General features: G+C 43.2%; 12 protein-coding genes, 1 long non-coding RNA gene, 1 other non-coding gene and 1 pseudogene across 53 annotated transcripts; 8 read left to right on the forward strand and 7 right to left on the reverse strand.

Annotated features, from left to right (window-relative positions):
• Positions 1-12,431: 12,431 nt before the first annotated feature.
• Positions 12,432-151,042, reverse strand: LOC106739479 (uncharacterized). 3 transcript variants are annotated; one of them, XR_002089173.2, is made up of 6 exons: positions 150,948-151,042; positions 148,092-148,190; positions 140,119-140,211; positions 95,756-95,863; positions 22,692-22,849; positions 12,432-15,461 (listed from the first exon to the last, which is right to left on the reverse strand). It is a non-coding gene; the product is annotated as an uncharacterized LOC106739479 (long non-coding RNA). The 3 variants fall into 3 exon arrangements; XR_009462549.1 differs by lacking the exons at positions 12,432-15,461; positions 22,692-22,849; positions 95,756-95,863 and adding an exon at positions 114,965-119,984 and having other exon boundaries at positions 150,948-151,023; XR_009462550.1 differs by lacking the exons at positions 12,432-15,461; positions 22,692-22,849; positions 95,756-95,863 and adding an exon at positions 136,330-136,731 and having other exon boundaries at positions 150,948-151,027.
• Positions 151,043-229,239: 78,197 nt separating this feature from the next.
• Positions 229,240-282,619, reverse strand: PDCD6IP (programmed cell death 6 interacting protein). Of its 2 annotated transcripts, none has more exons than XM_006269589.4 (18): positions 282,288-282,619; positions 271,746-271,800; positions 268,504-268,573; positions 267,009-267,136; positions 259,994-260,147; positions 255,134-255,234; positions 253,234-253,350; positions 249,279-249,501; positions 248,815-248,938; positions 247,123-247,300; positions 245,977-246,088; positions 244,554-244,723; positions 239,802-240,050; positions 238,321-238,455; positions 236,184-236,278; positions 232,842-232,977; positions 232,312-232,499; positions 229,240-229,911 (listed from the first exon to the last, which is right to left on the reverse strand). In XM_006269589.4, the coding sequence occupies exons 1-18, from the start codon at positions 282,491-282,493 to the stop codon at positions 229,743-229,745; spliced, it is 2,610 nt and encodes an 869-aa protein (XP_006269651.1). In that variant the 5' UTR covers positions 282,494-282,619; the 3' UTR covers positions 229,240-229,742. The 2 variants fall into 2 exon arrangements, with proteins under 2 accessions (XP_006269651.1, XP_006269650.1); XM_006269588.4 differs by having other exon boundaries at positions 253,234-253,365.
• Positions 282,620-335,979: 53,360 nt separating this feature from the next.
• On the forward strand, positions 335,980-554,105 carry CLASP2 (cytoplasmic linker associated protein 2). Of its 25 annotated transcripts, XM_059728722.1 has the most exons (41): positions 335,981-336,433; positions 349,543-349,621; positions 366,147-366,250; positions 369,132-369,223; positions 369,586-369,661; positions 370,460-370,557; positions 385,143-385,210; positions 428,909-429,055; positions 444,182-444,261; positions 453,277-453,369; positions 454,074-454,219; positions 457,075-457,210; positions 461,681-461,751; positions 465,351-465,410; positions 467,760-467,837; positions 468,482-468,649; positions 472,365-472,420; positions 475,205-475,378; positions 480,162-480,185; positions 482,371-482,388; positions 484,804-484,905; positions 492,115-492,285; positions 494,503-494,610; positions 498,769-498,831; positions 499,558-499,664; positions 503,335-503,358; positions 503,761-504,005; positions 505,608-505,671; positions 513,911-514,074; positions 515,641-515,719; positions 515,842-515,892; positions 523,184-523,327; positions 533,684-533,827; positions 535,012-535,118; positions 535,849-536,005; positions 537,029-537,257; positions 542,793-542,986; positions 544,536-544,664; positions 547,464-547,670; positions 550,483-550,599; positions 551,899-554,105. In XM_059728722.1, exons 1-41 carry the CDS (start codon positions 336,239-336,241, stop codon positions 551,983-551,985), a joined length of 4,656 nt encoding a protein of 1,551 aa, XP_059584705.1. In that variant the 5' UTR covers positions 335,981-336,238; the 3' UTR covers positions 551,986-554,105. The 25 variants fall into 25 exon arrangements, with proteins under 25 accessions (XP_059584721.1, XP_059584705.1, XP_059584710.1 ...); XM_059728727.1 differs by lacking the exon at positions 515,842-515,892; XM_059728724.1 differs by lacking the exon at positions 503,335-503,358.
• Positions 554,106-565,823: 11,718 nt separating this feature from the next.
• UBP1 (upstream binding protein 1) lies at positions 565,824-634,813 on the forward strand. Of its 4 annotated transcripts, none has more exons than XM_059728747.1 (16): positions 565,824-566,037; positions 585,128-585,279; positions 600,012-600,088; positions 604,860-604,965; positions 606,655-606,761; positions 610,011-610,163; positions 610,304-610,414; positions 610,962-611,069; positions 618,783-618,889; positions 619,903-619,957; positions 620,177-620,270; positions 625,580-625,670; positions 626,432-626,544; positions 627,403-627,545; positions 629,848-629,899; positions 632,939-634,813. In XM_059728747.1, the coding sequence occupies exons 1-16, from the start codon at positions 565,964-565,966 to the stop codon at positions 632,974-632,976; spliced, it is 1,581 nt and encodes a 526-aa protein (XP_059584730.1). In that variant the 5' UTR covers positions 565,824-565,963; the 3' UTR covers positions 632,977-634,813. The 4 variants fall into 4 exon arrangements, with proteins under 4 accessions (XP_059584730.1, XP_014458041.2, XP_006269653.2 ...); XM_006269591.4 differs by lacking the exon at positions 565,824-566,037 and adding an exon at positions 571,667-572,049; XM_006269592.4 differs by lacking the exons at positions 565,824-566,037; positions 610,962-611,069 and adding an exon at positions 571,669-572,049.
• On the reverse strand, positions 620,270-761,217 carry FBXL2 (F-box and leucine rich repeat protein 2). Of its 8 annotated transcripts, XR_009462552.1 has the most exons (16): positions 715,476-715,519; positions 701,295-701,356; positions 679,749-679,803; positions 678,459-678,533; positions 673,488-673,582; positions 667,400-667,468; positions 667,222-667,317; positions 666,790-666,916; positions 666,514-666,588; positions 662,374-662,504; positions 646,896-646,956; positions 644,652-644,696; positions 642,741-642,797; positions 637,967-638,179; positions 636,743-637,012; positions 620,270-620,630 (listed from the first exon to the last, which is right to left on the reverse strand). XR_009462552.1 is itself a non-coding variant. In XM_059728750.1 (15 exons), the coding sequence occupies exons 1-15, from the start codon at positions 760,874-760,876 to the stop codon at positions 636,905-636,907; spliced, it is 1,284 nt and encodes a 427-aa protein (XP_059584733.1). In that variant the 5' UTR covers positions 760,877-761,217; the 3' UTR covers positions 635,084-636,904. The 8 variants fall into 8 exon arrangements, 7 of the variants coding, with proteins under 7 accessions (XP_059584733.1, XP_006269657.1, XP_059584732.1 ...); XM_059728750.1 differs by lacking the exons at positions 620,270-620,630; positions 715,476-715,519 and adding an exon at positions 760,862-761,217 and having other exon boundaries at positions 635,084-637,012; XM_006269595.4 differs by lacking the exons at positions 620,270-620,630; positions 715,476-715,519 and adding an exon at positions 717,807-717,929 and having other exon boundaries at positions 635,084-637,012.
• SUSD5 (sushi domain containing 5) lies at positions 760,459-838,361 on the forward strand. The gene is made up of 5 exons (XM_019483338.2): positions 760,459-760,923; positions 777,444-777,621; positions 798,797-798,915; positions 810,371-810,559; positions 834,678-838,361. The coding sequence occupies exons 1-5, from the start codon at positions 760,830-760,832 to the stop codon at positions 835,946-835,948; spliced, it is 1,851 nt and encodes a 616-aa protein (XP_019338883.1). The 5' UTR covers positions 760,459-760,829; the 3' UTR covers positions 835,949-838,361.
• Positions 838,362-845,004: 6,643 nt separating this feature from the next.
• On the reverse strand, positions 845,005-880,363 carry CRTAP (cartilage associated protein). Its single transcript, XM_014602483.3, has 7 exons — positions 879,854-880,363; positions 875,175-875,324; positions 874,229-874,400; positions 870,732-870,860; positions 868,825-868,970; positions 864,839-864,922; positions 845,005-847,541 (listed from the first exon to the last, which is right to left on the reverse strand). Exons 1-7 carry the CDS (start codon positions 880,295-880,297, stop codon positions 847,482-847,484), a joined length of 1,185 nt encoding a protein of 394 aa, XP_014457969.1. The 5' UTR covers positions 880,298-880,363; the 3' UTR covers positions 845,005-847,481.
• Positions 880,364-880,423: 60 nt separating this feature from the next.
• Positions 880,424-880,542, forward strand: LOC132251000 (5S ribosomal RNA). The gene has a single exon (XR_009462813.1). It is a non-coding gene; the product is annotated as a 5S ribosomal RNA (ribosomal RNA).
• Positions 880,543-882,325: 1,783 nt separating this feature from the next.
• On the forward strand, positions 882,326-946,675 carry GLB1 (galactosidase beta 1). 2 transcript variants are annotated; one of them, XM_019483487.2, is made up of 16 exons: positions 882,326-882,466; positions 900,700-900,869; positions 911,520-911,670; positions 912,042-912,102; positions 913,862-913,956; positions 914,415-914,595; positions 915,579-915,637; positions 916,531-916,652; positions 916,754-916,794; positions 918,244-918,356; positions 920,673-920,747; positions 925,414-925,503; positions 932,943-933,056; positions 934,079-934,210; positions 940,221-940,460; positions 943,904-946,675. In XM_019483487.2, exons 1-16 carry the CDS (start codon positions 882,341-882,343, stop codon positions 944,162-944,164), a joined length of 2,031 nt encoding a protein of 676 aa, XP_019339032.2. In that variant the 5' UTR covers positions 882,326-882,340; the 3' UTR covers positions 944,165-946,675. The 2 variants fall into 2 exon arrangements, with proteins under 2 accessions (XP_019339032.2, XP_006263119.2); XM_006263057.4 differs by lacking the exon at positions 882,326-882,466 and adding an exon at positions 886,715-886,801.
• TMPPE (transmembrane protein with metallophosphoesterase domain) lies at positions 886,723-896,581 on the forward strand. 2 transcript variants are annotated; one of them, XM_019483488.2, is made up of 2 exons: positions 886,723-886,801; positions 892,005-896,581. In XM_019483488.2, exon 2 carries the CDS (start codon positions 892,095-892,097, stop codon positions 893,412-893,414), a length of 1,320 nt encoding a protein of 439 aa, XP_019339033.1. In that variant the 5' UTR covers positions 886,723-886,801; positions 892,005-892,094; the 3' UTR covers positions 893,415-896,581. The 2 variants fall into 2 exon arrangements, with proteins under 2 accessions (XP_019339033.1, XP_019339034.1); XM_019483489.2 differs by lacking the exon at positions 886,723-886,801 and adding an exon at positions 886,814-890,577.
• A 22,462-nt stretch (positions 946,676-969,137) lies between the features above and the next one.
• On the reverse strand, positions 969,138-972,638 carry CCR4 (C-C motif chemokine receptor 4). Its single transcript, XM_006263061.4, has 2 exons — positions 972,503-972,638; positions 969,138-971,049 (listed from the first exon to the last, which is right to left on the reverse strand). Exon 2 carries the CDS (start codon positions 971,037-971,039, stop codon positions 969,957-969,959), a length of 1,083 nt encoding a protein of 360 aa, XP_006263123.1. The 5' UTR covers positions 971,040-971,049; positions 972,503-972,638; the 3' UTR covers positions 969,138-969,956.
• Positions 972,639-1,010,970: 38,332 nt separating this feature from the next.
• Positions 1,010,971-1,014,280, reverse strand: CX3CR1 (C-X3-C motif chemokine receptor 1). The gene has a single exon (XM_019483341.2). It carries the CDS (start codon positions 1,012,692-1,012,694, stop codon positions 1,011,639-1,011,641), a length of 1,056 nt encoding a protein of 351 aa, XP_019338886.1. The 5' UTR covers positions 1,012,695-1,014,280; the 3' UTR covers positions 1,010,971-1,011,638.
• A 71,264-nt stretch (positions 1,014,281-1,085,544) lies between these two features.
• Positions 1,085,545-1,087,112, forward strand: LOC102576446 (C-C chemokine receptor type 8). The gene has a single exon (XM_006263063.4). The coding sequence runs from the start codon at positions 1,085,549-1,085,551 to the stop codon at positions 1,086,632-1,086,634; it is 1,086 nt and encodes a 361-aa protein (XP_006263125.4). The 5' UTR covers positions 1,085,545-1,085,548; the 3' UTR covers positions 1,086,635-1,087,112.
• Positions 1,087,113-1,102,479: 15,367 nt separating this feature from the next.
• Positions 1,102,480-1,121,733, forward strand: LOC102576915 (C-C chemokine receptor type 8-like; annotated as a pseudogene).
• Positions 1,121,734-1,136,969: 15,236 nt separating this feature from the next.
• Positions 1,136,970-1,148,932, reverse strand: CASP14 (caspase 14). Its single transcript, XM_006263065.4, has 7 exons — positions 1,148,621-1,148,932; positions 1,148,108-1,148,190; positions 1,146,034-1,146,183; positions 1,143,558-1,143,786; positions 1,140,791-1,140,910; positions 1,139,294-1,139,403; positions 1,136,970-1,137,324 (listed from the first exon to the last, which is right to left on the reverse strand). Exons 1-7 carry the CDS (start codon positions 1,148,883-1,148,885, stop codon positions 1,137,202-1,137,204), a joined length of 1,080 nt encoding a protein of 359 aa, XP_006263127.1. The 5' UTR covers positions 1,148,886-1,148,932; the 3' UTR covers positions 1,136,970-1,137,201.
• Between the last annotated feature and the right edge of the window lie 4,501 nt (positions 1,148,933-1,153,433).

A 1,153,433-nucleotide genomic window follows, 5' to 3' on the forward strand; every position in this document is an offset into this window, starting at 1 on the left:
TAAAATTTCTTTTTAAAGCTGAGAAATACAGTTTCATGTTTACATTGCTTATCATGATCATTCAACTATACTGTTTACTCTGTATGTCCAATGACAGCAGGTGCTTTCCTTTTTTGAGCTGAATTATGGCCAGGAGGACATTTGAGGTTATGAATTAGATTGGAAGTAATTGCTTTAATTTTTTTGACGTTTCAAAGGTAAGCAAGAATTTCACACTTTGGTGACTGCCTTTCAGCTGCAAGAACATTATAACTTGCAGGGGTGCCATTGACAACCAGTTATAACCTGAGTGACCTGCTTTAGTATAAATGCTTAACAGAACTCTTCCTCTTGAACGGAGAACTTGGTTTGGTACTAAACTCAGTTTCTTGGATACATATGCAGTACAATATGTATGGATGAAACAGATTTGAATTTAATGGTAATGTTTCTGAGAGAATGACAAAAAGGAGTAGCAATGTCCAAATAAGCCTTACTACAATTTTCCACTTCTTTAACAGAAGACTTAAGATCAAGCAGCTGCACATATCACTTTAGTATTTACTTTATAAACACTGAGACTTTGGCAATGCTGAATTATATTGAGTGGAGACAGAGATCCTGGTTCTTCTTTCATAGACATCAGTGGAAATCAGAAGAAACTGCACTGAGGCCAATGGATTCAGGCTCATTTAACATTTGTGAAAAGAGAATTCCAAGTTTCAGACTTGATCCTACAGGTGTCCAATGGAATACATATAGCCAAGGGTCGGAAGGGACCTCAAGGATCATCTAGTCCAAACCTATATACAAATTCAGTAGTCCTAAACCATCCCAAACAGATGCCTACACAGCCTCCTCTTGCTTTTTTTTGCTGCACTGTATAGCACGTAGGGAACTGAGAGCTACTTGTTATCACAATAAGATCACTATTGAGTTCTCAATTCCCTCACTGAAGAAACAAGGCTTGCAGTGGCATAGAAACTAATTTTAAGAACCCAACAGTTGGGGTTTAGGCAGTGATACTATCAGATGTACAATAACTGGATTGAAAATGAGATCACAAGGGTTTTCCCCCTTTCAGATTATTGTCAACAGCTGAAGAAAGACAAAGGAGTAGAACATTTTGGAGTATTCCTGACCCTTCATCACAAATTTACAAGTCTGATACATTAAGCTATATCTTTTTGCTATAGCATCTTGTATTTTTGCCACATGTCCAGTCCATTCTGATGCTCTTTCCCTACATAGTGCTATTACATCAATGATTCTCAACCTTTTTAGACTTGAGGCACCCCTTGGAAAATGCCAGTTCTCAGTTTTCACTTGGTTTTTGATTGCAGAAAAATAATAAAGCAACTCTTTTGGTGCAAAGAACTCAGAAAGACCACAACAGTTCAGAATGAATTTAACACTATGAATTTCTATTTGAAAACTCTGGATTTATCTTGTAAATCATGTTTACACACCTAACAGTGCTAACATTGCATGTCCTAACACAGCACCCTGGTTAAGAATCACTGTATTACATTCTGGTTTTGCCTTAGACCTTCTGTTATATATTGCAACCCTTGTGATATTTGCAAGTGTTTGGTTTAACACTGTAGTGCATCCATTTTATTATAATTCATCTTTATTATGTTACATGGCACAAGAGTTTTGCAGGCTGCTATTTTTTAAATGTGCCCATTATGCTGTGTTTTATGAGCCACCACATAAAGCTCCCTCTTTAAACAGTGTTCATTGTTTTCATATAGGCTGATTGTGTTTCATCAATGTTGTTGACACCTCAGGCCATGTTTAATTTGCCTTCATATTTTTAAAGAGTCAAGAGTTTTTGTTACTGTTGCTGATAAAGACTATGGGGTCTGATCCCACATCTGGGTTCTTTGGAAACAGGAGGACCATGTCTTCAAATACAAATACAGGTGCTTAATTGGCATCTGTAATCTATACTGGCAAAAACAGGAACTTGTGTTACAAATCCCAGGGCTCCTACTCATTCATAAGCAAACAAACTTTTATCCAGAGCAATGAGCTTTTCAGACAGTAAGGATGCCAGGCTTTGACACTATCTATGATAAATATGCACTTATTCATGCAGTCATCCACTGCCCCTATTAGGATTTCCAACTGTGTAAATTTATGGATAGCGATTAAAAAAAACAATTCATGCTAAAAAGATAGTTTTCCGTAAAGTCCATAAAATAACTGGAGCCATCAGTAAAAACACAAAGCAGCCTGAGTGTCATGGATCTCTGACAGACTGACAACACAACAGTGCCACCTGGTGTCACAGCATTCTCTCGGGGCTTTATAGACCCCTCCTGTCCAGACATGCGATACTGCTGCTGTTGAGTCCCACCCTTTGTTTGTAATACTGCTGGAACACAGGTAGGCTTTTTTGGGGGCAGTGGTGATGTGTAGGGGTGCACAGAGGTGTACATGCACCCCCTGAGAGCACTGGTGCACCCCATGAGAGGCTGTGCTTCTTGCTTAGGTGATGGGCAGGGGGTGCAGGGGGGAGTGCTGGTGCCCCCCCCCGTGAGCACCGGCTTTGGAGTGGGAGTGGCAGATATAGTGCCGTGGCAGAGCTAGCACTGCGGCCGCTTTCCGGTTGGTGAGTTTTGCCATGGGGGGACCCCCTCCAGCTGCTGACTGGTCACATGCCCCCCCCAACTAAGGTGGCCCATGTTTGGGGGTCCATGCCAGGATGGGGCCAGTAGAGATAAGGCTAGGGGAGGGGAGCATGGCACAAAACTACTGCTGCAGTCAAACAGGGTTGCCAATCCAAGACATTTTTTGTTTTTTTGCTTTTACCCAAAACCAAACATTTTTACTATGATTGGGCCTTGCATTATGTAAAACACTGTCAATAAAAAAGTGTGGTTGTCAATTATAAATTTTCAGATTATCAGTAAAAAAAAATTCTTGGATTGGCAGCCCTTGGATTGGCCTCTATGCAACAACAGATGTGGCATATGTAGTTATGAGGCTGAACCCTTACCTTCACATTTTGCAGAATGAGTCCCTGATTCCACAATTAGATGCACTGATGCAGATTCTCATACCCAAGCAGTGCTGTAGGAAAAGTCAAAAGGGGTTCAAGCAAGCAAGATTCTCCTCAATAAATGCCCCACTGCAGAAGCAGTGCCTAATTGCCTGTTTTTGACAATTAGACCTATAAAGTACAGATCATACATCTACAGTAATTACAATCCAAGAGAGTCATATGTCTGTGTTATTCACAAGTGAATTATCTATTCCAGGAAGAAAGGCACATGAATTGGCAAGGCACACTTCAAACTGGCAATTCAAATACACTAGCAGTTTCTATATGCTAAGGATAACAACATCTATTGTCTGCTATGCAAGGAGATTTCTATAGGTCCCTAAATTTAATTTAGGACCTTTTGTTACTCCAAGCAAAGAATAAAATAAAGATGACTATTTCAACTAGAATTCATTAATTAAAGCTTCCAGCCCAATTTCTTGGCTATAACTGAGGAGGGCTCAGTGCATTTCTAAGCAGCTTTTGCACTGCCCTAATGCTTGGTTTTCAAGCTGTGGACCACAGACCCCTGGGGGTCCACAGACTATGTCCGAGGGGTCCGCAAAAAATGACTGACCAATCAAAAGTATGTGAACACCCACGCTTACAATTCAGAGGGGTCCGGCACCTCCATTTGAAATTTCCAAAGGTGACCACACTTCAATTGGAAAATTTTTAGGGGCCCACAAATGAAAATAGATTGAAAATCACTGTGCTAGGGCTGCTCTGTGTCTCTGTGCTGCTCCAGCATGAGACACAGTAGTCTCAAGATTGAAATGATATAGTTATAAGAAATAGATAATGAAACAACGTATCTTTTAAGTACATCCATTAATCAACATTGCTTCTCTAAAATAAAGGCATTCTATTATGGCACTTGGTGGTTGTGGTCTCCTAGCAACTGAACTTAAGATAAAGTTGTCAGTCTTTAACTACCTTTCTATATAGCTATACTGAAACCTTAATCAATTCTGCTCTTAACAACCATTTGATTTCCCATCAAGACTGGTTGTTTAGGGGAGCACCCTAATCTTTCCACAGACTACTGAACCTTGGAATACTGTATTTGTGATTTAGTATAGAAGTTGCTTTTTTTGCCATTTAAAGTGCTTTATTGCCATGACTTAACAGATGTGCATGGCTTTACAGCACTTTAAAAATGGGTACAGCACTTTAAATTAACCCTTGTCAAATGAGGTATTAAATTTGAAGCGCTGTATTTTACAGCACTTTACCAACCTACTGTGCTTTAAATAACTTCAATATGCTGGTTAAATTTCTGACCAGTGAACAGGAGGCTGTGGAGTGCCCCCTGCCTCCTAGCCTGGAAAGTGCAGGGAGGCTCAGAGGGTGACCTCCCCCTTCCCCCACCAAACACTGCTCTTCTGCCATGTTTAAGAGCATATAAATTTTATAGTGCTATAAAATATGCTGAAAATTACAGCACTGTAAAATGTTCATGAAGTACTTCTGTACACACCTTAACATTACCAACCACCTATGTAAGCTGTACTGAATGGGCTTAACTTTAAGCATATGAAGACTCCAAAAGAGAGTGGGAATACTCACATGATAAAAGTTAAGTGTGTGTTTAAGTACTTTGCTGGATCAAACTAGAAATATTTCAAACTGTCTGAAAACTCTTATTTTTATGAAGCATAAAAGCATCATCTGATTGTGTGTCATGGGTTCAATCCCCTGTAATCATCACTGATATACCTCATGCCTTATTATTAACCAACTCTGTATTATAATGGCTGTCATTGTCTTCTGGAAGATGCACAGATTTGAAAATTAGACTTGTGTTATTTATTCCTTTCAGTGAACTTTTCACATAATCTCTGCATGGATTTTTGTAAGCTCTTCTAATTAGATCAGAAGCATTCCAAGTCCAGCAACGTGTTGTTTGGCTCCTACTGTACATGCAGAAAGAAATGGATACAGGGGCCTACGTGACATGCGACTATTGCTGCCTACATAGAGGGCTTTGGTGAGGTCTTGAGCCAGAAACCTCACTGCCTACATACTTTATAGTGAAGCAAAACGAGCAGCCACAATGCAACCCCATGATACATTAGAAACAAGAAATTAAGGGCTATTAAAAATATTTCTAAAAATATTACCAGGGGCTCATCACAAACTTACTGAGTGCCTGTATTTCTATAACTGTGATACACTGGGATCATTCATGGTGTTTAATAGCTTATTCAATGAACTAGTGCCTCCAACTCTGTGGTGTGCCAGTAGGAGTGTATTGAACCTCTGTGACAGAAAAGTACGTGAAGATCAGTTGCAGGCATCGGGGGGGGGGGAGATACTATTTGGGAAGTGCCCATTTCTGCAAGGGTTAAAATATAAAATCCTTTGAAAAGAGGCAAATTATCTTTCTTTTCAATAATTATGGCAACAAAGGAGGCTCCCTCACTGATCAAAAGCACTAGGCAACTTGGCCAATATACCGCAGATGTATGACAGAGCAAAGAAAATAAAGTGGTGATGGCCAAGATCATTTAGTACACTCAAATCAGTTGCAACATCTGGTAGTTGCATATGCTAAACTAGATAGGTGCATCCCCACATGCAGGGGCATGCCCTTGCAATGGCAATAATAGCAGCACAAATTTGTGTCACTACTTTTTGCCACTGCGCACACCCCTGCACATGCATTTCGGTGTGGGGCAAACTGCCCTGCTTTGAGCAAACTGCCCTTTCCCCACTTCTCCCAGCTCTGCCCTTTCCCCACCTCTCCCCACTTGTGGCATGCTGGAGGAGTTGGGTCAGAACTAAAAGAGGGGAAACACTCTGGCCAGCAGCTAAGTTGTCTCCCTGGAGGACCAAGTATTTGTGTCTGCCAGCGCATGCTCCTGGATGTGTGCTTCTCCGCATTTCTTTTTGTGACAGTGTTTTGGTTTGTTTGCTTGAGGGTTTTTTGCCAACAGGATTTCCCAGTAGCAATTTTTCCCCCTGCACACATGTTTTAACATGCCAGGCATGTGGTTTGTTGCACTGCAAAGAGTTTGGCAGCTCCACAAACTGCACATGCCTGCACATCTGGATCCAGCCAATGAGCGTATATTGGTAAAATGACTGTGCGTGCTCAGTGAAAAGGAAGGAGTTAATGATGTAGAGATAAAAGAAATACACAAAGTAAGGAATCAAAACCTCATTCTAAATCTTTGAGTTTTGGATGAGGTTTTGGGTAGAGACTTCATCTATATGTCATGCTTTGGAATGTAACCTATAAATCAGTAGTATGTAAAAATTTACTCCACATTTATACTAGTGTCACAGAACAGAGCCTCAGTGTAGCAAATAGTGGTAGGATCTGGGTTTTCCATTTCCCACAGAAAAATGGAAAAGCCCATGGATTTTCCCTTTTACCCAAGAAAAATGCAGATTTTTCATTTTAACAAAGAAACACAAATTTTGCTCTTTTGCAAAGAGCTCTCAACAGGATGGCAGAGTTCCAGTCTGCAAGGGGCTGGGGGGAGAGGGAGGGGGCAGTCAGGCAGAGGGCACCATATGCATGTATATATATGCATGTGGCTGCTCAGCAGCTCGGAGAGAAGCTCCTGCAGGTAAGTTTGGGGGCTGGGAGGGAATTGAGGCCCCCATAGGGAGTGGGGGAGGGAGTTGGGTAGGGCAAGGCTGGGGCTGGGGCTGCTACCCAGCTGGGTGGTGCATGGGCCTTGGGACCGAAGGCAGCAATGCATGGCTGTAGCGCCATGGCAGGGAGTGGGATGGGGCCACAGGCAACTTGTCTGGGGGGAGGAGGAGTGGGGCTGGCTCTCGATCACAGTACGCACTCCCAGGGGGGAGGGGAAACCCATGCCCCCAAGATCTATGCCTGAGGCAAGGATGGAGGCAGGCTGCCCACTGTGGGGTCAGGCTCCCCACCCTGCTGCCTTCCCCCCAGGGCTTCCACAACCCAGCAGGTGGGACCCAGCATGGCAGGGCAGAGCAGGGTCAGGCAGGGAAGCTCTTTCCCACTGTGAGCTCTGCACTACCCTGGTGATGCACCCCCTGTGCTCTGGGACAAGCAGGGGGTGCATCACCAGGGCAGCATGGAGCTTGCAGCAGCCACAATGAGCTTCCCCACCCAGACCCTCTCTGTCCTGCCACACCGGGTCCTACCTGCCGTGCTCTGGAGGCACCTGGGGAGGGCAGCAGGGAGGTGAGCCTGAGCCTACAGTGAGCAGCTCACCCCTGTCCCCATGCTGCACACAAACCTGGGGGGCATGTGCACCCCCATGGCCTACCCTGGTAGTGCATGTGGCAGTGGGGAGCCAGTCGCCCCCTGCAATACATCAGTGGGCAGCCCAAACCCCACCCCCATGCACTGTACTATGGCTGTGCTTCCTGTTTGGAGGGGTGGAAGGACAGGTTCCTGCTTGGGCTGCTGCAGGGGGGCAGGAGGCTACGGACCTAGGTGCCTGTCCACATAGCCCTGGCAGCTGGGAGCCCCTCTGGCAGGACTAGTGGGGAAAGGGGGCTGTGCGTGGGGAGTGAGGGGCACCAGCAGGGGCAAGAGGCTGTGGGGCAAGGGGTGGGGGGCAGAAGTGATAGGCACTAGCACAGCTAGGGGGCTGGACCTGTGTCCTGGTGAGCTAAGGGGGCAGGGGGGGCTCTGATTTTCCATAAAAAACCCTAAATGAAATACCAAAATTTATAGGTACTTATAATTTATTTTACTATAGTGATTGAGGCACCGGTAGGCTTCCACATTGCTTTCAAATTGTAAATATGTCAATAAAGCATTGTGTTCAATTGATACCTATATATGTACAGCACTGTTCCATTTTAATCATGAATTTGGGCGGGGGGGGGGCAGGTTATCAGAGCATTTGTGATCTTTTTTTTATCAGAGAAAACAAGGATCCCAGGTGACAACTTGCAACATGAGAGCTGTTGTATCATTTACAGGGACAAGCATTAAACATTAACTATTAAATTTTTCAGTGGGGGGAGTTGTGAATGCTTATGGATAGCAAACTATTTTCCACTTAGCATCTTAACATTCTGCGTGAAGAGCGAAGCCTCCAAAGGCTTGGACCCATGTCACAGAAAGCATATTCTCTATAGCTCTCACACACCAGAGTATTTTAAAGAAACTCAGATCCTAATTTTAACTCTCCCAAACTGTCATGTATTTTAAGCAAATATTCAATGTTGTTCTTTAGAAAAAGATCTCAGGAGAAGTTTTCTATACCCCTACCTAATTTTGGATGGAACAAAATTTGAACCTAATTCAAGAGTAGAAGCAGCTACTCATAATTCAGTCAAGACTGAAAGAATTTGTTAGTGCCTCTGTTCATAAAAGCAGATGCTGTTTCAGTTCAGCTTTGAGAGTTGCATTCTTGGTAGCAGTCTGCCCATTTGCACCTCCCCACCATCATGAAGGAACCTTGAAGCCATTTTGACTGGCAACTTGAGAAGTCCTTTAAACCCAAGGGGGGTGGAGGGAAACAATGTAGAGCAAAGCCAGAAACACCAACTCTAGATCTCCCCTGTTTCAGACCATGGTTTTCTATACACATGTGGACAGGCAACAGGGCTTGGACAAAACACTTTGGTACAACAGTGATTTGGGGACACTGAAAACCAACTTGGAACAACTTCGAAAATGCTCTAAACTGTGAAAATGGCTAAACCAGCAAGGCCTTTGACAGAGTGTAAAAGTGGCTGAGGGCCAGCCTTGCCCCTCTTCTTCATAGTTCCAGTCAGTGCTACTGTCTCCTAAAACACAATGGGCTTGTTCATTGCACAGCAAATTAGCAGACACCCAATTGCATGCTATAATGCATCTTATGTAAGGCATGTGGCACCCCACTCCACTCCCATGGTTACCAATCCTCAATAACATTGCTCCCCCTCATCTCCACCACACAAATGCTGAAGTCAATCTACTAGCCAGACTTCAGATAATCCTATGCTGCCAATGCATTGGGGCATAATCCAACCACCAATAGCTTGGCTCCCCTCAGGATGCCCAATATGGTCCATCCTTTCAAAACCTTTAGACTTTTCCTTACTTACTCAATGGCACAAAGAAGGGTCAGCACAAGCACCAATCAATCACTACATCATCTCTGACCCTACAGCCAGTCAACCAGGATTTGTGGGATTGCACCTGGAAGACTTCCTGCATGCCTGGGGTGCTTCCAAACACACTGCAAGGAGGAGCAGACTAAGAGGAGAAAAGAGGCTGACCTCAAACCCAGACATTTCCAGGCTCAGGCTAAACTGCCACCAGGTATGAAACCAAAAGGCTCACAGTACAGATGGGCAATAGACATCGGCTGGAGGATGACTTTAAGGTTCATCATAACTATTAACATAGACATAGGCTTAGTTACAAATTCACCCCCGATCATTTATTTCTACTGAATGACATCTCAAGTTTCCCTTCCAAAGGAGATTGTTTTGAGTGCAATTCATCTGTTTTGACACACTGATTTTGAAAGAATACTGCTGATCTGTAGGGAGGAAAGAAACAAGATGCCTACTGCAATGAATACTTCACTCATTTTACTATAAAAGCAGCATTATCTAGCTGCAATAGCATTGTTTTAACAGACTCCCAATATGTCCCTAATTATAAATTAATACACCATACCATATCTCTATCACAGGTGTATGATGATGTTTAATTAACAAATGCATGTGAGACATTGTTAAATCTTTGCATGATAGGTGCTTGCTTTGTGATGGTGGCCATCTTGACCAACATAACTAGGACTGACCTCAAAATCTCCAGAGCTAAAAAACATGAATTACTGCATCTTAAGATGAAGAAACAAGTCTTTTTGAGGGAGGGCTGGAACAGATGCATGCCTTGTCTGGGTTAGGAAATGGTGGGGGATCAGAAAACACATTTGCCAGTGAACTAGACTGTATTAGTGAGCAATGTTATTATTTGGGCTTTATATTTCTACCAATAGCAATTTGAAGTCTATAGAATTGATGAAACCTTGTTAATAGTTTCCTCCTTTGAAGTACAGAAATATTTCTAGTTGCTACTAACAGGAATGCTTTTAATAAAATTCAATATAAATATATTACAAAACAAGGCATGTGCATGTAGGTCTGTACTCACAAATTCAAGGAATGCAACAGCATTCTTGGAAGCATATATTGACCCACATAAAATAAACCTTTTGTTTTCATTTCATACTAGCCCATTTCCATTTCATAACCAATCAAGGATTATTGGCATTGAACATTCAACACAAACAGCAAGTCAACATTTAAGTCATCAGTTAAAACGTTTAAGAAAAGATAAATATTTTTTCTTTTTTACACCACAGTCAAATGGACTCTTACATGCAGACATAGTAAGACTGTGCCTGTAAGTAAATGACAGATGCATTGATGTTTGTAGGACATGGTCTATGAGGATGTGTCATCTCTGCAGACATATAGAAAACAAACTCACCAGAAACTAATGCTTTCCAAATGGAAGAGGGAATCGCAGCAAGCAGCAGCCAACCTCAAAATGACCCCTTAAGGGATACAGCTGCTTGCAGCTGCTTGTCTCTGCCCTTCTTAAAGGATTAGGCCCCAGAAGAGTATACTGGGAAATAGTTCCCATAAAATGGCAAGACTACGTAAGGGACAGATAGGAGAAGCTAGTCACAAAAGGAGATGTATCTAGTGCAGGGACTTTTTTTTTTTTCCAATTGCCACAAAGCAACATCTCCCTAAAAAAAGATCAGTAAGGCTATCAGTCTGACAGTTTGAAAAATACCTGCAATATATGCAAGCAACATTGTATATTCATTGCATGCAAAATATCAAATCTAGTTATATTACACAAATGCCTGGAGGTTCCTGTTCAGATTACAGCTAATTTGGCCTATATGCTATGTACACACATGCACAAGTTTCTGCTCCCAGGTACTTACAAACCAAACTGAAAAACTTGGGAGAAAAATAGTATGGAATTCCTTTTATAGATTCCTGGAGACCTTCAGAGCAGAATCCTCTTTGATTTCATGCACCCAAATGGAAGTGTACCAGCCATATAACTGCCTTTTCTGGTACTTACAATTTTGCAGTTCTACTCTATATGCAGCAAGGATGTGTCCACACTAGTCCACACAAGTAGTGAGCATGCTCTTCTGGCCAGGTAAATATGTGACTATGTACCTACACACCTTAGTGTAAGTCTTAAAAATTGTGGCTTGGGAAAAAAGAGGAGGAAGAGGGTTCTCCCATGGTTTAGCCCAATTGCTGAGTGGCAAGAGCACTCAGTAAGCCAGAAGCCAGGTTCTAAACCTATGGCATCCAAAAAGGGCTTGAAAACTATATTTCTTCAACTTCCCAGTGCAGCATTCTACCCCGCAAGCAAAAGGTTTAGCATTATTCGGTCCTTTCTTCAGCCCTCATCTTGAATTTACTATTCATTGGTTCAAATGGGTGGAATGGTAGGGAAGTTTCCACCTTATTGGGACCAAGAGCTTGGCCTGGAATCCAGGGCCTGTTTCTACTAGACAAAGGTATAAACTAGTACCTGCTCTGTGGCTTGGTGATTAAAGCACTGAACTTGAAACTAAAGAGATGTAGGTTCAAACCCTTTCTTGGCAGGGAAAGCCTAGACCTGTGTCCCTTGCTTCCTGGGTGAATGCCTTAATTACTAAGCTATTGAGCTAAAATACAGGAGGGTTTTCTATCTCCTGAGTCTAACACTTACCAGTCATGGGCTTTTGCTTGATACAGTTCTGTGACTTCCATTTGCCCAGCGTACATGCACATGGAGCCACATCCCTGCCTCTCCAGCACACAGCCCACACCCCATATGGTCAGTTCCTGTATAGATGTTTATGCATCCACACTGCATGTGGACCAGGATCAGAAACTGCATAAGTGCCAAAAACGGTGGTTATGCACTGGTATGTAAAGTAAAATAGGGTTCAGCCCTTACCAAAAGTCACGTCAACATCTCTAGAAAGGGGATGCCATTCTATACATATTTGCATAGTACCTACCACCAGAGGACCCTGACATGCTTGCCTTCACAATTCTTTGGCAACATAAATATTAACTTACAGTATAAGAAGGCTAGGGAAGAGATAGAAATTAAACATCATACCACACATGTACCAGTGCCCTGTTCCAAGACCATCTTTCCTCTTTAAAAATATATATTTCTTCACTTATACATGAAAATTAATAAATAGAAGGTACTTTTGAGCAGCAAGGAAAATCAAAAGCAGGATACTGAATAGGAAAGTATTTGATTCTCAGAGAAATACCCTGAAGTTTTGAAGTATGCAGTATGGACCAGAGAGAGAATGGACTGCAAGCCAGAGTCAGAAAATCTATGTCCCTGGCAAATGGGAATTAAACTCTAATTATCACAGACACGTTTTTTTAAAATTCTTTTTAATTCTCTTCAACGATCACGGTGTCAAAACAATTATTTGCATGCTCGAGCAGATGTCAAATATTGTACAGGCACATATGTACTTGCAAATTTAAACAGAAAATTGTCTAAAATTAAAGGTATAATAGGTTACTCAAATTACAGCATAGACACAAATCTTGGGAGGAGGGAAGATGCTGATTTTATCTTTCTGCTATTCTATCCCACAGAAGCTGACTTCTGAGCAAAAATAAACTGGAACAGAGTAGGAAAATAAGCAGCATCTTTATGAAGATTCAAAAAATCTCAATTGTTTTCCAGCCTCATCTTTGATTTCTATTGTTTCCCTTTTCATCCTGATACTGTCAATTGTAAACTGGAAGACTCTGTTGTATTAATGGTTGTATTTATAGTATATTTGATGGTAATAATAGTATCTTGCATTGGGACTATATAAGGCTTATCCCTAAAGTCTGCAGGGTGCTTTCCAAGTTTAGGACCTAACAATTCTTTTGCAAACAGTTACTCATGTAAGGATGATTGTTTCTATTTATTTAGATCCAGTATCACTCCCAGGGTTCTTGCAGTTTTTCCCCTCAGAAGCTGTGATCCCTCCTCCACAAGCCCACAGTTTAAGGACTGACACAAAAGAAAACAAAATAGGAAAGGGAAGTGAAAGGATTCATTTGTAAAGAATCCGTATCCAAATCTGACATGCAAATTACACCTAATTGCTCCTTCAACTATAACAATGTCAATTTTCTTGTATGCATCCTGACAGAGATGGATCTTTCTGAACATCTCGAAACTTCACACCTTGCAGATTCCCTCAGGAAGGGTCTTCTTCCACACGCCATCACAGAAACAAGAGCCCCACACATAAGAGCCAGGAGTTTCATACTGCCCTGCAGGCTCTCGGTTCAGAAAAACACTTAAGCACATACTACTTTTAACATCATGTTTATTCAAGTCTCATTGCTTTCAATGAAACTGAGGCATATACTTAAGTAAATAAGGGTGCTTTTTATGAACTGGGATTTGTGTTTCCAGTATCATTGCCAATCTCTGCACTACGATGCCATCATCCTTCATTATAATCTTTCAGATAATAGCAAGATCTGATTAGCTGGTCATACAGCTGCAACAACTCATCAGTGTTAGTTTTGGAATGAACTTTTGTGATTTAATTAAATTGAGAAAGAAATCTATCCTTACAGTTGGTCATTATTATCACCAGGCCATTTGTCAAACAAGGATTTTGTCACCTAAGGGAGAGAAAATATCTTTGTTCACAATTTATTTAATATGCACTGACAGTATTTGTTTTTATTTTGGTATCGTATTTAGTTTGAGCAATATAATAGGAAAGATGGTAATGTCTCAAAGGATCCTCTTGAAAAAATAAATTACTTATAAATAAGTGACAATGAGTGTAAAATAAATGTTTATGTAGGAAGTTCACTACTAGTTTCTGTTCACAAGATACAGAACTACAATAAATTAGGACCTAGGGAAATTTGTGGGTTCAGTGAAGCTAATGACTAAGACTTTGGTCATGTTTTTTGTATGTAATAATATATCCAATAGCCTTTTGCACTAATCTTAGAAGATTCCCAAAGTAATTTCATTTGACATTCAAAGCTATTTGATTGTAATTTCTGAGCAAGTCTAACTACATTTGTATTCCAGCATGTGGCAATCCAAATTTTGCAATGTTTTGTAGCTGACTAATGCATGATGTCAGTCTTTTTTCCTTTTCTGCTGTGCTGATTGCTTTCATATCACCAAGGAAAAAAAACACTGAGAGTACATTCCAAATTGTTAACATTATAAAATCTCGGTCATTGGCATATTGAGCACTATTATCGAGTATTTGGGAATCTAAAATTTAAGGGGAAGAAATAGAAGTCTTTTTGTATATTAATGGTTAGCAAATTTGCTTTCACGTGAATTTTACTAGGATATGTAGAAGTCATCTCTACAGTACTTTCAGAGGACAAACACAAAATGTAAATATACGTGTGAGAATTTTTTTTGCTAATATGCTGTGATATGGTTCTCATCCTAAACCAAAGGCTGGGATCCCTGGATAACTCAAAGCAATGGTAAGATCAGCACTTTATCTTCTTTCCCTGATTCCCCTTCCTGTTATTCCTCTTCCCTCTTCAGTCATTTTATGTGTTATATAAGTTATATTCTACTTTAAAATGTGGTTGCAGAAAAAGCTAACAGTTTATATTAGCTGAGGGCATTTTTACAACCTAGTAACTCAGGTTAGAATATGACCTGTGTGGTTGGAGAAAGAAGGAACCTGTGACTGATGAATACCTGAATCTGCCCAGAGACCTGGGCTTCTCTTCACCAAAAGGCCGCACCAAGGAGTAGTGCTATGAAGCGTAATAAACCTGTTCTGCCCGCACTGCGCCCCAAAGACAATGTAATGTAGCTGTCTTAATATGGCACTGCACAAGCACCAGTAAACACTTCTGAGAGAGCAAGTTGACTGACATGTGTCCACAACACTACAGCAACTACATTACATTCAGTGTTTTACTGTGGGATTCCCTAGTGTGGCCTATTGATGATGCCTTTGAATCCATGCCCTTTAAATAGATCCAGCAGCAACAAGAATCTCAAGTTTCCAGCTGCTATCATCATTTTTACTGGGACCCTTGACTTTTTGCTATCCATGAAAAGCATCATATGCAGACTGGATGGATATGCCCTTCATGCACATATCCCCAAATATGGAGCTCCCACATAATTCTTCAGGATTTTAACAAGTGCTATAATTCAACAGAATTTCAAAGATCCCTCCTTTGCAATGAGGCACCAAATTGTCCCCATCTGTTACAGTTCCACCAATAACTTCCAGATACGCGTAATTCCACAGACTGCTCTGAAGAAGTCAGTAGAGTAAAAAGCCAGCAAATAAAATGAATATGAATGCTATGAGATCTTACAGTGTGAATGCCTTCATCTTCCCTTGACCCCACCACCAACACTGTTGCCAGTTCTTGCTGTAGGGTCTTTGGTGACTTACAGAGGCAGGCACTGGATTTATCCCTGGAGAAATAGCAAATTAAATAAACGTAAGAGTCATACAGTACTGACCTGCACTGTAAAGAGTGCATGGAAAAGAATGCACCTTTGAGGTAGAAGGGAATAAAAGTGACAAGCAAAGAGGATTGTATCCTGATATTCAGTCATTGCGACTCTAAATAGTCTCATTTCAGTGGAACTGCTTGTGTGGGTCTGATCAGGCTAGGATCAGATCCAGTCCTAATTTACCATACAGTTAAGGAATTTGGAGATACCATCCTTGGTGATACACCACTCAAGCTGCTTTTTCACAAATATGTTTATGCACTGCTCTTTAATTTCTGCATTATGTTTCTCTCCCCACCCCATGCAAAACATAGCATCATGGAGGTTGCTAAGCAATATCCCTGACAAGGTCTCAGCATCCATCAGTGAAATGATGGATTCTTTCACTCTGTTACATCTTCAAACTGAGGAGTGTGTCACTCAAAGAACATGTGTAAAAGCTGCCTTCTGAAGAAAGAAATGGAAGCTTTGACAGCTGAAAAAGAAAGAGGCTACTATTTTTAAATAACTAACTAGTTGAAAAAGAAAGGAACTGTTACAAAAGTCAGACTATGTAGCTGGTGAAACAGGTCAGAAAACCGTCTTAATTTAGTGTAGATTTTTGCTTTGAGGGTGTGGGTTTTAAGCACTCCTGTCCATGGTATAAAGTGTTCTCGATAATGATGACAGAAAACACTGAAAGCTATTGAACTGAATGGAAAGAGCCAGTATAACCATTGACTATGGCTCATGGTATTTTACTAGTGGCCTGAACTAAAACACAATTAAATGCATTTCATGTAGTAGATTTAAATCCATTAGTCTGAGGCATAGCTATAGTTTAAAAAGGGCAATATTTCCTAATAATTGCACTTTCACTGCATGTGCATGTATAATAATTTGTTGGAGACAAATACTTTTTAGCCTGCTACTTTTTAGGATCTAATTCATTTTCTACCTACCATGCAATAATTAGAACTTAATGAATAATTAATAATAAATAATACAGTTGATTAATTTAACCTTTTTGTCCACAGACAGATTGCTAAATTCTTGAACTTATTCATAATTTAATTTTTTTAAGTAATTAATTCTGGTTTACAGGTCAGTCATTCTTCACAAGCTGCAAATTTTAATGATTTAAAATTTGTGCTATAGTAATGGCATGCTGTTCACGTGGTTCATAAGTCATAAAGAATTGTTTCTGATGCCTCTTGGGTAAGTAACGTAACTAACCCACAAAGTGCTGATTGCACATGGTACATTTATAAATCTGATATTTCCTTTTGGTAAATATATAAAAAAAAATTTTAAATCACTCTGCAAATTTTTGCACTGACAACCCCAAATGTTCACATAAAGCAAAATACAGAAAAGGTAGCAAACATGGCCAAAAAAATTATTTATTTGAAATATTGATTCTACTCTTTGTTCAAATCTAGTCATAAAAAACATACAAGATGTTGCTGATCCACCTATCTGACTACCTATATGGATGTACAGGTTAAATCTTCATCAAAACTCACACATCCTCTTACTGCAGGGCTTACCAGATGGTGCTGTTATACACAGTCTTACAAGTTCTCTTCTAAGTATTTGAGCAAGTTTTTAGTCTAGGGAGAAAATGCGTGTTGCATTTTCCTTTTTCTGATGTGAGCTCTCTAAACTACTTCCACTAGGGGGAGCTGTAACAAACTGGCAACAGAGCTTTCTCACTGCATTTATCTCTCTTAACTAGAATCAATTCTTGCAGAAGAGCTGGCACTGGTGCTTGGCCTGCAATTCCTGAAAGAAGGCACTGCCTGTGGGTTCTTTTTAGTGATCACCTGTGTTTCTAGAGCACTATATTAGTGTAAATAAAGCAGTTCCCTTAAATGTATACACAGATTCTGTGCCACAGATATCTTCCTGAATCTCCTAAGTCATGATAAGTAGCGATGCTGTTATATAATGTCTCCTAATATTATTGACACAACAGCTACCAAGCTCATTGCTAGGGGGTTCTAAAATGAGTTACTTAGTCACCCAATTCCTAATTCCAGATATATGCAGACTGTAGTGAGCTTTGGATTGGGCCTGTGTTTCTGGCACTCCTTTTCCTCTCCTGCCTTCCCCCTCCCATTACCTCCCCCTCCCCCAACCCAGTAGAAGAAAAGAGGAGAAAGCAGGGAGAGATCAAATGAAAAGAAAAAGCAGACAAAGTATGACTAATTTTCTTAAAAAAAAAATCAAAAGAACCAGTCATCACCTAAAAGCAGCTAAAAGTACATTAAATACTGCCATGTGTAATCGCAGTATTTGCCACAGGGACACTGTCTTGGAAACTGCTTCCTTTTTCCCTTTGTGATTGCACATTGCTCTTTCCCACTTGTCCACAAGGCACCTGTCTGAAACATGGCTGATACAATGAGAATCATGATCTGGACCCAAGTATAAAGAACTTGTCTCAGTTTCATTGTTGCTGTAAACCAGAAAAGACTGTGGCCGGGTTGGCAGCCCAGCAGTATTCATCATCATGCTCATACAGGAGATAGGGGTGTAATCTCAGTCATAGTTTTTTGCCCCAAATATTGATAGCTCAGTGGTGACAGAAGGCCCAGTTCACCATTATCCTGGGTTCTGCACACCTGTAAAAATGAATACAAAATCCTTCCAATCCAAATGGCAGCCTCTTACACTCACTATACACTGGTATAAGTGTGGATAAATTGCAGAGTGATGGTCAATTACTGTATTTACTCAAATATAAGACAAACCTGAATATAAGACAATCCCCCAGTAATAAGATTCTACATATGGAAAATGTATATGTTTTATTATTTTAAAGGTATAAAATCTAAATATTGGAAGCTTGCCATGAATTTATCCTTCTCCCCCTGCTACAGCAGGGAAAATAAGTCGGGGGGGGGGTCAGATTGCCCCCTTGTCCTCTGCCCCCTAACTTCTTCCTCCTATAGCCCCTTCCCCTACCTTACTGTCAGACTTTGCTTTCCCCAAGCAGTGAGGGGCAGATTCGAAAACAATGACTTTGAAATAAATATACTTATAGTAATTTACATATAGGCAAATTACTACAGGCCCCATAGACTTAGTTCATCTAGAATTGGTGTATTTTACCTGTTTTGCAAACTGCTGCAAGTTTTAGCACAGGTACTCCATAAAAACACCTTTAAGCAGCATTTTTGTATCACTTATACATAGTACAAACTATATATGATATTAGTCCAAAGTCAAAAGGCTCATGATTTACTGTATAGTTCATTGGGTAGCGGGGTCAACAGCATTTCAAGCCACAGTGACCCCATAGCTCAGCACTACTCATTATGTGTGCATAGTCCAGATACCCCCCACAAAGGATCCATGTGCTAATTATCCCCCACTCATAACTGGAAACAGGTGCTATTGTCATGTGTCCTAGGATCCTCCAAAAATTTGAGATGAGGTGTGGGGCTGCCTGAGCTGGCTCCACCTCATGGAGGGCAAGGTCACACTAATAACATGCTACAGGCTGAGACAGGGGGGTGACAGCCTCTCACTTACATAGATGTTTGGTGATGTTTGCCAGACGTTTAAGGCTGGTAAAGAAACAAGAATCACTGGAAATTGGAAAAATAGGCACTACTGTGGCAGTGAAGAGGAAGTCAAAACAGTCATGGAGGAGTTTGTGACTGTTTGACCTTGTCATCCCTTGGGGTGCTCTAGTGAACAGATGTTCCCCCAGCTCCAGCACTCCAGCTCCAGCACTCTTGGCCTCAGGCCACCTGTGCCTTGCGCCCCTCTCCCAGGCAGGGCTCAGAACCTTGCATGCTCCTCTGGCACCCCTGTGGCCTCCTGCCTTCCCCTATCAGCCACACTAAGTCCTCCAGTGTAAACTCTCCCCACACTGGGTCAATAACTTCCCCCGCAAGCTACAAATCCCCCTCAGCTCTCTACTTACATCTCTCAGGGACAGTCTGGGTGCCTGTCAGTCCCCTTCTGCAGCTAGCCTGACCAGGAGCTCCTCTCCCTACTCACATTAAAAAAAACCTACCCAGACAGGAGGACAGGGGGCCAAAAAAGAGGACACGTCCAGGAAAACCCAGACGTATGATAACCCTACTGGAAACACAGACAGGACCAGCATGAACTCTAGGATCCCGTTTTGCCATGGAGAATGTTTCAACTGTGGCAACTTGGAACACTTCTGATGGTAATATATGGGATTTCCCCACTTTAAAAAAGCCATTCCCTACCAAAAAATTAAATAAGGTAACTAGGGATATCTAGTCCAAAGGCCCAAATCTTCTTTCTACAGTTTGCAGGAGACTCTCCACGCAGCACTGTATGGTTCTATAGGTATACCACTCAGGCACATATAACAACATGTGCAGGGCTCTGTTTCTTTTTAATGACAGATTTGTCCTTTGTGGGGTGGTCTTAAGTTATAGGCACTCTGAAAATTTCCTCTGTAAGTCAGCAGGAGAGCATGCAGGCAATGTAGTAAATGAACAGTCAACTTGCCATTTGCTGGATGATAATCTCGTCCGCAGAAACTACCACAGGTTATTAAACTGCAGTGTGCTTTCTTTGAAGAGAACATATATATTTCATAGTGAAAAAAGTTCAGAATCTAACCAGTTTTATTTTTTGGAAGTACCCAAGATATTTCAGTGCCACAAAATATATGCAGTCCTTAAAAGGAACAAGTGATTTAAAGATAGCATTTTTAGTTAAGGCCTGCAATCAGGGATTTGGAAAGCTGAATGCTATTCATGCCTTCGCCACAGCTTTATTAAGTAAAATTGGGCAAGTCACTTTGGCCTTGAACTTGCCAAATCTAGGACATATACTTAAACTTTCAGCATATGAGCAGTTCCATTCAGGTATATATTGGCAGGATTTAGGCAGGCAAGGTTCTTTGGGTAGATGTGATATCTTTTATTGGACCAACTAAACAGATGGAAAAAATGTTCTTTGCAAGCTTTTGGGCACAAACACCCTTCTTCAGGCATAAGGAGACTATGCTAGTGTTTTGAGTTCTCCAAGGTAGAAAAGAAACCAATTTACAACATGCAGGGCTAAGAAAATGCAAATGAGTGGTAGTTTGGAAGACAATAGGTAGAGATCGGGGGGGAGGAAGGGAGGGAAATTTATGAAAGAATATAAATGGTCAGCTGCAGGCAGGTACCTGGGGTTATCAGATGGCCAACAGGTTGTAATGTGTCATAAATCCAATGTCTATATTGAGTCCATGATCTTTTGTATCCAGTAGATTTATGAAGTGAAGTTTATAGGCTCATCTACAAAAGGTGTTTTGTAAATTTCCTTTGAGGATTAGAACTGAGAGGTCAGACAGGAAGTGATTGTCTTGTGAGAAGTGTGTACCCACAGGTAATTGGATATTTTTGTCTTTGATGGATTTTTGGTGTGTGTTCATTCTGGTACACACTTGTTTGGTTTCTCCTACGTATTTTCAATCAGGGCATTTGATGCACTGGATGAGGTATATTACATTTCTGGAGGTGCAGGTATAAGATCCAGGAATGGAGATGGATCTGTTGTGGGGTGTAGTTATTGTGGGGGTGGTGGAGATGTGTTGGCAGGTTTTGCATTTCTTGCCCTGGCATCCAATAGGTGTAGTTTGGGTCATAAGGAGTTTCCTTCTGGTGACGAGGTTAGCAAGGGTTGGTGCTTGTTTAAAGGCTAGGATGGGTGGTTCTGGAAAGATCCCTTTGAGAATCGAGTCTTTTCCTAGTATGGGTTGCAATTGTGTAACAGAAGGATTTTCTGTATAGATTCCAGGGAAGGATGGTATATCATAACTAATGACGTGTGTTTCTTGGGGATTTTCTTTTTTATACTGCAGCAATTCTACTGGCAGGATTTCAAGCTGAATCTTCCAGATACCAATTGTACTTCTCAAAATCTGTATATAGAGAGGACTCTTTATGTGTGATTACCTTCTTCCATAAAATTCATATGCCACTTCCTCCACAACAGTGCTGTCTTCTTCCTATGAGCTTGCGGAAGGAGTTCCCTGGGACTGGCATATAAGAAGGTTTGGGCCAAACAGGGTGGAATGGAGCATGGAGAATTTCACTGTAAGAATGTCAGAGCTGGGAGGATGCTCTCCTTCAGTGGAAATATTCTTTAAGGAAGATCCAAGGGACACCAATCGCCAAAAGCATTATTTGGTAGTGACCCTCCATTATGGCCCTGCTGCATTTTCCTACCAGGGAATACTGTGGGCCTAAAGCTCCAACAGAAATACAGGGAGTTCTGTCTGGATGGCCCTACTTTTCAGAAAAATCAAGTCCCATAAGATCAAGAGACATATCTCAGTCCAGCTCCACCCATGGTCCAGTTCATGAAGGGCTGCATTCATCCATTATACAAAAAAGATGAGCTGCAAACCTTTAACACAGATCAAAACATCCCCCAAGCATGGGAACCTTCGGATCCAGAGGATTCTTCACGCATTTCCAAAACTGAAGCCCAGTTCCAGGCTTCCTGCTTTTAAGTGATCTCTGGAAGTCATACAGATTAAACCTCTGGTAACATCAAGACACATCACTTTTCTATTTATGCAAATCCTCCCTATGTCTCCTGACCAACAAGTTGGTTTCATACAGATGTTAACATCTTCTCTCCCATCCATCAAGCAGCATATATTGCATCCTCATGCTCAAGAGCCCTGTAGTCTGTATTTTTAAATTATACCACAAGTACAATATTGCCCTCACTGACTGCTAGTCAACAACCTTCTTAACCCCGTAAATAGTGGCAAGCAGCAGCAATTAAAACCAAAGACACCCTTACATTTGCAACACACTATTCAATTCCACTTTCAGTAGCTTTCCATTTTTTTTAAATTCCAAATGATGCACAGCAAAAAGAAATGCTTTTTGGACTATTACACTAATAAAAGAGACATTAAGATTCCATAGTCAAGAACTGTGCAGTAATAATGAGGACTCTTCCCAGCCTTGCCCTTAATTTAAAATTGCCAGGATTAGGATGCTTACTCGACTCTGAGTACTCTAAGAGCTCATATCTTGCTTGTTCTCTTTCGCTCAGGGTGCGCCTGCATGCGGGGGCGGGGAGGGGGGTGCAAGTGTGTGTGTGTTTCTGTGCTTCTCTCACACCTGCAGCTGATAATCATATGCAGTTCCAAATGAGCTGAGAAAATGAAAATTACCTTCAAAAGGAAGGAAAGTGCATTTGACATACCTCTTGTTCCAGCACTTGCGAGATTCTGGTGTAATTACCGCTGTGAGTGTACAGGCAGATGGCAGACTCGGCAGCACCTTGTAGTCAGTCAGCAGGACACTGCAGAAATGCTCTTGGTAACATTTTGTTCAAGATGTTTCAACACACCAATCTAAAAACTGGCAACCAAGACAGAACTTCTCTGATTATCAGTTAGCCTTAAATAATGAGCACATTATAGCACCACTGGTCTTCACTTCTCTGTATCTACAGAACAATCACCATGCCTTATGGCACATAACGGTATGTGGTCAGCTACAATTAACATGTGAACAACTGCTAGCTGTGGAGAGACAGTCAGCTTTAAAATATGATAACTAAAAAGATTCAGAGGGAAAGGGGACAGATCCTGCCCAGGGAAATTAAACGAGAAAATATTCACTGAGGAATAGATGCCCCATATACCTCAAACCATGGGTGGTAACATGCTCCTACCAAACCCCTTGGTTATCAGCTATGTGACCAGTACCGGGAAGCTGCTATAGCACACAGGGGGCAAAGCAAAAATGAAAGCAGCAGATTTTATACCCACCTGTGCTGTTTGTTGTATTTTAATAAAGCACCTTGATCCTTGCCCTTAGTTTGGGGGATTTGGGACCATCCTCTAAAAGAAGGAATTTCTTTCTGTGCAGCTGTGCCAGTGAAGGGCAGTTAGAGAAAATGTAAGAGGGAAACCTGGGAACCATGACACATTTAATTCCATGCTCTTATTTTGATAATAAAGGGCAGCAGTTGAAACATGTTCCTACAGCTCCAGGGGCATGTTTGACCATGCTCCATACTCTTGACCTCCCCCATCATCCAAGGTATAAATGGGTACCTGGTCATTCAGGCTGGGTAGTCAAGGGTGGCTGGACATAATGCCAGCTGCATTACTGCTTTGTGGATTAGTGTCCCTTTACAATGCCAACCTGATGGGCCTTTAGATCTGGAATGAAGCCTTGGCCTTTGATTACAATAATAGATTTCAACAGTTAGGCAAGGGCTGGTCATGCTTAAAACCAAAATGCAATAAGGGAAATTTCACAAATATATTCCATTTCTGTATATACCTAGCCCCTCTAGGCTGGACTCGATGATCTTCCGAGGTCCCTTCCAGCCCTAATGTCTATGAAATCTAATGTCTATGAAATCTCTCTCAGTAAGGACGGCACTTTGAGCACTTGTGGGTACATCCTCAGCAGGTACAAATCAGGGTAACTTCAAGAAGAGCCACATAGTTTTGCAGATTTACACATACTGAGGATCTATGTAAATACCAAATGTTATTATAATGTGCAAGGACAGAGTGATTAGATGGACCATTTCTAAATGCCTTGCCTTATCAGGCTTATGCTATGTTTGCTGGAATTCTTTACTCTGTGCTATTTGTGCAGTGGTCTCTATGGGCAATTCAAAATGCAGCTGAAGAGTTATGTTTTTTATTACTAAGGTAGAACAATTTGTATTGTTCATTAAATATTTACGGTTGTGTATCATTAGCTTTTAAAAACCATTATATGAGATTTGTGCTTCATGAATCAAAATGTAATACTAAAACTGATTGTTAATGGGCCAGTTCTCATATCACTTACAGATTTGTAAATAAGGAGTAACTACTCCAGGAAGCCAGTGCTTTCAGAGCAGCATTAGACTCATGTGAGACCAGAATTAGATACACTGTTAGTGGGAGTAGGATTTAAAAGTGTAAAACCGAAGTAACTACTATTTTCAGCAGATGCCATCTCAACTGGAGTAACAGAAAGTGAATGAAGTCCACAGTTTTTACACTGTCTGTATACTTAAAAAGAACAAAGCAACACTGTGCAGAAATAATGAACCTAGCTTTAAATAATCTAGCTCAAGTACCAGAAACAGTAATTCTGGTTAGCAGAGATTACCCAAGGTAATAAACCCTCCTTCTTAGCAGAGGAAATCACCACAAGTAGTACCCTCACTATCCTGCCTAGGCTGCTTCTGACACCTGAGCAAGCTAATTCAGAGCCAGCTCAGGTATCTCTGCAGCACTGCATTGTGAAAGAGAAAAGTTCTGCTTAAATGAAAATATTGTGGAATTGAGACCCGCTAGCAAGTTGGAAATTCTGCTTCTTATACTTTTAAGTGACAAACAATAAGTAGTATGTGACTATTTTTGTTGATGTTGTAATAGTTGACTCCTGAACACTCTAAATGCTTCTTACAGCGAATTAATTTTGATTGACACACATGCTTTACTATTGAGAAACAGTGAGACAACAGTGGTGCTCATACTCTTTTTGACATCAGCACCCTCAGCTGTACACTTGATATGTACCTTCTTTTCCTGCAAATACAAATAGTATCAGCTTCAGTGCAGCCATGATATGAAGGCACACTCAACTAAGTTTTACCATAAGGTAAATTAAGCAAGGTCAACATTATACACCTCCCCTCCTCCCTTCTCTAGTTTGCTTAAAAGGCAAAATCAAAATGCCTTATCTTCACTGTGTTTATCTCAGGAGGGTTCAGACAGAATAGTCCCATATCTTCTGGCACTGAAGGCAAAGTCTCAACTTGCCTCTTGGAAACCATATTTGGGAAGTGCTCACCCTTCTCCAAATGTATTAACTACCTTGGCAACCGATTAAGTCAGGGTACACTATCTCATGTAGACAAACCTAAGAAAGGTAGAAGGCTTTAGCAACTGTATTGGGAATGACAGCCCCCTGTTCGGTCAGGTTTAAAATCTGCTATTAGTTTTCTGTCAGTTCAATATCTATTTACTTGTGCACACACTCAAAGGCAAAAAAGAAATAAACAAAGAGAGTTTGCACAGCTGAATATATATACTGCTCTAACCTAGAAAAATTTATAGTACAGATTAGGGAAAAAAACAAAATTTCTGGCAAAAACAGAAGCTTATTAGTCTATAAGGGATAGAACCTGTGCCTCATCCAGAGGTTGCAAGAATAACACAGGAAAAACAATCAGAGGGTGAAAAAAAAGTTTCAGCATTTTAATAAGCTTTGCATAATACTGTGACAAGAACTGCAGTGAACAAAATACACTGCACATAGATCAAGAACCCACAGGTACGTACACAGCATACAGAACAGAACAAGGACGTTTAGCAAGCACAAAAGCTGCTGATCAAAGCCCAACATCCTCCTCATCACAAACGGTATCATTCCTTTGCTAAAAGTCCTTTAGCACAACATAACAGGAAGTCTGCACTTTGAACAGGAGTGAACTTTGAAGAAGAGAAACAAAAAAGCACCACATAATGGAGCAATTAATACTGAGAAACAAATTCTACTTCCGGCTTGGACTTTTATGCCATTAAATACACAGCCCACAGAGAATCTAGGGAAAAACTCTGAAAGGTCGCAGGAAAAGATTACAAACAGACCCAAAGGCAAGAATATATGTTAAGTATTACATATATTCTGGCAAATCCCTTAGATTCGATTGTGGCTCACCAGTATCACACTAGTATACTGCACTGACACAGCTGAACTCTTTCCTTGATTCACACTGATGTGAAGCAAGATCAGAAGCAGGTCCTTTCTACTCTTGAAGGTTCTCACATTCCACATATTCTTGCATCCACCTTAATAATAACCATATCTGTTTTGAATTGATGTGATTAGTCTCTTTAAAAACTGAATAGGTTTGTTAGTACCTTTCAGGTAGGCATTTAAATCTCCATTTATAAGATGAACAAACTGAGGCCCAAAATAGTCAACTGTCTTGCCCATCACCCAGCAACAGAGCTGGCAGCAGGCTAAGGATAAAAATAAAATTAAGTGAGAATCATTAAAGGTTAAAATATGCCTGAAAACAAAGAGGAGTCTGCTAATATCTGAAAAGGGTAGGATAAAAATGCCACCAAAGCATCCTGAGAGCCAATTTATAGCACTGAGTATCATGCTGAATCTGACTACAATAAGGGAGGCAGAAAGCTTTCCTAAATACCGCAAGAAGATGCCAGAGTAACATTGAAATGAACAGTCAGCTAGAGGGCTCATTTTCGTGCCACATTGTTCCAAACTATGAATCAAAACATCCACAGACAGTACTAAACAGCTTTTGTTAAGAGCACTTTCTGAGCAATACAGCTTGCAAAGCTCTCATTTCTTTATCTACTAAAAACTAAACTTGCCAAAATATATGCAAGGCTCCCTTCAGGATATTTCCAAGAGAATATTAAATCCATGAGCCAAAATGATTATAACTGGTAGACAGTTAAAACTGTTATAAGGCACATCATCTCATCCAGACCTCTGCAATTATCAGTCACTTTGGAAAAATAAATGGGTATTCAGAAGAGAATGCACAAGAGGCTTGCTGAATGTGTCACACAGTGCTAAGAAAGTAAGAGCCACATTGAAATATGGTACTAAAGCTTTTCATATGGAGTTTAATTCTGATCTTGCACTGATGAAACTCCAGTGACTTCAGTAAGAGTGGACTTTCTAATTTACACTGTCGGAAGTGAGAACAAAAATCAGTGAACAGATTCCTTATGGTGCAGCAGAAGCTTGCATTACATTTACTGTTACTCAGACAGAGACAATTAACCACAGAGAGTAGGTGCAGGTGTTATATTTAGATCAACCTAACGCCAGTTCCATTGATCTAAGTGCCAATCTGTGCAAATGTGGGGGGACATTAAATTGGTCAAAACATGGTCAGCCCAGTCTAACTTGTAGATCAGGAATGGTTCAGTAGAATGGTTAGCCCAATCTACTGAATGTCTGCACATGTTCAGAGCACAGCCTCAGGGCTGGGACAGCTCAGCCACTCATCCCAGCCACAGGGCTGTTCTCTTCCTCCCTCAACAACCCCTGATCAAGCTATTTTTAGCCTCCTGCTGCCTCTAACCCCAGACAGGCTATCTATTCCCCAGATCTGACAGCCCCCCAATCCCACCAACCCCCACCCCAGACCTGCCAACCCCACCTGGTGGACCTGATAGCTGCCCCCACTCCAATCCTTCCTACCCCTCCTCTGACCCCAAGTTCCTTAGATCAAGTTCTCAGAACAGCTCTCAGCACTGGCAGACATGGTCACAAGCTGCTCCCAATCCTATAATAAAGAAGTACTTCTACTTTGGGGCTACATTTGGAAATTATATGAAAAGTTCCATAGTCCAATGGCCAGGTATTTTGTAATACAGAGCTGATCAAGAATGTCTTGTATTCAAAAGGTTGTCTAACTTTATTCCAACCTTGCAATTGGTCCAATAAAAAACACCACACCCCAATTAAATCCTTGACTTTTTCACCATTTCTGGACCATCAGAGCTACAACATCATTGTAACACTACCAGGTATTTCATAGACTAAAAATTTACAAAGACAAAAAAGCAAACTTATTTTTCAAAACAGCAAGCTCAGCCCTGGAAATACTTACAAAAACAAAACTGCAGTGCCCTTGGCTAGGTAGGTAAGTATTATTAGGAAATGGGATGACCCGGTGGTTACAGAAAGAATTCAAAAGCATTGGTTCCTATTTTGGCTGAGATACCAGTCCAATGAGAGAGCTGCAGAAAATCAGTCAATATCAAAGTACTTTAAAGGGTCAGCCACACCATAAACATTTATGAAAAGTTGGGGTGTGGGAATTATACCTGAACCCTGTTTCTCTCAGGAAAATCCATTTTCAAAGTTTTAAAAATGTACTTTATGGCTGAGTGGGTTTCCAAAGCTTTGGCATTATAAATCAATACTTCTTAAACCAGCTATTTAGAGATCTCAAGAGAGATTCAGATGCCCACCCTTAGGTACCCACTTTTGAAAACTGGATCTGCCATGCTAGGCAGAAAGGTAATTAAGGAAACAGATCCTTGCATCTTTTCATACAATATAAAACATGGAAATGAAATTACAGTGAAGTTTGATAGGCATAAGGGACACAAATGAAGTGTACCAGAAAAAGAGAGATGTATGACAAAGAAATTAAGAGGTGAAAAAAATGAGGAGTGAGAAATGAAGAATGAGAAGAAATGCAACAAGAAGGAAGGATGAAGAAGAAGAATCAATGGAAGTTATTTCATTTGCATTTATGATTAAATTGGGGAAACTGATATATTTTCATAATGGACCTTAGATATTTGATTAAGTGCATACATCAGAAATAATGTATGGACTCTGCTTGTTCACTCATTGCATCTTGGGCCAAACCCTCCAGGGATGTAAATCAGCACAGCTCCAGTGACCTTATTAAAATCAATGGAAATTGCACCTGAGTAACCAAAAGGAGAATTTAGTGCAGTGTCTTGCTTTATTTTACCATTTGTGAATTCTTTCTGTTCAGTTTCTATAGAAAATGCCAGCTATGATGGACAACTAACTACCCAGATTAGCATATTTCCCTTTGCCATCTAAGGTAAAAGATCACTTAAGCACCTGAATTTTAGATTCTAGTCAGACATTCATCTCCCAACATGTGAGTCATTCTTGTTATTATGCAAATGTCATCTTTTACCTGAAGGCAAATTCTTACCTCTTAATATTTAAATTCCATCTAGTTTTCATTGATCTCTAAACAACATCACATCTTTGAACTTTTCTTAAGAACATATTAAGGGACAAAAAGTCTCACTTCTTCTTTCTCTTCTAATAAATGACTGATTTTGCTAGAGCAGAGTGTTCTTCACAGTGCAGACAATGATGAAACCTTACTTAAAACATTAGGGAAATGACATTGTCAATAAAGACAAGTTATTTTACTTAGATAAAGAAACTTACAATAAGGGTCAGATCCAATGAAGGAAATAGGAGACTAAAAGTTTAGCAACACCTAATTTTAGGCACCTGACCCGTTAAGTGGAATCCAATAGCCTGCATGAAGTAACCGAAACTCCCATGCAATGCGCGAGGACTTAGACACATCATAAAAGGTCCATAGCAATTACCAGCCAAAATGACCTACTCAGAGCTGCTGGGATCCACTTTTGTCCACCAGGGATCCACAGTTCGGCATCCTCTGAAGGTTTCTTTTGAACAACAGAGTAGGACTCCAGGTTACCAAAAATTTATGGACAGTCCATAAAAAAACAAGGCTAAACTGCTCGCCTGTAAAGTCTATAAAAAAACTGAGCCATCTGTCTAAAAAAAAAGCCTAAACAACCAGAAGTCTGACTGAAAATCCCTCCCCAGAAAAGCTGGAGGCAACTGTTGAAGGACAGACAGAGTAAAGCTGCACCATCTAGTGTCTGAGAAGGAGCACAGCACTCTGCAGGAAGCATCTGTAGCCCCCTCCTCTGCTCACCCATAAACTGCTGCTGATGCTTCCCATCACCTGCCTGTAATCTGCAACCTGCTGGGTTTCAGCCAAGCAGGCAGTTGTCCTTCTTTGGGAGTCTGTGCCTGGGGAGCAAGGCAGAGCCAGCCAGGGTATGGCTGGGGAGCATAGGCAATGCATACAGGGGGGCACAGGAGGGGCACATGCCCCTCCTGAGATTGGCCACCACCAAAGCCACCGCTGGCTTCTGCGGGTAGTCACCACTTGCCACCCTCCCGCCCCTGCTGCCAACACCACCGCTGGTGTCTGCGGGCAGTCCCCACTCACCACTCGCCACTGACTACAAATGGTGCCACCCAGTGTCGGGAGGCACCAGTCATTCATGCTGGGGAGTGAGCTGGGGACTGCATAGCGCAGGGTGCAGTCAGGGGTAACAGCGTGTGAGGGTGCATAGGGGACCCGCGGGGAGGGGGTGTGGGCAGCATGGTGTAAAACCATTGCTGCAATCAAGCAGGGTTGCCAACACAAGAACTTCTTTCTTTTCTTTTTCCTTTTTTAAACTGATAATCTGCAAACGTTTTACAACCAAACTTTTTACTATGATTGAGTAAACCACTGCACTGAACTCAGACCTCATCCAGGGCCTGGCAGAAGGGTTAGATTTACATTATGTAAAACGTGTCCATAAAAAATGATGTCAGTAAAAAAGTTAAGTTGTCAGTTAAAATTTAAAGATTGTAAGTAAAAATATTTGTCTTAGTTTGGCAACTCTAGTAGGTCTCCCTCTCTTCTTTTAAAACATGGTTGGAAGAAACAACAGCCATAATAGCTTGATGACTAAAGCAGAGGTTCCCAACCACCAGGCTGCAGCCCGGTACTGGGCCGTGAAGGGTTGGCTACTGGATCATCTATCTGCCCAGGTTAAAGCTGGGCAGCAGGACAGCTCCAGGAGGGAAGCAGCCGGCTCCATGTGCCCTGTCCTGCTCCCGCCACCATGGCCATCCCCAGCAAAGCGCTGCTTGAGCAGCAGGTACTGGGGACCACACGAGGCCAGGCAGGACCCCTAAGCCCCACCCACCACTGGTAGCAGGGAGATGCACATGGGGAAATGCCCAGGGCAGAGGGCAGAGAGGCAGCTTGCTCCTAGGGAAGGCAGCAGAGCCTTTTCTTCCCGGGCAACCCCAGCTGGGTCCCCCTAGGCCACCACCTGCACAGCCCCCTCCCCTGCAGTGTCCCCCAGTGCCTGTGGCTGTGATGCCCCAACCCAATCTAATTTCACAGCCCCACCCCCACATAAAAATTAAATTTATACATGTAAATTAAATTCACATGTGTAAATTAAATTGCTTCTATACCTGGTGTACCAAAATTCCTTGAGTGAGTTTGCCAGTCTGCAGTGTAAAAAAGGATGGGAACCACTAGACTAGAGTACTTGCCCTATACAAGGAGGACCTGAGCTCAGTGCTCAAATGGATTTGAACCTAATCACCAGGCTATAGATCAAGCTACAGAAAGGGGCACTCTCCATTCCTCCTATAGGAACAGGGCCACTGTGCAGAAATGAATGGAAGGTTAATGGCACAACAGGTAGTGATTTTTCATCAGTAACCTAGTGATCAGAAAACTTGCATGAGGGGGGAAAAGTCTTGGCTTGGAAGACTTTCAAGCATTTTATCCAATGACCCTTTAATGTAAGGCATTCTAATCACCAACACCTCTGGCAATCTTTTAAATAAAGTTGTGGCTGCCGCTGCATTTGGCAAGAACTTAGATCATGTCAGTGCACATGAGGCATGCACCAAGAATACTTGCTGAATCAAACTCCTCGAAGGACTTTCATGCATGATTGTAGCCATGTTGGTCTAAGAACATAGGCAGGCGAGGTTCTTTGGGTAGATGTGATTGATATCTTTTATTAGACCCACTAAACAGTTGGGGGAAAGTTCTTTGCAAGCTTTTGGGCAAAAATACCCTTCTTCCAGCATTGGGAGACTCTGCTTCTGTTATGAGTTCTACAAGGTAGAAAAGAAGATAAAGTAAACAAGAAGTCTGTGAAGATGAAAATGAGCAGTAGTTTGGAAGACAAAGGGTAGAGATAGGAGGGAAATGGGGGAAGGGAGGGAAAAGTGTGAAGGAATACCACTGGTCAGCTAAAGGCAGGTTACCAGATGTGTTAGATGCCAGGCAAGTTGTCATAAATAGTTTCTGGATCCTAGCTTGAACCCAATCAGCTGCAAAAGTAACAGTTGAGGCACCATTTTCAATATTCAATAAGGCCATGCAGCAAATTTGTAAACTCAGATAAACTGGTTTTCCACAACCTGGGCTACCAAAACAAAAAAAGCTGTGTGCATATTTGTATGATAAATATTCTGTTTAGCAACGAACATCATAAGAACCCAAAGCAAACTTCACCCTAAATCCATGTTCTAGCCTGTAAATGTCACCCTTAAGCTATGCACACAATTTCCTAGCAGGTGATAAATTTAATTCCTAAAAAAAACAGGTGGAATATCTATTTCAGCTTTTGTCTGGTTAATGTGCTATTACATGAGCAAAAACAGTTGAATAAATTCATCCTTTTAGGGAATGTTCAAGAGTTTTAAAATACTTGTTGACACTGAGCTTTCTGTAGCCATTCCATTTTTAGAATGTAGTAGCAAAAACAGCACTGTGCAAGAATTAAGATGTTAAGATCTTTTTTCTTTATTTCTTTAAATGCACAAAGGTATCTGCTGGATATGTAGGCCTGAATGCCTGCAAGCATTCTTGATAATTTAATTTTTCTTGAGGAAAAAGTTGAGGTTCATCAAGGGTTTGTAATTTTCTCTAGGCATAGCTGACTTTTCCTTTTCTTTTTTCTTGATGCCATTCAAAGGTCCAGTAGAAGCTGTTTCAAAATTTCAATGAAAAATATTAGTACTTTCCCGAGTATTTTGTTTCTGAAGCAGTATGTAGAATAACAGAAAATAACCTAGAACTATAAGTAATTAGAAAGAGATGAGAATTAAAGCAAGAACAAGTAGTCCTTTTAAAATAATCAAACCCTCTTCAGCATGATAGTGCTGTTATGACAACTGTATGTTAGGGCTGTGCAAAGCTTCAGGTGGTGATCTGATTCATGCAGAGCCCTCCATGCAGCGTGGGGGCAGTGCGGGGCAGCGGAAATCACCCCTCCACCACCTGGCAGCACTCACTGAGTCATTGGGGGTGGGGGGGGAGTCCAAGTGCCAGGAGCTGGGGTGGGTGGGGCAGCCATTGCCGGGCTGGGAGAGTGGGCGGGGGATGGGCCTGTGTGATTCAGAGATTTGGCCAAATCAATTTGGGACAGTGATTCAAATCACCATATCGAATCACTGTCCCCCAAATTGGCCAAATCCAAAGTGAATACTAGCCGCTTCAGACAGGCCTACTGTCTGTTAGAATTATAGCAGTGGACCCAATGTTGCCTTTCTGAAAGAAGTACATAGGTGCAACTCCCACTGACCTTCAAGTGGGCCTATTAGGCCAAATATTGGTTTCAATAACATGTCTCCTATCTCCATTCAGTTATATGGAGATACAGAATTTACAGAATTTGGCCCCATGAGCTCCATTTTTTATCTGACTGTTGTAAATCAGAAGTAACTATACTGCTGGGGTCCACTGGTATAAAAACAATCTCCTACCAGGCCTGCTAACTTCTTTTATTGTGGTTAACAACAATTTTTCCACAGATGGTTGAATAAGAAGGTGTTGCTAATGCATTAAAATGGTGAGAATGGTAAATATATATAATATATTTTGGCTGACATTTTGCTTTCCTTATATACATAGATCTATCCTTGTATAAGTTGGTATTTTGGTGATGTCTGAAGTTCAGGAAATCAGTTGAATGCAATCATGTAGAAACCAGAACAGAATTTTGTTTTGGGGTTTTTTTTTTAACTTCTGACTAAAGAGAAGTCCTGATAAATCTAATTAAGGAATAATCTTTTCTTTTTCTGACCAGTTTCCATCTAGTGTTCATATTTGGTTAGCTGGGCTTCTAGCAAAAATCACACTGGTTGAGTGTGAACAAACAATCACTTAGCAAATCTACTCTACTTGGCTGCTTCATTGTTTTAACAGCTGCTGCGCTACTTCTGCATCTAAGACATCAGAACTGCAGGGCAGCTAAAGAAAGGAACAGAACAGTGGGCAATAACAGCTGGTGGGAACTAGATGATACAACAGCATACAGAGCAAAACACAAGAGAAGGAGAAAGTTTACTGAACAAAAATAAAAATGATAAAGGAGGACTCATCAGGCCCTGAGCATTCTTCTGGAGGACTCCAATTTTCTTGGGTTGCAAAAAAATAGCCTGGTGAATTTCTATCTCCGGGACACTCTACAATAATTCTTCTTTCTTGAAAAGCCAAAGTCTAAAGAGCAGGGATAGGAATAAGATTCTTAAGATGTGCCAAGTCATTCTTAGAGATACCAACTGTATAGTATTCTGGGATTTTGTTCAAGATCACAGGCTTAAATGAAGTAATTACACTGTGACTGGTAGGTCATTGAAAAAAACTAGACCCCAGATGTTCTGTAGTTCATCCTAATTATCAAAATTATTAAAGCTCCCCATCCTAAAAATGTTTCTTTTCCTAATTCATCTCTCTCTGCTTCAAGCCACTATAATATTCTCCACTTCTGAGACCATTTATTTTCAGATACATGTTGGAAAAAAAAAACCCAGCCAACTGAAAATATGTCTCTACTTACAAAATGAAGTGTGCTAATAAAAATTGCTTTGCTCCCTGCCTAGGAAAGCATACTTCCTGGGCCCAGCACTGTCTCCTAGGTAAGAAACTTACATTATCTTTGTCATTTACCTTTGAACATTAGCCAGCCCTAATTGGTACTTCTCGGTCTTTTCAGCCACATAGAGAAAAATATATATTCTGCAAAGTACTTGTTATATTTCATTTCTTGTTTACTCTGAAAAGATCAGGTGCAACTTTTATGTTGTGCCTGTCAGAGGCACAGCACAGATCCTGCAGTTCCAGGGGAGGGAAGGAAAATGTCTGCTTTACACCTTTCTGATTCCAAGTTACTCCAGAGGCAGAAATAGCCCTGTTTCTTAGGGCTTTCAGAGGGGAACCATGAAGTAAAGCAGCCTCCCACATGAGCAGGGCACCATCAAAAATGCCCCTTCCAGCCCAACCCTCCCCACCACCCCTCAATCCTAGCAAGGGAGTTTACAGGTGTAGCAGGCTTACCTTTCAGAGCTTAGGTTGAGTCCCAGGGACAAGAGTGTGCTGTTTGATTGGTGGAGCCCATCCACCAATCAGGAGGCAGCAAGAGAAATAACATCACACCCCTTTCCTGAGGGGAGGGGGAGGAGAGCTCCCCAGACCTGATTAAAGATTGCAAACTGTCAGGTCCAGAAGACTTCAGGGGTGGAGCCCTGGAGCATATAAAAGGATCTGTGCCCCCAGCACTGGGGACTGAGAAGAGAGAAGAGCGGGGCTTAGAAGAGTTGCTCAACAGGGCGAAGATGTAGCTGAGGAAGAGAACCTGAAGACCTCTATCAGTTGGGAGTGTGGCACGGCTCCAGCGGTTAGGCTCTCTGCGCAGCACAGCACACAGCATCCAGACCCTGGGAGCTGTGGGGGGCGACTTGAGTCTGCAACCTCTGGCGTGAGGCCAGAGACACAGTGCACAGGCCAGTGCACGGAGCAGGATCTTTGGAGCCCCCTGGGTGGCTCAGGTCCTCAACCCCCAGAACAAGGCTGGGAGCTCAGTGCAGGAGGCGCTGCACAGAGTATGAGAGACCCTGGGTGCCACTTGAGGTGCCTCGGGTCTACAGCTGCTGGCACGGGGCAGCAGCTCAGTGCAGATGATGCAGCCCAGAGGGCTGGGGAACAGACTGAGCCCCGGTGCTGCACTAGGCTGTCCAGGCCTCCAACCTCTAGCACAAGGCAAAGCATCCACTACACACAGCGGTGCATGTAGCCCTAAGCCAGGACGGCAGCAGCAGAGTCAGGCAGCAGGAAAACTCAGCAGGGAACAGAGTTTGACCTGGAGAACAAGAGGCAACCCTCCGGGACTGTGGAGTAGTAAGTTACCCTGGAAAGAGAGTCCCCACAGGGGAAGGACCCCCCGAGGGTTGCGAAGGGGCACCACGTGGGCCGCTCCTGGGTGATAGCGGGGGAGCTTAGGAGTCTCTGGGGTCTTCCTCTCCTTTTTCTTTCCCCCCCTCTATCTCCTTTCCTGTAGTGATACCTTGGGAGAGGGGCCCCTGCCCTGGAGGGCACCCAGGTAGTCTAAGAACTGCTGATTATATTTGTGGGCTGCGCCTTACAGTTTATGTGAATAATTTGAAGTAAGAGTTTGTATATGAATAGAGTTCTAAGGCTGCCCAATCAATATCCTTTCGTCTGGTTTGTTCTATTGTTCATCTGTATTTTAAATGATAACTGTGTGTATATATCTGTGTATATATTTTATATATATATATATATATTATAGGGTTTATTGTTTTGTAAATTTGTGTATATCTATCTATCTATCTATCTATCTATCTATCTATCTATATATATGTCCTTACCCTTTAATCATTTTGTTGTAATAATAAATCTGTATATAGTTAAGTAATTGATTGACTGAACCTGACTCTCTAGGGGATGGAGGTGGACGCTGGGCTGTTGCGTCCCTCCATAGCATACTGCCCTGCCAATAATTCCCTCAGTTGGAGAGGGAAGTACAAACCCATGTACACTTGGGCTACAATATTGTAAATAGTTAAGAGCCTGTCTAGAGTCTAACTCTATGGGGGAAAGAGGGATCCACGCGTCAGTGATGGTGATCCCTTCCGCAGCATCCTCACCTCTCACCACTCCCTTGCGATTGGAATCAGGGCACACCCTTGGGTGTACCCAGGCTATATAGGAAAGGGGGCTTTCAAATGCCTGTACTGGGGAAATTCTCTCCCAGGAGCAAGTTCTTCTGCAACTTCTTTTGGTTGCCTCCCAAATTGGCTATCTTGTAGTGGTGGCAGAGTAGCGTAGCAGCAGCATGCAGGGGTTGTAAGAGGAGTTAAAATCCTGCATATAATTTTTATCTACTGTATTGTTGCAGTGATCATGGGAAATATTAATTACATAAGTGTCCCAATTTTATAGTATATCAAGTATAACCACACTGTATCCAGTCTAATCTTTATGGGCCCAACCCTGCTCACAATGAAAATCAATAGATGCACCACTCATTTTTCTGGGAGCAGAGCCAAGCCCTAGACCAGCGATTCTCAACCAGGGTACCAGGGCACCTTGGGGTGCCTTGAGATCCTTTCAAGGGTGATGTGGGGTGATGCATAACATTAATACTGTTAGGTTTACAAACATGATTCACAAGATAAACCCAGAGATTTCAAACAGAAATCCTATTTGTGGTCTTCCTGAGTTACTTGCAACAGGAAAACTGTTCTATTATTCTTGTAGGCAAATAAGGTAGAAAATGAGACCTGGCATTTTCCAGGGGATGCCTTAAATCTACCCAGAGGTGCCTTGAGTCTAAAAAGGTTGAGAACTACTGGCCTAGATAATGTCAGTCAAACTGTTTCTATTCTATATATGTTGCATAATTAGAGAAATATATAAATACTAGCCAATTGCCTATCCAAATGACAGGAGGTGGCGGGGGGGGCAAGGGGACTGGGATGGAGTGCTACCTGAACGCCCCATGCTTCTGCTGTTCTGCCTCTTGCAGAGAGCAGGTGTGGGGGGCAAGGCCAATGCTGGTCCTCTGCACAGCTTGCAGGGAGCAGGGTGGAGGAGTTGAGGTCAGCACTGTTTCCATCAGCCAGAGTGCAAATAAAGCATTATGGACAGACAGACTTAGGCTTTTATAATATTAGAATATTACGCTCATCCTCTTAAGAACCTCTAACACCCTTAAATAAATGTAAAAATACCTATCTGGTTTGAGATGCATCATGCATCTCATGCAGCATTTAATTGAAAATATGTTGAAATTATTTCAGAATTCCAAATTTATTTCGGCAGCTGATGCAAGTGGAGAACAGTACAGAGCTGTAATGGCTGAGTCTGTGTCCCCATATACTCCCGTGCTGCAACATAAGTAGCACAAAGGAAATCTCCCACAAGTCACTGCCAGAGATAACTGTGGCAGAGGCCAGCAGAGCTCCTTCCCATACTGGCAAGCATAAAAAGCATGTTGGCACCAGGAAGAGCTGTAGGGCACCATGAGTTAGATTTACCCTGCTAGTCGCAGGAAACTGCTACTGGCCCTAAGAATCTGTAAGTACATCTACACAGGACGCTTTACTGTGCAGCAAACTAATTTGCTGCACAGTAAAGTGTCACCGTCTACACGTGCAGCAATTAGGACACAGTAGCCTAATTTACTGTGCTGCCGAATAGTCCCATCAGATATAAGTGGTATCTGGCAACGCAATAAATGACTGTGCTTAAATACATGTGTAGATGATGACGTCAGGTTTACTTTACTCCAGCTTTAATTGAGCTGGGGCATATTCAGTTGCATTAATTGCACACAGAGACATGCCCACTGGCCACATCTACAAAAGATACTGACAGCGCAGTAGCCTGAGACTATTGCAGAATAGCGTTACATGGCAAAAACCATAATGCGACACTACTGCACAGTAGTCTTGGGCTACTGTAGTCAATATGATAAAAAAGCCATTCGTTAGTGCTATTGTGCAGTAATGAGGTTTACTGCCTAGTCATTAAGTACTTGCCTGTACAAGTACTAAATGACTGTGCAGTCAGCATCTCGTGTAGACACAGCCACTGTGTCCCCATTTTCCTTCCCTGATCCCAGCGCAAGGCAGATGGAGCAAGAACTTGTCCTGGATTTTGTAGTGAAAATCTCTTCAAGTGCTTTTTTTCTGTATGTGTCTCCTTAAGCGGCTGACTGCTCTATGACTTACCTGAATGCTTCCTTTTTTCTCTGTGGGAGTACAACCATTTACTTTGGGCAACCAGGAACTAGGCAGGGACCCTCTGCTCTTCAGTATCTCAGCAAGCAGGTGTTGTATGTTACAGCCTACAGCCCAACAGAATCAGTGCACCAAATTCAGAAGAAAGTATTGTCATATTTGGAAAGATCGGGCCTGTGGCTTTCATTCAACCTGTTCACAGTCGTAGAGGAGCATTCAGCTTCAAATCCATAGCTAGCTGGTGAAACCTTAGACTTATAGAATCATAGAAAGTAAGGGTTGGAAGGGAGCTCAGGAGGTCATCTAGTCCAACCCCCTACTCAAAGCAGGACCATCCCCAACTAAATCATCCCAGCCAAAGCTTTGTCTAGCTAGGTTTCGAACACCTCCAAGGATTGAGCTTCCACCACCTGAGTAACCTGTTCCAGTGTTCCTCCTCCTAGTAAAAAAATCTTCCTAATATCTAACCTAAAATTCCCTTTTTGCAACTTGAGACCATTGCTCCTTGCTCTGTCATCTGCCACCACTGAGAATAGCTCCATCCTCTTTCAATGTTGAAGGGTACTATCAAGTCCCCTCTCAGTCTCCTCTTCTCTAGACTAAATAAGCCCAGTTCCCTCAGTCTTACCTCATAAGTCATATCTCCCAGACCCCTCAACATTTTTGTGGCCCTCCACTGGACTCTCTCCAATTTGTCCACATCCTTTCTGTGGTGGGGGGCCCAAAACTGAACACAGTGCTCCAAGTGTGGTCTCACCAGTACTGAACAGAAGAAAATAATCACTTCCCTTAACCTACTGGCAACACACCTACCAATGCAGCCCAATATGCTGTTAGCCTTCTTGGCAACAAGGGCACACTGCTGCCTCATACTCATCTAATTGTCCACTGTAACTCCCAGGTCCTTTTCTCCAGAGCTGCTGCCCAGCTAGTCAGTGCCCAGCCTGTACTGGAGCATGGGATTGTTCTGTCATAAGTGCAGAACTTTGCACTTGTCCGTGTTGGACCTCGTGAGATTCCTTTTAGCCCAATTCTCCAATTTGTCTAGGTCACTCTGAATCCTAGCCTTACCCTCCAGTGTATCTACACCTTCCCCCAGCTTGGTGTCATCTGCAAACTTGCTGAGGGTACATGCTATGCAATCTTCCAGGTCACTGATGAAGACATTGAACAAAACCAGCCCCAAAACCAACCCCTGGTACACTCCAGTTGACACTAGCTGCCATCTAGACATTCAGCAGTGGTGACACATAGGGGGTGCACTTGCACACCCTGAGAGTGCTGGTGCACCCCCTGTCAGCCAGTGTTCCTGGGGGGGGGGGGGGCAGGCGAGAGCGCTGGTGCCCCCCTTGAGAGCACTGGCCAAGGAGTGCACCAGGAAAAGTGGTCCCCCCACAGTGGCCAATCCTGCTGACTCAGAAGTGACAGCAGTGTGCCTAGAAGTGTCAGTGGTGTGCCACTGCCAGTTGTACATCTGCAGGATATGGGAGGGGAACCTCTCTGCGGGATTGGCCATAGGGGACTCCCCAGTCACTGACTCAGGAGCCACCAGTCACCCATGACATCAAAACATTGATTGGTACCCCCTGAGCCCGATGCTCCAGCCAGTTTTCTATCCACCTTACAGTCCATTCATCCAGCCCATACTTCATTAGCTTCTGTACGAGAATGTTGTAAGAGACCGTATCAAAAGTCTTGCTTAAAATCACGGTACACCACATCCACCAGTTTCTCTGCATCCACAGAGCCAGTCATCTCATCATAGATGGTAATCAGGTTGGTCAGTCATGACTTGCCTCTGGTGAATCCATGCTGACTGTTCCTAATCACCTTTTCTCCTCCAAGTGCTTAGAAATGGATTCCTTGAGGATCTACCCCATGATTTTTCCAGGGAGTGAGATGAGGCTGACTGATCTATAGTTTCCTGGATCCTCCTTTGTCCCTTTCTTAAAAATGGGCATTATGTTTGCCCTTTTCCAGTCATCTAGGACCTCTCCTGATCGCCATGAGTTTTCAAATATGATGGCCAATGGCTCTGCAATCACATCAATTAACTCCCTCAGCACCCTCGGGTGCATTCCATCCAGCCCCATGAACACATCCTGCTTTTCTAAGTAGCCCATTACCTGCTCTTTCACCACTGAGAGTTGCTCTTTCCTCCCCAAACTACATTGCCCGGTGCAGAAGTCTGGGAGCTGTGAAGACTGAGGACTCCACCCATGACTGGACCACAAGTATAGATGGCTATACCTTGTACAGGAGAGATCGAGAAGATAAAAGGGACGGGGGTGTAGCTCTCTATGTTAAGGAAAGCTATGTGTCCCTGCAAACTGATGCTGGCATCAAGGGTGGATGACTGGAGAGCCTCTGGGTTAAAATCTGTGGGGAGCATGGCACAGGGGACACAATGGTGGGAGTCTACTACAGACCTCCCACCCAAAGTCAAGAGCTTGACCAGGAATTCACACGGGAATTGGCTGAGGCTGCATGCTCCAGGACCATGGTTCTCATGGGTGACTTTAACTACCCAGACATCTCGTGGGAGGATAACTCAGAAAAATCCGAGCAGTCGCAAAGCTTCCTATTGTGTGTGGATGACCTCTACCTGACTCAAGAAGTCTACAGGCCAATGAGAAGTAAAGTGCTGCTCAACCTGGTACTGGCTACTGGGAATGACCTAATCGGTGACCTAGTGATAGATGGGAAGCTGGGTGACAGCGACCACGAGCTGATCACCTTCACCATCTGCCATAAAGCTGGAAAGTCAGTCAGCAACACTGAAGTCCTTGACTTCAGGAAAGCCATTTTTGACAAGCTCAGGAGGCTTGTCAGTGAGGCCCTAAGGGACCATGACTCCAGAGCGAAGGGAGTTCAGGAAGAGTGGTTGCTCCTCAAGGGAGCAATCCTCAATGCACAAACTAATTCTATTCCATCTCGGAGGAAAGGCAGCAAGAGGGCACAGAAGCCCTCCTGGCTCTCTAGGGATCTAGCAGAACTCCTGAGGCTATAAAGGCCTACAAAGGATGGAGGATGGGATTCACCTCCAAGGAGGAATACTCTGCACTGGCCTGGTCCTGCAGGGAGCAAACCAGGAAAGCCAAGGCTGCAACTGAACTCCAACTAGCTTCAAGTATCAAGGACAATAAAAAGTCCTTTTTCAGATATGTGGGGAGCCAGAGGAAAAGCAAGGGCAACATTGGACCCTTGCTAAACCAGGTGGGACAACTGACAACTGATGCCCAGGAAAAAGCCAACATGTTAAATGGGTCCTTTGCATCGGTCTTTCATCAGTCCCATGGGATGCCCATGCCCACTACGGGACAGGGAGGTCCGGGTGAGAGAGATCCCCTGCCCTCCATCAATGCTGACCTTGTGGAGGAACACCTTGAGGGGCTGGATACCTTCAAGTCAGCTGGCCCTGACAATCTACACCCCAGGGTACTCAAGGACCTGGCGAGCATCATAGCCCAGCCCCTAGCACAGATCTTTGAGAACTCCTGGCGCTCTGGTGTAGTGCCCGAAGACTGGAAGAAGGCCAATGTGGTGCCTATCTTCAAGAAAGGGAGGAAAGTGGATCCGGCAAACTATAGGCCCATCAGCCTGACTTCTATCCTGGGGAAGATCTTAGAAAAGTGTATTAAAGAGGCCATCCTTAATGGGCTGGCCGACACCAACATCCTGAGGGATAGCCAGCATGGGTTTGTTGTGGGTAGGTCTTGCTTGACCAATCTCATTTCCTTTTATGACCAGGTGACCTGTCACCTGGACAAGGGAGAAGAGATTGATGTCATATATCTTGACTTCAAAAAAGCCTTCAATCTGGTATCCCATGATCACCTCTTGGTGAAACTGGCCAATTGTGGCCTTGGGTCCACCATGATCCACTGGCTGGGAAATGGGTTCTGTGGTCGGACCCAGAGGGTAGTAATTGACGGAAGTCACTCATCATGGTGTCCTGTGACCAGTGGGGTCCCTCAAGGCTCTGTCCTTGGACCCATATTGTTCAACATCTTCATTAATGATGTGGACATTGGAGTCAGAAGCAGACTGGCCAAGTTCGCCGATGACACCAAACTTTGGGGCAAAGCATCCATACCTGAAGACAGGAGGGCAATCCAGGCTGACCTGGACAGGCTCAGCAAATGGGCGGATGAGAACCTGATGGTGTTTAACACTGAAAAATTCAAGGTTCCTCACCTTGGGAGGAAAAACCTGTAGCATCCTTATAGGCTCAGCAGTGCTACACTGGCTAGCACTATGGAAGAAAGAGACTTGGGGATCATCATTGACCACAAGATGAACATGAGCCTTCAATGCGATGCTGCAGCTAGTAAAGCGAGCAAAATGCTGGCTTGCACCCATAGATGCTTCTCAAGCAAATCCTGGGGCATCATTCTCCCCTTGTACTCGGCCTTGGTGAGGCCGCAGCTGGAGTACTGCGTCTAGTTTTGGGCCCCACAATTCAAAAAGGTTGTGGAGAAGCTTGAGAGAGTCCAGAGAAGAGCCACGCGCATGATCAGAGGTCAGGAAAACAGACCCTACGATGACAGACTGAGAGCTATGGGGCTCTTTAGCCTGGAAAAGCGCAGGCTCAGGGGTGATCTGATGGCCACCTAATGGTTTATCAGGGGTGACTACCAGTATCTGGGGGAACGTTTGTTCACCAGAGCGCCCCAAGGGATGATAAGGTCGAACGGTTATAAACTACTGCGAGACCGTTTCAGGATGGACATAAGGAAGAATTTCTTTACTGTCCAAGCCCCCAAAGTCTGGAATAGCCTGCCATCAGAGATGGTTCAAGCACCTACATCAAACACCTTCAAGAGAAAATTGGATGCTTATCTTGCTAGGATCCTATGACCCCAGCTGACTTCCTGCCCTTCGGGCGGTGGGCTGGACTTGATGATCTTCCAAGGTCCCTTCAAGCCCTAATGTCTATGAAATCTATTAAATCTATGAAAAAGGCATTGAACACTTCAGCCTTTTCTGAATCCTCTGTCACCAGGTTGCCTCCCCCATTCAGTAAGGGACCCACACTTTCCCTGATCCTCCTCTTGCTACCAACATACATATAAAAACCTTTCTTGTTACCCTTCACTCCTCTTGCTAGCTGCAACTCTAATTGCACTTTGGCCTTCCTGGCTTCATGCCTGAAAAATACCTCTTATAGTCCTCCCTGGTTGTTTGTCCAAGTTTCCACTTCTTACAAGCTTCCTTTTTGTGATTTACTTTACTGAAGAGTTCCCTGCTAAACCAAGATGGTCTTCTGCCATTCTTGCTAGTCTTCCTGCACACTGGGATGGTTTGTTCCTGCACTCTCAGTAAGGCTTCTTTAAAGTACAGCCAGCAACCCTGGACTCCTCTCCCCCTCAGCTTCTCAGGAGATCTTGCCCATGAGTTCCCTGAGTGAATCAAAGTCTGATTTTCTAAAGTCAAGGGTCCTTGCTGGGGTCACCTGACCCCAGTTGTCTTTCCTGCTTGGTGGAGGGGGCTGGACCCGATGATCTTCCAAGGTCCCTTCCAGCCTTACAATATATGAATCTATGAATCTCTGAATCCTTACTCTGCTGTTCTCCATCCTTCCTTTCCTCAGGATCCTGAACTCAATCATCTTGTGATCACTACTGCCCAAGTTGCCATCCACTAGTACATTCCCCACCAATTCTTCCCTGTTTGTGAGCAGTAGGTCAAGAAGAGCATGGTCCCTAGTTGACCACTCCAGCACCTGCACCAGGAAGTTTCATAGATTTCATAAATTTCATAGACATTGGGGCTAGAAGGGACCTTGTGAGATTATTGGGTCCAGCCTAAGGGGCAGGAAGTCAGCTGGGGTCACCCCAGCAAGATAAGCATCCAAGTGCTTATATCTATCCAGAGTAGGTGCAAAGGTATCTAGAGCAGGTGCTTGTACTACTTCTGGGGGCAGTTTATTCTAAACTCTGGAGACTCGGACGGTAAAGAAGTTTTTCCTTATGTCCAGTCCAGTCTAAAACTGTCTTCCAGCAGTTTGTGATCATTAGACCATGTTTTTCCTTGGGGTGCCCTGGTAAAGAGATGTTCTCCCAGTTCCTGATGCACACCCCTTATATACTTATAGGCTGCCACCAAGTTACCCCTGAGCCTTCGCTTCTCCAGGCTGAAGTGTCCCGTGCCTCTCAGTCTCTCCTCATAAGGCCTGCTCTCTTGACCTCTAATCATATGCACGGCTCTCCTCTGGACTCTCTCAAGCTTCCTTTCTAAAGCGTGGAGCCCAAAACTGGACACAGTACGCCATCTGTGGCCTCACCAAGGCCGAGTAAAGTGGGAAGATGACATCTTGTGTCTTGTTTGAGATGCATCGGTAGAGGCAAGCCAGAGTTTTATTTGCTTTGCCAGCTGTGGTATCACATCGGTAGCTCATGTTCATCTTGTGGTCAGTCATGACCCCCAAGTCTCTTTCAGTCATGGTGTTAGTGGGTGTAGCACTGTCGAGCCTAAAAGTATGATGTGTTTTTTTTCTCCTGAGGTGGAGCACCTTGCATTTCTCCATGCTGAATGTCATCAGGTTTTGATCTGCCCACCTTGTGAGCCTACCCAGGTCAGCCTGAATTGCCAGTCTATCCTCTAGTGTGACCGCACTTCCCCATAATTTGGTGTTCTCTGCGAACTCAGGCAGTCTGCTTCTGACACCCAAATCCAGATCATTTATGAATATATTAAAGAGTATTGGTCCGAGTACTGAGCCCTGGGGGACGCCACTGGTCACCATGAACCATGTTGACTCGGTTCCATTCACTATCACTTTCTGAGTCTGGTCATGGAGCCAATTCCCCGGCCATCAGACCATAAGGTTGTCAAGGCTGCAGTCCCCCAATTTTACCATGAGGACATCATGGGAGACCAAGTCAAATGCTTTTTTGAAATCTAAATATATATCAACCTCTTCTCCTTTGTCCAGGTGATGTGTCACCTGGTCATAGAAGGAAATGAGGTTGGCCAAGCAAGACCTACCTGCAATGAAGCCATGTTGGCTGTCTCTCAGAATGTTGCCTTCCATTAGCCTGTTGTTGATGGCTTCATTGATTTCTTCCAAGATCTTTCCATGGATTGAAGTCAAACTGATTGGCCTATAACTCCCTGGATCTTTTTTCCTTCCTTTCTTGAAGATAGGCACCACATTGTTCCTCTTCCAATCTTCAGGAACCTCTCCCAAGTACCACAGGTTCTCAGATATCCTTGCCATCAGTCATGCTATGATGTCAGCCAACTCTTTTAGCACTCTTGGGTGCATTCCATCTGGGCCAGCTGACTTGTGGATATCCAGCCTCTCAAGCTGTTCCCTCACAAGATCTTCAATTATAAGTGTATGATCACCCTTATCCTGGTAGTCCTGTGTCTTGTCAGACAGGGTGATCCCTTTGGGCTGACAGAAAACCAACACGAAAAATAAAAACAGCTGTCCCCAACACTCTCCAAAAACTTCCTGGATTGCCTGCACACTGCTGTATTGGCCTCCCAGCAGGTGTCAGGGTGATTGAAGTCCCCTATAAGAACCAGGGCCTGTGATCAGAAAACTTCCACTAGTTGTTTGAAGAAAGCCTCATCCACCACTTCCTCCTGGTGTGGTGGTCTATAGCAGACCCCTACCATGAAATCACCCTTGTTGCTTTCCCCTCTGACCCTAAGCCAGGGACTATCAACAGACCTATCTCCAGCTTCATACTGGAGCTCTAAGCAATCATATGGCTCTTTTACATAAAGTGCAACTCCTCCTCCTCTTCTCCCCTGCCTGTCCTTGTTGGACAGGTTATACCCATCTGTGACAGTGCTCCAGTCATGTGAGCTATCCCACCAAGTCTCTGTTATTCCAATCACGTCCTAGTTCTGTGACTGTGCAAGGACTTCCAATTCTTCCTTCTTGTTTCCCAGGCTCTATGCATTTGTGTACAGGTACCTTAGGTAACTAGTTGCTTTCCCTGATTTCTCAGAAAGTATGAGAGCACCTCTCCTGTTGTCCCTACCTGCTTGCTCTTCCTCTAAGTCTCCCGCTTCCCCCCACTTACCTCAGGGCTTTGGTCGCCATCCCCTGGTGAACCTAGTTTAAAGCCCTCCTCACTAGGTTAGCAAGCCTGTCGGTGCAGATGTTCATCCCTCTCTTTGTAAGGTGGATCCAATCTCTTCCTGGCAATCCTTCTTCTTGGAAAAACATCCCATGGTCAAAGAAGCCAAAGCCTTGCTGGTGACATCACCTGCACAGCCAAGTGTTGATCTGCAGAATGCACCTGCTCCTGCCCGGGCCCTTTCCCTTGACTGGAAGGATCAACAAGAACACAACCTGAGCCCCAGACCCCCTCATCCTTACACCCAGAACCCTATAGTCACTTTTGATATGCTCAGGTCTCCCCTGGCGTATCACTGGTGCCCACATGGATGAGCACCATGAGATAGTAGTCAGAGGGCTGGATGAGCCTTGGTAATCCCTCCATGACATCCCAGATCCAGGATCTGGGCAAGCAGCAGACCTCCTGAGACAACAGGTCAGGTCAGTAGATGCCTCCCTCCATCCCCTATATAAGGGAGTCTCCAACCCTTCTTTGTTACCTCTTACCACACACTCCAAGAAAGTTCAGATCCAGAGTCTTGATATGGGTCCCCTTTAGTTATAATAAATAACAGGTGTCACAGCCTCAGTCTGTGCAGTTTTTTAATCTCATTTCATAAGGAAAAATGTAATGTAATGCATTTATCATTGTAATTTTTTTGGCCTATACAATTAGCATCAGAGCTGTGTATAAAACATCTCAACCTTAAAATGTCTCTACTTATCACTGCAGTTTGCAGTTTATCTTTATGGAGCAATTTGCACAAATGCCTTTAGAGGGATACAAGTTTAGTATTTATCCCTTCCAAATGATCTCATTTATATAATTTTTTTACTTCTTAGTACATTGTTTTTCTCTTTCCTCTTCTACTGCCTCTTCATCTGGAAATAGTTTCATTCATTTCTCAGGGAGAATTTCTTTAGCACAAGTCAGAGGCATCATGTGGGAAAAACAACTGGGGAAGGCCTCTCTCACCCGTTCTGACCCTCCTTTGGTTTCCGCATGAGGCAGCACACAGGACAAACAGCAAGCAGCATCCAGAAATATACCATAAAGTACAAGGTATTCTGTGAATTAGTTCTCCAGAGCAGCAGTGGAGTTAGCTGCTACTGGGGGAAACTTTCACTCTACTTTTTCCTATCATAGTCCATGTCTAAAGGGCAAAAAATCTGGTGTTGGCAGCAAAAATGAGGTAAAGTCTCCCCCCTGACACAGCAAATTTCACTGCCACTCTACAAAACTACAACTCCCAGAATGCCTTGTGCTCTATGACACATACTGCCTGTACCAGCTGCTTCCTGCAGCTGGAAATTGCAGGCAGAGTGAGGAATGGGAGGGCAAATGCACTTCTTCCCTGCCTTCTGATGCCCTTCTCCTTAGGCAGTGTCCAGTGTGCATGCCCCACTCACCCACCCCACATTACAGTCCTGGCACAAGAAGGAACATCTTGAGAATGAAACAGAAAAACCATCCCTTTGTAACATAACACTATCTCCCCCTCACTATTCATGAGCAAAACATACGTTAAAAGAGGCAAGTTCTACATTGGGCACTAGGGCTGTGCAAAACAGCACCATGTCCTTTCGACTTCTGTTTAACCATTTCAACATGAGTGTTTCGTTTTGAGTTTTGTTTCATTTTGAAAGTACTGTTCTGTTTCATTTCATCGAAACTGTTTCTCTGTTTCAATGCTGTTTCAAGGTTTTGCCTATAGGCTATATTGTGGAAGGATAAAACTGCCTATAACTTTGTCATTTTTTCCCTGATTCTGAGGCCATGATGCTTGCCAAGTTTCAAGGAGATAGGTACAGAGGTTTCTGGGAAACTGCACCTCAAGCTGCTGACAAGCAAAACCCATGACATGGGTGACAGCATTAGTGTTAAGGCATGCCCTCACTGGTGCTGGGGCCTCTATACAACACCCCACTACAGCCTCAGGCCGGTCCACCACTTTAAATGACAACAGGTAAAATAATAACTTAGTGAGCAGCAGCACAGTAGCACCAGCAGCATCTCAGGCAGCCAAACAGTGACAGAGCCTTTCTTTCCTCTCCTTCAGGAGCTCCTTGTCCAGCAGCTGCCAGAGAACATTCCCTGGCAGCCCCAGCCTTAGATGTGCCCAGGGCCCTGCATCCTTCCAGTCAGGTGCTAGGGGTGTTGGTCTAAGGACATGGCACCAGCAGACAAGGTCCTTTCCTTTGGGTCAATCTAATCTGGTATCTTTTAGCAGACCAACTGAATAGTTACAGAAATATATCTTAGCAAGCTTTCAGGTTGAACAATCCTTCGTCAGGCTGAGGAAGCACCTGTAGTTGGTGTGTGTGCTGTTCCTGGATAGAAGGCATAGTAAAGAAGCCAGAGGCTGGCATGCAATGCAGGCAAGAAAGCCAGTCAGTGAAAATGGAAATGGGGGCATCAGGGGGTGAGAGAGAGAGGCTGGGGTAGGGGGGAAGGGGGACGTAGCAGCTAAAAGTGGAGAGATACCTGGGGAGTCAGATGTCCGGCAGGTTGTAGTGTGTCAGAATTCCAATGTCTATATTGAGTCCATGAGTTTCTGTACCTAGGAGGCTGATGAAGTGCAGTTCATAGGCTCTTCTGTGAAATGTGCTTTGTAAATTCAAACAAGCACTGAACCTCACTAAACTCATCATCAGAAGCCAACTTCCTACAGTCCAAAACACACCAAATGGATCCAGGTCATGTCATGCCAAGACACTCAAAACCTGCCAACAATATCTCCAGTATGGAGATATCTTCACAATACAACACATATCTCCATCAGGGCACATATCTCCATCATGGTGCCCTGATGGAAAGTACATGGAGACACCAAGCAACAACAGTGCACCAGAATAAGCGCAAACCAAAAATCCATCAAAGACAACAACAGAACACTACCTAGCTCCAATCTCTCAGGCCTGATCCTCAAATGGAATTTACAAATCACTTTTCACCAGCAAGTCTATGAACTGTACTTTATCAACCTCGTAGGTACAGAAAGGGAGCTCAGCAGGGGCATCTTCTTCCCCTGCTGGCTGGTGATGCAGTGAGTATGCCCTTCAGCTCTGAGAGTGGGGCATTAAATGTTTTTTTAAAAAGGAAATAGGTGAGGATGGAGTGAGGAGGGTGGCATTCACTCCATCTGCACCTGGAGCTTGGGAAACCCCAGCAGCAGGAGGTTTGCCTTCAGGAACACCAGCTGCTCCACCAAACCAGGATCCAAGCAGGTGCAGTGGGGTGTCACTACATCCCCAGCAATGCTGAACACCCTCTCACTTGGAACACTGGTTGTTGGACAAGACAGGTGTTCCTAGGCAACTGTGGCCAGATCTGGCCACATCTGGTTGCGGCTTGCCCAGTAGGCCAAGGGGTTGCACAGCAGCCTCGGCGAGATAGGCAGCCACCAAGGCCTGAGCACTACCTGCCTGATGGTGGGGTCTGGTGCCTCTGGACCCCACCATGGAAGCCATGCCCCTGGCCCACATTGGCAGCACCTGTGGTGAAGGAGGAGACTGGCTGGTGGATGGTATGCGAGCATGGAACAGTGGATCCCCATCTTCCACATCCCCACTCCTTCACCGTTCTGCCTCCCTGACACTCTTCACTAGCACCTCCATCCCCTGATTCAGGGTTTGGCTACTGCATACACAGCCCTTCACCCTTGGGTCACATGCAGAGGCCAGCACGTGGACCGTACTGGACCACAAGGGATCAAGCCATTTCCTGATGCCCTCCTTCAACCGCTTCACCAGTGCTTGGACATCTGGTGACAGCAGCTTGCCCCAGCCAGGAACATTGATCCCCTGGAACTTCTCCATTTGGCTCTGAATTTCCCTCACTACAGGGATCACTTGGCTAAGGAAGGTATCACCAGTGCTGAGGCTCTTGGTGGCCCTGAGGAAGGGCTTGAGGACCACCAAGATCTGGGATATGGTATCCCACTTTGCTCTGTTAAGGGGGCCACTGATCCCCATCTCCCCAAGCAAGGCCATCTCATGGATGGCCTTCTGTTGCTCCACCACCCTCTTGAGCATCAGGTATGTGGAGTTTCACTGAGTCTCCACATCCTGCATGATTTTGTGCTGCAGGATGTTCAGTAGGGGTGTGCGAAGTGGGCCCTGTTTGAGTCGGATTTGGCCTGAATCAGGGACAGTGATTCGATTTGTTGATTCAGACCACTGTCCCTGATTCAATTCATCTGAATCTGAAGATTCAATGCTGATTTGGAAAATCAGTGATTTGGACACAGACACAGATTTAAAAGTTTTTTAAAAACTCTTTAGCCATTCCCCTCCTTCCCCCTGCCCAGCAGGTAAGTCTTTGGAGAGGGAAGGGGCGGTGCAGATTGAGTCAGAGGGAGAAAAAATTATTTGGGGGCATGCCTCCCCAGCAGGTAAGTCCCACCAAGCTGGGGCCCCACTCAAATTACCCCTGCCTCTGCAGTACTGTCCCTCACCACAGGGGCCTCAATCTAGCCCCTGCCCCTTCCCTCCCCCACGGACTGACCTGCTGGGCTGGGGTGTGCAAATGCATGCACACGGGCACTCAGCCTCCCACCCCAACCTTGGATTGACTCTAAGAGGCTCCAAGATCTACCGGTGGATCAAGATCCACTGGTTGTGGCCACTGTTCTAAATGTTAGTGTCTATCTAAATTACAAAAACATAAGCATTACAGTAACTTCAACAGTAAGCTCGCAGGATGAAATCCATACAAGAATATAGTATTCAGCTCCAAGACTCTCATTCAGAAACCTGACTACATTTGCTAAACATTAATGGGAGAGTTATGCTTAGAAATGGGGGACACAACTCTCAGCCCACTGGGTGAGAGGATGCCTAAGCCAGCCAATAAGAAGAGAGGAATGTGTCTGAAAGAGGAATGTGTCTGAAAACCTTTCTCTGTCCCACATTTAGGTTGCAGGTAGGCTTTTACCTACAGTCCTAACTTAGGCATTTGTATGAAACTGTAATTAAAAACCCAGGGCTGACCTAAATTGCCCCTTCATGTACAGTGACTGGCTCACTCCATTCTTTGAAAAACCAGTTTTTGAAGTAATTAACTTTTAAACAATATCCAGAAGGTCAGAGAACTTCCCATGAAGTAGAAGACCTAAGTTTTAGGTCCTCATCAGTCTGAGAGGTTTCAAACTTCCATCTCCCATGAGCAAACTCTAACCACTATACTATAGGTTAGGCTGGGCTAGGGACATTCCTTACTCCTCATGTTGAAACTGAGCCACTATGCAGCAAGAGTGTAAGATTCAGAGGGGAAGTAATCAAAAGGGAACATGATTCTTTAGCTCAGTGATGAGGGTAGTCCAATAAGAGGGGAGAATCCTGGCTTACAGTCCTTGCTTCAGGAACTACCTTTTTATATTAAACAGCCATTCAATTAAATGAATAAACAGTGTCAGGAGCTAGAGTTGAATCCAAACAAGAATGTAAATTCTATAAGAAGTTAATATCATATCTAAGAGAGAAGTAAACACAGCAAAATTAGAGTAGAAAATAGTAACATTGAGGCCATCACCAGCATCCCTGTTCTAACAGACAAGTAGGGGATACAAACTTCCATGGATTTGGTGAAATACATAAGGAAATTTGTGGCCAATTGACTGTATTTACCCAAATCCAAAACAACTTGAATGTAAGATGATGTCCCCCCCCCCCAATAATTAGATTATATACATGGAAAATTATAAACTTATTATAAAGTTCCATGTATAGAATCTAATCAGAGGAAGGTCATCTTAAATTTGTCCATGTCCACCCTCCCCCACACCCCCACACACACTGCTGTGGTGGGAAAAGTAGTGGCAGGGGGTGAGGGACCAGATCCCTGAACCTTGCTCCCCTTATTCCTGTCCCCCATGCCTGCCCCCCTGTGCCTACCCTCTTTGCTGCTTGCCCCCCACTATGCACACCCATGCCACCTACCCCTCTGTGCCTGAGCCTGTCCCCCCCCTTCCTGCCTCAGTGCCCCCACCCCCTGCTCTCTGCTCCTGCCTCTCACAGCCTACCCTTGCATTCTCATCCCTTGCCCCTGTGCATGCCCCACCATTCCCTGCCTCCTCCACCCCCTGATGTCCCGTGCAGGCACAGGCATTGGGGGCAGAGGGCAGGCTGCAGGTCCCCACCGTGTGGTCTATGGTCTCCTCTATGCTTCCCCAGCCATAGGACTTTCATCCACCCAACAAGCCATCCTGGTCCAAAGCAGTCAGCATCTCAGCTCCAGCTTCCCCTCCAAGCCTTGGGGCAAAGCTGGAGCTGAACTACTGCCTCCCCCAAGCCAGTACTTGAATCCAAGGCAAGCTGTTTTTTTTCCCTGTGTTGACTGGGGTAAAAAAACCTCATCTTGGATTCAGGTAAATACAGTAGGTGCCTGGACCAGTAACCTTAGACAACTATAGTGAAAAAGATGTCCAATGGATATCAGATGCAAACCTTAATAAAAAGCTTGGTGAAGTGATGGAGTTAAGGGCCTGAACCCTGAGGTAATTGATCAGTAGTTCTCAACCTTTTTTGGACTTGAGGCACCCCTCAATGGACTCCAGGTACCCCTCACTGGACTTGAGGCACCCCTCCATAACTTTTGTGAATTGACTGGCACCTATGCAAAATTAATTTATAGACTGCAGTGCTTACTTCCTTGTAGAAGTGATAGGGGATGGTCCTGGCAGAGATAAACCTGAGTCTGCATTTATCTGCTTAGTTTACCTGCTTATCTCCTAACACTTCACTTGTATCCTCACACTTCATGGCACCCATTAGAAGATCTGGTGGCAACTCAGGTGCCCTGGCATCATGGCTGAGAATCACTGTGCTAAACAATAAGCACAAAATCTCTGTGAAGGGCATTAGTATAATCCTTTTATATATTATGGTCAATAGTGGAAAGCAATGGCTCATGCATGCTAACCAAACCTGAATGTCATTTCACTCAAATAGAGAAGGCAGCTTACTACACAGCAAACAGTTTTATGTCCCTAATTACCACTCGCCTGCATGAGCTAACATGGACCAAAATGAGCTATTACCATTGCCAAAAGGGGTCTGGAAAACTGTACTAAGTAGGAATACAGAGTTGAGATTTTAAATGATAAATGTATGTGCAATAGGCTCATGATCACCATGCCAGCCAGTGGGTCACATTGCACCTGGATCTATTTGCCCACCAATACTTGCTGTTTCCTGGGCACATCTATTTGAGATGTTTCAATAGACTGATTGACTGAACATTACAGCATCATAGCAAAAACCATGCTATTACACTGATGTGCAGTAGTATTAGTCTACTGCACATTAACCATTACGAAAAAAAATGCTATCACACTAATGTGTGGTAGGGCAGCCTACTGTGCATTTATTTAGTACTTCCTTTTGTGAGTACTAAATTGAATGTATAATAAGCACTGCACATTAATGAATGTGTAGATGTGCCCACTGAGTTTTACCTCTGAAGGTGGTGATCAGTGGATCCCGTTGGGCCCAGGGTGCCTCTATTGGCACATATTTGGTGGGGCTCCTCCTCCCCTACACCCTACCACTTTTCACTCAGATATTTATGATCAGCCTGGGTGAAGCTCAGATGCAGTAACATGGCTTCCTCCTCCTGTGGTGGGGCCCAGTGAGGATGATGGTTGCGGGTGGTCTTGCTGCTATTCTGTAGGCTCCGAGAATTACAATATAACTGGAAATCCAACTGAAATATCCCAGGTGGTGTGTTGTACTGGACAACGATGCCCCTCTGCTAAGCACTTTCCTTAAGCACATGTGTGTCCCGTGCCTGATGCACCCTTCCCTCACCTACCTCTATGTTTGCGGTGCCTCCTGGTGGGCCAGCTTTTGGATCCAGGTTCTGCCCATCCAGGCACCTGGCCAAGTATGGTAACGCTGTGTGGTGTGCCCCACTATGCCCATATGAAGCTCTTAGTGCCACCAATCCCCCATTGGCACACTCTGGGCTCACAGCAACGTGCACTGCCAGGGGGGCTCCATGCTGGGTTTTCCCTTTGGTGGGTTCCCACAGTGGCCACTGGGCCACTATCTCCCAGCCCCACCTGACCTGAGTATTCCTGCATGGGTCACCATGGGTACTGAAGAGTAGTGTCAGGCCTGGGCTGCACAGCCCACTTGCTATGTTGATTCTGCTGCAGCTTGGTCGGATCATTGGTGCCCCATCAGCAGCTTAGTCTTCCCAGGTTTGCCCAGGGAATTCAGCCTCAGGGAGAGCAACTGGCTTCCAATTAGTCACAAAGAGTGCATCCGGGTTCTCCCCAGATTCCTTGGCAGCAAGCCATGCGCTTGCTGTTCCTCCAGGTGTGCTGGCCCTGGGGAGAAGTTCTGGGTCCCAATCAGCCACAGGGAGAGCATCCAGCTCCGCTTCTGGAGCTCTGACACACTCCCCCCAGCTTCTGTCTCTGCACTGGTTTTAACTCCAGGGCCTCCAGACTCCAGACCAACTGGTGAAGCTCCTTCTGGCCACATGGTGCCTGCCATCATGTCCGCAGGCCAACCACATGGAAGCCAGCCCCACAGTGTGTAGGACAGGAGACTGTCACAGTATGATTTAAAAACTGGGTGAAATTAGTAACTGCAGTCATGTTCTCTAGAACATTTGACAAACATGCAAGGAAACAAAATCTAGTTCTAGATTTAGTACAAGTCAATTTGCTGAAACAAAAATGTTCAAATCTCAGATGAAATATGGACTAGGATGACTAGAGCAACTGCTGAGGATGAGAGCAGGAAGAAAGTAATTAAGGTTAGTAAGTGCCAAGTAGATAGAACAGTCCTAAGAGCATCAAAAAAGGATCATCTTGGACTACATAGGATTTTGTTTAGGGGCTAAAAGGTGATCCTTAATGTAGTGCCAAAAGTGTTAAAAGTATATATGATATTAATTTAGGGAGTGAAAAAGCTAAGAGAAGAGCCAGATGTTTTATACTGGCCTCAAAAGACAGTTGCATTAAGAAGGCTATTAAGGTTTGAGATATATTCCAAAAGTATAGACTAATGTCAAGCAAAAAAGCTCATGTTGATGACAAAGGAAAAACTAGCCTTCTGAAAAAAGGTCAGTTTATTTATACTGGCTAGAAAAAATATGTGACTGACTAAGAATATTATTCTCATTTGGCTCAGATAGGCTTACTTGTAGAAATTACAACTAAACAGCTGAATGATTATATCAACTGCCTTTTCACTAGGCATACTGTATCTGCTACGATACTGAATAGTGAAATGGGCCGCAGTTTACTGGGCATGAATTTAAGCAGTTTACAGTGATATGTAACCACTAGTCCCCATTAACCACAATCTGACAGATTGGTGGAAAATAGTGGCAAAATATAGTGCCTACTAAAAAAGACTGCAGAGTCAAACTCTGGTCCCTATTTGGCATTATTAAATTACAGAAAGAAGCTCAGGTTGTCACCTTCCAATATTTTATTCAACAGAATACTGGAAACCAGAATGCCTACACTGTTAAATATTGATGTTGGATTCACTGGGGACCTGCAAATGTATAAAGAGCTGGATAAGGAAAAACAAACAAACAAAAAATCAATATGATTTGAAATCCTGGCAGTTGCTGTTACTTCATTAAAATAATGTTGGCACTTCTCTGAGGGGAAATAATGGTTGCAAACAGCAATAGTGTCACAAGAGTTAGGCCTGCAATCATGCAAAGTTGCCACCCCTGATGGATATGTACTGGAGAGGATTAGACAACACCTCAAAAATTCAAGCAGGGAGAGACGTTAGAGGCACTGAGCCAGCCATTTTTTATGAGAGGATCACAGGCAGGGGACCCCAAAGCAGGCTAAGACATCAAAATCTTTGGGACTGGCACAACCATGCTTGCTGCCTTCTGGTGGTAGTAGTGTTGCTGTTCCAGAGGAATCTCAAAGGTCCAGACCACACCACGGTGCATCTCAAATACCAACTGAGCATTATTAGCAAGGTTAGACTGAAAATAAGTATTTGTAATTGATTGTTATATTAACGTTGGCTTGTAAATGCTAGTTAGCAACATGTTGCCTGCTGTCTGATATTTTGTTCGCTTTAAGACGTGTTACACTTGGCATGTCTGAAAAGACCTATGTGCAGGTCAGTGTGAGCCAGGTAGCAGACCAAGATGTCATCAGGGGACAAAGTTAATACTGCAGAAAAGGCTTTGCAGACAGTTTCAGGTGCTGCTCTCAGTTATGTTGTTCTAAATTCTGAACATCTCTCTTGCATTCTTCAGAATTAGTTCAGCTTCGTATCCATGTAAATTAGATTCAAATTTGGCCCATATGCTTGTCAGCCAGTCACTAATGCCAAAAGATAAACCTGATTATCAAAGGCTAAAACAAAATGTAGCTCCTTGCAGTTAATACCATTCCCCCCCCCCCACCCACACACACCACACTCACTCACACACACAAGAAACCCATCGTCTTTTGTTGTTTCTCCTCATCATTAGTCTCATCACACTTCACATACCTCAAAGCACGTGATGTGATAACAACTGAATAACTGTAATATGTTGATTCTGGATCACTGAGTGTTCCTGGCTAGCAAGCTAAGCTGCAGCGAGACTCTCAACTTGCAGCAGATGGATGGAACGATTTCCAAGGAGCACCCAAGGGAACTTTCAGCAAATGAAAGCAGCAGGGGATTTTTAAACAGGTTTTTTTTGTCCTTTGTACTCACAGTTAGAAAGTTCTCTCCCCCTGTCATTCTTCTTGTTAAGTCAGAGCCTGGGCACCAAGACAAATGCACAGCCAACAGAGAGCTCAAAATTCTGCAGTCACTGATGAAGACTACAAGCGCATCAAAGCTTCGCTGGATACTAAATTAGAGAGGGGAAACTTCATTATTGCTTGTGTGGTAAGAACCAACTAGTTAATAATATATCCCTAACTCTGCAGCCTGCTTTGCTGTTATTCGTGGGTGCTGTCAAAACCAAGTTTAACAAGTAGCTGAAAGCTCTAACAAAACAAAACAAAAAGAGCTAACATACTGGATTTTTTTGAAATAGTCAATTAATGTAATTATAGTTTCTGCTTTAAGTAATGGCTAAAAAGGCTAAAAAGACTTCTCAGTTTGGAACGGAGAAGGCTGAAAGGGGGATATGATAGAGGCCTATAAAATCATGCATGTAGGATGTGGACCAAGTGAATAGGGAACTGTTGCTCTCCCAGTCCCAGAATACTAGAAGTATGGGACACCAACTCAAATTAATTGGTGACAGGTTTAAAAGTTGTTTTTTTTTAATGCAACACATAGTTAACTTATGGAATTTCTTGCCACAGGAGGTAGTGGAGGCAGATAGCTTAGCCAGGTTCAAAAAGGGGCTGGATAAATTCATGAATGATAAATCTATTAATGACTATTGAAAAGAATGATTGGAGATGTTTCCACTGGCATTGCCACACCAAAGATGGTAAGTGCCAGGGAGGATATTTAAAAGGGGATAAATAGCTCTAGAGACATCCGGTTCCTTGCTCTCCCTCTAATAGCATCCATTTCTGCCACTGTCAGAGCTAGGGCTGTTCTTATGTTCTTAAGCGATCACAGGGGCAAGAGTTCTTTTCTATGGCTCCAGGGTGACTGGTGTGCAATGCTGCATTCATTCCCAGGCAAGGCATTATTACACTTGCTTCCATATCAACAAAGAGGTCAGAATTCAAAGCAGAGCAACAAAATTTGCTGCCAGAAGGTTTAAGCTGTGAGAAAAGATGAAAAGAGCCAGGAATGTATAACTTATCCAAGCAGAGATGAAGTGGGGACATTACAAATGTTCAAAGAGTGGCAACTGAGAATGGACAAGAATTATTGAATGTGACCCAAGGTGTGCCACTGGAAGAAAGCAATGAAATTAAGGCCTTCTAGACCGTGGAGAATAGTTCCTGTTCAGCAATCAGGAATGATCTCTTTGATGCACTCAGGGGCTTGACACATTTGAGACAGCTGGGGGAATTTCAGCAGTAGTGTGCCCCACTTGAAGCCATCCCCAGGCAGGGCCTGATTTTCAGTACTGCTGTGCACCAGTAACTCTGCCTAAAACCAAAGATGCAGTATTATGATCCCTAAATAACTCTGATTAGTTCATTCGATGCACCTGGACCTTTTTTGCTGTAAAGGTCCATCTTTCTCTGTAGTTGGTACCAGTGGAGCTGTACAAATTTACTGACCATCAGCTACTGACATGGGGTCTTCACAGTAAAAATCAAAATATCTTTTCTGGTGGTGAAATGGGTTTGGATGGTTGACTGTTTTTTCTTTTTCAGTTCTACCATATATGAGTAAAACATACCCTTTCTTCCAAGAAAGCTTAGAACCTGATGCACCGTAGTTATGTTTTGGGAACACAGATTGATACTGTTATCCTATGACAAGAACAGTTGGTTGTTATCTCAGGTAATCCTATCAGTATTGCCATTAGGGCTGTGAGAAATTTTGCCGGCAGTTTCGTTTCAACGCTGTTTTGACTCATTTCGAGCTCGAAACAGCGAAATCAAAATGAAACAGAGAGCTTTGAGACAGCCTTGAAATGAAACAAGGGGAATTGAAATGTTTTGAAATTTTCTAAACATTTCAAGTTTCGAAGTTCAAGCTGGGCTTGCCTGCAGGGAAACAGAAACTAAAGTGAGGAGAGGGAGGGGCAGGGGTAGGAAGGACCGCTCTCGTTATTGACCATGTAGCTGGACAGTGACTGTCATCCTTTCCTGAGGTCCCTTCCAATCCCAGTGCTCTGGGGGAGGGATGGAAAAACTGCAAAAAAGGCAGCATTTGAACTGCCCTGCTTTCTGCCTTGGTGGCAGTTGAGTGAGGGCGCACCGTAACACACGCACAGTGTCACCCACCCACGTCACAAGTTTTGCCTGTCAGCAGCTAGAGGTGCAGGGCCCCAGAATCCAGGCTCCCCCTGCACCTATCTCCTTGTTGGCTGGCAGGCTTCATGGCTGCAGCAGGGCCTAGCAGGCCTGCAGTTTTCACTCCCCTCTGCTTGAAGACAGAGACAGTCCCACAAGCACCCATGACAGGAGTTTTGCCTGTCAGCAGCCAGAGGTGCAGGGCCTCAGAATCCAGAAGCCCTGCACTGATCTCCTTGACAGCTGGCAGGCTTCTTGGCCTCAGCAGGGGCTAGCAGGCCTGCAGCTTTCACCCTGCTGAGCCTTAACACACACAGTGTCACCCAGGTCACAAGTGTTGCTTGTCTGCAGCTTGAGGTGCAGTTTCCCCCAAACCCCTGCACCTATCTCCTTGAAACTTGGCAGACTTTGTTACCTAAGCAGGGGCTACCACCCCTGCAGTTTTGACCCTGCTGTGGCTTAACACATACACGTGACATGAGATTTTTTACTTTCAAGACTTTGAGGTGCAATTTCTCTGAAACCCTATCTCCTAGAAACTTGGCAGACTTCATGCCATCAGAAGGCACTACCATTCCTACAATTTTCATCCAAATCAAGCCATAAATGGCAGAGTTAAAGGCTATTTTGAGCTTCCCCATTATAGCCTATGGGTGAAATGTCGAAACAGCAGTGAAACAGAGAAACTATTTCAATAAAATGAAACAAAACAGCGGTTTCGAATTGAAACAAAATTCAAAACAAAATGCTATTCCAAAGAAACCTTGAAATGCAAGTGGAAATGGAACAGTGCCATTTCGCACAGCCCTAATTGTCATTATAGGCCACATTCAACACATGAATAGCTTCCTTTGACCTCAATGCAAAACTTGAAGATGCATTTAAACAACCAAATTTGGCTTAATTGGCACTAAAGGCTCATTATCTTCTAGCTGGGCTGTTTGGGATTTTTTTCTCCTTTAACAGAGCCATTTCTCACTGCAATTCTGGACTGAAGAAAATATCACCACCTCAATTCAAGATCCAGTTCACCAAAAAAAAAAATTGTCCCTCCAAGGAGTTATCAAACTCTGGATCTCAAGTTTTAAATGAAGCTTCAAGCAATAAACCAGGGGTAAACTGCTTCTCTAAAGAGATACCAAAAAAGATTCCCCAACTTTGCCAAAAATGACTGGAAAGAAAGATTTGTAAAGCACAACACTCTCTGCCATGATCCATCACTTTAAGACATGAAAGGTTGGAAGGAGATAGCTGCCAAATCTAGGACCTGAGGGACTCTGAGGATTTGTTTTTCAAAAAGGATCCAGCTGTTCTAGAAGTCATGTTTGCCAGTGTTTGGAGAAAGAGACCAACAAGGATTCTTAAAAGCCAGGCCAAAACTATATCAGCATAACCAGAAGTCAAGAATGGCATGCCAAGGACCCTATCTGCCCTTGTTAGCAAATGTGCCAGACCTCCATCTCTGCATTTCTGATTCCACAGTTTTATGGGATTTTAGTAAAAAAATTAATAATACTTATTAGTAGTAGTAATAGTTTTGTGATTATTATTAATATAAAATAAATAGAGAGATAATCAAGAAGAGAAATGATGACAGCACTGAGCAACATTTAGTCAAAAGGGACCTGATGTTTAGTAAAGACCTGTCTTTATGCATCTCCCCAGATACAAAAAGCACTGCATGGGGTTCAAGAAACTCCCACGAAATGACTAGCCCCAAAAACATGTCAGCAAGGGTCAAGGATTCAGATCATTACAAAGACAACTAAGAGCAGTACCCACATGATACCGAGTCAGATTTAAGGACTCAAAAGCCCCACTAACTTCAGGTAGAGCTTGGAGTGTGTAAGGAACACAGGATCAAGGCTAGAGTACATGCTGCTGTGAAAGGGACCTGAGACCCACACTTGCCTATCCATTCTCATATGTCACAAACCCCTCCTAAACTGAAATGGGTGAACACATTTCCTTGAGCTCTTTCCTCTGGGCAGCACTGCTGCTCCCTGCACTAGTGTATCTAGTATGGCCTGACATAGCAAGCCAAAAAGATTACTGAACAAGGAGCAGGTCCCTTTAATCTTTCAAATTTTTTGCAGCTTAGAAAAAAATAAATACATTAGGTTGGTTAGGGGCCTGTATGAACTGGGGCAGTGATTTTCAACCTTTTTTCATTTACAGACCCCTAAAAAATTTCAAATGGAGGTGTGGATGCCTTTGGAAATTTTGAATGGAGGTGTGGACCTCTTTGAATTATAAGTGTGGGGATTCACAGAGTTTTGATTGACCATAGTCATATTTTGCAGATCCCTTAGACATAGTCTGTGGACCCCTAGGGGTCCACAGACCACAAGTTCAAAACCACTGAACTGGAGCCAAAGCATCACCCAGAGTAGCACTCCCATGATGACCAACTGTTGCCACAAAAGACAAGTTTAGCCATGGGTTACAGATACTTATCTTTGACAGATTCAAACAGCCTTCTTCCATTCTCTTCCATGAACCAACCTGAAATCAGCAGCACACTTTTCTTTTTTTAGCTTTTCAAAGGCTTTCCATCCTCTATTAACAATAACAAACAATTTATTTTTAAAAAGGAGAGGAGAAAACACAAAACAAAAGCCTGCTTTTCCTCTAACTTGCCTGATGTAAAACAAGAAACTCTACTGAAATCCATGCTGCTAAGCAACTATAAAACATTTAATATGACAATCTTAAAAAAAAAAAAAGCACACAACACAATGCAATATTTATAGTATCTTTAAGTGGCTTCTATTTCATCAAAGTGGTATACTTCACCATAACTGCGAATTAATATATGTAGATTTAGTCAATTAAAATCACCTTGGTAATTCTCATTCTTTTGTCACCCACCTTTTTTTTTGCATATACTCATCAGGAAGACTGAAGTTTGCTCAGGAAACCAAATCAATTGCCTAGCCTTAAGCTCAAGTACAGCAAATTTAAAAGTAATATTTTAAAATCCTGACACTATTTGCTTTCCATTCACAATTGTTACTACAAAAGAAAAATCTATAACAAGGGACAAACCTTGTTAGCCTGCCTCCTGCGAAGAGGTCCCAATGAGGTCAGTCAGTCAAGTTCTGTTGATGCTCATATAAATTCAAAATAGCTAGCTCCATCAAAATCACCGGGAACTTCTAACATGAAGATGAGCATAGATTCATAGATTCTAGGGTCGGAAGGGACCTCAATAGATCATTGAGTCCGACCCCCTGCATAGGCAGGAAAGCGTGCTGGGTTTAGATGACCCCAGCTAGATGCCTATCCAACCTCCTCTTGAAGACCCCCAGGGTAGGGGAGAGCACCACCTCCCTTGGGAGCCCGTTCCAGACCTTGGCCACTCGAACTGTGAAGAAGTTCTTCCTAATGTCCAGTCTAAATCTGCTCTCTGCTAGCTTGTGGCCATTATTTCTTGTAACCCCCAGGGGAGCCTTGGTGAATAAAACCTCACCAATTCCCTTCTGTGCCCCCGTGATGAACTTATAGGCAGCCACAAGGTCGCCACTCAACCTTCTCTTGCGGAGGCTGAAGAGGTCCAGGTGCCCCAGTCTCTCCTCATAGGGCTTGGCCTGCAAGCCCTTAACCATACGAGTGGCCCTTCTCTGGACCCTCTCCAGGTTATCCACATCCCTCTTGAAGTGCGGCGCCCAAAATTGAACACAGTATTCCAACTGCGGTCTGACCAGTGCCCAATAGAGGGGGAGTATCACCTCCTTGGATCTGTTTGTCATGCATCTGCTGATGCATGATAAAGTGCCGTTAGCTTTTCTGATGGCTTCATCACACTGACGACTCACGTTCATCTTGGAGTCCACTAGGAGCAGGTACTGGGCTGATCAGAATCAGATGAAGTTCAACAGGAAAAAGTGCTGGGTCCTTCATCTGGGTAGGCAGAACCTTCACCATAACTATAGGATAGGTGGCAGCCCACTGGCCAGCACAGCATCTGAATGGGACCTGATGGTCACAGTGAACCAGAGGATGAACACAAGCCAACAGTGCAATGAAGTCACCAGCAAGACTAATAGAATGCTGGCATGCGCCAGCTGAGGTGCTGCCAACAGATCCAGAGAGATGCTCCTCCCTCTCTACTCATCATTGGTGAGGCTGCAACTGGAGTACTGTGCCCAGTTTTGGCCACCACACTTCAAGAAGGATGCGGATAAGCTTGAGAGGGTGCAGAGAAGTGCCACTTGGATGATTGAGTACCTGGAGGATAGGTCCTATGAGGAGAGGCCCCGGGAACTAGGTTTTTTCAATCTGAGCAAGAGGAGGCTGAGAGGTGACTTGATAGCCACCTAACAAGCATGTCAGGGGGGAGCACCAAGATCTGGGGGAGCAACTCTTCAGGAAGGCACCCCTTGCAAAGACGAGGACCAATGATCACAAGCTAACACAGGGAAGATTTAAACTAGACATAAGGAAGAATTTCTTCTCTGTAAGGGTAACCAGAACCTGAAACACATTCCTAGCAGAGGCAGTGCAGTTGCTATTCTTGAAGGTATTCAAAAGGAGGCTGGATAAGCACCTCGTTGAGATAATTTGAGCTCACTTACCCCCTGCCTATGGCAGGGGACTAGACTTGATGATCTTTCAGGTTCCTTCTGTTTCATTGCATCTGTGATTTTATGATTCTACTGGATTCAACAAGACTTAGTATCACAAAGATGAGTGAAAAGTTCAGTCTGGCTTCCAACAGTGCAGAAGTGCACTTGTATTCATCATTTTGGTGTAGGTAGCTGGTTGACATAATGTGAACCTCCTTCTTCACTTATTTGGAAAGTTGTCATATTAAAACCCAATGCATTTGTTTTGTTTTTACTTAGATGCCATTTCCTAAAACATGCAATTGTGCCTGGCCTCTTTTCAGAAGCAGGCTTATGCATCAAGTGTTTGCACATCTATAACGGTTTGCATGTGCCTGCAACCCCAACAGCTACACTTGTACAAGGGGACTTTTCATGTACAATCTGAAGATCTTGAGTCATTTTCTTTTTATCCATATACTAGTGAGGCTAGTTGATATTTTCTGTGCTCTGATACAATGGGTTCATCTAGACGAGTGCGCACATGCAATTTGCAGCACCTCAGCAGTTTTGAAGGCACTGCAAAATGCACACAGCACATACCAAAAGGTTCTCCAAGCTGCATATTTGCAGTACAGAGCCATATTAGATACCAGGAAATCTGAAAAAGGGGTAGTGGCACACATGGCTAATGCGTGCACCGCCTGAAACCAGAGTTTGGCCAGCCAGAGCCATGCTTCAGCTGACAGCCAGGCTCTGCGCACCCAGATCGCCACCACAGCAGCCCCAGGAGGCCTGTAGGATCCCAGGTAAGGCTTCTGGGACCAGCCCAGATGACCTCACATAAGGCTTCTGAGGCCTCCCCTACCTCACCTGGGGCAATTTGCTGCGTACCAGAGTGCACATGTAGGGGCGTTTCCCAGGGACAAGTAGCAGAAGCACAGCTGTGTACTACTACTATTGGTCCCTGGGGAAACACACGTGTATGCTCATCTGGACACACCCAATAGGTAGAATCGTGTACTGCTTTATAACTTTACTTAATGTGTTGGAAAAAGAAAATGATGGGATAAATCCCCAACTGATATAAATCAGTATTACTTAATTCACTTCAGCAGAGCTAACTTGATTTGTTTCAATAAGAATTTGGTCCAACAGATCTTCTTTCCATCTTATCTCCATTATGCACTACTCATAAGATATAAAAACTAGGTATTTTTACTGTTTTGTCAGTGTGATGGCTTGATCAGAAAATTCAACCAAGAATCTACCTACACTGGTGCTTATACCAGTATTAATCAGTATTTCTCTGCAGGAGAAAAGGAGATGGGGTAAAAATACATGAGACAGCAAGTCAAATTATGTACACTCAAAATACTATTTACACAGAAAATTTTTCATATCATTTCAATGAAAACAGGATTAAGGTTTAAGCCTTAGTTTCAGAAAACATATCCACATTACAAGTAATGGAAAGAAGAAAAAACAGGCCAGCATTGGTATAAACCAGCCATAAAAAATAATTCATAAAGGCATATATACAATCAAATAGCACTTACACCTTTAAAACAGGGCATACATAGAACTTTGTTTTCTTACAGGCCTTGGTGTGGATCCACTGCATTGAGACGAGTTTCATCTGTTGCAATAAAAATGATATCACTGGAATCATATCCTCATAGTACCTAGTTGCAGAAAACTTGCTTCTGGCTGGACATTTTGGACATAGCAGCAGAACTGTCAGAAAACAGCAGTTCCATTTCACAAAAAAAGTTTCATTGTTTAAACATCTGTTTTTTCATTCCATTGAGGAAAGAAAATGAGATTTTATCATGTTTTTCCTTAATGCATGTACATGCACACGTACACACAAAAGGAAGAGCGTGCCTGGGAATTATAACATTCTTCTTGGATATGAAAGATTCAGGCCCAGACTCTTTCTCTGCCAGAACTTCAGGATTTGAACCTAGATCTCCCACCTCTACTCACCAGGCAGTCAGAGAGTCTGAAGTGGCTAGGTTTTTCTCTTTGACCAAAAATCCCATCCTGGACTCAAGAAACTTCCCTGACAATATTGCAATCAGAAGTGTTACACTTCTGCAATATGTTTATATCTCAACAAAATTACGTTTTTCAACAGAAAAAAGGTTTTCATGAAAATCCTTCATCCAGCACTATATAATAGTTCCTGCTCCAGTGCCAATGAAGATGATTAGGCTGGGCAGGCTTCTATTTTTATTGATAAACATCAATAAACATTGATTCACCTGAAACCCACAGACTGATGAAAAAAGATTCCCAGTAGTAATAATCAAAATTTATAGAAAGGGGACTGTAACCCCTTGCCCCTGTTTCTGGCCACTGGAGAAAGAGGGATGGAGGGGAGGGAGGAAAACAATGGGTGTCCTAATAACTCATGAATTAAGCAATTAGCTGTTCATTCACAGGTGCAGGAAGTGAGCTGGAGGGAGATAACTAACTACTTAAACAAACCCCTACCCAGAAGCCTGGGTATGATTTATTGAATTATGGATATTTACTTTTTATATTTTGACCTGCCTGTGATTTTATAAAGCTTTTAACAGTATACTGTCATTACTAAATTGTCTGTCTCCCTGTGCAATCCTGAAAATGTAAATGGATAGAAATTGAAGCAAGTGCTTAAAAATAAACATGAATTTTAGCCATTAAAATTATTTTAAAATAAAAATTAAATTCTGCCATCCCTAAATATGATGAAAAGACTCAACTTCAATGGGAGCTAGATTAGGACCAAAATAAGGAGAAATAGAAAGGAAAAGGAAGCTTATAACCATATCATATAGAAGTTACTTGTCTTGAAAAATCTAAAACAGTTAGCCTCCAGCTGGCCAGAAGGGGTAGCTCCTATCCTCCTGCTGTACCTATGTCTACTAGGCCTGTGCGAGTAGGCAGCTATTCAATCCGGCTTCCAATCCAGCCGCTTCAGATGCCAGGGATCCAATCCAGAGCTCCAGACTGAGTTCCCACTTTGATCTGGCTGAAGCGACTCCGAAGCTTTGGCGCCACCTCAGAGATCCAGCTATAGGGTATAACGGGGAATCAATCAAATATCTATAGCTTTGTTGCTTTTTGTCTGATTTGGATGAAACTTTTCTGGGATGGTAGCCTCTGCTGAGAACATGAAGCCTGCCAAGTTTCTAAGAGATAGGTGCAGGGTTTTGGGAGAAACTGCACCCCAAATTCTTGAAAGTAAAACTCATGTCACATGTATGTGTTACACCACAGTGGGGTGAAAACTGCAGTAGTGGTGTCCCCTGGTGAGGCCATAAAGCCTGCCAAGTTTCAAGAAGATCAGTGTAGGGGTTTGAGGGAACTGTACCTGGAGCTGCTAACAGGCAAAACTTGTGACATGGGTGACACTGTGTATGTTGAGGCGCAGCAGGGTGAAAGCTACAGGGATGGTAGCCCCTGCTGAGGCCACAAAGCCTGCCAGCTGTTGAGGAGATAAGTGCAGGGCTTCTGGGTTCTGGGGCCCTGTACCTCTAGCTGCTGACAGACAAAACTCGTGACGTGGGTGCTTCTGCAACTGACTGTCTCTGTCTTGGGGTAGTTGATTGTCTGTATTGATTCTTTCCCCTCCTTAGTCTGTGATTTTGTAGGTGTTAATTGTTGCTAATTAACTGGTGACATTAGCTAGCAACTGTGTATTGAGCTGGTCCCTGAATGAATCATGTTTGATTGGTAACTGGTGACACAGTAGCTTAGCAGTCAGGCCTGCAGTAGTTCCCCTCCCCTCCCCACCCCCCACTGCCCCAAGACAGACACAGTTGCACAAACACCCATGTCATGAGTTTTGCCTGTCAGCAGCCAGAGGTGCAGGGCCCCAGAACCCCCCTGCACCTATCTCCTTGACAGCTGGCAGGCTTTGTGGCCACAACAGGGGCTACTATCCCTGCAGCTTTCACCCTGCTGCGCCTTAACACACACAGGGTCATCTATGCCACGAGTTTTACCTGTCAACAGCTTAAGGTGCAGTTCCCCGCAAATCCCTGCACAGATCTTCTTGAAACTTGGCAGGCTTTGTGGCCTCACCAGGGGCTACTATACCTGCAGTTTTCACCCCCCTGTAATATAACATATAGAAGTGACATGAGTTTTCTTTCAAGAACTTGGGGTGCAGTTCTCCCTGAATCCCTGCACTGATCTTCTTAAAGCTTGGCAGGCTTCATGCTCTCAGCAGAGGCTACCATCTCTGCAAGTTTCATCCAAATCAGACAAAAAACAACAAAGTTATAGATACTTCATTGATTCCCCATTATGCCCTATGGCTGCATCTCCAAAGCAGCTCCAAAGCTTTTCCAAAGTGCTTCGGAAGCTCTGAACCCCTTTGGAAAGCCTACAGAAGCCAGCACTTTGATCTGGACATGCTGCTTTGGACACCAAAGCGCCCAAAGCTTCTCTGGATCTTAAGCTCAGTCCGAAGCCTCGCACAGCCCTAATGTCTACTGCCAAAAACCACTCTGGTATCAGAGTGATCCAAATAGCAAATTATGTCCATCCACAAAGAAGTAAAGTACTTAATATTCTATTCCCTTCCTTTAGATTCCACTTGTGAATATGGTATTCTCTGAGATATAACTACTCCAAGATGAATGCTGTAGGAAGGAAAACAGGTAATATTTAAGATTTAAATTAAAATGTCAAACCAATTTTAAAGTAAATCAAAAAGAAAAATTCCTTGCAGTCTCTGATATAATTTGTGACACTTAATTCTTTTTTCTTAAGCAAAATGGGCCCTACCAGCAGGAGGTTCAGAAATGTCGATTACAATTGAAAAAAGTGTTTTCAACTCTTATATTCATATAAATCTAATAAGTTTGGGAATGGAGAGAAATGCATCCTGGCTTGTAAATCTTCAGACTGTCAGGCTGAGGAGAGTACAACGTAAGAACTTCATTTTTTTGAGCCTCTTATTCTAAATTGGATGGTGACCCCACCGTGCCTCATTTGCTTTGAAAAATACTTTTTAACCAAGTAAGTTGAAAACCCTCCTTTCTAACCATACAAAAAGGTATCTTCTCTATATTTTTATATGATATGGATCACCTTTTTTATTTTAAAAGCAACTACAAACCAAACTGCAGTAGGCTGAAGCCTTCAGCTTTCTAACTCACCACATTACTTTAGGACTTTGGAGCCTTAGAGAAAGCTCCTGAAGAGAGTTTCTAACTACAGCCTCATGAAATTCCTTTGTCTGCCTTTCAGATCAATCACAGAGGATTATTTCCTATATCCAGCACAGTAAGCTGTATTTTCCTATCCACTTTGTGCAGCATTAGCAGTGGCCATAGCAGACAAAAGCAGACATAAACTGTGCCTCTCAAAGATATTGGACCAAAGCTCATTTTGGTCTGTCCCTAAAAGAGGAGGCCAGATTTTGTCATGTATTAAGATCCATTTAGCAAAAGAAAGAAGGGAGAGTTCTCAGGCAGCCAGTTCCAACTCCCTGATTCTCAAGTTCCAGCTGCCACTGGTAAGTTAAATTAACCTGAAAGCTGCTGTCATCTACAACAGTTGGCTGTATGTCCTAAGGGCCCATACATGCAAAATTTGTGGTGCTCCACTACTACGCTGCATCAAGTTTGGGGGCAGGAATTCACATAGGACCTGGTGTTGATGGCTTTCCACTGTCTGAGGGCATTGACAGATGTAACATTAATAGTGGCTTAAAAGTGCTATAAAAGACAAGCAGACAAATAATACATAAGCATATAGCACTTTCATGGCCTGAAACATTAAAAAGAAATGAGATGAGTGAAATAGGGATAACTCTAAAACACTCCATGTCATATTTGTGCTTCTCATCAAAGCACACTTATTGAGTTGGTCAGACCAGCAGCATCACGGTGCTCTGCTTCCCACCCCCAACCTCACTACCATGACCCCTCTGTGACTCATTAGTCATTACCAGTTCTAGTGCCCTGGGTTCATAGGCCCTGCATATGACCTGAATTATAAGAACGAGGTGGCAAACGCATGACCTACCACCATTTCCTGGACTACCATCCCAGACACTTAGTTTGATCATCCACCACAAACACTCTTGATTGTCTGCCCACCCAGGAAACATTCAGCACCATCACAGGATGTCTAGGTCTGCAAAATACTTCATCAGCTGGCAGCAAGTAGAGATCCTGGAGGTCCTCTCCATCTGGACCAAGAAGAGAACTCAGCAGTTCATGAAAAAGAACCATCAAAACCAGGCTGTTTACAAACAAACTGTGCCAGGGATTGCATGGGAATAAGTAGGATTAGGCCAAGGCAAAGGTCCTGAACTGGTGCATGAGGGTTTGAGATGCCAACCAGGTTTTGAGTGCCCATAAGGTGACAGTGTTTTTGGTTGTAGCTGTGTTGGTCTAAGGATATAGGTAGGCAAGGTTCTTTGGGTAAATGTGATATCTTTGATTAGACCAACTGAGTAGTTGAAACATTTTTCCAACTACTCAGTTGGTCTAATCAAAGATATCACATCTGCCCAAAGAACCTTGCCTACATAAAGTGACATGCTTTTAGTATGACAAACTGTTCCAGATCCTCACTGAATGATCCTATTGAACTCTTATCACTGACCCTGGACTGGAATCAAAGCTGTCCAATCACTGAGATAAAACAAACCATGAAGACTGTAAGGAGACTTTAGCCCGAGTCCCAGACCAGGACCCCCCAAGAGGATCCCTGGAAGTCCTTCCTCCTATTCAGGACTGTCAGTCAGGAGACTTCATAGATTTTAGGGAGATATACCAGCTGTCAGGACACCAACACCAGGCAACCACCTTGTCCTCATCCTCTTTGTACCCAGGGTTCAGCCTGGCAGAAATTTCAGTGTGGCCAAACACCAAACCTAAAAGTGAGCAGCAGTATTCCCATGCTCTGGCACCATCCTCCCTTCATTTCTTCCTTTCTCTTAATGGTCACAAGAATCCAGAGGCCTGCTATATGCCATGCCCATGTATGCAGGGTTGGCAGTTCTTGCAAATATGTATTTGCTGATCCACAGTTTCAGTGTACTCTTTGCAGAAGGAGTCCAAAGCCTTTGGGAGGGTTCTGGCATTCAGCTCATAAAAAGGTGGAGGTTCGCAGAGGCAGCCTGTGGGGACTTTGGAAAGGGGGTGGTCATCATCTGAGCCAGTAAGAAAGCAGTGCTAATAGAGCCTTTTGTGGTGTGCTGTAGTATGGGTTGATTGTTAATTTCAGCCACAGGCCAAAGATGTCTACACTTTCCCATTCAGCGCATTTGTGTGCTGTGGAGGTAGGGAGCTGTGGGGACATAAATTGTGTCCTCTCCCAAGGAAAATAATGGAGACCGTTCTGGAAACTTCTCCCAGACCACTAGGAGAACATTGTTTGGGCATTTCCTCAGTTGGCAAGTCATTCAGTAATGGCAATTTTCATTGCCAGTTAGTTGCATCTCTCCATGCAGAGGTTAACATGGCCTATCTCTTTCCCTGCCCCCTTTCTAAGTAGAGAGGTAGGCACCACTCACCACTTTCACACCGTACTTCCTACAATTGGTGGCTATCCCATCATAGACCCAAAAGACTCAAGAACATTATTGTTCATACCCTCTGTCTCTCCCATTACCTAGACTATGAGTAGCAAAAACATTTAGAACAACTCTGTGCTTGTGGTATAAGGTTTATCTTTCCCAAGCCAGTCAAGGATTCCTGTCACAAACACCTTGGTTAACTTTTCTTCAGAAATTAAAACTTTATGTTTATATAGAATATCACTTATGAAACCACATGTCTCACTCTTGACCCACCTACCCCTAATTCCTCCATCTCATGCCCACTAGTGGTACAGATAATTGGGGAAGGTCCTGGGGTAGAGGGAACTGCAGTTAAAGCCCATATGGGTAACTAGAAGCCCATACATCCAGTAATCCACTGTAGGGAGGGTTGATAGGCTACAACTTGAACATGATGACAACTAGGCAGAAGAAGGACTCCTGTAACTTCACTGACAGCAGTAGGAGTGCTGCTGCAGAACATCCAGAGTTCAGCGGTAGTGACTGATGTAGATATGGACTTGCCAACATAAAAGCATTTTGCAACAGACAGAAGGCTATGATGGGTTACCAGTTTCCAGATACCAATGGCCACCCACTTCTCCACACTCATGGGCACCCTCATGCTGAGGGACCACATCTCAGGGAAGGTGGTCCTGCTCACCCTAAAGATGCCCCAGCTGTACTGTTCCCACCACTCAGCATCTCAGGTCCTTGGAACTAACCAGTTCCACCTGTCACTGTTTATATCTCTAATCGAGAAACACCCATAGACAGTCTACATCTGGTCCCAGAGAAGGCCCTCACCCATGGAGTTCATTATTTCCTGCTCCTTGGGCATGTTGCTCTTGGACTTGCAGAGCAAACTCTAAAAGGCACCTTTCCAGTCAGGATCACAGAGCCTTGAGTCGCCATGTTGAGGCACACCAGCTGGCAGAGGGGTTCAAACAAGGTGGAAAACATAGCAAGGAACACTATCCACTATGAGATGGACAGAAGACCCAGGAACTCAGTGAATAGCTTACTCACATACTCTACAGCAGGGGTGGGCAAAATACAGCCCACGGGCCACACCCAGACCACCACACCATTCTATCCAGCCCATGGGGTCCCTAAAAAGATTAGTAAAGTAAAAGTTATCTGCTCCTCGCTGCTTGTCAAAGATGACAGGAGACAGGGCAATAGGACCCAGGGGAGCCTCAGTAGGATGCCGCAGCCCAGCCCCACCCCACCCCCTGCCATTTTCCTGCTTTCCTGCCCCTGCACTGCTCCAGCACCACATGACTCCTGGTTACATCGCCAGTGGGAGCACGGGGCCACACCAGCAGTGTGTGTGTGTGTGTGTGTGTGTGTGTAGGGAGGGGCAGAGTGCGTGTGTGTGTCTAGGGAGGGGCAGAGTGTGTGTGTCTGTGTGTTTCTCTGTGTGTGTGTTTGTCGGGTGAGTCCCACATGCACACCCCACCATACACATGCACCCACACCACCCTTCACACTGCCATACACGCAGACCTCCACACCCACTCCCCAGCCACCCTTCCCTCTACACACAGCCACCCACAAACCCCATACCCACCCACATCCCACATATCCAGACACACACTCACATGCTCCCTTATCCCACAGCCACACCCCCACACCTTTCCACCCACCACAGACACACCCACACCCTCCCTCACACCCCACATACCCACACACCCACAGTCTCCCACCAACATATACCAACCCCGCCCACAACATACAAGAGTAAGACTTCATTTTAAGCTATTGTGGAATCACCTCTGTGCACACTACACAAACACATGTAAATCAGGACAAAACATTTTTTTAAATCAAACTAAGGAATGTTGTAGATGTTCACTTTTTAGAATAGAATATAATTTGGTATTTTTCTGGTTCTGAAATGACAAAACTCCTTGCTGAAAGCAGTACTTCCAGGGGCAAGGGGAGGGACTTATGGTGGCAAAGGCCAGGGCTTAGGGGGTGGGACTTCCGGTCACAAGATGGTGACCAGGGGATGGAGCACCTGTCGAGGGGCGGAGCTACCCATGCAGCCCTTGACAGCTTGCCAAAACTGAATAAGCGACCCTCTACCCAAAATAATTCCGCCCGCCCACACTCTAGAGCAAGGAAACAATTGGCAGCTATTCTGTGCTCCCACTAGGAGTGCAGTTCATAGGAAACTGACCAGCCCTGAGTTTCAGTAACAGCAAGAAGTTGAGTGCAAAACACTTAAAACTGTTCCTTTATTTGAGGCAGACAAGGTTCCTTGGGTGAATTTGATATCTTTTATTAGACCAACCCAAATGGTTGGAGAATAGTTAATAAGCAAGCTTTCGGGTTCAAAAACCCTTCGTCAGGCTAAGGAAGCTTCAGCAGTTGGTGTGTGCTCTTCCTGGATGGAATGAAAAGTAAACAAGCCAGGGGCTGGGCTGGGCTGGGCTGGGCTGGGGAGTCAGTTGCCTTGATCCCCCCGCTACCTAACCTGGGGACTTTTTACATGCTCCCTAAAATCCACAAACAAGAGAACCCTGGCAGACCTATCATATCCAACCATGGGACCCTAACTGAGGAAATATCAGGTTTCATTGAATCAATCCTAAAACCGCTTGTCACCCACAGAGCAAGTTTTGTACAAGACACTACAGACTTTCTACGGAAACTTAAAAACATAGACCACCTTCCCAGCAACACACTCCTAGCCACCATGGACGTTACCAGCCTATATACCAACATCCCACACCAGGATGGCATCCAAGCCTGCCTTACATATCTACAGGAACAAGATTACAACCCAGAATACAGACCCAAAGATATTACTGAGCTTATACACTTCATCCTCACACACAACAATTTCACTTTTAATAATCAACACTTCCTCCAAATGATGGGAACAGCTATGGGCACTAAAATGGCCCCACAGTATGCCAACCTTTTTATGAGCCACCTGGAAGAAGACTTCCTTAAGAACTGCACCATCAAACCCTTGCTGTACTTAAGATACATCGATGACATCTTTATCATTTGGACTGAGAACCTGCAATCTCTGATTGAGTTCCATCAGAAATTCAACAATCACCATCCCTCCATCCGACTTTCCTTAGAATACTCCAGCACCAGCATCTCCTTTTTAGACACAATGATCAGTATCCAGAAGGGTAAAATACAGACCACAGTATACAAGAAACCCACAGACCAACATACATATCTGCACAGAACCAGCAATCACCCAAAACACACCAAAAAAGCTGTGATATACAGCCAAGCCATCAGATACCACCTCATTTGTACTGAAGAGAACACCCGGGATTGCCACCTCACCAATCTTAAAAAGGCTTTCACCCAGCAAGGACACTCCTCCAGAGAGGTAGATCGCACATTTGAAAGAGCCACCTGGATACCACGTGAAGAACTGCTGCAGTACAGAAGAAAAACAACCACAAATCACACACCGCTGGTTATGACGTATCACCCCTCCCTCGAACCTGTACGGAAAATCCTCAAAAAATTGCAACCCATACTAGACAGAGACCCTATTCTTAAAAAGATCTTACCAGAGCCACCCATCCTAGCCTTCAAACAAGCACCAGACCTCGCCAACCTCATCACCAGAAGCAAACTTCCTCAAGCCCAGAACACACCAAAAGGATCCAGACCGTGCCAGGACAAGAAATGCAAAACCTGCCAACACATCTCCACCACCCCCACTATTACTACACCCCACAACAGAGCCATCAGCATCCCAGGATCTTACAGCTGCACCTCCAGAAATGTAATATACCTCATCCAATGCACCAAATGCCCTGATGGAAGATATGGAGGAGAGACCAAACAACAACTGCGCACCAGAATGAATGCACACCGGAAATCCATCAAAGACAAAAACACCCAATTACCGGTGGGGGCACATTTCTCACAGGAGGGCCACTCTCTCTCCAATCTCTCAGTCCTGATCCTCAAGGGAAACTTACACAGCACTTCCCAGAGAAGAGCCTATGAGCTCCATTTCATCAACCTGCTGGATACTAGAGATCGTGGACTAAACATAGACATTGGATTTTTGATACATTACAATCTGCCTGGCAACTGACTCCCCAGCCCAGCCCCTGGCTTGTTTACTTTTCATTCCATCCAGGAAGAGCACACACCAACTGCTGCAGCTTCCTTAGCCTGACGAAGGGTTTTTGAACCCGAAAGCTTGCTTAATAACTATTCTCCAACCATTTGGGTTGGTCTAATAAAAGATATCAAATTCACCCAAGGAACCTTGTCTGCCTATGTCCTTAGACCAACACGGCTACAACCCAAATTCCTTTATTTGAAGCATTTTCAGTTTGTAGGATGCTAGTAGTATACACATGTAACTCCCCTCCCTGCCAATTAAGTGGCTCACAGACTAGGTACAGACATTCAAAAAGCCTGAGGCAGAATTGATCTAAGTTACATGGTTTTCTGTAAGTGGCGTGATTTAGAATCTGCCAGAGTTGATGCTGTTGTGCCACCCTACAGCTAGGGGACCTGTGAGTAGGAATCCAAGCACCCCTTTCAGCTGATGGTTTTGAGAACAGCGAAATGGACCCCAGGCTTTATGAGCATTTGGACCCCAGGCTTTCCTCTCAACTTCTTGCTATTACTGAAACTCAGGGCTGGTCAGTTTCCTATGAACTGCACTCCTAGTGGGAGCACAGAATAGCTGCCAATTGTTTCCTTGCTCTAGAGTGTGGGCGGGCGGAATTATTTTGGGTAGAGGGTCGCTTATTCAGTTTTGGCAAGCTGTCAAGGGCTGCATGGGTAGCTCCGCCCCTCGACAGGTGCTCCATCCCCTGGTCACCATCTTGTGACCGGAAGTCCCACCCCCTAAGCCCTGGCCTTTACCACCATAAGTCCCTCCCCTTGCCCCTGGAAGTACTCCTTTCAGCAAGGGGTTTTGTCATTTCAGAACCAGAAAAATACCAAATTATATTCTAAAAAGTGAACATCTACCCCTTTTAAGTGTTTTGCATGTATACCTGTTCATAATGTGATTGTCACCACAATTATCACCAAGGGAATTCCTGACTGGACATCTAGGGCAAAAGTCAAACCCCAGATAACTGCTGAAATGAGGATACATTCATTATTTGATGAGAGAAAAAATGAAAATAAATTGAATGATGATAAACTCCTCCAGCAGCATAGTATAAATAAGAGCCAAGTTATTAGGTGGACCAGTGGTGATGAAATTACTAGCAAGTGAATTAAAAGATAGCTGGTAAGCGGCATGAACCAGCAAGTATTGGATTACTAACCACTAGTTCCTGTGGGCAAGAGACCAGAAAGACTGGTCAGCAGCCAGACACCACACCATATTTAATGTGAGGATGAGACACTAAAGGAAACTATGGGCCCACACACATATAGATGTGGTAAGGGCAGGGTATAGAGGAGGTGGAGCCCTGTGAAGAAAGACCTCACTTTAATTCCTACCAGTATTGGTAACAAATACCTCACCTCCCTTCTTCTCTTTCTTTCCTTTTGAACATCAGGACATGGCAGGTGAGTAATAAGGGAGACCCCAAAATTGGGAAGCAAGTGGATGAGCAGAGACATCTCCAGTATACAAAATCCCACAAAGCCTCATTGGACTTTTAACAATTTTGTTCCCTTATCAGTCTGAGTTCAGGCTACATTCACTCCAGTAGTATAACCAGGGTGGGCAAATGGGACAAGCTCCAGGTTCCAATTTAGAAGCTGTCCCAGACTGTTACCCCTGCCCACTCTCCAGCATGTGGCACCTGCCCCCACCCAAGGTACTCAAATTCCTAGTTAAGCCTCTGAGTCAGCTGCATCTGTTTTAAAGGGTAGTTCTTAGAAAAACTATGTCCTCATATTTCTGACTGATTAACTTCCTGTGGATTATATCATGTGTACAATACACTTAAATTATAAGCTAGTGACAGAAATTAAAATCTTCCAAAGAGCAGTAAATTTTAAAATGAAAATGTGATATGTTAATGGGAAAATCAAAAAAAGGTAAATTATTGTTTGAAGAAAGTTACCCAGCTTACAATACTGAAAGATAAGGGGCCTATTATTAAAAAAAAAAGTCCATTTACCATTGGTCTATGAATATTTTTTTTTCAATAGTCAGAATGCCATAACAGCTATTCAGCCTCCCCAACAAGGACAAATATCTGTAAAAACAAAATATACGAACTAAAAAAGGCTTTCCATTAGCCTTATTGAACCTGTATTTTATGCAGATGGTAACTGCCTGGAAAAAATAAAATACACGAGAACCACTCGTGTCTTCACCTCAGGAGAAGTGATCAGTGCCAAAGTAACTGAATAGGAAAGTAGAATGTAGCATAGGATGCAAAAAAGACCAATGCAATGGAAACACTTGGGAAATCTATAATGGCAGGGCCTGTAAGTTGTTATATTGTGGGTGATCTGCTACTACTGCTACTACAAATGTTACCTCTATCGTTTATGCTAACAAATAAAGCATAAATGACAGAGATTTGTATTTTAGCAGTTGGACATTTTAGGTTCAATCCCACAGGCTCCCTGCCAGTAGACTAGCTAATGACCACAATGACTGTAACTGCACAGTCACGGGTTTATTATAGTAAGAATACGGAGAACACTTTTCACATCAAAGAGCCTACACTACTAAAGATACCAGTCATGATAGCAACAGTACTAAAGAGGAGACAAGCCAAAAGCCCTGAGTTAGCTTAAAAAAATAATAATGCACACAAACAAAAAGAAAGACAAGCTCTTTCTGTGTCTGCAGTAGCACTAAAAATCACTTTCCTGCAAACAGGATCAGACAGGACAGAGCAGGACAGAAAATGTATTTTCTGATGTGCTGGTTCCATTGCTAATGTAGATTCCTAGTGGTCAGTAACTTACCTGAGGACAACCTGGTGAACAGATCAATAGTCAAAGAGACTGTTCTTCGTTGGCTGCTGATGTTAACCAGAGATTCCAAAATAAGTCAAACAGGCCCTCTTTCAATAATATAAAGGGGGGGGATATAAATTAAGAAAACTGCATATATTCACAGAGAAATAAACTTTTTTGAGGCTTCATTGAAAACAAAATTTAATCTCTGTATTTATTACACAAGCTGTTGCTCAGTTCTCCTTAGCAGATCATAATCTCAATGCCCTGCAATGACAGATATTATATTATTCCGATGTGGTTTTATTGTGTTAGTTTGTTTGATGGTTCTGATTGAAAACTTTTAAAAATATTTTTTTTAATGTTCTTTCATAATGTCAAGTTCCAAAGGGAGCCGAAACACAAAGGAAAACACAAAATAGCTTCCAGGCTAATAGCAATGGTATATGTGGAAATTTCTTCAAATCAATTGTTGAAGTTTCAAACCTGGCTTTATTAGGAACCCATAAATTTCAGCTACATGGCATAATCCTCCAAAGAACCTTTTACATCACCAGTGCCTATTCTGTTTAATCTACTGTACATATGTCAATACTCATAAAGCTTTTTGTATTAATGAAAACAATTTCTATTTCTTATTAAAGATATTAAAACTTTATTTCAAAGCCTCTGTTGAGGGGATTGGGATAGCATATCACTGGCCATTCATGTGAGACGCACACATTCTAAAGTGAAAGGGAAATAAACAGGTAATCCAGGGTGCTATAGAGGATGCCATCACTCTTCCATGATGGCATCCCAGTCCAGCATTTCACAAAGCTATCCAACTGTTAGTCTGTGACCTTACTGGTTAATTACAGAGCTAGGAGATGCTTCAGATTACAGCAGATATTAGCTGTATTTCTTTCCCCTTTTTCCTTCACTAAAGGATATTTCTAATAAATATATTTTGCTTCTGATTCCATTTATATTTGTACAATCCAACTGTCTTAGATTGAATCTGTACTAATTCATGGCATAATAAACCAGACAAGAATTACCATATTTACTCAAATAAGACAACCCCCAAATAATTATATTCTATACATGGAAAATGTGTAAAATTCGTTATCATTTTATAGGTATAGAATCTAAATATTGGAGAGTTGTCTTGAATCCCCCACCTCCCACTGCTACAGCAGGGAAAGCAGTGGCTGCAAGAGAGAATCAGGTGATCCCATTGCCCTCTGCCCTGCCCACTTTTACGCACTGCAACCTTGCTGCTCTCCCTCCCACCTTCCTGCCGCAACCGCCACCCCCAGCTCCCCACAGCCTCTGCCCCTCCCCAAACTCCCCCCAGTCTGTCTCTTCCCCCCACTTCTCCCAGTCTCTGCTTCTTCCCCCACAACTCCCCATCTCTGCCTCTTCCACCTCTACTTCCCACAGTCTCTGCCTCTCTCCCACAACCACTTGCTTTCATGCTGCTCAGGCTGCTCCATCCCAGATCACAACATATGGAAGTTCAACCCTGGCCCGGCCATGCAGCAATGTTGGCGCTGCTGATTGCCCAGGCAGGAGAAGGAGTCTGCATGTGCTCCATGCTTGGGAGAGACCTGAGCCCAAGCAGGAGCCAAGATGCACTTGACAGTAGGAGAGAAGAAAGGTGGTGAGTGGGGGACAGAAGAGGCAGTAGCTGCAGAGAGGAAGCAGGAAGGAGGCAGAAGACTTCTGTGGGTCTGGGTCTGGGTCTGACCCTGACCCATCAGAGCTGCAGCAGCCACCTGCTTCCCCCTCCACTTCGTTTGCAAATATAAGATGAAGGACTTTTTTCCATATGCTGATTTGGGGGACACACCTCATCTTATATTTGAGTAAATAAGTAGTTCCTTCCTTTCTTAAATGCTTTGCCACTCTTCCTCTTTCCCTGCCCTGTGGAATCGAAGGACCAAGCATGCTCATGGGATTACAACTCTGAAATGAAGGTTATAAATCAGATCAAGACTTGGCTCAAAATCCTCTGTGACATCACAATTGATTATTTGGTCAGCACAGTGAATGTCAGGGTGCACGCTCCAATGAACAAAAGGAAAGGAATACAGAAACTGTATGGAGTATTGTTTCAAAATATTATCTTTTCAGCTACCTGGCAGTCCGTCCATAGTTGCCCTTTCAAAGGGACCACTGACAGAATGAAGTTGTGAGTGACAAAGCAAGTTTCAAACAGAATTAAAGACCTTTAAGATGCTCTTGATTGTTCCATGGAAATAAGATTTTTCTGGAAGGAGCAAATTCCTATAAACTGTTTTGTTCCTGCCTGGTGGCTTCATTTTCTATTTTGAGTGACTCTTACCACACCTTCCGGCCTGTATGAAAGTTTTCCTCAACTCAAAACAACCACTCCACCTCAATACTATATGAGAATGAGCCACTTCCACAGAAATGAGAGAAGCCAGGATTAACCTTCCTAAAAGCAGCTGAAGTACATACCAGCCTGCTGGGAGGAACTCACGCCTGTAGCCACAATGATCTTCTTGGCTAAGCACTGACATTCAAAAAGCCCAAGATGGAATCGATCTCAGCTATGTTGTTTTCTGCATGCGGTGTCCCTTAGATCAGTAACAACCAGAACACACATTTGCCCTTTGGTGGGGAGAGCAAATCTTAGACTGGGTTCCACCATTTTTAAACCAGTCTATGTGTGCTGAACTTCTGTCCTGTTATGGGTATGGAGTGGTTTCTGATCACTTATACTGGTAAAAGTGTAATGTCTGTACCTGGCCCTTAAGGATAAAGCTGCCTGTCTCCTGCGACAACATTTAAAGGGCCAGATTCGAAGGACATATGATGGAAAAGGGCTCCTGCTAAAGGGCAGAACCAAAGTGAGAAAGTGCAATAATGGTAAGACAGTGAAAATGCTCAAAACAGTGAAACAAGACTGAGACCTCTGTCTGAGAACCAATGGCAGAGGCTAAAGGAGCCTGAGATATGCAGAACTGTACTCTTGGGTGCATCAGATTTAATCCAGTTTTGTCTTCCCTTTGCTTAGTGGGGACACCTAGATCTAACAGATAGACAAATCCCTACTAACCCTTGCTGCCTTTGCTTGAAGTTTACCACAATATCATTACTTACGGTGTCAGGGTTGATAGTAGTTTTACAAAAAGTTTAGATTATGGATTTGTAAGGAATGGTTTGGATAGGGATGATCCTGCCTCAGGCAGGGGGTTGGACTAGATGATATCTGGAGGTGCCTTCCAGCCCTGCTTCCCTATAATTCTTTTATTCTACCTTCACCCAAAAAAGCTACACACACAATTAAACAAAACTTTGCTCACATTACAAAATCTATCTTCCAGTTCTTTCTTTTAGGCAGGCCTTTACCCTCACAAATAATTCCCCACCTTCTCCTTTCTGGTTCCCTCACAGAGTTCACATTGAATCATAGCTGGAGAAAAGTATTTCCTAGTTCAGTCTATTTATGTGAGTGGAAGTCTATCTCCAGAGGTCTGTTACACTAAAGCACAGGTTCAGAATACCTGCCTCTCTCGCAAGGAGGAACTGTCATGGTTTCCACTGCTCTGGTCCCTGCAGTCCCAAGAAGTTTAAAATCAGTCACGTTGGGTGCATCTACATGTGAGATTAATGTGATACAATAAACTCCAGTGCCATTTGAGCTGGAGGAAACTGCTCCCAGGTGCAGCATCTACACATGCACCCAGGATGGAAGCAATTTGGACTGGGGCAGAACAGGCCCCCAACGAGGTGGGCTCACCTGGCACAGTTTACACCCATAGTCAGCATCCATGCATTCATTTCAGCACAGCAAAATACTCCACCATAAGATACAGAGACAGTACTATCTTATGGTGTAGTTAATTAATTTACTGCACCTTAATACCATTGCATGTGTAGACAGTGACACTTTACTGCGGACCTAATAAGTAGGGGTGTGTGAAGTGGGCCGTATTCAATTCAGATTCAGATTCGGCCTGATTCAGGGGGACAGTGATTCAATTCATTGATTCAGATCACTGTCCCGATTCGATTCGGCCAAATCCAAATCTGAAAATTCAACGCTGATTCAGAGAATCAGTGATTCAGCCATAGACATAGCTTTAAATGTTTTTTCTACATACCTCGAGGTACCAGGCATGGCTCCTGAATGCTGAGATGGTGGGGAGGATGTAGCATCCCACGGGAACACAGGGGGGGCCCCTTGTGTGCTCGGTAGCAGAGCCCCCTCCCCCCCTCCAGCTCAGCAAACAGCTGTGGAGGGACCCCGGGTGCCCCACCAGACCCAGGAGGCACCAGTCGCCGAGCTGGGGGGAGGAATCCCCCATATGCTCTGCGGCGGACCCAGAAGTGGGCCAGAAGTGCTTCTGGTCCACTTCCAGGTCCACTGCAGAGCACGCTGGGGACCCCCCCACATTCCTATGGGACGCTCCAATCACCCCACCATCTCAACATTCACAAGCCGCCTGGTACCTTGAGGTATGTAGAAAAAACATTTAAAGTTGTGTCTATGTCCAAATCATCGAATCTCTTCGAATGTCTCCGAATCAATTCAGAGGGCTCCGATTCGATTTGGAGAGATTGAAGGGTCTCCCGATTCTATTCAGATTTGGAGATTCACTGAATTGGGCCGAATCTCTGCCAAATCAAATCAGCAACCGAAGCTTTGCACAGCCCTACTAATTAGTCTACTCTGCAGTAATGTGCATGTGTAGATGCACCTATTGTGATTATTATGGGATAAGATGCTCAATTAATACAATACTGAGCTTCAGACTCCTCTTGGAATTGCAGCTTTGTGCTCACTTTTACACAGTTTAATTTATTGCGCATCGGTAACGGAAATAAATGTAATAAAATAGACCCAGGAATTTCAGCCTATACACAGCTGTTTACTAATATATATTCTAACATGAACAGGCTTCCAGGGGAAAAAAAATACTGAGAAGAGTTGCTTTATATTCATTCTCAGCCTGTGAAAAAGTAACACTTCAACCTTATGTAACACTTTCATTTTAATCATCATAAGTAGTATTATCTTCATTGTACAGATGAGAAAATCTGATGAGTATTATCTTCATTGTACAGATGAGATGGAGAAGCTAAAATATTTGCCCCAATCTAGCAAGCACAACAGCATCCCAGTCAGGATTAAATTTCAAAGCTCTCTCTGTGCGGAACTAGGACTCAGAGTCAGACATGGTAGTATTCATGTTTTCTGCTTTTGCAGCTACCTGCTACTATAGTGGTTTGTAATTCCCCTCTACTAAAGAAAGAAGGAGAAGATTTTCCCATTATTAGCTAACTTTTTGCCTTAAATACTTTTGTCTGTGTAATGGAATACCAGACAGCTAGGTTTAGGCTTAAAAAAAGCAACTGCACATTTTAAAATTTCCCTATCTAGCTATAAGCAGACAAAACTAGCATATGATCAGCTGCCATAATTCTATTGTTCTGTCCTGTTCCTGATATATACATAGAAAGAAAACTAAGACCTTGGTGAAAAATTGAAATGTTTGCTATGTTTGACAGAAGACGCATGATTAAAATGCACTGAGGCTGAAATAATGTCTCAATTCTATCAAGACTAACATTCACCAACTGTACCACTCATGTTGCATTTGTAATGAAAAGTAACAGCATCTAAAATTCATCTGGATTCAGAATATATCTTATAATGTATGGCTATTATAGTCAGAAATAACTCCCCAGAATGTCTTACAGCCATGCCATGAATGGGATGGCATAACAATGCTTCTTCAGGACCCTGAGGAATCCCACACACCAACAGTGAGACTATGGCCACATCTACATTGTAAACTTACACCTACAGCAGTGGTACCCTCCAAGATACTACACTGTGCCAGCCAGGCCACCTCCTAAACCAAAGGCAGCAAGCCCCCTCTATGCAGAACTTCAAGCCTGCTAATTAGCCATAGGCAATTAGCCTATCTGTGGTATCCTACATTGCATCCAGTTAAGAATCAGGGTGGGGTGTTTAGGAGATGGTTACACTGGTCATGGTGGAAACATTATCGCCGAAGCTTGTCAGAATCTGTGTGCCTGGTGCAAAGGATCAAACATTCTCCTAAAGTCTCAAAGGCACTGACCAAAAAAATAAAATGTTTCATTCAATGTTAGGGAAGCAGCTGCCATTAACGTAAATCTTATGCCCTAGAATTACCAAGTGTCTAAGGATACAGCTTAGACTGCAGTCATAGGACTGCAGTGTGTGTGAAATAGCCAAGATAACTTTTAACAAGTGAGATCAGGTGTTCTTAGTAGCAGGAACGGAGCTCAGCATACACTACAAATGCTGGGCAGATACTGGGGTGGTTAGCCCCAATTAAACTCTTTGCTGTCACAGATTCCCTGCTGCTGCTTCTTAAGCTAGCTACTTTAAAGCTGCAGTCATTTCAGTGACAGCAACACAGAATTACTGTAACAGTTTTGTAGTTAGGTGCTGTTTGGGACTGTAACCCTGTTGTCAGTACATGTTAACATGACTCCTCAGATTAACTTCACCTTCAGTAAGATTGAAGAGCCTTCTGCATTCTTTCCCTCATGGTTCAGAAGCAAGGGGCGAAATATAATTGCTATCCACCTCATCCTGCAATGCTGAAGGCAAAAGGAAGTTTTCATTTGACTTGAATGGAAACAGGATGAAGCCCTGGTAGGAGTTATTTTAGCTTTTGAGATTCTAATGTGGTGCCCATCATGTTGTTATCTCAATAGCAAAATTACGGTGTATGCACATTAAATACATTTTTGATATAAATTTCCTGTGAAACTTTCAGGCTGTCAGAAATAGAAGCCATCATAACCTTCTCACAGCAATAGACAGCTTTCAGAGGGTTACATAATTGGTCAAAAACACCAAGCAATCTGTTATTTCCCCGATTGGAACTATTTACATGTCTTTATTCACTGTTTCCTTTTTTTCGCTTTTTATAACCTTACAGTAGTATCCATAAAACCGTTCACTGAATACTGCTCTTCATGTATCTTCCTCCCTCCTTGCAAACACCGGAGGAAATATCTCAGTCAAAAGATAACCTGGATCTCCTTTTTATTGCTACATGGTTTCTGAACACCTGCTCTTTATGTCATACTGCAAAACACTAGGCAATTAAAAACTTAGAGAACAAGGAAAAACAAAGCCAGTATGTGTACAGGGAATTATACATTAGACAGTAACAGCGCTCGCTACATTGCAGCACTGAGTGGGCTGATAATTTATATGCGTGTTCCGTGCAAAATCGCAAAAGCCAAACATTACTGGGACTTATCAGCTTAGAATTTAAACTGACAAGAGTCAGAAAATTCACAGATATAGAGCCCAAGGCCACCTTATCTCTATTTACTTTGCTTCATGGTACAGTGTCCATTCCATAGCTCCATACTTCTGAGGACAGTTAACTTTGAGGGGCATGTGAACCAGGTCAAAAAATGGCAAGGTTAAGAAACAGTCTTGAAGTATTAGTGTAAAATTTGAGTTAAAGATTCATAAACTGTATTTCAAACAGCAAATTTTCTCACTCTTTTTAAATAACAACACTTTAGTTTAGAATATAAATTCTTTTGTTACCTTTTTAGTATTCATGATGTTTACTGTCATATTCACAGAACACATTTACATTTGCCATTTAGTAACATTTATTGTCAAAATAGTGCTCCTCTTTAAAAAAAAAAAAGGTAAAAAGGAGGATCCAGGGAACTATAGACCGGTTAGCCTCACCTCATTACTCAGGAAGTTACTGGAGCACATCCTAAGGAAGTCCATTTGCAAGTATCTGCAGAAGGAAAGGCTGATCATGAGCAGCCAGCATGGATTTACCAAGAGCAAATAGTGCCAAACAAATTTGATCTTTTTCTTTGATAAGTTAACTAGTTGAGTGAATGAAGGGAATGCAGCGGATATAGAGTGTCTAGACTTCAGCAAAGCTTTTGATGGGGATGGGAAGAAGCAGGCTGGGAACCTGAGGCTGCAGGTAGCAGGCACGGCATGGAGAGAGGAGGAAGGGGGAACAGGGGAAGGGGAAATCAGGAAAGCCTGAGACTGCAGGTTGGGGCAGGCACAATGTGAATAAGTGGGGAGATAGACACCAGGGAGCAAGCTGCCTGCCTCTCTCTTTGATTTCCCCCCTACCTCTTGAACCCCCTATTTGCCCTACCCCATCCCTCCCTCTATGTGTCCCCTACCACCTGCTTCATTACTGCCTTCCTCACCAGCTCTCCTCCCACCACCAAGTGGGGGGACACACACATTTAAGATGATCCTCCAATAATTCAATTGTATACATGAAAAAACATAATAAATTTATAAATTTTCTGTGTGTAGAATCTAATTATTGGAGAGTCATTTTGCATTCAGATTTGTCTTGTATTCAAGTAAATACAGTGGGTAGGCAATTGATTCAACTGCAAGGTGGGTAGGCAATTGACTCAATCGCCATACGCAAAGGGTAATTAAAAATGGATCCATGTCAGAATCTCAAGACATTTTGAGTAGAGTCCCACAGGAATTTGTCCAGGACTAATGTTTTTCAATATTAACAATTTGGAGACTGGAATAGAGAGGTTTGGGGGCAAATTTGAAAATGACATGAAACTGGGAAGGACTGCAAACATACTGCTAGACAGGAGTGCAATTCAGAAGGATCTTGACAGATAGGAAAGGTGGGCTGGAGCTAACAGAATGAAGTTCAGTGCTGACATATGAAGGTACTAAACCTTAAGAGGAGTAATCAAAAACACAAATATGAAATGGATGATAGCTGGATGGATGGCAGCATGGCAGAGAAGGATTTAAGAGCCTTGGAAGGCAAGCCACATGAGGAGAGGTTGAAGGAAATAGGCAAGTTCAGCTTGCTGAAAAGGCAATTAAGAGGGGACATGATAGCAGCCTTCAGATATGTAAAAGACTGCCCTAAAAAGCAAGAAAACATCTTTCTTCTGTTGCTGCAGAGACCAGGATGCAAACCAATGGCTTGAAGTTACAGTAAAGTAGGTTTCGACTGGATATGGGAAACACTTCACTGTTAGACAAATAGAGGAATGGTAAAATAGACTGCGTAGGAAAGTTGTGTCACTCTCCATCATTGGAGATGTTCAAGAAGAGGTTGGATGGGACAGGAATGATCTAGGATTAGCTATGCCTATGCTATGCTGAGTATTTCCATGCTTCTGGGCTTTGCATGGGACCAGGAAGGATTTTTTTCTCTTCCTGTTGCTACATGTGTTGGCAGATGTTGCCTTCCTTAGAAGCATCGAGTGGTGGCTGTAGCCAAGACTGGGGATTTGAACTGGGATGTGCTAGTGTTCCTGCCAGAACTAAAACCCGGAGGTACCTGGGTAGAAGGTCTTGCATCTCTGCTCAGGGTTTGTATGAGATGGGTTGAATAGGAATGATCTTCCCCCAGGCCGAGGTTTGGATTAGATGACCTCCAGAGGTCTCTCCCAGCCCTACTTTTCTATGATTTTATGGTTTCTTTCAGTTTGACTAATGAAAATAGACTTGTCAGTTTTCCTGTTTCACTTTCTGCTCTTCATATACTACACTTGATCTTAACCTAAAAGAAAAGGCAAAGAACAGGATGCCACTAGGGTTGTTCTGCACTACAATATTTAGTTTGTTTCTTTTTTAGGGAAAATAAACAGCCTCCAAAGATTTGGTAGCTGTAAACCTGTAAGATTTCATTTATTTAACAAAATCTTAATTTGTCATCAAATTCAGCCTTGTAGTTGTAAACTATAAATTGCTAGATATTCATATTAAAATGAAGAGGTCCCCTTCAGTGAGTGAACTTTTTTCCTCATCAATACTGAGTTTGCAGTATTTACTATAGTTATCATGACATTATTGTGCTCAGAGTACAAGAGTGAAATGCATGCTCATGTGAGAAAGGGATCTACTGTAAGGACGTAGTATGGAGTCCTCTGAAGTATCAATATAGAGTGGATTGGGTTCAAGTGACATGAGGCTATCCCTGCTATGTCTCTTTAGGAGTGACTCGTAGCTACACAGGCAATCCCCACTTATCGCTCTTAATTAGTTCCTGAAAAACTGAGCATTAAGCAGAATAGTGTTAATTAAAACCTGCTGCCAGGTGTACGATGCCTGTGAGCGTTATAATGAAACTCACTGAATGCTAAGTGGAATTGGGTATCAATGTAAAACAAGCATTAGAGAGAAATAGCGCTAAGTGAAACCGTGTTAAGCGGGGGTTGCCTATACAGTCATTTGGTTCAAATCCCTGCCTAAACCATCTGGCTCATAAACAGAATGATTCTTTAACTCTTGCTTAAAGGAAGTAACTTTTGCCCACACAGGTAAGATTTACAGAATTGGACCCAAAAACTCCCCTCTCAGGAAGAGCCTCCTGCCTTAGTAGGCTGGTACATCATATGCATCTCACCTGGGAAATGCCATGTGCTCTGACCTTCACTGCATTAATGGGCATTTCTGACTGGAGAATTCATTTCAGGTTAGAAACATGAGTAAAAGAACCAGCAGAGCTGATGGCATAGCTATCATGCCATTCACCTGTCCTAACAAACAACCACTTTACCATATTTCACACAGGTATCTCCACAGATATCTAGGACTGGAGAAGGGAGGGAGGTGCAGGGTACTACATCTCCATGCCTGTGACCATGGTAGAGCATCAGTAACTCAGTCACATTCTTCTAAAACTGAACTAGGCAGTTTGTTAGAAAAAAAGAAAGCAAAAGCATCCCTGGCAAGTCTCTGTTCTTAACTTGATAAACATAATATGAAAGAAATTCCTGGGCACACTGGAGTCCAAATAATCATGTTTGCTATACTCTGCCTAGGTGGACTATACTATATTAGGCCTAATTGCATACCGGTAAGGTCTTGATGACTTCTGAAATTTATGTAACTGTTCTGCCAAATGCTGCTGAATGCAACAAAGGTAAGGCATCTCTCTTAAAACTAACTTGAGCTCCCACCCAGAATTTCATAGACCCTGGGCAGCCTTTAAAGACAATACTTCTCCATTCACAAATACCAAATCTGTATGTGAAAAAGGAATAATTTCATTTGTGGGGAAGAAACACCTAATCAGTTTGGACTATATACCTATACCAGGAGTGTCAAACATATGGCCTTCAGGCCAGATATGCCCCACAGAGCGGGGACAAGCAGTAGCAGCATTAACTGTTGTGGTTTCTGGAGCTGCCACAGTTAACACTGCCTGTTGAATTTCCTGCCCCATGGGAAGCCCCACAGGCTCAATCCAGAGCATAGAGCTATGTCATCTGGCCTGCTGAGTTGCCTGCAGGGTTAGAAATTTGGCACTGGGAGAAATGGCAGCTGCCACAGATCCAGGAGCCACACCAATTAACATTGCCACCACCAAATTTTCAGCCTCAAAGGCAGCCTTGCAGGCCAGATGACATGGCTCTACATTCTGGATCCAGCCTAAGGACTGACCCTGCACTCCAGATCTGACCTACAAACCAGCCTCATACAACTCATCCAGCCTCCAGACCTGGATGAGTTTGACACCCCTGGCTTATACAAATGATAAATAAAACCATTTGCCACTGTAACTTTGAGGGTCTGTGAACATAGTTTGACCACATCATAGCCCCCTTCCTTCAGCCACAGACTGCAGTCTGCAGATAGATGAGTCCTATAGCCCTGAGGTGCACCCAGTAGGTCTATCTCCAGTCCATTAGGAAGTGCTCTCTTGTACTGTTCTGAGGATCCATCTGTTGGCACAGGCACTAAGGTGCACAGTTGATGGCCCAGAGGTCACACAAATTCAAAGCCATAGCAGAAGTGTTCATAATGCAGCATGTCAAATTCCAATGAATGTACAAATTCTACTAACTACCGTGTCACAAGGACACAAAAGGAAAGGAGGATCCACCACCTATCTAGTAGCTACAAAAGTGGGGCTTATAGAATCTCATTCTGCTCTGCTACTGCCCGTGGCAGCTACAGCAAAAAGTGGGCAGGCATCCATAAGACGTAGATTAATAGATGTTAGGGTTGGAAGGGACCTCAGTAGGTCACTGAGTCCGACCCCCTGCCCTGGCCAGGAAAGAGCGCTAGGGTCAGACAGCCCCCAGCTAGGTGCTTGTCCAGTCTCCTCTTGAAGATCCCCAGGGTAGAGGAGAGTACCACCTCCCTAGGGGACAGCACCACCTTGCTTGGAAGCCCACGTGAGCCCACCACATGTCCCATCTCAACAACCTCTGTAGCACTGGAGACTGGTACAGATTGTAGTCCCCTATACATAAGATTGCTGAGACAGCAGGTGTGCCTCTCAGCAGAGCTATCCCTCACTGACCTCCTGAAGGGGGGCAGTGTTACAGCTTCCCTCTACTTGAGCCACTGGTGGAAATGCCACAGTTTAGCACAAAGGAGAAGAAGCTCTTCTAGGAACCTATTGTGTGGGAGGGACAACAAGATTTGTTTGAGTGCCTGTGATAAGGAAATTGCTGGAGACACACAGGACACAGAAGCTAGAAGTTTAGAGTCTAAATCGGGGCGGGCAATTATTTTGGGCGGAGGGTCACCTGCCAAGTTTTGGCAAGCTATCAAGGGCCGTATGACAGGCAGCCCAGGGCAGATTAATATTAATTTTCTAAATTTTTTAGGGACCCCATGGACCAGATAGAATGGCTTGGTGGGCCACATCTAGCCCCCGGGCCACATTTTGCCCACCCTTGGTCTAAATTCTGTACAGCAGTGCACAGGGATATATCCAGAAGGCTGGGCTGGCTCATTAGAGTATTGGAAAGGAGATTGCCAAAACCACTCATGGGGATTAGAAAAAGGGACACTGAGAGAAGGAACTTTGTCCAGGAACCAGCAATGACTCGCCAGGTGCTGGGAGCTAGCAGGTAGACCAGTTTTTAGATGGTAGTCCCATGGCAGAAGAAAAAGGTAGAAAGAATAAGTGGCAGGGGAACTTTAAAGGGCCCAGACTAGGACAGGGCTCCAAATGATTAGCTGAGTGGAACCAATTCCCTCATTTTTTGTAGATTACCCATCCTACTCCTCTACCACAAACTCATTCCCTTCATCATGGGTAAACTCAAAGGGCGTGTCCAGACGAGCGTGCATGTGCAGAGGCATGAATTTCCCATGGCACATATTTGTGCCACTGCTTTTTGTCCAAGGGCACTCCCCTGCATGCACACTCCAGTACATGGCAAATTGATCTGGGTAGGGCAGAAGAGGCTGGGGCCAGGACCTGTGCTGGCCCCAGCAGCCTTACCTGGGATCCTGGGGGCCTCCCACTGCAGCAGCAGTACTGATCCAGCTACTCGGGCCTGGCTGGCAGCCAGGGCATGACCCTGGGTAGCCAGACTCCATTTCTGGCAGTGCATGCTACTGCAGCATTTGCCACACCACTTTTTGTAGCAGTTTTTTGGGTTGTTGGGTTTTTTTTACACCAGGATCTTTTCATGCCAAATTTTGGTGCCACACTGCAAATCTTCAGTGCAGCAAATGGATGCACATGCACTGTGTGCAGTTTTCAGTGCCTCAAATGGGTTTGAGACACCACAAACCACGTGTGCGTACTCATCTGGACATGCCCAAAGAGTTCTGAGCACCCAGGAGGACACATTTTCCACAACAGGACTCAGAGTCTCCATGTCACCGAAAGAGGCAAAACTCAGTGTCCGCTTCATTTGGATTCCGTACATTAGCAGGCTGTCAGATTCAAAGGGGCAGATTTCATAGCAGCAGCATAACGTTCCCTTAGCGACAGTCACATTCTTCCAAGACATTTTGTTCTAATTTGAAAAAGGGTCATGCCTCCGGCAGCTTTGATTGGAACAATGCACTGAGCCGTGGGCATGACACCCGCACTCTCATTTGAGAAGAAGCGCTTTCCAAAAACAGCTTATGAAAGGGAAACTCATGCATCTTCTCCGCTAACCATATAGTTGGCCTATAAAACCCAACCACAGCTGTTAGTTTAGCTGCATCCCATTATTCTAAACTTCTAATAAAGAAAGCATTGCATATTAAGAGAAATGTCCTGCAGATGAGGTAGCTCTGAAGGGGGCCGCCTTGATTAAACCAGGTTGTTCTGCTGAGAAGTCCTCAATGTGTTCTCTTGGTTATGGCTGTTAGTGCTGCAGCAGGATGACATGAATTGCCTTTTATCTAATTGGAAAACTCCCACAGAGTTTAGAAGTACTCATTTAGACAGTCAAATCAATAAAGGAAATGGTAAGCATGAGAATATAGAGGGGCAATAGAGCCTGTGTTGGTCCTATATGCATCTGCTTAATAAAGATTAACTCTTGCCTGCTTGCTGCAATTCTTGGATTTGGGTTATAGCAAATGGATGTTAGATTTCAACATGCAGCTGAGTTTCAGAGGGGAGAAGCAGAGCCCTGATTTTTTAATAGTAGCCTATCCCTATATATGTTTGAAGGGAAGGGTCAAGCAAGAGGACAGGAAAATAGGCATGTATTAAAGAAGAGAGAGCACAAAACCAGTTTGAGGAAACAGCAAGAACTGCAGAACTGTTAGCATGCTGGAAGGGGGATTGTAACCTGGCACTCCTTCAAAATACAGGGGCAGGCCCTAAGAAACTCTAAGGGATGCTCATTTCTACTCCCCTCCTTCCTTCCCCAATTTTTGCTATCCTATATGTGTCTCCTGCATTCTGGGTATAGGATTTGCACCTTAGCACCCAACAATTTTTTTAAAAAATGCAATGACACCAGTGCTCCAGTACTGTTAAATGGGATTAGTTGATAAATAATTCCTGGTTTAAAAAAAAAAAAAAAGATTTCAAAGACTTTCTATAAGAATTCAATTTGGGATTAGGTTTTTTTTCTTTTCTATCCCTTCTCTGACATTTCTTCTCCTAGATTTCCAGTCTCCTTCGCAACAGGCATACTAATACATCCTATGTTGACTAGCTTCAGGCATCAGAGGAAAAAAAAATCCTGTTTAGCAATGTAAGTATCTGTTCCCCAACTGATGCTAATGGGAGTTCTACACACAAATCATTGATAAGGGAATAAGTCCTGAAGTCTACTTGCTGTCTTTGCCCACTGAAATGAGGACCATATGCTCCTCCCATTTACATCAGCAATGGATTAGTGTAACTCCACTGGTCCCAAGGGACGTATTCCTGCTTTATACCAGGGGGGTGGAGGGGACAGGCAGCAGCAGCTCATGTTTTTCATATGTAACTCTGTGAAATTTGAAGGAATATGGTTCAAAGTTATATTGAGGAATAGGGCATACTAGTTTTCCACATGATTCTCATGAATTTACATCCAAGTTAGAAATCCGCCAGTTTACACCAGCCTTTTTTTAAGCCTAACCCTTGTTCTAATACACTGGAGCAGCAGTAGCTTCAAGTCCCCTTGAGGTCCGTGGGATACTGCTAGGAGTTTAGATATTCAGCATCATGTGTTTAACCTAAATAGTATTCACAAGTTTGTGCATGACAAATGCAATATTAAAACATTAAAGACTTGTGTTATTCTCTGCAATACAGGGAATCTGGGATGAAGAGAGACACTTCTTAGGTACGTTCAGGACAATGACTTGGTCTTGGTCTCTACAATCTGTACTTAGTCTGACGGGACATCCCTGCTTGTTCCTATGTGCTGTCTAATGTTGCATTTCATCAGCCTTCATGTAAGGCAGATGCATCAGCTGGAGAGGATGAATCCCTTCTCATAATAGAACAGCTCCAGATCCTTCACTCAGGGCTCTTGTGTACCAGGGGCAGATCCATGTGGGGTGCGGCAGTATGGCTGCACCCCCCTTCAGCTGTGCAGTGCATGTGCAATGAGCTCTCAGAGCTCACCAGCATATCAACACAGCTCCTGGAGCTCCATCTGGGCTGTGAGCTATCAGTGCACACCGGAGTCCTTGCTCTCACATGGTTCTGGAGCCCATGGGATGAATCTTTCTGCAGCTAATCCTGCCACTGAATTCTGTGTGGGTAGGGAAAAGAAGGAGGAAGGAGAGGTCAAACAGCAACAGTGTTCACCCCCTGGGCTCCAAAGTCATGCAAAAGTAGTGGCACTGGCCACAGACTGTGCCAATATGCTAGTGAGCTCAAAGAACCCACAGCAGATACAGATCTCCAGCACAGCTCACTGTGTATGCAATACAGCCAAAGGCGGTGGCTATACCCCCCTCACCTCACTCCTGGATCCACTCATATTCTGTACTAACTTAAAAACAAAACAAAGTAACTCAAAACAGTCCAACTGTCCATTAGAGACTTGTCTACTCCCTGCTTCCAGTTTTCCAGTCCCTAACAAGTGCTGAGTGAAATTATCATTTTCCCTGGTCCTGAGCATCTTTATAGGGAGGGAGACTACCACTACATACAGCAAGTGCAATTTGCAATCTGCAGTCACATGGCTTCCTCTGCCTTAAAGGACCAAGTTCTGGAAGAAGGCATTGGGACATGTACATGTACCCTAGGACCAGCAGTATCCTGTTGTTGAACCCTGAATTACAGAAGCAAAACTTGAGCCCATGTGCATACCCATACAAGGCTTATGCACTGCTTAAGAACTATCTTAAATTCTTAAGAGGGGCACAGGCTTAGTAGGAACGTTCTGCGCCATTATGAATGTTACCCATTGAATAGTGCTAACACAAGTAGTCTCCTTGCTCTTGACAGGATAACTTGTGTGAGTAAATACTACTTAATACAAAAAAAATTGAATGACCAGACCCTTAAATAAGGTCCTGTATAAATCACTACTGCATTGCCTTTTAGCATCTGTTTCCCTGCAAGCCATCAAATCCAAGGTCTGATTTGATCTAGACAAACAAATAAAAACTAAACAACTTCTTAAAGGGAGGGCTTTCATTCACACTGATGCTCACTTGGAAAAAATAATGCATAATAAAATTAATGGATTTTTTATGAGCTCCCTTTCTTCTTATTGACAATGTGTGTGTTTTAATAAGGACTTTACCTCTTCCTGTTTGATCCCACGTTGAAGTCATGATCCTATGCTTTGGACATCAGTCTGTTGCCATGGAAATGATTGTAATATCACAAATAATGCAGCCTTATGATTTCCCTGCAGGATCAGAGAAGACAAAAAGGTAGGCTGTGAGGGATCAAGTCCTTAAATACAAATAGCTTTAGTTATTAGCAAAGAAAGGAAGAACAATTATGAAATATATGGCTAAGGCAAATTAACTCATATCTCACTGGAATATACGTATGAATGGTTCCCCTAGAAAGAAAGTCTCTCTTTTTAAGACACCATGTCATGGATTTTCACACATACCAGTTTCTACCTTTACATTATTCTTACCAAAGTCATCTGTTTTGAATTAATTTCCAGCTCATATGCCTTCATGAGATTCTCTCACAGGTTTGTCCAGATTCAGATTAAAACAGACCATAAGCTTGCATCATTGGATTGATAAAGATAAAATATAAGATAAAAAGCAATGGTTTATCTATTCCAGAAAAATTGGAATGAGGATACAGATATTTATGCTTTCCCACAGGACTGAGTCCACAAGAGTACACTTAAAACTCTAAGGAGGATGTCTGAGAATAACTTTTATGTTTCATTTTTGCCATCCTTTGCATTTACAGATTCACAGATTCACATAAGTTTAGGGCTGGAAGGGACCTTATGAGATCATCAGGTCCAGCCCCCCTGTTCTAGACAGGAAATACTGCTGGGGTCAAATAACCCTAGCAAGGTGTGCATCCAGACTCCTTTTGAAGATCTCCAGGGTAGGTGCCTGCAACACCCCCACTGGGAGTCTATTCCATAGTCTGGTCGCATGAACCATAAAGAAGATTTTCCTTATATCCAGTCTGAAACCTCCTTCTAGGAGTTTATGACCATTGCTCCTGGTTTTCCCCTGAGATGCTTTGGTAAATAGTTGTTCGCCTAGCTTCTGATGCTCTCCCCTGATATATTTGTAAGCTGCCACCAAATCCCCCTGAAGTTTCCTCTTTTCTAGGCTGAACAGACCCAAGGAAGAAGCACCCCGGGGAATACCCTCCACAGCAGAGTGGCAGACGGTCACAGCCAGGACCGGAGCAGCACGCAGTGAACCGGTACCAGCTTCTCCAGTCCGACTGGTGAACAGGTACGAGGCCCTGGCGACCCTGCAGGAGATGGAAGGGGAGGAGGACACCCTTGGGCAAGAAGAAGCACCACGTTCTTCACACCCCAAACAGATCAAGAGATCCACGATGACCCAGAGGAGGAGGCGACGAGTGCTCGTCATAGGAGACTCCATCCTGAGAGGTACGGAAGGACCCATCTGTCGCCAGGACCCCTCGGCACGAGAGGTATGCTGCCTCCCTGGAGCAAAGATTCGGGATGTGACGGAGGTAATCCAGGCCAGGATCAAGCCCACCGATTATTACCCCATGGTCCTAGTCCATGTGGGTACTAATGATGCGGCCAGGAGAACCCCCGATCACTTGATGGCGGACTACTGTGCTCTGGGCGGCGTGCTGAAGGAGTTCGGTGCCCAGGTGGTTTTCTCTTCCATCCTACCAGTGACCGGACGAGGAAGACGGCAGGAGAACTGCATCAGAGAGACCAACTGGCGGCTTCGGCAGTGGTGTCTCGAGGCAGGCTTCGGCTTCCTGGACCACGACCCGCACATCACGACGAGGGACATGCTCAGCTGGGATGGGCTTCACCTGTCCCCCAAAGGTAAGCGTGTGTTTTCTTCTAGGTTGGCGGATCTCCTCCGGCGGGCTTTAAACTAGGCTCGTCGGGGGGAGGGGAGTACGAGGGCAGGGGAAGCTGTGGACCACCAAACCATGTGGCACCCACAAGGACAGCCCAGCCTGAAGAAGGAGAACATTGGGAACCTGAAAGCCATGGGGAGGCCAGCACAACAGAACAGGTAAGGAACAAGAAGGTAAGAAACAATGGGCCCCATGGGACTGGGAGCGGGGGGGCAGCAAAGGCACCAGTCGCAGGGCTCAAGTGCCTATATACTAATGCTAGGAGCATGGGGAACAAGCAGGATGAACTAGCGCTCCTGCTTGCACTAAACACCTATGACTTAGTGGGGCTAACAGAGACCTGGTGGGATTCATCCCATGACTGGGCGGTACATATTGAGGGCTATAGATTGTATAGAAAGGACAGGTCGGGGAAGAAAGGGGGGGGGGGGTTGCACTTTATGTCAGTGAGCAATATACATCAACTCTCATCAAGACAGAATCCGAGGCTGAGGAAGTAGAAGGATTGTGGGTTAGGCTACATGGGGGGCAAGGAGAAAGGGATTTGGTGGTAGGGGTCTGTTACAGACCCCCACACCAAGGGGAAGAAATAGATGCGGGGCTCCTGAGGCAACTCTCGGAGACTATAAAAGCTAAAGAGGCGGTAGTCATGGGGGACCTAAACTACCCGGACATCTGCTGGGAGACGCAGACAGCAAGGTCCCATCGCTCACGCAGGTTTCTAACTTGTGTACAGGACCTCCACCTGACACAGGAGGTGTATGGTCCCACTAGGGGGAATGCCATACTGGATCTGGTATTGGCAACGGGAGATGACATGATAGGGGACCTCCAGATCGGTAGCTATCTGGGAGACAGTGATCACCTTATAATAGAATTCAACATAAGACGGCGAGTGGGTAAGGTAACTAGTAGGGTGAAAGTGCTAGACTTTAGGAAAGCTGATCTCATTGCACTCAGGCGATTAGTCAAGGAAGCACTGCAGAGTAGGAGTTTTGATGGGATGGGTGCCCAAGAAGGGTGGCTGTGCCTAAAGGAAACGATCCTTTGGGCACAAAGCAAGACGATCCCCGAGCGAGGCAAAAGAGGGAAAGGGGCCAGGAGGCTTCCATGGCTGACCAGAGAAATCCAGGGCAGCCTAAGGGCCAAAAGGGGAGCACATAAAAAGTGGAAACAGGGTGAGATCACTAAAGATGAATATACCTCCTCTGCTCGTGCTTGTAGGGAGGCAGTTAGGCGGGCCAAAGCTACCATGGAGCTGAGGATGGCAACCCAAGTAAAGGACAACAAGAAATTGATTTTTAGATATATTGGGAGTAAAAGGAAGGCCCAGGGAGGAATAGGACCCCTGCTAAATGGGCAGAAGCAATTGGTGACAGATAGGGGGGACAAGGCTGAACTCCTCAACGAGTTCTTTGCCTCAGTGTTCCTAAGCGAGGGGCACAACAAGTCTCTCACTGGGGTTGTAGAGAGGCAGCAGCAAGGCGCCAGACTTCCATGCGTAGATCCTGAGGTGGTGCAGAGTCACTTGGAAGAACTGGATGCCTTTAAGTCGGCAGGCCCGGATGGGCTCCATCCGAGGGTGCTGAAGGCACTGGCCGACGTCATTGCAGAGCCACTGGCGGGAATATTCGAATGCTCGTGGCCCACAGGCCAAGTCCCGGAGGACTGGAAAAGGGCTAACGTGGTCCCCATTTTCAAAAAGGGGAGGAAGGAGGACCCGGGCAACTATAGGCCGGTCAATCTCACCTCCATCCTTGGTAAAGTATTTGAAAAAATTATCAAGGCTCACATTTGTGAGAGCCCGGCAGGGCAAATTATGCTGAGGGGAAACCAGCATGGGTTTGTGGCGGGCAGATCGTGCCTGACCAACCTAGTCTCTTTCTATGACCAGGTTACGAAACGCCTGGACACAGGAGGAGGGGTGGATGTCGTATACCTGGACTTCAGGAAGGCCTTCGATACGGTATCCCACCCCATACTGGTGAACAAATTAAGAGGCTGTGATGTGGATGACTGCACAGTCCGGTGGGTGGCGAATTGGCTAGAGGGTCGCACCCAAAGAATCGTGGTAGATGGGTCGGTCTCGACCTGGAAGGGTGTGGGCAGTGGGGTCCCGCAGGGTTCGGTCCTTGGACCGATACTCTTTAATGTCTTCATCAGCGACTTGGACGTGGGAGTGAAATGTACTCTGTCCAAGTTTGCAGATGACACAAAGCTATGGGGAGAAGGGGACACGCCGGAGGGCAGGGAACAGCTGCAGGCAGACCTGGATAGGCTGGACAAGTGGGCAGAAAACAACAGGATGCAGTTCAACAAGGAGAAATGCAAAGTGCTGCACCTAGGGAGGAAAAATGTCCAGCACACCTACAGCCTAGGGAATGACCTGCTGGGTGGCACAGAGGTGGAAAGGGATCTTGGAGTCCTAGTGGACTCCAAGTTGAACATGAGCCGGCAGTGTGACGAAGCCATCAGAAAAGCCAATGGCACTTTATCGTGCATCAGCAGATGCATGACAAATAGGTCCAGGGAGGTGATACTTCCCCTCTATAGGGCGTTGGTCAGACCGCAGTTGGAGTACTGCGTGCAATTCTGGGCGCCACACTTCAAGAAGGATGCAGATAACCTGGAGAGGGTACAGCGAAGGGCAACTCGTATGGTCAAGGGCCTGCAGACCAAGCCCTACGAGGAGAGACTAGAGAAACTGGACCTTTTCAGCCTCCACAAGAGAAGGTTGAGAGGCGACCTTGTGGCTGCCTATAAGTTCATCACGGGGGCACAGAAGGGAATTGGTGAGGATTTATTCATCAAGGCGCCCCCGGGGGTTACAAGAAACAATGGCCACAAGCTAGCAGAGAGCAGATTTAGACTGGACATTAGGAAGAACTTCTTCACAGTTCGAGTGGCCAAGGTCTGGAACGGGCTCCCAAGGGAGGTGGTGCTCTCCCCTACCCTGGGGGTCTTCAAGAGGAGGTTAGACGAGTATCTAGCTGGGGTCATCTAGACCCAGCACTCTTTCCTGCTTATGCAGGGGGTCGGACTTGATGATCTATTGAGGTCCCTTCCGACCCTAACATCTATGAATCTATGAATATCTGTCAGCGTTTTGTTGTATGGCTTGCTCTTTGGGCCTCTAATCATACAAATGGCTTTTCTCTGGACTCTCTCAAGCTTCTCCACATCCTTCTTGAAGTGTGGTGTCCAGAACTGGATGCAGTACTCCAGCTGCAGCCTCACCAGTGCTGAGTAGAATGGAAGAATAACTTCCTTAGTTTAGCTTGAGATACATGGTTGATGCATGCCAGCATATTGTTTGCTATGGTGGCTCATATTCATTTTATGGTCAATTATGACCCCCAGGTCCTTTTCGGATGTGGTGCTAGCTATGTAGCAACACCGAGCATAGCACCACTGAGCCTGTAAGTTTGTTGTGGATTTTTCTTCCCCAGATGGAGCACTTTACACTTCTCAGTGTTGAATGGCATCTGGTTCTGGTCTGCCTACCTAACTAATCTGCCTAGGTCCACCTGGATCATCAGCCTACCCTGAGGCATGGTCACACTTCCCCACAGCTTAGTGTCATCGGCAAACTTTGCTAGTGTGCTTTTCACCCCAGCATCCAGATTACTGATGAAGATGTTGAAAAGCACCGGTCCAAGTTCCGAACCCTGGGGGACCCCACTGGCTACCTTCTGCCAGGTCGACACAGATCCATCTATTAGTACTCTCTGGGTCTGACCCCGCTGCCAGTATCCCACGCATTTGACCATTAAATTGTTGAGCCCTTAGTCCCCTAGTTTTATCTTGAGGGCCTCATGGGACACCAAGTCAAAGGCCTTCCTAAAGTCCAAGCAAATGACGCTGACCTCATCTCCCTTATCCGGGTGGTGAGTAACCTGGTCGTAGAAGATGAGATTAGTCAGAAATGACCTACCCATGACAAAAACTATGCTGGCTATCATTCAGAATTTTGCCTTCTACAAGTGTATCACATATGGAGTCCTTGAGAAATTTTTCAAAGATTTTTCCCAGGATTGAGGTTAGTCTGGTAGTTCCTTCTCTCCTCCCCTTCTTGAAGATGGAAACAACGTTGGCCCTCTTCCAGCCTTCTGGGAGCTCTCTTGAGCACCACAAATTCTCAAAACGGTTCACCAGTGGTCCTGTGATGACTTCAGCTAGTTCATTCAGCACTCTTGGATGGAGTTCATCTGGTCCTGCTGACTTATAGATATCCAGCCTCTCTAGCTGTTCTTTCAGCAGCTCTACATTGGTTGTCGGTAGATGATCATCCCTACTATGACTATTCTGCATCATATTTGCATTTGGCAGGCTATCACTCTTAGACTGGTGGAACACAGATACAAAGTACTCATTCAGGAGTTCAGCTTTCTCCTCAGTGTCGGTGATCAAATGTCCATATACACTGTGCAGTGGTCCTACGTTTTCACTGGTTTTACTCCTGTTACCTAAGTACCTATAGAAGGACTTCTTATTGTCCTTGATTTCAGTTGCTAACCTAAATTCGGTCACCGCCTTTCCTGGTTACAGTCAGAATAGTGATACAAGAAATATTTTTCTGTCCTGACCAGAAGCCAGAAGCATTAGGAATCTCACAAGAAAACCTTTTCTGAGGAGATACCCAGCCCAGATCTCTCTTCCTTGAATCTCCTTGGGTGTATCCCCATGAGTGCACAGGTGTGGTTTGTGGTACCTCATAGCCATTTGAGGCACCACAAACCTCATGCAGCACAAGTGCACCTAATTAGCAGTATGGTCAGTTCTTTTAACACTGGGAGATCCCAGTGTCAAACAAAACCCTCACTGCTAAAAAAAAAAAAAGCGACGTGGCGCATGTGTCTGCAGGGTGCACCACCGCAATGCAGAGCCTGGCCAACCAGAGCCATGCTCTGGCTGCCAGCCGGGCTCCAAGTAGCCGGCTCGGCACTGGTGATGCCCCAGGAGGCCCCCAGGACCCCAGCTAAGGCTGCTGATGCCAACACAGGTGCTGACCCCAGCCTCTCCTGCCCGACCCAGGTCACTTTGCCACTTGTTAGAGCATGCATGCAGGGGCATGCCTGGGAATAAATAGCAGTGGCACAAATATGTGCTGCTGCTATTTGTCCCGTGGGAAAAGCATGCTCATGCATGTGCATGCACTTATAGGGATGCGCCCCTTGAGAATATTTAACAAATTTATTCCTTCCCTGCAGCAGCAGGACACTGACAGTACCCTTCTCCTCCTGCTTTCTGTGAGGCAAATTATGGTGTTCTTGGTATTTTGGGGCATTGTGTATGGTATCTGAGAGGGTTGTTTATGAATTTTAGAATAGGTTAGACTGGAGCTCCTCAGCTTGCAACCCCTATGCAACATGTGGCCCTCTAAACCAGAGGCCCCCAACCTTTTTTTGCCACAACCCTAAATCCGGGTTGTGGCCCCTGCCGCCAACTCGCTCGTGCCCAGCAACGCCAGCAGATCCCGGGCCAGGCCAGAATCGCAGGGGGCAGCAGCAGCGAGAGCCACATGAACCATGCACTGGGAGAGCCCTGCAGGCGGAAGGGACAGGGAGAGGGGCAGACCCCCTGCAACCCTGATTTGGGTCGCAACCTGAGGTTGGGGCCACTACTCTAAACTAATGGATGAAAATGAGATATTTTACATCTACTAAATACCCTAAGAAACGCACTCCAGAATCCTCTCCTTTGCCAAATAAACCCTTGTTTGGATTACATTACATTACCCAAGACGTGATTTTCTAATTTGTTTCTATGAGCTTTGCTTCTGTGCCTAAATCTTTGTGGTGGCCTTGAACAAAAGAATGGGAGAGGAATTATGAGACAAATCACTTTTAAATTTTCAGCTTTAATGTCAGGAAAGCATGCATAATGTTAAAAGCCAATTCAAAGGAAAGTGGCAAAAAAGACTGAAGGGCATGTGGAACAAACAAACAAACAAACAAGCAAATAAAGAAATGGTTGCAATGGATTGAAACATAACAGTGTTTTTTTCATAGTCTCCATACTCTCCATCCTTCTTTGAGTTTACCAAACTTTCTTTGAACACAAGCATACACGTATTAATTTGAGAGTGCTTTGTGAATGTATATGCATATGCTAAGGTTTCTCAACATTACTAAAGCTTCTAATAAAGAAAGCCTAGAGCATCTGTACTACTCACCAAAATACCATCCCTTCCTATTAAGAATTTACAGATTTTTTTTTGCCTTCCAGATGTGTTTAAGCTGTTGGAAAGCCTCAGAATTCAGCAGATTAATGTATTTTAAATGTCATTCTTTAAAGGGCACCACAGCCAATGGTTCATTCACACTACAGAGATTTAATTATCTAAATGAAGTACCCTCCAATAAATGTGTGTTGGGTATTTTTTTTTTTTACAACTCAACTTCAGTTTGTATTTTTCCCTTCTAATTGAAATTAATTTCCCTAGCTGTTTCATTTTAGAAAACACCTGGATCAGGGTTATTATTTCAAAGAGGTAATTATGAAATTAGAACGATAACCACAATACTTATTTCTTTAATTACAGATATAAATAGGGATTATAACAGAGAAATTGCTTACAAATGTCTTCCTGGGTTCTGCTGTGGGAAAACTGCCCTGCACTTCTAATTCCAAAGAGACTTGAGCCAAGGGGGATATAGTTCATGGTAAGCATGACTTGGTTCAACTCCAACTCTTTCCACCCAGTACTGAATCACAACTGAAACTTTGGTGAGGTCCTTCCACATCCTTGCCATTTTGGCAGGTTCATGGCAAAGTAGATGAGGTAAGCATGAGAAACCCCAGTGAAGTTTCATATGGCAGGTCAGTGAACCTGGCAGAAGACTGAATGTCTCTGGTCACAACAGAGAAAAGGACATCTTATGCCAGGGTGAAAGAACAACACACAGGCTAACAGAGTTCTGGCTGCTGCCTGACAGGGCTGCACTCTGCTTGTGCCACTAATGTTTGTCATTTAATTTCCTCATTTACTCCTAAATTAAAATTTACGAGAAAAGCAGTAGCAGCCTAGGTTGCTACCAAAGATGAACAGATCAGGGAAGAGAAAAGAGTTAGATTCCAAGTTTTACAGAGCAGGGCCTGGCTCCTCATTATGCAGTGTATGACAATCATAAGGGGACCAGGACTTCTAAATGCAATCGTAATGCAAACAATAAATTACCACAATAGGCCAAATAATAAATAAGGGCAAAAGGTTGGAGACCTGCAAAAGGAACAAGATATGATTATTTACCTGTCCTACCAGAAACATTCCATTACTTTAACTAATGTTGCTCACAGTGACAGCTCTAACTAAGCAGGGACACAATTTGAGCCACGTTAGGAGAAAGTTTCTCCCCTCTCTGGAGTTGCATGTCCAGGGGCAAGCACTGCACGTGTTGCCTGCTGACCCCTTGGCACTACGGCTTTATCATTTGCAGTTATTGATCTCAGCCCTTTTACAAGCTGTGACTCCAGTGCTGCCTGCTGTGTAATAAAACTCTGCATCAAAATGCATGGCACATGGAGAGCTGTGAGCCAGAAACAACATTTTTCTTACAGAACTGGAAACCTGACAGTGTCAATAGGGGCCAGTTATCACCGCATTGTTTGATCCCTCTGCTGAGGTTGTAAATAACTTACAGGGGGCTTGTAACAGGGAGCAACTGAGAATTCATTGCATTAGCAAGAAACACAAGGAGCTGCCAGTGCCTAGGTTGGTGGTAAAAGATCTTATTAAGAAAGTAAAACAGCCCCTGCCACCAACAAAACACTAAAGACTCCCTGGGCCCATCTACATGTGCATTAATGCACCTTTTCTAATGCACGTTAAATTCAGTAACTCCAGGCATCTATACAAGTGCTGGCTATCTGCTCTGACACATGCTAATTAGCACACAGAGCAGACTTGATTAATTGAGTCTGCTTGAATGTGTTAATTACTGCTCTCCAGCAGCCTCTGTGTCACATCTATTCAGTGTCCCCCACTTCAAAATGACAGCTGGGGTGCTTGAACTAAATCTCATTGAACAAGCTTTAGTTCAAGCACCCTATCATTTTGAAGTGTGAGATGCTGAACATGTGACACTGCAGGCACTTTAATTAAAGTGGCTTTCGGAGCATGTGTATAGATGCCCCCCAATGTGAGGTACTAAATTAATTCACATTTGGCTGTACTAACAGGCCTGAGTGCATTTGCACACTTTTCCAGTGACACTTAATGTGCAGTAGACTATTTTACTGTACATTAGCATAATGTCACGGTTTTTTAGTCACGCTTTAATGCACAGTAAATAGTCTACTGTGCATTAAAACATACATGTAGATGTGCCCCCTGAATTTAAAATGGAAGCTCAATTACTTTGGTGTGCCATTAAAGACATCTTTCCCTTCTAGATCCCAGTATCAATCAAGCATTGTGTTTAGATTCTTTTGCAGCAAAATCACCTAAAAATGTGTAAATAAAGCAAAATAATGACACATCTCACTTCTCTCTCTCGGGGGGAAATCTTAACTTCTCCTCAGCAGTGCTAAGGGCCACAATGTCAGAAAACTTGGGAGGTCCCACTACACAGAACAAAGTAGGATTTATGTTACATTTGAGGACACTTACCTTCTCTTTCCCCAGCCTGTGATGTGGAGTTTCAGACCTACAAATCATGGATATTGAGGGACACCTCTGTGAATGTGATGTAGGGAAGGGATGAGAGCAGATGTTTTTGTGGATCCTTTAATTCATCACTTGCCACCAATCCACATCACCAATTTTACATTTAAAACCAATGCCCTCATACTAGTGTAATATTGCTGTAAGAGTGTTGGTGAATTAGGATCAGTACTTATAGCCATATAGTTTGCAAAACGTGCCGATTATGCAATTTACAGGTACGAATATGACCTGTCTCTTTTTCTTCATATTGAAATCACTATCTCCCAGCATGGAGCAAAAGGCATTAAAACAGTAAACAATTAAAAAGAAAACAGGGGGAAAAGGGAGCAATTATAGCAGTTATGCTTGACTATAGCACATGTAGCCACAGGAAGGTACCTGCCATGTGGTGAGTGGAACAAAAGAAACAGGGATGAATTGGTGGGGAATGCAGTAGCAGATTGCAACTTGGGGCAGCAGTGACCATGAGATGATAGAGCTCAGGATCCTGAAGAAAGGAAGGAAGGAAAGAGAGCAGCAGAGTAAGGACCCTGGACTTCAGAAAAGTAGACTTTGACATGCTCAGGGAACTCATCAGCAGGATCCCTTAGGAAGTCAGAAGGGGAGAGGAGTCTAGGAGAGCTGGCTGTACTTTAAAAGATGCCTTACTGAGAGTGCAGAAACAAACCATCCTGATGCTCAGGAAGACTAGGAAGTATGGCAAAAGACCAGCTTGGCTTAGCAGGGAGCTCTTCAGTAAACTAAATCACAAAAAGGAAGCTTATAAGAAGTGGAAACCTGGACAAACAACCAGGGAGGAGTATGAGTATTGCTCAGGCATGCAGGGATGAAGTCAGGAAGGCCAAAGCGCAACTGGAGCTGCAGCTAGCAAGGGATATGGAGGGTAACACGAAGGGTTTCTATAAGTATGTCAGTAGCAAGAGAAGGATCAGCGAAAGTGTGCATCCCTTACTGAATGGCGGAGGCAACCTTGTGACAGAAGATTCAGAAAAGGCTGAAGTGCTCAATGCCTTTTTTGCCTTAGTCTTCACAGGCAAAGTCAGCTCCCAAACTACTGGGCAAAAAGGTGATTAGGAACAGTCAGTATGAATTCACCAGGGGCAAGTCATGCCTGACCAACCTGATTGCCTTCTTTCACAAGGTGACTGACTCTGTGTATGCTGGTAGATATGGTGTACCTTGATTTTAACAAGGCTCTTGATACAGTGTCCCACAGCATTCTCATAGGGAACCGAAGGAACTATGGGCTGGATAAATGGACAGGAGTCAGTCCTGGGGCTGGTTTTGTTTACTGTCTTCGTTAACAACCTGGAAGATGGCATAGAGTGCATCCTCAGCAAGTTTGCAGATGACACCAAGCTGGGGGGGGGGAGTTGCACATATGCTGGAGGGTAGGGCTAGGATTCAGAGTGACCTAGACAAATTGGAGGATTGGGCCAAAAGAAATCTCACGAGGTTCAACAAGGACAAGTGCAAAGTCCTGCACTTAGGACAGAACAATCTTGGGGCTGACTGGCTGGGCAGCAGCTCTGGAGAAAAGGACATCAGAGTTACAGTGGACTGAATATAAACCAGCAGTGTGCCTTTGTTGCCAAGAAGGCTAATGGCATACTGGGCTGCATTGCTAGGTATGTTGCAAGTAGGTCAAGGGAAGTGATTATTCTCCTCTATTCAGCATTGATGAGGCCACATCTAGAGTACTGTTTTGGGCCCCCCACTATAGCAAGGATGTGGACAAATTGGAAGGAGTCCAGAGGAGGGCAACAAAAATGGTGAAGGTTTTGGGGCACATAACTTATGAAAACAGGGTTAGGGAACTGGGCTTATTTAGTCTAGAGAAGAGAAAACTGAGGGGATTTAATAGCGGCCTTCAACTACGTGAAGAGGAGTTCAAAAGAGTATGGAGCTAGACTGTTCTCAGTGGTGGCAGATGACAGACAAGGAGCAGCAGTCTCAAGTTGCAGCAAGGAAAGGTTAGGTTAGGTTAGATATTAGGAAAAATTTTCTCACTAGGAGGGTAGTGAAACACTGGACCAGGTTACCCAGAGAGATAGTAGAATCTCTCTCCATCCTTGGAGATTTTTAAGACCCGGCTAGACAAAGCTTTGACTCAGATGATGTAGTTGGTGATGGTTCTGCTTTGAGCAGGGTGTTGGACTAGATGACCTCCTGAGGTCCCTTCCAAACCTAATTTTCTATGATTCTATGAAAGGAAGTCAGACTTCAAGAGGGACATATTTGGTGGAACACGCACAGCTACAAGTTCAAGCTGCACTCTCAACTTCCATGCATGCATGCTCAATAATGGATCTCTGTGATATAGCTCTACCTATCCATCACTAATTAAACAGAGTTCATCTAACCTATCTCCAGTGGAAAGAAAAGTTCCACCAAAACAAATTGCACATAGTCATTTCAACTGACCGTGCAGCTGCTGCTTTTGTAAATTGCTATCCAAAGCAGCAGACCTATTGTGGAACCTTTGGTACCTAATTTCCTAAATTGGGAGGGAATGGATTTGTCACCTTCATACAGATCTGCCGCAATAACTCTAGGGTCAGCATGAAGGACTTCTGTGTGTTCCATCCATTGCTCAAAAAGACATATTAAATTTAGGCAGAGACTATGATTAAATTTTTATTGCAAGTACACTGGTTGGCTCTGGGGGATTGGTAATGGGATACAGAGACTTTCATCTCAGAATTACTGGTTCAAATACAGCAAACACTGGTAGTGATTAAATATGATCATTTAAGAGGATTTTTTGGTGATCCAAGTGAAGTGAGTTAGTAGTCTCAGTTCAGTTCCTAAATGACAGATGTCCTTACCATCACTGCCAAACTCACGAGAGGCCAAGATTTGGCTGGGAGAAAGAGTGAACTGCTATTTCCTCTCCCTGGGTGGTCTGTTCATATCAAATGTTGAAGCATATTAGTGGAACAGTGTGAGAAACTGCCAGAGCTGTATTTTTTCTATTAATAAATGCAGGTCTTCAGTTTTCTGTATTGTCAATCCAGCACCTTTCCCAAACACTGAAAAAAAAATCACTTGAAAATAATCTTTCTTCTAACCCTGTTGTTTCTGATCCTGTATCATGAAGCGGGTTTTTATTCATCATCTTTCTTCTAAGGTGTCTGTGTCACATGCATATATAAATAGTAATATATATATTTAAGGGAGCTTTATACATATTTTTCACCCTCAGCTTTGATAGACATGACAATAGTATAGCTGTTTTTGATTTAAAAAATGAATGTTAGAAAAAAGTAAAATCAGACAGACTGAAAAGACCTAGCATGTTGATTTCCTGGATCACAGAACAATTTGGTCTAGGTTAGAAAGGGCTTTTAACTGATCACTTCTGTCATCATCGTTCAATCTTAACACAGTGAAGAGATTACCTTTCAAATGGATGTTCTCGTATCTTTTAGGCTTTTCTTACTAAACTGCCTCCTGCTCACTAAAATATAGCAGTATAATTACAAATGGCTTTGCCACATTAGAATTAAGGGCTCTATTCTCCTGTCACATGTATAAGGACAAATCAGGTTTAATTTCAGTTGTGAGAGTCTTAGGGGCAGCCAATGTATCTCACTATGGGGCTTTAGGCATAAGTTCAAGCCCTGCTCTTTACTCATGCCAAAGGTGTCCTACTCCTTCAAGCTGGAGAATCAAAGGCTGCCAAATGTGTTGCTAACTGCATCCCTCCCTTGGCTAACGCTGGGTTTCCTTTAACCCCACCAACCCAACAGGCTACTACACTCAAAGGGACTTTCTTTCCAATGAGAGGTTTACAAAATTGCCTGAATCATATTAAATAAATGTTTGTCCTTCTGGCATATCTTTTTTTCTCTTTTAAATACAACTTTTTTGGTAAAACCAGATAGTTCAAATGGATGAGATCAAGCCCCTTCCTGAGCAGGGAAAATGTTATTTTTAGGTTGTGAATCTGTGTAGACCAGGGGTGGGCAAAATAGCACATCTAGCTGGTGGACAGACTCCATTTCCCAGCAGCCCCTTGCCACCTTGCTCTGGCCAGTTTCCATGGAGACCTCAGAAGTGGCAGGGCCATGACAGTATGAGGCCAGGTTTTCCATGGACGCCAGCCTGAGCAGTGCTGGAAGGGTGTGCAGCTGGGCAAGGAGCTGCTTCAGGGGCTGGGTAGTGACAGCGTGGGCCAGGGCAGAGCTGCAATCTGCTGCCCATGTGCCCCAGGTAGGGCACCCAGGCTGGTGTCCATGGAAATCCTGGCCCCATGCTATTGCGGCCCCACTGCTCCTGGGGTCTCTACAGAAACTGGCCACAGCAAAGTGGGCAGATGCTGCTGGGAAATGGAGTCAGACTCTGCCTGCCCCTGGGGTAGACACTTGGGTTCAATTATGAAAGCACCCACAACATCTCATGCAGTCAGTGTTCTGCACTTCAAAGTGGCGGCGGGGGCACATTAACTTAAGCTCATTCAAGCAAACTTTTTGAAGCACAGGGACACTGAACACACTTGACGCCAAGGCTGCTGGAGTGTGCTAATTAGCACACATCAGAGCTAACTGGCAATTGATCAAATCTGATCTGATGCATGCTACTTAGCACACATCAGCGTATGCATCGGGCATGCGTCATCATGTGATTAGTTTAGAAAACTGACTTAGGGCTCAACCCAATAAAAGACCTAGGCACTCAAACGCAACTCTCACACAACACCACTGAAGTAGCTGCTTTCTAGGTCTGGATGTGCCCAAACTCCATGAGTACCTTGTTTTTCTCACCTTTAAGTTCCCAATGTGCCTAGAATTCTGCTCCTTCTTGCCCAGAACTGTCCCAGTCTGAAAAGTTCAACACCAACTTCCTGCCCAAGCATGTCTTGGATGCAGACAGTAGCAAGAGTTCCTCTGACCTTAGTACATGGAGGAACCTATTCTAACAGGTGTGCACAGGGCTCTGAACACACACTTCCAGAATTAGGGTCTCCAAGGAATTCAGTTCCAGCTGCTTTCTTTTAAAAGTTGATAACGGCTGCTGTGATGCCACTTCTACTCACCTATGACATATTAGGCTAGAGGTTAGTGTAGTCCCCCAGGAAGTTGGAGACCTAGGTTCATATGTCCTCCTTACCTTGAAAAGATTCAAACCCACATCTCCCAACTGAGTGTCCTAATCATCTGGCTATTCATAGATTCATAGATGTTAGTGTCGGAAGGGACCTCAATAGATCATCGAATCCGACCCCCCGAGTCCTGAGTCCGATTCAGGAAGGAGAGAGTCATTCCCCCTTTACTTTTGCCATTGTACAGGTATGGCATTTGTGGCACACCTGTCTCTGGTATGGCTGGTGAGGCTCTGGTCCAAATTATTTACCACAAGTAAAAATCAACTACAGCAACAGCCTCATTTTTTCAATGTTGCATCTTCCCCATATGCATCAAGTTTAATGAGCAGGGTCTCTTCACCTCCTCCTGTGACGGTGGTGTTCAAATCTGAGTTAGACCACAGGAATTCAAAAGGAACAAACATCACTTTCTCTTCCTCTGCCGAAGTCACAGAAAAAATAGACACGGCCTCTCTTCTATGGGTAGAAGCTGACACTGTCATCTCTTTGTCCTGCCATCACCAGGGGTAACCAGGGTCCTGCCACTCCCAGGGTCAGTGGAGGTGAAGAACAGCAACAACTTTTTTTCTCCTTCCATTTCTTTCACTGAACAAAGGCTTGTAATGCTGCACTTAGCAGTGAATCCTGCTTATACGTGGAGAAAATCTTTAAAGGTAAGTGGAGTTTACCTTCCCTGAACACAAAATGAAAGCCCATTGAAATGAACTAAAGCAATTTGTGACTTTCATCCCAGTTTTCACTGAGTCCACTTCATATAGAAAATTCAAGTGAACTTTTGAACTATATATATTACAGCAACATAGGTCATTCTCACTTCATGCAAGAATTGTAATTGCCCTCCTTTTATAAAGGTAACTACAAATCTTTAAAGCCTAATATGATTCCTGTGGGTATGTCCTTAAATGTCAAAACAATATAGCATTGAATATATGCAAGATACTTTATATCTGAGTGGGGGCACTTGTTGGATAACTTTTCTACTATTCTACTATTCTCCATATCCAATTTTCAATGTTCAGTAATGCCAAAGAACATTGATATCAGGATAAAAGCCCATTTTCTACATCTTTTTCTTTTTGAGAGGTCTTGATGGTATTATCACTAATACCAAAACATACAATGCTATATCTTTGTAACTTGCATTCAAATTTGATGCCTAAATATTAAAAGAAACTGCCTCATGTTCTTTCATGGAGTGTGAGACAACTGCATTGTAGTAGACCTATTAAAATTATATCAGATTTAACAAACACTCATAGCCAAAAGAAGATTCCTTTGCTTGTACACTCTATTGCCCTCCCTTTCACACATACACACCTCCACCATTACCATTTTTTAAACTACTTCTGAGGGGGAGGGTTAAATAAAAAGGCAATTTTAAATCCATTAAATCCCTTTCTGCAAAGTTATATTTGTGACAAACTGTCAAATGCAAGAAAATTTGGAAGTGTCAGCTGTTGCTTCACTCTTAATTCACTACACTCTGTTTATAAGGATGCACCAGTCAGAAAGCAGGACCTGAATATTTGCCCTATGTACAGTAAGATTTAGCTATGAGGGTATAAGTTAAGGGTAGAGAGTTTGTAAAATACTGAATGCTAAAATGTAAGAAATACTAAACCTTTCTTATTTACTGAGGGGTTTAACCTTGTAACCCTGATCCAGATGAAGTGATACAGACCAAGAGTTAAATTTGTCTTTTCCCAGCACTTCTGTACCATTACTACAGGACTGAAGTGGACATTTCTTGTTGCGCCTTCCATTAAGTGTGCTAGGATTTCTAACCATCAGGCCTTTGAGATCTAGATTAAATGATAGAACATAATGCGAAATTTTTTCATTGCCTGAATAGCAATCTCATTTTAGCCTACAGTATGCACTAATCCAAAGGTGGCCAACCTGCAGCTCCGGAGCCACTTGCGGCTCTTCAGAAGTTAATACGCGTCTCCTTGAATCTTTGCACAAGCACACAGTGACCAGCTACCCAAATGGAAGCTGGTCACTGTGTGCTTGTGCAAAGATTCAAAGAGACGCATATTAACTTCATAGAAAAGCAGCACATGGCTCCGGAGCCGCCCCTGCACTACTCCTACAAGATGCAACATTTTGCTATTTATCACCACAAGTTCCGCAGGTACAAAATAAAACATTCACCAATAAAATCAGCAGTCCCTTGGTCCACACTTGAACTTCTTGCAGCCTGCTAGCAGGCTGCACTGCTGCATCCTTACCAGTGAAATTCCTGGACTTTCTTGCTACTTACAAGAAAGTAATACTAGCATATGGGTGTATTTACACATACATCAATGTGCCTTTGCTACTGCACATTAAATTTAGTACCTCTAATATGAGGTTCTACATGAACACACAGTAGTCAGTGCTAATGCACAGTAGCAAAGGCGCGCAGTCTTTTTGTGATGCTTAATGCACAGTAGACTAATTCTACTGCCCATTAGCGCATTATCATGGTTTTTGCCACAATGCCCTAATGGGTAGTAGAATTAGTCTACTGTGCATTAAGCATCTTGTGTATACATGCCCTATGAGCATCTTGTTGTATCTTTATTCATTTTTTTAATACCCTTCCTTCTTTAACAGTATCTCAACAGTAGTGAAAACCAAGCGTACAAAGTTGTCCTCCTTTTGGTAAAAGTAATATTACATTTGTGTAATTTGGTTACTCTTGAATTGCTAATTCCTCTGATTTCCTACAGTAACTGCCTCACTATTTACCGCACAGCAGAGGTCTGATACCTTCCTACTGAGACAAGTAGCTTTGCCTGCTCCTTTGGGCTCTTAGCATTCTTCCAAATTATTCTGATTGATATAGACCTCGATCCATGCTAATTATGCATAGTTTCTCTTATAAAATGTAGTTTCCATGGCAACAGCTTTGGGAGAACAGGTGCGTGGAAAGCTGTGATATATTAAATGACAGTTACCCTCTACCTCTGCTATGTAGATTGCCATTCTCAGAGTTTATTTATAGCAGGTAGTAATTAATCTGTACAAATCTCATTTCATTGAGGAGAAAAAAAGCCACAGAATGATTAACAAGAGTCCTAATTATCCCCATACCTTTGATTCTGAAAATTTTGTCACCCTCAGATAATTCTAACATAGAATTGTTGAATTATCATTTATGTAGAGATGTCATTATAGCAAACTCTAGCCTAATGCCTGTAACAAACACTCTGCATTCTTCTCGCTTCCACTGTGCTGAATCTTGCACTAACGTCACAGCAAATGAGCTGGAGAAACAGAATGGCCAGATTGATTCCCTAAAAGGATATAAATAAAATGAATAACATCTTTCTTTTCATTGCAACCTGGTGGTTCAGAGCTCTTAATCAACCTAGGATGAAATGCATGGCATAGGGCTTAAAAACCTACAGCTAAAGTTGTAGAGTTCCAATTGTACTTCTGTTACTGATGCCCTCTGTGGCCTTTTGCAAGTCACTTAATCTCTCTTTCCTGTGTCTCAGTCTATAACAAAGATAATAAGACTTACCTCCTCCTCAGGGGTGGCATGAGGATTAATGAATGACAGTTTGTAAAATGTTTTAAAAATGAAAAGCACTTATTATGCTATGAGGACAGTTTTGACCCAGGCACTAAATCCTAAGTGAACAGTAAATTCTGTGTAGTAGAGTCATGTGGAATATTCACTGCCTGAGGAATATTATTCCTATCTCTAACTCAGCCTTGATTGCTTAAATATGATAGACAGATTTCTGGAGAGAAGAAAGTGTATTACAGCATTTTTCTGCTGCTCAGAAAGAAGATCCATGTCATGATACAATACTGATGCCAGACAGAATTCTTACATATGGGATATGCCTCATTTGTTTTTAATATTATTATTACAAGTAAATTTGATCATTCTTGACAAAAACATTTAACAAGACAAAACAATGACAGAGAATGAACATGAGATCAAAACAGCCCTAACAAAATCAATACACACATCTCAGATGAAAGTATACAGTTTGGAGCATAGGCTAAGGAAATATCCTCAGTTGATTTTATGGATGGCAGCAGAAACATTGCTACACGCAGGTATTAAATTTACATTTACTACAAACTGTACATATGGTTTTTTTACACCTGGGGAAAGTTAACTAAAAATAGAAAGTAAGCAACACCATTCAAATACAATATAGCTACATTTATCAAAAGGTCTCAGAGGCCTCTGAATCCCTCAGATAAACAGGGTTGCAGATGAGAGGGACAGGCAGTTGGAAGGCACTGAAATGTTCTGTTCAGTTCCCCAAACCTGGGCAGAGACTTTGCAAGTTATATAGCTTTAAAGTGGTTGGGCTTGGAAAGCATCCCGTTCAAAAGTGGCCACTGAGGTTGCTTGTACACGTGATGTAGGTTTAGTCTTCTATGCCTCCTAAAGTGAGACAGTGGGTTTTTAATTGAAACCCAACATTTCAATTTAGGGTTTTTATTTTTCTGTCATGTTACAATGAGGGGCCCAATCCTTTTTTTTTTTGGCAGAGCCTGAATGCAGCCAGGGGGCAAGCTGCTGGTGGGCCGAGCGATCCCTCAGCTGTGAGGGGCCCTGGTCCTTCTCTCTGTGCAGCAGTGCCCCACAGGGATCAGGCCAGGTGAGCCTCCATGCTGGGGCAGGCACCTGGCCCACTGGCAGCCTGTCCAGACAGCATTGCCACTGTGGAGGGAAGGACCAGGGCCTCCTGCAGCTGAGGGGTTACTTGGTCTGCTGGCAGGTCACCTCCCAGCTGTGGGCAGGCTCCAACAAAAAAGAAAAGAAAAAGGATCAGGCCCCTCACCGCTTGTGCCTTAAGCAGGTGTGTCTGCTGAAGGCAGAAGTGGCAAGGAGCCTGATCCTTTTTTTCTGCAGAGCCTGCCCGTCTCTCCCGCAGCCAGGGGACAAGCTGACTATTAGCTGCAACGCATCATTGCAAATTAAACAACATCAGGGTGTAGTTTAGTTTGCAACTATGCAAACTCAACTAATCCCCGCCCCCCCCCAACTGGTGCATGTGTAATATGCGACACCACTAAGCTACACAAAGTGACATTTCCGTCACGTGTATATCGTCACATGTACAATCACCCTCACCAGTGTTTTTGTCCAGGACAACCGTAAAACCCATAGGACCATGCATGCAGGTTGTTGAAGCACAAGTTCTCATTAAACAGGCAGGAAAATTCAACTTGTGCTGTTATCTGTTCATTTTTATACAGAGAAACTTGCCAATACAATTTGTTTCCTTCAAGAGTTTGCCAGAACCACAATTTAGCAGCATTCAGGGCACAGTGTAGGATGTACTGTTTTAGCCAAACATATGAATGAATTTTTGGTACCTTATCAGCTGGTGAGTTATAGCCTTTCAATTTAGCTACAGTGGTCATTTGACTACTCTGCGTGAGTGGCATTGTTCAGTATAAATCCATGTTTTGGGTTTTTTTAAAACACATTAGGAGCCAATGTGCACCTAAATTTCTATAACAGAAATTCCCTTATTTTCTCAGCATATTCCAAACAAAAGAAAAATCTCAGGCAAAACAGAAATCACAAGTGAACAACAATTATTCATTTCCTGGCCAAACCTAGTTATATCATTGCATGAAAAATGAATGCACACTAGTGCTAAATTATCCCGCAACATTATTCTTCAGTTTACATGCCCTGGATCTGCAAACCACAGGCTTTGGTCACACATGATTTTCACCCTACTGTAAATCGCTGCTTATTCAAAACTTACACAAAACCAATTACCCTGATCTCAGTTACAGTGGTACAGAACCAGAATGTGTTCATTGAATTTAGTGATGCTGCAGTATCTGGTTTCCTCTGATAGACTGGCCTTCAGAATAGGAATAAATGATTCAGTTATTATCCTAATCGATTCAGTTTTGCACTGAGATCTGCTTAGCACAGAAGATTCTCTTGGTCCATCTGTACCAGCACTAGACTCTGGGCTTCTCTAATAAACCATCAAGGGAGGGTATGCCATCTTGAGGTTGCATTGTTACAACATCCTCTCCTTCCCAGCATATCCATTATATCAGGTCAGATGGGGCATGGAGCAGGTGCTGGTTACACTTGTTCTGCATCAGCTGAGAATCCTCTCTGGGGTGGACACTCTCAGATGGCCAGATTTAGCTGTTTCAAGGCTCTTTTACTGACTTATGGAAACGTATAGGAGCTGGAACACAGGAAACAATCTGGGCCCATGTTCATTTTACAAATATTTACATGCAAGCTTACCCCAGACCCTCAAATACCCACAAATTTTTGTTTGTTAAAATCTTCATTCCCAATTTTTACAAAGAGTTTCTATCTTTGTAACTCAGATGAAAAGTCCCAGTCTAAACATCCATCTTGCTGCTGAACCTTGTGTTTTGGGGTGGCTAGATCTAATGCACATTAGCACAGATTTTTAGGGTGCCTTTACATGAGCACAGAGGTTGCTTCGATGCACTGTAATTACAATGTTTCAGAGCAGACTTGATTCATTCATCGAGTTTCCTGGAGTGTGATAATTACCATGCTCCAGCAGCTTCTCACTTCTTGTGTATCAGCAGCTTCCCATTTCTTGTGTAGCACTTTAAAATAGCAGCAGGGGCACTTGAACTAAAGCTCATCAAATGAGCTTTAGTTCAAGCGCCCCCACTACTATTTTGAAGCATGGGAACACTGATACACAAGATGCTGCAACACTTTAATTAGAGCAGCTCTCAGAGCTGCTCTAATTAAAGCGCTGCCCCACTCACCCCTGGAGCATGTGTAAAAGTACCCTTTAGAGCACATAGTTTAAAGTCACAATCTTCTCCTGTTTAACATCTTTTAGTAGGAGATCTCTAGATCATGGCCCAATAGAAAGAGAACCAGAGACTTTTAAAATGTAAGTTACAATGTACTTGCTCTTTCAAACTGACTGAAAACCATCCAATTGTGTGTGTAGCCAACATACCCAAATGCATGTTGATATGACTGTTTTCCTTGCCTGTATTGTTACATTCATCAGTTGAATTTGGTTTCAAATTGAATTGTAAACTCATCAGGGCATGACCTGCCTCTGATTACATTTGTACAGCACTAGCATAATACAAGTCTTCGTCTTCTTCAGCAATCCCTCACAGTCGAGGATGATTGTCTTCCATGAGTGTATTATCTATGGGTCCAAACATGGCGGAGGAGGTCGATCCAGGATTGACAGACTTTACTGCAATTCAGACACATGTTTCTATGAGCAGGGCCAAATTAACGCATAAGCAAACTAGGTATGCCAAGGGCCCCAAGCTGCAGGGGACCTCGGTCCTTCCCTCCATGTTGGCAGTGTGAATGGCCCCATCTCCCTCTCTTCCTTTCCCCCCACCCCACTCTGGCCTTGCCACTGCGAGGGATGCTTCCTAGTGGTAGCTTCGACTCCCCATGGGCAGGAGCACCAGGGTGTGGAGGGGGGTCTCAACCTGCCCAAGGCCCACAAGTTTGTTTGCCTAGGGCCCACTAAAGTGTTAATCCAGCCATGTCTATGAGAGAAGGATGGCTCTGAATTCTTGATTCAATCCACAACACATTGTTTCTGCCACTCCCGCTTTTCTGTCTCATTGTTGTAAGGTTTCAAAGTATCAAGATCCTTGTACCAGACTCTTCTTCCATTTGAGGCAGTTCTGGGCAATAGTCTCTCATAAGTTGATGTCAAGTCGGCGTTTTTTTCAAGTTGGCCTTGAGAACGTCCTTGAAGTGCTTTCTCTACCCTCCTCTTGAGCATATGCCTTGACTGAGCTGAGAGAATAAAACTTGCTTCAGGAGTCTGGAGTCAGACATCTGGATGACATAGTCAGCCCAGCGAAGTTGATACCAGATGATCATTTCCTTCATGTACGTGGTGTTTGCTTGCAAGAGAATGCTAATGTTGGTGCACCTCTCTTCCCACTGAATTCGAAGGATCTTCTGTTGGTACTTCTCTAATGACTTAATGTCCTGTATGTTGTCTTCACCTCAGCTCCATAAGTAAGGTGGGGATTGAAACTACTTGATAAACTATGAGCTTGGTTTTGGATTGGATGTCATGATTTTCAAACACACATTTCCTCGGGTGTCCGAAGGCTGCACTTGCACATTGGAGGCAATGTTGGATTTCTTCATCAATGTCAGTCTTCTGCAAAAGATGGCTTCTGAGGTATGGGAAATACTCAACATTCTCCAGAGTCTCATCATTAATCTGAATTGCTGAAGCTGGCGACTGCTCATTAAGAGCTTGTTGATGGAGGACCTTAGTTTTCAGAATGTTAAGCATCAGTCCCATTTTCTTGTATGCCTCAGTAAAGATGTTGATAATTGCCTGAAGGTCTGCTTCTGAGTGAGTACAGACTACCACATCATCAGCATACTGGAGCTCGATGATTGAGGTCAGGGTGGTCTCGGTTTTGGCTTGGAGCCAGCTGAGGTTAAACAGCTTACCATCCATTCAGTAGTTTAGCTCCACTCTGACCGGGAGCTTGTTGGTGGTCAGATGTAGCATCATGGTAAGGAATATCAAAAAGAAGGTTGGAGCAATAACACAGCCTTATTTAGCTCCCATCTTAACCTCAAAGGGATCTATGATAGATCCATTACTGAGAAACACTGCTCACATACCATCATACAGTAGGCAAAGACTGGTGATGAATTTCAGTGGACATCTGTACTTCAGAAGGCTTGTCAATTGAGAAGTGCTGTGGAGAGTCAAGGGTTTATGTGAGGTCAAAGAAGGTAATATGAGTAATAAATAATCAATTGCATGTGTTGTCTTATGTCAAGGGAGCCAAGGTTTGGTTAATGCCTTTCTCAATATGATCTAAAAATAGAGTGGAAATGTATACATAAATAGTCACACACAAATAATTAGTTTCAATACACAATGAAGAATCTAATACCTTATGCAGTGGGTGATCTGTTGTGCATGTAGTAGTACAAAGTAGGGATCCTTTCTATAACTATAGAGATAATAGTAATAGTAGCTCAGATTATTTTTCCTAACAACCTTGTGAAGAAATTTCAAATGCCATCCACTGCTACTTCTAATTTAACATTCTTTACACCAAGTAAGCACAAGGTTTGTGTTTTTCCAATTATTTTCAAGATCTTCACTCTAAACAACATCATGTAGTCCTTAGCTAGGGAGGCTATACCCATTTCCAGCAAATTCACATTTTTCTTTTAAACGTTCTTGTTGCCTGCTCACAGTTTATATACATGCTAGCAGGAATTCAAATGTAATCTGAAGCTTCCAGGTCCAGTTAGATGAACAAATACTTCACTCTTCCCTAGTTCTCACTCAGAAGTTCTAATTGGCCATAAAAGAGCCTGCCTTACAATAATTTTTATTTAAGAATTGCCAACTACCAGTATGAAGTGGGAATAAAGGGATCTAGTAGATAGACTCCTTCCTATAGATCAGAATATAAACTCACTAAAAATTCAGACAGAGATGGACCCAAGCCACACTCTCCCAATTTGAACATTGAATTTGAAATTTGGGGAATTTGTAGTATGATGCCAAACATCATGGGTCAAGCTAGCTGCTCCTGATTTCTCCTTCAATTCCCCTCTGATCTGAAGGTGTATGGGACTCTTCACTGTTCTGTTTTTTTTTTGGGGGGGGGGGGGGGTTGTTGGACTTACCACATCTAGAAATAGTTTTCATAAAGAAACTGAGGGCTTGTATACATAGAGAGGTTATTACACAGCAAAGTAGGGTGTGAATTGACAATGCACTAGCTATTCCATGCACAATTCCTTTCCAGACACTGAGAGCTTCTCTTAGTTCATACTAAAAGTGGAGTAAAGCCAACCTTAATGAATACTAACAGTGCCCTCATAATAAGTTAGTACTTCCCTATAGGAAGTTAGGCCACATCTACACGAGATGGTGACTGTACAGTCATTACTGCACAGTCATTTAGTATTTGTTTATATAAGTTAACCAGAGTTACTACGCAGCAGCATCACTGAATGGCTTTAAGGTATGCTGACTATACAATAGCTCATTATTAATGCGTAGTAGCATCACGTCACATTTCCTCCCATGGGATGCTACTGTGTAGTCAACATCTCATGTAGACTCAGCCAGCAGCTAGCATGCTGTGAATTCACACCCTAGCTTAATGTGAACTAGCTTCCCCTGTGTAGAAAAGTCCTTTGATTGCTGTTCCTTAGCTCTCCCTACTGTTTTGAGTCCTTATGAGTATTACAATAGAACAGCGTTTCTCAACCCATGGTACGTGTATCCCTGGGGGTATGCAAGATATGGGCAGGGGGTACACAGGTGCTACGTTTTGGTCTTTGCCTGCTCAGGCCGGAAGTTCTGGCCACTGCCCCTCCTGCCGTGTCCAGTGCACCAGGGCTTTCACTCCCCAGCGTCAGTGTGCCAGGATCCAGGGAGAGAGGCCCTGCACAGGCTGCTTTGCCCTGGGCCACGGTGGAAATAGCGGGAGTCAGCTCGCGGCGGCAAAACTAGAAGTGCCACGGTGGGACTTCCAGTTTCACTTTTGCTACGTCGATTGGCAAGGGGTATGTAAGGTACCAAAGGTTGAAAACCACTGCAATAGAAGACAGATTCAGTTCTTACTCCACAGAGTTCTCTGCTTTCTTGGTAAAGCATCCTCCCATTTTACCCTGCTTTGAGAACTCCTGGTTTTTGACAAGGCCTTGAGTCAATAACTGTCTTCTTTGCTGCTGGGAAAAACTGCAAAGAAATCAATTTGCTAGACAATCAAAGTGCTTCAAAGATGGCCAAAGAATTTACCATTGAATAAAGTGAGTTCCTAGATCCCTCCAAGTTGAGCATGTTCTTCCATAGCCAGTGACACACAGCAGTTACTGGGATTTCAAGACAAGTGTCAAGAAGCAAATCACTTGGAGGAAAAAGGGCCAGAGGTATCAGCCAGTTAGCAGATATTTTTAATACTGGTAGACACTGTACATGAACTGCTCGTTGCAAATGTTTGATACATTAGCTATGGCAAAATGAGTGTTTTCCAACCCCTGGTCATTCACTGTCTTGGTTGTCTAGTTAGTACTGGATATAGGTTGAGTTTTTCAAAGTCCCCTATGGTTTCTGATATACCTCCCATTCATTATACCTCCAATGGGAGTTATGTCTCTAAAACAGGAGTTGGGTATGGAAATCATCCAGTTTGTTTTGAAATTCTTAGTGTTATAGTATACAAACATATATGCTGCATACCTTGAACTTGCAAATCTATGCCAGCAAAAGGAGTGAAAGACGGGGAATGAGGAAATGAATTCATGTTCCCTGTATAGTAACTACAGCCTCTGAAGATCAGTGGACTGTCTTGTCCAGCAAATTCAGACCCTAAAAAAGCTATACAAGAGAGAAAAAGTACAAGCATCTCTGGAGAAATAGCTATTAGAACTTTTCGGAGAGACGTCTCTTAAAAGTTTTCAAAGACAGCTGTATTTTTAAAGTTTTGACAAATTGCAAGAAGTGCTGGAATTTTTTGTATTATTTATGCTCATTCATTATACTGTTAATTAGAATTTGTCAAAGAAACTGTATAAGTAACAGTGACCAGAAATGGCAAAAAGAATACACTAACTTTTCTTCCATAAAACCTAGAGCTTTAACAATCACCAGGAACAAACAGAGGCCCACTGGCTCTCCTCAATCAATCCAAGTCCCTTGGGCTAACACTTGAACTCAACAATCTGCATAACAGGAGGAGGTGGACAGCCTGCATGAACAATCCTTCCAATTTATTCAATGATTCCCCCAACCCCACCCCCACCAATGGTCAGATATTTTTCCATTTTTTTACCCAGTTCTCTTTTTTTTTTTTACCCAGTTTTATTGCACAGTATTTTTCCTATGATTTCCTCTTTAACTTAGAATTTCTTCATACTGTAGTACCTATTCTTCTCTATTCCATTTTGTCAGATAAAAAGACATTAAACTGGAATTAAGGCAGTACTCTAAAGGTAAAAACATTACATAATCCCCAAACTAAGCACTATAAATCCAAGAAATTCAGAAAAACTGTGGAACTGGAAAGAAACCTAAGCAATTTATGAAGAAGTGGAAATCCACAGTTAAAGCACCCATAACAAACTTAGCTTCACTGTGAAGTAGCACTGTGTAGTAGTCAAACCATTATGATTGAGGTATAATAATGTTTTTAGCCCCCAATGACATTAAATTGATTTTTAAAGAAAATAGTTCCACTTTTTCTTTTATTTTTTCATCAACTGTGTTACTATAGGTAGGAGTTAACATTCCTTGGGTTCCTAAACTATGCATTCCCATACCTTATTAGCATGCTTGGATTTATTTTGGATTATTTTCAAATGAGTCTTAATTCTGAACTTCCTGAATATGTAATAGGACATCAGCTTGCCAGAGTGCACTGTCAACATGAAAGCCTGCTGTCATGCTTTTTAAAAAAGAATTTTAAAAAAGTTACACATGAATGGTAAGAAAGGAATTCAACAATTTTCTGATATATAGTGTCAATATTAATGTTTTTTATTTTAATTCTGCTTTTCAGGGGGCAAACTCTGGCTGGTTTATCTCACTTTGGATCTGTGTAAAACAGCCAGCATTCTAGCTATTTTCCCGTAGCTTGAGATCTCCGCATGCAAAACCAAATTTCAAGAGTACACTATCAGAAGCCACCATCTTCTTGGAAAACAGCGTGCCTTCAGTCTAATTAGGAACAATGAGAATGGATGGCCATTTTAGAAGAAGCCTTTTTTTCCCTTCCTATTGCTTTTTATGCTATAGTGCCTACTCAGAGCAACCTGGAGCCTCACCTCCCACTGAGAACAATAGGGAATGGCAGTCTTTTAAGAAAGAGAGCCATTCTTCCTGGAGTTCTCTGTAGCAGAATATTATTTATTGGATTCTGCTGAAGAAGAAACTTTCAGTTACAAAATATAACAAGAAAAAGTTACCAATGCTAAACAAAAAAATTTTAAACATAGCCAATGCATGAGAAGTTAATGTGTTTTGCCTACGTGAGAAGTTCAAAATGTTTGCGTTATACTATTATTTAAATAACACAACACAAAGTAATGATTTGAAGCTAACTGACTTGTAAGACCCATCTTGAGTTTCTTTTAACTGGCTTAAGTAATTACGTGATTTACATATAAATTCTCAAGAAATTTATTCCGAATTCATACCATTATTTTGGGAAGGTATGCTGTATTCTCCATCTGCAACCAAGTAGCTGAATCTCTGCTTTAAACTCTAAACTCAGCCTTAACAGCAGATTCTTGACTTTTGACTGCCCACTATATAAAAAAATTCCATTTGAGCTCCTTTTAAGCTTGACCTTCTTTAACTTGAATTTTTGCACTCTGATTCTTAAATTTGATCTATCCAAAGTAGTTTCTCTTACCCATCATATATATTATTTACATCCCTGCAGAATAATGTGGGCTGTATATTGGAGTTTTCTTTTTAGATTATTCTCTCCCAAGAAAAATGTTTCTGTAGCTATAGCAAAAATTGCCAGGGTCCCTGAACCAGAATCTGTGCAGTGCTATATCTGTTTACTGATATTCACCATCCTGGCATTAGTATATTCCTTTCACAACAAAATATCAGTATCATTCCCTAAAGCATCAGAACCATTTGGCTAATTCTCTAGTCTTATTCAAGAAAAATGTTCATAATAAAATGGCCAGAATTTATCACAATGTCCCAAATGAGGCCTCATCAGTTCCTTGACAGCAGTAGAAGCATTGGATCAACATTTTTTTGCAGGCAAAAATCTCAGTTAAATCAGTAGGGAGTTTGCCTGAAAAAGAACTGAATGAAAACTGAATTAAAGTTTCAAGTTTTACTTTATTATTATTATTTGTCCTAATATATTTTCAAAGCCTCTCTTTACATACCCTAGAATAATCTGTGAATAATTCTTTATTTATTTTAAGTGCTATGCAATGAGGTTTCTTTCAGTATTAGTTCCATATTAAATCTTTTCAACTGAACTCTTCTGTAGCAAATCAACTTAGAGAATATACATTCACTTCCTCACATCATTAACGTGTCACTTGGCTGACTTTCCTAACCACAAATCTGGTGCTGAGCTAGTCTCACTGAGCCATTCTCAGTTTTGAGGCTGTTGTAACACATTATCAAATGCTTCTTGCTTTTAACAGCTTGGTTTCAGGTTTCTCTCCTTACTGCACATCCCTTCCTTCTGATCACTGATGAAAAGGAAACAAATGGTCCTACTAGTGACACTTCATGTCATCTCCACCCAAAAGTAGCCCCTTTCAAGTCCTCCCTGTCTCTGACCTTTGACCTGGTCTCTTTCCTGTTCAAGTTGCTCAGCCCCATGTTGATCCTGCTTGTAGTCAATAGGGTCCATTCATAATGTAAGTGTAGAAAGAGAGAAAAAGATGCACTTAAAGGACCCAGTTCTCCTCCTGCTAGATACAAACAACTTCCAATGAATTCAGTCTCCAGTTCAGATTCTACTGAGGCAGCAGGGGTCATAAAGTGGCACAATTATCTTTGGGCACAGTGAGCAAGAGAACTCATCCCTCTCTTACTTCATTTCTCCCTTGTAACATTTCCCCTGCAACCCACTCTAACGGAATCTTGCCCGTTTTATCACTGGAGGTTAAAAAAGGAAATGTTTCCCCTTTTAAGACGTGTCCTCCTATCCATTCCTACCCAGCTCGTGTTGGTGCCAAAAGGAAAAGGTTCCTGCATTGCCACAGTTAGTAGAGCCAGCAGAGGGCAGAGCACAGGTATAGAATCCTAGAAATTTAGGGTTGGAAGGGACCTCAGGAGGTCATCTAGTCCAATCCCTTCTTAAAGCAGGACCAGCCCCAACTAGATCATCCCAGCCAAAGCTTTTTCTAACTGTGTCTTAAAAACCTCCAAGGATGGAGATTCCACAACCTCTCTGGATAACCTGTTCCAGTGCTTTACAACCCTCCTGGTGAGACAATTTTTCCTAATATCTAATCTAAACTTCCCCTGTTGCAACTTGAGACCATTGTTCCTTGTTCTGTTATGTGCCACCAGTGAGAACAAACTAGCTACATCCTCTTTTAAACTAGGAACAGTCTACCTCCATCCCTTTCAAGTAACTGAAGGCTGCTATTAATTCCCTACCACCACCACCCTGTCTTCTCTACTCCAGACTACATAAGCCCTCAGCCTCTCCTCAGAAATCACGTCCCCCAGCCCGCTCACTATTTTTACTGCCCTCCGCTGGATTCCTTCTATTTTGTCTACATCCTTTCCATAGTGGCATGCCCAAAATTGGACACCTTACTCCAGATGTGGTCTCACCAGTAGCAAATAGCAGGAAATAATCACTTCCTTCAATTGGCTGGCAATGCTCCTACTAATGCAGCACAGTATGCCATTAGCCTTCTTGGCAACAAGGGCACAGTATTGGCTCATATTTAGCTTACTGTCCACTGCAATCCCCAGGTACTTTCCTGCAGAGCTTCTGCTTAGCCAGTCAGTCTTCAGCCTGTCAAAACAGTACTTCATTGCCCCACTTTGCAAAAGTCTCCCCCTCGCACAGACCCTAAGGGGGGCAAGGATTTGCCATAGGAGAAAGAAGAGTAGGCACTAAAGCAAGAAGGGAGGATGGTTAAAGTCTAGGAAAGGAGAGAAAAGACTCTAGGGAAGGGGTAGACAGAGTGAAGAAGAGTTGGAGCAAAAGGTAAAAGAGAAAGGAAAGAGTCATATTATACAGACAAGTGGAGGAAAGGGGGAGAGAGTGTTTGTAAGACTGATGGGGCCCTTAAAACAGAAATTGAATCTCTGTGTATATAGACTAGCTGTGGCAATATTTTGGGGCACTTGGAGCATAGCAAGGGGCAAAGATATCTGTGTGCTCACAACTTGTGCTGCCATAAATATTTTTATGGTGGCACAAAAACACTGTCTGTTTGCACCCTTAGAGACCAGGGCAAAACAAGAGAACCAGGGAAGGCTGCTGCATCAGTCAGAGGCAAGAAGCTAAGAGAGAAAGAGTTTGAATTAGGGCCAGAGTGCAGAGGAAAGTGCGTGTGGACTGGGGGAACCTTTGTGGGGAGTTGTATGGGTTTGTTGAGGAAAGGTCCTGCATATGCGAGTATAATCTTTGGGAACTTCATGCATGGAAATAACATTGAAGGGAAAGTAGGATGAAAAAAGTCAAAGAATAGATGAGGAACAATACCAAGGAAATTAATAAAAGAGAGTGAAGGGGAAAAATAAATATGAAGCAGGAAAATTAAAACATTTTCACTGCATAGAAATGACAAATTCCACAAAAACTATATTTTTAACTCATTTTATTAAAATGTGTTTTTAGAGTGACAAAGAAACTGACATAAGGGCTGTTCTTACTGAGTAAAATTGTTTGGTGAATAATAAGTTCCTTAGGGCCCCTCTATGTGTGCATGTTAAACAGGTCTCACCAAAATATGCCCCATGGGCTAGATCTTGCCTGCCAATTGATTGTATCTGGCCCATGGCTGCCCCCGTGGTTCTGCGAGCCCTACCCACTCCCACCTGGAGCAGCCTGCACTACACTCCCTTCCACGCCCACCAATGGTCCCAGCCTCAGCTAGCATGCACAGCTTCCCAGCAGGACTGGTCCTGGTGCGACTGCAGCCACCCAGATACTTCTCAGCTCCCCCTGCCTCCAGAGGCTTCTCCTCTCCTACCCCTGCTGCATTTGTCTGGGCAGCAGGTAGCACGAGGAAGTGACAGTGGAGACACATGCTGGTAAGCACAGATGCAGCCAGGCAGGGGAGAAACTGAAGCTGAGTGGCTTCTACCCCCACATGACTGGGCAGCTCCAGCTCTCAGCTGACTTTCACCCACTCGACCACCTGCTGCTGGCTGCTCACTAACTAGGTGGATGGAGTGGAACGAAAGTGGCCAGGACTTGGAGCTGGAGCCCTGTGCTCTGGAGTAAGAGCCACCTGGCTGCAACTTTCTTCCGACCTGGAGCAGAACAGCAGGGGCAAGAGAAGGAGCCACTGGAGGTGGGAGGACCCAAGCAGTACCTGGGCATCTATGGCAGCAGCCCTGCCAGGAAACTGTGCATGCTGGGCAGGGCAAGAGCAAGGCCACCTGATGTATGCAAAGTGAATACGGGTAAGAGCGTAGCATGGACTGACCCAGGTGGGAGCGGGTAGGGCTCTGCCCTATAATGGACCACTGCAGGAGGCAGCCGTAGGCCAGATGGGTGCAAGTGTGGACCGCACCTACACAGCCCAGGTGAGCTGTGCTGGGCTCACCCCCTACGCTCCCTTCCTCTGTGTCCCCACCCCCAACCTGGCTCCCAGGACCTAGCGAATGGGCAGCCCCACACATACATGCACGCACCCACACCCCTCCTATACAATATACAAAAGTAAGACTTTATTTTGAGCCACTATGAAATCACCTCTATATACACTATTCAAAAAAAACATAAAATCAGGACAAAAATTAATTGTTTAATTAAATTAAAATACGTTATAGTAGATGTTTGATGTTTAGGATACAATTTGTTCTTTATCTATCATTTATTAAAATAATATCTTCTGAAAGATTTTGTTTATGTTTACAGCTCACCAAAATTCACGAAGTGGCCCGCCAGACAAAATAATTGCCCACCTCCAAAGAGAAGATGTAATGCACAATCCACACAATCACACTTCCTGCCATGCCATACATGCATGGCAGAAGCTAAGACTCTCGGACTGTGAATCAGATCCCATCAAGCCTTATTGCTGGTGCAGGGGGATCCCAAACGAGGGGGACCCCCTACACCAGAAAGAAACAAGTTCCTATGGCTCCTGTGGCCACAGCTGCTGTGATTTCCCAGCCACACAGTCAGGTGCCATGGTGTCCAAGCTACTGGGATGTAGGCGCACCCCTAGGTCTGGGAGATAACAGCAGCTGCCCCTGTGGCTGGGAGTCCTGTCAGCTGATGGGGCTCCCAACTGCAGGGACATGTGCTCTCACAGCTGGGAGTCAGCATCAGCTGGGAGCTCCCCAGCTTGAGGGTGCACATAGGCCCTTGCACTTGGAAGCACTGATCACCTGGCAGGGCTCCCAGCTGCGGGACCATGGCCTACATGTACAAATTAAAGCAGAATAGCAACCAGCTCTAAAATTATTACACATTTCCTAGCAATAACTTTACAGCTGATTGGACCCATTAAAGGCATCATAGTTAATTTGCACATGTATCCAGCCTAAATTAATTGCACAATTAACCAGGTAATTGAGTAATACATGTAATGTGTAGAGGAAGCCTTATCAATATCCTCCAGCAATAGCTCACATAACAGTAAACATAAGAGAAGACCTCTCTTCCTGGCTACAAAATCAGTCATGGAAGGTTCTTCTGGATGTGCAGGCTGTTAAGTACTTTAAAGACTAGGGTCGTGTCCATTTTCTGATCCATAGCACTAGTAGCTGAAAAATCTTCAGTTCAGCAGGATTTTAACAATCTTTTATCAACATATGTCTTTCTGGGTAATGGTTTGATCTGTACCACAACTTCATGTTATTAGTAGTTACTGGCTTATTAGACCCAACTGCAGAAGACAATGTCTATGCACGTTACTGATCAAAAAATGAATGAATTAATGAACAACTTCCAAACTTCAGCCAAAATCAGTTTATATTGAAAGAATGTTGCGCTACAAGTTAAAATATCTAGGCTTGGTTTAATTACATTTTGCATGTGATCCCCAAAAGGACTCAGTAACATTTAGGGTTTAATAACCTCAGATCATTTAATGTCCTTTCATTATATTAGTGTAACAACCCAAAAACAAGGGCTGGAAGTTAAAACTGCATGCTTCCTCCTGGGCTTTCCCATATGTTCACCATCTTCAGCTCAGTCCCCAGATATCCATGCCAAATCTTACAAAATGTTCCAAGCTCAGAAATTCTTAAAGGAACAAAGAGATATCACATCTCACTCCATTATTTATTGATAATCTATTTTTCCTTTAAAAAATGGGAAGTGTATTTCCTGCTTTGAATGGCAACCCTGGAGACTCAAGTCCTCTGCGTATTCCACAGAACAGATATCTCATGAGCAACAGCTAAGCAGGCTTGCCCATCCTGCCTTCCCATTGCCTGAGCAATTATCATTTCCCAGGTCAGAAGGTAGTTTAATGTATATATGTTAGCCACTATGCTATATGTGCACATTCTTGCCAGTACTTCTGTGATATAGATAGCTATGTAAATAGAGTCCACTGATTCCAAATACGCCACTAAATAGTTACTGGGGAAAACAGAGCTTTTGATTATTATTGACTCCATCCATCTCTGAAATCTTACCTGTTTCATCGTTTCATAGTTTCACAGTAGCTAGGGTCAGGAAAGACCTGAACAGATCACCTAGCCTGACCCCCTGCCACAGGCAGGAATGAATGCTGACCCCAGACAGGCGATCGTCCAACCTCCTCTTGAATTTGCCCAAGGTAGGGGCGAGGACCACTTCCCTGGGAAGTTGGTTCCAGATTTTGGCCACCCTAACTGTAAAATATTGCCTTCTGATCACTAACTTAAACCTATTCTCCATCAGCTTATTACCATTGTTCCTTGTCACCCCAGGTGGTGCTGGGGAGAAAAGGGCTCTACCTATTTGCTGTTGATCTCCCCGATGAGCTTGTAGGCAGCCACCAGGTCCCCTCTTGCTGAGGCTGAACAGGTTGAGGTCCTTCAGTCTCTCCTCGTAGGGCCTGTCCTGCTGCCCTCTCACCAAGTGGGTGGCCTTCCTCTGACCCCTCTCCAGGCTGGCCACATCCCTTTTGAAGTGCGGCGTCCAGTACTGGACGCAGTACTCCAACTGCAGCCTGACCAAAGTCACATAGAAGGGGTGTATCACTTCTCTGGACCGGCTTGAGATGCACCTTTGGATGCATGACAAGGTATGGCTGGCCTTGCTGGCTGCGGTCTGGCATTGGCAGCTCATGTTCATCTTGGAGTCAATAATGACTCCAAGATCCCTTTCTGCCTCTGTGCTTTCAAGAAGGGAACTCCCCAGCCTGTATGTATGCTGTGGATTCCTTCTCCCAAGGTGCAGCACCCTGCATTTGTCTACATTGAACCCCATTCTATTCTCGTCTGCCCACTTTTGTAGTCTGCCTAAATCTAGTTGCAGCCTCTCTCTCCCTTCAAGTGTGTCCACCTCGCCCCACATCTTAGTGTCATCAGCAAACTTGGGCAGCGTGCTTTCCACCCCCTCATCCAAGTTGCTGATGAAGATGTTAAACAGTGCAGGCTCGAGGACCAAGCCCTGGGGTACCCCACTGCAAAGGAAAGGGTTTATATCAGGAGCAGGCAATTATTTTGGGCCAAGGGACACTTACCAAATTTTGGCAAGCTGTCGAGGGCCACATGGGTAGCCCCATCCCTTGACAAGTGCCCTGCCCCCTGGTCACCATCTTATAACCAGAAGTCCTACCCCCTAACCCCTGACCTTTGCCACCAGAAGTACCTCCCTTTGCCCCCACAAGTACTCCTTTCAGCAATAAGTTTTGCCATCCCGGAACCAGAAAAATACCAAATTATATTCTAAAAAGCAAATATCTACAATACTAATTTGATTTCAAAAATACTTTTGACCTGATTTACATGTGTTTGGTTGGTACATACAGAGGGGATTGCACAATAGCTTAAAATGAGGTGTTACACTTGTATGTTGTGGGGGGGTGGCGGACATTGGGGTTAGTATAGGATTGTAGGGGGGTGTGGGTGTGGAGTGAGGGAGCATGTAGGTGTGTGTGTGGATATGTGGAGTGTGGGTGGGTGTGGATGTGGGGGTCTGTGTGTATGGCAGTGCAAAGGGGGGTGCATGTGTATGGTGAGGTGTGCATGTGGGATTTGCCCCATGAACATACACACACCCTCCTGGTCCTGGCCCTGGGGTACCGGCATGAGCTCTGTGCTCCCGCAGTCCGGCCATGCATCTGGGAGCCATGTGGTGCTGGAGCAGCCAGCGACCAACAAGAAAGCAGGGAAATGGCAGTTACAAGTGGGAGATAGCGGCAGCAAGCAGGCATGTGAAGCATAAGGACAGCTGGGTAGGAGCGTGAGGCCTGCACCCATGTCCAGGGCCAGCGCCAGCGGGACTCAGAGTGGGGTGGCAGGAGTGTGGGACCTTTGTCCCCCCTCCAGTACAGCTGCCACTGGACCCAATGCTCCTGCTGCCCCACTCTAGGTCCCACCAGCACTGGCCTTGGGACACCAGCGCAGGCCCCATGCTCCCGCCCTGAAGTGGCTGCGCTCCACACACCCACTCACTCCCACTTTCCTGCCCACTGCCAGCTGGGCAGTGTTGGTAGTACAGAGCAGATGCAAGGCAGCCCCATGTGGGCTCCAGGCAGCTGCACCAGTAAAGAGGAGGGGCTGCCTTTACCCTACACTGAGCAGCAGTTTTTCTTGCATGCCACCACTGTTGAGCCTGGGCCCCAGCATCAGCTCTGGGCTTGCCCCTCTGGCCTGAGCAGCAGCAGCAGCGGTGGTAGCCCCAGGCAGAAACTGTTGCTTTGTGTGGGGGGAAAGTGGCCCCTCCCACTCGCTGCCATTAGGCAGTTTTTGGTACAGCTGCCCAGAGCCCACGCCACACCGAGCTGCCATGCCACTCCGTCACTGCCACCTCTGGGCTACTCAGCATGACAGCAGTGACAGTGCAGAGCAGCCAAAGAGCAGCCCAGAGGTGGCAGTGACAGCCGCACTGCAGCTCAGTGTGGGCAGCTGCACCAAAAAAAATGTCTTGCAGGAGTAAGGGGGAAGAGGAGGGGCCACTTCCCCCCCCTTCACCAAGCAACAGTTTCTGCCTGATGCTGCTGCTACCACTGCTACTCAGCCCTGACAGGCAAGTCTGGAGCCAGCATGGGGCGTGTGGTGTCAGGGCCAGAGTCAGGGCTGCGCGCACTGGCCCCTGCCACTACCACGGGTCTGGTGCCAGCAGCAGGAACCAGAAGGAGCTGCCCCACCCCTGCTGAATGCACAGGGATGGCAGGATTCACCATGGCTGAGTGGTGCAGAGCAAGCCCAAGCCACGCTGGGGCCGCACACTGTTGGTAGTGGCAGGGAAGTGCCGCAGGGTGCATAGGCTCCAGGCTGTTGAGAAGAGAGGGCAGGTGCTGACCGGCTGACAGAAGTGCATGCGGGGGATCCCATGCTCATCCCACTTACCCACAAACCCTCCCCACAGACATCTTCCTCCACACACAATCGCACATCCCACAAATACCATAACCTCAAACATACCCTCACACCTCTGAGGTGGAGCCCTGCTCACTGCTACATGCTACACACCCCACCACACACATGCGCCCACGCACCCACCCCCAGTCACCCTCCTCTTCCACATAACCCCACAGCTTCCTACAAACCCCATTGGCATTGCCATTTTAAATACTTAAACACAATCACGATTCGGGTATTTCAGAAAACCACATTGTTTCCCTGAAAGCAAAAGGGATATTACATCTAAGTAGAGAAAGTGAGCCATGAACATAATGTCTAAGTAAAAAGAATGAGGCATTTGAAAAAAAGATTAGGAGCCGGTTTTGAATCTGTAGAAGACACATGTAGGATGAATGCAACCCAGTGCTCTGGAGGACTGGGCACAGATGCAGAAATAGTAACACCTTTCCTTAAGCACCTGCTCTGGTTCACCAGTGTGAACACAGTGTTTGGTGTTATGACCCCAGGGTGATGCCACTTTCTTTTAAGAATGTAATGACGCTGCTGTAAGACTTTGGTAGTTTTGAAAGTGTCACCAAGTAATAAATATAAGGAACAATCCAGCCCTTAACACATCTTCTGTTTTATGTTATTTTAAGTCCTAAAAATTCAGAAGATACAGTAAGCACTGAGGACTTGGTATAGCTAAAGCTCCTGTAGTCTATATATAACTACAGAAATATATGTAGATATAGTTATTCTAGACATGGAACCCATGATTTTCACCCTTAAAGAAGGAAAATACCTTTTGGGCCAGAAAAGGTAACTTTCCCTTTAAGAGTTATGCAAAGATCAGGTTTCATTGATACATTCCTTGATGTACTGTGAGGTACTTTCCATTTTGACTCTTTCATTGTAAATTCATTTGGAACACAAAATTTCTTGAAGTGATACCCACTAATTATTGAAAAATATAATAAAGCTTGCAAAGTAACTCAGAAAGTGAAAGCAATGCCTTGAGGTTTAACATAAGACCACAAGGATTTTTTCCTTTTTTTTTTTAATCTATTTTTGCCATCTATTTTTGTTGCCATAAGGAAACAAAGATCTTTAAAGTTCAAAGGACTGAAAAGACATCACAGTAAACTGACCTTCCACTGGGAAATCAGAAATGTATGCAAGATGTGTTTATCTTGCTGGGACCATAGGTGGTAAAAGAAGGTTGACTGATAAGGGACCTGAGAGTACTCCCCAGTCAAAAGCCTTTGAAACACAAGAATTGTTGGTATACCTAATAAGACTATGAACAAGGAAAATTATCAAGCTCATTCATATACAGAAAGGCTACTTAAGTAACACAACACAACCATGGGTAAAAAAAATTCCACTGAAAATAGTAACAGTGAACCCAACACAAATGTTTAGACTGAAACATCCCTGGATTTTATAGAACTCAGAGCTAAATGTGAACTTTTGTAGCAGACCCACATGAACCAAACAAAAACTCAATTCCCAAACCTCCTCTCTTGGCTCAGAAAATGGTATTTAAAGGTTTGCTATTTGGGAATTGGCTTATAGGTATATGCATTAGAATGGTTCAGGGTTGGCATCAGGGGTTAATTGATTTCTAAAAAGCTTGGGTCTCACATACAGAGTTACACAGCCTTCAAAACAGACAGTCTGTCTAACACAACAAGGCCACTGGATATACACACAGTCTGAGAAACTGGGGGCATGTACCATGCTGTTCCATAACATAAGATAAGGATGGCACCAATTAACAAGGCCCCAGAACAGGAGGGCCTGAGTCCTGGTTTTGGGGGAACAGATCAAATTAGGAAAAAGCCCCGAAAGACCAAATTAGTATGTGTGCATGTGTTGAGCTACGTGGATGTGTGACGACCACAGAGAGACCAGCCAGCAACAGCCATGGATCAAGAGTCATCAGGGGGAAGAAAAATACAAAAGCAGAGACTTGAGAGTAACAAACGGTCCCTCCCCATTCCACCCAGGTCCCCATCCCCATCCCAATCCCTGGGAGGGGTTCCCAAGGCCACCATGGACAGAGGGCACACCACCAGCCCATCTCATCCATCCCACTGGGGGGTGTGGGCCTCAGCATCCTGCCTCCAGGCTGCTGACATCTGACACCTAAGACCACCTCAGAGTGAAGACTGCATTCTGGCCAGGTGTACTTTGACTCTGACGACAGCCCTAGGATTTGGTAGATATACAGAACTGCTCAATTGTTTGTATTGCTTCATTTCTGTTATCACTGTGTATCAATAAATTTGCTTATTATCAAATGGAAAGGTTATGGTTGGTCTGAGGGTGGGTTTCCCCCCACCCAAAACAAGGCATCTGGGTCCGAAATCCAGGGCCAACATCCCAATTTAATGCAAATCCAGTCCCTGTCTGAATTTTGCAGATCAGAGCCATTTCTCAAAAAATGAGATGGAGGGGGAAGGGGGGAAAGAAAACCTGAAGATATTAATGAAATCTACTCTGAAGTGAAAGGGTTTTTTTTCCTTCAGCATCAGTTTGCATCATATCAAACCAAAGTTGAAAACAAGAAAAGGCAATCTCAGGAAAGTGTGTACATATTAAAGCCTCAATTCAGCAAAGCACATACTTAAGTCCTGTTGAAGTTAATAACAACTAAAAAAGTACTTCAGTACTTTGCTGAATCAGGGCTAAATCTTGAAGGATTGAAATCCCTCATCTGTGCAGGAGTAAGCTATCCTTTGAGCTAATAAATAAGCATTCACACACAGAGCTATAGTATCTGATTGGAGTCATTTTCAAGTTTCCTTTAATTTAGGAGAATCTGATAACCTCATCAGGTACTACTGCTGTGCAGACTTTTTTGTTAGTCCAAACAGTAATAGCAACAACTGAAGAACACTGAAGAACACCATTACACACAGTCTTACTACATACACCATTACGTACACTTTATTTCTTACCATGTATGAACTGTAAGTCAGAAATTTAAGACAAAAGCTATTTTATGTTTCAGTTAACCAACAACTAAGGATGTGAAGAAGCTTGAGAGAGTCCAAAGGAGGGCCATGTGCATGATTAGAGAGCTAGAGACCAGGTCATATGAGGAGAGGCTGAAAGACTTGAGACTGTTCATCTTGGAGAAGAGAAGACTCAGAGGGGACTTGGTGGCAGCCTAGAAGTATATCAGGGGTGTACATCAGGGCCTGGAGGAGCAACAATTCACCAAGGCCCCCCAGGGGAAGACACAAAATGATGGGCACAGATTGATTGAAGATTGCTTCAGGCTAGACACAAGGAAAAACTTCTTTACAAAGTCAAGTGCCAAGGGTTTGGAACAGGCTTCCCCCAGAGGGGGTATACTCATCCACCCTGGAAAAGTTGCATAACCTTCTTGTTTCCCAGTTTTCTTGCTTGTAAAATAATATTTCTCTACATTTTAAGCATCTATAAATCCCCAAAGAAATAAACAAAGCTTTCTTTAAAATGCTCTTAAAGAAAGCTTCTTAAAGAAATATTTAAAATGTAACATGCAAATATAAAAGATACATAAGGTGCTTCATCGCAAAAATATTGCATTGAAAATGTACACATTCATAGGATTTAAATAGACTAAAACTAAGTAAAGAAACTATATAGGCCTTATTTTCCAGACAGTCTCTACCAGCAGTGATCCTATTTAACCCAGTCAAAGCTGCTCTCCTTTGTTGAAATCTCTGGGGAGACTTGCCATGCAAACACCTCATGGCCTCCAGTGAGTCTGGATACTCTAAAGCAGCAGCTGATTCTCTGAAGCAGGAGTATCGTTTGTAGAGTTCCCTGCATGTCAGCTTTCTGCACAAGTGGAGGATCTAGCCCACACTATATTATTTTGGTATCAAAATATTTTTACTGTGTCCCAAACAAGGAGTGTATACTAATTGTGTGTTAAACATTTGTTTTACAGAACACTTCTATAGTGCCATCTCTGCATCTATAAATGAGCTCTGTTACTCATTATATATACCAGTTCCTGGGGAATATTCTCCACAGTAAAATAAATTCTATGCACGGGTCTTAAAATTGTGCATCTTCCTCACTCAACTCTGAGGTACTGAATGCCCTTAAGTGTATTATTGGACAATGAGCCTAAAAGCATTCCAGAGCTCAACAGCACAAGCAGGAGTATTCAAAAGTACTGAATCCTAATAAAATATTGATGCCTTCACCAAACCCTTGAACCCAAACGCTTGCTTAAAAAAAAAAAAAAAAGTTTCTCCAACTATTTAAGTTGGTCTAATAAAAGATATCAGATTCACCCAAAGAACCTTGTCTGCCTATGTCCTTAGACCAACAGGGTTACAGCCTACACCCCTGTATCGTTCTCTATCTCTCTGTTACACTATATATGCAATTATATTCCACTACTGCTAAGAAGCTACTGCATTCCATACCATATATGTCCCTTCCATTCATCATAGAAGAGTTGTGAAGTTTAATTTAAATCCAGTAGCAAATCAGAAACATGTCATTTTTCTTGAAAAGTGTAGATGTGATGTCAACTGCCGAGAATCATATTCTTACATGGTAGAGTTTTGTCTTCATCTGAGTTTGATATAAGTGAGAGATTAAAGATGTATGTGGAAGATTAACTGTAATAAGCCTTTTTTTCTGAGTGGTCTAATGTAATTCTGAGTGGTTTAGGAAGCAGATTATTGACCTGCCTGCCAGTGCACACAACCATTACAAGTTTATTATCATTGCTCGACCAAATAAAAAAGAGTTTATTAAGACAATTTATCCTGACTATGTGCACCCTCACACCACAGTGGTGCATTACACCTAAACCAGCTAAGGCAGAAGATGTTTTCATACAATGATGAATTTCCCCCAAATTAATTATACTCAATACACTGAGTCTCACTAGTTCTAAAGTCCAGAATCTTCCTGGACGTTTCTAAGCAATACTATACGTTGTGCTCTAGAAGGACAGAGAAAAAGAGATAAGGTGGAGGGGTGAAAACGAGACAAAGGACTTGCAGCTTTGTTCTTCTCCAACATAACTGATGAAGCTGGATAAATCATTCATAACATATAACCCAGCACAGAACAAGAGAACCCTGCCTGTCTGTATCTTGTCAATGACCTGCCTCAGAAGGAAGCAACACATGTTATACGCCTTGTGGTGCCCTCAGGACCTTCTGTCTTTGATGCATACAACTTTACTTTGTGTCATTTTCTTTATCCAATTTGTATCCATGACTGCTTCAGAGTTCAATTAAAAACAATCACAGCAGAGGAATTCAGAGGCATGGAGAAAGGAAAATGTTATATCACAGATCTACAAAGAGACAGTCATGATGATGCTGAGCATGCCTTTAATTTTTATTCCACTCAGCTTCTGGAACAGAATTCAAGGCCTGAGTTAAGACCCCCAAATGCATGTCTGTGAAGCACTGGGGAGCAACATGCTGAGGCATACCATACTCCAAACAAACTCTCTCCCAAAACAGCCACCTTAGTGTAACATGGGGCATGTGCCAATAAGCACTCCCTCTCTCAGCAGACAGAAAGAGTTCTTGGTTGAACCACACTAAGCCCTGAAGTTTCTCTAGGGACTTAGTGCCTAAGACCAACCTTTCAATCAGTCTTTTCTTTGGAGGAGGCACAGCCTACTTATTGTATAATAGCAAAATACAGGGGTCAGCAATATTTTCCAGCTGGGGGCCAGAATGACCCAGCTCAGGTCCAAGGCAGGCAGGAGCTAGGGCCCGGCCACTTCCATCACTGCTCCCTGGGTGTGATGTTGCACAGGCAAAGTTTCCCTCTACCACAGCCAGTGCCACCTGTTTGCTAGGAAGGCTCCCCCACTGCTGGAGTCCTCAGGTGTAGCACAGTGTGTGCAGTCACACCTGCTCTCCTCAATTGCCAACCACTGTCAAAGCCATGGCTTCATAAGCCAGATCCAAAGGCTCTGTGGGCTATGTCCAGGCTGCAGGCCATAGATTGCCTACTCCTTGCATAGTGGTTAGAGCATTAACCTCGTAAGTAGGAGACCTGGATTAATGAGCTGGTTCAAGCAACATCTCCAGCCTCCTAGAAGAGTACTCTAGCCACCCAGGTTGGGTAGAAACATCCTCCACTCTTCCTACTGAAGCTGGGCAACTGTGATGAAAAGAATGTAATTGAATAAACTCCAGAAACCATCCAGTGAGGTAGGCCCAGAAACCAGGGATGCCATGTTTGGAAATCCCATCAAGATGCCCAGCGTGACCAAGATGGCAACAGTTGCAGGCATGCAAAATACCACCATTCTATGCACGTTAGGGAGATCACTCATAAAAATTTAGGCCCTCAGAGGGTTAAGTAAATATTCTATAGATTGTGCTCTTGGTCTTAGGTGCCCAAAGTCCATTTAAGTCCTGCTTCATACACCCATGTCCTTTTGTGGATCTAGATCTATCAGCTTTTATGTTAGTGGGTAAAAGCTGTTCCAGATGCAGGATCTGCAAAAGAAAATATTGTGCCATCCATTGCAAAGGATGGATGCACAACTAACTGTAAATCTACTTAAAGGGCTCAACATATTTCCCCTAAATTTATGTCCAAACTCCTTGCACTTCACAGGATAGTCCAGTGGTCCATAGGCCACTGTAAAAGCTCAGTAGGTAAATATAGTAATTTAATCATGTTACCTTTTTAATTCTCACAGAGGTAGATCCAGTTAAGCTTTTTCCAATTCTAGCATAGTCAGGTGTTTCTGTTCATATACACCTTATGGTCTTCTCCTGAGAAAGAGAAGAAAAAAAAAAAACAGAAGTTAGGGTTCAATTATGAATATGAAAATAATATGAATTATAGGAATCCATAAACACTTGCATTTGTGCATCCAGATGTGTAATGTGTATGGGTAATTACATATCTCTATATACATAACTAAAACATAAGTTTTTACATGAAAAAGCTTGGCTCCAGAGATTAAGTTTCCTGACAGTCTAGAATTAAATGTAGGTCCCTCTCTATTTTTAAATACACAATTATTATGTCCTAATTTCAATATTCAACTGTACAAGTAATTTACCATGGAAACAAAGAAGTGCTCCTTGAGTCTGACTCATCTTTCTCCTTCAGTGAAAATTGCTCCAATTCTTCTTTGTCATTGCTTCAACAGTCCTCCCTCATGCTCAACTTTTCCTAGCAACCCTGCAATCATTGAGGAACACTGGCAGAGTTTCTTGGTCTGATTCTCCTCTGCTTACCGCTCATGTTGTCATTTAAATGTGTGCAAAAAAGATGCAAAATTAATCAGCATAGTAGAATAGTCCAGTTGTTTCACCCCAGTGTTAACAATTATACATGGTACATGACAGTGGAGGAATGTACCTTGTGTTTTGATGAAACCACCTGCAATATAAATACACACACAAATTCCACTGACCTTAACCAAACTGGCTGTCAAATATCCATGTCATGTGAGATATTATCTAGCGATATGACTAAATTATAAAGAGATCCCATCATAGGTGTCCCTGAAATTTGGTTAAAACATTTAGTACTCTACCACTTAATTGCAAATGGACTTCAACATAATGTGGTATAAAAACATTATGTACAAAAACAGGCTAGCTCAGCATAAAGTTGAGTGCTCCTCAGACTCACTCTCTTTTTTAGTACTCATTACACAGAAAACCATGCACTCATGTCATACCTTCTTTTGCAGCTTACTTATTTAAAGTAAACTGATATAAACATAAGGGAGTACCATAGGGCATTTTTACATGTGCTCCTGATGCAGCACCAGGTGCTCATGTGGTCAAGGTCTTAAACTGTTTACAGCTCTTTAATATGTTTCTTTCCTTTAACACCTATTTAGCTTAACTAATTAATACTTAGAATGGAGGGAGACTTTTTTAAAGAGTAACTGCTTCCCATCCATTTAATACATTAAAGCACAGAAGTAATGGCCTTGGCCCTTGCAGAAACCCTGTGTCTGAAGCAAACAAAATATTTCCAGACTTCTTGTAGGCCTCCCTTTCCTATATTAGAGATGCTGATCAGACGTTTTTATGTCCTGCCAGACTGATTATACTGGCTGGAATTCTAACTCATTTGTTTAGTAGTTTGCAATTTGTACAGAAAGTAGCAGTTAGGTTTCTGACTAACACCAGCTGATTTAATCACTTTTTGAGCCCAAAACTACATGCTCAGGCTTTTTGCGGTTTGCTGGCATTACCTGGCTCTCAGCAGACTTTTTGGTGCTGTTGTTCATTGTACATTTCAAGTCTAAATCATGTGCTCCTAGAAAACTCATAATGAGGAGCTCACACTCTGTGGTCACTGGCCTTACTTATCAAGAAGCAATAAACCAGAGAAAAAACACAAGCCTGAACCTTGCAGTGAAATATGACCAAAAAGAAAGAGAGTTAATTCAAACCTGACAATGTTCCAATCTGAGGATTTACAAACCTGTAGTAATTGGTTCTAATAAAAATATCACAAAGTAATTTTGAACCAAATTTGAAAGGTCATCCCTAATTCCACTAATTACCAGCACCCTGCAGATTACAGGGTAAGGTTTACTAATAAAGGGTTGATGTCAACACCACAAGCTTGGGTCGCTCTGTGGAATTACTTTCTTAGTCGTGACTCGCTGAATTAATACCAAACTGACATCAGGAATATCATTAATCTTCCTTTGCTCATTTCCAAACTTCAGGACTTGGTTTTTACCAGACTAATTTAAAATCTGATTTTAACTTCTAACCCTATTTAATCCATGTGTCAGTACCTTTTAGGTACTCTCTTCTGTGCCTGATCCAGAGGATATGAGTCTATATTACATATTACAATTAGATCATGCTAAGAGCACTTAAAATTTGAATCATCATTATACATTAAGGTTCATTAACAAGTGCTAAGTGCCCTTTAGGCGTCTTAAAGTTATGCTACAGTCTAGGCAAGGATTATCTTTGAGCTATGTTACATAGCTTGAGTTAAATAAATTTCTGAGGAAATGGGTGGGTGCTGAGCTGCTGGAATGCTGCCCCACCTGCCCCCAAATTGCTCCCTTGGCCCCCAAATCATTCTACTGCCACCCCAATTGTTCCCTCTTTTCCTAATTGGTCCCTCCACACCCAGATCACTGCCCCAATCAGCCCAAGAGTAGCTGAGGTGCCAGTGGGGGGGTTCCACCCCCTCCCCACCGCCTACTCCAGGGGTGCCTGTAGACCATGCTGCCTTACACACCCAGATACAATCCCTTCCAGACCCTACAACTGAAGGGGAGTCAGGAGGTGGGGAGGACAGAAGGGGTCAAGGAGCTGCCAGCCAGTTGTGGGGTCCATTGGGGGTTGGATCCAGGTGTGTGAAGGCAGCATGGGCTGGAAGGAGCACGGGAGCAGGCAAGGAGAAAGAACCTTCCCAACACACACTACTCTCAGACTTCCTCGGGTGTCAGGGCAATGATTCAGGGGTGGAGGGGCCAATCAGCGATGGGAGAGCAATCCACTGTCGGGTAGGGGCTGATTGTAGGGTGAAGGAGAACCTTGCTGATGGAGGGTAGTGGGGCAATTTGGGGGGTGGAAGAGGTGAGCCAAGCAGCATAGGGGGCCCTTTCTCCCACTCCTCCTCTACCTATAATATGGCTAGAGAGCCAGTAAGCAGGGCAAGGATGGAGTAGATTTGCAGTCCCTAGCCATGTCCCTAATTACCAGCCCTTTAGTGGCAGGTCTAAGAGTAGTCCATGTTAGAGAAGGTATTAACACCAAACATGTGACTGATCACTAGCAGTAATTAACCTTAACACAGGTCAACATTTGTTCGAATTAGCACCTACTAACTCTAATGTGTAATCTCACCCTATCACAGCACATATTCCAGAGAGTCCAACATTTCAGCTAAAGCTGTAGAGTCCTGCCTTCAGCTCTGGAGGTTCCTGATGTTGACCAAGATGGCCAACATCACAACTATGTTCTTACGCTTTCTATTCCTCCATTAGGAGGAACTTTCTGACTATGAGGGTAGTCAAGGCTTGGAATAGGCAGTTGTGAAATCTCCATCCTTGGAAACTTTCCCAAAGCAGATTACACAGACACTTGGCTAGGATGATTTAGTCACAAATGATCCTAATTTGAGCAAGGGGCAAGACTAGATGGCCTTCTGAGGTCCCTTCCAGCCCTACTTACTTATGATCCTACAGTCCTATTCTTCTTTCTCCCTCTCATCCTTCATAATAAAATGGCATTAGAAGTGTGTATTGTTATATAGACCACATCTTATGGACTAAGTGGTACAACAGATTCATTTGTTAGGCTTCTTTATAGAGATGCATGTTTGAATTGTATCTTAAAGAGCAAGTCCAGATCAGTTTGCAGCCTCAGCCCACCCAATATCTGCCCACTTCACAGTCTCAGGACAGACCATCAACAGAACTATTGAGAGTACAGCAGATGAGGCCTGAGATATTTTGGTACAGAGGAGCAAGCTTGCTTGGTATGTATGTACCTTACAGTTGAGTGGTACTTTGAGATTATAAGTAGACTCACAAAGTATGCAGGTATCACATTAGCCTCTGCACAGAAGTCAATTTCACTCTCTGTACATTTTTCTAGCCGTTGCTATTTATCTCTGTTTCCTGATCACCACATTTATCCCACAAAATTTAAAAACACTAAAAGAATGACAGACCTACATAAAATAGGTTTGACTCCTTCTAATTGCACCTTTCAATCTTTTAAACAATATATATATTTTTTAGATTCTCTCTCTCTTTAAAGTAGGCATAGATATGATCCAGTCTCTACAAAATGGGTCTTCAAAAAAATAAATAAATAAATAAAAATCACCATTCTGCAGAATAGAAGAACTGATGCTGAATGACAGATGGGATTCAGTTAAACTGATTTCCAGGCTAAATTATGCATTAATAAATCAGAGACCGTATTCAGTGAAAGAAGTGTGGGAGGCATATTAAAAACTTTTATAAGAGTATGAAAAAAGTTAAACATATCATATTTCAAAAGAACCTACTGTTGGATTAGCACTAAGATCTTTTTATGAACACTAATACTTAGCACTTACATGAAGATCAAGAAAGTAGTCAGCTCCCAGGAGCTCCTGTAAGTTATTTTTGTTTTAGAAGATACTGCTGCGTCGCATTCTACTTAATAATCATGCCATGCCTGAAGCACTATTGCCCACCCAACAGTAAGGCTATTAGTTCCAACCACTGATCTCTAATTACACCACCATGAAAGATCTTCTCTCATCATTGAAAGAGAAAGTTATGGGAACTGAAGAATTTGCACTGAAGCTAACACTCTCATATTTGTCTACTAAATGTTAAGGTCTTTGGGGTGAGATTTTCAACAGGTGTCAAATAGAATTAGAATTTTGAGAAAATTTGGTTCTTAAGTCTCCTGGGTTGTGCTGAAAATCCCATTCTTATATGCATGTTTGGGCACCTACATAAAAGTGTCCTAATTTTGAGACATACTAAACATCTCCATTTCCTGCTTTTCTCATAACTATAGGCTACCAACTTCAAAAATGGAGAATACATCTTTTTTTGCTCTTTTCAGGAAAAGTTTTGGTTGTGCTATAAAATTTGCAATGAAGCAAAATGCAGAGAATTTTTCACATATCCAGTTAGGAATTAAATCTGCTGCTGAATATGTTCAAAAGCCATTGTTAGATGGCACAATGGAAAATGTATAAGAGGGCCAGGAGGCAGCTGCATGCAAGGAAATCAGTATTTAAGCATGTAACATGACTGTACTGGAAGTTCTGAACCCTGAGCACTTTGTTCTACTAATGAACTCTTGCTCCTATTTTCTCTTTTGTTCCAATTCTTGTGCAAAATCTCACAGAAGGCAGATGGTGTTAGAGAGCATTCATATACCAGTAGGCTAAGGTAATTGAGCTAAATTCTGTTCTCTTTCATCCACACAAACCTCAGTGATTTCAGTGGATTGGAACAAACACAACTGAGGACAGAACATGGCCCATACTACAAGCAGTACAATACAACCGAGTTCACAACTTATCATTCATTCAGCTGCCTCAGAATATAAGAATTAGTTACAACAATGGAGCGCATGTAAATTGAAGATTAATGCAGTTATACTAAGAGAGTTGGCAATGACCACATTGTTCAATCTAAGCCCTAGGTATTGTACCTATATTCCGTAGCACATAGAAAAGAATTATTTGTAGAATTCAAAGAGAGAAACAGTTTATCTACGATGCTAGTCATGTTATTGTATGAACACACAAAAACAACAAAACAAGAAATTAGGAGAAACATGAAAATACATTGTAAACGATATGAATAATTGAAAAAAAGACTGTTTGAGGTATCCATGTGATGTAAAGAAAACATTTTGAAAGTTAGTAAATTAATTAAAAACAGAACAAATGTCACCACTGAAAATATAAGCATTTTGTTGTAGTCATCCATGAAACAATGGGCACATCTACACAAGGCACATTACTGCACATTTGCTGAGTTTACTGTGCAGTAAGCACACATGTCTACACATGCGTGTGCTTACTGGACAGTTTAAAAGATTGAAAGGTGCAATTAGAAGGAGTCAAACCTATTTTATGTAGGTCTGTCATTCTTTTAGTGTTTTTAAATTTTGTGGGATAAATGTGGTGATCAGGAAACAGAGATAAATAGCAACAGCTAGAAAAATGTACAGAGAGTGAAAAACCCAAAATCATTCAGACATTTTGTGCCCTGGAGCACACACCACGGGAAGCCTGAGGGCCAGGGGATACCCAGGGCCTGCTCCCTAACTCCTACCACCCCAGCAATGCTGCCAAGCACTGAGCTGCTGCACAGCTGTCAGGGCACTGCTGTTGGGCCAGGTGGGTGCTGAACAGAGCTGTAGGCTGTCTCTGACAAAAGGGCCAGCACCACTTCACTGCTGCACACCCCCAGCAGCCTGCTCTACCCCTGAAGGTGCTGTTTAGCATAGCCTCTGATGCACGGCTGTCAGTCCCTTGCCGTGCTCCTATGCTGGGTGCTGCTGGCAGCTGTCAAGAGCCAGCAATAGCTGCACGGGGACCCAGAGAGCTGGCACAGGACCCAGTATGGCATCCTCCTCTCTATCCAGGTGCGGCACTGCCCACATGTGTGTGGCTTAGCTCAGAGGACACCAAAATGCGGGTCAGTTGCCTTATAAAGGGCATGGGCTTTGGGCACAACTGGACTGAAGGCTGAAGTTGGTCACAGCCATCCACAAGACCTGGACCTTTATGCAGTACTGCCATGCCAACCACGAGTGCCCTCACTTCTGCATCCTGCCTGACAGGACCTTGTAAGTGTGGGCATTTGAGCACCCACCCTGCTCGAACTGCTCCTGCACATCGGCACAGCCCCAGAGAGCCACAAGGTTGCGCACCTCCTCCTGGGTCCAGTTGGGGGCCCTGGTGGTTGGTATGGGTATGTGCATGTGAGCGGGGCTGGGGCTCAACAGGAAGGAGGATGATGACAGTCATCCTGCGCCGGGCTCTGGACCCCTGCACAGCTATGCCTGCGTGGCCAGCCCTGGATGGCTGCCAACAATGCCCAGTGCTGCATGGCAAAGGAACTTCATCACAGGACCTGCAAGCACAGGAGACAGCTGGAGGCAAGCAGCAGCAGGGAGCAGGTGCTGGCCCTGCTGGCAGAGACAGCCAGCCAGCAGCACTGGGGGGATCCCAGGGCTGGGCAAAGGGGTGCAGCAAACTGCACCTCTTTGCAACATTCACCTGTGGCCAAGCAACAGCTATGGAGGGGGGGACAGGCCAGGAAGGGGCAGCCTGTGGCCTGTCCAGAGGGGCACACGTGGTGTTCTGGGCTCCTGCACAGATCAGTAGTCTTGTACAGGCTCCTGGTGTGCGTGTCCCAGGGCACAAAATAGCTTCTGGTCTTTAAAGCCTACAGCTAGGGCCTGCCAGAGAGCAGCACAGCCCTGGGGGAAGAGAGGTGGCCAGCCAGGAGCCCTGGGGCTGGGCTCAGGGCGGCCCCCTACTGGCTGATCAGACCTGTCACTAAAGTTAGTGCCAAGATGTGTCTACACATGCACTAATGCACTTTAACTAATCATGCCTAAATTTGATACCTGCATTTACAGATATCAAATTTAGGCACAATTAGCCTAAATTTGCCATTTTTAATGCGCATTAAGAGCATGCACGTGTAGACACACACGCGCTTAATGTACATTAAATTAGGCTAATGCACATTAATGCACCTTGTGTAGATGTACCCAATGAGTAGTATACAGCAAAGGTAGATCAGGTGCTCAGACTCCCCTAATATAATCAATCCCCCAACACAACACCACCAACACCATTATAGTCAAATTCAACCATTAAACCAATTTGAAAGGTGACTATTTTAAAACTCGTAAAAGAAAATACTTCTTTAAAAAAAAAAAAAAAAGTGTATAATTCGGATGAAAACTCATTGCCTCAAAACATTTGGGGCCAAGCCCTAAATAAGATTCATTTAAAAAGATAGTGTGAGCACTCACAGATGAACTGAATGTAATATTTTGAAGTTTAGAAGGGAGATACATCTTCATGCTTCAGGGCCTGAGTCACCAACTAACTGATAGGGGTTAGAAAGTAATTTCCCTTAAGGGCAAGTTAATACTGTATCTTATAAGGTTTCTTTTACCTTCATTTGAAATATCTAGGGCTGGCCACTGTTGGAGATCATGGAACAGATGGATCATTGGTCTGATATGGGATGGTCATTTTTACATTCCCCCTGAACCTGTGAAAACAATTTTTATTGCGGATGATCGAAGTTATTAAAACTTTGAGACACCTAAAAGAAGCACAAGAATCATTCCTCTGGATATTTTTCAGCAATGTGGTCAATCCAAAATTAAAAGTTTTGGAATCATCTATCTAAAGGAGATTGTTTTGATTAAGAAAGAAGTAAGCTCTGAAGTTAAAGACTCATTAATTTTTATTCCTGTTCTCAAAACAGTCTTTTTCTGTGGCTACCTGTCATTAACAGAGAAAAGTAGTTAGTTGCATTAGTCTTAAATCAGGCAGAAGGCTGGGTAGATTTACACCTTACAAAAGCATATGGTCTCTGATTTAGTCTATAAGGTACAACTTCATCAGATATAGCCAGTCACTGGTTATGAAAATGTATGCATCCCCAATTTAGTTAGTCTATAATGTGCAAATCTTACAAACAGGTAGGCACCTATCATTAAGAAACATTTTTAAAATTTACAAGAAAGCCAAATTCAATCCCACTGCTCTTCAGACACATTGGGAGAGATTACTCTGAATGACAACTTTCTATTAAGCTCTTCTTTCAGGTACATGATCTACGAGGACACCATTCCCATGTGTGTACAGAGGAAGAATTCATAATATGAAACTGTCAGATGAAGGATAGCACATGACACCATGTGGGTGGACAAGTTGTGGACAAGCACAGACCTCTGTTCCAGACTTCATATGGGACAGCTAAAATATCAAAACACCACAGAACATGAGAAAATTGAACCTAGTAAACACAGAAAGAGGAAAAAAAGACAAAACAAGGGAATACGAGGAATTAGTGGGTAAAAAAAGAAGCACAAATAAGAAGCAAGCAAGCAAAGCAAAGCCCTGCCTAGTTATACAATGACTCAAGAAATTCTAGGCTCCACAGCTTCTTCACTGATGGAGGCAAATTACATAGACAAAAAAAAATTATTGATGGATCGGTCAAATTGAAAAGCAAACTCCTGGTTCCAAGATTCACACAGTGACTGTACCAACCAAATCTTTGAGAAAGAAACTGGGAGTTGCATTTGATAGAGGAACAAATAGAGATATTTAAAAGCTAGGACCCATTTTGAATGAAGAAAGCTGAGAAATCTTTGAACAGTAACATACCAGACAAAAGACTGAGAAAACAGAATCCAGTAAAATAACTGGAGAGTATTTATTACAGAAAAACAACAGCAGATGGTTGTGTGGGGTATAATAGGACTCTCCTCCTTGTATAGTAATTTACATCTGATCTACCAGCTATCATTCTAACGGCTATCATTTTTACATGCATTTTACAGAGAGGTAAATAATTATACAAGGTACAAGACACTGCAGTGGGTTTAACAGATTTTATCAGTCCAGGCTCTAATTAGTAAATCAAATGGTTGCATTAGAAATAAGATTGATACAAATGACTAAATAATTAATTAAAACTAATGAGCATGCAGGGAAAAAGAGTTTCTACCAAAATTCAGGTCCAGTTCTGACACCTAGTTTGGTGACATGAGAGGAGAGGATGTTACCCCTATCTGGCTAGCTGAGAATTGCAACAGCAAACTAGAGTTCTCAGCTGGAGTAAAGCTGACATAGCGAGCTCCTAAGCCACCCTGAGTTCCAAGCCAAAAGTGCTGTAAATGAAAGAAATCATGTCTGAAGTGGTGTTGCATGCCACACATTTCCAAATGATGGGCGTTTCCAGATAACCTGGAATGTGCCGATTCTAAAACTATACAGGATAGAGGACAGAATCATAGAAAATTAGGGTTGGAAGGGACCTCAGGAGGTCATTTATTCTACCTGCTGCTCAAAGCAGGACCATCCCCAATTAGATTGTCCCTGTAACAGGGTGGCCTCCTCATCAGGTCTTCACTGGCCGCCCTGCTCCTGGGGCAACCACCCACTTCACTCACCTGCTGTGCCTTGATAAAAAAATGTAAGAGTTGTTACAGGAGGCTACCCATTACTCACCCTGTTGACAAGGGCCTAATACCTGGTGCGACCTCCCCTCCATGGGTCCCATGCCTCATAGATGTTACTCTGAGGTTACTTCTCCAGCCTATGGCTGGAGCAAACTGGGCACACAGTTGTAGCTCTTTTCTACAGCCCCAGAGGGCCACTCACCTACCACCCCTCTCTCACCGGGGTCTCACTCACTCTGCTGGCTCTCACCCAGCCTCTTTCATACTGCCCTCTCTCAGGGCCACGCTCATCCTGCCCAGCCTCACCTGGCTTCAGGCTTCTCTCTCCTCGCCTCAGTCAGCCCTGGCGCAGTCTGTTGGGTGTCTCCCGCTACCCTCACCTGAGCATTGACCAAGCAATTCTACAACTGCCGGCCTATTCCACTCCTAGCCCCTCACTGGGCCACTATGCCCACACTGGGCCTCCACATGCGCCTACACTCTCAGGGCCACCCTGCTCATTGCCCTTCTCACATAGGGTCTCTCTGCTTGTAGGTGGTTGGCTTAACCCTACTGCCTGGGCATGGCCCCAGGTCCCTCCTCCAGCCTGAGCTCTGCCTCAGGGCTCCTTAACAAGCCCTGGGCTCCCCCTGCTCACCAGAACACCACCAGGGATGTGGGCCCGAGATTAAGGCTCCCCGGCCCGCCTTTCATCAGGAAGATATCTGGCCTGGCATTTCCTGGGAGCTCCCATGCCACTAGGAGCCCCACCAGACCACCTTCCCCAGCAGGATGTAGTTTTACATCTTACCCAGGACAAGGGGTCACCTTCTCCCCATAGCCCTTGCCCTTACCTCCTCACTCTGGCCAGAGCAGCCTCTCAGCCTGATGTTTCCTCCTTCCTTCCTGCAGCAAACTGCAGCCCAGCTTATATCCTTGGGCCAAAATGGCTTCCCTCAGCAGGCACCTGGCCTGTTTGCTGCTCCTAAAGTGTCAGGCACCAAAAGTGCCCTGCCATGGTCCCAGCCAAGGCTTTGTCTAGTTGGGTCTTAAAAACCTCCAAGGATAGAGCTTCCCCCACCTCTCTGGGTAACCTGTTGTACTGCTTTATTACCCTCCTAGTAAGAAAATCTTTCCTAATATCTAACCTAAAACTTCCCTTGCTGTAAGTTGAGGATCATCAAGTCATGACTGGTTTTTGGTTCAGGAGACCTAACTAGCAACAAAGCTCTCAGTAGGCAGGTGATCATGCAATCAAAGGCTCATTGACTGATCATACTGTTAGCAGCCTATTTTAAGGTCAAAAGCTTAATAATAATTAATAATATTTTGATCCATAGACATCAAGGGTTTTGTTGTTTTTTTTTACAGCTAAGCATGCACTGCTCTTCCCATTTCACAGACACAGAAACTGAGGTACAAATAAGTTAAATGACCTGCCCAAGATCACATGGCAGACCAACAGAAAGGCTGACAATTTACAGGTTTCACTGCCAGGCAGCAGTATCTCCAATCATGCTGCAGTGTTCCTTGAATACTGCCTCTCTAACAGAGAACAGTGTAACCTTGATCACATGGCTTGGTGGAAAGGCAAATTAGCAATGCTGAGAATCAGAGCTAATTAGCCACCTGCAGCGATCACCTGCGCTGCTTTTGGCTAGGAAGAGAGGCATGGGGCAGTTCAGAAAGTTTGAGCATCCCACTGCTTGGCAAAGCACCGTAAGTTTTTTTTTTTTTCTAGAGACTAGCCCTTAAATGACCCTTGGAAAACTCCATTCATTCACTTTCTTAGGAAAAGTTGGGGGCTTTTGGGTGGAAGACATGTGTGTGTGTTATCATTATCAACATGAAAAACAATAAGCAAGTAAACTCTGTACTGAGGCCAATAGATTTTCATAACAATGTTGCAAGGATATAAAGAAAGATTTAGAATGCTGTGCATAATTCCTTCTAGAGAAGGACCAATACTTTGAAGAGGATATGATTCAATAAGAGTCAATGTGCTGCATCTTCAGCTGGTGTAAACTGATGTCCAGCTCCACTGAAGTCAATGAAGCTTCATCAGCTGACACTATCTGAGGATATAGCCAATTATTTGTTCATCTGAAACCTTCCAGTATATCTAAGAATACAGTGTACCTGAGAGAGGGACGACCAGCATCCTGGACTTACTATAGCACAGGCAACCCCCAGAGCTGGCTTGCAGCACTTCCAGAGCATCATTAGACTCCAGATTAGTGGGGAGAGTGCCAAAGAGAGTATTTCCAGCCCCAGAAAGGGGCACAGAGGCAGCAGCGTGCAACAGAGAGAGCAGGCTGAGCAGTTCCCAGAAAGGGAGCAGCCGGCCGCCAAAGCAGAGCAGCCAGCCCAGCCCACAGGGCATGGTGCTCAGAGGAGCACCGATCACAGAATCCAACAGCCTGCAGACACGGAAGCAGTGATCAGTGACTCCAGGCAGGCAGTTAGAGGTGTACCAGCCTTCAGGTCAGAGGGACCCTGGGGGGGGAAGCAGATTGGGTGGAAGACCCAGGTACTGGAATGTTACTCACCTCCCAGGGGTTAGTATCAGACCTGGAGGTTAGAGGCCAGTCTGGAACAGGTCCCCACACCCAGGCTTTATACATACCAAAAGGTCAGGGCAGCTGGAAGCGGCAGAGTATTTAATTAGACCCTAGGACTAAAGATTCAAGGTTGTTGAGGCCTAGTAGGACTGTTAAAGAGGCCTTGAGTGGCAGGACCAGGGCACCTGAAGGCCATGACCCTAAAGGAACCCCTGTTGGGGAGGAGAACTATTCCTATGCCAATGAAGTAAGCCAGAAGTTGCTGTGGCCACCAGCATATTGACTTTTGGGCTCAGGTAGACATGGGACTATACTTTCACTGCCGAGCCAGCTGATTAAGCAGCCGTGGACTTCCTAGCTCATCAGAGAGAATGGTCAAGGCCGGAAAAAGGGCCAGCCATGTGGGTCCCCTGCCACCATGGCTGCTGAGGGGAGTATGCATCACTAGAGTCATGAGGGATTCTCAACAATATATATCATCAGAGACAGGACGTGGTTAGAGTGGGATAAAGGAAAGGTTTGAAGCCCCACAAAGAGAACAGGGTAAAGGATCTAGCAGGTTGCCTTTGGGGAACTGCCTCCCAAACACTACATCAAAGTTGTGGCAGGCAAAGAATGCAACACTCCATAGGTGGACCAGACGGCCTAACCTAGGTCCCACCCTGTCACCACCAGTAGGTAGGTGATCCCTGAGAAGGGAAGGGGTCTTAAACCATATAACACCTACAGCTGGCATAGTACCCATTAGACAATTAAAGAATCAAGAATCTCTACTGGCAGGTCACAAGCAAAAAAAGGTTAGACTGAAATAAATGTATTTAATAGGGCTGTGCGAAACAGGACCGTTTTGTTTTGACTTCCATTTTGCCATTTCAAAGGGACAGTGTTTCATTTCATTTAGTTTTCAAGTACTGTTCTGTTTCATTTTGTCGAAACTGTTTCACTGTTTCAACGCGTTTGGACTTTCTGCCCATAGGCTATAATGGGAAATCATGAAAATGCCTATAACTTTGTTGTTTCTTGCCTGATTCAAATGAAAACTGCAGGGGAGGTAGCCCCTACTGAGGCCACAAAGCCTGTCATGGTTCAGAAGATAATGCAGGGGTTTCGGGGTAACTGCACCTCAAGTTGCTGACAAGCAAAACTCATGACATGTGTGACACTGTGTGTGTGTTAAGGCAATGCCCGCACTGGCGCTGGGAACTCTACACCAGTCGTGATGCATAGTGGGTGCACAGGGGTGCACATGCACCCCCTAAGAGTGCTGGTGCACCTCCTGACAGCCCGCACTGCCCGCTTAGGTGACAGGCAGGGAGGGCAGGTGGGAGCACTGGTGCCCACCCTGCAAATGCCGTCCGGGGAGTGGGAGCACCAGATGGAGTGCTGTGGCCACTTCTGGGAGCACCGCAGCCACTTCCCGGTCAGTGCAATCAGCCACAGGGGACCCCACCCACCAGTCAGCGAGATTGGCCATGGGGACCCCCTCCCCAACCCCAGTTGTTGACTGGCTGCTGGGGGCATACATGCCCCCCCCAGCTAAAGTGATGCCAGTCGCCCATGCTCTACATGACACAGTAGCGTGCCCCAATGGGGCCTACTCCTCCCCTACAGCCTCAGTCTGGTCCACCACTTTAAATAACAACAGGTAAGCACTGCAGCACAGTAGCACTAGCATCTCAGGCAGCCAAACTGTCACAGAGCCTTTCTTTTCTTTCCTGCAGGAGCTTCTTCTCCAGCAGCTGCCAGAGAACTCTCCCTGCCAGCCCCAGCCCTGGGGGCTTAGATCTGCCCAGGGCCCTGCCTCCTTCCAGTCACATGCTAGCTGTGTGGGTCTAAGGACATGGCACTGGCAGACAAGGTTCTTTGAGTCAATTTGGTATCTTTTAGTAGACAAACTGAATACTTGGAGAAATGTATCTTAGCAAGTTTTCGGGTTGAAAATCCTTTGTCAGGCTGAGCAAGCACCTGCAGTTGGTATGTGTGCTGTTCCTGGATAAAAGGAATAATAAAGAAGCCAGAGGCTGGTATGCAATGCAGGCAAGAAAGCCAGTCAGTGAAAATGGAAATGGAAGCGTCAGAGGGTGAGTGACAGGCTGGGATGAGGGGAAGGGGGATGTAGCACAGCAGGTAAAAGTGAAGAGGTACCTGGGGAGTCAGATGTCCGGCAGGTTGTAGCATGTCAGAATTCCAATGTCTATATTGAGTCTATGAGTTTCTGTACCTAGGAGGTTGATGAAGTGCAGTTCATAGGCTCATCTGTGAAAAGTGGTTTGTAAATTCAAACAAGCACTGAACCTCACTAAACTCATCACCAGAAGCCAACTTCCTACAGCCCAAAATGCACCAAATGGATCCAGGACGTGCCATGACAAGACATGCAAAACCTGCCAACAATATCTCCAGTATGGAGATCTCTTCAAAATACATATCTTCATTAGGGCACTGAGTACCCTGATGGAAAACACGTAGGAGACACCAAGCAACAACTGCGCATCAGAATGAGCACTCACCAAAAATCTATCAAAGACAAGAACACCAAACTACCTGTCTCCAATCACTCAGGTCTGATTCTCAAAGGGAATTTACAAACTACTTTTCAGAAACTCATGGACTCGATATAGACATATGACATATGAATTCTGACACGCTACAACCTGCCGGACATCTGATTCCCCAGGTACCTCTCCACTTTTACCTGCTACATCCCACTTCCCCCCTGACCCTAACCTGTCCCTCACCCCCTGAGGCCTCCATTACCATTTTCACTGACTGGCTTTCTTGCCTGCAATGCATGCCAGCCTCTGGTTTCTTTACTACTCAGTACACACACCAACTGTAGGTGCTTCCTCAGTCTGACAAAGGGTTTTTCAACCCAAAAGCTGACATCCCAGGCAGCTAAGCTGAGCTCACCTGGAGCCTCACAACTCCACTGCAACCAGCAAGCCTCAGGCCTGTCAAAAACATGTTGTGTCTGGGTTTTCCCCAGCCAGGACTCTGCACGTGCGTGTGGTTGGTGGAGGTTATGGCCCCACCTACCCACCTTTCACCAGGGAAATCCTCAGTCCTGGCATTTCCTGGGGCTGCCACGCTGCCAGCAGTCCCACCAGACATCCCAACTCTGGCAGGGTGCAATTTTAGTGGTCATGCCCAGCACCTGGGGCTCCTTTTTTCCCACAGCCCCTGTCCATACCTCCAAGTTCATCCTGGCACGGGAGCTCAGCAGGGACATGTTCTTCCCCTGCTGGCTGGTGATACAGTGAGTGCCCCCTCCAGCTCAGAAAGCAGGGCACTAAATGGTTGTGAAACCCAAGGATAAAAAAAAAAAAGAAGGAAGTGCAGACGAAGAGAGGATGGTGGCACTAACTCCATCTGCACCTGGAGCTTAGGAAACCCCAGGAGCAGGGGGTTCACCTTCAGGAACACCAGCTGCTCTACCAAACCAGGATCCAAGCAGGTGCAGTGTGGTATCACTACATCACCAGCAATGCTGAACACCCTCTCCCTTGAAACACTGGTTGATGGACAGGACAGGACAGGTGTTCCTGGGCAACCATAGCCAGATCTGGCCACATCTGACTCCCGCTTGCCCAGTAGGCCAAGGGGTCACACAGCAGTGGTCCCATGTCCTCAGTGAAATAGGCAGCCACCAAACCCTGAACACTACCTACCTGATTGCGGTATCTGGTGCCTCTGGACCCCAGCATGGAAGCCATGTCCTTGGCCCACACTTGCAGTGTCTGTGGTGAAGGAGGAGACAGGCTGGTGGATGGCATGCTGGCACAGGACCATGGATCCCCCTCTTCCACATCCCCCTGCCTCCACCCTTCTGCCTCCCTGACTATCTTCACCAGCACCTCCATTCACTGATCCAGGGTTTTGCTGCCACATACTCTGATGCTCCCCTTCAGCCTCAGGTCACACATGGTGGCCAGCAAGTGGACCATACCAGACCACAAGGGATCAAATCATTTCCTGATGCCCTCCTTCAGCCGCCTCACCAGTGCCTGCATGTCTGGTGACAGTGGCTTGCCCCAGCCAGGAACATTGATCCCCTGGAACCCCTCCATTTGGTACTGAAGTTCCCTCATTACAGGGATCACCTGGCTAAGGAGGTCTCACCAGCACTGAGGCTCTTGGTGGCCTTAAGGAAGGGCTTGAAGACCACCAAGATCTGGGAGATGGTATCCCACTCACCTCCGTTAAGGGGGCCACTGATCCCAATCTCCCCAAGCAAGGCCATCTGTAGCAGGGCACTAAGGTGCCTGCTACTTGGAAAGCAGCGATAAGAACCCAGGTGCAGGTTGCTGGGGGAACCGGTTAATGAGGGAATTGGCCGCACCTGCACCTGGTCAGCGAACTGGAAGGGGCAGGGCCTGGCTCCCATATAAGTTCCAGGCCTGAGGCCAGGAGGGCAGTTGTCTGCCAGTAGCTAAGGGGGAAGGAGTTCTTCCAGAGCAAGAAGGGGGGAGAGGCCTGACTGCAGGTACAACCCTGAGACTGGTAAAAGATGGAGCACCCCTCGGGTGGCAGGAATAATATTACAGCTGGGCAGCTAGAATGTATGTTATAGCCCAGGGGCTTGTGTTTTTGTTTGCTGTTTGACAACGGTGGCTTGGGTGAGGCTATAAGGGGAGGGAGGAGGCCTTGTAGGGGATCCATGGTAGCGTGGGGACCCCGGCGCCAGAGAGGGCACAGCATTTGGGGGTGCACCAACTCCAAGCGCCAGTGAGGGCACAGAGTGAGACAGGGCTGCGGAGAGCCCAGGGAGGGCAAGGGGGCCAAACTATAACAAGGCCCAGACCGAACAACGTCAGTTCCGTCTGCGAGGCTTGGGGCATGGTAAAGGGGCGGTTGGAGCCATGCATAGCCCATAAGGCTGGGATGCTCCGAAACATCCATTATAGAGCAGGGCCCACAAGGGACTCGGGAGCCCTGGGGCCAGTGTACAACAAGAAACTGTGTCTAAGATGACAGAAAGGCAGCCTAGCATGGTAAAGGGGCCTTAGGGGAGATCACGGTGAACCTAAGGTCCCCACACTGTTACACCATCTCATGGATAGCCTTCTGTTGCTCCACCAGCCTCTCAAGCATGAGGTATGTGGAGTTCCACCGAGTCTCCATGTCCTGCATGATTTTGTGCTGCAGGATGTTCAGCTCTGCTTGTTTGTCCCACAGCATCTTACCCACCTTGATGCTCTGGTGAAAGTAGCCTGCCACCTTCCTGCATTTGGAAATGAGCTTGCTGGTGGTGCTGGCACCGTCACCAGCAGCCCTGTCCCCCTCCAAGGCATCCCTGACAAGGAGGTGGAACTTGTGTGCCACACATCAGATGCCAACAAAGTTAGCATCACAGACCGCCTTGAACATATTGGTCATATTGTCGGTGACCATGAACCCACAGGTGATCTCACCCGGCCAAATGAGCCAACCCTGTACCTAGTGGTTCATGGCCCCCATGATCTTGGTTGCCATGTGGGACTCGTCCATCATCTCGGCTTGAAGGAGAGCCTACCCATGGTCTGATCAGTCGCACCAGTGCCCTGTGAGGGAGACATGTGCATGATGCCACCCCGGCTGCTCCAGATGTCTGAGGTGAAGTGTAAGGCCACTTGCAGGCCTGCCTTGCACAGCTCCTCCTTCAAGTACTTCCTGCATGCCTCGTACAGGGAGGGCACCACCGTCTTGCTGAAGGTGGTACATGCGGGCACTTGATATGATGGGGCCACGAGTGGCCTGAGCTGCCTGAACCTTGGCCACTCAACTAAGGAGAAGAGCTGGCCATCCACAGCAAGCATTTCCCCAATGCTTTGGGTGATCTCACTCACCTTTGCAACATGCCCTGCTTTCTGTCCACCTTTCCCCCACTGTTCTAGGGTGGCCTGCCTCTGCTTTGTGGTGATGGGGAGGGGCTTTGGAGTGAGAGGGGGGACTTCTTTTTGGGCACACTCCCACTGGTGCCAGGCTGAGGAGGAGCAAGGGCAAGGGGGTGACGCCTGCGGAGATGCATCAGTATTCCTGTGGTGTTCATGTGTCTTGTTCCCTTGCCCCGGCTGTTTTTGGCTTGGCAGTGCAGGCAGATGGTAGCATGGTCCTGGATCATTTTGAGCCCAGACCACAATACCCGCTCACTTCTGAGGTGCAGGTGCATGTGCAGATGCTGCCTTTTCCCCCTCCTCAGAAGGCAGAGGCACAGCAACAGGAGGAGTAGACACAGCTGAGCCATTTGCCTCCACAACCTTTACCTCAGCCTCCTCCAAAGTGCCTTCTGGAGAAGAAGACCTGGCTCTAGGGGAAAGTTGAGGGGTGTGGAGCACAAATTCAGATGATTCCCCCTCTTTCCCCAGGATTTCCCTTGCTATGGCACTCAGATCCAGCTCCAGCTCTTCCTCTGGCACCAGAAGGCTCAGGATGAGAAGTAAAATGGGGGTAGAGGAGCCTGTCATGCTGGTGCTGCTTATTGTCATGGTGGTGGGGGGTGGATATGGCTAGTGCTCTTGGAGGGGATGCAGACTCAGACACAGGCAGTGGCACTGCTCACCTCTCCTTGCTACCAGTAGAACTGGAAGCCTCATGCCTGCTAGTTGTAGGAAAAAGGCTGCATCTCAGTTTGGGGGTGGGGGGGACTTGCACCTCTCCCTCTACCCCCTCTTCCACCCCTCCCTGAAGGTTTGCCAGCTGCCTTTCCAGCATGCTTCATAGTGTGCTTGGTGTGCTGGAAAATCTGTGTGTTCTTCTGTAATGTAATATGTATTTATGTAATACATGTAGATAATTGTATGTATTTATGTAATAAATAAAATATATAATTGTATGTATGTGTTCCGGAATCAATTCTATATTATAATATGCAATATATGCTGTGCTTCCCTGCACAGCAAATGGAATGCACACTGTAAGAAAGAGCACAGATTTCTGGGGAAAAAGAATCAAAATAGACTAACAAAAACAAAAAGAGGATTTTGGGGGAGGAATTAATTGAAAGGAATGAATGAATATAATAATAAAAGGGTATTAGGAAAGCAAAAGGTATTGAATCCCACTTGCTAGTAACAGGCTAGCAAATAGGAACTGATAGCCGTTCTCTGATGCTGCTGAGCTGCTGGAAGACACAGCTCAGTATCTGACCCCAAGGCACAGAGAAAGCTCAGTTCAAACAACGCTGCTTTTTATGCTATTTTTCTGTCCCTCCCCCAGAGCACTGGGATTGGAAGGGACCTCAGGGGACGACCACAGCCACTGGCCAGCTACACATGTCAATATCAGAGCAGTCCATCCCCCCTCTTCCCTCTCCCTCTCCTTAGTTTCTGTTTCTCTGCAAGCAAACCCAGCTTCAAAACTCAAAATGTTTTGAAAATTTCGAAACATTTTGAAGCTGTTTTGAAGCCTTTTGTTTCATTTTGATTTAACTGTTTTGAGCTCAAAACAAGTTGAAACAGTGTCAAAACAAAACACCTGGCAAAATTTCGTACAGCCCTAGTACCTAATACTCCTTTATTTTATCTGACAAGCCACATAAAATACCTTGCTGCTTTCAGCCAGTCAAACAAAAGATAAATTAAATGCAGGGGGGGAAAAGGTGCAGTATAATCTCCAAACTGAATTAAAATATAAATATAGGCAGCCCATGGTAAGCCTCTCAAAGAAGGTAGTTTCAAGTAGATGATTTCAAACTTTTATTGCAGTAGAGGTCAGAAACGTTATCAGAACTTAAATACTGCAATGGATATGCCACTTCAGGAATAGCCAGCTGATTAGAAGCAAAAAGGATTATTTAAGTAAAACACTTAGGTTATTTATTATTTCAGTTATACAGTTCTTCTTGCAGGCCTCGCAGGTAACAAATTATAAACTATGTACAATTAGGGATTTCTCTCTTTCTATAACATGGAACATTAGCTACTTCTGGGATCATAGTGTTACCTGCTCTCATAATTTTATCAAGACCCTCACAATATTTGGTGTCTTTTTCCAAATCCCAGCTGCCAGATGCAGAATATTATGTAAGAGCTCTGTTTTCATTAAAAGGGAAATTTCTATCCCTCATCATTGAGAAGAAAAGCTTGAAAACCTGAAGCCTAAGGGTATATCTTTGCTGATATTTAGATTCAACCCTGAAGAGGTTACCCTCAACCAGAATGAGTTACCCCAATATGAGCCACCTACCTTGTCTGTATCTTACCCAAATCCATCCACACCATGCTTCCTGCTCCTTGAATGAAATCAGTCTGTAGGAAGTCTGACTCTCCTTCTGTGCTTATACTAATTGTAAGCAATAGGAACAGGAATTAGGATACAGAAAAGCCAGATGTCAATAACAAGGAATGGTGGGATTTTTGCTGGCAGACTTCCCAATTTGCACACTTGGATAAGTTCCAAGCACACTGATAAAATAGGAAACAAAGGGAGGCACAGTCAAACTCATACTTGGAAGCTAAGACGGAGGCATAGCAAGCAACTGCTGTTCCTGGGACAGTAGTGGTGGCTACGCCAGCAATCATGGTGGCCACAAATCTTGAGCCCCCTCTAACTTGGCACCTAGGGGCTGACATTGCCAAGAGTCAAGCATAGATGGTCTACATGTAGGCACCGGTGGGCAACTTGAAGGTTCACCTTAAGTAGTAGTATAGACATGGCCTTAATAATACAAACACAGGAAGCAAATAAAAAGAATATCAGTATTACTTTATTTACTTTGGCAACACAGGCTTATTGATGGTTCTAGTTATGCTAGAGATGAACCCCCACAAAACTACTATTATGGCAGACATTCAGATAAGACATTAAAAATCTTGTGTACTTGATGTGATGACTTCTGCCAATCAACAGAGAAGAAATGTATCAAGACCAGGTAATCTCATTGCATTGCCACTCTATTTCTCAAAAGTAGCTTGTGATGTACTTCAAAGTCAACAAATACAAACCTGAACTCTATGCCAATCTGAGTGATAATCTGCTACAGAGAAATATCTCTAATTACCATACAAATTTGTCATCAGAATAGTGGACCGTGAATAGTCAAGTACACATGAGGGCAACTCAGACAACAGCTTATTATTAGATATTTAACAGGGGGTCCCTCAAAACTGATTGTATGTAGCAAGGTTTCTGATATATGATGGATAGGAAACATTCAAAATTCCCTAATGCACAACAGCAATGGGCAAAAAAGTCTTCAAATAAATTCATTCCTGGTTTCCATGAAAAGGGCTGAAAATTTTCCAAGCGGAAAGAAGCCTGCTTTTTGTGAACCAGTTTTCAATTCAATCACTGTAACCACGTCCACATGTTAGAAAAATGCTATTTTGATACACGCTTCTGACTTAATTCATAAGGTGGAGAAGACTAGAGATGGCAATATTGGACATTCACAGAGCTTCTTCTATAGCTTAGAAATTCAGTGAAAAATGGTATGGATTTTCATTTTTGATAAGCATACGGATCATCTTCCATCACAGGAAAAAGCTTTAAAATGATATTCTAAGAGAATGCCTTGACTTGATATTTCAAAGGACTTCTTTTGAAAGAATGATGTATAGATCACAAAGCCCAATGGGTCTTTTAGCAAAGAAAATGGATTCCTTTTCTGAACGATTGAGAAAAGATTGATAGCATCCTTGAGTACAGTTCCATTTTTGTAAGTCACATACTGCCAGTAGATTACTGCAGTTATAATACCTCAGTTCCTATTATATGCCCATAATACAACTCACATACTAATTACAGATTAAGTAAACTCTTTCTGGAATAATGTAGAGTGCAAGATTGCAATACAAGGCAAGGGCTGGATGTTAGGGCAAGACACCAGGGCACATTGGGAAAGACACCAGGTTTCTCCCAGAATGGAATGCCCAAGGAGAGGCCCTCCCTGAAGCAGAGGCATGCCCAGAAAGCCAAATGGCTGAGCTATCAGCTTGCCAGGGTATGTATTTTGCAGAATATCTGTTATAGATATAAAGATGTGGGGGCATTGTGACCAGTCAAGAACCCCATCCACACCCAATCTTCTACAACAACCAAGGAACTCAAGCTATGTGTTTTGTTAACATATGTCACATGACATACATTACCCAGGACTGGTAACAAATAAATCTCACCCGTTTAATTACATTTCCCAAGATAGCTAGCAATAGTTAGAATGTATATTTAACCATCTGGAGGAGGTGTGAGGCTTTTCTGGCTAAAAGAATGTAGAAAGTTGTCAAAGCAATTAGATTTTAAGTACTGATTTTCTTTTCTTATTTAAATTTTACAATTTTTTACTTTGCCTTTGCTCCAGTTTTTCATTTTCAGAATTTGTTGATTTTCACTTTTAGAAAAATAAAAATAAAAAATAAAAACCTTGCTACAAATCCTTAATTACAATCACAGTGTGAAATAAGCTGCAGAAGTTTAGGTGAAAGCTGCCTTACCAACTGATTGTGGCTCTCACAAAGCAATGACAGCAAACGTTTAAACTGGAACCTGTGTCCTCCAAGGCAGATTTCACTGAGCACTCTGGCTGCAAGGTAATAAGTCAGGTGGTTAATGTGTATGCTGTCCTGTTTCTTTCCTCAAAAAAAACCTGCATAAATGTTGCTTCCCTGGTCTAAGACAGTGGTTTTCAAACTTCCTAAAGTCACAGAACCCTTTCATGTCACTTCTTCTGCCACAAAACCCCTACCCCTATCCTAAAGACTGACATGGAGCCAGGCAACCAGGCCCAGCAATGGTGGTATGCAGGCTCACACATGCTCTGCCATTACCACCAACCTCTTTGTGAAATCGATGATGACCAGGGATCTGGGTTCTCAATTTTTTTTCCATGGAAAAACTGAGAAAAACGCAGATTTCCTTCTTTTCCAGAGGAAAACGCGGATTTCTCATTTTAGCAAAGAAACTGGCAGATTTTGCAGTTTTGCAAAGAGCGCTCTGCTGCCTGGCAGAGCTCCAGCCTACAAGGGGCTTGGAGGGAGCGGGAGGAAAGGAGTCAAGAAGGTGGCACCATATGCATGTATACGCACATGGCTACCAGGCAGCCTAGATTGCAGCTCCCACAGGTGGCAAAGGGGAGGACTGAGGTCCCCATAGGGAGGGAGTTGGGCAGGGCTGGAGCTGCTGCCCAGCCGGCCAGTGCATGGGGCTTGGGGCCTGGGGTAGCAATGCGCAGCAGCAGGGCCCCAGCAGAGAGTGGGATGGGGCTGCAGGAGGCTCATCTGGGTGGGTGGGGCCAGCTCCCAGCTGCTGCACACGCTCCCAGGGGAGCAAGGGGGAACCATGCCCCCCAGATCTGTACATGGGGCAGGGGCAAGTGCAGGCTGCCCACTGCAAGCTTCAGCTCCTGCCCTGATGCCCTCTCCTGGGGCCTCCACAGTCCCGCAGGTGTGACCTGGTCCTGCAGGGCAGAGCAGGACTATGCAGGAAAGTTGCTTGCCACTGCAAGCTCCACGCTGCCCTCACAATGCATCCCATGTGCGTGCAGCAGCAGTGAGGGGCACAACCCCACGCTGCTGCCTCTGCTGTTTCCATACATGCAGGAGGTGCCTCACCAGGGCAGCACAGAGAGGCATCAGGCAGGCAGCAGGGGGAAGAGCTGGGCTCCCCTCCACTGCAGCAGCTGCCAACTCTTGCAGGGGGCTGTGGACCCAGGTCCCTGGGCCCATAGCCCCAGCAGCAGAGGACCCCTCCAGCAGGGCTGGGGGAGCAGGGGCAGTGGGTGGAGGGTGAGGGGCACCAGCAGGGCTGGTGAGGCTATGGGGGGAATGAGGGGACCAGCAGGGCCAGGGAGATGTAGAGGGGGATGTGAGGGGTACCAGCAGGGCTGTGGGGGCTTCATTTCAATCACAGATGTGGAGGGTGGGTATCAGAGAATTTGCAGTTTTTTTATCAGGGAAAACCAGGATCTCTGCTGATGACCTATCCCAGAACCCCAGGGTCCCACAGAACACATGGCTGTGTAGCCAGGATGGGCTGTGTGTTCACTTCCTCTTCCTGCTGCCCCCAAAGTCTCTGGGATTTGCAGTCTGGGATCGCAACAGCATGACTCTGCAGGGTTGCTTATCACTTCCTCTTCCTGCTTCCAGGTGCCTCTAGGATTTGTAGTCCACAGTCACAGCCAGCAGTATGTTTTTAGCAGGGCAAGGTAGCTCTGTACTTGGGGGAAGGGAAGTTTAACCCCTCCCTCTCTGGCCCCATACTCCAACCAGGGTTTGCCTGGGATGGCAGCTCCTACCTCCCCACCCCTCAACCCTTCTCTGCTGGAGAAGACACTACAGCCCAGCCCAGGGCTGGAAAACCTTCTGGGATGCTGGGGGACTATGATTCAACTTGAACCAGGAAGAGGTCTGGGACAGAAGTTTCATAAACCAGTTTGACCCAAATCAGTTAAATCTGATATTACATTCAACAAGATTTTAGCCATTTTGAAACTGGTTTATGTGCACTGAACTTCTGTTCTGTTACTAGTTTAAACCAGTTTCTGGTGATGTAAGCCATTTTGTGTAACTTCTGTCCCTAGTCCATATCTCCATGATGAAATTCTGTGCAGAGCACTCCAGCCACCATGCAAGAGTGGTGCACGATCATTGACATTCATTGAACAAGTTGCTTAGCTATTACATGCAGCTGGGATGCTTTGAACATCCATTTTTGTATGGATTTTTCTCCATGCAAAAATCCTGCTTTTGTATGGAGCCTTGCAAAGGAGGGCTCTGCACTAACATGGGTCTCCATTGGACTGTGGCTGGTTTCCCATGGCATCCTCTGACCAATAGACTTCTATTTTTCAATCTAAAGGCCTTGTCAAATGGCACACTTAGCACATCTGAAAGGTGCTGCATTACCATGCTGTATTAAAAGTTAGAGCATGTTCTAGGCAGTCACAAGGTAATGCTTGCAATGATTTCCCAGTTTGCACGCTTCATAGGGAGTTCTGGAAAGCTGCTGTGTCTCTGCCACTGACAGCAAGAGGCATGGGGAGCGAAGTCTAGGAGAAAGTGCTGCCCTGCTGCTGGATCCCACCCGGTGCCCTGGGACCACAGCCAGCTCACGATTCCTGGGTGGTCCTGGGGCTGCAACCAAAAATCAGCTGATTGTCAGTCTCAGCCCTTGGACTGCACTGGAGCTGGTTCAAGACTCCCATGAGGTCCTGTGGGTCTCAGCCACAAGACTGAAAATTGCTCATATTATCTCCATGGAGTAGCCAGGTGATAGCAGAACACATTCTATGTAGTAATGCAAGCTAGAGATACTCCTCCAGCTAAAGTCATGCCTTTGCTATGATGCAAGTGCACTTAGCACATTTTTTAGAGCCAGGCAGGAGTTGCCCTTGGACCACCTCGGGGTCAAACGACAAAACTGGAAAAGTTGTCTGTGAAGTGGCCACCAGACCGCTTTTGGAGTCTGTCACGGCACTGGAACCGTGAGTCGGGACACCCGGGAGGTTAAAGGCTCTCCTTTGAATGAGTCAACCAGGCTAAGTGGGTCCAAAGAGACGGCACCAGGGTGTTGACGGAGTAAGTATTCATTTGCCTTGTGTCATTTGAGAAGTCTTTCGGGGACTTTGTTGAGTGGTCTCCCGGGGAATTTGGAATTTTGGAACGTTCAGTATATAAGTCTGAACATTAGCCCCGGGGACTTTGTTTTGAGTGATTTTGTTTTAGTGTTCAGCTGAATTTTGATTGACACAATGGGTTCAGGTAGCTCCCGAGAAGAAAACTCCACAACCCCATTAGGATGCATGCTAAGAAACTTTAGTAAGTTCAAAGGGAGTTACGGGGTAGAAATGTTAAAAGATAGATTGATTACTCTCTGTCAGTTGGAGTGGCCGGATGCCGGTTCTTTCAATGTGAATCTGGCTAAGGCGGTGTGGGGGAAGAGGTAGGTCTGACTGAATGAATGTGCATCTGTGTATTTAGAAAAATGAGCCATTGACCAGGTCTGGGACTAAGGCTGAGTTTAGCCGCCCCGATTCTGCCTGATAAGGTAGTGTTGAACGCAAGGGGGCTCAGCTGGAACCTCGTGACCCAGTGGACAGGTGTCTGAGTGATTTTGTCTTTTCCAAATCCATTGTCCCAGTATCTTCTGTCAAGGGCAGGAATGAAAGAATCCCTTCTGTGTTTCCCTCCCTCCTTCCACTGTATGAGCCGGTGTCGCGTCAGTGGCCTTGGGTCTGGGCAGTAAAGACTGCGGGGCAAGGCACTGAGCAGCCCCGACGTCCTAAATAAGACTTTCCTGTGTCTTTTTGTGTGTTCAAAATCATGGTAACTGGATCCGAACCTTATTAAATACAGGTCAGTTTAAAACCTTACTGCCGGCTAAAATTTTGTCTGGTAAAGGATCCTATTTTTGTGTTTGAAAATATACGTTGTATTCGGGGAGAAACTGCTTAAAGCGCCCTCATCCGACAGCACGTCGGGCTTGTCATAAATTAACTAGGATGCTGGGAGAAAGCCCTGGGTCCTCTTTAATTCTGATAGTGAGGGAAGATCTGACTCAAGGGTTAAGGCGCAGGGATGAGGCTAAAACACCACCGGACACAGACCAAACGGATTGGGAAGGGATAGCTGACGCAAGCTGTTCTAAAACACCTACCCCATATGAGGAAAAAGCTGCAAAAGACCTGAGAGGGATTGCCCTAAGCTGAAGGACAAACAGAAGGAAAGTCAGCGGGGGGGCCGCCAGATGTGGGTGAACTCCTCGGGGGAAGATTCAAGCTGAAGGGGACCGGAAAGCTCCCTTTAGCTAAAGAAAGCGGAAAGCATGTAACTGTAGAAGGCATTAAAGGAAGGCAAATTAAATTACCTGTGTGTAAGCCTCTCCTCACGAAAGTTGGGAATAACATGTTGGAGCATGCCTTTGTAGTTTTACTAACAAAGCTACAAGCTGCCGTGGCTGTCAGTAAAACAGGGCTCAAATTACCAAAAAGCCCTCCAGGCAGCCGAGACTGTGTCAAAAGCCAAAGGAATTGAGATTTTAGAAAATGTTGATTCATGTATATGGGCAGATGGCACCTCCTTTAGGTTGGTGCAAGACCTGAGAGCTGTAAACAAAAAGATTTTAGTGGATCATCCTATGGTTCCAAATCCCCACACCATTCTGACCCAAGTTCCAGCAGATGCCAAGGTATTCTCAGTATTAGATCTGAAAGATGCTTTCTTCTCTATTCCGCTACACGAAGACAGTCAGAAATTGTTTGCCTTTGAATGGGAGGACCCAGATACGTATCATAAGACTCAATTGTTATGGACAGTGTTACCCCAGGGATTTGTCTCATCCCCCCATATCTTTGGAACAGCATTGCAAAAAGACCTGGAGCATTGGAAAGGGAGACACCCTGAGGTGGCGTTGTTGCAGTATGTTGATGATTTATTAATAGCAAGTCCCAATGTGCAGATGGGAAAGAGAGCGACAGAATCCTTGCTGAATACCCTGGGAAAGAAAGGGTATAAGGTGTCATGGGAAAAGGCTCAAATTTGCCAGCCAAAGGTCACCTTTTTGGGTTATGAGATTGAGGAGGGGGTTCAGGCTCTGAGTAGAGATTGAATTCAAGCAATACAGGATATGCCCGCTCCCAGAAACCCCAAAGAGCTGCGAGCTTTCCTGGGACTAACCGGGTTTTGTAGACTGTGGATTCCCGATTATGGGGGAAAAGCCAAACCCCTATATGAATCCCTCACAAAGGAGGGTCTCACAAATTGGAAATGGACTAAGGAAAATCAACATGCATTTGAGTTGTTAAAAGCTGCCCTCTTGCGACCCCCAGCGTTGATGATTCCAAATGGGCGCAAGCCCTATAGACTGTATGTGCATGAGAATAAGGGGGTAGCCTCCGGGGTCTTAACTCAACCGGTGGGCCCAACTTGGAAGCTCGTGGGCTACTACTCCAAGGTCCTAGACCCGGTGGCGAAGGGGCGGCCTGCATGTTTGAGGGCTGTCACTGCCACAGCTACTCTTGTGGAGGAGGCTCAAAAGATTGTTATGGGAGCTGATATGGAAATACATACCCCACATGGAGTTCCCCAGATCCTTGGAGGAGAGGGAGGAAAAATTTTAAACCCCTCCAGACAATCCAGATATGAAATCTTTCTCCTATCTAATCCAGGCCTTACCTTCAAGCACACTGCTGCTTTGAACCCAGCCACCCTGATGCCAGAACCGGGACCCCCGTGCCATGATTGTTTAGAGGTATTGACTCAGACAGTACTGATTCGTCCTGACTTGACAGATGACATGCCCATGGATTGTTGTGGAAAGAACATGGGTTTATCATGACCTCTGGACAAAAGATCGCAAATGGGCCACAGATTGTAATGCTATTGGCAGCCCTCCGGCTACCAAAAGAAGTGGCCGTGGTACACGTAAAAGCCCAAGGCAAGCAGCAGAGCTCACTGCCCTGACACGCGTGTTGAAATTAGAAACACGAGGGCTGACGTGGCAGCCAAAGAGGCAACACAAATGGGAGGAGAGGCAGTGTTTCAGGGTTCGACCCACAGGGTGACCTTTTGCTTAAAAGACTGTAAAATACAATATGGCCCAGGATCAAATCAGCTAGCCGCAGAGCTCAAAGCCATCAAGAATCCTCAGGGATGGTGGGTCATACCCGGAGGAAAGATATTAGTACCCTGAGGCATCTTAGGGGATGTACTTCACCAGTTACACTATTCCACCCATATGGGGGGCACTGCCATGGGAGATCTGTTAGTTCGTCAGATAGTAGCTCCAGGACTCTATTTCGACGCCCAGAGTGGCCTCTCAGCGCCCAACCTGCCAAAAGGTGAACCCAAAACCCGCAAGACCACCAGCCCCCATGGGAGAAAGACCGTGGGCGCATTATCCTGAACAAGCCTGGCAGATTGACTTCGCTGAACTTCCTAAGTCCGGTCGTTACCGTTATCTGCTGGTATTGGTCGATCAACTGACTGGATGGGTGGAAGCGTACCCCACAAGAACGGCTATTGCATCCACAGTGACACGAGTACTACTCCACGAGATAATACCCCGATTTCTGTTGCCTGAGTCTATTGAGTCAGATCAAGGAAGTCATTCTGTGGGGAAGATAGTACAGGAAGTGTCCAAAGCTTTAGATATCACATGGAAACTCCATGCTCCATGGAGACCCCAGAGTTCAGGTCAGGTGGAGCGCATGAATAGAACGCTGAAAGCGATGTTAACGAAAATGTGTATTGAAACTCATTTGAAATGGCTGCAGGCACTCCCACTGGCTTTAACTCGTATTCGTAGCATACCACATAGAGGGATTAAATTGTCACCTTTTGAATTAATTTTTGGTATGCCTCCCAGAGTCTTGCCAGCGGGGTGGAGGGAACAGATTACTGTAGATTTGGGAAAATCTGAAATTTGGGAACATGTTATCGCCTTGCAGTCTGTTTTGTCTTCCCTACACAGGTTCGCTGCACCTTTCCAGAGTCTCCCGCTTGATGTGCTGATCCACAACTTTAAACCGGGTGACCAGGTCCTGGTACAGAAGTGGAAAAAGGATCCTCTTGCAGAAAAGTGGGAGGGACCCTACCAGGTGCTGCTGACTACACACACAGCTGTTCGCTTATCAAACAGCGATAAGTGGACCCATTGCTCGAGGGTAAAGCCTTTTCATCAGGAGGACACCAACCCCCATGGTGCGGTCACTCCGGAAGCTGATAACATCAGGGAACAAAAAGCCAACAAATAGAAAAGTAAACCTGCTGGAGGTTTGAAGTTACGCTTGCAAAGATGTGGACCCTAATCTATTTGTTGGGACTCTTGTCCCTTTTAGGTATATCGAACCCAAAAGTTATGTCCACCTGTTGTACTTGTTCTCAAAACAAGCTTGCAACCCTCAGTAAGGCTCAGTACAACTGCAAAATCGCTTAGCTCTTGATTATTTACTTGCAAGTGAAGGAGGGGTGTGTAGAAAGCTGAACTTGTCAAACTGTTGTGTCAATATCGACGATAATGGTGAGGTAATCAAAGCCTTAGCAGATGAAATGGAAAAGGCTGCACGTGTCCCTGTCCAAACATGGAATGGGTGGAATTTTGATTGGTTTACATCCTGGCTCCCCAATTTTGGATGGTTAAAAAGAGTTTTTCTCGTCTTGTGCCTGGTAATGTCAATGCTTTGCTTGCTCCCCTGTATCTTACCCTGTCTCATAGCCCTCATAAAATGGACAATTCAGTCAGTCTTCAAACGAGAAATGCTTGTGCATTATCAAAAATTAGCACTGGCTGAAACCTATTAAGATTAGAGTTAGAAAGCATCTTGAGGGGGGAGTTGTAGTGAAAATGTCTCATGATCTCACTACACAAAGGACCTCACAGCTGAGAACTGTAATCTCACTACACAAAAGGCTTCACAGCTGAGAACTGCAAATTGTTTCTTCTCCTCTCTCCCCCACCACTGCGGGGCCAGGAGGGGCGGGGGGGTCCTGTTAGGGGGAAAGAACAGTCCGAACAATGCTCGATTCACGATAAGGCTGATTCCTGTGGGAACACAGATTAGTTACTGCCTGCTTTGCACATAAACTTTGCAACCCTTGTTACTTGCTCATTTTAGAACTACGCATGTATTAAAAACTTTGCAGAAAACTGTAGCCAATCACAGATTGCCACCATGGAATCTTGTTCATGAGAGGTATAAAACTGTAACTTCGGGCGTGGCTAGGGGTCGACTCTGATTTGAGCAGCTCAGCTCCCTTGTCTATCTGTTTGCAAACAATAAACTCGAGATGGATCCAGCCTGAGTGTGTATGACTCTCTCCTTGGGGTATATTGGAAAAGCCTCCAGGGGCACGAAACTAGCCGCTTGTGCAACAATAGCAGAACACATGCTATGTAGTAATGTGAGCTAGAGATACTCCTCCAGCTAAAGTCATGCCTTCGCTATGATGCAAGTGCACTTAGCACATTTTTTACTGCTTGAACATGTGGACACTCATGTTTTAAGTGCGGTTAACTTGTCCTCAGTGTAATGTGGGACAAGGCCCTAAGTCTGTGAATACTCATCTGCAATGTGCTAGTCAGTTGTAGCACGACACAACAAATGGACATAAAAATCTCAGATGCAGTTTTATTTATTTTCCACATTTAAATAAAATGAACATGTATGTCATAAAATACATACACACATAATTATATGATTCACCCTGGCTCGATCCTATTCCCACCCAACTCAATTCCCACTGATTTAATTGGAGCAGAAATATCACATACATTGTGTATACAAGCCTTAAAACTATATTCAGCCATGGAAAAATGATTCAGTTTATTATTATTATTTCATTTTTAAGGTGAATGCATATCATTATATATTTTTTAAATTTATTCTACCACTGGAATAAATAAAATGTCAAAAAAATGTTTTCCCCAAGTGTTTGTTACTAGGATGCTAAGAAACAGAAAACAGAGCTTTAAAAGGTCTGCTCATAAATTATTCCCCAGATCAATTAAACAGGTTACTGCTATGTTGTACTTGTCATCTCAAAAGCCGATCAAATCCCAGATTTCTAGAGAAAATCTAATGGTAAAATTGCTCATTTTTAATTATACAAAAAATAACATCAAAATAACATCTCCTTTTGCAGGTCACCTTTAAATGGCAGGTTGCAATTCTCAGCTAAAACTATCCAAACCCATGTAAGAATCTTCCTGTTTTCTTGTGGCAGCAGTAAAGAAAAGACAAGCACTTCTGTGCCACTGCTCCTTTCTCCATCCCAATGTGCTTGCTCTTTCTGCTCCCCTAGGACCACATCCCCTGAGTGCTTCTCTTACTGTCTAGCTGTACCTTTGCTTTTTGTTGGCCTTCCTTCTCTCTTACACACACAACTACCTAAGACAGGGGCAGGCAATTATTTTGGGCCGAGGGCCGCTTACTGAGTTTCAGCAAGCCATCGAGGGCCACATGACAGGCAACCCAGGGCAGATTAATATGAATTTTGTAAATTTTTTAGGGGCCCTGCAGGCCAGATAGAATGGCCCAGCGGGTCACATCTGGCTCCTGGGCCGCATTTTGCCCACCCCTGACCTAAGACCAAGCATTTGCCATCAAGGAAGCCTTCAGCTTGTGTAGCTTACCTTTTGACAAGGCCTAATCATCAGGTTGCGGGCAGTAGCTTCTTATAAGCTCTATCTCAATGCATATAGGACATTTAATTGCTCTTTCCATGCAGCCCGAAAAAGGAGTGCTTTGCCTGCTTGTCATTTTTAGCCATCTCTGTAGTTGTTTATAGGCAAGGACAGAAAGTCAAAGACCTACCTAATGGCAGATAGTAGCATAACCAAGAAGTAGAAAAGCAGGGCACCAGCCCCAGAAGCCAATGCAGAGGAGGGGGCAGGGGTGCAAAAAATAGCAGATGCTGCTACTAGCAAAACTGCCCAACTATATCCCTAATAGCAGCCTGTAAGGCTTTCTAGAAAACTACTGTTCCCTGAGACAAGCTGTAGAAAAATCATCCTCAAATGTTCTAAAAGTATGATATTATATTTGGGTTACAATAGTAAGATTAAAATAAAAGGGTTCTTTTACTTTGCCTTTCCAGTTTTCCAGACATTTACGTGTATGTTTTCAAGCTTTTCCTAACTTTTTTTTTTTTTTAATAAAAGCTGAGATGCTCATGTCATCACTTGAGGAGCCAGGGCTGTAAGAACAACACCATGCTTCATGAGATTTGCCATAAAATCATGCGAGTTGGCAACAATGAAACTGTCTCTGGAGGGAAAAACAAATGAGGAGCTGTATAATGTAAAGATTACTTCCCCCCCCCCCCCCCCCATGTCCTCACACCCCATTTTTATCTTGTGAGAGGATAATGCAGGATCCCTTGGTAACTTGCTGCTGAGTTATAGGTAAGTTCTTGGTAGAGTGCAAGCAGCAGAGAAATTCTTATGAAAAATGTATATTGCACTGCAATAAAGTGTTACAAATTGGATTTGTATTTTGTCTTATCAAATTAGGACTACTTGTAGGTCTTCTGTAGAAAGATACTCCTTAATATACCAGGTTCCTGTAACATACTTAAAGGACAGCTCTACTTTTTTGTTGTTTTATACAGTTTTTACTTGCATACCACACAACTTTTGGGGTGGGTGTCTTAAGTAGGGAAGTGGATTTTTCTTTGCTGAAATAGAAGTAAGGAAAAAAAGAAGCAAGCTGACACTGTGCTAAAATGGCTGCCACAAGCAGCAGGGGCAGAGTCCAGTATTAACTCTCAAAGCCATTGGTGAAGCAGTAGTTTGGGGGCTGAAGAGCCACTGAGCTGGCTGATGATATTGAGGTGCTGCAGACAGTCAATAGCAGAGGTAGGCAAAGTCTGGCCTGCGGGTGGACTCCATTTCCCATGGCTGGAGCATGCCGTGGAGAATAGCCCCAGCTGCACTGGCAAGGTGCGTGGCAGGGCAGGGGGCTGCTCCGGAGCCACTGGGATCTTGGGGCAGAGGCAGCTTAGTCCGGGGCCAGGGCAGAGCTGCAATGTGCAGCCTACATGCTTCAGGCAGGAGCACGCACATGACTCTGCTCTGGCTCGGGACCGCGCTACTGCAAGGAGCCAGAGCACAGTCATGGTCCGCTGCCTAAGCACTCCTGGCTGGAGCATTCAGGCTGCATATCGCAGCTCTGACCTGGCCCCAGACAGTGCATCAGAGCAGCCTCGATGCATTTGTATAAGTGCTGTTGCTTCTTCACTGTTGTTGTTTTCTGTGTGCTTTGTTCTGTTGGGTTAATGTGGCATGTCTCCAACACAGGCTTGAAAAACAACAATAATGCAATTTGGGCTTAGTATCATTAAACCTTATTAGAAAAAGAGTGCTCAAGAAAATCCATAATTAGCTGGCAAAACAAGGAAATAGATATCTTTGCAAAGAAACCAAGCTGACTTTACCTCTGTTTAACTGTTGTTCGTAGGTCAGTGTCCATACACTATTACTTTTCCATTTGCAATTTTACACATCTTGTAAACATTCACAGAAGATGCTAAAACTGAACTAATCTATAATTTATAAACAGTTCCAAATTTTAATCTATCAAAACCCCAAATGAACAGAGTACCTTTTAAGTGAAAGATGATCCAGAGGTTCGGGTATTAGGAATATTAAGAGATTATTAGGAGATCTGAGTATTAGATCTACAGGGGTGTCATGTATTTACTTGCAACAGTTGCAAATCATTAGAATGTAGTGACTTATTAAAGTTAATACATGGTAGGAAATAACCCTCCCCTGAAAGGGAACAACTTTGAAAGGACACAAGGGCACTTAATCTGTGGTAAACTGCTTGAACATGCATCTGCTCGCATTCTATTGGTACTTAGTAAGCGCTAAATTGAACATGTGAAATCACCCCTACTTTCAATTCCTTCCTCCGCCACAGACTTCCTTTGTCCTTATGCAAATCTGCTAGTCTCTCTGTGTCTCAGTTTCTATTTGTACAGTGAGGGTAATTGTACTTCCCTACTTTAGAGGGAAAGATAAAACACTGGAGAGTGTGATATGTTCAGTTATTATGGTAATGATGGCCAGTCTGTACCTATCCATCACCTGGCCAGGCAGTGCTTGCTGAAACACACCACGTCACTCAAAATTCACTGCCTCCCAAACTGGAATAGTGTCTGTCACTGTGTCCACACAATACTGTGCCTGAGCTAGTTAGCTTAGTTTCTCCAGCAGAGCTACCTACGGTGCCATAATGGGCATTTACAGAAGTTATCAATCACACTGTAGCTTTCAGCGCTTTATACAAAGTGCTGAAAGTTACAGCATCATTGAACCCTAACACACATACAGCTCCTGTGCATGGGGCTTAGTGCCTCCATGCATTGACAGAAGCCAAGCAGCAAGGGGCACTGTCATTTGCTTTGTAAGCCTGCCTGTGTTCCAGAAGCCCCCAGCCGGCTGTCAGTGTGGACAGAAGCAGTCTGGGGGCTGCTGCACCCCCAGAGCTGGAGCCAGCAGATACAGGGGACCCTCTCCCTAGGGAGAGGACCCAGCCAGGGCCCCCCACCCTGATCGCTGGTTTGATTGCCCCCTACCCCCTCCACCCACCCAGACATAGCCAGCCTGCCAGCCAGGTCCCTTCCCTTTGTGGCTGAACAGGACATGAGGCATGACAAGTAACTCTTGAAGAGAACTGTATACAAGTTTCCTAAGGTAGTCTAATTTGAAGTGTTTTCTTTTATTACCTGATTGAACAAGGGTCACTTTTTCACAGAATCGGCTATTTTAAAAGCACTTTGCAGCTATGCACATGTGTTGTAACCAGGGATCCTGATAAAAACATCACAAATTTTCTAATAAAAACCCCAAAATCCATGATGAAAATTAAAGGCCCCCCACAGCCCCACCTGGGCTTGCTAGTGCCCCTCACTCCCCCTACAAGAGCCCCCAAGCCCCACAAACACACACACACACACACACACCCACACACAGGCAGGCACAGAAACCCCAGCAGGTAAGTGTATGTGGGGGGAAGGGGTGGTGCGGGGGAAAGGGTTGGGGAGCAGATCAAGAATAGTGGGGGGGAACAATGTTGGGGTATGCATGGGTGAGCAGGTGGGAGGGGACAGAGTGCACCCTGGGGCACAGCAGCGGTGTCTCCCTCAGTGCCTTCCTGTACTTTCTTTCTTTCCCAGGGGAGGGGGAGGAGGGGTGCTCTGGGTGCCTCCAGCCCCACACAGTACACTGCAGCATCACTCTACCACACATATTAGTTCGCTTTCTGTGCCTGCTCCCAAGAGCATGGCTGGGGAGGTGAGGGCAGCAGTGCCCCTATGTGGGCTGCACATGCACTGCCCAGCTGAATCCTCAGAGGGTTCACATGCGGCAGCTGCCACTACTCCCATACCACCACCAGCATTGCCATGCTGTTCTCCCTCAGCCTGCAGCCACCGCCGAGTGGGCGGGCAGGCACTCCTGCAGGGATCTGAGGTTCGCACATGGCAGCTGCCACTGCACCAGCACCGCTGCTGCCACACCCCATGCTGTCTTCCCATGGAGCTAGACATGTGACCAGCCACGGGAATGAAGTGCAGGGTGCAGCAGCAGTAGTGAGGTGGCAGCCACCACGTGCAAACCCCAGCTCTGTGCAGGAGTGCCCACCCACTCAGTCAGAGGTACTGAGGGAAAGCAGTGTATGGTGCAGCAACAGTGGTGATGGCCACCACATGCAAACCACCCCCACCCCCGGCTGGGTAGTGCGTGTGGGGCCTGCAGAGGGGCATCACTGCCTGCACCCCCACAACCCTGCTCCTGGGAGTGGGCACAGACAGCGAGCAGCAGGGTGGGGGGTGGGGAGGCACTGTGGTGTGCCGCATGGGGCTGCTGGTGCCTAGCGTGCCCCTACCCCTCCCCCTGGAAAGAAGGAAAATACAGGAAGGCACCAAGAAAGACACTGGCGTTGTGCCCCAGGGCACACTGTTTCCACTCGCCTGCCCACCCAGGCTGAGGGAGGGGGAAGTGTTGGGTAAGTGCCCACATTGAGGGCCCCCCCAGCCAGCTCAGCCGCCAGCCAGCTCCCCCCCAGCCCTGCCCTGCTACCTCCCAGCCCCCTGCAAGCCCCACTTACCTTACACGCTCCAGGAAGTAAAATGAGCCTGAAGCAAGCCTCAGGCCCTGCCTTTCCCCTCCCCCTCCCCCTCCGGGCAGGGCTGGGGGTTTCCCTCCCTTTTGCAATCAGCTCTTGCAGGCTGGAACTCTGCCAGCCTGCAGAGCCCTTTGCAAAAGCAGGAAATCCACAGCGTTCTCTGCTAAAAGGTAAAATCCGTGTTTTCTCTGATAAAAATGGGAAATCTGTGGTTTTCTCCATTTTTCCATGGGAAAAGAAAACCTGGATCCCTGATTATAACACAGCTGTAGTGCACTTTTAGGGGCCAGATTGTGTGAAAAACGTCACTTCTGTCTGTACCCAATAAGAAACTCCAGTGCTGGGTCTAAACTGTTAGTATAATGATCAGCCCTTAAAATACTCTGACAGTTTCTACTTGTGTGCTCAAAGAAGCTGGAAAAGTAGGATTGCATTATACCTTCATACTACTGAAGTCCAGTCTTTGGTAAATTGTTTATGTGAACTGGTGAATGTCCAAGAGAGAAGATGTAAAGAATGCTCAGAGACAGAGTAAATGTTAATACTGGAAACCAAAATCTGAAATTCAACAAGTAATCATCCTCCTTACCCCAAAGCCAAAAGATATCCACCAAATGATTTCAATAGAAAGTAGAGCCGGCAGTGAGTACCTTATGAAATAAAAATGTTTATTGGAAAACTGTACAACTTTGGTGTCATTTAATGGCTTTAAAAAAAAATAACTCTTATCCACCAGATTAATGATAAACAGTGAGAAATGACGATTTCCTAATTTAGCAGCAAGAAGTTTAAAACAACCTTCAAGTGTCATCGGAAAAAGCAGTGCAGAAATTTTCCCTTTCACGACACAATTCTGTCAATTAGCTGAAAATAGCAATTACCAACACTTTTCTTTATTATTTGTGAAGAACTAAAACTTTCTAAGGATGATAAATGGCTCCTTGGAAAATGCAGTGCTCAGTTCTGCTAAATTTGCACTTTTCTTTACTCTCTCTCTTTTTTTAAAGCGCCCCCTCCCCCCAGTTCCTTTACACAATCAATGGGGGGAAAGCATCCCAAGGAAGAAAACACTGAGGAATGATTTAAATGAAAATAATGTGCTTTCCCATTCAGCAAAATGATCAGTGTGAAGACACATTCCTACACCTACAGTAATTAACAGAAAAGCTAACATTGTTAGCAAAATTAGGAATTGAACTTTATTTTAATTGTTTGAAACTAAAAAAAAAACCCAATATATTCAGATTGTGACCTTTGAGAATTCTTGTTCTATTAGCATTTCAAACAGCACAGCACAAAATTAAGACAGAAAATAGACTTACAATGTTCCTTTGACTGAAGTAGTATATATCATTAATGCACACATAATTAAGAAGCTGCCAATGTTTGTCTTTTTTTCAGCTATTATGCAAAGAGCAATTTTCTCACAACAAGTTTTGTTCAGGGCTTATTTTTAAATCTATTTCAATACCTTTTAAGCATATTCATTAAGGACACAGCACAAAGAGAGGGGAGTTGCATCACATAATCAGACTTGGATAAAAGAATCACAAAAGTTAGAGGTATCCTGCAGTTAGAACACCAGGTCCTGTGAGCCTGCCAGGAGTTGGCTGGATGCGAGACCATCAGTGATCAAGCACTGGGGGAAAAAGTCTGTTTCTGCAAGTTGTACCCTATTGTCTGTAAGTATCAGTTTACTGAGAGGAGTCATACTTATGATGGGATACAAAACCACACGCACGTATTAAAATATACATGAATTTTGCGCAGTGTTGCTGAATGCTAACAAAGAGCTGCTGCATTCTGTACGGGCCAGGAGCGAACCCGCGGCCCTTGTCGCGCTGCACGCAGGCTGTGGCCGGCAGCCCGGGCACGCCGGGTCGGAGAGGGCGGGCGCTGAGCTAGAATTAGGCACAGACACGTAATGGTAGATTTTAAGATTGTTTACTTACACCAAGATGGTCGCGGTGCAGGCTGAAAACTTGCTTGAGTTGCGGTTACAAACAGAAAGAACACAAACAACCACGTGGAGTTTGCTAGGCTCCACGCAAACAGAACTCCGGATGTCCAGGACAAGCGTGCCACAAAGCTGAAAACTCGTAGATACGTCTTAAAGAAGGTTACCGCACGAAGACGGGAAGAGGTGGGCAGTGGATCAGGCCGCCAAACTCCTCTGGATCTCACACAGGGTTTCTATTACCCTGCTGCGTACCCAGAGTCCCCACGAGATGGATGTGGAGTCCTCTTCGGCTTGGGCGAAAACCGCTCAAGCCTCTTATACGGCTAGCAGGCCAATCGCTAGCCGTATAAGAGGGAATAATTTAGAACTAGCCAATAGCAGGGAACAAATTTGCATACGGGTGGCGGGAAATCCTTTGCACTGTGCATTTCTGTTGCAACTTGAGAAATGCACGCCGCAAAGACAGCTGCAAAGTGGCGGGAACTTTTCCCTTGCACGCGGGTTCTCTATGCAGCAAAACTCCACTGTGCAATGAAGCTGTAATCCCACGGGGATAATTCTCGTGCCGAAGCACACTCAAAATCATACCTTTGGGTCATGACACATTCCACCTAAGAGGTGGCTGCATGTAACTAGTAGCTACAAATCAAACCTTTATGCTTCTTACCTAATTCACAGAAATATTACAAATCAAACATAATGCCAACAAATGTTTACGGATTTGCGGCAAACGGTCCTGTAAAAAATAAACAATTGCTGAAAAGCTCTTTAGGCATAGCTAATGAATCCCATCTACTATAACAGGATTGCTCTATACAGCACTGGTGGCAACAGGATCAATTAATTGCTATGTTATTCCAATTGTACAACCCATGCAATTCTCTTAGTATACTTGAGTCATTTAGTCAATCTCAATATGCCCCATGGTAAGAGCAAAGGGAGTCGAGAAACTTAGTTTGCATTCTTGAATTTCTTTATGGGATTGGGGAAGTTACAAACTCTGTGAACCTCAGACTCTCTATAAAATGATTACCATATTTGTAAAGTACATTCAAATCCTTCCACAGAAAGTGATAAATTATGTAGCAAATCATTCTTTGCCAAGAATCTTCATCCCCTCCTCCTTGAACTGATCCATCCCAGAGCCTTTTAAGCCTTGATTCCAGCCAAGACAGATCGGTGGGGCACTGGTGCACCTGCACCCTGCCTTTGATTCCTTCTTCACCCATAGTTTAAGAATAACTGCCTGGCAGTGACAGCAACATTTCTAGTCAGGCAACACTGACGGAGTCACTTGACTTCATGGCTCATTATAGTTCCCTTCTAAACTCTTCATTCCACAAGTGTTAATGACCCTTTCTCCTTTTTCATGATCTTGGTGTTCCACCAATCAAGCTACCTTTGTTTTGCAATTCTACAGTCTGTTAGCTACTCCTGGTAACATAGCTCCTCCTAGTTCACAGCCCTGCGGACTTTTTTTAACTCATTCCAATGAAGTTATATTTATTTTTGCTTCAATCTTAAACTGAATAATATAGCTGTAGGCTCCTGGTATATTAGTAAAGCTTCTAGTTTGTTTTTAACTGGAAAAGAATGTGTTGTTGTATATGTGATAATGTACTTCAACATCTGTGCCCCCTTTTTCAAAATTCTAGATCCACCCATGTTTCCAGCTGTTTCTTTTTGTCAAAACAGACTGAACATATATGTGATTATATGCAGTGCAATCCAGATCTTTTTTATCCAGATGGTTCACAACCCACTTAATCTGCAGATGGTTGCCAAGGTAAGGACAGACACACAGCTCTTTGTTGTAGCTTTAATTTCAAAGTCCATGGCTTTTCTAATCCGTTGGTGCTCCTCAGTATGCCATGCAGATGACTGCTACAGAAGCAGCACCCTTTAAAGTAAAAGCCATAGCAAACAGCTGGTGCAGTCCGATCCTTCATAACTCTTTACTGAGACTCCCAGATCATTCATAAACCCTCATCTTTGCAAGGGCTACAAAACCTAACTCCACAAACTATCCAGGCTCTACTGTATTATCATTATATAGTATTAGGTACTCTAGTACCTTAAGAGGTTTAGTTTTTACGTAGCTCTAGCAATAGAGCTTGTTCCCCCCTAGAAGCTATTTCACAGTCTATAAAAGTCCTAATATTAGGAAATTCTCCTGATATTGATCCAAATACAATACCTGTAGAGCTCTTAACCATGAACAAACTAAGCCATATTAGTTTCTTTACTCTTCCCATGAAGTCAAACCTGGCAAGACTCCACAAGCAACATGTTACAAAGGTGAGATTGTTGGATGAGGAAGTTCCTGGATTGGTCACAAAGGCTAGGAACAGAAATTACACATAAACCAACATAAGAGATCAGAAACAAGTTTAAACCTGTAAGAGAATAGAAGTTCAACGCACAAAAACTGGTTTCAAAATGGCTGAACTCAGTTTAAGATAAACCTGATTGGATGTAGTATCAGATTTAACTGATTTAGGTTAAACTGGTCTATAGAACTTCTGTCCCAGATCAAGGGATCTGAATCTTCCTCCTTATTTCTAGAATGGGGTCAAGACTAGATAATCTCTAGACTTCCCTTCCAGCCAGCCACTTCTATTTTAAATGATAGCCAAAAATTCCTACTTTCCAAATATCACTTTTATATATAGTTGCTACAAAAATATTATGTGATCAGAATGGTGGAGGATTTTTGCAAACGGAAATGTAGGTGACCACAATGCCTTCTTTATATTAAGATACAGTTCATCAACATTAAGAATTCCTAGGAAAGGCAGGCATTTAGTTGGTTGGTTCATGGCTTACCCATGAAAATGGGTAAAACAAAATGACACCACTAGACTGCTATGCAATTGTTTCTTTGCCATAGATTAGAGTACCAACCTACAAACAGTTAAGGAAATTATTATTATGGAGCTGGGAGATTTACTATCAGTAATAGTTCAAGGATAAACCAGATTTGCTGATCCCAGCAGAGAACTACAATTAAGATGTAATATTTCCTAAAGTTGTTGGGTTGTTTTTTTTGGGGGGAAAGAGAGGTTGGGGTGGGGGTGTTGGTTTCTTTTGGGGGTTTTGTTTGTTTTTACTGTTTATCAAAATTAAAAAGACAATTTATACTTTACAGTTCTCTAGATTGGCTAGTACATATCACAGCAGGCAGGTAAGATTAAACTGTCTATCACAACATGCTGCCCTTTCCCCATTGTTATATTATCAAAACCTATTGAGATTAGAGCCATGGGAATCTAGAGGAAAGTCTTTCATTTGCTATGAGCTCAGTGGCAGATAAAGTTAGAATCCTATACACCTCTAGCCTTCTTGAATCGGGAAAAGTAAAATCCTAAAGGATCTCTGAATAGCAGTGAAAGACACCAAGATTGGGAAGCATTATACACATTTCTTGAACACATAAACAGAGACACAAGTGCCATGCAAGGTCTTCCTGGGACACCATAACATAGTGGGCAAATTAGCCAGTAGGAACAAAAACCTATTGTTTTCACTCAGAAATGTGGGGTTAATCTGTTTTAAAGTTTGCAAACATGTATGAGAAATAGTTTGCTGAATTTGAACCTTATCTAAGAGAAGAGTGGAGAGGGAGAGGAACTGAACATGCTTTAAATAGCTTGTCACCCCAGAGCTACTATGGGTAAAAGACTCATGAACACAAATCATCAACATAGCCTGCAGTTTAGGGGTGCTTATAGCTGTTTCTAGCTCTACACACCCTCAGAAAAAAGGATTTCAGCTAGGAGACGGTGGGGCAGGATACATCCTTATAGATCAGGGGTCAGCAACCAATGTACCTCAAGCCAGATCTGGCCTGTGAAGATGTCCAATCCAACACAGAGGATTGGTGGCACAGAGTTGTGCTGTGTCACCCATCCTGTCAACAGCACTCCCCTTCTGTGAAGCCTGCTGTGGCTGCATTTCCCTCACTGCAAAGAGGTCAGATATCTTAGGGCCTTGTTACACGGTAATTTTAAGTAGCTTCTGGAGCTCTTAACCTCTGGGCTGGCTGCATGTTAACATCTTTTAAGTGGCACTTGTTATTCAGCTTATAATTGCACCACTCCAAGGCCGGAGTATCTCTAATCTGCCTAATTTTGTTCTTCTTCCATTCAGGTGTGGCCACTTCCCACAGATATTCTGCCCAAGTTGAAGCCTTCCAGCATCCCTAAACACAGCAGCCCTTGCTGAGTCAGGGCAAGCAGGGATGCCAGGGTGCAGTGAGGCCCCCTGGGGAGATCAGGCAGAGTGAGTGCCACGGTTCTGGAGTGCCCAGAGGCTACAATGCCTTCTGCTACTGCCCAAACTGGCTCACTGTGCCCACAAGCAGCAATGCAAGGTGGGTGGGGCGAGCACCAAAGAAATGCTCTGGCCTCCCCTGTGCTCCCCCCTGCTCTGCACTGCTGCCAGCTGGGCTGCCAGTCAGCCAGGTGCCACCTGAGCTCCAAGGGGCCTGATCTTTTCTTCACAGCTGTGACGGTAGAAGATAGTCACTTTAAGGTGTGACTGCTCCACTAAACTGATCAACATGAAGCCGATTAACTTTTGTGTGGCTTTCAGTGTAAAGTGCAACAAGGCCCTTAGTGCAGGCAGCTGGCTGCTTGTGGGGCAGAAACTTCCAGTCCCAGGCTCCAGCAAAAAGCTGCCCATCTCCATCATAGACCATGACCTGATCTTGCTCTTCTTGAAAGCATCATCCCAGGAAAAAAACTATGATTAATGCATAATGCAGAGATGTGTGTACACCAATCTTTTGAGCCCCCTAAAGAACACTGTATCAAGTTTAAAATGGAAATCTAGGCCCATGTCTTTATGGCCAGAATGCCTGCAACACCACTTCCCCCATGCATATACCATTTCTCAGGGATAACTGATTTCCTACAAGAATGAAATTTGTATATGAAGGGACCAGGCTTTCTTCAGGGATTGAATTCTCTCCCACAGGAACTAAGGGTAAGTCGATACACGAGATTTTAATTTCAGTTTGCCAATTAACCCTCAAATTAGTTAACACCTTTGCACATGATAGTCTCACCAGACCACAGATGTTTGTTCCAAGACTTTAATAGAGCAAACGTGCGAGCTTAATCCGAAGAAAGTGCCATGGTTTGGAATGTCTAAAATAAGCCACAAATATTTAAGTTCTAGACTAAGCCACCTGTACAAACATATTACCCTACATAAGTTAACAGGCCATCACTTAATTCAAATCTGTAAAGTTCTCATTTAAAAAACTCCAAAAGACAACAACAGCACCACATCCTGGTCTCACTTCTCTACCTTTCCCTTTCTTCTATTAAATAGTGCGTGGCATAGTTGCTTTTCATGTATCATTTATTTAAAAGAAAAGGAACATGTAATCTTTCCTTCTGGGCAGAAGCCATGGAAAGAAAGCCTCTCATAATACAGGCTACTCTCTGGTTTTTCTTTTTAACTCTGCAAGACACACTGATGCCATAGTGATGGACTCCATCTAAGGAATTGAGCAGTAGAGGATAATGATACTGTTGCTGTGTGACCGCATGGAACTTTCTTACCTATGACTAAGCTAGAGCCCAGTTGCACTTAACATTACTCTATTTGCAGTGTAAATGAGACTGACACTTTGACCAGACACTGGCTGCTCATTCTCTCTGCACTTACAGCCAAAAAAGCAGAAAATTCGCTCTTCCAAATTCAGAAAGGGACATGAAAAGGGAGTCTAGAAAGTCCACATTTTTGATCCAACTGTCTCAAGGGACAACATTCTGCCTATGGATTCTGACATGGGACTCCCTCTCACAGAGCGCCCCATTAGCACTCAACTGAAAGCATTTAAATAAAGGAACTTTTTCCCTAGCTGCTTTTACCAGCCAAGTCCTTTATCATGCCTTGCCTTTCTTCCACTTGCAAAAGCCCTCTACCACTTAAAAAGGAAAACTGCCTCAGGATAGATGTGTCCCTATAAAGAAACCACAGAATGCAACGGTCCTATCTGTGCACAGGCTGCAGATTCACATCCTCGGGGGCAGTGGTCAAACGTAGAAAAATTTGAAACCCTCATAGTTCAGAGACTAGAATAAAAGAGTGGGGGAAGCTTGGACAAACTCTCAGACTGATTTCAGAATCCTGTTTCTGTCGATATGAAATCTGAACTGTCAACATGAAATCCTGGGAAATCAAAACATGCTGACTGTAGTTTATCCCCAGTTCACTGTTAAATCTAATGGACAGGGTACAGGAGAGAGTAGGAATAGACCTAGTTTTTCTTTCCAGGTCTGTCACATACTCACTGTTTACCTTGAGCAAGAACTTTAACATCTTGCTGCTTCAGTTTTCCATCTGTTAAATGGCTGCAGCATTGCTTATGTGTTTTTATGAAACACATTGGCAGCTTTGGCTGGGAACACCATGAACCACACCCCGCACTTGTGTAACCTGACTAATTTATGACCCCAGCACTATGGTCTTCATTATGTTACAGTGCAGATGGGATCTCCTGAGCAGGGCCTGATTAACCCTTTAGTGGGCCCTAGGCAAACAAACTCATGGGCCCCCAGCTGAAGAAGAAAAGTTTATATTATTTTGTTTCACTTCATAATTATAATATGTAAAATAAGCACAACTGGGCCTCTTCTTCACTTAGGGCCCTAGGCATGTGCCTAGTTTGCCTATGCATTTATCCAGCCCTGCTCATGAACATACATGTGAGTGCGCTTTAGAAAATGTTATATACAACTTACCTGAACGTTTCTGTTTTCCTTGTCTCCCCTTAACCAAAAAGCCTCCTCTGATAGCATTGCCAATGCCCTGAGTAGTAGGACAGGCATGTAACTCACATACACCTGTACAATACAAGAGATCTTGTAGTGATCTCATCATTTTGTGGCACAAAAATGTACCCATGACCAAAAACCACTCCACAGTTCCCAACTATAGCAGCTTTCACACATAAACCAGTTTTGTTTATACTACCTCAGATTTGAAAGCAATTTTCTACACCAGTGCAGTGGGACCTATTGTTGAAAACAATGCAAAGGATCCATTTCCTAGTGTACACAAGGATTGACAGCTATATGATGAAAAGTACAAGCAAAGGGCAAGAGGCATTTTTTTCTTGGGCTTGCTGCTCAACTAATGACATGTTATTCATTGCAATACACTGTCGTCACTTATGAAAAGTATAAACAAGAGAGCCAATGCAAGGACACAAAATCCCAAAGAAATTGTAACAAACTGGGGAGTCAGGGGGAACTTGTTTGAATCTGACAGAGAAACCCAACCCACTTACTGATTACTAGTACTTGAAATTCATGAAGATGTCAAAGATAACAAACAAGAGCAGAGAAATAAGGGCAATCTATATCAAGTCACAATATGTGAGGCACAGAATTCCAGAGACTCTGATCCCTGACTAGGAATTCCTGTCCTCCAAGGCACAATTTTAGGAGTTTGCAAAGACCTGTTATTTTAAGCACATTCATTCTATCTATTTATCTATCCTTTTAAGCTTTTCTGTTACTGCTCATCACTCTGCTTACCAAAATACCTGTAGAGTAACACAGTGGCCAGAAAGACCTCTTTGCAAAGTGCAAAATCTTTTTTAGGTATCTAAACATAGCAGTAAAAATCTGTATCCAGTCCTGTTGAGGGGAGCTGCCCTGTTGGGGAGAACTGGTTCCTCAGCTCAGATGTTAATAGGCAGACAAATAGAGATTTTAATTCCCACCTGACTTCCAGTACTCAAACCTAATCAAATATCATGCTTATAAAAACAAGTTAAGAAATGAGAAAGAAACAAATATTGTGTTATGACAGGCTTTCCAAACCACATTTCAGGTCAGGTTAACAGCTGGATATACCATCCACCTGAGGACAGGCAGCAACAGCTGGGAACCAGCAAGACTTATTATCTTACCACAAAGCCCCAGACATTTATCGTGGAAACAGGCAGTCAAAAGGTAGCAGAGAAATCATCAAGATATACTTGAAACAACTGAGATGCCCTAGATACCTTTTGACATAGGAGAAAAAAAGTTTGATTTCTCAGATGAGAGCAGACGGGGCTACAAAAGGGTTGGTCTGAATACCTGTGGATGCCAGCAGTTCCACTGTCATCAGGTCTCACTGCCATTTGGCACAAGCCACAGATTAATCAACCTGAAATGCATCAAGTGGCTTAATTCCCTGAAAATGGACCAAATCACTATAGCATTTAAATAAGATGTAATTAACTAATTAATGGTTAGATAATGCCACCACTACTCTCACTGACTAGTACGTTACTGTCAATGGTCCTGTTGGTTTCAATATGTTACTATAGGGATGGGTACTGGATAGAGGGCTGATAAATTGTTCAAACTGGTAGATTTTAGTAAATTCCTCAATTGTTGCCTTAATGTATGAGTATTTTCACTGAAATCTTTGACTATTTCACAGTTGAGACCTTAAAGCAGTTAACACAGCGAGAGGTAAAACAGGTCAGGTACCAAGTTAAAATTCAAGGAAGTTCATTTGTGCAATTTCTTCTGGGGGTGATAAGCACTTACCCATCTAGTACTATTGGCTGCAGTGAGTACCTCTGTGAGTAAGCGCTCATCACTGTATGGCTTACCCACCCAGGCTCATGGTGAGTAATCAAATGAAGTGAAACATTAGTATAGGGATGACTCTGGGCCTGTTCTGTTCATGCTGACTACCATCTTCTTCAGCAATCCCAGATTCAGACAAATTTCATCATAGTAGCAGACTCTAAACACCTATGTTACATGCCTGAGCATATCCAGTAACTCAGGAGTGTAACATAGGTGTTTAGAGTCTGCTACTATGGGGCGAGCAGGGCACCCTCCCTGGGCACCAACTATGAGGGGGCACTGAAATCCCAGGAGTCTTTGCCACAGCAGTGGCATCCTTGTGCTGGCCCTCCTTGGCCATAGGAACTGGATCGAGTAGCGCCACACCAACCATGTATCCGAGGGGTAAGTGGAGCGAATAGAATGGTGTTCCTCCCTCCTCTAAGGATCTTTGAAGCCCTACATTCAATGTGGGGAGTAAGGGGAGGAACTAAATGGGGCACCAGTTTGCAGGGAGCACAGCCACGGAGCTGCTTCCACTAGAGTGGAGGTGATGCTTCTACAGCAGCGGCAGCAGTACTCTTGGAAAGTAAGCCTTCCCTTCTCCTCACCCATATCCATCTCTTTCACACCTCCCACCCTGATCTACAGCAGTTAGCATACCCCACCCTACACCAGGTACTCAATCAGCTGGCTAAACTTCTGAGCATTTCTAGCATGAACTAGATGATTGCAGGAGCCACTGGAGACACAGACTTAGCCAAGTGGTCTCCTTGTGGTTTCCTAACAGGGTATAGGAAAAAAAAAACAATGTATTTTGTACCGACTGGTGAGCATGTACACACCCTAATCAAAACCAACCAAGAGAACAAAATAAATCTAAACTGTTATAGACTGCCAAGACTCCTTGAGGAAGATACCAGAGCCTTCTATTTTTTTATTTTTATCATTTTAAAAGACACAGTGTAGGTGTCAAAGGGTGAAATACACTCCTGCATAGAGACTGGATGTCATTTACCATTACTTGAATCTTCAAAATAAGTTAATTGGCCTTTCACTCATGGTCTGCAAAGAGGAAGATGAGTTGCAAAGAATATACCAAAAATGTGCACAATTATAATAGACATATAGGAAAACTATGTATAAGAATTGAATGGGTTTTCATCTCAAAGTCTGCAAATAACTTTCGCAAAGGTAAAAAAATAAAGCTATCTCTCTGGGGTCTTCTATGGTGTATTCAATCTAGATTGCAGGCTCTGGATTTATCTACAACCATCCTAACCTGGCATTATGACATGGTTTTATGCAAAAGAATTTGCTCACATCTGAATTTATTTAGATCCACATTTAAATTGGTCTCATATATCAACAGTAGTTTATTGACCTTTGCATTTCATAGACCTTTGCATATTTTAATTTCAGAGAAAAATCGATAAGGAATAGGTCAACTTTTTCCCTAATTAATAGATAGCATCAACATAGCTAAGCTACCCTGGATACCAGTTTGTGTGCAGAGAGGGATACAAAAATAGCCACTGCCATAGCAGCAGCTGATCATGTCTCTGTAACTGGCACAGCAGCAACTCATACTGACCTGTGCATTTGTCATTGCCCTGGACATGGAGCTGTTCTGTTACATTTCTTTCCCTCCTGGTGCTAGAGATGACAAGTCTAAAGAGGAGACTTAATTTTTAGGATGAGGAGAATACAATCTAGAAGTTATTAACATCTGAACAGGAGTTCTCACTTTCTTTTCCATTGTGAAGTTGTAAAAATTGGTCAAAATACTTTTATCGCCTCAAGTGCTCAGAGGAACTTTGTGGCTTCAACTCCAGTATGTCTACAAAGAAAAAATGTTACAAGAAGTCAAACCAGGCCTACAGCAGTAACCACTTACGGAGAAGCCACCATAATGCATTCCACTGAATACATGCTGTAGTCTGAGAAGAGCTGGTTGGATATACGTTGCTGGCAACTTGGGTCATAGCTGCTACATCAAAGTAAAATAAGCTAAAAAGACTTTTCTAACATTGTTCTTCCATTTAGTTGCTAAAGTTGTGAGTGGTCAACACAATTGTCAAAGAAACAGCTACAAAAAATTGTAAAAGGCTGCGGGGAAAACAAAGCAACTCTAGCTAATCTCAGGGAAGGTGGCAAAGCAGCCAATCACAGAAAAAATGGCCTGATTTAATCAAAGTCCATTTAGGATCAAGAAGAGAATGGAAGTCATTTTATCGCAGAGAATGGTGACCAAATGACCTTTTAGACATCCAAATTTGTCATTCTTCAAAACCAATAGGCCTACTCATTCTCCAGATGAATTTTCCCCAAACACCTGATTCACATGTGGCCATAAGCAGCGAGATGTGTGTATCAGCCTCTCTGAGGGAGACTTGTTCTGTTCATACATCAGAACCTGAGAGACATGTTTCAGCCTGAGAGACTTAAACATGTCAGAACTGTAGCACAAGTGAAATGCTTTCTCCTTCATTATAATCTTCTCTGTGTGAGGTTTGAAGGCTTGTAAAATGGGATAAGCATGGTAAGCATTTTTCCTTATTTATTAAAAACCTTTAGAATTATTCAATATTTTTTAAAGTGTTGTTTAGAAAAAAGGTCAATATTGTTCAACAGCTCCAGTGAGGATAACACAAACAGCAAGTATTCTGGGATCTAGATTTTATTTATCTACCAGACAGTTAATAATATATCCATGCACACTTATTAAAACTGAAAACATATGCATAGACCTAAGATGCTAAAATGCCAACTGTGGCTGTAATGCCCACAGCTCCCAGTCCTATTTATGCTCCTTGCATGCCCTAAAAACACCCCAGAAAGCTTTCAGCAAAACCTTCTAGGGTGTCCTATCACTGCCTCAGGCAAAGGATAAAAAATAAATGACTTCAGATGCTCTGGGGACATTAGTGGTGCTACAGGCAGAGAGGAAGGCAGTGGAAAATAAATACAGCTAAGCAGTAGGAAGTAGATTACTTTTCCTTCTTCAGGCTTCACCCTGGAGAGGTGGATAGCAAATGCAAGTCTGAAAAGAAAACCCGACAGTTAATGATGCCTCTTCCTAAGGAAGCTATCATAACTCCTTTCAAATTCTGAAGATCACCTTGCTAATATTTTGAAGAACAAGTCATGTGACAATGAAATCCAATACCATTTCCACCAACCCCAGCTGCCTTTGGATCACAATATTCAAAACAAATCCTTCAGCCCAGTCTTGTGCCAAGTTTAGGGTTTGAAGAACTACATCTTTCCCTTGAGCCTTAGCTTTTTCTCTTTAGGAGACCAACAGGACTGGAAGAAAGACCTGCAGACTATGAAACTATCAAAAATTATGAGTCTAGCACATGCATCCAAGTCTAAACAGTTCAGTTGACTAGGAAAAAAAAAAGGAGCATGCAGAGAATTTTTTGGCTTGTAAAATTGTTGCTGCAGACTCGGCACATGGTTACCAAACTCAGCTTTGAGGAGCATCCAGACAATGCATTTTCTAGATACTGTAGTTCCATATAATAGAATAGCAGGGCAATGTCTCCTGGTATTTTAGCACTTTCATTTATGGTTTCACCCATAGGTACTAAGTATGTGGGGGCCCGAGGGCCCTGGCCTCCCTTGGAAAGAGGGTGGGGTGACCAGCAGTCCCTAATTAGGTGGGACAGTCTGGAAATGGGAACATCAAGTCCCAGTCCCAGGCTGCATGACTCCAGGACAGAATTTGTCCTGGACTCCCAGTATCGTGCAGGAATCTAGGTTTTCTATTCACCACAGAAAAATGTGGGAAACAGGGCATTTCCCTTTGTAGACTCAGAATTCCAGCCTGCAAGGAGCTCTGGGAAGTGGGACGCAGGAAGTGCCATGTGCATGTGTGCATACACACACATGCATGTGACCGGAAATACAGCCCCAGGCAGCGGTGGAGAGCAGCTGCCAGCAGCTAAGTCTGGGGGGCTTGGAGGGACAGATTAAGGCCCCATGGCAAGGAAGGGAGTAGGGCAGAGGCTGGGCCTAGAGGCGCTGCCCAGCCAGAGCTGTGCATGGAGCCCAGGGCTGGCATAGGGAGTAGGAAAAGCTGCAGGCAGCTCAGCTATGGGGAGAGCAGCTTGTCTGGGAGAGGTGGCTTCCTGCTGCTGCATGCACTCCCAGGGGACACAGGGGGGGGACATGGGTTAAATTTGCTATACTTGGTCTCAAGTCAATAAGTTTTTATTTTTAAATAAAAAAATAATTAGCATCACCACTTTTCAGTTATGTCTGGAAAAACTAACCAAGGCCCTGAGCCTGTAATCTAATCTACACAGGCGCAAAAGCCTGCCTACGCAGATTTGACTGCAGAAGCAGGGCCCATATTACCCATCAGCTCTGATTTAAAATATTTTACTCAAATGGATGAAGATAAAGACTCCAAACTTGCCTTCTCAGAGACCTAAAATCAAACCAGAATCAGGTTCAATATTTTCAAATGTCCCAGTATAAAGATAGCAATTTCTCTAGAGCTTTCTGACCTGTTTAACATTTTTAAATCTTAATGAAGTTAAGAATGTTTCTATAAATGCACCCTCCTCCACAGATGATGGAGTTTGTAAGCTTTGCAAACTGAATATTTCCAGTTCAAGGAAAGCATTAAACTTAAGTGTAGCTTGTAACTTCTGTAGGCTTAATGGCTCTATATCAAATAATTTCCAAGGTCAGTTAAGTATTGCTAAATTAAGAAAAACTTTTAAAAGCTTATATAACTGTGAAGCCTTCTGAACAAAAACCTTTGTGCACAGAAGTCCTAGCTATCTTAAGTGCCCAGTCATTGAGGTACCAATTTGCTAAACATTTTTACAAATGTGAACCTTACAAAGATATCCCTAACATACAGAAATGTTTTCAATGCCCACAGTTATGTGGTTTATTTCTATACAAGTAAAATTCAACCATATGCAAAGGAGCAACACAAAGCTACGGTACTACATAAACTCTTAAAATAAGAAAAAGGGGTTTGATTAGTGCATCGTAGGCTGGTCCGCAAGAGGCAAATTTCACTGTTTGAATACATGGGAACATACACAGCTCTTTTACATAAGAGAGCAAGAAAAATGTACCCATACACATTCATATGCAGCTATTATTGTATGATAGTAACCTCATATCTTGATCTTTAGCAATACATTCATATTTTGTGCTAATGGAAGCTGCATCACTTATACTGAATATTTTTGCAGTTTCTATTGCCTTTTTAAAATGCTGGGTTTTAGTCCAGCTATCTCATCACGTGAGCTAGATATTCCTGGAATTTCTTAGAGAGAGTCTTATAGAGGCCTTTCAGTATTGGATATACTGCTTCAAGTTTCTGAAGTCCAGTGTTTATGTAAAAATCTTAGCTTTCATTTTAAAAATAAAGAGAACATATTTCAAGCCTTCAATTTACAAAGAAAGTCTAGAAAACATGCCCCACATATACCCCAAAAGCTCAACCCCCCCCATATTTATTTTCTTTTAATATCTCAGAAATTTGAGCATCTGAAGTTGGCAATAAAGACTAATCAAATCTGATATTATTTTTGTCATATATCAGATTAATTTAGCAGTTTCCAAACATTCAACATTAATAAACAGGAATCTTTACAATATTACAAACTAATGTCTAGACATTAGTCTGTCTGTAAGTTCTTCTTAAACATATAATTATAGTATGAAATATATATCTCTAAGTAGTCATGTAAGAAATATAACTGTTCTATAGTAATGTTAGGCGTATGTTTAATTGTTAGGAAAGGATACTGGAAGTCAGAAATATTCATATGCTTTTGTATGAGTAACAACAAATTAAATTATGCATTTGAAAAACTATTTTACCTTAGTATTTCTAAAGCAATGTTTTTGTATTTAGAGCATCAGTTTAATGAAGTTTGAATTCATATTCCTTCTGGGCATTTGTTGGTGAAAGAAGTGAAAGCTTCAACAAGTATTGGAGTGTGTTATGACAGTGTTCTAGTTAATATTACTAAAAAAGAAATGTGCATTTCTTTCCAAATTCTTATTTCCCATGCTTTAAGACTTTTGGGTAGATGGAGAGTGTCTATTCATGCTACCACTGCACCTTAAAGAATGCCTATTAAAAACAGGGACACAGAAAGCAAGGAGCTGTGTTTATTTTTTAAAGTTCATTTGGATGACTTTTTTGTTAAATGACACAGTTAAAAACAGAGTGAGGAATTTTAAAAGGTAACAGTTGTGATTATTAAAGTGCTATTTAAAATACTGAGTTTATTATCAACTGTTTCTTGCTTTTTATTTACTTTTTTGCACTGTTCCTAGCTTGATTCTATGCTATGTAGAACACACTGCAGTAATGCAATATGAGAATGGCAAAGATATGGATAACTTGGGCAAACTCAAATCCATCTGAAAGAAAAGCTTACAACCTTTTTTGATAAATCCAAATAGAAAACACTTGCCAGGCATCTGTTCTTACCAGATAGCTATGGGCTGCTAAGGATCCAACAAGGCTTCAGCCTGCAAATATGAGTGACCAACCACGAATGTACTTACTCAAGAGCAACTTTGTAATGAAGTAACTGGTAATTTTCATGACGTAACTGGAAAATAATCAAGTGAGGTATTTACACACTCTCAAGGCATTGTCTGCCTGTAATGGGGGAATCAACTCTATAGAAAAGGCATCAGAGAGAAATGGTCCTTCAGCCAGAGTGTGTCTGAGTACCTCAGGAAGACTGTAAGTTTCTGGAGGATTTCGGTAACTCCCAAACAATTAGAATACTGCTGATGGGAGGGGAAGCTGGTTTGGAGGCTTTTAAGAGTCTAGCTATGATTGAATCACGATCTTTTGGATTTTTTCCAAGCTGGAAAAGGATCCAAGACCCCAGCAACCACAGCTGGTAGAACTGGCTGATCTCTTAAAACACTATCACAAGTCTTAGGAGGGCTAGGCTAGAGCCAAATGAGAGGGTCAGAAACTTTTCTTGTCTTGTTTTTGTCCTGAAATTTGTGGTCACTTTTTCATGTGTAATCATTTTCTCCTATATAATAAGTCATTTTCTTGTTTTTTATCTCTACTGGTTGCCTGTGGAAAGAGTGATCTCTGGGTGAGTGATATTCCAGGCTAGCCGATTATATGGAAAGATGAACCTAAAATTTCTTTCACAACTCAAAGGAGAGGCAGGCTAGGGCTGGCAGAGATTCCCTTGCTGCATTTGTGAGGTCCAGCATAAGGGCTGTGGCATAGGCAACCTATAGGGGGGAGCATGGGGGGGCACATGCCCCCCCCCCGAGATTGGCCACCGCTCACCGCCTGCAAACCCTCCCCCCCCCCCAACTACTGACACTGTGGGTGGCGGGTGCGGGCAGTCCCTGCTCACCGCCCTGGTACCACCCCCAGTTGTGGGAGGCACCAGTTGTTCATGGACTATGGATCTGAGGCTTGCTTGGATAATAAAGAATTATCTCAAGGTAACTTTGGTCAGTACCTTGGGACAAGCAGTGGTACAGTCGGAAGAAACTTGTTCACTGGCAGTCCCTCTTGAATGGGTTTGTGACATCCAGGATATGTGCAAACTAATACCAAACACCAAACTCCAAAGGGTTTCCAGGTATGTCCCTACTCTTAAGCAACATGCACCCATTTATTCCCCTCACACAGGCCTAATCCAGAAAAGCAGAAGTGAAGCCATTCAAGGGACATCCTCACAGCTGCTCTCAAGACCTCCAGAATTGCTATGACCCCCAGAAGTGATTTGTTGCCAGATTTCTGGGTTTGGTGCATGTAAACTTGAGTAGGCACCCTCTCCTCCCCCCAATAGTGCCAAGGGCACAGTGTAAAAAAACCCTTAAAATTTACAGTTATTTCCAGAGTTAACTTTTCCTCAAACAGATTTGAAACAGGAAAATTAAGAGACTTATCAGTACCAGAAGACAACTTCCACAGCAAGGGAAAACCAATTGTTTTTTTAACAGAAGTTGACACCTCTCTCTATCCACAAGGAAGTGTTGACAGGAATGGCATGGATCAAACATGCATGTTGTAACCCATACATCCCCTCAATACTTCCAGAGCTGGAGTGAGCGACACCACCCAAAATGCAAGCAGAAAAAAATTCTCCTCTGGGCACATTTCTACTGCTGTGGTGTTCAGATCTAATTGATCATATCTGCAAATTTTTCATAAATGTCTGCCAAAACAGTTTTGTGCGTCACAGCTTTGCTGATACTGTGAAGGATGTAAAGAAATCTTTCTTCACTTTCTCTAGGACTATATCGTAAGCTTTTAACAGTGTTACATGTAGTCAATCTCAGAAAAGGACTTCCCACTGCTATTGCTTTCACCAGTCTTTGTCTTGCTTCAGCTGTAACAAACCACTTGTATGCTACAGTGACATGTAATTACAAAGATAGAAAAGAGGGCATCTTGGAGCCATTCTATGAGTAATCAGGAACAAGATAAAATTGTGTAGTCTTTCTGACAGGTGTTATTGGCAGCAAGCACTGTTCAAACTGCTAAGAGCCCCTCTTAAAAAACAACAAACACCCACAGCTCAAAGGACACAGCCATAATTTCTGAGACCACTAAATACTTTCATTCATAAGCAATACTTCCCATTTGCAAGTACAGAGTCTGTGAATTGAACAAGGGAAAATTTATTGAGGAAAAAGAGAACACAACATTAAACTGAGAAAATATAATAATTATAAATCTATATGAACGATAAATAAAACACGAGTACGCAAGTGAACAGTGGTCATCCTTCTTTGCCCGCTATACCCACTCACAGTTCAATGTCAGTAGGAATACAGGCCCAAGATCATGAGGCAGGCTTCTTGCTGTTCCCTCAGGATGTGCCACCTAGTAGGGCTGTGCAAAGCTTTGGTCCCTGATTTGATTCAGCAGAGATTTGGCCCAATTCGGTGGCCGAATCTCCAAATCGAATCAGAGGACTCTTTAATCTCTCTGAATTGAATCAGAACCCTCTGAATTGATTCGGAAAGATTTGGAAAGATTTGGCAATTCAGACATAGACACAGCTTTAAATGTTTTTTCTACATACCTCTAGGTAGCAGGGGCTCATGAATGCTGCGATGCTGGGGTGCATGGAGTGTCCCACAGAAGCATGGGGGGCTCCCCAGCGCACTCGGCAGCAGACCCAGAAGTGGACCAGAAGCACTTCCAGTCTACTTCAGGTTCCACCAGAGAGCGCACAGGGCCCCCCTGCACCCCTCCGGCTCAGTGACTGGTGCCTCCTGTGTCTGGGGGGACACCCAAGGTCCCCCTAAGGCCGACTGCAAAGCTGGGGGGTGCGAGGGGTCCCCTGCATGCTCCCTAGTGGACCCGGAAGTGGACTGGAAGTACTTCCAGCCCACTTCCAGGTTCGCTGCCGAGAACGTGGGGGGACCCCTTGCACTCCTGTGGAATGCTCCATCCACCCCAGCATTGCAGCAATCATGAGCCATGTCTGCTACCTCAAGGTATATAGAAAACACTTTTAAAGCTGTGTCTGTCTGAATCGCTGATTCTCCAAATCAGCATCGAATCTTCAGGTTTGGATTCATCTGAATCGAATCAGGGGACAGTGATCCAAATCAACAAATCGAATCACTGTCCCCAGTTTGGGCCAAAGCCAAATCTGAATCGAATAGGGCCCATTTCACGCATCCCTACTACCTAGTCCTGTCCTGAAATTCTACCTCCTAATTCAACCTATTGATGATTTCAGATTTTTACACACTAGTGGAGCAGGAGGGGGCCTCATCACAGTTCAGTCAGCTCTGAGATTGCCCTCTGGCTTGAGCAAAGGCCCCATTCTTCACCACATCCCACCAAGAAGCCACATCTACATTACCTATTGAAGAGCCCTACCAGTGGCTCAGTAGAAGAAAATTTGTAATGTGAACAAAGCTTGAAAGATTGTGGACAATAAAGGTATGTCCTTCATGTTAACAGGAAGGTTTTGTCCCCAACTCAAAATAAAGAAAGTAATGGGCAAGCTATGACAAGAGCATAATCTTTGCCATTTAATTCCCAACCAAATAATGAGACCCTAGGGTATGGTCAGGTATACAAAATGAGCCAAAAAGTACCTGGGGCAGTTCCATAAGATCTTGAGACAATGCCAAAGAGCTATCATCACATAAACATAAGTCAGCCAGAACAATTAACCAATATAACTACATTTGCATCACAGGGACACATTCCAGTGGCTCAAGCAGGCCTTTGGCTATGCTAAGAAGTCCCACTGACTTCAGTGGATACAGGTCCAGTCACAAAGTCTATAACAGTATATAATTCTGCTGCCTTTGGCATAAGGAGCCCATTTTAATGGCTCAAATCTCTTCTTCCTGTCCATACCTAACTTATTTGGCATTCTTGGAAAGATGGCAATTAAATTACAGGGGAAAATGTCTTTAATTACACATATTTCAATGTAAGAACATAAGAAATGCTATTTCCTGGGTCAGATCATAGGCCCATCTACCCAGTAGGTGCATCCTATCTCACATAGTAGCTAAGACAAGCCATTTAAATAGTTAAAAGCTGAAAGCTGCAATGTTGGGATTGTCTACTTGCTGAAGTGAAAAGATTTTACACTTTGGTGTTACATAGAGAAGCAAGATGTACAGATAAAAGATTTCCATAGTTCAGAAAGAATATATTGAAAATGTAAGTTCTTTGAAATACTGTTGCATAAAAGCATGAAAGAAATTAAAAATTAGCTCCTTCCCCCTACCAAGAAAAATCTATTTAAACCAGATCTAGTTTTAAAGAAGGACTTCCTGGAACACATGGACAACTTTCTTGAAAAGGTTGGGTTAAACCTAAGCAAGTTGACTGAAACAAAGTAGGTCCTGTTTTTGGAGAAAAGATGGTACTGAACTCTATATTGCAGCTATCAAGAGCCACACAAGAGACAGACCTCAAATTTTCTAGTTCAAGAATTTGATCTGAGGCAGAAAATATGGTTTGCTTCACAAGATGCTGACTCTGACCTAAGATATGACCCCTGCTTTGTAGAAAAAATGTTCATCCATCCAGTGCTGGCAGACTGCAGAATGACAATATTCAAACAGCAATAAGATGTTATGTAAATGAAAGCACCTTAGTTGAGAAGTTGCGCACTGCTGTATGTGGAGAGGCAGAGAAACAACAGGAGTTGAGGAACAGAGCATAAGCTGACAAAGTAATGTGCAGTTCCATGCCATTGTTCTAAATAGAAGACTGGTCAGAAAGAACAACTCACTCCAGAAGGAAAAGATCTCTCATTGATGAATAAAGGAAGGAAGACAGAAGGCAGGATAGATTTGTACCTTATAAAATATCAAAGTCAGAGATAGAATCATAGAAAGTTAGAGCTGGAAGGGACCACAGGAGGTCATCTAGTCCAACCTCTGCTCAAAGCAGGATCATCCCCAACTAGATCATCCCAGCCAAAGCTTTGTCTAGCTGGGTTTTGAAAACCTCCAAAAAAGGAGCTTCCACCACTTCTCTGGGTAACCTCTTCCAATGTTTTACTACCCTCCTAATGAGAAAATTCTTCCTAAACTTCCCTTGCTACAACTTGAGACCTTGCTCCTTTTTCTGTCATCTGCCATCACTGAGAAGAGTGTGGCAGGCTTGCAGGTAGCAGCCTGGCTTAGCGACTTAAGCCAGAAGGCTCAGAGCAATTGGTGGGGGCATTTTCCTTTCCCAACAATTAAGGGAAGGAGAGAGGCTTTCCCCGCCTCGACCTAGGGGCGAGGTGAAGAGGAGGACCTGAGGGGAAACTAACCCCTCAGGCTTTCCTATTGGTCTGCCCCCAATCTGGGGGCAGAGCCTTCTGAAGGAATAAAAAAGCAGCGTGCCCAGCACTTGGGCAGCTTTAACATGGGGTGACAAAGAGGGCTGACAAAGAGCTGGTGTAGCTGACCAGCAGTTGCCCCAGAAGCTCCCGGAAGACGTCTTCACAGGACAGGAGCAGCAAGTGGCTGTATCCCAGTCTTGCCACGGAGAGATCCTCAACAATGGTGCACAAGTTGGTGCATGGAGAGTCTGGGAGCAGACGGGACCATGGCAGCTGCACAAGGCAGTGCAAGTCCCCAACCCTGTATGAAGTGGGGGCAGAAGACCTTGGGGTACGGACAGGTGCACAGAGTTGGAGAGCCCAGTGTACAGAGGATCCAGGAGTGGACAGGACCTCAGCAGCTGCACAGGGCAGCTTGGGTCTCCATCCCTGCATGAGGCAGGAGCCTGGCCCCACCCAGTGCAAGGACCAGTGCTTGAGTTTCGCGGTTACATAGAGCTTTTATTTGGGTAAATTCATATCTGTAAATAGCCTGTACACACACACACACACACACACAGAAAAACAGAGTGTTATCTGGCACTTTATTAACCAACATGCTCTATTAACCAGCATGCCAATCGATGCGGTAAAAGCAAAACCGGAAGTCCCACCATGACACTCCTGGTTTCGCCAAGTCCCACTTCACCAACTTTGGACCATGGCCCAGGGCAAAGCAGCCTGCACAGGGCCCCCTTTCCTGTCCCCTGGCACACTGACACTAGGGTGTGGTGCACCAGTCCTGGTGCACCGGTCGTGGCAGGAGGGGCATGGCAGGATGCCTCTCAGTTAACCAGCATATTTGATTAACTAGCACTCCCCATTCCCCATGAATGCCATATAACACAGCTTTTACTGCATCTCTCTCTCTCTCTCTCCACACACACACACACACACACACTAGTGAATTGCCCGCCAAGAATGATGGGGGCAGGGCAGGGGGGGACAGAGCACCGCCACCCACTACCCTATGCCGCATTCATCTCCTAGGAGCAGGGGGTGGTGAGGGGAAGCTTGCCCCACTGTCCCCTCCATCCCCTCCACCAGCACCCCCACTGCCGCCGCCTCCAGCACTGCTGGTCTTGCCTTCCCCCCGTCCCTGTTGTATGCCATGACAACAAGGATGGAGTGGGTGGGGGGAGTGAGTCCAGTGTCATTGGCCTCACCCCGCCCCCACTCCATCCCCTCCGTCCCCACCGTCATGGTGGCACTCCACACTCTGATTGGTTGTTTCACTAACCAATCAGAATGCTCCAAGAGTGTTACAGACAGACAGACAGATGGACTAACTAAGTTTGGGGTTATAAGTTATATATTATTTTGTAATATTAAACCTGTACATAGTTAAGAAGCACTGTGACTCCTGATCTGCTCTGCCGTGCTCTGTAGGGAAAGAGGTGAGCTGGCCTACAGCTAGGCAGCCACACTTCCACAGCATACACACTCCCTCTAACATCCCTTCCATTTGAAGAGAGGGTATCTCCCACATACCACCCAGGTTACAACAGTCTAGCTCCATCCGTGGGGGACCTAAACTACCCTGACATATGCTGGGAGACGCAGACAGCAAATTCCCACCGTTCACGCAGGTTCCTATCCTGTGTACAGGACCTCCACCTGACACAGGAGGTACATGGTCCCACTAGGGGGAATGCCTTACTGGACCTGGTATTGGCAACGGGGGATGACATGGTAGGGGACCTACAGATCAGTGGTCACCTGAGGAACAGTGACCACCAAATAACAGAATTCACCATAAGGCATAGAGTAGGAAAGGTAACTAGTAGGGTGGAAGTACTAGATTTTAGGAAGGCTGACTTCAGCAAGCTCAGGCATTTAGTCAATGACGCACTGCAGAGTAAGAGATTTGGTGAGATGGGAGCCCAGGAAGGGTGGCTGTGCCTTAAGGAAGTGATCCTTTAGACACAGAGGGAGACGATCCCAATGCAGGGGAAAAGAGGGAAAGGGACCAAGAGGCTTCCTTGGCTGACCAGAGAAATCCAGAGCAGCCTAAGGGCAAAAAGGGGGGCATATAAGCAGTGGAAACAGGGAGAAATTACTAAAGAGGACTATGCCTCCTCAACTCTCAGTTGTAAGGAGGCAGTTAGAAAGGCCAAAGCTACCATGGAGCTGAGGATGGCATCCCAAGTTAAGGATAACAAAAAATTGTTTTTCAGCTATATAGGGAGTAAAAGGAAGGCCCAGGGCAGTATAGGACCACTACTGAACAGGCAAAAGCAAGCAGTAACAGACAGGGAGGACAAGGCTGAACTCCCCAATGAGTTCTTTGCCTCACTGTTCCTAAACGAGGGGCAAAACAAGTCTCACAATGGGATCGTAGAGAGACAACAGCAGGGCACCAGACTACCAAGCATTGACCCTGAGATGGTGCAGAGTCACTTGGAAGGACTGGATGCGTTTAAGTCGGCAGGCCCAGATGAGCTCCATTCGAGGGTACCGAAGGCACTGGCTAATGTCATTGCACAGCCACTGGCAAGAATATTTGAGCACTCCTGGCACACGGGCCAGGTCCCAGAGGACTGGAAAAGGGCCAATGTGGTCCCTATTTTCAAGAAGGGGAGGAAGGAGAATCCAAGCAACTACAGGCCAGTCAGTCTCACCTCCATCCTGGGTAAAGTCTTTGAAAAGACTGTTAAGGCTCATATATGTGAGAGCCCAGCAGGAAAAATTATGCTGAGGGGAAACCAACACGGGTTCATAGCAGGTAGATCATGCCTGACTAATCTAGTCTCTTTTTATGACCAGGTTACAAAACACCTGGACGCAGGAGTAGGGGTAGATATTGTTTACTTAGACTTCAGGAAGGCCTTTGATACGGTATCCCACCCCATACTGGTGAACAAATTAAGAGGCTGTGACTTGCATGATTACACAGTCCAGTGGGTGGCAAAGTGGCTAGAGGGTCGTACCCAGAGAGTGGTGGTGGATGGGTTGTTATCAACCTGGAAGGACGTGGGCAGTAGTGTCCTGCAGGGCTCGGTCCTTGGACCGATACTCTTCAATGTCTTTATCAGTGACTTGGACGAGGGAGTGAAGTGTACTCTGTCCAAGTTTGTGGATGATACAAAACTGTGGGGAGAAGCAGACACACCGGAGGGCAGGGAACAGCTGCAGGCAGACCTGGACAGGTTGGACAAATGGGCAGAAAACAACAGAATGCAATTTAACAAGGAGAAATGCAAAGTGCTGCACCTAGGGAAGAAAAATGTCCAGCACACCTACTGCCTAGGAAATTACCTGCTCGGCAGCACGGAAGTGGATAGGGATCTCAGAGTCCTAGCGGACTCCGAGATGAACATGAGTTGTCAGTGTGATGAAGTCATCAGCAAAGCTAACTACGCTTTATCGTGCATCAGCAGATGCATGACAAACAGAACCAAGGAGGTGATACTTCCCCTCTATCGAGCACTGGTCAGACTGCAGCTGGAATACTGCATCCAGTTTTGGGCCCTACACTTTAAGAGGGATGTAGATAACCTGGAGAGGGTCCAGAGAAGGGCCACTCGTATGGTTAAGGGCTTGCAGGCCAAGCCCTATGAGGAGAGACTAGGGCACTGGACCTCTTCAGCCTCCACAAGAGAAGGTTGAGAGGCGACCTTGTGGCTGCCTAGAAATTCATCCTGGGGGTGCAGAAGGGAATAGGTGAGGCTCTACTCACCAAGTTGCCCCTGGGGGTTACAAGAAATAATGGCCACAAGCTAGCAGAGAGCAGATTTAGACTGGACATTAGGAAGAACTTCTTCACAGTTAGAGTGGCCAAGGTCTGGAATGGGCTTCCAAGGGAGGTGGTGCTCTCCCCTACTCTGGGGGGTTGTCAAGAGGAGGTTAGATAAGCATCTAGCTGGGGTCATCTAAACCCAGCACTCTTTCCTGCCTATGCAGGGGGTCGGACTCGATGATCTAATGAGGTCCCTTCCGACCCTAACATCTATGACTCCTCTTTCCAGCTCCCCTTCATGTATAGTATGAGCATTCATTACCCCCAGCTCGCTTCATCAGATGTTGTGAAAAGATAGGCACATCGCAAATACAGAGTGAATTGAATACAAGAGACAGGGAAGATTGGGAGGGACAATAGGGGAGAACGAGTGTGTTGCGAGAGGTAAACAAGGGAATAGTGCCCTTTGACACCTACGCTGAAAGAAGAGAGTTTCCACCAACTTAGCTTCCATTACTCAGATGCCATATGCCACATCCCCATTTTAAAAAATAATTCATTTTAAATCCTTGAGGTATAAATCTCATAACCAAGAGAATACAGGTAGAATACGATAAGATCTCTAACCCAATCCACAAACAGAATCAATTATGTTTGGATAAGAATGAAAGACTTTATCAGAAAAGCCAATTACAAAATCAACAGTTATTACCTGAAAAATACAAAAAGCAAGTCTCCCAAAATTTCAGGAAGTGACAGCACATCTGGGAGCAGAATAATTCATTAGTCTTTCAAGGGATTGATATTATTGGCTCTGGAAATGTCCACAGAAAAGGACATCGAACATTCTGTCTCTAATTGTGACATTTAGAGTCTCTAAATGTGTCAAAACAAAAGACATCTTACCAGTCCACCAGAGCTCCACTAACATAATTACAAAATAATCCTTTGAGCTGGTATCAATAGGCTTTTTGCACCAAGAAACTAATAAAAAGAATCTGAATACTTTTTATTTCTAGTGTATCCTTTCTAAAGATTAGTCCAAGTATACACTACCAGCTAAAATGGCAACTGACAAAATCTTCAGTAATTTTGTTTTGAAATCTTCTTTGACATGTCCCCAAAATGGTCCATCACGACCAAGGGACAGAGATTGAAAAAAATGTTCACAGAACATTTTAACACTAGTGCAGTTTAAAACAGATTATATGGCTTCATATCATCCAGCAGGAAGTAGGAAAGTGGAAAGACTGGACTGAACTCAGCTGGCTATGTTGAGAACGTTGCCTGAAGAATAAAATCAGATTGGACGGATGCTTTTAAATCTACAGCAGTGGTCTCCAATCTTTTTAAGCAGATCATTCTTGGCATTAAAAGCAACCCAAGATCTACCATGCGCCACTGCCACACCGCCCCCCTACCCCTACCCCAGCCCAGCAGGTAAGTCTGTGGGGAAGGAAGGTAGGGGGGGCCAGATCAAGGCAGAGAGAGAAAAAATTATTTTGTGGACATGCCTCACCAGCAGGTAAGTCCCACCTGGCTGGGGCCCCACTTAATTTACCTCTGCTCCTGCCTCTGCAGTACCATCCCTCAGTGTGTGCGGGCCTCAATCTAGCCCCTGCCCCTTCCCTCCGCCACAGACTGATTTGCTGGGCTGGGGTGCACGTGTGCATGCATGTGGGCACTCAGCCCCCCACCCCAGCCTCAGATCAACTCCAAGAGGCTCTGAGATCTACTGCAAGAGGTTCCGAGATCCACTGGTTGGTGACCACTGATCTACAAGCTACAGAATTCTCATGCTCCAGCTCATTTCATGAAAGAGCATAATTTTTACCCACTGACATCATATTTGATTTACCTACAAATTTAAAACTAGGTTCCAAACAGCTTACACTTAAAAAAACCCAAAAAACCCCCTACAGATTAAAGAAGCTTAGGAACTGCTGCCAAAATATTTGCAAAGATCTGCTGCTTCTGGTAAGAGTCACTATTGTCAGAGAGCTCATGATGCTGCCTTCCTGCCAGGTGAAAAGCCTTCTTGTCAGGAATCTTTCAAAGACAGGTAAACTAAGTCAGGGGTGGCTCCAGGGAGTACAGTGGGGCAGTCACACCACCCCCTCCTTTGATTCCTGGCCTACCCAAAGTTTAGAATCAACTGTGTGGCAGGGACAGTGACAATTCCATTCAGGAAGAAGTGATAACATCAATTGACTTTGTGACTTATTATAATATAAATTCTGATTCCTTCTAAACCAGGGGTGGGCAATTATTTTGGCTGGAGGGATGCTTAACGAGTTTTGGTGAAGCACTGAGGCCTGCGAGGGTAGCCCTACCCCTTGACAAGTGTCCCACCCCCTGGTCACCATCTTGTAACTGGACGTCCCACCCCCTAACCCCTGACCTTTGCCACCAGAAGTCTCTCCCCTTGCCCAGGAAGTGCTCTTTTTGGGATGGGGGTGGGGTTTGCATATGGAGGAGATAAGGCAGGTGCTGCAGATGGGGTGTATAGGGGTGTGTGTGTGGGGTGTGGGGGTATGAGATATGCAGGGGGGTGGTTGAGGTGTGGGCTGTCAAACTATTGGGTGTATGTGTGGGTATGGTGGGTGGGTGGATGTTGTGTGTATGTGTTGGGAAATATAGAGGGGTGTGTATGTGGACTTAGTATATGTATGGATGTGTATGAGATGCATATGTGGGGGGGCATGGGAAGTGTGGTTGGGGTTTGGGGTGTGTGTGACTTGGATGTGTGTGGGGGGGATATGGTGGGGGGTGGGCTGTGTGAGGGAGTGTGGATGTGAGGAGGTGTATGGGTATGTGGGTATACATGTGGATATGTGTGGGGGGTGGGTGTGGGTATGGTGGGAGTGGGTATGGTAGGGGTAGTGGGGTGGGTGTATGTGTGTGGGATGTGGGGAGTGTAGGTGGTGTGTGTGATGGGGTATGATGGGGTGTGTTGTTGGGGCATAGGGTGTATGGGACAGTGTTGTGTGTGTGGGTATGGTGGGGGCTGGGGGGTGTAAGGGGGTACGGGTGCATGCGTAGTTGGACTGTGGGTAGGTTGGGTATGCATGAATACGGGAGGCTTTCTCCCCCAACCCAGCTTGTTTGTGACATGGCAGAGCGTAGCCCCTCCACGGGCAGGGGGAGGAGAAGAGGGATCAGTGCTGCCTGCCTGGCTCACAGCACACTGCGAAGGGCAGGAAAGCAGCTGACATGGGTGGGCAGCAAGAGAAGCCCCTAGAAGTGGGGTGGGGACAGGGACCAGAGCCTGGCACCACTGGCTCTCTTGGTCTCTGTCCCATACCTGCCTGCCAGGGCTGCAGCTGAGCCTGCTGCTGCTATTTTCATTCCATCCCACATGCCTGCCTGGCAGGGCTGCACCAACTGCACGCTGGCTCCTGCTGCTGCTTCCACCCCACCTGCCTGTCCCATGCCTGCCCAATGGGGCTGTAATGGCTCCTGCTCCCACCCCACCTGCCTGTCCTGTGCCTGCCCGGCGGGGCTTTGTGAGCAGCCAAGCTCCTTTATGCCCCTCCTCCATCCACAAAATCCCCTGTTCAGCCATGTATAAGCAGGACCAAAGTGAGCTGCAGACAGAGCCCACCCCACTCCCCTCAACACTGCAACTTCCCCCTTCCTACCTGCTGCCCAGAGCACCGCAGCAGGGACAGAAGGAGTCGGCGCTGGAGGCTGAGGCAGCCCAGCAGTTCCCTGGGCAGCAGAAGCCTTGCCTGGAAACTGAGCCTACTAGCCAGGGCTGCTATCCGACAGCGGGAGAGGCTAGGAGTACAGCAAGTGCTGCCCCAGGTGGGAGCGGGTGGGACTCAGCCTCATGGGGACTTGGCCCCATGTAGAGCACAGCAGGGGCAGCTGCCAGCAGGGCCCGACACAATTATTGATAGGTGCCTGCCTGCAAGCCAGATCCAATCAGCTAGCAGGCCAGATCTGACCCACAGGCCATATTTTGCCCACCCCTATTCTAAATTCTTCATTCCATGGGTGTTAATGATCCTCTATTCTAATGGTCTTCATGTTCCACTAATCAAGCTATCCTTTCTTCTGTAATTCTGCTGCTAGTGGCTCCTAGTAGCACAGCTCCTATTTCATAGTCCTGCATATTGTTTTTAACTCTAAAGACATTAACTGAGCTATGGACAAAAGGGAAGCATTGGATGCACTGCCAAGATGCTAAAAAAAGGCTAAAGATTGCTTTATGAATCTGAAAAAGAGATCTGCATGTAATTCTAATTATTAGAGGACTAATGAAACAACATCTTTGATTATTTTTGCCTAGTTTGTTGTGTTTTTATACACAACATATGATATACCAAATTAATGGACTTTGCAACAGTTCTTTGTTTTTGTTTGGATCATAAACTGAATAATTTAGCCCTAGGCCCCTAGATTATTAGTAAAGTTTCTAGTTTCTTTTTAACTAGAGAAAAATATGTATTGTGTTATATGTGATGATGTACCTCAGCATCTGCATCTCCCATTTCAGAATCCTAGATCTACCCATTGACAAGAGCAATTGAGATTATATAGGGAAGGTAAAATTCACGAAGTCCTAGAAAGGAAAGGCCTATTAGGTACAAACAGGAGATGGAAAAGGAGGCATAAAAGTGTCTCACTGTGACTTCTTAACCTTGGAAGTACCACAAGCCTCAAGACCACTACAAAGCAAGGAACAGGCTATGAATATTACTATGCCAGGCAGGAATACCTTCAACCCTGCTTGCACTGCCTCCAGAATCAGAAACAGCATGACTACATTTGCACAGTGCCGTGGGCAGGCTAACTAGCACTGTCATTTAGCAGTGTTAATTAGCTCATCTGCAGTGTCACCTAAACACTGCCATGCTGCTTGAATGTGAAGTACGAGGGAAATTAGAAGTATGGATTTTGCACCCTGGACCTATCTTAACTAATGGACCATGATGAAGAGCATTTAACAGCTCTTAGCAAACATGCAAAAACTTAGGAGAAGGGGGAAAAAAATCTAATCACTATTCTGCAAGTGACTTGCTGTACTGGTGAATGGATACAGAGCTCAGCAATGCATAAAAAGCTGCCCACAACAGCTCTATTGAGAAGACCGATTTAACTGGTTTGCTGTTTATTATCTTTGCCTTCAGATTTTCATGAAGCATTGTCCTAAATTCTGGTTAAGCTGACATATTCAGCTGAAGAGGAAACTTGAGATTTTCCTCACCCCATTTCTCCAACCTAGAAAAAAACGAAATTCTCTCAGAGACTATATTTCTGTCTGCAGAGGGAAGAGTGCCCAGTAATGTGCTCACATGGCACTCCCTGCTGGCCAAACCCTGATTTACAAACCATACAGTATTCGTAATATGGTTTCCTTTGTTTATGGCTCTTACTGTACAGGAAAGGTTGTGCAGAGGAGACAAAATCTTTCCAAAAGGGGTTTATTTAAAAAACTAAAATATTCCATTATTTCAAATGAAATCACAGATTTTCAAGTGGTTTCAAAGAAAAGCATTTGAACTCTTATTGCTGTCTTATGAAACAGCTTATACATTTCTCCAAAGATTTATTGGTACAGAATAACTATCACATACAACATCTCTTGTACAGGCTGCATTCCTTCCAATATCTCAAAAGATAACTGGATGAATCAGGGGGATTATTGTGGTATTAACTGATCTGATTGGATTCCCTGCAGTTTAATAACAAGGGCACCAAGATTGTAGGTGTACCTGCCGGATTTTAGACTTGGTCTAAGGACAGTTGAGGATTATTAACAGAATGTGGAAAAGGAAAAGGTCATTCACTAAAAAGTACATCTCTCAGTGCAGTAGATAGATATTCTGCAGGGCGAAAGAAACCTGCTTTTCTAATGTAATTCTCATCTGAAAGGTCAGGATACGAACTGTGACGGTTAAGGGAGCTGCAGATTTGTTGCAGCTCATTAAAGCAGTGTTTTGGCTGTAAGCTTAAAACTGTAAGAAGTCAGGTGACTAAAATTTGCAATATCTGCTTTTTTAAATGCTGCCATTATAAGCAGTACATAGGTTGTTCTCTAGATGTCTAACAATAATTGTACCTGCCTTGCTCGTGGATATTTAAAAAATGTATCTTTACAGAAAATGGGGTCTGAGCAAAATGGTGGGTATTAACTTCACTATTGTGCCTTCTGCTTAATGTCTCCCAAAGGAAGTGTTTACCTCTTTATGTGAGGTTTCAAGTTTGCAGTATTTTATGAAGTAAAGAGAAGAGGCAGTTGAACAATCTTATAGATAAAATTACAAACTACCAATAAGATTAGACATTTTTTTCTAGGCACATTAACTGAAGATAATAGAGAAGAAGTTTACAATTCTATTGTTCCAGCTCCCTGTGCTTGTTAAAGTGCAGAAGACAATCTGTAGTTGCTTATTTTGTATCTAAGCAACTGTCAGACTCCATATCTACTAATAAGAAAGGGTATAATTATATGCTGCTACTTTAATTAGCAGCAGATGCCTATGTTTATGAAATAAATTGTAAGATTTTATGAAGTGCAGAATCTTTCTTATATGCAGATTGCAAATGCACTTTTGTAGGTTTTAAAAGCTTTGCTTGGCCAGGGCTTCTTGTCTATGTGAGAATAGACTGGATGTACATGTATCTGCTACATATCTGGGATTATGGGCTCAATGCTCAACAGCACTAAATGCATGCCTGGTAGAAATGGAGGCAGGGAGACGTTAGCAATCCTAAGGCTAGCAAAGGACCTGCAGCCTAGTTTAAATTGCATTGGTCCCCAAGAAAGCCATTATGCCAGTAAGGATTGTTGCCACTCTCTCAGGGTGCCACAGCACCTTTCCTCTGGTATGCATCTGAGCGTGAGTTACCATTGTAGAGATGACTGCCATCTCTTGGCCAGGGAAAGATTCCTCTGTCAGAGGTCTTCAGGGCAGGTTTAAGATCTCTCTCTGCTGCTTCAGCAGGGCATAGTAGTGTTAATGAAGCCACCAATAGTCTAGAGACACGTTATAACATGTTTCTTCAAGAAAAAATAGGAACAGGAGCAATTGCTGAGGTTCATCCTTTGCTTGTTAGAACAAAACATATTTGTAAATCAAACAAAATCCATAGCCTCCTTCTCAAAGCAGGGGAAACAGATTCACACATAAGGCATAACAAAGGGACCTGGGCAAGATGGTATAACAGATATTTTTCATCTCTATCTTCCATGATTCTATATTGGTATTAGAAGGCAACATCAGAAACCAAAATTGTGCACCCATTTCTGAGACATCTTTAATAAACGAAGGGGGCAAGGCTGGGTGCTTGAAAATTAGGAATACCTCAAAAGGAATTGAACACACTGTCTTTACTGACTGTCACTCATTTTTGGTGTCCTACCCTGACATTTAGAACTGCCATTCAGGCAGTTAATCACACATGTGTGTTTGAACCAAACCAATAATAATAATAGCCACAAATTTAGTCAGCCTCTTCACTCCTTTGAAACTAGCTATTCTTCATCATACAACTCAAATGCATTAGGTAAGGGACAAGTAATGATTTCCTATCAAAATTAGGGATGTCTTACAAGAATTCTGAATGTATGTTGCTATGCTTCCTACTTCATAAAGACATCAAATCCTTTGCACTCGCAGGTTACTATGCTTCTCTACCGCTGCTATTCATTGATCGGATTGCAAGAATTAAAATAGGTTAGATGTGTTAGAGCCTTTGAGGCTCTAAGGGCATGTGAATATACACCTCAGGCCCCTCTTTTCTTTCTGCTACACCACTTAACCCAGAACAGTGGCATCCATCAGAAAAGGAACACCTCTTATCTTTCACTCCTTTGTTGACTACAGAAAAATAATAGAGACATTCTTCCAGTGCAAAGAACTCGGAATGACCACAATAAGTCAGAATGTTTTTTACACTGTGGATTTGTATTTGAAATCTCTGGGTTTATCTTGTGAATCATGTGCAGGTGCTTGCACACCTAACAGTGCAAATATGGAACAGCACCCTTATAATGATCTTGAGGCACCCCAGGTGAGAAGCACTACCCTAGAAAGGCTGTGCTGCTTGCAGGGACTAGTAGCCATTTTTGTATTTGCTACAGTACAGGCTGTCAGTAAAGAGACACACGCCGAGTGCCTTCCCATGGAGAATGTTTTTGTTCTCTCTTATTGTGTGGTTCCCAATCAAAAAAAATCAGGGTCATTCTGACTGAAAATATGTTTGCTTTCTGTATGTGGAAAAACAACAGTTAAACATCATCACACAGTATGAAAACCACCACCATAATGGGTATCACTAAGAACACCTACTGTGTGAGAAAGGTCTTGTTGTGTAAGGCACCTGCTAAGAATCTGGAGTGCACGCTTTTGAACAAAACCTTTGCTGGCTGGTTTATGAATCTGCATTTTTGCCACAAAGCCAGTAACATTTACTCTATATATGCTGCCTCTGCCCTCTAGCCTCAGCTTTATATAATTACTGGGACATGCACTAATTAATATTTTAGGAACAAAGAGTAATTTTACTACAATCACTTTTAACTGGTCTAAAATATAGCTCAGCAATGCTTAAACACTGCCTTCCAGAAAGCAAGGACTCTGTATGTTCTGCTGCAAGCACACATTTCTTACAATGTGTACCCAAGCAATACTCAGTTAAAAGTTAAAAACCTGTCAGTGTATATTTTATATCAGCAAATTTTTGCTCCATTACATCCCTAAATGCAAACCTAAAATATACAGCATAAAAGTCACAGAATGCTCTGCATCAGTGCCCTAAAAAATCTACCTATGTTGCCTTAATGCTGTTACATGTCCCTCTATATTCGAGAAACTTAATGCCAACACCATTAAAGGCAAAAAGCCAGTGATGTGTTGGAAAAATGTAAATTCACTTCATTTGCAACCCCTTTTCTATAGCCATGCCCATTTCCTCTGCTGCATCAAAAGACAGGAGGGTACACAGTATATTTGCTCCAGTGTCAACTGTACTCCACTGCAGCAGTCAGTAAGCATTTACTGACATAATCTTCTCTGGTTTTGTACCCAAAATACACTGCTAGAGTATCACAGAGCAGTGGTCTAGCACCCAAAAATCTGGTGTGTATGACTGGCATGGGAGATGAGATGATTATATATGAAGAGTTGCCTTTTCTTTAGATATTGATATGAAAGTCATACACTATACTATACACGCTTCTAACAACTGATGCCTTAGGTACACTACTACAGGAGATCAGTGTTTTGACCTGCCCATAATTCAGCTACTTCTCTGTGAGAGCCGAGGGGCTATTGGATGATGGGTCCCCCATCCCCCATCATTTATACACACAGACAAATTCCCACAGGTGTGCTGAAACCTGGCTTCTGAGAAAGTTATGTTGAGATACCATATATTTAAAATGAAGATAAAAAATTAAGCAATTACCAAAGCCCAAACCTCTAATTACACAAAACTCTCCACTACTGATTTATAGGTAGTGTCTAGGTTTCTCTAATACCTTCACAATAACTTCCTTTTATAACCTCACAATACTTTACTTTCTTCCTTAAGCCTATATCATTTCATCTCGACCCTTAACAATGCTGTTGAAAATTTTCCACACAAAACCAATGACGCCACTGAGATATTGAGGTTGAACGGCAGTACAGTATATTTTGGGTGACCTGGTATAATAATCTGTTCATATCTTTCCATAGAATGCCACCTAGTGTTCAGAAATTGCCAACTGCTCACAGGAATGAAACTCTTCTTTCTTATACATAAATGGGGGAGGGCACGTATGCAGAAAAGTTCTTTTTATTATAATGCAATGAAAAAACCTATTTGAAGTTGGCAATGTGCACATTCTTGAAAGTAGAAGCCTGGTAGCTCAGTTGCCATGATCTTTTCTGCCTATGGGATTAACTAATAGTTGGGCATACGCAGAGTAAGAGAAAGTTAACTGATAGATTGTCTCAGCTTTCAAGTCACCTCCTAATTTCTCCAACCTTCAGCATGTCTTCCATAGTCTATACCCTCTCCTTAGACTTATCTCTTCTGTGAACCTTCCCTTTATGGGATATCACCTGCTCTCATGGTTTTAACTCCCATCTCTATGCTGATACACCTTTTACTTGTCTTTCGTCATGCAGTCCTGACATCTCTTCCGAAATGGGTCATGAACAATCCAACCATAGAAGGCCAAAATTGAGCTCCACATGTTTCCTCTAAAACCCTTCTCTCATCTCTTTTTTTTTTAGCCTCTGACAATTCACCACCACCGCATTCTACCACTCTCATTAAATCTACTTTCTCTGTTTTTTATGGGCATTTCACTTCTACTAAATGGTTGCAAAACCCTGTTGCTAATTAGATACCAAGCTTTTCAGTTTCAAGCCATCTGTTCAACCCATGCCTCAGTTAATGGTAAGGAAGTCATTACCTACTGAAAGATTTGGAGTAGCCTATTGTGCATCTGAACTGATTTGCTAGGGTCAATTTACCTATAATGCAGATGATCATCCATATCACAAATGTTATGCTCATTGTTAGCATTCTGTTGTCAATGCCACTAAAGAAGTTAAGGATGAGCCTGAAGATATATCAATCCTCTTGCCTGCTGAGGATGATGCTCCTACTCAGGCTTGCCATACAATGGGGAAGTGGGTTAGGAAGTTTATGCTATACCTCTTCTTTAGATAAACTGACTTACTGGTCCATTACCACCAGACTGGCAGTTTTCATGAGTTCTATATTCATCTAATTTAAAACTTGACATTGCTAAATTAAAGGTGACAGTCCAGCTTTTTGTCCCCCTGAAATCATTTTGACCCTTTTTTTATATATACATAACCAAAAAATCAGTTAATAACATGCACCAGTTTTCATTGTTATGTGATTTCAGAGTGCCCTCTACTGTAAATTCAGTATTTAGCATTTTTCTAAGTGAGCTCAATTATGATTTGTTATCTGTTAGCACCAAGCTTTTCTAGCCACAGTAGCAATTAACCCTCATCTAATAGAGAGAAATATCTAGCCAGAACAATTTGAAGATATAAATATATCCTTTTTAACAAGCCAATTTGGCTATGGAGTCAAAAAGACTGCAAAAGAAGTCAGTTTATGCAGATAAATTTTGTAAGGCCAAATAAGACCTGAAAGCATTGAATTTAAAAATCCTTTTTGTAACATGTATCAGAACAATGAGCTGTGCTACATTCACAACCTGATAACAATCATTAGCTGTAAAGGGATGATGGTATCTTTCATGTGTATAATACTTTCCAACCATAATATTTTATACACAACACTTCACTTGGTCCAACACTGAAATGCAGACACTGAGCAGAACACAGCAGCTGTTTAGAATAAAATAATTAGTACTTGAATAGCATTTTTCAGGCATTATCTCAAAGTGGTTTACTCAGGTGGGAAGCATTTTACCAACGGGGAACCTGAGAGAGTCAAATCAAGCTCTGGAAGAAAGTCAAAATATAGTTGCCCAAACTGGATTTGGGGATGTCCTAAGCTGACACCCCCTTGTGCAAAAAAAAAAATAATTCATGAGAACTTTGTTTACAAGTGGTTATAAACTGAGTTTTAACTGTCACCTGAAAGACAGCAAGTTTCAACAAAATAAGGCCCCATGCTATTACTTTCCCTTGCTGGATTCATCAGCATCATTGTCTACTGAACCTCAGCATGATAGGATAAACTTCAAACTGGATAAGAGCAGATAGAAAAAGAAGTGGAAGCCAATTTGCTCCAGAACAGTTACCAGTAGTATTAAGTCTGGAAGGAGGAATGGTGGCTTGAAAAACTTACCCAACACCACTTAACAAGTAAGTCTGTGCAGAGCCACAGACAGAATCTAGGTGTCCTGGGCTCCAAGTTACATGCATTCCTCTACCTCAGGGCTGGCCATTCTGTACACTGAATGAAGATGAGACTTGGGTGAACTAGCAGTATAATCACATGATTATGAGACTACCAGCATGCATGCATAAAAGGAAGAATTATGGTTGCATCAGCAATCATCATTCTGATCATGTTTAACTTTTTACGGGCTTAACTTAGCAACATTAGCATTCCTTAGCACTAAAGGGTTTGTAATTGATGGCTTAGCCGCTATTTGTAACAGGAAAAAGAAAACAAATTGTATCATGTGTAAGCATATTGAACATTCTTGTGGGCGATAGGCACAGCTGAAATTTAATTACTTTACATCTAAGGACACAGCCCTCATCGTTTTTCCAAGAGTAACTAGTAACAGTAGCAGTCTGATTTCCATTTTGTGGATCAGTCACTTGAGAGACACAATGCACTGTACTGGCAACTTACACCACAACATGTTGGAAAGAGGGAGTAGGGTGGCCACTGACAGAATTCAGGACAGCCCCAACCTGGATATCGGGGCCTGGATGTTGGGACCACCAGCCAATCAGCAGCAAGGGGCAGGGCCATGACAAAAAGACTGCTATTCAATCTACGAACCCCACACCGATAAATACATGGCACCCTGTGAAACAAGGGATAGCAAGTGCTAGGATCAGCAGCAAGTTTACAAGCCTGTGCAATTCAGCCAGCAGGAAGCCTTGCACAGTGCTCCCACTCCATCATGGTTTCCCATATCCCACAGCTCTGCCATTTTCTCCAGACAGTCCAGCCTTGAGAAAATGTGGCAGGGCAGGTGAGACTCTAACACCCCATCCCCACACTGGGATCCGGTCCACTCCAGCACAGCTCCATACTTGGGAGCCAGGGGCACACACTGCACAGGAACCTCATCATACCCCGCTCCCCATCAGCATTCAGCACAGACACTAGGCACACAGGAATCTGCCCTGGCCACTTTCTGGTCAGAGCTGGGTTGAGTGGTGTTGATGGGTGCAGCCAGCTGCCTAGCAGGACTTTCCCTTCCTTCCCCAGGACACGGACAGGTTTGCCTGTCCCAGAGGAGAAATAATAGCTTAATGAGCTGGCCCAGCTGCCAGGAGCCTGGAGGCCCCTCTGCCCAAAGCTTCCCCTCCCTGCACAGCAGAACACCCCAGGGACTCACCAAGCTGCTCTCTGGGTGTGAAGACAGTGATAAGAGCCTCCTCCCAGTCTACCGGCTTTCCAACAGATACAAATGCAGTGCCCTACCTGCCTGCTCTCAAAGTCATTACCTTGTGCCAAAGCAGCACAGGGCTGTTGTGTGTAGACCAATTGCCTGGCCCTGACAGCTCAGCAGTGCCCGGGGCCCAGGATCACCTGCACACACCCAGCCCAGGGTCAGGGAACTCAGGCATGCAACAGTGCCTCAGCTCTCACTATGCCTGCATGTGCACTGCAGCCACGGCTCCTCATGCAGGCGCAGAAGGACCAGCCTCTGGGATCCTCCACCTCTGTCCCTCCCTCCCTGGCTGGCTGAGAATCCTGCTCCTCCAGGATGTGCACTGTCCTACCTCTAGGCACAGCCAATAGAATCATGAGGACAAATAAATGACATGCATTTCCACCAGTGAACTGAAAAACAAGACTTCTTGCAGTCCGGTCCTCATTCATAAATGGACATGGGACAAATCGTTTAAAACAGGAAAGTCCAGCTTAAACAGGACCAACCCTAGAGGAGAGCAAGCAGCCAAGAATCTATAAGGGAGCATGACATAATGATCCTACCAGCACAGATTTGGCACATTTATTCCAAAAAGCAATGCAGATAAGATTCAAGTGTGCTAGGTTAGAACCCCAAGGCATTTATACACATACCTTTTCATCCTGTGATATGCCAGAGATCCAGACTCGATTAATCAAGTCTGCTCCGCTCGCGAGCTGACACACACTGCGCTGCGTCGTGTGCAATTGTATAAGCAGCATAATGCATATCAGCACACAGAAAATGGCGGCAGTGTGCTTTTGAACAAAAACACCTCCAATGTATTTTAGTTCAAAAGCACGCTGCCACCATTTTCTCAACACTGATGCGCATTTTGCTGCTTATACAACTACATGCACCACAGCACTGGGTGCTTTTAAAAGCACCCGGCATTGCAGCGCAAGCATGTGTACAAATGCCCCTAGTTTCCATTCCCAAATCTATCAGAGATGATCTTGTAGAAAGTCTGATAAGTGATAATTTACTTTTCAAATACAATATGTGAATGTTGCTCACTTCCAGGAGGGCACATGCCTTGTTGCTATGAAGCACTTGTATGTCATGAAGTACACAAAATGAAGACTACTCAGCAGGAGGACTGAAAAGAACTTAGGAAACTGTTTTGGATTGGGAGCCAAAGGATTTGAAGATGGCTGTTGTTGTGGGGCTGCAGTTGGCACCTGCTGTGTAAGAGCCCAAGAGGCTAGAAATCTGATTATTGCTATTGTCATGTATAAAAAGCTGTCTGGGGATCGGGCTTGCTCTGTGCAGACAGCATTCAGAGAGAACTGCAAGCCTAACAAGCTCTATTAAATATGTGCAAATAGAATTTTGGAGGTGAATACATTAGCAAGATGTGGGTAGATTTTCACTAGAAGAATAGAAGGGACCTCCCTCTGCAACAAGTACCATCCCTCTGCTACATTTTAAGTCCCTGCTTCAAAAATAGTAAGCTCTTGCATTCTATACAGAAACAGTTGTACAATGTTAGTCTTAACAACAAAAACTGTTTTTCTGAATTACATGCTTTGATATGGTGAAACTATTAATGCTAGAAGTTCCAAATATCAGCCCTGAGGCAAAGGCAGGAAAAATGTCACCCATCCTTCACCTAATAATTCAGCCTAGGGTACTTAACACAGGATAAAACAGAGCTACATTCAAATCCTTTTCAAGTGAAGCGACTGAAACGCATAATCATAATGTTACAGGGTGTTCTTTTATATTTTCATTATTTTTTAAATACAAAACAAAAAAACCCAAACATATATAGTAACTATATTTTCAACCCAAACTATGTCACAAATAATTAGAAATAAAAGGAAAAAGAAAAAGAAGGGAGGGATGGAATGAGAAGCGTGCAATGATCAACAATCTAGTTACCAAACTATTTCAAGAATTTCTTCCAAATTGAACTGTTTTTTTTAAGCAGTGAGGCGTACTAAACATGACTCTCCATAGATGCCAGCTGTGCCAGCTCATTGTACCAGATTTCAGCCTGTGGAGATGTCCTGTTTTTCCATTGCGGTAACAGAATCCTGCATGTTTCAGGATTCATCCAGAATTCCTGCCACCTTCTCTCTCAACCTCAATATGCCCTCCATGAGGTGAAGCCAGACCAGATTGCCCTGTGCCTCATCTGTATATAATTTTTGGAGTATCCCGGGACTCATGACAACACCCAGTTCCAGTCATGAGTGGAGGGATAATTAGCACATGGATCCTTTCAGGGAAGGGGGGCATGTGGAGCACACAAACATATTGATCACTGCTGAGCTATGGGGTTACCATGGCTTTAAAAGCTGTTGACTGCTGGGGCCCAGCCCAATGAACTATACAGTAAGTCATAAGCCTTTTGGCTTTGGATTAATATCATGCATCGTTTGTAATAGGCCTGTGTGAAGCGGCTAGTATTTACTTCAGATTCAGATTCGGCTGATTCAGGGGACAGTGATTCAATTCGGTGATTCAAATCATTGTCCCGAATCAATTCAGCTGAATCTGATTCAGAGATTCGGCTGCTGCCGAATCTCCAAATCTCTAAATCAGCCAGGCTCATCTCCCCCAGCCCAGCAATAAGGGCCCCACCTGAAGGAGGGGACCATGGGGCGACCACTGCCAGCCCCTCCCCACTCCCCTTGCTCCCCCAGCCCCCCTGACCCCCGACCGCTCCCCCAGCCCCCACCATGGCTGCCTCGCCCGCCCCAGCTCCCAGCGTTTTGGGGAGCTTTAGTGATTCAGGTAGTCCCCTCCTGCTGCAGCAGGGAGCTGGACCCAGACTTGGACCTGATAAGTAGGGGCTGGGAGAGGAGGGAGGGGACCATGGAGGGACCCCCTCCAGGCCCCATCCCCCACCCACTGTCCCAGCCCACCCCATAGCTGCCCTGCCCACCCCAGCTCCCAGCCCTTTAAAAAAAAAAAAAAAGCCCCTACTCACCGGCTGCTGCCCAGTTGGGGTGTGATCCGAATCACAGAATCAGATTTGGCTGAATCAATTCAGGACAGTGATCTGAATCACTGAATCGAATCACTGTTCCCTGAATCGGCTGAAAACAAAGCGAATACTAGCCGTTTCACACAGGCCTAGTTAGAATATATCTTTACTTTTTTTTTTTTTTTTTTTTTTTTTATATATAGATCCAGATCCATCACTGAGCGGAGATTTATTATTGTTCATAACTTTTGCCTTAAAGGACATTTCATCGACTGACAAAGGAGCCTCTAAAATTTTGCTTTCCACCTCTGAAATTTGTTGTACAAGCCCAGAAACCTACATATATCCTCACTAGTAGCATTCAGTTTCTTGGTATACGAAGTAGAACAGAACTGACTGAACTGTTGGTTGATTTGTCTGTCATGTGCATATTCCCCAGATAAGTCTTTTATAGTCAGATTTGCTCTTTACTCATATGCTGGTAACCTTCCTGCATGTTTCCCAATTCCCAATAATTTTGGTGCAATCTATATAAAGCATACTCTGCCATTTGGGCAGTAATTTATTCAATTCATATTTCATATTGGTAATAACATGCAGTTTATCAGGCAAAGTATTCATGACATAATCGTCATCTAAAGACTTAATTTTCCTTATTGAAAAAATCTATTTCTGCACTCCATTTTTTCTTTTTTTTTTGCAGAAACATGAGATACTTTATGTCCTTGTAAGAAGCCTTTCATAGTTTTCCATAATATAGAAGCAGAGTAAACAGTAGGTTGATTAAGTTCCATAAAATGTTTTAACTTGTCTAAAATGAATGCTTAAAATTTATAATCATTCATCAGGGAGGTGTTGAGTCCCCAGTAATTATTTATAGCTGGTCTATCTGCATGGAAGAGCCAAAGCCGTACCTCAGCATGGTCCCAATTGCTATAGAGCCAATGGAGGCATTGATCATAGTCAATTATGCTTTGAGAAATTAAAAGTAGCCATTTCTAGAATATACTGAATGAGGTAATGAAGAAAACACCTTTTCCCTCATTGTTGGATTCACAGTTTGCTAAATATCTACTAGAACTAGACCTCACTCATAACTTTCAATAACTTCCCTAGAAATATATTTCAAGGATAGAGGTGAACAAGACCAATCAATGACAGGATCCAAACATTCATTCCAGTCTCCTCCCAAAATACAAAGGTATTTCCCAAATTCAGAAAGCTATACAAAAAAAGAAATATGAAATGTTTGATTGTCTGCATTGGGACCACAGACACATCCTAAAGTAAAAATGGAATCCATATTATTAACATTTGCAAGAACAAATCTACCTTCTGGATCATCAGCTATGTCAATTAAACAGGGGCACAATTTTTGATGCACTAAATTAGAAACTCCATGTGACTGTGTTATACACACAAGAGTTTGCTAATCCATACAATCATGCTCTAATTTTTTAGATTATTTGACTGCCAAATGAGTTCCTTGGAGCATAGCAATACTGGCCCTCTGACTTTTAAGAAAAGATAATATTTTCTTCTTTTTAATAAGGCTGTTAAGGCCTTTACATTCCAAGATGCACTTAATAGAACCTCCCATTCTTAGTGACTATCTTTTGCGTCCAACTTTGTATGCAGCTAACAATTTACTCGTTTCCTTAAATCAGGGGTGTCAAATTCACCATGTAACCCAGGCCAGATCTGAGCTGTGGGGCTCCTTGTGGGACAGATTTAGTCCACAGCACAAGGAAGCAGCAGTGGTGACAACAGAGCATGCAGAGGCAACAGAACATGCAGTGATAGCAGCAGTATCAGAATACATGGCAGCAACCCTACTTCCTACCATGTGCCCCATGCCAAAGCTAGAGCTCATAAGCAGGGAACCTGGTTTCTCTGTTTAAAATGCCAAAATTCTCTGATCAAAACAACCCCAAATATATGTTATTCCACAATTAAAATGAAATGCCACTGTGTTTCCAAATTGCATTAAAATGTAAATATATCAGTAAAACATTGTTTTCAATTGATACATATATATGTATACTAGCCAATTGCCCATAAAGAATAATGGGGGGGCGGGGCAAGGAGGGGAAGGGAGGGGGCTGGGATGGAGTGCCACCACCTAACCCCCCATGCTGCCACTGTTCTGCCTTGGCTCCCCCAGCCTCTGTCTGGCCCTCAGCCCGGCTTTGGAATCATGGTGGTGCTCCCCGACACTTGCAGCACTCTGACTGGCTGTTTCTGTCAGCCAATCAGCGTACAACTAAAGTGTTACAGACAGACAGACAAACTTAGGCTTTTATAATATTAGAGTGTGTGTGTGTGTGTGTGTAATGTGCACCTATTTCCTTTTTTTTAAAACCAGTTAATGCCCACTCTCAGCTGGAGGGGACACTCACTGCATCACCAGCCAGCAAGGGAAGAACATGTCCCTGATGAGCTCGCTCCCCTGCCAGGATAAACTTGGAGGTATGGGATGGGGCTATGGGGAAGGAGGAGGTCTGGGCATGATCACTAAAACTACACCCTGCCAGGGTAGGGAGGCCTGGTGGGACTGCTGCCAGAGTGGCAGCCCTGTAAGTGCCAGGACCAACGATCCCCTGGTGAAAGGTGGGTAGGAGGTGCCATGACCTCCAGCTAATGTGCACAGTCCTGGCTGGGGAAAGCCCACACCTGTGAAAAGTGGCTTGTAATTTGTTCCCTCTCAGGATCAGGCCTGAGAGATTGGAGGCAGAGTGTTTTTTTGGTGAGGAATGTGCCCCTACAGGTAGTTGGGTTTTATTGTCTTTGATACATTCCAGTATGCAGTTTGTGGGGGTACTGGAGATAATTGGCAGGTTTTGTGTTTTGAGCAGTAGGAAGTTGGCATCAGTTCTGGTGATGAGGTTAGGTGCTTGTTTGAATTTACAAACCACTTTTCAGAGCTATGCCTATGAACTGCACTTCATCAGCCTTCTAGGTAATAGGTCCAGAAACTCATGGACTCAATGTACACAGTGGAATTGACACACTGCAACCTGCCCAACATCTGACTCCCCAGCTACCCCTGCAATTTTACTTGCACTGCTACATCCCCCTCCACCTCCCGCCCCACCTGCCCTAGCCTGTCCCTCATCCCCTGATGCCTCCATTTCCACTGACTGGCTTTCTTGCCTGCATTGCATGCCAGGCCAGCCTCAGGCTTCTTTACTATTCCTTTCTTCCAGGACCAGCAGACACACCAACTGCAGGTGCTTCCTCAGCCCAACAAAAGGTTTATCAACCCAAAAGCTTGCTAAAATACATTTCTCTACTTACACAGTTGCCCTACTAAAAAGACACCAGATTGTCTTACCTGCTGCCATTTAAAGTGGTGGACTGGTCTGAGGCTATAGGGGAGGAGGAGGCCTCACTGGGGCACACTGCCATGTTGTGCAGAGGCCCCAGCTTCAGAAAGGGCACACTTGATCTCACACACACACACACACACACACACACACACAGTTGCACAGTGAGGGTGCACCTAACAGACACACAATAGGTTTTCCTACATGAAAGGAAATAAGGACCAACAGTTTGGCTACCTGAGATGCTGGTGCTGGTACTGCTGAGTCACTAAGTTACTTTAGGAGAGGAAGAGACCTCACTGGGGCACGCTGCCATCTTGTGCAGAGGCCCCAGGGCCAGGAAGGACACACCTGAAAACACACACAGTTTTGCCTGCCTGCAGCAAGAGGTGCAGGACCCCAGAACCCAAACTTCCCCTGCACCTATCTCCCTGGCAGTTAGCAGGCTTTGTGGCTGCAGCAGGGCCTAGCAGGCCTACAGTAGTTTTTTTCACTCCCCTGTGCCCTAAGACAGACACAGCTGACAGGCTTTATGGCCTCAGTAGGGCCTGGCAGGCCTGCAGTAGTTTTTTTTTCAACCTCTGTGCCCTAAAACAGACACAGCTGGCAGATTTCATGGCCACAGCAGGGCCTAGCAGGTAGGCCTGCACTAGTTTTCAACTCCTGTGCCCCAAGACAGACAGTTGCACAAGCACCCATATCATGAGTTTTGCCTGTTAGCAGCCAGGGGTGCAATTTTCACCCTGCTGTGGCTTAACACACGCATGTAACACAAGTTTTGCTTGTCAGCAGTTTCAGGTGCAGTTTCCCAGAAACCCCTGCATCTATCACCTTGAAACTTGGCTGGCTGCATGCACTCAATGGAGGCTACCATCTCTGCTAGTTTCATCCAAATCAGCCAAATAATGACGAAGTTATAGATATTTCATTGATTCCCCATTATATTCTATGGCCGAATATCCAAATCTCTGAATCGGCACCGAATCTTCCGAAGTCAAATCCAAATCAAAGAGTTCTCTATTTGCACAGGCCTAGTTTGTATATATATGACACACGCACTATATGTGTGCATTTATATTTATATGTGTGTTTCTGTAGATATGTGTTTGTATATATGTGTGGGTATGTGTCTGTGTATATGTATATGTGCATATATTTGTATATGAATGTGTATATATGTGTATGAGTGTGTACGTGTGCATATGTATATATTTGTTTGTATTTACATGTATATATACACAGGTGTGTTTGTGTGTGCGAGTCTCTGCGTGTGCATGTATATTTATATATTTGTGTATGTTTCATGTGTATGTGTTTGTATACGTTTGTGTATGTGTGCTTTTCTCTGTGTGCATATTTCTGTGTAATTACCTGTGTATGTTTATGTGCTTGTATATGCGTGTGTGCGTGCCCTTCACATCTTACCTCGGAGGCCTCTAAGAAGCCAAAGGGATCCTTGATCTGTGTCTTTTGATAGCCCCTGACAAGAATAGAGTGAAAGTTTTTCCAATCCATAAAAAAGGACCAGTAGTAGTCCCATGTCCAATTTCTGTAGGGGTTTGACAACTTAACTATTAAAAGTGGTTGAAAATGTCACACTAGCAAGAGCCAGTTAGACTTAAACCTGCTTCAGTCCACAGGACCCCCTGGCTCACTACAGGATACTCTATAGTGAGCTGCTTTCAATCTTTCCTGTTGAAATTGTTGCATCCTGTATAAATATTGAAATAATTATTGGGCCCCTCTACATGTGCAGGTAAAGGCATAAGGAGATCTAACGAGTGACCCACACAATTGCACCTCCTGCCATGCCACACGCTCATAGCAGGAGGCATGATAACGGGATTGTGCATTAGATCCAATCTTGCCTTATTGCTGATGCAGGAGGAGCCTGGGATCATGATCCCGGGCTCCTCCGGCACCGGCTCCCACACCTGCACACCCTAAAGCCAACAGGGTTCAGCAAGGCTTGTAGTGGGGACACTGTGGGGAACTGCCACTGCTGTGAGCCCTGTATCTCATGAGGCTTGCAACGAGAGCAGCGTTCTTCCCACTGTAAGCCTTGCAAGCCCCACAGCTAACATTGGCTGCAGAGTTTGCAGCAGAGGCAGAGTGGGGAACACCGCTGCTGTGATCCCCACACCTTGCAAGGCTTGCAGAGGCAGCCGCATTTTCCCCATTGCAAGCTCCACAGTTGAGACTCGTGGGGCAGGATGGGGCAGCAGCATTCTCCCTGCCGCAAGCCCTGCAGCTGACAATGTTGCCACCACTGCGACCCTCACCAGCGGTGGGGCTGGCAGCAGTTGGTGCACCCCTGTGGCTGGAAGCCCCTCAATTGATGGGGCTCCCAGCCAGAGGAGCATCTGGTGACATGTTCAGTTAATGGTGTGATTAGAACAGATTGCAAAGTTATTGCACATTTTTTGTGGAATACCTTTGTAGTTTATTGCTTGTTTTATCACACTATTAACTGGTTGAACGTGTAGCTGGGTTACAACTGGTGCAATTACCAGGTGCAATTACCAGGGATCCTGTTTTTCTCTGATTTAAAAAAAAAATCCCCAATTTTTAAATAAAAAAAAAAAAAGGAACCCAAAATCCACACTTGTCTGTGATTAAAATGAAACACCACACACACGACACACACATAATATATATACATATATATATATATATATATATATAAACGATTTTTCATTTTAATCATGGGAAAATATGGATTTGGGGTTACTTTTTTTAATCCAAAAATTGGGGATTTTTTTTTTTTTTTAAATCCGAGAAAACCAGGATCCCTGGTTATTACCTGGTTAATCACACCTTACGTGTAACACGTACAGGGGGTCATTGGGTCAGGAAGGCAATATGACTACATAAGCCCCATGTATAGGACTCTTATCTGGAAGTTGGGACATTTGGGTTACAGCTCCTGCCCCATAAAATATCTAAGTACTTTATGCAAATTAGAACAGGATGCACAGGAAAGATAGACTTACCCCAGAGTGCTGAGTAAGGCCTCCTAGGAGGTCAGAGAAAGAGATTTAAACTTCACTCCCCAACATCCTGAGTAAATGCTCTAACCACAGAGATGTTGAGTAAAAGATCTCTCTTCTCTTTTTCACAGATTTGTAAAAAAGCTAGCCTGAATATTTTTTTAGGTGAAACTATTCGGCAAATTCAATCAGGATCAGGTAGAGCTGAATTTTTTGGCAAGAACTAATCCCCTCCCCTTGTCCCCTTATTCCCGCCCCCCCCCCTCCCCAAAATCAGTTGTAGGCCACCTCTACACATTGTGTGTCACACAATTACCAGGTTAACTGCACAATTTAATCTGGCTACATGTTCAAATTAACTATCACTCCATAAAAGGTCCAACCAGCTATAAAGTTACTGCTGCAAAATGCATAACTTTATAGCTAGTTGCTATTGGGCTTTAATTAGCACATATAACAGGGTCTGCCTCTGCAGCTGGGAGCTCCTTCAGCTGATCAGGCTCCCAGCTACAGGGGTGTGCCATGTGCAGCTGAGGCTGTGAGTCCCACAGTTGAGGAGGCTCTCAGCCCCAGCAGTACCTGGCACCTGTGGACTCTGGGTCGCAGCAGTCATGGGGTGCTACTGAGACCCACCTACGGGACTCGATCCTAGCAGCCATAGGGTGCTGCTGCACTCTCTAAGCCACAGGGGTGCATGAGGCACCCCTGCAGGTGAAAGATCCATCAGCTACAGGGGCTCCCAGCTGCAAGAGATCACTTCTTGCCACTGCACGGCCATGTGTGGCATGGCAGGAGGCACAGTTGTGTGGATTGCACATAATCTTACCACACCTTTACCTGCCAATGTAGAAAGGCCCTTAATATGATCTTCCTACCAGGCTAGACAGAACAAAAAGTGCTTGTCAGTAGTTTCAGAAGTCATTTCTAGAGCTGTGCTCAGATGGGATTCTTACAGTGCTGTATTATTTCTACAGATATCTTGCACTGAAAGAGAGAGGTGCACAAAGCAGTGGTTCTTACACTTCTTAGATTCAAGGCACTCCTCCACAACTTCCTTGAATTTGGCAGCACCCTCGTTGAAAAATCACTGTTGTACTGACTCATCTAACCTCAATGGCTCTCAACCACTGGTGTAGAGGAATATTTAAAAAGTAGAGGTTGTTATGCAATAGTGCTATTAATACAGAAAATATGTTCTACACATGAATACGACTTTCGTAGGCAGATATTAAGCCCACTCATGGGTGTGACTTACATTAAGTTCTTTGGAAGAGAATATGTCATCATATATATTTGTATGGAACCTTTGACAAAACGGTACTATTTCTGATTGGGGCCGCTATAAAAAATTGTAACCAAGAGGTAAGTATTTCCACTGAGTTTATGAATTGAGCCACAAGTAAGAGATGCTGTATTTCAAACACATTCTCCATTAATGAATGGCATTATGAAATAAATTTTCTTAATGCTAAAATCAAGCCAGATGCCAAATGAGCATTTACTTACTACTTTCAGTAAAAGATTAGTTTCTCATAACAAACTGCTGTCAGGCCCCCCTTCACTAAGAAAACAGAAATAAGTCCAAAATCTTTATGTTTTTCCAAGATATTTTCCTAAACTACAGCTACATTAAGTGTTACTCCCACTAAGCCTTGAAAGATCAAGGAATAAAAAATGTTAGTGTTTAAATTAACTGACCTAGTACTGACTGCTCCTGTCAGTAAAGTCACATCTGCTCCCTTTAATGCTGAAGAACTGCCAGCAGCAGTGACCTTTATGGGCCTTTTTCCATCACCCTAATTCAGTGGTTCTCAACTGTCAAGACTTAGGGCAGCCCTGAAACTTTTCACAATTTAGTAGCACCCAACTTAAAAGATTATTTTTCCTATGGTGCTTACCTTCTCACACCCTGTGGCACCCTTAAAAGGTTCTCATGGGGCAGGAGGGCACCCCTAAAAGTATGGCGGTGCGTAGGGTGGCAGGGGCTGCTAAGTAGTGCAGATTGAGGAGCTTGGGGATGGAATCTTTGGATCCCTGTAGAAAGCAGCTGTCCCTACAGGAGGCAGGAGGAAACAATAGCTACTGATGCAGAGGTGGGACCCTTCTATATCTTACTATCCCTATGCCCAGTCTGTACCTGAAAGAGTGAATGCAGCCTCTGCATTCCTTGTGGCCTCTCCCACCAGCTCTAACATCATGGGAGGAGAGGGGCAAGGAGCCAGGCTATTCACCATGAGCAGGGCACACTGCTTGAAGCACAGGGATGGCCAAGCACAGCTTGTTCCCCCTACTCCTTCAATGCTTCCAGACCTAGGGAACGTTGCCAGGATGCAAGGACTGAGACAGGGACAGGGCACCTGGTGGAGCCAGCACTCACCTTCTGTTACAGAGACTGGGCATCACAACATTCCTCAAAAGATTCTTGCATCTACTGAACCGTGAGCAAGTTGAGTCACATAATATGAAATATTCTCCCTCTATTCCTAGGATATTAAAAATATATAAAATCCATTTTTAAATCCTTCCCCCACCAGAGTCATACCACTGAAGCTACCAGTGATTTATGTGCAACCATGTCACAACTAGTATTACAAGAAAATTGGGGCAAAGTACTACATGCACGGATTAAAGAGGTAAATATTAGAAGTCAAAGATCTATGCTTGTATAGAAGTAGCCGTGGTAGCCACTGGCTTGCTCCTAGCAGTATAATTTAACCATCAGTATCCCATTTATAGTGACTAGTTAACCAGTGTAACCTAATTCATGACTAATTTATGTATATGGAAGCTTTTTACCATAGAAGGTTTACTATGTAAATTTATGAACTACTGCTGGTGTGGGGAACATGCGAAGAGAAGAAAGGTTGGAAAATATCCATTACTGTTCCTGAACAGGAATATTAACCAAACCATAGCCAAAGGCAAAAGTATAGTATGTTATCCCACATCAGGTCAACTCTCAGTTAGCTCAATTCTAAAACAACTCTAGCATCTATTTTCATAAAGTAAAATAGGTATTAAAGGACTTTTCTGTGAAGTCTACCACTATTTAACATGTTAGTTTACAAAAACAATTTTTTTTCCCAAGTGACCTGAAATTTCTTTACTGATAGGCTCTTAACTTCATATTTTGATGCATTTCTGAAAGAAAAAAAAGGCAAAGTTTTCCCACAAAATATGAAAAATGAGATCCTCCAAGAGTCATTAGATTCTATATGCCTGAGCAGATGAGGCATTAAACATTACAAAGTATCTTCTGTTTTGAGAAGCTGAGTTGGTTCAACCTACTTCTTGGTCCCAACACCTTGAATCTTTAACAGATGACTGTAATAAATTGTTTACTCTCTTCCTGTATTTTAGGGACTACTGGGCCATGTGGCTGCAAAAAAAAAAAGTTAAAATTTTGAACTGTAATGAACACCTATTTTAGGGTGTCAAAACTCAAACACGTTGTCCAATTCATTGTTGGTTTGCAGATTTGGGCAGGGCAAAGGAAAAAGGGCAGCATATTTGAAACTGTTCCAGTGTTAAGTATGGGAGAGGCCACTTCCATTTTATAAACCAGTGCAAATGAAAAGACAACCAGAACCAGAGGCACACAAAGTATGTTTTACAGTAATGAGAACAAGTGTGTAAACCATTCTTAAGTAATGTATTTATTTTTTCTGCTTATGATTTACAAGGCCTTGAGTATTAGACAAAATAGCATATTGTAACTAAACTCAAAAAATACAAACCAATAGAATATAGAAGGAAACCCTATGTAGTTCCATAGAATATATCACACCCAGTGCACACAGTTTTCAGCACTTCATGTCAAATCCCAATGATCTATTTATAAGATTTCTGAAAAGAAATATTTGGTCTAGTTTAAGTGTAGTGTACAGTTTCACACCGTTGAATTATGCAGTAATTTAATTCTTACATCATGCCTAATGTTGGACTGCAGCAGCAGCAACAAATCTCTCAAGATGTTTAGCTTAATCAGAAACTGATCTAGACATGTCTGAGCATTAACAATAGATAGGAGTTACAGACTGCATTCAGTATGATACATTAACTGGAGCTAAAGTTTTAGTATGCTTATTGCAAGTTTCTTTCAAATTTAAAACAAGCATAGTTTCTTCACAGACTTGTTACTGCTGTGGGTAATAAGGCTGTTGAGGGTAAGGATATCCAGGCTGTTGAGGAGCTGGATACGGTGCTTGTCCAGGGTTTGGATACATAGGTGAAGGGGCATATGGCATATTATACTGGCCATACATGTAAGGGTTGTAGCCCATTGGCATTGGCATCTGGCAGTACCTGTGAAAACAACATCCATTAACTGTTAAATGGGAAAATTAAGAACTTGAAGAATTAAGATGTACTAGTAAAGGAAATAAGATAGGCAATCATGACAGACAGTCTCTCCCTTTACAGAATTTACTAACTGCCCAACATTTCAGGATCAATACAGTAGGGGAAAAGTTTAAAGACAACAGCTTTTGAGAATTAGAAGGACCTTGCACTTTAAGCCAAAAAATCTCTCCTAGAAATGTCAAATTTAACATTGTTAAATGACATCAGCATTTTCAGATCTTACCAACTTGCTGATGACCAGCCCTGAGCCAACATAGTTGCTGCTAAGAATACTGTGCCCTATGTGGGAAGACAGAAAGAGCTCCCCCCTGAGAAATAGAGATACCCTTTCCCCTCTGAGCACTCTAAGGTGGAAAGAAAGGCAGAAGTAGTAGTAATTTCCCAGGATATTTGCAGAGCAGGCACCAACAGCTGACTTGTGACAATGTTCCTGGATAGCTGGGAAAGAAGTCTCATTCTGTGTGGTTACTCAAGATTTTCTTACTAGCTTCTTCTCCTTTCACAGTCTCCAGCTGCTTTTTAATTACAGGCAGTCCTCGGATTCACGACATAATTGGTTCCAGAAAACAGCATCTTAAGTCAAAACACTGCAACTCAGAACCAATTTTCCCATAGGATACAATGCTATAAATGGGGGATTGGTTCCTGAACTAAGGCCCGATACCCTATTTTCACCAAAAATACCTCAGAATTTGTACTCAATCAACTATAGATGAGTAATGTAGTTACATTAACGTATTTATATTGTAAACAGCAATCATATTGATTTGGAAGGACTTCTTTGAGTTTACTTTGCTGGAGTTTTTGAAAGGGTCTTGGTTGGACTTTTTGAGGGGTTCTCGTCCAAGGAAGTTTGGACAGATGTTCTCCAGGGAGATGAGCAACACAGAGAACTTGTTGTCAACAGGGTATCAATTTATAAACGTTATAAGTGCGAAACGTTGTAACTCAAAATGCTGCAAGTCAAGGACTGCCTGTATTCTCCCCTTCCACTCATATCTAGAGCCCTGAGAGGAGCTACAAAACAATCATAACAATGGGAGGAAGACAAAAGGCTACTAAAGAAGCCTATACATGTTGCTAGTTCTGTTCACAGAAAGTGAGGATGCTGGAAATCCTCTTCTTTGCTTTCCTGACAGCTTTGCCTGTGTAGCAACAGGGAGAGGTGAAAAAAGGCTTCCTTCTTCCCTGGATAGTATCTTCATGTTTTTCCCTAAAGCACATTCTCTTCTTCAGCCAGACTCAAAGGCTGTGTCCAGATGAGCACAGTCCTGCAGTATGTGGCATCACAGGCGCATCTGAATTACCACACATTCAAGTGTTCTCCACATTGCAAGGGAGCAGCACCGAGGGGGGTGGGGGGGGAAGCGGGGGTTGACCCTGGATATCTGTGCAAAGTAAAAACCAAAGTAGAGTATGCAGGGGAGCACACACCACTCAAAACCGGAGCCTGGCCAGCTGGAGCCATGCTCCTGCTGCCAGCCAGGCTCCGAGTGGCAGGACTGCCACTGCTGCAGCCCCAGGAGGCCCCCAGGTCAAAAAACAGACAAGTCCCTAAAAAGATTAAATCAAGTTCTAAAACTAAACTGTACTAATTTTGAAAATAGTAGAGCATGTAAAGTGTTTCCAAACATGTGCAGCCTATATCAATGCTTCACTGCATATTTTGTAAAAGCTGCATCTTACAAGCTCCAGCTCATTAACCAAAGAGATCACTACAAGAGATTATCACTTCAACATGCAGGTGTAGTTAACAGCGACAGGTACAGACAGACACACAGAAGGGAGAAAAGCCCTTATGATTCCAAAGCAGAACTGAGAGCCATTAAATCCATTTGTACCTGCTACACTCAAAATCAAAATTAGGATAGGAGCATTTAAAATGTTTCCACTCCACATACTACGTCTTGGGTGAGTAGGGGGTGGCAAAATTAATATCCTTACAGAGCCAAATAAAAATGAACTATAATTAGATTAAATCAATTCTGCCAATAGAAAAGACAGTTTCAGGTCCAGAAAATTCTATTTAAATATATTTTACATGCAGATGCAATATGAAAAACAGAAAGTCCCAGATCAGCCATGCAACGACTTTGTGGTTTGCAGACCACCTTTCAGAATTGCTGACCTACATTAAAATGGTGTCTACAGGGAAGATGACATAAATCAGAGAAGCGTGAGATCTGAACTACAGCAGACAAGAATACCCAATGGCTTTAGTGATAGCAGCTTATCTGAATTTTACTCTCATTTAACAAGTAAGCACCTTTTGTGTACTATCATTTTGTTTATCATACATACCTGTAGTGCAACATACAAATACATCAGACTTATTCAGCTTACCCTGGGTATCCTTGATAAGTGGGATAAGGAGGTCCTTGTGCCTGTGATGGGGTACCACCAGCTGCAGACGAGCCAGCTGCTGGAGAAGCAGTAGCTCCAGTGGCCGCCGGTGCAGAAGAGGAGGATGTATTTGCTGAAGAAATCATTGGTGGTGGAGGGCGTGCTGGTGGTTGTGGTTTATTACTAGGCTAAAAGAATGAGAGACTGAGAATTAGACCAAGATTTTCAAGGCAACATTTTTTTAAATAATGTTTTGTTTGTGATGCTATATAACTGCTTAATTCAAATATTTTTTAAAAGTTACAAATAAACTGAAAGTTAGTAAAACAGAGATTGTAATTAAAATGTGGCCATCAATACCACCTAATTTTCCTGAATATTCTTTACTCTTTTACCTCTATTCAGGAATATAAATTAAACTGTAGGATCTCAGTACATTAGAGACAGATGTGCTAAAATTATAATAAATATTCAATTTAAAATTATGGAACATTCTTTGTAACCTCATTAACATTAAAGCGTTTATTTACCACCATAGTTCTGGGTGCAGGAGTTGGAGTAGTTGATGAAACTGGTTTGCTTCCTCCTGCAGGCATGGTCTGATATGCAGGCTGTGATGGAATAGAGGGAGCACTGGGTTCTCTTGCAATGCTTTGCTGCAAGTCTCTGTTTTAAAAAGGAAAAGCACAATTTAGATATTAAAAGTCATTTTATATTGTTTGTTCATTAAACTTTTGTGGCAAGAAAGGAATTAGCTATGTCCATGTATTGTTTTAAAGTACAACAGTAAACTGACATACTAAAGTTGGAGTTGGACCCATTTCTGGCTGAGGAATAATCCCACTGTTATATATCCCTTCTCCAGCCTATCTTTTGATTTACTTGTACTGATAATTCCCACTGGAGCTCAGAAAAAGTGCAATCACTCTCTGATATTCTTACAGAAAATCAGACCAATTTGGGGGAGGGGAAGGGGAAATCCTAGAAAAAAAACTAATGTTTTCAGAAACTTTGAGAAAATTTTAGGCATAAGCAGCTTCAAAACTAAACAAAGGGATAAAAATAATCTTATATCACTTTTCCAGATTAAAGAACTATTTTAGAATAGGAAAAATATATTCAATAAAGCTCTCTTTCATAATACAATAAAAAATTATCTTTTGTAAAAAAAAAAATGAAGCAAAGGAAAAAACCCACTGAAATATCACAGACTAAGAGGCCTGCATGTAGGAGCACTCTTGTTTTTTAGCCTGTCATTGCTACAGTTTGAATTTTTCTTTAATCAATCAAGCATCTGTAGGACAGGTAAGGATTTGGATATTGAAGCAACACCAAAGAATGCCCTTTCTTTAAGATTAACATCTCTCTGAAATTCATAGTCAGACCTTCTGAGCAATATAGTGTATCCCTAGTGTTCTGCATTCTCAGTTTTCACATATTTTCACTGATAAATTCCCCGACTCTCTGACTCCGGGTGGGGTGGGCCCAAGCTGCACCCCAGTGGCTCTGGCTTCCACAGTTTCCCAGGTGCTGAGAGCTGTGATGCCCCCTGGGGAGGGGGCAGGCAGGGGAGCCTAGTCCCACTCCCTGGGGTGGGCACTGCACCCAAGCACTCTGCATAGGCCCATGGGGCTAGAGCCGCTGCCTGGGGGGCTCCGAGCTCTGACCCCGGACAGGGTAGGTGGTACCAGTGCTGCTTCCCCCCCCCCCCCCCCCCAAATCTGGCCACGTGCCACTCCTCCCCTCCCCCCAAACACCAGAGCAGCCCGGCAGCAGGCTGCGGCAGCAGGGGTGCAAACGCAGCCAGGGAAGAAAGGCAGGGCGTGGCACCATGGAATTCCTGCCGCATGCGCCCCGCAGGAAAAGCCTGACACAGGCCCCCCAGCCCACAGCTGTCCCAGGGGTTCACAGCAGCAAGAACCATTCCCCACCTGCCCCACACCCATCGACAGCTCCTCCTGCTTTGCTCCCTGCTGCAACCCCAGAAGCGGCCAATGGGCTGTTCTGTGCCCCTCCCCAGGTCCCTTCCCTAGTCCCAGCCTTACTCCCTCCCCTCCCTCACCACCAATTTTTCCCCAATTTAAACTGATTTTCTTCCTTTTTTTCCTTTTACCCTGATTTCATCCCAGTTTTTAGGTTTCAAAGATAAACCCTGAAAAATTCCGGGGTTTGTTTTTTTTTTAATAAAAACTGAGAATGCAGTATGTATCACTTAACAATATATTAAGGTTTTAGATTTGGCAGTTTGTACAAAGACTTTGGAAAGCATTCAACATTTTACACAGAAAGTCTATTTCGCATGGCATTATAATCTATAAATGTAAGCATAAAAATGTCACAAATAGAAAGCTGATATTTTAAAGTAGAAAAATAACAAAAATAAAGCTACATCATTATTCCCAGTCTAGTTAATAATAAAGCAGAGTTTCATACTTTAACAAGTATGGTGGTCAGCTCAGAAAAGTGAGAACAAGACCTGTCAATTAGTAGCCAGACCACTTAAGAGAAGAAAAAGGAAAAAAAAAAAAAAACTACAGTAAAGTGAAGGAGAAAGATCAAAAAACAAGAAAGGGGGGAAAAAATGTAAACTGTCCACTGTGGAAACTTTATATGCTGAAAAATGAATTTATTTACTCAACTGGGAATCCTAAAGTATTTTTAGTGGAGATATATGACAAATATTCCAATGGTTACAACTATCCTACTCTTGCCTAACTACAGTTGTATGGCAAAAAACAGTTAATACATGAAATAACAGTACCAGGGACACTAAAGTACCCACTAAATGCTAATGACAAAAAAAAAATTTGAACCCAAGTACCAACCTAAGTATTAGCTGAACAAAAGGTGAGACAGTCAGACATAAAACTTAATGAACTGGCCTCCCTTCTTCCCCACCCCGCTTACAAATAGTGAAGGAATTTCAAGATCTTTTTTTTCTGGTTGTAAGGTGATTATAGGTTAAGAATTCAATTTTAATCAGAATTTCCATCTAAATAAAGAGAAAAATATTTCATATTGATTAAAAAGTTTCTCCAAGTAAAAATGCCGGTAAAAAGTGTGTTGCTAATTAAATAAAGTTACCTGGTTCAAAGACACCTGGAATTCTACAAAAGGTAGGAACTTTCTCTCTCTTCTTAGAGAAGATAATGGCTCAGAACTCATGATCTTCAAAGTATATTACTGTAGTAGCCAGATCATGTAAACAGCACAGATATAGCTATATACCACCTAACCTGCAGGTTTAAACTAAAAATTACTTGCTCCAAACATGTAAAGTTTCAATCTACATCAAAACATGAATTCTAACACAAAATCAAGTTGCAAAAGAAGTCCAATATTCTGTCTCCAGCACTTGACAATGCTGAATAGCCCATAATACTCCAAACCGATCGGGAAGCATTAAGTTCTCTTTATTACACATTGAGGAGAAAGATCATTTCCTGACTACAGCTGATCAGCAGCAGCTTCCACCTTGAAGCGCTTAGCTATGGTACCCGCACATAAAAAGCATAGCAGAAATAAACTCAAGAAAGTTGGAAACCACTGAAGACTTGCTGAAACATCCATAAAACAAACAAATAAACAAACAAACCTAGGATAAGAGACTGAACAGGAAGCCTGGAAATTATATACTTACCTGTCTGTTTTTGGCACCATTTTGGTAAATCTTGAGTTCATTTTATATGCTAAAGGCAAAAAAAGCCAAGACAAAACAAAACAAACAAACTAGAGCCATGCTTTACCCAGAAATGCATCCTTCCTTTTTCCTTTCAAAGTACCTTAGTAAGAAGATCCATAGTGCTCAATTATGAGCAACTGGTAGTTTTTTTTTTTTAAAGATTTATAGAAGAAGAATACAAGAATCTTACTTTAGAAGTTCTTCTCTTTCAGTCTTGCGAGCAAAAACAATGTCACTGCATTTGGTTTGGAATTTCACCAGAATTTCTGTCAATTCATTGTAGAACTAAAGGAGAAGAAAGTTAACTTGTTGCAATGAAACCATTTTAATATGAAGAGGCACATTATGTGAGTTATGTGAATCTGTGAGTTTAGTAAAAATCTCAAACAAGAATAAAAGGATGCATTTGCTCTTGGTCTGGAATGCTCTGGATTATATCAGCTACTCCATACAACTGCATTTCTCTAGTCAGAACGAACACAAACTTTAGAAATACTTTTTTCCACTTACAAATACAGCTTTCAATTTAATCAGAACTACTATATTTACTCAAATACAAGATGAGATTGCCCCCTCCCCATCAGCATGGGAAGGTAAGCCTCCAGTCTTATAATCAAATGCAAGGAAATCTCACTAAATACTGTGTCTTATCGTTAAACCGCTGCCAAAAGCAGCATGTATTCAGTAATGGAAACCAACTAAGAAGTTGATTAAATGCAGCCAACACTAAGCATAACTATAAGATACATGCCCACTCTATAAAAAAAATGCTAATAGGAACCCTTTTTTTTTGGTGCACAACAAAACAAAAACAAAAAATGGGCAGGTGTTTCCTCTGGAGAGAACTGGTCTACCAGGCCTCAGGGTACTACAAGACTAGGCCAGCACTTGGAGAGGCCAGATCAAGTTCCATCACCTTCCCCTGGTGCCAAAAATGCTGATGCGAACCTACCATAAGGATGTTAGTTTAGCCTATCTGAATAAGACATATGATAGTGCTTATTAAATACAGTACCCCTCAGCCCTGACTCTTAAGTCATGGTGAGCCACTACAGTGAATACATCTCAACTTGCTCTCAACTCCCACAGCTAAACTGCACCTCTGTTTCCCATTTCCAATCATTTCTATTTCTTCACCAGCCTTAAATGCATGGCATGCATCACCAAACAGGGCCCCAAACAATTTACCCAGAATCCCTCTGTCACCCCCTCTCTCAGCCTGGTGCATATGATTAGCATGGCCCCACCCTCCATGAACCAGAACCAGCCAGAACCAGGCTGCCCTGATCCTCATCTGCATACAAGTTTTTGGAACATCCCAGGACTCGCAACAAGAATACCTGGTCCCAGGTGTTACTTAGTGAATAAATTTTTTTTTGGAGGGGCAGGGGAGGGGGGAAAGCGGGAGTGCATCTGGGGTATGCACACAGATTGAGCAGTGCTGAGCTGTGTGGTCATAAAAGCATTTCAGGCTATGGATTCTGCTGGGGCCCAGCTGAACTGGTAAAATCAAAAGCCTTTTGGCTTTGGACTAATGTCATGCATAATTTATACTACATGTAAGTAGGTGCTAAAGTGCTGCTCAAAAGTGTGTTTATTGAGTACCTGTGCTAAAACCTGCAGCAGTTTCAAAAGAAAAAAAGAAAAAAAAAGGTAACGTGCATCAATTTCTGGATGAACTAAGCGTATGGGACCTATATGCAAATTGCTATAGCTAGGTTTAATTTCAAAGTTATTGTTTACAGGTTTGCTCCTCACTTCCATGTGCTCAGGAGAGCAGGGTCTGATAGTAAGGCAAGGGGGAAGGGGCTGTCAAGGGAAAATGTTGGTGGGGAAGCAGAAAGCAAAGGGGCTACCTAATGCCCCAGATTTATTTTCCCTGCTATAGCAGTGGGAGGGGAACAAATTCAAGGCAAAACTCCAATAATTATAGCTTTCCAGCTATAGAATCTAATAAATGGCTAAATTATGCATATATAGAATCTAATTATTGGGGGGCTGTCTTATATTTGAGTGAATACAACAGATTGATAACATTTGAAATCAGAATAATTGTAATTCCTGCAGTCAATATGCTAGCACTTACTTTCTGGACTTTTCAACTTTGATTCATAAAACTTTGAGTCTTTACATTAAAAGAACAAAAAATTCCAACTACAGCAAAAACTCAAACTTATATTTGGGTACCCGCACATCAAAGATTAAAAGCAGTTAAGTCAAAGTACTAAGAAGGTACACAATCTGGCATTCATGTCATTTATTGCTCGCAAAAAGTTTTCTCCATACAAAACTGTGCAACCTTTCAGGCTTGTTAAGTGTCACTATACCTTTGTGCCTTCTTTTAAATTGGCTAAAAGTTCCACAAAGTTGTCATTCGCTACAGCTAAATTCTTCAAAACTTCTTCTCTTAAATTAGATTCATTGTTTGATTGTTTCATCTTCGAAAATTCCTGATGCGCATTCTGCCAGACAGACAAAAATATTTATGGGTCTAGAAGATTAGTAGTATTTCTAAAATTTACAACTCTGAGACATTCAAACTGACACAGCAATGTCTGTTAGAATTAAAAGGAACTATAAGCATTACAACCAAGGTACGTGTGCATTTAAAATATGCAATGCAAATGTGAATGTCATTGCCATTAAGAAACATTTTCCTCCTTCTCTACCTAAGGATCTTCTCAAAAGTCTCCTATAAAGATGATATAGAAATTGCAAAAACGTTTACTAGGTTACAAATAAATCTCGTCCAAAGATACTGAAACTTCCGTAGACGCCTAATACCTATTTAACCGCTACTTTGCGTTTCTACAGAAACGTTTTGAGATAACATATAATCAGAGCCGACCCAAGCAGGGTGTGGGACCTAGGGCAAATCAGCTTGTGCAGGGCCCCGCCCCCACACACCCTTTCAGGCACAGGCTTCATTGTGCTGCTGGGGGCTTTAAGGAGGCAATGAATGGCAGTTAGGACTGCTCCAGACTTCTATACCCTTGGGAAGGAAGGAAACAAGTACATTTACAATACAGCCAATGCCCCAGAAGACACTGCTGGCTAGATTCTAGGCCTAAACACGCCTTATCAGTGGATAAATGCTTGAAGGACATCAGTTCCACAACCCTCTGTAAGACTAGGAGCCCTTGGTGGGGCTTTGAACTAGATGACCTCTAAAGGTCCCTCTCCTTCCAGCCCATTTTCTGTGATTCTCTGACTGTTCAACTCTGCCACATCAACAAAACTGCTTCTTTTACCAGGTTTCCTTCTACTACCTCCTTCCCCTGTTAATGTAGGGGGAGACTTTTTATCATGCATTAGAGTTGGAAAACCTCATGCCCTTTATTTGCATAAGACTGGTAAAATTTTATGTATTAATAGGATTCAAGATTAAGTCAAGCATCTAGAAAATGAGCTATTTAGGAGTGAGCTAGACTATACCTCACAGGCCAAACATGCCTTTTTTGGTTATTAATTTAGAGTAAAGCAAATCTCTTGCTCTGCTAGAAGGGTTTGCATAAGATTTCTTCTTTTAAGGAGTCTACCACAGTGTGGCTAAAACAGAGTCAAAGAAGGCCTTGAGAACATTTATACTGAACTCTGACCAAAACTACTGCAGGAAAAAAAAAGGTGCGTCTTTTCATGCTCATTAATGGACCTACTCTGTCAAAAAATGAAACAAACAGTCATGGCTCCATGGTAAGAGTCCTGTATGGAGAGAAAAGGGATAAAGTCGACAGAACTGGAAAACAGAGGAAACAGTGTTCCTGAGTTTGTCTCTTGCATGAAGATATATACTGTTAGTATTTTTTACCTGAATATTTTTGAGAAGTTCTTCTTGCATTTGAAGGGACTCCTGCACTTTGTGTGTGTGACTTCCATAAATCCGATCCAATTCAGTAACAGAAATGGCTTCCTCATTTATAGCCCCATCCTGTGCAAGTGCAGTCAGAAATCTGCTTGTCATGTCGAAATTTACTGATTTCAAGTCATTCTCAAGTTGTTCTCTCCCCTTCTTAACCTCTTCCAGGTTAGCCAGTAAAGATCTTAGAACGTTAACAACCTAGGCAACAAAGTTCTAAAAGGTTAATATTTGGTACTTGTTCTGATATGTTTTTCACATCCTAGATATACTTACAGCACCCTAACCATCTTATTATTTTGTAGAGCTGCACTGACACATCAGTCCAATACTGTATTGGTACCGATATAAAGAAAATTGGCTGTATTGGAAATTGGTCTGAAGTGGCGCATAATTTGACCAATATAAGCCCAGATGAGCACACAGCCACAACGCAACATGCAGGCAGTGATGAGCAGACCCCAGCAGCGTGCAGCTGGTAAGTCTGTTGTAGTGGAAGGGGAGGGAAGGGGCATGATGGGGGGAGGCAGATCAGCACCCCCTGCAGTGAGGGAGAGGGGGGACGCTGCCCAGCTGGGGTGGAGCGGGACACAGGACAGAGCTGCAGCTTGGAGGTGTAGGGGGAGCAGCTCCTGCTGCTTGTTGCATGCACTCTGGGAGGGCATTGGAGGGGGGTGCATGTGCCCCCAGATCTGCACAGTGTGGGTGGGCTGCAGCTGCAGGCTTGAGTCAGGGCTGCACCAGGATCTTCTTGGCAAGGGCTGGGCTCGTGGTAGGTGGCAGCAGTGCTGGGAGGGGGTTATGGAGGGGGTTGCAACCACCCCAAATTTCACTGTAGACCCAACCATATCACTGCTCCCAGTGCCACCACCGCCTACCTGGCACAGCCTCGGTTCACCCCCCGCCTCCACCCATGTTCCGGGAAGACTCAGGGCTGTGCCAGGTGGGCGACAGTGTCGCTGGGAGTGGTGCTATGGGGTGGGGGGCTACAGCAAAATTTGAGGTGGCTACAGCCTCCTCTGTAGTCCCTTCCCAGTCCTGTCACCATCTGCCCTGAGCCCACCCCCACCGAGAAGAGCCCAGTGCCAGCCTCTGCCACCACTCTCCCTCACTGCGAGGGGCATTGATCTGCTCCCTTCTCCCCACGCCCCTTCCACCACAGCAACAGACTTAACAGCTGCACGCAGCTGTATCAGAAATTAGATCTGTATCGGCCAATGTCTCCTTAAATATCGGCTATCAGTATCGGTCCCCAAAATCTGTATTGGTGCACCCCTACTATTTTGTGTTCCTCACTGAATATTCATTATTGCCTATGATATTCAAACTGTGTTTCAAAATTATTTTCACTAAATGGACTAATTCAATATAATACCCTGCGAATGCATGAAGCCAGCTCACCTACGCAATACCTTACCTTAACAAGAGAAAAAACTTATGTAATAAAAATGCCCAAATAACTTTATAGCAAATATTTTCACATACAATGATATAACTTCTCAAAGAATTACATTACAACATTCATGAAAGCTGGGTTTTGATAGCTGTGTTGGTCTAAGGCAGGGGCAGGCAATTATTTCAGGTGGAGGGCCGCTTACTGAGTTTTGGCAAGCGGTTGAGGGCCTCGCGGGTAGCCCCACCCCTTGACAAGTGTCTCATTCCCTGGTTGCCATCTTGTGACCAGAAGTCCTGCCCCCTAACCCCTGACCTTTGCCACCAGAAGTCCCTCCCCTTGCCCCCAGAAGTACTCTTTTCAGCACGGTGTTTTGCCACCTTGGACCCAGAAAAATACAAAATTATATTCTAAAAGGAAAACATGTACAACATTAATTTGATTTTCATATTTTTGTCCTGCTTTACATGTATTTGTATAGTGTACATGGGGGTGATTGCACAATAGCTTAAAATGAGGTCTTACTCTTGTACATTGTCAGGGGATGAGTACAAGTTAGTGGGAGGCTGTGAGTGTGTGGGGGAGGGTGTGGGTGTAGATGTGTATGGGGTTTCTCAGGGGGGATGTGGGTCTGCATGGATGGTAATGCAAGGGGGGGTGTGGGTGTATGTATATGGTGGGGGGGGTGTGGGGGGGATACACCCTATGAACACGTGAAGACACACACACACACACACACTCTCTGCCCCTCCCTACATACACTCTCCACCCCACCTTCTGGCTCCAGGGTACCCGCACGGACCCGTGCTCCCCAATCTGGCAATAGAGCCAGGAGCCCGTGGTGCTGGAGCAGTGCAGGAGCAGGAAGGCAGGGAAATGGCTGGGGGTAGAGCGGGGCTCGGTTGCTCAGTCCTGCTGTGGGCTTCCCCTACTACCTGCCTCCTGTGATCTTTAACAGGCAGCCAGGAGCAAATAAATATTAATATACTACATTTTTTAGGGGCGCCGCAGGCTGGATACAATGGCCTGGCCGGCCCGCCCCTGATCTAAGGGCATATGCACGCAAGGTACTTTGGGTAGATGTGATATGTTTTATAAGAACAACTGAGTAGTTGGAAAAAAGTTTTTTACAAGCTTTCAGGCGCAAACACCCTTCTTCAGGCATAGGAGTTGCAGAACAGCAGAGACTTCCTATATATGAATCTATATATCTATATTTTTTGCGCCCAAAAGCTTGCAAAAAACTTTTCCCCCAACTACTCAGTTGGTCTAATAAAAGATATCACATCTACCCAAAGAACCTTGCCTGCAACATTCATGAAACTAATACAAGAGTATGCAGATATTAAGTACTGCATAAAGTTTTCCTTTTAAAGTTGGAAACATGAGCTACCAGGACAAGACGTTTTTAATCATTTTGTTCCATTGTATTTTTAAAGCAGTACTTTCTTGACAACATAAATATTGCAATACTGGAGTTAAAGCATTAAAAAGTATTCTAGCTAGCTAAGTTAAAAAAAAAAATATTACACATTCCTGCATATTGAACAAGCCATTTTTTAAACATATTCTACTCACATTTCAAACATACACTACTTCTGCTCCATAACAGGCAATTATGTCATCATATTGTTAGATTAAAACACAACTATTCTGAAAAGCCAACTGGTCCAACTAAGGCGTTTTCAGTTAGGGAGCTACCAAACATTTCTAAATTGTAACCTTCCCCTTTAAATAGGAAACAAACTTTTCTCCTGCATGTTGTAATTAGTTTTGCTGCAGCAAGTAAGATATTTGCTCACACTAAGAGAATTTGATATGGTTAATCAATTTTACTAGGAGATCTGCATTCTTTGACCTTTTACAATTAATCACTAGCTTCTTCTCCTCCCATCTGTTCTATTTCTTTAAGATGGAAACAAAGACAGCCAAAAACATTTAATGGGCCAACTAACCTAGCTAGGGTCATATAAGCCCAGTATTCTCTCCTGCCCAGGGCAGGGGGTCGGACTTGATGATCTACTTAGGTCCTTTCCGACCCTACATCTATGAAACTCTTCACATGACTAGCGAGTGCTTTTCCCCTTTAGGTAAATGAATACAAGTGCTCAAAAAATAAATAAATAAATAAATAAATAAATAAATAATCACATCAAGTTACAAAAGACTAACTTCTACATTCCTTTAGCTGTGGCATCAGTCTTACGGAACTACAATCTGTTTAGCTCCCTTCTACACTCAACTTCAGAATAGAAATACATCTGTTTTACCAAATCCCTTCTCCCAATTTTGAAGGAGCTTTAGAACATTGTAAAGTAGTTTCATATAATATGCTAATGGTAATCTCTGCAAGGCTATTAAGTAACTAAAGATGTGCCAGATATTTCCCACATTTACCGTATTTCACAGTGTGTAACTCTAAGTTTGAAGCCAAAGTATTTAAATTTCCACCTCAACCTATACACCATCCAGTGAGCGGCACTTCCTGGCACCCTGCTGCACAGGTATGCAACATGCTTGCAGGCTCCCAGGAAGTTGGATTGGGCCCCTAGGAGCTCGGGCAGCACACAGACTGCTGGCAGGCCACCCAGAGGGAAAGACCAGGCCCCCTGCAGCTCAGGGACCAGGCCCCCCTGTAACCTGGGGGGGGGGGGGGGTAGACAGGCTCTGCCGAAAGCAGGATTGGGCCCCTCACCACTTCTACCTTCAGAAGGTTCCTGCAGTCGGTAGGATGCTTGGTGCCACCCGGGAAGAGGCTGGCTTGCCCCAGGAGCAGTGTGGGGTGTTGGGCGAAGAGGGAAGGCTAGGGGTGTCAGGCAGGCCAGCCTCCCCACCCCTGCCTGACACCCCGTGCTGCCCCTGGGACAAACCAGTCCCTTTCTGGGCCAAGGGGTGAGCTGCCACCAGGCCAGGCAGCCCCTGAGCTGCAGGGGGGCCTGGTCCTCCCCTCCATGACAGCAGCACTCCCCAGGTCTGGCATGACAGCAATGCCATGTGCTGCCCGAGCTCCCAGGGGCCTGATTCCACTTCTTGGGAGGCTGCCAGCACACCGCCTCTCCCACAAGCCTGCCCAGGCTTCCAGCACCTCACACACTGAGGTGGGGTTGACTTACACATCAAATCTACAAAAATCCTACATACAGAAATACGGGGTTGACTTATGCACTGTGTCAACCTATACACAGTAAAATCTGGTAAAATTTCATATGGGAGACATTTTATGTTCTCTTTAAAATAAAAGCTGCCAATAGAACCTGGCAGAATTATCATCCCAATCTATTTATATCCAATGCACCTTTTAATTTTCTTACCTCAGTTCCCTGCATGGTTTTTGCTGGATTGGCAGAAGGAATGGCTGCATTCAGTTCTGGTTCTGGCTTACAGAGGAGTGCAATTGTCTCCCGGTGAGACTGATAGCGTTCTTTAACTTGCCCATCTGCATGCACCGCTTTATTCAAAATATTATTGAAATTGACTCCCTCTGGCAGGAGAAACAAAGATGTTTGTTTGGACTATTTCAAAGCTGTGATTTTATCCAAGTTTTACGTTATAATAATTCTCATACTTTTTAGCAAATTGTTATGCACTTAGAAGTCCCGAAAGAAGTACTATTTTAAAGAGTATTTTATAACTTGGTCGGTTCTTCAAAGATGTACTCCAAGGCATTCAGTACACTACATTGCATGTCATATTTTAAAGCAGTTTTGCTTGTTTTCAAAAGGTTATCCTAACAGTTCTTCACAAGCTTCAAAACAACAACAACAACAAAATAAAACCAAGAGCTAATATATGGTAAACCATAAAGAACCACACAGATAGCTATTTAAAACTGAATTTTATCAGGCAAGTATCTTTGGAAGAGACAAGTAACCCCAAACTTTTAATAAAGCAGTAACATGCGTAGGATTCTTAAAACTGAAAACACAAATAGTACCACACGTAACAGTACAGTCTAAGGGGCAAAACAGACAAGATTCTCTAATGTAGGGCAGAGAGGTTTCAGCATACCACTCATGGGATATGGCCACAAAAGTACCATATTCAGCTAAAAAAGAATTACCTTAGTGCAGTGGTGCTCAGCCTTTAGGCCCTGTGGACCACATGAACGACATGGGGCCCATCTACAGGCTGAACTGCCCCCCAGAACCTAGCACTGCCCCCTCCCTGGCCTACGTGCCAGAACTGAGCCCTAGGTGCCCCACACCACTCCCTACAACTATCTGTGCACCAAGATTGGATCCTGGGAGCCCTGGCTCTGTCCCCACCTGGCCTCTCACACCAGGATTGGGCCCTAGGGCCTGGTGCTATGTCCACCTGGCCCTGCATGCTGGGATTAGGCACCTAATCCAGTGCGCAGGACCCAGGACTCCCTACAGGTCCAGAGCTTTGGCAGCAAACAGTGGTGCCAGTTCCCTGCTATCAAATTTATAGACCCATGGAGAGCCCTACAAGCTGAGTGACATGGTACTACAAGCCAGAAGTTGAGCAACCCTCCCTTAAAGCAAGGGGGTCCTATATTGGGACAGAACAAGCAGAGCAGCTCTTACACAAATACTCCCAGTCTGATTCCACAAAGAAACCTGGCTGGAATAAGGCAAGTATGACCAAGTCTCTCAGGCTACACTAACTTCCTTAGGAGCAGTATCAGATCATTCAAGGCTACTTTAATTTACAAACTGAGAAAGGTCATTCAGAGCAGCCTCAGAATGAAAGGAATGAAAACATGATTCTTACCTGCCCTCAAAGGTCTGTACAGTTCATTAGATGGTGTTCTTTGCCAACGTTCTTTGAATTTTGCTCTTAGATCATTGTCCGTGGCCTCCTCTTCATCCAACAATCTCAGTGACTTTAAGAGTTAAATATATCAATCACACACACACACACATTTTCCTAAATATTTATAGTTTTGCAGCCATTTTATAACAAATATTTTAGAATATAGACCAGGGGTACTTACCCTCTCCAGCCCCATAAGCTAGGTGAGTGGTGCAGGGCCAGGCAGGATCAGTGCATGGGTAAAATCAAACGTGCCAGCACAACCCCAGACATTGTCTCAAATTGGGCCATGTCATCTGGACCACGGGGTGCCCCATGGGTCGGGAAATTCGGTGGCCAGGGGACAGCAGCAGCATTAACTGCCTTGGCTCTAGGAGCAATTTATGCCGCTAGCACTCCCTCACCACCAAATTTCCAGATGCACAGGAAGCCCCACAGGCCAGATCCAAGCCACGGCCCAGAGGTTGAGAAGCACCAATATAGATCTTTAGGCTTGGCAAGTCTGGGGTTTATTTAAGCGGGTTTTTTTTTCCTTTTTTCAGCTGCCAGTTTCTAACAATTCAACAACTGCTGTTACTGGGTTATACTTAAAAGCTTTTGGTGCTGCAGCTAGAAAGTCAGTTAGGTTGACAAGGGGACATTCAGTCATGGTGAGTTCAACATTCAGCCACGCTATGCCAATGACATGGCAATTATGATTCTGGAACAGAATCTTTTTTGCTTCCTTCTGCTTCCCAAAATAAGGGGCATGGTTTATTTAGGGGTATGTTGTATTCAAGTAAGTATGGTGTGCCCTGCTCCTGCAGTAATATGGCACTGGGAGTGTCCTCTTCTCCCCTGCTTTTACCCATGGTAGACAGTAGAGTTTTTCTGATGTGCTTGGTTTTGTGCGAGGATCTGAAGGGCCAATTTCAGGGAAACTTGGATCAATGACTGTCTGTAAATGCAGGGGACTGGACCAGATAGCTAAGGAGGTCCTAATTCCTGCGTTCTAATTTTAACTATGAGTGTGTTAATGGGCTGTTCAAAGAGTCAGAGGCAGATCCATAAAAGCTTTGTGTGTTAAAGGAAAACATCAGTTTGTTATTTATTTCTAAAGCTTACTTCATCTAAGATTTCTCTATTCCTCTGTAGTAGTTCAGGCAGATCTTTGATCAGCTGATCAACAGTTTGAACACCTCCCAGTTCAATCACAGACTTAGACTTCTGCAGAATAGACTGGGGAACGCTGTCACCAGATACATCTTCAATAGCAGCAGGCAAATTGAGGGATGCCAATACTCTGAAAAAGGTTAATACACCACATAACAATTTGTTCAAAACAAAAAAACAACCCGCCACAAAAAACACAAACAAACAAACAAAAAAAACCACACACAAAGCACAAGAAACATCTTGTTATCCAAATAAATATTTAAGTAGGCCATAAAAATAATGGAACCAAAACAGAATCATACTTAATGTAATCTTGAAGCAGCATTTACAAACTGGAAAAGTGTAAACTTATTCAAAGGCGTACTTAACCAATACATAGTTTTAAGCCTTTTTAAAAGACCATTATTTGTCTATTCCCTCCTTTGAATTTTAGTGCCTACAAAGGATGGCAAGTAGACTTATGAAAGACTTTGAGCAATAACTGTTTCATAAACAAATTACTTTCTCCATATCTGTGAACTGTTTTTTAAAAGTAATGTGTTGGACAAGTCAAGCATTAAATTTGTAGTCAGGAAAGAAAGTATGCAAGTAAGTAAAGTAAATGCTTGTTCCTCTCCCACCTGATACCACACACCTACCTCAGCATCCCATAGACAAGCAGTACCAATAACTGCTCCTCTGGGAACCACCTACTCTTGCTCCTACCCGACAGCCTTTGTGCCAGCTGCCCCTGCATTCCAAGCAGCACTTTTTGCTGTGCACATGTGGGCAGGCAACATGGAGCCATGTTTGTGGTTCATCCCGTAGCCCCTCCCCTGCTGTTGGAGCCAGTAGAGAGGGGCTCTGGGGACAAGTGGATCCAGTCGCTAGCATGAGAGTTCCCAGAAGAACAGCTGCTGCAACAGGAGCTACACTCGTTCCCTCAGCTGCCATACAATACTGTAGCCACACAACTGCAGCAGACCCTGTGCAAGGAGGTAAATGCTCCTCCTCCAACCCCCGTTGTTAAATTGGGGTGCTGTTAAATCCAGGAAATTTACTGGAGGGGTGGGGGGGAGGTGTCAGGTGTCTTGAATCTAAAGAGGCTGAAGTACACTGCCGTAAGGAGACTTAAGAATTAAGCCACTTTCACTTGAACTCTATTTTAGAAAGCTAAGCCACAAAAGACATGCAAAGAAATTGCAGGACGCAAAAAAGACATGGGGAAGGGGTAATGTATTAAAGACACCCTCCTTGCAACAGCACAAGACTTTCCATCTTTACAAAAGTGCAAGGACAAAGTAAAAACATATGTTTATACTCAGTGGTAGGTAAACTCTTTTCCTTTCAGTTCTACCTAGCAATCAATAAGTAGTTTATCACCAAAGTACCTTTCTTTTCCTAATAGACGTTAACTACAGTAATTACTGGCCCAATTCTATATTCTTAGAGTTTCCTACAAAATGATGACAGTGCCTCTGTATGACTGACTGGACTTGTCATTTTGAAGAATTCAAGAGCTTCCCTCTCAAATTTTTAGCTGAAGCAGAACAAAATCAAAAGTATGTGAACAAAATTAATAAAAGTAAGACTGTGGGCAACCCAAGTACACACGGTATTAAAGTTTTTTAAAAGATTAGAATCGGAATGAATAATACTTACCCATTTGCCAAATTGGTGGCCTCCCTCATCTGGGCTATTGATCTATTTACTAAATCAGCCTTTCTCTGATTGTAGACACTCAGAGACTGCTGTACTGACAGAGGAACCATCTTCTCAAAAAGATCTATGATTAAGGCATCATAATTATTTAAACTCTACTGCAATGTCTTCACAACAAACCTTACATATATCTATTTACTATCATATTGTATTGATACTTTCATTTCTTACATCACTTTACATTGCATAGGGGAAACCACTGAAAGAAGGTAGTCACATTCTCCATAAGTCTGTTTATTGCCATGAAACCTACTCCTTGAGAAGTGTATGTTTAAGATTTGTGTCACAAGCAGATCAATTTTAATAGAATATATTTAAGTAAACAGTTAAATTTTAACTAGCTCAGTACCCCCTCCATCAGTACAAACCAAACTTGTTACGTCTCTGCTGGACATTTTGCTTACCTGTGAACTTCTGACTGATAGGAATAACAACTGGGGTCGATTTTACAAGACTGGCTTTGCCAATGGGCTCTAGATCTTTCAGGTCAGGAACTCGGTCATGATATATGAAGTCATTGTCCTTCTTGGCAGCTGTAAGGGCACGGCTGATTTTGTCAGATAAATCTTTTACGTTTATATACTCATCATAACGAGATGCCACTGTTTTTACCAAGTCTGATGCATGCTAGAATCAAAATAAACATAATTTAGTTTAAATAACCCTTTCTTCCTCCTCCCTTTAGTACATACTATGCTTACACAAACTGTTTTTTTTTTCTCAGCAAGTCAACTGAGAATATTGCAGAGGAGTATAATCAACATTATTGCCTCCTACCTATTGAAGAAATGTCCCCCAACTGAGTATCAACAACTATAAGCAAAATGTCTCCTCAAAATAGACCTAGCGACTCTCTGCAAAGTTCTGTCAATAGGATCAAGTTAACTCTAGTGTGTCCCAACATAATCTAAGTCCCTAAAATCCAGAGAAATCAATTATCTTTTCAGAAGTAAAGAGGTAAAAATTCTCTCACGGGCTTATCTATAAAAGTAGACACTATTTTGGGCCCAAGGCTAGGACCAAGGTGGCTGCTGCTTGCTTACGGATTGTGACTGCTGTAGCAGGTGGTGAAAAAGGGAACTTCCCTTCTGAGTCTTCCCACAATGCTATTAAAAGCTCATGGAAACACCACATACCAATTCCCATCCCACATTTCTCACAAGAAAGGTTAACTTAAAGTGTAGCTTTTCAGCTTTCTGCCATGTGTGGCTGCCTACTATATCTGGCTTGGGATCTGAACTGAAAGGAAATCTTCAGCTCCACTGAACCCCTCACCATAAGACTAAAGCAGGGGTGGCCAACCCGCAGCTCCAGAGTCCACACTTTTGAGTCCAAACTGAGTAATGTGCTGTATGTGAGCGGTCGCATCACGTGACATGACATAACAGCTATGGAAACCTGTCACCATGTGCAAAGATTCAAGGAGACGCATAGTAACTTCTGAAGAGCCACATGTGGCTCCAGAGCCACAGGCTGACCACCTGTGGACTAAAGGAAGTACTGCTGAGACTGCAGGGGAGATTGAACAAAGTATTGTTGCTTTACTGTCTGCTTTCCTGCCAAACTGTAGGACCCCTGATGGAAAGCAGGATAAGATTAGGATTGCCATTGATTGAGGCTAGGAGGAAGCCATCTTTTACTAAAGTGCTCATCCATGCAGTCACTCACAGTAGTCCAGGAGAGGGAGAAGCAGCAGCAGCCAAGAACCAAACACCAACTATACACCTAATTTTCTAATTTTCTTCCCCTGCCCAGTTACAAAACCAGTATAACTATGCCAAATGTCTTCACTGGAAAGATGAGCCACTGGTTACAACACTATGGAACACTTCACCTACTCCTTGTCTGGCAGAAACATATCCCTCCCTCAAAACACTCCCATTACCTCTGGAGAGAGTGGCATAAAAACTGGTTCTGCTAGTTGTACTTCTGAGGACTACTCCATGCTACTGGAAATGCCAGTTACTCTGTTGCCTTTCTGTCAGTCAGCCAAACAAGGTGCAAAGTCTACCCCACCCATACTATGTACAGTACCTTAGCCTTTTCAGATAATATTTCACTTTCCTTTTAAGTCTTACAACGTCAACTGCCAGACAGCACCACAGTGAAGAACACCTCCCAGGTAAAAGGGCCTACCCTAGAACAGTCTGGAGAGGGAGTAAGGTGGATCACATAATATTAAAGAAGTGTATACAGCGGATGGAACTGCCTGTGTTATTCATATGAGTAGGTGATACTGAGAATTTTATTGATATCTTTATAAAAAACAAAAAAACCCAAAAACTTATGCAACTTCAAACCATAGCTTTCTTCCTAATGCCAAATAGTTAAAACGTATTAGTTAATTACTGAAAATATGATTATCAAATGCATAAAGTGATGTTAACATGATGAAAACAAGGTATGTTAAGGACATAAATATTGTATCATTTTCCATTTTTCCTCACCGTTCATTTTGAGACTGTCCCATAATAGCCGAGAACTATTATAGGAGAAAGTAGCAAAACATCTTCATTACCCATATTTTTTGATCAAAAGCACAATACTAGATCTGGTTTAAATAAGCTACAACTTGTGACTGGAAAGCAGAGGCTGAAACAGTATTTGAATCTGTCAGACTTCTTCCTGCTTTCAGTCATACCTCAAAAGTCATACAACAATAGCCCCTCACAGTATTTGAGATTGTTGGATTTTGCTAGAAGGAAGGTATGCTTTTCTGCCTTGGCATTTTTTTAATGCTACTTTTCATGTTCATGGCTCTTCATATTAGCCAAGTTATGTTTTTATTAAGCCAGTTTATATAGTTTAAAAATAGAACTGAAAAATAAATTACTTCTGAAACAAACCTGAAACATCACAAAAAGGCAGGTAAAGAAGGATGACTAAGTCTCAGCTCCAGTTAAGGATTAAATTTAATTGGTAAAAGACCAACTCCATTATCGAGAAATTGATGAGAACCAGACTTTATTTTCCTCTAACTACTGATTTAATACCGATGATGAAACAGGAATGAAGTCACGATGCATAAACTTTTTGTTTTTGTTTTCCAAACTAAATGCCTTCTAGTGGTAACTGGACAGCTATCTCCTGCAGCTAGGATGTTAAGAAATTATATTCAAACACAAATTATATTCAATATGTAAGTTTACAAGAGTTGCTAACAAGCCTGATAGAATTTCACAGCCCTGCCAAACATAAGCTATCCCCATTTTGTTTTGGCTAATAAAGTTATTTATGCTTACAAGAAGTCACGAAGTTACTGAAGACCATCATTTATGATTCCAGATAGCTATATTTAATATTACAATGGGTACAGAGGAAGAACTCTTAGCAAGCCAGGATTTAGAAGTAGAATCTGAACCACAGATGTCCACACTGGTATGACCAGCAAATGTTACTCTGAAACAAAGCTACTGTGGCATTTATTACTCTGCGCATACATAAACAAGTATGTTGTACATAGTTTCTCATTTTCACTGAAAACATATTTTAAGTCATCAAGGTGATTTGCAGAGGCTCAACTTCCATAGTGTTAAAATGACTGTCCTATATATAGAATTAATTGTTGTTCCTTCCTCTCTATAAATATGGCAAATAAATTGACCACTGAAATATGATAATCTGTTTTCTTAGGGCATCAATACAAAATAAGTAACCTCATGTACCAGCGTATACACTGTTAAGCCACAACAGACTAAAGTCCATCTTCACTTCGCAGTAACTTGACTGCCTTCACATCTGTTCTACTCTGGGGTAACTAAAAACTCAATCATGGCAGTTTACACCTGACTAAAACTGCTAACTTACCACAGTTTAGCTTCCTTTTACCTCAGGAAAGACAAAAAACAGTTACTGTACAAAAACTAAGCACCTCTGCTTCCCTCTTTAAAACAGTATAATTTGATCATCTGCCTACACCCTAGGAAGACAAAAAAGCCACTCATATATTTAGACTGCGGGTTTACATCAGAGTTAATATTTTACGCACATCTGAAACCACATCATTCACCACAAAAATTCTACTGCTAGTACCATCTAACAGTAAGTTTTGGCAAACAAGTTGTTAGTATTAGTTATACCAGCATAAAAAGGGGTCTTCAAATATAGCCACAGCTGTAGAGCTATACAATAGATGATGTCATGCTTCTCAATATCTGACTGAAACATATTTCAAATTACATAGGTATTTCTCATCTTTGAAGATCCATTTCAAATTATTTAATTCATGTGACTTTCTTTTAAGTGAAACCTTTCAAACTTTGCTTACTGTTTTAATTTTGCATCTCTGAGTATTTGTTTTTTCCATAGAAGTTAAATATATTTTGATATTTCTTTAAAAAAATTCTTCCAGGAACCCACCTGTAGTCTCCCAATTTCTTCGCCGAATTTCTTCTGCTGCTTTGCCAGGATAGATTGGTGGTATTGTGCATTGGCCTGCATAAGGCAGTGCTTTGCAGCCAGAACAGGAAACACCTCCTGGAAATAAAAATACTGACCAGGGGAAAGTCCAACCATATAAACCACCACAGACAACATGGGATGCAGGAAGAAAAAGGAAGAAGAAAAGGAAATTAGATTCACCCAATTAATGTTTTAGGTAGGTTAAAACATTAGGAGGTAAATGTTAAGAGACCATATGACTTTACATGGATTGAGTTCAGTGAACAAATATATTGCTGTAGTTAAATCTCTCAATTGTCTTACTGATTTGGGGATTCCAATTCATTAAATTCAATCCATGAAGTCAAACTATTTATTTTACAAAGATCAGAAATTCATGCATGCATTAGAAAGGATAGTATAGAGAACATCCACAAAGATCCCCAAGCCAAAAGTGCTTAAAAATAAATAACCCTCTTAACCAAGCCACCACTTTTAGATGTCAAGGCAATTGCTCTAAGTCTATTTGATCCCGACATAAACTTTAAGAACAAAAACATTTATCTAGTAGAAGCCACTGCAACAAAATTTCATTTAGAGCAAGCCAAGATAACTTAAAAATAGTACCAAAGTCCCACAAATAATAATAAAACAAAATTGGAAGATTGAACAAGTCCAGAGTACCAACCAGTAATGATCAAATAAAAAGAATGCCTTGAACACTTTTTAAAAGGTTTTTAAAAACGTTTTCCTTGTAAAAGTTTGTTTTCACAGAGTTCCACAAAGAAGTCTGCTAGAAATAAAAAAGCATTATATGCAGGCCATAGTATACACATGGTCTCTGATAAAGTAGTTGGTCTTAATGTCATAATATTTCTCAACTCAGAGAACACAAAAACCGTGCTTCTTTTAAGATTTAACAGTTTATTGAATCATATCTTACTATTATTTCTTTACCCACTACACTTACATTGCGCATTTGAGTTCTGCCACTGAAACACGGAAGTGCCTTGTGGCCTTTAAACAAACAGGAAAACACAGGAACCCAAGGTATTGCAGCTATAATAGCAGTCATCTAACCAGATCTCAACTCTCACACACCTGGGCTGGGTCAGAGTTTTGATCAGAGATTATTTCAAAGTGTCCAGCAACTGATGGAGGAATGGGTGTTAGTACTTACAGGATTTCTACTCTGCAAACTAACTTTATGAAGTAAGTGGCACTGGAGTCCTCTGCATTTCTCGCATCTGGCTCCATACCAAGTAGCCTTTCCCCAGCAAAACTGTTGTTTGTTTCTAAAGGACATATTTGTTTAGTCTCATACACACATTCACAGACACACACACATGCACACCTGGGTTCCAGCAATATATTTCAGTAACTTATAGGTGTGCAAGTTGATCAACTTGTAGGCCATCACCAAGGTACATCTCCTGATTTCACAACGTAATGTGAGACCAAAAACTCATTAGAATATGTTAGTTTCAAAAATAAAATTTAGTAAGGTGTTAAACAAGGCAGCATCCCAAAGACTCAAAATACCTTCTAAAATAACATTAATTAAAGCAGCATGCAAAGGATATTCTTGACATCAAATTGATTAATTTTCAATTAAGCCTGATGTAAGCATCTAAAAAAAACCCCCCAAAAACCTGACAAACTAAAACTGTATACCACCACTCCCCCCAGATTCTTAAAATATTACTCAGATTCTAGGCTTGTTTACCTTTGGCATAACACCTTAATCAGAAAAATGCTCAAGAAAACATCTCAGGGGAAAAAATAAACAAACAAAACAATGCTGTAGTAGGTATTAAACACCAATTCTGAACACTACAGTATCTCATTTCTCCTCCCCACCCCCCTTAGGATTACTAACCTTGGGCAAAGTATCCTTATACTGACACTGTTTGAAAGCATCACCATAATAATCTGCAGCTTGATTAGCTAGTTTAGCTATTATAGCATCTTTCATTTTATCTGAAATAAAATACAGAATAATCATTATTTGTACCAATGTTTTATGAATACATAGAATAATTGCTTGTAACCACAGTTCAAGATGGACTCCATATACACCCAGAATGGCACCAGTTATATCATCCCCATGATAGCAGAATGTCACAGCATGCCTGCTTCATTCTTTTTTACACTCACTTTTGTCCCTGCCCTCAATAATCCCAAAGGTGAAACTATATTTAAAATAAAAGCAGCAGAACGGTAATGCAGCCACCTTAGTCCTTTGGACTACTTCCTCATGTTTGCAATTATAGATTGCTAAGAAATAGGAAAGGGAAGGAGTAGGAATGTGAGACATCCATCTGAAAAACTCCCATCAGGCAAGTAGCATCCATTTCATTATGTGACTGGCTGCATATTCCCACACATTGAAGAGTTTGTGGAAATGGCACTGTACTCATCAAGACAACATTAAGTCATCTAATTACAGTGACTGAAGTACTATTACCAAGTGAGTGGCCAACTGGGATGCTACATCAAATACACAAATGCATCAAAAGTACACAAACGTAACAGCTCTGCAGATTTCTATAACATAAATCACTTCAAACCTTTTCTCTTATGAAAATCTAATCCCTAACAGGAGAGAAACTAATTTGTAGCTCAGATCATAAAACACAACACATTTAGGCGTGGACATTTTTTTTAGTGCATTATAAACATGAAATAAAAGCAAAGAATGAAGAAATGAAAATATTTGAAATAAAATGTTCTTTAAGCACCCAGTGCGTGGAGTTTTATTTTTTTCTGAATGAACATGGATTCTGGGAAAGAATACCAACAGATAGCGACAGGTGTTTATGGCACTCAGCTACCATTCTGAGTAAAAAAATTGTGATGATGGAGAACCATTTGTATCTGTGAACAAATTAAAGGTAGATCATCCATCCGTCCTGACAGCCTTTATTTGTGTGTCTGGTGGATGTCATGGCTATAATGCAGCGGTTCCTAACACAATGCCCGCAGGCACCATGGCACCCCCCAAAGTTTATTCAGGTGCCCACGTGCATTTTCACGATCAGTAAAAATCATTATTCCAACAAAAAATGCTCACTGCCGACTGAATTCAGAACAGCAACACTTCAAAAATTGTTTCACAGGCTGTACGCAATGGCTGCCAAAATGAGACTGAGTCAACCTGACTGACGCAGTGACGGAGTGGCACTTACTACTCCCTCCTCAAATGAAACTATGTGCATGCGCATATCCAGGAGTTACCTTGAGTCGGTCACAAGAGACCAACTGGCTGAATTCATATTGGCACCCACTGCTTTTTCTTTTAAATTCAGATGTGCCCTTAGGCACATAAATGTTGGGAACCCCTGCTATAATGAATGCTCATGCACAAAGAAAGAACATTCAGAGGCTCTATAAACTGAATAAGAACTAAGTCAGGGTCTCATAATGGAACTGGATTTGATCAATGGATATTCATTATTCACTAAACTAGTCACATACTATTTTACTGTGCCTTGGATAAGCTTGGTTCCATTATCAAATATCAATACTTGTAAAACTATGTGGGCATTCACAGATGAGGAAAGACCATAAAGTTTCACGTGAAGCAAGTTATCAAGTATAAATGGGATTGGAACTGAACTGGGGCTGTTACTGGATGGCCCAAATTGGAAACCTTTTCTGCTAGCTGTCATAGCTAACAGACACATCTCAGGAATTCTTCAAGTTGTCAGTCTTTTGTTTTGCACTTATGGTGAACAAAATCTCCCTAGATCCATCAGAATACTAGAGCCAAGGTAACTTGGTGCCACAAGTAAGGTGTCAGGTGATAAAACTGTTTTAAGATGACAGGTCTATGATCACAGGAGAAATGTGATTAAAGGTGTGGAAACAAATCCTGTCCCACTTCAACCATAGATATCCAAGTTTTGGTTGTCTTACTTTATCTTTCTCTATCTTTATTACTTTTTTGTATAAGAGAACTAGATGGGGACTCTCAGAAGAGATCTATTCCACAGTCAAAATGAACTAAGTCTGCTCTTACTCTTCAACTGAGCTTCATGCATTCTGTATTACACCTTGCTCTAACAGAGCTATTTCTAGATAGCAAAGACCTGATCCATTACTGGTGTCTTCAGAGACAATTCATGCAGCTTTCAAGAAAAATATTACTGTTAAGTTTTAAGTTCTTCTGAACTCAGCACAGCTAACTGAATTTTCAGAAAGGAAGGAAGGATTTTCTGGAAAATCCTCTGGAAGGAAGGATTTCCTTGCCTGATAGCCTAAAAGCACCCAAATGAAAGTGGGTGTTTGTATACCAAGAAATATTTTTTTCCTATTTATACCAAGCACCCTAATCTCAAGAAAATGAAGCATGTAAGTTATGTTCAGGGGCCTTTCTACACATCACATTTATTTCACAATTTAACATGTTAATAACAGCATAAATGTCAAAAATGTGATATGTGCATTCAATTTAAGGCACCATAAAACAGCAAACGAGCCATAAAAACATTCCACATATAACAGAAAATTATGACTGGTTTATGACACCTTAAACTGAACTTGGGAAATGTCTGGAGCTGCCCCAGAGCTGGTGTTGACATCAGTTGAGCCCAAGGACTCAAGCCAGTGCCACAGCCAATAGTCAGCTGATTGTCAGCCCCACCTCAGCACAGCCCTGGGTCATGCCAGGTTGTGGGCATCTGATTTTCAACATACCAGTGCAGGGGAAACCCAGGATCAGGTGTGGCATGACAGCAGAAACAATTATTGGGATTGGGGATCAGATCCCATAGCTCCTTTAAGTAAACATGTGCCAGGAGCCCAGGACTTACTCTAAGGGAGTATATCTTCTTGATTTAGATGTGCTGCCACAGAGACACTAGCAGATTCTCAGGGGACAAGAGAAAGACCAAATGAAAGGACCCCGTCCTGAAGTATGGAAGAAAAGTTACTTGTGCTGCAAAAGTCCAATAACAATACAGAAATATGCACATTAGAGAACCCCCCAGACATGCTGGATGGACAGGGAAGAAGTCACATTTAACTAGATTCAACATGAAGAAACTGACCTTTCTGCTAAAGAGCTGGGTGTTCTCAGATACCTCACATCTTTTATATCACAGTATCTGGAAATTAATTCCTTCTTTCTAAATTCCTGTAGAACTTCAGCTATGGCCTCTACTTTCCAGAATATGCAAACCTGTTTTTAGCAGACTGTCATGAGGGGATAAAGGGATGGTATCCAAGTGTATGGAAGTGCCTCTATGAATTGCTCCTAGGATCCTTTTTGCTGTGGTAATGGTACTCTGGTCACCATACAAGTGAGGAACACAAGAAGAGCATTTACGGTTCAATTTAAGGTTTGTCTGCAGTCTAGAAGTGGTTTGAAGATCACTTCTTTGGAGGCTGGACAAGAAGCTGCAAATGCTGGCTAGTAGCGACATATTTGTATGAAGTACTAAGGTACGGGTGAACTATACGACTGTCTATATTTTTAGATATGGGAGCTCTAAACCTTCTTCTTGAGGGCTTGATAAACTCCCAGCAAACTTGCTGATACAATAAACCTCATTGTCCTGAGAATTTCATTTGTGCACTGAAAAGAAGTCACATTCCAATAGCAGATCTTCCACTTATTGCTCCCGAGGAGTACAAATAATGCTAAATTGTCCAACAGTGAGAAATGATCAGGTGAGGATAATTTGCAATTAGTAGGAAGAAGAGAGAAGGCTGATGGTAAAGTATCAGAACAGTAGCAAGTTATATCATAATGACAATTGGAAGACTTAAGGATCTAAAGCCACACTTTTAATCTGTTCCACCGAGATGTCATTGCTGCTCTTGGTGCTGCTTCATCTGGACTTCCCTAAATAATGTTATCAAAAGGGGGTGAGAGACTGTGGGTTGGGAGTGAGGGGCACCAGCATATCAGGGCTGCTCAGTGCCATAAAGCAGTGGGGGAACAGCTGCAGCTGGACCTGCATCCTGGTTGGCAAAGGTGCACAGGGGAGCTCTGATTTTCCATGATTAAAAAAAAAAAAAAAAAAAATCAAACACCAAAATATATAGGTATTTGGAATTTATGATGATGACTGAGGCACTGGTAGGCTTCCAAATTGATTTAAAATTGTAAATATATCCATAAAACATTGTGTTAAACTGATACCTGTATGTATGCATGCATGTGGCATTTCATTTTATTCATGGAAAAATGCAGATTTTGGGGTTTTTTAATTAGAGAATTCAGGATTTTTTTTTGTTTAACCAGAGAATTTGCTATCTTTAAACAGAGAAAACCAGGATCTCTGGTAACCAGTACTGCTATTGCAGGGAAAAGGAGTGAATGAAGAAAGGAAAAGATATAAAAATAACAGTCAAAATATTGCATTCATGATTTTATCATGTATATATACAATAATGCTACCAAAGAATGTACTGTACCAGGAGCAAAACTTTAATACAAACATGAAATTAACATGGATCGGAATCAATTAAAGCTATTTTTAAGGAGCCATTTGTGTCACCCAACTAAGAAAGAGAGGTCCGTGGGAAAATGCAGGATGAAAAAGTTTAAATTACTTCTATCGCATTGTTATTATACTAATTGACTTTTGAAGGACATAGAATAAAAACAAAAGTTGTGAGAGGGCCTTTGCCCCTTCTTGACAATATGTTTCATTATTCAAATGAATAAAACATTTGTTAAAGTTATAAAGAGCATTCTAGCACATTAACTATAAATAAATAAAAGTTATACCTCTGGTAGCTTTTAAGAAAAACACTTCTTGAGCTTGAGCCAACATAATAAGACTGAGGGTTCCAACTGTATCTGGAGAGATGTCAACTGTGGGCTCTCTATTCAATGCAGATAAGACGGTGTCTTTAATGTGTTGGAAGGCACCACTAGCAAACTAAGCAAAAACAAAAAATACATTTTAAAAAGATTTTTTAAAAGAAAAACAGAGCCATCTATGTTTAAAAATAAGCCCTTTTTTCCTTTTAAATAGTAGCTGATGGTAATGGGGAGACCATCAATGACAACGTCTAGAATTTGGGCTTAAGAGCTCTGTAAGTCTACCTGCAAGTTTACATTCGACCTGCACTGCGACAATTAACCAAGATGAGGTGAAGGACTCTAAATTAAAGCTATGAAGGAGAACACTATTTAAATACTAAAGAATTAGAGTGCTCCTCACACTGAATGAAAAAAGAGGATTATTATGGTCAAAAAAACATGTTAATAGTGTTGGCAGTTAACTATTACATATTAAATCTCAAGCTGCAGGTCAAATTAGCCACTGGTTAGAGCAGAGAAGTTTATCATGGGACTGAATTCTGCATTTTGTAGGCGCTTAAATATCATCTAAAACACCTGGCACTGGTCTGAATAAAAAAAAACCATGGGTCTGGTACACCAATGCAATGGAGAACTAAGATGTCTCAAGCTGTACAGGAAACGAGAACTAAAAAGTCAGAGGTCTTTTGAACTATTACAGCTAGTCAGCCTGTGAGGAGAGAAGGGACAGGGGCAGATGGTGAGGGAAGGAGTAGGTCAGAGGCAGAGGCGGGGCAGCGGTGAGTGGGGGCCTGGCCAGTCAGTGGGAGGATTGGAGCCCGGGCAGCTCGTCTGGGGTTGTGTGGGGGGGGGGGATGGGGAGGATGTCCCACCACTGTGCACAGCCCAGCAGAGGCCCAGGGGTATGTGCCCTCCCCCACCCTTGCATTCAGAAAAAGTACAATTTTATACTCCACTTCAGCTTTCCATTATTTCACCCTACAGCAGCCTCCAGTTCCCAGATTACGCTCCTAACACCTCAATAGTTCATTATGGCTGTATCTACACAAGACTCTTTACTGTGCACTAGATTAATCTACTGTGCAATAAGCGGCACTGTCTACATGTGCAGGTACTTACTGCTAAGTAAATTAATCTATGCAGGTAGTTTACTAATCTATGCAGCATGTGCAGGTAGTAAATTTACTGAGCAGTAAAGCCAAGTGGCATTACTTTCATGTGTAGATGCATCCCATGTTACCAAATATTCCAAATGTGGCTAAGCTGGAAACAGCACATCGTTTTTGTTGAAAATATCCTTCACCATCCCACAGTGCCTCGTTTGACCAAAACAAGGCAACCAGGTGTCGTCAACCAGGTGTCGGCCAAATCAGTACTTGGAAAGAATACCTGAGGTGTCCTGTATCAATAAATGCAAGCCCTCAAAAATAATGTAGGCAACTGAATTTTGGATGATGGTGGGAACTTGCCACAACGCCCAGATTTTAGTAGATGAAAAATGTAACTGATCCAAATAAAAGCTTTTAAAAGGAATTACCTTTCTCGCGAGTTCTTGGGAACCAGCAGCGGGAAGGAGAGGAGGCAGCACACGTGTGTCCCGCATGCACGTGTGCCCTTCTTACCAACCAACTGACCGGAGGCGGCGGCGGCAGCAGCAACAGAAGAATCGGCAGCGGGGGCAGCAGCAGCTGATCCCCCGAAGGTAAGTGGGGCGGAGGGACCCGGCGCAGCTGAGCCGGATCCGGAGGGGAAGCCCCCCGGGTCCCATATAGCTAAGCCGGTAGGGAGCCACGCTTCCGAGCCGTGCGGCGCGAACAGAGCGCGCAAACAGGGAGGGCTAAGAAGGGGACTGTCCCCCCAGGCCAGGGGGCACCCCCGGGGCTAACCCTTGGGGGAGCAGGCTCCTGTGGCAGCGGATCCCCCCAGCGGGGGAGCGTAGGGGCAGAACTGCCGGCAGGCACTTCCGGGTAGACCGGGGCGCCTGATTGGCCGTTGGAGCGGGGCGGGTAATTCAAACCGCGGGCTTTAAAGCCACGGAGTGACGTAGTTCCCAGCACTCGGGAACCAGCAGCGGGAAGGAGAGGAGGCAGCACACGTGTGTCCCGCACGCACGTGTGCCCTTCTTACCAACCAACTGACCGGAGGCGGCGGCGGCAGCAGCAACAGAGGAATCGGCAGCGGGGGCAGCAGCAGCTGATCCCCCGAAGGTAAGTGGGGCGGAGGGACCCGGCGCAGCTGAGCCGGATCCGGAGGGGAAGCCCCCCGGGTCCCATATAGCTGAGCCGGTAGGGAGCCGCGCAGCGCGAACAGAGCGCGCAAACAGGCGCGCTCTGTAAGAGCACGCCGGCATTTGCGCGGGCGTTCGTGCCGGAGGGAGGACTGGGAGGGCCAGGAGTGGGACTCCTGTAGGGGTAGGGCGTAGACACCGCACAGGTCTACAAACAGCAGCTTGTAGAATGGTGTCTACGAGGAGTACTGCTAAGGCCTCTGCCCAGGGGGACAAGGCTACCCGGGGCAGGTCTGAGGCCTCCACCCAGACCGAGCCCATGGGGGAGCCGGTGTCCCCCTACCTCCTGGCCTGTGGGGTATCCCCAGCAGGGCCGGGGGGGGGGGGGACAGAGATTGGGGGCCCCCACACCTGTCTGGCAGGTGCCCGTCTTAGGGCTCTGGAGGCGCAGGTGAGGGAGCTCCGGGAGGAGGTTAGCAGGCTGAGGGGGATCAGGGAGGCGGAGGATGAAATTGACAGTTATTTCCTTTCCCTGCAGGCCCAGGCACCAAAGGAAGAAGCACCCCGGGGAATACCCTCCACAGCAGAGTGGCAGACGGTCACAGCCAGGACCGGAGCGGCACGCAGCGAACCGGTACCAGCTTCTCCAGTCCGACTGGTGAACAGGTACGAGGCCCTGGTGACCCTGCAGGAGATGGAAGGGGAGGAGGAAACCCTTGGGCAAGAAGAAGCACCACGTTCTTCACACTCCAAACAGATCAAGAGATCCACGATGACCCAGAGGAGGAGGCGATGAGTGCTCGTCATAGGAGACTCCATCCTGAGAGGTACGGAAGGACCCATCTGTCGCCAGGACCCCTCGGCACGAGAGGTATGCTGCCTCTCTGGAGCAAAGATTCGGGATGTGACGGAGGTAATCCAGGCCAGGATCAAGCCCACCAATTATTACCCCATGGTCCTAGTCCATGTGGGTACTAATGATGCGGCCAGGAGAACCCCCGATCACCTGATGGCGGACTACTGTGCTCTGGGTGGCGTGCTGAAGGAGTTCGGTGCCCAGGTGGTTTTCTCTTCCATCCTACCAGTGACCGGACGAGGAAGACGGCAGGAGAACTGCATCAGAGAGACCAACTGGCGGCTTCGGCAGTGGTGTCTCAAGGCAGGCTTCGGCTTCCTGGACAATGACCCGCACATCACGACGAGGGACATGCTCAGCTGGGATGGGCTTCACCTGTCCCCCATAGGTAAGCGTGTGTTTTTTTCTAGGTTGGCGGATCTCCTCCAGCGGGCTTTAAACTAGGCTCGTCGGGGGGAGGGGAGTACGAGGGCAGGGGAAGCTGTGGACCACCAAACCATGTGGCACCCACAAGGACAGCCCAGCCTGAAGAAGGAGAACATTGGGAACCTGAAAGCCATGGGGAGGCCAGCACTACAGAACAGGTAAGAAACAAGAAGGTAAGAAACAATGGGCCCCATGGGACTTGGAGCGGGGGGGCAGCAAAGGCACCAGTCGCAGGGCTCAAGTGCCTATATACTAATGCTAGGAGCATGGGGAACAAGCAGGATGAACTAGCGCTCCTGCTTGCACTAAACACTTATGACTTAGTGGGGCTAACAGAGACCTGGTGGGATTCATCCCATGACTGGGCGGTACATATTGAGGGCTATAGATTGTATAGAAAGGACAAGTCAGGGAAGAAAGGGGGGGGGGGGTGCACTTTATGTCAGTGAGCAATACACATCAACCCTCATCAAGACAGAATCCGAGGTTGAGGAAGTAAAAGGATTGTGGGTTAGGCTACATGGGGGGCAAGGAGAAAGGGATTTGGTGGTAGGGGTCTGTTACAGACCCCCACACCAAGGGGAAGAAATAGATGCGGGGCTCCTGAGGCAACTCTCGGAAAGAATAAAAGCTAAAGAGGCGGTAGTCATGGGGGACCTAAACTACCCGGACATCTGCTGGGAGACGCAGACAGCAAGGTCCCATCGCTCACGCAGGTTTCTAACTTGTGTACAGGACCTCCACCTGACACAGGAGGTGCATGGTCCCACTAGGGGGAATGCCATACTGGATCTGGTATTGGCAACGGGAGATGACATGATAGGGGACCTCCAGATCGGTAGCTATCTTGGAGACAGTGATCACCTTATAATAGAATTCAACATAAGACGGCGAGTGGGTAAGGTAACTAGTAGGGTGAAAGTGCTAGACTTTAGGAAAGGTGATCTCAATGCACTCAGGCGATTAGTCAAGGAAGCACTGCAGAGTAGGAGTTTTGATGGGATGGGTGCCCAAGAAGGGTGGCTGTGCCTAAAGGAAACGATCCTTCGGGCACAAAGCAAGACGATCTCCGAGCGAGGCAAAAGAGGGAAAGGGGCCAGGAGGCTTCCATGGCTGACCAGAGAAATCCAGGGCAGCCTAAGGGCCAAAAGGGGAGCACATAAAAAGTGGAAACAGGGAGAGATCACTAAAGATGAATATACCTCCTCTGCTCGTGCTTGTAGGGAGGCAGTTAGGCGGGCCAAAGCTACCATGGAGCTGAGGATGGCAACCCAAGTAAAGGACAACAAGAAATTGTTTTTTAGATATATTGGGAGTAAAAGGAAGGCCCAGGGAGGAACAGGACTGCTGCTAAATGGGCAGAAACAATTGGTGACAGATAGGGGGGACAAGGCTGAACTCCTCAACGAGTTCTTTGCCTCAGTGTTCCTAAGTGAGGGGCACGACAAGTCTCTCACTGGGGTTGTAGAGAGGCAGCAGCAAGGCGCCAGACTTCCATGCGTAGATCCTGAGGTGGTGCAGAGTCACTTGGAAGAACTGGATGCCTTTAAGTCGGCAGGCCCGGATGGGCTCCATCCGAGGGTGCTGAAGGCACTGGCCGACATCATTGCAGAGCCACTGGCGGGAATATTCGAATGCTCGTGGCGCACGGGCCAAGTCCCAGAGGACTGGAAAAGGGCTAACGTGGTCCCCATTTTCAAAAAGGGGAGGAAGGAGGACCCGGGCAACTATAGGCCGGTCAGTCTCACCTCCATCCTTGGTAAAGTCTTTGAAAAAATTATCAAGGCTCACATTTGTGAGAGCCCGGTAGGGCAAATTATGCTGAGGGGAAACCAGCATGGGTTTGTGGCGGGCAGATCGTGCCTGACCAACCTAGTCTCTTTCTATGACCAGGTTACGAAACGCCTGGACACAGGAGGAGGGGTGGATGTCGTATACTTAGACTTCAGGAAGGCCTTCGATACGGTATCCCACCCCATACTGGTGAACAAGTTAAGAGGCTGTGATGTGGATGACTGCACAGTCCGGTGGGTGGCGAATTGGCTAGAGGGTCGCACCCAGAGAGTCATAGTGGATGGGTCGGTTTCAACCTGGAAGGGTGTGGGCAATGGGGTCCCGCAGGGTTCGGTCCTTGGACCGATACTCTTTAATGTCTTCATCAGCGACTTGGACGTGGGAGTGAAATGTACTCTGTCCAAGTTTGCAGATGACACAAAGCTATGGGGAGAAGTGGACACGCCGGAGGGCAGGGAACAGCTGCAGGCAGACCTGGATAGGTTGGACAAGTGGGCAGAAAACAACAGGATGCAGTTCAACAAGGAGAAATGCAAAGTGCTGCACCTAGGGAGGAAAAATGTCCAGCACACCTACAGCCTAGGGAATGACCTGCTGGGTGGCACAGAGGTGGAAAGGGATCTTGGAGTCCTAGTGGACTCCAGGATGAACATGAGCCGGCAGTGTGACGAAGCCATCAGAAAAGCCAATGGCACTTTATAGTGCATCAGCAGATGCATGACAAATAGGTCCAGGGAGGTGATACTTCCCCTCTATAGGGCGTTGGTCAGACCACAGTTGGAGTACTGCGTGCAATTCTGGGCGCCACACTTCAAGAAGGATGCGGATAACCTGGAGAGGGTACAGCGAAGGGCAACTCATATGGTCAAGGGCCTGCAGACCAAGCCCTACGAGGAGAGACTAGAGAAACTGGACCTTTTCAGCCTCCGCAAGAGAAGGTTGAGAGGCGACCTTGTAGCTGCCTATAAGTTCATCACGGGGGCACAGAAGGGAATTGGTGAGGATTTATTCACCAAGGCGCCCCCGGGGGTTACAAGAAACAATGGCCACAAGCTAGTAGAGAGCAGATTTAGACTGGACATAAGGAAGAACTTCTTCACAGTTCGAGTGGCCAAGGTCTGGAACGAGCTCCCAAGGGAGGTGGTGCTCTCCCCTACCCTGGGGGTCTTCAAGAGGAGGTTAGATGAGTATCTAGCTGGGGTCATCTAGACCCAGCACTCTTTCCTGCCTATGCAGGGGGTCAGACTTGATGATCTATTGAGGTCCCTTCTGACCCTAACATCTATGAATCTACCAGAGACATAAGCCACAGTCCAGCAACTTTAGAAAAACAGAAACTTATTTACAACGCTTGTCCAACCTGTAAAGATGACTTACAATATTTCTTGATCACAGTAGTCCATCATTTTTTAAAGCAACAAGTATCAAGGAAGGACAGTTACTCAGCAGAGATCTTAGCACCAAAGAAACCAACTCATGTCTACAGGTTAAAATAGCAGAGGATTATTTGAGGTTCTGAATTTCCATTTAGCACTCCAGCATGCAATTGGAAGGCCATGGTTTTAATTTTTTCCATAATCAAAGAGTCATATATTTGTCTGTAGTGAGATTGCTTAATTTTAGTGAACAGCAGTTCATGTATTTTACTAGTGTTTGTACTAAGACCTTCATACCTGATAATATTTAGCAGCAGCTTTCAGTCCTTCATCATTATCCAGATTCTGTTCTGCTGCAATCTGGCTAGCTAATGCTCCACAGTTGAACAGAACGCAGGTCTTCTCATATCCCAGACTTGCCAGGGCTGGAATCAAAACCCAGTTAACGAACCATAGTGAAGTATACTAAAGTACTACACTCTCCTAGAGATAGTAAGGTTTACATTTATACAAGATGGTTATTGCCTATATTTGAAGACCACAGGTAGTCTCAAACAAGAGGCTAAAACAACAATTGTACTGAATTTCTGAAACACCAACCCCACTCTGATCTTATAGGCTAGATGTAGTTCTCAAATTCAAGATTATCCAGGGGAAACTGGATCTTACAACATCGTTTAGTGCAGCACTTTTCAAACCTTCATGATTTAGGATTGTATCTGTATCAAGAAAATGACATGAAAGATAACACTGGTTCCACCACGTACTATATAACACCTACTGAAAATGAGAATTCACACAGTACATTATACAGATTTTCCTGGTGCTATCTTCTCTTTCATGCATTAAGCAGTGAAATAACTGACAACGTTGACATTTAGGGTACCATTATTACCAGAGGTAAAACTTACTAAAAATATATGGAGCAGTTCACATCTTAGAGCTACTGTTTCAGGTCCCCTGCAAACTGAGGCAGATATCTACAAAGCAGTAATGCGGGCTTTATGTTCTCAATTTTTTTTGCAACTATAACTGCTTAAAGACCCATTGAAATGACAGCTAGCACTTTGAAAAAGTGAGTTTTGTCCAAACTACAATCCTCTGTGTTCATTCTCAGCCCTAAAGGATAAACTTCACAATTTAGGAGACACTTACCTCCAAATAATCAAGGACTAGTACCTATGAATAACCCTAGAAAAATTATAGGTTTATAATCTCTTTCTACAAAAAGCCAGCTTCATTATGCAGCGACACTTATGCAGTGGACCTGTATTTTATATTAATTCATAATTTTAGCAGTACTTATCAAGCACCAACTATTATGCTGAAACAGTACTTGGCCAACCAGGGAAACAGACAGAGAAAATTTAGTTTAGGTTTAATTTACATAGTTTCTTTACGATTACTCATCATTATCATCTCTCTCATCGACTTAATTTTCAAGTTTTCCAGCAACAAAAATCTTCCCTCACTCTACCATAACACTCAGATGAAATCAATAGTGTTTAAAATTAACACAAAAGGAGAAAAAATGAGACCAGTAAGTTTCAGAAATGGAAATGTGAAAAGCCTAAAACTAGTTAAGGTTTTGCAAATGTACCCTCATGTGTGAAAAGTTTATCTAAATGTTTTCTTAAACTACATAGGCCCCAGCAAATGCTCACCGAATAGAATAGTAAGACTTCTACTAATTTTACTAAGTCATATTAGGCTTATCATCATTAACAGTTTATGACTCTCAGAATTCAGTATTACGAGGATTAAGCATTTTATTTTCATTAAAGTTACCTACCAAGTTTGACAGATCCTCCAAAGAGTGACCCTTTATCAAAGGCATCTTTCCACGTAAAGGTGACACAGATCTGCAATTGAGGAAGGAAAAAACAGTTTAAGGTTAATATCTGCATCTCTATGCTGCCTTATTTTTAACCAATCTTCCATCACACACCTATATGGGTCTGGTATTAATATCTTCATTAATGTTTAGGACAATGGGATCAAGTGCACACTTAGCAAATTTGCAGATGACACCAGGGTGAGTAGAGTTGCAGATACTCTGGAAAGCAAGGTTAGGATCAAGAATGACTTGGATTGTGGAGCATTTTTCCAGTCTATCAGATGAGATTCAACACAGACAAGTATGAAGTCCTGCACTTGGAATGGAATAACTGCATGCACTAATTCAGACTGGGGAATAACTGGTTAGGCTGCAGTACTGGAGAAAAGTACCTGGGGGTTACAAGGGACCATAAACTGAATATAAGGCAACAGCGTGCTCATATCGCAAACAAATGCCAACCTAGGAATCTTAGCTTTCACTTGTTTTCTGACTTACTGTTTGGGGGGGGGGGAAGCAGGCACAATTATTCTGACACCTGGGATTCCTATTAAAAAATCTCTGGGTTTATCTTTAAATCATGTGTGCGTCTTTGCAAACCTAACAGTGCTAATATTGAACAGCACACTTAAAACAACATCACCTTAAAAGGAATGGTGATGGCTTGTAGCTGCTTTGTAAGAAATAAATGCATCTTAACCAATATTTGAATACTGCCCATTTACTGTATGTGTATAGAGAGTTAATTCAAAAGCAGGGGTTTCTAGGGAGCTGCACACAGAGATGGCAAGTACTTGAGTACTTCTGGACATAATGTAAACAGTCTGCTTTCGAAATTCTACCTTGCAGAGCTGGTTTTAGGCTTCTTATGCCTCTCTGAACCAGTCTGTCTCAAAGGTGCCACCCTGCATTGCCTGACTTCAGACTAACATGATTGACTGACTTGCTTCACTGAGGTTAACATGGATGTTTGGGTCACTAGTCTCTAAATCTAACAAAAAGCAGGTTCTTTAATCCAGACAGCAGTCCAAAATTGAGGTTTATCATGGGATTCTACTCCGGGAAAGAGCAAGGCACAAATCTTAGTCTTAAGGAGGGGGCAGATGCATCCAGGGAGGCCCAAAAAGGGTTCAAATTCTCAGCTATTCTTGTAAGCATGATGAGAACTTTGATACAAGCGTACAAGATCTTTGAGAGTTTTTCACTCTCAGAAAGGGTTAGTAAAGGCTGCCTATTCTATACTATCCTACAGGAAAAATGGAAGGGATTATGAACTTTGTTTTGGGGTAAGAAACAGTTAAAGTAAATTCAGATAGTTTCCAATTTTTCAGGGTATCAACATTTCCAGATAACCACAATAAGTTTTACAAGCATAATCCTGAAGGTGCCATTCCAGGCTAAGTTTTGGTGCAGCTATATAGAGAGCTATGTTTTTTTCATTAAACTATCCTGACTTAAAGCACCCGAAGATCTTCCACTGACATCTCAACATCACCATCACTGAACTATGGATTAAGCAACTGTCCTCACAGAAAAGCCTGAAGCTTTTTGCTGTGTACATTACTGCCCAAAAGAATAACCTTTAAAGAATAAAATGGTAGTGCTCTCTCCTACCTTGGGGGTCTTTAAGAGAGGCTGGATAGGCACCTGGCTGGGGTCATGACCCCAGCACTCTTTCCTGCCCAGGCAAGGGGTCGGACTCAATGATTTGTTGAGGTCCCTTCCAACCCTAGCATCTATGAATCTATGGCAACCCTGCCGTTATCAGCACTAGTAGAACCAGCTATGATGGTGACCCAGTTTTCTTGCTCCTCCACAACACAGATAAAAAGGGGAACAGAGAATCTTATTATTTCAGGGAAGGACAACTGTGCACAGCATGCAGCAGACTGGGAAGAAATCTGTAAACAGTACACATAACACGGTAGCACCCAGGGAAAGCAAGGGACTTACCCTGAAGTACACCTACGAGAAGGTGTACTTCCATTAAAAACAATAATTTGCATCATTTCTAAAGCAGAGGTTATGCTCCAGTTTTCCCTTTGAATTAGACGTTCTGCAAACGAAGGAACTATTTCCTATGTGTCAGTATGTACACAGCAAATTGGGGGGGGGTTGTAAGTGTAAAGGCAAAAATACAATGACAAGGTTTCAAAGGGTGAAGTTCACAAACTGCTGAGAATAAAATATTTTTGTCTCTGTTAAAAATTCAAGAACTGATATCCAATATATAAGGATATTCCACCAAAAAAAAGTTTTTGGTTTTTTGAGGCCCCCTGTACATGTTACAGGTATTAAGCAATAAACTGGTTAATTGTGCAGTTACCTAGAGACCAGCTACACGTATAAAGTAGCTATCACACAATAAAAAACTCCAACCAGCTATAAAATTAAACCTCAAAAATGTGTACTAATTTTACAGCTGGCTGTTATTGACCTTTAATCTGCATGTATAGCGGGTCTCCCCTGCAGCTAGGAGCCAGGTTAGCTGACCTCCAGCTCTGCAGTCCAAACCACGGGGGCACCCCATGGACACCTGAGGCAGGAGGATTAAGATTCCCCCTTCCCCAGGGATGCATGAAACCCCTGGGGCAGAAAGATAGCTGTAGGGACCCCACCAACCCAGGGGGAGCATGGGGTGTGGGGGGAGGAACTGTCCCTGGTGTGTGTGAGGCTCCTAGCTTCAGCAGCTTGCTTGCCAGAGCAGAGGAGCCCAGGATTCAGCTCCCCCTGCGCCAGCAATAAGGTGCAATGGGATCTAATGCACAATCCCACAATCGTGCCTCCTGCCATGCACGTGTAGAAGAGGCCTAACAAATAGACTTTGTAAAACAGACTGTTGTTCTTGATAAAAAGAAGGACTGCAGAAGAATACTATAGCAAAGCAAGTGCTGCTGTTTCTGATGGACTAGACCACGGTGACCTTTAAGCAACTCACAGCTTTTCCAAGTTCGCATTCTGACTTCTATAAAATAAGAGCAGTAGATTAACAAAGGCTATATATTCATAGTCTCATATAGGCAGTAAACAGAAATTAGGAAAATGAAGCTCAAAAAGTTAAATGTCTGGCTTCAGAAAAGCACTGTTGCATGGATTCGATATAGATCTAAATTTAAGAAAAAAATCCCAGGTCCCACAACTTTCACCATCCTAATCCAATAATACTTGTGAAATCACTTCAACATATTATACCTTACCTGATTTTCAGAAAATGGAAACTTTGGCTCTATGGAACACAGCTGATCATAGTACCTAAAGCAAAGAAAAAGAAACAGCTATGAGGCAAAACAGATTTAGAGTTCTGTCAGCTTTTTTCATACTGATGGAGGGCACAGGAGGGGGCAAGGGGTAAAAGGAAGGTTTCCCCACATATATCCCAGGACCCACTGATAATGCTGAAAAATTCCTCCACAGATCTGGGTAACTTACTATACCTCGAATGCGAGGAACCACAGCAGTATGTGATGCTCACAACGGGGCCCTGCCTATGCACACCCAAATCTATTAACATAGAGGTTGGAGGGGAAATAGTGCTAAGTGAAGTTGAACCATCCCACTACCCAAGCAATGAGACCGAGAGAGAACTGGAAGCAAATACAAAAAGCCACGGAGAAATAAATTTTCTCTGAGCATCTATAATCAAAATGTTAGCAAACAGTCATTTGACCAACACATCTACCACAATGTCAGCTCAAAAAAAAAGCTTATCTCCACTCAGAAATTTTTTTTTTTTTTTTACTTATAATCTTTCTTTACACCAAGAGAGGCAGACTATTGTCAAACAAATGTCATTCAGTTTGTTTCCCTTCAAACTTCATGAACACTAGTTAAAGCAAGTCACTACAAAGCTTGAAATAAAGCAGATTAAAAATTTTAGAAACCTCTATTTGTATAAATTGTTCTATCCAACTTATAAGCATTTAAGTCTTTTTGAGTCTATTGTAAAAGTTTGCAGGTAATTATCCCATAGGTGGCTTTCCAAAGATCTATTTAAATAAGAAAGTTAGGAAAAAGAGACCCACACATTTTGGAGTAAGGCAACACTGAACAAAAATAAAAGACAAACAGGGTATGACTTCAGAAGCTTAGGGTACAGCAGTCAAAAAACTTGAGGAATCTCAATCTACATAAATATATCCAAAAAGCTGAACGTGGAACACAACTCTGTGCACGGTCATACTGGCATATAAACAGAGTGATCCCTGAATGCCATTTTATAAAGGGTTTAACACTATTCCAGCAGCTTTTGCAGATTAATAGTCAGAAAATAAATTATGCAGGAACCCCAATGGCATAAAGTCAAAATAAAATTCTACAGAAGTCAAGAATAAAGTGAAAGTTATGGGGAATTACTGACAGAAATTTTAAATGTCCACTTAAAACTATGAATTGGTACACTACCTGATTTTTACCCTCTGTACTTTAATTCTAAACAGCTCTTCTGCAAAGGAGCTGTTACTCATTCACATTTCAACCTTAATTCTGAGTTTTCTGATCTCATTCAAATCAAAGCTGTTTTTCAATGCAACTAAAAATATATATAAAACTTTTTTTTACTCTTGAGTCTGACCATCTATTCTTGCAACACTTCCGAAGGAGCTCTTCTATAGATTAGTAAAGATTAAAGAAAACCACGCTACCCAATAGATTCAGTGCTCAGTCTAGAAGATCCCATTAAGCATCTCTGTAATGCTTAGTTTCAGTTCTCAAACTGTGGATTTGTCTCTCGAGAGATAACATCCTTGTTAACACCAGTAAATGGAAATGAGAGATAACAGACCTGATTACCCACCCATCAGTCCTATTGTCTCTCTACAAATTTGTGTACACAGACTGCAAAGTTTCAAGAAGATAAATTATTATAGGATTGTTGGGGGTGGAGTAGATATGGAATCTGAAGATAAATGCAAGGCACTGGGGGAAGTAGAAACAAAAGACAAACATTTTGAGCAGAATATTCCAGAAGCCTTAAGGGATACCTTTTTGAGTGCAGCCTCTTCACTGATTTGAGATCTAGCGAGGGAATGGTATGGTAGAAGGGAAAACCTATCATGGTTTCCCTTGCTGGCCCTAGCAGGCTTACTAGGCCATAAGAGAGACCCTGTTTTGGAATATTTTAATGAAGTTCCTCTACCTGTGAGCAAGACAGGCATTGTGCAAAATGCCAACAGTGCAACAAAGAAATACAAGGCCTGTTGCCCAAATGAAACAACATGATGAGAAGTGCTCTCTCTCAGGAGGAGGAAGCAGCTTTGAAGATGATGAATGGAACATGTCCGAACATGCAGGATCTCCAGGTTATTAAACTTTCTCATTTCTTACTTTTTTCTTAAGGACTGCCTGTCTTTCCTGTCCATATCTTTTGGGTGGACTTCTGGACTACTTGAATTCTCATTAAAATGTTTGAGCAAAAATATTGCTGTTGCTTTATGGAACTATCATATTTTTAATGCAGTTGTGATATCAAATAATGGCCGAAATAAGCAGATCTTCCTTTTACAGTTCACTTCTAAAGTAGTGCTGAGTGCAATATGTAATACTAAATGAGCAGTACTATAGTCAATACTGTCACAACCCAGTTAATCAGTGCCCATGCCACTAGCAAGAGATACCGTTCAAGTAGTCAACTAAGGGTTAAAACCAAATCCTGGTGGAGAGCTGTATATAATTTATGCCCACGTCACAAACAAGAAACGAAACTTAAGACTGGTCAGGATGAAAGGGGATAGCCCTGCCATAAATCCCTGCAACTGGTCAAGAAACAAGCGTAAGCCCCTCATCATAACCTCATACGTAACAGGCAAAAAACCTAACCCACTACCTTGTAACCTGATAGCAACCCGAGAGCACAAAGAACTGCTGCTTGCCAGAAAATTAAAGATTCCACATAACGGTTCATCATTGGGTATCTCCGTCAGACACCTCTGTCTATAAATAGTTTAGCAACTTCCGCCCAGGCGGAGAACCCCGGAAAAACCTCTGAGGAGAGACCTGAGTCCATCACCAGAGTAGATTGACAGTCTGATCAGCTGTCAATACTCCCCATCATCGTAAATCTTGACATATCAAAGCCCTGCAGGCACAATAGCACGTTTTCGGCGCCATGTCCGTCATTGCTTGGCTGTAACCCGTACGTTTGACTGTAACTGATGCAACTGTAACAGAGCAAAGGCTCAGCCTGCGTCGCACGTCACTATCTGGGCGACGTAAGTAAACAATCTCCTGTAACCAACACGCGTCTGTGCCTGGTTAATTTCACCCCATCCCTCACTACCCGCCTGTCAGGTGAAAGTTTTACTGCTCCGGTTGGGGGGAGGGGGAGTCAGAAAGCAGCTGCCGGCGCTGCTCTGATCTCCGACAAATGCATTGACTTCTTTTCTTCAGGAAGATCCATCCTCAACATATAGGACTCTGACTATCCATCTTCAACATTATCATGACTGTCTACAGTTTCAGAGTTATCTGCTAATGATACTACAGTTCCAGTCAAATGTATGTCACATAGTACATCACCTGTAGTAAAAAGGTAAAAAATCTCCATTATCCAGAAACAACCATAGATAAGTTTGTAGTAAGAACCAACAGATTACAGCAAGAGATAATTGATTTAAAAAATTGCTCAGTTTGTTTATGCAACATACTCTCCTTTCCGTATGGTTGAGAACACACACTTCATTGACATGGTTCAGTCATTACGACCGGAATACAGTCCACCTGACAGAGCAGATATAGCTGGCAAATTACTAGATAAAGTGTATGACAAAGAAATTGAACAGTGTGCAAAAAGTCTAGAGGGAAAAATTGTTAACCTGAGTCTTGATGGGTGGAGCAATGTCCACAATGATCCAGTAATATGTGCTTGTGTGAAAACACAGGAAAGGACGCCTACTTTACAGAAACAACTGATACATCAGGAAATGCACACATGGCAGAATACTTACAAGAAATAGCAGTAAAAGTTATATCAGATTTTAATTTTTTTTGCAATGTCTAGTACACAGCTTTGTCACAGACAATGCTACAAATGTATCAAAGATGAGAAGAAATCTAAGTAAAGAAAGCCCCAAGCTAATAACATATGGCTGCAGAGCTCATTTGAAGCACCTCTTAGCCAAAGACTTCAGTGCTCCAGAAATAAAGGCTAATGTTGCTGAAATTGCAAAATACTTCCATAACAACCACTTTGCAGCAGCTGCTCTGAAGAAAGCAGGAGGAACCAAACTAACTCTCCCATAAGACATGCAATGGAACTCAGTAGCGGACTGTTTTGAGCAATATATTATGAGAACTGGCCTAATCTAATGACAATTTATGAACAAAACTGACAAAATAGTTTATGAACAAAATCTCATAGCCAAAATTCTCAACACTGGGCTAAAGAGAAATGTAAAATGTATGCTGACTATCCTGCAGCCTATTTCCCTAGCCTTGAACAAAGTGCAGGAAAATCACTGTTTTATTGCTGATGCTGTTGAATTCTGGAAGGAACTGAGTGAGACCTTGAAATGAGAAGTATGCAGTGACTGAGTTAAATTACAGATATTAAAAAAAACAAATGGATCAAGCACTATCTCCAGCTCATTTTCTTGCCAATATTCTCAATACTCCGTACCAGGGTCAATCCTTAACTGCTGAAGAGGAGGAGTTGGCTATGGCATGGTCATCCAGCAATCATCCCTCCATAATATCAACTACAATAGATTTCAAGGCTAAGGGAGAACCATTCAAGAAATACATGTTTGCTGATGAAGTTTTAAAGGAAGTCACACCAGTGAACTGGAGGAAGTCACTTAAGCACCTGGATCCAGAGACTATTGGAGTGATAATCCAGCTTTTAAACAGCAGTAAATTCTTCTGCAGGTGTAGAAAGAATATTTTCTTCCTTTGGACTAATTCATTCTAAATCGAGAATTGCTTGGGAACTGAAAAAGCAGGAAAGCTTGTCTTTCTTTGCCAGACTATGAATAAAACAGAAGAGGCAGGTGAAGACTAAGTTTGCTGCATAAACCAGTATTTTAAATTTCTCATGTTGACCTGGATGAAATAATCTATTTAATTTTTCTTAAAAAACACATTTCACATTTATAACTAAAAGAGTTAAAATTCAAAAACACATATGCTTATTTTGTTAAAATAATTATACATGTTGGTTGTTGAAGAAAAATACCCCTAATATTGTTTTATTTAACTAAAACAACAATGTAAATGTCTGTTGTTTTTAGTGCAGGGGTGTAGGTTGTAGCCGTGTTGGTCTAAGGATATAGGCAGACAAGGTTCCTTGGGTGAATCTGATATCTTTTATTAGACCAACCCAAATAGTTGGAAAATAGTTATTAAGCAAGCTTTCAGGTTCAAAAACCCTTCATCAGGCCAAGGAAGTTTCAGCAGTTGGTGTGTGCTCTTCCTGGATGGAATGAAAAGTAAACAAGCCAGAGGCTGGGCTGGGGAGTCAGTTGTCAGGCAGATTATGTTGTTTTTAGTAGCAGTTATTGTCATCTTCCTAATACAGGGTGGCAAAAAATATCCCCCAAATATTCATGATTAATCTAGTGAATTGGAAATAGTTCACCTCCCAATGACCTCACAAGTATCTGCTTCAATTAGCTTTGGTAAATAAAACAACCAAATCATAATTCAGTTTTCTGAGGTAGCTGCAAAATTAACCTGAAAAAAATATCAAAATAAATCACTGCCTTAAAATGTATAGTGTACACCTTTAAAAAAAATAAAACCTACATCTACCTCCAAGTTGTAAATGATATGTATTAATGTTATATCAAACAACAAGAATGCACTTTTCATAGAAAATAATGATTAAAATTGAGGTTTCCTGCCTTAAATCATGATTTAAATTGATTTGATTTAAATCAAATCCACTCTGGGACTAAAACCTGCAAGCCTGAAACTTTAGGAAAAAAAGGAAGGGAATTTCAGATCTAAAAATGTGATTTTTTTTTTAAACCACACCCAAATATTTGCAATTCAGTTATTCCTAGAGCAACCTTTCTACCCTAACTACAGATTCAGACTGATGCCTCAATCCGAGCCGCCTTCCAATAAGATCAGGGGAATCAGGACCTAGCAATTTTAAATATTAAAAACACAAGTAGGTTGTGTGTGTTCACATGTATGTACACACTGCATTTTACAGAAAGCTCAAGACTTTTTTCCCCCTCATCTAAATAAACAAAGAATTGAAATGTCTTCTGAAGTTACAGTTATATGCCACATTCCATAAAGCCCAGCAGCAAGACAACATTGACCTGGTGGAATTTGTGGGAAAGTTTCTGCACACTGCTTATCTATCTTACGCCACATTGCCAACAATGCTGAAAAGTTAAAACCGTAATGCCATTTTTATAAACTAAACAAAGCTTAGAAGTAGGCAGAAATGCTATTCAGTGAAGTCACATTAATCATAACTTCTTCCACAAGAATTAAACACATTAAAACACCCTCTAATGGAAGTTCTCGCTTAAATGCTCTAACATCAGTGAACCATACGTTTTCATGGGCTGTTCTGACCACCATTTCTCCACATAATGGACTTTCCAACTAATTAATTTCTTCCCTGAAATAAATTCAAGTTAGTAAAGGTTTAAGAGTACAACCTGCAGCATGTGTTCTTCTTCAAGAAGCTTTCAATATAGTAGGAAATGCTAGACAGCTGGTAATGTGATTAAATGGGATTAAGTTTTCCCTTCTTCCATTGACACAGTCTACAGAATTTAATCAGATATTATAGCCTCTAAAACAGGGACAGGCAATTATTTCGGGCAGAAGGCCACTTACTGAGTTTTGGCAAGCCACCAAGGGCTGAATGACAGGCAGCCATGGGCAGATAAATATTAATTTTCTAACTTTTTTAGGGGCCCCACAAGCCAAATAGAATGGCCTGGAGGGCCGCATCTGGCCCACAGGCCACATTTTGCCCACCCCTGCTCTAAAAAATGAGAGAGGTATCTAGCTATGTGCTAGCCTGAAGTCAGGCAGAAGGCAAGGTAGATTTGCACCTTATCAACTAACTAAATCAGAGGGGCATACATAAGTTTTCCTAAACAGCAGTTTGCTTCATCAGATGCTGTGAAGGGACTGCAAGAAGAGCTTCTAAATAGAAAGCAGTGAAATCACTGTTTAGAAATTCTGCTTCCTGCAGTCTGGTCATAGCCTCTGATGAAGTAAGCTGCTGCTTATGAAAGTTGATGCACCTGTGATTGAATAAGGCTCTAACACAAACACACCCAAAAACATGTTTGCAAATTAATCATGCACTATGGCAATGCACATCACAAAAGACCTAAAATAAAAATACTCAACTCTGCTTAAAATTCTCACTTACTTCATTTACAAACTAACTTTGGTAAAGCACATTTCAGGCACAGTAAGTATAGATTTAAACTTTACCACCTTATGACATAATATAGGGGTGTCAAACTCATACAGCCCTGGCTGTCATGCAAGACGGCCAATCCACAAGCCAGACTGGGCCGCTGACCACCAACCCCCACCTGCTGAATCCAGTATCCACTGTATCTGCTTTCTGGGGAATGAATCTCACCAGCCGATCTGGGACATGCACCAAACTGGCACCCATTTGGAGTGGCCAAAATCACAGAGAAACAGGAACGCAAGGAATCTCCAGAAGCCATTTAGTAAAAATCCCCTGCCTCAGGCAGGGTCATCCCTATACAAACCACAGTATACAAATCCACTCTCTAGACCAGGGGCGGGCAATTATTTCGGGCAGAGGGCCGCTTACTGAGTTGTGGCAAGCCATTGAGGCCTGCATGACAGGCAGCCAGGGGCAGATAAATAATAATTTTATAAATTTTTAGGGGTCCCGCAGGCTGGATGGAATGGCCTGGCGGGCCACATTTTGCCCACCTCTGCTCTAGACTCTTGACCATACTACAGTGAACCCTGACCCTACACAAGACATAACAATTTAACCTGTCAGAGGTAAAGCAGGGGGACCACAGCAGCCAATGTCCTGCTGTTGTAACAGTTGTTAATATATGCTCAAGAGATCCAAGGACAAGGGCCGAGGGCCACACCTCCCCACTACAGAGAAAAGCAAAAACCTGCAAAGTCCGTGCCAGTCTCACCATGGGGTAAAATTCCTTCCCGACTCCAAATACAGCAATTGGCTTGACCCTGAGCAGAGGGGCAAGACACTCTAGCCACAAGCCTTGGTTGCAGCCAAACTCCAATGCTTCCAAGACTTTAACAAAGAATCCTGACATATGTAGAGGTAAGGGGGATGTAGAAGTAAGGGGGAAATTCCCTCCCACCCCATGCAGCAACCAGCAAAGTGCAGAAGCAAAGAAATGGGCACCTCATGCAGCATTTCAGGGCGGGCACCATGTGCAATGCTGTCCTGGACTAGCTGAAGCATGTGATGAATGCAGCATGCACACCAGACGGACCAGAGCCTCTGCATCCCGGACCCTGCACACAGGGCTAGTCTGGCATGCACCACATGAGTCAACTATGAGACTGAGGGGCAGCGCTGGGAGTCAAATCAGGGTACTCTGCAAGCCAGATCTGGCCTGCAGGCCGTGTCTTTGACACCCCTGACAAAAAGCACAATTAGTAATTGAAGGCAAAAATCTCTATTGATCAGTACATATGCCCACTAGAAATAGTCCAAATTTATTTAATATAGAATTTATTTAATAAGAAAGAGAAAGTTTGTGCTTTTTAGTCAAAGCATAGAAAAATTTCAGTGAGCTCTATTACCCATAAACTCAGCTTTATGAAAATGCACTTAAGCCAGCTACATAAACAATCCTTTACTTTCTGGTTTAATTGCAAAAATGATTATCGTGAATAACTTTTTTCTTCAAAACATAAAACAAAAAACTGTCAAGAGTGGGACAATGTCGTTATTTAATAATGAATCACTATTTTCAAAAGCATGAGACATCATTCTCACTAAAACACATTCTGAGCCAGCACAACATCAGAACTCCTACAACATAGAGCAAAGAGACTTTAGTCATGAATTCAGAATTGTTTTATATCCCACTACTCCAACAAACCAGCTAACCAGCACACTTAAACTACCACATCTGGACCGAGCAAGCAGGCAATTAAATAAGTCGTTAAGTAGGGAAGCAACATTAAAAGCCATACAGCTTGATGCAGTAATTTATTTGTAGTCCCGTGCCACACTTGTTCATCACTTTTTGAGCTCTGAAGTTCCTCTGAGCTCTGAAATTCCACAGTTTACACTAATCTACCTTATCCTTCAGAGTTCTGTCACTCACATAGACTGCTTACACTACTTATTTAAGAAGCTTCCTAACATACAAAACAGGGCTTCTATAAATGTTTGCTGCATAAAGGTGACAGTTAAATATGCTGGCATAACCATAGCCCAAACAGTTATAAATATATTGCTTTCTTCACAAACAGTTTTCAGTCTCTAACTTCAGTAGGATTACTCATGGGAAAGAAATAGCCAATTAAATATTTGCAGAAAACTTTTCAGGAATAGTTTCCTAAAGCTCATACTTTTGTTTTAAAAAGTAAGACGCCCAGATCTTACAAGTCTACCGCACATTTCAGATAGCAACATGCTTCCGTAGGTCAGTTCAGTATCAAAGAACTTTATGCATAAGCCAGATAAGAAGTGTAGGGCACAAAGATGATTGGTTGAACAGGCGTGGGTTCAACATTGAAGGAGTCTTGCTGTAAGCCACTTTGAAGAGTTTCTTAATTAACTCCTTAATCATCTTCCTGTAATGATCAGGTAGCTTAAGTTGCTCTCCTAGTTTTCAAAGCAACTTCCTGTTTGGAAGATCTAGGGGGAATTGAAACACGGACCATTTGCCACAAGACAACAAAAAAACGGGTAATATGCTGAGGTTCTTCCCATGATATAACAAAAATTGTAACTGATTACTGCCTCTCACCCAGTCCAGGAGGAATGCATGTGTCACAAAGCACAAGTGCCAGTAACCATGATGTCACTTCCTAATCAGAGCTCACAGGGCATGTGGAAACCTATAGTCAGTTCTGTGGGGATGACAAAAGCTGGGAGTGCTCCCTTGGGGGAAGAAGTGGGTTAGCTCCCCAGACAGCTCACTCCTGCTGCTCTGTAGGACCAACGCCTTTCTCCCGCCCTCTCTCCCAGCTGGCAGAGGTGGCACTTTGCCTTCCACTGTCTCAGGTGACTCCTGCCATGGAGCCAACTCCTGTTCCTGGAGCACACAGGGGTCTTGGCAAATGGGACATAAGAGTGGGGTTTGTCACAAATCAATAGGTAGACAAGGTTCTTTGGGGGACTGCAGTATCTTTGACTAGACCAACTAAATCAACAGGCAGCCCAAAGCTGCAGGGAGATCAAGGAGGGGGAGCAACACAAGTCCACCGCGAAGCTGGGGAGCTACGCAATGCCACCTTCCCAGCAAATGATGCAGCAGGCCACGGCCTAGGGAAGCTCTGGCCCCTTGGAGCTAGTCAGTCTCCAAGGTGCCACCTGGCCCCTTTCGCTGAAGGCAGGAAAAGGGATGGAAAGGAGAGGCCAGCGCCAAGGGGGGCCGCCATGCACCCCACAGCAGTGAAAAGGGAGAGCAGTGGAACAGCAGCGCACCAGAGAGGCTGTTGGGGACACCACTAAGGGCCCCACAGCCCCGCCCCGCCCCTCAGAACCAGCAGGGGGGCCCGCCCCCACAGGCCCCGCCCCCTCCCCAACGGCCGGCCGAGGCCTCGCGCCGGGCCCCTCCCCCGCTGACCTCATGAGCGTCTCGAGAGCACTCTCGTGCTTGTCAAGCGAGCGGCCGAGCGCGCTCTTGCGCAACTTGTTAAGCTCGTCGGCGGCGCGGCAGTGCTCGGCCTGCGCCTCGCCGGCCGGGTACGTCTGCTGGATGAACTTGCATAGCGGCTTGGCCAGGTCTACTTCCGACGCCTTCTTCAGCTGCACCGAGATGAAGTTCGTCATGGTTGCTTCCTGCAGCGGCGCCCCAACACCACCACCACCCCGGCGGCGCCGCTCAGTGGTCTCGTCCGAACGTTAGCAGCCGAGCGCTCCTGCCCGCGCTTCCGGGATCCGCTCGCGCGCTGACCTCAACGCGTCACGCGACCTCCCCCGCTCTGGCCCCGCCCGCTCTTCCACGTCATCGCCCCCGCCTTCCTTTCTCCTGCCCAGCCCCCACCCCGCATCAGGCAGGGCCCCTGGGTTGAGGTGGCAGAGCAGCGTCAGCTGGCAGGAGATAAGGGCCCAATATAATACCAACCAATAATAAATATTAAAATATGTCTCATATTAAATAATAATGATGATAATAATGATAATATAGCAATAACAACAAAAATGATCAATAATGATAGTAAAACCTGACCGCTAGCATGACTGGCAGCCTTCCTTCCCCCTGCTGCCCCGTGGCTATTAAAAAAGGGAGAGGTGCTCTCGGGTGTAGGTTGTAGCCGTGTTGGTCTAAGCCAGGACATACGCAGACAAGGTTCTTTGGGTAAATCTGATCTCTTACTAGGCCAACTCAAACAGTTGGAAAAAAAATTTTGCACCTTTGAGAGGTGCTCTCAAGAGCTCAAGTTTAGAACCAACTCTAAACTTTTATGGAAACCTAAGTTCCTCCGTCCATCAAAATCTCACAAGCGTACATACAAATGTATATGTCCATCCTCTGTGAAACCCAGTCTCTCCATTGCATTTGCCATATGAGGCATGGCCTAGGCCCCTGTTACACATTTTATTGATTATGCAGTTTCTTGATGAATCATGCAATACATTTCGACCGGGCACACGTGCAAAGTAAGTATTGCACAATTAATTGGTCAATCCCACAATTTAGACTGGCCACATATGCAAAGCAATTATCACATCATAAAAATGACTCTGCCTAGAAAAAGAACCAACCAGCTACAAAGTTAGTGCCTGAAAATGTGTAACAAGGCAACAGAGTGAATATATCTTGCTTGTGAACCAAATGCAAGCTGTTTGGTTAATTCTAAAGCCCTTGTTCTCCCCCTGCCATCCTCTATGGCTTGCTTTCTGATCTTTTTGATGTTTACATTCAAGTAACATGTAGGAGGCTTCTCCATATCCAGATTTACACTGGAGTCAGCATCAGAGCACTTAAGGGGAGGGGGCCTCCTCCCTAAATGCCAGACCACATACAGAGAGCAGAGAAAGGAACCCAGGCTGTACACAGTGACCAAGGCAGAGGAGGAGTGCTACGTGGAGGCGTAGTGGCATGCAGGGCAATATACAGGTCAGGCAGCACAACCAGGAAACCGTGCACCTTCCTCCAGTAATTGCTGCTGCTGGCAATATGTGTATGCAGCAATAGAAGTCAATATCTGTATGCAGCAATATATGCATGCAACAAGTTGCAACAGGGTGCAACTTGAAGCTTTATGTTGTTGCAGACGGTGAAGAAGGAGGATGGAAAAGCAGTCTTCACCATTCTCTCGTATGTTTAAAACTGCCAAAACACCATATAATAAAACTACCAAGACTTTGGCACACAGGCTATGTCTGCAATTTTTCTCATTGATCATATTAACTATTATAAAGGTTTCAGTACAGGAACAGAATCCCCATTTCTGTATAGCAGGGGTGTCAAACATACAGCCTGTGGGCTAGATCCAGAGGCCTATGGGTCTCTGAAACCAACTCTATGTGCTGCATGGGGCACACATCAGCCCTAGCCCCATGTTGCATGCAATGCACAGGCTGGACCTGGTACCATGCATGCTCCACGCAGCGCAAGGAGTCAGCCCAGAATGTGAGCTACATGCAGTGCCCCATCAGAGCAGCCTTGTACGCTGGCTGCACTGCAGTCCTATCTGAACCAGTGTGTAGGGCCAGTCTGGCAGGGCACTGCATGCAGTCCATGCCCGGGACCACTCTACTGTGCTGCTTAAAGCACCAGGTCCAGCCTGCGCACCATGTGCAAACTGAGCCCCAGAGTGAAACCAGTGGCACACAGGTTGGACTTAGCACTGTGGGTACCACATGTAGCACAGGGGTTCAGTCCCAAACTGGCCAGAAAACCAGCCCAGCAACCGTCATCCAGGCCTGGATGAATTAGACAACCCTGAGCTATGGCAAAATATATGGGAGTAAGGAGGGTGTGGAGAACTTAGAAATCACATAGGATTCTTTACCTTTTCCTAGCCTCTCTAGCAACTCAAATACAAATCTATACAATAACTATCAACATTTTTTTTGTTCAGAAAATGGGGAAATTCAATGATAAAGACAAAACAAAATACCTAAATTAGGGTTGCTTGGTGGTAGCTTGTTTTTCTATTATCCAACAAAGTAGGCTGTCACTTCCAAAAGGTTATGCCTCTTTGAACTAGTTGGTCTGTGCTACCCTATTCTGGCTTCTGCGTTATGTTTTCAAGAAATAGAAACTTTTATAAACTAGGAAATAAGGAATTAAGGTCTATGGAACCTTATTTTGCTCTCCTTGAACAATGCTTCCATCCAGCTGTAACATTCTGCTTTTGAACTGGAGCAGTGTATTTCAACTGTACAACTAAAAACAGCCTCATCCACAAAAGAAAGAAAAAAATCTGCTTTTTACCTAACCCTAATCAATATTAAGAACACAGTGCCACCTGGCACTGGGTCTTAGCTTACTCATCATTAAATTTGTATTAAATCTTCTACCTGGGCTCCAGTAATGACATCACTTACACAAAACAACACTGAAATGAGGTATAGATATAGATATCTTTCCTTTGATTCTTCGTGTGGAATTAGGCAAAGGGGCATGGTCCTTGCTGATCTCTTGGTGTAACAATCATAGTACTACCAAATTGCTTCAAATAACTGTTCTACCATTTAATACAGCCACCTACCACAGTGAATGCAGTCATTCCTGTCAGCTGTTGTTAGCTTCAGCTGGGCAGAGTTAAGGTTGTATGCATATGTACCTTAACTCTTCATTTCATAGTTATCAGAAATTTAGTGTTGCTGAACACAACGTTCTGGAAGGACCTGAGATACCAGTAGATAACTCTAATTGTCTATTACTTAATATGTTGTCATTTTGTGACCAAATAGAGGGTGATACTATCTTACATTTAGGCTACCTAACACTTTCCATTAAAATATATTACTGCAAAAGCCCTCAGTCTCAGCCTTCCATTCCTCCACATGGGTCTGGATGGCCCCTACCTACTGTGGGAGGAGAGGGAGTGGATCTGTACTCCCACCTATACGTCCCCATTCCCAACTTCTAAGTGCATGACTTCACAGCCTAAATTATTTGTGAGGGCTGGCAGGGGGTGGAGGGAGCACAGAATTATTAATTATTGTTACAGACAGATACAAGAGAATGGGCCCAATCTTGCTTCCATTTAATTGAGAGGTTTAATGGGGATTCAGATAATTTATAATCCAAAAGGCTAATCCTGAAGATTCTTACAACGTGCCTTGTAGGTCTCCAGTATTTAGTTCTCCTGGGATAAGTGGGATTACTCACACTAATCTGCTTTCTAGACTGAGTAGAAAATGCTCTAGGACTGAAACCTAAATGAAGATATGACCCAATAAAGAGAATAACATCTTTTTTTTTTTTTGCTCAAGTGAATAACCACTATTTAAGCCATTGCCTGCTTGGTTTTCCCTAGGTGGAGAAATTGAAATTAGTGGGCATTTACACAAATGATCAGAAGGCACTGGAGCCAGAAAGGTAAGCTACAGGGAAGGGGAGGGGAGCCCCAGGATACTTTTTAAAGGCAACAGTGGGTGGCCAGCATACTCTGGGAAGCAGGTAGGGTGTGCCCAGCTGCCTCTGAGCGTCATGGATAAAGGACAATAGAAATTCACTATCCGGGGGAAGGGCATTATCACAATCTGGAGATGATTGCTGGAAGCCCCTGGAAGGGTGGAGACAGAGCTGTCCCTAGGGGTGTGCCGGGCCCAGGGCGTATCAGCCTCTGTGGGGCCGCGGGGTGGCGAGCCGCTGGAGCTGGCGGAGCAGGGTGTTGGGGGGGCGGCAAGTGGCCAAAGCTGGCAGTGCTTGGCAGCGTCAGAGCCAGCGACACTTAGCAGCAGCGGCGTGTGGCAGCCACAGCAAGGCCTGTACAGCACTGTCCATGGGGCCCCCCCAAAGCACAGGGCCTGGGTCAGTCACCCCAATTTGCACCCCCCCAGGGATGCCCCTGGGTGGAAGTCATGGAGGTGTCCTGACCATAAAGCCCCTGGTCAGAACAGAGCCCCTGGTCACACAGCTGCAGGCAGAGGGGCAGGTATGCACTTGGACCCACACCTTTGTAAGTCCTCCACTTCTTCCAGCCATCCTACCTGCCTGGCACTCTATCAGGTGTCTGGTCATCCCTGCTGACTCCCAGGTACTCTTCCAGCCTGCCTCTCACTCTAGCAGCCAGACTCTCACCCAGCCATGGATGCTGAGACCCCACGAGCACTACTGTTGACCATGGACAGACTAGCTCCTTCCTTCTCCAGAAACCAAAACCATGGACACAACTAGAAGTACAGGGAAATTAGGAATCTCATTGCCACCTGGGACAAGGAGGTGATTCAGTACCAGCTACAGAAAGGGCATTGCAACAGAGATACCTTTAAGCACATCACCCTTCAGATGCAGGCCCAAGGCCACAACAGGAACTCATTGCAATACCATGCCAATACCAAATTGATGAGAAGTCATTTTAACAGTGTATATCGGGGCGGGCATTTATTTTGGGCAGAGGGTGACTTACCAAGTTATGGCAAGCTGTCAAGATCCACATGGGTAGCCCCACCCCTTGACAGGTACCACGCCCCCTGGATGACATCTTGGGACCAGAAGTCCCACCCCCTAATCCCCGACCTTTGCCACCAGAAGTCCCTCCCCTTGCCCCCAGAAGTACTCCTTTCAGCAAGGGGTTTTGCCATCTCAGAACAAGAAAAATACTAAATTATATTCTAAAAAGCAAACATCTACAACATTCATTAATTTGATTTTAAAAAAAAATTGTATCCTGATTTATACGCGTTTGTGTAGTGTACACAGAGGTGATTGCACAATAGCTTAAAATGAAATCTTACTCTTGTATACTCTTGTATACTGTGGGGGGGTGGAGGGCATGGGGGATGGGTATAGTTCCAGTGTACCCAATGACTGGCCATGCTTGCCACTTAGATGAAGGGCAGGGGAGGCAGGTGGGAGCACCAGTGCCCACCCTGCAAGTGCCAGCTGATCACTGCCGCCACTCCCAGAAGCAGCCACAGCCACTCCCGGAAGCGGCTGCAGCAATAGGCCACAGCGATCAGCCGTTGGGAGATTGGCCATTGGGGTTGACGGGACTGGTCGCAGGGGGGGCATGTGCCCCCCTAAGGTGGCACCAGTCACCCATGCAGGGGTCTGTAGATGTGTGGGGAGCATGTGGGTATGTGTGGGGCAGGGTTGTAGGGAGTGGATAGGTGTGGGGGGTGTGCAGTGAAGGAGCATGTGGATGTGTGTGTGGTTATGTGAGGTGTGGGTAGGTCTGGGGTTTGTGGGGGAGATGTGTGTATGGCAGTGCAAGAGGGAGTGTGCATGCATGTGTATGGTGAGATGTGCTTGTGCTTTGCAAGCTTTCAGCAATCAAAACATTTATTGAGCTCTGCAGGCAGCCACAGGTGTGGCTGGTAGAGAGCACACCATGGTCAGGGACAGACAGCAGATAACAGGCAGCTGTGTCAGCACAGCTAGAAAGAGAACCCCACCCTCCTTTGCCCAAAAGCCCAACTTCCTATCTTCCTTCTTCCCTCCCTCCCAACTTTCCTCCAAACTCCTAAAAAGGGACATGTGATGGTAGGAGTCCTGTTTGGAAAACAGGATCACAGAAACATTATCTCAGCTGCTCTGCTCTCGCAGTGAAGCTGATTCCCTTGTTCTGTACCTGCAAAGCCTGGTACAAGGTACATCTGCACTTTTGATGCTCCCCTCTGATCTGAGCCATGAGTAAAGTCATTTGGGGGCTGGCTGATAGTGATTCTCATGGTGTGGGCACTCACAGCATAGACCCCTCAGGGCAACCCCCCAATCTCCATCCATCAATCATTAGCCCAGCCCAGCCCAGAAGCAAACTACCCCCAAGCCCCAAACCCCTGAAAGTAAAGCAACCCTTTCCCCCAGCCACTTCCAGAGTACTCTTAGTAGTGAAATGGTGCTGGAATGACAAGTGTGGTACATGGCAGGACTCTTGCTAGGCAGCAAGGATCACGGGAATTACTTTCTTGGTCAGGTCAAAGGTTGAGCAGACCATCAATAGCACTGGTGATAGCTAACTCATCCTGGGGTGTCAGCACTTCATAGCAGAGCCATAGGTACCACAAAGCAGATAGCCTCTCTCCAGTTGTTGAGATGCTCCTGGGGGACTTTGTCAAGCAGCAGGAGCATAGCATAGTGACTGAGGCTCCCCCAGGACAACTGGAAAAGCTCATTACTCCACACCTAGCTGACTCTTAATAGGGAAATGTTTGGAACACAGACATATATTGTCAAGGGACAGGGCCCAGGTGCCACTTCTGAAAGGGAAAGAAGCATGAAAAGCCCACTGTTCCAGCCAGGTCTCACCCAAGCAATGTCAGGACCAGCACACTGCTCCCCCAGTGACCCAGCACTGAAATCCTCTCCTGAAAGGGAAAGAGGGGGGAAGGAAACATTGTAAGAGACACACTGGCATTCCCCAGAGTGGTGATTCCCTGCCCATTCTGTTGATGATACAAGTCTCCTCCAAAATTAGTATCTCCAGGCCTGCTGCAGGAGTAGAGCAATTGCCCACTGTGGTGCCTGCAGAAGGACCCACCCAGACCCTTCTTCTTTGGCAAGCCTTCTGTTCCCCCTCCTCCAAACTGCCTGCCTACCTGCCTATAGCACAGCTGAGACACTGGCCCCAGGAGAGAGAAGGGTCCCGACCTGGGACTTGCCATAGATCCCTAGGTGTGTCTGCATGTGTGTTCTCCTGAATGGTGAGAGGGTCTGAAAAGCCTCTCTTTGTACTTCATTGTTATTACAAAAAGTTTCAAACTAATAGAAAGGTTCTGTGTCTCCCTTGTCTGCAGACTCCACACCTGTGTGCGGGAGGCTGACTCATAGCGAATAGGATGGTGGCTCAAGGGTGGGTGGCTGAACAGGTGCAGAGTACATGAGAGATGTGTGGAGATACCAGGGAAGTAAGACAGACATGTAACAGGCTCTGGTCACAGCCTGTGAGCTCAGGGCACACACCATGAACTCCTGGCATCAGAAGCTGTGTCCCCCATAGGATGAGAGACTCGAGATGTGGAGTGGGGGAATGGACAGGCTGGGCATTTCTTACACAAGGACTGTTTAGGTACAGGTGTTGCACAATTTGTTGCACAGAAAATGGGATGCTTAGTGCTGAGAAGGACTGACACAACACTTCCATCGATAGTTAACAGAAAGGCTTTACTAATTAAATAATGAGTTCTTACAGGAAAATGACAGGTAGGCTTATTGCAATCTACAAACAAAGCAAGCTATAATCAAGTCCAGTACGATTAGCCGTAATAGTAGTTCTCTCACCAACACAGACAAGGAAGCAGTTCTGGTCTTTGCAGCTTCTCACCAGGCATGGATCCATTGCTGAGGGTGGTCAGCTGGGCACAGGTTATGATGGGCCAACATGGTGTTTCCCTTCTGGGATGAGTGCTCCTTGTCAGCAGCTTCCTTCTTCTCTTATACACATTCTTCAAAGCATATTTCTCTTAATGGGTTGAAGATCAGAGTCCAGACAAAGCTGGTAGGGTGGAGGATTATTGTTCTTTGGTTGTAATGTGAGTGTTAGCCTTCTGGATCCATCTCTGATTGTTGTGCGTGAAACTGACATGCACAAAAACCCTCGATCACTCTGGAGGTTTATCATTTGCTTAACTATAGTATAGTTTGATTGCTCGAGCCCAACACAGTCAACCTGAGATATACTACTTGATTTAATTTCAGTAGGACTTGGTTACTTGAATTGAGCACCTTAGACCCTAAATTGTATGATGCTGTATAGGTTATTGTGATAGCAGGGCAGAACCCCAAATATTTTCCAGCTGGCAGAGACACCTAGATTGGTGAGGAATGTGATAGCAAGGGAGAGGTAATCACTGTGAAAGGGGAGTTTGTTCATAACCAAATTAGAACAAGTCATGGATTGTACTTGATACTAGAGCCAGAGATGAGATTAACTGTATTGTTATGCTTCAGGTGGTCCCAGTCACGAGTTTATATTCTTGTGCAAAAAGGCACTGATACTATAATTTCGTTATTTAAATTTCACATGTAGGGACCGGACAAGCTCTGTGTCCAGCACAGGAGCAAGCCACTGCGGCACATGAACAGGGGCTTCAGATGTCCAACTGCTGTTTGAATGAGGTAAACCATGCCATTGCAGAGCTCAGCAAGTGGCAGGACCAGGAGAGGGAGTTTATGCACATAGTCCTGAACCACTTGGTGTCCATGCATGACCCTCCCATGACTGGTGTCAGCTCTCCATCCTGTGGGGAGCATGGTGGGGCAGCCTGATGCCCAGCTCCTAACAACATACCAAGCCACACCCCAGGGACACTTCCTTGGGGCAACAGGAAGGGAGGTCCCACAGTGTGGATCTCTGGCTGGGGCCAGTGGGGGAATGCTCCCCAGTGTATCCTGACTGGGAGGTGCTGGGGAGCAAAGAGGACACATGGCATGTGGGAGACACTAAGCCATAGTCCAAGGATCTTGAAAGGCATCCAACATTGCCCACCCACCCCCATTGACTGCTATGGCAATGTCTCCTGGTCCAAGACAATTTATACCACCTGTCCGTCAGCCACATCCAGGCCCATAGTTCATGGGGACCGGGATCACCCACCTATCTAGCTTCTACACAGAGGAGTCCCTGTTCTTCAATCCTGAAGTCAGGGTGTACTGTGCTAGGTGAGAACATGCTCCATGCCTCCCCTCCAGGGTTCTTTTTTTCCTCAGTTCTGGCCCTGCACCAAAGCCCCCCATTCCAACCCCCTCCAACTAACCCCCCTCCCTGTCCTAACCGGTCCTTCCAGGGTCTTTCTCCTCCTGTCTCCAATCTCCCCCATACACCCTCCCAAAGGTTTGCTGCTTTGTGGTAATTGGGAAGAGGGAACATGTTCAGCCACAGGCAATGTTCAGCAGGTTTTCTGTATCATTAAAAAATAGTTTGGCAACTTGAACATTATTAACTGAGGCACATCTCTTCCACATTTCTACAAACCTTGTTTTCTGCCCCTGGGACTGGAGGCCTATGGCCCAATGCCAAGGCAGGGGCACTTGGAGCCCATCGCTCCTACACCTTGGTCCCCGATCAATGAGAGTGAGGAGGTAGTTGGCCAGGGCTTCATGGATATGACCAGCCTGTCATTGTGTAGTGCCAGAGCTCTCAGCATTGTTGGAGAGCTTACCCTCTGCCCTATCCCTGCATCATGTGTGCTCGCACTGACATGCCCAGTTAATCTGCTGCACTTCCTCAGCCCAGGATTCGCAGGATAGCTACCCTATGGCCTCACACATGTTGTGGATGACAAATGAAATGATGATGAGTTGCATCAGGTTTTCCTTGTCCACCTCGAGGCACGCACTGAGAGTCCACCAACAAACCTTGAGGTGGACAAAAGGTATTCTCCACCGCAATGCAGCACCTGCTCAGGCAGCAGTTTAAGTGCTCCTTTCAGTGGTGTAGTTGTCCACTATATGGATGTGAGTGCCATCCATGGTATCCATGCAGTTGGGAAAGGCCATCCATCAGAAGCCAGCTGCCACCTCCTGCATGTTGATGAGGCGGATGAAGCAGTTTGCCAGGGCATCCTGGATGACAAGGCAAACCTCCTGGATGGCCTCTCCAGCTGTGGACCCACCCACACTGAACTGGTTGGCAACACAGTGGAGACTGCTAGGGATGGCCAGCTTCAAGACACCCGCTTCTGTGGAGTGAGGGTTGGCTGCATGACAATGTCCTGGAGTGCGATGTAGGGAGCCACCTGGAAAAGGATGTCCATGAAGGTGGCACGATGCATGTGGAAGATCTGGAGCCACAGTTCATCATCCCAGGTACCCAGGATGATCTCCCCTTGCTAGTCAGTGCTGGTGGGGTGGGCCCAGACCCTGCACTCAGCAGTCTGGAGGTGGTGCCAGAGCACCCTGGCATCCAGGATGGCCTCATCTTAGTCAGCCACAAGGAAGTTAGAGGCAAAATCGAGGATGCTTGGTGGGCACAAAGGGGGGTGCCAAGATGCAGAACCGATGGCTGTGTGTTTGTTCACATGAAGGCACATGGCCAGGGCCACCTGCTGCTGCAACAGGTTCAGCTGGGTGCGTGTGATGTCTCACAGCCTCTATCCAGTGAGAGTAACGCACAGCAATCAGCAGAATCCATGCCAGCTCCTAGGTCTCCCTGCTTATGCACAGGAAGCGGGATACCATGATATGGTGAAGGATGGCTCTGATGCATAGTGAGAAGACTGTGATGATAGCCTGGACTTGTGCATGTGTTCACCCTGGCTCATAGGCAGAAGGAGAAAAAAAATTGGGGGGCACAGGGCTGAGCATGTGCTTGTATGTGCAAACGCACCACCCCACCCACAGGAAAGGGGACCCACCCTGCATCATTCCCAGGAAGAGCCCAGCGCAACTTGGCAACTCCTCCAGAGGGGTAGTGCCGGGGAGCCAAGGTGCGGGGGTAGAGGGGGTATGTGGCCTCTGATCATTGCATGGGGCAAGGGCAGGCTGGAGCTATGGGCTGCTCCCTGCCTGTGCACCTCACTGCCGCCTTTGAAAGCAGCACAGCTCCATGTGCATCCCGCTGCTAGGCAGGCCAGGCAGTGAGGCACAAGGCACCATGCCACACTGCATTCAAAGGCAGCAGCTAGGCATGCAGGCAGGGAGCAGGCAGATCCCAGCCTGCAGCTGCAACCTGCCCTTGCCCTGTGCACAGAGCAGGGGGCCATGTGCTCCCCACCTAGTTCCCCAGCACCGTGCCTCTGGAGGAGCCGCTGGGCTCTGACTGTCCCACGACCCAGCCTGGCCAGGGATCTATTCACCATGAATGGGGCCCTGGCTGGATCAGGTCATCGGGCAATCAGAGTCCGGCTGCTCATCCAGGGGCACAATGCTGGGGAGCCAAGGAGGGGGGGAACATGTCCCCCCTCCACCGGCTGCCCCACACGGTGCACGCAGTAGTGGGAGCCACCCGCCCATGCCCTTGGACGAGACACGAATGATTTGCCCCTGCCCCTGCCCCTGCCCCTACCCCACTCCCTTCTGCACTGTGGGGGTCTAGATCTGCCCCCCAAGCCCACGCAGAAAGGAGAGTGAAAGAAACTTACCTGCCTGCTGAGTTGGCTGTAAACCTGGCTGCACAGGGTATGCGAGTGTGCGCGCCCCTCCCCCACTGCTGCAGCCATCTGCAGCCAGGCTGCCCTGGGGCCCTACCTGCTGCCTGCATTTGGGGAGGCTGAGCCCCGTTAGCCCCCACCCCCTTCTGCCACTTATGCCCTGGCTGTCATGATGAGAGCCCTCCCCATCACAGCACGATCTGTGCCCACTGGGCCTGCAGAGCATCTTGACAGCATGAGTGTGTTGCCAGCAGCCCTGGCTGCCACACTGGAAGCTGGGGAGGAGGGGGGCTGGGCTGATGCATAAGCACCACTCCAGTTCCAAACAGGCACATGGAATGTGGGCAAAATTGCCTGAAATTAAGCCCTCACAGGGAACCTGTACACAAGTTCCCCAAGGCACTCTACCCTAGAGCATTTTCATCTAATAGCTGATTTAACAAGGGTTAATTTTTCACATGATCAGTCATTCTAAAAGCGCTCTGCAATCACAAACATTTGCTGTGTTACAACTGTAGAGCACTTTTAGGGGCCTCATAGTGCAAAAAACATAATGTCCGTAAGCATGAAGGATTTCCTTGATGCATTTCTGTTTATTTACAAAGGCTGCACCCAAAGTCTTATTTCTCAGAACACCGTCAAAACAAACAACAGCAAATACTTTCATGTCCCATTCTGCATTTTCATTAATATTATACCAAAAAAAAAAAAAAGAAAGTCATCTGCTTCTGACCTTCATTCCAGGGCTATGCTCACTACTGCTTTCTCACTTTCTACTTCCCTTTTGTTTTCTGCCTCCCACACATACAGCTGCAACCAGTCAGTTTGCTAGCCCCTGCATTTTTCCTAGGAAAAAATCTCTCTTCCCACACAGTTTAGTTTCTCATCAGTTTTGTCATGCAGTAGCTTCCAAATGTTTCTAGCTTTTGCTTCCATTTATCCAGAAAGTGATTAGCACCATACCACCTTTAATAATGTCTCAGATTGTCTATGTATCAAATATGACAATGACTAATAACTTCCAACATAAAAACAATAAATAATTAAAGGGAGTGGATAAAAAAAGGCAAAAACTCTAGCAATGAGATCATAAAGTTACTTCGGAGACTTAGTAACCTTTAGATGGAAACTACTTTACTGATGTGTTCACTGATGATTTGCATCTTTTACCCTTCCACCAGCATAAAGTCCACTCCACATAAAGTCTACTCTATGATGGAATAAATCACCAGAACGTGAAGCAAACACATACATCAATACAGAATTTGCTCTCTTTTGTAGGTTAATTATTTACTGAAACTATTTTATACTTCTGTAGTATTCTCTTATTTGTTATTGCACAGAACTTTGCAAATGTGATTATTGGCCTCCTAATGCAGCTGAAAGACAAATATTATTTCCAAATATACAGATAAGGAAGCCACATGACGTACAGTCAGTAAGTATCAGTGCTAGGAACTTTTGACTCAGTCTTGTGCTTTAAACACCTGACCATACTTCCTTTTTTAAAAAAAATTGTGACTACTAGCATTAAATGGAACTTGATGAGGAGACTCGGTTACAACAGCCCAAAATCATTATAAGCATGGCTGCACTGTGTAACATAAGCAGGATTCAACTGTGCTTTAAGCGTCTGCCACAGCCATTAATATATTCAGTTTCAGGGTAAACAGAACATTAGGTGTCCCCAGATTCTTCCCCTATCATAAATTATGTATATATAGGACACAACAATTTCTCAATGGCATTTTTAAGTCAGATATTGCTCTCACTTTTAACTTGCCCTTTCAAAATGCTACAGTATTTCCTCTGTCAGTGTGAAGGCACAGAGGAAAGTAGAACACTGTGGAAACTGTGAACTTTTGCACATGCCTGGTATTTCTTACCACTAACGAGGACATCTTCATTCACATGAGATGCTTGTTAAGGCTGTGTGAAATTTTGACGAGCGTTTCATTTCAAAGCTGTTTTGACTTGTTTTGAGCTTGAGACAGCAAAACTGAAACAAAACTAAAGGCTTCAAAACAGCTTTGAAATGAAGCAAGGGTACTCAAAACATTTTGAAACTTTTGAAATGTTTCAAGTTTTGAAGCCAGGCATGCTTGCAGCTAAGCATAAACTAAGGTGAGGGAGGGGGAAGAGCAGGAAAGGACTGCACTGATACTGACATCTAGCTCCTGGTTCAATTCTCTAGCTCTCTGATCATTTCCCCAGCTTTTACTGGGGGAGCATGGGCCCCCAATCTGCACATGGAGTTTCAGCAGGCTGCTGCTGCAGGCTGGGGCCAGCTGCAGCCGCTTCGCACAGCCCACGCCAAATGCCAGGAAGACTGTAGTGCTGCCACTGGCCCCAGCTTGCAGCAGCAGCCTGCTGAAACCCGGTGCGCGGATCCAGGGGCCTGCACCCCAGGAAGAGCTGAGGGAATGATCAGAGAGCTGGAGAATCAACCCAGGGTCTGAGGAAATCGAACCAGGTTCAGGTCTCTGAACATTCCCCTAGTTCCCAGTTCCTCCAGCTCTTCCTAGGGGTATGGGCCCCCGGATGATGCAGGATAACAGCAGGTTGTTGCTGCCAGCTGGGGATGGTGGGGGCTCTGGGCTATTTCCCCAGCTGGCAGCAGCAGGCTGCTGAAATCCTGCATGCAGATCTGAGGGCTGTGTCTCCCCCGGGAAGAGCTGGGGGAGTGATCAGAGAGTTGGGGAATTGAACCAGGAGCTCTGGCTGACACGTGGAGCTGCCCCAGCTCTGGGACAGCATGCAGTGCCCTGCTGAGCTGTGCTGCACCCGCAACATGGTGCAGCTACTGTGCAAGTGCCAGGAGGGGGGGGCAATCCCAGCTGCACCGCTCTGTGCAGGATGGCTCTGCCATGAACCTTTAGAGGCCCCAATCACCACTTCCAGAGCTGGTGAGTGTGGGGCTTTTATTTTATTTTTACTTTTAAAAAAATCTCCGTAGTCACTGGCTGCACAGCATGTGGATGACAGCACGCTGCTGGCTGGAGTCAACGCCAGCACCCAAGTCTGCCCAGCGCAGCCTGCACTGAGCGCTGGGAAGAACCCAGTGCTAGCGCTAGCCCCAGCTAGCAGCGGCAGCCTGCTGTCATCCTGCACACAGATTCAGGGGCCCACACCCCCCAGGAGTGCTGTGGGGCTGTGCCAGACTCCTCTCAGGGGGAATGGCCCCCGGATCTGCATGCGGGATGACAGCAGGCTGCTGCTGCTGGCAAGTGATACAAGTTTTGCTTTGAACAGTTTGAGGTGCAGTTTCACAAAAATTCCTGTACCTATCTCATTGAAACTTGGCAGGCTTTATGCCCACAGATGGGGCTGCTATCCCTGCAATTTCCATCTGAATCAGGCAGGAAATTACAAAGTTATAGGCATTTTTGTGATTCCCCATTATAGCCTATGGGCGAAACCTCCAAACGCGTCAAAACAGCAAAACAGTTTTGATGAAATGAAACAGAACAGTGCTTCGAAACAGTGAAACAAAACACTGTCTCTTAGAAACAGCGGAATGGAAGTCAAAGTGAAATGGTGCTGTTTCGCACAGCTCTAATGCTCGTATAATTTTGGATAGTGTTTTTTTGATAACATTCTTTAGTCCTTGAAGTTGTAAACCTCTGCACAAGTATACCCAGACCAATTAACCCCAATACCTGAAATGAAAAACAAGCAACAACAGGAAATAGCTCCAACTTCTTTGTGTATTAGGTCTATTTACATTGTTCTTCCTACATAAAGATTAAGGCTAGGGACAGACATTCAAAAAGCTGGAGCCTGAATTGATTCAATCTTTGCAGGTTAGTCTAACCTGCCTCAGTTGGATCAATTTGCAAGTGTACAGACATTCCCTCTGGACTGAAAAAATGCAGGCACATGCCTGCAGTTGCTCAGACCAGAAGCCAGGGGGCACTAGAGTGCACCCTTCGCTGCAGGAAAGTTGTGCTGGGGGGGGCGGGGTGTGGTCATCCTGGGCAACAGCCTGGACTGAACTGGCCAGGCCTGTCCCATGGGCAGGTACCCAAGTCAGGGTCCACCAGGCACTCCCCACTCACTGCTGCAATGCAGGGCCAGGCATAGCCAAATACTGGCTGGCAGGGCCCCTGAGGCAAAGTTGGCAGGGAGGGAGGTTATTTCCCCCTCCAGTGCCTCTGCCCCAAGGGAACCACAGCTGGAATCTGCCCACCCCAACTGCCACTGCTGCCACTTGCTCCCTGCTTGGGGCAAGTGGCAGAATAAGTCCCCTCCTGCCCCCTCCACCAGATGCTGGAGGGAGGGGGGGAATAGCTGCGCTCCCTGCCCACTCCCCACCTAAAGGGCCCAGCTAGCCAGCCTCTGGCCATGCCCCCGCCCAGCCACTGGAACAACAAGGGAGCCGGACCCTTGACAGAGGCAGCAGCCCCTGTCACAGTGTCCAGGCAGTGCGAGCCTCTTCCTGGTGGGAGCCACACTACAGGGCGGACAGAGCTGCCACGGACTGCACATAGCTGCCGCTGCTGCCATACAGTCCGTGGCAGCTTTCTACACCCTGCAGCACAGCCCCCTGCCGGGAAGGGGCTTGTACACTGGGAAAACATGACAGGGGCTGATACCCCCATCATGGTCGCTTCCTCCTTGCCACTCCAGTGGCTGGGCAGGGCACAGCCAGAGGCCCACCAGCAGGATTCCTTAGGCAGGGGGCAGGGTTATTCCCCCCTCTGCCCCTGGGGGACCACAACTGAGATCTGCCTGCCCAGACTGCTGCCACTGCCACTTGCTCTGTGCCCAGGGTAAGCTGTGGAATAAGTCCCCTCCTGTCCCCCCTGCCAAAGAGAGGGGCAGGAGGGGGCTTATTTTGCCACTTGCCCTGGACACAGAGCAAGCAGAAGTGGCAGCAGCCAGGGGCTGAGGTGGGGAATAAACTTCTCCTTGTTCCTTTCCAGGGCCAATGTCTGGCCAGAGCCCCGCTCCTGTCTGTCCCTGCTCCAGCTGGGGAGCAGAGGGGCAGGGCCAGCTCTGTTCCACTGGAGCAGAAATCCCAGCCCAGAGAGCATGCCAGGATGCTGGAAGGGGTCTGGGACAGTCATTGCATAAACTGGTTTGTGCTCAATCAGTAAGTCTGATAATTACATTCAACCAGGTTCATCTCAAACCGGTTTTGACCATTTTGAAACTAGTTTATGTGCACTGAACTTATGTTCTGTTACAGGTTTAAACCAATTTCTGAACACTTACACTGGTTTATATGTAATGTCTGTCCCTAGCCATTGGGTCTACTCAATTCACAATTCCACAGATTTCATGGAAAATACAAAATATGGGATGGTCTGCAAAATCAACTGAAAAAAAATAAAATAAAATTCTGGCTCCTCAGTCAGAGCCAGCAGTCCTCATTACGGCTGTGGTCTAGCCTTGCAGCCCACCAAAGGTGGGGAAGGCACCGGTTGGCAGGGTAGCATGAAGGGCAGCAGCCACCTTGCTAGGGTCGCTCCATCTGGCTGTAACTACACACAAGATGCCAGGGTCATAAGTGCCTATTTTAATGGATTGTTTTTATTAGGGTAGCATAAATTAGTATTTCTAAACTATTTTTAAAACTCTACATAGAATTTACTTTGGTGTATATCATGTATGAGCACATCCAGGAAATATCTGCAGAATTTGCTATTTATACCATGAGCAACCTGCAAAAATTGTTTAGTTTCTCCGTGGTCTAAGCAGACCCCTAATAAAGATGACCTAATTCTGAACTGTTCAGATCTATACTGATTTTCCCAGACTTTGGGAATCTGTTGGCAACATAGGGTGGTTTTAGTAGCGGGGGTCACAGTGGAACCCCAACCCCGGCCCTGACAACAGCCAGCAGGGACAGGGAGGCAGCAGGGAGGGAGGGGAGGGGAGTGGGCAGGGAAGGGGAGGGGGAGGCGAAGCCCTGCTGTAAGAGGGAGGCAGGCAGGATGAGGGAGCCCCCACGCTGGAGGAGACGGAGGGAGTCTTTAAATGGCCGGCCCCAAAGGCTGAGCAGAGGGGTTAGGGTGTCATGTAAACACTCCCTGAAATCAGTCATCCTTGACAAGCAATTAGCTAGTAATTCATAATAACCTAAATATCTCTGGTATATTAACAATTCCTCCACTTAGGGTACATATCTCTTTTCCGTCTGCTCAGAGAGAGGCAGTGTTTAAACAGCCTGAGGGTGGATGGAGTTGGCGCATCCAATTTAGGCCTTGCTCCCCTTTTTTTTTTAAATCACTATACAAAGGACCCGGGACTGTGGCAGGATGAATGAAAAGAGGGGGCTATAGTCTGTGCAACTTGAAAATGCAAATCTGGTGACTAAAGCAGTAATATACCTCGAGCCAGGTAACTGCGGCAGCAGCCCCAAGCACTGAGTAGGGATGGAGGCAAGGGAGCAAATCTAAAATCTGCCACCACAGCTGCACAATCATGCCAGCAATGCAGCTGCAGTCAAGTTACCACTGCCCCAGGTGCCCAGCTGTCTTGTTATGCCTCTAAACTACAGCCCCTGTGGAAAATAAGTGCAGGGACTGCGGCTGTGTATTAGTAGCATTACAACTGCTCCGTTGGATCAAATCAATGGATCAGATATTTCAGAGTGGTAAATATTCTCAAGCTCTCACAATGAAATTTCTTCTTAGCCTCAGGCACTATCCATACCCCAAGACTTGTCTCACCTCCTCCTTCACAAAGTCCATGGTTCACACTTGATATTCAAACTTGATATTTTAATCTGTAATAGGTATCAGTTAAGAGCTCTCAAGCTGGATCCTCACTAGAAGACCATGATAGTGCAGAGTAGGGACCATGCACTCTCTCCTCTGCATTTGCACAGTACAATAAATGTCCAGTATTGAGTACTATCCAATACTACTGCATTTCTAGTACTTAGTACAAATACTAAACAACAAGGCACAGTTTTCTGTCAGAATTCCTGGTGATATACAAGTCCAAATCATGAATGACGCATGCCCCTGGTGGCTGGGAGGCAAGTCGGCAGTGGGAGCAAGTGGGAGCTCCCGCAGACACTGCCGGCGGTGTTGGTGGCATGGAGGGAAGGGTGGTGAGCAGCGCCTTTTTGTAAGGGGTGCACCGCCACGCTCAGGGGGTGCATGTGCACCCACATGCACCCCCTATGCGTTGTCCTTGGTCCATATGAAAAACAAGTCAGAGGTACTAAGGAATGGAAAAAATAGTTGTTACAGCAGTACAGTTGCATGCTTACCCAGAGTAAGCACATGAATATCACAGTACTTCATATAAAGTTCTATTTTGAATATACATAAATATAAAGGAGTGAATATTCTTGACTTTTCTATTGTTGACATCAGCAAAAAACAAGGTTTCAGAATAGTTTTAAGTGGAGAGAGGGTTGTGACTTGATGGACCAGGTACTATGGATTAAAAATACAGGAAAAAATAGCTCTTCATTATACCACCATACAATTTACAGTCTTGGGTTTGAACTACTTATTTTAAAATATTTAACCCATTTAAGAGATTTGTAGTAAAACAATGTCATATTCAAAAAGTTTTTTTCCCATTCTGTTAAATAGAACAAATGCTAATCTCTATTGTTGTAAGTTCATGTATTAAAATATTTCATGCTATGTTTCCCTCACTGTGTTTATACATGATTTACAAAACAAAAAGCTTGCAGGACAGTAGCAGATTTCAGTTGAATTAAAAATAGTTCTTAGATATACTGTAAAATACAGCTTTAAAAAATACTTATAAATGCACCATAAAATAAAGTATTTGTACAAGCCTGTTTGTCATTAAGCTATTCTGTTCTAACCACCTTTTTCCCCACACTAGGGAAAGATTACACATCCGACTTAGTGGAACCAGCAAAAAATTGGCTCCACAGGGAGGTATTTGAGAAGCTCTGTTGTCATAAAGCAAGGTGTAAAAGTATAATGGTATCTAAATTGGTAGTGAAACTGTTATGTCTCCAAATTGATTAATTCATTAAACTGAAGAAGGCCACTTGTATTCCAAATAAGAATTATACCAGTATAACAACTCTGGTACAGATTTACACCTTGCTTTTTCTTGTGCAGACAAGTCATGTATAAATAATTGATCCATGTTTTCTTTGAAAATGTCTGTAATCAGCACATATTTTGAATGGGGACCTATATCTTTTATAGTGTAGGAATTTTTGCAAAAAGTTCAGGGCCTTAGACTGCAAATTCCTTGAAAAAAAGAAAATGCTATTTTCTTTGCATATAGTGTTCATCCAGATGGTGACACTGAATAGATCATTAACAGAGCTACCTTGCATATGTAAATTTTCATTTAAAGAAAAACAATGTTTACCCATAGGACTGGGAGATAAAGTACTTGTCATATTACAATAAGGCATGTGAAAAGTCAAAAAGCTCCCTTTTTGTGATAATGTACTCACATTTGCCTCACAATTCTTTGAACTGTCAGAGGCTTTTAGGAGCCCCTGACAGGAAATGAATATCATAATTCCTGTGTTATTGTTCTATTGCTATCACATCTGCAATTAAAAGTTAAAAGAATAAAAGGATTAATAACCTTGAGATACCACCTTTTAAAATTATTGTTTGCAAAATCTAGTTTCTATAACCATGTAGTATTTTTTACTGCTGATACAATCAATTTGATATAATTTAAAAAAACAGAGTTTTTCATACATATTTTTTATACAATCCATCAAAGAGATGGGTTCTTATAAAATTTAATAATTGAGCTACCCCTTGAGATTACCAATAAAATAGCTGTTTTGGAAATCAGAAAGTTTCTGCTTCAAATTCTGTTTTTAACAATGCTTGTGTGTGAATAACTGGGAGCAACATATGAAAATAATTTAAAGACAATATCTGTTCAAATATCTTAATTAGTGCATTAAAATATGGATTTAAGCAACACCTCCATTTTGTTTAGCAATTAATAATGTCTTTTCAGGTAAAGCCCCATTTTTAAATCATTTTTTTAAAGTGTACTATCAATTTAATTTTAATGTTTGCTACCTACTTATAAGGTGACTCAAAGAGACAAGATGAGTGTTTGCTATTTTTCCTTTCCTTATAAAAGGGGGATGTTTGTTTATTTTTATTTTTTTCTCTCTGTGTTATATTACAATTTTAAAACCTGACAATAAAACTGCATGGATGAGTGAAGAAATAATGGGGTTAAGGCAACAATGATACCAAGGTGCTTTGCAGCTCACCATTCAACAAAGCACTGATTTTTGCATCCTATCTAGTACTTTTCATGCTAGAGCCTTTTATAAAAGACATACATATAGAGAACTCTTTACCTACTAAAATACATCTGGGAAGAGAGTCAGTTACAAGGCAATCTGCCTTTCTAAAGCATACTATCCCGTGGTGGAGCTACAAAGAGGAAGACAAACATTTCTTGTATGAAAATGAGAGCAGACAGGATGTTAATTTTTAAGGTCCCAACAGAAAGACCTTTGCATGCAAGCTACATAGAATTCAGAAGAATTAAATATTGAGTCAACATTACTGAGATTCAGTCCTGTGGTTTTAAGGACTATTATTACTCTTAGAAAACTAAACAATCCCCTCCATTGGGAGTGAACAATTTAATTTTCAGCATTTCAAGTAGAGAGGAACATGAAATAAACCCCCAGCTCCAAATATGCTCTCCCCTTCACTGCACAAAGCAGTCTTGTGTCTTGAGAGCACAGTAATAAACAATGTCTTTCCTGTGGACTGACACACACGCCTTGACAGAAATTAGCATGTTGTTTATGTACAAGCTAAAAAACATCTGTCCAACACTGAAGGCATGAAGCTTCAGTGATGTATGCCAATAGCTCTGGTTTGCTATACACAGCTCTGACTATTGTTACTAGGGGTGCACTGATAAAGATTTTCTTGGCCGAAACCAATAGACAATTATTAACCAGCCATATTGGCTGATACAGATCTGATAACCAATATTTAGTAATAAGCTTGTCAAACAAGGGGAAAAGAAAAAGGGCATGTTTCAAAGTGCTGGGCAAAGACCATGGAGATAGAGTGTTGCTGACCAACATGACATGAGAAGCTTCTTTCAAGCAATAAAAACTATCCATGAGCCATCGATCCCAGGACAGCTCCATCCTTTTCACTGATGTATCCATCAAGCAACACTGGAAGGAGCACTTCAAGATTCTATTCAACTGTGAATCTGAGGTCTCAGCTGCCACTATTGAGTCCATCCCTCAATATCCAGTCATAAAAACTCTTACTGATCCTCCATCCTTCATGGAAGTCTGGAGTGCCATCACTCGGACCAAGAACAATAAGGCGCCAGGTCCAGATGGCATTCCTGCAGTGGTCTTCAAATCTGATGCAACAGCACTAGCGCAAAAATTTCACCAACTTCTCATTAAAATATGGGTTAAAGAAGAAGTTCCATCTGACTTCAAGAATGTCAACATTGGGCGCATCCACACATGCAAACACGTGCGCTTGCAGCAGCTCAAATAGAGGCATTGCAAATTTGAGCCAGGGCTTTTTGCCTCAGCACACATGTACTTTGTTGTGGAGCAAATTGTGCCACTTGGGGCAAAATAACCTTGCCTGGCTCCTCCTGGATCTGCAGCCAGGGGGGAGCTAGAGCCCAGGGCAAGCACCTGTGCTGTTCCCAGCAGTACAAAAAGGTGCCCTGTCCTGGCCCCAGCAGTACAAAAAGCTGCCCTGGAAAGTAGCTCAGAGCTACTCGCTCTCAGGAGCTTCTGGGGCCCAGCCAGTTGGTACCTGGGGTCACTGCCCCTTGTGCCATCAGGACTGCTGAAGCACTCCTGAGAGTTCCCTGCACCCTCTACCCACTGCAGCAGTCTGGCAGTGGGAGCTGCACACCTACCAGACCTGGATGGGGACTGCACAGCCAGTAGAGTCATCTGCCCCTCTGGGCAAGCTGCCAGCGGGCTGTGGCTGCACTATGGCCTCTGTGCAGCACTACTGCCATGTGTGCCCCCTGCCCGGCCATCTGGACACCTATCACCTGGAAGATGCTCCGGGTGTGATGGCCTGCTCTGAACTGTCAAAGCATATCCTCCTGGCCCCATTTGGCCAGGAGGTCAGCCACAGCCAGCTGGATCCAAGGTGCCAGATCTGAGCAGGCAGGGTCCTGCCACTGGCCTCCCTAGCAGGAATTCTGGTGTTCCCTATTGGAAAACTGAAAAATCCCCGATTTAAAAAAAAATCCCAAAGTCACTCTGTAAAATACCCCCAAATACATGTTCCTCCACAAGTAAAACAAAAGACCACTACAAAGACAGAGAATGCAACGGAGACAGTGATCAGTTGGGCAATGTTTTATTGATATATCTACAGTGTTAAAGCAATGTAGAAGCCTATCAGTGTCTCTGTCATAATAAAGTGAACTCTAAATACATGTATCCATGAATTCATGAAACATGAATATATATTTTGCTGCCCTCCCACAGGGGCTATGGTCCCTCACACGGGGGGCTACGGCCCCTCACACAGGGGTCAAATGGCCCCCGCAGGGGCTACCACCCTCTCCTGCAAGGCCCACATGCCCCACCCCAGCCCCCCGATTGCTGACCCACCTGGCCCCATTCCCTGCCAGCTGCTGCAGCCCCCCAATGGCTGCCCCACCCAGCCCCACCCCTCTACTCCCGCAGACCCCCACGATGGCTGTCCCACCCCCTGCTCCCCCAGACCTGCCCGATAGCTGCCCCCCCAGCTCCCCCAGCCCCCCTCCCCATGATTGCCCTGCCTGGCCCATCTCCCACTTGCACCTCCATGGCTGCCCCCCCAACCCCAGGCACCATCACTTTAAAAGAAAAAAAAAAAGGGGAAATTAAACGGAAAAAAAGCCTCTACTTACCCCAGGAGCAGGGGCTGGGGGTGCTCCGGGGCCTCCTGTCAGAGCCCCCCTCCCCCCAGGCAGCACAGGGCAGGAGGACCTGGGCTGGGGCTGCTAGGGCTGTCCCTCTGCCCTGTGCTGTGTGAGCGGAGCCCCAGGGAGCCAGATGGCAGCTGAACTGCTGGTAAGTGCTGAGGGTTTTTTTTGTTTTATTTTGTTTTAAACTGTTGGGATACCAGGGTGGCAGGGCAGGGATCAGGGGCCTTGTGGGGCTGGGCAGGAAAGTGATGGGGGGGGTCGGGGGTCCCCCCATAATCCCCTCCCCCCTCTTCCAGCCCTCTGACACCTTACTCACGGCCCTGGAGCCCTGGTACTGAAGCAGCTGCCTGCCCTGCACAGGCAGGCCACATGTTTCAGCACCAGGGCAAGGGGCCAACCACAGACGTCAGTGCCAGAGCGTCTCCACGGAGGACCCAGCCTCCATTTGCCTCAGGGCATGGTCCCAGACTGTGTCCTGCCCCGCTTTTTTAAACTTTGGGTTTTTTTAGACCCCTGGATATCCAGAGGTCTAATTTTCTCCCTGCGTTCTCGTCTGGATGCGCTCGTTGTGACCATCTTCAAAAAAGGGGACAAGTCAGTGTGTGGGAACTATCAAGCCATTGCCCTTCTCTTTGTTGCCAGGAAGATTCTTACATCCTTCTGAATCACCTCTTCTCCCTTGCTGAAGATGTCCTTCCAGAATCCCAATGTGGCTTTAGACCATCTCAGGGTACCACTGACATGATTTTTGTTGCATGTCAGATCCAGGAGAAGTGTAGAGAGCAATGCCAGGAGCTGTTTATGGCATTCATTAACCTAACCAAGGCCTTCCACTCCATCAATCAGGAAGCCTTATGCTGGCTAGGTTTTGTTGTCCACTGAAGGTCATTAATGTTCTCAGGCTACTCCATGATGGGATGACTGCCACAGTTATTTCCAATGAATCAGAGACAGACCAATTTACCATCCATATTGGTGTCAAGCAGAGCTGCGTCATCGCCCCAACCCTTTTTTCCATCTATCTTGCTGTGATTTTGATTCTCATCCCTGACCATCTTCCTCCCAGAATTGTGGTTGAATATCAAATGGATGGTCAGCTTTTCAACCTGCAGTGCCTTCACAGCAAAACAAAAACGTAACAAGATTGGCATCACCAACCTTCAGTATACTGATGACTGTGTTATCCTCATGCACACTGAGACCTTTTCTCAGGTGCCTATCACAGCCTGGGACTCTCCCTTAACATTGGGAAGACAAAGGTGCTCCATCAGCCTGCCCCAGCACAAGCTGTTCCCCACCCCCCCACAAATTAACATTGGTGAAGACCCCTGGAAAATGTTGAGCATTTCCCATACCTTGGCAGTCACCTTTCCCAGTCAGTCAGTCTTGATGTAGAAATCAAACATAGGATTCACTGTGCCAGTGTATCCTTTGGAAAGCTGCTTCACTATGGTTTTGCTGACCAAGATCTGCAGATGGAAACTGTCACAACCCAAGGGTGTGATTTTTGTTTGTGTGTGCTTCAGCGCTGCTAAATTATTGCCCGCCACTCGTAGCTTTCTTTGCAGGGTGCATTTCTGAGCTGCAGAAAGGAAATGCACGTTGCAAGGAGTTCCCGCCATTTGTATTCAGATTCGTGCCCCACTATTGTCCAGTTCTAAGTTATTCCCACGTGGCGGCTAGCGATTGGCTTGCTAGCCGTATAAGAGGCTTGAGTGGTTTCCGCCCAAGTTGGAGGACTCCACAACTATCAGGAGGAGGAGAACTTCACGTCCCGTGAAGATCTCCAAGCGCTGCGGAGCCTATTGGACCCAGCATGTATCTCAAGAAGGCTATAGGGGTCTGATCAGCCTCTCGCCTCTCCCCATTGCTGCCTGATCCCTCGACATACCATTCCCTGCGCGCAAGTTCCATGGAGCCTAGCAAACTTTGTGTGAGTGAATCCAGAGCTCTACCCGGGGTTCGAGTCCTGCAGTTTTTTTTCTTCCCGTCGCCGAAACCCCCATTGCGACATACTCTCGAGGTTTTTGTTCATCTCCCGTCGCCGAAACCCCATTGCGACGTACCCTTATGTTCTGCAGGTTCAAGTTTTTTGTTTTGCGTTGTAACCGCAACTCAAGCAAGTTTTCCTGCCTGCACTGCGACCATCTTCGGTGTAAGTAAAATAATCTTAAATCAACCACTAAGCGTCCGTGCCTAATTCTAGCGTGCCGCCTGTCTTCCCTGACCTGGCGTGTCCGGGCTGCTGGCCACAGCCCGCCGCGCGAAAAAACCCCCGAGGGCCTCGGACCGCTCCCGGCCCGCACAGAAACTAAGATCCTGGTCTACAATGCGGTGCTTATCCCCATGCTCCTCTATGGGTGTGAGACGTGGTTGACATATCAAATCCACCTTAAGCACCTGGAATAGTTCTATTAGCATTGCCTCAGGGTGATTCTTCACATCAAATGGGAAGACCACTGCACCAATGCCAGCATCATCTCTGCAGCTAACGTAACCAGCACTGTGGCAAAGATCATGACACATCAACTGTGCTGGGTTGGCCACTGTGTGTGGATGGATGACACTCATCTCCCAAAGCAAGTTCTCTTCTCTCAATTTAGTCATGGTAAGAGGACCAGCGGAGAACAGAGGAAGTGCTACAAGGACACCCTGAAAACATACTTTAAGAAGGATGGCATCAACCTTACACAATGGGAAGTGATGGCTGCTAACAGGTCTCAGTGGTGCTGCACCATACATCAGGCTATGGCCCACTTTGAAGAAAACCGTCTTGCTCAGGAAACTGAGAAATGGCAGAGGAGGAAGGAAAGCGTACAACATTCCTGGCAAACAGTTGTGCCCCACCCTGCAAAGTCTTGTCATATCTGTCGAAAGCCTTGCAGAGCATGGATTGGACTCTTCAGCCACCTTAAAACTCACCAGTAATCCCCCCCCCCCCGGCAGACATCGTCCTCATATTGAGGGATAGCCAATGACTGATGTGTGACTCCTAAGAGATAGCTTTGTTTTCCTGTTGTATGTTTTTTTCCTTCTAATGATTATCATTATTCCACTTGACCTCATTGTAGTCATGCATAGGTCTGTGCAGCATGAGCTGTGAATGAGAAACAACACTATAACTTGAAATCAAACATGTGCTATCCAAAGCATAGCCAAATTTCAGTGAAAGTGTGCATGTCAGGCTTGGCCATTTTCAGGGAGCCTAAGTCAAAGCTGCAGAAATATGACTGAGCAGCAAGCCAAGGGCCTGTGTCCTAAATAATCTGTATTACAATTGCATCCTAAAACATCGATAACTAAGGTGACCAAATATATTAATAGTTATTTTTCTATAACAAATATATTGTTGCTAACATGTTCAAACTATTATAGACCCAACAACAGCCTTGAAGATGGAAAGGGCAAAGCAGCCTTGTCAGGCCACAAACCACAGTTATTAAATAACTGACCAAGGGCCGAAAGGCAAGCCATAAAAAAAGATAAGAAATCTGTTGTTCTGCTCTCTCAAAAATATCAAATTAAATTAATTAACAAGATCTTGATTAAAGTAAATATTACCAGATGATTAACAGACTGGGACAGACACCTAAAAATAAAAAGTCTTAGCTAAGCTGATCCCTTTACCCCTTTTCCCAAGGCCACTAAAATCTAGTTCCATCCAGTTCCAAGAGTTCCAGTGAAACAAATAAATTTAAATAAAACTAATTAGAGATCAGTTATTAGTGTGTCAAATCAGCCATCTATAAATACTGAGACCAGGGCAAGCAACAAATTGGACCTTTCCCAAAGCTCAGCAGAAAAAAAACAACTCAGCAAGCATCTCCAGGAAAGCAGAAATGCCTGGCCAGCAGACCTGTTCTTCCTGAATCCAAGGCTGTGCAAAGCATTGTCTTTATTAGTACCAATAAGTCTTTGCTATCCTAATAAAGCTTTTGTGTTGTGACCAGAATGGTCTCATTGATCAATTAATCTCACTCCTAACCACAAGTCCAATTAAAAGGTAACATCCATGTTACTTGCTTGGCACATTAGCATGTTTATGATTACAGCATTTTTATGATTAATGAGGCAACTATTTTAAGTGATGAAGTAATTAAAGACTATTTTTCCCCACTGATACCATAGATGATCTAATATTACCATATTTACTGAGTACAAGACAAGATTTTTCCCCCAGTCAGCATGGGGGGTGGGGAGGAGGGAAGCCACTCATCTTACATTCACATACAAGGAAATCTCATTAAATACACTGGCTATCATTAAACTGCTGCCAAAAGCAGCATGTACTCATTAACAGAAACTGACTATGAAGTTGACTAAATAGAGCCAATGGTGAGCATGTCTATAAAACACATGGCATAAAAAACATATTGGGCAAACATTTTGATAGGAACCTTTTTGTGTGCAAGTGTGTACGTTTGGCCCTTAAAAAAAATGGGCAGGTATTCCCTCCACAAGGAAATGGCACCAGGTCTCCCCTCGGTGCCAAAAATGTCATTTATTAGAAAAAGTTCAAATGACAAAGTTCAAAGCACAAGAAAATAAAGAAGGATCCAAGCAGGGGACTACTTAGTAGAGGATGGGGGTAAGAGTTGGAATGCACCTAAGTTACATATGAAACATGCAGCCAACTAAGCCCAGGGGTGTGGGGATGGGAAGGGGGAAAGGGAGGGGAGAGGGCATGATGCTTACAAAGCAGAGAATATACAAGAGACCCTGCACAACAATGCCACATTGCAACAGGGGGATGGCTCAGAAAAAACATAGTTACAAATAACAACATGTGGGATACAATTGCAGGGGTGGGGAAGAATCCAGGGTTAAAAGACCTTGGAAACAATTTGATGCAGTGAGGGGGGGTGACAATCAGGTGGTCCCCTCTGTGTCACCTCCGGCTGGCAGTCCAGTGGGGTCCCTAAACTGGTGCTATCCTGTGATATGTTCTACACAGATGTCCCTCAACCATCAGATGGTGTTGGACACCAGCTTGGCATAGGGGCAGGATACATGGCAGGTGCACAGGATGCTCTCTTTCCTGGGGTCTCACGCTTTGAGCTCCTCAACTGTCACATTGTAACCCTGGCCCCTCAAGGGGTCCACCAGCAGCTGGTACTTCTCACACTTCTATTTTGGGCCTTGACAAAAACTTGCCACCAGTTCTCAAAACACAATGATGACATTTACCATCATGATGCATTTGCTGTCTTCAGTCACAACGATGTCCAGGTGCAGCTGGCTCTCAAAGCCTGGGATGGTGCAATTGATGGATGCAGTTCCCACTGAGGCCGGGATAGCCTTGGCCAGTTGGTCCTGGAAGGAGCTGTAGCACAGCTGCCACGCTTTGGTGTGGGGCTTACAGGTGCACAGTAAAATGGGGAAGATTCTCTGTCTTGTAGCTGCAGTGTCAGCACCTCCTGCAGCAGTTCCCATAGCAGATGGCATCACTGAGTGGCAGGCTGTTGAGGTGGGCACAGTGGATGAAGAACCAGTCCATAAACCACATGAAGCTCCCACTGAGCATGAAGTGGTTGCTTGCAACCCACTTTGAAATCAGTTTAAAGACTTTGCTCTGGTCAGGTTTTGCCCTCAGGTCGCCAGTGTACTTTGCTTGTATGGCATCCTTCAGGAACCTCTCTAGGAGAGTCTTCATGTGGGGAGTCACAGTGATGTGGCTGGTATTGGAGGCCAAGAACAGGGAGACTCCCAGCTCCTGGCACTCCTTGGTCCAAGTCCAGTTAAAGCTGATGCACTTTCTGAGGCAGTGCATGGCATTGCAGGCTCAGCTCCACAGCAAGGTGAAGTCTCTGCCCATCTGAGCTGAACTCTCCTTCCAGTGAGCTGCTCAGGAAGGTGGCCAGGTCACAGCCAGTGGACTCTCCTGCAATACTCTTGCAGGTGGTCTCCTTCAGTGTGCTGGTGGCAATGCTGCTCACCATCTCATCTGGGCAGGTCTGGAGGTAGAAGGCATGGGTGACTACTGCAGTGTTGTAGAGGTTGCCTAGGAGGCCCATGTTGGCATCTCTCTGCCAGTAGGGGATGTGCAAGATCTCATTGGTGGCCTGCAGTGGCAGGTGCAGGCACTTTTTCAGCAGCTGCCAGATCTCAGTGTCCACTTTTTTGAGGGGGATCTTAGGAAATGCTGAGCCCCTCAGGTTGAACAAAATGTGGGGAATGAAGAAAATGTTCACTATATCTATCTTCTGCCAGGGAGCCAGCAGGGATTTGTCCAGCTTGTGGACATTCTGCATGATCTCATGAATGGTCTTCTCCAACGTCTGCTTCACCTAGCATCCAGTGGACATCCCCAGGTGAACATAACTCTCATCATCCCTCAGGCACTTCATTTGCTTGCCCTGGGTGATGATAGAGTCTGGGATGGTGCTCTTCTTTCTGCAGTTGACATGAAAGGAGGCATACTTGACAGCGCTAAAACAGAGCCCCATTCACTTGGCTGCTTCAGAGCTGATGTCCAACATCTTCTGCAGCTGTTCGGCATCACTGACAAGGAGGACCAGGTCACCTGCATAGCCCAGGATGCTCGGCTTACACCCAAAGAGGTCAAGTGCTCTGGGGCTTCTTGTCACTGTATGGAGGAGCTGCTCCACTGCCAGGTTGAAGATGATGGAGCTGAGCAGGCAACCCTGCTTCACTCCAGACCACATGGGGATATTGCCCATCTCACTTTTAAAATCTTTTTAAAAAAGGGTGGTGCAGATACTGTGATGGGAATGTGTATGATGTAGTTAGAATGATGTGCTTTGGACTGTTAAGTGAGCAGTAGTGGCCACGGGACAGTTTGGGAGAGTGTAACAAGTGGGCATCCCAGGGATGGTCTGAACATTGGCCTGCCCACTTGTCTTCTGGGTTAACTGCTCACCTTCCTCGCCTGCCACTCCTTGATGTTAATGATTATGAGATGTCACTAGGGAGGGAGGCTGCCCATTTACTTGCCCTGGTGACAAGGGCCTATGTACATGGGTCTGATCACCCCTTACCATGTCCCACGCCTCACAGATGTTCCATGGCCCAACACCCAGCTTTATCATACTTTCAGTATTATCTCTGGGCTCCAAGCCCCACCCTAGGCCCCAAGCCCACACTCTGGGATCAGGCCTCCAAGCCCTGTCTCCCTGCCCTCCCTCAGCTATAACCCTTATCCCTTTGCCCCAGGAGCTTCTGTCATAGTTTCCCAAGGCTCAGGGCCCCACCACCCTGGAGCCACACACAGCTCCTTATTGCAGCCTCAGTACTCACAGTGAGTCTAGGCACTGCTCCAGGTCCCTTCCCCTGACCTGGGCCCTCCCTCAGAACTCACTGCGAGTCTGTGTTCCCCTTCTCAGTCTTAATACCCATCAGGGATGTGGGGGCTGGGATTATAAGGCACCCCATACTCACCTTTCACTGGAGAGGTGACTGACCTGGCATTTCTGGGGAACTGCCCCAACATGGGCAGTCCCATCAAGCCATCCTTCCCCAGCAGGGTGTAGTTTTCTGTCATACCTAGGACAAGGAGACTCCAACCATCCCCATAGCTCCTGCCCTTACCTCCAAGATGTTGTGAGCAGCAGCTCCAACCAGGTGGTGTCTCTCCAGCTGCTGGCAGCAGACTGCTGCCTTTGCTGCTCAGGGCCCAGCTCTTATAAGGAACAGCTGGACTCTGTTCTCCAATCAGGCCACCCTGCCTAATTGGGCTTGCAGCCAGCTGCAGGCTGCCCACAATCTTGTGAGTAACAGAGCACACCTTGTGCTCCGTTGCATAGAGGTTCCATGATTCTCTCTCTCTCTAGAGAGAGAGGGGAGTTAGGACTGTCAAATAATTTAAAAAGTTAATTGAAATTAATTGTGTGAATAAAAAAATTAGTTGCAATTAATCACAATTTTAATTGCACAGCTAAAAACTCAAAATTATATGCAGAAAAACTCAAAGTTAAGCAAAATGATGTAGGTACTTTGTATGGTTGGGGATAGGTGTTGGGTGTGTGTGTGGGAATTTGTGAAGGTGTGAGGAGCTGTGGGTATGTGGGCTTTGGCTGTGGGTGTATGGGGTTTGGAGCACAGGGAGGTACAGTCCAAGTACCCCTCTGCCAGAATGCGGGGTACTGTGGGGCAGGAGTGAGAAACATCAGAAGGGCAGTGGGGGCTATGGCTTGGGAGTAAGAGGCAGAGGCAGGAACATATCACTGCTCCCCCCCACAATCATATTACCCCCCCCCACACACACACACACACAAAGGTTTCCTCTTTTGGGAAACTGGAAATATGGTAACCCTACAAAAATGCAGCCTGGCGGTGTACAAAGCAGTGCCCAGCCGGTACGTCTGTGGAGGGGAAGGGGCAGTGGGAGGGGAGGGGAGGGGAGGGGAGGGGAGAGAAAGGTAGGGAGGGGCAGATCGCGGCCCCCACAGTGAGGGAGGGACTGGGGCAGGGACAGGGGTGAACAGGAATGTGGCACCCCTCATTCCCCATGGGTGCCGGATAACAAAGCTTTTACTGTAATCTGTGGAATGTTAAGCAGTATTCAAGTTCGAATGTGTTGTAAACAGTTGCATGTTAAGGGTTAATACTGTTTCTGACTTGCACAACTCTGACTTACTGTTAGAAGGCTGGTGAACCGGAGTGTGGCTAGGAGTCAAGATGTTGGGGATCTATTCCTTACTCTGGGTAGGGTGGGAGAGAAGAGGTTGTAGCATCCACAGCATGGAGGTGGGAGGCAGAAAAACAAATGGGCTGCAGCTTCCCTCCACAGGCCTCCTGTGGCTTCCCTCCACAAGCCTCCTTGGACTCCTTTTATACCACAAGAAATCCTTCAAGTTTATGCAGAGGCAGATTAAAGTGTACAGGGGCCTTGGGCAAACACCAAATTGGAGGCCCTCTGCCCCCACGGGAGCTTGGCTGCAGGGGAGGGACGGGCCCCTTCTCTTTCTGGTGCTGGAAGGAGAGGCTGGGTGGACCCTGCCAGGCTGGGGGTGGGGGGCACATGCCCACCTCTTCTCCCTGCTCTCTGCCCCCACTCCCTCGCTATGGCCAAACACACACGTACGCACACAGGAAGAGGCATGCACACAGATGGGTGCACACTCTACTTTCACTCATTCTCTGCACATGGACACACAGACACAAACATACTCTCCCTGCCATGAACACAGACATACGCACATGTATGCACAGACATACGCACACACACATCCAGACAGGTGTGCACTTTACTCACTCTCTGCACATGGACACACAGACACAAACACACTCTCCCTACCATGAACACAGGCACACACGGATGAGTGCACACAGCAGCGCACACACAGAAACAGATGCCTACAGATACACAGATGTGCACACACACACAGATGCACGCGCGCGCACACACGCAGACACATTCACCTAACACACTGAGACAAGAACTATGAAAAACAAAGTAGTGCAGTCCTCTAGCTGGACTGTGAAAAACAAAATAAAACAAAACAAATCAATATGGATATGCAGCACAGGAATAGTCTTAACTTTAAACTGTCTATTTCCCATTGACTGCACCAAACTATCACAGCCCAGAAACAAACTTGACTTCCCACTCTTTTTGGCTTCTCTAAGAACAAATATAAGAAATATTTTAGTTACCAAAAAATAAAAACATAGACATACATGCTCTAAGCAAATATAATTTTTCAAGGTTGAGAGATAAAATACTGTCACAACGTGCTTCTTTGCAATTGACTCTCTTTAATTTTCCTACAGAACATTTTCTTCAAGAGACAGAAACTTTAACTAGGTACAGAAGTTTAATATAATCTTTTAAATTAATATAATCTTATTTTCTTTTCATAGAGGTTTTTGGAAACAGTAACTTGATCATCTCTTTTTCAAGATGTTTATTACTAATTCTTTAATAGGTGAAAACCTAAAATCTTAAAAAAAAATCATTACTATGCAAATTATGCTTCCTCTATTCTTTTTCCAGTACCAGCTGAACAAATCAGTGAGACTGACTGAAGTAACAGGAAATTTATTTCTTTAGACAGGTTAAAGCAAAGACTCATATAATTCATGCTGTGTTTCTGATTCAATTCCCTGTGTAGCTGGTAGATCTGGTGCATTAACAGCCAACTGTGCATGCTATGCTGACAAAATTCAGCTCCTAATTTCAAAAGATTAAACCATTCAGCACAAGTAACTGTTAACTTTGCCATGGTCTCTCTCTTATTGAACCATAAACTTTCTTCCTAGCGAAAGATAGTGATTCTCAGCCAGCACCCTGGACTGCCCCAAGGTTTGAGGGGATAAGCAGATAAGCACAGTCTCAGGCACCTTCCTCCCTGATCCCCACTGCCCAGCTTCTGTGCGAAGAGATAAGCACTGTTAAAAAAAAACAAACAGCTTAGTTTGCAACGGGGTGCTGCTCAATTCACAAAAGTTACAGAGTGGTGCCTTGAGTCTAATGAGGGGTGTCTCGAGTCTGAAGTTGAGAACCACTGATCTAAAACAAGAGCTAGCAACCTTGGTCCACTTGAAATTAGGTCAGATTTGATAGGAAGTGGATTTTTCTGGAAGCTGGAGGAGAGAAAAGGCACTCAAAACCAACTACCAGTTAATTGAGGTTGGGAGGGAGGAGGGAAGTGCAGGCAATCCCTGAAATTAAATTGCAGTGGATGTGCCCTATAAAAAGGAATAAGAAACTACGATTAAACTGAATTAAATCTGGGAAAAAACCTGTACTTGTTCTGTTTTGAAACTACATTATGGGCTCTGATTATTTGCACATGCATATATAGAGGGTCCAGTCCTGTATTCTTGTTCAGAAGAAACTCCCATTGGAAATCACACACTACTAAAAAGAGACTGTAGGCATGTTTCAGAGTCACTTAATGCTAGTTTGCACTCAGATCTAAGTTATCCAGCAACTTACCAATTTTGTAAAAATCTAGTATGTGTAATTTATTGGCAGAGGCTGCCTCTTTGTGGTAGAATATTGTGTGAATTGTATGTTAAGTTTTAAGTATTGCTGATTTTATGATCCTGTAAAAGGGATTTCCTGTAATCAAGCCTTGTAACTTATACTTCTATGTAAATGCTACCTGTAATCAGGTTGGTTAGTCTGATGCCCAGTGCAGGCTGGCTTTGCCTCCTTGCCTTGAAGAACCCCTGCAGCCAGTCCTTCAAACAACACAATCCTTAAATTACATACAAACATACAACTTAACCTTTCTGTCTTGTCCCAGAAACTTGAGAAGGTAGGAAGGCTCTGGCTCCGGCTCCAGCAGCAAGCAACTGAATTCACTACCTGCTGCCTCCTTCCCCTGGTTACTCTCCTGGGAACTTTTTTCAGCTTCTAACAGGACACTCTCTCGCTATCCAAATGCCCTGCAACTTGGCTATCTCAATAGGGCTTCCCAGGCCCTCTTAAAGGGACAGACTGCCCTGTTACAGCCCTGATTTTGGGACTGTGTTTGGCATCTAAAATGCAAATTAGTTTGCATTGTTAAACATTAAAACCAAAGGTAAGCATGGACACCAAAGTTGATGCTTCTTCAAGGAACATTAATATATGTGTCTAAGTTACCTCTAGAAGGGAAAGGGTACCAATAGTGCCTCCTAACTCTTTCCCTTGAGACTCCACAGTGTGCAATCTCAATGGAAGAACTTTCTCAGAGCTTCAGGGACTGTAAGTTGGGGTTAGTGCAGGGGTGAGAAAAAGATGGTCTGTGGGTTGCATGCAGTCTATGGAGCCATTGGATCTAGCCCACAGACCTGAGGGGGCTTTGTCTGCCTGTGCTGGTGTCCAAGCATCAAGGAAATGTATAGGCCAAGCAGCAAGGAAATGGGCAGCTGGAAGCAGCACCCACACCACTATCACTTTCCCAAGACACCCTTCCCTGCCACTCAGACTGCAGTGCAGGTGCAGCCTCTAGTTGTTTGGGAGCTCCACCACCTTGGGGAGGTTGACAGGAGAAGCAGCAACAGTGAGGGTACAGCTCCCAGGTTCTTGGGCCCTGGTGTGGGTACAGGCAAAGCCCCCAACCTGCACTGAACCAGAAATGGGTTGTTCTGGCCCATAGCTTATTAAAAGTTGCTGGCCACTGATTTAGAGTGTCAGACATCCCACATCTTCTATAATTTGTTTTTTCTATAAAGGAGTCTGATTGATCAAGGCGTCCACTATTTGCAGAAATAAAGCTGATTATTAACTCCCAGTTTTCCTAAGCTGTGGAAATGGCAACCAGTATCATGCTTCAACGCGAAATTGGGAGGCAGCTGCCCCTAATTCAGTAGGTCCCTGGTTATGATTGGACAGGGAGGCTGTCACTAGAGGGAAGGGGGGCTTTGGGCATTAGGCCCTCATCTGGGCTGAGGCCCCCTGACCTTGGCTTATTTTACTCTGGCTTGGCTCCTCCCCTGGAAGTCTACTGTCTCAGGACTGTAGACTCCTGGACCCCAGCTCCAGCCCCACCTTCATGGGCTCTGGGCCCCTTGGCTGCTGGTCTTACCCTTATGGGCTCTGGGCTTGCATCCCCAGTGTTTGCTGTCTGACAGCACAATCCTTTTGCTAACAGCAGGGCTAGACCCTTCAAAGCATCTAGGACTTGGATGTCCTTGCCATCCTTCTTGCTGGCCTCCTCTACCTCTAGAGCCACAACTCAGTCTTCTGGTATTTAAATACAAACAAAAAGATATGAGCATCTGCTCTCAAACATCTCTTCACAATCCTAGGTTAACACTACACAGTAGCAAAACTACCGTGCAAAGCCCCAAAACAATCATCGTCGATTGCCTGGCAGTGGCAATGCAGGGTTTTTTACAGCTTCCCTACAGCCTGGAGTCCTTTCTCCTTGTTGGGTCAGGCCCCACACCTCCCTGGAGCTCTGCTACCTGTAGGGCCTGACTGCCCCTCTTGCCTCAAGCCCTGGCCTTATATGCTTCTTTCTGGGCCACCTGACCCAGTGTGCTGGCCAGACCTGGGATGGGAGGTCATTTTATTCAAGGGCCCTCTGCCACTATCGGTTTGCCAGGTGGCCAGAGCCAACCAGCTGATCCCTGGCTCCCTCTCTCCTGCAGTGATGGGTAGGGACCTACCAAAATCATGGTGGAAGTGGGCTGCGCAGTACCTCCTTTAATCTTGCAAGTTCCCCATGCACCCCACCCTGCGAATTGGCGGAGAGGCCCCACCACTCCAGCAGGGAGTCAAAAACCATGGTTTTAAATATGGGGCTGTTTTTGCCTCCCAGCCTGTCAGCAAGAAGCAGCAGGACCAGGCCCCCCCAGCCAATCAGCAACGGCAGGGGGAGGGGGATGCACATGGGGGAATCTGCAAGATAAAAGGAGGTGCTGCACAACCCACTTCTACTGTGATTTTGCTAGGTCCCTAGCAATGGGGTAGGGGCCCCATTATAATACTACAGAACTTTGGTTTGAACATGCAGTTATGTCACAGAACAGTTTGTATACACAAATCTGTCTGGAACTCCTGCCAAAACATTCTGTGTTCCTATGCTTGGGTATGCTTTTTTAGCTCTATTAAGCAATGCCCATTATATTCAGTGGGAACCATGCTCAGGTAAGAACTACAAGTTTAAACCAAAACCTTGCTACCATACCAGCACCGTAGATGGTCTTGGATTTCTGAATCTGAACCAGATCTACATCTAAGTGATCTATTCCCTATCTTTAACAACAGACAAATCGAAACCATAGATGACTTCCCTACACTATGGATCGAGTTTAAACTTTATATCCAAATTGCATTTTTTCCATTCTAATTTAAATAAAGAGGTAAATTGAACTGGCTCTGCCATTCTTCTGCCTTGTCATCAAGGCTTGAGATCAAAACTGTGATACAGGTTCTAGGGATCATATTATAACATATTAAGCAAATTAATATAGTTTATATCACATGTAATGGCATGCTTAATTATATACAAGCATAGACTAAATTTCCAGTAAGCCATAGCTGAAGCAAAAAGAAAGAAAAAAAGTAAAAGTGCTTTGCTAGGATGGAATAAGTTAAGACAAACAAAAAAGGGGAGACAATATGCTAATCTAATAAAGATGGCAGGCGACAGCAAAAAGATTAGTATGCCAACCAGGCCCAACCCAACAAATACAAATTATAAGGAAAGATAGTGGAAGAAGGTTGTGTGTTTTGGGAAAGGTCAGATAAGCATGCTACAGGTAAGTTTCTAGAAGGTAGACACCCCAAAAGAAAATGATAGAATGAAAAATCTAGGGGGATAAAACAAAGCACAATAGGGGTTCTTTGTGGCACCTGGATCTGCAAGATGGTGAAATGCTGTTAAACTAAAGGATTTTCAGTTAAGAGATATCAAAATTAATCTATTACATGCATATAGTTTAAATCAAATGTACACATTTATGAATTAATGAAAGGTCTAGTTTACCTTAATTACTACTGACAATTTAGAAATCATAGAAACTGCTAAATTGCTACTCTAAGTCATAACCACTATTTCTTAAGGGTCCAGTTGTTTAATCCTACCTCACATTTGTGAGCACTTACTCACAAATATTCTCACTAATAGTAAAAGGGCTACTTGTCTAATCACATGTTCTAGCCTGAATAAGAGTTCTGCTTTGGTTCCATATTCTTTGCCCAAAGAAAACAAGTAATTTTCCATATGGAGTTAAACACAAACCATTTCTTTATTTCATATTTAGCTGAGTCTGCACTTGTTTCTTTCCCAGACCTGAAGAAGAGCACATTGGCCCACTAACAAATGTGGGGGGAAAAAAACATCACTTTACCCAAAGAGGAACTGCATCCGTTTGACCCAGCTTGCCCTGCATCTGTATAGATCATGCATTTCAGTGGGGCTTTTTGGTACTTTTATCTAATAGCGGATTCAATCAGCTATTAGATAAAGGCACCGAAAAGCCCCACTGAAGCATTCGTTCTATAGACACTGGGCAAACTGGGTCAAACTGATGCAGTTCCTCTTCTAAGCAGATGCTACACTCAATCCAGGGGCACACCAAGCTGCAAGTAAAGTGCCATTTTTTTCCACGTCTGTCAGTGGCCTTTGTTCTCCAAGCTTGTCGATTCTCTCTCCCAACTGTATTTAATAAGAGATCACAGATCCAAAAACAAAACCAAACAAAAATCTTCTTTAACACCTGTCCCTCACCTTACTTCTTCCATATTTCCTGGACCATCGTGTCTACAGTAACCCTCCAATCCTACTACACTCTTCACTGGTATTTTAAGCCAATTTAAAACCATCAAAAATCGCAGTCTGACTACAGCTTTTGTCAAAATCTGAATTGAATAAGCTTCTAAGATGGACACAGATGGACTAAGTGGATGATATTTGGCGATTCACTCCTTTCCTAAGTACTGTGGAATTAACTGTTCCCCACCAGAATCTGGACTGATGTAATACAACCTTGAGTCTCTGTTTGGAATGCAAGGAGGACAACATAATATACTGGAGCTCATGCTTTATTTTGTTAAGCTATGCACAAAATGTTGTCTCATTTACATTTACTTATATTTGCCTTCCTCTGGAAACCCATTAAAGCAGGGATAAAAGTAGAAGCAAAAAATAACCATACAATTTTTTCTATTTCAATGGAAGTTTATTTTAAAATAGGCTAGTTATTATGTTGAAGTATTGGAAGTGAATATAAGAATGTTTCTGTAATGAGTCGTACTATAATTTGAAAAAATCAAGTTTATCTTTCTGTCATTACAGATATTTCTCTTATTCAATTAAAAGCAGATTAAAAAGTGCCCACTTTTGCTTCCAGGGACTTGCATGTTATTCCTTGAGATTTTATTTGAGAATAATAGAATGATATGGTTGCCTCCAATAAAATGTGATTTTTTCCTTGATCTGCATATTATGGAATTCTTTCCCTGAGACTTGCTAATTGGATGAGTGATTTCTTTCAGTGGACAGAGTAGCTCTGAAGGGAGAACAAAAATTCTATTCACTGCCTAAGAAATCCTCTCTGTTCAATGTGATTATGCATTGAATCAATGGTGTTCCGTTATCTAACTATTTCCACTCTGGAATATAGAATTTAGAGTTTAAAAAAAAATTACTGTACCAGAGGTTGTTAAATTGACACCTGCTTTGTTCTGCTTTATTAAATCCCTAATATTAATACAGCATTAGAGATTAAGATAAAGCAATCATATAAAGCTTCCTCATTTATACAACTATTAAATATATGAGTGACTGCAGTATTTGTTGGGATGCATACAGAACCATACTTAAACGGTTTCAAGTAAACACAGCAGTAACCTCAGGAATTGCTGTTTTAAACTTTAAGAGCAAATAATTATATAAGTTCACTTACATAAATATAACCCACTAAAGTAAGTTACCAGTCTGACAACTATATTGTATTATAGGCTCAAAACTGTTTTACATTAGCTTCTATTCTCTCAATCACTCTTTAAAGTGAAAAACAATACCAAATTTGCACCTACCCATATCCAAATATTTCCACATCAACATCTCCATTTGCATGCCATATTTTTTCTAAAAAGTGCAACCTAATGTATCCAAAAACTAGAGGAAAGCCAGGGGCACTGAATTTGAATCTGAATCTGTTTTTTTCAAAGAGCTGGACATTCTCATATTCCTTGTCTTGGGTTTGGGTCCATTTCTTTTTTTATCAACTAAATAGTGTGGCGGTTGAATGGTAGGCCGGGCTGTGGCCAGCAGCCCCGAAACGGCAGGTGGGTACTTGTGACCGATGGAGCGGAATTAGGCACTGAAGCATATTGGTTGAACAAAGAGATTATTTACTTACGCCGTCGGTGTACACAGCGCAGGAAGAAGAACTGACTTAGGTTACAGTTGCAAACGTGAGCTCTCCGAGTAAGACAAAATTACATGAACGGCTTATCGGGCCTGCAGGGCATGGGGGTACGTCGGGACGGTCAGCGGCGGGGAGTCATTGGTGGGTGATCAGTCCGCCAAGTTCACTCCGAGATGTGCGCGGAGTTCTCCGACTTGGGCGGAAACTGCTTTAACTTTTATATGACTAACAAGCCAATCGCGAGTCACCAAATGTGAATAATTTAGAACTGGCCAATGGTGGTGTGCGTGTTTGCATAAGGTTGGCGGGAACTTTTTACTGCACCGGGGTTTCCCACTGTAGCGGAAAATTCCACTGTGGCGAGAAATTCCACTGCGTTATAGGAATCAAATCAATTAAACCTTCCACTGTGACATAGGCACTCAACTACTGGGTTCTGACAAATAGAATTGGATAATAATTAAGCACTTCAATTTTAAAAGTATGCCTGCGATTACAAAAGCAAGCTATATAATACGATGATTATTAAAATGTTCTGCATTCAACTATATTCAGTTTACAAAAAAGAGCGTCTAAATGTGCATGGACATTTGGTTCCATGGGGACAAGTAGTGGTGGCACACCTTGTGCCACCACTTCCTGTCCCTGGGGAATGAGCGTGCCACGAGTGCTTTGGCGTGCAAGTTGCCCCAGGTGGAATAGAGGAGGCTGGCCCCAGCACCGGGCTGGCCCCAGCACCCTTACTTGGTGTCCTGGGGGCTTCCCGGAGGTACAGCCAAGGTAATCCTGCCTGGTGGAGCCTGCTTGGCAGCCACAGCATGGCTCCAAGTGGCCTGGCTCTGCTTTTAGCAGTGCATGTTGCTTGAGCTTGTGCTGCTTTGGGTATTTTTTCTGTGGTTATTTTTTACCCCAGCCAAGGGTAAAAACAAACAAACAAACAAACATAGAGAAAAAAGGTGGAGCAGCACACCTCAGGCAGCAAGCCCTTGCAGCACGGAGAACTCTGAACTGCGCGGTATGTGGCTGGGCTGGGAAGTCCAGCTAGGAACCAACAAAATACGTACACAAAAAAACCCCATTACATTATCTTGCATCATAAGTTTTCTTATCTTTTCTCACCATCTAGCCTGTTGTTTAAAAGTTTATTCTGTTATTAATGTTAAATTAAACTCTCGGGTTTTTTCATTTATATTGACACAAATACAGAGCTAGATAATTTATATCTTAACTTATATTAATAAAAGAATTATATTTTCATTACTATGGAAGAACAGCAGGGAGCCCTTTGTATTGTTTAGTTTTAACCATTTGGTGTTGTGGGAAGACGCGTGCTTTGTCCTCTGTCTACATCAGGGTGGGCAAAATACAGCCTGTGGGCTGGATCCAGCCCACCAGGTTGTTCTATCTGGCCCGCAGGGCCCCTAAAAAATATAGTAAATTAATATTTATCTGCTCCTGGCTGCCTGTCAAAGATGACAAGAGCCAGGGGCAGTAGGACCCAGGGAAGCCCTGCCTCACCCCCAGCCATTTCCCTGCTTTCCTGCCCCTGCACTGCTCCAGCACCATGTGGCTCCTGGCTACATCGCTGGCCAGTGGGAGCATGGGGCCATGCCTATACAGGGGTCTGTGTGTGTGTGTGTGTGTGTGTGTGTGTGTATGTAGGGAGGGCCAGTGTGTGTGTGTGGGTTTGTAGGGTGAATCCCACATGCACACCCCACCATACACATGCACCCACACTGCCCCTCGCACTGCCATACATGCAGACCCTCACACCCACACCTCACACACCCCAAGCACCCTCCCCTCCACACAAGCCCCCCACAAACCCCATACCCACCCACATCCCACATATCCAGACACACACTCACATGCTCCTTCACCCCACAGCCACACCCCACACCTACCCACCCCCACAGACACACCCATACCTTCCTCCAGACCCCATATACCCACACATCCACAGCCCCTCACAACATACAAAAGTAAGACTTAATTTTAAGCTATTGTGGAATCACCTCTGCATACACTACACAAACACATGTAAATCAGGAAAAAAATATCTTTTGAAATCCAATTAATGAATGTTTTAGATGTTTGCTTTTTAGAATATAATTTGGTATTTTTCTGGTTCAGAGATGGCAAAACCCCTTGCTGAAAGGAGTACTTCCAAAGGTAAAGGGAGGGACTTCTGGTAGCAAAGGTCAGGGGTTCGGGGTGGGACTTCCAGTTGCAATGTGGTGACCAGGGGGCAGGGCACCTGTCAAGTAACAGGGCTACCCATGCAGCCCTTGACAACTTGCCAAAACTCGATAAGTGGCCCCCCACCCCAAATAATTGCCTGCTCCTGTTCAACATGCTGCAGAAACCTTCTCTGGCAAAGACAACATAGTTGAGTGTGAGAGATTGTAAACTCTTTGGATGGGAAGGTGTAATAATTTGCCTTGACTATAGTAGCACCAGGCATGTCTACACTTGGCCGTAAGGTGCTATTGTTATTGCGCAGTCATTTAGTACTTCCTTTTGGAGGAAGTACCCAAAAGGAAGTACTAAATGACAGCGCAGTAACAGCCCATACTGCGCCATGCTGGCCGTGTATGGTTATTTTAGCTGCTACATTTCTGTAGCAGCACACTATAATAACTATTGATATGGCAATACAGCTGTGGTGTCACAGTTTTTGCCTTTCGATGCTACTTTGTTATAGCATCACATATAGATGCACCCACCTAGTATAGTAATACCATAACCTTGTTGACCTCTAGGTGCTTAGACAGTTAGTATCAAATAATACTAAGCAAAATCTTTTAGTGAACTCAAGTTAAAAGGCCAATGTCTTGCATCTGTACAACTCCATGGGCTTCCACATTTGTCACCTGTTTCTGTATGAAATACACAGGGGTTTTGCAACGTACAAAAAAGGTTTGCAACTGCCAAATGTAAAGATCGACAAACCTTTTTTTCCCCCCTTTTTCCACTTCCTCAACAGCAATTGACTGTACAGAACAAATTCTACCCTCATTTCATTGCACAAATGAACTTGTTTAAATCTATACACCTATAGTAGCCACAAGAGGGAGCACTCGTGCAGCCAGACAAATAAGTATCTTGAAAGTGCAAAGGAAAAGTATAACATTATGCAACTTCAAAAGAATTCATTCCAGGATGCTAATGCATATATAGATTCATGAAACATCAAAGTTTATTACCAGTATATGTTTTGCTACCACTGTAAAAACAGAAAAAGAACTAAGGCTGCTATTTTCTGTCTGGGTAGGATCTTTCAATTTTACTTATGTGGGTAATTTCTAGTCAACTGAACTCCACATAAACGGCAGACAGGTAACTGATGGCTGTAGTGCCTAGTCTTATTTATAACAGTACTTGAAGTACAGAAGACATAACAGGAACTTACTCAATTCACACTTTTTTTCTCCAATGCTGCTTCTTTCAAAGCAATGGTGATTTTAGATAAATGTGTATACTCAAATCTAAATAACAGTAGGCGTGTCTACATGTGCGCTTTAATGCACAGTAGCCTCTTTTACTGTGCATTAAGGCGTTGCATAAAAAACTGTACAATTACACTAATGCACAGTAAAAGAGGCTACTGCACATCAAGCATCATTTAAAAACCATGCACGTTCATTACTGAGAATTAAGGCAACCTAATGTATGTTTCTTTAGTACCTCACATTGGAGGTACTAAACTTAATGTGCATTAGAAAAAGAGCCTTAATGCACATGTAGATACACCCACTGACTTGGTTTCAGAAAACTATAGACACAGTTAGGAATCTATCAACTCACACTATTCTGCTTTTATCACATGTAAATGATGAATGTGAAACTTAAAAAAAAAAGGTTGGATGTTTTATGAAGATGTTAAAGATTCTATGACACTTTTTGAAGGGCTAGGGGTTTTGCCAGAGTCTTTGGTCAAAATACCTTTTGACCTTACCACTGTGCAGCATACTGTCTGTCAACACAGTGACTTCTATATTTTACCTCTCAGGTAATTGCAGTATTTGGGGAGCTAACAGACTCCAATAAATATTTTAACCAAAAGTTTAACCATAGTTTAACCATAGTTTTGTTAATTGTGTCAAAGAACTACTATGTTATGTTTTAACATATAGGTTTTTGCAAGAGCATTACAGAATTCATAGAATCATAGAAAAGTAGGGCTAGAAGGGACTTCAGGAGGTCATTTAGTCCAACCTCAAGTATAAGGCAGGATCATCCTTGACTAATCCATCACAGTCAAGTATTTGTCTAAAACACTTGAAAATTTCCAAGAATGGAGATTCTACAACCATCCAGGGAGTTGCCTGCTCCCAGGATGCAGAGACAGCATTTCAATATGGAACATTTGTATTAATTCTGCAACTTAAGACTAGAAATGCATAACAGATCAGTATCTAACAGACTGTTCTTATATAAAAGACAGAAATAATTATGGTCTTGACAAACAACAAGCATATAACTATCACAGTAAACAGTGATCTACAGCAATATTTAATTTCCACCACTAGTTTGAACAATTAATATCTAAACAATAACACGTGAAAGGCAAGGATTTTTGTGGATGATAGCTTTATTGGACCAACTGCATGGTTGAAGTAGAGTTAGACAAGACTTCAAATGTAGCATATTCTTTTTCAGGTCACAAAAACAATAAACAATAACATGATAGAACAGAAACTGTTGCTAAATATATATCTCCTTGACATGCTTTTATTTTTGCTCTATATTGTTTCAGTAGCAATATATGTTATTTTTTCTTCATCTGATCAGGAGTTATGGGTGTGTTTTGTATAACTTGTTATAGAAAGAATCAGATATATCGGGGTGGGCAAAATATGGCCTGTGGGCTGGATCCGGCCCAGCAGGCCATGCTATCTGGCCTGCAGGGCCCCTAAAAAATTTAGACAATGTATATTTTTCTGCTCCTGGCTGCCTGTCAAAGATGACAGGAGCCAGGGGCAGTAGGACCCAGGGGAAGCTGGCAGAACTCACCAGCAAGGCCAGCCCAGCTCCGTTCCCCCCACCCCAGCCCCCTCCTTCCCCCACAACTGGAAGTCTGCCTGACACAGCTTTTGGGCTCCTCCAGCACCACATGACCCCCAGCTGTATCACTGGACAGTGGGAGCATGGGGCCCATTCCAGTACCCAAGGACCAGGAGCAGGAGGGGGTGTCTGTGTGTCCCTGCAATGAGGGAGGGGAAGGGGGAGAGAGACTCTGTGTGTGTGTGTGTGTGTGTGTGTGTGCGCACGCGGGTGTCCCTGCAATGAGAGAGGGGAAAGGGGAGAGAGACTGTGTGTGGATGTGTGTGTGTAAGTCCCTGCATTGAGGGAGGGGAAGGGGGAGAAAGACAGTGTGTGTGCATCTGTGTGCAATGGGGGGGGGGAGGGAGAGAGAGAGAGAGAGAGAGAGAGAGAGAGAGTGTATGTGTGCAATGGGGGGGGGAGAGAGAGAGAGAGAGAGTGTATGTTCATGCGGCAAGTCCCACATGCACACCCCACCATACATATGCACCCACACCTCCCCTCACACTGCCATACATGCAGATCCCCACAGCCGCACCCCCTCACACACCCCAGCCACTCTCCCACCCACATAGCCACCCACTAACCCCATACCCACCCCCACCCCACATATCCACCCCCCACATGCTCCCTCACATTTCACCCTCACACCTATACCCATTCCCCCCCCAATATACGAGAATAAGACCTCATTTTTAGCTACTGTGCAATCACCTCTGTGCACACTACACAAATGCATGTAAATCGGGACAAAAATATTTTTTGAAATCAAATTAATGAATGTGTAGATGTTTGAATTTCCAAATATAATTTGGTATTTTTCTGGTTCTGAGATGGCAAAACCCCTTGCTGAAAAGAGCATTTCTGAGGGTAAGGGGAGGGACTTCTGGTGGCAAAGATTGGGAGTAAGGGGGTGGAACTTCTGGTTGCAAGATGGCGCCCAGGGGGCAGGGCACCTGTGAAGGGGCAGGGCTACCAATGCAGCCCTCAACAGCTGACCAAAATTCAGTAAGCGGCCCTCTGCCTGAAATAACCCACCCCTGAGATATATCCAACAAATCATGGAAGGAAGTCACTAAAGGTAGGTATCTGAAAAGAAAGACTGTGTCATTATGATTTTGTACATGTCCAACATTTTTGTTACCAAGGGCTAAATTCATGGCTGGATAACATGCTGAAAACAATAGAGTTACACCAGATATCAGTCTGTCCCGAAATGCCAATAAATGCAGCACAGGAGAAACAAAAGACTATTCATTTATGATTTTGATCACCTTAAAAGCAAGCCTTATTGTTCAAATATTTCAAATAATCTGTAATAAGCATTTCATTTAAAAGATATTCAGGGTGAAAGTCTCACATGACATACGGGAGTTAGAAATCCTTGAATTTATCCTTGAACATTTTGCAAAATAAATGGCAGACCAAAATAGCTTGGTTTATGCAAGGAAATACACTGTCTTAAGAACTTTCCTTGGTAAATTGATTGCTTTTGAAATTATATTCAGGATGACATTAATAAATTCAATTTACGTCCTTTCTCATTTTAAAAGTAGATTATCAACTGACCTTTAAAGTATCACAACACATAAAATTCAGCCTGAAGTCATGAAATTATCCTATTACAGCCAGTAATGAAAAAAAAGAGCAGGATATAAAAGCAGTAGCTAAATAGCAGGGCAGCCAGTGTGAAAAGTCCAACTGCAATCCAGGGGTATCAGCACAAAATATTACTAGGCATGTTGAAAATGCTGGGACAATTAATCATATAGGCTCATATCATGCTATCATTATTTATTCAGAATCCATACTAATTCTTGTGGCCCAAAATGGCATATAGCATATTCCACCATGAAAAGAGGGTTGAGATTCCTGATGACTGAATAGATGACTGAATTTTGATGAGATTCTAATCTAAAAATCCCCTAAAAAATTTGTAAGAATGTGATATATGTTTACACAGAATTATGTAAAACATTAAGTAAGTAGTTGTTACATGTCATCAAGAGTAAGAGAACCTTGTATGCCTGCTGTCTCAGAATCTGAAGAGAAAAGCATAAATTGCTTCAGTATAAATTTAGTGACAATTACTGTAGCTGTTTAAGGAATTTATGAGAAATCTACAGTGTGCGCTTAAATCCTTTGGATCTTTCCAACAGTAAAGATGATCACAATTTCCATTTCACATTCCTGAGACTTTTCAAGAATAGAACATTTTCTTAAACAAATAGGGTTGGACAGTTCCTTCAATAAGCATATTAGAGGTTCTGCAAGCAGGGGGGTTGGGCCCAATGATCCGTAAGGTCCCTTTCAGCCCCTAACATCTATGAAGCTATGAAACCGTGAAATAGTTGCCAGTTGGAACAAACTGACCGAAATGTCATAGAAGACAGGATGGCAATGGATGTAACTGGGCTATTGGAAAGACTGCCGCATATTTGCAGAAAAGACTGAGTTGAAGGTTTATAGCTGGTTTGCACACTGTTTCAGATTTTGAGTCTAATCCCAGTAAAATTGCTAGCTATTGCGATTTGTCTGGAATACAGTATCATCTCACATTCTAACACACTACTGTTCTCACTCCTAGAATATTTTCCTCTGTTTCATGTCTTTGTCAGAACATGATGCAACATACAATGGTTCTATAGTACATGTGTATAGGAGGGGATATATATATGTATAGTGCAGAGGTAGGCAATGTTTTTTGGCTGGAGTGCCGAAAAAAACACAATGTCTACCTTGGAAGGTGCCAGAGTGCTGACATGCCGGAGCCCAGAGCAGCTGTTTGCAGCTCACGGAGCCCGGTCTGCTTGCAGCAGGGCTTTCAGCCTCCCAGCCACCTGCTGGGAGCAGCCTGGGCTCCATTGCTGGCAGCAGCAACTTAGAGCCTGGGCTGGCGGTGGTGAGCCGAGCAAAATGGCCTTGCTGACCCCTGGTATAGTGGGAAAAGGTTTGGTGTGCAATTTTGGCTGGAAATATACCTCACAGGGTTAGTATGCATTATTCATGATTCTCAGCTCCCAATGTAATAATATTCCTTGTCAGTAACTCCTATTCAAAAGAAAGCCTAGCTGAAAAATGTTGACCTCTTATTTAGGTATGGGAGCAAGTGCTTTGTAAAATAAACTGCTCTGCACATGTACACAAAAGCAGCTGGTAGGCTTATATATCAAGGCAGATTTCAGTTTCAAGACAGTGATCACTTAATTGAGAACAAGGAGCTTCCACAGGTCCTCAGCCTTCTCTTCAGAACCTAGCCAATACTCCTAGGCATCAAATCTTGGATCCCGTGAGTGCAACTACACGTGTGCTTTACTGAAGTTGACTAATTAGCTCTGCAGTAAAATGTCACCATCTACAAGTGCAGTACTATAAGGCCATAGTAAACTAACTCCGCTGTCGGATAGTGCTGCCCAACACCAGTATTATTCTGCAACAGAGTTATTTAGTGCGCTGCAACACAGCAATGTGACCAGGGCTGGCTGGGGCACGAGGGTGCTACAGTGCAGAAGTTGCCTGCCAGCTAACCCTGCACTACAGCATCCTCATGCCCCAGTCAGCCCCTCTGCAGCATATTGAACCAGGGCAAAAGAGCTCCAGGCCAGCCGGCTGACCCCTGAGTCCCCTGCCAGCCAGAGCTGCGAAACCCCAGCTCAATGTGCTGCAGTCCCAGGTGCACATGTAAACACTGCACCACAGAAACAATAAACTCTGATGTGAATTGTGCCAGAGTTTATTTAGGCAAATTAATAGCATGTATAGATACGCCCAGTGAGAACAATTTCTGTTCCTATTACTTTGTTTCATCAGAGCTGTATAGTGAACTACTTCAGATCCAACATCAGTACGTGTCATGAGCAGCTAAGGGGTGGTGACACACAGAAGCTGTATTTGCAAAATTAAGATGCCACATTAAAACCAGTGAACCAGTTGCTCTTGTTCTTAGGGAAGGGTCAATAGTATGATTTCAAAAGAAACTGACACATTCTGATGAAGTAAAAATCAACGAGTGGAAAACTTAACATGTTTTTCTAATCAAAGATCTAGCCTGAAAATACAAAGACATAGACACCTGCTGCAACATGAAATATTGTAATTCAGCACAGATGTTATAGTGAGCCAAAGTGTTTCTTCTTGTGCTTTTTAATTGTCCTGGTTTCACACAAGAAACACCTATATACACTTTGGAACCACAACTTTGTGCCCTTAAAACAGCTTTGTGATTTCCTGTTTTGTTTGTGGAGCAAGCATATTTCAAACTTGTGGGATGCTACACTTTAAACTTTATTCCCTTTGTCCTCTATTTCCTTAGGAAATGTTACTTTAGCATTGCATTTGCTGTAACCTAAGGCAGCTGGGAAATACCAGTACATTTTTGTTTTGGACACCATTTATTTGGAAAATGAATATATCAGATTATAATGAAAGTTGGGTTTCAAGTCACTCCGCTTTCTCCAAAAATGTATCCAATGGGCTGAAACGTTCTACAATTGTTGGCAGTCAGTTTGGCACTGCATTTTTAGGGGCACTGTGCATTTGCTAAGCCCATCTTAAAGAAATTGGAAAGAAAAATATTTCTTAAATTGAAAAACTTGGTAAAGCTCTTATTTAGAGTTCTAGGGAATAGATATTGAGATATGGTGGTAAAATACTGTTTTTTTCTTGTTTATTTTTCCCATTAAGAAGCACACATCAGTCTCTCTTGTCCCTAAAAGCAATTACACAAACTTTGCCAGAAGTTTTCACAAACTAGCAAATCTAAGCTTGCACAACCCCACCACTGAGAGAACAGCAACTGTCCACCTCTGCCTTCTCATTTGCAGGTGAGGAAAATCAACCTAGAGATCTGAGGTTTAAACAATAACAGCAAAAAAAAAACTCCCAGAGGTTCCAATCGGCTTTTTTAGGGGAGGAGTGAGGGTGTTCCAAGGGCACAGCAAAAACAGGGACCGCATTGTGTTAGCTGTTCTACAAAGGCAAACTATGAGGCAGCCCCACTCCATGACATTCTCATCTCAGGACTCATCTTTGTTCTCTGGAGGCAGGCAATGGCTGCTCCCACCAAAGCGTGTGTGCATCCACACACTTCTAGTAGTCTGTTCCCCATCCCAAACAGGGATCCCTACCACCCAGCTTGCCCACCCCAGCAAGACTTTAGCTCAGAGGTTCTCAGCCTTTTCAGATGGGAGGCAGCCTTCAGTGGACATACATGTTAGCTAATAAAAACCTAGGATTCTGGACTAGCCGAGAGACTGACTTGACACCTTGTTTGAGGAATGACAGAAAGGCTTTATTTAGTACAAGTATTCAAAATCAAACGAGCCCTAACCAAAGCCAAGTCCGGTACCTGCTTGTCAGTGCTGCATTTAGGCACAAGCTAAGTAAGCTACAGCTTAGGGTCTCCCATTATGAAGGACATAAATGACGTGTGCCCCTGGAGGCTGGGGGGGCATGGCGACCACCTGCAGATGGTGGCAGCACTGTGGTGGTGGCCAGCAGGGACTGTCTGCAGGTGGCCACGGTGACAGCCTGAGCGGGGACTGCCCACGGGTGGCTGCGGCAGTGTCAGCGGTGGGGGGGGGAGGCTGGCGAACAGCAGGTGGCAAGCGGGAACTGCCACCATCCACGCTGTCAGCAGCAGCCAATCTCAGGGGGGGCAAGTGCCCCTCCATGTGTTGCCTATGATGAAGGGCCTCTAAATGCAAAAAAAAAAAAAAAAAAAATTACAGTAAAACCTCACAAATCTGGCATGCTCAGGACCAAGCACATGCTGGAAATTTGAAAATGCTGTGTTTTTTTAAATGGGCACTGCAGCTGGTCATAGAGCTGGGGACAGGTGGGGGGTAGTGGCAGCCAGTCCCAGAGCACCATTCGCATGCAGAACAATGTCACGGGGTGTTTAATGGAGGCAGCAGCAGCCATGTGCAAGCTTCCCCCGCCACTTCTGGGCCGGCAGGGAAGAGTGGCATTTTTTTGGTAATGCTAAGGGGCCTTTTAAAATTGACATAGTTTAGGGCCCCAGCATGTCATAATCCAGCCCTGCTGCTCGTTATTGGTTATCAGAAAGTTCCAATTTGAATGAATTACCTCAGTGACAAGAGGTTATCTTCAGTGACAAGAGGTTATCCTCAGTACTTCCTCAGTGACAAGAGGGTATCCATTTCTACTAAGTTTGGAACGTATCAAGAAACTGATTAACAACCAGGAAAAAAAACAAGGTTTTGGGGAGTGTCCTTGGAAAATCAAGGGAACCACTAGTCAAAACAGAAGTAAATCAGGAGGAGACATCTATTACATATGGAGAATGACTCTTCCTGTACATAACATGAGTTAATTGCAAAAGAAGTATTTACTAAACTAATTAATCAAGGATATACATTTCACACAGTGACATACCAGACAACTAGAAGCCTGCTTAAAATCATCATAAAGATAATAAGATAAGCTGGAAGGGATAGCTCATTATTTCTTCTCAGATGGCCTAGCCATGAACTCGCATCCTCTTGCACTATGCAGTTAGCACCAGTATTTTGTGTTTTAATTTTTGTGAGTAGGCCCCAGTTTAGCATGAGTTTCAGAGTCAGCAATAAGAGGTTTTTAAGGTTTCCAAGATTTCCATCCTCAGAGATTTTGAAGACTGGGGTAGACAAAACCTTGGCTGAAATAATGTAGTTGGGAATAATCCTGCTCTGAGCAATGAGTTGGACTAGAATCAGCGTTTCTCAACTTGTGGGTCACAACCCAAAAGTGGGTCGCAAGAATATATGAAAGGGTTGCAAACAAACTTAAAAAAAATGGATCAACAAACGTTAAAAATGGATTCTCCTTTAAAAGGAGAAAAGTGGGAAACTGGCTTTTCCCTTGCAGGCTGGCAAGTTCCAGCCTGCGAGGGGCTGCTCAGGGCCCATGCCACTGGTGCCGCCTTAGTCGGGGGGGCACATCCCCCCCCCAGCCTATCTTGCTGACGGGGGGGGGGGGGGGGGGGGGAAGAGTCCCCCCAAGGCCTATTATTACAGCCGCTTCCGGGAGCGGCTGCAGCTGCTTCTGGGAGCGCAACAGCACTCGACTCCCTGGCTTGTGGCATTGCAGGGGGGCACCAGCACTCCCGCCTGCCCATCGCCTAAGCGTCGAGTGCAGCCAGTCAGGAAGTGGACCGGCGCTCAGGGGGTGCACGTGCTCCCCTGTGCATCCCCTACGCGTTGCCACTTCCCCCCACATACCCCCTCTGCCTCTCCCACCCCTATGCTCCACACACTGGGGGCTTGGGGCCTGGGTGAGTGAGGGGCACTGCATTGCAACTGACCATCCATGTTCACAAACAGGTCCTGGTGCAAAAAAGGGTTGAGAACCGCTGGACTAGATGACCTCCTGAGATCTGTCCAAAACAAATTTTCTATGATTGTGCATGTTTGTCTGCCATAGTTCAGATCTCACACCTCCCTGATGTTACCTCATCATCCCTGCACCTTTACCATTTTTTAAGGTAGGCCAACAACTCTAAAAGGGTGGTCTGCACTGCACTGGCAGTCCTTGCCTGGTTGACCTGGGCCTTTCTTGTTTTTCATATTGCATCTGCATGTAAAATGTTTTTAAATCTAATTTTATGGACCGGAAACCGTCCTCTCTCTTGGCAGTACTATTTTTATATCATCAGAGTTCATTTGTATTTGGTTCTATCAGTATGATACTAGTTTTACGCCAGTTGAGAAAATCACTGCCTCCGTTTTTGCCGGCAAAATGAAACTGGTGGGGGCGGGGAAGGGCGCACTTGAGTCTGCCTGGGCCCGAGCAATGGCAGAACTCTAGCACCGCCCCTTACCGACGCTTCCCTATGACGTACAAAGGCGCAGCCCGCCCCGCCCCCAGCGCTCTAGAGGTGGAGTGAAGCGGTGCGGGGCTTGGTGGTGCGCGGGGCGTTTGAACGCAGAGCCGGCCGAGTGTGCCAACCGCGCTGCCTGAGAAACCCAGCAGCTCCTTCCAGCCTCCCCGCACCCTAGTCGCACGCTATCCTACTCCACGCTTCTAAGCCACCCTATTCCTGCAGCCCAGGTCCAAGCGCCCTAGACAGGCACCACAGTAGACACCATTCGTGGAGAAAGACCTCACTTCTTCGAGAGCGGAGCAGCCGCGGCCGTCCGGCGCATGCGCACATCGCTTGTAGGCGTCAGTTAGGGCGGAATCTCCTAACCCTCGGCGCAGGCGCCACCAGCATAGGGCTATTTTCGCGAGTACACACACCGGCAGAAGAGGGAGGATGGGTATGGCGTCGCGTCCTACCCCGCCCTCGCGCATGCGCAGTTCTTGCACCGGCGGAAGGCGTGGGGCAGTGTCGCGTTGGTCGCCTGCGCCGCGGCGAAGGGGCGGGGTCAGACGAGGGGGCGGGCCGTGGGAGAGCGGGGCCGTGGTGAGAGGAGGAGGAGGAGGAAGGGGGGTAGGGCAGGAGCGGCAGGAACGCAACTTCCACGGGACGGAGGTAGCGCGAGGCCCTCCGCGACCCTCCCTCACCCCCTGCCTGCCCGCGCGCAAGGGGGGGGTCCCGCGTGCGCGCGAGGCGGCTGGCGCCCGGGGTCCAGCCCCCTTCCCCCCCCACACAAACACGCGCTCCATTTTTTCGGGGCGGCCGCCGGGGCCGCGGGTTCGAGTCCAGGCCGGGGCCGGGGGCCGGGCCGGCGGTGGAGGATGGAGGCGGGCGCCATGGAGTACTTCAGTGAGCAGGTGCAGCAGAAGGACGTGGCCCGGCGGCTGCAGGTGGGCCAGGAGCTGCTGGACTATGTGAACGAGCCGAGCCGCTCGCCCGACCTGGAGCATGACCCACAGCGCCTTGACATAGTTGTCAGTGAGCTGGCAGCTTGGCTCAACTCCAGCAATTTTAAGGTGAGTGGATGCCAGGGGCGGCCTGGGGGGTGGGGCTGCCCTCCCCCTCCCCACTAAAAAAAGTGAAGGGAGAGCATGGAACTGCAGACAAGGGGCGTCAGGAGATGTTGCTGCTGCCCCCTGAAGGAGCCAGGCCTCTTGCCCCCTTGAGAAGTGAGGCTGGGCTCTGTTGCTGATCACCTTGGGGCCCTGGGGGGACAGGGGGAAAACTGGGGCACATCTAGGATCTTCTTATTTTGGTGCTGGCAGCTTTCAAAGGAGTCAGGAGATGCCCAGTGCCCAGGCAAGGTCAGTGGGGGCTGGGGGCACCCTGAGCGCCTAACTGGTTTTCAAGGTTCTTTGGGTAAACCCAGTATCTTTCATTACACCAACTATTTATTTAGTCAAATAAAAGATATCAGACTTGCCCAACAGCCCACACCCCAGGTTTCAGAATTGTCCTGATGGGCCTGTCTCTCTCAGCTGCTTTAGAAAGCCTAGCTGTACAGCTTTGGAGGAAAACAACAGAGTCATTTACACACAAACTGCATTTTTGTTAACTCCCTCATTTTGATAAGAGTCTGGTAGTTCTTGGGAAAGGTACTGAAAAATCCCCCAATCTAGCCCAAAGTCAGGTTTTTTACTAAGATGTATACCTTCCCCTCTGGGGTCAGGAATCCAAACACACAGCCCTGAGATTGTCATGATGTTTGTCAGCCTCCTCCTGGCTGTAGCTAAGCTGGCAATGTACCTGACCAGGAAGGAGGCTCTGGCTGGGGGGATCTCCTGGGACTAAGGGGGACACTGTTTTCCTGTTTGTTCACGTTGGGCAGAGTTTTGTTGGGCAACGTCTGCTGGCTCCTTGGATTCCTTCAGGATCTGGTGGGTGCTGTCCAGTGACAGTCTACCCGCAGGCATGACCTGGCCAGGGACAGGAAAACAGTCCACAAGGATCTGCTCAGCCAGAGCCTCCTCCCTGGTCAGATGCTTTGCTCAGCATCCATCTTCAGCATGCTCATTTTGAACCGATGACCCCCACTACCATCCCTGTTTTGCCTTTTAGTTGTCCCAAGCAATCAGTGAAGTGTCCTTTGTGGCCCCCTTCGTCAAGGGGGATTGATAGCTCTACTTGGTGGGCTTTGGCCCACGTTCCAGAATAGCTTCTCAAAAGGCCTGTGTCACTGTGGCAGAGAGTCGGTGCTGAAAGGAAAAGTGAATGACCAGGGGGTTATGACCACTGGGGTTTTCCCACTGTTCCTGTTTCACTTGCAGTTTCTCTCATTTAAAGTATAGACAGTTCTGATTCAGGGCTATATCCCTAAATCTCTTGTTCGATAGTGACTGATGCCCCTTTCCTCCAAGAATTTGTCCCATCTCTTTTTTGAATTTGGCTAAATTGTCAGTTTCCACAAGAATTCCACACTTTAATTACACGCCTGTGAAAAAGAACCACCTCTTGTTAGATTTTACCCCTCTCACTGTCTACATCTCCTTTGCGTGCTTGGACCTCTGTGTTGTTAGGCACTTCCATTGTTTTCATTTTTTATTTCCCCCCCCCAGTTCCACCTTAAAGTGCTCTTTCATGGGAGGGACACTATTCTCTCTGTCGTTAGAGGCTTTTATGAGGGCACAGCTGTCTGAAATGAATAGCTGCATTTTGAAACAAGCTGTCCCCTGCATGGTCTGTGGGAGAGGTTGCATTGGGTCTTGTATTGACCTGGGAATTACTTGGAGGTCGGGGGAGGGAGGTGTTGGTTCCAAGTCTTTTGTGCGTTTTTACCTGATTTACAGGGAAGGGCTAATGACTTCGGGTGATGGAGGGGTGATATTGGTTTGTTCTCTTGCTTTTGGTTAGTCAGTAGATGGACAATGTAGCTGTGTTGTTAAGAGAGGTAGGTAGCTGTGTTAGCTTGAAGTCAGTCATAAGGCAGGGTAGATATGCACTTCTGTAGACTAACTAACTAAAATATATGCCAGAGACAAAGCATAAGCTTTCATGAGTCCAAGTTCACTTTTATTATCTAGGACCAACTTGTTCAGTTCAGCAGTGGCTGTGCAAGATGGAACTGGAGTTGCTTTGTACTCTAGTCATCTGGTGGCAGTGTTGTTACATAGTGCTGGACTCTGGTCTGTTAATTAACTATAGGAAGTTTTTTCCTCAGGAGCAGTCTCATGTAAAAATCATTGCTTTGCAATAATGGCTAACATTTGTAAATCATCTTGAAGTACAACCTGGATTAATCCAGTTTTTGGGTAGGTGGAGCTCTAAAAGTTACAGTTCAACACCCCTGTCTAAGCAGTTGATATATCATTTTTATGAAGCTAGCATATATTCATGAAGCTTGTGGCTTGTATGCTTCATAGGCTCGTGGATTTTTCAACATGTAACTACTTTGGTGATTAAGCACTGAAAAGAGTCAGCTTCAAATACACAGGTTTCCCTATACCACTTATTTTTGGAAGAACAAGACTTACTAAAAAGATAGTTTAGACATGGTTGTTTATTTAGTGAGGGTTTAGCATAACTAGCTGTTCTTCCTCTTACATTCTTGAATTAAGGGCAGGTATTACATAGTGAAAGCTGGGTAGATCTGGAAAGTTTGAATGAGGAGTAGCTGGTCACACATTTGTATCAGTAGAAGACCATTAAAAAGGTAATTTCTCATTAAATGACAAAACTGCCTCTACATTTTTTGTAAGAACATATACAGCATATTAGTAGCACTTTTTTTTTAACTCACTTTTTTTCCTAAGTCAGTATGTTCTGTTTGCTGTTGCTGTTCTGATGATTACAGGTGCCCTGTTCTTTAAGACTGGCAGAAAGGCAGAGAACGTATCGTAGCGCATATGATCTAATACTGCATTAATAAAAGGGTCTCACAGTTATATACACTTCGGTAGTGTTCTGTGTAGCCTGATATGAATATTTTGTTTTCCACTTCCTATGCATACATAACTTTCAATGAAAGTTTTGTACACACAGAGAACTGATTTTTCCAAATCCAAGATGGCTTCAAATTTAAGATGATACCCCCTTCGTTACATTCCATACATGGACATGTATAAATGTGTTATAATTTTCCATGTATAGAATCCAATTAGTGGAAGGTCATCTTAAATTTATTCCCCCCTTGCTCCTGTGGTGGGGAAGGCAGTGGTGGGAGGTAAAGGGATGGACCCACTCTTCTTGTTCAGTCACGCTCCTCCCTGTCACCTGCCCCTCTGTGCCTCTACCCCTGCCACTTGCCTTGCATACTTGTGTATGCTCCCATGCCTGATCTCCCCTTAGCCTGCTCCCTGTACCTTCCCTTTCTTCCCCTTGCCCCCCAACTTTCTGCTGCTGGTGACTGCTCAGCAGTTTTGGCCTGGCCTAGGTCATGCTGGTCAGAGAGGAGGTGGCAGCTCCTTACCAGGCCCAGTTGGGGGCAAGGGGAAAGTCTGCAGTTCCCCTCCCCTCTGTTCCACCCAACTGCATGCCCCCTCCCCTGCCAAATGAATCTTTTTGTAGCAAATGGAAAACCCAGATCCCTGCTTATCTTGAATTCAAGGGGCTGAAGCTGGACCTGAGCCACTGCCTGCCTCACCGCTGGAAAAACATGGATTTTCTCCTTTAAAGGAGAAAAACGCAGGAAACTGTGGATTTCACCTTGCAGGCTGGTAGATTTCCAACTGATACTTGTATAGATAGTGTTGTTTCATTTCAGTTGTGGAAAAATGCAGATTTTGGGAATTTTTTTTATTTGTGAATTTTGGATTTTTTTTAACAGAGAAAACCAAGATCCCTGAAAATGAGGCTTTTTTCCTCCATGCTGACCAGGGTGTGTGTGTGTGGGGGGGTGATGCCTCGTGTTGGAATCAAATAAACACTGTAAATTCTTAGCTTCAGTTTAGTTAGTAAGTTCCAAAGTATTTTGTCTAATGATTGTAAGAATAAAGAAAAGTATTTTGTCTAATGATTTTAAAGGTATTCAAAAATCTTCATTGTTTTAATTTTGTTCTATACCTGTATTTTTTTAAAACCTCTTTTTTCCCAGTTCCCCTTCATTACACAAAAACAACCAAGCAGGAACCAGAAAAACCTTATATAGTATGCTTATTTGATTTTGCTCTAAGTATTCTACTGCTTTCTAGAGCTCCCAGTATGGCAATCATTGTCAGAAAGGGACAAGGTGTAGATTATTGGACAACTGGTAATAATATTGAAAGTGATTGAGAAGTGAAAGTGTTCTTAGTTAACTGTTTTTAATTCAACAGTTTGAAAGTATTTTAACACCTGTTTAACATAATTGACTAACATTTTGGATGAAATGCAGACAAGGTTCTTTTGGTGAATCTGATATCTTTTATTAGACCAACTTAAATAGTTGGTCTAATAAAAGATATCATATTCACCAAAAGAACCTTGTCTGCCTATGTCCTTAGACCAACATGACTGCAAACCTATGCCCCTGGAATTTTGGATGAAAGACAGTTTTGCTTATGTTCAGTACAGCGGCCCTTCAGATAAGTGTTTGTTCTTGGTCATTTTCTAGCCAAAGTGTGAAAAAGGCCTGATTGTGTTCTTGAGACTGAAGATAAAAGGAGAAAAATCAGGTAGTATATAAGTTCTTCTACAGGCATCCTAATAAGAGGAAAACAGTGCAAACATGTTTTCTAAAAAATCTTTATAGGTTAATTTTCTTAAATTCCTTTGAGGTACAGAATTTAAACTTCCTTGTCTGTTAAAACTACGGTCTATCTTTTCTTTAGGTTTTTTAGCTCCAATATATAGGGATGTACTGGAATCACAGTTTTGTCCTGCAATAAGTGGGTGCTGCAGAGGGTGGGGGAAGAGGCTGAGGGTTGCAGAGCAGGGTTAGGGCAGCAGAGCCCAGCTGGGGAGTGGGGCAGCACAGTGGTTGCGGTCTGTCCTTGCATCCCCTTGGGGCTAGGGAAGGGCTGTGGAGACAGTGTGGCTGGGCTATGGCAGGAGGAGCAGGGCTAGGTCGAAGGGAGCAGAGTTGAGCTGTGGGGGGCGGGGAATGTTCCCTGGATGGGGAAGGTGGGGGCAGGGAGGGCACACCCTGCTGGGAGGTGGTGGCGACCTGTACCTGTTCTGGTTCGGGAAGGGGGTGGGGGAGGCGCTTATTTTTTTTTTCCCCCTCTATGCAGGTCAAGGCCAGGTGGGGAGCACAGCCAGGCCTGGCCAGGGGATAGTGTGGAAGTGGCAGCCCATGTATCTGCCTGCAATCTGTCCATGAAATTGGAGTCCTTGGGTCTCAGCAAGCCTGTGAGATTTGGCCCTGGGTTCTGCGATTTGAGTATATCCCTACCAGTTTTTTTTATCTGCTATAAGGTTTGAACCTGGGCACTTCCCAGATATACAAGCTTTCTTCTCTTGAGGTAAATGAGAAAACATTTTAATTGAATGAGCATTGATCAGTTTTTGTTGTGGGAGCCAGTGATGAGAGGGGAATAAGGTTATGCTTACTAAACCTGTGATGTTATATGGTTACGTGCATTATTTTAGGCAGGTTCTGAGAAATCTACTTGTCTTTTAGTTTCTGGTCAGTGGAAAGCTTAACTTTTGAGTAGACAGTGTGAAATTAAAATTTCTAAAGAACTTGATATTTTGCTTACAAAACATTTCTAAATCTTATAATCATGAACATAATGCAGTGGTGAACTAAACATAAACTTATTGATGGATTCACAAATCCATCGGTAATTCCAGCATGGTGGGTGCTGCATCTACAGAGTAGAATTTGCAAGTGAGTGGTCATCTTTCTGGAAGCAGTGATTTTTTGAAAAGGACCCTGTTGGTTTCATGCTGCTGCTGCTTGAGAAAACAGTTCCAGCACAGGCTCCGCAACAGTGTCTTTTGAGCTGGAAGTTCTTCTTTCGGAACCTCAATAGTGCAGATTCTATAATGTACTTTACATTGATCCTGCCTTCATGGCAGGAATTTCTCTGGACTCCATAGGTCATGGGAAATTATCCTTCTACACTTTTGCCCAGGATCCTTGCACCACAAAGAAATGCTCTGGTATGCTTTAGATGCCTGGAAAGCTCTCACAGTATGTATTCAGTCCCTTAGGTTTGAGACAGCATCTTTCTGCAAATGCAGTAGGGTCTCATACAATAATCTCTTAAAGCAAACTACCTGATCGCTACTTCATGTATTCTCCAAATTGTACAGACTGAACAACCCATCTAGCCTTCATCACTCTGTTTTCATAGAAATCTTTCACTACTAATAATCTTGCCACAGGCCATGTTATTCACCTGGGTACAGCCAGGAAATCATTTTTTACTTTAGGGTTTCATATTTGTAATTGGTCTTGTCATTGTAGTTAGTCTGCAGTTCTGCGGTGATCCTGTTCATTCTGTATTAAGTTTTATTCTTAATGTACCAAGAATATCTTGACTGAACACAAGAAGCAAGGCCTTTTGTGATGCCTCAGCCTGTCTGCTTCTCTTTTAGACCTGAGGAAGAACACTTGATGCCCAAAAACTTGTCCAGGAGCTCTCCCAACTATACAATTGGTACAATAATTGATATCACAGAAAAGCCTCACCTCTTGACATTTCCTGGATTGTCATGGCTACAACAAAGCTCTAGCCCTCCATGATTGAACACAAACAGCGAAACATGTCAGCTGAAGAAATGATCAGCTTTATGCAGTTTTCAACATAAAACAGCACTGTTAATGAGTTGTAGTTGTTGTTATATTTGGATTTTTTTGAGAAGGACTTGTAATCTTCTCTTAAACACATTTTCCTTGTAGGCAAATAACTTATCCTCTAGCAGGACCCTCTTTCTGCTATGTGAGCAGTTGGACCTAAATAGGGTCTTATCGTGGGAGGTCTGTTATTTGGGTAAGTGGTTTTCATAGTCATTCCTTTTTAGAAGCTCATGTGTTCTTCTAGTTTTTTTCCCTCTTTCATATTAGTAGTGAAAATAGCCTGAAAAATATGGATGAACTGTACTTGGCTTTTGCCTTTGACCTTTTCTTAACCACAGCAACACTTCTCTCTTATTGGGTAGGGATGTCCAGTGTCACACACTGCATTATTTCTAATATGGTAAATCTGAAAAAAAAAATTTGTCTCTATATGCCTTGATGATGGTCTTGTGGATTTTGTAGTTTATGAATAATTAATCTCAAACAGCATGGAGCTAAGCAGCAAGCCTTAGTAAATAAAGTATTTACCCTGAAAACTTTTGAGCTAACTGAACAGGAGTTTTGAAATGGAATGTAGTACCCTATAGTTCTAGAATCAGACCAAAACAGTAGAGTTTGATGGTGAGGGAAAAACTGCTGTGTTGGATGGTGAGGGAACATAACCTGCCTTGCATATTTTGTTTTTCTTTCTTTCAGAAGATGAAAGTGAGTCTTAGTTCATGATTTGCAAACTGATTGTTATACTGGAGGGCAAGTTAAGGGTTTTGGAACTTCTTATTTCAACACTGTACTACATTGTGAGAGAATGAATATTCTTGGATTGCCTCATTTCAGGTCTTTACCCAAGTGGTACAGGGAGAAGGATCAATGATAAGGGAAATGGGGAGAGAAGAAACCAAAGAAGTGGACCAGTGCTTTGTAACCAATAGGAGAAAGTGTCAGAGTAGTGAATCTAGGTAGAAGTGCTGAATCATTAGATGCTTGATAAATCAGCGGTAGAAGAATTTGTCTCCAGAGGAACAGAACAGAAAACAACAAGAGCATTAGTTCAGAACGCAAGTAATGTAAATCTCAGGAAGTAGCTACTAAGAGTGGCTTAAGCCGGTAAGGATTTTGTGGGTGATACCTTTTATTAGACCAACTATATAGCTGAGGGGATATAGACAAGCTGAGAGAAAAAGCAGGCACAGCTTAAGCTATACACCAGATAGAATAAATGCTTGAGCAAAACTCCAGTGTAAATAAAAGCAGGATATAAGAGACATCAGGCAGTTAACAGACAAGAGAAATGCACTAGAAAGGATAACCTGATAAGTGGAACTAATTAGCCTCTAACCGTGTCTTTACATGTGCTGGGGGTGGGGAGCGGTGTTTTAATGAGAGCAGCTCTCAGGAGCCGCTCTAATTAAAATGCCTGCAGTGTCAGTGTTCTGCACTTCAAAATGACAGTGTGGCTGCTTTAACTAAAGCTCAATTCGACAAACTTTAATTAAAGCACCCCACCACCATTTTGAAACATGGGGACGCTGAGTACACATGACAGCAAGGCTGCTGAAGCCTTCTAATTAGAGTACACTGCAGCAGGCATTGGGCACATGTATAGATGCCCTAAGGTGCCAACCTGCCATGCCTTTTACCTGGTAAGTAGAAGACCAAGACCACTTAAAAGGGGTCATTATCACCTGTGGAGTCCAGAGATTAGTGGATCAGGTAGACTATAATGGGCCATGAACTCCATGTCTGTGTTAAGCCTATGGTCCTTAATGTCCAGACATGGTTTTTGTTTTTTTAATATTTTGCAAAGTTTCCTCCAACCCAAGACTTGAGGTCAGAAAGGGAGTGGCTTTTTTTTTTGTTGTTTATGAAAAATGATCTCCTACCTGTACTCTGGCTTCTCTGTCCTTTTAGCTTTCTTTCTGTGATCATTCATTCTGGTGGGTAGCTTGTATAGTTTCACCAATGTAGTTTCTGTGAGAGTATTTGGTGCGCTGGATGAGGTATACCATATCGTGGGCTAGACTTGTAGGATCTGTGGGCTATGATGGTTTCCTTGTGGGAGGTTTTGGTAGTTGTGACATTTAGAGATAAATCGATAGCCTTTTTTGTAAAGGCAGGACTCACTAGGTGCCTGTGGAGGCAGCTAATGCCCTTGGCAAAGTTAAAGTACTGTCTGGAAGCCAGGAACAGGTGTGGGGAGGGAGAGTAGGGGGCCTAGGAATATTTTCCTCGAGATTTGATCCCTTTTGTGAGTTTTTAAGAATGGAGTGGAAGGTGATACCCAAAGGTGTCTAGTGAGTGGGGGAAGAAGAGGAGGGGTTCTTGTGGGAGGTTCATTGACAAATGCATAGTAAGTAGAGAGGACAAATTTTAGAAAGGGGGGTACCAGCATCAGGTTGGTGTGTACTGTTCATTAGGGAAACAAACAAAAAAAAGTTCTAAAAAAAAAAGGGAAAGTGAATAGGCTGTGATCAGCATAAATTGGAAGTTTTTTATGATAGTAACTTAAGGTAAACTAAGGACACCAAAGAGAAGAATGTGGCAGTCGGATGATACAATTGTTCAATAGAAACAAAAAAAAAAGCTGTTTTAAGATGGGGGGAAGGTAGGGGGCAAATAGACTGTGATCAGCATAAATTAGAAGTTATGCATGATAGGAACTTAAGGTAAACTCAGGACACCAAAGAGAAAAATGTCAGGCAGATGGTAAAATGAGCTACAGAACCTCACAAATTTTGGATGTGGCTAGAGCTCTGAGTTTTATCTACACAGAAATAAATGTTTGAGATGATCTTTGTATTTGTAGTCTACTCCAAAAAAAATTAAGGCTGCAGCAGTTCATGCTTGGAGATTGTTGAGATTTATTTTCAGATTGCATTACTCTTATTAGAAACACATTAGTCATATGGAACCAATACAAATTAAAGTTTGCCCTATTAATTTTACTAGCTTCCTTTTCAAATATTTAAATTTCAGAAGTTTGTGGGTTCCTAATGCATGCTTTTACTAAGCATTATACCATACTGTAGGACTACTCTTTGTAGATATGTCTTTGTAAAATCAGTACTTCAGTCAGTATTTGATTAAAATTCTAATCCCTGCCCCTTCTACTTAGGCAGACAAGGTTCTTTGGGTAAATTTGATAGCTTTCATTAGACCAACTATCTCTTTCAAGTGGCAAAATTTGATATCTTCCATGTTACAGGGGTAGCCTAAAAGATACCAGATGTACCCAAAGAACCTTGTCTGCTTATGTCCTTAGACCAACACAGCTACAACCTATACCATTTTAATTTTGTCATTCAAGTGTTTCGTTAGTAGAACACTGGCTGCGTACAAAGGTTCCACTGCGGGAAATGATTCCACCATTGGAAATCGTTCTGGGGGAGGGTGCAGTTCAGACAGGGCAGTTACAGACTGAATATCTCCTCTGCTCCTTGCCAAAACTGGGATGGTCCTGGTCTGGGGAAAACACAAGCTATTCCAGTCCTCCCATTCCTGGGGAAACTGGAGCAGTGGGGTAACCCCCCTGGCCACTAATTACACAAGAGACTTTTGTGATTGAAGGAGGTAGAGCACTTGCAGTGCTCTTGGGCTTGCAGTGGTGCACAAGAACCCAGCAGACAAAACAGTATATCGAAGCCTCTCACCCAATTCTCTCTTTCAGGACTCTGGTGTTTGAGAAGTCGGCAGGGAGCAGATGGCAGCTGCTCCAGCTGCCCCTGTGCCTTCTCCAGACTGGAGTGACCCTGGTCTCTGGAAGGCACAGGAGCCTTTCCTTCTAGTTTCACTCCTCCTTCTCCCCCTGGAGGAGTTAAGCAGCAGGGAAGTGTGCAGACATCCATTCTCCTAATGGAAGCTCTTCCAGGAGCAACCTCTTCCTCTTTGGAATAGGGTTATTGTTCTCTCTGAATGACCATTATTGCTTCTGGGAGGAAAACCTGGAATGTCTGTACACTTGTGATGTCTACTGGGAGAGCAGCGATTCTTCTGGTAGAAATGGAGTGTCTGGACATTGCCACAGAGACTACCACTCAAAGAAGAAAAAGGCTTTTTGTACTGACTATTTTACTATCTTCCCAATGGTGTTAATGGGTAAATAGGCACTGTTGGCTGCTTCCTTCAGAGCAGTAAATTAAATGCAGGTGAGAAGCAAACAAATGTTGTGCCTAATTTTTTATTTCTCATAGTAAGGATCCACAGATCTCAGCATATGTTCCCCTTGAGCACTTCTGTAGAATGAATTTTTCTTTCTTATGTTCACGTGTCACAAACTTCCATGCAAAACTAAAATGCTTTTTATTTATTTGTGTTTTGTATATTGTTTTTGTTCACTTTATAATTCTTTTAGCTTGTCTTTCTTCAGTTCTGGAAATTATCATCTTAGTAGTCTGTGGTTAGTAAAACAAACATGCCAGTAGGAGGATCTTGTAGTTTCAAAAGAAGTGAAATTTTGGTCCAAATATGCAGAATAATTGTGATGCACAAAGAGATTCAACAAAATTTGATTAACTGTTAACACACTGATAAAATTATAGGCCCTGCTCTTCCCCTGGTTTTATTTGCAGGCTTCTCCAGTAGTTTCAGTGTAGGATTTGGCAGTGCACTGACTGTTGTAAGGAGAGTGTTTGAGCTCTGAACAGAAATTTATTCAAGTTACTAATTTGGTCATGATTATCTATAGGCTCCCCCTTCTCCCCTGCTTCCAGACCTTTCTCTTATTCTTGTAAAACCAGTATGTTTTTCAAATGCCTTCATTACATTCCTGCCCCCCCCCCAAGTTTTTTAGAGAGTAATTGCCATATTTTTAGAACATACTTTTTTGGGTGACAGTTTTTATTAAAATAAAGTATAAACTCCTGGACCAATTGTTTATGGTTTGCCAGGAATCAAATTTTTGATGCAACAGCCTGTATGTGTTTTTATCAACCACTGGTAAAGCATATATTGTTTTTTACTGATAAATGCACCATTTATTCCCCCATTGTAGAATACAAAATTAAAAAAAAAAAAAAAAGATTGTTTGCCAAATAAGCAGAATGGGTTTGTAGCAGGGGCCAACAACCTTTTTAGGCTGCAGGCTGGAACAACCTGACTCTAGTCTGGTACAAGGCACCGCATTTGGTGTCATGTCAGCAGGGAGGGGTTTGCTTGCATCCGTGCTGGGGCCAGACAGCTAGGAATTGTTCCCATACCACTGCCCTCTTTCCTAGCTGGCCCCCCCACAAGTGCCTTGGCTGCGGTGTGAGCTCAGCTTTTTAACTGAAGGGGAGCTGTGCTGAGTCCAGGAGGTTGGGAACTGCCCATGTTGCTGTCACTGCTTCTCCCCCTGACCACCCTCACCCTTCCAGGTGTAGCATGGTTACAACTGGAGGCATTCCAGTTCTGGCTCAGCTTCCCACTGGCTGGGAGAAGTCTGTACTGCAGCTGGGGAGTAGGGAGTGGGGAGAAATAGTGACGGTGTAATCGCAGCTTCCAGCTGCCCACCCCAGCACAGGTCCTCCTTGCTGCCCTGCCCCTACATTGGCACAAGCAAAGCCTTCTGGCTCCTTTGGCCAGATCCAGTGGCTCCATCGGCTGCACATTGTCATCCCATGGTCTAGAGCAGGGGTGTCAAAGATGCAGCCCACAAGCCAAATCTAGCCCATGGATCCACATCATCCGGCCCCCAGTGCTGGTCCTGGGTCTTAAGTTGACCTACACATCACACATAATACGTGCCAGGCCAGCCCTGTATGCAGAGCCTGGGACATGTGCCACACAGGACACCCACTCTTAAGACCCATGTTACACACAGTACCCATATGGGCCGGTCCAGGACTGCCCTCTCAATGCTGGATTCAATGCCTGCAGCACCTGCTCTGGCCAGTTTAGTACTGCAGTGTACATGGACCCACTCCAGCTAGACAGGTGCTGCATGGGTTCTGGAGCAGGTGCTGAGTGTGGCTCATAGTGGGTGGCGGGGTCTGTGCATTCCACCATTTGCTGGATCCAGCACCTGCCTTGGCTGATCTGGGACCTGTGCCTGACTGGGGTGGCTACCATTTGCAGCTCGCGTCCTGGACTGGTTGGAGTGGGTGCTGGATCTGGCATGCATGCGGCGAGAGAGGGTTGCCATCAGCCCAGTCCATCCCATGGGGTCAGCCCTGTACCATTTATCCTGTCTGTGAACTGATCCTGCGCCACTTATTTGTGAGCCTGATGAATTTGATATCCTTGGTCTATAGAATATTAAAAAAATCCTTAGTTAAAAATAAATGCTTCCTAAATATTTTGTTGTTTGTTTCATCTATGACTTCTAGAAAATATGAGTTCTTTTAATGTAAAAACTTAATTAAGAAAAGGTGGTTAAATATGGGTGAATGAATTAAAATTTAAGGTTGAGATAGTTATGGATTGGTTAAGACCATATTTTGAAGAACTGTCTAGTGATCTGTTGTGTACATTTAATGCTTTTCATTTCTGCAGGTGGCATTGCTTGGCTTAGATGTTTTAGGTGCCTTTGTCGACAGACTATCAGGACGCTTTAAATCCTATATAGGAACTGGTGAGTGAAGTAAAATTTAATGCCTCTTCTGAGAAAAATGTGGGTAGTCTCTTATTTTTTAGCAGTTGTTTTTATTATTGCAGCCATGTTTGATTAAAAAGTGAACATTTTTCTGAACCGTAGCTCTAATCAAGTACGTATACAGCTGTTATCATACACTTGTATCAGCAGACTCAAGTTCAACATGTCTCATTGCGGTTTGACTTAGTTTCACATTTATTCATAAATTTAATTGTGTTCTGTACATTGTTGTTTTAAGATACCTACTGTAACTTTTCACATATCCTCCTCAATCAAAATAAGGCTTGTACCTTGTTTTTAGAAGGCAGAATATAGGAAAAGATTTTTTTCAGAGTCAGTTCAGCCAAAAGCAACTGTCAGTAGAGCAGTGACTGCCAGAGGATTAACCCTGAACTCTTCTCCCCGCTCCTTTCTGCTTGCTGGCCCTGAGAAATGCAGCAGCCGTTATAGCACAGCATCTCCATGCTTCTCTTCTAACCAAGAAAAATCATCGTTCCTGCTTACGATGCATACCCCAGTTCTGGAGGGCTGATTTTTGGGGAAAAGGTGAATGTGATGTGTGTTGATTAGTCAAGTTTTCAAAAATGTTTTTTTCTGTAAATGGTTCCAAGCTACAGAATTTCTCACTGTTCTCCACGTCAATATTATTTTAAAATAATTTTAAACCATATCATAGCGTTACTTTTGAAGTTATATTAATAAGCTACAGTTTTTAAGATGGCAGTTTTCAGTTGTATAGCATCTTAATCAGGACCCCTTGTGTACAGTGCTTCTGGTAACAAGTCACACAAAAAAATTCACCTCTTTCCACAGAATTTATTTAGGATTTAAACTATCATTAAACAAAATCCGTGTCCTTACTGTTGCAAAGGAATACTCCAAAAATGAACTGACTGCAGATGGATGCAGTGACTTTTTACTGAGTTTGCCAACAACTTGAAACATTGCTCTAAGAAGTATGAACTGGCTTTCCCAATTAGCTGATAGATTTGCTGACTTAAAATGACCAGAAGTAAAACATTGATAGTGAAAACTAATTTTGGAATTTATCAGGAACCTCCAGCTTAATGTCTTTATCCCATAATGCACCTAAAAAATCTTACAATTCGTTGTGCACCCAATACCTGCAGTTATCCAAAATATGATAGCCAAAACCTTTCTTTCAGTACTTTACTTTTTCTTTTTCTTTTTTTGAAAGTCTATAGTACATTGAACATTTAGAAATATTAAATGAGCTGCTACAAGGATTTCTGGACAACTAATTTGAATTCACTGATATATAATATACTTTTCTGCACTTGCTCTGGAACTTAGGCCAGTTTTGTAGAGTTTTTGGCTTTTTAATTTTGGATAATGACAGACCACAGAAATGTATTGGGACCTCATTGTGCTATGCAAGGTATTGACTTCGAGTAGTTTCCTTACCAGTTGGTGCGGAGCCTCAGATTATTATTTTTTTTTTTTTTGTAATATTGTTCTAATGTAATAAAGAGGTATTCTGACTTCTGCTTCGCCCAGTTTACTATAGCTACAGGATCACAGTGTATTAGTTGCCCTATCATTATATAAGTACTCTGTGTTTTGTCTTGCTGTAAGAAAACTACTTCTTGTAACTTACAAAGCAAATGTCAAAAACTCTTGTATCTAAGACAGTGAGCAATTCTGGAGCTGTATAGTAAAGCTTAATTGGAAAGACCTTGCCTTCCACCTTCCCAAGATGTCTGATGTATAAAACAAAAAAATCCATATATTCATTTGGGATTTTTATATGCAAGTCAGGCCCTAAGTCAAAAGAGCATACACTTAACAGCTGTGTTTATCTTCAGATTAATACAGTCCCCCAAGCCTGCCATCCTGCTTGAAGCATACTTTTTTGAACAAGATGCTGATAAGACAGCAGGTTTCTCCATAATGTGACTAGCCTATCAGTAAGAACAGGTTTTTTTGTAAACTAGGGTTAGGGTACAACACAAGTTGTACCATTTTAACTTAGTTTAAAATAACAGCTTCAGTTAAATCAGTGTAGCTTCATGTATAAACCAGGTCATCAATTGAACTGTGATATTTGCCTTTTAAGGAATTATAGAAAGGTAGGGTTGGGGGTAAAGGTAAGTGTTGGGGGACAGAACCTAGTTGCATTTCCTTGAGTTTCATGGCTTTCACGTATTCATAATTTACATGTCAGGGTGATGAGAAAAACAAGAACCAAATACTCTTTACAATCAGTCCATGTGTTAAATTGCTTCTCTGCTTCCTGATATATGGAGTAAAGAGATGGATTGTATTATCTAATAAGTTCTCTTTGCAGTCAGATCTGTATAAAACCACTACTGTTATCTTGCACTGAATACTCAATCACCCTAAACTGATCATTCAGGATTCATATCGATCAGGTGACTTGCCACCTGGCTAAGAGCAAGGATGTTTATTGTATATACCTTGACTTGCAAAAAGCTTTCGATCTGGTATCCCATTATGTTCTTGTGAGAAAGTTGGAAGACTGTGGGCTAACTGTAAGACAGGTGGGTAGGAAGCTGGCTGTGGGGCAGAACCCAGAGGGTTCTAATGAACGGATCTGTGTCAACTTGTCAGGAAGAGGCCAGTGGTGTCCCACAGGGTTGGTGCTTGGTCCAGTGCTATTCAACATATTCATTAATGATTTTATGTGAGAGTGAAGAGCTCACTGGCCAAGTTCATGGACGACACCAAGTTACGGGGAAGCATGGTCATGCTTGAAGATGGGTTGCAGATACAGGTGGACCTAGACAGGGTAGCAAGTTGGGCAGACTGGAACCAGATGAAGTTCAATGTCAAGAAATATAAAGTGCTCCCACCTGGGAATGAACAATCCCCTACACACCTACAGGCTTGGCAATGCCAACCTCACCTGCACTACGAATCAAAGGGATCTGGAGGTAAAAACTGACCACAGTATGAGCATGAGCCGGCAGTGCAATGCTGTAGCCAGCAGGGCCAACAATACAATTGATGCATCTCCAGCAAAACCAAAGAAGTGATTCTCCCAGTCTACTCTGCGTTGGTGAGATTGCAGCAAGAGTATTGTGTCCAGTTCTGGGTGCCATGCTTTAACAAGGATGTGGTAAAGCTTGATGGAGTCCAGAGAAGGGCCACCCGTATGATCAGAGACTTGCATGGCAAGCCGTACGAGGAAAGGCTGAGGGATCTGGGACTCTAGAAGGCTGAGAGGGGACTTGGTAGCAGCTTACCACTACATCAGAAGTATCTATCAAGGGCTCAGTGAACAACTGTTCACCAGGTCACCCTTGGGAAAAACTAGGAGTATTGGTCAAAAACTCCTGGAATACTGTTTCAGTATCAACATTAAGAAAAACTGTTTCAGAACTGTGGAATAAGCTCCCTCCAGAGGTGGTGTAATCACCTACCTTGGAAATCTTCAAGAGGAGACTGGACAGGCACCTTGCTGGGGTCACCTGACTCCCAGTTGTCTTTCCTGCCTGGTGCAGGGGGCTGGACCTAGTGATCTTCTGAGGTCCCTTCCAGCCTTACAGTCTATAAATATGCCTTATGTTAACTCTGTTTGTATGACAAATGATCTTTGCTTAAAATATTTTGCCAGTAGTTGGGAGGACACCACTTTTTCCTCTGTCATCTAGTTCAGTGCTTCTCAAACTATCTGATGTGGCGGACCCGCAAATTTTTTTCCAGTGGGCCAGGGACCGGTGCCCGGTTTAGCCGGTGGCAGCAACTGTGTGTAACAGCTCTACGCAAATGCACGACTGGCTGTTTCTTTCTCTTTCCTCACCTTGCACGACGTGACGTCACCTGGAGTGTTGGAACGTACGAACTGTGGCGCCATGACATATCAGTGTTATGCTTCTGAAAATGTATTTCTTTCTTTCCTGGCAACTCACTGCGGACCGGCGACGGGTGGCTGCCGGTCCGCGGACCACCACTTTGAGAAGCACTGATCTAGTTCCTTGCTTCTCTGTAGCCCATTTTGTATAGTTGAGATGTTTTTAGTAGTTAAGTATATTATAGCTCTCAGGCTCGATGTAACGGGGGCTCAGACAGGAGCCCTGTTACTTAAGTAAAATGGGGCAGGGTTGACCTGAGAATGAATCCTGCCAGGTGGAGGGACTTACACATTTGAGAAAGGATAGGGTGATTAGCCCGCCAAAACCGCCATAAAAGCTGGCAGCAGGAAAAGACTTGTTGCCTTTGGGCACTCGAGAATGGACGGAGGGTGATCAAGACCCCAGAGGAGAGGACACGAGTGGCTGGACCTGTGACCCAAGAGGACGCTGAGACCGAGGGACTCTGGAGGACAGCAGGTCAGACGCGAGACTAGTCTCTTAGCTTTGGATTTCAGCTGTTTCAGTGAGTCCAGAGAAGAGCCAAGGCTCTGCGACACAGCTTGGCAGAGGGATTCCTGAGTGAAGAGGGTGTCTCGGGGCGAGACACCGGCAGAGGAGACTAGTACCAACCCCTGAGCTTGTCGAGACTGTTTCAGTGCCATAAGTGTTGGCACAGACGACGGGGGAGCAGCCAGGGCTGCTCCTGGCACAAGACGCTTATAAAGAATAAAGAGGCATGGCGAGCGCATACCACTAATGAAGTAATTAGCGACAATGAGTGGTTGAAGTATCCAAGTGACTGTGTGTTTAAAAATTCTTATCTATAACCCAGGTGCTCCTCACCAATAAAGTAATTGGTGAGGCAACTGATGCAGTAACTCCTGTGAAAGTACAGAAAATAAACTAAACCCTTTGAGCATGTAACATCCGGGTGGCAGTTATTAATCTTGAACATCAAAAGGACACTGATTCACTTCCTTTTCTTCTTCATCCAAGTTGTGGCAGGTGAGTACAGAGGGAGAGACATACCTAAGATTGCCCAACCTGCTCACAGTCAACACGGAAAGCCTGTAACACATTTGTGTCCAATTAATAATCAAGTTGCACCATTTTGGGGTGAAGCTCTAGACATAAATAGTTATGTCCTTGTTGTTTGTTTGTTGCATAATATCTGGATGTGAAAAACTGCCTACTGGGAGGGATTAGGTCTAGGAAAAATTCCTAGTAAGCTCTTTTGTGGATACACCATTTCCAAGTTTTCATAGTCATGCAACAGGAAAAATGAGTATTTATTTTTTTTCATATGGTTGCCTTGATGTTTTGACTTTGCTAAGCTTCTAGTTAAGGCATGTGAAGACATTCAGTGATGTGGTTTGGTGGTCAGTCTTATCCTATAGCTTCACAATTCAGGCTAGCAGATGAGGGAAAACAAGGGTCATGTTAAGAGAAGGGGAATATTATAGGAGGCATAAAGCTGCTGCTTCTGCCTGGCAGGGCCAGGCCAGGTTGGGGCCACTGCTGCTGCTACCACCACTGCCTGACTTGGAACTGAGCAGCAGACGGTAAGTGGTGTAGGAAGCGGGGCAGGCACAGGGTGGAGCAGGAGGTGAGGGGACAGGGAATGGGGAGGCACAGGCATGGGGGGCAGGGAGTAAGTGGCAGGGTGTCAGGCACTGTGGGGACAAGTGGCAAAGGGGAGTAGGGAGTTGCGGGGGGGCGGGGGCAAATGACTGGTAACATGCTCAGGAGGGCAGGCCGAGAGGGCAAAGGGAAGAGGTCTATCCCCCTGCCCCCTACCACAGCAGTGAAAACTAAATTAAGAGGACCTTCCACTAATTAGATTGTATACGTAAAAAATTATGTTTTAAAAATTTCCATGTACAGAATTTCATTATTGGGGAGGTTGTCTTATATTTAAAGTCATCTTAGATTCAGGTAAATATGGTACTTTTGCAGCACAGAGGTTAGGGGATATTTTTAGATAATGTAATATGACTGGGAAATGCTTATCAAAGGCATTCCATTTTGTTTTTATGTTCCAGCAAGTCATTTCTGTGGCTTGGACTTTTTAGTAAAAAAGGCAGTGTTACATACATATGGCCAAATAAGACCATTTTATGATATTATTTATTACTCTGTCCCATTTTTCTAGGGCCAAATTGCTACCTTTTTTAGATAATGCATCTGGAACTTTTAAAAATCAATTTTATGAACTGACTGGAAATATCAGCCTTTTAGAGTGTGTGTGTGTGTGTGTGTGTGTGTGTGTGTGTGTGTTTCTCTAATAATATAACAGAAAATCTTTTTCTTTTTTCTTTTCTTTTGTTGGTCTTGCATAAATAAGCCCCTTTCTTTCATTTGATACATTGTTTTTTCTGAGATACTGGAATATTCCTATGCGAGATACTTAGCTCAGTAATTAATGGGCATATAACATTACCTAACTAATGTGTCAAAACATGTCTTTATCTTCCATTTAGTTTTCAGTGCTGTTACCATGGGGATAGTTTTCTTTAAGTGAGTAGGAAATAGCTGAAATGATTTAAAAAGTCCACTCCCTTACCATTAATAGGTGTTTTGTTAAGAAGCAGAAATAAAGCAAAGGTTTTATAACCTGTATAGCTTTATGACTTACCCATAGGTTAAGTTTGGCCACAGTCAGTACAGGAGTTCAGGGACAATTTTATTACGATCTGAAGTACCTCTGGGCCAGTTCTGGACTGCTGGGCTCTTCACGGGCTGCATCCAGTCTAAGTGGCAGCAGTAGAGAAAGCAGTGCCAGCACAGGGGTTAAGGCAGTCATTTCTTGTGCCCCTGTTGCTGACACATGTGTCCCTCAGGGCTCCATTGCTGGAAGTTTGGTGGCAGGCCACACTTCTGCTTGCCCCTCCTGGATTCCTAGCTGCTCTGAGAGTCCCACAGGCTGGATGTAGCCTATAGCCTATGTGTTTGACACCCCTGAAGTGGATTAAATAACTTATATTTTTTAGTGTCAGTCTTCTAACCAGTGTTGGAACCAGTGTAATTTTTCATTTGTGCATAAGGGCACAATTAAAACAGGATCCAGAAGTGGCACTGACAGAAATAGCCCCAAACGGGAAGACAGACAGGAAGATCGAAAGAGGGGACCAGGAGGGACGGAACATACATCTTCCTCCCAACTAAATAAATTTATTACTGCAAAGACATGGCAGGTGAGGACCCACTGGAATCTGACTCAGTAGCAGGCTGTCTTTACCTTGAGCAACAGCGACATCCAAAAAACCCATATGGACCAGATGCACAGCCAGTTAGAGAGGCACACAAGCATTTTTCCCATACCATATCCTGTGTTTACAAGTTGATTAGTATTTTAATCAGTTCATAATAGGGATTAAAATGATAATATTTTGTAGTAGTACTACAGGATGATTAGTTATGCCCCTGGGCACAGAATTCTAAATGAGTACTGTATTTTCCAAAAGGAGAGGAGATTATATTAACCAGTCTCCCAAAAGAAATTCCCAACCCTGTTCCTGTAACCACAGGTGTCACTTTAATTAATGTTGTGGTTCATGGAATCAGGACTTCCCATTTGTTCTTTGTCTATGAACAGTGCAATATGGAAAAACAAGTTTAAATTGAGTGAACTTTGTGGTCACTTGTAGGTTTCTAGCATACTGGCAAAATAAAGGCTTATATGAGAAGAAATGAGCAGTAAGCCTCAGTTTTGTTTAAACCATTTTAGTCTGCTGAAAGGAGAGAGGGGACTGAGTTATAGATGGTGGTTACTGAGAAAGATGTAGCATTCAAATCTATCTGCTGCTTATGGAAATCTTGGTCTAAATCAGGGGTGGTTAACCCAGTGGCCTGTGCCACTTCTAGCATGCATGCAGCTTGTGTGTGGCACACGGCAGGTACAGTAAAAAGTCCACTCCCTTAACATTAATAGGTGTTTTGTTAAGAAGCAGAAATAAGGAGCATAAATCAGAGCAACAGATTGGGGAGGGGTATGGAACTGGAGTGGCATGGGTTGGGTGTGGGGCTTACCTTGTGGCATGCCCGAATCGTTTGTCATGAACATGAAGTCAGCATAACATCATACATACTTAGAAACCTGTTTTTGGTTAGGAGATCTCATGTTGCTAGAGGGGATGGTGAGAGTGAAGAATAACAATACAGGATTAAATTACAAATTTGGAGGCCCTGTAGCCTTTGAACAAATAGTCTGTTTCAGTTTTATGGTAACAGTTTATCAAGAGGGTTTTCTGTTTGTTCTTTTAGCATATGACTTCCATGTGCAGTCTTCATGTATGCTATGAAACACATAATCTGCAAGCGTATGATAAAAATAAAAGGAAACTGAAAAATCATTTAAAGCACTGAGTAATAAGCTTGTTTTACTATAGCAGCTTTCAGACTTGTCACACATTTATCATGCCAGGCACAAAATCTGTTTTAATTTTTTTTAAATTTAGTACTTTCATGATTTCTCTGTCTTGTGTTGGGACAGTAGGAGAGGAGTAATTTTGCAAAGATATACTGTAGTTGCTGCTCTTTACTCCCTGTGCAAAACAATAAATATTTAATGTTTGAGTTCTTAAAAATAAATAAATACATTTATTCATTCAGTTTAAATGTTGCTCTATATCTATATCTAGATATGGCAGTATTTAAATTAAATGCTTTGAGACATTTAAAGGAATAAATGAGGCCAGCATATTCAGACTTCTGGCTGTGGTTCATCATCTAAACAATGTGGTCTTATCTTTCCTTTTCTGCTTTTTTTTTTAAAGGGGTACTGAGCTTCCTTGGCCTCCAGTGACTTTGAAAGTGATGGGATATATATTTAAGTGCATAAATTTTGGTATCTAAACTTTTAAATACTGACCTAAATATTGTCTTGGTTATATAACTCTAACTTCAAAAAATAAACAAAATCAAGACTGAATCCTGTTTAGTGATTATCAACTCATGTTTTTAGAAGAAAAATATCTCCATTTCTACATGTCACATGCTACAGTTTAAATAAGATTCATTATTCTTTTTATCTGTGGCTTTAATGACATATGGAGCATTTTTAATCTATTTTATATTTCTGTCAAGAGCTGACTTAACTTTGAATATCTTGGTTATAAATGCTTTGGAAAATAATCACCATTGGTTTCCCTATAAATTACTATTTTCTTGTATTTAAAAATAAAAAACTAGGAGTAATCTGGAAATTGTACTATTGAGCATACTAGTAAAGAAAAAAAACTTGCATATTGAAAAGCTAGACAAGTAAACCTTTCCATGCAAGCCAAAAAGTCTTGCACGAAGTACTGTTTTGCATCTTAATGACCTGGAAATTCAAAGAAAGTCAGAATCCAGTCCTTTGTCAAACTCTGGCTTTTTGTAGTGTTGCCTGTTGATCTCAAACTAGTCTTCTGTGTGTGCCCACACTTGCAAGATTTAACTTTATAAAACCTTACATGATTAGGTTTCAGGTCTAGTCAACTAGATGACACTTACCTGAGAAGCACTGATAATGAAATGGATGGCATTAAGATGCTTTAAGATGCACAATTTAAGATGCTTTCCTGGTTCAGTGGAGTATGTTGATATTTAGTCTTCTATTTTAAGTGAGAAAAATAAACCTACAGTCTTACACTATTTTTGAATAAAGACTCCTTTCTTGATTTGCCTAATGTAGGAAAATTTAAAAGAAAATGCTTTGCTATATTTATATTGTCCAATGACTTAAGCTGCATTGTGCAGCATGTCCTTGAAAATCCTAGGATTATATTTATTTTGCTTGCAGGAAATTACTAACAGGAATAGTCTCTAAGTGAATTGAATAATAGTAATTGTACTATCTTCCTTTTACTTCTTTTCATCCTCTGGCTCCTTTTAAGGTCTTAGACTTATCAACTTGTCAAACAGATGACTTGTTGTGAGCTGCAGACTGAAAGGGTCTGACCTCAACCTTGTTGTTCATCCCCACAACTGTTTGGAGTCAGACTCTGCTTTCCTGTTATACAGAACCAGAAGACCACACGTATATTAATAAATGCTCCTTTTTCCTCATTGTGGGCTTTGACCCTCCCATAGTCGATGTATACCCATTCCCCTGAGTCTCTTGCTGAAGTGGCAGGGGTGCTGAAGATGGGCCTGGGAACAAAAATTAATGACGTTACTGGACACTAGGAGCTAGGAACTTAACACAGACATAGACTTCATAAGTCATTATAACTGACTTCTGTGAGGGCCAGCTGTTTTGGTAGGCATGCCACAAATTAGCTCTGCACCCTGCCTGAGTGACACTTCAGTCCCCTTCCTCTGCCTGATCTACTGCTCTGCTTTCTGCCGTGTTTGCCATGGCCACCCTTCTTCTCGCTGATCCCTGCTAATCTTTGCACTCCACAGGTGACAACAAACCTCTTGAATGGTCTCGGTCTTCCACTTATCAGGTTGTCCTCCCTATTACATTTCTCTTGTCTGATACCAGCTACCTGGTAATATCTCTTATTTCCTGTTTTTATTTGCATATGGAGTTTTTTCATAAGCCTTTGTTTTATCCGCTATTTAACTCTGCTGTGTCTGTCTATATTCTCAGAGACTTGAAGAAAGAATATAGTAGTATCCTGAAAGCCCGTGTCCCTCCCAGTGGTGCAGGAGGGTCCAATAAAATATATCGCCAACAAAAATCAGTCTCTTGCATTTTTCTTGGGCCATTCCTGGGCCTCACAATACCTTCTTCTACGGATGTGGCTTGGGTCTCACCTTAAAAAGAATGGCAATGGTATAGTGAGCAATGAGAGCCGGGCCAGCATAAAGACCTACGGGAAAATCCTTCCTGGCTGCCCTTTAGGGGACTCATTTTACAGGTGGGACATGTCAGGGTTGTTGTGTGGAGCAGCTATCACCACCACCACCCACTTCAGCAGGCCATTTTGCTTGTGTGACAAAAGTAGCTTACACAGCTCTGTAGTGCAACAGTGCACATGGAGAAAGCTCTGTGGATCTTCTCTCTCTCCTAGGCATATTGTATATAACAATATCAGCAGCCACTCTAGTTGTAGAGGCAGCTCTCTACTTCCCCTCCTTAGTAGTTTTGGCCAATTCCTACTGCTGCTATTAGTATATGCAAGTCTTTGCAGGAAGTGGGAGATGTCACTGCAGATATTTAACCTCACATTGCATGTGGGACTCTTTTATATGTTTTGCATGTATAAAAAGGCTGGGGGCATTTGTTTGTTTTAATCAAAAAGTAGTTTCTACAAACATTGGTGTCATGACCCAAAGGTCTGATTTTTTTTTTTTGTGTGTGCGCGCTTCGGCACTCGAATTATCCCCGTGGGTTTACAGCTTCATTGCACGGTGGAGTTCTGCTGTGCAGAGAACCCGCGTGCAAAGGAGTGTTCCCGCCACTTTGCAGCAATCTTTGCAGGGTGCATTTTCTTTGCAACACAGAAATGCACGGTGCAAAGATTTCCCGCTTGTCGTATGCAAATTTGTGCCCCGCAGTTGGCTAGTTCTAAATTATTCACACGTGGTGGCTAGCGATTGGCCTGCTAGCCGTATAAGAGGCTTGAGCAGTTTCCGCCCAAGCCGAAGAGGACTCTGCATCCATCTCATGGGGACTCTGGGTGTGCGCGGCAGGGTAATAGAAACCCTGTGTGCTGCTCAGAGGAGTTTGGTGGCCTGATCCACTGCCCACCTCTTCCCGTCTCCGAACGGAGCCTGCTATAAGACGTATCGACGAGTTTAATGCGCGCTTGTCCTGGACCTCCGGAGTTCTGTCTACGTGGAGCCTAGCAAACTCCACGTGATTGTTCGTGTTTTGTCTGCGTGGAGCCTAGCAAACTCCACGTGTGTTCGTGTTTTCTGTTGTAACCGCAACTCAAGCAAGTTCTCAGCCTGCACCGCGACCATCTCGGTGTAAGTAAAACAATCTTAAAATCAACCGTTACGTGTCTGTGCCTAATTCTAGCTCGGCGACCTCCCTCTCCGACCCGGCCCGCACAATTGGAACTCATGTAGGAAAGACTCTTAATTTTCTTTGGGTGATAGGTGTTTTGTAGACCTTTAATTCTGCATCATCCTAAAGCAAACTGAAAATATCCAGAGTTGACGCAGATAACCATGATAAAGTATAGATGCAACAGACATTTACGCAGGCTAAACTTCACTAACCTGGAGAGTGTAGACAAATGGAGGAACTCTGATAGTAAAACTGAAATTCAGAGCTTTTCTATATCAGGAGTGGTTGATCTATGGCATGAGTGCTGTAAGTGACGTGGGCAACGTCTGTGTTTGTCACATGGCAGATTGGGGAGGGGGCAGGCAGCACAGTGGTAAATAGGGCAAGGAGCACAGGACAGGAAACAGAAAGCAGAGCAGCAGATCAGGTGGGAGGAGGATCAGAGTGGCACTTGAGGGGGTAGAACTGTTTGGTGGCAAAGGTTAGCCCCCATTGTTCAGTGTCATTCACTACTAGTGGAGGTCATGGACACTAGCAGTTCAACAAGCTTTAAAATGAATTGGATAACTTTCTGAGTATTAACATTTGCAGTTACAAGAATAAAATATTAATATAAAAATAGAAACTATGATAAAAACTGATAGTCATGGCTGTTCTCGATTTTAGTCATTACTGGCATGACAGGTTAGGGGAGAGAAAATTGACAATGTTATGGCAATTATGTAGATTATGAGCTGGGGATATACAGGTCAGGGGCACATGAATAAATTATACTCGTGACAGACAAAGATCTGGTGGGGGGGTTTTGGTTTGTTTTTTGTTTTAAATAAGCTGTGGAAATATTCTGCCCTGAAACATGTTTTTTCTCCTAGCCCAAATTCACCTCTGGATGAATTGGGGCTAAATTTACCAACCTCTCAAATGCCTGCCTTAAAGTGCAGAGCCTGCTTGTTTCTTTCGTTTTCATTGCAGACTGTTTGTTGTGCACAACTGCCACATTGAGATTTTACATCAGGTTTATGCCTTGAGCTTTCCCTGTACGCTTTTGTGATTATAGTCACAGACCAGGAGTGAAATGCAAGTAGATTTCAGTATAAAGATAACTTAGGTGGTTAATGGACAAGAAAGTAGTTGTTATGAAAGCAAGCATACAGCTTTTATACTTTCCAGACTGTAATTTTAAATTGTTAGAAAACGGCAAATGGTATCCTTATTTATTCATTTATTAACGTTTTGCTTATGCTTTTTGTTAAACAGCTGCATTAAGATCATAATTGGAATTGGGTGCCTGTGATGACTTTGGCCAGACACTTGCTTCCAGCTTCACAGCTGTTGGTTCCCACAGAGAATCAGGCCCTTAATATAGGATTCATGAAATGTGCATCCTAGTCATAAAGGTTGGCTTTGAAAGTTATATTTTTGTGCCCAGTTTTTTTTCTTTTTGAAGGAAAGGGTATGCAAGCTAGAGCTGAACGCTCTAAAATCGAGACTCTTGGGTCCAGCATACTTATTTATTTTATTATTTATTTCTTAAGAGATTATAACAAGTTTAGGTGCTAGCATATTTTGAAATCAGTTTCATTTTTAGAGAAAAATACTAAAATATAACTAATACAAATCAAAATGTAATTAAAAAGAATTGTATCAGCCTTATCTGTCTGATTTCAGGTTTCTTCTCATATCCTGCCTTCTTAGTGCTTTTGAGTAATGATGACATTAGTACTGTATCTCTTTATGCATTCTGCCTTCTTGTCAAATCTATTTCCATTTCTCACCATTGGTTTCTGTACCTGGCTTTCTGTATCCCCCATCTTATCCAGTTTGTCCAGTATCACCACTAGCTGGCTCCCTCCTGTAACATTTTCTTCAGTTGAATCACAGTCTCCTGTTGGCGCTCTACTGTTTCACACTTCAATTTTACCACAAGCCCATTCTCATCAGGGTCCTCACCTCAGTCTGCTCTCCTCCGTGTCTGTGCCCCAGCTCTTATCCTCTGTATTTTTCAGTCATTTGGCTTCATTCTCTTCATTGTTGCTTTGGGCCCAGCAGGGAGGTTGAGAGAATAGAGGGGACAGGCTTCCTGCCATCAGTGCTATTTTAGTGCTGTTAGGGGAATGGAATATATTTAGTAATTTAGTGGAGACGGCAGATATTATTCTGCTCATCACTAGGAGCTGTGATGGGATGGAGCATGCTTAGTGAGGACTGAATCCTATTGAGCATTGAAAAAGCTATAAGCCTTTTAGGATGCTTAAACTTGATGACTGACAGATGAAGGTAAAGTGATCATTCAACTAAAAACAAATTGCCTGGGAGCAAGTGATCACAGTCTAATATTATTTTGTACAAAAATAATATAATGCTGAGTAATGTATGGTGCTTTAAAGAGGTCGGTTCTCCAAACCTGAAAATAATAATGAACAAAATTGAGGGGGAGGAAAAAGATGAATACAAAAATGTGAATAACTAGTACTTTAAGGATTCTTTAAGCCCCCCTAAATAATTCTTCAATTATGAGGTTTCTCACTTTAATAAAAAAAAAAAAGAGCGAGAGCATCTAGTTTAAATGGGAAGCGAAGGCAGCTATAAATATGCACATATGTATGTGCATAAGAAATGGGGGACTTGGTAGCAATATAAAAGGACAGTTAAGATGCAGACACTTGAGAGAAGGTGAAGGTATTACTGAAGTGCATAGCTAATAAAATTAAGGGCAATAAGGAATATTTCAAATATATTGGCAACAAACTAAATCCTAGTAGTGATATCAATCTGATAGTAGAAAAAGACGGTAAATTGTTGAATACGACAAAGACGAGGCCAAAGTAGTCTGCCTCTACCACATCCTCGAGTAATGAATTCCACAAGTTACCTACACATTCCATAAAAAAGTACTCTCTTGCTAGTTTTAAACCTGTTGCGTATTAATTTCAGTGTTGTTCGGTAGTTCTAGTATACTGGGTCTTGGTGAACAGCAGTTTGTTATTCACTTGGTCTATATCCTTCATGATTTTAGAGACCTCTCACATTTTTTCCCCTCAGCCTTCTTTCCAGGCTGAAGAGTCCTAGCCTTTTTAGTCTGTCTTGATCATTCTGCTTCCCTTCTCTGTACCTTTTCTAATTCTGTTACAGCCTTTTTGAGATGTGGAGACCAGAACTTCACACACAATTCAAGATGTGGTTGCACCATGGATTTGTAAAATGGTGTGATAATGATCTCTGTTTTGTTTTCAGTTCCCTTCTTAATGATGGCCAACATTTTTACTGACTTTCTGTTCAGTGCCGCACACTGAGCTGACATTTTTAGAGAACTGTCTACAATGACTCCATGACCTCTTTCCTGAGTCGTAATATAAAAATGTAATACCAATTTCCATTAGTTAATTTTGAGTTCAGGACATGAAATACAAACGTTTAGTGCAGGGGTCAGCAACCTGTGGCTTATGGGCCAATGTAGCCAGCATAGAGATTTTATCCATCCCATTTAGCCGGAGAGATGGCAGCAATTGGTAAGGGGTGTGCGGGGAGAAATAGGTGCAGCAATCAACATAGGGAGGGAATTAGTGCCAGTGGCTTGCTGTATACCCAAGCTCTGTTAATTCAGCCTGCCATTGCTGGCCTCACAGGTGGAGTAAATATTACATGGTGGGCACATCTACATGAGATGTTTACTGTGGAGCTGCCTAATTGGCTCCACAGTAAAGTCTCATTGCCTACATGTATGGCCCTTTTAGGCCACAAGAAACTAATTAACTCCACCACAGGTTAGTACTTCTAAATACAAGTACTGTCCTGTGGCGGAGTTCTTTAGTGCACCGTAGTGCATGTGTAGACACTGACTGGGCTGGCTGGGGTACATGGGTGCTTCAGTGTGGGTGGCTGCCTGCTGGCTAGCCCTGCACTGGAGCAGCCTTGTGCCCCAGCCAGTCCCTCTGCAGCGTGTTGAGCTAGGTCAGAGCAGCCCCGGGCTGACAGGCTGACCCTCCAGGACTCTGCCAGTTGGGGCTGCTCTGATCCAGTCCAACATGCTGCGGTCCCAGGTGCATGTCCAAATGTGGCACCCAGGAGCAATAAACTCCAGTGCAACATGCACGGGAGTTTATTGCTTTGTACTAATAGCTCGCATGGATGCACCCAATATGTTAGGAAGCTGTCGTTTTAATATTGCAACCATTTTTTAAAATTATTGTTCTCATGGAAGGCTCATCCTTAATTTGATGATGCATTTGTGACTGAGGATTGTACAAATTAAAAAAATTGTCCTACTTGGAACGTGCTTGTTTGAAATATAAAGCTAAAGGAGGTATTAGAAATACGATACACAATTACAGAGGAACGCCTCTGGTGAAAACAGTTTCATCCCTGCATGCTCTACCCTAGTTTTTTACCTTGGGCAAAATGTTCTTTTTCTGATGTAATATTGGTTGACAAGCCTATGTAAATTGTCCTTTTCTGAATATCACATTGAAGTCACACGTGTGGTTGTTAGGAAGGAAAAGTATATCAGTCTTAACATTTTTAAAATAAACCTGTTTTTTAATAGCAATATCAATTAAAATAAGTATGAGTTGTAAAAATACTGTGACTTTTTTAATAATCCTGACTTGATTTTTGAAGCAGATATAAGATTTTTCTGATTCATAAAGCATGTTTTCTATACTTATTTGCAGATTCTTAAATTGGTGAATATGTATTTGATTAATTCTTTTTCTTTGTCATATAGTTCTTCTACCTTTGATAGATCGGATGGGAGATGCCAAAGACCAAGTTCGAGAGCAAGCCCAGAATCTTATATTGAAATTAATGGACCAGACAGCATCACCAATGGTATGATCACTTCTGGAAATCCAGACTTAGGCCTTTATCTGCTTTTACTCACAAACATTACTTTGTACGAATGAGTAATGGTATTGAAGTCAAAGCATGTAAATGTTAGTGGGATCATGGTTTTAAAGCAAAATAGTCCAAAACTATTAATAAATTATTTGAAGATTAGAAATCTGGTAGAAAGCAAACAAGGTTCTTTGGATAAATCCAATATCTTCTGTTAGAGCAACTTAAATAGTCAGTAAAATTCTTAAGCTTTTGGGCACAAACACCCTTCGTCAGGCTGAGGAAGTGTCTGCAAATGGTCTGTGCTCTTCCTGAATGGAGTGGCAAAGCAGCCAGAGGCCAGTATGTATGCAAGAAAGCCAGTCAGTGAAAATGTAGTCAGTTAAAACTGACTAGCCTTCTTGCATATGAACTGGCCTCTGGCTGCTTTACCACTCCAACTATTTGAGTTGGTCTAATAAAAGATATAGGATTGACCCAAAGAAACTTGTCTGCCTATGTCCTTAGACCAATATGGCTACAAACCCACACTCCTGGTAGAAAGCAATGCACTTCTCTGATAATACTTAGATAGCATAACTATATCTTGACTAGTTGGGGTAAACAGGTGAGAGGGTAAGAAACTCTATTTGTTTTCTGTTAGTCTCCAAGCCTATAGCCTATTTTGTTTACATTTTTTTTTTTTCATTCTATGTAATAAATCCTTCTGTTGTTTGACTTGATTTCCGATGGAAAGAGTGATTTCCTGGCAAGTGATATTCTAGGCTGACTCTCCACAGAGTGAGGCACCAATACTTTCTTCCACAACTCAAAGCAGGGGCCACTTGGGGCCAGCTGGGTTCCCTCACGTAGCTGCAGAGTATAATGTAAGGGCAGAGGAATTGAGGTGCTGGGATAGGAAACTACTTTTGGAGCAATCGGTCTGTTCCTTGGGCAAGTGACAGTGCAGTGGGGAGAAACTCAGGGCTCTGGAGGTCTGCTGATTTGTGACATTGGTATTTTACTTAAAATGTTATCTCTGAGATTACAGTTAATACTTCAAAACTGAGCTACATATTCCTTTTACAGTGCTCAGTGCAATGGAATCCTCTTTATGACTGGACCTTCTAGATACTTGTGTAATGTTCATATTTGTATAGATGGTAAAATTGTAAGACTGCCTAACAGCATTTTGTATGTCTTAAACATCCTGAGTAATGTTGCTTAAAATATTGGTTGCCAGTGGGCATGCAGCTGATAACTTGACTGTTATGAAGATTTTCTTAAGAAATAATTCATAAGTTTAGGCAACAGAATGAATGCGGACACTGGTTCACAAAAACAGAAAGAGGCTTTTCAGTTGTTAGAACATGTAGTCAGATGTAGGACTAAACCCTATGCAGTAGGACCTACATCTAGCAGGGAGTTTTAATTGGCAAACTTCATCCTTAGTTAGAAAAAAATGAGCATTTTATTTCTGTAGTAGAAGTAATGTTAGTCGTGAAAGGAAAGCTTTTTAAAAACCTTTTACATACTAAAGGATGGGCTAATTGGGGCCTGATGTTTTCTTCTTTGCAACCTGTTGTTGTTTATTTGTGCTGTTTTACCAAGCATATGCTGCTGCCCTCCTCTAGTTCATTCTGTTTACATATGATACAGTATAAAAAATTTTCAAATTATGCTTAACATTTTAATCTCTTAACCCTTTTTTCAGGGTATCTGTTCTAAGCTGTAGCTATCTAATTATTAAAGATTGAAGTTTATATAGACAATATTCCCTGGTTATATGACCTGCTGGTACTGTTTGTTTGCTTTATTATTTTGCAGCAAGACAAATGAAATTTTAATGACTTATAGGATAAAATTATTTGTTAGATGTGATCATGCTATGTTGCAATTGCAGTATTTGGAGAGTGTATTGTAGGATGCTGAGTAGACTGAGTAGTGTGCTATTGCTCAGGCAGGGTGCAGTTGTTGCTAGGCAACATTTTCTCAGATGCTTGCTGGATTATAATGGCAGCACTGCAGTTGGGGGTTGCAGCTTGATCACTAGAAATCCAGGTCTTATAAACTCCCAGTTTGCAGCATTAGCAAGGGTGATTTGATATAAAGCTCCAGAGCTACTGACAATTGGATAATTAAAAAGATAGTGATAAGTGACCAAATAAAAGACAGGCAACGGTATTGCAGGAGAGCAAGTGAGGGATTGTTTAGCTTAAAAGTCATAATGCAGGAAATCACGAGAGATCAACATAAAAGGGGAAATAAAGCAGAGAAGAAAGTAGAAGCAGGATAAATGAATGGGCAAGAAAAAAAATTCCCGATGAAGAAATGTGGAACACGGAAAGCAAGATTAAATGTACAGTGATCAGTTGGGTTTGGATAAGAGGAAACGAAAACTGGTTCTTGCAAGAAATTTTATAAGAAGTATGTGAAACATCAAAGAAAATGGGTAGCAAATGCCTTTCAAACCATATTAGTTTGAAACTGAAGCTGGCTTTGCTGTTGTGCATCAAAAAGTAATATTTAAAAATAGTAAAAAATAAGTGAAATATTGTACTATATTTTACAGGGACAAACCTTTTAATATTTCTGGCATAGTGTATTTTCTACTAAAAATAAATAATACATATGTAAGGAAAATGTTGGTTAGTGTTCCATACTGTATATCATGTAAAATAACCTAATTTAAAAAAAAAACAACCCAAAACACTGCCCTGCCCCCCCCCTAAATCCCCCCAAAACCCAACCTATTCCAGTAACCAGAACAAAACTGTTTTGATTTAGTTTTCTATGTATGCAGAAGCTGGTGGTCCAAATATCATTATAGAAGATGAACAGAATTATATTGCATTGTGAGCCTAGTAATTAAAAACAATTGTTTTTGTTTTAATAGTACATTTGGGAACGCCTTGCTGTTGGTTTTAAACACAAGAATAACCGATCCCGAGAGGGAGTGTGCTTGTGTCTCATTGCAACCTTGAACGCGTAAGTTTTCTTGTTTCTTTTGGTCGTAAAGTATTATAATTAGTATCCTATCTTGTTTCTTAATCGCTTCTTTTTTTCTGAATATAACAGTTTAAGAAGCCTGATGTCTTTGCAAAATTCTTTTTTAAAAAGTGGAAAGTCTGCACACACATACTTTCTGAACTTTCTACAGTTTTCTGAAAGAATGATGCAAAGGCATGAGAAACTTTGGCTTCATTTAAAAAAAAAAATGTAACTAATGGACCAGAGCAGGGACTCCAATCCATGTAAACGTTTATTGATGGTAAGCTACAAGGTCGTTTGCTCGTAAAACATCTTTTTTTCCCTGTTGGCATGACACTTATTTTTGTTTGTTATTGCAGTTATGGTGCACAATCGTTAATCCTCAACAAATTGGTTCCACATTTATGCATCTTGTTTGGAGACTCCAATAGTCCGGTAAGCATTTTATTGCTTGAGCAATTGTATTTTGATATGAGAGAGAGATAACTAATGTCTTACACTTAAGTTTTCTCTCTGGTTTTGTTTGTCCATGTCCATCTTATTTAGTCATGCAGCTTAGTTTTCTTGCTGATCCATTTTTGCACATAAAGACAGTTGTGGGGAAACAGTTCTGATAGTATTTCTTTTTAAATTGGGTTTGTTAGAGTGCTCTCAGTACAGTTGTTTCCTATCTCTGGTAGGTTGAATTGAATCATTGCTAGATACAATTGTTTTCTGTAAACAGGAAGGACTGCCCTCCAAAAGGAGACTTAACTGACATTTTTAGGCCTTCATCAGTTTAACTAAGGAAGTATATTATCAAGTAGAAGTTGAACCCTGTCTGCATGCAGTTTTTTTGGGAGGATTAAGAATTTACAGCTTAATTTAATCTCCAGGATGAAAATAGGGACAAATCACTTTAGTCTCTTGGACTATAAGATAGTCTTCAACAAGAAGTTGTTGAAGTTCATTTTCTGGTTCACTTAAAATTAGGCTGGGCAAAGCATTGCAAAATGTATTAAGCATAATAGAGCTTTGCCAGAGGATGGACTAGATAGTATGTTTCAGCTTCAGAGCATCTTTAATTTGTAACTTTATTTTCCATCCTTACGTTTCCAGCTGTTTGAAGTTAACCTGCATGCTGGGTTGGCATAAAGTGTCTGATAGATGGCTTATTTGGGCTACTATTTCACATATTTTATTACTTTTGTAATTTCTGTTAAAAAGTCCTTCAATTTTAATATGCATTCGCAGGTGAGAGATGCTGCATTATTGGCAATTGTGGAGATTTATAGACATGTAGGGGAGAGAGTACGAGTAGACCTCAACAAAAGGGGAATTCCCTCTGCAAGGTGAGCTGTTTAATTTTTATCACTAAATTATGATTAGTGTCTAGAATGCATTAAAAGTATGCCTTTGTTAAGTGTTTCATACCATTTTGATACCATCCGCCAGTACATTTTTCTTCTATCATGCTCTTTTAAACTTTGTAGGCCAACAAAAGTAATATCTGCCAGAGCCTTCCAGTATTTATTCTGCCATCTTAAAACAATAATAAAAAATACTGTATAGTTTTTTCTTGCCCTTCCCATAAGTTTGATTTATTGTCAAAGTTGTGAACATATTGTCTAGGTTCCCTGGCATTTTGGCAACCATATGGTGCTTGATTGTTGTCTTAGTTTGTAGTTTCCCTGTGAACATTCATTTTGGTGGCTTTTTCCTATTAGAACAGGATTGTTTTCAAAGGAAAAATAAAGAAGGAACTTCAAGGTGTCGGAGCCGAGGGGCTGTGGCCAGCAGCCCGGGCACGTGGGCCGGGGAAGTCAGCACGGCGAACTAGAATTAGGCACTGACGCGTGGAGGTTGATTAAAGATTATTTTACTTACTCCGTAGATGGTCGCGGTACAGGCAGGAAAACTTGCTTGGTTACAGTTGTAGACAGAAGAAAAGAAGAAAACTCGAACGATGAGAGCTCTTTAAATTGATACGAGAGTCCGTGCTGTGACTCTCAACGAGCGCGCAGGGCAGGGGTACGTCAAGGATCGTCCGGTGACGGGGAGAGATTCTTGATGGCTGATCAAACCATCATTCGGTCCGAGATATACGTAGAAATCCACGAGATGATTGTGGACTCCTTGCTGGAATTCTCTCGGATTTCTCCCGGAATTCTCAGAATCTGGGTTCTCAGGATCCTCCTGAGATTCTCGGAGATCTCCGACTTGGGCAGAAACTGCTCAAGCCTCTTATACGGCTAGCAAGCCAGTTGCTAGCCGCCACGTGGGAATAATTTAGAAACAGCCAATAATGGGACATAAATTTGCATGCGAGCGGCAGGAACTCCTTTGCACCAGGGTTTTCTGTCTGCAGCTGAGAATTACACCGTGCAAAGAAAGCTCCATGTGGCGGGAAATAATTCTGCAGTGCCAAAGCACGCACACAATCATTGGGTAATGACACAAGGAAGTGCCATTCTTGTTCTGTCAGATGACTGTGCGTGTCCTGACAATCAGTCATGATTGCGCATTAAGGAATACCTTTAAGTATCATTACTATTCTAAAACCCATGGAAAGCTCTCAAATCCTCCGAGAACCTTCTCCGAATCTGGTCAGAAGTTTGTCATGGAACAAGCAGATGCATCAGATGTATCAATCCCTGAGTGCTGAGAATGAGCTGTGATGTGCATTCTAAAGTCTGTGATACCGTGTTCTGCTTCAATAGCAGAGGCAAAATCTCTAGAGAGGTGGTAAGTCAGTGACAGCTAGCAGCTTCCAGGCTGGTGTTTATGAAAGCACCAGACTCCTGGCAGCACAATGTCAAAGCCTTAGGGTCTTTCTGTCTGCATTTATCATAGGAGCAAGATTCCTAGGTGACTGCCTGATTCCTTGAAGCTGCTGTGACAAGCTCAATGCTTGCTCCAAGACATTCCTTTTGCATTTACTAGGAAGAGTAGGGATAGTTCCTCTTATCACTGGACAGTTTTTTTTGCTTAAAATTATTGGGGAAGCTGAAGATCAGAGTAATATAGGCTACTAATGTTTGGCTTGGTATGGCCTGTTTTAATGTCTTTTTAGTGATACAGCTGCTATTTCCCAGTGTCATCAAATGCTATCAAAGATAGTTGAAATTGGCCATAGAGTGTGCTACAGATATGGCTGTGAATCAAGGACGACTTTGTAATAAGATTGCTCACCCTTAGCATCTTCTTTTTGACCACTCAGTATAGGTATGGGACCTTCTCACACAGGTCCTGCTTTCTTCTAGGCAATCAAGATCAAATATATCTAATATTATTTCTGTCTGAGTCTCCCCTATTTCCCCCCTCCCCTCCACCTCACCCACCCATATTAACAGTTTGTTAATTGCTGGATTTAGAGGGAAAATGAGTATCTTTAATGGCACATAGATTTAAAATCTGAACTGTGATTATGGGACTTGCTGACAGGAGCAGTTTACCAATCTGCAACTCAGCTTTTCCCAATCAAACGACAGGAAAAGCCATGAAAAAGAAAAGACCTCTACTGTGGTCTTTACTCCTTCTGAAGAGACATGCTAAGATTTTATTTAAGTCTGTATGGGTGTAATCTGATTTGAAATCAGTTAGTAGTATCTTTTCCTGGTTGCTATGGTGGTAAAGAAGAGTGTTGCTTCTCCCCACCCTCAGGCCCGGTCCTCTCCTGCATCTGGCCCAGGCTCGCTCCTCCCTTCCCCTTGCTGCTGTGGTGGGGAGAGGGGGAGTGGGCCTAGACCCTAAGCACCAGGAGGGAAGCGGGGAGTGGGCCCGCACGGGGGGAGGGGCATGGGGCTCCATCCATGCCTGCACTCTTTTCCTCCTTTCTCCCCCACCCCCAGTCATTCTTGATGGGCAATTGGCTAGTACTTTCAGAAGGGCAGTAAGTCAGCAAGTGGCAGCCCAGGCTGCCAAAAATTTTGGGGCCTGACCTCCCTGTCCCCAAATGAAGTAACCTCAGTGTATCTCAAGATCCCAGTGCAGGTAAACATCACTCTCACATTTCATTTAGAAATATTTTCGTCTAACCTGATGACAGGTCGGGGACAAGCTGCAGTTGGGAAATAGTATCTAATTTTATTGATTGATTGATTTTGCCTAAATCAGAGTGCCCATAGATATTCCTGTGTGCTCTAAAAAGTCTGTTACCCTGTTTCCCCAAAACATTTTCCTGATTCAAATTAGTAGGTGAATTGTTCTCAAGCTTTTTAGACTTAAGACATCCCTCATTGAACTTGAGGCATTCCTTAGAAGTTGCTAGCTCTTAGTTTTCACTTGTTTTTTGAATAGGAAAAGTACCTTATTTATTCAAATCAAAGATGATATTTTTTTTCCTTCCCATTCAGCTTGGAGGAATAAAAGCCCCTCATCTTGGATTCCATTACAAAGTAGGGGATGAGGAGGGGGACACGCAGTTACTGTGGCTTAGAATCTGGCCCTGAGCCTGGGTTGGGGCCAGAGTCAGAGCTGCAATCTCTCCCTTCATCCTGCTCCTTAAAAACTTAAGTTGACCCTCCAATAATTAGGTTCTATACATGGAAAATTATAACAAAATTATAAGTTTTCCCTATATAGAATTTAATTACTGAGGCAGGAGAGGGGTTCTGAAATTCAAAACTATCTTGGATTCAGGTAAACTTGGTAATAGAGTAATTTTTCCATTGCAGAACATTCAGAATATCTCAAAAGATCAACTATATTTAACACTATGGATTCCTATTTGAAATTCTTGGATTTATCTTGTGAATCACATTTGCACGCCTAACAGTGCTAACATTATGTGACACCCTTGAATGGATGTCCTGGCCCCCTGGTTGAGAATCATTGTACTAGGCATTGCTTAAACAAGCAGGGAGGTTCTGGATTGTGGAGTCTGTCAGGAAGCTTTTCAAGTAGGAAACTGGTTCTGTTCCACACTTTATTTTCAGTTATTTTTGTATCTAGCAGACGAGGAGAATGCATTAATAGATAAGCTGAATATATTCTGTGGTAGATCCCAAGTTGCATCTAGGTCAGGGAAGGCTAGAGAGATCATTCACCTGAACATAATGCTGCTAGTCTTCTTTCCAAAGGTAAAATCCCTGCATGCTTTTTAAACCACTTCCACTGGTAATAAAAGAATAGGCAAATATTAAGAAAGATCTGGTCGCTCAGTCCTATGGTCCACAGAAGCATGGTTACCTGTTCTGTTGCAGATGGTACAAGTCAGTCTTTACCATATTGAGAGTCTGACATCCATCATTATTCTGACGCACTGATTTTTGCCTGTGTGTACTGCTAACTTCTATGACTTGAATGTGTCATAAATGGTCTACTTTCTGAACACTATTTTCAAAGTGTGTTCAAAAGTGGACTTTTAAGTTGTAAAGTTGTAAGATTATGTATGTACTAGACAGCCCCAAGTCCCACCTGCCTACTGCCCTGGTTGGACAGCAGCCCTAGCCCTGCTCAGCTACCTTCTTTCCTCCCTCCCTGTGGGGCTTCATTCCCCACTCCCCCAACTTACCTGTGGGGGAGCTGAAGTGCTGTCCACACTGCCTGGCTGCCATATGCATGTGTAGCACGCATGTGCATGTGACACCCCCTGCTGGATTGCCTTCCTCCTGCTCCCCCCAGCCCCTTGCAGGCTAGAATTCTGCCAGCCTGCATGGGAAAACCTGCTGTTTTTCTCCTTAAAAAGAACAAAATTGTGTTTTTCTTCTTAAAATGAGAAAATCTGCATTTTACTGTGTTTTTCTGTGGCAAACTGAAAACCATAATTGCTTTAATTACCATGTTATTTGATCTTTTGGGATGGATCTTAGTGAAACAGTTGCACTTAATTTAATTGACTTTGATCACTGGTTTCTGTAGTCAGTTTCTCTTCCAAGGAAGGCGACCTGTAGCAAACAACAGCCTTATGGGGCCAGAGGATGAGGGGGGAAGAACACAGAGAACTCACCACTGCTGTGTCAGTTGAGTCTGTACTCTGCTTCTTTCAGACTTTTTGCTTTGAGAAGATTGGCTGTGATTTGGGGGAGGGAGGCTGCTCTTGATGTCTTGCCAAGAAATCTTTCCTAACAAAAATTTAATTGAAATAAGTATGTGCTCATTAACAAATCAGAAGTTTCTGCTGACAGCTCTGGTCTTCACTCTTAACAAAGGTATGCAGCAGCATGTGGGCATGTTTTAAGGAAACACCTCTTTTGACTAGTACAAGAACTGAAGCAGTCAGTACTACTAAAGCAAGATGAAAAATGTTGCAGTGTTTCCTTAAATGGTTCTTCAACTTCTCTCTTGCCTTTCTCTATTAAAGTATGTTTCTTTGTAACGCAAATTCCCTTTTGTAAGAATCAGTATCAATTCAATACCGTTTTCCTTTCCTCTGGTGAAGTTTCTGCCAAAAGGAATTTGGCAGTCTTTAGTATTGGGCCCTGTGAGTATTACTTCAATAAATTTGGGAGTACTGAAATTGGATACTCTATTTATTTTGTTTGAGGTCAAGAATAGTGCAAGCTTTCCATTCTGTGCTTGCCAATTGAATTTGTTACAGTATGTAAAACTCCATGTGGCAGAAGATTTTCTGTGTATCCATAGAATTAATTTTCATTGCTCTGGGACATAGCAGCTTCTTAGGCTGAGTGAGGCAGCAGAACCCAGATAGCTTTTATAGGGATGGCTCACAACTTGCTTAATTCACAGCAGGTTGCTGATTAAGAATGAGCTACTCAGCTGTTTGTTTTGGCTTTTCCTTGTCCAATCAGCTGATGCTCATCTTCAGTTTCTCACAGCTGATCAAGAAGCAAAAAGCTGAAGCATATCAAGCAGTTCTGCACAGCTGTTTGCCTGGTTAGTTTGCAAACCCTTCCCTTTGCAGGGAACGTAACCCTGGGAAGTATCTGGCTTCTACTGTAGTTGGGTTTTAAAATTGTCTACAGTCACCTGGCAACTTGTTCCATCGTATTTGTGTGCATGCAGATCTGTTTCAAACCAGAGTACCAGATGAAGATTATGACTGTATCTCACATTGCTACTACACTGAGCTGGGAAAGAATCCAGAAAAAAGTTGTTTGAGGGGAGGAGGAGATGTCATTCCCTACCTTCTCCCCAACAAAGATGTTAAATATAGATGTGTCAAGTACAGGTTGGAGAACTCGCTTGGATCACTTAAATTCAAAGAATTTGGCACCCCAGACCAGTGTTTTTCAACCCATGGGTCACAAAAATATATGGAGGGGTCATGAACAAATTTGAAAATTGGATCAACAGACTTTAAAAATGAATTCTCCTTTAAAGGAGAAAAATGTGAGAAAATGGTGACTTTTCTCTTGGAGGCTGGCATAGTTCCAGCCCCTGAGGGGCTGCTTGGGAGACTCGGGGTAGAGAGTTGGGAGTGGGGGGCACAGGGTCAGGACTGGTCATCGATTATTTATAAATGGGTCCTGGTTAAAAAAAGAAAAAAAAAAAAGGTTGAGAGCCACTACCCCAGACAACAGGGACTTTGCATCAGTGTTCTGGAGCTCAGAGCTGTTACCCTAGCCTATATGGTATTTAAAACCTCACAGTGTGGATCTTAACAGAGAACATGTTCTCAGTACACTTTGTAAACGGGTGAGAAAGCACACATTCGTTTCCCTCCTGCTTGGTAACCCTTAAACTCTTGATATGGTGTGTCCAACATGAAAGCGATCCTAGTAGGTCTTCATCTCAAGGTGTCAGCAGCAAGCTGAATGACTCCCTGAGGAGAAGCAGTCTGTACTCACAAGTGCTCATTTTGCAAATTGTTCTTGAGCTGATATTCTGTGTTGGGGTGCCATTTTAAAATCAATGTCAACGTAAAGTGCCAGGACCCTTGTCGATTTCTGCCAGTGTCCCTTATTTCCTAGGGAGATTTCCAGAATCAAAGGTGAATCTCTGATCATTCTTGTAGTTTTGTACTGGCTGACAGAATTATTACAAATATCCAACCAGCCTCTTATCTAGCTCTGTTCTCTCACCTGATCTCAGACCATGATGGACAGAAGTTTCTTTCAAACCCAAGATCACTGAACCTAACAGTGCAGCTGGTGGCTGGCTGGGCACCAAGGACAGAGATTATTCCCTTCAGGATCAAAGCAGAGAACTCCTGAAAAGAATTAATCTGAATATAAAAGGTCTTAATGTGAGCAGCACATCATGGTCTAGAATTCAGACCACGACTTGATGCTTCAGATTACTGTGGGTATACCTGGAACAGTGAATTCTTAATTAACTCTAAAGTCAATAATTATCCCGCTCGGAAAGGAGAATTTACTTTTTTTGCTCATATTAACATTGGGTTATTCTGAATACACTGCTGATGCAGGAATCTTTCCACTATGTGTCTTTTTAAAAATGTCCTTTATTTTATCTATTAGTGAGTAGTTTAAATGAGTACCCTGGCAGTTAGAGAAAAGCAGAACTACTGAGGAAAATGGGACTACTGAAGTAAGTGTTACCTCCCTTTCCTCTGTTGTCTGTCATTTCTGAGCAAGCTATACACATTTGAGCTACAGGACTCCAACAAAAGGGAAGTGAGGAGGTCAGAATGCTAAATACAGCTGAATGCATGTACACACATGTGAGAAGTATGGAAAATAAACAAGATGAGCTGGAAGCTGCAACCTGTGAAAAAGAACTATGATATAATTCACATCACTGAGACCTGGTAGGACAGCTTTTACGACTGAAATTTCAACATTTAGGGTTACAATTTGTTTTGGAAAGACAGAATTGTGGAAAAAATGTGGCAATGTTGTCTTGTGTGTCAAAAATGCACACTCTCGTTCATTGATCCAGGAGGAGGAAGATGGCAAACCAGAATGCATATGGGTAAAGATCAAGGTGAAACATGTGGCACCAGTATAATTAAAGGTGCACTGATACATTGGATTGGTACCGATATAAAGAAAATTGGCTGCAGTGCAGTACTCAGGCAGGGAGAAGCAGAGCCTGGAAGCATGGAGAGCTGCGTGCAGCTGGCAGGTCCGTTGAGGTGGAAGGGCAGGGGGAAGGGAGAGGGCGTGGGGGGGGGCAGATCAACGTTCTCTGCGGTGAGGGAGAGGGCAGGCACAGGTGCTGCCCAGTTGGGGCATGGTGCAGTGCAGGATGGAACTGCAGCTTGTCTGGGGGGGTGGCTTCTGCTGTTGCATGTACCACGGGAGGGCACAGGGTTGGGGGGCATGTACCCCCGGATCTGGGGAGGGTGGGCTGGAGCCGGGATTGCACCAGGCTCTTCTTGGCGGGGGCTGTGGAAGGGGATGCAGCCACCCCAAATTTTGCTGTAGCCCTGCTCCCAACGCTGATGCCCACCTGACACAGCTCTGGCTCAACGCCCCACTTCCACCTACGCGCCAGGAAGAGCCGGGGCTGCACTGGGCAGGTGTCAGCGCTGGGAGCGGGGCTGTGGCAAAATCTGGGGTGCCTGCAGTCCCCTCCATAGCCCCCACCCCGAGCCTAGCCCCCACTGAGAAAAGCCTGGCACAGCCCGGGCTCCAGCCTGCAGCTGCAGCCCACCCTCCCCTCTTCTCACAGATCCGGGGGCACACGCCCCTGCCCTGTGCCCTCCCAGAGTGCGTGCAGCAGTGGGAGCTGCCTCCCTTCCCCCCCTCCCCCCCTGAACAAGCTACACGGCTCCATTCTGCTCCCCACCCCACCCTGGCTGGGCAGCGCCTGCCCCTGCCTGTGGGGGGCATTGACCTGCCCTTGCCCCTTGCCTCCCCCCTCCCCTTCCACCACAACAGACTTACCAGCTGAACACAACTGTATTGGAAATTGGATTGGTATTAGCTGATATGCCTCCTTAAAAATCGGCTACTGGTATTGGCCCCAAAATCTCTATCTGTGCACTCCTAAATAAAATAGTAGGGGATTTATTACAGGCCAACTAATCAGGAAGAGAAGGTAGATGAGGCATTCTTCAAGCAGGTAATAAATCTATCCAAACGCTGTGGGATGGAACTGATGGGGGACTTCAGTTTTCCAGACATCTGCTGGAAGAACAGTGCAGCCAAACATAAAATGTCAAGCCAGTACCTAACTTGTGGAGAACAACTTTCTGCTCCAGAAAATGAAGGATACTACTAGGGGATCATGTATCTTGTATCTTTTCCTGATCAGCAGGGAATAATAGGTGGAGGATATGAAGGCAATGGGTAATTTAAGAGGAAGCTATCATGATATGATAGAATTCTAGATCCTGAGATGGAAAGCCTGGAGTCAGCAAAACTAGGATGCTAAATCCCAAGAGGACTGGGAGCTTCCAAGGGCACAGTATTGGAAGCACAACAAGAAACTGTCCCAATATGATGGGAGCACAAGAATGGCAAGAAACCAGTGTGGCTGTATAAGATGCTTCTAAAATACAAAAGGAAAGCATACAGGCACTGGGCAAATGGCAGGTCACCAAGGAAATAATCACAACCTGCAGGGATGACATTTGAAAGGCAAAGATACAGAGCAATCTGCACCTGCAAAGGAGGGTAAGGACAACAAGAAGAGGCTCTGTAGGTATGCTGGCCAGAAAAGAAGGACCAAGGAAGCGTTGGGTCTGTTGTTAAGCCAGGGAGAGCTTCTAACATAAAATACAAAGGAGGCAGAGCTATTCAATTGCTACTTCTCCTCAGTCTTCACAAAAAAATTAAGCTGCAGCCAGTCATCTAATAGGGATTATCTGGATAAGGAGCGGGGCAGGTTGCATGAGATGATAATAAGAGATGGACAGAGAACTTTTTGAGCATCTGAATGAATTCAAGTCAGCAGGACCAGATTAACTTTCTCCAGGGTCCTAAAGGAACTGACAAAGAAGATCTCAGAGCCTTTGGCAGTTACCTTTGTCGTGGAAACAGATTTCTCCTTAAGCCATCGTTTTTGGTTTGAGGCATAGATCTTTGCATCTGTGTCCCAAGCTAGGTCAACGTATCCCCTTCCAATTCACAAACATCTAACTTAGTTGGGGTTTAGTCAGTTTTAGAGCAGGGTTCAGCAACCTGTGGTTTGCCATCTGGATCTGGCCTGCAGAGCCATCTTCTCCGTCCCCCGGAGCTCTGGGCTTTCTGCAGTGTTCTGGTAGCTGGGGGGATGTGATTACTTGGGGAAATGGCATCAGCAGTGAAGGGGTGGCCATGACTGTTACTGTTTCTAGCAGCTGTAGCACGGGTTGAGTTGGAAGGGAACCCACGTTAGGAGTTAAAAGTGGCCCCCACTGCAAAATGTCCCTGTTTTAGAGGACAAATAATACATTATGGCGATAAGTTGGAAAAGAACGCTGCCAATGTTGCCAAAAAACAAACAAAAATCTCAAGCTTTCTCTGTTACGTACCACTAACTTCACCAAGATAACAGAATATAGTTTCTTCACAGTTAAACATCCCTCAAATGTTTTGTATATTTAAAAAATGAAACGAAAAAATGAAACGATTGTCTTCTTTTCTACTGGAAAAGAAAGATAGTTTTCAGAGTACCTTTATTGACAAAATAATGAAATTTTGACAGATATAGTAATTGGCTCTGGACTAGTTTAATGTTATCTTTAATTGTTCTACTATATATGGTACTCAAATCATGACTGTTTAGAGCTTTATATAACTAGGCTAACAGGGTTATGTTAAGCCTGTATGCCATTAAGATAAGTGCTAGACTATTTTAAATTAAGTTATTTAAGATACGGTATTTTATTCACAGAAGTTTAGGGCTGGAAAGGACCTCATGAGATCATTGGGTCCAGCCCCCCTGCTCTAGACAGGAAATACTTCTGGGGTCAAATAACCCTAGCCAAGGTATGCATCCAGTCTCCTTTTGAAGATCTCCAGGGTAGGTGCCTGCACCACCCCTGCTGGGAGTCTATTCCAGAGTCTGGTCACTGAACCATAAATAAGTTTTTCCTTTTATCAAGTGTGAAACCACCTTTTAAGAGTTCGACTGTTGCTCCTGGTTTTCCCCTGGGGCACTTCAGTGAATAGTTGTTCGCCTGCCCCGATGCTGTCCACTGATACATTTGTAAGCTGCCACCAAAGCCCCCTCAAAGTCTTCTCTTTTCTAAGCTGAACAGTCCCATATATCTGTCTGCCTTTCCTTGTATGGCTTGCTCTTCAGGCTTCTAAACATATGAGTGGCTCTGCTCTGGATTCACGCAAGCTTCTCCACATCCTTCTTGAAGTGTGGCGCCCAGAACTGCACGCAGTACTCCAGCTGAGGCCTCACAAATGCTGAGTAGAGCAGGAGAATAACTTCCTTAGTTTTGCTTGAGATGCATTGGTTGATGCATGCCAGTGTTTTGTTTGCGCTGCTAATTGTAACATCACACTGGTGGCTCACATTCATTTTATGGTCAGTTATGACCCCCAGGTGCCTTTCAGACGTGGTGCCCCCAAGCCTGTAAGTTTGTTGCGTATTTTTTCCCCAGATGGAGCACTTTACACTTCTCAGTGTTGAACAGCATCTGGTTCTGGTTTGCCCATCTAATATGTCTAGGTCTGCCTGGATCATCAGCCTACCCTGAGGTGTGGCCGCGCTTCCCCACAGCTTAGTGTCATCGGCCAACTTTGCCAGTGTGCTTTTCCGCCCCACGTCCAGATCATTGATGAAGTTGTTGAAAAGCGGTGGTCCAAGTACCAAACCCTGGGGGACCCCACTGGCTACCTTCCACTAGGCGAACACAGATCAGTCTATTAGTACTCTCTTGGTCTGACCTTGCAACCAGTTTCACACCCATCTGACTGTTGAATTGTTTGAGCCCATAGTTCCCTAGTTTTACCTTGAGCCTCGTGGGATACCAAGTCAGAGTCCAAGTAAATGACATCAACCTCATCTCCCTTATCTAGGTGATAAGTAATCTGGTCATAGAAAGAGATGGGGTTAGTTAGACATGACCTGCCTGCAACAAAACCATGCTGGATCATTCAGAGTTTTGCCTTCTACTAGCTTGCTTATTGTCTATGGACTCCTTGAGAGAGTTTTCATGGATTTTTTCCTGGGATTGAGGTCAGGCTGATTTGGCCTGTAGTTCCCTGGGTCTCTCTCCTCCCCTTCTTGAAGATGGGCACAACGTTGGCCCTCCTCCAGTCTTCTGGGACCTCTCTTGAATACCACAAGTTCTCAGAGGTTCACCAGCAGTCCTGCAATGACTTGGGCTAATTTCTTCAGCACTCTTGGATCGAGTTCATCCGTTCCTGCTGACTTACAGATATCCAGTCTCTCTAGCTGTTGTTTCACCAGCTCTACATTGACTGTTGGTAAGTGATCATTTCTACTGTGACTATTGTATGTCATATTTGCATTCGGCAGGCTATCACTCTTAGACTGGTGGAATACAGATGCAAAGCACTTGTTCAGGAGTTGTTTTCTCCTTGGTGTCAGTGATCAGATGTCCAGATGCATTGAGCAGGGATCCCACGCTTCCCCTGGTTTTCCTCCTGTTACCTACTTACCTGTAGAAGAACTTACTGGTCTTGATTTCGATTGCTAACCTGAATTTGGTCACCGACTTTGCATTTGTAATCTGTCCCCTACAGGTGTAGGCCAATCTTATGTAGTTCTCCTTGGGGCCTATTCCTAGCTTCCATCATTGGTAAGCCTTCCTTTCTTTTTTCAGAAAATGTGCAGCTTCTCTATTGAGCCAAGATGGCCTCCCGGCCCCTGTGCCACCTTGTTTGCGTATACGTATGGACGACTTATGTGCACCGAGGATCATCTCTTTGAAGAATGACCACTCTTCATCCATGCGCTTTCCCTGAGGTCCATGATCCCATAGGGCATTACTCACTAAAGTCCTTAGCTTATTGAATTCAGCTTTTTTAAAGTCAAGAATTTGTACCTTACTGACAGATTTCCTAGCTCTACAACAGACAGTGAAAGTGATAGTGTTATGGTCACTGTTGCCTAGGTTACCCTCTATCATCAGATCACTCACTAAGTTGTCCCCCTCGGCCAAAAGAAAATCTAGGAGGGCACTTCTTCTGGTCAGCCTGTATACTTCCTGAGATGGGTAGACCTCGGTGTTACAAGTCAGGAATCTATGTGACTGGTCAGATCTGGCCAAGTGCTCTTCCCAGGAGATGTCTGAGTAGTTGGTCACCCATGATGACCATATCCCATTCTCTTAAAGTCTCTTCCAGTTCTGTGGACAATTCCAGATCTATTAACTCATCTTGATTCAGAAGTCTGTAATACATTCCTACAGTAAGGTCCTTTTCATCACATTCCCCCCCCCCCCCCCTCCCATCTTGACCCAGAGGGTCTCAAGTCTCCCTTCCTTGGTACCAATTTTAGCTTCCAAGGAAGTGTATGGCTTCTTTTCCATATAGAGCTACACCTTCACCATTTTCCCTATGTGATTCCTCCTATGCAGGGTCTAGCCCTCTATAGCTGCAGTCCAATCATGGGTAGAGTCTCATAAGGTCTCTGTTATCCCTATGATATTGTAGTCGCGGCTGGAAAGCGGAAGGGCCATTTCCTCCTGTTTGTTCCTCGTGCTCCTGGCATTTGTGTACAGGCATTTGAGCCCTCTGCTGGAGGTCCTCGGTTTCCTGTTACCTTGAGGGAGCTCCATTCCCTCGGCTTGTGCTGTGGTGTCCTCCCTGGTATCTCTTTTTGTAACGGTTGGTTGGTTGTTGGCCCCTCCCCTCCCTGGCAATCTCAGTTTAAAGTCTTATCCAGGAAGTCTGCCATCCTAGCCAAGAAAAGAGCCTTCCCCTTTGGCATGATGTGGTTTGCATCCCTTCCCAGAAGACCTCTGTCTCTGAAGTATGTGCTGTGGTCAGGGAAGCTGAAACCTTCTTGGTAGCACCATTGCTGGAGCCTTTGGTACACCTCTTGGATGCATCCATCTTTCCTAGGCCCGCAACCAGGAAGATGGAGGAGAAAACTACCTGTGCCTCCAGCCCCATAAGCCTAGCCCCCAGAGCCCTGTAGTCACTCATGACCTAGCCAGGATTGCTCCAAGATGAGTCATTTGTGCCCATATGGATGAGGAGCATGGGGTAGTGATCAGAGGGCCAGATGAGTTTAGGAATCCTTTCTGCCATGTCCCAGATACAGGCCCCTGGGAAGCAGCAGACCTCATGGGCTAGGGTGACCTTGCTCCCATTCCCAGTTGCTGGCAGCCATGCCAGGCAGCCTCCGTAGCCCAGAGCCAGGGGCTCTGTCTGGGTGGAAGATGGAACCCCGTAGGTTCCTTCTGGGAGGAAGCCTCATTGATGCAATGGGAATAAGCACCATCTGGGTCCAAGGCAGGAAGCCATGGGGTACAATGGGTCCCCACCAGTGTCCCCACTACTCAGTTGGCAATCATTTCCAGCTTCTCAGAGCACACACCCCAAACACATATGAACTGGCCTAGGAATTGGCCTGCAAGCTGCCTGCAAAGTGGTTACCTTGTTTGCAGTCTCCCCAGGTTACCAGGGACTCCTTTTATGCCCTGCTGGGGCTCAGCTGGCTCTGCCCCCTCATTAGGGCTTTTGGCAGGTCCAGACAGCAATCACTCTCAGCTTCTCAGAGCACATGCCTCAAACGCATGCAGCCCACCAAAAAACACTCAGGAAACCAAAGGCACAGGCAGCTGGATCACTTACCTTTCCTCGGCAGGATTTGGTTCCTGGTTTCTCTCCTCTTTCCTCCTCTTGCCCCTAGCAGCTGCCTGCAAACTGCTTACCCTATTTGCAGTCCCTGTTTGCTGGCTGCCTGTGTGGATCTTTACTAAGTGGATTGAATTTTTAATGTATTTGAATAAATTTAACTTCAAAATGAGAAATTGCTTGTTTGCAGAAAAAAATTTTGATTGCCAGAAAAATAATTTGTCTTCCATCTTTCATCTTCATTATCGTAGCATAGTTGGAATTAGTTTTGATTTCAATTTTATTTTAACTGGAGGGAGCTGGAAAAACAACACCTAAGCTTCACATAACAGAAAATAACTTTTGTCCTTTATTTCTAGGTTACAAGTGATCTTTGCAAAATTTGATGAAGTGAGGAACTCTGGAAATATGATGATTAGTACCAGTGGTGAGTAAGCAAGAATATATATTGTTATTAAAAATGGAAGGTGACTAAATCTCATTTAAATTGTATTTAATTTTTATTTACTTGGTGGAATTACTGGCATTTCCAAAGTGAGGCTTGGATTGACTACTCTAGAAATGTTTTTGTGCTATAATATTAAGTTTTGATGTTGATATGTTGCTATAAACATTGTTTTCTTGTCTTTTGAAATTAGTATGCCTGATTGCTGCACTATTTTGACATATTTCCATACCCAAAATGTCTTGTAATGATGGCAGTTGTACTTTCTTTAAGCAATTTGCTTCACTGTACCAGCGCGCAAACTGTTGCAGTTCCATATCATATTTACTCAATTATAAGACAACTCCCCCAATAATTAGATTCTGTATATGGACAATTTATAAAATTGTTAACATTTTCCAGGTATAGCATCTAATTAGCAGAGCTTTGTCTTGAATTTGTCTCCCTCCCACTGCTACAGCAGGGAAAATCTGAAGGGTCAGGTAGCCCCTTTGCCCCCTCCCCCCCCCCCAACTTCTTTCCCCTGTATCACCTTCTCCTCCTCCCCTCCCCTCCCCTCCCCCCCCCATTACTGTCAGACCTTGCTTTCCCTGAACACATGGAAGTGAGGAGCAAATTTGAAAAAAACTGACCTTGAAATAAATATAGTTGTAGCAATTTGCATATAGTACACATATACTTTGTTCATCCAGAATTGATGCATGGTACCATTTCTTTAAACTGCTGCAAGTTTTAGCATAGGTACTCTGTAAACATACACGTAAGTAACACGTGGCCATCTACTTACATAATACAAACTATGCGTGATATTAGTCCAAAGTCAAAAGGCTCATTATTTACCATATAGTTCATTGGGATGGGCCCCAGCATTGTTGACAGCATTTTAAGCCATGTGAACCCATGGCTCAGCATTGCTCAGTATATGTCTGTACTCCAGACACCCCCACAAAGGATCTATTTGCTAATTACCCCCCACCCACTCATGACTGGAACAAGGTGTTCTTGTCATGAGTCCTGGGATCCTCCAAAAATTTACATGCAGTTGAGGCATAGGGCATCTCGGTCTGGCTTCACCTCATGGAGGCCAGGGCCAGACTAACAGTTTGCAACAGGCTGAGAGAGGGGGGTAACAGAGGGATTCTGGGTGAACTGTTTGGGGCCCTGTTTGGTGATGTTTGCCTAGCATTTAAGGCTGGTAGAGAAGCAGGATTCGTTGGAAATGGGGAAGAAAGACGCAGCTTAGCTGTGGGAGTGACAAGGAAGTAAAAATGGGGCATGAGCCAGTGTAGTGGCTCACCATGACTTGACAAAGAGTTAATGCTGAGAGGGATTGTGCTCTACCATACATTTTATTCAGATGAGTTACACTGACTTATCTTTGTGGCAGGTTCTAATCAGCATGTTTGCACAATATGACCTGTGTGTTTTATAGTCATGCTCAGTGCTGGCTATATTTTAATCAGCTTCATAGTTGGTTTCCATTGATGAGCACATGCTGCTTTTAACAGCAGTTCAAAGATAGCTACATTAAATATACTGCCTTTCTTTTATGTGAATGTAGGATGGCAGGCCTTCCCTCCCATGCTGATTGTGGGGGGACCTTGTCTTGGGATTCAAGTAAATATGGTAGTTGGTCTTCAAAATATCTTCTAAAACTTCAAAATTTTTTCTGCAGTCTTGAAGTTGCAACAAAGTAAGTTTAGATTGGATAGCAGGAAAATTTTTCTTCACTATTGGAATAGTGGGGCAGTGGAATAGACTGGCTAAAGAAGCTGTGGACTCCCCATCACTGGCAGTGTTCAAGAATAGGTTGTACAGATTGGTCAGGGATGGATCTAGGCAAGCTGTTCTCTCAATCTTTTTGCCTGGTGGGCCAGGTTGGTAGTGCCTAGTCTGTCCACTGGGCAGATCCAGCCAGTGTTCCTGATCCAGTCCCCAGGCAGGCACAGCATGGAAAATCTGGCCATTTGGAGGAGGGTGGGGGCCAGGCCTCCCCTACTGCAGCCCTGCAGGTTAAAGGAGCTTGACTTCCCCCTGTGAAGGGAAGGGGGATAACCCAGCCCTGTGGGGGAAAGAGGCATGGCCTGGCCCCAATCAGGCCCCATTTGGAGGGAAGGAAGCATGGCCCAGTCCTGATCCAGAAGTGTAGGGGGGATGTGGCCTGGCCCCACAGGGGAAAGGGTCGCAGCCCAGCCCAGTCCACCAAGTAGGACTTGGGGGTTTTGAATTGGTCAGGGAGGTCTATGGCCATATTATTGGTCACAATTCCCCCACTGCCAGATTTCCTGATCCATGGGAAACTCCATGGACTAGATGCAATGGCTCTGTGGCCAGAGGTTGAGCACCCTTGGTCTAGGCATAGCTATGCCTATATTCTCCTGTGGCTGTTTTCCATGCTTCTGGGCTTTCCTGATTTGTGCACCCCTCCCCCCACCCTTCTTCTATATGTCAGTGTGTTTTTAAACCTTCCTCAGAGGCATTGGTTACTAGCTACAGCCAAGGCTAAGGACTTTAACTGGGGTGTGCTGTTGCTTCCACTGGAATTTAAAACACAGAGACTCCTGGCTAAAGTGTTTTTGACCCTCTGCTCAGGGCCAGACATAACCAGATCTGGAGTCAGGAAGGAATTTTATTATATAGTCAGATTGGTACAGAGTGTGGGCGGGGGGGGGGGGGGGGGGGGCGGTTGCCTTGCTTTGTAGCAGGGGTGTGACCCATTTCCTAGGATCTCTTGAGCATATACTAACAAGCTTTGCAGTAGGATGTTAGCTGTGGTGGTCCCCCTGCTTTATCTGTGTCAGGTTATAGTGTTATGTCTTGTGTTATGTCAGGGTTGATTATGTAGTTTTGTTAAGAGATTAGATAATGGATTTGTATAGGTTGGTTTGGATAGGGATGATTCTGCCTTGGACTAGATGATCTTGTGAGGTTTCTTTTAGCCCTACCTCTCTGTAATTCTACTGTAATTAGGATATTGCAACATATTTTAGTATTGTATGTGAAATTCCTTTTTATAAATATTTTTTGGCTTTCTTTTGGAGTATGTCTCTTCCTAGTAATTAAACATGAATAAATATATTTACGTATTTTTCTCAAATGAAAATTCATTTAGTGGTTTTAAATAATTGTGACAACATTTTGAAAGTTACTGTTGTTAGAAACCTCCATCTTTAGAGTTTAAATTTCAAAACAAGATTCTAATTTTTTCACTACAGAAGAACATTTGCCATATGGGTTTCTTTTGTGGGGCGTGGTTTTTTGGGGTGTTTTTTTGGAACTTTAGGCATTGGTACGTTTCACTGAAACAGTCTGTTATATAGTGAATTCCATCTACAAATTCCCTGCTGTATCTTCAGTGTATAGTATTTTGTAATAGTGAAGGATCAGAAACCTTACTCTATTAATTAACAAATCACTTTTGTATGTTAAGTGAAAACCATTTGTAAAACTCAGCAATACAACTAATATATATTGTATCAATGATTTTTAATATGATTGTTTTATGCAGTTTTCATCATGTATTCATTTTTTGTCTTTGTTGTAATCAAATCCTGACATTTTATAGGGTTTTCCATCTTTTTCTTTGTAATTACGACGCATTCTTTTTTTCTACAGTTGATACTTAAACCCTTCTTCTCGCTCTCACTAACAGTTTTATCTAAAATTCCTTGCAGTTTCTTTTCTGAATCGGCTATTAAGACTGAGTCATCATCATAACACAAGTTGTTCAAATTCTGTCTGCCAGTGATCAGCCCTGATAAATCCTCAATCTGCCTCAGTATTTTCTCACAGTTCAAGTTGAAAAAGTCAGGTGACAAAACACAGCCTTTGCCTTATTCCTCTCAATTTGGATGAAATCAGTTTGTTTTCTGCTGCAGTTTGATCCCAATAGAGGTTTCTTAAAATTCTCAGGTTTTTACTCTCAGTATCCATTTCTTCCAGTATTTTCATTAACTCCTTATGCTTGACTCTATCAAAAGTTTTGGTATAATTAGTGTTCCGCATTTTCAGTTTTTTCCAATTTTCACCAATAAATTATCTGATTTTTATTTTTTTTAAATTGAAGTTATTTGGTTTTTACTAATTTACATGTTTTTCAGTTCACTCAATGTTACTGGGTGCAGTAAAATCCCTGTTATCCGGTACAAATGGGGAATGGCTAGAAGGTGCCAGTAAACTATAAGTGCCGGCTACCTGAGGCACAGGTTTCGGTGAGGGACAGGCTGGCAGCTGCCACATGGGGGCCAGGAGAGGGTGGCTGGAGCCACTGCCTGGGGGCACAGGGCTCCCAGCTCTGATCCCAGGTGGGTTGGGAGGGGCTGTGGGAATCCTTGGGGGGGGCTGTGGGAATCGCTCCTGGGGTGGGCGGGTCCCAGCTGCGCATCAGCAGCTCTGGCTGCAGCTCTGCCTTGGGTGCTGTGAGTCCCGCCAGGGGGATAGGCAGGAGAGTCTGGCCCTGCTCCTTGCAGCGGGTGCTGCACCCAGCTGCTCCTCATGGGCTCACAGGGCTGGAGCTGTTGCCCAGGGGTGCGGGGCTCCCGGCTCTGACCCTAGGTGAGGAGGGAGGAACTGGTGCTGGTACCAGGGTCTGGATCAGGCTTGAGTCCCGTTCCCCCCTCCCCCCCCCCATCTGGCCACGCGCCACTCCCCCCAGCCCCTGGGTTGTGCCATGCTGTGGTACAGGTAGGTGGTGTTGTCTGGTCCTGGGACTGCTGCAGCAGGGGCTGGGGTGAGCAGGGACAAGCTGTGTCTCACCCTGTTTCCCCCCCCCCCCCCCCCCGCTGTGGAAGGAACTGTAAGTGGATGTGGGGCAGGAGGGTGCAACTCTTGCTGCTATGCACACTTCGGGAGGACTGCAGGCTAGGGGGCTGCGCCAGGCTCTTCCTGGGTGGCGCGTGCCCCTGGATCTGCGCACTAGACGAGAGCAGGCTGCTGCTCGGTGCCACCAGCCTCACCCTACAGCAGCAGCCTGCTCTCATCCTACATGCAGATCCAGGGGCATGCACCCTTGGGAAGAACCTGGCACAGCCCCCCTAGCCCCAGCGTAGGATGCAAGTAGCAGCAAGAGCTGTCCCTCCCTGTCTCACCCCCATTGACAGTTCCCTCTGCTTTGCTCCTTGCTGCAGCTCCGGGAGCGGCCAACGGGCTGTGCCCCGCCCCTTCTGTAGTCCCAGACTTACTTTGTCCCTCTATCACTGCTGCGGGAATGTATTATTATTTTCCCCAATTTAAACTGATTTTTTTTTCTTTTTTTTTCTTTTTATCCTGATTTCAACCTAGATTTTATGTTTGGAAGATAAACCCTGAAAAATTCCCAGATTTTTTTTAATAAAACCTGAAAATGTTGAACACTAGGTATAATCAATAAAATACAAGAAAAGGTCTTTCGTCATTTCTGTTGCCTCCTTGAGGGTGCCTCATGTCTGACTGAACCCCTTCTGGGAGAACATCTGCAAGCCTGGGGGTAACACCATCACCACCCAGGGTCTGGACTGATTTTGGTCCTGTGCCCCTTGGGAAACACAGGTCTGGTAGTCCTTGAGGGGTATTTGACCTACTGCAAGAACTTGGGGTGCTTCTCTCAGTCTGAAGCACAAATAGTGGTCTCCCTTAGTCAGCTGAACCAAGGGGACCCCAAGGCATAATCTAGACCCTCTCCCAATAAGTCTCCCACGCTAGGTACAGAGGAGAACTTTATTGTTTACAAGTAGTAGGTTTGGAATAGGGTACAGGGTAGAGCAATATCAGAGGAAATACCTTAGAGCAAACTGACATGGTAGCCTTTGATCACACATCTGAGTTACTGCAAGATATATATCTAGTTAGATCTCAAATAGTGTACTCACAAGTATCATCCAGAGGCAGGCAGAGATTCCCTCTGGAGGCAAGCAGTTCATTGATCATGAGTTTAAAAAAAATATAGCGAATTCCTTTGAGAGTCCTCATTATGGCTGCTCCCCCTCCTCCTGGGTAGTCTTTAACTTATGTAGACCTTATGACCTCATTTACCTGATCCAATGAAGGCCAGCAGTTGTTGTTTGCCAGCCAACCAATTTGAAATGCATCGCTGGTTGCTGGGTAGACTGGCTGGGTCTCTAGCTCCCTCCCAGTCATGATGATATTGCTTAGAACAATAGGGAGTGTGTGTGAGGCCAGTCACTTAGGCAGAGGGAGCAGGTTTCCCGCTCCCTCAAGAATGTATCCAGCTCAGGTTACAACTTGGGGTTACCTGAAGCCAATGGGGCCAGGGGTGTTTGCCCTCTGCAGTGACCATAGTAACCAAATTGTCAGATTGGTCATCAGCCTGATAGCAGAGTTTGGGGAGAAACAGATTGCATTCTGCTACAAGCCCCTGGATAAGCTTTCAATTGTTGAACTGCATTTCTGAATCTTCTTTTGACGGTGATGTAATCAGTTTGGTTTATAATGTAATCTCCAGGACTTTTTCATGTATACCTTCTTCTCAGGTGGTGTTCCAACCATGTGTTCATAATGACTTGATCATTTGCAACACACCAATGAATCTGTCTCTCACCTCTTTCATTTTTCTCTCCAAGTCCACAAGGTCCAACAGTATTATCTAGTTGTTCACAGCCAACTTTTGCATTTAGATCTCCCATCGCTATGACCGCTTCTTGAGGTTTCCATTTCTTTTTTAATTTATCAAGGTCTTCATTGTAATTATCAGTGTCATCTTCCCCTCTTTTAGCTGTTGGTACATTGACTTGTATTATTGCAATGTTGAAAGGTTTAGCCTTTATTTTCACAAGCATCACTGTACTGGATATTGCCCAAAAACCATGCAATCGTTTTAAGGTTTCTTCATCTAAAATCCACCCAACTCCTCTTTCATTCATTTGACCTCCTGAATAGATGATCTTCATGTCTTCTGAAACAATAATTCCAGGCTCTTTCCAGCATGCTTCACACAGACCTAGAATATTGATCTTTAATCTCTTCATTTCATGCTTGACACTAACCACTGTCCCAGTTTTCATAGATTCATAGATTGTTAGGGGCTGGAAGGGACCTTGCAGATCATGTGGTCCAGCCTGCCCTTTCTAGGCAGGAGGACAACTGGGGTTAGGCCCCAGTGAGGTGACTGTCTTGTCTCTTCTTGAAAACCTCCAGGGTAGGTGACTGCACCACCTCTGGAGGGAGGTTATTCCACAGTCTGGACACCCTGACTGTGAAGGAGTTTTTCCTGGAATTAATCCTGAAGTGGCCTTCCAGGAGTTTGTATCCATTGGTCCTGGTCTTCCCTGGGGGCTCTAGTGCAGTGCTTCTCAAACTATCTGATGTGGTGGATCGGCAATTTTTTTTCGAGCGGGCCAGGGACTGGTGCTTGGTTCAGCCGGTGGCAGCAACTGCGTGTAACAGCGCTATACAAATGTGCGACCGGCTGTTTCTTTCTCTTTCCTCACCTCGCACGACGTGACGTCACCTGGAGTGTTGGAACGTACGGACTGTGGCGCTATAACATATCAATGTTATGCTTCTGAAAATATATTTCTTTGTTTCCTGGCAACTTGCTGTGGACTGGCAACCGGAGGCTCGCAGACCGGCACCAGTCCGCGGACCACCATTTTGAGAAGCACTGCCCTCGTGAACAGTTATTCTCTGAGCTCCTGGTGCATTCCTCTGATATAGCAGTAAACTGCTATCAAGCGCCCTTTCAACCTTCTCTTCTTTAGGCTAAAGAGGCCCAGGTTCCTCAGCCTATCCTCATATGGCTTGCCTTGCAAGTCCCTGATCATACGGGTGGTTCTTTTCTGGACCCTCTCAAGCTTTTCCATGTCCTTATTGAAATGTGGCGCCCAGAACTGGATTCAGTACTCCAACTGCGGTCTCACCAGTGCTGAGTACAGCGAGAGTATCACTTCCTTAGTTTTACACAAGATGCATTGGTTGATGCATGCCAGCATGTTGTTTGCTGTGCTGACCACTACCTCGCACTGACGGCTCATATTCATATGATGGTCAATCACTGCCCCAAGGTCCCTTTTGGCTGTGGTGCAAGTCAAGCTGTCACCACCAAGCCTATATGTATGTTGAGGGGTTTTTGCCCCCAGATGGAGAACCTTACACTTGGAAGTGTTAAACTTACCTGGTTCCGGTCTGCCCAACTCTCAAGCCTGTCCAGGTCTGCCTGTATATGCAACCTATCATCTGGTGTGACCACACTGCTCCATAACCTGGTGTAGTCCGCAAACTTAGCCAGCAAGCTTTTCACTCCTCCATCCAAATCATTGATAAAGATGTTGAAAAGCACTGGTCCAAGCACAGATGTAGAGTTCTCACATTCCATGTTGTCACATTGACTGCTCTCCTGAGTGTGGACAGTCGCGTGCTGACAGTCAGGAGTCACCTGTTGCACATGATTATCCATACCAGGTGAGGCATCCTCACTTTTTCTGTCAGGGACCCCCTTCACATTGTTGTGTTTTTTGTTTGTTTTCGGGGTTTTTTTTCTTAATTCTTGAAAGACCATGGATTATGCTTGACAAAATACTGCAGTAGGTTGCCACTTCTTGTTGCCGGTTGCAGTGTTCAGCTAACTTGAGCAGGTCTCCTCTATTATTGTCCCAGTTGCAACAGGCATCTGCCAGATAAGATGGTCCACTGTTTTGCACCCCCATTGGCTTTAACTGTAACCCTGGTAAGGGAGGCTGATGGGTGCAATGCCTTGCCTAAGGGTGACCCAGAGAGTGCAGTAGCTCAAGAGTATCTGTCTCACTACTACCCTAACAGTTAAAACTGTCCTGCTTCTGGATGCAGCTTAACACAGGCCCAGCCCTGCTTTTTTTTTTTTCTCCAGTAAGTGGGTGTGGAGGGTGGGGGACAAGGCCAGGGGGACTGGGGTTGGCTTGGGGGCAGCAGAGCTAGGGCGGGGGGGTGGGCAGCGTGGCCAGGCCATGGCGAGGGGGGTTGGGCTGGGCCAAAGGGAGTAGACCAGGCTGGAATGCAGGGTGGGAAGGGGCACAGCAGGGTGGCGGCTGCCTGTCCTCATACCCGCATAGGGCCAGGCAGGGGCTGGGGTGGAAGGTCAGCAAGTGCAAGGTAATGTACCTGGGGAAGAATAACTTCAACTATACATACAAAATGCTCTAGATTGTTCTCTAAAAATGACAGCTGAGCACAGTGCTTACCAAAAAAGCTAATAAAATGTTGGGTATTGTTTAAGAAGGTAATTGAAAACAAAACTAAGAATATCATGCCATTTTACAAAAGCATGGTTCACCTGCATCTTAAATATTGAGTGTCGATTTAATTCCCACATACGAAAAAGGATGTAATAGAACTAGAAGAGGAACAGATAAGAACAGTTAAAAAGATCAGGGCCCTGGAGTTGCCATACCAGGCTAGGAGTCTTCAGTTTGGATATGGGCGTGAGGGGAGATATGATAGAGGTCTATTAAATCCTGAAGGGCGTGGAGCAAGTGAACAGGGACCTGTTGCTCGCCAAGTCTGAGTGCTAGAACTAGGAGGTGTCCACTTTAATTAGTAGGTGACAAGTTTAAAACTAACGAGAGTACTTTTTTACACTTCATGTAGTTAACCTGTGGAATTCATTGCCACAGAAGGTGCTGGAGGCAGATAGCATAGCCAGGTTCAAAAAGGGACTGGATAAATTCATGGGTAATCTACCTTTTAATGGCTGTTGAGCAGAATGGTTGTAGATGTTTCCTTTGACTTCTGTCTCTAAACCAATAATGGTGGATGCCAGGGAGGGTAGTGAATAAGGAGATAGAGCACTCTAGAGACATTTGGTTCAATGATCTCCCTTTATAGCATCTATTACTGACACTGTTGGAGACAGAATACCAGATGAACTATTGGTCTGACCCAGTATGGCACTTCTTTGGTTCTTATGTTCTTACCCATGTTGGTAAATCATTTTGAGATTCTCTGAATGGTCAATGCTGTATGAGTGTGAATTAATATTCCCTTTCTCTTCTGGTGATGTGGAATCAAAATCTCCCCAATACAGTTTAGTTTATTTTAGGTCAGACCAAGCTTTTCTGCACTGCACTGGGCATGGAAATAGTGAGATGGCAAGAAGGCTGCCTTATATGCAACAGTGTGACCCTCTGTAGCCTGAAGATAAAGCTTAGAGAAAACTTTTTTCTTTCCTTCAACACCCCTTTGTACTCTGTAGAGGGCATGGATTGGGCTTTAGCAATTGTATGCTAGAGCATAGTGATGAAATAGGACAGTTCTAAAGCAAAGCTAAGCAAATGTTCACCCACCACACGCAGAATTTTTTAGTAGAATTCTCGTTGTTCATCTTGAACTGTTTATGAAAAGTTTTCCTTGGAAAAACAATACATGTCTATTAACCATAGCAGTATTCAGCAGTGGTCAAAGTAATTATCAAGCAAAACCAGGTGATTTTTCTTTTTCTTGATTACAATAGAGTTGGTTTTTCCAAACTAGTTCTGCTAAAAAATGTTACTCCATTAGCATTCTACTCTTTAATCCTGTCTTTCATATTCTCAAGATCGGAATCCAAACTGTGCTCATGTATACCCATATACATCTAAACCAGGGCTACAGATAGAATTATAATTCATAGTTAATTTCAGTTAGTATGATATACATTAAGATTAATATAAAATATAAATATTATGGATTAGAAGATGAGTCTGAGTAAGAGAACAGATGGTTCTGAGGGCTAGCTGTTTGCAAAACTGAATGATTCAGAAAAATTAAACTTTTTTAATTTATAAAAATTTCAGTCATTCCTTACAGAGCAAGGGCATTTACTCAGAATTGTGTGGTTACCAGTAGGTATCGTGCTTTAAGGATAGTTGTTTGTAAGAAGTAGTGGTGCACCAATACATCAGTCTGATATTGGATCGGTACCAATATACAGAAAACTGGCCATATCAGATATTGGCCCAATGGAGCCAATAATTTGGCTGATAAATGCCTGTGCTGCATGCAGCTGCAGCTCGTCACTTAGGCAGCAAGAAGCAGAGCCAGGGGCATGGAGAGCTGCCTCCAGCTGATAAGTCTGGTGTGGTGGAAGGGGAAGGAGGAGGGAGGGGCTCAGATCAATGCCTTCTGTGGAGAGGGAGGGGGCAGGCGTTGCTCGGGCGGGGTGGGGGGCGCAGACCTGCGGCTTGTGGTGGGGAGGTGGCTCCTGCCGCTGCTTGCACCCCAAAAGGGCACAGGGAGGGCATGTGTCCCTTAAATCTGCTGGGGCAGGGCGGGCTGCAGCCAGGGTTGCTCAGGGCTCCTCTCGGCGGGGGCTGGGCTCGGAGCAGGTGCTGGCAGCACTGGGAGGATACTGCATCCACCCCAAATTTCGCCGCTGCTCTGCTCCCAGCACCGCCACCACCAGCTGTCGAGTGCAGCCTGAGCTCAATGCCCTGCCTCCACCCACATGCTGGGAAGAGCCGGGGCTGCAGCTGGTGGTGCTGGTAGTGGAGCAGCGGCAAAATTTAGGGTGGATGCAGCATCCTCCCAGTGCCCGCTTCAAGCCCAGCCCCCACCCTGTGCAGATCTGGGGGACATTTGCCACCCACCCTGTCCTCTTCCAGGGTGCAAGCAACAGCGGGAGCCGCCGTCCCCTCCCACAACCCGTGGCTCTGGCACCCACCCCCCTGCCCTGCCTGGGCAGTGCCTGCCCCTGACCCCTCCCTCACTGTGGGGGACGTTGATCTGCCCCCCCCTCCACACCCCTTCCCTCCCCTTTCCCCTTCCACCACACCGGACTTACCAGCTGGAGGCAGCTGTATCAGAAATTGGATCGGTATCAGCCGATATGCCTCCGTAAATATCAGTTATTGGTATTGGCCCCAAAAATCTCTATCAGTGCACCCCTAGTAAGAAGCAGTGTAGAAGAAAGCACTTTTTTTTGTTTATAGAAGATAAAGGCTGATGTTGATGTAGTCAAGATGTGGGAAGGTGATAAATAGGGAGAGGTAGAGTTATAAAGGGCCATGAAGATAAAATTAAGCTTGAACTTCCAGGTAGAGCAGGGGAAGTAGTGGATACCTTAGCAATGCAACTTCTGAGGCTTTGTCATTTCCTGGTTTGGGGAGTTTCCTAGGTTCCAGAAACAAAATGAAGAGAAAGTTTGAGTGTTCTGGATGGTCCAAAGGGGAGCTGGATAGGGGCAGTTCTCACTCCTGTTCATTGTCTTCCCCAAAAACTACACTGCAGCTTCTTAGGTCTCCTGCAGCAGTACCAGGTTTGGACTGTAAGTTAGTCTTGGATACAGCTGAAGTAGCACTTGATATGAGACAACTGGTGGCAACAAGTGAGATACTATGTACAGAATTACGAACCTTTCTTTTTCACTGATTTGGCCAGCACAGCCTTACCTTATCTGAACTTCTGTTATTTCTTTCTGTATGGTCTCAGGAATCTGTAGGTCTGCTAGTTCTCCTTAATAACAAACTTTCCCCATTTTTATGAGATTGTACAAGAGAAAGTTGAGGATTAGATCCTTGAGGAACGTGACAAACTGCGGCTGACTAAGGTTACAGATGAGGAGAATGTTCTCAGGTCTGATGGATGCAACACTCATGGGAACCAACTACTAAAAAGTCATCTTCTATTGAAAAACCAACACTGGAGCTAAGCTTAGTAATTTACATGGCATTGGATCACTGGTGCATGAACAGGGCAGAGAAGAATGTTCAAGAACTGACACCTTCAAAACCTGTGCTTTGAAAAAATCCCCATGCTGTAAATTTGGAAGTTAGATGTAATTGATAAGCATTGCTGCTTCATGCCTTCGCACTGAAGCAGCATTGTTGAAAGTGTTGTGAAAGAGTATATCCACAGGATTAAAAATTGTACATGGAGTTGATCCATGTAAAAATCCAAAAGGCTTTTTAATCTCACCTCAAAACTCAGTGATGCCTGTAAATCATTCCTCAGTGACTGGACACTTGGAATGCTAGTGAGATTAACCAGACTTCAGTCACTTCATATTATCCTGTCTTCCCCCTATCACTTGTTATTATTGTTGTAATATCCAGGGAGTCTTTTCCCAGCTGCACTGCTGCCAGTGAGTAAGGGCCAAATAGAAACCAAAATGGCCTTTATTAATTGTCATGTGTCTGCTAATTCCAGCTAACCAAGGGGATAAATGCGAGGGTATGCAAATCCAAATCTCTCCTGAAAACATAAATTATTATTTGACCTGTGAAATCACATGATAACAGAAACAGACACACAGCTAGAAGTCATTCCTTTCTCTTGCATATTACTTAATTACCATTTTACTCTATTTTTGTCAATGTGAAAGTTGTCCAAGAAGCTACACCCTGGTTGCTCAGATATTGAATGGAAGTTGTATATAGTGTCTTTGATTCTTAACCATTTTAATGTTTTGACACATCCCAGTTATCCTAGGATGCTCACTATATTCTTGTTACATTTTAGGACGGGTCTGATCATCATTTAGAGTAGATGAGGAAGCATCTGCTGAAACTGAAAGGAGCAGTTGTAGGAGTGAGGTGTCAAGTCTGAAAAGCTCAGGAAAGGAAGGAGGGTGGAAGTGCATGGTTAGCCTAGTAAGGTTGCCAAGGCAGGTGTAATAATCTCTTTTGCTTGCTCAAGAGGCTTGACTCCACTTTTCTCTAACATTGAGCAGGTGATACACCATACATCATTTATTTAGTAACTTATCTCCAACTGAGCTTTGATATACAGGTAATTTTTTTGCTTTCTGCTTATGAGTTTCAGTAGTACTACAGACACTCAGCAGCCTCTTCCCTGCCTGCTGGCATTGTGGCTTTTGGTGGTTGTTAGAAGTGGACATCTTTTCTTCAGATTGTATAAAATGGTTAAATTAGCTCCTATGCAGCTTTGGAAATCATGACTTGTTTCATATTTGGAATAATGCTATATGGTTTTTGTTTTGTTTTGCTTTGGTTTTGTTATAGTGGGAATCCATGCTGCTTCTGCTATCTCTTAACTGTATGCCAGATTTTGGGCTCTTTTTTCCTGTGGAAATTAATGTATTCCTGTAAACTGAAGAAGGTACTTTAAAGCACCTCCCCATTATTCAGCAAACAAGTATCCATTTCTATGGAAACAGGAACAGCAGCCAGCCTCGGAGCTGTTAGAGCACTTGTTTTGCTGGCTGGAATTTGAAAATATGATTTCTTTTACAGCATTTAACAGACTTGCAAAATTTGTTCTGCTTTAAGTTTAGAGAAGGAAGGATTAAAATAAAAATAATTTAAACAAAAATCTCTCTTCTTGCTCAGTTGTTGTAATGGTTTGATGGGAATGTAATTTAATATGTTGATGCACAATCTGTGTAGTTTTCCCAGTTCATAGCATGTCTCTGCTTAATGTCTATTTTAGAATATTTAAATATGTCATAGGATGAAGTGGTGTGCAAAGTTGGCTTTTTTTGTTTGTTTTTAGTGTCATTTCTGCGACCGCTGTATTACAAATGGAAAAACTATGCATAGGCAATATAAGCTATTTTAAAAGTAGCAATAAAAACTTTATGGTATCTCATATAAGATGGTACCTGTTTTGCCTTTTATTTTGCTTATTTTCCTTTAAGTTTGTTTCTATGCTGTTTTCTCTGTTTGAAGTATAGTTACTATGGAAACAGCATTGACATTGATATTGCCAGAGCTCCCAAATGTGAAACAGAATACATTTGTATAGAAATATTTGGAAAATATGGAAGTTTGGTGGCTTTTGTGACCATATACATGATATAACTAGACTGCATAAGTTTTCTGCATGCCAGTCGAGGCTGGCAAGATTTTATTTTTCCAGATGTGTTGAGTACCTTCATATCTTATGACCTCAGTTTGCATTGTAATGTTAGTGAAGTTCTGCAAAACACTGCCTTTACATTCTTTGTTGAGATTCTGTAGTTGAGTGCATGTTGTAGTTAAGCATTTTTTCCTCATTTTATGTTTGTCAGCCACACAGTAGGGAACCATAGTTCTGGAGAAGGTAACTTAAAAAAAATTTAAAATATTTAATGCGTCTGCTACAGTATTTTATTCTTTATTCCTTTATATGCCATATACGATTGTAAGAATATATACAGGTGTGAATCATGGTTCATTTTTATAATAAATTTGTAAAGATGATGTCACGTAACACGTGCACCAAGAGTTAGCAATCTGTTGCTTATCTGGCTGAAAAGCAGGGGAAAGTTTTTGCTAGTTTCATGAAGGTTTGATATCTCAGTCACATCACTGAGTATATATCTCATAAAGCTGTCATAAGAACATTTATTGTAGAAAAGGCATCTTAATATTAAATAATTATGATACTTGTTTCATTTTTCAAAGTACAGATTTTATCTAAAAGTCTGCTGTTTCTTTTTATGTTGGAGTAGCATCAAGTGGCATTTGCTAAAAGACAAATGGCTAAATCCTTTTGTATAAAGGTAGATTTTGTATGCTTTTTTTAATCTTTCCTGTGTATTAGGAAGCTCTTGCGTGCTTCTTGATGGAACTGGAAAATAAAATTGTTGTGCTTCTCTTGTACAAAAGATACACTGCAGCCTTTTTGCAGCTGCATGGTTGGTTGAGGTTGTGTCACCGTCTCCACCAGCGGCATTCCTCGTTAAATATGACCCAGCATTGTATACACAGAGAAGCCTTTGATAGTCTGCCTTTGACGTGATTTGTTTACAACAACCAGAAATGTTTCTACCCAATAAGAGGTTAATTGAGAAGATTTGGAATATTACTATTTGTGCTGTTCTTGTAGTTTTGTTTATAAATATTATGGGATAATTATAAAGGGATGAGAGTCCCTTTTAAAAGATGCAAATCAGATAATCCATCAGTTCATGTGATTGTCACCGATTGCATAGAAATCTTTACGGAATAGAGGCAAAAAGTGATTACTGAACACATGCCTTGTGTTTTGATGATTACATTAAAAGTCTCCAATAGTACAATGTTAATTGGCTACAGGAGGCTTATTTAAACAAAAAACCTAAAAATGACTGCTAGAAAAGAGATAAAAAAAGACCTCAGTCTAATCAGATGTGCACTGTGACTAGTTAAACTGGAATGGTACTGGGTATGTTAGTTTGAAGGGATTTTTCTGCAAGAGGTAGGACTTGTATTTTGAAATGGTGGAGCAGCTGTTGGCTATTGCAGCAGAGAACTGCAGATCTGACTGGGTCACAGTGCTCCGTCTCCATGCTGCACTGGATTGAGTGTGGCGCAGGCATATACATATAATAACTCAGTTGCTGTTATTTGATATCTTGGCTCATTCAGAAAGCTCTTAGCAGCATCTGTATTGTATGATGGCTGTTGGAGATGGTGAGTAAGATTTTTTTTTGATTTTTTTTTTTTATGGCTTGGTATGTCCTGTTTCATGTATACTCATGTTAATTGAAACAGTCTTTTAGTTTTCAAGATCTTTTGGACCAGTATAGCTGGGCTTTTTGTGAAAAGGCTATTTATGTAGCTTTGCCTTTTTCAATTTACTTGAGCTTCTATGAAGCGAATAAAACAGAGAATAGCTATTTACCTTGTAAACAAAGTATCAAAATCTGTCATCGTTTTTTGTGGGGAGCGAAATCGGGTTGAGGAGGACACGTCATGTGTATGCAAATGACAGGGAAGTGTCTGAATGCTTTATCATGTGAAGACAGCTCCTGGAGGAATGACAGATTTTTTTAATGTTTCTTGGGTTTTTTAAAGCAAGGTTTGACCATGTCAAGTGCATGAAAGTCTTCAGTGTGGCATGTTGACATCTTATCCTGATGTGGTTAGTATCAGCCAGAGTCCCATCATGCAAGGTTGATGCAAGTAACTGAAGGGTTTCTTTTAGGCACGGAGGGTATCACTCTTTTTCAGTTTATTATTTTAAAATAATTTCTATGGACTTCTTGCATATTATATAACTGTAATAATTATTAGTTTGGTGTTTCCCATGTGCATTTTTGTATTATTATCTGGTTTATGAAAAATGCTACTGACGTGCTGATTGTTTTTAAAAATGAGTAACTGATACTGAATTTAGAATAATGCTTATGTACTAAGCCACTTAGCCTAAATACTATATTTTTGTAAAGAAATGTGTTTAGTTATAAGGCTAAAATAAGAAAATTTGTAAATATTGAGGACTTTTACTTTATTCATAAGTACAACAGCAGTTTTGCACAAGCAGTATTATATTGTAGACAAATTGGTTTTGCTTTTATTATACACAGTGCATGTGAAAAGATAACAAAATAGTAGTAGCTTGGCTTTGCCTGGCACTTCTGCATTTTTTCTTCAGGCTCTAGCCTGACCACAGTAAATTGGTAACTTTCTAGCTATATAGTTGTTTTCAGATAAGTTTGCGAACTGTACATTTTATATTTATGTGTGTGTTGATGTATATTGAAAAAAAATTACTTTCCAACACATGATACCTGGGTTTATACATTAATCTTGCTGAAACACGTACCTCCTTGAGAGAGTTTAGTTTCTTTTCTTAAGGAAGCCTGAAGCTTATGTAGGGGTTGGACTTGAGTTTTCTATTATGCTGGTCCTTGCAAGTATTCAGAGTATAATGCTATGCCCACTGTAACATTCACTTTTATTCTTTTTAGAAAGATTGCAATTGTTTACTAGCCTCAAACATGAAGTATTGTTGGCATTTTTGAGTACATTTAGTATTGTTGTTTGTATTGTTTTTTTAGTAGCGGGATTACTTGCCATTGTTTCCCTATTGGTCCAAATAGTTTTTTGATCTTTCAAACATTTGTTGTTTTTAGTTTTTCCTTATGAATAGTAAGTTGCATTATTTTTCTTTGGAAAAAGTTCATAACTTTATATTTGGAGGGAAACATATTTCTAACAGTTTAACTGAGGTTTTATGGGGAATAGCTTTATCTGTACTGTTTTTCCATAAAGTGCTTCTTATATGAATATTGTAAATATGGGTTCTGTTAACTTGCAGATAAAAGCTATAAACCATAGCATGTTAACAAATAAACAAAGCTCCAGGCCTTCTGCTGCTCTCTGGCTGCAGGTTTGTAGCACTGGGGGTGGTTGTAGAGCTCTTCTGTATGATTTGATTCGTCATTAACAGAAGCACTAAGAACAAAGTACTGTTCAAGCAGTCAGCTGATGTTCTGTGTAGGAGCTTTGAGCAATAATGCCAGATACAATTAACAGTATGTAGGATGATTATTTAGCTGTTTGTCTTACATAAGACCATCGCTTATTACATTTATAAAGAATCTGGTCTTTTCATACCATGGTGGGGAATGATTAGAATAAAGAAAACATTAGTAAATACATGAACATTCTTCGTTCTTTTAATAATTTAAATGGAAATTTTGCCAGGTTGGTTTTCTTTTTTTATAGAGGTTGGGGCTAACCCAATTAACTTTTGCAGTATATTAACAGGACTAGCTGTAGTCTTGTTTTTAAACTCTCAAATACTACAAATATTACAGTTAATTGTAGCTTTTCTTTTCCAGCAGAAAGGAATAAATACATCCATTATGTCAGTCTGTGGATTGGAGAGGCCTTTTTTTAGTTCTCAGTTCTTGGAGATGGATGGTATTATCCTGAAAAAATATAACACATATGACTGAGAAAAGTGCAATTAAATTCACTATATTTAGTACACTTGAGTCAGTCTACTTTGATTAAAAATACACCCTGTGATATTTGATATAAGCATTTAGCCATAGGGATGTTAAAGATTACATAATTTATACCATTTTTCCTACATAGATTTTTCAGGTATTTTAGTTTCAGGTCTTGGGAGAACACTGGTTTATTATATTTTCTTTTCTTATTTTTCTTTCTCAGGAGTTTTCTGAAGAAGGATGCAGAAATATAAATTGAGAGAGTTAAATCAATTTTGAGCCTTAATTTTATTTCTATTTCCATTATTAATTTAGATAATGATTACAGGGGAAGTGTCAGGCTTTTGTTTCCTTCCAGGTTAACTATCTTAGCACCTTCAGTCTTCTGTTTGAGGAGTGCAGTGTGAAAAAATATCACAGCTCTTCAGTTTTCACTGCATTTAATACACGCTAGCATGACAATATTCAGTCTCTTATTTATCAAGACGTGCTTTTGTGAACGTAGGTCTGTGATCTGCAAATCAGAATCTGAGGCTGCTGAGGGAGGTTAGTCCAGAACCTTTCTTGGTACAGGATTTCTTTTGAGCTGCTCTTTGAAGAGGATAATGCATTTCTGTTTTTATCTGTTGGTAACAAGATTAGGGATTTTAGGCATAGCTAACAATTGCAGCATACTGCATCATCAGTGCAGGCCACTCCTCTTCAACTAGGAATACAGAGATTTTTGTCAAGATTTGTTTTTCATGTTGTTGGATGCTAATTAGTACTGTTCTTTTCTGTTGCTTTAGAGGCAGAGTTGCCCTGCTAAGATTTTTACTAAGAAAAACAGAATAAGCATAAAATGTTATGGTTAAAACTAGAATTGTGAAGCAGATGAAGATTGAAGACCTATTTTGGTTTTCTTCAGATAGCATGTTAAATATATTGTATAATCAGATCTAAGGTACTGAGATTTGTCTGAACTCAAAATCGTATTTCTCAGAGGGCACACTTGTTAAATCCTAATGTATCTGAATTAGCCTATTCCTGTTGTTTCATACCCATGGAAGGGAAAGCTTATCTACTTACCACTGGGATTTCTTAATACAATTGCATCTTATTTGCAAGATATTTCATATTAGCTTTGAGCAATTGTCATATTCTAGATTGATCTCAGAGCCTAAAGTAACTGGCCACCTAATTCCTTTTATTAATAATGCATAAATCTTACTAATTATGCATAACACTTTCTGCTTTTTAACATGTTCCTTTACTATTAAGAAATAAAATCTTAATGTATACGAATAGTTATACCCTGTCTTACTATTCCCTGACATTGTCTCTTGAAACAGAAGACGGTTTCTTAGTAAGTCTTTAATCTGATTTAGTACTTTGTGAAAAATTTGGATGTCGTACAATGTAATGATACTTCTGGGTGGGAAGATACAACACTGAAGATGTATGTAGTTTTAGGTATGTTTGAGGAATGATATTTTAAATTTAAAAGGTGCTGGGGGGGGAGGGGAGGAGCACGTGCATAACTTACAGGTGGGGGAAGCAGAGACAAACAGCAGGAGCACAGGTACAGCTGGAAGTTGACCAGCCCCAGTGCAGGTCCTTGTTCAGCCCTGGCACAGGCAACGACAAGGGCATGAGCACAGGGAAATTCCTTTTGGCTTTGCAGACCAGATCCAGTGGCTCCATAGGCCGTGTGTCAGTGACCCCTGCCCTATATAGCAACATAGTTGGAAGAAAATGCAGAGTACTGTCTGTTACCACTGTCCCACCCATTCAGACGTAAGCAGTTTTATAAGAGGTTTATGTCAGTGAGAAAAACCAGCTACTTATATTCAGAATAAGTTATTATAAAATATAGTTTGATGTGAAAATAGTAATAAATTATTTTTCTTGTGTGTGTTTTACGTGTGTTCCATTTAAAATTCATTGATAGAATTAAATGTTCATAAGAGAATCCTGCTGTATATGGAGACAGTACTTGTTACAAAAATCATATTTGAATATAGAAGCTACTAAAAGCTTTTACGGCTTTGTTTGAAATATTCCCCCTCTTCCTAATATTTAACCATCTCATTCTGATGGCAAATGTGTAATTTATCTAAAAAGAGAAAAAAATACTAGCATGTATGTTGTGGAAGTAGCTCATGTGGACAGAAGAGTATGTGCTGCTAGAATATGAAATCAGAGTTTTTAAAATGCAGTGGAAGACAGCAGAACCAAAAGCTTTTAAAAATTAAATATTTTACCAAATCTGTGTTCCTCCTGCCAAGTTTATAGTAAATATAGTGCCGTTTATAGTGCCATTAAAGTTCATTTAAAAAAAAAAAAAAGTGCTAGATTAAGGAACTGGAAGTGAAACACTTTCATATCCATAGGACAGCAGCAGAAACAGTTCTCAACAGTCTTAATGTAAACCTTACCAAGAGACAACCACCTGTTGGCTGGTTCTGATAGTAGATGCATTGTTTTATTATAAGTGGATCTAAGTCAGGAGTGGGCAATTATTTCAGGTGGAGGGCCGCTTACCACTTTTTGACAAGCTGTCGAGGGCCACATGACAGGTGCCCTGCCCCTGATTACCATCTTGGGACTGGAAGTCCTGTCCCCTAACCCCCAACCTTTGCCACCAGAAGTCCTCCCCCTTACCCCCAGGAGTACTCCTTTCAGCAAGGGGTTTTGCCATCTCAGAACCAGAAAAATACCAAATCATATTCTAAAAATCAAACATCTACAACATTCATTAATTTGATTTCAAAAAAATATTTTTGTCCTGATTTATGTGCGCTTGTGTAGTGTACATAAAGGTGATTGCACAGTAGCTTAAAATGAAGTCTTACTCTTCTATATTGTGGGGGAGTGGAGGGCATGGGGGGTGGATATAGGTTTGTGGGGGAAGGTGTGGATGTGTGGGGGAGGGTTTGTGGGGGGAAAGATTTGGGGGTGTGGTTGTAGGGTGAGGGAGCATGTGGGGGTGTGTGGATATGTGGGGTGTGGGTGTGTATAGGGTTTATGGGGGGAAGTGTGGAGGGGACGGATTGCTGGGATGTGTGAGGGGAGGTGGGGGTCTATGTTGACTCCAAAATGATCATGAGTTGTCAATGTGATGAAGCGATCAATAAGGCTAGCTGCACTTTGTCATGCATTAGTAGATGCATGACAAACAGGTCCAGGGGGGTGATGCTTCCCTTCTATGCGGTACTGGTCAGGCCACAGTTGGAGTACTGCATCGAGTTTTGGGCACCGCGCTTCAAAAGGGATGTGGAGAATCTTTAGAGGGTTCAGAGGAGGGCCACTTGTACGGTCAGAGGCCTGCAGGCAATGGCCTATAAGGAGGGCCTACAAGGGCCTCCTGATGAGCCTAGATCTCTTCAATCTTCGCAAGAGAAGGCTGAAAGGTAATCTTGTGGCTGCCTACAATTTATCAGGGGATGACAGCAGGGAATAGGAGATGCCCTATTTAGTAGGGCACACCCTGGAGTAACTAGGAACAGTGGCCACAAATTGATGGAGAGCAGATTTAGGTTGCACACTAGAAAGAACTTTTTCACAGTAAGGGTTGCCAGAATCTGGAATGGGCTTCCAAGGGAGGTGGTGCTCTCCCCTACCTTGGGGATCTTCAAGAGGAGAGTGGACAAGCACCTAGCTGGGGTCATTTGACCCCAGTGCTCTTTCCTGCCCGGGGCAGGGGGTTGGACTCTGACCTACTGAGGTCCCTTCCGACCCTAACATCCATGAATCTATGAAACACAGACTTCACACCTTAACCAGCCACAAGTAAAGCAGGGGAACCATGGCAGCCAGTGTCTTGCTCCTGTAAAATGTTGTCACTATATCAGTGCTTCCCAAACTTTTCCTCAGCATGACCCCATTTATGGCTCCATTTCCTCAGCATAACTCCATTTCTTCAGCATGGCCCCTCACTCCCAACCCATAGCCCACATCTGCTGATGTTGCAACTGTTTGTGGTCATGACCCACAGTTTGGGAACTGATGGCAGGTAAATGGCCATGCCCCCACTACAGAGGAAGGCAAACCCCCCACTGCCTGTAGCAATCTGACTGTGGGCTAAAATTCCTTCCTGGCCCCGAAATGTGGTGATCAGTTTGAATCTGAGCGGAGGGCAAGACTCTCCAGCCAGAAAACTCTGGCTGAAGCATTGGCACACCCCAGTCTAGGTCCCCAGTCTTGGCTGTTGCTAACACTGAGTGCCTCTGTGGAAGGCTTAAAAACACCCTCAGACATTTAGCAGAAAGTGAGGGGAGGGGAACCAACAAAGCCCAGAAGCATGGAAAATACCCATAGTGGAACATAGGTATAGCTATACCAAGGTTATCCATAACCAGTGGCTGTCCAACCTCTTCTTGGACTTTCCATCCTTTGAAGGTGTTTTACAACTTCCCTAAGCAGCCTCACCTAATAGTGAAGAAGTTTGTCCAGATATCCAACCTAAGCTTGCTTTGGTGCAATTTCAAGCCATTGGACTGAACCTTTTTCTCTGCAGCAAGAGAGAAAAGGTACTTTCCCTCTTTATGGCAGCAGTATCTGAAGACTGCTGTCATGTCCCTTCAAGTGCCTTTTCTGCAAGCTGAACATGCCTACCTCCTTCCGTCTCTCCTCAAGGAATTCACTTTCCAACACAGTTATCATCTTCGTTGTCCGCCACTGGATCCTCTCTAACTTTAAAAAGAATGCGGAAAAGTGTTGAGCCCAAAACTGCACACGGTACTCCAGCTGAGGCTTAACCAGTGCCAAGTAGGGAGGCTCCAGTATCTTGCACCTAATGCTTCTTTTGATGCATCCCAAAACTGCATTAGCTTTCTGTTGGCTAGCTCAGACTGCAAATACATTGAGTCTGATCTACCGAGACTCCCCAATCATTTTCCATAGTGCTGCCATCCAGCCAGGTGTCACCCATTTTATTTGTGTTTTTGATTATTCCTCTCAGGGTATAGCGCCTTGCATTTGTCCACATTGAACTTCATCCTCTTAGCTGTAGCATTCCAATTTGTCAAGATCCTTCTAAATTCACTTGCATCCTCTGTGTTTGCAGTTCTTCCAGTTTGTCATCTGCACACTTGCTGAGTGAAGCTTTCTGTGCCAGCATCCAAATAATTTAATAAAGACCTTGAACAGCACTGGGTCCAGGATACCTCCCCCCATGGGACTCCACTCAAAACCTTCTGCCATTCTGACAGGGACCTGTTAATAGTTACCCTTTGCTTGTAGCTATTGACCCAATTGTCTATCCACCTTTATACTAATTTTGCCTAGCCCACATTTCTCCAATTTGTTTATGAGAAGTCATGCAGGACCTTGTCAGAAGCCTTTCTGTCAGAGCCGTCCCTAGGGATGTGTGGGGCATATCAGCCTGTGCAGGGCCCGGGGAGGGGTGGAGGTGTGAGCAGCCGCAGCCAGTGGAGCGGGCGAAGAGGGGTAGTGAGCGGCAGGAACTGGTGGCGCTCAGTGGCTGTGGCGGGGTGTATATTGCACTGAACATGGGGGCCCAGGGCAGTGGCCCTGATTTCCCTCCCCGCAAGGATGGCCCTGCTTGCTGTAGTCCAAATGCACTATATCCACAGCATTCCCTTCATCCACCCATGTAGTTACTTTGTCAAAGAAGGAGATCAAGCTTGTTTGACACTTTGTTTTTCATAAATCCATGCTGGCTGCCTGTGATCAGCCTTTCCTCCACCAGGTGCTTGCAAATAGCCTTCCTTAGGATATGTTTCAGTAACTTCCCAGGTGTTGAGGTGAAGCTAACCAGTCTCTAGTCCTTGGGTATTTCTTTTTGCCTTTTTAAAGAGAGGCACTATGTTGGGCCTTTTCCAGTCCTCTGGTACCTGACCTGTCTCCCATGACTTCATAATCATTGCCAAGAGCTCTGAGATCTTCTCTGCCAGTTCAGACTTGAATTCATTCAGACCCATCAATAGCTCTCTGACCATCTCTTTTGTTACCTCTTCCCTCAGCTTGCCCTCATCTGTATCCAGAGAAGTATTTGGTGGCTGGCTGCAGCGTGGGTGTGCGTGTGTGTGTGAAAACTGAGGCAAAGTAGCAGTTGAGTAGCTCTACCTTCTTTGCATCTTCTGTTAGCAGTTCCCCCTAACCGTTAACAGTGGACCCATAGGTTCCTTGGTCCTTCTTTTCTGGCCATCACTCCTATAGAATTTGTTCTTGTTGTACTTGGCTTCCTTCACCAGGTGCAGCTCATTTTTTATCTTGCCTGTATGCTTTCCATTTGCATTTGAGGCATTTTAGAAGCTCCGTGTACAGCTACATGGGTCTGTTGCCATTCTTCTTGTGGTTCCATTGTTTTGGGACAGTATATCTCATTGTCAGTCTGTGAACCTAATTTTTATCAGTTGCCAGTTGCATTGATGTGTGTTGCTTATTATATCAATAAAACTGTAGGACCACTTTTTCATCAAATAGAATTTGTTTTTAAAATAACCTTTAGATTTTAATAGAGTATGTCCCTATGTTTAAGCTATCTGAATGAGAAATCAGAAAATGACTATACAGGTTCAAGGACACACCCAAGTTCTTGACCCATGTGCAGAGGTTTAACCAATTCATTATATAAAATTTTCTGCGTTCAGTGGGATGTTATACTGTTCAAATGACCTGGCTTTGAAAAACTGAACAATAAATATTTAAGTGAATTGTACACTCTTAAAATTATGTCACAGTTGCTCTAGAAAACACATGGCATATTTCCAATAACTACACATAGTTGGTGAAATATATGAAAAATCTTTGAAATCCATACAATTTGCTCTCTTACATGAACCTTTGAAAATCACCCCAAAGCACTTTTTTGTGGTACTACAATATACTTTTTTCAGCATCTTAGCTGTATGAGCTCAATATTCCAGATACTTATATGCTTACTGGATAAGAGTATAATTGCATTACTTGATTCCAGTTATAACTTTTTTGCCTGTTGCTTACATTATAAAAAATATGGGTTATTTACAGATTGTTTAAGTATAAAAACTGCATGGCACTTCTCTTGTCATTATAACATAATTGCCCTATTGTGCACTCCACTTGCATTTGTAATTTAATTTACTTACTTTTAACTGCATAACTGGTGAAATTGACTGATGGCTGTCATTTCCCAGTTTTCTGAAGCAGTCCTGAGCTGACCAAGGGCCTCTCAGTTTTGAGGCTACTATTAGAAGTATGAAACGCCCGTGAGAAAAATGGTGAAAAACACTAGGCTATGTGCAGGTGTTCCATTTCTATTGGGAAGATCTCTGCAGATTCTAGGATAAAAATAACCCATCTCCAACCTGATGGAAGTCGCTCCCAAGTGACTGAAGGCTTTCCTGCTGTTTGACTTCTCCTAGGGCCCAGGAAGAGTTGAGTAGTAAGCAAATGCTACCTATGCCTTCCTGAGATCAGAGTGAACGTGGTTTGGGGAAGGTTGGAGGAGCAGCTACTGCTTGCCTTCATCTGGTCATGGGAGGAGTTGAGCAGTGGAGAATGGAGCCCCCAGCATTTCTAGTGGGCAGAGGCTTTGCTGCACTATTCTAGTCCCTCTGTGAACAGGAGGCCTGGAGCAGCTGGTGCGTCCCATGCTTTTCCCTAGACCAGGATTGCTCTGATCAGAAGAAGATGTGAGGAGCGGGAGAGAGGGAGCAATTGTATGCTGAATTCCTTTACTGCTCCCTCTCCTGGAAACATTCTAGCAATGGAAATATTTTACCACTAGAAATGAATACTTGTTCTTGGCCTTAATGAGATGCAGAAAGCATAGCAGGATTTTTCTATGGTTAATGAACTTAGTTTAGGTTGAGTAAGGTTATATAAATAGCCCTTTGTCAGTCCTGAGATTGTAAACTTATGATAAGTACATCATAGACGCATGTATCCTTTTACAGGTTAGTGTGTGTGTGTGTGTGTGTGTGTGTGTTTATAATATCAAACCCTAATTCCTCAATTTAGGAAAACAGTGTTTTTATGTTCCCTTTGAGCCAGTGAAACTTCAGTTTATATCTAAAGGTAAATCGACATATTAGTTCTCTGCTGAATTGAAAGAGATTACTGACTTCGTATATTTGCTGTGGGATGCAGTGCTGGGTGCTTTAATTAGCAAGCTATGCTAATTAAAAGTGCCTATGCATCATGTGTATCAGGGTCCCTGAGCTGACAAAATGGCAGTGGGGTGTTTTGAACTAAAGCTCATTGAACACATTTTATTTCAGAGCACCTCACCACCATTTTTTTCTGCATGGAGATATGCTGGGAGGCTGCTGCATGTGACATGGAACTCTGTCACAGTGCATCAATTTCTGTACTCCAGCAGATTTGACTAATAGAGTCTGCTCCAACACATTGGATTTCCAGCATGTTGGAGCAGGCTCTGCACACATGCATAGGAGCCCAAAGGTTTTAAGTTGTACACTTGTGTCTTTCTTGTGTGACTTATCTCTGCATTTACTGCTAAGAGAGAGAGGTGATTATCCATGTTAGTCTGAAGTCAAGCAAAAGGCAAAGTAGAGATGCACCTTAAAAACTAACTAAAGCAGAGATGCATAAGCTTTTGGGAGCATCACCTCATTTCATCAGATTAATTATAGTGCTGAACTTTGTTCTTCAGTTTCTCGTTTGGTTATAGATTAAAATCTCTTCCTCTTTTCTTTTAGGCATATAATGCTCATAAATATTAGAACTGTATGCATGTATGTATTAGGTAGCTGGAAGAATGTAAAAGTTAAACTTCTAGATCTAGCTTGAGGTTCAAAGGCAACAGCTCTTATTGCAGATTTTTTTCAGAAGTAGCCATGGAAATTAAAGCACACTGTAGCATGAGAGAAGGCACAAAGTGGGATGAGCATGAACTTCTTTCTAAGATGGGAATCTAGTTTGTTGGGCTTTCCCTTTTCCATAGCTACATTTGGGCAGTCAAATCTAGAAAGCATATACAGTATAACCTCATGCCCTGGACTGAGCACCTGCTAGAAATGTGAAAATTCCGTAGTTTTTAAACAGGAGCAGCAGCTGGTCCCAGGGTGTCGGGGCGAGGGAGGTAGCAGCGGCCACATGCAGAAGGGCAGTGTGGGGTAGTGGATGGCAGTGGCAGCCAACGCGTGCAAGCTTCCCCCTCTGTTGCTCTGGGACTGGCCCTCGCTAGTCCCTGATGGAGTATAGTTTTAAAAAAATGCCGGATTTTCAATAATTCCACATTTTTGAGATCTGGATTTACAAGGTTATACTGTACTTGAAAAATGTGTTTATTTTCTCCAGCAAAGTACATATTTCTAGAATAACTAGCATCATGTTTACATTTTTGCTTAGACAGTCATAATTTTCAGAAATGATTAGAAATGATAGGTGACTGAATTTTTGCGAACCTGAAACACTAAATACTGATCCTCTAAAATTTTCAGGTGACTTTGAGCAACTGGATGGAGGAAAATATTTTTAACTTTTGCCTTGCCTTGCTAATGTTAAAAATTATTGCATCTTCCAGAACCAAAGTAGTAATTGTGTAATTTTCAAAAATTCAGTATGAAAATGTTTTATTTCCTCATTCCTGCATTACTTTGTTTTAAATAATTTAGGAAATGAAGCAGAATCAGAAAAAGTTATGCAGAATACGTATTGAATTGGCAGAGTCCATTTGGGTCCACTTTGGTTTTAAGTATTTTTACTATTGGAATTGAAGTTGTTTAATTATGATTTCTAGTACAGTATATAAGGGATATCGTAAGACTAGGATGACTGGAAATTAGGAAAACCTGCAACTTTTTTTTTTTAAAGAAAACGTAACTCAAAGCATATATGAAAGGAAAAATCTTACTTTGTTCAAAACGTGTGTAATTGTATAACTTTAAACAGAATGTACTGATTTGATCCTTTTCTCTTGGAAAGCCAACATCCTCATTTTTGACACTTTCATTTCCGTCTTCAGTAGCTTCCTACAGAGATTTTAATAATTATAATTCCCTTATGTTCCTATTTCTGTCCTCTTGAACGATAGTGCTCTTGCAGTTTTTCTCCTCCTACATAAGTACTATGTTGGTGCAAGGAAGGAGACATTTGACATAATGAGCGATCTGAACTGTTAATTACTGGATTTTGAGATTTAAGTAGCCCTTTCTGAGTATCTTCATAAACATCCTACTATAGTAAATAAAGTGGTCCGTGCTTCTACAATCTAACAGTTCATTTTAGCAAATGGAATAACTAGACTCCTACAATTAAAATAGAAAAACTGATAATAAGGTTTTGCTCTGCCAAGTGATAACAGAGTTCTTAGACGAATGTTTTTAAATCATTTCCATATTAAATTTACTATTTAAAAATATAAACTGATTGTTGTTTTCTCATATAGTGCACAATCCCAATTAAAATACACACCTTGTTTTGGGATGACAGAATGAAGGAAAAAAAGACTTTTTCAGTTACAGTCTAATGCTGGGGCTAAGTAGACTCTTCAGCGTCAGTTGCCCTCCCTTAGCTGATCAGCCAAAAGCTAGAGATTTAACTGGCTGGGAGAGAAGCTTCCATTCTGGTGTCTCCACTTGCTTCTTGCTCCTGGCACAGATGGATCCATAGTTGCTGCTTGTATCCTTGTACCTGAGTATGTAGTTTCTTTTTGAAGGCAAAGCTGTCTCCTCATAATCTGAAGAACACTGATAACTTGCAGTCACTATTATAGAATGTTCCAATTATAAAAACGTTTTTATTCATTCTGTTTATGTTACCTTAATAGTAGTAAGGTGGAGTAAGATGCATTATAGCAGTCTTAACTTGGGGTGGGTTAGTTTGGAATAACTTGCTTAGACGTGATGATTCTTTGTAATTTTGCCCATCTGTTTTAAATTCCACCAAACATACTGTGTGGGCACTTGAAGGAGTCTTGTAGCTTTAAAATATTGAACATAAGATTTTTTTTGTATGCTCCTACATAACATTTACTCCCCTCTCTGCAACCTTGTCTTCTACAACAACAAAAATTGCAGGGAAATGACAACAAATACCTCTTTATCCTTCAATAGACACTTCTTTAAAACAAAAGTTTTCCTGGGTGCTTTTGCTTATATTTCAGCATGTTTTTAAAAACGTTTGTCATTAAAACAGCTATTCCTAACTTAAAATAATAAAAAAATGTACTTAATTACAAGGATACACAAAAGCTTGGGGTGTAAATAGTGGAATTTGTGGCTCTTGGCCTGTCTTCTTACAAGAGTTCAGTTTTTTTCTACGCAAAATTAATTTTATTTGTGTGCTATTTTAAGGCATTGATACTTGCTTCAATGCATGCATACTTGGAAAAAAAATAGACTACCTTTGGGTTGAATGGTAGTCTGATTTCTCTCATATGAGAGAGTGAGAAATGAAGGTCTTTTAATAAAGCCTGCTTAAGCGTACTCCAGCATTTCCCAGCTTACAGGTTTTGCTATTTAACAAATTAATTTTGTTGAGGGGAATCTGCACTAATGAAGCTTCAGATTTTAGGGGTATGTGTGTATTAATCCATACTGTCTGTTAGACATGATAGGCTGGAAGGATGGCAGAGTTTCAGGATGATGCTAGAAGGAAAGATGGGGCATTTTCTTACATTGTTACCAAGATATTTGTAATTGGTGTCAATGGCAGTTAAATTTTGCATCTCTGATAGGGGCGGGGGTGGATTGTGAATTTGGAGGCCATGAAGACTGTAGAGTTGCAGACCTCAAGAGTTGACTGAGTGCAAGAGGAGGTAGTGCTCTGATATGCCAGAAACAACAGAGGTAGGAGAATATGTAGAAAAGAACTTTTAGCTTTGCTGTAAAACAGTCAAGTTAGTCACTCCAGTAAAAGTAGCTTAATTGTAGAGGATGGAAACCATTTTACAGTGTGAGTGGTAGAGAACTGATCTTGATAATGTGATATTAATACATGACAACCCCAGTTACCCTAATACTTCCACTGTTGAGGAAGCAGAGCTGGTCTCAGAAAAAACGTGTGTCTGTAAAGACTGTGTTCACATGTTCAAATGATCTGGGAGAATTCTCTTGAGTTTGTTCTCCTGCTAGAAATTCTTACTCAGAGATCCCTGAACAAACGTTTGAATGCTGAGCCTTTGAAGAGCAGAGAGCTTGCAGTGTGCTGACTCTGTACAGCCCTGTGCACATCTTGGCATGCTCTGCAGACTTCCTCAATGTGCCTGGCAACATATGGCAGCAGTGCATAAAGCAGTCCTTATTGGTTGATCCAGATGGTTCAGTCAGTCTTTGTCTCCCTGAAGCACAGTGTGGGGACTGTGAAGGGGACATGTTCTGCTCTCTGTTTGACTGGCACAGTAGAGTTCAGCCCATGTGACACACTGTCTCTCTTGGGGGAAGGGAGGTGCCCTGGGCTGCTGAAGGACTGTGCTGTTGCTTCTCTCTGAAGGCAGTGTGTACAGACATTTGCTCTCTCGTATGTATGGGGCCAAAAATAGTAGTGTAGACAGTTTACATGAAAATGGAAACCTGATGAAAATTAAGAGAACAGATGCTAAAAATCAAAAAAGAAAAAATGCTGATGTGAAATGAAGTGAAGTCATGGAGAAATTAAAGGAGCAAGAGTAAGTTACGTACCAAAAAAAGTGAAAAACAAGTGGATAAGGTATATAATGACCAATGTGCAACTCTTTCATTCCTTGAAATGATTTGATATATATATGATGAATGGTGATACTAGTCTCTCTAGTCCAGATAGTTGATATAGTACTAGCACTAGGAAATGGCTTTATTCAGTTTGCTTTTGCAGTGTTGGGTTAAGCTGCTTGTTGGTACCCATGAGGTCCTACTGAACTACATTAAAATCAACATCCAAGTGTTGTACACACATTTAAATGATCAGGTTCTACATATCAAATCATTTCTAATATGGATCATGATATTAAAATTATTAGCTTTGAATTGTGACACCTTCTGCTATATTTATGATGCTGTTTCTTCCTGTCTGCTTGTACCTTCTGTGTTATCCATGTGATCTGCCTCTCCCATTTGCTTTGTTTGCCAATTAAGCTGTACTTTGCAATAGTAGAGGTATACTACAGGCTATCGGTATTTATTGAATGTGCCTTTGGAAGGCTTGAAAGTAAGGTAGACAGACCTTCTAAATGCATGCTAGTGTTTTCATTTCATGCTAGTGTTACATAGTTCCTCTGCATAACATGTTTGGAAATAAAACTAAGGGCGGCAGATTGAGAGCAAAAGGTAACACATTAACGAACATATGTGGATTTTACACAAAGAAGTTAAACAGATTTAAAAAAGAATTGGTGGATTATAGATGAAAAGATATTAAAAGTGATAGTATATAATAATAAAATCAATATGAAGAGTTACAACTTTGCTTTGGGTCTTAAACCATTTGATCACTACTAGAGATTGGGATGAAGCATTGAGGAAAGGAAAGTTTATCACATACCTGATTATTGCAAGTTATTTTGCACCTTCTTATGAAATATGTATTATTATGTTCTCTTAGAAACAAGATGCATAGGACTGGATGAACCATAAGAACCACCTTAATGTATCAGACTTGTGCTGTTAAGGCAAAGCTGCTTCAGGGAAAGGAATTCTGATATCCTGAACTAGCATAAAGGATCCTCCTTGTTGATCCTCTGTGACGGCAACAGCAGAGATTAATTTAGGTCTGTTGCTAGTAAGATAGCAAAATAGATGGTATGGGGTACAAAATATGCAATAGTTATTTTGTTACTACATTCTTCATGGTATATAATACTCATCGGGATGGAGATTGGAGCAAAACAATTGTATCATTTTTTTTTTTTGTTTTGATGGCAATTAAAACATTTCCAATACAACGCCATTTCCATATTGGTCTGTAGAAATTATGTAGTTTCTAATTCTTCGGGTGGAGACTAAGAGTTCGTGTTTGGATTTTATGGAAAGAAATATTCTTTCATCTCACATAACTGAGGTCTGGTAATGTCTGAACAGTATGAGGAAGACGAGGGTAAAAGGTGAATGTACATGGACTAGTACGGGGTGGGCAAAATATGGCCCTTGGGCCGAATCCGGCCCACAGCAGGTCCCTTGGTGCCTGGGCCAGGCAGGACTTCCTGGCCATGGCATGTCCTGCTGCCTCCTGGACACGCGGCGAGGCTGGGGTGGCTCTGTGGCTGGACTGCCTTTCTACCCATGCACGCAGCCTCGACCCGTTGTGCCCCACGCCTGCTCCAGACTTGCCTGTCCAGGCTCAGCAACAGTGCGGGGCAGAAACTGTTGCTTGGGAAAAGCGGTCCCTCCCCCTCACTGCTGCTGGGCAGTTCTTGGTGTACCTTAACAATGGTGCACCTCTGGAGTCCACTCAGTGCAGGGCTGCCCTGTGTCACCACTGCCTGGGATGCCCTGCGGCTGCTTTGCACTGTCACCACTGCTGCGCAGCAGTGAAAACTGCCCAGCAGCAGTGCAGGGGAGTGGCTGCTTTTTCCCCACACCAAGCAATAGTTTCCGCCTGGTGCTGCTACTGCTGAGCCTGACAGGCGAGTCCAGAGCAGGCACAGGGCATACTAGGTGGCAGCAGCTGGAAGGAGCTGTGCGGCCTAGGCTGCCTAGATAGGCAGTCCAGCCACAGAGCCACCCCAGCCCCATTGCATGCCCAGGGAGTGTCAGGATGTGCCATAACTAGTGTGGGGCAGGCTGGGGCTGTGTGCTGTTGGTGGTGGTGGGGAGGTGCCACAGGGTGCATGGGCTCCAGGCTGTTGCATGGTGTGGGTGGGAGCTGATGGCCTAGGGCAGGGCATGTGGGGAGCTCCCATGTACACCTCACCATACCCTCAAACCCTCCTTCACAAACCAAATCGTACCCTCCCCCCCCCCAAACTCCACATCCACCACATACACACCCGCATGCCGCTGGGGGGACCCCCGCTCACTGCTACACACAAAAAGGAGTACTTCTGGAGGTAAGGGGAGAGACTTAAGGTGACGAAGGTCGGGGGTTAGGGAGCAAGACGTCCAGTTCCAAGATGGCGACCAGGGGGCGGGGCACTTGTCAAGGGGTGGGGCCACCCTTGCAGCCCTTGACAGCTCACCAAAACTCGTTAAGCAGCCTTCCAGTTGAAATAATTACCTACCCCTGAAATAGTAGGTCAGATGAGAGCCCAAAGAAGCCGTTTCAGTTGGTATTCCTATGTTATATTCATCTTCCATTTTGACAAATAATAGCTCAAAATATCATTCAACAAATAATTCTAGAATTGTTACGGTGCTCTGTTCTATTTTGTTGTTTTGAGCCATTACTAGAGCATTAAGCAGGCACGTAAGGGAAATTGCCATTTTCATTTAGTACATTGTTATGTCTGTCAGCATGACCTACTGAAAAAAATTGGGACACAAGTAGAAGAGAATGGTGGCTCTGAAATATCCAGATGTGAATTTAGGATGCCATCGTGGTGCAAGGGATTTCACTCCCTGGCGTCAGTGTGCTGGGGACAGGGAGTGGAGCCTTACACAGGCTGCTTTGCCCCGGGCTGTGGTCCGTGAGGAAGAAGTGGACTCAGGTCACAACGGTGAAACTGGAAGTGCCACGGTGGGACTTCCAGTTTTGCTTTTGCCGTGTCGATTAGCAGGTGGCTTCACTTTTGTCGTGTTGATCGGCATGCCAGTTAATAGAGCATTCCGGATGGTAAAGTGCCAGATAACACAGCTTTTACTGTAAATGCATTTTATGAAAAAAGTGTATAACATTGTTTTGGATGTAGTTTTATCCTGCTTCCCAATGTGTTTTTCCCTTATGTCAGGGATTGTCAACCGGGTACGCATACCCCTGGGGATACTTGGGAAGGTGCCAGGGGGTATGTGGCAGCGGAGCGAAGTGGGGAACAAGTCTGCCAGCACTTTGCACCGCTGGCACTTCTGGTTTTGCCACAGTGCCACCGGCACTTCCAACCCCCTTCCCCCCTCCCCAGTTGTCGTTTGGCTGCCGGGGGACAACCCCGCCCCCCCTCCCCCTGCTCACTGACCAGCCGCCGGGGTACAACCGACCAAAAAAGGTTGAAAACCCCTGCCCTAGGTGGTCTGTAGTATACTTTATAACATGATGGTAGTCCTTCCTAGCTTGACACCTTCCTACCTCCTTACTGTTTCTTTAGCAAACAACATGTCTTCATCCTCTAGTATTTCTTTGGAACATTCCAGGCTATGCTGAAAAATTTAGATTGTAAATTCATGTAAAAATGGTCAAGGCTTTCATCTGTTTCTCTCACTGTGCTGTATCTGATTGTTATGGAATGCAGGAAAAACATGTTCCGTCTGATAGTGTAGTTGCAAAGTTGGAGGAGTGGTAGCACGGAAAATAGGAAGTTTGAGATAAGATCCAAAGTAAGCTATTACATGTAGTAAATATTTACCACAATCCTGTTACCAGCTGTGATGTACTTACAATGCTGATTTTTATTTTGACTTTCTGATGCTTTGGTGATGATTGAAAAGCTGAATACAGCAAAGGAACTTCATTTTGCAATCTGCCAATATCTCATGCCTTTTTAACCCCAATAGTACTTACCATATTTATTTACTACACACACACACCCACCCCCCCCACCCCCGATTTAGCAATGGAAAGTTAGCATGAGTGTCTTACATGACAAGACTGATTTCTGCAGGGGCTGGAAGCTAGTGCGACATGGAGCTTGGCAAGATTCTCCTCCTCACCTTTACTTCCCCTCTTCTTGCAGCAGTTAAACCAGCAGCTACTGGTTTAACCCTTTCACAGCCACTGTTGAATTAAGGCTTTTACAGTTAGACTGCATAGAATCAGGCTGTGGTTGTGAGAAAGTTAACCCTGTAGCTGTTGCAATACCAATGTCACTCCATGGGGAAAGGAAGTGAGACTGAGGACTCCACCCTGCTCTCCATGGCGGAGCCTGAGGCCCCCTTAGTGGCAAGTAAGACTTTATTTCTCCTACCCTTCCCCTCCGTCCCCAAGGAAAATCTTTTCCTTCTTCTGCCTTCCCAAAATAAGGTGCATGTCTTATTTATTTATTTATGAATAAATGCAGCATTAACCATTTTTGCTTTTGCTTTTAAGATGAGTATCTCATGATTTGGGTACTTTTTGTTTTCAGTGGCATTTTTTTTTTTCTGTCTGGGAGTTAGAATCACAGTTGAAGTCAAGAGTCTGACTGTGAAAGAGTAGGAGTTGGGCTTGTGTGATATTCCACTTTGTCTTGTGATAGAATAGGGACAACAGTGGTGGTTCACAGATTTGGAAGAAATGTACAGTCTTTAAGTGTGCCTAGAAAAATTATACCAGTCAGTACTTGTGGGGTGAGCTCCTTTTCACCAATAGCCTGATTCTTTTCTTGTCACTATACTCTTCTGCTAGTCAGTCCTTGTGCCCCAGGACACAATCTCGTTGCATTTGGTCTGTGCCTCCCCATCACTGTCTCAGCAGTTAGCATTGCCTGGCATGCTCCATGTATGTCGTTCTCCCCCCTCCCCAATACTCCCCGCACTGAAGCCCTTAATGAAGGAATCAAAAACCTTAATAATGGGTACTAGGAACTTAGAGGAAGGATGCAGCTGAACATGTATGATAGAGAAAGAGCTGGGCTGTTATATATTATGTACCCGCAGGGCATTTCCTGCTAGAATAAACAGAATTGCCCCATGGAATGTCTTATACAGAGGACAAAATACTCAGTGAGGAGAATGGGGCCCTGAACTGAGGGATGGAATGAGAGGAATCAGCTAACCTGATACATTTGCAATGCTTGCGGCTTAATTTTTATGCTAGAGAAACGTACTGTAGGCTGCACCAGTTCAACTGGAATTGAGCTAAAGATATTGCCCCAGAAGTTCAATACAATCTAGGCTTGTACAACACTTGAAATGGCAATTGTGTGTAGACGAAAGGTATTCCACTGTCACTTTAAAATCCAAGAGGGTCCAATGTAGATATGCTTGCCTGGTGTATGCCATTGAGGTTATTTCTTTAAATTTTGTGAACTCAACTAAAGCTTGCTTACTAGAGCAAGGTGCACTTTTTGTAGCATTATTTGGGGGGCAATCATACAGTATCTACTGGATGTACTTGAAAGTATTGGTTAATTGCATTCTTATTTTGTTGCATTCATTTTATGCAAACATGATGTGGAGACCACTTTAAATGTATTAAAAAGACCTACTGTCACATGTTCAGCCTTTTTACTTTTATCATAGGAACTCAGTATTCTTAAGCATGTTAGATCAAGACATTTCCATAGCTTGTTTCATTTCTCTGTTGGACTTTTGGATCAGTAGTTCAGTACAGTGGCCCCCCTTCCCCAAAACACACACATTTTTGTTGTTGCATCTCTTAGGGATCTACATCCTGTCTTCTGATAAGCTTCCTCTGGGTTCTGTTATGTAAAAGATGCCATATATCCTCCTTCCATCTAACAGTGATTGATGCTTACAATAATTAAATATCAAATGTCATAACTAAGAATTTGAAGTCAATGAAAATAGTTTTGATTCATAATAGCTGAGCATTTGCCATGTTTTGTCAATTCCCTTTTGTAATAGAATATTGATTTTTATTTATTTATTTATTTATTTTTTGCTCAGTTCTAAGTTACAGATCTTCTGCTGTACCTGGACTTAGCTTTACGCATCCCTCAGTCTTTTATAACCAAATTGTCATATTCCATGAACAGTAGTGTTAGTTTGACATAACTGCTTTTTGGGAAAAATCTTTTGGAAAGATTCAGATGTTGTATATTCATTTTCTTGCATCCTCTGATCTTGCAAATACCGTACTATGTGGTAGTAACATCATTTCTAATTTGCAGCTGGCTAAAGCTATGGTGTAGGTGGATGTGCGTGTGGGTTGTAGGTGTAACTTTTTTTTTTAAAGTGAATTGTTATATAAGTCTTTTAGTGGATTGTTCTAAAGTATTTGGTTTGATTTTAAGGCCAATTTTGTGTACACCCCTACACCCATTAACTTGCTGCAGTTGATACTCAATGTTCTCAGACTGTGGTTTACACAACACTTCACAGGTACCAAACAACTCATAGCACATGTGGTATGATAATCATGAACAGTCAGAATAGGATGACTATACATCCCAGGCAAACTGGGACAGTCCTGGCTTCTGTAGTCTGGTCCCAGCCAGTTGGTCAAAAGCCCCAGAATGGAGTCTGGTGGGGAGGCAGAGTGGCATGGTGTGCCAAGCAGGTGGCCAGGCAGGCACCACTGCTGCTGGACAGGAGCAAGGCAGGGGGACTAAAGCAGGTGCCACTCTGCTCTTGTCTACCTGCCTTGTTCCTGCCTAGTGGCATCAGTGCCCAGCAACCTGCCTGGCACACCATGCTGCTCTGCATCCCCACTGGACTCTGCTCTGAGGCTTTTGGCCAACTGGCTGGGACCGGACTACAGAAGCCAGGGCCATCTCAGTTTGCCCGGGACATATGGTCATCCTAAGTAAGAAGCCTTCCGAGTGCGCCTTCCTGGACTTAAATTCAAAAGAGGATAATAAACTAAAACTTGAGGAGTTATTCTTGACTTCAGAATTATCCACTTTGGAAAAGAGCTTACTTCTCAGTATGCATGTTTTGTCACTAGCTAGTATGTATTTTCAGAGAATCCTGAGTGAATTTGATGCTCAAATCCCTGCTGAATAAGGAGGTGAGTGGTCTGAGGCCACATACAGATATTATGGGTGCTTATACATGAGCAGCAAGGCTGCTCTGGAGCATGTGTATAAATGCCCTATATTTCTACAAGGAGAATCAGTTTCTCCTGGAATGAAAATGACTGTTGCAGGAGAAAATAACCCATCCCTGACCTGGTAGAGGTTGTTCTTGGGACAACAAAGGCCTGGATACTTCCTCATTGCTTAACTTCTTCCCAAGTACCAGGAGAACTTGAGTGGTGGGAAAAAAAGGCTCTCCCTGCCCCCTTGAGACTGGGATCCCCACTCCTCTGGGGAAGATGCAGGAAGTAGTTTCTGCTCACTTCCTAATCCCAGGAGAACCCAAGTGGTGTGAAAAGGCTCCTACACCTTCCCCTGACCTGGGGTCACCCCAGTCTGCAGAACCTGTGTAAGAGAGCCCCTTTTTTTTTTCTTTTTTTTTTTACCTAGACTCTTTAGAAATTGTTTACCCTTTTTTTTTTTCTTTAAAGTTTTTAGAACTCATAATTCTTTCCCTTCTTTTTATTTATAGACTGGAAGAGAAAAATAAGCATTCTTGTTTTTTCAATTCCCAGTTGGTTCATTCAAAGCTGAGAAATCAGTCCAAATTAAGAAATATTCTTTTGGCATCTGCAAAAAAGGCTGCTCCTGGCAAAAGCTGATTTAGGACTTCAGTAAACTTTAGTTGCATATGCCTTGCTAGTGACTTCCACCAGTTCAGTGGTGTGACTCTTCAAAACATCCTTAGCAAAGATGTCCCACTCGAATGGTCCACCTGTAGCCTTGACATTTTTTATGGTTGGCATGACTGATGGGTCATTAGTAGATCCCCAAATCATAGGAGTATTTTCCTCTACGACCATTAGGAATCTACCCTGATATTTTGTGTTAAGAGTATTGGCAAGAAAATGAGATGGAGTAAGAGCTTGATTCATCTGCTGCTTTACTGCTTGTAGTAAACCTTTGTTGTTGGATATTTCTTGCTGTAATATTCCTTGAAGTTCGTTCCAAATTTCAACAGCATACGCAGTACCGCAGCAATTTTTCTTTAGTTTGTCCAAGGCTGTGAAAATACTTTTTAGTGTATTTACCATATTTACTGCATTTCTCTTTAGTCCAGTGTTGACTACTCTACCTATGATACTTCCATTGACTCTGTCACGGTTTTCTTCACAGATGGTCATAAGAATAGGCCAGTTCTTAGTAAATAGCTCAGAGCAGTCGACCATTGAATTCCATTGTCTATATTGGGGAAGAATTAGCTTGGATCCCTCAGCTGTCTTCACTGATGCTAAAGCAAACTGGTTGTTATGCAAGTTTTTCAATGTCAGCATTTTCCATTTTCCCTGCTGTACAATACTGAAATGTTTGGCTAAAAGATGCATCAACTGAGCACTGCACCCATACGTTATAAGTTTCAGGTTTGCTTCATTAGCTTCTTCTAAGTTTCTTCTCATCTGTGCTACGTTTGTGGCATTAGGTTCCAATATCTATGATGTCTTTGATTCTTTGCATCCAGTAGTATAGACCCTGCATCCCTACAGGGTCACATCCTTAATACATGAAATAGTGCCATATTTTTAAGCTTGACCTCAGAAGTTAGATGTTTTCCCCCTTGTTTTTATATAGAAGAAAATCAGCCTTTAACTCTAGAGTTTTTAGTAGAATCTCATTGACTCTATTTATTTTATTTAAATTATTTTAATAGATTATACTAAATTTATACTTTAGTCTATGCTGTATAAAATTCAAATTTCATTTTAAGCCATTTCATTTTTTTAAAAAGGAAAACTTAATTATAATTTACATACATTAAGTTTGGATTAGGCTGTAATTAAAACTGGATCTGTTTTATGTAGTTTTTTTCAGCAATTTGTAATTTTCTGTGGAACTGAGAGAACATTTCCAAATTGAATTTTGTGTGTGTAAAATCTGATGTGTGAAACTTGTGTTGTCAGTTAATCTAAGAATAAAAGTTGTGTTGCCAGATCATCTAGGACTGAAAAATAGAGTTTGCATTTTTTGAGGTAAATTTCAAACAATTTAATTAAAAAAAAATAACTTTCAGCTTTTCCCCTACCATTGAAAGGTTTTCTGTGTAAAGAAATGTTTTGGAGTAAATTTAAAAGTGGAAAATAAAAAAACTAATTTATAAACAGCATACATAGACATGATTCTGCCATCACTAAGCTCAAACTGACCAAATGCAGAGCATCAGCTATACACAGAATTGGAGATTACTAAAAGTCTGGAGTACACTCAGATATGTGGAGGTACATTTGTATCCATGAGATATTCATATAAAAGCTCGTTGATATTGATATGAAAAGAAGTAGATTTTGCATGGTACTGGAAGTAAATATATTGCTCAAATTATAGTTTATTTTAGTTTTTGTAAGCATAGGTTTGACGCTTCAGATGCATGGAGATGCTATTGTGCATCCTTCTGGAATTGGCATGTCCCTGAAGATCAATTGAAGCTCTATTGTTAAGCCTGGGGAAGTAAAAACAAGAAAGCACAAAAAGGAGGGGAGAAATTGTCGATTCTTATAACAACTGGGCATTAAATTTAAGATTTCAAAATTAAACTGTTACATTTATATATTTGGCTGGCTGTACACTGATTTGGATTGACTTTTAGTGGAAAGCTGACCATTCTTTTGAAATGCCTTCAGTTTAATGTAGTTTTGGAATAAAATCAACAATGCTGAAAGAAACAAGAGGATGCGTATTACTGAGTGTAGAATGTATATTTATATGAAACTTTTGTAGCCTGGATTTCTAATATGAAATGCTTTCTTTGACTTTAAACCAAGAACAAACGAACAAAAAAACCAAAACAGTTCTCCCCCAAAACACACATTCAAAATGTAGTGTTTATGCTGTCCAGGGATGTTTAAATATATTGTGCTACATCTTTTTTAAAGAATAGGAATGATTAATGTTTTAATTCTGAGAGAGAGAAGATCCAAATTAATTGAAGCAATTAAAAAAATCATGAAGGCTGCAGCTCTGTGTGGCTGTAGACTTAATAAGCAAAAAGCTAACAACTGCACTATGCTGACTCCCTTTAACACAGCAGAATGTGCATACCTACTTAACCCCCTTTTAAGAATGACTAGTTTAATCGGTGCTTAAAGTTCATCTGAATGATTAGTTTCCCAATCATTTTGGGAATTATTGGCATTCCCAGTCCCATATTAAAAAAAATAAGAACTCTGTTTAACATTCTGAAAGAAATCTTATTATTACCTTTTAATTGTACTAGAAATAGAAACGGTTTAATTTTTAATAAGAATAGGCTTCTGGTATAATACTTGCAACTCAAAAGCTGTAGTAATGTGCTACTGGATAACAGTGCGAAAGTCTAATCTGTTTGTCAAAGCTGAAAAAAGTGAAAAGCGTGTGCTAGTAGTGAAAACTAAATTAGATATGTTTTAATAGTTCAGCTATTTCTTATGCAATAGTTGAAGATATCTTAGGTTTTTAATCTAATCATTTTTATTTTAAAAAGAATATGAAAAACCATCTTCATCTGCAGCCTCTCCTCATACTATGTTAAAATAACCTGTAACATTTCAGTGAGGCAGAGTTCTGGGTGTTAACCACTGGTACTGATATACATTTTATGCAAAAATAAGCTTATTAAACTTAATCTTGTGTTTTAAATTAATGGATTTCACCATTTAAAAAAACGCAGACATCTGATTACATCTACAAGACATTAAGAGTTAACTTGGTGAGAACTGAAATGTATTCTCACAGCTCCAGTGTGAGGACAGACTACTGTCTCCATGGAAACTCATGTAATAGTGTGTGGTTTTCAGTGCCTTCCCTCTGTATTCTTAGAGTTTACAGAGCCACACACAAATATTCTTGGTAACATTCCCTTTAAAATGGTGGTTTCAAGGAAATAAGCACATTGAAGAGAAATTTCAGATATGCATTTTGATTTTTTTCAGTTGAGGTTTTACTGTAAGGCAGACAGCTTTCTAATCATGTTATGCAGTGTTGATTAAACAAACATATTTCTCAAGTTTTCCATTAGGAAATTGAAGTGAACCAAAATGTTTTCTTCTCTTCTTTTTTAAGCAGCTGATGTTCCTCTATATACAATTTGGGAAAATGTGCTTTGCTTGAACGTGATAGTTAGTGGTTGCCGTTTCCCTTTAGGAGGTTATCTTGTTAAAAATAGGCAGTATTTCATTGGGAGCAATTTATTCATAAGTCCAGGGTTAAGCAAATAGCCAGAATTCCTGGGATAGTGTTGTGTTTTTTATTTTTTTAAAAGGGCAGGTTCCAGTGAAGAAAAATGTGCTAAATTGATCTGTATCACTGTAATGCAGCTGTCAGCCTCACCCATCTTGTGTATTGTATGAACCACAGATTGGTTGTCTAATACTTAGGCTACTAAAGAGATTCACTTCTTTATACCAATGTTTTGCCAAATAGTCACATTCTGTTTTTGGAATCCTATCAATTTAAAAACCAAGTGCAGAATATTCATGTTTGAGGATATTTTAACTAATAGCTTGGAGATAAGGGCGGTTCTTTTCCTGTTTGTTTGATTTGTTTTTACTTGACTAAATAAAATGAGAGAAAAAGGGAGCCGAAACCCAAAAGCCCTATTTTCCTGTGAAATTTTAAATGAAGGATTGAAATTATGGATGCAGATATTGAGTGTGAGAATGAATTTATATGCGTGAAGAATTTCCACCTTTTCATCTGGCAGTGGCTATCAGAAGATGATGTCACCTTGAAGCTGATTGGTTGTTTCAGCACCTAGTGCAGGGAAGAGAAAGATGCCGGCACAAATCTCAGTGGTGGATCTATGGTGTTTTCAGTCAGTTTTTGATAGAATTTTTAATTAGTATTGAGAATCTCCTGTATGTGGCCATGTGAGGTATTGAGAGCATCCTGATGTGAGGGGAATTAAGAGCTATCAGAGGAATGAGGCGGCTGATCTGCAAGCGGATCTGTGATTGTAAGTTGCAAAATCTGGGTGGAAGGAATGAGGCAGGGAGTATTGGTAGACACATTGTGGGAGGATATGTAGCAGAAAATGCATGCATGAGTAGAAGAAAAGGGAGAAGCATTTTTCTTTGATTGCCTGGAATGACTGAAAATTGTATCAAGGGCTTCATTTCTGGAAAAAAATGATCCAGAGAAGGGGAAGAAATATTTAACCTGTATAGATATTTTCATTTTTGTTACATTGAATGTGCAACATTCATTTTTTGAATGTTCAGTTTTACAGTGATGAATTGCAAAGCTGAAGCTAACACTTAACACAAGATTTTATATCTAGCATGTTTTAATTGTCATCCTACTGCAAGGCCCTAGACAAAGGACCAAATAATTACCATTATTTTTTATTTTATCTTTTAGTAAATTCCTTTGAAAAGTGTAGTAGAACAATTAAAACAAAAAAAACCAAAAAAAAATGCCCCTCCCCGTAAATATCTTGTAATAAGTACATCTTTTCTTATTGTATTGTTTCTAGATAAAAGCTTTGATGATGAAGAGTCAGTGGATGGAAATAGGCCATCGTCAGCTGCTTCAGCCTTCAAGGTTCCTGCACCTAAGAAGCCTGGAAATCCTACAAACAGTGCAAGAAAACCAGGCTCAGCTGGTGGGCCAAAGGTTGGAGGTAATAAATACTTATTTAAATTCTGATATGCTTTTACATCAACCCTGACATAGCAAGCACATATAAAAGAACTTTAGAAGGCAGTATTTAATTCTTGACTGCAGTGTTATTGCAGAATAGGAAACTGGAAAGGACCTTGTTTTATGTAGACATTCATGTACAAAGACATGTATACATGTATGTACATTTTGCACAAAGTACAAGTGACTGTAAACGTTTTTCTGTCAAAATAGATGTCATAAAATTAACACTGTGAAGCTGGGAATTACTGAAAGCTCTGAACATGTGTGGCTGTGTGAGAGAACTCATGGATTAACCAATCGGTGCAAACAAAACATTCTGTTAATATTTTATAATAGATCTGTAAAAATAAAATTGCACAAAAGGCCTATGCTTTTTTTTTCATGGTTGAAGGCATTTGACGTTCATCAACCTTGTTCCTCACAAAAATCTTTTAAATAACATTTGAAAAATGTAACTAGATGAGTATTCTATGAAACTTGCCTGGATTTTGGAGTAGCATAGCACTGCCTGCTTATCATTTGTTGAATTTAGATAGATAAACTTTTTTTGAACAGTCACATTGATATTGCACATACTTATTACATAGAGTTAATTTCCAATTATGAACCAGAGATTCAACCAGAAACAGCATTATTACTTCCATTAATCATTTTACCTAACAATAAAAGGAAAATTAAGTCTTTACTGCAAGAGAGATGATAGGGTTTAGATCATATAGATCTTTATATACATGCTCAGTAACTGATATAATTTGGGGGAAATATTGATTTATTTTTCTGCTTTGAAAGAGATGATGACTTCATTAGGTGTAGGTGAAATGTTCTTTAAATATGCCACTTGTCCTCTGTAAATCTTTTTATGAAGAGTTCATCATTTTAGTATATGCGTTTTCCTTGAGTCTATTAATATTAGGCTTCTTTTCCAATTCTAGACTGATCATGTAGCAGTTCCTGTTAATGGAACTGCACAGCCAGAATACAGTTTGAATTAGCAGAAATGTATGTATTGCATTTCCTCACCAACCAAGCTGTGAGGTGCATTAATAAACCAGTAGGATGTAACGAATATTCATGATTTATTCCTCTTTAATATATTCAAACTTCCTAATTCACTGAAGAGATTCCCAGAAGATGATGTAAGTACTGGCAGTCACAGTACAGCTCATGCTTGTGTTAGTGAACCAAAAGTGTATTAGCAAAAGGATTTCATAGGAACACTTATACATATAGTTAATACTTAATATTTTGCAAGTTCTAATGAAAATTTTGCTTTTTTTGTAGCTTTTTAAAAGCAAATATAACTGTACATCAAGAGTTATAGGCTATCTTCTTTCAGATATTGAATAAATATGGCACTAAAATTGAATTTCCAGAATTCCACATTCTTAAAATGTAGCCAAAGTTGCCAGGCTGCTTTGATTAGTGTTCTGTTAAGTGCAACTCCTGGTTTGTGTCTGGATTTACTGATATGTCAATCATATTTTAGATTTTTCTGCCAAGTTTATAATAAATGTATTTTATCTGTAGAGGGAAAAGAGCCAATATAAGTTGGAATAAACACTTAGCCACTCTCTTAAACTGCTTCAAATTTACAGAAGAAATTTCACTGCAGTTTATTATAGAAGAAATGTAGCTACAAATAATAAACTTTAGTTTGCTCTATGGATGCCACAAGGAAATGAAGGGCTGTATGGAATACCTGTGCTAGTCCACAAGATTAAGGCGTGTTAAAAATCAGAACAATTACTATGTTTATTCTTTGTTTGTTTTAATAATTGTATCTACCTTTTCTACATCTTCCATTTTAGCTATGGAAATCATAAAAAGACATGCTTATGAGTGCTCTCTGAAGATTTATCCAATCGGGATGTCTCTAATCAATGTTCCGATTTAAAAAAAAAAAAAATCTTGGCTGGCACATCTCATGGTATAGGTCGGGGCTATCCAACTTCACAGCTGGGGACCATGTACTGCATCAGTTGCAGGCCATGGCTGGTTACCATGTAGGTTACATGCCACAGGGGCCACACAGTAAATAGGCTCGCTGGGTCCCCCTACCACATGCACCTCCCTTTCCATGCAGGTATGGCAAGCCTTGCCACCATGTTCCCACTTGGGCAGTATAAGTCTCCTTTCCTACACCAACTCTCTCCCACACAGGTCACTGCTGTGTGAGTTTCCCTAGCCTCCATTCTGCTGCCACAACATGAATCCTCCCCTGTGCCACCTGACTTCTGCCCCACTGATACTGCCATGCAGGCAGTCTTGTTAGGTCCCATCCTACTGTGTTGCTTTGCCCCAGGGACCCCAGCTGTTGCAGGAGCAAAGAGGGAAGGGACAGCCTTCATATTAACCTCTTGTGGGCTGGGTGCAGTCTGGGGGCCACCAGTTGGACAGCCTTGAGGCTGTATTTTTTCCACCAAGAGAAGTATATGATTTGTGCAAATGCTTAAAAGGCTCTTATTCCATTTATTGCTTACCATTAGTTTAAAGTACTTGAATTTTTGGTTGGCTTTTTAAAATGTTTTTGGTGATAAACAGGTTAAGGATTTTTTGTCATCTTGATTATGCAAAGGAGGAAAAAGACATTATCAGTAGGAGGTTTGATGTGAAGATATGCTAACTAATTTCTTGGGAGCTGGAAAGGAACTAAATCTTAGATTCTCAACTGCAGTCCTAGTTTCCTCAATTTGATGGTCCAGCATCTCTCACACAACAGCTTGTTCACCTCCTCTCTGCAGTTCTAGAGGCCATTCAGCATGGTGACCTCGCCTATTTTGGCCACCACCTTATCCAACTCATTGCCAGATTTTATGCCTGTGTAGTATCAGCTAGTTTTGCTCCTGATCTGCTCTTTTGACCTTTGCTTTTTAATTCAAATTATAATCCCCCTTTCTCTTTGTTTCCTTTGATAGCAGGGGCCTGGAGTCAAGTGATCTAGGAGGACCCTTGCAGTCCCATGCTGTTTCATGGATAGGATTATCAGCTGCCTAGTAGTTGCCAGAAACTATATAGGACAGTGCAGGGAACTTAAAACTTTGTAGAAGAGGACCAGATCTTAAGTCTGTCTTAGAGCTCTGAGTGGTAAATCTCTTAAAATGGAGGTGCTCCTCAGGGGCAGCACTGGTCAGACTGGATCAGAAAACAATACTGTCAAGGCCTATCTCAACTATTCGGGGGAACTCAGAGATCAGACCTCCATTTAAGCATTGAGTTTTTATCTCCATGAACCTGGAGCCACCCACCCCACATGGAAACCTGTGTCTGAGCTGCAGCAATGTCTTTTGATCCTAGATAGGCCTCATTAGCCATCTTTAGACCCACAGATAAGACCATCATGGCAGACAGTTATCTTTGACTGCAAGGGAATACCAATGATCTTGTCTGCCTCTTTTCAGTAGTTCTGTCTTTGACAATAGCGATGTACTTAAATGGGAACTGCCCAGTGGCTCAGCAGACATTCAGCCAGTGACTCAGAATGGTAAGCAGATCAACAAAACTTCAGCTTGATTTCTCAAAGATATGGCCTCCATACAGCTTACCTGTTTGTAAGAACGCAAAGCAGTTAGTGTGCTGCTTTGGGGAAGCAGATATCTGGGCCTAGCACCAAAGCCCATTTGATCAGTCATGAATAGCATCTTCACATGGAATCTTTGGAGGCTCAGACCCAAAATGCTCAAGTTGCAAGCAGAGCAGACTATAGATGTGTAGTCAGACTACCCATTCCTGAATGGAACCTTTCATAGAGGCTGAATACCCTAACCGGCCCATGCTTTTGAGCCACTGCCATTGATCACACAAGTATGTCTATCCATTAACATTTGTTTCACAGTCATATAGCATCTGATAAATACATCTCAGTGTTGGTGGTTCTGTCCATGGAAAAACTACATCGTGTTTCATCATAATCTGGTACTAAGGATTCTGGATTTTTTTTCCAAAAGTGAACTCTTCGTTCTAAATTTTCTGTGAAATTGTCTTCCTGCTCTTTCCAAGCCTGAACCATCATGTTCAAAAGCTATGCTATAGATGCTTGTAGAATTCTTGAAGATGCACCTCCAGTGTACAGAATCAAAAAGCTCCCTGTTTGTCTTCTTTCTTCCAATGTTCCAAGAGCTTTGACTAAAGGCAGGTTAAATTTGTACCTTTTTATAGACTAATTATTTCAGAGATGTATAGCATAAACCAGGGTCGGGCAATATTTTGGGCAGATGGATGCTTACCCAGTTTTGGCAAGCTGTTGAGGGGCTGCATGGGTAGCCCCGCCCCTTAGCAGGTGCCCTGCCCCTTGACAGGTGCCCCACCCCCTGGTCACCATCTTGGGACCAATGTCTCGGGGCCAGCACCAGTGGGGCCCAGAGCAGGATGCTGGCTGGCAGAGATCTATGGAGCCAGGCTGGGGGGCACCAGCAGGGAGACGGGGGAGCTGGTCCGGCTCCATAGAGCCCCTGCCAGCCAGGACTCTGTACCCCTGCTGCCCTGCTCTGGGCTCTGCAAACACTGGCCCTGGAACACCAGTGTGTGCCCCGCATTCCCGCTCACTCCCAGTGCCCCCCAGTCCTGCAGTACAGGTGGGGAAAAGTGGCCCCTCACCCGCCCTGTGGCTGGTGCCCCGCGCTGCAGCTGCTCGCAGCTCACGTGGGGCTGCCTGTGCCTGCTCAGAACAGTTCCGTGTGGGCTGCGAGTGGCTGCAGCAGGGAGTGCAAGCCATGGGGTGGGGGAGGGGCTGCTTTTCCCCAGGCTCCTTCCCTCCCTGGGGTCCTCCCCCATTCTCCCCACCCTTACCTGAGTTTCTGGTGCGGTGCAATCTCATGGTCCCAGGCCTGAAGCCCCTGCTGGGGCTTCTGGCTGGGAGGGCGGGGCTGGGCGGACCCTGCTGTTGCAGGAGCCTGCCGGGCTTCCCCTGGGTCCTACTGCCCTTGGATCCTGTCATTTTTGACAGGAACCAAAGACAGATCAATATTAATTTTCTAAATATTGTAGGGGCCCCGTGGGCCAGATAGAATGGCCTCATGGGCCGGATCCAGCCCGCAGGCCATATTTTGCCCACCCCTGGTATAAACTTTTGTAAGCAGAGGTCTTACTTCATCACATCTTTGGGCATGGAAATTGTCTTGCTAGATGTTTTTTATGCATTGCAAGTCGTTACAAGTCATTACGAGAACACATTGCTCATGGAAGCTAGACATACCAAAAGGTTAGTAGCAACTTCTTAGGTTGAAAGACTTTGTGCTTTCAGTGAATAAGACTGTAGCCAAGTCCTGTTGGCCCCTTTTCTAAATAAAATAAGGTTTTTTTATGTACTCTCTGCAAAGGCCTCCTTCAGCAGGAAGGTATTACATGTGATGATACAGAATTAGCTTTGACATTTTAGCATTTTATTTCAGGGAAGAAACTTACCCTTTTCAGTTTGTTTCCTCCTTCCTCTACATATATTTATTACTTCAAGTACATCTCAGTATAGTGGGAAAGATCTGACCAGCTGAACAGGTGATTTCTTGCCCAGTAGCTTCATTTCTGCTAGCCGTGCTTCTCCAATTTCTCTCTCTCCTTGTTGGCTTCCATAATCAAGGAACACAGTTAATTCGTGTTTTATGAGCCAGTTAGCCTGTTGTACGTTGTTCACTGATTGGCATTGCCATTTTTACTAATCTTCTGAAATTTCATATGCAGCTTTGAAATAAACCCTTAGGTGTTGAACTGCCTCCAGAACTGTAGGGAGGAGGGTAATGGCCTCAGTATCTCAAAATTGTGGGCAGTACTCCAGGCAGAAAGGAAACTGTCTGAGAAATTTCCTGTTCCTTTTTTGATGGCAGGTGTCAGGCAGGCAGAATGGTCAGTGGAACCCCCAAGTTGGGTTAGATCTCATTATAGCATACTAGAAATTTTAGGGTCAGAAAGGTAACTTTCTTGAATAACTCTTTTAATGTCCTATTTTCCTCTCCAGTCTCAACCTTCTAACCAGAGTGCCAAAAAACACCATAATGCCTACCTTGGAGGTGCCAGGGTGCCGGCATGGCAGAAAAACAAAATGAGGGCAGGGGGTACATGGCAGGATACCCTGCCCGTGCCCCTGCCCCCCAGCCCGGGCTCTGTGGCTGCCAGCAGCTACCCCGGCTCTGGGTAGCTGCTGGAGCCTGGGCTGCTCCCAACAGGGCTTGCAGTTTCCCAGCTGCCTACTGGGAGCAGACTGGGATCCCAGCTGGCAGCAGCTCCCCAGAGCCGGGGCTGGGTGCAACCGGGAGGTTCCAAACAGCTGTGCCAGGCTCTGGTATCAGCTCCGCACTGGTGCGTGCAGTTGTGCCTCGGAGTGGGCAGGGCCTGAGGCAGCGCAGCCCTGGTCGCTCCTGGCACGGAGGTGATGAGCCCGGCGCAGCTGGTTGTAGCCAGCTCAGGCTCTGAGCAGCTGCAGCAAGCAGCGGGCTGGCTACAACCAGCTGTGCTGGGCATATCACCTCCGTGCCGGGAGCAGGGGAGAGACTGGGGCTGCACTGCCTCAGGCCTCGCCTCCATCGCCTGTGCTCTGAGGCACACCTGCATGTGCTGGTGCAGAGCTGGTGCCAGAGAATGGCACAGTTGTTTGAAGCCTCCCGGTTGCAGCCGGCCCTGGCTCTGGGAAGCTGCTGTCGGCTGGGATCCCAGGCTGCTCCCAGCAGGCAGCTGGGATGCTGCAAGCCCTGCTGGGAGAACCCCTTCCATCACTGGCAGCAGCTTTCCGGAGCTGGGGCTGGCCTTGGCATGCCAAGCAAAATGGCCTCACATGCCATGCTTGGCACACGTGCCAGGGGTTGCCAATCCTTGTTCTAACTATTTCAAATGCATTTTTGCAATGCACTATTTCAAAACCTTAGTGAAGGTTGTTGCTCTGTAAACTATGGTGTTCCAGAGGTCAGTATTTCTATGCTTCAGCTATGCTCAAGAATTTGCTTTTACTCATTGAATTCAAAAAGAAAAAGGGAATTTGCATAATTTGTTCCTTAAAAATAGAATAATCTTCAGGTAGAAACCAGGCAATTGAAAATGGTATAGTTTTAAGTGTATGGTGACCATACATGGCTTTTAACCACAACAGTCCCATTTTTAACACACGTCTTAGATGTTCTATCACTTTTGGTCCTGTTTTCAGAGGGATGTCTGGGAATGGTGTTTAACACAGGACTGCTGCTACTTCCCTTCCCTTGCAACTCACATAACAGAGAACAAGGTGCCAGGGAGTGGAGTGTTCTGCTTGAAACACTGTCAATCTACATATACTACCAAGTGAATGTTTTAGGGAAAATGGATGCAAGAGCAGTGATTGTAACAGAAAAACTTTTGTGGTCTTAACCATAATGGGCTTTTTCTATGCTCATTTTAAGCAATATAATAGGTTAAGTAATATCTTTACATTCTCAAAATTATTATTTCATATGGAAACAAAAGATAATGTGGAGCTTTGATAGAACTTGAGGATTATCCTTGTTGTTGTCAGAAATAGGTTATACATGTGATGTCTGAGGCTGAGAGCTCTGATGATGAAGATATATCGGCTACTTAGAGTTTTTTTACTATCAGCATCTTATTTTTATTGGTATTTGTTTAAGAGAAAATGCTTTATGTAATACATTTTCAGTTGTCTCTAGCTTTCTTAATAAACCTCTTTTTCAAAGGTAAAGAACTTTAAGAAATGAATTTTAGGTGTTTTGAGAGAGGAAAGGAGGGTGTTTTTTTCTAAGAACAGGGAACTGATTTTTTTTAAGGCTAATACAAGTTTCCCTTGCTTTATGTGGGTTCTGTATGTGTGAATTCACTCTTATGCGATGACCCGTTTTATTAATTTTTTGCAAAAGTTCATTATATGCAAGGTAAATTCACTCTTATGCAATCGGAGTGGTGGAAGCTTGCAGTTAGCTGCTTTGTGTGGTGCATTGGGGGAGTGACACACACCAAAATATAGTCTCCTGTATGAATCTGTGCTCCTCACTCATTGTCTGCAACACATGTTTTTGTAGTTGCCATCCCCATTATGGTAACAGTCACCACCACGCTGTGCTTGTGTGTACTGTCTGCTGTTGGTGGGTACCAAAATTGTCTTGTAAAAGTGGTAGAAATGGATCTGGGAGGCAGTACAGTCAAGGTCTTTGAACATATCCCTATTTCTTACATTTTAAAGTGGGTTCCCTTTATGCGAATTCAAGTTATGTGCCATTTTCCAGGAGCACATGTACAGCATAAAGTGAGGGAAACCTGTACTGCAACACTACCTGCTGCTGCTGAGTGGGTCTTTTTTTTTATTTGTCTCAAGTTCTGATTCTTAAAATTATTTGTCTTTTAAACTGATTTAAACATGGCACATGGTTGTGGGGGAAGTGGCTGTTTCTGTGTAAGCATGTTTTTAAACTGCTTATCTTTAAACCCATTTTAACTCATACTAAACCAAAATAAGCCACTCTTATACAAATGAAGTTTTTGTTTCTTATCAACTGTGCCTGTTTAAACTCTCACCTGAGTTATACAGCTGCTACTTTCTTTTGTATAGATGGAGTCCCTTTATAAGGAAAGCACTTCCTGGGGCACTAATCAGTCACCCCAAACAAGGTCAAGCAACATATGTCCACTAATATGGTTAAAATATGCAGCTGTTCCTATTTAGTGGTTTACAGTACAGAATTTTGCTGGCTTTGCCATGTCAATCAAGGTTGTGATAGATTGACAGCTGGTAAAAACCCCTAGAACATGTACAGTTACGTTGACAAAACTGTTTTTGTTAACATAGCACATTTCACTGAAGGAGTAAGGGTCAAGCGACTACAGTAATCTATACCAGCAATCTGTGCTAGTATGAGTCACATCTACAGAAAGAGCATTTTGATGGTATTTATGATGCTTTCATTTGCCATAGCCTGGTCTACACTTAAGTATTAGCAGTGTAGCTGTGCCAGTTAGGGCCTGATTCTTCTTTTTACTCTGTTTTCCAATAAAAGCTCTAGTATAAACACATTTGTACCAGAATAACTGTGCCTTTGTTGTTATAGCTTAGGCTAGTGAAGGGAACTAGCTTAAACTCTATTGGTATAACACTTTTACACTGGTATGATTGGCTTCATGGGTTTTGCTGGTATACAAGTGTAGCCATACTAATGTAACTATTCAAAACCTTCCTAATATGGAGAAGACTGTAGTTTAGTCTTGGATTGTGAATTACTAGGGCAGGAGCTGTTTCTCTGGAGTTAAGACTTTTTATTCCTAATGCAATGAGTTATCTAAGGGTGTGTATATTAAGTGATTTTCTTTGATGAAATTAATGTCCATCTTTGAGGCTAAAGCACGTTTCTCATTTTTTGCCATTGCTTTGGTTGCCAAAAGATTTGGCTTGATCCAGGTTGATGAAGTAAAAAGAATTTCACAAACAGCATAGCCCAGAAATTCCACTAACCAAATGTGTGACAATATATCATCCAGAACAGGCGCTTAAGCAGGTAAAACTCAAGCAATTTAGCACTTTATAGGCCAAAACCAACATCTTAAACTCCACCTAGAAATCAGTAATTAGCTAGTTCAGATCATGAAGCACTTAAGATATGATACATGTTTCCACAGACAGAGAACCATTAGTGAGAAGGTGCTGTTCTCCAAACCAGGAGCAACATCTGCATCTGCAAATAAAAGATATGGTCTCTTAGGTGGATCAGATGGAAAAAAGTATTTATCAATGCTGTTTTGGGGTGATTGCTTCACAGGAGCCAGGGATCTAATAAACCTGTACTGTAAGTGGCTGACAAATGCTAGATGTACAAATTCATTTAGTTAGATTTAAGTTTTGCTACAGTTCTACTTGCTTCCACTCTGCTGTCATTTCCTCATTTGTATAGTATGTCCACATTGGAGTGATTGAACCTTGTGTATGACATGCCTGAGCTACTTTGAACTAGTTAAACCAACTATGGCAGTATTGAGCTCTCTGTGGGCTTTAACTCTTGCCCCAAAAGTTGAGTAAATACTTGGGTGGTTAGACTCCGTTGAGCTCCGTGCTGCCACCTCTACGTTGTTATAAGTACCAAGCTAACTAGCCAGTTGGGCAGTGCAAAGCTTCAGGTGCCGATTCAATTTGGAGGAGATTCAGCCTGATTTGGTGGCCGAATCTTCAAATCTGAATTGAATTGGGAGACCAGTAAAGAGGTCTGAATTGATTTGGAGGTTTGGGCAGTCCCTGCTCGCTGCCACAGGGAACTGGACCTGGACTCTGTGCCGGTAAGTAGGGCAGGGGAGGGGCTGGAAGAGGGGACCATGGGGGGCACCCTGCCAGGCCCCCATCCCCTGCCTGCTCCCCCAGCCCCCCTGAGCACCCCCAATCCCCGCCCGCTCTCCCAGCCCCATCAAGAGCTGCCGCACCTGGCCCCAGTGTCTTGGCTCTTAAAAAAAAAAAAAAAAAAAAGAAGAAGAAAAGCCCTGCATTCACAGGTGAGGCTGCGATCACAGGGTGGGGTTGCAGGGCAGTGACAGTGCTAGGGCCAGATGAGAGCCACAATCTACTCTCTGCACGCCCTTGTGACAGGTGTGGGTTCTGTGGGCATGGGTGTGCAAGGAGCGGATCGCAGCTCTGCCCTGGGCCTAGCCCTGCACTGTCACTGCTGCAAGCCCTGTGGAGGAGGCGAAGGAGGGGAGGCAGGGGTAGGGATATGGCCATGTGTCACTGCTGATAGCCATACCCCATGTTGGGGACAGGGAAATTTAGGCTCCCTCCTACTGACCCCGGGGCGTGTAGCCCGCAAGCAGGGAAGGGAGGGAGATGGTCCCAGCAGCAGCTCTGTTCCCTGCCATGCACTTGGAAACAGTGGCCAGGGCTGAGGGATTTGGGCAGCATTGGGGAATCCCCATCCCTTGCCAGTCTGCAGCTCATCCCTGGATGCCTGTGCAGCTCCTAGATGCAGCACCTTTACTGGGGCTCCCACCACTGCTGCTGCCTCCTCGCCACTCTGTTCTGCACTGTTATTAAGCCCCATGTTGAGTCGGTGGGACTGGGGTCTGCCACCACCGCACAGGCATCCCAGAGTGAGCTGGGGATGGGGGTGCCCCAATGCCACTTGGGCCAAGGGACCCACTGTAGACTGAACAAAATTGCTTCACAGGTTGTATTTTGCCCACCCCTGTTCTATCCTGTGATGCACTGACTACAGTGCTTGAAATTTTATATTCTTATATTGTGTTTTAGGGAGATAACTCACTCATGTTCCAGTCTCTGTTAAATGCACAAGTTAAAGACAAGATAAAAAAATGTAGCTTTTTGGCAACTCTGGAGCTCCCACTTCTATTTTATCTTTATTTGCCAGGGGGGAGGCCAGTAAAATCAGTGTAGGACAGGAAAACAAATAACTGAAGAAGTTTCACTCACTTCAGGAATTTATTACCCCTTGATCCAAATACCAGTCACATAGTGTACCGGAAGCATTGTGATTCTTACCTGCATGCTGGCTTTGGTTCATCAAAATAAGTATCCTCCCCACCCCCCCAGTAGAAATTTTTCTGAAATCTCCAAGTGAACTTGAAGATAGTTTTGAAGTGTTTGTCAAGTATGTATTAACCTCATCGAATTCTTTCTAATCATGGACAGTCTTGATCTTTCAGGAAAAGCAGAATATTGCTTTCCGAGAATGTGGTTTTAAACTATACCTTAATGAAAGCTCTCTCAGCATAATTGGTCATGAAGGTCACAGTGAATTCCATCAGCTTTTCCTCCCTTGTCATGCTTCCAATAGAGTTGAAAGACATCTTGATTCCAGGCTTGAATGGGAAACTGCTAATCCCAGTCTCTCCTGCACTAGTTCTAAACAAAAAAAACACTCTTGGACAGGTTGTCTTATGAGTGATTGAGAAAAAGTCAAAGAAAAAATCGTGATTCAGCAAGATCACCCTGTACCCATGAGAACTGGAAACCTTGGGTTTTATAAGCCAGGGTTATAAGTGAGGAACAGCACATGAGATGCGCATCTCATAGACATAGATTTCATAGACAATTATGGCTGGAAGGGACCTCGGAAGATCATCGAGTCCAGCCCCCTGCCCAAAGGGCAGGAAGTCAGCTGGGGTCATAGGATCCCAGCAAGATAAGCATCCAGTTTGCTCTTGAGTGAGATAAGCATCCAGTTTGCTCTTGAATCAGAAGTCAATAAATAAAATGTAGCATCTAAATTAAATTCCCAGCACTTTAACTACTGGAGTTGCACCGATACATCGGCCCATATCATATTGACGCTGGTAAAAGGGAAATTAATATTAACAGTAATTGGCTTTCTTTTGGCTGATGTGGCTGGTAATGTTGCTGATAAATGCCACGAGCATGTGTGCAGTTGCAGCATGCATACAACCAGGAGTGCAGTCTGGTAGCTTGAAGAGCAGCATCCGGTTGGTAAGCCTGTTGGGGGGGGGGGGGGGAGGGAGTGGGGCTGGGACAGGCGCTGCATAGCTGGGGCAGGTTGTGGGACGGAGCCATGAGTGGCTTATCTGGGGGGGGGACAGAGGAGGTGGCTCCACTGCTGTAAGCACCCCGGAAGAGGTATGGGGGACATGTACTACCCAGATCTGTGAATGGGGTGAGGGCAGGCTGCTGCTGCCCACTTGGGGCCAGGGGCTGTGCTTGGGGTGGGTAGCAGCAGTGCTGGGGTGGGGGGCTATAGCCACCCCAAAATTCGCTCTAGTCTCCCTCCCAGTGCTGCCACTGCCCACCCTGAGCGCAGCTCCAGTCCAGCATCCCCTGTTGGGAAGAGCCCAGCACCATCCCCAGCCCCAAGTGGGCTGTGGCAACCCGCCCTCACCCCACACATAAATCCAAGGGACAGATGCCCCCTATACCTCCCCTGGGGTTGCTCACAATGACAGGAGCCACCCCTTGGATGAGCCGCTTGTGGCTCCATCCTGCACCTTGCTCCTGCTTTTGCTCCAGCTCCACTCCCCGCCTCACCATGGGAGCCATGATCTTCCTTCCCCATATTCCCCCCCCCCACATATTTATTAGCCAGATGCTGCTTTCCAAGTTACCAGGCTGCATATTGACAATTGGACTGGTATTGACTGATATGGCTCATTAATTATTGGCCATTGGTATTGGCACAAAAAATCTTTATTGGTGTACCCCTATTCATTTAATTACCTACCTATATTTAAAAGGTAGGTAGTTATTTATGTCACTTCTAAAGAAATAAAAGCTCTGGCATACTTCTGATAAACTTACTCTACGTGGTGATCTACAGGGATCTTAGCTTTCCCTGATTAAAAAAATTGCAATTTCTCTGCTAAAATATCACAGATTCTCTGATAACTCCCCCCTTCCCCCTAATCAGTGATTAAAATTAAAGGCCCCCCCACAACCCCTCCCTAGCCCTGCTCATGCCTCTTACTCACAGCTCCCACATCCTCTCCCAGCCCTGCCAGACAGGGCCTCCAGCTGCCAGGGCTATGGACCCGGGTCTTCAGCCCCCTGCCCCTGCTCTCCCCTGCTGTGGGCTTGAGTGGGGGAGGGGGATGCCTACTTCCATGCCACCGTGTGCACTCCTGAGGGGCAGTGGGGACCTGCGACCCCCAGACTTGTGCACGAGGTAAGCGCAGTCTGTGGGCTAAAGCTCTCACCCTGCTTCCTGCCCCAGGACCTCCACAGCCCTGTGGGCGTGTCCCGGCACAGCACAAAGACAGTGGGGCAGTGTGGGGATCTCTTCACTGCTGCAAGCTGCCCAACTGCCCTGGCGACACACCTCTTGCTCATGCCACTGTTTTGAGGGGCACAGCCCCACACTGCAGCCCCACACATAGGAGGTGCATTGCCAGGGCAGCACAGGGTGAGCAGTGGCGCAGAGGTTCTCTGCACAGCTCCTCTGCTCCCTGCCATGCTGGGTGGCACCCACCGGGCTGTGGAGGCTGCGGGGGAGGGAAACGGCAGCAGGGAGCAGTAGGCTTGCTGCCACTGCCAGCTCTGCCCTGCTTCCTTCCCCCGCGGCCTCCACAGCCCAACAGGTGCCACCCAGCATGGCAGGGAGCAGAGGAGCTGGCATTGACAACCTCCTCACCGCTGCTCACCCCGCGCTGCCCTGGCAACACACTTCCTGTGCATGAGGGCTGCGGCACAGGGCTGCACCCCTCAAAGCAGTGGAATGAGCAAGGGGTGTCACCAGGGCAGCAGGCGGGGAGCTTGCAGTGGCAAAGACATCCCCACGCGGCCCCGCTGTCGCCAGCTGTGCTGGGTCATGCCCGCAGGGCTGTGGAGGCCCCGGGGGCAGGAAGCAGGGCAGGATCTCAAGCCTGCAGCCTGTGCCTGCCTCTCACAAATCTTGGGGTCACAGGTCCCCCCTACCCCCTGGGAGTGTGCAAGAGCTGGCCCTCCCCCAGATGAGCCATCCACAGCCCCATTCTGCTCCCCTCTGGGGCCTTGCACCCCATCCATTGTGGCCCCAAGTCCCACCCGCTTAGGCAGCAGCACCAGCCCTGCCCAGCTCCTTCCCTACAGGGGCCTCAATCCCCCTCTTCTCGCCCCCTGCCCCTCACTTACCCACTGGAGCTGCTCTGTAGGCTGCCTGGGGCGATGTGCATGTACGTGCACGTGGCACCCACTTCTCACTGCCTTCCTCCCACTCCCTGCAGCCTGGAACTCTGCCAGCCTGCAGGGAGCTCACTGTAAAACGGTAAAATCCCCACGGGTTTCTCTTGTAAAATGAGAAATCCGCGTTTGCCTCTGGTAAAAAGGTAAAATCCGTGGTTATAGTTTGAGTCAACAAGTTGAAATAAAACACTTTAGTTTGAGAAAATCTAAACATTTTATTTCATTTTGACATTTCTAAATTGAAACTGCTTATGACTTTTTTTGGTTCTTTTGAAAATTGATGTTTTGACACTTGCCTTGATATGTGGCAGAATCAGGGTGAAATCAGGGATCAAAATGTTGAAATTTCCTACATGATTACAATTCCGTTTTTAATCAGCTGCATTGTATGTTATAACTCTGATAATATCCTACCAGGTAACAGAGATTACACCATCATTGTGTTAAATGTTGTTTGAATTTCTGTCAGTTGGAAAACCTTTGACTGAAAATTTATGAAACACAATTTAATAATCAGGTTTTTGTAAAATTATGTAGGTGCATCCAAAGATGGAGGAGCTGGAGCTGTTGATGAGGATGATTTTATTAAGGCATTTACAGATGTACCTACAGTACAGGTAAGACCTTGTCCTTAATGTTCCCTTATGTTCAGGAATAATGTTATAAGTGTTTAGTTTTGTTTCCAATAATGTCTGTTTACAAACTTCTTATTAAATATTTTAAACATTGTTTTTAGGAAATAGATAACTGAAACATTTGCTGAGTATAAAAAAAACTCTTTCGATTCTGCCCCGCCCCACCTTAAGAGCTTGCTTTTATAATTGGGGTTTGGAGAAAAGTTGGCTTTAAGAAAAGTTCACGAAAGGTTGATCTGTGTTGCTAATTCAAAGATTCAAAATCTTTCAAAATATTAACTTGGCTAATGCCCCATTTGATGCACTTTCAAAAAAAGCTATTACTAAGTACTTTTAAATGTGTGTGTAAACTACCTGTCTCATGGTCTTTACCATCTGAATAGGTTCAGCCTATCTCCTTTAACAAAACCAAAGCATATATTTTTAAACAATATTTAATTGTAGAATAATCACTTCAGAAATAACTTCAAATGGATAAGCAATTATATGTTACCAGGATCAATCATATTAGCATTTCATTTTTTCCTTCTAAATTCTGTAAAATGAGTATATTTTCTTCTATGGTGGTAACCTCAAACTTCACATGGAATCTTGTTTTTTTTTACCTAATTAACCAAATTTTCCGCTTAATTCCTCTGATTTGTTTTTAATCTCTTGCCAGTACCTACCACACTAGCTAGTCTTTTTTTCATAAAATGTTCTTATACATGTTTAATGATGACATGTTGTGAATGAAAGATTGACGTGGTTTCTGGAAATTCTAGGATTATAATTTTGTGGAACACTCAACTAATAATGCTATGTACAAATGGTTTAAAAAGTAAGGCTAATATTTTCAAATTGGCTGCCTAAAATAGGCATTTGAATCTGTATTTAAGCACCGCCGACTATGTGTTCAGAAGCACTGATTTTCAAATGAACACTTTTACAATTACAGACACTTTTTTGGATGTTTTAATTGGAGATGTTGGGTGCTGAGCTCTTTTGAAATCAGACATTTAATTAAGTGGTTTGACTTTTAAAAATGAGTTAACTGCATTTATTAGCTCCTTCTCCACTATGGGATCATGCATTAGGATAAATAACTATAGTCACTTGCGTTAAAGAAATTTTACATAAGCCCCGGAGGTATGATGTAATGCTGAAAACTTACTTCAGGCTGGAATTTCGAGTTACCACAATGAATCCTATATATGTTGATTTTAGTGGCCCCTCTAGAAGACCACATTAGTCTGTTAGGTCTCCTTTTTTGGGACAGCTGTAGACAAAATCACAGCTGCCCTTTTTCTGAGGGGAAATTACCTTATGATCACTGCTGCCCATAGGCAGATTTTTGCAGATGTTCAGGCTTTACACTGTGAAGGCATTATAGAGGACTGGAGAATATTCTGGTTCTTGGTGTGGCACTGGAAATGGTATTTTGGACACGTGTGTTACGAGTCTTGACTATTTGCCAAAACTGCATGCTGTGACTGGGATAAGGATGCTTCTCCAAATCCATTTTAGTAGAAAAAGCAAGTCTATTTAAGAATGTTTTAGACCTTTCCATAGTTTGGTTCAGTCTTAATTTAGCTAAACTAGTAGATACTTTTGACTGCTTCAGCTCTTTACTCCCAGGCAGAGAGTGACTGAATCTGGCTTGTTATCGCAAATGTTTTGATGCAGAGTGAATGGAAGATGATACAGTATGGAACAGATGAACTATTTGCTGTGAGATGAAGGGGAGCAGGTGATATGTATTATACATCAGCTGCTCCGTGGTAATTTACCATGTGTGTCCTTAGCCATGAACAGGTGGATGATGAACTATGGTAGCTTAACCGTCTTCCATTCACACAGAAACAGGCATAGTGTCCAACCTCTGCCTTATTCCATGCCAATCTGTAATTATGGCTAGGAAAATATGTTGCATTTATCCCTGGATAAGTTGTGCCTGTATTAATCTATGAACAAAAATATCCTGGGTCTGGCATATACATGCATCACCCTGAAGCTAAATGCAGTGCCACTTTTCTGCCATTGATTCAGTGGTGCAGTCCCAGGATAATTGTACAGGTATACTTTGTAGTGTCCTGGGATAAACTGTTACTACCCCTTATATGGGTAACTTCTTTAGGATATATTTTGGGACAGTGTGGGCATGGATGCCTATACAATTGTACTTTGTCCTGGGACAAAATGGTTTATCCTGGGATAAATTTTATATCTGTTGGCAGCCTGTATTAGCTGAACTCCTTTTAAAGCAGGGGTGCCAACCTCCAGCGTGCAGGCCAAATGCAGCCTGCGAAACAATTGCATCTGGCCTGCAGGGCTCCCCATGAGTTAGAAAATGTGGCAGCGGGGGAGCAGTGACCATTAATTTGGCTGCCGTGCCCCCTGCTAAATTGCCAAACCACAAACCCCTCATAGCGGGCTGGGCTGCAACCACTTCCCCTTTTCCCCCATATGGCCGGGCCATGCTCCCTTTCCTCTCCATGGGGTCAGGTCAAGCTCTTTTCCCGTGGGGCTATATTGGGCTTAGCCTGGTCCCCACCCCTCTCCACACGGCCAGATGGTGCTGGCTGTGCCCACCCCAGGCGCTGGATCGGGAACATCAGCTGAATCTGACCCACTGCCAATCTAGCCTGCCAGGCAAAAAGTTGAGCACTACTGTTTTAAAGGATTCAATCTTAAATCGATGTATGTGATGAAAATCAGGCAATTTTACAAGACTAGAAAAGTAAATGAACCTAAGATAGCAACACATGCCCTCTGTACATGGCTTTATAAAGTATTCACTCAAGGTGTAAACTAGATGAGCTGTTGAGTTCCCACTGTTTCCTAGCAACACATGGCATTCTCACATTATTCTGATTTTTCATGAAGTGGGAAATAAAACCTCTGCTCATCCAGACCACCCTACTAGGATCCAAATAGTTGCCTAACCTTGAACTGAAAAAGCCAGGTTGAAGACTGAATAAAATCATCTTTGCATTTTAATTATATCTCATTCTGATTATCAGTAGAAAGACTAGAAGTAAAATGCAGAAGAAATCCCTTTCTCTTCAATTTTTTCTGTTTTTCTGAATTGTACTTTTCCCTTGTACCTCCAAAATAGAAACAAAAAAATCTTCCTTTCCCTGGTCTAGCAAATTATTAAGCACTATATGGCCAGGCAGATGCACTGTATAGATTGATTTATGCATTGTCTTAAAAGCACTCCTTGTTAAAATTCAGACAGACCAATATATCTTGCTCATGAGTGACTGGAATATATAAATCTGCTAGCAGCTAGATGAATTTGGATGGCTGAACAGGTGATAAGTTAGAGTTAATTTTATAACCCGGTCTCTTGTGACTGACCATCTTAGTGATGTTGTAGCCATGAAATGCTTTTAAAGTTCAATTTCTTTTTTCATATATTTGGATCTGTTTTCTCTAGAGAACTTTGAGTACACTCCAGTATCTACATAAAGCATTATATTCTTCTCTAGGAAAGCATCATTACAGAGCCAGCCTCTGTTACATAACCCTATTTTAGCTTTCTGGTAAATTAGTATTGGAAAATTTGTTTGACCTGAAAATTAACAGGGTTATTCTGAAGGCAAAGGAAATTCTCTTGCAGAGAGTCGCAAGAAAAGTTGTCTAATTGTTAGACTATTTTGTGTATAGGTTAGGGCCCAGTGCCATTTCATTCTGTGCTTGTGCGATATATTGTTCATTTCAGTGGACACAGTACAAGCAATATATCTTAGAAATATGGGACTGGAATGGACCTCAATGGGAAGTCTGGCTTCCTTTCTTTTCTCACTGCTCTGAGATGAGACTTAACTACAGCTAGGTTATATGTAATAGATGTTGTCTAAACTGACCCGGGGGCCAAATGTATCCTGTGGAGCTTTGGCATCCAACCCACGGGGCTGCTCCTGGGTTGGCAAGTTTGGCGGCGGAGGAGCAGTGACCATTAATATGACCACTATCTCTGCCCTGCCAAATACCCAAACCCCAAGCCCCACATGGCCCATCAGAGCCAAGCTGCTCCCCCACTTTACCCCCATGGGGCTGAGCCATGCCTGCTTCCCACTTGGGGCTGGACCATATTCCCTTCTCTCCCTCTTCTCCCCCCAGTGGCCAAGCCGTACCCACTACTCCTCCTTCTTCCCCAACCTGCACGGAGCTGTGTTAAGACCAGGCCATACCCTCTACCCCTGTGGGGCTAGCTTGGTGCAGGGTTGCCCCTTGTCCCATTCCATGTGGCTGAATGGTGCCTACCACACCTTCCCCAGGTGCTGGATGGGAACCACTGGCTGGATCTGGCCCACACTGTGGGGTACTGTCTATCCAGCCCATGGGGGGGAAATGGTTGAGCATCATTCGTCTAACCCATTCTTAGAAGCACCCAGTGATGGGCCTTCCACAGCATTGTAACCTATTCCTGTTAAACTTCCCTATAGATAAGGTTTTTATAAAATTTTTCTTTCTGAAATATAAACCAATTACTACTTGTTCTGCTTAGGTATCTGAGAAATCGTTGATCATCATTCTATATATATGGAAGTGTCTGTCTGTCTGTCAGCAGCATGGGGTGCTGCCACAGGGGGATGGTGGGGCAAGCTTCCCCCCACCCCCTTGCTCCTTGGAGGCGGCGGTGGCATAAGGGGTGAGGGGCAATGGGGTCAGACCTGCTGTGTCAGGGAGGGGAGAGGGGCGGAACAGGGTCAGGCCCACCATACCAGGGGATGGGGGGGAACTGGGTCTGGCCCATCATGGCGGAGGGGAGGGGGCTGGAGGGGGCAGCGGGGGCACAGGACCAGAAGCTGGGCTCCATTCCCGCTGCCTCCCTCGTCCTCCCCATGGCATTTTTGATGAACAGTTTGCTAGTCCTCTTCATAACAGTCATTTATATATTAGAAAACTATTCTGATGCCTTCCTTGTGTGTTATCTTTTTTCCCAGATAAAGCAAACCTAGTTCCTTCAACCATTTTTCATATTTTTTGTGTGTTACTCATTGCCCCATCATTTTTATTGTTTTCCTTTAGCTCCTCTGTCTCCAGTGTGAGATGTATCCTTTCTTAAAGTAATGATGTCCAGGCAGTTGTATTTAGCTGCTTTTATTTTTGCATTTTTTTCTTTTTATTAAACCATTTTGTGCACATTAGAATGTTGCCCTCTACTGGTGGTTTCAATTTAGAAAGAACATATTGCTATTTATTTTATGCATCGGAGACCTTTCATTATTTCAGAACATTGATGCCTTCGTTTTTTTGGAACTTAAGGACAGCTGTTGCAGTGGTGTGCTGTCTTATTGTTCAGAGCGGAAGCAGTCTCTCCTTTTTCTAATAGGATCGATTTTTTCACACATTGCCCTTGAATCCAAAACAAAAAGAGAAAATCATTGTCTTTTTCCAAACTTTTTAGGATTAAGGCCTTCAAATAGCTAGATTTTTTTTCTGAGATCCTTTTCCAAATTTTCAGAAAGAAAGCGGAGAAAAATTTCATTGCATTTCAAAGTTAGTGTCAAGTCTTACGTTGGCTTGTATAAAAGTACATTTTCTGGAGCAAGAATAGTAACATTTTTAGGAAGTTAATTTATTTTAAAATCAGGCAATAATCTATTACCAAAGCTCATGGAAGTGAAAGAACTGAAAATATTTTCTGTAAAATATAAGCATGGCAGTTTCAGGATCTGGTTAAATTAAGTTTATTACATTCCCATTACACTGCCTATTTGACCTACTGTGCACAGGTCTATTCTCCAGTGTATGGTGAGTAACTCGAGAACGCAGTTTGTGAATTGATAGTAAAGTCTGTAGCATAGCTGAGGATAGAATCCTGGTTTCTAAGATGGTAGACCCATGTGTTCACTGCTACACAACAGTGACTCTCACATGTATCATATAAAATCTCTGTACTTGAAAGTAGATAGTAATATTTGGCCCTTTTTTGCAAGATGCTTTAATAAATACACATGTGCAAAGTATGATCTTATTAATCGCCTTTCACAGTTGGACCAACTAAAACATAGAGGTTTTCAGTGACTAAGGCCATATACAAACATTCCGTTTCTCCTGGGAAAAGCAGAGCGTACAGATGTTCAGGATTTTTCTCCCAGGAGAAACTGAAAAATCGCTGCCCCAGGGGAAAATTAACTGGGGGATGTGGCAGAATACCACCTCTGTCTCTCCCCAAAAACTCTGCTCTGTGACAATTTGGTTAACATGGGCCCTGCAGATGGCAGACATCCTATCTCTTTAGGTACCCTGAGTTGTATACATTCCTGAGGCAGGGGGGAAACCTGCTCCCTCTGCCTCCGTGACTGGCATTGCATACCTGGGTGAGGAGCTTGGGCTCCCTATTGTTTTAGAGACCCTGCCAGTCCGCCCAGCAAACCAGCATTTCAGATTGGTTGGCTGGTAGCCAACAGGTGCTGGCCTCCATTGGACCAGGTAAATGAGGTCATAAGGGCTATATAAGTTAAGGACTGCCCAGGAGGAGGGGGAGTAGTCATGATGAAAACTCAGAAAGAAGAACTGGACCATCTGAAACTTGCTCTCTTTCTTGAAACTCATGATCAATGAACTGTCTGCCTCCAGAGGGAATCTCCACCTGCCTCTGGATGATACTTGTGAGTAAGCTACCTGAGATCTAACTAAATATGTAGCTTGTGGTAACTCAGATGTGTGATCAAAGGCTACTCCAGCCACCCTGTTTGCTCTGTGGGATTTCTCTGATACTGCTCAACCCTGTATCCTATTCCAAACTTACTCCTTGTAACCAATAAAGTTCTCCTTTGTACCTAGCATGGAAGACTTATTGGGAGTGGGTGTAGATTATGCCTTGGGGTCCCCTTGGTTTGGCTTTGGCCTTGGGAGACCACTGTTTGTGCTTCAGACTGAGGGAAGCACCCCAAGTTCTTGAAGTGGGTCAAGTACCCTCAAGGACTACGATGCCTGTGTTTCCCAGGGGACACAGTGCCAGGATCAGACCAGACCTTGGGTGGTGGCGGCACTACCCCCAGGCTAGCGGGTATGCTCCAGGAGGGAGGTCAGCTAGACGTGAGGTGCCCCATGGGAGGCACTCAGAGACTGGAAGGTGGTCAGGTGCAATGAGGTGGGTGGCTCAGCACAGGAGCACCCTCTATTGGCCCACCACAGGGGACAACCAGGGTTAAATCATTCCTGAGAGAGTTTCTCTGAAGAGAGTGAAGGTCTTGCACCTTCTCAGTTTGGAGACACTTCATTTGAACAGAGTATGAAGATAAGTTGTGTTGTGCTTGTGTGGATAATGTAGCCATATAGTAAAATATACTACTTAGCAGGGCTCTGCTTGATGACTACTTTGTAGGCATTGTGATACTATAAATAACACAAGACGTTACTTATTAATAGGAGTGTTTTGACTAGAACCATTTCTTGAGTAGGCTTTCTAAAATTTCAGTATACACTACTATGTGCATAATTTTAAAGAAGTACATTAAAGTGCTATCTTAATTTATTTACTATACAGAAAAGAACAAAAGACCAATTCTTTACATTTTTTTGTTTTAAATACCAGTCTGGGTGTTTAGGTAGAAAATAATTTTTAAAGAACTTCAAAGCATAGAATTAAGTCACGTGGATAATAAATTGTACACTGCTTAATGCACATGTTTCTCAGTTCGCTACCCAATCTCATCTTTGACCTTATAGGAAGAAGGAACAATGAGGATTGGGAAGGCGGGGGGGTGTTCCACTTGTATTGTCTTATCAAGTCTGTATATATTGGTTAATTGTTGAACTCTGGAATGAGTTAATAGCTCTTGCCTTTCTGACCCCTAATGAAAGAGATGAACATTTATGAAGAATGAATTAGAATTTGCTAATTTTTATTCAGGAGATTCTCTTCCTGTGAAACTGCATCAGACACATTTGTGTGCTGTGAACAAGAATAGAGCGCTAGCCTCAGTGCAGCTGTTATATCAGAAGTATACTTAGATTTCTGTGGGGTGTAGAAACTGAGCCAAGTGTACTTATTTGGTTTCCAAGAGAATTCATAGACATTTTTATTTTATAAATGTAGCTTCAGTGCACATAAAGATCTTCTTGCTTGGTTTCAACTTGTATGGTAGAGGGCTCCTTGTTACTGACAGAAGCATTGGGGCCAAATTGGGAGTCAGTGAGGAGACGGGTCCAATTGTTCATGGCAGGTGGGAACCTTATGATATAATAGGTCATGGGACAAATTATCTTGATTACCTGAGCATAAGATCTCTTTTCATAAGACTGTAACCATTTAAAATCATATATCTGTATACAAAACATCTAGTAAGAGCTATTTGGGACATATTTGGTTGATGTAATGTTATGTATTGAGCCTTTCCAATCAGAAAATGTTTAATTTGAAATATTAAGTAAAAGTGAAAACTTTTAAGTGAAAACTTTTTTTAAAATAAAGGTTATGGAAGATTTGTCATTTTCTACTATATTTTATTAGATTTGGAATTGTTTTTGAAGTGTCAGAGTAAATCAGACACATGGTTTCTGGGAATGACATGCATGTCAGTATGTATCCTTACCTCCCCCCTTCTTACTAACAACTTGTTAGTGTATTATGTTTCATTCCTAATTCTTGTTCCTCTTAAGATGTGAACTTTTGTCTTTTGTTCCATGCCTTACAAAAGGACTGCTGATGCATTTTATATGAATTGCTGTGATTATTAAGATTGGCTAGAAAACAAGAATTATTGTTAAAAAAAATGTTGAGCATTCAAATTTTTTTACTTTTCTAAGAACACAAAAGAGCCCTTTTCAAACTTGTGAAAAATCTCTTGCACACCCTTTCTCCTCTACTCCAAATAGTTCTGTTCTTATTCAAATATATGTCCTAAAAAACATGTTTTAGATGTGACTTTTTTTCATAGTTTTTTTTTTTCAAGATTTTGTTTTTGTTGTTACTTTTTAAACCCTAAAGTATTATCTATCACTTTTCTCAGATAAACTTTCAAATATTAAGCATCTGGCTCATTTGGTTTGTTGCAGATCTATTCCAGTCGAGAACTTGAAGAAACGTTAAACAAAATCAGGGAAATTCTCTCAGATGACAAGCATGACTGGGATCAACGAACCATTGCAGTATGTTTTACATTCAGTTTGTTTATTTTTTTTATACCATTTTAAGAAAAAATATTTTGAAAGAGTTTTCTCAGACAATTCGAGCAGCTTTCATGCTAGATAGGCTGAAGAGGCTGAGTTGACCTATATTTTCTGTACGTGGAAGACCTCTTTTACATCCCAATTTGCATTTGACTGATCTTATGTGCAGCCCAGATATGTATACTTGCTTTGCAGCTAGAGATACTTGCACATGGTAAATTTAGCACCTTTGTAACATTGAGAATTTGCACCAGCAACACTAAATTTCGTATGTGTACAGGTTTCTAGATTAATGTGCATACAGATCTTTGCGTATATACAGCCACACATATGTATATAAAGATTGAGGTCTGAGAAACAAATAAAGCTACCATTTAAAAGTATACGATTTAAAGTCCTGATTTTAGCAGTGTTTCTTCTTTGTAGAGGAATGCCATTAATTTTTCATCTACATCCTCTATTACCTTTTTAAGTTAATATTGTTGGATTGGGGTACTTGCATCTTCTGCCAGTTAAGCTACTATTTACGGTGAGGTTTAAAAAACATTTAGATTAATTTATCATTGAAACATAATTAGTGTGTGTAGTCAACACTTCAACTCTTTTAAAAAGCTAGATATATGCATGGACATGATGATGTAAATTATGTATATATTCACATCTAACTTTTTCTTTTGTTATAGCTTAAGAAAGTGCGGTCACTGCTTGTTGCTGGAGCTGCACAGTATGACGGCTTTTTCCAGCATTTACGATTGTTGGATGGTGCTTTTAAACTGTCAGCTAAGGATCTCAGATCGCAAGTTGTTAGAGAAGCGTGCATTACCGTAGCGTAAGTACAGCTTATGCATATTTATTTATTAAGTGGTTAGTTACTTTAGTATTAAAAAAGCAGAATTTTACAAGGCACTGGAGATTATCTGTGTTTAACTGTTGTGCACATTACTTGGTTGGGAGTGAAGTCATGTTCTAAAGCTGCAGACAATGGATGTTAGTTAAGGTTTAGTATATACATATTCCATAGCATTAAAGATATGTTTTATCCTGAGACAATAATCAGCTTGAAAAGTTTATGTATTAGGGCTTGGAAATATTTTAGTAAGCAAAATATTCTTTTACAATTAGCCATTTACTTAACTCTTTTGAAAAGTTACATAAATGCATTGTGAACTAAGCATGGGACTATGCAAACACATATTGAAAAGGTATAACTCTTTACTTCAGAAATATTCATATTAGCTTGTAGTTTGAATTTCCTGTGGATAATAATAATGTCTATGCTTTATATTTGGATAATACTTTGACAAGAGTTCACAAAGTTACTAGTCTGCCAAAGAGACAAAAGCCGTTTAAGTTCAATTCTGTTTGTTTTCAGTATAGTCCCCCTTGTCTTCAGTGCACTTGGTGCAGCACATCTGCAGTTTGGTGATGCCTGCCTTGCCAAATCCTTGTTCAGCTAGTCCAGAACAACTTGACCTCTCTAGTCACCTCATCATCATTGAAACCCTTCACATACAGTTTTTCTACAAGTTGGGGAGGAGTCCTGAAGGAGCCAAAACTAGTTATTAGGCTAGATAGGGAAGCTGTTGAAAGCCATAATTGGTTGGTACAGTCATTGCAACTTACCATTTGTGTGGTAATGCATTGTCCTGGAGAAGCAGTAGTAGTCCTTGGCTCCATGGTTCTTGTTTTTTGTTGGCTTCTTGCAAGCATAACCATTTACTAGCATAGTTCTCCTCATTTCTTATCTATTAATCAGTCACGATCACCTTTCTGCTATCCCAAAAAACTTGTGATTGATGCTTTACTGACCGATGCCTTCATCTTGAAATACTTGGTAGATGGAGACTGCGATTTGCTGTTTCTTTCAGGACCATCTTTCATCTTGAGTTGTCATCCTGCTCATGAATTCTTGGGTGTTTGGTTGAAGCTTTCCCCCTTCCCCCATGTGCAAATGTCAGGTTGCTCAATATTTTGGGCACTCACCTTGCTGGAACCTTTTTATAGCTTAGCCATCAATGAAGATAGCCCAATCCAGTGCTGATGTCTCCTCTCTCAGCTGTATGCTTCATTGTTAATCTTCTGTCCCTCATTACCATCTCCTGGATTGTATCAACTTATTTTCATGGGTAACCTCTGTGAGTTGCCCTTACTCGGCTTATTTTTTAGTTTTTATTCTCATTTATTTAAATTCAAATGCCCAGGTTTTTTTATTTTTATTATTTTGACATGTCAAGAGGTATCATTCCCCAGTATTACCTTCATGTCCTCATGCATTTCATTTGGAGTTTTCTTTGTTACAGAGGTACTTGATCAGTCAGATTTCATTCTTAATTTTTTTTATATTATCAGTGGCTGACTCACTTTGACACGTCCTTATACAAGTTCTGCATAAATTAAAGAAACAACGTTTGTTAACAAAGAAACATTTGAAATACTGACCCTAGCATACCATTAAATAGTACAGTATGTCATTGAAAGATCTGGCTTTCGCATTTCCCCTCATGTCAAAATGCTTTGATTAACAGATGAAAGTTTGAGTGATTTTCACCTGTTGAGTTATCACTTAACTTTGGAGAAACATTTTATTAGTTTCTGTACAGGAGAGAACTGTAATAAAAATGTTCACAAAATTTAGTTATTCTTGGAAGAATAAGTCTGCCATCATTTGAATTACACATTGTAATTCTCTTGATAACCAAAGTGTTGATCTACAGCTCAATTTTAACACAAACTTCAGTAACTTCTATTTGCTTATAAACCTAGAGTCCAACCCTGAAAGCTTTTACTGCTTAGTGCTTGGCACGTGATTTCAGCTTAACTACTAATTTTGTTCTGTAACACTGTCAGAAACTAAGACTTAAATTTTGTCAGCTTAGCCTAGACTGATGCTTTTCTTAAAGATAGAAATGAAATGAGGGATTTAATCGCATCACACTTCAGCGATCAAATGTTTTGTTTGTGGTAGTCCTGAAAGATGCAGAAAGAGAAATAGAGTTTTTTCCTATTGGAAACTTTAAAAATAATCCAGACTTCTGCCAGAAAATAGAATGTCTTTCTCCCTGTCCATAATCTCATTTTCTTTCTCTTCCTATTTTAATCTTTTGCTTAGTATGCAATTTGCATATGCTCTTCATTGGTGAAATCCCTGCTCCAAACCATGGAGAGTTAAATTTTAATGAGTATGGAAATTATTACATGCTTTGCACTGATGGTCAGAATCATGAATAAATAATTGAGTGGGGAAGAGATTGTAGTTGTCATGCAGGATGAGCATTAAATTATATTTAGATTTAAATTTTAATAATATGTTTAAATGTCATTGAGTTTATACTATCATGGAAGACTAATAGTCAAAAATACAATGGTGTGATCTAAATAACAGGATGCAAACTTCTGTTTTTTCAACATGGCAATTTTAAATAGCATTTCATATAAAATAAGGCTTACAGGGAAAATTAGCTATGAGCATTTAATTATCAATTTGCCTGTAGGGTGAACATGGGTATCATTGAATTCTCTCAGTCTTTTCTGCCTAAGAAGCTATTTACGTATTTGAAAATCAAAAAATTATGTACTATAACAGCCATCCTTTTGATTGATTCAGCTTTAATATGTAATTAAATTTAAATTTCTTTTTAGGGTATGAAGCTTTTATTAACCACTTCTATTTAATTTTCTAAATAGCCATCTTTCAACAGTTTTGGGAAACAAGTTTGACCATGGCGCTGAAGCCATTGTGCCTACTCTTTTTAATCTGGTCCCCAACAGCGCCAAAGTCATGGCAACTTCTGGGTGTGCAGCAATCAGATTCATTATTCGTGTAAGTATTCATCTATAATGGTATTTTTTTTGGATATTCTTGATAAAAATAACTTTAGTTAGTTGGTTTTAGAAAAGATGTCGTCTTAGTTTTTCCATTTATAAACCAGATTTTTGTGCTCTTCCGTTTGTTTGTTTCTTTCTTTCTTTCTTTCTTCCATTTTATTTAAAGACTAAAATGTTAGTTCATTCCTAGGCAAATCACTTTTGACAGGAGGTCAAAAATGTTGTGTTATCAGTTATCACCACCATCGTTATTACTGTGGTAAAAGATTGGCAAGGAAGTATAAGAGGAGAAGGTAGATTTTTTTTTTTTGCTGATGACTTTAAGGGCTTTGGTACTTTTTTTAAGAATGGTAAATCGTGGATATATTTGTAATCAGAGTAATAATAAAGATTTTTTTTGGCCTGTGCTGTAAATGTAAAAAACTGACCCTTACTATCCATTAAGAAAATAACTTATACTTTCTGTTTTAAGTTACAATTTTATCCACATAACAAACCCATTTGCAGGGTACCCTCATTACCCCAAGTTTCTCCCTGCTGTACTGCTTCTTATCCCATGAAAAAGACCAAGGTTGCTTTGGGATAACTCCTTTTATTCAGAAGCGTCAGCTCCTTTGCCCCTAATACTGAAGCTGCCAACTCCAGGTGGCCTCCCCTTTGGGTTGTGGAAGAAGTTTTAAGCTCCCCTCCCCACCCTTTCCATCGAAAAGGCTAGCCTGAAATATCACTTGCCCTAAATCTGCTCTTTCCACAGCGAAGCAGTAAGGAGACAAAACAGCAAAAAAACAAAACTGACAATAGGTTAGAAGATATTAAGAAAAAGAAAAGTTTCCTACCCTCTTATCTGGCTACACCAGGGGTGGGCAAAATACAGCCCGCAAAGCCATTCTATCCAGCCTGCGGGGCCCCTAAAAAATTTAGAAAATTAATATTGATCTGTCATTGGTTCCTGTCAAAAATGACAGGAACCAAGGGCAGTAGGACCCAGAGGAAGCCCAGTGGACTGCCACAACAGCAGGGGCCCCCCAGCCCTGCCCCAAGCGTGCCCACCCCCCTGCTGGAAGCCCCAGTAGGGGCTTCTGGCCTGGGAGCATGTGGCTACGCTGGCAGCGCCAGAACCTCAGGTAAGGGGGAGGGGTGGGGGGAAGGGCAGGGGAGGACCCCAGGCTGGGAAGGAGCTAGCAGGCAGCCCATGTGGGCTGCAAACACCTGCATCAGGGAGCACCAGCCACAGGGCAGGTGAGGGGCCGCTTTTCCCTATGTTCAGCACCAGCTTCTTTCCTGCCAGCGAGCAAGGGGTTGGGGCTATGCGTTGCCCCCCGCCTGTACCGCAGGCCTGGGGACACTGGGTGTGAGTAGGTGCAGGAGCCAGTGGGAGCACAGGGCCTGCACCGGTGTCCTGGGGCCAGCGCTGGTCGGGCCCAGAGCAGGGTGGCAGGAGCACGGGATCCCAGCCAGCAGGGGTTCTATGGAGCTAGGCCAGCTTCCTCCTCTCCCTGCTGGTGCAGTCCAGCCCGGCTCCACAGACCCTTGCCAGCCTGTGCCCCGCTTTGGGGCCCACCAGTGCTGGCCCTGGGACATTGGTCCCAAGACATTGGGACATTGGTCCCAAGATGGTGACCAGGGGGCAGGGCACCTGTCAAGGGGCAGGGCTACCCATGCGGCCCTTGACAGTCTGCCAGAACTGGGTAAGTGGCCCTCTGCCCAAAATAATTGCCTGCCCCTGGGCTACACCCTAGAACTTCTGCGAGCCTTGCACATGTTTTTAGAGATTAGCCTTCTTGCTGGTTCTACCAGCCCTGGCTGGTGGGGCCTTGGACCCATCTGCAGTTTGGAAAAAATGATATCCTAAAATGATATCTTAAAAAACCTGTAAGCCAGCCCCCTTATTATCATTATACTAATTATTCAGGAGTCACTAAAATCCTTCAGCAATTTTTGGGGATCCTGAAACACCTGGCATTCTTCTGGCTGTGATACACCATTTGTCTCAGGTGCCTTTCTGTAGAGCAGTGGTGTTCATGTTGTGGTCCGAACACCCCTGGGTGTCTGCAGACTGTGTCTAAGGGGCCTGTAAAAGATGATTATGATCAGTCAAAAGTATGTGAATACCCACATTTACAATGCAGAGGGGTCTGCACCTTCGTTTTAGGGGTTTGCAAGTGAAAAAAGGTTGAAAATCACTACTATAGAGGAGTTGATTTCTCCAATACAGGCAGACAGTGGATAGGTGCTAAGTATCTCATTTGATTATCTTCCAATTACATCCTAAAAGTATAAAAGACTGTAATACATACAGATAAGAAAATGGCCAAACCGAACGCAGCTTCATGCTACAAATAGAGACCAAACACCACAGGGATAAATTTGATTTGGGGTAATATCTATGCATGCTGCACGTGGAACCATAAAGGCAAGTTGGTTTGGGGGCAAATCTATGATACAGCTATGGCTGTAATTTTTTTTTTAAGTGTTAGAAATCCTTTGACATGCATTTCTACCAATGAACCGAAAAATAGGACTTTTTGCAGTCTGTACCTCATTTAGAAATGGGACAAAGGGTTTAAAACAAGGACAGTCCTGACTAATGGCCACCCTATGTCCATCCCGTCTGCAGCATTTCTGTCTTCTGTGGAGCCTGTTGCTCTGCCATGTCTGCACTTCTTGATGCAGTGGAGATGGAGATCAGCAGCAAGGGTCAATGCAAGCAGCTGAGTGCCCTGAGTGTGGGGGGAGAGAGAGTAGGTGGAGACTTGCAGCCTGTGGCAGAGTACTGGATCACAAAGCATGGCCTGTGCCAGAAAAAGATTGCCAACTCCTGAATTACTGAATTGAACTGGAAACTGTTAGAGGCAAGTCATGAAAAGGGGCCAGCTGTATGAGAGAGCTTTTTTGGCAGCAGGGAGATGTGATTCAGCTCTGGCATTTGAGCACTGCCTCCAGTGATTAGGATTACTACTTGTGAAGAAGCACATGATGGGTACAACTTTCAAGTTGAAGAAGGGCAGTCTTGGAAGTGATTAAAACATGTTTAAGTCATAAGCTAACATCCCATGGGTTTTTCTTATTAAAAAAATTCTAATTACATTTCAGACTTTTTCTGTGAAGTGTTTTTCAGAGGTTTGTTATAATGTATATAACTTCAGACATCCAATAGTAGAAAATAAGGACTGCTATTTAAAAACACTGCTTCATCTTCTGTAGTATCTCATTACTAAACGCTTTATGAATTGATCAAATTACATATATAAAAAATTATGGAAAACACTACAAATTATAATAGTATTGAGAGAGAGAATTTTAAATTGTCAGTGTTAATAAATTACAAATAAAACCAGTCAGTTGTCTTTGTTTATTTCTTTTTAACACTGCGAGTAGGCAGTGCGCTGAAAACTGATTGGAACCCTGCTGCTTCAGTTGTTTTGCATGTTCATGCTACAGTGGCAAGCTGTGGAGAAAAGGGTGCACAGAATACTCTGGGCTTGCTAATCATGCAGTTAAAGCCCCCAACATCTTTATTATTTACAGCAACTTGCTTATTATGCTCTGTTTCCTAATTTTCAATTGGGAACTGCCTTAGGGCTTTTTTTGGACACACTCAGAAAAGTCAATGCAAATTAACTAAAGGTGTGAATTTTAAAGTTTATCATTTTAACCACATTAAGTCACTATTTGCATATTCTTACTCGGAATTAAAGCAACCTTAATTCACTTCCAAAATGAACTGAATTATGGTCACTTTGATCTTGAATAATTGTCTATGCAAGGTTTTATTGTCGGCTTACTAATCCACTTTAAAGGTTAATTCAGACTTATTTTCTTGTTCCCGTGAATAGAAACAGGAAGTTCCGTAGATTCTTTCAAACTGGTTTCATAAGTTAATTTCCTTTTACCTGAAGAATTGCTTTTGTTTCTTCGTGTGTGTGTTTGTGTTTTGTTTTTCTTCTTAAATACTTGTATTCATTTGTATTTCTTCACTTGTTTTCTTGGCAACAAGATGAATTTACTCTTTTAATAGCAACTATCTATTGTGATAGTTGTAAAATGATTTTCAGTGTTCCACAATTCCCTTCATCTGCTTTTCTGCTCTAATGTTAAATTTATATGCCTAAATTCTGTTTCATTTATTGTGGTGAGTGGTATACATCTGAAATGTAACTGAAACATCGATGTGGGATTCCTGATAGAAAATGTATGATGTGCTTGGGCCTTCAGAGGTTAATTTTGTTTAGCCAGTATTGTGTGTGATCACAAGGTTGTGGTATTGATTTTCAGTAGCTTTTTATATCTTAATTAAAAGTCCATTTTTTACCCATATGTTAAAAATTATTAGCCTGTTTCATGTTAGATTCAGGGTTTTTTTTAAAGTTATCTACTATAATTGAGCTAATTAACACAAGATAGTTCATGCATGTGTTTGGCATTGACTGACTTGCATAAAGCTTTTCTTTTGTTGTTTTTCTAGCATACCCATGTGCCTAGACTCATACCTTTAATAACAAGTAACTGCACTTCAAAATCAGTTGCTGTTAGAAGGTGAGTGTTTTATAAACAGCAGCCTTACTAAAACAATTCGTTTCTATGTTTTTTGATTATGCCAGTAGAGCAGAGGGTGGGCAGTTATTTCACTTGGAAGGCCACTTAATGAATTTTGGTGAGTTATTGAGGGCCTCATGCATAAAATCTTTCAGAAGATATCATTTAAAGAAATTATAGATGATAAACAAATCATATACTAAAGAGTAATCTACTGTATTTTAATTTTAAAGATCAGGACAAAAATATTCTTTGAAATTTGTTTTTTGAGTTGTGTATATGGAGTGATTACATAATAGCCTAGAATAAAGTCTTACTCTTATATATTGTGTGAAGGGGTTAGGGTATGTGTGTGAGGGATGCAAGTGTGTTGGGGGGTAGGGGAGGTGGATGACCACACACTAGGTCCTGGGACTTGGCTGTCGGGGTGAGATACAGGGTGGTGCATACAGCATAGCTTGCTGGGGCAGTGCAGTGCAGGTGCATTCCACCATGAGGCCCCCCTACCCCCCCCCCCTTGCAATTCTGGCCCATGGCTGTTCCTGTGGTGCCCCATGTGGGGCTGAGCCCTGCCTGCTCCTGCCTAGGGCATCCCATGTTGCGCTTCTGCCTGCGCCCACCAACAGCCCCAGCCAGCACACAACTTCCAGGTAGAACTGGTGCTGCAGCCCCCAGGTACTGCTTGGCTCCCCCTGCCTCCAGCAGCTCCTCCTGCCACTTCAGGTGGGAGTGAAGCTGCATCTGGGCAGCTCCTGCCCCAGTGCATGGGGCTTCAACTCCCATCTGTCTGCAGGTAGCTGCTCATCATGCCAGATGGGCAAAGTGGGTGGAAGGCATCCAGGAGCTGGAGTCAGAGCCCTGCATGCTGGTCAGGAGGAGGAAGAGCTGCTGGAGACAAGGGGAGCCAACCAGTACCCAGGCAGCTGCAGCAGGGGCAGTCCTGCCAGGAAGCTATGTGCACTAGCTGGGGCCAGGGCTGTGCTGTTGGCAGGCACAGGACAGGTCTGGCTGGGAGCATGGCTCAGGCTGCCCTGGGCAGGAGCAGGTGCAGCTTAGCCCCATGTGGAGTGCCACTGGGGCAGCCTTAGGCTGGATAGAATCTATTGGCAGGCTGGATCTGGCCCACAGGCCATACTTTGCCCACCCCTCTAGTAAGTTATTAAAAATGACTTTTAGATATGTGAAAAATCTTTAACTTGTGGACCAGCGTGAACCACAAAAACCCCTGGCTTCAGTAGGCTAAGCCAATCATCCTCAGAATTGGAGTTGTCATTAAAATATAAAGGAAGCAAATTTGCCAGTAAATGTGATCTTCCATATGCAATCCAGAAGGGAAAATGCAGTGTTTGAGACTGGAGGGGGGGAAGAATCTACAAGGGTCCCATGGTTTCTCCCATAATCTTTGCCAAGCAAAAGTAAGCTAAAATTAATGATACTCTGAGCAGTTTTTGTTTCTTTATTTCAGAACACACTGAAGTAGTGAAAATTTGTGTAACTTTTGTGTCGTGTACCACTGCTTTCACAAAGTTATGCATAGGAGCAGAGAAGTTATTTATGGGGGAGGAGCCAGCTCTAAATCATAAAAAGTTTTCCTCCTCAGTTTTACAGCAATGCGGAGTATTTGAGTGAATGCGGTAATGAAATGTGCCCTTCAGGAGCTGATTAGAGGCCATGAAGGGGACACTAAAATGTGTCTTGGGTGTTTTGGGAGTTAGACTCTCAAGTTTTTTTTAGAAACCAGCTACCCGCAGACTGTTACAAAAGGTGAATTCCAAGACAGGGTTTACTGTCTCTTAAGGGAGTGGAGGCCAGTGTTTTTGCTAGGCATGCAACAAATTAGCCCAGCACTCTCCCCAAGTGCCACTCTGAATCCCTTTTCCTGGCTGATCTAGTGCACTGACTTCTCCTCCCTGCCTTATCTGCCACTGTGCTGGTTGCCCATGGCACATGTGCTGCAAGTTGGCCACCCCTGTCTTAGGGTATGGAGAGGCATTCATTTGAAGTGCCAAGGATCTGAAGGGAATTTGCAGTGCTACAAAATGTGGCATGCCATGTGCATATACTGGTGCAAATATCCTGTTTTCTGGAGTGCCCCAGAATATGGCGCGAGCATGTACCCCTAGTGCTCTGCAGCCAGGGGGCTTATATTTTCATTTATAGGACAGAGTGAGTAATGACAAATAAAAGTACAAACATGGAAAACAAGATTTATGGAACTAAGGTCTAGCAGTTACTTAGGGTTGTTATAGGCCCATCTTGACCAGTTAAATATGTCAAGATCCTGACTCAGTGATGCTTAGTCAGGATGCTGTGGCACTCTAGGTGTCCATGAGATGCTTCTAAGGGTGACCAAAGCTGTCCATGCACTATTAACACCATTAGATGTGCAAACACCTATACGTGATTCACAAAATAATCCCAAAGTTTTCGAATAGGAATCCAGAGTTTCAAAAGCATCCTGACCTGTTGTGGTCTTTTCAGAGGTCCTTGTGACAGAAGGCTTGCTCAGTTATTTTCTGTAGTCAAAAACTGAGTTAAAGTTAAGAGGTGGTATTTTCTGAGTACCCTGGGTCAAAAAAGGCTTGGAAACATGGATATATACACATTAAAAGCATATAAACTATATATTAATAATTTATGCATGTTTATTCAAATTGGATTTATGTAATTTTGAAAAATTGTTTGTTTATACAGTTTGCAAATTATATTTTCCTGTTCCATGTTATATGGTAAACATATTAAAATAGATGCATTTGATGTCATTAGTTGAACAGCAGGCAATCAGATTAAACCTTTTAAACTTTTAAAATGCAGTGTGATTTGTTACTTTGTGTGTTCAGTTCGTATTTTACCATTTGTATACAAGTTTAGTAACATTACCCTATTTACTCAAACCCAACACGAGGTTTTTCCCCATTCAGCATGGGGGAAAAAAGCCCCTCTTACTGGATTTCAGGTCAGGGCCAGAGTCAGACTAATAGCAGCCATCTCCCCCACACCCATGGTCTGGCACAACTCTAGCTCCAGCTCTCATGGGGCACAGACTGCATTGAAACTGCAGCGCACCTCAAGTCCTGGGATAATGCTGTGTGGCTGGGTAGAGGCCATTCTTCCATGTGACCCCGGAGGGTATGTAGCCACAGCTGTTTGACAGTAAGGCGGGGAAGGAGCAGAGACTGCAGAGAGCGGTGATGATGGGGGTGAGCAGGCTGCAGGAAGTTTTGAGGAACAGAAGACAAAGGGAATTGCACACCCCACCCCCACCACCTGCCCACTCCCCTGCACTACTTTTCCCACTGCAGTAGTAGAGGGGACAAATTCAAGATGACCCTCCATTAGTTAGATTCTGTGCCTGGAAAATTGTAACAAATTTATAATTTTTCCTTTAAAGAACCTGATTATTGGGGGGGAGGGGGTCATCTTAGATTCAGGTAAGTATGGTATATTAGAAAATTGTTTAGCTAAGTATTCTGTATTACATGTAATTATTTATTATTACATATGTTTATTTACCCACAGGGAGAAGAAGATGGTTATTATTTCAGCCCAGTAGAGCATTATTGTGTTTTGACCTTTTTTTCTTTTGCTTTTTCTCTCAGGCGCTCTTTTGAATTTTTAGACCTGTTATTGCAAGAGTGGCAAACACATTCTTTGGAAAGGTACGGGCACAGAGCATGCATGTTCCTCATCTGTGAAACTTGTTAATTTGAAAACAAGAATCTTTATTTTGAGTTCTGTACAGATGACCAAAGTCTGAAATAAGAGTTATGCAGAGTGTGGTAGCAGTATTTAGGCCATCGCTACAATTAACAATCTGTTAAAATTATAAACTGTCTTTTTTTTTTAATGCTGTTTAAACATGCATTTTAAACACGCATTGGAATCTAGAATGCTGTATATGAGTTAACAGGTTTGCTTTATGGGTAAAAATGATCTTAAATTGTGTTGTTTCTCTTATCAGTCATGTTATGCAAAACAAATTATTATTTAAAATAATTATCTTTAAAAGATAAACAGGTATTTTATAAGAATTTAGTAGATGGACCTGGATCTGTTTGTCTGAAAAATAATGCAATGATAGGTATATTCATAGTGGGAAAGGAAGGAGTGGAGAAGTGGAAGCATACAGGCTTTCATTCCTGCATGACCCTAGACAAGATCTTCCTTGTTGGTAGAGGAAGATCTTTTCCCAGATTCAGCATATTTACTGCTGGAGGAACTGCAGGAGCACCTGTACTCTCCTCATCTCTAGCAGGAGAAAAAGGCACTTCTGTCACTAGAAATGTAATGCATGTCCATGTCCTCAATAATGCACAATCAGAGAAGAAAAGACTACATCCCAATTACCTCAGTCACTTTTAACCTGTGGCCTGTGGACCCCTAGAGGTCTGTAGGCTGTGTGAGGGGTCCATGAAAGATGACTGTGATCAATCAAAAGTATATGAGTACCCTCACTTGCAATTCAAAGGGGTCCAACCTCCATTCGAAATTTCCAAAGTGATCCACAAATGAAAAAGGGTTGAAAACTGCTGACCTAGATAGATACTAGTTTGTGATTTTTTTATTTTTTTTTTGCCATCGCCAGTATTTTATTATGTATTAGTGTTGATAATGATCAATGCACTTTGTTTACATGGTTTTAGGATTGGGTTTAAAACCTCTTTAGATATGTATTGACATGGCACATTGTTATCAGAATGTCACAATTATTAATATATTTATCCCTTTCCTTCCCTTCTGAAACAGGGGAATTCCCATTTGTCACGGTGTATAAGTCAACACAGTGTATAAGTCGACCCCAACCTTTGATTTAAAAAGTTAGGTTTTTTTATATATTCAGTGTATTGAGTCAACCCACATTTTATAATGATCCACTTGTCAAATATTCCAAATGAGTAATTTGTTCACTGTATGGATCCTTGACATTGGAAGTTTCTGCATCTTCATCCTTGCTTTTGATCTTTGTCGCGAAAAAAAAGATTGGGCTCTGCTGGCAGGCTCCAGGGAAGTTGGATCAGGCCCCTGGGAGCTCGGGCACCACTCATCCCACTGGCAGCCCCCTGGCTGGGCCTGGGAGACACCACAAACATGGAGGGAAGGATTGCTCCCTCCTGAAGCTCAGGGGCTATCCAGCCCGCTGTGGGGGTGGGGACCGGGCAGGCTCCACTGAAAGCAGGATTGGGCCCCTTGCCACTTCTTCCTTCAGCAGCCTGCTGTGGCTGGCAAGAAGCCTGGTGCTGCCCAGGAAAGGGCTGTTTCACACCATGGGCGGAGCTGGGAGGGAGGCCGGGGTGAGCTGCCAGCAGGCTAGGCAGTGATCCGGGTGCTGCCCAAGCTCCCAGGGGCCTGATCCAACTTCTCTAGAGCCCAGATATGGTGTATAAATCAAGGTGGAAATTTTAAGGGTAAATTTGGGGGGTTCAAACCTTGACTTATGCATTGTGAGATACAGTATAGAAAATGTTTGTAGGGAATTAAACCCAGTGTCCTTAATCCCAGCCAAGTACCTTAAATGTAAGATCATCTTTTCCTAATCTTGTAAGGATATTTTACAGGCAATGACAATTCTTTGTTTCTCGCTACTCTGTTGTGTGTTGAGTAAATAATCATTATCAGGCCATTGGTATGTGTTTTTGTTTGTGACCTGGTTGATCCCCAAATTTATTTTTTTAGGATTAAATCAGGCAATTTGACTGTATCCCAAAATACAGGGAAGTCTGTCTTCTATCATTCTTTGGCATAGCAAAAGTTTTGCCGTGTCTAACCTGTTTTAAAATTAAAGGTTTTTTTCTAAGATGCTGTACCTGTTTATACCAATAAACTCTAATTTTACAGATTAGACAGATTTCACTTTGTGAATAAGAAATAACTAGCACCTGATACAGCCTGAGAGAGCCTCTAGGCTGCCAGATGGCTTGGAGAAACTTTAATTAACAGGTTAAAAGTTATCTATTTTTTAGCTAAATATGTAGCAGTAAAAGGTAATATGAGGACTGTTTGTCTTCTAGGCATGCAGCTGTCTTGGTTGAAACGATCAAGAAGGGAATCCATGATGCTGATGCTGAGGCACGAGTGGAGGCAAGAAAGTAAGTTTTGACTCGGCTTTTAACTTTGATTGAAAGCATAGGTATTTTGATGTAATGGAGAGATTTAGTTACTGTAATGTTCTTGAAGTATTCAGCTGTTAATCACTGGGTTAAAATTTGATTAGTTGATTATTTTAATGACCTTGAACTGAGTGTGTTTCTCCATTTCAAAGTTTCCTACCCATTTTAATAAAACATAGGAAGAGCGTTGTTTTTAGAATCTAAGGACCTTAACAAATTTGAGTAATGCAGGTTAGTATTGCTATTGAATTGTTCCTCCTACTTGATTAGTAGAATCATTGAACAATTAACATTCTCTTTGTGAACAAGTATGCCAGAAAGTTATTCATCTTCCTCTCCCATACTTGTGGGGGTTTTTTATGGGCAACAAGACCTATATCAGCAAGAGTATGTAAAGAATTTCTTAGAGTGGACATGGGTGGATAAAATGATTTTGAAAAAATGAGTTCAGGCTTGTGCTGAATGCCTCTACAACCTGGATAGCAAATATATTTAGAGAGCATATACTTACCCTGATTTTTTCCCCTTTTGTTGCATTACCTACTTGTCCTCTTTTCTCCTGCCTCCTCTCTTATTATTCATAACTGCATAACAATTATATCTATTGTTTCTTTTGCTTTCAGAGCTTATCTAGGTCTTAGAAATCACTTCCCTAGTGAAGCAGAAGCTCTGTACAATTCCCTTGAGCCATCCTATCAGAGAAGTCTCCAGACTTACTTGAAGAATTCTGGCAGCATAGCATCTCTTCCTCAATCAGACAGGTCATCCTCCAGCTCACAGGAGAGCCTCAAGTAAGGGTCACTTAAGTGATCATCAGCCTGAAAAGGCAACATTTTTGTTTTGTTGCTTGTTTATGTGCAGTTCACATGTTCACTCAGGTTTAATGATGAACTTTTCTATTACATACCAGTTTTCTGTTTCTGTGTAGTAATTCTGTTAGTTAAAATGAAGTTAATATTGACCCTTTGCAGTTAGCATGGCACAGTAGAAGCTAAAGGCAGAAGTTAATTGTAGTTTAGCACTTTGCTCATGAATAATTTCTGAATATGTGCACTGTATTACATTGAAGGATCATTGAAGTTATCAAACCAAACAATCATTTTCACAGTAAAGCAGTAAGTGTATCACTTACCTAAGATATGGAACAATGAAAACATATTAAGAAAGAGACTGAGTGCTACTTCCTTCCATTTGGTTTAAGACAGATTGTGAAACATGCAAAAGTGTGGCATTGCTGTGATACATCAGGCAGTGCTTAGATCAGGGGCAGGCAATTATTTCGGGCGGAGGGCTGCTTACTGAGTTTTGGTAAGTCATCAAGGGCCACATGACAGGCAGCCAGGGGCAGATAAATATTAATTTTCTACATTTTTTAGGGGCCTGACAGGCTGGATAGAATGGCCTGGTGAGCCACATCCAGCCCACGGGCCACATTTTGCCCACCCCTGACTCTAGATGCTTCAGAATAAGTACAAAAACTCCCCGAATTCTGTGGGCATTTCTGCTCAACACAGAAAGATAGCTAAATTAAAGCTAGCTAAGTTACCAATAACAGTATATCCACACTGACATAAAGTCCATTGCAAGCTAATGTCCTGTGTATGCAGGATCTCAACAGGCTTGTACAGCCTTGCATATTCTCTGTTGTATGCACTCCTATTGGTGCCTGAGTCCTTGAATACACATTCAGAGCCCCCTGCCTAGAGCATTAGTCACCACCCCAGATCAGGCTGTCAGTGATTAGCTGGCAGTTGCTGCTTTAATCTGCTGCTCTCAGCAGCAGCTTTTTGGGCAGACCTCGCAACAGAGGCAGCTCTCTGACACCTGTGGGGGCAGCTTCACCAGTCTCTGCTGCTCTGGTGGGAGCAGCAAGGCCCTCAGCACAGCTGCTGCTCTCACAGGGAGCAGGAGGGTGGGAGAGGGAGAGCTGAGGACTTTGGGATGCTGGGGCACCAAGAGACATAGCATTACAGACAAGTTCCTGTTTGAAACGGGGGTGTAGAATGTAGCTGTGTTGATCTAAGGCAGGGATGGGCAAAATATGGCCCACAGGCCAGATCTGGCCCACGAAGCCATTCTATCTGGCCCGTGAAGCCCCTAAAAAAACGTAGAAAATTAATGTTTCTCTGCCCTTGGTTCCTGTCAAAAATGTTCCTCCAACAACAGGGCCTGCCCGGCCCGGCCCCCCCCTCTCCCCCCCCCCCCCCCCCCCCACACACACACACACAGCTGGAAGCCCCTACCGGGGTTTCTGGCCTGGGAGCACATGGCTGCCCCATGCTGCAACCTCAGGTAAGTGGGCGGGTAGAATGGCGGGGGGACCCGGGGCAGGGAAGGAGCGCAGGGTGGAGGGAAGCGGCCCCTTCCCCACCCCGCGCTGCAGCTGCTCACAGCCTGCTTGGGGCTGCCTGTGCCTGCTGTGAGCAGCTGCAGCAGGGAGCGCCAGCCATGGGGCAGGGGAGGGGCTGCTTTTCCCTGGACTCCTTCCCTGCGCAGAGAAGAGCGGCCCCTTGCTCGCCCCATGGCCGGCGTTCCCTGCTGCAGGTGCTCACAGCCCACGCGGGGCTGTCTGGAGCAGGCACAGGCAGCCACATGCAGGCTACGAGTAGCTGCAGCGTGGGGCACCGGGCATGGGGCCAGGTTACAAGCTGGTGCTGAGCGCAGGGCAGAGTGACCCCTCACCCACTGTGGCCAGCGCCTCATGCTGCAGCCGCTTATAGCCCACCTGGGACTGCCTGTACCTGCTCCAGACAGCCCCGCGTGGGCTGTGAGTGCCAGCAGCAGGGAGCACCGGCCATGGGGTGGGCGAGGGGCCACTTTTCCCTGTGCTCATCACCAGCTTCTTCCCTGTCAGTAAGCAGAGGGTTGGGGCTGTGCGCTGCCCCTCACTTGTACCACAGGGCTGGTGGGCACTGGGAGTGAGTGGACAGGGAGCCAGCAGGAGCACAGGGCCCGCACCGGTGCCCCAGGGTCAGTGCCAGCGGGGCCCAGAGCAGGGTGGCAGGAGCACGGGGTCCCAGCTTGCAGGAGCTGTATGGAGGTGAGCTAGCTCCCCCCCTTCCTGCTGGTGCAGCCCAGCCTGGCTCCATAGACCCCTACCAGCCTGTGCCTTGCTTTAGGCCCCACCAGTGCTGGCCTTGGGACATTGGTCCCAAATCATTGAGATATTGGTCCCAAGATGGTGACTGGGGGAGACACCTGTCAAAGGGTGTGGCTATCCATGTGGCCCTTGACAGCCTGCCAAAACTGGGTAAGCGGCTCTCCACCCAAAATAATTGCCTGCCCCTGGTCTAAGGACATAGGTGGACAAGGTTCTTCGGGTGAATCTGATATCTTTTTTTACACCAACTTAAATAGTTGGAAAAAAAATTTTTAGCAAGGTTTTGGGTTTAAAAACCCTTCTTCAGGCTGAGGAAATTTGTTTGAAACGAGCACTTTGTGGCACTACAGACAGGCTGCATGTATGCGCACTTGCCTTTTGTAGCACTATAAGGGCATATTAAATGTAACTCCATAAATGTAACTTGTGTCCAAGACCTGAGTTGGCTAGAAAGCTATCTTATATGCATCTATACAAGCTTCTGTAGCTCCTTGAAGCAGAGTGTAGATGTATTCAGAGACGCAGTTAGATCTTAGCTATGAGTTTCCCCTTTTCTGCTCTTAATTTCAGTTATATTATTTTTGTGTAAATGCTATTACCATAAACACCTTAATTACAAGTTACCTGCAGAAATATAATTTTTTATTCAATATGTGCAAATATTACTCTTGGGTTTTTATTCATCAGCAGAGGGAGGGGTTTACAGCTTCAGAGAAGATCAGGAAATTTAAATTATGCAATTTTCCTCACTGTCAGCTTGATCAAAGAGAAAATGGTAGAAAGGGGTGGGGAACAGGTTCAGAATAAGTTATGTAAAAAAACAAAAATTTGAAGAGGAATAGCAAAAGAAGCAGAATCTTGCCCCAATGCTTCCAACACATTTCATGCCACTTTGGGTAGATATTGATCAGAATTTAGTAGTGGAAGGAATGATTGCAGGCAACCACATCATATAATCCTTTTGTTTATGCATGTAGTAAGATTCATCTTGGGTTGTTTAGCCTCTACTCTTCCTGGAAGGCTGGTCACACCCCATGGTTAGAAATGTGTTTTCTGATTTCCAGCCCAAACTTGTTCCTGGGAAAATATAGTATTTCTGTACCTTATATTCTGCCATTCATATTCTTGAAGGATTTATATTACGTTGTCAGTCACCAAAGACATTAATGCTGTAGCAAGGGGTTAATTTTATAATGTGCAAAAGCAGAAATGGTAGGATGTGCATGTTATGTATGTTGTTCTAAGTAATGTGTTACCTGAAATATGTTTTAGAAAATGAAGGAAAAATATGAAGGGTTTAAGAGTATGGTTCTTCTGTATTCCAAAAATGCCTAATTGATTTTTGGGTGCAATATACATCGTTGACTTATTTTTACTGAAGCAGTTATTCCTTGCTTATCTTTCAGTCGCCCTCTGCCCTCTAAATGGTCTACAGCCAGCCCAGCAAGTATAGCCAGTAGAGGTATGCTTATTGTTTTACTGTACACAAAAATAGAATTATTTTGTTTAAATTGTACACTTGGACAGGCCATCATTCTCATATTTTTTTAATTAACCTTGAGTTCTGATCAAGTCTTTTCTAATATTTTTTGGTCTTTACTCTAAATTAAAACTGCATGACTACAGATGGTGCTATCATCTTGTTTTCAGTTGCTTATACACTCTGTGGCCCTGTGTGTTCAGAGTGCAACTTTCCATAATGGATGTCTACCTCTGTAAAGAATGCTTTCCTAGAATGGTCCGCTGCTTCAGTGTGAAGTTTGGGAAAATATTTTCTTCTTCTGTGTGCTTTGTTTTACAGCTGTTTCATTGTGAACCTCAACTGGCTCCCTTCTTTGAGGCAGAGGTTGGCATTTTAAACAGTGGTGTGATATCAGGGATATCACAAGGAAAATTCACCCAGATCTAGCCAAATGAATTTCAGTTCTCATTTGCTCAGCTGAAGCATACTGGTTTGGCAAATAGCATTCACTGAGCTCTGTTTGTTCTGGGTATTCCCCAGTTTGGAACTGCTGTAGCTGAATTTTTCCAGATGGTCATGCTTCTTGCTCCTGTAGTACTGAGGGCAAAACTGAGAACAGGCAGATTCAGGAGAAAGGGAAAGGAGGATGAGTGGAATGCAGAGTGGGCTGTAGGTGATAAGGAGGAGAGGGAGAAGGGGCAGAGATCAGGTGAAAGCAGATTTAGGAAGGGGAACAAAACACAATAATAAAACACAATAAAATGGGCATTTTGAATGGACAGGTGAGCACAGAACAGTTCATAGGGGCACAACCTGGAATGAAATCCATGATTTCAGAAATGGAACACTGTTTTGCTACTGGTAGTTATCTCTCTCCTTTGACTAGTCATATTACATATTGATACTAGTACATCCATTAGTTATTCTGTTAGCTCAAGCAAAGTCTGCTATGAATGTAGGGCTAGGGACAGACATTCAAAAAGCCTGAGCCTAAATTGATTCAATCTTTGCAGGTTTGTCTAACTTACCTAGGTTGAACCGGTTTGCAACTGTACAGACATTCCATCTGGACTGAGGAAATGCAGGCATATGCCTGCAGTGGCTCAGGCTAGAAGCCAGGTGGTGCTAGAACCTCCCTCCCTTCCCTTCTACAGTGCTGAACTAAGGGGGCGGGTGTCTAGGACCTGGCAGGATGCTCTCATTAGGAAGGGATGTAAACCCACACCCTGCCTACACTGTCCCTGGCTTTTCCCCGCTTGCTGCTCAAGGGGCAGGAGTGTTGCTAGACCCCAGCCCCCAGCTAGCACTCTGAGGCAAAGGAGGGTGGGGAGCAGTGCATGCATCTGTTGATGATGCTGAACTTTTTAATTTCCCTCTCCTTGCTTCTTCCTACTGTCTGCAAACTGGATGAGCGATGGAGCCAGCAGAGAGCTGATAACACAGTGTTTATTAGCCCATTAACAAAACAAAAGCCTGTCTCATTAGTTTAAGCTCTTCTTAAACAGCTTTTTCCAAGGAAGGAGTGGAGGGACATTACCAGCTGACCAGTCGCTTAGGTCCAAAAAGCCCTTAGTGGACACTGCTCTGTGTTCCTGTCCCAGTGAAATTGGACGGACGGACGGGGACACACACACACACACACACACACACACCCACCCACCCACCCCCTGCAGTCTCTGGCGAAGCTCCAGCTAGGGAGCAGAGGGGCCCTGTTCCCTAGAGCAGACAGCACAGGGCAGCAAAATATCAGGGATGCTGAGAGACTCTGGTTTAACTTAAACCAGGAAGGGGACTGGAACAGATATTGCATAAACCAGTTTAATCCAAATCAGTTAAATCTGATATTACATTCAGCCAGGTGTATCTTAAACCAGTTTCAGCCATTTTGAAACTAGTTTATACGTGCTGAACTTCTGTTCTGTTACAGGTTTAAACCAATTTCTGATCACTTAAACCAGTTTGTGTGATGTCTGTTTGTGTGATGTCTGTCCGTAGCCCAAATGCCCTTAGATTCATAGATGTTAGGGTCGGAAGGGACCTCAATAGATCATCGAGTCCGACCCCCTGCATAGGCAGGAAAGAGTGCTGGGTCTAGATGACCCCAGCTAGATGCTTATCTAACCTCCTCTTGAAGACCCCCAGGGTAGGGGAGAATACCACCTCCCTTGGGAGCCCGTTCCAGACCTTGGCCACTCGAACTGTGAAGAAGTTCTTCCTAATGTCTAGTCTAAATCTGCTCTCTGGTAGCTTGTGGCCATTATTTCTTGTAACCCCCAGGGGCGCCTTCGTGAATAAAACCTCACCGATTCCCTTCTGTGCCCCTGTGATGAATGAGGCGTGAACCCTGTAGGGTTCCACACAATAGAATGTTTTTTCAGTTTGCTTTTTTCTTAATCTTTAAAAATTTATATTAAAAAATATATAGTGATCGTGGAAAGTTCTGGAATATCAGTGTTTGAAAAATGTGTCTGGTTTTATATATGCAGGTAAAGTCAGTAGTTTTATATTTACTAAAATCACTGGAAAAGACATGTTCTGGATGGGTTAATTTCTAATATGACACTCTGTTGAGTAGTGAGGCTTGGGAATTCTGTCATCACCTAACGTTTCCCTAAAACAAAAAATAGCTTGTTGTAATGGTTTTCGTTTCCTTCTAGGTATTTACATGGCAATGATTTGTTAATAAATAGTTACAAAAAGCATACTTTAATATGAAATTCAGTTGCAGTGTCACATACTCAAAATTATGAAATGCTGGAATATTATCATATTTAATCCTTGCAGTTTCAGGAAGCAGCAGCAAAACTGCCCCAAGTCCAGGAGCACTGCAGAGGTCACGCAGCGACATCGATGTTAATGCTGCTGCAGGTGCAAAGGCACGGCTTGCTGCTGGACAGTCATCAGGGGCTGGACGTTTGTCTGCAGCTGGTCTGCCTCCAGGGTCATATGCTTCACTAGGTGAGGGGATCTGTGTTTACAGTAATTTTCTGTTGACATTTGCCTTAAGCAAATTGTAAGGCAAAAAATAGTCCTGTTCAGGAAAAGCATCAGTTAATGTATTTTTAACAGACTTGATAGTTTATAGGCACCTTGTCCTTGAAGTTTGTCATCTCTATTGTCCGAGTAGGAATTACCTCTCTCCTCCCTTTTTGGTTCAGTTTTCTTTGGAAGGATTATTTTGACTAACTTGAGGGTTTGCAAGTGTACTTTAGCCCTTTACAGCTCCCTTTACTGAGAAGGAAGGCCAGTGCAAAGAATACATCTTCGTAATGCTCTTGTAAGAGGTAGATCCAGATGTGCCATGTTCTCTAGAAGCAGATAAATGAAAAAATGCCTTTTCTGTAGCAATCATGGTATCTGCCAGTTTTTAGGAGCAGTGTGAGAGTCACCGTTACAGACCACTCGCATTTAAAATTATACTCAACATTTCTGTAGTTAACGCATAGTTACATACGTCTCAGAAGTGGAGTAAAATAATTTCATCTTTAAATCTGTTAGTGTTTTATACAGCGCACAATGTAGGTATCAAGTGTTTCCTCCTAAGAATGCTGATTCAACTCTATTTTACTTGTTGGCTTTTTTGGTGATGGCTAATGCACTTTCTTTAGACAAAAAAGTTCTGCTATCACTTTTTTGCCTGAGGAAAAGTCTATCACAGATGGCATTTCTACAGTTAGAACTGTTACCCATCCCAGTCAGACCCAGCTTTTTGCAATTGCACCATCAGTGAGGAAGCATGAGACACCCTTATGCAGACTGTTTATGCTCTGGATAGTGGCAGGGGGAAGGGGAGATATAACTTTCACAGTACTACTTCATTTCCCTTCTTTCAAGATACCATCCAGAGTACCAAAGAGAACCTAGAAGCAGATAGTAATTCCAATATGACCCAACACAATCAGTAAAAGTCATGAAAGAGGAGGGAAAATGTGTGCATATGGTCCTTTTTTAATTTGTCTTCTGTTTTATGAGGCTTTAGGTGGGTTTCGGCAATGTATTCAACCATTTTTGCAAACATGAAAGCTGGAAACTTTTTCGAGAACTAAGATCTTCACTGGAACAGTGCCACCCCCCCTTCCCCTCCCCTCAGGAGTATTGAAAATTTCTTCATAACATTAAGTATCTCAAGGCATGTGCCTTGAAAATTGTGAAAGTGGAAAACACTGTTGCTGACAGTCTGTCCGTGGCCTCCCTTGGGGTGCAACACTTTTCTTTATCGGGGTTCTCAAGGCAAAGCCAAAATTTAGTCCTTTATTTTACAAGCACCTGGGAAGTGAAGTGAAAGTGAAGAGGCGTTAGAATGATGGACATGGGAGAAGAAAAAAGAGGTCAAAGTGAGGAGTTAATACAGAACAACAAAATTATCCTGCCTATGACAGTAATACATTTTATTCATATTGATTAAATATAAGGATTACTTTGGGCATTACTTAAAAAGAAACTGAACCTTGGGTTGAATAGTGTTATGCTATAAGAACATCTAAAACAGCAACATCAAAATTACCTTTTGCTCCAGGTTGGATGCGGACCACAAGGCTTCTTGTGGGCTGGATCTGGCCTGGGACCTGAGTTGGCAGCTGCGGCCATCGCAGCAAGTGTTGGGCAAGCAACTATGGACCAGACAGCTGTTTGCCATGGTGGAGGCTTTGCAAGTGGTGGTGGGTCAAGTTGAAGAGCACAGCCCTCACTTGCCCCTGCTGAAGCTGATGGTTATGTTTACCAGGGTCCCAGATTCTGCAGTAGGCATGGCCTACTGTTGGCCATGTCCTCAAACTCCATGGTGCACTGGTAGTCCAGAAAGGAGGTCTAGTCTGGAGGCTGCATGTTTTACACCCCATATCTAAAGGATTACATGTTTAATTCCCAGCACTTGCAGTGTTGTTCACAAGCACACGCTAATCTTTAGTGTAGTAAATACTGGGACTTGTATGTAAGGAAATGACAGTAGTGGAAGGAACTGCTGATGCTACCAGTTTCATGTCTTGTATTTTGTATGTTCTGGGCTCATTCCCAGTGAATATTTGAACAGCTCCTTTAGTATTTGGAAAGCATTGCTTCTTGTAAGTACCATTTGGACTCCTACAAAAAGCTGCTAGTCTTGAGTTTGAATGAATGGAAAAATGACCTGACTGAAGATATGTTTGATAGAAATATGTGGATACTATGCATGACAGATGTTGATATTGTAGATAAGACAGAATTTGAGTGTACTGGGATAGAAATGAAATAGCGAGAATTTGATCTTTGCTGTTCTTTCTAAACAGTGTTTTAATATGGAGTTTGACAGGTAATAAAACTTTTAGAAGAGACTCCTTTTGGTCAAGTAGATAACAGTAAAAAGATAAGGGTCTGGGGCAGACATTGCATAAACTGGTTTGACCCAAATCAGGCAAGTCTGATACTACATTCAACCAGGTTTATCTCAAACTGGTTTCAGCCGTTTTCAAACTGGTTTATGTGCACTGAACATCTGTTCTGTTACAGGTTTAAACCAGTTTCTGATACTTAAACTGGTTTATGTGTAATGTCTGTCCATAGCTCCTGTAGTTTCAGCCCTGACTTCATAAATTGGTGCTGCTGGACAGTAGGGTTTGAGTAAAGGGCACACAAGAAATGTAACAATGTTTTATATAAATAAAAATATATACTCCGCTGGCCCGTGCCAACCTGGCCAGCCTCCTCCCATCCCCAGTAGCACATGGGAATCTGGCTTCAGTTGCATGCTGCTCTGGATGGGACAGACCCTCCTGGGTTGGCACCAGCCAGCAGAGGCAGCGGCAGAGCCGTGTGCCACTCGGGACCAGCTGGTGCAAGTAGGGGGAAAGTGCAACCGAGCCCCTGCTGCTCCGGCTGGGTTCATCCTGTCCCAAGCAGCACATGGCTACTCTTTTTTCCACACGCACCGCATTGGCAACGTCAAGCTGACACGGTGCATGTGGGAACCTTGTCCTTCCCCAGCCCTTCAGCAGCCATTAGGAAGCTGCTAAGGGGCTGGGGGAGGGACAAGGAGTGGGAACGAAAGTAAACAGTGTTTACTTTCATTTCCCATCGCAGCACCTTGGGCCTCAGAAAATGTCTTGGCGGGCCTAATGTTAGACAAGCCTGATGTATTGCATGCTGCAGGGCACTTTCCCTGTATAAATAAATATTTTCTTCTTTGTCTTATGTCACATGAGCGATGAGTAGGTTTTACAGTACTTTACAATTTAAAAGGAAAATAACTGTGTTTATACTGTGTGAAAGCTGTTTCTTCTGGATTTCTTTTGAATGACCTCTTTAAGGCTTAGTTTTTTAACAGTATACTTCATACATATGTATATAATACTTCTGGTTTTATGCTTCCTTCTTCAATGGCCAGTGGGAATTTCTGAGAATTCAAAATGCTGAAACTTAAAACTATCTCACCACTGGATGGCATGTCTCTCCCTGATAAGGGTGTTTAGTTTAGGACACGTATTCTCCAGCTGTGAATTCACAGTGTAATCCACTTTATAGAATTGTATTTCTTTTCTCTTAGCCTCTGAATATAACCTAAAAACAACATGAATTGCATATAAACTGAAGCAATGTCAAAGCATGTTCCAGAATGTGCCCTGATTGCAACAACTCTTTTGTCAGTTTAATTTCAGGCCTGTTGCTTCATTTCCATAGCTTTGCTGATGGTGAATTTCAGGTGTAACAATTCAGATAGCATTATTTAATTAGCTACTTTTTCCCCACTTAGTGCAGCTTCGGATTCAGAACTGACAAATTTAAGAGATCATAGGCTTTACTTGCCTCTCTATGTTATTTCCTTTTTATTAGTTGAAGAGAACTCCCCTGTACTGTTACTTAATTTAAAATGTTTTGTTTTAAAGGGACTAGTTCTAGAAAAAATACCAAGTTATCTGCCAGGTTTAGCCATTTAAAGATCTGTTTAAAGCCCTAAGTTATACTTTCTGAGCAGAATCCAACCAATTGTGCATCTGTTATATAGTACACACTATAGAGCAGTGGTTCTCACCCTGTGATTCGTGGACCCCTGGGGGTCTGTAGACTGTTAAAGGGGTCCGTGAAAGGTGACGATGATCAATCAAAAGTATGTCAATACGCACACTTACAATTCAAAGGGGTTCACACTTCCATTTGAAATTTCCAAAGGGATCTGTATGTACATTTGAAATGTTTAGAGGTCTGCAAAAAAAATCTGGATACACCTTTCCACTCTCTCTCTCACACTCGCACACTTCTTTCCAATTGAACTTGTAAATATTTAATGCTTTTAAACTGTATGTACCAGTTTTCCTTCTGATATGTCTTTATTTTGCTGTCCTTTTTTTTCATAAACTTTCCCACAAATTTCTTCTTTGAAGTTTCATGTTAAGTAGCAGAATTTCCGCAGAACTGGAACCATTGTGCTTCAGTAACATTATAAAAGTCCCAAAATTAAATTTCCACTGACAGTTGAGCGCCAAACTCTGAAAGAGTAAATAATTTCTGCTTTTAGGGTTTTAAGTTTTTGCATCTTTTGGGAGCATATGGGGGGGGGGTCTCAGATGCCATCTTATGACTTTATGTATGTTAGAATGAGGACCATAACTTTTTTAAAGTTAGTTAATAAGTATATGAATTGGATGTACAGTTTCTGCAGTGTTTAATATTAATGTAGTTTCCTTAATGAATGTTTTATCAGTCTGTTGCCTGCACCTTTATTCTAACACACTAAGTTTTCCTTGTTTCTTTGCCTGCTCTTTGAACAAAGAGGATACTTCTGACAAGATGGATGGTAAGAACTTGTTTTGTCTGTCCTCCTCTAAATCTATTAAAACGTCTTTGAGTTTGCATTTCATGTAAAGTTTATGTGCATACTTATACTACTCTATTAACTAATGAAGTCTCTCAAAATTCTTTGTGAACCCTCCTGTATCATAATCGTGAAGTCTTAATGTACATCTGTTTTGTATTATTACTGCAGTTGTCAGCGTCTTATATATGTGTTGTCCAGCTGCAAAAGAAACTTCATACATCTTGACGCATCAGAGTACAAATAGATTTTATCTTCTTTCAGAGTTTTGTATTTGCTACAGTTAAAAGTTTATGTACGGTGTGCTTGATCATGTTTCATGGTTTCCTCTGTACACCCAGCATAGTCAGATTTCTATTTTCCCCAGCAAAGACTTTGATTAAAAAAAAAAAACAGTGGAGGGAAAGGCACTTCCTTAAAAAATATTTTAAGGGGATTTATTTTTAAAGTTAGGATTGTTTTATTTAAAGAATATTTCATCAGAATCCGTGTTCTGAAATAGTCCTGTTTAACTTTAAAAATACCCTATGTAAGCCTTCTCCTAATTAGATTCTTAAAAATATTGTTGAATGTTCTGAGCTTTATAGTCTTCCAAAAATATATAGATTTTTGTCTCCAACTTGGTTTTAGCACTTATTGTTATAGCTATATATTATATACTGTTTTAGTTCGCTTAATGTAACTGAAAAAGCCTTTTGAGAAGCTACATCCTTATTGTAGCTGCTGCTCTCCTGAAACTATGAGAGCAGAGGTTGTCATTTGCCCAAAGGTGTTACAATGAGCCATATTGTAAAGAAGCCAGAACACCAACTCAGCAGTAGAAAATTCTAAGTTTGATTTATTTGCAGAGAACTCTTTGTGGTTTAGTGACCGTTTAATATTTTTTGCTACATACATTGCTACAATATCCTAGCATGTTGAGAAAAATTAGGAACTGCCAGCAAGAAAGTAGATTATATTCCCCTTTACCCATAAATTAGTGAATAATAAATACACAAATTGGACACGGGAGAAGAGAAGGCCTCTAAAATACTAGAATTTCAAGCCATATCAAAATTCTTTATAACCATTACAGTACATTTCACTTTGCAGCAAGAACAAATATAGAATGTAGTGTCTGCTCATGTCATTTCAAATCTCTTAACGTTGGGAAGGAGTCTCATTTAAAATAGCATTGTAACTAGTGAGGAAAGAATATATAGACTCCTACAAAATTAAATTTGCTTACGTTGCATATGATAGGATTTCTTAGTATATAATAATACTACAACAGTTTTACCCTTGGCTCCTGTGGTCAGGTTGCCTTTTTATCACTGTGCTCACCTTGGAATTTAAGACTGGTAGAGAATTCAGAAAGTTGTTTGTTTGTTTTGTTTTTTTTAAATTACCAACCAGTTGTGGGAGGATTTTAAAAACCTGTCACTACCTGAATATATTCTCCCATAATTAGACCTTTGTTTCAAAGATGCTAGGGGCAAAGGGGTACATGGACATCTTCTATCTCTGTCCACTCTTTGGATTATACATTTATCCCATGCTTCATTACAGTAACAGATGTACCCAGATTCAGCAGTCTCATTTAATTGTAGCTTGTGCTCTAAGGAAAGTTGTCTAGTTTTTCAAAGTTTTAAGCAAAAATTTATCTTGCATGAGTCATTTCACCTCCTCACCTGCAGCATCTTCCATCAGATTCTCTCTGCCCAGTATTTAAAGCACTATCTGTATTACTTGCTTCAGTCTAGAGGTTGTTTTGAAACTCCTTGGAGAAGTACTTACTCTGTGTGCACCTGTTATCTCCTTTTTCTCAGGAGTAGCTTTCAGTAGGGCACTTGATTTGAGGTCTTTTAAACAAATCTAGATGTGCTATTTTTAGATCAGTCTCACTCTCATATGAATGATGAGAACTTTTCTTTTTATTTTGTTATGCAGAGCTTTTCAAAGAAAGTTTGGCATCACATATTGTATTCCAGTAATTTGGTACCAAGCAGTCCTTGACATACCGTTTTAGTTTAATGGTGGAGTTGCAACATGAGAGCAGGGTTTTAGACTCCTTATATAATATGCTTAGTTTCCTTAAGGATCATAGGAACAGTCTGAAAAAAGGAATTGAATCAAAAAGTAATAGTACTGTTTGGAATATCATTATTTTGTTATTTTTTCTGTTTAGGAACAGCTTCTGAAGATGGTAAGAAAATAAATCTTTTGTTAGATTAGCAAATACTTTCATCTTCATGCCTTCATCAATGCAAACTAAATTATAGAAGTAGAACTATGTCATTGGGGTGCTTTGGGCTCATCTTGTTAGCTAGTTTATGCACCTAAGAATAATAATAATAGTAAGTTATTGTTGTAGTATTTTTTGTAACTCTGCTGAATTAATATTTTAGTTTTCAAGTAGTCACCTGCAACAGAAATGTCATTGCCTAACATTTTTAGAGTAAGATAGGAGTTTTATATTGGAATCATAAATATTTTTTTTAAAACTTTCATCCCCTGCTAGAATGTGCTCTGATGTGGGAAGCAGGTGCTACCATCAATCATCTATTTGAAATTTTAAAATCTATTTACATTGCATTGTTAAAATGCTTCCAATCTAGCACCAGACAGTAGATGCACAGTCTCTAAATGAATGATCAGTATGCTTGCGTCAAAATTCAAACAGATATTTTTTGTGTGTTAATGAAAATTTAATTGGGCTTTGAGCAGTAATTTAGCAACATAACCAAATGGTGGCACTCTATATTCCTGCATTCACTGGGTCAAATTCTGAGTACAGTTACATGTCCTGCATCCTCATTACAGTCAGTAAGAAACATTGACATATCATGGGCATAACGAAGGGTAGAGTTTGACCCAGTCTAACAGGTAATGCTAATACATTGTTTACTAATACCCAAGTGAATAACCCCCTTTATCCTGACTCTCTTCTCATAGACAATCTTCTATGGACTTTTCCTGTACTTGGACGAATAATATTAACTTGACTGGTCTCAGTTCTTCTGTGGAAAGCCTAATGGGGCTCAAATCTAGATACTATTAATCTGTGTTTCTAAAACTTCTGGGTCAAGTATTGATCCTGTGTTTCTACGAAACTTCAAAATTAAGCACACTCTTCAATTGGTTTAGCTGTTAAACTCAGTAGTCAGTTCACAAGCAGTTTCCTCTCGCAGCCTTCATACCAAGCTTTCCGGGCATTTTTATGTGTGCTCCTGATGTGGTACTGGGCAGTTTTAATTAGCCGTGCTAATTAAAAATGCCCGTGCATCACTTGTATCAGCGGCACATCCCTGTACTGAGAAAATGGCTGTGATGCACTTTGAACTAAAGCATATCGAACATTGTTTTAGTTCAAAGCACACCGCCACCGTTTTCTCAGTGCGGAAATGCACTGTACCGCTGATGGACGTGATGCACAAGGCTGCCAGACCATGTCAATTTGTCTTCCAGCAGACCCGATTAATTAAGTCTGCTTGGACACGCTGGATTTCCAGCGTGTTGGAGCAGGCTCCCCGCATGTGTGTAAGTGCCCGCTGTTTCTTCATTTTGTTTTTGTGTTTGTGATAGAAGGTTGTTTTAGGGCATAAGTACAGAACTCTAGCTATTCCTTTGTTAACAGTAATTTGATTTATGGGTTAAGCATTTAATTGGAATACTCCCTTCTTGGTAATTTAAGAGTAGCCTCTGAACACTTTGGGGAACACGGGTGAAAAAGCAGGGGTGGTTCGCTCCTTAGAGACGAATTGTGTTTTCATTCAGCCACACACTTCCCATGTAACCTCAGAGAAGCTTTAAATGCATCTGCAAGTTAGTTTCCCCATCTGCAGGGAAGTGTAGAATTTCTGTGCTTCTCATTGATGATGAGATGTCCCTAATCTATAAAATGAGCTCTCATTTAATTTTACAGAATTAAGCAAAATTTCTTCTGAGATTAGCTTTATCTTCCTATAGTACAGGGGTTCTTCACAGGTTCAAACTACGTTAAAAATCCTGGAAAGTGCTACACAAGTATAAAGCATTATTTCAGGTCCACATCCATGGCTAGCATAATAATGTTTTGAGGGAAATTACATTTCAGATATCTGAATCAAAGCAGTGCTGCTCTGTGTTGTTAAGAAAGCAAGGTTGGCTTTGTAAACTATAGGATGGAAAAATGGAAATTAAAAATATTATGATTGTTAATTGAGTAATTATGAGTAGAATATGATATTTTTAAATTTATGTGCACCTCAAGTATTATAAAATATTTTTATTCCATTATTTTACTTTTTGGGAAAATTGAATTTACATCATTTAACATTTTAAAATGACAACTTAATTTTAAATTTCATTTTTTTTACTGAGGCACATGCTATGAAAAGAAAGCATTTACACTTTTAACTGTTAACATGCTGTTAAAATGAAAAAGTATAATAGATTTTTACACGTATGTTAGTTTGGATTATTTATCTTTATGTTGTGCTTTAATTTTCAGTGATTTTAATTTTCAGTAATTTTCAGTGATTTATTACAATATACATTTATTACAATATTCACAAGTCCTATGTCAGTTTTTCTTTCTCTTTCTGACAATAAAATATGTAATGTTACTTTTACTTCATAGGGCGTGTACGAACAAAGCTTTCAACACCCTCTGTTGGTATTGGAAACTCAAAAACAGATTCCAGAGGACGTAGTAGAACAAAAGTGGTCTCTCAGTCGCAGCGTACGTATTCTTCATTTATCAGTTATATTTAGAAAAAAAAGTTAGGCCAGATGCTTAAGCGCACATTCATTGGCCAATGGCTATGGTCAAAGTTACTTAAAACAGTAAGCAACATACTGAGTTGTTGTTCTGTGCCTTAGGTTCGTCATCGCCAGACAAAAATGAAGGTATTTTTTTCAGTGTTTTGGGTCAGTAGTATTTGCATGTTTTTGAAATATTTTCTAATTTGTGTTGTCTTTCTTTGGGCAAAATGTTAGGGCCAGGTCATTGCTATTTAAATTAACATAAAAGGAATGCAATCTGCCACCAAATCAAATCTGTAGTTGTAACCAACAGTTTCATCCTCTTCCATTCCCACTTCCTTCCACCTGTTCTCCATTTCCCAAACATCTTGATGTACTAGGTACTTATAATACTTACGTTTGATAAATGGGAAATCTGGTAGGGAATGGTATAACTTTCTACTTCAAGGATACCTGAAAAACTTATTTTTTTTAGCACTTAAAAAGTTGGTTGTTTTTTTGGGGGGTGGTGTCTGTTTTGTTTTGCTTCTTAGGTAAGTGTATTGTAAAGGTACAATTCAGACATGGTTTACCTTCCTTTTTCAACTTAAGGTAGACTAACACAGTTAATGCTGCCTTTACTTAACGTTTTTATTTTTTGCAAAAAAAATTTCATCATCTAGGTTTCTGTAATTATTTAATTTCTATCAGCAACTCAGTATAACGTACCCATGTATTCAGCATTAATATTTTGTATTTCAAAGCTGACATGATAAAAAAAAAAATCAAAACCATTTAAAAAGATATTATTAGTCTGTTAGAACCTTTAGATTTACTGGTCCTTTTCATTTACAGACTAATTTGGTTCGCTGAGGAATTTTGGAGGGCCTTTTTTTTTGTCTTGCTACAAAATTAGCTTAGTTTTGGTACTGAGGTGATTAATCTATTATGTATAATGTGCTATACAGGTGATTTCCACTATATCTTAAGGAGTGTCTTTAAATTGTAAAATGACAATGCAGTTACAAGGTTTGAAAACTATGATGGGTTATGGAGTCAGATAATTTTTTAATTATCATTTCTTATTATTTATTTTTAAAATTCGCATACTGCCCAACATGAATTTTTGTTGTAGAATTTTTTAAAAATATATTGATAATTTGGGGCCTGAAGATCCAACATACCCTTATATACCGTGTCCACACAAGCGTGGATGTTCGTTTTCCTGGGGTAACAACGATACTTTGTGCTGCTGCTACTTGTCCCTGGGGAGCGGTCATGCCACGTACCCTCTGGCACGGCAGGTTACCCCAGGTGGGGTAAGGGAGGCTGGGCCAGCACTGGGCTGGTCTCAGCAGCCTCACCTGGGGTCCTCTTCACCTGGGGCTGCAACAGGATCACCTCTGGGGTACCAGTGGTGATCCTGCCGCAGCCAGGCTCTGGTTTTGGGTGGTGCACGCTGCCCCTCTGTGAGCTGCTCTGCTTTTTTTTTTTTTAAGAAGGTTTTTTTTGACCCTGGGGGAAAAAAACCCTGTGCTGCTACCTTGCAGCACAGAGGATAGCTGAATGTGTGGTATGTGGCACCTCAGACATGTCCACAGTGCCAAATATCGCATGGCTTTGCTCGTCTGGACTTGGCCGTACATGGTTAATTTATGTGTGGTTGCCATACGCTGTTCAGAAACATTTTTTTTCAGGAGCATATGATCACTATACAAACTATGTTTCTAAAGCTTGCAACTTCGGCCTAAAATTAGTGAGGTATAAGGAATATGATACTCCCGTTATCTCACGAATCATTTGTCAAAGTAGAATAATATGTTCAAGTGGGGAAAAAAGCTAAAGGTCTTTAGTCAATACTGTACATCTTTTAATAGTCGGGGAGAAGGAAGGAAAAAGGGTGGGAATTATATTTTCTTACTGCACATCCACCATGTACAATAAGAAAGTACACCATTCATCCACCATTCATCTATTAATAATAATCTATTCAGGATCTTATTTTCCAAGAGATAATATCAAGTCAAATGGTCCAGAATTGATAATGTTTGTAAAATCAAGTTTTTACAGAATCTGAAGAAATGTTTTATATAAGCATTTCAATAAACAATCAAGTAATCTTTCCTCTAAAATGTTGCAAGCCCAATATTATGTTTACATAAAGATCTTCTAAATGACTAATTATTGTCCAAGATAAAAATAATGCAAACAGTAAATAGCTAGCAATGGAGTAAAATATACTAAGATTTTTGGTTTAAGATGAAATTCACAATGAAAAGTAGGAAGAGAATATTTAGATCCCTTCCAGGCCTTTATTTAATGTGTGTGTGTGGAAAACGCATTTAATAATTTGTTGCTTTAAGAGCACTCAGGATTTAAAGACCCCCCCCCCCCCCCCCCCCCCCAGTTTCTATCTTGGCTAAAAATTGTTTTTTGAAGTGTTCAGACCAGTTTTAAAAAATACTGTATTTAAAGTTATCTTAAATATGGAGATACAAAGTGCAACCATTATAGTCTTTTATAATGGCAGGTTAAAACAGCCCTGGCAGACATTAAAACGATGCATTTGGGATTGGAAGGCTTCTGTACCTCAACCCAAATAATATTGCACCTTGTGCTGTGCCAGATGTGTATAGCCAAAGGTACAATGTTTTCATTGGGGCATAAAATTTCTCTAATCCTAAACCACTGCTGAGCCCATCTGATCCCTACCTGATCTGGAGGGGCAGCCCTGTCTCACACCCAGGATTGTCAGGTCCAGGTCTGACAATCATCTTGGTTGTTGGCCCAGTACTGAGACAGCCTAGCTATATGCATGGATTTTGGCACTAGGACCCCAGGATTGGTGAGCCTCTCTCCCAAACCAGGGTCTCTGTGGCCCAGTAGGTATAAAAGTGTGGGTTCAGCCTGGCTCCCTGCAACCTAGCATTTTAAAGTTCCTGTTGGGCAAGGCAAGAGAAGCTATTGGGCTCAGGGTTTGCCAGGACCCTTGGCTCCTCTCCTCCCAGGGAACCTTGCAACCTGCTGTCCCACTAGGCAGTTTTTTGGCATTGGAACAAGGGCTGTCCTGGTCCTGATGCTGACCCCTGCCCCCTTGCTGATAATGACAATCAGCTGATTGTTAGCATCAGCGTGCGGATGCTTTACTTTCAATTTATGCTGCCATACAAACAAGCTACGAAGATGTTCCACATTTTGTGCAGCCATATCTTTGCAGCTGTTTTTCCACTTTCTAGTGTTATACATCAGCTGAATATGTGGCACTGTTACTATTTATGGTGTAATTAACACATTGAACCATAACTGAAGTATGTGCCAGGGGTTATTCTTATAGTCAGTATTTATTACCTGAATTTCTGAATACTTCCCCAGGGACTGAATTAAACTTATTTTAATGCCTAAAACTAAATATCACTAACTCGGTTCAAAATCAAGTTCCTACTCTTTATGTTGAGATAGGAGAGGTCTTTGGAAATATTTTAGGATCTATAAGGACTTTAGGGAAACTTTTAAGAAATGTATGCCTTTAATGATGAATTACCCCTAAAAATGCTCTTGTGAAATCATTAGTGAAATATAAATGTAGGCTTTAAAATTTCATTTTACTAATAAATTTAGGGTAGTTTGCAAATGAATTGGATTTCTCCATGGATTGGGGTCTCCAGGAATGAGTTGGATGCCATCCCTTGATTTGCCTCTGAAATAAGTGGATGGTTTTATATGAGGTTGTCTGAAAAAAATAAACGTGCCCTTTTAGACTTACCATCTTCCTCCCACTCAGAACTGAATCCTTCAGCACAGATTCTTATCTGCAGGTCTCTGGAGTGGGAAGAATACCAGTTCTAAGGTCATGTACATGGAGAATAAATAGAACAAATAAACAAGTACGAACTAGGACTTCTTGTTGTATTCTTGAAATTTTGGGATATAATTTTTTCCAAAATTTGAATTAAAATAGGAATTATTGAAGTGTAGCTGTGTATTAAAAGTTCCAGATTTGTGTTAAGAGACTGTTTTACAGTGGGTTTCATGGCAGATTTAGATTCACATTTCATACGCGTTACTGTAGTATATGATTACTTCAGTACCACCCTCATTGTAAACAAGATAACAAAAGAAAGAACTTCCCCTCCCCAGCAAACTGCAACAACAACCTAAAAAGTTGCACATAATACACATGTTTTCTGTGCATTACAAGTTTTTAGACCCAAAGCTATTGTGCAAATGTAGACATAGGACAATGCTTACTTAATATGCACTTCACATTTCAAGATCAGGTTATTTGACTAATACTTGCAAGTTATGCTGGCTTCATGAAGTATGTTGTTTTAAGGAGATTGAAAACCCTTTCCTTTTACTTGTCCTCTCATATTCATTTGTAAATAGGCAGTAGAATTTAAATTCCTTTATCTTGCCCTATATTATGATTATTTCATTATGCTTGGAAAAAACATGGTGTGCTTGCATTCTTTTTGGCCCTGAAGCAATTCATTAAGGCCTGCATTGTTGTTAAGCTTATGTCTTTTCAGAGAAAAAGAATAAGTCTCTAGATGAAAACAAACATTCTTATTTTATGCTTCAGAAGAACCGTGGTTGAGAGGAAAAAAGAAAGTTAACTAACAAATTCAGTTAATTTGAAAAATCTTATAACTCAATTTATAATGTATGAAAGTTTTGTTAGGTTGCAGATGTTTTCAGATCACCCTTCCCACCCCAGTTTTCCTTTGCTGTCTTTGTCAAAAAAATGTTTGTGGTCTTTTGTGAAAGTTTTCTTCAACTATTACACTTTTAAAGCTTGGGTTTTTTTGTTTTGTTTTTGCAATCTAATATCCTTTGAAAGTATTCTGAAAGTTGAGTTAATGCTTAATTGAAATGTTATTGTCCTGTAGTATGCAATTATTGATTAGAAAGCTGGAGATTTGTAATTTGCTTGTGCAGCTTTGCTCCATCTGCTTTCTACATGAGAATCTGAGCTCAGGTCTTCTGTGGAACCTACTAAATGCACTGCTTTAGCATAACCCTCTTGTGGCTTTTTTTTTTCCTGTGTGAACTGACTAAAGCTTTCTTATTTCCATTTGCCATCCATTTTTAATCTGCTCTGCTCCCTCCCTCTTCATGGATTATAAATCCCTACCCTAATCCTGCCTTTACACTTGTTCAGGATCACAGTCTGCTAACCCCATTGGTGGTAAGACTCTACAGAATTTATGTGTGCGTCATTGTTTGATCATCTGTCTACATACTACTCATAATAGGACCTATTCAGCAGAAATTTCAACTCCCTTTCTGTGGTTCTACTCAATTAAATGTAATCCTTTTTTGAAAGGCAAAAAAAGTACCACCTTTTGTATTTTTTTGCCATCAGATCATCATTGATTCCTTATATCAAGAACTGCTGATGCTAGTATATGTAAGGTAGATAGTTGTAAAGGTAAGTTTTAACCAAAATGTTCAAAGAGTTTATAGTAGACAATATTAGGTATTAGTCAGATATAAGAATTCTCCAAGATCAGTAGGGTGACCTATAAATATATTTTATATTGATCAGACATATTTTCCATGTTTAAAAGAGAGGTGGAGAAAAGACTTTCAGGCTTTACAAATTACTGAGGAATTTCTAATATGATTTTTTAAAGTATGAAAACAAAAACCTCATATTCTCTCATCTCCTAAAGTCTCCACCACCAGAGAGAGAAAGGTATTCCATAGAGGTCAGGCCTTTCTAAATCAGTTGTAATGATGTGAATGATATGAAGAGACTTCTGCATAAACTCTTAATTCTTACAAAACAGTGTACAAAACTAGAAGAGATGTCCACTGTTTAGCTCAATACAGATGCCATGTTCCATATGTCCATACCATGCAACATTGCATGTTTCATTTCTGCTGAATAGGCCGGTATTTAGAAAAAGGCATTTTCTAAATAATCATTTGTTCAGTTCAAACAACGAGTCGGATAATAGATGCATGCATTGTTTTAGTCCCTCCCTACTTCCCCCATATTATTTTTCAGTTGTTTCTTGCTACCAAGCTTTAATCAGCTTGTGCTCTTGAAACGTGCCTGTGGACTTCATTTTCACAGTATTTGTCCCTTTCAGTTGCTACTAATGGTGTTTACATTTTCAGAATACTATGAAACTTGCTTGTTGAGACATATTGCAGGGAAAGCTGATAAGCATCCTAACTAGCCTCATTCAGTTTCCCAGCTTCATTTAAAGAGTGAAAAATTACTGTAGACTTCAGTCAGTTAATTTTGGTTAAAATATTTCTTTGCTTTCTAATTAAGATTTTTCAGTCAGATTGTTGTCTGTAGTTGGAAACAGTAATTTATACTGGTTGTTGCTATAAAATAGTTTTAATTAGTGTATATAGAGGAGATGAACTGTTCAGTTTTGGGGTTTTAAAACCCAAGTTCTCTGCAGCTGAAACATCAGAGGATGAGATAATATAGGTAACTGACCAATTTCTTGCAGTGGGTACAGTATGCTGAAATCAAAGCTAAATTTACTAATAAATGTATAATTTTGATTAATGAAAATCTGCTAAATCCTTAAACTTGTTTTAATCAGAGATGTTTTTCATGATGGTTCCAGAGGTTGAAAATTATAGTTCTAAAACCCATAGTTAAGTTTTTAGTGTAACTTCCATGGAAATAAATGTGAGTCTTTTTTGTTTCTTTCTAGCAAGTGATGCATTAGTCTCCAAGAGAGTAGGACTTGAACGTCTGGCACTCTGAACACATCATAGGGCTTACTTAACATTTAAATGACGAAGAAAACCTAGTTGCCTGGTGACATTTTTTGTATTATAACTATTAGGGTGATTAATCCAGTGACATTACAAAGACCAATAGTTTATCTGTGTTTCTAGGTGCTAGTTTCTGGTTCATAATAGATGTATCTATGACCACATCAGTTTTACATAATTTAAAAACTGAGGACAAAAATGTTCATATTGAACAATAGTGGATCTTTTCATAAACACTTGAAAAAATATTTCTATGCTTCATTTTTGAGACTTGATATTAATTTACAGATATTTCTCAGATTTTGCACTTTATTTTGTAAGTTTTTTCAATTCCCTTTTCCAAACCATTTCAAACAATCTACCACAGCTTTCCTACTGATTTTGATCATGTTTACTTTCTCCATTTTTAATCCTACTTTCTTTGAATTTGTTCCTTATGTTTTACTTATTTTGCCTTCAGCTGGTAGCCGATCTGGATCTCCTGGAAGAGTTTTGACAACAACCACACTCTCCACTATGAATACAGGGGTTCAGAGAGTGTTAGTCAATCCTGCAACAGCTCAGAAACGTAGCAAGATCCCACGAAGCCAAGGATGCAGTAGAGAAGCTAGTCCTTCTCGATTGTCAGTAGGTAAGAATTTCTTTGCAGATCATGTAACTTGAAGCATTTGGTTCCTACAGTTCATTTTGTTACAGGTGGCAGGCAGGCTGGAACTTGTGTAACTGAATTCTAAAATGTGACTGTTGGGGGTTACAGAACCAGCTACCAAGGGAAGCCTCCAACTTACTGTATTTTACCTGAATCCAAGATAACTTTAAATTTAAGAAGACCTTTCCCCCAATAATTAGATATTGGACATGGGCAAGTTATTATTTTTTATGTCTATAATTGAATTATTAGATTGTTATCTTAAATATGCCACCCTCACCACCGCAACAGGGAAAGCAATGGCAGGGAGGTGGTGAAATGACAAGTAGTCCTGCCCTTGCCACCTGCCCCCTCTCCAACACTGTTGCCTGCACCCCTTGGCACCTGTGCCCTCTCCCCTGCCATTTGGACCCCCTGCTTGGCCCCCCACTTCTGCATGCTCCCTGCCGCCATATACCCTCAGTCTCAGCTCCTGCTTTGACCTAGGACATGGAGCACATGATGGCTGTGTTCCCTGTTTGGTCATGTAGCAGTGGTTGGGTAGTGGCAGCTCTGGCTTTGGTCCTAGGGCCAGGGCCACCACCACCACTGCTGCCTGGCTGGATGGGAACCAAAACCACCTTGTGATTCATGCCCCAGCCAGGAGCAGGGCCTGAACCATGATGATAGAAGCCCCATTCGCACCTTACATTTTAAGACGTGATTAACCAGTTAACCACACCTTAAGTGGTCACCTGGCCATGCATTCAGTCAATCAGCGGTATGATAAAAAGAGGAATAAGCTACAAAGTTATTCCACAAACTATGTAATAACTTTGTTGCTACTTCCTATCACACTATTAATTTAATATGTGGCCAGTGTCCCCTGTTGCTGGGAGCCCTGTCAGCTGATCAGAGCTCCCAGCTAGGGGGCCCATGCACCCCTATGGCTAGGAGACTGCAACTCATGTTATCTTCCAGCTGCAGGGATGCCCCATGCACCCCCTTGCCTGGGAGATCGCAGCTCATGCTCCCCCTGTACCAGCAATAAGACATGATGGTAACTGATTCGTCATCCCACAATTAGGTCTCCTGCCATGCACATGTGGATTGTGCATTAGATCCTATCACACCTTTACCTGCCTGTGTAGAGGAGCCTTAAGGGTAAGTGTTGCCCAGAGACCGGGCAGCAGCATTGTGGAGCAGGCAGGAGAAGGGAAGTGGGCTACAGCTTTGATTCTGAGCCCAGGTTGGGACTGGAGCCAGAGCTCCAGTAGCCTGCCCCACTGCTTTGTATTTGAATCCAACTCAGGGGGTTTTCGAACAGAGGGAAAAACATCTCATCAGATTCAAGTAAATATAGTAAATTACATTTTCAAATTTAAGCTGGGACAGTGAAGTTTGCTGCTGTCTGAACACATTGGCACATGCCTCTGTGCTTAGGCTTAGGCCAAGAAGGGAGAATGTGGGAGGAGCAAGTACAAAGCACTATTGATCACACTTGACTCCTCTAGATAATTAAGAGCAATTGTAAGGAGCAAATCTTCATGGCAGCTTGAAAATACTGAGAACAAGAAAGGAGATGTGACGTGAGCTTTCCTGACAATGTGTGTAATTCTTACCAATGTGTATAGTTTAGTGATGAATGTTATGCTTCCTGCTTCCTCAGAGGGGTACTGCCTCATGCTTTAACTCAACTCTACCTGTCCTTTCTTGAAATGTCAGTAAATGTAACTGAGTTGCTCCTGGGTTTTTAGTATTTTTCCCATTAGCTCTCAACTGAATTCTCTCTCCCTTCTTCAGATAGGTTGTTATCCTAAATGCTGTTACAGAAGCCGACACATTTCCATAATAGAAAGAAAAAATAGATGGAATTCACAAAAAGTTGTGAATTATTGTGAATTCATTTAGTTCTGAATGAATTATTGTGAGGGCTTCTCATTAATGGATATATTATGAGAGAATCTACCATCTTTTCTGAGCTTTTTTCAAATGGTTTTAGAGTGATTGTGGAGAAATACTTTTACTTTAGCTGGCTATATTTAGTGCAGTTCATTAAGTACAAAAACAGAATGCAAGTAGGTGTGTAAAAAGAGGAGATTTCTGTTCTTAGAAATGTCTATGCTCGTATTTATTGAAAAACACAATTACATTAAAACTGCAACTTTTCTTGTGTCTTCTTTCTGTACTATCGTTTCTCTGTACCCTGAATCATACTAGCACGAGGCAGCCGCATTCCTCGACCTAGTGTGAGTCAGGGGTGCAGTCGGGAGGCCAGCCGTGAAAGTAGCAGGGACACGAGCCCTGTCCGCTCTTTTCCACCCCTTGGTAAGTACTCGTAGCCCTTGTGCATGGCTACTTCGCCTTTCATTATCTGCACGTAATGAACCCATATCCTCATTTGGCTTATAGCAGGCAACTATTTTTCCCCTTCCTCATGGCTCACTTTCCATTTACTTTTCTAGAAAAAAGATCAATGTGCAAATGGTATGCACATTGAAAAAGTAAATGTCATTTTGATAGGAGTCTTGTCCTAAACATCCATGTGCCTGGGAAGATGCATGTTATGCAGTTCCTGGTTTAAAAAGACAGTTGTGCTCTCAAGTGTGATAGTAAAAGTAACCTTGGGAAATTACATGTTGTTGTTTCTCTTGATTTCATTGTTGGATACTGACATATAGCTTAAAATGATTTTTCTTATTGTGACTGCATCCATTAGAGTCACAGAATCAGGTTACATTTTTTTTCTTGTTGCCTGGATCAGACAGGACCGCTGGTTAGTTGGCGCAAAAAATAGTATAGTTAGCAAGCAGTACTTTTAATAAACAAGAAGGGAGTTCATATCCTGTTCCTTTACTAATGAGTAGAGAATTTCTTTAAAATTTTTGCTAAAGATGTACGATTTTTACTGTAGAGAGGAAATAAATCTCTTCAGTTACATGCCAATTTTACAGTCATTTTTCAAAACAGAATTGCACTGTTAAAGTCGTCTTTATTTTCTTTATATAATAAATGTTAACAAATAGATATGGGTCTTATTTATGAGGGTGATCCTAAATCCTGTTCTAAATTATACTTTTAATTCCTGAAATGGAAATATAGCATAAAGTGAGGCCGCAGCTGGAGTACTGCGTCCAGTTTTGGGCTCCACAATTCAAAAAGGATGTGGAGAAGCTTGAGAGAGTCCAGAGAAGAGCCACGCGCATGATCAGAGGTCAGGGAAGCAGACCCTACGATGACAGGCTGAGAGCCCTGGGGCTCTTTAGCCTGGAAAAGCGCAGGCTCAGGGCTGATCTGATGGCCACCTACAAGTTTATCAGGGGTGACCACCAGTATCTGGGGGAACGTTTGTTCACCAGAGCGCCCCAAGGGATGACGAGGACGAATGGTCACAAACTACTACAAGATCGTTTCAGGCTGGACATAAGGAAGAATTTCTTTACTGTCCGAGCCCCCAAGGTCTGGAACAGCCTGCCACCGGAGGTTGTTCAAGTGCCTTCATTGAACACCTTCAAGATGAAACTGGATGCTTATCTTGCTGGGATCCTATGACCCCAGCTGACGTCCTGCCCTTTGGGCGGGGGGCTGGACTCGATGATCTTCCGAGGTCCCTTCCAGCCCTAATGTCTATGAAATCTATGAAATAAAGATTGCAAGATTAGGGGAAAGAAGAGGGGATTTGGGAATGTCTTTCAGGTCTAAATGACCATCCTCACATCTTCTTTTTCAAAGCTACTGAAACAATGACATAATATTCAGGTATGTAGTACTACAGTTATTAGGCTGGCGTTCTAATTTTTTTTTAAAGGGACAACTGACATCCATTTACAGAAACCAAGTGAAAGCACAGGAGCAGAATAGTTGCTTTAAAAAAAATCATTAACTTCAGATCTTAAACCATTTTAACGTAATCTAGGTAATAAATATTAACTTCCATTATTCTTTTCTATGTGATTCTAAAATTGCTAGCATTTTAGGTAATAAACCTTCTAGAAAAAATATCTTAATTGGCTTTGGGCCTCTTCTGTAAGATAGAAAGTTAGCTCTTGAAGGTACTGTTTAAAAATAACCTAACTCCAAGAGGATGGTAACAATAGATAGTGGGTTACTGGGGCACTGTTATTTGACATTTCGTTTTCCATTAACAGTTTTCAGCTTCTGCCAAATACCATCTGTATGTTGAGGTATTTGCTTCCATCAAGAATATAAATCTGGAGAACCAGATTTAGTACAAGTGTTTTTTTCCTAAAATAAATACTCCTGGATTTCTTGTCTTACTATTTCTTAGTCTCGGTCTTCTCTACTGTTTAATTTAGACTAACTGGACTTACTGGGTATAGTTTTTTTATTTTCAGACATTTTTCTTGAACTAAATCCTAAATCATATCAACACAAGTGAAACAGAACAGCAAGGCAAATTACATATCAATACTTAGATTATTTTTATAACACATTTGACAATTTTACATAAAACCTGCCTACATCTGTAGTCTCTTAATAGTTCCCAACAAAGAATATTTTCTGTAGGTAATAGTCCAGGTTTTATATAAGCTATGTAGCTATAGAAACCTTTTGGTAATTCTGCACTGCAGTGACACAAGTAGATGTTAATTATAACATAGCAGAGACAGCACATATTTTAACTTAATTCTGTGAAGCAAGGGATATATAAGCAAATGCAGTCAACTATTCTACTGAGTTATTTTTTTAAATATGTATTTTTTGGATTGATTTCTAATTTCCTTTAACCAGAAAGTATGTTGTTTTCTCCCCTAAACTTTGACGTTAATTTTTACTAAAGTTAATTTTTAATTATTTGGTAAAATGGCAAATTTCCAATCATTAGTGAGAGTAGGTCTGTTATAACACTGAAGACTCAAATTGCTCAAAAACTATGGAATATTGCACATTTTACCAGTAATATTGCCTTCCTTTGTGATCTTAGCCTATTTGGCTTACTGATTTGAAGTAGCTGTGGTGAAACAAGAGTATTACTTTTAATAGCATTCCTTGTTTTATGATGATCTTGAGAGCCTGGTATGGGCAAAATTAAAGACGAATTCCCTATTTTTGTACTTGGACTTCTTGATATTCCATGTTGTTATGTTGCTTTTTGTGTTGTGTGCTACTGTTGAGTGTTTTCTACTCCCTGCATCCTTCAACATTACTGCCTAAGCGTCTAATATTGCATTCTCTGCCAAATAAAGATTTCATAGTTCATCAATTCTATGCATAGTTATTTTGATTCAAATTATATTGGTTAAGCATTGCATAACAGAGTAGAAAATCTATAATTAAGAGTCTTTTCTTGTTTCAATATGTTTAAGGACATGGCTTTACCTGTAACATTCAGTTATTGTCTTCCTCATATCAGGGTCAGTTGGTTAAAACCGGTCATTTAAATTACTTTCATCCTAATCAGGAGCAAGCAGGAAAACTTGACATAAATAATTAATACAAATTTTCCTTTTTATTTTTGTTTTTTGCTAAGCAAAAAATTCAGTATGTCGATGCACGTTTATTTGAGCAGTTCTGTAGCTTAGCCTACATTTATTTTTTTTCATTATGTTAGAAATTGGTGAATGACTTGTTCCTTGGGATTGATGGCAAATTACATTTGGATGAGAATTAAATTTACTTAAAATGCATAAATATAGTATTTTAAGATCAGTTAAATGAAATTACATTAAATATGGTGTATACAGAAGGAAAAGGGACAGTTTCTCAAACTAAGTTTTTCATTTAAAACTTCTTTATTGAACAAAGAAAATATTAACTATATTTAGAGACCTAAGCAGTCACCATGAGCCAGACTTTCAAAGGTTTATAAGTGCCATGGGGATTTTCTACAACTTCTAGCAGTGAAGTGCTTGACTCATATTCCTTTGAATAATTTTTAAATAATTAAAGTAGATTTAGAGTTTGGCATAGGTTGTCTCAGTTTTAAATTCAATTTTTAAAAGAAAAAATATATTTGTATATAAATCTGTTTTTCTTTTAATTAAAACTTCTGAACTAGAATGTGATGATTTTAACTTGAATTGGCTGGCCAGCCAGGGGACATAGAATAGAGCTCAAGCTAGCCTAATTAGTCAGCTGCCAAATAATAACTGCAAAACAGTTGAGCTGCACAATCCCACACCAACTTGAGTATAGGCAAGTATAGTTGATTCTGCAGGGAAGATACAGTCTAAGTATACTTTTTTTAGATTGCTTCTAGGGGAATTGGGCCTGTGCAATTTTTTATATTGAATTTAAAACTATGCTTGCTTTTATTCATCTTTAAGCATGGAATTAACTGCTTTCTCTGTGTATTTGAGGGGCTTTCTTGAACCTTTTTTCTTGGCTGTTAATGTTGTTTCATACAATAATACTTAATACTGCACCTGTTTGCTAAAAACTGATTCTTCTTCTCCAACTTTACAACTGTCACTGTACCTTGTCTCCATGGTAATAGGCAGGGTTTACATTATCCTGTTATTGCAGCTTCCAGACATCACTCCAGATCTACTGGTGCCCTCTACACCCCTGATGTTTATGGGGCTGCAGGTGAAGGATGAGTACACTTTTCTATCATCTGTGCAGTCATCCTGGATTTTTCCCCACTTGGTTTCCATTACAGTCCATTTTTTAAAATTACTATTTTTGTTGTTATAAGTTTTGTGTTTTGAATAGCTAAAGTAGATGTGTATTTATTTCATTTCTCCCTCAACCCCAAGGTCAAACCTTCTTCATCCACAGCATTCGGTTTAATTTGTTTTCACTTGCAGATGGACTTTTAGTTTTTCATTATTTGATATTAGTAGAACGTGTTTTATGTATGTTGTTTTCTAATTTAGCACTGTTGGTAACTGTTGTTTTGTATTTGTTTTCTTTAGGGGGGGGAAAAACCCAAAATGAAGAAAAATGTTAATAACTAGGTTGTCCTTTAAGAAAAAAAGGACAAAAAAGTATCTCTGCATTTATATCCCAGTGTCTTTCAGTGTCAATCCCACTGTATTTCAGTTCAACTTTGTGTTTCCCTTCTCTCAATACAAATATTTTGAAGTATTCTATTTAGAATATCAAATATGAGTATCAAATATGAATATCAAATAACTACCCTGAAATATTAAAAGATATTTTGAAAGGAGAATAAAGCACTTTCCAAACACTTGTCTTCTGTTTGGGTTTTTAATCATTTTCTGCTTGAGTGTTTAAAGCAACTAAATTTTAGTTTTGCATTTTTGCCATTTGTACTAATTTTTTTTGTTTTTTCTTTATTTCTTACAACAGGTACAGGTTTTGGGATCAGCCAGTCAAGTAGATTGTCATCATCGGTTAGTGCTATGCGTGTTCTGAACACAGGGTCTGATGTGGAAGAAGCAGTTGCAGATGCATTGGTAAGAAGTCTCCATTCATATGAACAATAAAAGCATGGGTCAACTGTGTGATTAAGGTTTTTTATATGTAATATTTGTATTTCTACATGCATCCAGAAATACAGGTAGTTTAATCCTCTGAGTTCATTAGTGGAATGACTAGCACTCAAAATTAGTTTGTATGGCTAAGCAGATTAATTGAGGTAGAATTTGCCTTCCCTGGTTACAGCCAGTGTACAAAATTGAAGTCCTGAAGCAGCAAATTAATATTGTATCCAGAAGACTAACTGGCTATATAACAGTCTTTTATCTAGATTTTAGGCCTTGTACTAGGGTTTCACTTTTCTATGCTTTGGCTAGATGTACAGTCCACTATTAAAGAAAACAAAAAATAAAGGCATATGTTAAAAATTGTTGATCTCTATTGTCATCATAACTCTGTAGAATAAAAAGTAGACCTGTGACTTGGAAACAAAATTGACTAAAGTTTTATTTCCAAGTGTTTGTTAAATTACTGTCATGACTGTAAAGCTTAAATAGAGTGCTTTGATCAAATCTGTCATGGCCAGTAGACAGTATTTACCTTGTGCATTGGAACAGCCACAGGAAAAATAATACATGTAGTAGTCTCTTTGTAACTTTCTAATGTCCAAATGTATTTTCTGTGTTATCACAATAATCATACTAATTGAACAACTATTGTGACAGTTATTATGGAGTGAAAATAGTAGAATAAGAATTTATTTACGAGAGCTGACCAGTAATGAGACTTTCATTTCATGGAAACGATCTTAAATTTTGAAAAATCTTCATGTTGTACATCAAGAAGGGGAAAGACAGTTTGGAATCTTTAGTGAAACAGTTTCATAGCCATAAGCAAGCATTTTTGGGGCAAGCAGGTGGAGAACAGGCCGTCTAACTTCCCTAACAGTCCCAGTTCATAGTAGCTCACCATACAAGATGTTGGGGAAATGAAGATTTTTTCTTTCTGCTGCAAATCAGGGGACTCTGGGAGCTGAGCTATTGCTAATTTAGGAATGTGGGAATCTGCTGATAAGCTTGAAGTCTAGAAACCTACCCAAGCTACCTGGTAGGTAGGGTGCTGAAGACCTGGCAGGGAATCAGGTAAACAGTATTCCATTGTTATTTAGTAAAAAAAATCAACAAGTTCCAATAGCGCATCACAATGTTGATTAATGTTTTTTTCTGCTGGAAAAGGGATCCATCGTCAGGTTTCTGATCAGCTCTACCATAATCTTTCTTCCGCATTTGATGACTCAAATGTTTTGAAGGAATTCTCTTGATTTAATTTCTTTCTTTTTTTCTATTAAATCAAGACGAGTTTTTATATGTCATTTTCTGTATTTTGTTAGACTACTTGCCGTATTGGTAAATGAACAAATTAATAACTTCGATTAAGTGGGAATAATGAAATCAAGAGTCTGAAATGGTCTAGTACACAGCTGTGCAATTTCTAAGTAGTCAGGGGCTGCAGGCCACACTGGTTGTGGGGCCCCCCCTCTGCACGTGCAGTGGGCTCCTGGGAGCCCTACCATGAATAGTCTCCCTGATTCACGTACAGCATGAACTCCTGCACACCCTCTGGAGCAGTGCAAGCTCGTTCAGCCTCCATTGCATGAGCCCCTCTGCTGCTGCTGCCCAGCAGGCAAGCCAGATCTCCTCCCCATGCCTGTGTGAGCCCATCCCCCTGCCACTGCCATGTAGGAACAGACTATATGTCCTACCCCACTCTCCCACCCCATCGCTGTCCTGCGAGTATCCCAAACCTCCAGCTATACTGCTCTACACCAAAGACCCTGACTGCCACCACAGCAACAGGAGCCCATGGGCTGCACATTTACCCCTTCTGGATGTGGCCTGCAGGCTGCGTGTTGGACAGCCTTTGTTTACCATATATTCTAAATCAGTCCTAAGTATATCAATTCATATTTAAAGCATGAGGTACCAAATTATGCAAATGCTGTGTGGAGTTTATTAGCACAAGGATTAGACTGACAGATTCTTTGAAATGCTTAAGCTGAAAATTTACAACCAAACTTCAGACGTTTACATATTGTGGAATTGATTTTTGAGTTCTCAGGAAGAAAATTTTAATATGAAATCCCTTTCTGTTGATGGCTCTGTTCATAAAGGCCATCAATAAAGTATCTCTTCGAACTGTTTTATCTTCACAGGTCACTTTATAAACTAAGCATGTGGGAGATAGCCTAGAATATCATTGATGGAAATGACTGTTTTAGAATAGTTGTGCCACAGTTTTTGAAAATTCTTTAAATTTGAGCTGTGATCAGGAAAGTTTCTTCCATTTCACAATTTCATCTATAAAACCCTGCCCAGCAGACTTGTTCAGAATATTATAGCCAAGATTTCCCATCTTGCAGCCTTCACTCAAAAATAGTTCAGTACTTGGTTGATAAGAATTATTATTCACTTTGTCTGTGTGCACTTTGAGAGGATGGTGTCAAGATGGGAATCAGATTTAGAATCAACTAGCCTTGAGCGTTTACTGCTCAGTGAAGCTTTGCTTATTTCAGTAAGAAACTCTTGGCTTTCTGCTTGTGATGCTCTAGAGAAGATTGCAGTAGTGAGGAATACTTATCCAACAATTGTAGAATTAAATTTCTGCATGTCACATCACCCACCATACCTTGCAGTGAAAGCCTTGAGCAATAGAGAGGAGTTCAGTAATTTCACTGGCCTTACGTTAGTTCTGACATGTGGTTTCCAACAGTGTTCTCACTGAAGTGACTGATACCTTTCAGGAATATTCAGATGTTCCTGTCTTTTGTTTTTTGCTTCCCCTCCCTCCCCCATTACATTTCCAAAATTGTCCAGTCTTGGTCATTTTGTTTTTTATGGCATAACATTTTAAAGAAAAGTATGCTTCTATGATTTTTTCCTCTTCCTCTATTCACTTATATGCCTGCATATATGTATATAATTGAGAACAAGTCTCCTGTTACTTATCCTGTTGCTGTTCTGTTTTTAAAGACATCTCTTGAGAGAGTGACTATCTAAGAATGTAAACAGTACTGTCAATGAAAAGGGAAAAGTAATCACTTGATTTTTTTTTTTTGATTTTTTTTTTTTTTTAATGTGAAATCACATAGGATGTTCATTGTCCTCTTCCACCCCTGAGTTTAGATGGCAGGGATCGTTTCAGGAGGTGTATATCTTTTTCATTTTTCTTTTAGAATGATAAGTATATTTTCTATGTCCCGTGGCTTTTTTCCACTAATTGACTTCTGTAGGGACATTTTCAATTCCAGAACTGGAAGGTTCTAAATGTTATAAGTAGAGCTGGTTAGAAAATTTCAATGGTTGAAAATCGGGTATGAAGGGTGTAAGGGGTTGTTTTGACAAAATTTTCAAAAAAGGAATTGGTTGGTAACTGTTGGCTGTAAATCTCAAGCTCAGTTATCGTTACATGACAGTCAACATCTAATAGCTTGCATTGAGGCATTCTGGAAATTTAGGTTCCTCCTGGTATTATATGGTATAGTGATGTTTTAATTAGCTCAGATATAACTAACTAAAAAAGAAAGTTGAATTAAAAGAATGTAGTTTCCAGTGACAGTAGTACCATAAGTAGTTATGCCACCTGTTAAATGTGAATTATCCTCATTTTTCTCAATTTCTCCATTTCTCTTTAATAATTTACTGCTATCAGCTCTTAGGAGACATGCGGACTAAGGTATAGAAATCACTGTTTTCCCCTTTATTATAATAGTTTTAACATTTTGCTGTATTGCATACTTGGATCATACAAAATTATATTTACCTATCAATTTTTCTTCTTGAGATTTGCAGTTAATAGATTTTTCACAAATAAAGCTTACGTAGAAAATGATTAATTAGGTGGATAACTTTCAGGCTGCTGCTCTTTTTTAAATTTAGTTTGGAAACCCATATAATCAGTCTGAATGTAAAGTGTTTTTACTGCTATCCCTTGATTGATTGAACATCTGTAACCATTCATTGAAGCAGGGGTTGCCATGCTTATAAATGAATTGCCCAGCCTTTTGTAGATAGATGTAAATATAAATTTTGACACTAATTTGTGATTATTGCTAACATGGGGGTCTGTGTATAACAGAAAAAACCTGTACGAAGGAGGTATGAATCTTATGGAATGTACTCGGATGATGATGCCAATAGTGATGCATCCAGTGCCTGCTCAGAAAGATCGTACAGCTCTCGGAATGGCAGCATTCCTACATACATGCGCCAGACAGAAGATGTAGCAGAGGTCCTCAATCGTTGTGCTAGCTCCAATTGGTCAGAAAGAAAAGAAGGTCTTCTAGGTCTACAAAATTTATTAAAAAATCAGAGGACTTTAAGGTAAGAAAATGTCTCTTGGTTTAAAGCAGTTTTCTTTTAGGAACAGGGAAGAACCCACTGCTGTCCACCTTCGTATTTATATATGGTATAATTTTATTATATTCTAAGTAGAATTGGAGTAAGCAAAGAAAAATACTCTACTGTATAAATGCTAGGTAGAAAATATCAGTGATATATCTTGGTATAAAAGTTATAGGTCTTGATTCTGTTTTATTTAGAAAAGTCATTTCATCCCTTTTCGTTTGCTAAAGTAGGAAGTAACTGAGATAAAACAGAAATCCAAAATAGTAAATAAAGCCTTATCCTTCAGATATTTCTGAGATGGTTTGTTTTCAGTGTGACCCTCTTATTTTCATAAACCTACTCAGTAGTCCTGCTAGAGCCCTTCTCTAATGAGGGGGGATCATCGCTAACTTAAAAAATGCCTAGAAAAACATTTGAGTGTACGATATTTGTACAGTATAGCCTCATAAATCCGGTGTGCCTGGGACTGAGCACCTGTTAGAAATTTGAAAATGCCAGATTTTTTTAAACCGGCGTGGCAGCCAGTCGTGGAGCGGAGGAGGAGGGGGGAGCAGCGGCCACACGCGGAGCCATGGCGCAGGGTGGTGAATGTCAGCATGCGCAGTGTGTAAGGTTCCCCCTCCTTGTCTGGGAGGACAGGGGGGAGTGGCGGCCAGTCCCAGAGTGGCAGGGGGAGGTGCTGTATTTTTTATAATTCCAGATTTTTGATGTCTGGATTAATGAGGTTATACTGTATGTCTTAATTTATTATCATAAGAAAATATTAATTTGAAATTTAATTCAGCTTTAACTCTTAAATGATTTTCTGTTGAAATTGGTAACTAATGAGAGTGGTAACTAATCCCAACTTTAACTTTTCTTTGCACTCTTTTTTATTTAAATATTCTTTTCCTAAAAATCAGCATTGACAACAAACAGGATATCAAACCAGAAACCCTTCAAAGTAGTAGGAAAAGTTCCCAATTGATATACCTAATTAATTATTCATATTTTTGCAAAATTTTTGTAGTCCTATATTTAACAGAAGATATTTAACATTGTAGGAGGTGAAAAATATTCCTGATGTGTGACTTAAATATTTCATATATAGATTGTCTTTTTCAATTAAAATATAAAATAAATGGAATATTACTTTGGATTACTACGAGTTTAAAGAGATTACTTAGTTAAAAGTTATATTTAAGCAACATTTTTCATTATCAATTTTATTAATCTCTTAATTATTAAAATTGAAAGAATTAGAATGCCAAAACCAGGTTACTTACTACCTGGTTTCACTGTGGTGTTTGGTTTCAGTGATTGCTTTGCCCTAGTTTCATCTGCTAGGTTTCATTTACTGCAGGAGAATGTGTAATCAAAATTAAAGTGCTTCACTTTAAATGATTACAAAAAAGGAAAGTTTCTCCGAGAAGGGTTTTTGTGAACCTTATCAAGATGTGCTGGCCTAAATTTTTGGCTTTGTGTATAAGGCTTTTTTCTTCAAACAGTTCCTTACAGTAGCCCAAAAGTAGCTAATTAGTTTATTGTTATCTAATTGTTATTTCTCATTATTGACTAATTGTTATGTCATATTGACAGTCGAGTTGAATTGAAAAGATTGTGTGAAATCTTCACCAGGATGTTTGCTGACCCTCACAGCAAGGTATGTTTAGGTTTTACTGTTTGTTTGTAGTCAGCACTCAAAATCTTACACAATGTTTAGAGTAGTTTCTCTAAATGGTGTCAGTAAGGATTCGGTTGCACTTTTGAAAAATTTGTTATGAAATTTGTGATGGTGGTCCTGAGCTTTTAGGGAACTCTTTCCTGCTGTGTATTCTTATTATACGTGCTCTTATTTTCAATGATTCTGAATTACTCAGTTAAATATAAGGAGATTCTGGCATTTGACTTGATTTGAGTTTTCAAACGAAGTTCATTTTCCATCTTATGATTAAGGAGATGAAGTGTATGCTGAATTCTCTGCCAGCAAATTGAGTTAAAGTAAAACAACCCAACAAGTGGACAGCTCTCTAAAGCTAGCAGGAAATAAAGTAGAATATTTCTAATGATTTAATAATTATTTAATATTTTCCTGCTTGTCTTGAATTATAGGTATTCTGAGAAACCTTTTCCTATTTTCCTTTGTTGTGCAGTCTGTGTTAGCTTTTATTCACTTTTCAGTATTGATTTAAATCAGGGGTGCTTAGCCTGCAAGCCAAATGCAGCCCAGAGAGCCTTGGAGTCCGGTGACCCTCCCCACTACATGGCCTGATCAGAGCCAAGGCACGCCTCCTTTCCTCCTGGCCATGGGGTTGGGGCTGGACCACAGCCCCTTTCTCTCATAGGGCTAGGCCACGCCTTCTTTCCCTACGTTGCTGGTTCAGGATATGTTCACATCCTGCCCCCTCCCCTGCCCATGGGGCTGGGCCATACCCCCTTCCCTCTGCCTGTCCTGGTTGGGGCCAGGCCATCCATGTCCCTGTCCTCTTGTGGGGCTGGGCCACACCGTCTCCTCCCATGGGGCTGAATCATTTGGGGTTGGCCCAAGTCTCCCTTCTACCACATCACTAGATCAGAGCCAGGCTACCCCCCCCTCCCCCCCCATATGGTAGGATGGGGCCCTGCTGGATCTGGCCTGAGGAGGGATCAAGAATTACCCATCTGGTCTGTTGGCCAAAAAGGTTGAGCACCACTGAGTTAAATGATAGCACAAACATCAAAATTGAATAATCAAAAGTAGTTAATGATTTCAGAATTAATGGAATCACCAGGGACTTAACTACCAGGATCTTCATCCTTGGCGGTGGCAGTGGTGGCTGGACCAGCAGTGGGAGCAGCTGCCATATTTGCACCCCTGTGAAGTGGGCACTTTGGTCACTCTCATCCCTTTGTTACACTGGTGGTCACAACTGATTGTCATGACTGGTGGAATTTTCAGAACTGGCTCATAAAATGTAAACGTGACAGGTTTTCAGAACTGGATTAATTGAAAAGCTGACAAAATAAGGAGCCATAGTGAGCACCAAAATAACTTGTCAAGATTTCTGCTGTTGCAGTAGCAAAGTTTTGCCTTTTGGGAAATTTGGGATACACATGGGAACAAGGGTTAAGAAAGCAAAGCCAAGGACTTGTTGAACCCAGGAGTTCAGGAGAGAGGGCAGTGAGGAAAAAGGAAGTTTAAGTGCTGCAGAGAGACTGAGTAAATAGCCAAAAGTAGGAAAGGAGAAGATGATCAAGTATTGGGGTACATGATGTTTTATGCATCATGTAGCAACAAAAATCTTTAATTTTTTAAACTTCATTTAGCTGAGTCAGTTTTGTTCACAGGTCACTAGTGTCTTTAATATTGTATTGTTTAATATATCAAAGAATACAGTGTAAAGACCTTTTTAATAAGAAAAACACATTTTTGTATGCAAAATATACAGAATTAAAATATTTGATATTATGGTTGTATCAAAATGCTAAATTTGGCATATTTTCATAAAAGGTACTTACAGTTTAGCAAATTACTTAATTCCTTCTGATTATGATACTCTCTTTTTTAGGTTCACTGGGCACACTTTTCTGTTTTGTAATCAAAAGGATGGTCAACATAAATCAGTAATCTATTTAGATTTTTAAAAAGTGTATTTTAAAAAATTAATAGCTTTTCCTCAATCTAGTGCTGTTCTGCCATTAGATATTGCAAACCTGCTAAATGCCAACCAATGATTGAACAGGAGAATAGCAACTTTTAAGTATCCCAGGATTAACAAATAGTAAGTTTTGTTGGTATTTGCATGTGAAATCATGATATGTAATCTTTCCTCAGAGTATTTGTTCAAGCTTCTGCAGGAAATATGTCAACTGCTATATGTTATACACTTTTAACATGCTCTTAGTCAAATGTGAGGAACTGCTTGGGGGAAAACAGTGACTGAATGGTAACTTTAAGAGAAAAGTGGTTTTAAAGAAGTAAAGGGCAAACGAAAATGGTTGCTTCTGTACTATTCTGGAAATTTATTATAAAAGCTTTTGAAATATTTTTTTTATTTTTTGTTTTTTTTTTCTTCCATACAGGAACTTTGCATTGATGGAGACTAATTTGTGTGTTTTTATCTTTTCCCCCCCTTTTTTTTTTCCTTTTTGCATGCTGTCCCCTGTGTTGGAACTCTCTTTAGAGAGTAAGTTGGTTCAGTATTTGTTGGAAGCCTTAACCCTATTGCATGACTGCGCAATTAACCCTTTTTCCTCTTTTTCTTCCTTAAAGAATTCATGCAGTATCAAGCTTTTTGCAATACATAAAATGCTATATACAGTTAAACAAACTGTGTGGTAATGTATTGAGATGTGCTTATCTACTAATTAACTGACGTCATTTGGTTATGGGCTCCTGTTGGTGGTTGGTGCATCTGCAACATAATTATTAAGTTGCATTTAAAAAAATAATTTACCAGGAAGATATCAATTTTTCTTACAATATCTGTTTTTGTCCACTATTGAATTGAGCTTATGTAATCTGATTTCAGAATTGAACATTCTAATATGAAAACAAAAGACTATCAAGAAAAATTATATCTGGTATGGATTATTTCCACTGTAATTAGTTGAATTCCAGCTTCTATTCTGCTCTCTTTTATTTGGATGCTTGTATAATTTTCTCAAGTTGTCCATATTTGATCAAAACACAGATGTTTTGGGGAAGCTTAATCAATATTCAATCATTTTGTTGTTTCCAGGCATAAATGGATGCAGCTGTAACTGGAAACTGAATTTTAAACTTTTCTTGATACTTTTCAGGCTTTGAAATCCAGCTAAGTTTGAAAATGATTCATTTGGTAATTTATTTTGAACATCTATTTTGGGAACTCTTCGAGCTTAAATTCTTTTATAACAATTCAAGATGAGAGTAATTCAGAATATTGGCATGGAAGTAGTAGTAGTTTATATAAATTCAAACATGAACCAGTCCCAATTTATAAAGCTTCTTAGGAATATACATAGCTTTTTGCTAGCTTATTTAGCTTGCAGATTTCAGTATGAGAACCAGCAAATCATATTGCTCAAATTCAAGAAATTTAAATGCTCTTTTGATAAAGCAGGAATTGTAAGCTATATAAGTTCAGTGACTTAATTTCCTAACCTTTGAAAACCCCTAAATATCCACACTGTCAAGTTTAGAAGATCAAGTGACCTGTCAAGTTTAGAAGATCAAGTAATTAAAAGTTAAGGTTATATGCACAGCATTTGTCAATGCCAGTGACAGCCTTTTTAAACACAAGGCATCCCTCAGAAACTGTCAGCTCTTAGCTTTCACTTGTTTTTTGACCAAAAAATAAATAACTGAACACTTCTTTTGTGTAGGACTTGGAAAGACTATAGTAGGTCAGAAGGTTTTTGACACACAGGATTCTTATTTGAACTCTCTAGGTTTACCTCATGAATCATGTGCAGGTGTCTGCACACATAACTGCTAATATGTTTCAGCCCACATCATTCTTAAAAGGATCTCCTGGCACCCCTGGGTATTGTAGTATTCTGCACTACCTGCCCCTCCTGTGCTAGGTCAGCACCTTCCCCCTCCTCCCACCCTCAACAGCTCACCAAAACTCCCCAAGTAGCTCTGTCCCCTGTGCAGCTAGGCAGCGGGCAACTGGGATGGGGCTGAAGGCAGGTGAGTCTGGGATCAGGATTGCTTGGCGGTGAATGCACAGGGCTGGGGCTCAAGGCAAAGCCACAATCTGCTCCCTTCATGCCACTTTGGCCACTGGTTTCACAGGCAGGGGCATGCAGGGAGTGGATCCTGGCTCTGCCCTGGGCCCCAGCCCCATGCTGTCACTGCCCAGGGATCCTAGGGTCTCCATGGAGACCAGCCTGAGACCCGCGCGGGGAGGGCATACAGATGGGCAGATTGGAATGCTGCTTTCTGCCCACCCGCATCCCCATCCCGAGTGCAGGACAAGTGGGCAGGGCCAGGGCTAGGATCAGGATCATGGAGCTATGGCAGTGTGGGGGTGGGGACAGAGCCATGATCCGCTCCTCACACACCCCTGCCTGCGGAACTGGCATGCATCTCAGGGATGTGTGGGCAGCGGATCCTTGCTGTGTCTAGGGCCATGGGCCCTAGCCCCATGCTGTCACCACTGCCTTGCAGTCTTGATCCCACTCCTTGTCCTGCCTGCCTGACCCACTCCCAGATGCCTCTCCCTGCCTGCAGCCCCATCCCATCCCATCCCATCCGTCTGGCCATGAGCCCTGTCTGCATGGGTCCTGGGCTGGGTTTCATGGAAACCATACTTTCCCACTCTGTCCAGTGTCCCCAGTGGTGGGTGCAGGGCAGATGGGTCAGAGTGCCCGGGCAGCATGGCTGGGTCTGACAGCAGCAGTGGAGACTGGCAGCGACAGCTGGAAGGGGCCGCTGCTGTGGAGGCTGCCAAAAGTGAGTGTGGCCACTGCCACCCCAGCCCCACTGCACGCCTGGGGGCACTAGGACTGGCCACATGCACCAGGGTATCTGTCTTTCACTCCCCACCTCCATCTTTTATAAAAAAGCCTAGAAGATTACATGAATCCCTAGTATAGTGGACTGTATTCAGACCAGAAAGTGGAGCTCTTAAAAGTAAGGTTGGTTGTGCAGCTGTAATTGCGGACCTAGGTGATCCTTGATACAGGGTAAAAGCTTGCGTGCGTAAACAGACTGAGGTGACTGGCTAAGGCTGCAGTACTGCAGAAAAGGACTGGGGAGTACAGTGGACCATAAACTGAATAGGATCCAGCAACATGCTCCTGTTGCAAAAGAGGCCAGTAGAATACGGGACTATATTAATAAGAATGTCACTTGTAAATCAAGCCAAGTTACTCTCCCACACTCTATCCTGCCACCCCACTAGTGAGAGAGTGTCCTGTTTTGGGCCCATAGATTTGGACAATTTAAAAGGAGTCCAGTAAAGAGTGGCAAAAATGGTGAGAGTCCTAGAAAGCATGGTTTACCAGTGAAGGCTAAAAGGGAGGGAATTTGATAACAATATCAAATATCTAAAGGGTGCTTATAAGAATGATAGACTGTTTTTTTGTGACTGCAGGGAACAGGCCTAGGAGCAATGGTCTCAAATTGCAACAGACGAAGTTTAGGTTGGAGATTAGAGAAAAACTTTCTCACTGTACAAGTAATGAAGCATTGGAACAGGCTGTTCATAGAGGTTGTTTGATGTTTTCAGGAGCAAATTAGGCAGACCATTGAGTGGAATGGTTTTAGTTGGGGACAGTCCTGCCCTCTTGAGGTCCCTTCCAGCCCAACTATTATGTGATTCTAACATCTTACATTTCCTGATCCTTCAGTGCTCAACTTTTCAATTTAAATAATGTTTTAATAATACAGCGTTTCCTATGTAATAAAATGTATAGGATTTGCAACATGGCTACATTGTTTGCCCTACACCTTTAGCTTTTGGAATTGTGTCATGTCTAACACTACCTTGCTTTTCATTGCACTGATACATTAGTACTGATTAACTTTCACTGGCACAAAGTCATAGTAGATTTGAACAAAACATAAGGCAGACAGAACTTCCCTTTTGCTTTTGCACCCACAACTTAGCTATCCCAGCATAAGGTGTGCTGGAGCTGTATTCTAGTACCTGTCCTAGTCACATATGCTGTGAATAATTCAGAGCATTCCCAATGCAGCAAGCAGGCCAACACACCGCAGATTTAATTAGAGCTTTTCATCTCTCAGGGTGGGGAGTCTTTGATGGAAACACTGACTGCCCTGCTTACTTTATTACAGGGGTGGGCAGTTATTTCAGGTGGAGGGCCACTTACTGAGTTTTGGCAAGCCATCGAGGACCACATGACAGGCAGCCAGGGGCAGATAAATATTAATTTTCTAAATTTTGTAGGGGCCCTGTGGGCCAGATAGAATGGCCTTGTGGGCTGCATTTTCCCACCCCAGCTTTATTACCACAGAATGACACTAAGACCAAGAATTACTAAGAAAAATATCCAGAATTATCATGATTTATGTTGACCAGGTATTATAAGTTTTATATGGTCTATTAAGAATCATGCTTAACTATTGACCAGGATCAGGCTTAGTATAAGGGAAAGATTATTGGACATCTGTCCATTGTGAATTTCTTACCTTTCTTTGGGTACTATAATGGATTAATAGACTAGATCAGTGGTGCTTAACCTTTTGGCCCCCTGGGCCAGATGAGTGACAGGGCCCATCTGTGGGCCACATCATGTCCTGTGGCCTGGCACTGCCCCCTCCTTGCCCTGTGTGCTGGGATTGAGTCCACAAGCCCAGCGCTGCCCCCTCCCACTCCCTGCACACTGGGATTGGGGCCCAGCACCACCCATACCCAGCTCTGCTCACTGGGATTGAGCGCCAAATCCAGTATGCAGGGCCTGAGGAAAGGCATTTAGGCCCAAAAGCTTGCAAAGAGAGAATTTTTTTTGCTACTATTTAGTTGATCTAATAAAAGATATCGCCTCTACCCGAAGAATTTTGTCTGCCTATCCTAAATAGAAAGAATTTTGTGAAAACATCAGATGTGGCAATTAAATTGATCTTTATTTAAAAGAAAGCTGAGACATCAATAGTTACCAAAGCCAGACTGGATAACTTGGATTAAACTAGGGGTAGCCACCCTGTAATGTTGGTGCCAGAAGTGGCACAGGCAGCCTCTGTGTGTAGCACCTGGCAGACTGGGAAGGAGATGGGCAGCAAAGTGAAAGATAGGGCAGGGAGCAGAAAGCAGAGCAGCCAGTCAGGCAGGGAGCAGAAAGCAGAGCTATGCATCGGGTATGTAAAGGGGATTGGAATGATTTGTAGGGCACAGGCCTAATATATAGCAAGCCTGCCAGAAAGATTGGCCTCCACTGAATTAAACTCTAGACTTGTGTTTGTGTTTTGGGTATTTACCCTGATTACTGTATTGACTAGTGTTGAAAAGAAGAGCTTTCATTAGAGCTGCTACCATCATCTGGTACCTTTTCTCAGCAGTATACCTTTTTGATCTGAAGATTAGGTTAGAATTCTGGTAGAATATTTAACATTGGAGTCAGATATCTAGAAAATGTTTGTCCCACTCTAGTAGAAACTTTATAATTCCAGAAGTTAGTGATAGTTTCTAACTGTATTAACCACACGCACGCACATACCCTCTTCTTTGTCATAAAGCTGTACCACAGGTTTTAATGTCACTTGTGATTTGATCCTACAGCTAGGGTCGTTCTTTTACTTTTGATGCTCTTTGCTATTTACAAAGTGGCACAGATTAACTCCATTGCTTTTCCAAAGTAGCACGAAGAAATACCTTTCTAGAAAGCTAATATGCTATGGATTTCAAAAACATGTCAGGATTTGAAATGTACTTTGCTTTATCTTCTGCTGTGGTGGATAATTTCTTCTTTCAAAATCTTCTGTTACAGAAAGAACCTGGTCCGTTCCACAGATATTCTGTGGATATGCAGTATGTTTTTGTCCATAAATAATAATTCACTAAAATAGTGATGTAGCTTCTTTGGTTTTTTTTAAAGGTTATTTTAATAGTCTGCATGTGATATGTAGAACTGCCGTAAAGCTTGAGGCAGTGAGAAACAAAGTCAAGCTGAAAAAAAAAAAAAAAAGTTGTGCCAGCCATCACAGTGAGCATTTCTTTACTCATTGATACTGCATGGACTAGCTAATTGCCAAACTCCACAGAAGTTGGTTAATGTTTCAAATGTATGCCTGTATCCCAGAAGCCAATGAAAAGCAAGACCGATTGTTTTCCTGCTTGGCTGCAAATCACTACCTCTTTCTGCCTTTGATTCCCTTATTGCTTACTTATTTGTTTGCAAGTTCAGCACATGTCAATGTGACTTCCTCTTTTTTCCCATCCCAACCCCTTTTTCCCTTTTCTATCTCTTTTTAGGTGTTCAGTATGTTTTTGGAGACTTTGGTAGATTTCATCCAGGTCCATAAAGAGGATCTACAGGATTGGTTGTTTGTATTGCTGACACAGCTGCTGAAAAAAATGGGTGCTGATTTGCTTGGGTCTGTACAAGCAAAAGTTCAGAAGGCGCTTGATATCACAAGGTAATATATTCCTGACCAAAATGTGCTGAGTGACTTCCAGATTTCCCTCATTATTGTACTGCAGGGGTGCTCAATCTCTGGCCTGAAGGCCAAATGTGTCTGGGCCATGGGGCTCCCTACAGATTGGGAAATTTCGCTGTGGGGGGAGCAATGGCCTTTAATATTGCCATTCTCTCTGCTGCCAAATGCCCATGCCTTTGCCCCTCACACAGTCAGATTGGGGCCAGGCCATGCTCCCTTTCCCCCCCGACAGTGCTAAATCAGGGCTGGGCCACGCTCCCTTCCCCACTCCAGGACCCCACACCACCAGCCCCAGTCTGACCCATGGACTGCCCAAGCACTGCTTACCCAGCCTGCTGGACTAGGGTCAGACATGACGCACAAACTGGTTTATGTGATCAGAAACTGACTTAAACCTGTAACAGAACAGATGTTCAGTGCACATAAACCAGTTTCAAAACTGGCAGGGAGGGGGGGTCGCCCCCCCCCCATCTCCACTGCCCCTGGAGGACCGCAGCAGGGTCTATCCATCCCAAACGCCACTGCTGCTTGCTCCCTGCTTGGGGCAGGCAGCAGAATAAGCCACCTCCTGCCCCCTCCATCGGAAGCTGGAGGGAGGGGGAATAACCCCCACCCTGCCACTGGAGCAGTGGGGTGGGGGTGCAGCCAGATGCTGGCTGGCAGGAACTCTTACACAAGGAAGGAGGTTATTCCTCCCCCTCCCTTGGGCATTTGACAGAGAGGACAGGAGGTGGCTTATTCTGCCGCTTGCCCCAAACCGGGAGCAAGCGGCAGCAGCAGTCGGGGTGGGCAGACCCTGCTGCAGTCCTCCAGGGGCAGTGGGAGTAGAGGGAAGAATAATCTACCTCCGTGTCCCATCTGCCTCAAGGGCCATACTGGCCAGTGTCTGGACATGCCCGGCCCCACTGGTGCTGCAGCAAGGGGAGAGTGCCCAGCAGACCTGGCTCGGGTCCTGCTAGTGAGACGGAAGGGGGAACTAAACCCCTCTCTGGCCAGTTCAGCCAAGGCTACTACCCGGGCTGGCCGACCCCCCCCCCCGACCCCCCACCTCCCTTCCCTTCCCTTCCCTTCCCCTCAAGCACAGCGTCCCTGCACACAGTCTATCACCCCCTGGTGCCTGGCCTGAGCAGCTACAGGCATGTGCCTGCATTTCCTCAGTCCGGAGAGAATGTCTGTACAGTTACAAATCAGTTCAACCTAGGCAGGTTAGACTAACCTGCAAAGATTGAATCAATTCAGGATCAGGCTTTTTGAATGTTTGTCCCTAGCCCTGGAGAAAAAGATCGAGTTCCGCTGCTGTACTGTAAGGGTTTTGCTTCAAAGAAGAACCTGTTGGTAGCTTTAAAACCACTTCTGAAGTTTCAATGGTAGTTTGGACTAAGGGGAATATAGCCTAATTAGCTTTGCATTGTGTTGTGTAGATGCACCCTATACTTGTTAATGCTGGTGGTTTTGTAAGTACCACTTAGAGTTGTTTAACATAAAGAGGTGGCTAAAATAAGCCCCATGTATGTAACATGTTTTCCTGATACTTTCATTTTCCAGAGAATCTTTTCCAAATGATCTCCAATTCAGTATTTTAATGAGATTCACTGTTGATCAGACCCAGACACCAAGCTTGAAGGTAATGTTTTCCAAACTTGTATTATAAGCAAAATATTGATAGAAATTTTCTTACTGTTAAATATTTGGATGTTTTGCCAAAAAGGTTTTCAATTAGTGGATTTTGTTTTTATAAAATTTCAGACAGTCAAGCCAGCACTGCAGGACCAGCTTCGCTCTTTTTGGAGCTCAAAGGTTTTTGTCTGCATTATTGCCTTCATTTTTAACCCTGTGCAAAACTACAATGTGTCAGATAAGTTTTACTTGTATGCACCTGTATGCATCTACTAACCTTTGCAAGAAACTTTAAGCATGCAAATGTTGCAGCTCAAATGTTACACAAGAGTCAAAGCATTTGCTGCGACAACAGACCTAATAAGGCTGTACTTCAGTAAATACAGGGGCAACAAAGATGGCTGCCTAACACCAAACTGGTTATGCAAACTCACTCTCTCAAATCTTTCCTAATTTTATGTTTGTGATTTCCCAATCTTCCTGTCCAGATTTATTGGCTCTGACAATGAAGATATTTTACTAAATTATCGTTTATGTCTAGTGTGTTTTGTGTTTGTTAATGTATGTATATTCAAATTTGCATATTTAAATTATTGCTTTCAAAATAAGTTCTCTTTTTGGTATATTTAGTGCATACTTTTTTATGTTGCTGTTCTAAAAGCCAAGTGTTCCCTTATAAATGCACATATTTTCACCAATTAAAAATCCTTAGGTATAGGAACACCTTTACAAAATAAAGATTGAAATCTGTAGTGAAACTATAGTTAGAAAAATCTGGCTTTGGTATGAAGGGAATAAAACCTAAGGTTTACAATTAAGACAAATTGGGGAAATAACAAGCATATACAAAACTGGCATTTTTCTGCTCTTTACTGCGCGGAATAATTTTACACAATTGAATGTGTTGCACAAGATAGCATTGCATAAGGTAATATTTTTGCCCTGACTACAGTGGGACTACATGAAATATCTTGTTGCTCTCTCTGTCTAAAGTGCAGTAAGACTTACACTGGTAAACTCTTTAAGGATAATTTTTGCTTTATTATGCTGTTTTAAACTAGGGACTGTTATCAAAGCTGTTGAATTAAACCAGTAAAATAGTCAAGAAATCCCATAAATTTTCTATAACTATGTTCTGAAGGAAGACAGTTTTTCCCCAAAAAGACTAATAGGTTGTATATTAATCATTTTTAAGTTTATTTTTTCCATAGATTTCTTGATGTAACCACTAACGCAATGATTCTCAACCTGGGTGATGCAAGATCTTTTCAAGGGTGCTATAAGGTGCCATAGTGATCAAAAAGAAATAGGCAGTGTTAAACATTTTGACCTGTTGTGGTCTTTCTAAGTTCTTTGCAGTGTAACAATTGCTCTATTATTTTTCAGTAGTCATAAAGTGAGTGAAAATTAACAGCTGGCATTTTCTGAGGGGTGCCTTGAGCCTGAAAAAGTTGAGAACCACTGCACTAAAGTATGAGCAGATCCCTTTTGTAAAGCTCAGACTAGTAATTTGGGGGAAAAGGTAGGAACTTCTGATATAAGATGAGGGCCAAAGAGTGAAAGCCATCAAAGATATGGAGATCAAAAGCTACAAGGTAGAGAGGGTGGATGGGTTGGGTCAAAGCAGATCTTGATAACTTCGAAGGAAGTCAGAAATACCTAGGTTAAGAAACAGAATTTGGGTAGTTAATTTTTCTTAAGCACTAAAAAATCTTTAAGATTTCTTGAGCAGGTGTTATCAGTGAAGTCCACTATTTTGGAACTGTGGCTTCAAATGTTTATCAGTATGTTACTTTGAAACAAAATTGAAACTATTCTTAAATTCTTCTCTAAACTATATTTGCTAGATTAACAAGAAAGAATTTTGTATACAGAAAGCCAAAAGCCTTTTCAATTCACAGTTCGAACCCATCAAAGACACCCCTAAACTATCACTAAAGATGTGGATAATGTATTTATTAGATGTAATTGAATACAATATGGTAGAAATATCTATTAAATATCTAACTACCTGACTTCAGTGTTTATATTTGTACCCAAGTGACTCATAACTTAGTTACCTTGTTATAGCCAAGGTCCCTAGTGGACTTCAGAGTTTCAACTCTTTTTTTTCCCCCCTCTCTAACACTAGAAAACTCTTTTTTAAAGGGAGAGATTTTTGGGTGGGTTAGGTGAATTTGGAAATGCCTTTTATTTCTATGTTTATGATCACAAAACTGGATCAGAGAGGAAGGTCTTTCAGTATAACCTGATGATGATTAGATTCTTCATCTTTCCTACAAATTAGTCTATAGGTAGATTCAGCTTTGACCAAGAATGTGTGTCTGGCTCTTATGCTTTGTCCTGGGCTTTGTCATGTGCTTTCGCTGCAAAGGAGTGCAGCTGTTTATATGTTGTGCTGATACTTACCTTACCTCTAATGTAGCTGGGCTTGTCCTATTAGTGATTTAGCAGATTAGAAGCAGGACTTTGAATTTGCTGCAAAGGTGGAATGTGAACCAAAACAGGAACACTGTGTTTTTGTGAATCACTCCATGGAGAAGCGAGCCATTTTTAGCATCGTTTAGGGTCTGGTCATTGTTTTTGCATTCATCGTTGAATAAAATGCATTAAGATGTGCCAGAGGATGACAAAGTCATAAATCACTTTGATGAAATCCATGTCTAAGAAGAAGTGATGTTTTCTAGAGAGCATTCCTTGGCAGGTTCAGTGATAAGTAAAGCAGGCTCTCAAGACCTCATGCTATTTTGGCAAATATGGGATGTTTGCCTCCAAAGAAAGGGGTTCTAGCAGGCTCTTCAAAGCACTTCTTTCCATGAAACATCAGTTCAATCCTTTTTGGGTTGAATTTCAGCCACCTGTTGTTTATCCTGGAGTCCATCTCTTGTGTAGCCATTACGAGCAGAGTTGGTTAGGATTTTTTTCCCAACAAAGCATTTTTTCACCAAATGTTGATCTGTTGAAACCAAAACTTGTCACAGGAAGGCGTATACCATTTTTGGGAATGGTTTGGCAAATCCAGGATGGAATTTCTGGTCAAAACTTCAGGGGGGATAGGGAAGGGGAGAGGGGGAGAGTGCCATTAACTCAGAGGGCACACTCATTTGAGATGTTAGGAAACCCATCCTCAGGTGTCTTTTTCCCCTCCATCTACCATGTCCAGGTAAGTGTCCCCAGAGAGCCAGTATTTTCCCTCCCCAATTCTCCTCTTCTCAGCAATAAATAAAAGAACAGCTTTTATGCCAAAATAGGCAAGAGCGTAGGGGTTAGGGTACTCACCTGGAATGAAGGAGACTGGGATTCTTCAGGTCCTCGGTTTCAACCTAAGAGAACAGAGATTTAAAACTGCATCTCCCACATACCAGGCAAGTGCACTTACTGGGCTATTTGACTTTTTTGGAGGTGCACAAGTGTCTCTTTCTCTTTCTTTCTGGATTTTGTAAGGTTTGTGTTTTATCCCAGTGTGGAATGAGTGAAATCCAAATTTTTGCAGCACACGAAACCCCTTTCCCAGTCAGCACTGTCACATTGTTCAGTGTTTTTAGGAATGGAGTTGCCCCACCACTGGTAATCAGTATATTCTTGGCAGTGAAGCTGATACAATTTCATTATAATTGACCTGATATGAAAGATCATTCTGCAAAGACCGAACTACTTCTTACTGTAGCTTAAACCAGTAATTCTCAACCTTTTTAGACTCCAGGCACCCTTTGTTGGTCTCAGGTCACCCTTGGAAATGCCAGCTGTTAATTTTCACTCACTTCTTGACTACAGAAGAATAATGAAGCAATTCTGTTGCAAACTACTCGCACCACAACTGGTCAGAATGCTTTTGATGCTGTGGATTCCTGTTTGAAATCTTTGGGTTTATCTTGTGAATCATGTGTAGGTGTTTGCATACCTATCAGTGCCAATATTGAGCAGCACCCTATGGTACTCTTAGGAGGGTCTCAAAGCACCCCAGGGTGTTGCAGCATGCTGGTCAAGAACCACTGGTTTAAACTGTTTAGTCCATTTACGGGTCACTTCATGTGAAGATCTTTGTTCCAACACTGTTATTACCATAGCACTTGAGAGCCTTAGGTATGGACCAGGACCTCGGTGTCCTAGGATACTGAAAAAAAACCAGAATGAGAAGATATGTTTCCTAATGTGTTTAAAAATCTAAGAGGCAACAGACAAATTCAGGAAGATAATATTGGCCAATGGGATAAGTAGTGATTTTAGTAGACTAGTTGCCCAACCATTATGAAATACATTGTAGGCATTAGAATAAATGAGAGCAGGGAGGAAGATGCAGTGTGCACTCTGAATACTGAAAGTATTGCAGGGAGGGGACCTCATCTTGGATTTGACTAAATATGGTAATATGAGTTGCCTTTCCTCCCACAAATGTATACATTTGTATAAATAGTTGAACTGTTATGTTAATTATGAGAAGTATCAAAGTGGCCCATTTCTATTAAGAACAGTTGTAATGCATGCCAAAAACAGATTCCAAGTCAACCCAAAACCCTATCCTGTGAGGTTGTACTTTTCTTACTGAAGAGCATCTCTGATATAGTTCAGTTATTCATGGAGACAAAACAGCTGAAAAGTTTAAAGAAAATGATCTCAATAAGTAATTGCCAACCTATTGTGACCAGGTCACAAAATCCTTAGACGCAGGGGTAGCAGTGGACATAGGCCTTCCTGAAGTCCAGAAAGACTTCAACGCTGTCTCTCACCCCATTCTCATTAAAAAAACTAGGGGACTGTGGCGTCAACACCAGTCAAATGGGTCGCACCCAGAGAGTGGTGGTGGATGGGTCATTTTCGACCTGGAGGGATGTGGGCAGTAGGGTCCCCCAGGGCTCGGTCCTCGGACCTGCGCTCTTAAACATCTTCATCAGTGACTTGGACAAGGGGGTAAAAAGCACCCTGTTCAAATTTGCTGACAACACTAAGATGTGGGGGGATGTGGGTATGCTAGAAGGGAGGAATAGGCTGCAATTGGACCTAGACAGGTTACAGGGGTGGGCGGATGAGAACAGGGTGGGTTTCAACACTGACAAGTGCAAGGTGCTGCACCTGGGGAGGAAGAACCAGCAGCATACCTGCAGGCTGGGGAGCTCCCTTCTCATCAGCGCAGAGGCAGAAGAGGATCCTGGAATCATTATTGATGTCAAAATGACCATGGGCCAACAGTGTGGGGACGCGGTCAGGAAGGCCAACCACACCTTGTCATACATCCACAGGTGCATCTCGAGCAGGTCTAAGGAGGCAATCCTCCCTCTCTGTGTGGCACTGGTCAGGCTGCAGTTGGAGTACTGCATCCAGTTCTGGGTGCCGCACTTCAGGAGGGATGTGGACAGCACTGAGAGGGTTCAGAGGAGGGCCACTCGCATGATCAGGGGGCAGCAGGGCAGGCCCTACGAGGAGAGGCTAAGGGACCTGAACCTGTTCAGCCTCCACAAGAGAAGGCTGAGGGGGGATCTAGTGGCCTGTTACAAACTAGTCAGAGGGGACCAGCAGGCACTGGGGGAGTCCCTGTTCCCCCGAGAACTACCAGTAGTGACTAGAAATAGCAGTCACAGGCTGGCAGAGGGTAGATTTAGACTAGACATAGGGAGGCACTACTTCACAGTCAGGGTGGCTAGGATCTGCAACCAAATTTCAAGGGAAGTGGTGCTGGCTCCTACCCTGGGGGTCTTTAAGAGGAAGTTAGACAAACACCTTGCTGGGGTCGTTTGACCTCAGTACTTTTTCCTGCCATGGCAGGGGGTCGGACTTGATGATCTGCTCAGGTCCCTTCCGACCCTACCAACTATGAAACTATTTTCTTGCCTACTGCCCGGTCATACACGTACTTACATTCATTACTCATCAGTTGGTTCAAAAGGGGTGTGTGTGCATGTGTGTATGCTAGATTTCTTCCAATTTAAGAACATAAATACTGTAGTTGGTCAGACCACTAGTCCATCTAACCAAGTAGCCTGTATCTCAGTGCAGAACATGGATGCTAAGGGAAAGTCACCTATCCAGACTTATCTATTCCTTCTTCCCTTATACCTTCCAGTATTCAGAGTCCTATAAAGTCATAATTTGGATGTCGCACCCCAAACTGTAATGTTTAATACCCACTGATGGACCTGTCCTGCATGAATATGCCCAATCCTCTTTTGGACCTGATTAAACTTTCAGCGGCTATAACATCTATTATTTGTAAACAATGAGTTCCATAGGTTAACTACATACTGTTTGAAATGACTTCTTTTTGTTTTGTATTTTTAAACTGGCTCCCTTATAATTGTTTTATTGCATATCCCCTAGTTATGATGTTGTGAGAGATAGTAAATCCCTATTTGCTTTCTCTATGCCATTTGTGTTTTTATTATTCCCTATCATTCTGCGCCCGCCCGCCCCCCCCCCCCCCCCCCCCCCCCCGGCCGTCATTTTTAACCTGAAAAGTTTTAGCCAATGGAGTCTCTCCTCAAGGAATCTTTTCCACCCCCTGATCATCCTTGTTGTTCTTCTCTCTAATGTCTCTTCCTCTGTTATATCCTTTTGAAGGTGGGGGAACAGAACTGCACACAGTATATAAGGTGTGGGCAAATCATGGATTTATACAGCGATGCAATGATATTTGCTGTTTTGTTTTTAGTTCCCTTTTTAATAATTCCTAACGTTCTATTTTCATTTGACAGCTACTGAATACTGGGCTGCAGTTTTCAGAGACCTACCCACAATAACACCAAGATTTCTTTCTTAAGTAGTAACAGCCTATGAAGAGATCCTCTCTGAATATGTGTATCTTGGGTTATTTTTTCCCATGTACATCACTAAACTTCATCTGCCATATTGTTGCACATTCTTTCAATTTTATGAAAACCTGCAGTTTTTCACAGCCAGCTTTGTTTTGACCTCCCTGACTAATTTAGTGTTATTGTAACAGTTCAACTCCCTTACTTTTTTACAATGGAAAGGTTCTTTGCAGGATTTATCCCAAAGATACTTAATGCTAAACACAAGCTGCTGCTCCAGGAAGGACTGACAGTGGATTCTGAGTTCTAATAAAGTTAAGTGTACTGGAAGAGGCTGTTTACACCTGTATATATCCGTGGATTGATCAAATGGCCCTTTTGCCATACTTTGCTGCTTTGTGCCCCCAACTCCAAATATAAACTAATCAAAAAATAAATGAATTTCTAGACTTTTAAATGTGGAGTAATGCTGGTGATCTTGGTGTTAGTGAAAATTAAGACGTCTGTTAGTACAGTATGTTCATTTTGAGTTTTATATTGGTTTTCTCTTTCATATTGATTCCAGGTAATTGTTTTAAAATTAGTGAAGAAAAAAAAAAAGAAACAACTTAGTTTTGATTCTGTGAATTTTCTCTGGATTTGTTTTTTTTTTTTTTTTAAAAGGAAATTTATTTTGTAAGCAACATACAGTTTTTATCAATCTACTTGACTCTTGGCTATCTTTGCAGGTAAAAGTTGCAATTCTTAAATACATAGAGACACTTGCACAGCAGATGGACCCAGGGGACTTCGTTAATTCAAGTGAGACTCGGTTGGCAGTATCTCGAATCATCACCTGGACCACAGAACCTAAAAGCTCAGATGTTAGGAAGGTACGTCCAATAAAACTGAAATTAATCATTAGTTTCCTCTACATTAGTTTTGAGGCTGAATAGTGTTTTATGTGTATTGTCACAATAAAGAGGTAGTTGTTTTTTATATAGCTGTAGCCTGCACTACATACTTTAAAAGAAAAAGTTATTTGGGATTTGTAATGTCAGGCCATCTTTCTGAGAATAATTTTTCTAAGTTTATTCTCTAAGGCTAGGGAGTTACCTACTTTAGTATCAGTCTTGCCATGCAAATGAAATTCAAACATAATGGGTTAAGACAGAGGGGGGAGAAAAGCCTTATATATATTAAGGTAAAAAGTATGTGTTAAGAACATTTTTGCTAGTCTCTTACTAAAACATCTTAGAATTTTAGAAAGGACAAGTTGATTGGGATGAAACCTAAGTTTATGGTAAAAGGGCTGACATTGCTTTTATTTTAGATACTTGCATGGCATTTACATTTATTTAAGTGGCCTTCTTTAGGCAGCTTTAACTAATATTACTTCAACAAGGACCACCCTCTGTCACAGTAATAATACATTCACCACAGGAGGAGTGAGTAAGCAGCCAAAATTATAGTTCATTTGCTTCAGATTTTACAAAGTTTTTTGTATTTGATGAAAGGATTATGGAGTAATTGTTGAACTGTTGACAAAAGAAAGTTGACTTTTTAATAAAATAGTATCAAAGAGCTGATCAGATAAAGGCTACAATTGCTGTGGAAAACTAAAATACACTTTTTAGAAAGATTTGTTTCTCGGATGAGTGAGAGATGTTTCCCTGTTTAAAGAAAATATTGAAAAGATTTTGGCTTTGCTAACGTCAGAATATTCGGTATTGCGAGCTCACTTGTGATTTTTATGCCAACCTCTCCTCTCCAAGTCAGTTTAAAGGATTTTTACCTTTCTGAACAAGTTTTTAATAGCTTTTCCTTCCTTTAGATCTTTGAATCCTCCCATTTGTCAACTTTCTTTCCCTTGCTGAGCTAATATAATCTACTTTCATTACTCCAGTTATTTGTACTCCCCTTGTTAATTTATGGATTTGCCTTTGGTCTCCATTTTTTTTTCTTTTTTGGAGGAGCTCTTGGTGTAACCCAAATTGAACTTGGCAAAAATCATTCCTCCCGAACCTTCCCTTTATTCTTTACCCACATCATCTTTGTCTTTCAAAGCTTGATTCTTAAAATTATTTCCCCCACTAAATATATAATTATGTCAAGATTTTACAAAAGAGGGGGCTGCCAAAATCTGCTATAAAAGGAAACTTAATTCATTATATGCAAGCAAAAAGTGGGGGAGAACATCACAGAAATGCATAAGTTTTAGTACTTTTTTCATAACGATAACGATTGAAGTGTTATTAAGTTAATTAAATTAATTAAATTATTAATTTTGGTGTCCTTCATCCTTTCTCCTTTTCACCTTTCCTACATACTAATATTGAAACCTGTTTTTCATTATCTGTTCAAAAATTTCAGTGTTCCTCTGCATTCCTATTCTTAATAATCTTGTCTCGGAATTGACCATTAACATTCCATGACTGCTTTCCCAGCTCTAGCATTTTTTGTTGTCTTTTGAAAAAATGGAAATATTGAAACCTAACGTGAAAAAGACTTTTGCTAAATACTTCTGCATACTTTAAACTACCTAGTTCTGAGCTGCTCGTCAAAAATGTCACACGTCCAGAATTTATAGCACCCTGTAGCAAAAGACTGATCAAACGTGTTTTAGATGTATATCATCTTCCATCAACTACTAAGACTTCATGGAAGTTGCTAATAAATGTACCTTTCAAAAAGAATTGCAAAAGTTGAGCCTTTCAATAAAAGTTACAGGGTTTTAAAGATTTTATATATGGAGAGAGTCACCATTTGTTTTTAAATGTTTCCTGTAATTTTTTCTGAGTGGAAAAGTCTTACGTAACTGGTTTTTAACGCATGTGCAGATCTTTGATTTTCATATAACTTGTTGAGTTTAATCACATTAGCTGGACAGTTATAGAGGCTAAACAAGTTTGAAAATGTAACCCAAGTATGAAGCCAGCATATACCTGTGTTTCTACACACCTTCATTAAAGAAATATAAAACAGTTGTGTTGATGTCAACTAATTTAATGTCCTTTTGACAGAGCAACAGACCTCTAGATAAAGGTGTAGTCTTATCTAGATTTAAGTAAAGCATTTGGATACAATTCTTTGGGAAATTTTTAGCAGAGGCAGAGAAGGTACTGATTAATACTGTAACTGTGAGGTGGAGGAGGAGCTGGCTAAAAAGAAATTAAATCAAGTTATATTGAAAGCTATCAGTCTGGAGAGAGATTACTTAATAATATTCCTCAAAATACTCCTTCTGTTTAATATCTTCATTAGCAGTCTTTTTGCGAAAATTAGACATGTTTAAGAAATTTGTGGATAACAGTTGGGTGAAATAACGCTAATGCAGAGGAAAAATAAGTTTTATAAAAATAACCTTCTGGATTGGGGTAATAGAAGTGGTATGAAATTTAATAGCACAAAGTACAAAGTTGTGTGCATGGACTGAAGTCAAGAACTTCTGTTATAAGCTGTGGCTTTTAGATTTGAGGCAACGGAGAAGAAGAGAGACAAGAACTTTGATTGTTGGGTGATTGCATGTTGCTGGTGTGATTCAGACCTGAAAAAGCCTTAATTTTTGGAAGGGACAGGGAAGCAATAGTATTGTTATACAAGTCACTCATTGGACCTAATTTACAGTATTGTATAGTTCTGGTCACTTTTGTTCAAAAAAGATTGATTTAAACAAGGAGGTGCAGAGAAGGGCCCGTAAGATTATTAGGTGAGAGCCTGTCTTGTCAGAAGAGATTAAAATACCAAAGTATGGGGGGCGCTGAGAGGTATATGAGTACTCTTTTTTACAAACATGTTTGGAGGCATAAAGTGCGTTTCAAATACCAGGGAAAGAAAAGAGTTAAGGTTAAAAGATATTATGGGTAGAGAAAAAATGCAGACAAACTAGTCACAAATCGGTTTAAACTGGAAATTAGAAGATACGTTTGTAATTCTCAAAAAAATGAAGTTCTGGAAGTTTTGGAATGGTTTCCCAAATGACCTCATAGGTTCAGGGAACTTAAATTGTTCAGAGTAGATTTTGATTCTTTTGTGGAAGAGATGGCATGATGATATTTAAGAAAGAGAAGAAGGAGGATCCAGGGAACTATGGACCAGTAGTGCCTCACCTCAGTCCCTGGAAAAATCATGGAGTAGATCCTCAAGGAATCCATTTCTAAGCACTTGGAGGAAAAGATGATTTGGAACAGTCAGCATGGGTTCACCAGGGGGAAGTCATGCCTGACCAACCTAAATGCCTTTTATGATGAGGTTGACTGGCTCTGTGGATGTGAGGAGACCAGTGGATGTGGTATACCTTGATTTTAGCAACGCTTTTGATACAGTTTCCCACAGCATTCTTGCAGTCAAGCTAAGGAAGTATGGGCTGGATGAATGGACTGTAAGATGGATAGAAAACTGGCTGGAGCATTGGGCTCAGAGTAGTAATCAATGGCTTGATGTCTATTTGGTAGCTGGTATCAAGTGGAGTGTCCCTGGGGTCAGTCCTGGGGCTGATTTTGTTCAATGTCTTCATCAGTGACCTGGCAAATGGCATAGAGAGTGTACCCTCAGCAAGTTTGCAGATGACATCCATCTGGGGGGAGTAGTAGATATGCTGGGGGGTAGGGTTAGGATTCAGAGTGTCTTAGACACATTGGAGAATTGGGCCAAAAGGAATCTCATGAGGTTCAACAAGGACAAATGCAAAGTCCTGAACTTAGGATGGAACAGTCCCATGGACAAGTACAGGCTAAGGGCCCCACCATCTCAGTGTTCACAAACCACCTGGTACCTTGAGGTACATAGAAAAAATATATAAAGATGTGTCTGTGTCCGAATCGTCTAATCTCTCTGAATCAAATCGGAAGCTTCTGATTTGATTCAGAGAGATTAATGGGTCTGCTGATTTGATTCGGAGATTCGGCCACCGAATCGGGCCGAATGTCCTCCAAATCGAATTGGTGACTGAAGCTTCGCACAGCCCTAGTCTGCATGGCTGTGACCAGCCCTTTCTGGATTAGGTTCCCTTGCCTTGTTCTTCCTCCTTCCTCTTGAATCTTTAATATATTTACAATACTTGTTGTGTCATATTGTGCTGTATTAATCCTATAATTCAGGGGTTCTGCAGGTCACATGCAGATAACTATTTTCCTTCCCCTTGAATATAGGACTTGAGGGTGGGGAAGTGGGTTCCTTACCCCAAAGCACTGGATTTTGGGTATGTATCTTGTGTGTCTTGCTTATGTGCTCTGTTTCAAACTGCTTAATGGCTACAATGAGAGTTGAGAAGGAATTTTTCCCCAAATTGGATTGGGAAGAAATATTAGTCGTCTTGTTTTCCTGTGAACAATGAGGGATAGTTGAAATACTGTTCGAGTCTACTTTTTCATGTCTTGTTATTTACTCCTTCCTTTCCTTTCTTCTCCTGGATTCACTGTTTTCTTTCTATAGTAGATCATGATATGTCTTGTTTTGGGTTGTTTTCATTGTCTGTATCACTTCCATAGCCTCTTTCCTAGCAGCTGTCCTGCCTTTGCCTGCATATTTGTGATTTGTCTTTGCTGAAAACTGGTTCTGAGTATTCATATAGTTTTTGGATTATACCTAAATAATCTTTAATCTCTCCTCCATCTTCACTGTGTAACAGTCCCACTTTATCCCTTGTTATCTCTGTTTATAAAACTGAAGGACATTTTATAATTTAATAAGGATTTTTTTTTTAATAAGGTGCTACTCAGTTTGACTCTTTTTAACAGTTTTTCACTTTCCAAATCAAGCTTTTACTTTCTGTAGGTGCAATTTTTTTTGAGGAAGATGCTTTTGTTGATTAGAAGACAACTCAATTTTTTAAAGACCTGTAATGCAGAGATGAAGCAAAAAGTATACTGAGAGTGGCAACTTTTTTGTAATGTTTTGAAATTTGTAGGGATGCATTACAGGGAATGGATGAGGAGTCATTTATATTCTGGGTATTTTGTAACATTTGTTTATGATATAGTTAACCAACATAGCAAAGTCATAAAGGAGCAATGCGATCCTATCACATTGTTGCTTGTCTTGCTAAGTTACCATATTTTTATGATGTTACGGACCATAAAGTAGTAAGGGGACTGAAGCAGTACTATCCTATAAATCAGTAAAGTTTTAAGTAGTAAGACACGTGGCAAACGGTCTTATCTGATGGCATAAAATATCTAATATGCATTGTTAGGTCAATAAGTAATGAAATCGTGTAGGAGCTGCCACAGAGCTTCCTCATCTGGAACATTTAATTGCATGCAGTTTTCTTATTTTACTTTCTTGTACTATCAGAGAGCCACTTGCAATAGCCAACGGCTTACAGCTTCTAGTAACTGTTTAAAAAAAATTTATACCAGTAAATATTCGGATGGCCCTTTTAAACTTTTAAACTATTTTTCTTGAACTGCGTTAGAATGAAAAAATATATGTACATAAACAGGCACAGCAGCTTTCTGCGTTACTAGGTGGAAACCTTATTTAAATGCTCTTTTCATATATGTTAAAACAAAATAGTGTTTTTTGGCTTTTTTTCCACCACTATTTTCCCAATAGGGATGTTTTCTAGTAGCTAAATATGAGTATAAGCAATAGTTGAATTTGACCATTTTGCTATGGTTTAGTGAACTGGGATTTTCTGCCTCTTTCATTCAGAATAAATCAATCAATTGATCTGTAGACTTCATAGTCATAAAGGTCATGTGTTTAAAGTAACCAGCATAAACCAAAGCAATGAAGTCTGTAGTTGATTTGAAAAAAGTGCTGCTGACTGGGTTGTAAATTGTACTACATCATTTTGAGAAGTAGTTTATTTTGAAGCCAGAGGATGATAAATTAAATTGAAAACTGAACTCTTTGCTGGTCAAAGCATGGAAGGAGAAAATACACAATCCTGTTATAAAGCTCTGCTGTGAATCAAGGGTTAGGTTGGTGTCTCAGGTGGAGCTTCATTTGTGGCCAATCTTGGGAATGCTGTTTTACTCCCAGACTATAACAGTGGTTAAGTGAAGCTGCTTCTTAAAATCACTTGTATTCAAACCAAACCCGTACATCTTTAAAAGCAGTCCAAAGATTTGAACTAGCATTGAATCCTTACTTTGTGGTGCTGTATACTAATTTAATAGTCCATGCCGCCAGAAGTTTACCTTCTAAGAAGACGCAATGCACTGATGGAATATAGCAGAGAAGAGAAAAGGAAGATGAGTGTGGCAATAAGGTTACTTGTACTGTTAGCTGAATGTACAGTCTAGGGACTCAGGTAATGTGTGTGTATATATGTATTATAATCCTATCCCTTTTTTCTTTAGTTTAGTCATTTTTTGTATTAAGAGTTGATGAATCTGTGGATTTCATTTTGGTTTCACTAAATCACATAGCATAGCCACTCGGGAATAAATTCTGAATGTCATGGTCATTGTGTCCCCAATTAAATACTTTGTATTCTTTGTAAATAAGCCTTCTATATGAAACAGTTTTATTATGTATAACAAAGGCCCACACTGTGGTCTGACCCCATTATGCTATATGATATAGACACATTACAAGCAGAAAAATGGAAAGCAATACTTCCAGTTGTCATGCACCCAGTGAATGTGCAGATTGTAAGCACTCTTACAATCCACCCCAGATAGCATGCATTTATGCTGAGTTATTGGAAAGGCTGCAACTGTGCTGCCTGGCCAGTAGAAGATGCTCTAAGAACTACATGGCCTCCATGTCTCTGTTTCCCTAGTGTAGCTGAGTGGAAATATAAACAGAAGATGAGAGGAGTGGTAGCAGAAATTTCTGACCTTTGTAACTTCCATTTCCTTCTATGCATTAAACCTTGAATATTCACCTTCCCTCACTTCCAAGGGGTCTAACATCTATAGTCATCATCAGCATAAATGCCACCCACCATCCTCAGCTCCTACCTGGATGTCACATTTCTTGCCATACATCCCAACAACTGGCATCCCCATTTTTCCTCGAACCCCCTCCCACCAGCTTTTCTTACAAATCAAGCAGCCTGGTAGCCATATATACTAGCATCTCCCCCTGCAGGCATCCTCTAAGGCAGAAGGCAGGTAAAATGCAGCTCTCAGGCCATTCTATCCGGCCTGCCAGGCCATTCTGTCTGGCCTGCAGGGCCCGTAAAAAAAAAATTAGTAAATTAACATTTATTTGCTCCTGGCTGCCTTCCAAAGCTGACAGGAGCCAGAGGCAGTAGGACCCAGGGGAGCCCGAAGCAGGACTAAGCAGCCCAGCCCCACCCACCCCCAGCCATTTCACTCTCTTCCTGACCCTGCCCTGTTCCAGCACCACTTGACTCCCAGCTACATTGCTGGACCGGGGAGCACAGGGCCATGCTGGTATGTGTATGTGTGTGCGCGTGTGTGTTTACATGCAGGCAGGGGGGTGGGCAGTGTGCATGTGTCAGTGTGCAGGCAGGGGCAATGTGTGTGTGTGTGCAGGCAGCATGTGTGTGTGCGCGTGCGCAAGGGTGCAGAGTGTGTGTGTTCATAGGCAAGTCCCACACACACACCCCACCATACACATGCACCCATACCCCCCTCGCACTTGCCATACACACAGAACCCCACACACCCTCACACAGCCTACCCTCCCACACAAACCTATATGCACCCCCCACAATATACAAGAGTAAGACTTCATTGTGAGCTATTGTGCAATCACCTCTATGGCAACTACACAAACACAAGTAAATCGGGACAAAAATATTTTTTAAAATCAAATCAATAAATGCTGTAGTTGTTTGCTTTTTAGAATATAATTTGTCATTTTTCTGGTTCCGAGATGGCAAAACTCCTTGCTGAAAAGAGTACTCCCGGGGGAAGGGGAGGGACTTCTGGTGGCAAAGGTCAGGGTTCAGGAGGAGGGACTTCTGGTCACAAGATGGCGACCAGGGGGTGGGGCACTTGTCAAGGGGCAGGTCTATTAATGTGGCCTTACCAAAACTCGTTAAGCAGCCCTCCGCCCGAAATAATTGCCTGCCCCTGCTTTAGGGATACATTCTGAAATCAAATTTCTTCAAACTATCTGATAGTCTACCCAGCCAGTCCACAGCTCCCCCAGCATTCTGCCCCTGTGCCACCTGTCCTAGCCACTTTTGGCACCTCTTCACTCTACATAGTTGCAGACTTCAGTACATCCCACCTCTTATCTCTGCTACTACATGTGGCAAGCAATATTATCTGTAAAGTGAAATAAATGTATGCAAATTATTTGGTTTATGTAAAATGTCACATATGAAGCTGCACAAATTTTAGACACTATGAGACTGTCCTGCCCCAAAGAACTTACCGTAAGGGTGAGCAACCCCTGGCACACAGGCCAGAGATGCGTGAGGCCATTTTGGTTGGGGTGCCACAGCCAGCCTGCACCCTGGGCTCTGGACAGCTGCTACCAGCAGTAGAGCATGGGCTGTTCACAGCAGGCAGCTGGGGGGCTGCAAGCCCTGCTGTGAGCAGCCCTGACTCCATGGTGGCAGCAGCTGTCCAGAGCCCAGGCCTCGTGGTGGTAGGCACCTGGGAGCATAGGTGACGTGTATGGGGGGAACGGGGGTGCCCATGACCCCCACCTGAGATTGGCCACCGCTGGCTTCTGCCCCACCTCACTGCAGATGCAGCTGCGGGCAGTCCCTGCTTGCTGCTCCCCCCCCCCTGCCGCTGCCAATGTTGTCAGTGGTGGCTGCAGGCATGCAGCATAGCGAGCAAGGGGCTGGGGCTGCATTGCCAAGACAAGCATCAAATCCCTTGCAGCTTCTCCATCATCCACCCCTGGTATGCCAACATCTTCCAAGTTTGGGTTGTGGCGTTTTTTGACACGTGGCCCAAAAATGTTGCTCGCCCCTTGCTTACGACCTAAATGGGCAAGACAGACCTTCAGGAGAAGGGGACTATATAGTATAAGAAGAGTAAAAGGTGTGATTTTTTTTTTTAAGCACTTGGTTAGTTTATATTTTTGTTTCTTATGAGGTGCTGCTAAAGTATTATCTGTGAACAAAGATAACACGCAAGGGGAATGAGGAGAAAGGAGAGGGCATTCAGGGAGATCAGCTGAGGCAAAACAGCTAAGATAGTGGAAGGAAAAAATTTGAGCCAAACACCAGTGGGGGAAAATGTTTTTAGAATTTTGTTGATCACATTTAGTATTTTTTTGCATTAAATGCATACACGTTTGTTCTAATATTCATGTTCAGTCTGAGCTATCCATTTTTAACTGAAGTTGCTACAGTTCATTGCTTTGGAAGCAAAAGGAGAGAAATAAATATCTGAAGGAATTTTTCTAAACTACTTGTTTAAGTATTTTGGTATTTAAACATGTAGCCTGTCATTCTTTCCAGCGTTAGGCACTGGTTCTGTCCAGTGCATGGCAGACTGATGCTAAGCTGCTTTTATGTAAACTAGACATAGCCAGTTAGTCCTGGAATCAGAGTTTTATGTCAGAATGTTATTATTAAATTATTCTGTGCAATTTAACAATATTCAACCTTTCCCTAACATCTGACTGTCCTGTGGCCATGCCACCAGACTTTTTAGCCTAGTGGGAGCCAACCTTATTGGCAGGTGTGCCACAGTGTGAGCCCCACACCATGTCACAGGGTCATTCTGATCCCCTTCCCCTACCTAAGCTGTTGCTCTGCTTTCTACTTATTGTCTGATCTGTTGTTCTGCTTTTTGCTCCCTACCAATCTGTACCTGTGGTCCCTGCTCCCTCCCTGATATGCCCTGCACTATGCTGTGGGTAGGCCATCCCTGTGTTATCCTACCAAATGGGCATGTACTCATTAAGCTGTATAAATGCCATTACATCAGGCAGTTGGAGTTGCCTAGAAATAAAAGGACTGCTTCAGTCATTACATTTCATGGTCAGTAAGGAAGTGATTTGATATCAGCCAAGGAAAACCTCAGTATAAAGCAATCTAAATATAAGGAGGACTTACAAATAGCCTAAAGAAGTCAGAGACCACATCTCAAGATGACATATTGCTAGGAACTTTGTGGGATGTAAAAGAATGAGGATTCCTCACTAGAGTCTTCAGTGTGTGAACCCACACTTTCCTAACAGTTGTCCATGGTTGTTTTATCACATGACTCAATGTCTTTATTCTTGAAGTTTTTAAAATAGTTAACAAATACTTCTCTGTTTTGATTATTTATTTTGCTAAAAGCCATGTTGGTAGGAAGAAAACATCTGTGACATAACTCTCTAATATAATTTTGTTTGTTTGATTTATATTGCTCTAGGCAGCACAGTCGGTGCTGATTTCCCTATTTGAACTTAACACTCCAGAGTTTACAATGTTACTAGGTGCTTTACCAAAAACATTTCAAGATGGAGCCACAAAGCTTCTCCACAATCATCTCCGGAATACAGGCAATGGTGGCCAGGTATTTATGCTTTTAAAACTTCAATTTTGTTTTTTGTCTGGTAATTCTTAATATTGTTGTGCTTTTGTGGAGGGAAATATTGGGAAGAGGGCCTGACTTATAAATAGGAGTAAAACCTGTTCTTCCAGATGAATGTGTGTGTACTGGAAAAAATTTATTTTCTTACCATAATAACTTTTAAGTTGGGGTGTCAAACTCATCCGGCCTCTGGAGCCAGATGAGGATACCTAAAAGAGTCTGTGGCCTGACCACCTGCAGAGCCAGGTCCTGCCTGCGTACTGCACATGAAAACTCCTGGAGCCAACATGGGATGCACACCGACTCTAGTTCATGGGCTGGACACTGTACTGCAGGAAACACAGGGAATCGTTCTAGGGTGCCATATGCACTGCTGCCATGTGCTGTGTGCAGCACTGGGCTCAGCCCGCATAGTGTAGGCAGGACATGACCCGTGTTGGTCCTGGAGGCTGCATGCACAGCAAGGCTTGGGGCTGGCTGGTCCAGCATGTGGTATGCGGGGCTGGCCTGGCCATGCACGTGGCATGAGGATGGCACAGCGCACATGCTCCATGTGGCATCTCACTGACCAGCACTGCATGCTGGTTCCAGGACTGGCAGGGTGTTGCCTGGAGCACATGCCCCATACCGGCCCCCAGTGCCTCGTACAACATGCATGGCTGTCAGCCCCATATGCCAAATGCTGGCTTGAGGTGTGTGCTACCTGTGGCAAATGGGCTGGACCTGGCACTTCACATTGCACAGGGCATCTGCATCACGGGCTGCACGCGGCATCCCAGACTGGTGTCCTGTGCTGCCTGCAGCACATGTGGTGCCAGATTTAGCCTGCATGCTGCATGCAGCACACTGGACCAGGGCCTGTCCAGCAACCCAGGGACCACTTTATATAGCTCCACAGGCCAGATCTGGCCTGCGGGTCATATGTTTCACACCCCTGCTTTAAGTAAACTGAAATAACTTTCACTGTATTTAACCTTCATAAAAAGTAAATTTCTCCTGCTTATTTTTCAGTTGCTGAAATTAGTTGCATCTACCTAGGGAGTCTCAAAAAGGAAGGGGTTGGACCAGTAAATTTTGTCCAAACATTTCTGGTATTAAAGATTAAGCATAGTATAAATGCAAAGGTAATGTGATTTTCTTCAGGAGTATCATTTTTTTTCTTTCAGGGGTCAGTGGGAAGCCCCTTAACAAGGCCTACTCCACGCTCACCAGCCAGCTGGTCCAGTCCTCTCACTTCCCCAACCAATACATCACAGAATACTTTGTCACCAAGGTAATACAAGGCAGTATTGTAACTTCCCAAACTCGCGATTGGAGCTTTGTTAGGTGGCTTATCCCCATCAAAACATATAGAAAGAATTTAATCGGAATAAATCAAACACCAGACTCCAAGAATAATCGGTCCTCAAAAAGCTATCAGAAAGGAGCTGTTCCCAGAAAACATAACATTTGGGAAATAGAAGTAACTGATAATGCTTTTCTGTGGCTTAGCTGCCATTTCTGCCAGTTGAGACCTATTTTATAAATATTATCTTCAAATAACTAATAGATTTAAATGTTAACACCATAATCAGGTCCTCCCTCATATGTTAGTAGTTTAAAAGATAAACTACAGAGAAGTCCAGTGCAATAATACGTGCCACAGTGGAATGGAGCAAAAGAAATCTGCTTCTTTCTCCTGTTGTTGTTCTGTAAATGGGCACTTCATCAGCTAACTGATGTAGTCAGTTTGAAGGACCCCCAGATGCTAATCACCCAACCAAAGGAGGACTGCCATTTGTAGGCAGCCAGGCTGGCCAAATCAGGAGTGCAGTTGTATGTACCCACTCTTCAGTGTGGACAGTTGTGAAGGACTGACTCTTTCTTTGTATGAAGTTTAATCGTTATAGTCTTTGAACCTTTAGTTAGATTCTTTAGTTCTAAATTAACTTCAATAAAAAATAACCCAAAATCAGAAAATAAATCACATTTTCTTCCCCACCTCCTTCCCTCTTGGTCCACAGTGCATTTGATTATGACACAGAAAACATGAATTCTGAAGACATATATAGTTCTCTTCGTGGAGTTACTGAAGCCATTCAAAACTTCAGTTTCCGTAGTCAAGAAGATATGAATGAGCCTATGAAACGGGATTCCAAAAAAGACAATGATGGTGATTCAGTGAGTATTTAAATGAAAGACAATAATTGTATCAGCAAACCAAAATAGGACCTGATTTAGTAAAATTGGTTTATCTCTAAGAAGATTTGTATACTAAGATAATTTAAAAAAAACAAACCCAAAAACACAACGTCTCAAGCCCCATTTCCCAAAGTTACTTAGAAGCCAAGTCCCATTGATTTTCAGTGAGACTTAGACTTACATTTCCAAGTGCCTAACTTTTGAAAATAGGCTCTTAAATCACATAAGTGCTTTTGAAAATTTTACTGCTAGCCTTAAAGCAGGGGTGCACAACATCCGGCCCAAAGGCTGGCTGCAGCCTGCCAGGGCAGTCCCAGTGACCTTGCCATAATTCTTTATCATAGCACTCATTCATTATTCTTCCATAAGGATCAAAATATGGAAAAGCGTTTGAAAAATAAATCAGTGAGTCAAATTACTTCCCAGCACCATAAATTGTGTGCTCACTGTGTGGTGATTCGCTATCTGTTCCTGTGCTTACACGTGCTTTCCGTTTTCCCGCTTGCAATCTACTGTATTAATTTGAATGTAAGACTAGTTCCCCCACTGTTTAACATGGGTTGGGGGGTCTGGCCTTTCTATTAAAAATTGCTGATAATCAATCCATATATTATTTGTGTCTAAAAGCTTTGGGCAAAATTTGTAGATTAGACTTCAGGAACTCTCGTCACAAAGCAGCTGAAAAATTAGCCATTTACTTTGGTGCCTTAAATACCTAATTTTGTTTCCAAGTTGAAATTTTGCTCCTTTTTTCAGTGCAGTTTTAGACATTGTTCATATGCACTATTTGAAAGGAAAACTAGGTTTTTTAAGTGCGCAGAACTATTGCAAAAACTCCTTGTACAAAGACGCCTGGTATCAACTTTTTTTAATTGGCTTGGTTTTAGTCACAATCTCGTAGGTTATTTTTATTCTCTACTGTTAACCCTGGAGCTGCAATAAATTGAAAACAGTGTGTGTATGTTTCATGTTTTGTGTAATTTTTTTTTATTTCCCCTGTAGCTATGCAGTGGTTCTGGAATAGCGGATCTGCGAGCAGGAAGTGGTTTTACTGATACAGGCCGAACAGCTCTTGATAACAAAACATCATTACTTAACACGATGCCTCCCCACTCTTCACCACGTTCACGAGATTATAACCCGTATAATTATTCAGATAGCATCAGTCCTTTTAATAAATCTGCTTTAAAAGAAGCCATGTTTGATGATGATGCAGAGCAGTTTCCTGATGGTAAGTCTTAATTAGAAGGAAAAATGGTAAGTTTTTTTTTTCTGAATTTATGAACGATAGCCATACAGTTTTAGCACCATAAATTCAAAGGCTGAGCTAAACTATTAGCTGTATATAAAGGTATTTGAAAGAACAGGTGTACTGAATGTAATAAATCATATTTGTTAGACTTAATTTATTGGATAGCAGTCCTGTCAAGTGAAATTTTGAATGAAGCAATCTTGTAAAAGCAAATAGAATTCTAATACAGTAAATACTGTAGCATTAATATCTTTCCTTGTAAATTCAAAGTATTCTGGGAAAAGTAAAGGACTCGGTTAAAGAAAGAGAATTGTTATGCTTTATTTTATGCTATGTGGTTAAGCTGCAGTTTCTCTAAGTATATTTTAGTGCATGACTGGCAAAGGAAAGTTGTTCCAGATGATGTTGCTCTATACTACTTTTAAAAAAAATTTTCATGGGGAAAAAATCTCTGCAATTTACATAACAAAAAGCAAATGGGGCCACGTTGGTTCCAGCTTCAGGTGAAAGATAAACTGGGCAGGGTTTTGCTGGTGAAATATTTTTATTTGAAACAGAAGTCTGGTATTGTGTGTTGACTAAACATTATAGGCAAAGAAAATGCACCTGCTGAATAGATTAGTATATTTAACCCACATAAACATAGATGTTTAGCTTGCTGCTTTGTAAGCTTTTAAATTGCATTTTAAGCTTTCCCTATGTATGTTCTTGTAATTTTTGTCAGCAAAAGTTTTATTTAGCATGTTTCCTTTTCATATTCTACATTGCTCATTTGTCTTCCCTCATTCAACTAGCTCATGGTGTTTTCTACGAAGTGCAGTCTTCAGTCTGTTGTGAACTTTTTGCCCAGTTTTCAGTTGGCCTGCCATATTTTTTAACCCAAAAAATTGATAATCATTTAGAAAACACTGGCCCTTTCTCCCCCCCCCCCAGGAAGTTTTGTTTGATATATCTCCATATGTAGCAAGGATCCTAGGATTATGCATATGACTGTATCTACTGAGCCCTCCCTCCTTCACTACTTCCCCTATCTAGTTTAGTTAGTACAGCATTCCTTGATTACTTAAATTGATATTATTTTCAGTTAAATTTATACTGTCCACAGATTTTAAGCGGTGTCTACTCTGCTGCCTCTATCCCCTTGTCCTCCCCCTGCTCCCTGACACTTTCAGGCAGGGTTCTGGGCCTGGCCCAGCACAGCCCAACAGCATCAGTTGCAGTAATGTAAGCTCCAGTCCAGTCTCAGACCAGGGCTGCCACTGCGAAGCTTGGTGGGAACCAGAACACTGTGCGTTCTGGAACAGAGCCTAAGCCACAAGGGAAAGGTAAGGTTGGGGGGGGGGGTCACTTAACTCCCCTACGACCTGCCTCCTGCCACTGCTTTCCCCCCCGACAGTGGTGGAAGTAGGGAACAAATTTAAGACAACCCTCCGATAATTAGCTCCTATACATGAAGAATTAGAACAAATGTATAAATATTGGAAAGTTATCTTAAATTTGAAGTCACCTTAGAGTCAGGTAAATATAGGTATTTATTTGTTCCCTGTCTATTTTGTTCAGTATGTGACTCATGCATAACGTTTTCAGCAACAACCTCATTTTTTTTATGTTATTATTTATTTATTTATTTTGGAACCATACCTCTAACTTTAGATTATCTTCTTTTTTTTTTTAATGAGAGGCTGCTATATTAGCATTTACTGGCTTTTTCCATTCTGATGTGTTGTCAGAAAGGATACTGAGATAGACTCGGGTAGAGTGGGACAGTCTACTAGGGTAGCTTTACTGCCTCCCTTTGATTGCCCTTATGAACTGTGAGGAGTCACAGCTATTACTCTTTCAACCATCACTGGTAAACATCTTCCCTTCCACTTGAAGGAACGCACAGGTACATTTTCTATTCCAACTTCTTCCCTACCCCATAACCCACAAACATGCAACATACCTGTTCCTTGGGAGTCCCAATTTAGTTAAGTAGTGAAGTATATAAACATTATTTTAGACAGCCTCACATGCAGTTGCAGCTAGTCATGAAGCCTGGTGAATATATCTGAACCTAAGTAAATTGGATGATGGAAAAAATACCTCTCTTCATCCAAATCAAACATAATTGCTTTAAGAACAAGATCATCAAAATTGGTCTTCCTTGCTCTGTCACATTCCTTCTGATTTACAAAAAAGAAAAAAAAAAGATGTTGGTTAGGAGAATCTAAGCTTACTTTTTGCATTTTATAAAATTTTTTACCATTACTATTTACTAATCTTCAAATTATTTTGTTCTGAGTTCATACCATACTTGGAATACTTTTCTGGGTCCCAAAGAATAACTATATTATAAAATGTTAGTCCTGTAAAAACTGCTAAATTCTTAATTCATGAACTGATACTGTTACGTTTGAATGCTTTTAACACGAACAAAAATTTATGAGGCTATCATGCTGATAATTGTATCATGGACTGATAGGACCTGTTTCCCTAATTTAATGCCAATATGTGTTCTCGGTATGAGAATTTATCATGGTAATTTATCTTCAAAACCTAGTACACAGGTTTTGGCAGTAAAAATAATCACATTACTTCAGCAAAAGTATGTTCTCTGTTCCAGTCATCTCTACTAATTATAACTGTCATAGGGTTGAAGCAGAACACAATTTCAGTCTGTCGTGTAGGTTAACTTTAATTGTCCACTTAAAACATTCACAATGCATGCATTATTAATTGTGTAAACTCTAACATGCTGATTAATAGAGGCAGGAGGAGAGGGATTTCTATAACCAACATTTTTGTTTTCATGTCCTTGGCTAGTCAGCCAAATCAGAATGCAAATGGAACAGGTGAGTTGTCTACTGTGAACAGAAGAAAGAGTTATGATTTAAATGTGCTCTAGATGCTGAACCATTTACCAAGACAGTAGAGAGATTCACTTTTGGGGTTCACTTTTTACTAGTTTATTCTCCTTAACCCATCCTCTTACAGAATAGCAAAAGCAGAAGAATAATCTCACAGACTGTGTTTAATTGATTAGATCACAAGGAAAAATCAACAAAAAATGGTTCTTGCAGAAATATTTACTTTAATATTCATATTGGCACCCGCTGCTTTTTCTTTTAAATTTGAATGTGCCCTTGGGCACATAAATGTTGGGAACCCCTGCTCTAGATTACTTGGTTTGCTTACGCACAACAGTAATCTGAGAGAGGGGGAGGGAATTTGTTTGTTTGGAAAGCTGCTGGTTGGGGCAGGCAGGGAGCACTGGTGCAAGAGTTGCACAAAAGCACTGGTGCAAGGGTTAGGGGAGGAACCCTTTCTCCCAAAGGGAACTCAGCTCACTTCTCATTAGTATCACAACTGAAGGTATGAGAGGGGTTGACAGTAGGGCTGTGTGAAATTTCACCGACCGTTTCGGTTCGACACTGTTTTGACTCACTGAGCTCGAAACAGCAAAATCGAATTGAAATGAAAGGCGTCAAAACAGGCTCAAAACAAAACAAGTCGAAATGTTTCGAGTTTTGAAGCAGCCAGCAGTGAGGTGGTGGGAGATGGGAGAACCAGGGCTGTGCTCCCAGAAATAGCTGGGAGTGCAACCCTGGCTCTCCCTGTCACCTGCCGCGGGGCTGCGGGAAACTGATCACAGCGCAGAGGAAGGGAACTGAGCCCGGATTTCCCATCCCCAGCCCAACCTAGCACTGCTTCCCTCCTTCGTCTGGCAGGCAGATCGGGGGCCCGCAGCCCTGATCTGCCTGCCAGATGAGAGAGGCTGTTTTGAGCTTCCCCATTATAGCTAATGGGTGAAACGTCAAAACAGCCTCACCATTTTGACAAAGCAAAATGGAACAGCTGTTTCAAATCAAAATGAAATTCAAAACAAAATGCTTTTCCATCAAAACCTCGAAACTCAAGTTGAAATGGAATGGTGCCGTTTCGCACAGGCCTAGTTGACAGTTCCTGCCAACAGCTCTTTAGCTCCCCTTGCTGATGAGTGCTGGCAGAGCAAGTTCCCAAGGCACTTTTTTTTCCCTCTTTTGGGTAGCATGCTCTCTGAATGTGATGCAGGGCATGTCCATCAGGCAACATGATGAGTTTGCCCATAAGTTTCCATCAGGTGATGTTACTTGTTGCTTGATGAAAATAATATCTGCCAGGGGCCTTTAAGACCTATGTAAAAGGCATGTAAGTTTCTTTTCCAGAAGCAGAATATATTAGTATTTGGTAATGGAGAAAAGATTATTTGGTAATAATTGAACTCGCATGGAGACCAAGGTTTTAAGTTTGAAGATTTGCAAGCATCCTAGGGTTTTTTTGCCCAACCTGTATAAATGCCAACTTAGTTATCCATGCTTCACTCATCACCATAGTATCACTTCCTGCAGATTTAAAATTATTCTGCATACACAGTTTGTCTAAATGACAGTAGTCAGAGCAGCAACAACCTTAAGAAATTCCCATGGTCCTCATTAACTTGGTGTTGCTGCAGCTTCACTTTTAGTGCTACATTTTCATGTAGAAGGAATATTTGTTGGTACAATATGTAGAGAACTCCCACAAGTGCAATGAAGCATCAATTTCCTTTTAACCCCTAAAAACTAAGCCACATATGCTTTAAGTTTCTTACTTAAATGGGTTAAATGCTAATTATGGGGTAGGGTGAGAAGGGAGTATGCTCTGTTCATCTAGGAACAGATGTTTCCTGTGTCCTTGAATAAGTTGTGCCTGTGCCTATCCCAGACCAAAAATATCCCAGGATAGGCATATACACGCGTCACCCTTCTAATCAGGGATTAGTGATCATTTGAGTACAGTGCTGCTTTTCTGCCATTGATTCAGTGATGAAATTTTGGGATAACCATACAGATGTACTTTGCGATATCCTGGGGCAGTATTTCCCAACCTTTTCTAGGCCAAGGCACACTTACATTAATAAAATTTTTCCACAGCACACCTGTTAAGGCATTCCCCATCCTCATACCTATTGTAGCTCATTGCCATGGCAAAATTCCATGGCACACATGTTCATTTCTACCGCTGCACACTGGTTGGGAAACATTGTCCTGGGGTAAAATCTTGGTACTTCTTAACTGGGAAACGTTTTTAGGATTTATCCTGGGACAGTGGACATGGATGTCTTTACAATTGCAGTTTGGTCTAGGATAAAAATGGCTTATCCCAGGATAAATGTGATACCTGTTTGCAGCCTATCTAATATAAAAAAGGTTTTAAAACCTTCAGTTTCAACACTGGAAGATTTAAAACCGAAATTTTGTTTCTCAGCATTATCCAGACACTGTTTTGATACAGCATCATAAAGGACTGTTGGCTATCCTGAAAATAACAGTATTTAAGTATTTATTTTGATGATAAAACTATTTTGGCAAACAGATATGAGGAAAATGAAGTCAGTCCATCTTAACACTAGTCAACTTAGAAAGTGTCTCTGAGTAGGACAATATACGTAGACACTGATGTTTATTGCACCTACAATTTTAAGGAATATGTCCATTTATTCCTTTTCAATAGAGCCTCCCCTGGACCATTCTGATCTGGTTGCAGAGTTACTGAAGGAACTGTCAAACCATAACGAGAGAGTTGAAGAAAGAAAGGCTGCCCTCTACGAGCTTATGAAATTGACTCAAGAAGAGTCCTTTGGTGTTTGGGATGAGCACTTCAAAACAATACTACTCCTGTTACTTGAAACACTTGGGGACAAAGAGGTAAGCTCAGACAAACCCAACTAAGAAAAAGTTGACAACGTACAGATATTTCTTTTGATGTTAGGGACCATTTTTCAGTAACCTGTTCAGTTGTTCGTTTTGCATTGGCTTTAACATGCACCTCTGTGAAGGGGATTAGACAATAAATGTTGCTAGAAATAACTTTTTTATGACAGTAGGCAAATTATAAGTAAACAAGAAAAATTTTAAATTTTGAATAATCTAAGTGTCACAAACAGTGAAAAGCTACCCTTGCTAAAACTCAGTAAGCGGCCCTTCACCCGAAATAATTGCCTGCCCCTGGCTTGGGGGCACGCACATGGAATGGGAGTCAGTATGTCTAGCTATAGGGAAAGCCTCCAATAAACAAAAACTAGCATAATGACTGTTGTTTTCAGATACCAATTAAAAAGATATTAAATATAAAGTAACGTAAAAATCATGAATTGTATATTAAAATGGCACGCTGCGTTTGGCTTACTTTGTTTCAGCCAGTGTTTGTGGTGATTGATGGTATAGTGGGTATTATGCACACAAGTAGGAGACTGTTACCTTCTTGATCTAATTTGTATTCTAAATCAGGGCTGAGCACTTGAGCGTACTTGGGGGGCCACAGGCAGTCCCAAGCCATATATCACATTGGCTACTCTCTCTGGGGTCTCTCCCCTGCAAATCCCCCCTTTCCCGCGGTCTCCTGTCTCCTGCTGAGTGGGCAACACCTAGTAGCACACACATGTGGGTCCTTGTCTGCCACATAGCAGAAGAAGAGGCTACCACTAGAGCCTATAGGCCTCCAGCTGGATAGCTGGGGTTTAAATGGATGAAAAACTTAAGTTTGTTTAGAATAATGAAATATTAAGTACATGGTGTGTGTATACATCTTTCAGTCCTTTTTGGAAGGGAGATTTTTTTCCCTAGCTTTCCAGTGGGACATAAAAATTACCTGTGGCACAAAACTTACTAGCTCATTGGCACTCTCCAAAGTCTAAAATCCTAAAAGCAAAACAATGCTATTTATAGAAAGACATTTAGAAGAGATTGTAGAGATTTCTAAAATGCAGTAGTTAGATTTGTCAAAACTATGTGTGTTCCTTGTAATCGGACCTGAAACTAAAGCTCATGGCTAGTTGGTGATAGAGATTCAAAAATGATAACAGTGACACACTTTTGTAAATCCTACTGTGAATTACAATATTTTGTAAAATAAATGTTATAAATAATCCAATAGGGTGGCTTTTCATATTATTGCCACATGCTAGGATTAACACATTTGCATCTTTTTTGATTTGTAGATAATGCTGATAGCCCAAATGTATGCCAATAAGCTCTTTGATTTATTTTATATGGAATGAGGGGTAGGGAAAAGAATGGGTTGCCTTAAAGATTATTTTGTTTATTCCATTTACAGAAAGATTGGGTGCATATTGTATAACGTGGGGTTACAGTGTAACTTGCTTTGTGTTCTGTTTCCAACTGCCAAGCTAATGTTAAAGAGAGATCATCTAACTAAAGAGAAATAACCTAATTATTTAAAACATTTATCTTTTAGCATGCAATCAGAGCTTTAGCACTGAAAGTTTTAAGAGAAATTCTAAGGAACCAACCTGCAAGATTTAAAAATTATGCCGAGCTTACAATCATGAAGACTCTAGAAGCTCATAAGGATCCTCATAAGGAGGTTGGTTAGTTCTGTTTAAAGATGTGACAGATTGCAAATCAAATGTAATGCTTAAAGCCATGTGCTTGATAAATTACTCAGTTTGCCAATAAGTGAGTAATTGGTCTGATAGTTTAGGATTTTTGCCCTGGTATTGTCCCTTAACAATGCAGATAAAGTCAATTATATATGAGCCTCCCATGATTCTCTAGGTGCTACTGGTGGGACTGTTTTCCCATCTTTAGCACTTTGGCTACTTAGTCTGGAGGTCTGGGGAAGGGAAGTTATTTTCAGGGAGCTCTGTAGTTCCACTGGACTTAGGCTGGTAGGAGACAGAACTGAACCTGACAAGGGATCAGAACTCTATCCCATGCAGTTCCCTAACCAAGTTTTGCCAGTAGTTTGAGAGTTCATTTTTCATATTATTTTAGCAGCAGTTGAGAGAGAAGGAGTAAAGAATGATACTACTGATAGGACTAATCAGGTAGAGGGGAGCAAGCTTGGGAAAGAAGAATAGCAATAAGAGAAACAGGGATATTGGAAGTGTAAGACAAATAAAAGGGAAATCACAGGCAGAAAAGATCCCACCTTGTGGAAAACATGCACACAAAGGCTTAAACAGGAAATGTAAACAGTGCCCACCAAAACACTAAGCAGTTCATTATTGAGGTTGGTAGGCAGAAAAACTCAGAAAACCTTTTCTGTAATTTTTAACGTTAAATTTTCACTCATTTTCTTTCCTTTTTTTATACTCTGTGGAGCTGATTGCCAGAGCTCAAGTTTTGGAAACTTGATTGCAACCTCTCCATTTTCTTGTCTTCTCCTACTAAACTGTTGATTAATTCCTTCCTTTTTCCTCCACCATTTATGTCAGATTTATTGTAACATCTTCTCCATTCCATTCATTCTTCCAGTCCTGTGCTTTCATTAAATGAAGAAGTGAAACAAAAGGGACAGAGCTGAGGAAGAAATCCCACCCTCCTGAATCCATACCGTTCCATGCTAGCATCATCAGAAGTGGCAGGATTACCTCCTGCTTCCCTCTGTGACACTAGAAACAGACATGGCAACTGGAAGTGGAATGTGTGTTTAGCCCCCCAGAATCAGCCAGAAAAGAAATGCAGGCAGTTCTAGAGTATCCATCACAAGTAGCACCAGAGAACAGCTCCCCTGTATATCGGCAACCGAGCTGAATGAACTGCCAGCCAGCAGGACACACAGTTACAGAAGCATGCAATGTGGGGGAAAAACCCTGTCCAATATTGCCATTTGTAACTTGAATACTCATTTGCTAGCTTTCAACTCCTAATTCAAGATTTAATGCTTATTTTTCATTTTTTTCTAGATGTATGCAAACGAGGCTTACTTTTAGAAGTAAAACTATACTTTTGTAAAAAAAAATTCTCTTAAACCAAAAAAATCTGCCTCCCTAATCAAAAGGACCTGCAAAGAAGTAATGAACTACAGCAGGGAAATCACAATCGAAACTGAAGAAACAACTTAGAACCTTGTGCATGTGTTGGGGTTTTATTTTGTTTTCTTAATCCCCAAGGTTTTATTTTATGCCCACTAAATTAAAATGGTGGGTTTTTAATTGAAACCCACTGTTTCAATTTTTCTGTCACATTATGGTGAGGGGCCAGATCCTTTTTTTTTTTGTCAGAGTCAGAGCCTGCCCGCAGCCAGGGGGCAAGTTGCTGGCGGACTGAGCAGCTCCTCAGCTGTGGGTGTCCCTGGTCTTTCCCTCCAGTGGCAGGGCTGCCCAGGCAGGCTGCTTGTAGGCTAGATGCTGCCGCAGCTCAGAGGCAGCACCCAGCTTGGTCCAACTCTTCACTGAGCCCTCCCACTGGAAGCCCACTGGGCACTGCTCCCTGGGCAGGCTCAGGGAAAAGTTGGATCGGGCCAGGTGCTGCCTCTGAGCTGGGGCAGCAGCCTGCTCCGGCAGCCCTGGGGGATGCTGCTGCCACAGAGGGAAGGACCGGGGCCCCCACAGCTCAGGGGCCACACAGTCCACCCGCAGCTCACCTCCCGGCTGCAGGACAGACAGGCAGGTTCCACCAAAAAAAAAAGAATCAGGCCCCTTTCCACTTCTTTCTTTAGCAGGTACTTGAAAGGTTCATTACTTCCTTCAGCATTTCCCTGCTGCAGTTCCTTACTAACTTGTGAAAGCAGGAGGTAAGGGTGCTAAAGCCTGCTTGTCTCTCCCACAGCTGGGGGGCCACCTGATGGCTCCATTGTTGCAATTTGCAATATTGCAAGCTAACCTACATCCAGATGTGGTTTAGTTTTCAATGATGCAGTCATTTAAAAAATCCAAAACTGGCATACATGTAATGTGTGACGCCATTAAGCATCACAAATTACATTTATGTCGCATGTACATCGTAACGACCATCACGTGTACAAGCGCCCTTACAGTTGTCAAGGTTGGCAGTGACATAGCAGTTACTAAAGAGGTTCTAGACCAGATTTAACATTCTTTGTCAGGCAGGTTGGAGGAATGTTGATGACTGTATTGGCACCATATAAACATTTGTTTTAGATTATCGTTAAGGGCCACATTTCCTGAAGTACTCGATGTCCAAAGCTTCCATTTAGGAACTTTATGGATACTGAAAAATTCTGAAAGTTTACTTGTTGGGGTTCTCTTCTGATCCAAATGTTTTTTGTAGTATTTAGAGCAGATAATGGGTAATTAAATTATGAATAAAATGTATCTGGTTTATTGTAAGGCTCAAAAGCAGAACTGATAGAATATAGACTGTATAAACACTTTTGTAAATCATTATTTCTCAATGTCTTTATTTAATATTCATGTAGGTGGTGAGATCTGCTGAAGAAGCTGCTTCAATGCTAGCCACTTCCATTAGCCCAGATCAGTGCATCAAAGTTCTTTGTCCCATTATCCAAACTGCAGATTATCCGATCAATTTGGCTGCAATTAAAATGCAGACAAAAGTGATAGAAAGAGTATCTAAAGAAACTCTAACTCAGCTTTTACCAGAGATTGTGCCAGGTCTAATACAGGTAAGAACCTATTGTAAAGATAAAGAATGAAAATAACTTAAAATCTCTGCAGCATATCACTCAGCTTGCATGAGTTTACATTTGGGTAATAGATGATTGCATCTGGTTTATCAGTCATGAGAACATGTTTTTGACTGTCAAACTGCTAAAATTAATTGTACCTAATTAGAACCCAAAATTTTACTTTGTTCTTAAAGAATAAGATAATTGCATTACATTTTAACTTAAGGGACTATGAATATAGTACTTCTAGGAAGTGTTTCTCAACGTATGGGTCATAAATGGCCTTTAAAGCTCTTTCTTTGTTTCTGAAACTGTTAAAAACAATGTGTGTGATCTGAGTTTTGGGAAGTGAAGTCCAAGAGATGACTCTGCAAGGTTGTACAAATAAATAAATGGTGGAGAGTCAGTTTGAGGCACCATCATGGAAGAATCCCAGGTAGAGCTCACATGGTTTATTTGTCTGGATGTATGTACAAGAAAGTCTACAAGAAAGTCCTGTTGGAGACGAGAACAGTTCTGGCCTCAATCCAGGCAGGCTTTTCTTTGGCATTGGTAACTGCCTTTTCTACACATGGTACTAGTCAGCAACTCAGCAGTGTGAGAACTGGATTCCTTAATACTTGTGCCTAAAACACTTTGCTTCTGCATCCAAGTAGTTACTCCATGGTCTAGCCAAACATCAGATCGATAACCCTTCCTTCCATGTGCTTCTTTCTTCAGACCTAGCTTTCTTTTCTCCTTTTACAGTGTCTAGCCATACACTTGCCTCTAATCACTAGGCACTGGACACCATTTGTGATGGACACTGCATCTGGCTACCTATTTGTCCATCTCCTTTTTATGGATCCCTCTCATAAGAGCCTTTTTAAAAAAAGCCACTGTTAAGTCCCTAAGCAACACCAAGGGAAAAGATGGTATATCTTCCGTTTTTTCATCTCCAGGAAGAGTGATGGCCTGAGCCCTATCCCAAGATCTCAGAAACCCCAAGTACAAAAGAAAATGTGTAGGTTCTTGAGTGTATTTTAGAGGACCCTATTCCTACTTTATTCCAGGGATACTGGCATGTGATTTACCTTAAAGGACACGGATGTTCATGTAACATATTCAAATCAAGTACCTGAGGCACTCTCATGTAATTTGTTCACAACTTGGCAAGTCTTTGCCAAGGTCCTTGTAGTATTTGCAGTATACTTCAGATGTCAGCCCAGAATTGGGTTTGTACTTTATTGTGTTTATGTAAGAGTTGTATACAATCTCTTTTCTGATGGAAAACCTGTGGCTTGAGCAGAGTCCAGGAATATAGGGGAAATGTAATACAGGTCTTATGGCCTTGTTGATCTAGATCTCATTTTTTATCCATCTGAACATGAGAATCTTAAAGCTCTGCGCAGGAGATTTTCATATACCAAACGGACATGACTTTCAAAGAAACAGACTATCCTAGAGTGCTCCAGCAGCTTCACTGGTATGAGAACATGGACATTTTTCCCCATGAATGGTACTTTTTGCATGCTATTATCTCATAATCCAACACAGAACGCCATGAACCTAATCGCAATAACATTGACTCTCTTCTCTTTCACCCTAGTATGCAGGTTCATTTAGAACTTGGTAAACATTTGCCCCCATTGCAGAAGCCTTGTCTGTATCGGACCTAAATCTTATTTAACAAAATTGATCAGCTTTTCTTAATGAGTGTCTTGCTGGCTTTTCTCTTGTGTGTTTATCAATCAAAATAGCCTTCCTAATAGCAGTAAATCTGGGAGGAAGAGTAAGTTCAGTGTTTTGATAGCCATTCTTGCTTATATTATGGCCCCTCAGCACAAAGGCATTATGAGGCCTCATCTGAACTTTGTGCCTCAGGTAGTCTCAGGTTTCCTTCTTTGCATCTAAATATGGACAAGCGATTCCCTTGGGTGTGACTGGAAAATAATATTACAATCAGCAACGGAAAGACATCTGGGGGAAACAAAACCTGCCCTTTAGAAAATTCAGCGTTATATATAGCATATGGGGAGATATGGGAGGAGGAACCAAGTACCATACAAAGATTATACCACTGGATTATGAGATGTGTACAGCACTCTGCTACATTTTAGCTGGAAAACCAGTAACTTCTGATTTAAATACTCCTTTCCCCAGTCACCACCGTCTCCATGGCATGCCTTGCTAGGTTCTCTTGATGGAGGTATGCAGAACAGTAGCTAAGGAGCTTGGTGCAACATTATTACTTGGCTTTAACACTGCACTCTCATATTCAGTGTAGGAGAAATGGTGTAGCAGTCTGTGCCTGACTAAGAACTTCTTACCCACCCACCATCATCCTGGAGGAGTGCTGTTTGCTAATATTCCACAAGTATGAATGGACAGAGGCCCTTAAAGATTATGTTACTTAACAGTAACACTTCTTGGAGATATGCCTGTTTCTATTCATACTACCTTCCTGTTCCCTGGTATCTGAGACCACTCTGTCTGCAGGACAGCAGTGTTACAGTGAAGGCAATGTGATACTATTCTCTTGAGATTTTGTGTAATTGTGTAACACTGTAATGGAGACACAGTTTTTCAAGGCAGTTCTGCACTTCAACACCTTGCATGCTATATATCTATAAATATTACAAAGGGATGACTCCCAAAGACAAAAGCTACTGGTAAGTAACCTTTCTTGCATAGGCAGTCTTAATTTGTTTGACAATCTAAACATTTAGTGTAGTTTTTTTATATGTATCTATAAAAAGGAAAAGTAAATTTACTGCTGGTTTTAGTCATTAAGTAATATATTAGTAACATTGATTTTGTTGTTTTCTAGGGCTATGATAATTCAGAGAGCAGTGTTCGTAAGGCTTGTGTTTTCTGCCTTGTAGCCATCCATGCAGTAATTGGCGATGAACTTAAACCACATCTTAGTCAACTCACTGGCAGTAAAGTAAGTGAAAGATAATTTTCAGCTATCCATAATTTCATGTGTATGTGTAGTTGGAAGCGTCTGTTCAAACTAAGATATGTAGGACATATTTGAAGGACTGATGATCAGGGTTAATGAAGCTGCTACCAAATTAATAATCTTTGTGACTGAAATGTAAGACTCAGAAGCTTGCAAACCATAAATTCAATTATCCAGTTCTTATACAAGTGAAGTTTCTATTAGAAGAAATGTCCGATTAAAACACATATTCTGCTGTTTTAGATTTAGACTTGGTTATATAATAGATTATCAAAAGCAAAATCTTTTATGCATCAGAATTTAAATAAACATTTTAGTTAAAAAGTTAGAGATTACATTTGTATTACATTTTTATGCTTGAATGGACTATAAAAACTTGTATGTATCAGGCCATCCCACAGTTGAACCTAGTAAGTATTGCTTTGCTTTTCTCCTCTAATTCTCCTCTATACATTTCTATATAATGTTGCCTTTTTTAAAGCTCACTGTTTGGTGAGAAAACTCAGCCTACCTTGCCTCTATGTTCTCCTTGATTTCTTGCATACCATAATCCTCTTAGTACTTCAGTGTTTTATAAATTAAAAAAAAAGAATCTTACAGCTTTTAGGATAGCTTCAAATCAGCAGAAAATTTTAGTTTCATTGACATCTCCCATATAGAAGACTTTACATGGAAACAACTATATGCTAATTTTATTAAAATTTATCCTTTTATCACATAAAATAAACATAAGATTATATTTCTATAGTGTGGTAAGTGATAGTACTGTAAATATTCCTCCTTATGCAAAGTGGATGTATCCTTATTTGGCTTTTACATGGCTTTGCTTAAGGTGACCCTGGACAAGATAGAATTTTTAGGAAGTAAAAGGACCACTGAAACCTGATCATTAAAGACATTCAGAACCCTAACAGTGACTGTGACTAGAATTAAATGAGTTTTCCCTGATTAAAAATATACCAGCTTAGTCAAGTTGGCACTGAACTTGGGAAGTAAGCAATATTAACTTCAGCTCAGCTATTTTAGCTCTCTTGTTGCATGTTTCAGATAGGTTGTACAACCTCTAATGAAGAAGGTTGGTCTGAAGTTTTCTGTAGAAGATGGATTAAAAAAAAAAAGTTCTTAACTTTTTAAATCCACAACTTGAAGCTAATTTTCATTTTCACCAAAGGGAAAATAGTTCAGTATTTTATTTCTGCTGGGAGCCTTATTTAAAGATTTTACTATTACACTTTGTCTCTGATAAATACTAAATAGTGAATTTCTGGATTCAATCTGCAGATGAAATTACTGAACCTTTACATCAAACGTGCACAGACAGGCTCTGGAGCAGGTGATACAGCAACAGACGTTTCTGGACAAAGCTAATGAATCTGGCGACAGTGAACCAGGTCTCCTAAAGAAAGAACAGACCCTCATCAGTGAAAGGAAAATTCTCACGTTCACCTTTTCGAACTCTTCTCGTTCTGTTTTGGGTTTTTTGTTTGTTTTGGGGGGATTTTTTTCCTTTAACCGGAGGCTAACCTCAGCCTGCATGTGACTGTTGCAGTAGAGTTATTCCAAAACCAAGGAGAAACAGTATTAATATCAGTTGATAAAAGAAATTAATTAAAAAAAAAAATCTAATCCATCACTTTTCCTGTTCACACTCCTCTGTGTCTTCCCATTAACTTTTGCCAGTGTTAAATTGTATTTAAAAGAATTTTAAAAATTGCTAATTAAACAGGAATGCTTTAAGCTTTAAAATTTAAAAATCTAAATTCCTTTGCTTTCATTTGGCTGCAGAATAACATTTTTTATTGTTCTTTTGTTTAAGTATATCATGTTCTTTGCTAGAAACAAGAAATGGTGTGAAACAAGGCAGGACCAGTCTGAACTGCATCTAGACTCGGTCACTGTATTGGTGGTACATCATCTTATTTACATCTTGTTTGGGGTACTACGGAGACTGAGAATTATACCTGTTTAAAAAAAAAAAAAAAAAAAAGCTGGATTGATCCTGTTCTGTAAAAGTGATATTGTTCATTGGTTGTATATGTTTGTCCCATAAGTAAGAATTTAGAATGAGCAGTAGGGGACTAGTACCACTAGTACCTCCTAATGTGGAAGACAGCCTTTTCAGAGTACAGTGGTACAGAACTGGTGATAGCGTGGCAGCCTGCTATCTTGCAGCACAGTAAGCGATCACTTGATGGACATGAACCATCCTTGTCACCATCACTTCTTCAAGCAGGATGCCTTAGAATGGAGTGCTCTGACCAAGCATGCTCAGTACGTATTTATATTTATCACTAGACTGTTTCCTCTCAACCTAATTGCTGGAATCAGTAGTTTTGTATCATAAGTCACATTGGGGATATATGACAGCAGTGCAGAGGCGTGTTTATTGGTTATCTTTCTAAAACAGTAAGATTTTTCTGCACTGAATTTTAGGGTGGGGGGAGAATCACAAGCGCTATGGATCTTGCCACTCTTTAATTTAAAAAAAAAAAAAAACAGTTTTGGATGAGTTGGGAAAGCTACACCAAATTATTTGCATGGTTTCCTTGAATAGCATTGTCAAGACCCATCTGGATTAAGGTGTGGAAATGTTTTCAGGTTGTTTTTTGCATTTTTTATTTTGGTTAATTGTGAATAATGCTTCTCTGTATTTATGAACTTGATAACGGAAAGAGAACAAAGATCAAGTAAATACCTGTCCCTAAATGTCTTGTTTCTCAGATGTGATCAGTGAGCGACAAGCTACTTATCTAAGAGATGGGGTAAAACAGCACCCTTTCCAGGAATGATGGAAATTAACGTTTTTTTGGGGGTTTTTTTACCATTTCATTGTCTAGTTTTAGGAAGTGTGTCCTGATAAGAGAGAAAATAGCAGTGCCAAGGATGTTCTGTGCTAGGCTAAAATTCTCTCTACCTCTTCAGGGTGATTACTTTTGACTGAGCTGCTGCCCATAGTGTCTTGTGGAAAAGCTATCTATGGAAATCTTTTTTTTAATTATTTTTCAGATTATCATTTGTTACTGTGTATTCAAAGCCGTATTCTACAACACATAGGCAAATATCATGACAAACTGCTAATGCACTGTACTTACTAGTTACCCTGAATCACAAAATTGAATAACAGTGGAGCTGAATACTTGCAATTGCATACATTGACAGGTCATTTTCACTTTGATTTGAAGTGAATCTGATAAAGAGGAGACATGGTTGTTAAGCAATTTGCTGTTGTTGCAGAGATCTGTCCTATTGGAGAAAAACTGTAGAAATGTATGTAAAAACTTTTAAAAAAGAAAAAAAAATTGTCATTTGTCATCATCCCTTGTTTTAGCAGCTGCATCAGGAAAATAGTATCTCCCCTTTCTTTCCTCCGTTGTGTAACATTCTTGTTGTTTTCTACTGGTTAATTACATTGTGTATTTATAGTTCTATGCTTACCATTGTGCATATACTGGCAATAAAATGTACATAACATTACTTGAAAAAATTAACCATGTATATAAGCTGTATTTCTGTTTTATTGAATCATGTTCTATATGACAGATTATAAATGTCATTGACATCATACAACCAAAGCAAATGGTTGTAGAAGAACCTGCATACTTGCTCTGTCCAGAATACTGTTCTTCTATACTGCTCATAAGCATAACTAGTATGCCATGAAAGCACACTATTCATATAGCTACACAACCAAAAGCAGTCGCTTCAGAGAATGAATAGAATATTTTAATTTATAACAGTTTATAACTTTTATTGACCTACCAAATCTCATTTGTTAATTGGGAGACAATCTCTTGGAAGAAGTTTTAAGGTGTTTTAGAAATACCCTTTTAGCAAGGAACGGTCTTGCTATCTATATTTCACTAGTATTGAAAAACTTTTTTTTTTAATTAAACAAATGTGTAGTCAAGTTAAACAGCCCTACTTTTAGCCCCAATTGCATCTTAATTTGGTTTTGCTCACAAATTATTCTTCTAAAGCGGTCACTTCAAGAGGACTTTAGCAATTGCAGTCTGTCACAATCAGAGTTTTGTTCCATTTATATTGTAAAATAAGTATGTTGAATTGTGCAGTTGTAAAATATGTTTGTGGTCTGCTGTGTCATATTTTTTCCTTGACTTGTAGGACAGAACCTAGTAGCTCACATTTCTTCCTAAATTAAATTATAGGCTCAGAAATATTTTTTTACATATATGGAGGGGTGCCTAACATGTTTTGACTAAAGTTATATTTTACAAATCATTTAATTTTTTTAGTGTAGACATAAATAATTTTCGTGTTCTTAAATTAACTGTAATAATTATTTTATCTGACCATTCCTGTCAGTCAGAATAGAGATTGCTGAATGTAGACCTCCCTGCATACATACTTGTAGGCTTCTAGTAATCCTACCCTGAATTTGCAAAGTTGGATAAGAAGATAATGGTGGCAAGCAAACAAAAAAAGTAAATGTTTACTTTTGTTGTAAGTATAGAGTGGTCATATACAGGTATTTACATAAGCAAAGCAAATGTTATAGACCTGGTAACACTAGCCTGTGTTTCAGAAAACAATTTATTGATTTCAGTATTCCACTGTTTACATTTGTTGATAGGGAGTAAGTATTATGTTCTCAGCTAGACATAGTTACATTTCCAGCTAGGGAACTTCCTAATTATCCAAATGGTGGCTACCACAGATTTTTAACCAGTATAATAAGTACAAAAAGTGTGTGTGTGTGTGTGTAACTTTATCAGCAATCAGAGAGATTTGTAATCAAGCTATGCATAATTCCTGCAAGATTCATTGTATATAATTGTTTAAACCGTTCATAAATGTCTAATTTTGAAAACTGAATCGGAAACAACATAAACATTAAATACATGCAATTAAAAGTAATTGAATTATCAGTTTTAAATGAAAAATTGTAGTGGGGTAATTGTATTTGAAAATTCTTGTGTTAATTCATACAAAAGTATTTTTAAACTTTAAGCGTTCTGTTACTATTAAGCAGTAGCAGCAGATAATGACCAAATATTACAAAAGATACTTTTCTAAATGTGAATTGTTTTTGGAGGCATTGTGATAATGGTTTGACAAAAACCATACCATTAATTTGTGTACTTTCCATCAAGTATAAAAATGGTACAGAAATGTATTTAAAAGTAGTTCAGAAACTAAACTGCAGTTTCAAGTTGGTAGTGTGCGGAAAGAAATATAGCTATTTCACAACTGTGAAAATTATAGCTCATTTCATCATATCCTTTTTTTTCAATATAGATTTAGTTTTGATAAATTGTATTTATGAACTTACATTTTCACTTCTGTATTTACAGGCTGTATTATGCTCACTTATATTTTGTATAAGCATTAAGTTAAATTTGCTTATTTAAAAAAATGCATATGTATTATTTGAAAACAGTACTAGAGATCACTGTGAATGTATTCAATCAGTATTGTTCTTTGAAAATAGTGTTTTGGAATTATTTTTTTTAGCCAATTTTTTCTATTGCAACTTCTTCCCCCTTCCCCCTCTTACTGGTCCTTAAAATACTGTCAAAGAGAGAGAAGCAAAAGAAAGCAACTGCAGGAGGATTAGAGATTAGTTTACTTATTTTTATCATTTTGTACTATTATTTTCTATCTTTTCACTAGCCCTTACACTTGCATGTGATATTCAGGCCTTCCATGACCCACAGCAGTAGGTTGATGTTTTGTTGCAGGAAATCTCAACTGGCTTTCCCTGGAGCATCCTCTTTGTGCAGCATTATAACTGTTTTCCTAAATTCTCTCAACACACAATAGTAATTAACACTATTATCAAGAATCCACATGGATTCCTTCTTAAACTGTTCTTGACCATAAACAAAAACCCATCTTCAAGTACAGTTTAACATGAAGCTAAACATACACCTGAGTGAATCATGGGACTTGTGTAATTGGTAATTAATGTCACTATTAAATCCATCAAAGCTCTCAAAGTGTTTTGCCATCAAACAGGAATTTTGCCTCACTTTTTACAGGAATATACCTCCTCTGTCAGTCCTTAATTTCTTTTCCATCAGACTTTTGGAGATGCATCCTTTTTTCTGCAAATACTACTTGGTTCAGACTTGTCAAACAGACCTCGGGAACTGGCTTTCACCCATGTGGTTTGGGTGTCAGACTATTGGCCTCCAGCAGTATAGGCAGAGCAATGGTTCAGATCAATTTCCATATCTATTACAGACTTACTTAAAACAGAAAATTTCTCTTCCAAGATACTCTATCTGCTACTTCTACTCTGTTATCAAGGGTCAACATTTCTGGGATTTATTCTCTGTGTGCTCCCAACTGCTTGAACACTTCTTTATTCCTCCATTAGCAGGTGAAGCAAAGCAAATAAAAAAACAAGAGATGATTCAGCTGTAAGGAGCCTTACATGAGAAGACTAATATAAAAAATGGTTCCAGCCTAGGAATGTTCATTGTAGTTAAGGGTCTACCTAAATCGCAGGGGTACTTAACAATTTCCGTGGGTTGATTGTGGTGTAAGGTTCTAATTCTGCAGTCATTTTGCAGCGCAGGGAGGCCCAGGGGGAAGGGGGGATGAGGGCAGTCACCATATTGACTGCTGGCTGCCCTTTGTGTGTCACCGTCCCTTGGTGCTGATTAGCAGAGAGGAGGGGGAGAAGGGACAAGGCAGGTAGCCAGCAATATTCATGCCATCCCTCTAGCTGGCACCTTCCCCTCACAGCAGTGAGGATTGCTAGCTCCCACTGAGGAGCCAGTATTTTATTTTTTTGTTGGTGTTGATTTCACAGACAATCCCAAATCTCATGGTTTCCACAAAATCAATTAAACCATTAATTAAGTAGAACCCTAACTATAGTCTGTAATGTGCAAATCTGCCCTACTTCAGACTAAAATGACTACCTACCTCTCGCCGTGAGAAAGTTGACATAGGACTCTGCCCTCTTGGCAGCTGCATGGCATGCAGTGTCTCCAGACTTATTTACTCCCTTTTAAGCAAGGAAGAAAACAGCTTCCATGCTTAAAGTGTACCCTGGGGGCTGATTTTTGGGAAAAAGGTGCATCTTGTTAGAAAATATGGTAAATCAATGTACAGGTTCTGTCCTACCAAAGAGGCATGAACATGGAGGAAGACAAAGGGCATGTCTGCACTTGATATTTTCTAACTGGGTTTTTTTGCATTGCATTAAGTAATTGCATCAGCTGTTGTGTGAGCAGTGCATACCGGCTGTGGTTTTTACTCCATGATCCAAGTGAAGTTTGCTTTCTGGTCATGCATCCCATGATGCTTTGTTCTGCTGGGCTGTTTCTTTATGAGGCTTTTCATACAGTACATCAAGGAGGCAATAGAATTTATAGGGCCCATGAACACTATTTGTCTTGGGGTTAAGAACTACCACCACCTCCTTTCACATCTCAGCTTTATATACTTTAGATCAGATTTTTTTTCGAGTGAAACAGGGGAAAGGGTAAGTTCTTTCATCTTTTGTGTGAGGTGACTGGTAGGCCTGAAAGGAAAAAAGCTCTGGCTTTACTTGACATTACTTTAACTCTCCTTGTTCTGTGAAGCTGATTATATATCATGAATCACAGAGCCCTGCAAGACAGAGAAAGAGTTGCCTATAAATTACCTTTTTGATTCAGCCAAAATAGATGAAACTTCAGTAACTTAATGTACCTTGTACCACTTCTAAGAGCAAAGGTCAAAATATTAAACCTCATTCCAGATGCCAGGGAAATGATAATTATTCTGCAACTACAATAAACCTGAGACTTGTTATCCTGAAAGCACAGGGACATCATTAGATTAAGTTTACCTGTTTCCATTGTCTGTTCTTGTCACTAGAGTTATCAGTTGGATCCTAACAGGAGGAGAAAAACTGTAGAAGATTTTGAATCTTCCTTATGTCAAGAATACAAGTTCTGCTTGTAGAGAGACAAGTCTTCTTGCCAGACTATTTACCTCACTTGTGCCAGCAGGGAAAAATCTTATTGCATTAGCAAAATAGTTACACAATACAGGCCTTGCAGCACTGAGGTCTAACTAATCTATTCAGAAATGCATAAATGTGAGGGACATCTTTCAATCCTGGTATCATAAGATCAAATCCACACTGGGGCAAGAGTGCCTCAACATTAATATCTGCTTGTTAATCATTAGATTATGAAAATGAGTTACTGGGCTTAATCCAGTGTCTATAGGGTCTCTGTCTGAAAGGTGATAATAAGTGGGTTTAAGTACAGACAATGTCAAGAAAGAATTGAAAGACTCTGAAAAGCATGACGCAGAGCTTCTCCCTCTCCTTTTCATAATATGCCCTTCACCACAATTTCAGAATGATAGCACTGCAGTTTATTGTGATCTACCTATTGTATTTTGAAATGGAACTATAATTTGCTGAGATTTTCCTTGCAATGAAACTGGCTTGAATTAACATTGGATAAACTGGAAAAGTAAGCTTCCACATTTCTGCATGATCCAGCCACAGTCAGAAGATTTTTAAGTTCCAGGCGATGAAACGTGCAATTTTTTCCTAAAGTTTTACAATTTATCTTCAGTATATTAAATATTTAATTAATTGTAATGTTTTATAAGGCAGTATTCCAGATGAGAGGGGTAGATGATGTTAAATTGAGGACAAAGGAGTTTAGCTCAATTTAAATATCCAGTGTCAGTATTTTAGTGCCATACTGTAGTTTCATGAGAAGGCAATTTACTACTCAGCTGAAGAGTCTGATCTGTCAGGTACTGGTTGGCAATATGGTTCATCAACTCAGGTGTCACCTAAGTAGAGAGCAACTCATTTGACTTGGTCTGTTGGGAGAAGTCCAACAGTTAGAACTCCGTTCCCTGAAGAGCGTGCAGAACTGCAGGTCCACCCCTGGACAAAACTTGCTCATCCACCTCAAATTTCAGGCTCAAGACTTCGTATACAAAATACAAGCAAAGGGTAAGAGGTGTTTTAAATAAACAGTTTTTTGTTGTTTGTGTATACAGTGCTCCTTTGCACAAATCTATGTAGTTTATATGTTGCCCAAGATGGGCCATGAGAGAAAAAAGCTCTCTGACAATATAAGCAGTATAAACCTAAGAACACACTGTGTGTTCATCCTTATTTGTCCCCAAACATTAGGATTTATAAGAATAAATGTAATGAAAGTAATAGCATGCATTCATGTCTAGAGGTTATTAGTCAAGGGCAGTTGGGGTTTCTATTACGTTTCATCAAACACTATTCCAGATGAGAGAGCTAGGTAAAGTTAAACCAGTGACAAATTTGTTTATCGTTGAAGATGGCCTATATTCTGTTACATTATTTTACCAGCAGGATAAATCAAAACAGGAGAACTTTAATGAGAGGATATTAAATTAACAATCATTGGACTGTTGGGATTGCTCCCAGCCATTCAATATTATTTTGTAACATAATACTATTTTACTTCTGTATTTTTACATATTGCCTATCATCCTGATGATTTTATACTCTGGATAATGATTTGAGCCTTTAAACAGCCATGGAATGTGAGAGAGAATTATCCTCATTTTACTAAAGAGAGATTGAGGTTCTTTGCAAAGGATAATATGTGTAACCTTGATCTATGCTTACATTTTGCTGTGCTTGCTTCCCTCCTCAGACCTGGTGAAGAATGCCTTGAATTCAAAAGTGTGTCTAACTGTTCCAATGTGTAGTTGGTCCAATAAAAGATACTCCTTCCCTCAAAAATACTTGCCTTTGCATAATTTCTAGACTTTCATGGTTATAGTGTCACTCTAGCACAGGGGTGGGCAAAATGCAGCCCGTGGGCCAGATGCAGCCTTCCTGGCCATTCTATCTGGCCCGCAGTGCCCCTAAAAAAAATTTAGAAAATATCTTTCTGCCCCTGGTTGCCTGTCATGCAGCCTGCAATGGCTTGGCACAACTCCACCCAAAATAATTGCCCGCCCCTGCTCTAGCACTATCATAACCTTGATTTACATAGGCTCAGAACTGGAAACCAGATACACTGGAGCAGTAACCCCTTCACCACACACCTGCTCTACATCCAGCATATTCTTGAAGTTTTGACTGAATCAGGGTTTCGGACATGATATTATGATATGTTGAGCATCTGTCATTGCCTTTTAAATTAAGACCAGGGTCTTACACGGTTGCATATAAACCCAGAAGGATGTTATAAAGGAGATAGTGATTAAAATACTTAAAAGCACATTAAAATGGCATCATTGCATATGCCTGTTTGTTTATACCTCTGGTTAGAAGATTTTGTTTCTGGATACAGCTTCTGAGTTCTAAATTATATTTGTGGAAAAGGAATGAAAAGAAGCGTCTTATGTTTGTGAAGCTGGAGAAGGTGATGTTACAATGCAATTCAGGTTACTGCTTCTTTTTGAGAGGCAGGGTCGTTACAAAACTTTGAGTTTCTATAGACCCCTAGCTACTGACAGGAGTCTGGCCCAGCCAAAGAACCTGCATGAGGACCACTTCATGGAGAAGCAGAAATTGGATCAATGAAGGGGGCAGCCTTAGTCATCAGTAAGGTTTACTCGGTATTTTTCCAGGCTGACAGTGCAGGCACATGCTTCTAAAATAAATTGTACAGTATCACTTCTTATGGTACCATTCTTTAAACTAATCTTAGCTGCCTCTCCCTCATGGGCAACTGGTGCCACCTTAGGGGGGGCAAGTGCCCCCCAAGCGACCAGTCAGTGACTGGCGGGGTGCTTCATCCAGCACTCCCACTCCCCGGTCAGTGCTCCCAGGGGGGCACTAGTGGGCCCCTTTGCCTGTTGCCTAAGCGAGGAGTGCAGCCTGTCAGGGGGAGCACCAGCTCTCAGGGTGTAAATGCACCCCTGTGGAGCCCCTACACCTTGCCACTGTTCTCCCTAATACATTTACTTTAAACTTTTATAGAAATTTTGCTTTTACATCGGTTTAATCAAAAATGAAACGATTCTATTTTATAGGCTCCTCCCTTTAAGCTGCAGTATGTATGATCTTTGAGTCAGTGCACAAGAACACCTACTAAGGAATATGCAAACCTAAATGTATGTGTTGGAATAGTTTCCTTACCAATTGTGAGAGATTAAGCTACTGCATACTGTATTTTAGTGACAGAAGTAAATAATCCAAGATTTCCATTAGGAGTCGCTTTGATTTTCTTGCATCACTGAAAAGCAGTGGCCTTGTGTATATGTATCTTTAGGCTGCAATAAGACTTCTGGATGAGGAATCAGCCGGAAGGTAAAAGACTGGTGATGGGCACACATTAATTTTTTCATCTATATGTTATAATGATTTTGACTTCACTTGCTCTTCTGTGGTGGTGGTATATCTTCTGTGATCCAAGTGAAGCCAGAATTTTAGATTGTGGTTAGACATGGTATGGAAAGAAGACCCTGAAGTGTGGTACCTTTTCACTCATGACCTGTAGAGCTTTTCTCTGCCTTGCTCCCTCTGGCAAGCAGAGATCCAGATTTGCAAGAGGAAGGGGTAGGAATAGCCATGCTCATTTTCTAACTCAGAAGACAGTAACTGAACTAATCTGTAGCTCCTTGTCCGAATTCTCCATTTGTTCCTGGAACAGCTTCCATTTCTGTCTGAAGATGAACTCAAGAACTGTTTTATTTTTGCGAAAAGAGAAAAGTGAGAGAGGGTGCAAGAAGAAAGCAGAGTAGGGGCCTGACTCCGGGTCTCCCACGCCCAAGTGAGTGCTCTCACTGCTGAGCTGTGGGCTATTCTGGAGTTCCTCTTACTTTGACCAGAAATTGTGTCCTGATCCTGAAAAGCTTTTTTTCTGAAGAGCTTTATGAGAACTAGTTCATTCCTGTGGAAAGTTTGGTCTTTGATTTGGTATATTCCAACAAATAGCTGTTCTGTCAGAAGATCTGTGACCATTGTTGCCATAATTTCCTGCCTGCTGGTGGGACTTTGAGAGAGCATCTCACAACAGATTGCCAAGCTGTCCTGAGACCTGGAAGCTGCATGAGAAGAGGCCTCTGCATAGTTCCCTCCTCCCACGTCCATTGGGGATCTGTAGATTTAAGGAAAGAGATACCCACTGCCTTCAAAGGAGGGAAGGGAAATTATTGCTGCCTCCAAATGGAAGAATGTGGGATTGCTTTCCTTTTTGTGAAAAACAGAGTAAGAGAAGCGGGGCCCAGGAACACTAGGCCTAGCATATTTGCACTACTGCCTGAGGTCAGCTCCAACAGCTAGGTCAAATGGGGTGATTTTATTTGTACCTCTTGCCACTAGATGAAGCAAACCAAATGGAAAGCTTTTAGTCGCATCCTCAAGTAGTGCTGTTTATTTGTCACTGCTAGTAAGTGATTTTGATCCATGACAATGATCAAAAGAGGCTATGCATACTAATATCCATAAAGCTTTTCTACAGAGGTGTCCAAAACTGCTACTTGGGAAAGTGAGAGACATGAACTAAACTAAGAAGTTTGGGGGATTGCTCTTATTTTATTTGTTCCTGAGGTGCAATTAAAATACAGCATTAATTTAATGAATCGGGACCAAATCAGTTTATCAAGATTTTTGCTGACACCTTTTCCCTATAGCATCTCTTAGCAGAGAAGAATAATGTGTTAAACCGCACACGAAGGTAGTTAGCTATGTTAGTCCATAGTCAGGTAGAAGGCAGGGTAAACTATACAAAGCCAGTAGTTCTAGGATCTTTCTATTTAAATAGATTATCCAAATACATTTCTCTTACTTCAAAGTTACTTCTGGTAACTTTTTCTTTGCTCCTAGTTTACAGTTGTCCTCCACTCGTTTAAGTGCCTGTTTTCTTTTACTCATGGACTTAAACACAAGTCATCATTTTTTCTGGTAGTTAATTGCACCTGCTTCTGTTCCAGACCTGAGGAAGGACACTTGCTTGAGAGCTTGTCTAATATATCTCCTTGTTAGAGTTAGTCCAATAAAACATATCACAAAAAAAATAAAAGCCAATGAAATAAAAACAACAACAAATCTTGCATCTTTGTATACATCTGCTGGGACAATCATACCTATTCTTTTCTTTCTTTTTCACTGATCTTTCCCTTTGTTTCTACCTCCATTTTTTTTTTTGTTGCTGTTTGGAGTTGTCTGTAAGAACCAACTCAAAAATAAATTTGAATAAATATGAAAATAAATTCTAAAGACTGAGGGGTGGTTTTGGTGTTGCTGTTCATGGTAAGGGTCACTTCACTTTGATAAGTGTGTCCCCTTTGTGTTCTCTGACATTTTTTTCTTTGATCTGCTGAGTTTTATATCGCTGGTTGTATTACAACATTAGAATACCTTCTAAATAAAGGAAAAGCTCATTGGAGCTATTCATTCAGATAAAGAATTTAAAACAGCCTCATGCCCAAACAACTTGTATTTGCCAAAATTTCTGTTTCAAACAGATGCCCTCTGCAGGTCAGTGTTATCAACCAAGGTGATCTGAATGGCATCCCATTTTACCTTTGCAAATCAAGAACTAGCTGCTCTTAGCAGTCTGAGTCAACATCAAAATGGAAAAAAAAATCCTGGACAGCAAATCTGAGCAAGTAGGAGGTGAATGCCAAAAGAGAAATGCAGGAAGACTGGGTTCTGAGTGATAAGCTTTTGTTTTGTTTCTGAACACCACTTATCAAAGAGGGAGAGAAGGGGAATGAATCTAAGTGACTGAAATGACCTTCAAGCTTCCTCCTACTTCCTCCAATGCTGGTAATGTGAAGTTTGTAATCATGGCTTAGGATCGACTGGCTAAAATCAGTAATCCACGGATAAAGTGGTACAGTTAGCTAACAACATGTGGGGCATTAGATACTAGGAGACAGAACTGGCGATGCAAATCAAGAGAGAAAGAGAAACCACCAAAATCAAATGCAAAGAGAAGATAAAATGAAAGGAGGCTTTCTGTTCCAAAGAGAACAATTTTCCTCAAATAATCAGACTTTCAATTTAAAAAGAGAGAGAGAGAATTTGCTTAATCCTGAGAGAAAGGAAAGAGGCAGTAGGAGCTGTGTTAAACTGGGTAGCAACATGCCACTTGGTTGCATGTAGACCAGGAGTTGTCAACCAGGGGTATGTGTACCACTGGGGGTACTTTGAAAGGTCCCAGGGGGTATGCGGGGGCAGGCCAGAGGGAGTGCTGCCACCCAATGCCACTGCCTCACAGGAGCAGGGCAGCACAGACGCTGATTCCACCCCCCCCCCCCCCGGCTGTACTTCCAACCGCTCACCACCCCTGCTCAGTGTCTGGCTGCTCCCTACTCCTCCCTGGGGTACATTTATTAAAAAGGGGGCTGCCGGGGGTACACTTATTTAAAAAGGTTGAAAACTCCTGATGTAGACAATTGCCTAACACAGTGGTCACCAGCCAGTGGATCTTGATCCCCTGGTAGATCTTGGAGTTGATGGGGCTGGGGTATGGGGCTGAGTGCCTGTGTGCATGCATGCGTGTGTCCCAGCCCAGCAGGTAAGTCCATGGGGGAGGGAAGAGGCTGGGGCTAGATCAAGGCCCCTGTGGTGAGGGACAGTGCTGCAGAGGCAGGAGCAGGTGTAAGTTGAGTGGGGCCCCAGCCGGGTGGGACTTACCTGTTGGAGAGGCATGCCCCCAAATCATTTTTTTTCTCCCTGCCTCTATCTGCCCCCCATAGACTTACCTGCTGGGCAGGGGTGGGGGTGGCGCAGGGTAGATCTTGGGTTACTTTTAAATGCCAATGGTGATCTACTTAAAAAGGTTGGAGACCACTGACCTAACAGATACAAGAGGTACAGCACCAAATTCTACCAAGAAGGCAAATACTTGATGCACGTTATTCACCTTAGATCCCAGTTTTTGTCATTGAGCAACGCGTGTGCAGCTTATGGTGATCAAATATTTTGAGTGGGCTACACAAAGGGCTGCAACCATAACTGAAGGCAGGGCAAGGTGGCAAATTAGGCTAAAATAGATGGAGAAGAGATCAAAAGTTGTTCTTGCTTTATTTTGTTCTGTAATGCAAATTCCTCTTCTGGATGCCAGAAGTGGCAGCAACTCTGCACCTGAACAGTGAGGAAGAGAGGGGAGGAGATAAGCAGCTGGATGTTGCTGCTTTCTGCTCTGCACCTGACGTCACAGTAGCTAGTAATTAAACTTTGCAGCTGGGCAGTAGCTGAAAGCAGAACAAGTTGGGAGAGCAGAAGCAGTAGGTGGGTGGAGGGGAAGCTGCTGTCTGCCCCAGAGGAAATTATTTCTGGCAAACATCACAGGTAGCTAACTAAAGGTGCAAGAGGAAACTCAGCCAGCAACTTTCATCTGAATTTTTTTTCCTTCTTCCCCATCACAGCAGTGACTATCTCTTAGTTGAGCACAGTGTATCATCTCATCCTAAAATGCTTTTCTGGCACACCCAGCCTGAGCCCTATCACCATCACCAGTTTCCCACGAGTAACAACAGCTATCTGCGGTAAGAAAACAGTGATTGGGTTTATTTTTAATATTTTTCCAAACAACAGATATGTACAAGAAGTACATACTAAGAGAATATGGTTTTTGGGAAAGGACCTGGCTGATCCACAAATCTAAGGGTTCACTGAAGGAATCTAGTAAAAGCACCACTTTGCAGAGAGTGTTTCATTACTAGAACTTTGTTTTTACAAATTGTACTACAGGGCATATGTGAATAACAACCACAGTATATTTTTATAGAAACATATTCACCATTGTGAAATCGAATTGGAATAATTGAAACATGCAGTGATGGCTAATTTGGCATGCAATTTATACAAAGTTTGTGTGTTTTATGTACATAAAATAATTATAAACTTTAAGAGACCAACGTGTCTACTGCATTGTGTTTGTTTATTTCTACTTCATCTGAAGGAAAAATGGGGGATTTATAATAGTTAAAGTTTAATATGTGCCAATGAGAATCAAACCTGAAATTGTGACGCACTATGTAATCTATTGCATTGGAATCTGTCCATAAGCTGTGAACTTGCCTTATCTTTTCAGAAATTAAATGCAATGGTTATGATATTCAAGCTGTTACTTAATACTAAAATTATTTTTCTTTATAATATACTCTTCTAAAAGCATTCAGATAAGTTTCAGAATAGCCTTGCCTATTGCATTTAAAATCTTTGTTCATAATTTGATTGACATTAATTTGCATTAATCTTAAATTGACACGTTTGGGCAAATATTTTGCATGCATGTAAGAAACTTTTAATAGCATTTAAAAAATAATGTAAAGTATCACAACAATTTTACTCTTGTCCTTTTAAACTTGTTGAATAGGATGCTTCTATTGGAGAAATACTTATTAACTTACACTATAACAATAACATTAAAACTATATATGAGTTTTGGTGACCCAAACAAATGGAACTTCAGTCCTTTGGTATGAAAGCAATAGAATTGTGCAGCAGAGTTGTATATAACTAAAACTTAATGTTAGTACAGACTTCAGGTAGTATGAAATTCAGACAGGCTAATAAGACTTCTTTTGTACTACATTAAGAGATCATGCCACTTTGACACTAGCATTTAGCTAAAAATCCAAGCTCTTGAATATTCAAATTTGGTGGGGAAACCAAAAAATAGTGTCTTTGCTCACAGTTCCAAATCCCTTTTCCCAATCAGCACTTAATCTAAAAAGTATTTTCAGCACTTGTTCAGATTGGGTGGGTCCTTAAGTTTTTCTCTACTCCTTCCTTGTATTTGTTTCTGCCTTTTCTTATGCACGTCATGTGCACACACTCTCTCACAGTAATGCTTCTACACAAACAGTGACAAATTCAGCCTTACTCAGTGCATTGCCAGGTACAGTTAATGTGATGCAATAAACTCTGTAGCTGTTTGAGCTGGAGGAAACTGTTTCTGGGCGCAGCGTCTACACGTGTGCCCAGAACAGTAGTAATTTGAGCTGGGGTGGAGCAGCCCTGGGCTGGAAGGGGCATAGGAGGTCAGCCCTGGGTGGCTGGGCTGGCTGGGGCATAAGAGTGCTGACAGTCTGGAGCCATGTGGCTGGCTAGAAGGCAAGTGGCCCCTACTCTTTAGCACCCTTGTGCCTCAGCCAGCCCGTCACCATCAACATGTGCATTTCAGTGCAGTTATTCCGCCATAAGATAGTCCTGTCTCCAACAGTACTATGTTACAGAGTAGTTAATTAGTTTACCGCACCCTAATGCCAGCACACATGTAGATGGTGATGCTTTACCGTGGAGCTAATTAGTCAACTCTGTAGTAAAGAACAAGTGTAGATGCACCCTTTGCCTATGTCTTGTGTGTGCCTTTGGGTGATGACATATGGCTGTATTTTGGTTTGGAAGTCTGGTTCAGTGGGACAACTCATGTGAATTAAGTTAAATGTGTATATGTGTTTTCAGAATTAGGACCTAAAATTAGTCTAGATAAGTAATCTAAATAAAAGCAGCATGCTCAAATTTGGGCCTCAATCCTGTAGGCCAGTTATTCTCAACCTGGGTGCTGGGCCATCCTGGGGTTCCAAATGATCTTTTGAAAGGTGATATAAGGTCTGAGAAAATAAGCAGGTGTGAGGAGATGAACATATGCACAGGGTCATCTCTGCCTGGCCACTGGGAAAGGTTACTGGGAAAGAGGCTAGCACTGGGGTAAAGTTTCTGAAATTGGGTGCTGTTCAGTTCACAAAGGTTATGGGAGGGGGATACCTCGAGTCAAACAAGGCATGCATTAAGTCTGAAAAGTTTGAGAATCACAGCTGTTCTTCAGTGGCAGATTTCTATTGAAGTATTAGGCCCCAGACCTTCAGCTGAAAGAAATCGGGTATCTGGGAGGAAACAATAGTCCTAGACTTCGTTGCAAGATCCAGCTATTTTCTTCTGCATAGACACTGCAGAAGTCTGCAATTACATGATCACTTTATTCCTTAAATTCCATTTAGTAGAATCTCCTTGTTAAACTTAAGCATGCCAAATGTAGCAGCCTGTTGTATTAATAACATCTCTGTGTGTGTGTGTGTGTGTTTGTGTGTGTGCGCGTTGGGGGCGGGGTTCTTATGCTTACACTAGAGCTACATTTGTCAGTACACCTTACATTATTTCAGTCTGTATCTCAGCCTGATCCCACACCTGTTGAAATCGGGGTCAATAGAATCAGGCCTACTAGGCAGTCACCAAAAGCTCTGCTTTTGCTTTTCATGATGCCTTTGTTGCACAAACAGCTAGTTTCGTGCCCCTGGAGGCTTTTCCAATACACCTCAAGGAGAGAGTCATACACACGCAGGCCGGGTCCAACTCGAGTTTATTGTTTGCAAACAGGTCGACAAGGGAACTCAATGTTCAAAGCCGAGTCGACTTCAAACTGTGTCTGAAGCTTCTTTTTATAGCCAACGTAAACAATAGATTTCAACGTGTCGTGCAATTATTGGCAGACTTAGCATTATGTCTTGCATCGTATGTCTTAGCAGTTACATGTTTTATGACGGTTTACATATATGTCTCATTTACATCTTAAATCCCCTCCCAGGGGCAGTTCTTAAGCCCCTCTGGTCATCCTTCGGTCAGGGTAAAATTTCTTTGCATCAACATTTTTCCCTGTCCCTCTTCGCTTATCTCTTGTAAGGAGTTATTTATTGCATCCGTTCCTGGCTCTGTCTGCAGAATTTTAGTTCTATTCGTAAATCAATTGTTAGTTTACTTGTCTTAGTGATAAGTGTGGAAGCGAGAGTGAGAACATGCGGAGCGCACAAGCAATTACAAAAGCAGGGTGTATAGATTATGCTGTATTTTTACCACACCTTCTTTAGTCACAAAAAGCTGAAGTAATTGATGGTGCAGTAATTTAACTGTATAATCCAGTGGTTAATATGACAGCAGGTTATCACTATTAAGCTTCCTTATTTTCCCACAATCTGTGCATAACTGACCCCACTTTGGGGTTTGAATTCCTGAACTTCCACCATGAAAAGCATAAGCTTTAGCCACTTAAGGTAATGGAGTATATCTTCAAAGTTTGATGCTGAGCATTGCTATACCTATTTTTTTTTAGAAACCTGGCTTCAGGAGTAGAATCCAGAGCCATGAGTGTGATGCTACACTTGCTATGTGGTGCATGGATAGAATTAAGCATCTTGGGATGGGATTCACAACAGCCAATTTACTCAGTGGAGACCTACTCAAAATATTCAATATAAAATGCTGAACACAAGAATGAATCTTAAATTCATGATGTATGTAGGGGAGAAAGCATGAGCACAAGCTTTTGTGTGTGAGAGAGAGATCTTAGTCTGTAAAGATGCACATCTACCTTGCCTTCTCTAGGCCATGCTGAGAGATGGCTCACATCTCTCGGAGTACAAACTGCGAGAAACAAGAGAAGGTCTCAGCGATGGCAAAACATCTCTTGGAACACAGGGTAGAGATGCACCTTTAGGCTAGGGACAGAAATTACACACAACTCGTATAAGCAATCAGAAACCAGTTCAAATATGTAATACAAAAGAAGTTCAGTGCACACAAATTGCTTTAAAAATGGCTGAGACTAGCTTAAGAAAAGCCTGGATGGATGTAGACTTCACTGATATAGGTTAAATTGGTTTATTGAACTTTTTTGTCCCAGATTCCCTCCAGATTCAAAGTAACTGGCAGTCCCACAGCATCCCAGGATGCTTTGCACCTCTGTGTTGCAGGGTTGGCATCACAGGTGACTGGTACAGTGCGCACGGGAGGACATAAGCCCCCCGATTGCCCCTGACTTGGCACTGGTCAGGGCGCAACAGTTTTTTTTGTTGTGTGGGCTTGTTGTGGGGGCGAGGGGGGCACTAAACTGCGGCACAGAAGTATAGGAGTGGATATGGGGCTTTTGGCCCCTGAGCCACCTCCATCAGGCCTGCCCACAAATGTTGCCTCCACAGACTCAGGAGGCACTAGTCACCCCTGGTGGGCAGCCTAGCCTTGGCCCAAGCTGTCTGCTCCACGGTAGCAGGGAGGCATGCTCTAGTGCCTCCTGTCTTCTGGCCTGGGCCGCTGCAGGCCTGTGGCTACATTTTTAGAATCAAAAGTGGATGTCTGTTCTCTTGCTCATGGGTTCAATCCACACATATGACGAATTAATCGATTCAGTGTCAGGCTTTTTGACAGTAGGCAGTTAGCTTTAAAGATTGAGGTAGACAGAGGAATAGACATCTCATTGAGGTGGATATTTAGTTTGAAGTGAATGTGGTTCACGCAAGCTAGTACTGTACATGTATCTGTCTCTTGATAGGAGCAGGGAGCTTGTGGAAGAAGGCATCAGCTGCAGCCTGACTTTGACCCACAGCCGTAGTCCCTGGTTGACGGGACTCCGGACTCTTCCCTTGCTGCGTGGGTATGTGGTGACCCTCAGCTCAGGAAAGTCTGTGCCTCGTCCATGTCCTGTGCGTGACGTCACCGCGCGTGTCTGTCTGGCACGTGTTTCCGTGCAGCTCCCCTCAGCGCACCTCCAACCTTTGCCTCTGCCGCCCCTCCCCCCACGCAGGGGGCTGCTGGACAGCGTCTGTCCTGGGTCCGCGTCGCCCCGCCCAACGAGCGCTCCTCCGCCGCTGACTGCCTCTTCCATCTCTACTTTCTCACTGGGGCACAGAGTGCGTATAAAGTGTGCGACGCCATGTGGCGCGGCGCAGGGTACGTGAGTCACGGCGCTCGCCAAGTCCTGCCTCTAGCAGTGGGAGGTGAGGCCGCCAGCCGACCACAGCCCCCAGCATGCCTTGCGCCTGCCGGAGGTCTCGCAGGACCCGGGGTGGCGCGACGCTACCTCCTAGGCTAATAGTCCGGCATGAGGCGTGCGGAAGCGCCCTTCCCATTAGCTGTCGCGCCCCCCGTCCCCGCCGCTCCTCCCTGATTGGCTTGCTTGGCCGTCCGTTAGCGTGCGCCGAGCAATCGGCGCGCTGTTCCCGGGGAGCTCGGTCCCGCCCCGGCAACGGCCTCCGGCCGGAGGGGAAGTGCCCGCCATGTTGGCCTAGGAGCCGCTGCCGCTGCCGCTGCCGCTGCCGCGCAGGAGGGAGGGCGGGTGGGGACCCGGCAGGAAGGGGAGGGGCGGCGGCGGCGGCGGGTCCCCGGGCAGGGCGGGGGCGGCGCGGCCGCGTGAAGGATGCGGCGGGCGGCGCCGCGGGGCCGGCTCGGAGCTCGGCCGGTGGCGGCAGCCCCCAGCGGCGGCCGGGCCGAGGCGGCTGGCGGCTCCCGAGCTCCGCGCAGCGCCCGGGTGGGCGCAGGATGCTGAGCGCAGCCGCGCGCCCTGCTGGTGCCGCGGGGCAAGGGGCGCCCCGGGGTTGTGCGCGGATCCCCACACCCCGCGCACGAGCAGCGGCGGGGCCGAGCCGAGCGCTCCCCGGGCGGCGGCGGACGATGGCGTGGGTGCTGAAGATGGACGAGGTGATCGAGTCCGGGCTGGTGCACGACTTCGACGCCAGCCTCTCCGGCATCGGGCAGGAGCTGGGAGCGGGCGCCTACAGCATGAGGTACCGCCGCCACCCCCGACTTCGCTGTCCCTGCCCTTTCCGGGGTAGACTGCCTGCCTCCCCCCGGAAACCTCACCCTGAGCAGGGCCGGCAGGCTGGCCTCTAACAGCCTGGGACGGGCGGCTTCTCTGCCCCCTGTCCTGCTTGTGGCCCCACTGTTCTGTTTAGTCAGCCCTGCTGCCTGCTCCGTGTGCCCCATCACCCTGAAAGAGTAGGACACCCCCCATCTTCCTGGTTTGCACACAAATTGAAGTCTGTGTCCCCCCCCCCCAAATTTTCTTTCTTGACTGGGTCCTGGGTTTTTCTTCTCCACTAAAATAGTTGTAGGTTTAAAGTTGCAGCAAGAGAGGTTTAGGTTGGATATTGGGGAAAAACTTCCTTAGTAGGAGGGTGGTGAAGCATGGGAATAGGTTACACAGTGAGGTTGTGGACTCCCTGACCTTGGAGGTTTTTAAGGCCTGGCTAGATAAAGCCTTGGCTGGGATGATCTAGTTGGGGGTGCTCCTGCTTTGAGCAGGGGACTGGACTAGATCAGTGGTTCTCAACCTTCTTTTGTACCAGGACCCATTTGTGAGCATAGATAGTCAGTCCTGACCCAGTACCCCTCACTCCCACCTTGCTGCCCCCACTGCGTGGGGCAGGGGGAGCCCCGAGCAGGCTGAAACTGTACTAGCCTGCAAGGGAAAAGCCATGGTTTCCCACATTTTTCTCCTTTAAAGAAGAACCCATTTTTAAAACTTGTTCACTATCCTTTCATATATTCTTGTAACCCACTGGTTGAGAAATGTTGGACTGGGTGAGCTCCCATGGTCCCTTCCAACCCTCATTTTTCTGTGGCTCTGTGAGATGGTCCCACACTCTGCAGTACAGGAGGGCATATGCCTGTACTTCTGAAACCACCTTTATTTCAAGTCAGGCTGCACTCCATTTCTCCTCTTTCACGGACTGCACCAACCAGCCTGACCCTTAAGACAAAGCAAGGAGGAAGAGGAAGAATTTGAGCCAGTAGGTGAGGCAAAATGCTGGTAGAGTCCTGAAACTGGCAAGGAAGCTTCAATAGAGAGAGGAATTGTATGGGGCTTCACATGGAAGATCCATTTGGGGTTTTGGTCAGGATATCAGTTACATATAAAAAGCCCTCAGTCCATCAGTATAACTATGTTCATGCATGATACAGAATTCCTGGTTTAGGGCCTGGTATTGAACAGGCTCGATTTTCCATCCTATCTGGAATTTAGCATATTTCATTTATATGCTAAAGTGAGATACTGTGCATAAGAGGAAAGTGATTTTTGGGGATAAGTGGATTATTTCAAGTGTAGTATTTGTCAAGAGGAACTAGTGCCTGGAGTTGCTGTGCAGTGCCAGTACAATACGGCATAGCACACAGAGCACGTGTGTTCACATGCTCAATTCTCAAGGTGGGTTGCAAATCTGCATTTTTGCAGACATTCCTGGTGGCTTTACAGGTTCAGGTATTCCAGCATTCACTTTCTAGGGTGACCCTAATTACATTAAGTATTCGTGTTTGCTTACCTCTACTTTTAAAACATAGAGCCCTAACAACAAACAGCTAAAATCTGGGAAGTGAAAAGCACCTCTTTTTCTTTCTGTCATCAAGTGTACTAATAGCTGTTTCCCCAATTGTGGTAGCTAATAGTTTTGCATCCAGTTTGCCTGTTCTGAAACTGTAACTTCATCTCAATCAAGAAATGAAACAACCCATTTGTAGGACTTTTGTTATGTCTTGTAATGTGGTGATGTACCTGCATGTCTGGCCTGAACCAGTTTGCTTGCTTATCTATTTTTAACAGCTGTATCTAAGGGGGCAGCTCTGGAGGTCTTGGTAAAATTTTTCCCAGGTTCTTTCTATGCTCATATGTATATAACAGCTATAAGTATTAGCTGTTCTTTGTTGTTTTAATGGGACCCACTACTGACAGCAGGTTTGGTCTCTCCTGGTGGTCTCTAATCTCATCTCTTTAGTTAATTGTGGTACCTCCCTATGCCATTGATGTTACATTAAGTTCTGGAGGTTGCCTCAGTCCACCAGGGTGATTCCCTTACCCTTTGGCTCTGTCTTTCTGGACCCTTCACTCCTCAGGCTCAGGTCAGTTCACTGGGCCCTCAGCTCCTCTGGCTGAGTCCTTAATAGTCTTTTGCCAACTGTAGGGCTTTTCCTAGGTGCCCTCAATGGCCTCCTCCCACCATTTTAACCACTCCCAGGCCTTGTATCATTAACATTATTGTCATCCGTCCAACCCAAAACATTATCAGTTGCATCTGGAGTGCTTTTCTCCAGGCCATCCCAGCTCAAACTTGGTCATGCTGGCTTCTCCCAGCTCTAGCCTTCCTGGGCCTACTCACAATTTTAGTTTCCAATGTTGCTAATTCACTCAGTACAGGGAGCTCCTTCAGCAAGTACAGGCTGGGTTAGTCCTCAGTTTCCAGTGCCTTTTTTTTAATTCAACTCCCAGCAAGGAATACCTGCCTCTAGCTCTGCCTAAGTCAGACTGACTGTTTCTGGTGCAGGACTTATGTATATAGCCCCTGGCTCCTCCTCCTGAACTGAGGACACCTCAGCAGGTCATTACCTAATTAGCTGCCAGCTGCTTATTATCTGGGTCTCTCTCTGCAGCTTTCTAACTCTATTGTCTAGCTCTACCCTCAGTAACAGGGCCTGACCCCTGTTACAGTTGATGTACTCTGCTACTGAGTTCCTTAAAACTATTTTTTAAATCTTATTTTTGGAGTACTGTGAACCCATTAAATGCTGTTCTTAAGGCTTTTCTATTCTTAATCAGATTTTCCTTTCCTTCATTACATTCCTTCTGTGGAACAAATGAAAGATTTTATCATTTGTTGGACATGGAAATAATCTCATGTGGAGTATTGCAGAAAAAGTGGTGGCATTTTAACACACGTTTTTAAATTAACCATATATTATGTAAGTTATTAGTTGTGTGATGGAGTGCAGGTTCATCACTGCACACTTTTAGATTGATAAGGCATAAATCAAATAGTTTAGAATGCCCTAAACATATCAGCTATATTTACAATTTAACATCTGCAAACACAAATTCAAAGGAATTATCTAATTGAAATTATGTTGCCTTCTGGGTAAAGATAAGCATCAACTACACAAATAAGCTTCTTTTTTTTTAATTTACCAATAACATGTGTTAGGGGTTGTGTCTGTGAGAAGACATACTATGTTGGAGCAGTGGTGACATCAAAGAAAAAATTAAAGCGAGTGATGTAATATAAAGAATTACCACATCAATCACCCAAGTGTATTCTGTTGTGCCTGTTTTGATAGACTTTCATTATTTGTAATCTCTATAAGGATATGACTTGGGTATGACCATAAACTGCATCCGACTGGAGGGCCTGGTAGCAATGTGGAGGGGCTGCTTTTGGCAGGGTAGCTCCTGTAAAATACCACAATCTTGCAACCTCTGGAGTAAGGCAAGTATAGGACACCTCAAAGCCCTAGCCTCCACTGCCTTGTTGGTACTCTTTGGTTGGAGAAAGGCTAAGGAGCAACACCCTGACAGAAACACACCCTCGTTGAGGCGTTAGGCAGTCAGCAACAGTTCTGATCTGTTGCTGTCTGGGAGAAGCTATAGACATCAATGCATTGAATGTCTGGCCTCAGTCTGGCCTTTGGATTCTGGCTCAGTGGTGTAAAGGGTGGATGGTAGGTGTAGGGAAGCCTTCATTCCTCTGTACTCTTGCATTCTTCAAAGGTCTTGGTGTGATGGTCTCTTGAATATGTGTCAAAGGTCTTGGTGTGATGGTCGCAGGACTCTATCCAAGCAGATTCATCAAGCACCAGACTAGACTCTTACATGTACACCATGATCCAAAGGATTGACGGTTGCCTACTATAAGGATGTGGCGAATTAAAAATTCTTCCTCATTCAAGAGAAGAATAGGCTGCTTTTTTGAAAGAGTAACAAGTCTATCTTCTGCGTCTTTAGATGACTACCATGTATCATCCTCCCCTGTAGTCTTCATAATGTGTTTGGTCAGCTGACCAAGCTTTTTTCTTTCTGGGAAGTATCCCAACCAGGAAGATAGCCAGCTTGTGCCCAGAAGTATTGGAAACAGTGATTACTCTAATATTTGTGCCAGTTAATTTGACTGTCTGTATCTGTTGATTGGGGATCTTGGGTTTTAAAAAGATGCTGTCAACTTGAAATGAATTAGTTTAAAGAAAATTGCAGGTTTTTAGCAGCAATCCCCAAAGTATTTTTAAAGTTTAAAAAAAATAACTACTTTGCTTCTGCGGTTTTAACATTTTCAGCCAGTGAAAAACTGACTGTAAACAGGAAACAGTGATATGCACCCTATACTGTCAAATGTGCAAGTGAAAGAGAAAATGAACTGAAAACATTGTCTTAACTTTCAGTTATTTTAGCTGTTACAGGTAACCTTGGTAACTATAATACTGTCATGCAGAAATGTAGCTCTTTCTGGTGTTTCTACAATTGATCTTTTTAATATGTGCAACTAGAAAAGAAATTTTCAACCACTTCAAGGACTGACTTGATTTCTATGCAGGATTAATGCTCTGAGAGAGAGAGAACATCCAGATACGGTCACTTTTAGAGCAAATTCACTTTAAAAAATGACATCATTCCAGGAGAGAAAAATGTTGATCTAAGAAATACCTTTTTCTGTGCCTGATTTTTTTTTTTTGTTCCGTATTATGAGATCCTGAATTAATACACTCACTTTTAATTGAGCCAGAATCTAGTCTAGTTTTAGCTTTATACTCATACTTCTTTCATAAATGGTTATTTTGGTTGAAAAAGCAGATTTATTGATTTATTTATTGACAGACAGACAGATTCTCCCCCCCCCCCCCCCCAAAATAAAGCCTACTGTTTTCAAACCTCTGTGTTGAAACTGAAAGGCTTTTAACTCTCCAGTTGGGGGAAAAATGCAAGTCAGAAACTTAATTACATATTAAACTTATGCTATTCAAAATTTTGTGTGCAGTAGTAGAGTTAACAGCTTGTCTACACTTGGAAATTAATTGAAACAGGTATTCCAGAATAGTTATTTTGGCAAAAACTTCTAGCTAGGTCTACTCCATTCTGAACAAGAATATCCACATAGGTGTTTATACCAAGCAGTTTGTGTAGCAATACTATTTTGGCAAATTTCCAAGTAAGGAAGTGCTTACAAAATCAAATCAGTTTAACTTTGCTGTAGCTTGGACTGCTTTTTAGGAACTGTTCTTTTCTTGCGTAAATAGGAACCAGATGTCCTACAGTGCCTCATAACATTGGAAACAAAGTGGAGAATATTGTTGTGTCACTAGACCATCATCCATGGTGCACCCACATCTTGAATAATATGTGCAGTTCCAGTCTCCACATCTCAAAAAAAATCTAGAAAAGGTACAGAGAAGGTCAGCTAAGACTATCAGGGCAGTGGAGCAGTTGCTGTATTAGGAGAGGCTGAAAAGGTTAAGAGTCTGGAGTTTGGAAACGAGAAAGCCAGGAGAGAACATAATAAGAGGTTTATAAATCATGAAGGGTGTGGACAAAGTGAATAGGAAGCTGTTATTTACTAGGTCCCAGAATACTAGAACTAGGGACCATGCACTGAAGTTAGCAGGAGGCAGATTTGAAATTAACAAGAGAAGGGATTTTTTTACAGAACATGTTAATTTAACCTTTGAACTCATTGTCAACTCTGCTCAAGTTGTAGAGATGGATAGCATAGCCAGGTTTAAGAAGGGACTAGGCTAATTCATGGATGATTGATCCATTAATAGTTACTAAACACAAAAGTCAGGTTTGTATCCTCTGATATTCCAAAACCTAAAATGGTAGATCCCAGGGAGGGTATGATTACTCTAGATAGATTCTGGTCATATGCTCTCACTCTGAAGCATGTATTGTTACTGATACCATTGAAATTTTGAAAGAATTTCAAGAAAATGTGGAAGAAAGGATGTTCCATCCTCAAAATTAAATTACTAGTTGTAAAGAATCTGATGGATCAAACTGTTGCTTCATCTCATTTTGTTAATGAAAATTATAATTGATTTAAATGAGTTCACTCTTAAGAGGTTTGCCTTTTTTTATGAAGGCTGATTTAATGTTGTGATTAAGGTTTGTCAGCCTTCTGTGACAGTATTTTGGTTCCTTCATTATGGGCACAGGGTTTCAAGTTCTTCCCTGCTTTATCTAAAACCTGTAGGGATCCTGCGAGTGGCAAATAACATTGCTCTTAAAGGAAATAGCATTTCCTCTTAAAGTTACTTAAGAAACTTGTAATGCTAAAATGAAAATTGAATTTGTGCAGAATTTGATATAATGAATACTCCCAATAAACAGATGGTTTCAGGTTGATACATAGACCTTAGTTTATATTGGAGGGAATAGAAATTTCCTTTGCTACGTCTTCTACTTTTCCTTTTCCTAAGTAAGTTATTAGTCTTCCACCATCTAGCTGGTGGGAGCAGTCAGTATGTTTTCATTGAATAGCTATGCAGTTGACCTTTATTTAGAAGTTTTGTCACTGATAACCAATACCACTTCAATTCCAACCTTGTAAGTACCTTTAATTTGATACTATGCTTCTCAGTTTTTCCCAGTAAAAATCAGTGTAGTGCATTTTAAATGAATCCAACTGACTAATGTGTATTTCTCAAAGCATTTGTAAATGGTTAATCACCATCCATTGCAAATAGAGGAAGAAAAAACACTTGGGAGTAATTATCCAGTGGAAAGAATTACGTGGAATTTGGAAGATTCTCCATTAATGAACGTTCAGTTTGAGATTAGATATCTCTCTGAAAAGAGATGCTTTAGCTCAGCCATAATTATGGGTTTGTTGTATATACTATGTTTAAATCTTTGCAGCTAGGTGAATCATTTCTTATCTGTCCTACAAGTTGATATTTCCCTACAATATTTCATCATGTTATTTCTAAATAATAAATCTATCTTACCTTTCAGTTTTGGGTGTGATGTTATTGTTGCTCAGATTTTGCTGGTTTTGCCTTCCAACTTTTTGCCTCAAAAAGCCTGCCTGGCTTGGGGGGTGGAGGAAGTCCTTGCGGATTGTGAGGCAGATGGCCTGTCTGGAGCTTGGACCTTTTAAACTACTGCTTTAAAGTAGGAGTGCTCAAACCCTGGTCTCCGGACCAGAGGTGGCCCGTGGTCCCATGTCATATTGCCTGTGGTCCTACTCACTACATTGGGCACATGGAGGCAGTGTGGGGTCAACGTTTTGAGCACCACTGATTTAAAGGACTCTTTCATTTATTCCCTGTCTTTCAGTGAAAAATGCTTTTAGCAAGAGGTGTTTTAGATCAGGGTGCAGATTTATTAAACACTTCAACTTATGGGCTTGATAGCTGCATTCATATTTTGTGCTGTTTGATGTGTGGTAAGCTCCACTTTCCCATGAATAACCAGTGACAACCTAGGGTCATAAAAATGAGCACGTGGATTATTTTGCATTTAGTATTTTTGCCTGTGACTAAAACTAGCAAGATAAAACAGTTTGTCATGTTAGCATACATGAAATAAAGTAGCTGTAGCAGGCATTAGCTGTAGCAGTTCTCTCTTTTGAATATTAACTTCAAAGCTTTGCCGTCTGACTTCTTTTGGTAATACTTCCTGTCATCTTTGGCTCATGTTTCACTTGTAACTTCCTTTAAAGCACATCTGTGCTACAATTAGTGGAACCAGGAACCCAGTTATAATCTGTTTTCAATGTGTAACATAGTCTTTCTATTTGTATCTCTGGAAGGAGTTCTCTTTCAGCTAGGAAAGGTTTAGTTTTAATGATTTAAATCAGGGGCAGCCAACTTGCAGCACATGTGCTGCAAGTGGCATGGGCATCCTTTATGCAGGCATGTGGCATACTGAGGAGGGAGCAGGCAGCAGGGTAGCAGACTGGGTGGGGAGCAGAAAGAGCCACAGATTGGGTGGGGAACAGAAAGCAGAGCTGCAGGTCAGGCAGGGGAAGGGGATCGGAGTGGTACTAGGGAGGGTATGGGGTTAATTTGTGGTTCTCCTAAAAAGGTTGGCCCCCACCTCTTTAGATAAACTTTCCATTGTAGGAGTTAAGTAAATCTCCTCTTACAATTTCCAGTAGCTTTGAAACTTGTCTTTTGGAGTTCCTTCACTCAGAAGAGTGCATTGAGGATGATCTTATAATAGCTTTCAGAGAATCATGATGAGTAAGCAGTTTCCTGGACCTGGCATTACAGGTGAGGAAATGGAAGTAAAACAAGTGACTTCACAGGATCAAAATGTGTCAGTGGCAGAGAAGAGAACAGATCCCATATATTGTGACTCCCTCTCCCACTGTAGATGTGGAAGAAGGACATTTTTTCTGCAAATACCTTTTAAGTACTGCTGCTCCTGTTTAAGGAGGAGCATCATAATAGACACAGTTCATGGTTTTAAAACGACTGTGCTGTCTAGATCTGCTCTGAACAGTGTTGTAACACCCATGCCCTATCTCTCTGTTAAGGCTGTTGCAGTTAGACTTGCACAATGACTGGAATACTGTTAGTGAAATTACTGATGAATGTTAGTGTAAAACCAGTTTTTGATTAATATTATTTACAGTTGCACTTTGACAGATCACTTATGTAGTCAGATTCTTGGCTCAATAAGAAGGCAGAAATTCTGACTAGGAGTCTAGATATTAGGGTTGTGCAAACCTTCAGTTGCTGATTCAATTCGGAGGAGACTCGGCCCGATTCAGCAACTGAATCCCTGAATTGAATCGGGAGACCAATTAAAAGGTCTGAATCGATTTGAAGCCTCCGAATCAATTCAGAGAAGATTCAGGCAGTCCCCGCTCGTCACTGTAGGGAGCTAGACCTGGTCTACCTGCCATGAAGTAGGGGGGAGGAGGGCTGGAAAAGGAGGGAGGGGACCATGAGGAGACCCCATCCCCTGCCTGCTCCCCCAGCCCTGTCAATGGCTGCCCCGCCTGGCCCCAGCATCCTGGCTCTTAAAAAAGCCCCGCTCTCACTGGTTGCTACAGTGGTCATTGACCTCTGGGGGTTCATGGCAGTGCCTGCTCCCCCCCCCCCCAATGGAGCAGGGGGCAGTGGGGAGTGCCACCCTGCCCGGTGATTGCAGGCTTTTTTTTTTTTTTTTTAAAGAGCTGGGACACTGGGGCCGGGTGGGGGCAGCCATTGACAGGGCTGCCCCCTCTCCAGACACCCCCTGGATGAGCTTCTAGCTCTGTCCTTTGCCCTGGCCCAGCCCCACTCCCTCCTTCACGACAGGGGCCTTGATCTGCTGCCTGCCCCCACCCTTCCCTTCCCCTGCAACAGACTTACCAGCTGGATGCTGCTCTCCAAACTGTCAGGCTGCACATTGTCAGTCGGATCAGTATCAGCTGATATGGCTCATTAATAATCGGCCATCAGTATTGGCCCAAAAAATCTTTATTGGTGCACCCCATCTTAGTTTTCAGATCAAAATATGCATGTCAAAATGTGAAATCGTTGTTGGTAGCATGCTCTGTGAATGAACAAAATCAGATTAGCTGAAAAATACTTGGAGGTGACATGATGGAAAGGAAATTTTAAGAAATTGGGTTTGAGCTATTTTTGCTTCCGAGCAATATTCAAAGGTTCTTCTTAAGGAGGACTTTGTTTTTTAATCTGAAAAAAATATCAGGAATGTTACATTTGGTGTTTTTTAGTTTAGTTGGGAGATTTCTTGGAAGGGTAAATCAAAGTGTGGATTCCCTTTACAGCGTAATTGCAAAGGAAAGCTATCACAGGGTAATGTGTTGATAAGACCATGTTTTAAAACTTACTGAAAGTTTCTTTCTCTCCTAGTTGTTTGGCCTTCAGTATCTTGTCTGTTACAATGTAATTTTACTAGTACTCTAATTACTGTTAACTGTTTCCAAGATAGGAATATTTTTAGCTGTATTTTATATTTAGGAATATTTTTAGCTGTAGAACAAACAGCAAAAAGAGGTGTCTGTAGTTTTATAAAGAAAGCAAACTAAAAAAAAAGGTGGAAGATTATTTGTTTTTCATTTGTGTGTCACAAATCGGGAGACCAATTAAAAGGTCTGCTATGTTTAAGGAAAATGCATAGGATAGCTGAGAATGGCATGATAAGCTGCCATTCTCTGGTGCCCTTTTCTGACCGTTGTTTTGCATGCTTTGGGGCAGGACTGTTCAACTTCTAAGCCCCTGGGAGCTGCATGCTGTGTAGACTGCACCAGGACATTTGTTATCCCGGCTGCTGCAATGCACACCTGTTCATCTGCCCTCCCCCTCAAGTGCTACACCATGGGGATGCAATCCTCCCCCACCTGCGGGTGCAGCCCCAGACTTGTCCTCAGCTCCCTGCCCCGCCCCACTGCCCTGTCCCCCTGGGGTGAAGGCAGGAAGCAGCAGCCAGAAGAGAGAGGGGTCGGGTGTGGACACTGGAAATTCCTGCTGCTATTACAGCCAGAGTGTGAGGGGCAGCAGCAGCCTGGTGAAAGAAGGGGGCTGCACATTAATCCTTTGCAGGCTGCATGTGGCCCATGGGCTGTCTACTGGCAGCCCTGTTCTAGGGTAAGAAAGTCTACCAAGCCATATTCCTGGGATCTTACATCAGGTCTTCAGCCTTTGCTACTGGACTCAATGTATCTTTATGCTTATTGTCTCAGAGTCTCCAATAGTCCTTTACCCTTGGGAATCAGAGATTTCACAACACCTTTGTCAGTAACCAGTAAGTGAATCCAGGCCTTTGCTCTACCCAGGTTTTGAGACCTGGAGCCCTGTTGTTAGCAGTTCAAAACTGCTCTATCAGAATTCCTTCCTCTCTCTCTATGGACAGTTTCCTGCCTTTGCTTTTCTCTGGACCTGGCAGGTTTCTTTGTTAGATATGGTAGAGAATGGCACCCTGTATGGCAGGGGTGGGCAAAATGTGGCCCATGGCCTGGATGTGGCCCGCCAGGCCATTCTGTCCGGCGCGCGGGACCCCTAAAAAATTTAGAAAATTACAATTTATCTGCCCCGGCTGCCTGTCATGCGGCCCTCAATGGCTTGCCAAAACTCAGTAAGTGGCCCTCTGCCTGAAATAATTGCCTGCCCCTGCTATAGCGGAAGGGGAACGCTGATAGAAATATTTTCTCTGTGAAAAAGAAACTATAATGTCAGCTATTACCTCCTGTGGCAGGCATTGGAAAAGGAACAAGGTCCCAGGGAGTGAGCCCTATCAGATCAGTGCTCCAGAAGGCAGAGAGACTATTACATAGAGAGCAGGAGGAAGACCTAAGACAGGGGAGAAAAGCTAAGTCAGTGTTAAGAGATTGCTGGCAAAAGGATGAGCCTTGAAAGTAAACCTAAAGTAAGGAGGCTAGGATCCTTAGAAGGACACCTAGAAGGTAGAAGACTCCAGGAAGTTTTCATGACGCAGGAAAGCTCTGGCATTATACCCAAGTGGCAGGCCTGAAAGAGAAGCTGTGAAAGGACTCCAGGACAATTGTAGGAGACAAGAAACCCACAAGTCGTCTCCCAAGAAGTAATCTTTGGAGGGGAAATGTCAGAAGAAACACTGGGGAGAAAGCAGAGCAGCCCATGGGCAGTTAACTCAGGGCCCATAGTCTTTTGCCCAGGCACCACTCCCACAATTGCTCCTGCTGCAGCTGGGATCTCCAGGGGCCCCACTCCCTCCTCCAATTTCCACTTCCAGCCTGTGCAGCAGAGGGGGCCCCAACTGCTCAAAAGTTGGACATCCTTAAAGTAAAGCAAGCTCATTTTGAGTTGGGATCTGGCTTTTCTATGACATTTTTATAGGGGCAGAAGTCTTAAGATCCAGTTATTCTGGCAAAAAAATACTTGTTTTTAACAGGATAGGTTATTTCCCTTGGGAGCTTGTATAAGCTGGGTTGGCAAAAGTACTGTTGATGGTATAAACCATTTACCTTCAGTTACCTTTTGCTGTTATGGGTCACTGCTTAAACCCATTCCATGCTGCAGGCCTTAAATCTTTGCATCCCAGAGCACCAAAGCCACCATTGATTCTCGTTCCCAGAGACAGTGGGGAAGGGATAAATTCTGCAGTAAGAGAGTAGCAGGAAGAGGGGTACAGTGTAGTTGTGTGCAGCCAATGCCCTGAGCCAGATCTGGCCTGCCTGGAAATTGTACCTGGCCTGCAGGTTGTAGGTTGTCAACCCCTGGTATAAACTATGTATGCAATAGGAGAGGTGACCATTGTAGCTATACAGTTCAGGTTAACTACTGAAGTTATTTTGGGGGGACTCTAAGGAGATTAGGTATCACACTTCCATTGAATTACATCTCTTCCTTCTGCTTTTTTAAAAATCCCAGCTGTAAATCTTGGTGGAAGATGTGTTCATGTCATTTTTAGGCTGTTTCACTTCACTACAAGCTCACACCAAATTTTACTTAATGGTATGCGTTCCATTGGATCTTCTTTTTCATTGACAGAAGTCACTTCCTTTAGTTCTTGAGCCATTCTGCACTCTGTGCAAAATCAAATATCTAATTGATAACTGGATCAATTAGATCACCGGTGCTCATAGTTTTGGCCCCACAGACCATACGAATGGTGTGGGGTTGATCTGCAGGCCTTGCTCAGCCTCACACCACCCCCAGCTAGCTGGTACCAGACTCTGGGGGCCCCACGCCTCCCTGTGTACCCAACATAGTGTACAGGGCTGCAGCCCGCACAGCTTCCCACAGATGGGTGGGGAGCCCCATGAGCCAGATGATGGCTGCAGAGGATGAGCTGGCCTGCGGACTGGGAGTTGAGCACCCCTGAATTAGGTGGGTTTTTAACAATAATAAAATTCTCTGCTATTTGTTCATTTACAAGAATGTAATTCATTGTTTGTCTCAGGCGATTAAGCTTATGAACACAGTAACTAGTCCCAAATGAATAATCTCTACATGTTTTACCCATGTACTGACTTCATCTCCAGTTGCATATTTAAAGGTCATTAACTTAAAGTATTTTTCCTCTATAGGCTATGTTTATTTTAACCTTTCTCTTTGTTTTGTAAGAGATGTTTATGTTTCTTTGATATTTACATTGTGGTGGTTTTGTTTCAGTGATGTTTTGGCGCTGCCCATTTTCAAACAGGAAGATTCCAACCTTCCACCAGAAAATGAGACCAAACACCCACCGTTTCAGTATGTTATGTGTGCTGCAACCTCTCCAGCAGTCAAATTACATGATGAAACTCTTACTTACTTGAACCAAGGTCAGTATGGCTTCTCTTACATACAGTAGGTAACCAGACCTACTGTTAATGTAGCTTAATAAACATTGGCATCACTGACTGTGTCCTATGAATAGATGATGGTCTCCATTAAAAAAAAAAATGTTTTTTTCATAAGAAAAACCAAGGATGCCACCTACAGAAGGTTTCCCCAGGCTGCTTTGTATGCCATTTTCAGTTTTTGCTTGTAGTGCTTTATTTGGTGTATGCCTCTTCTGACCAGTGAATTTGATCCTGCATGATGCAGATTTTCTTCACAGCATGCCAGTGGCCTGAAAGAAACATGTTATTTTTGTTTGCAATACAAAAATGTGTATGTTTAAATTTATCCAGTATAATATGTCATCTTTGCCTCTATTTATAGATTCCTTGATTTCTCTAGGATCATTTCTTTGGTTTGCAGTTATGTGGTGAAAGTGGCCAGCAGTTTCATTTTCTGGATTTATAAATGAATTTACTAAGAAGTTATAAAGAATAGCAGCATGCCAAATGTTAAAGCTAACTTCTATGGGTCTTAATTTGGGTGCTTTTAATCCAAATTAGAAAATCAAGCCAAATATTTAGTTGTCTAACCTCAGACACCAAATTATGAATATCCTCCCCTTTAAAGTCAAGGATATGTGACCTGGAATTTTGGAGTTTTGCTTATTCACCTGCCACAAATATCACCTCATTTAGAGCACACAGAATGTTATTTTAAATAGACTTACCCTCTTAGGATACCTCCTTCCACCTTGGAGCTAAGACCCAACCACTAGATTACAGGAGCTTGTGAGAAAAGATAAATGACAATAAAGTGTATTGAGCAACTTCAGAGGTAGGGATAAGAGAACAAGAGAAATGAGGGTGGTTGCACACAGAGGGAGCATCTACACATAGCCATACAGTGCCTTTGTTACTGCACCATCATTTAGAACTTTCTTTTGGAAGTACCAGCCAGCTGGCCACATGTGGTTATTTTTGGCTGTTACGTCGCTTTAGCAATGTGCTATAACAAGGGAGCATATTGCTAGTGATATAGTGGCAGTTATGGTTTTTGCCAACAGATGCTACAGCACTGTAGTGTGTTGTGTAGATATGCCCAGAAGGTAATAATTAAGTCTCCAGTTAGTTAGGACTGTATTCAAAACACAGAATGTATCTTTTTGACATTATTCTGTGATAAATCATAGTTGGTGCACCAAAAGTCATGGAAGTATTGAGTTCTATAAAAGTGTAATTGCATCTGAAACTACATTTAATTAAAATTTTTAAAAAATGTTTCAATTTTAATTTGATATCCTTTTTTAATGCGGTTGCTATGGAAAGTGGTTTGACTGTGTGTATATATGTGTATAGATGTGTATATATACACATCTATATATATTTTTAATAAGGAATTTGAAGATCAAAATCTCCAATCCTAAAACGTCAATTCAGTAGCCAGCGTTCAAGCAGTTTGTCACAGTGTAGACCACTGGGGCCCAACCATTTTGACAGGCATGCCACAAATTAGCCCTGCACCCTCCCCTAGTGCCACTCCCATCCCTTTTTTCTGTCAGAACTGCAGTTCAGCTTTCTGCTCCCTATTCAGTGTCTCCTGCCCAATCTCCTGCGCACTTTTCTCATTCCTGCCCTATCTGCTGTTCTGCTGCCTGTCTCTTTCCTGATCTGCCATGTGCCACATACTGAGGCTGCTTGTGCCACTTGTGGCACTCGTGCCTCAGGTTGTCCCCACCATGGTGTAAGCTATTGTCCAACAGGCTAGTAGTTATAGGTAGTTATCCACCCTGGGTTTGAGAGGTGTACAGGTAGAATCCTACCCGGGCAGACTTTTTACAAAGTAACATCCCAAAGTGCTGTATTTACCCAAATATAAAATGACCCTGAATTTAAGACGATCCCTCAATAATTAGATTCTATACAGGTAAAATTTATAAAGTTGTTATAATTTTGCATATATGTAATCAAATTATTGGTGGATCATCTTAAATTCATTCCCCCCGCTACTGTAGACAGATGGGGAAGAGGTGATGAGGGGGGCAGTAATGGGGGAACATGATAGAGCAAATCTTGGGGGGCTTTAAGGGGGCAAGTGGTAGGGGGCAGGGAGTGAGAGAAGCAGGCAGCTTTCCCCCTGCTGCCTATCCACCTCCACTTCCACCCCCACTCATTGTGATTGCCCCCCTACGGTCTCAGGCTGCCTCAATCCCCTTTCCCTTGCCCCCCATCTTCCCTGGTCCATCCTTCCCTCACCCTTACGTTTGCTCCGCACTGGTAAGGTCTATCCTTGCTCCAGCCTGGGGCATGGAACATGGCTCCAGCCCAGCCCCGTAGTAGCAGCATGGAACTGGCACTGGCTGCTACAGGACTGGGCTAGAGCAGTGTTTCTCAACCTGTGGGTCAAGACCCAAAAGTGAGTCGCAAGAATATATGAAAGGTTTGCGAACAAACTTTTAAAAATGGATTCTCCTTTAAAGAAGAAAAATGTGGCAAACCATGGCTTTTCCCTTGCAGGCTAGTAGAGTTCCAACCTGCAAGGAGTTATGTGGGGTCCCTCCTGCCCCACATACTGGGGATCTGGGGGTGGGGGACAGCAGGTCAGGAATGAGGGCCACTGGGTTGAGACTGGCTGTCAATGTTTACAAATAGGTTCTGGTATACAAAGGTTGAGAACCACTGGGCTGGAGCACATGCTCTATGCTACAGGTTTCAGTGAGGACAGAGTCTGCTGGTACAGAGCAAAGGCAAGGAGCAGTGCAGTAGGGGTGGGAGGGCTGTTGTGGGGGCGGCAGGGGAGGAGTAACTGGGCATGCAGAGGCATTGTGGGGGCAGCTTTAGCTCTAGCCCTAACTTCTGCCCCCCCACTGCCTCTTGCTCGATTGTAAGGCAAGGGTTCTCCCTCCCATGTTAAATGGGGGAAAAGATCTTAACTTCTAATTGAGTAAATACAGTTAGATGTCCTTGTAGCCCTTAATTACTTCAGGCTCTGCCATGCTTCCATTGGCAGGAAGTCAGTTAGACATTTTTGTCCTTTGAGAACCACTGTTTTATCTAAGAGGCTATGACTGACTGCCACTTAGGTACACTTTCTTTTTCCAGTGAACTTTACCAGAGTCAGTAGTCATAATTGAACTTTGCCTTTTTAGTATGTTTAAAGGAAACAGTGCTTCAATGGTATACAAATTAAAAATAAAATATATAAGCTATAAGTAAGCCACAAATGTTTTTTCTATAAGATGATAGGTTTATGCTTTTTCTGATTTCCACATCCTCCAGTATCTTGGTGCAACTATTTTAGGCCAAGGAAATATTGAGAAGAATTTGAACACTTTCTTTATCAGTAATATTCCTGCTTGTGTTGGTTTTTCAGTTTTACTTCAACCTTCTGTGAGATGTGGTACACGGAAGTTCAGGAATAGATGGCCAGCACTTCAGTGTTTCTGTTTAGACCAGGTGTTTAATCTTTATTTTGTCTTTTGTGATGATTTCCTTCTCATTTGTGTTTGAGAGATTACTTCTGTGCATAAGTTTTACTTTTTAAATTCCATCTGTTAAAACTACTTGTTGAAGAGGAAGGATAATACAGTAAGGCAGGTGTTAGACATTAACTTGTGAAAGTCTGAGTTGATTTTTTTTTTTTTAATTTTAAAGCTTTAGAAAAGGGTGAGCAAGTGGTTCTAACTGCTGCCTTGTGTTGTCAATATCTAGTAAATTTTCAGAGCTAATCTTTCTCTCCTCCGTTAAGGAGATCTTTTTAGCATACCTAAAATTATTCTTCTATGTGTTTGTGGGGTTTTTTTTAGTAAGCTGTGAAAAAACTTGATTCTCTAAATTTTATTATTTGAGGTAAATAACTGATTAAACCAGCACTGTTTTCTTTAACATTCCCTTTCTAATCTTTGCCTTCCATTCTATTTGTGCCAGCAAGTAGCTTCTCCCATGTTTTTCTTCTGCTAAAATTATGCAAGGAGTTTGTGCTATAATTCAGGAATGTGTCATGTACAGAAATGGATGTAAATGAACTATCTAGGATAGGGGTAGGCAACATTTTTTTGGCAGGAGTGCCAAAAAAACCCACAGTGTCTACCTTGCAAGGTGCTAGAGTGCCGGTATGCCAGAAAAACAAAATGAGGGATGGGAGGGGGAGGTACATGGCAGGACACACTGCATATTAGTATATTTAATAATTATAAATGTTGCTTTTGTGTATTCCTTTTTTGTTAAGCATGTTGCAGTGAGAGAGAGAAATAAGGGAGAGAGAGAGAAAAAGGAGAGCAGAGAGAGAACCAGATACATATATACACACACACACAGAGAGCCATGCACCGCCCCCCCAGAACCAGACACGTGTGCACATATAGACACACAGAACCAGAGGCAGACAAACGCTCAGAGCGAGATGTGCGGGCACACAGAGCCGGACTGCTGGGCCACCAGACATAGTCTGACCCAACAATGCCCTGGGCCCGGTGGAGCCCCTCTGCTTCCTTGGGGAGCCAGCCCCCGCTGCAGCGCGGCCGGCCAGGGCCCCAGCCCAGAGCCTTCCTATCAGCCCAACCACCCACTCCACACAGCTAAGCCCATGAAGGTGCGGCACTTCTGGCAAAGGCCAGCGCCAGCCTCATCCTGGTGGAGTGGGGCTGGGCATGGGTTGGAGTCAGGCGGGCTCAGCTGCAAGCCCTGCTGCAAGTAGCCCGGGCTCCATGGTTGGCAGCAGCTACCCAGAACTGGGGCTATCTGCAGCCAGGAGGCTGCAAACAGCTGCACACATGCCTCAGAGCAGATGGTGGGCCAAGGGGCGTGAGGCAGCACAAACCCGGCCTCTCCCCTGCTGCTGGCACAGAGCTGATGACTGGGCTCTGGGCAGCTGCAGCAGGTAGGCTGCAAACAGCTGCACTGGGCTCCGACATCAGCTCCACACTAGTGGGTGCCCATGCACCTCAGAGTGGACAGTGGTGATAGGGCCTGGCCCTGAGGCAGTACAGCCCTCCCACTGTGTGCTTTGGGGTGCACGTGCAGTTGCCGCCAGCATAGAGCTGATGCCAGAGCTGTGGAGCCTGGTACAGCTGTTTGTAGCCTGCCTGCTGCAGCTGCCCAGAGCCCAGTCTGGCTACAAACAGCTGCGCTGGGCTCTGGAGCCTAGTCATCCACTCTGTGCCAGCAGCAGGGGGGAGACCGGGGTTGCGCTGCCTCAGGCCCCTTGCCCACCATCCACTCCGAGGCGTGTGTGCATGCGCTGGTACAGAGCTGATGCCAGAGTCTGGCGCAGCTGTTCGCAGCCTTCTGGCTGCAGCCAGCCCCGGGTCTGGGTTAGCTGCTGCCAACAATGGAGCCCAGGCTGCTTACAGCAGGGCTTGCAGCCTCCCAGCTGCCTGCTGGGAGCAGCCTGGGCTCCATGACTGGCAGCAGCTACCCAGAGCCAGGGGTGGCAGTGGCATGCCAAGCAAAATGGCCTCATTTGCCATGCTCCTTGACACGCGTGCCGGGAGTTACTGACCCCTGATCTAGGATGATGAAATCCTAGTCAGTTGTACTTTGTAGTTAGTTTTTCTTGAGACCAGAGTATTTCAGGTGTTGATTATGGCAATATTCTGTCCCCATACAGTTTTCCTTTATCCTGTAGTAGTTCACAACTGTGATAGTTCTGTATGAGGCAGAAAATGCCAATTATTTTCATGGAATAATTTCATAAAATTTTGCATGGGAAAATGGCACTACTATTCAAAACAGAAGGTTTCTTAAATATGGTAAATAGTTGTGTTGAAGCTTTATCTCGGATGTGGCAAATTCAGATGTAGTTAAAAGTGATCAATGTATTAAGTATTGCTAGTACTGTATGCTGTACTTTATATGTAACTCTTAGCTGTGTGTTTGTACTCGCTCATTTGTACCATTGTCTGTAGCCTAATCTTTGTGCTTGAATTAGGAAATTTCCAAGTGCCACAAGACTCTGCTATTAAGAGTTAAGTTAGCTTTAATGGAAGAGTTTTTAACTTTCTGCTGAGACCCAAAATCTACATATGCAGACTGTACCTAAATTTAACACTGTCTTCATGACAAGTGTGATCTTCAGATTCTCATGTAAGTAAGGTCACAGTGTTCCTCATTTTGTGGCTCTAATGTTTTTTGTTTAATAACCTGTTCTTTCTTTTTGTGTTAAATATGATTCTGTTAATGAGTCAGATAAGTTCTTTAGATGACCACTTATATGAATGCACTCTGTGATATGTGTTATTCAAGAGATCTGACTGGATCATCATAACAGTCACTTCTGACCTTACAATATCTGTGTATGGTGTGGAAGTTCTGTTGAGAATCATTTCACTTTTTTTTTATCCAGGTAAGCAAATATTTTCCTTTGAGGCTGAAAAAGTCATGTGTGTACTGTGTTTAATTCTTTACCAAGTACCTAGAAGCATGCAGAGCTAGCTAGCTTCCATTTTTGTTCTTGGTACTTAATGTTTTCTGATGGAGTCGGTGCAGTTCCTGTCCACCGTAATGTAGTTTTAGTCTTTCCTAATAAGGCTTCTTTGCCAGCTGTTAAAATAATACACAACTTGCAGGTATTAGTGCAGGGGTGTCCAACCTTTTTGAATATGGGGCCGCATCACAAACTTTTTATCACCCAGTGGGCCGGTGAGCCATATTCAAAGACCTCACAGCAAGTGACATCACATCAGGAAGTGATGTCACGTGACCTTTGGAAGAACTGGATGCCTTTAAGTCGGCAGGCCCGGATGAGCTCCATCCGAGGGTGCTGAAGACACTGGCCGACATCATTGCAGAGCCACTGGCGGGAATATTCGAACGCTCGTGGCGCACGGGCTAAGTCCCGGAGGACTGGAAAAGGGCTAACGTGGTCCCCATTTTCAAAAAGGGGAGGAAGGAGGACCCGGGCAACTATAGGCCAGTCAGTCTCACCTCCATCCTTGGTAAAGTCTTTGAAAAAATTATCAAGGCTCACATTTGTGAGAGCCCGGCAGGGCAAATTATGCTGAGGGGAAACCAGCACGGGTTTGTGGTGGGCAGATCGTGCCTGACCAATCTAGTCTCTTTCTATGACCAGGTTACGAAACGCCTGGACACAGGAGGAGGGGTGGATGCCGTATACTTAGACTTCAGGAAGTCCTTCGATACGGTATCCCACCCCATACTGGTGAACAAGTTAAGAGGATGTGACGTGGATGACTACACAGTCCGGTGGGTGGCGAATTGGCTAGAGGGCCGCACCCAGAGAGTCATGGTGGATGGGTTGGTCTTGACCTGGAAGGGTGTGGGCAGTGGGGTCCCACAGGGCTCGGTCCTTGGACCGATACTCTTTAATGTCTTCATCAGCAACTTGGACGAGGGAGTCAAATGTACTCTGTCCAAGTTTGCAGATGACACAAAGCTATGGGGAGAAGTGGACACGCCGGAGGGCAGGGAACAGCTGCAGGCAGACCTGGATAGGTTGGACAAGTGGGCAGAAAACAACAGGATGCAGTTCAACAAGGAGAAATGCAAAGTGCTGCACCTAGGGAGGAAAAATGTCCAGCACACCTACAGCCTAGGGAATGACCTGCTGGGTGGCACAGAGGTGGAAAGGGATCTTGGAGTCCTAGTGGACTCCAAGATGAACATGAGCCGGCAGTGTGACGAAGCCATCAAAAAAGCCAATGGCACTTTATCGTGCATCAGCAGATGCATGACGAATAGGTCCAAGGAGGTGATACTTCCCCTCTATCGGGCGCTGGTCAGACCGCAGTTGGAGTACTGCGTGCAATTCTGGGCGCCACACTTCAAGAAGGATGCGGATAACCTGGAGAGGGTCCAGAGAAGGGCAACTCGTATGGTCAAGGGCCTCCAGACCAAGCCCTACGAGGAGAGACTAGAGAAACTGGACCTTTTCAGCCTCCGCAAGAGAAGGTTGAGAGGCGACCTTGTGGCTGCCTTTAAGTTCATCACGGGGGCACAGAAGGGAATTGGTGAGTATTTATTCACCAAGGCGCCCCTGGGGGTTACAAGAAACAATGGCCACAAGCTAGCAGAGAGCAGATTTAGATTGGACATTAGGAAGAACTTCTTCACAGTTCGAGTGGCCAAGGTCTGGAACGGGCTCCCAAGGGAGGTGGTGCTCTCCCCTACCCTGGGGGTCTTCAAGAGGAGGTTAGATGAGTATCTAGCTGGGGTCATCTAGACCCAGCACTCTTTCCTGCTTATGCAGGGGGTTGGACTCGATGATCTATTGAGGTCCCTTCCGACCCTAACGTCTATGAATCTATGAATCTTTGACACCAGTGAAGTTGCAGGAAGTGACAGTGAAATGGGTCTGGAAATGTGCATGTATGTTGCAGCAGACAGAGCCAAAACAGCTATTGGGATGTGCTGGGAAGCACATGCATGCACGCACACACACACACAACCCCAACCTGGCCCTGAGGCGCCCCCAGCTCGGCACGGGAACTTACCCCGTGCCTCAGTCCGCCCCAGCCCAGCCCCAGGTTGCCCCCAGCTCTGCATGGGAACTTACCTGGTGCCTCCATCCACCACGCATGCGGGCAGGACGCGGGCCATGCTGCAGCTCCCCCGGCCATGTGCCGGGGGCAAGGGGTGGAGCCTGTCCCCAGCTTGTCCAATTAAGCACAGCTGGGGCAGCCCGGCTCCCCACAGCCCTCAGGGCAGCTGTGGCAGGACCTGGCTCACTGATGAGCCACGCCCCACAGGGGTAAGCAGCTCTCCTCCCCTCACTGCCAGCTGGGGCCCACGGGCCGGCCCTCCCCGCCTGGCCACTGCCCCGCCACCACTGCCGCAGATCCGTGCTCCACTGCCGTGGCTCCGCACCACTGCCACGGCCCTGCACTCTGCCACGGCCGCAGCTCCATGCTCTGCGGTGGCCCCGCTGCCGCCACGGCTCTGTGCTCTGCAGTGGCCCTGCCGTGGCTCCTTGCTCTGCCGCGGCTCCGCGCCACGGCCCCGCGCTCCACCACGGCCGCGGCTCTGCGCTCCATGGTGGCCCTGCTGCCGCGGTGGCTCTGTGCTCCGCTGCCGCCGTGGCTCCACACTTCACCACCACCGCAGCTCTGTGCTGCTGCCATGGCCCCGCGCTCCACCACGGCTGCAGCTCTGTGCTCCGCGGCGACGCTGCTGCTGCGGCAGCTCTGTGCTCTGCCGCCGCCGCTGCAGCTCCGCACTCCACCACTGCCGCGGCTCCATGCTGCCGCCACAGCCCTGCGCTCCGCCACGGCCGCAGCTCTGCGCTCCACGGTGGCCCCGCCACCTCGGCGGCTCTGGGCTCTGTGGCCGCGGCTCCGCAGCACTGTCGCTGCCATGGGCCAGATAAAATGGCTTGGTAGGCTGCATGGCGGCCCATGGGCTGTATGTTGGACAAGCCTGTATTAGTGGCTCTGACGTCTCTGAAAGTCCTGTTTTGTTTTTTTTTTACACTTGGCTGCTGGTGTCTACTCCAGAAGTGACTGCATTTCTTTGGTGGAGAAGGATGGAGGCATGGGATATATAACTAATACCACGTATACTAAGTATCTATAATTGTGTGGGAATCCTCAGATAGGTGTCGCTTACAATCAAGGAGGATTTATTAACAGATGTTTCTGACATACCAAGGCTGCTTGTGCTACTTGTAGTACCTGTGCCACAGATTGGCCACCCCTGTCTAAAGAATCTGTTGCTAGCCACTGTCATTAATACACATGGACCACATGGCCCATTGATATAAATTTGTAAAAAAATCTCTGGTACAGGGAAGCACTTGAAAATCAAAATCCATTCTTCAAGGAAACGTAGATATATGACTAGATTATTGGTTGCAAGACAATAATGCATTTAACCTTTGATTTTCATATAAGAAATTGTGGTGTGTCTTAAGTTTTGCAATGTTGCCAATCACTTAAGCAAAGGAGAGTTATGAATTTGATTGTGGTAGTTTTGTCTTAGGCTGCTGACAGACATACATTTAAAAGTACAATTGGATCTGACCGCTAATCCCAACAATCACACCTGCTGCAATGCCATATGTGCATGGCAGGATGCACAATTTTGGGATCGGGGATCAGATCCCAGTTGCATCCTGTTTGCTAGTGCTGAGGGAGCCTGGGATTGTGAGTTGAAAGCAATGTGATCCCTGGAGCCTGCAGCTGATGGTAGGCAGGATCAGGACTGCACCAGGGCTCAAGCCAGCCCTTGTGGTTCAGGGGCCAGGACTGATTGTCATCAGGATGAAGCCGGGACTTGAACTGGTGTGTCCCTACCAGCCATTGATCAGCTGATCATTGACGGGATTGGAACTGCATGAGGGCTCAAACCTTACTGCAGTCCCTGCCAACTGATGATAAACTGATTGTTGGTTGGATCAGGAGCCCGCTAGGCAGGCCTGAGGTGGTCACTGCCAGCCAGTGATCAGTTTCTTGTTAGTTCATCAAGACTGTACTGGGTCTGCTTGGAGAAAGACTCTGGTACAGTCAGCTCTGCCTTACATTCAATTTAAGACATCGTGGAAGCTAGCCACAAAATTATTACGCATCCTTTTTTGGGTTGTAATTTGTGGCTTGTTTCCTGTTTTTTTCCGGAATGTGTGGCTGGGTTATACTGTAAGATGTGACTAACTGGTTAATTTAATCTTAAATGTAACATCTGCCAGGTCCTTGTTTTAATGCATTCTTCACCAGTTATGAGCTAGTAGATGGGGAATACCAAAAATATAGCTTGGTTATCTTAAATCTGCTAAAAGTAAGCCATCTGTTAATAAATTCTTGGGTAAACCCTGACTTTACCTTTCATTGCCAAGTATTTAAACTAAACTAGCTAGTGTTTTAGGCAAGTTCAGGTTCTTAGTTAATGCTCATTTCAGCAGCTCAAATATTGGTGCCTCCTGGGCATCTCATATGAAAGAGGCAAGATTAATTTTGTTCAATAAGTCTATTAAAAGAGTCACTTGGGAGTTGTAGGTGGGAATATGTTTTGAATTGGTTGCTGTGCAACAGAACATGCATTGTATGGATATATGCCAGTGCATTATTTGATCAACAAAATGTCCTGTTTGGAAGTTAAATAAGCATAGATTGTAACTATTCTGGATCAAGAATGTAATCTTTGTGTTCCTTTACATTTCTTGCCTAATAGCTTTGTTTCCTATGGAAGGGGGAATGGTAGGTCCAGAGATCCTAGTTAGGTTACCTTTGTTCCTGTAATGGAGAATGGAGGAGGCATTATGTTAAGCACCACTGGAAGGCAGTAATACAGGGAGAGAGGTAGCCTGTTCTCTTCACGCTGTTGGAACGGGCATGTGTTCAGAACGCCTTCAGAATGTGCAGACCTCTAATCCTTTACAGAAAGTGCTCTATTGTCTTGTGCAATATTTTCACGGAGTCTATATTGTTAGTTTAAGCTCCCATCAAATTTCTTTATACTATCACCTGATCAAGTACACTCAAAATTCAGATCAGTAGATTGAAGCACAGGTGTAGTGAAGGCAGTTGAGCCAGGATGCATTTCACTTTCCTTTTCTTGCTTTCTTCTGAAACAGTGAAAGATACCACAAAAAAAGATTTGAAAAATGGTTATAAGAAACTCCAAAATATTTCCACCTGAATATCTCACCCTGACTGTTGTTCATAACTGAACAAGTCTCAGCATGGGGTAAAACAGCTTTTTCCTGATCAAAAAGAATGAGAGATGACTAAGTATTTTAAAAACATCCTTACCCTGCCATTATAGTATGGTATGAATATGATAACGTATTACATATGCTTGAAATACGTAAGCACCTAGGTTTGTAAAGTCCAGTTTTTTTGCTGTCTTAAGCATTATGTGATATAATCCTTCTTGTTAAATGATGTAAGCTTCTCTTTAAAACCAGTCAGTTATTTTTGCCCTCAGTACTTTTTGGAAGGTTGTTCCAAAATCTCTCGTCATGGTCAGAAAACTTTTCATTGCTGCTTTGTTCTTTAGCCAAAATTAATCTCTAGCCTAACCAGTTTTTCTCTCTTCCTTATGTTTGCCCATCTCCTCCCAGCCTTTGTATTGCCTTAATCTTCTCTTATTTCTTTGGTTATCATAGTAGCCCTTCCTTGAACCTTTTCCAGAATATTCTTATCTGGGCCTTGTACAGTGACACTAATTAATATTACAGCAAAAGCTCTGTTATCCGGCACCCATGGGGAATGTGGGGTGCTGGATGACCAAATATACTGGTTACCTGAGAGGCGTCTTTGCCTGGTCAGGCCTCTACCCCTCCCGCCACGTCTGGTGTGCCAGGCTTTCACTCCCTGGCATCAGTGTGCCAGGGGACAGGGAGGGGGGCCCCACGCAGGCTGCTTTGCCCCAGGCTGTGGCCTGGAGTCGGCGAAGTGGACTTGGCAAAACTGGAAATGGGACTTCTGGTTTCGCTTTTGCCCCATCAGCCAGCATGTCAGTTAATAAAGTGCCGGATAACACAGCTTTTACTGTACATCTATTTGTAATACCTCTCCCAGTGCATCTGAATGTTTTTCTTGGTCTCATCACCTTGGTGGCTTATAGTTACTCTGTGATCAACCAGTACAACCAAGTGCTTTTCCCCCTCACTCAAGCCCCAAGAGTATCATCATAATGTTCTTTCCGTATGATCTCCTGATCCTCCACTGAATCGAAAGTGTCTCCAATCTTCATGATTTCAGCAAACTTCATCAGGCCATGCCTATTTTTTGGGCATAATAATAAATATAATTAATATTTATTAATATTAAAAAAAATAAGATTGATCCAAAGACTGAGTATAGTAATATTTTTAAATATTATATGTGCTGTAATATATGTAAGTACATAAGATTGTACCAGTAAATAGCCTCATTCCAACCTGCTACTTCCCTTTTCAGCAGTGTTGCTTTAAGTCATCTCCCTATGCATCTTGACAGTGTTTTGATCTACCTTCCATTTTACTTCTTTTTGGTATATGTGACATCACAAAGTGTAGAACTAGCCTCTCTCTCTCTGAAAGACTGCTCCCATCTCACCTTGGGGAAAAAAAACCCGCAGCATCCTTATAGGCTCGGCAGTGCTATGTTGGCTAGCACTAGACTTGGGGGTCATCATTGACCACAAGATGAACATGAGCCTGCAATGCGATGCTGCGGCTAGTAAAGCGACCAAAACGCTGGCTTGCATCCATAGATGCTTCTCAAGCAAATCCCGGGACGTCATTCTCCCCCTGCACTCGGCCTTAGTGAGGCCGCAGCTGGAGTACTGCGTCCAGTTTTGGGCTCCACAATTCAAAAAGGATGTGGAGAAGCTTGAGAGAGTCCAGAGAAGAGCCACGCGTATGATCAGAGGTCAGGGAAGCAGACCCTACAATGACAGGCTGAGAGCCCTGGGGCTCTTTAGCCTGAAAAAGCGCAGGCTCAGGGGTGATATGATGGCCACCTACAAGTTTATCAGGGGTTACCACCAGTATCTAGGGGAATGTTTGTTCACCAGAGCGCCCCAAGGGATGACGAGGTCGAATGGTCACAAACTACTTCAAGATCGTTTCAGGCTGGACATAAGGAAGAATTTCTTTACTGTCCGAGCCCCCAAGGTCCGGAACAGCCTGCCACCGGAGGTTGTTCAAGCGCCTTCATTGAACACCTTCAAGATGAAACTGGATGCTTATCTTGCTGGGATCCTATGACCCCAGCTGACTTCCTGCCCTTTGGGCGGGGGGCTGGACTCGATGATCTTCCGAGGTCTCTTCCAGCCCTAATGTCTATGAAATCTATGAAATCTCAAAGTCAAAAAAGCAAACAGGAATTATTAAAACAAGTTACATACTAAATTATATATTAAATGCTATGCCAGACAGAATTTCATTGCCATGAGTAACATTCTGTTATGGAGAAATGGCAAGGTGACTTATTTTACTCTTGCAGAATGCTTGCATGGTGGGCAGTTGGGGCTTGTAGACTCAGCTAGTAAAATATGCTAGAAAATGGTATGTCAGTGTAGCCAGTATCAGAGGAATTCAAGCTTTGGAGACACCTGCCCACTGCAATAGATCCTCTTCCACCTTTTAATCACTCTAGTCCTACTTCTAGAGGAATTGAGGGGCTTGGCTTTGTCTCATGATCTCCTTCAAGCTAAGAGACAGAATGTTTCCTTTCTGTTTTCAGATAAACTTCCTACCTTCCTTTGTACTAAAACAAACTCACCTATAGGACAGCAGGGTGATTCATCATATTCAGTGGAAAATTTTTGGTGTTGACTTTTTTAAATTGCAACTAGTCAACAACTCATTCAAGGATTGGTATTTCTAAGAATTTATGCAACTAATTTTTCCCATACACTGCTATAAAGCTAAAATGCAGGCAAATAATATAATTACTATGCTGTTTCTTTGCTGACAGTGTGTTGTTCCTGTGCGAGTATTGCTTTGGTAGTCCCACATTGCTTTAATCTTATTTCTTTTAAATGTTAAGAAATTAATATTTGAATGTGTTTTTTTCCTTTCTGCCAAATAATTGAAGCAGATGTTTAAACTGCATGTAAAGTGGGAAGCCCATGGTTTGGAATTATCTGTAGTTTCAAGGGTACATTAAAGATTTAGCATCTTTGTTATACTACCTGCTCTGTGCTATGAAGTAAGCCATGTTTTCTGCAACTTCCTGTGTGAAGTTCTGTAACATAGTGGATACAAACTAAATATTCATTGAAGTGTAGTGAACACAAAGAGGCTTTGTGTTGACGTTTTTTTTTTAATTGATATAAACTTTTTCTTTTCTCTAAAGGTCAGTCCTATGAAATACGGATGCTAGATAATCGGAAAGCTGGAGACATGCCAGAGATCACTGGAAAGCTGGTGAAGGTGAAGTAAAGTTGTTGTTCTAGATAACATAACAGGGGTTGCAGCTGGCTGCATAGTTTGTCCAGTGGTTTTCATATTGTAACTCAATGTTACAGCAGGAAAAAAAAATTGGAAACTTTTCTGTCCCTCAGTTTAACCATGAAGAAAGGAGAAGTTGCAGCCCAGGTTTAAGCTTGTTGAGAGGCAGGGTGTGCTAATGGATAATCAGGGTTTTCTTTCCAGTTGACATAGCTGTCTCAAATCAATTGACTTGACCAAAAAGAATAAAACAAGTTGATTAAGGTTTTCGATTTTGTTTTAACTTGTATCTGACATAAAAGTGTTGTAACACTTGTATGTCCTCAGGTTGTGACCATTAACTTTGCAGTTATTTACCATTGTCACTAGGGATTCATATCTAGAATTGATTTTGTCAAGATGATAATTTTAAAAAGTGATGCACTTGATCATTTAATCGGCCTTAATCAGCATGGTAGGATTTTGCCTTTGACTGACCTACCCTGCTGCCATTAGGGAAGAATATTCTGCATAGGTATCAGGGGCTCCTCAGAAAGCCACAGTTATGGGGAGCCATTCAGTGCTTCCCAACTTCTCTTGCAAGTTAATATCTCTTTAGAGAAAAGACTGCTTTTTTGTTGTTGTTCTGTAATTGTGGCTGAATGTTCTTTGCTTTAAAATATGAATAGTAATACTTGTCTTTTAAAATAAGCTTGAAAATTATGGAAAACCTTGAGCTTAGTTGAAAACTTGCTTTCCAGCATAAGCCAAAATGACTCCCCTTTTTCTGCAGGAAGACTATTTTGGTGGACAGTTTCTGTTTCCTGAAATGTTTGTTTGTTTGTTTTTATTTGAAGTGATCAAAATAGGGCTTGATTTGATGGAGAACTACATAATCCTGGGATTACTTTTACTGTTCTTCAGGCAAGCGGTGGACTGCTTTGCAGTTTACAAAATGCTCACATATGCAAGCATAAAGTAAAGCGCTGGCAAGCAGTAGAGTTAGCAGAACACAGCAGACATCTCCCTTTTCTAAAGCCCTGGTTAGTGTAGCAGTACACCAGAGTCCTTCTAAATTCCCTAGAACTTTCCCTTTTTCCACACAGCTTGTGGCGGTAGCTGAGCTGTATGAGCTGTTTTGTGACACTAGGGATTAGTCTCACGCAAGCTTCCTGATTCTTCTGATGGCTTTCCTGAATCTCTTTAAGGTGCATACTCTTCTTGTTTCCCCAGCTGGGTTTCTGCTCCCAATTCCAGATTTCCTTCTCTAGAATCTTAGACATTGCTAGATTTATGTACACCACATCAGCATAAGCGTAAAGATATGCTGATTTGAGAAGCATCAGTTTAACCCAGGGGTTATTAGCAAGGGGTACTAGAGAAGGCCCTAGGGGGTATGCACAGGCAGGCGAGTGGGCACAGAGCGCTGCCACACACCATCCTGTGAAATAGTATGTTTCAAGTTAAAGTTGAAGGTAGGTATAATATACTGGCTTAAGGAAGTACACAGATGTTAGGCCGCCTCTACGCAGTACAGGTATTGCACAATTTAACTGGTTACCAGCTACACATGCATAGTAGCTATCACAGAATAAAATGCTCTGACCAGCTATAAAATTAGACCTTGAAAACGTGTACTGACTTCATATCTGGTTGCTGTCAAGCTTTAATTTTTGTATGTGCAGCAGGATTTCTCTGCTGCAGCTGGGAGCCCCATCAGCTGGGTGTACCTTGCCCAGCCAGGGCTGAAAGTCCTGCAACTGCTAGGGACTCTCAGCCCTAGCAGCTGCGGACTCTGTGTCCTGGCAGCACTCTGCAGCTGCTGGGACCCAGCGTCTCAGCTGCAGATACTGGTCCTCACAGCGTGCTTCCCAGTGATCCCCCACGCACCTCTGGGGTGGGGGCATCGTTGCTGTGGCAATTTCCCAGTTGCATGGGTTGCCCCCATAACTAGGAGCTGCTCAGCTGAGGGGACTCCTAGCTGCGAGAGCTTGTTTCTTGCGGGTGCAGGGGGAGCCTGGAATCCCGGAGAGCTCCAGGATCTAGCTCCTCCTGCACCGGCAGTTAAGGTACAATAGGATCCAGTGTGAGATCCCACTGTCGCATCTCTTGCCATGCATATGTGGCATTGCAGGGGACACAATTTCATGAATTGTGCATTAGATCCCATTGCGCCTTTACCTGCATGTGTAGAGGAAGCCTTATAGTTTTGTTTTGTTTTTTAAAAGCATCTCATAGAATTTAGCGTTTAGTTTCAACTTAAAATAAATTGAAACATATGAGAATATGAAATTGATATACAAAACACCTGAACAACTTTGACCCTGCTTCTGCAGGGAAGTTTGTATTTTGGTGTGAATTATGCCCATCTTGAAGAAGAAGAAAGTGAGGCACAGAGGTATGATTACATTTGCTTCAGATAAAATGGTAGCTATTATTGCCCATTGCTATAAGACAGTGGTTCTCAACCTATTTAGACTCAAGGCACCCCTCTATAGACTCAAAGTATCCTTTAAAAATGCCAGCTTTTAGTATTCACTCTTTTTGGACTACAGAAAAATAATAGAGCAATTCTTCTGTTGCAAAGAATTCAGAAAGACTACACCAGCTTTTCAAAACACTGTTTTTAATACTGTGGATTCCTGTTTGGAAACACTGGTTTTTATCTTGCAAATCATGCTCGAACAGGTAACAATGGTAACGTTGCATGGCACCTGACTAAGGCACCCTGGTTGCCAATCACTGCTTTAGGAAAACAGGCCCCACATGATTTGTCCAAGGTCAAGTACCTAGGCAAAGAAATCAAGTTTTATGACTCACAGTCTCCTGCTTTTATCTATAGTGCTAGCTATGATTTTCTGTTTTAAACTTCCTTTTGGATCTGCAGTAAACAATTATTTTAAGCACGTCATAATGTGCATATTTCCACTTTTATCTTGCCAAATACTCTCATATCTATTCTATCGCATCTATTCTTTCTAGCAGTTGAAAGAACATGTTGAAGAAATTGAAATGCATAGCATATTGTTGGTGGATTTCTGAGAGGACACTAGCAAAAGAACTTTTTCCTTCCCTTTTCTCTTTACCTCCTTTCTGATGTCTCCATTTTTAAACTAGGCTGGCAGCTACAATCTTCCTGTCCTGCTCCTTTCCTTGCCCACCAAACAGGGAACCTGTTCAGTGATAATTACAAAAAAGTGTTCTAGTCATGAGCATCATATCGCTAGACTTGAGGACCCTGAAGCTGAACCACTGTTATCTTCATTACCACTGCTTTGCTGCTTTGATAAACATATTGCAAATTTTTGCCTTGTTGGGGCTTTGGGTAGCATTTTGTGTATCTGGTAAGAATAACCTGCTGTTGATCATTCTGAAAGGCATTTTTCAATTTTACTAGTTGAATAGATTTTATGATGAACCATTAGGTGGTGGGTGTTTAGAGATCAGAGTTACTTAATAAATTCATCCTGTTTTGAATTGCTGTAGCATTTGAAACATACTGTGGGCTGTATTTTCATTTTGGACAATAAAACACCTTCCTGTTTGTTTTCTACAATAAGATATTTTTGTATGTCTGAAAACAGCTGCAAATATATTTACATTCCCAACAGGTTAAGAAGTTTCGGTGAGAAATAATGCCTAATCCTTTTGTGTGTGTTTTGGAAACTGTAATAGTTTCACATCCGGCATATGAGTGAAGCTATGATACTGAGTTCTTATTTCAGTTTAAAAGACACTTTATCTAAAGTTAACACTTCTATTTGGTAATTTTTTAATCTACTGTTGTAAGAAGCAACGCCCAGCAGCATTAGAATTGAAAGACTTGGGACTTTTTATCCATTTTGACTGTCTTTCTCATTTGTGTAAAGCCAGTTTGTTTCCCTCTATAGTAGCTTCTCCTACATGCTTGTTTATACAATTGGAGAGAGAGACTTTTTAGTAAGAAAATGTGATTTGTAAAACCACAAAATATACTAGGTGTATTCATGGGTATATGTTATATCTCTAATCTTTCTACTGGGTTTTTAATGGAATCAAATTAGATGGTTGTTATGTAATGAGTAGTAGAAATAGTTCTAGGCTATGAAGTTTCTGTTAGTGCTAACTATAAACTGAAATAATTGTTCATTAATATACAATTTAAGTATGATTATCTAGTAGTGCAACTTTTTCATAAACTCTGTTATCCATTATTTTTTCTCAAGTATTGGAGGCTGTTATACAGAACTTTTAAATATTTAGATTAATACATTCCTATTTAGAAATTGTAAATAATACTTTTGCAGATATTTTGTATGAATCTTAAATTTTTTAAATATTCAATTTTATAGACCACTGCTGAAAGATACCTTCACTTTTGATTTTTCAAACAAACTTTTCAGTAAATTTGGTTCAAGCTTTAGTTAAGTGTTATTGAGAATGAATTAATTGCAGTTGTGAACCTTTCTTGTTTTTTCTACTGTTAACCTCACATATCTTGTAATCTTTCCATTTTGTGGCAGTCCTTACCTTATGCAGTTCCCGCAGTACCCAACAGGCTTTACGAATAAAATCTTTGTTGACTCTTTATTCCACTTCACATTGTATTATAAACGTGTCTCTTTGGGTCAACTCTGTTTTTATATTAATAGTTAATTCTGAAATGCTTTTGAACACTTGATTTTTTTTTTTGTTGTTGCAAAAATGTTAATACCCACTGCTATTAAATGCCATAAGAATATTTTATCTTGAAATTGTCTTTTAATGTGTAATAATTTCTCCTCTTATTAACTAGAGTATTATAAGAGTCGTGTTCCATGACAGGCGGTTGCAGTATACAGAACACCAGCAGTTAGAGGGTTGGAAGTGGAATCGCCCTGGGGACCGACTTCTTGACTTAGGTATACCTATTTACCTTACTATCAATAGGTTAAAACAGGAAGCTTAGTACATTGATCCTAATCGTGTCCACAGTAAGGTTAGTGAAAACATATATGCTGCTCTATTTATGTTAGGATATACTAGTCTGATATGGAGAAGTTTTCACCTGAATTGCACTGTAATCCTTTTCAGTGTAAAAATGTTATCATGTGAAGAATATTATAGAAATGAAACATTAACACTACATAATTATAGAGAGGTAGTTAGCTGTGGCAATCTGAATTTAGGCAGAAGGCAGGGAGGGGTAACACCTTACAGACTAACTTGTTCAGAGACTAGAGCACTTGTTCAGAGAGCTAGTTAAAAGAAGTTAGTCTGTAAAATGCTACTCTGCTCTGCTTTGTGACTACATGCCATATTTTCTGACATAAAACACACAACTTTTCCCCAAAATTGGGGTGTGCGTATTAAGCAAGAAAGCTTTTGTTTCTCACTGCGATAGAAACACACTGCTTTGATTCCTGCTGCACAATGCAGCAGCATTGCTATTCAGGCAGCTGAGGGAATCAATTGACTTACTGGCTTGTTATTATTCACTTCCCACGTGATAATAATTGCCTCTTCTTTTTAATGGTTTTGATGTACAATGAATCAAGCCAACCTTTCTTAGGACAGTTTTGCTGTCTACTGGTTTCTGATCCTTTTTTCCTTTTTCTGCTTTAGTTGAGCAGGAAAGGCAGGGTGAATCAGCTGAACATTAGGCTCTGTTCCTGCTTTGTGCAGTCATACCTCTGGAAAAAACTTTTCTTCTTTATTTTGCCTTTCAAAAACAAGGCACATAGTATATTCTGGAGCATGTTGTATTGAAGAAAGTATGGTAATTATGTTCTACTAATATTTCTTTTTTTTCTCAGAATCATAAATCTTTTCTAGTAGTTGGGAACAGAAGACAAAAATAATATTTTTATAAAAATAGATTGTAAAGACATCACAAAGTGGGCATAATTTGATATTTAAGGAGTTCTAAGTTGTTGTTTTTTTATTTTGTATGTGATAATTTTATGTAGTTCATAAATGACAGTTCTGTAAGATGTATAGTAAAATCTTGTGTCTTAAGACTACCTCACATCAGGGGCAGATCCAGAAGGGGTGGCACAACTGCACTTGAGCTCATGGCACAGTGTCTGCCTGGAGCCCCCATGCTTTTGTGCGGCTCCCAAGCTCAGAGGGTGAGCATTTCCCACTGCTCATCTCCCTCCTTTTTCGGCAGCTGGATTCAGCCCAGAGAAGGGTGCACACAGCAGTGTTCACCCCCTGGGCTCCAGAGCCACCCAAAAGCAGAGGCTCTGAGTAGATCCCACCTTATCAGCTGGTAAGCTCAATGTTCACTGTTCATGTGGAGATCCAGCAGGAGTCCGTGCTGACCAGGTAGTGAGCTCAGAGCTACTACAAGTGCAACACAGCCAAATGAGGGTGCACCTCCTGCCCTGCCCCTGAGTGCTGCTGTCTCCAATTATTCTTCAGAGACAGATTGCAGTTCTGTGCCATGTTTATTAGAAGACCACAGTTGTTAAACTCCCAAGTTTTTGTCAGCACCATGTGGCCACTGACAACAAGCTTCACTGAGGTCATTTGTAAAGTAACAGGTTTTTATTCAGAACACATTCAAGTTAGCTCACAGCTTTTATATTTTGTACTTTTTTATTTAGATATTCCAATGTCAATTGGAGTAATTGATATAAAGACAAATCCAAGCCAGCTCAATGCAGTTGAATTTCTGTGGGATCCTGCAAAACGTACATCTGCTTTTATTCAGGTTTGAAACTTGCTTTATTGCATATGTGTACTGATTTGGTCTTTGTCAGGTTATGAATGCAGTTTACTTGGCCATATAACTTTTCTCCATGAATAGTTGAGAGAGATCCTGTAGGTTTGTTTGCAGAGAGAGGGCATTTGTTTTTCTTTTTCTTTTTTTCTAAATATATAACATCCTAATGAAAGCAAAATTAGTTTAATTAACTGCCATCATTTAAAAAAAAACTTGGAGCCTTGGCAACTGTTGTTACTGTAGGTGATGTTGGTTGGGTTTAGAACAGCAGCTTTTAAAACATCAAATACTTAATATGAAAGCATGCTTTAAAAGAAAACTAACAATTATAACAAATACCTTTTAAATATTTATAACAAATACCTATCTAAATAGTTATAGCTTTTTAACACATAATTGGAAATGAAACCATGTTCCTGGATGGGCTCGTTCTGAGGACATAGAATAAAATAGAACATGCTTTGCAAACAGAATTTGAAGCTGGAAGTTTCCAAAGTCTTTTTAGTTATTTTATTGATACAGTTTATTGTGAAATGGTTTTATTCAGGACCAGGGATCATGGTTTTTCTCTGTTTAAAAAAAACAAATTGATTTAAAAAAAAAACAAACACAAATCTGTTTTTCCACAATTAAAATGAAATGCCACTCTCTCATATCTATATCTATATCATATATATATTAATCAGGTGAACACAATGTTTTATTGATTTATTTGCAATTTGGAAGCCTCCCAGTGTCTCAGTCATTCTAATAAAATACATTCTAAATAACTATACATTTTGGCATTTGACTTTTTTATTTATCATGGAAAATCAGAATTCCCCCTGCCTCCTTCACTTTGTGGCACTAAGTAGTCCATATATGTCGGTCTCTTGCCTACGCCATTCCCCCTCAGTTCTAAGCCACAGCCCTCCTGGCCCTGACAGTGCCCCTCACTGCTTACCCACAGTCTTCCCAGCCCTGCTGGCTGTTCCCTGCCCCCAGGCCTGATTCCCCCAGTGTGTGAGGAAGGGGGTGGGTGTGTGGGGAATGAGGTAGGTTTGTGGGGAAGGGGGATCATGGGAGCACAGATGATGGGGGGGGTACAGGCAATGTGTCAGGGGGGTAAGGGGGCACATCCCGCCCCCCCAGATTTCTGTGTCCACAGTGGGACGCAGGGCTGCAGCCTGGCCAGACCAGCTCTGGGCAGGAGCTGCCTCTGCATGCCAGTGGTCAAGACCCAGCACAGGAAGAAGCACCGTACCTCCATGGCCGCCAAGGTGAGGTGCAGCAGTAGCATGGGGTTGTCTCCCTCTGCTCCGGGGGGTGCCTCACCTTGGTGGCCATGGCACTGCAGCACTCCCTCCCGCTCTGGGTCCCACCTGCTGGGCCACAGAGGCAGCTACTGCCTGGGGCTGGTCCAGTCTGGCTGCAGCCCCACACTGCTGTGGGTGCAGAAATCTTGGGTGGGGGTATGTGCTTCCCGCACCCCTCTCTCGCATTCCCTGTGCCTCCCCATCTCCTTGTGTATCATCTCTGCCCCCTGCATTCCCTGCCCCCATAGACTTACCTGGAGGGAGCTGGTTTCCATCACACTGACTGGCTGTCACGTGCATGTGCATATTCACGTGGTGCCCCCTGTATCCTGCTCCCCTTAGCCCCAAGCAGCCCCTTGTGGGCTGGAACTCTGTCAGCCTGCAAGTAGAAACCCAGAGTTTCCCATATTTTTCTCCTTTAAAGAAGAAAATCTGTGTTTTTCCATGGCAGATGGAAAACCCAGATCCCTGTTCACAACCATTTTTCAATTATTTACTTTTTGAATGTATTCAGTTAGGGATCATGTGCATTTCTTTTAGGTCTTCATCTGAAATACAGAATTAGCATGGAGAGAGAATGGAAAGTGGGAGATGACAAAGTTTCTTAGCCTAGTAGCTCAGATAGCCTGGATGTTTTACTAAATGTTAAGCCAGTGTTACTGTTCCATGATGATTGTTCTGCTGTCAGAAATTACACTATTCATCCATTTCAGGCTTTGCCTCCAAGAGGCTAAAGAGTATGTGGTAAACATTCTTTTATGTTTGTTTTCTTGGGTTTTTTTGTTTATAAGTTACGTTTCTTACCTTGATGAATCTAGTGATTAGAAGAGAAAAAATATAACTGATGGTCACTTAAGTTTTGGTGTAATTGTACTGAAGTCCAAACACCACAGAGGTGGCATTCATAACATTCTTTGTTTAAGGGCTTACAGCATTGTCACTGGTCTTGACTTATGCTTAATTTTTCATTGGCTTTCTTGCTGCTAGGATTTTCATGTTTTATAAACCCAGTGCTTTGAGACTGGAACTTGGGAATTGATCTACAAGACCACTGGTACATCTAATTCCCTTAGCCTCCTTTGAAAATCCCTGCCTTAAATCACCCCAGTTAGAGGTTTTGATATAGTGTCTTGTCATGTTATTCTTAACTATGTTGTGTAATTGGGCAATACTGTTGTTTGGTAAAAGTTTTGAATTTTTCCCTAAAATTAATACAGCCCTACTCTTACTGTAAGATCCAATATGAGAACTTGAATTTAATTAAAAATTCTAGGTTAGTGGGGACCCAGGATGATTCTTTCATTTTTGAAAGATACTTTAATTAAGGTGGTATCTTTACATCTTCTCTTAAAGTCAGAGGTCTAAGCATACCCTGATTTGGTGACTTCCAAGCTTGTGAGGATAGCAAAGACACAGGTGTTTGCTTGGTATGGAGGGGAGTCCTGTCTTGGATTCTGCTTCCTGGATAGGCTGTAATTTGGTGCTCAGCCTATCGGAGGGCCTGGAGAAATGTGCTCTTTGGAGTGCTCCAGGGGCCTTTAAAGTACTCCAAATAACAAGGGTACAAATGTGTGTGGCTAAAGAAGCAATTCAGAAATGGCAGAGACATTTAAATAAATGACAAACAACCTTTGAAGTGAAATGTTGGTATGGGCCAGCAATCCTCCAGCAGCCTACAGTGCTCTACTCACCACCTCCCACTGGGCAGGTTGAGAGAGATGAAGGAAAGAGAGTGAGGCAGAAGGCCAGTGAGCAGTCTGTGTGCTCAGCTGTCCTTGGCATTTTGAAGCACTCTGGAAGTATGGGGAGCCAAATTTTGAAGTGCTCTTGGATTCGGAGTGCATATTCATCCATGGGCAGCAAAATGTATATAATGGGAGTGACAAAGGTATCATGAAACATGTATAGCAAGTGCAGTACAGCTTCAGTTTGGTTTTTTTAGGTACATTGCATCAGCACTGAATTTACCCCACGTAAACATGGAGGTGAGAAAGGAGTTCCTTTTCGGATACAAGTTGACACTTTTAAACAAACTGAAAATGGAGAATACACAGATCATCTGCATTCAGCCAGCTGTCAAATCAAAGTTTTTAAGGTAATGTTTGAAAGTAGAGGTCCTTACTAAATCTCTCAGGCATAGAAAATGTGTTTTATATTAGTTGTCTTGTAGGGTTACATATCAGTCATAAAGCTGTCTTCTATTTGCTTCTTGTTCACATAAATGTTCATTTTTAGCCAAAAGGAGCAGACAGGAAACAGAAAACGGACAGAGAAAAGATGGAGAAGCGAACTGCACATGAAAAAGAAAAGTATCAACCTTCATATGACACCACAATCCTCACAGAGGTAACAAGATGGAATTGCAGCTGTTTGCAGAGGACAGTTCTGTAGATATAGCATATATTTAAATACTAGTCTCTAAATTATTGTCTCAAAAGGGGAGGGTGAGAGTTTCAGGATAAAATATCGAGTCAAGGATAGGTTGGCTTTTGATTTGACAGACTTGTCCAGGAAAAATTGTAGTTGGCTTTTGAGTGTCAACTTCATTCAGATGTATAGTGCACACTATTAAAACACACTTGGGTAGAGCACTATGTGATTGTGCTGAATGTTAAAGCAAGCCCATGGTACAGATCTAAAAACTTTTTCAGCCAAATCTAAAACGGGGTTTCAGATTTATTTACACCTGTCACATCTGACCTCAGAATTGTATTTTTATAGACTATTGCATTTATGGCCATAGCCTCACTAGGTTTTTGCATTTTCTTTTTATTTAAATACCAGTGAGTTCTATACATTTTCCCTAAAGATTTCAAAAGTTTCTAAAGGCTTTTAGATCTTTCCTCACTGTATAATGAAAAGAAATTGATCCAAATCTTTGGTGTTTGTCCAGATGAGGCTTGAGCCTATAATTGAAGATGCAGTTGAACATGAGCAGAAAAAGTCCAGCAAGCGGACTTTGCCAGCAGACTACGGTGATTCTCTGGCAAAGCGAGGCAGTGTAAGGGACTTCTGCTTACCTTTTCTTGTGCAAGATACCTTGTGCAGTGTTAGATATAGGAGAAACTTCCGTGATACAAAATAAAAACAACTATTTTGACTGCCTTGGCTTAATTTTACTCACATTTTTTTTTTATTTGCACCAATTACTCCATGTTTGTGTTTCAGCAAGGAATGCTTCCTAAATCTAACACTTGAGAGAAATTGTTGCAGAGGGAGTGTGTGACTTTGAAAAACCCAAACAAACAAGAGCTTTCATTTTACAGATGAGTTCCATTATTGAAATAGTTATTTGTTCTCTTAATATATGTAACTAATGAGAATAGTGTAGCAGCAACATTGAGCTAAAACATTTATTGTCTATTATTTCCACTTGTATTTTTCAGTTTCCATATATAGCAGTACTTTCAAAACCTCACAAAACCTCTTGTTTTAGAGAGCTTGATACTAGCACTGTTTCTTTTCCTCTATCTGAATCCTGTTCTTACGTTGCAAGCACAATTAGTCTTGTTTAATATCGTTGAGTATTAATTTTTAGTGTGAACTTTCTAATTAAGTCTACATATAAAGCAAATAGGTACACTTTTCTCCATCAAATGTTAACCTTCAAATGTTTAAAGTGGCATTTCTTAAAAAACAGTAAAAATACTTTCATATCTGTTGATTACCGAGGTAGATCTTACCAATTTAATTTGTTTGGGTAATTAATTATACAACATCTTCCTGTTGGCAAGTTTGGGTTTACATTATTGTTTGTCCATGAAAGAATATTATTTTAGTTTTGGGGGTTTTTTTTAGTTCACTGACAGGGACATTTTTGCCTATTTCCTTCATAACTCGTACCCTGTTGTATTTTCTTCCTCACTCTTTATTATTCCTTAATGTAGTACTTGAAATATTAGCTAAGATTCTGAGGGTGAGGAAATATTTTTTGATTAAAATGACCGTAAGTATTTTATACTAGCAAAAAGTGAGTGTTATGAAAAGTGAGGTGGGTTTTATCTTTTTAACATGACACACACAGTAAGCACAGGATTGTCTGTATTTCCCTAAAGTGTCCTTAGTAAAATACAGGTAACATGTGCTTCCTGGTTCCTTAAAGCTATTCACTTCCCTTCTCAAGCTGCCTTATTTCATCCACCAAGACACACTTCTGTTACTGGGCAAAGAGCTCTACCAGAAGATGTAAACAGGGAAATAAATGGGGAAAAAAAACCAAGTATTCTTTGTGTCACTTCACCTAAACATATTTTCCTTTCTAATAGAAGTCAACCCTTCTGGGTGACTTGGCTGGACTCCATGTTTTGACCTTGCGTTCTTTCCCTTCTCTTCTTTCCGTCCTGTCTGGATGGGTACTTGAGAGTGGCTGTGATCTCTGCGCCTTTTTTCCCCCCTTATCCTTGCTGAAGCTCTTATTTGGGGAAGGAGGTATCTTGTAGCATGCTTTGCTGTTGCTGCTTACTAGGGATGATCCTGAGACAAGTGCTCCAATTTACCTCCCGCTAAAGTGTTGGGAACCAAAAGTAAACCAAACCCCAGTTGTAATGGCCTTGTTGCTCTGGCAGTTGAGACACTTCAAACGTAGGTTTTCGCTGTTACATTAGTCCTGTAGTTTAAGTCCACTGTGCCACTAGAAGGTCATATAACACTTCAGGCCAAAATCTTTGTCTGCTGAAATTTCTAAAGTTTTTGTAGCCTGGGCCTATTAAAGGGTCATAAATGATGAGTTATTTACCATTAAACTTACAAGTTAACATAGAAAATACAAATACAGGCAGTCCTTGGACTTATGACATAATTAGTTCCTGAAACCTGCGTCTTAAGTTGAAACGTCGTAACTCAGAACCAATTTTCTCATAAGAAACAATGTTATAAATGAGGGATTGGTTCCTGAACCAAGGCCTGATACCCTATTTTCACCAAAAATACCCCAGAATTTTGTACTCTATCAATTATAGATGAGTAATATAGCTACATTAATGTATTTATATTGTAAATAGCAATCCTGTTGATTTGGAAGGACTTCTTTGAGGTGACTTTGCTGGACTTTTTGAAGGCTCTTGGCTGGAATCTTGGCTGCAGGTTTTTCTGGAGTCTTATCTGCTTTCTTAAAGAAAGTGTCCAAGGAAGTTTGAACAGATGTTCTCCGGGGAGATGAGCGACGCAGCGACCTTGTTCGCTAGCATGGCATTGCATTGGATCAGGTGTTGTAAGTTGAAACTGATGTCATAAAGTTGAAACAGGGTGTCAATGTATAAATGTTGCAAGTGTGAAACGTAACTCAAAACATTGTAACTTGAGGACTGTCTGTGCAGCAACTGAAGAATCGGCTTTAAACACTAAGGTCTAAATTATGTTCCATCTAGTCAGTACCTAAGCTAACTCAAGCACCCAAGTGTGATTCTCTTCCATCTTGTCCTGAAAAATCTATTAATGCATCTACTTTTGTAACGCCATATCATCTTACTCCAAAGATAGTCATGTACAAGCAGCAAGGAGGAGGACACACCCACCTTTTGCATTAGCTGCTTTTCATGGACTTGAGCAAGATAGTATGGAAGCAGTCCAGGGCTGTGTGAAGCTTCGATCCGTGATTCGACTCGTTCCAATTCAGTGGCTGAATTGCCGAATCCAAATCAAGTCAGAGGACCGTTTAATCTCAATCTCTCCAAATCAAATCAGAACCCTCCAAATCGATTTGGAAAGATTTGGACATAGAGACAGGTGTTTTCTTCATACATCTAGGTAGCAGGGGCTCGTGATTTCTGCAGTGCTGGGTCGCGTGGAGTGTCCCACAAAAGCAGGCGGGGCTCTCCAGTGCACTTGGCAGCAGATCCAGAGATGGACCAGAAGCACTTCCGGGTCTGCCAGGGAGCGTGCAGGCCCCCCTTTCCCCCAGCTTGGCAACTGGTGCCTTTTGGGTCTCGGGGGGGGAGTCCCCTGGGTCCCCCTGCTGCTGATTACTCAGCTGGGAGAGTGCGGGGGCGGGGGTGGCCCCCAGTGCGCTCCCCAGCAGACCTGGAAGTGGATCAGAAGTACTTCTGTGGGACACTCCATGTGTCCTAGCACTGCAGCGATCACGAGCTGCGCCTGCTACCTCAAGGTATGTAGAAAAAGCCTTTTAAAGCTGATTCGGGCCAAATCCAAATTGAATAGGGCTCACTTTGCACACCCCTACAGTGTACTAAACAGTCTACTTGTCCAGCTAGTAAATGGAATAGAATCTAGCCTCATGTCAGGAAATGAAATTAAAGTTGTTATGGTAACACTAGCTTTGCTGTATAGTGGTTGCTTTTTTAACACTTGCAGCTTTTTATATGGACCCCTAAATTTAGCCACTTTATATCTGCTAGAAAATGTTGCATAATGGCTGACATAACATTCTAGAGACAGTAACTTCTTCATTTTCTGATGTGTTAAAAAAACACTGCATGTGCAGAACTTCAAATTGTATTTGGTCAGGTTGGTTTGAAAGGCAGGTGGGACAAACTCTGTTTTTTATATGTTCTTTGACATGGCTTGTATGCTTATGGAGTTCTATAAATAATTCTGCTGATCAAACAGCAGGCCTGCTCTTTAAATCTAAAGATTCAGATTTGTGTCTGACAGTGATGTGGACTCTATTTTGGGTAATCCTAAGAAAGGTCTCCAGTTTTTTGAGTTTGCTTTAGTTTTGATAAGGAGTGGAGTTCTGTCGGGATTTTAGATAACTTTCCTGACTCACAAATTAAGGGTAGATGCAAATATTTTGGGAAGCAGGATAGAAAAAACACTATATAATAACTTCAAAGGACTTGTCGCCCTGCATTTCCTGAAAATTTAAGAATGTTTTGGGGGGCCTCTGTTTTCAAATGGCTATCCACATAGATAGATTGGCTTGCTTGTAATAAAAGTTGAAAGATGAGACATCATCTTTCTCCTACACCAATGGTGCTCAATCCTTTGGCTCAGCAGGCTGGATTGGCAGTGCCCAGTCCATCCATGGGGTAGATCCACGTGGTGTTCCCAATTTTACACCTGGTTGGGCACTGTGAGCACCATCTGGCCATGTGGAGGGGGACAGGCCAGTCCCAGTGCAGCTCTGTAGGGGAAGAAGCTTGACATGGCTCTGCAGAGAGGGAACAGAGCATGGCCCAGCTTGGGGGGAGTGGTAGTGGCAGGAGGGTGGGGAGAGGGACCCACAGAGAGGCAAGGGAGCATGGCCAAGCCCTAGCTTGGTGCCGCCAGGGGAAAGGGATGTGGCCTAGCCCCGATCCAGGGTGGCAAGGGGGCATGGCCCAGCCCTGTGAGGGAAGGGGTCAGAGCCTGGCCTTGACCAGGTGCATGGAGCCTGGGGATTTGTCAGGGAGAGGGTGGTCTTATTAATGGCTGTGAAAATTCCTGACCCATGGGGAGCCCTGCAGGCCAGATGCCATGGTTCTGGGCCGCATTTGCTCCACAGGCCAGAGATTGAGCACCCGTCTTCTAAACTATAGAAACTATTTGTGCCGCCACACGTGAAACAGCTGTATCTCTCTACTGGTTTTTGGAAATGTGAATTGAGTCAGGCTGTTGTCCAGACCTAGAATACCAAATGTTAGAGGCTGCTTAGCTGAGATTTTGAAATTTTAAGATTCGTATCAGCATAGGTCTAGGCCCTGTCTGCAGGGTTCAGTTTCTTCTCAAAGGTCTGAGTTGTGATGAAACAGAGGAAACCAGAAGGACTTTGAGAACTTTTTCTTTTTGATACCATATTTACCTGAAACCAGGATGGCCACACATTTATGATGACCCCCCAATCATTAGATTCTGTGTTTGTTACAATTTTCCGTGTATAGAATTATTGGAGGGTTGTCTTAAATTCACCCCCTTCCCCTTCACTTCCCCCACAGCTGCAGTGGGGAAAACAGTGGCAGTGGGGTTTGACCCGTGCTCCTTGCCCCCCACATTGCCTGTCCACCCTCACCACTTGGTTTCCCTGCTGCTACACTGTAGCCTCTGCACACTAGTAGCAGCAGCAGTGGCAGCTCAAGTGGGGCCCCAGCTGCCCACTGCTGCTACAGGGCTGAGTTGTAACTGGAGGAGACTCATGCTCTGTGGCCTGCTGGAGCGAAGGTAAGTGTGGGGAGGTAGAGGCTGAGCAGGGGCACGAAGCAGCTATGGCCCTGGCCCCAATTGCTGGCCTCTTTGCTGCCTCATACTCAAATCCAAGACAAGGGGCTTTTCCCCCATGTTAAATGCAGGGGGAAACCTCGTCTTGGTATCACATAAATACGGTAGTTCAAATAAAACTGTGTACGTTGCCCAAGTTAAAGGGTAATGTCAGTTCTGCACTTGGTTTCCCTTCATAGACTTGACATTAATTCTAAGTCCCCATACAAGTGCCCAATTCCAGTTATTAGTTATGCTCATTATATTTCTACTAGCTATAGAATATATTGAGTTTACAGAAATGTAGACCTACCCAGAATTGTGTTATTCTGGGATGGCAAGCAAATTAATTCCTAGAAAATGGCTGCACACAGCTGGATGCCCATCATCCCAAGTTTTTATAGAAGATATCTTATGCTGCCCTTTTTGTTTCACTGCTAATTTTGAAGCCAACATGGCAAATGCTCCTTTTACCTTCTCTTATCTTGTGAAGGGAAGATAAGACCCACCTACAGCATGCCCATTACAGAATTGGCTTATCCCTTACTTTCAGTTGTTCTTATTATAAAGAAAGATCTGTGCTGCTGTTTATTTAATTGGTACCATCTGATGATTGGATTAAAGGCAACATTGCAGTTGCCTGTTGGAAAAAAAAAATTGTTGGGTTTTTTTTTGTTTTTAAGTATTATTCTGACTTGTCTTTTTGGGGTGGTTATTTGGTAACACCTTTTATTTCTCAATGCTGAGGAGGCAAGATAAAAATTGTTAATTGAAGGGCAATACAGACATGAATGAAAGGGGAGGGGCTACCCTTGAATAGAATTTTTTGCCTTATTTGTGATGCATTTTGTTCCTCTGGCTCTATCTTGCCCCTTCCTGAGTATGAAGAATTGTGCAGTCAGTAGGTCTAGCTGGGACTGCAAGCACAGCAGATGCCAAAAGTAGTTCAGAAGCTCTCCCTCTGAACTGTGGCTTAAGGAAGTGTAGATAGCTGTGAAAGCATTGTGCAGTATTTAATGCATTAAAGAAATATCCTTTGGTAATTTAATATTTAAAATGCTGAAAAAGCATGAAGCTAGCAAGAGCCCACAGTTAAGGAACAAAATTGGATAATGATAGGTGCTGTGCAAACTTAGTGTAGTATAGTCCCTGTCCCTAGAAATTTAGAAAGCTAAGTTATGATGAGAAACATGTGGGGAATGACAGAGTAGACTGTGGACCCATACTCTTCCTGCTTTTGTAATATATTTTCCCTCCTAGCATAAGTTGTCCTGGCACTTTGTTGGGAAGGGTGGTATATAAATCTAAACCAATAATGATGAAAGATCACGTTCAGTACGAAGAGTGGTAGTCACAGTCTTGTATACTGAGGTTGGCTGTATCTATGCAACTATGTGACATACTCCGCTTTAATTAAGTTTCAAGACCAAAAATACCAGTGTAGACTAAGTACCTTTCACACACACTTCCGGGTTTTGTTACCTACTGCAATGGCAAGTTACTTCCAGCTCAAAGATAATAATTTTGCAATAAAAATCTGCAGCCAGGATTAGACTTCTTATGCACTGTGGTTCTAGTGACTGAAAGAGGTTTTCAGTACTCAGACATCTTGGAATTTACTTCATATTTCTTGTTAGAAATACAGATTCTCATTAAATGCTAGGATTGACTGTTTTATTCTTGTTTTTCTGGGAAATGAAACAGCTTCAGAAATTTTCCTTTTGGAAATTTAGCTCACATTTAAGTTAATACACAGATGATCATGATCAAGAACCTTTGTTAGCGTGCTTAGCATGATCTTGGCCTTTGTTTTATTTCATCTTTCTTTGGCTGCTTGCTTGTTCTAGCCTGTTTGTGTGTTCTTATATTTTTCCTTACCTACCCTAAATACATTGTAATGAGCAGGAAAGAGCATTTGGAACCTTAAACATTAATGTCATTTGAAAAAAGAAGAAAGAAAAACCCAAATTTGACAGTCAGTTGACTCGTCTATAAATCTCTGTTTTATCACTAGGACAGAATTCCTAGTTTGTCATGAAATTAAAGAAAGGAAAAACTGCATGTGGGTACCAGATTAGTCTTTTAATAAATTGTTCATAAATTGTAGTGCATGGAATGCTTAGTTTAAAAATATCAATGCTCTTGGAACAAAAATGAGCATGACCACTGTCATAGTAGGTGTGTTTAGATGAGCTATTCCAAAAGATAATTTTCTCAGTTTTACTTAACTATTCCTGAACTTATGGAAGCTTACTTGAGGACATGATCTTTGTTTTGGGGCCTTTTCTGACTAACCTGCACAGTCCTTCTGCTAGTTTCATCCCTGTCCCCTTCATTGTATGGTCAAAGGCAACAATTAAGTTAATGTAAAATAAGTCTTTTTCATAAAGCAAAAGAACTCAAGCTTTTTTTTGTTTGTTTTTTTGCAATACAAACATGGAATGAGTAGTATGGGAAAAGTTTAATGTGAAAACTGAGATTAAAATTTTGTTCTGTGAATTCAGATCTCCTGAGGAAAGGAGGTATGCCACAAAATACCATTAGATTTTTAATTTATAGTTTAAATCTTTTTCTCTACCCTCAGTGCTCACCATGGCCTGATACTCCTACGGCATTTGTAAACAACACCTCTACCCCAGCTCCAACTTTTACCTCTGCTCAACATAGTAGTACCTATAGTGTCCCAGACAGGTAAGAATCTTAAATGATGATACAGAATTTTGAATACCATACTTATTCTGAAGTATTTTCCTTCAGGTGAAGATGCAACATGAATAAATGTGAGAGATGGACAATTAATGCCCAAAATTGTGTGCAAATGGAAGAATAGAAAATGTTGCATTTCATAGCAAAGACACAAATCTGTGGTCTTTGAACTGCTATAACTGAGTCCTGGTCCATGTTGTACTGCTTTAACTTATAGCAATATACAACCAGTTTTCTTAATGTGGACAGAATTCTTTTGTTACAAAGGTGCTTTATGCCATTAGTTTATTCCTGTAAGCACTATGTGTCGTATCAGTATTGCTGTCTTGGAAAATCTGATCAATAAAACATGGTAGAATAAGGCTAAGTGAATTGATTTGTCTTCTATGAGAGTCAAAGTAATACCTCCTGGGTTTCTCTTTTTGTCAGCCAAATATTGTTAGAAATATTTAACTTGACAGAAAATTTGTACGTGATCGCTGAGCACAAAGCTGTGTTTCAGTTGACAAGTTGGAAAGAAATTATAGACCAGATGACTTGAACCATCTAAATGTGGTGGTCTTTCTCTTTTACAGCAGGGCAGTCCAACTTCTAAGCAACTGGGGGACCATGTGCTGATGTGGGCTGTCTGAAAAGCTCAGTGGGGGCCCCTTTCCACCATGCTGTCCTGCCCCAGAGGCCCTGGCTGCCACCGCAGCCGGAGCAGTGAGGGAAAAGCAGCCCCACAGGAGTTCCAGGGCAGCATGTTATAACCCCTCAGAGGCCGTACGTGGCCCAGGGGCTGCCAGTTGGACAGCATTCTCTTAAAGAGTATTTTCTACCACACTTGTTCCTCCCTGTGTAGACTTACATGGCATGCAGCTGCCATAAAATAGGAATGTTGTTATTTTGCAAATTTCAGAATACTTTTGCGTGCTGTGTTTGACTTTTTTTGTTTGTTTTTAAATTCTCTCACCTTCTAAAAATCCTTTAATATGGTTGTTTCCTTCCCCCAATAGCAATTCTTCCTCTCCTAATCATCAAGGAGATGGATCCTCTCAAGGGTCTGGAGATGTGAGTATCTGTTCTCCTGTTTCATCATTGTTATGCTAAATGAAACATCTTTCCAGTTGAATAACATGAAGTACAGTTGATTTATAACTAGTTCATTATCTGTATGCTTTGATTAAAGGACATAATATGCATAATTGTCTTTTTTATAACTTATTGAGCTGTTTATTTTGGTAATTTATATAAACTAAGTAAACTAATCTTCAGCTCTCTTTATTACAGCAACTTCTTCCTTCAGCCACAATCCAGGAAACTCAACAATGGTTGCTCAAGCATAGGTTCTCTACCTATACAAGGCTTTTTTCAAATTTCTCAGGTATTATTTTTAAAACTACCTGTTTAAAAATTTCCCACAGATTTAAAATGATAGTTATCTCTGTAAAACTATTGTAAAGAATAGCATTGTAGGGTTGCAGATTTAGTGTATCCTCCTACTTTACAAGCTAATTGTGCTCAGTTGGAGGAAGAGGCTGTTTTTCTAATTGCCAGGTCTGCAAGCTCATCCTGACAACTGCAAACGAAACTGGGTTCGTTCTTCTGTGTCACTTGGTAATGATGGTTCACAGACTTAGTTAAGACCTAATTTACCCCCTATGTAGGGAGGAGATGAAATAACGCACAGGATCTTCAGAATTATGGTCCATCCAGTGTGTTCTGTCTGTAACACCTGGTGTTCCTGTGGAAAGTACAAAAAAATTAACGTTTGGTAGTTGTGAGATATTCTGTTCCCTTCTTGATTCCTAATTTGTAGAGATTGATTTAAAACCCAAACTGTAAGGTTTAATGATTTTTTGTTTACATTATCTGAAGAACATCCAGAGCTGTTACAATTATAGATCCATTCGCTCTGCTAATTTTTGGCCTTGACATCCTGTTGCCTGAAGCTTAAGAAGTTCTTTACAAATGCGGTAAAAGTTATTTTTCTGAATTTAGTTTTAGTTTCATTGAATTGTCCCAGTGCTCTTCCTTAAATATGTCAGTGTGGATCCCTCTATGGATACAGATGTCTGGAATTAGAGTGGTTGTGTCTGTTGTGTCTATACACCTCACACTTTTTTTATGCAGGATCTGGAAGCATCTGTCACCCCCTGCCCCCACCCCCCTCAGCTCCTTCTTATAGCCACAGCAGTAAGTTTCTGACCTGCTAAATCAGTGGTTTCAATCTCAAGGCAACCCTTGCTAGATTCACGGCACCCTTTGGTTCCTGAACCCTAGTTCTTGAAGTTTTCACTTGTTTTTTGACTACAGAAAAATAATACAGCAGTTTTTCTCTTGCGAAGAAATCAGAAAGACTGTTACTGGCTATAATTTTTTTGACACTGAACTCCTACTTGAATTCTCTAGGTTTATCTTGTGAATTATGTGTAGGCATTTGCACAACACTCCTGAAAATATCTTGCTACACTCCAAGGTGCTGTGGCACCCTGGCTGAGAATTACTGTGCTAGATCTTAGCTTTAGGAAAACCTTATAAATTTATTTGGAACTTCCTTTATTACCTTTTAATCTTCAGTTGCTTCACTCATATTGATTCACCTTGACTGAACATAGACCAAAGGCTTCCTCTCTCTGCAAGACTCCTCACCATAGAAGACTTCAGGCCCTCTGTTCTGCAGTAGGCTAACCCTATTGAAAGTTGCATACAAATTGTACCTCTTTTGTCATATGTAATAAATGCCAAATGCGCCTATCATTTTCTGCCAGGGTGCAGAAGATAAAGTTCAAACTCCTATCTTTTGGAATAGTACCTTTTGTAAGTAAATTCCAAGATCCTGCTCATAGGCAATCGTCATGCAACACCTTGTCTAGCAGATACAGGTGGCCGGTTTAGAAAATGAGGTCCAAGAAAGGAACAAGCACCAGTATAGCAACCCAGCAATCAAAATGGGTAACAACAATTCCAGTGTGAATGTCCAATGCTGTCAGAACATGGAAGTAGATACTCCAGGGGAGGATTGCTGTCCTCCCATAAGAAAAGGCAATACACAAACTCTGGAGGAAATTCTCCAGAACCTGCATGGTTTGGAGGACTACAGAAAAGCTACAACTTTTGGCACATGAGAACCTGTCTCCAGAACTGCCTTCCTGGGCCTGTAGGAGAATAACAACCATCGCAACTACTGAAGCATCTGCTGGTAATGGTATGGAACGTTGTACCAGGACTGTCTTATGCCCCTAGAGATAGCCTGTATACTTTTCAGTGTCACACAGGCATATGTTCTCCCCTCTTCAAGCAGAGAGCCATAGCTTGTTAGATTGGTGGTTAGTAAGTACACTTGACTGGATTTTAGATTCCCATATCGGGTTGAGCCACCATTATCTCACCAGGACTGACATCCAGTGAGCCACAGCCACAACTGTCATATTAAACACAACCAAGAGATTCAAATGTAACCCTATATTTTACTTTTTGTCATGCTGAAATTCGTTAGTGTTGTTTCTTTTTGTTCTCTTGGCTGGTTTTTGATTTATAGCAACACTTTGCCTCCTAGTCCTGTGGTTTACTTAGTTTCCTTCTAAGGGAACTCGTTAAAGGCGTCTGGAAGTCAAAATATTTTTCAGTGGGATTCCCTTTTTGTCCACTATCCTAGTGGTTTCTTTGAGAAGGCTTTAATAGATTACTGAGCTGCCTTTTGAAGAACTGTCATTCACCCTAGTGATCTTCAATAATTGTCTTTCCTGCCCAAGTACAGGGGGCTGGACCTGATGATCTGTGAGGCCCCTTCTAGCCCCTAATGACTCTGAACGAGTGCTTATATGATCTTCCAAATGTTTCATTCTTCTTTTAATTTCAACTGGTTTCCTAGATATAGATATCGAACTTACTGCTCCACAATTTCCTGGATAATTCCTGGAGACTTTTACACACATGCATTTGCTTTCCTCCTATCATTTGCTACAGTAACTGTCCTCAGTGACAGCTTAATGCCCGGTGTATTTTCATTAATAGATCAGGTGGGTCTGGTAGTGTGTTTTATTTTAAATTACTAGTTTGTTCCAGTGTACCATCTTCATTACTACAAAGCAAAGGTGTTGGGTGATTCAACAACATCCTTTTTGGTGAAGATTGATGCAAAGAAATAATTTAGTTTCTTGACCATTTCTTTTCCCTCCTTTAGTTTTCCTATTAGTCCCTAATAGACCAGGCAAACCACCAGTTATTTTGGGGGCTTTCTAATTATGATATACTTATAGATCTTGTTAGCAATTATGTGTGGCTGCTGTTCTACAGTATCCAATTTGGTCAATTTACTTCCTCTCTCACTTATTTTCTCCTGCAAATTAAGCTCTTGGTTTCACCACTAGACGTATGCAGCTTCTGAAACATCTCTTCTGTGCTGTAGAAAAAGTTGTTCTAAGAAACAGTTGCTTACAATGAGTAGATTTGTTTCTGTAAGCTGTGCTGTATTGTTCACTTCACCAGTCTATATACGAGTAACTGAACATTTTCGGATTTTGCTGCTTGTTTCTAAGCCTTCACTTTTTTAGTAAGGAAGCTAATAATAAAGCTCTACTACTATAGTAGAGCTTACAAACAAATGCACAGTCCTCTCTACTAGATTCTGTCATCTTTTTGTCATAGTCTGATAGTTTATGGCCAGATATTATATGCCATTGACTTAAGTTATTCCACTGTGCTTCCGTAATGTGAGCTATACCAGCATCCTCTTTGATTAAGAGACATTCTAGTCCCTAAGCTTTTCTTTTTTCATAAGTGTGTGTATATAAAAGTATGGTAGATGTATCTTGACACACATCCTCCTGTTTAACCCTTTTTATGGTACCATTCCTCCCATACTTTCTCCCTGAGAGAGTCATGTTTTGTGGGCTGTTCTCCTGAATTACCACTCGTTTTAATTGCCAACATCTTTATGTTCTGTCTTGGTGCTGATCAAATCCTGAAAACGCTTATCATGACACCATGACTGACCATTTTTAAGTCTCTTACAAAGCACATCCCTCTTGCATAGACTCCCCTTCCCCAAAAGATTCCCATGGCCTGATACAATTACAATTACCTTTTTGGCAGGCATGTCTCAAATTAGTCCTCCAACCTTCCCAAGTACCACTAGTCCTCTTCCCTTGCTCGATCTGCCATTCTGTTTCCTGTCCTACATTTTCTACCAGATTTGCTAAGTTGTCGGCTTCCTTCCTTGTGCTCCCTCCTCCATCTGCTGCTCTGCTTTCAACTCCATGCCCTTTCTGCTTCTGTGTTGCTTATCCTCCTCCCTGATCTGCCACATGGCACACGTGCAACAGGTTGACCACCCCGACCTAATAGAATAACACCCCTCTGTCCTGTCTTCTCAGCTTTGTTGAGACCCCAGAATTTTTTTGGCTGCCTGGACCTGCCTGGATTTTCAGAATGTGTCATGAGTAACACTTATGCAATCTCACAGCCATTGTTAGGTTTGCAAAGAGGTGACAGATAGATAGGCTTTGCAAATGTACAGGTCTGGTGGGCTAGAGGGGACAGAGTTGGACATGTTCTTTTTCTATTTGTGTTGATTCTGCAGCGCTAGTAGGATCAAAGAGGAGAAATAATGTTAGTCGTGTCATCAGGACACAGGAGCATTCTTTCATTTTTGCTTTTGATGGAAATGTACCTCACGGGTGGCCAGCCTGCAGCATGGGTGCCACCAGTGCCACGAGCAGCCTCTGTGCATGGCACACAGCAGAGCAAGGAGGGGACAAGCAGCAAAGTGGAATATAGGGCAGGAAGCAGAAAGCAGAGTAGTAAATCAGGGAGAGAAAGGGGATAAGAGTGGTACTTGGGGAGAGTGTGGGGTTAATTTATGGCACCCCTGCCGAAAAGGTTGGCCCCTATTATGGTAGATTTTGCAAGTCTAGCAATACGTTCTCGAGAACAGCAATAATACAGATAGCCAAAGGTGGCAGTTTTGTTGCAGATGGCAAAGAACCAACGGTCCAACTATTTCTGTACTTATGGGACAGTAGTTTATGATAAACCAACATGCTGTGGGCATGCCTCTGCTTTGTAATGTGCAACTGAAATACATTCACCCAGCTTAAATATTTTAACCCAAATCAAATCATTTAGGCTTTTATATGTATCTACAGAAATGACATTACTATGTCAAAGGGGTGCTAATTGGTGCTATTAATGCTGCCCACCTCTGGAAATCAGGCCATTCAAACATAGCATTGGATAGTGCCTCTCCAAAAATGTTAAAGCAGAAGTGGCTCATTCACTCTGTTTTTAACTTGCATGGTTGTATTGCTCTTCAAGGATCAGCTTGTAACTCTTGTCCTAAACCGATTGTTCCCAACTTTTTTCAACTCAAGGTGCTCCTTTAGAAATGCCAGTTCTTAGCTTTCACTTTTTTGGAGTAATTCTGTTGCAAAGAACTGAGAAAGCTCACAAAGAGGTCAGAATGTTTTTTGACACTGTGGATTCCTGTTGGAGATCTCTAGGTTTGTCCTATAGATCATTTTTTGTACATCTAACAGCACTAATATTGAGGCATCCTGTGGCACCCTTAAAAGGATCTCAAAGTGCCACGTCACCCTTATGGAGATTTACAGTCCTAAACAAATTCTTGACATTGCTTTTTGCTTTGTACTAAAAAAACTGACAAAAATCCTCCTCTTTGTATTTCTCCAGGTGCTGATTTATTAAAGCTGACAAGAGAGGATCTGGTACAAATCTGTGGTCCGGCCGATGGAATTCGGCTATATAATGCACTGAAATCCAGGTAAAGTGCCAAGCGCACACTTAAGTGCTTTTGTTTAATCATAGAATGTGCCTTTCTTAGAATAGGGGATCTGGGAGGTATGCATTCAGAGTTAGATTGGCGTAAGCCCATGTGAGCTGTCTCAGGAGTTGGCAGTAATGTGCTCAAAAGAAGACTGTTTTGTGTATACCTTCAGGGCAGGCCACAGATATGATGCAGGCACTGATGAATGCAAAGGTAGACTGTAAGACTGGTAGCAATGCAGTTGGGAAGTACTGATTTCTTCAAGACGGATGGGTTTGTTGCCAAGAGACAAAACTTCTCATTTAGGTGAGCTATAAAGAACCTAAAGTCTTTGAGGTCATAGCTGTTAATTATTAACAAATTCAGCATTCTAATTTGACGTAACTGATTCTAACTGATGTAATGGATTTTTAATAACATGCTGACTTTTAAGATCTGTAATTACTGCTACTCCAGTAATAATGTTGCAGGATTCCAATGTAAATAAGCCAGGTCTTAATGATTTTAGAATTCTGGAATTCGTTTTTAAACTTAAATTTACTAGCACTTTTGACAGACAAGCTCAATAGTTCTGATAGTAGCTCATTAGATTAGCTACCTGTGATAGTTGATGATGTATTCGTTTAAAATAGTGTGTAAAACAGTCATGTTTTAAGCATGTTCTGAATGCTAAGACTTTGAATTCAGACAAATACAAATTTTGCCCGTACATGGGTAAAAGTGTTTACCTTTTAATGCGTGATCTTTTTAAATTGCAGGTCTGTTAGGCCCCGTTTAACAATCTATGTCTGCCAGGAGCCAGCAAGGAGCATACAACTGGAAAGGCAGCAAGATGCAGGCAGTAGTGATAACAGCAACAGTGCAATATATGGTATGATACAAAGGTCTCTTGAATATTAGCATTTCATGTTCTGCTAAGGTACAAAGTAAAAGTGTATTAGGGAGAGGAAAGAGCTATAGATCCATTTTGTTTTATACACTAGAATTGTGGCTTTCTGGTGTGCAAAGAAGCAGTAGGAAGTTTGGGTTCAGCAAGTGAGTACACAGATGGAAGTTGATGGGGGTGTGAATTGGGGGCACAACGGCTGTTTTAAGCCTTGTGATATACAGTACTTTAATTTTCACTGTAATTTTTTATTTTGTTCTTGGATGCACCAAATTTTGTCACTGTGTATCACTGCGGATAAGATTCAAGTGAAACTGGAAAAGACCTTTCCCTATGCTATAAAATGCTCACAAGACAAAGTGCTGAAGGTGCCCATAGGGTAGTAATGTGTCAAAAAGCAATCTTCATTAAGAATAGTCATGTGATGAGGAATGGCCTGGATTACAGAATTTTTCCAGCTGTTTTTTTAACAGAAAAATATTTATTTTTAGTCACTTCACATGTTATGGCAGATTTTTTTTTTTTTTTTGTATTTCTGATGCTGTGTAGTTTGCTTCCAATTCTGAATCAAATAAAGCAGATACAGTCATAGAACTATATAGAAATCCTGATTGTGACAAGAAACTGTTTTGAAGGAAAAAATTAAGACAGCTGACACCCATTAATGAATTAGAAACTAAGAAGAAAGTGTTTGCCAGCCAAAGGTCTATGGCTTCTTAGAGGGTTTTGCAAACCAGGGATATAAAATTAAACATCCTGAAGAAATGTGGTTTTTTTCCATGTAGTAAATGTTTATTAATTGGCCTAATGCTTACTGAAAGTTGATCTTTTTTTCCTTTATAGTTTATCATGCGATCTACTTAGAAGAAATGGCAGCCTCAGAAGTCACTCGCAAGCTTGCTTTGGTGTTTAATATTCCTTTGCATCAGATCAATCAGGTTTACAGACAGGGTCCCACTGGTATCCACATCCTTGTTAGTGATCAGGTAACTTTTCTCCTCAGAAATTCCATTTGCTTGTTTTTGTAATTTCTTCAAAATTAGACTAGTTCACAATTAAGACTTTGCATTAACAGCTGAGGCTTATTTTAAAACAGCTTGTATCCACACTTGCTGTGGGCATGCTTAAGTGGCATTGTCCTCCTTTGCTTTTTGAGAGCGTATAGCATATATGTAAATGTCTTGATAGTTAGAACTTGAGTTTCTCCATAGTGTTAGAGTGAACTGAGACAACACTGTTTTAAATGAACACAGTAGTATGCTTAAAATACTCATTTCTCCCCAGAGTAGAAAACACTTCATACAGTGTTCAAAGTAATATGTAGTTAAACTCTTCTTGCTAGACTTTGGTCCTTAGTACAGAATCATATATACACAGATATTGCGGTCCAATATTGGATTAGCACTGATATAAGGAAAATTGACTATCAGAAATTGGCTTGACATGGCCAATAATTTGGCCAATAAATGCCCATGCATGCGTGCAGCTGCAGCACAGCACGTAAATGGCAAGGAGCACAGCCCAGCAGCTTGGAGAGCTGTGTCCAGCTGGAAAGTCTGTTGTGGTGGAAGAGGAGGGGGGAGGGAAGGGGCCTGGGGAAGCAGATCAGCGCCCCCCGCGATAAGGAAGGGAGTGGGGCTGAGGCAGGTGCTGCCTAGCTAGGACGGAGCCACACCTTGTCCAGGAACATGTGCCCCTGGATCTGTGTGGGGCATAAGCAGGGTGGGGCTGTTGCTGGGGCTGGTGCTGTGCCAAGCTCTTCCCAGGAGTGGGCCAGTTGGGCTAGGGCTGTGCTCAGGGTGGGCAGCAGTGGTTCTGGGAGTGGGGGCTAGGGGAGGGATATGGTGGATTTTGGGGTGGCTGCAGCCACCCCCTCCACCCTGTAGCCCCCTCTGTGCCACTACCACCCACCCTGAGCATAGCCTAGCCCAGCCCATGCTGGGAGGAGCCCAGCATTGCCCTGGCCCCAGCCTGCAGTGACAGCCCACCCCGCCCATGCTGTTGCTAGGGCTGGTGCTGTGCCAAGGGCACGTCCCCCCCCACCTCTCATGTTTTTCCAGGGTGCGCACAGCAATAGAAGCCAACCCCCCACCCTGTGCCCCCCAGACAAGCTGCAGTTCCGTCCTGTGCCCTGCCCTAGTTGGGCAGTGCCTGCTCCAGCCCCACTCCCTCCCTCACTGCGGGGGCCTTGATCTGCCCCCCCCATGCTCCTTCCCTCCCCTTCCATCACAACAGACTTACCAGCTGGACGTAGCTATTCAAGCTGCCAGGCTGGTATCAGAAATCAGATCGGTATCAGCTGATGTGCCCCCATAAAAATCGGCTATTAGTATCAGCCCCCAAAATCTCTATCCGTGCATCCCTACAGAATTCATTATTGGCACTCTATACAGTTACAACTGGGGCAGTAAGGTCTGTGCCGGAAGGCCCCTCAAAGTCAATGAGTCACTTTAGTTTGTAGCATGCTTTTTACCTTTAAGTAAATGCAACATTATGAAAGTATTAATATGTTTACTGTAGCAATATGGAATCTTTACCATGCATCAGTTTAAAAAAACAGAACAACAACAAAAAAACCTTTAAGTTTGAGCAGACACTTCGGTTTTGGTTCACTTAACTCCAACTGTTCCTTACAGCTATAATTTCAGACTTCAGGAACCTCAGGAGGTCATTTGGTCCAACCCCTGCATGAATGCTATTTCTAAACCCTCCCTATCAAATCCTTATCCACCTTCCATCTGAAAACTTACAGTGAAGATGGTATGACTTACTTCACTAGGCAGTATGGGCACTTAGACACATAAGAGGAGTTGCTCCAACCAGTATGTAAGCTGATGCGCTCTGGCAGCCTCACATGTCACATATATCAGTGGTGCAGCACACCTTAGCACTGAGAAAATGGTGGCCGTGTACTTTGAACTAAAACACTTTTGATGTGCTTTTAATTCAGTGTGTACTGCCACCATTTTCTCAGCATGGAGGCGTGCTGCGCCACTACACATGCTCCTGACATGGCACCAGGTGCTTTTAATTAGAGCAGCTCACTAATTAAAAGTGCTCAGCGCCATGCCAGAAGCACGTGTAAAAATGCCCTATAATTCCACCACTGTCTTACTGTTTTAACAGTAAGGAAGTTTTTTTGAGCCTGTATATTTAATGTCACAATGTATTGAAACAGAATATAGGAAAGTATTAATTAGCCTTTTGGAACTAAAGCTGCCTGGACATTCAGACTGCCCTCCTACCAGGGACAAGGATGTTATTTTAATGTGTCCTCTCTATTTCTAGATGGTTCAAAACTTTCAAGATGAGAGTTGTTTCTTAGTCACCATAATAAAAGGTATGCTGGCTTTTTTGATGATGGGGATAATGAAAATCAAGTTATTGTGGCAATAATAAGCCATAATTAGGTTTCGTTTCAGTGGAAGTTCTAGCTATGTGGCATCTATGTTTTTACAAACCAGAAAATGCATCAAACTTGAGATGGAGCTGAGGGAAAGAATTATAATTGGTTGATGGAACCTGGAATTGTTCACTAGTCTTTCTGAACTGGATTGCTTTAAAACCTATACTCAAAAAATGTATATTGTAAAAGCACAATACTTTAGACATCTTTGCTTTTTAGTGTTTCAGTTTAATATTAATCACAGATTCCTGTTAGTACAGTCACCTTACATATTTGAATGAAGTTATTGCTCCAGATCCAATTCCTAAATTTCTATAACTACTGGAGCAACAGGATGTGGGTGTAATTCAACAACACTGTTTAGATTATCACCCACTACTTTACCATATACAGTAAAATCCCTGTTATCCGGGATTTTACTAAATGGAATACTCCATTTACTGGCATTTCAGGGGCGGGACACACGGTGCCATGCCCCGTTCTCCTGCTTGCTGCGCCACTTTCTTCCCTGGCTGCATTTGCGCCCCTCCCCTCTGTTGCAGCAGCCTGTGGCCAGGCTGCCCTGGTGTTTGTGGGGAGCGGGGGAGTGGTCTGCAGCCAGACGCAGGTGGAGAGGTGGGGATCAGCACCAGCATCTCCTGCCCTGCCTGGGGTCAGAGCTGGGAGTTCTGTGCCCTCAGGAAGAGGCTCCAGCCCTGCGGGCCTGTGCACAGCAGCCGGGTGCAGCGCCTGCCACAGCAAGCTGGGCCAGGCTCTCCTGCCTGCTCCCTTGGTAGGGCTCACAGCTCCCAGTGCCAGGGGCAGGGCCGGAGCCGCCGGGGTGCAGGGACCAACCTGCTCTGGGAGCGAATCCTACAGCCCCTCCCACCTGGGATCAGAGCTGGAAGCCTTGCACTCCTGGGCAATGGCTTGAGCCACCCCCCTCACGCCGTGCATCCAGCCAGAAACCCTGTGCCTCAGGTAACCAGCACTTCTACCTTACTAGTACCCCCCATTCCACACTCGTGCCAAATAACTGGGATTTTACTGTACCTACAAAAATAGAATTACTCCCTGAGTATTGTGAAGTTTCCAAAGTAGAAGTGTCCTGTTCTGTGGTACCTTTTTAATTTAAATTTCAAAATTAGCATGTGCGCCAAAAAGTAGAGACTATTAAAGGCTGGATTACAGGATTACCCTTAAAATGTCCTGGTACTTGTGTACCGTGTAGCTGTGACAGATTTTTTTCCATAGCCAGAAAAGATTATTTTTCCTGTGTTAAACAATTGCAGAGGATCCGTTATTGAGCATAAAGGAGCTAATAATGCAGATTGCTGTATTACTCTTCTTGTTTTCAAAAGACACAACAACTTATCAATGAAAGACTTCTTTGTATTACAAAACTTTAAATAATTGGCATTTTGAATTTGCCGACTTACATTTTAAACTGATTTGCTTATGGAAAGAGCAAAATCAGACTTGTGCTAATTGTTCCTATTCATATTTCTATGATGCAAATAATACTTCATGTATTTGCTGCTCAGGTATAGACTGGCATTATTTACTTATTCTGTCCAGCTTATACCTCATTGTTCCTGGCCCCTTACCTCACCTTTCTGGAGCCTGGCTTTCCTTTATACCTCCCTAATCCTTACCTTCATCCTTCATGTTATGCTTCCCAGATTTGTATGCCCTATTCCAGTGATTCTCAATCTTGGTAGACTCAAGGTACCCCTCAGAAAATGCCAGCTCTCATCTTTCACTCATTTCTCAAGTATGGAAACATAAAAGCAATTCTTTTGTTGCAAAGAGCTCAAACACCACAGCAGGTCAGAATGCTTTTGTCATACTGGACTGCTGTTTGAAATCTCTGGGTTTATCTTGTGAATCATGTGTAGGTGTTAGCACATTTAATAGTGCTGATAGTGCATAGTGCCCTGAAAGATTTCATGGCACCCCAGTTAAGAATCACTGCTCTGTCCAGTACCCTATATGCTCAGTGCATGACACACCCATTGCTTTTACCAGATACTATAAGGGGTTAGAATTCACTAGGGAAGTATCCCTTAGCATCATGTGAAAAGACTCGTGTCTGGGTGTATTGTCAGGGCTCAGAGTCCTTTTAAATGTTAAGGTTTCCATTTTTGAGATCCAACAACTGGTACTCACTATGCACACCTGGTGATGTAAAAACTGATTCAAATTAAAACACCATTTGGCTCCAGTAACTACTGCAGTTTTCAACTGCTTGACTTTATCGGTGCTTTGATGCTTGCCTTCTTCCACAGTAGTAAAGTTGGGCGCTCCCCCTGCTCAGCTTCAGCCAATGGTGACAGTGAGAGGATGAGGTGGTGGGAGAGTGGCTGAAGGGGGTGGACGCTGTCATGATTTGCAAACACACACACAAGCACAGTTTGAAGAAATTCTGCACTAAGCTATTCAGTGATTCTTGCTAATGAAAACTAAGAAAAATACTAAAATCACCTGACTTGACTTGAAATTAATCATTTAAATAATTCTCAATATGCATTATATTTTGTTTCTAGTGCTCCTTTTTGTTTCAGTTAGAAGCGCTGCCTTATAAATGAGATGAGGTTGAAGAATGAGAGCACTAATTGATCTTTTTACTAGAAATGAGGAAGATGACTTGGTTCTGTGATGCTCAGTGTCAGAGCAGTCTATCAGGAAAACAGGATGATTCAGTTGGGATGGGATACTAGAAATAAAAGTATCAAATCAGATTGAAAGATTTTAAAAGTTGATTTTCAAAATTTATAAACAGAAAGGTGGCAAAGCTGCGGTGTTCTGCATAGAAGGGTCAAAAAGTTGGGACAGTTTTTCAAGTAGATAAACTTCATATTGAAGAATGAGCTTTTTTCTACTCATTAAAGAACTTGAGAAAATGTCACTTTTAGATGTGGGGGGGTTTATTGTATTGCCTTCAGTATTTGGGAGCTTTGTTTAAAAGGATGCCACTTTCTCTCTCCTTTGCAGCTGAAAATGGTGAAGGTTTCCACATCATTTTGAAGTGAGGGCAAACATTTGCTGGACTGCTATTCCACTGCAGAGTGAAGTCACATTTAATGACTATGAAGATCATCCAAAAACTCTTAGGATCTAACTTCACCATATAAAATGTTTCATATTGAAAACACAAGATGACCTTTCTAATGAGCTGTTTGATAGGTAAACTTTCTTATCACTGCCATAGCTAAGTGTCCTCATAAGAGGTATAATGCCATGACAGCTTATGTACAGGCATGGAAGACAATGTAAGCAAAGGTGGTTGCCCTTCAGTGAAATAAGGCAAATTATGGCCAGTAGATACAGTTTGTAGAAGCAGTACTGCCTTCCTATTGCACTGTATCCAGTTCGGAGATGAATGTAAACTTATTTGGGGGCATTTACCTTTCTGTGCCAGTTTGTCTATTACTTGCTTGTACCTTATGCTGAATTTATTTTTTGATGTTAGCAGAGCACATACTGATCTGTGTTGAGATGAGTAGTTTAAAAGCTGATAGTGATCAGGTTGTCGGGTCTTTGAGAGTAAAGCTGTCAAAACGGCTTCCCCGTGTAAATTGTCTATAAGAGTTGTACGTAAGAAGTGTAAATGCCAGAAAAGGATTTTTAAGAAGTCCTAGCCAGATGCAATATATGCATGCAGCCAACTGCATTGTCACCAGTACCTTATTGGAAGGAGTAGTATAAATCCTGTGGGGTACAGAGTAATTTTGTGTTTTGCTTTAACAAATCTAATGGAAAAATTTGCCTATGCATCCTTTATTTAGTTTCTAGTTTCTCTATGGAGCACTGCTGCAGTTGAACCCTTTAACCTTCTGCTTGTGAAATGGTGGGTTTAAAAATACTGGCAGTGAGTTATATTTTCCTGACTTGATGGAAATATTGCTGACGAGGGAAGATGACCCACTGGCACCAAGGGGCTACATCATAGCTTTAAGCAGCATCCATTAAATTGCTTAAACACTAAATATACAACACTTAAGTCTCTCTAGCAGGTAAATGCTTGCTATCGTCTCTGTTTATGGGCAAGTATCTTAACTGTTTCTATAGCCTCAGATCCATACCACAAAAATTTCACAGTGCCTCTTTCACATGACCAACCATACAACTTACCTTTGAAATAAGGTAATGTACTTTTTCAAAGCTGGGTTTTTTCTGGAAATTGTCGAACATGGCACTGCAGTTCACAGATTGAACATTATAGTTGCACAGTAATAGGTACTTCGGGGGACACTTGTCAAAGGCACAAATGGCAGTGAGATCTCTTAACCGTCCTTTGTGCCTTTGAACCACCCATCCTGTCAAAATCTGGGAAGAATGCTTTAATTTTTGGATGCTACAGTGTTAAGTGAGAAATTTGTAGAGAGCAAAAGAGCATTAATTCCCTCTTAACTGGATTAAGTGCTTAACAAAAAGGCCTCTACAGTGGTAGCAAATCTGAACATTTGAATCCATGAAAACTAGAGGTTTTTTCTTTCCTGTTTGACTTAATGTTTTCTACACCGATAAAGTAAAATGTCATGACTTTACATTTCTTCTGCCTATTAACTTCTCATCTTCAGGTATTGTTTGGGTCTTAGTATCTTATTGAATTGACGATTGTTGTTCAGTTCTTTCAGCTCAGCACCATCTTCAAATCCAAATGTTTTATAAAAGTGGAAAAATCCTTGATTGGAAAGTATCCAATAATTATCTAATTTTAAAGGGTATTGAGAATTGTACAGTAGTTTGTCCAGCTCACTTGAAATTGGAATTAAATTATGGCACCAGCAAATTGCTTTTGTTTTTTAATAAGATGTACACATTTCAATTTAAGTATAAATAAATGTTTTTCAATAATTTTGTAAATTGCTTTTTGAAATCTGTGTTGAAATGGAGGCCGCCATTTTGGGAACAACAATATTGTACTTTCTATCTCTTCCAAGGCAGTTCAGTTTTGCCCCAGCATATTTTTTTAAAAGATGAACTAATTAATTGCAAAAAAAAGTCATGCTATAGTTGTTGAGCCTTTTCTGGAAAGATGGTCAATTGCTGGTCAAGACTGACAGTGAAACAGAACCAAAAGACCACATACTTTAAGTAAGATTAGTGTCCTGAAATCATTGAAACAAGCCCAAATACATATCCAGTGATCTTTTTTATTTGAGTTCCTAGTTCATAAATTATGTATATGACTTTAGAGTATGCAGAAGTTTTGTTTTGTACAATTTTAATATTGTATATTCACAGTAAGATTGCTAAAAATGAGCCAAACATAAGGCAATGCATTCTGAAAAGCTAGTATGGGATACTCAGTTCAACTGTTGAGGGAATGGAGCAAGTGGCAGTGTTTTAATAGGTTGTACACATCAGCACAAGGGTGTGGGGTTGCTTTTTTGTTGTTCTCTTTTTCCTTTCTTTCCTGCTGCTAGTTATCTCTGGTTTTCAGAACAAGTTGACACCCACTGCCCCTAAACACAACCTTTTCTGAACTGATTATGTTTATTTAGGCTGTCCCCGTTGGCTAATTGTGACAATAAAATGTCTGGCTACAAAAAAAATACAGCAGCAAAAAGCTCTGTCATATTTTCACATGTCTTAAACGTTCCCTATTAATCTTGGCTGTTAAGGGCAAAGTGTAGATGTACACTGATACCTGCAGCCAGCTCTAGTTAAACAACTGTTTTAATAAAATGCTGCACTTACTGATAAGGCAAAGTTTCCAAGATGCCCATTTGTTAGAGCTGTCTGTCAGAGGCAATCGAGTTGTCACAAAAGTTATATTAACTGAAGCTCACATACTTTCTACACAAAAAATACAATGAAACATTGTATGTGTAGTAGTACAGTAAAGTATCAACAGGTCACTTTTTATTTCCATTATGCTCAAGATATTTTTAATTACTAATCAGCAACAACAACAAAATAAAAAAAATAACCCTCCTCCCCTATGTACCTAACAGTAAATGTTGAGATTTTGAGATCCTCAATACTTCCTATTTCAGATTATTTGTTAGGCTGCTTAATATAAAAAATATCAGTGTCACAATTTGTGGTTTACAATCACATTTTCCTGCCCAGAGCTTCAATTCCTTGCCCACAGACTTTGCACATGATCTAAATCAGGTTACTTAATTAATATATGTGCCACTGTACAAAAATAGTGCTAGTACTTCCTTACCTTCCAGGGCAGTTGCATTTTTTCTCCTTACAAACTGGAGACAGGCTCAGAATGATAACGGCCATCTAATAAACACTGTAGATTACTTTTCAACTAGAGCATACACAATATAACGTACCCATCCCATTCTTACCTGCTTTGCAAGCCCTTTACAACATCATTTACCTGATCTTGGGAAAATATTTTCTACAGACTTCTAAATAGTTGGCTTCTCTTTAGTTACATGCAACCAACCTGCTGTTTATTTAAAATTTAAGCTGTATCATGAAAAACAAGGAACCCCATTACATTTTTGGTCTATCTACTAAAGCTGATTTGTCTTTAAACCTGACGAGATTTAGTCTTGTTATGAATATGTTGTAGAACAGCAGTTTGGACTCCCCCCTCTCCCCGTATGACTGACATAAGGAACTCTGAATTGTATCAAACATTTTTTACATTGAGTAATAGCTCCATTGAGTGGGGCTTATGGTATTGGTACTTTCACTGAGCATTCACTACTTTGAAATACCCAAGTAAACATTGACAGTATCACAGTTATGCCAATGGGGGATGGTGGAGGCAAAAGAGTTTAAAAAAAAATAAAGCATCACCAACTCAATCCTTAAGACTTTTACCTGGAAAAATGTCTGTCTTGGTGTCATTACCAGCAAAAAATTGGATGATTGACACATCACTGCTATGGCAGTCAGGAAACTGACTCTGCAGACCACTTGCAGTCTGATTCTCTTCTTCCACAGCCAAAGGAAATGTTTTCCTTAGCCTGATGTTAACTATTGTCAAAGAATAATGCAGCATCTGCAGAGTCGCTGTCCACTACCTCCTACAGAAGGAGGTGGAGTAACTGGAGCAAAGTAAGCATGAACTTTCACATGAGGTAGATGAGCCTGAAAATGAGAAACAAAAATGTAACCAAAAAATATAAATAGTAAAGCACAACCATTACCAGCAGATACTAAACTACTGGCAAACCTCAAAAAGATTTTGTTTTAAAAGTCCCTGATTAACATACTTTTAAAGTCTATGGCCACTTCTAAAAGTGAGTAAGCCAAGCAGTTCCATACAGCTGTCTGGCATAACTACAAAGAGCAAGGCATTCATATTTAAGCACAGGAAAACAATTTAATAAATTGGAACCTGGCCACATTCACTCATTCAGAAATAGAAACTGCTCAAAGAACCTTTCTTAGGTAACTTTTAGGGCTTTCTATATAGTTATAGCAAAATCAGAAAACAACAAATGAATATATCACCTTAATCAAAACTCTTGAAACAAAAAAAAAGCTCAAAACCTGTCCTTTTTTTTTTTTAAATTAATCAAGGGCATCTGAAATTGATTCTAAATTTTCCCATGTCTTAAAATCCTAATACTCTTGTTCTGCAAGTTCAGTCCTCACTAAAAACCTTTACTCTATATATTTAGTTTAAAACTTAACTAACAATCTAGGCAGCATCTATACAGATTCTTCATTTTATTACACTTGCTTTGTGAGAAGCATATGTATTTGGAAGAAATGCTAGTAATAGTTCAAGTAAACCCCAAAAGCCCATGTTTCCTTTAAAACAAACACTGGAAAGTAGATAAAGCATAAAACATACACATCAGTAAGAGAGATCAGTACTAACGAGCACTGCCATAGTAACAGTATCCTGGAATATAAATGGAAATAGACATTTGATGGAAATAAAATAGATTCCCTGTAGTTGAGATTTATGTTTTTCATTATTTTTCCCATAGTTCAAACACCTTTTGGGATCATGTGTGCATTACATGATTACTATGATTACACATAGGCAATTCTGTCCTTTCCAAAAGCTGAGTAAATGTCCACAACACCTACTCTGATTCTTTTGATTCCTGCTCGAGTGACCTGCTGACAGTCATATAACTCGATTCTCTCCAGATTGCGGCAGTTCTCCAGATGTTCTAGAGTCAGGTCGGTGATCAAAAGACAGTTGTCTAGCTCCAGTACCTGTAACCTCTCATGACCACAGGTACTGTTGCTCAGATGCAGAATCCCATCATCTGTGATTAACTCACAGTGAGATAAGCTCTGAAACAGACAGACATTTCACTGTTTGCCTTGGAAATAATCAGCTCATCACTGCAGCCCCAGTAAGATACAAGTTATCAACAGCCAAACTTAAACTTTGTGCTTTCCTTCTGCTCTAGGGTGATGCTTGGCAATTGAAGTGCAGTTCCCATTTACTGAAATTAAGGGGGATTAGAAGTTACCTGTGCACTGTCAGAAACAAGATGACTGAAAAAAATGGTGAGGCGGCAGCACATTGTGGTTGCAATGAAGAGGAGCTATTTCAGCTTTGCAATTGCACAATCAAGTCTCTTACACAAGGGAATCATAACCATCATACAAATAAATACAGAAAACAATAATGACTCAACTTTTTTTTTAATGAAATGTCAAGTTAACTTCAGCAAGAGCTGTAGGGCGCTCGTTGTCTAAAAGATGACACCATAACTTCTTAAATACTAAATTTTCTTGCAGCATTAAAGGGCACAACTTGCCAGGAGAGCACTGCATGCCCAAGGTCCGTGCAAGCAATCAGCTCAAAAAACCCAGTTTTTATGATAAGTAGGTACTATCTGGAGTTTTCACCTTAATGTTTTGTTTTAGTCTTTATTCACTTTTTACTTGAAAATTATAACTTTTTATAAAGTCTGAAGGGAATGGAAGAAGCCTCATTGCCCCAGATTCCAGCACTATTTCAAAGAATACATGTTTTTTCCCTCTTTCACAGGATTTACAGCAGCACTGTCAAGATGATAAGAAATATGTGGATTTCTCTTGTAGGATGATTTGAGGCCACTGTTAGCTTTGATATGACCATCATTCCTGTTGAAGGCTCTGATGTGCTGAATTGATTCCATTCTCTCACTCAGGTGGAATTTAGTTCCTTATTTCCTGCTCAGTTAGCGTATCTACATGTGCCCCATGTGGCATCGTTGTTACTGCACCGTCGTTTAGTGCTTGCTTTTGGAAGTACTAAATGGCGGTGCAGTAACAGCCCATACTGCACTGTGCTGGTGGTGCACGGTTGTTTTTAGCAGCTACGATGCCATAGCAACTTGCTATAGCAAAGGGAGCGTGTTGCTACAGCGATGTAGCTACAGCATCACAGGTTATGCCTGCCAACTCTACGTCACTGTAGCGTGTTGCTATGGCGACGTAGCACCACGTGTAGATGAACCCAGTACCATGTTTTGGGGGTGTCTGCTGGGCAGCTTTTCCAGGCAGAAACTCTGGTGCCAGAGACCTCTGGCAGTGAGCACATGTTTGAACTCAGCAAAGGAGATGAGTCCTCTTAGAAGAGTCCTTCAGAAAATCCAAATCCAACATCTGAAAATCTAGATATAAAAGCTCTTCTTTCAAGGCCATTAAGTACCTGGATTCTCTCCTCAACTCAGAGTATATCACGCTGTACCATGGTCCTTTTTTCAAGCAGCACAAGTGAATGCTGAACCCGTCATGCTACTTTGCTTTGGCTTACGGAAACTTCTTGGCCAGTACCAAACCACCCTTACCTATCTCATGTCTGTTAGAACAGTATCCTTGTCATCTCTCCCTTTCCCCTTCACTTAATGGAGCAAAAAAAGAACAAATGCAACATATAACTGAATTCTCAGGGGTTTAATCTAGTTCTAGGACTTACACTGTGTCTGTGTCTGATGGAGAGAGCAACTTCACAGCAACCAAACTTCCCTTCACCAACGGCTGCTTAGTGTTCTTGTTGCATTTTCATTTTCTTTATCCAGCAGATTGCAGTGCTCCTGCTGTTAGTGGTAATGTGGACCCCAAACAGTAACAACACTACTACATAATTTGTTTTCTTAAAAGGTAAAAAAATCAAAGGGCTTACTCCATAAAACTGGTTTATCTTAGGGTCTGTGTTTACATTCTTAATTCCTGTTAACTCTCTGGAAGCCTTATATAGCTCATACGGTTTCCCTCTTCATGTACCTATATACACATACTCTTGCACATTCGTTTGGCTGGTGGTCTGGAAATTACCAGCAATGTGTGGGTTAAAGCATATACTGTTTTTCCAATCTATTTATAAGGGACCTCTGGTTTCAAGGGAGGAAGGAAGGTTATGTAAAGACGAATTTGACCTCTGCCTCTTGTAGCTGTCTACTGGCTAATTAAGAGTTTCACATCCCAGGAAGTAAGCGGCTTATAAACTTCAGCTTTCCTGAGAGATTGTACTCTGGTGACTTGGAACTGAGCACACAATACAGGATGCCAATTTGATTTCATAGTCTTTATGAAGCAACCATACCTAATGAAAAATTCTGCATTAAAACACAAGGTCCTTCAGATTTGCTAGAATAGGTAGAAATATTTAACAAGATGTAAAGTGTCAAGTTTACCATTTTGAAAGTCTTCATCTTACAGAGGGGATGCTCAACTTTTCTTTATGATGCGGAAATAAAAAGGTTCTTGGGCTAGCTGAGTAGCAAATAAAAATAGCACAGCAGGTGAGTTTAGCTGTTTTCTGCTAATGAAATATCCATTAGCAGATCAGAACTTCCTTGACGCATCTAAAAGCATTTGACAATTTCATATTTTTTTTAGACTCAGCTCCAATGGTTGATTATAAAGCATTTGTGTATTAGAAGCTGTAAGAAATCGTTCTTACTGGCTTAAGTCACATTGTTGTTTATGTTCCATAGTTTGTTTAGTGAGCAAGCACTTCCAGTGTGTACAAAATCCAGGGTATGAATTCAAAACATGATTTTTACAACTCTGAATTGCACTTTAATGAACATTTGTGCCAATAAAGCTCAACTGTGAAATGTTCATAGAAAGCCGATCACAAAGACAGTCAAGAGCACAAGTAAGTGAAATTAGGACTTTTTCCTTCTCACCCAGGCTGTTCATTTTGCAGTCTACAAGTAGTTTTCTCCGGTACATGTGGAACAACATGGAGCAGGGAGTCAGTTGACTTAATGGCTCATTGCTCTTCACTTCATTGGCTTGTTCTTCATAGATGTTAACAATCATCTCTTCTTTTTAATGGTCTTGGTACACCAGTAATCAAGCTAACTTTCAGCAAGGCAGTTTTGCTATCTGTTAGGTGGTCCTGGTCTCTCTTCTATTTCACACTCCTGCTTGGAGATTCTTTAGCTCTACAAAATCACAGATCTACCCATGGAGACCAGTCTTCAGGAGCAGCTATGGTTTCAGCTTCAGCTAAGCAGGAAAAGGAGGGTAACTCATCTGAAAATTAGGCTCTGCACAGCCATAACTCTAGAAAAATCTTTTTTTTCTTCAGTCTTCCTTTCAGAAACAAGGTGAGTATTATTCCCAAGCACACTGTATGCAAGAAAATATAGCATATGTTGTGACCTTCAACTGGGTTAGCAGGAGCTGACTTGAATTTAAAAAGTTATAATCTTGTTTGTAATGCTGATCTCTGCTGAAGCAGACTGTTAAAAAGGAGTATGACCACTCCTAATGGCACAAAAGATCTTAAATGTGTCTGAGGCAATTTGGTTGTAAATGGGACTAGGAGATAAGAAGCTATACATTTTTACCAGGAGTATATAGACCTGTATGTAAACCATTCCTTGTTTAGCTGGAAGACTTTCCTTTAATAAGGCAATTTATGGAATTATGTTCCATGAATGAGATGGGGCAATTAATTTGAAAAAAGCAGCAAATAAAGCTCTTTTTCAAAACCATCTCTTCCTGAGCTTTCTGCTACCTTAGTAACACTATTTCTGGAGCTGGGTCTCTGGGAAAAGCCACAAGGCTACATAATTAATGAAGTAACAATCATTCCTTTTAATCCCTCCTAAGAACAGATTATAAATGATGGCAGGAGCGTTGGCTCTGAACACAACAGCCTATATTTTCAAAACTGACCAAGACTAGGGTTTCTCAGTGTCTCAATTTCAGGAGAGCCAGAGCCACTTCAAAGCAGGTTGAGTTTTAAAACATACTGGGCACCTGCTCTTTGAAAATCAGATATTAGAGTATCTCAAGCATAGTACTCCATATATGAAGTATGTGAACTCCATAGTCACTTGGGAAAATTTGGGCTCTAGAAACTTAATACTTACTATCATTCCCTATTAATTTACAAACTTTAGGATTATTTGTATACAATCCCACTTGTAAAATTGTGAGAGACAGTACACACATTTACTAAGCAATTATCTTTCTGTTAATTCAGCTTTTGATCTGTTTCAACATAAATGTTTACATGTCATTAAAGAGTCATTACTATGCAAAAGAGCATCTATAAAGATTCCCAGTCATATTCAAGAGCATCTCAAAAGTCATGCAGCTTTTTACTTTATCTAATTATTCACAATTAGTCATTAAAAAATCTGTTTTTCTGAGTATGCTGGGGAATCACTGGGATGCTTGGAAATATAATGTACTAATAACAACAAGCTTATGCCAAATTAAATGTGCTTAAAACAGTCACAGAAATAAACATTATTCAAACATATTTTGCTACAATATGTAAAATTGTAAAATGTCACAGCATGACAAAAAGGCAAGTATCTACTAGAGACAGTGACAGACAATAGTTTGTACGGATTTAAAACAAAATACTCTAAAAATAAATAAGAGTTAAACTTACCAATGCTTGCAATTTAGGGCAGTGAATAGAGAGCTGTATCAATGTACTATCTGTTATCTAGGACGAGAAGCCAAACAATTTGCCACATACATATAGTATTATAGACTGACATATGCAAGAAGAGAACTGCCTACATGAAAAAGTATACCTCACAAAAGTAGTTTGCCATACCCATTTGGGTTTAACTTTAGTTCATTAATGTCCCTCAGATCTATAAACACATGGAAAATATAAAAACTCTTCCCTCATCCCCAGGTTTTACAAATTTTAGCAGAACAATGAATATGAGTTTAAAATGTAGGAAACTGAACTGACTTCATTGCTAAAATATTGATAGGTTGATAGATTTCACATCATCAATTTCCAAAGAGAAAGTGTGATAAAAAACATCGCCCTTTTGCCAATAGAATGCTTTATATCTGTTCCGCAGTCCTTGCAAATCTATTATATGTTACCTTGCTCATCTTATTGCTGGATACTATGAATGCAATATAAATAATCCATAATCCATTCACCAAAGCTACTTGTTCTCTCTGCCCAATAGTCTCAAATGTATCTAGTTTGTTAGACACTTCTCTGGAAAATGGATACACTCGGGTCTCTCTTTATGTGAATTTGTTTTGTGCGAATTCGCTTATATATGACGACCTTATTTATACCAGAAATTCGCTTTGTACGAGAAAAATCCGATCTTGTGTGAAGTCGAACAGCCATAAGCTCCCTGCAGACTGGCAGAGTTCCAGCCTTCAGGGAGCTGGGAGGAAGCGGAAGGCAGGCAGAGACAGGTGGCGCCACGTCCATGTACAGTACACGCACATAGCCCCAAGGAGCCTTGAGGGCAGCTCTGGTAAGTAAGTGGGGGGGAAAAGAGGGATTGAGGCCCCTGTAGGGAGGGAGCTGGGCAGGGCTGGGGCTGCCATCCAGCTGGGGGGTGCTTAGAGCCCCAGCAGGGAACAGGACAAAGCCTTGGGTGGATCATCAGGGGAGGGCTGGCTCCTCGCTGCTGCGCACACTTCCAAAGGGCAGCGGGGACCTGCGTCCCCCAGATCTGCATACATGGCAGGTGCAGGCTGCGAGCTCTGGCACTGCTTTGAGGGGTGCAACCCCGTGCTGCTACCCTCACTGCAGTTCGACGTGAAGGAGGTGCATCGCCAGGGCAGCGCGGAGCTTGCAGCGGTGCAGATTCCTGCTGCACTGGGTCATGCCCGCCGGGCTGTGACGGCTCAGAGGCAGGGAAGTAGGAAACAGTAGGGCCATGAGAAAGCGCTTGTCACACACTGCCTTGGCGCTGCTTGCAGCACGGGGGTCATAGCCTCTCCACGCAGCCCTACTGTTCCCAGCCACGCTGGGTTGTGCCCACCAGGCTGAAGAGGCACCTGGGAAGGGAAGCAGGGCGGAGCCAGGAGCAGCTGACGTTCCCTGCCACCCTGCTTCCCTCCCCCAGATGCCTCCAGCCTGCCCCATGCTGCCCTGATAGCGCACCCCCAGCACATACTGCTGTTTGCAGCATGAAACTCACAGCCTCTCTGTACTTATTGTATCATGTGATTACTGTTTGAATTTGTCATGGGGGGGGCAGTAGAGTGAGACTGGTATGTATCCCTATTCATTACACATAATAATGGATTTGCTTTATGCAAATTCACTTTATACAAGGATTTTTTGGAACACAACCCTCGCATAGAGACAGGCCTGAGTGTAATGGTTTGTAAATCACCTTTCACTGTAGTCCCTTCTATAAACGTCTCCTGATAATTACTGGTATTGCTTATCGGTAACATAGGAATTATCAGTTGCCCACATTAGCAAAACCAAATATTTTTACTCAACGCTCCGATGTCCTGAATAGCATTAGTCTCTTCTATTTTGGGTTTGTGACAAACATTCCTTCCTTGTAAAACTGAGTCTCACCAGAACACATTCTTCTAAGTCCATCTTTTCCAGTTCATGGCAATTCTAAACAAAGAAAAAAAACAAAACACACACAACAGTGAAAGTCTGATCTTAAATTCTGTCACCCTTACTAAGACACCAAAACATGGAGAAAGAACACGTATTTATCTGATTATTTTAGGCTGGGGTGGCCAGCTTGTGACACGTGGCATAAGCAGCTTGTGTGTGACATGCTGCAGCCTGGGGAGGCAGTACAGCAGCAGATAGGGGAGGAAGAGCAGCCTTTCGGGCCAGGAGCAGAAATCAAAGCAACAGATCATGCAGGGGAAAGGGATGGGGACAACACTCAGGGAGGGCGTGGAGCTAATCTGTGGCACACCTGCCTAAACCGTTGGCCCCACACTGTTCTAGACAGCAATGAAAACTTCTTCTATTCTAACTGCTTGCTTCATTCTCTCGGCCTTTTCTGCCATATCTTTCTTAGGGATATAAAACTTGACAAATGTGACCTTGCACTGGAAAGTGTAAAAGAAAACTTTAGTGTTTTTATAGTTACGCAATCATAAACACTCCTTCAGCCTTAATATTTGGCTCACAAGATGAGATTCAGCCTTCCCCCGCCCCATGCTCAAATGATGTTTGTGTAGGAAGATATTTTTGGGGGGAAAACTGGAACTCGCATTTACTATCTACCCATTAAAACCTACAGAACACAGACTCTGGGTTTTTGGCCCTCCAGATTTGCATACACATGGATTCAGTAGCTCAGTAGGAATCTGACCCAAATTAGAAAACCTGTTCATTGATTCAAGAGGTTTTGAATCAAGTCCTTTTCTTTGGTTCTTTGTGAAACCCCCCTCTATGTGGTTATATCAGTGTCAAAATAAGACATTTTATAAATCAATTTACACTAAGAGAGCAAATGTACTTCTTATTAATTATTTCCTGGAGACAACATAAAACAAGAACTCCCCACCCCCCATATAATAGCCTACACAATTCTGCGTCCCATCTGCCATGTGCTCACCTGCAAACAAAAAAAAAAGTAAGCTAAGCCTTGCAGCATGTCTTAAAGCAGGCCTGTCCAATGTCTAAATGGGGGGGACTCCATGCCCCAGAGGGCAGCACTAGTGTGAGCTGTGGGCTTCTGGGCCACACTCACCTTGGCGTACCATGTGGGTGGGTAGTCTCTCATAAATGCACACTGCTGCACTATGTACATGGGCAACACCCCTGCTGCCACTGCTGCATTATGCAGGCAAGCAGCCACTGCACCATGTGGGCAAGCCCCCCCCACAACACCACCTGTACAGAAGGCCCCAACTCAGCGCTCTCACTGCATCAAGCCACAAATTCCCCTGGTGCCATGGGCTGTGCTGCCTCACCCCCTAGGGTGGGAACAGGAAGCAAAAGCTGAAGAAGGGAAGGGGAGCTTAGAGACCCTAGACACAGCAGCACCTGGAGCAATAGGGAGAGTGATGGCTGAGTAAGGAGCCTAGGGACCCCAGACATCAACCCCTCGCAGGCTGCCAGTTGACCAACCCTGCCTTATAAGAAGGCAGTAGCTAAGCTCCATGATTCTGACACAGAGTACCCTACCCACAGCTCCTTCTACTGAAGGGACAGATGTGCTCATGTTTGTAACACCATAAATCCTATTTTCAAAAACAACACTGGAATATTATTTCAATGTATCCCAAATTGGCAAGTTGCCTAAGTCTCCATCTAACTAAGCATTAGAGAAATCCACTGAAATGAATTTGTGCTTAGTCAGGCACCGTGTCTAACTATGTTGCTGAATGAGGTCTTACTCCCATATCTATAAAATATAAACCAGAAGGATGTATGTTTTCAAAAAATAAATGATATACAGAATAGTCTACTAAACAGGGATTCTCTGCTCTCTCAGAATATTACTACTACTTGGGAAGCCAGTGATATCTATTGTAGCTATAAATTGATTCTAAACATTGCATATGTTATAGCTGTGAAATAATTCTAAACATAACAAACCAAGGTCAATCAATTTAAATGCATTAATAAGAAAAAAAAACCTGAATATAGTCCAAGCTGGAGTTGTCCATAAATTCTAACAACTTAGATCAGTGCTTCTGGTTTTTGGCTGGTCACCACCTCTCCTGGCCTTCCTTCTACTCTATTTCCTCATCATTTTCTTCTCCCACACTCCTCCACCGCAGCATGATTGGAGTTGCACGGCAACAACGAAAACTAGATAACTCTATTTTTCAAAGTAATGCTTACCCGTGCTAAAAGTGTAAAACCTGCATCTGTTAAGTGGGAACATCTTGCAGCTTCCAAAATCCTGGAAAAATAATGGTTTTAAACGTTAAAAAATGCCTACTGATCAGTAATTCCTTCGATTCAACTCCATGTTGTAATTTAAAACTCAGTATCAGGCTTGTAAATCCATTTTCATAATATTTAGCAATTACAAAAAAAAGGTGAACCTGATTTCTCATTCGGCAAAGCAGAAAAATGTATCTAATACTCTGCGTTTTTATGACAGATTAAATTCAGTCCTCAATTCTTTTCAGCCTACACGGCAGACTCAAATCTAGTAAAAATTACAGGACTGTTGGTTGTAGCCAAGTTGATCTAAGGACATAGACAGACAAGGTTCTTTGGGTAAATCTGATAATCTTTTATTAGATCAACTAAAATAGTTAGAAAAATTCTTCTTTGGGTACAAACACCCCACATCTGCAGTTGCTTTGTGCTTGCCTGGGTGGGATGTTACAAATGTGTGTAAAAAATTAAAGATATTTATACTAGCCAAATGCTTGTCAAGAATGATGGGCAGGGGGTTCAGGCGGGGACAGAGGCCTGTGTCTGGCTCCCCCCCACCTTTGGGGCTGGGCTCGATTTCCCCTCTCCCCAGCTGGGCCTGGCCAGGCCCGCCCAGCCCCCACCCCCACCCCATTTCGGGGCCAGGCATGCCACCCTCACCCCACCTCCCTGCCACCATTTCAGGGCCTGGCCTGCCACCCCCAACCTCCCCATTGCCGTTTCCCCCGCTCCGTCCCCTGTCCCCACCATCATGATGGCACTCTGCCACGCTGCCATCTCCTGTCTGAACGCTGAATTCACACTCTGATTGGTTGTTTCCATCAGCCAACCCGAGTGTGAATAAAGCATTATGGACCAACAGACAGGCTACAGCTTTTATAATATTAGAATATTTTACAGTAAACTGTTGTAATTTTCAGATTTCCTCAGACCATGAATTTTCAATATATAACTTATTTGTGATATACAAGAAAATAAAAATATTACACGGAGGTGTATAGTCAGAAATAGTACAATAACAGCATACATGAAAGGTTTTAGGGACATGCAGGTCAAGCAATCACGTCTAAATGTACCCCCAGTGTATAATGTTTGGAAGCCATTTCCCTATTTGGAAACCATTTTCTCCCAGTTACCAAAAAAGCAAGGAGACAAGTAATTGCCAAAGCCAAAAGTTAAGACACCAACCTAGCTACTTCAACTTTCAGAAAACAAATATACTGGAGAGACAAACACACCACCTGTGAATCAATCCCTGCAGAGAGATGGGAGGAATTTAAAAATAGAGAGAAGGGAAACTACCACAAAAAGAATTACCAGTAAGCAGTTTTCCATTCTAGTACTTATGCTTTTTCCTCATCCTACTTCACACAACCTAATGTAGTGAGACCAGCAAGAACAGACTAGCACATAACAAAGAAAATGTGTAAGTTCTCTCCAGTATAAAAACCTCTTTGCTCAGTAAGGCTGCATTGAACAAATATGGACAGCAACTCATGGGGTCCCTAGTTCCAAAATCTCTCATCTTGAGTCTTTCATCATAGGTAGTTATCAGCCTTTGATAAAATGACCATGGGTTTTGTGTGAAAATTATGCAGAATACCAAATACAAAGGAAACATGTTTTAGGTATACCCATATGTCATCCTTTTTTCTGCCTAATAGTCTTCTGTCTTCAGGCCTTTGTACACACCACATTTTTTGCCTTTTCATGCACTGCAACTGCATGTCAGTTTGCACAAGGGGGATTTCTGGATGCTTTAAAAGACTTTCTTGCGCATTAAAAGTAAAACTCCTCAGACATAGTTTAGTTTGACTCGCTGGGAATTAAAGTATCACATCCATGGATTCATTGTGTGCAAACACAAAGGCACTCAAAGACGTGTAATGAGTCTCTTTGTCCATCAGATGGCTGCAACTTTTTTGTAGTTCACCCCTTCAAATTGCTTTTGCTTTTGAATTGCTTCCACTTTTTTTTTTCTTGTGAGGTTTGCTAGCTCCCTGTGGCACAGGCACAGGGCCCGGGGTATGGGGTGGAGGGCCCCAGGCCAGGGGAGCAGCACTGAACCATCCCATCCCACTCTCCTACGGCACCAGCTGGAAACTGGGCTTAATTAATTCAAAAGCCTAGTGCGTGCAAACACTGATGTGACGCTCGAATATAAACAAATTTCAATTTGATAAACCTATTAATTTAATGAGAATTAAAACCTGTCATGTGTACAGATGCCCACCCTTCAATTCAATTTATGTGTATGATCCCTATCTCAAGCACTGAACAGTAACCGGTACATAACAGTGGGTAAGAAAGGGAAAGAATGGCAAAACTCTCTCACATAAGTAAGTCATCCTAGAAATTAGAGATGCAGTGATTCAAAGGCAAGGGAAAAGGAGGTAAACTAACAGGAGTCGTGTTGTGTCAAATAGTGGGTCCATGATGCAGATTAGATTATATAAAACTGTGGCTTCCTGATCACAGATATTGTCCTGACCAGCATAAGAATGAGCAAGTCTAGGCTGTTTGTCTTGCTAGGGTCTATGGTTGTGGTAATTACACCAGATGAGTTTTGACTTTTTACATAAACTCCTTCTAGGTACTGACTGGAATTTTCTCTGTTTATTTCTTTGCATTCTGACCTGTTTTGGGGGTAAGCGGTTGCCTCGAATGATTATTGGAGTGCCAGACACCAAGGGGAATGGAATCAAATTAATACGAGCTATTGGTGAAGGTCTGAGGCTACTAAATTTAAGAAAATACTATTTGAGTTAACTAATTTTCATAGATTTCATAGACATTAGGGCTGGAAAGGACCTTGGAAGATCGAGTCTAGTCCCCTGCCCCAGGGGCAGGAAGTCAGCGAGGGTCAAAGGATCCCAGCAAGATAGGCATCCAAATGTTTCTTAAAAAAGTCCAGAGTAGGTGCTTGCACCACTTCAAGAGGAAGTCTATTACAGGCCTTGGAGGCTCGGATAGTAAAGAAGTTTTTCCTTACGTCCAGCCTAAAATGGTCTTGGAGGAGTTTGTGACCGTTTGAACTTGTCATCCCTTGGGGCGCTCTGGTGAACGGGCGTTCCCCCAGATCCTGATGTATACCCCTTATATACTTATAGGCAGCCACTAAGTCTCCCCTGAGCCTGCGCTTTTCCAGGCTGAAGAGTCCCATGGCTCTCAGTCTCTCATCATAAGACCTGTTCTCCTGCCCTTTAATCATGCGTGTGGCTTTCCTCTGGACTCTTTTCTCTTTCTTCCAAGGTAAGTGTCCTGGGTAGTCACACTCTTTAGATACTACAGAGATAACGAGGTCCCTGTCTAGAGAACCTGAAGAAGAAAAATGAGGAAGCAAGCCAAGCACAAGATCTCAGGCAACATGACAAATTTCAGGGAGAACACGGTTATAACCCAACTTGAAAATAAACAGCATAAATGAAATTTGAATTTGTTACATGGCACCTATGACCACAAAGGGGGTGTCCTATGACTGTCTTGAAGTCTTTGCATTGCAGAAAAAACTGGGGGCTGCCTACTGTCACTTCCATATTACACTGGATTTATGATTAAAGTGATTCTTCAAATACATCATAATAAAGAATATATAGTCTCACATACACGGTCTGATATTTTTAAACAGCATGCTGCAATATTATGCATGCAGTCCTGAAATAAGTCTTGGTTAGGTAATATGATGGTAGTTTTGGAAGTATCAAAACAATTCAGTCTTCTAGGTTTTCAGAAATGTGTGGGAAAAAACACTACAATCTATAACAGCTATAGTTACATGCAATTGGATGAAAAATAATTTATTTCCTTTTTGGTTTAAATACCACTGAACACGATTTTACTCTGCAGAATGAGTGTGGCATATTCTACTAGAAGAACTGTGAAGTTGGCAATACTAAAACTTTCCTTCCCCTTCTCCTCAGGAAAGATTACATCCATTACTAAAATACCTCTCATTTCAAGGCACTTCTTTTTTTCTCTGAAGGGAATGTAAGACATATTTTACATAAAGACAGGCTTGCAATGGTAAACTGTAACATACTGGTTTCTGGGCTGTTGATATTGCCTCACTAACTTTGGAAAAGAAAGTAAGCTGGAATGAGCTTGATATCCTAAGACAGGCATCAGAGGAGTTTGATAGGGCTCACCTCTACACCTGCTTCTAGGGAGCCTCAATGCCTCAGTCACTGAATCAGGGATAAGTATCACAAGAACCCTTTAGGATATTCCACTGCATATTATCAATCTTATATACAGTCATACTCAGCTTTCCAAAGCACTGTTTGCCATTAAGCTTTCTCCATAAAACTAGTTTAGAATAGTAGGCCAAGGTACTTATCACAGGGTCTGATGGTACAAAGTGATATCACAGAGCAACAGGACCTGAGATAATACTAGTCACCAACCATGACTGTTGTTGCCAGATAATTTCTGGATCCACTTGGAGCATCTCCTGAAGCCACTGTAGACCTGTTCTGTTCCAGGTAGGTGAGAGGGGAAAGGAGAGAGACTAAAAGCAACCTGAACTGTCACTTTGCAGAAAAGACGACAAGCATATCATGGAAGATAAATACATGGACACCTCCACAAGTCAGCTGAGCATAGCCAAAATGCTTTTTTTTTTTTTTTTAAGGAAAAAAAAGCTAAAGTAAGTATCAGCGCTTCGCTGAGGGACCAGAGAGTGGAAGGGACAGCTTTCCAAGTAAGGATCAAATATGGCAGCTGCTGAAGCAAAATCTGAGCCATTACAGACACATCTAGTTTCATAGTTTCATAGCAGTTAGGGGTCAAAAGGGACCTAAATAGATCATCTAGTCTGACCTCCAGCCACTGGCAGGAGCACACGCTGGAATCACATGACCCCAGACAGGTGTTCATCCAAACTCTTTTTGAATTTACCCAAGGTAGGAGCAAGGACCACTTCCCTAGGAAGTTGGTTCCAGATCCTAGCCACCCTAACAGTGAAATAGTGCCTCCAAATCTCTAACCTGAACCTATTCTCCAGCAGCTTCTGGCCATTGTTCCTCACCACCCCAGGTAGTGCTGGGGGGAATAGGGCCCTTCCTATTTGCTGATCTCCCCTAACAAGTTTGTAGGCAGCCACCAAATCACCCCTCAGCCTCCGCTTGCTGAGGCTGAACAGGTTCAGGTCCCTCAGCCTCTCCTCATAGGGCCTGCCTTGTTGCCCTCCAACCAAGCGGGTGGCCCTCCTCTGAACCATCTCAAGGCAGGCCACATCCTTCTTAAAGTGCAGTGCCCAGAACCGGATGCAGTACTCCAATTGAGGCCCAACAAATGTCACATAGAGGGGGAGTATCACCTCTCTGGACCGGCTTGAGATGCATCTTTGGATGCATGACAAGGTGCAGTTGGCTTTGCTGGCTGCGGTCTGGCATTAGCGGCTCATGTTCGTCTTGGAGTCAATAATGACTCCAAGATCCCTTTCTGTCTCTGTGCTCTCAAGGGGGGAGCTCCCCAGCTTGTATGTATGCTGTGGATTCCTTCTCCCAAGGTGCAGCACCCTGCACTTATCCACATTGAAGCCCATCCTATTACCATCCGCCCACTTCTGTAGTCTGTTTAAATCTAATTGCAGCCTCTTTCTCCCTTCGAGCGTGCCTACCTCTCCCCACATCTTGGTGTCATTGGCAAACTTGGACAACGTGTTTTCCACCCCCTCATCCAAGCCGCTGATGAAGATGTTGAACAGTGTAGGCCCCAGGACCGAGCCCTGGGGGACCCCACTATTCACATCCCGTCAGGTCGAGTACGACCTGTCCACCACCACTCTCTGGGTGCACCCCATCAGCCAATTTCTGACCCATCCAACTGTGTAGGCAGCAATGCCACAGTCGCTCAATTTATTAATGAGAAAGGGGTGAGAGACAGTGTCAAAGGCCTTGTTTAAGTCCAGAAAGACTACGTCCACGGCGACACCATCATCCAGGGATTTAGTCACCTGATCATAAAAGGCCATCAGGTTGGTCTGGCAGGACCTGCCTTTGATGAACCCATGTTGCTTACCCCTGGGCATGATCTCCCCTGCTGGCCCCTCAGAGATGTGATGCTTGATAATTTTTTCAAGGATTTTCCCCAAGACCGATGTGAGGCTTATGGGCCTATAGTTTCCTGGGTCCTTCTTTCTCCCTTTCTTATAAATGGGGACCACATTAGCTAATTTCCAATCTCCGGGCACCTGGCCTGTGGACCATGATCGCTCATACAGCTAGGCCAAGGGCACAACAATGACCCCCACGAGCTCTCTCAACACCCGTGGGTGGAGGGCATCAGGGCCCACAGATTTCAAAACATCCAGCCCTTCCAGAAGATCCCTAACTACTTCTGCGCAGACCCAAGGCCTGGCAGCGCTATCCCCAAGATTGCCCCTACCTGTGGTGGGAGAGCTGTCCTGGTCCCTGTCCAAGAAAACAGAGGCAAAGCACTTGTTAAAAATTTCAGCTTATCTGGCATAGCCACAAGATTACCATTTGAGATTACCATCTACACAAGACATTTACTGCATAATTGACTAATTAACTGAGCAGTAAACATCTTGGCATCTACATGTGCGTCTCTAATAAACTCTGCGACACGGTAGTCTGCAGCAGGGTAGTACTTGTAAAATACAAGTACTACCCTGCTGTGGAGTTTTTTTTTGTGCACAGCAATGCACGTGTAGACACTGCCCCGACTGGCTGGGGCACAGGCTGCTTCAATGTGGGGCTAGCTGGCAGGTGGCCCCCATGCTGAAGCACCCTTGTGTCTCAGCCACCTGCTCCACAGCACATGGAGCCCGGCTAGCACAGGCCAGGCTGGCAGGGGACCTGGGGGCAGCCCCCGCATTGAAGCACCCTCATGCCCCAGCCAGAGATGGAGCGTGAGCTTTTAAAACTGATCTGTCATATGCTGAGGCCACAAGATTCACAGGATGGGGAGTTTTTACAAGAAGGCAACTTTGCTGAAAACTTAAGAATAAACTGAGTGAAGGTAGTAACATTAACTCGTGTTTAGCACATAGCCTTGTGTGCCAATGACTACAAGAAGCTGGTTCAATTTGGTGCTGAGAACTGGAAGTTTACCATAAGTTTTCTAGTTCTTCAAAAAATGTGGCATTAAAAATGTACACAGAAGTGGGGAATTACATCGTCTGTTGATTCTCTGACATGAAATTTTTAATACAATTTCTGTACATGATCTTAAAATTCTGCTTCTAGCAATTTGCATTTCCTTTTCTTTGAGTGAAAGATATCTAGAGAGAGTTTCATATGGTTTATTTTTTGTTAAAAAAATGATCTCGCTGCTATGTGAGAAATGGCCGATGCCTGCCCCCTAGTGGCATTAAGTGTGATTAATGGTCTACTTAGTAGTCAATCAAACTTGCTTAGATTAATCAGTACATGTTTTGGTTCCCCTCCCCCCTGAAAGAAGCACATGACTAAAAGGCCTTTTTCTGTTTAAAAAATAAGCTACGAATTATTTTAAATTACACATATTTTTTTTAATCAGTTTGAGGAAAAAAAACCTTGACAAACCTGTCCCAAACTAGTAGAAACTGAAGTAGTAATCATCTGAAATGAATGCAATAAGTAAATCAAAAAACATGACTGAAACAGAACTGCAGAAGCACTGATGATGTTGCAAACCAACATCGTCTAGAGGAAAAGTTTTCTAAACAAAAGCTCATAGATTTTTTTTTGTGTGTGGCCCTAAACCCCCCCTCCCCCCCGCCCCCAACAACAGACAGTTGCTTCCCCAGAAGGGAATGTAGCAAGCTCTGACACTGTCCCCCGGTGCCAAGGATAGCTCAGTACAGCCCATTTGAATAAGACATAGGCTAGTGCCCATTAAGTGCAATCCCCCTTACTGCCAACTTTTGTCCAGTCATGATAAGCCAAGACATTGCTCTCTCTGTCACCTCGTCTCTCAGCATGGTGCACATGATTAGCGTGGCCCCAGTTTCCCCCTGGCTTGCTCCCTGGCCTTTTGGCTAAGAGCAAGTGAGACTAGGGGGCACCCAAAACCCAGGGGCCCTGGGACCTGGGCTTGCACATAGGATGTCTGCCATAGATTTGGGAAGTAGCTGAAGCCCTAGACTGATGAGTCTGGGAAGGAGAATACTTGCCTGGTGGTAGAACCACATGGACTTGAATGACTGAACTCAGCTGAAACTTGGAACTTGACTATTGGGTTTTGCCCAATAGAATTTGGATGCAATTTGGCCCTTGAAACAACAACAAAAAATGCATGGTTTATGCCACTTGAACCCCCCCCCCCCCGGATTTATTTTCCCTGCTGTAGCAATGGGAGGAGGACAAATTCAAGGCAAACTGGCAATAACTAGATTCTACACCTGGAAAATTATAACACAGGCATAAATAATGTTCCATATATAGAATTTAATTACTGAGGGGGTGTTGTCTTATAATTAGGTTTGTCTGCTATTTGAGTAAATATCTAACTGGTCAACATACCTAAGAACTTGTTTATTATACTGAATCTGTTCCTGACATATTTAATGGATTATTGTAATCTTAGGAAAACTTAGATTCTTAGGGAAACTAGGTATTTTTGTATTAAAAGTCTGGTTTATAATAAAAAAATATCTTACAGTTTTAAGACACAGAAATGATGCATAACAGAAATCATTTTGGGGGGTTGGGTGCCATTTATAGATTTAAACAGTTTGTTCAAAATCTTGAGAAGTAAGGAGTAGTGAGTGCAGTTACTACCAGTTACCATTAAACAATTATATTTCACTTGGGATGTGTCTGCAATTCACTGGTTGGTAAAATGAATTGTTAACTTGCAACAAATTATATTAACTTGTGCTGATTTTATAACTGTTATGTCTAAACACACAATTTTTGTCAAAGATTCCTGGAGAGTAGATAAATTCCTGTGGAGTACTCCCAGAGCAAGCCAATGTTCCAAGTAAAGGCCTAAGGAAAAAGAAACAAAGGAAAAACAGTTCCTTTCTTTTCAAACTACTTCAGCACATATCCATCAGGAGTTACTGAGGAGGGCAGTCTGCATTACTTCCTAAACAATAGGGAATTCCTTTGGAACAAACCTAGACCATGTCATGTACTTGGGACCATCAAAAATGATTTTACCTGGTCTTTGCTGGATTACTGTAGAAAGCATGGAACCTTTAATGATACTGTAGTCTCATACCTAAGCTGAGATACTTCAATTCTGGTTTGGAGGAGTGTGGGGGAGGGGAGAAGCTTTTTTTTTCTTCCCTGAGGCTACCTTAATGCAAAAAAGTTTGACAAAAGGGGTCTTGGGAGGGCGGTTCTTTTGCTATTCCATTCTGTCTGCATTTCTCTTCTTAAAACTATTCCTTTCCACTGCCTGTTAAACTTTAAGCATCTGCTGGAAATTTAGCCAGGCAACAGTTACAGGAAAAAATATAATCCTGTTATCCTGCAGTATCCTAACAGTTAGAAACTAAAAGAACAAGAATTTCCTGGTGCACAACAATCTATTATCTCACATGCTACTCCTAACGCCTCTTCCATCTCAACACCGAAAGTTTACAAAACCTGTCCTATATTTAACTCCAACAATACAGCTGCAACTATTTATAACAAGTATGTCTCCTCTTCTGGAGTCATGCTACAAAAGAACCAAACTCAACCGATATTCAATTACATCTTCATCATTGTTCTATCACTTTTAAACTCTCAAAGGCCAACAGCAGTAATAGCAGCAAATATCCCTCTCAAACAAAGACTGCAACATAAAAATACACAATACCCTTGAACAGCCAAATAGCTGGGAATCAAAGCTTCTTCACTGATATAACAAAAAAAAGGAACAGAGTTGAGTTATGTGTAAATCAAACCCCTGTCTTCAAACTTTCATAAAATCTGTTTTGGGAGAAGGTTCTCACAAATTGTACAAGGCTTGTGATCACAGTAGTACTATGATCCAGGAGAAGAGAAACTCTAAGGGATGCTCAACTGATACAGAGACTTTCCTTAGTGCTAAGGCTGTAGCTAATACCATTAAAATATACAATGTTACAGAAAAGATACAATTTTTCTCAACTGAAAGATTATTTATTCTTAGTAACAACAATTAGGCCTGTGCAAGTAGGCAACTATTCGATCCCGCTTTGGATCTGGCCACTTTGGATGCTAGGGAGCCAACCCGGAGCTCCAGATTGGTTTCCCACTTCAATCCGGCCTCGGAGATCAGGCCATCGAGTATAATGGGGAATCGATGAAATAGCTATAACTTTGTTGGTTTTTGTCTCATTTTGATGAAACTTGCAGGAATGGTAGCCTCTGCTGAGAGCATGAAGTCTGCCAAGTTTCAAGAAGATCAGTATAGGGGTTTGGAGGGAACTGTACCCCAAATTCTTGAAAGCAAAACTCATGTCATGTGTATATGTTAAGCCACAGTGGGGTGAAAACTGCAGGGATGGTAGCCCCCGGTGAGGCCACAAAGGCTGCCAAGTTTCAAGGAGATAGGTGCAGGGGTTTGGGGGAAACTGCACCTCAAGCTGCGGACAAGCAAAACTCGTGACATGGGTGACACTGTGTGTTAAGGCGCAGTGGGATGGCAGCCCCTACTGCGGCCACGAAGCCTGCCAGCTGTCAAGGAGATCGGTGCAGGGGTTCTGGGGCCCCGCATCTCTAGCTGCTGACAGGGAAAACTCGTGACATGGGTGCTTGTGCAACTATGTCTGTCTTGGGGCACAGGGGTGGAGGGGGGGGCGGGACTACTGCAGGCCTGGCTGCTAAACTACTGTGTTACCAGTTACCAATCAATCATGATTCACTCAGGGACCAGCTCAATACACAGTACCTAGCTACTACATAACAAGTTAACGAGCAAGGATTAACACCTACAAAACCACAGACCAAGGAGAGGAAAGAATCAATACAATCAACTGCCCCAAGACAGACACAGTCAGTTGCACAAGCACCCATGTCATGAGTTTTGTCTGTCAGCAGCTAGAGATGCAGGGCCTCAGAACCCCCCTGCACCTATCTCCTTGATAGCCGGCAGCCTTCATGGCCTCAGCAGGGGCTAGCAGGCCTGCAGCTTTCACCCTGCTGTGCCTTAACACACACAGTGTCACCCATGTCATGAGTTTTGCCTGTCAGCAGCCAGAGGTGCAGGGCCCAGAGCCCCCCTGCACCTATCTCCTTGACAGCTGGCAGGCTTTGTGGCCACAGCAGGGGCTACTATCCGTGCAGCTTTCACCCTGCTGCGCCTTAACACACACAGGGTCATCTATATCACAAATTTTGCCTGTCAGCAGCTAGAGGTGCAGTTCCCCCCAAACCCCTGCACCTATCTTCTTGAAATTTGGCAGGCTTTGTGGCCTCAGCAGGGGCTACCATCCCTGCAGTCATCCAAATCAGACAAAAACCAACAAAGTTATAGATATTTCATTGATTCCCCATTATACCCAATGGCCAGATCTCCGAAGCGCCTCTGAACCACTTTGGAAAGCGCTTCGATCCGGACATACTGCTTCGAACACTGAAGCATCTGAAGTGTCTCTGGATCTGAAGCATAGCCCGAATCCCTAACAACAATCCATTCTGGCAGAATGAAGGGGCAAAAGCAAACATCCAAACTGGCCATTCACACTGGAAATCCCAGCACAGGAAAAAGGAATATGGTCAGAATACTACTGCACTCTAGCTATTCTTGGCCCTCACAATCACTCTGTAGTTGGGAAAGTAACCATCCAGGATTAAAGTTCTACAACGAGCTTTATTTGGAGCCACTTCTGCCCCAGGTGTGGCCAGCAGATATTGGAAATAAATGAAAATGTTGCCCACTGGGCATATCTACACATTCACTAATGTGTTTTAGGTAACACACATTAAATCTAGTACCTCTAGGCATTTATATATGTGCTTGGCGGGGGAAGTGGGGGAGGGGGGGAGAATTAGCTAGCCACACTAATTAAAAGCATCTGAGCATCACATGTATCAGTATCCCTGGGCTGAAAAAATGGTGGCGGGGCACTTTGAACTAAAGCTAATTCAAAGAGTTTTCATTCAAAGCCTCCCGCTGCTATTTTTCAGTGCGGTGACACTGATAAATGTGATGCTGGAGGCTGCTGGAGCATGTTAATTTTTGCACTCCAGCAGACTTCATTAATCAAGTCTGCTCCAATGCACTGGATTTACAGCATGTCGGAGCAGCCTCCCTGCACATGTATAGAGCCCTCCATTGTGAGGTACTAGAAAAATGCACATTAGCTAAAGAGCACCATTTTTTGTGACATTTTAACGCGCATTAAAGCATTCACTCACTGTGTCCTAAAGTTTAAGACTGCCAGGAAATATAAACATGCTAACAATAAAATTTTTCAAAAATATTATGCATATGAAATTCTAGTTATGAATTTCAAGTATGACTTTTAGTACTATTTGCAAAAGTGACAATGCCATAAAATAGAATGCTTACTGGGCACACCTAGATGCGCAATTAATGTGACTGAATAGACTCTGGTGTAATTTGAGCCAGAGTAAACTAATCCCGATGTCACCGTGTATACATACGTTTAAAAACAGTAATTTACTTTGCCATCAGATAGTACCTGTGTCTGATGGGACTATCCGACGGCACTATAAATTAGTCTACGCTGGCGCAATTGCCATGCACTTGTAAATGGCAACACTTTACTGCACAGTAAATTATTCTACTGTGCAGTAAAGTATGAGTGTAGACATGCCCAATGAGTACGTAAACAGGTGGAATAAACTACCATGTCATTGCAGTACCCATACCAGATACTACATTTTAATAGCTTTGGTTTTCAGTTTTGATGGATTTTTTTGGTCCTACCTGAAATATTTAACTAGAATTACACACAGGTACTATTTTAAACCTTATTGTTAGTAGCATGATTCATAGATTCATAGATGTTAGGGTCGGAAGGGACCTCAATAGATCATTGAGTCCGACCCCCTGCCTAGGCAGGAAAGAGTGCTGGGTCTAGATGACCCCAGCTAGATACTCATCTAACCTCCTCTTGAAGACCCCCAGGGTAGGGGAGAGCACCACCTCCCTTGGGAGCCTGTTCCAGACCTTGGCCACTCGAACTGTGAAGAAGTTCTTCCTAATGTCCAATCTAAATCTCTCTGCTAGCTTGTGGCCATTGTTTCTTGTAACCCCCGGGGGCGCCTTGGTGAATAAATACTCACCAATTCCCTTCTGTGCCCCCGTGATGAACTTATAGGCAGCCACAAGGTCACCTCTCAACCTTCTCTTGCGGAGGCTGAAAAGATCCAGTTTCTCTAGTCTCTTCTCGTAGGGCTTTGTCTGGAGGCCCTTGACCATACGAGTTGCCCTTCTCTGGACCCTCTCCAGGTTATCCGCATCCTTCTTGAAGTGTGGCGCCCAGAATTGCACGCAGTACTCCAACTGCGGTCTGACCAGCGCCCTATAGAGGGGAAGTATCACCTCCCTGGACCTATTCGTCATGCATCTGCTGATGCACGATAACGTGCCATTGGCTTTTCTGATGGCTTCATCACACTGCCGGCTCATGTCCACTAGGACTCCAAGGTCCCTTTCCACCTCTGTGCCACCCAGCAGGTCATTCCCTAGGCTGTAGGTGTGCTGGACATTTTTCCTCCCTAGGTGCAGCACTTTGCATTTCTCCTTGTTGAACTGCATCCTGTTGTTTTCTGCCCACTTGTCCAACCTATCCAGGTCTGCCTGCAGCTGTTCCCTGCCCTCCGGCGTGTCCACTTCTCCCCATAGCTTTGTGTCATCTGCAAACTTGGACAGAGTACATTTCACTCCCTCGTCCAAGTCACTGATGAAGACATTAAAGAGTATCGGTCCAAGGACCGAGCCCTGCGGGACCCCACTGCCCACACCCTTCCAGGTCGAGACCGACCCATCCACCACGACTCTTTGGGTGCGACCCTCTAGCCAATTCGCCACCCACCGGACTGTGTAGTCATCCACACCACAGCCTCTTAGCTTGTTCACCAGTATGGGGTGGGATACCGTATCGAAGGCCTTCCTGAAGTCTAAGTATACGACATCCACCCCTCCTCCTGTGTCCAGGCGTTTCGTAACCTGGTCATAGAAAGAGACTAGATTGGTCAGGCACGATCTGCCCGCCACAAACCCGTGCTGGTTTCCCCTCAGCATAATTTGCCCTGCCGGGCTGTCACAAATTTGAGCCTTGATAATTTTTTCAAAGATTTTGCCTAGGATGGAGGTGAGACTGACTGGCCTATAGTTGCCCGGGTCCTCCTTCCTCCCCTTTTTGAAAATGGGGACCATGTTAGCCCTTTTCCAGTCCTCCGGGACTTGGCCCGGGTGCCACGAGCGTTCAAATATTCCCACCAGTGGCTCTGCAATGATGTCGGCCAGTGCCTTCAGCACCCTCGGATGGAGCTCATCCAGGCCTGCCGATTTAAAGGCATCCAGTTCTTCCAAATGACTCTGCACCACCTCAGGATCTACGTATGGAAGTCTGGCACCTTGCTGCTGCCTCTCTACAACCCCAGTGAGAGACTTGTCGTGCCCCTCACTTAGGAACACTGAGGCAAAGAACTCGTTGAGGAGTTCAGCCTTGTCCCCCCTATCTGTCACCAATTGTTTCTGCCCATTTAGCAGTGGTCCTATTCCTCCCTGGGCCTTCCTTTTACTCCCAATATATCTAAAAAACAATTTCTTGTTGACCTTTACTTGGGATGCCATCCTCAGCTCCATGGTAGCTTTGGCCCGCCTAACTGCCTCCCTACAAGCACGAGCAGAGGAGGTATATTCATCTTTAGTGATCTCACCCTGTTTCCACTTTTTATGTGCTCCCCTTTTGGCCCTTAGGCTGCCCTGGATTTCTCTGGTCAGCCAGGGAAGCCTCCTGGCCCCTTTCCCTTTTTTGCCTCGCTCGGGGATCGTCTTGCTTTGTGCCCGAAGGATCGTTTCCTTTAGGCACAGCCACCCTTCTTGGGCTCCCATCCCTTCAAAACTCCTACTCTGCAGTGCTTCTTTGACTAATCGCCTGAGTGCATTGAGATCAGCTTTCCTAAAGTCTAGCACTTTCACCCTACTAGTTACCTTACCCACTCGACGTCTTATGTTGAATTCTATTATTAGGTGATCACTGTCTCCCAAATGGCTACCGACCTGGAGGTCCCCTATCATGTCATCCCCTGTTGCCAATACCAGATCCAGTATGGCATTCCCCCCTATCATTCCATGCTAGTATGCCACGTCACCTGGCATTCTAGACTCTCATAATAATGGGCAAAATTAATATGGCAGTTTCTACCGGCTGAAGATTTGTTAGAAATGTAATTTAGGATCAGTTAATTATTCATTAAAACTTTTTGCTTTTACAAATATCAGTGGCATCAGCAGATGCTGGAAACCTCGTAGAAAGCACTTAATCTCTCTCAGGATCAGGCCAGAGACAAACATAAAACTGAGATATACTCACTTCAGTCTTGGGCAGTTTAGACCAAGTGCTGTGAGAGAAGCATCTGTAAGGTTTGTACAACCAGAAACACAGAGTGACTGAAGTCTGTGGCATCCTCTACAGATTTTTACAATGCCTTCATCTGAAATTTGCTGGAACAAATAAAAACAATGGAGTTTATCTTGCCATCAAGTAATTTGTCTCAGAATAAAAACAGAACTACACATTAGCACACAGGCAGATCAACACTACGTAACCATAAAAAGTTATCAATCCCTATCCACGAAATATCAGCATACAATCATATGCCAGATGATCCATTTGTTTTTTGAAGATAATCAACACCTGTTATTCATATTCACACAACCTTTGCACCAATTTTAGTTATTATTTTAAAGCAATGTAAAGGTGGGTTTTCTACAGGTCCTACAATGACCTAATGAAGTCCTTTTTTTACTTCATAGTAACATATAATGTCTTGCTTCTCACATGTTCAGCTAATTGAGACACTAGCATTTGAAATGGAGAACAAGTGAAGAACATATGCCTAATACCAGACAAAGAGGGCCAAAAACTAAGAGGTAGGAGAGATCATCACCTGTCTTCCATTATATAGAAGATCACAAACTATTCAGAAGACCTAAAGCAGAACCAGGGCAAAACATAGTCTTTTGCATTAACTTTTCTTACCTATTCTGCTTTAGGCACTGCAATAGAATTAACTTGTAAAACGTTGCATGTATTACTCATTACCTGTTGCTTCATTTAAAAATTCATTTTCTGAAATATGCATCACTGAAAACAGCTCCATATCACTTGCACACAATGCAAGCCAATTCCAGGTTATTACAAAGGATCATAACAGCTTTATGAACAAGGCAAACTGTGTCAGAGTTTTATAAAAGATTTTTTTTCGATTTTGTTGACTTAATGGCTCTCCTATGGTGATACCCCTTTATTTTTGTACAAATTCATTCTTTCTTGACTATCATTTTTATGGGATAGCAGTAGTGATTTCTGCTGCCTTTCAAGTTCCCTGAATTTACTGGTTTTGAAAGCCAATCATATTACCATTTATAATGTTCTTATATTAACCACTAACACAGATATTACTTTGGGTACTGTTTTACCTACCTTGAACATTTCTTATTTTTGTTTCTGAGAGAAAATATTATCATTTTACAGCAAGAATAACAAGCAGCTGGTTTACTCTGAACCAGTACTGATGGATGGAAACAAAATAATTTGTATTCAAAGCCATTTCATTCTGAAATTCTTTAAAAAACTTAGAATGCCTAGACCCTTTTCATGAAAGAACTGCAGTCACATAGATGGCTGCAGTCCACAAATTATATAATTCTGAATGTAACATCTTTGCAATCTAATCTACATAGTCAATGCCTGCTCACTTTTAGCCACAGAAGTTAATGTGGCATTTTCAAGCATCACAAAGATGAACCTGTAAATACTGCAAGGGATTGGTCACATCCCTGTGTTCTGTGAACTCTGTAATGCTAGCCTTCACACCATGTAGCAGGTAGGCTGCTCCTGCATCTCTGTAACTTCTGGAGACATGCTTCAAAGCAGTAATAATTGGGCCAGATTTCCAATGCAGTGCTACACAATCAGTAGATTGTCCCCCAATAGTATGTAACCATAGGCAAGTATTTTAAATGTGATTTGCAGAATTCAGAATGAAAAACTTTACATTTTATTTGTATTAGTAACTACTTAATGACTAATATTACGGATAAAGAAAATCTTTATTAAAGCTTCTATACCCATTCCCCTTCAATTACAATGTTAATTAATTAATTAAGAGTTCACATACACTTGCATCAGACCCATGAAATCCTCCAGGAAAATCAGAAAAGGCCAAAACCTATGTTTTCTGATATTAAAGAAAAGAAAAAAGAACTACTTGAAGTGGGTGGAATTAGACCTGTATACATAAAATTAAAACAAAAACAGGACTAGATGACCTCTGAAGGTCAAGGCAGGATTGTTCCTGTTTAAACCATCTCAGGTAAATGTTTGCCTAACAACATGTTCATAAAAGCTTTCAATAATAGAGATTCTACAACCTCAGCATGGTTCCTAGTTTGGCAAAAAATTTCACAAGTTCCACCCCACACCTCCTTTTCTAACATTAGCGGGGATGAAAAAAAAGCATGGTTTGTCAGGCTTCTTTAAAATAGTTAGTTAGAAACATGTTGGAATTCTAATGGAAAAGCTCTCACTGTCTTATCCTAGACATTTGTCTCATGGAATACATAATATGATCTTGCATATTATTTGTAACTTCTGCAAAACCTCTAACATAGCTTCCAATGTTTGAAGTGCCCCAAAATGTTCAAACCTTTTGCATCTAGTAAGTTCAGAATTTTCCATCCAACTTTAATAAAAATGGTCCTATGCCATAGTACTCATTGAGGAATAATGTCTAAAACAGATTTAAAGGTTTCAGACAACGTTATTTTTTATTATATGTTCTGGCAATAAAGCAGCAGAAACATCTCCAAAAAGAAAAAAAATATGTTTTTCATAATTGGCTGATCCACTGCATTAGAAAATGAACCTCAAAGCTTTTTAATGGTTAAGGATAGATAAAAAAAGATTTTTTTAAAAGATATTTCAGTCAAAAAGAGTCCTGTTTTTCCCTCTCCTTCCCCCCAACATACCAAATAAAAATTAGAATGGGAACTAGATCAGGTTCATAATACAATACAATAAAATAAACAGTTTCGGTGTAGTGTGTGCAGAATTAAATTCATGCTGTCAATTTCCAAACATACCTAGTTCAACAATATATTTCTATATGATATTAAAAAGTATGCTTCTCTCCCACTCTCAGGGCTGTCTTGATATAGTCCACCCCAGCCACAATGCTACCAGTTACTCACTTTTTATTAATCAATCATCCAGCACACAAAAATATACTAGGCAAGCCAGAAGCATAGTCCCTGCCTAAAGAACCTACAAATAGTAATAAACCACAGACAACAAGACTAGAGGGTACAGGAGGTTAGGTAAAGGAATATAACAGCAGTACAATGGCATGGTTCATTTAGTCAGTTGTACACATGCATGACAGCTAATTACTTTTAATCACTACTTAAAACCTAAAGCTATCAACAACTAAAAATAATGGAAAACTGAACATTGTAACTCCACTTTCAGCTGTGGAAACAGTCAGCTGATTTTAGGACCTTGCAGCATACTCCATGATCCACTAGGCTACTTTGTCATCACTATCTGAAACAATGCTGCAATCTGTATAGATGGACTGTCCTAAATATTCAATGTGTAATAGATGCATTCGATATCTGAAAAGCATTTTTAGAGACATTTAGTAGGAGTGTATGAAACGGGCCATATTCGGTTCGGATTCGGATTCAGCCCGAATCGGGGACAGTGATTCAAGTCGTTGATTCGTATCACTGTCCCCGATTCAATTCGGCCATAGACACAGCTTTAAATGTTTTTTTCTACATACCTCGAGGTACCAGGCACGGCTTGTGAATGCTGCGATGCTGGGGCGGATGGAGCATCCCACAGGAGCACGGGGGGGTGCTCAGTGGCGAACCTGGAAGTGGACCGTAAGTACTTCTGGCCCACTTCTGGGTCCGCCAGGGAGCGTGCTGGGGGGCCCCCACACCCCGCTGGCTCAGCGATCAGCCACAGGGGGACCCTGGGTGCCGCCCTAGACCCAGGAGGCACCAGTCGCTGAGGTGGGGGCTGCGGCAGGCCTGCACACTCCCTGGCAGACCTGGAAGTGGACTGAAAGTGCTTCTGGTACACTTCTGGGTCTGCTGCCAAGCGCGCTGGAGACCCCCACACACTCCTGTGGGACGCTACATCCTCCCCAGCATCTCAGCATTCACAAGCTGCCTGGTACACTGAGGTATGTAGAAAAAGCATTTAAAACTGTGTCTATGTGCCGAATCTTTCTGAATTTCTCCGAATCTCTTTGGAGGGTTCCAATTTGATTCAGAGAGATTAAAAGGGTCTCCTGATTCAGTATGGATTCAGAGATTTGGACACCAAAAAAGGCCGAATCTCTGCTGAATCGAATCAGGGACTGAAGCTTCACATCGCCCTAATATTTAGATCCAGTGTGCACAGAAGTAGAAAATACTCTTTCAAACTTCATATACTTACTGTACATGACTGCAAATTCAAGATTAGAAGCTCGTGACAGTGACTCTGAATATGTTTCAGTGCTTCATCTTCTAACTGTGCAAGTGAAGAATAAAATAGGAAAGAAGGGAGAAATACATTAAAAGCAAAGCATTGCTATCAGCATGCACATCTTGTAATAGTCAAAACCAAAATGACTATAACACCAAAAACAGCATTTTCTAAAGTCATGGAGGATTTCAAAATACCAGAACATACATGTTTTACATCAGAAGGATCATCCAAGCAGTTATATACCTGTGTGCAACCTCTAAGAAATAGTGCTTTTAGTCCATTACACCCTTTCACCAGTGCTTCAATACCATCCTTCGTAATCTGATCGCACCAGGAAAGATTCAAATGTTCCAGATTTCTGCAACCCTCACTGGGAGAATTAAAAAAAATACATATAGTTAAATCCAACCTTAGAATAGTCATAACAGTGGGAAACCCAAATTAAACACATTGTTAGAAACTCATGATAGCAAGCTAACTGTGCCAGGACTTCACAGAAAAATCATGGGAAAAGACCGCACACAAGCACCATGCATTATATCCTACAAATGCTCAATAGAGTGCATAGCTCAGCCTGATACACATTATTAAGGTACAAGACATACTGAAAAAAATTATTGCATTAAATTGTGAATAGCTCCTTTAATACATAACACAAACAATTAATATCCTTACCTTAAACCTTTCAAAGAACTGTTTGTGATGGCTACACACGAGGTCAGATCCAGATGTTTCAGCTTGGAACAGAATTTACTAAGGCTGTAACACGTGCTGCAAAACAGCAGACACACTAAAAATATCTTTGTCCACTTTTTCCAAATGGCATTATCATGTGAAAAAGCCTTTTACCTACCTGTCAGTAATTTTTGTACATCCATTTAGATTTAAATGTTCTATGTTCCTACAGTTCTGTGCAAAGGTCCTAAAACAGTAAGGTAAATTTAGACAATTAACACATTTTATATAGAGCAAATTCCAATTCAGTCACTAGAGTGTGCTCTCATCTCCACCTTTTCCATCTAATATTCAGAAACAGCCATTTTTTTTAAATATGTGGGCCACATGAATTATAAAGTAAATTTCAGACAACTCTGCCAAGGGCTGATCCTGTCTTTTGCTAATTTAAGTTTCTACCTCTGTCAATTGCAAAAACTACATAGCTCATATTTTTCTCAAACTTTTTTCTCAAAGTCATTGATTTACTTCTACCATAATCCAGATCTACCTGCTTCATTAACACAAACCATCAATGGAAACAAATAAACAAATAATGACAATGTTTATTAATTACTATTACTGAACCCTTTAATGAGCCACTTAGGAACCCATCCTTCCTAAGTCAAAGGGAATTGCAGGTGTCCAATATGTTATAAAACTGGGTCCCAAAGTAACTACTAATGTAAATCCCTCATTCATGATCTACCTGCAGTTCTACCATCAGCTGGGTATAAACTGCAAATATGATTGCTGTCATTATCCTGTTAAAAAAATTCTATATATATTGTCATTCTGCTACCCAAAAAAAGAGAGGCTGCAGAGATGAAAAGAAAGTTAGCAGCTGCACTGCATTTCAGAACAAAGTTTTATGTCCATGTTTCCTCCAACTGTATGACTTTTACAGGCACAGTTGGAGGAAACACTCAAATGCAGTTTTGTCTGGAATTTTGCCTTGGTTAACATATTCTACAATACACTCAGTTGGTAACAACTTCCTGGCTCTCCAGTACAGACTGAAAACAATGGGGGGGGAAAATAAAAGAAACAGCTAACATTTATATAGGTGATAGTTTCCGCTTGACTCCTCCAAATGTCTATTCCAAAATTCATGTCCAGCCTTTACTGCAATGAAACCCACATTTGGGGAAAACAGTGCTTGTTAGATTGCTTGGAAAATTACTGCATTTGCCATCATCATGTTAACAGTGTCATTTAACTTTGTGTTACTTCCAATTTACATAATTTACTTGTATGACTTCATGAATATTTTATATATCTTTCTAGCTAATTTATCTGTAATTTCATGTACCATTCTGTAATGAGAATCAAAAACAGCTGAAAAAGCAATATCAACACTGGCAACTTGTTATAACTGAAAAAGACAAGAAGGGAAAGGCTGTAAAAACCTATTTACTAAACAAACACCAAGTTGCTAAAGAATAAGAAACCAGCCTCATGATTTAAAAAGGATCAAACATCCTTGGGGAAGTGGGCCCCAACTTCATTTAGGAACATCTAATTTCTTTACCCTAAACTTCACTGTTCATATTATAATGACAAGGATATAGATACATGGCTAAAGGACTTTGAGCAATTTATTCCAAACAGATGATAGTCTGACTGGAAGAGGAACAAAGAGAAAGAAAATAAAGGGATAAATACTTCTTAGAAATGTTTTATTAAACTTAAAATTTACACTGGTATTAAAAATAGGAAAAAAAGTTTAAAATTCTCCATGAATTCATGTGAAACACTAATGTTAGCTGGCTTGATTTTTTTTCTCTTTTTATCCTATAACAAACTTTTCTTTTAGTGACCATGACTTCCTCTTAAATGATGTTGCTTTGTTCCTTCATGGTCATTTTTCAATATTTAATATTTTGACCCAACACATTTGAAAAGGAAATGTGACTATGTTAGATCCATTTGAACTTTAAAATGTTGATTATTTGGCTGGTGGTTTACTTGTTTTGTTTTTTGGTTTTTGTTTTATAAAGGAAAATGAAACCATACTGGCAACAGTTTGTTGATTTTTAACCAATCAAGAAAAACTGCTTGAATTTCCATATGGTTCAATTATTGAAAAAGAATACAAATTTTCTAGTGAAAAAACATGACATCCTATAAAACTGAAAATCTGCAAAATCCTAGATCATCTCTTATGAGACTCTACTGACCCAAAGAATGCCACAGTGAATGGTAAGAAAGATCAAATCAAAGTATGTGTATACATATCTATATATAAATTATGTCCAAAAATACTATTTCAGAAAAACATTGCAAAGTCAGGCACCCATAAATTGGTTAATTTCAGAATTATGGCAACCTGTGCAACCTTATATCAGACACTTTGGCATGTACATTATGATGTAAGTTTTAATTAGATGAATACAGACTATATTTACTATAAGACCCCCTTGTCTCATATAGCGAATGGGTAGTTATTCAGTGTTCTCATCATTCTCCACATTTAAAGGATAGTCTGGGACTTACTTAATTCACACCGCATACAAACCATTAATTTCTATGTTGGCCTTTTCATAGTGCTCACCATAACATCAGACTATTCCACAATTACTAATAAATGTGTCTGCAAAACATCATTGTGAAATTAGATGGTGTTGTTATCCCTATTTTAGAGCTAGGGAACTGACACTAAGATATTAAGGTCAAATTAAGTAAGTGTTCACCCAATTTTGGCCAATCTGCAATACCCAAGGCCTTATTTTCCAGAGTATAAAGTACTATAAAAATGCTAAGTATAATTACAATCTATTTTAGTGCTCAGAATGTCCATAAAGCTAACCCCAGTTGTCTCACATTCAAATGCCAGAAAGTGAAGAATTCAATTAATGGCCCATTATGAAAATGTAACTAAATCCACAAAAAGACACAAAACTGCAATCCTCAGCCCCTTTAGACCCTATCTCTCTGTCCCTTCTGCTTCCATCCACTTTCCATCAATATTCCTCTGCTCCGCTCCTATATTCGCTCCCCAACAGTCCAAGTGTGTGCCATCTGTCCTTTTAGAGTTTGTACTTGCTCCCCCACTGTTTCATATCTCGAATTTCTTGATCTTATCTTACACCTAACCCCATGCCCTCACATTCTCCTCCCTTATGCTCCAATCCCAACCAACCCAGCCCCAACTAAACATGGCTCCTGCCTCTCTACTCTTCTATCCACAAGCCCAGCATCTATCCAAAAACCTTCTTTTTCTGTCCTTTCCCTGTTTATTCCTCTTCCTCCTCCCTCAGCTTTCCTCTCTTTGCCCCTTTTCTAACCCACCCTTTCCAGTCTCCCGTATCCACCCTTTTCATCCACCCAAGCCTACTCAACCATCTCCAACTTCATTGTCCTTTTGCTCTTGCTCCTGAAATCTCTTCTTCTTCCTTCTCCATCAGTTTTTGTTTTTTCACCTTTCTCCATTAAATTGTGCTATGTCCTTCCACTCCTGCCTGGATACATCAGAAGGAGCACTTAGAACAAAGTTCCTCTGTCTGCCACCAAAGTGGCTCCCGGCAGCCAAGAGGTAAGTGCAAATAAAGGCCCCTCCTCTGCTCCAGCATCCCCAGGAAACAGAATGTGGAGTGTAGTCCAGCTGCTGCATAATACCTGTGATAGGATACACCACACTCAGGCGCAGAAAGATTCTCTAGAGGATTTAACTGCTAGTCTCTAAGAAATCTCTACTGACTATATATAAACTGAACTTTTCTTTCAAAAGTTCATTTATAACTTGGCCTAATTTGAGCAAATTTTTGTATCTATAACACAATGGTGACACTTTTGTCTCAGATTCAACTCCCTGCTACCAAGCATAGAGAAGCTGGAGCTTCCTCAGTAAAATAAACACAATATTTTTTCCAGAGGCAGCTGAAATCATTTTACCTGAAATTTTCAATAACAATTTCAGCCCAAAGCAGATATTCAGCATGGGCAGTTTCAGCCTAAATGGTCAAAGTTTGGCAAAATTATACGCAGCTAAATGCAGGGGATTTTTAATTGGAACTGTGGACCAACCTCACATATGAAGAGTCATCAGTACCCATTCTGCCTACGTTAGGAGGAAATTCCTGAAAAGAGATTACTGGATAGAGTCCAAAGAACTAATTCAACAGCAGTAGTCATGATTCAAAATGATTAGGGAGCTTCTACATGAAACACTGATTGAGTAGTAGCCCAATACAACTGTGCAGTAGCATTGTGTGGCAAAAACAGTGATGCAATGCTACTGCACAGTAGTATTAGGCTACTGCACAGTAGCATGATAAAAAGGCATTTTGCTGTTGTTACCACACAGTAACTTGGATTGCTGCACATATTTAGTACTTGTTTATACTAGTATAAACCCTAACTTTATACAAGTACTAAATGAATGCACACTGTGCAGTAGCGTCTTGTGTAGACATGGTCTTAGGGTAGAATTTTATTTCCTTTTGCACATCTAAGTGGCTTTTTTCTAGCCATCTATTTGGCTATTTTTGATCACTGCTTTATGCTGTGGACATGTTAGCCTGAATGTGTAAATTATGCACGTACACAGCTACATGTGGACATATGTAGCTGAGTTTCTGTGCAAGTTCCAGTAAAAATTATGCTGGGGGTATCAGATTTTAGCTCCAGCTGCTGATCAAGGAACTTGCCTGGGAAGTGGGAGACCCCACTTGCCCAAAGGGGTTCTGAACCTGCATCTCTCTCACTTCCCAGCACAGTGCCCTAACCATCACAGTTCAGTCATTAATCACAATCTGGTGCTCCTTTTGTGGTTGAGCCATTGCTCCTTGGATTTAATAGTCATTGGATAAAATGGATGGAAAGCAGTAAAGTCAGGAAGTTTCTGCCCCATTGGGAACAAGGGTCTAGGTTAGAAATCAAGGACTTCTCCCTGCCCTGGTCACTATTCAAACACATTGAATATTTACATCAGAAAGTTATTTTGTAAACATGCCAATTAGCTCATCTAGAAAAATGTTATACTGTCAATCATTAAAAATATTTTAAAAAGCAACAGTAAAACAATAGCAGAGAGAATTAAATAGACAAAGGACACTGTTTTACAAAGGATACTGTTCTTATTTTTTAATTCCTTTTAAGAAAGAGATTTTAAGAAAATTTAATTTTAAGGAAATAATCTTACCAAGTCATTACTAGTTACGTTTCTTGTTTCTTGCATGCTCTCTTGGTGGCTACTAGGGGTGCATCAATAGAGAATTTTTGGACCAATACCAATGGTTGATTTTTAACAAGCCATATCAGCTGATTCGATATGCAGCCAGGCAGCATGGAGAGCAGCGTCTGGCCAGTAAGTCTGTTATGGTGGAAGGGGAGGGGAGAGGGAAGGAGCATGGTGGGGGCAGATCGAGGCCCCTGCGGTGAGAGAGGGAGTAGGGCTGGGGCAGGGGCAGGTGCTGCACAGCTGGGGTGGAGCATGGGATGGAGCTGTGACTCGTCTGGGGGGCACGGGGAAGGGGTGGTAGCTCCTGCTGCTTCATGCACCCTGGGACGGCATTTGTGTGCCCCCAAATCTGCATGGGGCAGGGCAGGCTGCCACTGTGGACTGGGGTAGTGCCAGGCTTTTCCCGGTAGGGGGGTTGGGCCAGGCTGTGCTCGGGGTAGATGGCGACAGTGCTGGGACGGGGTTATGGGGGGGGGGGGCTGCAGCCAGCCCAAAATTCATTGTAGCCCTCCCAACCCCCCTCCCAGCACCGCTACTGCCTGCCCCAAGTGCATGACCTCCCAGGGTGTGTGCAGCAGCGGGAGCCGCCCTCCCCTCCCCTGCCCCTTCTGGACAAGCCACGGATTCCCCGCACCTGACCCCACCCCAGCTGTGCAGTGCCTGCCTCTGTCCCAGACCCACTCCCTCCCTCACTGCTGGGGCCTTGATCTGGCCCCCACGCCCCTTCCCTTGCAATAGACTTAACAGGTGGACCCAGCTGCTCTCCATGCTGCTGGGCTGTGTTCCTGAAAGCCTGTGCACTGCTCTGCAGCTGCGCATGTACAGGGCATTTATCAGTGGCATTATCAGCCACATCAGGCAAAAAAAGCCAACTGCTGATACTGTCAATTTTCCTTATATCAGTGCCGATCTGATATGGGACTGCTGTATCAGTGCACCTCTAGTGGCTACATATGTGCAGATATTATGACACTAACTGAATCCTGCTTTTAGAAAAAAGATATATGCAAAAATGTTTTGATGAACTTTCCAAGTTTTTACTTACTTCAAGGACGAGTCTCCAACGCCAAGGCAGCCTCTCAAGCTAAGTTGTCTGAGGAACCCACCACACCTTTTGGATATATTTTCTACCACACGACCCTTAAATTAGATATTAAGAAAGCTTTAATATATTTATTTTGACACATCTAATATTCTCAACAAATACAAAACTTGAGTGCTGAGCCCTGATCCCAGTCATTCCAGTCCAGAACAAAATTTCTAACTCTATTGAGAAATATACTTTCTTACTAAAGACGTGGATCCAATTCTCATTGAATTAAATGAGCGCACACCTACTAAAGTCTATGGGATATTGGACTGAACCCTTCAGCAAGATTAGAAAAAAGAAAACTACTGTTTATGGCTTAGCCTTACTGTCCCAGCAAAAAACTTAATGATAATAGACTGCTGAAATAAAGTCATATATATTTGGGTCCCAATCTTGCAAACATGGATGTACATTTGATGTCCCACTGAGTTCTCAGATATTTAGCAGTGGAACCAGACCTTACAGTTAGACATAAATTTAAGCCAAATTCTCCCACTCTTCCCACACTAGCCCTTGGATACACATATATTTTATACATCACTCTGCATTTCAAAACTTGCAGGCCTTAGCTCCAGGACACTATTTATTTATGTCTCACTACTGAATGGCATAAAATACATGCAAACTAAAAATAGCATTATTCTTAAAATGCCCTTTAAAGTGAATTATGATACTATAAAACATCCCTTTTTCCTTCTCTGAATTTTTTGTGGGGAAAATAAACAACAAATTAAAAAAAACCAGAAGTTTATATATCATTGACCATGATATCAGTTAAACATACACTAATTTTAAAAAGGCAATTGAAACCTTAATGTACTACAGAAACCAAATAATTACAACACTGATCATGCAATTTAAAGGACTGAATACTTAAGTGAATAAGAGAAGCAAAAATTAAAAAAAACAGGTAATACTTTTAAAATTACAGATCATATAACAAAGATTTTGTTTCTTCACTGTGTTGAATGTTTTCAATTGTTCTAAAGTGAAAGAAACAAATATATGATTCCTCAAATACACAAGTTTTTTGTAATTCACTATTTGTAGAAACAGCTCACATTATGTGTATACATTTTGTTCTACTAGGATGCTTCAGTTCTTGCCCCTCAGTAACAGACTGTTTACATTACTTATGAATGAATTAGAGCAATGAAAGATCAACCAAACGAAAATTGATAATGTTTCCTGAGGTGATATGAGTTTTTAAAGCTGGCTCAGCTCTGATTTATCAGCACTGCTTTTAAACAAAGTGCTTCTAAGAAAAGTACTTCTAGAAATTTCTAAAAAAAGAAATCACCACAATAAACTAACTATATCTTCAACATACACAAACAAATGAAAAAAAATTCTAAATGCCAAATAAAGTCTGTATTTGTTAAATACATATATGGACATACAATGCACTACATTTATATTTTCCAAACCTATTTACTGTATGTTCAAAAGTGACCTGCTAAATGGCTTAAGTGTGACCATCAGGTTGGAAACCTATAATGGGCAGCACTAGCCTACAGTGATGGACAGCCCTGGTGCTCTTCACAGACAAGGATGAAGTAAAGTTATAGGCTTCTAACTAAAAATAGTTTCAGGATGAAAGTTACATTGCATCAGTCACTGTCTCCCCATTGAAAATATCTTCCAAACCAAAGGGAAGCTTGACGTACCATATATCTTTTTAAAAATAAGATTACATTTTCAATTAGTGGCCAATAATTGGCATAGATTATGGATCTATAAATTCAATAGTCACATGATTTCTAAACATGGTTAGCCATCTGTAACATTCTACGGGTCAAACTTTCAAAACAAACTTTAAAGACACACCTGAAATTGTACCTATGAATATTCATCTGTACATGTAAAAAAAAGTTTGTCTGCATAAATCTGTCATTCACGATACATGCCAACACAAAAACACTTAGACAAACAAACGAGCAGTCTTAAAGAATTAATTTAGGCTCCTTTGAAAGAGTCTGTTGCTCACTTAAAGGCAATCTGCAAAATATATTTAAAAACATACAGGCACTTCCAGCATCATGTATTGAGTGCTCTGAAAGTAGGAGGTATATGTCAGAAAATTAGTACTGTAACTTAAATTTGTCTTTTTCTTGGCACTATTTATGAAACTTGCAAAATACAAGTCCTTGTCCATTGTCAACTCATATTCAGTACCTCCCCTCACCATACACAGGAACCTCTGAAAAGTTTTGCATACATTTAAGGCAGTCCATTTTTCCAGATGCAGTATACAAGACCAATTTTTATGCATTAATTGTATTGTTTACCAAATGAGTGTTTAATATGAAGATTTCAATAAACAATGGTTCTTCACCTTTATCATCGGACAAGCACTGTTTGATGTTGCATATGATGTCACCACTTATGACATAATGGGAAATAACAGTGAGTAAAAAATAATGAATAAACAAGACTGCAATTTGTGGCTCTTTAAAAACAATAATTCAAAATAATGCCATTTTGAGTTGGAAAGATATCCAGTGAGCTCTCTTCTTTTTTATCATTATGCCTGTGTGAATATCTGTATTTAACGGGACATTAAAATTATTTTGGTAAGGTTTTGTAGAGTGCTTAGAGCCTTAGATACATGTTGTAAATAAATAAATAAAAAGGTAAGTTGAAATGTCTTATGTGCTCAAATTCAGCATATTGAACCAAACAACTTCTCTGGATCTTAGTAATAAAAGGATCACCTACACTAAACAAATTAACTATATCATGAAACTGGGTTATTAGATTTTAGTGTGATGACACAATAGGAACTCAGTAAGGCCTTCTATGTTACCCCCAGTAGGGTCACATAGAAAAGATCCCAACTTCATCTTAGCCACATTCCCAAGCCATTCTACATATCTCAAAGGATCTGTGTTACAACAGCAGCATGTGAAAACAATGATTATTTTGAAAGGCACAGTTCTAAAGTAATTATTAGGCAGACAAGGTTCGTTGGGTAAATCTGATATCTTTTATTAGACCAACTCAAATAGTTGGAAAAAAATCTTCTTTGCAAGCTTTTGGGTACAATTACCCTTAATTGTACTGAAAGCTTGCAAAGAAAAATTTTTCCAACTATCTGAGTTGGTCTAATAAAAGATATCAGATTTACCCAAAGAACCTTGTCTGCCTATGTACTTAGACCAACACGGCTACAACCTACAGCCCTGAAAGCAATTATTAGTAATCCTCAAATGAGAAATGGAAGTGTTTTCAACATGTGTATGGGCAAATGAATAAGAAAAGCCATTAATGACTGCCAACCTGTACAAATATACTTAAAAGCTAGCAGACTATGGAATCTGGTCCCTCATATCAATACAGATCCTCATTATCACTAATATCTAATGTTGACTTTTTAAAGCACAAAGCAGTAGCTTCCAATTTAAATAACTAGGTAGTACTGAAAGAATTCCTAGACAATGAATTCCTAGACTTTTAAACTTCTGAACAATGTTTAACAAAATTTACCCATTAATCATCATATGGGTTAGGGACAGAAATTACACATAAACTGGCATAACTGATCAGAAAGCAGTTCAAATCTGTATCACAACAGAAGTTCAGTGCACATAAACTGCTTTCAAAATGGGTGAAACCGGTTTAAGATAAACCTGGATGGATGTAGTATCAGACTTAACTGATTTAGGTTAAATCGGTTTATTGAACTTCTGTCCCAAATCTCCTTCCGATTCAAGTGAACTCACAGTCCCCCAGCATCCCAGGATGCCTTGGCCCAAGCTGTCTACTCCAGCCAAGCAAGGTGGCTTGCTTTAGCCCCCACCAGCTTCTAGCCTGGGCCACTGCAGGCCTATGGCTACATTTCTGGAATCAAAAGTGAATGTCTGTTCACTTGCTTATCTATGCATCTCAGACTAACCTGCGAAGATTCAATCAATTCAGCCTTGGGCTTTTTGACTGTCTGTACTTAGCTATGTAATCTTTTCACGTAGGATGGAAACTTAAACCTTGAAATAAGGAATTTAAAGGAGAAAGACACTACTTCCTTCTGGATTCCTAGCATCAGATTCACTAAATATACCTTACAGATTCAGGTAAGGTAAGGTAAGGTAAAGTTATGCTTCCTAGCTTCTGAGTTTCTCCCTCAAAAAAAATTTTTTTAAAGTCACATGTTGTTTATTCATTGGTATACTGGTCACTTATAACAAAGTCTTGTTTTGTGTGAAATACAATACTGCTCTAGTCCTCTTCTTATATATGGATAAAGATTTCATAGACATCTCCCTGAATTTTAGATTCAGCCAAGATTCAAATCTATGATATGGATTGGGAATCGACTGCTGACAAAAGTCATAATGAACTACAGGGCCATTTGTATTCTAGTCCATATCAGCAATAATAAAAGTTATTTACCAGTTGAGCAGCCTATAAGAACTGAAGTTGTCATTTAAACTCCCAGTTCTTAGTTAATGGTTGTCTATCCTACTTTCAACATAATATGGTACTCACAGGAGAGATGCCTGAGACTGCACAGGGATAAAATTCAATTTAAAACTTAAAATAAACCCTTTCACATCCTAAAAGGGATTCTCAGAGTCGTAGAATTAAAGAGCCTCAGAGGGACAGTTTCATTCTCTATATATACCTTTTCTGTGAACAGAAATCTTAAGTGTTCTATGCTGTCAGTCCCATACCTTTTTGTAAGTACCATATGTGCTTGAAATACTTCAAAATAAATTATCTGACATTTGGCTGAAGATCAAAACTCAGATACAAAACATAAAAATTTGAGTCAAACCCAGTTTTTGCTTTTTCTATTCACTCCTTCAGAGCATTAACTTATTGTATTTTAAAATTAAGATGTATATGTTATAAAAAAGATTAACAGAATAGTTAAAATCATTTATTTACTTTTAAGAAGAATGTTAGAAGGATAAACATACTACTAACCTCTATATCTGTCTGAAAGTTAAAAAGGTCTATTCTTTGCCAGTTACTTCCATCTAGAGCCAAGACATTCCATGCCTAAAAAAAAACATATACATGTTTAATAAACCTTCTCAATCTAGATACATAAATAACCTTTCCCCCTACCTCATCAACACTATCAGTGCGCTGAACTCTTAGTATTTTTATGAAATGAAAATGACTAGTAATTAGAAATACGTAGTTAAAACAAATTTTATATGCTAATCTTTTGAATCCTAGGATTACGTGTCTTCAGATTTTAAGGATCAAATTCTGGCTTAGATGTGCACACATATGCTGATTTACATTCAAGTTATAAATGTACTGTATGATACAAGAATACGAGCCTCAATTTTAGTAAATTTACTATTTAGTACATTATTTTGGTTAGAGCTGAGTACTTCAGCATGTGGCAGCTGCTAAGGAAAGAACAAAAAAAGCATGATGGGGGAGCATCAATATTATTTTCAGTAGCACTCGACTTTTAGCTGGAGGGAATAACAGAACCTGGTGCTAATTTGTGAAATCTAATGAAATAACAGGCTGGGGTTTGCAGAGATGAGAAGTAAAACAGTTACAGTTAACATTTCATCTTTCTCTGAAAAAAGATGTAAAATTAAAAATTCTGCCTTTGCAAACAACACAAAAGGGAAGTTCAGTAATATAATTCAGCATATGAATACTGTTGTATATATTTGTACATTTGTACATTTTTTCATGTAAAAATAAAACATTTTTCAATCAGGCAAAATTAAGACTAGTTGAACATAAATATGTATTGACATGCTTTTTCTATTATCCTCTTTTGTGTGCCCTTGACTCTACTACTAGTAGATCTCAACACCTTCATTATTTGGCACACAAATGATGCATACGCTCCTCAAACACACGTTGCACATTAACAAAAGGTACAAGGAATTTTAAGAAAAAAAATCTGAAAAATGGTGTAATACAGCCACAAGCTTTAAAAACAAGTGCCATTATGCCAAAAAAGGCTTAATCCTTTCTGCAGAAACACAGCATGTACTGTGACATTTCCTGTCCCGCCCCCCTTCCTTTCCCTTCCCCCCCTTTTAGATACTTTAGTAATTAATTCTGCATATCTGAAGGCAGAATTGGGCCCATAGTTTCTGATCCATTGTTCATTAAAGTCAATAGAAATATTTCCTTTACTGATCTCTAAGGCCCTCATCTGCAGCCTACTGTTTACTGATAATTAATTAAATAGTTCTTTTCAATGCACAAATGTCTAAACTAAAGTGAATACTGTACCTTGGAAACTTGTGCACATCGGCATAAAGTAACTATATCCAAGAAGGAAAATATTCTAGGAAGAAAAGAAAAATTATTGCTTTATGTTGAAGTTTTATTGCTAATCCAGTCCAATATATAGGTTCACTGTTTTATAATCATATGAAAATAATTCAAGGTACATGAGACATTAAATTTAACTTAACTATACTAGAAATGTGTTGTGTAGCTTGATAACATAACTACATATTGACTAAACAGACCCATGTCTGTGGTTGGATCCCTAGTTGTCATAGCTCCAGTACAGCAAAACCAGTGTAGTTCTGCTAGCTTGGATGGATGCAGAGGGCTGAATTTTGGCTTTTTTGTACACAGTGTTAGAAAAATGAATTCCAAGCAAGTACTACCAGTAGTCAATTTCAAAATGATTTTCAGCATGAGAAAGTAGTTCATATATATTTAATGATGTAATAATCTGTTAATAAGTACCACCAAAAATACAGACAAAAACAAAACAGAATTCTGAGTTTAGAGAACAATAATTAGGATACTTATAATCTAAACACCACTATAAGAAAAAAGTCTAGATTTCTAATTGATTACAGACATTGCTTCTAAGTACTATACAACTTATTTTTTTAACTCTACAGGAAATAAAGTGACACAGACATTCAGTATTTGGCATCACTGATCTATCTAATCATGATACCATTCCTCTAAGCCTGCCTACCAAAACTACTGAATTCTGCACGCATTTTCCAAATATCAGTGAAGCTGGCTTGAGGCAGAGGTGTGTTCTCAGGGGAGGAAAGCATATTAGTTTAAGCTTAAAATGCAGATTCTAATCCAGAAGTATTTTTAGTATATATTTTATGCTCTACTTTATACCACACTTACTAGTAACTCTCGGTATAATGGAGAGATGTCATTGTAAATCAGTGATAAATTAGCTTCTCACCAAAAAAAATCAACATTTGTGGATAATCGGCAACATCACTATATTAAAACATATCTTTGTGCTAAAATGATATTGAGGAGCAAATAAAGCTGATGAAGAGATGTTAATTTTTCATATCAAAATTTTTGAGCAACACTCTCTAGGGATCTTAGGGTGCATCCACATGAGATGCTAACTGCACAGTACTGTGCAGGGCAAAAACTGTGCTAATATGCTACTGCACAGTAGTATTAGGCGCAGGTAGCGTCACTAAAGCCATGCACCAGCACTACTGCACAGTAGCACCAGTAACTGTGCACTGATTTAGTACTTGGTTATACAAGTACTAAACTTAATGTGCCATCACTACAGCACATTAATGAATGTGCAGACGCACCCTTAGAACTATAGGTGTCTAAATCCATATTTAGGTATCGAAAGAAGAGACCAGATTTTCATTTATGCTGAGCACCAATAGTAACCATGGAAGTGAACAAGAGCTACAAGTGCTAACTCCTCTGAAAATCACGCCTCTTAAATGGCCAACTTCAGACAACCCAATCTCAAATTGCTCATCTTTCCTGATATTCTATTACCACATATAAACATTTTGGCTTAAATCCTATTTCTTTTTATGTGCTTATATGGCAGTTACTAGCACTTATGTACAGTTTGCAATTCAGCTCCGCACTCGCCTGTCCATGCCCACTAAGCAAGCAACAGTAGGACTGCACCACGAAATTGGATTGCCAGCTAACTTCCAAAGTTTTAGGCTCAGCAACAACGCAACCTGGAGCAGGGAGCCCTCTTACCCTAGTGGTTAGGGCAGGAGCTGAACATCTATGTTCTAGGTCTCCTTTATCCAGTGGGGATTTGAACCCACATTTTTTTGCATCACAGAAAATTCTTCTAAGCAGCAAGCCATAGTCCAAGCTTTATACAGACCCTTCTACAGCCCTCCTTTTGAAGTTGGCCCTGGACAAGGGAGGCATATAGGACCAAGAGAAATAAACTAAGCCAGTATATGGCTCAGTGCGCCATGGTTGGAGCAGTCTGTTAGAAAATTCACATTTATTTTTGGGTAATAAGTACCTAGAATTCAGGTCTCCTACTTTGTAGGCAAGTGCCCTATCTGCTGGGCTAAGAGGCTAAAACACAGAAGGACTCCTCTTTTTCCTCCATCATACTTCTGAAAGTGTGTGTGCAGGGCAATTCTATTCCACCAGAGCAAACAGAATTCCAAACTGCATGTTAAGTGCCAAAAACTGCAATTATGCAGCTGCATACATGTTACCTAGGCACACAAAAACACACAATTTCAAAATTAAATCCACTGACCATGTAACCTCCACAGAAGAGTGCATATCTTTATAACACGTACACTGCATGTTATAACATAAACATTTTTACAACATTTATTTCATTATTTTAACATCTACTCAAAGAGTTTTTTCGATAAGAAAATAAAACTTTCTAATATAATTAAGTACATTCAGGTCTTCAAATAAACATCATATTAAAACCAGAAATTCTTTTAATAGGAATACTTATTGAGGATCCAAATGAACCACTTTCCAATCCTATCATTCTTCCCCCAGATGACCAAAACAATGAGCCTTGCAATAAGACAGGAAATAATTCCTCAGTTTTGTATCTCCTGTACTAACACCATTTGAATCAAGTTGGAAAGTTCTGTCTGATTTACAGATGGTGATATACAAAACAGTTATCCAAATTATTTCAGTAAATTTGACTTTACAGCTTTTCAAGAATGAAGGGCTGTGACATACCATTTGAGGACAGATCAGTCCTAAATAGAGAGGAAGACCAGTATTTGGAAGTTCATATTCATAATATACTTTACTGTAAAAAAGAGAGAGAGAGAGAGAAAAGAAATGATAGAGGGATCTAGGAACATGAGAAAAGAGTATCTGTACCCCATTACTTTGCATTTTTTTAGCTATTGGTTCTAATGTTCTACTGTTTGTGTCAGAATATATGATCTTGTTCTTTTGCATATAATATACCCCTTCCCCGAATATGAGGCTGGGGGCTTGGGAGCCAGGGGCCAGGGCTGAGGACTTCAGGGCTGGGCACCAGAGTAGGTGGCCATGCACCGGGATTGGGGGCTGTGTGTCAGCTCCAACCCCTCCAACATCGTGGCCTGGTCTGATCCAGCTGCACTGAGGGCCATACAATGGGACCATATCTGGCTTCAACAGGGCAGAGTTTGACTACACCAGCCCTGGGGGCCATGCACCAGGGCTCTATCCAGCCATGGCAGCACTGTGGGCCATGTGACAGGGCCTGATCCATCAAAACAGGGCCAGGGGCTGCAATCCAGCCAGGGCAAGGACCCAGACTCAGCCTACTGGAACCAACCAAACACGTGGATCTGGAACCAGTGCATACAGTCCACCTATAAGCCAATCATGTGTGCCAGCCCAATCTGATGCATTTTTGGGGAGGAGGACTTCCAGTGGGAAGGGAGTCCAAGATGAGTGGTCACTCCATAAGGATGTGATCCTAAAAGCACAAGGGAAGTCCATTCCAGCCCACAGGAAAGGTAGTAGGAGAGGTTTCTGAAGATTGGAAGAGGGCCAATGTGGTGCCTATCTTCAAGAAAAGAAGGAAGGAAGACTCGGGGAACTACAGGCCAATCAGTTTGACCTCAATTCCTGGAAAGATCTTGGAAAAAACTGTTAAAGAATCCATAAATAAAAGGCTAACACAAGTCATCATTCTGAGAGTTAGCCAACACGGCTTCATTACGGTTAGGTCATGCCTGACCAACCTCATTTTCTTCTATGACCAGGTGACGCATCACCTGGACAGGGGAGGAGAGGCTGATGTCATTTACTTGGATTTCAAAAAAGCCTTTGACTTGGTCTTTCATGATGTCCTCATGGTAAAACTGGGGAGCTGCAGCCTCAACAACCTTATGGTCCGATGGCTGGGGAACTGGCTCCGTGGTCAGACCCAGAGAGTGATACTCAATGGAACTGAGCCAACATAGCACATGGTGACCATTGGTGTCCCCGAGGGTTCAGTTCTCGGACCACTACCCTTTAATATATTCATAAATGATCTGGATTCGGGTGTCAGAAGCAGACTGGCTAAGTTCGGAGACAATACCAAATTATGGGGAAGTGCGGTCACTCTAGAGGATAGGCTGGGGATTCAGGCCGACCTGGACAGGCTTGCAAGGTGGGCGGATCAAAACCTGAGGACATTCAACATAGAGAAATGCAAGGTCCTCCACCTCGGGAGAAAGAACCCACATTATACTATAGGCTCAGCAGTGCTAATCAAAAGAGACTTGGGGGTCATGATTGACCACAAGATGAATGTGAGACACCAATGTGATGCTGCAGCCAGCAAAGCAAATAAAACCCTGGCTTGCATCTACCGATGCATCTCAAGCAAGACCCAAGATGTCATCCTCCTGCTATAGTCGACCTTGGTGAGGCCGCAGCTGGAGTGCTGCATCCAGTTCTGGGCTCCACCCTTTAGAAAGGACATGGAGAAGCTTGAGAGAGTCTAGAGGAGAGCCACACGCATGATCAGAGGTCAAGAGAGCAGGCCTTATGAGGAAATGCTGAGAGGCACGGGACTCTTCAGTTTAGAGAAGCGTAGGCTTAGGGGGGGCTTGGTGGCAGCCTATAAGTATATCAGGGGTGTGCCTCAGGACCTGGGAGAATGTCCGTTTACCAGGGCACCCCAAGTGAAGACAAGGTCCAACAGTTACACACTGCTGGAAGACTGTTTGAGAATGAATATAAGGAAAAACTTCTTTACTGTCCAAGTCTCCAAAGTCTGGAATAGACTCCCCTCAGAAGTAGTGCAAGCACCTACACTGGACACATTCAAGAAGCATTTGAATGATTATCTTGCTGGGGTCATCTGACCCCGACTGACTTCCTGCCCTTTGGGCAGGGGGCTGGACCCAATGATCTCACAAGGCCCCTTCCAGCCCTAATGTCTATGAAATCTTTAAAAATTAATTATGTAGTTATTTGCCTTCAATGTAACTGACTCAGGTAAAAGCCAATCAACAGAAACTTGATTGTACTTTTGATGGTCTACAGAAAAGCTGTCGGAACTGATCCAAATTCCAATGAAGTCAATGGCATAGTCCTCAAACACATGAGGCTTCAGACCTATATGAAGTGACTAATATCTATTCTGAATAGGAAATCTCCCATCCATTGTCACTGTGGAATGCATGCCAAATAGGCAATTCTACTACTGCCTCTTAATTTGAGAATATGGCAAACCAATATTAGGAAACAATGCAAATTTTCAACAAGCATGGTCAGAGTCGAGAGTGTTAAATGGAAGCCACAGTTTCTTCCTCAGCTGACATCAGTCAATCATGGCAGAAGCTCCACAAACTTGCCTATGCCAAATGTATATCCCTGCTCTCATTTCCTCCTTCACTATATCCTGATCTTCTCATTTGTCTTTGAAATCTCTCATCTCAAGTTTAAAGTAATTTGTAATGACTGGTACTTCAGAGAACTTTCTAGTTCCAACACACTGAATAGTCTTTTCTGTAGTCTTTCAATCTCTTTATCAAAATCCACATTTTTCCATGAAACCTCTCAAATGCTATTCCTTCACCAATATTGCCTACTGATGCTCTCTTGCACCAACACTGTATATTTAGAGACTTGTCCAATTTCAATTTGATCTCTTCAGAATAAAGGAGTTATCTTTTATGCATTTGGAAAACACTATTCTTTTACAATGCTCCACAAATAAAGGTTTAGCAGCTTGGAGGTATTAAACTTTCCTTGGACAACTCCTTACTAAGAACCAGCCAGGGAGAAGAAGAATAGGGCTATCAGGTCTGAAGACTCAAAATAACAAGAGAAAAGTGATTATTGAAAAGTATAAAGTACCTCTCACATGCTGGTCCTCAAGCTAGGGATTCTCACCAGCGCAGCCTATGAGTACACAAAGGCTGCATCTACACGAGACACTGATTGCGCGGTAGCTCGTTACTACTGTGCAGTAGCATCACATGGCACAAACTGCAATGCAACGCTGCTGCACAGTAGTAATGAGCTACCGTACAGCATCACCAAGAAGCCGTGCAGGGACACTCACTGTACAGTAATGATGGTTACTGCGCAGTCATTTAGTACTTGTGTGTGCAAGTACTAAATGACTGAGCAGTAACAACTGCGTAGTCAGCATCTTGTGTAGATGTGGCCAAAAAATACCAAATAGGACAACTAATGGTCCTACAATGCATCAACACTTCATAATCACAGCTACATAGATGGACATTAACCCATCTAGCAGCAGGATTCATTTTCACTTAGTATTTGACATAGATTAACACAAAGAAGCCGAAAATGAGATCCATATATTTACGTTTGAAAGCCACCCAACCTGATCTCCCATATGGTACATACCCCTGAATTTCACCTAGCCCTGTGCTGAACCTAACAACATATTTGATTGAGGCAGATCTTCCAGAAAGGCATCCAGTTTTGATCTGAGGACATCAAGGGCATGCACAATTAATGTGACTGAATAAACTGTGGAGCAATTTGTGCTGCAGTAAACTACTCCAGGGCATAGCATCTACATGTGTGCCCAGGACAGCAGCAAACTGAGCTAAGGAAGAACAGACCAGGGCTGCTTCTGCCCTGCCCTGTCCCCTGCAGCAGCCAGGGGGAGAGCCAGGCTCCAGCCACAGCTGCCCCAGCATAGCCCAGGCTCGGGGGCAGTCAGGCCCAGATGTTGGGCAGCAGAGGAGCTGGCTGGGCTGACTGAGTGCCATTTACGCCCAGGTCACCATCTATACATGTTGCTGCTTAGTAAATAACTCCACAGTAAGATGGTACTTGCATTTACAAATACCACTCTGCTGCAGAGTTAGTTTCCTACAGCCTAATAGGACCGCACATGAAGACATGAGATGTTTACTGCGGAGCTAACTAGTCTACTCTGCAGTAAACTTCTTGTGTAGACACACCCCAAAAGACAGATAATCCATCACTTCCCTTTGTAATTTGTACCAATGATAAATCACCTTTCGCTATTAAAAATATGTTCCTTATTTCTAATCTGAATGTCTAATTTAATATTCCAGCTATTGGTTAGCATGCATCTCTGCTAGATTAAAGAGCCCTTGAAAGCCAGTGTCTTCTTCATGCACAAAACACACAAACTGAGTCATGCCTCAATCTTCTTTTTGATAAATCAGTTCAGTTACCAAGTCTCTCTCTGGCATTTTCCTTAGCTGTGGAATCATACTTTGTGGCTGTTCTTTGCTTGTTCTTCAACATCATTTTTAAAATGTATGTACCAGAAGAATATGGAATATTCCTCTGTCCAGAGGTAATAAATTACCTGCTGTTGCTACCAAGGATCATAACTAGCTTCATCTGCAACATGGTATCACAGTGCAAATTCAGGAGATGCTTGTAAACTTTGACCCAGCACTAATTTTCTACTACTGCTTTCTAAGATACAGTCCTTCATTCATAGGAAAGGCCTCCTTTCCATATTCCTAGATGTGTCACTGTACATTTGGCTGTATTATTAAGCATTTGGTTTGAATGCACCTAATGTATTGAGAAATCTATGCTGCAATACTGCCATGTCCTCATAGTTAAGTCCTTCACCAGGCTTTGTGACAACTTTTATCAATACTGATTTTGTGTTTATTTCCTGATCACCAGTGAAAACATTGAACAGAATCAGGCCTAATATAGTGCAAGTTTTAGTGGAACCCCTCTCAAAATATACCCATTTGATATAAGGAAGGACTGATGACTACTTATTTTGCTTATCCCCTGATGTTTTTCAGAAGGCACTTGCCCTATGGTGACGTTGTTACTGCGCCATGCTTTATTACCAGGGTTGTCAACCAGGAGTACGTGTACACCTAGGGATACTTAGAAAGGTATTTGGGGGTAGGCGGGGGCGGGCAGGGACAGAGTGTGCCCTGGGGCGCTGTGGAAGCATCTCCCCTACCACATTCACCTCTTACCTGGGGGAGGGGTGTGCCAGGCGCTGCCTCCCCCACATGGCATACTGCACCACCTCCGCACTCCCCACCCCAGCTTGCTCTCCTGAGTGGCTGCCGGGCTACCGCGTGGGTCTCAATAGCATGAGGGGAAAGCGCGTTTATATGCCTGCTCCCAGGAGCAGGGCCAGGAAGGGAAGGAGGGAGGGTCGCACATGGCGGCTGCCGCAGCCATCACCCCATGCCACTTTCCCATGGCCAGTTGCACATGCGACTCCACGAGCTGCTGACTGGCAGCAGCAGTGCGGGGCAGTAAATGGCAGCAGTGGTCATCATGTGCAAGCACCACCCCATCCAGCTGCCACCACCACAAGGAGTACACTTGCTAAAAAAAGTTGAAAACCCCTGCTTACGTACTTCCAAAAGGATTCCACAGCCAAGGCATTGTGTAGACATGGACAATGTGTCTTCTGAAAAAGGAAGTACCAAATGTAAGTACTAAAGCACGGCACAGTAACACCTGTACTGCGTCGTACGCATGCCACACAGTTATTTTTAGCAGCTACTTTGCCATAGCCGCCTACTATGATGGGGGATTTTGCCACTACAGTGAAGTAGCTGCTCGTCACATGTAAACACCCGTGAACACTACAGCGCCATAGCACATTCCTATGGTGATGTAACATCAGGTGTTGAAATGCCCACTGTAGACAAAATAAATTGCAATTGGTTTGAATCCAGTCTAGTAAGATACATGGGTGTTCCATTTTCTTTATATCCAAATATTTCTATGCTGCTGAAGTCAGCTCTAATTCATAAGGTTTTAGGGCAAGTCCTGTGGCAATTCTTTTCGCATTTATACCCATTTTGTTGTCCCTTGACAAAACTGCATCCTCCCTCAGTGGTGTTTGTCATACAAGTATGATCTCTGCATTACTAATAGCTGAAATGAGAGCTCATAATTATATGCAAGAGAATACTTCCCCACATAAGCGACTGAATTGTTGTAGTAAAAACTAACTTTTAGAATGGAATGGGTAGAAAAAACAAGGCGATAAAAGGTAAAAAGTGTTGAAGGTATTACAGATTGATACAGAATTAAAGATTAAAAAACCAGGATATGGAAAAATATAATTAAGATAAACACTATACTGAAGGTTAGCGATTTTTTCCATAATTAACCTTTACACCAAAAACAACCGATTGCAGAAATGTATTGTTTAGAAAGCACTTAATTATTAATAGTTGGCAAAAGAGTGATTTTCAAAATCTATTCAGTCTCCAGTCCTACCAGAATGAGCTTAAATGGATGATGTATTGTGTTCTACAGGTCTTCCCTCCATAGGTTGAAGGTTTGACAGACACCTTTCTTTCAAAATCTCTGAAGTTATTAGCAGTTTAGCTATTTTTCTAAAAAGTTTGTCAACTGGTGAATTTCCTTTTGGATCTGGTGCCTTTAACTTCTGAACCAGCTTGTCAGTTAAGATACTATGCAACTGAGACACTGTGTCCAATATTTTTTAAGCCCCCTCTTTAAGCACTAAATAAGATGTTCCAGGAAGATTTATTTACTGTTATCTGTTAGTCACTGTAACAGTGCGATTCATTTGTCTTCATTAAAATGATTTAATTTTTCCATAAGTCTATTGCCAAACACAAAAGACATGTTTTATTTTTAATAAATTCCATATTTCCCTCCCAGTTACCTTGAGAACTGAGACAAAGGCATGGATAGGTATTCATTCGTAGTTATATGAATTCCTGAGAAATTTGCAGCATTTCAAAAACAGCATGACATGTGCATAAAGCCATTCAAGTGCTTGGGCATCCAAAGTGCTATGAAGAACATTGAGAGTATGTACTTCTGGGGGGCTAATGTGCAATGACCTGTGTGCTTTGCAAGGGCCCCACATCTTCAGAGGCTCCCAAGGACAGCCAAGTGGAGAGAAAAATGGCCAGGGAACACGCAGGAAACAGTTGGATGCAGAGACCACCAAAGAAACATCCCCAAAGGGCGTCTTTCCCCATCTCCTCCCCCTTCCCCTTGAGTTCAGAGTCACAGCAGGCATGGTCAGTTTCCAGTTCTGAAGGCTTGTCAGTTACTCTCCCAGTCTGGAATGGATCCACTTCCTGTGGTCAGCAGGTGATTTGTCTGCTGTACTCCAGCCAGCAGAGTCAAAGCCTGCCATCATTTCATCTGCAGACAAGCCAAAAGTGGCTCCATCCTGCACCCTGCCCTGCCCCGGCAGGGCAGCACCTGCCCCAGCCCCAACCCCACTCCCTCCCTCACTGTGGGGGCCTCAATCTGCCTCCCCCATACCTCTTCCCCCCTCACAGACTTACCAGCCGGACGCTGCTTTCCCAGCTGCCAGGCTGGCCACATGCATACTGTGGCTACGTCCATGTGCGCAGCATTTATCAGTGATATTATTAGCCACATCAGCCAAAAAAAAGCCTATTGGTGATAACGTCAAATTTCTTTTTATCGGTGCCAATACAATATAGATCAATGTACACCTCAGTAATTGATACATACAAAATCTTATAGCATGAATTTTGAGCATAATGGACACTAAGTTACACATAGCAAAGCAAAAATACAGCATTCTGGAAGATAAATACAAAAGGCATCACGGGTATTCTATTCCTGGCCCTGGACAGGCATCTGAAGCTCTCCAAATTCTTCTGAAGTGCTCCAAATTGTGATCATACAACATTTGTGACAACTGAAGAACTTTAAATATGGACAAAGTTTCCTGAAATAGCATAGAATCATAAGCAGGGCTGAAAGGGACTTCTATAGGTCATCTAGTCCAACCCCTTGGGTCAGGACACGGGACAGAGACGCAAACAGCTCTATAGGTCATCTAGTCCAACCCCTACCTGAAGCAGGATTATCCCTATCCAAACCATCCTATCTAATCCATAATCTAAACTCTACATAAGACTATCATCAACCCTGACACACCACAGACATAACACCCTAGCCTACCACAGGTAAAGCAGGAGAACAATGGCAGCCAATGTCCCACTTCTATGAAATGTTGTCAATACATATTTGAGAGATCTCAGGTACAGGGCCATGCTACTCACAAAATCCCTAGTCGTCTGTACCCTTCTGACCATAGAGCAAAATTCCTCCTTCCCCCTAATTTTGGTGATCAGTCTAACCCTGGGCAGAAGGGCAAGATCCTTTAACCAGGAACCTCCAGCTTTGGTCCCAGCAGAAGCACTGGCACATCCCAGTCAAAACCTGCAGCCTAGCCAACACCCAGTGCCTCTGAGAAAAAAAACTTATAAACACCCTGACACATGTAGTAGAGGGGTGGGGAGAAGGTAAGCAGCAAAGCTCAGAAGCACGTAAAATACCCAAAGTAGAACATAGGCATAGGTATGCCTAGATCATCCCTGACTACTGGCTCTACGTCTTCTTGAACACATCCTGTAACAGAGAGCCCACAACTTCCCTATGCAGTCTATTCCACTGCTTCACTGTTCTAACAGTTAAAATGTTTTTCAAGATAACCACTATAAACTTACTTTGCTGCAATGTTAAGCCATTGTTTTGTGTCCTCTTCTCTGCAGCAAGAGAAAAAAGGGTGCTTTCTCTCTTCTTTATGGCAGCCCTGAAGGCTGCAATCGTGTCCCCCCTTAAGTACTTTCCTACAAGCTGAACATGCTTAGCTCCTTCAGCCTCTCCTCATATGACTTGCTTTCCAAGCCCCTTTTCATCTTTCTAACCCACCTCTGGACACTAACTCCTCCTCATTTTTTAAAATGCAGAGCCCAGAACTGCATACAATACTCCAGACCAGGTCTAACCAGTACTGAGTAGAGAGGCACTATCACTTCCTGTGTCTTGCACCTAATGCTTCTATTGATGCAACCCAGAACTGCATTCACTTTTTTGTGTGGCTGTATCATACTGCAAACTTATATTGAGTCTGTGATCCATCATGACTTTTTCATAGTGCTTCCATCCACTCAGGTCACTCATTTGTTTTTGATTACTCTTCCCAAGATATAGCCCCTTGCATTTGTCCGTACTAAACTTCATCCTGTTAACTCCTGACAGCTTTCCAATCTGTCAAGGTCCTTCTGAATTGCACTCCCAGCCTCCAGTATGTTTACAATCCTTCCCAGTTTTGTGTCAATTTCTATGCCAGCATTCAAATAATTAATAAACACATTGAACAGCACTGGGCCCAAGATAGACCCCTGTGGGACTCCATTTGAAACCTCCTGCATTTTGACAGGCACCTATTAATTACACTTTGCTTGCAGCTATTGAGTTATCTATCCACTTTATAGTAGTTTTGCTTAGCCCATGTCTCCCATTTATTTATGAGAAGGTTGTATGGGATCTCATCAGAAGCCTTACTGATGTCCAGATACACTATTTCCACAGCATTCCCTTCATCCACTCAAACAGTTACTTTGTCAAAGGAGACCAAGTTTGTTTGACACAGTTTGTTTTTCATAAATCCATGCTCAAAGCTTGTGCCTTTCCTTCTACAGATGCTTGCAAATGGCTTTACTTAGGATATGCTCCAGTAACTTCCCAAGCATTGAGGTGATGCTAACCAGTCTGTAATTTCCTGGGTCCTCCTTTTTGCCTTTTCCAAAGAGAAGCACTATGTTGGCCCTTTTCCAGGCCTCTGGTACCTGAGCTGTCTCCCGTGGCTTCATGAAGAACATTGCCAAGGGCTTTGAGATCTCCTCTACCAGTTCCTTCAGTACCCTAGAAGAAAGTTAATCCGGCCCCATTTACTTGAATCAAAAGCTCTCTAACAATCTATTTTGTTGTTTCATCCTTCAGCTTGCCCCCTTCCTTATGCAAATAATCCTTATTAGGTATCTGGCTGCAGCTTAATTTTTTGTGAAGACTGAGGCAAAGTATCTGTTGAGTAGCTCTGAGTTCTTTGCATGTTCTTTAAAGAGTCCACCCCAGCTTGTGAATAGTGGACCCACAACTACCTTGGTCCTTCTTTTCTGGCCAATTCTTACAGAATCTCTTCTTGTTGTACTTAACCTCCTTCACCAGGTGCAGCTCCTTCTTTATCTTTGCCTTCCTGATTTTGTCCCTGAAAGTTCTTGCTATCTCCTGATACACTTCCTTGGTGACCTGTCCATTCTTCTATTGCCTGAAGGCTTTCCTTTTGCATTTGAAGCATTTTAGAAGTTTCTTGTGCAGCCACAATGGTCTCTCACCATTTTTCTTATACTTCCATCCTATCAGGACAGTTTCTTATTGGGCTTCCAACACTGTGCCCTTCAGAAGCTTCCAGCCGTCCTGGATTCCTTCATCCTTTAGTCTATCTTCTCATGGCACACCATGCCTATTTAACACGAGGTAAATGAAATCTGCCTTTTTGAAATCTAGCATTCTAATTTTGCTGACCTCATGCTTTCCCTATTTTAGGAACTACAATTCTATATCATGATCACTTCTTCCCAAGTTGCCCATCACTGTCACATCTGCCACCAGTTCTTCCCTGTTAGTCATGCAAAATGCACGAACAAGGGTATAGACAAACGTATATTTGAACCCCTCACAGAAGGGAAACATATCAAAAGGGCAGCAGCGGTTATGAACCCTGGATGAAGCGGTGTTAAAGTTAGAGGGGTTTTGCTACATTTGAATTATTCTCAAAAGGTCATAGAGACCTTTATGTTACTATGAGTTACACACACCTCTTCAATATAGCCCTCATTTCATTCTTTAACTTTGAAGTTACAATTTTGTCAGCATCCTAGCTCTAAAATCTATCTTACCTAGATTGTTGAAAAGAAACCAGTCTCATTTTATTCAAGGCTTCAACTGGCAGATGAAAGGCTGGCTTGCAAGTGATCCACTGAGCTGAGTTGATGATTCCTAATATACAGAAACCCCTTTCATCAAGCTGAGTTCAATTATCTGAAAGGGTAATTCATAAAATAAATTTAGGGAATATAATGTATCACACTAAGTGCAGGTTAAAGCAATGCATGCCAGTGAAAGGGGCACTGACCTGGAACTTGGGAAACATGAAAAGCATAATAAGGATTAGATCCTATACTATAACAGAGTAAATGACTTAGAATGCACACAGGTAACATAGGCAGCCATTTAAATCATGGAAATGACATAATCCATTTGCCAAATCCCATTGATTTTTTTTATTAAAAACATCACTTAAGTTTAAGTGTGCCAGTTCAATGTGCAATCACATGACCCAGATGGTACATCTCATACTCATCATCTAGTTGCTTACTGTGGCATGAGACCTATATTTCTAGCTGTTCAAACATCATTAAGGCTTATTACTTTGTTTAATTGTAGCTATCGCTGGTCTAAAAACAATCAAGTCACTTACCCATGTCTCTGTGGTGTACAACAAGAAAAGAGTTTGTTATGGCTGGTTTTCTTTTCTCAGCCATATCTGCTGCTGCAATCAGCCTCAGGGCTCACAGGATCAGCTGACCATCATACATACTGGGCAATTTTTCAGCTACCAAATAAACCCACTACGTACCTCTTGGATTGCATAATACAACATGCTATGGCTGAGACTTTAGGTACCAAACTGAAAGTAATTTCCTTTTTTTGTAATGGAACATGTTCTTTTTGCTGAAGTAATGGAAGTTTTTGCATGGAGAACTAGGAAAAGAATGACATTCCTGATATACAAACTGAAGGCTCTAAAAGTAAATTACATATATATATGGCAATTTCTTTTTAGTGGAGACATCTAAACTCTCAGTTTTGACACCTGACGTTAAGCAAGAGATTATAGAGTTTTGAGAGACCTCAAGTTACAAGGGAAAATATTAAACCTCTGAAGTTATGGAAGTTAGGTTGACTATTCAACTGAAAGATTACTGAAAAATTTAAGAATAGGCAAAAAAAACAAACAAAACCCATAAAATAGCTCATTTTCAGATTACTCCCAGGCACATAACCCATTTGATATTGGTTGTTATACCTCTCATAAAAACATTTAAAATATTTCAAGCATTTGAAGCACTGTCCAACAAGAAAAGGATCACAGGAAGAACAGATCCTTGGATCGGTCAAGGATCTACTTTCTCTTTTAATCTAAATGTTCATAAAAACATTTTAGAAGCTTTATTCCGTTGATACAAAACATCTGCCAGAGGAAAAAAAACAAAACAGGATACAGGCATCTTTCAGAAAGGAAAGGTTGGCTGTTACTGAGCAGATGAAGTACGCAGCACAGTCCTATAATCTTAGAAAGACAAGACAGTATATCAGCATAGAACAGGAGTGCTCAACTTCTTCCCTGGCAGGCCAGATAGGCAGTGTCCAGTCTGTCCCTGGACTGGATCCGGCTGGTCCCAGCATCAGGGGCGGGTGTGGCAAGCAACATCCAGCTTGGGGGGGGGCATCCCAGCCCCGAAGGTAAAGGGGCCTTGAACCACCCCTGCTGGGGAGAGAGGGAGAAGGGGTGTGACCCAGCCCCAAGGCAGCCTCATGGTAGAAAAGGGACATGGCCTGGCTCCAACTTGGTCCCACATGACGGAGGAAGGGGAGAAGTGTGGCCCAGCCCCAATCCAGACACAGGGAGCATGGCCCAGCTCTGATCAGCTGTGCAGGGCTTGAGGGTTGGTAATCTGGCAAGTGGGAGGGTGGCCATATTGTTCAAGTACAAAACATCTCACTATTTAAACTACTCAAAATCTCTATCCTTTAATATCTTCATCTGAGGTAACATTAACATACACTTAATGTTTAAGTTTAGAGATACCAAGGCACTTAAATGTATAACATGTGACGTGTTTCTGGAACCCCCAAAACAGGCAGTTTTCAGAACTACAATAATTCAATCTAGGGGTTTCATTATATTTGATATCTCCTGCTTTGATATATATCTGTTATATTTCATAGTGCTGTACTGTTTCCCATGATACCCTGCATATTATGCCTGGGGGTGGGGTGGGGGAAATCAATAAAATGTTAAAGAAAAGAAAAAGAAAAAGATAATCACCTTCATTAGTGATAAAAGGTATGCATTGCTTTTCGTTCTTGTTAGGCTTGTACAGCCAACATATCAATCAACTGAACTGGAAAGTAAAACCAAAATGTAATCTGCTAATTATTTTTAAGTCACTCACAAAGGCAAGGTTCAATTTTCAGAAATACCAACTAAAAATAACACATTTGTGCTTGTTATCTGAACATACTTAACAATGAAGTGACAGAAAATAAACATGAAGCTCTATACATTCATTTCCTGAGATGTAGCAGGAGACATGGGCTACAGAGGGGCTCCGCTTGCAGTGGACCATGAGTACCCTAAGGATCCGCCTGCTGCTGATCCCACATACCCCCTGCCCACAAACCCCACACACACCCTCACAAACCCTACATCCCACACATACACACTCCCCACACACACCTACCCCCCCAGCACACCTCACACACTCCCCCACCATAACATACTAGTTAGACTTTATTTTGAGCTATTTTACAATCACCTCTATATACACTAGACAAACCAGGACAAAAATATTTTTTAAAACAAATTAAAACATGTTATAGTAGCTGTTTCATTTTTAGTATATGATTTGGTTTTTTTCTAGTTCCAAGATGGCAACCTCCCTCCCCTCCAAAAGGAGTACTTCCAGGGCAAGTGAGGGACATCCGGTGGCAAAGGTCAGTGGTTAGGGGCAGGACTTCTAGTCCAAAGATGGCAACCAGCCGGTGGGACACCTGTCAAGAGGTGGGGTACCCTTGCAGCCCTCAACAGCTCACCAAAACTTATTAAGTGGTCCTCCAGCTGAAATAATTGCCCAACATTGGCATAGGGGCACTTGCTGGGACACAGGAGAATGGCAGAACAGGCACCTGAACCTGGGTTTCCCACAAAATTATTTGCTATTTTGAGTTGCATGTGTAAACATTTCCAAAGGTTTCAGATTCATCCAATTTCCGAAAGTAAAAAGTAGTACAAATCTTAAAAATAAATAAATAAATAAATAAATAAACTGTGACTTGGAAAAAAACATTTTATAGACAATAGTCAGTTCTAGATGTAAGGATAAATAGATTAAAGATTACAAGGTGCACAGGTGCTGTACTGACAGGAAACATGTAAGTTACAGAAAATACTAAATGTATTATGATAGGACAGGTTTCTTGCTGTATCCTGCCCAACATGTGACTCTGAAAAGACAAAGGAAACAATTGAAAATTAATAATTTGCATGATAAAGAATCACTTTCAATAGAGAAAGCACTAGGGGAAACCAAACAAAAAGCAACAAGGAAATGATCATGTGAAATGAGAACAGAAATATAAGCATATCTACCAGTTAGTAATCAGTTCATGAGTTGCATACTTTTGCACGTGCAAAATGGCACCACCAGCTAGAATCGGGGTCCCACAAACCTCTAACTAGATAATTCAAATTTTGAGTCTAATGCATTAATTCTGTGATCCAAGCATGGGTATCTACTGCAGATTGCTTACCTTTTGATAGCCCAGTGTTTCACAGAATACACAGCTGAACCAGTGCCTATGGCACAATGTATAAATTTCATTAATTTATAAGTCTGAAGAAAATGAAGAGCGTAACAAAAAGGAAACACAAGGAAACACAAGGGAAAGGGTATCTTTATTACGGATATGATGTTAGTTTTCCTTTCTTTATTTTCAAGATTACATATTAAAAGAAAAAGCAAATGTAAAAACTAGGAAAATCTCTGAAAACTACTGAACCCTCTAAGGCAAGGGTAGGATTTATTAGGAAATAGGAAGGGAGAAGTCACCACTGCTAAAATAAATTACTTAACATTCTCCATTTTCTCTTTAGAAAAAATTGTTAATATACAGGCAAATAGATAAAGGAAAAGTTACAAATAAAACATTTAGAATGCTCTTTATTTTCATGGTATCAGTTAATATGCTCAATAAAAAAAATTAACCCAAGTATGTAAAGTTGCATAACATGACAATACCTACCCATCTTATACCCAGCATATAGAACAAATCATTTTGAAAGGTTTAGTGCATTATATACACATATTTTTGCATGACTAAACTGATTTAAAAGGGGCAAGGGGAAACACCTTTCAGAGGAAAATCTATTAGTCCACTTTATAAGTCTTTTTGATGCTTTCCATTAGCAAGAGTGTTGGCAGCTCAAGTAGTAACATATGCTTTGTAACCTGTCTCTAGAGCTTCTGCTTTCCAAATTAAGGAAAAGAAGGATATTCATTACAATAATATAATTTATTAAACTTCCATTATATTTTTAAAATATTTCTAAGAACCACTGCTTCACATCCAGGCTGTTTTATATTTTAAATTAAAATGCTTAAAAAGTGTGAAATTTCTAAGCACTTTTTTAATTAAGACCAACAGATCATCCTTCCAGCAATGCACAACAGTAATTACCGAAGAAAAATCAATCTCTTGAAACTAACAATTTTTAGCAACTTCTTCAGTATCTGGAATTGAAGACTGTGTCATCTTAATGGAAAAGCAGCTACCTCTAGATTTGAAAAAACCTAGCTTCATTTTGATTTATGATTTGGTAATGGTAGTCTTAAATTAACAAATCTATTTGTCAGATGTATGCCTATAATTGGAAAGTTGTATAATCAAATAATGCTTAAGCATACATATACAGGTTTAGAAAGTGAAATGTAAAACTCAGTTAACGGATGACATTACTTATATTACTCGACATAAGATATCTCTACAGGAGTTTTACACAAACATTATTCAATTAACACACTTATTCAATCTTTCGTTTTTCATGATATATAACTGCAAGAAGAAAAGAGTAGCTCCTGCCAACTAACAAATTAATAGCACTGAAATAACTGAAAGAGGTGGCAATTTTTTCCTTTGGCTTAAACAACAGCTCTGTGAAGCTATTAACATTTATATAAGGAAAGTATTTTCTTTGTAGAATAAAAGTTAAAGTACCAAAATTCAGTTCTAAAATAATGGTATACAAAACAAAACAAGATACAAATGAAGTGGAATGAAAATAACTCTCTCCCCACCCAAGCAAGACACTGATACAAACAAAATTCAGACAAAATTTGGCTTTTCTTGAGACACTTGATTCCTGCATTAGACAGTCATGTTCTTAATGCTCTGAATCAAATGAAGTCATCATCTTTTTGGTTTCCTCCATTTTCAGACAGATGTTTCCCTTGCTACAACACTAAACTTTTCCAATAATCACTCAAAAGCGCAGTAGGTGCTTTGCAGAACAATTATGAAGGCAGATCCTGCTCTGAAGAGCTTATAATCTAACTTTAGATGACACACTTTAACAGGAAGGAAGAGGGTAACAGCAAGATCACATAGCTATTTTTTCACTGCAATTCAACACACTAGAAAGTATATATACATTTAAAATCAAACAGTACACAATTTTCTTAGGTACTTTATTAGAAAAGGATTGTCAATATAAATGGGTAGGGAGCAGCTTGGTGCAATTACATTAAAAATATTAAATGTGAATAAGAAAATGATAGATTGTTTTTCATTTACAGCATCAAATATATAAATATAATAAAATATTATGTTATTTTTAGAAACTGCTTTTCTTGCACATGTGGGAAAAAAGAAAGTGTTGTCAACATCAAATTGTTGTAAATAGAAATATAAATCCCGCTCTGCAATTTCAGAAAACTACCAAGATTGAATTTGATGACTCTTCTGAGCATTACTTAACAATTAGTTTTGCTACTGCAAGCAAAGTATTTCCACCGAGACCAGCTTACTCTTATTAATGAAAGGATGAACACTATACTTAACTGTGTAAAAATAATTAGGGTATTAATTATGATCAGTACAACAACGTGATGTCTCTAGTGGTTTAGTAATACTTCACGACAATACAAAAATTAACACCACAGATGTAAGTAGCATTCAGAAAACTCACCATTCAGAAGACCGAATAGCCTAAACCCATTTTCAAACTTTGAAATTATAGAATCTGCTATGTGCATTTCATACTTTCACCAACATTATATCATTTTTGGAAAGGATTACTGATTTCCTATAACAGCACTATTTCAATACTGTGAAACAGAAAGAATACAAACTGGGAGTGATAGATTGACTTTTGGGTTTGTTAGCCTATACACTGTTTGAGAATAAAGCCATTGCTTCATGGAAAAGAGGTGTAGGGAAAGAATTCTGAGGAGTGGGAAAAGCACTAAAAAGATACCTGGTACAGTGAAGGTATCATTTCATAATAAAGACTACATCTGGAGTACAGTAAGAAGGAAATGGGAAATAGTCATATGACTCCCAACTTAATATTGCCAGGTGTAAGTTATTTGCTAAAATAAAGACAGAATCATTTCTATTTTATCAAGCAGTCCATATATAGTGTTGAGCACAGCTATACAAAATGAAGTGGTTAGGAATTTGTTTTTCAAGGTCTTCACCATGCTTACTCTCAGAAAAGCCATTTTTACTCTTGGAGAAAAAGCCTGAATATCAGTACACTCGTGATTTCTCCTGGAGAGCAGCAACTCTCCCAGGAGAAACTGAATGTCTGTACAAGGCCACATAGTAGCATCCAAGCCCATTTGAGCTGGGCATAATATTTTGGATAATTCGTTTCAATGCAAGATAGCAAACAATCATCACAAACATTGTTCCACTTCATATTAAGCTGCAGGTAACAACCGCAGTTAATTCACATAAACCTTTAATGTATGAACAATTGTAAACTCAATTTTAGGGACACGATACAAAGAACAGTAATTCCACCAAAATACACGCAGACATTTTAGTTCATGGAGTGTGTTGTAATAAAAACTAAAACCAAGTATAATAGACTAGTTTATAAGCTGGTTCAATTTTAGACTAGTTTTGGTTTCAAACAACAGTGGAAATATCTCAAGATTGGAAGCTGTCATGCTGGACCGTTTAAATTTTGACAGAAATAAATTGTCACTGAGAAGAGAAGAGAGACATCCATCAGTTCTTTAGCCACATGATCACAGTTAACTCCTACACAAATGATCTAGAAACATTCCAGCAAGGAGGTAAAATCTGTGACCAACTAATTTACCGTGTTAACAAAATCTGTTTTTTTCTCTCTACTCCTCAGTATGCTTGTGCCCTACAGAGTAGTGAGACAAAATAGTTACAGATAGTATCTCTCAATGAAAGAACATTTTGAAAACTTTGATGTTTTTATTGAGTTTTTATTAAAAGATAACAGATAAGCTTTCATAACAAAAAGCACTACCGCAGGAGTTACATTAAAGGATAGTGTTCTAATATAGATTATGAAGATAACTTGGCAGGGAAGAGAGTTTTATTGAATCTTATATCATATACATCAAACAGCTTTCAGACATTCTTTTGCTGTTTTACCTGATAATAAGCAGAGAAAACCACCAATGTGAATGCTAGCATTTAGCAGTATACCCTCATTTCTAAACATTAAAATACATTAAGACTATAACTAGAAGTTGAGCTAGAAGTTAAAGAATTCTTAAATAAAATCAGGTAAATTCTATTTATTCTGAGCCATAGATTTAATAAAATATGAAGAGTGACTTCTATTTTTGTAAATCAAAATATTGTTTTTGTAAATCAAAATACGATCTGAATATGATGCTCAAATGTATAATTCTTTAAACATAAGATATCTAGATTTACCTTAACAGAAGTTCTTTGGGTAACTTTTTGTTAATAAGGGCTTCATCATTATTTGAGAAAACCTGAAAAGAGAAACAAAGTAAATTATTATTTAAGAAACCACAATTTATTAAGCCAAGAAGAAAAACAGTATTTTGAATACTTTCTTAACTTGTCTCAGTTTTAAGATTTTTTAACTCAACCAATCCTCCAAACTGAGATATCACCACTAGCATTTTATCTAGTACCTAATAACTTAATTTCAATATTCATCACATTTCTGACTCTTTACATTTGGTTCTTATACAATTTTAAGAATTAGCTGCATAATACTTATGGAGCAATTCTACAGCTTGTAAACAAGAAAACAAATCACAGTTCCAATTTAAATCTAATGCAGTATTTCAGGAGGTAGAAAGTCCAAAAGTAACAAGAATAGACTGTCACAAGCTTCCCACACCACAACAGGAAAAAAATGACATGTTTCCCTAATTATCATTTCACTGTATAATGTTTAAGCAAGCGTAAGATGTTCAGCCCAAATATGTGAAGTTACTTAAATCGATGATAGACTAGCCAGTTAATTTATTGCCAAGTCATATTAGAGTATGCAAGACAGTCCATAATTATACACTATAACAAGAAGCATCCCTAGGAGTGATATATACTAGCACAGAGATGCTTAACCTGAAGCCTGCAGAGGGAGCAGGTCTGTGAGGCTGGTCCGTGAGGCTCCTCTGAGTCCAGAAATTTGGCAGCAGGGAAGAAGTGGCAGCATTAACTGCCACTTCCCTGCTACCAGATTTGCAGACTGTGGGGAGTCCCAGGCATAGTCAGATCCAGGCACAAGGGAATCAGGCTAGCACACAGGGTCGTACCTACAGACTGACCTCATGCACTGATCCCACACCACTCATCCAGTTGGCAGGGCCAGGAGGTTGGATGCCACTGTACTAGCAGAACAGGAAACTCTATAATTACATCTATCTCAGTATTTCAGCGCTACCAGATTTCTTGAAGGGAGGATAAAAAACAAAAAGGTAACAAAGCAGGGAAGGATGCAGAAAATCACAAAAAGATGACAGAAAAGAAGCAACAGCAACATCACCTTGCACCTAATGATGCATGAACAGAAACTGTACATCACTGTCCATATCCATAGTTACTATAATAGAGTTAATCAATAGTCAGGGAGGAATACTAAAAACAACATCAACAAAGGTCTAGAGAGTACAAGTAAATGTTTTCTTTTCTGTCATTTCCTAAAAGGTTAGACAAATTAGTGAGCTGAAGGCAACAGTGGACTGGAGAGAGTAAAGTTCACCAGGCAGAGGCAGGTTGTTATGGATTGGATAGCTTTTAGTGCTGAAAAGCAATTTTCTGTAAATGAGGCTACCAGAGAGAGTCAGCAGAAGAAGTGGCAATAGTACGTTCATAATTTGGGAATACCTTAACTGCCACTAGTACTGGAAATACTAGAAGTAAGGACACTAGCTTCCTTCCAAGTCACCAGCTTGGCTGGCAGAAGTGTTTCTGCCAAAGTAACACCAGGTCCCCCAAACAACAGAACCGACTTTCAGCCAGCTAAACCCATACTGGGGATAGACATAGTGATTTTTTCACACCACTAGCTTACAATGATCTGTCAGCAAACCTCTAATGTAGACAAGTCCGACAGCACTGTCAGCCACTCCAATATTATTGCCTATGTGCATGCTATGCCCCTGCAGTAAATGAAATAACCTGGATCACATTATTCCTTGTGTATTCATTTAGATCGGGGTGTCAAACACCCAGCCCATGGAGCTATGCCATCTGGCCAATGGGGCTCCTCAAGAGCCTGCTGTTGAAATCCATGGTATGAATCCCCATTGTGGATGCATATGCGGGGGGGGAGGGGGGAGGAATGACTGACAGCTGTTGTTAACCCCCATGCCTCCTTGACATCACTTGCCTTTCTGCCGCCAGATTTGATCTGATCCCCACCGAGCTCCACAGTCCAAATCCAGTCCCGGAATTGAATAAATTTGACATCCTCGATTTAAAGAAACTACCCATGATTAAAGCCCAAGTAGAGTGGTTCTCAGCATTTTGGGAAGCAAGTCACTCCTTGGAAAAGGCCAGCTCTTGGCTTTCACTCATCCCTTGACTATGAGAAAATAATGGAGCAATTCCTTTGTTGCACAGAACTCAGAAAGACCACAAACAGAATGTTTTTGACACAATAGATTCCCACTTGCAATGTCTGAGTTTATTTCATGAACTGTGTGTAAGTATCTGCATGCCTAACAGTGTAAATATTGCATGGCACCCCATGGTATTCTTAAAAAGATCTCATTGTACCCTGGTTGAGAATCACTGCCCTCAGGAAGAGACAATCCCTGAGCAGGTCAGCTCCCCAAAAAGCAGTTCAAGAGAGTAATTAAACCAACCAAACATACAGGGAAACTGTCTCTTCTCAAAAATGACTGTAAGAAAACTTTGAAAAAGAAAACCATTATCTTTACTATAAAGGAAAGAATAACATCTTGAGTGTTTTACATCACAAACTATTTCCTGAGGACCATAGAGCTTCTGTTAATTGGTACTTGCTTTGAGCCTGATCAGTTGCTGATGCATTAAACAACAGTTTAGTATCATTTTGAATGACTTCAATAAATGGAGCAGTGCCTAAGCTGCAATAAAAGTGCTAAAGGAGAGAATGGATACATATCTGACAATGGCTTATAATGAAAACTAGAATTAAGATAACTGGTGCCTAACCCACAACAGCAGAGAACATGGGAAAGCTCATTAAAAATAAATTTGAACACATGGTAAAGCTGCTTGAATAATCACTAACAATAATAAACTTATGAATAACAAGACTGAATGGGGGAGGCAACCTATGACAGATGAGGAGGACAAGGCTGGAGTATTTAATGCCCTTTCTACCTCGGTCTTCACAGGCAAGGTCAGTTCCCAGACTACTGCACCTGGAAGCACAGTTTGGGGAGAAGGTGAGCAGACCTCAGTGGTGAAAAAACAGGTTAGGGACCATTTAGAAAAGCTGGACGTGTACAAGTCCATGGGACCACGTGCAATACATCTGAGGGTGCTCAGAGTGTTAGCTGATGTGATTATAAAGCTGCTGGTCATTATCTGAAAACTCATGGTCATTAGGGGAGGTCCTAGACAACTGGAAAAGGGCAAATATAGTGCCCATCTTTAAGAAAGGGAAAGAGGATCCAGGGAACTAAAGACCAGTCAGCCTCACCTCAGTTCCCAGAATAATCATGGAGCAGGTCCTCAGGGAATCCATTTCTAAGCACTTGGTAAATCCATGCTGAATGTGACCAGGAACAATCAGCATGGATTCATCAAGGGAAAGTCATGCCTGGCTCTGTGGATGCAGGGAAAGCAGTGGACATGATATACCTTGACTTTAACAAGGCTTCTGATAGAGTCTCCCAAAGCATTCTTGCAAGCAAGTTAAGGAAGTATAGGTTGGTTGGATGAATGGACTGTCAAGTGGACAGAAAGATGGCTGGATCGTCAGCCTCAATGGAGTGTGATCAATGGCTTGATGTTTAGTCAGCAGCCAGTATCAAGTGGAGTGCCCCAGGGGTCGGTCCTGGAGCCAGTCCTGTTCAATATATCCATTAACAATCTGGAAGATGGAATGGAGTGCACCCTCAACAAGTCTGCGGATGACACCAAGCTGGGGGAGTACTATATAGGTGGGAGGGTAGGGCTAGGATTTAGAATGACCTAGACGAATTGGAGGATTTGGCCAAAAGAAATCTCATTAGATTCAACAAAGTCAAGTGCAAAGTCCTGCACTTAGGATGGAAGAATCCCATGCACTGCTACAGGCTTGGGACCAACTGGCTAGCTAAGCAGCAGCCCTGCAGAAAAGGACCCAGGGGTTACAACGGGCAGTAAGATGGGTATGAGTCAACAGCGTGCCTTTGTTGCCAAAAAAGCTAACAGCATACATTAGCAGGATCGTTGCCAGATGATCGAGGGAAGTAATTATTCCCCTCTATTCTGCACTGGTATGGCCACACCTTGAGTACTGTGTCCAGTTTTGCACCCCCCACTAAAAAGGATGTGGATAAGTTGGAGAGCAAATGACAGAACAAGGAAGAAAGGTCTCAATTTGCAGCAAGGGAAGTTTTGTTTGGATATTAGGAAAAACTCTTTCACTAGGAGGGTGGTGAAGCACTGGAACGGGTTACTTAGAGAGGTGGTGGAATCTCCATCCTTGGAGGTTTTTAAGGCCCAGATCAACAAAGCCCTAACTGGAATGATCTAGCTGGGGATGGTCCTGCTTTGAGCTGGGGACTGGACTAGATGACCTCCTGAGGTCCCTTCCAGCCCTAATTTGCTATGATTTTAGAATTCTAAGGATCTCTTGCATGAACACTTCCTTGAAAAGTGGGACTTTTCAGTCAAGCTGCTGCAATGCCTTAGCCCCCACAGTTGCTTGCATATATTCCTCTTGTGCACTACCTCATGCTGGGTTCTGGCTTCTAATTTAATCCCTTCTGGAACAATACTGCAGATAAACAAGGGACACGGCCTCAGCAAAACAAGCTTTTTACCACCATGATTTTACCATTAAAAAGAACTAGAGAATTATAGATATTTGCAAAATAACCAAAGTCCTGTGACACATCTTTCTCTATCATGTTCTTATCTATTTCTGAGTGCCAGGTTAAATCAACAGGGCTCTAACTAGCAGCCTGTGGACTGCACCCAGCCCCTGAGGAATTCACTTATGGAAGATCAGGGTATCACTCCCCCACAGCATTCATTTACCGCCGTTAACAGGATTTCTGAGCTCTCCCTCCCACCTCCAGCTTGTAATTCCTGTCCCCACCCCTGGGGTTGGGACAACACAACCCAGGAGGCTCATGTAGCCTATGGCCAGGGATAAGGCATCAGGAGGCCTAGAGTGCTGTACAGCATAGCACTAAGAGGGAATGCCCACTGTGTGGTGCAGCACTTCAGGAAGGCCCACCATGCCAGGAGAGGGGGCAGGGGGCATGCGTCTTGTAGCACGCGGCCTGCAGCCATTCAAAAAATGGACAGTCCTGATATCAGCATTTCAGGCCAGGCAGAGTCCTTTCTGTCTTCTCTTGCTCTGACCCATTCTTCTTGCAGTGGCAATGGATGACCCTTCTTTATCAGAAAAGCATGCTATATTAAATATAATCACTCTCCTTTGGCCTCGTGAGCAAGATGAAAAGGAGCAGTATATCCACCACTAGCTAGTGTCAATGTAAAGAATCCATTGTTCCACAAAGCCCAACCAGAGTTGAGCCAAACCAAGGCAATAATCCTAAATTGCTCCATGATAGCTTTTCAGTCACAGTCCTCTAACTTAGCGTCAAATACCTTTATTTGACAGGATTTTTGTTTGTGGCCATGTTGGTCTAAGGACATAGGCAGGCAAGCTTCTTTGGGTAGATGTGATAGCTTTTATCAGACCAGCTGAGTAGTTGAAAAAAGTTATTTGCAAGCTTTCAGGCACAAGCACCCTTCTCCAGGCACAGGGAGTCTGTTATAAAAGAAGCTTGCCTTTCTTTGATAGGGAAGCTCCTCAAAACAAATCAAGCTAACCTTGCCTTGAACAAAGTACGTGCTCAGTGTGTAACACAAAACAGTGAAGGAATCCAATTGACTCAGACATATCCTACTCTGCAATTTTATGCATATTGGAATTTAGCAAGCACAGATTAAGGAACTACAATAGTCAAAGGCAGTAGAACGAAAGGCATAGATAAAGTAGAAACCACCAGAAGACTAAACATTCAACCTCATGTGACATTACTTGGGCATGTTTAAAAGATTCAGGGTTTTTCTCCTTAAAGGGGAAAATCTATGATTTCTCTCTTTAAAGGAGAAAATCCGCATTATAACGAGGGGATACACTCTTTTATCCAATTTATCTCATGTATTTAACACTCTTTGTGCCTAATCAGTTTGCACACAATCACTTTTATTAATGGCTAACTGTACTTGTCTCATATTTGGTATACAAATGTTACTAAAGCACTGTTCTGAGCATGGAGCAGGACAGCGCATATTTAGTTCAGGTATATAACTCCATACAGTCAAGAAGAAAATCCTTCCCACAGGGAGTTTTTTTGAACACACAAAAGATCTAACAACAACCATACAGAGCACACATGAGGGGATAGAAGTATGCTCCTCAAGCATATTTTTGTTTGCAGAAATCGATGCAATTCATTTCTGGGGTGATTCAGCAGTCAGCAGTGGCAGTGGTCCCTTGATATGCGGATGCATCTTTCAATAGATCAGGAAATCATCAGTGCATCCACATATGACTGAAGAGGCCAATCCAAGATCTGTATGTTTGACTGCAGATATGGTAAACAGTTCCAGGAGTAAAAAGTAGATCTTGGTGATGCCAGGTAACAGCTCCTCTCCTTTGTCTCTCTCATTTATCCACCTCAGGAAATTAACTGAAAACCTGTTTTTTTTTTTCTTTTAAAGGTGTTATGATGAATTACTATCGCCAACTGACTTGTAAGAAGTTACACTCATGTAGTATTGCTGATCCCAGAGCAGAATTCAGAACGTAATCTGAGCTCCCTGGCAGATGTTAAAGATCTGACATGGCAGGATGCATGATTTTAAAGATCTGGAATAAAATTCCTCAAATCTCATCATATATTCAAAACTTTAAAGTAAGGGTCAGCAACGTTTTTGGGCAGAGTGCCAAAAACACCTGCAACCTTGACTTGTAAGCTGTTAGCGTGCCAGGGGCAGACACTGGGGGAGATGTGAGGGGCCTGAACCTTGTCTGGCAGTGCAGCCCCAGCCCCTTCCCTGATGCACAAGTGCCAAGCAAAATGCCTTTGCATGCCATGCTCTGGCATGCGTGCCGGGGGTTGCCTACTCCCGCTTTAAAGGCTTGATGGGCAGTACAGCACTGAGGAACTGGTCCCCAGTGTCAGGCTACCCAGTGCAACTTTAAACTTGCCAGTGCCCAGGAAGCCTGGCATCAAAAGTCCCTGGCATACATTGCATTTATGCTGCAATTAATGTGTTAATCATGCCAAAAATTGCAAGGGTGCTAAGGTGTACACCCAATTTAAGGTGCCATTAAATAGTAAACCGACTATAAAAATATTCCACATTTGATATAGAATATTTTAAAGGTGGGACTATATGTCATCTTAATTGAACATGTGGCATCTCCACACATCAGGACTGACAGGGCAGATATCCAACAATCAGGCAGTTGTCAGAATCAGCCCTTGACAGCCCCAGGCCTCCAACACACAGTGCCAACCGTCTTGCCAGTACCAGCCTGGGGCAGCCCTGAGACTCAGAGACTCCAACTGGGCCTGGGTCCTCCCTACAGGCTCTTGGCAAGGCAGGCTAGGGGGACTCTCCCACCAAGAACTTTAAACTCCTAGACTCAAACTCCTCCGTGTTGGGTAGCCCCAGGTCATGAGAGACTGCAAGCACCTAGCTTTTAACTTACAAGTGCAACAAGAGCCCAGGACCATCCTGCATTGGGAAGTAGAAAGGATGCAATGTGGATCCAGTCCCTGATCCCAAAAAATCAATCCTCCTGCCATAGATGTGTGACCACCGATCAGATCCCATATTGCCATTAAATGGGCATGAGCTAGGGACCAGAGAGTGGCCTTCTTTGTACCAAGCTCCCCACACACTGGGAAATGTAAACGGGCTGTTGTGCAGTCCAACACTGGAGAGAGTATCTCCCAAGCCTGGCTCACCAAACACCCTTTATAACATGCCACACGTTCCAATTAAAGCATAATACAGCCACAAAGATGTGGAACATTAGATGCAAAACATATCTCTGGTTAGTTTGCCATTTTTATTACATTATAAACTGGTTGAACATATGATATGTTACAATTTATCATGCAAGTAACATGTTAATTTAAATCTTTATAAAATATATATAAATATTTTATAAAATATATTTTATAATCCTGTACCCTGCCATGCCAGATCTTTAACATCTGCCAGGGTGTTGAACAAACCTTTGGGTGCCTGCCACTTTAAGGGCAGAGGCGAGCAGCTACAAGATGCCTGATGAGGGCAGCCATTTTGAACACAGGACATATAAAGGCTGCAGTTTGCTGCTGCCAGAGGAGGCAGAAACATTGCCTAGATGAGTTGCAGCAGAAACAACCTTGGAGGTAAGAGCAGCTTATGGGGATGGTTTGTAGGCGTAACCTAAAACTGCATCCTGACATGGAAGGGTGGCCTGGTGGGGCACCTGGTGATGTGGGAGTCCCCAGGAAATGTCAGGCCAGTTACCTCCCTGATGAAAGGTAAGGAGGGCCTTAACCCCAGCCCCCACCTTCAGGTGGGCTTTGGAGGCAGCTGGGGAAGTAGTGGGGCCAGGCAGGTCCACATGTAAGCGCCTGAGCCCAGCAGGGATATGAGGTCCCAGAGACCCCAGAGGGGGTAATATAGAGAGCACTGGGAGCCCCCTGCACTGAGTAGGGCTGAAGCGCTAGTAGGCCTGAAAGGCTGTGCATGTGAGGGGGCTGAGTAGGCCGCAAGGACAGTCCAAGGGGCATGCTGACTAGGGTTGAATGAGAGTAAACTTGAAGGACAGCACAAGGGCCAGCCCCGTGAGAAGTTGTGCCCGATGAGAGGCTTGGGGCAGAATTAGCCTAGGGTTTGGCATAAGGCCGACCCACATAGAGTAGGGGAACTTGCAGAAACCGAAGGTTGTGTGTGGCAAGGCCAGCATGAGAAGAGCGAAGCCTGATGGTCCAAGAGGGGCCATTCAGGGAGAAGCAGGGTAGTGGAGTGTAGCTCGGTAATGTGCAGTATGCCAGAGGCCCCGGTGAGAGAGGCGTGGAGTGGAAGAGGCCTTCTGTGAGTGGAGGTGGGGTGCATGTGCATACATGGCCCAGCTTTGGACTCAGTTTGCTCCGGTCTCAGACTGGGAGTAATATTAATCTGGATGCCACCTGCAAGGCATGAGCTGCAGTGTAGGGAAGGTCGGAGCCGTGGATAGCACTCCCTGGCATTGGGGCAGTAATGGGCAGTCTCCCGCATGTACCATTCGTATATGGGAACAACAAAGCCATGGTAGTCATGGATTGGGCAGATTGCCCAATAGAGACAGGTGGGTAGGCCGACGCATGACCCAGCCCCAGGAGTTCCCACCTGTCACAATATACAAAATTCACAGTGGGGAATAGCAGCTGCCAGGGGTCTAGTAATTTTATAAACACGTATATTCATGTGAGGGGTCTTCCCTCAGTCACCTTCATGTCTCCCAATAATATATGAAATGTAAAGGTCAAACTTGTTCAAAAATGTTAATTCTTACTCCAGGTTTGGGGTTCAAGTGGACAGCACTGAACTGTGAAAGCCACTGACATTTTCACAGCCAGCAGAATATAATTAATTAGCTTTTAATTAGATAGAGGCTTGCAAACTAAAACTTACATTTTCTAAAAAAAACATTCCAAAGAGACCTGTAATTGATTTTAAAATGGCAGTTTTAGCACAGAATTCACATTCCTTAAATAAAAATAAATATGACCAATTTTTATCCATATAGTTTTCTAATATACACCCTTCAAAACAGATGCACAAAGGACATAAATAGCTTATGTACACCAGCAACACAACTGTATTTTGCAGTTCTTCATATCAGGGGCGTCTGACTCATCCAGCCCTACAGACTGACTGGGGGTTGTTGGGCTAGTCTGTAGGCTGGACTAGGACTGCCCCCTGCACAGTGCCTGTGGTGCTGGGGTCCTCCTGCACACCACACACAGTACATGCCAGCCCTTGGGTTTGCTGTGTATACAGTACATTAGGCTGGCAGGGGGAGCGTGCTGTAGGGAGCACTGAAGGTCTGTTTGGGGTGCCACATGCAGCCCAGATCCTCTACACTGCATGCAGTACTGGGTCTAGCCCACTCCAGAGATAGCATGTGCCCCATGTAAGCCCTGAGCACACAGGAAGCCCCATGACAGTGCTTGCTGTATGTGGTCTGCGGAGCTAGACTGGCTGCACACACTGTATGCAGCTCAGGGAGTTGGTCTGGCATACACACTGTATGTCGTACCTCATGAGACTGGCTTTGTATGTTGGCTCTGGCATGGCCTGATCAAGACCAACCCCAAAGCCAATGAAAAGGGCCAGTCCATCAGGGTGCCACATGTAGTGCACGGGCCAGACCAACCCTCTGTGCTATGTACCTGGTATGCAGTGCCAGGTCCAGCCACTGCATATGGGGGTCAGTCCAGAGATGTATAGGCCAGATCATACAGCTGCACAGGCCAGATCCAGCCTATGGGCCATATGTTTGATTCCCCTACTTTAAATCAACAGTGGGTACATCTATATGAGATGCTATACTGAGAAGCAGCATAGCTTACTGCACAGTAAGCATATGCACATGTAGATGCACATGCTTACGGTGTAGTAAACCTCACTAATTGCAAGTAAATTTGCTACCTGCAAATGCAAGTAGCAAATTTACTTGCTATTACAAGCTGAGCAGTAGCACTTGTGTAGATGCCTGACGGAACAAATCTGCAGCTCTGTCCAAATCCCCTGCTCCAGTCAGGGAGCCAGGGCTGGGAGCTCCCTCCTGCCAGGGCAGGGGTATATTGTCCCTGCCCCGGCAGCAGGCAGCCCCCCCACCGCAGGCTCAGGGAGCAATATATTCCAGCCCTGGCCAAAAGACAATTGTCTCCTGGCCCAATGCTCCCTGCCAACCCCTGGACTAGCACCCAGGGGGAGCCTAGAGCTCCCCCTGGTGGTGGCAGGGGCCCACTGCAGGGCCCCAGAAACCAAGAGCAGCTTACTGCCACTAGCAGCAAATCTGCTCCCACTTCCCTACATGTAGATGCCTGCCTGGGAGCGTTTACTCACAAGCACTTTACTAGCAAGTAAAGTGCTCCTGGATCTAATGCATATGTAGACACACCCAGTGTCCATTAATTCATTTTTCCCCCTATTAAATCAAAGGAGGAATTTGTTAATTTCTGACTCATCTTTCGATATTTTAAATTATGAGATTTCTAAATCATGCCTCAACTTTTATTCCGTTAATAAAGGTTGTATGAAAAAAACAAAAAAAAATCCTTTGATTTTCCATCTTATGAAATTTAGTTTGATTTTTAGTAATACCAATTTAAAAGATGTGAAGGTTGTTAAAGATCATCAAGAAGCATCACTTCAGCAGGTGATCAATTCTGATGATAAATTGCAATCCCTGCTTGATTATGGCTATAAAACCCAATTCCTACCTTTGTTCATAAAGTTCCATTAAAAAGTTGACTTCTTCCTTTCATCAATAATGATTTTAGTCTATTTAATCCAGATCTTTATATTCTTGTTCTGATTTTTTTTTTCCTATGTGCACAATTACATGTTCTGTTGAAATAACCTGTTCCAGAAAGAATGTAGAGTAGGATACAAGATGCAGTCTAGCTTAGCCAGTTGAAGGGGGGGAAAAAGGTACAGGTCAGTCGCATCTTACGCAGGGGTTACGTTCTGAAGTCCTCGCATAAGGCAAAAATTGTGTACAGTCAAATCGCGATTACAGTGCCAGCAATTTGACTGGCAGTGACTGCCTCTGCCTCCAAAACCTCCCGCTGCCGCTGCAGAGCCGTGCTTAGAGCTGTGCAGCCGGCAGCAGCAGCGCAGCATGGAGTGGTGGTGGGGATGGCTGTGTGCCGCCCTGCCACCACCATGATGCCACTGCCACCCAGCGGCCGGCCACACAGCTCTGGGCACGGCTCCATGGCGGTGGCGGGAGGTTTTGGAGGCAGAGGCAGTCACTGCTGGCAGCGTGGTGGTGGCTGGGCCTCCAGGTAAGCAGCAGCGCCACGTGCAGACTCAAGCCCTGCCCCCCTCCCACCCCGTGTATAGTTGAATTTGCGCAAGTTAAATGCGCATATGATGCAACTGACTTGTATATCACATTTTGTTATGCAAAAATTTATACACTGAAACCTGGGCTCCAAAGATGACAACAAGAATGGTCAAGAGTATATCCAAGAAACTTTGTAAGTGTAAGCACAAGATGTACACTTGCTACAAGAGATGCACCAATACATCAATCCAATATCGGATCGGCACCAAATTAAAGAAAATCGACTGTATGGGACATTGGCTTTTTTTGCCTGATGTGGATGATAATTTGGCCAATTTTTAAATGCTTTGTGCATGTGCACAGCTGCAGCACAGCACTTGGGTGGGAAGGAGCACAGCCCGGCAGCTTGGCGATCTGTGTACAGCTAGTAAGTCTCTTGTGGTGGAAGGAGAAGGGGGAGGAATGGGGGTGGGAGCAGATCGAGGCCCCTACAGTGAGAGAGGGAGTGGGACTGGTGCACGTGCTGCCCAGCCGAGGTGGGGCGAGGCACAGGATGGAGCCATGGCTCATCTGGGGGCCACGGGTGAGGGCAGCTCCCACTGCTGCACACACCCCAGGAGGGCACGAAGGGCACGTGCCCCCAGATCTGCGTGGGGTGGGCTGCCACTGCACGCAGGGCCTAGGGCTGCACCAGGCTCCTCCTGGCAGAGAGGTTGGACCAGGCTGGGCTTGGGGCAGGCGGCAGTGCTGGGAAAGGAAGGTTAGTGGGGGCTATGGCAAATTTTGGGATGGCCGCAGCTCCCCGTCCCAGCATTGCCACTGCCCACCCTGAGCCCAGCCCAGCCCCACCCTGCCTTTGCCCCATGTACAGATCCAGGGACACACCCGTGCCCTACCAGTGTGTGCACAGCAGCAGAAGCCACCCTCCCAGCACCCCCCTTCCTCGGATGAGCCACAGCTGGGCAGCCTCTACCCCCACTCCTTCCCCCACTGCAGGGGCCTCAATCTGTGCCCCACCCCCCTCCCGCCACATCCCTTCCTTTCCCCTCCCCTTCCACCACAACAGACTTACCAGCCGACACTGCTCTTCAAAGCTGCTGGGCTGTGTATTGGAAATCGGATCAGTATTGGCTGATATGCCTCCTTTAAAAACTGGCTATCGGTATTGGCCCCAGAAATCTATTGATGCAAGTAAGGGTGCACCAATCTGAAAGGCAATCTCCCCTGGAGTGCTAGTCACACAGACTGTATATTCAAATTATCAAGAATAAAACTGCCTTATCATAAAAATGTCCAGTTGGCTAAAATCATGCTGCTTGCACATGCTCAGATTCATTTCAAGGTACAATACAATATGGGAAAAAGGGTCAGAGAACAGGCTTTGTTTTTTTGCAAGCTATCAGTATCAATCTGTAGAACATGGAACTATTCTGAAACATCACTAGCAGGAAGTTTGTGGACCTGAAGACTACATACTGATCTCACCAAGAGTATCAACATATTATAAATCAGTGGTTTTCAATCTTCCTAAAGTCACTGAACCCCTTCATATCACTTTTGTCATAGAACCCCTCTCTGCAGGCCACAGGAGCTGATGCAGGGTCAGACAACCCAGCCCAGCAATGACAGCACACAGCCTTCTGGCCATGATTACCCTCAATCTCTCTGCAGAACCCCTGATGATCTGCTGCAGACACCCTAGGGTTCCACAGAACACAGCCTGAAAACCACTGCTATAAATATCAAATACTGCTTTACCTGTATTGATACCCTGATACATGGGGAAAAAGGAAACACAAAATAAAATAGATAATGTGACTTTCTTTGAAATAAACCCATTTTATTGTTAACTCTGGAATAAAAGAATGGTGGTTCAAACTGGCATAAGTGTTCAGTAAGGAAAAAAAAGTAATTATTTGGCATGATGCTCAACTAACCACTAAAATGCATCATAACAAGGTATTATGGAAGACAGAATTTCAGCATAATTCAATAAGTGATGTATATAAATAAGAAAAATATGCAGCACTATAAGAATACATGTGGAGAGGTATATGGTACTGACCACTGTAGAGGATGGAGCGCTAGAAGAGATGGATAACTGACTTACTACTACAAAGGAAATAAAACGATCATCAGAAATGTTATTTTGTTAGAGTGCAAAAGAAAGAAATAATGGAATCTAAGGGACATGAAGTATCCTATAAACACCCATTGCAGAGAATGAAGATAAACTGAGTAGCTGATTGCCCGAGAACCGTTATTAGAAAAATCTCATTAAGTAGAGAAACCCATCTTTGTCAGTATATCACCATGCATTAAATCTATTATACCTACTTCTACATTATACTGACCTCCTGTCCTTCCTGCAGTGCGCTCCCCATGCCAGCTTTATCATATCTAAAGAATGAACATAACTAAGGACAACATACACATCTAGTTAACAGAACTATCAAGAGAATCTGGTTGCTCCAACTTACAGTTGAGAAAACAGCTGGAAAACTGCTATGGCAGTTTCACTCTAGTCAGAATTGCTACAATTCAGAATTAATGTGGTTCTTCTAAACCAAGCTAATAGTTGCTATTGGTCACATCTACACATTGCTGAATGGTGATGTTACTGCTCAGTAACTGCCAGTACTGCATCATATGTGTGGTTATTTTTAGCAGCTGCTTCACCACAGCAGCGCACTATAACAGGGGAGCACACCGCTATGGCAAAGTAGCTGCTGGTCACATGTAGACACCTGTAGATGCTATGGTGATTCAGCATCACATATAGACACACCTATATACCAGTAGCTCCATCCTTCTTTTAAAGAAGTTTCCACATTTAATGACCCTATACTATATAAGACTAACTGTAAAGGTATCTTTGTAACCCCAAATTATTTTTCCTAGGAGAATTATACTACTTCCTTTGCTTGTTGTGATAGAGCAATTACATTCACTACATTAAAATAGGGTGCTACCTAGTCAAAAAATTTTTCATCTTTATGGCTCACTCAATTTTAAACTATGTATATTTGAAAGAATGGAAGGAACCAACAACCTTAGCTGTTATAAACTTAATAAGGAGAATGCCTCAAGTTCAAAAGTTCACTGTGAACACTAGTAGATAAAATATATCTTCCTTTCTTGATATTATAAAAATGGGGAAGGAAGTGGGGAAGCAAGTCAGTTCTATTAGGTTTCAATCAGTAGCTTTGTAATCAGCACAGCAGATTTCTAGCGTTTACCAGATTTCACCTGTGAACTGATATTGTCTGTCCACTTTTCTTTGCAAATTGCACACTGGATGGAATGAGAACGCAAAAAATAGTCTGATGAGGGAAATCCCTCACCATGGTCTTCAAATAAGTGTCTGTAACAGGAACACAGGGCATTCATGTATCCCATCAAGTTTATTTATAAAATGTTAGCATTTTATTTTCAGGGTCTTTTAGTTCTTCGTTAGTGCAGAACATAGGCTGTATTTACAATATTGTTTTTGGAGCTATTCTACCAATGTAGTTCCACAAATACAAGCGATGACAAAAACACTAACTGTAGAGACAGCAAGTTGGATTAGTGCCATCAGTTCATCTAATGCTGCTCTCAGTAAAACTACATAAAACAATGGTAAAAAGAAAAGGCAGCAAGCAGCGTAGAGTTGCACATTACTGACTAAATCAGAGGTGCATAAGCTTCCATAAGAAACAGCTTACTTCATCAGGACACGTGATTCCTGCTTGGTGCTGGTGCTTAGAGATTTCCAAAGCTAGGAAACCTTTTTCTCCAAACCCAACATGCTGGTAATGTTATAGAGCAGTGGTTCTCAACCTTTTTCATACTAGGACCCATTTGTCAACATCGATGGACAGTCCCACCCCAGTGCTCCTCACTCCCGACTCCGTCCCCAGGCCTCAGCACCCCAATGTGTGGGGTGGGTGTGTGGGGCAGGGGGGGCCCAAGCAGCCCCTCACAGGCTGAGACTCTGCCAGCCTACAAGGGAAATGCCACAGTTTCCCATGTTTTTCTCCTTTAAATGAGAATCCATTTTTAAAGTGTGGTGATCCATTTAAGTTTGTTCACGACCCTTTCATATACTCTTGGGACTTTTGGGTTGTGACCCATGGGTTGGTGAACACCCTTATAGAGGACCTGGCTCTACAAGGGAGAGAAATCTGCCCCGGTCTAGCCCCAACTGATTTTAATTTGTCTTGTGTTTCTGTGGGAGGGAGACACATGTGGAGCCCATGGACCCAAGGCAGCAAGGGGGAGGCAAAAGCGCACCTGAAGGCATCAGAGACTGGAGAGAAAGACACCCGCCACCCCCTTTTTCCTCCTCCCAGACAGCTCACGGGCAGTACGCTCAGCATCCCCCCCCCCACCCTTTGTAAACACCCGCACCCCTTAACCCCTGCAGGCACCCACCCCATGCACTTCACGCCCAATACCCATTCGCCACATGAAGCCCCCTCCTCCCTCAGCAGCAGCAGCAGCCGCCTCCTGCCTGCCCCTCCCCCCGCGGGGCCGAAGCGACGCCCCTGAGGAGGCAAACCCCGCGCCGCCTCCCCCCTCCCGCGCGCCGCAGCAGCACCAACCGCCGCGTGCCCACCCGGCTGGGCCCGGGGGGGGGGGAGCGGGGAACGGCCCGGCCCCTGGGGGAACGGGCGGGGCGGGGCGGGGCGCGGCGCACTCACCATGGCAAACGCGCTGCGGCGAGGCCGGTTGTCCTGGTGACGCCGAGCCCCGAGCCACCGCCAGGTGCCGCGTCTGCGCGCGCAGCCAGCGCCGAGCCGGAGGGGGCGGGTCGAGTGAGGTGGGGGATCACGTGATCGCCAACGCCCTGCGGCTTCGGGCGGCCTCACGTGACCCGAAGAAGGGGAGGGGGCGGGGTCCGGAATTGAGAGGGTCGTGGGGAGGTGGGTAGAACCATGGCGGGGTTGTGGGGGGAAGGGGATGTCTCCGAGGTGAACAAATATTTTCTCCTTGTCAGAGTGGCCCCAGCCAGGGCAGTCCACTGCCCCCCCCCCTTGTCACCTCTGTGCAGCCACTGCCGCCTCCTGCACATGGGTGGGGGGCATTTAGAGAGCAGCCTCTGCCTGTCCTCGACGGGTGGAAAACCTCAGCAGGCTGAACTGCCTCATCTCATGCATGCTTCCTCAGCCTGACCAAGGGTGTTTGTGCCCCCCAATTTTTTTTCCATCTATTTTAGTTGGTTTAATAAAAGCAATCAGATTTACCCCAAAAGCCTTGTCATCTAATGGAGACATTTAGTTGAGCCTCCATAAGGCCTTGATAAACAGTCACGTGAGGTCTCTGGTTGAGGTGCCTACTCTTTCACAAGTCAAAGAAAAGCTTGCACTGCATACAGCTCTCCTGTTTCCATAGGTAGCAGGTTTAACTGTCTCCGAACACCTTAGTAAAAATAAATACTTTTAAGAAGCCTAAAATGTCCAATTATAACAAGGCCTGGCTGAGAAGCAGGCATTCCATCTGCAAAAAAATAAAAATGTATTGAGGTTTAGATATTGCAGCTGTCAAAAAGTTCCCAACCGGCTCTAAATATAGCATCCTTTCCATACAGCTCAGATTTTTAGACAGCCTGCTGTGCCTTTTGTGTTGCAGGTATTATGAGAAACAGATAGGCCATTAGAAAAAGAAAAAAAAAAGTCTATACTGTTAGAGTTAATAGACTGACTTTTTAGCTCTGAGTTGATATGAAAATAAAACTGTTAGGGAAAAAATGCCCTTAATCGGGAGGTTGTCGACATGTAAAAGGGCAGTTAGAACTAGAGGGTTGGCAAAGAGATGGGGAGAGTCGTGTGTGTGTGTGTGTGTGTGTGTGTGTGCGCGCGCGCGCGCGCATGCGATGAAGATAACTTGCCTATCAGGCAACTTCAGCTGGAGGCTTCTTGCTTCTCAGACGCTCTGGACCCCTCCTAAAGCAATGCGCCAGGATGCCAGCTGTATTGAGCTAACTGCACAGCAGCTCCCACTGCAAAAAGTAGACTCAAATTACAGCCAGCTGGCCACTCTTCTGCTGGAGAGGCAGGAAACTCTCCTAATTCGTGTAGTCAACCTTTCATCCATTGGCCTGACTGATCACTCCAACACCCAGCTTTCATGCAGGGACAGGGTGGAATTCCCCGTTCGCATCCAGCTTTCAAACCCAGCAGGCTGAAGTTTCTGCAGGGCAAAGACTACTGAGGGGATCCTACTCTGCATCAGTTTCTTGGTGGGGTGTGAAGAGAAGTTTTGATTTTGGAACTCTCCCTGACTGCAAGTTTCACAGTTGACCTGAATCAATCAGCCCTTTTAGGACAGGTTTCTTCAGGTGAAAGGAGCTCCAACAGGGTGACATGGACCTTTTTGAGTTTGTTTCCATAGCTCACATTGTAAAGCTTGGTGCAGAGTAGAAAGCAGAGCCAGCCAGCTGTGTGCCAAATGAAAATACACCATACAGCCATAGTGTGTACAAGACACCACTAAGTAAATCAATAATGTTAGCATTGTCAGCAAGTATTACAGTATTCACCATTCTGACTGAAAGCAGCTAGGGGAGGATGTTTTGTTTCTTCAGCATTTTCTTATGTTGCAGTTCAAGTAATGATTGCTCATCTGAAACAAAGATTGTATGTGTAATTTAATCATTCTTGGCCCACTGCTTCCCAAAATTTATACACCACAGATTGGAAAGCCCCTGGTAAATAGCCCTGAGAAGTGTCAACTGCTACAGTCAACTTCTCAGTGAAGGGAAGTCAGACACCCACGACCATTTGGATGTCATCATAACTTACTTACAGGAGAAACAAAAAAGTAAGGACAGAAATATTTCTGCATAAATTTACTGAGTGACATCTCATAGCACGAAAAGTGCACAAGAATATTGTGGGGAATATTAAGAGTTTATCTTCACTTAGGCACGGAAGGTTACATTAACTTTAATCTATCCCCCGAGCATCACACATTTGGGTTCTTCTCGAACCTCGCCATGGCTTCTTGGGGTGCACGGCCAGGCTATTGGCAACGACCTTGGGTCAGTTCCCCCAGGGGTCTCATCTGCCACGTCTTTGATGATAAGTAGTTTCCTATCCTTCTGGTCCTGCCTCCCCTGGTACTTTCCCTCGGTTGTCCTCATGACATTTCTTCTCAGGGCTCCACCTCCCCTACACCCTACCTAACGCCAACCGTGATGTTGTCCGTCAGGGCCAATGTTCTGGCCCTCCCTGGCACTTGGTCCCGTAGGGTCTGAGGTCATTGGCTACTGGTGGAATTTGTACTGATCGTCCCCTGTAGCCCCTCTTTGCTCCCAGCTTATGCGGTGTCTGATTCTGCCCGGCCTTCAACCGGGCTTGCTGCGTTGTTTCCTCCCTGGGTCCAGTATCTGCCGTCTGTCATCCAAGTCAGGGTTCCATCCCCGTTGCCTCTGCCAGTGTCCCAGTTGCTGCTGCTGCCGACCTCCAATGACACCAGTCCCATGAATAACTCCTTGGGCCCTCTTTGGCCCAGTGTCCCCATCATGCTCCCCTTTTGCGGAAGCCACCATGTCCCCTCACCAGGATCGCCTGGGCATTCTGACTCTTCTGAGCTGGTTAAGGACACTGCTTCCGGTCCCCCCAGCTTCCTTCCTGCTGGGCCCTTTATCTTAGTGCCAGGTATCCGCCCAGCCAGTCACCCCCAGCACGCTTTTATAAAGCGTGCTTAGGCAGACGCGGGAGCTGTTCCTGGCTCTCCCCAGCTCCACTGCAGGTTTTCCCTTTGATCTCTGCCCGCGGCGACTCCAGCTGCCGCAGTTTCACTTTTGCTGCGATCGGCTGCTGGTGTGGCATCCCGCTGCCTTTTCTCCACAGTCAAGGTTAGGTCAAACTTAGTGAAAACAGGCTAGACAGACACCACTCACTTTGCCTACTTCAGACAAGCCAATAAGGGCTTTCTAGATGTTAATGGCCAATTATGCTTATCTTAGGAATTCCATCTGGGACTTCATCTTCACATTAACTCCCTGGTTCAGTAGTGTATGGCACATTATGAAGACCTGTGTGGATGTGGGGCTGTTCTAAAATGGTGAAGCACTCTTGTATTCCCTGACACACCTAGCAGGAGTTTGTTGGGATTACATTTATATAGTAATATGAAAAATATTTTTATTTAAAATAAAATATAAATAATTTAACCATGTAACATAGTATTGCATAACATAGTAACCAGCTAACATAGTACATTCAAGATAATCATTCACTCAAATCATAATGGGGCAGCAAAGTTTGATAAATATTTTCTGTATTCTAGACCTTTACAATGATAGTCCCATTAAGCAAGTGCAGAAAACAGTAGAAATACTATAGCTTGACTAATACCAAGCTTCACATATTTCAAATACTTTGATACTTTCGTAATTGAATTCAAAGCCATGTTTTATTAGCCATGCAATTTTGACAGTAGATTACAACTCAAATCAGAAATTCAACTATAAACACTTAAATAATATATGTTGAGACGTTTGTTGCAATTACCATCAGAAATAATGTTTTTGAAAATGAGTCTGGTTAAAAATTGGAAGTTTGTATTATGTGACAACCAAAGACAACACATCTGTTTAATTGCTGGTACATTTTCTCTCTGCAATGCACAAATATAGACCAACTTTCCAAGCAGTACAGACTTATGCTAGCTATTTAACCACATACTGCATGCCCCAATAGCCCAATATATTTGGATTAGAGCTATTTTTAAAACACTAAATCAAAATTAGAATGTAAAATTACTAAAATAAGATTTCTGCAGTTGCAAAAAAGTTGCATTCACTAGTAATAATTGCATTCACCAATAATAGTGGTATTTTTATTACTTGTCTTAATCTTCTGCCCAGATTAAAATAGATTTTTATAAAGTTTACAATGTGTATATTACTCTAAATTAGTTTGCATTTGTAACTAATTAGTAAACCTGATAATAATAGAATCTATCAAGATGACAGTATCAACAATGACTTATGATATCCTTTACATGGTGTCAAAAAGCCCTGTGTTTCTCCTTTTCAGTTTCCATCTGGACACATGACTAAGACATGGCTCCTAACTTCCTAAAACTATTCTCTGAAGATCTCTGATTGACCTTCAGGATATCTTTTTCTGAATATACTCAATTTAAAGAAGCTCAAATCTATCTAGGAGTATAGTCACATGCTTATTTGCAATGGTTGCAAATCATTCAAATGTTGCAGAAGCTGGCGGTGGATTTGGCAGCGGCTAATCTCAGGGGGGGGGGCATGTGGCCCCCCCTATGCATCACCTATGGTCTGGCTCCACAAGGAGAAGACCTCCTAAGGGAGATGGCTGCAGGAGACAGACTGGCTGGCACCCAAGCTGTTCCAGAGAGCTGCAGGGAGACAGCAAAGGGGACTTGTGGCCTGTGGCGAGGCAATGACCCAGAGCAGGGTGGATTTCAGTTGTGAAACAGGTCACTTGCATTTCTGTTGAGATTAAGCTCAAAACCTGAAGACTGGATTGTGGCTACCAGAGAGGCGAGGAGGCCATGGAGGGGTGGCTTGTTGGGGTGTTCAGTGACAGGCAGCCTAGGCTGGGGTCATGGACCCAGGGGGCTGTGGGCTGGTGCAGGCCAAGGCTAGGAGAGCTAAGGCCAATGGAAGCAGTCTGACCTGGGGTTAGGGGCCCAGACGGCAGAAGCCTGGTGCAGAAAAAGCAGCTCAGCCTAGGGCCAGGGACCAAGTGTGGGGCTGGAGCCCAAAGGCACAGAAGTTAAGCTAGGGCCATGGTCTAGGGAAGAGAGAGGGGCTTTCCAGGGGTCCAGTAGGCTAACTTAAGCTTTTGATGGGCCAGGCCAGAGGCCCAGTGGACCACTCAGAGTAATATTTGGAAGGCATGGGAATGGCTGTAGTGGAGGATGAAGGCCACGAACACAGCCCATAAGGCGACTGGTGCTCTGAGGCACTAATAGAGCCAGGAGGTCCACAATTTAGTGCCCAAGGGGCAAGGCTGAGATGGACTGGGCTCACTCCAGGACCCTGGGTTGGCCACCTGAAACTCTATAAATTACATCAAAGTGTGGCAGACAAGGAAAAAGGGTGAGTATCACATGGAGCCGAAGTGAGGACAGGAGTTGTGGGGCCCCCAGGGGTTGCTCCTAGGGCTGGGCCTTGTCACAGTGCAAGATATCAAAATACCCTCTCTAAGTCAAATGAATGCTTTCAACTGAAGGCCCAGTTCTTTAGACTCTTTTTACCAGTTAAGAGCTTACTCTGAATAGTTTTTTTTGAAGTCACAGTAGTAGTAACTAAACACTAAACCCACTGACAAGTGTGTTTGGAGATGGATCCCTAAATTACCATTAAAAAAACCCCCACAAATTTGAAGGAGACTGAAGCAACTGGTAAGGCTATTACTCATAGATGACTGGAAATACAGTAACATCCAAACATACATGAAATAACATAAAAATGTGCAACGGGACCATATTTTTAAAGAATTTCTGTAATTTGTATGTAGGAAAATATACTTGAATTATTGAATACATGGGCTCTAAAACTAATTTTAATTTTCTACTATATTAAATGTTGGTAAATTCTTAATGATAGTATCCTTCAAATATCTATTCTGAAGTCACTTTTAAAGAAGAATATAATAAATTGTGCAAGGTGAATCATATTAATTTGAAACTGGTTATATTGCTAAGACAATTTATGGATCTCTACAGAATAAACAGTTGTAGGCAGCAGTAGTTCATCCTACTCTGAAGAAAACAATTTATAACAATGTTTTAACAATTTCTTTCTTTGATAGTCACTGAACTAAATTAATTCCTGGTATTACTCCACTGACATTGCTTAAGCTAGGTCAGACATTATGTTGACCCATTAATTTCACTTAATGTTATTTTTACTTATATTTTATGTGGAAAAAAAATAGTAATAACGTGCAGGTTTGGGAGTCCATTGATGAATTTAGAATAGGGCTCTGGGAGTGGTCAATCTGGAGATATCCAGCCCAAAAGTTGGTCTCTGGCATTGATTAACTCAGGCCAGGGCTTCTAGCCTTCGATCAGTGACGTTTAGAGATTGCCCGGTTGTTACATTGTCTTCTATTGAGTTCTTCCATTAGTTGATCTGCAGCTTCCAGGTGATAATTGCTGCCTGCTACTATGTTACACATTCAATCACTGATTCACTCACTCTTTCAGAGGCCAGCCTAATACAGGGAAGGGCAGTTTGATTCCTACCCTTGTTAACATTGTTACAATGTATAACTTACTAAAACACATTTAGTTGAAAGCTGAAAGGTGAGGAGTATAAAATATAAGCTACAAATGCCATGGCACACAAATAGATAAAAATACCAAACTACAAGGGGAGATACAAAATGCGCGCACACAATTTTAAAACACAATTCCTTATCTTAAAGTGAAAGAGAGAGGGAGGAAGAAAAGGTAGAAAAAGAAAAACATGTCCAAAGAGGGGAGAGCAAATGCAGGCAAGAGGAAGAGGGGGCTTTCTGCTACAACAGCATAGCTTTAAAACAGTAAGACTTGTGCTCTTGATCATTTGTGCCTAGATTTATGCAAGTGACTAGGAAGACATACAAGCTGAAAGATCTGCAGACTACTGTTTTGCAGGGGGGGGGGGCATTTATTGTGAGAGGATATTGACAGAATGCTTCAAGAGAGAGCCCCTTTATAGTTCCACTTGCATTAAAATATCAGTAACTTTCCAATTCATCCTGAACTATAATAGGAGATTATCTTGTTGCCTTTCTGGGTAGCATACTCTCGTATATAAAGCTGTTCTGTTTCCTATATTAACTACACAACCTTAAAAAGGGCTGGGAGACCCCCTTGGCTCAGTAGGGAACAAATGGACCTCCTTAGTCTTAAAAGAGAAGCTTATAAGGGTTGGAAAACAGGAAATACCTCTAAGGAGGATTATGTATCATTGGCCCTCACCTATAGGGAGCGCACCAGAAAAGCCAAGGCTGAAACTGAGCTCAAACTGGCTACAGGAATCAAGGACAATAAAAAGTTCTTCAGATATGTGGGAAGTTGAAAGAAAAATAAGGGCAACATTGGACCCCTGCTGAACCAAATGGGGCAGCTGACAGCCGACACCCAGGAAAAAGCTAATCTCCTCAATGAATACTTTGCATCAGTTTTCCACCAGGCCAAGGGGATCACCCTGCCTGACAGGACACAGGATTACCAGGGTAGAGGCAACCATGTATCTGCAATTGGTGAAGATCTTGTGGGGGAACAACTTGAGAAGCTGGACATCCACAAGTCAGTGGGCCCAGATGGAATGCATCCAAGAGTGCTAAAAGAGTTGGCTGACAGTCGCACAGCCAGTGGCAAGGATATTTGAGAACTCGTGGTGCTCAGGAGAGGTTCCTGAAGATGAGGAGAGGGCCAACATGGTGCCCATCTTCAAAAAGGGAAGGAAGGAAGACTCAGGGAACTACAGGCCAATCAGTTTTACCTCAATCCCTGGAAGGATCTTGGAAAAATTATTAAAGAATCCATCAACAGGCTAACGGAAAGCAGCATTCTGAGAGAGAACCAACACAGCTTCATTACGGTTAGGTCATGCCTAACCAACCTCATTTCCTTCTATGACCAGGTGATGCATCACCTGGACAGGGAAGGAGCGGCTAATGTCATTTACTTGGATTTCAAAAAAGCCTTTGACTTGGTCTTCCATGATGTCCTCATGGTAAAGTTGGGGAGCTGCAGCCTCAACAACCTTATGGTCCGATGGCTGGGGAACTGGCTCCGTGGTCGGACCCAGAGAGTGATTGTCAATGGAACTGAACCAACATGGCACATGGTAACCATTGGTGTCCCCCAGGGTTCAGTTCTCAGACCACTACTCTTTAATATATTCATAAACAATCTGGATTCGGGTGTCAGAAGCAGACTGGCTAAGTCTGGAGATGATACAAAATTATGGGGAAGTGCGGTCACTCTAGAGGATAGGCTGGGGATTCAGGCCAACCTGGACAGGCTTGCAAGGTGGGCGGATCAAAACCTGAGGACATTCAACAGAGAAATGCAAGGTCCTCCATCTCGGGAGAAAGAACCCACATACTATAGGCTCAGCAGTGCTAATCAAAAGAGATTTGGGGGTCATGATTAACCACAAGATGAATGAGAGACACCAACGTGATGCTGCAGCCAGCAAAGCAAATAAAACCCTGGCTTGCATCTACCAATGCATCTCAGGCAAGACCCAAGATGTCATCCTCCTGCTATATTCGACCTTGGTGAGGCCGCAGCTGGAGTGCTGCATCTAGTTCTGGGCTCCACCCTTTAGAAAGGACATGGAGAAGCTTGAGAGAGTCTAGAGGAGAGCCACACACATGATCAGAGGTCAAGAGAGCAGGCCTTATGAGGAAATGCTGAGAGGCACGGGACTCTTCAGTTTGGAGAAGCGTAGGCTTAGGGGGGGCTTGGTGGCAGCCTATAAGTACATCAGGGGTATGCATCAGGACCTGGGAGAATGTCCGTTTACCAGGGTACCCCAAGTGAAGACAAGGTCCAACAGTCGCACACTGCTGGAAGACTGCTTGAGAATGAATACAAGGAAAAACTTCTTTACTTTCCAAGTCTCCAAAGTCTGGAATAGACTCCCCCCAGAAGTAGTGCAAGCACCTACACTGGACACATTCAAGAAGCATTTGAATGATTATCTTGCTGGGGTCATCTGACCCCAACTGACTTCCTGCCCTTTGGGCAGGGGGCTGGACCTGATGATCTCACAAGGTCCCTTCCAGCCCTAATTTCTATGAAATTTTACACCAATCCCAGACTTTGTACTATTCTTAAATTGAATCTTTTGCTGCAAATTTTCCTATTTTTCCACCCACTGCCTCCCATTACTGCCCCAGGGCTAGTGCCCTCATGATGGCTTTGTCCCTGTGAATCAAAACAGGGACTTTGCTCAATACTTGCTAGGTGGTATGTTCTTAGTGACATTCTGGGCAGGCACAAGGTGAAAGGAAAAAAAACAGTTCAGATCTGTGATTTCAGATAGGGACTTCAGATTTGAAGTTAACTGAGGAGGAATAAGAGGAGGTGCCCAAACTGGAGAGCATGCCTTTGCAGTGTTCCAACCTGGGGGCTCTGAACTTGTGGCAACCCCTCATAGCACTATATTTTTGTAGTGCTACAAGCTGCCATGGCACTTGTAGTATTATAAATGCACATCTGTCCATAGCCATAATTGGGCTGTCCCATTACTTTGGCCTTGGAGTGTGCTAGCCCAAAGGATCCATCAGTAAAATATAGTATTATCATATATGCATATGCTTAGTAGCCATGTGGACATTCACTGCATATGGAGTAGATTCACAAGGACAGGAGATATCATACAAGAAGGGTGATTTCAGGAGAGATCATAATGTGAAACAGGTTTCTTGCGATGGTTCACCTATCTTTTCAGTGAGAAGCTACTACTCATGCATCTCTGAAGGTGCATTCTGCTTCCCCCTGAAGGAGTACAAAGCTCTTTCATTAATTTCAATGTTCAATACTTAGATTCCTCCAAAAACAGAACCTCAGTTACTCCAGGGGCTCCTGGTTCTCATTTTTTTTTTTCAACTGGTAATTTTAACTTGTGCTAAGATACTTCTGCTCAGGACTCCATTTCTCGCTCACTGCATAAGCTAAGAGTGTCAAATGTCTGGCCTACTGGCTGGATCTGGCTTGCCAGGCTACCAACAGGCTACCAGAAGTTAGTGGATATGGCTTGCTCTAGAGTTTGGCATCCTCTGGCCCTGGCCATCACTTCCCGACTCCTCTCCTGGACTCACTGCTGCTAGACTCCCACCCCGAGATCTCTCATTGTCTTTGGATCCCTTGCCACTGCCAGACCCCACACTGCAGCCATATCTGTTGCTCCTGCTGCTGCAGTGTCCACAACAGCCTCCCCTGGGGCCCCGGCTGGATCCAGCCTGTGAGGAGCCTTGCAGTCAGGATCAGATCCAGGGCCCTTGGTGAGTTTGACACCCCTGACAAAAGGCATATGTACCTTACAGAACTTCTGACTAAAGCAGACAGGCATCTACACTTGGATCAGCAGAAGGCTCTGCTCACCTCCAATAATCTAGTGGTTAGATCCCCATACCAGGGTTCTTCCCCCAGGCTTCTCAGTATATGAACCCCAAGCTATGGGGCAAACCTGGTTGTAAGCACTCTCCGTCCTCTTTCCATCACCTCTGGACAGTCAAGAGAGAAATCATGGGGCTAGAACAGGGGTGGGCAATTATTTGGGCTGGAAGGCCACTTAGGGAGTTTTGGTGAGCTGTTGCATGCTGAATCAACCCCACTTTCCTTCCTCCCCCCCCCATTCACAAGAGCTCACCAAAACTCCTTAAGTGGTAGATTAGATTACTGGAGTGGGCAGGGAGGGTCTCTATGGAGACCTGACTCAAGACCCCCATGGGTAGGGCACATTTAGCTGGGCAGATGGGATAGGAACACAGGCAGGCAGAGAGCGGCATCCAGGAGTGGGGAAGCTGGGGCTCACTCCTTCCTGCTAGGGTGACAGCTACTCTGAGCCACGGAGTCAGGTTTTCTTGCTTGTTCACCCCTCTCCATATGCTTTTCCTTTTGGCTACTGAGTGGTTTAGCTTCAAGTGGAACATGCTCCATGGTCTGGTGATTACTGGTAGGTTGCTACCCTCCTATATGAGCAAACAGGGTCCAACTTCCCTCAGAAGGATATGAGGCCAGGTCTTCCCTGTCCAGGACAGGTCCCTTCACCTTTTGCCTTGTAGGCTACAGTTGTCACCACTATCATCTCAGTTCTGTAGCCAACATTTGCTCATGGTAGCTTTTGACTGCCTACAGGTTTGCAGCACTTTTGCACATCCACAGAAGACTTAATCACAGCAGAATATAAATAGACTTAGCTTCTTCTGGGGCACAAGTAAATATTTTCCAAGCATGCACAGTAGGGATCAACTTAGTCAAAAAGGATGAAGCTGCAGCTGCATAAGGTATTTAGATATGTACGCATGAGTCATGATTAATGGAATATCATTGCCTAATGCTTAAAAACTGTTTGAAGGAAGGGGGTTTTTTTTGGTAATATCTCTTATGAAACCAACTTTGTGGCTTTCAAAACACCTCCAAACCTCACCCAATTAATTATTAGAAGCAACCTTGCTGCTGATCAACAAACACCAAGTGGAACACCACCCTGCTTAAACATGACCTGTCAACACATCCCCACTGCTACCGCAATCAAAACATCCAACAATGAAACCATCAGAATCCATGGATCCTACATATGTGCAGCACAGAATGTGGTATCTCTCATCCAATGCACTAAATGCCCTCATGGAAACTATGTGGGTGTAGTAAACGAGCACTATGCTCCAGGATGAACTCTCACAGTAAAGTGATAAAGGATAAAAGTTAACTTAACACTAAAAACCATGGACTAAACACAGATAATGGTTTTATAGCTCATTAAAATGTACCTGCTTTCTCTGCTAAACTCTCTGTACTTCATAGGTAATAATCCTCTTCCCTTTTGAATGATCTTTTTATCTAGCCCAGTTACCCTTCAGTAGCTTCGTAGCTACATCTAATAACTTCTCTTTGTTCCATATTTTTAAAGCCCTCTTCTACTTCTTTCAGTTACTATTTTCATTTACCTCATAGAGTTAAACAAAAGTCTGTTTTATCCTCAGCTGCCTCTGCTTCTTTCCCAGACTCAAGGAAAGGTATTTTATGTCTGAAGCCTTTTCTAACACCTCTCTCAATTATTTGGTCTGTTCAATAAAAGATAGTACCAAAGAAAGCACCTTGCTTGCACATTTCCTGGACAACGACAGTTACAATGACACACAATCCTACTAAAAACTTCATGACAGTGTTTTTTGTTTTTTTGTTGTTTTTTTTTTTTAACTTATTGTAGCAGTGAAACAGAATTTTTTCCTATGTTTCTATCAATGTTAACATTGATTTAATCAGGACCAAGATGGAGGGCCTAACAGATATTTCCTTGCTGTTACTATTCAGATAATACATCCCATGATTGCATATGATTAAGAAAACTATGCCCTGCTCTGAAAAAGCAATATCAATCCTAAAGGAACAGCAAACAAAATTATTTTGTATAATGGAGGAGTAAAAAGTATTGTACTTATCATTTAAGGGTGACATTTGCAAAACATGGCTTTTTGAAGAGTTTCATGTTGTCTACCCATTCTGATGTTTTCCCATGATTTTACACAGGTGCATCATGATAATCCACTGTGATCTCTTTTCTGTATTCCTAGTACTCCATGGGTACATCTACGTGAGACACTTTACTAATCTGCTGCACAGTAAAGCATCACTGTCTACATATGTGCAGCAATTAGGGTGCAGTAGACTAATTTCCTGGCAGCCTGATAGTCCCATCAGATACAAGTGGTATCCAGCAGTGCAGTAAATTACTGTGCTTAAACGCACATCTAGGTGGTAACATCGGGATTAGTTTACTCTGGCTCAAATCAAGCCAGAGTATATTCAGTTGCAGGGCGACTGGTGCCTCCTGAGTGTGGGGAGGCCCAATTTGCAGGTGGGCCCAGGGGCAGGCCAAAAACCCCATGATCACTCCTATACTTCTGTGCCGTGGCTCAGTGCTCCCCCACCCCAACACACCACCAGCCCACACAGCAAAAAAACTGCCCTGTTCCAAGTGGTGCCCTCTCCCCCCCACACCTCTCTTACAAGTCACCTGTGTGTTGCATGAACTGCATACGTAGACATGGCCAATGATTGCCAGGAAGAGTACAGGGTGACCTGGGACATACGAATTTTTGTTTTACAGAATTTAAAGAAGAGAACCAGGAAAGTTAAAGAATAGAATTCAAGAACATTTATTTCAGTTAGATTAATAGTGCAGCTAGTAAGGTATAAGAGGGGAAGAAGGAAGTATATAGATGGATAAGTAAAATATGGTACTATGTGATACATTGTTGGAATCAGAAACATTAGCTGGAATTTCCTAGAGCTAATTTGGTGACTTCCTTCCTTTGTGCCTTCATGAAGTTGGGCAAGTGTTTCACTTTTTGTGCCTCTTTCTCCTCTTTCACCTTCTGTGCGACTGGGGGTTTTTTGACCATATGCTTTTCTACACAGCAGCTATCTATCAATTTTACAGCGCCTACCAGAATATAGCTCCAGTCAGTTTGTGGTTTTAGGCTTTTCTGTAATAACTAGCCAATTACCCATCAAGAATGATGGAGGGGTGGGGGAGAGGGGGCTGGGATGGAGTGCCACCGCCTAACGCCCCATGCTGCCGCTGTTCTGCCTCTCACAGGGAGCAGGGTGGGGGAGCGCTGCTGGCCTCAGCTACGCCACACTCTGCCCAGTCCTCAGAGTGGACTCAGAATCATGGTGGTGCTCCCCCCCACTTGTGGCACTCTGATTGGCTGTTTCCATCAGCCAATCAGAGCACAAATAAAGCGTTACAGACCGACAGACAGACTTAGGCTTTTATAATATTAGAATACTAAAAGTCACTGACTTTACCTATAATGTCATTGCCTTTTTATTCTTTACATTTCTCTTCAAGAGCTTTTTCCTTTCATCTTACTTACAAGAAAGTGTCTAATAATCAGTAAACTGAAGGGCAGTCCCATTAAGTAGATGTGTAATACTTTAATAACTGTTGATTTGCTAATGCATCTCAATTCTGACTACCACTGGCTCAGTTATGCAATTCTGGATTTTTCACAATATACTCTTAGATGCTTTAAATTTCATTTAACCTGCAGGAGAATGAACAAAGAGGAAATTTCTTGCTCAGAGGGGTGAATTTCACTGTCTACAATTTGTTACAGTAAAAAGGCTCTCTTTTCTGGCAGCACAGGTAGCATGTTAAAAGTTCCAAGGCTATAGACATTGCTAAAGGGGCAGTAACCTTCTTCTTTTGACATAGTGTATCAAATTCTCTGTTGGTAAATGTTTTTTCCATTTGCATCAGCAGAGAATTTGGTTCATTGCCAGGCAAAACCTTGAATGTGGCCAGAAACTGCAGGGTACCACTACTTCTTTTGTCCTACAATCAGGGACTATCAGATCAGAAACTACTGACAATAATAATATAGATAGAAATTAAAAATCACTACCAATATGTTTAGTCAGATTTACTTATTTATGATTAATTTTCTTTCAGAAGAGATTAAATATACATTTGATAACAGGAATGAGATCCAGCTTGTAGAGTATTCAAAATGGAGCAGAAGTGATGGGGAGAAGCATGATGCTTTTATGAGAATATTCATGAAGGATTAAGTGTTGGGTGAATGGAATGTGCCTGTTGCAGAGATTCTATGGTAAAACTTACTGGAGCATAACATTAGGGATTTGAAAGGCACCAACAAGCCAAACAATCATTTGTGTTTGCACTATTTAGAGTGGCAATTACAACAGAGGCTGATAAACCAAACTGATTTCAAAATAAACTGATTCTCCAGATACTATACCAGAAATCAATCCATTTGTAACACTACACAAGGGAAAAGAGAAAATACATTTCAATATCATGGAAATGAGAAGAGTGTACTTGCCATTAGATTTCTGGCTTTCTAAAATGTACTTTTCAACAATATCCTATCAGTCAAACAATAACATATTTATAGGGTTTTTGGTTGTAGCCTTGTTGGTCTAAGGATATAGGAAGGCAAGGTTCTTTGAGTAGATGTGATATCTTTTATTAGACCAACTGAGTAGCTGGAAAAAAAAGTTCTTAGCAAGCTTTCAGGTGCAGTCACCCTTCTTCAGGCATAGGGAGTTTCTGCTGGTCAAACATATTTATAGGAAATTGTGACTACATGAAGGCGTGTCCTGACAACTGAATAACAACCAGTGAGCAATACATTTGAAATCAAAAGGTTAACTACCTGCATAAGGAATAATACACAGGCTATTGGGTGCCCCATATAACATTAACAAAGAATTTAGGGAACCTATTAAACAAACTTTGGCATATTACTTTATGCATGACCTCCAAAGAACCAAATCTCATCTCTAGATTGTTGGCAGCAATCAGTAAAAAACAATTTATCATTCAATGTGTGGCAATACTAGAGAATATTGTTTTTTTCTTGATTTAACTGTATTAGATATTTATTCAACTCTGGACATCCAATAAATTTAGTCAGTTATTATGGATATGTAGCTCCTGGCCTAATTTACAACAGTCATAAGTAGAATATAACTCCATTTGCTTCACTACAGTTGTGTCTATTTAGATGTTGGGATTGATTTGCAACCTCAGAATAAAAATATAAACTGCAGTAGCACTGTAATCACTTAACAGTCCTGCAGCTGTACAAATGTTACATTGTAAGAAAAGAGATTCAAAAGTAATTCCATATGTTACAGTTCCCTCAAACCCAAGTTAGTCATAGATACATAGCCAAACAAAAACCTATTATAATTTATATAATCTGAAAAACTGCCCTGTATTTAAAAAAAAATTCCATCAGCCAAATTTTTAAATACCAGATTTTAATTGTATGCACTCAGTTTTAGTTAGAATAAATTGCACATGCAAACTACATTCTAATAGCTATTTGTACAAATAAGTAAGTGTCCACTTACCCAATTTGTACTTATACCAAGTTATTTATGGGCAAAAATAAAGTAAAATACCTATACATACTATATTTGCATATGGACATTTAAGCAAACATTTAAAAAGCAGGAGTAAAATATTAAGTTTCTGAATCCATATTTAAGAAAATAATAAAGGAACCTGATTTTCAGAAGTGCTGAGAACCAAGTACTGTCTTTTTAAGTGGCTAAATGTGGATTTTGGCACCTGGCTTGTGACCCTAAATGTCATTTATTCAGAAAAGATTAATTGCTGGTGTTTTAGTAATTGTAAATTATAATTAATCCCAACGTGCCACAAAGTGTCAGTACACACAACAGATTTATTTTTAAAATATAACAGCAGAAAGAAAGTAAAAATCCTCATCACGCTTATAAGTAATGTGACATCCTAAACCCATGCCAATAAAATGCTAATGCCCTTGCATAATGTATGGTCTCTGTCTATCTTCATCTCTCTCTTTAATCTCCCTGATTAATTTGTTAATGATTTTGCTTACTGTCACGGCAAGGTCCTTCAGGAGGGCCGTGATCTCCTCGAGGTCCTTCGCTCCGTGTCAAGGCTGGCCCAAGGCACCATCTTATTCTCGCCCGCCACGTCTTTGATGTTATATATATAGTTGGGAGGCTGCCTATGACTCCCTGGGCACGGCTACTCGAGACCTCTGTCCCTGCGGTTCTTCCGGATTCCTGTGGTCTCCTGGTGTACTGAGTGCTCCCCAGGCACCCTAGCCTTATGGGCTACGTGTGGCTCCTACCACCCCTAATACCACACCCCAAGCCTCGCAGAGGTACTAGAGGTTGGTCTGTCATGTTACATGCCTGTTCTCCCAGGCCTCCTCTGTAATCTCACCCACTCCGGGGCCTCCCCTGTAGTCTAGCCCACTCCTGGGCTCTCTCTAATGCCCAGCCTCTCACTGGGACTCATCAAGCCCACTCTGGGCCTTCTCTGAAAGTGTGGTCCCACTCACGGACCCTCTAGTGGGCCTCTGGTCCTTCAGGCCAACTGTACGGGTACCCTCTCTGATCCAGGCTCGTCGCACTGCTATCCCCTCTCCTCAGGGAGGACCGCAGCGCCTTGCCTCTGTCTGAGGTGTGTTGCCGCACTAGCCTACAGCTGGGCTCGCTACGCCCGTCTCGGGCTTCTCAATATGGTGCTCCCCCCCCCCCCCCCCCTTCAGGGCTCGCTGTGCCCACCTTGGGCTTCTCAATAGTCCCCCCCTTTCTCGGGGACTCGTTGGGCCCACGCTGGGCTCCTCTAAAGTGTGCTCCCCCTTCCTGGGGCTCGCCATGTCTATGCTAGGGCTTCCTAGCAGTGCCCCCTTCTGGGGCTCATCATGCCCACACTGGGGCCTCACAAAGCCGCCCCTCTCCAGGGCTGGGGTCTACATACCCCACGCACAACCCGGGGTCTTCGTTCCCCGCCCGCAACCCACTGGTTGCGCCCCTTGCCGCCAGTTGCTCCTGCACTGGCACGTAAACTGCGCCTTCACTGGCGATGTAAGAATGATGCACCCTCCTGGCACTAGCCCGCACCCTCACCAGCGCTGGGGCACCCCACACTCTCTGGGGTCCCTATGAGGCTCAGCCGCTCCTCTCCGAGCTAACTGACCTCACAACTCTGCCCTGTAATTCTCAGGGCCTAGCGCGCCCTCGCTGGCATCAGGGCCTCACACTCCCTTGCAAGTCCCCGATGAGGGCACTGCGCCCTCCTTGGGCACTGGGGCCCCCACACTCCCGTGGGGCCCTTTATGAGGCCTCCTCCAACCCCTACAGCCTCACCCAAACCTCCGGTGTAATAAACAGAGCCAAACAAACTCAAAGAACAAGCCTCTAGGCTATAACATAACTACAAGCTGCATGGCCATAACTTAGTATCGTGGCTTGAGCCTCCAGGGCTATCATGAGCTATACTTGCAACTCAGGCTTCTTCCCATATCTTGGCTGAGGGAGCTCCTGCCTCTCCAGCTGCTGGCAGAGAACTACCAGCCTGGCCTCAGCCCTGAGCTTTATAAGGGCCAGGCCCTGCCTCCTACAGGCAGCTGGCTCCCCTTAGTTGCTCCGGCAACCCGCAGCTGCGCTCATTACCCGGGCAACCCTCAGCTGGGCTCGTTATGTCAGGCCAGGGCTCGCTCACTCGCTCCCTGGCAGTTTCTCCTCTCTAGGAGCAGGGGCACCGGGGTGCCCTGCGACACTTACATATTGGTATATATAATGCTTTTCACTCAAAACAATGTCAAAGCACTGCACAAACTCTGCATTGTATTGGGATCAAGCTTTCCAACAGCTTTATTTTTTTGTAATAACATTGTCTAGAAAAGAAATTATGTGGCATATACTACATTAAACACCTCACAAAGAGTAGAGAATGTATATTCATGTGTCATTAATTGTTATATAAACGCATGAGTGAACAGTAATATAGAGTATTAGGTATATATAGTATGTACCAGGAATGGTCAGTCGCATGGGTCCAGAAATTTGCTGGTGGGGGGCACTGGCAGTGTTAAGTGCTGCTCCTCTGCTACCAGATTTCTGGACATTTGGGGAGCCCTGTGGGCTGTATAATATGGCCCTGTGCACCAGATCATACCAGGGCACAGCTGGAATTGGGTATATGGGGTTGGGTGTATGGCTGGATTCAAGTGCACAGGATTGGGTAGCCATGCAGCCTGATCCAGGTATGTGGTGTCAGGTTAGCATGTTGTATTACACCCATGGGCTGACCTCCCGTACTGATCCTGAATGGGATCTGGCTCATAGACCAACCCCGCACTACACATCCAGCCCATGGGGCTGGAACTTTGAGCATTACTAGTGTATATGTAACCCGGCTACACCCAAGGATGTGCCCTATTCTCAGTTGGATGGAATGGTAGGCAGGAGGGGGTGCTGTGAGAGGGATGCCAGAATTTTGAGCAGATCCCTCTTTCTTCTGTAGAGTTAGCCCAAGCCCAAAGTTCTTAACTATATGCAATTTATTGAGTTATAATATACATAATCATAAAACTAAATATCATATACATATATTTACACAGTGAACATTAACCAATAACCATGGTCAAGCCCTAAATAACACTATTTACCCATCACAATAAAACAATTTCAGCAGCATCAACACAATACAACATCACAATACAACATTTCAATTACAAAATATAAGGCACAACCAGGAACAATCTTAATAACACCTATTCCTTAACATAGTCCCTGATCCATGGCAAGAGATAGTCCTGCTTCCAATGGGGTCCCTTGTGGGGTGTCCAGGAAGCACCAGGGGCCCCTCCCTTTAGGGCTTTGACTAGGTGGGAGGGCTGCTCACCCAGCCCCTTTTCTGGGTTTGTCCGTCCCAAATGTCTTTCCCCTGTGGGACCCAAGGGCCCAATGACTCATGCTCCCCCAGGTGGCAGTGGTCAGGGTGCAGCTCGATGGGGTCTCCTCTGCTGGAGCATCTTTCCAGGTTTCTCCTGTACCACTGGGCTCCTCCCTGCCCTGTGCCCTGCTCTGGGCACCAAGGGCTCAGCTCCTCTCAGTTGCTGCACCACTGCTGCTGGGTCCTGGGTGCTGGGCCTCAAGCTACAGCACTACTATTTCCCCATGCCCTGGCTTGGCACTGAGGGCTCTTTTAGCACAGGCCGGACTCTTCAGGCTCTGGCTGTCCATCCTTGCACCAGGTGGCTATCCCAAAGAGTCTCCACTGCTCCCTGGCTCCCCTCCCTTGTGCACCGCCCTGCACACTGTGTGGCCTGCTGGCCCTTTGTTTTTGCAGGCTCTAGCCGCCATTTGCGGCTCCCAAAGCCTTGGCTCCATGCACCGAACTGTGCACCGTGATGGGCCCGAGCAGTCTCACACAGCTCCCAGGGCCGAATCTCCATGCACCGTCCCTGTGCGCCATCAACAGGCCGAGCAGTCTCACACCGCTCCCAAGGCTGCTCCTCCAGTGGCAGCTTCAGGATTCTTGGGCCTATTGCCCTCTGTGGGAGAGCTCCCCAGCTTTTCTTGGCTCCGCTCTTGTTGAGTCCCTCGCTGCATCTGCCCCTTGTGCTGGGCACACAGCTCCTTGTATACACTCCAGGGCTCTGCCCCTGAAGTCTTCCAGACCTGGCAGTTTACAGTCTTCAATCAGGTCCGGGGGAGCTCTTCTCCTCCTCCCCTCAGGAAAGGGGCATGACTTTATTTCTCCTGCTGCCTCCTGATTGGTGGATGGGCTCCACCAATCAAAACAGCAGGATCTGACGCCTGGGACTCAACCCAAGCTCTGAAAGGTGAGCCTGCTACATATATTATATACTAGTATTTCCCTGTTAATAGTTAATATATTTTAATATCGTATTAGTGATTTTTAGAGCAATCTAACAGATATTCAAGGCTTGCTTGAACCATGGAAAAGAACGAAGAGGGAAAAATAAAATGTACTATAAAAATACTGAAAAATTGCGTTCTAAATTTAAGCGCACTTTATAAATCCAATTACAACTTTTTTTCCATTTAACTTCCTTTGGGTCTTGTTAAAAGGATATTCTCTCATCTCCTTGGAGTCTCTACTTCTTCTGTACCAAAGAAAATAAATCCACGGCTTCTCTGAAATAAAACTGCCATTGAATACCTCTTAATTTCTACATTTAACATCCCAAACTTGTTCTGTGCATTGTAGCATTTTAAAAATTTGGAATCTTTCTCAAATACAGTCAATACAGATGGAATAGGTTTCCATTTGCCACAGTATTTTCTTTAATTCTTTTATAACTTTTATTTCCTAGTTAGAGATGAGATTAATCTCTGGTTCTAAATACTTTGGAAATGTTCAAAAGCATAGCTGAACTACACAGATTTTTCCTATCATCATAGCAGGCAAATAAAATTGCATTAAAATAGCCCTACCACAGGGGATAGTGCAGATTTCAAATCTGGTTTTGGACTGTATCTTTGTTGATAAATCATGAAATGGAATTTTTTTCTTATTATCGTATTATCTGTTTAGGGAGAGGAATGCTTCTTTGTTTCCTCATAATAGTATGAAATCCACTTTTCTTTGCATAAACCATAAAAACTAAGCTTTGCAAAGACACTTAGCTTTCATAGGAACATTGAATTTACCAAAACTGTGGGCACAGATAATGGGGTTCAAGTACAGGCACTGCAGCTGCATCTTACCTCTAAGATGCAATAGTCACCGCAGTCCAACTGTGGAAGATTTTCAGGACCATGCATCTACACAGAGACTCCCTATGCCTGAAGAAGGGTACCTGTGCCTGAAAGCTTACAAAGAACTTTTTTCCAACTACTCGGTCTACTGAAAGATATCACATCTACCCAAAGAAGCTTGCCCACCTGTCCATCTACACAACCATAGATCCAGAATTCATTCCAAGTCTCATAAAATCATAGAAAATTAGGGTTGTGAGGAACCTCAAGAGGTCCTTATGTTTCACTCTAGGAATCAGAGGCCAGGCTCAGGAATCAGAGGTCAGGCTGCTGTGTCATTGCTGTGTTTATAATCACTCCTCATGGAGAAGGACTATGAAATTTCACTGTCTTGGACTATATTACAAAGGCCCACCATGCCGGGGTGAATTTCACCATAATTTCCACTGGCTAAACCTGATTGAAAACTCTTATTCATAGGCAGGGCTGGTGTAACTGGTCAGATAGCACAGGTGACTGCCTAGAGCAGCAAATCGAAGGGGGCAGCAAAAATGGTGTGCGCACACCTCACACATGCTCATTGCAAACTGATAAAGGAGCCCGAGCATATGCAGAAGTGAACATGACAGCTCTGGCACTATGGAGCTGCCGCTCTTGGGCTCTGTCTGGTGCCCATCCTCACCAGGTCCCAGGCACATTACAACGGAGGGCAGCAAAATTTCATTTGCCCAGGGCAGGAAAAATCTCTGTTTTGCTTCTGTTCATAGGAGTAGTCCTTACTCACAGAAGTAGCCCAGTTGGGCTAAGAGGGATAATATGCATAAGTTAAGATTTGAGGAGTATGAGTTTAGTTGTGTTTCTTTTTCCATTAGCAAACAATCTCACAGATGTACTCCTAAATTCACCATGACTAATATGACAAAGCTTTACCAACCTACTATTCTCTGCTTTGTGGCTTTGATTGGTTGTTCAGAATGCCTGTGACCTCTGGGCGGGGAGTTCTCCAACATGACACAACGGCAGCTATCACCATCATCCTACTTAGTGGTTTTTCTGGAAATTGCTTGTAGTTTAGAAAAACGTTCATTTTAATTTGGTGCATATGTGAAATAAATTATACCAGGGAATGGTTCTGTCAAATATTTATTTAGTATCTTAGAACTTGAGTTCACTTGCCAATCAGATAAATTTAGTTTTGAATTCTTTTATACTGACTTCATATTCCTAACTTGCAAATTCATTTCTGGGCACAGAAGTAACAAATGTTTGCATTGGCTTGTTGTGAATAGTGCTGATATTTAGGAATTTTAATGTACAATTTAGTATTTTTATAACGTCACTGTGAATCAAAGGTATAGCAAGAGGAAACTTTGTCCTTAAACTACTTATTCAGTGTAAAGTATTTTCCTATTTTCTAATTCATCTGAGTGTTAAACTTGGCTCTGTTGAGGATTTTTGCATAGAATTTCAAAGCTACAGGTTCTCCCAAGACATTACTGGGAGAGCCAATAACTTTGAACCTATGTATATTGCTAGGTCCCAAAGATAGATTTTTAGCAATTAACTCGAACAGTGGTTTTCAAACTGGAATATGCATACCCCAGGGGTTACACAATACTTTACCAAGAGGTATGTGCCAAAAATTGAATAATGGCAGTGGAGCTTGTCGCAGGGCACCTCGGTGCTCCTGCTCCTAGAGAAGGGGAAGCTGCCAGAGGAAAAGCTCTGACAGTACAGAAGGAGCCCCAGCGGAGATAATGAGCACAGCTGCAGGTTGCCAGGGCAACTGATAAGAGTCAGCTGGCCAGAAGGGGGCAGGGCCTGGCCCTTATAAAGCCCAGGGCTGAGGCCAGGCTGGCAGTTCCCTGCCAGCAGCCAGAGAGGCAGGAGCTCATGGGGCTAAGATGTGAGGACTGCTTGAGCAGGTTGAAGGATGGTGGCTCTGTGGTGCAGGAGCTATACTGTTGCAGCCAGGTGGCCTTGAGTTAAGTTACAGCCAGAAGGCTTGTGTTGTGTTTGGTTAGTGTGTGTATTACAACCGGTGGTTTGGGTGAGGCTATAGGGGTTGGAGGAGGCCTCATCAAGGACTCACAAGGGAGTGTGAGGCCCTGGCGCCAGTGAGGGCGCACTAGGCCCTGAGAGTTACAGGGCAGAGTTCTGAGGTCAGTTAACCTCAGAGAGGAGTGGCTGAGCCTCATAGGTACCCCATAGGGGTGGGGTGCCCCAGTGCTGGTGAGGGCGCAGTCTAGCGCCAGGAGGGCGCATTATTCTCACAGTGCCAGTGAAGGCGCAGCTTACATGCCAGGGCAGGCACAACTGGCAGTGAGGAGTGCAACCAGTGGGTTGCAGACGGGGAACACAGACCCCGGGTTGTGTGCGAGGTACGTAGACCCCAGTCCCAGAGAGAAGGGTGATTTTTATCAGAGAGCCCAAAGTGGGCACGGCAAGCCCCAAAGAGGGGGAGCGCCATATTAGGGAGCCCAGGACAGGCGCAGCAGATGCCAGCAAGGGCGTCACTTGTGGGGTGCATAGACCCCAGCCCCAGGGAGGGGTGATTACTGAGGAGCCCGAGAGGGGCCATACTGAGGAGCCCGAGAGGGGCCATACTGAGGAGCCCGAGAGGGGTCCGATTGAGAAACCCAGGACAGGAGGAGCGAGCCTGGTAACAGGCTAGCACCACGGAAAACCCAGGACAAGGGAAGGGTGCTGCGGTGGACCCAGACAGAAAGGGTTAGCAGTACAGCGTCCCAGGGAAGGGCAAGGTGCTGTGGTTGCCCCCGAGAGGACGGGGAGTAGCAGTGCAGTGAGCCCGTACTAGAGAGGGTAGTGGTGTGGTGGGCCTAAAAGACCGGCTGCTCGAGGGGACGTCCCAGAGGGGACTAGCGTATTGCAGAGAAGGCCCAAGAGTGGGTGTAGGTGCATTGTGACAGGACAACGTCTTTCCCATCAGTGAAGCTTGGGGCGTGGTATTAGGGGTGGCAGGAGCCACGCGTAGCCCACAAGGCTAGGGTGCCTAGGGAGCACCCGTTACACCGGGAGACCCCAGGGGGTCCAGGAACACACAGGGACAGAGGTCCTGAGTAGCTGTGCCCAGGGAATCATAGGCAGCCTCCCAACCATATACAAACATCAAAGACGTGGCGGGCAAGAATAAGAGGGTGCCTTGCTCCAGCCTTGACATGGAGCGAGGGACCTCGAGGAGATCACGGCCCTCCTGAAGGACCCCGCCGTGACGGAGCTTTTAATTGGTCAGTGGATGGTAAGTAACAGCATCGCTGTACATTGATATCAGTTTCAACACCCTTCCTAAGGAAAGAACATGCAGAGATGTGGCAGGTGTATTGGATACAAGCAGCAATATTTTGTAAACAAAGGGGCGTGAGGCCAAAAAAACTTGTAAACTGCTGACCTGGAAAAATATTAAAAAAAAAAATGCTGAATGGGATTTTGAGAACTGTTATTACACCTATTCTACCAACTTCTTTCTGCATAATTCTGAAGATTCTGTCTCATAAAAGCCACACAGTCTTGTGAGGTTTGTGAAAACACAGCCTGATCTGAAGCCTGTTGAAGTCAATGGAAATAGTTATAAAATATCTCTTGTTGTTAGGTTGTACTGTAGGGTATGGTAGCTGAGACTTCTGTATAGAATTGTGACTGTTATGCTCAGACATAAGCAAATACAACATGAAACCAAATAAAGTGACACCTCAGCAAAGCATTGTTTATTAAAAGTCAATACATGAAAGAAAAAAGAATTAATATGATTGTATTTAATTTAGTTGCTAAAACAGAACAACTTGTGGGCAAAAGTGATCCAATAACACCAGGTCCCATTGTGTTCTAGCCCCTTCTTTTGTGACTATTTTGTTATTGTGAATAGTCACATGCATGACTAGAATGATGATCACATAGGGCCAACATTACAAGTAAATGGAAAGATATGGACCGCGTACATTTAAGTAAGGTTCACATTTTTAATAATGCGAGCATTAAAAGAAAAATGCAGAGGTGACAGGATCTTTCTTCAAAAGATCAAAAAAGTTTGGGATCACAAAGACAGTTCATTTTGCATCTCTAATTTCTCATTTTTCTAGGCTTTATTAAAACCTTGTCCATACAACATTGTATCAGTATTGGGAGATTTAGCATACACCAGGCTTTCAAAACCACCAAAACATCCAGTTTTTCTTGATAGCATTGCCAGGGATGTTGCTGAAACTGGTAGTATAGCCCAAAAGGAATGTGTAGAAATGAAAACTTCACCATCACTTGTCTCCCAGGAAGAAGAGAAAGCAAGAGAGAGTTTCTCTATAAATACACACTTTCAAAATGGCTGAAAAATCACAGCTGGAGATTCCAAAATTTCTCTAGGTAGCCTGTTCTAATGGCTAGCCACCCTCATAGTCAGAAAATTCCTTCTTATCTCCTAATCTCTCTTCTCACTCTCTTTGTCTAATTTATACTTAAGATTTTTAGAGACTTCCTCTTTCACAGCAACTTGTGTCCTAATCTCTAATACCAGGAGGCCAAGGCACCTGTGAGAATGAGGAAGGCCAAGGAGCAGAAAATAGAGGCTAGAGAGAGTAAAGTAGGTAAGTAAATGGGTGGAGCTCAAAGTTTCCAATGGAGAAGCAGCAAGGGAGAGAAAATCAGACCAGATCTCCAGTCAATAATCATTATAAATTTACCCATCTTCATGTACCTTAGTGTCAGCCTCAGGAGCCCTGAAAACTATTAACACTATACATTTGTCTGTGATAGCTTATTTAAATATCTGGTGAAAGGATCTGTCACTAATTAAAAATACTCAAACCCTGCAAAAAAAGGACTGCATGTAAGCTCTACAATTCTAGCCATGTTCAAGTTGTTAAATGCTGTATGCTCCTGGTATATTGTCTGGGAGAAGGCAATGCTATTTGAAATTTAAAGATCTTTAAGAATGTTGGGTTAAAGGGACACCCTTACGACTGGTATGTCTAAAATTTAACCTATGGAGTTTGTTTTGGTTTGCAGGCATGCAGAGATGCTAACCATGTCACGCTACCTGTGCTTATCCTGTTTTAGCCTTTCATTACGCTAAGCTAATAAGGTAAAGAATTTCTGATGCATTCATTTCAGACGGTTCAAAGGTTTATTTCAGCCAAACACCCTAAAGTCTGGACACTTCTCCAGAATTCATTCAAAGTTCATGGGTATTCTTATTTTCAAGATCTTCAAAATTCCACTACAACCTCTTTCTTAAAAGAATGTGTCCTCCTGTTGACCCTTTCCTCCTTTTCTCCCTCCCTGCAGAGGCGAAAGGGTTTGGGGGGCTAAAAAATAGTCTGGTCAAGGTCGGGGGTGGTAGGAGGAACACAGGTCTATGACCCAGATAAGCATCTGGGTTTTCCTAGCTTTGGGTCTGTGCGCCAAACATGTACAGACATTTGGTAGATTGGGCTAACCTGTTCCAAATTTAATAGTTCATCTGCTCAGGTGAATTAATTTAGAATAGGCTGGGCATTTTTTGCCTGATTTAACCTTCCCAAACCTCTGCACAGATTCGCACTCAAACTGACCTAACCCTTGTTAGATTGGTCAAAATGTAACATCTGCACATACCTTAACTGCTCAGGCAAAAAGGGCTAATAGTAGCGGTAATGGATGTGTAGTCAGGCGGTAGCATAACAGAGTGCCAGGATGGCCCATTAAGTGTGCATCTGGCCACAAATCAAGAAAACTAGTGAGTCTTGTTTTAGGCATACATGTATTGACTTTATCACTTCCAGCAAATATTCATTAATAATTCAAGAACACACTTCAGTAAAGTATCTGAATAAGCAGAACTTCAGCTGCAGAGATATGATATTTCCATATGCAAAAATATGTATTTAATTTATTATGTTTCATAAACTGAAATGCATAGATTAAATATATTTTGTGTAGTTATATTTGGAGCTTTTGGAGAAATTGCACAATTTCATATTGTATGCATAATAATCTTATTCTCAAATATATGAAAACATATCATACGAATGAATAGTACATAGAAAGAAAAAGCATTCATTCCCCAAATGGGCAGTCTTAGTAACAAACCTAATTTTAGAGACTATAGCAAGTGAGGAAGTTTGCAAAATTAGATACAAATCTGGAAATCATATATTGATCAGGTCCTCATTTGCAGAAATATAGAAGCTAGGGAAATTTCTGTCTCTGTCTCGCATGTATACTTCTGTGGATACAAAAATTGTCATTCAATTCTCCCAATGCTTTCATTCAACAGTTACAAAGTGTAAATGTTCTAAAACAGCATGCAGGATCCAATGTAATTAAAAAATTTATTAACACAGCATAGAATATTGTAGCCATTTCCTCTGTATGAATATGCCATTACTGGATAGTCTTTGAAGTTAAAATACTAGGTTTCCTGATTGCTATCTCTAGAGCCAAATTTACCAGTTTGGAGGAGTGGGGGCACAAATACATTTTTTTTTTTTTTTTTTTTCCCCCTTTTTAACATAAACATATTCATTTGGAAAGCATGCTACTGTCATTGTCAAAGGTCAAATTTTTAAAAGAATGGCTAATTATTATAATTAAAATATTTTATATTTTGGCTTACAAAAAGCAAAGTTACTAGAACTCTATTGGCTCTGCAGCTGAAAATAAAGCCTCAGCCTTGGAAACAGTTACCTATTTCAGTAACCTTACACATGTAAATAGAACCATTGAAATTAATGGAACTTCTCACTTTATTAAAATCAATCACATTTGCAAGATATTTGACAGATTTGGGACCTGACATTAACCTGCAGAGTTATACTAATGTCATTTTAATGATACTGGTATGTAAATTACATTGTTGTTCATAATGAATATTACTGCTTACATGGTCCATGAGAACTGTTACCGTGGAAGAAAAAAGCCACTCTCAGCTCCATTCAGATCAATATGTTTGGAAAATGTCAGAAAAGTAAGAAAGAAAAAAAGTAGAAAGAAAAGATATTTAAAAACCCATCATCAAATAATGGAGGTCTAAGATTTATGGATTTTTTTACAAAATTAACAATAATAGGAGTGTTTTTATAAAATTACAAAGAATACCAGTGACATTGTTTAAATAAAGAAGTAATTTAAATATCCCCCTGTCAAATGGAAACCAAAGTACAACATCTGAGCTATTGCTGAGTAAGGTCAAAATAAGGCTTCTGTGCCTGGTCTCCTGTTTGTGATGTTTGAAGAATGCATGTTTGGCCTCCATCCTTTCACCCTTCAGACCTAGTTTACTGGAATTTAATCTAAGCAGTTTACTGGAATTTAATCTGAAAACATTTTAAATCCATTGGGCTCTTACAATATCAGTTTAAGGTATTTTTTCTTACATTCTTACACATTTTCTTGTCGGTACATTCACCATTCAATGATAAGCAAGTAACAGAGACAAGAAGAAATGGTACGTTTTGCCCATGTGGTATGGAACACCACCTTTGTTCATAAATGTCCCAGTAATAGGGCTAAGTGGAAAACCAGAATTGTTTTGTGAAAAATGCTGCAGTTGAGAATTTGTTTTCATTATGTATTGGACAAACATAAGCTTAGTGAAACTGTAAACTCCAACTGCTTTTAGTTTTTCTTACGCACACCCTCCTCCTGGCCACATTAATACCCTAGTAAGCAAGACTGGTGAGGAGGAGGAGAGAAACCAAGGGGCTTTGAAGTATGCATGTACAAGCTGGAGAAGAGGAAGGGGAGAAGAAGGGACATGCAGAGTGCCTGCTCCAAATCTGGGCCTAGTGTATGTAGAGAAGCTTCACACATTTGTCTGAAGTAGGGATGTCAACAACCCTCTATGGCTCTGAGATGTGGGCACTCACTAGGGCACTAGGAAAGTGAATTGAGATCTTTGAAATGCAGTGCTTCAGAAGACTTCTATGCATACCCTACACTGCACACAGAACAAATGAATCAGTGAAAGATCAAATTGGACAAGAAGTCAGCAAATACAAACCCTTATTTGAAATAAGAAGAAAGATGCACTGGTTTGGACATGAAACAAGAAGTAGAGGGTGCTGTGGATGGATGAAGAGAAAGACCTAGGACAAGTTGGACCACCAAAGGCTGGATGGGATTAAAATTGCCTGATTGTACAAGGATTGCAAGAGACCAGGAAGAATGGAAGAAAGTTATTGCTACATCAAAGCTGCCCCAATGGTTGGTGCAGCCTCAGGACTGACTGACTGAGGGGTGTCAAATTCATCTGGCCCTAAGAGCTGGATGAATGGTATGGGACTGATCTGAGGGCTGGATGAATGTTCTTGGGCTGACCTATTGGCTAGGTCATGCTTGTGAATTCCCCATACCATATTCAGTGCATGAAGTGCCTTCTTAAATGTATAGATTAAATATATTTTGTGAGGTTATACTTTGGGCTGAAGAGGGCACTGAAATGCTGGGCTTCTTTCCATGGTGTTACTGGGTCTCCAGTGCTGTGGTCCTTGCTGTCTTGGCTGCAAAGCACCTGAACAAGACCTGTGGCATTGAAGCCCCAGTAGTAGTTTGGGAAGAAACCTGGCATCGCAGGCACTTGGCTACTGCCATAGGAACAAGCTACAGTGTTACTGGGGTTCCAGCACTATGGGTCTCACCTAGACACTTGGCTGCCACCAGGGGAAGGTCCTCCAACGAGACTGGGCCAGATGACCAGGTTTTGTGGGCCAGATTTGTCCTGTGAGCCGTATATTTGATATTCCTGGACCTTTTTGCCATATGTAAGTGAGGATCTTGCAGAGCACTAACCCTCTGGAAGTCTAAGATCAGTTTCCTGCAACAGAGAAGAGGCTGGCCCAAATATGTGAGGTGATGGCTGGGATAGGGTGGCAACTGCAAACAGAAGAGGAGAATATAGAGCTGACAGTCCTCTCTCTGGTTCTGCTGCCATCTGTCTTAATTTTCCTTCCTGAACATTCATCTTTTCCATTTTTCACTCCCTCTAATCCCCAACCTTCTCCCTGGCCAGAGTTCTAAAACCCTCTCTTACCAACCACATCCATTTACCCCTGCCCCAAAGTCTTCATCTGCTCACCATAGGCCCCAACCCTCTCTCCTGTTTTTCCCCTCCTCAGCAATCTAATCCTTTCTCTCAATTTCCTCAGCATTGCTTAAACTCCTTCACTACTCTGACTTCTCATATTAACTAGCTTTGCCCTAAGAAACTTATAATAAAAATAAATATTTTATTATAAATAAAATACTATAAGCAGCTTGTATTAAGGGGTATGCATACTGGGAACTCCATGACCAAGTCGCTCAGTGACTTCCTTTCCTTTGATGATAGTTCCACTTGTCAGGAAACATTGTTATATTAACTTAACTGCTTGCAAAAGTATTGAATCTTCTCCCCAGTCAATCAACATGTATTTCCTTGACAGTATTTCTAAAATAAAACCAGCCTCTGCATAGGCTTTTGAGCACTTTAAAATACTGATATTAAACCCAAAGTTTTGGTTTCAAAGCAAAATTCCCAGAAACGGATCCTGCAGAACATATACAAGCCACAAAGCTTGAAAATTGCCAAAGATCAGGCCTAAACAGTTCTCAGGCTCAGCACAAGATTAACAATAAATGTGCATCCCCTAGAGCCACTTTGTTACCATCACAACAGTTTTCCTGGAACTCTTCTTGCTTCCATAGATCCAGAGTCTTGCTGCATGTGCAGACGTGGCTCAGCCATCTATTTTATCCTAGCTAGTGGTCCTAGCACTAAGTTTAATAACTTTTTTTATAGTGCTTCCTTAAAGTGGCAGTGGGCAGCAAGCCAAGAATGTGGGATCAGTGTGTGGAGGATCAATGTCATAGTTCAAGTCTTACGTATATGTGCAAAAAAAAAAAAAAGGTAGCTGAAACAAATTATTTTTGTAAAAAGTCATTTTTAGTGGGCCTTCATTTCAGGAAGCTGTTGATTAAATGACTGTAGATTTGAACAATTAACCCAATCGCACACTTGCACGAGGCACAGCAAATTTCAAGATAATGTGAGTCCCATATGAATTTAAGATTATTAATATAGCCATGGTTTCAATAATGAACCTTGACTTTCTAGCAGAACTGGCACTCCACTAAAATACAAGGTCCAGGTCCTTGTACTCTTTGCAGCACTAGAGGGCAGAGTTAACTGAGCAAATGAGATGTAAAGGATTCTTTTATAAAAGTATTACAAGGACACATTTGTTACACTAGTCTAACTATCCATGGAAGAACTTTTTTAATGATTTTTTTTAAATTCTCCATTTAATCTTTTTTCTGTCCATGGTTATGTAGGTCCTGTTGTTATCTGTCAAACATTTATCTCAGTAGTAGTATATTTAGCACTTAGTTTTGAATCTTGATCCAAGATCCAATCATAGAAAAGTAGGGCTGGAAGGGACCTCTGGGCTAGGGACAGAAGTTACACATAAACCAGTTTAAGTGGTCAGAAACTAGTTTAAACCTGTAACAGAACATAAGTTCAACGCATATAAACCAGTTTCAAAATGGCCAAAACCAGTTTGAGATAAATATGGTTGAATGTAGTATCAGGCTTAACTGATTGAGCTCAAACCAGTTTATGCAACTTCTCCCCCAGACCCCTTCCTGGTTTAACTTAAACCAGAGTCTGCCAGCATCCCAGTAGGGGCAAAGGTAAGGCAAGATGCCAGCCCCTCTAAGGTGAAGGGGGCAGGGAAGAGGTTTATCCCCACCTCCCTCCCCTGTCCCACTGTCACAGACCCCAGCTGGGGTCTGACAGGTAGGGGGACAGCAGCTCCTGCCAGGCATTTTTCCACTTGCTGCTCCAGTGTCTGTGGCCTGGCCAGCCCTGGCAGTAGCCTCAACTAAACTGGCCAGGGACAGGGTTTAATTCCCCTCTCCCTGTCCCACTGGCACAGACCTGGGCTGGGGTCTGCCTGGTGTTCCTCCCTCACTGGTGCAGGGGTCGGGGTGTGGCCAGATGCTGGCAGGCATGGCCCCCCAAGGCAGAGGGGGCAGGAAGGGGGTTTGTTCCCCCCTCCACCTCCTCTGTCCACGGAGGACTGCAGCCAGGGTCAGCCTCAACTGCCTCTTCTGCCAATCATTCCCTGCCCAGAGTGAGTGGTGGGATCAGCTCTTTCCCTGCCCCCTCTGTCAAATTTCATGGATTTCATAGATTTCATAGACATTAGGGCTGGAAGGGACCTCGGAAGATCATCGAGTCCAGCCCCCTGCCCAAAGGGCAGGAAGTCAGCTGGGGTCACAGGATCCCAGCAAGATAAGGATCCAATTTACTCTTGAAGGTGTTCAATGTAGGTGCTTGAACCACCTCCGATGGCAGGCTGTTCCAGACCTTGGGAGCTCGGAGAGTAAAGAAATTCTTCTTTATATCCAGCCTGAAACGGTCTTGCAGTAGTTTATAACTGTTCGACCTCATCATCCCTTGGGGCGCTCTGGTGAACAAACGTTCCCCCAGATACCGCTGGTCACCCCTGATAAACTTATAGGTGGCCATTAGATCACCCCTGAGCCTGCACTTTTCCAGGCTAAAGAGCCCCACAGCTCTCAGTCTGTCATCGTAAGGTCTGTTTTCCTGACCTCTGATCATGCGCATGGCTATTCTCTGGACTCTCTCAAGCTTCTCCACATCCTTTTTGAATTGTGGAGCCCAAAACTGGACGCAGTACTCCAGCTGCGGCCTCACCAAGGCTGAGTACAAGGGGAGAATGACGTCCTGGGATTTGCTTGAGAAGCATCTATGGATGCAAGCCAGTGTTTTGGTCGCTTTACTAGCTGCAGCATCGCATTGCAGGCTCATGTTCATCTTGTGGTCAATGATGACCCCCAAGTCTCTTTCTTCCGTAGTGCTAGCCAGTGTAGCATTGCCAAGTCTATAAGGATGCTGCAGGTTTTTCCTCCCAAGGTAGAGAACCTTGCATTTTTCAGTGTTAAACACCATAAGGTTCTCATCCGCTCATTTGCTGAGCCTGTCCAGGTCAGCCTGGATCACCCTCCTGTCTTCTGGTGTGGATGCTTTGCCCCAAGTTTGGTGTCATCAGTGAGCTTGGCCAGTCCGCTTCTGACTCTAATGTCCACATCATTAATGAAGATGTTGAACAATATGGGTCCAAGGACAGAGCCTTGGGGGACCCCACTGGTCACAGGGCATCATGATGATTGACTTCCGTCAATTACCACCCTCTGGGTCCGACCATGGAGCCAATTCCCCAGCCAGTGGATCATGGTGGACCCAAGGCCACAATTGGCCAGTTTCACTAAGAGGTGATCATGGGATACCAGATCGAAGGCTTTTTTGAAGTCAAGATATATGACATCAATCTCTTCTCCCTTGTCCAGGTGATAGGTCACCTGGTCATAGAAGGAAATGAGATTGGTCAAGCAAGACCTACCCGCAACAAGCCCATGCTGGCTATCCCTCAGGATGTTGGCGTCGACCAGTTCATTAAGGATGGCCTCTTTAATAAACTTTTCTAAGATCTTCCCCAGGATAGAAATCAGGCTGATGGGCCTATAGTTTGCTGGATCCACTTTCCTCCCTTTCTTGAAGATAGGCACCACATTGGCCTTCTTCCAGTCTTCGGGCACTATACCAGAGCGCCAGGAGTTTTCAAAGATCTGTGCCAGAGGCTGGGCTATGATGCTCGCCAGCTCCTTGAGTACCCTGGAGTGTAGATTGTCAGGGCTGGCTGACTTGAAGGTATCCAGCCTCTCAAGGTGTTCCTTCATGAGGTCAGCATTGATGGAGGGCAGGGGATCTCCCTTACCCGGACCTCCCTGTCCCATGGGACTGATGAAAGACCGATGCAAAGTACCCATTTAATAGGTTGGCTTTTTCCTGGGTGTCAGTTGTCAGTTGTCCCATCTGGTTCAGCAGGGGTCCAATGTTGCCCTTGCTTTTCCTCTGGCTCCCCACATATCTGAAAAAGGACTTTTTATTGTCCTTGATGCTCGAAGCTAGTTGGAGTTCAATTGCAGCCTTGGCTTTCCTGGTTTGCTCCCTGCAGGACTGGACCAGTGAAGAATATTCCTCATTGGAGGTGAATCCCATCCTCCGTCCTTTGTAGGCCTTTCTTTTTAGCCTCAGGAGGTTTGCTAGATCCCTGGAGAGCCAGGGGGGCTGCTGTGCCCTCTTGCTGCCTTTTCTCCCAGATGGAATAGAATTAGCTTGTGCATTGAGCATTGCTCCCTTGAGGAGCAACCACTTTTCCTGGACTCCCCTCCCCCTGGGGTCGTGGTCCCTTAGGGCCTCACTGACAAGCCTCCTGAGCTTGTCAAAGTCGGCTTTCCTGAAGTCAAGGACTTCAGTGTTGTTGACTGACTTGCCAGCTTTACGGCAGATGGTTAGGTTGATCAGCTCATGGTCGCTGTCACCCAGCTTCCCATCGATCACTAGGTCGCCGATTAGGTCATCCCCAGTAGCCAGTACCAGGTCGAACAGCACTTTACCTCTCATTGGCCCGTAGACTTCTTGAGTCAGGTAGAGGTCATCCACACACGATAGGAAGCTTCGTGACCGCTTGGATTTTGCTGAGTGATCTTCCCACAAGATGTCTGGGTAATTGAAGTCACCCATGACAATCATGGTCCTGGAGCATGCGGCCTCAGCCAGTTCCCGGGCGAACTGCTGGTCAAGCTCTTGACTTTGGGTGGGAGGTCTGTAGTAGACTCCCACCATTGTGTCCCCTGTGCCGTGTTCCCCACGGATTTTAACCCAGAGGGTCTCCAGTTGTTCACCCTGGTCACCAACATCAGCTTGCAGGGACACATAGCTTTCCTTAACATAAAGAGCTACACTCCCGCCCCTTTTTTCTACTCAATCCCTCCTGTACAGGATATAGCCATCTATACCCATGGTCCAGTCATGGGTGGAGTCCCACCAGGTCTCCGTTATCCCTATGACTTCATAATTATTAGCGTTAAGCAGGAGGATGAGTTCCTCCTGCTTATTCCCCGAGTTCCTCCTGCTTATTCCCCAAGCTCCTGGCATTTGTATACAGGCAGGCAAGTGTCCCCCTGGGGGCTCTTGCCTTGCCCACAGATTGTCCCAGGGATGGGGCAGGGGTGGGCTCCCTTAAGTGCCTTGGCCTGCTGGCTTTGCAAGGGTTGCTCAGTGGGTCAGCAGTGGCGGTAGTCCCCCTGTCCCCTAGCAGGCTTAGTTTAAAGCCCGGTGGAGCAGGTCAGCCAGTCTGGCTGAGAAGAGCCTCCTCCCCAGGGGAGAGAGGTAGAGGCCATCTCTTCCCAGCAGCTTGCTGCCTCTCACCAAAGAGCGGGCTGTGGTCATGGAAGACAAAGCCTTCCCAATGACACCAGTGCTGCAGTCTTTGGTTAACTACCTGGATCCTTCTCTCCCTCACCCCATACCCCGAGACTGGGAGGATCGACAAGAACACCACCTGTGCCCCCAGACCCTTTAGCCCCGCTCCCAAATCCCTGTAGCGCCTCATGACCCGGCTGGGAGTGCTCCGAGCTGTGTCATTGGTGCCCACATGAATAAGGAGCATGGGATAGTGGTCTGTGAGCTGGAGGAGCTTAGGGATCTTCTCTGCAATGTCTCAGATGCGGGCCCCTGGGAAGCAGCAGACTTCCCAGGCTAAGGGGTTGGGGCAGCAGATTACCCCCTCAGTCCCCCTCAGGATGGAGTCTCCCACAACAAACACTTCACATTTTGTCTTGGGGAGAGCGGGGGCGGTAGCTGCAGTTAGGCCCGTGTTGCCTGTGGGAGCTGGCAACTCAGCAGGCTCTGCTGGGGCTGCAAGAGGTTCATACATCTTGCTAAGCTCTGGCGGGGCAGGGGCCTTGGTGCGGCAGGCCTTAGGGCCCTTGACCACCTTGGTCCATCCCCCTGACTGGACAGAATGGGAGGTGCCCGAGTCCTCCCTTGTGCTGGAGGGAGACCATGGTCTACCCTCCATCTCCTGGGGGAGAAGGGCCTGGCAGTAGGAGTTGATCTCCTGCTCACAGTCCCTGATGGCACACAGTCTTTGGACTGTGGCCTGGAGCTCCTCCAACTGGCATGCCAGAGACCCCACAAGGGAGCAGACCCCACAAGGGGAGGTAGCCCTGGAGATCATCTAGTCTAATCCCCTCCCTGAAATGGGTTCCTTCCTATACAAACCATCCCAAAGAAATCCTTGTCTAACCTAATACTAAAATTATGCAAGTCAACCCTGTCACAACTACAAGTCATAGCACTCTAACCTGCCACAAATAAAACAGGGGGACAATGGTGGTTAGTGTGCTGCTGCTGCAAGGCTTGCTATATGCACAAATAAATAATGGGGTGCTGGGGTAGACTGGGGGTGCATTAACTAAACTGTTGAGTGCAAGTCATGGGATGTGACTCTTCCACTCTACAGTGAGGACTTGCCTTGGTCCTATATCTGGTTTTAGGCACCATACATCAAGAAATACATGGACTAATTAGAAGGAATCCACAAGAAATCAACAAAAATGATTTGAGAAAACATGACATGAGGTATGGTTGGAAGAACAGGGCTTTTTTAATCTGGAAAAGTGAAGATCAAGGTGATAACAGTCTACAAATACAAAAATAATTATTACAAAAATGATGGCAATTAACTAGTTTGTGTCCACAGTGGACAGGACAAGTAGTAACAGTTAATTTGCAACAAGGGAGATATAGGTTGGGAACTGGGGAAAAAAATTCTATCCATGAGTGTTTAAGTACTAGAACAGATTACCTAGAGAGGTTGTGGCATCTCCATCAGAAATTTTTAAGTGCAAATTAGACAAACATTTGGTTGAGATTAGATTAGAGGACATCTTGAGGTCTCTTCCAGCCCTATTTTCTATGATTCTATAAGCAGTTAGCATTAGCTATCCACTACGTCCTCAATTTCTCTCAATGCCTTTCCTCCACCCTTTCTGTCACCACAAAGCCCATCCATAGTTATGAATCATGATGATGATGATATTGTTGTTATCATTACTAGTTATAGGCCAGGTATTTTCAGCTTTATTTTCCTGAGGCTGCTTAGTCCTCCAGGAATGAGGTGTGATTTTTACAGTTTATAGTTCACCTGGCAATGGTTTATATAGAGGATCACGACCAATCACATGATGGCCCTTAACCCCACATAACATGCTGAAAATGTAAGACTTACACTCTTTATCAGTGTTGGAAGAACTGTAACATAGGTACCAGTGTTTAGCACACCACTACCAAACTGTGCCATATGTCTTCTTTTTTGCCGGCTCCCTGAATTACTTTCCAGGCAGTTTCTCATGGTTCCTACTTTTCACTTAATTTGGTGCAAAAATTCTGTGTAAACAAAATTTAAAGTTTCCTACAGCTGCTAGCCTGTTGCTGACTGCCAGACAGTTGGAAAAGGTTTGTCCTTTACTTCTGTTTAATAATTCAAAATTTATAAAGGAAGAAATCTTTCTCCTCCTCTCCTTCTCAATTCACTTCTGGGGATTAAAAGTTTGGACACAGCCATCAGACAACTTTGGGACACAGTATACAATAAGTGCTCTATCAATACATTAATAGGTGTATAGCACTACCAGTGTTTTTGGACTGCCTCAGTTACACTGACTCCATATCTGTAAGACATGCCAGTCATTGCTGTGCTTGTAATGCAATGTATGTAAATGCTGCATTGTCTATTGGTTATTTTATTTCCCTTAAATAGGACTTGTTATTCAGGCCCAGAATATTTTATTCCTAGTTGGATACCCTGTTTCTTGCTGCAGAGTTTTCAGCAGGTATAAGTACCCCATAATAATGATACACTTGCAATTTTCTACTATTATCTATGAAGACTTCATGTTAGTTAAATATGACCTGGATGATAATGGTCCAAAGGTGAGCAAGGAAGATGATCAAGGGCTTGGAAGGCAGGTCATATGAGGAGAGGCTGAAGGAACTAGTCTGTTCAGTTTGTGGAAAAGGCGCTTAAGAAGGGACACGATAGCAGTCTTCAACTACTTGAAGGGCTGGCATAAAAAGAGGGAAAGTCCCTTCGCTCTCTTACTGAGGAGAGGAGGATGTGATGGCTTGAAGTTGTAACAAAATAAGTTTAGACTGGATATCCAGAAAAAAACTTTTTTACTGTTATAGTAGTGCGGCAGTGGAATAGATTGCCTGGGAAAGTTGTGGACTCTTGCTGGAGGTATTCAAGAAGAGGTTGGACAGCCACTGGTTGAGGATGATCAAGGTGTAGCTATGCCTATGTTCTACTATGGGTATTTCTGGGTTTTGCTGGTTACCCCTGCCCTCTCCTTTCTGCTACATATGTCAGGGTGTTTTTTAGTCTTTCTTAAAGGCTATAGCCAAGGCTGGGGACTTTGACTGGGGTGTGCCAATGTTTCTTGCTGGAACCAAAACCAGGAAGTTCCTGGTTAGGTGGTCTGGCCCCCAATCACCGTATTTGGGGCAGGAAGGAATTTTACCCCCTGGTCAGATTGGTACAGACTCTGGGGGGTTTTGCATTCCTGTGTAGTGGGGGGCATGGCCCTCTGTCCAGGATCTCTTGAGCATATATTGACAACACTTGATAGAAACAAGATGCTGGCTGCCATGGTTCCCCTGCTTTACCTGTGGCAGGTTAGGGTGTTGTGTCTGAGTTGTGGCAGGGTTGATGGTAGTCATATGTAGGGTTTAGATTATGGTTTTTATGGGATGGTTTGGATAGGGATGATCTTGCTTCAGAAAGGGTTTCGAACTAGATGACCTCTGGAGGTTCCTTTCAGCCCTACATCTCTATGTTTCTATGAGTGTCTCAAAATGCTCTACAAAGATGGTTACCCTCATTTACAGAAGGGGAAACTGAGGGCTGGAAAGGTTATGCCCTCCTGTTTGTCCCCCCCTCCCATCACCCACTCAAAACAGTATATTTCTCAGAACGTTATATGGTAAAACAATTCCTTCATTACTGTACATATGCACCTATCAGCTAATAACTTAGACCTCTATTATAATTTTGATTACCCTGACCTAAACGCCGATAACTGCAAATACTACCATTGGTAGTAAAGCTAGCCAACATCATTATTTAAATTTGTAGTTTTATGCAGTAGTTAATTCCTTAGGTGGTGATATTTGATGAGGTATTTTTTTCCAGTTAATTTTATAGTTGCCAACTAATGTTTCTGTCTAGTGAGCTCTTCTTTTCAGATTAAACAGAAAATATGGGAAGCACTTTAGAGGTTCAAAGCTTCATGTACAAATCTCAGTGACCTTATTCGTTGGAATTCCTTTGTCAAAATTGGTTATAATTCCTTCTCTTATATCACTACACGTACAAATAACTTTAAAAAGTAGTATAAAACTATCACAGACTTATTAAGAGGACACAGATTAAATTCTCCAAACTGAATTGTTTTGACTACCAGAATTTCAAATGATTGCATTTTGAGAAGAAACCTTGTATTAAATGGAAGTTCACGTCTCATTAAAAAAAGAGGGGATATATATTTTTAAAAACTGAAACAAGTTTCTTTATTTTACCGTACCATATTCTGATCTGAAAAGTAACTTTCTTCTTGGCTTTGCAGCAATGTTCAACAACCATATTCTTTTCCAGCTGCAGTACTTGAAGAAATTTGCTAGCATCTGTCCATCTTGGGTTGCAGCAGCCAGTATTAATGAAAGTATCTTTAGACTGACAGCCTTATGATCATTGGGTCCTGATTTTGAGGAGACTTAGTCTGCAAATACTTACATATGAGCATGAGGGCCTTAAATGGGCTTTAAGCCTGTAATATATTTGTATTTAGTCAGACTGCAGTGAAAGAAATAAAATATTTTAGGAAATAAGTATTAGATACATGAGATGAGATTTAACAACTCTTGATATTTTACACCTATTCATTCCTAAATGTATTCAACTATGTTTCTCTGTTCAAATAGCTTTTGTATCTGTCTATTTACATTAACACTGTTGTGCTTTATGTAATAAAACAGCCAGGATTGTAAGTGGAATAACACATTTCAAGGATATGATCGTAAATGTCTGTGCACATTGCTCAGGTGCTAAAGGCACAAACCATTAGGCCTTGTGCTTCACAGTGCATCAAAGGTGTGGGTGTACATATTTTATGACCCAGCACTTTCACATGTCTTATTCCTTAAATAAAAGTCCACAGTGAATATAAACAGAATGAGTTATAAAATATCACCCTTAACACATTCGCTCTTCCTTAAGCAGACATGATCTATGAGTTGTATAAAATTACAAAAAACAATTAGTCTTTTGTAGACTGCATTACGGTATATTGTACATTTATGCAGTGTATAGTTTGACCAATACGTTATTACTACAGCTGCATGCAACTCAGATTTTGTGCAAACAGTTGTTATAGTTTCCATCCATCTTAACACCTTCCTATTTCCATTTTGAGTTTTGGGTTCCAGTGAACTCAAACTTAAAGTAAAATTCATCAAAAATGACTGGTTTGACCTTGGTTAATATTGATACTATGTAAATGCTTAAGTTTGTATAATTTCAGCACAAACCATTAATGTCTCCATGTTTACTGGTCACAAGTTCTGTACTAACAAGGGACTATTCTTGGGACAGATATCTTATTAAAAGGAAACTGCTTGGCAATAAAGTTTAATAATGTCCCCTTGCCATATATTAACAACTGAGATTTAATTGGAAGATGTGGCTGGCTCATTTCTGTACCCAGCTTATATCTCCAGAACTCCTGGAACTATTATGTGAAAGTCTTCAAGAAAGCAGGAATTCTCTGATTTTGTTCATTTGATGTTAGAGGTATAAGGTGTTCTACTCAAGAAAAATGAACAAGATTTTCAGAAACAGGAGCCAGAATAGAAGTCTCTCTCGATACATGCTAACACAACATAATGATCAAATCATAGCAAAACAAATCGTATGGCCATCTGGAATATTAGATGCAATCCAAAGAATCATGTTCTTTTCGTGTACATTTCCCGTAACCACTGGGGATAAATTCAGAGGCCAGCAGGTGTTGGGGAGGGAGCGGGAGGGACAACAAAGTACTGGCAAGGACGTTCCCATCAAAGTTTCTGTCTGTTTTTATGTCCATGTTAAAGTCTGTGCCCATTGCTTTGTGTACGCACTGTAACAAATTAGACAAGTTCACAGAATCCATCTTCTAACTGGTTCAGGTTTTTTAATTGTAAATCTCATTTAAATTTTATTTGAGTAGCTATGCCACTAGTAAAAGAAATAAATGAATATTTTCAAAGAGATCAATTATTTCTTTTGTATTTCCTTTCCTGTCCCATTGCATGTAACTATGGGTTACACATAGCATGCATTTTCCATAATAATTTTTTTATATAATTATATAGACCTATCACCTTAGGTCATGAATGGAATGGGCCAGAAATTCTCTCATCTTATAACCCTGAAAGTGGACTCTCCAATTTAGGTTTGAGACAGATTGGCAGGACAACATGAGGAAATTTGCTGTTGTGCATTGTCTATGGGTAGATGGGAGACTTCAAAACTATCAGCCCCAAACCCTTGCAGAGTTGAAGTTTACATACCGTGTACACAGAGAGAGAGAGAGAGAAGAGAAATAATTCTGATGGCTTTCAAAAATTCCAACATTATCTATAGAGCTATCAAATCTATTCTATTTTAGGCATATCTCAGGTATCCAGCACCACTGTATTGCTTGAATACCACACACACAGATTCCTGATCCTGCGTCATTTCAAGCAGACTGAGAAAAACATCCTGCAGTTCAATAATAGCAAAGAACGCCTGGGGATATCAGCACACCCCATTTATGAAGTGGGGAGCAGAGAATGAGAGGGGAAGGACCAGCGTGAAAGCAACCTGAGCCTGCTGTTTCTCTTCTCCATGGCTCAGATTCTCTAGCAGACTGACTTGCTGACCGGCCTCATATTTCCAGGGGAAAAATTTTAACAAGCCAAAAGAAAAGCAAAAAAGGATGAGAATATGAAAACAACATTTCTGAGCTCTGTTCAGTTCCAACAGCAACACAAAACTATTTGGTGTATGTATTTAGTTAAACGGATTCTGGCAAAATTATCCACATTTCCTCTTCTTGTGAGAGCTTCTTTTTAGTTTCGTTTGGGGAAATATTGGGGTGCCTGAGAAAAGGGGGCAAACAGCATAGATTTAGGGCTCATTGCAAAGCTGCAAACCTCCCTGGAAAAGACTGCCCAGGGAACTTACATGCTACATGGTGTAGGAAGCCTACAGGTATACTAACCTGACTAGGAATGGTATTTGGGCCCTGTTGGTGTCTTCTTATCTTGACTTGGACACCTTCACCCCTGTTCCAGACTGGGATTCAGTACACCTCACTTCTGGTCTGCAATAGCCTCTCTCATCCCAGCTCAGCCCTCCTTACCTACAGCTCCTCCTGACTATGTCAGACCTGGGCTTCCACCTTCAGCCCTGGCCTGATGCACCTAACTGTGATGATTTCAAGGTGCCAACAATGCAGTCAATACCCAAGCCTCCAGAGGTGGCAGATCAGTCCACGAGCTCCCCCAGTCTCCGCACCAGCTATCTAGCTGCCTTTTCTCCCTTAGCCTGGGATTTCTACTGCTTGTGGCTTGCCACCCCACCCCCACCCCCTCCCTTTCCCTCCTGGCTTTTACATTTCTTCCACTCTGATCCTTTAGGCATTTACTGACACAGCAATGTGACTTTTCACACCAGCTCCCCACGTCCACTTCCCTGCACAACTGGGCCAGATAAAACTGCTCCCCAAACTCATCTGGCTGGATATTTTTCTCCCCACACATCCCTCCTCTAAAACAGCGAGGCCAAGGATTCCTCTCTCTCTTTTTTTTTTTTTTCCATCCCTCCCTTTTTTCCTTCAGTCCAAGCCCCAGACACAGGACCCTGCAGAGGGAAAGTGCTCCTTGAAATCATCACCCCTGATCCTGCTGCTGAGTCTCAAAGGAAGAGAAGGCAGCAGCAGCCTCCTGCAGCCCAGATCTGAACAGCAGGACAATGGCTCCAGGCTTCAAGCGATTCCTTCTCACCTCTGTCCAGGGCATGGGGGCTGTCTTCTTCCTCCTCCAGATGAGCTCCGTTCGGGCTGATGGTGAGTCTCATTCACTTCAGGCTGAGTTAAGAGTGGGATCAGCTCTGCATGTCAAAATAGGCTATTGCAAAAAAAAAAAAAAAAAAAAAAGCCACAAAAAAACCCTTTTCATCAGAAACTTACACACCCCATCCTGGGTTAAGAAACGTCTGATTCACAGTTTGGAAACTCAGCAAAGAGCCTAGGGTTAAAGAGAGAAAGGAGATCGGATCCCCTCAGGCTGAGGTTTTTTGATTAGAACAAAACCCTGGGGCAAGTTTTTGTTTCTTGGGGAAATTTAGCCAGAGCATAAAGAAGAAGAAATAGGTGCAGATGGTTTTGAGAGAGGCTTCCCCCCCACACAGCCTTCCTCAGCTTCCCCTGGACCCTGATTGGTAAAGGCAGGTACTTCCAAAATAGGAAGACAAAAGTTACAAGGCTTTCCCTTGCACTCGCAGTCCGTCGGGTCCCCCGCACACTTCAAGGCACAGTTCATCTGCACTTTGCCGCTCATGGATTTCAAGGGAACATGAATTTGGCTGGAAGCAGCAGCTGCTGATTTCCCCAAAATGTTACTTTCTGCTCCCTGACAGTGATCCTGACAGGGCAGCACGCTTTGCTTTCCAGGAGCCTGTCCCCTTTTAATGATCAAACCTTAATTCACGGTGATCTGGCTGCCTCAACAAGAAACACGACTTATTTCAGAAAACAGCAGGCTTTTTTTCCTGGGAGGACAGTGCTGAATGGCCACATTTGTTTCACGTTCGCAAGAGAGCTAGATTTATGCCTGATTTAAGTTTTTAAGCACACTAATCTCTGACCCATTGAAGTTTGCTAGAGTTGCCCTCAAGCATTGCTGGGTGAAAAGAATGTTTTCATTTTGTTCCCATAGTATTCTTTTTATTGCTTTAGAATAGTTGGGGGGGGGGGGGTCATTAGTTTTAATTTATTTCAATCATTGAAATAAGGGGGAGGAGGGACTGGCTAGCGTAATTTAAACTAGTGTTTGTAACATTGACACAGCAGAACTCTCTTTTCTAAATTTGGGGACAATGCCGTTTCATTAAGAACGGAGAAGAATAAAGGTGTCAGATCGTTCCAGTGTACCGCTGCATGGAAAACTGTAATTCCGGTTTCAGTGAACCATCCTCTTATGACAAAACTGCTTTATGGGGAGGAAAAAAATGACTTTCCTGTATGTATAAGAGGATTCTCCACTGGACTTAGAAAGAAGGAAGACAGAGAAAGACATTCCTCTTTTGCTTTATTAAGATTGCTTCACCTTAAGCATCAGTGTTGGCAGTGCAGGGACCTTGGGAAATTATTCTCTGTTTGCCTTGAATGAGTGGCTTCCCCTTTCGCTGAAAACTGACATCTTTGGAGAGAGAAAAGGAGAGGAAATGTAGCTAGTCTGTATTTCAGTGACTGTTTTGAACCATTTTACATCAACCCATTTATATCAAACCATTTACATTGAACCATTTGACTTCTGTGATTTAACAACACATTTTAATTGGCATTTTGTCTTTTGTCATTCATTTTGCATATGAAATATATACAGTATCAAAAACTAATTTTAAGAATTAAAGGGTTGATGATATGAAGTGCTGCATGCGTGAAGTGCCTTGTTATAAGACTATTAAAATATAATTGTATTTAACATCTAAATGTAATTCTGGAAAACTTGTTAGTTCATTATTATGAGACTATTCAGTGTGTTTTCCTCATATTCTGATTTAAACTAACGCTTGTAATAGTGTGCTACCCATTGGTAAGCTTCTTGGTTTTATTTTACATTCACACAAGATAAATTATATACATTTTAATTGATGTCACTATGAAGGTTTATGAAAAGCTTATGAAAGTTTATGCCACTATAAAACATGTTAATAGATCTATGAGGATTAACAGGAATAATGTTTTGTTCTATAATAGATTCTAACCTGGCGCAAACTGAAAATCATTTTCTTATTTGTGACAATTTTAGATGAGCATTTCATTTTTGTTTCATTGTAATGTCTGCAAAAGTCAGTGGTGAAATGTCATGGAACAGTTCTTCATAACAGACACACATATGAATGCATATGTTGTTGTTACTTTTAATGAAAAATAATGGAATGTTTCACAAATTACTGGAGGGATTTAGAGTACACCTTGTAAAAACTTCATGAAACCTATGCTGGCCTCTATTATAAGCAAGCCTCAGAAACTGGTTAGAATATATTTCCCTAAGGAAGACTTCAGCTTTATTATCTCACACTCAAATAATGGTATAATATAGACAATAAAACTGGAAACTATAGGGGCCTGGTGGAGGTGTAAAGCCTTAAGGCTTAATTGATCTCTTTTGGCTAATACTTTACTACAGCACATATTGCTGTGGTGTAGCTAGAATCATGGATGATGTAGGTAGGAGCGAAAGTATAATATAACTAAGGTTTGCCCTGTGACTTTCATAAAAAGAATGTGTTTGCTAATGGTATCTGAACTGGGGTCAGACAGATAGAAGGTTCCCAGTGGGCCTGTTTTGCCTTTCACTTATGCTAGTGTAAATCTGGAGCATTATATAACTCCATAACAATCAGCAGCCGTATTCTAGAGTTAAACAAATGTAAGAAGAGAATCAAGTCTTAAAGCTCTACAATCTAACATTGTTTACCCATGACGGTCCCAGGTTTGCATGTGAAGGGAATCTCTGTTCTCATTTCTGTGCACAAGGATTTATATGGATAAGTCACATTAGTACAACTCCCTGCACACCAAAATAAACTTTAATCCTCAGTCTTGCAAGGGCAGAGATTTCAGTTATTCAGTTATATTACTATGCTCATGTCCAACCTCAATTTTATCTGTATAAATGCAGAGTAAGTGGAGTTACTTGGCATTTTCACTGAAATAAAGGAGAACAGAAAATAACCCTGAAAAAGCTGTATAACAATTGCATTTTTATTCCCTATTTTATATTTCAGACTGCTGCCAAAATGTCTATGTGTAGCAATGGTACTTTTCCAATACAGTTTTTGCTCTCACGAACAGAATGTTGATATAGTGATGGTAATTAGTCAGTACAATTAATGTAATTTTGAAGCGAAAAAAAGCTAGTCTGCTTGTGGAAAAACTTATAAAATGGCTGCAGCAAGAGGTTTTTAATATGCTAAATCAGGGGTTTTCAACCTTTTTTAACAAGTGTACCTCTTTTGCCTCAAAGTTTCACCTCATGTACCCCATTATATTTTTTTCTTGTTTTTAAGGTGTGGGGAGTGGGGGAAACAGATCGAGGCCCCCATGGTGAGGGAGGGAGTAGGGCTGGAGCAGGGGCAGGCACTACACAGCCAGGGCAGAGTGTGGGGTGGAGCTGCGGGGGGTGGGGGGCAGCTCCTGCCACTGCACGCACCTCAGCAGAGGCCTGGGGGGTACATGCCTCCCAGATCTGTGTGCTGGGTGGAGGGAGCTGCTGTTGCAGGCTGGACTCTGCACCCCACTGCTGCTGCCCCAAGAGCTGCATGATGCCATGGGCCTGCTGCTGCTGGGCAGGCAGGGGACAGACAGACACACACAAAGACACAGACACACACACACACACACACACACACACACACAAGGACACAGAGACACACGCAGATGCAGACACACATAGATGCAGGCAGACACACAGACACACATGCAGATGCGGACACACACACACAGACACGCAGATGCAGACAGACACACACGTGCAGATGCCGACATAGACGCACACATGTAGATGCAGACAGACACACAGACACACACGGACACACAAGCAGATGCAGACACACACACGCAGACGCAAATACACACACAGACACCCCCCTTCCCCAGCAGGTAAGTGTGTGCAGGGGTAAGGGGTGGGGCAGGGGCCAGACTGAGAATGGCAATGGGAGGGTGGGGGGGTGTCTCTGCGCTCACTCTCAGGAGCAGAGCTGGGGGTGGGGTGGGTGAGGGCAGCAGTACCCCTCTGGGCTGCCCATGCACTGCCCAGGTGGACAGATGGGGGACGGAGCCTTGCACGTGGTGGCCATCTCTGCCACCACCCCATGCCACTGCTGCCATGCCCTTGACTGCTTTCCCATGGCTAGTCGCATGTATGGCTCCACAGGCTGCTGATAGGCCTCGCGCCTCATGCACTGCCTGTCAGCAGATCGTGGAGCCACATGTGCAACCAGCTATGGAAAAGTGGCTTGAGGTGCGGAAGCAGCCACTGCTGCATACAAGCTTCACCCCAGCCAGCCGGGCCATTCATGTGCAGTCTGCAGAGGGGCACCGCTGTACTCAGCCCCTGGCCCTGCCCCTGGGAGCAGGCACAGAGAGCGAGCTGAGATGGGGGGAGTGGAGAGGCAGTACGGTGTATGCGCTGTGTGGGGCTGGCAACGCCTGGCATGCCCCTCCCCCTCCTACTGGTAAGAAGCAAAGTGTAGGAACGTGCTGGGGGAGACGCCACCACCTCACCCTGGGGAGCTATCTGTCCTTGCCCGCCTGCCCACCTTTGTGACCCCTTACAGCCTTTCTAAGTACCCCTGGGGGTATGTGTACCCCTGCTTGACAACCCTTGTGCTAAATGTTGGGTTATGTACAAAACTTCTTCATATAGATATAGTAACATAGTAATTACATAGGTTGCAAGTGGAAGAAACCCCAGGAATCCTGAAGTGATAAAATTAGACACAATTAGACACAGTCTGTGCCCCAAAGGCCTGTGCCCACAAAGGCCTGCACCTAATAGTTTCCAAAATCAGGATATTGGTGAGGTTCAGATATGGAAATTGGATTCATTTCTAAATACAATACAGTGTACTGACACCATAATATTTGTTTGTATAACTTCCATTAATGTTGACACAGCCACACTCACACAGAGTAGCCTAGATGCCATCATTTCAAATGTGGGCTTTCTTCTTCATGGAGCAACCAATTAACAAAATAATGACACCACCAAGAGACAGGGGTGACTGGTGTCTCCTGAGTCTTGGGGGGGGGGGGTGCACAATTTGTGGGCAGGCCTGGGGGCATGCCAAAAGCCCCACATCTACTCCTATACTTCTTTGCCATTACTTAGTGCCCCACCCTCAATACGCCACTGGCCCACACGGACAAAAACTGCCCTAACCTGAGCAGTGATGAGTTGGGGGCCAATCGGGGGGGGGGGGGGGGGCCACATGCCCCCCCATTCCCTCCCTACCAGTCGCCTGCACCAAGAGATCAGAGGATTAGTGAAGTGTGATGTAAGATCACTGTATTTCAACCGATAAGGAAAGGTGGTAGGAAGCCTAGTCCTGTATTGAAAAAAGATTAAGAAAATTGTCACAAAAATAGCCTCTAGAGTGCTTCTTCAAAGTTCCTGTTGCATTTATTCATTTAGATGCAAAGTGGAATAACTAGAAGGATTCTTTTAAAATAATTTAAAAAAAATGTGGGACAGAATTTTTACATAAAAGGTGTAAAGCAAACCTAAGAGACTTAAAGGGAATCTTCCATTATCCCAATTATTTCTTTTGCTTACCTCTAAGCACTTGTGCATAAGCAGCAGGTGGAAGAAATTCAGGTTTCCATAAGTTTGTGCACTGCAAAAGTAACCAACCAACTAACCAACCAACTAAACAAGGCAGTAGTTGATTCTGTAGCCCTAATTAAAGTGAAACTGAGGGTGAAATTCAGCATATGTGACTAAAAACTGTAGAATAGGTCTTCCAATTTGATCTTGTTATGATGATGCAATATTTTAAGCAGTTTGAGTTAAATAAGACATTATTCATTTTAGCCCCTCACAGAAATAAACTCAGCATTCATGAATAACAAGCTGAGCTAGTAATTACCCAAAGCTTTTTCTGTAATTGTGCAGTTTAATTGAACCTCCACCCTTGCTATTACAATCAAAGCCATTGTGTTAGGAGCCACAGAAAAAGCAACGAAATTACCTTTTAGCTACAGAATGAACCCTTTGCTTTCTCCTCAGTTTTGAGACTGTAGCATTAAAATAAAAAATAAGTCAAACCTGCCCCACAAATGTACCTCGCCTTTCTCTAAATGTTCATCATATTTGGTTTGATGTGACTCATCAGGTTATATAACCTCAGTCTGCTAACATCATGTCATCAGATCAGTAGTTGGCCAGGCATTTTAAAGTACTTTCACTCTACATTATGTGTTTGGGGACATATTTTTTAAAGTTGTGTGCATCTATATACTTTTCAATGCTTTCATCAGGCCTGATTTGTTGAAGCTAATGGAATGGTTTCTAATGACGTCGCTGGATTTTTGATCAGGCGCATAGTGCTGCCTTGCTGTACCTATCATTGCAGTAGAATAGATGAGCCAAATTTGCCATCCTGTTAGACATGGCATCCCTAGTAACTTCAGCGGGATTGTTGAGGTGCAAAAAAGGAACAGATTTTCATCTGTTGTTATCATTGTCTAGAAAGCTTCTGTTTTTACCCTTACCCTAAAGATATCTTTTTCTTCTATAAGCCACAAGAAATTAAATGATAATCTGGTTTATTTGAACTAAAGTATGGAACAGATAATGTTCTGGTGATGTGTGAGGAACTATGTTCCATAAATAGATCTCCTCTCTTCTTCCATGGGACAAATGTGAAATGCTGCCCTCACACCCAATGGCACTATTTTGGATGAGCTCTCAGAGGGGAGTGTGTGTTCTCTTTCTGCCCCTAATGTAGCCTCACTTTCTTAAAATAGTGACAAACAATGCTCATTAGAGAGAAAGTTAAAGTTGATTTGATCATAGTCTATAATCGCCAGCATAGGGGAAAAAAACTGATAACAGAAAGCTCTTCATTCTAATAAAAAAGCTGTAACAAGGCACGTTAGCTGGAAATTTAGACTAGGACATCTGAAACTGGAAATAAGGTGTAGTGAGGGTAATTAGCCATTGGAAAGGATGACTAAGGAGCAGCATATATATTCTCCATTCCCTGTAGTCTTTGAATCAGTACTAGATGTCCTTCTAAAATATGTTCGTAATTTAATCAGAAATTTGTGGACTGCATTAAGTCACTAGTTGAAACAGTCTGTTTTGCAGAAGCTTTGGCAAGATGATTTTTTAGCTGTTCTCTTAAAGCTGAGCCACTGCACCTTGCATTGAATGTTCATTGGCTAGGATTGATAGAGAACAGTAGGCACGTCTACATGTGCATTAACACACTTTAGTTAATGCACATTCAATCTAGTACCTCCTATGGGCACTTTTATATATGCTCTGGGGGGGAAGGTGGGGGAGTGGTTTAATTAGAATGGCTCCAAGAGCAGTCTTGGAGCTGCTCTAATTAAAGTACCACAGCATTTTGTGTATTAGCATCCCTGTGCTTCAAAATGGTGGCAGAGGCACTTGAACTAAAGCTTTTTTAATGAGCTTTAGTTCAAGTGCCCCCACCACCATTTTGAAGGCTCGCTAATACATGAGCTATGGAGGCTGGCTGCAGCAAGGTAATTACCATGCTCCAGCAGACTCGATTAATCAAGTTTGCTCCAAAATGCTGTAATTACAACATGTTGAAGCAGCCCCACAGGATGTCTACAGGCACCCTCCATTGTGAGGTACTAGGAAAATGCGCATTAGCCTTTCTTGATGTGTATTAACTAAAGAGCATGGTTTTTGATGCTTAGTATTCATTAGCCTATTTTAATGCATATTAACTAAATAGCACAGTTTTTTGTGATGCTTTAATGCACATCAAAATAGGCTAATGCGCATTAAAGCACACACAGAGATGTGCCCAGTAGGATAGAGTCAGCTCCATTGGGAAACAAGAATCCAGACCACAGCCCAGGGTCCCCTCCCTTCTAGGGTGGCAACCAACTCACTGAGCCACATACCTGCTAGCTTGTTTTTTTCTTCTTGGCCCAATATCTCTCTTTCTCTCTTGGCTGCCCAGTGAGCCAGCTTCAGGAGAAGGGCAAGAAAGAGGACCAGGTGATGCCTAACCTGTGGTCTTATAGTTGAATACTATAGTAGATGTAGATTTAAACTTCCTCTGGATGAGGTGGGTCTCCTATTTCTTGGGCAAGTGCACTGACCACTAGGTTGTTTTACTAAAACCTAGGAAGGCTTCCTCCTCCTTCAGCTCACCCCTGTTTGCCATGCTTTTTTTACCAGCTACAGTATGGGGAGTTATGCTTTCCCAGGGACATGTGTATGGAACTTCCAGCCAGTTGCCTAGTGCACATGCTCAATACCCAGATGGATGCTTGCGTGTTCATAGTACATGTGGGATAGGACTGTACGCAAGTGCCAAAAATGCCAGTTATATGGCTGTGTAACTGCAATTTGGAAATATAAAGGAAAATAGGATTCTTCTGGAAGAATCACTGGATACTGTAGTGCATCTTCTATGTATCAGAAGATATTAAGGGTAAGAGTGTCAAATTCACCCTGGGCTGGATTTGGACCGCAGGGCTCCTTCGTAGGCAGTGGTGGCAGGGGACAACTGGACTGGCAGGCAGGGTATTACTGGGGATGGTGGCGGGGACAACAGGACGGGTAGGCAGGGTAGCAGTGGAGAAGTGGCTGGACTGGTAGCTGCAGGGCAAGCAAGACTATGTCAGCGCAGGCCTTATTCTTCTCCTGATGTAGGTGGCCATGTCTACTGGGGCCCAGAGCCCTGGATTCTGCTGCAGGCCACAACTCCCCCACTTCTAGTAGTGGCCTGTGGGCCATATGTTTGACACCCCTGTACCAGGGTATCTTTTAGGTAAACAATCTGGGACAGAGACTGTCTTTACTTTTGTGCAGTACAGTGTTGAATGCACTGTGGATTCTAAATGATAAATAATATTTTGTTCTTTTACCAAGAGATTAATATATAAACATAAAATAGTATAATCATATAAGTACTTTCAAAGCAGAGGCTAAAAGGCTAGGAAAATGACTGAAAACTAATCACTCATCTTCATATTTTAGAATGCACATTTCAACAGAAAATTAATCAAGTATCAAAAAGATTACAACTTTTAGCAGCAAAGACCATTTAAAAATATTTTTAAAATTTGTATGCGTTTTAGAGGCCCCCTCCCCCCGAATTATATTATTTTGAGCATTAGGAAATAGAAAACAAAGAATCTGAAGCAGATATCAACCATTTTTGTTGTTATTATGGAATGTGTCGTGTCTTCTATAAAGAAAAAGAGAGGCATCACAAAAGTCTTGGGAATTTGATACCAAAAGAGGTTTTTAAGCACTGTGGAATTCTAAGCTTTCAGACATAGAATCTCTTCTCTTAAAAGGATCCCACCCATATCTAACTGGCTCCTTCTAACTACATAAAAGGTACCTATAAAGAAGTATTAGTGGGCCTAGTCTTGCACTGCTTATTAAGGCAAGACTTTGTTTGGCTTCAAGTAGAAATCTGTCTGAGGATGTCAGAATTAAGACAATTGCAATTGATTAATGACAGGAAGATCAGGTTGTTTTCTCCACTTCCTCTGCTTCCTTTGCATATCTTGGTTTCAGTTAGGACCTGAAAAGAAAATTTCAAAATAACTGCAAGACTTTTCTCAAGGTATTTTTGGATTTACCAGAATCAAGAAGTACATTAAGGCCAGGTGCAGACATTACATTTTTTCTGGTTTAGGTGGTTGGAAACCAGTCTATACCCATAACAAAACAGAAGTTTGGGGCATGTAGACCAGTTTTGAAATGGTAAATCCTGGTCTAAGATAGACCTGGATTGAGGTAGTATCAGACTTACTCAGTCTAGGTTGGACCAAATGTCAGTGCTAGATCTGCTCGTGAATCAAGGTAGGTCTCTATTCTCAAGTATCCCAGGGGACTTTGCGGGACCTCCTACCCTCCCTTGCAGGGAGCTGTGGCTGAGCTGCCCTATCCCCAGACTCTCTGTCAGCAGCAGGCAGGACAGAGGCAGGGGGCAACGGGGCTCACAAGCTGCTGGGGGAGGTGGTGCCAGCGGCACACCTCATGTTCCTCACTGGGTTGGCGGGGCACAGAATGTCCCTCTCCTGTCCTGAGTCCCAGCACCCTGAGCCGGGCCAGCTCCAGGAAAGGCTCGTAGGATTTTACCTCCCTCCCCCCTGTAACTCACAGTGCCAGTGCCAGTGTCAGTGCCGTGTGTGTGTGTGTGTGTGTGTGTGTGTGTGTTTGTGTGTGTGTGTACTTGGCTGTCCTCAGCAATGTCTGGCTTGCTGGGAGATGTGCAGAAGCCCCCTATTTTTCTGGCCTGGGCCAGTGCGCATCTGCCTGCCTTTCCCAACCAAAGAGCAAATACGAGTTTCATTCAATAATGGTCCAATCTACACTGCTTAGAGAAACTTGCATAGCTTTGATCAATTCTTCCTCAGGCCTTTTGATTGTCTGTACTTAGTCTAAGTCTTCTGAGAGAATCTGTTCTTCCATAAGTTCAAGTTCAGCAGAAGCATAACTAGGGATGGGTGAGTGGTGCATCAGCCCCTGGTGCTGATTTAGAAGGGGCATAAGAATGGTGGCTACTGCTGTTACCACCAGTGGCCCAGTTGCTGCCACTGCCTTGGCCACCACTGCCACCCAGGATACAGCAGTTGCTTGTTACAGCTTTGTAGTTCAATTTTTAGACCAAAGAGGTTTAAATAGGCTGCAGATAGGCAGGCAACATTTAGGGAGGGAATCTCTCTCCACCCTGGCCTCCATGGAAGCCCTGCTGTGGGTAGCAGGGCTTCCATGCATAATAAGGCAAAGATGGGAATGTGAGGAGGCATGTAAAGGTGAGAGGAAGATAGGGTATAGTAAGAAGAATTCTTGGCTGCTTTGACAGGAATCAGTTGGGATGCAAGTATAACTTATAACAACCCTTGGCCCTGTTAATTTACATCAGGGCTTACTAGCAGCGTAAACCCACATTGGTTATTATTATTAATTTTTACAGTACCCTAAGATGCACTAGGTTCCTTGCAGAAACAAACAGAAATATCTGCCCACATCTCAGAGAGCTCCCCAAAGCTTTGCTTGTGCCTTTTATGCTATGCCTCCTGAAAGTAAAGTGTAGGAACTCAGCCAGAAGCTGAACCTACATAACTACTTGAGGTTTGCTCTTTGAAATGGTTAATTCTAGCTGTCTTGCACCTCTCTGTCGAAATGCACAACGATCTTTCCTCAGTGTCAGGATATGTGCCTTCAGTACAGTAAGGAAAACGTTATAGTGTGCATGTGATTTTGCATCTAATGAAATTGAGTGGCTCATTAGCAGTCACTATAGAGTGAGTTCTGTGGGCCAGCAGTGCATTAACTTTATCATGTGTTTAACTTTTGCTGTGTTTTCTCCAATAAAACCTAATCTGCAACATTTGGAGCTACAGAACCCGCTGTTCTAGTCATGGGCCCCAGATGTGTAGCTGGAATGAGTTTTATGCGCCTCTCCATCTCTTGCATGCCTTTCAGGCTGGACTAAGCTGTAAATCCTGTTTTGATCCAAAAATTTCCAAAGTAAAATCTTAAAGCAGTGATTTTCAACCAGCGTGAGCATCCTGGGGGTGCCACTAGATTCGGGGTAGGCAAACCCCAGTACAGGTGCCAGAGTGTGGCATGCAAAGGCACTGTGCTTGGCATGTATGTTTTGGGGCAGATGGTGGGGAAGGGGCCAGGGCTGCATTGCCACAACAAGGATTGGGCCCCTTTCAGCAACCCTGGCATCTGTCCTTGGCACACCAACATCTTTCAAGTCGAGGTTGATGGGTTTTTTGGCACTCTGCCCAAAATTGTTGCTGACCCTTACACTAGATCCTTTGAAGGGGATATAAAGACATAAACAAGGTGTGAGGTAAGCAGGTAAATTAAGCAGATAAATACAGACTCAGACTTGCCCCTGCCTGGGTCCCCCCCGCCATTGTCCAGCCTCTCTGCAAGGTGGTAAGGACTGTAATATGTCAATAAGTTTTTGAAATGGGGTGTCATTCAATTCACAAAAGTTAGGGAGGGGTGCTGTAACTGTCTTAGAGTTAACCACTGTCTTAGATTGAAATCCTGACTTAAGTGAAGTAGATAACAAAATTCTCATTGTCCTCATCCATCCTAACACTTTGACTCAGGTCAAAATATTCTTATGTTGTGGATCTTTTAAAAATCATTGTATACTTTACAATAAAAGGATGACCCTAAATTCTTACTGATATTAGTATAATAGAGATCATGGGCTAAATCTTGCCCATTATGGCTTGATGACTCTATTTCATAGTGCAGGTATAGGAACACAGCAGTGGAAAGGGACTCCTGGGACATGAATGCAGTCTACCATTTTTTTCAAAGCTGCCTAGGGGACTAGATAGTGAATTTGTGCAAAATGAATGAGAATTTGGCATCCTATGTCTTGAAATGTTCATTCATAGCTTTTTGTTTCTAAAAATAGGTTTGTCTCCCTTCTGTGCAGGATGCTGAGCTGTGGTGTCTAAAGATGGTTTTTACATGTCACTGGCTTACTGCACAGTAGCTTGGTGATGCTTACTCCACAGTAGCTTGTTACTGTTGCACAGTAGCTCATTACTACTGCATTGTAGTATCACTGGACATGAAACATGATGCAATGCTACTGCACAGTAGTAACAAGCTACTGTGCAGTAAGCATCACTAGGCAACCATGCTGGGATGCTACTGTGTAGTAATGCCGGTTACTATGAAGTCATTTAGTACTTGGTTATGCAAGTGCCCACTGTGTATTTTAGCTACAACTTTTCTTCTATGCTATATTCAAATCTAACTTGTCACTTCTAGCTCATTCTTCTATACCTTTTCCCACAGACATGTATATTAAGAACTTTAGCCATTACATTAAAAATCTCTATGCTTAAATTCATTCTAAGGATTATTATTTTTATTCACATTGTATTACCAATCCCTGAAGAATAATAGTACTTGGGCTAATATGATAGCCCATGATGTCTGTAAATTATAAAGGCAAGAACAATAGAGCAAATCCATTGTGATTAAAATAATCTTTCCCATAGTAGTAATAGGATCCTCTTCAGCTCTACTAGTTTGAGTAGAACTAAAGAACAAGCTTTCTTAAACTGTTGCTATCTCTAAGGCCTTGTCTACGTTAGTGTTTTTGCACTGCTGCAGCTACATAAATATAAATCCAGTGTTGATGTACTAAGAGGTATAAAATTAGGATTTTATTAGTTATTTCCATTTTAATACCACATAGCTCCTTAGATGTAATAATCTAGGTTGCTATGTGTATACTGTGTAGAAAATCATGTAGAAAAGTTCTTTAAACCAGCAGCCTAAAAACCAATTATTATTACCAGAACTTTATACACTAATGGTTCAAAACAGTTTAGTAATGCTATTTTAAGATGTGTTGTGTAGTACCTTGTCTGTCATTGTAAGATGTGGAATTCAAGATTAATATTGTAGTTCTGATTCATATAAAGGAACTTTCCTATTGGACATGATATCATGTTTTATCTACTGTTCTCCAAAACAGTGCTCAGTAATGGGAATGATCTGGAACCACTGGAAATGCTAACTATATCTTGTTTGTTAAATACCAGGGAGTTAAATATTATTATTTTAAATACGAAAGTAAACAAAACTATGAACACATGTTAATAATGGGGGAGACAGTCAATGTTCTTGAAAGCTGTGGAAGAAATACATAGGTCAATCTGGTATACATTCCAGTTTTCATTCATACCCTTTCTAGCCTAAACTTTCCATTAAATAGGGCACAGTTAGTTCCTGCAACACAAATGAGTCATTCCCAGGTTACCTTAAAATCTATATAACCACATATTTTGGACAAGCCCAAAACCCTTCAGGTAGAATTATATTTAAAAATAATTAGATCTTATCAATAAAGCCATACTAAAGAACATTAGATTTGCCTAAATTACCAGCAAATGAATAGCAGCAATTGAGAAAAATATTTCTTAGCTCAGTCTAGAAAATGAAAATTATTTTTCAGTCCTATAAAGCAACAATTGATATTGATTGATTAAAAAATTATGACAAGCTGCACTTCCACTGATTACATTTTGATGGAATTTGATCGTTTAGTAACTTAGTTTTCTTTTAAAGTCTTTTAAAAGATTATTAAAATGAGGAACTCACAATTAAGGATCAAGTCAGACGCTCTTCAAACTTGCCCTGCTTAAGGCAGCTGTTTTGTTTCAGTCCTCTATAGACTCATCAGATGTGTGATGGCTTCATAGTTGGGGCAAGTTTCTGTTACAAAGGCATTGATTCAACAAGATACTGAATATTAGCCTAATTTTAAGGAAGTTATGAACTTGCATCTTCTTTTCTTTTCTTCCACATCTGCAAAACTTTCCTCCATGACCCAGACCTTACCTCTGCCATGCACATACTTATAACCATTGGGCTGCCCTAGAGCCACCCACTGCATCTGTGCCTTTTGGAAAGTACTCAGAAGTTTCTGTAATGAAGAATGCAGTGGCTTGCCGGGGTTGCCACTGACCTGCTGTCTGAGGTTGAGTGAACCATATAATTTCATGTGCGGCTTTTCTCCCTTCTTCTGTGTCTGTCTACCCAGTTATAAGGCCTTTAGGAGAGGGAATGCTTCTGACTGTGTGTAAGAACAGTGCTTACTATAATGGAGCTATAATATTCATTAAGGTCCCTGTGTGCTAGTTGGTAATAAGAATAAAAATAATGTATGGTCTGGGGCAAGTTACCTGAAACATAACAAAACATTTCTCACTACAGGAACTGGGAATCTCATGATGGGTTAAGGTCTTAGATGCTGATGGCAAAAAGTTGTCAGGCAGAAGGCAGAGTAGATTTGCACCTTACAAACTAACTAAAAAATATGGTCCCACATTTCTGGAAGCTATTCCCTACAGTGGTTTGCTAACCTCAAAATCTAATGAGCTTCAGGTTTATCTGCATGCTGAAACCAGAAGTACTTAACGATGGCAATGAGACTTAGAATAGACCTTAGATTCTCAATGAGGGTATTGTGAGATCCGTTTCAGGGTGCCACAGGATACCATGTACTATTACCACTGTTAGCTGTGGAAACACTTACATATGATTCACAAGATAAATCCAGATATTTCAAATAGGAATCCAGAATCTCAAAAACCTTCTGACCAGTTGTGGTCTTTCTGAGTTCTTTGCAACAGAAGAATTGATTCACTATCTATCTGTAGTCAAAAAAATGAGTGAAAGCTAAGAGCTGGAATTTTCTGAGCAGTACTTTGAGTTGGGTAAGGGGTCTTGAGTCTAAAAATGTTGAGAACTACTGGCATAGATCCTAAAATGGTTCAGTATAGGATCCCTGGTTTAGGCCCAGGTATTGCGTGGAAGGGGAATTTGCTATGCATTTCATCACTTGCAGAACTGTGCTCCATAAACTAAGCATTTGTTTTAACAGTTTCTAATCATAAAAGGGGATAAAGAAATCCTTCCAGACAAGAACCAAGTGTGCTATCATACAGTGTTTTCTTTCCTGGACTGCAGGCAGCCAAAAACAATAGCTCTCAGACTTATCAACTGTTTGGTGAGGTGCATCTTCAAAACATAACAATGATAAATTAAACGTTAGCTTTTTTAACTATTTCAAGGCTTATCTTTTTTTTTTTTGAAGAAGTACTTAATATACTTACTGAACAACTCAATAATTTCTTGATCAGTCTTTGCTACCAAAACCTCAATAGCTCTCTGCCAGCTTCCAAAATCTCCAGCTGTCACCTGCCTCCAAAATACAGTTGTGCATTGTCAGAACTAAAATCTAATCTACAATGCATTGAAAATTTAAGTACATAGTAAAATAAATCAAATTTGAAATAAAAACAACACAGGGACTACTGCGCTGATTCTATTTCTCATGGTTACATTTCATTTCACAAAGCCATTCCATTTTTAAAACACTAATGTGAAAGCGGTGTGTAATTTATGGTTTATAGATCTAAAATGATATGAAATCCATGGGTCTTTGCTGTGGAATTCAGGTCTAGGTTGTCATAAAGTACATGAAATCTGGACTTCTATATTATGGTCTGGACCTGAATTGGTAAATGATATGAAAGAGATAGTTGCAGTTCTATGGTACTGTTTATACATTTGTTTTTATATATGTGACCGTAAAATACCCAGATTCTTAGCCATATTTTCCAGTACTGCTCTTAAGGGATTCTGACTCTGACTATAAAAACACACAAGTGAGTAATACCCCTGCTTGCTCCAAGAGTTACTCAAGTCGATGCATGAAGGAGCAAGAGATACCATTCACATGGTTTGGGAATGGGTGATGGCATGGCCCCACCTCATTGATTGTTGACTGGAGTAACTAAACCATAGGGTGGGGGAAGGAGATAGTAATTTACTATTGGTTTAGGTGCTGAAATAGAAGTTAGGCACCAAAATATCCTTGAGGATCAGGGCTCACATTACTATTTTCAGGTATGAGGTGTTCTGTTGAAGTTAGCTGAGCTCCTAAAAGAAAGAAGGTTTCACTTTTTCATGGGATGAGTTGTCACATCACAATATATTTACTGCCTCTGTATTTAATAAAAAGTCTTGATGTGAAACATCTTATTGTTGTTGTATGTCTTTGGTGCTGCAGGGAGGTTGTTTGCACTTGGATCCAGGAACAGCTCTCAGGGTCTGGATCTAGCAGCAGCTCAGAAATCATGTGCTGACCTGGGTGCTCGATTAGCCACCGCGGAGGAACTGAGGCGGGCTGTACTGGACTGTTCTTTCGCTGTGTGCGCCAGAGGCTGGTTGGCTGACGGTACCATTGGGTAAGGAGAACGGAAACAGCAAACTCCACCCTAACTAGCATGAATGACTTGCTCTCAAACAAGTTTTCTCCCTTGGGTAATATTATTATTGAGAAACACTGGCTATAAAGAGAGCCTTATGCAACCAAGTCTCAAATGCTGCATTCAAAGATAAGCTAAATAAGCTGTTACCTTGCACAACATCAATCAAAAACAGCTGATGTTGCAGACCTGTGAATGTACCTTGATCTTAAATCACATCACCCATGATACCAAGATTGTTTCTTCTTTTTTTCCCTTTGAAATCTGTTGTCTCGGCTAAATTTCCCTGGGCCACACTGTATCTTATTTAAACCCAGAAAACAGTCTGTGTAATGGCTATTATTATTTGCTTTTATTTGCTGAAAGCTGACAGCACACTGAACCCCAGAAGAAATGTATAGTCTATGGATGCAACCCTGCTTCACTTAAATCCAGTGTCTTTATAGACTATCTTAGTGCAGGACTCTGGTCTCTGTGAACAAAATAAATAATCAGGGTTTGAGTCAAAACTCACCAAAGTCAATTGGGCCAGGCAAAGTAAGTTTGTATTTGTTATTATTTTGTATTATTTATTACTTATTTATTGTGCACAAAGGTGTGCTAGGTTCCTCACACAAATAAAGAGAAGGATCTGGTCCTGCCCTGCCCTGTTTAGATATGAGATGACAAGTAAAGGTAACAAAGACTGAAAAGGGTCATTTGTTTCAACGGTATGATCACAATGGGTCTCAGTTCAGGCACGAGTAAATCTTGACAGTTTATATACTATGTTCAGTGATTTATTGCAGGGTTTAGGAAGAACAAAACAGGGACTGGGATTCAAGATTCTTAATTTTTTTCTGGGTTCTGGCACTGGCTGATTTTGGAAAATCATTTGTACCAAATTTTTGAAGAGTGATTTTGTGGCTCATATATTTTAACTAAGCTATCTAATCTAATCTAATCTATTTAGATGCCTAGACTTGGTTTAGATGAACAGAGTTGAAAATTTTTGTACTAACTCTGTGCCTCTGTTTTCGCCATAAAAATATACTACTTATTTATTTTCAGGAAAGTTGCATATAGAAATCAGTAAAGGATTTTGTGAACCTCATGCAGAAGGTGATTCAAGAATGTGAATCATTTAGATTATTAGAGAAATATCATTATTTTATAGATTGAATTAAACATACCTTTTGAGAATATGCCTTTCAAAACAAGTAGGGTGTCTATACATGTGCTCCAGGGAGCGAGGAGGGCCAGGGCTTTAATTAGAGTGGCTCTCAGAGCTGCTCTGATTAAAGAACCCTCAGTGTCATGTGTATTCAGCATCCCATGCTTCAAAATGGTGGCAGGGGCACTTTAGCTAAAGCTTGTTCAATGAGCTTTAGTTAAAGCACCCTCACCACCATTTTGAAATGCAGAGATGCTGAATACTAGGGCTATGTGAAGCTTCAGTCGCTGATTCAATTTGGCAGAGATTCGGCCTGATTAGGTGGCCAAATCCCCAAATCCGAATTGAATCGGGAGATCCTTTAATCAGAACCCTCTGAATCGATTCGGAGAGATTCAGAAAGATTCAACAATTCAGACATAGACACAGATTTAAATGTTTTTTCTACATACCTCAAGGTACCAGGCACCTTGTGAATGCTGTGATGGTGGGGCAGATGGAGAGTCCCACAGGATCCCAGCACACTCGGCAGCAGACCTGAAAGTGGACCAGAAGTACTTTCAGTCCACTTTCAGGTCTGCCAGGGAGCGCACAGGCCCCCCCCAACCCCTCCCTCACCTCACCCTCCCTGGCTTGGTGACTGGTGCCTCCTGGGTCTGGGGGGGGCACCCAGGGTCCCCCCGTGGCCAACTGCTGAGCTGGAGGGATGCGGGGTGGCCCCCTAGTTTGTTCCCCGGCAGACCTGGAAGTGGACTGGAAGTAGTTCCAGTCCATTTCCAGGTTCGCCGCTGAGCACATGGGGGGGCCCCCCTGTGCTCCTGTGAGATGCTCAGTCCACCCCAGCATTGCAGCATTCACGAGCCATGCCTGGTACCTTGAGGTAAATAGAAAAAATGTTTAAAGCTATGTCTGGCCGAATCGCTGATTCTCCGAATCAGCATTGAATCATCAGATTCAGATTTGGCTGAATCAAATCAGGACAGTGATCTGAATCAACGAATTGAATCACTGTCCCTGATTTGGGCTGAGTCTGAATCTGGATTGAATACAGCCTGTTTTGCACACCCCTACTGAATACACATGACAGGGGGCTGCTGGAGTATGCTAATTAGCAAGCTCTAGCAGACTCACAGCAGACTCGATTAATCAAGTCTGCTCTGATATGTGCTAGTTAGCATATGTTGGAGCAGAGGTGTGACTTGCGTATAGGTGCCCATAAATGTTTTCAAAGTAAAAAATGGGATTATTCTGATTATTCCAGAAAAAGTGGTCGTTCCTCAAGGGAATGATCCTTCAGGCACAGAAGCAAACAATCCCATTGCACATAAAGGGTGGCACAGGGGCCAGGAAACCCTCTTGGTTGAACAGGGAAATCCAGGAAAGCCTGGGAGCAAAAAAAGAGGTACATGGATAAAGACATATCTCCCAGTTGGATTATAGACAGGCACAAGAGGGACACCAGCCCAACAACAGTTAGCGCTGACCTAGTGAAGGGACACTTGGAGGGGCTGGACATGTTTAAGTCAGCAGGCCCAGATGATCTTCATCCAAGGGGGCTGAGGAAATTAGCCAGTGTCATAGCAGAACCAATGGCAAAACTATTTGAGCACTTGTAGTGCTCAGGACAGGTCCCAGACGACTGGAAAAGGGCCAATATGGTCCCTATTTTCAAGAAAGGGGGAAGGAGGATCTGGGTAACTATAGGCCGATTAGTCTGACCTCCATCCTTGGGAAAACCTTTGAAAAAATTATTAAGGCTCATATTTGTGGGATCCAGCAGGAAAAATAATGCTGAAGTGCAACCAGCATGGATTCATAGCAGGTAGATCCTTCCTGACTAACCTTGTTTCTTTTTATGACCAGGTCATAAAATGCTTAGATGCAGGAGTTGAGGTAGATGTCATCTACCTGGATTTTAAAAGGCCTTTGATACAGTGTTTCATCCCATTCTTATAAATAAACTAAGTGGCTGTGATGTAGATGATTACATGGTCAGGTGGGTGGCAAGTTGGCTTATGGGATGCATACAGAGAGTGGTGGTGGATGGTCAGTATTGACCTGTAAAGATATGGGCAGTGGGGTCCCCCAAGGTTTGGTCCTTGGACCAATACTGTTCAATATCTTCATCAGTGACTTGGATGAGAGTGTGGAGAGGACTCTGTCCAAATTTGCAGATGACACCAAATTATGGGGCAAAGTAAATACAAAGGTGGGCAGAGAACAGATTCAGATGGATTCAGACAGGTTGGAAAAGTGGGCAGAACAGAACAGGATGCAATTTAGCAAAGATACATGTAAAGTGCTGCACCTAGGGAGAAAGAATCACCAACACATACAGATTGGGAGATGACCTTCTAAGTAGCACAGTGGCAGAAAGGGATCTTGGAGTCATAGATGAATATGAGTTGTCAATGTGATGAAGTGATAAGCAAAGCTAGCCACACACTATCATGCATTAGAAGGTGCATCACAAACAGGTCTAAGGAGGTAATATTTCTCCTCTATGCGACATTGGCTGCAGCTGGAGTACTGTTTTGGGTGCCACACTTCAAAAAGGATGTGGATAACCTTGAGAGGGTCCAGAGGAGGACTACTGATATGGTTAGGGGCCTGCAGGTAAGGCCCTATGAGGAGAGATTGAGGGACCTGGATCTCTTCAGCCTCCGTAAGAGAAGGCTGAGAAGTGATCTTGTGGCCGTCTACAAATTCATTGCGGGGGGAGGAGGGGAAGGGCAGCAAGGAATAGGAGATGCCCTGTTTACCAGGTTGCCTCTTGGGGTAACTAGAAATAATGGCCACAAACTGACAGACAACAGATTTTGACTGGACATCAGGAAGAACTTCTTCACGGTAAGGGTTACAAGAATCTGGAATGGGCTTCCAAGGGAGGTGGTGCTCTCCCCTACCCTGGAGGTCTTGAAGAGGAGACTGGACAAGCATGTGGCTGGGGTTATCTGACCCTAGTGCTCTTTCCTGCCTAGGGCAGGGGGTTGGACTCAATGATCTATCAAAATCCCTTCCAACCCTAACAATCTATGAAATCTATGAAAATATGGGCTTTGTTTTCTATTTTGGAGGGACCAAAGGGCAGAAGCTGCACAATTTCAAATCTACCCCAAAAACTCTCTCGTGTTTTACTAAAAGGTTTGTTTCACTGGTAGTTCCTGTCTAATGTACATGTCAGGCCAGTAGAAAGTATAGTAAGACTGGAATGCAGTGCCATCTGCCTGCTAACTGCCTGTTTCATTAGATGTTGCAGTTCACCAACTTTCTCACTGTAAAGTGAAAACTGGGACATGGATGAGAACTAACTGCAGAAGTGATGTAGGTGGACTGGGTTGTAACAACCAAAAGAAAGGTTGGAAATTACCCCACAATATGACTCCCCATTGTGGGGGAGGGTATGTCCATCTTTGGTGATCACTGTTTGTAGTAAATGGATCTTCTCTTGCTTCTGGTGCTCAGCTACCAGCAGAAGCCAAGAATGCTCTTCCCTCATTTGCTTTTGGCTCAATGTTCAGTGTGTTCCTGCCAGACATGGACCTCACATTTAGACAACTTAATATTATAACAGGTACCCCTTTCATTTTGATTTGATTAACAATAATGATTATTATAGATCCTAGCAGTAGGAGGAGAAACCCTGAAGAAATACCTGAGGTAAGGCACAGTTTTATGTAGCACAGTGTGTAAACAGTATATGATTTTGTAAAGGTTTAGTTGAAAACCTTTGGGTACTTACAAAAATTTATCTGAATCTCTTGGTTTGGCAAATATGGGCTACACATCTTGCGAGAAAACACTTCTACAGTTTTATTCTCATTTGAAAATGGGGTTTTGGTTCCAAAGGCCATGCCCAGACCACAAATTTACCAAGCCAGAGCCTTCAAATATGCATGTGCAACCTCCAGCATGAGAAACAGTGCAACTGCAACTGCATCTCACTAAAGAGAAGGCAGATTAGCACTGATTCTCAACAATGCTAATTAGACTGCCCTCATCAGTGAGGGGACATGGCTAAGTGCTGTAAGTGAAAGGCAGGTAAAGCACAGACCCCTCCCTTGTGTGACATAACCACACCAGCCAGTTAGGCTCTCCTGGACTTCTGACTTTTTTTCCCCCTAAACCTTTAAAATGCTGGTAGTGCTTAAGTGGGAAAAATGGACACTCCTGTACCTACTGCGTGCTCTCTTACAATATAGAAAGGTTATATAAAAGAACTTGTTTACTAACCTGCCATGCACTTTACAGAGGTGAAAATAGTTTTCTTGGCTCTGCACATTGGTCCTTAGACTGAGTTGAGAAGGCAAGAAAAAGAATGCATTTGAGTGTAGGAAGCTTTCTTATTCCTTTAAAAAATGGATTTTTAAAATTCTAAATCAATTTAAAACCTTTTTTCACTTGGAGAAAAGACTGCCAGAAATAATTGTTTTCATTTTAAGTTTTCTTTTAATATCATTTTTCATTTATAGTAATAATTTCCTGCCCTTTAGAAAAAAGAATGAGAAACTGTATTTTTTCATTAAAAATGCATGAAGCTTAATGTTACTCTAAAGTAACTAATAATGGTCATCAAATCTAATAATTTCCTAATGTGTAGGAACCTGGGAATACTATCCCATGCAAAAACATAACTTTATCACTGCTGCACATTGATATTAAATGAGTAACTGTATTTCATTCATGGGAACTTTTAAAATCAAATCAAGTGAATGAGTATAGTGCAGCAAGATTAAAGGAGTGATAAAACTGATGAAGGAACAGTTGTTCACAAGTTGGAAAGATATTCTTGTGGTTAAGACTCTCAAGTGGAGGTCAGATGACCTGGTTTCTATTTCTGGCTCTGCTTTGGGATTCCTGTCTGACTTTGAACAAACCACTCTTTCTGTCCTATGTTTTTCAATGCACCCGTCACCCTAGAACAGAATGATGCATGGTGGATACAAAAATAAATGTAGGTATGCTTTTGTCCAAACAGTACTCTACATCTTTCCTTTTTCTTTATGGCTAGGGACAGACATTCAAAAAGCCTGAGCCTGAATTGATTCAGTCTTTTCAGGTTAGTCTAATCTGCCTAGGTTGAACCGGTTTGCAACTGTAAAGATTTTCCCTCTGGACTGAGAAAATGCAGGCATGTGTGCGTAGTGGCCTTCCCTTCCCTTCCATAGTGGTGAGCTGAGGAGTTGGGGCGGGGGGGAGAGGGGGGAGGCCCTGGAAGGATGTTTTGATTAGGGAGGGGTATAAACCCCTACTCTGCCTGAACTGTCCCAGGCTTTTCTGCTCTCACTGCTCAAGGGGCAGGAATGTTGTCACACCCCAGCCCTGGGCTAACATGCTAAAGCAAAGCGGGGTGTATGGAGTGCATGCATCTGTTGATGATACTGAGCTTTTCAGTCTCCCTCTCTCTGCTTCTTCATACTGTCTGCAAACCTGATAGGCGAGGGAGCCTGATAGGCAAGGAGCTGACCACACCATTTATCAGCCCATCAACAAAACAAGAGGCTTTCTCAGTAGTTCAAGCTCTTCTTAAACAGCTTTTTCCAAGGAAGGAATAGAGGAACGTTACCAGCTGACCTGTTGATTAGCTCCAAAAAGCCCTAAGTGGACATTGTTCTATCTCCCTGTCCCAGTGAAATTGGACACACACACACACCTCTCAGCATTAGCTAGCATACCACATGCCTAGGATCTGTGGGGCTGGGGTCCATGCTCTGGGACATGGGAGGGAGGGAGGGAGGGAGGGAGGGAGAGAGCGGTGGGGGGATCCCTGCTTGAGCAGCAAGCAGCGGGGCAGGGGGTGTGGCATGGAGAAGCCAGGCAGCAGCCTTTGCCAGAGCTCTTGCTAGGGAGCAGAGGAGCAGGGCCAGCCCTGTTCTCTGGGGCAGACAGCACAGCCCAGCCCAGGGCCGCAAAGCGTCTGGCACGCTGGGGCACTCCTGGTTTAACTTAAACCAGGAAGGGGTCTGGGACAGAAGTTGCATAAACCGGTTTGACCCAAATCAGTTAAGTTTGATGCTACATTCAATCAGGTTTCAGCCATTTTGAAACTGGTTTATGTGCACTGAACTTGCATTCTGTTACAGGTTTAATCCAGTTTTTGGTCACTTATGTGTAATATCTGTCCCTAGCCTAGCAGTGGCCCACTTGTTCTGGCCTGGCTTTCTTGGCCTCAGCTTTCTCCTTATGCTGATCTCTGGGCCCTTGGCCCTGTCTATCACAGTCTCTGAGCCCCACGTCCCCATCTCTCAGCCCTCTTGGACTCTGGGCCTCCTGGTGTCCCAGAGCCAGGAAAGATTGTTCCTTTTTTCCTCTCACCCTCTGGGGTTCCTGATTTGGACAAGACTGTTTATGCACCCCTCAGCCTCCTGGGTCTCTGACCCAGGCCAGGCAGCTCTGGTGCTGCTCAGCCCCCTTTTGTTCCCTGATGCCAATAGGGCTTTATGTGAGGTGCTTCACAGGCACTCCTGTGGCTTCTCTGCTACCCCCCAGTTTCAACTTTAATGCAACACAAACACAAGCAACTACTTACAATGAAAAATTCTCAGCTTTGGGTTGACGTCTTTCTGTATGCCCTACCTCCCTTTGGACTCTCACCTTCTCGCTCTCATGGGTGGCTGGGATGTTTGCCAGGCTAATCTGCAGCCCCTTTCCCCCAGGAAACCTGCTGCCTGTAACATGCAGGGCCAGTCTGCCCCCCTCTTGCTTCTAGTGCTGACTTATGTGCCCTAGACCAGTGGTTCTCAACCTTTTTTTTTGTACCAAGCATCAGTGGTCAGCCCTGACCCAGTGCCCCTCTCTCCTGACCCGCTGCCCACTGCCCCCTGCCCCAAGGCCCCAGCCTCACAGTGTGTGGGGCAAGGGGTGGGAGTGTGGGGCAAGGTAAAGGGTGAGCCTTGTAGTTTTCCATAAGTGCAGAACACGGGCTGTATTTACAACAGTGTTTTTGGAGCTATTCTACCAATGTAGCTCCACAAATAAAAGAGATGAAAAAAAACACTAACTATATAGAGAGCAAGACAGATTAGTGCCATCAGTTCATCTAATGCTACTCTCAGTAAAACTACACAAAACAATGGTAAAAAGAAAAGGCAGTGTTTGTGACCGTTTCATATATTCTGGTGACCCACAGGTTGAGAAGCGCTGCCCTAGAGCACTCCCCCTTCTGGTCAGGGGACTCTAATTACAGGGATTTCTCCTTGGTCTTAATGGTCAGCCTGCCCCTCCGTGCTGCAGTTCTACCCACCTGCTTGCATCTTCTATCCTCTGGCTGCCTGGAATATGTCCCACGCAGCCAAATGCTGCGGTGCAGCTAGCTTCTGTTGCAGTGTCCACGTAACACAAATTTTTTATCATAATTGGTTGTAAAATCCTTGTTGATAACTATCACAGGTATGTCAAGGATTGAAAGCACAGGAAGATGCTTTCGGTCCTAAAACAGGCCCCTGTTGTAGGAGTGAGATACAGTAGCAGGGCAGCATGAGGAAGCTTGTGCTTCCACTGCCTGTGCTGTACTTCTTGTAAGGATAAAGTGAGTATCCACAGTGGCACTCTTCAGATTACTGTTTCTTTTCCAAACATTCCTGTTTTACAAGTAAAGGGTTTGAGTGGCATTGGAGCTTGGCAGGTCCAGAAAAAAGCTCTACAATCTATTCTAAAACAAGTTCTAAAGTATTTAGCACCTTGTGGAAATAAAATAACATATATTGTTACATTTTCAGAAGTGAAATGGTAAAATACACTAGCCTTCCTGTTATAATTATTCATTTTTCAGTTTAGAAAAAGTGCTAATTGCTACCTGCAGCACAATGACACTCCTGTGACATATGTGCACATCAGATTAATAACTCAAAAAGCCAGTGAGTTGCCAGTGAAGTAACTCCCCACCCAACTCAGCACCTGGGGCTGCTGCCCCACTTGCCCTGCTCCAGTTATGCTACTGACTGGTTGTGCTGCTGATCCACTGTGTGACACTGAGAAACTTACTTCTTCTTTCTGTGTCTCTGTTTCCCCTGATCCATTTTTCAGCTTTTGGGGCAATGAGCCTTCTTGTGTGTTTATACAATGCCTATTGATGTGGGGTCATGCTCTCAGCTGATCCGTGTAGTAGGGATGAGATAACAACAGCAACAAAAACAACCATCTTACAGAATTATCCATTCCCCTTCCTGCTTGCTAGACTGATCTTTCTTAGAACTAATCAAGAAAAATACAGGCTGGGGGTCCTTGGGACAGGCAGAGTTAACTGATACTTCAGTCCTGATCTGATTTGAATTCAGAGACTAGAAAATCTTCCTGTTCCCCAAGTCAGAGGCCACCCCAAGCAGCTGCAGTAAAACCCTAAGACATCAGTCACTTTCCAAATGAAATCTATCTGGGAACCAGCTGGTTATGGATAAACACACATACAAGGAACCAGTGACTGTTGTGGCCTTGATAATTTATGTCAGGTGAAGTTTTGCCTATATTCTAAAGTTCTAAAGTAAAAAGTTATTATGTGTGGCACCTTGTAAGAAACTGAATTACAACAAAGACCTTTGAAACTCAGGGGCTTTCTAGAAAAATGACCTTTTAAGCTCTGATAAAAAGCACAATATGGAAACAAATTACTGTTATTTATATATACCAGCTAGGATGAATCTCTACCCAGATTTCTTCATAAGCAGTCTCTCTAGTATGAACTATGGAAACCGATTGACAGTTTTATAACTGGTTACTTAGGGCACCTATACACAAGTGTAGAGGCTGTTTGGACATGCTGCAATTCCAGCATGTCAGAGCAGACTAGATTAACGGAGTCTGCTGGAGCATGGCAATTGCTGTGCTCCAGCGGCCTCCTGCGTCTTGTGTATCAGTGTCCCCACACTTAAGGCGGCAGGGGCACTTTATCTAAAGCTCATCAAACGAGATGCGGTGGCGCTTTAATTAGAGCGGCTCCAAGAACGCCGCCCTCCCCCATCCCTGGAGCATGTGTAAAAGTGCACTTACTTTTTTGGGACTTGATTTTTTTTCCTGTTTTCTTCAATAAGCCTTTAGAGACCTTGGCACAAAAAAGCAGGAATATCCTAATGAAATATATGGATGAAACGAAGTTGGAAGATATTGATAATAGAAGAGGATTGAAGTATTATAGAAATGGAATGATCTTGAGGATAGGAGCAATAGATATGGGATGAAATTCAATAGTAAGAAGAGCAAGATCATGCATTTAGGGATTAATAACAATTTATTTGCTAAGCTATGAGGTCATCAGTTGGAAATAACAGGGTAGGAGAAAGGTGAATGGGGTGATTATAGGATGACTAAGAGCCAGCAATGTGATATGGCTTTGAAAAAAGGAAAATGTAATCTTAAAATGTATTAGGAGAGAGATGTCCCATAAAGATAAGGAAGTATTTAATGCCTTTACAGAAGGTACTCAGACCTCAGATAGAAAGCTGAGACCTCAGCTAGAATACTTCATACAGTCCTTGTTACCCATGTTTAAGAAAGATGCCTTTGTACTTTTTTAAGCTTAAATGAATCTAAGTCCCATGCCTACTGTCCTCCCCAACGCTGGAGAAAGTAGCCAGAGAGCAATGTCAACAACCTGTATGCTGACATGTAAAAAATGAAACAAATTCTTAGGTGATAGAGGTGCAAGTAGGATAGCTGATGAAGTGTTGCCTCAGGAAATTTTGGGACAAATCATACCACTACCTTCAAATAAACTCATATTCCTCATAACAGTGAAAGCCAGCAAAGAACACTTCTTTCCACTGCTGCCCAACTCTGCAAATGCCTGCCTCTGTAAATGCCTTCTACCTCCCAAATGGGAGAGATCAAGGAGTCCATAAAGAGACTCAGAACTATATCTATGGGCATGTACAAGGTAACAACTTTTAGTTCAATGTCAACTATACAACTCAACTTTCTAAATACAGTCTACAAGGTACTATTCTGCATGTACCTGATGGCAGAGATGTCCCTGGGGGTTTGTGAATCTGGGTGGCTATCATGAGCCCTGCGCTTTGGGGGTCCCCATGGACAGTGCCATACAGGCCCCGGCATGGCTATCATGTGCCATCAGCTCTGTGCTCTGGCCACTCACTACCCCCTGTCCCCCCAGTCCACGCTCCGGCCACTCGCCACTCTCCAGGCCTACATAGGCTGATATGCCCCAGGCCCTGCACACCCCTAGGGATGGCTCTGCCTGATGGAAAAGGTCAAGTATAGACTGAGTTTAGCAAGCATGTTTTAGCTAAGCCTGACCTAAACTTGACCATTTACCTAGCCTAGACAAATCCTTGGGGTCCTTTGATGACTCTTCTTCATGGGTCAACCTGATTTCTCTTCCAAGAACTAAATGAGACAGGGGAGAAACTTAAGATAGTAAAGTTGGAAGTAAAAATAGAGAGGTTTCACTTCCTAGTCCTCTCTGCCAGTTGTAGGTTTGGCTATGTTGATGCATAAGATATAAACAATGTATTCATGAGCGCTTTTTTTCCTGAAAAATCATGATTAGCTTGGATGGCTGGGAAGCATAGGTGGGTCTTGGAAAGTCTATTGAGTAGAAACTATAAAGGCTAATTTTGGCTGGATGCAACCCAAAAAAAGCGCCTGCTAAGTATGATATGAAGACATTCCAACAGCAATACTGCCACTGAAAATGTCAAAAGGGGGCTTACCAAGGCAGAACCAATATCCTTTAGTTTCTATTAAAATATATTCCAAAATGCAGTCTTTTATACTTAAAATTGTATTTATGAACACTGAAATAATAAAGCCTCTGTTCATTAAATAAATATACTCCATTCATGCAGATTTCTATACTGTAGCCAAGTACGTAAGATTTTATATACCCATTTTACTATAATATCATTATATATAATTTGACCATTCTCAGTGTATTCTAGACTATTAGGAGCTCAAAATCAGACCATATGTCACTGGGTGATTTTATCCTAGATTTGTAACAAGGACTCAAATTTAATCTGTGGCTTTCATGTAATCTTTTATTAATTATTTGGAGTGGGAGGGAGGGCAATGCACAGGAAAACTTTGTAAAATTTTTGTTACAATGTTATTAATTTATAAAGAAGCTCAATTCTCAGACAAAAAAGTCAGATAAGATTAAAGATTCTAAATACCTATGTATTTAAAACAACATTGCAGGGTTGTTTTGTTGGATTTTTTTTAAACTGCAACATTGAAGAGTCATGAAACTTGTTGTTCAATTTTAGAAAATATAGAAACTCAAAAAATTGGAATGAAACAATATTTCAGAAAAACAAGATATGAAAAAGCATGGTGTTGATTTCCTTGATGTATTTATGGAGAGCAAAGCATATCCCCTTTCAGCTTTCATTTTGCTAAGTAAAACAAGCCAAAGTCCTTTAGTTCTTCTCTTGCATGATGTGGTATCTCTTACATTGATCATGCTGACCACCTGTCCACGGGGTGTGCAGTTCCCCTTCTACGCTCTGGAATGCTTCTTGTCCCTGCCCCAGAGGGCAGGGCAGTGTGGCAGCATGGGGAGCTGAGGGTGAGCCTGGAGCATGTGGTGCAGTGGAGAGTGGGCAGGATCAGGGGTCGGGGGTTTCAGACATGCAGTACACCAGGGCATGCCCACTCAGGTGCTCAATATAGCAGTGAGGGAGAATGCGTATGCAGTGCACTGGTGAGGGGAGGGTCATGGATATGTGGTGTAGGGGGAGGCAGGGATTGCAGGTATATGGTGCAGTAGATAGGTGGCATCCAGGGGGTGTGCAGTCCGGGAAGACCATGGCAATTCCTGGTGTGGCTCACAGGGTTTACAGCCCCTGCTGGTGCAGCCTGTGCGGCATGCAGCCCGTAGCTGCTTGGAGGTTGTACAGCCCTGCAATAGCGTTTTGTATGCTCCAGGCATGAATCTTAGAATGATTTATTGATGTCATATATCTTTATTTATGTCATATATCTTGACTTCAAAAAAGCCTTCGATCTGGTGTCCCATGATCGTCTCTTGGAGAAACTGGCCAATTGTCGCCTTGGGTCCCCCACGATCCACTGGCTGGAAAATTGGCTCCAGGGTCGGACCCAGAGGGTAGTAATTGATGGAAGTCACTCATCGTGGTGTCCTGTGACCAGTGGGGTCCCCCAGGGCTCTGTCCTTGGACCCATACTGTTCAACATCTTCATTAATGATGTGGACACTGGAGTCAGAAGCGGACTGGCCAAGTTCGCCGATGACACCAAACTTTGGGGCAAAGCATCCACACCAGAAGACAGGCGGATGATCCAGGCTGACCTGGACAGGCTCAGCAAGTGGGCGGATGAGAATCTGATGGTGTTCAATGCCGATAAATGCAAGGTTCTCCACCTTGGGGAAAAAAACCCGCAGCATCCTTATAGGCTCGGCAGTGCTATGTTGGTTAGCACTATGGAAGAAAGAGACTTGGGGGTCATCATTGACCACAAGATGAACATGAGCCTGCAATGCGATGCTGTGGCTAGTAAAGTGACCAAAACGCTGGCTTGCATCCATAGATGCTTCTCAAGCAAATCCCGGGACGTCATTCTCCCCCTGTACTCGTCCTTAGTGAGGCCGCAGCTGGAGTACTGCGTCCAGTTTTGGGCTCCACATTTCAAAAAGGATGTGGAGAAGCTTGAGAGAGTCCAGAGAAGAGCCACGCGCATGATCAGAGGTCAGGGAAGCAGACCCTACGATGACAGGCTGAGAGCCCTGGGGCTCTTTAGCCTGGAAAAGCGCAGGCTCAGGGGTGATCTGATGGCCACCTACAAGTTTATCAGGGGTGACCACCAGTATCTAGGGGAACGTTTGTTCACCAGAGCGCCCCAAGGGATGACGAGGACGAATGGTCACAAACTACTACAAGATCGTTTCAGGCTGGACATAAGGAAGAATTTCTTTACTGTCCGAGCCCCCAAGGTCTGGAACAGCCTGCCACCGGAGGTCGTTCAAGTGCCTTCATTGAACACCTTCAAGATGAAACTGGATGCTTATCTTGCTGGGATCCTATGACCCCAGCTGACGTCCTGCCCTTTGGGCGGGGGGCTGGACTCGATGATCTTCCGAGCTCCCTTCCAGCCCTAATGTCTATGAAATCTATGAAAATCTATGAAATGAAAAACATAAAATATCATTACACTGCAGTATGTAACAGTAAAATAATCATGATTACATTAACAAATATTATTATCTATTCCCATGTGGAAAACTGTGCAGACTAAAACTAATATCATAATTAAGGGAAGCTATCTCTAATTTATGGATATGAAAGTTGCAATTATCACAAAAAGCAAATCTTAACAAAATTAAAAAAAAAATTAAGTTTAAACTTAGAATAAAGAATTCCCTACGACATAGGTCATGGAAGCGCAAAGTTAAGGTACCTAACAGTTTTGACTCTGCCCTGTAGTGATATTACAAAGGTAAAACAATCTGAATTAACTTTAAAAATAGCTTTCTTTAATCCGAGATCAGAAACCAAAAATGTAAATATAAACTTCTGTTATATTGAAAGACATCACTACTTACTAGCATTGACCTTGGAACATTAACTCTAGTATGTTGAAAAAACAATAATTTTTGGTTATAAGCCAAAGTACAACAAAAATGAGCTTTATGTTTAACAGGTAAAAGAGGTGTAGAAAAATATATGAGTATAATTTGTCTGAGTTAATGTTGCAGGAGTAAGTAGCCTTGAATATTTTTGCATTTTGTTATCTGACTTATTTAAAGGAAATTAAAGAAAAAATCTAGATATTTGGCTGCAGTAATTTATGAGCCCCATGCACTTCATTTTCAAAGTTCCTCGAGGTAGATAAGGACTGTAGTCAGCAACACTAAAAAGCCTTCATTTCAAATACACAGCTCAACTAAACTTCCTGGTTAAGGGCACCCGTAAGGCAAAAGTGCTGATTTGCAGAGTCAGTATTTTAACACCTCCTCAATAAACCTTAAATAAATTGTAATGTCCATGTGTGAAATGGGTGATTCTAAAGGCTTGTAACTGTACCTCTGAACTATTTTTTTACTTCAGAGTTGGCTTGATTTTTAATTCTCCTAGTGATGTACAACACAAGAGTAGATGAAATCTTTTGCTTGAAAATTTTTTATATAAGTGAATTAATTGTAAGATATTTTTCACATATTTTTAATTAAGAAACAATGAAACCAAGTGAAAAAAAACAGTAATAAAGTTATGTGCACCTGAAAAAAGATGGATATTAGTATGGAAGTTGGATTTTATATTTTAATATGTTACTAATGCCACCTTTAAAATAATTGCATGTAGGGTTGCTTTTTATACTGCTGACTAAAAGCAGAGTTTGCCTGTATATATGGCACTGTTAGACATTTTTTAGGGACACCTGGATATTCTAGAGCAAATATTCATTATCTGTATTCTTATCTCTATTCTGACTCATTCTATTCCTTCAGAGTACATTCAAGGGTTAATTTTATCAGATACCTCTACATAAATTTATAAAGGTAATAGCTACTTGTGAACAAGAAATGTATGCTGATTGCAAACCAGACTTAACTAAGCAACACACTATAAAGTATGCAAAGGAATTGTGTAATTCTTCCCATCTTACATTGTTAGCATTAAAATGAATTAAAAAACCCTAAATGACCCCATTCTTCTATTACATTTGTTATTCAGATTTACTTATAGGGTTGTATAATGTTTGTGACATTTTCTTAACTAGAGTGCCTCCTAAAGAGCAAGAGTTGAGCAGCTAGAAGGATCATGCTGTTTCAATTTTTTTTTACTACCCCTACTTATAATACATAAGGAACTGAGCACTTTTTACATTCCTTTTTCCTTTTTACATAAGGCATGATTCTTTTCATTCTCAGAGGAACTGTGCTTGAATGGTGTCAGTTTTAATCAAACTAAATCCACAAGGATAATATTACAATGTTAAGTTAAAGTTCTAAGAGCAGTATCAACTAAGGCCTGTTTGAATCAAGGGCAAATTCATTTATAGGACACACAATTCACTTTAAATGTAATGCAGAAGCAGAGTTTAGCTATAAATTCAACGTTTTGGATCTTCGTATAATGGGCCTCAACAGATCAAACACATTAGATTCTCACTTTGTATAAAGTGTTAAAATGCTATATTTTATATAGACTTCTAATATGTTTATTTTTAATCAACAGTAGCAAAGAATCACTGTTCTAATGATTAACCAGTCAATATACTATATAAGAGTTCCATCAGATAGGTGCTTGCAGGAGTAAACCACTCATGAACTTTCTATAGTACCTGAAAAATATTAAAAGAAACATTTTGTTCTTTGAATTCACAATCCTATTTTGAACATGACAGGAATATTTCAAGGCTGTGTCATGCAAAGAGAATGGTTTAATCTGTTCCAGAAGTAACACATGAAATGAAGCCGTTTGGAAAAGAAGGAGAACATAGTGACTAGAACAGGGAACTAGAAGTCAGAAAATCCAGGCTAAATATTTTACAAATTGGAAACCAAAGACAAGGCATATGAATCCAGGCATGGTCTGATTTGCAGAGATGCCAAGTATCTAAAATTCCACACGAATGGACTGTGGGACATTATTTTTCAAAATAGACCTCTATTGAAATTAAACCTCCAAGTATTTCAATTTTGGGGTATCACAGCTCAAGCCTTGCTAGATCCTATTTCACCTTATACACCCAAATGGCACTTAATAGCCAGTTTCATCAGTGCCTGTTTTGGTAATTCTACTCCAGGTGCAGTATGGATGCACAACTGTCCATGTGCCAGCTAAGTTTACACAGTTGGGCTCTGCATTTTGCTCAGGCAGGCATGGTACCATACAATCACCAAAGTATGCACGTAAGTCCTGAAATTGTAGTTTGGTATTAGGAAGAGGAAAGGTGGATCCTTCCTAGAGCATACAGGTTGGGGCACTCAGAAGGGGTTTGTGAATCTGCTTTATGGCACAGTGCTCAAGCCACACACTAGACATTATTATCCAGTCTGCTTTCCAGCTCTCCCCTTGAAGCTGAGACACTGCAACTTGCATTTAGTAGTCCCTGGATAAAATAGAAGGAGAGCACTGGGGAGTTTTCTAACTCACTGATAGCAAAAGTAAAGGCTGGAACCCAGGGCCTCTCCCACCCAGAGTGGTAACCACCTCACTGAGCCACACACTCTCTAACTTGTCCCTTTTTTCCTGGTACCACAAGTTTCTCTTTCTTAGGGCCCCTCTACATGTGGAGGTAAAGGAGTAATGGGATATAATGCATGATCCATGCATGGAAGGAGGTGCAACTGTGTGGATCGTGCATCAGATCCCAGCATGCTTTAAGAAGCAAACTCCTTCAGCTGGAAGCCTGGATCAGCTGATGGGGCTCTGAGACATGAGGGCACACCATGCAGACCCATAGCTGGGAGCCTTATCAGCTGACCTGGGCTCCCAGCTCTGGGGGTGCCCCTCCCTGTGGCAGGGAGACTGAAGCTGCTGTGATCTCCAAGTCATGGGGGTGCACGAGGCCCCCATGGCTTGGAGATCTGTCGCCTGGAAGCTCCCAGGCTCAGCGGTGCACATGGGCCCCCACAACTGGGAGCTCCAATCAGCTGATGGGGCTCCAAGCCACAGGGACCCCTGGCCACACATTCAATTAATGGTATGATAGGATCCAGTGACAAAGTTATTGCACATGTTTTGTGAAATAGCTTTGTAGTTTATTCCTCTTCTTATCATGCCATTAATTGATTGAACATGTGGCTGGGTGACCACTTAAGGCATGATTAACAGTGTAATCTGTACATGGGGCCTTGGCTGCTCACAGGGTTAACTTCAAGACTAATTGCCATGTAGGCATGTAAAGTGAAATAGGACCTATCCCCAGGCTCAGTGTTTAAAGGTGCATGGCCATAGCTCTACTCGATGCAAAGTCAAGTAACTTAAGCAGTTAGGAGCCAGGTCCCACTGACTTTCAGCCAAGACCCATTGACTCTGGGATACTATGTGCTATCTCTTTTGAAAATTGGATCATAGCTGTCTCAGTCACTAGACCTTGCAATGTTGAGTGAAATATCTAAACACATTTTTAAAAATGAGCACTAAGAGGGTCTATACATGTGTTCCGGGGGTGGGAGGGCACTTTAATTAGAGCTACTCTAATTAAAGTGTCCGGATTGTCTCATGTATCAGCATCCCCATACTTCAAAATGGTGATGGGGACATTTTTATCTAAAGCTCACTCAACGAGCTTTAGATAAAGCGCCCCCACCACCATTTTGAAGTTGAGGACACTGATACATGAGACATGGAGGCTGGCTAGAGCATGGTAATTACCACGCTCCATCAGACTTGATTGAATCTGCTCTGGTGCCATTTTGAAGCACAGGGATGCTGATACATGAGATGTGGAGGCTGACTGGAGGGTACTGATTAGCACACTCCAGTAGACTTATTAATTGAGTCTTCTCCAACACACTGTAATTACAGTGCATTGGAGCAGCCTCCCCACACATGTACAGGCACCCTAAGGTCTGAGCTGACAAAAGGCTAATCACCTGCATTTATTTTTGCAGATTAGGCCATTTTTTTTATTTAGGTGCCTGAATTTGAATTTAGGGGGAGTCTGTCTACATTATGGGGCTGCTACTGCTTTAGCAATAGCAGCTAAATTGTGGTGATAGAACTGATTGATGTAGGTGCAGCATATACTGGCAAGACTTTTTTGACACCAGAGTTATGCCAGCTTCCCAAGTATCAAAAACTTAGCCAGCAGACAGTTTTACTAGCATAGATACAATGGCTATGGATGCTGATGTTTCCATATCTCCTGCCAATACAGCTGAGCTTTGTAATGCATGCTACACTGGAGATTACTTTCAAGAATCCCAGTTGAAAAAATTGCTCTTAAATTGTAAGCATGTGTGAGTTTGGGAAAAACATTTATCTTCTCATTTTCCTCATCCACTCATCTCTGCAAATTTTTTTAGGAGCTTTAGATGGAAGGCACTGTGTATGCATGCACACATGCACAAACATGTTCAAAGTACAGATTTAAAAATATATTGAAAAATTATTAAAATATACCTTGCATTGTAAAACCATCAATAGTTTCATACTTTCCTTTAAGGAATTAAAAAAGAAAAGGTTTGTACATGAAATCAGAACCAATTTCTGACATTGCCACCATTTCAAATACAAGTCATGTTCATCCAAATATTTTAGTGACATAGAAGTTCAAAAAAATCCTGGAAATATGCAAAAAATGAATTAGAAAAGTGAAAACACAAACTAAACTAAACCAACCAAAGCATGTCCTTCCCTAAGGGTCAAATGCACTCTTGTTTTTTCCCCTGGAAAAACAAAGCATATACTCATTTGAAATGTAAAATGTGTTTGTGTGAGTGCACACATCTATGTGCAGACAACAAAAAAATCTTTAGAGATTTCTTTCCTGCTGCATATGCCCTGAACATACTAAGACAGAACATGTGTTTACTACTATGAGTAGTCTCTCTGATGCAAATGGACTATGCATAGTAGTTAAGTTAAGCGTGTGTGAAAATCTTACAGGATAGACCTGTAAGTGCTCCCAGACTGTTCAATACTTTCAACCCTAACAATCTGCATTATTTAGTTTACCAGGCTCTCTTTACAAGGAAATTACCTAAGAAATTGAACAAATAGCCTGTTGATAATATTATCCTTCACTGGATCCAAATGCTTTGTAAGTAAAAGGCTTGGAAGCTCCTTCCAGTACATAGGGGAATCCTTGTTTTTATTTTGAGGCATGTGTACTGATAAAGGACAAAGATGTATCATTTCAGATTGTACCATTTGTTTTTCTAAAAAAGAAACAGAAATCACATTAAAAGCCTAAATTTAAGAACTAGTTATGGTTGCACAAACACTTCAAAGTTAGCAAATAAAAGAATTAAAGTTGGCCTTTCAACCTTAACTCAGCTCTTTTGTCCATATACATTATCACATAGTCTTCAATTACTTGATCAAGTACTGTTTTTCTACTAGTCTTCAACCTCTTTCAAAGAATATTTCTTTTTTTCCTCCACATTTAACATTTGCCCAATGCAAAATTAATTTCCTAATGGGCTTTTCTACTGTGCTCTCATTGCTGTACTTGAGCATTTAACTCTCCTGCAAATATCCTCTGGTATCTCATATTGGGCATTTAGAAAATAAAGAACATACAGGCCATGTCCACATGAATGTGGATGGACATTTATTTCCCTGGGGTCAAGAAGCAGTGGCATACCTGCTACTTGTTCGCAGGCAACTCCATTGCCACGTGCCCTCTGGTGTGTGGCAGGTTACCCTGGGTGAGGTAGGGGAGGCTGGGGCCAGCAGTGGGCTGGCCCCAGCAGCCTTACCTGGGGTACTGCGGGCTTCCTGGGGATGCGGCAGCAGCAATCCTGCCATTCGGAGCCTGCCACTGGTTGGAGCCAGAGCAGCTGGAGTGTAGCTCCTATCAGTCAGGCTCTGGTTTTTGGTAGTGTGTATTGGCCTTGTGTGCATCACTCTGCTTTTTTTTGCGTGGGTGTTTTGACCCCGAGATCTCCCAGGGTCAACCCTTCCCTCCCCACCGATGCTGCTACCTTGCAGTGCGGAGAACAGTTGAATATGTGGTGCTGCAGATGTGTCTGCAGAGCCACATATTGCACAGCCAGGCTCATCTGGACATGGCCACAGAGGCCAACTGAAAATTCTGGTGCAAGTGACCTGCACAATATTGAGATTTCACTAATAGTTAGATTTATTTTGCACAAACTGCTGATCCAACATTTTGTTATGGCTTCCTGTGCACTTGAAATGATACACGGGAAGGCATTCTTTAAATTACTTCCTTTTTTAGTTTCCCTTTTCTACATGTCTACCTCTAAGCTCCTTTAACACTTTGACCCTTTCTTTATAAAGACTTATGCAATGATACTCCCTGATTGAAGTGATGTAAAATCACCAAATGCCAGCAAGCATGGTATAGTTAAAAGAGAACTTTGATTTCTTTTTTTCTTCTCTATTTTAGGACAATGGTATGCAGTAAGACAGGCAGCAAGCAGCAGAATGTGAAAGCCATTGATGTTAAAATTGAAACCAACCCCTTTCTGAGTGGCAGATATGATGCTCTTTGTGTGAAGGATGAAGGTCAGCATTCATATGTTACTGAAATAATGTGCATTCACTATTGTGGCATCTACAGTAGGATTTTTTCCTTCAAATTTCTTACTGGTGGAAGCAATAGTGGGAATTTTAGAAAAGATATCCTGCAGTTAATCAAGGAAGAAACCATCCAAGGCTGCACGGCTAAAGACCTCATTTCTAATCTTGCAGCCAACCAATATAACTCATGAGATGTCTAGTATGTTTTTCTATGGGTTATTAGAGTTACAGGGGATGCTGTGCCATTGAAGAATTGGGACAATACCTTTTTTAAACTGTATTTATTCATGGATCTAAATGATAAAATAAAAGCTCCCACATTAAAAAACACATTCATTCCCCCCAAATATACAAAAAGACAGGTACCAATCTCCCATCAACAGTGCTACTACAACCCAAATCAATATCCACAGAAGTCTTGTGCTCTTTTCCCTTTCTCCCCCAGAACCTGGCAGCTTCACAGTGCCTCCACTGATGTAAGCTTCCATGTTTCCTCATCTCTGCACAGTAATTTATCCCCTCCTGCTCCTTCCCACAACTCCACACAATACAAATCCCACTATCCTCCTCTCATCTTTATCCCCAAACCTCAAATTCATTCCAAATTTATTACCAAGCTCATAGAACTTGCACTTCAGTATTTAAAAAGATTTTTCAAATTTTCTGGTGTGGAGCCAGGAGAAGATTCTTTTTTTTACCAAGTTCCAAAAATTTCCACCTGCTTTCCAAGTAAGCATCTTTCCCCCTTTTCCCCTTTTTTCTGCCAGGTATAGACCAGGCGTTTGGGATATTGGCTATATCCTGATTAAAACCTAAACATGAAACTAGATTTCCATTTCAAGAGCTTTACCAAAGTTTTGGGTTGCTCAGGCACAGGGACTGACAAGAAAAGAGAAATTATGAGAAAAACAGTTATTGCTAGTAAATGCATTGTACTTTAAAATCCACTCCTGAGTTTGAAAGTTTAACCTTTCAGCAGAGGAACAAACTGGCTAAACTCACAGGTGCTGATGCTCTCCTCTGCTTGCCAGTTTCATCAACCATTTGTTGCATTTTTAACAAAAGCACTTTTGCGATTTCCTCCTCACTGCCTCTCATACAAAAGAGGCTTTCTAGATAAACATCCACTAAACCATCTCATTCTCCTGCTTCAAATCCTTCTTAAAGCTCTTGTTTGCCATGATAACTGTAATATCTTTGCCAAAGCTTAGACTGCTGGTGTTACTGCCTTTTGCACTAACCAGCGTCGCACCATTGTTTTCCTATACTCCTTTGTCTGTGTTTCTCTTGCATTTCACCTGTTACCTCTAACCTTAGGGCACAGACACATTAACATACCACATACTTTGGTATAACTCACATTGGTGTTGCATACCAATGTAAATTACACCAGAATCAGGAACAGACAGATATGCAGTGATTCCAAAGTTACTTACAGAATAGCCAGCTATATCAGTACCTCACTGCTAGGTGGCAGGGGAGCAAGTAACAACTTCCTTGCCTTTAACAAATAGCTAACCCAGGATGGATGTAGACAGACAAAACCTAAACTGGAATGATTTATACTGGTAGCTTACCCTTGATTCTTTCTGGGGTAATTCTGTATTGCAAGGGTCAGCAACATGCAGTCTGTGGGCCAGATCTGGCCTGTGAAGCCACTGAATCTGGCCCATGGAGTCACAGGGCTTTCCCCTGCCTGTGCCCATGCCTGCTCTGGGGCTGAGCAGCTAGGAGCTGTGCTGGGTCCAGGGAGCTGGAAGCCATTCTGCATTGCTGCTGCTTCTCACCACCCCCAGCCCCTCTCAGGGCTGTGTGGCATGGGCACAGCTTTTAGTCAGAGGAGAGCTGTGCTGGGGCTGGGGAGCTGGAAGCTGTACCCCTGCTGCTGCAGCTGCTTCTCTCTGCTCCCTTCCCCATCCCAAAGGCTGCTGTTTAAATAAATGCAGCTTCCAACCAGAGCAGAACTTCACTGGTGCTAGGGAGAAGCCCCAGCAGCGTGGAAACAGCTTCCAGCTCCCTGGCCCTGGCACAGCCAGCCTTTCAGCTTAGATCTGTGCTTGCACCACAGCTGAGAAGGAGGGGGCTGGGAGAAGCAATGGTGCATGGACACAGCTACCAGATGAGCAGTTTTGGCAGGGGTGCAGGGAACGCCCCCCACCACTGATGTACTGATGAAGTCACCCAGACTGCACCAGACTGGGGCTGGGCTGTTCCAGCCCACAGCTTGAAAAAGGTGGCCAGGCCCTATTGGATCCAGCACTTACCCCAGTGGAGAGTTTACATTTACTGGTGTAAAGCTGATTGCACCATGTCCAGGTCCATATTCTTACACTGCAAGTTCTTTGGGCAGGAAGTAGATCTGTGTTCTGCATTTATACAGTGCCAAGTGTAACAGAGCCTGAGTCTATGATGGGCTGCACAGCACTGCTGCAATAAAAATACATAAGTAAAACAAAAACATAAAACATTCCATATATTTTCAAACACTGAATAAATTGTTTTATGATACTCCTGGGCTATGGGCAGAAATTACACATAAACTAGTGTATATGATCAGAAAACACTTCAAATCTGTAACACAACAGAAGTTCAGTGCACATAAACTGCTTTCAAAATGGCCAAAACCCATTTAACATAAACCTGGATGGATGTAGTATCAGACTTAACTGATTTAGGTTAAATCAGTTTATTGAATTTCTGTTCCAGATCCCCTCCAGATAAACTCATAGTCTCCCAGCATCCCAAGACACTTTACACCTCCCCTGCAACTCCTCCCCCCCCCGCCCCCAGGGTGGGTGGGCTGGCCTTGGCCCAAGCAGTCTGCTGCAGCTGAGCAAGGAGGCATGCTCTAGTGCCCTCTGGCTTCTGGCCTGAGCCACTGCAAACATGTGGCTACATTTCCGGAATCAAAAGTGAATGTCTGTTCACTTGCTTATTGATTCAATCTATGCAGTTTAGCCTAACCTGCAATTGAATTGATTAAGCTTCCGGCTTTTTGGCTGCCTGTACTTTGCCATAGATATGGGGAAAGTGAAATATGACATATTAACAGACCATTTAGGAACTGCTTATTTGTACAGGACAGGTCGACTCCTGGTGAGAGAAAGAGAAGGCTACATCAACACATTCATGTCATGGTGTTTAGCACAGAAACATTTCTGGATGGCAGGAATATGTCCTCAGTTTGAATACTCAAAAGATTTTTTATAAACAATGGATGTTTTAACAGGGACTTTTAATCCAAGGTTGAGTGATAATGAGCCCCAAAAAGCTGTAGCATCTGGGTTTAGCATCTCTGAAGTTCCTTTTGAAAGCTGAAGTTTTTTCACACTTCCTCACATTGTGAAGAGTATCTTTTTTTGCACAGGATGTGGTTGCTGACCATTTCACTACAGAGCCAACTGCTATTGTTTCAATCTGTTCCTAATTGTCTCAATGTAATATCACTATTATAATGCATATAGGATGTTCATAGAATTTTTTAAAACTAGATTTTATATTTTTATGAAAAAAAAGCAACATGGTTTTGATGTAATAGTAGCATATTTACTGTAGCAAGTCTGAAAAATACATTGAAAGGCAAAATATGATCCATTGGAAAGGTATGACAGAAGCGCATTGACCTGAATGAAGTCAATATTTGGCTCTAAAATCGCAGAACTATCTCGGAAGATGCTGAATACACAGATTCTCTTAGAACTGAGTTTCCTGTTAACGAAGTGTTCTGTGAATGGATACCCATTAACCCTCATTGCCACCTTCTTGTTTCATGTAATTTCTCCCTTTTGTACCTTTATTTAAAATAAGCCCTCATGTATCTCATGCCTATCTCATTATTATTTGTGTAAATCAGAAATCAGTCAATCTAAGTCAGTGCTGAGTGAAGAATAAAGCTCCTAGGGGAAGGGATGTAAACAGAAGCGAAGGTCTTTTCATCTTGTTAGGGGCTGCTCAATGTTTTTCAGGAATAGGCTCCAACAGTGTTAGCTGAGGCAACAGAATGCAGGTAAAGCATTGTGCGCATGTATGACAGTCTGTAAATGAGCACGATGATAGTATAGAGGAGTGTTTCTCAAATGGTGGGGTGTGCCCCTCTGGGTGGAGCATTAAAGGTTTCTGTCAGAAGGAGAGAGCATATGTGAATCAATACAGCAATCCAGAGTGGGCCATTACTTCAGCCTCTCTCATGCCTTCTATACTTCAGCTGGTGCTTTCCTCTCCACCGATTCTCTCAAAGCTCCCACACTCCGGCTGTTGCCACTGCTGTTTTTGTGTTGCCAGTTCTCCTTGCTGGTGATTCCCTTGCCAGTCACTGGTAATAGGAATTTGCAGCAGCAGCTGAAACAGGAGATGTGAGAAAATCAGCGGTGAAGCAGAGGTGGGCTGAAGTACAGAGGGTGTGAAAGTGCTCACTTTCCTACAGTAAGACATAAACTCATAGGGCTTGAGAAATGCTGGCATAAAGTAATTGAATATTTGCTGAAAGAACGTCCTAGGGTTCACAAGTGGCAGTTTCAGCTCTTCAGAATCAAAATCCTGTATCGTCATCATTACTGTTTGTATTAAGAACTAGAAAATATTCTAGCTACCTCTCAATAATAACAATCCATTTATATTCAGTTGACATTCCCTGAGAGCTGGGAATTTTCCTTTTTGGAAAAAAAATGTAGGAGTTTAATGCCAATTCTAAATATGCCATGCAGGCCTCATAAATATACCATGTAAGCCAGATGTGGCCCATGTATATTAAGCCCTCCCACAGCAAAGCTTATAACAATACATGTAAATACGAAAGAAATAAAAAAAAAAGAAAATCAAAGGGTTTTCTCATCAAATGTTGTTCCTGTAGAAATGTACTCAGTATCATATTTGAGTACAACTCTTTTGGCTGACTTTGTACCTTTCCTGTGCAATTCTTTTTTTCAAGTAAGACTAGAAAAATACCTTTATCACCAGCTCCTGAGCTTTTCTGGTTCATTTTTTGTTTGACTCTCAGATTTTCCAAGCACCAAGTGAAATCTCAGGTCTGTTAGACTCTCATTTGCTACTGTTCTAAAAAAATGAACAGGCAGCACCTTGTAGTGGTCTATGGCATAAATGCAAATAAAATGTTATTAGGCATAACCAGGGGTTGATGGATTATATAGTTAACCCAATTTACGCTTTCTTCAGCAAATAAAGGAAAATGAACTTTTGCGATTCTCTAAGGCAAATGTCCTTTCAAAGAGCAAACTACAATTTACTATGTATAAAGTCAATTGATTCTATTTTCTGTGCATTAACATGAATATGGAGATTTTCAATTTCTGCATTGATGCAGTGTTCTTTTCTAAAACTTTGCATATGTCTGAAGGTGAATTTCCATGTTCCTGGTGATGTCATTTATACTAGCAAAAAAAGCTATTCTTACCAGTCATACTCTGATGAAAGAGATATTGGCATCTTAACATCACTAGCTTACAAGCTATATATGGTTATATTAGTGTTTTGGCTCCTTGCATTTTATTTTTTCTCAATGTTTCTATGGAAAAAGAAATATTCCATGTATCTGGGCATCAAGAAAGAAGGCAACTACCCACCAACAGTTTTTCCAAAACACAAGCGTCCCTCTGAAGAGCTGGGAGTTACAAGTGAGCTCTAGTAATTTGTCACTGATTATATAACCTACCAAAAACTACAGATACCTCTCTGGGATAATTCTACTCATAGATTATCTTAGTGGCTGATCTTCAAAGAAACCCAAAGCAAAATGTTTCATAGTAGCCTGCAGAGTCTGGGAGTAGGTGAAATATATGGAATGCTGGTTGGAAAGATTATCAGTCCTTCCAGAAGGATTCTGAAGAAACGGAAATGTGCATCTCTATTAAACGCGATTAGCCCCATCAACTTGTTTTAGATTTCTGTGCATAACATTTAGTGAAGGTGTCTCAGAAAGGCTTTACAGCTCCAAGAGTTACACCTAATTTAAGTTAAGCAAGTTTTTCTATTGCAAATGGAATTTTATTAGAGGTCCACCGATATATCGGTCCGATCTTGGATTGGCACAGATATAAAGAAAATTGACTATTGGAAATTGGCCTGATGTGGCCAGTAATGTGGCTGATAAATGCCCTATGCATGTGCGTAGCTGCAGCAGCCCACGTAGGTGGCAGGGAGCACAGCTTGGCAGCTTGGAGAGCTGCATCCAGCCGGTAAGTCTGTTGTAGTGGCAGGGGAGAGGGGAGGGAAGGGGCATGGGGGCGCAGATTAAGGCCTCCGCGGTGAGGGAGGGAGCGGTGCTGCCCAGCGGGGTGGGGCAGGGCATGGGATGGAGATGCGGCTCATGCAGGGGGTACGGGGGGGGTGCTGCCACCGCTGTGTGCACCCTGGGAAAGCATGGGGGACATGTGTCCCCTGGATCTGTGTGGGGTGGGGTGGGGTGGGGTGAGGCGGGCTGCAGCTGTAGACTGGAGCTGGGGCTGCACCGGGCTGTTCCCTTTTGGGGCTGGGCAGGGATGCACTCGGGGAGGACAGGGTGGGACAGGAAGTGGCACTGGGGGTGTATGTGTGAGAGCTATTGGGAATTTTGGGGTGATTGCAGCCCCCCCCGGCACCTCTCTCAGCACCACCGCTGCCTGCCCCAAGCACAGCCTGGCCCAACCCCCACTGGGAAGAGCCCAGCCCACCCCAGCCCCAGCTTGCAGCTGCAGCCCATCCTACCCTGTGCAGATCTGGAGGGCACACCCCCCCCGAGCCCTCCTGGGGTGTGTGCAGCAGCAGGAGCCACTCCTACCCCCACATTCCCTGGACAAGCTGTGGTTCCGTCCTGTGCCCCGCCCCTGCCAGGCCGCGGTTCCTCCAGCCTCTGCTCCAGCCCCAACCTCAACTCAACCCCAACCCCACTCCCTCCCTCACCACAGGGGCCTCGATCTGCCCCTCCTCCTTTCTCCCCCACCTGCTTCCACCACAACAGACTTACCAGCCAGACACTGCTCTTCAAGCTACCAGACTGTGTATCGGCAATGGGATCAGTATCAGCTGATATGCCTCCTTAAAAATCGGCTATTGGTATCGGCCCCAAAAATCTATCAGTGAGCCCCTAAATTGTATTATCCTAAAATGACTTATATTCACTCTCTATCAGGGAGATGTCTGCCACTAACTCTTTTCCAAGTATTGTTTGAGATTAACATTATTTTTCAGATGGTTATTACTCTTGAAGTCCAAATTAGAACTGACTATGCCATCTGATATTCTGAAAGACCTTCTAATTGTCTTGGAAAGAAAAATCTACTACATCCTAGCAGCTCTTTTGTCAAAGCCATCACCAGCTTTAACCAGTTTGTTGGTGATGAATATTCTTAGGCCTTTTCTGTCCTACACAGTTCAGTTAGCTTCAACACCTATGGTAACCCTAGTGCTAGTAGTTATGTCCACATGCAAAAACCCTTTGCTCAAGTGTGGTGGTGCTTTTCATCTGAGGTGGCTGAAACAGAGTATAAACTGGAGTTCAAGTACTGCTAATACTTAGGGCATATATACACATGCTGTGTGGTGGAGGGGGGACTCTGAGGTCTGCTCTAACTAAAGCACCTGCAGCTTCACCTGTATTCAGCATCCTGTACTCTGTTTGATGAGCTTTAGTTAAAGCACCCCCGCTGCCATTTTGAAACGTGGGGATGTTGAATACATGTGGTGTGGAGGCTGCTGGAGTGTGCTAATTAGCATGTTCCAGCAGTCTTACAGCAGACTTGATTAATTGAATCTGCTCCTGTGCTATGCTTGCTATGCTTAGCACATGTTGGAGCAGAGGTTTGTCACATGTATAAGGTGCCCGTAGTGTGGATAAATGGCATCACTGTAATGTGGGTGGAGGCCTAACCTACAAAAGTGCTGCTAGTCCTCCAGTCCCTTTTCTCAATTACTTTGGGCCATATTTTCTTGCTATGCACTTGCTCCACACTTCTTCACCAGGAGTCATATATCAGTATAGTCCAGGCTGGCATTGGGCCCCATGTTTGTACGCAGCTTGCTATGTCTACAACATTGCTCTTGCAGGGCTTCTACAGGTGGTAGTGCTTCTACAGTGCTTCTATAGGCTCCTGGACCACTATGCTACATCAACTACATCATGATTGTGTACTGAAAAACCAAAGACTCCAACAGCCAGGAAGTCCCTGAAAATGTGCCTGTATTCTGAGAAGATGGCCTGGCTGATCAGCAGTTTTCCTTATGCAGAGTGCTGCTCCAGAACTGCTAGACAGCATAGGAAGAGTCCTCATTTTTGAAAACCTGCTTTAGTTCTCCTCAGTACATGCACCTGCATAAAGTTGCTACCAAAACATTCTCTGTTACGTTTCATGTTCCTTTGTCCCAGAATAAGTGTTGCATTAATACCAGTGGTTAACACGTATTGTGGCTCTGAGTTAGATAAATGCCTTACCACTGGCTGATACAATGAATACAAACAGAAATATTAGGCATGCCAACCTGGAAGTGGTATACTTAAATGAGTTGCTAGGCTAAGACCACAAAAAGATAGATTCTCCCACAATACACTGAGAAATAATTCAGAGACCAGCTCATATCAACACCAAGACCCATGTGATATGCCCACAAAAATCCCAGTGCTTCTCACAATGTGGTTTCTTTCACTTGAGCTAGGCTAACATGAATGGGCACACTCAAGTGAAATACACAGTGGACGCTTGGCATTATAAGGATTCTTCTTTTTCCATTCCCACAATAAACCTGTTCTACACTGAAAAAAACCAAGAACATCTATTTAGCATAAAAAGGAAGGTTAGGAGTAGATTTAATCACAGTCGAGAAGAACCCACAAAGAGAGATTTCTAATAGCTGAGGGCTCTAGCAAAGGCATAACAAGATCCAGTGGTCAGAAACTGAAACGTTGTATGTTCAGACTAAAAATAAAGCGCAGAGTTTTACAGTGAGGTTAGTGAACAATTAATTTCTACATGAAAGGATGGTCCATCACCTTCGTCATCTTCAAATTAAGCCAGATCCCTGTTCAAAAGATATACTTTACCCGAGGTTATGCCTGAGGCTTTCAGAAACCACTTGGTGAAATATATGGTTTGTTTATGCTAGAAGTCAGTCTAATGGATAAAAATGGTCCTTTCTGTCCTTAAAAGCATTTAATTTATGACTCTCCATCCAATCATTTTTAAACAGAATAAATTATTTTATTGGTGTCAATGAAATAGCAACATACTTGGACACTGATAGAGCTCTGTCAAACTACTATTTAGGAACAGAAAATTTCTCCAGAGTAGTTACTGACCTGTATTGTACAAATCTTTGAAAGTTTTGAACTATTTTTGATATGGTCAGTTGCTTCCCATCTCTCTGAAAACTGCTTAGCTGCTGGATTAGGTGTAGATGGGCATGTGTAGGCATCTGTGCCAGGTATTTTTAGGGCAGTCATCCATGATGTGATTTATGTTTATGTAGTGCTGTAGTCAGAGGCCATCAGAGTTGATTGAGCTCTTCACCTCTCCTAGGTTCTTGAATACTTCACCTTTTCTTTTTCTATTTAAATTGTCAGTTCTCACATTTTTGTTTATGGTTGGGAGGCTATAGAAAACAGCTAAACTGTGTGACAAGCTCTGAAAGAGAACATGCTCCATTTATCTCCTGTTAGCTTGTTCCTGTAGAAGGCACCCTTCAACTTTACATCCTGGAACTTTGTAGAAGTCATATCAATTCTGTTGCAAATTTGAAAATGGAAGTGCTAAATCTTACCCTTTCCACATGATATAATCAACCATTTGGACTCTATAGATGATACTTTCAGGTTAGTAGTTCTATTACTATAATGCTTTAGAGTCTATTCTTTCCTCAGTGCAGACACATCACTGCTGTTTGTGCTAATGAAAGTATACCTAATGGGCTCTAATTTTTCATTATGGCAATAAAATATTTTTTATTCCTCTCATCCTTGTCAATCTCCATTCACTCTTACCATTTCACAGGAAACACATTAGCTGCTAACTGCTGTGATTACTTCTTCAGATGCCAAGTCTAAATGAGACTGAGCATGAACTGAGCCTTGTGTAACTACAAAGAGGTCTGTTCTGTTGTCAATGTGTCAGTGTGTAACTTCCACTAACACCTGAAGGTGTCATGTGGTAGCATGTAAGGAGTGGAGAATAGACTTCAAAGCTTTAGCCCCATTAGGGTGTCCTCTAGTGGCAGATACACTCAATTCATAAAGATTAAGTTCAGGCCATAAGGCCAACCCCTGAATTAGAGAGAAAGTACAGACAAATAGATATGCTAACATCTAATGAATCTACTTGCAGGATTAGTATTTTCTGTATTTTCTGTACAAAGTTATTAGCAACAAAAAATCTTTAAATAAACAAACGTATCTTTACTGGGAACTCAGTCATCACTGGATATGAGTGAAAATATCCAATGGGATCCGAACCTGATTGACAATGCTTTTCCACAGTCATTGGTGGCTCTGAGATTAGTGAAGAGGTTCCCAAGTATGTAATGGGCTATGGAAGAGTTCATATATTCTAAGGCTAAACACTGTCCATTGGGGTTTTGGTAAGATTTGGGTCTTAGCATCCTAGGCCCTCTTTTCAAAGGGAACTCTGTGGAATTTGGGACAGGAAGGGGAAAGGTCATAGACAAGATTGATCCTTCTTTACCAACTCCCTTAGAGGGAAGGAGAAATCTTCAGGAAGAGCATTCCCATATCACTGTTACCAGCTAGATGATCTGGCTGTTGTTAATTTCATCTTTGATTATTATAACTGTAATAATGTTTCCGATTCAGCTCATTTTTCACCATGGCTGCTGCTGATTGTTTATACTTGAATTTCTTTTAGGTAGAATAAAGGCATTCAATTAAGTACATTTCACTTTGTGTATCGTCTTTTTCACTTTCAGGTTCTCAGTGTTGCCTTTGTAAATATTCTCAAAATACGTTCTGCTCTTACATGCATCTTAGATTTTATTTCCTGATATCTGTGCAGGTTTAGTACCTCAGTTTCTCATAATTTACGGCTGTGCAAACCTCACCACTTTGTGACGGTAAGAGCACAGGGTTCTGCATCACAGGTTAGGTTCCTTTTATGAAGGCACTATGAGATTCTGAATTAACTCCTATTATGAGAAACACAGGGTAGATTAGAAATACAGTTGGGTAGAGTACTAGATGGCTCAGGGAATTGGAAGTAGCTAACTGTGCTTTTCATTCCTGTTTGACTGGGGTATGGTTAGTTCCTGCCACCTGACAACTACTTCACAGACAACATAGAATTAACCTGGTAGTGTTACATAGAAATGTGTTGGAGGGGTTCAGTTGGTATATCTAGGTCTATTTTCACAGTTATTAGTCAAGCCCCATCCCTAAGCAGTACAACTAAAAAACAGGTTAAAGTTTCTCCTACCATTCTTGTTTTTTCTTCTTCTTTTTTCTTCTTAGACAAGCCGTGCGGGGATCCACCATCTTTCCCTCACACAATCCTGCATGGTCACACTGGTTTTGAAATGGGCGATGAGCTGCTCTATGTTTGTGCCCAGGGCTACATCATGGGCAACAAAGAGACTGCTTTTACATTGCTCTGTGACAGCTGTGGAGAATGGTATGGGCAAGTTCAGGCCTGCATCAAAGGTAAGCATGCACACTGAGGTCCTAAACAACTATAGCTGCTAATACATCAGCCAAGACTGTCCTGGTTTTGGGGAATTGCTGGGGACTGGACTGTTGGAGGTCTCTGCAGGACTTCGGCATAGCAGCCTCTCTCCAGCTACTCATGCAAATTGCAGTTACTCTTGTGGTGGCATTCAGCACCCTTACTAAGTACCAAGCCAGCTACTTCTTGGCTATTCTCATGGTGAGCTCAGGACAACAGTTTCTCCAGAAGCTATGAGTGTTCAGGTAGGTAACTAGATTAGACTAGGGAATCCATGCTCTAAAGTGGTATTAGAAAAGGTAGGCAGGAAGGATTGTACTTTAAATAGCAGTCAGAGATACTCCTCCTAGGGAGGCAAATAAGGGAGCAGGGAGCAGAAAGGGAATATAACATAGGAGTTAGGAGAAGGTGAAGTGCAGGGAGATGAGATGGGAACGGGGAGTACCTGAAATCTATGGATGGTTTAGCAAATTAGCTGGTGACCTAGAAGTCTCCTTTTCCTGGACTACTTGAGCATTCTGGTCTTGTTTTAATTATTTTCTCAAGCTCTTTTGGTCCTATTAAAGGAATATGCTACTGGGAAGAAAACTCTTTCAACAGGATGCACATGAATGCCTCCATTAGCAGCTATGCCCTCCTTGTTACCTCAAGACCTCCAACTTATCTCTGTTAGCTGCCCCTTGGAAAAAGTTGTCAAAAACTGGCATCTGTGCTTTTAGCCTATGTGGCCCACGAACAAAGAAGTTTTAATACGAGGTATCAGACAATAACATCATAACAAAAACAAATGGAAGTAGTAAGTGCATGCTAGTTTAATGCCGTATAATACAGAGAACAAAATGGTTTAATTTTCCACCCAAACACTGGAAGCACAAAGTCCTTAATACCTTTTTTGATATAGCACGTATCTAGGGTTACACCTGTCTTCCTGTATGTGTGTCAAGCAGCCAGGTATGATGGGGTGGTGATCATGATTAGGGGCCTTTGGCATTACCACAGTAAAATTAATAGATGATAAAAATATAATGGGTGTGTCTACATGTGCATTAATCTGCTTTAGTTAATGTGGATTAAATATAGTACCTCTATTGTGAGGTACTAGGAAAAAGCACAGTAGCTTGTTTTAATGTGCATTTTTATACATGCTCCGGAAGGCGCAGGGGGACACTTTAATTAGTGAGCCGCACTAATTAAAAGTGCATGAATGTCATGTGTATTAGTGTCCCCCATGCTGAAAAATGGCAGCAGAGCACTTGGAACTTAAGTTCATTGAATGAGCTTTAGTTCTAAGTGCCCCACCACCATTTTTCAGCGCAGTGATGCTGATACATATTGTCATGGTGTGGGGTCCCCAGGGATGGCCATGATGCCTCTAGGGCACTGTGACTGTGCCAGTCTTGCCCGACAGGCACCCTTTTTCTTTCCTGCCACACCTTGCTGGTAATTATAATAAATAGGGAGGCTGCCCTCGAGTTTATGTTTGGACATGGTCCTGATGGACTCCACTGAACCCGGTAGGTTCTTGCACCCATTTTTGGGTCCTGCTTAAAATGGATGCCTCACGGGACAACCTCAGTCTTATGGGCTAGATGTGTGGCTGCAAAACCATCTCTTTACCACACCCCATGCCTTGCAGACTGTATTCAAACATTGTCCCTTTGAAGCCTTGCTATAGCTCAGCCTCTCCTTCATCACCGGACTCTCCGCAGCCCTGTCTCTGTGACCACAGATGGGCCCAGGGCCCTGCCATCTTCTGGTCAGCTAACCAGATGCAGGTGCAGGCTAATTCCCTCGTTAGCCTGCTACCATAATAACCTACACCTGTGGGGTTTCTGCCTGGCTCCTAGGGCCCTTTCCCTAGGCAGTTTCTGCCCTTAAAGGAGCAGGCACTTTAGGGCCATACGACACACATGGTGCCGGAAGCTCCTGGAGTGCTTCTATTTCCCTGCACCAGCAGACTTGATTAATTGGGTCTGCTCTGAAGTGCTGGATTTCCAGTGCATGGAGCCAGCTCCTTGCATGTCTATAGGAGCCCATGGTTTTTAAATGATGCTTAATGAACATTAGCTTATTTTAATGTGCATTACTAAATAGAACATTTATTCAGCAATGCTTTAATGTGCATTAAAATAGGCCAATGTGCATTAAAGCGCATGTGTAGACATGACCAGAGGATGATAAACTGATTTATCATTACCTGTTCTAAAGTTACTAGCAGAAACTTCCTTTTTGGTAAATGAAGATAAATAAATAGCACATTTATCCTTGGACTATATACACAAAAGCAAATGGAGTTACACCATTGGTAAAGTTGGCCCTAACACGGCATGAGCACATTCTTTGCAAAAGAGTGTGGGTCAAACTCTGCCTGCACATTCACTCATGTTGCAGTATGAGGTTGATCAGATACAGTGGGTGTAAATAAGGCTAGTCATCGGGGCTGAGGTGGTGTGGGCACTAAGGTGTATGGTTGACAGCTCAGAAGTTGCAAGTTTGAGGCCATGGCAGAGGTGCTCATGGCACATCCCAGTCTGATTACAAGGAATCTGTGAATTGTATTAAATACCTTGTTATAAGGAGATGAAGAAAGAAGCATAGTGATGGTTATTCACGTCATGTTATTTGTTTTGGATAGTATCTCTGCAGACTTCGGAGTAATTGCTCATGCCTTCACAGTAACTGACTTGGTGTAGTGTTCTGCCCAATTTGTCTTCCTAGCACTTCCACAGAAAGCTTGCTATCTCCTGTTTTCTTTATTTTGTTGGGCTTTTGGAAGCTTACTCCAGCCAGTTTGTACCAGGATTCTCTTCCAATATTTCCAGGCTCTTAGATGTGGTCATCACTACTGGTCAAAATGAATCAGGGAAGATGCAACTGATGGGAGCAAAGGGGAAGAAAGAGATTGGCAAAAACTGGAGTGATAGAAAAGTTTAATGAGGGCTGCCTGCGTGTAAAGAAGGGGTGGATTTGATTATTGTCATATATAAAACTGTAGCCAGCTTAGTAGATTTTCAAGCATTAGTCAAGTGGCACCGATGACTCAGTATGTCCTTCCATCCATCAACACCTGCTGGAATCATCTTTGTGGGTTGATGAGATGAGACTTCATAATACCAAACTGCTGCTGTGCTTTGGTAGAGATGGGATTCAATATAAAGTCTTTTTGAAAGATTTTCTTTGATTTATCAACCAGGCCTTCCATAGTCACAGTCTTTCAAATCCCTTATTCTGACAAATCCCCTTTTTCTTTAGTATTAAGCATCAAGTCCCATTTACTGGAAATAAGCTCTGAGCATATCCAGCCAACTATGTATTTAATATCAGAACCAGCCCCTTTATGGTTGTTTTTTTTCCTTTTTTTTCATTCTGATGTGGGATGTGACTCATAGATCTTTTATGTACTAGTTTTATTTACTCAAGGAAGGGTAACTACTGATGTTACAATCAAACCAGAGATGTTTTCAAAGCAGTTTAAAGGAGTTATGCCCTCGGATATGGATAGAGCGCCAAATACATTGTTTACCAGATACCATGCACAAGGTATGAATGCAGGTCTTGTATATTTTGTACTATGTTTATTTATATAAGAAGCCACATAGTTGCTACATCCTGGGCTACTGAAATGAAAAACGGATGTTTGCACTTGCCTTTGGGTACGAAAAGCAAGCATACACTGCAGGTACGAAAACCCCTATGCCTTTTTATAAATATACAGAGAAAGACCTGAGTCCCTACTGTAATGTTTTTATTGAGGCTGTATCTCAAAGACTCTCAAAAACAGATTTGCTTAGGATGCAGGTGTTTGCTCATTTTGGACCCAAAATAAAAGTGCTCTTTTTAAATTCAGTGGGAGTTGGGACCTGATTCTATGAAGTGTTCAACACCCTCTTACTGCTTCCTGAATCCTGTGAAATATATGATTTTTTACAAAATGTGTTCAGAATTTAATTCTATAGCATAGATACGGTGTTATCAGAGTTGAACAAATTCTCTTTGAATGAAGCCCAAAACCAGGGTGGCACATTGCATTGTAAGATCATATTAAATGTGTTGTCCACCAAGTCCTTTCTAACTCTTTCAGTACTACTGATTTTCAAACAGCTTCCTTCCTATAAATGTTTGTTTTGTCATGATTTTTCCAAAATCTATTAGCTCGCATTTGTGTAGAAGGGTCTGGTATTGTTATTTCCTGCTTCTTCTTATCTATGCTATCTTAGAAGGTATGCCTCTTCTGGTATTAAATACACCTTCCAATTAATTATGCTCAGCAAAGTTAATTAACATATGGCTTACTCCTTCCTCCACTAAGGAAGATTTTAAAATTAAACTATATCTAAAACTGATGTATAAAGAACATCATTAGGTACTGTCATGCACTATAGTGTAAACTGAAACATCTGAAAATATACTGAATCATCATGAGAAAGAAAAAATGAACCACAGCATCTTTTTTTTGTACCTACAACCAGGTCATTCAAAATTCTCCACAAAATAATTTCATCTAAGGGATTCTGCTAGATACAATCAATGTTTCATTCTTTCAGGCTGAGGAAACATCTGCAGTTGATGTATGCTCTTCCTGGATGGCATGAATAATAAAGAAGCCAGAGGCTGGCATGCACGCAAGAAAGGCAGTCAGTAGAGATGTAAATTGAGGAGTCTGTGGGTGAGAGATAGGCTGGGGGAGGGGGAAGGGGGGTGAATGTAGTGGGTAAATAGTGGAGAGGTACCTAGGGAGTCAGATGTTAGGCAGGTTATAATGTGTCATAAATCCAATGTCTATGTTTAGTCTATGATTTTTTTGTATCCAGGAGGTTGATGAAGTGAAGTTCATAGGCTCATCTGTGAAAAGTGTTTTGTAAGTTCCCTTTGAGGAATAGAACTGAGAGATTGGAGACAGTGGTTTTCTTGTGAGAAATGTGCCCCCACAGGTAAGGTAATTGGGCATACTTGTCTTTAATAGATTTCCGGTGTGCATTCATTCTGGTGCGCAGTTGTTGTTTGGTAACATATAATATATCTCATCCCTTGCACCAAATGCCCTGATGGAAAATACGTAGGAGACACGAAACAACGACTGCGTACCAGAATGAACTCACACCAGAAATCTATTAAAGACAAGAATGCCCTTACCTGTGGGGGCACATTTCTCACAAGAAAACCAATCTGTCTCCAATCTCTCAGTTCTAATCCTCAAAGGGAATTTACAAAATACCTTTCACAGACAAGCTTATGAACTTCACTTCATTAACCTCCTGGATACAAAAAGTCATGGACTAAATATAGACATTGGATTTATGACACATTATAACCTTCCTATCATCTGACTCCACAGGTGCCTCTCCATTGTTTACCTGTTACATTCATCCTCTTCTCTCCCCTGTCCCCCAGCCTGTCTCTCACCTACTGACTCCCTTTACATCTCCACTGACTGCCTTTCTTGCATGCATACCAGCCTCTGGTTTCTTTACTATTCATTCCATCCAGGAAGAATGCACACACCCACTTGCTCAGCCTTACTCAGCCTGATGAAGGGTTTTTAAACCTGAAAGCTGGCTAAGAAAAATGTTTCGAGCTATTTAAGTTGGTTTAATAAAAGATATCAGATTCACCCAAAGAACCTTGTCTGGGTTTCTTGGAGTCCTTTTTAGTTACTTTCTTTCTTTTTTTTTTTAGCCCTCTGCCTCTCTTCCTTCTGTCCCTCCAATGTTCTTTTTTCTCTTTCCCAATAGTTTGCTTCATTGTCTATCCCTACCGAGGCCAGGTCTTACTCTGTGTGCTTCCCCCTGACATGCTACCTTTGCAACTGAAGTGTCTCTCTTCTAGGGTCTGAACAGGCTTGAGATTCTGGACCCTTAATTTGGTCCTTGCAAGAGAGTAGAGCCCTTCAGCAATCTGGTTCCATCTCATTGAAAGTCAAAGAAACTTGCCTTTCTGAGTGAAAAATCACTTTCCCCAGGCTTCACTTCTCCTTTTCATCAAAATATGCCTTAGCTGCTCCCCTGTTGAAGGGGAACAATGACTCTACATTTTTGCTCCACAGTCCTTTTTGCTTCTGGGTCTCAACCCCTCTCATGTTGTGGGGTGAGGACCTCTGGGCCTCCCTCATCCACACTCTTGCTGGGGCAGGGTCTGTGGGTCTCTCCTATCTCTGTTCTCCTCTTACAGGGAGAAACTGGTTGCTAGATGCTCTGCATTGAAGTAAATGGAAGTGGACCCAAGGCGAGTACAATACCATTGCTGTGCCTGCTGGTAGCAGGCCAAAGCAGCATCTTGCTCAGTGTTGCCCACAGGGCCAAAACAGTCAAGTGGAGTTGTGAAGGCTCAATAGAGATGCTGCCTCTCCCCTTCCCATCCCTCCCCTCCCCAAGACCTTCCTTAGAAACATATATCAAACATTGGTTAGCAGAGAAATCTCATTAGCATTCAACTCTGACAAAGCTCAGAGTAGGTGTTTTTGAGTGTTTTTCCTGAAGGGTTTTGACTTAGAGGTTGGTATTAAATTGTATATTGAAACTATATGTTGTACAAAACCACTTTTCTTTGCTTATAGGAGTAACTCTTTTAGCTTACTAAAACTGTAACCCCCTTTATGCTTGCATTTGCTGTTTATATTTCAGGAAAAAGAATAGCAATTGATTAAATGTGTTTCACTTTGCTTGTACAGCCTTTTTGTACACTCAGGTTCTTAGCATAGCTGTGATTTGTTAACAGTTCCCCAAAGTTTGTTAAATGATTAATAATTGTTTTGTTTTGAAAACTGGAAACAATCCCATTGGTTTTAGATTTTAAAAATGTTTATGGTACTTTATTTCATCATTCTGTTAGGTCAGACAGAATTGACTGTCCCTTGAAGTTTTCTTCAGATTTTTTTATGACACTTAATATGCAATATTACTTCATCTTTTAACCCTAGACTGTGTGTGGTGAGCTGTTGTATTCTTTGTGAAAAGTCAATTGGGCTGAATAGGTGCAATAGATCTTTCCTTTGTTAGTTACATTGGTGAACTTCTGGCTCACCTCTTGGGCATAGTATCCTAGTTACATGGTGATGAGGAAGAGGATCATGCAGGGAAAAATGCTTTAAAAATTATTAAATACTTTGAATAATACTCCATTATTATTTGCCATCTTCAGTTTGATGAGGTAGTATTATTCTTATCAAAAGCCCAGTGAAACAGTATTATTTTACAGAGTAGGGAAAAAAAAGACACACGTAGGTTAAGCAAGCTGTCCAGGTCATCCAGGAAGCTTATGGCTTAACCTGTAATAAAACTTAGGGATGTCATATTTAAAAAAATATCCAATGTTGTCCAAATTCTACTCCTGTTGAAGTCAATGGCAACATTGACCGCTTTAGTGATTTTTAACTAGCAATCTGATCTTGTCTGGGCTGCAGCCAGTCTGGCAATGAAAATAATAAGACTTTAAAAACATATTTTATGATTCTTTTTATTTACCTCCTGTTTTTGTAACTCAGGATGTATTTTCTAATTTTGCTTTGAAACCACAGAAATTTCGTTTTCGTTAAAAAAAAAAGAAGGCTGAATACCATGACTCAAGGAGCCAGGACTTTATGAAAAATACCAAATGTTGTAAAACTCAGTGAAAAATGGTAACACTGCATTGACCTGTTTTACACTAATTGTGAATCTGCCTTTGTAAGACAAGCCTTGCAGCTAGCGTCTTTTTTACCTGCATTAAAAATAAACATGATACAATGAACTAGTTTTAGACAAAATTTAAACTAGTTTCTTTGCTGTCTCTCTCTCTCTACCCCTTTCTTTCTGTTTATTGCTCCATTCAATAAATAAAACTCAGGACTGGAACAGTATTTCAGAATTTCCTTGTGAACATTTCACTGTTTGTTCAGGGAGGTATCAGACCCCTAAGAAGTTATTTTTGGCAGAAATTTCCATCTTTTTAAAAAAGGATTGTGCAGTCATGACAACTGTAGGGCAAGTAAAACAGAATGCACCTTTCAAAATTCAGAACTGAATGAAAATACTCTCTATTGAAGTTACCATTTCAGAACACACATGCCTGGAAGCTGTGGGGTCTTGCTAGTGATTATTTCATCTCACATATAGACACCAGCATGCATTGTACAATATAGAAGAACAGTCAAAGCAGTTCTTAGTAAAAGTAAATCATCGCCAGTTTTTAAAACTGACCAAGTCTCATTTACAAAATGACATGTCAGTTATAACTGTAAGTTTGATTGACTTAGTGAGGTAGGGCCATGCTTTCAAAGTGCTGTATTCCCAGTTAAGCACCAAAATAAGGGGCCAATATTTCAAGAGCATTAAAAAAGCCAGGTGCTGAACTCTTTTGAAAAATATAGTACTTGAAAGAAACCTGGCCCTAAGCACTTTTAAAAATTTGGCCCTTAGGTAATGAAATGTTTTCATTCTCTTTTGAAAAAAAGACTTGTACACTTTGGACATTTTAGTCTGTGTGTGTTTTCATGTAAAAAAAAATGTAATATTTATCCAAGGGGAGGTATTGTGTGACTAAAATTAAAATTTCCAGTTCTTTCTGAAATATTTCAATCTTCAGAACTATTACTCAAGCAACATTTAAATGGACTGTCTGGAAGATTATAAGGCAAAACACTGATATTTCATTAAACAGTCAATTTGTAAGTAGCTGGAGGAGGAAGGGTTGATCACTAGCTGCCAACATAGATTTGTTTAGAACAAATTATGATAAAGAAAGTTAATTTCCTTTTTTCACAGGATAACCACTTTGGTGGATGAGAGGAATGCAGTGGGCATGACATTACTGGACTTGAATAAAGCTTTGGCACAATCTGATATGACATGGTCATATGTGAACAGAAAAAAGGGCAAACTTGATAAAATCATCAGTAGGTAATTGCTTAAATAACTCCGAACAAAGGGTAAATATAAATGAATTGGTGTCAGAATGGTAGGGACAGGGCTGTCCCTATGCGGGAGGCAAATCAGGGTGACCACCCCAGGACCTGCACTTTGGGGAGCCCCGCAGTCTGTGCCAGATAGGCCCCACCACGGCCACCACGCACTGCTGCTGCCACTGCCGCTGGCTCTGCTGCTGCTGGCGAGTGCTGCCAGCTCTGGCCATGCGGGTCCCCCTCCCCTTGCCCTTCTACACTCTGCCAGCTCCTGCTGCTCACCACCCAACCCATCCTGGGCCCCGCACAGACTGCTATGCCCTGGGCCCTGCACACCCCTAGGGATAGCTCTGGGTAAGGAATCTCAAATGGGGTTTTATGGGGTGGTCCAGAGCTGTTTAACATCTTTTATTAATGACATGGATGCACCAAGTCAGAGTAAAGAGCCTCCTGATCAAGTGTGGAGACAATGGGACACTAGGAGGAGTTTTAAACACTTTGAAAAATAGGATAAGAATTCAAGAGTATCTTGATCAATTAGAGAACTGGGATATAGACAGCAAGCAAAATGCATATAAGACAAAAATAAGGTGTGATACCTTGGGAAGAAAAGCCAAATGCACAAATACAGAATGGAGGATAACTGGCTACAGACTGCCAAGAAGGATCTAGGTGTTCTGGTGGATCACAAACTCCATATGAACAAGCAATATGATGCTGTTGCAAAAAAAGCAAGTGGAATTGTGGACTGCATTAACAGAAATACTGTATGTAAGACATAGTGCATTTGTAGACAACACATTAAAGCGGGTTAAATGTCCTTTTGCACTGCTTTAATGGTGTTGCTGTTTGCACAAGTTTGCAAATTCAGCAACATATTGCACCTTAAATGACTTTGGGGCGCAGCAAACTAAAACACCGCTGTGGAGTTTTAGTTTGCTACCTTACAGCTGTGGAGGGAATTACCAGACTTTGGGGGGCTTAGGAGCTTTGCAGACAGCCCCAGCAGGAAGGCAGGCTGCGCTGAAGGGAAGAAAAAAAAGGGATGAGCCTAAACTTTTGGGATTTTTTTTTTTCTTTTCCTGGAGCCTGCCTTCCTGCCTGAGCTGTGCGGGGGCCTGGTACTTCCCTCGGCAGCTGCAGTGCCTGCCGGGACTGCCTGAGCCGGGTGCTTGCTGGCAGGTGTTGCCTGGGAGGGGGTGGGGAGGGCTACCCCTGCCACAAAGGAAAGCACCAGGCCACCCCCTGCAGCTCAGGGACTGCTTGGCCCACCGACAGCTCACTCTCCCCTCCCCGCCGCCAGAGAGGCAGGTAAGGACATGGGTGTACATGACACGGGGATTTACTTCACTTTAAATTGAAGTGGTGTCCTTGAAAAAACACTGCTTCAATTTAAACCCCTGTGTCATCTACAAATAAATGCCCATAGGAACTAATAGCTCTAACTTGATGCTGGTTAGGTCTCAACTGGAATATTGTGTCCAATGGATACCACAATTTCAGGAGGGTGTAGAACAGTGGTTCTCAACCTTTTTAGACTCTAGGATCCTGTTGAAAAATGCTAGGTCTTCATTTTCAGCGATTTCTTGATTATGGAGGAAGAGCCATTCTTCTGTTGCAAAGGAATCAGAAACACCACAACAGGTCAGAAAGTTTTTGACACTACAGATTCCTATTTGAAATCTCTGGGTTTATCTGGTAAATTATGTGTAGATTTCTGCACACACAACACTGTGAATATTGTGTGGCACCCTGCATAACCCTTAAAAGGTTCTCATACCCCCTGGTTAAGAAGCTGTTATATAGAGACAGGAAGGATCCAAAGAGTAAAAAAGATGTCAAAGGGTTTTGAAATCAAGCTAAGAAGAAAGGTTGAAACTTAGATATGTTTGCATTGGAGAAAAGGAGAGTAAGGGCAGGGGGAGAACACAATATCAGATTTCAAATATTTGAAAAGCTGCCATAAAGAGGAGAGAGATCAATTGTTCTCCTTTGCCACAGAGGGCAGGGTTGGAGGCAATGGATTGAAATGGTTGCAAAGTAGATTTAGATCAAATCTCAGGAAAAACTTCCCTACTCAGAATTGCAGGACAGTGAAACAAGCTCCATAGACAATTTATGGAACCTCCTTCACTGGAAGTTTTTGGGAAGAGGCCAGACAGCCATCTGTCTAGAATGGTTTAGAAATAGTGAAGAGAGAGAGAGAGAGAGAGAGAGAGAGAGAGAGTGGATGGGGCAGGGAAGTTAATCCAGATAACTCTCAAGGTCCCTTTCAACCCAATGATTCCAAGATCATGTAATATTGCTGGCTTGGTTCCTCTATCACTTACACCTAATTGATACTGGCCTCCTCCTGTCTCTGCCCCAGAGTCCAGTTGGTGGAGCTAATTTACGAAACTTAGAAATAAAGCTGATTACACCAAAGTAAGTAGGAAGAGAATCAAGTCTTCCCAGCCTTTTCCCCATGTATAAATAGCCATTTCATTTTGCTGTGTGTGATTCTTTGATGCAGGAACAAGGGGAAAGAAATAAGAAAGCGTGTTTGTAAAATCACAAACATCAGTGCAGGAACTTGGGAGCAGACATAGTATTACATATCATATCTTTAAAAACAATTCAGAAGTAGTTTTCATATTGGGATCCATTTGATTAATGCTTGTAAAACACTTTGAGTAACTTAGAAAATAGAAGCACTTTCTGTGTGTCCAATACATTATTAATTACCAAGTATCCCAGTGTTCCTGATTATCACTGTTTAAAGATCTGATATGATCTCTGGCAGGAAGTGTAGGATGCTTATTTGGCAGTTTTAGAATTACTCTTAAAGACATTGAGAATAAATCCAAATAATTTCATTTTAATTGACAGAAACTTGGATTACATTTGGTTGCTGATATTTTCTGGGCAGAGATAGCAGAAATAGCAATAATTCTCGATAGCAGATATAGCAATAATTAATATATCAGAGAAGCCTTTCTAGGGTTTGAGATCATCACAAAATCCTATTTTAATGAAGGTTTATTCAAGTATTTATAAATTTTGAATCACTGGTAGTAGAATGATACGGTTTTTATTCTGGTTTTCATGAGTGAGAACCACAAAGATGGTATAATGTGCATATTAAGAAGACATTTCCAAACAAGTGGCATGCTACTGAAACTGCTCTGAGTGAAGAGTGGATAAAAATACATATGCTTTTATACTAATGCTAGAAGTCTAAGATCAAAGGTGGGGGAACTTGAATGCTTAGCAGTAAATTATAGTGACATAACTATTATCTTTGAAACATGGTGGAATGAGGAAGATTAACCGGATACTGTAATACCAGGATACAAATTATACAGGAATGATGAAGCAGGTCGTATTGGTAGAGGAGTGGCACTCTACATCAAAGACTGCATCAAATCAAATAGGTTAGAATTTTCAACTGATAAGAGAAGTACCATAGAGTCTTTGCGGATAGAAATCTGAGGTTTCAATAGAAGAAAAGTACATCTAGGGATATACTGTCAACCCCCAGACCAGGACAGCAGTGACCTAGAAACGCTAAGGCAGTTGAGAGAGATTGCAACAGCAGAAAATGCAGTAATAATGGGGAACTTCAATTATCCACAAATTGACTGGGTCAATCTAAAAGCAGGCTGGGATGCAGAGACCAAATTTCTGGATGATATAAAAGACTGCTTCCTGGAGCACTTAGTCCTGGAACCAGGGTTCAAATTAAACTTTGACTCTTGGGGTGGTGGGTGCTGGTGGGTGGTGGCAGAGAGAAGCAGCGTAGCTTTGGGCGGCTACAGAAAAAAGCCCCCAGCAGCGATGAGGGGAAGGGGCTGCTTTCCCCCCATGCTAAACAGTTTCTGCCTGGCTGCCGGGAGGTGGGGAAGCTCTTGTCTCTTATGGGGGGGCTCAGCACCCCTGAGCTCCCCCATAATTCAAACCCTGCCTGAAGCCTACAAGAGGAAAGACAATACTTGACCCAGTCCTAAGTAGTGCACAGGATTTGATGCAAAAGGTATGTGTTACTGAGCCACTTGACAATAGTGACCACAATGCAACTGAGTTTCACATCCATGTGAGAGGGAAGACAAGAAAATTTACCACTTTAGCCTTTAACTTTAAAAAGGGAGATGACTTCAAAATGAGAAAGCTAGTTAGATAGAAGTTAAAAGGGGACCCTAAAGAAGTAAGGGACTTGAAGGCAGCATGGGAATTGCTTAAGAACACCATACTGGAGGCACAAATCAAATGCATACTGCAAAGCAAAAAGAAAAAAAAAAGAAAGGGGAGCAAAAGAAAGCCAGCATGATTTAATGGCAAAGCTGCAGCGGTAATAAGCAGAAAAAAGACTTATTTCAAAATGTGTAAATCAAATCCTAAGGAAAAAAAATAAAAAGAGCATAAACACCAGCAAAACAAATGTAAAATTGTAAAAAGACAAGCTAAGAGAGACTTTGAAGAGAAACTTGTTAGAGACACAAAAGGTAACAATAATAATGTCTTTAAGTACATTAGAAGCCAAAGACTTGCCTGGGAGTCAGTTGGGCCTTTGGGTGAGCAGGGTGTAAAGGATGACATTCTTTGCATCCATCTTCACTCTGGAAGATGTTGAGGGAAATTCCATCACCAGATTCACTCCTCTGTAGAGACAAGTCAGTGGAGCTGTCCTGAATTGAGATTTCAATAGATGGAGGTTGTAGAGAAAATTGATAAACTAAACAGTAGCAAATCACCAGGACCTGACTGAACTTGACCTAGGGTACTGAAGGAGTCAGATCAGAAATTGCTGACCTCCTAACTGTAGTATGCAACTTCTCACTAAAAACAGCCTTGGTACTAGAGTACTGCAGGATTGCCAGTGTGACTTCTGTCTCGGACGGCCGGAGCCGACTCGAGGTGATTTTAGAAATTACTCGTTCACTGGGCGGGCTGGTGAATGGAGAGGCAGACAAAGCTTGGTGGTTGCAAAAACTTTACTTACGCCGTTTGTAGCCGCGACGCAGGTGGTCCGGTCGTTTGAACAACTATGTGAGTTGCTCCAACTGGCAAGGCTCAGGCCAGCTAATCCATCCACAAATTAAGCCGGCGGGGAAAGGGTACGTCGAGGATTGCGCTCGGCGATGGGGAGAAGAATCGATAGGTGATCAGTTTATTGATCAGCTCAGCTGCAAGTCAGATCTCTTTAGAGGCACTCTGCAGCATGCTCAAAGTTCTCCGACTTGGGCGGAAGTCGCATGAAATTTTAAACGGCTAGCAAGCCAATTACTAGCCGCCACGTAGGAATAATTTAGAACTGGCCAATAGCGGGACACAAATTTGCATTCAAATGGCGGGAACTCTCTTGCACCGGGGTTTTTCTGTTGCAACAAAACCCTTTGCTGTGCAAGAGGCTCTCATGTAGCGGGAAAATTCCATCGTGCCAAGGCACCAAAATCACTGGGTTGTGACAACTTCCATATTTGAAAAAGGCTGTAGAGGGGATGCAGGGAACTACAGGCCAGTAAGCCTAACTTCTGTTCCTGGAAAACAGGTAGAAACAATAATAAAAAAAATGTTCAGCTCATGGACACACATGACTTGCTGAGGAGGAATCGACATGGCTTTGTCAAAGGGAAATTGTGCCTCACCAACCTACTAGAGTTTTTTGATTGTCAATAGGCAGGTGCATCAGGATGATACAGTTGACATAGTATATTTGGACTTTCAAAAGTATATTTCACAAGGTTTCCCCATCAGAGGCTCTTAACTATGTTAGGTAGTTAGGATTACAGGGTATGTCCACTCTTGGATTAAAAATTGACTCAAAAATAGAAAGTAAGTATAGAAAGTAAGTGAGTATAAATGGTCAGTTTTCAAGATGGAAAAAAAACAAACAGCGGGGTCCCCCTGGGATCTATGCTGGAAACAGTGCTGTTTAAAATGATCTGGAAAAGGGGGAGGGTAGCAAATTGCCTACATTTGCCAATTACACAAAATTATTCAAAGTGGTAAAGACCAAGGCAGACAGTGAGGAGCTACAGAAGGATCTGGCATGGTTGAGTGAATAGGCCACTTAATGGCACATGCAATTCAATGTAGATAAGTGTAAGTGGGCAAAAATAACCCAAGCTATACTGACACTATGACACTATGATGGGCTCTACATTAGCTGTTACCACACAAGAAAGAGATCTGGAAGTCATTGTGGACAATTTGCTAAAAAAAATATAAATCAGCTCAGTGCTCAACAGCTGTAAAAAAGACAAACACAATTTTAGTGATTATTAAGAAGGGAATTATAAACAAAACTGAACATCTAATCATGCCCCTTTATAAATCCATGGGGCATCCAGACCTTGAATACTGTGCCCAGTTTTGGTCCCCATATCTCAAAAAGGGTATAGAAGAACTGGAGTACAGCAACAAGGATATTTGGTGATAAGGAGCAGCTTCTGTATGATGACAGACTGAAGAGGCTAGGCCTATTCACTTTAAAAAACAGATGCTTGAGTGGGGACATGATAACGGTTTACAAAATATGAAATGGCAAAGAGAAAGTAAATAAAGATTTATTATTTACTCTCTCACAACACATGAACTAGGGGTAACAAAATGAAACTAGTAGATAATACATTTAAAATGAACAAAAGGAAGTCCTTTTTCACACGGCTTGTAATTAAAGTGTGGAACTCATTGCCACCAGATATGGAAGTTGAAAGTTTAGCCAGATTCAAAAAGGGATTGGACAAATTCTTGAAGGAAAAGGGCATGAGTAGATATTGAGCATGGGATTTAGGGGTACAGCCTCTGAATTAGAACTTCTTAGACCTTAAATGCTGGAGCTTGCAGGTGAGAGAGAAATAGTGGAGGAATCCCCCCTCCCCCTTTCTCCCAGTAATACCCAGATCACTCTCCCTTCCAGCATTCACTCTGTGCCACCGTGTGACACAGGCCTATTTGATATGTCAAACAAAGATCATGGAACTGAGCCCATCATGGGGAACTTTAAGCCTCCCTGAATAAAGGAGGCCACTGGGGACACATCAACTAATTGAGTGGGAAACAAAAAAGAAAACAGGAATGGGAGTGAGGTCATAGGTTAATAACTAGGGCATTGGGAGACTGGGGGAGACTGGCCAGAGGGAGTCACCTGGCCCTGTGGGGTCCCTTGACTCATTGGCAGCTCCCTGCTTGGGGGATGCCAGTACGGCAGCCACCTTGGAGGGCTCTTGCCCTGCCATTGGAGGCTAGGTGGGAAGGGGTTGGGTGGGATGTGAAAGGGGGAGCTGTGAGCTCCCCATGTGTCTGGGGGGAGAAATGTGGCTTGCTGGGAGTGGGGGTTGGGGAGGGTCCAGGGTGCCTCGTCTGGCTGCACTGGATGGGAGGCTATGTGGTAGTGATATGTGTGAGGGGCTGGGGCCAGGGGGGAACACAAAACAACAAACAGGGACACACACAGGAGGGAGGGGGAAGCATGCTACTGGCTTACTCGGCCATCCACAAACACTGGGAGAGGGGGAGTGGAACATGGGAGGACAAACACAGGGGGTGCTGCTGGAGCAGCTAGCAGGCAGGCAGCAGGTGGTGGTGCTGGTGGAGGGGCTTCACTGGCATTGTGGGGTCTCCTTTGGCTGCAGGTGACTGTGGTAACAGGTGGGTGGCTAGTACTGGTGGTGGTGATGGAGACCACTCCCTCACTTCTGAGAGGGGATGGGGGCTGTAGGTCCTGGAGAAGGCTGTGGTGGTGGTAGGGAGAGAAGGAGCCTGCAGCAGCTTCTCAGGCTCCTGAAGCTTCAGCAGCAGCCAACGGAAGTGGTGGCATGCCCTGCTGCTCGCAGGAGACTGGGCAAGATGAACCTATGGTCTGACCCTGTGGATGCATCTACACGAGATGCTTTACTGTACAGCAGACCAATTTACTGCACAGTAAGCATCACCATCTACATGTGCAGATGCTTACTGCATAGTAAATTTGTCTATTCCATGGTTAATTTGCTACCTGCAAGTGCAGGTAGTAAATTAACTGTGGAGTAGTTACTGAGCAGTCATGTACATGTAGATGACCAACTCAGAGCAAATTTGCTCCCAGTCAACCAGGTAGCAGGGGGCAGGAGATAGCTCCCTGCCCCCAGGACCTGTCCCTTGTCAGGGCAGGCTCCGAACTCAGAGCCTGGCCTGGACAATGTCCCCCTGCCCCAGCAGCAGGTGGCTTCCAGGGGCTGGGAGCGCTCTGCATGGGGAGCAGGCTGGGAGGTGGCTGGGACCTGTCCTAGACCGGGACAGGTCCCAGCCAGTCCTAGGCTGTACGGGGAAGTCTGCACGGTTTGGAGCAGGTTCCAGCCAGCTCTGGGCTGCATGTGCAGGCTTCCCTATGCAGCCCAGGGCTGGCTGAGAACTGTCCCAGTCGGAGCCAGGTCCCAGCCCCACAGCTGTTTTCCAGCCCTGTGCCCAGGAGGGTATATGTGGATAAAACAGCAACTAACTTTTTTAATACAAACAAAATGAAAAAAGTGTAATGCCTCAATAACAGCAGAGCCCAGAAAATATTTGCAAGAATTAGCTATAAACACAGTAAACAAAAAATGTAGGTTGTTCTAAATGGATGGCAGATACAATGAAGTATGCAATAAATTGATTAAACAGTATTTTGGAAGAGATCCTAACCTGCTTTTCATGCATGAATTAATGCACTGTCATTTTTAACTAGCTAATTTAATCTTTTGAAGAAAAAATGATTCTATATAGTCACTGTTTCCTACCATTCCTCATATAAGAAAGGGAACAGTTTTAGCTAAACATACAGGGATATTCAACCTAACAGAGCAACCTTAGGCAAGTTAATACATGTTTTTGCTGTTTATTATTATTGTTTTCTATTGCAGAGGAGAGAACATATTTGTTTAAAAAGATATACCCTGAAACTTGGCATTGTAATGAGGGTCTGAAAGTGGGTATTATATGATATATTGTGGTTGTCCTGAGTGCAAGAAAACAAGGCCATTTTTTTTAAATGACTCCATTTTTGCCCTGAACCTATATTGGTTCAATATAGATTGAAGTAATACTAAGACTAACATTAATACTGCAGTGGTGCCAGGAATCCAGTGTAGGGCAAGGTCCACTATACTAGTAACTGGTTAGAATAAACATCTTTACAATCTTGCTTTCTTAAAAACAAGGAGTAATAGGTGGATGAAAAATCATACTAACCAAAAGCTGAATTAAGACAATACTTGCCTGACATTACTCTTATTCCTTTGTATGTTCTACACAACTGTCTGTCCAGCTGCCAACTAGTTATTTTTATGCCCCTTTCAAAAAAAGGCCAAGAGACTTAACTAACTCATTAGTGTTTGGTAAGCACCATGAGACTCTTAGATGAAAGGTACTGTACATAGTTGAAACTCGTTCTTTAACTAACATAGGGAAGGAGTCTGTTTCCCATAATCACATTAAGTATTCTGTTACATTAGTGATGCACTGCAATTTATGGCTGTCGGAAAGAAAAGCATTCAGGTATCTCAGCAGTGGTCAATACAGTATCCAGCAGGGAAGAAGCAACATTATCAACATCCCTTCATTGCTATGGAAACAACTTTGGAAAGCTGCAGAAACCAAAGCCACAAGTTAGGGTTCTGCAATTTCAGATAGCATTGGGGCCCAATCTTCCATTCTGTTATCTCGGTTTTATACATATATAATAATTCATTTGACTTGAAAGTGGTTACACTGACATTAAATTAGCATAAGAAGCCATGTCTACATGAGATGCTACTGCGCAGTAGTTACTGAGCATTTATTTTGTACTTGTTTATCCACTTATGTATAAACAAGTACAAAAGAAATGCACAGTAACCCAAGTTACTATGCAGTAGTGCCAGTGAATGCTTTTTTATGATGCTACTGCTCAGAAGCCTAATACTACTGCACAGTAGCATCACATCATGGTTTTTGCCATGCAACACTACTGTGCAGTAGTATCAGGCTACCATGCAGTCAGTGTCTCATGCAGACACACCTAGAGAGTGGAAAACCAGGCTCTTATATTCCTCTCTCTCTCGTTGTTTGCAATTCTAGTACCTGTTGAAACTGAGTGGCAGAGGAAGTAAAAGTAACATGGCAGATGCGGGGGGATGCAGTGGTGTAGTTTCATTCCCCCTCTCCTGCCCTCCCCATATCCTTTGACTTTTTTTCTACCCAAACTTTAAAACCAACTGCCTGGGAGGGACAGCAGCATTTCTTTTTGGATAGCGCTGAGAGAAGCAATTGACTTCATGGCTCATTATCCTGTCCCTGATTCCTGCTAATCTCTTTCCACTCCACAGGTGTTAATGACTCTCCCTCCTTTTTAACTGTCTTGATGTTTCGTTATTCAAATGATCCTTTCTTTTGCAATTTTGCTGTCTGTTAACCATTTCTGGTAGAGTCTCTCTTCTATTTTACAGCTTTGCAGACTTTTTTTTAGCTCTAGCTATGAACCTTAACTCTGGCATGGTAATATTAATAGAGGTATAGAAATGAATGACAGTGAAGTATTGGAGGTACTCTCAAGACCCTCAAGAAGTCTATATTTTGTTTTATGGATTTGAATAAGAAACATACATTTAACTATAATGACTACAAAACTAATAATACAATATTTTTGTCTAGTTTATTATTTAAAAAAGCTTTATGTATACTCTAGCAAATTAGTGCATATTCCAATAGTTATATTTGCTTTTGGTTTTGATTTTAAACTGAATAATATAGTGCTAACTCCTAGCAGATTAATAAAGCTTCTAGTTTCTTTTTCACTGGAGAAAAGTATGTTATGTTATATGTGGTGATGTGCTACACCATCTGCAGCCTCCATTCCAAAGTTGTAGATCTGCCTAAATGCAAAAATTGTACTTAGTTTTAAGATCTGGTAGCCCTTAAAATGAGAATGTTAAAATAAAAGGCCTTTAATCACAGTTTAACTGGGATTTCTAACTTTGATGCTATACTGTTTCAATTTGTAGTACTACAAAGTGTTCACTTGTAGCCCTGGTGATCGATAAAATACTGAATTTCTATATAGAAATGGAGGGTAGGGATTTGGGTCTTTGAATAAGGGCACTGACACAATAAACAAGATAGCATGTGGTAAATGAGGGCGGGGATTAGCTACTCCCTGCTAACTCTGCAAGTGCACACTCTTATTTCTTGCTAAATGAAAGTTAACATGGCAATGTGGTCTATTTTCATTGCCCTCAATATAAAATTAGTTAGGTTTCAGACTTGGATTATACCATCTGGCTTTGAAATTAGATTTCTCTGACTAAAAAGAAAAATGCAGCCACCTTGAAACTGTTTGCCAGCTGCTTTTAAATGCATGCAAATAGAGGTTACAGCTATTGGGAGAAAAGGGTGGAGCTAATGCCACTTTGCACATTGCTCTCTTCTAGTTGAGACTACAACTTGGAAAATAAACTTCAAAAAGTACTTAGGCAGTGAGCAAATGGGAACGTAGAATGTGAGCAATTGGTGTCTGGAAAAATGGGGCCCAGAGCTGCCAAGAAAAAGCTGTCATCATAGCACTGACTTGTTAAATACCAAACATAGACCCCATATAAAGGCTGAAATACATGAAGAAAGAGTGGGCTACTACTGTATGGAGCAATCTGGTACCAGCTAAGTCAACGTTTCAGAGCAATAGTGCAATGTTTCCTTTTATGTGTAAAGGGATCAATAGATGCTTTCATTCCAGCACCCCCCAAGCTAACATTAGATAGTCTTTGCTGTTAACTGTACAAATACTTCATATGAGAATATGTTATAATAGCTTTACAACCTGGACCATAGCTGCCTGTATGAATGAATAAGAATGCATTGTTCACTGGCAGTAGTAATTGTACCACAATGCTGTCTCTTCTTATAATACAATTCCTGCCAGATAAGCCTTCAGTAAAAACCTACTGATTATAATTTTAGTAATGCTGATATAGATGATGAATGATCAGCGAGTCTGCTAGAGCGTTCTAATAAGAATACTCCAGCAGCCTCGGCATCACATGCATTCAATGTCCCTGGTTTTCAAAATGGTGGTGGAAACGCTTTAATTAAAGCTTGTTTGACAAGGTTTAGTTAAAGTGCCCTTGCTGCCATTTTGAAGAGTGGAACACTGCATACATGACATGCTGTGGGCATTTTCATTAGAATGGCTCTCAAGAGTCACTCTAATTAAAATCCCCCCCTCCCCCCAGCACTCTGGAGCACATGGAAAGACACCCTAAGGTACTACCCTGCCCTGCCTTCCCTGTTAGCATAAAATGAGCATAACAGGCAGCTCTCAAGAGCCTATGGTGCAGGTATACCAGCAAAATAACATTTTTCTGGCACTGTTTATTCTATTCTGGGAATGGGTATAAGCTATACTGGAAAAAGACTGCTTGGAGTACTGCATCCAGTTCTGGGCACCACATTTTGGGAAGGATCTGGAAAGGCTTGAGAGAGTCCAAAGAAGGGCTACACTTGTGGTTAGAGGTATGAAGAACAGGCCATATGAGGAGAGGCTGAGAGACTGGGGTTGGTTCAGCCTGGAGAAGAGAAGACTCAGAGGGGACTTGGTGGCAGCCTATAAGTATATAAGGAACACATATCAGGGACTGGGAGAATATCTCTTCACCAGGGCTTCCCAGGCAAAGACTAGGACTAAATGTCATCAATTGCTAGAAGATGGCTTTAGATTAGATATAAGGAAAAACATCTTCACGACTCAAGTGTTCAGGGTCTGGAATAGACTCCCCCAGAGGTGGTACAGTCACTTAATCTGGATATCTTCAAAAAACGTCTGGCTGCTCACCTTGATGACCCCAGCAGTCTTTCCTGCCCAAGCACAGTGGGACTGGACCTGATGATCTTGAGAGGTCCCTTCCAGCCGCTAACATCTATGAATCTATGGTGCTAAACTGCTAGGATAATAATACAAAGAAAACTTAAGACTTTAAAAACACACTGCTTTATAATGTAAAATTTCCGGTGTTCATTTCTTGTTTCCTATTTTTTCCTGTGTCTTGCTTATTGCTTCACTAGTTCCACTGAAAAATAAGTCTCATTTTTTTCACAACTTTCTCCACCTGCATTCAGTTTTTCATAGATTCATAGAAGTAGGGTCGGAAGGGACCTTCTAGATCATCAAGTCTGAACCCCTGCCCTGGGCAGGAGAGAAAACTGGGCTCAAATGACCCCAGCCAGGTAGACGTCAAGCCTCCTCTTAAAGACCCACAGGGTAGGAGCCATCACCACTTCCCTTGGAAGTTGGTTCCAGATCCTAGCCACCCTGACTGTGAAGTAGTGCCTTTGGATGTCTAATCTAAACCTACTCTCTAACAATTTGTGTCTGTTATTCCTTGTTACCCCAGGGGGTACTAGGGGGAATAGGGTCTCTCCCAAACCCTGCTGGTCCCCCCTAGTAAGTTTATAGACGGCCACCAGGTCCCCCCTCAGCCTTCTCTAGCGAAGGCTGAACAGGTTAACGTCCTGTAGCCTCTCTTTGTAGGGTCTGCCCTGCTGTCCCTGGATCATGCGGGTGGCCCTCCTCTGGACCCTCTCAATGCTGCCCACATCCCTCCTGAAGTGCAGTGCCCAGAACTGAACACAGTACTCCAGCTGTGGCCTGACCAGTGTTGCATAGACGGGGAGCATGTTCTAGGCACAGTCTTCTAGGGTCTCGTACGCCAGTATAAGTCAGCAGCAATTACATCAATTTTCAGCAGCATAAAACTGATGTGAGCTCAAAGCCGGCACCCTCTCTGATTAGTCAAATTTTCATTGGACTGTGTACTTCAAACAGCAGCAAGTATATAAATAGTAATGCATTCTTCCAGTTGGTTTTTTTAAATGAAAACATTTTGTTTAAAAATGCAAGTCAAGGCTGCTTTGCCAGGAGTAGTGAAGCTAAAGTTGGGGGAGTATCTGTAAATCAGACACATGAGATATGACTTTCCCCACATTGCACTTCATTATTCTTTATTAATACTTTTAATATTCTATAGGAAAATATACAAATGTTGTTGGCAGAATGCATTGACTTGAAATCTGGTCCTAGATATATATACCCTAGAGATGCATATCCTAACAAGTGTGGGGGGACTATGCTTTCACTCTTCTGAGGCAGATGACTAGAGTTCTACATTATTTACAATGAAGCAAGTAAGTACCCCAGCTGAGACCTTTAAAAATTGGAAAAATAAAGGTTGTGAATACACACACTCATATATTTACATACTGATAAAACTGGCTAAAGCAAAATTAGTTTTCATCAGATCATGGAAAGGCCTATGTGTCTTAGGGATTATTTTTCTGTCAATATTTTAAATTTGTGGGGCTATCCAAAAAAGACATATGGAGCATGTTCCCATGAGTGGGACTGTGTTCCCCAGGAGCAACTAGCAGCAGCACATATTTTTGCTGCTGCTAGTTGTCCCTGGGGAACACCCCTGCATGCACACTCTGGTGCGTGGCAAGTTGCCCTGAGTGAGGTAGGGAAGGCTGGGGCCAGCACATGGGTTGGCCCCAGTAACCTTAACTGTGGTCCTGGGGGCTTCCTGGGGCTTCAGCAGTGGTGATCTGGGCATGTATGTCCTGCCTGACAGTTGGAGTGTGGCTCTTGCTGGCCAAGCTCTGGTTTCTGGCAGCGCACACCGCAGCCATGAGTGCTGTCCTGTTTTTTTTCTGGGATCTCCCTGTGTCAAAGAACCCTTCCATGCTGCTAATTAGCAGTGTGATGAACATCTGTATGTGTGGTGCATGCAGTCTGTGGCACCACAAACCACACGTGTTCTCGTCTGGACATGCACATAGATATTTCCTATTTTTCTGTGATTTATTTTCCTCCCTGAGAATGGCTGAAATGTTCCAAACAAAATTAAATTACCTTCATGGAAAGACCAGAATTGGAGAACAGTCCAAAAATTGAAAAGGCTCTTTAGAAAAGGAACCTTCTGTGCATCTCAAATGATAGGTATTGCATGTATGGGATGCCTGAACTAAGTGTTGGAAAGTCAAGAAATTGTCAGGTAATTTTAGAAACTACCTTAACTTGATATCACATCAGGATCATAGTGACTGCTAACATTTCAAGATAGAACTATTTGAAAAATAAGGCTTGATGAATTTGAAAAACATTACCTCAACATTTTTTTCACAGTATTGTAACTATTCATAGCATTCCAAGAGGCCATTACTTTTTTTATCATATTGTATCTTTTCTTTAACTTTTTCAGATGAGGCTGAAGCACACATTGACTATGAAGATAACTTTCCAGATGACAGATCTATGCCTATTACTGAACATAAGGATGACAGTGGCAAAGAGGAAAAGGAGCAGGGGCAAGAACAGGATTTTTCCCTCTCTGAAGATATAGAGCCAGAAAGTACTGGAAGCAATGAAGGTGTTACTGAAGCTATGGATTCTATTGAGAAAGGTAGCAAGGCACCAACAGAATCCCCTGTGTCACTACTGAGCCTAAAACACTTATTTTGGTTCCCTGCAGAGGATTTTAATAATCGTGAGTCAGAGAAAAACACAGATGATTTTATTAAAACACAATTTTCTGATGGTGACAACCACATTGGAGTGAAAACCATCTACAGTGAACCTGATGCCAAAATGATTTATGACAGTGAGGATTTCCCTATTGGGCCTGTTTTGGTGAACAATGATACAACAGCAGCAAAAGATACATTTGCCATTACTGATGAATCTTGGTTAGATGGTTACCCTGTAACTCAAGAAGTAATGGAGGATGTTGAAGAGAAGGAAGATAAAGTTGATAGCTCAATGGGAACAGAAGACGACATTATCTTTACAAATGACCAACAAAGTCATGTTGAAGTTAGAAAAGTAGGCAATACCTCCTATCCAGAAAAGGATTTAACAAAGATTGTGGCTTCCTCACCGAGGATGCATGGTTATGAGGTGAAAGAAATGCCAATAGTGCTAACACCTACAAGTGCTCCTGAGAATGTAAGTGCTAGCAAAGGCTTTGATGATATCATCAAATATCACCTAACTACATCTCTGGGTTTTGTGACTCGTGAGTCTGCCACAACCACAACATTGTATGATCCTACCAGATTAAAAACTGCCACATTAGAAACCCATGTAACAGTCAGTCCATTTAATCATATTCCAGATCCAAAGGCAGAACAAACAACAGCAAATCCAATACAAGTGGCAACCACTGTATCAACTCGGGATGACATTACTCACCCATCATCTAAAGAATTAATTGAACAAGAAGCTGTCACCCATGGCACAGGAGAAAAACGTCTCCCTACTTCTGAACCTTGTGTTGGAGAAGAGTGTCCCAGATCAAGCAAAGGTCCTATGATAGCTGTCATTGTGATTGTTTTATGTTTGCTATTGCTTGCGTTTATATTGGCTGTTTGGTTCTTCAAAAAACGGCAACAGAAAAGTTCTGTGTATAAACTGAATGGAAAAGGTCAGACTAGACACCATCACCAACAACATATTGAAATGCAGAAAGTCTAACCTGAAACTTTACAGAAGGCACTACTCTGTGTAGCGGGGGTGGAGGGTGGGGGGAAGCATGATCAGATGATTTGTGGGTGCTGAAATCCATCAATGAAGGAAGCTGAGGAGAAAAAAGACAATGTGAGATAAAAAGGATTTCAGCTTTTGAAATCAGAATTTACCATATCTGACTTTTCACAGTCAAGGAATCTATATATTTTTACCACAACGCTCTTGTCTTCTGGTAAGTCTCAACAGGAGAAAATGTGCTTGGTAGCACAATTGGAGATTATCCTGTTTTAATATTTTGCTCATACCAATTGATGAAAGCCAACTCTTTGTCTGCTACGTTTACTGGTTAGAGTTGAATGACTAGATTGGTTAGATCACTTTGTTCTACTTGCAGTAAAACATGGAGATAAAGGGAAAATTCCTTATTGAGCTACCACCAAGTAATTTGTGAGGATAAGCAACGATGATTACAAAGAATGTTTTATGAGAAAAATATTTTCTACAATACTTTAACGGGTTATATTGCATTTAGAGAGATGATCAAGAAAGATGATCGCTAAGGTCTTTTTCTTGAGTGTTGTGAAATTTGGTTGATGTACATTAAATATTTGAGGTTTTTGTAGGGCCATTAAGATATTTTTTTCCCTGTGGGGGTGGGTCAGCAGGTATTTTTAGCCTTAGGGAAAAAGTGTCTTTTTATATTAAACTTTTTTTTGGGTGGAAATTATGATGTCTCACTGGGCTTGAGGCAATACTAGAAAGTGCCATTTTTCCATTTTTTTTAAATAAGCATGGCAATTTGTCAAAACACCCCTAATTTCAGGAGCTATTAGCAGCCTCTAAGTAAAAGGCAAAACAAAATATAGTTTTCAGAAAAACTCATCAAAAGTCACATAGGTCCTCTGGAACCAGCTGATCAATATGCCAAATTTAAATAAATAGGCAATAATTTATCTAAAGTGAAAAAGTCATATAAAATATTTTTGCCAGATTACTCTGTGGAATGACTGATGTTCACCATTTTGTTTCTGGATCAGATAAAGAGGAGTACAAATTGGAAAATGATTGAATGTGGGAGATGGGTATCAATTTATATGACTCCTTATTTTGATTTGGAAAACTATACAAGAAAACTGCCTGCTTGTAATAATGGAAACTGGTGTCCTTTAGATTGGGTGCTATACTTCATGGATGCAAACATGGAGGTTTCTTCAAGAAAACACACAATTAAAAACATTTTTAAGAGTAAATATGGACAGAGAAGATTTCTAGCATTGCTAGAATAATTTGGGCCTATTTAGGAGGAAAGGTACTAAGAAAGGAGTACCTTTCCAAATGACATATGTAGTGCTGGCAACTGTGAATAATCTGCAGGTCAGAAATGAGCTCATCTAGCACTCTACAGTGCATTCTCAGCCAAAATATTCAAGCAGCTCATTAACTATGGAGGAGGACAAGGTGAATTACCACAGAGATGAATCCGTGGAGATCAAAAAGGGCAAATTCTGCCTTCAGTTACGGTGATGTGCACATCCCAAGTAACTCTACTCAGGACAACTGACTTTGTTTTATGAAAAGCAGAATATAGTCCACTATACATAAATCAACTCCCATGCTGGTAATGAAAATAAAGGCCTTTAAAAATACAGCCACACACTTTGTGAAATAATATGACTTCATAGTGATAGGACTTGACTACCCTTGTCTGGATGCATTCACCACAAAAACAAACTGTACAGAAATTGTAAATAGTGTGTTTCCTGATATATGCATGATTGTATGCTGTTATGCACTCTAGAATATGAAATAACTTAGTCTTACGGTTGTAAACTATTTTTATTCGGTAACTTTAAAAAATGGTTTAGCAACTAAGTAACTTTATGAAGACTTACCTAAAACATGCTGGGCATGTCTACATGAAATGCTTAATGCTCAGTAGACTAATTTTACTGTGCATTAGCACATCACAGCAAAAACCATGTGCATTGCTACTGTGCATTAGCGCCAGCTACTGTGCATTTATGTCGTATCTCATATTAGAGGTACTAAACTTAATGCACAGTAGCAAAGGTGCATTAATACACATGTAGACGTGCCTACTGTGTATTGTATGTATGGACATATACCGAAAAATAAATATGAAGACATCAATTTTAAAGCTTTTTGTTTAACTAAAACATGAAGCCAGTGTTACATTTCTACATAGTATTTTCATATGAAGTACAACTCAACAAGTAAACAAAATTGATACTTTTAGGCTCAGGAAACAAACATGATGTAAGACAGAAAAAGCAAAGTTACAAATGCAAGCTAAACAGGTTTCTTACAAAATACTCAAAAGATGTTTGTTATTCATGAAAAGAAAATGTATATTAACATCGTTTTTTAAAATATTTAAAATAAAACCAAGTTACAAAAAGAGGGGGGAAATTACTGTGTTTTCTTGCTCAATCCATCAGATTTACAAACATTTCCAGAGGAAAATATTAGTCTGTCCATCATACAATTCCTGTACCTTGTGCAATTCTACAGTTCTTGTAGAAATTTTGGAAGTAAAAAGTTAGTAAGTGTCTGGTCCTTGTCATTCATCCAGTTTGTCACAACAAAATATTAACCCTCTGCACTAGAAGACTGTTTTGTATTTGTGGCTGCTTAGTTACTAAAAAGGCATTTATAAATTAGGAGAAGTTTAGAGAAGACCAGTAAAAATGATTGAGCATTGGACTTGAAGAATGACAATTTTAACTCAGCCTTTCTTCTCATCTGCAGCTTGTTACGTGAAATAGGATGACAAATGTAAAGATACAAATTAAAATATAAAGAATGACACACAAAAGCATCTGGGAAAAGACTAAAGTGAAAGGAGAACTTACTCTGTGTATGAAAGCCACATTCGCTTTGAATTAGTAAAGGAAAAACTAAGGGGATTACTATGAAAAAATTAATGGCTGAGAGATCTATTGTCTGGTAGAAGAGTCAATGTTACTAGGGAGATCATTACTGTAGCGTCTTTCTCAAGGGAAGCTCTAAATTTTGGTATTTTAAAATGAGACCAGACAAAACACTAATAGTTAGAAAAAGCAAAATGGCAGAGGAACTGAACAGATGTCAAATAGATTTTTTCATCCTTCTTATCTTTAGATTCTGAGACATTCTTGACTGCCTTCCCATCCTACAAAGCTAATTTGCTTTCAGTGTTTGAGTATGATCCTACATGAAGAGTGATTAATATTGTGCAGGGTCCAATTGAAATTAACAAGATGCATTCACAGTAGGAAACTCCATTTGTGGCAATAACGGTGGGATCAGTGCCTTCATTAAAATACAAAAACTTCTCATCTCTAGTTTTGAATATACAATTACTGATCAGTCTGGAAATCCTCCTCTCTCTTCCTATAGTTGGTTCATAATTTCCTAACATACTGTTTGTTTCTGTATGCAGTTTCATTGTGTATATCTCCTCTAGGTATACATTTACCATATTTCATGACTTGTAATGTAATGGGCTTCTTGCTAGTGGTGATAACATTATGTCATTTTTTTTAATGTAAAGAACTGAATTTATATGTCCACTAATTTGAAATGCTAAGAAACAACATAACATACATCTCTGGAGAACTGTTTTACAATTCTTATGAAAAGGTGTACATTCAAATCAAATCAAAGAGAAGACTTGCCATATTACAGGATTCTGATCCATCACTTTTCCTAATCAGTAGTGAGATTGAAATATAGGCAAAAAACTTAAAAAATGCTAATAGTCATAGGACATGTCTACATGTGCAATTAGTGCAATGCAATAAACCCTGGTGTGGTTCGAGTGTGCACCTGGGACTGCAGCACATTGAGTCAGGGTGGCGCAACCCTGGCTGGCAGGGGGCCCTGGTAGCCAGCCTGCCATCCCAAGGCTGCTCCAACCCAGTTCAACATGCTGAGGAGGGTCTGGCTGGGGCCCTCATGCTCCAGCCAACCCTGTCAGCATCTACACGTGTGTTGCAGCAGTGTAAATAACTCTGCTGTAGGATCGTACTTATGTTTGGCAATACTATCCTACCGCAGAGTTAATTAGTTTGCTCCAGCCCAATAGTACTGCGCTTGTAAACACGGACACTTTACTGCGGAACTAATTAGTCAGCTCTACAGTAAACATCTTGTGTAGATGAGCCCATATAGTCCTATTTTTAAAGAAGGGAAATGTTTCATAACTTTGCCAAAGTAAAAATGAGTAACTATGAAAACCACATTAGTTATTAAAAGCTACATTAAAGGAAAAATGATAAAAATAATCAATAAAACTTGGAAAGATTTTTCTGTCAAAATGATTAGCATTTAGAAACTTAAAAAATTCAGAACTCCCAGCAGAATTCTCTTTCCATACACCACCGGCACTCCTAAGAGGAGGGAGGGAGAAGTCTAAACCACTGAATATTTTCCTGCAAATATATCTCATCCTATATAATACATAATATTGTATATATACCTGTGTGTATCTATTTATTTTAATATTTTTCTCTAGGCACTCAGTGAAGAGGAGGTAAGATACAAAGCCCTAATTTGCTGGGGTGTGGAATCTGATTTACAAAACCTTTGGCTAGTTCTTACTTTATTTCTTTTTTGCTTAAACTCCACACTAGGTCATTCAAGTCTTGAGTCACCAGAAAAAAGAAGTGGCTGTTTAAAGGATGGCAGACAACCAAAAGTTCAGACAGCTGCAATGAAGGATTAGTTGCGGGTTTTTCTCACTGCCCTGCTACAAACTGCATCACAGGTCTATGTTCAAACATTATTAAATGAGAATGTTTTCTCTGGCACCAGTTACTTCTCCCCACAGTTAAGTATTGATTTTTTTTCAAACTGAAGTAGCTTTGGTTTACAGCTCACATTAGAACTTAAAAACATATTTCCATAGTAGCTGGCATATACAGACAACTGTTTATTCTCAATACCAGCCATAATAAACACTTGTATTTTTACAATCCAGCAACTCTTTATCTAACTGCAACTCAATATTCAGGCTTGTAAAATGTATGTTATTAAAATAGGTTTTTTTTTTTATTAGAACCCCTTCATAAAGGCTGATTTCCTGTGTTCACCTTTTCTGTCAGTATCTTCCAATATCAACTTTTTTGAATGCAGGGATATGCAATGGGGATTAGTCGAAGCAAATCATAACCGCAGATTATAATATGGATTTAAAAGGAATAGATTGTTTCAGGCATGTGCCATACAATTTTATTGAGAATTATGGGATTCTTCTTTAAAGTATGAAAAATGGCACCTGTTTATTCAGACCGGCTTTGCACATATATTCAGAATAACATCCATTTTAATGGTTGGATTTTCTTTTAAGTTTGTTTGTGTGTGTGCGTGCATTTCTAGTTTAGGGCTTTGTTTTTGTTTTGTTCTTTTTTACTCCTGTTCACATTGCAAAGCAATGAACTTTCTGGGGAGACAAACAGAGAAAACTGGATTCTGTTTTGGCCTATGTATCATCAAGAGATTTAACTAAATTCTGAAGGCAGAGTGTTTTATTGCTGGAATTGTCGTAGGAAGGACCCAGCTTGATTTTCAGTTTGCAAGTTGAATTTGCAGGAACTGATTATTAGAAAAAAATATTTTACTTCTAAACTTAATGTATTTGAAGGATGGTAAATATGTGATCCCATTTTTAGTAGCTTTTCAACAGAATTATTTCAGTCTTTGAGCAATGCCAGTCTTACCTTCTGTTTAATTTAAATGAAAGTTGCACATCAGCAAAGTCCATTACTAAGAAGCTGGTAAAGCGCTGTGGTAGATAAAGAGCTGCTATTAACATGGAAAGTTCCCACACTAGAATCCTCAACACAGCGCTGCCAAATCAACTTATTAATTACAAAATTCATAACTACTCCAGTCATGGCTCATGCATCAAGAGATTCTCATTGTACCCAAAAACATTTGGAGGTAGAATGGGAGAGCCAAAATTTGAAACTCAATTTAAATTGAAACATTGTATAAAATCCCCACCATGCAGAAAGCCTCTGTTCAACATAAGATATTACCACAGGACTTCAGTTGTGAGGTGGGTCTTGTGCTGAGGCTGAATTTCACCCTAATACGTTCACTAGTAAGTGCTGACTGCAGTATTTGTTTAATTCATGGGAGACCATTACATATTTGTTTGTGGGCAACAGAGAAGGATCAGAGAGGCTGGCAGCAGCTATCCAAATAGCCACTGGGTTTTCAGAAATGCAGAAAATCATCAGAGACAATTCCACAGTTTTACATGAGCAAGAAAGGTCAATGGAAGTTTTGATTGTAAACGCATAGAGTGAAAGGCAGTGTTAACAACTTGTGCCACAGCCTCCCATAAAAAGGGAACGGTACTACAAGTGTGTGTTCTGTTCAGAGAAACAATGACAGATACAACATCTTCCTGGGTGAAGGTGGTAGAACTTTCTGCTGGATTTGCCATTTTTCCTCCATGAGAAACTGCATAAATGCTTGTATGGCTCAAGGTCTCTCTCAGTAGAATGGTGCATCTCCTGCTAGACATGTAGCACTTGTCCCCACCCACGGATGCAGGAACAGAATTTACTTAGCAAATTAGATAGGATTAACATTCAAAAGGATCTTGATAAATTGGAAAACTAGGATATAGACAATAACATTAAATCAAACAACCAGAAATGTAGGCTACATGTAAGGCAGAAAAAAATGCATGCAAATGAAAGAAAAATACAGAATGGGAGAAAACTGGCTAAGCAGTAGCACTGTGGAGAAGGATCTGCATAATTTGATGAATAATTTGATGAATCACAACCCAGTATGAGTCAGCATTGTGATGCCATTGCAGAAAGCAGCTAATTCAATTTTAGGCTGCATTAGCAGAAGTTTTGTATGCAAGACACAGGAGCACTACTACTCAGCACTACTTAGGTCTCAGTCATGGGAGACTGGTGCCACCATGCGGGGGGCACATGCCCCCCCAGTGACCAGTCAGCAGAGAGTCTCATTCACCAGGGAGGGTCTCAGTTTTGCCAGGGGGGGAGAGCGGGGGTTATGTCCAATTGCAAGGCAGCCAATCGCTGCGGCCACTTCCGCTCACAGAGGGGGGGGGGGGGGCACCGGTGCTCCTGCCTGCCCCCCCTGCCCATCACCTAAGCAGTGAGCGCAGCTGGTCGGGGGGTGCACCGACCTTCTCAGGGGGTGTACGTGCACCCCTGTGCACCCGCATGCGTTGTCACTGGTCTCAGTGGGTGTCTCTACACGAGATGCTATGGTGCAGTAGCAACAAGCTACTGCGCCATAGCTCGTTGCCACGGTGCAGAACCATTGCTGAGCACTAACAATGTGGCTACAATACTGCGCAGTAGTGTTGGGAAAAACAACATGCAGCAATGGGCTTAAACTGAAGCAAAGCAGATTTGAATCAAATTACAGAAAGAAACCCCAAGCTTCTTAACTGTAAGAACTATGGGACAATGTGACAAGCTGCTTAGGCAAGCTGTAGAATCTTCTTAACTGGATATTTTCAAGAAGAGGATGGATAGGCATCTGGAATGGCTTAGGAACAGTATATTCTGCATCTGTGCAGGGGGCTGGAGTACATGACCCTTGAAGTTCCTTCCAAGCCTATGAATCTCCATATGTGTATAAAGCCACATGTTAGAAATCACTATGGGACACACTTCATTCAATACTACCACAAATTTCCAGTAGCTTCAACAAAATGCACTCCAACAGCATAAGGGCCATGCTATAAGTAGTTGAAAAAATGTTAAAGGAAGTGGAACTGTAATAAAAATCCTTCTAATCTGGCAAAAGCTGCTATGGCAAAGGTACATGTCTGACAGCTGGAGAAATTTGGAAAAGGGGGTAGAGGGAGAACAACGCTACCACACGCATCTCCATGCCTCCCAAGAAAAACTGGCAGAAAACAGGAGATGATACTTATTGCAGATATGCAGTGCAGCAACAGAAGAAAAAGCAATTGAAAGGATTTGACAATACTGAAAAAAATTATCATTGAAGAAAAATAACTAGAAGAGAAGCTATTCCTCATTAGAAAAGAACTAGAATTGTACAACTTTCCAAGCTTATTAAAACTGAACTGGCTTGGGACCATATGTAGTAGAAATCAGAAAAGCCAAAAGAAATCCACAAAACACATGAAAAAGTAACTACCATTTTAGGCCACAGGAATAATTGATGAGTTCCTTGCATAGGCTGAAAAGGAGTGGGAGTGGAGATCAAAATAATCAGATGTAGGTAAATTGGCACGTCTAAAGGAAAGCCAGTGCAAATGGACAACTCAGTAAGTTATGGAGCTTCAACCTGAAAATGCACAATATCATGAGATTTTAGCTAAAAACCTGAGAACTGCAAACAGGATTGAACATGAAAATAAATTGGCTCCATAAGGTTTAAGACAGAATCACAAGCTAACAGGGAAATTAATAACACCCTGGAACCATACAATGGTTAAGTAGCCATCTGCTGAATAGAAAAAGTAAGTGTTCAAACAGAGAAGGTATGTTCATTCCTAGTGTAATCCCACTGAGGTCAAAGTGGCTACACCAGAGATTAGTTTGATACCCAGTGCTTCATTAATGGGCTCAGAAGTGTGCCAATAATATTTATTTATTCAAGAGGCAAGAATTCTTGTGAACGATATCTTTTATTGGACCAATTGTATGCTTGCTATAGACATAGGCAAGCTTTTGAATATCACAATACCCTTTCTTAGGCCTCATTCATTCAATTTTCATGTCACCCTCCCCAAGAAGGCTCAGGGTGGCTTCAATATATGGTTCAATTTACTACATATTCTTATAGTATTGTGGTTCATATTACTGTGAAATGCTCAGGAAATATTCAGTGGAAAGAAACAAACATGGGTGGGAAGGACATAACAGATTTAGGGCTCAAATCTATGCTTTCTTTCACCTTTAGGAGTATTTTCTGCCTTGGGTCAACTGCTGCCATTTTGATTTAGAAGCATGTTTCATCCACTTTGTGTCCACTCAAGATGCAAAGTTGTGGCATAAATCAGGCCCAGTAACTCAAACAACAGGCTCCAGTTTTTAAAGTTATCTTTAAGGCACTTTATTTTTGTAATACAGTAGCACCTAGTGGCCCCAAAAAAGAATTGTCCACCAAGTTAGGCACCATACAAACAAGCAATTGGCAGATGTTCCTTGTTCTACAGAAATGACAAGTAGGTTTAGCAAAAAACAAGAACAAAAAAATAAAACCAAAAGAAGAACCAAAATTGTAATAACAAAAAAAAAAAGGCAAATGTGCATTTAAACATCCTCTTTTAAATTGCCTCAACACCATTTGTAATACGAGATGCCGAGTCAAGAGATCCGCAGCAAAAAAGACATTCAGCCAGATGATTTTAATTTCAGGGGCAAATTTCTGGAGGGAAAAGCTGGAGAACATCCTTCCACATCTCTCTGAGAGCCAAAGAGCGGACAGAACTCCAAAGTGGCAGCTTCTCCAAAATTTAATACTAAACACATTTATTTCTTGAAAACAGAATAACCCAATAGGATACTGACCATAAGATAATATAATGGTATGTATAGAATGAAAGCTACCTTACAATAAACTGTTTACATTTTTTTTTTTTTTTTTTTAAGGGAAAAAAGTTGAATTTGCACAAAAGTTACAATAAATATAAGCACAATGTTGTGAAGAACAATAATAAGTGCAAGGAAATCTGAAATGTGCCACCTCTGCTGAAGCAGTTAGGCACTGAGTAAGGGCAAATTCGCTTATTATATGGTCATAAATTCAGTGAAGCTGATGGAGTTATGCTGGATTTAGTGTTATAACTGTGTACAGATTTTGGCTCATTGGCTTCAACGGAGAATCTGAGGTGAGTATATATCTCTAATCATAGTTCAAAGTATTCCATTCTGACTAGGGACTGAGGGATAACCGAAGACACTTCTTCCTTAAACTGTGATTTTCCTTTGGTTCTCTGGTGTAGCTGGGATCAAACACACAAGGGAATTTGCAGCAGTGATGGGTGGTTCAGCAAGATTTCACATTCTTTTCACTGAATTTGCTCTCACAGTTCAGTTGCTCACATTGGATTCTCATATCCAATCAAGGGCTCAGTTTAGTTCATGCAAGGGGCTGAATACCCTTGTCTCCAATTAAAGGGAACAGGGCTTACTCACTGGCAGGAGCACATCTTAAAAAAGAAAGATACGAAATGCAAAGCCAAAATCCCAGCTCTGTTAAAGTGAAAGTGAATGGGCCTTTTTTGCTATTGATTTCAATAGAACAGTATTTTACCAGTCATCTTTAAATCTTTGTCATGGCTTTAGAAACACTTATACAACATGATCTTGACCTGTAGCTAACAGACATGTCATCATTTCAGTCTCCCAACACTCTTCCTACCTACCACTAGCAGGTGGCAGTTAAATGTTTGTTGTGCTGACTGAATATTTTTACCTTTATTTCCTTTTACGAGTAAAAATATGCAGGCTGTTCAAACTGGAAGAGCTTGATCATACACACCTTGTATTTTTACAAGATTAAATCTTCACATGGGCAAAGATTACTTATGAAAGCAGAGATCTGCAGGACTGAGCTTGAAATGACGGAGCAAGAACTGAGAAGAGCAGGGAAGACTGAGTTGATTAAATAAATAGCTAAGTGACCTCCTGCTTCACGTCATAGAACCTCACTTTTTTTTTTTTTTTTTTTTTTTAAAGATCAGAATTACCAACAGAAGGAAGTTCTCAAACCAAATGTAACAGCAGAGCTGTGCTTTGTTTAAAACCTCATTTGAGGTCTGGAACAGTTTTCCTGTGTAATATGCTGGCAACTTTCTGATGCCCTGAGATTTCCAATAATTTTACTGTTTATCACGGGGAAAGTCCTACGCAAACAATATTGTTACACACCTCAGACAACCTTCACAGTTGGTACACCCTCCTCAATAGCTTATTTCAGTGGTTTTCAAACTTCCTAAAAGGCACAGAACCCTCTCATATTACTTCTCTTGCCCCAGAAACACTACCTCTATCCTAACGATTGATATGGAGCCAGGTGACTTGGCCGGGCAATGGTGGCACACCATCACCCAGCCAGTTCTGCTATTACTTCTGGTCTCTTTGCTGAACCCCTGATGAACTATCATGGACCCCCAAAATTCTGCAGACCATGGTTTGAAAACCACTGGCTTAATTCATAACCTTCAGAGTTGGCCTATTATAATTTCGTAGAGCAATTTGAGTGAGGAAGCTCAATGACGATTGAGAGATTCTGAAGAGCTTGTTTTTGTTTTTAAATACTATTTTAAAGAAATTAAAGTCAAGATCAAATCACATGTGCCTCCCATGTATTTGAAAACATTCAAGCCACACTTGTGAAAAGGTCAGTGCAACATGGTGGTAATCCCACAGAAGTGTTTCTTGTGAGCTTTGACTGAGCTTAAAAGTGCAACTTCAAGGTGTTGCTAACATGTTACAAATACAGATGATATGAAGGAACAACAGTGGATCTTCACTTAGAGAGAGATGTGTGGTTTTGTTCATCAGGATTTGCTGTTCTCATCCACTTCTAGGAGTTCATCTAGGAATTCCACAACTTCACCCTAAAAAGATTCAAGTTAAGCAGGAAACAAGTTAATTATTGACAGTAAAATGACTGAGTAAAATGCTGGACATCTCAACCAAGAACTAAGCTGCAGCAAAAGCTATCAAGGACAGACTTGTTCTACGTAGCACTTTACACATGTTCAAGTTATCACAAAGAGCCGTTACAAGTAAAGAAATGACCCAGACCGGTGTCAAGCACTGGCTAGAAGCAAAATACAGACATTGACAAAGGAAAATACGATCCACAGTAGGCTTACAAAGGTTTAAATACAGTATGCTTAAGGAAATTCCCAGATTAAAAGAAAAATAAGCAGATAGACACATCTTTAGCTTACACAAAAACATCCAATAAAATTAAGAAGTTGCAACTTCACATTGAAAAAATCAAAACACTTTAGAAACCTCAGAAATTAAAAGTAAATATTCTGCAAACGGCTCCTAACTTTAATCTTGTATCATAGCCTGTTCTCCCAATGAATAAACCTGCTCCATGCGTTCACCATTCCTCACAACATACGTATTTCCATATTTCAAGTACAAATCCACAACTTTAAGTACAGCAAAAAATATTATAAAACAGAGCTTTTGCGATCTCTTCATGATTGGAATCACAAGGTTCTGATTTGTGGAAATACAGAGCCAGAATTAATGCTGAAGAAATTTTACTTTTATGTTCTAATTTAACTGAAATTTTTTTCAGCACCATACTTTTTTCTGCACAAAATTTAAAAACCTCATTTTTTTTTTTTTAAGCTATAAAGATCTATCTTGGCTTGTAATGAGCTTCAATCATTTACCACACTGTACCCTGCCAACAGGGGTGGAAATGGTGCACTTGCATTTCCCCCACCCCACTTTGATTCATGCTTCACCCAAAGTATAAAACCAACTGTCTGGTAGTGGCAGCAACATTTCTAGGCAGGAAATGCTGAGGGAGACAACTGACCTCATGGCTCATTATTATAATTTACCTGATCCCTTCTAAACTCTTCATTGCACAGGAGTTAATGACCCTCTCTTCTTTTTAGTGGTCTTGATTTTCCACCAATCAAGTTATTCTTTGTTCTGCAATTCTGCTGTTTGTTAGCTCCTCCTGGTAACATAGCTCCTATTTCACAGTCCTGCAGCTTGTTTTCAACTCATTCCAATGAAGTTATATTTGTTTTCATTTTAATCTTTAACTAAATAACACAGCCCTAGGCCACTAGCATATTAGTACAGCTTCTAGTTTATTTTTAACTGGAGAAAAACATGTGTTGTTTCATACGTGATGATGCACCTCACCATCTGTACTCTCCCGTTTTCAAAATTCTAGATCGGGGTGGGCAAAATGCGATCTGGGGGCCGGATGTCGCCCGCCAGGTCATTCTATCCGGCCCGTGGCCCCCACCCCAAAATTAAGAAAATTACAATTTATCTGCCCTGGCTGCCTGTCATGCAGCCCTCGATGGCTTGCCAAAATTCAATAAGTGGCCCTCCGCCCAAAATAACTGCTCACCCCTGTTCTAGATCTACCCCTGTCTGCAAACTCATTGCCTTTGCACATTCTACTTATTCCTAAACCCTCCTCCCATGTACTTCTTGATGTCTGCAGTACTGTTCCTCTTCAGATGCTTCTATGGCCCTCAAAACATTTTGCCTTACATTCAAGTCATCATTGATCAGCTCCTCTTCTTTTGACTCACACTCATTCTAGTGCTAGTTAAAGCTTGGAATTTCTTTCTTACAGGAAATTCTGTTTGTTTGGGAGACAGCTACTCTAAATTTGACCAAAAACAAAAATTCAAGGTTTCCCCATAAGAGACAGCTGAGAGAATGACATATGGAGATCAATGACAATGGTTCAATGTTGACTTCATATGTTATTTTATAAAATAGGACAAGAAGTGTCCAACAACAAGATGTTTCAAAATGATCCCTCCCCAAAAGTTAAACATGCTCTGTTAATATTTGAAACAAAAATCTAAATTAGCTTTTTTTTTATTTTTGGAAAGTATTCCATTGAAAAATATGAATGGTTTGTTATGGTTAAGAACTGGGAATATCACAATTAATATAATATTTGTTTTCAACACAGTGGATCTTTATTTGAACCGTCATTCTTTTTTTTCTTCTCCTTCTATTCCATTGATTATATTCATTTTCTAGGTATACTGGCTGTAGACTATGAAGTTTGGAGCAGTGTTTTTCCTTATCCCCGTAAAGCATCATGCTGCATTATGGTGCAAGAAAAGGTGTTTACAATGGTAGCTAAATTTTAAGCAAGTTTTTGTCTGAGAATGTATTCATCATTATGTACACCAAAAGATCCAATAGTGGTTTGAATCTAGACATTTTTTTCATTCCCCTGAACAGATGGGGAAAGAGATGATATTCTCCGTGGTCAGTAAAAGGAATGTAAAGAATTGGGGTGGTTCTCGTTATTTTAAGCATATTATGTTCATGATTAAAATAATTGCTATCAAGTTCTTTAAAACTGGGAATTAGCAAGAACAAAAATAACCTAAAACAAAATAATAAATAGGGTAGTAGCCTTATGAAATAAGTGCTGCTTTTGCTCCTACTTTGTAGTTCTGTCTTAAAGCTTTGCTGGAGCTTCTGCAAACTATAAAGTGGTTTCAGCAGCTCCTGAAGGATGACAGTTTATTTTTCTTTTAACTCACTAGAAACATCTGTGCATTCAATTCAATAACAGTGGATGAAACAAATATTACCAGGTGCTTCATGGTCTCTTTCTCATTTTGGTTTAAAGCAGCTTAAGCAATATTGAGAAGGGTAAACATTTCTCTGTAGTTAAAAAATAGTTAAATTTTGTTAAAAATACTTTGAATCAATAGAGCCTTCCATCTGGCAGTCTTAAAACACTTTACAAATATGAATAAATAAAGCCTCCCAACACTCTAGTGGAATAACTATCATCACCCAAATGTTATGGATAGAGAAACGAAGGTGAGAGAAGTGGTGTCTCAAATTTTCAAGGATAATCTCTAAATTTGGCTAAGATGTTGGGTGCATATCTTAAGAGTTGAGCAGTTGCATCTCCTACTCACTCACTGTAGTTATTAGCCTTCAGAGGTCCTTGATTTAGCTCAGATTTTTTTTCAATGTCTTAATAGCATATAATAATAAACCGAACAGGACAAAAAAGGAATTTTCTTTTTAGTGTACCTACAAAAAAGGCAACCTTCAAAAGCTAGATGAAATGGGAAGGGCATGAAGTTCAGATAGCATTATCTCCAATATGAGCATAGTTGGGGGAGAACACAGTGGTTCACTGCTGTGATTTAAATAACCCAACTTCCTCAAGCTCTGACAATAAAAATCATAACTGATTTCACATTACATGCATTTATGGAATTTTATGCCCTACTCCTTATCAATAATACAGTACGTTCCAAAGACAACGATGCTCCGGCTAGATTTCAGAGCCTTTTGTTTGGACCCAAAAACGTGTCAAAGTTGAGTAAAAACAAGTTTTACTTAAAAAGAAGGTGCTATATGGGAATAAGAAATAAGTGTATTTGACCAAAATCCCACATTGTCTAAAACTCAAATAGGTCTTAATATCTAAGGAGATATGAAAACAAAAAACAAAAAAACACCAGTATGGAGTACAACTCCACAGACTGAGCACAAATAAGTACCTAGAAAATCTGATGCACCTGAATTGCAAACAAATATTGCAAACAAATATGTTTTTGCCTGCTCTTGTCATCAGAAGGGGAAACATTTGTATGTTATACATATTTTGGGTGGTTTCCACATAGAAAGGCAGTCTAGGTTATAGTGGAATGTTAGAAGAGCTCATTACATTATCATGCTAAAATCTATGAATAGAGATCACGAGCCTTGACCTATTAGCACCTACATGACAGGGCATCATCTCTTTGTTGGGAATGCAGAACCGAAATAAAAAGGCATTTTGCATTACTGAGGTCAGCAAATGTTTCACAAGTGTTAATTCTAAAGAAAACAGCTTCTTGTCAATAGACGCCAATAGTTTCATACTGGCCTGATTGTGGGAAGTGCTTAATATCTCTTCCAAGATACTTAGTACCCCCAACTCTCCAGTGAATAATAAATATAATGACAGTAATGTTGCCTCAAATTAGGTTACCTTGGGAACTGAATCCAGAATGTAAATTCACAAGTATTTACTATTTCAGATTAAATGACTTGTCAACTTGCAGAGAGGCAGTTTCACCACTAGCCAGGAACAACATGCATGCTATATCAGCATGGGTTACATTAATATGGTATATAGAGGCCATGCTTATTAATTTAGATGTGAAATAAACATATATAGCAAGTGGTCAGCCTATTACCTTGATGACACCAAGATAAATTACTCAGAAATTATCCTAAAAAGGAAATACAAGGCCCTAGATTTTATTTTGTTTTTTTTACAAGTTAATTGTTCAGGCAACACTTGAAACAGCTCACCATGTCATTATGTGGAAAAAAATATAAACCCCTTAAATTACTTCTGACAGATATGGATGGTGTTAAAAACTATGCTTGGGGTTTTATCCCATGTTTGTGTATCAATGTTCTCGATTCCTGATGTAATGTTACATTTACACACACACACACACACACACACACACACACACACACACACACACACACACACACACACACACACACAGAACAAATACACATATGACACAAAGTTATAAAGTACAACCATTTAGAAGCAGGATCAGCATGCAAGAAACTAACGTCCAGTCAATTTATGGTTCATTATAGCCCACTTGAGGCTGACAGTTGAGCAACAGCTTTTCTTTGGCTGGTAATCTATGTTTTAACATCACAGCACCAAGTAGGTGTTGCATCCTTCACTGAAGTCCCAATGATTAAATAAAACAGATGCTTTTCCTTCCAAGCCAAGACTGAGCACTGACATCCATAAGGCAAAAATTAGTCATCCTTCTTGTCCCTTACCTTTAAATATAATCTGCTCCATCCTCTCTTATCATATACAAGAAACACCCTGGGAAAATAAACCCTCCTGTAATAACCCATGCTTTCCATGCAGGTTTGCTGACAGGATTTTATATAGGAATTTTATGCACATTGCAAGGCAAGCAATATTCTGCATGGCAGCATCAGTGAATATTAAACTAATAATACTTTATCGTGGTTTAAAACCTACACTAACATACCACCAAGGATCAGCTTCAAAGCCCAGTCCAGTTCCTAATTAAGCGAATGGGAAGAAGCCTTTAACCTAATTAAATCAAGATATTGAAGGTGACATGAAAAGAAAGAGAAAGTTGACTGTGCTGTTTATTCTTTTGTGAATTTTAAAAGCTCAAAAGGAAAAAAAAAGTTCCTTCTACAGATGTTTTCCCAGCTTTTTTTTTCCTTGCAGTAAAATTCAGGTTTTGCTTAATTGGAATGCTATGATGACTAAAGAGCTAACCCTGATAACATAAAATGCAATTGTCATGGCGGGGTCGTCGTGGAGGGCTGTGATCTCCTTGAGGCCCTCTCACCGCGCTACTCCGGCCCGAGGGCACCCTCCATTCTCGCCCGCCACGTCTTGATCGAATATGTAATAGGGAGGCTGCCTTGTGTTTCCTCGGGCCTGTCAGCTCCTGGACCCCTCGTGGGTCTCCCCGTACAATGGGCGCTACCCAAGCGCCCCAGCCTTATGGGCTATGCGTGGCTCCTACCTCCCTTGATACCACGCCCCAAGCCTCGCAGATGTAATGGACGTTGTCCGGTCTATACGCCCGCTTCCTGGGCCTCCTCTCTAATGTGGCCCACCCTGGGCTCTCTCTCTCGTGCCCAGCCTCTTGCTGGGACTCTCGCCTGGCCCACTCTGGGCCTCCCCTGCCGGTGTGGTTCCGCTCAGGGACTCTCTAGTGGGCCTCCGGTCTTATGGGCTAACCACACGGATACCCTCCCTGACTCTGGCTCACCGTGCTGCTACTCCCTGTCCTCTCAGGGGCAACTGCAGCGCCCTGCCTTGGTCTGAGGGGTATTGCCGCGCTAGCCTGTGGCCGGGCTCACTATGCCCGTGCGCCCACACTGGGTTACTCAACAAAGCACAATGGCGTTCCCCCCTCTCTGGGGCTCGCCATGGCCACACTGGGCTACTCAGTAACGCACAATGGCGTTCCCCCTCTCTGGAGCTCGCCACGCCCACACTGGGCTACTCAATACTGTACGAGGGCGTTCCCCCCCTCTCTGGGGCTCGCCGTGCCCACACTGGGCTACTCAATACTGTACGAGGGCGTTCCCCCCCTCTCTGGGGCTCGCCGTGCCCACACTGGGCTACTCAATAATACACAAGGGCGTTCCCCCTCTCTGGGGCTCGCCGTGCCTACACTGGGCTACTCAGTAATACCGCCCCTTTCCTGGGGCCGGGGCCTATGTTCCCCCACACGCAATCCGGGGTCCCGGTCCCCGTCCGCAACCTACGGGCTGCGCCCGCGACCCGCTGGCCGCGCTCCTCGCCGCCAACTGCTCGCGCAGTGGCGTGCGAGCTGCGCCTTCCCTGGCACTATACAGGGGCTATGTTCCCCCACATGCAATCCGGGGTCTAGGTCCCCGTCTGCAACCTACGGGTTGCGCCCGCGACCTACTGGCCGCGCTCCTCGCCGCCAGTTGCTCACGCACTGGCGTGCGAGTAATTGAGGCCTCCTCAACCCCTACAGCCTCACCCAAGCCTCCGGGTGTAATAACACAAACACAAAGCAAAACCACAAGCCCCTAGGCTGTAACACAAATGCAAGCCGCATGGCCATAACTCATCATCATAGCTCAAGCCTCCAGGGCTATCATGAGCTGTACTTGCAACTTAGGCTCCTTTCCATATCTCAGCCGAGGGAGCTCCTGCCTCTCCAGCTGCTGGCAGAGAACTGCCAGCCTGGCTTCGGCCCTGGGCTTTATAAGGGCCAGGCCCTGCCCCCTACAGGCAGCTGGCTCCCCTTAGTTGCTCCGGCAACCCGCAGCTGTGCTCACTTGGTTCTGCCAGGGCTCTCTCCCTGGAAGTTTCTCCTCTCTCTAGGAGCAGGCACTAAGGTGCCCTGCGACAGCAATATAATTAAAACTGATCAACTCAGAAGGAAAGAGTTGTGTAGTTAGTCTGATGAAAAATCTGTTAATTTTTTCCAACACCCATTTAACTTCAATGACTAACAAGAATTCTAGTTAAAAGAAAGTCTGTGTTTACAGTTCAGTAACCTAGGCTACATGCAGACTATTACACTTAGATTGATTTAACTACAGTTAGGTTGATCTAAGTGTTGACCGGTACATACGCTGGGCAGTTTAGATTGGGCAAAAAATGGTTGGCCCAATCTAACCGAAAGTGTATGTGTTCAGAGCACAGCCCAAGGGCTGGGAAATCCCAGCTGTTCATCCCAGCCCTGGGACTATGCTTTTCCTATCATCCCCACCCCCTAGACAGGGCTATTTTTAGCCCTTCAACACCCCGCCCCCCCTGCCCTGGATGGACAACCCTCACCATGGACCCACCAGCCCTTCTGATCTCACCAACCTGCACAGCAGACCTGCCCCCCCTCCCAAACTTACTTAGATTGCATTCCCAGCATGGAACCTGGCACTGGTAAACTGCTAAACAAGAAAAACTACAGACCTTGATCCCTCCACTACCTAACCCGGGGACTTTTTACTTGCTCCCTAAAATCCACAAACAAGGGAGCCCTGGCAGACCTATCATATCCAACCATGGGACCCTAACTGAGGAAATACCAGGTTTTACTGAAGCAATCCTAAAATCGCTCGTCACCCACAGAGCAAGTTTTGTCCAAGACACTACAGACTTTCTACGGAAACTTAAAAACACAGACCACCTTCCCAGCAACACACTCCTAGCCACCGTGGACATTACCAGCCTATATACCAACATCCCACACCAGGATGGCATCCAAACCCGCCGTACATATCTACAGGAACAAGATTACAACTCAGAATACAGACCCAAAGATATTACTGACCTTATACACTTCATCCGCACACACAACAATTTCACTTTTAATAACCAACGCTTCCTCCAGACAATGGGAACAGCTCTGGGCGCTAAAATGGCCCCACAGTATGCCAAACTTTTTATGAGCCACCTAGAAGAAGACTTCCTCAGGAACTGCACCATGAAACCCTTGCTATACTTAAGATATATCAATGACATCATCATTTGGACTGAAAACCTGCAATCTCTGATTGAGTTCCATCAGAAATTCAACAATCACCATCCCTCCATCCGACTAGCTCTTGAATACTCCAGCACCAACATCTCCTTTTTAGACATGATGATCAGTATCCAGAATGATAAAATACAGACCACGTTATATAAGAAACCCGCAGACCAACATAAATATCTGCATAGAACCAGCAATCACCCTAAACACACCAAAAAAGCTGTGATATACAATCAAGCCCTCAGATACCACCGAATCTGCACTGAAGAGAACACCCGGGATTGCCACCTCACTAATCTTAAAAAGGCTTTCACTCAACAAGGACACTCCTCCAGAGAGACAGATCGCACATTTGAAAGAGCCACCTGGATACCATGTGAAGAATTGCTGCAGTACAGAAGAACCCCCCCCACAAATCGTGCACCGCTGGTTATGACATATCACCCCTCCCTCAAACCCATACAGGAAATCCTCAAACCACTGCAACCCATACTAGAAAGAGACCCTATTCCTAAAGAGACATTTCCAGAGTCGCCCATCCTAGCCTTCAAACAAGCACCGAACCTCGCTAACCTCATCACCAGAAGCAAACCTCCTCAGGTCCAGAACACACCAAATGGATCCAGATCGTGCCATGACAAGAAATGCAAAACCTGCCAACACATGTCCATCACCTCCACAATAACTACACCCCACAACACAGCCATCAGCATTCCTGGATCTTACAGCTGCACCTCCAGAAATTTAATATATCTCATCCAATGCACCAAATGCCCTGATGGAAAATACATGAGAGAGACCAAACAACAACTGCGTACCACAAATCTATCAAAGACAGGAATACCTGATTACCTGTGGGGGAACATTTCTCACAAGAAAACCACTCGCTCTCCCATCTCAGTTCTAATACTCAAGGGGAACTTACAAAACACTTTTCACAGATGAGCCTATGAACTCCACTTCATCAGCCTCCTGGATACTAAAAATCATGAACTAAATATAGACATTGGATTTATGACACATTATAACCTGCCTGACAGATGACTCCGCAGGTACCTCTCCACTATTCATCCCCCTTCTCTCCACCCCACCCAGCCTGTCTCTCGCCCATTGACTCCTCAATCTACACCTTCACTGACTGCCTATCTTGTATGCATACCAGCCCAGCCTCTGGCTTCTTTACTATTCATTTCATCCAGGAAGAGCACACACCAACTGCTGAATCTTCCTCAGTTTTTGAACCCAAAAGCATCCTTAATTTTTTCTTCCAACTATTTAAGTTGGTCTAATAAAAGATATCAGATTCACACAAAGAACCTTGTCTGCCTATGTCCTTAGACCAACACAGCTACAACCTACACCCCTCAAAAGATTTGGGCAGGAGTTTATCTGTATTAAGCCCAAGAGCCTGTCTTTCCCATTAGCAGCAAGGGTGGCCTCAAGCATCATGCAAGTGGTCTCTTGCCTTGCTTGGAGTCTGTGATCTCACCCCTGAATGCAGCACACAAAACAGAAACAAGTTACTAGTAGTTAGTGCTGGTTTGATCAGCATTAGCTTCTGCTGGGAATGGCAAAAAAGGCACATGACCAACCAGCAGCTACTTCATGGTAGTGGTGTATTATAACGAGGGAGCGTGCTGCTATGGCAAAGCAGTGGCTAAAAATAACCGTGCACCCAGTGTAGAGCGCAGTGCAGGCTACTAAGTAAGTACTAAAGCATGGTGTAGTAGCAACATCACCATACGGGCACATGTAGATGCATCCAAAAGAGATACAAATTTAGTGTCTGAACTGAGCATACCATATCAGCTCTCCTTCTGCTAGAAAAATATAAAAGTTAAAAAAAAAAAAAAATAAGATAGCCCTTTTAAAGAAGTTTTAGTCAATCAAAGTAGAGTAGAAACAATTCTATGACTTATAGGACACGCTGCACATCATAAACAGTAACAAGTACACAGGCAAAATAAACCTGATATTTATACAACACAGCAGTAGAAGTATGTTTGTGTAAATTCTTTAAATAACTGCAAGCAGCAAGATTACAAAACTCAGAATATGTTCAGTAATGCTTTGCAAATGGAACAGAAAAGCTGCCTAAAGAGGCCATCCTTAATGGACTGGCCGACGCCAACATCTTAAGGGATAGCCAGCACGGGTTTGTTGCGGGTAGGTCTTGCTTGACCAATCTCATTTCCTTCTACGACCAGGTGACCTATCACCTGGACAAGGGAGATGAGATTGATGTCATATATCTTGACTTCAAAAAAGCCTTCGATCTGGTGTCCCCTGATGGTCTCTTGGAGAAACTGGCCAATTGTCGCCTTGGGTCCCCCACGATCCACTGGCTGGAAAATTGGCTCCGGGGTCGGACCCAGAGGGTAGTAATTGATGGAAGTCACTCATTGTGGTGTCCTTTGACCAGTGGGGTCCCCCAGGGCTCTGTCCTTGGACCCATACTGTTCAACATCTTCATTAATGATGTGGACACTGGAGTCAGAAGCGGACTGGCCAAGTTCGCCGATGACACCAAACTTTGGGGCAAAGCATCCACACCAGAAGACAGGCGGATGATCCAGGCTGACCTGGACAAGCTCAGCAAGTGGGCGGATGAGAATCTGATGGTGTTCAGCGCCGATAAATGCAAGGTTCTCCACCTTGGGAAAAAAAACCCGCAGCATCCTTATAGGCTCGGCAGTGCTATGTTGGTTAGCACTATGGAAGAAAGAGACTTGGGGGTCATCATTGACCACAAGATGAACATGAGCCTGCAATGCGATGCTGCGGCTAGTAAAGCGACCAAAACGCTGGCTTGCATCCATAGATGCTTCTCAAGCAAATCCCGGGACGTCATTCTCCCCCTGTACTCGGCCTTAGTGAGGCTGCAGCTGGAGTACTGCGTCCAGTTTTGGGCTCCACAATTTAAAAAGGATGTGGAGAAGCTTGAGAGAGTCCAGAGAAGAGCCATGTGCATGATCAGAGGTCAGGGAAGCAGACCCTACGATGACAGGCTGAGAGCCCTGGGGCTCTTTAGCCTGAAAAAGCGCAGGCTCAGGGGTGATCTGATGGCCACCTACAAGTTTATCAGGGGTGACCACCAGTATCTGGGGGAACGTTTATTCACCAGAGCGCCCCAAGGGATGACGAGGTCGAATGGTCACAAACTACTACAAGATCGTTTCAGGCTGGACATAAGGAAGAATTTCTTTACTGTCCGAGCCCCCAAGGTCTGGAACAGCCTGCCACCGGAGGTCATTCAAGCGCCTTCATTGAACACCTTCAAGATGAAACTGGATGCTTATCTTGCTGGGATCCTATGACCCCAGCTGACTTCCTGCCCTTTGGGCGGGGGGGCTGGACTCGATGATCTTCCGAGCTCCCTTCCAGCCCTAATGTCTATGAAATCTATGAAATTCGGATAATTTATTTGCAAATGTAACACATCAACTATGGCACTGGTGAGATTCCATCCCTCCAGCATGTACCAGCAATATTGGGCCAGCACTCTGCACCATAGATAGGAAAGGAACATATGAACCCCAACTATTTATGTATGCAAATACATATATGGAGATATTATACACAGATAAAAAAAGCAGTAGGAAAAGTCAAAGATACCAACATTTCTTCATCTCTGATTTCGTATGAAAATATTATCATCATTATTATAAGTATTGTTACTATTATTGTTGTTATTGCTACTATTATTAGTAACAACTGCAATAATAATAATAAAAATACTTGTGGTTCTTTGCAATTCAAATTGACCAAGTAAAAATCTCCCAAAATATCATTTTAAAGCACAGAATTTATGGACCAGGAGCTCAACTTGTATAAATAGGTCCATGTCTCTTAAAGTTAGAACTAGAGCAGATTACAGCATCTGAAGATCGGGCCTATTAACGGCAATGCAAAGATACTATTCATTTTGCTGTTTTAAAATCTATGTAATTCATATAATCCCCAACATTTAAATTAAGTTCTCTAAGGATCCTTCTTATACAGGGTATTCATTACATTTCTGAACAGAAATCAAGATGTATCATTATTCCTGTTCCAAGCCTACTTCTTAGTAATAACTTTGCAAGAATGACAGCACTGTGTAATGTTCTTGTAACTTTATTGTGGAAACTAAATACGGATATTTAATAATAAGTACTTAAAAAAAAGTATTTTATAGTGAGTTGGTGTTAATATTTTCTGTCACCTCTCATACATTAAATATTTGAAATAGAGTTTTTCATTTCCGTGTGGAAAAACATTAATAAAGTAACAGGAATGAGGCAGTATTTTTAAATGACACATGCAAAAATCATTACTGTGTATTCAGGCCCCTGTAACTTTTGCACTGTGTTGCTGGAAGAAGCAGCTTGTTCACACTTGCTTTACTACTGGGGTTTAAAAAGACATGTGTGGTGCAGGACAAAAGAGCAGGAGAGAATTGACTATGTGATTTGAGAATTAAGATACCTTCCACCTAGAAAGAAACTGCTCATCAAGTAAGTCCTTTTAATAAACAACTGCTCAATCAAAAACTGATGGTGAAGTAATATCCTTTTCAGATTACAATATAGGGTATGTGGCTTATAGGTGACGCTACTTGATAGCAATGTTGATCCATGACAAGTCACAGAAGACGTGGTCTACTGCCTGGCAGGGAAGTGGGAGTGAGTGGGGTTGCGAAGAAACATGGGGAAAAGAATTTGTAACGAAGGAAGTGAATGGGGATTGGGGAGGTTAGAAACTGAGGCTGAGTAGGGCAAGGATGCTTTTCTAAGTAAGGAGCAGAAGAATAGGAGTGGGGTGAGGTGAAATTTTTAAATTTTAGGGTATTTTTAGGGGGTTCTTGTTATGTTATCTTGACAGTTTATCTGTTTTTATAAGTTAGTATTGTCTTTTATTGTAAGTCATCCTGAGCCTTTTTTTTAGGAAGGGCACCATAAAAATCTAAAAAAAAAATCACAGATTTCTTATTTATTTAAAAATGAAGAAGTCAAAGGGAAGTTTTCTCCCTTCTTTCCAATTGTTAATATAACAAGTTTTCATGTAGCACTCACTGTGTTGTGTTTCCTTCAACTCTCCTGTCAATTTGGGGCAGAATTTTTGACCTTCCAGCCTGTTTGTTCCCTCTTACTAGAGCTGCCTACTTTAGGGTTCCCTCAGTACCATCCCAATCACTCTCCAGCAGTTGGCCAAGATATGGAGCACCACAGGCTGGCACAACTTTAGAACAGATTGTTTTAAAGTCTATAGACTTCTTGCAAACAAAGCATATGGCCAGTTTAATTCCAAAGATATGGGCACTTTGTAGGGAATGATAATTCCCAGCAATCATAAAGACTAAGTACAGACAGTCAAAAAGCCAGAGGCTGAATCGATTTAATCTTTGCAGTTTTGTCTAAACCACATAGATTGAACCAAGAAGCAAGTGAACAGACATTCACTTCTGATTCTGGAAATGCAGCTACATGCCTGAATTAGCTCTGGCCAGAAGTTGGGGGTGCTAGAGCACACTTCCCAGCCACTGCCAAAGGGAAGAAAGGAGAGATGCCCTCCAAGGCTTCCTCCTCTGCTCCCTGCTTAAGTGGTTAAGTCCCCTCCCTTGGGTGTGGCCAGAAGGCTGAGGGTGTGGGACTTTAAATCCCCCTCACTGGCCCGCTTGGGGCTCCAACCCCAGTTTGCCTGGGGGAATAGTCCCTGCCAGAGGCTTGGAGGGGGGTGGGGGCTGTACCTACCAGGGTTTTGCACCCCACACTGAGTTGGGGGGGGGGGGGGTGGCATGGCCATGCCCCAGTCAAGGGCTTGCAGGCTGAGGTGGGGAGGCCCTCCCCAGGTGCATGGGATCACAGCCCTGGTCTGCCTTGAGGAGAGAGGGACAGACCCTGCTAAGCCCCTGCCCCCTATTCAAGCAGAGCAGGGTCATGGCTACGCCCAAGCTGGGGGCTGGCAGGCTGAGGCAGGGAGGGAGTCCCTTGCAGGCAGGGGCGGGGGGACCCTGGCTGGAGTCCCTAGCAGGCAGGGGCAGGGGTTTAAACACCTCTTCCTCCTCTCTGCCTCAGCCTGCCAACCTGGCTGGCATCTGGCCATGACCCCTCTCTAGCAGGGAGCAAAGGAAAAGACTGAGGGACTGATCTACCCCACCAGGCAGACTGGGGTTTAGAGCCAGGTTTCCCACCCCCACCCGCTTCTCAGCCAGCCCGAGCAGTGATAGTGTTCCAGCTGGGGAGAGGAAGGGTGGGGCCAACCCTGCTCTGCTGAAGCAGACAGCACAGCCCAGGGCTGCAAAGCATCCTGGGATGCTGGGGGACTGAGAGTTAACTTGAACTGGGAAGGGATTTGAGACAGAAGCTTCATAAACCAGTTTGACCTAAATCAGTTAAATCTAATACTACATCTAACCAGGTTTATCTTAAACTGGTTTTGGCCATTTTGTAAGTGGTTTAAGTGCACTGAACTTCTGTTCTGTTACAGGTTTAAACTCGTTTCTGGTCACTTAAACTGGTTTATGTGTCACTTGTGTCCCTAGGCTAAGGCGGTGCAATATAAAGAACTCAGCCCATTGCTGTTCCTATGGACCTTACATTTAGAGTGGACTCTGCATCTATTATCTCAGCTTACAGAAGAAAAGGGGGGGGGGAGGGGGAAGACTGGCTGGATTGAAGGTAAATATGACCCTTCCCTCATAGAACAGAAATGGCAGTACAGCTCTTAACCTTTTCTGCCTCTTTTGGGGACCTTGGATGCTTCTGTAGCTAGAAGGAGCTTGTGGTAAGCAAAGAATAAGGGGCCAGAACTGATGCAGAACAACAAAAGGCGATGCTCCACTGGGACCTGCAAGTGCTTGCCACAAAGCCCTGCAGGTTTTTCTACAGAAGGAGGGGTATGTGTGAAACCTTCTTCAGACTTCACCAGTCCCTGGTTATTTTGTTCCAAAGCACTCACCACACACGATTTTCCTGATCACCCCCTGCAAAACTCATCTTGAATATGGTAATGTGTTGTTTCATGGGGAATATTTTATGGATTACTCTAATAACAGATGAAATAGAAGAGTTACTGCCAGAGAAAAACCCAAAAGCTTATTCTGTATGCAGTGCTCGGTGCTAAAGGTGATCTCTGTAATCCTTTCTACAGCAATGTGTCAAAGACCATCATGGAGGAATGCTTCCCTCCCTCCTCAGTTACTTCTTTCAGTTATAAAGTACAGGCTAAGCAAAGAGAAAATTACAAAACAAGTTTACTCTTAAATCTGAAGTAAAATATGGTGGCTAACCCTGGTATCTGCACATAAGAATAGGGTATATGAAAAGTACCATATTTACTTAAAATTCAAGATGAGGTTTTTTCCCCCATTTTCCCCACCCCATTGCCTCTACCTCCCCCATGCAGCCTCTGCCCCCCTAACCTCTGTCTCCAGCAGGGCTCAGCTGCACTCCAGCCAGGGTATGGAGCATGTGGCTGCTCCGGCTCCAGCCCCGTCCAGTATCAGTGACAGTGGTGACAGCAGCTCCAGCCCAAGCTCTAACACCAGGTCCCAGGTGGAGCTGCTGCAATAGCTGCTGTGTGGCTGGGCTGGGGCTAGAGCAACCGTATACTTTATGCCCCACGCTAGAGCAGGACTAGACCCCTGCCAGAGTTGGAGCATAAGTGGTGGTGGGGGGCAGTGTTGAGGAGGCAGGCATCAGAAGGATGCAGGGACACGGGGGACAAGGAGCAGGGTGTAGGCACCACCGTGCAGGGTGCAGACACTGGGGAGGGGAAAGTTGTATAGGGTCAGGGGTCAGACTGTTTGACTCACCCACTGACTACCTTCCCAGCTGCAGTGGTGGGGGGGATGAATTTAAGAGGACCCTCCAATAATAAGATACTATGCAACTCTTTATAGACATACTGTACTTCTGAAGTAACATATTAACCGAAGACATAGACATACTGTAGACATACTGTACTTCTGAAGTAACATAGAAACCGAAACACAACCTCTAGTTTTTTTCTAAACCTAATCCTTTTGGAAGCCTTATAACATGGTCTGTTATACAGTTTGAACCAGTAGTGGCAACTGAAGATTTTTTCCATCTTTCTAAAGTTTCATAATTTAGCTGTGGAACACTATCTTTAGCAAAGGTTTAGGTCACTTAAACACTAAATAAAGCTCAGACTTGTAACTGCTTCTAAAATTTAAAATATTGTTTTTGTCACAGAGTCAAAAAATCACAAAGGTGACTTCTATTTTCTCTTACATTTAACTAGAGAACACTCCAACAGTAGCTGTTACACGGAATATATGATCTAGGTTTCAATCTCAAGGATAGTGTAACTCTAATATGTATTACATACAGCATTTATTTTGATACCAGAAGTGAGCTATTCCTAACTTTAACATGGAGAAGGAAAGATGAGGACCACACACAGTTTCAACTGAAAGGTAGTTTGTTTTTTTAAGCCATGATTTATATTTTTTCCAGCTGTGTGGAAGAAAAAAAATATGGCCTTTCACCAATTTAGCTATTTTCCTGAACAGAAGAAAGTACATATATCATTTCATGCTGCATAGCAATCATGCTGTGTCATAGCATCATGTCAATTGACCATGAATGCCAAGCAATCAAGAAATAAGGGATGACCAAAATGCAGTGGTGCAATAAGAAATAATTAAGTTAACATGACTAAATTCTAACGTTCTTCAGAGAGTCACTACTTCTACTGGGACAAAATGAGAATAACTTTGAAATCTAATTTAAGCTAAATTAAATAGACTGGAAAAAACTTTTACAAGATATATCCATGACTTTTGCTCCCCCTGGTGTTTTAGTTTTGTGCTGCAGAAAATACTAGTAAAATCATTATACAGTATGTGGAGCATATAAAACTGTTATCTTTGGGTTAATAGCATGTCTTGTTCCTTAAAAAAATAAATAATCTGCTGTAGACTTTTCTGAAACTCATATTAAAAGGAAACTCAGTTATAAGTAGGTCAACCATTTTCATAGCAAGAACTATTTTCATTTTCATAAATATAGGACTGCATTTCATTTAGGATATTATGGAATCTTATATATATCACATTTATTTTGGTGTTGGCAGCACTATTTTTTTAATACTATCCTTCACTAGCAAACTCTTACCTCATCATCATCCATTAAATGTTGCTTTGCAAATTCATACATTTCCATCTGAAGTGTGGTTATGTTGTAATATCTAACTGCATCCTATTAAAAAAGAATATGTATTATATTAAGGCAATAAGACATTGAGAACTTTCTGTTCTGAAACTTTCCCAAGTTATCAGATATCATCTTTGCCTATTCAAAAAAAAGCCAGTTGTAGACTCAGCGTTCCGAGTTGATTTTAAGACTATCCCATGAGGAAGAACACACCTGTAAAAGGAAGATGGCGACAAAAACATAGACCATATAATCTTCTCTAAAATTTCTTCTGATTGTACCTTCTCATGTTGAAAACAGTTTTAATCTTTTTGGTATTTCAAAAATAGCCTATGTGGGAATAAAGATAGGAGATCCCTAATGCAGCAGCTATAAGGTCAGACTATCTGTGGTGTTAGCATAGATGTTCATGGAGAGAGCGCTGTGGTCTCCTTCTACACTAGCCGCAGAAAAGGGATAACACCTGTCTGGGGTTGAGCATACGGTATGTACAGTCAGTCTACGGTGGTCTGGTTTTGCACTGTCCTCTTTTCAATGCTCTGAGCTGATCACCACCAACTGGCTTACAGCAAATAGCTGCAACTTCTCTTGGTATTACCATATACAGTACTGTCTGAAGGATGAACACAGCCCCTGGGGGCCCTATCCCCTTCAACTCCTAGTGGATTTCCAGATGCAAGTTAAGGTGCCAGTTTTGATCTATAGAGCCCTAAATGGCCTGTGACCTACATGTCTAAGGGACTGCCTTCTCCCATATGTCTCACTGCAATCCCTAAGGTCAACCAAGAGGAATCTCTTGCAAGTACCATAAGAATACTAAGTTTGCTTGGCAAAAAAGTGTGGGAAGTTCTCACCAGTTGTTCCTTAGCTCTGAAACTCCCTCCCTCTTGCTGAGAACCATGGTATATAAAAGCTCTTAAATAAACAAACAAACTGCTTGTAGGGGCAAAACAGATTATCTGTGGGATTGTGATGCGATTTCCTGGACAGTGCCTGCCCTTGTCCCTGCCCTAGGTCCAGCCCCACTCCCTCCCTCACCATGGGGGCCTCAAAAACAAGCATATTTTACTCATCTCTGGAGGAGCAAAGTATCAGCAAATACAGCTGGGTGCATTTAAAATATTATACATGCACAGGTAAATTAGCTGTAGTCCTCAAACTTCTGGACAGTTGTCTATGAATCCTTCTGTTTCACAGCACGGAGACCTTACTCTCGGTTCTCTTACTGCACATGCCAAATACATTTTCAAATGACTGAACTTTGCATTTGTGGTTACTGCAGACCTCTGCTCTCTACAGGCCCTTGAGATACATTTAGGACCAAGCCAAGTTTAAGGTTCTATTTGGAAAAAGTTACCATATAATGAATTTTCCTGTGACCCAGATATTTTCCCTCAAAACCAGGTGGGGAAAATTGGGGGATGCATTACGTGAGGAAAAGGACTCGTCACGGGGATAGAAATTTGGTGGAGGAGGGACAGGGACAGAGCAGTGGTAGTGTTAATTACTACTGATCTGGGAGCCATAACAATTAACATTGCTACTGCCACTGCTCCCTTTCATCACCCCCTCTCTCCTACAGCCCAATTTTCAGACCTGTGAGGAGTCCCCCATCTCATCCACACACCCCACACTTCATGTGGGGTGGTCCATGGTCAGATCCAGTGCATAGCCCTGGACCTGGCATGCCAGATCTGACCCTGTGCACTGACTTTGGAGCCATGTGCCAGACTGGTGCCTGGTGCACTGAGTCCAGTGCTGGCTGGATCAGCTGGCAGCCTCGGATCTGCCATGTCAGATTGGCTCTGTTGCATGGTCCCAGATTTGCTATGTTAGATTGGGCTGTGGGTCCCAACCAGGATACAGGGCTGGCAACAGTCTCAGGAGTGGGCTCGCTCTCTAGTGACCGCAGCTCAGATGGCATTGGTCAGATCTTTTTTTGTCATGGTACCTTTAAAAAAAACCACAGTGTGAGTTATATTCAGGGGTGCATTGTATACATGAAAATGTGGTAAAAATGACACCTATGGGGGCAGATGTGAGCTCAGACTGGCATCTGCTGACTGTCATGATAAAATGCATTTTTACTGCATTTTACTCGAGTTCCCTGGGCTGTACTAGCTTTGCAGGGCCAAGTGTCATTAGTTCTGCTGTGCCTTCTCACAATTTCCTCACCTCCTTAGAAGGCACTACACAGACTTCAGAATGACTCAGCTTACTAAAGTGCATGTATTCCTACAAATCTTTGTGTTAAATGGAACTGTGTGCAGGACCATCAAAGATGCAGCACCTCCAATGTTATTTCAGTGTCACTGCTTTCACTTGAGCTAAGCTGACTCAACAAAAGTAACATGAGCCTGGAATGAAGTCATACCTTAATGAGAAAGTAAAATAGCACATTGTCTTCTATTCTACTCATCAATTGATGTCTAGTTGGTTACATGTGAGCAAACTTGATGATGATCACAGAACTACACAGGGGTAATTAATAATCTAATTTGCCTTCAGAATCTTAGTGCTGGCAGAAACAAAGGAGTAAGAAACTAGTTTGATTCTTAGATTCAGCCTGAGCTGAAAATTAAAAAGAAAAAACAAAACAAGAGCAAAAACAAACTTTAACTTGTAAACTGAACTTATTGCATCCATTCAACGTATCTCTACATTTGATCTGGCAGAGACTAAGAGCTCAGAACCCTACCATGACACTTTTGCATGGGTACTTTTCAAAGTACAGACACACTTTCTTGATTTCTTGCTGCACTGATTTGTAACATGGCTCAGGCAGTCTCTGTTAAAGGAATAACTTTTTTTTTTAAAGAAAGAATTCTAGGTCATATGAGTAGGTGCAATACAGCCAGGGCCATCCCTAGGGGGTGTAAATCGGGGTGACTGCCCTGGGCCCCGCAGAGCTGGGCAGAGTGGCTGCAGCGACTCTGCTGCTGCTGCTGCTGCTGCTGCTGCTGCCGGCTTCAAATCCAGCCACTTGCTACTTCCCCTCCCGCCACCGCCACTGCCATAGCAGTGGCAGCTTCTTCGAGTACAGGGTGCGTGGGATGGAGTGGGGGCAGGGCCCCGCATGGGCTGATTAGCCCAGGCCCGCCCCCTGTTTGAACCGGCTCTGAATACAGCACATGCACCTACCCACTCTGACTGTAAAATTAAAAAAAACCCCACAAAAAGTTTTAACATGATTTGTCCCTACAAATCTACAATAGCTAACCTGAGTTCTAAGCTAGTGTAAAAAGTAGGGGTGCATCAATAAAGATTTTTTTGGCCAATACCGATGGCCAACTATTGACCAGCCATAAAGGCCAGTACTGACCTGATTGCCAATATGCAACCTGGCAGCTTGGAGAGCAGTGTCCAGCTGGTAAGTCTGTTGAGGCAGGGGAGAAGGAGTGTGCGGGGGGGCAGATTAAGGCCCCTGTGGTGACGGAGGGAGTGGGACTGGGGCTGGGGCAGATGCTGCCCAGCCAGGGTGGGGTGGGGCATGGGACAGAGCTGGTAACTTGTCGGGGGCGCGGGGTGGCCTGGAGGGAGGAGGGGGCTCCTGCCACTGTGTGCATCCCTGGGGGAGGAATAGGGGGCATATGCCCCCTGGATCTGTGCATGGGGTGAGGGTGGACTGCCACTGTGTGCTCAGGCCTGGGGCTTCTCCAGCCTCTTCCTAGTGGCTGCGCTCAGACTGGGGGGGGAGGGGGAGGCAGCTGCACTGGGGAGGGGGGGTCTACGGCAAATTTTGGGGTGGCTCTAGCCCCCCCACAGAAGAAAGAATTGTGAAAACCTTGTTCTACACAGGTTGCCTGGCACAATAAACAGATATTTCACAAACTGTCTCTCACAGAAAAAAAATGTTAAATAATTCTTCTATACCATAATTTACATTTTCTTGGATTATGGGGCAATATCAGAATGTATTTTGGAGGCAGTTTATCCATTAAACCTACCGGTCTAGGCTGGAAATCTTCCTCTGAGAGTCCCCATTTGTCTTTATGATATTTATAATATTCCATGTTCTGTTTCATTACTTGATCTTTCTGGTCAAAGAGCATATAGCTAGCAACACAAGAGGCTGCATTCTTCATGTCATTCACTAAATTAATTACAGAAGGAAAAGGTAAATAAGCAAATGGCCTCCACTTTTCTTTATTATGCAAACTCATGACATTCAGAGGGAGACAGGATCAGTTTTCCTCTCAAGCGTACAAAACAGCAGAGGCTCCCACAGGTTGGGTCATCTTCCCCTTATTCTGTGGCATTTCTACAGGCAGGGGGTTGAATTGGATGACCTTTGAAGGTCCCTTCCAGCCCTAGGTCTTTATGATTCTGTGATAACTGAAGCCCAAACAGATGAAGAGACTTGCCCAATATGATACAGGAAGGCCATGGGATTGGGTCCTGGGGCCTGGCAGTGCCCCCTCCTACCCCTGTGTACTAGGCCTGGGTTCCGAGGTGCTGGCACCACCCCCTCCTGTCCCCTTTGCACCAGGACTGGGACCTGGGCATCTGACACTTCCTTCTGCCTCCCACAAAGTGGGATTGAACCCTAGGGCCAAGTGCTGCCCCTGCCCAGCCCTGTGCACTGGGATTGGGTGCCGGATCCAGTGCACAGGGTCCAGAGGTTTGGCAGGATGGGAGCAATATGATCACTCCCCCACCACCAAACTTCTGGACTCATGAGGAGCTCTGTTGGCTGGAAGACACAATGCCATGGGCCAGATCTGACTTGTGGGCTGGAGGCTGAGCACTCCTGGTTTAACTTATTAGCAAAACTACACAGTCAATCCTGATACAACCACAAGACATAACACTTTAATCCACCACAGATAAAGCAGGGGGACCATGGTGGCCAATGTCCTGCTGCTACAAAGGTTGTTAAAAAACACTCGAGAGATCCAAGGAAGAGTGTCAACCCCGACTACAGAGGATGGCAAAAATCCTAAAGGTGAGTAATAGCCCTACCTTACCTCACAGGGGTCTTGTGAGAATAAATACACTGAAGCAATTTAGGGCTCAGATACTACAGTAACGGAGGAGAGGAGAGTCACTTCATGTATTTCACATAGGTGAAAAAAATCTCTAGCTTATCTCTACGAAGGGTAGAGCAATTTGTTTAACCTGTAAAAGTGATAAGGAATTTGACAGAATAAATCACAGTTCTTCTGCAAATGTCTATTTGAAATGCAAATTCTATCATTTCTATACTTGGAGCCTGGGTAGAGAGGAGTAATGGCCAGGCATTTCCTTTGATTCCTGCCACTGAGGCTGCTTACAGACATGAAAAAACCCCCCAAAAAACAGCGGTTTACTTTCAGCTCAGCAAGCCCCCATGCCAAGTGCAGCGCATGCCCAGAAGAGGCATTGTGTTAGTTTGATCCGGTTCACCCAAAATCTGTATAGATTAGTACGCTTCAGTGATTCAATCACTTGTTAGCTAGAAGCCTCCAAAAAACCCTGCTGAAGCACTTGATCTATACTGATGTTGGGGAATGAGGTCAAACTGGCACACTTCCTCTTCCAGTAAAGCGCTTCCCCACCCCATCCACCCCAAAGTCTGTCAGTGACCTAAGATAAGAACTGAGGGGATCATCCTTGTTCCATCCTTGTTTTAGGATCTGGCCTTAAAATGACTTGCATTCTGCTCTTCTTTTGCCTTTGGGGGCTTTTTTCCCTTGGATGTCAACAACAGTTACACACAAAAGAGGAGACTTCTATTGTGAGGCCTGGAATAGATTAACTACAGATTTGAGAAGTCAGTGGAAGCCATTAATTCTGAAGCATCCTAACTAGACACAAACTAGGAAGGAAGATAAATTGCCTGTAACATCACACCTATATTTAAATCACTACTTACATTTATAATAGGCAAACTGTAAATAATGGTACATGGTTGCTACAAATTTCTCTACAACGAAGCCTCCAATGACTGGTGTCAGGTTACTTTCACACTGCACTTTGCATTCAAGGACTTCAGTATAGTGATCTAAAGAAAAACAGAAACCAGAAAAAAGCAATCAGTCATTTCTTAGATGTGACCTCCAGCCAGGCCCCCAAAGTATTTTACCTCTATACTGATCCCTGTGGCTGGACACCAGAGGCCTAAAGTTTAGTGGTACGGAGCACTCACCGTTCTAAATGACGTACAGGAGAGGTGTTGGTGCTCAGCATGTCTAAATGATTAGGATTAAGACATTTACATCAAAAATTGCAATCCCAGTAAACAGGTTTTACTGATCCCTATAGACAGTCTGTGGTGAGACACTTTACATCAAGTGAAATGGAATACTGTTGTATGTGTATAATGTTTATTACATATTTTTAACAATGATATTTTCGGATGGCTAGTAACTTTATTTTGTAACAAAAAGTAGTAAATAAAATTGTAAGACTGGTATGCTACACTAGTTTCTCTCTCTTTTGTATGGCATAAGATATCAATTTCCAAATCTATGAACAACTGTCTGGTGTTATAGCTCAATGTGCAGATTCCATCTTCCCCATCTGGGCATTTGTAAAGATTGCAGCTTTCAATTAAGTGCTGTGCTGTTTGTTGGACACCACATTCACACTGGGGGCTGCCCAAGATGTTCCTCTTGTGAAATGTTGTTTTCACATGTTTGTAGCCAGATCTCAGTCTGTTCAGCTTGACCCACACATCTCTGTCAAGGTCATGCCCAATGGGAATTCATTTGGTGTTGGTATAAAACGCTGTAGGAATAGGTCTTTCCCAGTGGTTGGCCCACTCCATTGCCAGCCATAGGCTTGGTTCAGCATCCCCAGCCTCTTCCAGGAGCTTGTGAGCTTCATGTATAAATGGTTTATGACTTTTAAGCCTCTTAAAGCCTCTATTTGGATCTTCAGGTAACAGTTGATGAAGCCGGTGATTTTCATCATGTCTTGACTGTATTGCCAGTAATGATGTTAGGGTCTGTCTTACATCACTTCGTCTAATGCTTGAGGGCATTTATACACATACATTTTTGTCCTGTGATGTGCTGGAGATCTGCCACTTTGGAGCAGACTCGATTAATCAAGTCTGCTCCACACATGAGCTGATGTGAACTGCACTGTGCCGCATGCAGTTGTATAAGCAGCAAAATGCATGTCAGCATGCAGAAAATGAGAGCGGTGCACTTTTGAACTAAAGCACCTTCTATGTGTTTTAGTTCAAAGGCACACCACTGCCATTTTCTCATCAGAATGCTGATGTGCATTCTGCCACTTATACAACTCTGGGCGCTTTTCAAAGCACGCAATGCTGCAGCACTTTTATCTGTAAAAATGCCCTGAGAGTACAGGGAGTACATCTGTGTGTAAGTTGTGCAGCCTGTTATGAATCTCAGCACTGTTAAGTAGCGTCAAGCTTTTCAGTGTGACAACTTCTCATGGTGTCTCCCATGCATAACTATAAAGTAAAACTAAAAATCACTACCAGGGCAATCAGACTTTAGTTTTTTCCATTTTGATACACTGTACTTTCCAATTTTGATATATTAACTACAGGATGAGCCAGAGCAACCTCTCTTACCTATAAGGGGTTCCTACTTCTCCTACCTATGTTAAAGGCTATACATACCTCACTCGAGCAATCAGTGCTGGAACGCATCACCAGGAAAATGAAACCAATGACCTGCCATACACTACCAATGGACATAACACCTCTCAGAGTACAACATAATCATCAATATATACAAAGCCCTCTCTGCCATGTTGTCAGTCACATCCCTGCCTCTTTAAAACCAGACAATTTTATATGCAGGTGACTTAAATTATAATGCCAAGATTGGGGATACTCTGTTAATAGTAGCAAAGGAGACAATCTCTGTCTCTGGGTAAGTCAGAATGATATAACCTTTGTATATAACCCAAAGGAGCCATGTACCTTCCACTCCGGAAACTGGAACATTCAGACAAACCCAGATCTTGACTAGTGGAAGGGTGACTTGAGTAAATACCGATAAGAAAAGCACTTGACAAGTTTCCATCATCTCAGCAAAGGCTTTCACTCATCAGCATTGACAATATGATTTTTTCAGCTGACACCATCTAGACCAACACCAAGATAAAATTTCAAAAGGCAGATTGTTGGAAATATACAACATTAGTTATGTCCAAAAGAAATATCAGTGATATTCCAAAACAGCCCTATAGAGGATACCTTTTGGCCTCTCATTTTTTTGCCTTGCTTTCTGAATAAAAATAAACAGATGACAATATGCTGCTGGGTTTTATTCACAGAATATCTTTCATTCAGAAACAGCCTAAATTGTGATTTATAAATTTATTTATAAAGCACAGAACAGCTGAGCAGAACAGGTTAGGACTGAAAGTAATAAATAATTTTATGATATATCTCTAGCAAGCTTGTCTCCTTCATAGATCTTGAAATCCTTGCCATCAATAACCCTTTAAGCATCAATACCCACATACAGTAGGCATTAGAAGGCATGGACAAACATACATTTCTAACAGCTTCAAAATGAGGGGAATTGGTGCTGTCCAGGACCTTCTTCAGCAATCCATCACAGAGGATGATTGTCTTCCATGATTGTCTGATCTGTGTGTCCAAAGATGGCTGATGAGGCCTATCCAGGATCAATAGTCTCTACTGCAGCTCGGACATGTGTTTCCATGTGCAGTGGGTGGAACTGGATTCTTGATTTGCCCCGCAACATGCCGTTTCTGTCACTCCCGCTTTTACATCTCCTGTTGTCATGAGGTTTCAAAGTACTGAGAACCCTGCAGCACACTCTTCCTCCATTTGGAGTTGTCCTGGGCAATCGTCTCCCAAAAGCTGGCGTTGAGGTTGCATTTTTTTAAGTTGATCTTGAGGACCAAGGCAAGGGAAGTTTAGTTTAGATATTAGGAAAAACTCTCTCACTAGAAGGGTAGTAAAAAGCACTGGAACAGGTTATCCAGAAAGGTTGTGGAAACTCCATCTCTGGACGTCTTGAAGACCTGGCTAGACAAAGCTTTGGCTGGGATGATCTAATTGGGGATTGCCCTGCTTGGAGCAGGGGTTGGACTAGATGACCTCCTGAGGTCCCTTCCAACCCTAATTTTCTATGATATGTCCCTGAAGAGCTTTTTCTGCCCTCTTCTTGAACATATGCCTTGGCTGAGTTCAAAATCACACAACAGCAGTTAACGCTGTAACAACTGTTATGTCTAAATAAGCCCACAGTAATATGAATTAAATCTCCCTCACTTTGACTCTGAACGAAGCAGTATAAAAGTTGGAGCGGTTTTGCTACACTTATATTGTTACATGCTCATGCAGATATAACAGTGACAAGTAAAATATTAATTCAAGATTCCTTTGCAGGAATTAAGGTCCTGTGAACTACTTACCTGCTATCGAGAGATAAAACTCTTTAAAATCTTTAATTTCCCGGGAACCTTCACAGGTTGCTATGCAGTCATCATAAGCTTTGAAGAAATCAGGAAGTGCCAACTCCATATCTGAGATGGATGTCCTCCAGTTATCTCCATTGTATGCTCTCACTGCCCTGACAAAGAGATTCTGGAAACCAGGCAGAAATAAGGTGCATTAGTTTCTAACCTGTGAAACAGTAGTAGTGTTAAGAGATCTAACTAGTGGTTAACTTCTGAGCTATGTAAGTGTTCACAGTATCAGAATATGAGATAACTAGGACAGTAAGCAAGTCATTCAGACGTCACTGAAAATAGATTTCTTAACAATTGATTGCGGCTCAGTTTGCAATTATAGTACAACTTCAGTTATTCAAATACCTAGGAACAATCAAGGAAATTTTCCAGGTATTTAACAGAGAGCAGATGCTGTGATTTCATTTCAGATATTTGAAATGATACTTGCAGTGGAGACTACAATGTAACCCTGAGCCGTAATCAATTGTTAAGAAATGTATTTTCAGTGATGTCTGAATGGCTTGCTTACTGTCCTGGTTATCTAAGATTCTGATACTGTGCATACTTACATAGCTGAGTAACTGTATACACTTGCTTAAACCTACCAACTTCAATAGGCTAATTCTTACACAATCTTACTAAAAGCTTAGACCCAAGTGGATCTGAGCTTTAGTTTGAACACAATTGTACGTAGGCTACTTGGATTTCCAGGACAGTGAAATAAGCAGCAAGAACTACTGATTGTGAAAAGAAGAAAAAAAAGAAGAGAGGGATGGTTGGGAGAAAAAGAGGGAGCGAGTTGAGAATCAGACAGAAAATTGAGAGGAAGATTATATCGGAGGATAAAGACCTTGACCAGATTCATGGAGAGGTACCCAGGAGAACAGATGATGGGTAGAGAATATACCTCAAATGATTTTGTTTCCAAGTCTTTAATGTACTCCTCGGCATCAGGCATGCTCTTGTAGTAAGCCATATTCCTCTGCATCATTTCATCATTTGGATGCATCAGAAGGAACGTGTGAGCTGCTGCAATGGCTTTGGGAAGATTATTGGCCTAAAACGGCAAGAAAATAAGTTTTTAAAAAGAAGTTTGTAAGTTAAAGTTTGTTTGTTTTTGTGTCGTCAAACTTTCCCTCCGTGTTTCTCTCTGTATATATTTATGTTCAATATGCAGAATTAATTAAGTTATGGAAACTTCATTCCATTTGTAAGGTTTACCTTAGAAACAACAAATTCATATTAAAGTGAGCCAGCAGGTAAATGTAGTTTAAAAATTAACAAAAAAAAAATCATATTTTAATAAACAGAGTCACATTCAACATTGGAATAACCAGAATAAGTCACATATTTTCCTTGCAGGTTTGAAGAGGAGTTTTCCCTAATCTTGTTCTTTTTTTCAGCAGGACTATCATTTTTGGCATCTACCACAGCAAAAGAAATGTTCACTCATTTTGAAATTATACCCCAGGTGTACTGCAAGGCATGCAGACATGCCATATTTTCAATCATAGCAGATCACTTGACTCCCTATTGCCCACCTACTCTAAACTAATTTTAAAGCACTGGTGTCAAACTCACCCCCTGCCCTGGGCTGGATTCAGACCAAGGGGCTCCACGTGGATTGGATCCACAGGGTACATGATGGCTCCAGCAGGACTGGTAAAAGCTATGATGGTGGCAGTGAGCCAAGTGGTTGGTTGCCATGGCAGAGGCAGGGCAAGCGGCTGTGGTCAAGTGGATGTATGGTGAACAGCAGTGGCCTCAAGAGTTTGAGAAGTGAGTGGGGCAGTGCTGGCATAGCCCTCATGTCCATCACGGCCATTGATGTCATGCCAGACCCCATGCCCCCATTAGCTATGGCCCTAATTTCCTGTCCCATGCCAGTAGTCCAGCTGGCTGGATGGAGCAGCTCCAGGGGCCTGATCCATCATGCAGGTTGTAAATTTGACACCCCTGTATTGAAGTATTATATTTGCTCTGGTTTCTTTAAGTGCTGACCCAGAAGAAGACATTGTCTATGAGTAAAGCAACTTAATGTCTGAATAACTTATAATAAACTCTATAAAGTGTATAAAGTGCTATATTTTGGGGCATGAAAAAGAAATGATACCCGCTATCCAGAAAAAAGATGATAGAGGAAAACACAACAAATTTATGAAGTCACAGCTCCAGTGAGTGGGCAACCCAAAGTGTCAGCAGAATAAAGCCGACGTGAGTCTTATTAGATCTATTGTTACCACCCAGTTCAGTATTATCAGATCTATTGTTACCACCCAGTTCTTTCATTTGTTATTGCTGCAAATGGAATCTAAGATTATTAATCAGAGAGAACAGAAAACAATAATTTTATTTTTCCCCACCAGTTCATGAAACTGACAAGGCAAAAAAATTAACATGTTCTTCTGTAAGGTCACACTAATTACTCTCATGAACCTCTGGGTGCTGTATTAAGCTCAGAGTCTGATAGGTTCTTTTGTTATCTGTGGAGCTCATTCACAGAGTAACAGGGGAGAGGAAAACTATTAGCAAAAATAGGAACACATTGCTTAAAACTCACAACATGGCAGCTGCATAGATGCATCTTTTGGTAAGATTTCTTGTTTAATTGACCAAGCTAAACATGCATTTCTAACCTAAAACTGTGTGTGTCAGGGGCAAAAAAACCTAAACCAAAAAAAAAAGAAAAAAATAACTGAATATGTTTATAGGTCTAAATCATTCTCTCTCCATGTTATGACAAGTTAAGATCCAACAAGTATAGGCAAAGAGGTCCTTATAATGGTTGAAACAATTCATGCCAGGGGTGCCCCTACCTGTGGGCCAAATGCAGCCCACAGAGCCATACAATCTGGCCTGCAGGGCTCCCCAGGGGTCTGGAAATTTAGCAAGGGGGAGTGGTGGCAATTAACACTGCCACTACTCTTCTGCCACCAAATTTCCAAGTCTCATGTGGTTCAATTGGGCCTGGGCCATCTCCACATGGCTTGACCAAGCCCCGACTACTCCTGCCCTGTATGCTGGATCAGGTTCTGGCTGTGACCACCCTGTGTGCCAGACTGAACATATGGATCAGATCCACGCCAGGGATAAACCTGGCACCACTTCTCAAGCCCTCAGGCAAAAAGGTTGGGCACCATTAGTTTATGCAAATAGACTTTGTAAAACCATGAACAAAAAAAGGTAGAACAAGCACACCACAAAACCCCCCCAAAACTGAGATACTAAGAAATGGAGTATCACCCTTAAATCTAGCTTTGCTGCTCGTCAGCTCTAACTGTCAAACGCCTGGAATGTAGCCAGCTGCATTTCCTGCCCTGCTCATAGTTATGTGCTTGTTCAGACATAGCTAAATGCAAGGGGAAAATCTCAGCTGCAGTTTCGTCAAATACCCATTTCTGCTTCTCCTCTTGTGCTGTCTGCTTCAAGCTTATTTGCTGGTAGGATGAGATTTATTTATCTTTTGCGTAGTTTAGGATTTATTTTTTAGACTCAACTTGCTTCATTTAAAAAAAAAGAAAGAAAAATGCAGCAGATTGAAGAATGACAGACTCAGCCCGCAAGAGGAGCAAGCTCAAGGAAAAAAAAAAGACTGCTCCTGGGACCTAAGACGTGGCAAAATTTCTCTGCCGTTCACAAGTACAAACTCACCCTAAAAAGTTTTACTCTGTTGATGGAGAGGGTAGGGAGAGAGGGAATTACTGGCAGACATTCCTTTGTTAAGAAAAACCTTCAACCCAGAAAACGGTTCTTGCCCAGTGATTTCTATCTGTAAAATTCCTAGAAGGCAGAACCCACGCACTTAAAACTGGCAATAGTTAAAAGTAGATTACATATATAACTCAAACAACATATGAGTAAGAGACGCCAACCTATATAGCCTAGAGCATTACTTAATATGTCCCATCAAAAGAATTAATGTAGTAGCTTAAAGGGTGACAAGTGTGCTCCCCCAGAGCACACTCACAAATAAGTTGCTGGCAGTTCTGGACTGGGGACACTTATGTAGGAACAGATTTTACACCAGTACATTTACTAATTTGATATGTACTTTGCAAACTCTTAATCCATTGCATGGGGAATGGATAATGAAGGCAAGAAGAACAAAGGATGAGTGGCGAAGTATGGGATAAAGTGGCTTCTGTGTATTGGTTTAAAAATCAGGAGAGTGACTATTTTTCAAAGGGATGGCCTCTGTTTGGCACCTCATGCCCTCTAACTGCCATGGAGACAAGACCTTGGCAATTTTTTTGGTACTATCTAAGGTACAAATTTAGACCGACATAGCCATGCAGTATAAGTGTATACATTAGCACGCTTCTTCCTGTATAAAAGGACCTTTTTCAGTTTGCTTTATTTCAGGTGAGAAAAGATTTAAGCTATACCAAAAAAGCCCTGTTACAGTTGAGCAAAAATGTCTTTATGAGTGCTACAGCTCTATGGTTTGTACAAGTTTCCACATATAGCAAAGGCACTTGAACAGATAAAGCGTGCTTTCAAGCAGTAGCTCTAAAGAGTATCATATTTTACAATGCTATACCATGAAAAAAACTTTGTAGGCTAGAATACCAGAAAAAAAGTAGGCCCCATTTTTCTTCCTCTCCCCCATTTTTCTTTCTGGGTAACCTGTTCCAGTGCTTTACTACCCTCCTAGCGAGAAAGTTTTTCCTAAAATCTAACCTAAACTTCCCTTGCCTTGGCCCTCAAAGCCAACTTCAAAAAATGGAACATCGATGTCAATTTATGAGAGACTACTGCCCAGCACCGCTCCAAACGGAGGAAGAGTCTGGAGATTCCCCCCCTGTCACCTGCTCCTGTGCTTCACCCCACTTCTCATGTGAGTTTTCCCTGGTATCTGATCTAAACACCCCTTGCTGCAACTTGAGACAATTGCTCCTTGTCCTGTCACCTGCCACCACCAGTCCAGCTCCATCCTCTTTGAAGTTGCAGCTGAAGGCCGCTATCAAATCCCCTCTCAGTCTTCTCTTCTGTGGACTAAAAAAGCCCAGTTCCCTCAACTTGTCCTCACATGTCATGTCCCTCAGCCCCAGAACCATTTTCACTGCCCTCTGCTGGACTCTCTCCAACTTGTCCTCATCCTTTCTGTATTGGACAACACACATACAACTAGACAGAGGACCCCTGATCTCTCTCCATCTTATCCCCTCCTTTCTGTAGCAGGGACAGATGCACAAACCCAGAACTGGGCAGAAGACTTCAACTCTCTCTCCAACTTGTGTCCTCCTTTCTGTGGTGGGGACACACACACAACTGGACACAGGGCTCCAGATCTCTTTCCATCTTGCCCCCTCCTTTCCATGTGTGGGGGACGGATGGACGGGACACACATCTGGACACAGGACCTCAGCTCTCTCTCCAACTTGTCCCCTCCTTTCTGTAGCAGGGACCCTCGCCCCCGGACACGGGACCCCCGCTCTCTCTCTCTCCACCTTGACCCCGCTCCTTCCTATAGCGGGGCCCAGGCGTGGGCAGGCGCTCCTCCAGCCGCGCCTCCCCGGGGCCAGCAGAGGGGACGCCCCACCCCGTGCCAGCGGTCCCGGGAGCGCCCTGCCCCCAGGCGGCTACCTTGAAGTAGGCGAACTGCAGGTACTTGTAGGGCTCGCGGGCGCGGAAGTCGAGCAGCACGTCGCGGCCGGGCTGGGACTGGCGGAAGGCGGGCAGCCCCTGCTTGCAGCGCCGCAGGCATTGCGCCCGGCGCAGCACGTCGGCGAAGAGGCGCAGCTCGGGGAAGCCGGCGAAGCGGGCGGGCGGCGCGGCGGGGCCGGCACTGCAGTTGGCGTGGCAGAAGGCCTGGCTGTCGCGCAGCAGGCGGTGCAGCCGCAGGCTCACCTCCAGGTAGCTCACGCTCTCGGGCCACTGCTCGCTGCCGTACAGCTCCAGGCCGTGGCGGTAGGCGGCCTCCAGCGGCATCAGCTCGTCCCGCGGGAAGCTGCGGAAGCTGTAGCGCTCGTACTGCGCGCCCGCCGCCGCCAGCACGGCCAGAGCCAGCAGCGCCCGGCCCGCGCCCATCGCCTCGCGCCGACAGCCCAGCACTGCGGCTCCACCGGCGGCGGGCAGGAGCTGGGCGGGGCGGGGTGCCTGTGCAAGGGGGGAGGTGGCAGCGGACTTAAGGCGGGCGCAGGGGAAGGCGGTGTTGTCTACGGTCATACCGCCCTGAACGCACCCGATCTCGTCTGATCTCGGAAGTTAAGCAGGGCCGGGCCTGGTTAGTACTTGGATGGGAGACCGCCTGGGATTACCAGGTGCTGTAGGCTTTTCTGCTTTTTTTCCCCCCCGTTGCTCGCTCCATTCCAGCTAAGGCTCCTCCCTGTGACTCATCTTTCTTGGGGTTTGTTACAGATAGGAATGTGCCTCCCTTTACCACCTCCAGCTAGGCTGAAGTGCACTGTAGGCAGCTTAAAGGGACGCTGCTCCGGGGCAGGTTCCTCCCTGAGGTATGTCCCCAGCTACTGCTGTATGGGCGAATGCTGCCACCTTAGTCGTTGGGCACGTGTCCCCCCAGTGAGCAGTCAGTGACAGGGCGGGAGGGTCAGAAGTGGCACTCCCACTCTTTGGCCAGCACCCCTGCCTGACCGCCACCTAAGTGGGGAGCATGCCCTGTCAGGGGGTACACCAGTGCTCTCAGGGGGTGCACATGCATCCCCACGCAGCCCATGTGTGTCGCCACTGTACTGCTCCATTGCTGTAGGGCTGCCTTCCGTCCAGGTTGCAGCACTCCAGCATCCCAGTGCAGGCAGTGCCCCTTCCTCGCCGTTCCCTGTGAACACACTGGCCCTTCTCAAACCACCTCCCACCCCCAACGGTTCCCCCAAGTTCCCCCCAACTCTGCTGTCCAGGGGGCAGATCTGGCACCAACCAACTCCCCCTTCTGCCCTCCTCATCAATCCCCACGCACCCTGGTGCAATCAGGCAGCAGAGCACATGTCAGCTTGCCAGGTGGTAGAGCACAGACGGGTCCAGGAGTTGGGTTTAGGGCTGGGTGGGAAACAAGGTAGGGGGCTGGATTGGGTCCCCCTGAGCTGGGGCTTCCAGTAGAGGTTTTATTTTATTTTTTTTGTGAAAAATTTTCAAACTGCAGGTCAATTGAGCCAAATCAGTCCCGTATCCTCTGGACTGAGAAACATTCAGTTGTTTAAATGCTGTATCTGATCCTACAACCAGCAAGTATCCTTCACCCCAGACTTTTCAGCCTGGGGCTTCAGACACTCAAATCCATTGGTGGGCATCCTAAGTGCAGGCCCAAGCCCAGAGGCCTGGGGTTCAGATGCCCCTGAATCTCACTTGCCCTTAACCAAAGGCTACAGGAGCAAGCTAGGGATGAGTCCCCCATTTCCATAAAGGAGGCCTGTAGCTGAGATCCTCCCACTGGAAGCTGGACAATGGAAAGCTAATGACAAGGCTCTTATAGGGTATCCTGTCCACAGTGCATTGGCAGGGGTGCACCCTCCAAGAGATGGAGAAGCAGAGATTTTTTTTTTTAATATTATATATTTCATGTTCCAGGTCAAATGAGCCAAATCAGTTCCAAATCATATTGTTTGAGCAGAACTCAATTGTTTCAGAAACTTTATCAACTAAGCAGGCGGAACTCAGTTGTTTGCAGCAGCTGGCTGGCTCATGGCATGCTGGCACACCTTCCTTTGTGTTAACTACTTTTTATAACTTTTTCATACCAGATTATCCAATTCCCTGGCACTGGGAACATTCCTTATAAGGAAACTGTTGTGCCTTGCTCACCTAGTGCCCCCATCACAGCACTTACATCTCGCAGAGCCGTAGAAGGTGCATTGTTCAATTTTATTGCTTAAGCCCAGGAAGACCTAGACTAGGGATAAGAGCCAAAGCACAACTCAATTTGCTAGCTACAAGTTTGAGGCTATGGGAGTCCCATTTTTGTTGGGCCTGGTTACCTGCTTTACTCTGTGGAAGCTACAGAGGAAAGGAGAGCACATACCAGCTAACCAGGTGGCAGGGCACTAGCTGGACTGGGATGCTGGAGCACCACCAGCCAGACATGTTTTTTTCACCACCAGCCAGACCTGGGCTGGGCCGATGAGCTGGTACCCTGACTGCCTGCTTTCCATCCTGCCCAGACCCAGGCAGCTGGAGCCCCCAGGAAGAAGTGGGAAAGTTGGGAGTTTCAAGAGAGGCAGCAGCAGCTGGGCCAAGCAGAGATGGGTGAGTGGAGTCCAGTGCATCCTCCCAGCCTGTCGTGCATGGGTCTTGCAGCAGGAGCCCAGAGCAGCCTTGTGGGAGTGGGCCGGGGCTGTATGCTCCATAGGGTACCTGTGAGCCTGGTTTGGGGGAGGCAGGGCCAGAGATGTCATTGGAAGGACCAATGTGCACAGGGAAGCAAAGCACATAGACTGGCTGAAAAGGCAAGCAAAGGAAAATAGTACTGTCTGCAGTCACACTGCCCTGAACATACTTGATCCCATCTGCTCTCAGAAATTAAGCGGGGTTAGTACTTGGCTGGGAGACTGCCTGGGAATCCCAGGTGCTGTAAGCTTTTCTTCCTGTTCTTTTTTCTTTACCTTTCTTGTCCCATCCCAAGCTTTCTGGGGCTGCCCAGCCACAGCCTCCCTGCTTTGACTCATCCCCACACTGGCCACCCTGGGCTTATGATACCAAAATTTGGGGTGAGGTGGGCACGCTAGTAGGGAGGGAAAGACTGCAGCAAGACCTGGATAGGTTGCAGGGGTAGGCTAACAAAAACAGGATGCGTTTCAATACTGACAAGTGCAGGGTGCTGCACTTGGGCAGTAGTAACCGGCAGCACACTTATAAGATGGGAAACTCCCTTCTTGAGAGCATGGAGGCAGAAAGGGATCTTGGAGTCATTATTGACTCCAAGATGAACATGGGCCAACAATGCGAGGTCACGGTCGGCAGGGCTTATTGTGCATCCACAGGTGCATCTCAAGTAGGGCCAAGGAGGTGATCCTCCCCCTCTACGCGACACTGGTCAGGCCACAGCTGGAGTACTGTGTCCAGTTCTGGGCACCCCACTTCAAGAAGGATGTGGACAACATTGTCCAGAGTCCAGAGGAGGGCCACCCGCATGATCCGGGGACAGCAGGGCAGACCCTACAATGAGAGGCTACGGGACCTGAATCTGTTCAGCCTTCACAAGAGAAGGCTGAGGGGGGACCTGGTGACCGTCTATAAACTCACTAGGGAGGACCAGAAGGGTTTGGGGGAGACCTTGTTTCCCCTAGCGCCCCCTGGGATAACAAGGAATAACGGCCACAAGTTGTTGGAGAGTAGGTTTAGACTAGACATCTGTAAGAACTACTTCACAGTCAGGGCAGCTAGGATCTGGAACCAACTTCCAAGGGAAGTGGTGCTGGCTCCTGCCCTGGGGGTCTTTAAGAAGAGGCTTGATGCCTACCTGGCTGGGGTTATTTGAGCCCAGTTTTCCTCCTATCCAGGCAGGGGGTTGGACTTGAAGATCTACAAGGTCCCTTCCGACCCTACTTCTATGATTCTATGATCTTTCTTGGAGCCTTGTTACATACAAAGGTGAAGGAGGCTCCTGGAACTCTGAATCCCTGGACTGTCCGCACTTTAATACCTCAAACTAGTTTGAAGCGCACATAAAGTTGCGCCGCACTAGGGCAGGTTCCTCACTGAGGTGTGTCCCCAGCTCCTGTCCCATTGCTGTGTGGCTGCTCCTCACAGAGGGGCCATCCAGGTTGCAGAGCTTCAGCATCCCAGTGCAGGCAGTGTCCCCTTCTCAGCCTCCTGTTCCCTGTGGGCAAACTAACCCCTCTCAACCCACCCCCTCAAAGTCTCCCTTTAAGGTTCCCCCCAACTCTGCTGTCCAGAGGGCAGTTCTGGCACCAACTAACTCCCCCTTCTGCCCCCTCCTTCTAATCCCCATGCACCCCCAGAGCACATCAGCTCACTAGGCAGCAGGGCACAAGAGTGGGGTTTAGGTTTGGGGGGGGGAACAAGGTAGGGGTCAGGCTCAGGTTCCCCTTTAAAAGACTTCCTTCCCAGGACAGGGGCAGTAGCTCCCCCAAAAGTACCCTTCCTCACTGCTCCCACCTCCCAACCACCCTGGGAAGGATGACTGGCACCTGTTACACCCCAGTCCTGAATCCCAGTTTATTGAATGCTGGGGGGGCGGGGGCTAGCAGTGTGCACAGGGAGGCAAAGTATACAGGGAGGCTGAAAAGGTAAGCAGTAGAAAGCAGTAGTGTCTATGGCTGTACCACCCTGAACACATCTGATCTCAAAAGTTAAGCAGCATTGGGCCTAGTTAGTACTTCATACTTGGGTGGGAGGTTACCTGGGAATCCTGGATGCACTGTTTTCTTGCCCTTTTTTTCCCTTGCTTGCCCTATCCTGGGCTACTTGGGACCACCCAGCCATGCCCTCCTTGCTTTAACTCCCCTTTTTTGCTTTCTGTGGGAAATTTGAGGTTGCGTTTTTCAAAAAAATAAAATAAAATAAATTCTGAGGTTGCATCCGTGTGCATGGATCTGTCCTTCAGCCAGGAGTCATTAGAGGACAGTCATCTTGATCCTGAGGCTGGTGTGTGTTGTTCTAACAGACACAGACAGGAGCTGGCTGCTGATTGTAATGGGAAAAAAAAGATTACATTTTCCCTTCTCTCTGCTGATGGGCCCTTGAACCCACCTGACCAGTGGCACAGATCTGGGGCATAAAGTTGCGGTGCTTGGCTCCCCAGGTGTTCCTGGATGGAAACTCAAGACCTTGATTCAAGTCAAACCGCTTTGCAGGTTTGGGATGGAGAGCCAAGCCCTTGATTTGGGGCTTTGTACCAGTCTGTTAAATTGGATTGTCTGTAAGTGTGGTGTGGGTGATTAGGTCTAGCCAAAATTGGGCCACAGCTTGTGGGGGACAGGGCACAGGTGGGTGAGCCCAAGCAGAGGGGATGGCGTGTCAGTCCTGCCAGGTGGACGTGACTTATTCCACGTGGCCTCGCACGTGTTTGCGGAGAGAGGTGGCAGGCAGCAGCTGGGGTGAGGGGCGGAGCACACGAGGAACAAGGGAAATGGGCCAGGCAGGGTGAAAGAAGCAAACTGGCTCCTATCCTTCATCAGCCCATGAATTGCCAGCAGGGTAGGCTGCTCAGATACCAGGTAGAGCCCTGAGAGTGCTGGGAGTATCTACAATGTGAAATTGCTCTGCAGGATAGACAATTGAAAAAGGACCGTCACCTCATTGCCCCTCCAGGCACGCAGGCTAAAATTCTCCGAGGTTGAATTCTGGACATCAAAGCATCGCCAAGTGCCAGGTCTGTGCACAGCAACCAGTCTGGTGGCCAGGCGTTTCATCTCAGCTGGAAGATCTTTGCTAGCACTGTACAATATATCTGCGAGAGTGGAAGAACCAGCATGAAGCGTTTATGCCTTCCGTTTTCTCTGAGCATCCTTGGCGCAGCGTGGGAGCTGAACCAGGGAGAGACGTTTGGTGAAGCCTCCCGAGACTACACTTCCAAAGATACAGTTTATTATCTTTCATATGTGGAAATTTTAATTGTTGTCTGTGCTATTGCCAGTGGTCACTAGGGTGTGGTGGTCAGCTAGAAACTCGGGATGGTTTGTGGAGCTTTGGAAGGCCCAGAGCTGAGATGGGGGGTGGCTGACTGTCCTGATGAGAGTTGACATAAAATGACTGATTTTCCTCTCTCTGGAGCTGTTCCCTAGAGAAAAAAAACATTACCTAGCAGCAGAATGGGCAGGGTAGGGGAACTTGCCAAAGATCCCTTGCAACCTTGCTCTGGGTGAGGCCTTTCTACCTTGCCTCCTTGGGCCTTGGCCATTTGACAGCAAAGTGCAATGGACTGGGGAGCTGCAGCCCTGGGGGTGGTGGTAGGGCCAGGGACACCTGGTGATTAGGAGCATCAGGCTAGGGGTTGGCGGGGCCTAGGCAGCATGTTGTAGGAGACTTTCCACTGGGGTTTGGTGTGTCCTGGCTGCGTGCTGAGGCAGCCTGGCCTTTGGCCTTGCATGTGGAGGGACAGGGATGCCTGCAGACGGCGGCCTGGTGTGCTGCGGGGCAGCCTGCGATGGTGCGGCAGAGCTGGCGTGGAGATGGGTGGGTGCTGAGTCGCAACTTGGGGGCGCAGGGCACAGGTGGGGGGAGACCCAGCAGAGGGGATGGCGCACCAGTCCTGCCCGGTGGATGTGACCCATCGCGCCCGTGTGGGGAGCGGGGTGGTGTGGGGCACACGAGGAACAAGGGAAACGGGGCGGGCAGGGCGAAAGCACCAGGCTGGCTCTTCTCCCTCTGCCAGCGCTGAGTCCTGCCTGATTGGAGGCTAGGAAGGGGCAGGCCTGCCGGGCCCCGGGCTGGGAGAGCGCCTGGCAAGGGAGCCCGGGGCAGGGCGGAGCTGTCCTCCGGCAGGCGGGAGCCGTCAGCTGACCCGGCTGCAGTCACGGGACGCGGCGCTGCGGCATGCTGTTGGCTTCCTGCACCCCCGGGCTCGCCATGCCGCCCCTGCTGCTGCGCCTGGCCGCGCTGCTTGCCCTGCTGCCCGCGGTGAGTCGCTGCCCCCGCCCCGGGGATCGGGCTGCCCACTGCCGCGGGCTGCGGGTGCCGCTGCCTTCCCCCAGCCGGCCCGAGCCCGGGGCAGCGCGGCCGGATCCCGCTCGCTGCTTCTCGCTGCCGGGAGCGAAGAGGCGCAGCAGGCTAAAGGCGGGAGCAGGGCGAGGCGGCGGTGTCTACGGCCACACCGCCCTCGATACACCGTGTCTCGGAAGTTAAGCAGGGTCAAGCCTTGTTAGAATGTGGATGGGAGACCTTGTGGAAATCCCGAGTGCTGTAGGCTTTTCTTCCAGGCTTTTTTCTCCCTGGTTTTTTTTTCTCCCGTTTTTCTTCCTCTTCCTCACCCCATCATGTGCTGCCTGGAGCTGCCCAGTCATGGGCTCCTCACTGTGACTCGTTTTCCTCTGTGTAGGGATCTGGGTTTCAGCCAGGCAGCATTAGAGGGCACTCGTCTTGATCCTGGGGCTGGGGTGTGGAGCTGGGGCAGGCCTGAGCAGGGGCTGGCTGCTGAAAGCTATGGGAATAAAATAAGACAGTCCCCCCCGCCCTCTCCCTTCTCTGCTGAGAGTTGCTCTTGTGCTGTTTATCCTGGAATAGGTCGTGGTTTTCCCAGAGCTGTGGCACTCAGCCTCTTGGCCGTGCAGGGCTGATTTATGGCAGGGGGCGAATGTTGCGGGCCAGATTTGGTCCCTGACAGGTCTTGGTTGGCCCCTGTATGCCTAGATTGAGCCTTGGCACCTCACGGCACCCCCACCAGGACTCATGTGCCAGGATCAGGCCCTGCGCACCAAGATTGAGCTGCCTTTGCCCAATCCCTGCATGCTAGGACTGGCCCCTGTGCTGATCTTGCTCAGCTGCATATGCCCAGATCACGTCTTAATGTCCCATTTTACCCCTGCCTGGCTCCACATGCCAGGATTGGGCCCTGGCACCCCACACTGCCTGTCTGGCCCCATGCACAGGGATCAGTCTCTGTGCCACTCCCATACAGCCCCACGCACCAGGATCAGGCCCCATACCATCCTGCACCATTGATCTAGTACAGGGCTGCACTCTCTAGCCCCCTTTGCCCACAGGTTTGGACATTTGGCAACAAAGGAGTGGCAACTGCTCTCCCCCTGAGAGCTGGACAACGCAACAGCAAGGGCTCAATCTGCCTAGCTGGCCAGGGGTTGAGCACCTCTGCCCTAGAGGATTACAAGGGCTGTGGGTGGCATTGTCATAGAAACTCTGAAACCAAACTCAGCAGTTCTGCACCATTCAGAGAGGATGGTTCAAAGAGGATCCTGAATCAGAATCACTTTATTCAGAGTCCTGAATGCAGGCCAGAGCCGCTCTCCCCCTCTCCTTTCTGTGATATTTAGCCTTTATTCTGGGCCACGCTTCTCCTACGCCATCTCTACTGATCCTGGATCCTTAATGGTTTTGCTGGTTGTTTTTAACACTTTGGCAGGTTTGGGGTCCCAGGCCTCTGGTAACAAAGCAGCCTCTGTTAGTTGGAAGGCATAGAACAGGCGTGGGCAAAATACAGCCCAGGGGTGGGATGCGGCCCGCCAGACCATTCTATCCAGCCCGTGGGGCCCCTAAAAAATTTAGAAAATTAATATTTATCTGCCCCTGGCTGCCTATCATGCAGCCCTCAATGGCTTGGCAAAACTCAGTAAGTGGCCTTCTGCCCAAAATAATTGTCCGCCCTTGGCATAGAATCATATAAAATTAGAAAGATGGGCTCTATTCCAGTTACGATGATGGGCTGTATACATGGGGAAATGTCCTTCAACTTGGGGACAAAGAAGGACAGCTATCTGCTGAGGTCACTGTTCAGCGCAACAAACATGTTACCCCTTTCCTCAACGTTATTTGTGAGAGGTATGGATTTGTTGCCCCATTTCAGGAGAGGCAATCTGGTGAAGATGCCATCGGAAGACTCTGTGCCTAGCACAAGACCTAGGGAGCTGGAGTGAGGAAAGAGCCTGCAGCCTTGGTGCTTTGCATCTCTGGCCTGGGCTTTGCTGCTGGAGGAGAAAGGATGCGAGTTTGAGGCTGTGGGAGTCCTGTGTTTGTTGGGCCTAGGGGCCAACTCTGTGTCTGGTGAGTGTCTTTTCCCCCACCAGCCGGACCTGGTCTGGGCCCATGAGCAGGGTCAGCCTCAGCCCTAGCTGCCTGCTTTCCATCCTACCCAGGCTGGGACAGCTGGAGGCCCCAGAAGGGGGAAAGTTGGGAGTTTTGAGAGACGCAGCAGCTGGGCTGAGGCCAGGTGGAGATGGGCAAGTAGAGCCCGGTGTATCCTCCTAGCCTGCGGTGCATGGGCCTTGCAGCGGGAGGAGCCTGGAGCAGTGTTGGGAGTGTGGGTCAGGAGTATCTACTAAATAGGGTGCCTGTGAGCCTGGTTTGGGGGAGGCAGGGGCAGAAGTGCTGCTGGAAGGGCTAGTAGTGTGGAGTGGGAGGCAAAGCAGGCAGAGGGGCTGAAAAGGTGAGCAGGGGAATGGGGTAGTGTCTACAACCTGAACCTATCTGCTCTTAGAAGTTAAGCAGGGTTTGGCCTGGTTAGTACTTGGCTGGGAGACTGCGTGGGAATCCCAGGTGCTGTAGCCTTTTCTTCCTGTTTGGTTTTTTTTTTTACCTTTCTTGCCCCATCCTGAGCTTTCTGGGGCTGCCCAGCCACAGGCTCCTTGCTTTGACTCATCTGTCTTGGGGGCCTTGTTACATACAAAGGTGAAGATGGCTCTTGGAGCTCTGAATCCCTGGACTGTCTGCACTTTAATGCCTCAAACTAATTTAACCCTGCATTAATGCTGTGCATCAAATTGGCCTGTCTTTTCTTGAATACATGATTTGATGCAGCGTTAACCTGGGTCTGTGGAGCAGTGGTTAGTCCCCTCTGCTTTTAAAGGGGGCTATTGGGTATGCATCATTTAAATCTGGGGGGCAACTTATTCAAGAAAAGACAGGCCTATTGAATGCACAGGGTTAACCTAGGCTTAATGCCCATGGAGCAACGGTTAGCTCCCCTGTTATTACCAGAGGCTATTGGGTATGCATCAACTAAAATTGGGGACAGCATATTCAAGCAAAGACAAGACTCTGTGGTGTTGTCACCCTCTTCTTAGCCTGAGGACCATGCTTCCTTTGTGCCTTTGAACCAAGCACTTGGCATTCTCAGTCAACTCTTTAATGTAGTAGATGTGTTCCAAAAGGCTTAACACAATACATAGCTTGGTACTTCTATGAAAGTTATTCTTTGATTAAAATGGAATGTAGCCTATAAAATAGTTTTGATCTTGAAACAGATTTACTTTAAATGATCAGTTTGGGGGAAAAACCAAACAAACCTCTGGTTCTGCTTTTTTTAAAATACAAAGTTTTGCTTTCTCCTTAGGAAAGAGACAGAATGTCACTGTAACTAATTCCAGAGAGCCTGTTTGCTGTGATGTGGAACACAGACCAGAGCCACTTGTTCTCTGTGTTCTTTAGTTCCCCAACTAACTAAACACAGGTTGGAAAAGAACCTCTGTGAATCCTGGCTTAGACTTCAGAAGATGTGGCAGGTTTCTGTCACCACACTAAATTCATGCAAAACTGCCATGAGTGAGTGAATGGACTATCACACTGGTAAATATGGACCTGAGCTAAGACACTTTCACAATTGCTTTATGAGGCTGCTTTATAGTTTTGTATGTTTTTTGTTGACATGCTTTCATTTGCTGTTTTTGCTCCAGAGAAATATGAATTGAATTGTGGGAAGTGTTTTGCAAGCAACGTAGTAGCAGGTGTGTGCTCTTGTAATTCACAACAGCTATAGCTGAGCAGCTTTATCATTGTTTAAGGAAAGATTAATTAAATAGTTTCTCAGTGTTTTTTGCCCATTATTAAACTAGAATGACCTGAGACTAACAAGGCAAGGTTCTTTAGGTAAATCTGATATCTTTTATTAGACCAATAAAAGATACCAGATTTACCCAAAGAACCTTGTCTGCATGTGTCCTTAGACCAACATGGCTACAACTCCAAGACTAACAAGGCAGACAAGGTTCTTTGGGTAAATGTGATATCTTTTATTAAACTAACTAAATAGTTGGAAAAATTGTTCTTTGCAAGCTTTTGGGCACACACACACACACACATATATATGAACTTTTTCACATTTCCAAAGCGTAGACTTTAAGAACAATGCCAAAAATCATGAGAATTGGCAGTACTGAACATCTGAACTCTGTGAAATTGAAACCAAAAGTTGGAAACCCTAAGTCACTGAATGTTGCCTTTTGTTTGTATGAGAGAGGAGGCATGCAAATTTCTTTTAAAAGGTCTAGAGACTCCTTTCGAGAAAAGGCTGGAATTCATGATGTTTTGATCCCCTTCTTAGGCTAAGTGAGCATGATGCCATTCTGGTTGGCCACAACGGAAAACTCACCATGTTTTCAATTAAGAATCAACAGGTTTAGGGGGAAAATATACATAGCAAAAGCATTTTTGTGTCTTCTGTTTTGATTCATGGTTTTGTCTCCCTGATTTTTTATAATTTTGGGGGGTGGGAAGGTGAGTACAGCTATAAAGTCTGTCATAAATGGACTATCTTTCATTTCCCAAAGCTCTAGTTGCTTAAGTTCACTGGCAAGATATTTTTGTGAGAGCCTTGACATTAGTACAGTGTGTATCAATGATGCCTGCTACTTTAGATAAAATTGTGTAAAGGCACACCTACCTCTTGGAGATTGGGTGAATTGGGTGTGTAAAGCATACCATCAGGTATTAAGCACAGTATGATAATTTTAGAAGCAACACAGCCATGAAGCTGACAAGAGTTTTCTAATATTATATTGATTATTGAAAAGCAGTTCCTGCTGTGTTGTTTGTGAAGCGATGGCCCTGAATTTTGGGACAAATCCTTATTGTTGGCTTGGTGTTCTTAGGTTTTGTGATGATAACTTTTTAATGAAAACTTTGAGGAAGGAAGACAGTAGAGCTGTGAGCCTAGTTGTCATAGGTCAGTATAATCAGATTGCTGCATCTGTATTTCATTTCAAAGCAATGAACCTTTTTTTTTTCTTTTGAAATATTCTTGACAGTGATAGTTGTCATTCAACCAACCCTAGTGTCATGTGACTGGTGCCAGATAACACTTTTCTGGCTTCTAGCCTGGGAAAAGGGGATTGTATTTTAATATCAGAAAGCTGATGCTGGTTCCTGGTTGCAGGCCTAGTTGAACGAGAAGTACCTTCATAACATTATTATCAACTGGAGACTCATAAAGAAAAGGAAAGAGCTGAGACGTCGGTGTATAGAGATGATCTCCTTCAAGCAATTGCCTCTTGAAGCAAAGGCTGCAGTAGCTGCTGGAGTTGTCTTCTTCTCCATGATGATATCACGGACCTACCTGGTGGAGCGACTTGAACTCAGGACATGGAGGTGGCTGCTCAGGTTACAGATGATGCTGTTTGCTAATGTGCTTATGATGATAGGGTCTCTCCACATCTGGAGAAGCACAGTGGCCATATTCTATTGGTCTTCAGCTGCCAACTCCTTTTGTTTCAGGCCATGGAAAATAATTGTGCTAACCTTTCTAGTATTGGCACACTCAAGCTTTTTTACATTGTTGTTTCTAGTGGCAGAAGAGCCGTACATCTTTTCATTAGCTGCTTACACATGTCTAGGAGCCTATATCATCCTTATATTCTTCCTCTTCACTCTAGGTTCTGTAGAGCAAGCTTATAAATTCTTGGCTGGGAGGGGTGTGAAGACAATCGGTGTCAGTAAGAGCAGTAAGTTGGCAATGAAGCCAGTTTTGGCTGTTATGGCGACAGTTGCCCTGACCACTGTTGGGTTGTTAAATGCTTCCCAACCTCCTGCAATAAACTTGGTGGAAATTCCAGTTCACAAACTTCCCTCATCAATGGACAGCTTGAAGGTGGTATTGTTATCAGATATCCATCTGGGACCCACCGTAGGGAAGACTAAACTTGCAATGATTGTGAAGATGGTCAAGGCTTTAAAACCAGATATCACTGTGATTGTGGGTGATCTAACAGATTCTGAAGTGACAGCCATCCGACCTGCTGTTGAACCTCTTGGCGAGCTCAGTTCACCATTGGGAACTTACTTCGTCACGGGCAATCACGAGTATTATACTTCTGATGTAAGCAACTGGTTTGAATTGCTGAAGTCATTTAATATTCGTCCACTGCACAATGAGAATGTGAAGATCAGGTCACCAAGCAAAAGTGATGATTGGTTCTGTCTGGCGGGGGTTGACGATATTGAGGCTGATGTATTGCACTATTCTGGGCACGGCATGGATTTAAAGAAAGCCCTAAGTGACTGTAGTGCTGATCGTGCAATAGTACTTCTGGCTCATCAGCCAATTGCCGCAAAATGGGCTCTCCAAGATCGGCCAGACATAAACTTGGTGCTCTCTGGACATACTCATGGTGGTCAGATGTTTCCTCTGAATGCTGGGGCGTATTTGATGAATCCCTTCTTTGTTGGCTTGTACAAAGTTGGGCAAAGCACCTTTGTATATGTCAGCCCAGGGACTATATACTTTGGAGTGCCAATGAGGCTGGGCAGCAGAGCTGAAATAACAGAGATCATCCTGCGTTCTTCCTGAACAGCCCATCAATTTCAAGATTTTGTAATTTCTATCATGAATGCAATTAGTTGTCCTAGTGGTCTGTGACCCGTGTCCATGCTCAGCATGTGCCCAAGAAGTTAATGGATTGTAAAGTCTAGATATGGGTGGACTTGGTATCATCAGACTTATGGGAATGAGCTAGGAGAATGCACTGCTACTTCCGTTACAGATTAGGCCTATCACATATATTCTGAAGAAGTCAATTACAGCTCCTCTTTCTGTTGGGATGCAACATTTAAAGTATAAATCTAAACATTGATGTCATGGTGATAAGTGTTTCTCTGTGCATGCTTAATATATGTAACTTGCTCTAACTCATGTTCCATTGTTTTCTCATTTGCTGGTATCTGACAGAGTGTCATCTAGGTCATGATGAAGTATAGTTCTGTCATCTGGGAAATGTGATGATGTTGTGCACGCAGATTTTGCAGAGTGTTCTACAAAGTCTCCATTCGGGTGTAGAGAATCTTGTAAAATGTCAGTAATGGGTGTGTGGGTTGTCAACTGCTCTTACAGAAGTGAAAATAATGTCTGTTTAAATTATTTTGCTGTATATTTTGGGGTCCCAAGTCTTTCCTGGGGTTTCTCATACAACTGTAATGCTAAACGAAGTAGATGCCCATGTGTTCACTCGTAAAATCTATAATGATGGGATTAGATTGTAATAGGGAAAGGTGGTAATAGCTGCCTTTTTAACTTTACCAGAATTTAACCAGACTTCCAACAGATACCTGATAATGACATATGAAAATGACACCATTAACTTAAAAATCCTTTTTCTGTTTGAGCATTTGATAACTTATTGGTAAGTAATGCCTGAAATCTGGAAGTGAACAAGAATAGGGAAAAATTGTGTTTGTTTGTTCAGGTTTTTGTTTCTTTTTTCTGGTTGAGTAGGCTTTCCCTTGGCAATGGGGAAGGAGACAATTTAAAAGTAAGGCAAATGTGACTCAGAGTTAACATCAATACTTGAAACTTTGGATGCACTTTAATGTTATCTAGATTTCAAATTGATAGTGTCTGTAAAGCATAGCTAGACTAACTATCAGCCAGCTTCCCTTTGGGGAGGTTGGTTTTGTATTTTCCTGATAACCTGATTGTCAGCTCTTATTTTGTTATGTGGGGAAATCCTTCCAGCCATCTCTACCCCCACTTAAATGGGTGTTTTCTAGCACCTGATTGTGTATTTGAATTTGCTGTCTTTTTAGCACTATGTAATATGGATAGCATTAGTGATTTGCTTGCTTCTTAATTTTAGTTCTAAAAATATTGGTCAATTTTTTTTTTTTGCTTCCCCAGCATACTGCTGCTGATGTATGAGGTTCACAAAATGAGTTGGAACTGATTTGTGTATATTGTCCAAGTTGACTGAAGTGTACTTGTAAATTTATACAGTTTGCATTGCTTTGCTCTCAGTGTTACAATTTTGAGGGGGAAAGGTGAAAAAGTCTAACCACATTCTTTCAGCTCTTCCTCTGGCACAGAATTTGCAAATGAAATCTAGCTCTTTCTCTGTGTTCCTGTCCATCAAAACCAAAGTTCCTTCTCTTAGCTGGTGAACTGACTATGGGCAAACTGGTGTCTTGGACAAGGAGCCTTTCAGGAAGGTGGGCAACCTTTCAGGAATTCCAAACCAGCTGCCTGGGAGTCACCTGTCTCAAGCCACTGATTCCCCTACTTAACTTTGCCACTGAGTGCTGCTGACTTCCCCCCCCCCCGGCAGCTGATGGCAATGGGTGACAGTGAATTTGATGGTGAGGGTAAGCGGAAGCTGCAGTAGTGGGGAGAGAGAGCAGCCCTCACCACAGGGAGGGCTGAGGCACCAGCAGGTGGCTTGGGTGCTGCAGAGGGGATCACTGGCACATGGCAGAGGAAGGCACAGTGCAGGGAGGAGCAGATGCTCTTGCTGCTGCCTGTCCTGATTTTTTTTCCCCACCTCTCTGCCCACCCCTGAAGTGCTGCTGTAGCTCAAATCTGGCTTGTGGGCCATTGGTTGCTGACCCCTGTCTTAGACCAACACAGGGACCCAAAAGTCTTAGGTTTTGGTGTTCTGTTCATACTTTCCCTGATTTGCTGGTCAAATCATGTAACTTTTTTGTACCTCTGTCTAGTTGATTTGGCCACATTTGCTGTGGGATCTGAGTGTCACAATAAGTCTGCTCAGGAAAGGCAGTATTAACAAATGAGGAAAGAGGCATGTGATACTTTTGATAGAGCAGGGAAAACCACCCCCTTGTCTGGATCATGCCCGTTGCTAATGCTTTAAGCTCCACCTTCACAGAGTGCTTTATGTTTTTGAGCACCTTTCACTTAAGGAAATGCCTTGGGATCCCTCGTTTCCCCTACATGACTTGCTATGTTTTGTACACATTTTCCTCTGACTTTTTTCCATAAATAAATAGAGTTGATGCTACCTGGCCCCAGCTCCTACAAGCATTCGGCCTGCATTGTCTGTGAAAGACGTGAGTTGAAGTTTGTCTTCTGCTGAGTAGTGCAAAGCATTCCCTCTAAACCAGCGAGCCCAGGAGGATTCTTTGATGATTAAATTGAGGGTTATTACTGTGTGTGATGCATGCTAATTATCTAGCTAGTTACCTCCCTGGGGAGGCTTGTACTATGGGGAACCTGTTGTGTATGTGTGTGTGTGTATGTTTGTGTCCATCTCAGAATTCCTGTCATATCCTTTCCAAGAAAGCACAAATATTCACAAAAATCAGTACAAAGAAATGGTTCCTACCACGAATGCATGGGTGACTTAAATTGCTTTACATTAAATATGTATGTGTGCATTTGAATGCCTTTTGCATCAATGGAATCCCCTTTTTCCTAATAGTTTATTGCCTTGTGTACTAAATCCATTTCTGTCTTGATTATCTTTAGTGGTGAATGGGTTTATTATTTTGGTTGAGAATTTAGCCCGAGGGTTAGTTTATTTGTTTACTACTAGATGATTTTATTGAAAAGGCAACATTGCCTACTTATGTCACAGAGAGATACCCAAATCATAGATTGACTGAAATAGTTTATATTATAAAACAACCTGTATTAGGAAGTATTTATTTCTGTATAATCAGTGCACTGATACCTGATGATAGTGTTCTGTCCAACTTAATAAAATATTGGTCACTGATCAAGAAAAAGTCTCTTCTGTAGTTATCTTTTGTTATTTTGTGGTTGGTGTAGCTGGAAATGGATATCTAGAGAGACCTACTTTAGGAAATTAAAAAATGGCAGCAATGAATATTCTAATATAATAAAAGACTTTGCCTCTGTCTGTCTGTCTGTAACACTCCAGGCCAACTGCGCATGCACCACCGAGAGGGTGAGCGCTAATTGGCTGGGTAGCCCGGCCTGTGCAGCCGAATATGTCCCAGCTGCCTGAGCAGCGGGGCTTCCCTCCTGCCTCCCTGCCAGAGGGTGAAGGGGGGGAGGACGGTGGCAGTGCCCCACTGCTGCCTGGCCCCACTGGCCCCCAGAACAGCTGGCAGGGAGGGGGAGGAGGCGGCAGGGGGCAGGGCTGGGCCCACCGGGAATGCCATGCAGTGCTGTGCCTTGGGGGAGGTGGTGCGCAGGGAGGAAGGGAGGGGAGCGGGGAAGGAGGCTGGCAGACTCAGGCCGGGTGGACCCAGTGGGGGGAGTGGTGCTGGACCCGAAGCGGTGGGGAGGGGGGAGAGCGGGCCTGGACCCAAAATGGCGGCGGGGGGGGTGGGGAGGAGGTATATGCAACTTGTAAAGAGGCTGGCAGTGCTTCTTCAGAGGACAAGTATGATCCCTGCTTACCTGAGAGGGCAGTGACAATGCTGAGGCGGGAACTCCCAGTGTGCCTCAGACTGAATTTACCAGAGTGCCAGGTGCGTCAGATTGGGTCCTCCCAGAACTACTTCCAACTGGAAGTTTTCCGTGGGGAAGGAGAGTGGGAAGGAGAGAGGAAACCAGCAGGAGGGAAGCTCTGGTTAAGGGCCAAGATGCTATTCCCTGGGAATGGGGTTTGAGACCTAGACAGCCTGTGAGCTCGGAGGAGCTCTATGAGGATGGCTGTCCGTCAAACATGGCAGCTGAAGGTTGTGGACTGCGGAGGAAAACCTGAATATACAGGGAAGTCTTTTTTTTCTTTTGCGTTTCACTGGCAATGCAGACTGTGAGGCTGTGTAGCCCCAGGGGGCATTGGCTCGAATTAATGAAGGCAATTAGAGGAACCCCTAAGGGAAACCTAGCCAGCCGAAGAGGGATTGTGGCTTAAAGGGACCATACCTTTAGCGTCAGTAGCTAGCACTGAGTTCAGGGTTGGTTTGTTTTTTGGGTTTTTTTTTTTTCTCTTTTTACAAAAAAGGAGAGGATTCCCCCACAGTGGTTTTTCTTTGTCCTGTTGAGTGAAAGAAACCCTTCAGGATGGCTGGATCCTGGGCATCAAGTGCAGAAAAACAGGGGGACAAAAGAAAAGAAGAGAGATAAGATTTGTTCAATTTATCAGACAAGTCTGGGTCTGAGTTCTGGACAGTTTAAAGACTCTTTTCCATATCGGAGGTAATCATCCTGAAGAAGAAACGATATCTGGCCTTCAGTTAAAGAAAACTGTCAGGCCAACCACATGTATATGTTCCAGATTATACCTGTTTCCATGATAATTGGTTGGTGTATGGCTGGGATGAAAGGGGAGGTTGGAACCCCACTCGGAGGGCTCCTTGCGCCATAACAAAACTCAAGGAGGTAACATCACCTCCAAAAGAACAATCCATCAAGTTGTGGCCGGCGAGAATTGGGTGGAAATCAGAGTCTGATTGGTTGGGCCAAGGCATTCTAGACAACCACGTCCAGGTGAATGTCATCAGGATGTCGTGGGCCATGCCCTTATGCGGTGATCCCCTGACTTTCCTCAAATGCAGAGGAGTAAAGAATGAGGTTTGGGATGGGAAGCAGGTGCCATAGTGCAGTGGCACGGGGACAGAAGTGGAAGCCCAGTGGGAAAAGGAGGAAGTTGGACTTCGAGGATGAAGTAGTAGGAGAAGGATGGAGAGGAGAGCAGTGGGAATGTGAAGAGAATATAGACAGGCCCAAACAGATGGTCAGAAGGGAGGAGACAAGGAAGGAGCTGAGGACAGAGGTATGGGAGCAGAAGGGCTTTGCTAGAGGCAGGGAGGCAATTGTAGAAGCGACTAATCACTCAAACATGCCCAACAGAACTTGGGTATTGTAATATTTTCAGCAAAGAGCTGTGAAACCCAACAACAAAGTGTATCCTCATCCCCATTCTGTGACAAGGCCCCGTATCAGCTTTTGACTGCTCCTAGTAAATTCATTAGCCACATGGTGTATAAGTCTGTGCTTTGGATCTGAATATCTCAGCAATTCTGATGATGTGTGAAGGTGTCCTGTTTAGTTCTGGACAATAAAACCTTTTGTTTTCTGTTTAGCTTTCAAAGACAGACATGGAAGCAGTACACACAAAGCCATGTTAAGAAAAACCCAATGAGGTTGCAAAACTAAATACAGGCAGTCCTCAGACTTACAACACCATTGATTCCTGAAAGCTGCCTCTTAAGTTGAAACGTCATAGCTCGGAACGCGTGTTCCTATGGGAAAAATGTTATAAATGGGGGATTGGTTCCTGAACCAAGGTCTGATACTCTATCTTCACCAAAAATACTCCAGAATGTTGTACTCAATCAATTATACATGAGTAATATAACTACATTAATGTGTTTATATTGTAAATAGCAATCATATTGATTTGGAAGGACTTCTTTGAGGTGACTTTGCTGGACTTTTTGAAGGGTTCTTGGCTGGAGTCTTCTCAGGAGTCTTGGCTGGAGGTTTTTTTGGAGTCTTGTCTGCTTTCTTAAAGCGTCCAAGGAAGTTTGGACAGATGTTCTCCAGGGAGATTGGGCGATGCAGCAAACTTGTTCGCTGGTGTGGCGTTGCGCCAGATCAAGCGTTGTAAAGTTGAAACTGACATCAGAAAGTTGAAACGGTGTCAATTTATAAACTGTGTAAGTGCCATTTGTTGTAACTTGAAACATCTTAAGTCGAGGGCTGACTGTGTTCAAAAGTTAGGAAAAAATAGAATTTAAGATTGTTTGGATTGCTGTAATTCAGCCCCCTTAACTGTGCATGTACTCTGATATAGTCTTTAATTTATATGCTCATGGACTGTCTTTTCACTAGAGTGCACTCTCATTCCGTACACAGGCTGGACATGCTCCAGGGATGAACAGATTAAAGGAACTTTTGTATGTAGAACCCATGCTTCCTTATTTGACATGGGAAAGTGCCAGGGATAAGGCAGAAAATGTCAGGAAGAGAAGTCTCATGGTTAAGACAATTGATTGCTGCCCTGAAACATGGTGTGTCCCTGCTTTCAATACAATTTCCATGTGATATCTGACAAGTCACTAAACCAAAATTTTTCCAGTTGGCCATTATATGTTTCATATTAGTAAGCAATTTGAGACTGGAGCCAGATTTGCAGAAGTATGGTGTATGATTGTAATATGCATCCCTTTCTTTATCCTTCCATTTTTATATCATGTATCCTGTTGGACAGCAGTTTTTCATCTTGTTTTGGTCATGTGTCTGAGGAAGTTGCCTTCCCTCAGCTTGCTTTCTCTATCTTTTTTGAAAATTGGTTACACTTCTTTCAAGTAGTACAGGAACTTTGCAGAAATGTTAAACCTTTAACTTCCAGTTGCCCTCTGGTTAGAAATGAAACTCTGAAGACTTTCAGCTAACAAATCGCTGAATATCGGGTGTATGGTACACCTAGATCTCTTTGTACTTGACTCCTCTTGTTTAATTTTCAACATCAAATCTAGCAGAAGGGTCACTGAAATTCAGTCCCTTTTCAAAGGGCACGTGTAATGATTCAGAGTGCTCAGTGCAGAAAGCTGAGCTTTTAGCATTCTGGTTGGTTCTGTGCTCTTGGGTCTTGTGTATTTAAACTGTCATGGTGATTATAGTGCTACCACCACATAAAGGGTAGTGACTTACATCCACTTAACAGAATGAAAAACGAGCAGAGCTATGGAGAACCACACAACTCTCGTCATTACTTGCTTAACTTACAGGTTTATTGTGGTTCCTTTGATCTATTTGGCTAAGGTTGAAGGCTGTAAAAGAACCAATATTTTGTCACCAGTTCAGGTCATGTTCTTGTTGCTCCTGAGATCTAGGGTATAGAAGAGTTCAATAAGCACAATGGTTTAATAGAAAACTGTCTTTTTGATGGAGGTGGGAGCTCACATTATGTAACTTTCTTGACATGCAGAGCGTACCTCAGAGAAGTTTCGGAATTGACTATAACTGCAACTGCTTCGTCAAGGATGGGAAGCCATTCCGCTACATCTCGGGTAGCATTCACTATGCCCGTGTGCCCCGGTACTATTGGAAAGACCGTTTGTTGAAGATGAAGATGGCAGGGCTTGATGCCATTCAAACGTGAGTAGCAGTAGATTTTTTGGAGGAGTCTTAAATTAGGGCAACGAGGAGAATTAGTCAAGTTGGGCATTAACCTATTTTTTTAAATTACAGTCAATATACTCTGTGAAGCTGAGGGCACTTCAGATGCAAAGCTGAGCTGACATGTTCCCCTTAGGTCTCTGTGTGTTGCAATATGGATGGAAGCCTTAAATGTATAGAAGCAAGTTTGATCTAGGCAGACCTTTTAATTCTAAAATGAGTACTGTAAATGTGAGAGGTTGATCTGGAAAAGGAGTTCTAGACAATTGTGTGCACATGTTCCTTATCCCCTAATTGTACCCTATTTGGTTGGCTTTGTCAACCTTATAGCCTAGGGTGCGGACACGTAGTGGGATTAGCATGGAGTAATGTACCCTGCACTTTACTGTGTGGGCCCTCAAAGGAGTAGATGGACAAGTAACTAGCTGTCCCCAGTTTATGGCCTGCAGGATGTGCTTTTACAGAACTTTACCACTGGATGGCAGGGGTGCTAACTTGAATTTAGCAAACCGGTTCCCTGCCATGAAATCGACTGGAGGAGCAGACACACAACTGCTTCATCTTTGTTTGGTAACTCAGTATTTTGAGGGGTAACTTTTACCCAGCAGCTGAGTGACTTAAACTGATACTGCATGAATCTGTGTTGCAGTGCTTTTACTAGGGAATAAAGTCAATTCACTCTGTTATGTTACTTGGATGTGCTTAGTCAGCATCAGTTGTAAGAACTAAGGCCTGGAACTGGAGTCATACACCTGGGAGCCAAGGTCAGAATATCTTGGAATGAGGAAGCTAGTATTTCAAGGCTCTGCAAATGGTTATGCTGCCAGGCAGTAAGATACAATGGTAAGAAATGAGGTTTGGAGACAGTCGCATGGTTTTGGAGGAACCAGGAGTCGGTGGAGAATATTCAGGGACAAATCTGCTGAATAACCTGCAGAATATTGCCCCAAGCAGGCTTAAAATGAAGGCTGCTACTCCTCTTCCTTAGTCAATCCCAAAACACATCCAGGTATCTCATCCCATTCTCATAAATAAATTAAGAGGCTGTGACTTGGATGTTTACATAGTCTGGTGGATGGCAAATTGGCTTGGGCGGTCACACCCAGAGAGTAGTAGTAGATGGGTTGGTACCAACCTGGAAGGATGTGGGTAGTGGGGTCCTGCAGGGCTCGGTCCTTGGACATGTACTCTTCAGTGTCTTCATCGGTGACTTAGATGTGGGCGTGAAGTGCACTTTGTCCAAGTCTGCGGATGATACTAAATTGTGGGGTGAAGTGCACACTCTGGAGGGTAGAGAATCATTGCAGGCAGACCTGGACAGGTTGGAAAAGTGGGCAGAACACAATAAGATGCAGTACAACAAGGACAAATGCAGAGTGCTGCACTTAGGGCATAAAAATATCCAGCACACCTACTGGCTGGGAAATGACCCTCTCAGCAGCACAGAAGTGGAAAGGGATTTTGGAGTCACAGTGGACTCAAGGTGAACATGAGTTGTCAGTGTGACAAAATCATCAGCAAAGCTAACCAGACTTTATCATGCATCAGCAGATGCATGACAAATAGAACCAAGGAGGTGATACTTCCCCTCTATGCGGCATTGGTCAGACCGCAGTTGGAGTACTGCGTCCAGTTTGAGCGCCATACTTTAAGAAGGATGCGGATAACCTTAAGAGGGTCCAGAGGAAGGCCACTCATATGGTTTAGGGTTTATAGGCCAAGCCCCATGGGGAGAGTCTAAGGGACCTGGATCTCTTCAGCCTTCACAAGAGAATGCTGAGAGGTGATCTTGTGGCCGCCTACAAATTCACTGGGGAGCAAAGCAAGGAATTGGAGATGCTTTGTTCACCAGGGCACCTCTTGGGATAACAGGGAACAATGGTCACAACCTGACAGAGAGCAGATTTAGGCTAGACATCAGGAAAAACCTCTTCATGTGTAAGGGTGGCCAAAACTTGAATTGGGCTTCCAGGGGAGATGGTACTCTCTCCTACCTTGGGGGTCTTTAAGAGAAGGCTGGATAGGCATCTGGCTGGGGTCATCTGACCCCAGTACTCTTTCCTGCCTGGGCAGGGGGTCAGACTTGATGATCTGTTGAGTTCCCTTCTGACCCTAGCATTTATGAATCTATGAATCAGTTGGGCAGATCCAGCATACTGCACCCTAAGACTAGGTACAGATAGTCAAGGAGCCCAAGGCCAAATCGATTCAGTCTTTGCAGGTTAGTCTAAGATGTGCAGATTAAATTGAAACAAATGTAAACAGACATTTACCTTTGATACAGGAAATGCAGCCACATGCCTGCAGTGGCTCAGGCCAGAACCTGGGGGCCACTATATTATGGCTCTCTGGCTGTGTTCACTTCCTCTTCCTGCTGCTCCTGAGCATCTCTGGGATTTGCAGTCCAGAATTACATCAGCAGGGCTCTGCAGGGTTGCTCATTACTTCCTCTTCCTCCTTCTAGGTGTCTTTGGGATTTATAGTCCACAGTCGCAGCCAGCAATAAGTTTGAGTGGGGGAAGAGGTTTAACCCCACTTCCTGGCCCCAGACTCCCCCCTTCCCCCCCTCCCCCCTTTTGCAGCCAGGCTTGTTCTACTCACCCCCCTTATCAGTCAGCCCTCACTGCTCCAGCTAGGGAGCAGAGGGGCGGGACCAGCCCTGCTCTCTAGAGCAGACAGCACAGGGCTGCAAAGCATGCTGGGATGCTAGGGGACTGATTTAACTTGAACCAGGAAGGGGTCTGGGACACAAATTTCATAAATTGGTTTGACCTAAATCAGTTAAGTCTGATACTATGTTCAACCAGATTTATCTTAAACCAGTTTCAGCCATTTTGAAACTGGTTTATGTGCACTGAGCTTCTGTTTTCATATAGGCTTAAACCAGTTTCTGATCACTTAATCCAGTTTATGTGGAACATCTGGCCCTAGGCTAGTCAGTCTGGATAGGGCTTTCTGTTCTAGCTCCTGCCACTCCTTGGATAAACATGGCACCCTGAGGCTAGGATAAAGACTGACAGCCCCAGAAGTTTTGTTGCACTGGGCCAAAGGTTATGTAAATCCTCAACAAGGGAAGAGGTATTATGGAGGGATTTAGAGTTTTTTGAGATCCTTTGCTCAGGATTGAGTGCCCCTTGCAAGCAAGATACAGCTGTACTGACAATAGCTAACTTTTTACTCTAAAAGGCCTTTTATTTGGAGCCTGTCCTTTAAACTGCCTCTTCTTGTGCCACTTCCTGGCAATTGATATCAGTTATCATGCTCTAACTGACAGCCCACAGAAAAGTTTGTAAGTCAACATGGTTTGGCTTTCTGGGGAAGCCTGCAGATATCTGGCTATTGCTCACTCACTTGAGCCTAACAGATTCTGCCCTTCAGGGAATCTGGGAAGGTGGGGACTGGTCCCCCAGGTGACTGATAATTGGGTCTGCTGAGTGAGCGTGAGAGGACTGAGAAGAGGAGCAGTTGGTTTTGAGTGTGCTAGCTGTCTTTATTTTTTGAGAGTCAAAAATCTTGTATATGTTCATGGAGTCATTGAGCTGCTGTTTAAATAAACCTGATCAAATAATCATCGATTTCCTCATCAAGAAGGGAAGGTATTTGCAGAACAGCTTCTGAAAATTTTTAGTATGAATAATTCCTTCTAGCTTAGTAATGCGCTGCACTAATAGTAACCTTGAATGATTGAATCTAGGCTATTTTAATAATTGGTCCTATTGTTTTCTTCCACCCTTATTTTCTACCCTACCAGTCAGTCTAGGTTTACAAGGTTCTTTGGTTAAATATGATATATTTTATTAGACCGACTAAATAGTTGGAAACATTGTTCTTTGAAAGCTTTCAGGCACAATCACCCTTCTTCAAGCAAAGGGAGATTGCTGGTGTGAGACAGTCGGTGTGAGGCAGGTGATAGAATGTAGCTGGTAAAATGTGAAGAGGTTACCTGGGGTTATCAGATGGAAGGCAGGTTATAACATGCCATAAATCCAAAATCTATATTTAGTCATGATTTTTTGTATCCAGTAGATTTATGAAGCGAAGTTTATAGGCTCGTCTACGAAAGGGGTTTTGTAAATTCCCTTTGAGGATTAGAACTGAGAGATTGGAGAGTAGTTGCCTTGTCACAGTATTCCCCCCATTGTCTCCCACCCCCTCTGAGCCTCACTACCAGGCATTTGCATTTTCACAGACCTGCATTTTTGCATATTGGCTTCTATTCCAACATGGTGAATATATAGCACCAGCACTCTCCCTATACTTGAAGAAGCTTGCAAAAGCTTGCAAAGAACAATTTTTCAACTATTTAGTTGGTCTAATAAAAGATATCATATTTACCCAAAGAACTTTGTCTGCCTGGATCCTTAGACCAACATGGCTACAACCCACAACCCTAGTTTAGGCACTTTCTCTATTGCTATAATGAGCTGCAGTTTCTTAAATTTTTGTTATGATTCTGTTTTATTTTCCTGCTGTACTTTTTTTTCTTTTTTTTTTTAAGCTATCTTGTTCCTGTCCCACTTTTTCAAATGCCTTGCCTTTTTTGTTCCTTTGACGTTCTGATAACTTTAGACTAGACCAGTGCTTCTGCCAAATTGTCTTCTTTTCTCCTTTTCTGACCTATTCTTTCTCTCTACTTCTCTTCTTAGGCTGTTTTTATTTTTTTTTCTCTTGCTGTCTTTTACTTTTTATTCTTTTATTTTCATGTTTTGTGGATCTTGCTCCTTTTTCTTTTCTAGTTAGCAGAAGGCCACAGGCCCGGTTTACACTGCTGTAAGTGTTGTTGTCTTTATGTCAGGGGCAGACTGTGCTGGACTGTTCCTGCTGGGCATGCTGTGCTCAGTGGTGGCACTGGGAATGAGTGTTGCAGGGGCTAGGGTCCCCTCCTCGCCCCCTGTGGCCCTGCTCCCAGTACTGCTGCTGCAGCCTCCCGGCCTGAGTGCAGCCTGACTGGGAAGAGCCCAGTGCTGCCCCGGTTCCAGCCTGCCCCACGTGCAGATCCAGGGGCACACACCTCCTCTTCCCACACCCCCAGTGTGAGTCGCTCATGGCTCCTTCCCCCACCGTGTCTGGGCTGTGAAGGGCCTGCCTACCTGCAGCCGATAATTAACCACAAGATGGAGCTAAATATTTAGAGCCTGTTAGAAAATAAACCAGTGAGGCTTCTTTGTGAAACAAGTGTATGCATCAACTGCTTTGAACTTGTGTGAGGGATTTTTGAGCATTTGTAGTTTAATGCTATTTCTGATTAACAGGCAAAATACTTTTATCTATTTCTAGGTAGGAAGTATGCTCTAGTGCAATATAACTAGATATTTAGCCTACATATTTAAGTTAATATTTAGCCTCACATTTAATCTAAGTCTTCTATGATACAAACTGAGCAAATTTCTTCATACTTCAGTGCGTAAGAAAAATGATTGAATGAATTGATCACTGCCTCCCTTTCATAGCAACCATTTTGGCAGGTGTAAGAGTATTAGTCTCACCTTTTTTACATTATATAAATCCAGTCCCTTCAAGCTTTCCCAGAGAATCATATTTTTCCCCTTTCTGCCTTAAAAATATTCTTGTTAATAAACGCCATATTAAAATTTGTTGTTTTTTGGGTTTTTTCTTTTTGCAGTCCCACACTGACTCATGGTCAATTTATAGTCCGCGGTAACCCCAGAAGCTTTTCTGAAATAACTGTGTAGCAGATTACCGACAATTTTATATTAGCATATTTGATTTTGCCTTTCCTAACTGTGGTCCTCTTGTCTCTGAATTTCAGTTTGTTGATTTCAGACTGTTACTCCAGTTTTTAAGATAAGTTCTAATTCTGTTCTACATAGTGTTTGCAATACTTTGACAGCCACAAATTTTATAAATGTCCTCTCCATTTTATCATCGGAGTCATTAATGAAGCAGACTCAGAACGCATTCCTGCAGGTCCCCGCTTGAGGTGCTCTCTGTTTGACAGGAGACCATTAACAGGGAACTCACTGAAAAACTGTGCTCTAACCGTTATACTATGTGCATTAAGTTGATGTTGAATAGAGCATATTTCCCTAGCAGCCTTATGGGGAAAAAAGTCATATGACAATGCCGACAATTTCAAAAGCCTTATTAAAATCAGAATACAACACATTTACTGCTTTTGCCTTATCCATAAGGCCAGTTACTCTTACTAAGAAGAAATAGATCAGGTCACACCCATCCAGTTATTGATCCATGTTAGCTGCTTTTTAACACCTCTTTCCTCGTCTAGATGTCCATAAATTAATAACTAGTTTTAATACCTTTACAGATAACAAAGTTAGGCTGACTAATCTGTGATTCCCTGAGTTGCCATCTTTTCTGGTTTAAAACAAATGTGTTGTGCTTTCCTCTCCTCCACTTCTCTGGGTTGTCCCGTGTCTTTCATGAGTTGACAAAGATAGATTGCTTTGGGTGATTTCTTAAATACTCAGCAACAAACTGCATCAGGCTCTGCTAAATTGAGCACTTGTCTAAATATACTTTAATCTATTCTTCCCCTTTTCCGAACTCTGTTCTCAACCTTTTAAAAAGCAGATAGGTTGGATGCTAGAAATTACTTAAAAGGCAAAAACAATTGGTATTAATAATACATTTTATAATGGCCCCTTGATCATGGTGCTGTTGGTGGCGTATTTGCTTTTTCAAGGGTATTCATTTACTGTAGTGGTGTATATATTTTAATAGTAATAGGGTGGGTTTCTTGAGCTTCTGTGATCTTATCTTAAACGGAAGCAGCTAGCATACACCTTGTTAACCTTTGAAATCTATGCAAGAACAGAGCACATCAATATGCTGTTAGTACTCATCTCCTTATCAGCCAGCTGGTAAAGATACTAGAAGCTCAGTATTTGTAGGCTGAGGAGGAAATGAAAATTAATTTGTAGAGGTAAACAGATGCTTCTGGAATGCGCTGCACATCGGTCTGACTCCATCCTTGCATACAAACCTTTGGATTTTGTTTTCTAAACACAACAAGGCAGGGTCTATCTGAGGATCTGGAATCCTGTAGATAACTGAATTAGTTAAAATGGTTGAAATTAAGAGATCTTTTTTACAGATAAATTTTAAGTAATGCTGTTCAGGTAATGCACATGTGTCTGGCTTTTTATTTTTCTCTGACTAGAGAAAATATTATTGGCTACACATTTTTCTCTTCTTCGGTTCTTCAAAACAATAACTTTTTATTTTTAACCTAGAGTAATATAGTCCATCGGAAAAGCGCTGCATGAGAGGAGACTTTTTGCTTGACTACTTGCAGCTTTTTGTTATGTACTGATTTTTTTCACCGTTTTATGAAGCTGCGTGTGAATGTTCTCTGCTTGCCTTAAGTGCTAGGAAGCACCACCCTGAAAACATGCCAGGTCGCTCCTGCTGTGTGCCAAAAAAAGCTGTTGCAGTCGTGCCAGCAGCTTACATAGATTTCATAAACATTAGGACTGGAAGAGACCTGTGAGATCATGAGGTCCAGCCCCCTGCCCAAGCTGGACAGATCACCCCAAGCAAGATAAGCATTCAAGCATGCAGCACGTGCAGCACAGCAGGTGCAAATAGGCACTTCCTGGCCCTTTCCAGCACAGCATAGACGTGCTTATCATAGAGTCATAGAAAATTAGAATTGGAAGGGACTTCTCATATTACATTGTTTTTATATTTGATGCCATCATGCTGGTACAAGGGATGCATATCTTCCTATCTTCTTTTCATGAACATGGAAGGTGTGTGCTTCCTTTCTTTTATGTCGCTCTACTCAGGCTGGCTCTAGTCCCAGCCACAACAGGTGTGCTTTCTGATCGCTGGTTTGGTGCCTTGAGGCTCAAGCCCATGCCATGCCACATGATCTCAAGCCCATGCCAGGCAGAACCTCTAGCTTTGCAGATGATGTGCAGGGTAGTGTGCCACAGTAATAAAGAGAATGTATTAAGTACTTGCTTCTGGCATCCAAATACTTTTATAGGTGGTACCCTCCTGCCTTCAGCTTGTCAAATACATGTTATAGCACCATCCTGTATCGAGGTATAATTAATTTAAATAAATCTTATGCCAGATGCTCTGTGGTCAGAATGTGGTTTCATAAGCCACAGCTGGAGAGGGTAGGTGAGATCCCCTAAAATAAATGGTCTCACACTTCACTGACAACCTTGATTTTGGTGGAAGTGAGATCCCTGCTTGTGATCTGGCACCGTGGTGTCATGAACATTGCGTCTTTTTCATGTCAGTGCCTATGAACCTGCCTTTTTTAGTTGACTGAGGCACTGGGAATAGTGCTTCTTTTGGTTTGGGTATTCATATATTCCTTACAGTAGACAAAGTGTGGACACATGCCCCAGTACAGTTTGAGAAACCCATTTTTTCTAGCACACTAGTCATGGCCAACTTCTAGAGGTAATTCACAGTATGAATCTCTTTACCAAAGACCACAACCACCACAGTGATGAAGATGTTGTCAAGTTAACAATACAGATTATCCGCAGATCTGTAGCAGTCTGGGTAGCTATCTTTCAGATGGCAATAACATTCTGTTTTTGGATTGGTACAGGCTCCCTCAATTGTATGTCCATGTGTTGGAAAGTTAAGGCAAGCTCTTCAGTCACCTTCATAAACATCTTCTTTGTGCAGAAATTCTGGAGTATCTGTTGGCCATCCCAGTTCTGCACAACAGTGTCATAGATTCATAGATGTTAGGGTCGGAAGGGACCTCAATAGATCATTGAGTCTGACCCCCTGCATAGGCAGGAAAGAGTGCTGGGTTTAGATGACCCCAGCTAGATGCCTATCTAACCTCCTCTTGAAGACCCCCAGGGTAGGGGAGAGCACCACCTCCCTTGGGAGCCCATTTCAGACTTTGGCCACTCGAACTGTGAAGAAGTTCTTCCTAATGTCTAGTCTAAATCTGCTCTCTGCTAGCTCATGGCCATTATTTCTTGTAACCCCCAGGGGCGCCTTGGTGAGTAAAGTCTCACCAATTCCCTTCTGTGCCCCCATGATGAACTTATAGGCAGCCACAAGGTTGCCTCTCAGCCTTCTCTTGCGGAGGCTGAAGAGGTCCAGGTGCCCTAGTCTCTCCTCTCCTCATAGGGCTTGGCCTGCAAGCCCTTAACCATATGAGTGGCCCTTCTCTGGACCCTCTCCAGGTTATCCACTTCCCTCTTGAAGTGCGGCACCCAAAATTGCACGCAGTATTCCAACTGCGGTCTGACCACCGCCCAATAGAGGGGAATTATCACCTCCGTGGTTCTGTTTGTCATGCATCTGCTGATGCACGATAAAGTGTCATTAGCTTTCTTGATGACTTCGTCACACTGACGACTCATGTTCATCTTGGAGTCCACTAGGACTCCAAGATCCCTTTCAGCTTCCGTTCCACCAAGCAGGTCATTTCCTAGGCAGTAGGTGTGCTGGACATTTTTCGTCCCTAGGTGCAGCACTTTGCATTTCTCCTTGTTGAATTGCATTCTGTTGTTTTCTGCCCATATGTCCAACCTGTCTAGGTCTGCTTGTAGTTGTTCCCTGCCCTCCGGTGTGTCCACTTCTCCCCACAGTTTTGTGTCATCCGCAAACTTGGACAGAGTACACTTCACTCCCTCGTCCAAGTCGCTGATGAAGACATTGAAGAGTATCGGTCCAAGGACCGAGCCCTGCGGGACCCCACTGCCCACACCCTTCCAGGTTGATACTGACCCATCCACTACGACTCTCTGGGTACAACCCTCTAGCCAATTCGCCACCCACCAGACCGTGCAGTCATCCAAGTCACAGCCTCTTAACTTGTTCACCAGTATGGTGTGGGATACCATATCGAAGGCCTTCCTGAAGTCTAAGTAAATGACGTCAACCCCTACTCCTGCGTCCAGGTGTTTTGTAACCTGGTCATAAAAAGAGACTAGATTAGTCAGGCATGATCTACCTGCTACGAACCTGTGCTGGTTTCCCCTCAGCATAATTTCAGCATCTCAATATCCTGTGCTATTTCTGCAGCAGAAGTACTGATCTGCATCTAGGGAACATGCAGCAATTGCAGTCGTTATCAGGTCTCTCTGCTTTGCTATGAATAAAATGGTCAGTGAGAGCCATTGCTACTGACCTGCCATCCACTGTTTCCCAGACCTCTTTCTGTACCCTGATATAATATATTTCTCCATATGAGTAGGAACGGCCACCTTGTAGAGCAGTTCAAGTTAGTGAGGTGCTATAAGTCCTTGAGACATATCCTGGAGATCCTACCAGAAACCCATGCAAAGCTATGATGGAAATGGGTATGTTTCTCGGGCTTGTGCAGCTCTGGAGCATGGACACTTGAAGGTGAGTTTGGCAGGTGTTTGCCTGCATTCCTCATGACAAAATTTGGATGAATTGCCTCGGTGTAGACAGACATTGTCTTAAGCATCTGTTAGTAGTTAGTGCTGAGTTTAGCACTTTCAGTTCCTAAGAACACCTGATGACAGTGAGGTCCAAAATTCACTTGTATATCTTGCTGGTGTGAAAGTACTGATATATAAAGCATTGCAAAACTGCAAGTAGTGTGTCTGCTTGCATTAAGTGAAGTTGTTGTTGATGTTATCTTCTTGTTCTGGTCTCATGAACTTGTCACGGAAGGTGTTTTTATCTTCACAGGTACGTGCCATGGAACTATCATGAATCTGAGCCAGGACTATATAACTTCTCTGGTGACAGAGATGTAGAATATTTCCTGCAGCTAGCTAATGAGACTGGCTTGTTGGTAATACTGAGAGCTGGACCTTATATCTGCGCAGAATGGGACATGGTAAAGATTTGGTTAAGACTTTCCCCATCTCTAGGCTGAATTTGCATCTGGTCTCTGTCTAATATAAAAGTCAGCTTATTTTTACCTCAGGGTTAGAATGAAAAAAAAAATCATTATACACAGGCCATCCCTGGCTTAAAATATTTAAATGTATGGGTTTGTGTCTTGCCCAGGTGTGGTCTTATAGCACAAAACATGTTAATGGTTACACAATGTTCATTTTATTTTAACAGAGGCTTAGTTATTATTTGTCACTGACATACACCATGAAATGGATAATATCAATGGATATAATTCTCATATAGTTGGCTAAACTTACCGTTGTGGTTTCTGAAAAACAGCCACTTAATTGGTTTCCTCCTTTTTCCTAGGGGGGTCTGCCTGCATGGTTATTGGAAAAAGAATCAATTATTCTCAGATCTTCTGATTTAGGTAAGGAGATCAGAACAATCTGCAAAACCGTGTTTCATTTGCAAGCAAAGCAGAGGATTGAGATTTGTGGTTTTTTTTAAGTATTAGTGCATTCATTCTAATATTATAAAAGCCTAAGTCTTTCTGTCTTTTTGTCTGTCCATCCTTAATGCTTTATTCACACTCTGATTGGCTGACAGAAGCCAATCAGAGTCCTCCAAGTGTGGGGGAGTGCTGCCATTATTCCAAAGCTGCGCCGAGGACCAGACAGAGGGCGGGGGAGCCGAGGCCAGCAGCTCTGGCCTTGGCTCCCCCACCCCGCTCCCTGCAAGTGGCGATAAGGACCAGACAGGGGGGTGAGGGAGCCAAGGCCAGCCCACCCCTCTCCCTGCAAGCTGTGCTGAGGACCGCTGCAAGCTGCTGGCCTCGGCTCCCCTACCCCACTCCCTGCAAGAGGCAGAACAGTGGCAGCATGGGGCATTAGGTGGCGGCACTCCATCCCAGCCCCCTCCCCACCCCCGTCATCGTTGACGAGCAATTGGCTATTTGTTGTTATAAAAGCATTAGTTAGAAGCAACAAGAACATAAGTTACCATGAATAATATTCTCAAGCCTGTACTTGTGAGCCTTTAAAAGTTACTTGAAGATGAACACCAAGAAATGGGCACCCCCAGCCAAATTAGGAGCCATTCCAGAAAATGTGGATTTTCTAGAACAAGGCTGTACTTTTAGATGGAGGCTTCCTAAAATGCAGCCTGCAAAGTGTTTGCAGATGGATCATAAAAATACTTTTTAATGGTGGCTGTCCTCAGTTGAAGCAGCTTGACTGAACAGTTGACAGCTTTAGGATTGCCAATAATAATTGACTAACACATCTTTGCAATGGATCACCCTGTGATTAATTTCCTTTATAATGGCCGTGGTAAGCTGGCATGGAGTGTCCCTTCTAATGTTCATCTCCAAATAAGTTCTGATGTGTTGAATGATTTGGGAGGCGCTCAGTTACCTGGACTGACCTGACGTGTTTGCCTGATATTTTGTGCAATGCTGCAATATGCCAGTTATTTTAGTGCTCCCTAGTCACGTATATATAATACAAACATGTATGTATATGTATGTGAATGTGTGTATATGTATATATGTGTGTGTATGTGTGTGTGTGTGTATGTGTATATAATACATTCTACTAAAAGCTCTTTGCTGCCAAAAGTTCAATACCCCTACACAACTTTGTGGATTAGTAACAGTTCTGTTGCCTGATGGAAAACCTTTCTCTTGGTTCTGATGCCTCACTAGTTAGCTTCCAAGAATGTACTTTGCTGGAGTTTTGCAGATGTGCTAGACTCTTGGTCTAGAGAGCTACTACTTAAGATCACTGGAGCAGAGGGCTGGCTGACATAGCATTGCTTCTGGCATTTTGCTTGAGTATTGGCAAAAAAAGTCAGTTGTAAATTCTAATCAAGCTTGAATTTAGTCATGATGCTAGATTCTCCTTGTAACTTTGTGTACATAAGGAATGTCATATTACATCTATCGAGCATCAGTGGTTTGCAGTCAGATTAATTTTGTATTGTGGCTCCCAGTGTAATGATCCACCCATTAAGTGGCATTCCCTGAACAAAACTGAATCATGTCATCACTTCATTATATGGTACTTTTTGTTCGCTTTGTACAGACCCTGTGCATTTAGGGATACACACTTTTTTCTTAATTGAGATTTTAAAAAAGTAAAAGCCAAAACCCTGCAACTCATCCTCACTTTTACCTTTGTTTATTTCAGATTACCTGGCATCTGTGGACAAGTGGATGGGTGTCTTTTTACCAAAGATGAAGCCTCTTCTTTATCAAAATGGAGGTCCAATTATTATGGTGCAGGTAACATATCTTAAAAATAAAATTAGAAAAATAGCAATGTGACAGCTAATGGTTTTTATACCTTTGGTCACATTTATTGCTTTTTCACCATACTTATTAATAAGTACAGCTTTCAATATGAACTTTCAGTACATAGCCCTTGTTGATTCTTGGTGACTCTTTGTATGTGGGTTATGGGGGTGGAGTTGAGGTGAGCACAGTCACTTGCTCAATAAATTATTTTTGTTGCTGGTTCCCAGAAGAATGTAAGGATAATGGGACAGAGGTTACTGTTGTGAGCTTCTCCATCTGCTCACATTCCATGCATCTTCTCCAGAGTTACTGCTGGTTTCATTGTCTCCCTCCTGAGACATAACCACGCAGTTTCAGCAGCAACTCTTAGTGTCAGTGAAAGGTTTTTCCAATATCCTGGGCTGGTTAGTTATCATGTTGCTAATTGCATGCTTTTTATTGTGTAGGTTGAAAATGAGTATGGAAGCTACTTTGCCTGTGATTACAATTACCTTCGCTATCTTCAGAAGCTCTTCCGCCACCACCTTGGGGAGGATGCGGTGTTGTTTACCACAGATGGGGCAAGCAGAAGTTACTTGAGATGTGGAGCCCTGCAAGGTCTTTATGCAACAGTGGATTTTGCCCCAGGTTGGTGTTCACAGCAATATTTTACTCATTTGTAGCAGAGCAAATGGTCTCTTTGACTCATGGCAATCTACATACCTATAACCATTTGCCATTTGTCTCTGGGGTCATCTTGACCAATTTAGTCTTTGTTTACAGTGCCAATATCTTGAATAATGCAGCAGGGTGGGGCAGTTTTTTCCAAGGGTCATTGGCCCTGTTCAGAATCCAGATCCATCAAGTGATCATCTTCCTAATATCTGCAAGAAAATGTGTGCTTAGTTTTTTGTTAAAAAGCAAATGTTGTTGTAATCTGCAGTGCTATAGACCTGTATAATTACTAAGAGTGTAGCATTTGTGAAAAGTGCCCAGTCAACAGAGGAGAAGCCTTAATGCCTTTTATCCAATGCCTAATCTAATGCTTTTTACAATTGCATAGCCTTGGCAAGCTAGGTTTGTTATGCCTTGAGTTAAAGTTCTGCAATCGGTAGCCTCCTCGGTGACTTATCCTTTGTCAGTAGACTCAGTGTATTGTGCAAATATTTGTCTCATACTAAATGGGCTAAATGAACTGAGACTACATAACTGCTTTGTATAGGTCAGACAGTGAGTGGGGATGACTTTTCCAGGCACTGTTGACTTGGGTAGTTTACCAGTGTCTTCCATTCCCCCCAAATTGATGCTAAAATAAGATCCACGTTTTCTAGAATGACTCCTAATTTGGCTGGGGGTGCCCATTTCTCAGTGTTCATCTTCAAGTAACTTTTAAAGGGTGAATCCCTCCCCTTTAAAAACTGGACTATGTTCATCAAGTGTTTCAAGCTCAACACCAAAAAATCGAGGTGCCCAAAATCATTAGTCCCTTCCAAAAATATAGGGTCTAGGTAATACGTGGATTATAGTTAATACATGTGTGAGATCCATCAGTCCATTTCTATTTATTTAAGGCAAAGAACTGAAATAGAACAGATTTTGCTGCTTAGCTTTTGCTTTTTATCTATTTCCAGGTTGTAATGTCACAGCAGCATTTTTATCTCAAAGAAGCAGTGAACCAACAGGCCCTTTGGTATATATTTATTTTTGTTTTTAATTTTTCATAAATTGTTTCATGTTGGTGTATACGTAATAAAGGGGTTGATATCAATACCTTATGCTGCTTCTTGGGATGCTCAGATTGTTTTGAATATTAGACCTCGTGGCTAGGCACAGGATGAGCATTGTTTCCTATGTCACATTGACAACAGTTCTATGAAGTGTACTCTGGCCTCAGAAAAGATCAATGTTTTTTGAAGTTTCATCCCAACTAAGATAAATAAGTACAAAGCAATGGAAACAGTAGAGATGATTTGGTGAGTGAGTAAAGTGTGGGTAGATGGTGGGAGTTAAGTGTGAGTGGGTGGGTGGAAGTTAGAAGTAGAAAAAAAAGGAAGCAAAAAAACTTCACTTTTTAACAATTGCCCTCTATTTCTATATACCTTAATGGGACCTGAATTGGTCATACAGGCTATTTTGACAAAAGAAGGGCTCCTGGAGCGTAAGTTCTTTTGGCAAGCTCTTAGAGCAGCATTTTTGACCAATTACTTTGCTACTTTATAGCTTTATTTTTATTCAGTGTAATATGAATGGGCTTATCTTGCAAATTTACATGTAGAGTCCATCAGTCCTTTTAGCGATCTAAAGTTGAAGGTGTTCCATGTATGACAGAGGTACAGTGAAACCCATGCTAAACACCACTTAAGCCATCTCTTCAGGATATTTAATGTATTCTGGAGTTGATTAACTTCTAACATATTCTACTGCATATATAATATTTTGAAGAAAACTTGTATGATGTAAATTGTTTTATTTTTTGGATTTTTTTCCCCTCCCTTTTGGCTACTGACCTAAACTGAACTTAATAACATTAAATTACAATTTTGATTCCTCTTTGTATTTCTCTACCATTCTTCCTGCTCTCAGGTTAATTCTGAGTTCTATACTGGCTGGTTGGATCACTGGGGTCATCGTCATTCTTTTGTGCCAGCCCAGCTGGTAGCTAAATCTCTTAGTGAAATCCTGGCACGTGGTGCTAATGTTAACATGTAAGTGTATATTTGAGAGCATGGCTCTTTCAGTAAATGGTTTGATTATTACTGGAGTCCAGCAAAACCTGGGTTGAGTGTTTTTCTCTTTTCATTTTTAGGTACATGTTTATAGGTGGGACCAATTTTGCCTACTGGAATGGTAAGAAACGATCAGAATTTATTTGAATTCTTATGACTTAATTCAGGGGGGCTGCCCAACTTCTAAGCATCAGGGGATTGAATATCCTGTGGGCCTTATCTGTGAGGGCTGCATGCCCACAGGCTGCACCAGGGTGAGTCTCAAACCCCCAGATCACATACCATGGGGGTGAATCCCCCCACCCACTGCAGAACCATGCACCTGTGGCCCCTCCTCCCTTCTCTGCTGCTCACCTTCAGCTCCCCAGGGGCAGAGGCAAGCAGTGAAAGCCAGAGAAGAGAGGGGGAGCCCAGAGACTTTGACAACTGGAGTCGTGAGAGAAGCATTGGCTGGACAGGAACCAGGGGGCTGCAGTTTATTGACTTGCAGACCTATTGCAGTCCACCGGCTCTGAGTTGGACAGCCCTGACTTAATGTGGTTGCTTATGAACTGGGTAGTTTGTTCTATGAGTCCCTGCTAGTTTTTGTGAAGGGAGAGGAGCTATATATGCTTTGAAATGACAGGTGATAGCTTCACATACCATTTACAGTCTGTTAAAAATGGCATGTTCTTTAAACCTTCAGCCTCTGGGTCCTAAATCAATTCAGTATTCATCCTGTCAAAAGATGTGGTTTAAAATGCCTTAGTTACTATTTTGGTTGTTTGAGTAAATCTGATATCTTTTATTAGATCAACTCAAATAGTTGGAAAAAAATCTTCTTTGCAAGCTTTCTGGTACACAAATACCCTTGGTCATGCTGAGGAAGCATCTGCAGTTGGTTTGTGGTCTTTCTGGATAGAATGAATAGTAAAGAAGCCAGAGGCTGGCAAGAAAGGCAGTCGGTGAAGATGTAAATTGTGGAGTCAGTGGGTGAGAGACAGGTTGGGGTGGTGGGGGGAAAGGGAAAGAATGTAGCTGTTAAATAGTGGAGAGGTACCTGGAGAGTCAGATGTTAGGCAGGTTATAATGTGTCCTAAATCCAATATCTATTTAGTCTGTGATTTTTTTGTATCCAGTAGATTGATGAAGTGAAGTTCCTAGACTCGTGTGTGAAATGTGTTTTGTAAATTCTCTTTGAGAATAGAACTGAGAGATTGAAGAGCGAGTGGTTTTCTTGTGAGAAATGTGCCCCCACAGGTAGCTGGCTACTCTTGTCCCTGATAGATTTTCTGTGTGCATTCATTCTGGTAGGCAGCTGTTGTTTGGTTTCTCCTACATATTTTCTATCAGGATATTTGGTGCACTGGATGAGAGATATTTCTTTGTTCTCCAGGGCCCCGATTAAGAAAAAATTCAGTGCATTGTCCTGAATAAGGATAGCTTCCTGGAATGGGACACAAGCTGAATCTGTAGAGTTAGAAAAGTTTCTTCACTATGATCAAAGAATTGAGAATGGAAAGAAGCAAACAGTCCTACAGAGGATGAAACTAGAAGAGATCCTTTCATTTTTTAATTGTTTTTTCCCTAGGAGCAAATATGCCATACACACCACAGCCTACTAGTTATGACTATGATGCTCCATTAAGCGAAGCAGGAGACCTCACGGAGAAATACTTTGCTCTGAGAGAAGTAATTGGTATGGTGAGTGTACATAAGAGTTGTTAAGAATGTTTCTCTAAATGTCATTGGCTTAACCCCCAGCCTTCCTGCTCACATATAGGTGTAGGTTACCTCCTTAGTTATTACACACTTCTGCTATGTGCTTATAAGGTTAAAAAATGCCCAAACCCTGCTTCTATCTCATTTGGATAGTGCTCCCTTATTCAGATAACTAAATTTTCCCCTTTAGTACTTTACAAACAAGTGGAGAAACTGAGCTGCAGAACCTGAATCTGTATTTTGAATACCCTGAAGCCCAGGGCTGCTCAGGCCATATGTTTACTCTGGGCCCATTTCTGGGTTTAAATACTGCACACAATTGTTTTCCTTTCTAGAACAGAGACTTCAGACCATTTTCTAAAGCAGGTGTCCCTCCTGTGGCATGGGTGCCACAAATAGCATGGGCAGCCTCATTTGTGTGGCACCTGGCGGATTGGGGAGGGTACAGGAAACACAGTGGCAGATAGAAAGCAGAACAGCAGCTTGATCAAGGAGCACAGGGCAGGGAGCAGAAAGCTGAATAGGAGATCAGGTAAGGGAAATGGATTACAGTGCCACTTCGAGGGGAGGAAGGGCTGATGTGTGGAAGTCCTGCCAGACAGGTTGGCCCTCACTATTCTAAAACTTTTCTTAGTTTTAAACTTTCCATGTGTCTAACTGTAGTGTGTTTTGGGTTGTACAAGTCAGCTCAGACCACTGACCTGTGTGTGGCTTCTTTCAACAAGGACATTCACAAATATTTAATTGTTTTTTGAGTGTTTATGATGGGTTGTATGTGACCCAAGGTGATACATTTTGAAGCAGAGAGCTGCTTTTGATAAGATCTGAAATGTAAGAGTACGTTTATTCTTTTTGGTCAGATTGGTGTGTGCAACATTTACACTGTGGTTTGTTTGCTTCTTATGTGCCATATCCATAGGATCTACATGAAAGCTTCCTGTCTGTGCTGTGGGTTCTGTACCTAGTAGCAATCTGTTTACTCAATCACATTTTGAGATAAAGTTGTTACAAGAAGGCTGGCTTGTAATGAATGTCTGCTTAGAAAAGGATAGATTTGTTGCAAGTAGAATATATATACTGGGGCCCCCATATAGTAAACGAGTCTTGGTTTGGAGTGGAGTTTCCCAATCTAAGGCTAGGGACAGAAGTTACACATAAAGCAGTTTAAGTGATCAGAAACTGGCTTAAGCCTATAACAGAAGTTCAGTGCACATAAACCAATTTCAAAATGGCTGAAACTGGTTTGAGATGCACCTGGTTGCATGTAGTATCAGGCTTAACTGCTTGAGCTCAAACTGGTTTATGGAACTTCTGTCCTAAACCCCATCCTGGTTTAAACTAAACCAGAGTCCCACAGCATCTCAGCATGCACTGCAGCTCTGGGCTGGGCTGGGCTGTGCTGTCTGTTCCAGTGGAGCAGGGCTGGCCCAGCCCTTCTGCTCTCTAGCTGGAGCATGGGTGTGCAGGGACAGGGGCATGGCCAGATGCCAGACCCTCTAAGTGGAAGGGGGCAGGGAAAAGGTTTATTCCCCTCTCTCCTTTGTCCCACCATCACAGACCCCAGCTAGGGTCTGATAGGCAGGGGTGCAGCAGCCCCTGCCATGCATTTCTCTGCTCGCTGCTCCAGTGGTGGGGGAATGGCCAGCCCTGGCAGTAGTCTCAAGTGAACTGGCCAGGAAGGAAGTTTAATTCCCAGCTCCCCTGTCCCATTGGCATGGACCCGAGCTGGGGTCTGCCAGGTGCTCCCCCCCTCACTGCTGCAATGGCAGGAGTGTGGCAAGATGCTGGCTGGCATGTCTCCTTGAGGCAGGGTGGGGCTGCGCTATGGACAGGAGCAGGGCAGGCAGATTGCCTGGAGCGAGGCTGCCACAGATTTGCGCAGGGCTAGTGGCAGCACTGGGGCTCAGAGGGCCCCCCAAACCCCTGCTAGCGCCACCTGCCCTGCACAGTCTGTGGCAGCTCTGCTCGTCCCACTCCTGTCTGCAGTGCAGCCTGGCCACAAGGGGGCCTTAGGTTTTGAAGAATGCCATCACTGCCCAATACTGGCAAATACAAGATAACAGTATCTCAGAAGTTGAATTTCTGCTAAAATCATTTTAGTATAGCAGACATATCAGGTGGATTTTGAACACTTCTTGAAGACCTGCTGTTAAATTCTCTCCTCCCATGACTCTTTGAAAAACATCTACCTTTTGTCCAATCTATCTTTAGTTTGGGGACTGTATTCCTCCTACATTATATTTGTTTAAGATGCATTGCATTTTCAAGTTTCATATAGTCTTTTTTTTTTCTTCCTAGTATAAAAGCTTACCTGAGGGTCCTATCCCTCCAACAACACCAAAGTTTGCATATGGGCAGGTTCAAATGGAGAAGGTAAGTGAATGTGTGTTAGACTCCTAAGTGCGCCTCTGCTCACAGTTTTCTTTGTGATTTTGAGCTAGACAGGTAACAAGTATGAGGGCAGTACTATGGAATGGGTCTAGTGCTGTTTTTTTTTTCCTAATTTAGCCATACAAAATGGAGTTTGTTTGGTCTGAGAAACATTTAGACCTTGGGCCCAAAATGTTCTTCCGCCATTTTCTGAAATGTATGGCTTTGTTACACATTGCACTGTGAGCTGCTCATATGTTGATCAGTGTTAGTGTTAGCTTGAGTTTGGAGCAGCTGCACACTGAAGCTAGTAGGGGCCTGGAGGACTGAAAGGTAAGAACCCGCCCTGCCCCCCCATTTTGGGCTTCCCTATGCCCCTGGGGGATCACTTTACACCACCTAAACAGTTCTTAAAACTTGTTTCAGGTTTTAATGTGTGGACAGTCCAAGGGTTAAGGGTTCCAGGAATCACCTAAAATTTAACATAACAAGGCATTTATACTTTGACACTGGAACAAAAAAAGTAAAGGTATAGGACTGGTTAAAAATTGTATGTATAATACTGTTTCATTCAGTGATACAGATCTAACTTGTTATAGCAGCTCAAGTGTTGCACAATTCAGTACTGAAAATGCCTTACAAGCCTTTGTCACTTACCTGAAGTCATCCTACTCAAGGGGTGGACCGAAATCAATTTTCCATCAAAATGATTCACCAGTAAAGGAGAAACAGAAATTTGTACTGCATGTGTCTGAGGGTCCCTTAGGGTCCCCTTATAAGGTTTTGTTATACCTGGTTTCTGTTCTTTAGTAAGTAATGGCATTTGGTTATTTGTACACCTGAAGTTTCTAATGACAGAGATGGGATTTGCAAATAATTTAGCACTTCTGAGCATAAGGCCACAGGATTTTTTGTTGCTCAGTAATTCCACATGCTGTGTTCATATGCTCTGTAATGGCCCAGATTGCTTCATAACAATGAACAGGGAAAACTCTCACCTGGGCATTATAGGTGATTGGCTCACAAACCTGAAACTTCTTCACAGAAGTACCAAGGATTGGATACACAATTCAGTGTGGCTTGGAGTAAAATGCAAAACCCACTGTTTTGAACTAGTTGTGCTACAATCAACCATATTCTTTTAATCCTCCAAAAAGCCCTCTAGTTTCTGCTTGCTTGAGGGAGAGAGATAAATCTGTCTTTCTGTGTACCTGATGATTTTGGAGAGTGCACTGGGGTATGTCTACCCCCCAAATGATATGTTTGGGCTTGTATTCCAAAGGAACTTTGCAAACCCATTCTCCTTCAGCTTCTACAGTACAGTGCTGTAACCAGAGGACTCTTTAGCATCTGGAAATATCACAGGCTTTTTTTTGGAAATGGAGAGTGTAAGCAACTGCAAAGAGTTAACAATCCCTGCTCAGTTAGCCCTACACCAGTCAGATATGTGAGAGTGAAAAGGGAAACTCACTGATGGGCAATCTATATTGCTGAAGCAACCTGTTTATTTTGTGTTTTGGGTTTGCAGCACAGCTTGTGTATTTACCTTGGGTGTACAGATTGCATCTTTTACTTGACAGTTTCAAAAGTACTGTTACTTCCGTCCTAACAATCAGTGGTTGGATTGCACTGTTTATAAGGGATTCCCCCCCCCCTCCCCCCCCCCAGACAGTGGCATACAGACGGGGGGGGGGGGGGGGCATGACCCCAGGTGTTGGCCTGGGGAGGGGAGGGGGCACCATCTGGGTCCCCCAGTGGCACTTCTGTTTCGCCACCAGCGTTTCCAGGCTCGGTGATCAGCCACTGGGGAACTCTCCCCACCCTGCTCAGCAATTGGCCAGCAGGGGACCCTCCCCCCCCCCCCCCCCCCCGCCGCTAAGTCATTGGCCATGGGCGGGGGGGAGGGTGCAAATGCAGACATTGGCATCTGGGCACTGGAAACCCATGGTATGCCACTGCCCCCAGATGTATTTGTAAGCATTTGTTGTCCACTTAAATGAACGGATAAAAGCTAGTAATCTCCACCAGACAACTAAGCACTGCCCATGTCACCAAGAAGGCAAGAACGGAGATTGACATTTATTTTATTTTGCCAAAAATCAGTTGTTGCTCAACTAAGTCCTTTAATCCAGCAGTTTACACTAGTGCAGAGTAGCAGTACTTTCATCCTGCAAGCTTAATAGAAGGTACTTTACAATTATAAAAGATAGCACTACAATACATCCTATATTTCACAGTAGACAGAGTTGCACATATGCAGTCAGCTGAGTGTCCATTACACTTACCATGAGTGGCATAAATGTAAGCATGTATGATATTCCTATTTTCCCTTGCTTACCTTGACTCTTGGATGCTATTGCATCCAAATAATCTTGTAGATGAAGCATTTTGCCTTTGGCCTTCCAAATGCATGCTTGGCCATACTTCTACAATTGGTAAACCTCCAACTGATGATCATGAACCTGACCCAGACACATTCACTGGCTCCAGAGCCAGCCCACAATTTTTTGGGGCCCACTGCAAGAAATAGTTTCAGGGCCCCTGCCGCAAACAAGCCAGCGGCAGGGTGGGGGGGGGGCTGAGCGGCCGAAGAAGCCGGCAACCAGGGGGATGAGGGGGTGGGGAAGGAGGTGACGAGTGGCCCGGGGGCCTTAGCTGCAGGACCCCCTGCAGCCGGTTTTGCAGGGTAGGATGGGCTGACCCTGACTGACACTTTCACAGGCCAAGTTAAGGGGTTCTCTATGCCAGCCACAGTCCCAGCATGGTTTGGGAGGTGTGTGCTTTGAAGGTCAGCTGTTTCTTTCAGGTGCAATCCCTTATACTAAAAATCTATAGATAAACAGCTTCAATAATGTCAGAAACCTCTTCTGTGTTGGTTCACCAATTCCAAACTGGTTCCCTGTTGCAGTCAGGGGTATCCAGCTTTCATATAGTGATAGCACCCCATTGCCATAGGAGGAGATCTCTTGGTTGTATAGTGTGGCGTCGAAGAGCTTGGGCATGCTCCTTGCATGCATCCATGAAGGTCTGCTTTCTTGTGTGGAAGTGCTGGAATTGCCCCATGCCTGAACAGTGATATGAATCCACACACTATTCTACATATCATACACTGAAGGAAATGGCAGGGAAAACAGCTTATTCTCATGTCCTACTTGGTATGTGTACTCCTCATCTGGCATGTTCAGCTATTTCTATAATGCTCATGAGACCTGCAGTCGGGAGTAACTCCTTCAGCAGGTCCATGGTTTTGCCAACAGAATAGATGTGCCCAGTTGGGTTGACAAAGCTATAAGCAATGGTGAGCTAAATAACTTCCATGCTTGGAGCCATTAAGGAAGGGTAAGTTGTCTCATGGTGCTGGGCAGACCAGGTCCTAGATGGACTCTGTTCATGAATCTAGGCTACGTTCCCCTTCAAGTCCTTGTGTGAGGTAGAAGGCAGGGCTAAGTGTCATCTTATACACAAGCTAGTTCAAAGAGGCATGAGCTTTCATAGGTGACAGCCTACTTTGTCAGATGCTAATATTACGGTATACAGCTAGTCACAATATAGATGCCAGTGACCAGGACACAGCATATGTTGGACTAAATAGAATTAATGGGGGAAGGTAATTTTCCTGGACTCGAGCCTGCAGGCTGTGTTCTAGACCTTGTGGGAACCTTATGGTGCTGACATTCACATAGTTACCAGGGTGATGAGCACAGAATATATGATCAAAAGGGCTAGCAAATCATAAAGCTTATTGCACAAATATCTTAAACTTCTGTCTTTTGGTTAACACTTTTTTTGTATGCAAGAGAAATGATTGCATGTACAGAACAAGTGGTTCATGTTTTCTAATGGCACACACAGAAACTATTTTGCACAAAATTGATGTGCCTTTTAATGTTATAGCACTTTTTGCTTTTTGCTTAAACAGTGTGAAGGTTTTCTCTTGTTTTGAAATGCTTAGCATTGAAGTTTTTCTTTCTTTTTCTTACCGTACATGTGTATGAAGTATGACATTTTACATAATTTTATGTGCTGTATTTCTTCAGTAAATTTTCTGAGGTTATTTATAAACAAATGCTGACTTTTGGAAATATTTTAACTCTGCATTGTCTAATTTTACACTGGGAATGTGGAAACACTATGTATAAAAGTGAATAGCTATCTGATGATCTTTAAAATAAATAAATAATGTTACCTTGGGACTTTTGGGGGATTCTGCATATTGCGTATATTGAATAGACCTGATGAACAACTGGACAAAACTCTTTTTATCATCTCAAAAATAAATTTCAAAGGGCCGCATTTGGGCATTAACTCTGTTTCAGCAAGGTAATTAAACTTCTACTTAATGTATAAATCAGTGGGATTATTTGAATGCTCCAAGTTAAGCATGTGCTTATGTTTATCGTTGAATTAAAGCCTTACTGTTTCTAAAATTTAGGGTCAGGTTTTTTGTTTTTGTTTTTAAACGTCTTGGATAACACTTGTCAGGGGCATAATCTGCTTCTAGTTACAGCAACATGAATCTAGAGTGGTTCAGAGGAAACCAATGGAAGTATTTTAACTACTAATGATGTGACAACACAGAATTTGGACCTCATTTCTGTGTTCTAATTGGTCATTAATAGAATGGTGAAATTTTTTTGGCTGAACTAAACCTGTTTCTCTTGTGTTGCAGATAGGCACTCTGCTAGAAGTTCTTGATGATCTGTCACCGTCTGGACCAGTAAAAAGCATTTATCCATTGACGTTTGTTCAGCTAAAACAAGTAAGACCTTTTCTTGTTACTGTTAAACATTTTGGCAAATATGTCCTTGGTGTAACTCCATCTAAAGTAAAAGCTTTACACCAAAGGTTGCCCTTGGTCCATTATATCTTGCAGCAGCTGACATGAGACAGTCATTCAGGGACATGTTGGAGGATCTTACGGGCGTTATATCTTACTGTAACTCCTGATGCTGTGGTTCTTGGCCTTTCTGGTGTGGAGTTTCCTCTTTGTTTGTCACATCTGCTATTTGGGTCACTGAATTTTTGGTATCTCCACTGCATTTTATCAGGGGTTCTCTTGTTCCCTCCCTTTCTCTCTTTGTGCATGCTTGTCATCTTTGCTTTCAATTTTTTATTCTTCCCTACTGCCTGCCTGCATTTCTTATATTCTTTCTCCTTGAAGTTTTCAGTCTTTGTGTTGCAGGTACTTCTTAAAATATTGTGGCAGACTGGGGTTCTCTGAAATGTGCCGGGTCACTCTGCATGTGCCACCTGAACTGTAAGTGGGGTTGCTGCATTCATATGATACTAAGGCTGGGCTAATTAGTAATAACCCTCAGTGCTGCTAATCAGCCTATCAGCAACACCCCATGAACACAGTCAAGGAAATGTTGTGCATTGTGCAGCACGGTGAGTCTGTGTGTGCTGTTGCCTGGCACATAAGTATGTAGTGCAGGCATCTCTTCCAGAGTTTTCCCTCTTTTTCCTTTATCCTGTGTATCTTTTGCCTGCTGTGTATGATGGAAACATCTGCCAAGGTCAGCTCTTTTATGTAGAGAAGGAGTAGGGTGGGCCCATGGTTGGCTGACATTTCTGTGAGCATCCTAGTTATTTTAAATATTTTTCTCAGACTGTGAATGAAGGAAGATACTGCTCTGAGAGCAGTCACCACAGTTTACCCAGCCTGCCCCCAGGAACACCTGTGCCCACCTACTTATTGGAAAAATATGACTTGAAAAGCACATTGTTCCTATTTTCTCTTTGTGGTGTGGCTTCCTCTTGCTCCCCCCACATCTCTTCATAGGATCAAACAGAAGTAGGGCTGGAAGGAACCTCTAGAGGTCATCTAGCCCAACCCCCTTCCAGAGGCAGAATCATCCACAAAAAAAAAAAAAATTGGCCAACTGTGGTTTCGGCTACATCACAGTCCAATGGCTGGAGAATTGGCTCCGAGGCTGGACTTAGAGAGTGGTGCTCGATGGAAGTGAATCCTCATGGCACTCTGTGACCAGTGGTGTCCCCCAAGGCTCTGTCCTTGGACCTGTTCCCTTCAATGTCTTTATCAATTATGTGGATATAGGTGTCAGAAGTGGACTGGCCAAGTTTGCCAATGACACCAAACTTTGGGGTAGAGCATCCACACCAGAGGATAGGCTGGTGATACAGGCTGATTTGGATAGGCTGAAAAAGTGGGCGGATACAAACCTAATGACCGTCAATACTGACAAATGTAAGGTACTCCACCTTGGGGGGGACAAAACCCCTGCAGCACACTTATAGGCTTGGCAGTGCTATGCTTGTTAGCACCAAGGCCAAAAGGGACTCGGGGATCATGATTGACCACAAGATGACCATGAGCCACCAATGCGATGTCGCAGCTGTTAAAGCAAACCAAACTGGCTTGCATCCATAGATGCTTCTCAAGTAAAACTCAGGATGTCATACTCCTGCCATACTCGGCCTTGGTGAGGCTGCCGCTGGAGTACTGCATCCAATTCTGGGCTCCACAATTCAGGAAGGATATGGAAAAACTTGAGAGAGTCTAGAGGAGAGCCCATGTGCATGATCAGAGAACAGGCCTTATAAAAAGAGGCTGAGAGCCATGGGGCTGTTCAGCCTGGAAAAGCGCAGTCTTAGGGGAGACCTGGTGGCAGCCTGTAAGTACATCAGAGGTGTGCATCAGGATCTGAGGGAACGTCTGTTCACCAGAGCACCCCAAGGGATGACAAGGGCCAATGGTCACAAACTCCTCCAAGGCTGTTTCAGGCTAGACATAAGGAAAAACTTTACTATCCAAGCCCCCAAGGCCTGGAATAGGCTCCCTCCAGAGGTGTTGCAAGCACCTACTATGGACTCCTTTTAGAAGCATTTGGATGCTTATCTTGCTGGGATCCTTTGACTCTAGCTTACTTCCTGCCCATGGGGTAGGGGGCTGGACTCAATGATCTCCTAAGGTCCCTTCCAGCCCTAATGTGTATGAAATCTATGAAATCCCTATGCAAACCATCCTATACAGATCCATTGTCTTATCTCCTAGAAACACTACACTGTCAACCTAGACACAATACCCTAATCCAGGGGTTGACAACCCCCCACATGCGTGCCAGACCGTGGCAGGCAAGGCCATTTTGCTTGGCACGCCACAACTGGCCCAGGCTGTGGGTAGCTGCTGCTGGTCATGGAGCCTGGGTGGCAAGGAGGCTGCAAACCCCGTTGTGAGCAGCCCAGGCTCTGTGGCTGGCAGCAGCTGCCCAGAACCTGGGCTGTAAGTGGCAGGAAGCCAGGAGGCTGCATCTGGCCTCCAGTGGCTGTGTGAGCACCTTGGGGTGCATAGCGGGAAAAAGGCCTGGGGTGTTGTGCTGCCCTGGGCTCCTTCGCTGCCATGTACCCAGAGGCACGCATGCAGCTGCCAACACTACCATGGAACCCAGGTTGCTTGCGGCAGGCAGGCTACAAACAGCTGCACTGGGGTACGGAGCCCAACCCAGCTCTGTGGCTGGTGGTAGCCATATGCAGGGCAGTCCCGAGGGGGGGCGTGAATCGGAGTGACTGCCCCAGGCCTTGTGCTGTGGGGGGCCTCACAGAGCTGGGTGGAACGGCCACAGCAACTCCATGCTGCCGCCGCCAGCTTTGCATCCAGCTGCTCGCCCCAATTCCCCTCCCCACCCCACCAGCAGTGGCAACTTCTTCTGGTCTTGAGCGTGTGGGATCGGGGAGGGGTGGGGCGGGGCCCAGCATGGGCTGATTTGCCGTAGTTCCTTCCCCACTGTGCTTCTTGAGGCGTGCTTGCAGCCATTGCTGGCAACTAGCTATGCTGGGGCTCTGGGCCTTGCGGCTGCCTGCTACAACCAGCCTGGACTCTGGGCAGGTCCCTGCCACCCGGCACAGAGGCTGGGATGCTTGCAGCAGGTAGCTGCAAGCAGTTATACTGCAATCCGGAGCCCTGGCCTGGCTCATTAGTGGCAATGACTTCACATGCACCTCGGGGAACACAGTGGGGAAGGGGCGAGGGCTGCGCTGCCACGAGAAGAATTGGGCCCCTCATGGCTCCCTCACCATCTGCCCCTGGCATGCCAGTATCTTCAAAGTCCAGTTTGCAGGGTGTTTTGGTGCGCAGCCCCAAAATGTTGCCAAACCCTGTCCTAATCTGCCACAGGTAAAGTAGGGGATGCAATGGCCAATATTCTGCTTCTGTAAAGGTTGTTAAAATATGCTCAACTGATCCCAGGAAGAGGGCTGTGCCCCCTGCTAAACCTCCACAGTTCATACCAATCTGACCAGGAGGTAAAATTCCTTTCTGACCCCAGATATGGCAGTTGGTCTGACTGTGTGTGGAGGTGCAAGACTCTCTGGCTGGGAACCTCCAGGCTGAAGTGCCAGCAGTGGTGCTGGCATGTAGGGCTGTGCGAAGCTTCGGGCCCTGATTTGATTCAGTGGAGATTCAGCCTGATTTGGTGGCCAAATCACCAAATCCAAATTGAATCAGGAGACACTTTAATCTCTCTGAATTGAATTGGAACCCTTCAAATGGCTTTAGAGAGATTCGGAAAGATTCAGAGATTTGGACATAGACACAGTTTTAAATGTTTTTTCTATATACCTCAACGTACCAGGTGGCTCATGAATGCTGCAATGGTGGGGTGGATGGAGCGTCCCACAGGAGCATGTGGGGCTCCCCAGCGTGCTCGGCAGCAGACCCAGAAGTGGACCAGAAGCACCACTTCCAGGTCCACCAGAGAAAGTGCAGCACGCTCCCTGGTGGACCCAGAAGTGGACCGGAAGTACTTCTGGTCCACTTCTGGGTTTACCACCGAACACGCGGGGGGCCCCTCCGCACTCCTGTGGGACACTCCATCCGCCCCACCATCACAGCATTCATGACCTGCCTGGTACTTCGAGGTATGTAGAAAAAACATTTAAGCTGTGTCTATGGCTGAATCGCTGATTCTCTGAATCAGCATCGAATGTTCATATTTGGATTTGGCCCAGTCAAATCAGGGACAGTGATCCAAATCAACGAATCGAATCACTGTCCCTGATTCGGACAGAATCCGAATCGAATATGGCCTGTTTCCCACGCCCCTACTGGCATGTCCCAGTCAAATTCCCCTGCCTTGGAAGAAAAAGGAAAAAAAAGAACCCTGAGACGGGGGGAAAGGGAGTGGTAGAAATTCCCTCTTGAGCCCTACGATACAATCAGCGAAGGCCAGAAGCTTGGGAAATACCCACAGGAGAACATAGGCATAGCCACATCTAGATCATCCCTGCCCAGTGGCTGTCCAACCTCTTGAACATCTTCAGTGGTGGGGAATCCACAACTTCCCTAGGCAGTATTTTCCACTGCCTCACAGTTCTAGCAATGAAAAAGTTCGTCCTGATATCCAAACCTACTTTGCTGCAACTTCAAGCCATTGCTCTGTAGCCTGCTCTCTGCAGCAAGACAGGAAAGGCATTTTCCCTCTTTATGGCAGCCCTTCAAGTATTTGAAGACTGCTATCATGTTCCCCGTTAAGCATTTTTTCTGCAAACTGAACACACCTATGTTCTTCAACCTCACCTCATTTGACTTGCTTTCCAAGCCCATTATCACTTTCATTACCCGCCTGTGGATGCTCTCTAACTTCTCCATATCCTTTTTAAAATATGGAGCCTCAGAGTGCATGCAGTATTCTAGATGAGGCCTAACCAGTGCAAAGTAGAGGCACTATCACCTCCCATGTCTTGCACCTAATGCTTCATAGAATCATAGAAGTAGGGTCGGAAGGGACCTTGTAGATCTTCAAGTCCGACCCCCTGTCTGGGCAGGAGGAAAACTGGGCTCAAATGACCCCAGCCAGGTAGGCATCAAGCCTCCTCTTAAAGACCCCCAGGGTAGGAGCCAGTACCACTTCCCTTGGAAGTTGGTTCCAGATCCTAGCCGCCCTAACTGTGAAGTAGTTCTTACGGATGTCTAATCTAAACCTACTCTCCAACAACTTGTGGTCGTTATTCCTTGTTATCCTGGGGGGCGCTAGGGGAAACAAGGTCTCCCCCAAACCCTTCTGGTCCCCCCTAATGAGTTTATAGACAGTCACCAGGTCCCCCCTCAGCCTTCTCTTGTGAAGGCTGAACAGGTTCAGGTCCTGTAGCCTCTCATTGTAGGGTCTGCCCTACTGTCCCCGGATCATGCTTCTATTGATGCATCTCAAAACTGCATTTGTCATTGGTGTGGCTGTATCACATTGCAGACTCGTATACGAGTCTGCAGTCTACCAAGACTCCCAGATCCTTCTCTGTAGTGCTGCCATCCAGCCAGGTATCATCCATTCTGTATTTATATTTTTGACTATTCCTCCCAACATGTAGCACTTTGCATTTGTCGGTATTGAACTTCATCTTGTTAGCTCCAGCTGAGCTTTCCAATTTCTCAAGTTCCTTCTGACTTGTTCTCCCATCCTCCAACATGTTTGTAGTCACTCCAAGTTTTGTCTCCTCCGCACATTTGCTCAAGAAGCTTTCTATGCTAGCATCCACACCATTAATAAACATGTTGAACAGCACTGGGCCCAGGGACAGAACCCTGTGGGATTCCACTCAAAATCTGCCATACTGACTTGGATCCATTTATAATTACCCTTGCCTGGTGGCTATTGAGCCAGCTGTCTATCCACCTAATAATAGTTTTGTCTAGCCCACATTTCTCCAATTTGTTTTTGAGACAATCATGTGGATCCTTATCAGAAATCTTGCTGAAATCCAGATAAACTACATGCACAGCATTCTCTTTGTCTATCCAAGTAGTTATTTTGTCAAAGGTAGTGATCACATTTGCTTGACACAATTTGTTCTTAGTAAATCCATGCTGGCTGCTTGTGATTAGGCTTTCATCTTCCAGATGCTTGTTATTAGACCTCCTTAGCTATGCTTCAGTAATTTCCTAGGTACTGAGGTGAGGTTAACCAGTCTGTAGCTCCCTGGGTACTCCTTGTTGCTTTTTTTAAAGAGGGGTATTATGCTGACCCTTTTCCAGTTCTCTGATACCTCACCCATCTCCCATGACTTCATGAATATTATCGCCAAGAGCTCCGGGATCTCCTCTACCAGTTCTTTCAGTACCCTGGGCTGTAGTTCATCAGGCCCTGCTGATTTGAATTCAGTCAGGCTCATCAGAATCCCTCTGTCTCTTTTGTTACCTCACCCCTCAGCTTGTCCCCCTCCTTACCCATATAGTCATTATTTGATGTCTAATTGCAGCTAAATTTTTTGTAAAGACTGAGGCAAAGTAGCTGTTGAGCAGCTCCACCTTCTTTGCATCTTTTGTTATGAGTTCCCTGTGGCTATTTAGCAATGGATCAACAGCTTTTCTGGTCTTTCTTTTCTGGTCAGCCTGTTTACAGAACCTTTTCTTGTTGTCTTTAACTTCCCTCCCCAGGTGCTGCTCATTTTTTTTTAACCTTTGCCTTTTCGATTTTTGTCCCTGCTGGTTCTTGTATTTCCTGGCACGCTTCCTTGGTAGCCTGTCCATTTTTCCATTGCCTGTATGCTTTCCGAGGCATTTTAGAAGTTCCTTGTGCAACCATATTGGTCTCTTGCCATTCTTCTTGTGCTTCCATCGTTTCTTGTGATAATTTCTTTGCAGAGAATGAAGTCTCCACTCTTGACAGAATTGTGGTTTTGTCTTTCCACTGCATGCACCCAGCTCCAAGATCTTGTCCCTTTGCATCCCTTTGCTTCCCTTTGCTTCCTGAACCAAGTGCAAACTGGAACCTGGGAGCCAGTAGCCTACAGCTGAAGGAAGGTGCTACTGCCACCAAGAGTGAGAGGAGGGATTACTGAATCGGTGCCTGCCTAAAGCTGTAACTTTCTATAAGTTGTTTTATGAAATTTGGTTGTTAAGGTTTTTTCCAGCTATCATTTGATCAGTTTAAATGAAGTAATCGATGCAATCAGTCATAACTGTTTCCTTTCACTTAAACGAAAAGGATAAATTTTAGCCAAGACCTTTATCTTCAAAGTTATAAAAATGGTGCATCTGAAACTTTATCATGGAAACGTCTGTGACAGTTTACCCTGAAGAGTGATGGGTGAAGTCGGTTAACCTGAATAGCTAATAATGACTCCAAATACTGTCTGAAACAGACATTTTGAGGTGCAAGCAGGAATGCTGGGTATTGTTAACCAACTTGTAACCTGATCTCAAGCCCAGAATAACTCGATTCTCTAATTTTATTTTTCCTCTAGTATTTTGGGTTTGTGTTGTACAGGACAAACCTGAAAAAAAACTATAGTGAGGAAACCCTACTGATTTCACCTCTCAGTGGAGTTCATGATCGTGCCTACATCTCTGTGGATGGGGTAAGGATTGAGTTCAAAATTAGGACTATCCATTTGTGTTTCTTACCTACTTTAAGCAACTACCATTAAAGATATTTGTATGTTTAATGATCTCCCTCCTGCATGTATGCAAATGCAGTTTACATTCTTCAATATAAAGTAAAGTGGGCGGGTAGGGGGGGATCATACAGTTTGCTTACATCAACTTTCAATAAAGCTTTCAAAACTCTAGTCTGTACTCATAGTTTCTAAGGCAAGTCTGACCATTAGTGTTAAAGCCATTTGAAATTGGTAAAAGGTCTCAATAAGAATAACAAAATATCTAGATTGATTCATTTACTGGTTTGTCACATAAATATCTGTCAAATGTTTGAAGCCTGAACCTACATCTTCCCTTTTGTTGCTGCTTTCTGTGCACAAACTTAAAAACATGTATTGTACAGGATGTACATTTACACACACCCTCTCCCAACCTGCAGCTGTGCAAACACTATTTTTGTTCCTGCTCACCAAAGGGAGAAGTCATTTCATGGCCTGTCTTTGACCTGCTCCTCTTCACTCTATCAGATTATATTAACATTTTCTTTATGGACCTTGTTTCTCTTGTACCTCCAGAATTGACTGCAGGAATATTGATTTTTTTCATGTTCTAAAACATCTGACTTTTTAAATAAGGTTATGCATATGAGCCTGATCTGAGCATTAGTCTTATTTTCACCCATAAAGTGTAGAAGCTGTTTTTAAACATCTGAACTTTTTAACAACTTATGTAGGTATTAGATGTCTGCAGAGCTTTGACTGACTGAAACTAGTAGAATTAAGTACACCTGCTTTTGAGGAAACTGACAGTTTTCAGTTATTTGAATAACAGACACACCACTTAATAGAATATCTGTCCTACCCACTTAACTGATGGCTTTTGACTTCTAAGTGGAATATTTTCCCTTGTAAGAACAGACATACCTATGAGTACTGCAGTCTAATAATACTTGGTGTTTTGCTCCCTTACATGATTGCATTATTTTTTTCTGTTTGGAATACAGATTCCTCAGGGAGTCCTTGAAAGAGGCAAGTCACTTATGATAAATATAACTGGAGAGGCTGGAGCAAATCTGGACCTGTTAGTAGAAAACATGGGTCGAGTAAACTATGGTAGATACAACAATGACTTTAAGGTAAGCATACTCATAAATGATTATATGATGAAACTTTTCAGTCCATGCTAAGTACTGGCTTTTCTTTTCTTGTTGGAAAAAAAGGTTTATTGCAATAGAAAGAGCACAGGGTTCAAGAGTATGCATATGCAACTTTATTTAGCTCGAAATGCGTATGCAACTTTATTTAGCTTCTTTGAGTCCTGCTGACACTGATTAAAGTAGCAATGAAAGCAGACACACGTCCTTTAATGTTTGGTTACCTTAGTTATTTTGCAAGACATTTTATTGCCCACAGAACTTTCAGGATGTGTTGAGTCTTCAGATGCATCATGTAGGGATGTAAAAACCTGTTCAGATAAAAATAGCTAAAACATCATTTAGCCCTCCAACTCACTTTGAGACTTGTAAATTCATTGTGTATATACATATCCCCTGTGCAGCATTTTTAGCATTGCTGGAAAGAAGATGTCTCAGATGAGTACTTTACCTCACCTAATTTCTAGCTCAAGTGTAAATAGAGCAGATGATGTCTTCCTCATGAGCATCAGAACCTTTTGGGAATTCATCCAGTTTTTTGGGTGCAATACACTTTAATCTATCATGAGTAGCATCACAACATTACACTAATCTGGGCAAGAGCAAAAAAAAAAAAAAGAACGACTATCACTTCAGATTTTAGTGGGAGTCAAACTTTCTGGGTGCATCCATACATGCAAGCAGCTCAAATAGAAGCGGTGCAAATTTGAGCTGGGGCTTTTTGTCTCGGTGCATGTGCTTGGACATGGACTTTGTTGTGGAGCAAATTGTGCCATTTGGGGCAAAATAACCCTGTCTGGTTCCTCCTGGATCTGCAGCCAGGGGAAGCTAGAGCCCTGGGCCAGCACCTGTGCTGTCCCCAGCAGTATAAAAAGCTGCCCTGTCTTGGCCCCAGCAGTACAGAAATCTGCCCTGGAAAGTAGCTCAGAGCTACTCGCTCTCAGGAGCTTCTGGAGCCCAGCCAAATGGTACCTGGGGACACTACCCCTTGTGCTAGCTGGACTGCTGCAGCAGCCCTGAGAATTCCCTGCACCCTCTACCCACTGCAGCAGTCTGACAGTGGGGGCTGCTGCCCGGCCGTGACCTGCTGCGCACTTGCCGGACCTGGATGGGGACTGCACAGCCAGTAGAGACATCTGTACCTCTGGGCCAGCTGCCAGTGGACTGTGGCTGCAGGGTTGTCCTCTGTGTGGCAGTACTGCCATGTGTGCCCCCTGCCCAGCCATCTGGGCAGCTATTGCCCAGAAGATGTTCCAGGTGTGGTGGCCTGCTTTGAACTGTCAAAGCATGTTTTCCTGGCCCCATTTGGCCAGGAGGTCAGCCACAGCCAGCTGGGTCCAAGGTGCCAGCTCTGACCAGGCAGGGTCCTGCCACTGGCCTCCCTAGCAGGAATCCTGGTGTTCCCTATTGGAAAACTGAAAAATCCCTGATTAAAAAAAAAAAAATCCCAAAGTCACTCTCTAAAATACCCCCAGATCCATGTTCCTCCATAAGTAAAACAAAAGACCACTATAAAGAGAGAGAGGGAGTGAGACAGAGACAGCGATCAGTTGGACAATATTTTATTGCTATATCTACAGTGTTAAAGCAGCGTACCACTGGAAGCCTACCAGTGTCTCTATCATAATAATAAAGTGAACTCTAAATACATGTATTCGTGAATCATTAATATATATTTTGCTGCCCTCCCACAGGGGCTATGGCCCCCACAGGGGCTACCACCCCTCTGCAAGGCCCACATGCCCCACCCCAGCCCCCTGATTGCTGCCCCATTTGGCCCCATCCCCCACCAGCTGCTGCACATCCCCCCTCCCCCTGCGATGGCTGCCCTGCCCGGCCCCATCCCCCCACTTGCACCTCCAGGCCCCCATGGCTGCCCCGCCAACCCCAGGCACCATCACTTTAAAAAGAAAAAACAAAAAAACCCCCCAAAAAAGTCTCTACTTACCCTAGAAGCAGGGGCTGGAGTGGCTCCGGGGCCTCCTGGCACAGGCCCCCAGGGCAGTGGGAGGCAGGAGAGCCTGGGCTGGGGCCGCTGGGGCTGTCCCTCTGCCCCATGCTGTGTGGGCGGGGCCCCAGTGAGACAGATGGCAGCTCACACTGGCAGTAAGTGCTGGTTTTTTTTTGTTTTTGTTTTGTTTTAAACTGGGATGCTGGGATGGGTGGAGCAGGGATCCGGGGTCTTGGGGGAAGGGGCCGGGTAGGGCAGGGACTGGGAGGGTCTGGGGGGCAGGCAGGGGGAGGGGCTGGGCATAAAAGTGACTGGGGGGATCAGGGGGGCAGGCGGGGGGGAGCCGGACTGGGCAGGGCATGGCTGGGGGGGGGGGCTGGGGGAGTGGGCGGGGCTGGCAGAGGTCCCCCCATAGTCCCCATCCCCCTCCTCCAGCCCCCCCAACCCCTTACTTACGGCACTGCAGCCCTGGTTCTGCACCAGGGCGAGGGGCCTACCACAGAGCGTCCATGGAGGATCCAGCCCCCAGTTGCCTCTGGCTGCTTGCCCCACTTTTTTTAACTACATTTTTTTTTTAGACCCCTGAATATCCAGTTTGCAGCACTGTGAACATTTTTTCATTTCTGCGCGTGTCTCTTGCCCCACCTCAAAGGGGTTTGAGATGGGGCAAGAGGCACGTGCACGCTCGTCTGGATGCGACCTCTGTGTACTTACCAGCTTCCTTTAAAGGTAGACAGAAACTGAATGGGCTACACTTGTGTTATGTTTTTGCAGTGCTACCAGCCATAGGACTCTGATTTCAGGCTGATTCTCTATGATACTACTGAAATACAGATAGTAATGAAGCAGTAGGTAATGAACAGTTCCCCCATAAAAGGAACCTGTGGCCCAAAATGGCCAGAATGTCTATTGGATGCCCAGAATGTAGGTGGATTGGTTTTAGGGTCATTCATACTTTCTCCTATTTTGGGAGGTCTGGGTTTATACACAGATTATAGGGGTTCCAAGAAGACAACCAGGAGCCATCATGGTCTTATCCATACTACAGAACCACAGTTTAGTCTGACTCAGCTGGCAGTAGCTACTTGGGAGAGGACAAGACAAATGAAATTTATTTCAACACAGACTAAGCTTCCCAGGCCACAGGCTCTTGCATCTTAACAAGATCTTGTACCTGTTAAAGTACAATTTGACTAGCTCCATCATGGGTTTTAGAAGATCATTTGAACATAGAGAGGTAGTTAGCCATGATAGTTTCAAGTCAGGCAGAAGGCAGGGTAGATTTTAACTTTATAGATGAATGGAGATGCATAAGCTTTTATAAGCAGCACAGCATCTCATGAAGTAGGCTGCTGCTTATGGAAGTGTATGCATTTCTGATTCAGTTAGTCTAGAAGGCACAAATCTGCCCTGCCTTCTGCTGTATTAACAGGATCTAACACACCTTTAAATACCAGTCAAAATGAAATCTCTGCATGTGTGGGAGGTGACCTGAAATTAAAATTTTTAGCACCTGCTATGAGTCCACTATGAGTCCTGGAGACTGAAGTCTTTCCTCTACCCACTAAACAGGTACAACATAGGCCAGCTCTGCCCATGCTTCCCTGCCAGTGCACCTTAGCCTTTCTCTGGATGAAGAAAGAGGAGAATGGGCCACCTACCTGGGGTGTCTTTTGCCTTTGCACAGACTGGCAACAGGGGTAACAGTTGGGCTGATGTGGAAACGTGTATACAGGGAACTGAACTGACATTAAAATAGAAGTTAAGAACCACAATTATGGAGGTCCTAGCTGTACCCCCCAGAGCTGCCATGGAGCTGAGACTGATATTAGGAGTGATACAACCTTTTAAATACCCTGAGAAAAAGCAGGTTCAGTAGAGATGCACAATACGAGAATAAATGTACGCATGCTGCAAGGATAGCAAAAAAAGCAAGATCCTTGAGTAAAGAGAGAGGATAAAATTGCTTGGATGTCTATGAAAATTTGCCTTCTGACTTTTTGCAGAAGGCCCCCCTGAGTTTTGTTTTAAATATCTTGTCCTCAAGGTTAGGCTTTAAATGGGCTGTGCTCCACATGCTTTACAAAAAAGTTTGCGTTTTAAGCAAATAAGGGAGCTTTGGTGTTCTTTTCATTTCAGATTAAACAATGTATCAAACTGATTAAATGGATAGTTTTTGGGGAAGTATCTTATAGCACCTCTGATGTTTTGCATTTGCTGATCTAAGTCTTGTTGGGAGGAACAAAGGAAGGAAGCAGAAGTCACTGTGGTTGCATACTTTTTTGCATCTTGCCCTGTACTTTACCTGGAAAACTTCTCTATTTTAATGCCTGTTAGAAAGTTGCTGATAAAAGGCATAATTTAAAAATGCTCATTTGACTTTTAAGATTTCTAGTACCATCTGCAAATCAGCCCTAGTCTTCATTAGGTGCATAACTCTGACCACAGGGAATCAAGTCTAGGAAATTTTAGCCAAATTTATACTACATTGCTTTCTGATTCAGTGATTCTCACTCAGCAAGGGTGTTGGAGCATTGTTAGATGTCCAAACCTGATTTACAAGATGAACTCAGAGAGTTCAAACAGTAATCTATAGTGTGAAAAACATGGAGATCTGTTGTGGTCTTTCTGAGTTCTTTGCTACAGAAGACAATCTCTAGTATTTTTTTCTGTAATCAAAGAACAAGTGAAAACTAAGAGCTGGTATTTTTTAGGGGTGCCTTGAGCCTGACAGGGGGTACTTGGAGTCTAAAAAGCTTGAGAACCACTGTTTTGGTTAGAGTAAGATCTTATCTAGACAAGAAGGCTGCTTGCAGACATTAAAAACAATAATAATAATAACAAAAATGACACTTTATTTAAACTTGACGTGCCTGCACCGAGCCCAGCATATGTCCAGAAGAGGCAGCGTGTTAATTGGACCTGGCTCGCCCAGCATCTGTATAGTTCAGGTGCTTTAGTGGGGCTTTTTTGGCACTTTTATTTAAGAGCTGATTGACTCAGTTTTAGATAAAAGTGCCACAAAGCCCAGCTGAAACACCCAAACTGTGCAGATGCTGGAGAGCTGGGTCAAAGTAATGCACTGCTTCTTCCACTAAAGCACATTTCTGTTTTGGGGGATTGGGGGAGTTGTTTGTTTTTGTTAACAGCTGCAAGCAACTGAAAATTTTTACCAGGATATTCTGGCATATGGACACTTATGCTAATAACATCAGGATGAGATTTTGTTTGTTTGTTTGCTTTTGTTTTAGCTTATGGATGGGATTTAAGTTAAAAAAAACCCAGTCTTACATTGGAATAATAGTGGCTGTTTTGGGGATTATACCTGTAACTATTGGTTTACATTTGTGTCTTATGTTAGACTCATATTGTGTATTGAGTTGGAACACACTGATAGTCCCATTGAAGTAAAATGAGATTTCTTGTGCCTGAAGTTAATTATGTGCTTAAATACTTAGCTGAATCAAGGCTACATGGCACATGCCTTGCAGGTCTGGTTTCGCGATACTGTGTACTAGCTGCAGTAAGTTTATGGGAAGTAAAGACTGTGCTCCCCACCTCTGTGTAGGCTAACGGCTTGGGTTCTGACTCTGTGTTTCCACATTCTCTGGAATCACGAGTGTTGTAATATTTAGTGCTTAAAACCCTTTCCTTGCTTTCTGGAATCACATGATTGTGAAAATTTCTGCCATGTTTTAGCCTGCAGTTTCTAGCCCCCCATAGTTATGGACAAATGCCTGAAAACAGGGTCCAAGTGCATCATAAAAGCTCAAAATCAGGATGGCAAACAAACCCTCATTTAAAAAAAAAACCATCCTTCAGTAGTCCAAACTCATAACCTGGGGGGCTACGGGCACAGGGTGGAGGAGGAGGGCATGGAACAAGAGACTATATAATTTTTGACTGTGTGGGGTGGGTGATACTCAGGATTATGGAGCTTTGGCCATCCTTTTTTTTTCCCTAGATGTTTTGCATTCCCAGCAGTTTTAGATGAGTAATTGTAAGGGAGTGCTATATTTACTCCTATGAATATCTTTTCAGGGTCTGGTTTCAAACTTAACACTTGATCAAGACATACTTGTTGACTGGGAAATCTACCCTCTAGACATAGACAGAGCAGTGGGACGTGGCCTAAAATGCGATGATGATGAATTGAAAACACCTGGAAATACTCCACCAAGCTATGAACTACCTGCTTTTTACACTGGTACATTATCTATTCCCAGCGGGATTCCAGACTTACCCCAGGACACCTATATTAGATTTCCTGGTTGGACCAAGGTAATTTCTTTTACTAAATAAGTTCCCTCTAAAAATCTGAATCTGAGGTTACTTGCTTTGCTAATAAAGGTCAGTTGGGTTTGCAGGAGACTTGATTACAATAATATGGTGGTTTTAAAGGGAAATGTTATTGCATACCAAATAGTTGTCAGAGGTATTGGGATCCTAACTGAATGCATCATTCATCTGAACTAAGTCTGGGAATAACCAGCCAAGATGAGGGAAGTGAATATTAAATGGACTTAAGTTGCCAACCAAAAACAGTGCATTCAATAAATTCACAGTTATTAAAGAGATGGGAAAGGCTAAAAACTTAAGGTACCGAAGCTCAACACTCTCAGACTTGGGTGCCTGGATTCCACCTTAGTTCCACTATAGGTGCTGAGGTTCTGCTGTGGGTTGCAGGATTCATTGATGGTAGTGTATTACATAAGCTGTTAACACTGAGGTTCCGAGAAAACAAGTTAGTTCTTGTGTTCAGATTTAAGCCTTAGATTTGTAAAGGCTTTGGGCACCAAACTCCCATTGCAGTTGGTGTTAAAGTGTTTATTAACAAAACACCCAGTTCTGGCACACGGTCCTCCTTTCAAAGAGTGTACAAGACAAAGAATGAGATGCAACGAAGGATCCAGTGGTAACAGGCATGATCTAACTTGTAATACAGTTGTCGTAAATTATTTTAAAATAATCTTTTATAACCATAATAAAGTTGTACTGGAATGCAGATGTTGCTAATCCTGCCACTGGGTGAACACTGGCATGATTAGATTGTGCTTTGGTTTAAAAAGTTTTCAGTTTTCAGGCTACTTACAACACAGCTGGTTCAGTTCCTAGCCTGCTGAAGGAAGTTCTTCATTTCTGCTTCTCTATTTCTGTCCTTCATTTTTTTTTTCGTTTGGTCAGATTTTAGGGCAGATAAGTGTATCTCTTTCCATAAGCATCCTACATAGTGAAATTTTCATAACCTTAATAAAAACAAGCTGAGAACTTAAATGCTTTCCTGGAAAATGAACCCAAAGGTAAAAAACTACTGGGAACAAGGTTGGAGGTGATTGTAGCTTCTCTGGATCTTTGACTAAGCTTAACATTTCACCCAGTGAAATTTGCCCACATATTGTTAGAGAAGAGGGTGTTGCATTTTGGGCACATACTGATTATTCTCCTACATACGAAATTAAAGTAATTATAATGCTCTTTACCCCTAAGCTACCATAGAAGCAAAGTTATGAGGCTGAGTAAATTGCTAGATTTTTTCTTTTCCTAATACTGCAAGCACAGACCTCTGAGTGAGATTAATTTGATAAAAAAAGAAAGTTTTCAGACTGGGGGTTTAAAACCTTGGCAAAACTGAATAAGATAGAATCTTGTATTACAGAGCAAATGGAAAGTTGAGTGCGAACACCTGTACTTGTAAACGTGATGTCTTTGTGAAAAATATACAGATTCAACAACAATCAGTTTATAAAGGTTTAAAAGAGTGTATAGAATCATATAATTGCAATATTGCTGCTTTTTAATTCTGATGCTAAATGTATTTGAGCTATTTTGCTACACTTCCGTACCCTGTGTGAGGTAGTAGGGGTTTTTTTAAATATCCATGACAACTACTGCAGGTAATTTTGAAAGCCACAACCAGTGCTCTTAGCATCCTGGCTTCCAAGTGCCTCATCAATTTACCTTTATGGAAAGCATTTTGTAGCATCTTTCATAGCTTTAAGCGTTATATGAAATCAGGGGAAGGAGATGCACATGTCTGAATTCAGTTGTTCTTCTTAATTTCTTGTCCATCCATTCTGTAGTTTTCTGGTGCTGATTAATGTAGGAAGGATATTCTTAAGGTGTGAATCTCTGAAATGTTAAATCTCTAAACCAGGTGACAGTCAGCCTTTTGTTTTGTCTGAAGTCTTATGAACCAAGGTTCAGTTTTGACTAAATATGGGCCCATTTGCAAATTTGTACTGACACTTGAGTAATCTTAAAAGTGACCTGAAAGACATTTCTATTTATTTTGAGGTTTGAGGTAAGTTTTAAGGCCTTTATATGTGACTACTTTGTGATGTACCAAATTAATTTCCATTTTAAACACATTCTTTTTTTCTTAGAAATATCTACAGTGTCATTTTGTCACTTTTTTGGCAGAGGACTTTTTGGGTGCCTGAGATGCTGTGAGAAATCTCATGCTAGGGACTGGCTACGTCTGTTAAATCTTAAAAGGATATTTAGGTTTTCCTCCAAAGTTTTAGTAGTCATTGGAATTAGATTGGCTTTAATAATTAAACTTTATTTCTTTTTCTCTTTTTTTTCTTAATGCTCTGACATAAGTGTCCCTTCTCTTTTATAATTCTTCAGCTTTCTTTTATGGAGATGTCATTTGTCACGTTCTCCTGTTACAGTAGAAACTTTGAGGAGAAGAAAACATTTATATTTCAAATGTCTAAACAAGTTGTAGATGAACTTTTTTTTTGCCTATGAATACATAAAATAGGAAGGATACCTGCTTGGTAATCTAGTCCAATCTCTTCCTAGATTGGACTAGATTGGTAGGCTATCACACCATAAAATTAGAATGATGGCTTCTTTTGACAAGCTCTTTACTAGTGACCCTTTAAGCAAATATAGTTTATATTTAGGTTTGCTTTAATCTGAAATATAAACCAAAACTCAGGGCAAACAGTGGGAAGATACAGATATCTTGCAGTTCCATTTTAGGGGAAAAATATAGAGTTGCAGGAAAAGCTAAAAGGTTTAACTTCACAGAACCCTAAAGAAAACAGTGTCAAGTGGGGATGAAGCCCAGGATGAAGCTGTGATATTTATTATTAAAAAAACAAAATAAAACAAAACACCCCTGGCAAGATTCACTTTGCAAGAGGTATTAGCTGCTGAGAGGCACAAGTTGAACTTTGTCTGGGTAGTGTTTTTATGGCAATTGAAAATTTATTTTTTCACGCTAAGGATCCTTCTGTTGTTTTTTGTTTTTAACCAAAGTATTGTTACTTTATTGGAGGATGTCATTTTTATATGTTAATATTTTTAATTCATCACAGCATTGGATTGCTTTGCCTGTTTGTTCTAATCCCTGGGTTAATCAGGGTTTAAAGCCTGGTTAAAATTATGTCTCATACGTCAGACACTTATAAAGAAACTTTGTTCTGCTCAGGCACTCAGCACATGTCTGTGTGGTTTCTTCGGGGCTCCTGAGAGCACTGCTGAGAAGCAAGGCCTGCCCACCCACTCTCACTGTGCCAAACCCAGACCCAAGGCAGTGCAGCCTTCTGGGGGACACCTGCTATCACCACTATCAAACACAGAGATCTTTCACTAACCCCATGGAAGCTGTAAAGATGTGGTATTAGGGATTACATACACTATTAAGTGAAATAAAAATAATGATTATTAAATAAGTAAAGGTTTTGTTTTGTTGGCTTTTTTTCTTCTTCCAGGGACAAATCTGGATCAATGGCTTTAACCTCGGTCGCTACTGGCCAGCCCGTGGTCCTCAAATGACCCTGTTTGTTCCAAGCAATATTCTTGTATCGTCAGCACCGAACAATATTACAGTACTGGAGTTGGAGCGGTCTCCTTGCAGCATCCAGGAATGTGTCGTAGAATTTGTAGACAAACCTGACATCAATGCAACATTCCAGTATGAAGGCAACAGTGAGAAGCTGTTCTCTAAAGATTTATGGCTGAGCCATCTGTGATGGCTGAGGAGTGATTTCCATAGCGTCTCCCTTTTTCTGCCCCATGCCCTCAAATTATACACTTCTCATATGAAGAATCAATGTTAATTGGTATGTGGTTTAACTGGAAGCTTTTTCACATCCCTAAATGTGTAGTTGTTTTATAAACAGGAGAAAGAAAACATGAGGTTTCTTTTCAAAATGAAGGTTCTAGTTTTCAAGTCAGTTTTCGAATGAGAAACAGAACTTAAATGGAAGATCATAGTGACGACAAGGTCAGACAAACAGATAGCTCAGAGAACAGCTTGTATGCAAAGCAGGCTCCTACACTAGTTGTTTTAACATTTCTTGTGAATGTGGAGAAACTTACCATGATAAGAACTAGGTGGTTGCACTAGCACGCTTACGAAATACTTGACTATACAAGAGCATCAGAAGGCTTGGGTATCCCACGTACAATTTACATATGACCTGGTTTCATCTAGGCTTAAATACCCAGTTAGTATAATTTCTGTTTATTGCCTAGAGGGTTATTTCTCCTCCCAACCCGTAACATCTAAATGACTTTTAAAATATTCCAGAATCTTCTGCTTCTGGGAACTGAATATCTAACATACATTGCAGCTGAAATGCAATCTACCTATAGTAATATGAACATCTGCAAGTGGCTTCTGGTTACAGGTCTGCCTGTTTCTCTTTGATCAGTCATTTCACTGATACACACACACATATTTCTATCTATCTATCTATCTATCTATCTATCTATCTATCTATCTATCTATCTATAGATAGATAGATAGATAGATAGATAGATAATTTGCTTTCTGTTTTTCAGCCTTTGAGATTCACATTAGTTATCTTTAACAATTTTTCAAGGACTAGAAATTATTTAATCAAATTTTAACTCTTGTGAATAATTATCCCCAGGACTGGTGGTTAAAGGAAGAAAACCAGGAGTTAGCAACTTTAGCTCATGTTTGACTTTCTCAAGCTAAACCAATTCTTTGCCTCTTGCCTTGGGCATCCTGGTTCCTACAGCTTCTCTGGGGTACAGTAATCCTATCCTTGGAGCTTTTAATCCCCCTACCTCCACAGCACTATCAGCTCACTCTTCTTCTGGAGACATTGATGAGTTGAAGGGGACTTTCCATATTACTTCCAGGAGATGCACTTGGATTCTTCTACAGCTCTGGGTTCTAGTCCAATGACAGTCTGGAAAGCAAAGCAGTTCATATACATCATTAATTCCCACTCTAGACCACTCCTAGTCCACTCCTTAAGCACTCACACTCTCTCTTCTTTGACCCAATAGGAATCATAAATAGGGCTGGAAGGGACCTCATGAGGCTGGAAAGGACCTTATGACTACAAAGAATAGTCTCTCTCTCTCATCTTTATAACTACCTTCAGGTATTTAAAGACTGTTGTCAAATTCTTCCTCTGTATTCTCTTCTCCAGACTAAATAATCCTAGTTCTTCCAGCGTTTGCTCATAAATCTCATTTTCCAAGCCTCAGGGTTTTTGTACTTGATTTTATTATCCTCTGGACAGTTTTCCCGTACCCCTTCCTCTGCCAGGATGCTTCTCTTACTGTAAGTGCCAGTTGCTGCTGGTGTCCTGACCATCAGCTCAGTTATGTCTTTTTGCTGTCCTTGAGCTAGTGACACCTGCTTTTAAAAGGACTACACAACCCTGTAACAGAGCTATTTGGAAAACTACGTTTTCCTTTAAAAATGTTTGAAAACAAACATTTAAAAAAATTCCTCAAAAACCCAGAACTAACAGTTTCATTTTAACCGAAGTCTGAAAGCTATTGACAAAGGTTGTTAAAAGAATTGAAAAAGAATTTTTAGTTACAATATCCAAAAAAAGGTCAAGCCTTTGCAGTAGACACAAGACAAAATGTAAGAGTGAGCCTGGTTAGTACACATGCAGTAAACTCTCTGTGTTTAAACCATCTCAGTAGGTCAGTGAGTCCATGTAGTCTTCATGGTTGACCTTCGAACGATGGGCCAATTTGATATCTTTACACTGGTTTTATATTAATGCAGCATGACTAATTTAAATTATATTAACTCCTAACTTGTGCCAGTGCAAGTGAGAAGAACAGCTGAAGGTCTCACTGCTGCACAAATGGAACTCGTGGGTAGTACTGACAGAACAGTCAATGACAGAAATGCATACTGAAAGCAAGTTTAAAATGAGTCTTAAAATTGGTGATATTCATTTATTCGGAAGACTTATGCTGTGAAGACATTGAGCCAGCAGGTTGTCTTTTTTACTGGTTATAAATAATTATTACAATGGTGCCTGCCATTGTGCCTTTACAGTTGCTAATCTTGGTGTAAGTGTCTGATCTCTGTAAACATGTAGATTAATTTAGTGACTGTTGCTGTTAGTGAAAGCTGACTTCCAGTAACAGTCTGTCTCTATGCTTCTCACTGGGTTTAGTGTCAGTCTTGCAAACTCTGAAAGGAGGCTTAAAGAATTGAGACAATGAAAGAAATTAAAGTATTTTCCTAAATTGCCAAATTGCTTCCTGTTGATGTTGTTCAAAATGATTGAAACTGATAGTTCTTTTAGAGCAGTGTTTCTCAACCTGTAGGTCGCGACTCAAAAGTTGGTCATAAGAATATATGAAAGAGTTGCAAACTAACTTTAAAAATGGATCAACAGACTTTAAAAATGGATTCTCCTTTAAAGGAGAAAAACATGGGAAACCGTGGCTCTTCCTTTGCAGGCTGGAAGAGTTCCAGCCTGCGAGGGCCTGCATGGGGGCCTCCATACCTCCCCCCAACTCCACACACTGGGGGGCTGGGGCCTGGCATTGGGATGCAGTGGGTTGGGAGTGAGGGGCACTAGGTCGAGACTGGCCATCAATGTTTACTAGTGAGTCCTGGTACAAAAAAGGTTGAGAACCACTTTTTAGAGGATTGTTTCTTCAGTTGCAAAACGTGCTGAGAGAAGAGAAAAAGCAGGAAGAAGAATGATAGAGCCATTAGTAGAGTGAGAGAAACTTTATTCAGACCAAGGGTGTCAAACTTGCCCTGTCCCCTGGGCCAAATGTGAACTGCAGGGCTCCTTGCAAGCTGGATCAGGATCTGGACATTAAGGGGGATTAACACAGGTATCGCTTGACCCCTCCACCATCACACATCCACAGCAGTGCTCTATGCCCCATATTTTGGTGGGAGAGACCACCCCTGAATTCCCAGCTTCTGTGCAAAGATTCACAGGTCACACAACACAGCTCTTCAGGTTGGACCTGGCCCGCAAGCCGCAAGCTTGACACCCCTGATTTAAAGCATCTGAAGGTAAAGATTACCTCTGCAATAACCGAGGAACACTTTCTTTACAATGATAGGATTCATCTAAAGCAACGCAAAATAATTGGAGTCAGGCTATGGACCTTTGGGAGAGGTTGCTGTTTTTTGGGGCTGTTGCTCAGCAGAAAGACAAATATTCTCTTTTGTCTAGCAGGACCTGCTGCAGGTTTCAGTTTTTGGTCCTTAGTCAGCACCTGGGTGTTACCTCCCTTGCCCAGAAGTGCCTTGGGTTAAAGCAGTCCAGTCCCTAGTCAGATAGGTATATTTTTATGTTTATGGATTGTTTCAGTTTTGTCGGGTTAGTTTACATTTAAATAATTGTTCTACATCTTGCTCTTTCTCCAGAGCTCAGTGTCTGTGAAGTGCTTGGAACATGCATTGTGAGTTATTGAATGATAAGTATAAATACGTCAGAGACAGGGTTTGAGAGTATGGAAAGGAACAAATTTAGTTTCAGGTTGGTTGTGGGTTCTGTGGCTACATGTGTTCAGAATTAAGCTTCCACGTATATTTATTTTTTTCTACATCAATTCAGCAATTTATGACTGACACTGGATCATTCCTAGCCACGAATCAGGGATGTCTCTGTTAGCAGGCTTGGTGTAAAGACTTCAAACCCATACATGGCTCTTTTAACAGTTTGACTTATGGATGAGCCATAATACAGCTTATACCATCTTGTGCCTTACAAACCCAAAAAGATTACCCCAAAGGCTTACAAGATAATATCAACTGATATAGCACAAATGAGGATTAGGTTGAAGAAATGGGGTGTACTTTTTTGTGCAGAAATGTACACGATTTCAACAAATCACTTACCCCAAGTGGTGTCTGATACAGAGTGATCTACCTGTTAAAGAATGGAACTGGAAAGTGGGTTCCTGAGCTCTGGTACTGTTTTTCTGGACTGACATTTTGGGGAGTGATCAGGTGGTACTGTAGCAGAGTGGCTAATGCTGTAGTTCCCTCCATGTATTCACTGGGATTTGGCTCTGCTCCTCTGGCCAGCTACCTGACTGTTGGAAATACATCCTTTACTTGATAAAGCAGGGGTAAGCCATCTTCTGGGCAACCTCAAGTGCTAAACAGCTTTTATGCACTAGAGAGCAAGATGTAAGTGTGCTGATGGGCCAGCCATTTCTAGGAAAGCAAGTGCCTGGAATTGTGGGAATGCTCGTGGAAAAATGTCTGTATCTGAGCATCGTTACTGGAGGCTTTGCTACAGTCACATTGCAAAATGGGCTGCAGTTTATCCCTGGTATAAACCCAGAAGAGAAGCAGGATTCTCCAAGTTCAGGTTGTACCCACTTCAACATAAGGAAAGGGCTGTGAGTGAGTGATGGGAAGCAAGGGCATGGATCTGTATTTGCATACAGAAATAGCTTACAATATCAACATACATTCACTCTTTTACCTTAAAGATAGCAGCTCCATGCTTGTCCAGAATGAAACATTACAGGTCTCAAAAAATTGATCACTGGCTTGCTATGGGACCTGGTCTGCAAACATGGTGGTGAAGTTTACTTAACATGTTGTTGTGTTAGGTCCTTTGCAGTTCTTGAACCATTTGTTCCCATTTGCCTTCATGCACCTGCCTTTTAGAACCATACAGGCTTGGCAGCAAGAGCTGAGCTCCCAACACGTGACAGCTCAGAAATAACAGGGAATGACACTCACCAATGGGGATAGATGGATAAGCAGGTGTGCACACATGCATCCCCACCCACTCGTCCAACAGTAGGAGAACATTTTTCACAAAACAACCACTTCCTTTATGACCTCACAGCCCTTGTACTCCAGTCAAATTACAAAACACTTTCAGGAGAGAGCTTGGGAAGATTTATAACCTTACTGGAAACTAAAAACCAGGGACCTTTCCCCTTCTCTTCTGCTCCTCTCCCCTTCCTCCCCCCTTCCCCCCCAACTACCTTCTCACACCACCTCTCCTATTCCCTTTGAACCTCACTGCCACACATTTGCATGTTCACAAACCTAAATTTTGTTTGTGAACAAAAATTGGCTTCTATGCTACCTAGGAGAGCGCAGACACTGATAAACTTCCCCTATCCCTGAAGAAGGGCATTTGTGCCCGAAAGCTTGCAAAGAACAATTTTTCCAAGTATTTAATTGGTCTAATAAAGGATATCACAGCTACCCAAAGAACCTTGTCTGCCCCGGGACTAAACACAGACATTGACTTTACGGCTCATTACAGTCTGAACCTGCCATCTCTGCTAATTTCCCTACGCTCCACAGGTAGTAACAACTATTTAATGGCTTTGCTCTTCCATTACTTAGGTTATTTCTTCTGCTGCACTTCTTTTGTTTTATAGCCACCCCTAATAAGACCTCTTTGCTCTTTCTTTACAGTCCTCCTTTCCTTTAAACTGACTTTATTGGCACATACGGAGTTACACATGCTATGGTTTTATCTGTTCTTTAGTTCAAGCTGCATCTGCTTCTTTCCCGGATCTGAAGAAGGGCAACTGGTGCCTGAAAGCTTGCTTTGCAGCTCTCCTAAATACACAGTAGGTGCAATAAAAGATATCACCAAAAAACACCAAAAAACAACTTACCAGAAAAAAGCATCTTTGTTACAACTTAGATGGGAGCTTTTGGTTTAGTCTGCTGAGAACATGGTATGCTCCACAAAATAGTGTCTTTATGTAAGGAAAGGATATTTGAGTAGGAGTGTTACCTTTTTTTGGTTCAACTGGATGGTTTGGAAAGATTTCAGCCGAGTTTCCAAGCACAATGAGGACCATGGCAACAGGCCACACTCGCTTCAAGGTGTGGTGGGTGCACAGTGAAGAGAGCTCATTTTGCACGTGCCAAACAGGTGAGGGAGATGTGGCCACAGCTCCTCCCTATGATCCCGGTTGTCAGTGAGCTCTCTGAGCTCACCAGCTTGTTAGCGGAGCTGCTGCTGGAAACTGCGTGTACCGTGAGCTCAGTGGCATGAGGTCTGCCTAGAATAGGAATTCTTCCAAGCTGCTCTGCAGTGTGCGTCTGTTTGCTTTTCCCTCCATGAAAGCAGGGGCTGAGCGTTGAAATGGAATTTTCTTTTATTTCTGTGGGGGGAGACGGTGGAGAAAGGAGAGAGAGGAAAAGTGAACAGCAGCAGTGCTCCAGAGCTGCTTGCAAGCAGAGACTTGGGATAGACCCAGTGCTGATGAGCAGCCAGTGTGCTCAGAACTCACAGCATGTGCACCAGAAACTCTCCAACCATGCCAGTAAGGTCACTGTGCATATGCAGCATACAGCCAAATAGGATGCAACCATACTGCAGTACCCACTCTGGATCCATTCCTGACTTTTCAGGTCTGCGAAAGAAGCAGATACAGCTTGAACTAAGTAATGAATGTAGTTGTTCCAACAAAATATATCCCCTTCCTCCACAAAAACTATCCTTGCCTCTTGCATGTCCCCACATTCAGACATGGGCAAGTGACATACTAACCCAAGTTTCCCTAATTGTAAAATGGCAGCAGGAATGTAAGATGTGTCTCAGTAAGACTTGCCAACTGATGTTTAGAGGCTAGGATGCAGCCTTGTATTTTTCTTTCCTTGTATGAATGGATTTAATTAGGAAAGGATATACATATTGGGCAGGCATTTAGCAAACAAAGTTATTATCTCTGTTATGATATTCGAGTTCCCTTCAAGTTGTATTGTTCTCTTGTTCCGCTCCTGGTTTGTAAATTAATCTGTTTTCTTATTGTAAGCTGCCTTGAGCTTCTGTTGGAATGAGTGGCATATAAATAAATATTTTTTCCTGGACCATCACAGCTATAACATCCTTCCAATGCTACCATTATACAATGAAGGCAGTCAAGTGCATTTGGCAAGAACATCTCACTTGGTGATAGACTGCCACCTAGAACACTAGGCAGACAAGGTTCTTTGGGTTAATCTGATATCTTTTATTAGACCAATTTAAATAGTTGGAAAAAAAAAATTAGCAAGCTTTCGGATTTAAAAACCCTTCATTAGGCTGAGGGAGCCTCTATAGTTAGTGTGTGCTCTTCCTGGATGGAATGAATAGTAAAAAAGCCAGAGGCTGGGCTGTTATGCATACAAGATAGGCAGTCAGTGAAAATACAAATTGAGGAGTCAGTGGGTGAGAGACAGGTTGGGGGTGGAGGGGGGAAGAGAAAAGGGGGATGAAAGTTACAGTTCAATAGTGGAGAGGTACCTGAGAAGTCAGATGTCAGGCAGGTTATAATGTGTCATAAATCCAATGTCTACATTTAGTCCATGATTTTTGTATCCAGGAGTTTGATGAAGTGAAGTTAATAGGCTCATCTCTGAGAAGTGTTTTGTAAATTCCCTTTGAGGATTAGAACTACAACTAATTTGAGGAAGTAGAACACTACAAATTTATCTTAATTTGACTTGCAGTATACCAAAGCCTTAACAATTAGATTAGATGTAGCAGTCAGCTACTCTTGATTTACATATGATTTATACTTTCCAGTTTTTGTTCCTAGGACCTAATGCTAGCCACAGCTTTTCCTGCTTACATATTTTCATGAGGTGTGGTATAGTGTCTACGTTAAACTGCGAGCCCAGCTAGTGTTATGAGACTGTACTGTGCCTTCTCCATTTTCTGTCTTCATCCTGGGCTGAAATACCAAAACATGGTAAGAGAGTGCAAACAATACAGAGCAATCATCAGTGGTACTACTTATGATTTTATTCTGGCAGTGGAATGGGTTTGTTGAATAAATGGCCAAACAGAAGTGGATCCTAAATGTGTGCAGCCACACCACTGCACCCACTGTTTCTGACCATGCCACAGGAGCAGCAGCCATGGACTTAAGTCCCGAAGAACGTAAGAATCCCACCCCTCCATACTCAAAGTCATGCCCTTTCTTTTTCCATTTCCCTTCTCTCCCCTCCCATTCCTCCCTTCCCTGCTTGCTGCTTCTGGGGTCAGTGCTGTCCCTGGGGTGAGAGGAGCTTCTGTCTGCTCCAGCAGGGCACTGTGGGGTCTGGGCTTAGCCTGGGACAGCAGCAATAGCAGTGGGCAGGCACATGCCTGCTCCCTGTCTGCTCCCTGCCAAGGGTGTTCCTCACCAGCCAAAGGGAGCAGATATGGGGAGTGGGAACATGCCTACCTGCTGCTGCTGCAGTCCCCAGTGCATCCTCCATGCAACCCTGGCTGGAGAGGGACTGGCACTCCCCTGTGGGATAGCACAGACCCTACCAGTGGCAGGCAGGCAGAGAAGGGGAGGGGAGAGGAGGGAGTGTACCCTTGAGCACCAGAGGAGAAGGAAGAGAGGAAATTCTTACCTTCTTCAGGACTGAAGTCCCCAGCTACTGCTCCTACAGTGCAATGTGCCCATCTTACTGGAGGTGGGGAGGAGGCTGGGTGTGTGCAGGGTGTGCAGCCACTGGTCACTGCAGTCACACCTACTTTTGTAAAATCCTGGATCCATTTCTGAAGCCAGGTCTCAAGGAATATGTTTTTCCAGTCCAAATGTTATGTGGGATAACCGACCAACTTATCCCTATATGGATGGAGTGCTTTGAAACTGCCCAGAAATCTCCATGATGGAGAAGACAAGAAGTTAAGACAGAGCCAGGTTGGATCCAAGTAGTTTTCTCTTGCTAACCAAATTAGTAGATAAGCCTAGTTAGGGGGAGGAAAATGTCTTGGGACTCTGAAAGGACTCTCCAAAACTCAAAGGGCTCTGAATGGCAAAAACACTTTTGCTAGCATCTTTACATGCAATATTGTTATTTTTTTCATTTATCTGCAACCCTTGTGCTTGCTCTAAACAAAGTGTGCATATGCATATATTTAGAAAGCCCTTTGTGTAGTCTGCATTACATGTATACAGTGTTGCCAAAGAAGGAAGTAGTAACCTGTATTTCCTTTGTGCAACAACTAGTGCTTTCTCTGTGTAAATTCTATGTGTTTGCATGTATTAGAAAATCCTTCACACCAGCTGTTATAATAGCCTTACAGTATCACCTAAGAAGGACATTGAAAACCAAAATGTTCACAGTTTCTGTGGGACTCAGGAGACTGTGCAGCAGCTGCTGGGAGGCCATAACCAATTTCAAGGCCTAGGCCATGGGACTTAAGGGTTCCCACTGAAAGTAGGTGAGAGAAGGGCAAACAGAGTATGTGCTTAGTGCCCTAGTGACGCCATCCTGTCCAACTCTAGCAAGCCAAGAGTATGTCAGACGCAATGTTTGAGTCCGACACAGCATCCTGGTGAGTGCCTCTCGTTTGGCAATAACAAATGATTTTTGGTTTTGCTCGTGCAGATGATTCAAGTTCAGTTTTCCCACCTCTAAATAGCTATGTAGTTTTACTGTGTAGGTGTCTTGCTGTGGTCATTTGCATTGCCTTGCATTTCAACAGCACATTGACAAGTAACCTTAGAAGTCTTCACTGTGCTTGTTGACTTGCAGGTGTGAGTCTCTTTTCTGCCAAAATGATGAACTTTATTGGAATCAGTTGAATTTCACCAGTGAGGAATTTGTTGCCTTGTGTATTTGAGACTCTCTTAAAAAAAACAAAAGGTTGGGGGAAGCTTTTATTGATCCACATGGTTCTGATAGGGACTGCTGCAGAAATTGTCAGGAGACTGCCAGCAATTTGCCAAATGACTTACCATGGCTCATATGTTCTTCTACTAATTGAGAGGTAGTTGTTATTCTGAGGCAGGCAAAAGGCAGGGCAAAGTGACATCTTATAGACTAACATGTTTGGAAATGCATAAGCTTTTGTATTGGGTATCCAGGTTGTAGCTGTATTGGTCTAGAGGATGTTTCAAAATGAAATCTTCATATTTTCCCAAGCAGGAAACTACTGTGACCACCTGAAATGTGAGATCCTGCTCCTGCCTCTGTTTCAAGGTAATCACAGATCCTCACAGGAGGCAAGAGGCTCCATACCAGCTATGAACTGACTGCCCAGAGGAGTTTTCCATCTATTGACTCCTCTGTGAAATCCTATGAAATATGAACTTCCATTTCTACCCAGGAGAGCTTTTACAATCTTTTCTCCAATGCCTGATGAAGAGCGTCTGTGCCCGAAAGCTTGCAATTAAAGAATTTTTTTTGCAAAAATCTTGTTGGTCTAGTAAAAGATATCATCTCTACTACCAGTCCTGATTGCCTTTAAGCTTTTGTAGGCAATTATGTTATCAGAAGCCATTCATAGTATCTGATGAAGTAAGCAGTTTCATATGAAAACTTATGTATTTCTAAATAAGTTAGTTAAAAGGTGCCACCCTGCCCTGCCTTCTATGAATTTCCATTTTAGTTTTAATAATGGTCTCTTTGCCTGTATGTACTATATATATACTTGCCCAACATCTCTTCAAAAGTTTGTACTTTCACATGGAAGTTCTCATGTTAATTCCTGTATTGTTAGGCTGGATAGAAACAAATGTCTTAGTTCAGATTATATTCAGGGATTCCTCCATGTTATATACATCAGGGAGAGAGCCAGTTTTCAGGGCTTTCTCTTTCCATTTCTTTTTAATGACACTGGCTTCTCCTGTTGCTTTTGAGAATGTGCAAACTAATTTTTTTTGGCGGGGGCGGGGGTGGGGGGGGAGGAAGGGAATTAAATGGCACATCTCCTCCATGACACTTCCTTCACAGTAGTTGTAATTCAAGATGGGGAATCATATGATCCTGGGAACTGCAGGAGGAAAAAGTTATTTACTCTGCTGTCCCCTGACATTTTTGGGGTGGAGGGTGACTACACTAAAGTTTTAATTGGCCATGGATTGCATTTGTAAGGGAGAGGTCTGTTAGCATAAGCGGATCTAGGATTTTAAAGAGGGTTGAACAGACTGTCTGGCATATCATTACATATAACACAGCACATATTTTTTCCAGTTAAAGTGAAACTAGGTGCTTTACTATTATACTAGGTACTAGCCCTATATTATTCAGTTTAATATCAAAGCAAAAACAAATGTAACTATCAGAATGTGAATCAATTTGCTAGAGTATATTTAAGTTAAAAAAATACAACTAGGCAAAATATAGCCAAAATATTCAAAGATTTTATGTCTTCAGTCTTGTAGTCATTATAATTAAATATACATCTCTTATGCAGCCTTCTTGGCCATCTTGATAGTGCCTCCAGTGCTTCACTGTCAGTCATTTCTACACCTGAGTTAATAGTACCATTTTCTGTTTAAGGTTTTTAGCCAGGGCTAAAACAGTCTGCAGAGCTGTGAAATAGAAGAAGGACATTACCAGGAATGGCTAACAGATAGCAGAAGTGCAGAAGGTTAGTCTGAATGGTGGAACATCAAGAGCATTGAAGAGGGTAGAGGGTCCTTAACACCTGTGGAGTGGAGAGAAATTAACAGGCATCAGACAGATGATAATGAGCTATGAAGTCAATTGACTCTCTCAATACTGCCTGAATAGAAATGTTGCTGCCCCTCCTAACCAGTTGGTTTTAATGTTTGGGTGGAACAGGAATCGAGGGGGAAGAGATGCAAATGCACCAGTACATGCCCTGCATCTGCCCCTATCTGTTAGCTATCGGATAATTGGTTCTGCCAGCTGGAGAATTGTACAATCTTTAACAGCTCTTGGGTGGCTATTTCAGACTTTGTGATTCTTTTACATTTCTATCTGTTTTAGGATGTGGTTTTTGTAGTGCTTATTGGTGTGAGAAACTGTGATAGCAACAGGTAGATCTGGGTTCTTTGAAGATGTGTGAATCCAGAGCCTGAGGCACAAAAGGGTAGCTTGTGTGTTTCCTTTACGGTATAGCTCTCCTGATGAAAAAAAAAAAAGGAAAAAAAATTAAAAATGAGGAAAACTCTATTAGAAAGGGCCCATAACTTAGACACCTGGATACGGTGCAAGTAACGGAGAATTGCCAGAACATTTTCTCAAACTTTATGAAGGAACCTGGGTTGAAAACACTGTCACCTGAAGTCTCATACATAGATTTTGAGCAATTTGAGGATCCATCTTTGCGTTCCATGTTTGTATAATGTCTACCACAATGGGGTGCTAGTCCATGACTGGGGGGTGTTAGGCACCAAGGCAATACAGACAATCATATTATTCAAGGTTTTAAGTGCTGTTTAGATAAGGAGCCTCATGAAGAGAGTAGAGGGAGAAGTGATGTTTTGAGGAATTAGCAATGGCTTTCAAATTTCTTCCCCTTTGCCCACTGGTTTTAAATCTAGCTTAGGTTAGCAACGTGAAAAAAAATAATTTCCCTTCTCTGGTTCTTGTGGTTCCTACTTCCCCGCAACTCCGTAGAGTGGCTTTATGCCATAACTGAACCACTGAGGAGATATGCTGTTCAGCTGCTTCTCTATAACATTCTTATAACCACAGGTGGGGAATTCTGTGCCAGGGAAACCAAGGAGCCTGGGCCCAGGATGGATATGAATAGTGGTAAGATCAATTCAATAACACCAAAATATGTCTAGACATCCCATGTATGGGCTGGAGAGCCTCTGTAATAATCTCTCTTCTCCTGTTCAACTGCTGTTTGTTGTCTTGTGTTATTTTTACCTTGTAAATACTGGTATGGTCTTTGCTCCTTTCTGAGGCAACCCTGGCTGGTAGTGGTGATAACATGGGCTGATATCACTCTGATGATCAGTATCAGGTGTCTTCCTCCAAAATCCAGCCACAACTGACTTACTCGTTGGCTGCCTTTCGTAGAATTTGCACCCAAATTGCAACCAAGTTATAGACTAATCAAAGTAGATGTATTATAGCACAAGCTTTTGTAAGCTGAAGCTTGCTTCGAAGACTAAATGGTCTTGGAGTCTTAATTGTTCTCTCCATTAGAACAGTAACTCCAACGTAGGGTCTGATGCACTTAAAGAATAGTGTGGGGTTGCTTTAATGCAGGGGTGGGCAAAATACAGCCTGTGGGCCGGATTTGGCCCCCAAGGCCATTCTAACCGGCTCATGGGGCCCCTAAAAAAAATTAGCAAATTAAAATTTATCTGTCCTTGGTTCCTGTCAAAGATAACAGGAACCAAGGACAGTAGGACCCAGGGGAAGCCCTGGAGAGCTTCCACAACAGCAGGGCCCACCTGGCCCCGCCCCCCCAGCCGGAAGCCCCAGCAGGGGCTTCTGGCCTGGAACCATGCGACAGCCCCGGCGCCAGAACCTCAGGTGGGTGTGGGGTGTGGGGAAGGGCAGGGAAGGAGCTGGTGATGAGCATGGGGAAAAGCAGCCCCTCACCCGTCCCATGCCCGGTGCTCCCTGGCGCAGGGCACCAGCCATGGGGTGGGTGAAGGGCTGCTTTTCCCTGTGCTCCACACCAGCTCCTTCCCTGCTGGTGAACATGAGGTCAGGGCTGCGTGCTGCCCCCGCTTCTGTACCATGGTGCTGGGGGGGCACTAGGAACGAGCGGGCACGGGAGCAGGGCCCACACCCGTGTCCCAAAGCCAGCACCAGCAAGGCCCAGAGCAGGGCAGCAGGGGTACAGGGTCCTGGTTGGCAGGGGCTCTATGGAACCAGGCCAGCTCCCCCATCTTCCTGCTGGTGCAGCCCAGCCCAGCTCCACAGATCCCTACCAGCCTGCACCCTGCTCTGGGCTCCACCGGTGCTGGCCCTGGGACATTGGTCCCAAGATAGTGGCCAGGGGCCAGGGCACCTGTCAAGGGGCGGGCCATGTGTCAAGGGGTGGGGCTACCCATGCGGCCCTCTGCCTGAAATAACTGCCCGTCCCTGCTTTAATGTATATCACTTTGAATAGATGTCTTGAATTATTAATATTGTGATGGTAACAAACTATTGCAAATTCTAACAGAACTAGATTTCAACCTTGAAAAATGTCATTCTAATACTTTTTATGGCTTTGTGGTATACATTTAGAAGCCTGATTTTTTTTTTTCTGGAGATACCAAGTACTTGAAATTTCCAATTGAAGTCAGTAGTTGTTTTTGCACTAGCTTGAGTTATTCATAGATTGTAAGGCCACAGGGGACCTCAAAAGATCATTGGGTCCAGCTCCCTGCACCAAGCAGGAAAGATAACTGGGGGTCAGGTGACTCCAGCAAGGTGACCATTCAGTCTCCTCTTGAAGATTTCCAGGGTAGGTGATTGCTATGGCTGTGCAAGACTTTGGACAGAGCTCTGGATTGGATCGCGGCCATCTGAAGTGCCCAGATCCGAAGCCAGACCGGATCGCTGCCGACTCGCACAGGCCTAGTGATTACACCACCTCTGGAGGGAGCTTATTACACAGTCTGGACACCCTGACTGTGAAAGTTTTTCCTAATGTTTCCTCTGTCTTCCAGGAGTTAGTGGCCATTACTCTTGGTTTTTCCCTCAGGAATTTCAGTACACTAATCCTTTACCGGGAAGGTGTGCCACTTAGCCAATTCATCTGTGAGTTGTCTTGACTCAGTTAGCAAAAGCCCTCTCTGGGCTGATCACATATACAATAATCTACCATCATCAAGAAGATATTAAAACATTAATACTCTTCTAAGGATCTAGCTACCGAGCTACCCAGTATAATTTAGTTTTTGTGCTTCCCCACTCATTCTCTTTCTTGATGGCTTTGGTAACATTTTAGTAAAAATGTGATACTGATCTGATTCATAGAGAAGGTCAGAATTCTTATGAAGTGTTTAGTTCTTCCCCACTACCTGTTCATGCAAATCTGCAAAACCCCCTAATGATTAAAAATGTCAAATATGAAGTAAGGGTTTAGGTTGTAGCCGTGTTGGTCTAAGGACATAGGCAGACAAGGTTCCTTGGGTGAATTTGATATCTTTTGTTAGACCAACCCAAATAGTTGGAGAATATTTATTAAGCAAGCTTTCGGGTTCAAAAACCCTTAGTCAGGCTAAGGACGTTTCAGCAGCTGGTGTGTGCTCTTCCTGGATGATACATTACAAATGGGGCTAACAGGATTCAACATTTATACCAACAAGACAAAAAATATGCTTAGCCGTATAATTCAAGGCAGAAGCCAATTATTAATTTAGGAATAGCATTAGGAAGAAACTCCCTGCAGGGACAGCTTTCCTAATGCTCTATTATGAAGTTGCTTGCAGCTGCTTCTGAACACCTGGTATTAGCTGCTGTTGGAGTCAGGATACTGTATTACCTGGGCAGCAAGTATGACTTGTTGGGACAACTTCCATGGTCCTAAACTGTGACTGGACAGTTTAACACTGAGCATGTCAATTTTGTCTTTTTGGTGATAAGTACAAAGAGGCTTAGCATCACTATTTCCATTTTCTGATGGGGAAGTTGAGGTACAAAGGTAAAGTCACTTGCCCAAGGTCTCCCAAGAAACCAGTGTTGGACCAGGAAATAGATTCGTCAAGGAACCATTAGAGAAGGGATGTAATGATCTGTAGGAGGCATGCACTGCAATCTCTCTCTCAAAGTGAAGCTCCACTCAGAAGAGTGACAATCTGACAATGCCACCAGCCAAGCTCACGATCTGTTACCTGTGTATTTGGAAGCATATCTGTTTCTAGATAGATAGATATCCCTGTCCTTCTCAACCAGGATGCCATGGCAACCTGGGGCATCTTGAGATTCTTTCAAATGCGTCAGGGGGTATCACACCATATTAGCACTGTTGTGCAAACAGGATTCATAAGATAAACTGGGAGATGTCAAATAGGAAACTACATAGTGTTAAAAACACCCTGAGCTGTTGTTGTCTTCTGAGTTCTTTGCAAGAGAAGAATTGCTCTGTTACTTTTCGGTAGCCAAAAAATGAGAAAAAACTAAGACCTGGCATTTGCTGAGAGGTGCTTTGAGTCTAACAATGGGTCCCTTGAGCTTAAAAAGATTAAGAACCATTGGTATATTCTGCCTGTCTATGCAAATTGAATACAGCACTATATACTTGTACTTAAGACCTTCAAGCTAAAAAAAGGCAGTTTATGCAGCATGGATGCAGAGTGGTCAAGGTGTTGACTGGTGTTTATTGTTCCACTTTAATTCTTTTTAAAGTGAGTCTACTTTCACTTCAGGTTTTTTCCTCCCTTTTTTTCTTGAGGGGGCAGCAGTTCTTGTAGATGAGTCCTGATGACTTGCGGTTGAACTGTGTTCAGTGCAGCTTCAACTCCAGCTGTTATGGAGATGTTCTAACAGAGTCTTCAGCTCCTGTTACTTCAATGAGAGAAAAGGCAGCAGACAGAGGCCAGACAGCTCAACAGGTGCTAGCCAGAGAAGAAAGGCAGCAAAGAAACACTGTTGCCTATATAAGGAGCTGCCCATTAGATGACAGGGCACACCTAGGGCTTATAGGAGAACTCTGCCTGGGGGGAGTTGGCTGCAAGGGAATAGGCAGCTAGGGCAAAGCTCTTAGCTTTAGCACTAGGAGGCTGCTAAAGCAGCAGTCATAAGCTGCTGTGGCAGCCAGCCTTCAGGCCCTAAGGAGAAACCCCTGCTCAGCTACAGTGCCATCTAACTGGAAGGGGCATGGCTTAGGCTGCATGTAAGCCTAGGGCCCAGCAAGATGCAGAATGGGAAGCTCTCAGCCACAGATTGCAGGAAGGAGCTCTGCTGGCCCCTGGAAGCCCCTGTCGATGCAAGTAAGGTGCTGAAGACTTGCTCTTGGGAGATATAACCCAAGGCAAGGGGAGGCATGGCTGCTCTAACAGTAAGCTACTGTTGATGTTTGGACTCAGCTTGGGTTTAGTTTGTTACAGCCAGTAAACGTACTCCTTTGTTACAGTTCAATTTGGTGGTTTGGGTTAGGGGCTATCAGAAGTTGGCAGGGGTCCTAGTACTGCCTGAGGGTGGGTGTCCTGACCCCACCAGGGGATAGGAGCCTCAGACATGGAGTGGGCTTTGGCCCCAAAGTAGGCATTAGCCAAGAGAGAATGTAGCCTAGCTCCAGCAGAAGCCAAACAGAGCCAGGCAGAGAGAGCCAAAGGAGGCTCAGTTTCCAGAGTAGGGTGAAGACAGAGCCAGGGGCCCAGACAGGCAGTGCCAAAGTAGGATCAGCACCCTGAACTGGGTGAAGAGTGCCCAGAGCAGAGTAGAGACAGGGCCAGAGACCCAGACAAGATGGAGCCAGGAGCCTGAGCTTCACTTAAATTTGACAGTAATTCTGGAATAAATCAAACACACCACCTAAAGATTTGTTCACATACACTAGGCTCACGCAGATATTTTCTCAGCTTACCAGAATATTTAGTCCCTGTTCAGTCATAATTTTGGGCTTCTGTGCTGTATATGTAACACTGATCTTTGTATTGTAAACTATTTTACAATAAACCAAAAAAGCCCTGCATCTAAGTTTGCTAGTGGTTGCATTACATTGTACAAAGACAGACTTGCAATGCAAATTCATAAAAAGACAATTAAATTCTGTAACAAACTGCTGATCTAGCCAGAACTGTTGTGGGGGTTGTTGAAATTCAGCACTGTGGCTTGCTTTCGAAGGTACTGACAACAAATTGCGTATTGAGGAAATCTCAACTACTTAACCTTTTCTGCATCAAACTGAAGCTTTGATCACTTTAATTTCCTATGCACAGTAGCTTGCAGAATCTTCAAAGTGGAGACTTTCCAGCATAGCTACAAATGCTTGGCAAATTCTTTTGAATCAAAATCGAGTGGGTGACTTTTGGTAATATGTAGGAACCTTACATCTGTGGTTCTGCTGGTTCGTCAACCCTTTCATGATGAAATCCATTACTCACCTCTAAAAAGTACAATTCATCTTCATGGTGTTGTGTCTGTGGACATAAATGGAATGGGCAACTATTGCATTTCTTGTTTTATGCAATTGAATTATCCCATCCCCTTAGGAAACAAATAATAATGGAATTATTGTATTTTATTTCTTCCTTTTTAAAAAAAAGAAAAATCAACCACATTTTTAAAGACTGTATGTATTTTAAAATCAAGTTTAATTAAGCTTGGCATCTCTCTTGGTAGGAAATCCTCTATTGTATGCAGCTTCTTAACTAGCTTCTTCATTTCTTATGTATAGATTTCACTCTTTCCTTTGTGGTTTTGTTAGTGATTTCAAGACTTTTGATAAAAATCAACATGTTCTTCCAGGTAATTTAGGTTTTGATAAATAGTTTTTTTCTGATGGGAAAACTATTCTGGCAATTTTTTGACCACATCTAGAAGGAGAAAGGCAGTGCTTAACTTCCCAGAAAGACCATTAGTAAAATGTGGACTACTGTTAGGGCATTTTGAGAGTCAATGTTATACTAGCAGATGTATCAGAAGCAGCTGTGCTGCAGGAGGAGTTTGCTTGCCATGTTTTGTTTTATGTTCCATTGCATACTGGTGCAATAACTGGGCATAGATCTAAAGGGAAATGTTTAGGTTAGTTCTAGCTGTCCTTCCTGTGCCTGTGATCAAGATCCTAGCGCCTGGTTCTTGAGGCTTGTGGTGGAGGTATTCAGATGAACAATACAGAAAGGAAGAGGGGTGCTCATCCCCTGCTTTTGGTGGTAATCCAATAATAATTTTGGTGGGGGATTAGGAGCCAGTGGGGCTGGTGTGCCAGAATGCAGGAGGTGACAAGAGAATGAGGACTGAAGAGAGAGTTCTCTTCCTCCTCCATCCTACACTTGTTTTGTTTTAATTTTTCAACCTCTCACCTGTGGCCTTGCAGCTTTCTGAGCAAATCACCATGTGTTTTTTTGTTTCATGGTAACGGCAGTCTATTCTGAGAAGTGTGAGAGATTTCCCCCCTCCTCCCTCCCACCCCCCCAATAACAGGAGCTCGTTCATTTGTGCATTGTGGTACACATTAAAGAGCCGGCACTGGTGGCATGGAGGAGACAACAAAACTCAAGATTCTTGTTCTTCTTGGTCTGCCAGCACTGCTTTTTTTCTCTGGTTCAGCTTCTGCCTATGCTTTCAGTGCATGGAGCTTGAGCAGCTGGGGGAGCCAATTTATCTTCCAACACTCATACATTTTTCCCATGTGCTGTGGTTGCAAAAAGCCACTCTCGGCATGCAGGTCATGTTTGACAGTCCAAGATTCAAATTTGCCCATAAGTATGCTAGGGGAACTAAACCTAAGTACATCTCTTGGTCAGTTGTCTAAATAGCTCCAGAGACCTAGCTGGTCAGTGTGACTCTGTCAGTTCAGCTTTGTTTACTTAAAATGATTGAGCAGGGCTATGCGAAATGGGCCCAATTTGATTCGGATTCGGCCTGAATTGGCGACAGTGATTCAATCCGTTGATTCAAATCACTGTCCCTGATTTGATTCGGCCGAATCCGAATATGAAGATTTGATGCTGATTTGGCAAATCAGCTATTCAGACCTAGTCACAGCTTTAAAAAAAAATGTCTACATACTTTGAGGTAGCAGCGCAGCTCATGCTTGCTGTGGTGTTGGGGCACATGGAGCATCCCACAGGCACATGGGGGGCTCTCCAGCGTGCTTGGCAGCAAACTCCTGGTCCCCTTCCAGGTCTGCTGCGGAGCATGCTGGGGCCCCCCCCCGCCCTGCCCTCCCAGATCGGCGCTCAGACGCAGGGAGACCCCGGGTGGCACTAGTCGCCGAGCTGGGGGAGCATGGGGAGGCCCCCCCTGTGTGCTTCCCAGTGGACCAGAAGTGCTTCTGGTCCCTTTCCGGGTCTGTTACTGAGTACACTGGGGAGCCTCCCGCGCTTCTGTGGGATTGTGCATCTGCCCCAGCATTGCAGTGTTCAGAGGCCCTGCTACCTAGAGGTATGTAGAAAAAACATTTAAAGCTGTGTCTGTACCAAATCGCCGAATCTGTCCAAATCGATTTGGAGGGTTCCAAATCAATTCAGAGAGATTAAAGGGTCCTCTGATTTGATTTGGATTTGGAGATTCAGCCACTGAATCAGGCCGAATCACCACTAAATTGAATTGGGGACCGAAGCTTCGCACAGACCTATTGAGTATAGTTTTAGAATAAAAGCTAGAGTCTTGTAGAGACATTTTGAGTGTTGAGAAATACTTATGCAACAAATGTATCAGGTATCTAGGTTGTAGCCATATTGGTTTAGAGGAAAAGGCAATCAGGACTCATAGTAGAGATGATATCTTTTATTAGATCAACAAGACTTCTGCAAAAAAAATTATTTAATTGCAGGCTTTCAGAAAGCTTTAATTGCAAGCCTTAATTGCAATTTTTTTTGAAAAAATCTTGTTGGTCTAATAAAAGATGTCATCTCTACTATGAGTCCTGATTGCCTTATGCAACAAATGGCCTTTTTGTAGAAATAGGTGCTGGTGTTAGGGTTAACATCTCAAGAATATCAAGTGCATATTTTTTGGGAGTAAAGGGAAACAGTCTCCAGTTTTTTGTGAAACGTCAGTCAAATGATATTGATGACTGTCAAGCAAAAGAACACAATCTTTACACTTATTTAGTTTTTCCTTTCACTCTGTAGTGTTAATCTTACTGTTAGTCTCACTGAACACTCATTCCATCATCTTTGTTTTTGGTGGAAGCAGATAAAATATTACTCTGTATAGCAATAAATAGATGTCCTGAATAAATATTGTTGATTATTAAAAGCAAAAATAAGGAAATGATTGTTCTGATGAAGTGAAAATTGCGCTTATTACAGTGTCTTGCAAGTTTATTTTGGGACACCAAAAATCCGATGTAAAAGGCTGCTATATGTGATCATTTTATGTATGCCCTATATTGCCTGGAAGCAATGTTAGTAAATCCAAAGGAACTTAAAGACCTCTCAAGATGACCTGAAACAAAACCAGTCTAACAAGATGGTATGAAAACATTTATTTGGTGCAACAGTTGAATCAACGGTAGAAATGATTGGCACTGTTACTGGTGGAGGACTGATACAGTGCTCACTGTGCAGGTCTCAGCAACTGAAATGTTCTCTCCCTCTATTACATAATTGCAAAAATCCTTGCCCTTAATTGTATATTCTAAAGATAGATAATGCACTTATGTTGCATTCTATCCTGATTTTAATAGGACGCAGCTTTAGCTGTAGGGAGAGGAACGTTCTTTTCCTTTAAGTATGTTAAATTTAATAAAATGACTCCTTCCTTAATGTTTAGATCAAGATCAGAGCTGTCCCAGTCTGGGGATATTAGATTCATGCTACTAATGGAGGCTTAACCAAATTTTATGTCAGGTTCTGGATTTAAACTCTTTCAAATATTGAGGGATTGATTGAATTTGAAGTTCCAGTACAAGTCCATGACACTTTCACATCTGAAGGCTCTCTTTGCCTTTAGTTTTCCTCATCTTTAAAATAAGGATAATGACGCAGACCTTTGTAATGTGCTTTGAGAACTCCACGGTGACAATGATGGATAGCAGAGCGGTTGTGTTTTTCGTAGGGATTTGCATATCTGCATGCTCTGAGGAGGAAGATGTTGTCCAGGAAATAAATCATAAATCAAGAAAACTCTCTTGACGGTGATCTTGAATCCAACCAATGAGCAAACTTGCCCTTAATCAGTTTGAACAGTCTGAGAAGCAACACATTGTTCCAGGAAGAGCAGATCAACGCGATTCTTCAGTACTGCTGGACTGGTTGTACAGTTCATTAGAGAAGTCAGTGAAGATTGTGGAGGGTGTTCGTAGACTTTGACACAATGTTAGTGTTTTGCTTCCGATTAAGGAATCTGCAGCTAATCAGTTATTCACCCACTAAGATCCATCTTATTCTGATGTATATTATTATTCAAAACAGTTAAAAATTTCCCAGCACCAACTGACTAGTCTGTCACCAGCCATGATGTCCCTATTCAACTGGCACAGACAGCCTCCTCATCAGTAGCACACAGCAGAGTGGGGTTGGGAACAGGCAGTACGGTGGTAGATAGGACAGGGAGCAGAAAAAAGAGCAACAGGTCAGGTAAGGACACTCAGGGAGGGTGTGGAGCTTATGTGCAGCATGTCTGCCATAAAGGTTGCCTCCCTACTACATTCTGTTCCTGATGGCATGGCTTTCATTGTTACTTAAAAGTTGCCAAAAATGTGATGTGGTGCCACAAAGAGTTTGAATGCTTTTATCAACCCTGAAATGCTTGAAATCTTGCAATTCTTGTATGTCTTTTGTTCTTCTTTATGCATTTATTTATTTTTTTTTCAATGAGCGATTTAACTAGTGTTGCTACATTACTTTTGATTTCTAGCAATAACTAATTGCCTCTAATTATGTGTGTGTGTATGGAAGCTGGTAGGCACTGGGTTCCCTGTTTTAGTACTTTCAGCAGATAACAGGGAGTCAGTGAATTTGTGAAGCAAGTCAAGGAGTCCTGGCTGAACTGCTGAAAGAAAAGGGAAACAGTGATCTAAAATGAAGAACTAGATGGAAACTCCAGTTCAATGATCTCGAATAGCTCCTGGTTGAGAAGGGAACCCAGGCTACAATGGTCAAAGGGCTTCACTGCACAAATGGGCCAAGTACAACGTGGTATTGTTTTTCAGAATGAAACTTTTATTGTTGCAAATTCTCCTTCCTCAACCTAAAAGAAAAATGCAATCACATACGTTTTTTCTTCAGAAAAAAACTGTTGAACTATCCCAAGGTTGGTTTTTTCTTCAGTAAGACTAGTGTCTTTTTCAGAAGATTTTAAAGTCAAATGAATGGAGAACTATATGCTATATAAAGTAACACTGGTATTCTTTGGAACTGTGATGTAAAATGTATAGTTCAAGAATGACTCATTCAAGCTTCTGCCCTATTCTTTCATGGTTCTGTAGGCAAAAGACATATTGCAGATTGCTGCATAATTACAATAATGTCTTTGTTTATGTGCATGCTGATCATGTCCCACTTAACATTTGAGTCTAATTAACAGCATACTCTTATACATCACTTTTTTCTCAGAATGTCTCAAAGCGCTTTCTTTGCACAGGAGATTGATATCATCATCCCCTTTTCAGAATGAGAGGAAAGCTTGAGGTAAAGGAACGACAGTCGTTTGCCCGAGGTACTGAGCCAGCCACTGACAAACTCAGGATTAGAATTAGGTTTCTTGAGTCCAGTTCATGGCCACTCCTCAGTCATCTGGATGCTGATCCACCTGCTCTGGTAAAAGATAAGCTTTGGGAATATCGCTTGTGACTTTCATGCTGTACACCAGATGTCAAGTTATGCTCAACTTTCACCGCAGTATCAACTTATCTAAATTCACTTTTATGATGCTTAAAGTAATCTTCCTGCCCTGAAGAACCCATTAGTTGTGAGCTCTGTTGGCAATGGTGGGTCATTCCTGCTGGATGGCCTTCAGCCCTACGAGGGAGATTTTCTGTATCAGTTGCCTCCTGTTGTGCCCTTAAAGAGATGTGAATTATGAGACAGCTGTCATGTAGGGTGGTATCTCAGCCCTGTCAGGAGAAAGTGGTTTTATACTACCTCTGAATAGATCTGTGCTGATGTGGCGGAGGGTTGCGGGCCTGGGGAGAGGCTGTTAGTTTCACATGAAAGATTATGTTGTCCTCTGCAGCTTGGGAGTGGCCTCTGCTTCCTTCCATGTATCTATTCAACAGGGTATCAACTGCTGAATAGATAAATACCACTTCCCAATGGGGCTATTGGCATAAAACTGTTCCTTGATGGTAAGTCTTAGGCTTGTTATACATAAGCTCATGCTATAACTGTTACCAATCTTTTTCCACCTGCTTGCATTCTATTGTTTTCACCAATCACTGTTTTACTGCCAAGGTCAGAAAATATACAATATTTCCTGGCAATAAACAAGGTCTGTAATGGTTCCAAAATATCTGCATGTGCTCTCTTTAAAGAAAAAGAAAATATTATAAGGACTACAGAGTTTGGTCCAGAGAGAATAATTCTGCAGGTTGACTTCCAGTTTAGTTTAATTAATTATTCAAATGATACATGGATTAGTACATTTACAGCACAGACTGTAATACCAATGCTCCATCGCTGTTATTTGGGCATAAGACAAACTGGATTGATTTAGTCATCTTCCTAGTTGGGTATCATATCTCTGGCAGTGTTCTGCAACAGACACTGCAGAAAGCATGCAACAAACCTGAAGACAAAGGTTTAAGAAATAACTTGCCCACAGTACAAAGAGGCTAGGAAAGAAATTAGTGAGTGGTTTCCTAAGATAATGAAGTATGATTATTTGCATCCTTTCTGAGGGGAAAAATGTAACTAATGGACAAGAATATTTTATACGGATGGTCTCATTATGCATAATATTCCCAATGAGGGCATACTGGTGATTCCTGTAATCACTTTATAATATCTTTCATATTTTGTCTCTATCTCTTCCTTCTGCATTTTCACATCTTTGCTGTTTTGGGCACCACTGCACATGCACAATGAGCAATATCTTCTTCCTAAGTGGTTACAATTAGTTGACCCCCTGACCCTCCAGCAAAGGGGGACTAAAGGTTCCTTGCAATGCACTTTGTTTTACATTTGTTAGCACTGACTTTCATTTCTCATCACATTGGCCTATGCTCACGTTTAATTTTAATTTAATTTAATTTAATTTTATATCTCTCTCTAGAATTCCTCAAAGTGTTTTGTAGTTGTGGCTAATCTAAATGTTGCCACCTTTCATTGTCTTTATCCACGTAACTGATAGATATAAGCTGATTTTTATAACAGATATTTTATAACAGGATATCTTACTATTTGAACTTTTGCTCTATTACAAAAGCTCAAAAGCTTTAGTCCTAGTGGGTTTTTTGTTTTGTTTTAAAATATATTTAAAAAAAGGCATTTTCACTTGAAAAACATGACTGCAAACAAGCTGTTTCAAATGATTCATACAGGATCCACAGTAGGATTTTTTTCAAATGATTTTTATTTAAAAATATTTCTACTAGCATTCATGATAGTAATAATATAAAACTGCTGCTCTACATAGCACAATGGTGGATTCTTTTAAAAAGGCAATGCATACATCTTTGTATATACATATATAGTAAAACATAATGTATGATGCAGGTCTTGGTGAATGTCGCCCTCTTGAATATGCATCATGTCAGTTTTATTAATGCCAAAGAATGTATTTATTGTCAATGAAATACTCAAGGGCAAGGTATGCTTGTTAATTATGCCCTTAAGAATCTGGTCTAGCAGATACAGTGCAAGTAAAATGACTAGATTAGGCCTGGCACCTCAAATATGGTAACAGATGATCTTTATTCTCCGATATGCTCAGAAGATTTCTAAAATATTTGGTGATGGCTAAAGGATCCCCTGATCTTCCAAGAAGAGCCTTGTCATGGTGCTGATGGGGGGTGGGGGTGGAGGGAAAGCATAATGTAGCACCGTAGAGACAGCTGTTGCTGCTAGTTGGCACTGATTTATTATAGTTTGAAATTAAGCTTACATTTCCAAAGTTTCCTGATAGGTTTTCCTTCGTAGACATTCACCCTTTCTTTCATTACATTCATAAAATCTAAAGGCAGAAGTCAAAGCTTTAAGACACTTGCTTATTTTTAAATGTGCATCTGCTCAGCTTAAGTGAAAGACCTCTTAATGGTCTGATGTTTGTCAGTTTTTTGTTTTCTTGTACCTGTGGGAGCTGGCCTGCCATAAGTGTGGTAGTGGGTCTGACGTATCTTACAGAGCATCTTGATCGCCAGTAGATTGTGTGTGGAACGAACTGGAAGACTCGGTGTGATAAGTAATGTGAAATCCACAGCGTTTACAAAGCTTTCCAGTTAAGGACCAGCTCTTAAAAAGCAGGTGAATGTACTTCTTGAATTTTTCTCCCATAAAGAAATATATAACTGGATTGACACAGCAATGGAAAAAGCTTAAGGTTTCAGTCACTTGCATTGCATAATCCAAATTTGTGCTGATTTGACACCCTGTAATAACACCTATGTCTACTAGTGACTGTAAGAGAAGCACAATGTTGAAAGGGGTCCAAAAGATAAAAAACACAACCATAACAGTAAAGATCATCTTCACGGCCTTATTCTTTTTCTCATTTCTACAACGCTGTAAAGTCCCAATTATCATCGAATAACAAAAGCCCATAACTATTAAGGGGACCAAGAGCCCTAGTAGGTTGATTTCCAAAGATGAGAAAAGTTTCCAGGTTACAGAGTTGGCAAGGTACTTTGGTTTGCAGGTAGTATAGTTATGTTCATTTACAGAGTCATTAAATATCAGTTCTGGAATTGAGGCTAAAATGGCTACTACCCATACAATAGCACTGGTAAGAATGCCATAGGTAACAGTCCTTGCTCTCAAGGCAAAAATAGCATGAACTATGGCCAGGTATCTGTCTATGCTCATGAGCATAATAAAAAAGATGCCACTGTAAAAGCCAACCAGATAGATCCAAGAAATAATTTTACACCAACTGCCCCCAAAAATCCATTGGTCCACTGCATAATAGGACCAGAAGGGAAGGGAGAACACAAAGAGCAAGTCTGAGATTGCAAGGTTGAGCAGGTAAACATCACTCATACTCTTCAGTCTCTTGTATTTGAACAGGACCACAATAACCAGAGAGTTCCCCACCAACCCAGACAGGAACACCAAAGTATACAGAATGGGCAGGAACACTGAGCCAAAGTGCCGAACACCTTCTTTACCGCAAGGCTTTGGAGCATCATTGTAATTGTCACTGTAATTGTAGTCATATCCAGGGGTGCTGAATGTGTTGAGTATGTCGTGATATTCATAACTCATTTTCTAGCTCCTGGGGATGAGAGGATACCAATGTTAATGAAAGTCAATTTTGAAACGAGAATTCTTTGAAAAGAACTCAAAAAGCAAAGAATTATTGAAAGGTCTGATGTACTGCATCAGAGTTTGGAACAGCCTACGTTCCAGAAAAATAATAAGGCTTTACCAAATATTTTGGTACAGAAATGTGAGTCTAAGAAAGGTTTGCTGAAATGTTAGTTGTCACTACATGCACCTTACCATATCATATAAGATTAGGACATATGATGAGATTATCATTCCTTCCTGAAATAAACGCAATGAGGAAGGCAGAGTTTTATTATGTAGTAAGAATGTAAGAAATGATTGTTCAGACCACAAGCAATTGCATCATAGAAGATGCAGTTCTACATCCAAATGAAAAATAGCCAAACTCTTATTATTTCCATCAGGTTGTTACTCATCAAACTTCCATGGAATAAAAACTGAGTAAAATATAAACAACGACCTCAGAAATGGAGTTGTTCATTTGAGTTCATTTGTGCCCTTACTAAATTACACCCACAGGTCACAACATCTCACTTGCAGCGCATTTCTTCAGTAAGTAGTTTTTTATAGGGTGAACTGAATAGGGATTTCTTTCATATGCAAATATTTTAAAATATATCTATTTGTAAGATTTCACAGCACAGTTAATGGATATAGCCTAAAAATGCTGCATATAAATGTACACAGTAGCATTTTACTTTAGAGCAGATATTATTTTTCAAAGCTTTTTGCAAACATAAATGGAGTCTTTCTACATTTCCCCATGTATTTTAAAAGGAGAAGCAGAACAGTGATGTACACAGTGTAACATTACGCTTTACAGCACATAGGATTTTTCAAAGCTTTTTGCAAACATGAATTACATTAAATTTCCCCCCACTCGTTTAAAAAGAGAAGCAAAAGAAGAATGAGGTTAAATCTGGTATATAAATGAGGTTTATGAGGTTGCACAGTAAACTAATGATGAACTAAATATTTAATGCCTGATGCATGTTGCATGTTCCAGGTGCACAACAACTTTCCAACCTGCAGTTCAGTTGTAATTCAGTTAGGCTCAAGTAGAAATCTATTAAGCTCAAGTAGAAATAACATAAAGCTTCAAGGAAGAAAACTTTTAAGCTAGCAGTCTAGGAATTTCTTGCAGAGCTACAGTAAATAAATGCTAAACAAGACTTAGCTGGGAGCACATTGCTTGGATTCATACACATTTTAGTTACCTTTAGAATGTTTAGTCTAGTTTTTATTTAATTTTTTATAAAGAGAGTAAATGCAAGAATTTTATTACACAGATGTTTGAAAATTCATCAGTTTCAAAGGGATGGAACCACAGACAGCAAATGCATTAATGTACCTGTGTAATTGCATAATGCACTTATAAATACATAGCATTCTAAATATACAAAATCACTTTTCCTCCAATTGCATTTTGCAAATTTTACCTTTTTTCCCCCTCCCCAATTGATTTGGAGAAGCGTCTTTGCCTGAAGGTGCAGGCGTCTCCTGCCTTCTCACTGGGTGACTTGATCTGTGAAGCACTGCATTTACAATGATATAATCTGTGAGGAAGTACAAGGTTTTCACTGTCTAATGATATGTTTCTCTGACAGTTTGCAGGGCTATCATTTGTGAATGGCAGGGGAGAGCAATATGGGAAGTGATCTTATTTTTTTTATAGATCATTCTCTTCTCTTTTAATGTGGATTGTTTCATGGCTTGAATAACATGGCATTGCATTAACATGTACCATCTCCTCTTTCTCATGATGGTGTAGACTGCTTTTGCATATGATCACATATGGTTTCATTGGTGATTAAGAATATAACTTCTGTGGAAAAATAATATAAAATTAGTGTTCATTTGTAGGCTGTAGTGTGATATACATGATTGTCTGGAAGTTGTTAATCATGCTTCCACCTGAGTAGTTCTTCTCTGCTTCTTTTCTTATTCATAGATTCATAGATGTTAGGGTCGGAAGGGACCTCAATAGATCATCGAGTCCGACCCCCTGCATAAGCAGGAAAGAGTGCTGGGTCTAGATGACCCCAGCTAGATACTCATCTAACCTCCTCTTGAAGACCCCCAGGGTAGGGGAGAGCACCACCTCCCTTGGGAGCCCGTTCCAGACCTTGGCCACTCTAACTGCGAAGAAGTTCTTCCTAATGTCCAATCTAAATCTGCTCTCTGCTAGCTTGTGGCCATTATTTCTTGTAACCCCCAGGGGCGCCTTGGTGAATAAATACTCACCAATTCCCTTCTGTGCCCCCGTGATGAACTTATAGGCAGCCACAAGGTCGCCTCTCAACCTTCTCTTGCAGAGGCTGAAAAGGTCCAGTTTCTCTAGTCTCTTCTCGTAGGGCTTGGTCTGCAGGCCCTTGACCATACGAGTTGCCCTTCTCTGGACCCTCTCCAGGTTATCCGCACCCTTCTTGAAGTGTGGCGCCCAGAATTGCACGCAGTACTCCAACTGCAGTCTGACCAGTGCCCTATAGAGGGGAAGTATCACCTCCCTGGACCTATCCGTCATGCATCTGCTGATGCACAATGAAGTGCCATTGGCTTTTTTGATGGCTTCGTCACACTGCCGACTCATGTTCATCTTGGAGTCCACTAGGACTCCAAGATCCCTTTCCACCTCTGTGCCACCCAGCAGGTCATTCCCTAGGCTGTAGGTGTGCTGGACATTTTTCCTCCCTAGGTGCAGCACTTTGCATTTCTCCTTGTTGAACTGCATCCTGTTGTTTTCTGCCCACTTGTCCAACCTATCCAGGTCTGCCTGCAGCTGTTCCCTGCCCTCCAGCGTGTCCACATCTCCCCATAGCTTTGTGTCATCTGCAAACTTGGACAGAGTACATTTGACTCCCTCGTCCAAGTCACTGATGAAGACATTAAAGAGTATCGGTCCAAGGACCAAGCCCTGCGGGACACCACTGCCCACACCCTTCCAGGTCGAGACCGACCCATCCACCATGACTCTTTGGGTGCGACCCTCTAGCCAATTCACCACCCACCGGACTGTGTAGTCATCCACGTCACAGCCTCTTAACTTGTTCACCAGTATGGGGTGGGATACCGTATTGAAGGCCTTCCTGAAGTCTAAGTATACAACATCCACCCCTCCTCCTGTGTCCAGGCGTTTCGTAACCTGGTCATAGAAAGAGACTAGATTGGTCAGGCACGATCTGCCCACCACAAACCCGTGCTGGTTTCCCCTCAGCATAATTTGCCCTGCTGGGCTCTCACAAATGTGAGCCTTGATAATTTTTTCAAAGACTTTACCAAGGATGGAGGTGAGACTGACTGGCCTATAGTTGCCCGGGTCCTCCTTCCTCCCCTTTTTGAAAATGGGGACCACGTTAGCCCTTTTCCAGTCCTCCGGTACTTGGCCCGTGCGCCACGAGCGTTCGAATATTCCCACCAGTGGCTCTGCAATGATGTCGGCCAGTGCCTTCAGCACCCTCGGATGGAGCTCATCCGGGCCTGCCGACTTAAAGGCATCCAGTTCTTCCAAGTGACTCTGCACCATCTCAGGATCTACGCATGGAAGTCTGGCGCCTTGCTGGTGCCTCTCTATAACCCCAGTGAGAGACTTGTTGTGTCCCTCGCTTAGGAACACTGAGGCAACGAACTCGTTGAGGAGTTCAGCCTTGTCCCCTCTGTCTGTCACCAATTGTTTCTGCCCATTTAGCAGGGGTCCTATTCCTCCCTGGGCCTTCCTTTTACTCCCTATATATCTAAAAAACAATTTCTTATTGTCTTTTACTTGGGTTGCCATCCTCAGCTCCATGGTAGCTTTGGCCCGCCTAAGTGCCTCCCTACAAGCACGAGCAGAGGAGGTATATTCGTCTTTAGTGATCTCACCTTGTTCCCACTTTTTATGTGCTCCCCTTTTGGCCCTTAGGCTGCCCTGGATTTCTCTGGTCAGCCATGGAAGCCTCCTGGCCCCTTTCCCTCTTTTGCCTCGCTCGGGGATCGTCTTGCTTTGTGCCCGCAGGATCGTTTCCTTAAGGCACAGCCACCCTTCTTGGGCTCCCATCCCTTCAAAACTCTTACTCTGCAGTGCGTCCTTGACTAATCGCCTGAGTTATGCTGAAAATGAAGAGAAAACAAATGCCATGTGACCAGCCAACTCTGAACGGACAGTGATCAAATGCTGTGTCAAATGCACTTTGATGATCTCTGTTGTTAAAAAAGCTGTGTCCCAAATAGATTAATGGCAGTGAGAGAGATGGGCAGAAAAAGGTAGTTAGACATATTAGTCTGAAGTTGGGCAGAAGGCAGGGTAGATTTGCATCTTACAGTCTAACTAAGCTGGAGATATGAATAACATAAGCTTGCATGAGCCCAAGCTCATGAAAGCTTAAGGTACATATATCTCTGATTTACTGGGTTGTTAGTCTACAACAGAGGTGGGCAATTATTTGGGCCTGTGGAGCACATAGGCAGTTTTGGGGAGCTGCCATGGGCTGGTGAGCATCACTCCCCACCCCAGCAACATACTGGAGCCTGTGTGCCCTGCAGCACCTCCCCGCCACTGCCAACAGTGCGCAGCCCACCCGATGCCAGCTCTGGACTGGCCCTTCCTGGAACAGACTGGCCAGAACTCATGTGCACAGCCTAGCCTGCCCTGTGCTTGCTCTGGACCACCCCCTCACTGAGCAGTGACAGTGCCCAGGCAGAAGCTGCTGCTTGGCATGGGGGAAGAAACTGCTTGGACTTTCTTGCTACAGCCACTTGGAGCCTGCGCCCAAGCTGTCCTGTGGCTCCTTTCTGCGGCTGTCACTGCTGCCTCTGGGCTATGCAGTGGGGCAGCGGTGGCTGTGTAGAGGAGCTGCCAGGCAGCCTGGGCGTAGGCTCTGGGTGGCTGCAGCAAGAATGGCCCAGCAGCAATAAAGGGGGAGGGGACGATTTCCCCCCATGCTGAGCAGCAGCTTCTACCTGGCCACCGCTACTGTTGCTGCTGCTCTTTTTAGGCAGATGAATCTGGAGCACCTGGAGCGGGCTGGGCCGGGTCAGGGCTGTGTGCGTGGGTCCTGGCTGGTCTGGAGTTGGTCTGCTCTGCTGGGCTGGGGCAGGGGCTGTGCACACGAGTCCCCACAAGTCTACGGGGCTGGGGCCAGTGGCAGCAGCAGCTGGAAGGAGCCACTGCTGTCTGGGCTGCCTAGAAATGCAGTCCAGCTGTGGAGCTGCCCCAGCTGTGCTGTGTGCCCAAGGGGTGGTGGGGCATGCCACGGGCCATACGACCTGGGCCAGGTGAGACCGAGGGACTTGCCACAGGCTGCATAAAGTCCCATCCACAGTACAGATCTGGCTCTCAGGCTGTACTTTGCTCTCTCCTAGTCTATAAAGTGCAAGTCTACCCTGCCTTCAATGTGAGATGCCATTTCAGTGAATGAAGGGGATCTGTGACGAGCAGGTCATCAGCACTTCCTACACCTGAATACAGGTTCACTGTTTTTCACCAGTTTTTTTCACCGAAAAGGTTTGTTCTTAATCCCAAGTAGGTGACACATGGTTACTAAAGGTACCTCTTCTCTGCAGAGTTAACTTGAGCTGAAAAACTTCTTGTTTTTCTTAATCTTTTAAAACGTATATTGGGCTCTTTTGGGCATTATTTTCCTAATCCTAGATTTGTGTGCATGTGCAAGAGGATGGGCAGGCTGTTACAAGTGTAGTTGCTAAGAATTTTAGGCTTCTTTCAAAGTTTCAAATGGACATGATAGCAGATTTATGGGGCAAAATACTGTGAATCTGAGGTCTGATCTCTTGTGGGTCCATGTGCTGTATGAACTGCTGACTTGTGTGCACAGTGCCTTACATATTATATGAAGCACATGAACATGATGAACCACCAGGAATGGGGTGGTTCTTCAGACAGTGCTGTTGGAAAAACTGAAATGTAAGCACCACCCATGGTTAGTCAGGGAAGAAGTGGGCAGACCTGCAGCAAATTTGGTTTTGTGGTTTAACTGTTTTCATTTTGCTCCTTTGTATTTTTATATTTGAGTTTGATATTTTGCAGTCATCTCTAGGCAAATTCAAACATCTTAACTAGAAACACATTGAAGAGTGCAAGATTTTTATTTTTTCCCTCACAAAAAAACTTGTCTGTCCTTTCTGGGCACGTGGAGAAAATGTGGGAAGGCATTAGCTCCGGTTATAACTTTAATATTGTCCTCAATGGCCGTGTCTACATCAAGCACTTACTGCGCAATAGCTCATTATTACTATGCAGTAGTTTGTTACTACTGTGCAGTAGTATTGCCGGGCATAAACTGTGATGTAATGCTACTGTGCAGTAGTAATGAGCTACCGTACAGTAAGTGCAACTAGACGGCCATGTCAGGATGCTACTGCTCAGTAACACCGGTTACTACCCAGTCATTTAGTACTTGGTTATGCAAGTACTAAATGACTGTGCAATAACAACTGCACAGTCAGCATCTTGTGTAGATGCGGCCAATATGTGCTAAAATCCTAGCCTACATATGAAATTTTAACATAAGCTGGCAGGTCAAGATAAAGGCTATGTGGCAATTTATGATTACCTTCACCTGTAACCTCATTCTAAAACTTTAAATTACCTTATTTACAGTAGCATTTTACCCTCTGTTAGGCTTGTCTCTGCTAGAATTTTACCTCATGTTATCATGTGCTAGCTAATGTGATTTAAGAAGATGCCTTTGCTCCAATGCAGGGATTTTGTTTAAAGAAAGACCAGATTGAATTGATGTTTCATTATTCATTTAGTCATTTATTTCTAACTGTTGCTTTCAAGTCTTGTCAAGATCTTCCAACCCCATGGGTGTCACAGAGCAGTGCTGAGATGAGAAGATGAAATTACCGGCCACCTTTTCTATCCTGTTTGGGACTAAATTGGAAGGTGATGTAGCCTCGGTACAAAGTTTTGTCCCAGGAGCATCACTGGAGGATGGGGGAGAGGGGGAGCCACACAACAGAGTTGATAGCCACTCTGACTTCAAGGAAGCAGTATGATAGTGACCTGTGATTGGTAAAGAAAGAGAATCAATAGAGTGAAATGGCAAACTACTCACCTGGTGAGGAAAGGAGGAGCCAGGGACTGGTGGTGGGAGTTACATATAGGGCGACCATTGGTCCTGGTTTATACCGGACCATCCTGTTTTTACTCCTGTCCATTCCCGAATGAAGCCTGTACTGCAAAAAGTCCTGGTTTTCAGTTCATTGGTAGAAATGCATGCCAATCACTTGTCCTTGCAATTCTATTGCTTGTGCCTAGAGGTAGGGTGGTGCACAGCCAGGAGGAACAGAGTTTGGAGCCAGCCAGGGAGGGAGGGAGATGGATGATCCCAGGGGCTGTTTGCTCTGCAGAGCCTGAGGAGCCCTGGCTGCAGTTCACATGTAGGAACAGCAAAAGCCAGAGCACTGTTGCTATCCTGAGCTCCCTGACCCTGGATTGGGTATACGTGGGTGGGCCTGAGCCTGGGGGCTGCTGAGCTGCGAGGGCCTGGCAGTTGGTCTACACCCCCGCCCCCCCATGCTGCCTCTGCAGAAGGTAATGGCTTTGAGAGCAGGCAGGTGGAGCCCTGCATTTGTATTTGCCAGAAAGTGGGTGGGACTGGGAGAAGGCTCTTGTCACTGTCTTCACACCTAGGGAGCTGGCCAGTGAGTCCCTGGGGTGTCCTGCTGCATGGGGGGCTTTAGGCAGAGGGGCGTTAGGGCTTCTGGGTAGTTGGGCTAGCTCATTAAGCCATTATTTCTCCTCTGGGACAGGCAAACTTGTCTGTCCTGTGGGGAAGGAAGGGAAGTCCCCACTTAGCCCAGCGCTGACCAGAAAGTGGCCAGGGCAGATACCCAGGTGCCCAGTGTCTGTGCTGAAAGCTGATGGGGAAGAGGTAAGGTCTCCATGTAGTGTGTGCCCCTGGTTCCCAAGCATGGAGCTGGGCTGGAGTAAGGCCACATCTCAGTGGGAAGAGAAGTGCTCAAGCCTCACACCTGCTATGCCACATTTTCTTAAGGCTGGATTGTCTGGAGAAAACGGCAGAGCTGTGGGATATGTGAAACCATGATGCAGAGAGAGTGAGGTGAGGCTCCCTGCTGGCTGAACTGCAGAGGCTCGCAAATTTGCTGCTGTCCTAGCACTTGCTTTCCTTTGCTTCTCAGCGTTGCACACATTCATCAGTGTGGAGTTCATGGACTGAATAGCAGTCTTTTTGTGGTGGCCCCACCCCTTGCTGCTGATTGGTCGAGGGGCCTGGTGGCCCCACCTCTCGTTTCTCATTTGCTGAGGAGGTGGCAACCCTGCCTCTCACCGCTGATCAACTGAGGGGGCTTGTGGTCCTGCCGTTCACTGGGGGATTGTCTTGTATTCTGGGGATGCATCAGTGGCCATCCTTGTTTCATTACAGCAGATACTGGGGAAGAAAAGAGCCACAGATTTATAGACTGTTAAAGCAGAAGATGTCATTACATCAACTAGTCTGAACTCTTATTTAACAGGAGGCAGAATTTCATTCTGTTATTGAGCAAAGAATTTCTGTTTGGCTAAAGCATATCTTGCAGAAGATGTCTACACTTGTCTTGAAGATATCAAGATATAGACACTACTGCCTAAGCCTGCGTGAAGTGGCTAGCATTCGCTTTAGATTCAGATTTGGCTGATTTGGGGGACAGTGATTTGATTTGGTGATTCGAATCAAAGTCCCGAATCAACTCAGCTCTGCATGAGCCCCCCAACCCCCTCCACTGTCCCAGCCCCACCATGCCTGCCCCTCCTGCCCCAGCTCCAGCCCTTTAAGTAACGCCCCCCCCCAAAATACCACAGAGACACCAGTTCTTGCCCAGAGGGGGCTGATCCCTGCTGCCCCCGCTGCCCCTCAACACATGGGTGGCTCTTCCATGAGCCCCCGAAAGCCCCGAGGCTGCTGCAGGAACTGGTGAGTTCAGGGTTTTTGTTTTGTTTTGTTTTTTCTTAAAGGGCCGGAGCTGGAGCAGATGGAGGAGGGGGGAGGGAACCATGGGAGGACCCCTGCCAGGCCCCATTCCCTGCCTTCTCCCCCAGCCCCCACCAACCCCTGCCCACTTTCCCAGCCCCCCCATGGCTGCCCCACCCATCCCAGCTCCCAGTGCTTTAACCCCCCCCGACTCACCTGGTGCTGCCAGGCAGGGGGGACAATCTCCATTGCTCCATGCTGTGTGGGGGCTCTGCCATGAGACCCCCAACCCCCACCTGCTCTTCCAGGCCCCTCATGGCTGCCCCACCTGCCCCAGCTCTGGCCCTTTAAGAAAAAAAAAACCCAGCTCAGGCTCTAAGGCTGAAGGAGGGAAGCAGTAGTGGATCCTGATCTTGTTCCATTCTATCCACCCTCTTATCCTTTTCTTTAAAAATCCATTTTTCTCCTTAGTTGCTACCGGGCTGTATTTGGTCTTCTGTGTGGTGGTTGTGGTCTGTTGTTTTTTGGTTTTTTTTTGTCTTTTGGTGCCTCGGTGGTTAGGTCTGCCTCTATGGGGAGCCGACTGACATCACCTAGTGCCAACTTGATGATGCATGGTCACTTCCGGTAAGTTTGGTCCCAGCCAGTTCAGTTCAATTATCCTCACAGTATCAGCAATCAGGGCTGAAATTATCTGAATTCTACTTACAATGTCTAGATACAGCCCTTCTGCTCTTTATAGTCCTTAATTCCACACAAAATTCACTTGTATGTGTACATTGGGGTTTGGGCTCACTGGTAAGTGTGCTACCCAGCCCGCCTACTCATGGTTTTACCACTTTCTTTTTTAATTTTTGTCTTCCAGGTTTGTCGTCACTCCAGTCCGGGTCCTCAGCTTCCGACGTCCTCAGCCACTGCTCCAGTGAGTATGCTGGGTCCTCTGAGCCAGCTCAAGTGGACAGCCATCCCAAATCAGGCTTCCATCAGTCTCCCCTGCCTGGGCAACCAATCCTCTGGCACAGTGTTTGCTGGCTTGGGGAGTTCACTTCCAGTTCTCCCATTGTTCTACTCCATGTTGGCTTTAAGCCACCATTCTGGTTGCGGCAAGCGAATCAGCATTGGTAAGCACTTACAAAATGCTCCCATGCTGGCACCGGATATTCTCCAACCCATGCTGCCCCCACAGCCAGCTGTTGGCATCATTGTTCTGGCGTCTTGGGTAAGCCTTTTTCCGTGGCAGCTTCTGACTCCCTGCCACAGAGAGTTATCTACTTTTTAACCCATTTAACATGCTTTCTTGTATAATACTATTTTTTAGATCAGAATGTTGTGTGATACAAAGTCTATATACATTTGCTTTATTGCTCCTTAAATTTAGGAGTATGTGTACATTGATTTTTGGGATCCACATTAAGGGTTGCTTTCAGCCAGTCCAGGGCACACAAGGTGCCTCTTCCCATCTATATTTTACTTCTGGTCTATACCAAAGGCCATCCACCTTCTGCTATTTGTGCCTTGGGTGAAGCCCTTGTAGTTGGCTCTATTTACAGACAGTAGAGACAGAGCATGATGGGTCATGCATCAGGAACGGGAAATTGTGGGACTGTTGTGGGAGGACTTCCTGTTCTTGCAGCCCCAGCACCTGAACAAATCTAAACATGAAGCAGAACATGGGCAGGCAAGGTGAACAGGGATGTGATCAACCCTGAACCCTTAATTTCAGCAAAGTTTCCAGAGCCTGGGTAAACTGCATCAGGAGGTTGACCATAGGAATTTTCTGCTAAAATGGCCGGACAGCATGGGTTTGAGGGCAGCCCTAGATGCATCCTAAGGGAAGAGTTTGAGAAGGAAAGTATATACAATGGATGTAGAAAGGAAGATACTAAGACACAAAAGGGGAGGAGAGAACAAGAGCTTGAAGTTATTAAAGGATATATATTTTTTTTCCAAATAGACTCCAAGAATCAATGAATGCTACATACATTGCCTGCTGCAGCTGGCCTTAGACATGCATCATGTGCAGTGCCCACAGTCCTACAACTCCTGCTCCCCCACATACCAGAACTAGCCAGGCAGCACTCAGACTGGGGTAGATGCCATGTGAAATATGGGTCATGGGCTGGCTAGAGTGGGTGCTGTGCTTCTTGTTCATCTCAGACTGCACATGCATGGGTGCTCTATGCTGTGTGGTCCCAGACTGGCCCGAGCAAAGACTGCATGCATTAGATCTGCCATGCAGGGGACCAGGGGGCACAGGTCTGTTGGCCCAGTCCGGTCCATGGAGCTGATCCTGTGCCACTCATTCTGCCTGTGGGCCCAAATGAGTTTGACACCCCTAATTTAGGGAGTGAAAACAAGTCAAGTGGAGCAAGTCAGGTAGCACATGGAAGTGGAGAATGTAGTCACCATCTACCGTGGGGGAGAGCAAGGTACTTGTGAAGCAGTGTGATTGTTCAGGTCTTGCTGGAGTTTAGACATAGAGGGCACTTGTACACACGACAAAAATTGCCTATTTTTGTGGTTTAATTGTGTCACCTTGTACATGGGCGGGGCTTTTTAATGATTTAAATGAGCGTGTTACATCACATGTACATGTGGTTTAGTTTGCAACATAACTGTTTGTAACATTGCAGCCTTTTGAAAGCTGCCCCCCATTCTGCCATGGAAGAGGCAGGCTGAAGGCAGAAGCAGCAAGGGGTCTGATCCATTTTTTTCCCTGCAGAGCGTGCCCAAGTCTCCTCCGGCCAGAGGGTGCGGGGAGGAGCGGGGAGTTTTCTAATGTTAATTCAGTGTCTTTCTATTTACTGCATTTGCAAAGCTGCTATATTAGGAACTTCTCATAAGAAGAACTGAAACTTTGTGTCCTAGACAAGATAGAAACATTAATTGTTTCTGCTAAATTTAACTTAAAATAAAAATTCACTGATGCAAAAACACAGATGGAATTATTTTAAAACATGAATTGACCATATAAAGAATTTTATTTATTTGTGCTTGCTCAGTGAGGTAACAAATGCAAATGCATATTCAAAAAACTTCCCTAGCCCAGCTATCTACACAATGAACATCCACAATGTCTCTGTATATGCTTTGTTCTTATGGTTACACTGGCAACCTGAGCCACATGTTCTTTTTTTAAAGTAACTAATGTAAATATTTGTACAGGATCAAAACTCATGGAGTGGGGAACCTATTGGTTATACTACTTGTTGGAACACTTCCTCTGTGTGAAACACACACACACACACACACACACACACACACACACACACACACACACACACACACACACACACACACACACAGAGTCATGTAAACTTTAATTATTGTACCATTGCATGATACAATTCATTTTAATTTATGCCCTATGACTGGCAAATGAATAGATAGTAATTTCAACAGTTGTCTCACTTCTAGATAAAAAGTAGTGTAAAGCATGATATTACTTAAATATGCATTCTGGTTCACACGTGTATGAACTTTGTTGAATTGTAATGAATTTTATTTATGTTTTCTTGGTGATTGTTAATAGAAATGTTGTTTGTCTCTAAGAAACACTGGGGGTCTTTCTTGTAGTGAATTTAAGCCCCATATTTGAATTCATTTTTCTATTAACTTAGACTTTCATTAGTGAGATCTCTAAATTTAATTCTTCATATTTTTTGAGGATTATTTTTTAAGAAAAAACTGTATCTGTATAACAGTTATTCAGTACCTGACAAATCAAATCCTGTTTTTGCATAATAAGAAATGACTTAAAGTACTCTAAGTTGGGTAAAAATAATCTGGACAGTCTGTGTTTTGTGGTGCCACGTATTGGAAAACAAGGAAGATAGCAGCTGTAGAAGTAAATGGCATGAACCATTAAGTAGAGAATAGTAGGCAACTGTTGATCCTTCTGGAACTTGGTGTATACATGAAGGGTCACCAGCAGTGCATACAGCTAGGCAGGAACATGGAGGAGTAGTAGAGGCTGCCCAGACCTTCCATCTCCTCTTTAGACCAGCGCTTCTCAATCTGTGATATGCGTACTGCCAGTGGTATGCAGACAACCTGTCAGTGGCACGCGTTAATGTTTATTATAATTACTTTATATGACAAAGATTTGCTGGTGGTACTTAAGGTTGTGTCATTTTAAATTGGTGGTGCACAATCATCAGAGTTTGGGAACTGCTGCTTTAGACCATTGAGACAGAATCCAAAGGCCAGACTGAGTCTGGATGTTCGGTGCCTCAATGGCTGCAGTTATATGTGCATCCAGGAATCAAACTCAAGTCTCCCATGTGCAGAGAAGAATTCTACCACTGAACTACAACATCAGGTGACCCATCAAATAAAAAGTAAGGTCAATTTACACCTTGTAGGCCACGTCCACATGAACCTGGACGTTTGACTGCCTTGGGCTGTGGCTAGTTGTCCCTGGGGAACACCTGTGCCATGTGCCCTCTGCCACCTGGCAGGTTACCCCTGGTGGGGTAGGGAAGGCTGGGCCAGCACTGAGCTGGCCCCAGCAGCCTCACCTGGGGTTCTGCAAGGTTCCTGGGGCTGCAGCAGTGGCGATCCTGCTTGCAGTTTTCAGCGGTGTGTGTAGCTACCCCTGCGTGTGCTGCTCTGCTTTATTTTATTTTATTTTTTTTTGGCATGGGTTTTTTTGACCCCTGGATATCAGTAGTCATACACTGCTCCCTTGCAGTTCAGAGAACAACTGAATGTGCAGTATGTGGTGCCGCAGATGTGTGTTTGGTACCACATACCTCATGGCTGCGCTTGTGTGGATGTGGCCGTAGACTAACAAGAGTGCGTGTGTACACATACTGTATTTATGTCAATCCAAGCTGACTTTGAATTTGAGAAGACCTCCCAATAATTAGATGTTTTACATGGAAATTTTTTATAAATTTGTAATAATTTTCCATGTAGACAATCTAGTTATTGGAGGGGCATCTTAAGTTCACATGCCCTCCCCTCCTACTGCTATAGCGGGGTTTTTTTGACCCCTGGATATCCAGGAGTCATGCACAGATCCCTTGCAGTACAGAGAACAACTGAATGTGCAGACGTGTCTTTGGCACAAGATACTGCACAGCTGCGCTCATCTGGATGTGGCCATAGACTAACAAACGTGTGTGTGTGTGTTTGTATGCGTGTGTGTATATTTGTGTGTGTGTGTGTGTGTGTGTGTGTGTGTGTGTACACACATACTGTATTTATGTCAATCCAAGCTGCCTTCAAATTTGAGAAGACCCCCACAATTATTAGATATTTTACATTGAAAATTTTATAAATTTGTAATAATTTTACAATGTATACAATCTAATTATTGGAGGAACATCTTAAGTTTACGTGCCCTTCCCTTCCTACAGCAACAGTGGGGCAGGCAGTGCAGGAGCAAGTGGTGGGGGGAAGTGGCAGTGGGGGAAGCACCTGCCCCGACTCCTTATCCCTTGCTGCCTGATACCTGCCCCCACCAACCCCCCCATTCCTGCATGCCCCAGAACCTGCCCTCCTCACAGTGCTTGCACCCCCTGATGCCTGTCTCCCTGGTGTCTGCCTCCCCCATTGTGTCTGCATCTCTTGCCCCCTGCCCTCCACTTTGGCCCAGGATGCCAAGCTGCTGCCTCTGCTGCTGTTGCTGTATGGCCAGGCAGTGGCTGAAGTTACTAGATGCTCTGTGCCCCAGGTTGGAATGGGTCTGGAGCCACAACTGATGGTAAGTGGCAGGAGGTGGGGGGTAGAGGTTGTGTGGGGCAGGCAGAGGGGCAGGTGCTAGGTGGAGGCAGACTCTAATTGGGGATGCTAGCAGCTGCAGCTCTGACCCTGAGCACAGGTCAAGGCTAGAGTTGGAGCTGCAGCAGCCGCCTGCCCCACTCTGCCCCCCCACTTCGCTCCATCATCCCGTCCCATCTTCTATTCAAATATGAGATGGGGGGGCTTTTCCCCATGTTGAATGGGAAATAAAATCTCATCTTGGATTTGAGTAAATACAGTAAGTGTGTATGTACACAGGCAGACAGACAGAGATGAAGTGATGAATCTAATGCATCTGATGAAGTAAGCTTCACCCCATGAACGCTTGTGCTATATATAGAAACAGACTGACAGACTTGGGTTAGTTTTACAAGATCCAAATCTACCCTGCCTTCTATTTGACTGCAGACTAACATGGCTAGTTACACCTCTATGAACTATTAACACAGCAAAAATGAACTGAGCAAACTGCATTATGCAGAATGGTAGACTGAGTTCCGAGAATGAGGTGAAAATACTAAAGCTGGATGAAAAGCTGGTTTGGCTCTTGGGATACACTCAGTAGCAATGCTCCCAGACTACTGTTTGGGAATAACATAGCAGCAGAAGGGACCTACTGATGGTGCACCCTAGTGCCAGGATGCCTACTTTGTTGCTTTTTGAGTCTGCCACTGCCCATTGCTTCGATTTCTTCAAATCAGCTGGTGTCAGTATCCCTTTTTCTTCTGATGACTCTCTTCCATGTTCTGGCACCAACTTTGCCTTGCTCCTCATAAGCTACATTTCTCTCTAGTTAACTTTCTCCTGCTCCAGTATGCACGCACATGTAAACCATGGCCAGCTTTCACCTTATTGCATCTGCTTCTTTTCAGGGCTTCTGCACTATGCAATGCTACCAAGCTCTTCTCAGTGATTGGATCCAATCAACCCTATTCATTTCCTCCAGGTTGAATGTCCTGCTTGAACTTGTCTTCCTCCTGGTGGTTGTAGCTGGGAACTTTTGTTATATATCTTTGCTCTTTTTCTGCCTCTAGGCTGCTCTAAAAAGATCCCTTTTGTGGTCTGGGTCCTTGTTTTTCCCTCCCTTTTTTTTTCTCTTTCTTGTCCACCATGTCATTATGCACTTGCATCCCCATCCCTGTTTCATCTGGGATTCAAAGAGACCCTTGGGTGAAACCACATCATTATTAGATTTAGGAATGACAGGGTTAATGGAATAAATAACAATCAGATTACATTTTTAAGATGGGTAGAGAAATCTTTTGTACTCTAAAGGAGAGCTAAAACATTCTTAGATGGGTTGCATGGGTAATAGTGGTATTTGCTCTTTGTAGTAGTTTATTAATCCATGACAGTAGCTTCATGTGTCTGCCTCTCTCTTTATAAACTCCATTCTGTTTTGGAATACTGTTTTGATCATAACCTGGATTTTTTTTCTTCACATTCATAACATGGCCTCCCTCTTGAGTTGGAACACACATGAAGTTTTAAAAGACACACATATACCCAACAGAGGGTCTAAGAGTAGGGAAAGCCATTCAGGTAGTCACATGACTGAGAAAGCCAGAATACTATGTAGGGGCTGGGTTTTCTGGAACCTAGGGACTCTCTTACTTTATCCACTGAACAGGAAGAAAAGGCTGAGCAAGGATAATGGACTGCAAGATGGTCCTGGGGACCCAGTGAGAGTGGGTTTTGGGGTCTGGCATCTGTTTTTACTAGATCTGAAACTTGTGTGTAGGTGTGTGTGTGTGTGTGTGTGTGTGTGTTAGTTTACAAACTAGTTGGCAAAATCTATTTAACCTGTCACAAGATGCCCAAAGGGTATGTAAGCTATTGTAATCTTGGAAGAGGAATAGTCAGCATTTGTATTGATGTGTTTCACATCTCAAGAAGTGGGTACAGGACTGAAGTTCTTTACTTCGCAAGTAAGCTAGCGGGGCCTTGTTACACATTAATTTTAGGCAGCTCCTGAAGCTCTTAACCCCTGGATTGTCTGCACATTAACACCTTAAGTTAAGTTCTACTACTCCAGGGAAGGTTTATCTCTGATCCGTGTTACGCAGCTTGTGTTCCATTAACGTGCGGCTACTGCCCATAGATGAGCTGCCCAAGTTGAAGTCCTCCAGCATCCCAGGATGCAGTGTTCCATACCCACCCCACTGTTATGTTTGGACAAACTTTCCACCCCCTGAACTTTAGTGCCCTGGGAGAGGGTTTGGCATCAAGCCAACACCTGCTTCTGCCCCTGGGGGTGTCACCTTCCAACCCCCAAGTGTGCAACCTCATGCAAACAGCCTGTAGAGCACATGCCAGCTAGCCAGGATGCATGGCATGGATGGATCTGGGAGTGGAGCCTAGGAGGATTTGGGTGACAAACAAGGCAGGGGGCCATATCGAGTCCTCATGAGCTGGGGCACCCTTCCCAGGCCAGGGGCAGTAGTTGCCCCAAAACTTGAGACCCTCTTGAATTTACTTCCTTTTTGTTTCCTTTAAATTCATTTTCTTTTTATTTATTCTTAATATTTTATCCAGCACTGGCCGATTTCATTTCCCCATCCTTCCCCCATCTCCATTTCCTATTCACCTTCCATATCGTTACTTATGTCCCATTAACCCTCTACTTCCCAGCTTCATGTTCCTACCACTCCCTGCCCCCCTCACAACCCATCCCTCATGCCCCCTGTAACAGGGTGCCTGCTCGGGGCTGATTTTCCTGTGGCCTGCCTTCTCGCCCACCACGCCTTGTTGTTAATTAGTTAAATGATTTAATTAAATGGGAGGCTGCCCATTTCCTGCCCCGATGCTAGGGGGTTCTATCTGCGGCTCCATTCCTCCCCTACACCGCAGCCCAAGCCTTGCAGATGGCATCTAGATGTTATCATCATCACTAGCCCCCAAACTGGGCCCCAGAATCCTCCTAATTGAACCCTACCTGGATTCCTCTCCGCAGGCGGTCTCATCTGCCTTCATACTAGGCAGCATAACTCCCTGAACTGCTTCCCCTTCAGGTGTGGTCCCCCCAGGACCTTTGGCTCCTAGTCCTGGCCCGCCTCCAGTCCAGTTACACCCCCAGGCCCTCAGCTCTTGGGCGTCTCTCGTGGTGGGCCCCCGGCCCTTTGACCCTTCTGGTCCTGGCCCCAGCATGGACCAGTCAGGGGGAAGTTCAGACAGGTGTGAGTCTATGGTCTCACTCTTTCTCCATGGGGTCCACCTTCCAGACCCTCCTCACAGTGGGGTAACCCACCCGGTTGTGGGGGCTAGGGGTTAAAGTGCCCTGACCCACCTTTCACCGGGGTGGTAAATGGCATTTCCAGGCATTTCCTGGGGGCTCCTGTGCCACTGAGAGCCCCACCAGGCCACCTACTCCCAGCAGGGTGCAGTTTTAGGTCATACCCAGGACCAGAAACCTCCAGACCATCCCCTACAGCTCCTCCCTTAACTCCAGGTGATACCAGCAGCCCTCCAGCCAGGTGATGTTGTTGCCTGACCTCCAGCAGCAGAACTGCACTGTTTATATGGGCAGCCCCTGATTCAAAATGGCTGCCCTCATCAGGCACCTGGTGGCTGCCAGCTCCAGGCCCTTAAAGTGGCAGGCACAAACAGTGCCCTGCCACACCCCCTCAGCTAGAGCAGGGGTAGAAGCCTGTCCCAGTTCACCAGACCTCTAGTAGCAACTCACAGCCATTGCTCCTATTCACCCCCCCACTTCACTCACTAACCTTCTAGTGGAAAGTCATGGTTGTGCAGGTTGGGGGCAGTCAGAGAAGGTTTTTAGCCTTAAGGTGTGACTGCTTCAAACTCAAACTAGCACTAACACTGATCAACATGTAACAAGGCCCTTAGGGAGATTGCCTGCATGCTGCTTGGACCCAATGCAGTTGGGTCCTCTGTTGCAGCCTACTGCCTGTCCACGAGGGGGGAGCTTAGTGAAGCTTGGAATAGCCATTATTACCCAAAAGCAGAACTCCATTTGTTAAGGAAAACTTTATTTAATATTATTGGAATTTTGACTTTTCTTGGGACTGGGCAAGTGCCCAGCTCTAGTTAAGTTATATATCTAAGATTTTTGATCATCTCTAATATCATCATTGTGCAAAGCAGACTGAAAACTGACTCTTTTCAGCCCATTCATGCTGGTACTTTAGAACAGATTCAGTGTATCTGATGCAAGGAGATTTTGTTGGTGAACATGCATTGCACACACATGGGATCCAGTGTACTATCTCCTGGTTCTTGGTCTATCTAAGGGTTTGTCTACACTGAAGTATGTAGCTGTGCCCAAGCCCAGATGCATTTAGGCATATGTTAGATATCTGCTCTGCTGATGCCCATGAATGACACATGCCCCCAGAAGCAGGGGGGGCATGGTGGCGCTGGCAGGGGCAGGAGCAGGGTGGCACTGGCAGTGTTGGCAGCAGTCAGCAGCAGTCGCTGACTGCCCACAGATGCTGCTGGCAGTGTCAGCAGCTGGGGGGAGGAAGGTGGCAAGTAGCAACTGCCTGCAGATGCTGCTGACAGTGTCAGTGACACTTTTTCATGGGGGGTGCACATGCACCTGCTGATGTCTCATCCCTGTGTGTCTACATCTGCACTTCAGTTGCATGGGTATGGTGCTTGGGGTGCTGAGGATACACCACTGGGTTCTTAGGATGCACCTATCAATAGGAGCTGCTCTCAGATGCTGTTCAATGAAAAACTTACCTGCCCTTCAAAGCCTCATATATTCTACAAGATGGGGTTGACAGCTCAGCAGCAGCTTCTAAACTGGAGAAGGCAGAACTGGAAGCAGGTTATGCTAATAGCAAACTGGATACACCTCACGAATGCAGCTGTGGCTTCAGGTACCCTCCTAGAAGACTGGCATTTCTGGGTGCAAATGAGCTAGCATGGACAGGTGGGATTATGTGCTGGAGAGACCTAAGATGACCCATCAGTAGCTCTGGAACATGTGCATGAGGAAGCCAACTTCAAGGGTCTGTATGAGGAGCTTGCCCTCTCCTTCTATTTCCAAGACACACAGCTGAGGAAGACCATATTAGCTGAGAAGTGGGTTGCTACTGCCATCTGGAAGCCAGTTTCCTGATGCTGCTACTGGTCCTGGATAACTGCATCAGACTTGGCAAGTCAGCCATCAGTGTAGCGGTGGAAAGGTTTTATGAAGCAAGTTGTGGCAGAAAGCCACCTTTGTTTCTCCCCCAAAAACTCTGCTCTGTGACAATTTAATAAGGATGGGCCTAGCAGAGAGACACATCCTTACCCTATCGCTTTAGGTAACCTGAGCTGGATACATTCCTGAGGGAGGGGTGAAACCTGCTCTCTCTGCTTACGTGACTAGTATCACATACCTGAGTGAGGGGCTTCCTTCCTGGTGGGCTAGAGTCTGCCTGGCAACTAGTGATGTATTTCAAATTGGTTGGCTGACAGCCAACAGGTGCTGACCTCCATTGGACCAGGTAAATGAGGTCACAAGGGCTATATAAGTTAAGGACTGCCAGGAGGAGGGGGCAGTAGCCATGAGGGATACTCAGGAACAAAGAAGAGCTGGACCATCTGAAACTTGCTCTATCTCTCAAAACTCATGATCAAGGAACTGCTTGCCTCCAGAGGGATTCTCCAACTGCCTCTGGATGATACTTGTGAGTAAGCTGAGATCCAACTAGATATATAGCTTGCAGTAACTCAGATGCGAGATCAAAGGCTACCCCAGCCACAGGAGTTTGCTCTATGGGATTTCTCTGATATTGCTGTACCCTGTATCCTATTGTAACCCTACCCTCTGTTACTAATAAAGTTCTCCTTTGTACCTAGTGTGGGAGACTTATTGAGGAGTGGGTTTAATTATGCCCAGGAGGCCCCTTGGGCCTGTGGACTAAGGGAGACTATCTTTTTTGGCCCCTGACTTGGGGAAGTGCCCCAAGTTCTTGTATTGGGTCGAGTACCCGTAGGACTAGTAGGCCTGTGTTTCCCTGAGGACAAAGGACCCAGACAGTCCCTTCTCGGGGTGGTGGCAGCACACGTTACCCCCGGACTCTGCGGCTGGGCTCGAAAGGGGGTCTTCCAGGGCTTAGGTGCCCCTGGAGGGGTACATGGAGTCTGGAAGGTGGACGGGCGTAGTGAGGTGGGAGGCTCAATGCAGGAGCTCCCCCTACTGGCCTGCCACACAAGAAATATGATGGCTTAGCCATGGGTGTTGGGTATAATTATTGTGTATGAAATAGCTGGCTTTGAGGGAGAGGGTTTCCCAGGAAGAGATATCAATAGAACTCATGGGCCAAGTTTGTTTGCCAACAGACAAAGCGAGGGCATATATCAGCTGCAGAGGGTACTACTCCGTTGTATAGATCGTGCTCATCCACAGAGTGAGGTTCATGGACACTAATACAAAATGCACGGTGAAGGACTGCCCTTGGGGATGCCAATTCACTAATTGATCCACAGGGTCGTTAATCCTCTATGACCCACAGGTAGTCAGGTTTGGGGGCATTAAAGCAAGTTAATTTCCCTGAGTATTGATCTACTGCCTGACCCCACTCAGAGTTAGAAGAAGTAGCTATGAACTACAGCACAGGTAGGTTGAGCAGTATAAGCTGTATTATACAACAAAACCCGTGCAACAACTACCCGATGCAACACAATAAAACACACCCGATGAGACAGTAACCGGACGCAAATCCCAAACCCAATGTCCCTGGTCACACAAACAATCAACTACACATTACAGTGAGCTTCAGTCACTACACAGTGTTACCAGATTTGCCCATTACTTTGGGGTGTGCTCATTTATTAGGGATATGTTTCTAGGGTCTTGGTAATTCTGTCAATGTGCTGCTTGTGTTACTATACGGAGCTGTATCTCTCCCTTCTACAAGTCCTCACCCCCAATGGAGCTATCTTGCAGGACTCAGTTTCAATGGGGTTGGGTTCCTCCAGTCACCAAATCAGTCATACACACAAACACACACAAATTAACGTGACACGCCTGACCCGGCCGGGCTGATCAGCATGGACAGGCTGACACCCTCAAATGCCAAGAATCAGTTCATCAGAGTAACAATAAACTGCAGTCAGACACAAGCACACAGGTGAACAGAATCCCTCTGAATCTGGCTGGGTGTCCAGCTGACACCCTCATGGGCCAGCATTCAGTTCATAAGGGCACGTCTGAGTCAAACTGGGACAATCAGCTTGTACAAGCTGATCCCCTTATGTGTTTCAAACTCAGCACATCCCAATCTTTGGCCTCTGGATGAGCAGACCCCACAGTATTTTCGGGCTTCACAGGGATCTTTAGCTTAGGTAAAAGAAGCGTTGCTGCAGAGCACAGGAGGAAAAATAAGCAGAGAAGGAAAAATATACCCAATTACTACCAGTTTGACTATAAAAGTTATTTATTGCTAAGCATATGAAATATATAATGGTACTAGTAGTAATAGACATGCAAAAGAAAAAAAACCAAACACAAACAATTACTATACTACCCTGGTTTCACTAAGTATTTGGGGAAACTTAGCTCAAGCTTAACTAATACAGTTCAGGTTCAGAAATTTATGCCGAGAGAGAAAAGAGAGGGAGAGCCCTGGGATCTCACCAGTCCAAGGTACTCGGGCTGCAAAGCTGACAGGCACAGTCCTTGAAGGGAGATGATCTGTTCTTCCAGCATCCCAAGAACAACAGGGGATGGTGTCAGCACAGGAGTTTTTCTTCTTTCTTGAAGCACCCATGCTGCTTTCTACAGATTTTTATACCCTCAGTTCAGCTGCTTCAAAGCATTCTCAATAGTGTAAATCATTGTCTTTTCTATTGACAAGGGGTTATCTGGTTTGGAACATCTCAAGAAACTGATTGATAATCAGGAAACGCATAAGGTTAGGGAGTAACCAGATACTTGGGAGCCAGCTTGAAATTCCTATGGATAGCAGATATACTGATGGGATATCTCATGGTTTCTTCAGAAACAATAGATAGCTTGCAGCATCAGGATTTTAGATTTTCACTTGTTGTGAACAAGCCTCAGCTTAGCATGACTTTTCCATATCTTACTATAGTCTTTTGACAGACTTAAGGCAATTATTGGGGTGTTCATAATCTTTTGTGGAGAGGACTCCCACCAGTCGTCTCGGGAAAAGTATGGCAACATCTGTGATTAGGGCTCCAACGGGCTGGACGCTGTGATGAACCCCTTTACCATTGTTCAAATGTTGCCCATACCCCCTCTGACTCGGTCTCTTTCCTCAGCATTCCCTAACCCGGCAACCGAGTTTTAGTCAATCAAGTTTAAATAGGCCTCCCATAGTGGGACCAGGGAATGTACGGCCCGAGATGCCTATTAAACTTAGAGGTGTGTGTGTGTCTGGGGGGGAAAAGTCCTTAGTAAATCCAGATTAGAACTGGTCTGATAAATGCTGAGCTGGGTGTGTGTGAACATGGGTTGATTAACATTTGGAGCACAGATTCCCCATCATGCAGTGCTCCCCTGCTTCTCTGGTCCCAGAATTCACTGCAGTCTCTGCTTCAGGCTTTCTGTTCTCCATCTCTCATGTAAATGAATGGTCATCTGGTTCCATCTCGGATGCAAATGAGACCTAGGGCAGTTTCACTCTTGTCACCCTTATCTGGAGGGTCTTAGGTGTGTCTCTCACTGCATCTTAATCAGTTTCATTTATGTAGAGAAGGGGAGGGAAGGAGGTGAGTCAGACAGACTGCATCCTGTGCCAGGGTTCCCAAGAACACACAGCTGAGATGTAACAACAGTTAACTACTATGTAGCTTCATAGACAACACAGAAACCACAGATGACAGCAAGAACACCCTGGGCCTGGTCAGCAGAAGAAACCCTCTGACAGTCCCTGAGGATTTCTAGCTTTTCCCTGCTTAGGTACTCAGCACCTCAAATAGGGAGAGGATGATACTTTAACCAACTGCAGCATCCACAGCCAAAGCCCAAAGGAAAGAGCATAGGACAGGGCACCCTCAGTGAGCTCAATCTCAACGACCAGGTCACAGCAAGGAACCTGCGCTTGACGAACTCCCGCACCCCAAGAACCCAGAGTCAGGACTGTCCAGCCTGAGTGAGAGGGAGCCCAGCCCGAGTCTGAGCCCCCACTGGCTGCTCCGGACAGGATTTGTAGCCTTCTAATCACACAACCTGTCACTTGCCCAATGGTCTAATCATTGCCCTTTTCACAATGCCCAATCAAATTCAAACGTGAGCAATACTTAAAAGGACCAATCAATTCTAACTATTGCAACTCAATACAGGCAACATTACCATTATACGCTGCGCGTGCTCAGGCCTTGAAAGTAGGCCATGACTTCATCAACGTTGAAAGTTCAAACCCTCTGGAAACTTCTCACCTTTAGTCATATGGCGCATGCATGGATTTCCACAGTTCTGCAATGGGGAAGGTACATAAGATAAATCCAGAGTTTACCTGTTAGGACAAGCAAAGACCTTATTTCCCTCTGAGATCTTTGTGCCATTTCCAGCAGCTTATCAGGAAGTCCTGGTGCAGTCTGGATAAGCAGTTAAAGCCAGCAATGGATTGCAAGTGCAATCTCCGAGCTAATACAAAGCTTCCGTAGGTTTTGGTCCCCACAGTTTTAATACTGTAGGAAATGAAGGCCTCTAAAAGATGTAGTTCCCTCAACTTAATTGCTTTAAATCTGAAAAAACTAAAAAGTTCTGGGATGATTCTGAGTAGTTCTTCTGTGTCTGAAAACTCTTTCAACCAGTCAGAGGGCTCAATTCATGTGCATGAGTTTTAAAATGGACCTTTACCTGAAACAATTAGATGAACTTGAATGAATGCAGTCTGATTAGTGTTAGTGTGCTGCCCTCCAGTGGTCTTTTGATATTTGTTTTAGTGTTTAATTAGGGCCTGCTTTGTGTACTAAATTGGGGCAAAGTGTAAGCATCTTCACTGAAGTTAGCAGATATACAGCACTGGACAAGTATTATGTGTAAGGAAAATATAGTACTGAACTTTGCATTTGCATTGTTAGTTATACTGATTTTAGGGCAAGTATCTTTGGGCACCTATACATGTGCCAAACGTCTACTCCAACATGTTTTAATCAGCATGCATCGTAGTAGACTTGATTAATTGATTCTTCTGGAGCATACTAAATTAGTGTCCTCCAGCAACATGTCTATTCAGTGTCCCTGTGCTTCAAAATGGCAGCAAGGGTGCTTTCACTAAAACTTGTTGAGTGAGCTTTAGTTAAAGTGCCTTTGCTGCCATTTGAAGTGTGGGATGCTGAATACACGTGATGCAGCAGGTGCTTTAATGACAGCCACTCTCAGAGTGGCTCTCATTAAAGCACCATACCTCCTACCCTGGAGCATGAGTAAAGATGTCCATTAAGCTTATATTCATCAAATTCATATATTTAGGCAGACACTGCTTGTTTTTGCTCTTTGATCACTTCTGAACGTATCTGCTGTTTTGTACATGTTTTAAACTCTAAAATATTAGTGTGGTGTTGTATGAGGAACAGCAACAAGTATACAGACATCATCGGAGGGTTTGCTGCTCCAGCTCTTACTTAGAAACAAGGGAATCTGAGGGGGAGCTGGGTCAGACAGTGTTGTTAATGTTTGCAGTATTTGGTGTGTTATGTCCAAAAGTTGGTAATCCTGGCTTTCAGATTACATGGAAGGAGCAACAAAAAATAATCCTAGTGTAACACACACAAAATATTCAAGCAATTTTGTACTGCAGTGTGTCAGTTTAAATATCATCATGGTGGGGAGGAGCATTGGGTCTGATTTCTATAGCAAGTGTTATAATCATGTTTCTTGTATTTCAGTACCTTGTCTCATCTCCCCTGCTCGAGTAATCTGAGGACAAACATGTTGTCTGCATGTAGGCAAAAAAACCCCCTTCAGTGTCTTGATACCTGTGGCAAAGAGGTCTTGTATTTAGGCCCTTTGTAAACACACCCTGCTGTGTACTATAAGCAAGAGAGCAATGGGTTCAATCAGGTAAGCAGGGGGATCAGACCCCTAGCATAAATGGCTAGTCTGGGCAACATTCTTTTAAGTTAATTGGCTAAGAAAGAAGCTGGAAGCATGACAATCCCTGATTGGAAAACTTGGGGTGATGTTATAGCAAGGTATATAGGAGTCTCCCAAATGTAGCTTGAGGAGGCTGCAAGGAGGAGAGGGAGCTAAGCTGTAGAGATGGAGAAACTCCTCCCCCGTGTGTGGTCTCCCTCCTGTCTCCCCCTTCACTGGAGAAGCAAGTTGAAGCTACATGAAAGGGAAATCCGAGTCCTTGTTGCAGCTCTTCTGCCCCAGCTGGAACTGTGGGATTGAGACTAGAATTTTTTGGGGTGCGTTACGCTGGCTGAAGCCACAGTAACCCCCTCAATGTCCTTACATGGAAGTGGAGATCGGTGCCCTCGAGCTTTGCAGAAGGACCTATGCTCACGAGCGGCTCCCTGAGGTGCTGTGACCCCAAGGAGCAGCTAAAAAGACTGTGGTGTGGGCCCCCCTATTCAGCCTGACGCTGATTGGCAGGTGTAGGGGTACAGGCCTCTGGTGCTAACCCATTGGGTGAGCCGCCACGTCTCAGACTGCCTGGGCAAGGGAAAATTGCCCCAGAAAGGGTGCAACCCATAGACTCTAACCTGGAGTTGATAGTGTTTAAATAACATTTGGTGTTTCCTTTGTCCTTTGTTTGCTGTAAAAAATCTGCCATTTTGTGTTTACACTGCTTGCAAGAAGGGGGTTTTATTTATGCAGGGCATGCCAGCCAAATTCAGTGATCTTAGATTTCTGGGTGGGGGCTCAAGCCATATTGAAAAGTTATTGGGTACTCTGAAACTTGAACCTGGCCTTTATGGCTCCCGACCGGTGCCCAGCAGAAGGGCTACACTTATGTGTAGAGTGAGATAGTTGGAGACCACAGAGGCTACATGCCAAACCAGACAGTCATGCAGTGACATCTAAGATAGATAAATCTTCTTTGGCATAGGCAAAGGGTGCCTATATAAGAAAACCCTGGGAGAAAACTAATAGACAATGAGAGAAGGTACCATGAATGTGGCTCAGACAGAGCTCCCTGTAGGCCTGTGCAAAGTGGCTAGTATTTGCTTTTGATTTGGATTTGGCAGATTTGGGGGACAGTGATTCGATTTGGTGGTTTGAATCACTGTCCCGAATCGATTCGGCTGAATCTAATTTGGAGATTCAGCTGCGGCCGAATCTCCGCATCACACAGGCCTGATCCTACACCTGCACTCCCAGCCCCACCCGGTCCCCGCTCTTGGCTCTTTGAAAAAAAAAGCCCCCACTCACCGGCTGCTGCCAGGTGGAGGGGTGATTCCTGCTGTCCCCCACTGTCCCACGCTGCATGGGGGGCTCTGCCATGAACTTCCTGACCCCTGCCCACTCTCCCAGCCCTGCCCCCCACAATGGCTGCCCTGCTCGCCCCAGCTCCTGGCCCTTTAAAAAAAAAAAAAGCCCAAATCAGCACCTGAAGCTTTACACAGGCCTGGCTCCCTGGGGCACAAGATTCACTGGAATGGCAGGCTTAACATTAGGAGTCAGGGCGACAGACAGGCAGACCAGCTCCCAGCTACCCATGATTATCTGAGTGGGCCTAATTACCTCCAGCCCCGGTTAACTGGTAACTGGTTACTGGGGCTGTGTGGCAGCAGCCCTCTCAGTGTTTGGTTGGCACTCAAACACTGCGAAGCAGATCCTTTCCTGCGTAGTTCTAATCTGGATTGCAGCTTCCCGACTTGCCAACTCCTGTTCCCTTGGCTCATGATTCCAGTTTGGACCTCTGGTTTCTGACCTTGATTTGCCTCCTGGATCCTGATCTTGGCCCTCAGATCTCAAGCAGCAAATGCCCATGTCCCAGTCTCTTATGCTTGGAAGCCAAGAGCTAGGAAAGAACTCACTGCTGTTTGTTTCTGTTGTGTTTAGAGAAACTGAGCTTTGTGCATTCTTTATAAACAAACAGGATTACACTAGAGAAATGCTTGGCTTGGGTTTATCATTTCTCCTCCTTATGGAAGCCGGTCTATGAAGTCCCAAGTGATGGGCAAAGGACTAACAGGGATTTGGGAGACCTAGATGCTGTAGTCAGGCTAGTCAGTGGTGCTCAAGCTTCTTGCCCTGTAGGCCAGGCAAGTGGCATTGTGCCAGTCTGTAGGCTGGATCTCAAGTGCAAAGTCAGCTTGCAGGCCTTATTCAGCATGGAGTTAGTATAGGGCAGGGGTCAGCAACAGCTTTGGGGCAGTGCCAAAAACTTTCAGATGCCTACCTATAAGATGTTGCCATGCCAGGCAAACAAAATTATGGTGACTGGGGGGCAGGGGAGGTACTTGGCTGGCCACACTGCATATTATTTTGGTTAATAATTATGAATGTTGTTTTTTACAGTCAATAGCAAACTTTAAAAAATACCAAAACTAACCACGTAGTTAGATAAATAAAATTTTGCATACTACAAAGAGAAACACAGATGTAGTTTCCTGAACTTAAGCTGCTAATCAACACACATGGTCTGCACTCACAGCCATAAAATCACAAGAATAAGAACTATTAATATCCATAGCTTTGAATGGTGACTGAGCTTTTAGTGTCTACACTCCAAAACTCTGAAACTCTCTTCCTTACGATATCAGACATGATGCCTCCCTTACAATTTTTAGATCTAAATTAAAAATATTTCTTTTTAAAGAGGTTTTTAATGGATTTTTATAATGTATTTCTGTATTACATCTTACTTTTTACCACTGAACTGTTTTAGCTGAAACATTGTTTTTATTGCTCTCTCAAATATGTTTTTCTTTGTTCTTCTTTTTCCTTTGCTAAGCATGTCACTTTGATGTGAATTGCACTCTATAAATAAAAGTGATGTACGAGGAAGAATACTGAAATGAAAACTGTATATAGTACCTAAATAAACAAGTAAAAATATTCTTAAATAAATACAAAAAATCCTTACTTTTTTTTTTTTATAGATTCATAGATTCTAGGGTCGGAAGGGACCTCAGTGGGCCATCTAGTCTGATCTCCACTCCTGACAGGCAAGAAAAGGGTCACCAAACCTGGGGTCATGTGACCCCAACCAGGTGCCTGTCTAGTCTCCTCTTGAAGACCCCCGAGGATGGGGCGAGCACCACCTCCCTTGGAAGCCCCTTCCAGATGCTGGCAATCCTGACTGTGAAGAACTTTTTTCTAACGTCCAGTCTAAACCTTCTCTTCAGTAGCTTATGGCCATTGTTCCTTGTTGTTCCAGGGTGTGCCCTGGTAAACAGATCGTTGTTTACTTTATGTTGCTCTCCCCTTATGAATTTGTACACCGCCACAAGGTCCCCTCTTAGCCTTCTCTTGGAGAGGCTGAAAAGGTTAAGGTCCCTTAGCCTTTCCTCATAGGGCCTTCCCTGCAGGCCTCCAATCAGAGGAGTGGCTCTTCTTTGGACTCTCTCCAGGTTGTCTGCATCCCCCTTGAACTGCGGAGTCCAGAACTGGACACAGTACTCCAGCTGCGGCCTGAGCAGTGCCGCATAGAGAGGAAGAATCACTTCCCTGGACCTGTTTGTGAAGCACCTATGGATGCACGACAAGGTGTGATTGGCTCTGCCGACTACTTCATCACATTGACAACTCGTGTTCATCCTGGAGTCAGCAGTGACTCCAAGATCTCTTTCTGTCTCAGTGGTGCTGAGAAGGTCACCCCCCAGCCTATAGGTATGATGGCAGTTCTTTCTCCCTAGATGAAGCACCTTGCACTTGTCCTTATTGAATTGTATCCTGTTGCTCTCTGCCCACTTCCCCAACCTGTCTAGGTCAGCCTGGATCTGGTTCCTTCTCTCCAGGGTGTTACCTTCACCCCATATTTTTGTATCCTCCATGAATTTGGACAGGGTGCTTCCCACCCCCTCATCCAGATCACCGATGAAGATGTTGAATAGCATTGGCCCCAGAACTGAGCACTGGGGGACTCCACTGCACACATCTTTCCAAGTTGACACCGACCCATCCACCACCACTCTCTGAGTGTGACCCTGGAGCCAGTTTGCTACCCATTCTACCGTATAATCATCCATGGCAAATCTCCTCAATTTATTAATAAGGATGGTATGGGATACTGTGTCAAAGGTCTTCTTGAAGTCCAGATAGATAACATCCACTTTGACTCTTGCATCTGAACATTTGATGGCCTTGTCATAAAAAGAAACTAGGTTAGTCAGGCAGGACCTGCCTGCTATAAACCCATGTTGGTTACCACTCTGCATCACATTAGCCAGCGGACTCCCACGGATGTGCTCCTTGATAATTTTTTCTAGGATTTTTCCAGGAATAGAGGTAAGCCTGGCTGGTCTATAGTTCCCTGGATCCTCCTTCCTCCCCTTCTTAAAGATTGGAGCGACATTGGCCCTCTCCCAATCCTCCGGGATCTGACCCAAGCACCATGAGTGCTCATATATCCTTGCCAGTGGATCAGCTATGACACTAGCTAATTCTTTCATTACCCGTGGGTGGAGTCCCTCCAGTCCTGGTGATTTGAACACATGCAGTCCCTCCAAGTGTCTTTTTACTGTATCAGACAAGGTTCCTCGGGTGAATCTGATGTCTTTTATTAGAACAACCCAAATAGTTGGAAAATAATTATTAAGCAAGCTTTCGGGTTCAAAAACCCTTCATCAGGCTAAGGAAGCAGTTGGTGTGTGCTCTTCCTGGATGGAATGAAAAGTAAAGAAGCCAGTGGCTGGGCTGGTATGCATACAAGATAGGCAGTCAGTGAAAATGTAGATTGAGGAGTCAATGGGTGAGAGACAGGCTGGGGAGGGGGGTGGAGAAGAGAGAGAAGGGGGATGAAAGTGGAGAGATACCTGGGGAGTCACTTTCTCTCCACTTTCATCCCCCTTCTCTCTCTTCCTCCCCCTTCAATGAATGAGATACCCACAAGATCAGCCCAAGTAAGTATCAAAGAACATACTAGACAGCAGTATAAGGGGGTTCCAGGGGCAGCCACCAGGGAAATTAAGTGTACATTGCTATATTTATGAGTGCTATGCATAGCACAACACAGGTCACCGATATAACTTAATGCTATTGGAGACTTTTTCACACAACAGCAAATTGACCTGCACCAAGTTTTTTCTGTTACTGCATGCCTGCTATAGCAGGCAAAACAGCTGAATCTGTAAAACTTCGGGAAACTGAGATTGGACAAACAATTACAGCAAGATGGTTAATATAATTTATAGCTGTGCTTTTGTCCAGTGCAAGGTTTATCGCATCACGTTTGGAGCTTTTGAGTCATTTGTTTCCTAATATCAATTGCCATTTCATCTATTCACCTTTGAACAGTCTTGGCTTACAATGGCAGTTCTTCAATACGAGCAATGATGTCTTATTCACAACATCATGAAACAGGTCCTTGGTACAGTTTAAGAAAGCTTCCTTTAATTATTCTCCATCTTCTGAGCTATAGCTAGAGCTGCAACGTAACTTGCCCTTGTGGAAAGAGCATTTTTAGTTACAAACTTAGAAGAGCTGACAGTCTGATTTTCAAATGAATCAAGAATTTTTTTCCAATGCACTTACGTTGTCTGCTTCATGGACGCCAGAAAATTTGGCTTTGTGTTTGGTTGTGAAATGGCTGTGGATGCTGGAAGTACAAGATACCAAGCTTTCATTGCACAGGCTACAAATAACATGGTCCTCTTTCTGCAAAAAAACATGCAATTCTCTCTGTGCTGACTGAAACTTTTGACTATTTAACTTGGTGTTTTTTTTACTATGCATAGTTAAGTACATGTAGATCTCCTAAATGTAAAATTTCCTGACATTCACGTGCAAATATTGCAAGATGATTTGATCCTATTGTATGCAACAGACGTTCAGACTTGTTTTATGTGTGAAAACCATTTTGAGTAGTGCAGGGGTTCTCAAATTTTTTTTTGCTGGGACCTCATGTGAAAATGTTTCAGGCTGTGGGGACACCCCCTGCCCTCCCCCCACACATTTGCCAATAAAATATAATACACATTAAATGGAGTGCCATGACTTTTACACAATATTTTTACACAATAGACCCAGCACTCTTTCCTGCTTATGCAGGGGGTCGGACTTGATGATCTATTGAGGTCCCTTCTGACCCTAACATCTATGAATCTATGAATCTATGAATATTGTTCAGGGTGGGGAAATGATGGAGTTCCTTGAATTTCTCCAAATATTAACTTCCTTCTCTCATAAAACTCCCCCACATTTTTTAATCGTTGCACAACTGTTTTTGTCTTTTCTGAAAGATGGCATTTTCAGCAGTGCAGTGCTTCTTTTAGGACCTTGCCTGTTTGCTTTCTTTGAGGAAACAGTCCCAGCTAATGATGATGAAGCACCCATGTGATTGTTTGCAGTGTGTGGGTACTTTGTATTCCAGTATGAAAGATTTAAAAAATGGAAATGACAGAATAACAAAATGTACCTTTAGGATTGTTTCCAGCACAAAGGTTGACCTTGAGGATTAGATATGGGTCAGACCTGGAATTCTGAAATGACTGCCAAGACTCCCTGACCTTTGGAAAAATAACTGGATGTGGGTCCCTCCTTGAACCTATCTGGCAATGCCCTTCTGTGGTTCCCTGGCCTGCCCAAAAGCTGAAAAAACACCATAAGGCAAATAAAAAGAACCCAAATTTATTACTTTTTAAAATCTTGTGATTTTGTAAGCCAATGTCATATTTTTGGGCCTGGCACATGATTTTAGGGTTGGCAGTACTGAAAGATACCCCTCCCACCCCGTCTTTGCATGAAGTAGCTCTGCTAATTTGATCTAATTTATACTCACCCTTTTTAAACTAGAATGAGGAAGTATAATTTTGAATATGTCTGGTTACTAAAACTGCAGTGCAGATAGTCTACTTGGAAAAAAATCTTTGTTACCACAACTTTCACAATAAATTTAATTCGAAACAGGAACATCTGGTGAAATTGAAAATAAAAAAAAAAGTGATTTACTTGCAATGATGCATCCTTTAAAAAAAAATAATGCTTGATCTCCCACTTCCCTTGCTTCACTCCAAGTTACAAAGCAAATAAAAATACTACTAGGGTTGTAGTGAGGAAAGGAAGTGTGTATGTGCATTATTATATGCCAGAGCTGAGTGGCAAATTTGGAGGTTTTCATGTAAAACTTTGAGTTTTCAGTGAAAGCTGAGTCATTGCAGCTCTGAAATGCTGCTGCTGTGCTTCATGTGAGTTGAAGTTTAGGTGTCATGTTCTCATCCTCAAAGCTGGGATCCTTGGTCAGGCTATGTCTCCTTTAATGCACGAGGTTTTCCCCTATTGTTGAGGGGAGGTGGTGCATCACATTTAGATGTGGTCTAACCAGAGATCCAACCATAAAAAGGAGAATGGGAGCAAAAGACATTCACACTACAGCTCCCATGATGGCATGTCAGCATCCAAATACTTTGGGTTTAGGATGAAATAGTTACAGAAGCACTTTTATGGTTAAGGTGTGCGTAACCATTTTGCAAACAAAAGCAAAAATGACATTTTAGGGTTTTTACCACTGACTACTGCTGTTGAGATAAGGCTTTTGTGAGATTTCAGGAACTGGTGCTTAGTACAAAAACAAACAAACAGACAACAGCAGCAACAACTTCTCCCCACCCTCCCAAGAAAAAAAAATGCTTTCAGAAAAACAAAAGAGCACTTTCAACCCAGAAGAGCCAAATGGATTTTATAAATATTTACTAAGAGTGTGATTGCTTGTAGCATCTTTCATCTGAGGATCTCCTAGTGCTCTATGCAAAGTTAGAACCTCTGTTAGTGTATTTTGCAGAAATATTTGAGGCATGAGGTATCTATTCAAGCCCCATGCCTGCTAATATTTACTCATATGTTTGACTTTTTTACTGTGAAGCATGCATGTGTTTGTATGCCCATATGAATCAGTGGCAGAAAATCAGAAAGAACAGCCAGGAGTCCTGATTTCAAACAGTTTGGCTTAGTCACTGGGCCAGCCTCCTGCCTGGGTATTGGCATACTAACGGTCTAGGGTTGACAGTTTCCCAAACAATGCAAATAAGCACCGTCTTTTAGTTTTTGTTGCTGAGCCCACCGATATTTATTTCTTCCTCTTTCTCCTTTTCTCACATCTGGTCAGATTTTTTTATGATTGTTACTCTCAAAACAAGGGAAGAGCTAGAGCTACTGAAAGGAAAATGAGATTGTATGAAACAGCATGGCATGAAATTTTCTTGTTGATTTTAAAGGATAGTGCAGCAGGTTCAGTATGTCTAGTGCAAAAAAATAAAAAGGAAATGATTGCGTTAGCCCAGTGTTCCTTCTTACTCCTGTCCAGCTGCCACCGATGCATGTTCACAAAACTTTCTTTTATCAGTTATTTTTAGTCTCCTTTATATTGGTCTCATTGCTTTTGCACTGAAGTGACTTCCTGCTTTGACCAGTGCATACTTCTTTTTTTTTCTCCTGCATAGTTTGGCACTTCTTAAAGCAATATTGCCTTTAAAGAAGAAATAACTTTCCTTGGGAAAATGGACAGAGATAACTTATCTGTTTTTTGAACATTTAGGCTAAAATTTTCAAAATGATCTGGAGTATCTGGACACCCAATTCCCATTAAAATTAATGTAGGCTGGGTGTCCACAATGCGAATGTTTCTTTAAAAATTGCGTAGAGGTAATAGCTTTGACTAAATATAATGTAATGGATTATGACATTTCTATTTCAGTATTAAGCTTGGATGATTACTCAGTGGTGCAAGTAGGATATAACATATGACTTAAATTAATACAGAGTAAGAAAGTATTCCAGGTAGTTCTGTGACTTCAAAGTATCCTGCCTATAGGTGGACACAAATCCAAACTTCCCAGTAATTGAGGGGGGTTCAGATGAAGAATTTGGGGCCAAAATCTCTCAATTCACTCAGTATAGGCTGATCTCTAGGCAGGGCCATCCTTAGTGGAGGGAGCAAACTGGGGCAATTGCCCTGGGCCCCGTGCTTTGCAGGCCCCACAGAGCTGAGTGGAGTGGCCACAACATCTTAGCGCCACTGTTGGCTTTGTGTCTAGCTGCTCAGCACCCCACCCCTGCCACTGAATCTGACGCCAGCTTCTTCGCGGGGCCCTGCACCCTGCTCAGGTCATCTCTGTCTCTAGGCCCTCTTGCAGCTCTATGTACAGCTGATTGAATTTTTCCTGTGAAAAAGTCCTTTTTTTCTATTGAAAATATTCAGAATTCTTGGTGAGCTCTATCAATATTTTCATAGGTGCAGGGATCACCATGGATGCATTTACAAGACAAATGGCAATCTCAGCTGAGGATGGAACTCTGAGGAGGTTCAGCTTCTAATTTTATTACATCTTGGGTGCGTCTACATGAGACTTGTTAATGCACATTAGCCTTAATTAATGTGCATTAAGGGTATGCATCTACACATGTGTGCCCTTAATTTACATTAAAAATGTGTTACCAGATTTGCCCATCACTTTGGGGTGCACTCATTTATTAGGGATACGTTTTTAGGGTCTTTGTAATTCTATCTATGTGCTGCTTGTGCTACTTGTGTTTCTATACAGAGCTGTATCTCTCCCTTCTACAAGTCCTCAACCCCAATGGAGCTATCTTGCAGGACATAGTTTCAGTGGGGCTGGGTTCCTCCAGCCACTAAATCAGTCAAATACCCACCCACACATTAACGTGACACCCCTGACCCGGCTGGGTTGATCAGCATGGACAGGCTGACACCCTCGTATGCCAGGAATCAGTTCATTAAGGTAACAATAAAACACAGTCACAGACAAGCACATCGATGAACAGAATCCCTCTGAATCTGGCTGGGTGTCTAGCTGACACCCTCATGGGCCAGCATTCAGTTCATTAGGGCATGTCTGAGCCAAACTGGGTCAATCAGCCTGTGCAATCAGCCTGATCTCCTTATGTGTCTCAAACTCAGCACGTCCCAATCTTTTGCCCTAACTGTCCTAGTAGTGGTAGTCTACTGATGAGCAGACCCCACAGTATTTCCGGGCTTCACAGTGAACTTTGGCTTAGGTAAAAGCAGCTGCACAGCGAGTAGGGAAGTAGAGAAGGAAAAATATACACAGTTACCACCAGTTTGACTATAAAAGTTATTTATTGCTAAATATATGAAATGTATAATGGTACTAATAGTAATAGACATGCAGAGGAAAACAAACAAAAACAATTACAATATTACCTGGTTTCATTGAATATTTGGGGAAACCTAGCTCAAGCTTAACTAATACAATTCAGGTTCAGAAAGCTATGTCTAGAGAGAAAAACAAGAGAGAGAGAGAGAGAGCTGGGATCTCACTGTTCTAAGGCACTCAGGTGATTTGTTGACAATCAAAGTTCTCAGCATGATCCTTGAAGGGAGACGATCTGTTTCTCCCAGCTTCTTGAAAACAACAGTGAATGGTGTCAGAGAGATTTCTCCCTCTTGAAGCATACTGTTTGCTACTTTTACGCTTTCTTATACCCTTAACTTAGCCTCTTCAAAGCATTCTTTTAATTGTGTAAATCAAGAGGGTCCCAAGTCATAATTGACAGGGAAAATCCTGTTATATAAACAGTTTGCATTTAAATGAATTACCTTTTTCAGTGACAAGGGGTTATCTGGTTTAGAACATCTAAAAAAAACCTGATTAACAACCAGGAAAAACATAAAGTTTTAAGAAGTAACCAGACACCTAGGAGCCAGTTTGAAATTATTATGAATATACTGGAAGGGATCTTCTTAGATGGTCTAGCTATGCTTGCACTGTGAAGTCAGCATCAGTGTTTTGTATTTTACCTGTTGTGAATAAGCCTCAGTTTAGCATGACTCTCAGATTTTACTGTAGTCTTTTAACAGACTTAAGGGGATTACTTGAAGTGTTCATAAACTTTGTGGGGAGGACTTCCACCAGTCATCCCAGGAAAAGTATGACAGCATTTGTGGTCAGGGCTTCAATGGGCTGGATGCTGTGATGAACACTTAACCATTGTTCAAATGTTGCCCATACCCTCTCTGACTCGGGTTTTTTGCTTCAGCATTCCCTAACCTGGCAACTGAGTTTTAGTCAATCAAGTTTAAATACGCCTCCCACAGTGGGACCGGGGGATGTATGGCCCAAGATGCCTAGTAAACTTTTCTTTTGCTTAGTTCTGGTTAGATGAGGGGTGTGTGTGTGTGTGTGTGTGTGTGTGTGTGGTGGGGGGGGGAATAGAAAAAGTCCGTTGTAAGTCCAGCAAACTGGGTGCCAGGCCTCCCTTAGGAAGACAGAGCTGACAGGTAACAAATGGCAAGTTTAGGCTAATCATACCTAAATTTGCTACCTGCAGATGCAGGTATCAAATTTAGGTACGATTAGTTAAAGCACATTAACACATGTGTAGACACAACCTGGCACTAATTTTAGTGCTGGGTCTGCCCAGTCACTAGGGGGCCACCCTGAGCCCAGCCCCAGGGCTCTTGGCTGGCTGCCTCTCCTCCCCAAGGGCTGGGCTGCTCCCTAGCTGCAAGCTAAAAAAGCCAGTAGAATTTTGTTCCCTGGGGCACACAAACCAGGAGCCTGGACAAGACTGCTGATCTGTGTGGGAGCCTAGCAGGCCCTGTGTGCCCCCCTGGACAGGCCACAAGATGTCTCTGCCTGGTCTATGCCGCTCCAGAGCTCCTGCTTGCTGTACCCTTTGCCCAGCCCTGAGATCCACCCAGGGATGCTGCCTGGCTGTCTCTGTGAGCAGAGCCAGCTCTTTTCCCATCCTGCTACTCACCCTAAGCTGTCTCCTGTGCATGCAGGTCCTGTGGTGAAGTGCCTCTGCTGTGCAGGTCCCAGTCCCTGGCCATGTCCCTGCTCTGTGTGCTGCTGACACCTCTCAAGGGCCAGCCACATAGGGGCAGCCACATGGGGGCCCAGAGAGCCAGCACAGGATGAGAATGTCATTTTCCTCCTCCCCATCAAGCCCCAGCCCTGCCCACTTGTGCACACCCTTGCCATCTGCTACGACCCCCAGCTGGGAGGGGGTGCATGAGTTCATGGCAGTCTTGGGCTGATGTGCAGAGGCAGTTTGTGTGGGGTGGGCACTTGATTGGGCCCAGGCCAACTTATCATGGTCCTTGGGCACCTGTGCATGACTGATCTCCAATCTGAGGCTGGGCAGTATACTGTCCCTGGTGCAGAGCATCCTATCTCTGAAATGTTGCAACCTCTCACAAAAGGCTTCTGTCTCTGAAGGGCCAACATCTGGATGTGGGAGAGAGGCCACCAGCACCAGTGGGGATGTGGACTCTGGGGCACCGCCACCCACTGCTGAGGTGGTCTGGATGCGCTGGCTGCACCAGTAGAACACCAGGGACTGGATCCTCCTGCTCCAGTGGCAGGTGGTGAAGGAACAGGAAGTGCAGGAGCAGGTGCAGGAGGCATGGGAGCAGAAATGGGAGGTGTGGGATCAGGCCTGGCAGGTGAAGGATGTTGCCCAAGCAGAGGCACAGAACTGGAGACAGTGGGACCACATGGAGGCCCTGGGGCAGGAGTGCCTGGAGCAGCTCTAGCAGCAGGGGGACACCAACCACCAGGCCATGGAGACCCTCCCGGGCCTGGTAGCCACATACATGTCTCTCACTGTCTGGCTCCCTCCCAGACCTGTGCAGGGCCCCTGGGTACCACCCACTGCCCCACAGTAGACCCCCACCTGGCCCTGGGAGGAGGTCCTTGGGCACGTCCTGCCTACCAGACCCCCTGGCTCGGTACCTGCTTTGGACCTGCTGCCACCTACCTAGGCTCGGACCCACCACTCTTCCCTGTGCCATGCAGCCAAAGACTCGACCCTGCATGAATAGACCCACAGGGGAACATCCAAGGTGTGGTTTTCTGGGCACCTGTCTCAGGGCTCTGCTTCCTAGGCCCCCCTCCATGGCCCCCCACTCCAGGCTTGAAAACCCAAAATATTCTAAACAGTTTTCAATATGTACATAGTTTGCCTCTTGTAAGTGGGTTTTGTATTGTTGGAGGGTTGGGAGAGTGGTGGAGGGGCAGTGTTTGTTGAGGAGGGAGGGATGGGGTGGGAGGTGTGAGGGCAATAATGATTTTTTGTTTCACCCATGTGCATATCTTGAGAATGGTGCTGGGGGTGGGCAGGTATTTAGGGGCATGTGGGCAGCAGGGAAGGCAGGCTGGAGATGGGAGTGCAGGAGAAGAGAGTTAGGCAGGGCCCCCTGCAGCCAGTGCCCTGGCCCCCACTGGCAGATGTGCAGCTGGCCTGGGAGGGGGAGGGTGTGCCTGCTGGGGTCAGCAGCGCCAGCACCATGGCCAGCAGGAGTGTGAGTCACTGGTTGTTGCTGGCAGGGGCAGGTGCAGGGGCTGGGGCTGGAGCAGCTCTGGTGTGGGGAGACAGGGTGGGCAAAGAGAGAGATTCTGTGTACTGCCCCTCTACTGGGCACACGGCTCCTGGGCAGGGAAGGGGCTGGCCAGGGATCAGAGTTTCCCAAATGGCTGCCAGGTGCTGAAAGCTGACTCTGGCTTCAATATGACTGCCAAATGCTGGCAGCCATGTGGCTGGAGGTTGGAGCTCCCCTGGGTCGCCACAGGGGCACATGGCGAGATTGGAGGGATTTGGGACTAACTTCAGTGCCATGTCCCTGCATGTGTAGACACCTGCCAAAAATTACTTAATGTGCATTAGCTTGATGTGCATTAAATATAGTTGCACTTATTTGCACCCCTTGTTACATATAGCATGTACTGACATGCTATTTTTACTTCAACTGATACATTTTGAACACTTGAGTTTAGCAGATATCCAGATAAATTGGTATGTTTCAGAACCGTATGTTTAAATGCACATTGTTTATTTTGTCTAGCCATGAATATTTGGTACGAACTCAGAAAGTGAGCTTATAACTGAATTGACAATGATGTACTGAACAAAACAAAACAATCCTATTTATTCTCACTTCTAGGTTTCCAAATGTGTCCTGTCATTTGTGTGTTAACCTGTTAGGCCTAAGTTCAGGAAAGGGATAAAGCATGTGTCTCAAGGTTCTATGTGCCTGATCTACAGCATAATGAAATCAATAGTAGGAAGATTATTTGGTTTTAGTGGGCTTTGAACAGACTTAATGGGCTTAGAGCCCATCATGGGCTCTAATGACCTCTAAGCCCATCATCCTCATTTTTGCATGTTGGCCAATGCTAAACAGATTGTTGGCACTAACCAAATAATAGAAAGGACAATTTTTTTTTTCAAATAGGCCTTTTATTAGGTAAGTGTTAACAAATAAAACACTTGTATCAATCAGCAAGAGGTAATCCAAAAATGCAAAATCACTCGCATTTAATTATTACATAACACTTAAACCAGGTTTGACCCCTCATGTAAGAACAGGCTGTTGTTTCATAGAACATACAGATGAGATAAACACAAACGCTTGTAAAAATGAATATGCTACTGTCTCCAAAACTGAAACAATAAAGTGTTTCAGTGCTCATGCTGTAGTCCAAGAGAAAACCAATGTGCCATATATCAAATATTTTTCACTACTATCCATCTGTTGAACAGTTCACTTCCCCTGCAAGAGGTTTGTGTATACAGGCATACTTATATACATGCACGTGAATATATGTCCACACAGTCTTTTCATGTATGAATTTCTATCATATTATCTATTCCTATTTTTTTCTTTCTATTCCTAGCACAAGTTGCTGTTTTTCTCTCCATTTTCCCCTCAGAATTCAGATCCCATCCATTATTTTATTGTGCCATTAAAATGTTGACACTTATTGTTTTAAAATAATGAATGCTTAGGAAAAGAAATGCTCGTAAGTCAGTGGCAACCTCAAGTACTTTCACATGCTAAACCCGAGTGCTTGAATGATAACCTCTATCAAAGACATATTTACTTCTTAACAAAGTCCTTCACAGAACGAGCAAGGCACCTGGATCGCTGGTAATCTGGGTCTGGTTACTGCTTGGAATACTGTCTGGAGGGATACGTGAAGGGCCAGCTTGGTACCAGCTGCGGGGCCCACAGAAGCAAATGAATGAACAGCACTTTAGGCATAACGAGCAAAGATAATTCCTGAATTTTTCACCAGCAAAAGCATAGATAATTGGATTAAGACAGCAGTGACTGAAGGCTAGGGTTTCAGTTGCATGCATGGCATAGTCTAAAACTATTGAATGGTCACATTTTGAAAAGAAGTTGAAATAGTTCTTTAAAGTGTATAGAAAAATCAATACATTGTATGGGGTCCAGAAGAGGAAAAACACAATCACCACCACTAAAATCAACCTGATAGCTCTAGTTTTTTTATGATTTTTGCAGGAAAGCAGTGTCCTGATGATCCCAAAGTAGCAGTAGCTCATGATACAGATTGGGATAAGAAACCCTATGACATTCATTTCTATGTTGCAAAAAATTGGCCAAATAATTTGGAGATCTTCTGGGTAATTCACGGTGCACTGTTCGTTTACCTTTTCAGTGAACACAAATTGTGGCACTGAGAATAATGCCGCTGCTATCCACACAAAAAGAGCAATAATACAGCCACGGCTGATTGTTCTGGATTTCAGAGAAAACGTTACCTGAACTATAGCCAGATGTCTATCTATACTTACAACTGTGATAAAAAACATGCCACCAAAGAAACCCACATAATAGAGTGAGGAAATGAGTTTGCAGAAAACAGTTCCAAGTGTCCATCCTTTCCTCACATAGAAAGCCCAAAATGGAAGAGAGATCACAAAGAAAAGGTCTGAGATGGCTAAGTTCAAGAGATAAATGTCAGCAGTACTCTTTTTATTGCCAGCCTTTAGGAAGGCAAAAACCACGAGGAGATTACCTACCAAGCCAAGGAGAAATACAATAGTGTAAAATACTGGCAAGAATACTTTTCCAAACGTTTGGATGTCCACTTTATTACAAACAAGAGAGTCTTCATCATAGAGAAATTCAGTTGTTGCATCAGTCATGATGAGTAATTTTCTTATGAAAACCTCCTACAAATGGGGAAAAATAGCCATCAGAGAGGGTAAATCCAGCAGTTTAAAAATTGCAGTAGTAGGTGAGATGCAAACTGTTTTCCTGGAGACAATGTAGCAGGAATTGCATATAATTGTTGATGAGTGTGGCATGTAGAAACTATTGTGAATCTGACATCCAGAGATGTATAAGCAGTTCTGTTCGTGGAAAATCAATTTAAAAAAATGGAGAGGAGGGGAGAGTTGATGTGTGGCTATGGCCTGCACAAAATGTGCATTATCTTAATAGGTTGGATCCTTCCTTTTTTTTTCTTTTTCTTTTTTTCAGTTATTTGCAACTTCTGTAGCAAACATGGAGTAAAAATATATAATGAAATATAATCTGCTAAACAGAAGTCCAAAACTGCCTAAAAAAGAGTGCTCTCTTTAAGCATATGATGAAGGGAAATTATTGCTAGTCAAAGGGCTTGTATAGATGAACCTTTACACTTACTTGAGTTAAACTGGGATCTAAAGGGGCTAGACATACAGGTATCCTGGGATACACATACTCAGTAGACATGGACTCTAGTACCTAGTCATTAACAGTTTGTTTATGCCATTCAGAAGTTTATGACTCTTGTTTTGTAGTTACATTGGAGCTTTTTTCTGTTCTGGCTAGAAACTTCTGTCTTCTGTTTCAAGTTTAGAATTCCTCTTCCCCTAAAAATGTTACTTGAAATGCACCCATAAATTTAAAACTGTCTTCTGTGGTTTTGACACAGGAAGGAGGGCATGAGAAGAAGAGCAAGCAAAGGTCTCTCTTATTGCTGATTACTGTAGCTGTAGATGAAGAGTGGAGGAAGCAATATTAGTATTAAGCAGTACACGCCCAAAGCCTCTTACTGCAGCTCTAAAGCAGGAGTCCTTCTCACATAAATAAGTGTGAATTTAGCTTGCAAGCAGATTGTATCCAGCTGTTACATCACAGGGCATTGCAATACTGAAGTCTCTATGAATTGACTATAACAACTTGCACAGGGAGACGACCTTCCATAGAATCATAGAGAAGCAGGGCTGGAAGGGGCCTCCATAGGTCATCTAGTCCAAAATCCTGTCTAAGGCAGGATTATCCCTATCCAAACCATCATATGCAAATCCATTATGTAACCTCTTAGCAAAACTACATGGTTAACCTGGCACAACAGAAGACATAACATCCTAACCTGTCCACTAACATCCTAAAGCAGGGGACTACGACAGCCAAAGTCCTGCTTCTGTCAAAGTTGTTAATATGCCCTCAAGCAATCCCAGAAAGAGGCCCAAGTCCCCACTACAGAGGAAGGCAAAAAACCCCATAGTCCATACCAGTCTGGCCATAGGGTAAAATTCCTACCTGACCCCAAACTTGGGGATCGATCTGAACCTGAATGGAAGGGAAATACCCTTTAGTCAAAATTGCCAGCCTTGGAAGGCTTTAAAAAAACCCCTGACATAGGTAGCTAGGGGGCAGGGGAGGGGACGTGGGTGGATCTTTATCAATAATAAATGGACCTGATAAAACTGAATCAAGCCCAGTTTGAATTTCTAGTCTTTCTGGCTTTTGTTCTCATTTCAAAAGAAGGTTATTCAAATCCATGCTTTCATTCTAAATCAGTAGAGTTACTGCTGAGAAGCTGAAGACAGGCTTTTTACCGTTTGATTTTTCTATGGTTTTTCCAATGTTCACTCCAAGTGAAACAACAGTAAAAGCTAGACCAGGGATCAACAATGTTTTTGGACAGGGTGCCAAAAATGCCACAACCTTAATTTGTAAGATGTTGGAATGCCAGGGGCAGACAGCAGGAGATCCATGAGGGGCCCAATCCTTGTTGTGGCAGTGCAGCCCCAGGTCCTTCCCCAAGGTCTGCTCCAAGGCAAAATGTCTTTGCATGTCACGCTATGACACACATGCCACACTATGACACACATGCTGAGGGCTGCCTATCCCTGAGCTAGAGTTCTATTTCAGGTATTCTCATTCCAGAGCTAGTTTCACACCCTGCTGAGACAGTCTATGTAACAGCCAGAGATTTTACCCCTAAGGATTTTCATCCATCTTTGCACAAGGAGAGCGCATCCACACATGCAGGCATATGCGTTTGCATCAGGTCAAATAGCAGCAGCACAAATTTGTGCTGGAGATTTGTTCCTCAGCACATGTGCCTGAACATGCACCTTGGTGTGGAGTAAATTGTACCACTTGGGGGAAACTGACCCTGCCCACCTCCTCCTGCATCTTCAGCCAGGGGAGCTAGAGGCTGGGCCAGCACCCATGCGAGTTGGCAATACTGGGTATGTGGGGTTTGTGGGAGGGTTGTGGGAGGGCCCATTCCATGCCCACCCACCCGGCAGCAGTGGATTGTTGGGGCACCCATAGCCTACTGCAGGCAGAATCCCCCAGCGACATGTAGAACTGCCTGAGACCCAGGGGCTACACGTGGTGCATGAAGTTGGCCCAGTCTGCTGGTGTGCACCTTCACATAGGACTGGGCTAGCTCCTGCTATGTCCCGGGGCTCCTGGCACTGCATGCAGGAGCTATGTGCCATTGGGCCAGGCCCACATCTGCCTGCATGCGCCCCTGCTCTATGGAGGCAGGAGCTGACCTGGCCCAATGGCACACAACTCCTGTGTACAGTGCTGGGAGCCCTGGGTCATGGCAGAAACTGACCCAGCAGCACCCTGACAGCCCACTACTGCTGCTGGGGGGAAGGGAGTACCCACACCTCCTACACTGTCCCCCTCCCCTGCAAAGTGCTCCCCATCCCCACACAATCCTCCCCACCCACACAGCCCCCTCATCCCCACATCCCTACTTACTTGGTCCGGGCAACTGCTGCCAGCCATACCCCACTTCTATTTGCTCCAGCATGCTGAGGCAGTGTGCTACAGCAGCAGTGGAGCATGCAGCAGGCATAGAGATACTCTGGCCATGTGCTAGAGCACCTCTTTGGAGGACCCAGCCTCCGGTTGTTTGGGGACATGCTTCGGTAGTGTGCTCTGCACTGCTTTTTTCCAGGGTGTTTATTTTTTTTATACTGGGACTTCCTGGTATCAGACTTAGAGTCTACACTGCAAATATGCAGTGCAGGGAACATTTTTTTTAACCTAGCTTGCCTCCTGCAGTGTCTTAAATGCTTTGAGATGCCGCAACAGACATGTGCTTGCTTGACTGGATGCGGCTGGAGAGTTTAATTTATTTTCTCATCCAAACAAAGCAGGTCTTAGAAGACCAGGGCAGGTTTGGGTTTTCCTCCCTGGATGCTTTTATGTCAGCAAGGACATATGTTTACCTTATGCTGAATAATTCATACATTGCTGGTTCAGGCTCAGGCCAAGCTTTATATTTTGTGGGGAATTGTATGTAACTATACAGGTGCTTCTTTCATGTGAAAATGTACTTGCTTCTACATACTTACAACAACACCCACCTCTCCCCTGCCTGTGATTCTTCCTTGGGCTGGTGTATGCCTCCTTTGCCTATTCAGTGATATTCTATGGACTCCAGCCTGTTTGATACACTGGCAGACATACCAGTTCAAGGAACTGAACCAGGAAAGAAGGCAGCAGCATCTAGACGCTTCTTGCAATGGAGCTATAGCAGGCATTTCCAGAAGAGTGGAAGAAAGCTGATGTATCACTATTGAAAAAGGACCAGCAATAACCACAGACTGATGAACCTGACTGCCTGACTAACCTGACTTCAGTCCTGGGCAAACTAAGGTAAAATCTGTTATGGGAGTTAAAGAATAGCAATATAATTCTTGTCAGTTTGCATGGCTATATGGGAAATAGGTCTAGTCACACAAACTTGATTTTCATTCTTTTGATGAGATTATAAATTTTGATTAATATACTATCTATGTTCAATGACCTTTAAGCATTTGTAAGATTTTTTTACTTAAAGCACACACCTCCTGATTTAAAGAAAACCTTTTGTTTACAAAGATCAGTAATTCACACATTGACCCTCTGTTGGATCTCAAAAAGAGAGGAACCTTTTATCAATCTGATGTATTTCTGACACAGTCTTGTGGGTTTGTCTCGAGGCCCAGCATTGTTCACTGTTTTATCAGTGAGCTCTGTAAATATGAAATCATGGACAATAGCATTTTCAGAGGATGCCAAAAGTTGGTAAAAGGGTTAATAGTGGTTGAGATGGGATAGTCATTCAGAGGGAGCTGAGTTTTCTAATAATATGAGCTCATTTGATCAATTTGCATTTTTATGCAGTCATATTTGAGATCATATAACCAGAGACAAAAAATGCAGATCATATCTACAGAATGAGATATTGTTTTCTTAGAAGCAGTGACTGGAAAAGATTTGGGGTCTTTCTAGACAAGTAATTGAATGCAAGTGAAAGGCTGTTTATACACATGCTCTGGGGGTGGGGGGAAGGTGCTTTAATTAGAGCGGCTCTGAGAGTCGTTCTAATTAAAGTGCTAGAGTGTCTTGTCTATCAGTGTCCCTGTGCTGAAAAATGGCGGTGGGGGTGCTTTAACTAAAGCTCATTGAATAAGCTTTAGTTAAACCGCTTCCACCATTTTTCAGTGTGGGGACTCTAATATATGAGACTCTGGAGTCTGCTGGAGCGTGGTAATTACTAAAGTCTGCTCGGACACACTGTATTACAACGCATTGGAGCAGCCTCACTGCACGTGTACAGGCACCCAAACAGACTTAGAGCAGTCTTGGCTTGTGAAAAGAAGTTGGAGAGGCAATGTGAGGGTGGTACTAGAGGGCTTTATAATTGACATTGCATTGAGGCCCAAAACGTCAGACTATCCGACTGTTACACGAACCACATCTTTTGCAGTTTTCCTGTCAATAGCACAAAATAGACTGAGACACAGAATCCACTAGATAAAGGTCAACCATACTTGCAGGCAGTTAAGACTTTAAAAATGTATATATTTAAACCAAAATTCTTAGACAGAAGAGTATTTAAAAGGATTGTTAGGGTGAGTACCAGTAGGACCTACTAAGTACCTATTCCACCTATTAAGCACCTAAGCACGATCCTCAGTTCAAGTCCCTGTTAATCTGTTGATGCATTAACTGCTTTTTTGAAACATTCCCCTTTCCCAGCAGCTCCAGATGTATGTGTGTCCACATCCATTGTGGGCTATATATTGCCTAAGACCCACCAAGAGTCAATAGGACTTACGTTCTAAAAAGTGCCCAAGAGAAGGTGAACAAGGTGGGATGGGGTAAGAATGGGCTAGCTATGGGATAATGTAGTTAACCAGTTCTGGTATTATAATAATGGTGGTAATACCTAGAGCTAATACAGCAAAGATTTCAGAGTACTTTAACAAATGAGCTATTTTGTTATCTTTATTAATCAGATGGGGACGTAGGGACACAAAAAGCTCAAGTGTCTTGCCCAAGAAAGACATGGAAACAAAATGAAGGTTTCAAAATAACTCCTCAGCCCTGTCCACTCTGCGACGCAGCTTTGCCACTATCCAGTTCCATTCAGATCTTAGAAAATAAGATTACTCTTATTGTCTTTGGAAGGAGGGGGAGGGGGGGATTTGTGTTTCCTCCAGCTTACTGCTGGCTCCCTCATTATCCATAATGTTTAGAAAAATAATTGCCAGATGTTTAATATGCTTAGCTAATTCCCCTGATCCCTTTAAAATGTGTGTAGCCCGCCTACTCTTCCCACCCTGCCTGCCTCTTCAGATTTTCTCTTACCTGGTCTTTGTCAGGGGTTCTTTTTAAAAGGCCTTCTTCTTTACTAAGGATTCAGGTTTGGTTTCTATTATCTGTGACAGGAAAATTTAAAAAGAGAATTCAATATTTCAGGGATCTGAAATCACTGTTCATTCCATCTCCTTCCACTCATTCATTTTCCTGTTTCTTCTAGTCCTTTTTTGCCCCTTGCTACTGATGTGATTACACATGCATTCAGTTGTTGATATTGGAGAACTGAGACATTTCTAATCAACCACTCGTCTTCCTATCAATGTAGCACACTTACAATCTACAGGACTTTCTCCAATGCTGTCAAGACTAGTTTTAAATAATGGGTTTTGGGGATTTTCCTTGTGTGCCATACTCCTGAGTTCTTAACATTCAATCTTAACATTTCTTTTATCCTATTTTCCTAGTTATATCTGCCATGAACAATCAAAATAATTATGTCACCTCTTTGCTGTTTTAATTTCACACTTCTCATACTGGTGGATACTTATCATATATCTCTCTAGTTTTTGTTTTACCAGTTCATTGCTGCGTCACACCGCAGCCACATATGGTTTGCCTCAGCAGAATATATTTGGCAGCAGCCAGTTGTTTTTCTGTTTTTTTTTTTTACTGAATGTCTCTCTCTCATACATGTTCTTCAACCACAACATAAAGTGTGGGAATGGGCAGGGGTCTCTCACACCCCTGCCAGCTAAGCCATTCCTATGATGATAGGTTTTATAGATGAGAATATTCTATATTGTAAATCCATTAGCATTTCAATCTAGCTTTAAAAATTTCTGGTGGTGGTGATTTAATTATCTTCCACATAGATCTCACAATACATTTTCACCCCTCTGTCTTACAGTGACTAACCTCATGTTCCCTTTTCTGGTTTTACAGTTCTCACTCATTTTGCCATCATCCTTATACACTTTTAAGTATCATGTACATACCAGAGGTTGGAACATAATAAGTTCCTTAGATAGACAAGACCATTTCTAAGTAGCCCCTTTTTGTGGTGACACCTGTCAAATTCTGTGTAAAGCATAGTTTTCTCTTACCTTAGGATTCAGTTCCACTGGAAATCAGCATCTTTCTCAAGCTGAGCACAATGGTTCTTAAAAAATATTCTTTTCTTGCCCTCATATGGGATTATGATAACTTGTACCCAGACAATAAGTTTAAATTTAGCAGGAAATGAATAGTTTCCTGGGCTGAACTACACAGTGTTGCGCAATAATATATATAGAATAAAAAATATATATCTTCTCTCTTAAACTGTCACGAATATTAGGGTGGCATTCATGGAGTCATCTTGCATAGATAATGAAGGCAGCAATAATGCAGCAAGTTGGGTAACAGAGACCATTTAGATGCTCTGAGTGACTAGACAAAGCAAAAGAGAGCTAACTTAACGGTCATAATATAGAAACTCCCCATCCCATTAGTTTCACTTTGGGTGTTTTTAGACTGTTTTCAAGTTTGTTTTAATTTCATATAATTGTTTGATACTCAAGGAGAAAATTGAAGATTTTGGCTTGCAGGTGAAGTGAGAATTGGGGGTCTTTACCAGAAACTGGGACTTTTGTTATAGCCCTCCAATACAAGGCTATCTTGTTAATATTAGCCGGATGAGTTCATAGAGGAGCTAGCAGACCTGTAGGATCAGGTAGCCCAGAGCCAACTGAACTGGTCACTGGTTCTTTAAATGTCCTCATCCACAAAAGTCCCTAGTGCCCCACTACATATGAGAGTGCTGCAAGTAGTACCAACCTTGTGGTGGACATGCATTATTGGGTGGCTACTGTTTGGTGGAAATGCATCTATTGCCACAGGCCCCACTGATTGTCAAGGCTGAAAACGCTGATAAGAATCACCTCTAGAGATAAGTGATTGAAACAAGGCATTTACAAATAGAGATAAAGTCTTTTGTTAAATTAGGGTACCCTATCCCACATGATTTCAATAAATTTATTGAACCATTTCTGAGTAAGGTTGATTGTGTGGAAAATTGAAAATTGGAAAAAACAGATTGAAAATTGGAAAAATGACAGTAAAGAAGGCATTCTTTGGGGACCCACAGCCCAAGAGTTTGCCAGAGGAGAAATACAGAAGTATCTGCTGGTTATTAGAAGCTGAGTTAGCTGATATAAGACTGGTACCAGGTTTGGGGCCAGAGGTGTTGGTACATAGGATAGTCAACTGGTGAAATTTTAGAACATCATGAGCAAAGATTATGCAACAGGGAAATGAAGAGCATAAAGAAGCCAATTTGCGCACTGTGTCCTTGGAGTGCAGAAATTATAGTAACTATGTATAAGCTGGGGCTTTCTGTGTATTTATTGGACTTGCAGGAAAAGGGTCAGTCCAATTAATGTTTACAAAGATCTGTTCTGAAGAAGCAAATGTTCCCCCCCCGCTTTGTATTTTGCAGGGATTGATCCTGAAATTCATGCTGTCAGTGATGGTAGCCACAAGATCTGAACAACCACAGAAGCACCATTTTGTTAGATCTAATTATTGTGGTTTGAATTATTCAAGTCAGCAAATAGCTTAAATGTTGCTTATGGAAGGAATCACATCTATGCATTGCATCATGAGGTGTGGAGTGAATGGAATATCCTTAAGAACAAAAGGTAATGACTATGAGAGAGAAGGAGGTTATGAGTACTCTTTTTGAGGGGAGATGGGGGATTATTGTTATCACTCTGGAATTCTTGAAGGCTTGAATTTGAGGTGAATAGCTGTGTGAATTGATTCTATAAAGCTATGAAAACTGAAGATTGGGGGGAACTAATACCATGCTTTTAAATCAGGTGGCTTTTACTATTGAAAGTATCTATTTAATTGCCAGCAATTTAAAACGTATAAATGTTACTGTTAAAAATTTTATAAACAATCTAGAAAATAATAATGGACCCTTAGCACTTGCATGCATATTGTTTGGTAATCACTTAACTGGTCATTTAAATAGTGGGATATTAGAAAGAAAGAAAAAGTAATGTTTGTGTTTAATCAAAAGCAAATTGCTGCTGAAGTGATTAGAATAAAGGGGTAACGGCCATAGATAATGAACATTTGTGGTCAGCTAAGACTGGAAAACCAGACATGCACACAAATGTATATATAGCAAAAAATCAGTCATTGTCATAGTAAGAATTCCAAGTGAGAAGGAGAATTTAAGAAAATGTTCTATGCAGGTAGTGTGGGAACAGTAATCAATAACTCATGTACAATCTTGTAGCTAACCAAGGAGGAGCTATAGTTAACCTTAATTGTGAAGACTACATAAAAGAAGCCAACAGACAACTCTCTGACACCATATACTATGAAAAACTAGAGGATGATCCTACTCTCCTTTTCACCTTGGAACTCGAAACTACCATCAAATCATTTCCATCAGAACCACAAGAAAAACTACAGAACTTGATCCCCTCACACAGGATCAACACAGGGGTTTTTTACATGCTCCTCAAAATCAATAAACAAGGGAGCCCTGGCACACCTATCCAACCCTGGAACCCTCACTGAGGAATACCAGGTTTCACTGAATCAGTCCTAAAACCCCTTGTCACCCAAAAATCAAGTTTTGTCCAAAACACAGCACACTTTCTATGAAAACTTAAAAACATAGACCACCTTCCAAGCAACACCCTCCTAGCCACCATGGACGTTACCGACCTATATGCTAACATCCCACACCAGGATGGCATTGAAGCCTGCCTTACATATGTGCAAGAACAAGATTGCAACTCAGAGTATAAACCCAAAGATATAACTGAATTTACACACTTTATCCTCACACAATAACTTCACTTTCAACAACCAACACTTCTTCCAGACCATGGGCATAACTATGGACACCAAAATGGCCCCACAATATGCCAACCTTTTCATGAGCCATCTGGAAGAAAAATTCCTCAAGGACTGCACCATCAAACCCTTGCTATACTTAAGATATATTGATAACATCTGTATTATTTGGATTGAAAGCCTGCAATCTCTGATTGATTTCCATCATAAATTCAACATGCAGCACCCCTCCATCAGATTATTTCCGGAATACTCCAACACCAGCATTCAATTTTAGACACAATGGTCACTATTCAGAATAGTACAATACAGACCACCATTGTGGAAGAATAGCCATGCCTGGACAGTAAAACTGCAACCTCTCACTCTCGTTGCACCAGATAGTCTTCTTTAATTTCACCTGCCATGACTTAGATGGAAAAGGAATGAACCAAGGATAAGCACAGCCCTATGACATAAGGTTGATGTTAGATCTGTGGTTTAGAAGGCTGACTCCTCTTCATAGGGCTCCACCATCCCCATCCCCTGTCCTTACCACACTAGATGTAATAACTTTACTTTTGTTAGGTCTCCCTTATGGGAGTAACAGGTCTCCAAATGGCCTTGCTCAGTCTTTCAGCAGCAACTTCCTCACCCTTGGTTGCTTGCCCCATTCTTCCCTGCACAGGTCCCAAGCAAACTGTCCCACTGTTCATCTCTGCACTTATCATTCAGTGCAGAGGTATATTGGGCCAGTGCCCCAAACTCACATCTCCACTTAGCTCCACCTCTTCCCTCCTCCAGGTCTCCGAGAAGGAATCCCACACCCACCGGATTCAGACTCACTGGTTTGGATACCACTGCTGTCTCATCTCCCGGGCTCTGCAGGTAAGTCTGTCTTTGAAACTCTCTCCCAAGTCCCCTTTGTTGACCACATGCCGCTGTCCTTGGTCCGTTCTCCCATAGGTCTCCTTCAGGGCATTTACCTTTCCCTTTGGAAAGCCAACTACTTGGCCAGCTCCCTTTTAATTCTCCATACTGATCAGCTGCAACTGCAGTGGCAGCATTGCATTCACTGCTCTGCTGGATCTCGCAGCTTATCCCCTTAATTACCATCTGGGGCTTTTGTGCACATTTTCCCCTGCCTGGGTTCACCACATCTTCTCTCCCTGTCCATGCTCATTGCCCCAGTATGTTTCTCTTTTTTCTTTGTTCCTTTGGAGTTCTGTGACTGCTGCCCTGTCACAACCATGTACAAGAAACCCATGGACCAACATCCATATCTGCACAGAACCAGCAATCACCCTAAACACACCAAGAAAGCTGTAACTTACAGCCAAGCCCCCGATAGCACTGAATTTACACTGGGGAAGAACATCCGTGATCACCACCTCACAGATCTCAAAATGGCCTTCAGTCAACAAGGACACTCCTCCAGGGAGATAGATCACACATTTGAAAGAGCCACCCAGATACCACATGAAGAATTGCTGCAATAGAGAAGAACCCCCCCCCATGAATCTCACACCATGGGTTATGACATACCATCCCTCCCTGGAAACTATATGGAAAATCCTTAAACAGTCGCAACCCATATTGGAAGGAGACCCAATTCTCAAAGAGATATTCTCAGAACCATGCATCCTATCCTTTAAACAAGCACCACACCTCACCAACCTCATCACCAGAAGCAAACTTCCTATGGCCCAAAACACACTGACTGTACCCAGACAATGCCGGGACAAGAAATGCAAAACCTGCCAACACATCTCCACCACCCCCACTATTACTACACCCCACAACAGAGCCATCACCATTCCTGGATCTTACAGCTGCACCTCCAGAAATTTAATATATCTCAGCCAGTGCACCAAATGCCCTGATGGAAAATACATAGGACAGACCAAACAACAACAGTGCACCAGCATGAATGCACATTGAAAATCTATTAAAGACAAGAATCTCCAATTACCTGTGGGGGCACATTTCTCACAAGAAAACCACTCTGTCTCCAAGCTCTCCTCCTCAGTTCTAATCCTTAAAAGGAATTTACAAATTACCTTTCACAGACGAGCCTATGAACTCCACTTCATCACTTTACTGGACACAAAAAATCATGGACTAAATATAGACATTAGATTTATGACACATTATAACCTGCCTAACATCTGACTCCCCAGGTAAAACCTCCACTTCTTACCAGCTACTCTCATTCCCTCTCTCCCCACCTTCCTGTCTCCCATCCTTTGACTACAGCTACATTCATTCCCCATTCCCCCCAACCCTGTCTTTCACCTACTAACCATCTCAATTTACATTTTCACTGACAGGCTTTCTTGCATACGTACCGGCCTCTGGCTGCTGTACCACTCTATCCAGGAAGAGCACAGACCATCTGCAGATGTTTCCCCAGCATGATGAAGGGTGTTTGTCCCCAAAAGCTTGCTAAGAAGAATTTTTCCAGCTATTTGAGTTGGTTTAATAAAAGATACTGGGTTTACCCAAAGAACTTTGTCTGCCTTGTAGCTAACCAGGCACACTGGGATAACATTTGACACCAAAGGTTTTGTGACTGCTACATGGAAATAATGACAGGAGAAAATGAAAGAAGTCAAGCCCAACTGGTGTAAAAGCATCTAGTGAAGGAAGTGGTACATCTTGGGAACATAGGGTAGGTGTTGAGGGTACTACAGTTTCTCTGTAAAGGGAAACATCTGCACAGGAAGCTGGAGAAGAATCTTTCTGAAGCTGATAGATCTAACCCAGATTGGGACTTATATATTTCTGGCCTTCTATAAATATAAATACTTTGTGAGAAGTGGTACTTATAACACAATCTACCCAACTTCATGCCACAGCTGTTTAGCCGCACTTTCTAATTGCAGGTGGCTGGTAACTTCCTTGGTAAATTTTAAACTAGAAACATTAGTGCAATTTGTTAAGAAAAATAGTCTTGCATGGGATTTAAATTGGTTCTGCGTAGTAGCCAGACACAGGAACATATCTGAGTTCCTGTTCCTCCTTAAAGCTTAGCCATCTAAATCAGGCTGCTTTGGAAGTTTATCTTAGCTAAGCCAGGCATCCTTATAAAAAGGCATCCCCCAGCAAAACATGGGAGCAGCAGACAGAGGGCAGAAAAAAGAGGGAGTTTTCTTAGGGAATTCACCTGTGAGCATGGGCAAAGGACCCGGTTTGGGTGTTTGGCATACTGGTTCTTGTGGTGTATCTTTTCCCCCCTTCCCTCTGCCCTCTCCTTCCCCCCCCCCCACTTCTTATGGCATAGATGTTCTCCTGGGAGCAAAGTAGGCACAAATAGAGTCTGGGTTAGCTGTTGTGACCTGCATGGGATGTGCCATGTTTGTGTTCCTCCCAGTGGGTCAGGAGCACTTCATCTGCACCGAGTGTAAGCTGGTGTCTGCCCATGGGAAGATTCACAGGGTGCATCTATACATGCTCCTACAGCACTGTTGTTATTGGGACATCATTTAGTACTTCCTGTCTTTTTAGACTAGACATTAGGAAGAACTTCTTCATAGTTAGAGTGACCAAGGTCTGGAATGGGCTCCCAAGGGAGGTGGTGCTCTTCCCTACCCTGGGGGTCTTCAAGAGGAGGTTAGATAGGCATCTAGCTGGGGTCATCTAAACCCAGCACTCTTTCCTGCCTATGCAGGGGGTCGGACTCGATGATCTATTGAGGTCCCTTCCGACCCTAACATCTATGAATCTATGGCACAGTAGCAGTCTGTACTGTGATGTGCCAGTGGCACAAGGTAATTTTTAGCACCATGTCACCATAGCAAGGCTTTATACTGAGGAAGCATGGGTGTCAACCCGGCATTGTATCCAGGCTCAGGAAGATTACTTGGACAAGAGTTAAGCAAGGCTGGTACCAGAGGGGACAAATGGCAGTGAGGAGAAGTGACAGCATATGACTACTTGCAGAAGGAGGCCCCCCCAGAATTGAAGAGGAGCAGATTGAAGTCAGCAACTGCTTTTAGGCATGAGGCAGAGGAAGCAGCAGCCTAGAGAACAGGAAGTGCAAGGCCCCAAGGGCAGGAACTTCAGGGCTGCTCACCAAGAAGAAAGAGAAGAGTGGTGGTGGTTGATGACTCCCTTCTGTGTGGGACAGAGAAACCAATTTGGGACCAGTCTTATATCAGCTAACTCAACTTCTAACAACCAGCAGATACTTCTATGTTTCTCCTCTGCCAAACTCTTGGGCTGTGGGTCCCCAAAGAATGCCTTCTGTACTGTCATTTTTCTAATTTTCAATCTGTGCAGCTCTACACAATCAACCCTACTCAGAAATGGCTTGATAAACTTATTGAAATCATGTGGGATAGGGTACCCTAATTTAACAAAAGACTTTATCTCTATTTGTAAATGCCTTGTTTCAATCACTTGTCTCCACAGGTGATGCTTATCAGCATTTTCAGCCTTGACAATCAGTGGGGTCTGTGGCAATAGATGCATTTCCACCAAACAGCAGCCACCCAATAATGCATGTCCACCAGAAGGTAGGTACTACTTACAGCACTCTCATATGTAGTGGGGCACTAGGGACTTTTGTGGATGAGGACATTTAAAGAACCAGTGACCAGTTCAGTTGGCTCTGGGCTACCTGATCCTACAGGTCTGCTAGCTCCTCTATGAACTCATCCGGCTAATATTAACAAGATAGCCTTGTATTGGAGGGCTATAACAAAAGTCCCAATTTCTGATAAAGACCCTCAATTCTCACTTCACCTGCGTGCCAAAATCTCCAATTTTCTCCTTGAATGTCAAACAATTATACAAAATGAAAACAAACTTGAAAACAGTCTAAAAACACCCAAAGTGAAAATAATGGGATGGGGAGTTTCTATATTATGACTATTAAGTTAGATTTCTTTTGCTTCGTCTAGTCACTCAGAGCATCTAAATGGTCTCTGTTACCCAACTAGCTGCATTATTGCTGCCTTCATTATCTATGCAAGATAACTGCATGAATTACCTGTCAGTCTTACCTCTATTCCTGGGAAAATGCTAGAGAAAATAATCAAAGAACACATTTGTGCAGGCCCAGCAGGGGAAACAATGCTGAGGGGAAACCAGTACGGGTTTGTCACAGGTAGATCCTGCCTGACAAACCTTGGAGCCTTCTATCACCAGGTCACACACTGACTGGACGCAGGAGCTGAGGCTGATGTCATCTTCCTGGACTTTAGGAAGTCCTTCGACAGAGTTTTGCACCCTATCCTCATTGGGAAGCTAGCAGACTATGAAGTGGATGCCTACACAGTCAGGTGGGTGGCCAACTGGCTTAGGGACTGCACTCAGAGAGTGGTGGTGGATGGTTCCTTCTCAGCCAGGAGGGAGTGGGCAGTGGGGTCCTGCAGGTTTCGGTCCTTGGAGCGATATTATTTAATATCTTCATCAGCAATTTGGACGAGGGTGTGGAGAGCACCCTCTCCAAGTTCGCTGATGGTACCAAGTTCTGGGGCAAAGTTAGTACACCGGAGGGCAGGGAGCAGATTCAGGCTGATCTGGACAGGTTGGATCAATGGGCAGAGATAAATAGGATGTAATTTAATAAAGATAAATGTAAGGTACTCCACCTGGGAAGGAGGAACCCCCAGCACACCTATAGGTTGGGGAGTGTCCTTCTCAGCAGCTCGGAGGCAGAGAGGGATCTTGGAGTCATAATTGACTCCAAGATGAACATGAGCCGGCAGTGTAACGAGGCCATTAACAAGGCCAATCGCACCTTGTCGTGCATTAGCAGGTGCATGACTAATAGATCAAAGGAGGTGATGCTCCCCCTCTATGCAACACTGGTCAAGCTGCAGTTGGAGTACTGTGTCCAGTTTTGGGCACCACACTTCAAGAGGAACGCGGGGAATCTTGAGAGGGTCCAGAGGAGGGCCACTTGCATGATTAGTGGCCTTCATGATATACCCTACGGGGGGAGGTTGAGAGAGCTGAATCTCTTCAGCCTTCACAAGAGACAGCTGAGGGGAGATCTTGTGGCTGCCTATTAATTTATTAGGGGAGGTCAATGGGGAATAGGGGACGCGCTGTTTACTAAGGCGCCCCAGAGAGTTACTAGGAATAACGGGTGTAAAGTAGTTGAGAGTGGATTTAGGTTAGATACTAGGAAGAAATTTTTCACAGTATGGGTGGCCAGGATCTGGAATGGGCTTCCAAGAGAGGTGGTGCTATCACCTAGCTTGGAGGTCTTCAAGAGGAGGCTAGATAGTCACCTGGCTGGGGTCATCTGACCTTGGTCCTCCTTCCTGTCAGGGGCAGGGGGCTGGACCCGATGATCCAGTGTGGTCCATTCCGACTCTACAATCTATGAATCTATGAATTCCACCCTAATATTCATGACTGATTAAGAGAAAAGATATATATATATATTCTATAATTGCATAACGCTATACAGTTCAGTCTAGGAAATTATTCATTGCTAAATTTACAGTAATTGTCTGGGTACAAGATTTAAATAATCCCATATGAGGGAAAGAAAAGAAGAATTAAATTCTCCGGCCACATCCAGACAAGCAAGCATGTGCCTGTTGTGGTGGCTAAAAATAACCTTGTGCTGCTGACACAGCGCAGTGCAGACTGTTACTGTTTCATCATTTAGTACTTCCAATTCCAACTAAATTATGTCGCAGTAACAATAGCGCTGTAGGGGCATGTAGATGCACCCAAGGAGGGTTTTTAATTAAGTTCTGTGGAGATGGTGATCAAAACCCTCCAGCAACACAGCATACAGTTCAGAAGAGAAAGGAACTCTTTCTTTTCAGCAAGGCTTTTGACAAGGTCCCGCGTGATCTTCTCACAAATAAATTGGAGAAATGTGGGCTAGATAAAACTACTACAAGGTGGATAGATAACCAGCTCAATAGCCACAAGCAAAGGATAAGTATTAACAGGTCCATGGCAGAATGGCAGGAGGTTTCAAGTGGATTCCCACAGGGTTATGTCTTGGGCCCGGTGGCATTGAGGGTTTCTTGAGCAAGTTTGAAGACAACACAAAACTGGGAAGGATTCTGAATGCTACACTTTGGGAGGAATAATCAAAAACACAAATATAAAATGGGTAACCCCTGGCTGTATGGCAGCACTTTGGGAGTCTTGGTGGACCATAGACTCTGTCTGCAGTATGATGCAGCCTCACAAAAAGTGAATGCAGCTTTGGGATGCATCAGTGAAAGACGCATTAGGTGCAAGACATGGGAGGTGATAGTACCTTTATACTAGGCACTGGTTAAGCCTCATCTGGAGCACTGAGTTCTGAGTTGTAAAAACATTCTGAGCTGTTATCTTCTTTCAAATCCGTTGCTCTATTATTTTTCAGCCAAAAATCAAGTGAAATCTAGGAGCTAGCATTTTCTCAGGGGTGCGTCAAGTCTAAAAGTTGAGAATCACTGATCCAAACTGTCATTTCCCACAGGAATGTCCTGACCCCCAGGCTACGGAACAGTTTGGTTGTAGGTACTTGTAATGGGGTTGCTAAGGATAAAGGTAGCAGGAGGCAGGCTGAGCAAAGCAGTCAGCTGGCTCGAGGCCAACAAGAAAAAAAAGGAGCACAGGGGCTGAGTTGCCCCCAGGGGGCAGGCAGAAGTCAGCCAGACTGTAAGGCACCAGGCTAGAGTGGCAAATCCAATGTACAGTGAAGGTAGAAGTAAAGCTAAATGGTGGAAGCTGAGCAACAGTGAGCAGAGATCCAGAAAGATGGGACCGCATAGCAGTAACTCAGCAAGTGATATCCATGTTGGGGAGCAACAGGCATAGAAGTTACCACAGTTTAGCACTAATTACCTGAGCCAAGTAACTGCAAATAACTGCAAAGCCTAGGCCTTGTGTTAAGATATTGTGGAGTTGGGTAATTTGGGTCCCCAGTCTTGTCCCATGTTCCTAAGTGGGACAGGAGAAGACAGTTATTCTGTTCTGTGTGGGTTGACTCCTGAAAGGGAACTGCTGAGAATAAAAAATGGTTGGAATGCTGTGGGCACAGAGCCCCACAAATAATACTGGAAGATAGTCCACTGGTAGACATAGTAGACTGTTATTTGGGAGTAGAGTCACAGAGGACCTGCCCTGTGAACCCTGCAGCGTAGGATGACTAGTTGTGGGGTCAGGCAGAAATAGACAGGAAGAGGTGAGGAGGGAAATGCACAAAGTGAATGTGCACAAGACTTGACCTGCATGACTGGTATGAGAGCAGGAGGTTAGCCTCTGTTGTTAGAAGCGGTTGGGTGTTATCAGTGTTGTCAAAAGATGGTCATTAGTGCTGTTATCCAGTGCGGACTCCATCAGCATTGTTAGGGAGTTTGGGGCTACTGGTCACATCAGGCTCTTTCAGTTTGGGTGAGGATGCTGTTGGGATGCTGTCTGTGGTGCTGTCGTCACTGCAGTATGCACTATATGCCCCTAATGACCTCAGTGTTACACAATGACCACAGCTCAGTGGGTACTAACATCCAACTAGCAGCACTGAACCTAGACTTCTGGAAGTCCTGGGGCTGTAGCAAAACCCCCAGTTTTTCTTTTTTTTCTTCTAAAATGCATTCCGTCCCCTTCCCCAATCATTTCTGACTTTTTCTTTCCCTCTCTATTCCCTATAGATAAGTATAAGTGAGCTAAGACATAGGATAATCTTCAGCATTTTATTTTGGTAGCAAGTTGTATTTGTTTCATTTTTTCTCCTTCTTTATATTGTATAATTATTATGTTTATATTGATTTTTACTGTTCTATATTACTGTTTTACTGGTACTATATGATTTAGGCCTACATATGTAAGTTAGCATAAGTCATGTCGTTTCCATTTTGTTTGTCAAGTCTCCATCCTGTCCCCATGCCCGGTTGTGTAACCCGTGACTCACACCTACCCCTCCTATGTAACTTGATTCCTTAATGAATGGGGATGAATGAGGGTGCTTGAGAGACAATGGCAGTAGGTCTAAAAATAGCTCCCTCTGGATGACCAAACCATCAACACCAATACCTGAACCAATGACCCAGCTCTTGAAACCACCTGGAGCCCTCTGGGATAGGACTGATATTGCCCGGACCAGGCCCTCCCCATAGGAGATCAGGGGTAGTCTGCCCCATAAAAAGGGGTAGTGAAAACTTACTCCTTGGGACCCCCTCTTCATCTGGACTAGCACCATGCCACACCACCGATCCACCCAGAGGCCCTGCCAGTGACCCCCCTCTGGACAACACCTACTGGACAAGGACCTGTTTCCAGTCTGGATAGGTAGCTATCACTCCCCACCCCCTCTTCAACCAAGGACTTGGACTCTGCTTCTCTTCCCCACCTGGACTCTAACCCTTCCACTGAGTCTCTTTCTCCTGCTGCCATTGTGTGTGTGTGTGTGTGTGTGTGTGTGTGTGTGTGTGTGGGAACCAATAACTTCATGGGGCCATGTAGTGTGTTGTCTGTTTAATAAACCTGTTATTTTGAACCCCCGGGTTGGGTTTTTGTCTGTTTCCTGAATGTTTCCTCCTTGCCACCACTTATCTGCCACTCCAGTCTCTAAGCTGTCAGCCTGTTTCCATCCCCAAGCTCCCAGGTTTCTGCCTCTCTCTCTTTCTTTCCTGGCTGTCTTCTCCTTGCCACCACTTATCTGCCCCCCACCCCCAATATGTCAGCTGTCTGCCTTAGTTTCCAGCCCCAATCTACGTTAAATAACCTCAAACCTCAGTTCCTCAGCCAGCTTCTCTGTAGTCCACCAGTTCTAATCTCAGTTCTGGCAACTTTCACTCCCTACACTTTAACTCTCTCTCTCACCTTAACCTTCCCCAAAGTATCCCAGGTACCCCAAGCACACACACACATACCATGCCATCCAAGTTAGGAACTTACCTATGTGTAGATGGGTTGTATGTGTATGAACTGGTATGTGTGTGTGTGTGTGTATATATGTCATTATGTGTATGATATATGAAGTAGTGATCTGTGTAGATGTACTGAGTGTACGAGTATGGACAATTGATTTTTATCTAACTTTTGGGGTGTATAGTGTCTATGCTTCAATTGGTGATAGGTATGAATGTGCCTAGGCTAGTTTGGATGTGTATGTGCCTGAGTTGGTAGTGTGTGTGTGTATGCATCCAGTTGATTCATATGTTTGTATATGAGCAATTGTGTCACACCCTCCTGTCTAACAGTGCAATATTGAGATCCTGAGAGTTGTCCTGACCCCACAGGGCAACAGGCTGAACTTTTAGTATCAGGCCCCCCTTCACCAGATAATTATAATAATAATTTAAAAATTACCGCTTTAAGGCCTCCTTTCTGTCTAGGCCCTGTGCAGGTGCCCAGTTTACCCAGTTTGCCTGTGTCTGGCCCTGCCAACTAGTACATGGTACTAGCTGGGTTATTTATTTGCAGGCATGGTACAGCCATAAAATGCAATGCCCCTAAGATCAATACATAACATTAAGAGTCCCAGGCTTCCTTTTATTCACCAATCAAAACAACTTCATGTTTACACCATGCACATCCTAGTTCTCACTAATTACTACTGTACTAAAACAACTTTAAGAACATGATCCACATCCCAGTTCTTGCCAGACTGTGCAACCCACTCACTAAATAGGAAAACCTATTTACCAGGTCACTCTGATCCCTCTCTTGGTGTCCTGTACTGGTCTTATCAGTCACTCTTTATCTGTTGGCCTTGCAAGGCAGTTTTAAGGCCTACTAATATAATTTTCCCAGCTCTTCCACATAAGTGACATATGGTAACCTAGTTCTGTTCTTTAAGAGGTCTACTATGGTCAGTGCTGTTAACAGGGTCTCTATGTGATTTGTATATGCACTGATTAATGGTATTACTAATCCATACTCCAGAAAGGCCTACAGACTCATGATATAATTGCACTTCTGACTGGAGACCTCTCCAGAAAGACAAAAAATCAAAGTGTAGTAGGGATTGTTGGCAGGGTCACTTGATTCCTCTTATTACAGCACCTGTCAACTCTCCTGTCGAAGCCAAGAATGCATGAATGACAGGGACAGAAGGAGAATAAGTCAGAGGAAACCTGACTGTATAACCTAATGATGAGGGCTCTCTCCCATAGGCTGCAGATGTCAGTAACTGAAAAACCATGATAACAGGTGCAGATAATGGACACAGAGGGCACATCTACAGGACAGTCGGTCAAGCGGTCGGTCAGACCTGGCTGACTGCTCCTCCCAGCAGATATCTGAGTAGTTTAGGTTCCCCATGACAATGACATCCCTAGACCCAACTGCCTCCCTAAGCTGTACTGAGAGATCCTGGTCCAACTCAACCCCTTTGCAGAGTGGTCTGTAGTAGACACCTACCGTAAGATCCCTTTCACCTTGCCCCCCTTAAAGTTTGACCCATAGTGGCTCTGCCTGACCTTCCTCCACCCCAAGGCTAATTCTTGATGATGTGAGTTGCTCTTTGACATAGAGGGTGACCCCCCGCCTTTCCTCCTGGTCCTGTCCCTTCTATATAGTGTGTATCCTTGAATGCCCACCACCCAGTCATGGGTAGGATCCCATCAGGTTTTGTGATCCCCACTAAGTCTGGATTTTTTCCTGCTATCAGAAGGCAAAGTTCCTCCTGCTTGTCCACCATACTATGTGCATTAGTGAACAGACACGTGGGGCCTCCTGAGAGTGCATGTACCTCCCCCTTGCTCCCAGGACTGCTGTGCCCATTGTTGCTTACCTGGGTTTCTGTTTCTTTTGTCGCCTTGCTAGTTGAAGTATCCCTTCCTCCTCGGGTGGCCCCTTCCCCTGATGAAGCTAGTTTAAAGCCCACCGAATGAAATCAGCCAACCTAGAAGAGAAAATGCATTTACCCTTGGGTGAGAGATGTAGTCCTTCCCACCCCAGCATACCCTCAGCCCAGAAATATGGGTCATTGTCCAGAAATCTGAAGCCCGCTTCATAGCACCAGCTCCGAAGACACTGGTTAACTACACCAATACAGGCCTCGTGGCATCTACTTCTCTCCACTTACCGGGAGGATGGAGGAAAATACCACCTGGGCTTCCATCTCCTTGAGTAGACGACCCATGGCCTTGTACTCTTCCATGATGGAGTCAGTCTTACCCTTAGATGCATCATTAGTCCCCACATGGACCACAACTAGAGGGTAATAGTCCAAGGGCTTAATGATCTTTGGGATGGTCTCTGTGACCTCCCGAATCCTCACACCGGGCATGCAGCAGACCACCTGTGACCAGGGGTCGGAGCGACAGATTGGGCCATCAGTTTCCCTAAGGAGGCACTATTGTTGCTGGGCACTAACCATGTGGCAGCAATACTGCATAGTAGAAATGAGTTACTGCACAGTAGTTCATTGCTACCACACAATAGTGTTGGCAAAAACCATGCGGTGATGGTACCGTGTAGTAACATGAGTTACTGAACAGTCATTAGTTCTTGCTTATGCAAGTACTAAATGATTGTGCAGTAACAACTGCATAGTGGGTGACTCATGTAGATGTGCCCACTATGTTATGGATAATATGGGCTTAAGCTTGCATGGGTTGAAGTGTTCAACATGCAATCCATAAATAATAGCCTGGGAATGTAGAATAACATCTGTTACTCAAGGCCACCAGTATTGACTAGGGCAGGTAAGGATAACTGCTTTTTGGAAAACATTACTAGCAGTTAAAGGTAACAGTTTTAGTAACTTGATGTTTTAGTATTTAATAAGCATAACTGAATTATGGGTAGTCAGCCAAAAGCTTATTGAAATAATACTGTACTCTTGTTACCAAATATGCTAAGACAAATGCGTAAGTAACTCGTGCCAGCTGTGGCCATTTTCGGGGGAGCCTGGGTTAAGTTACAGAGGTGTGATTGAAGTGAAGTATCCTGGGATTTGTTCTTGAGTTCAGAGTGAACCTTTGAGGACAAGGCAACTTGCCTGATTTGCAAAAGTCAACTTGAACATAACAAAAAACCTAAAGGGAACCGTTATATAAAAGGTCTGACAACAGAGTAGCCAAATACATCACAGTACACTATAGTTTTAGCTTAAAATTGTTAGTAGTAGTAGTGAGTGATGTAACCAAATATATTTGATGCAGCATTGCTATAATGCATATAGTGGTGTTAAGGTACTCGGAGTGAGAGCAACCTGGATTCTTGTTTCTGCTTCTAAGGTTATATTGTCTAATGTTTGTCTGTGGAGTATTGGTGCTCTCGTAGTGGTAGAGATGTCGGTACCACGAGGTGTGTGCATGCATAATGGTGTCCTTCCCAGAATTCTCTGGAAGAAGTGACCTAGATGAGGGCATGCACAGTGGTGCCAGAAACATTGGTGAGAAGAATCTGGGTTAAATGCAAACTGTCATCTTGATTGACCGTAAGATTGTAACTGATTGGTATCAGTAACAAGTGGCAACCTTATTTGATTGGATGACAATGCGTGGCATGATATGAAATGCTTGGAGCTATAAAAGAAGCATGTGTCAGAGTCAGCATGGCGAATGTGGCAAGTGAGTGGTTTGCACGTGGAGGCAGGCGAAGGTATTTGGTACTTTGAGAGAGTGGTGATCTCTACTGGTGCGACCTTCTGTGGCCCTCATCCACCCCTGGACATCTGGGGGATCTCCTTGTAAGTGTAAGGTCTGAGACTTTGTGGATAGAAAGAGCCTGTTGCTTAATCCTATGAGAGTAGTCCAGCTGCTCTAGGATTGTAATAAGGAGAAAAGAGCTCCAGAGCCCCTCAGAAGAACCCTTCTATTGTGAGTGGAAGTACAGAGCTCTTAACTTGTGTGCCTCTGTGGTGAACTGGAGGAGGGCTTTGTCCTGTTGTATTGACTATGGAGTTGATGAACCCATAAGGGGCTCCATAATGTTAGAGAGCATACATGTGAGCGTGAGCTTGTTGGTTGGTTGCAAAGCTGTGGTCTCTCTTGTAAAGAAAATGTATCTATACAAATAGTTTTGTATTATTATTGTTGTTGTTATCAATACATATTATATATTTTGTGTATTTAATTTTGTGGATTAATAAACTAATATTCTACAGAAACAAGCTGGTCCCTAAGCCAGTAGTAATACCCAGCACTATTGGTCAGCTTGGGCTGACCTCAATAACACTTTTCACCCCTTTCCAACCCCAGTGAAAGTGGGGTTCAGGCTTCCCCCAAAATCCTAGGTGCAACACTCTCAATTCCTCTTGAATTAAAACCACTTCTTTAAACAATAGTTCTGTTTCCATAATGAAAGGACTTCACCCTTACTAGAAGCTCCTCTACTCTTACTTCCACTGGAACAGAGGAACTGTGCTCTGAAGACAGGGGTAGCAGCATATATGATTCATGCTGGCTCCTGATAAGTGGCTTGAGACTGAAGGCTGAGGCTACTTTCTTTGGTGGCCTAATGTGGTAAGTAGAGGACAAGTTTGATAGTTTTGTGGTGGCCTGTGTTACCAATTAAGTGAACTTCTGCATTTTGTATAAGATGTGTCAGAGAAAGTGTCTTGGCAAATTGCATTGCTATAGATGGGTTAATGAGAAAAGGGGCATGTATTATTGAAATCAGGCCACAGCCACAAAGATGAGACACAGTCCCATGCCCAGTTAGAGGCACAGAGTCAGAGCAGACATGACTTATGCAGCAGCTTAGCAAGGAGCCCAGCAGTAGGACTCTTACACTGCTGTCTGTGGCTATGTCTACCTTGCGTCTCTCTTGGGACTGCTGCCAAACAATAAGTCTTGTCTACATGCTTCTGTTCCACATGCTCCAAACTCAGAAATGCAGCACTCTGGGGATACCTCCTATTGCTCCTCTCAAGTGTCTCAGAGAGAGATCCAGGAGAGGCAGTGGGAGCTATCCGTGAAGTGTCCTCACTACTGCATTTCTGAATTCAGAGCATATGGAGCAGAAGTGGGTGAATGGAGACTGATTTTTCAGTGGCATATCCAGGAGCAGTGTGGAGCCAGTGCAGGTGCACCCTGGCTTGACTTGCTGTGATGATGTGGCTTTGATGTGAATTTCTGTGCCAGCAAATATGACTTTGGGCATGGTAAGATTTCATTTAATCCATTTCTCATTATCCTTCAGAAGAACTCAGCCAAACAGCTGCTGGCCGATAATGGTGGTGCTGTTTATTATGAAAGAGAGAGAAAGGTAGCAAGCTGTGTGTTAGCCATGGATATGTCTATTTGCTTGAAGCAGCAATTCTCAACCAGGGTACCACGATAGCCCTTCCAGGGTGCCACAGGATGCTACACAAAGTTAGCATTGTTAGGTGTGCAAACATGATTTACATTTTACAAGATAAACCCAGAGGTGTCAAATAGGAATCCATAGTGTTAAAAACATTCTGAACTATTGGGCTCTTTCTCAATTCTTTGCAATAGAACGGTTCTATTATTGTGCTATAGTAAAAAAAAAGACTGAAAACTAAGAGCTGACAGTTTCCAAGGGGTGCTTTGAGTCTATTGATGGGTGCCTTGAGTCTCAAAGAATCGAAAACCACGGGCTTAGAGATTTGTTGGCCTGGGTTGCACAGGAGGTCAGACTAGATGACCGTTCTTCCTGGTCTTCAAAATCTATGAATTTCTGCATCGGCAGTGGAGGCCGAATAGGACCAGAAATGGAAGAAGAGAGAGGCAGGGAAGGGTTTAATAGATTTCATAGACATTATGGCTGGAAGGGACCTCGCAAGATCATTGTGTTCAGCCCCCTGCCCAAAGGGCAAGAAGTCAGCTGGGATCAGATGACCCCAGAAAGATAATCATCTGAACAGTTCTTGAACATGTCCAGAGTAGATGCTTGCACCACTATAGCAAGGGACTCCCTAACAGAGATAATCCACTGGAGCTGGCTGCCAGGGAGTAGGCATGGAACCAGTGTGACTGGAAAGGTGCGGTCTTTCAATTCAAATGGCTCCAGGCTACTGTGGATTTCCTAACATTTGTCTCATCTTGGGGGGACTTTTGGAGCTGAAGTCTCAAATTATTTTGCTGGGAGAGAGGGGTAGGACAAATTCTCTAAAGCCATTTGGTGAGTTTGCTTCCTCTTGACCCTCAACCACAGGCTTTACTGCAGAAAGAGTTGATTTAGATTGTGGTTTCATGTGCACTAAAATAGACTTCTGCTTCAATGATTCCACCTTCTAATATGTCAGTATTTCACTCATGTGTACTTGTTCAAAGCTAGCTCTTACATGCTAAGATCTTTATTTTACTTTTAAAGTTTGTTGTTTCAAAAAAACTGTGAAATATTATGTGATGCTGTACTCTGAATGCCAGGGAAATCAGGGCAAATTCTCTGCTGTGTCCAATTCAGTTAGAGCAGGGTTACTCTAATTGTAATAGCTGCTTAAGGACTTGTCTACAGTATAGCAGCAATGTGTCTTGGCTGCAAGTCCCCTGGCTAGATCACACCCTTCCCAACACAGGCCTTCCCCAAGCCCTGGAGTATGCCAGTGAAGCTGCTCAGACATCCCTCTGCTGCCACTCTCCATAGGCTGGTACTGAGATCTGATTGCTGCTGTGACTGCAGCTCATGTGGACATGCCCGATGTAGCTTTAAACCAGCTAGCTTGGTTTAAAGCTACACACAATGACAGTGTGGCACATGAACATGGAGCTCAGCAGAAGCTGCACAGTCTTGGGTAAAAAACGGTGGTTAGCCTTCTCTGAACTCTTTGTTGCCAAGGTTACACTGTTATCAAATCTCTGAACTAGCTAGATCAGGTTATCTCAGGTATGTCTATGCAGATTGCAGTGTAGATTTATCTATGCTCTGCTACACACTTTTTCTCTTTCTAAATTTCTTCCCCTACACTCATACATCCTTTCAGTTGATGATGAATTCAGTTGCAAGTTCAATAATTAATTTCATTTCAGTATTTTAAATTAAACAGTAGAGGGTGCCCTAATTCCTTTCCTTTAACAACTTCTTTTGCTTTCCTTTAACATTGAAGTTGAAGCATTTTAAACTCAGAGTGCAGACACACAATATGCTTGCTTTGGAGTATTATGAATCTATACTAGAGAAAAACTGTTCCAGTTCTGGAGCAAGTGTCATTCTTAACATAAAGTTACCCTGAGGAAGAACCAAGTAAATTTACAACAGATAAACTTACATTTGTGTAGGTGTCATATCTCTAATACCATTCTCTGGAGTAGTGGAATGATCAGGTGGCAAAAATCCCCCAAAATTTGTTTTGAGACTAGCATTCCTGATTGCTCTGTGGGGGGCATGGGTTAAGCATGGGATCCTTTTTTCGTAAGCTGAGTCGAAGGAATGACAGTGTTGTACCACTGCACAAGGTGGTACAGGCACCATTTAGAAGACTGCATACAGTTTAGATTAGTAGAGTTAAAAAAATAAATTGAAATGGGAACAGATACAAAGAATTGCTATTAAGACGGTTAAAAGAATGGAGACCTTATGAGAAGATTTTCAAGGATCCTGGCTTGTTGAGCTTAGCAAAATGGAGGCTGAAAGAGGATGTGTAAAACTTCCCATTTCATGGGAATATATGGGAGGGAGAAGAGATTTTTCTGATTAAGATCAGTCGTAGCACAAGAGCAAATAACTACAATCTAGTTATGAGCAAATTTAGATGGGGAATTAGAATAAAAGAAGTGAAATTTGGGAATATAGGGCCTTAAGTATTGGCATTCCCCATGTTGGGTTATAAAGGTAACTCTTTTATAGTGGGGTTGATGCTTGGTAGTTGTATACTTCAGGGCTCTTGTCACCTGCAACAGCCAGGAAGTCATTTCTGCTGTTATGAAAGTTTATTGGCTTCTGTGGGTTTTTTCACCTTTCTCTGAAGAACTGGACATGTGCTGCAGTGAAAGTTGAAGGTGGCTGCTGGTACCTAGGAACCTCATAGAGTCCTGGCTAGAAATCTTTCCTTTCTACTCATGATCATACTTTCTGGACTTCAGCAAGGCCTTTGACACTGTCGACCACCCCACCCCCTTATGGTTGGCTGCTGTGTTTGCTGCAGATAGTTTGTGTGACCAAGTAGCCTTGTTCCATCACCTGTACCATCAATACTCAAATGCCAAGGAAAGCCTTTATAAAATCCATTGCAAAACCAACCAATATGTCCACCATGCAGCAACCATCTGTTGCAACAGGCCTTGCCACACTCAGACTGCTTCCTCTGTTTCATGACAATGCCTGGAAATCTATTTTGTTCCCCCCATCTCCTGGTCTCGTGCATGGGGAGGCCTGTGCTTTGCTGCGCAAAAGGTGGAATGTTGCAGTGGTGCAGCATTTCATGTTCCTCTTGGCCCGGTACAGACATTACACTTTTACTGGTATATGTGATTGAAAACTGCTCTGTACCCATAACAGAACAGAAGTTTGGCCCACACAGACTGGTAGAAATCAGGAAAAAAGGAACTGAAGGCAAACTTAAGTGGTTCCTCTTATCCCAATTCAAGGCATTGAAAGGGGATAGAAGCCCTAACAATAACTGTAACCAAGAAGTTGGTTGGAAATGTGTTACATGCTCAGGTAACATGCAAGTGGAATGATGGTAGTAACCCAGACCCTTTAAAATGTCAAAACCAGGTTGGTTTAAGCCACCTTGTGGCAATCACTACATTATAGGCATGAGAAACAAAACAGGAACACAACCTGATGGCCAAGACCAAAGTAGACAGTATGTTCTGGGAAATACAAACTGTACTGTACAGGAAAGTGCCTTCCAGTTATCTGTACTGTTTAGCATATCCATGGCTGGTAACTGGATGATGAAAATGCTTAATGGGTCAGAAATTCCATTTAAAGTTTGGCCAACCTTTCACCCTAAATTAACCCTGACCGAACCTGTAAGTATAAAGAAAAAGCAAGTGCAAAAACTAAGCATTGTCATTAAAAAAGGTTGTACTGACCATAGAATCTGTCAATGTGTATGGTTACCAAGAAAAAGTGGGATGTGTCCACAGTGTTAGGAGGAGGTGGAATTTCATTAGGACTGTTAAATAGCATGGATGTGGAAATATTGGTAAATAAATTGGCTGCCATATCTAGCCAACTGCAGGGACAGGCTGTTCCATTAAATTCTTCCTTAACCCAGTTAGGAATGAGGTAATGGTTCACTGCTAGTCTACTGCCTCAGTGGGAAAAACTTAATGAGCTGGACTACCAGTTAATTGTACAGGCACTAGGGCTAGGGACAGACATTCACAAAGCTTGAGCCTGAATTGATTCACCCTTTGCAGGTTAGTCTAAGCTGTGCACCTTGAACTGATTAATAACTGGACAGACAAGCTATGTTAAACCTGGAAATGCAGGCACATGCCTGCAGTGGCTCAAGTCAGAAGGCAGGGAGTGCTAGAGCATGCCTGCCAGCAGCTGCCAAAGGGGAGGGAAGAGGGACGCCCTTCAAGGCTCTCACCCCTCCCTGCTGTAGTGGAGGGGGCATTGCCAGGCATCAGCCCAGGCTAGCAGACAGGGGATGGGGAGCAAGTCTTTTCTCTGAAGCAAGCATGTATTAAACACAGCAGTTTGCAAAGCATACAACAGGGAACTACCAAAAATCTTTGCCTAAGCTAAGGTACAGCCCAGTAAAACACAGCATACAGAGTTTAGTCTAACTTAAAATGTAAACCAGAAAGACAAGAATTAGTTTTACTAATCCTAAGGGCAGAATGTCTCCTTACAGTAAATCAGGACTCATAGTAGAGATTATATCTTTTATTAGACCAAAAAGATTTTTGAAAAAAAAAAAAAAATTCTTTAATTGCAATCTTTTGGGCACAAACACCCTTCATCAGGCATTGGAGAAAAGATTGTAAAAGTTCTCCTGGGTAGAAATGAAAGTTCATATTTCATATGATTTCAAAGAGAAGTCAAGAGATGGAAAACTCCTCTGGGCAACCAGTTCAAAGAGGCTCCATACTAGCTATGAACTGACTGCCCAGAGTTTTCCATCTATTGACTCCTCTGTGAAATCCTATGAAATATGAACTTTCATGTCTACCCAGGAGAGCTTTTACAATCTTTTCTCCAATGCCTGATAAAGGGTGTTTGTGCCCAAAAGCTTGCAACTAAAGAATTTTTTTTGTAAAAATCTTGTTGGTCTAATAAAAGATATAATCTCTACTATGAGTCCTGATTGCCTTTTCCTCTAGACCAATACCACTACAACCTGGACTCCTTACAGTCAGGCATTCAGAAAGGCTTTATAATGTAAATATAGCTCTCTGCATTCTTTGGTGAAGCTGCCTGCAACTTCTCTTAATTCTTAATCAGCATGTGTGATGATTGTCAGGTCTTTGCCAACACTTGCCACCTTCACACTAGCTTTCCTCTCTCCCCCTGGCAGAGGGGGACACCTGGCTGCCGCCAAGGCCAAAGCCCTGGGGGTTCTGGGGAGAGAGGGGACAGAGTGAACAAGTAAGTCCATCCCTGCCTATTTGTGTGGCTGAGGTGTGGCTGGGGCTGGCAAACTGCAGCTGTGGTCTCCAGGGTTTGTCAGTGGAAGGGAGGGGGGGAGAGGGGACTGAGGGAGAAATTTGCCCCAGGGGCCGTGGCAGGCCAGCATCTGGCTAGAGAGCAGAAGGGAGGGGCCAGCCCTGCTGTGGAGCACAGAGCCCCACCCAGCCAAAGAGCATGCTGGGGGTGTCTGGTTTATCTTAAACCAGCAAAGGATCTGGGACAGACATTGCATAAATCGGTTTGAGCCAAATCGGCTAAGTCTGATACTACCTTCAACCAGGTTTATCTTAAACCGGTTTCAGCCATTTTCAAACTGGTTTATGTACCCTGAACATCTGTTCTGTTACAGGTTCAAACCAGTTTTAAACAGGTTTATGTCTAATGTCTGTCCCTAGCCTAGGGGTGCAGCAAGTGAATGCCTCTTTAGCATTGGTGTGCATTCAAAGCCAACCATGGATTCAAACAATAGTAGCATGCATCATCCAAGAAGGAGATGCATCATCCAGTGCATCATCCAAGAAGGAGATAGTGGGGTTTTGCCCACTTAATCTGTGGGGTGCAGCATCCCCTTGAGAACATCAGTTAATGGTACAGTGGAAACTAGTCGATTTTACCCTTAATGAAAAACAATACACCATTGTGGCTTATGTTTTAAACATTGCTCAAAGTAAAAGTTCAAAAAGCTTACCCACTTGTGCCTTTAAGAGCCTGTGTTAATGGTCCATCTTATTTTCTGCACTATCTAGGAAGTTTGGATGTGCATTCTGGAACGTGTGATTTTGCACTTGTGAATCCAATTCACCACAATTCTTCCATGGTAGTCTATACAGGCCAAGGATGTGTTTGTGTACATATATTATGTAATTTTGTAGTTAGTAATGAAAAGTTTAATTAGTCTATATCTTTTGCCAATAGTAGCTTTTGTGCATGTAATGTATGGATGCGATTTTAATTTTACTGTTCCAGTATTCACCGTCCATTTTCACTGCATAATTTCTCTTTGTATCATAATATTGCCTCTACAGGAATGAGTTTGCATTTGCTACAGCAGCTGCTAAGATATGACTTGCAAAAGGTGTTAACCAAAAATGCTGCAGGTGCATGAAAGGCAGTGGTTTTGGTACAGTCTAATGGCAAAAACATTATTTCTGTCCTTTAAAAAATAAAGGCAGCAGAGGAGCACCATTAGTGGGAGGCATTCCTTTGGCTGGTCTCCAACAGCAACAGGATCTTTAAATCTCATGATAAACCCCATTGTGGGCATTTCATTAATCCAGATTTCAGATGTAATCTGGATGATGCTCTTGTGTTTAACAATCTGGAGGTGGAGAAATCAAATAAGGGCTATAGAAGAGCAAGTATTTTTTAGGCTGGCACAGCCCCTTCTTTAATGTGAGCCATGTGACAGCACCACCAGCAATACCTCTCCCAAGAGAAAAGCAATCCTTGTGCACTGAGGCGGCCAGGGTCTATGGTGCGTGTGCACGGTACCATTATGTGATGGTGTAAAGCATTAGTTTTGACAACTGGTTGTAGCTTCTATGTTCACCTAAAAGGCTTTCACGGACAGGCAAGAAACCCTCCTGTGCAAAGGATAGTGGCTGGGGCAAAACTGGGTTGAGGTGACAAAGAAAATCAGTATCTGCTAATGGCTGCAGCCCATTGGGCGCAGAGAATATGGAGCTTGCGGCACTCAATACCAGACTCATTTCATGCGATAAGAGAGGCTGGGGCAAAAGTGAATGAGGATAGCGAAAGTCCTATCAAGAAAAACTTACAACCACCCACTGCAACCCACCAGATGTTGAGCTGAGTAGGACTCAACCCTTTACCATACCCGAGCCTGAAAATAAGTGGTGGCTCCCCTAGGAGGGCCATCAAGGAGGGGGTATGTTGGCAAAGTCTTAGCACATTCATCACATGTGTGAGCTCTTTAACTGATTTTGAAGCTACTAACATGCCTATAGCAGAGGAAGGGTGCCAGGCTGCTTAAACTGGCTGTTGTGACATAAGAAAACAGGGAGCTACATTTACATTTCAAAGTGAGCAGCAGACCTTTAGTTAACATCTGTGAAAGCTGGGAACACTATGAGAAAGGACCATCAGTAGTAAATAACTGACAGCCAAATGTATGGAATGTTACTTTGCTATAATAAATGAATTTTTGTTAAAATGGTTAGATGAGATGTAAGAACGTAGTAGCCATAGATAATGTGTGGGGAAGGCACAGCAGGGCACATGCCTCCCCTGAGATTGGTTGCTGCTGAAGCTGCTGCTGGCTTCTGCAGGTGGTCGCCACCTGCACCCACCTCCCCCACTCACTACCGATGTGGCCAGCGGTGGCTGCAGGCAGTCCCTGATCACTGCTTGCCACCCCCCCCCCCCCCCCCCGCCGCTGACACTGCCTGCAGTAGCTGTGGGCAGTCCCCACTTGCCACCATGGTGCCTGCCCAGTCACGGGAGGCACCAGTAGTTCATGAAAGTAGCCTTATCAGATGATAAACTAAAGTACAGAGGTAACAAATTAGTGTAAATAAAACAAAAAAGGAAATATGGAAGTCTCTCTTTTGGTCCTTTTTGCTTTCTCAAGGATATGAATTTTAACTAATTCACACTTTTCTGGCCCATAAGAAATCTGATTTAATTCACTTCTGAAAGTTCAGTAAAAATAAATAAATAAACAAATAAATAAATCCAATCAGATATCAGTTATTAAAATGTTAATTAAAATATTAAAATAAGACTATGTTTACCAGCTATCTATAAATTGTAGGTATAGGCTGGGGTGAAATTTGGGAACTTCTGCATTTTGAGGACCCCGTGCTGTGGAGATCATGAGCCTGGCCATCTTGGCTTTGTAGCAGTTAATATCCATCCCATAAGATTATGCTTTTCCTCTGCTATTAATTTTGCTTTGTCAATTAATCAATAAACCTCTCACATTGGTTGGAATGACCCAAGGCTGTGTTTGAGTTTGATCCATCCGCCCCATATAAAAAAGAACCATGATGCAAAATATAAAGCCTTCCTCTCCAAATCCCAGCACGTCTAGAGCTGGGAATGATAATGGCTTCATGATTCCCTTTGGGAACTGGGAACACCCCCTTCCAGGGATCTTAATGTGGACACACCACCCTACCCCAGCATTGCTCGTTCTGTTGGCTGTACTGTGCCACTCTCCTGATGTCTCCTTGCAGTCTGTGAATGGTACAGAAAGTAGCTGCAGCCCTGTCATCAAAGAAATCATCTCTGTTAACTAATTAATGACTAGACCTGCTGTGTTCCTCAGACTGGGCCCCATCACACAAACCACACTCTCCTAGAAGACATACTTGCTGATTGCCCCACCATTGAGATAGATAGATTTATATTTAATATCATTTAAAAGATGAAAATGAAATGCTATATGTATATGTTCTGTTACAGATTTAAACTAGTTTCTGATCACTTAAACTGATTTACGTGTAACTTCTGTCCCTAGTCTTGGTGCCAGGGAGGTGAAGGTTTAAACCTGTAACAGAACAGATGGTCAGTGCACATAAAACAGTTTCAAAATGGCCAAAACTGGTTTAAGATTGTCACAGGCCAGCTGGGCACTGTGAGTGTATCAATTTTATCATAGGTCATCTGGGCTGTTTAATTCAGTTTTGAATTGAGGAGGCAAAGTTAGGAGTGAAGTAAAGGCAAATTTATTATAGCTTACACACACACACACACACACAACAGTTAACAGAAAGATAAATGCTATAAGCAGATAAAGAGCTAATAGTAAATAATAATAAACAGATAATAACAACAGATAAATAGATCAATTCTGTCGCAGACCAACTGGGCACTGCAAGGGTATTAGCCACTGTGCTGTTCAAAACAACAGACAGACAGGCATGGGTTGGCAACTTATCAATAGTCCCTCAATGCCAGGTACACGTCAAGTGTTTCCAGTGAAGTCAGGCATCCCCGATCGACGCCGTCAGAGGGGGTCCTGGGGAAGATCCCTTGATCAGGATCTGATCCTCACTCACTCCGGGAGTCCAGGGTCCAGGCATGGAACAGCAGTGACCATTCTGTTCCCACCTTCCTGCTGATCACCTGATGCACGCGCTTTTTATACCTAGTCTTATGCTAATCTGTTGGCTTTAGAACCACTCACAATGTTACCCTATAGCTGTTACCCTATGGGATTGAAAGGTGTTAAAAATTATCATAAAAGGTTACTACCCAAACTCGGGTTTATCCAATAAGCAAATTATGAAACAGCACCTTTAGGTTTGAAATTGACATTGCTGTGCCTAAGCCCCAACCCCTTTTAGGTTTCATTTGAATATGCTTTCTTGGGATGTGCTTTCCTGGAATGTGTTGGGTGTGCCAGGCAGTTGGATCCAGTTTTTTCTCGCTAAAGCTGAACCCCGAGTAAAAACTGTTAGGTCAGCTAATCTCACAGCTACAGCTTTACCTATGGGACCCAGTCAGTTCCATGAACAGTTAATTTATCATTTTGGTTAAACTTATGACAGACAAGTTACATTTGCAGTTTACAAACTTACAAGCTTTATATTAACTAATATTACCTATTTAGGCAAAATACCAAATGCCTCCAAGAAGCACATATTTATTGCTTATTAATCCCTCTGGTTTTGGCTGTTACAAAGATAAACATGGCTGAGGAGGCTGTGGAATGGAGTGGGCCACCTGGGTCATGGCCTGACCAATGTTTAATGGGGCCCAGCGCATGGCTGCAGGGGGCTGTCACTCTTCCCTCCTGGCGGAGCTGCTGGCTATGAAGTGCAGCTACTGCTGTGCATGAGGGAGGGAGTGAGGCAGGCAGGGACTTGGCCTGTGTTTGTATCCCTGTGCTAAATGTTGGTTGGGTCATGGCCCAGGTGGCCCACCCTGTTCTGTGGCCTCTGCCTGGCTGAATGTAGTATCACACTTAACTGATTTGGGTCAAACTGGTTTATGGAGCTTCTGTCTCAGACCCCTTCCTGGTTTAAATTAAACCAGAGTCCTCCAGCATCTCAGCATGCTTTTCAGCCCTAGGCTGGGCCGTGCTGTCTGCCCCAGACAGCAGGGCTGGCTCCACCCCTATGCTCTCTAGTTGCAGCAGGGATGGGTATGCAGCTGGACACCAGCCTGGCATGGCCCCCTAAGACTATGTGGGCAGGGAGGGGGTTTATTCCTCATTTCTTCCCCTCCCCCTGGGGACTGCAACTGGTGTCTGCAAAGCTAGGCAGAGGAGCCCTTGTTAGGGTAACAACCCCCTGGCCACTACAGCAGCTGGGGTGTGGCCAGAGCTGGCCAGCTGGCATGGCCCTGCCATCCTCTTGCCTTGCTCACAGGTGAGGCTGGGGCTGGGGGGCTGAGCTGGGTCTGCCCATGGACACTGCTGAGGGTGGGTACAGAGGGGCCAGCCTGGGCTGGCCCAAAGGGCAGGGCCTTTCTCAGCTGGCTGCAGCTTGGGCTGGGGCCACAGGAGCTGTGTACCCAGATTGTTCCTGGCTCCCCAAGCCCAGGCCTGGCTGGGCTGTCATGGAGCCACAGCCAGCTGGGAAGGGCCCAGCTGGGTCAGCCTGGGCTGGGCCACAGGGGCAGGGCCCTTCTCAGCCAGCTGTTGCTCCATGATAACTGGGCCTAGCAGCATGGGCAGTGACTGACTGGGGAGCAGCATGAAGGCAATACCACTGCAGTTGCAGGCAGGCACCTTGGCCACTGGACTGGCTGTGTTAATGATGCCCATGTCTGCCCAAGCCAACTCAGATGTGCCAGTGGGCCTGGCGCTTTGCACCTGCCCACCGCAGGGGCTTATGTGCCTGCAGCTGCAGCTGCCCCCCACCCCCAATTCATTGCTGTGCAGCACCTGGCCAGCTGCAGCCATGCAAGAAGCTGTGCACTGGCTGGGGCCACTGGGACTGTTCTGGCTCCCTTGCTTCCAGCTGCCACTATCACAGCTGCTTTCACTCTTGCCCTTGCCATGCCACTCTGGATGCGTGGGTGGGAAGCTTCAGCCTGGCAGGTTCTGCCCAGTGCATGGAGCTCTGGCTCTAGCTCCCAGCCACCTTTGATCTGCTCTGCCTGCCCAGTGTGATGAGTAGCCCTTGTGGGTGGGCACAGTGGATGGAACACAGCTGGAAGTTAGAAGCTAAAGCTGGGGATCTCCATGCACTGGACAGAATCCACTGGGCTGAAGCTTCCACCCACCTGGAAGAGCACGACATGGCAGGAGCAGGGGCTGCAGCTGAAGGTGAAAGGAACAGAACAGCCTTGCTGGCCCTAGCTAGCATGTACCACTTTGGTGGGACTGTTTCTAGTGAGGCTGCAGCCAGCAGGGTGCTGTTGTGCTCCCCTCACCTCCAGCAGCTCCTCCTCCTGCCCCTGCTGCACCATTCTGGGCAGTGGGGGTAGAGAATCTTCAACCCAGTGTCTTCTGCCCAGCACATGGAGATCCAGCTACCAGCCACTTTCCACCTTCTCTGCTCACCCACAGAGGCTGCTCATTGTACCTGGTGGCATAGGTGGAGGGAGAAAAAATTATTTGGGGCAGCTGAGTGCAGGCTGACATGTGCACACTCCCCCCAGCAGGTAAGTCTGTGTGGGGAGGGGAAAGGGCCATGGTGGGGGTGGAGCAGCTCCCACCACTGCATGCATGCTGGGAGGCATGGAGGGGCATATGTCCAGGATCTGCATGGGATGAGGAGGGCTCCCACTGTGGCTGGGGCCAGAGCTGCACTAGGCTTTTCCCAGTGGGGGGTTGGGCCGTGCTGCACTCAGGGTGGGTGGCAGTGGTTCTGGAAGTGGGGCTTGGAGGGGCTATGGCAAATTTTGGGGTCACTACAGCCCCCCCATAGCTCTCTCCATAGTCCCCTCCCAGTGCCACTGCTGCCCAGTCCAAGTGCAGTGTGGCCCAACCCCACCGCCTGGAAGAGCCCAGCCCCGTCCCACGCAGATCCGGGGGCACATGCCCCACCCATACTCTCTCAGGGACCATGTAGTTGAAGGAACTGCACTCCCCAGATGAGCCCCTTGCAGCTCAGTCCTGTGCTCCTCCCTGGCTATGCAGGGCCTGCTGTAGTCCTAGCCCCACTCCCTCCTTCACCACTGCCTGTGCACCCCTTCCCACCCTTGCTGCAGCCACCGGAAGCTTGTGGTGGGGCACCTACTACTGCCCTGCATTTGTCAGGGCTCAGCCCCATTAACACCCCCCTTCTGCTGCCTATGCTGGACAGGTGGAGCATGTGGAAGGTGGCTAGGAGCTGGAGCCAGAGTTCCTGCACTGGGCAGAAGCCACAGGACTAAAGCTTCTCAACTGCCTACCCAGAGTGTCGTGGCAGGAGCAGGACAGGGCAGCAGTGGCAGTTGGAGGCAAGGGAGGCAGAACAGCTCCACCGGCCAGGGCCAGCAGACAGCTTTTGGTGTGGCTACAGCCAGCTGGGTGTTGCACAATGGCAGACACAGGGCATGGTGGTGGTAGGTGCAGTCACATGAGCCCCTGTGGTGGGTGGCAGCTGGGCACTGGGCCTCCCGACCCTCCAACTGACCCGGGCAGCCACGGGCATGCTTAACATGTTCCACGTGGCTAGTCAGCTACCAAGGCACCTGCCCACAGCTGCAGTGGCATTGCCTCTGCACTGCTGCCTGGCCAGCTGCCACCCATGCCACAGGCCTACCACAGAGCTGCAACCATCCGGGAAGGGCACACCCTGCTCCCAGGGCAGCCCCGCTGGCCCCTTCCCAGCTGGCTGTGGCTCCATGACAGCCCAGCCTAGGCATGGGGAGCTGGGGGCAATCTGGGTACACAGCTCCCACGGCCCCAGCCCAAGCTGCAGCTGGCTGGGAAGGGCCTTGCACCTGTGGCTGAGTCTGAGCCAGCCTCGCACTTTTGTGCCCACCCTCAGCACTGCCTGTGGGCCAGCCTAGCTCAGCCACACAGTCCCAACCCCAGCCTCAACTGGCAGATGGTGGGGCTATGCCAGCCAGCTCTGGCCAAGCCCCCTGCTGGACAAGCAGTAAGCAGGGGGAAAGCCAGGCAGACCCTGGCTGGGGTCTCTGTGCCCATGCCAAGAGGGGAGATGGGGGAGTTTAATCCCCCTCCCTGCCCTCCTTCATCTGAGGCACTGCCCCAGCTGGTGTCTGGCCACCCCTTAGGGACAAGCCTGGCAATGCCTGCTTCCCTTTCCCCCTCCAGACACACCCTGGCTGGGGTCCTTGCAGGCCAGGGTTGGGGTTTAAACCCCTCCCCAATCATATTTTGCTGGGGGGGTGGGGCTGGCCATATCCCCCGAGTCAGATTTCCTCCAGCCTTGCAGCTGTTGTTGAAAGGCAGGGAGGGCTCACTATCACCCCCTGGCGTCTAGCCAGAGCCACTGCAGGTATGTGCCTGCATTTCTGGAATCAGAAGTGAAAGTGTATTCATTTGAAGAATGGTTCAATCTATGCAGGTTAGAATAACTTGCAAAGATTGAATCAATTCAGGCTCAGGCTTTTTGAATGTCTGTTCCTCACCAAGTGATGAATCCCTCAGCCATAACCTCCCCTGGCCTTAAATGTCAAGGAGATTTTCAAGTTATTGTGACAAAACCAAATAGAAAAGAAATGAAAAAAAAAAAAAAAAAAATCATCAGGTGTTACACCTTGGGGCTCCAGAGTGGTGCAGAGGTTAGATAAGCCCAGGAGACAGACACAGCTTACATGGTTGGTAACTTTATTTCTGTGAACAGAAGCCAAAAATACAAGCAAACATGGTACCTAAGACAACACACAGCATAATCACATTTAAAGAAACAGTGCTATGTAGAATGGCTTCTGCACAGTGCATTATATTAGGGTTCTCTGAAGTGTTTTCTTTGGTAGGCAGAAGAACGAACTCCTGCTGTGTTGAGTGAAGCATTCAGGAACTAAACTGTAGGTTGCTGTTAATGTGTACTGACTAGCTGTTACTGTTTCCACTGAGATTGTGATCATGTGAAAAGACCCTATTATTGCTCCTACTATTAGGAGCACCATCTCCTAGGACAGCAGCCAGTCACAGAACAATACAACTCTGTCACATCACCAGACATCTGTGCTCTAACATGCGACCACTAACTTTCAGTCAAACCTAGAAAGCTCTTCTTCTAAGGTCCACATTTTTCATTAACAGTCACCTTTTTCATCATTAGTCCCGTTTTTTCCCAAAATTCGCCCCTGATGCTTCATTCAGGAGACGCCTCCCTCCCTTCAAGTCCAGGTAACGCCTCCTGGGTCAGACTTGATAGCAAGCGAGAAAAAACTTGAGTCTTCAGGTTTAAATTATATTGAATACACAGTACAAGGGAGCTTATTGATAAAAAAAAAAGTCAACAATAGTTTAAAAATGGAATTATAAGGTTTTGGCTTCTTACCAGAAATAAACAAACAAATAGTAAAACAACAAGGGAAGGGGGCAGGGAGGGGCAAGCAGGGCATCAAGCCCAGGCATCTCCTATGAGGGAGTGCCAGTTGGCCCCCTCTGGGGAGTCTTTGCAATGTCAGGGGCAGCTTTGTGGCTAATAGCATATTTGAGGGGTAGAGTGAATGAGACACCGGGGTAGCTCCCACAGAGTTTGTGCCATGGGGCTGCTGCTGCCCAAGTCCACACTGCTATAGCAGCAGCAGTGGCAGCAGTAGCAGCTGCCTTCACTGTACAGAGAGCCAGGGCAGGAAAGAGGTCTTTTCATCTCAATGCCCCCCACCTCCCAAGCTCAGGCATTGCACGAGCTTGTTATACCTCTGATCAGAATGGGCACCTTCAGCAGTGCAGGAGTGAGAAGTGATACAGTGTCTGTAAGACCAACCAGATCCATGTCAGAGTGCCTAATGCTCCCTGTAACAGGAGGGTCATCAGGGTCGCCGTGCTCTCCCCTGCCGCCTCCTTTACTGTGTTGAGTTGCCGATTAGCACCCTCCAATTCTCACCTGCCATGACTTTGATCTTATATATCTTATAGGGAGGCTGCCCTTCGTCTGCTTGCCCACAGTTCTCCTGCTATCTCTAGATCTTCTCCGGTATTGAGTATTCTGTACACTCCCGCCTTATGGGCTATGCGTGGCTCCAACTACCCCCATACTACGCCCCAAGCCTCGCAGATGTGACTGATGTTGTTCGGTCTCTCTCTCCGCGCCCTCTCTGGCACTCAGGCTCTCCGCAGATCCGTCTCTCTTTCTCTCTGCGCCCTCTCTCAGGGGCCTTCCGAGCTACCCCTCGCTGGGGCTGGGCTCTGTGCACTCCGAATGCTGTGTCCTCGCTGGCACTGGAGTTCCCACACTGCCATGGGTCCCCTATGAGGCCTCTTCCAACCCCTAATAGCCTCACCCAAACCACCAGTGATAAAACAGCAACACAAACACAAGCTCCTTTGGCTACAACACAAACAGAAGCCACCCGGCTATAATCACACTCAAGCCTACCAGGGATCCTTTATCTCTCAGCAGTATCACACACTGTTCCTTCATCAATCCTCTCTGCTCTTACATGGCAGGGAACTCCTTCCTCCTTGGCTGCTGGTAGGGAACTGCCTCCTGGCTTCCTGCCTGTGATTTATATAGGAGCCGGGCCTTGCCCCTTCCTTCAGCTGGCTAGGCAGGTGGGGATCATTAGTTCCCTCCAGTTACCTCAGCAACTGGCACCTGAGGAGCTATCCCGGCTCTCTCAGTAGCAGGCACCTTAGTGCCCTGCTACACACCTCCCCCCTCAAGATTTCAACTCACAGAGACAGTTTTCATTCTTGTTCCTCTGGCTTCCTTTGTCTTGGTCCTTTTAGGTTCTTGTTTTGGCTCACCAACACTATATGCATAGAGGCGGAGGTTTTAAGGCGCCTTCTGCTTGCCTTTTCCCCAAGGCACACCACGTGGGATTTCCTGGGAGTTGCCCCGCCACAGGCAGTCCCCCCACATTAGCCAACTTCGGTAGGCTGAACTCTGTTGGTTGAGCTCTTTGTCTTTTAGGGTCTACTATCTCTTCTTATACCGCTCTCCTGAGGTAGTGATGCTTGTCTCTCCTAATAGCCTCCCTGGAGGTCCTGAAGCCTTCCACAGATCTCCCACTGTCTTCTCAATGCTCTCTGGGCATCTTCTTCCTCCCAAAACTCGATCTTTCCTCAGCCAGTGGATCTTCCTTGAGGCCCTTTATAAATTTTCACATAGGCTATGGCTCCGACTTTTGCTTCCACAAGCTTTTTTAAAGTCCACCACTTGACCTGCCTTGAGATATTCTGCACATAAATCTGAGGTCTCCTCCCCAGCCTATCCGTCACTTTAGATGATCGCTCTCCTCCCCATGTCTCTAGCTCCTTGGCCTGGCTTTCTCTTCTGGGTCCCACTGACCCCTTTTCCTTGGGGCTCCTCTTTAGCCTATTTCACCTTATACCTTGTTCCTCCAGTGTGCAGCCCTGGTGAACCAGGCTATTGGTCTCTCTCCTTGAGCTAGCCTGTTCACCTTTCCCTACCGTCCCTACCTCTATTAGGGCTGCTTCCACTCGTGGCCTGACTGGGTACTGTAATTCCCTGTTTAGCTTGAGGTTTACAGCATTCCCCCAGCTGCTGTCTTATACGGCTCATCTCCTCTGCATGACTCTCCAACCATTGGTCCCATTTCTTATTCCAGCATTCCAGGAGTGCTGTCAGGACCTCTTCTTGTAGGGCCGTAGACTTCGCCCCTACCAATCCCTTCTCTGGGTTGCTTCTCTCTGGTTCAGCCTCCTCTCTTAAATTCGCCAGTCCTCTATCTCCAGGGAACTTCGTTTGTTCCGGAGGTTCCCCGCCTCCTAGCCACTTGTTCGTCAGCTGGGCCTCCATTTCCCTCAATGACCCTTTCACCCCTTCGATTTGATGGTGCTGCCCTAGGCATTCAGACTTCTCTGTCATCATATGCTCCGCTAGTTGGGCTCTCAGTCTCCAGCCTCTCTTGCATTACTTCTACAAACTCCATCCCTTGAGCCTTTGGTCCTACTTCCGTCTGGGTTGCTGCACTTACTATCTTGGGCCCCTCCGACTCCCCAGGATCCTGGCCTTCTGGCCGCTTGCTGCCTGTAGCCTTTCATTTTCTGCCTCCACACTCTGTAGCTGGGACCATAACCTATCATGCTCTCTCGTTCTGGACTCTAACTCCCTTTCAAGGGACAGGTTTTGATTGCGCAGCGCCTCATAATTGGCCATGTATGCTTTTACCTTTTCCATCTCACGGGCCATCACCTTTCCCTTTTCTTCAGCCAGAGCCTGATTTTCATGCAGTGTCCCACAGCTTTTGAATTAGTTGTTCTGCACATGTACACTTCTGCTGCCATTTCTCCACCTTGTCTTGCAACCCCTCTATTCGATCCTCCTGGCTGTGAACTTCTCTCTGTAGGACCCCTATTAGGTTTCTTGATACCTCCAACTTTTGCAGCACCTCCTTCTTTTCCCCTGCCTGGGTTGTACCGGCTTCCTGGGACCTTGCTGTCCATGCTTTCATCTCTCTCTGTATCTTCTGCAGCTTCTCTTTCCTCTCCCGGAAACCCTCTTCTGGGTTTCCTTTGCGATGAGCTGTTCTAGCACGCAAGTTCTCTCTGCTTCTGCTGCCATCAAGTGCTTGACTTCTTTTGAGCCTCCTTCCCTTTTTCCTGCCTGTACCCGCTGTTCTAACGCAGCAGCTTTGGCCTCAGCTTGCTCTTTCTGGAGTTGGGCCACCTCTAGCTCCCACTCCAGCTGTTCGATTTTTTCCTCCAATTCATCTATCCGTAATGCCCAGGCAAAATTCTCCTGCTTCAGGCTCTCTATATCCTCCACCTTCTCCATCCTGGTCTCCCACCTTCACTGGTAGGGTCCTAAGACTTCCCCCAGTACCGTCTCAGGGTGGTGACTTCCTACTTTGCCCCCTTTTAGGTTTGTTTTGCTGCTGCCTTCCTACAGCTCTCACTCCGTCCTAGTTTTAGCCCTAAGGTTCATCTCCCTAATTAGGGACATGGGTTCCTTCCCTGTGCACAGCCTTGCTTTCCCGGCCAATGCACCACTGTAACAGGAGGGCCATCAGGGTTGCCGTGCTCTCCCCTGCTGCCTCTTTTACCATGTTGAGTTGCCGATTAGCACCCTTCAATTCTCATCCGCCACGACTTTGATCTTATATATTTTATAGGGAGGCTGCCCTTCGTCTGCTTGCTCACGGTTCTCCTGTTATCTCTAGCTCTTCTCCGGTATTGAGTATTCTGTACACTCCCGCCTTATGGGCTATGCGTGGCTCCAACCACCCCCATACCACGCCTTAAGCCTTGCAGATGTGACTGACGTTGTTTGGTCTCTCTCTCCACACCCTCTCTGGCGCTCAGGCTCTCCACAGACCCGTCTCTCTCTCTCTCTCTCTCTCTACGCCCTCTCTCCAGGGCCTTCTCAGTAATGCCGCCCTCCTCTGGGACCTTCTCAGTAATGCCGCCCTCCTCTGGGGCTGGGGTCTGTGCACCCTGAATGCTGCACCCTCACTAGCGCTGGGGTTCCCACACTGCTGTGGGTCCCCTATGAGGCCTCCTCCAACCCCTAATAGCCTCACCCAAACCACCAGTGATAAAACAGCAACACAAACACAAGCCCCTTTGGCTACAACACAAACAGAAGCCACCCGGCTATAATCACTCTCAAGCCTACCAGGGATCCTTTATCTCTCAGCAGTATCACACACTGTTCCTTCTTCAATCCTCTCTGCTCTTACATGGCAGGGAACTCCTTCCTCCTTGGCTGCTGGTAGGGAACTGCCTCCTGGCTTCCTGCCTGTGATTTATATAGGAGCCGGGCCTTGCCCCTTCCTTCAGCTGGCTAGGCAGGTGGGGATCATTAGTTCCCTCCAGTTACCTCAGCAACCGGCACCTGAGGAGCTATCCCAGCTCTCTCAGTAGCAGGCACCTTAGTGCCCTGCTACACTCCCATATAACACTGAACGATTTGCAGTACCTGAATTACCCAGGTACACTTTTCCACCATTCCACAGAGCGTTAAACTGATTTAACAGGCTTCAGGTTTAAATTGTATTTAAATTGCTCTAAGTGTCTGTACCCTGGTGTATGTGTGAGCTTCCCAGAGTTGTCTGCCGTGCCCTGCAAAACAATGCCTTTTCTGCTTACTTGTATGGTGAAGAGGGCAACTATAGGCATATACATCCCATTGACTGCTTATATGAAGGCAAATCCTATGATTATCTCCTAAGGACTTTTGATCCTGAGTTAATGCAAGGGTGTCATCTTCTTCATAGCACAGTTTTGCCAGTAGTTGAATTGAAAATATCAAACTGATTAGCTGTGAAAAAGATGGCAAGGTGGCCGAGATGGTCAAGTTTCTGGAAGGGTATTGCCATCCACTTTTCCACAGTCAGGAAAACTTGCATGTTGGCAGCCCATATACAAAACTCTGGGGACAGCTCTGTGCAGATCTCTATAAATACAACCTTGGTCATCCTGCAGTTGTGGTACCACTAATGATCATCCTAGTTTTGCAACCCTATCTTCTTTCACCAGTCCGAGGTTGCCTCCCTTGTCATCCAGTCCTTGAGGTGAACTTGCACTCAACCAATTATTTCCAAATTGGTTTGCAAAATGTTTTCATCCTCCCCAAAGTCCACAGCATAGTAAAGAGTATCCTGCAACTCCAGCAGTACCTTTTCTGAGCTTTTGGCAATTTCTTTCTTCCCTACTGTTTGCAGAAAACCATCTTGCCTAGCAGGCTGAGCATGAAATTGGTGTAAAAAAGGTACCAAAGCAGTTGGCACGGTAAACCCCTGAGGACAGAAAAGAGAGTGGAAAGCACAACATTGAAGAATCAATGCCTTGAAAAGACAGATGTGGCTGATTTCCATGCTGTAAATTCCTGAGTTTCAGTAAAGCACAAGAATATGCATCAGTGTCAGTCATAGAAAAGTAAAGCTGGAATATCCTAGTTGGGAATCAACAGGGAAACAAAGGGACCTGAACATACTGACTGATCGTAGGATGACTGTGAACAATGACTGTAATATAACCAAGGAAAAAATGGAACTCTAGGGGTGTGTCTACATGAGACATTAAATGCTCAATAGACTCATTTTGTTGCACATTAGCACATCACAGCAAAAGCTGTGCTAATGCACTAATGCGCAGTAGACTTAGTCTACTGCACATTAGCATCACTAAAAGACTGAGTGCTGGTGCTAATGCACAGTAGCGCTTGTTACTGAGCATTGAGTTAGTTTAAATTTAATGTGTGGTAACAACCGCATATTAATGCAAGTGTAGATATGCCCTAGATTTTTTGTAGAGACAGGTTCATTAGTGCCACTGTAAAAGGCTCCTATTCAGAATATGATGTACATTTCTGGTTAATTTGTACTGAAACAGCTGTAGAGAAGGGCCACACAGAAGAATGGAGAATCTATAAATTTAGATTGGAAAGTAAAAGAAAGTTTCTAATAAAAAGAGGATTGAAGTTCTGGCATGGACTTCTAAACAAAGTAGTCTGGAAAGGAACCTGAATTGCTTCAAGGGGCACTGAATAAGTTTATGGAAGCAACAGAATGATAAGATACAGGAGTGCTTGGAGTGGTAATTAATGCATGTGATATGAAGCTTTGACTATTTGTCATCTCCTTGAGTAGGCTGAAATGAAATTTCCAAGATCAAGATCAATGTGTGGGTTGCTTGCATATGTGGGAGGTGTTAGGAGACATATGGTTTCTTGACTTTCCTGACTGAAGGCAGGATTCGGAGGTGGAGAATAAAATTTGAGAAAGTGATCACTGGTGAGAAACAGAGTCCTGGAGATTGAACTCTAAAGATAGTTTCACATTGAGGTGGTAGGCTTGCAATTTCCATGAGGCAAATCCATGTTTTTATGGGCATATTTAATTAATTCCATGTTCAGTGCTTATTCTGGTTGTAGTTAGTGGCAAATACATAATCTCACCCCTGTTTCCCCTTGAAAGCATTATTTGGATTTATTATGTTTGGGTTTTGCTTTTTCTTTCTCTGAAGCATAGGCTATTGGCCCTGGACAGAGGTATGGGAGGGCAGGGGGCTCAAGTGTACTTTCTCTCCTAATGGTACCAAGAAACCTCTTAGACATCTGGCTGCTGAGTATTTCTCAGGTTAAAATCAATCACCACATTTTTTACTCAAATAATTTTCCCCAGGGCATATTGGCCAGACTCTTTTAATTCCCCTCTTCCCCCACCCACTTCTTCTGTAACATGGGATGTGGTCCACTTACAACCACATGAGCATATGCCTGTTTAGGAGCAGGTATCAAATGGGATTTTCCAGAGCTCTGTCCTGGGTCTAGAGTTGTTTAGCATCTTCATTAATGATTTAGATGATTGAGTACTCGCTTAGCAAATTTGCAGATGACACTAAATTGGGTAGTGTTAAAGATACTTTGGAGGGTAAGGCTAGGGTCCAGAATGACTTGGATAAACTGGAGAAATGGTTTGAAATTAATCAAATGAAATTCAACAAGAACAAATGCTAAATCCTGGATTTAGGACAGAATAATTGCATGCACAAGTGCAGATAGGAATTATTGGTAGGCTGCAGTACTGCAAAGGACCTGGGGTTATAGTGGATCATAAGCTCAATATGAGCCAATGCTGTTCTCTTGTTGCAAAAAAAGTCAACAGTAACCTGGGTTACATTAACAGGAGTGTCACTTGCAAATCAAAGGAGGTGATTCTTCCATTCTATTCACCAGTGGTGAGGCCTGACCTGGAGTACTGTGTCCAATTTTAGGTCCCACACTTCAAGAAAGATGCTACAAATTAGAAAGAATTCAGCAGAGAGCAAAAAAAAAAAATGATTAGAGGCCTGGGAAACCTGGTTGATGAGGAAAGGCTGACAGAAATAGGATCTTCACTTTGGAGAAGAAAAGAATGAAGATGAATTTGAACAAGCATTTGATAGCAATCTTCAAATACATGAGAGGTGATTATAAAGAGGATGGAGCTAAATAATTCTCTGTGGCTATAAGGGACTGGACTAGGAGCAGAAGCAATTTACGTTGGAGATTAGGAAGAACTTTCTGACTATGAGCATGATTAAGCATTGGAACAGGCTACCTAGAGAGGTTGTGGAATCTCCATCCCTGGAAATTTTCAAGAGCAGATAAGGCAGATATTTGGCTAGGATAGTTTAATCAGGGATGATCCTGCAGGGGTCCAAACTAGATGACTTTATGAGGTTCCTTCCAGCCCTATTTTCCACTGATCCTATTTCACTTAAATTCCTCAGCATTGCAGGACTTAAGACACTGGGGGCATTCTAGTCTCTTCTTGTGATACATTTTAAGGGTTTTCTTACTATCAGTACTTTGGCTGTGGTGTGCAGGAGGGCCCAGGGTGGATGATTGTGTGTATCCTTTTGGAAGATGTTTATTGCATGCTGGCTTGCACTTTCAGGGGACTGAGTGCAATGACCCAGGGGGCCCATTCCAGTCCTATGTTCTCAGGGATCCAGGAGGAGTCACCCATGTTCACCGTCATCTCTAATGAGAAAGACAATGAAAGAGACTGACTTAACTAGGCTCAGTTATTTTATTTATTAGGACACTAGAGATGATACAGAATTAGCAATATATAAAGTTACTAGCTAATTGCCTGTCAAGAATGACAGATTTCAGGGAGTGTTTACACCCCCGCTCACCTTTTGGGGCCAGCCATGTAAAGACTTCCTTCTCTGCCGCCACTCCCTCCTCCAGCCTCTGGCAGGGGGCTCCCTCCCCCCTGCCTGCTTCTGCCTCTCAGCGGGGCTTCTTCCCACCACCTCGGGGCTGGGCAGCAGGAGGCACCACTACTGTGATCCTCCCTACCATCACTGCTTCTTTCCCTTCCTTCCTTCCCTGCCACTCAGCCCTGACAACAGCCACCACCATGACCCCCGTTTTGCCTCCCACATCCCGCGCCTGCCCAGGCCCATGCAGCCTCCCCTTCCCTGAAGGCTGTTGTTGGGGCCCCCTTCCTGATCTCCTCCATCCTTCCCTCCCCGCCACCCAGCCCCAATAACAGCTGCCATCATGACCCCCTGCTTTGCCTTCACCCTTCCTGCTCCCCTCCCTCCCTGCCCATCGCCTCCCCATACCTGCCGGATGTTCTGGGGGGCATCGGGGCCTAGCAGTGGGGAGCGCTGCCTTCTCCGCCAGGCAGGGAGGTGGGAGAAGCCCTGCTGCTTGGGTGGCCAGGGCATGTTCACTGCCACCACCACAAACTTCCCTGGCAGCGGTGCAAAGTTAGGCTCACACAGCCCAGGTCCGTGCACCCAATCGCTACCCACCCTCTCAGCAGCACATGCATAGTTGGCCAAAAGCATTATGGACAGAAAGACATACAGACAGACAGACTAAGCCCTTTATGATAGAATGCATCTAGGAATGGTCTATTGGGGTGACGGCAATAATTAATATGGAGCAAACGAATCATATCTTCTAGTGCATCCATATCCACAACTCCAAGAGATATAATATTGTTGACTACCATTAAGAAGTCCTCTTGCAGGCTGCATAGCAACATTTTGTTGGCCACAGATAGCCAATGGACTACACTTTCAGAGCCCTTGATTTAAAATGTTTTCTGCTTGATGAGCATTATTGACTAATGTGAATAACAAGTGCCATTTTAATCCAAAGATACTTTTAGGTTTCAAGTGAATAGACAGATATACAGATAAAAATGGAATGTGTATTTAATTTCATTTGGATGATCAGGTTAACATGGAAGATCTAGGAATACATGGAAGATCTTCAGGAGCTGAAAGCTCTGGGCAAAGGGCTAATGAGATGGAAGACCTGGGTCTTGTTTCTGGATCTGTTACAGACTCTCTGAATGACCTTATATAGATCATATAAACCATGACAACATTGACAGCCTGCCGAGCCCAGGAACACTGCTGAGAAATATGCCCTGCCTACTCAGTGTGATTCTGTATGCATTGAGGTCCATAAATTAGGCAATACTGATGGCTTAAAGTGAATGCCAAAAAGCACACCTGAAATAGCCAGAGAGTGTGGCAGGCACATGCAAAACAGGAGCTATTGGACAGGGTATACTTTTCATTGATGGTCCTGGGCTTAACCCTTCTTAGCCTCAGCTCCCCTGTCTGTAAACTAGAAATTATATTTCTTTCTCTTCTAATGGACATCATAAGACTATATCATACAGTGTTTGCAGAGTGCCCTGAAATCCAGGGGTTCAATAGAAATGCAAACATTTTTGAATAGCTCAGTTTGCCTGTTTCAGACCATAACTAAAATAGAGAGTTAGCAAAAGTCAACATGGCACGACATAGCTTGTCATACTGATTGCTAAGAAATAAACAGTGTGATTTGAGAAAATATACACAGAATGATTTGTTCCAAAAGTGGCCGTGTGGAGTCATCCATTTATGAGACTCAAACTCAGATTAAAAGATGGTGACAATAGTAATTTTGAAGGCATCTGGAGGGCTTTATGTAAAATGCTGTGATAATCCAATAATTTTCATTTGTTCTTTTTTTCTCTATTTTATTTATCTCTTTTTATTTATATGTAACAGAGAGAGAAGCAACCCTGTTCCTTTGTTAGAGTTTTTTCCCAGAAGAGGGAGCACGGGGTCATGAAAAGGGCAGGAGAGACAGGTCTATGCAATATGCAGCTGTGCAGGTTGCACACCGGGAGATGATGTGCAATCAGGCAGCTGCTGGAGCTATATAAGTTAAGACTTGGGAAGCAACAGATTGCCCCCTGGGGCACTGGAGAGGGATTTGGAGAGATGGACCGGAAGCTAGAGCAAGGAGCCTAGCTAGCTGGGTAAGGAGGGAACCACAGCCAACCCGATCATTGAATGTTACCCCCGGACAGGGTAATCACTTACCTGGTGAGTTGGACTGAAGGCTTACCAGGTGGACTTGAGGCAGGACTCAGGAACCTGCAAAAGAAGAGGAAGGGTGATCAGGCTAGAATGTGGAAAACTCTTAAAGTGATACAGGAGGCATGAGGAGGTGGATCCACGATCAGTGAAAAAAACTGCCACGCACTGTACACAATAAATCGACTTTTTGTTAATTTTGTTAATTTTAATGCTGGGGTGATTGACTTCACTGTTTCTCGGGGCTTAACAACTCTCTTATTTCTCCAACAACAAAAAGCGTGGCAGGTGAGTCCCTGAGGGCAGAAATTTGTTGATCACTCCCTGCCCTGGCCACACTTTCATTTGTTCTTTTTGTTTCTTTCCTTATTTCTTTTTATTCAGGGTGGCATTTCCCAAACAGTGGCATGCTTCCCTACGGAACAGGGTGTGAAATTTTCAGAAGGGGAGCCATATGCAAATCATAGCGGCAATTGGCAGCACCCCACTACTTCAGCCATTTTTGCTCCCTGCTACTTTAGCTGCTTCTTCTTCCCCTACCACCTGCTTCTCACAATCAACAATGGGAGGAAGTGGCAGCAGCAGTGGCAGCTGAAGCAGGGGGCAGTGAGAGTACCTGACAGGAGGATGTAACCCAACAAGGTTTGGGAAACTTGATTCAAGGTCATTTTTTCCAAATTTTGTGTGTCTAAAAATAAACTTCCAAAACCAGACACGCCAAACTAGGGGCTACTTGAAAAAAAGTTACTTTAAACCCTTTTGGATGGATTAAGCTTTGTGGCATTTGTAAATGTTACTCAGCTAGAGTCACTGAATTTGCTGACACAACAGGGTTGAATTTGGTAGTAAGTTTAAATCCCACCTCTACCTTTATAGGCTTTTGTTCAGTTTGTTATGAAGTGAAGGGCCACTTGTAAAGCCTGGATTGGGATTTGCCCCAGTTGAGGCGTATTTGTATCTCTTGGGTTCAGTCCCAGCTCTAGTTTTTAATAATGAGTCATTATTTAATCAGCATCAGCAAATTACTGTATTAGATTGTCAAATTCATCCCTGACTTAGTGCCACTCCATAATAGGCATCTTTGTGTCTTGTGAGACAGTAGAATTGTGCCAAGTGAGGCATCAGCCTGCTGAACACCAGCAGATATGGCTAGAGTCCACTTCTTGAGTGACAGTCCCTTCCACACTTGCCACATGCAAAGTTGGTATTGAACAATCCTGAATATGGTCTTCCTGAGGTTTCTTCTTTCCTCTGCTTGTTGGGCTCCTCTTTCCTCTGAAACCTTCATTCCATGTTAATAGACTGTTTTGAAGTGCTTCAGTCCTCAGCAATCTTATCCCAGTCATTTGACTTCATATCTCTCTTGCAAGTATCTTTGAATCGGAGATAAGGATCCCCGTGTGGTCTCTTTCAAAGGAGTTCTCCATACAAGGGACTATATGGCCATCATCCGTTCTCCACAACTAATCAAGCAATCCAAGTTGATGCTGACTAAGAAGAGAACGGATGCTTGGAATATAGGCATGTTTCAAGACCGCAGCACGTGCAACTTTTTCCCTCCAAGAAATTCCTAGAATACAGCAAAGGCAATGTAAGTGGAAGCTGTTGAAGTGTTTTTCTTGAGTAGAGTCCAGGATTCCCTGCTCTACAAGATGGTGTTGATGACATATGCACCTTGGTCTTAACAGTCAGCTTGTTGTTCCACACTCATTTGCTCAGCATGCTCATGATACCTGATGCTTTCCCAATATGTACATTCAGTTCAGCCTCAAGTGACAGGCTGTTGCTAAGGATGGAGCCAAAGCATGTAAATTTACTTACATACAAAAAACTAGAACTCTTGGCTCCAAAATGATACCTTCTATTAGACCAACTGGAAAACGGCAAGAAAACTGTCCTTTTTCATTTTGGAACCAAGAGTTCTAGTTTTTTGTATGTCTTTTTGTCTCAGACCAACACGGCTACCAAGTACACCCCTAAATTTACTTACAACATCTAACATGTTTTCACTTATTGTGATTGCTGGTAATTGTGCTTGCTGGTGGTGAACTCATGTTCTGGTTCATGACATTGATCTTCTTGATGCTGATTATCAAGAAGACCAAAGTTTTGGCAGGCATGAGGATAGTGACTGATGAAGTTTTGAAGGTTGTTCTCTCTGTGGGCTATCAGTGCAGCATCACCAGCAAACAGCAGCACATGAATAAAAACTTTTTGCACTTTAGTCTTTGCTTTCAAGCATGTGAAGTTAAATAATTTTCCACCTGAGACTGTATGTAGATTATTTTTGTGGTGGTCCCAGAAACATATGTCAGAAGAGAAAAGAAAACCCCAAACAGGGTCAGGGCAAGGACATAACCCTGTTTGATTCCACCTTGAATCTCAAAAGCCTCAGATGTAGATCCAGCATAGCTGACTCTTCCCTGCATTCCATCATGGAAAGGGTGGATTATATTGCGGTGTTTTGGTGGACAGTTAATCTTTACCAATAATTTGAAGAGGTCTTTTCTGCTGACAGCGTCAAAGACCTTACATCAATGAAAGTTATATAGTGGAGTCTCCTTTGTCCTCTACATTTTTCTTGGGTTTGACAGAGTGAAATACAATGGCATCCATACAATGGCATTATAGCAGGGATCAAATTTGTCTGGCTACATCTAAATTAAATATAAAAGTTAGATAACAGCATAATGTAAAGCAAATGCCCCCTACATACCTATGCCTGTAAAATAGACCTTTGTTCGTGACAGACGAAACACATCATGCACAAAGATTATTTCCACTGATACTATCTGTATAAAACTTCCTCCACGTCAGAACCAAAGACAGAGGGCCAGATTGTCCTACCATCAACCCAAGGTAAATCAAGGGTAATTCCAGGCAGGTTTCAATGGAATTTTGCCAGATCTATACCAGTTAAACAAGAGCCAAATATGGCCCGTAACATTTTTAGAAGGTTAACCTTAAAGGGTTTGCGTCAGTGTTTCCACATGAAAGGGAAGCTGAATGTTGTTAATTCTTTTCTGCTTTTATGTCTGGTTCACCCAGAGAAGCCATCTAATTTTCCTGTTTTCTTTTTTAATATTAAAGAATAAAGAGACATTTTTGAGTCTGCATGTGGATTAAAGGACAAGGTTATGGTACAATTCCTTGAACAACAGAAAAAAATAGAATGTAACGTTCTCCTAATATGGTAAAAAGCCTCAAAGGTTTAAAAATAATATGAAAATAATGAATAACGAAAATAACGAAGTTCTACAAAAGAATATCTGCAAATAGCTTACATTAAAACAGAAAGGCCTGCCTCCTTCATTTGTTTTTTTAATCTGTAGACCTCAAATTTGTCCCCTAATTAAAGTACACTGCAGATGTTGCAGCCTCATTCTTTTTAAAACCTTGCTACTTAGTTGTCTAATCAGCTCCTCAGTAAAGCGTCACTGTCTACATGTGCGGCACTATTAAGCCAGAGTAAATTAATTAACTCCACTGTAGGATAGAACTGCCTGACACAAAGGCTACGCTGTGGTGGAGTTATTTGCTCCACTGCAACATACATGTTGATGGCAACTGGGGCTGGCGGAGCATGAGGGTGCTACAGTGCGAGGGCTACTTGCCTCCTGGCCCCGCACTATAGCACCCTTGTGCCCTAGTCAGCCCCTCTGCAGCACATTGAGCTGGGTCAGAGCAGCCCCAGGCTGGCAGGTTGACCCTGCCAGACCTCCTTCCAGCTGAGGCTGCACTGCCCCAGTTCAACATGCTGTGGTCCCAGGTGCACATGTAAATGCTGTGGCCAGGAGCAATAAACTATGGCACAAACTGTGCCAGTGTTTATTCAAGTGCATTAATTGCAACAGCCAAACACCCCTTTTGTACTTGTATGAAAAGGTCCAAGCCAGTTCAAAAGTGCCTTCAGGCTTTGCCTTCTGTTATCTGATGGTATAAGCAGGAAAGAGGAAGAATTAAGAAGGCTGAGTTCTGCTTTCAGTTCACATGGAACATGTTTATCTCTTGAGGTGAATTACTCGATTTTTCTGTACCTCAATTTCCCCTTCTGTGAAATGAGCAGAATAAAACCTATCAACCTTAAATGGGTAAATTAACACGGATAAACCGATTGGAGAGCCTTAAGAAAAAGGCACTCTCTTTTTCACGCTTGGCTGCAATTTATACATACCTTGACCTGTATCTGGTTAGTATTGTAGTTATTACTCAAGAAGTCTGGCAAGGAGATGAAAGATCATTGCAGGGGTTTTCAACCTTTTTTAACAAGTGTACCCCTTCTGTCTCAAAGTTTCGGCTCATGTATCCCTTTAATTTTTTCCTTGTTTTTAATGTTACCAATTATGTTCCTGGCCACTGCTGCCCACCTCGAGTACAGCCCTGTCTCAAACCCCACTGGGAAGAACCTAGTGCCATCCTGGCCCCAGCCTGAAGCAGCAGACCGCCCTCACCCTACATACAGATCCAAGGGCACCCCCCATGGTCTCCTGGGGTGCATGCAGTGGCAGGACCCACCACCCACCTTGTGGCCCCCGGATGAGCTGCTCACGGCTCCATTCCGTGCTCTGCCCTGGCTATGCAGCGCCTGCCCCGGCCCCAGTCTCGGCCCCAGCCCCTCACCATGGGGGCATCAATTTGCACCCCCCATGCCCCTTCCATCACATCAGACTTACCAGCTAGACCCAACTGCTCTCCATGCTGCTGGACTATGCTCCTGGCCGCTTGTATGCTGCACGTGTGCACGTGGCATTTATCAGCCACATTATCGGCCACATCAGCCAAAAAAAGCTGATTGCCGATACTTATGCATTCATTTTGCATATCCCCTATGACCTTTTTAAGTACCCCTGGTTGATAGGCCTGTGGGAAGCGGCTAGTATTCACTTTGGATTCGGATTCGGCTGATTCAGGGGACAGTGATTTGATTTGGTGATTCGAATCCCTGTCCTGATTCAATTCGTTCAACTCTGATTTGGAGATTCAGCTGCTGCCGAATCTCAGAATCAGCCAGGCCAGGCCCATCCCCTGCCCCTCTCCCAGCCCAGCAATGGCTGCCCCACCTGCCGCAGGTCCCAGTTCTTTGGGGAAAAAAAGCCCTGACTCAGTGGGTGCTGCCTGATGAGGGGGTGATCCCTGCTGCCCCTCACTGCCCCATGATGCATGGGGGCTCTGCATGAGCCCCCTGACCCACTTTCATTCCTCCAGCCCTGCCCGGGCCAGCTCTGGCCTTTAAGAAAAGAAACAAACCAAAACCCTGCCCAGGCTCACAGCTCCTGCTGGCAGGGGGCGATTCCTGCTGCCCCACACTGCCCCGCACCATGTGGGGGTCTCTGCATGAGCCCCCGAAGCCCAACGAGCCCCTGAAGCCCAGAGGCCGCTGCAGGAGTGGAGAGTCTCAGGGCTTTTCTTGCTTTTTTTTTTTTTTTTCTTAAAGGGCCGGAGCTGGCCTGGGCAAGGCACCAGTGAGGGGGTTGGAGGGCTCAAGCAGAGCTCCCCACGCAGCATGGGGCAGTGCGGGGCAGCAGGGATTGCCCCCTCCACCCAGCAGCACCCAGTAAGCACCTGGGCTTTTCTTTAAAGTACCAAGCTGGGGTGGGCAGGGGCAACAATGGGGGGGCTGGGGGAACAGGTAGGGATTGGGGGGCCCGGGGGAGCAGGCAGGGGTCGGGGGAGCTGACAGGGGTCCCCCCCATGGTTCCCTCTCCCCTCCCCCACCCCTAGTACTTACCAGCTCGGGGTGGCTGCAGCTCCCTGCTGCAACCACCGGGGACTGCCCGAATCATCAAAGCTCTCCCAATCTTTGGAAAAGATTGGGAGAGCTTTGAATCAATTCTGACCTTTAAATTGGCCCCCTGATTCGATTCAGATTTGGAGACTTGGCCACCGAATTAGGCCGAATCTCCTCTGAATCGAATCAGCATCTGAAGCTTCACACAGCCCTACTGGTTGAAAACCACTGGATCGTTGCATTGATAAAACATGCTATACCATAATTCTTGGGTTCTTGAAGCCTTCAGTATTAATTACTTTAGCTCTATGATGATTGGCCAGAAGTACGTGTGCATGAACAATGAAAGTATGACACATAATAGTTATTAGCGATACCTGAAAGGAGGGATATCATATGGTCATTAGGCAGAATTCTGCACTTGACTTACATGAGTCTAACCCTAACTGGAGTTGCACCAATGTAAATGACAACTGAATTTGACCTGTTATAAAGAGTTTTCGTAACAACCAGGAAGTACAACCAGGACTTTATGCTGACCCCCATTTTAGCACATGTAACCCTTCTGCTGAGCACCCGTCAGCAGAACAAAGGCTGGGTTCAATTTCAGGGATACTAAATATATTTTACCTTGGCTTGAGCCTCCACCCAGTCTACCTGGGAAACACAAATGGATTACTAGGGTGTCCAATAAAACCAACAACCCTTTTCTCGCAAAGCAGTGTAAACACAAAACCCAGATTAATTACAAAGCATAAAGAAAAAACAAAAGCAATCACTAACTATAATTTTAAAAAACTATAAACTACAAAACAAAGTCTATAGGTGGCATGCTCTGTGTGGGGGCCTTTATCCATGCCCAGGCAGTCTGGGCCTTGGGACTCCCCAGAGGGTAGTTCCGGGGACCTGCACCCACATACCTGCCCTTCAGCTATGGGCTGGAAAAGGGGGACCCATGCTGGAGAGTCCAACGAGCTGCTCAATGGGTCCAGTGTGCCGCAAGGAACTGCTAGAGAGCGTAGGTCCTTCTGTGTTGCAAATGGCCCCTCATTGGTTCCTGTGAAACTGTAGCACTGATACTCATATCCACATGGTGGATTTGAGGGGTGAATGGCAGTTTTCATCAGTATATCACACACCAAAGTTTTTAGTCTTAATCCCAGCTCTGCTGCAGCAGGAAACTGCAAGAGGACTCAGAGGAAAGCAAGCCAAACAGCAAAAGGCCTGACCAGCAACCAGCACTAACCTCACTGCATTGATTAGGACATAGAGCCACAAAAGCAACATATGCCAGGCCCAAAATGTGCCAGGCCCCAACATACAACAAACAAACATACAGTGGGGCTCAGCAATACAGCTATGCTGAGACACAACTGCTGTAAAACAATAAAAAGGGGACTCAGGCCTGTCCTGCACCCAGGCCTGAACGTACAACAAAAGAGCACCAGGCCTATTTAGCTGTGGCCTGGACAAGTAATCTAGCTACACTGCTATGCTGAGACCTAACAGCTATGAGACAACAAAAGGGAAACCAGGCCTACTTTGGTTTGGGCCTGAATTTGAACAAGCACCCAACCACAGCACTTGGCTGGGGCATAAACTGCAAAAGGGACAAAAGAAGGCCTAGGCCTATTTCACTGGACTGGGCAGCAAAAAGCCAACTAGCCTATACACCACTGAGGCCTAAATAAGCAACAAGAAGTGCCAGGGCTTTACCCTGGCCCAAGTCTGCCAGCCAACATATGGTTAGGGTTCAGCCCCACACTGGTGAGCTGAAATGCAGCAACTGTAAAACAGCAAAAAGGATGCAGGCTTATGGCTGCAGCCTGGACATGTAGCCTCAGCTATAGCACTATGCGGAGACACTACAATCCCCAACACAGTGACTACCAGGACCCTGTCTCCTGATCAGTCTCCATTCAGGAATGATACTCTCATGACATCCTCCCACTCAAGGCCTGCAAGACAGGTAGCTGCCAAGACCCCATTCCTGGGCAGCCTGCACTAGGGAAGGATACACAAATGGCATCCTCCCACTCAAGGCCTGCATGGCCAAAATAGCCAGGAAGACACGTAGCTGGGGTTCAGCAACATAGCTATGATGGACCCAAAAAAAGTTGTAACAGCAACTAAAACATGCCAGGCTCTCAGCCCTGGGCCAGAGAATGCCAGCAAAACTGCCAGGCTCCCACCTTGGCCTATTTACTGCAGGGATTGATACTAGGGCTGTGCAAAATTTTGCTGAGTGTTTTGTTTCAAAGCTGTTTCAATGTGTTTTGAGCTCAAAACAGTGAGATTGAAATGAAACAAAAGGCTTTGAAACAAAACAAGGGCACGTAAGATTTCAAAAGTTTCAAAACATTTTTAGTTTCAAAGCTGCGCTTACTTGGCTTCAGTGCCGGCAGCGGCAGCCTCCTCTCACCTGGCGAGCAGATCTGGAGGCCTGCACCCCCGGGAGGGCTGTGGGGCTGTGCCAGACTCCCCCTGGGGGTGCAAGCTCCTGGATCTGTGTGCTGGATGAGAGGAGGCTCGGGCTGTCACTTCTGCCTGGGACAGGCGGCAGCAGCAATCTTCTCTGGTGCTGGGAATGGACTGTGCCTAGTGCTGGTCCCAGGCGGCAGCCCCCTCTCATCCAGTATGCAGATTTGGGGGGCCTGCACCCCTGGGAGGAGTCCAGCACAGTCCCACAGCCCTCTCGGGTGTGCGAGCCCCCAGATCTGCGTGCCAGATGCGAGGAGGCTGCCGCTGCTGCTGCCAGTAAGTGTCAAGAGTTTTATTTTGAAGAGTTTGAGGTGCAGTTTCCCAGATATCTCTGCATATATCTCCTTGAAACTTGGCAGGCTTCATGCCCTCATAAGGGGCTACCATCCCTGCAAATCCCTTGCCAAAAAGAAATACCATCCCTTGCCAAATCAGGCAAGAAATGACAAAGTTTTAGGCATTTTCATGATTCCCCATTATAGCCTATGGACAAAATGTTGAAACTCATCAAAACAGTGAAACAGTTTTGACGAAATGAAATGGGATGGTGGTTCAAAATGAAACAAAATGACGAAATGAAACACTGTCCCTTTGAAATGGTGAAACAGACGTCGAAACGAAATGATGGTGTTTCGCATAGCCTTAATTGATACCCCCCACGTGGCATCATCCCACTCAAAAGCCCAGAAAACAAAAGGGGAAAGGAGAGAACAGGGATCTCAAGCCCTGAGACAGACTTTCTCTCCCAGTACTTGAGGCTTTCCCTTCACATAGTTTCAATCTGCTTCATCAGTGAAGAGTGGGGGGTCACCCCCCATAAGAAACAGGCCTCTCTGGCTCCCAAATCAGTGCTTAGGCATCAGCAGCCCCAGGAGGAAGAAGAGAGGGCCAGACCAGATGGCCTCAACCTTAAATTTAACTTTTCTGGCCCCCATCCAGGGCCCCAGCCAGAAAGCAGCCTCATTGGAGGCATTAACGTTAATGCAGACCAATGAGTTCAAAGTGGGTCGGCACTGCAGGATTTGGCCGCTCATTCAACTGGTTCTACAAGTTCTGTTGAGGAATCTTAACGTAATGGTCTGAGATGGGTCTCTCCAGTCCTCAAGGAAACAAAATATACAGCACAAACAAGATATACAGCAAAATAAAACCAGAACACACTTGACCACACACAGCCCCAAGTGTGTGTGGGTGTTACACAGGTATTTGTAATAGGTAGGTACAAAAGGAGGTGAGAGTAAAATTAATTTGAAAATTTCAAGCCCAGAGTTTTAAATGGCATGAGCTGGTTCGAATCCATGAATTTGAATGGCACTTCATTCCTCACCTTCAGGGAGGGAACGTAGGTTCTAATTCAAATTTCCAGTTGGGGCATCCTCTCCAACCAATTCATATTTAAGTTTGAAGTATGCCTACAGTGCAGTGAAAGTGTGTCTGCAGCTAGTATAGACTGGCTTTAATTTACCTTGCTGGGCACTAGTAATTAGTTGCTGCAGAAGTGCTGAGCAAAGGGTAAGCACAAAACCTGCTCAGGAATTTAGGTAAAAATTAAATGGTTAACCCTCACAGAGTTTTAGGCTGCTGCAGCTGCGTTGCTAGTAGTATCTGAGATAGCTAATTTGTTCAGTCACTACATTGCTCCCAGGTCAACTTTCTAAAAAAACAGTGTGAAGCCTTTGTCTGTCTTTATGTGTTGTGCAGCCTGTATGTGGTCAGTACTAGAAACAATTCATCTTAACATGGTGCCCAAGCAACTGAAGTAGAGAAACCAAACTGGTTGGAAATTGTTTTAAAGAGTGATGGTGATTTCTAAAGTTCTGATCTAAAGCCTACTTAAGTTACGAATCTTCAGTTAAGAATCGTAGAAAAGTAGGGTTGTGAGGGACCACAGGAAGTCATCTAGTTCAACCCCTTGTTCAACACAGGATCATCCCTATCTAAGCCATCCTATATGAGTACTTGTCTAACCTATTGTTAAAAGCTTATGAATAGCCAGTTAAAGCAGGAAGATTACCATCTTTGTGTTTGTTAACTACGTGTTAACAAACTTTGTGTTTGTTAATCTACATGCTACCTTCCTCTTGTTCTAATGAATCTGGAACTCTCTTGGACCCGAGGGTGCTGAGGGAATTGGCAGGAGTCATAGCGGGGCCCCTGGCACGGCTCTATGAACACTTGTGGGGCACTGGCCAGGTACCAGAGGATTGGAAAAGGGCCAATGTGGTCCCCATTTACAAGAAGGGGAGAAAGGAGGACGCTGGCAATTATAGGCCAGTCAGTCTTACCTCGGTCCTTGGGAAGACTTTTGAGAAAATTATCAAGGAGCACATCTGCAAGGGCCCAGCAGGAGAGGTAATGCTCAGGGGCAACCAACATAGGTTCATTGAGGGCAGGTCCTGCCTGACTAATTTGGTTTCCTTTTTTGATCAGGTCACGAAGTCCCTGGATGGGGGTGTCAGGGTGGATGTCATCTTACTGGACTTTAAGAAGGCCTTTGACCTGTTTTCCCACCACATTCTCTTAAAAAAACTTGGTGACTGTGGCATTGATACCTACACAGTCAGATGGGTGGCATATTGGCTAGATGGTTGCACCCAGAGAGTGGTGGTGGACGGGTCATTTTCGACTTGGAGGGACGTGAGCAGTGGAGTCCCGCAGGGCTCAGTCCTGAGGCCAATTCTGTTCAACATCTTTATCAACGATCTGGATGTGGGTGGGGAATGTACACTGTCCAAATTTGCTGATGACACCACGTTGTGGGGTGAGATGGGAACACTGGAGGGGAGGGACAGAATCCAGCTAGATCTAGACAGGTTACAGAGGTGGGTGGATGAGAATAGGATGGAATTCATCACAGACAAGTGCAAGTTACTGCATCTAGGAAGAAGGAACCAGCAACACACCTATAGGCTGGGGAACACCCTTCTTGTCAACACGGTGGCAGAAAGGGATCTTGGAGTCATTGCTGACTCCAGGATGAACATGAGCCGCCAATGTGAGGAAGTGGTCAGTAGGGCTAACCACACCTTGTCGTGCATCTACAGATGCATCACAAGCAGGTCCAGGGAGGCGATCCTTCCCCTCTATGTGGCATTGGTCAGGCCACAGTTGGAGTACTGCGTCCAGTTCTGGGCGCCGCGCTTCAAGAGGGATGTTGCCATCATTGAGAAGGTCCAGAGGAAGGCCACTTGCATGGTTAAGGGGCAGCAGGGCAGGCCCTACGAAGAAAGGCTAAATGACCTGAACCTATTCAGCCTCCACAAGAGAAGGCTGAGAGGGGATCTGGTGGCCATTTACAAACTCACCAGGGGGAACCAGCGGGAATTGGGGGAGGCTCTGTTCCCTCGGGCACTACCTGGGGTTACTAGGAATAATGGCCACAAATTGTTAGAGAGAAGGTTCAGGCTGGACATCAGGAAACATTACTTTACAGTTAGGGTTGCCAGGCTCTGGAATGGGCTCCCAAGTGAGGTGGTACTCTCTCTTACCTTGGGGGTCTTCAAGAAGAGGCTGGACAGATATTTGTCTGGAGTTACATGACCGCGGCAACCGTTCCTGCCTGGGGCAGGAGGTTGGACCTAATGACCTGTTTAGGTCCCTTCTGACCCTATGTACTATGATACTATGATACTATGACCATGGAAATCAGCATTTGGGCCTCCTATATGCAAACTTAGGCTGACACAACTACCCTATGCAGGATTACAACCCATTTTAATACTGACAACTATGTCACATGTATATAATGTTAGCCAATGCTAGCTATCGTCTCAGAATGCTTTGTCCTTATGTTAAGCTCTGTAACTCCTAAGTGTTCCCAGAATGCTTTGCACTCAGGCTAACCTCTACTGTGAACATACACTAGTAGTTGAACTGTTGTGACCATTCTGCTAATTATTGAAGCTACTAAAAAAGACACGCTTTCCATTTACTTTGTGAAGTTTAGATGGTATTGTACAAGAGAAAGGTGTACAGATTTTTCATGACTAAGATCTGAGGTTTCACTTGAAAGAAAAATGCGTAGAATCTGTGGTGATATGATAGAAAGCTCTATATGTTGTAAATAAGGTAAAAATACAGGTTGAGTTAAAGTGAAAATTGAACTTGCTCTAGTCCATAGCTGCAGTTGGCATATCCCTTCTCTTGGATTGGTAACATGTAACTCTGTGACCTGTTGATTAATTAAAATCTTAAATAATAAAATAGCTAAGCTGGGCTGTTGGTCTCTCAAGTCATTTCTTAAAGATTAACTCCTTTTGGAGACAATATTAGCATCTCTCACATAGAAGAACCTCAAATGGTATGAAGTAGATACACAGGAGTTATCTCACCCAGGACTGGAGCTGGTTTCCTTGGGACTATAGCATACTGTATTTAACAGCATGCAACAATAATAGGCAAATACAGGTTGACAAAATTCACCTTTAATTAAGTTCAGGAGCTGTATGCAGGGTAATGATAACCTGAAAGCCATCCTAGCAAATAAATAACAAAGAAATTCCAAAGTAATCTTATTTCTCTTCATCTCTTCCTGATACAATAACAACATGCAACAATGCACATTCTTTGGTACCCCGGGCTGTGATGCAATGGGAGGTCAGAGTCAGGAAGACTGAGGCACAATGCCAATTTGTATGATGGCATTTTGAAGCTTCAGGAAGTGCCCTGAAATATCTGTAGATCTAGTAGGCTCCCTTGTGACTTGGTGACAGTTTTCTTTTCTGTTTTGCATGAGACTCCTACATGAGTTTCCCTGAATTTTCAGGTTACTGATAAGTGGGAACCAGTTGTTTTCTGCTAACCTTTCACCTATTTATTTGAAGATACTTCTTTGTGTACTTGGTTAGTCAAAAACTGCAGAGAGTAGGCCATATTCTGTACAAGTGTAAGCAGACAAAACTCCGTTAAAATCATTTAATTTATAACAGGGCTTCTCAATTGCTGAAAAAGTAAGTGAACCTCTCTATTAATTGAAATGGCAATCTGCTTAGAATACCAGGCCTATCAGAATCTGTCCCTTTGGGATGTCTTTTGCATTTGGGTTTTGGGGGTTTTTTTGAGAACCATAACATCATAGCTTGATTGTCATGGGATTTTGATTTATTTGAATCAGAAATCTAATTGAGAGCAGTTCCACCTTCTCAGAAATCATTCTGACTACTACAATAAATGTCTTGTTGCACAGATCTGCTTTCCAAAGGTATCCTGCTGATTTTATGTTTTTTTGAGTAGTTCTTGATGAAGCATTTAACTGCCGAAATGGTGTCCTTCTGCCTACTTTTAGAATTTGGTCCAAGTGAGAATCTGTCATACAATCTCTGACGTGTCATCAAACTTGGGAATTCAGCTGTAAGCCCAAATCCCAGACATGTTTATTTCCTTTAGGGTGAACTACAGTATTTGATGAATTGCAGCCTGTGCCCAACAAATGAGGCAGAGATAAAAAAAAATAACATCACTTACTGGTGCCCTTTCAAATGTGTTTTTCTTGTGTTGCAAAAATGAATTAATCTAGAAGACACATGCTCTGTGTCTGTTCAGACCTTGGACTCTCTAGTTAGCTTAGTGTAACAGGGGGTCTGCTCGGGTCTGACTTCCCAGTGGCCCGCCCACCTGTTCCTGGACTAACTGCCCATGTTCTCACCCACCACGCTTTGTTGGTATAATTAACGGAAGTTTATTAAGTGGGAGGCTGCTCATTTCCTGCCCCGATGCCAGGGGGCGCTATCTGCGGCTCCGTTCCTCCCCTACACCGCAGCCCAAGCCTCGCAGATGGCATCTAGATGTTCTCATTGTCACTGACCCCCACACTGGGCCCCAGAATCCTCCTATCAGGATCCCTCCAAGAGCCCTCCATTCAGGTGGCCTACCCCGCCTTCATTCAGGCTATCTAGCTCCCTGAAACTATTTTCCCCTCTCGGGTGTGGTCCCCCCAGGACCTTTGGCTACCAGCCCTGGCCCACCTCCAGGCCAGCTGGAACCCTAGGCCCTCAGCTCTTAGGCGTTCCTTGCAGTGGGGCCCTGGCCCTTCGACCCTTCCAGTCCTGGCCCTAGCATGGGCCAGTCAGGGGAAATTCAGACAGGTGTGAGTCTATGGCCCTTATTCCTTCTCTCTGAGAGTCCACCCTCCAGACCTTCCAAACAAGGGGTAACCCACCCGGTTGTGGGGGCTAGGGGTTAAGGCGCCCCGACCTGCCTTTCACCGGGGTGGTAACTGGCCTGGCATTTCCTGGGGGCTCCTGTGCCACTGAGAGCCCCACCAGGCCACCCACACCCGGCAGGGTACGGTTTTAGGTCATGCCCACGACCAGGAGCCTCCTGACCATCCCCTACAGCTCCTCCCTTACCTCCAGATGATATCAGCAACTCTCCAGCCAGGCAATGTTGTTGCCTGGCCTCCAGCAGCAGAACTGCCCTGTTTATATGGGCAGCCCTAGATTCAAAATGACAACCCTCAACAGGCACCTGCTGGCTGCTGCCTTCTGGCCCTTGAACTTAGCCTACAGACGTTATACTTACATTCTATCTACTATTGAAAAATAGGGCTTCTGCAAAGGAGCTGTAACAGCAAGGGAGAAAACCATGTATAATTCTGGGGGAAGGTTCAAAGACTCAGGATGCTTTGAGCAGCCCACAAAATGCCCCCTCCTAAAGGCAGGTAGACACACATCATATTATTTTGCAGATTTGCCTCAAGACTAACACCTATATGTTTCTGTAGTTCATCACAGCTTGTGGTGATTAGCAGTCCTACACAATACCACATCCTGCTGGGCTCTAGGAGTGATGTTTCCTCCTCAATGTTCATTTACTAGGCTGTACAGTTCTGTTGACGTTAAATAGGATGGTGGGTCTGCGGGCAGTTTTAGCATTTTGAAAAGGGGGGTGAAGATGGTGTGGCACATCATCACATATAACACATTTTTTTCCCTTCAATTAAAGGGCAACTAGAAGGTTTATCAATTGCTAGGGGGCTAGCACTATATTATTCAGTTTAAGATCCAAGCAAAAACAAAATAGCTATAGGAATGTGCACTAATTTACTAGATTATATATAAAGTTTAAAGAAACACAACACACAAGGCCAAAAATAGTCAAAATAGTCCAAAGATATTGTGTCATTAGCCACAAAAGATATTGTGGCATGCCAATAACAACAATGTACATAGATGTACATCTCTTGTTCAAAGTCATAAAACAAGATCTAGTGTCCTTAAGCATCTCAACAGTCCCTTGAATATTTCATTGCCAATCATTTCTACACCTGAGTTATTACTAACACACAAGAGTTAAGGATTTTAAGTAGAGCTAAAAACAGTCTGCAGGAGGATTGGAAAACAGAAGAAAGACATTACCAGAAATGGCTAATGGACAAAATTGCAGGAGAAAGGATAGTCTGAGCAATGGACCATTAATAAAGAGAGTAGCTCAATGACATCTGTGGAGTGGTGAGAGATTAGCAGGAATCAAGGAAATGATAATGAGCGAGGAAGGCAATTGACTCAGTACTGCCTGAATAGAAATGTTGCTGCCCCTCCCAGGCAGATGGTTTTAAAGCTTGGGTGGAGAAGGCATCAGAGAGGTACAGCTGCACCACTGAACACCCTAGGATTTGTTCCTTGGTGGTCTGATTTCACTGTGAGGCATATGTCTGTATTAGTAAAATGCCACTGCCTGTGAGTGTAAGGTTTGTGATACTTTGTTATGAATGGGTTCTTTTGCATGCTTTGTGCGCCTTTATGTGGCGGTCCTTTATGTATTAGTTTAGTGCTATGACATAGTAGCCCAGCAGTGTTTATTGGTCAGCATGTGTGGTTCACTGTGTGTCCTTTGTAGACCTGTGTGAATATAAAAAGAATGGAGAATGAGCTTCCACAGCTAGGAATACATTGGCTTTTGGGTGAAAATAAATGATCAGCACATTTAGGGGAAGAAAAATTATTGTTCTGAAAGTGCAGATGCTGGAACACTGTACAAACACTGGTTTGTGAGAGTGTGCATGTGTGTGTGCCTGTGTGTGAGTGAGAGAGAGAGAGATTTCAGTGGGATATTTTAGGAATATTTAAAGTTGTAAAGAAGCCAAAGAGAAAAATATTGTTACATCCAGTTAAGGGGAATGACAATAATTGTGAATTATCTAGTAGTGGAGATGGTCAGGGGAGGCACTGATAGGGAAGTGAAACAATGGAAAATTAAATGAATTATCCCATTGGTGTTACTCCAGAGATTACAGTAGATGTAAGCAGAATACAAAGCAGTGTGGAATAGCAGTTGAAGGACCACATTAGACTACAGTATAGCCACAGGCCTACAAATGTTATGGCAATGCCATAGTACGGCATGCAGTATACCATGATGGTTCAGGAAATATGCAAGAAGCAAGATGTTTTGGTGGGATGTCTTTTACTGGACCAACCACAGAGCTGGGATTGATATCAGACAAGCTCTGTGGCAGTCTCCAGATCTGAAGGAGGGCACTTTATATTGGAAAATTTGGTTAACATTTCTCCCATCTATACAGTTGCTGCAATTAAAAATATCACCAAAAAGACCATGGCGATGCTAATACTAACAATAATCCCCTGCCTTAAGAAATACCTGTATTCTGCCAATACTCACTTTATAGGGACATTCTAACTCCTTATTCACCATTCATCTAGTCGTGTTCATTAGCTCCAAGCCAGACCTATTCATGCACTGCTCTTTATTCACAGCACTTTGTTCCTGGGAATTCTCCACTTGCATTAAGGCATTGCTATTTCTTATAGAGCCCAACTATAATGGTAAGTCACAGCAGCAACATTGGTGCATTTCACTGAGAACATAAGCAGACAACGATTTTCAAGGGGACACTGGCTGAACTAAAAACTACATGATCAGACCATTATTTCAAAATAAAAATTATTCTCAGAGAGCACAGATACCTGCTGAAGAGAGATAATGCTGTATTTTTCTTTTTCATATTTTCTTTTCCATATTATTGTGTAGTATATGGTAAAGTTTTGTTACATTCTCCTCTTTCTTCAGTGTTCACTGGTATTTCACTGGCTTTTTGAGTGGTGAATCAGACCAAACATATCAAATTTTGCCTTCAGCTAGTGTCAAAGCAACTTTGCTGCTGGGCCTAGCTGACAATCTATACGATGATTATCAGAGTTTGTAGAAATTGATGTTACGTCAATACTGTCTTCTGAGTAGAAGTTGGGGTTTTTTTACGCGTAAAGCTCTGAATGTCCTGTGGCATTTTAATAAGCTAGAATAGAAATATATATTCTAGAGTGTACAGTCATCCACAGCATGCAACCAGAACAAAAGTATTGTGTTGCAGGTATGATGCAGTGTCAGCAAAAGTTTTCTACATGACCAGAGCAATAGCAATTCAGTCAGTGGATCTGTCATTGTGGATGACACCAACCTGCAGGGACGGGTAGCAGATACACTAGTGGGTAGGATTCAGGAAGACCTATACAAATTGGAGGACTGGACCAAAAGAAATCCTATGAGGTTCAATAAGAACAAGTACAAAGATCTGGTCTTACAACATAAAAATCTCATGCACTGGTACATAGCGATGACTGACTGGCAGCAGCTCTGCAGAAAAGGACCTGGGGGTTACAGTGGACAATAAGCTGAATATGAGTCAACAGCTTGCCCTTGTTGCAAAGAAGGCAAATGACATATTGGGCTGCATTGGTAGGAATGTTGACAGCAGAGTGAGGGAAGTGATTAACAGGGATCTGGGTTTTCTGTTTGATGTGGACAAACATAGATTTTCTCCTTTAAAGGAGAAAACCATGGATTTTCTCTTTTAAAGGAGAAAACCACAATTTTTTCCTCTTTAAAGCAGAAAAATGTGGGAAACTGTGGGTTTGCCCTTTCAGGATGACAGAGCTCCAGCCTGCAAGGGGCTGCTGGGAACATTCAGACTGGGGGCTCCACTTCCATGTGCATGTGCACCTGGCATGTGGCAGCCAGCCAGCAGCAGGGAGCCACTCCCAAATCTCCCTCCAGGTAAGTCTATGGAGGTGGGGTTGGGGGGTGGGGAAGGGGTACAGGCCACCTGGGGAGGGAGAGGGGACACAGGCCATGCATTGAGCAGACAGGGAAGGGACAGGGGCCACACAGCAGGGGTCACAGTTGGGGGGTGGGGGAACCACGTGCCCCCCAAGATTTCTGCTACCACAGCAGGGTGCGAGGCTGAAGTGGGACCAGACCAGCTCTGGAGGAGCTACCTCTGTGGCCCAGTGTGGTGACCCAGCATGGAAGGGAGTACTGTGCTGCCATGGCCACCAAGCTGAGGCACCCCTGCCCACTTGGCAGCAGCAGGGGCACAACTCCATGCTGATGCTGCCACTGCTGCATCTCTACCACAGCAGCACAACTCTCCCTCCAGCACTGGGTCCCACCTGCTGGGTCACAGAGGCAGCTCCTGCCTGGAGCTGGTTTGGCCTGGCTGTAGCCCTGAACCCCACTGTGGGCACAGAAATCTTGGGGGGTACATGCCCCCCCCCACTGTGTCACCATGGCCCCCCTGCCCCCCTCTACTGCATTGCCTGTGCCCCCCACCATGCCTTCCCCACACACCTACTTCCTTCCTCAGACACTGGAGGGCTGGGGTGGGGGGCAGTGGGTTAGGAGTGAAGGGCACCAGCAAGGCTAGGGGGCCTGTGTGTTGGGAGTGAGTGGCACCAGCAATGCTGGGGGGCTGTGGCTTTGGAGTGAAGGGCCACAGCATGGGCAGGGGCAGGGCACTGCCATATCAGGGCTGCTCAACACCGCATAGCAGCAGGGGAACAACCACAGCTGAACCTGCATCCTGCCCTGACTTCCCATGATAAAACACCCAAAATCAAACGACAACATTTGTAGTTACTTAGAATTTATTTTATTACAGTGATTGAAGCACTGGTAGGCTTCTAAATTGTTTTAACAGTGTGAATATGTTAGAAAAGCATTGTGTTCAACTGATACTCATACACACACACACACACACACACACACACACGTGTGTGTGTGTGCGTGTGTATATAGTGGCATTTTATTTTAATCATAGAAAAACATGGATTTTGGTGGTTTTAATCAGAGAATTTGTTGTATTTTTATCAGAGAATTTACTAATTTTAAACAGAGAAACCCAGGATCCTTGGTGATTAGTCCCCTCTATTTCGTACTGCTGAAGCCACATCTGGAGTATTGTGTCCAGTTTTGGACCCCCCAGTACAGAAAGGAGGTGGACAAAGGGGAGAGAGTCCAGTGGAGGGCAATGAAAATAGTTAGTGGGCTGGGGCACAGGATTTATGAGGAGAGGCTGAGGGAACTGGGTTTATCTGGAGAAGAGAAGACTGAAGGGAGATTTAAGAACAGCCTTCAAGTACCTGAAAGGGAGTTACAAAGAGGATGGAGCTAGACTGTTCTCAGTGCTGGCAGACACAGAACAAGGAGCAATGGTCTTAAGTTGCAGCAAGGGGAGTTCAAGTTGATATTAGGAAACGAGGAGGGTAGTGAAGCACTGGAAAAGGCTATGCAGAGAGGATGTGGAATCTCCATCCTTGGAGGTTTTTAAGACCTAGGTAGAGGTAGCCTTGCCTGGGATGATACTGGTGGGGACAGTCCTGGTCTGAGTAGGATTTGGACTAGATGACCTCCTGAGTCCTTTCCAACCCTAATTTTCTGTGATTCTGTATCTGTATATGGGAACAAGACTTGGCCCTGGCTTGCCTGGCTGTGGAGGATGGTGAAAACCCCAGGGTGGGTGCTTTCCCCCCCCCACTGGGCTGGGGGTGCCAGACGGGCGGGTGCATTCCCCTTCCATGCCCCCCTCCATACCACTTTCTCCACTCCCTGCTGCTGACAGAGCTGGGCTGCCACTAGCCTGGGTTCAACAGCCTTAGGCAGGGTAGCCGTGACACGTGGTGCACATGAGCGCTTCTGCCAGTGGTGGTCACCAGAACATGACGTCAGTTCAGTTTATCATTTCAATCTATGCATCTTAGAAATACCTGTAAAAATAGAATCGATTCTGCCTTTTTCTTTTTGAACCTCTGTACTTAGCCAAACGGATGAGCTAATCAGATGGTGGTTAGCCCCGTTCTTTAGCTGTGATAAAAAACATAAAGATAGAAGCAGCCTGTCAAACCAGTAACTGTGGAAGTAAAGAGCTCCCCTGTGAAGTGAAACAAACCCTGCAAGGTAAGGTAAATATCTGGGGCGTGCATGTGTAAAAGTTATTACTGGCTTTTTAAAGCCTGGAATATAGAGGAATTTATTCTGCTTCTGATGCATGGGCAGGGCTGTACCTATAAATGAGATGCTGAGTGGCATAGAAATCATAAATGAATAAATAAAAGGCAAATAAGTATATTGACATTATCATGAATAGATTAATGTACCCTACGTCTCAAAATACTTAGGATAGAATATATTCCTAAATTAAAATTATGTATGTAAAATTAGACTCACTGTGTTTAGAAAAATGCTCACAAATACTTTTTTGTTGCACAAATAGTTTTTTCTTACTTGTATCTGTCAGGTTTATATATAAATTCATCAGAGCTATGCTCACTTTGTTCTGGCGATATAATTGTGATATAGTATATACAGATGGAGTGGACTTGAATGCAGTGTGGGTTTGGTTAATTTTAATAAGAGTTGTCCTTTAGTTATGGCTAATGTTACTAATTGAAACAAAGCATAACTAACCTTGTGCACTGTTCTTTAGACATTTTTCACTGGTGCCTGTGGAGATTATTTTTCAGTCTTTTTTTAACACTTCTATTTTCTGGATGTCTGGGAATTACATGTGTACATCCCAAAGCACAGAGATGAAATAAATCTATTGTAGCCAATTTAACAGTTAGCTTTTAACTTACTATGCAATAATGGGACTCCGTTTAATATTTTTAAAATATTTGCTTCTAGTAGTTGTCTCAGTGTTGAGGCACACAAGCTAAGCAGGTCGCTGCAGCTTAAGTTTCAAATTGGCTGACTCTGCTACTGATCAGAGTAGGCTGAAGTTGAGGGTCTGCACCTCTGAAAATCCAGCCCATGAGTTAAACAATTCCACAAAAGCAGGGTTCGAATTATGCAGGAACTCAGGGGGGCTGAGCCCCCCATAAAAGACAAGAGCTCCCCCATAAGACATAAGAACCCTCCCGTGGGCTGGTCAGTCCCCAGCCTACCCCACACCTTACTGCAGCCCAGGCAGTGGTGGCTTCTTCTGGCTGTCCTGGCCTCAGACCACCCCCCAAGAGTCAAAGTGTAATTCAAACTCTGCCCAAAAGTGTGACCCAAAGGATAGACAGTGGTAAGAAGTCAGGAGAACTATAAAAAAGAAAATAGTGCTGACACAGACATTGATAAGTCTGGGTAGAAGCAATTCTTGACATCTGGAACTTTAAACCCAGACATTTGATACTGAGCCTACTTGATAATTGTATCATCATTCATTAAGAATAATGAATATGAAAATAATAAGGTATTATAAATGTTGTAGACCCAAGAGTCTAAGTCAGGGACTACATTGTGCTACAAGATACTCAGGTCAAACTTTTCAAACTTGATTCTCCAGAAATTAGGCACTTAGGTCTACATCCAGATACTTAAATAACAATTGCCTGGTTTGCTGAGGTGTTGAGTGCTTGCAGCTCTTAGTGATGCTCACCTCTTGTGAAGAACAAACTGCTTATATTTAGTTACGTATGTACACAGAGAGAAACTTAACTTTGGGCACCCAAGATTAAAAACTTTACTCATGCATGTTTTTTAAAAATTCTCTGACAAGTATTGCTCAGTGCAGAATTTCTGCTTATGTTTCTGAGCAGTTTAGCACCTCAACTATTTAGGAAATCCTCTCTCAGAGCAATAGATGTAAATGATAGTTACACAGGATGCTGACCGTTGCATGGTGCAGCGGTCATGTACACAACCTATTATTTTCAGAACCGAGTTGTAAACTTAACTACTGTTGTCCAGTGAAGTAGAAAGCTGCATATTATTGTGTGGCAATAGCAATCCTAAAGTCTTGGGTAAGGGGTTTTCCCCATTAAGAAAAGATTTATAGCACTCAGTTAAAAATAGCTCCCTATGAAAACTGGCTAGACATGTGAATTGCAAAGCTTCTGTGCCCTTTCTGAAGAATATGTGGTTTAGAAACAATGAAATGTGAAGTACTCAGCACCTTACCACATCTGCTTTGTTACTGCTTTAATTATGTATCAGAGGCTGAGCCCTATCCCATTACCTCATAAACATGTACAGGATACACAGAGAATGGCACTCCAATGAACATCAACATTGAATATGCTGGAATCAATATTGTTCTGTGAGAGTTGATGGATAGAAAGGCAGCGTCTTAGGCCGGAGACCTGAAACCCCCATATCACCACAGAGCTCTGCTTTCTGAGTTCCATTTCCAGGCATTCCTATGGTACAGGAAGGCTTGAAGAGCATATTGGGAAAGGAATGGGAAAGTGTTGTTGAGTATGTGAGTACGTGTTGAGTATGTAATCATCCAAGTTCCGTGACTCTTCTGGAAGGGACCACATCTGCTAGCTGCCATGATATATGAGCTACTGTTGCTCAGTTGCCTAGAAGCATCACCAATATATTAACTCAAACCTATCTACCTGACCAAGGGACAATTCCTTTATACATGCTGTGCACTGTCCAACTTGTCCTCCTCTATGAGCATCAGGGGGGAAAGTTCTTTTATTTGAATAGAATAGCCCCCTTCTTAAGGCTGTATTCAATTTGATTATACACCATGAGACCCTGTCTACCTCACTCTTCTTTCATGGAATTGTTGGCAGAAGAATTGTGCCTAGAATATTATTTTAGCCATAAATAGAAATACTGAATTTTAAATGATTTGCTCTTTAACAGGTGATCTCATGATGAATTCTTCAACTTCAAGACCTTCTCTGAATATTTCTGATTATTATGGTGACTATTATTATTATCCTCACGATGCCTCCACCTGCAGCATGGAGAAAATTAAGACATTTACATCTGTAGTTTTTGCAGTCTTTTACAGCCTATTATTTGTGTTTGGCTTGGTGGGAAACATCTTGGTCATTTGGATCCTAGTAGCTTGCAAGAAACTGACTAGCGTGACTGATGTGTATCTGCTGAACCTCGCCATCTCTGACTTACTGTTTGTTTTCTCCCTCCCTTTCCTGGCTCACTATTCTTTAGGGCAATGGATTTTTGGAAATATAATGTGTAAAATAGTATGTGGTAGTTACTACATGGGTTTCTATAGCAGTATATTCTTAATAACCGTGATGAGCATAGACAGGTACTTGGGCATTGTTCATACTATACACGCTCTCAAAATTCGAACAATTTCACGTGGCATAATTATAAGCATGGCATTGTGGGTATGTGTAGTATTAATTTCCATTCCAAACCTTATATATATCAAGGAGGTCATTGATGATAATGCTACAAAATGTGTGCCTTATTATGCTGATAATAACCAAACCTGGAAGCTTTTGACTAATTTTGAAGTCAATGTAATAGGCCTCTTGATCCCTCTTGGCATTCTCATTTTCTGCTATTCCCACATCTTGAAAAACTTGAAGAAGTGCCAGACCCGCAACAGGTATAAAGCAATAAAACTGGTTTTTGTTGTCGTCATTGTTTTTTTCCTGTTCTGGATGCCCTACAACATTGTGCTTTTCCTGGACAGTCTGCGAAGCCTGCGTATCATAGATGACTGTGAGACAAGCAAAAAGCTAGATGTGGCTCTAGAAGTGACTGAAGTTTTGTCCTTTATCCACTGCTGCTTGAACCCAGTGATCTATGCTTTAGTGGGTGAAAGGTTCAAGAAGTATCTTCATGAAATATTTGGAAAATATACAAGATTCTTTCTGATTTGCAAAAACCACAGCATCTTTCAGAGTTATCGTAGTTTCAAGAGTTCCACTGTCCATGCATCATCCACACACACTTCCTCTGTTGATCATGTGCTATAAATGGGCCATGTGCATCCCATGCGGATTTTAGGGAAGAATTTGAGGTGATGCAGGGAAGTATCAGTGACTAACAAAACTACCACGGGCACTTTATGTAAATATGTACTTTGTGGTAAGTTGAGGAGCATTATTTAGTTTTCAACATAGGTGTTTAGGTACATTAGTGATGCATATGGTATAAAAACTTACATATTATTTGTCAGCTCTTATTAAATGTATTTGTTTCATGTTAAGTGATGAATTTCCTAACAGGGAGAATTAGGCTATTATCAGTACTATTCATTAGTTAACCCTAGAACTTGTCCTTGGGGGACCTATGGATTGGTGCTAGACATGCCTGAATTAATTTATTTCTAAATTTATTCTGAATTTATTTTTGTTTTATAATATAGGGCAAAAGTTTTCCCAATTATATTATAGCAACGTGTTGAGAAAATAAAATGTTTCCTGTAGTATCTTGCTCTTTTCTGTTTGAGTCAACTAGCTTATATATGCATAAACATGTCTAAAATAGTATATATTTGTATATTATATACACTAGGATATAATAGGTATTCTTATGTATATGAGTCATTTTTGATGAATAATTCCAATGTCATTATTCAAACTATGCCTCCAAGTTAAGGTTTCCAGGAACTTGCTCTATATGAAAATTCAAAATGAAAGAGAAATTTTAGATTCCCATCAATGGTAGTGGTACGTACAGATAGTGGTATACTGGATTTTGATCATTGTTTGATTTTATCAGTGGTATTAAACAATTAAAAAAATGAAGGGTTTCATAAAAATATGAATGCAACACATCCATAATAAGTTAGTTATTAAGTTATTAAAAAAGTAAGAGCCACCCCATCAGTGGGCTTATACGAAGCTTAATTCCTCTTAATAGTTCAAGATTAGATGGAATATTATTTACTTAAAATATGCTTGCATTTCTATCCCTGTAAGATAGATTCGACCAATTATTCTATCATGCGCAACAGAATAATAATGCACATAGTAGAGGAAAGGATGTTGAAAGGAAACAAAATAAATATATGTTTAAAATAAAATAAATACAAATTAAAATGTTTGAAAAGCAAATGTCTATATATTACTGTAGGGTCATTTTTATTTAAAAAGCTTAAAAGGGTTCCTTTTGATGAGAATGTATCATTATTTAATAAGACATCACTGTCATTTCCATATTACCTTATAGCAATTTCTGAATACCAAGAAAAAATGAAGATATTGGGATTTCGACCAAACAAGATCTGGGCTAGGCAATGACATAGTGAAACTGGGTGCTCTAAAAGTGCAATGAATAAAGACAGGAAGATTAACAAAAATAACTAAAGGAGCATGCAAGTAAATGGGTTCATTCATTACAGCAAATTGTACGCACTATAAAAATAATCGTCCCCTTGGTTTCAGTGTATTCTTGTTGAGAAGAAGCTTGCTTCGGGGTTCCTTCATTAAAGTCAATGGAAGGATTTTGGAATTAGAGAAGGGTTAGTTTTTATAATGCTTCAGTTCTGCAATAACATATATTCATATGTATATATAAATATACATATATTGTATATTGTATATAAAGATGCGCCCTTTGCGTCTGTCTAAACTAAGCCTGTATAAACTGAGCACAGAACTCAGCCAAGTCAACAAGACCTCTTTTCATTGGGAAGAATGAAATAGCTGTGGGTAATGCTACTGAGCACCAGTGAGCCCTGACCAGACATACTACCATTTTGTACCTACCCATGGCTCCCATAGTCAAATACTGTAAACCCAGCTCACTCAAGAGCTCTGCTCTGAGTCACCATTTGGATTGAATCAACTTGTTTTAAGTAGATTTAAAATATTTGTGTTACTTGTATCTTGTAGTTCATGAAAAGTTAATTTCACTTGCTTCAGTTCTGCAATAACATATAGTTATATCAACTTGATTACTTCAGATGTCCTTAATGAATGAGATCTTCTGCTGATGTAGACTAGCATAGCTTGGAGCATCTGGCTCAATATATTCAACAATTAAGGATAACTAATAACGGATATTTAAAATATCAGTTGTTTAATTCTGCTTGTTATTGCTTATATATTTAAAAAAGGCAGGCATATTATTATTTGGCTTGCTTTGCTGGTGTATTTTTTCTTGGATTTGGAAATATCAGGAATGTCAAGTTTAATCTTCCCTGTTTGTGTTGTAGGCATAAAGGGATACTGGGAGCTTTCACAAAGTGTAATTAAAAGCACATGGTATTGAATCTTTAATGGAGCTGTGTTTTCTATCAAATGATTATAAGCTGCTGAAGAAAAATGAACATTCAAACAATAAACACTTTAAAAGAAGCTGATTAAAAATCCTTTCCCCTCCAATTCCTCAGGTGTTATAGTTACTGGTAACATCAGACAATTACACTGTTTACTAGTTTTCTATGGGGAATGACAGCACATCTCTATCACATTAATATCACCCTAGTGCTATATAAAAGGCAAGTTCATAAACCTTGTACTGATCTCCAAGACCATTTCAGAATCTTCCAGAGAAAACACTGACTAATGTCTAATGTGAAAAGGGGAAAATCTCTGTTTCAAAATGCCCAAATATCCACTCTTCAGCTCATGTGAGCACATGAAAGGGGTGCAAAAATAGCAGACACCCAATTAGTTTTTCTGCGCAAATCACCTTGTAGGCATACCCTTTATACAATTTTGTTACATACTTTTGTAAATAAAACCCCGAGGTGCCACTTCATGCCATGCTGTGAGAAGATGTCATTCATTGCTTCAGTCACCATCAATCCAGTTTTTGTGTCACAGAGAAACATAATCTATAGACAGACAAAGGAGAACAAGTTTTCAATCTTGGTTCCTTCTATTTCTTAAATAAATGTTAACTGTCAAGTGCAGCTTATGAACTTTTAAAATATTGCCTAGTTTCTTAAAAGGTAATGGGGAAAGCTTCTCCACAGCTATGAAAAAGTCATCTGAATTGTGGCTCCATGACTCTAGCAGAGAGATCACCAACAATGAACTTGACATCACAGAGGGTATGCAGGGAAGAGGCAAGGAACTAGCAGAATCCAGCTCTATCCATCCAATCAGGTTGGACTTTGATTTCCATCATTTTTAATCTGGATTTACATCAACAAGCTGGAAATCAAAATTAAATTAATCAATCCTGATTTTAATTTTGATTTGCATTTGTGCATTTTATTTTCCACAAGACAGGTTGATTGTCAGTATTGGTATAATGTGCCAAGGTTGGGAGCACAGTGGCTCCCAACCTTGGGGCATGACCCAAATTAGGCTTGCAGGGAGTCTGCCCCTCACTCCGCCCCTCCCGCCTGCGAGACTCTCCCGGCGCATAGTCCACACAGCTTAAATATTTTAGAAAATGTAGATTTCAGCCTTTCACATTGCATTTATATTCACTAATTGGAAAGCTCTCCTGCTTTTTTAGCTCCCAGTTGGCTTCTCAACCTGGAATGAATTAGCTATTAAACTAGACATAATTAATAAACTCAAGAGTGTATTTGCTCTGCACCCACAAGGGAGTCTACTGTAAGTTACAGTCCAAAACCAGTTTACCATTTTAACAAACTCCAGTTTCAGGTGCTGAACTCCTGACTACCGAGAATTTAGAGGTTTGACTTAAAACTTCAGCAAATGTATTGCTTTGAATTGTTTAAATTTATTCTATTGTCTCACATATAGTATTCACTTCCCGCCCCCCTTCCCCCCCACCGCCAATTGCCTCTCACCCCAGTTGAGGTGCACTTACTAGCCAGAGAAACTGATTTTCTCCCTGGGATTAAAGCATTATGATATTAGTATTCAGGCAGCTGAGGGTGTCAGTTGACTTAATAGGTCCTTGTTTTTCACTCCACAGGTATTAACAATTGTGTCTCCTTTTTAATGGCCTTGATGTTCCACCATTTAAGATCTCTTTTCTTTGGGCAGTTTTGCTGTCTGCAAGCAGCTCCTGGTCTTTCTCCTCCTATTCCACAGCCTTGGAGACTGTTTAGTTCTTTTCAGAATCACAGATCCACCCATCGAGACAAGTCTTTAGCAGTAGCAAAGGTTTTATATTTAGTTAAACATGAAAGGGAGGATGAGTCAGCTGAAGATTATACTCTGTCCCTGCTCTATGCAGCCATAACTCTGGAAGAATGTTTTTTTTTTTCTTTATTCTGCCTTTCAAAACCAAGGTGCATATTATATGCTGGGGTGTGTTGCATGCAAGAAAAAAAGGAATTTAAAATCTCTTTTCTTTTTAGTAGATCATAGAAAAGTTGGGCCTTAAATCAGTTGTTATAATTTTAAATTTAACTTTAGATCATTTTGCAATGGAAAATGTGTTAAAATTAAAATATATATATTCATTTTAATTTTTAAACAATATTTATCAACTTTGCATTCAATATACAGGTCAGTCAAGGTGATGAGTGAAATGGCTATATCTATATGAAGCAAGCCAATTGCTACAATAATTGATTGTATTTGATACAATAATCTACCAATTGTATAGAATTTTTCCTTGACCATCAGCTACTTTGCAGCTGATACAACATATCTGTGCTCCATACCAAGATAATAATGGTATGGAGCACACAAACCAAAAAAGCACAGAAAGTTGCTCACCCCACCTTCTGTACCTGACATGCACTGTGTCATGCTACTGAAGATAGGAAGAACTGAGAATCTCTTTGGTGACTTTGAAAGTGCATGTAGGTGGGTAAGAAGAGATGCACATATTTGCACAGGTCTTTTTTTTCTGTTTCCTGTATTTTGTGGGTGACAGTTGGGTGTTGTTTCCTTCAGTGATCTTGACATGCTAATTCAGTGGTGTTTCAACTCTACTAATAGAAATTTTTTTTCCTCTGATCTTTAGTAAGTGACGTTTGCATCTGCAAGTACAGAAGATGTTCTGTACAGATTTCCCTAGGGATAAAGGCATCTGTACCCAGTGCCGTAGCAAGAGGGGGGCAAGCGGGGCAACCACCCTGGGCACCAAAGCAAAGGGGGAGCCAACAGGCACTGGCCAGCCAGGTCGGGACACAGGCTAGAGCTGCAAGCAGCTCATTTGTGGGGCACAGGGACAGGGGAAGCTGCATGCACTCTCAGCAAGCATGGGGGGGGTGTGCCCCCTCCCCAGATCTGTGCCCTATGGGGCAAGGGTGGGTACCCTATGGGACAAGGGTGGGTCAGGCTTTGCCTTGGGCACCATACTTTGGTGCTTCAGCACTGCCTGTACCATGTCTTGCAAAAGGAAATCCTGGCAAACTCCTTATTGTCTACATATACTTTGAATAATCTAATCTTATTTTGGGGAAAAGCATGGGCGACTGGTGCCGCCTTAGTTGGCGGGGCACATGCCCCTCCTGCAACCTGTCTCACCGACCAGGGGTGGTTCCCCTGTGGCTGATCTCACTGCCCACAGGGAGGAGTGGCTGCAGCTGTTTCTGGGAGCAGCTGCAGTGATTGGCCGGTGCTTGCAGGGCAGGCATCAGCGGTCCCACCTGCCCCGCACCCACCCCCCGCCCATCACCTAAGCAGCAAGCGCAGCTGGTCAGGGGTGCACCGGCACTCTCAGGGGGTGCATGTGATGCATCATCACTGGGGAAAAATATCAAACTTGGGAAAGAAAGAAAATCTTTAGAGTCAGAAAAGAAGCACAGATGGCATTAGCTAGGGTGAAAGGGGTCAGCGCTACTGATCTACAGCAGGAGTGCTCAACCTCTGGCCCACAGGCCAAATGTGGCCCAAGGAGCCATTGTATCTGGCCTGCAGGGCTCCCTCTTATCAGGAAATTTGGTGGCAGGGGAGCGTTGGCCATTAATATGGCCACTCTCCCCCACTGCCAAATTCCTGAAGCCCAGACCCCATGCACCCTGTTGGAACCAGGCTGTGCCCCCTCTCCATGTAGCTGGATGGTAGCTGCCGTACTGGCCCTGGGCCCTGGAAAGGAATCACTATATAGTCTACGGTTGGTCCAGGCACTTACCATCCAGTCCACTGGGGAAAAAGTTTGAGCATCGCTGATCTAGAGCATAAGCAGAAAGTTGGAGCTGAACAAAAACCTGAGAACTGTACTTCAGCTCAGGACTTCAGAAAAACAGCCAGATGGAGATGGTCTGCCAATTCCTGTTGGGACCCAAATCCGAAAGAGCCTGTAAATGATGCTCAATCAACCCACAATAGGAGAACCAAACACAATATGATTTTACCAGCCCAACAGAACTCAAGTCCTATGAGTATATCTAAACTCAAAGTTCCTCTGCAGTAGCAGAATCCCTACTTTTCATCAGAAGAAGAACAACATCTCTCATGCTGAAAAAAGGCTTCTGACTGTCTGGGAGTTGACAGAAGACATGTAGACACCATCTGTCTCACTAAAAGAAGGCTTCTGACACTGTATGATGATGTAATTACCTGCAAAGTGGGGGATTGGACTTGGTGACTCAGGAGGTCCCTTCCAGCACAATGTGCATGGGAGTGAGTGCCCAGTGGCATATGAGAATGGAATGGTGGACCATCACCGCCTGATTGCACTGGGTGCCTGTGGGTCACATGTTTTCACTGCAGTTACCTTTGCAAAGTAATCTCTCTTTAGATACGTACTGGGTTTGCTTTCTAGTTCATAGAGCAGTAGCACTCCCTCTTCATATGGCAAAAACATATGCATGTGAAAGTGCAACATATAAAGGAGAAACCCCCTATATTAACCTGAGTGAAGCCTAATGTGACATGAATGCCATAAGATCATACTAATATCCTCAGAAGAAAACCTTAGATATTCCGATTATTATACTGAATTGTAAAAACAGTACCTAGCTGGAAAAATATTTAAGTTTCTAATCTACTTTCCAGATGAGATTTTTTTTATATGCCACACAGGCTCTGAAGCTGGAGTTTGAGACCTGATGGCTTATATAGGATGAATCCTATATTTAACAATATTTATCCTGGAAAATGGAAAATGGTGATTGTTAAAGACATGTTGTTGAAGTAGCTTATATATTACTTGGATCTTCTTCATCTCCAACATGCTAATGCTGCCCCAGTCTGTAATTTGGTTGTTCCTGTGAAGTGTGTGAACTAAGCAGTTACAGTTACCATCACCTCTTCCCTATCCCTCACACCCACAATTCAGATCTCATCTTTGACTCATCTCTTCCTTACAGTTAGGCTGTCGGTAAATCCTGCTAGCCCTTTCTTTGTGACATCTAAAACAGCTCATCTTTTATTTCAGCCTATATCTGGCCCGCAAACCTTCTTACTTGTCTGAACTGTCTATTTAACTCGGTAAAACAAGCTTACAACTAGTTCCAAGGGCAGATTTTCAACTGGTGTCAACTGCCACATCTCCATCAAAGTCTGTGTAGCTATGAGCATCTGGCTGCAGAAGGTTTAAACTATGGTTTTACACTCCTTTATTACAATTTAAAATGTGAGACCACATTTTTGAAATTTAGAGTTCTAGAATCAGGCACCTAAAATAAGTGGGGTGTGGTCTGATTTTCAAGATGCCAAGAACTCACAACTCCCACTGACTTTTAAAGAGTTTTAAACCTGCAAGAAAAAACCCACAAAATTGTAAGCTACTTGTATATAAAAATATCCAAATAGTAAAATGGCATCTTATTGAAATTAACAACATTTTTGTTACCAATATATCGATAAAGAAATGCAGCTCTACATTACTGTAGGCTTATTTCTTTCTATGCTTTCACTGTATCAACATAGTATGTTCTAATTGAAATAGAGAATTCCAAACAAGAAATGTACTTTATTTTAGTAAGTCCAAAGTGTTACATTACAAATGTCTTGGGGCCAGTCACATAACATCGCATTTTTACAATATTTTCCTCCTTTTCTTGCCAAGGTAAAATAAGTTTTTCATCAGGGTTGCATTTAACATTTTTAATAGACTGGAGGTGTGACAGATGTCTATTTTTTGAACAGTGAATCTTTTGTTAGATTATCCATGTCAGTACCCATCACCTTATTTCAGTGGTAGATGACTTCTTTAGGGGTCAAATCTCAGCACTTCTGAAATACAGGCCACTTACATGGCTGGTTAACTCTGAACACGTCTACACAAGATGCTTTACTTGAGTTTAGAGCATCACCGTCTACATGTACAGATGCTTACTGCACAGCAATTTGCTCTAATTGCAAATACATTTGCAACCTGTAAATCAAGTAGTGAATTTACTCTCAGTTACTTACTGTGCAGTTGCACATGTGTAGATGGCTGACTGGGAGCAAATGTGCTCCCAGTCAGCCAGGAAGCAGGGGGCAGGAGATTGCGGGGCTGGGAGATATGGATCTCCCACCCTGGGCCCTGCAACCATGAGGCTTGGGTTGGGAGATAAGGATCTTCCAGCCCAGGCCCCACAGTCATGCAGCTGGTGGGGTGGGGAAGGGGGGCAGCTGGGAGCTCCCTGCTGCTGGGGCAGGGGGACTGTGTCCTCACCCAGGCTCCAGTGATGAAACACAACCCAACAGAGGGCAGCTCCCTGGGGCAGGGAGCGATGTCCCAGCCCCCAACAGGAGACTGCTGTCCCTTGACCCTGTGCTCTCTGCCGGTACCTAGGTTAGCAACCAGTGGGAGTCTAGAGCCCCCAGTGGGGGGCCACTGGGATTGGGAGCAGTCTGTTGCTAGGAGAAGCAAATCTGCTCTTGCCTCCCTGCATGTGTAGATGCAAGCCTGGGAGAGTTTATTTTAGAGTACTTTAAAGTAAACCACTCTTGGATTATTTGCACATATAGGCACACCAGGTAAGTCCCTTTTTTTTTGGAAAAACCATGGTTGGCAAGAAAAGGCTTATGGGAAAAATGGCAGGTGGTAGGCTGATGCATGGCCATGGAAAACCATGATTACTCAAAACTGTATACCGTGGTAGCCAAAATGGTACATAGAATATTAAGCGTGGATACTCAAAACTGTGGTTGGCAAGGGAAACCTGTACTTCAACATGCAGATAGGAAATTAATAGGATTTTCAGAAACACCTATATATCTAGTTCCCCAATGCAGCTCTACTGGTATGATGCATACATCTGCACGCACCTGTGGCTTTTTTGGTTTAGTTAACATGTACTGCTAAACACCACACACTAAACTTAAAAGCACATTCATACCACACTAAGTGTTCACATGGAATGTAATAGTGTTATATGAGTTGAATTTCATACCTTAACTATACCAGTATAACTTCATGTAGGAAAGATAGAGAAAAGAAACACAATTATTATATGTGGATACATGCACATGAATAATAAACTTCTATGCTGATGAAGTAAATGTGTCTTAACAAGACATTCTAGGTTCAAAGCACAGTTGAGCAACTCCTTACAAAGGTGGCCAGTGGTTTGACATTGGTTTCAAGATATGTAACATGGGTGTAAACAGAGTAACTCCATGCCAAATACACAAGAATTGCACAGACTGTTTACAGGATTAAGTTTAAAATAAATGTAACTTCTTCAGCGCTTGGCTTCAGACTTGGGAAAGAAAACTCTAAAAATCAGGGGAAGGCAAGCAATGGTGGGAAAATGATAGGATGGAATGTGTAAAAATGCATTATAAGATTCACATGGGGTATCTACAATTCCCATGGATTCCAGGACTTCCAATAATACACTGCTGAATGCCCCATACTACTATACTACACTAGATCAGTGGTATAGGAACCACTGGATGGCATTTTGTCTTTAACTAACTATAACTGCATGTGCTATGGCAGCACTCTTTGCTATTTACTGCTGTAAGCCAACTCCAACTTTAACTTACAAAACTTCTTAGTGTTGACATAACCTGCAACATGGGCTTGATGAGAAGGCCTCATAGAGATCTCTCTGGGCTATTTCCCAGCCACTGCCATTCATTGTCTAGGGGTACAAATACAGTATTGTAGATGTGGTGCAAACTCTTGAGGCAGGACACACAGAACCTAACTAGATCTAAGCTCTCTTACCCTGCTGAGTGGAATATACAATATAGTAATCACTAGCTGTTGGTAGCCTCATGGAATCTATCATGTCGTCAGATTCCTGGGAAGCATTGTCCATTTGTTCAACACCTTCATCTTCTTTTTCTGTTTTTACAAGAAATAAAATATGTTCAAGCATATGGTACTGTGACAGTCTACTACGGTGCAAAAGGTTTCACAAAGGAATAATATATCAACAAAATAATAATCACAAAGATAATTTTATTTCTTCTATGCAAAAAACTACAAGGATTATCATGACATACCATCCTGGCAACCTGACAGATTCCCAGCTATATGCATACTGTAAGTACACGAACTCTAAGGTAAGTGTGCAGGCTTTGAGGTAAGGAGAAAGAAAAAAGAGACAGCAATTACAAAATGCTGAGAAGAATATTCAAAATTTAAAAAATGTTGATAAAAGATATCACAACCATGTTTTGCTTGTTTGATTCTATCTGGCAGAAACCTAAAGATGGAAATGAGCCAGAAGTTTACAGCTATTTTAATGAGTATTTTTTCACTTTTCAACCTGTTTTAGCAGGTACTTCCAAAGTTATGCAAATAGCATCTACCTCACCAAAACCCATGCTACTGATTTTCATTAAAACTTGAAATGATCATTTCATAGATTTAATAGACTTTAAGGCTGGAAGATCATCGAGTCTAGCTCCCTACCCCATAGGCAGAAAGTCAGCTGTAGTCAAAGGATCCCAGAAAGATAAACGTCCAAATGTCTCTTAGAGGAGTCCAAAGTAGGTGCTTACACCACCTCTGGAGGCAGTCTGTTCCAGACCTTGGGGGCTTGGACAGTAAAAAAGTTTTTTCTTATGTCCAGACTGAAACGGTCTTGGAGGAGTTTGTGACCGTTTGACCTTGTCATCCCTTGGGGTGCTCTGGTGAATAGGTATTCCCCCAGATCCAGATGTACACCCCTTATATACTTACAGGTAGCCACCAGGTCCCCCCCCCTCCCCTGCGCCTTTGCTTTTCCAGGCTGAACAGCCCCATGGCTCTCAGCCTCTCATCATAAGGCCTGTTCTCCTGCCCTCTGATCATGCACATGGCTCTCCTCTGGACTCTCTCAAGCTTGTCCACATCCTTTTTAAATTGCGGAGCCAAGAATTGGATGCAGTGCTGCAGTTGCAGCCTCACCGAGGCTGAGTACAGTGGGAGAATGACATCCTGGGATTTGCTTGAGAAGCATCTATGGATGCAAGCCAGAGTTTTGCTCATTTTACCAGCTGTGACATCACATTGGTGGCTCATATTCATCTTGTGGTCAGTCATGACCCCAAGTCCCTTACAGCCATGGTGCTAGCAAGGGTAGCACTGCCAAGCCTATAAGCATGCTGCGGGGCTTTTTCCCAAGGTAAGTACCTTGCATTTTTTGGTGTTGAACGCCATCAGGTTTTTGTCTGCCCATTTTCTGAGCTTGTCTAGGTCGGCTTGGATCACCATCCTGTCCTCAGGTATGGACGCTTTACCCCAAAGTTTGGTGTCATCAGCAAACTTGGCGAGTCTACTTCTGATACCTATGTCCATTAATAAAGATATTAAAGAGTATAGGCCCAAGGACAGAGCCTTAGGGGACCAACCTTGTCATGGCGCACCACAATGACTTACTTTCATCAACTACCACTCTCTGGGTCTGATCTCAGAGCCAATTCCCCAGCCATCGGACTGTGATGCAGCCGAGGCCGCAATTGGACAACTTTTCCATGAGATGAGCATGGGACACCAGATCGAAGGCTTTTTTAAAATCAAGATATATGATGTCAATCTCTTCTCCCTTGTCCAGGTGATATGTCACCTGGTCATAGAAGAAGATGAGATTGGTCTGGCAAGACATACCCGCAACAAACCTGTGCTGGCTACCCCTCAGGATGTTGCCATCAGCCAATTTGTCAAGAATGGTCTCTGTGATAATTTTTTCCAAGATCTTCCACAGGATAGAAGTCAGGCTGATAGTCCTGTAGTTCCCCAGATCTATGTTCCTCCCTTTCTTGAAGCTAGGCACCATATTGGCCTTCTTCCAGTCTTCAGGCATTTCACATGAGCATCACGAGTTCTTGAAGATCTGTGCCAGTGGCTAAGCTATGATGCTTGCCAGCTCCTTAAGTACCCTGGGGTGTAAACTGTCTGGGCCAGCTGACTTGAAGATGTCCAGCCTCTCAAGGTATTCCTTCACATGGTCTACATTGATGAAGGGTAACAATTCTCCCTCACCCTGGCCATTCCATACCGTATTGAGCAGGGTTGTCCCTTGGGGCTGGTGAAAAACTGATGCAAAATACCCATTAAGCAGGCTGGCTTTTTCCTGGGCATCAGTTGTCAGTTGTCCCATATGGTTTAGCATATTTAGGGGTCCAATGTTACCCTTGCTTTCCCTCCGGCTCCCCACATATCTAAAAAAGGACTTATTATTGTCTTTGATACGTGTAGCCAGTTGGAGTTCAGTTGCAGCCTTGGCTTTCCTGGTTTACTCCCTACAGGTCCGGACCAGTGCAGAATACTCCTTCTTTGAGGTGGATCCAGTCTTCCATCCTTTATGGGTCTTTCTTTTTAGACGCAGGAGGTCCACAAGATCCCTGCAGAGCCAAGGGGGCTGCTGTGCCCTTTTGCTGCCTTTCCTCCGAGATGCAATAGACATTGCTTATGCTTTCAGAATTGCTCCCTTGAGAAGCAGCCACTTGTCCTGAACTCCCCTCCCTTTTGGGTCATGGTCCCTTAGGGCCTCGCCAACAAGCCTCCTGAGCTTGTCAAAGTCAGTTTTCCTGAAGTCGAGGACTTCTGCATTCCTGACTGACTTGCCAGCTTTACGGTGGATAGTGAAGATGATCAACTCATGGTCACTGTCTCCCAGCTTCCCTGCAATCATTAGGTCACTGATTAGATCATCCCCTGTTGCCAGTACCAGGTTGAGCAGTGCTTTGCCTTTTGTCAGTTCATAGACTTCTTGAGTCAGATAGAGCTCGTCCACGCACATGAGGAAGCTTTGCGGATTTGGCCGAATACTCTTCCCACAAGATGTCTGGGTAGTTGAAGTCTCCCATGACTACCATGCACTGGGAGCATGCAGCCTCAGCCAGTTCCTTGGTGAATTTGTGGTTAAGCTCTTGATCCTGATTAGGAGGTCTGTAGTAGACTTCTATCATTGTGTCCCCTGTGCCATGTTCGCCACAAATTTTTACCCAGAGAGTCTCCAGTCATCCACCCTGGATGCCCATGTCAGCTTGCAGGGACGTGTAGCTTTCCTTGACATAGAGAGCAACACCTCTGCCTTTTTTGTCCACTCGATCTCTCCTGTACAAGATATAGCCATCTACATCTGTGACCCAGTCATAGGTAGAGTCCCAGTAGGTCTCTGTTATTCCTATGAGATTGTAGTCATTCTTTAGCAGGAGGACTGCGTTCTTGTTTAGCAGGAGGACCAGTTCTTCCTGTTTGTTCCCTAAGCTCCTGGCATCGGTATACAGGCACGTAGGTGTCCCATTAGAGGCCCTAGTCCTCCCTACACATCATTCCAGGGCTGGGGAAGGTGTGGGTTCCCTTGAGTGCCTTGGCCTGCTGGATTTGCAAAAGTTGCCCAGTGGGCTTGCTGTGGCGGTAGTCCCCCCCCTATTAACTGCAGTGAATTCTGTCTCTGGCTATATCTCTGTCTCAGCATCATAAAATGCTATAAAAGAGATTTCCGTGTATGATATTTATACCTCAGTTGAAGGTCTGTAAGGGTGAGAAGATCAGGAGAAGCTCTGAAGAGTTATCAAACTTTCAACTGTTTGATTCCCCCTGAATCACAATTCTTGGGGTTTTTTACAATTACAGAACACAGTCTTTGGGTAGCAATAGTCGCATACTAAATGTCTAGTTAGTGTATCAATTTAGTATTCTAAATGTCTAATTTAGTGTATCAATTGTAATCAACTTGCACTTGTGAAATACTGCATCTTGCAGAGAGCACATGAACATGAGTAGACAAAAAGGCAAACCTTTCTTAAGCTACTGTTCAAGCAATGGAAAATTAATCAGTTGCTTAAACGTCTGAATCTCTTAGGAGGTGGAGCAGAACTCTAATCAGTATGCAATTGAACGAGGAGCAAACTTAAGATGGGAGGTTAACTAATAGGTGCAGGCTCTTATACAAACTTGGCTTTATTACGCATCTCCTCCCCTGGGATTTTCTCTCATCACCCCAAATCAAGAATTGATCCTTCCAGTTTTAATTGCATGAGAAAGTGCCAAATTTAAGTGCTTTTCATGTCCACCATTCTCCCAGTTAGGAAGGCTGCATTTGATTTGTTTAGAATTTAGTTTAAAGGAATCTTCACTACTACAAAGTGGCACTGTGCTGGGTGGCACGTACTCTTATGATAGTATATTCAACACTGTCTGCTTTGCAAGTTAGAAGCCAACATTGGGAAATGTATCCAGCTCTCCAACAATGACATAACACTGAGAACTGCAGTAAACTCCCAGACTAGGCTTCCTAATACCCACTGGAGACACTGTGCAAAGACCCAAAATTTTACCTTCACTGTAAGAGGACAAACACTAATACTACTCATAAAATGATATGACTCACAAAAGACATACCTCCTCTGCATGCCTGAATGATAAAGATTTGGGGCTTTTGTTGAAGTTGTAGACAGTTTGCGTTGTTGAACAGTGGAAATATATCTTTGAGATTCACTTTGACTTTCTTTTTCCCATCAATGTAGCCATTTTTTCCCATGGCTCATAAGAGTGATGAGTCAGCAATTAACTACATCAGCCGACTGATTGATTTCATCACAGAATTTTTGCAACTCTGCCAATATCACCTGTTGCAAATAACGATGACAGATGTATTGATTAAAACCATTTTCATAAAATAATGTTTTGTTGAGAATATAAAACAAAACAAACAGTTGAAAAGGAGGACAATAAGCAGGCAAACAGCATTATTTGAAGCCACTACTGCACCTCATATTGAGGCCATCTGTAGACAGGATCAAACAGGAGCGGTCTTACAGCAACTCTTCAATAAGAGCCTAGTGCTATACATTTCTTTCTTGCATTTGCACCTGATTCTCATTGTTTTATACTGGTGTTTGCTACTAGGAGTAACTCCACTGAAGGCATAGGACCCTATAGTCTTTCCTGTCTCTAAATATCGTTGGCTTGAAAATGGCATTTAAAGGTTTGTTTTTTTGGGAATTGATTTATATGCATAGGTATATGTATTAGAATGGGTCAAGTTGGGTGGCAGCAGGGGTTAATTGATTTCTAAAGAGCCTGGGTCTTACACACACAAAGCTTCTCATAGCCCTGGAAGCAGACAGGCTGTCTAACACAACAAGGCCAACGGATAGATACATAGCCTAAGAATTGGAGGGGGCATGCGATAACACAAGATCACAGCCTTCAAGGCAGACAGGCTGGCTAACACAGCAAAGATTGAGAATAACAAAGGGTCACTCACTGTCCCTCCTCTTCCTTTCAGTCTCCCACCTGGGTTCCTCCTTCTTCTCCTCCCTGAGAAGGGTCCCCAAGGCCAGCATGGACCGAGGGCACACCAGCAGTCTGTCTCATGCACCCACTGTCAGCCTCGGCATCTCACCTCCAGACTGTTGACATCTGACACCTAAGAGAATGAGCCTCAGAGTGAAGACTGCGTCCTGACCAGATGTACTTTGACTCTGATGACAGCCCTAGGATTTGGTAGATATATAGAATGGCTTGATTGTTTGTATTGTTTCTTTTTGATTATCACAGTGTATCAATAAATATTCCTATTATCGAATGGAAAGGCCATGGCTGGTCTGAGGGTGGGTCTCCCTGCCCCAAACAAGGTATCTGGATCCTAAACCCAGAGCCAACAAAGATGACATCATTGGGCAAAACCAACTTAATTGAAGTCAATGTAAATCAGGTGCAGATGAGGTAAATTCTAGCCTGGAGGTAACCTAGGAATCTGAAACATATCAGGAATAGACTTCTGCTGTTTGATAAGAAACAGATTTTTAGATCTGGAATGTTTCGTTTTGGGGGAGGGTTCTCAGAATACAAAGTTAATTTGCTCTTACTCTTTCTTCTTTCTAGAATAATAAAAATAATCCAGAATTTCCCATTAAATGGTATTTGTTCAAATGGTAACAGGTTCAGTACAATCAAAAAGACTTATTTCTAATTTCAATTTTTAAAATGGTGTAGTATAGAATAAAAACTTAGAATCAAATAGTTCCTTTCCAGTTAGGCAGAAGTGCTTGGATCTTTCTTTCTCTTCATTCATAACAAAATGTTGTGGGTGATTACAATACAGCTGTGCATTTGTGAGAAACAAAGATTTCTTAGGGTGATCTCTTTTATTGGACCAACTATGTAGTTGGGATAAAGTTAGACAAGGTTTCAAATGCAACACATTCTTCCTCAGGTCTTGGATCAGAGGGAGCCAGGCAAAGCATCTGGGTGTATATTTTGGATTTGTGCACCCAGAACCTGGAGTCCTGAAGATCTGACCCTGTGCTCAATGGAGTCAATGTACAAATTCCCATTAACTTGTGTAGGAGTCAGGATTGTGTGGCTCAGGATTGTGTGGCTCATTTGAAAAAAGAAAGTAGGTTTGCAGCTTTGCACAAATAGTCTCAGGGATGAGCTTGAAATCATAAATGTAAACCTTTTCTTTTGACTCAGCAGATACCGCTTGCTCTAAAGAGAGAAGAAATACACATGAGCATGCATTTCCAAGTAATGGGCATGTGATTGATTGTTTGTATTGTCTCTTTTCTGTTATCACTTTGTATCAATACATTTGCCTATTATTGAATGGAAAGGTTGTGATCAGCCTGAGGGTGGATCCCCCTACCTCGAACAAGTTATCTGCATGCTAAATCTAGAGCCAACAAATATGTTGTGTTATTAGCATGTGTCAATAAACTCCAGTGCACATTGTGCTGGAGTTTATTGCACCCAGAGGTGACGTTTGTACACGTGCCTAGGACCTCAGCACGTTGAGGCGGGTCAGAGCAGCTCCATTGGGCAGGGTACCCCGAGGGTCAGCCTGCCAGCGTGGGGCTCTTCTGCCCTGGCACAATGATACAGAGAGACTGGCTGGGGCATGTGGGTGCTACATTGTGGGGCTAGCCGCCAGGCAGCCCCCACACTAAAGCACCCTCATGGCCTAGCCAGCTGCATCAACATCTACATGTGCCATGCTGCAAAGTAAAAAAAAACTCCACAGCAGGAGTTTCCTTTTCTTTTGGTTCAGTAGCTACTATTTGCTGTAAAGAGAACAGAAATGCATGTTGGAAATGATAACTCTAGAAGTTAAGCAAGTGAAAATTTTAATGGGATGATTCACACCCTAAAACATGGATGTTCAATGCTGTCCTTGCTATCAGTTTAAAATTCTGCCTGGCATTATAAAATTCCAACACATTTGCTATTTTCTTATATCTATAGAACTTAATCATGATATGCCCCAAAGGGTTCCAGGAATGTAATACAATTACATTTTAGAAAATATTCACAGTATTTCAGACAAACAGAAATAACATAGTTGGACTAAGCTGTGCACTCAGTTACCCCTATCACTCAAATCAATAGGACTACCCATGTGTGAATGGAGGAATAATTTGGCTCAAATACTCCATTACATTTTAAAATTAAAATTAGGATATCTGATATGGGAGAAAAAGGGGTAATTCTGTAATGCTCCTAACGGAACAGGAGACTTCCTCTTCCTTGATGCTATTATGAAAAATATTCATTGCACCCTATGGATATGGCACTATTCAGTCTCCTTGCACTCTTTATCTTCTTCACCAGCTTGTGGAACTTATTCCAAATAAAACAGTCTGTTTGGCAGTTAGATTGGTGCCCTTTGGAAATGGCAGCAGTCAAATGAGCTCTGAAATCTACTCCCTGGGTGCATCTAGATGTACAATTACTGGGTATTTCTACATGTACTATTAGCATGTAGCAATAAACTTGCGTGCACATTGCGCTGGAGTTTATTGCTCCTAGAGGTGCTGTTTGAACATCTGCCCGGGACTTCAGTGTGTTGAGATGGGTCAGAGCAGCTTGGGGCTCTTTTGACCTGGCTGAACATGCTACAGAGACTGGCTGGGGCATGAGGGTGCTCCACTGTGGGGCTAGACTGCAGGCAGCCCCCACACTGAAGCACCCTTGTGCCCTAGTCAGCCATACCAGCATCTACACATGTAATGCTGTGGAGTAAAAAAACTACACAGCAGGACAGTACTTGTATTTACAAGTGTTACCCTGCTGCAGAGTTTATTAGTTTACTCTAGCCTAATAGGGCCATCTATGTAGAGACAAGACATGTACTATGGAGCTAATTAATCTATTCCACAATAAATGTCTCATGTAGATGTGCCCAATGTGAAGCAATGAACTCTGGAGCAGTTTGAGTGGGAATAAACTACACACAGGTGCAGCATTTACACGTGCACCAGGGACAGCACCAGTATGAGCTAGGGCGGAGAGTTTAATCTAGGGCTGCTCCTGCCCTTCTCTTCCCTGGGCTCCAGAGCTTTACTATACAGCTAATTAACTTACTCCACAGTGAACTGTATGTGTAGTAGACACGACACCTGTTCTGAATGGGTATGCTTCTTCTCTAATATTTTCAGCATGCCTTTTTTGTGCTGCCCCTCACCCCTAAGTCTGTTACTCTTCTCAGCCTGCAGTAATCAGGATCCTCAGTGTATTTCCAGGGACTTGTTCAAACAAATACTCCTGATGCAGTAAAAGAAACATGGTTTTAATGAGCCAGGAAATCATTTTCAAGGTGGTCACTGAAAGTTACCAAGACCCCTTAGCTGACAATTTATTATAAAATGACTGTGGTGTGAAGACCTAGCCCTACTCCAAAAAGGCAATTAATAGTGAGGGGGAAGCTTCAGAGTCTAAGAGAGCAAATAACATTGATACAGGGTAAAAAAGTGAATAACACTTCTAAGTTTTCTTCTAAAGGATTAAAATATTTTCTCTCTCACCCAGACTCAAGTCAAGCCCAAGATCATTCTTTTTTTACAGTTGCAATCCTGTGGGGAAGGTACCCAGCTTACAAGAAAGGAGACTGACTATCCCAAGCCTTTGGGTTTTAGGTGCTGGAGGGAAGGAAGGGAGTTAATTTGTGGAAACTCAATTTCCACCCCTGAAGTTGAAGTATTTTAAAGAATTTTTGTGTTATGATGTCCCCTTTCATGAGAAGATTCCCTTGCCCAAGATTCAGCAAACATAGCATTAGTGACTTCAGCCCCGTCTTTCCTTAGTCCCAGTAAGGTGGTGGTCAAGCATGTCTAAACATCATATTGTAGTGATTTCTAAGCAGCTTCAAACAGCTTTGAGTGAGAACTCTTTATACACGTAGGAAGAACTCAATTTGAAACTTTCTCCTTTTTATCATATCAACTTAGATTTACCTGCCCATCAGGATCAATGCATTTTCAAGGAGTAAAGTTGTAGTCTTAAAACAACTTTGTCATTACTTCAGTATCCTTCTCCGCACCACGTCTGTCTGTTGTCACATTCATTAAGAAAGCCATGTGCTTACTGCTCGTGTCATGCTGTTCCAGTTGATCCAAACTATTAACACAAAGTACTTACAACAGTTGTCTGCAGCTTGCCAGCACAACTTTGATCTAACACTTTGCACTTTTCTCCATGAAATGGAAATTACTTAGAGCCCTATCCTGCAACAGCATAGAAAAATCTAAGTGGCGTTGGGCACAGAAAATATCTGTAGAATCAGGCTCTGTCTACCCTTGTCAGCACTAGAAGAGGTAAAAACAGTTCTATTGCACCCGTAGATGAGTCATAGACGTCATAGATTTCATAGACATTAGGGCTGGAAGGGACCTTGTAAGATCATCGGGTCCAGCCACCTGCCCAAGGGACAGGAAGTCAGCTGGGGTCAAAGGATCCTAGAAGATAAGCATCCAAATGTTTCTTGAAAGTGTCTAGAGTAGGTGCTTGCACCACCTCTGCGGGGAGTCTGTTCCAGGCCTTGGGGGCTCGGACAGTACAGAAGTTTGTATGTCCAGCCTAAAACGGTCTTGCAGGAGTTTGTGACCGTTGGACCTCGTCATCCCTTGCGGTGTTCTGGTGAACAGATGTTTCCCCAGATCCTGATGCACACCCCTTATGTACTTATAGGCTGCCACCAAGTCACCCCGAGACTGCACATCTCCAGGCTGAAAAGTCCCATAGCTCGCAGCCTCTCTTCATAAGGCCTGTTCTCTTGTCCACTGATCATGCATGTGGCTCTCCTCTGGACCCTTTCAAGCTTCTCCACATCTTTCCTAAATTGTGGAGCCCAGACTTGTATGCAGTCCTCCAGCTGCGGCCTCACCAAGGTTGAGTACAATGGGCAGATGACATCCTGGGTCTTGCTTGAGATGCATTGGTAGATGCAAACCAGAGTTTTGTTCACTTTGCCAGCTGTGGTATCGCATTGGAGGCTCATGTTCATCTTCTGGTCAGTCATGACCCCCAAGTCTCTCTCGGTCCTGGTGCTGGTGAATGTAGCATTGCCAAGCCTATAAGTGTGATGCAGGTTCCCCCCCACCCCCCCTGAGGTGGAGCACCTTGCATTTCTCTGTAATGAATGCCATCAGGTTTTCAGCGGCCCACCTTGCAAGCCTATCGAGGCCGGCCTGGATCACCAGCCTATCCTCAAGTGTGGACTCTCTTCCCCAAAGTTTGGTGTCATTAGCAAACGTAGCCAGTCCACTTCTGACACCAGTGTCCAGATCATTTATGAAGACATTAAAGAGTACAGGTCCAAGAACAGAGCCTTGGGAGACACCATTAGTGACTGAGTGCCATGTTGGTTCAGTTCGATCAACTATCACTCTCTGGGTCTGACCTTGGAGCCAGTTCACCAGCCTTCAGACTGTGGAGTAGTCAAGGCCACAGTTGCCCAATTTTTCCATGAGGACATCATGGGACACGAGGTCAAAGACTTTTTTAAAGTCCAAATATACAGTATCAACCTCTTCCCTTTTGTCCAGGTGATACGTCACCTGATCATAGAAGGAAATGGAGTTGGTCAGACAAGATCTACCTGCAAGAAACCCATGCTGGCTATCCCTCAGAACGTTGCCTTCTGTTAGCCTGTCAACAATGGTTTCTTTGATAATTTTTTCCAAAATCTTCCCAGGGATTGAGGTCAAACTGATTGTCCTGTATTTTCCTGGGTCTTCTTTCCTCCCTTTCAAGAAGATGGGCACCACATTGGCCCTCTTCAGGTACTTTGCCCGAGTGCCGTGAGTTATTGAATATCCTTACCAGTGGCTGCGCTATGATATCTGCCAGTTCCTTTAGCACTCTTGGGTGCAATCTATCTGGACCAGCTGATTTTACAGCCTTGTCCAGACAAGCTCAAAGGAATACTCTCTTCCTTCTTATAGCCAACCCTAATTTAGGATTTAATATAACCTCATTTCCATAAGATGGAAATGCATTTCTATAAACAGCTATTCCTAATGTTAGTGATTACTTCAAATTTAAACTATTGGTCTGATTCTCCTCAGGTGGCTTATGTGAATCTTATGCAGTTGAGGTAAATTAAATGCTAAGTTAGGGTGCTATAACCACATTTTTATTTGTGTATACATTATAGGTAAAAATGGTATCTTTATCTCTGAATATTAAAGACATGGACAGTATTACAATATAAAAACTAATCGCAAGAGACTAATTCATAGAATCATAGAAGTAGGGTCGGAAGGGACCTTGTAGATCTTCAACTCCAGCTCCCTGCCTGGGCAGGAAGAAAACTGGGCTCAAATGACCCCAGTCAGGTAGGCATCAAGCCACTTCTTAAAGACCCCCAGGGTACGAGCCAGCACCACTTCCCTTGGAAGTTGGTTGCAGATCCTAGCCACCCTAACTGTGAAGTAGTTCTTACTGACGTCTAATCTAAACCTACACTCCAACAACTTGTGGCCGTTATTTCTTGTTATCTGGGGGGGGCGCTAGGGGAAACAAGGTCCCCCCTAGTGAGTTTATAGACAGTCACCAGGTCCCCCCTCAGCCTCCTCTTGTGAAGGCTGAACAGGTTCAGGTCCCATAGCCTCTCATTGTAGGGTCTGCCCTGCTGTCCTCAGATCATGTGGGTGGCCCTCCTCTGGACCCTCTCAATGTTATCCACATCCCTCTTGAAGTGGGGCGCCCAGAACTGGACACAGTACTCCAGTTGTGGCCTGACCAGTGTCGCGTAGAGGGGGAGGATCACTTCCTTGGCCCTACTTGAGATGCACCTGTGGATGCACGATAGGGTCCGGTTAGCCCTGCCGAACGTGACCTCGCATTGTCGGTCCATGTTCATCTTGGAGTCAATGATGACTCCAAGATCCCTTTCTGCCTCTGTGCTCTCAAGAAGGGAGTTTCCCATCTTATAAGTGTGCTGCTGGTTACTACTGCCCAAGTGCAGCACCCTGCACTTGTCAGTATTGAAACGCATCCTGTTTTTGTTAGCCCACCCCTGCAACCTATCCAGGTCTTTCTGCAGTCTTTCCCTCCCTACTAATGTGCCCACCTCACCCCAAATTTTGGTATCTTCAGCAAATTTGAACAGGTTGCTTTTCACCCCGTCATCCAAATCGCTGATAAAGAAATTGAACAGTGCAGGTCCAAGGACCGAGCCCTGGGGGACTCCGCTGCCCACTTCCCCCCAGGTCAAATATGACCCGTCCACCACCACCCTCTGAGTACGACCCTTCAGCCAATTTGCAATCCATCTGACTGTGTAGGCATCGATGCCACAGTCGCCTAGTTTTTTAATGAGGATGGGGTGGTCGACAGTGTCAAAGGCCTTGCTGAAGTCCAGAAAGACTACATCCACAGCGACACCTGTGTCCAATGCAATTCATACTCTTAGGAAATGAATTAGGTGACTATGAGGACCCAGTTCTTTAAAGGGAGAATAGGAAAGATACTTTTCATCCCTCAGGTTTTACAAGTAGTTTTTATATGCTTGGCTTGTCTCTGACAAAAGATAAGGCTTCTACTTAAGGAAAAATGTTGCCCTTAGTTACAGCTCTGCAAACCCACTGAAGTCTGTTCAGACAGAATCAAATGCACTGAATCAAGAAAAGTGGAGTGAAATTGTGATCTCCTGATGTAAGTTGCAAATCTCCCATTAGATTCAATGGGATCTTTTTCATATTTAAATAGTTATGTGAGATCTAGGATGCAGCAGTTGTGTGCAACTATAGAAATGTGGGAGGGAAGGGTATTTCTGATAAATTATTAGAGTTCAGGAACATCAAGAGCATAAATAACTTCAACAAATTGCTAAGAGCTCCAGAATTGTCCATGCTCCTTCTTTGTCTTCCATCACTTTACAAGGCCGAGGGGAGTATTTTCAGTATTCACAAGTTAGGCATAAAAACAGCATTTCCTTTAATTCTGCAAACAATGACCTGTTGCTTTACTTCATTCCCCAGACCACAGGATGAGGATGAAGTTGGTTCCTTATTCCTGGTTCCCTTTTCAAAGCTAATGTATACCCAATAAAGGCTTGTTAGGAGACATGTAAGGAGAGAGAATGTCATCAGCTATGTACATTTATTAATTAATATGTAAAATAATATCCTGCATCAAATACAGACCCCTAAACAAAGATCAGATTCAAATAGGATTATGGGGCATAATACTTCTTGGCCATCCCAGACTGCATGTCTCTGCCATTGGGCTACTGAGTGCAATCCTGCCTGGCCCAAAACTTGGTTTGTAACAGTTAACACCCTTTCCCTTTGTTTGTCTGTTACTTTTGTAACTTTATCATCCCAAATTGTCCCATCCTTAGGCTTCATACCTTATCTTTTTAGATAAGGTACTTCAATCTGACTAGGTTTTTGTTTTGTTTCCTCATAGGGAAACTATTGTACCTGGTTCACCCAGCGTACCAATCACAGCATTCACTATTTCCGCTGCCTTATAAGGCACTTTGTACAATGTTATTGCTTAGTTCCAGAAAGGCCTAGACCAGGGGTAGGCAACGTTTTTTGGCTGGAGTGCTGAAAAAACCACAATGTCTACCTTGGAAGGTGCTGGAGTGCCAACATGCTGGAGCCCAGAGCAGCTGTTTGCAGCTCCCGGCTGCAGCCGGCCCCCGGGACCCAGCCTGTTTGTAGCAGGGCTTGCAGCCTCCCAGCTGGCTGGGGTACAATTTTCTGGCTGGGGTACAATTTATTGGTGAGCACCTGTGGGCAAAATAAAATCACCTGGTGGACTGGATCTGGCCTGTGTGCCCTATTTTGCCCACCCCTTGCCTAGTCAGTGTCACTCAAATGACAGGCAAGGTCACTGGCTTTTGATTTCCATGAGCCTTTTGTAGCCTGCTTTGCAGGGCACCATTTTTACGTGGTATCCAGCTACCAGCAATGTCCAGATGAGATTCCCAATTCCCCCTGCCTGGTGCTCACCTCCTGGAGTGCTGCCCTTGGCCCAGGTTGGCCAGTAACAACAGCAACATCTGCATAGGGCTGGCATGACCTAGAGGAAGAAGGTTTTGAGGAAGAGGCATGAAGGCAGCACCAAATATTTGCCCTCCACCCCTCCAGTCCTGAAAAGCCTCGAGTCTTCCCCTTTGCCTGGGGCTGCTCTCCAGGGAGCCCTGTGTCCCCAGGCCAATGGAGAGCTGCTGACAGCACACTGCTACCCTCCAGCCACAGCCACTTCTTTGGTCAGTCCCAGCGATCTGCACCTGGTGGACTCAAGCCCTGAGGGGCCCGGTCTTTCTCCTGCCCCCTGCACCAGGGGGGATGAAGATGCTCAGTTCAGTCCAGCCTGTGGCGCCCCAGTACCTGGCCCATGGTCCTGCTTCAGCTGCTCAGCCACATCATGGCTACCAGTTTCCTGCAGCACTGCACCCAGAAGTGAAGGTGGCCTGGCCAGTGGCTGGGAACAGCTGAAGCAGCCACTGGACCAGCTCCTCATGTGAGCCTGCCTCCTCCAGGTATGCCTGTGAGGTGCAGCCTGCAAACTTCAGGTGCCACTTGCAGGTTGTCAGCTGCACCTCACAAACCTCCTCCAGTGCCCACTGCAGCCTCCACACCTCCCCCATAGCTCACTGCCACTTCCTGTCGGGCCAGCCTGTCCCCTTGGGCAGAGGGAGGAGGAGCCAGCTGAGCCCACCCACCCCTGCGCCCACCCAGCGGGGCATTCCTCTGTGGTGGGGCTGGGAAGGCAGTGGTACCGCTGCTCATTTTGAGCTGCCAGAGGTAGTACGTGTTCACCACAGTGCTTGCAAGCTCTCCCCTGGGGTGGATGCTCCGAGCAGCCCAAGAACACAGACTTGACTGGAGCCCCCCATGTACATTATTACATCCCACTGCATGCAGCGACTGCCACCGGGGCAGGAGAAAGCCTGGCTTTGGCAGCCCTATCCTCAGAATCCCCCACACTGTGAGGCATCAGCATAACCTGGGCCACATACTGTCCTCAAGGTCCTGCCAACCTGTGCCCATGGCTTAGGGACTCTCCCTGCTCTATCAAAATGGCCCCAACCCTTCCTGGATTCTTAACAGTGGGTACATCTACACATGCAATAACCAACCAACAACACAATACACTGCAGTGCAATTCATGCCAGAGTTAGCTGTTTCCCCAGCACAGCATCTGCATGTGCACCTAGGATCACAGCAGTTTGAGGCAGGGCAAAGCAGCCCTGGGCTGGCAGGGGGTTCCTAGGTTCAGCCCTCAGCTCCAGGTGGCAGTGTAAGGTGGTGGAGGGGCTGGTTGGGGCATGAGGGTGCGACAGTGCAGGGCTAGGCAGCATGCAGTGCTCCCAAAACTGTAGCACCCTCATGCCCCAGCCAGCCCCAGTCATTGTCTACACATGCATTGTGGCAACATAAATTTCTCTGTGCTAGTACAGTACTGTTCTAGACAGTACTATCATTTTAAGCCAGCATGGTTGAACTCTGGATACACAGTGGGTAGAAGTGACTGAAAAAATTATCGGGTCCCACCGATGCTCATTCATCAAGGGCCACCAGTACCCTAATTATAAATGATCTAACCTATTATTGTCTGTTAGGGGTAAAAATGACAAAAAGTGAAATTATTGAAGAGCTAGCTTTAATTGAAGCCTACCAATTACGTTCCCATCAAAGGGGGAGTTCTTTGTTTTATGTTTTTTTATAGGAAGGCTGATGAACCGTGAGGCCTTGGCACCACTGATAGAATCATCAGCGTTTTCTTCCCCTAAACTATGGCTTTCCTACAACAATAAAAATTGTCTTCTCAGTTTTGTGTTGTTTGTCTTGTTGTTTGGGTTATTTTAGCTCCTAAAAGTTTAGATGCATATGAATATCATGTAGATGTAATAGAAATTGGTGGGTACACCATCTGAAAATTAGGCTTGTCTGTGGACCCCAGGACATTTCCGTCCAACTTGGACTGGAAAATGCCCTAATCCTTGGAATAAAAAGTGGCAGTTTATGTGGGAATTTAAGGTTAAAGGCACCACTTACATAGTCAAATGGCACTTACAGCGTGGTAATATGTGTATTCTTTATAATACTGGTGGCATTTTTGTTTTTGTCACTTTCCAGGGAATCCCATTAGTATCTAAATGTTACATATCATGCTAACTTACCAGGTTGTGTTTGGAAAACCTCATTAACTAATTGTTCTGAAGAAGACAAAAGAACTGAGGGTTGGATCCCATTTGAAACTCATCCAATAGACACTTCGGGTTAAAAGCAAGCTGGTTATGGAACCGGGTGAGGGCTGTAAGGGCAGCAGCATCAGACTGGAAGCTGAACCTGCCTTTCATGATTCAAGTGACTGAAGGATTTACTGCATACAATCTGGCTAAATACTGGAGGAAAACCTCCCTGTTGGTGCATAGTCCATCTGGAAATGTGCATAAATTCTATGACAAGAATCAAAGGAAGAATGGGTGGTACAATGTTTCAGTTGGGGACAGGACCACAATAAATATTTTGTATGTAATGTTGTTTTTTATTTTATTTATTAGTAGTTGTGATTTTATATATTTTCTGCCTTGCCAGACAACACAGAGTGTCAAAACAAAACCATGGTTATACTGTGACATTCTTCTGATTCAAATACGGTTGAATTTTTCACTTTTGCAACAGATTTTGTCTCAACCAAAATTACTCACTATAGTTAAGCCCATTAAAAAGTACAGCCATGAAACAGTGGTTCAAATTAAACATAATGCCAATAATGTTTTCCAGGTTTTAAAAACAATCCAGGAGACTGGGAAACATTCTTGGTGGAAAGTTTTGCTAGGATGAAGTCCTGCCCAGGAGTTTTAATCTAATGCTTCATCCCATTGTGGTGATAATTGGCATCTAAATTTCTATGGTCATTTTAATTGTTACTGTGGTTTGCTGAATGTATTGCCGAGTTTATCAGTTACACAGAGTTTTTTTGCCAATCTCTACAAGACCCCTACTACAAGTCCTTATACTGAAGGAACGAAGAGGTGTGCACTCCATGAAGATGAGGTACATTGGTGTGATAACCACACCGTGGAGGAGTTATCAAAGGGGGAGTTGTTTAGACCCAGAGGCCTTCAAGCCTGGGTTTTGAACTTTGTGCTAAGCATAAGCTGCAAACTAAGCAATTAGGCCAAGCAAAAGTTATGTAAGGGACTTGCACCCAGTGGAATGATAGCAAGATAGAATGGATTTGCATGATAGCAAAATGCTGTCCAAACTGGGAAGTTTGATAACTAAACTGATTAAATATAGCCTGGGAAAAAGAGGAACAGTCCAAGCAAAACCTACCCCAACCTAAGAATAAAAAGATTATCTCAGAATGGAAAATTTCAGTTAAGTGTAAACATATCTGGCATGCAGAAGCAGTCTTATGCATTAAGCTAAAGGCTCAAGCTAATTTTATGTATTAAGAAATGAAAACTATATAGTATCTAAAGAGAGGTGAAAGAGCATATCCCTCGGAACTGACTCCTGAAAGATCCAAAAACTGATCCGAGACATAGGAGCTGGAAACCACAGACAAGACTTCATGGCTATGACATTCATTATGTCTCGGGGTGGTGAGCATGTTTTATTTCTTTTGACTAACTATAGCACTAACACTGTAACTGCTAACAACTTAATACATTTGTTATTGGTTAAGGAGTAACCGTGACTTAATCTTTAAATTAATACCTGGAAAAAGGCCCAATTTAAAGTTACTGGATGTAACAGCTGACATGTTTGTAACATTAACCCAAACTTTAAATGCACAGCCACAGTTTAGGTCAGTCTGGCAGTTGTTCTAAGTCCAGTTGCTGGTGGTGCCAGCCCTGGTAATCATGGAGTTATAACCAGTCATAAGCACCCCCTGGACAAAGCAGAGCTCTGATGCTGGAGAGAATCCATCCCAAGAGATCTCTTGTGGGCTAAAATAACATCAGTGTACGAAACCCTGCAGCTCACTGCGATGGAGAAACAGGGCTTGGTCAGGGGGTCACCAGGTATTGGTTAAGAAGGAGAGGGCTTTAGAGCCAGCTCCCACCTTGAGCAGGAAGATGGAATTGGGAGCTGTCATTTTCCAGCACTGACTGAGAAGAAGGCAAAGGAAACAGTCAGTTTAAAACAAGTCTACAGCCAAAGAATCCTTCATTGTCTTCATTCCAAAGATAAGAAAAAGCAGAAAAAATCACTTTCCCTGCCCTCAATCCATGGGTTACAGTTAGATTAGATTTAAGGGCATTTAGGTCATGGAAACCAAGACGACCTCACTCACTCATCCCAAAGTATTCATGCATTGTGCTAATGGACAGATTCCTCCTTTAGCTGCACACCTAGCTCTGCCCTGCAGAACTTAATGTATTGCCATGGACACAGCAGGCAAATCAGGCTCCATAGTGGGCTTCTCAGGGCTTCTCAGTCCCAAATGAAGCATCAAAGTGAGTGGTTCTTCTCTGAGATGTCCAGCTTCCACAGAGCAATCCTCAGTTGGCTAATAAAAAAGACAAGAGTTTTGACAACAGAGCATTTTGTAGGCCCTGCCCCATTTCTCTGTTCTATGAGTCATTGGCTGTGGTAGTGGTCTAGCTCTTGCTCTAAGTGGCCAAGCTCCTCTCATCACAGTCTCTAGACTCAGCAGTTGTACAACTGGCAGCCTTTCTGCCACACACGAGACACACTGAGCAAACAGACAGTGTGCTTATAAGGGCAGAAAGTGATCATGATTCTCAAAGCCTTGGATATAGACCTCTGGGGAGCTGTGCCAAGCCAACAGATTTAGACAGGCTAGCTGTGGACCATCACTTCAGGACCAGGCATCTTTAACTGCTCATCTGTACCACTGAACCTTGAAATTATGCAGCCCGCAGATGGAAATGAACCATAATTAGTTTCTCTTCCCTCCTTTGGATCTTTTACATTCCAGTTGTGTTTGTGAGTAGACATGACCAAAACCAAATACACTTTCTCATAGCAAAGATCAAGCCCTGATATATAGGAGGGCATCTTCCATGTTAATCTCTGTTACTTTTTCTATACCCTTTAACATTATTACTTTGAAGAACATGAAGAAACTCTAGCTAGACAAATATGCAAATGGGCACTGAGTGTCATGACAGAAATTGGACAAACAACTTGTTTAAATGGATGATCTGGTTCAATAGGTCAAATCCAGTTTCAACAAGAAGCCTTTCTCCACTCCACTCCCCTTTCTTCTCCCCATTCATGCCGGGGCACAGCTCTTGAGCAAAGCACACCTCTTGGAGAACAGACATTATCACACCAGGCCTAGAGCCTACATTTTCCTCTTTCATACATGCATATTAGGCATCATTACATTCTTGAGGAACTCACTGAACACTACTTCATGAACTTTTCAATTCACCACCTAGACCAAGGGTGTCAAACACATAGCCCTCAGGCTAGATTCAGCTCACAGAGGGGGACCAAAGGAGAGCCATAGCAGCACCACAGGGAGAAGCCCAGCATCATGGGCACTTTGCTACTACCTTGGGAACAAGCCATTGCATTGCTGTGGCTCCAGTGCCACACATTTCACACCAGTCCTTGTTCCAGCAGCAGCAACCAAGTGCCTGGGATGCCTGGCTTCTTCCTGCTGGGTCTCAAATGGCTGGAGCAGGAGCCATGTGCACTAGATCTGGCACTGGGGGCAGTCCATAGGCAATATCTGGCCTGTGGGGCTGGCCTCTTGCCATACAACTTGCCTATGGACCAATCATGCACCACTCATCCAGCTTGCAAGGCCAAATAAGTTGGACACCCTTGAGCTAGACTGTGGCTGTAGAGTGGACACATGATGGGTCTGCTGTGTAGATTCATGTTTCATGTAGAGAAATTATAATTGTGTTTATGAAACCTGAAATCTATGCTTGTACAAACGCAAGGAAGACACATGCCTTCTAGGAGACTAGCAAGAAATCAAATGATATGAAAAGAGAACAACTAACTCTTTGTGAGTTTATTTATGAATTGAACCTAACTGCAATCTTGAAGGACTTCTGCAAAAGCATGTTAGGAAAAGAAAAAGTGCTGTAGAAAAAATAATTGGAACACTTCAAAATAGCTTTAGAAAGAGTTGTCAAGGCCAACTGGACAAAGGAATATCCTTTAAAAACTATATACGTGACTTGTAGAAAGTGAATAAATGCTAGGTAGTAGGAAATGGGATTTTTAGACCAGCCGAATACAGGACAGAGGTATAACACCTTGGTTAGAGTTGAAGATTGTTACTTGCACATCTACCACTTTGGTTTTCAGCTTTAGCTTGCAGTTTCTATGCCAATTTGTTGTTCATCTGACAAATAGAATATTAATGAGAAATAAAGAAATTAATTAATTAATAAGAAATAAGCTAAGACACTTTATCCAAACCTTCATGGATGCTGCTGCTGCTGCACACAAAAATCTCTCAGGGCTACATATATGTGGTGACTGCATGTTTTACTCCTGTTTTAGTGATTTAGCTATGAAAAGAGTATTTTGTGGTCAGAACAGTTTGGAGGTGGGGGGTTAGCAGTTAAGTTTTTCTAAAATTTTCCTTAAATTTGCTAGGCTAAGGGAAATATGCAAAAATGTGCCTGCCTGACACGTGGATATTTTCATGTGGCTGGTCATCAGTTGCCATATATGCCCGCTCCCCAAAACTGGGGGCTGTGCCCTTGTGCTAATTAGAAGGAGTGGGACTTCAAGCTCTTGCAATTTGGTGCTGCAACAGCTAGGGAGTATCCGCTTTCCACAGCACATTCCTGCAGCTCTTAAGGATATCTGGTGGAGATCTGGGCAGTCTACCAGCATTGGCTACCAGAAATTGCCTGCCCGTATGTCTGAAAAGGAAGGGAGTACCATATAGAAAAGGAAGTCAGCTTGGCTTTTGCAAGAGTCACATTTCCAGGAGTGATGACAAGACACTATCAACTACTTAGGTATTTTTTTCCTGAAATAATTGAGGAGGTTTGAATTTCCCATACCCAGCCCCCTCCTGAAGGAGTATTTAATTAGAAACCCTGTGCAGTGTAGTTTCCTCAATCATCTACTTGGTTGATGTTACCACAGGAGATAATAAAATAACCCTTGTTCACTTGAAAGCCTGTTGAAATTTGAATAGGTCTCCATTGGCTTGAACTATGACCTAATCAGGGACCTACATCATAGCTACCATAAGCTATGCAAAAACCCCAATGCTAGTCATCAAAATTGTGCCTTTTATTTGTTTCCTGTGATGTACACAGGAAGCCTGAAATATGTTTTTCTACTGTTTTAATTACAATTCTTAAAACTTATATAGTTTGCCTACATTCATCATCATGGCAATATTGGTTAGAGTGACTTTTATTTTTCTTTACTGACACAGCTATGACATCAGAAGTTTAGTAGATGCAGTATAAATGGGTATGTACAGGTATTGTTTGTGTTACTCCCTGGACCTGTGAAACCATTTTTCAGTGAAAAATATATTCACCCAAAAATGAAGTTGTCATTGGGGGTTGAATCTTGCATTTAGTTTGGATGAAAGAAAATGGGAAGGGAAATTTGGAAAAATCAAAATGTTTAGTCTGAATGTTTTTTTAAAAGAGCTTTCATTTCAAAATGTTATTTTTGTTTGAAAATCTGCCTCTTTTTTAAAGAAGAAAATTAAAAATAATGTGGCATAACCTGAAGACTAATTAAAAGGTTTGATTTGGGCTGAACAAATGCCATATTTTCCTTTTGCTTTTTTTTTCCCGAGGAAGTAAAAACTTTTCCATTCCAGATTGATCTGAACTGAAAAAATCATTATTTGTGCAGTTCTAACAGAATAAATTATGCCAGCATAAGCAGTTTTATGGCCATAGGAACAGCATTTAGCATACTCTTGTGAGGTCCCTAGCTTTCCCCCTACATTACCATCCAAATCAGGCTTAAGAATGCCAGTAGATGGCAGGGCACCTATGGTAAATGTTAGGCTGTACAATGCTAAGCCTAAATCCTCACTATGATAGCCAAGTTCCATATTCATCTTTAAATTTTACTCCACCCTATAGCACTTCATGTATTGCCATAAATGCCATCAGAACATCAGCTGGCATACTAGGCACTGCAATACCAAAAGACATCCTAAACCAGAAAACAGTTTTAGCTTTTCCTGAAGCTTTGGAAATTGTGCATTATTGGAGAGTGGAAATATATCCTTGAGACTGGGGGAGAAAGTCAGTTACAGAGGCAATGTGACTTCTCTAGCTGGCCATAACCCATAAAAGAGTGATGAGGCATCAGGTACTTTAATCCCTAGAATGATTAATTTTCATCTGGGATTTTTCCAGATTCATTCATGCTGTGCACTATCCAGCTCATCCTCCTCTCTAAGCATAAGGGGGAAGGTTCTTCTATTTGAATAGGATAGCTCCCTTCTTAAGGCCATATTCAATTTGATTATACACCCTGTCTACCTCACCCTTCTTTCATGGAATTGTTGGTGGGAGAATTGTGCCGAGAATACTAATTTAACACTAAATAGAAATACTGAATGTTAAATTATTTGCTCTTTAAGAGATGACCTCATCATGAATTATTCAAATCCAACATCTTCTCTGAATACATCTGATTATTATGATGACTATTATTATCCTCACAATGCCTCCACCTGCATCATGGGCGAAATTAAGACAGTTACATCTGTAGTTGTCCCAAGCCTTTACATTACAGCCTATTATTTGTGTTGGGCTTGATGGGAAACAGCTTGGTCATTTGGGTCCTAGTAGCTTGGAAGAAACTGACTGACATAACTGATGTGTATTTGCTGAACCTCACCATCTCTGACCTACTGTTTGTTTTCCCCCTGCCCTTTCTGGCTCACTATGCTTCAGGGGAATGTATTTTTGGAAATACAATGTATAAACTAGTATGTGGTAGTTACTATATTGGTTACCATGGCAGCATATTCTTCATAACCCTTATGACCATTGATAGGTACTTGGCCATTGTCCGTGCAGTACATGCTCCCCAAGTTCGAACAATCTCATGTGACATACTTATAAGCCTGGCAATTTGGTCATTGGCCATTTTAATTTCCATGCCAAACCCTATATTCATCAAGGAGGTCACTGATAAAAATGCTACAAAGTGTATGCCTTATTACATCGATAATGATCAACCCTGGAAGCTTTTCACTAAGCTTCAAGTCAGTATTATGGGGCTCTTGATCCCTCTTGGCATTCTCATTTTCTGCTACACCCACATCTTTAAAAACCTGAAGATAAGCCAGATCCACAACAGGTGTAAACCAATTAAGCTGTTTTTTGTCATTGTCATTGTGTTTTTCCTATTCTGGATGCCCTACAATATTGTGCTTTTCCTGGACAGTCTGCGAAGCCTGCACATTATCGATGACTGTGAGACAAGCAAAAAGATAGATGTGGCTCGAGAAGTGACTGAAGCTTTCTCCTTCATCCACTGCTGCCTGTGTGCACGCTTCCTGGATGGGATGAGTGTGTTCTTCCATCCAGGAACAGCACACACAACAACTGCAGATGCTTCCTCAGCCTGACAAAGAGTGTTAAAACCCAAAAGCTTGCTAACTAAAATCTTTCCAACTATTCAAGTTGGTCTAATAAAAGAGATCAGATTCACCCAAAGAACCTTGTCTGCCTTTATTTAATGTTGCATTTGTAGACAGCATTCAAGTTGTCAGTTTTATTGTTAGCTATAATTATGATAGATAGATATCTATAATAATATAAATATATTTATATGTATTATGTATATATAAATATATATTTATATACATCTCTCATTATAATCAATTAATTGCAAAGAGTTCTCTATATAACTATAATAATTAGATATAATTAATGAATTATAATATATATATAAATATATCCTTCAAGATTGCAGGTGTGTGTGTGTGTGTGTGTGTGTATAATTATAGTTAACAATAAAACCAATAACTTGAATACAGTCTATACATGCAACATTAAATAAAAGCAGACAAGGCTCTTTGTGTGAATCTGATATCCTTTTTGCTTAATCATTTATTTTCTGTATATTGTTGTGTATAATAAAGAAACCCATTTGTTTGTTGGACTTAGAGTAAATTCTTGTGTGGTGAGGGTGAGGGATACCTGTCTCCACAGGGCACCTCAGTCAGCAGACCTACCTGAGGGTGTTCCCAGGGCTACTGGCACCCTGAGTATCCAGGTTTTACTTCAGTGCCGCTCCCCCACCCCCTGAGTGTGTCTGTCTAGAATTGAATGTGTATAAACTGAGCATAGAATTGAGCCGACTCAACAAAACCAAAAACTCCGGTCAAGACAAATAAGCATCAAGTCCGGTTATACACTTGTATTTCCATCTGGGGGGAGAAGCTGCATAAAAAGTATAGGCAGAGACAGTGTGGTACCTTCCTGCCAGAGAACTGGGCAAAAAGTAGAACAAATAAGAGACAACTCAGGAATATGTTTGACAGGTTCTTTTCTTCTGGCTTGATGAGACTACTTTCTCTGCCTCACCTGAGATGACTCTAACCGCTTGATTTTTAGAGCAGTATTAAACAGACACTGAAGCAGAACTTGCATGTTCCAGTGCCCTCTTTGTGGTATGTTCTTTTCATAGGGAAGAATGGAATAGCCATGGGTAATGCAACTGAGCACAAGTGAGCCCTGACCAGACCTATCATTCTGTAGCTGCCAATGGCTCCCATAGTTAAATAAACCCAGCTCACTCATGAGCAGGGATCCAAGTTTTCTGTTCAATTTGGGAAAACGTGAATGTCGCAGGGGACTAAGGTGCCTGCTACTCATAGACCAGAGATTGCCCAGGGAGGGAACACAAAAGGCCAGATAAGAGCCCAGGTGCAGGTTGCCATGGCAACTGGCTAATGAGGGAATTGGCCGCACCTGCACCTGGTTAGCTGGCTGGAAGAGGCGGGCCCTAGGCCCATATAAACCCTAGGGCAGGGACCAGGCAGTCCAGTTCCCTGCCAGCAGCCAAAGGGGAAGGAGCTTTCAGGAAGAAAGGGCCCAGAGATGCTACAGCCATCGGATATGCTACCCTTAGGGCTAATGGGGCACCAGCAGCCCGTAAGGCACCCTCGCTTACTAGGCACCCAGTATTAGAGAAGAAGTTTTACTCTTAAATGGGCAGAGCATGCCCTGAACTTTGTGTTACATTATAGCCCAGGGGCTCATGTTTAATTGCTGTTGTTTGTTTGCTGTCTGATAACACCGGTGGTTTGGGTGAGAATATTTGGAGAAGAAGGAGGCCTCATTGGGGGCCCACTACAGTGTGGGGACCCCAGCGCCAGTGAGGCTCAGAGATGAGGGCTGCAGAGAGCCCAGAGAGGACAAGGGGGCCAAATCACAGCAAGGCCTAGACAAGACAACGTTGGTGTCATCTGTGAGGCTTGGGGTGTGGTAAAGAGTCGGTTGGAGCCACACATATAGCCCATAAGGCTGAGAGACTCACCATAACGTGGGACGCCAAGGGGTGTATGAATCACAGGGCTCAATAAGATCTAGCCAGACTGTGTCTAAACCCAAAGATCAAGGTCAGCCTCCCTATATCAATTATACCAACAAGATGTGGTGGGAGAGATGGAGGGTGCCTGTAGGGCAAGACTGGCATGGTTAAGGAGCCTAGGGGTAACACGGCCACCCCTAGGGACCCCACCTTGCTACAGTGAATTTTCTCCTTTAATGGACAAAATCACAGGTTGTCTCTTAAAGGAGAAAAACATGGGGAAACTGTGGGATTTCACTTGCAGGCTGGCAGAGTCCCATCCTGCAAGAGGCTGCTTGGGACTGAGTGGAGCAATGAGGCAAGGGGCATCATGCGCATGTGGATGTGTACAGGCACATTGCAGCCAGGCAGCTCCTTCCAGGTAAGTGTGTGGGGGCGGGGGGGGGAAGGGGCACAGGCCATGCAGAGAAGGGAGGGGGCACAAGCCACATGGCAAGGAGGGCACAGGCAGAGTGGGGGAGGAGCATGTGCCCCCAGAGATTTCTGCACCCACAGCAGGGCATGGAACAGCTCCAGAAAAGCTGCCTCAGTTGCCCAGCAGGATGACCCAGGGCAGGACAAAGCACTGCACCACCATAACCACCAAGCTGGGGTGCCCCCTGCCCGCTCGGCAGCAGCAGGGGCACAACTCCATGCCACTGCGGCACTCCCTCCAGTGCCAGGTCTGCCTGCTGAATAGTGGAGGCAGCTTCTGCCTGGAGCTGGTTTGGCCTGGCTGCAGCCCCATGACTTGTTGTGAGCACAGAAGTCTTGCAGGGCATGTGCCCTACCTGCTGCATCACTTTGCCCCCCTGCCCCTCTCCACTGAGTTGCCTGTGCCTCCATCCCCTTTCCCACACACCCATTCCCTTTCTCATATGTGAGGTGCCTGGAGAGGTGGGGGCAGTGGTTGGGAGTGAGGGGCACTAGTAGGACAGGGAGGGGGGTGTGGTTCAGAGTGAGCGGCACTGGCAGGTCGAGGGGCTGTGAGTCAGGAGTAAGGGACACCAGCAGGGCTGGGGTGGCTGTGGGTTGGGAACGAGCACAAGCAGGGCCAGAGGCTGTGGGCTCAGGAGTGAGGGGAACCTGCATGGCCGGAGGGCTATGGCTCAGGAGTGAGGGACACTAGCAGGGCTGATGGGCTGTGGCTTGTGAGTTAAGGACAACGGCATGAGCAGTGGCAGCTTACAAGCCTATCAGGGCTGCTCAGCAGCACAAAGCAGCAGAGGGCAACATCTGCTGCTGGACCTGCATCCTGGTGGGCAAAAGTGGCAGTGGAAGCTCTGATATTTTTCATGGAAAAAGCACCCAAAAATCAAAGACAAAAACGTATAGGTATTTAGAATGTCTTGTGTTTATAATGATGAAGGCATTGGTAGGCTTCCAAATGGCTTTAAAACTTTAAATATAACAACAAAACATTGTGTTCAACTGACACGTGAACATGATGGGTTTCAACACTGACAAGTACAAGGTGCTGCACCTGGGGAAGAAGAACCAGCAGCATACCTACAGGCTAGGGCACTCCCTTCTTGTCAGTGCAGAGGCAGAAAAGGATCTTTGAGCCATTATTGATGCCAAAATGAACATGGGCCGACAGTGTGGGGACATGGGCAGGAAGGCCAACCGTACCTTGTCATGCATCCACAGATGCATCTCAAGCAGGTCCAAGGAGGTGATCCTCCCCCTCTATGCAACACTGGTCAGGCCGCAGTTGGAGTACTGTGTCCAGTTCTGGGCACCGCACTTCAGGAGGGATGTGGACAGCATTGAGAGGGTTGAGGAGGGCCACCTGCATGATCAGGGGTCAGCAGGGCAGGCCCTACAAGGAGAGGTTGAGGGACCTGAACCTGTTCAGCCTCCACAAGAGAAGGCTGAGAGGGGATCTAGTGGTCGTTTACAAACTGGTCAGGGGGGACTAACAGGCATTGGGGGAGTCCCTGTTCCCCTGAGCACTACCAGGAGTGACAAGAAATAAGGGTCACAAGCTGGCAGAGGGTAGATTCAGGCTAGATATCAGGAGGCACTACTTCACAGTCAGGGCGGCTAGGATCTGGAACCAACTTCCAAGAGAAGTGGTGCTGGCTCCTACCCTGGGGGTCTTTAAGAAGAGGCTAGATGAAAACCTTGCTGGGGTTGTTTGACCCCAGTACTCTTTCCTGCCATGGCAGGGGGTCGGACTTGATGATCTGCTCAGATCCCTTCCGACCTTACCAACTATGAAACTATGACACATATATTAGTGGCATTTCATTTTAATCATGGAAAAACACAGATTTGGGGGGGGGGGGGGGGCTTAATCAGAGAATTTGCAATTTTTTAACAGAGAAATCCAGGTCTCCTGCTCATGAGCTGCACTCTTCATCACCATTTGGATTGAATAATTTTTTTTAAGTAGATTTAAATTATTGTGCAGATTACATTAGTATCTTATAGTTAATGAAAATTAATTTCACTTCATTCAGCTCAGCAATAATATATGGCTATATCAACTTTATTACTTTAGATGTCTTTAATGCATGAGAGCTTCAGCTGATGTAGACTAGCATAGCTTGGAGCATCAGGCTCAATATAGTCAACAATTAAGGATGACCAATAAAGGAAATTTTAAAATGCCAATTGTTTAATTCTGTCGGTTATTACTGATATATAAAGAAGGCAGGCATATCATTATTTGGCTTGCTTTGTTGGTGCATTTTTTTTCTTGGACTTGGAAATATCAGGAATAAAAGATTTAGATCTTCCCTGTTTGTGTTGTAGGCATATTGGGAGCTTTCACAAAGTGTAATTGGTATTGAATCTTTAACTGAGCTGGGGTTTCTATCAAATGATTATCAGCCGCTGAAGAAAAATGAACATTAAAACAAACAGACACTTTTAAATAAGCTGATTAAAAATCCTTCCGTTCTCCAATTCCTCAGGTGTTATAGTTACTAGTAACATCAGACAATTACACTGTTTACTAGTTATGTATGGGGTTAAGAACAACAGACCATCTCTATCATTTAAAAAGCACCCTAGTCCTATGTGAAAGGCAAGCCCATAAGCCTTGTCCTGGTCTCCAGAGTCTTCCAGAGAAAACACTGTCTCAAAGTCTAATGTGAAAAAGAAAAAAATCTTTCTTTCAATATGCGCAAATCTCCACTGCTCATATGCACACATGAAAATGGTGCAAAAATGGCAGACACCCAATTAGTTTACCTACACATGCCACCTTGTGGACATACTCTTTATACAGTTTTGTTATTTACTTTTGTAAATAAATCCCCAGTGTGCCACTTCATGCCATGCTGTGAAAAGACATCATTCATTGCTTCAGTCACCATGAATCCAGTCTTAGTGTGATGCAAAGAAACATCACTTAAAGAGGGAGAAAAAGAAGAACAAGTTTTCAGTTTTGTTTCTTTCTATTTCTTAAATAAGTATTAACTGTCAAATACAGCTAATGAACTTCAAAAAATATTCCCTGGCTTCTTAAATGGCAAAGAGGAAAGCTTCCTCACAGCCATCTGCTGGGAAGAGCAGTTGGCTAGGTCTGATCACTCCCGTAGGTTCCTAGTCGAGTTACAGGACCTTCATCTAACCCAGGAGGTGCACAGTCCCTCCAGGGGAAATGTCTTGTTGGACCTGGTCCTGGCCACAGGCAATGACCTGGTGCGGGGACTGCAGGTGCTCGACTACTTGGGCGATAGCGATCATTGCCTGCTGGAATTTACCAGCCAGTGCAGGGTGTCAAAGGCCTGCAGCAAGGCAGCAGCTCTGGACTTCAGGAGGGCAGATTTCAATGAGGTAAGGAGACTAGTCGAGGAGGCACTGAGGTCCCGGAGGGGGGCAGAGTTGGGAGTCCAAGAAGAGTGGTCGTTCCTTAAGGAGACAATCCTCCAAGCCCAAAGGGTGACAATCCCCACGTGGATCAACAGGGGCAAGGGTGCTCAAAAGCCCCCATGGCTTACCAAAAGCATCCACGAATGTCTCAAAGCCAAAAAGGAGATGCACACCCAATGGAAGGGAGGAGCCATCACCAAGGAGGATTAGACCTTCTTGGCTTGAGATTGTAGGGGGGCTGTTAGGAAGGCTAAGGCAGAGATGGAACTGGGACTAGCGACCCGGATCAAAGATAACAAGAAGTCTGTTTTTTAAATACATAGGGGGTAAAAAGAAGGTACCAAGTAATGTGGGGCCTCTGCAGGACATGCTTGGTAATCTGGTGGTTGCACCAGATGATAAAGCTAATCTCTTTAACAGATTCTTGCTTCCATTTTTCTGAGCAGGGACCAGGTCATCCCCCACACTGGCATTCCAGACAGACCCAGGGGAGGCGCAACCAGACTTAGAGTCAGTGAGGACACAGTCAGGGAACTTCTGGAAGGACTGGACGTGTTCAAATCAGCAGGTCCTGATGATCTCCACCCCAGAGTGCTTAGGGAATTGGCAGAGGTCATTGCAGGACCCCTGGCATGGCTTTACGAGCACTTGTGGTGCTCTGGTGAGGTGCCAGAGGACTGGAAAAGGGCCAATGTGGTCCCCATTTTCAAAAAAGGGAGGAAAGAGGACCCAGGAAACTGTAGGCCCATTAGTCTTACCTCAGTCCTAGGGAAGCTCCTTGAGAAAATTATCCAGGGGCACATCTGCAAGGGGCCAGCAGGGGAGATTATGTTTAGGGGCAATCAACATGGGTTCATTCAAGGCAGGTCCTGTCAAATCAACCTGGTTGCCTTCTATGACCAGGTCACAAAAGCCTTGGATGCACGTGTCGTGGTGGACGTAGTCTTTTTGGACTTTAGGAAGGCCTTTGACACTGTCTCTCACCCCATCCTCATTAAAAAATTAGGCAACTGTGGTGTCGATGCCTACACAGTCAGATGGGTCACAAATTGGCTGGAGAGCCGCACCCAGAGAGTGGTGGTGGATGGGTCATTTTTGACCTGGAGGGATGTGGGCAGTGGGGTCCCCCAGGGCTTGGTCCTAGGGCCTGCATTGTTCAATATCTTCATAGGCGATTTGGACAATGGGGTGAAAAGCACCTTGTTCAAGTTTGCAGATGACACTAAGATGTGGGGAGAAGTGAGCACGCTAGAAGAGAGGGACAGGCTACAACTAGATCTGGACAGGTTACAGAGGTGGGCAGATGAGAATAGGATGGGCTTCAATACAGACGAGTGCAAGGTGTTGCACCTGAGGAGGAAGAACCAGCAACATACCTACAGGCTGGGGAACTCCTTTCTCATCAGCACAGAGGCAGAAAAGGATCTTGGTGTCACTATTGATTCCAAGGTGAACATGGGCTGCCAATGTGGGGACGCGGTCAGGAAGGTTAACCATACTTTGTCATGCATCCATAGATAAATCACGAGCAGGTCGAAGGAGGTGATCCTCCCCCTCTATGTGACATTGGTCAGGCCACAGTTGGAGTACTACATCCAGTTCTGGGTGCTGCACTTCAGGAGGGATCTGGACAGCATCGAGAGGGTTCAGAGGAGGGCCACTTGCATGATCAGGGGGCAGCAGGGCAGGCCCTACGAGGAGAGGTTGAGGGACCTGAACCTGTTCAGCCTCCACAAGAGAAGGCTGAGGGGGGATCTGGTGGCCGCCTATAAACTTGCCAAGGGGGACCAGCAGGCAATGGGAGAGTCTCCATTCCCCCGAACACTACCGGGGGTAACAAGGAACAACGGCCATAAGTTGACTGACAGTAGATTCAGGCTAGACATCAGGAGGCGCTACTTCACTGTCAGGATGGCTAGGAGCTGGAACCAACTTCCAAGGGAAGTGGTGATTGCCCCTACCCTGGGAGTCTTCAAAAGAAGGCTAGACAGCCACCTAGCCAGGGTCATTTACCCTAGCATCCTTTCCTGCCCATGGCAGGGGGTCAGACTTGATGATATGCTTAGGTCCCTTCTGACCCTACCAACTATGAAACTACGTAAATGTCATCTAAATTGTGGCTCTGTGACTCTGCAGACAGTGTGTCACCAGTGAACTTGACATCACAGAGAGTATGCGGGAAAGAGGCAAAGAACTGGCAGAATCCAGCTCTATGCATCCCATCAGGTTGGACTGGTGATTTTAAATAACTTTGATTTCCATCATTTTTAATCAGGATTTACATCAACAAGCTGGGAGGTGAGTTCATTTGTAGAAACTCAATTCCCCTGAAGTTGAAGTATTTTAAGGAATTTTGGGGTTACAATGTTTCCTTTTATGGGAAGATTCTCCTGCTTGAGGTACAGCAACCATAGCATTAGTGGCTTTTGTCACCTTCAGCCCTGTCATTCCTTAATTCCATTAAGGCAGGGATCAAACATATTTAAACAATTTTGGGCTGTGCAGAATGGGTGTGTTTCAATTCAGTTTCAGATTTGGCTATTTCGGAGGATAGTGATTCAGTTCGGTGTTTCGGATCACTGTCCTGTTTTGTTTTGGACAAATCTGTTTCTCCGAATCCAGTCCTCCAAATCTGTTTCGAATGGTCTGCAAAGAAAGCTTTGCACAGCCCTACCCAGCCGGCTGGGAATTCGGGCTGTGGGCTTGGGCCCCCAGCGAGGAGCAGGATGGGGATGTGGCTGGCTTGTCACGGGAGGGTGGGGCCACTGCCCTCCATGCAGATGAGGAGCTCCCCACACGGATCTCTGATCGCTGTCATGCTGTGTCATGGGGCAGGGAAGCAGCACAGAGTGGTGAGCAAGCCTGCTGGTCCCTGCCACGTGACTCAGCTCTACAGGCAGAAGAGATCCAGGCTGCATGGGGCAGGCAGTGGTAGGGAGGAGACCCCAGCATGGATCTCTGGTTCCTGCAGAGCCAGGTCACACAGAAGGGATTCCCCAGCTCCTTGTTCTATTCCTCAGCCCCCAGTTTGATTCCCCAGTTCTTCTGTGCACCGGGTTTCAGCAGGCTGCTGCTGCAGCCTGGGGCCACCACTACCTGCTACTATGGCCAGTGGAGAGGTCTGAGCTCCATGAGGGGGCATAAGGGAGATCCCCACACCACCCCATCCTCCCTCACACTCCAAAAACCCCACACACCCACACCCTGCCCAAGCAAAATCCATGCTCCCACTGCCCCACAGGCCATGGGCCCTGGACTCTGCAATCTTGCCAGCCCCACACTCCGTGATCTCACCCAGCTGTAGCTTCTCTACCTGCTGCCCACCTCAAGCACTGCAGCAGGGACATGAAGAAGAGCTGCTGGAGGCCGGAGAACCTGAGCAGGTCCACCAGTGGCAGCAGCCCCCCCACTACAAAGCTGTGTCAGAGCTGGGGCCTTCCCACACACTAGGATGGGAACAAAATGTGCAGGCTGGTTGGGGTACAATTTATTGGTGGGTGCTTGTGGGCTGGAAGAAATCACCTGGTGGGCAGGATCTGGACTACGGGCCATATTTTGCCCACCCCTGGGCTAGTCCAAACAAACTCAGAGGTATATTCTCCTCCTTATAGCACCCGAATTGAGGATTCACTTAACCTCAACTCCACAAGGGGGAAAGGGAAGGAGGGAGTGAGGGAAGTTTCACTCCACTGACAGACTGTGACAGAGATCAGTGAGCAAGTGCCTGCCATCTGGTGTGGCACAGGTCCAAGCCATTCTGCTCTCTGTATGTTGTGTTACTTGGCTTGTCTCCCAGTAGTGTCCATAGACTCTATGTATATATGTTAATAACCTGTTAACCTGTCAAGTTTGTGTTCATTTTTTTGCCATTCGTATTACAATATATTCTTGTTATTTAACTTTATTTAAGTTTCCAGTGTGTGTGTGTATTCAATTTCAAGCGCTTAGCCGAGTCAGGCTGTGTAGACTAATACTAGGCATTATAGCGCCACAACTCCCCCCTTCTCTGGCTGGGATTCTTAGATTGGCTTGTTAAATTGAGAGAATCTTGGGCTTCTTCAGGAACCACTGAGTCTGCCTGGCCCCATACACAGGAGGATTTGCTCAGTGCTTCTGAACCACCTCTGGCCTGCCCTGAGGGATGGGGGCAGCTGGCGACATATGCATTCCACTCCATGGTTCCTTGTCCCTGGGGCATTTGGGCTAGGTACAGACAGTGAAAAAGCCCAAGGCTGAATTGATTCAGTCCTTGCAGGTTAGTCGAAGATGCCGGGATTAAATTGAAACAGAAGTGAATAGACATTTACCTTTGATTCAGGAAATATAGCCACATGCCTGCAGTGTCTCAGGCCAGAAGCCAGGAGGCACTAGAATAGGGCTGTCTGGCTATGTGTTCACTTCCTCTTCCTGTAGCCCCGAGGTCTCTGGGATTTGCAGTCCATAATTACAGCAGCAGGACTCTGCAGGGTTTCTCATCACTTCCTTTTCCTGCTTCCAGGTTCCTCTGGGATTTGTAGTCTACACTTGTAGCCAGCAGTAAGTTTGAGCAGGGGAAAGGGTGTTTAACTCCCCTTCCTAACCTGAGCCAGGGATTCCCTGGGTGGGAGTAGGGGTAGGAAGGAGACAGGCCACCCTTGTAGACTGGGCTGACTTGCTCCCCTACTCAGGGCCGGCCCACAATTTTTTGGGACCCCCTGCAAGAAATAGTTCTGGGGCAGCAGTGGTGGGAGGAGGGGGTGTGGTGAGTAACTGAAGAAGCCCGTGGCAGCAGTGTCGGCAGCAGGGGGGAGGGCTGGAAAGTAACTGGACATGAAGCTGGTGGCAGGAGAGGGGATGGTGATGAGTGGCCCCCTGCAGCTGCAGGTTTTGCAGGATAGGACAGGCTGGCCCTGCCCCCACCTCCTTATCAGCCAGCTCTCGTTGCTTCAGCTAGGGAGCAGAGGGGTGGGGCCAGCCCTGCTCTCTGGAGCAGACAGCCCAGCCCAGCAAAGCATGCTGGGATGCCAGGGGACTGTGATATATCAGGAAGGGGTCTGGGACAGAAGTTTCATAAACCCCTTTGATCCAAATCAGTTAAATCTGACAGTACATTCAACCAGGTTTATCTTAAACCAGTTCCAGCCATTTTGAAACTGATTTATGTGCACTGAGCTTCTGTCCTGTGACAGGTTTAAACCAGTTTCTGATCACTTATACCAGTTTATGTGTTACTTCTGTCCCTAGCCTAGGTCTCCTCCCTGCACCCACCTGGCGGAGCATTCCCCTGTGGTGGGGGTCGGGAGGGGCAGTAGTGCAGCTGCTCCTTCCAAGTTACCGGAGGTAAGAAGCTTTCACCTCAGGCTAGACGCTCCGAGCAGCTCAAAAACACAGACTTGATTGGAGCAAACTTGCATAGAATCATAGACAATTAGGGCTAGAAGGGACCTCAGGAGGTCATCTAGTCCAACTCCTTGCTCAAAGCAGGGCCAGCCCCAGCTAGATCCTTCCAGCCAAGTCTTTGTCTAGCTGGGTCTTATAAACCTCCAAGGATGGAGCTTCCACCATCTCTCTGGGATCCCGTTCCAGTGTTTTACTAACCCTCCTAGTGAGAAAATTCTTCCTAATATCCAACCTAAACTTCCCTTGCTGCAACTGGAGACCATTACTCCTTGTTCTGTCATCTGCCACCACTGAGAACAGTCTAGCTTCATCCTCTTTCAAACCTTGCTTCAGGTAGTTGAAGGCTGCTTTTAAATCCCCTCTCAGTCTTCTCTTCTCTAGACTAAGTAAGCCCAGTTCCTTGAAGCTGGCCTCATAAGTCATGTGCCCCAGCCCCTGAACCATTTTTGTTGCCATTATTACATCCAGCTGCAGGCAGCAAATGCCAATGGGGCAGGAGAAAGCCTGGCTCTGGTGGGCCTATCCCAAATCCCCCCACATTGCGAGGCATGAGCATTCACTGGACACATGCCTACCTGTGTCTGTTGCTTGTGGACTCCTGAAGCTCTATCAAAATGGCCACAACCTTTCCTGGTTTCTTAACAATAGGTGTATCTACATGTGCAATTGCCACAACATAATAAACTTCGGCCAGTTCATGCCAGAGTCTGCTGCTCCCAGGTGTAGCATCTGCACTCAGGACTGCAGCAGTTTGAGGCAGGGCAGAGCAGCCCTGGGCTGGCAGGAGGTCCTGGGGGTCATATCTGAGTTCCACGTGGCGGCGTCAGGCAGCAGAGGAGTTGGCAGGGTCATGAGGGTGCTACAGTGCAGGGTTAGATGGCAGGCATTGTACCACACTCATGCCCCAGCCAGGCCTGGTCATCATCTACAAGTGCGTCATGGAGGTGTAAATTACTCTGTCCTAGGATACTACTGTTCTGGATAATACTATCCTACAGCAGAGACCATTAATTTACTTTGCCTTAATACCCAGCACACCTATACATGATAATGCTTTACTGCAGAGCTAATTAGTCAACTCCATAGTAAAGCACATGTGTAAATGGACCCATGAAGCTTGGTTGTTTCAGCAGCCTCTAACCCAGCCCCAGGCAGGAGAACCTTACCAGCCAGACCACAGAGGTTTGCTCTAGTAGCTTGTTCCTTAAGCCTAGCTGCAAGATACTCAGGTGCAGCCAGAGGTGGATCCAGGATGGGGGTGCATTTCCACCCCAGTTTGATTCCTGCCTCATACAAGGTTTAAAATCAATTGCTGGGCATAGGCCACAGCATTTCTAGTCAGGCAGCAGTGAAAGAGTCAATTGACTTTTCCGTTTTAATGGTAGTGAAACATCAAGACAAGCTGGCTTTTCTTCTGTAGCTACTCCAGGTAATGTTGCTTCTGTCATAGCCTTGCAGACTGGTTTTAACTCATGCCAATAATATTTTATTTGTTTTCAGAATCTTAAACTAAATAAGACAATCCTAGGCCCATAACATATTAGTAAAGCTTCCAGTTTCTTTTTACCTGAAGAAAAATGTCTGTTGTGTTATATGTGAGGATGCACCTCACCATCTGTACTCCTCTTTTCATAGATTCATAGATGTTTGGGTTGGAAGGGACCTTAGCAGATCATAAAGTCCGACCCCTTGCCCTGGGCAGGGAAGAGCACTGGGGTCAGACAACCACAGCCAGGTGCATGTCTAGCCTCCTCTTATAGACTCCCAAGGTAGGGGAAAGCAGATTCTGGCAACCCTTACTGTAAAGAAGTTCTTCCTGATGTCTAACCTAAATCTGCTATCCATCAGTTTGTGGTCATTGTTCCTAGTTACTCCAAGGGGTGCCCTGGTAAACGGAGCATCTCCTGTTCCTTGCTGCCCCCATCCCCCACCCCAATTAACTTGTAGGCAGCCGCAAGATCACCTCTCAGCCTTCTCTTGTGGAGGCTGAAGAGATTCAGGTCCCTCAATCTCTCCATGTAGGGCTTTGCTTGCAGGCCTCTAACCATACGAGTGGTCCTCCTCTGAACTCTCTTGAGGTTGTCCACATCCCTCTTGAAGTGTGGCACCCAAAACTGGATGCAGTACTCCAACTGTGGCCTGACCAGTGCCGCATAGAGGGGAAGTATCACCTCCCTGGACCTGTTCATCATGCACCTGCTAATGCTAATGATAAAGTGCAGTTAGCTTTACTGATTTGCTTCATGACATTGATGACTCATGTTCATCTTGGTGTCAACAATGACTCCAAGATCCCTTTCCACTGCTGTTTGCTGCTAAGACAGTCCTCCCCCTGCCTGTAAGGGTGCTGGTGATTCCTTCTCCCTAGATACAGCATTTTGCACTTGTCCTTGGTGAACTGCATCCTATTCTGTTCCGCCCACTTTTCCAACCTGTCTAGATCCACCTGGATTCATTCTCTACCCTCTAGTCTGTTAACTTTACCCCATTATTTTGTATCATCTGAGAATTTGGACAGAGTGCTTTCCATGCCCTCATCCAAGTCACTGATGAAGACATTGAACAGCACAGGTCCAGAGACTGAGCCTTGTGGGACTTCACTGCCCACATCTTTCCAGGTCAATACCAACCCATCCAGCACCATTCTCTGGGTGGGACCCCCCCAAGCCAATTTGCCACCCACCTGACCATGTAATCATCTACATCACAGACACTCATTTCATCTGTGAGAACAGGATGAGATACTGTATCGAAAAATCCAAGTAGATGGCATCTACCTTGATTCCTGTGTCTAGACATTTTGTGACCTGGTCATAAAAAGAAACAAGGTTAGTCAGGCAGGATCTACCTGCTATGAATCCATGCTATCTGACCTTCAGCATTGTTTTTTCTGCTAGACTCCCACGAATGTGATCCTTAATAATTTTTTTCAAAGATTTTCCTGAGGATAACTAACCGGTCTATAGTTGAGACTAACAGGTCTATAGTTACCTGGATCCTCCCTCCTCCCCTTCTTGAAAATAGGGACCACATTGGCCCTTTTCCAGTCCTCTGGGACCTGATCTGAGCATCAAGAGTGCTCAAACAGCCGTGCCAGTGGCTCTGCTATGACACTGGCCAATTCCTTCAGCGCCCTTGGATGAAGATCATCTGGGCCTGCTGACTTACACACATCCAACCCCCTCAAATGTCGGTGCTAACAGTTGGTGGGCTGGTTTCCCTTTTGTGCCTGTCTATAATCCAATTGGGAGATTTGTCCGGATCCATGTTCAGGAATACAGAGGCAAAAATCTCATTGAAGAGCTTAGCCTTGTCCCCCTACCTGTCACTAATTGCCCTAATTTGTCCTGTAGGGATCCTGTGCTATCCTGTGCCTTCCTTTTATTCCCTAGATATCTGAAGAACTTTTTGTTGTCTTTAATATTTTTTGCCAGCCTAAGCTCTATTTCTGCTTTGGACTGTCTGACTGCCTCCCTGCAAGTGCGGGCCAAGTAGGTATACTCCGCCTTGGTAGCTACCCACTGCTTCCATAGCCTATATGCCTCTTTTTTTGCCCCTAGGATTTCCCTGTTCAGCCTAGAGGGTTTCTTGGCCCCTTTGCCCCTTTTCCAGCACAATGGGGTTGTCTCCTGTGCCTATAGAATTGTTCCCTTTAGGAACAACCATCCTTCCTGGACTCCCATTTCACCAATGCTCCTGTTCTTCAGTGCCTCATTAACTAATCTCCTGAGCACACTGAAGTTAGCCTTTCTGAAGTCTAGCACTTCTGCCCTACTGGTTATCTTTCCCACCCTATGCCAGATGGTGAATTCAATCAAGTAATGGTCACTGTCCCCTAGGTTACCTTGTGTCAGTAGATTCCCCACCAAGTCATCCCCTGTAGCCAGCACCAAATCCAGTAAGGCATTTCTCCTAGTGGGACTGTATACCTCTTATGTTAGGTGAAGGTCCTGTCTTCAGGTTAAGAACCTACATGAACAGTTGGATCTAGATGATTGCTCCTCCCAACAGATGTCAGGGTAGTTTAGGTCGCTCATGACAACCATGTTCCTTGACCATATGGCCTCTGAGATCTGTCTGGAGAATTCCAGGTCCAACTCATCCTCCTGATGTGGCAGCTTGTAGTAGACCCCCACTACCAAGTCCCTTTCCCCCTGACTCCCTTGCATTCTGACCCACAATACCTCAATTTGCCCCTCCTCAGGTCTCATCTTGATTACGGATGATGTATATTGCTCCTTAACATAGAAAGCAACACCCCCCGCCCTTTTCTCCCTACTTTATCATGTCTATACAGCCTATAGCCCTCAATTCTTACTGCCTAATCATGGGTAGGGTCCCACCAAGTTTCAGTTAGCCCAACTAAGTTGAAGTTCTTGTTTGCAAGCAGGAGTGCAAGTTCCTCCTGCTTGGTCCCAATGTTGCTAGCATTAGTATAGAGACAGTTGATCCCCCCAATCGGTTCCCTTGGTGCCCCGCTGTCGTGATGCCCATCGGGCCCCTTAGTAATTATGTGGGCTGTTCCAGCACATGGCTTGTGGTTTGTTGATCCTAGATTCTCTCTGTTGTCTGCATCTCTGTCCCCCGACAAACCTAGTTTAAAGTCCTGCACAGGAGATCAGTCAACCTGTAAGAGAACAGATTCTTACCTTTCGAAGAGAGATGAAGACCATCACATCCCATGATGCCCCTTCTGTGGAAGTGTGGATCGTGGTCAAAGAAGCCAGAACCCACACAATGACACTAACTCCGGAGCTGCAGGCTGGCTTCTTTGATGCAGGTGTTGTGATGCTGACCATGACCGCTGACAGGGAGGATTGATGAGAAGACCACCTGTGGCCCTGCCTTCCTAAGCCTGGCCCCCAGAGCCCTCCAAGAGCCACTCTAATTAAAGCACCCACAGTGTCTTGTGCATCAGCGTCCCTGCGTTTCAATATGGTGGTGGGAGCACTTTAAATAAAGCTCATTTGATAAGCTTTAGTTAAAACATCCCCGCCACCATTTTGAAGCGTGGGGACATTGAACACTCAAGATGTCAAGGCTGCTGAAATGTGCTAATTAGGAGGCATGGCTCATGTCTACAAGCACCCGCTGATTAGAGTTAGGTATTCTGGAGATGTAAATAGTACTACAGAGAAAAAAAAATGTTCTCTAGAGACCTAGAAAAAACAAAAGAGTTTCAGAAAACAAGCAACTTCTTGTAGGGTTTATTTTTATTTATAAACAGTATAAATGAAGTAGAGTCAATACCCCAAAGTATATTTTCCAAAATTCTTATAAAAATGTTTAAAAATGTGATTTTTATTAGAACAATCACATCAGAAAGCTGCTAAAAGTCAATAAAACTAGCTGGTTAAAAGGAATATCTTTAAGAGTTTTGCAATAATTGGTGAGATGGAAATTATTCAATAGGCAATGAATTTTTACATATTAGCCAGTCTAGGTGTAAGGTACACAGCCTTGGTTAAAGTGGATTCCATGACTATTGTCACTTTCACAATGTGTCTGTCTATGCTGAAATCTCTCTGCACCAGCAGATTATTTACCTGAAGAATAAAAACAGGTAAGCAGTGAAGTTCACTTAATTCAAAATCTACACACAATACATGGTATAACCACAGGCAGCATCTGGTATGTGGTATGCGGGCACATCTACACAAGATTTTTACTGAGGATCTGACTAATTAGCTTTGCAGTAAAGTCTCAGTGTCTATATGTACGGCCATGTGAGGCCACAGTAAACTAATAAACAGCCCTAGGATAGTACTTGTCCACATAAGTACTGTCCTTTGGCAGCACTATTTAGCGCACCACAGTGCACATGTAGACACTGACACTGGCTAAGGCATGAAGGTGCTTTAGTGTCGGGGGCTACCTGCCAGCTAGCCCCCCACACTAAAGCACCCTTGTGCTCCAGCCAGCCCCTCTACAGCATGCTGAGCTGTACTGGAGCAGCTCCAGGCCAGTAGGGTGACCCCTCCCCGCAGCCTCCTGCAAGCTGGGGCTACTCCAACCCAGCTCAACATGCTGTAGTCCTGTGTGCACATTGCAACACTCCACCCAGGAACAATAAACTCTGGTGCAAACTGTGCCGGAATGTATTATGTCACACTAATATCATGTGAAGACACACCCTGTATGTGTCTGTCTGAACTGAGCCTGTATAAACTAAGCATAGAATTCAGTCAACACAACAAGACCAAAAACTCCTGTCGAGGCATACAAACATCAAGTCCTGTTATTTACTTGTATTTCCATCTGGGGAGGGAAGCTGTGTAAGAAGTGTAGGCAGAGATAGTGTGGTACCTTCCTGCTAGAAAACTGGGCAAAAGTCAGTGAAACCAATAAGAAACAACTCGTGAACAGGATTGATGGTGTCTTTCCTTCTGGCTTGATGAGACGGCTTGCTCTGCCTCCCCTGAGACAACTCTAACCCCTTAATTTTCAGAGCAGTATTAAATAGACACTGAAATAAAACCTGCATCTTCTAGTGTCGTCTTCATGGTACATTCTTTTCAAAAGGAAGAATGAAATAGCCACAGGTAATGAAACTGAGCACAAGTGAGCCTTGACCAGACCTACCATTCTGTAGCTACCCATGGCTCCTATAGTCAAATAAACCCAGCTCACTCATGAATTCTGCTCTGAGTCACTGTTTGGATTGAGTCAACTTGTTTTAAGTAGATTTACATTATTTTATAGTTCATGAAAAGTTAATTTCACTTGCTGCAGATCAGCAATACTATAGAGTTATATCAATGTTATTACTTTAGATGTCCCTAATGAATGAGATCTTCAGCTGATGTAGGCTAGCATAGCTTGAAGCATCAAGCTCAATATATTCAACAATTAAGGATGACCAGGAAAGGAAATTTAAAATACCAGTGTTTAATTGTCTGTTATTGCTTATTTGTACATAGAAAATAGGAGTACCCTGTAGTTCAGTGGCAGCATCCTTGTCTACTACACAAGAGACATGAGTTTGATTCCCAGATACTTATACACCTACAGCCATGGAGGCACTAAATGTCTGGTCTTTGGATTTTGTCTCAGTGGCCTGAAGGGAGGATGAAAGGTCTGGGCAGCCTCCGCTCCTCCAAAAATTCCTGCTCAGGCACAGGTATTGAAGGTCTGGGTGACCCTCATGCATACACCATGATCCAGGAGGATTGATGGTTGCCATACAGAAGGCAGGCATATCATTTTTTGTGTATTTTTTCTTGGATTTGGAAATATCAGGAATGTCAAGTTTAGTCTTCCCTATTTGTGTTGCAGGCATAAGGGCATATTGGAAGCTTTTACAAAGTGTAATTGAAAGCACATGGTATTGAATCTTTAAATGACCTGTGTTTTCTATCAAATGATTATAAGCTGCTGAAGAAAAATGCCCAAATATCCACTGTTCAGCTCATTTGGACCCATTAAACGGTGCAAAAAAGAGCAGACACCTCATTAGTTTTCCTTTGCAAGCTACCTTGTGGATATACTCTTTATACAGTTTTGTTACATACTTACCTTTGTAAATAAATCCCCAAGGTGCCACTTCATGCCATACTGTGAGAATACTTTATTCATTGCTTCAATCATCCTTGATCCAATTATTTTGTTACGCAAAGAAATATAACCTATAGACAGGCAAAAGAGAATGAGTTTTCAACTTGATTCTATTTCTTAAATGAATATTAACTGCCAAATGCAGCTTATGAATTTTTTAAAATATTGCCTGGTTTCTTAAAAGGTAACGGGGAAAGCTTCCCCACAGCCATGTAAATGTCATCTGAATTGTGGCTCAGTAACTCTTGCAGTGAACTTGACATCACAGAGGGTATGCAGGAAAGAGGCAAGGAACTGGCAGAATACAGCTCTATCCATCCAATCAAGTTGGACTGGTGATCTGCATTTGTGTATTTTATTTTCCACAAGAAAGTAATGGCATAAAGTAGCATTTTCCTGCTAAGTGTGTGTTCTATTTACATATGCACAGTTAAGCAATTGCATAACTTAAAATAGGAACATAATGGGATTTTCAGAAGCACCTATATCTCTAGTTCCCCAGTGTAGCTCTATTGGTATGAAGCACACATCCGCATACACTTCTGGCTTTTTTGGTTTAGTTAACATGCACTGCTAAATATCACAAGCAAAACTTAAAAGCACATTTATACCACACTAAGAGTTCACACCGAGTGTTATATCGTTATGTTAGTTGAATTTCATACCTTACCTATACCAGTATAACTCTTCATATAGGATGGATATAGAGAAAAGAAGCACAATAATTATACATGGATAATAATAAACTTCTACGCTGACGGAAGTCAATTTGTGTTAACAAAACTTTCCAGGATCAAAGCACAGCTGACAAAGTCCTTATAAAAGTGGTCAGTAAATAGACATTGGTTTCAAGATACATAGCACAGCTGTAAATAGAGTAACTCTGTGACAAATACAAAAGAATGGCATAGACTGATTTCAGGATGGAGTTTAAAATAACTGTAACCCCTTTAGCAGTTGGATTCAGCCTTGGGAGAGAAAACAGTACAAACTAGGGGAAGGTAAACAACGGTGGGAAAATTATATGATGGAATGGATAAAAAGATATTATAAGATTGGTTCGAAGCACCTACAATTCCCTGAGATCTCAGTGCATCCCACAATGCACTGCTGAATTTCCCACAGCACACTGGGACAGATGGTGGCATAGAAACCACTGGATGTCTAACTATGGACATGCTGCCTTTAAGCAACATAACTGCATGTGCTATGGCAGCACTTAGTACTACTGGCTGCTGTAAGCCAATTCCAACTTTTACTGACAACATTCCTTAGCGTTTATATAACTTGCAACAGGGGCTGGATGAGAAGGACTCCTAGAGATCTCTCTGTCTTTTCGGGGGGCTATTTCCCAGCCACTGTCATTCACAATTTAGGGGTACAGATACAGTATTGTAGATGTGGTGTAAAATCTTGATCCAGGACATGCAGAGCCAGATTTGGGCTAAACTCTCTTACCTTTCTGAGTGGAATATACAATAAAGTAATCACTAGTTGTTGGTAGCCTCATGGCATCCATCATGTCGTCAGATTCCTGGAAAACATTGTCCTTTTCTTCAACTCCTTCATCTACGTTTCCTGTTTTTTATGATAAAGCAATATGTTTAAGCATATTGTAATGTGACAGTCTACTATGGTGCAAAATGTTTCACAAACAAATAATATATCAATAATTAGGGCTGTCAATGAATTGCAGTTAATGTGTGCAATTAACACATTAATCAGTTCTTATGTTAATTTTTTTAACATGTTAGTCGCACACAGTTTTGGAGCCTGCATATGGGCTCCACTCCACTGCCCCTGGGCTGCCCAGCGAGCAGCAGTGGCAGTGCAGAGGACTGCAGGGCAGCCCAGCATGGGCTCCAGACATCTGCAGCAGGGGGTGGCAAACGCACAGCCACAGGCACGGATGAGCAGCCACAGCCTGCACATGGCCAGGAACATAGCCCAGCTGCATGTAAAGAACTGCCCAGCAGGCAAGTTGGTGGAGGGGAGAGAAGGGGAGAGAAAGGGCAGGGGGGGGCAGATCATGGCCCCCACATTGAGGGCAGTAGTGGAGCAGGGGCTGCGGGAATGGGTCCCTGTGGCCAGGGCAGGTCATGAGATGGAGCCACAGGCATGGGTGGATGTGGATCCCTGTAGCTGCGTGCACCCCCAGGGGAGTCATGGAGGGCATGTACCACCCAGATTTTTGAGCGAGGCAAAGGCAGGGGTGGGATGGCCGCTATGGGCTGGGGCTCTGTGCCCTGCTGCCTTTGTCCCAGGAGCCACACAATGCCAAGCTGTGCCTCCCACCACCGGGTGGGCAGGGGACATGCGATGCAGCCATCATGCAGCTCCCAGGGTAAAGGCAGAAGGGTACACAGCCCAGCTTGCAGCAGGCAGCCCGCCTCTGCCCCTCACACAAAACCAGGGGGCACATGCCCCTCATGCCTTCCCCAGGGGTGTGCACAGTGGTGGGGAGCTGCACCCCCACACCCCTGAATGAGCTGCCCGCAGCTCTGTCTGACAAACCACCCTGGCCCTGAGTCCCCATTCAACACAGCCCCACTCCCTCACTCAACATGGGGGACTTGATCTGCACCCCTACCCCTGCTCGCTCCCCCTTCCTCCTGCTGGGCACTCTGTGTGTCTGTGTGTGTCTGCCCCTCACTCCCAAGTCACAGCCACCCTCAGCCCTGCTGCTGCCCCTCACTCCTGACCCATGGTACCCTGCATCCTGCTAAGACACGAGTGGTCAACTCTTCTTCGAGATGTACAACTAATCATGATAACATTTTTAACTGTTTGACTGCCCAACCAATAATATAATAATACTACAGTATATCACAAAGAGAATTTTATTTCTTCTATGTAAAAACTACAAGGAATATCATGGCACTATTATCCTGGCAACCTGACAGACTCCCAGCTATATGCATACTGTAAGCACACAAACTCTAAGGTAAGAAGGAGAAAGAACAAATAGAGAAAGTAAAAATTCTGAGAAAAATATTCAAAAGGGAAAAATATTGATAAAACATATCACAAACATGTTTTGCTTGTTCATATTTTATCTGGCAGAAACCTGAATGGAAATGAGTCAGAAGTTTACAGATATTTTAATGAGTATTTTTTTTCACTTTTCAACCTGTCTTAGCAGGTTCTTCCAGTCATGCAAATAGCATCTATCCCACCAAAACCAATGTTAATGATTTTAATTAAAACTTGAAATTATTGTGAACTGGAGAGAATTCTGGCTTTGGCCGTATCTCTCTCTAAGCATTATGAAATGTCACAAAAGAGATTTTCTTGGAAGACTATCATACCATAGTTGAAGATCTGTAAGGGTGAGAAGATCAGGAGAAAGTCTGAAGAGTTATCAAACCTTCAAACTGTTGTACATTGAAAACTTCATTCCCCCTTGACTCATTCCTTGGGGGGAGGGCAGGCTTACTATTCCAGAACACAGTCTTCAAGTAGCAATAGCAGCATACTAAATGTCTATTTAGTGTATCAGTGTAGCATACTAAATGTCTAACTTAGTGTATCAATTGTAATCAACTTGCACTTGTGAAATACTGTATCTTGCAGAGAGCAAATAGGCACAAGCAGATAAAAAGGGAAACCTTTCTTAAGCGACTGTTCAAGCAATGGAAAATAAATGAGTTGCTTAACCAAGCTGATTCTCTTAGGAGGTGGAGCAGAACTCTAATCAGTACACAACTGGAGGTACCAAGGGCAAACTTAAGACGGGAGTTTAACCAAAAGGTGCAGGCTCTTATACAAGCCTGGCTTTATTACACATCTCCTGTCTTGGGATTTTTCCTCATCACCCTAAGTCATGCATTCATCCCTCCATTTTCAACCGCATGAAACTGCCTTATTTCAGGTGTTTCTCATGACCATTCTCCCCATTAGGAAGACTGCATTAGATTTCTTTAGAATTTTGCTAAAGCAAAACTTACCTAGGTGTCACTTACTACCAAGAGGCACTGTGCTGAGTGGAGCATGCTCTTCTGATGGTGTATTCAACACTGTCTGCTATGCAAGTGGAAAGCTAACACTGAGAAATGTATCCTGCTTTCCAACAATGCCTTGATAACACAGAACTGGAGCAACCTCCTAGAGTAGATTTCCAAATACCCACTGGACACATTGTGCAGAGACCCAAAATGATACCTTCACTGTAAAATGACAAGCTCCAGTACTACTCATAAAATTATATGACTCATAAAGTACATACCTCCTCTGCATGCCTGAATGATAAAGATTTTGGGCTTTCCTTGAAGTTTTGGACAGTTTGCATTGTTGAATAGTGGAAATATATCTTTGAGATTAACTTTGACTTCATCTTTCCCACTAATGTAGCCATTTCTTGTCCCATGGCTCATAAGAGTGATGAGGCAGCAGCTAATGACTTCTGCCGACTGATTGATTTCATCACGGAATTTTTCCAACTTTGGCACTATATCCTGGAGCAAAGGATGATGGCAGATGTATTGATTAAAACCATTTTCATAAAATAATGTTTTGTTGATAATGTAAAATAAAACAAACAGCTCAAAAGGAGGACACTAAACAGACAAACAGAATTATTTGAAACCACTACTGCACCTTGTATTGTGAAGTCATCTGTAACCAGGAGCAAGAAGGAGCTGTCTTACAGTGCCTCTTGAATAAGAGCCAAGTGCTATACATTTCTGACTTGCTTACATTTGAACCTGATTCTCATTTTTTATTCTGGTGTTATTAGGAATAACTCCACTGAAGGCATTGGTCCTCATATTCTTTTCTGTCTCTAAATATAGCTTCATTGGCCAAATCTGACCTAAGTGGGTTCAGCATAAATCAGGAGCAGATAAGGTAAATTCAAGCATGAAGCTAACCTAGGAATCTGAAACATATCAGGAATGGACCACTGCTGTTTGATGAGAAGCAGATTCTGAGATCTGGCATGTTTAGTCTGAAGGGAGGATTCTCACAACACAAAGTTAATGTGCTCTTACTCTTTCCTCTTTCTAGAATAATAAAAGTAATTCCAAATTTTCCATTGAATGGTATTTGTTTGAATGGTACGAGTTGTAGTGCTATCAAAAAGACTTATTTCTAATTTCAACTTTTAAAATTATATAATATAGAATAAAAACTTAGAATCAAATAGTTCTTTTCCAAACAGGCAAACGTGTTCAGCTCTTTCTTTCCCTTCATTCATAACAAAACATTGTGGATGATCAGAATGCACTTCTGTGTTTGTGAGAAGCAAGGATTTCTTAGGGCAATCTCATTTAGTGGTTCAGCTATGTGGTTGAGATAAAGCTACACAAGGTTTCAAATGCAAGACAGCCTTCCTCAGGTCTCAGATCAGAGGGAGCCACACACAACATCTGGGTGTACATTTTGCATTGGTGCACCCAGAACTTGCACCAGAATCCTGAGGACCTGACCCTGTGCTCAATGAAGTCAATAAAAATTCCCATTGGATTGTGTGGTTCATTTGAAAATAGAAAATAGTTTTGTAGCTTTGCACAAATAGTCTCAGGGATGAGCTTGAAATCATAAATGCAAACCTTTTCTTTTGGCTCACCAGATACCGCTTTCCAATTAATGGGCACATCTACATGTGCTATTAACACAAGGCAATAAACTCCAGTGCACATTGCATTGAAGTTTATTGCCATTTGAATGTATGCCTGGGACCACAGCATGTTGAGATGGGTCGGAGCAACTCCAGAGGGCAGGGGACCCCAAAGATCAACCCGCGAGCACGGGGCTCTTCTGACCTGGCTCAACATGCTACAGAGAGACCGGCTGGGGCACGAGGGTGCTCTAGTGTGGGGCTAGCCACCAGGGAGCCCCTGCACTGAAGCACCCTCATGTCCTTAGCCAGTTGCATCAGCATGTATACTTGCAGTACTGCAAACTAAAAAAAACGACACAGCAGGATAGTCCTTGTATTTACAAGTCCTACTGTGCTGCAAAGCTCATCAGCTTAATCCAGCCTTATAGGGCCATATATGTAGAGGCAAGGCATTGACTGCAGAGTAAATATCTCGTGTAGATATGCTCAGTGTGAAGCGCTGAAATCCAAGGCACTTTGAGCCATCATAAACAACTCCCGGGCACAGCCTCTACATGTACACCTGGGACAGCAACAATATGAGCTGGGGAAGAAAGTTTAATCCAGGGCTGCTCCTGCCCTGCTCTTCCCCAGCCTCTGGGTGGCAGTGTTGGGCAGTGGAGGGCTGCCTGAGTTATGAAGGTGCTGAAAGTGTAGAGCCATGTGGCTAAAATTTCCCATTGACTTGTACAGGAGTCAGGATTGTGTGGCTCATTTGAAAAGAAAAATTAGCTTTTTAGCTTTGCACAAATAGTCTCAGGGATGAGCCTGAAATCAGAAATGCAAACCTTTCCTTTTGGTTCAGCAGATACCTCTTGCTCTAAAGAGTGAGGAAATGCATGTGAGAAATGCTAACTTTAGAAGTTAAGCAAGTAAAAAACTTTCATGGTATAATTCACACCCTGAAATGCAGGTGTTCAATGCTGTCACCTTCGGCCCCATCTTTCCTTAGCTCCAGTAAGATGGTGGTCAAGCATGTCTAAACATCATAGCGTACTGATTTCTCAGCAACTTCAAACATCTCTGAGTGAGAACTCTTTACAGATGTAGGAAGATCTTGATTTGAAACTTACTTCTTTTTATCATGTCAACTTAGATTTACCTGCCCAAAAGGGTCTATGCATTCTTGGTGAGTAAAGTTGTAGTCTTGAAACAACTTCCTCATTACTTCAATATCGTTCTCCGCACCAGTTCTACCTGTTGTCACACACATCAAGAAAGCCATGCGTCCATTCCTCATGTCATACTCTTCCTGTTGATCCAAACCAATAACACAAAATGTTTATACATATGTAAGATGTGCAGCTTGACAGAACAACCTTGATCTAACACTTTGCACTTTTCTCCATGCAATGTAAATGACTGGGAGCCCTATCCTGCAACACTATAGCAAAATCTAAGTGGAGATGGGCACAGAAACTATCTGTAGGATCAGGCCCTGTCTGCCCTTGTCAGCACTAGCAAAGGTAAAAATAATTCAGTTGCACCTGTAGATGGGTCAAGCTACTTTCAGCACCATTTTACAGCGTAGTCCTGACAAGCTCAAAAGCATGTTCTCTTCCTTCTTATAGCACCCTAATTTAGGATTTAATTTACCTCAACTGCATAAAATTAAAAAAAAACACATGAGGAGAATCAGACCAAAAGTTTAAAGTTAAATTAATCTTTAACATTAGCAGCAGCTGTTTATAGAAATGCATTTGGTGGTTCAGGATTTTTATGTAAATTTTTTGTACATTTCAGGTTTAAAAAATGGTGTCTTGATCCCTGAATATTAAGCACATGGGCATTATTACGATATAAAAACTAAGCACAAGACATGAATACATACTCATAGGAGATGAATTAGGTGACTATGAGGACCAAATTCTTTAAAGGGAGAAAAGGAAGGATGCTTTTTATCCCTCAACCTTTGCAATTAGTTTTTATATCCTTGGCTTGTCTCTGAGGATAAGGCTTCTACTCATGGAATAATTTTGCCCTTAGTTACAGCTCTGCAAACCAAATGAAGTCTATTCAGGCAGAATCAGATGCACCATTTCTAGAAAAATGGAGTGAAACTGAGATTTGCAGATGTAAGTTGCAAAGCTATCATCATCTTCAATGGGATTTTTTCATATTTAAATAATTATGTGATATCTAGGATGCAGCAGTTGTGTGCAACTATAGAAATGTGGGAAAGAAGAGTCTTTCTGATAAATTATTAGAACTTAGGTACATCAACAGCATATAGTAACTTCAGCAAACTGCTAAGAGCTCCAGAATTCTCCATGCTCTCTTTCTTTGTCTTCCATCACTTTATGAGGCTGAGGGGAGTATTTTCAGCACTCACAATTTAGGCATAAAAATAGCATTTCCTTTAATTCTACATACAATGATCTGTTGCTTTATTCCATTCCCCAGACCACATGATGAGGATGAAGTTGGTTCCTTATTCCCAGTTCCCAGTTCCTTATTCCTGGTTCCCTTTTCAAAAGCAATCTATACCCAATAAAAGCTTGTCATTCATGAATTACACATTCTAAGGAGATAATTTCATCAGCTATATACATTTATTAATTAATATGTAAAATAATATCCTGCAGCAAGTACTAGCCCCTAAACAAAGATCAGATTAGAATGGGATTAGGGGGCATAATACTTCTTGGGCCACCCCAGACTGCCTTTCTCTGCTATTGGGTCACTGTCCCAAAGAACCTGGACTGCAATCCTGCCCAGCTCAAAGCTCAGTTTGTAACAGTAACAGCATGAACAGACCCTTTCCCTTTGTTTATCCATTACTTTTGTATCTTTTGTAACTTTTGTAACTTTTGTAACATGCCAAATTGTCCAACACGTTGCCAACGGCAAGGGGCGATGAGGGACTGCCTGCAGATGCCACTGGTGGTGCTGGTGGCGCTGTGGCAAGCAGCAACCGCCCGCAGGCACCACTGACGGTGTTGGCAGCACCTTTTTGCAGGGGGTGCACTGCCATGCGCAGGGGGTGCACATGCACCTGCATACACCCCCTACGCATCACCCCCACCCTGCCCATGTCTTGCGTACCCCCAGGGGTATGCGTACCAGGGGTTGAGAAACACTGGCCTAGACTATGGCTAAAAGCTTTAACAACACTCAGTTTGCCTGCTACACTGTTACCTAGCGACCTGAAAAATAATAACATGAAAACCAGTTACCAGCTCATCAGGGCTGCTCTTGATTTCATTGTGTGTCTGCTGAGCCGCTTGCCATTTCTCATTTGTGGGGACAGCCACTGGGCCTGCAGTTGAAAAACAAAAGTGTCAGTATGACTCAAAGCATGGGTAAGATGACTGGCTTTCGCTTTCGATTTTGTAGCTTGCTTTGCAGGGCGCCAGGTCTACAAGGTCTCCAGTCCCGGCGATGTGCAGATGAGACTCCCATTTCCCCCTGCCCGGGGCTCGCCTCCCCACCGCTGCACAGGCTGGCCGGCAACAGCTGGGGAGGGCTGGCATGGCCCAGAGGGAGCGAGTTTTGAGCAAGGGGCATGAAGGCCGCACCAAATGTTTGCTCTGCAGCCCCGGAAAGCCAGGAGCTGCTCTCCAGGCAGCCCCGCGGCCCCTTCCAGCCACAGCCAGCCCCAGCGCCGAGCCCCGGCCTTCCTCCCGCCCGCACCAGAGCGGCAAGGGAGCGGCCTGGGGCGATGGAGAGGCTCGTGCCGCCGCAAGTACCTGGCCCCTGCTCCTGCCCCCGCTGCAGCACCGCGGCCAGGTCGCGGCGCCCGCTCCGCTCCAGCGCCTCGCTCAGCACCGCGGCGGCCTGGCCAGCGGCCGGGAACAGCTGGAGCAGCAGCTGGGCCAGCTCCTCGCGCGAGCCCGCCTCCTCCAGCTGCGCCTGCGAGACGCGGCCCGTGAGTCTCAGGTGCCACCCGCACGCCTTCAGCTGCGCCTCGCCGAGCTCGTCCAGGGCCCGCAGCAGCCTCAGCGCCTCCGCCATCGCTCACTGCGGGGCGGGCTGCCGGGCGGAAGGAGCCCCGAGGAGCACTGCGTACTGCACAGCCCGTAGTACATGGCGCCGCCGCGCTGTCAGCGGGGGCCGGGGGTGGCGAGCGCTGACCAGGAGGCGGCCACCACCCACAGATGCCGCCGGCAGTGTCGGCGGTGGCCAGTGGCGATCGCTGACCGTAGGGTTAGGGTTAGGGTCTTGTGAACCCAGCATTCATTCCTGCCTGTGGCAGGGGGTCAGGCTAGATGATCTGTTCAAGTCCCTCCTGACCCTAGTTGCTATGAAACTATGAAACTATGGGGGTGTGCTGCCACTGCCAGCCACTCCCTATGTGTCACCAGTGGTAGCGCCCTCCAGCCCCTGTCACACATGTTGTGGTGGCATCAGTTATTCTGTCCTAGGAGAGTACTGTCCCAGACAGCAAAATTAATCAATTTACTGCACCCTAATACCTGGGCACATGTACGCCAGGCTTTACTGCAGAGCTAATGAGTCAACTCTGCAGTCAAGCACACTGTAGATGGACCCATGAAGCTTGCTTGCTTCAGCAGCATCAAACCCAGCCCCAGGCAGGAGAACCCTACCGGCCAGACCATGGAGATTTGCTCCAGTAGCCTGGTCCTTAAGCCCAGCTGCAAACCCAGGTGTAGCCAGGGGCGGATCCAGCAGTGGGGTACACTTGCATGCCACTTTGATTCCTGCTCCATGCATGGTTTAAATTAAACCAATTGCTGGGCATAGGCCACAGCATTTCTAGTCAGGCAATAGTGAAAGAGTCAATTGACTTTTTCTTTTTAATGGAGTAGCAGACCATCAAGATTTCATAGACGTTAGGGCTGGAAGGGACCTCAAAGATCGTCAAGTTCAGCCCCCTGCCCCAGGGTCCCAGCAAGATAGACATCCAAGCGTTTCTTGAATGAGTCCAGAGTAGGGGCCTGCAGCACTCTGGCTAGCCCTTCTTCTGCACTGCTGCTGTTCTGTTCCCTGCTTCTGGTAATGTTGCTTCTGTCACAGCCTTGCAGACTGGTTTTCACCCTTGTTTTGCAGGTTAAGTATGCATTCCCCATGGAACATTCAACAAAAGTAAAACATGTATAGGCTTCCAACAACTGAGATGGTAAAACACTTGCTACAATATGAAAAAAATAACACCTTGGGAAAATGCGTTAGTAGGTACAGGTGCCTCTTTCCCCATAATAAGTTATAAATCCTCTCTGTTCCAATGCTGGAAGGTAAATATAGTAAAATCCCTTGAAGGATTCAATGAAAAGGAGACCAAATTTGCTTTACCAAACCAAGATTTGTATTTTTGGAAAGAAGCAGGAAAAATAATTTACATTTATTTCCATTAAAACAGATCAGGTTTTGAATTTGCCTCAGGACTGACCAGGGCACATTCATAGTTTCATTGTAGCTAGGGTCAGGAGGGACCTGAACAGATCATCTAGCCTGACCCCCCTGCCACAGGCAGGAATGAATGCTGGGTTCACAAGACCCCAGACAGGTGATCGTCCAACCTCCTCTTGAATTTGCCCAAGGTAGGGGCGAGGACCACTTCCCTGGGAAGTTGGTTCCAGATTTTGGCCACCCTAACTGTAAAATATTGCCTTCTGATCTCCAACCTAAACCTATTCTCCATCAGCTTATTATCATTGTTCCTTGTCACCCCAGGTGGTGCTGGGGAGAAAAGAGCTCTGTCTGTTTGCTGATGATCTCCCCTGATGAGCTTGTAGGCAGCCACCAGGTCCCCCCTCAGCCTCCTCTTGCTGAGGCTGATCAGGTTTAGGTCCCTCAGTCTCTCCTCATAGGGCCTGTCCTGCTGCCCTCTCACCAAGTGGGTGGCCCTCCTCTCAACCCTCTCCAGGCCACATCCCCTTTGAAGTGTGGCGCCCAGTACTGGACGCAGTACTCCAACTGCAACCTGACCAAAGTCACATAGAGGGGGAGTATCACTTCTCTGAACCGGCTTGAGATGCACCTTTGGATGCATGACAAGGTATGGCTGGCCTTGCTGGCTGCGGTCTGGCATTGGCAGCTCATGTTTATCTTGGAGTCAATAATGACTCCAAGATCCCTTTCCGCCTCTGTGCTTTCAAGAGGGGAACTCCCCAGCCTGTATGTATGCTATGGATTCCTTCTCCCAAGGTGCAGCACCCTGCATTCGTCTATGTTGAATCCCATCCTATTCTCATCTGCCCATTTTTGTAGTCTGTCTAAATCTAGTTGCAGCCTCTCTCTCCCTTCGAGTGTGTCCACCTCGCCCCACATCTTAGTGTCATCAGCAAATTTGAACAGCGTGCTTTCCACCCCCTGATCCAAGTCGCTGATGAAGATGTTAAACAGTGCAGGCCCAAGGACCGAGCCCTGGGGTACCCCACTGATCACATCTTGCCAGGTTGAGTACAACCCGTCTACCACCACTCTCTGGGTGCACTCCATCAGCCAATTTTTTACCCATCCAACTGTGCAGGCATCAATGCCACAGTCGCTTAATTTATTGATGAAGATGGGGTGAGAGACAGTGTCAAAGGCCTTTTTAAAGTCTATAAAGACTACATCCACAGCAACACCATCATCCAAGGATTTAATTACTTGGTCATAAAAGGCAATCAGGTTGGTCTGGCAGGACCTGTTTATTAAAAAACAATAGCCAGCCAACACCAGACAGTGTAGGCTAAAAATAAGCTGAAATGTAGGAACAGCTATCTGATCAACACCAAACCACAGTGCTATTTTATGTCAATGATGTTTTACTTTATGGACCCATACAAGAATTTCTTTATGAAGCTATCTGAGCAGTATTACAAATTATTCAGGATATAAGATTTAAGCTTAACAGACAAAAAGCACAATTAATACAGCAGGAGGTAAAATATTTGGGAATCATTTTAGGCTACCACAGTTGAACTCTGGATACCCAGCAGGTAGAAGTGAATGAAAAATTACTGTCGTCCACCAATGCTCATTCATTAAGGGCTGCCAGTACCCTAACGATAAGCTGTCCATCCTATTATCTTCAATTTGGAGTAAAAATAACAAAAAGTGAAATTATTGAAGAGCTAGCTTTAATTGAAGGCTACCAATACCTTCCCCAGCAAAGGGAGAGCTCTTTCTTTTATCTTTTTTTATAGGAAAACTGATGAACTGTGAGGCCTTGGCACCATGGATGGAATCATCAGCATTTTCTTCTCCTAAACCATGGCTTTCCTATGACAATGAAAACTGTCTTGTCTGTTTTGTGTTGTTTTGTTTATTGTTGCTTTTAAAAGTGTATATGCATATGAATGTCATGTAGCTGTAATAGAAATTGTTGTACATACATCATCTGAAACTTAGAGTTGTTTGTGGATCCTAGACCAGGACACTTCCTTCCAATTTGGACTGGAAAATGTCCTAATCCTTGGAGTAAAAAGTGGCAGTTTATGTGGGAACTTAAGTAAAAGGCACCACTTGCATAGCCAAATGGCATTTATAGAGTAGTAATGTGTCTATTCTTTATAACCCTGACAATTTTTTGGTTTTATTTTTATTACTTTCCAGGGAATCCCATTAGTATCTAAATGTAATATATAATGCTAACTTTCCAGGTTGTGTTTGGAAATGAATTAACTAATTGTTCTGAAGAAAATTAAAGAATTGAGGGTTGGATCCCATTTGAAACCCATCCAATCGGCACTTTGGGTTAAAAGCAGGCTGGTTATGGTGTAGTGCTCTGTGGGCGGCAGCATCAGATTGGAAGCTGAACCTGCCTTTCATGATTCATAGATTTCATAAACCTTAGGCCTGGAAGGGACCTCATAAAATCATCGGGTCCAGCCCCCTGCCCCAGGGACAGGAAGTCAGCTGGGGTCAAAGGATCCCAGCAAGATAAACATCCAAATGTTTCTTGAAAGTGTCCAGAGTAGGTGCTTGCACCACCTCTGGGGGGAGTCTGTTTCAGGCCTTGGGGGCTTGGACAGTAAAGAAGTTTTTCCTTACGTCCAGCCTAAAATAGTCTTGCAGGAGTTTGTGACTGTTGGACCTTGTCTTCCCTTGGGGAGCTCCGGTGAACAGGCATTTCCCCAGATCCTGATGCACACCCCTGATATACTTATAGGTTGCCACCAAATCACCCCTGAGCCAGCACTTCTCCAGGCTAAAGAGTCCCATAGCTCACAGCCTCTCTTCATAAGGCCTGTTCTCTTGCACTCTGATCATGCATGTGGGTCTCCTCTGGACTCTTACAAGCTTCTCCACACCCTTCCTAAATTGTGGAGTGTAGAATTGGATTCAGTACTCCAGCTGTGGATTCAAGTGACTGAAGGATTTACTGGATACACTTTGGCTATATGCTGGAAGAAAACCCCACTGTTGGTGCATATTCCATCTGGAAAGGTGCATAAATTCTATGGCAAGCATCAAAGGAAAAAGTGGTGGTATAATGTTTCAATTGGAGTGGGGACCACAATAAACATTGTATAGTTAATTGTTTTTATTAAATAAGATATTAGAAAAATATTGATTATTAGCAGTTATGATGTTATGTATTTTGTACCTCAC

This window comes from Alligator mississippiensis, chromosome 5 (genome assembly GCF_030867095.1).
Source record: "Alligator mississippiensis isolate rAllMis1 chromosome 5, rAllMis1, whole genome shotgun sequence".
Taxonomy (NCBI): Eukaryota; Metazoa; Chordata; order Crocodylia; family Alligatoridae; genus Alligator; species Alligator mississippiensis.

What these genes read in the sequence shown, in the direction of transcription:
- PDCD6IP (XM_006269588.4), bottom strand. Translation starts at nt 282,493, where the DNA reads ATGACGAACTTCATCTCGGTGCAGCTGAAGAAGGCGTCGGAAGTAGAC. An exon ending in TATCAGTCAGAAGTTCACAG is followed by an intron (nt 248,939 to 249,278) that starts GTAAGCAAAATG and finishes CCTTAATCATAG; the next exon opens with ATCTTTTTGAGAAGATGGTT. An exon ending in AAACCATGCAGGGAACTGAG is followed by an intron (nt 240,051 to 244,553) that starts GTAAGAAAATTA and finishes TTTGTTGCCTAG; the next exon opens with GTTGTTAACGTTCTAAGATC.
- CLASP2 (XM_059728722.1), top strand. Translation starts at nt 336,239, where the DNA reads ATGGAGGCGGGCGCCATGGAGTACTTCAGTGAGCAGGTGCAGCAGAAG. An exon ending in GCTCTTTTTGGAGCTCAAAG is followed by an intron (nt 515,893 to 523,183) that starts GTTTTTGTCTGC and finishes CTATCTTTGCAG; the next exon opens with GTAAAAGTTGCAATTCTTAA. An exon ending in AAACACTTGGGGACAAAGAG is followed by an intron (nt 542,987 to 544,535) that starts GTAAGCTCAGAC and finishes TTTATCTTTTAG; the next exon opens with CATGCAATCAGAGCTTTAGC.
- UBP1 (XM_006269591.4), top strand. Translation starts at nt 571,805, where the DNA reads ATGCTGAGCGCAGCCGCGCGCCCTGCTGGTGCCGCGGGGCAAGGGGCG. An exon ending in TCTTACTTACTTGAACCAAG is followed by an intron (nt 585,280 to 600,011) that starts GTCAGTATGGCT and finishes TTTTCTCTAAAG; the next exon opens with GTCAGTCCTATGAAATACGG. An exon ending in CTTAGTCACCATAATAAAAG is followed by an intron (nt 629,900 to 632,938) that starts GTATGCTGGCTT and finishes TCTCCTTTGCAG; the next exon opens with CTGAAAATGGTGAAGGTTTC.
- FBXL2 (XM_059728748.1), bottom strand. Translation starts at nt 715,505, where the DNA reads ATGGGGAGCGCACTGCAGGAAGGACAGGAG. An exon ending in CACTGCAGGAAGGACAGGAG is followed by an intron (nt 701,357 to 715,475) that starts GTCAGTATAATG and finishes TTCTCTTTTCAG; the next exon opens with GTTTTCTCAAATAATGATGA. An exon ending in GCCCTAAATTGCAAGCATTG is followed by an intron (nt 638,180 to 642,740) that starts GTAAGTTTAACT and finishes TGTCTGTTTCAG; the next exon opens with AGCTTATCTCACTGTGAGTT.
- SUSD5 (XM_019483338.2), top strand. Translation starts at nt 760,830, where the DNA reads ATGGCTCCAGGCTTCAAGCGATTCCTTCTCACCTCTGTCCAGGGCATG. An exon ending in GAGCTCCGTTCGGGCTGATG is followed by an intron (nt 760,924 to 777,443) that starts GTGAGTCTCATT and finishes TTGGTGCTGCAG; the next exon opens with GGAGGTTGTTTGCACTTGGA. An exon ending in TCTTTGTGTGAAGGATGAAG is followed by an intron (nt 798,916 to 810,370) that starts GTCAGCATTCAT and finishes TTTTCTTCTTAG; the next exon opens with ACAAGCCGTGCGGGGATCCA.
- CRTAP (XM_014602483.3), bottom strand. Translation starts at nt 880,297, where the DNA reads ATGGGCGCGGGCCGGGCGCTGCTGGCTCTGGCCGTGCTGGCGGCGGCG. An exon ending in TGGAAACAAAATCATTTGAG is followed by an intron (nt 874,401 to 875,174) that starts GTATATTCTCTA and finishes CCTGGTTTCCAG; the next exon opens with AATCTCTTTGTCAGGGCAGT. An exon ending in AAGATTTCCAGCCTAGACCG is followed by an intron (nt 864,923 to 868,824) that starts GTAGGTTTAATG and finishes CTTTTTTAATAG; the next exon opens with GATGCAGTTAGATATTACAA.
- GLB1 (XM_019483487.2), top strand. Translation starts at nt 882,341, where the DNA reads ATGAGCTGGTACCCTGACTGCCTGCTTTCCATCCTGCCCAGACCCAGG. An exon ending in TCTCAGATCTTCTGATTTAG is followed by an intron (nt 912,103 to 913,861) that starts GTAAGGAGATCA and finishes TGTTTATTTCAG; the next exon opens with ATTACCTGGCATCTGTGGAC. An exon ending in CCTACATCTCTGTGGATGGG is followed by an intron (nt 933,057 to 934,078) that starts GTAAGGATTGAG and finishes TTTGGAATACAG; the next exon opens with ATTCCTCAGGGAGTCCTTGA.
- TMPPE (XM_019483488.2), top strand. Translation starts at nt 892,095, where the DNA reads ATGATCTCCTTCAAGCAATTGCCTCTTGAAGCAAAGGCTGCAGTAGCT.
- CCR4 (XM_006263061.4), bottom strand. Translation starts at nt 971,039, where the DNA reads ATGAGTTATGAATATCACGACATACTCAACACATTCAGCACCCCTGGA.
- CX3CR1 (XM_019483341.2), bottom strand. Translation starts at nt 1,012,694, where the DNA reads ATGACTGATGCAACAACTGAATTTCTCTATGATGAAGACTCTCTTGTT.
- LOC102576446 (XM_006263063.4), top strand. Translation starts at nt 1,085,549, where the DNA reads ATGATGAATTCTTCAACTTCAAGACCTTCTCTGAATATTTCTGATTAT.
- CASP14 (XM_006263065.4), bottom strand. Translation starts at nt 1,148,885, where the DNA reads ATGGCGGAGGCGCTGAGGCTGCTGCGGGCCCTGGACGAGCTCGGCGAG. An exon ending in GCATAGACCCTTTTGGGCAG is followed by an intron (nt 1,143,787 to 1,146,033) that starts GTAAATCTAAGT and finishes CCTTTGCTCCAG; the next exon opens with GATATAGTGCCAAAGTTGGA. An exon ending in CATTCAGGCATGCAGAGGAG is followed by an intron (nt 1,140,911 to 1,143,557) that starts GTATGTACTTTA and finishes CATAAAAAACAG; the next exon opens with GAAACGTAGATGAAGGAGTT.